General features: G+C 39.1%; 6 protein-coding genes, 2 long non-coding RNA genes, 1 other non-coding gene and 2 pseudogenes across 34 annotated transcripts; 7 read left to right on the top strand and 4 right to left on the bottom strand.

Moving 5' to 3' along the window:
* Positions 1-12,649: 12,649 nt before the first annotated feature.
* On the bottom strand, positions 12,650-21,603 carry LOC146397851 (uncharacterized). Of its 2 annotated transcripts, XR_014822539.1 has the most exons (4): positions 21,429-21,603; positions 20,195-20,303; positions 14,474-14,571; positions 12,650-14,218 (listed from the first exon to the last, which is right to left on the bottom strand). It is a non-coding gene; the product is annotated as an uncharacterized LOC146397851 (long non-coding RNA). The 2 variants fall into 2 exon arrangements; XR_014822538.1 differs by having other exon boundaries at positions 12,650-14,571.
* Positions 21,604-57,123: 35,520 nt separating this feature from the next.
* LOC146397852 (small nucleolar RNA SNORD22) lies at positions 57,124-57,249 on the bottom strand. Its single transcript, XR_014825380.1, has one exon. It is a non-coding gene; the product is annotated as a small nucleolar RNA SNORD22 (small nucleolar RNA).
* A 4,770-nt stretch (positions 57,250-62,019) lies between these two features.
* Positions 62,020-107,940, top strand: MAP3K7CL (MAP3K7 C-terminal like). Of its 4 annotated transcripts, none has more exons than XM_084991907.1 (6): positions 62,020-62,275; positions 62,810-62,863; positions 64,326-64,434; positions 79,544-79,605; positions 92,375-92,490; positions 106,797-107,940. In XM_084991907.1, exons 2-6 carry the CDS (start codon positions 62,828-62,830, stop codon positions 106,975-106,977), a joined length of 504 nt encoding a protein of 167 aa, XP_084848033.1. In that variant the 5' UTR covers positions 62,020-62,275; positions 62,810-62,827; the 3' UTR covers positions 106,978-107,940. The 4 variants fall into 4 exon arrangements, with proteins under 4 accessions (XP_084848033.1, XP_084848036.1, XP_084848035.1 ...); XM_084991908.1 differs by lacking the exon at positions 62,020-62,275 and adding an exon at positions 62,640-62,711; XM_084991910.1 differs by lacking the exon at positions 62,810-62,863 and having other exon boundaries at positions 62,020-62,395.
* Positions 107,941-231,558: 123,618 nt separating this feature from the next.
* Positions 231,559-272,855, top strand: BACH1 (BTB domain and CNC homolog 1). Of its 10 annotated transcripts, none has more exons than XM_021070888.2 (8): positions 231,559-231,642; positions 232,661-232,795; positions 233,192-233,386; positions 233,490-233,577; positions 255,274-255,567; positions 257,404-258,747; positions 260,652-260,858; positions 268,640-272,855. In XM_021070888.2, exons 5-8 carry the CDS (start codon positions 255,334-255,336, stop codon positions 269,081-269,083), a joined length of 2,229 nt encoding a protein of 742 aa, XP_020926547.1. In that variant the 5' UTR covers positions 231,559-231,642; positions 232,661-232,795; positions 233,192-233,386; positions 233,490-233,577; positions 255,274-255,333; the 3' UTR covers positions 269,084-272,855. The 10 variants fall into 10 exon arrangements, with proteins under 10 accessions (XP_020926547.1, XP_084848038.1, XP_084848040.1 ...); XM_084991913.1 differs by lacking the exon at positions 231,559-231,642 and adding an exon at positions 231,677-232,317; XM_084991912.1 differs by lacking the exon at positions 233,192-233,386 and having other exon boundaries at positions 231,559-232,317.
* A 59,897-nt stretch (positions 272,856-332,752) lies between these two features.
* On the top strand, positions 332,753-470,010 carry LOC146397853 (uncharacterized). Its single transcript, XR_014825119.1, has 9 exons — positions 332,753-332,884; positions 390,724-390,879; positions 400,662-400,847; positions 417,786-417,873; positions 421,267-421,421; positions 422,429-423,157; positions 446,562-446,644; positions 456,052-456,225; positions 466,549-470,010. It is a non-coding gene; the product is annotated as an uncharacterized LOC146397853 (long non-coding RNA).
* GRIK1 (glutamate ionotropic receptor kainate type subunit 1) lies at positions 452,030-861,963 on the bottom strand. Of its 10 annotated transcripts, XM_021070896.2 has the most exons (19): positions 861,347-861,963; positions 814,353-814,445; positions 615,716-615,883; positions 611,404-611,661; positions 600,684-600,865; positions 581,711-581,764; positions 579,015-579,188; positions 568,721-568,864; positions 520,213-520,320; positions 517,553-517,597; positions 512,456-512,569; positions 510,447-510,650; positions 509,199-509,422; positions 503,045-503,163; positions 498,423-498,640; positions 484,132-484,357; positions 471,338-471,588; positions 452,907-452,993; positions 452,030-452,501 (listed from the first exon to the last, which is right to left on the bottom strand). In XM_021070896.2, exons 3-19 carry the CDS (start codon positions 615,786-615,788, stop codon positions 452,346-452,348), a joined length of 2,637 nt encoding a protein of 878 aa, XP_020926555.1. In that variant the 5' UTR covers positions 615,789-615,883; positions 814,353-814,445; positions 861,347-861,963; the 3' UTR covers positions 452,030-452,345. The 10 variants fall into 10 exon arrangements, with proteins under 10 accessions (XP_020926555.1, XP_020926552.1, XP_084848044.1 ...); XM_021070893.2 differs by lacking the exon at positions 814,353-814,445; XM_084991918.1 differs by lacking the exon at positions 517,553-517,597.
* LOC102160989 (large ribosomal subunit protein eL6 pseudogene) lies at positions 619,812-652,408 on the top strand (annotated as a pseudogene).
* LOC106508025 (TOX high mobility group box family member 4 pseudogene) lies at positions 829,008-830,671 on the top strand (annotated as a pseudogene).
* LOC146397854 (uncharacterized) lies at positions 854,431-861,977 on the top strand. The gene is made up of 2 exons (XM_084991925.1): positions 854,431-855,816; positions 856,705-861,977. The coding sequence occupies exon 2, from the start codon at positions 860,975-860,977 to the stop codon at positions 861,353-861,355; it is 381 nt and encodes a 126-aa protein (XP_084848051.1). The 5' UTR covers positions 854,431-855,816; positions 856,705-860,974; the 3' UTR covers positions 861,356-861,977.
* LOC146397855 (uncharacterized) lies at positions 861,274-920,609 on the top strand. Of its 4 annotated transcripts, XM_084991924.1 has the most exons (5): positions 861,562-861,820; positions 863,949-863,974; positions 867,334-867,394; positions 910,832-910,939; positions 920,478-920,609. In XM_084991924.1, exons 1-4 carry the CDS (start codon positions 861,562-861,564, stop codon positions 910,897-910,899), a joined length of 414 nt encoding a protein of 137 aa, XP_084848050.1. In that variant the 3' UTR covers positions 910,900-910,939; positions 920,478-920,609. The 4 variants fall into 4 exon arrangements, with proteins under 4 accessions (XP_084848048.1, XP_084848050.1, XP_084848049.1 ...); XM_084991922.1 differs by lacking the exons at positions 910,832-910,939; positions 920,478-920,609 and adding an exon at positions 890,732-892,478 and having other exon boundaries at positions 861,274-861,820; XM_084991923.1 differs by lacking the exons at positions 910,832-910,939; positions 920,478-920,609 and adding an exon at positions 874,676-878,239.
* Positions 920,610-1,083,640: 163,031 nt separating this feature from the next.
* CLDN17 (claudin 17) lies at positions 1,083,641-1,084,505 on the bottom strand. The gene has a single exon (NM_001160083.1). It carries the CDS (start codon positions 1,084,385-1,084,387, stop codon positions 1,083,710-1,083,712), a length of 678 nt encoding a protein of 225 aa, NP_001153555.1. The 5' UTR covers positions 1,084,388-1,084,505; the 3' UTR covers positions 1,083,641-1,083,709.
* Between the last annotated feature and the right edge of the window lie 44,140 nt (positions 1,084,506-1,128,645).

Below are 1,128,645 nucleotides of genomic sequence, written 5' to 3' on the forward strand. Positions count from 1 at the left end.
TAAGTAGTCCAGTCAATCGGCCAAGGCTATGCTGTAGTTAGTAGCTTCCTTAAAGTCTTTCAGAATCAAGGCAAAGTAAAAAGAAATGAAATGCATAGTTCATCGCTCTTCGGTTTTTACCGTTCTGAGACGGGAGATCTTGGACTGTATGAAAATGGTCATTTTCCCCTTACTTTAAACGTTGGCTTCATTGTTCAGTTGCCTATTTATGGCTGGCCATAATTGAGCTGGTTAGGTTATGGGGGTGAGAGAGGTAAAATGGAGGGAGAGAGAACATTTAACTTCTATTAGTGACACCTTAGATCTCTAGAGATTGATGAAGTCTCTATCTTAGTTGACTTGAGAGAGAAGCTTCCCTACAGCTTTCATGAGTGGATTGATGAGAAACTAAAACTGTCTATCTGTCCCTCACTTAGTAAAATTAGAAATTACTGCCCCAGTTCCTCTGATGGACGTGCTAGCTTGTGCAGTCTTGTTTTGCAGAGACCAGAGAGCTTAAACTGTATTTCCCAGGTTCCTTTTCAGTCACGGTTCAGGATGTAAATAAGTCTCCACCACTTAGATAAAACCCATGTGAAGGTTGCAAGGTGGTAGGGAGACAAAGTCTATTTTTCTCCTGCTTTGGTAGTTCTGCCAGCAGGTAGAGTCATGAAAGGATACAGTTTTGGGGTTTTTTTTTTTTTTTTTTTTTTTTTTGGATACTGTTATGGCAATACTGTTCCAGTAGTTACCTTGTGTGGAGGGGCAGCTGTGGAGGTGGTGACATTTTCCTTATCTTGGCTTCTTTCTTAATCCTCTGCATCACAGGTGCCATGTGCTTCGTCTCAGGCTGTCTGGTAGTGATTCCTGATTCCCACACTCCCTTCCTTCCTTCCTTCCTTCCTTCCTTTTGCTTTTTAGGGCCAAATCTTTAGCATATGGAAGTTCCACACACTAGGGGTTGAATTGGAGCTGCAGCTCCTGGCTACAGCCACAGCAACAGCAAGACTAGATCCGAGCCAAGTCTGTGACCTACACCACAGCTCACGGCAACACCAGATCCTTAACCCACTGAGCAAGGCCAGGGATAGAACCCAAATCCTCATGGATACTAGTCCGATTCATTTCTTCTGTACTATAACAGGAACTCCTTTCTTTCTTTCTTTCTTTCTTTCTTTCTTTCTTTCCTTCTTTCTTTCTTTCTTTCTCTTTCTTTCCTTCCTTCCTTCCTTCCTCTTTCTTTCTTTCTTTCTTTCTTTCTTTCTTCTTTCTTTCTTTCTTTTTTTTTTTTTTTTTTTTGGTATGGCTGTACCTGCAGCATATGGAAGTTCCCAGGCTAGAGGTCTAATTGGAGCTGCAGCTGCCAGCCTACACCACATCCACAGCAACACAAGATCAGAGCCACATCTTCTACCTACACCACAGCTCACGTTAGGCAACGCCTGGTCCTTAACCCACTGAGCAGGAATAAAACCCACATCCTCATGGATGCTAGTCAGGTTCGTTATCACTGAGCCACAATGGGAACGCCCAGAAGTCATTCATTCAGGATCTTGCCAAATCTAATTTTTACTTTGATTTTTAAGGAATTTGGGGTTTTAACAATCAATTTTTTTGAGGGGGGGCCCTAGAACTGAGAGTCAGAAAAGATTTCAAGATGAAACCTGATGAGAAAGATTGAAGGCCCAATATCAAGCCACGTGGGAGACCACCCCTTTTCTCAAGTTTATAATTTGTGATGAATTGCTTCTCTCTAGTACATGAAGAAAACATTTCTTTTCATAATCTAATTGATTAAAAAAGTTAAATTAAATATGTTACCTGGTGAAATTTTCTTTTTTTCCTCTTAGGGCCACACTGGTGGCCCATGGAGGTTCCCAGACTAGGGGTCTAATTGGAGTTATAGCTGCCGACCTACACCACAGCCACAGCAATGGGGGACCTGAGCAGCATCTTCGACCTATAGTACAACTTATGGCAACACCGGATCCTTAACTCACTGAGCAAGGCCAGAGGTCGAACCTGTGTCCTCGTGGATAAGAGTCAGATTCATTAACCATCGAGCCGAAATGGGAACTCCTGGTGAAATTTTCTGTTATTAAAATTGTTCATAGTGTGCTGGTAACTGGCCTTTTTAACTTTGTTCTAATGGACCAAAGAACAAAGTTGTTTTTTTTTTTTTTTTTTTAATGGACGTTCCCAGGCTAGGGGTCAAATCAGAGCGTTGCTGCCGGCCTACACCACAGCCACGGTAATGCTGGATCCTTAACCCACTGACTGAGTGAGGCCAGGGGGTAGGTCCTGTGTCGTCATGGATACTAGTTGGGTTTGTTACTGATGAACCATGATGGGAACTCCATCCCTCTCCTCTTTTTTTTATTTTTTTGCATTTTTGGCCACTCGAAAGCAATTCTTCAAATTCTCTTTTGGTGTGCTACTGAGAATTTTTTTTTTTTTTCTTTTCTTGGGCCACAATGAATGCCTGGTTATATCTGTATTGAAAAGATTAAGGCTAGGAGTTCCCTTCGTGGCTCAGTGGTTAATGAATCCGACTAGAAACCATGAGGTTGCGGGTCTGATCCCTGGCCTCGATCAGTGGGTTAAGAATCCGTCATTGCCGTGAGCTGTGGTGTAGGTTGCAGACACGCAGACACGGCTCTGATCCCATGTTGCTGTGGTTCTGCCCTAGGTGGGCGGCTACAGCTCTGATTCGACTCCTAGCCTGGGAACCTCCATATGTCTCGGAAGCGGCCCAAGAAAAGGCAAAAAGACAAAAAAAAAAAAAAAGAAAAGAAAAGATTCAGGCTAAAAATTAGTGTCGTCATTTTTTGTGTTGTAGGGCTTTGATATCTTACTTTTCCATTTAAAACAAGGAGTGCCCGTCGTGTCTCAGTGGAAACGAATCTGACTAGTATCCAAGAGGACGCAGGTTTGATCCCTGGCCTCGATCAGTGGGTTAAGGATCCATCATGGCCGTGAGCTGCGGTGTCATTCACAGATGTGGCTCAGATCTGGCCTTGCTGTGGCTATGGTGTAGGCTGGCAGCTACAGCTCCAATTCTACCCCTAGCCTGGGAACCTCCATATGACTTGGGTGCGGCCCTAAAAATAAATAAAAAATAAATGTAGAATTTTGGGGAAGGCACGATGTTGGTACTTTCTAAAGGTATTTAAGGGTTTGCCTTGGTTAGTTTTTCAATTTTCTCTGCTTTACCACACAGACTATCTGTACCTTGGATTCTAGTTCGAGAATATAACTTTTAATCAAATTCTTATCAAAAGCCTAATTGCAAACATTAATCTTTGAGGGAAATTCCGTAAATGCCCTGTATTCTCATTTGAAGAATAAAATATTGCCCTTGGATCAATCCAGACCATGAACATTCTAGTTCTTTGCAGAAGTGAATTTGACAAAATGCACTTTGGTATCATGCCATTGTCTTAGTAAGGAATAATAAAGGAACAGCCAAATGTAATGGAACAGACACTTATGTGTACCCTGTAGGCCTGTTTTTATGAATGTCTAACATTACATTACAAGGTATCCTTTGTATATGACCTGTGACGAAAACTTATCATTCAACCATTGTCTTTATTTTAGGATCTCTATGAATCTGACAACTTTTTAAATTTTTTTTAATTACTAGAAGCTTTGAGCCAATATGCAGCCCAGCTCTAGCAATTGCGTAGAACTATGGTGCGATAGTTCTATATACTGCTTAGTAGTTGGCTTTACCATTTTCTTCCTTGCTTTTTACTTTGCCCGGGCCATCTCAATTTTTAAAAATCTTTATTAATTTTATTTGTTTTTATAAGCCATGTCACATCCCTTGTGGATAGATTGGTTGCTCACGTGGCATGTGGAAGTTCCTGGGCCAGGGATGGAACCTGAACCACAGCAATGACCCAAGCTGCTGCAGTGACAATGCTAGATCCTTAACCCATGGAGTCACGAGAGAACTAATATATATATATATATATATATATATTTTTAAGTGCTAGTTTATGGATTAACACATGGTATAGGCATGGTTAAAGGGGTTAGAAGCCTTACTTCAGAATGAATATTCCCCTTTCCTTCTTTTCTTATTAATTTAAAAAGAGGAAATTACATTTTTGCTAGAAACACAACCACTTTCTAAGTAGCACAAAACCAAAGTCCAAGACAAGCTTGAGACTTTCTTATATTACTAAACATTATTGATTTCATTAAAAGCAATAAGGGGAACCAATGATCTTTGTAGAATTTTTTTCCTTGAGGTACACACATTAAGTGATTCGTGTAAGATGGTCCCTGATCTCTTTTAGTTATTTAGCCCATGAGCTAGTGCTTATTTTTGTGGTTGGATTAGTAAGGATGCTTGATGATTCAAATGCTTATCAGCCATCGTCATTCTCACTTGTCCTATTCTTAATGTTTTGGTTATTTTTGTTACAATGATTTCTACTAGGATTTTCATTAGTCTCAGGGGGAATAAAATTAAGAAGGATCTATGTGTCTATTTATGCAATGGTTGGCTGGCTCAATTACATTTTCTCATTGCTATTTGACTGAGCTGTTTTCTGTTCCTTAAGAGATATTCACTTTTCTGACTCTATTCCAAACTGCACCGGGGAGGTAAAAGTTAAATCGCATTAAGAATCCTGATGAAGAAGGAGCAGAATGCTACCAAAAAATCCCTTCCAAGAGGTCTTTTTATCTCCCTACATCATCATACAGTGATTTTTGACAACTAAGGAAAAGAGTCTAAAAACAGTTAGAAATTAACTTTCTGAGATGAGTAAGAAAATTTATTCTGGAGTTCCCGTCGTGGCGCAGTGGTTAACGAATCTGACTAGAAACCATGAGGTTGCGGGTTCGGTCCCTGCCCTTGCTCAGTGGGTTAACGATCCGGCGTTGCCGTGAGCTGTGGTGTAGGTTGCAGACGCGGCTCGGATCCCACGTTGCTGTGGCTCTGGCGTAGGCCGGTGGCTACAGCTCCGATTGGACCCCTAGCCTGGGAACCTCCATATGCCGCGGGAGTGGCCCAAGAAATAGCAACAACAACAAAAAAGACAAAAAGACAAAAAAAAAAGAAAAAGAAAATTTATTTTGAGGAGCGCCCGTTGTGGCTCAGTGGTAACGAATCCAACTAGTATCTATGAGGATTTGGGTTCAATCCCTGGCCTTGCTCAGTGGTTTAAGGATCCAGCGTTGCCATGTGGTGTAGGCTGGCAGATGCAACTCTGATTCAACCCCTAGCCTGTGAATTTCCATATGCCAAGAGTGCGGTCCTAAAAAAAAAGCCCCTCTACCAAAAAAAAAAAAAAAGAAAGAAAAAAAAAGGAAACAAAAAGAAAGTTTACTTTGAAAGAAGAGATGCAAGGAAATATGCATTAGAGAATACAAGGCCAAGTTTAGAAAATGTAAAAACACTCAGCCGCTTATCTCCAGATTACTCGCAAGCTTTGCAAAAAAAAAAAAAAAAAATTATAAAGGAAACTGGAAAAAAAAAATAGCAAGGAAAATTCCAGTCTCCGAGGCCATGCACTTTCTCCTCATTTGAGATGTGGAAGGACCATTAGCCCCTAACTGCAGGTCTTTGGGCTGAGAAGTATAAAATAATCAGTTCATTCCCAAAGCTTTATCATCTGATTGTTCAGGTAAAGCCAATGAGAACAGGTGTGGGAAAGCACAAGATAGGAACAATCATAAAGAGTCAGATAACAGGAGTTCCCGTCGTGGCTCAATGGTTAACAAATCCGACTAGGAACCATGAGGTTGCGGGTTCGGTCCCTGCCCTCGCTCAGTGGGTTAACGATCCGGCGTTGCCGTGAGCTGTGGTGTAGGTTGCAGACTCGGCTTGGATCCCGTGTTGCTGTGGCTCTGGCGTAGGCTGGTGGCTACAGCTCCAATTCGACCCCTAGCCTGGGAACCTCCATATGCCGCGGGAGTGGCCCAAGAAATAGCAAAAAGACAAAAAACAAACAAACAAACAAAAAAAAAGAGTCAGATAACAGCCAGACAGACAAAGGTCTGACATACTTAAAGGAGACTTGAAGAACTAGAGAAACGTAATTGGGACTATTTAGTGACACCACTGCCTGTCAGTGTATTGCATTTAAAGTGATCATTGGCTATAAATAAGCAAAATAAAGAATGATTCTTGTACCTTGTTGAGGCAGTTGTTGAATATGTGAAATACATTTAAATTCTACCAAAAATGGAGTTCCCATTGTTCCACAATGGGATCTTGTGGCATCTTGGGATGCTTGGAGAAAGGTTCGATCCTTGGCCTAGCACAGTGGGTTAAGGATCCAGTGTTACACAGCTGGGGCTTACATTGCAACTGTAGATCGGATCAGATCTGATGCTGTGGGTCAGCCAAAAAAAACAAACAAACAAAAAAATTCTACCGAAAAAGATGGCAAATTTTGAAACATCTTTTGGTTCTTGATGAGAAAGCTTCACTTGTCTGGAAAAGTCATTTGCAAAGACAGCTTCATTCCTCTGAGAGTATATATGACTGAAAGACTATTACATTTACCATTAATTGAATGCCAGTGACATGGTTGTGTGTAGTTTGAAGCAACGTGGTGATGGCTTCGATGCAGAATCATAACTCTTTGTCACTCTCTCTGAAAAACAACTCAGGTAAATTGCTTCCATGCAAGGTGACTGGATGGTTCAGAAAACTGCACCTTCAGCAGTATGTGGGGTGTGGTGACAGCTCTTAATGTGTGCCCCCCTCTAACCTCTTCCCCTAAGACTGTCAACTGTGGTCCTGTATTTCATTGAAAATAGGGTAGGAAAAATATAGAAAAGCAGCAGAAACCAGCGAGCCTTGGAAGTCTCTGCGCCACTTCCTGCCGCTGGCATCCTTTGGGCAATATGGGGCAGGTCAGTCGCTTTTTCGTTGAGGTGCTGATTGAAACTCTGGGACACTGGTTCTTTCCCTTAATACAAAACCAATTTTGAGCCAAGCCATTTAAGACCTCTTGAAAGCTGACTCTAAAATAGCATGTGATATCCTGAGGAAAAAATAAACCATGATTTAGTAAACCAAATGATCCACAGAGGAAGGATTGCTTTATATGGTGTTCTCGAAGTAACAGAAGGCACAGATGCTCAAGTGTGGCCAGGAAAAATAATCCTTGATGCTTCCATGTGCGTTCCTACTTGACATGGATTTCTCGATGCTCCCAGCTCGGTGTTGCTGCCCACCTGCTTTGGGAAGTGGGAGGAAGTATTCTCATCAAGCCTGGGAAGTAGAAAGTCCACTTATCCAATGCTAAGGAGATCCAAGGAGAAATTAAAAACTGTTCATGTCATTTCCCAGTGACCATGGCATTGGGATGGCGCCTTCAGATTCATTTAGCCAGAGGCAGATGGCAGAAAGCAAAAATGCTGGAGAGTGCTGGCCTAAGTTACAACTTCAGTTTAATTGAGGCTAATGATGTTAAGAAAGATAATTCTTGGAGTTCCCCTTGTGGCTCAATGGGTTCAGGACCCATGCTGTTTGCATGAAGTTTTGAGTTTGATCCCCGGCCTTGCTCAGTGGGTTAAGGATCTGGTGTTGCCATGAGCTGTGGTGTAGTTCGCACATGCAGCTCGGATCCCACGTTGCCGTGGCTGTGCAGCTGCAGCTCCGATTTGATCCCTAGCTTAGGAACTTCCATATGCTGCAGGTGTGGCCATAAAAAGAAAAAAAGAAAGATAATGCAGTAAAGCAGACCTCACAGTGGTGAGAATTTGGCTTTCCTATCATCTGCTCATACCCTGTTCTTGCTACATTAATCTTGCAATATATTTGACCCAGAACTGTATAAGAATGAACATTCTGCACCTCACAGTATTATACGATGGGTTTAAGGATGATGATGGTGAGTGTTCACTCTGTGCCATGTGTTTCTTTTGCTAAGCTCTCCATGTCTGTTATTTTATTTTCATTTAATCTTGACAACTGGCTTGATGGAAAACCTCTTCTTTTTTTTTTTTTTTTTTTTTTTTTGGCCTTGTCATGCAGAAGTTCCCAGGCCAGGGATTGAACCCATGTCACAGCAGCCACCTGAGCCACAGCAGAGACAACGCTGGGTCCCTAACCTGCCGAGCCCCAAAGGGACTCCTGGAAAGCCTCTGATGACTTCACACTGGACTTAAAATAAAAACCAAGCTCTATCCCAGGGCCTCTAAGGCCCAGTACTATCAACCTCTGGTCCTGTTTCTTTTTCATTCACTCTGCCCTAGCCACAAGGGGCATTCATTTTGTTCTTGAACATGCCAAGCTATTCCTCTCCTTAGTGCTTTTCTTCCAGCCGTGGCCTCTGCCTGGACCACTCTTCTCCCAGATCTTAGCATGATGAGTCCTCTTGTCATTCAGTTCCCGGGTTAAATCTCACCTCCCAGAGAAGTTTGATCACTCCGTCTAAAGCATCAATGCCTCTTTCACATCACTCTGTTTGATTTTCATCATAACACCTACTACTCCTGGAAATTTTGCTTTTGCCTTTGCTTTTCAGGGCCACACCCACAGCATACGGAAGTTCCCAGTTTAGGGGGCAAATGGGCATTGCAGGTGCCGGCCTACACCACAGCCACAGCAACTTAGGATTCAAGCTGCATCTGTTACCTATACCACAGCTCATGACAATGTGGTATCCTTAACCCACTGAGCAAGGCCAGGGATTGAACCCACATCCTCATGGATACTCATTGGGTTCTTAACCTGCTGAGTTACAATAGAAACTCCCCCCCAAAATTTTTATGTTAATTAATTAAAACTGTCTCCACCCATGTAATTTAAGAATTAAATTCTCAGGATTGTAATCTTCCTGAGCATTTAGACCAAACATGTTTTTTGTTATTATGTCTCTAGCTCTTAGGACAGTGCTTGGCATATTCAGTCAATGAATTAACCCCAATTTTTGGATCAGGAAGCTGAAGCACAGAGAGTTTAAGTTATACATTTTAGGTCACACAGCTCCTAAAGACTTATGCAATGTTTTTTTTAAGGCTTAATTCCAAAGCCTATGTTCTTTTTTCTTTCTTTCTTTTTTGGTTGCACCTGAGGCATGTGGAAATTCCCAGGCCAGGGATGGAATCCTAGACATAGCTGCAACCTACTCCACAGCCGTGGCAATGCTAGATCCTTAGTCCACTGCGCTGGACCAGGGATAGAATCTGTGCTGCTGCCAAGGCAGAAATGATGCCAGATCCTTAATGATCTGCACCACAGTGGGAGCTCTCCAAAGCCCATTTCTTAACCACCATCTCTAAGACACTGATTAAGAGATGGCTTTATATCAAACCTGGACTCACACAGAGGTAAGAGCTGAAAACTAAACTTAGATGCCCAGGAGAGGAATTCTGGTTGTGTTTTAATCTACTACCTAAGTTAACTTGTTGAACCACTTTATTGAACCGCTATGCATTAAATAGTGCCCGTATTTCTTAAAAGTGCTGAATTTCAAGACTATGCATTCAGGAGAGAGCAGAGCTGTAACAATATTGCACTTCTGTTCTAATATTTCTTCTCAGGATAGATGCTTTTATTCTTTTTCAGCAGCGCAACTATGAGAAGTGAAGTTTAAATATACATATAATTTAGGCTGTTCTAAACATGCTTTTTTTGTGTGTGTGTGACCATGCCCAAGGCATGCAGAAATTCCTGGACCAGGGATTGAACCCATACCACAGCAGAGACAATGCCAGATGCGTAACCCCACCAGGGAACTCCTAAAATGCTTGATAAGACGTTTAAGCATAAGCAAAAGGAATGGCAAATAATAAACACTAATACTTTTTGTTGTATTCTCTTACAAGTGTTTACATTAAAACATGTCATCGATTTTTGACAAACAGCCCACAAGTTTACAGGCTTGCATTACGTTTTCATCCTGTTTTGAATTATGTGTAAGGAATAAATATAATTTCTGGGTTTTTATAAGCTCCCTTATAAGCTGTCCTTAAGTTATTTCACACCCTGCAAAGTTTAGTTTAAACATGCTAGTTGTATTTGATAGGTTAAAAGGAATTAAATTGCTTTTAAAATAAATTATGTTGCAAATAATAAAAATGCTAATAGGAGATGTATTCCATAACACTAATGCTGTATTTCTTGAGGCTACTGAAGCCCTGTTATTGTCATCATTATAATAGCCTACAATTGATCAAGTCAGGAAATGAGTTTTGGTGACATAGGGGAAAATGTATATGTATGTGTGTGTGTTTTGAAGAAGGCAGGGTCCTGCTTTCTCTGACCTCCAGATGTTGTGAACTTTCCTTCATTTCCTTGTTCTTTAGTTTAGAATCTTGGTGTGTGATTGTCTCAGTGAGTTAACTCCTTTTTTTCTTTGCAATATAGAGAGCGAAGAAGACACCAGTTGCTAAGTGTATCAGAGGTACTTCTCATCCCTAAATCAAGAAGCTGAGGAGTTCCCCTGTGGCTCAGTAGGTTAAGAACCCGACTAGTATCCATGAGGATGCAGGTTTGACCCCTGGCCTCGCTCAGTGGGTTAAGGATCTGGCATTGCTACAGCTGTAGTGTAGATCCTGGATGTGGCTCGGATCTGGTGTTGCTGTGGCTGTGGTGTAGGCTGGTGGCTGAGGCTCTGATTTGATCCCTAGCCTGGGCACTTCCATATGCCACTGGCACACCCTTAAAAAAAAAAAAAAAGGTTGAGGAAAAGCTGCTCAGACTGCTTGGAGAAAGTAGATAGGATGGGCTCCTGAGATCCCAAGTTGGGACTTTCATGGGTCTTTTCCCATAAAAATACTGTAATATATTATTTTTATAGAGTCGAAATAATGGTGTTGTTAGTATTCTGACTTAGACACATTCTAGGTTAGTGTGTATTTGCATATTTGCAAACTGGCCAGGAACAAATGAGAAAAAGCTGTTTAATGCTAAACAACCAGCATATAAACTGCCTCTGGGAAGACAGCAATTTCCTAAGTTGATGGCTGCTCATCATGCTACACTTGACACTATTACATCTGTGGCTTGTGAATGTTTGTGGGCCCATAATTTCTTTTTTCTTTCTTTCTTTCTTTTTGTATTTTTAGGGCTTCACTCTTGGCATATGGAAGTTCCCAGGCTAGGGGTGGAATCTGAGGTGCAGTTGCTGGCCTACAACGTAGCCACAGCAATACCAGATCCGAGCCTCGTCTGTGACCTACACCACAGCTCACAGCAATGCCAGATCCTTAACCCACTGAGCAGGGTTAGGGGTCAAACCCTTGTCGTCATGGATAATAGTCAGGTTCCTTACCACTGAGCCATGACGGGAACTCCGTGGTCTCATAATTTCTTGATCTTATCTTCCAGGTTGGTTTTAGACACATGAAAGAAGTATTAACCTCATAAAGAAATTGTCTAGAAATAAGCAGCATAGATCTTGACGTTGAATTTGACCTAGTGCTTTTTGTCTTTACATATGATTTACAAAAAGGGTGTGTCCGAGCTATTCTAAAGGAGAAAGAAAAAAAGGATGGAAGGAAAGAGGGAGGGAATGGGTGGAAGGAAAGAATTCCAAGCAGGAGAGAAGAAAAGAAGAAAGAGTTGACATGACCTAATATTAACTCTATTTCCTTGCCCTCATTTCCATCACCATTGAATCCCTGTTGAAAGATGTAAGTGCAATAATGTGAAATGTGGGCTCCTCATCTGCAGCTCTGTTTTCCACTCCCCAAACTATAAAACCACTTCCTAATCCCTTCCAAGGGGGCACAGTCTTTAGGGCATTAGCCCGCTGTGGCCCCCTTTGACTGGCAAAGCAATAAAGCTATCTTTTTCTCCTTCAAATAATAATGATAATGATAATAATAATAATAATAATAATAATAATAATAATAATAATGTGATGGAGTCCCCGATGTGGCTCAGTGGTTAACGAATCTGACTAGCATCCATGAGGATGCAGGGTCTATCCCTGGCCTTGTTCTGTGGGTTAAGGATCTGTTGTGGCCGTGAGCTGTGGTGTAGGTCACAAATGCAGCTCGGATCTGGCGTCAGTGAGGCTGTAGGGTTAGGGTTAGGCCGGCAGCTGTAGCTCCAATTAGACCCCAAGTCTGAGAACCTCCATGTGCTGAGAGTGCAGCCCTAGAAAGCAAAAACAACCAAAACAAACTAAGTAGCCTGCAGAGGGTGCTCTTTCCTTAATTTAAGTCTTTCCAACCGCTTAACCAAAAAAGGATGTGTTGTTTTATGAGATCAAAAACTGCTATCCAGTGAAAAGAGGTGAAGGACCTACAACCTCCCTTTTCTTTCCTGTTCCAAATGTTACCAAAAGGAATATGTAAAAGGCAGAGGGGATGCAGTCTCTTTTAGCTTTTTTGTTAATAGAAAAATCAAATCTTGACTGCTTCCTTTATGTGGAGCTAGGATTTTCAAGCCTGTGTTCTCTTGTGAATTGATGTTTTTTTGTTTTTTTTTTTCAATTTGCTACATCTTTGGCGCTTCCTTTTTCTCTCAATCTGTGTGTGTGTGTGTGTGTGTGTGTGTGTGCGTGTGTATTCTTCCCTTCTTCCTATACCAGCATTGTCTAATAGAGATATAATGCAATCTGTACTTGTAATTTAAAAGTTTTAGCAGTTGCCTTAGAAAAGTAAAGAGGAACAGATGAAAATAATTTTTAAATATATTTTATTTACTTCAATGTATCTAATTTTTATCATTTTGATATATGGCCAATATTAGCAAGAAATTTGACGTTTCTTTGTCGGTACTAAGTCTTTGAAATCCAGTTATGTCACATCTTGAACTGGTCACTTTCAACTGTTCAATAGTCACATATGACCAGTGGCTACAACCATTGGAGAGCTCAGTTCCATACCTTCCCTGTTTCATTCATCATTTCCCCGCTGCTGACTAAACTAGCAGAAAACAATGTATTACAAAATGGTGCTATATGTGCAGGGACCCTAATGGCTACTAATTTGCATTACGCAGGAAACATGACAAATGACTTACATTCTTTTTGAGAGACTGTTATCTACCAGTTCTGGGATCTTTTTAATGGAACGTAAGTAATATTTCTTAGCCTGTCAATTTTGAAGGGGCTCTAATTCTCTCTGTTACAATAGGAGGTGTAGATTTTACTCAAAGCCTTCAATTTTATTTTTCTGAGTGTCCATTTTCAAGTACGTGGCAACAACTACAGTCTACGGTGTGCTTGCTGCCTCTACGCCAAGGTCTGTGTGCTGTTTGTTTATTCAAATGATTCCATTTAATTGTCACAATAGCCCTTTGGGGTAGATACTATTATTACCACTTCTATTTTAAAGATAAGGAAACTTGGATGGGAAGGGTTAGGGAGTTGTCTGGTGTGATCCGGCAAGAACACAGCAGAGCTGAGATTTCATGCTGGGTCTGCTGGTCTCCTCATCCCAGCTTCTTTATTAACTGTTTTTTTTTTTTTTCTTTTCGGTTTTTATGGTCACATTTGTGGCATGTGGAAGTTTCCAGGCTAGAGGGTGAATCAGAGAAGCAGCTGCTGAACTATGCCATGGCCACAGAAACATGGTATCCAAGCCGTGACTGCAACCTACACCACAGCTCATGACAACGCCAGATCCTTAACCCACTGAGAGAGGCCAGGGGTCAAACCTGCATCCTCATGGATACTAGTCGGATCATTACTGCTGAGCCACAACGAGAACTCAAACTTTTTTTCTTTAAGTTAAAGTACAGTTGATTTACAATGTTTGGTCTATTTCTGCTATACAGGAAAAGGATGCAGCCGTACATATATACACATTCTTCTCACATAATCTTCCATCATGTTCTATCACAAGTGATTGAATGTAATTCCCTGTGTCATACAGCAGGACCTCATTGCTTATCCATTCCAAATGTAATTGTTTGCATTTACTAACCCCAAACTCGTAGTCCATTCCACTCCCTCCACTTCCCCCAGCTTCTTTAACTTTATGCACCTTATTTCCCAAGTTGTGAGTATATTAACTGGCAAGTTTAGGATGTTGGTAGAGTAGAATTCTACAAGGAGAAGAAATCCTAAAGTTCCTCTTATTAGATCTCTCTGTTTTATAGGATACACACACACACACACACACACACACACACACACACACACACACCCACCCAAACCCAAACCTGAGGGTAAGGGTGGCTCAGTAGCTTCTCCTTTGAATACTCAGGTCTCGAACCCAGGCCTTCTGGCTCCAAGCCCAGTGCTCTTTCCTCTGATTAGTAACGTTTCCAGACTTAGGCTCCAGTTTATAGGCCCATTAATGATCCTCTCTAAAAAGGAGACAAGAGGTTTCAGATTCTGCTCAGGGCAAAACAGAACTGACATCAAAAGGTTTGTTTGAGGTCATTTGTTTCATCGCGACTTTGATTTGGCCTTGATCTTTATTTAGCATTACAATTTTATGCTCTGTGACAAGTTTGGCCATGTCGAAGGACCGTCCAAAGGTCATCCAGTTGGCCGCTGGCAGTGGGATGCTCCCTCCGAAGCCAAAGTCTATTACTGTGCCGTGGAAATCCCCAGCTCACCTCTGCAGGAGTATTGCGTCCCCGCTCTGGAAGTTGTGGGTGTGGCAGGGTTTTTGCACACTGCTCCTCAGGGGGCCGATGCTGGTCAGCACTTCATTCTGTTGGGGGAGGCGAGGGGTGGGGTCGGGTCACTTGGGTCACTGCAGGTCCCTGTGGGTCACTGCAGGTCAATGGGCATCCTCTTTCTTTCTCATTCAATGATTCTGATTCCATTTCACTTTCTCATCAGGGGCTGTGGTTTAGAGGAGAAAGACTATTCCTGAATTTAATGGCGCTCCTTCTTTCTCTTCTCTGATGTGAGTAAAACTCTCCCCGACATCTTGCCTGAGGCTCATGATAATGCTCATAAAGCTTTTGTTTTCAAGTAGTAACTCATGCCAACATCTGTAAATAGGCTTCTCCTAATCTTGGATATACAGCACATTTTTCATATTAAGTAGTATGTTTAAATATTCCTACAACTCCTACTTCTCAGCTAAGATTGAATTTATTCCAAGAGCAATGACATTGTTCAAGGCTAGAAATAGCCCCTCCATGACCTGTTTAAGAAGATAATTCTCTTTATCTATGAAAAAGGATGATCTGGGCTTAAGTTCCAACTCTGCTACTTAGCAGGCAATGACTTTGGGCACATGGAGTAACCTCTGTGAATTTGTTTCCTTACCAGTAATACGAGAATGGTGGTGATTACCGTCCTTATAGGATTTGTACGAAGAACAAGTGACATATGTGAAAGTGCCTTGTAAAGAGTAAACTATTCAAACCTTAGTTTATGTCACTCTGTCACAAATCTGTGAACATGTGAATGCATGTTTGTCAGGGACACGATTGTTCACATATCATGATTTAGGCATGGACCTGTCTAGGTCAGAGTTGTCACTCTAGGGCAGTAGTTCTCAGCTGGGGGCACCTGTGGTATATGGAAGTTCCCAGGCTAGGCATCCAATCAGAGCTACAGCTGCCAGCCTATGCCACAGCCACAGCAACACCAGATCCGAGCTGCCTCTGCAACCTACACCACAGCTCATGGCAACGCCAGATCTAAACAGCATCCTCATGGATCCTCGTCGGGTTCGTTAACCACTGAGCCACAAAGGGAACTCCGATGGGGACAATTTTTTATCCCAGAGGATATCTAGCAATGTCTGGAGATATTTTGGAGTGGTGTCACATTAGGGGAACACTCTAATTTCAGTGCTGAAATTTAGTAGGTAAAGGCCAGATACTCATCCATACATCCTACAATGCACAGGATAACCCCCCAAAGAATTATCTGAGAAACCCTCCATTAGAGCATTGCTTCTTTTAAAAAAAATTGTATTGGAGTATAGTTGACTTACAATGTTGTTTCAGGTGTACATCAAAATGAATCAGTTATACATATATCCATTCTTTTTCAGATGCTTTTCCATGTAGGGTTATTACAGAGTATTGAGCAGATTTCCCTGTGCTCTATGGTTGGTCCTTGTTACTTATCTATTTTATATATAGTAGTGTGTGTATGTTAATCCCAACCTCCTAATTTATCCCTCCCCCTGCCCCCAATGTTTCTGATTTGGTAACCATAAAGTCTGTTTTTGTCTTGTGAATAAGTTACTTTGTATCATTAGGTTCCACATATTAGTGATCTCTTATATTTGTCTTTGACATACTTCATTTAGTATCATAATCTCTAGGTCCGTCCATGTTGCTGCAAATAGCATTATTTCATTCTTTTTTATGGCTGAATAATATTCCATTGCATAGGAGTACTGCGTCATTTTTATCCATTCCTCTGTTGATTGACATTATGGTTGCTTCCATGTCTTGGCTACTGTAGAGTGTTGCAATGAACACTGGGATGGGTGTATCTTTTTTTTTTTTTTTGTCTTTTTGCCATTTCTTGGGCCGCTCCCAAGGCATATGGAGGTTCCCAGGCTAGGGGGTCTAAACAGAGCCATAGCCACTGGCCTACACCAGAGCCACAGCAACTTGGGATCTGAGCCTCATCTCCGACATATGCCACAGCTCACGGCAACGCCGGATCATTAACCCACTGAGCAAGGCCAGGGATCAAACCCGTAACCTCATGGTTCCTAGTCGGATTCGTTAACCACTGAACCACAATGGGAACTCCTGGGTGTATCTTTTTGAATTATGGTTTTCTCCAGATATATGCCCAGCAGTGGGATTACTGGGTCATATAATAGTTCTATATTTAGTTGTTTATTTATTTATTTATAGCTTTATTGAAGTATAGTTGACTACAAGTTTGTGATAATTTCTTCTGTACAACAAAGTGATTCAGTTATACATGTACACACATCCATTCTCTTTCAGATTCTTTTTCCACACAGATTATCACAGAATATTGGGTAGAGTTCCCTGTGCTCTGCAGCAGGCCCTGACGATATTTAGTTTTTTGAGGAACCTCCATATTGTTCTCCATAGTGGTTGCACCAATTTACATTCCCACCACGCAGCATTGCTTCTTAAACTTTAGCATCCATCAGTGCCATCTGGAAGCTTGTCAACACAAGTTGCTGGGCTCCACCTCTACATTTTCTGATTCAGAAGGTCCAGGGTGGGGTCTAGGAATTTGCTTTTTAGTAGGGCTGTACTTGCAGCATGTGGAAGTTCCCAGCTAGGGGTCAAAACAGAGCTACAGCTGTAGGCGTACACCACAGCCACAGCAACGTGGGATCTGACCCTGGCAACTCTGGGTCCTTAACCTACTGAGTAAGGCCAGGCATCAAACTAGCGTCCTCATGGATACTAGTCAGTTTCATTAACCGCTGAGCCAGGATGGAAACTCCTGGAACCTTTCCCCTTTGCCTCTTGCTTGTAGCAAGTGAATAGAGCCCTGATTGTTACTCAGTTTGACTCATTGTCCTAATTGACCACTTTGAAACCTGGTTCAACAACAGTAAGAAATTCTACTAAATTCTATTAAGTATTTAATGCAAACAGTAAGTATTTTCCAGGAGTTCCGTTGTGGCTCAGTGGAAATGAATACGACTAGTATTCATGAGGATGTGGGTTTGATCCCTGGCCTCGCTCACTGTGTTAGGGATCTGGTGTTGCTGAGAGCCGTGGTGTAGGTTGCAGATGTGACTCAGATCCCACATTGCTGTGGCTGTGGCATAGGCCAGCAGCTGTAGCTCCGATTGGACCCCTAGCCTGGGAACCTCCATATGCCGCAGGTGTGGCCCTAAAAAAAAGCAAAAAAAAAAAAAAAAAAATGTTTTCCTTTACCCATAGTCTCCCCTCAGCCTAAGTGCTGTCATATAAATGCCATGGTACAAAAATATCTGGTGTCACTGAGTACCCAGAGAAGCCTTGGCTGTATGTTGCCATTACCTGGGAATCTTATTAAAATGCAGTTTCTAATTCAATAGGCCTGAGGTGGGCCTTGAGAGTCTGCATTTCTGCAAAGCTCTGAGACGATGTCATTTCTGCTGGTTCAGAGACCACACTTTGAGTGGTAAGACTAAGGTTTTAAGGAACTAATGATTTCATTAAGAGAATTAGAATAAAACACAGAGACATACAAAACAATGAGTGATACCACTTGGTGGTATCAGCTGTTTCTAACATTAAAAAATGAGGTGATTATTTTGGAGTTCCCTGGTGGCTCAGGGGGTTAAGGATCTGGCATTGTCACTGCTGTGGTGAGGGTTTAATCCCTGGTCTGGTAACTTTCACATGCTGTGGGTGTGGCCAGAAAAAATTTAGGGTCACACCCACAGCATGTGGAAGTTCCCAGGCTAGTGTTCAAACCGGAGTTGCAGCTGTTGGCCTACACCACAGCCACAGCAATACAGGATCTGAGCTGTGTCTGCAAACTACACCACAGCTCACGGCAACGCCAGATCCTTAACCCACTGAGTGAGGCCAGGGATTGAACCTGTGTCCTCATGGATATTAGTCAGGTTCGTAACCTACTGAACCGCAACAGGAACTCTAAAACGGGGTGATTGAGAAAAGTGGTGCTCAACCCAGGGTGCATCTAAGGAGCCTATGGTTTTAAGTATAGAAACATATTTTTTGGAAGCATTTAGTTGTCAGTTTCAAAGGAGAAAAAGAGAAAACACCATTCACTTATTTGTTCATACCAGACATACATTAGGTAGGTACTCTGGGCCCAAAATTATACTAGGTGCTGGGGAATACATCAGTGAAAAGAGATACAGTCCCTGGCGTCATGGAGCTTGGAGTCTGGTGGTGAAGGCAAGCATCAAAGAGGAAATAATAAGGTGAGTGTTATGATTGGGGAAGCACAGGGTATCATGGGAGCTCATAGCAGGTGACTCACCGTCATCTGAAAGTCAGGGGGGAACCGCCACAAGAAAGTGATATTCAAGGTGGGATTGAAGGCAGGGGCTCCAGGCAGATGGATGCTATTGTTCAAAGACCCAGCAGTGAAAGCTGTTTGTGTATGGCTGGAGCATGCAGAGTGAAGGAGAGGGTGGATCCTTATGAATCTGAACAGCTGCTATCTTCAGGACACATTTGGTTACAGGTGATAGAAGCCCAACCCATAGAGCTGAAGTGTAAAAGGGAAATTGATGGGTGACTGTAATCCCTAAGTGGAGCTGGCCTCAAGGGGATGAAATGAGATCATCAGTCTCTTTCTTCCTTTCTTCCTTCCTTCTGCCAAATCGGTGGCATATAGAAGTCCCCAGCCCAAGGTTAGAATCAGAGCTGTAGCTGCTGGCCTAGGCTGTGGCTTGGGGCAACACCGGATCCTTAATCCATTAAGCGAGGCCAGGGATTGAACCTATATCCTCACAGACACAACATTGGGTCTTTTTAAATCACTGAGCCGCATTGGGAAATCCCATCAGGCCTGTGGGATTTCCTCTACTTTCCTCTGTGTGCTGGTGTTATTCTCATTTCAGAGGCACTTCTTTTAGATGGCTGGGAAATGACAGGGCATGATTAGAGGCAGCTCAAGGTTTACAGGATCCCAAGTTATCTATTATAAAGGAAAGTGAGGTCTCCTTTCTTCCATGATTTGTATAAATCCCAGAGGAGAACTCAAATTGTACCATGTACCCTTCCGGCCAATGACTGTGGTTAGGGGATAGGGGTATTACCATGATTGGCTATCCCACCAACATCACAGGGGGGAAGGATATTTCCTTAGGGAGAAAGGAGGTGCTTTTATCAGAAAGGGGGAGGAGTTCCCACTGTGGTGCAATGGGTTAAGGACCTGACTGTAGTGGCTCCGGTCCCTGTGGAAGTGTGGGCCTGGTGCAGCAGGTTAAAGGATTCAGCATTGCCGCAGCTGTGGCTTGGGTCAAAGCTGTGGTTCAGATTCATATCCCTGGTTTGGGAACTTCCCTATGCTGTGGGCACAGCCAGAAAAATAAAAGGGGTGAAGGGAAGATGAGGCTGAGCAGAAAATATTCACTATGAGTATCTAGTAGCAGTATGGGTGGAAGAGTATGCCACGATAAGACCTTGAACATTTCCCCGAATGCAGCTTAGATGAAAAGTTTGGCTTTGAATACATTATTGAGGTGCATATGGATTACCTGGTAGCTAGCAGCTATTTGGAGCTCACCTAAGGAAACTGAGAAAAGAGAAAGGAAGAAAAGAAAAAGGAAATTTGCAAATAAACTGAGAGTATTACCATTGCATACAAAATGTGAGAAAGAACAAAATTAAAATTTATTTTCAATTTTAATATCACCAGTTAATTTCCCTTAAATTGACCTTGAGTTGCCTGCTAAGGACCTGTGGTTTGATGACAACTTCAGTCCTTAGGCTAGAAGACAGTCAGATTTATTGCTGGTTTTGTTGAGGTCATAGCCTTTCTGAGTCCTCTTGAAATTAATTGTTTCTCCTGTAGGCATTATGGTCAAGCACATGATATGTAGTTACCACAGCAATTGATTCCACATGAATTAGGCAGAGGAGCAATATTCCACTTAATTAAAACATGCAATGATATAATTTATATGATGTTTACAATTGGTCAAAGTAGGTTACCCATTAATATTATGTTGGAATTAATAGAAGCTGAAGAGAATGTCCCTGGTGGCCCAGTGGTTAGGGATCCAGTATTGTCAATGCTGTGGCTCGGGTTCAATTCCTGCTCAAGAATTTCCACATATCATGGTGTGGCCAAGAAAAAGTAGACACAGAAAAGTCTTGATAATTTTTTTTCAGAATTTAGCTCAGTCAACAGAAACTAAGATTAGATAAGATTAGGAGTTCTCCTTTGTGTTGCAACAGGATTGGAGGTGAGTTAAGGATCAAGCATTGCTGCAGCTGGCTAGGTTGCAACTATGGCTGGGATCTGATCCCTGGCCCAGGAACTCCGTACGCCCCAGGGAGGCCAAAAAAGAAGAAAAGATTAGATAAGATTATAAAAATTAGATAAAGATTATAAAGTGAAAGCAAATTGTAGGTTCTATAAATTGGGTCTGTATAATTTGAAGAGATTATGGAGGAAAACATCTAGAGGATATATTACCTAGACTTGCACTGTTCAAAATAGTAACTATATAAATTGAAATTAATTAATATTAGGTAAATTAAAATTCAGTTCCTTAGTACACACTTCGAGTGCTCATTAGGCTTCTGCGGCTACGTTCTGCCATGTTGGATGGCACCAAGGAACATTACTATCACCACTGAAAGTTCCCTTGGACAATGCTAATCTAGAGAGCATTGATGGGTCCAGTGCCCTTTCTTTGGGGCGAAATAAGAGAAATACAAATTTTCAACTGTTTCTTTGTTGTTGCTTTTTGGCCATGCCCATGGCATGTGGAAGTTCCGGGGCCAGGGATCAAACCCATGCGCAGCAGTGACCCGAGCCGCAGCAGTGACCCGAGCCACAGCAGTGACTATGTCAAATCCTTAACCCACTGAGCCATCAGGGTAAAACCGACAGCAATAACAGCCTGAACCTAGCCAGAACCCAGATTGGGATTTGAACCCACAGTTTTAAGTTAGAATCACTCACCTGGTGCCTGGACTTACAGAGGTTCAGGTTCTTCATGCCTCTGCATGGAAGGAATTCAGAGAGCGACAAAATGATACGAGAAATAGACTTATTAAGATAGGATGTTTGTGAGAGATGCAAGCGGGCAGGCAAGAAGCTCTCTGCCCTAGGATTAGGTGGGCTGCGGTTTTATCATCCAAGGGGTGTGGGGTTGAGAAAAGACCGCCTCTTCCTCCTTCTTCAGTAGTAGCTCCTCCTTGGTATCCCGTAAGAGAGTATTTGACCCCACAAGGTCAGACTAGGACAGTCGTGGTGCTTATTCAAATCAGCAGAAGGGAGGTCCTCAAATTCCCCGCCCTTGGTCTGAACTTGAATACAGGCTTTACCCCATCCCCCACCCAATGACGAGGCATATCTCGGTCAAGCAAACTTGCCTTGTTCTGATGGCCCTCTTGAGCAGTTACTAACTTACAGTGATCTCCCAAAGTCCCCTAGGGGTGCTCATAAATACAAATTTTAAAGGGCTGTTTCTCCCTCCTCATGCCCCAGAGTAAGGTGTGTCAACTGGACCTTTATAACACATTTCCAGATCTGCTCTCTTTCCTTTTCTATTGCTATTCTGAGTCCGAACCATGATAATCTCCTACTTGCACAATTTCAATAGCCTCCTGACTCATCTCCTTTCCTTTCATTCTATTTGTATATGGTCTCCAAACAACAGCCAGGGAGATTTTTCAAAAAATGAATCAAATGTGTATTTAAAAAAAAAAAAAAAAGAATGCAAAAGAAGGAAATCAAGGATTTATTGAATTCCCATTAATTTTCACCACTGTGTGCTAAGGGAACTGTCTCTTTAATCTGCCAAATAAGACATGAGGGAGGTATTCCTTCCTTCTTGCAAAGGTAGAAATGAAAGTTCAGAGAAGGCAAATCAATTGTCTGTGTTTACCTAGCTAGTGAGTGACAGAGCTGTTGAAGAAATGAGTGATCAGACAGCAAAGTCCACCACTGTACCTCGAGACTGACTTGCCAAACACTGTTGAACCACAAAGGGGATTTGTTATTGGGCTTCTTTCTTTTGAGGATGAGAGGGACCCTTTTATCTTCATCTACCTTATCCGTTTATTTATCTGGACTCTACGTCCTTAGTTGTGAGACAGTAGCGTCCTGAGGAGCTTAGATTTGAAGGTCTCTATTGCTTTAACTCCTAAAGATGCCAAAGTGACAGAGTTTTGAAATAGCTTATACTGAAAGGGTTCCCTCGTTGACTAAGTTAGGGCTGTGTCCAAGGGTTTAAAGCAGTGACTCCCCACTTTTTTGGGTTTGAAGCATAGCTTAAAATACTAGAGCTCTCTCTCTCTCTCTCTTTTTTTTTTTTTTTTTTTTTTTTTTTTTTTTTTTTTTTTTTTTTTGGTTTGGTTTCTTGGGCCACATGGGCAGCATCTGTAAGTTCCCAGGCTAGGGGTTGAATTGGAGCTACAGCTATCACCCTACACCACAGTCACAGCAATGCAGGATCTGAGCTGCATCTGCAACCTACACTACAGCTCAAGGCAATCCTGGATTTTTAATCCACTGGGTGAGGCCAGGGATTGAACCTGTGTCCTTATGGATACTAGTTGGGTTTGTTTTCTGCTGTGCCACAATGGGAACTCCTACTAGAGTTCTTAAAAGCATACAGAAAGAGATTGAGAGGATAAAAACAGCACACACACAGAAAGCCAGTAAAAATGTTAACAAAGCGTAATAAAGTAAAACAATATCTCAATATATGTAAATTCAATCAAAATTATCACTGTCCGTCATGGAGTCCCTCTTTGATACTGTGCCACCTCTTTCTCTGCATTGGACAGCATGTTCCATCTGCCACATCACTGTGCGAAGAATACGAATGCTGCAGCAAAAGGAAGTCTTACTGTTTTTTTCTTTTTTTTCTTTTTAGGGCTGTACTTGCAGTGCATGGAAGCTCTCAGTCTAGGGGTTGAATTGAAGCTGCAGCTGCTGGCCTACACCAAAGCCATAGCAACATGGGATCCAAGCCACATCTGTGATCTACACTGCAGCTTGTGGCAGCACCAGATCCTTAACCCACTGAGCGAGACCAGGGATTGAACCCCCATCCTCATGGGCACTATGTCAGCTTCTTAACCTTCTGAACCACAATGAGAACTCTGGTCTTATTACTTATATAGCATTTTTTTTTTTTTTTGTCTTTTTGTCTTTTTGTCTGTTGTTGTTGCTATTTCTTTTTGTCTTTTTTTTTTTTTTTGTCTTTTTTTTGGTCTTTTGTTGTTGTTGTTGCTATTTCTTGGGCCGCTCCCACGGCATATGGAGGTTCCCAGGCTAGGGGTTGAATCGGAGCTGTAGCCACCGGCCTACGCCAGAGCCACAGCATCGCGGGATCCGAGCCGCGTCTGCAACCGACACCACAGCTCAGGGCAACGCCGGATCGTTAACCCACTGAGCAAGGGCGGGGATTGAACCTGCAACCTCATGGTTCCTAGTCGGATTCGTTAACCACTGCGCCACGATGGGAACTCCCTTATATAGCATTTGTGAAAGCTGAAGGATCTCTGTGCAGAGACTGAAACAGCAGTTGGTCAGAGTAGAGGCTCTTTGTTTTCTCTTAAGAAACAGACCTCACCCCCTTTTATCCTCTGAGTGGGCAGCACTGGGACCTACTGGAAGCTGCCTGTATAAGCGTCTTAAACAACAGAGAGATTTCCAAGCTTCGGTGGTTTGGGGCTTCATGTCTTAGGTTGGATTTTAACTCAAAACAGCTCCATGGCTTTCTCCTGCATAAGGTATCTCTTGCTTGCTTTCCTGGTAAGTGACCTGAATTCTGGGGTCATAGGACAAAATCAAGGTATAGAGGATACTTCTGTATGTCTCTCTTAGGAACCTTTGCCAAATTTCTCTGTATTTTACATAGGTTCTCATCTTTCCCAAGTTTCCAACCCCCTGGCCATACAGTGCCTTTAATTTATGTTCAGAGTCCCCATTGGCACAAACTCTTTTTTTAAAAAATATTTAATTTTATTGGAGTATAGTTGACTTATAATGCTACATAGTGTCAGGTATACAGCAAAGTGAATCAGTCATACATATAAATCTATCCATTCTTTTTTTCCCATGTAGGTTATTACAAACTATTGAGTAGATTTTCCGGTGCTCTACAGTAGGTTCTCATTAATCATTTATTTTATACAGGAGTGTGTATATGTTATTCCTATCCTCCCAATTCTTTTCTGCCTGTAACAGTTACACTATGGGAACTATAAGATTGGTTTTGAAATCTGTGACTTCATTTCTGTTTTATAAATAAGTTCTTTTGTGTCTTTTTTCTTTCTTTTTTTTTAGGGCTGCACCTATGGCATATGGGGGTCAAATTGGAGCTACTGCTGCCAGCCTACGTCACAGCAACGCCTGTTCTGAGCAGTGTCTGTGACCTATGCTGCCGCTTGCAGCAACACAGGGTGCTTAACCCACTGAGTGAGGCCAGGGGTTGAACCTGCATCCTCGTGGATGCTAGTTGGGTTCTTAATCTGCTGAGCCACAATGGGAATTCCCCGTTTTCTTTCCTTCTTGAGGCACATTTTCCTGTAAACTAATCTCAGGCCTTGTATGCTCTAAGGCCATGATACTCAGAGGGTAAGTGTCAGCATCAGGTCAAATGATCCCTTAAAAACAACAGGTAGGAGTTCCCGTCATGGCGCAGCTGAAACAAATCTGACCAGTAACCATGAGGTTGCGGGCTCCATTCTTGGCCTCGCTCAGTGAGTTAGAGATCTGGCATTGCTGTGAGCTGTGGTGTAGGTTGCAGACAAGGCCTGGCTCCCACGTTGCTGTGGCTGTGGTGTAGGCCAGCAGCTGTAGCTTCGATTCAGTCCCTGGCCTGGGAATCTCCATATGCCATGGATGCAGCCCTAAAAATCAAAAATAAGTAAATAAATAAAAACAACAGATAATTCCACTTCTGGGTATTTATTAGAAGGAAATGAAAACATTAATTCAAAACCATATCTTCACCTGCACATTTATTGCAGCATTATTTAGAATAGTCAAGACATGGAAACAACCTAGGTGCCCATTGATGGGTGAATGGCAAAAGAAAATGTGATATAGGAAGTTCCCTTCATGGCTCAGTAGTTAAGGAATCCGACTAGGATCCATGAGGATGGGGGTTTGGTCCCTGGCCTCTCTCGGTGGGTTAAGGATCCAGCGTTGCCCTGAGCTGTGGCGTAGGTCACAGATGCAGCTTGGATATGACATTGCTGTGGCTGTGGTGTAGGCTGGCGACTGTAGCTCCAATCTGACCCCTAGCCTGGGAACTTCCATATGCCTCAGGCACGGCCCTACAATGGAATCATATTCGGCCATAAAAATGGAAGAAGTCTTGCCATTTGCAACGACGTGGATGGACCTTGAGGGCACTATGCTAAAAGAAATATGTCAGGTACAGAAAGACAAATACTTCATGATCTCATTTTTATATACGATCTAAAAACACCTAAAAAACAAAAGACCTTGAGCTCACAGATACAGAGAACAGATTGGTGGTTGCCAGAGGCAGGAGGAGAAGGGTGGGTGAAATGGATGAAGGTGGTCAAAGGTACAAACTTCCAGTTACAAAAGAAAGAAACCCTGGAGAGGTAATGTACAGCATGGGGACTCTGATTATTGATACTGTGTTTAAACTTGAAAGTTGCAGAGAGAGTAGATCTTAAAAGTTCTCATCACAAGAAAAAAATGTAACTATGTGTGTTGTGAATCCTAACTAGACTTATTGTCATAACTATTTCAGAATATATACAATTTTTTTTCTTTCTCTCTCTCTCTCTCTCTTTTTTTTTTTTTTTTTTGTCATTTTAGAGCCGCACCTTTGGCATATGGAAGTTCTCAAGCTAGGGGTTGAATCAGAACTGTAGCTGCTGGCCTACACCACAGCCACAGCCACAGCCACACAGGATCAGAGCTACACCTGCAACCTACACCAGAGCTCACGGCAACAACGGATCCCCAACCCACTGAGCGAGGCCAGGGATCGAACCTGAGTCCTTATGGATATTAGTTGGATTCGTTAAGCTGAGCTACGTCGGGAACTCCCAACAATTTTTTTTTCCTTAATTTTTTAATTTTATTTTTTAAAATTTATTATAGTTGATTTACAATGTTCTGTCAATTTCTGCTGTATAGAAAAGTGACCCAGTTATACATTTATATACATTCTTTTTTTTTCATATTATCCTCCATCATGTGCCATCAGCAGTGATCAGATTTAATTCCCGGGGCTATACAGCAGAATCTCATTGCAATTTCTTTTTAGGGCTGCACCTGTGTTTTATGGAATTTCCCAGGCTAGGGGTCAAATTGGAGTTGCAATTTCCAGCTTACACCATAGCTTCAGCAACACTGGATCCAAGTCGCATCTGCCACCCATGCTGTGGGATCCTTAACCCACTGGGCGAAGTCAGGGATGGATTCCACAGCCTCATGGACATAACGTTCTATCCACTGATCCACAATGGGAACTCTTAAAAATATATACAAATATGGAATCACGCTGTACGCCTGAAACGAATACAACGTTGTATGTCAGTTTTATCTCAAAAAAAGATTTCCCTCCCTCAACTTCCCTCCTGTTCCACTTTCAGAAATATTCTCCAGGGCTCCTCTCAGAAAGAGCTCTGGTTTACACTTAAACTATTGCTGTCCCGGTAGAAAACCCCCTTTGCACACCTGTAAACATGTTCCCTTTTGCCCACTGCGTGATCAGAAGCATAAGTTGGGAAGTGAGCAGTAGTCATTTCATTTCCAACTGCGCTGCGAACTGAACGCTAAGCAAATCCCCCACGTGGAGGCGAACTGTGCCGTTTTCCACTGGGCGCTGACCAGCCTTACCCACATACCGCTAATTTGAGAACCTCCTTTGCTCAGAGGGAGAGCTTGTCTGGATTAGAAAAGTCCTGCGTAGAAACTTGACACTGTCCTGGGCCGGGAGTATTTGGAATCGCACACAGGAAAGGGCTGCGTATTTGTTGACCTGCCTAAATGACAGTATGTGTGTGTGGCCGTCTCTAATTACAGCACTCCAGGAAGCAGCACCCCCAAAGTACCGCTGCTATGAACCACGGCATGTCCTCCAGCTAATCCTCACGAACGGAGCTGGAGAGTCACTTTCTGCTCGAACGGTCTGCTAAAACGATATCCTTCCTGCAGTCTTTTCCTGCCGGAGTGACTCACTGGGCCCATCTTCTAGGGCCTGGCTTTGCCTGAGATCAGAAAGAGCCAATAGTTATTCAATAGCTTTGTTAATAATCAGCTCTCCTTAGGCAAAGTCTGGGTCCCATTGAAGTGGCCGGGGTAGGGGCCTAGAGAGCCACAGGTAGGGTTTCTGACACTGAGAAGCACGTGTCCTGAGGAGAAAGGAGGAATCCGGGGCTACAGCCATTTGATTTCTAGTTGGGTATCCGACCTGGCTTGGTGGCTGCGGCCCCACTGCTGATTCGCCTCTGAGCCAATCCTGATCGCCTGCTTTCTGTACTGGAAGGGGACCTGGCCCTGAGGGACTTTAGGCTAATGGGGTGGGGGGGCTTTCTCTCCTCTCCTTCTCAATGCTCATTCAGGTGGTTTTCCACCCCTCCCCCACATCATGCTGATCATTAACCTTCAGTTGGTTGGGGGCTGCCCTTCTTTCTGATCCTGGCTCAGTCCGTGGAGCTTCTTGTGCTCTGAGATGAACGCTGAAATGATAAGGATAAGGTCATTGGCCCGGAGGAGGAGTTCCCTGCCTCGTTGTTGAGTCACACCTGTAAACTCATAATTGCAGGGAAATCTGATTAGTGATCTAAAGGACATTCAAGTGCTATTGCATCCTTGAAAAAGGAGCAAGGAACAGTTTACCTGGAGGACAAGTTGGGGGAGTGGGAGGAGGTTCTAGATGTGGGAATAAACATCAATGTAGACATACAGGGGCACAGAAATACAAGATACATGCAAGGAAGTGCTGTAAGAAGTTCACTTTCAAGGACATTCTTTTTGTAGATTTTATTCTGGGAGTTTGGTGCAGAAGGGCCAGTAGGGGATCAGAGTGGTGACATTCAAGACTGCCTTATTTTTTTTTTTAGAGACTTTTATTTTTTCCATTATAGCTGATTTACAACGTTCTGTCAATTTCTGCTGTACTAAATGACAGTATGTGTGTGCGGCCGTCTCTAATTACAGCACTTCAGGAAGCAGCACCGCCAAAGTACCGCTGCTATGAACTTCAACTGAGCAAAGTGACTCAGTCATATATATATATATACACATATATATATATTATTTTTCACACACACACACACACACACACACACATATTCTTTCCCCACATTATCCTTCATCATGTTCCATCACAAGTAAGTAGAAATAGTTTCCTGTGAAGACTGCTTTAAATCATCTACCCAGACTGCCTAGGACTGAGGATGAGCCCTGCTCAGAGTTCCCTTTTGCCTGGAATATACATGGCCCTGCACTCTAGCTTTGTGGGAAGAAGGCTACTCGGAAGGAGATTCTGTTTTACGGAAGCACAGAAAGCACTTTTTTTTTTTCTCTAAAATATTGGGGCAAAAGTAGGTTCTAGGCAGTCCTTGCCTGGTTCCTGGCCTTTTCTCCCCGCAATTGGAATCCCTTGAACCTCCTTGTCTTCCCACCTTTAGGTTCATCCCAGTCTCTAGGCTCTAGGATCAAGCCAGACAGGGCTACCAGTAGCCCATGTGGAATTTCCCCTTAAATTAGAGAGGGGCACCTTCCATTGGATGGTCCAGGGTTTGGCAAGCCTAAGGCTCCTTTGTTAGGTACCAAGGGTGGCCCTCCTGGAGAAGATGCTTCCTTCTTCAGGAAGATGGAGCTCAGCAATGGGGTCATGGCTTGGAGGGCAGTGCTGAGCTGGGTTTTGACCCCTCTATCTACCTCTTTTGGTCTAGGGACTTTGCACTGATCACAATCTGCACAACTACATGAGGCAGCCCTGAAGTATGACCTCTGGCGGAGAGTCCAGAATTGCAAGACTTGGAATCGAATCACCACTGCCGCTAGTTCCCCTCTAGCATGATCCCCCAGCTCTGAGCAGGATTTTGCAGTAGGATTCAGGGTAGGCATGTGACCCATTTCTGGGGACATCTGCTGAGGGCTTCTGGGGAGGATCTCTCTCCCTCACCACCCCCACCTAACTTTGGAAGTTGTCATGTGGGGATGCGGTCTATAGAGCTGCAGCTGCCATCTTGAAACCACCAGGAAATAAAGTTATGAAAACAACAGGAAAGCTATTAAAAATCCCTGACTTTGCTGAGATGCTAAACTAACCAATCCTGCTTCTTTTTTTTTGGCTCTTTATGGCCGCACCAGAGGCATGTGGAAGTTCCCAGGCTAGGGGTCGAATCAGGGCTACAGCTGCTGGGCTACACAGCAACAGCCACAGCAACACCAGATCTAGCCATGTCTGCACCCCACACCACAGCTCATGGCAGTGAGCAGGGGCCAGGGATCGAACTGGCATCCTCATGAATACTAGTCAGGTTTGTTACCGCTGAGCCACCACAGGAACTCCCTAATCCTGTTTCTTGATTTCTTGTTATGTGAGAGAATAAATGTCCATTGGTTAAGCCATTTTTTTTTTTTGAGTGTTCTGTTAATGGCTAATGAAAATGTCTGATACAGAAACTATGAGTTGTCAGGTACTGTGCCAGATCTTTGTAATATTCATAACACCTCTAAGCAGTATGTATCGCTGTTACCTCTTTTTTTGGATATGAAGTTCAGAAATATAATGCGTTTTGCCCAAGAACCCTGAATTTCTCTTGTTTATGGTATTTTGTTTTGGCAGCTTAAGACACCTATTTTAAGGCTTTGATACCTAGTGCCCTCCAGACACTTTTACCAGATGACACCCCCACGATTATCATGTAAAAATACACATTCCTTATACTAATACCCATATTGAATGTAATCTTAGAAGACTTGAATTTGAATTGCAGTTGACATGTTCGCACCTGGTATGCTTCGGCAGGCCACTCTCCCCTCTGAATCCCAGTATTCCCATTTGCCAAATTAGCGTAACAATAATTATCCCACGATCTCACAGGACCATTGAGAATGCCAATGAGAGAAAGGAGGGGAGTTCCTGCTGCGGTGCATCAGAAATGAATCTGACAAGTATCCATGAGGATGTAGATTCTATTCCTAGCCCTGTTCAGTGGGTCAAGGATCCAGGGTTGCCGTGAGCTGTGGTGTAGGACACAGATGAGGCTTGGATCTGGCATTGCTATGGCTGTGGTGTAGGCTGGCAGCTGCACCTTGGATTTGACAGTTAGCCCCTGGGAACTTCCCTATGCTGTGGGTGAGGCCTTAAAAGAAAAAAAAACTGTAAAGTAAAACAACATGGGTGCTAGTGGCTGTGTTAATTAATCTTATCACCACAGTAGAACAAACATTAGAATATTTAGAAGGTTAAAACCATCTGAAGTAATATTGCAGTGTTAAATGGACTTAAACGGTGTGACAATTAGTCCATATGAAATATGCAGAAGTATTTTCGTGGGAGTCCCAAAGTTCAACTTGAATCCGAATTCAAGGTAGACTGGGCCCAAACCACTTTCTGGTTCTAGAAGAATAGCTCAAGGGTCCTTGAGATTCCTTTTCTTCACTGAATAATTATATTCCCAAGATGCTATTCTGCACCTTCCTATGAGGCTGACATTCTGGCTAGGGGTCAAATTGGAGGTACAGCTGCCGGCTTACGCAGGATCTAAATCTCATCTGTGACCTACACCAAGGCTCATGGCAACCCTGGGTCCTTAACCCCCTGAGCGAGGCCAGGGATCAAACCTGCATCCTCATGGACTTTTGTTGGATTCGTTTCCATTGAGCCATGATGGGAACTCTGAGGCTGACATCCTTAATCTCCATGGATTCTTTCCAAGAAGCTTCATCTATCACCCTGTCTCCAAATTACGATAACAAGTGGGTCTTTGAGAAGATACTTAATCCCTCCTCCTTCCTAACCCCTGATGCTCTAGACCTTTCCTAGGAAAAGTTCTGTGGATGTAGAAAGGCATCTAGATGAGTAGTAAGTGCTGTCAGTTCCAAGGAGGAAGAAATCCCATTATGCACAACCAGGCAGTGCTCTTTTGAGTAATGCTCCCTTTACACCCATTTCATTAATACCCATCATTACTATTTTCTCTAGTAATTAACTTAATCTTCATTAGTAATAGAAAGAGAGATCCAATCTTATTTCCACTTGAAATCAGAGAAAGCTTACACATTTAAAAAAATGCTTGCTCAGGAGGTGTGAAGACTTTCACACGTGTGAGACTTGTGACAAAACCCCATCCTACCAATCGATTGCTCTCTCTTTGTCGTAGACACAGATTTAGGAATGGATTTTGATTGATGATTCCATATGAATTTCACTTTACTGCAAGTCGTTTCTTGATTTACACATCACGTATCTAACTTAAATACCACAGTTTTCCAGACACAGAGGTGGTATCATAATGATGCATGTTTATAAGCGATAGTACCCCAAATTTGGGGATAAACTGCAATTTTTTTTTTTTTGAAGAATGTTATTTATTTATTTTGTCTTTTTGTCTTTTTTGTTGTTGTTGTTGTTGCTATTTCTTGGGCCGCTCCCGCGGCATATGGGGGTTCCCAGGCTAGGGGTTGAATCGGAGCTGTAGCCACCGGCCTACGCCAGAGCCACAGCAAGGTGGGATCCGAGCCGCGTCTGCAACCTACACCACAGCCCACGGCAACGCCGGATCGTTAACCCACTGAGCAAGGGCAGGGACCGAACCTGCAACCTCATGGTTCCTAGTCGGATTCGTTAACCACTGCGCCACGACGGGAACTCCAAAACTGCAATTTTGATACAGTCAACCCTTGACCAATGCGGAGTTAGGGGCGCCCGCCCTCTGCATAGCGGAACATCCGCAAAACTTGTAGTTGACTCTCAGTATCTGAGATTTCTCCATATTCAAGGTTCTGCATCTGCAGATTCAACCAACCAAGAATCACGTTGTATTGTAGTATTCATTCCTGAAAAAAAATCTGCGTGTAAGTGGACCTGCGTCATTCAAACTTGTGTTGTTCAAGGGCCAACTATGTAAACAGTTGGGCCTCGAGCTGACCCTAGGCCAAATGGTAAAATCATCCAACGTTTGTTTACGCTTTGTCTTTTCTACTCTTCTCTTATTCATAATTCCTCTTATGCACAATGCCCAGGGAATCCTCCAGGTCCCAGTATTAAAGTAAGTCATCTGAGACACGGCATGTAAACTTACCAAGTCAAGATGTCAAATCATGACAGTCTCTGGGCTTCACAAAGTGACAGTGCCTTAATATTATCCAACCAGTCTCTCCCTTTTTTGAAGATACAACAGTATTTTTTCCTATACGTTAAAAAATTTATAACTCAGGTGTAAATGCATAAATGTGATCAAAACTTGGCTCCAGTTTTAAGTGAATTTTTTTCTTTTTTGCTTGTTTTCCCCTCTCCCTCTTCTCAGTGTCCCACATGACCCACTTTTCCTCACTTTTCCTCCCTATCCTTGTTCACAAAACTGTTTTTCTATATTCTTCTCCAGTCTCATACAAACCTACTCAAACACTGTACATGCAGAGGACCATATATCACTATGTATCTATTTTATGCAAATAAATCATACTATATCTGCATTTCTGCCTCTTGCTTCTTTTCACTCAACAGCTCCAGGCAGTAATCTCTCTAAGTCAGTTTCTATAGCTCAGATTTGTCACGAGACATGTTTCTACAATATTTTCTTAGCCTCTTTGCTTCTATTATCTGTGCTGAAAACTCCGTCTTGTCCTGCCTTACTTTACCCCAGATTCCTTCTTGAAAAACAGTTGCAGTGCTGGTAAATGACTTAAGCTTAAGAACAAAGATCTAAAGGCATAAGTTGTTCACGTGGTCAGCTGAATGAGGACATAACGCGTTGGTCTAGGCATGCCGGACCTGGACCTGTGCAGATAGGCACGTCGTTTGCATACCATGATGTCTCCTCTAAAGAATAAGAGGAAGATAAGCCTCGTGGCCCCAAGGGGATTATGAGGGGTTGTTAGCAGGATATGCATTAGCAAGGAGAACCGAGGTGCAAACCTAGGCATGCTGGGTTGCTGCAGATAGGCACGCTGTCTGCAGAAGCACACTGGTGATTCTCTAGAATGCTATGCATAGATAGCTGAGGACAAGCTTCCTCAATGCTAATGATAGTTAAATGCCTAAGGGTCAGAATAAAAGCTTAATCAGTCACTGGCTCTGTGACTTTTAAAATAATTAAAAAAAAAAACCTATATCCTGCACCTACAACCCCCTCCTCACTTGACGTAATCCTCAAGAGCACAATAAAAGCAGTGTGATTTCTTGAGATGGCACTCTTGGTCCCTGAGACCTTGAGTCCCCCAGTTCCCACATTTTCTTAAGATAAATTACTCTGTGTCTTGTTTTATGTTAACTTTTTCCGTAAGTTTCACAGCATTGTTCTTCAGCCCTCACCTGCTGAGCTGGTCTCGGCACAGATTCAGTCTTTTTTTTTTCCTTTTTCTTTTTCTTTCTTTCTTTTCTTTTTTTTCCCTTTTTCCTTTTTAAGGCTGCGCCAATGGCATATGGAAGTTCCCAGGCTAGGGGTCAAATCAAACCTGCATCTGCTGGCCTATACCACAGCCAGATCCAAGCCAAGTCTGTAACTTATATTGCAGCTTGTACTAATGCCAGATCCTTAACCCACTGAGCAAAGCCCGAGATTGAACCCACCTCCTCATGGATACTAGTCAGGTTCTTAATCCACTGAGCCAAATGGGAACTCCCAGATTCATTCTTTTGAATGGCTATAGTACATCCCCTCATAAGAAAATACTACAGTTGAATCAACTGAGGGACACTCACTTTGTTTTTCTTTTTGCCATTATGTACTGCACTGCACTGTACCACTATCTTGTACATAAATCCTCTGTCCTGTAGCTTTCAGTTTTTATAGTGTAGACTCCCAGGAGTGAGATTTCTGGGTGAAAGGGTATTTAGAATTTAAATTTTAATTGATGTCAGATTTTATCCAAGAAGACATTAATCTAGCAATGCATAACTATGTATTTACCTTGTAACCCTGCCAACAAGATATTATCTGTTTTTAAAATGTTGATAACTGACTGGACTGATACATCACTGTATACAGTGATGTATACAGTGATATGGCATTGTGTATTTAATTCGCATTTCTTTGACTCAGTAAATTCGAGCATATTTTTACTTTTCTTCAAACCTTCTACAACCTGTATCCATTCAAGCTTTCTTCCTTTTCTTTTCTTTTTAGGTCTGTACCCTCTGCACATGGAAGTTCTCAGGCCACAGGGCTAATCAGAGCTACAGCTGCCGGCCTATGCCACAGCCACAGCAATGCCAGATCCAAGCCACCTCTGTGACCTACACCACAGCTCACAGCAATGCTGGATCCTTTAACACCGAGAGAGGCCAGGGATTGAACTTGCCTGCTCTTGGAAACTATTTGGATTTGTTTCTGCCGAGCCATGACAGGAACGCCCATGTTTTTTTGTTTTTTGTTTTTTTCTTTTACCATCTTCCATTACATCCTGGGCCAGACAGTTTACTTTTTTTTTTTAGGTTTTTATTTTTTTCTATTATAGTATATTTACATTGTTCTGTCGATTTCTGCTGTACAGCAAAGTGGCACACACACATGCGCACGCACACATACACACACTCACACACCCATTCTTTTTCTTATATTATCCTCCATCATGTTCCATCACAGTTTACTTTAAACACAAAATTATTCCAAATTTTCCTTCCTAAAAAAACAATATATGAACATATATTCATATTTATCATTATGTTTTGACTTTCCATGTATATAAGATAAATTTATATATATGCATATTAATTACCAATTTTAACTGAAGTCATTAACTTTAAGTTCATTAGTTTTCTCCTTTTTCACTTTCTGAAAGTCTTTATTCAAATGTTGGTGGGACTACGTCTCAGATTTTTCTTATCTCCTCCACCCCTGCTCCATTTTCTATTTTCTTTTTCTGTTCTTTTCTTTTCTTTATAAGCCAGTGGCTGCCATTTTCCATTTTCCATCTCTGTACCTTTCTGCTTTATCTTCCGGTAGGTATTTAATTTTCTATTTTACCCTATCCATTGAGTTTTTTCACTTCTACTTTCATGTTTTTAATTTCAAATAACTTCTTTTTCTTCTCTGAATTTTTTTTATGCTATCCATTTTGTTTCATGGTTGCAATATCTTCTTTTAAGTCTGTATATATATATATAGAATAGTCTAAGTATATATATATAATCTGAATATATATTATGTATGTATTTTAAAGAAGCATTTTTTTCTCTCTCATCATTCTTGCTTCCTTCAAGATGCTTTCTTTGGACTTTATCTCTCACATTAGAAATGTTCCTCCAGTGTCTGGTCATCTTCAGTTGTCTGTCCTTATATAAAAGTGAGGAGCCAGGGAGTTCCCTTGTGGCCTAGTGGTTAAGGATCCAGCATTGTCACTGCTGTGGTGCTGGTTCCACCTCTGTCTTGGGAACTTCTATATGCTATGGGTGAAGCAAAAAAAAAAAAAAAAAAAAAAAAAAGAGAAGCTAAAATTCTGAATGGAAGTTCTGAGTGTATTGGCAGACTAGTGGACTGGAGGGGATCTGGTTGTGGAATTTGTTGGGAACTCCTCCTTTTCCTGGTATGAATATCTTTATTTATTTATTTTTATTTTTATTTATTTTTTGTCTTTTTGCCTTTTCTAGGGCCACACCCGTGGCATATGGAGGTTCCCAGGCTAGGGGTCGAATTGGAGCTGTAGCCACTGGCCTTCACCACAGCCACGGCAACGCCAGATCCTTAACCCACTGAGCAAGGCCAGGGATTGAACCCTCAACCTCATGGTTCCTAGTCGGATTCATTAACCACTGAGCTACGATGGGAACTCCTGGTATGAATATCTTTAGATCTGTCTTCTCAGGCCTGTCAGTTTCGCTGAGAAGAATCTTCCAGTCTCTTGCCTGTCTGGAGAACGAAGGCCGGTCAGCATGTGGAAGTTGAGAAGGTCAGGAGGACTGTGTACTCGCACTTGAGCCCCCCTGTTTCTAGCTGGTTCGTGTGTGCGCGGAGCCTCCCTTCCCCCCTCTTCAGAGAATAAGCCTCCCTCTTCCAGTAGGTGAGGAAAGGCCTGCGGCGCAGGAAAGGGATGTAAGGGCTTCGCTCTGTTTTAAGTGGATTTCAATACATTCTTTTTATTTTAGTCTCTCACTTTGTCCCCACTTTCAGAGGGTCCTGCCACCACCAATTCCTGACCTTTGGAGGATTCTGTGTTGTATCAAGTTGGTTCTTGACCTTCTCTGATGATGGCTTACAACCTTTGGCGTGCCAAGCCCTCTGTTATTTTCACATCTGGATACTTTTGAACCCAAGCTTGGTGTTGCCTCCTCTCCAATATTCTGTTTCCTTCAGATTCAGTGCTCATTCATTACAAAATCTTTGGCTGTAGGTTTGGAAGGATAGAAATTTGATGAAATCATCTATCATTATAGAGGCAAACTTTTCTTGACCACTTTATGTGACTTTCTTGTGGTTAGGATATAGTCAGGATTTCTTTTTTAACCCAATCTGACAATCTCTGCCTTGTAGTCTAATGATTGATGCATTCAATTCATTCCACATCTGTTTTTTGTTTGTTTGTTTGGTTGGTTGGTTTTTTTTTTTTTTTTTTTTGTCTTTTGTCTTTTTAGGGCTGCACCTGCAGCATATGGATGTTCCCAGGCTAGGCTAGGGGTCAAATCAGAGCCATAGCTGCTAGTCTATGCCACAGCCACAGCAATGAAGGATCAGAGCCGTGTCTGTGACCTACACCACAGCTCACAGAAACTCGGGATCCAAGCAGCATCTGCAACCTACACCACAGCTGAGTGAGGCCAGGGATTGAACCTATGGCCTCATGGATACTAGTCAGGTTTGTTACTGCCAAGCCACGATGGGAACTCTGTTCTTTATATTTTTTATTTATTTTAGATTTCTATGTTTTTTCTTTTTTTTCTTTGGTGAGTCTGATCATATTCCAATTCATTGCTTTTCCTTTGGTAATAATTATACTTTTCCCATTGTATTTTCTCTTTTTTAAAAATTGGTTCCTTTAAAATTTTTTTATTATAGTTGATGTACAATGTCGTGCCAATTTCTGCTGTACAGCAAAGTGACCCAGTTTATATGTGTGTATATATATATATATATATATATATAGATATAGATACACATTTTTTCTCATACTATCTTCTATCGTATTCTATCCCAAGATATTGGATATAGTTCCCTGTGCTCTACAGTAGAACCTCGTTGCTTATTCATTCTAAGTGTAATGGTTTGCATCCACTAACCCCAAACTCCCGGTCCATCCCACTCCCACCCTCTTCCCCTTTGGCAACCACAAGTCTGTTTTCCATGTCTGTGAGTCTGTTTCTGTTCTGTAGATAGGTTCATTTGTGCCACATTTTAGATTCCACATATAAGTGATATAACATAGTATTTGTCTTTCTCTTTCTGACTTACTTCATTTAGTATGAGAATCTCTAGTTTCATCCACGTTGCTGCAAATGGCATTATTTTGTTCTTTTTTATGGGTGAGTAGTATTCCATTGTGTATATGTACCACATCTTCTTAATTCATTCATCTGTCAATGGACATTTAGGTTGTTTCCATGTCTTGGCTATTGTGAATAGTGCTGCAACGAACATACAGGTGTATGTATACTTTGAATTGTAGTTTTTTTTCTGGATATGGGCTCAGGTGTGGGATTGCTGGATCATACAGTAGTCTATCTTTAGTTTCCTGAAGAACCTCCATTCTGGTTCCCATAGTGGAAACAGTACATTCCCACCAACAGTGAAGGAATATTCCCTTTTCTCCACACCCTCTCCAGCATTTGTTATTTGTAGACTTATTAATGATGGCCATTCTGACCGATGTGAGGTGGTACCTCATTGTAGTTTTGATATCTTCTCTTTCTGGTTCTTCTAATTATATACATATTTCTCTACCATTGCTGGAAACAAGATACCATTTATTTCCCTTATCAAGATGCTCTTTATACTTTACCACATGCCTCTCCCATCTTGATTATCTGACTCCTCCAGAATGCTTTGACTCTTCCTCTGCCTTCCCTCCTAGCAAATGAGACCTTTGGAACTTTTACTCTAAATCCTTCCTACCTCCCAGTGTCAATTCTCCACTCTAAGACTTTTGGGTGAAATAGTTGAGAACTTTTGATTCTAGACTCCTGCTAGAATTTCTCCTTGGAGTATATTTCTTCTTCAAGAGTCCCATTTTGAAAACAATTCTGGGTTGTTGTGTTTAAATACATAGGTTCAGGACCCAGACTACCTAGGTTTGAATCCTGGTTCTGCTCCTTCCTTGTTTTGTAACTATGGTAACTGTTACAATTTGCATAAAGTCAGTTACTTAATGACTTTGTGCATCAGTTTCCTCCTTGGTGAAATGAGTTTAATACCAGTGCTGTCCTCATAGGGGTTTTATAAACATTTAGTTACTGTATGACAAGAACTTCAAACAGCTCCTTTTTATGGTTAAATAAATGTTAACATATTAATATTTTTATACACATTCTTAGATAGTAAATCATTGTTCATTTACATATATATTGTCAAGGTATATATAAATGTATCTATGTATGCATATGTATATAATGTTTCAGCATTTTCATTGACCTATTTATATGCATGCATGTATATATTCAAGGATTATTACTCATTTATTTTTCCTCTTTTTATCTCCCTCTGTGCCTTGGAGCTTCTGTCATGGTTTTTCCCGGCACATAACTTGGACATAGATTTCTTAGATTGTAGCTGTTTTCTCTAGAAATTCTTTGCCCTTCTTTCATGATTTCCACCTATTTATGTTTTTGCTTTGTACTTTAAGAACTTATTTCATTAGATATTTTACACCACTATTCTGAATTTCAACATGGTATGGCTTTCTTTTCCTCTAACTCATCTTGTGAAATGTCAGCTTTGAAATTAGGACTTTTAGCTCCAGACTGTTTTTGAACCTGAATTGAGACTTTTTTTCACTTTTTCCCCCCTAAGCATTCTCCTCCACCTCTGTTTCTCTTGGCCCGTGCTAAATCAAAACAATCTGATTGATTGCTCCCCCTCTGACCACACTAATGTGTGCACTCCCTGTGACATCATTTTGCTTGTTGGAGGTCTCCAAATGGCAGCAGCCAAGCCTCCAGGGGCGGTATTCTAGATACAGGCAGACCACTGACCCATCGCTGAGACATCTGGAAAGATAGTCCCTTTCTTTCTCCCTCCTGCTTTCCCAGCTTCCAGATCTGTGAGCTTTCAGCTCACCTCTTGAGGACAGGGAGGCCATTTCTCTGGGGTCCATGGGAAGAAAGACCTTCACCATTTTTCTCCTCTGCAACGCCTATAGAGCCCAAAACTTTTCCTTGTATCCAGATGGTTATCACTTGTCATTGTGTGGTCAGGGGAGAGAAATGGGTTGGCACTGATAGCGGAGAGGAAGGGAATATTGATTACTGACTTCCTGGAAAGAGACTTCAAACACCAAAATGTTGATAAAGCAGAGCTGGGTCTAAGAAGCTTCCTGGGGGTGAGAGGGTAAAGGTGGAATATTTAAGGGGTTAGGAGTAAGGTGGGTCTTTCAACATGGCAGGAGTTGATTGGTCTTTTTAGCTTTTTTTTTTTTTTCATTTGTTTACCTCCACTCCCGCAGCATATGGAAGTTCCTGGGCTAGGGGTTGAATTGGAGTGCAGCTGTCAGCCTCTGCCACAGCTACAGAAATGCCAGCTCTACTCCGCATCTGAAAACTGCACCACAGCTTGCCACATTGTCAGATCCTTAACCCACTGATCAAAGTCAGGAATTGAAACTGCATCTTCACCGATGCTATGTCGGGTTTTTAACCTGCTGAGCCACAGCAGGAACTAGCAGGAGTTGACTGGGATTTGGCAAAGTTTGTAATATAGCAATTCGGAATTGTTAGACCTAAAGAGAGTCTTCGAGCCAGTCAGGAAGCATAAACACATCTGATGAGACTGGTTAAGGGAACTGCTGTTCTGAGAAGTGGGTATTTGCTCTAATGAGGAATAGCGAGTGGTTGTGTGCTTGGATAAATACATTTTTCAAGGCAGTTCCTGAAATACTCAAGTTATTCACAACTTCGTCTTCCAAGTTTCCTGGAAGAGTAAAATGATGTTAATGTAGGTAGAGAGGCATATGGTTGCACGTGGTTTCTGTGATCAGGGGTCAAGGTCAGACACCATCCTTCCATGCTTGGCGGCTGCCAGCCATAAGCCTTTACAGGGGCAGCTTCAACTCTGCCCTTTCAGGGTCAGGGTTTCTGACTTTTGGTTGCACACACTGTAGTGATGACACTAGAAGGAATTCTGGGCTAGGCTGGAGGGACGGGTTGTCCCTCAACAGACAATGCAGAATGGGTTTGCAGGTGGGGAAGACTTCAGGGCATCCTGTTCCCTGGTGGTTCTAAACAGGGAGACAGGTTGGGAGACCTCCTAAAGGAGACTGTTGTTGGTTAACTGACTACATAGTAAAAGTCATAGAGGTTCTTATTGACCAATTGGAAAATCATAATAGTCTAAGAACTATGGGATCGCATTGGCTTTGTCTAATCTAATCAGAAAGTAATAGGCCGTTTTAGCAGAGAACACGAAGATTCTTTACAATCCTTCATTTCATATAAGACTACACCATCAGTTGCTGAGTCTGTTCAGTGTTGCTCACATGGTTCGGGTCTGCACTGGGCAAGGGCAATGAGATGTACATTCCGTTTGGAACAGCACCTTCCATCATTCTGCTTGGTGATATTTCTGCCCAGATCTGGGGGGCTTAAAAAAAATTTTTTTTTTGTCTTTTTTTTTTTTTTTTTTTTTTTTTTTGTCTTTTTGCTATTTCTTGGGCCGCTCCCGTGGCATATGGAGGTTCCCAGGCTAGGGGTCTAATCGGAGCTGTGGCCACCAGCCTATGCCAGAGCCACAGCAACGCAGGATCCGAGCCGAGTCTGCAACCTACACCACAGCTCACGGCAACGCCGGATCCTTAACCCACTGAGCAAGGGCAGGGACCGAACCCGCAACCTCATGGTTCCTAGTCGGATTCGTTAACCACTGCACCACGACGGGAACTCCTTTTTTTGTCTTTTTATTTTATTTTTTATTTTAATTTTTTTGTCTTTTTGCCTTTTCTAGAGCCGCTCCTGCGGCATATGGAGGTTCCCAGGCTAGGGGTCCAATCAGAGCTGTAGCCACCAGCCTACGGCAGAGCCACAGCAACTCGGGATCTGAACCGCGTCTGCGACCTACACCACAGCTCACGGCAACGCTGGATCCTTAACCCACTGAGTAAGACCAGAGATCGAACCTGCAATCTCATGGTTTCTAGTCGGATTTGTTAACCACTTCACCACGATGGGAACTCCTTTTTTGTCTTTTTTAAGCTGTGCACGCAGCATATGGAAGTTCCCATGCTAGGGGTCGAATCAGAGCTGCATCTGTGACCCACACCACAGCTCATGGAAATGCCAGGTCCTTAACCCACTGAGTGAGGCCTCATGGACACTAGTCAGATTCGTTTCTGCTGAGCTACTATGGGAACTCCAAAAATTTTTTGAATTCTTTTTTATGGCTGCACCCACAGCATATGGAAGTTCCTGTCCCGGGGTTTGAATCTGAGCTGCAGCTGCCAGCTACAATCCACTACAGTTGGATTCTTAACCCACTACACTGCAGCGGGAACTCCATCTGGGTAGGTTTTTTTTTTTTGCTGACCCATGTTTGGACATTAGTTTTACAATTAATAAAACAAAATGTTTTAATTCTGATTTTAAACAATCAAAAGTAGAATGCAGACAGTAAACTAAACAATAGCGACTAGTAATAATAATGACACTAATGATAAAAATAACTCTCAGTGCTTATATCATATGGATCAGGCCCCGGACTTGAGCAATGTCTGCAGTCCACTCCCTTGAGCTCATAGATTTTAGTCAAAGCAAAGCACCCCCCTGTTCCCTTCCAGAGGAGATGGGAATGGACAAGCGTTGGGCAGGAAACCCTGAAAGCTGAAGGAGGCCAGATGCTTCTCTCAATAGGGATCTTGACCTTTGACTCAGAGCCTTCAGGAAATCTTGACTCTTTTCTGTAGTGTTTGATCCTTAGCTGATGCAAGCCTTTTATTTATGTTTGCCCATTGGACAGCAGGGCAGTTGGGCTGTTTTCACGTCTATAAAAGGCAGCACAGACTGTTTCCTTTGATCTGACCCGCCTCTGCTGTGGCATCACCATTTCCAGCTAACTTGGTCTTCCCCATGTAGGGTGCTGGATCCCAGTCCTAAAAGCTCTAATTTGGGGATCAGAGCTTGAAATAGCCCCAAAGGTTTCCTGTTTAGCTTGTCATTTAAATGGCTAAGCCCCTGCCGCAGCCGTTAAAAACCCTCTCACCTTTCATTTAGCTAAGCAGTTCTTTTTTCAAATTAGGCTTGTTTGTGAGCACACCATCTCTTTTTCTTTATCCAGTGCAATTTGGCATCTATAAAAAGCATTGATTGAAGAAGGAGAGAGCGTGAAATCAACACTCCTTTTAGTAAACGAACGACCTTAGCTGGAACTATAAAACTAGCTGGGATCTGAGCATAATGGCTTCTAATGTCTCCTTGGCAGGTGCAGAGGTGTGTAGGTGTGAATCTTAGCTCCAGTAATGAGTAGCTTTTTGACCTTGGTCAGGTTACTTAAACTCTCTTTGCCTCAGTTTCTACATCTGTAAAATGGGAGTGAGAATAGGGCTAATCTCACAGACGGTAATTTGCAAAGCCCCTTGTTCGAATTCTGATGTTATAAAAATGCTGGGCCCATTGTCCCAATTGCAAGCAGAGCATTAAAACCAAGTTGGGGGGGGGTCCTCCTGAGTAAGGGGCCCGGTGTCACTGCCCAGGAAGCTGACCCCGGTCGTAGGAGTATTGGGAGGATTAAATGATTGATCGTATTTAAAGTTCTTAAAGTGGTGTCTGACACATATCCAAGCTACAGAAATGTTAGTTAAATCTAACATTTTTTTAGAATGTTAGGCAGTTCCAGGCATGGCTCAGTGGTTAACAAACCTGTCTAGGAACCATGAGGTTGCAGGTTCAATCCCTGGCCTTGTTCAGTGGGTTAAGGGTCTAGCGTTGCTGTGAGCTGTGGTGTAGGTCACAGACATGGCTCAGATCCCATGTTGCTGTGGCTGTGGCTGTGGTATAGGCTAGCAGCTGTAGCTTGAGTCGACCCCTAGTCTGGGAACCTCCATGTGCTGCGGGCGTGGCCATGAAAAAGACAACAACAACAAAAAAACACAAACAAAAAAATGACAGTAGGGTAATCTGGGAACTGAGGAGTTCACTCAGAGAAACAGTGAGTTGGTGGTAAAGTGAGGCTTAGATTGGGTTTTTCTATGGCTCCCTGCCTAGTTTATTTAGGTATGCGCCATGCTTTCTTCAGTGAAGTTCGTTCAATCAGCATTTTTTTTTTTTTTTTTTAATGGCTGCACTGAAGGCATACGGAAGTTCCCAGGCTAGGGACTGAATCTGAGCCACAGCTGTGGCAACACTGCACCCTTTAACCCACTGAGCCAGGCTGGGGATTGAACCGAGAGCCACTGCAGCTGGATTTTTAATTCACTGTGCCACAGCAGGAACCCCCTCCATCAGCATTTTTGAATGCTTTTAATGTTCCATGCACAGCAGTAGACAGTTCCAATATGTAGCTCATGAGTTTTTTTTTCTTTTTGGCTGTGCCTGCGACATACAGAAATTCCCAGGCCAGGGATCAAACCTGTGCCACAGCAGGGTTGGGAGCCCCTGCACCACAAGGCAATTCCCCATATACATTTAGAAGAGTCAAGGAAATGACATTTGCATCTTGCTATCAAATAGGAACAAAACCTGTGGGTGCAGATTGTTTTAAAAAGATAAATATAAATATAAATGATGAATGAGTTTTCTCAAGGGGTAAACCAGGGGATATGTTAGGTGATTAAAAAAAATCTGCTACTCTTGGAGTTCCTATTGTGGCTCAGTGGTTAATGAACCCAACTAGTATCCACGAGGCCTCGAGTTTGATCCCTGGTCTTGCTCAGTGGGTTAAGGATTTGGCACTGATTGCCCTAACCTGTGGTGTAGGTAGAAGATGAGGTTTGGATTCCACATTGCTGTGGCTGTGGCTGTGGTATAGGTTGGCAGCTATAGCTCTGATTGGACTCCTAGCCTGGAAACCTCCATATGCTGTGGGTGTGGTCCTAAAAAGAAAAAAAAAAAATCGACTGCTTCTAACATTAGTAATATAATCACATGTGTTGCATTTCTTCTTCTTCTTTTTTTTCTTTTGTCTTTTGAGGGCCACACCCTCGGCATATGGAGGTTCCCAGGCTAGGGGCCTACTCGGAGCTACAGCTGACAGCCTACACACAGCCACAGCAACACCAGATCTGAGCCGTGTCTGCGGCCTACACCACAGATCACAGCAACGCCAGATCCTTAACCCACTGAGTGAAGCCAGGGATCGAACCCTCAACCTCGTGGCTCCTAGCTGGATTTGTTTCCTCTGCTACACGAGGGGAACTCCTTGCAGTTCTTCCTTCTTACTGCCCATGTAGACACAAATGGAAAGGCCTCATCAAAAAGACTCTATTTTTTTAATCTTAATATGCCCTTAAAGAAATTATTAAAAACATCTCAGATCAATGACAGATAAAATGTTCTTAAAATAATCGTTTGAAAAACCTAAACGGAGTACAAAATACTCTTCTGTCTGTATTCTGATTAATCTTCCTTTACTTTTTCTTGATAAAAAGGGAATGTCATTCTTATTCATTGTGAATTTCAGAATCCACATTTGGAAAGAAAATTGTAAAAGCATGCTAATTAGGCTCTGAAGTGAGTTCTTTAAGACTTTGAATATATAAATAACTTCACCATTCAAAGTATGAATTAGCTACAGTTAGTCTAGAGGAATTTTAAAGCCTTACACTTTTGTGTGTGTGTTCAGGAATGTTTTTCTTTTTCTTTTTTGCTAAAATGATTTAATTAAAAAATAATTATTGGAGTTCCCGTCGTGGCTTAGTGGTTAATGACTCCAACTAGAAACCATGAGGTTTCAGAATTCGATCCCTGGCCTTGCTCAGTGGGTTAAGGATGCAGCATCGCTGTGAGCTGTGGTATATGTCAAAGACACGGCTTGAAATCCTGAATTGCTGTGGCTCTGGCGTAGGCCGGTGGCTACAGCTCTGATTCGACCCCTAGCCTGGGAACCTCCATATGCCACGGGAGTGGCCCAAGAAATGGAAAAAAAAATTATTATATAAGTAGACTGTGAATTTTTTTTTATATTACTCAATGAATTTATTACATTTATAGTTATACAATGATCATCACAACCCATATTTATAGCCTTTCCATCCCAAACCCCCGGTGCATCCCCCCTCACCCCAGAAATGTTTTTCTAATAGAGAAATAACTGTCATTTTCACGGAACTCCAGACCATAAAGGGCCCTGTAGGATAGACTTACCTAATTTGAGTTGTTTGGATTAATTTGGCCACCTTGATGGATCACTTTGATTCTTATCTTGGTCATGCTCGCCTTGAGGAAGGCTTTTTGTTGGTTAATATTGGTTAATAAAGTAAGCTCTCATCTCAAACACAAAAGCATTTGTGAGCTCTGTCCTAACTATTGAGAGATTTCTTATATTTAATATATTCTCACATCTCCAAAGGAGATACTCTCCTGTCCTTCGCTGGGATTTTTCTGTTCCAGGAAAATGTCAGTTTCTATTTGTAGACTCTTCTAGGAAATCTTCATTCTCCTTTAGCTGGAGCAATGATGGGAAGCTGCCCCTTCTCCGACAGACTTAACAGTTCTATTTCTGTATCTCATTTGAGAGACTGGGCAGCCATTCATTTGTGGTTAATACTGTAATTCTTAAAATGTATTTTTAAGAAGAGGATGGAAATAACTGAAGCTCCATTTTAGTTTGAATGTTATCATTGCTGAAGCACATACAGAACTGTCAGCAAATTGCTGTTTGGGTTGAGCAACTCCATGAATTGAAAGCAGGGAAGATAAAAAAAGGGAAATTGACAGGTGTCTTATTAGCCCTTAGCTATTAGTCATTTTTGTATCTGCGCAAGTAATTGACACTCCTCTTCTAAACAAGGAGTGTGCATTTGCATGCTTTCAGGAAGAAGTCCTGCTGGGTGATTCTAAGCCACTATTTTAGGACATGATGGCTTAATCTGAAAAATGTTTTGATGAACAAAACATGATCGCTTCCTTGTCACTTTTCTGGATGTCCTCAGGGTTCACAGTATAATCAGGGGCTGAATGGATTTTGCTCAGATATGAAATAACTGATGACTAAGGAGGTTTGGCAGTTAAATTGGGGGTGGTGTTGGTAACTGGCTTCAGCAGGAAAAAGAAGAGGGATTATCTTCATTCTGTTCTTTTCTTGATGATTGCTGTAAAATGTATTTTTGGGTTATTACAAACCAGTTGACTCTACTGAATCAAAACTAGGGAAAGAATTCTGAGGATAATTCTTTTTCCATGTTTGGGCCATTCCACCTCCCCAAATGAAAGAATTTAAATTGTAAAGAACTTTAGAGCATCAATTTTAAATCCCTCCCTTCCAGATGAGAAACTCTTGTCCAGAGACGTGAAGTGGTCATCCCAATGAGAGTAAACGAATTAGAAGCAGAACCAAGAAGAAAAACTTTACTAGAACAGTTTGATGCCATTTATGGAACTAGAGTCCTCTTTCTTCCATCTTTGTGTTAGTGACTTTTCCCACAAAAAGGTGGATGGCTAAACCGCATCCCAATGTCCACCCACTGCACTTCTGTCGTCATTTTACTTTAGACCCTATCTCTGAAAATATGGATTATGTCTAAACTGATAATCAAATGGAAAAGTTTGAGTGGGTGATTTGAGGAAGGAAATGCCACCACCATCAACCATAAAATGGTTCTATACCAGCAGCTTCCCAGTTAGGTGATTGCTACAACTCCTCATGTTATTGGTCTTTGTCACACTATTCAGGAATTGTGTCATACCCCAAAGTGTCATACCCCTTTGAGTAACCTCTGTTGTCTCCCCATGACCAATAACTCACTTCTTCCATCCTCAAGACACACCACTCCAAAAGCATGGGTGAATGATGAGGGTTTTACTCAATGTGTTACCAAACTGAGGTTGAAAACCCAATACTCAAGAGACGAGCGCTGTGGGGAGGGAGTGGGATGGACTGGGAGTTAGTCTGGGGTTAGCAGTGTGACTGAAACTTGGACTCTGTTCACCAGTGCCGAATAGAAAATCAGAGACAGAGTTTTGGGTGGAGAAAAAATAATGTTATTGCTTTGCCAGGCAAGGAGGCCACAGCAAGCTAATGCCTTAAAGACTGTGCCCACCTTGGGAGAGATTAGGAGGTGGTTTTTACAGTTTCACAAATGGAAAATAGGGCCATAGATAAAGATCAGGCTAGAGGCAAGTTTGCATTGTTTCTCAAAGCTAGTGTTTAGTGGTCCAGGACTGGTTCTGGTGGTCCTCCTTCTTTCTGGAATGAAGAACGTTTCATCAAGTCGTTAACATCTTCCATTTGTTGGGAGTTTTAGTTCTGCAGAAAGGCTCAAAGATACTGGTATGTATGTATATTCCTTGAAGAGGAACCAGGACCCTGTCCCAAGGCTGCACTATTGTCTCTTGACTTCTTCCTGGTCTCTGCATCCCATCTCTTCCCTGATTACCAACTGTTTGAACCCATCCTTTGGAACTCAGGGAAGGTCATGGAGCTTGAAACTTGTTGCCTAGAAACAAGAAATGGGGGATGCAGAAAGTCTTGTATGCTCAGGAGTCCCACAGGGCCCTGCTTGGTTACAGTAGATGCAAACTATTACAGTTAGAATGGCTAAGGAATGAGGTCCTACTGCACAGCACAGAGAGCTATATCCAATCTCTTGTGATAGAACATGATGGAAGGTAATATGAGAAAAAATGTATGTATATGTATGACTGGGTCATTTTGCTGTATAGCAGAAACTGACACAACATTGTACGTCAACTATACCTTAATAAGATATTAACAAAAAACAGACACGTGCTGGCAGGAACAGAGAGAGTGCTTTATGCAGGAGACTGGCAACCTGGGAGAATGGTGGATTCATGTCCAAACACCAACTCTGAAGATCTGCTCGCCCGTGAAAGTTTTTAAAGGGAGAATCCTTTGGGGAGAGAGTCAGAGTCTTTGTCTCTGTTATCGGCTACTGTGTTCAGGCTTTCTTCTGATTGGTTGCTGTTGACACAACAGGGTGGTGCTCCGGGAATCCTGGGCTCAGCCAGAGGTTACCATCTTTCACCTGGGGTGGGGGCCTCAGTTCCTACTGAAAAACTTAAAGGTATTTTGTTATGTAAGTTCCTTTAAGAGGAACCAGGACCCTGCCTCGTGGCTGCGCTATTGTTTCTTGGCTAGTCCTTCCTTGTTTCTGCCTTCCCTCCCTTGCCTGATAAGCAGCTGCTTGAATCTGTCCTTTGGAACTCCGGCAATGTCAAGGAGGCTGAAGCTTTTTTCCTGCAAACAAGAAGTGGGGAACACAGAAAGGATTTGTACCTGGGAGGGCCCCATGGGGTCCTGATCTACTTCGAATATTTCCTGGTGAGATAGAGAGAATGGTTTCAACATGTAACACACAGAAAAAAGGCTGTCCCTCTGGACATCCCTTTTGGAATTTTAGGTTACCCTTCTTGGCATCTGATTTTCTTTCTCTGCCACAGCTTTTAAAATCCCTTTTATTTTCTGGAGCCACTCAGCTCTGGCCTGAAGAGAAGAGGCCCCCCACACAAACCAATAGTCTGTGGGGAACGACAAGCAGGTGTGTTCCTCAAAAGTGCCTTTTAGGAGTTCCCGTTATGGCTTAGTGGTAATAAACCCACTAGTATCCATGAGGATGCGGATTCAATTCCTGACCTTGCTCATTAGGTTAAGGATTTGGCCTTGTCTCTGTGGTGTAGGTTACAGACTTGGCTTGGATCCCAAGTTGCTGTGGCTGTGGTGTAGGCCGGCAGCTGCAGCTCTGATTCACCCCCTAGCCTCGGAACTTCCATATGCTGCAGGTGCAGCCCTAAAAAAAAAAAAAAAAAAGACAAAAAAAAAGCAAAAACAAAACTAAACCCCAAAAAACAAAAACATGATGTTTAGGGCAAGGGTGTGAAGTAAGTCAGATAGAGAAAGACAAACATCACATGATATCACTTATAGGTGGACTCTAAAAAGCATGATACAAATGAACTTATTACTTATTTACAAAATGGAAACAGACTCACAGACTTCAAAAACAAACTTACGGTTTCCCAAGGGGAAAGGCTGGGTGAGGGATAAATTAGGAGTTTGAGATTAACATATATACACTACCATATATAAAATAGATAATCAATGAGAATCTACTGTATAGCACAGGGAATGCTACTCTGTGATATTCTGTAATAACCTATGTGGGAAAAGAATCTGAGAAAGAATGGATATTATATATATATCTGAATCACTACACATAAAACAAACATAACATTGTAAATCAACTATACATCAATAAAAAGTAAAAATTAAAAACAAAGGATAAAACAAAACAAACAAGCAAATATCTTAACTTGAATCCAAGTCTGACAATAGGCAAAATTCCAGCAAACTCAGCTGATATCTCTTAAATTTCTCCTGGCATCCTTGGCTTCTATGGGTGTTTTCCCCACTAGATACTGTATCCCAGCTTCAATTTAGTCCAGGAAATATTTATTGAGCTCCTACTATGGACCAGGCAGTGTGCATGTGTCTTTCCTCTCTTAGTCTTGAAACAGGAAGGGAGGGTGCCCAGGCACAACCATTAAAAGAATGACATAGGTGACAATGTCGAGGATACAGTAAAAACTGATTAGAATCTACTAGGCCCAAGTTGGCGGAAGGTTAGACTTCCAATAAATTTTAATCCTCATTATATGCTCACTGTAATACATTAGCTAAATGATACACCCACAGGCTGTGGGCGACAGGCCCTAAAGGCCAAAAAATGGGTGGTGGCCCAATTCCTGGAAATCCCCGCCGTTTCCCCAAAATAGTTGGAATAATGCTCCCACTCATTAGCCTATGAAATTACTCAGCCCATAGAAACAAACCACCCCTTGTTACGGGGCAGCTCTCCCTTTTGAGATGGACCAAGCGTTCTGCCTATAGAATATGTATATCTCTAAATAAACTTGCTTTCACTTTACAAAGGCTTGATCTTTTTTTTTTTTTATTTGCCCAGGGCTGTGTAGGGGGTGGAGGATGCACCTGCAGCATATGGAAGTTCCCAGGATAGCAGTCTTATCAGAGCTTGTAGCTGCTGGCTTATACCATAGCCACAGGAACACCTGTTCTGAGCTGCGGCTGTGACCTACATATGCCTCATCTTTCTGCAACATTGTATCCTTAACCCACTGAGTGAGACCAGGGATTGAACATGGATACTATCTGGGTTTGCTACTGCGGAGCCACAGTGGGAACTCCCTACTAAGGCTTGCTCTTGAGTTCTTTCTTGCACAAAGCCAAGGACACTCGTTTGGCAGCCTGTCCCATGGACTTGCCCGAGAGGATGGGCTGTGACCATCCTCTCATGCCCCATTTTCCTGCAACAGTTTAATGGGGAAAGGGGTCAGCTGGTAAGGAGACGGAAGCAATGCTACATCACTAACCGCTTTGCATGCAAATGAAAAAAGGGCCTTGGGAGCACTGAGGGTGGCATGATGACATAGAGTAGGTGACAGCAGAGATGGCCTCGACCTGCAAAGGCACAATGTCGACACCATGTTATCCTCTAGGCAAGAGTGAGTCAACAGATGGATCTTTTGACATTTTAATTTATATCTAAGTTTTCCTTGTACTTCCTTTGAAGAACCAAATGGTCCTGCAAGATTTGTTATAAAAACCCTCACAAGGCTCAGGCCTCCCTGTTCCAATCTTCCCTGTTTGAGGTAGTCATTCTCTAGAGGATTATGTTGGTCTTTGCCTCCCACATTTTTTTTTTCTTTTTCTTTCTTTCTTTCTTTCTTTTTTTTTTTTTTTAATTTTTTAAGGCCCCACCCACAGCATATGGAGGTTCCCAAGCTAGGGGTCAAATCAGAGCTAGAGCTGCCAGCCACAGCCACTCGGGATCTGAGCCAAGTCCTCGAGCTATACCACAGCTCATGGCAGTGCTGGATACCCGACCCACTGAGTGAGGCAAGGGATTGAACCCACATCCTCATGGACGTTGGTCAGATTTGTTTCCACTGAACTACGACAGGAAGTCCTTTGCCTCCCACTTCTACAAGATGTGTCTGCATTACAGTTTCTAGCTTTTAAAATCCAGGCCATTGTTTGTTGTCTTCCCATCACGAGGATGAGGATTTAGCCCTTTTCTCCCCACATCCCACATCCCAACACCATCTCTCTCTCTCACACATGCACACACACACACGTCTTTCCTAAACCATCTCCTTTCCACAGTGTCTTTTTAATTAGATCAATATTCAGTATTCACATTATTAAGGTCATGTAAATGCTACTCAAAGCTGAGGCGAATAGTCAACCACCATTACTTTGACTTGGCTGCAGACTGCCCTTGGACTCCTTTTGTTTGTTTGCTTTTTCATTTCCTATATTTGTCACTAATTCAACCCTAGAAGTCTTTGCCTTTCTGCAAGTCTTCTAAATCTCTTTTCATAGCCACAGTACCTATCAAGTAATCCTACCATTTCCTGTTCCTAAGGAGCTATTCCTGTGGCTTTTGGACCTGCTTCTGTGGAGGCTAGAGCTGGGCTGCCCTCTACTTCTGCCACACAGGGTCACCCTAATTTTTCACTGTCATCCTAAAGTGTTATTTTAACCTCTCTCGCATTGGATCTTTCTGTCCCATATTCCAGTCTTCCTCTTTCTTGGTTTACCCTAGTAACTTTCTCAGAAAAAGTGCACAGGATGTAAATTTTTTTTTTTAAGACTTTGGAAGACAACTATGCTCACCACCATAACACCAACGCTGCTAATTTTTTTTTTTTTTTTAAGACTTTGATCCTCAGTTATAATTGGTAGTTGGGTCAGGTATGGAATTCTTGGTTGGAAATAATTTTTTCCTTTAGAATATTGTAAACTAATTTTATTTCCTTACAGTCTCTGATGTTACTTTTGAGACCTCCAAAAACCTTTTAAACTAATGATTCTTTTTTTTTTCTCCTTTTATGAAAAGTGAAAGGTGTTTGATTCTCAGCTTTCCCTGCATGAAGTTTGATTCAGCTCTCCCTGGCCTGCTAATCATCTCTTACCACCCTCCTACTCACAGAATTTCCTTCCTATTGTCTTCTTTCCCATTCTCCACATCCTTGTGGATTTATGACTAAAAGTAAAACTAAACCAATAAAGAAACAAAAAATACAGCAGAACTTTACTATCACTTTAGTAGGGTTTTAGAAATAGAAAATGTGGAAGCTGCCATTTTTTTTTTTCTTTCTTTTTAGGGCTGCATATGGACGTTCCCAGGCTAGAGGTCAAATGGGAGCTATTGCTGCTGGCCTATGCCACAGCCGCATCTGCAACCTACACCACAGCTCAGGGCAACAAGGATCCTTAACCCCCTGACTGAGGCCAGGGATCAAACCTGCATCTTCATGGTCAGGTTCATTACCACTGCGCCACCATGGGAATGACTTTTTTTTTTTTTTTTTTTAGTGAGATAAATAAGTGTTTATTTAAAGAGAGAAAAGATAGGTGTGGAGAAAGCATAGGTAGGGTTTGTGAAAAGAGAAGAGAGAGAGAAGATAGGTGTGGAAAAAGCTCAGGCACAGGCAGGCTGGGGGGTGGGGAGGGTGAGGGGGTGGAAAGGGAGAGAGAAGGATAGAGACAGACAGAAAGAGAAAGAAAGGAAGAGAATGAAGCTGCCATATTTATCTGGAAGTTTCTTTAGGTTTTCCCAAATCTGAATGTTATGAATCCTTGCTCTCACAGAGTCCCAGTTTGCTTTCAAATGTATTATTTGCATGATATTCCTGTACTCCTGTATAAAGTAAGTTAAAAGAGAAGATGGCAATGCTGGTTCAGGTGTAAATTTCAGCACAATTCTCCTTCATTTTTGTTCTTCAGTCCAAAGGTTTAACTCTTTCCCTGGGTCTCAGTTTCCTCAAAAAGGAGTTGGATTTAGTCCATTTTGCTTTAAGACGCCATGTTTCTCTGATCACTAATTACACAGATACCATATTAATTCCTTATACAAGGAATAACTCATGGTTTTATTCACTGGATAAGGTGATCAGATTTGTATTTACTGGTATTAAATTATTTTGGTTTTTTTTTTTGTCTTTTGTCGTTTTTTTAGGGCCGCACCCACAGCATATGGAGGTTCCCAGGCAAGGGGGTCTCATTGGAGCTACAGCTGCTGGCCTACCCCACAGCCACAGCAATGCAGGATCCGAGGTATGTCTGCAACGTACACCACAGTTCATGGCAATGCTGGATCCTTAACCCACTGAGCAAGGCCAGGAATTGAACCCGAGTCCTCATGGATACTAGTCAGGTATATTAACTGCTGAGCCATGACAAGAACCCCAAGAAATAGTTTTTTGAAACTCTCAATCTGGTGATAGGAATAGGCATCTCTTACAAAGGTAATTTTAGCCACAGGCCTTAAACCAGATCTTGGTTTATAGATGATTTGGCCAACAAATTGGCTCTATATCTTCATTAGCTCTGGAAATTTGGACAAATTGCTAAAACTTCTTGAGTCTCAGTTTCTTTTTCCATAAAGCAGAAATGACAGTAGCTATCTTAAAGCGTGTTTTCAACATTAAGTGGCATTATAAGTATGGAAAGAGCCTAGCTAAGTGTCTGGGACATTGAAACACTCAACTTATGAATATATTAGCATAAATATTTTAAGTGACTTTTTCTTTTTCTTCCCCCCCCCCCTTTTTCTTTTTTGTATTTTTAGGGCTGTACCTGAGGCATATGGAAGTTCCCAGGCTAGGGGTTGAAATGGAGATGTAGCAGCCAGGCTACACCACAACCACAGCAACACACCAGATCTGAGCTGAGTCTGCAAAACACATCTTAGCTTACTGCAATGCTGGATCCTTAACCCACTGAGCAAGGCCAAGGATCGAACCTCCTCATGGGTACAAGTTGGGTTCATTACTGTTACTGCTGAGCCACAATGGGAACTTCTGGTCTTTTTCTTCCTTTCTTTCTTTCTTTCTTTCTTTCTTTCCTTCCTTCCTTCCTTCCTTCCTTCCTTCCTTCCTTCCTTCCTTCCTTCTTTCTTTCTTTCTTTCTTTCTTTCTTTTCTTTCTCTTTCTCTTTCTTTCTTTCTTTCTTTCTTTCTTTCTTTCTTTCTTTCTTTCGGTGTACTTTATTTTTCATATTCTTATTTATTTATTTATTTTTTAAGGCTGTACCCATGGCATATGGAGGTTCCCAGTCTTGGGCTCTGCGACCTATACCACAGCTCACAGCAAGATCCTTAACCTACTGAGCGAGGCCAGGGATTGAACCTGCATCCTCATGAGTACTTGTGGGTTTGTTAAAACCGAGCCACAATGGGAGCTCCTAAAACTTCTTTTTTTTCTTTCTCCTCATTCACATGGGGATTTGCCTGGCATTTGATCCTCTCTTGCATTAGAAAGCTTTCAAAGTAAAGGTATACACTAAAAGGGGCAGGAGAAATCCACCATACTTAATGGATGATACAGCTCAGTGTTTGGGATGTTTAGAAATAGTTCAATGAGTTTCCTTAATAATATTAGTACAGATATGAACTTAAATATGAAGCTCACTTGAGAAATGTCTGAAAGGCAGTCGAGATACATCTCTTTAAGACTTTCAACTTTGACAGGTGTGTGTTCTTGGTCTAAAACTGTGCAAAAGAAAGAGTTATAGTTAGAAAAAAAAAGAGACCAATGTTTACAGACACCAGGTGCTCAGCTCTTCAAATGCATGCCTGTTGTATGAAGGCCAAGGTTGTCATGGGTACCACTCTGATATGAAAATCAAAGCAGGTCAACATCTCACAAGGAGCCAGGCATCATGCCCATGTCAGGTGGGGAGGAAGAACCCAGTGAATCAGTGCTCGAGAAGGAGTCATGTTGGAGCTGTGTGTGCTTGCTAATTTTCCAGGAAGCATTTTGTTTTGGAGCTTCCATCTTTTCTTTGTCATCTTTCACTCTGTTACCCTGACAGGCAGGTTTGGGGAGGAATGGCAGCATCACTGTGTGTAAGGACTGCAAAGAGCCTTCTCTGGGACCATGGAAAATCTCAGCTGAGGCATGACCGGGGCCAGGCGCAGAGGAAGAGACCACTTAGAAGAGCATCAGCGTGGGACCTGCTCACAGCTTTCCCACCGTTTCACTTGCACGGAGGTGAACCAAGGAGAAGACGTACAGCTTTATTGTGGTTCCTATCACAAGAAGTTTGCCTTCCATCCATTACATCCAGCAAATCTGCTAAACCCTTGTACTTGCTTATTTAAATATATATTCTCTTGGGTTTTTTTTTTTTTTTTTTTTTTTTCGTTTGTGTTTTTTTTTCAAACAGATGTATCAGTGAGTGTTCTATAGCTGTTAAGAAAGAACTCTGGGGCCTTTTGTATCATTGACTGAAGGAAACTCTGACCTGTAATAATTATTTGTATGGATGGAGTTGGAAGGGAGGAATAGAAGAAAGGAAGCTGAGAGTGGCAGAAAAAATAAGTTATTTTTCCCCAAGGAGGAGACTCTGCTCCTGCCATTGTCAGGGAGCTATGTCTTGGTTGACCACTGGACCTTTAGGTTGTGGTAAGGTGAGGTGGCCCGTGGACTGAATTCAGGCTGCTCTCTGTTTTTGTAAATAAAGTTTTATTGGAACCCAGACATGTCCATTTGTTTCCTGTTTTTGTAGATAAAGTTGGAGCCCATCCATTCAAATACATCTTGTCAGTGGCTGCTTTCATGCTACAATGGCAGAGGTGAGTAGTTCTAACAGTGAGCTTACTAGTGAATCTAGCGTAAAACATTTATTATCTGGAATTCCCGTTGTGGCTCAGTAGGTTAAAAACACTTCATAGCGTCTGTGAGGATGTAGGTTTGATTTTTGGCCTTGCTCAGTGGGTTAAAGATCCGGTATTGCCACAAGCTGTGGCGTAGGTCAAAGACGAGGCTCAGATCTGGTGTTGCCATGTCTTTAGTGTAGGCCCTGCAGGTGCAGTTCCAATTATTCTTCTAGGTGGGGAACTTCCATGTGCTATAGGTGCTGATTTGAAAAGAAAAGAAAAGGGGGAAAAAAAAAAAAAAAAGGAACAAACATTTATTATCTGGTCTTTTGCAGGAAAAAAATGCTGACTTGTGGTTATAAGGGAAGACATTATTTCACTACCATGAAATTTTTTTTTTGAAGATTGCAGGCTGCTTGTCTCACAGATCAGTGGAGCACTAAATTTATTTTTTAATCTTAAACTTATTTATTTATGTATTTATTTTTTAAATTTTTTATGAGTAATTTATTCACCCTTTTCCCAAGTTTAGAAATTCTTATGATTCCCTCAGACACTTCCTTCTGGAACAAGCTTTCCTCTTCGCCCCCAGCCATCCCCAGTGGGTTCACCTTTACAGGCTCTGAGACTAGGACAGGAGTTAAGACGTGAGAATGTTTCTTCATAGGGGATATTTTTAATTTATTCTCTTTGATCACTCCTGTAGTATGTGGAAGTTACCAGGTCAAGGATGGAACCTGCCCAGTTGTGCTCTCCTACGCTTCGGCAGCTGCTGGGCCATGAGGGAGATTCCTGGAGAACTAACTTTAAAGTGTTGATGAAAATCTCTTTTAAACCATTTTCTAAATCCTGCACATAAACATTAGCATGTCTTATTGATTGATTGATTGTCTTTTTAGGGCTGCACCAAAGGCATATGGAAGTTCACAGGCTAGGGGTCTAATCTGAGCTGTAACTGCCGACCTATGCCACAGCCAGAGCAACGTGGGATCCAAGCCACATCTGTGACCTACACCACAGTTCATGGCAATGCCAAATCCTTAACCCACTGAGCGAGACCAGGGATCAAACCTGAGTCTCATGGATCCCAGTCTGGTACGTTACCACTGAGCCACAAGGGGGACCCCAGCATTTCTTCTCTAAATTTATAAAATCCCGGACCATCCCAGACTTTCTGAGTCAAAGTCATGGCAGAGCCAGTGAACAGGGATTTTAAAAGGTATGAACCCCTAATGAAGCAAATTTGGGAAATGCTAGGTTGGCACGTACCGAGTCTTTGCCAAATGCTTATTGAATTGTATTGAGACAGAGAACGCATTAATTGTAATATCACTCTGGACCATGAGCTGCTGTGCATATTTATAGACTGCAATTCAGAAACAAGTCAAGGGTTCATTATTTGAAAAGCTTCTTGAATTCTATTAAAAATAACTTTCCATGTAAGTCAAAATTCATTTACTGCTGAAAAGGAGAAAATAAAAATTCTGCATATTACTTCTACCCAGAGATATATAGCTAATCTGTTAATATTTTGATGTACACACACTCTCCTTTCTGGATTGAATTAGTATAATTCTATTGAATTCTTAAAATACCACATAGTTATTTTGGGTTACAGTTATGGGAAGGGATTTCACTTGGGTTTCAGATTTGTTACTCTCTTGGAAGTGTTCAGATAAAGGGCCAAGAAATATATCTTTGCTCCCACGGGAACAGAAAAACTGGTGAATATCAATTATATAAAGCCTTGGATTTATATGATCGGGCTTGGAGAGAGCACCTTTAGACTTTTTAGATATTCGTTGGTTGTTGTTGTTTTTTACTTATTGTTATCAGATAATCCTTTAATGAAATCTTTTCTTTTGTATTTCTTTACCAACTGGGCATCACCACACCACTGTCGATGTTACAAGGCTATAGCCCCTGGTATTGTAGCCCACACAATGGCAGTCCGCAGCATTGCCTTAAAGATGCTGGTGAATTTTCTGGATAAAGATCTATGCTGCATCTGTCAGGTGTTTTTGACAATACCACAAGAGGCAATCTTTCCATTGTGTTTCATATGCTTAATTTTTCTATCTTTGGGTGGTTCACCCAGATGACCAGGGCAGAGGACGAAGGTGCTACATCATTCTGGATCTCTCTATTCTATAGGGTAAACTTCACTGGAATCCAGATGCTTCTAGTCACTAATTCCTTTGGCAATGTCCCTGTTACCACCAGGTTTTCTAAAGGCATAGCCAGGAGCTGATTTGGGAGCCAGTGCAGAACTAGTAGACACTTCGCCATTAGCACACACAAGATCCACAATTTTTTTTAAGAAAAAAATTGTATTTTATTATTTTTGAAATGATTTTTATTTTTTTCCATTATAGCTGGTTTACAGTGTTCTGTCAATTTTTCTACTGTTCAACAAAGTGACCCAGTCACACACACACACACACATATATATATATACATATATATATATATATGTATATATATACACATTCTTTTTCTCACATTATCCTCCATCATGCTCCATCACAAGTGACTAGATATAGTTCCCAGTGTTACACAGCAGGTTAAGATCCACAGCTTTGATTTTCTTGGCATTGAACTGAGGTGTCAGGATACAGATGGCTGGTGTCAGATGAACCTGGATACTAGACCATGAAGAAATGATTTTTTCTTTGTATCTTTCAAGCCATTCATTGGGAGTCAAATATTGTTGTTGTTGTTTTTAAGAGTCAGGTTTTTTTTTTAGGGCCCCACCTTCGGCATATGGAAGTTCCCAGGCTGGGGGTCAAACCAAGGCTGCAGCTGCTGGCCTACACTACAGCCACAGCAACACTGGAACCTTAACCCACTGAGCAAGGGCAGGGATCAAACCTGCATCCTCATGGATACTAGTCGGATTCGTTTCTGCTGCGCCAGAGTGGGAACTTCCCAAGAGTCAGATATTGGGGTTTTTTTTGTTTTATTTTTCCTTTTAGGTCTGCACCCGTGGCATATGGCCAGGGATTAAACCTGCATCCTCATGGATACCAGTCAGATTCGTTTCCGCTGAGCCACGATGGGAACTCCGGAGAGTCAGATGTTGTTAATGAAACAACTCAATTTGACCTTTCACGCAGAGTGCATTCTGGTGTAGTGGAAGTAGCAGGAACTAAAAATTAAAAAATGTGGATCTATCTGGGTCATTATTCCAAAGTGATCTTTTATCCTTGAGCCTGTTATTTAAATTGCCTAAGTCTCAGTTTGCTCATCTGTTAGGGATAAAAATATTGACCACGATCATTTCATAGGATTATCAGGAAGATGAAGATGAGGTCGCAGATGAGACTCTTTTGATAAATGTTAATGCAATATGTAAGATGATATTCTTAACCATAAAATAACATCAAAACTGTAATAATTCCTGGAAAGATTTGCAGTTAGAAATGCAAATAGTTCTGCATGTGAATGCTTTTAATCATATGAATCTATGCTCCTCATTACTATGGATAGCATAACAAATGAGCCTTTTATTCACAAGCTCAAGGATACCTAAGTCCTTTTACTAATTTATTTAACATTTTTAAATAGTTTGAGATTTATAGGGAAAAAATGAGTGAAAATCACAGAGTTCTCATCCTCTCCCCACACTTCTCCTCTCCTAATTTCCCCAGTTATTAATCTTTCATTAGTGTGGTACATTTGCTACAATTGATGAATAAATATAGATACATTATTATTAACTAAAGCCCATAGTTTATAACTCTTGGTATTGTACATTTTATGGGTTTTGACAGATGCATAATGACATGTTTCCACCGTTACAGTGTCATACGTAATAGTTGTCCTTAAAATCCTGACTCCCCACCTTCGTCCTTCTCTCCCTCTGCCAGAAGCCCCGACAACCGCTGATCTTTTTAGTGTCTCCATAATGTGCTTTTCCATAATGTCATGTAGTTGGAATCATACAGTCCATAGCCTTTTCAGATTGGCTTTTTTTTTTTTTCTCTTAATAATACACACGTTTCCTCCATGTCTTTTTGTGGCTTGATAGCTCCTTTCTTTTTATCACTAAATAGTAATTCATCGGATGTATCACAGTTTGTTATCCACTCAGCTGTGGAAGCACATCTTGTTTGCCTCCAAGTTTTGGCAAATATGAATAAAGCTGTTCTAAACATCTGTGTATAAGTTTTTGTGTGGACATAAGTTTTCAGTTCCTTTGGGTAAATAGCAAGCAGTGATTCCTGGATCATGTAGTAAGAATATATTTCGTCTTATAGGAAACTGCCAAACTGTCTTCCAAAGTAGCTGCCCCATTTTCCCTCCTCATCAGTATTTGGTGTTGTCAGTGTTTTGGATTTAGGCCATTCTAATAGGTGTGTAGTGATAAGTCGTTGCTTTAATTTGCAATTTCCTAATGACATATGGTGTCCATATCTTTTCATATGATTATTTGTCATCTGTATATCTTCTTTTATGAGATGTCTGTTGAGATCTTTTGCCCATTTTAAAATTGGGTTGTTTTCCTATTGTTGAGTTTCAAGAGTTTTTTTTTATATTTTGGATACCAGTCCTTTATCTGGTAGGTATTTTGCAAAGACTTTCCCCCCTGTCTGCCCATTCTCTTAATACTTGTTTATCTTGAATTATTTATCCTCAACATCATCATCCAACTATTTTATTTATTTGTTTATTTATTTATTTATTTTTTGGTCTTTTTGCCTTTTCTAGGGCTGCTCCCATGGCATATGGAGGTTCTCAGGCTAGGGGTCTAATCGGAGCTGCAGCCACCGGCCTACGTCAGAGCCACAGCAACACGGGATCTGAGCCGTGTCTGCGACCTACACCACAGCTCAGGGCAACGCCGGATCCTTAACCCACTGAGCAAGGGCAGGGATCGAACCCACAACCTCATGGTTCCTAGTCAGGTTTGTTAACCACTGCACCACGACGGGAACTCCCCATCCAACTATTTTAAGGTACTACTGACCTTCAGGTTGATAGCTATTAAAAAATTTGAGGAGTTCTAAGTCCCTTCCCAGTCACCATTGAGTCGTTCTGCAGTCAGTTGCATTCGTAGATGGAATCAGGTCATCAAGCCCAACAGCAGCTCAACCTCAGCTCTCACGTTCCTAAGCGGCATCACCGCTGCTATCATCTCAGAGTTGGCTGTGGCCGTCCAAGTTGGCTGGGTCCCGGGAGCTGATTGGAGCGGCCGACATTTTTGCTGACTGGAGTCATTCTATCTTTGCCAGTTTGCTGGAATAGACACAGACACCGATTGGGTCACACTGAAGACATTCCTGTCTTGTGAAGCAAGTCTGTTTGTATTTTAGGTTTGCCAGGACTAATGAATTAAAACATTTGGACTCTCCACAACTTGCTGTTTATCAATGCCTCTGACAGGAGGAGGGTTTTCTTTTGCTCTTGCTTTTTCTAGAAGCATGACAACATCCTGGCTGTTGGAGAGGCAAGGAAAGGAGAGAGGGGTAGTGGAGGAAGCGGAACAGGGAGGCCCCGTGGGACGCTGGGGTCTGGGGGACAGCAGGTAGCAGTGAGCCGCCCTCCCAGCTGTCACTGCCCCTCAGATTGTCACTGTCTGCTATGCAGCAGGTGCAGCCTGCTCTGCTACTAGGTCTTTATTCCACAAAGGCAACGACCGGCCAAGGCAGTGGCTGGCCCTGGATTACACAAGTGCAGACACTCAACTAAGTGAGGTAAGGCAACAGGTGTGAAAACCCAACTAAATGCTCAGAGCACCAGCAACTTAACCAAAGCTCTGCTACTGCCGAGAGGAGGAATCAGTGGCCCATTTCCCCAGGCGGTGTGATGAAAAGGCAAGTTGGTTCAGGGGCTCTTGTGGTTGACACCGTGTGGAACTCCAAATCCACCCAACTTTGCCGCCGCCATCCTTGGGGAAGCAGCAGACAGATGTTCTCTGTTGTGTGGAGGGGAGGGACTCTAGCTAGCTGCCTTTCTCAGTTCCATTTCCCCTGGCTGGAAACCCTATCTGAGATCTATTTACAAAATCCTGGAGGCAAATTTCCACCTCTCGGGGTTGATTTCTTGGTGCAGGAAACTGTTGGGAGATTTAGTCAAAAGAGGAGTGAAGCTTTTCATCCTCGGTTGTTATGATGAAATGATTTGGTGATGGTACAGGGCGTAATAATAAGACTTCTTTTGGCTACAACTTTAAGGGGATTTTTATTGTTTGTTTTGTTAAATTTGAGACAGTCTGTTCTATTCCCTAGGAACAGGTGGCTAACGAGATGGTTGATTCTAAGCAGACGAGACTACACAGAAATGTATGTCAGAGCTAACATAAAACAAATTTTAAGTCAAGTAACAGTGATTTTCTATTACCCTTTTCTTGAGTCGAATGTTTCATGTTAATCCTTTCTTTCTAACTTAGAATGACATGACTGGGAGTGCTTTATGGTTTATTGCTACTTGTAATGTTAAATGAATGGGCTGAGTATGATTCTAACTGGGTGATAAACAGTTACCGGTGTTTCTCCAAAGCATACTAGGTGTTTAATATAAACCTATTCTCTTTTCATATACTGGGTAAGATGGTTCCATTTGTATGACTGTCTAAATATAAGTATATATATATTTATATATACACGCATTCGCTTTGGCTCTATAAATAATTGTAATAACAAAATTCGGTATTCTAGACACTATTTATAGATTGAGAAAAGCTATGGGAAAGAATCAAAAACCTTGCTCTGAGAAAATGACCTGCTAAAGCAGTTCCCAGAATCTTGCTAAGAATGGTTAAAGAGATGATTTATATTTTGCCATTTTTAGAGACATTTTCCTTAAAATATCATTCAGCGTTTTTGGTTTACTGTCTCCACAAGAAGGAAAGTAGAGGGTTTAGTGGGAGCTTGACTGAAAATAGAAAAGTTAAATATATGTATTTAAATGACAAAGATACTGTGTATTTGTAATAACATCTTTTCCTAGTCCTACTGAACGAAAATTATCAAGTATCTTGGTTAAAATGTATTTGGGTTGAATTCTCTTATTATAACAAAGAAATATTCATGTATTTTCATTCACCCCAACCCATCTTATCTGTATGATGTTTTCCCGTTCATTCTATCTTAGTTTATTAATTAAATGGCTATTTACCAGGTGGGGTAGAACATCAATAGGATGTTTTAGGATTTGTCTTTTGTTGTAGCATACACTGTGCACAACCTTAGAAATGTTTGATAAATTTACAGGTAGTTAATCAGATATTTAAAGCACCTACTATTCATAATGTAATTGTGGGATATTTTAAAGGAGTCTTTGGTATTCTTGAAATAATTCCGTGATGCTCATTTGTTACCACTCCTAGATCAATAATTCAGTTCCAATTTAGGCTTTCGTGTGTGAAAAGTTGTCTGATGCCTTATTAAGACTTCTTTATCCCCTCAATTAAAAATAAAACACTATATAAGACCTTGAAAGGCCAGGCTTGGACTGGTCAGTGTGGAGGGATACTAAAAAAGCGAGGTGGGTGGAGATTTTGCTCCACCTTGTCTATTTCATTCTAGATGTATTTTCAAAGTGAATTTTTTTTTTTTTTGGTAAGCCAGAAAAAGAATTTTAAATGGAGGCAGGTGTAGGGGAAGAAAGCTAGGGGCTGAGAGTATCATTAAGATAAGAAAGAAATCAGGGTTTACTAACTTTCCCCTCTAATTTCCAAAGGTCTCTGAGTAGTGAAGGGACAATGTTGGGTAAAATGACAATGGCTCTTTCTTGTTTCTACAGCTGGAAGACCCAGGGGAAGGCCAAGGCTCAGGTGCCCACATGATCAGCACAGCCAGGGTACCTGCAGATAAGCCAGTACGCATTGCCTTCAGCCTCGATAATGCCCCAGGTATGCTCCACTCTGTGGGAAACGGCTCCCCTCTCCCCTACCCCCCACCACCTGCTGCCTTCTTACCATCATCTTTTCTTGTTCCACCAAGGGCATTTAGAAATGCATGCCTGGCATGACCCAGTGATGGGGAATGTGATTTTTCATCATGCATTGTTGCAGTGTGGCTTCCAGAAATGCCTCTGATGCTGCTTCCATCTCCAAACCTTTGGTTGTGCGAGCACCTTTCTCCTTCTTTCTTACTTTTTCCATTTTAGCTTTAATTTATTATAAAACTGATGAAGCTATATAACCATTTCTAACAAGAGCAAATTATGTCCTTAGTAAAACTGCATGAGGAGGGAATTCCCACTGAGGATCATTGGAAATGAACCCAACTAGTATCCATGAGGGTGTGGGTTCCATCCCTGGCCCTGCTCAGTGGGTTAAAGGATACAGCCTTGCTGTGAGCTGTCGTATAGGTTGCAGATGTGGCTCAGATCTGGTATTGCTGTGGCTGTGGTGTAGGCTGGCAACTAGAGCTCCTATTCGACCCCTAGCCTGGGAACTGCCCTATGCCGAGGGTATAGCCCTAAAAAGCAGAAAACAAAAACAAGAACAAACACTGCACGAGGAAATGCTTCTTAAGAGCTGGCACTGGGTCAGGTAATATAAAAATATCACTGTTCTGGTTCTAGCAGCATTTCCTGAAGCCCAAGTTCTACAATGTGGTTTCTCACGGGTGCTCCCACACTTCCAGCTAAATTATCAGACTTCAGTGGGAGGGATGAATGGGACAGGTGAGATGGACCCTCTTGAAATAGTGAGATCTGAGGTGAGGCTGCCATACGTAGAGCCCTTTGCCATGGCTTCCCTCAGTGGTCTCTTAACACACTTAAGATGTGCAGAAGGGAAGGCTACTATCTCTTCCACTGATGTCAGCTTTGGCTCTTAGTCTAGTGTCATCTGCTAAAAATCACATAATTATAGGCTCAAACAACATTACCATTTAAACCTTGGCTCTTCTGAGGATCAATTTTCTCCTCCTCTTTCTCCCCCCTTTCCTCCCGCCCTCTCTTCTTTCCTTCCTTCCTTCCTATGTTCCTGCAGGAAAGAATGCTTTAAAAGGTAATGATTGAAAAGGGACAGGTTCCTCCTTAAAATAATACAAAGTAAGGATGTCAGGCTCTGTGAAGTCTGATGCGTCACAGCCCATTCAGACTTGACCACACCAAGTAGTTATTGTGGTAGCACCTCTACCTTGGGGTTTCTGGATTGTACAGCCCCTAGGGGAGGATTGGTTCTAGAGCAGGAAGGAGTGAAGCCTTGATTCTTCACCATCTCTTCTTCCAACACTTCCTGTGGCCACTGTTATACTATATTCCTACTCAGGATTGCCTTGAAAGACAATGGTGAAGGGAAATCCTCCCAACAGGCAAACAAATCCATCCCAAGTTAAAAATGACAACAACCATTAATTGTGTTTGTCTTTGCTTTAGACCTTCATTTATATTCTATCTGATCTTGCAATTAACCATGCAGTGTAGGCATTAGCAGTCCCAATTTGCAGAGACAGAAATCAAAGTCCAGAGACTGCACTGTTAGTAACAGTTATGATTTAAACTCAGGTCCCAGTGTTCCCTGGCTCAGTGATAACGAACCTGACTAGTATCCATGAGGACGCAGATTTGATCCCTGGCCTGGCTCAGTGGGTTAAGGATCCGGCATTGCCATGAGCTGTGGTGTAGTTCACAGATGTGGCTCCAATCTGGCGTTGCTGTGGCTGTGGTGTAGGCTGGCAGCTGCAGCTCCAGTTCAACTCCTAGCCTGGGAATTTCCATATGGTTCTGGTGCAGCCCTAAAAAGACAAAAATAAATACATAAAATAAAAAAAAATAAAAGATCAACTCAGATCCCTAGAATGGACTGGGTGAACTCTCCATTATCCCCTGCTACATCTTTTAGAAAAAACAAACAAACAAAAACAACTGTGTGCATAGGAACAGAAGACTATGTTAGACTTTCCTGTAGTTTATGTTCAATTTATCTGTAAACTTACAACTGCTCTAAAATATAAAGTCAATAATTAAAAAACAAAATGAAACAAAAAACCAAAAATAAAACCTTCTTCTGTTTGTACACACTTCATAAATGTAAGCTTTTGAGGAATAACCAGTGCTTGAGTGGCCAGCTTTCAAGACTGACACCTGTAAACCCCAAACCCAGGGAGGAAGATGTAACATTTTCTTCCTTGTGTCACAATCAACATTGTTACAAAGAGAATTTAGTCTATAAAGCTTGTTTATGCCAAACAATATTATTGTATCATAACTGGGCAAGACAAATAAATGCATTGCTCCCTCATCTTCAACTTAACAGAATTTACCAGAAACAAGTCATGGAGAGGTAGATCTTGTTCTTTGGGCTGCACGAATAGACTCTTCTTTGAAGTACAAGATGTACAACTTGTAGTTATTTTGCTACCATCCTTTGCATGCTCTGGGTCCCCGACTGGGAACTCCTGTGCATTTTTCATCATTCCATTTAGATTGATTTGTTCCAGTCTCTTTCAAATGTCCCAAGGATGCTCACTTCTGAAATTCAAGTTTTTTGATATAAATTTTGGTAGTTTCCAATAAGGGTTATCATTTAGGTCAAGTAATTCCTGTCTTCTAGTTCTACGAAAAGATGCTGAGGACGCCTTAGGAAGAACTTTCCAAAATTAATTTTTTAAAAAATGATCAGTGGTGTCCCCATATCTCTAGAAAGGGCACCTCATCAGAAAATCCAAGCAGGACCTGGGGTTGTGCGTTGCTCAACCTTTCTTAAAATAATCACCTTAGAGCCCTCATGGAAAATAAATGTTCCATGGCCCTACTTCTACTGCAGCAGCTCAGACTGAAGCCAGCAATCTGTATTTTCCCATGCACCTGAGGTTACAAGAGCACGGAAAGATGCTCGGCAGATGTTTAGGGACCCTCCCTCTGAATTCTTGAATAAGGAGTGTGTGGAGTGTCACTCCAAGCAACACTTGCCATCACACACATTGTGCATGCCTTTCGAATTCCAGTGCATGTGGCCTACAGACCACACATAGGGAGAAAAACAGAGGAAAGCATTCTAGACTTCCATAATACATGGGAAAACCCAGGTCAGGTTTTAAGGCATAATTCCATAGTATTGAATTTATTGTTGAGGGATCAGCAGAGTCCATGAGAAAAGGTGATATTTTTGCCGGTTGGTGTTGACTTAGTCATTTCTTATGAGCCTAGTACAGTACTTCTTCCTCCAATTATGTTAGGACCATTTTTGTTTTGTTTCATTTTGGGGTCTACTTTTCTGAGATGGTTTGCTGTAGAGGTTAAGGGCATAGGGCTTTGGAATCAGTGAGTTGTGGTTTCTAGACCCATTTCCCTCAATGTTTTTATGATCTTAGGGAAGACACTCAACTGTGTTGAACTTCAGTTTCCCTTAAGATGTGTGTATAGTAATAATTCAGAGAGCTGTAAGAATTAAATAACACTGTATGGGTAAAGTACTTAGCACTTGACACAAATTAGGGGCCCCACTAGCCCCTGTTTATGAAGATCGATGTTGACATATTAAGGAAAGTATAAACTATGAGGCAGCTTCACACCTACATCTCATACCTTTACCTCATGTCAAGGTAGGGTTTATAGTATAACTAAGCCACAATTATTTAGGGACTAGTTATTTGAAGGCAGGGAGGGTACAGAATGTAGTGTAGGAAAGGTGCCATTCCTGGATACCAGGAGATAAAAAAAGGAAGCTACACATGTTTTTCTCTCTCCCTGTCTTTCTTTCTTTCTTTCTTTCTTTCTTTCTTTCTTTCTTTCTTTCTTTCTTTCTTTCTTTCTTTCTTTCTTTCTTTCTTTCTTTCCTTTCCTTTCCTTTCCTTTTCTTTTCTTTTCTTTTCTTTCTTTCTCTTCTTTCCCTCCCTCCCACCTTTCTTTCTTTCTTTCTCTTCCTTCCTTCTCTCCCTCCCTCCTTTCTTTCTTTCCTTCCTTCCTTTCTCTCTCTCTTCCTTCCTCCCTTCCTCCCTTCCCTCCCTCCTTTCTTTCTTTCTTTCTTTCTTTCTTTCTTTCTTTCTTTCTTTCTTTCTTTCTTTCTTTCTTTCTTTCTTTCTTTCTTTCTTTCCTTCTTTCTTTCGCTTTTTACTTTTTTAGGGCTACACCCACAGCATATGGAAGTTCCCAGGGTAGGGGTCAAATCAGAGCTGCCGCTGCCAGCCACAGCCACAGCAATGCCAGATCCAAGCCACATCTGTGACCTACACCACAGTTCACGGCAACGCTGGATCCCAAACCCACTGATTGAGGCCAGGGATCACACCTGCACCCTCATGGATCCTAGTCGGGTTTGTTGCTTCTGAGCCATGATGGGACCCCCTGGAAGCTACGTATCTTTGAACAATTCTTCCTTTTTCCTTCATTCAGAAAGTATGAGCAAAACCTAAGCATCAGGAAGAGCATGATTTGTTCAGAAATGCTAAAACTCGCTTCATTTGGAACAGAGCCCTGAATTGTGGAAGAGCAACCTGCCATTTTCCGAGCCCTGCTTTGAGTCAGGCTCTGTGCCGGAGTCTTATGCAGGATGTCTGCTTACATAGCAGTGGCCTAGTGTTACCAAGTCAGTCTTAAAATGTCAGTGACAGAGTGGATTTGATCAGAAGCAACAGAGTGTCAAAATTTCCTGATGATGAAAATGGTGGGTGTTCAGCTGGAGTAGTCTGGAATGTGGGGAGAGGAGAGAACGGAAGAGGCTTTTTATCATGATACATAGACAAAGTGATGAAAGCCTGAATTACAGAATGGAATGGGATGACTGGATCCAGAGTACATTTTGAGGAAAGGTTGAAGGGGCTTGGTAACAGACTGCCCTGCATTGGGGAATTGATAACTGTCTTTTTGGGGACTTGAATATCTTACAAGTCTCCCAAAAGACCATGGATCTCCAGGGGTTTAACTAAAGGAAACAAGTTTTTAGGAGGGAAAAAGTCCTTTAAAATACAATCACCATTTCTAGCCTATCGTTAGAGCCCTTCATTAAATAACACTTTGCTAACTGTAACTCCCACAGACTGCAATACTTGTCTTTTTTTTTTTTTTTCTTTTTTAGGGCCACACCCATGGCACATGGAGATTCTCAGACTTGGGGTAGAATCGGGGCTGTAGTTGCCAGCCTATGCAACAGCTACAGCAATGTCAGATCCGAGCCACATCTGCGACCTACACCACAGCTCACGGTAATGCCAGATCCTTAACCCACTGAGAAAGGCCAGGGACGAACCTGCGTCCTCATGGATGCTAGTCAGATTCATTTCCACTGAGCCACAGTGGGAACTCCTGCAATACTGTCTTTAATAAATTAATGCTATGATTGGTATTACTTCTAAACTGGGAATTCCAGAGAGTTTGACTTTCGCAATTGGGACTTTCATGGAATTAGTTTTCCCAATAGCAAATAGGCAGAAGAGAAACAAGAATCCCACCTCTTGGGTTTATTAAAGAATCACTAGCCCTTCTCTAATTAAAGAATCTAGAGTTGGACAGACATGAGGATTTTATGTTAATTACTTGAGAATTTTCCTTATCTTCAGTGGAGCCAAAATCTGGCACACTCTCTTAGAAAGAGTCAAGGATATTGGTAATCAGTCAGAGCTAGTTGCTTTCAACATTTTGTTTTAGAAAATTCTTTCCAGCAGGAATTCCTATTGTGGCTCAGCAGGTTAAGGACTGGTCATTGTTTCTGTGAGGATGCGGGTTTGATCCTGGCCTTCCTCAGTGGATTAAGGGTCTGGCTTTTCGACCAGCTGCAGCATAGGTTGCAGATGTGGCTTGGATCTGGTATGGCTGTGGCTGTGGCTGTGGCTGCAGCTCCAGCTCCAGTTTTACTCCCAGCCCAAGAATATCCGTATGCTGTAGGTGCAGGTGTAAAAAGAAGCAAAAAAAAAAAAAAAAAAAAAAAAAAAAAAAAAAATTCTTTCAAGCTGCTTGAATTTTTCATATCTGGACATGAATTAATTATAAGCCATTTAATTAAAAAAATCCAAGGCCCGCTCTGTTGGTGTCTCTTTTAAGTAATATTATTTTGTCTTCACATATCGGGCATTTTTTGTGGCAGTGAGAATTATGTGGACTAGCTGAAATAGCTATCTTAGAATTTAAATGGGTATTGTGTGCATGTGCAAAGCTGGCTCTCAGCAGAATTGTGAGGCAGGTGAAACGTCTTTTGTCATGGTCCTCGCCATTCAGCTTTTTCAATCTTTGGTACCTTTTGCTGTTATTTCTCTCTTCCTCCCCAGATCCCCAAAGTTTCTATATTCTCGTCTCATCACACTCTCAATCCTTGTTTTCAGGAAAGACTCTGGAAAACCTCATTCAGACTAAGCAATATGGAATATCAAAGGTTTACCTTTCTATCTCTCTTGGGGTAGTTTTTTTTTTTTTTTTTTTTTTTTTTGCATATCCACAGAGGAATCAGTAGGAAGTCTAGGATAAAATTCCCACTTTACTGATTCTGCCAGCCAACCTGATAGGAATGGCATTTGGGAAAATGGGCTGGGTGAGCCTCTTTTTCTTTTTTTTTTCTTTTTCTTTTTTTGTTTTTGGTCTTTTTGCCATTTCTTGGGCTGCTCCTGCAGCACATGGAGGTTCCTAGGCTAGGGGTCGAGTCGGAGCTGCAGCCACCAGCCTACGCCAGACCCACAACAACACAGGATCCGAGCCGTGTCTGCAACCTAACCACAGCTCACGGCAACGCCGGATCCTTAACCCACTGAGCAAGGCCAGGGATCAAACATGTGTCCTCATGGTTCCTAGTTGGATTCGTTAACCACTGAGCCACGACGGGAACTCCTAGGTGCGCCTCTTTGAATGCTCCCAAGTTCTATTCTGTCCCAACTCTGATCCCACCTTTAAAGCTGCCTCAGCGTGCAGTGACATCAATCAGTTGAAAACCTTTCAAGGCTGCAATGGCAGTGGTGGCAGGGTCTCCTATATTTACATCCTCGGCAGAGCACAGAAAAGAACCATCGTTGAAACTTAATTATCAAATACTATAAAATCAAGACTACAATATCTATAACCCCCCTGAATTGGTTATTCTGATATCTGGTGAAGAGTCTTTGAGATACAACTGGATGCATTGGTTGGACTCTGTTGTGTAAGACTCTAAAGAAAGGTGAGAAAGGAAATGAATGCTTATGGAGCTCCTAGGTGCTCTTGCTTGAACCATCTCATCAATTTGGCACAGGTGATAACTCTGCAGGAAGTGTTATTATATCCATTTTACAGATGTGGAAGTGTTGGCTAAGGTTAAGTAACTTGCCTCTGATCAAGCAGTTAATAAGTAATGGGAAGGGATTCAAAGCCAGGCTCTTGGGGTTGTTTTTACTTTATTACTCATCAAGAGGTAGGATCCATGTAAAAAGAGAAAAGCATGAATGTTTCTGTCAGCAAATGGCTCCCTCAATGGTCATGGGAAATGATGGAAGAACGTTAGTTCTGATATGTTTTTATAGAGTAGGAAAGAAGAAAGGGAAATGTAAATTTTATTTAGTGGTGTGCTGAGAAATAAATATATTTCCAATGGGTTCTTCTTGAAGCAGATGTTTCTGGGTGGATGAGTAGGTTTTTTAAGCTAAATGAGTCAAAAGATACTTACAAAAGGATAAATCAATAAGGTTCAGAAAATGATAGCTACAGTAATAGTGAATAGATGAGTGTTTCTAAGGAACATAAAAGCTTCTTTAAACTGAGTCAAGTCTCTTTGTGCAGAGAACTATCATTCAGTCTATTTGATGTATGATCTTGTTTGCCTGATAGTTTTAGGTACTGGTTAAAGTAGCATGGTGATTTTTATTAATTATAAGGAATTGACAATCACTAGGTATCATACCAAAACTCAATCTTTATTCATATTCACTGTTATAGTTTTCATTTTATGGGCCCTGAAAATCCAATGTGTATGAAAGGCATCACATTTCTAATATTTAACAAGCAGGAAGCAAAGTTTAAAAAAGCTTTTGATGTATCTCAAAATGATGTGATGCTCTAACAAGAACCAAGGTATCTAGAAATTTTAAAAATAATTTTTTGATGTATTTGTAATAGGAGTTGGCAGCCTCACGTCACTTACTTTATTTCTAAAAACAAAATGTGAACTTGATTTAAACTTAAAATGAAAATACTCAGAGACCTTTCAGGCATAAATTAAAAAAAATTTTTAACAGTATTTTATATAGAAAGTGTTTGCTTGGATAGGGATGTAAAAAAGTCCTTTTAAAATTCAGGATTTAGGGAGTTCCTATTGTGGCACAGCAGAAATGAATCTGACTAGTATCCATGAGGATGCAGGTTTGGTTCCTGGCCTCGCTCAGTGGGTCTGGGATCCAGCATTGCCATGAGCTGTGGTAGGTAGCAGACATGGCTCGGATGCTGCGTTGCTGTGGCTGTGGTGTAGGACAGCAGCTGTAGCTCTGATTCAACCCCTAGCCTAAGAACTTTCATTTGCTGAAAGTGTGGCCCTAAAAAGCAAAAAAAAAAAAAAAAAAAATTCAGATTTAGATGAAGAGAGGGGAGTTCCTGTTCTGGCTCCGAGGTAACGTATCCAACTAGTATATGTGAGGACTTGGATTTGCTCCCTGGCCTTGCTCAGTGGGTTAAGGATCTGGCATTGCTGTGAGCTGTGGTGTAGGTCACAGATGTGGCTTAGATCCCCAGTGGCTGTGACTGTGGTGTAGGGTGGCAGTTGGGGCTCTGAATTGACCCCTAGCCTGGGAGCTTCCATATGCTGCAGGTGTAGCCCTACAAAGACGAAAGACAGAAAAAACAAAGAAAAAGAAATTCAGGAGTTTCCGTCATGGAGCAGCAGAAACAAATCCCACTAGGAACCATGAGGTTTTGGGTTCGATCCTTGGCCTCTCTCAGTGGGTTAAGGATCTGGCATTGCTGTGAGCTGGGGTGTAGGTCGAAGATGCAGCTTGGATCCTGTGTTGCTGTGGCTATGGTGTATGCCGGCAGCTACAGCTCCCATTCAACCCCTAGCCTGGGAATCTCCATATGCTGTGGGTGCGGCCCTAAAAAGACGAAGACCAAAAAAAAAAAAAAAAAAAAAAGAAAGACCAAAAAAAAGAAGAAATTTATTGGTAAAGGAATGCACCACAGCTCAAGCAACGCTAGATGCTTATCCCACTGAGCAAAGCCAGGGATGGAACCTGTGTCCTCATGGATACTAGTGAGGTTTGTTAATTACTGATCCACGAGGGGAACTCCACTAATAAATTTCTGATGTAGGGAATATTATGCCCATTTTGTAGAGGAGAAAACTGAGTCTCAAAGAGATGATGTTGATCGCCCTTATTCATCTTATTAAAACGTGACTGACCCAAGATTCATATTCAGGTCTGTCCTATGCAATGGCACTGACCTGCTGTTTCCTTAGAGGTTAGGAGGCTTCGCAGACAGTTACCAGGAAAGATGCTGCATGAGCCCCTGAACTGTAGCCACTGCCCAAACTCACTTGCCTCTTAAGTGTCAGTTTGCCCTTGGTGCCCTGAAGGATAGTCACCAGGACACCAGCACTCAGCTGTTGTCCTGTAACTACATAAATTGTGGAGGCACAGTGCAGAAAAAAGGGGGCTCTTAGTTCAAAAATTATTGCCAATTTCAAGATAATGTATCTCGATTATTAAGCCAAGTGCTGGCCTGTCTGGGCCAAGGGCTTTTGCGACTGTGCAAGCATATTCCCGTGAAGTCAGCTCTGACTGCAGGCTGCAGGAAGTGTAGACGCATTGAATGGATTCTGGCTGGGTTAACTGCCTCTCAAGTTCCAGGTAGGGGAGTGGAATGAGCCTTGGGAATATTCTCTGAGTGTGACGTCTCTCTCTCCTGAGGGCTTCTTCTCCATGTGGAAACCTACACTTATTCTACTAAGGATTTAGAGTTTCCAGCCTAGACACAGCTGGGTGGGGGTGGGAGTGATGGTCTCGGAAGTCTAGTCACGATGCTGACTAGAGCAGTTGTTCTCAAATGCTGGTCTGCAGACCTGGCCTGGCCTTGATGAAGTTTGCCTTTCTGATGGAAAACAAAAGAAATAAAGACATAGAAAGTGAGGTTGTGTGTGTGTGTGTGTGTGTGTGTGCGTGTGTGTAAAGCTAAATTTATCCAATATGATGGATATGCTTGTATTCTAAGATGATGCTTGTCTTAATGATTTGGGCATTAAAATAGTCACTGTCATAAAGTGATGCTAATAATTCATGGTAGTTGTTTTGGAATCATCTTCACTAGCTGAATAAACATTTGGACACTCTAAGGGCACAATTCCCAATGTCTGGGGGAAAAATTTATTGGCTTATAATATACAAAATGTGTTGGGGGGGGGCCATGGACCGGAAGGTGAAGACGAGCAGAGCGGTATGGTGAAGAGCCCGGGTCCAGGAGACACCTCTTAGTCTTTCCAGACCACTTCCCCTTCTTTGGGCCCTTGTCTTCAGCTCTGCTCCGAGTCTGGGGCCAGATGACTGGCCAGTTCCTTCCAGCTGCAGCATTCTCTGAGAGCTCTGAGTGCATAGATCTAATTACTAAAGAACTAATAACCCAGTGAGGAGCTGGATTACAGACCCAATTGGTCCCACTTCTCTGATTCATGGAGAGACACTGAGCAGACAATTTAAGGAAATCTGAAACAGAATAACCACCAAAGCAATCCAACAGCTGCTAAATAGATACTGGGACAAGCCCATCACAAAATGTACTATGGTATGTTATAATGGTTGGGATACCAATAAGACAGTTCTATCTTAAGTACCATTGACTTAGTCACATCGTGTTTGCAAAACAGGCAGTGAACATCTGCTTGCTTAAAAAAAAAATTCCTCTTTCATTCTTTCCTTTGTATTTCGTTCTTTAACAAATTCCTGAGGATACGTTTTGCTTAGTCCATCCAGCCCACAGTGCCATTTTGAAAAGGAAACCTATGAATTATTTTATTAATGCATTAAAAATTTTATAAAGTGATTTGCCCATTTAGCATAGAACCTCAGTCCCTTGAATATAATAGGCATTCAACAAATATTTGGTAAATAAACACATTGTAATAATGTGCTTTTATCACATTGTAAACATACCTAGCCATGACTCTCCTTTTTTTTTTTTAAAGCCAAATTTGCCAAGGGGGTGTCTTGCATAGCTACTGTACATTCTACTTCTGGAATTGTCAAAACAAACTTAATTGCTCTTAGAAACTCTGATCCGGTATCACTGTCAAAATGTTTTACAGCGATTCGGCCAAATGTTTGTGGAACAGCTGTGCTACTAGTCTGCCTGAGTCATTTTCCTTCTTTCCTTTTGGCCCAATCCTGTGATTCATCATTCTGCTTTTAGAATATTTGCCTATTTTTAAAACCAGTCAAAGAAGGCAGCCACTGTTTAAAAGTAAACACACCACACATCAACTTGGAGCAGCTTTGTAAGCAGCTTTGCAAGCCCTGAAATTTCTGGCTGGCAAGGATGCCAGCCAAACCAGATGGCATCAGGCAGTGAAGTACAGGACTGGCTTTCAAACTTGGTAGTCTCCTTACATCTGCCTTTGGTTTTCTAGTTTCCGCTGCCATTTCCTGCTTGGATTAATCCACCTTGATCCAGTCTTTAACAAAAACCTTGCTTTTATTGTGTATGTCCCTCTAAATCATTTATTATATGTTTATTTTTATGTCAATCAATTAGACTTTTTTTTTTTTTTCAACTCGAGGAGTCTGATCTTAAACCTTTACTTATCTGTAAAATTATCAGCCTGGTCACATATTTGCTTCTACATGGTGTGACTATTAACAATGACAGATTTTTATAATGGGGTTTATTAATTCTAAGTCATACCAGATATTTGCTATTTACTATAGTAAAATAAATGAATACATTTTTTCCTTTTTTATAATTAAGCAGGAAGGAGTGTGACTTCACAGGGAACAAGGTGGATTAATTCCCAGGAAGCCTTGATTTCCATCTCTGGCTATCTTTTGGAATTCAAGAATGCACGATTTGCTCTTGTACTTCATAGAAATGGTTTCTCCTTCCAACAAATACCTGTTCATCTGTGATTATTAGGGTTGGGGGTGCCAGAGTATAACATGTTCCCATTTACCCATGACAAATTGTTCTGGCCTTGAACTCAATGAGAGAAAATAATCACGATATTTGGGTTATTGCTATTTTATTGAAGTAAATTTAAAGGTACCGTAGACCAAAATCAGTTTAAAAAAAGATTTTTTTTTTTCTTTTTCGGCTGCACCCATGGCATGTAGAAGTTCCCAGGCCAGGGATCAAATCTGAGCCAGAGCTGCAGCCTATGCCATGGCTGCCGCAATGCCAGATCCTTAACTCACTGAGCCACAGCAGGAATTTGCCAAATCGGTTTTATAAACTATAGGTTTTATAATAAAAGCTACCTCCAAAGGGTCAGTAGAAACAAGTGACTGGTTCTGTCTTTAAAAAAAAAAAAAAACCTGTTTTTTGTCCAATTTTTTTGCAAATGGTGGCGTAGATTTAAAAAGTCACCTTATTTGGCAGAAGTTTCACCTCTTGGTAGGAACAGAGTATTCCAAGAGCTGGGGATTGGTTCTCCTTGTTTCTTAGTGCGACAGCTCTGCAGCCTGCAGCGAGGATCTTAGGAAGATTCCCCTGTTTAAACTCACTCTGTGATGCTATGTCAGTGAACTTGAGGGCGTCCAAGTTCAGGTATAGGAACAAATGAATTCACAGCTGGTCCCCAATTGTCATTGACTTAAGCCACTTTTAAGTGGCAGTATTATTATACTACTCTTTTTGTTTTTTTTGTTTGTTTGTTTTTTGTTTTTTAGGGCTGCACCTGCAACGTATGGAAGTTTCCAGGCTAGGGGTCGAACTGGAGCTACAGCTGCCCGCCTACGCTACAGCCACAGCAACACCAGATCCAAGCTGAGTCTGCAACCTACACCCTAGCTCACAGCAATGCCAGATCCTTAACCCACTGAGCAAAGCCAGGAACTGAACCCGAATCCTCATGGATACTAGTCAGGTTCGTTACAGCTGAGGCATAACGGGACGCCCTATCATACTAATCTTCACTAAAATATACCAGAGGCCCTTGAGGTGTTTAGCAGAGGTGAATCCTGTCCTTGTTTGAATTATCTTTCTGACGATTATCTTCGATGCTCTCAAAGAAATGTAATCTCTTAGAAGCTAGGAGCTCCTGGCGTGCTGTGTTTTATTCTGGATAGTACTGTCAGTGAGTAGGGAGAGGATGCTTGCTTCTGCTGCTGTATATGGCCCATACTGCTTCCTTTAATTTTTTTTGTTAATGGCTGCACCTGGGGTATATGAAAGTTCCCAGGCCAAGTTGGAGTGCAGCTGCTGGTCTATGCCACAGCCACAGCAACACCGGATCTGAGCTGCATCTTTGACCTATGCCACAGCTTATAGCAATGCCAGGTCCTTGACCCACTGAGCAAGGTCAGGGATTGAACATGCATCCTCACAGAGATAACATCATGTCCTTAACCCACTGAGCCACAGCAGGAACTCCTGCTTCCTTTAATTCAAATAGAACTTCAATGGCTTTCATAAATAAATTTGGTTACGGCAGTGAGAACATAAAAACCCTGATTTTTTTTCTTCTAGTTTAAAATAACATTTTTTTCTTCTTCTTTCTCTTTCTTTCTAGGGCCACACTCATGGCATATGGAAGTTCTCAGGCCAGCCGTTGAATGGGAGCTGTACCTGCTGGCCTACACCATAGCCATAGTAACACGAGATCTGAGCCACATCTGTGACCTACACCACAGCTCATGGCAATGCTTGATCCCCGACCCACTGAGTGAGGGCAGGGATCAAACCCACATCCTCATAGATACTAGCTGGGTTTGTAACCTCTGAGCCACGACAGGAACTTCTGAAGTAGATTTGATGTTTCTGTTTTTTAGCCTATATTTGTCGTATTCTCCTAGACATACCTGGGATAGCTGTTGTCGATAAGGAGAGGACAGGAAATCAATGGCCAGGGGACCTGCAGATCCAGAGTTCACCAGGAGACACATAGGTTCTGCTGACAAGAGGGCTGTCCTCTAGTACCAGGGCTGGGCCAGACATATGTTCTTTTTTTTTTTTTTTTTAAAATCATTCTCTTTGCGGCTGCTCCTGCACCTCATGGAAGTTTCTGGGCTAGAGGTTGAATCTGAGCTGCACCTGCCCCCTGCACTGTAGCTTGCAGCAACACCGAATCCTTAACCCACTGAGTGAGGTTAGAGATCGAACTTGTGTCCTCATGGACCCTGTGACAGGTTCTTAACCCATTGAGCCACAACGGGAACTCCAGCAGCAGTTTGTTCTTGAAGATGCTTGAGAAAACTTCTCTCAGGTTTCCTCTGATACTTCTGTGAACTGCCTCTCTTGATTCAGCAAAGACCTGCTATTGCCAGTCAGCCCCCTGAAGGCAGCTGAGGACAGAGTGGCGGGTGCTCCCACGGTAGAGCAGTGGGTTGGGTCCCAGGGTGGGGTTGCTGCCTGGTGCGTTGGGAAGAAACACCCCAATCGAGCTGCTGCCTGTTACCCACTCTAACCCTGGTCAGCTGCCCGTTAGTGGTGGTTTGTGGGGAGAGCAGAGGGCAAACCCATCACAGCTTGCCACCCTTGGAGTCTTTCAGAGCAGCACTGACACTTCTCTTTTTTACTAACACATTCTCCTGTCCCACGGAGGTTGTCCCGGTCACCCCATTAGCACCTTGTTAAAGCACTTTCCTGCGTATCATATTTTTTTTTGGTTTTGGCTAACGTAGGCGTATTGAAAGACAAGCAGTATTTCTTAGAGAGCTACCAGGCTGGACATTTGAGGATTCTGCTACTTGTCTGCAAAGTTTTGTTCAGACTAACGAAGCTCTCTGTGCTACTGTGTGTACCAAAGATGAGCAAAATTGTCTTCTGCATTCTTTCTGTCTCTAACTGGATGCATGAAAATAACCGAAGTAGGGTATACTGAAGATTTAACTCTGCAAGTCCAAAAATGGTAACGGCAAGACAGTTCTCCTGAGAGAAAGGGCTCCATAGTGAAGAATCATTTTATTTTCATGTTTTAGATGATACACCTCCTGAAGACTCTGATCCTCTGGCCTTTCCAGAATTAGAACAGCAGCTGCAGGTAAGGATGGTTCTAGAGTCTTTCTTCTTTCCTCCTTAGTTTCACAAAATACAGTGAGTGGAAAAGTGGCCTGATTGGGAAAGACTGACTTGGAGACAGAGTGGGGAAGCTTTCATGTCATCCAGGTTGGCATTTCTAGAGTTTCAAGGTCATGAAGCCTTCAGATAACATTCTCTGTCTGTTTATATCTGGCTATTATATGAGAATATCTAGGACTTAGGGTATAAATGGGCTGCTACTTCTAAGGAGTTCTGGACCCTGGGGATGGGATAGGTCCCTGCTCTTCTTGGCTGTGGATGTTTCTGGGCCATTGTAATTTTGCCCATTTTGGATGAGTGATTTAGTGATACACTGCAGAGACACTTATCACATATGGCAAGACTTCAGAATAATCTTCCTTTCTCTACTTCACCCCCACCTACCCTCTCCCTAGGTCTCTGACAACTTTTAATAGAATGTTGTTATTATTGTTATTATTGTTTTAATTGGCCACACCTGACGCATACGGAAGTTCCTGGGCCAGGGATTGAATCTGCACTGCAGCTGCAGCAAAGCCAGATCCTTTAGCCCACTGTGCTGGGCCCAGGATTGAACCCACACCTCTGAAGCAACCTGAGCCACTGCAGTCATTTTCTTTACTGAGCCATAGAAGGAACCTCCCTAGAATGTAATTATTTTAAGTAAAGCCTTCTGCACACTGGGAGTTCCTGTTGTGGCACAGTAGAAAAGACTCTGACCAGTATCCATGAGGATGCAGGTTTGATTCCTGGCCTCTCTCATTGGGTCAGAGGTCAGGGGTCAGGGGTCCGGCATTGCCATGAAGGTCAAAGACGCAGCTCAGATCTCACATTGCTGTACATTGCTGTGGCTGTGGTGTAGTCTGGCAGCTGTAGCTCTGATTCAACCCTTATTTCGGGAACTTCCAGATGCTGCGTGTGTGGCCCTAAAACAAACAAACATAAACCTTCTGCATACTGTCTGGTTTAACCCATGAAAAATATTTTGTGTGGAAAGTTTATGGATGGTCTATCAAAAATATCCCATTTTAATATACCAGAATTATTGGAAAGGACCTAATTTATGATACTTGAATTTTTTTTTAGATGGTGTATAGTGGTTCCAGAAAGGTGGCTTTAGGAAGATGTTCTGCCTAGAATACCTGGATGCTGCCTTGGGTCAGACATTCACCTGAGCGCTTCCCTTTGCAGTCACATTAGACACATCTAATAGGGGTCTTCAGTCTTGTGCGCAGATGATTGCTTAGTTGAAGCGTTTTTTGTTTTTTGTTTTTTGTTTTTGTCTTTTCTAGGGCCGCTTCTCATGGCATGTGGAGGTTCCCAGGCTAGGGGTCCAATCGGAGCTGTAGCCGTCGGCCTACACCAGAGCCAAAGCAATGGGGGATCCCAGCCTTGGGTAGATGAAAATCTACCCAAAACAACTCAAGTTGTTTCGGACCTTTTGGAAGAACCCTCCTCTCACCTCTGCAGTCTTGAGCATCATCCAGCCTTTCAACAAAAAGCCTGGCACAGAGCAATATCAGTAATGAAGAGATGACTGAAGCCTGTCCAGGAGGTGGGAGGGTTATACTGATGACGATAAAGCTGTCAAAAGACAGCATGGTCTTAAATTTCTTTTGCAGCTGGAGTTCTTCTGTGGTACAATGGGTTAAAGATCTGGCACCGTCACTGCAGTGGCTCAGGTTGCTCCTGTGGTGAGGGTTAGATCCCTGGTCCAGGAACTTCCACATTTCATGAGCAAAAAAAAAAAAAAATGTCTTCTGGGAGTTCCCACCATGACTCAGGGGCAACAAGCCTGACTAGTATCCATGAGGACGCTGGTTTGATCCCTGGCCTCGCTCAGTGGGTTAAGGATCTGGCATTGCCATGAGCTGTTGTCAGAGATACAGCTTGGATCTGGTGTTGCTGTGGCTGTGGTATAGGCTGGTGGCTGCAGCTCTTATTTGACCCCCAGCCTGGGAACTTCCAAATGCCGTGGGTTTGGCCCTAAAAAAAAAAAAAATATTATGGATCATTAATTCTACTTTTTGGTATTGACGTGTTTTTTTTTTTTTTTCCCCTTTGGGAACATGAATGGGCCGCCCTGGTTAGTGGGTCATTCTTCACAGGATTCAGAGCACCCCTGGCCATTATCCAAATAATTTTTCTGTTAAAGTCTTACAAGATCCATTTGACTTTTAGAACTTTATTTCCATGTGACATATGTTAGACATTAAGTCTATCTAATTATTTTTATCCAATGAGACTATGTCTCTTCATTGAGTCAGGCAGCTGAGAGGCTGATTTCTGGCTCACTTTCCACCTTAAAATATAGTTTTTTTGTTTGTTTGTTTGTTTTTTGCCTGTTCACAAACAGAGAGAACATTTCCAGCACCACGACTAAAAGTATTTAAGTAAGTGCTTGTTTGTTGGGTGGAGATATGATTGAGTCTGTTACAAACATTTAGCAGTGGTCAAGCCATTTGGTTAGGGTTGCCTCTGTCTAAGGTTGTTGTTGGTTACCTTTATTCTACACTCCAGGGCATGAGAACCTAAAAAACAAGACAGCAGAGATTGAGAGGGGAAAGATGACACAGAAAGCTACATCTACAACAGATTAGTTCCTGTCATGGCTCAGCAGTAACGATCTCAACTAGTGTCCATGAGGATTCAGGTTCGATCCCTGGCCTTGCTCAGTGGGTTAAAGACCTGGTGTCGCCGAGACTGTGGTGTAGGCCAGCAGCCGCAACTCGATTTGGCCCCTAGCCTGGGGACATCCATATGTCTCAGGTGCGGCCCTATAAAGGAAAAAAATAAAAATAAAAAATAAAAACAGATTCTTGTTTCCATGCTTTGGGTAGGCATATACATTTTAGCTGTTCTGCAGAAGTCTCTGTATTGAAAGCAATGAAAATGCTTTATGTATGAAAGGAACTATCCATTCCATGGAGCAATCTGTTTTGACACTAACAATGTGTGCTTTTATCACTAATAATGGCTCTTGGAATTTTCCTGAAAATCCCTCTACAGAAGAATAAAAGTAAAAGAATAAATAAAAGGTATATGAAGTGCCTGGTGGCTGTCACTATTTGCTTGAGGACAAACTGGCTCTTACTTATCTCTACTAGAGCCTTATAAACTTGTCTTTGAGGGAGTTCCCATTGTAGCTAAGTGGTGATGAACCCAACTAGTATCCACAAGGACTCGAGTTCGATCCCTGGCCTCTCTCAGTGGGTTAAGGATCTGGCGTTGCCGTGAGCTGCAGTGTAAGCTTTGGATGCAGCTTGGATCTGACATTGCTGTGGCTGTGGCGTAGGCCGGTGGCTACAGGTCTGATTCAACTCCTAGCCTGGGAACTTCCATATGTTGAGGGTATGGCCCTAAAGAGACAAAACAAAACAAAAACAAACTTGCCTTTGAAAAATAATTGATGGCAGGTGATTATTGCCATCCCGACTCTGCACATACTGAGGTTCAGATCCTACCCACACACACTGAGTACTGAGTACTAGGCAAGGGGTGCTTCCCTGCCAATGATCTCATTTGATCCTTGCAACAACTGTGGATGCTATTATGTCTCTGCTTTAGGGATAAGAAACATGAGGTCCAATTGTGGTCTACACACAGTCGCTAATTCACACTAGATCTCTGATTCTGAGTCTAGGTTTCCTTCATTCCTTTACAACTTTGGTGGAACCTATGGGCTGCTTAAATTATGTTGCTAGGTGGAGAGTTTTTGGTTTCTCATTTGCAGCGTTGCCATAATATGGTGATAGAACAGCCTTGTAAAATCTGTTCTGTCATATCCATTACACATCTCTCATAGTTTGTAAAATGCAACTATAAAGTACCTATTTGGTAGACACTCTATCACCAATTTGACCCGCAAGATTTTTCTCTCGCTTTGCCAAGAATGTGGACATGTTTGAGCATGTAATTCGTGGTGCTTCTATTTTCAAAGAAGCCAAAAAAAGCCTTGGGCGAGAATAACAGTGACAAACATTTCTCTTGATGTCTCTATTAATGCAAAATGTTAGGCAAGAAACCTTGGGGTCAGGTAGGTGTTAAAATGAACATCTCTTTATAGGCCTCAGCCCAGGGACAGGTGGTAGGTTGGTTCTATTTTGTGTGGCTTCCTTTCTTAGAACTTGGTTTCTAAATTCTCTGTGTCCATTAGGGGCAATATTTTGGTAGAGCTTATTTAGACCATGCAGTCAAAAGAAGGGAGGTCCAGTTTTATGTCCACTTGTAAGAATGAATGAAAAATCATCACTTTTATTTAGGCATCAATTTCCTTCTTTTTTTTAAATTTTTTTTTGTGGCTTAGCCCTCTGCATATGGAAGTCCCTGGGTCTGGATTGAACCAGAGCCACAGCAGTGACAATGCTGAATCCTTAATCACTAGGCCACCAGGGAACTCCAGTTTCTTTCTATTTGAAAAAGAGGCAGTGGAGTTCCCTGGTAGCTCAGCAGGTTAAGGATCTGGCATTGTCACTTCTGTGGCATGGGTTTGATCCCTGGCCTGGGAACTGCCACACGCTATGGTCATAAAAAGGGAAAAGTAAAAGAAAAAGAGGTAATGACTGACCTCCCTCTCTATTCTGAAGGATACAACTTTCCTTTAATTATCCCAGGGTCTAGGACCAACGCTGTATTAAAATTTAACTACATGTTAAATTTGGAGGTTTTTGTTTGACTTATAGATGATTCGAAGCTAAGCTTTGTGGTCTTAGGTAACCCAGATCAGGAGTTCCCGTTGTATTGCAGTGGTTAACAAATCCAACTAGGAACCATGAGGTTGTGGGTTTGATCCCTGGCCTTGCTCAGTGGGTTAAGGATCCAGCGTTGCTGTGAGCTGTGGTGTGGGCTGGCAGCTGTAGCTCTGATTAGACCCCTAGCCTGGGAACCTCCACATGCCACGAGTGCGGCCCTAAAAAGACAAAAGACAAAAAACCAAAACAAACAAACAAACAAAAGTAACCCAGATGGAAGAATATGTTTTTTTAATCAGGTGGAGAACATGCTAACGACTGGACTGTAATAAACTTGCCAAGGGAGTGACAATGACTGGGGCAGGGACAGTGCCATTAGGTTAGATTGATTTTGGATCTCAGCTCTACACTGACTAGTTTTGTGATTTGGGGCACATGTTTTTTTTTGTTTGTTTGTTTTTTGCTTTTTAGGGCTGCAACCGCAGCATATGGAAGTTCCCAGGCTAGGGGTCTAATTGGAGCTACAGCTGCCAGCCTACACCACAGCCTACACCACAGCCACTTGGGATCCGACCCATGAAAACTACCTATACCACAGCTCACAGAAACACCAGATCCTTAACCCACTGAGTGAGGCCAGGGATCGAACCCACATCCTCATGGATCCTAGTTGGGTTCATTAACCACTGTGCCATGAAGGGAACTCCCAGAGCTTGTGGTTTCCTTCTACTAAACCTCACTTTTCTGATCTGCGAATCAGAGATAATATCTCACACATTTGTTGTGTGAATTCATTGTGATAAAGAATAGATCTAGCACAGTGCTTGGCAAAACCATTGCTCAGTTAATGTTTATTTCCTTCTCTAGTGAAATTGTTTATTTTTTGGACACCCTTAGGCATATGGGGTTTCAGGGCCAGAGATCAGATCCATGCTTCAGTTGCCACCTACGCCACAACTGTGGCAATGCCGGATCCTTAACCCACTGTGCCAGGCTGGGGATTGAACCTTCGCCTTAGTGGTCCCAGGACACCACCCATCCTGTTGTGCCACAGCCGGAACCTCGAAATCGTTTATTGAATGAAATATTGAAGTGCTAGTATCTCTGAAATGAGAGCAGCATCTCTTTGGATTTTTGAGTTAGAAGCAGAAGTGTTGATGTCCTCTTCTTCTCTTTGAGCTTAAGGTGCTTGGAAAACCACATGCCTTTTTTTTTTTTTTTTTTTTTGAACCAAATTGAGCAATCGTTTCAATCCCTCCTAAAGTTCTTGCATCTAATCTGAGGACAGTGACAGGTGTCTCCATGGTACACATTGAACTTGCTTTTTTCTCAGACAGAGTTTGGTAAGTCCAGAAACTGATGTCACCTCCACAAATAAACAGTTTGGTAGCTTCAGTTGTGTACTATAGTATCTTGTTATCCCAGCAGTCTCTCCAGAAACTTCTTTTAGGTCTTGCATCAGTGTATCACTTGATATCTGGGAAATAAGAAAGTTAGAAAACGGAGGAGTCTTAGCATTTCAGGATTCTGTGGCACTGGTCTTGAACATCCAGATACACAGTTAGGAAACAGCCCCATAGAAAACACTGAAAAAATGTATGCAGTTTTCTCTCTCACACACACTTGTTAAAAAGAAGTATCTTACAGTTGTTTTTTGGCAGCTATGATCACATGGAAAACATATATTGATAACTTGAAACTTTACAGTGGCACCTCCACTTTTTTTTTCTTGAGAAGCTCAGTTCATTAGAATATGCATTTTTAGAAGTTATTTGAGACATTCTTGAGTTATCTCTCCCTTTAATATTGCTTTCCCCACCCCCCCGGGGCATTTGGAAGTTCCGGGGCCAGGGATCAAACCCGAGCCACAGCAGTGTCAATGCCAGGTCATTAACCCACTGAGTCTCCAGGGAACTCCTAATTATTGCTTACGTCGATAGAAATGATTTAAATATCCTTCATTCCATTATTATATAATGTATAAGATGTGCAGTATAATTATTACTAGTCCTGACTTTGACCATAATGTAGATACTATAGAAATGTCAGTTCTTAAAATATTTTAAAAATATTTACAATTCGGAAATAACAGAGTTTTCAAATGTAGCAGTTAGTCCCGACTGTGTTTTTTTTTTTTTTCCATTTAGTTTTTTTTTTAAAAAAAACATTATGCTTGTTCATTTGGTGACTTTAAAATGCAACATAAATTTAAACCAGACACCCTGATTCCCTCTCCCCCCAAATAAAGATAACACTGAGAATCAAGGAATAAATACAAAGTTTGCTCAGCAACCCGTAGAATATTTAGCTTCTTAAATATATCTTCTGTGTGGGAAGCTGGGAGAGGAAAATTAAATTCTTACATTTTTGAAGTGGATGGGGCCAGTAGTATTTGAAGAAGCCAAGTAGAAAACGGAAACGCTTAAGCTGGCTTTGCCCCTCGTGGATAGATACTTGGCTGGGTCCTTTCCCACGGGGCCCTTTCCAGAGGACAGAGTCCATTCTGGGAGGAGCTTGCTATAAACCGATGGCCTGGGCAGAGAGGAGTGGGGATGGCGTGGCTCAAGCTGGCATTCTTGGAACAGGAGCTTGTGGTTTCTCTCTTACTTCATCTTGTTAAATCCGTCCTGATGATTGGGATGGATACCAGAGATAGTAGTGGCTCACTCGCACTGCCTGGTAATTTAAAGCCCTTGCAAGCGCCATCCCAGGCAGCAGCAGGATGGGGTGGGGGGATGGAGGAAAGGGGGGTGAGGAGGAAGTTCCTCCTCCTGGGCTCTGACCTCATCCAAACCCCAATCTGTGTCTTGGGAAAATGTCTTTCACAGCTGGCTTGAGACACGGTTAAGGGAATGTCTTAGTTTAACCCTCTTAGAACCGGCTGTGTTGTGAATAGACCAGATACCGTGGCATCGAGTATATATGAAAAGCTGTTTCTGTGATCCTACTGAGTTTGTGCTCTAGTGCCTACAGACTTCTTTCACCTTTTCATTTTCAAATAAAATATCTTTGGATTCCTTTTCTTCGGAATTCAGTATTACATTCTTTAAGCAAGAGTGTGTGCTGATGCATCCAAATCGTGGGAGGATGTGGGGTAATTGCAGAGAAAATAACTAGGAAACTTTCTCTTCCTGAAGTGAAAGGAAATTCACTATCAATGTAGAATTTCTTTATTGCTGGCCCATTCCCAGCACAGGATTATAAGTATGAAAATCTCTTGGATGAGAATAGTCAAAATCAAGCAATGAGAATTGAAATAAAAATAAAAGTGTTACAGATAAACAAAAAGGATTTGTTGTATAGCACAGAGAAATATATTCAATACTTTATAATGACCCATCATGGAAAAAAGTCTGAAAAAGAGCACATATATGTATACATATTATCAAATCACTTTGCTGTACACCTGAAACTAACACAATATTGTAAATCAGCTACATTGACATAACAGTATCAATTTTTTATTCTGAGACGTTAATAGATGTTTTTTCAACTGGTTATGGAGGCATTCTTTTAAGTTATTTTTTAGTTTTTAATGTGTGAACACATGTTGCATAGTATCTTAAATCCATGTACTGCTGATTAATTCATGAGTGCCAGTGTTTTAAATGTCACATGATGTAAGCCTACTAGTAGCTCCATTTTTAAAGCGGAAACCTAACTCTTGTGCTGGAATTTTAGGAATCTGTTTCCTCAAACACTTCATTCAGTGAACTGTTGGTTACACAGTGTCTCCATTTTGAGGGTTGATAAGAAGGTAAGAGACAGCCTTGGTGAGGATCTTATGGTACTTCACCCACACACACACACACACACACACACATTATATTATCAAACAAGGAGAGTGCGTTATGTTACACAGGACGCATCCTTCCTTACTCTGTAGTTATACATTGTCTATCAGGTATAAAACTCAAATATTTTAATACTCTTATTCACCAGAAGTGCTGTTGAGATGACAACATTATGTGTTTGAAAAATTCTTTGATGAGTTTCCTGAGCTGGGGTAAACAGCCAATGATGTCAAATGCCTTCTAAGGACAGTGAATCCTGCTGACCAGAGGGCACGTTGATCTGTCCAGCAATGTTTGGGGTTAGTGGCAAATGGCTTCAAATTATAAAAGGGTGAGAAATGTTAAGTTCCTTGGGGAGAAATCTGAGAAGGACAGAAAGGTAGGGTGTGAATGCAGGGAGTCCTGGTAGCAGTGCTTAGAAGATAGGCTGGAGGCAGCAGAAGGATCCAGCGATAATTTTTTTTTTTTTGCATCAATTTAAAGAATTTTTTTTTTTAAATTTATTGGGTAAGTATAGTTGATTTACAATGTTGTGTTAGTTTGGGGTGTACAGAAAAGTGAGTCAGTTATATATATGCATATATCCATTCTTTTTCAGATTCTTTTCCCCTATAGGTTATTACAGAGTATTGAGTGGAGTTCCCTGTGCCATGCAGTGGGTTTTTGTTAGTTACCTATTTTATACACAGTAGTGTGTATATGTTAATCTCAAAGTTCTAATTTATTCCTTCCCTCCACTTTTACCCTTTGGTCACCACAAGTTTGATTTTGAGATCTGTGAATCTGTTACTGTTTTATAAATAAGTTCACTTGCAACATATTTTCTTAGATTCCACATATAAGGGACGTCATATGATACTGGTCTTTCTCTGCCTGACTTACTTCACTTAGTATAATAATCTCTAGGTCCATCCATGTTGCTGCAAATGGCACTATTTCATTCTTTTTTATGGCTGAGTAATATTCAATTGTATATATGTACCATATCTTCTTTATTCAGTCCTCTGTCAATGATGTTTAGTTTGCTTCCTTGTAAATGGGGCTACAACTAACATTGGGGTGCCTGTATCTTTTTGAACTATGGTTTTCTCCACATATAGCATTCACTTTTCTTTATTGTAGTAAAAACACATGGCATAAATGTTCTCATCATAATCAATTTTAAGTGTACCATTAAGCAGTGTTTAGCATATTTATACTGTTGTGCAATCAATCTCCAGAACTTTTTCATCCTGCAGAGATGAACTTCTATCCCCATTAAACAGCAACTCCTCATTTATCCCACACCCCCATAGTCCCTGGCAACTGAGATAACTTTACAGTGTTGTGGAGGATTGTGCAATATAACTTCCCTCCTTGCTCAAGCAAATCTCTGTTGCTCTTTAATGCTTTCATGCAAAGTGGGAGAACTTGTAGTGGTTCTAAGTTACATGTCAGGCTGGGATGAAGACAGGACTGGTAGGAACCGGAGGCTGAAGTGACACCTGACATCCTTTCGCTTCCTGAAACACTTGAACACTAAGTATTTTTGACTTGTTCTTTTTTAGCTGGCACTACTTCTTAATTGTGGGCAATGGTGAAAATATTGTGATGATCATCTGCCGAGAGCATAAGAGGATAGTGAATATAGCCTGAACTACTCCCTACTCTCATGTCTCCTTAGCATGCTCATGTGACCTGCACGTAAGACCATCTTCAAATTTGCCATAATTGGAAACTCCCAATAAAATAAGAAGTCACAAGAACATTTCCTCCTTAATAAAAAGCATTGCAGGGTGGCAAGCCAAGAGGGGAGAAGAGGCTTCTCTCTTCTTAAGAAAATTATCTTGGTAATTTTCAAGATAATTGGTAAAGTATAGGAGCAAAAGGCATTTCTCCCTTTTCATCTATATCCTCTTAGGCAGGCAAACATGGAGACCTAGAATCTTTTGCCAGTCACACAGGTGACTGTGCTGAATTTGTGGTTCAGGTACCTCCATGTGGCAAGTTATGGGTTGACCTGAGTGTAGTTTATGAGTGTTCATAAGAACAGGAAATAGAATGTGTCGAGTCGTAGAGCTTTCCAGTATGCAAATCCTTTAACAGGGCATGGATGATTTAATAGCAGCTTGGCTAGGGTGCCAGAGGAAATTGTTTTCATTCTCCTTACTGTTACACCTGGTAATTTGCCAGTGTAACAGGTGAAAATTGATGAAGGAGTGGTGATTTCTAGGGCTGGAAGAGCCAGGAGTTCTGAATGCCTTTGGCAATGGCTTTATCTCATGCGATGAGTTTATACTGTCATACTCCTGGGCAGGACTTTTCAATTTATTTCACTACAGAAAGGACTAATGTTCTCAAAGTGTTTCCAACAGGCTGAGTTTATGCTGTGAATGTGTTTGTGAGTCAGTAGGGAAAGATGCTACATAATATAAACATTAGTAGATTTTCCATGGGTTAGAACACAACAGATGTTCCACATAAAGGTAAATTTCATCCACATTTATTGCAAATTTTACTTCCTTTAGAATATCTCTGGGCACCAAAAAAAAAAAAAACAACTCAATTGGGAGAACATTAGACTGAAGAAGATCTCTACTCAGAGGCTTTGTGATAAATAGAAAGGGTCATCTTATTTATCAATCAGATTATATAGAATTTCGTAGAACATTCTAGAATTTCGTTTGCATCTTCGGTGGGGCCACTAAACATGACATGCAAAGAAATCTGTGTTCTTGAAGTATATAATTAGAGGTGCAAGTAGTAAGAAATTCATTAGTTTTCATTCACTCATGAAATTGTGATTATGGCCTTGTCAGACACATAGTTTACATGTATAGACTATCATGAAAAAAGGATGAGACTGAAGAGCCTATTTAACAATTAAGTCATATTTCCCAGGGATTATGTAACACTTTTCTATAAATAATTGAAAAGGGTGATAAAAAAGCTCTTTAAAAGACTGTTAACTAGTGTTTCTCAAAGTCATGCTTTTAATAACTTGTTGCTAATTAGAACTTAGAATTACAAACCTGGGGATAAATAGTTCTTTATTTTATTTTTAAATTTTTTGTCTTTTTGCTTTTTCTAGGGCTGCTCCTGATGCAAGGAGGTTCCCAGGCTAGGGGTCCAATCAGAGCTGTAGCCACTGGCCTATGCCAGAACCACAGCAACTCAGGATCCCAGCCGTGTCTGCAACCTACATCACAGCTCACGGCAACGTTGGATCCTTAACCCACTGAGCAAGGCCAGGGATCGAACCCACTACCCCATGGTTCCTAGTCGGATTTATTAACTACTGCACCACGATGGGAACTCCGATAGCTAGTTCTTTAACAACTCCTGGAAACAGGATTTTCAGCATGTTATGGTTAGAAAGGCTTGCATGCTGCCTTTGTTTCCCTTACAGATGGGAGAAAAGCAAAGATAGGAATCCTTGTTTTCTTTGGCCGCACACGTTATAAGCATCATTTTATATGGGTTTCCTATGGTTCATTAATCCTTGCAAGCATTATTTCCAGAACAGGTGGGATGCAGTTTTCAGAAGAGAGCCTTTCTCCTTGTCCTACTTCAGTCCCTAACATGAGGTTATGCCTCTGGGCTACAGGAATAGAAAGCAAGGGATGATTGAAACAGACAACTGAGGAAATTCCCGTCTTGGCTCAGTGGTTAACGAATCCGACTAGAAACCATGAGGTTTCAGGGTTCGATTCCTGGCCTTGCTCAGTAGGTTAAGGATCCGGCGTTGCTGTGAGCTGTGGTGTAGGTTGCAGACGCGACTCGGATCCCGCATTGCTGTGGCTCTGGCATAGGACCGTGGCTACAGCTCTGATTGGATCCCCTAGCCTGGGAACCTCCATACGCCTCGGGAGAGGCCCAAGAAATGGCAAAAAGACCAAAAAAAAAAAAAATGAAAAGAAAGAAAGAAACACACAACTGAAATATATCCCCAGCACTAATTCTCTAAGGCTGAATTTAAGATTTCTGGAGGAAAGTACAGAATTAGGAGGTGACTTATTGTCACTGCAGTGTATGGCAGGTAACTGACCTGTCTCATGGCTCTGACTTGGGCCCCGGCGAGTAACACTGGAAAATGGATATGGGGGGGACCAGACTCCTTCTCTTCCGCTGGCCCAGTAGAGGCAGCAAAACCCTGCCCAGGGTTGACGGACAGGGCTCGTCTCCTGCAAAACATCTTCCTCTAAAGAACATCAGTAGGGCACAGTGGTTAGTCATCTATTACGAGGCAAGGAAATGGACTGATTTCTTCCTTTTGTTGTTTGTGAAGCCTCTGCCGCCTTGTCACGACTCCATGGAATCCATGCAGGTGTTCAAGCAGCACTGCCAAATAGCGGAAGAATACCGTGAGGTTAAAAAGGAAATCGCCCTGCTTGAGGAAAGAAAGTAAGTGCTGTTGCCTTGATCGCTCTGAACACGGGCTGCTGGTCCCGGAAGGGAGGGGACAGAAGGGGAGAGGGGGAGGGGAGGGGGGTTAGGCCCTGGGGGAAGGGGCAGGCTGAGCATGGGGGCAAGAGGGAGAGAGACAGGAGGGGACATGGGCTGACATTCTGTGGTTCAGAGGTTACAGCTAGGTCACGTTCGATTCTAGAAATGATCCAAAAGTAACTGCCGGATAACACGCTTTGCAGAGCCATGAGAGGGACAGCAGGAGTGCTTCCTCCTCGAAAGTTAATTTTTTAATAAGCATTTTTTTTTTTTTTAAGTTCAGGGAATTACAAAGCCCACCAAGAGCCGAGTGATGTTCCCATGAATGTCCCCAAAGACCCCCCCCCAAGCACTTTATCTTGGGGTGAATTTTCATTAATACTTCAAAGGTGGAGTACCCAGATCAAGCAAAGAAGCCCCCGGGTGGCTCTTTGGGATAATGTCAGTGTATTAGCTGAGTAACTGCATTTTATAGCCACCTAAGTCCTGTGAGTTATTTATTTATTTATTTATTTTATTTACTTATTTATTTATTTATGTCTTTTTAGGGCCCCACCCATGGCATATGGAGGTTCCCAGGCTAAGGGTCGAATGGGAGTTACCAGCCTACACGGCAGCCACAGCAACTCGGCATCTGAGCCATGTCTGTGACCTACACCACAGCTCACGGCAGCACTGGATCCTTCACCCACTGAGCAAGGCCAGGGAGCACACCCAAGTGCTCATGGATACCAGTCGGGTTCATTACCACTGAGCCATGTCAGGAACTGCCACTAGTCGGGTTCTTCATCTGCTGAGCCACAACGGGAACTCCCTAAAACAATGTTTAAATGAATAGAATTAAATATATTTTGTTTTGAGAGATTTGTGAAATTCTTGAAACCTTTTGGAGACACCCCAAAATGGTGATTGGACAATATAGCACAGTGGCGAGCAGCATGGGTTTTTGGGTCAGACTTCTGCACTTAGTGTAAGTCCATAGTTAGCATGTTACAAATATTTTCTTACTTCCTTGTTCTGTTGTGCTTCAAACAAAGGTCGTACCTGGGCTTTTAAAGGGAATCGAAAGATGTTTATGAGGCCATCAGAAACACAACTTTTCTTTCATATATCTGAAGAGAAATTCTGTAGACTTTCTTTTTGGTGTAAGAGTTTTCATAAATGGGTTGGAATGCTCAGCTTGCACATTTACGCATAATCTGAGCCCCCCCAAAAAAAAATTTCATAAAGGAACTGAAGAAGCTTACTAATAATGTGACTGGTGATGGAGTTAAAGGTGGACTTGTGTAATTAGTAGCTTTTTTTTTTTGGTCTTTTTAGGGCTGCACCCGAGGCATATGGAGGTTGCCAGGCTAGGGACTGAAACTGAGCTGTAGCTGCCGCCCGTGCACAGCCACAGCAACACAGGATCTGAGCCACATCTGTGACCTGCACCATAGCTCACAGCAATCCCAGATCCTTAACCCACTGAGCAAGGCCAGGGATCAAACCTGTGTCCTCATGGATACCAGTCAGATTCATTTCCGCTGAACCAGGATAGGAACTCCCCAGTAGCCTTTAAATGTTATCTTCCAGTGTGTGTTCGTGTGCGTGAGCTGTGGTATTGTAACAGGAAAAACAGCCCCAGCTAATTATGTACTTATTTGTAAACATTTTAGATTGAAGGTGATAGAGGACTTTGTTATTTAAATTGACCCCATATGTAGCTTTTCTGGGGGGCAATGGCAGATTTACCTACCAAATTATATTTTATGAGTTTATATTTTTGTAGGTTGCATTCAAAAAATACACTAGGATAACAGCAGACTGATTCATTCGGTCTTTTAATGAAATATACTCCTACTGTTTCTGCAAAACTAATCTTACTTCCTCCCCAAACACATTTGAACTTTGGAGGTTTTTTTTTTTTTTTAGGGCTGCACCACGGCATATGGATGCTCCCAGGCTAGGGGTCCAATCAGAGCTACAGCTGCTGGCCTACGCCACAGCCACAGCCACATCAACGCCAGATCCGAGCAGCATCTGCAACCTACACCACAGCTTTCGGCAATGCTGGATTCTTAACCCACTGAGCGAGGCCAGGGATTGAACCCGAAACCTCATGGTTCCTAGTCAGATTCGTTTCTGATGCGCCATGATGGGAACTCCTGGAGTTTTCTTGAAACCATGATGTTGTCTTTTTTTTTTTTTTTTTTTTTTCTTTTTTTTCCTCCCTCAATAATTTGACTAGATGTGAGGCAAAGGCAAATTCTTTGATTATTTTTTCCTTCTTTTTTTTATAAAGTCTCTCAGATTTCTTTTTCTTTATTCCCACTTCTGCCATGTGGGATCAGGACCTGTTACTTCAAATCTTGGTCCATGTAATATTGTAACTGGTTTCGCTGACTGTGCTTTCACATTGCTAGAGAAGAACATCCAGTTTTTGGCCTGGGTTGCAAGAGCTACCTTAGTACCTCTGTAGAATGTTTTAGCTCATCCTTCCTCCTCAGCTACATTGGCCTATTCACTTTTCCTGCCTTGACACCCCTGCTCTCACTAGATTCTTCATTTAGAGTCTCCCATCATCCTCTTGGCTTATCCAGATGCTACCCAGGAGGAATTTAGCCTGGATCGCTGCCCCACCCATCCCATAGGGATCAGTGTTTTTCCTGGGTGAAAGAAAATTCACTGAAATTGCTTCCTGCGATATTTTTTGTAGGCTAATGTTATCGGTAGTTATTCACTGAGGTTTATGTCCTGTCTTTCTGACTGTGTCTACCTGGACAACCTTTAATATCTCTTTGTATCCCAGTCACTGCACAGGGAGCTGCACATGGGATGAAACACCAGGGGGCTGATTATAGGAGATAGTAATATCCTCTTCTTAATTCATTTTTTACTTGTAATTTGTATGGCCTGTATTTAAAACATGGAGTCAATATCAGCCATAAAGAATTGCTAAGATAAATTGTTGAAGTTGAAAGTATGCTTATTTATATTTACAAATAAATGAGGTTGGTCCTCCAAGGGTTATGGGTGATCTGTGTTTTCATTAACACTTTACTGAAGCAGAAATTCATTTTGCAACAGATATTTTCCTGAGCAGTCTTTGTGTTGAAGCAAGAAAAATTGGGCCAAATGGATTTGAACCAAGTCAATTAGATCTCCTTTTTTTTTTTTTTTTTTTTTGATCGTTTGGATGAAAATTTCTTCCCTGTCATTTAATAAAGTGTGACCGATTATGTTACTTTTGGTGATTGGCTAGTGTAAGATAAACACACAGAGACACTAACCCAGGTATTTTATTTTGTTAATGAAGTATAGTTGATTTACAATGTTGTGTTAATTTCTGTTGTACAGCAAAGTGATTCAGTTAGACATATGTATAGGTCCTTTTATTCTTTTCCATTATGGTTTAATCTCAGAATTTTGAGTATAGTTCCCAGTGCTATATAGTAGGACCTTGTTGTTGGGTTAACCCAGGTATTTTAAAAGAGCATTTTAAAATATTGGAGCCCTATGGGCACAGGTTAAGCTGAACTTCTCTCTCATCTCCAGAGGGGGTCTCCCTGGATCCAGTTTGGAGAGAAGAAAGGCGAGTTGGTTATAATTATTATTTTAAATCATGTCTGTTGGTTGGATGGATAAAGAGAGTTAAATATTTTCTAGGATTACAAACTCAGCATGCAGTGAATTTAATTTAAAGAATTGCTTCTGGTTTATTGACCAGCGATGTACAAAAGCTTGTTCTTACTTTCAAGGGAAAATTTTCTCTTCCCCATTAAAAAAGAGAAAGACAATTGTATTGAAAACTTTAAAAAATCACCAAGAATTCTGACATCTTTACAGAATTCATACTATCATTTTTGCCTTTTTTTCTAGGCCTTTTGAATGTGAAGAGATATTTTTATATAATTGCATAGTTATTAACATAAAATGTGTACATGCTTTTTTTCAATCAATATTATACACATTTTTATATAGCATATGTGTTTTTTTTGGTATGTGATGGAAACTCATAGAAGTGAGGTATAGATATTTTATGGCATCTGAAATGTATCACTGAATTGTTTGAAAGTTTTTAAAGTACATGGTTAAACTACAGTTAGTTCAACAATTAGATTTACAGTTAGTAAAGGCTGCTTTGTGTTTATCTTGTTCAGAGGAGAAAGTATTACTCTGCTCTATGTACGAAAAATTTTGCTAGCTGCTGTGGTGTTCAAAAGACTGACTTAGGATGTCAGAAGAAGAGATAAATGCTCAAAAAAATTGTGTTGGAAAAATGTTATATAACTTAAAAGGAATAATTCAGTGGTTTAAAAAATAATTCTGTGGTCTTTGGGAGACTCAAAGTTATGCAACCATGATCATGATTTTAGAACATTTTCATCGCCCAGGAAAGAAACCTCATACCCCTGAGAAATGACTCCCCAGTCCCTCCTCCCCCTCCCGGGCCACTGGCAACCACTAATCTGCTTTCCATCCATGTGTTTTTGCCTATTCTGGGTATTTCAGATAAATGGAACCATGCAGTGTGTGGTCTTTTGTGAGTGGCTTCTTTCACTAGCATAACATTATAGGTTCATCCCTGTCTTAGCACATTTCAGTGCAGGAAGACCTTGAAGATACTGCAGGTTTGGTTCCAAACCATGACAATAAAGCAAATATCACAACAGAGAATCACAATTTTTTTGTTTGTTTCTCAATGTATAGAAAATCTATGTTTACACTATACTGTAATCTAGTAAGTGTGCAATAACATTATGTCTAAAAATGTATATATATATATCCTAATTAAAAAACACTTTATTGGAGTTCCTGTTGTGGCTCAGCAGGTTAAGAATTCGACTGGTATCCATGAGGATGCAGGTTTGATCCCTGGCCATGCTCAGTGGGTTAAGGATCTGGCATTGCTGTGAGCTTGGTGTAGGCTGGCAGCTACAGCCCCAGTTCAACCATGAGCTCAGGGAACTTCCATATGCTGCAGGTGCAACCCTAAAAAAGGAATAGAATAAAACAAAACAAAACACTTTATTGCTGAAAACTGTTAACCATCATTTGAGCCTTCAGTGAATTGTGGTCTTTTTGCAATAATAATATCAAAGATCCCTGCACACAGATCCCCATTACAAATGTATTAACAGTGAAAAGTTTGAAATATTGTAAGAATTACCACAATGTGACACAGAGACACAAAATGCGTAAATGCTGTTGAAAAAATGGTGCAGTAGACTTAATGCAGGTTTGCCAGAAACTTGTAATCTGTAAAAAATACGATATTTGCGAAGCACAATAAAGCAAAGGGCAATAAAATAATTTCTTTTTATTGTCACATGATATTCCATTACATGGATATACCACATGTATGTATCCGTTTGTGAGTTGATGGACATTTGTATTGTTTGTACTTTTGGATATTGTGAATAATGCTGCTACAAACATTCATGTGTAGGTGTTTGTGTGGACACATCTTTTCAATTCACTTGGGTGTGTAGCTAGGAGTAGAATTGCTGGCTCATATAATAATTCAACATGTAACCTTTTGAAGAGCTGCCAGACTGTTTCTGAAGTGGCAGTACCATCAGAGAGAGATGTATGAAGATTCCAATTTCTTACATCTTTTTCAACACTTATTATGTCTTTTTGATTATAGCCATGCTGGTGGGTGTAAAATGGTGTTGCTTTGTGGCATCAATTTACACTTGATAGCTAAAAATGCTGGACACCTTTTCGTGTGCTTTTTGACATTTCTGTGCCTTCTTAGAGAAATGTCCATTCAGACCCTTTGTTCATTTTTATTTATTATTTTCTGATTTATTTTTAAAAAATGTATTGGAGTATAGTTGATTTACAATGTTGGGTTAGTTTTGGGTGCATAGCAAAGTGAATCAGTTACATATGTATGTGTGTGTGCATATATGTGTATGCATTCTTTTTCAGGTTTTTTTCCCCATATGGGTTATTACAAAATATTGAGTAGAGTTCCCTATGGTATACAGTAGGTCCTTATTGTTTATCTATTTTATTTATTTATTGGCTGCCCCACGGCATATGGAGTTCCCAAGCCAGGGATCAGATCCAAGCTGCAGTTGCAGCCCAAACCACAGCTGCAGCAATGCCAGATCCTTGATCCACTGGGGATCAAACCTGTGTCCAGCACTTCCAAGATGCTGCTGATCCCATTGCACCACAGCAGGAACTTCTATTTATCTATTTTATATATAGCAGTATGTATCTGTTGATCCCAAACTCCTAATCTACCCCTCCCCCATGCCCATTTTAAAACTGAGTTGTCTTTTTACTATTGAATTGAAAAAATATTTTTTTTAGTGGCGAATTAATTTTAGTGGCAAAACATTAGAAAGAGTTTTTCATATGTGAATACCACAATCAATAGCAGACTTGTATTTTCATGTCCCTTTAAAACACATAAAATGATGATTGAAGAAGCAATAACATGTTGAGGGGAACATATCAGGATGCAGGAAGAGGGAACATATGTAATTTGTAAAGGCACAGTCTAGAAATAGCCCTATTTTGATTTATTTTTAGTCATGGTATTTAATTTATTCTGGAATTTTCTTTCTTTCTTTCTTTTTTTTTTTTCTTGTCTTTTTGCCATTTCTTGGGCCGCTCCCAAGGCATATGGAGGTTCCCAGGCTAGGGGTCCAATTGGAGCTGTAACCACCGGCCTACACCACAGCCACACCAACGCGGGATCCAACTCGTCTGCAACCTACACTACAGCTCACGGCAACGCTGGATCCTTAACCCACTGAGCAAGGCCAGGGATCAAACCCTCAACCTCACCTCATGGTTCCTAGTCGGATTTGTTAAACCACTGAGCCATGACAGGAACTCCAATTCTGGAATTTTCAACAGGAGGCTTTTTGGTTGTTGTTTTTTGGCCATGCCCATAGCATGTGGAAGTTCCTGGGCAAGAGATGAACCCTGGCCACAGCAGCAACCTAAGCCATGTCAGTGACAACACTGTATCCTTAACATGCTAAGCCACCAGGGAACTCCCAAGACATTTTTATGTTTAACCATAAACATTTTTTCTCTCCCTCCCTTCCGTCTTCCCTCCCCTTTCTTTCTTTCTTTCTTTCTTTCTTTCTTTCTTTCTTTCTTTCTTTCTTTCTTTCTCTCTTTCTCTCTTTCTCTCTCTCTTTCTTTCCCCTTCTTTCTTTCTTTCTTTCCCCTTCTTTCTTTCTTTCTTTCTTTCTCTCTCTCTCTCTCTCTCTCTTTCTTTCTCTTTCTTTCTTTCTTTCTTTCTTTCTTTCTTTCTTTCTTTCTTTCTCTCTCTCTCTCTCTCTTTCTTTCTTTCTTTCCTTCCTTCCTTCCTTCCTTCCTTCCTCTCTCTCTCTCTCTCTCTCTCTCTTTCTTTCTTTCTTTCATGGCTGCACTGCAGCATATAGAGGTTCCTGGGCTGGAAGTCGAATCAGAGCTGCAGCTGTGTCCTGCGCCACAATTGGCAGATCCACAATTGGCAGGATCCTTAACCCACTGAGCAAGGCCAGGGATTGAACCTGCATCCTCACGTAGACTGTGTCAGGTACTTAATCCACTGAGCCACAATGGGAACTCTAAGGCAGAGGTTTTTAATGTGTTCTGGGGAATCTCTCAAGGATTGCGGATGGAGAGGGTGATAGGTGGGAGACTTTACAAGGGCCAACCAGAGGAAGTTCAATTTTATGTGTTTTATTTGCTTCACTTCAGGGTATAATTTTCTTTGGAAAAATATACCACAGTTAGAAAATATTGAAAGCCAAACCTCACTTTGATTCCAAGCATATTTTTCTTAAATATTTATACAGCCCTCAGAAATTAGGTTTCCACTGTCATACAGAAACAGTAAATAGAAATATTTCTCCACACGTGCTTGCAGGGTAAGTAGTAATATGGGGCAAAGTTCTATCCTCTTTCCCAAGATGTCTCATGTGGGTAAGATAGCTTTTGTGGAGTTCCTGTTGTGGCGCAGTGGTTAACGAATCCGACTAGGAACCATGAGGTTGCGGGTTTGATCCCTGCCCTTGCTCAGTGGGTTAGGGATCTGGCGTTGCTGTGAGCTGTGGTGTAGGTCGCAGACGCGGCTCGGATCCTGCGTTGCTGTGGCCCTGGTATAGACTGGTGGCTATGGCTCCGATTAGACCCCTAGCCTGGGAACCTCCATGTGCTGCGGGAGCGGCCCAAGAAATGGCAAAAAGACCAAAAAAAAAAAAAAAAAGATAGCTTTTGTTTAAGTTATAGGATTTGAATTCATTTTCCAACAGTGGAGATATGCTTCTGAAAACTAACCTGGCTATTAAGCTATTTTATTTATTTTTAATTTATTTTTTATTATTTTATTTTAATTTATTTTTGTTTTTTTATTAATTTTTATTAAAGTATAATTGATTTACAATGTTTCTTCAATCTCTGTTGTATAGCAGAGTGACCCAATCACACACTGTTCCATGTGCTGTGTAGTAGGAGCCCATTGCCTATCTATTCCAAATAGAATAGTTTGCATCCCCAAACCCCAAATTGCCCATCCATCCCACTCCCTTCCTCCTCCCCCCCGGGAACCACAAGTCAGCTCTCCTTGGCTATGATCTGTTTCTGCTTTGTAGATAACACCATCTGCACCACATTGAGATTTCACAAATAGGTGATATCATATGGTATTTGTCTTTTTCTTTCTGGCTCACTTCACTTACTATGAAAATCTCTAGTTTCATCCATGTTGCTGCACATGGCATTAGTGTGTCTTTTTTATGGCTGGAGTAGTATTCCATTGTTTATATGTACCATATCTTCTCTTAAAAATTTTACTATTTTATGATTTTTATTTTCTCCATTATAGTTGATTTACAGTGTTCTGTCAATTTCTACTGTACAGCAAATCAACCCAGTCATACATATATATATTCTTTTTCTTACATTACCCTCCATCATGTTCCATCATGAGCAACTAGATGTAGCTCCCTGTGTTATACAGCAGGATCTCTTTGATTATCTACTCCAGATGCAGCAGTTTGCATCTATGAACCCCAAATTTCCAGTCCATCCCACTTCCTCCCTCTCCCTCTTGGCAACCACATGTCTGTTCTCCAAGTCCATGAGTTTCTTTTCCATGGAAAGGTTCATTTGTGCCATATATTAGATCCAGATATAAGTGATATCATATGTTATTTGTCTTTTTCTTTCTGAATTACTTCATTTAGTATGAGAATCTCTAGTTCCATCCATGTTGCTGCAAATGGCATTATTTTGTTCTTTTTTAATGGCTGAGTAGTATTCCATTGTGTATATGTACCACATCTTAATCCATTCATCTGTCAAAAAACATTTAGGTTGTTTCCATGTCTTAAGAATTGAGGACAGGGCTTGGTTTGCAATAGGGTTTCAACAAATATTTGTTGAGTGAATGAGTTAAAAGGACCAAAGAACTATCTTGGATCTTCACTTTGCTCTGAGATGAGGTGTAGCCAAGGGGATTCTTTCATTTTAGAATTTAATTCTATCTGAAATCCCAGTATCCATATTTCATCAGACTGTGAGATTTCACTTTTCTTTTTCTTTTTATGGGCACACCTGCAGCAAATTGAAGTTCTACAGCTAAGGTTCGAACTGGAGCTGCAGCTTCTGACCTACATTATAGCCACAGCAATGTGAGATCTGAGATGCATCTATGACCTGCAGCTTTCAGTAATACTGGAGCCTTAACCCACTGTGCAGGGCCAGGGACCGAACCTGCATCCTTATGGATACTAGTCAAGTTCTTAAGCTGCTGAGCCACAATGGGAACTCCTACAATATCCATTTTTTGCCCCAATCATAATAATTTGGGCCTTTTATACCACCTCATTACAGGCAGCCCAGTCTTTTAACTGAAATCTTATTCCCAGGTATCTTTCCACCTAATCCTTTCTGTCTGGAACCATATTCAAAGGCACCTCCTCCATGGGGGTGCCCTGAATTAAGTCTCCCTTGCTAAAGGAAGAGCTCCTATCTTTAAGGGAGCTAAATGAGAAAACACTTACCTACTCCTATTCCAGGAATTAACTCTTTTTGGGGTGATTGATAGAGCAAACCTCCATTTCCTATAAAGTAGTGGTTTGTTTTTTGTTTTTTGTGTTTTTTTTTTTTTGTGTGTGTTTTTTTTTTTTTTTTTAGGGCTGCACCTGCAGCATATGGAAATTCCCAGGCTAGGGGTCGAATTGGAGCTGTAGCTCCAAGCCTATGCCACAGCCACAGCAATGCAGGATCTGAGCCATGTCTGCAACCTACACCACAGCTCACGGCAATGCTGGATCTTTAACCCACTGAGTGGGGCAAGAGATTGAACCTGCATCCTCATGGATACTAGTCAGTTTTTTTACTGCTGAGCCATGATGGAAACTCGTAAAGTAATGTTTTTTAACTGGGCTGATTCCTCAGCCTCCTACCCACAGGATGCTGGCAATGTCTGGGGACATTTTTGGTCATGATGACCTGGGATGAGGGGAGGTGCTTCTGGTATCTAGGGAATGGAGGCTGAGGATTCTGCTAAACCTTCTATAATGCCAATGAATGGGATAGCCTCCAGCAGCAATGAGTTGGCCCAAAAGATCAATTGTGTCAAGGCTGAGAAACTCTAGAGCAAATCTTACATCTTTCTGCAAAGGTACTGTGTTGCCCTTTGTATCTCCAAAATATAGTAAGTTTATTCCTTGTGCCTCATTCATTTATAAGTCTTCAATATGTTCTGGAAATTCCATTTCAGTACCATTTATTGTTCCTCTACCTGCATAAAATATAGGTGGACTTTCACATCCTTTTTTTTCATCTTAAAGCATCTACTTCTCTCCTGTGTATAAATGCTTGTACTGGACCACACCCCTTTTGAGAACCACTCACAGTGTGGTTTAAATCAATCAGCGCAGTCAGCTTTTATTTGGAACAACTGTCTGTTCCAAATAGTCGACTTTGAGAATTCCAAGAAACATAGTAGTGGTCTTTGCAGAAACAGAGAAATATTTGTCTTAATGATGAACCCATTTCCCAACTTTCTGCAACATAAAGAATCTCCCTAATTTTGGAATTAGTTTCCAGAAAGTTTCAAAGTTTTCTTTACCAATTCATTTGGATTTTCCCTTCTCTTATTTGTTTTAGCAAATCAACAATTTTCCAAGCATGTGGCTTAGGTTTGGGCCAGCAGATGATCTATGGTAGACCCAAGGTTAAGACTTTTTCACTGTTAGGTACCTCATGTGTAAAACTATGTTATAGGTTCTTGACTTCAGAAGTAAGATTCCTGTAATGATTGTCTTCTATACCTTTATCACATTATGTTAAAGGAGTGATAGGAGTGATGAACAGGAAATCAAAAGCAAGACCACATTCTAGGCAATTACACATATTGACTTGTTCCTCAGATCATTTATTTATAAGATTATCTCTGTAGTTTGATGTGCCAGGGTTTAATTAAGAATTGCTAATGGATGAGCACCGATTTATCTACATAAATAGGTCTTGGACAAGAAGCAACAGACATTTTGACAGTATTCATTAAATAAAGATGTAATTGCTTATCAAATACACGAAACTAATTTAGAAACCTATCAATTGAGTCTTCTTGATTCCAGTAAGGAAGAAATTATTATTGACTTTCTCTGATGCAAGAAGATTGGATTAGACAATCATGACTATTCCTTTTAGGTGTAAAATCTGTGATTTTTGTGATTTATTCTCTCTACCAGCCAAAACTGATAACAGATGTCTTCAGGAGTTTTAAATGAGGTCAGATATGGAACCAGGTCAGTAGCCATGATTGTGTGACACAGTTAATTTGAAAGGAAGGAAATAACAGGACAGATGGTCTGATGGTTTAGGGGTTTAGAGACTTGCCTCTTTTCACTTATATGAGTTTTACTAATCAATTCCTTTAATATAGTTACATAAGGAGCTTTACTAATATTTAATTACTGACATTTACTGCTTAAACTATGCTCAGAGGCAAAGAATCTAAACATTTTAATCAGAAGGATAAGTTTGATTTATGGCTTTTTCTTAGGTGTGTGACTTTTTTTTTATCAGATTAAGCACTTTTGAGTCTCTATTTTCTTAAAATATAGGTTATTTGTCTCTGAGGTGCCTTACTTTTCAATGATTTATTCAACAAGTATTTATTAGGAGCCTTTATATTCTAAACACCATGGAAGATTCAAAGATCAATAAGCGCCTAAAGAACTTTGTGTATATGCAGATCAATGTTCTTATGCTTCCTTTTGTCTCTGTCGGACACTTTGTTTCCAATGCCTGGTTTGGTTTAGTAATCACCAGATTATGTGCACAAGGCAGTTTGCTGAATGCAGGAAGAAAATACTAGACCTTCTATTCTGATTTGCTTTTTAACCTTTTCTTGGGGTAAATGCTTAATTGGATAGTTTCAAATTTATAGAAAAGTTGCAAAAATAGTATAAAGAACCCCTTTATTTCCACTCCTAGATTCATTAATTATTAAAAATTTCCCCAGTTTTGCTTTATTATCCCTCTCCCAATACTACACAGTATTGGGGTTCTCTTTCCCTCTTAGAGACATGGGATATCTATCTATCTATCTATCTATCTATCTATCTATCTATCTATCTATTATCTATCTATCATCTGTCTGTCTACCATCTCTCAGGGATGTATACAGATATACATAACATGGTTCATTGCCCTGAATACTTCAGTGAGTATTTTCAAGACCATGCTCTCACTTGACCTTGGTATAATAATTAAAATTAAGAAAGTTAGCATTGGTACAGTACTATTATCTAATTTACGGTCCATATTTAGATTGCATCACTCTCCCAATAATGTCCTTCACAGCTTTTTTTAAAAATCCCCGTCAAGAATTGAACGTTGCATGTAGTTGTCATTTCTCTTTAATTTTTCCAAATATGGAACGGTTTTAACAGTTTTAAATAGTACTGGCTAGCTATTTGGTACCATTTCCCTCAATCTGAGGTTGTCTGGCTTGCGCATTTTTGGCAGGGACACTCCAGAAAGGATGTCATGTCTTTTATGGTGCATGCAACATCTGTTGATCTCTTTGCTAGTGATGTCAAGTTTGATCAGTTGGTTAAAGCCGTCTTCCAGGTTTTTTCCCACTTTTCTCTACAGAGGAGGAAGAAATGTGACGTACTCTTATATTGAGGCAAAGGAGAATTCAATTCAATACATCTAGTTTAGGGTTAACTGACACAAAAAAGGGGAGTGGACCTGTTTTGGGTTGTCGCGTTTATTAAATCTAAACATGAAGTGGGAATCTTTAGCTCCGTATTATCTGTATTTACATAAATGAATTATTTACAAGTATTTACTGAGAACTGAATTTGGTTAAGGTGTTATTACTCCAAGTTCTCTTCAAAACCTTAGCTTGCTTCCTAGAATTCTAGTCAGGTCAGCACCAAAAGTATATATATTGCTTTGTTAATTAGGGTGATGAGATATATATATAAGGACTAGGGGAAAACATGGAAACCTACAGGGAGCATTTGGAATTTCCTAGTTCAAAGAAGCCTCATAAAGACTTGTGAAAACAGAACTAGAAAACAAAAGATTATAAATAACTTAATTTGTAGGACAAAAATTAGGTAAAGGACAAACAATTGTGAAGACCATAGGTAGCCTCGTGATTTATAAACTAATTTTTCTGTTTTTTTTTTTCCCTCTAAAATAGCCATAATTTTTATAGTTTGTTGTACTCTTAAAAAGGTCACCGTTTTTGGAGTTCCCTTGTGGCACAGTGGGTTAAGAATCTGGTGTTGTCATTGCAGTGGCTTGGGACACTGCTGTGGTGCAAGTTTGATCCCTGGCTGGGAAACTTGCACATGCCACAGGCAAGGCCAAAAAAAGAAAAGAAAAACAAAATCACGTTTTTTGACTGTCAGAGGACTTATTGAGTTTTCTTTAGTGTTCGTTTAGTATTTTGGATATCTCTAGTAGAGGTACTAGCATAAAATAAAGGGATCTAACATTTGTGACGCTGGAAAAATGAAAGCAAGTCATTAGAGGCAAGCAGAAATGGGTAACATTTAAAAGAGTAGACTGACGGAGTTCCCGTCGTGGCGCAGTGGTTAACGAATCCGACTAGGAACCATGAGGTTGAGGGTTAAATCCCTGCCCTTGCTCAGTGGGTTAACGATCCGGCGTTACCATCAGCTGTGGTGTAGGTTGCAGATGCGGCTTGGATCCCACGATGCTGTTGCTGTGCCATTTAATTTGTTTGCATTTTGTTTTGTGCTTCTTCCTTGCCTGCCCCCAATCTTCAGAAAGGAGCTCATTGCCAAGCTGGATCAGGCAGAAAAGGAGAAGCTGGATGCTGCTCAGCTGGTTCGGGAATTCGAGGCACTGACAGAGGAGAATCGGACGTTGAAGCTGGCCCAGTCCCAGTGTGTAGAACAACTGGAGAAACTTAGAATACAGTATCAGAAAAGACAGGGCTCGTCCTAACTTGAAACTTTTCAATGTGAGCGTAAGAGGTTGGTGCCAGCTATGCGCTGGCCAAAAGATTTTTATTTTAAAGGGATAATGAGTAAAACCTATGCTTCTCCTTATTACCCACATGCCAAATGTCTGTACTAATGAGTTTAATGCTTGCCAGATCCAGTTAGAGAGAAGGGATATTTTATTTTAAACAAGGTGATTAAAGCAAACCTATTACCAGACGTTTTCAGAGCTCATAATTCATTTCCAAAGATATATATTTTTTTCTTGTTTAGCAAGATATGGCCATACTGTCTATCAGGGTAAAAATGCTAGAAATAGAATATTGCCTGACTCCGCTAAGGATCATGAACACAATTAAGCCATGGAACAAAGTAGTAAGATGCTCACTGCAGTTTCACATCTGCATATTTTTAATTTTCACATCTTTATTATTTCGACTTGCTCCATTCTGAACTGTCAAAAACTTCTCTGCCTATGTTTATGTTCACCAGAGTTAGATTTAATCCCTTACTGATTGAGCTAAGAATAAATGGTTGCATATCATAAAAGCTTTCTCATGAAAATATTAGTGGAAAGCATGTTTGTGCCAGAAGCACATTTGCTAGTGCTAACTTGCTGTTGTAATAAAAAGCTGATAAGGCAGCATTTTCTTCATGCCACGTTACCTCCTGGTAAACATCCCTGCTTTTGCTTGTGTGTGTTCTGGGGGAAACAGAAAAGCATTGTTTGGACATTCTTCGGTGAGTTCCCATGTAACCATCAGCAAAATTCTATTATTCTGTTTTGGATTTAAAGTGATGTTTTGAATCAGTGATAACTAATAAGAATATATGAGTAAATTCAGGATTAAAATGATTTGTTCCTTGTTCTATCCATCACCATATTTTCCCAAATTGATCTCTATGTTTTATGTCCATTTCTATTCCTGTAACTTCTTTTTCATTAAACACAGATCAAAACCTTCAATCTGTATTTTGTCCTTTTCGTAACCACCCTTTATGCTGAAAGTTGGGATTGGCTAACCCTTGTCAGAATTTGTTCTTAGTTGTATTTGGAAGGGCCCAAAAACACCAAAGTCCTTTTCTTAGAAAGACTATGGTTTCTCATATAAGATAACTCAGAGCTATGGAGTTCCCCTCGTGGCTCAGTGGTTAACGAATCCGACTAGGACCCATGAGGTTGCGGGTTCGATCCCTGCCCTTGCTCAGTGGGTTAAGGATCCGGCGTTGCCATGAGCTGTGATGTAGGTTGTAGACAAGGCTCGGATCCTGCACTGCTGTGGCTCTGGCGTAGGCCGGCGCTACAGCTCCAATTAGACCCCTAGCCTGGGAACCTCCATATGCGCAGGAGCGGCCCAACAAATGGCAAAAAGACAAAAAAAACCAAACAAACCAAAAACTCAGAGCTCTAATAGGAATATGATGCATTTGTGTCTTAAATATTTGTCCAGAAAACACAAAGGAGAACAGTTGACTAAAATAATAAGATGCTGTGGGATAGACATTTTGTTATCAATTGGTGGTGATTTTACCCCCAAGGGACATTTGGCAAAGTCTGGGGACATTTTTGCTGTTGTCACGACTAGGATGAGGGGGTGCTACTGGCATTTAGAGGGTAGAGGCCAGGGTTGCTGCTGGACATCCCGCAATGTATAGGACAGCACCACAGCAATAAACTGTTTGGCCCAACGTGCCAGTGGCACCCAGGTTAAGGCACCCTGGGTTAGACTAATTCCTGGGTAGTTGGGCAAATGCCAAGTGGAAATTCGATGCAGGGTCATGGGCTTCTTATCGTGTGGGCTGTTTCCATAAGGTCCTTAGCATCCTGACCCTCTGTCTCCTCATTTGTAAAATGAAGCATTTTGATCTCAAAGTTTGAATGTTAGATGAACCTATTTTCCCTTAAGTTGCTTTAACATTTAACCAAAAATGAAAGTCCCTGTTATCTTGGTAGAGTCTTCTTTGTAAAATAACCTCAGGGCTTATAAATACTAATATGAGGGAGGAATTGTTCACTCAATTTATATAAATCCAGGGTTATGGAATGGGAGGATGAAGGGCAAATTACCAATCTTTGAATAAAAGAATTAGTTTTTGAATATAACTATATATAGTAGATATAATATACATATAGTATATATAATTATGTAAGTTTTTAAATGTAAGAGTTAGTTTTGATCACCAAGAGGATTACACTTATTTACAGAATTCAACCAGTCATGGCACCTTATAAAAAATGAGAAGGGAGGACAAGGCAATGTAATTCTAAAATCTCTTTGCTTCAGCAGAATGAAAAACTAATTTAACAAGGTCAAAATGTTTGAACACACTGTTATTAAGGAGATATTGAGTAAACAGTTTTCATATCTGTGCTAATATCAGCCTGAAATTTTATAATGTTTCCAAAAGATATTTATCCATAACTCAAAAGCAGGCATTTCTCTGGGTGTGTGTCGATTTTATTATTTTGTATTGAAGTACAGTTGATTTATAGTGTCATATTCATTTCAGATATACATCAGTGATTCACCATAAGTGTATGTTTTTTTCTTTTTTCCTTCTTACAGCTGCACCTGAGATATACAGAAGTTCCCAGGCTAAGGATCGAATCAAAGCTGTAGCTGAGGCCTAAGCCACAGCCATAGCAATATCAGATCTGAGCCACATCTGTGACCTACACCACAGCTTGTGGAAATACTGGGTCCTTGGCCCACTGAGCAAGGACAGGGATCAAATATGCATCCTCACCGACACCATGTTGAATCTTAACCTGTTGAGCCACAATGGGAACTCCCACTGTATGTGTTTTAAACAGACTTTTATTCATTAAAAATATGAAAACGTCACCTACTTTTGTAACATTGTCTGAGAAATCTAAAGGCAAAATTTCTTATATTGTCCATTTCATCTTTTCATTCATTTGACAAATTTCCCCCAATCTTATTTACCACTGCCTAGCATCTACGTAGCACAGAATTATTTAAGAATTTTCTACCTTCAAATAATGTTCTTCTATCAGCAATAATGAAAATTTTATAGAGCATTAAAAATGAGCACAGAGGTTCTATTAATATTAAGATGAAGGTGCTTGCTTTATAGCTAGAATTTAAGAAAAATGTAAACCACATTATACTCCATAATTGCTCTGCTAAAGAATTTGCTCTTTGTGGGCCATTTAGATTATGCAGACTTGAAGAGAATGTGGTTACACTTGACTCAACTTAAATCTCTACTTACTAGTGTTGGTATCTCTATGTCATTCTGGTAACTGGGCTTGAATATATCATTAACTCAGTACAAACAAAGAACTAAAAGCCATCTAGAGTTCAAATTCAGTTCAACAAGTTTACTCTTACTTACCAAGGCAGAGTAACAAGAGAAATGCAAATATGATTGATACCATCCCAGCCTTCCACACTTTGGGGGCAGAAAATAGTCTTCTCAGAGGATGTATGCGGGGCGGGGGGAAGTGAGAAACGAAGTTGGGAAGTTCTGCTGGACTCTAGTTTTGGGATAGTTTGGACAAAATAAACATTTTGAAAAGAGGGGTGAATGATTGGGGCTGGAATTGATGATAATCAGTAGGGTTGCGGTGCATGGGATGGATGGAACCAGACTAGAGACTCGAGGTGGCTAATAAGGAAGAGTGTGCAAAGAGGCAGAGTGGCAGCACCTGAGATGCAGTGTCAGACTAGGAGGGTGGAGAGACATAATGAGAAGGAGAATCCACGTGCCTTCTGACGGATGGTGTGTGTGTCACCGACATAAGGAAGATGAAGAGAGGGAATGTTTAATGACCCCCTCCTGTGCCAGACAATCCGGGTTCATCATGAAGGCTGTATTAATTAATTCTCAGAACAACCTGAGAGGTTATGCCCATTTGCCAAAAGCAGAAAGAAAGGTTATGTAATTTGTATAATATTCTCTAGAGCTGGGATTCAAATGCAAATGGACATTATCCTTCCTTCACTTCTTTCTAATTTCTTTTGTTTCTCTCTTTCTCTCTCTTTCTTTCTTTTTGCTTCCTTTTCCTTCCTTCCTTTCTTCCCCCCCTCCCCCTCCCTCCCTTCTTTCCTTCCTTTCTTCCTTCACTTCTTTCTACTTTCCTTCCTTCCTTCCTTTCTCTCTCTCTCTTTCTTCCTTTCTCTCTCTCTCTTTCTTTCTTTCTTTCTTTCTTTCTCTTTCCTTCCTTCCTTCTTTCCTTCCTTCCTTCCTTCCTTCCTTCTTTCCTTCTTTCTTTCTTTCTTTTTTCTTTCTTTCTTTCTTTCTTTCTTTCTTTCTTTCTTTCTTTCTTTCTTTCTTTCTTTCTTTCTTCTTTCTTTCTTTCTTTCTTTCTTTCTTTCTTTCTTTCTTTCTTTCTTTCTTTCTTTCTTTCTTCTTTTCCCTCCTTCTGCCCTTCCTTTCTTCCTCTCTCTCTCTTTCTTTCGTTTTCTTCTATTTATTGAGTGAGTGCTCTCTGTCAGGCATTCTAGAAGATGCCAGGGGCATAACAGTGAACAAAAGAAACATGAGTTCTGCTCTCAAGGAACTCTTAGCCTAGTAAGAGAAGTATACATTTAACTTAAATACCTACCTGGGGTAGTCTTAAAAATATCCAAAAAACCCCTCAAAATGTACAGCTTACCTTTCCACCTCTTTAGTGTAGGGTGGACTTAAAGACTTGCGTGTAAGAAACAGAAGAAAGCAGAAATGGCAAAATGTGACCTCTAAGCCTAGGTCCTAAAGACATAGGGCTTCCTTCACATCTGCTCTCTTAGATCACTTACCCTGGGTGAGCCGGCTGCTGTGTTCTGAAGAGGCTCCAGCAGGCCTCTGAGGAGGCCCATATAGTAAGGAACTGTGGCCACAGGAATGAACTTTGCAGCAGGTCTTCCAGTCCAAGGCTGCAGCCTGGCCAATGTCTTGACTGCAGCCTCCTGACCGACTCTGAGCCAGAACGGCTTATCAAGATGCTCCTGTTCCTGATTCAGAAACTTTGAGATAGTAAAGGTTGTTTTAAGCCAGGAAATGTTGGGGGGATTTGTTATGCAGCAATAGATTAAAACATACAACAAATAAAAAAGGTAAGTACCAAACAAAAAAGAAATATAGTCTAGGAGTTCATATAAGAAAGAATCTGCGATGAGGAGTTAAAAATGTTTTCCTTAAAGTAGTGACTACTGAGCTAAGTTCTGATGGATGACTTAGAGCTAAAGAGACAAAGAAGGCAAGAGGAAGAAAGTGTCTCAACAAAGCGAAGTGTATACAAAGGCCCTGTGACTTGTTCAAAGTCTTGGATGGGGGCCAGGGTGGCTGAGCATGAAGAGATATGGGGAGTGTGGTTGCAGAATGAAGCAGGACTTTGAAGGTCCTACCAAGAATTATGGCCTTGGAAAACTGGACAGATGAATGTAAATTAATGAAACTAGAATGCACAAAAATAAACTCAAAGTGGCTTAGAGAGATAAACATAAGACAAGACACTATAAAACTCCTAGAAGATAACATATGCTCTGGCATCAACCATACAAACGTGTTCTTAAGTCAGTCTCCCAAGGCAATAGAAATAATAACAAAAGTAAACCGATGGGACCTAATCAAACTTAAAAGATTTTGCACAGAAAAGGGAACCATAAAAAAAAAAAAAAAGGCAATGTACGGAATGGAAGAAAATGGTTGCAAATGATGCAACTGATAAGGGCTTAATCTCCAAAATACACAAAAAAACACATACAACTCAATGGCAAAACAAAAAACAAATGAAACAAAACAAAAAACCCAATTGAAAAATGGGCAGAAGACCTAAACAGACATTTCTCTAAAGAAGACATACAGATGGCCAACAGACACATGAAAAAATGCTCAACATCACTAATTATTAAAGATATGCAAATCAAAACTACGAGGTACCACCTCATACCAGTCAGAATGGCCATCAATAATAAGTCTACAAATAGCAAATGCTGGAGAGGGTGTGGAGAAAAGGGAACCTTCCTGCACTGTTGGTGGGAATGTAAACTGGTACAGCTGCTATGGAAAATGGCATGGAGGTACCCCCAAAACTAAATATAGAACTACCATATGACCTAGCAATCCCACTCCTGGGCATACATCCAGACAAAACTTTCATTGCAAAAGATATATGCACCCCTATGTTCACTGCAGCACTATTCACAATGGCCAAGACATGGAAACAACTAAATGTCCATTGACAGATGAATGGATTAGGAAGATGTGGTACGTATACACAATGGAATACTACTTGGTCATAAAAACAACAAAAGAGGAGTTCCCGTCATGGCTCAGTTGTTAATGAATTCTACTAGGAACATGAGGTTTCGGGTTCGAGCCTCGCTCAGTGGGTTAAGGATCCGGCATTGCCGTGAGCTGTGGTGTAGGTTGCAGACGTGGCTCGGATCCCGTGTTGCTGTGGCTCTGGTGTAGGCCGGCCACTACAGCTCAGATTCGACCCCTAGCCTGGGGACCTCCATGTGCCGCTGGAGCGGCCCAAGAAATGGCAAAAAGACACAAAAAATAAAAATAAAAAATAAAGCCATTTGCAGCAACATGGATGGAATTAGAGATTCTCATACTCAGTGAAGTAAGTCAGAAAGAGAACCACAAATACCATATGATTATCACTTACATGTGGAATCTAATATATGGCACAAATGAACCTATCTACAGAAAAGAAACAAACTCATGGACATGAGAACAGACTTGTGGTTACAAAGGGAGAGGGAGAGGGAGTGGGATGGACTGAGAGTTTGGGGTTAGTAGATGCAGACTATTGCATTTGGAGTGGATAAGCAATGAGGTCCTGTTGTATAGCACAGGGAACTATATCTAGATATAGTTATGGAACATGATGGAAGATAATATGAGAAAAATATATATATATATGTGTAACTGGGTCACTTTGCTGTATAGCAGAAATTGGCAGAACACTAAATCAACAATAATAAAAAAATGAAAAAAAAGAATTTTTTGCCTTGGAGTTCCCATTGTGGCTCGGCTGGTTAAAAACCCGACACAGTGTGGAGTTCTCGTCGTGGCTCAGTGGTTAACGAATCCCACTAGGAACCTTGAGGTTGCGGGTTCGATCCTTGGCCTTGCCCAGTGGGTTAAGGATCCGGCGTTGCCGTGAGCTGTGGTGTAGGTCACAGACGAGGCTCGGATCCCGTGTTGCTGTGGCTGTGGTGTAGGCCAGTGGCTATGGCTCTGATTAGACCCCTAGCCTGGGAACCTCCAAATGCCACGGGAGTGGCCCAAGAAATGGAAAAAGACAAAACGAACAAACAAACAAACAAACCCCAAAAAACCCAACACAGTGTCTGTGAGGATGCAGGTTCAATCTTTGGCCTGGCTTGGTGGGTTAAGGGTCCAGCATTGCCACAAGCTATGGCATGGGTTGCAGATGTGGCTCAGGTCTGGTGTTGCCATGGCTGTGGTGTAGGCCTCAGCTGCAGCTCTGATTTGGCTCCTAGCCTGGGAACTTCCATATGCTCCAGGTGTAGCCTTAGAAAGAAAAAGGAGGAAAAAAAAAAAAAAAAAGAAAAGAAAAGAATTTGCTCTTTATCCTAAAAACAATATTGAAGCCATTGAAGACTTTTAAGTACAAGGGTAACATGTTACCCCATTATCTTTTAGGGTAACGTGTTTTAAGAGTTTTCATTTTTAAGTTACCGCATTTTAGGTTGTTTAGAGTGCTATACTGTATAGAGTTATTAATATTATACATATTTAGTTAGCAAGCTAGTTAGATGATATGGGGTTATTACATACATTTTATTTAAAAAGTCATTTTCATGAGTATTTTTCTCCTTAGTCATATCACGTGGCCTGGCAGAATAAAATACAGACCGAGTCTACCTCCATTGTCACCATCAAAACATATTTGAATGACACTAATAATCCTGCTTTTAAATGAAGATTTCTGTCATCCACCACCAGTTTTTAAACGTTTCATGTTTCAAAGTTGCCAAATCCAGAGCGGGTAAGCAATTAGAATTTTTTAAGACCGTATTTTCCACTTGTCTGTGTTATTTTTAAAGAATGATCGTAATCAAAAATGGAAGTGCCAATTACGTCACACATGTGAAACATTCACAAGCAGAGATGACACAACCCACAAAGCTGATAGCCTTAACCTTTAACTTCTTCAAACGTCCCTCCACTTCTGACATTCTGTTTTGATTAACCAGGAATATATTATTTCCTATGGTGAGAAACAAATGCTCCTTGGAAAAAAAAATTGCAGGAAAGAAAAAAAAAAAAAAAAAAAAGAGTTTCCATGGTGGCTCAGCAGTAATGAGCCTGACTAGTATCATGCAGACACAGATTCGCTCCCTGACCTTGCTCAGTGGGTTAAGGATCTGGATCTGGCATTGCCGTGAGCTGTGGTGTATGTAGGTCGCAGATGGCACTTTGGATCTGGAGTTGCTGTGGCTGTGGTGTAGGCCAGCAGCTACAACTCCAATTAGACTCCTAGCCTGGGAACCTCTGTATGTTATGGGTGCAGCCCTAAAAAAAAAAAAAAAAAAAAAAAAAAAGAAAGGAAGAAAGAACAAAAAACATCTCATGTGCAAGAGGGTCTTAAGTTCTAATGTTAAAAACATATCCCCTTCATTTTGCTCCCTGAAACTTTCAAAATTTTCCCAATCCATCCTCATATTTGCACATTTCTCAGACAGCTCTGAGGCAGTAGATAAAAGGAGAGGCTTTTACGTGTGTATATTATCAAAGTTAGGATAATTACCATGAGGTGATGGCCTGAGTCACACAAACAGGAAAACAAAGTTTTTCCCATAGAGTTTGTTTTTGTTTTTAAATTACTTATTTACTTTTTAAGGGGTTAAAAATCACAGTATTTCTGCCAACATAATATATACTTTTTGACTGCACCTTCAGCATGTGCAAGTTCTCAGGCCAGGAGTTTGGACTAAGATGTTAGAGAAGAATTCTGAGCTGAACGACTGAGCCAGTGCGCATAAAGGAGGAACCAAGTCGTTCGCCAGCCAAAGGAAGAGTTTGCCTCTGCCATCTACTGCACTAGCCTATCTGATGTGTCATGAACGTGTCTGGGCAGTGGTTGTTTTCTCAGGTCTGAGTCTCGAAAAGGGAAAGATAAAGAGATAGCAGGACAAGGTAAAATTATGTATGAGACACTTCCCACCAGCACCCCCCCCCTGTACCCACCCCCGCCCCGGCAACTTTTTAATTGCCGATTCACTTCTCAAAAATGGAGTAAACGCTAAAGTGCTGACTTTCCCCCCTCATTCCTGTAAATAAGGATATGACTCACAAACCCTGCAATCTCCAGAATGCCATAGATACTATGGTGATGTGATTATTTAAAAACAACTGGGAAAAACACAAGAAATTGGTCATGGGTAATAAGGTTTCTTTTTTTTTGTAATTTAAAAAATTTAAAAATTTAACTTGTTATTGTGTCTAGCCCTAAATATTCTTAAAACATCCAGAGTGCCAGATTTTAGAGTTTTGTGGAGTTCCCTGGTGGCTCAGGGGGTTAAGGATTCGGCATGGCATGGGTTCAGTCCTTGGCCCGGGAACCTCCACAGGCCACAGGCATGGCCAAATAAATAAATAAAAATAAAGTCTACTGTAAAAAAAATTTGGGGGCGGGGGTTAAGATTTTTGAAAATGAACACAGTGAATACAGTGCTCAGATCTCCGATCCCAGGCAAGAAAAATACTCAAGATTTACCACTGGGTCATTGTGGTCTGCGTGCAAATCTCTATTTGCTTGTCCATTCTCCTTTTCTATAAAGTAGAGAGAGATGAGCGCTGATGACATTTGAATACACTGGCCACCACCCGCAAACTCTCACACAACCGTTGCAATATTATCAATACAGATATTTAGGGTACCAATAAGAATACTCATGGTAGGAATAGCAGTAGCTTCTATTAAGCTTACTGAAGGGCATGCAGTGATTTTTAGTTAGCTGATACAGAAATAAGAAAAAAGGAGGAACTTCCCTATTGTCGGTGGGAAAACCCCCAAAGCGAGACTTAGGTCTGAGTTTGAAATTTAGGATTAAAGTGCAGGAAGGGCATCTCCATTTGTCATAAATCTCAGACTCACCAAGTAATTACTCAAGGTCCAAGTAAGGAACAGTAGCACACCCCAAAGAGGCCAAAAAAAAAGAAAACTTCGGGAGTTCCCATCGTGGCGCAGTGGTTGATGACTCGGACTAGGAACCACGAGGTTGCCGGTTCGACCCCTGGCCTTGCTCAGTGGGTTAAGGATCCGGCGTTGCCATGAGCTGTGGTGTAGGTCGCAGACGAGGCTCGGATCCCGAATTGCTGTGGCTCTGGCGTAGGCCTGTGGCTACAGCTCCGATTCGACCCCTAGCCTGGGAACCTCCATATGCCACGAGAGTGGCTCAAGAAAAGGCAAAAAGGCAAAACAAAAAACAAACAAACAAACAAAACTTCATGAAGGGACTCTTTCCAAAGTTAGGGGCAGGGGCCAGTGGTTTGAATCTATGGTCTCTCCTAGTCATAAAGCCCCATTAAATATCTGGAAATATGAACCAGGAGGACTAGAAGCTCCTCTTCCTCAGAGATGGATCAAGGGCAGCGTCGCCAGACAAAACACAAGATGCCCAATCAAATTGAATGTCAGAAATCAGATAAACAATAAATAATTTTTTAGTGTAGGTATGTCTCAAACATTGCATGGTACATACTTATACAAAAAAAATTTTCTTTTTTGCAGTTCATCTGAAGTTTGATGTCAACTGAGAATCCTGTATTTTTATTGGCTAATACCGGCAGTCCTAATCGGGGCGGGTGTGTGAAGACCGCATGTTTAGCCATGTAATCCTCCTCTCCCAACCCCCTCGCCCGCCCCCACCCCGTCCTTCACTGCCTTGTGTGAGAAACATGTGCCCTCAAAGTAGAAAGTGGCATAGCACTTCCGAAAAAAAAAAAAAAAAAGCTCTTGCAACACCAGTGTTTGAAATGTAAAGTATTTATAAAAAGCAAAACTAGAAAAACACACACACGCACACAAACACACACACACACACACTGATTCATGGTCACTTGAGGCTTGAGAAACACTGGACTAAATTAGAGTTCTTACCCTCTTAGGCTTTCTTCTAGCATTTAATGCTGACATGCATTGTGACACCAATAAGAGCGTTTCCTTGCTTTATTTAAAAACAAGTAAACAATAGGCTCAACATCCTTTGGTTCCACAGTATCATGGGTTTCCACGGAAATGAAGTTTATATTTAATGAAGTCATCTTAGTGTCCATCAGATTAAAACAGAATTTCATTATTATCTTATAATCTTGCTTTGAAGCTCACTTTGCATTTATAAAGAGGTTTTAAAGTGCCTCATAAGTGTTTGGGAAGCGCTAGAATTCTATTTAATAAGATACTGTTGTCCACTTGAGGTTGCATGGTTTTGCTTAGCTTAATATGAAGAATCAATTAAAACCATATTATCATCCAAGTAGGAACAATTCTGGAGAAAAATGAGGATTAAAAACATCAGCTTTTCTCTGCCTCACAAATTTATTTTTGGAAAGAAATGAAGTCATGTTGTGAAAGGCTGCACAAAACCATTGCTACGCTGTTCAATGTTGGATTATTATCCTCGCTGTAGGGTTGGTGAGCTACACGGGTCTTAGGGTTTTCCCTCTTCCTGGTCAGAGGTATTTTAGCTAATTTGTTGGCCAAGCCATTATTCTCTCCTGCGGTGTGAAAGGGGAGGAAAAGAGGGATACATCAGTTAGGATTAGCATCAGCTGTGAAGGTCAGCTCCCCTCTTCTCACACAAACCAGCCACCAAATAAGACCAGGCTAGGAGTTCCTGTCCTGGCGCAGTGGTTAATGAATCCAACTAGGAACCATGAGGTTGAGGGTTCGGTCCCTGCCCTTGCTCAGTGGGTTAACGATCCGGCGTTGCCGTGAGCTGTGGTGTAGGTCGCAGATGTGGCTCGGATCCCACGTTGCTGTGGCTCTGGTGTAGGCCAGAGGCTACAGCTCCGATTGGACCCCTAGCCTGGGAACCTCCATATGCCGCGGGAGTGGCCCAAAGAAATGGCAAAAAGACAAAAAAAAAAAAAAAAAAAAAGACCAGGTTAAACAAGGTACAAGCATCTTTGTTCTCTGAGGGAAAAGACTGGGGATGCAGGGTTCTGGGCTGAGATGGAGGTTCTGCTCCATAGACTCTTCAGGGCCTCACATTTGTCTACCATTATTAGGTACATCCCTCATTGTCATGGTCCAAGGTGGTGGCAGATCACTTTCGTGGTCTAAGATGATAGCAGCTCGTGAAAGAATGGACAAAGAAGGAGAGGGGCTGAGGGAATGGACTGGCTATCCTGGGAGCTGACAGGGACAGTCCCAAGATGGTATGTTTATTTATTTAATTATTTGGTTGCACCTGCACCTGCGGCATATGGAAGTTCCCAGGCTAGGGGTTGCATCAGAGCTGCAGCTGCCGACCTGTGCCACAGCCACAATGCCAGATCCTAGGGGCATATATGACTTACACTGAAGCTTGTGGCAATGCTGGGTCCTTAAGCCACTGAGCAAGGCCAGGGATCAAACCTGCATCCTCACAGTACTATGTCAGGCTCTTAACCTGTTGAGCCACAGTGGAAACTCCCCAAGGGACTTTATTTTATTTCAACCTGCCTGGGCCACAGGGTGCCCAGATAGTTGGTCAAATGTTATTCTGGATGTGTTTGTGAGGGTGCTTTTGCATGACTTACATTTAAATTGGAAGACTGAATAAAGCAGATGGCTCCCCCTAATGTGGGTAGACATCATTTGATCAGTTGAAGGCCTGAATAGAGAAAAAATTTGACTTTTCTGTGAGAACTCCTCCTTCCTGCCTGAATTGAGCTGGGATATCCATTCTATTTGCCATTCAAGGAGATCAGAAACACTGGCCTTAGTTCTGAGTCTCAAGAACTACCCCATTGGCTGTCTTGGGTCTTCAGCTTCAGCTGGCAGACTTGGGATTTAATAGTTTCCAGAATCACATGAATCAATTTCTTACAATAAATCTCTCTATATATATCTCTCATTGATTCTGCTTCTCTGCAAACTCTGACTAATATAATCATATTGCCTGGAACTTAACTCTTTGCCTGGACAAATGAGAGAAGTATATGGTGTGAAACATGTCGCATGCAAGTAGGAGACTCTGTCACAGGGGGGGAAACTCAAACTCTTCAGGGCAGCTGTGAGTCAGCAGTGATGCTGGTGCAATCTTTTATTTTAGAAGCTGATTAAGAGTTATTGCCAAATCAGCAGGCCAAGTTCTCCATTTATCAAATGGGCGTGGTAGAGCCTTCTTCTGTCCTGCTGAAACTGACAACACTTATGACTTGAACCCAGCCAGAACACAGATTGGGACTTGAACCCACAGTTTTTAAATTAGGATCACTCACCCAGTGTCTGGACTTACTGAGGTTCAGGTTCTTTGTGCCTCTGCACAGAAGGAATTCGGTGAGAGACAAAGTGATAGGCAAGAAATAGATTTATTAAATAGGACGCTTGTGAGAGATGCAAGCAGGCAGGCAAGAGGCTCTGCCCCAGGATTAGGTGGGCTATAATTTTATCATCCAAGGGGAGTGGGGGTGGGAAAGACTGCCTCTTCCTCTTTCTTCAAGCAGTAGCTCCTCCTCGGTATCCAGTAAGAGAGTATTTGACCCCATGAAGTCAAACTAGGACTGTCATGGTGCTTGTTTCAAACCAGCAAAAGGGCGGTCCTTAAACTCCTGCCCTAGGTCTGAACCTGAATGCAGGCCTCACCCCATCCCCCACCCAACGACCTGAGGCATATCTTGAGCCTCCACTAATCAAGCAATCCTGCCTTGTTCTGATGGCTCTCTTGAGCAGTTATTAACTTACACTGTCTCCCAAAGTCCCCTAGGTTTCCCTCTCTATCAATGGTCCCTCATTGGGACTTCTACAACTAGCTGTGTAATTATCCGATTCCAGCCCTATCACTACCAGATGTGAATTCTTGGAAGATGCTAACCATATCCAAATTCCTTTCTGGTCTTTTTGTCTTTTTAGGGCTGCACCCATGGCATATGGAGGTTTCCAGGCTAGGGGTCTAATCGGAGTTGTTGCTGTAGTCCTACGCCAGAGCCACAGCAATGCTGGATCCAAGCTGTGTCTGTGACCGAAACCACAGCTCACAGCAACACTGGATCCTTAACCCACTGATCGAGGCCAGGGACTGAACCCGCAACCTCATGGTTCCTAGTCGGATTCGTTTCTGCTGAGCCAAGACAGGAATGCTTGAATTCCTTCATTTTTAACATCCACCCAGAGTATGTTAAATACAGACACTTCTAGAAATGGAAAGTTCTGATGTACACTGGTGCTTATGTGCATATGTGTGTGTATAAAACCTGGAAATAGGACATTTGTTCTGCCTTCTTGCCTGAAATGGAAGTAAGGGTGATTACTTTTGTGTAAGCAAGTAATATACTCCCAGATTGTTGGCATTTTCTTTTTCTTACACCAAATCAAATTTGTCAAGAGTGAAGGGTGGCAAAGGAAGGTTTTGACAAGGGTGCCAAATCTTTAATTCCTAAACTGGGGATTTTGAAGCCGTTTTCCTGGTGAGGGGCAGATATCACCCCATTGTTGAAGGTATAGTTGAATTTTAGGAACAGTTATCCAAGCTCTCGTTAATACTGCTAATGAACTTGCGTCTCTTCTCAAGTTGCACAAGGACCAATTTTACATAGTTTCCAATAGTTGTTGTCCGAGGTCCTCTCTTGCCTCCTGTTCTTTCCATCTGTGGAAAGAGCATGAGGATGTCAGAGTCTCAGTTTGGTTTGGTAGTATTCTTGCATCCTAACCTAAGACCATTAGAATAATCAGTGGGTGGGAAGTTGAACAAATATTTACTTTTAATTTATAATTGGTTACCAAGCTTAAAGATTGGGTACACGACATGTATACACACACACACACACATATACACACACACACACTATACATATATACACATAAGATATATATATACACATGTAAATATACATACATATATATGTATATAAATGTATATACTCAGCAGTTATGAAGACAGACAAGTTCCAAAGTCTTCAGAGTGAGTCTGAAAGCTGGGGACACAGGAGACCTGACAGTGTAGCTTCCAGTCTGAGTCTGAAGGCCTGAGAACCAGGACAGCCACCTGGGTAACTCCTGCCTGAAGCCAGCACATTTAAGAGTTTGATGGAGCTGACAACCCAATTCTCTGACTTTCAGGAAGGAAGAATCCCTTACTTGGGGGAGGGTCAGCCTTTTTGTTCTATTCGGGCCTTCAGGGCGCTGTGAGCCCCGCCCATATCAGGCAGGGCAATCTGCTTTACTCAGCCATCAATTTCAGTGCTACTCTCATCCCCAAACACCCCCACGGAAGCACCCAGAAGGACGCTTGACCAAATATTGGGGCACCCTGTGGCCCAGTCAACTTGACACGTAAAACTAATCGTCGCAAATATCCTGCAACCACAAACTCCACATAGCACTCCAAATTCTTAGCTTCACATTTAGTACAGAAAGCCAGCTACTGTTCATTGCATTTGTTCAATTCTACCACCTGGCCCCAAATGAAGATTTAATTAGGATACTGTAAATTAGAAAATTAGGTAAATTCTTACATTGACAGTTTACTGAGCACTTGCTTTGTGATACCAGCTAGGGCTGTAAAAATGACAACCGATTAATCAAAAATAAATTATTAAAAAGCAGTTTTATTTTATTTTTTCTTTATGACCACACCCATGGCATAATAGAATTTCCTGGACCAGGGATCAGATCCAAGCTACAGTTTTGACCTATGCTGAAGCTGCAGCAATGCCAGATCCTTAACCTTCTGTACCAGGCTGGAGATGGAACTGGTGGTTCTGCAATGACTAGAGCCCCTGCAGTCAGATTTTTAAAAAAAATTTAACCTTATTGAAGTATAGTTGATTTCCAATGTGTTGTATCAGTTTCAGGTGTACAGCTAAGTGAATCAGTCATACATATACCTATATCCATTCTTTTTTCCCATATATGTTATTACAAATTATTGGGTAGATTTTCCTGTGCCATACAATAGGTTCTCGTTAATAACCCACTGTGCCACAGCAGGAACTCCAAGAAGCAGCTTTCTTTAAATGGACTTCACTTGCAAACTTCCTTTCTTCACTTTTTAATCCCTCTGTCCAGGGATGTGATATCCTTTTTTTTTTTTTTTTTTTTTTGTGATTGCACTTTTAGAGTTGGAACCCTACAAATGTTTCACCACTACTTTAGGGAATATGGTTGGGTTATATACGAAAAAGAGAATGAGGGGTGAGTGGAACTGTGCCAAAGAGGATTAGAAGGTAGCTATGATTAGAGGCGTCAGTCTCCATGAAGGAACAAGAGTTGGAAGGAAGGAAGATGAAGGAAAAATAAGAAAGAACCTTGGATGGAGCAGAGAGAGTGAGGCTGAATGGAAGGGAGGGGAGGAAGCCTCCCTTTCAGCTCTACATTCTTGAACTAGATGCTCAGACTAGGAGGAAAAAAGAAACCAGCCTAGAGGTGAAGTGGTAAGAAAGATGAGCAATCATCACTGAATTCCTTAAGAAAACCATGTTAAGAAGAGTCTTGAAGCCTCAAAAGACAGTAACATCCATGGGCCAGAACAAGCCTGAAGTAAAAAGAGTGGATTAATTCATTAGACAATAATGCCATGTTCTCTCTACTGTAAGCTTTTGTTCACGGCGCTCTCTCTCCTGGGACGGGTTTGCTCTCTGCCGTCCCCTAGTTAACTCCTATTAATGATTAGGTCTCTGCCTCAATGATGTTGCCTTTCAGACATCTCCTTGGACTCCTGAAGACTGGATTTGGTGCTTTTACCCCATATCCTCATCTTACGCTATTTTAGAACTGATTACATTGATTGAAATTGCTTCCTGACATGCCTGCTTTCCTGAATGAGCCGGGAGCCTCTTGATGACAGTAGCTGTGTCTTGTTTACAGTTATAACTCCAGACTATACTTCAGTGCTTGGCATCTGGTAGGAATTTTTTTTTTCATTTTTAAAATTTTTATTGAAGTATAGTCGATTTACAATGTTGTGATAATTTCTGCTGTACAGCAAAGAGATATATGTACACTCATCCTTTCTTTTTCAGATTTTTTTCCCATATAGACCACAGAGGATATTGGGTAGAGTTCCCTGTACTATACAGTGGGTCTCTGTTGGCCAATCATTCCATATGTCTCAGTGTGCACATTCCAATCCCAAACCCCCAGTCTGGCCTTGTGGGAATTTAATGGATATGAAAGAAGGAAGGAAAGAATGAATGAGGACTCTGCTCCTGTCCTCTCAGTGGCTGTTCAGACACTGTTTGGTGCTGGAGCATGAGGAGGGGTGAGATAGAAATGGTGATGAAACAAAGGAATTGGACACTGTTCCCCACCTTCAAGAGCCTTCCGCCAGGATAACACCTGTGACTCATGGATAACATGGGTAATGGATAACACCTGTGATACAAGACAAATGACCTAAGAAATTCTGTAGCACGAGACAGGTGAGTAAGTGTGCCCAGTTGAATAAATAACTATACAGAGTGCTTGGTTAAATTTGCATTTAAGATAAACAACAAATAGTACTGATACGTCTCATGGAATATCGGGGACATACTAAAAGCTCTTCATTGTTTATTAAAATTAAGATTTGGCTGGACTTCCTATATTTTATCAACCCTGTGAGAGAGGAAATTGGAATCTTCATACATTTCTGATGGGAATATAAGATGGTACAGCAGTTCCTCAAAAGGTGACACACTGAGTTATTATATGAGCCAGCAATTCTACTCCTAGGTACACACCCAAGTGAATTGAAAAGATGTGTCCATGCGAACACCTACACATGAATGTTTGTAGCAGCATTATTCACAATAGCCAAAAGTGCAAACAATTCAAATGCCCATCAACTCAAATGTGGATAAATAAATGTGGTATATCCATACAAGGGATTATTACTAACTTTTTTTATTGGGGGGGAGTACAAAGGGGAAAATAGAGAAAGCGAGCTAATTCAGGAAAGATCTTCTAGAAAAGATGGGAAGTGAGTTGAGTTGCAAAGGACGCAAGTCAAAATGTGAGGAAATGCACATTCATGTAGACAACATCTCAGGGGAAAAGACAGCGGCAGGTTCAGAGACTGGCTGGAATCTGGTTTGGCCAGTGTGAGGTGTGAGCTGGGGAGGTGAGAAATGCAGCAAGATGGTTGAGCAGGGCTGGGTGACTCCATACATGTCAAGGCCTCACCCCTCTGATCACCCTCCCCCCACTTCGCCTTGGCCAGACCTTGTGAACAGACAGCATAGAGCTTTCTGCCTGGGTGAAAGTTTCATCCTCACCCAGTGGAGGAGGGTTGGGCATTCGACTCTCTCTCTGTAAATAATGAAGAAGAAACACAAGGAACGTTTTGCAAGGGTCATGCATTGCTCAACCATTTGCATTTTTTTTCTAACACCGGTGTCAAAACAGCATTTCTAGTGAAGTTGAGGAAAAAGTGAATACTAATGATGACTTATCAAAACAAGAGGATGACATGGGAAGCGCTGACAATGCTGACAACTTCAAAGGCATTTGTAATGTTAGTTTTCTCCAATATTTTATGACAACTTGTATATAACATTGTGTGTAAATATGGTAATATGCTATATGGCCAATGCATAATGAAATGGACAAAAATAGCTTATTTTTGGTGTAAGAAAGAGGTGGAAATACTTATATAATCTTATTGAGCACTTACTATGCTCCGGGTAACACCATATGTAATTTCCCTTAATCTTGACAATATTAAAAATTATTGTGTATATAAGTATATATAATAATACTGTAACAATAGTTATATACATCTTGCTAAGGTTCATAATGTTTGTTTTCTCATCTATGATCACTCAACTAGCAATTAGTTATTTTGGAATTCAGTCTGATTTGACTCTAATATCTATATTGTTTCCATTATACCACACTTATCAATATAGACTCACATGTAAATAGCAATCATTGAACACTTATGGCATACACACTGTGGGAGCAGAAAGGAGAGAACATTGAATTCTGTCTTGTGAACATCAAGGATTACTTTGCATTGAGTAGTGGTTGACAGAATTATCTCACCTTCTAATAAGATTAGTAACAGGCAATGCTGTGAAAAACACTCCCAAGAAAAAGAAGTATTAATAATTTTAAAAACAGATATTGCAGTTCATTCTAAAAAGCTCTCATTAGGTTTTTGTAATCTTTTATTAAGTGTTCCACATCCGATGACACATAAAGTCTCATACTCCCTCCCTTTTTCTATTAAACACCCACTGATATGATTAGCCGTAGTCATTACACGGTCATTATTTACAATCTTCAGCTACTTATATGATTATAGTTTGGTACCACTTTTGTTAGAAACACTACACATTCACATAGAAATGTATTTTAAATGTCTTTATAATTCTATAACCTAGATGAATAGTTATATAGTTGGGTTGACTAAATTCCTCCCACATAATTATTTCAATTATGTAAACTGTTACTTACATAACTGGAATGATGTTATAGTCGCAAAATATTCAGTTCTGTAATTATGTACCACTAAATTAAGCAAAATGTCTGAAATTTTAGCAAACTATTTCCTAGAGCAATGATGAAGAGTTCTAGTCTTGTTTTTTGAAAAATGTAAGTATAATAAATATAAAAACAATATATTTTTCAAGGTTTTGCTATTTCAGAAGATATTAATTAAATTTTAATTTAAAATATCAAAGAGTGTAGTCTTGAATGTACTTTTGTGATATGGGCTAATATTGCTGTTCTCTTTTAACTTAAACCTGGCTTCCACATCCTCTCTCCAGGAAGTCCTTTGGACAAATCTTAACTCATTTTGGTTAAACTGTATGTTGCCTTAGAAATTTTGCAAGTTTTTTGCATATATAGAAAAAGCTATTCGAACATGCCCAGAGCATCAACGCTCTTAGTAAGCTTAGGCAGCCATCTTGGACTGACCGATTTTCTAACGACTGTTGAGAAACCACAAAGAAAAGAGAATTCTAGCCTCCGCTGGAAAATTTGCAAGGAAGGTAACTTATCTGAATTTCACATATGTTCCTCAGGGAATCATATAAATTTGAGGCTTATGCTTCTTAAAGGATACATTTTCCATGAGGATAAAATTATGACTTTCATACAGTATAAAGGGAACATGTGTCAACTATTTTATTTAACTCAGGAGTTGATGGGAGACCAGTAGATTCTGCAACCAGTTCAGAAGAGAAGCGCATTCATAGACAGAAAAAGAATGTGAAATGAATTTACAAATAGATGCAAAACTGGTCAATAATCCATAAGAATGAGATTTGCATTTTTATGGACAGGAATTATTTACATTACAATCAGTTTTCTCCAAGTTAACTTCTAGATCTAAAAGGTTGTGAAATAGCCTGGTTAGAGGCAAACAAAGGCAAAAATAACGCACATGGTTAAGATGGACAGGACACATAGTAAACTCCAAAATCTTTCACATTTTTTTCTTCTTTTCTTTTTCTTTGTCTTTTGTCTTTTTAGGGCTGTACCCAAGGCATACGGAGCTTCCTGGGCTAGGGGTCCAATCAGAGCTCCAGCTGCTAGCCTACACCACAGCCACACAATGCGGGATCCAAGCCACACCTGTGACCTACACAACAGCCCATGGCAACACTGAGCAAGGGCAACACCGAGCAAGGCCAGGGATCAAACCCTCGTCCTCATGGATATTAGTCGGATTCGTTAACCACTGAGCCATGAAGGGAACTCCCACATTTTTTTCTCATGTATTTTTTCTTTAAAAGATAATTTTGGTCCATCTGAAATCTTTGTATCTATAAATGATTCAAGATTCGGGAATTAACTAGCGAATCGAAATCAATTATTGGGGGTCAAAGATTCACATACAGGGATTTGGCACTGAAATTCATTTTGGAAAATAGCATGAAAGTTAAGTATTCTTTTGAGGGCCCTACAATTCAGGCTATTACAATTACCCTTTGTAATACAAACTGAAATATCATTCTGTTTTCTGTACATGTTCTGTGAAATACAATATAAGCATTCTTTTTGAAATGATTTTTATTTTTTCTAGTATAGTCAGTTTACAGTGTTCTGTCAACTTTCTACTGTACAGCAAATTGACCCAGTCCCACGTATATACATATATACATTCTTTTTTCTCATGTTATCTTCCATCATGCTCCATCACAAGTGACTAGATATAGTTCCCAGTGTTATACAGGACAATCTCATTTCCAGTATAAGCATTCTAAATGATTCACATCAGATATCCAAGCTACCGCACCCTTTTCTATAATAATAATGGGTAAGAACAATAATAGTAACAAGTATGACAGCCAGGTCTTACCAGTCCTTTAACATGTGCCAGACACTGTGTTTCATCTATGATTTTCTAGATGTTTTATTTACGATTTTTAAAATTTAGTTTTTCAAAGTTTCATTGAAGTATAGTTGATTTACAACGTTGTGATAATTTCTGCTGTACAAAGTGACTCAGTTATACATACACACATCCATTTTTTTTCAGATAAAATTTAATTTTTTGTAACATTAACTGCAGTGGCTATAACTATACCTGTTTTATGTCATGACTTCCTTACTTGAAGTCCCTCTTTTTAGTAAAGAAAAAATTTTAAGTGGACGTGTTTCTCTGAATGATCTGAATTATAGTATTTCAGAAGCAGCGTGGTTCAGTAAACCCAACAGCAATCCTTTTTTGGCTCTGCTTTCTTCAGCAACTTGGCTTCTTTCCCCTCAGTTTTAAGCTATGCAGAATGTTATATAATGGCTGATGTTTAATTTCTGTGCAGGGCTTTGAAAAATCTCTCAAAGTATAAAAACCTCAATTATTCCTCTTTTTATGAGTGGTGAGACCAGGAAAGGACTTGAGCACTTTACTTTAACAGACAGATTTAGAGTCTGGAACTGTGGACCTCTAGTCATCCAGAAAGAAAACATCTGAAAGAGAAATACAATGAAATTACAAAAGAAACATTGTTTGGGGAACTGAGATACTATCTATCTAGACCTGCCACGTGGGAAAGCTGATTTGTGTTCATACTTATCCTCTCCTTTACACTCCTCTCGCTTCTTTCTTCTTCTTTGTTCTGTTTATTGACTTTGTGTGATTCAAGAGTCATTTAGTACCTGGCTACACACACAAGCAAAAGGAAGATGCTGAGTGTGACTTTCTTTTTTTACACAGACCGGGGAACGAATTTTAGTGTATTTTGCATTTATTTCACAGATGACTCTCCTTGTGTTAAACTCCCTCTGTTTGGCTCTGCATTTTAATTTCCTGGCTTTGCATCATGGCAAAAGGAAAACAAAATCAGTCGCCAGACCAAGGACGCTCTCTCAATAAAGATGGCTTCCCCCAGGCCTGAGTGGGCTTTCTCCACCCAAATGATGGAAAGGGTTAGAACAAGGAAGAAGCATGAGTCATTGCTATTGCCACACGCTCAGGAAAACCCCTGCTCCATCTTCCTCTTGTGCTCACTCTAGCCAAGGTCCTAGGTCACAGAAGGTACGTTTTCAGGACATATATTTAGGAATTTTCTGTAAGCATCAATGTGCTTACAAAAAACAGAAAGATGGCCATAAGAAAAATTTGACTGAAGGACAGAAGACTGGGTATGATCTAAACATTTGTTTATAAACTGGTGGTCTGGAAGTGGGAATGCAATTTCTGTTTCTTATATAATCTTTAAGATTGATAGCAGGACTCCCAAGTTTGCCCATCCAAGCATGACTGCCAAGTGGCTGAAGTGCATGCAGTGTTGTTTCTGTGGAGAAGCCAACATTCAACTTTCCAGTTGGGTTAATAGGGACATGTTCAACAAAACAAAAAGCAACATATGAAAAAGGAGACAATATTTGCAAACCATATATCTGAAAAGGAGCTAATATCCAAGATGTATAAGGAACTCATACAACTCAATAGCAAAAAAAAAAAAGAAAAAAACTAATTAAAAAATGGGCAGATGGAATCCCTGCCATGGTTCAGTGGGATAAGAATCCAATTGCAGTGGCTCTGCTCATTGTGGAGGTGCAGTTTCGATACCTGGCCTGGCACAGTGGGTTAAAGGATCTGGATTGTCTGTGGCTGCAGCATAGGTCATGGCTGCAACTTGGATTCAATCCCCAGCCCACAAACTTCTATATACCATGGGTGCGGCCATTAAAAAAAAAAAGAAAAGAAAAGAAAAAGAAAAACAAAAAAAAGGGCAGAGGAAACAAAAAGACATTTTTTTTTTCAAAGACATATAAATGGCCAATAGGCTACATGAAAAGATGCTCCATATCACTAATCATCAGGGAAATGCAACTCAAAACCACAATGAGGTGTCACTTCACACATGTTGGGATGGCTGTTAATCAAAAGACATGAGATAACAAGTGTTGGGAGGATGTGGAGAAGAGGAAACCACTGTGCACTGTGAGGTGAGTGTACATTGGTGTAGCTACTATGGAACACAGTATGGAGGTTCCTCAAAAAATTAAAATTAGAACTATCATATGATCCATCTATTCCACTTCTGGGCATATAGCCAAGGGAAATGAAATCAGGATCTTGAAGAGGTATGAGCACTCCCATGTTCATTGCAACATTATTCATAATAGCTGAGCTAAGAAAGCAACACAAGTGTCTACAGATGAATGGATAAATAGAATACATACCTGTGATATTCTTTAGCCAAAGAAGAGAGGCAACCCTGCCATTTGTGACAACATGGGTGGACCATGAAATACTGTATGATCTCACTTGTATGTGGAATCTAAGGAAAAAAATCAAACTTGTATAAATAGAGAGTAGAATGGTGGGGAGACAGGGAGTGGAGGAAGCGGGGAGATGGTCAAAGGGTACACACTTGCTGCTGGAAGATGAATAAGCTCTGGAGAATCTAACATACAGCTGGTGAATACAGTTAACAGTGTCATATTATATGCCTGTAAGTTGCTAAGAGAATACGTCTCAAATGTTCTCATCACAAAAAAGGAGTGTTAATTATATGAAACGATGGCAGTGTTAACTAACCCTGTTATGGCGATTATTTAACAATACATAAGTGTATCAATTCATGACATTGTCCACCTTAAACAATCATATATGCTAATTACATCTCAATTGAGCAAGAAAAAATAAGGTGTACAATTAAGAAATTTTCAGTATAAGCACAGAGTTGTGCAAATATCGCCATGATTTAATTTCAAAAAGTTTTTATTACCCCTCAAGGGAATCCTGTACTCATTAACAGTCACTCCCTCTTTTCCTACCCCTGCAAACCACTAATCTACTTTCTGTTCCCATGGATTTGCTTATTCTGGATATTCCACATAAAGGAAATCATACACTATGTGGCCTTTTTAAAAAAGATTTTTATTTTTCCATGATGGTTGATTTACCGTGTTCTGTCAATTTCTACTGTACAGCAAAGTGATCCAGTCATACATATATATATGTATATATATATATATACTCTCTTTCTTACATTATCCTCCACCATGTTCCATCACGAGTGACTAGATATGGTTCCCTGTGCTATCCAGCTGGACCTCATTGCTTACCCATTCCAAATGCAATAGTTTGCATAGACGAACCCCAAACTTCCAGTCCATCCCCCTCCCTCCCTCTCCTCCACGGCAACCACAAGTCTGTTCTCCAAGTCCCTGAGTTTCTTTTCTGTGGAAATATTCATTTGTGCCATATATCAGACTCCAAATACAAGTGTGAATCTGTTTTTTTCACCTAGAAAACAGTTTCTAAGTTTCATCCATGCTGTAGCATGTATCAGTACTTCGCTCATTTTTATGTCTGAATAATATTCCATTACGTGGATATACCACTTTTATTTATCTCTACAACAGTTGATGTACATTTGATTTGTTTCCACTTTTTAGCTATTATGAAAATTCTGTTATAGATATTAATTTATAAATTTTGGGGGGAGCATATGTCTTTAGTTTTCTAGGGCGGGAGTAGGAATTGGCGTATACCTGGGAATTGCTAGGTCAACTTTATGTAACTTTTTGAGGAATTACTGCTTTCCAATGTGAGTGTGTCATTGTACGTTCCCTTCAACAATGTCTTAGGGTTCCAACTTTTCCACATTCTTCCTAATTATTCTTATTGGTCATTTTTATTATAGCCATCTGGTGGATATAAAGTGGTATTGTATTATGATTTTGATTTGCATTTCCCTAAAGACCAATGGTGAGTAACTTTTCATGAGTATCATTTACAAGGGGGAATTTTTTCTCCTCTTTTAATTGGATTCTTTTTAATTGTTAAGTTGTGTTTTTTTAATATATTCTAGTACAAGCCCTTTATCAGATATATGGTTTACAAATATTTTCTCTAATTCTGTGGACTGTCTTTGCACTTAATTTATTGCTTTGAACCACAGTAATGTTTTACTTTTTATGAAATTGAATCAATCTATTTTTCTTTTGTTGCTTGTGCTTTTAGTGTCGTATCTAAAAATCTTTGCCTAGGGAGTTCTGTTGTGGCTCAGTGGTTAATGAATCTGACTAGTAACCATGAAGTTGTGGGTTTGCTCCCTGGCCTCGCTGGGTGGGTTAATGATCCGGCATTGCTGTGAGCTGTGGCGTAGTTCACAGATGGGTGGCTCTGATCCCGTATTGCTGTGGCTCTGGCATAGGCCAGAGGCTACAGCTCAGATCAGACCCCTAGCCTGGGAACCTCCATATGCCGCAGGTGCGGCCCTAAAAAGACAAAAGACAAAAAATAAAATAAAATAAAATAAATAAAAAAGCTTTGCCTAGCCCAATGTCAAGGTCAACTGTAAGTTAATTTTTATATATGTGTTAGGCAGGGATTCAGTTTTACTCTTTGGCATCCAGAAGTTTCAGCACCATTTGTTGAAAGGATTGTTATTTATCCATTAAATTGTCTTGTTATTCTTGCTAAAAATCAATTAACCAGCAACGTAAAGGCTTATTTCTTAACTCTGTTTCATTCCATTGATCTATATGTCTATTCTTATGCCAGTACCATATTGTCTAAATTACTGTAGCTTTGCAATAAGTTTTGAAACTGGGAAATCTAAATCTTACAACTTCCTTCGTCTTTTTCAGAAGGGCTTTGTATATTTCAGTTTCCAGGTAAATTTTGGGATCTGCTTGTCAATTTCTGCAAAAAAAGGTCTACTGGAATTTTGGTAGAGATTGAGTTGAATTTATAGATCAGTTTGTGGAATATTGCCATCAAAATGATCATGTCTTCTGATCAATGAATTTGGGATATCTTTACGTTTATTTAGATATTAATTTTTCATTGACATTTTATAGATTTTAAGTATGTCTTACACTTAAAAAAACCTTATTTCTAAATATTTTAATTTTTTGTGTTCTTTTAAATGGACTTGCCTTCCTTTTTTTTTTTTTTTTTTTTTTCTTTTTTGGGCCTCACCCATGGCATATGGAGGTTCCCAGGCTAGGGGTCCAATCAGAGCTACAGCTGCTGGCCCACGCCACAGCCACGGCAATTCTGGATCTAAGCCATGTCTGTGACCGACACCACAACTAATGGCAATTCTGGATCCTTAACCCACTAAGTGAGGCCAGGGATGGAACCCTTGTCCTCAGGGATAATGGTTGGGTTTGTTAACCGCTGAGCCATGATGGGAACTCTTGGACTTGTTTTCTTGACTGATAAGCAATGAGATCCTGCTGTATACCACTGGGAACTATATCTAGTCACTTATGATAGAGCATGATAATGTGAAAAAAAAGGAATGTGTGTATGTACGCATGACTGTGTCACCTTGATGTACAGTAGAAAATTGACGGAACGCTGTAAATCAGCTATAATGGGAAAAATAAAAATCATTAAAAAAATAAATTACCATACATTCTTTTAATTCTTTACACCTGGTTCCCTTTAGTTCACTAGATGATTTAAAGTTTTTGGCTAGGATGGAGTTCCTGTTGTGGCTCAGCAGTTAGCGAACCCAACTGGCATCTAAGAGGACGCAGGTTCAATCCCTGGCCTTGCTCAGTGGGTTAAGGATCTGGCATTGGTGGAAGCTGTGATGCAGGTTGCAGACAAGGCTCAGGTGCAGCGTGGCTGTGGCTGTGGCGTAGGCTTGAGGCTACAGCTCTGATAGGACCCCTAGCCTGGGAACCTCCATATGCCATGGGTGTGGCCCTAAAGTGACAAAAAAAGACAAATAAATAAATAAAGTTTTTGGCTAGGAAATCCAAAGTCTGGACCTCATCAGGGAGAATTGACTCTTATTTCCTTTAGCATGGGCTATACATTCATATTCTTTGTGTGTCTCATTTTTTGCTGTTGCTGTTGAAAACTGGACATTTAAAATTATATATTGTGGTGACGTTGATGTTCTTTCCTTCTCAGGATATGTTATTATGATTGCTGTTTGTTTTTTCATTTACTTATGGACAAGTCTGTATTCTTTCCTGTGTGGCCATTTAAGTCTCTGCCTCGTTAGCTTAGTGTCCGTGAATGATTAGACAGAGATTTCTGCAAATGCTTTGAACCAGTAACTTTCCCAGCCTTTGCTGATTGGCTTACATGTGGGTGTTGGGGTATATCTTCAATGATCCTGCAGGCAGTTTACAACTTTGCCTTAGCCTTTACTTTCTGCTGTGCAGAGCGTCAAGGCACACTAGCAATGAGAGTTCAGGACCTTCTTAGGCATTTCCTGTGCAAACACACAGCCCTACACATGGTGTAGCTTCCTAAGAATATGTGTGAGCTTTTCAAAGTCCTTTACGGATCTCTCATTTGCCAGTTGTTCTTTCTAAGTGTTTTTGGTTAGCCTCACCTATTAACATCATCTCAGGCAGCTTCAATATTAGACAATTATCACTGAGGCCCCCCCCCCCCGAAAATTCCCTAGTGATGGGACTGTTGGCAAAGAGCAGGTTCTAAGTCAGGTCAAGTAAAGATAAGCCCTGAGAATGGGGATTTTCAATAAGCTGCTGTACTGGTCAAATCTTTAACAATTATGGGGCTTTGTGGACATTCCAAATCCGTTCTACCTTCTCCCGTGGCAGCTAGATTGCTAGTTTGCACAACTACACAGTTGTGAGGCTTTTTGTTTTCAAGGCTACCATGGAGATGGGGAGAGGAAGATGGGATTAGGTCAAATTAAAATGCCACAAAGCAGCTAGATGTTCTTACCAAAATTCAGCAATTTTTCTGGATAAACACTTCTTGGAATTTTGCAATCCTTTAATTTCCAGGCTTTGGAAAAAGTTGATCTGGACAATTTTTGTCACTGCTTTTATGAAGACACAGATTTTTGGAGACGCCTTATCTGTCATTCAAGAAGTACTCTCCTTTTTTTAGGATGTCAAAAGATAATTTTTTACAAAAATGGAAATGTGATATACAAATCACACAAATATTAAATGAACACATGCTGAGGATTTTATTTAACTCATTACTTCATGTGGGACCTGCTAAGATGTTAGAAATTCAAGAGAAAATGAAGAGAAACACACATACACATAAACACAGGCAACTGAGAAGGCTGAAGTAGTTTTACAAAGAGATGACTATTTGGTTAATACCTATAACCCAATCGTCAGTTTTATTTCACAAGGCCCAATTCCTTTGCATTTCTGCAGGCAAGAATCATCTGCATTGTTACTAATTTTCTATAACTTTTATAGTTATAAAATAGCCGAAAGATAGTAAAAGCAAAGATAGACAAGAAGGGTAAACAGATAGGACACCCAGTCATTTTTTTCCGACGTCAAAGTCTTTCGCAATTTCTTCCTGATGCAGGAATGGAGAGGAGGAGAGTGTAGTGAGGGGCTGCATGACTCTCGTGAGAGATCGAACTTGCTGGAAGCAGTGGAGGAGATCTGGATACACTGCAGGGACAGCCCACATGGCTTGTGCACAGGGGTACTGTTTCTGGCCCAAGATTGGATGCTGAGTTCTCCCAGGTGCCTCAGTCTTTGCACCTGTAAGGCAACGGGGATGGCCCAGGTGGTCACCAAGGCTCTTTCCACTCCAGCCGTGGATCTTGGACCAACAGCAACAGCATTACCTGAGATCTTATTAGAAATGCAAATCCATAGGCTCTATCTATCCCAGTCCTGCTGAATCAGAAATTCCAGGGTGGGCTGCAGTAATCCGGGTTTTAACCAGCAGGTGATTCTGATGCAGTTAAATGTTGAGTCATCACATCCTAATTCCCTATGAAATGAGACTGATTTCGGAGAAATTCATTAGCCATCATAAGAGTATATTTGCTACTTCCTCCTGAATTCGGAAGGCATACAATTCTACATATGGGTAAAAGGTGAAGTCAGTTTGGTGACGGCTCTTTTCAATTTTTATGTTAAAAGGAAGAAGTTCATTACTGGCTTACTCAGAGTTCACTGAAGGAAGCGACCCATCAAAACACTGTCCATTCGTTGCAGGCAAACCCTCAATCTACCATTTATTTCAACATGACCAGCCCAAGGAAAGGTCACAGGAGAATCGCTTGAAGATTTGGGTTCACATATTTTATATAGTTAGAAGCTCCTCACCTAGTCATCAGAGTGGGCAAGGGTGAGGTTAGACTTCCTAAATCTTGTGCTGGAAAACATTCACTCTTACTCTTTTTTTTTTTTTTTTTTTTTTTTTTTTTTTGTAGGGCTGCACCCACGACATATTGAATTTCCCAGGCTAGGGGTTGAAGCAGAGCTACAGCTGCCAACCTGCACCACAGCCCCAGCAACGCAGGATCCGAGCCACTGTTGCAACCTACACCACAGCTCACGGCAACGCTGGATCCCCGACCCACTGAGCTGGGCCAGGGATTGAACCCACAAGCTCATGGTTCCTAGTTGGACCTGTTTCCACTGTTCCACAGCAGGAACCCCACTCTTACTCTTTCCTTGCAAAGCCAATGATCACGAGGCACTGTGCAGCATGACAGAAAAACTTCTAACCATGTCTCTGGATTGAGTGCTTCTTATCATTACTTCTCATAAGCCATTCCATTTCTGTTTGGAATACAGAAGACTGGTCTGTCCTGTTTGCCATTATCATTTCCCAACAGGGTGTAGCTCTGCTGGACCATGTGAAATGTGGTCTAGTTTTGTAACATGTCTTCTGTATATTCTCAGCATGAATATACTGTATATTCACAGCTGTTTCCAGTGTGTTCTACAGAAGACACTCTGCTTCACCTCAGCCGAGTGCCCTGATTGGTTCAAAGGTGATCCTTATTTCTAACCTGATGCCTTGGCCATCTTTGAAAACTCTCTTATTAGCAACTTTCCCCTAAGAAAAGGTCAGCACATGCACTGAGCAAAGTCGCATCTGTGAACTTGAGAACCAATGAGACCTTGGAACCTGCATCCAAAACTTCGCTGTTCACAGCATAGGGAAGCTATGAATGGGTTTACTATGAAAGAAGCATTATGAATGCCCAATTCTCCTTTGGAAGATTCATAATGTACATTTGTGTAAAGGGCCTTGAAAGTCATGTCGTAAAGGAACTTATCCAACTGTGTTTAACTCAGCAGTTTCCCAAGTTCTTTGGATATGGAACATTTTTATTTCTGGCATATCTAATCACACAGACAGTGTGGGAAAAGAATGTAGATGATTTGGGGTGATGTTTAAGACTACATAGTCACAGAATCCTCTTTCACTCATTTAGGATCAAATAAAGCAAAATATATGAAGGCCAGTTTTAGACAACAAAACATCAGTATCAGTGTGAGTTGCTTAGTGATTGTGGTAGTTGAATCTATCCCAGCTTTTTTCCTCGAAATGTGGTCCATGGACTCAAAACTTTGGATTATTTGGGAGTCTGTTAGAAAGGCTGAATCTCAGGCTCTAATCCAGACTTATTTTATCAAAAGATACATTTTGGCAAGATGTGGTTCCTATGTATTTTAAAATCTGAAGAGCGCTTATGACAGCATTTTGTATTCTTACTCTTGGTGACAGAGGTTAACTCATTCCTGTCGCCTCCTTCTTACAGCGCCTACTCTGTCTAGAATTCATTGCCATGCTTTGCTTCCTGGAATTTCAAAACCTTTTTTCCATTCACTTCAATCCAAACTGTTGGTACTTTTTCCTTGTTCTGAATTCTAATAACCTTGGTGGCTTATTTTTTTAGAAATGCTTGCTGGGCCTGGGGAGATTCTAAGAGGACCACGGTAAACTTTAGAAAATTAATATTCTATAAGTTGTTGAACATTGTCAATTAGTTTTCCAAAGTCAGTCTGTCTGAGACTTTCTTTAAGTGTAAGAAAAGGTAGTGTGTTGGGGTGGGGTGTAAGAATAATCCCTTTCCATTTAAAATAGTTTCCTGAGACTTAAAAAAATATGAAAAATAATATTCTCTATCAGAATAATTTATTCTCGGAAGCTGGCGCCAGAACCATGCAGTGGTAGCCACCATAAGCATCACTCAAGCACACACAGAATTCTCTAGCAAGGTTGTTTGTTTCCCTGTGGGCCTCAGTGCTCCAAGATGAGGCTGAGGTGTTGCTCTGTGTTGATGGCCAGATTGTTCAGCCTCCCTATAATCCACTGAAAGTTAAAAACAAAAAAAATTCCTGGAGTTTCCGTCATGGCTCAGCGGTTAACGAACTTGACTCACATCCATGAGGACGCAGGTTCTATCCCTGGCCTCACTCAGTGGGTTGAGGATCTGGTATTGCCGTGAGCTGTGGTGTAGGTCACAGATGCCGCTCAGATACCGCGTTGCTGTGGCTCTGGCATAGGCTGGCAGCTACAGCTCTGATTGGACCCCTAGCCTGGGAACCTCCATATGCCACAGGTGAGGCCCTAAAAAGAGAGAAAGACCAAAAAAAAAAAAAAAATCCTCACAAGAATCTATACGTTAAATATAGATTTTCCATCCTTAGTAGATAAAGTAGCATATTCTGGTTAACCATCTTGTCCCAATCCTGGCTAACCATTAGATAAAATTTCTGAGATTTGAACATCTTCACTAGACAATGACTGTTGTTTTTTATGATCTGATCCTCCAAGTCTTTCTGGAGGAAGGAGTTAAAGAAAAACTTAAATGCTGGAAAAGATTTCTTATACTTGTTCTTTGGTGGAGAAGAAAAATTGTATAATGAACTCTAAAATATTCAAAACATATTTTTTTGGTTCCTAGCCAAAAAAAAAAAAAGTCTCTAGTTTTATCAGCCTCTAATATGACAGAATTCCAAAAATGTTCTTCTTAATATTCGCATGAATATCTATCCACATCAGCAAACATGCAGCCTTAATGTATGAAAATATCTACCATGTAAAAGGGAAGTGAAAATAACAAATATGGCAAAAGAATGTGATAAAAAGAAGTGCATTATATGCTTAGTAAACCATGAAAACTTCTGAGAAAAAGTTAAATGCATGAGGTCACTAACTCAACATTTTAAATCCCCCAGTGCTGAATTTTTATGGTTTGAAAGCAATCTGAAAGGCATTCAGGCTTCTAGGAAAAAGTTTTGCAACTTTGGATTTCTGCCTGTCTTTTGGGCTTTGTATGTCTGTTTAAAAATAGAGCCATAAACCAAAAAAAAAAAAAAAAAAGAGGTATAAGGGAACTCGGCCTGTCTCTAAAATGAGGAGTATTATTCTGTTCTTATAAGTGCTTCTGGTATCACAGAAGCTTCATACTTTACAAAAGCTCAAATTCCCTGAGGATTGAAATATTAACAATCTAATCAGTGTCAAAAATTATTGACTCTGAAACTTTATTTTTATTTTTATTTTTGGTCTTTTTGCCTTTTCTCGGGCCACTCCCATAGCACATGGAGGTTCCCAGGCTAGGGGTCCAATCGGAGCTGTAGCCACCAGCCTACGCCAGAGCCACAGCAATGTGGGATCCAAGCCAAGTCTGTGACCTACACCACAGCCCATGGCAACGCCAGATCCTTAACCCACTGAACAAGGCCAGGGATCGAACCCACAACCTTGTGGTTCCTAATAGGATTCGTTAACCACCGAGCCATGACGGGAACTCAGACTCTGAAATTTTAAAACAGCATTGGCCAATAGAACTTTCTGTAACGATGAAAATGTGCCATATCTACAGTCCAGTGTGTTAGCCACTAGACACGTGGTTAGTGAACACTCGAAACACATCTCGTGTGACTGGGAAACCCATTTAAAAATTTTTTTTAATTGGAATATATATAATGGATATGTAATATTGTATTAGCTTTAGGTCTACGATATCATGATTTAATATATGTGTATATTGTAAAATGATGACCACAATAAACTGAGTTTGCATCCACCACATGGTGCCCATTTTTTTTCTTGTGAAAAGAACTTTAGGATCTACTCTCTTAGTAACTGTCAAATGTATATGATAGCATTGTTAACTATAGTCACCATGCTGTGTCTTATATCTCCAGGACTCATTTATCTTAAAACTAAAATGTATACCTTTGGGGGGTTCCTGTTGTGGTGCAGCAGAAAAAAAACTGACTGGTATCCATGAAGATGCGGGTTCCATCGCTGGCCTCACTCGGTAGGTCAAGGATCTGGCATTGCTGTGAGGTGTGGCATAGGTCGCAGACTCGGCTTGAATCTGGCATTGCTGTGGTTGTGACACAGGCAGGCAGCTGCAGCTCTGATTCCACCCCTAGCCTGGGAACTTCCATACGCTGTGGGCAGGGCCCTAAAAAAAAAAAGCAAAAAAAAAAAAAATTGTAACTTTGACTACCCTCATTCATTTTGCCTACCCCTGCCCCCAACTGCTTCTGGCAACTCTGGTAACCACAAATCTATTCTCTGTTTCTGTGAGGTTTTTTTTTTTTTCTATTTTTTAATTATTTATTTATTATTTGATTTTACTATTTTTTTCTCTTTATGGCTGCACCAGTAGCATATGGAAGTTCCCAGGCTACAGGTTGAATTGGAACAGGAGTTGAGGCCTACGCCACAGCCACAGCAACACCAGATCTGAGCTGCATCTGGGACCTACACCTCAGCTTGTGGCAATGCCAGATTCTTAGCCCACTGAGTAGGGCCAGGGGTTGAACTCACATCCTCACGGAGATAACATCAGTCCTTAACCTGTGAAGCAACAACGGGAAGTCCTTTTTTTTTTTTTTTTTTAAGATTCTTCATGTAAGTGATATCATATAGTATTTGTCTTCCTTTGTCTTATTTCACTTAGCCTAATGCCCTTATGCTCCATCCATGTTTTGACAAATGGCAGGATTTCCTTTTCATAGCTGAATAATATTCCATTGTACACATACGCCACATCTTCTTTCCCTTTTCTTTCCCTTTTCATCTACTGATGTACACAGGTTGTTTCCATGTCTTGACTTAGGAATAACGCTGCAATGACCACAAGATATTTTTTGAGATCGTTATTTGATTTCCTTTGGATAAATATCCAGAAGTGGAGTTGCTGGATCATATGGTAGTTCAATTTTATTTAATTTTTTAAACTTTAGTTAATTTAAATGTCCATAGCTACATGGAGTATGTGGTACAGTGCAATCTTTCGATGATTTTTTTGTTGTTGTTAACTTAAAATTATAGCCGTATTTTCATTTCTTAATGTTATTCTCTAGCTTATGTGTATAGGAAAAAAAGTGCTTCTGTTCTTTGGCTGGGAACAAATTTCATGATATTTGTAACACCATTGCTTAGAGATATTTTCTTGGAAATAATAACGTAAGTGGTCCATTAGATGATGTTATAAAAGTGATAGAGTTGTTTGATGTAAAGTCCAGGACACCCTCACACCTGCAGTCTTTTGGGAGGCTTGACTTGCGCAGAGAAAGAGGATGGAGGCAAATCTGAGCCCTTAGATAATCGCAAGAGCACAAGGATGACAAGCACCGTGGGGTACCATCTTCTTTCTATTTATGTTACTATTGAAGGACTTTACCAAGCCCTTCGGTTTATTATCCTTTTCTGTCTGGCTTTAAAATTTGAAATTAGACCAATCAAGAAGTTCAGTTTTTTTGAGTTCCCATTGTGGCTCAGTGGAAACAAACCCGACTAGTATCCGTGAGGACGTGGGTTTGATCCCTGGCCTCAATCAGTGGGTTAAGGATCTGATGTTGTGTTGCTGTGAGCTGTGGTGTAGGTCACAGATGAGGCTCGGATCCCGAGTTGCTGTGGCTATGATGTAGGCGGGCAGTTGTAGCTCCAATTTGACCCCTAGCCTGGGAACTTCCATATGCTGTGGGTGTGAGCCTAGAAAGACAAAAAAAAAAAAAAAAAAAAAAGAGAGAGAGAGAGAGAGAGAGAGAGAGAGAGAGAGAGAGAGAGAGAGAGAGAGAGAGAGACTCAGTTTGTGAATGTGTACACTGCTTACCTGCCACCTGGCAAGGATCTCAGAAAATGACCTAGTGGGAGCAATTATGTCCTGCAAGAACTTTCTTTTCCTATTTTAAATGGAATGCTAAAACATCATCTTTTTATTTGTGCTTTTCCTGCAGGATTGGTGTGTATGCCACATAAGGAGAGACCAGTCTCATTACTTTAATTATGCTTTGGATCCAGAACCAGTTTTGAATGGGCTGGACTTTTTAGGAGGCAAAGCAGAAAATAATCTTCTTTCAACCTTCTTGTCAGATCTCCTCTCCCTCCTCTGGAAATATCTGTCTGATGGGTCCTACTTCAGGTCATACAAAGTTGAGTCCATAGACTATCAAGCCTTCAGTCACTCATCCAGTTGACGTCTTCCATCCCCCATAGTTCAGGTCTGTGGGGCCTGGAGGTCTGTGGTGGGGACGGAGCTGTGTGGTCAGCTTCTTGGCTCTTCCCACCCGCCCTCCCTCTGCACTACCTTCTCTTTCACCAGCTTCCTGCCTCTTCTTGTGCCTCCAATGTAGGATGCAGGAGAGTGGGGAGCATTTGAGAGGCAAAGCTTAGCTGGCTGGCTGCTGTAGTTTGGTGTTTCAGGCCCTCTGGGGACAGATGCCCAGATGCACAGGCAAAACTTTCTCTCCTGTGGTGGTTTGTGAAAATGACCAAGGGGCCCTCACACTGCCTCATTCTCTGGCTTTTTTTTTTTTGCTTTTTGCTTTTTAGGGCTGAACTGGCAGCATATGGAATTTCCCAGGCTAGGAGTGAATCAGAGCTACAGCTGCCAGCCTACACCACAGCCACAGCAATGCCAGATCCTTAACCCACTGAGCGGGGACAGAGATGGAACATGTATCCTTATGGATACTAGTCAGATTCGTTTCCGCTGAGCCACAACGGGAACTCCCTTATTCTCTGGCTTTGAGTTCAAGACCTTCCTGTTACGAAGTCACCTCAGTAGCTAGATGACAGCTTAGGAGCCATGCTTGGGGACCTCCTCTGAGAAGCACCTCCCACCACCTCCTCTGTAAGGGTTGCTTTGCCCTGTCCAGCAGACGCCTTGCACAGGGTCCACTCAAGACTTCTCAAGATGGTTACCTTCCAGAATGCTCGTTTAACCCACACCCATCACCTGGCTCCAGATGGAGTCTGAAGGTGTGGGCCCTTCCTTCACTTGACCTAGGAGGGAGCTCTGGCCAGCCTCTCATAAGACTTTGCCACGTGAGAGTCAGGCACCTGTCCTGTCTCCCTCCCCATCAATCCGGGCAACTCGGCTTCCTTTTGCACTGGGAACCTCCACTGAGGGCCCATGTCACCGTGGGGCTCAGGAGTTGCTCCAGCTTAGCTGGCACCTGCTATCTAGGGGGGGGACGGTGGGGAGATGTCATACTTTCCCTGGCAAGAAGGCCCAGTCTTCATAAGTGGTCCTTTTGAAGACCTTCATTGGGCGTGTGCTGGGCACCAAATGTGTCCTTCTCAAATTCGTCATGTTGAAGTTCTAATCCTCAATGGGATGGCATTAGGAGGTGGGGCCCCTGAGAGGTAATTAGGTCATGAAGGTGGGGTCCTCATGATGGGATTAGTGACTGAATAAAAGAGGCACAAGAGAATTTGTTTCCTCTCCCTCTGCTCACTGTGTGAAGTTGCAACTAGGTGGTGAGCTCTCAGTAGGAACTGAATTGACTGAGGCTTTAAGCTTGGACCTCCAGAACTGTGAGAAATAAAATACCTGCTGTTTAAGCCACCTAGTCTATGGTATTTTTGTTATAGCAGCTAGAACTGACTCAGATAGTTTAAGGAACAGACAGAAGCACTCTTCCCACTCTTGCATGGGGAGGTAGGACCCGCATGCAAAGACATCCTTATTAGTCTCCTGATTCTGCCTGTAGAGAAGCCGAAGGAAGGTGGGGAAAATGAGTTTTGAGTCACTCCTCAATGAATCATGCACAGATACTTTAATCCTTCTCTTTCAGACTTGAGATATGATGCACTGTGATAACTGTGAGCTGGAGTTTGGCACTTGCCATCAGCCTCTACATGGATTAAATCATGAGCCACTGCAGCCGCCAACCTGCAGCAGCACCTGAGCCTGAGAAAAACTCATGGTGACCATCAGGAATGAAGCACTCTGTGCTCGTGGAGAACTCGAAGAAGAGGTCTTTAGATAGCCAGATATTTTTAGCAGTTTTTATGTGCCTAATTCTTGCATCTCCTCATATCTGGAAAAGCACTCAGCTCCTTCATGGTGATGTCTGCTCCTTGTGACGAGTGGTAACCTCCAGGAGATCAGCAACAAACTTTTGTAAAATGTAGAAAAGGAAGTCATGAACTTAGAGAAGAGACTTGTGGTTGCCAAGGGGGAGAGGGAGGGAGTGAGGTGGATAGGGAGCTTGGGGTTAATAGAGGCAATCTATTGCCTTTGGAATGGTGGAATGGATTAGCAATGAGATCCTGCTGTGTAGCCCTGGGAACTATGTCTAATCACCCATGATGGAGCATGATAATGTGAGAAAATAGAATGTGTACATGTATATGTAACTGGGTCACCATGCTGTACAGTAGAAAAAAATTATATTGGGGAAATAACAATTAAAAAATAAGAGAAACTTTTGTAAAATGTGTGCATGGTTCATGTATCTCCCCCTCACCTTTATCAGATCCTGATATTATCACCCCTTTCCTCTTTGGGCAGTATTTTGCCGCCAGAGCTGTAGTTATGGATAAAACAAAGAATGTCAAGGTCATCTGTGAATGCGGTCACTTCCAAGGGTGAGAGCCATGAGTCCGGCAGGCTGTGCAAACTCAGGATACTGGCCATGATGGGGAGGTGCATATCAAAGGAATGATTTCAGTGAGCCCAGACCTCTTCTGTTCCTGCCACCTGCCCTTTGTTGCAAAAACTCCTAGCTCCTCTCTTGCCTCCTAGGAGCTGTTTCCCAGGGCTACTTGAGATGCTGGCTTCTGGGCCTTAAGGCCTAATTTTGCCAAAATAAAACTTAACTCTCAACCTTTAGATCGTGCAGTTTTTAAAGTTGACATAACCCTCACTGAACAGAGAAAATTAATTGGCATTGGGTGGAAGCAAGCTCAAAATTATGGGCATGTGATTTATAAAGAGCAAGAAATATAAACACACACACAAAAAGCTTTTCCTAATCCTTCAGGGATGATGCTCAAAATGGAAAAGAAGGAGTTCCTGTGGCAGCTCAGCAGGTTAAGAACCCAATGTAGTGTCTGTGTGGATGCAGGTTTGATCTCTTCCCTTGCTCAGTGAGTTAAGGATCCAGGGTTGCTGCAAGTTGCAGCACAGGTCACAGATGTAGCTCTAGGATCCAGTGTTGCCTTCACTGTGGCAGCTGCAGCTCTGATTCAAACCCTAGCCCAGGAAATTCCATATGCTGCAGGTGCTGCCATAAAAAGAAACAAAATTTTTAATAAAATAAGAATGGAGTTCCCACTGTAGTTCAGTGGGTTAGGGACCTGACTAGCATCCATGAGGAGGTGGGTTTGATCCCTAGCCTTGAACAGTGGTTTAAGGATCTGGCATTGCTGTGAGTGTGGTGTAGATCAAAGATGCGGCTGGAATCTGGCATTGCTGTGGCTGTGGCATAGGCTGGCAGCTCCAGCTCTAATTGTGCCCCTAGCCTGGGAACTTCCATATGCTGCAGGTGTGGGCCTAAAAAAAAACCCCAAAAAACAAAAAGCACCCCAAAATAGAGAAATACTGATATTCACCTCTCATTAGCCATGACTCACCTCCAAATAGTTCACTTTGTATGCTAATAGGTGGAAATACCATCACTAGGCTTAGGATATATGTACCTTTCAACTATGCAATTAAGATTATTTAAAAAAAAATGTCTAAGCAGATTTTGGACTGTTGGAAAATTTGCCTCTGATAAACTGCCTTCCCGTTCTTTCCTCTTTTTTGTAATATCCTACGTTCCTTCCCTCTGCAACCCCATAGTGCTGGCAAACACAGACACAAAGTCATAGACTCTCCATGTGGAAAAATAAGTCCCCTGTCTTGATGCTTCCTGCTGGTTCTCTGACCCTCTTTTTATAACATATAAATCATTTACACCTGCCAATAAGCTCCAGATCTTTCTTGCCTCCCAAACTCTAAGGGGATTTGTGTATCCTTTTCTTAGGTTTTCCTTTTCCCTTCCTATTCAGAAAAAACGATTCTTACTAGCCATTTTTTTTTTGTTGTTGTTGTTTTGTTTTTTCTTTTTAGGGCTGCATGTGTGGCATATGGAAGTTCCCAGGCTAAGGGTCAAATCAGAGCTACGGTTGCCAGCCTACACCACACCCACAGCAACATGGGATCTGAGTCATGTCTGCCATCTGCACCATTGCTCATGGCAACACCGGATCCTTATCCCTCTCAGCAAGGCCAGGGATCGAACCTACATCCTCCTGGATACTAGTTACTGCTGAGCCATGATGGGGACTCCCCTACTAGTATTTTTTGTGAAAGAAAAGACATTTGCGTGTGATAACTCTAGGGTACCAAATGCACACATCTGAATGGTAAATGGTAAATGGCCTTTGGAAATTTATGGGGTCAATCCAGAGCAGTGCCTCTAATGACTGGAATTTAAGGCACTATGGTGGCTGATGAAAGAGATAGGAGCTTAGGACCTTCTTTGTCCTTCAATTCACACCGCATAACCAAGTTTACAAAGAATTACTTCTAGAGGGTTATTTGCCACCTATTGAGTTGGTTGGGGTGGGGATTCAGCCAAAAATGAGATGGAAAAAGTTTATTTCTTACTCTGTTACAATAGTGGATATTATCCAGATTTTTGCACACTAAAATTATACTGTTTATACCTTTTGCAAGTAGAATTCTTTATCAATAAATTCTAATGGCTTTTAAAAATAAAACCAGAGTTTTGTGGAGAAAAGAGCTTTTTTTACACAAGTTTAATATTAAAGCTTTCCATTTTTTCTTTTGTCTTGATTAGACTTTTTAAAAAGTTTCTCTATTATTCTATATTCCCAAATTTTCTATGATGTTATAATCAGAAACGGAAATAAGAATTGTTTTAAAAGATCAAGATCCCTAATTTATTTTTATTTATTTATTTATTTATTTGCTTTTTAGGGCTGTGCCCACTGGAAGTTCCCAGGCTGGGGGTCAAAATTTAGCTGCAGCTGCCAGCTTGCACCACAGCCATAGCCATGAGGCATCTGAGCAGCATCTGTGACCTACACCACAGCTCGGGGCAAAGCTGGATCCTTAACCTGCTGAGTGGGGCCACATTTTGAACCCACATCCTCGAGGGTACTAGTGGGGTTCATTACCCCTGAGCCACAACAGGAACTCCAAGATGCCCTTATTTCAAACATATGTTTGTTATGAGATAGAAGTTTGCCCATCTTTCAATGTCCAACCGAGAATAACCAATTGGATTTTTTTTTTCCTTTCTTCAATAGGAGAAGTAGCTATACTTTAAGTAGTGAGTCATTATGAAGTCAACTATGCAAACTATGACATGTACAAGGCACCACCCTTCCCAAACCCCTTCTAGCCTGAGGTGTCCATTGCCTAAGGAAAGATTGTTGCAGTGGAAATGCAGAGACGAACTTTGGCTTTTGATGGTCCTGATAGACTCTTTGCTCTTCCCAGTTTCCTTCCAGCCCTTTCACTGGCTAATTTCTATCCATCCATTGCCATTTGGCTCTTCTGTCTCCAAGATTCCTTCTCCGGTTTCTGGTAAGTTCTCCTCCTATTTTGCCTTCTTAATATCAGCATACGTTTCTATCTCAGTACTTAACATACATTTTAAAATTACCCATCGTTCTCAGATTTAAAAAATGTTCTTGGCTGGAGCTTTCTCTTTCTCATCCTAGTTCCCCTCCCCCTGCAGTGCCTATTTATTTCAGTGCTATCACATTATAGGTGCTCAATATATATACATATATTTTTTTTTTGCTTTTTAGGGCCACACCCACAGCACATGGAAGTTCCCAGGCTAGGGGCCCAATCAGAGCTCCAGCTGCTGGCCTATACCACAGCTACAGCAACGCAGGATCTGAGCCGCGTCTGCGACCTACACTGCAGTTCATGGCAATGCTGGATACTTAACACGCTGAGCAAGGCCAAGGATCCAACCTGCGTCCTCATGGTTACCAGTCAATTTGTTTCTGCTGCACCCCAATGGAACTTCCTGCACAATAAATCTTTATTGGAGACAAGAAAATAGGTAGGTTGGAGAAGTCTTCCTAATCCCTTTTTGCAAGCAGCAAAACTACAACTCACCAGGAACTGACAAATTCTTTGGGTAAAGGGCCAGGTTGTAAATATTTTATGCTTTGCAGGCCCTCTGCTCTTTGTCATAACTACTCAATTCTTGGCATTGTAGTTATGGATGATACATAAATGATGGGATGTGGTTGTGTTCTAATGTAACTTTATTTACAAAAACAAGTGGCACAGAGATTTGGCCCTAGGGAGCAAAATTTGCCAGCTCCTGCACTAAACTGAGAATGCTGTGCCGACTTAATTCCGTACCTAGAGCTTTTTTTTTTGCCCTTTTGTCTTTTTAGGGCCCCACCTGTGGCATATGGCGTTTCCCAGACTAGGGGTTTAATCGGAGCTGTAGCTGCCGGCCTGCGCCAGAGCCACAGCAATGCCAGATCCAAGCCATGTCTGTGACCGAAACCACAGCTCACAGCAACACCAGATCCTTAGCCCACTGAGCGAGGCCAGGGATTGAACCTGCAACCTCAAGGATCCTAGTTGGATTCGTTTCTGCTGCGCCATGACGGAAATGCCTGCGTTTTTTTTTTTTTTTTAATTGATTAAAAAGTTTACTTATCAGTGATTTCAGATGTTACTGAAAACTTATATCAAGATTCTCGACTTTTCTATTCCAAAACATTGTTACCTGTTCACATGCCTATACAGACACATGTTTAAAAAATAGTACATTCTGGAGGATTTTCGGTGTGTCTCAATTTCTGGTAGTTCTATCCTGCCCTCCCCTCCTCCACTCCCCCCCCACCCCATTGCTCACCTAGAGTTTATTTATTTTTTGTTTGTTTTTTGTTTTTATTTTTTGGCTGAGGTGTGTAGTGGCTTGATGTGGGATCTCAGCTCCCAGTCCAGGGATTGAAGCAGGCCCACAGCAGTGAAAGCACCAAGTTCAAACTTCTAGACCCCCAGGAAACACCCCCTAGTATTTATTTGTATATGGCTGTTCTTCTCCAGAACTCAAAATATTTTTACAGACTTAAATGATAGCATAGTCTGGTGCATGGTAACTTTCTCAAAAGTTTGTTAGTGGCCTAACAATTTGATGTTCAATTAAAGGTGTGTAATCTGCAACCCGAGAGGGAGCCCAGCTAAAGCCCTGCTAACCCTAACGTGCTTGTGAATTGGAGGAGCAAGTGAGTATTTGCTCTGCAAGAAAACAGTACATTCTTAGGAACAATCTGTTCCCCTAGGGTCTCCTGAGTCATCAAAAGAACGGACTTTTTAATGGACAAGATTTATGTGCTTAACACAAATTATAACACTGGCCCTGCTTAGCAAAGGAAGTGCTCCTTATTCACAGATTTCTCATTCTCTGAGTCCTCCTGTCCTCCCAACTTTTTCTTACATGAATGACATCTTTGGTTGGGTCGCCTCCTCACAGGGCTCCATGGGGTCCTGGCTGGATCTTTGCTTATATGGCTCCTCCCAGGGCTAAGAGGTGAGGGTGGCAGAACAGACCCCAAGGTCTCTAAGGCCCCATCCAATCCTCAGATTTATCAGCCTCTTTCTCCTTTCCAAATGCTTCTTCTCCATCCCAGCCCAATTCTGGCTTTGGCACACTTCCTAAGTTTAATTAATTAATTAATTTCAGCTGCACCTGCAGCATATGGACGTTCCTAGGCTAGGGGTCGAGTCGGAGCTGCAGCTGCCAGCCTACACCACAGCTGCAGCAATGCCAGATCTGAGCTGCATCTGGGACCTACACCACAGCTTGTGGCAATGCTGGGTCCTTAACCCACTGATTGATAGAAGCCAGGGAATCCAACCTGCATCCTCATGGATACTAGTTGGGTTTTTAACCCGCTGAGCCACAACAGGAACTCCTCACACTTTCCCAAGTTTACGTTAGCTGTTCCTTCTCTGATCTCCAATCGCCTCTTTAGGCTATAGCACGTATAGCAGGGTGATTTTGAATATCGATGGGACATCTATGTATTTCCCTTTCCATCTGTGTCTTACCGTCACCTGAGCTCAGGGGCAACTCAGACTTTCATCAAACACCCACGTTAGTAGTTTCAGATGTTTGCTTGTAGGTCTGGGACTGAGACCAAGAGGAGAACACGGCAAGAAGGCCATTGGTATGTGAGAAGAAGGTGTGGAGGCAACAGAATCATCAGAGGGGAGCCAGGGAGTGGCAGGAAGGACCAGGAGGTGGAGGGCATCAATGCCACACTCTGCTTGGGATCAACTTGCCTTCAGTCACCTATGGTCCAGGGATAACCCACCATCCCAAAGTTCTGGGTTTGTCTCCCAAACAGGTGGGGAACTTGCAAAGGAGGGAATTTTTTTTTTTTTTTCCTGTACTACTTTCCTGGGTTTTCTGGCTGTAGCCCTATACGTTGGACCAACAAAAGACATGAATAAGAGAAAAACAAATAAATTTATTAGCATGTGCATCACCCTTATACACATGGGCACCCTCAGAGGTGAGTACCTCAAAGGGTTGGTTAGAACTTGAGATGATATAGCATCTTGGCAAAGGAACATCAACTACATTTTTAGAAAAGTGACAAAACAAAGGACTAGGATTTGGAGCTTCTTGGGCAGAAAATTGTGGGAAGGCAAATATATGCGAAACTGATGGTAGATAAAAGCTGATTTGTAAAGTTTGTTGTATCCATCTCTCTGGTGCCTTCTCCAGGCTGATGAGAACCTACTGTCTCTGATGGTTAACTTTTGTCTTTCCTGGTAGAGGGGGGCGGGGATAGCTTTATAAATCTATGTCCTTCTTTTAGGCAAATAGAAGGATGACTGAGAGCTTTTCTTATGCCTGTTCCTCTCAATTGCCTTCAGCTCAAAATAATCCTTCTGGAGTTCCTGCTGCAGCGCAATGGAATTGGTGGCATCTCTGGAGCTCTGGGACAGGAGTTTGGTTCTCCTCTGGGCACAGTGGGTGAAGGATCAGGGCAGGAAGAGTGCAGGGAACATGGTGTCCTGGTGTGGATGGAGCCCACCAGACAGCTCTGAATTTTCCTGTGAGATGGAACCACTGTGGACTCACTACCATGATTATACACGCTGGTTTTTAATTACTTTTCTGTTAGTAAATTTCTTCACCTCCACATGGGTAGACTAAGACCAACCTTGCAGAATTCTTGTGGGGATAAGATAAAAGAATGTGTGTAATGTTTGCAAAATTTTGTTTTCCTTTTTGGGCTGCACCTGTGGCATATGGAAGTTCCCAGGTTAGGGGTCGTTGGCCACAGCAACGAGGGATCTGAGCCTCATCTGTGACCTATACCACAGCTCATGACAATGCCGGATCCTTAATCCACTGAGCAAGACCAGGGATCGAAACTGCCTCCTCATGGATACTAGTCGGGTTTGTTACCCCTGAGCCACAATAGGAACCCCTGCAAAATGTTTACGGCTTACTAAAATAAAAAATTATTATTACATTAGAAGCTTCCTGAGGATCAAGCTTTAGTCTTCACTTATATCACATGATGACACATATGACAGAATATCAAGAGATGAAGTTTACTGGAAGTCTTTCCTGAAATTATATCACATTGGTGTCACATTTATGAGTCTTTGTAATTACAAAATTCCTTCCGCATTGCTCTTCTTTTTTTTTTCAAGGTTCAACTCAAATACCCTCTTCTTTGTACTGCCTTTTTCAACACCCCTTTGCCCCAGCCTCCCTAGTATTCTGTCTGTACCTCTTTTATGTACAACACATCGTGTAATGATTATTTAGGTACATACCTCATTCTCTCTCTTTTTATGGCCACACCCACAGCGAGTAGAAGTTTCTGGGCCAGGGATCAAATCTGCACCACAGCAGTGACCTGAGCCACTCCAGTGCCAGATCCTTAAACTGCTGGGCCACAAGGGGACTCCATATCTCATGCTCTCATTAGCTTGTGAGTGCTTGGAGGAGAGAGATTCAGAGCTCACATATTATTTCTCTGTGTATCCCCAATATCTGGAACATCTGACAGCATAAATGCTCCATGTATGTTAAAGCTGGAAGCAGTGCTGCAGCTTCTGGGGCTCTGCTGGGGTTGGCAGGGCAGTCCAAGTTCAGAATTCTGGTTAGTGTATATGAATGTTCCTTGGGCCTGAAAATGCAGCTTAGAACTAAAAATATCTGGTCTACTGTGAAATAAAAATTCCTCTGAGTGGTCTCCAATTTTCCATTCTTACCTCCTTTCAATCATTCTTCAGTTACTGTCAAAGAGAATATTCTAGGGTATGCATTTTTAAAAAATGTTTTGATAAAGTATAGCTGATTTATGATGTTCCTACAATTTCTGCTGTACAGCAAAGTGACCCAGTCATATATATATAATGTACATTCTTTTTTAAATACTATCTTCCATCACGTTTTTAGTAGCATACATGCTTTGCCCTTATTTCCTGAGGATTATATCTTATTTATCTTTGTGACCTCAGGATCCTACACCATAGAGGGTTCATAATAGGTGGGCAATACTCTAAGAATAAATGAATGAATAAATGAACACATAAAGTGAGTGAATAAATAAGAAATAACAGAGTTTAGCAGTTCATCTCTTTTTGCTTTTAGGTCAGGTTTCCACAGTAGGCTACATCCATAAAGCTATTAAGCAAATGAAATTTAAACAAACTATTCTATCCTCGTAAGAAGTGAAAGGTGAGATGTGCGATAAAAATAATAGCAGTCATCACAGGTACTGCTCACTGTGTGCCAGGCACATTAAATTAACACACTTAATTTTTACAACTATCTTCTGAGGTGTATACTTTTACAGACAGGGAAACTGAGTGGCCAGAAGATTAACTTCACCAAGCTCATAAATAACGTGCCCAAGCTCATAAATGGCAGAGCTAGGATTGGAGCTCAGAGAGCCTGGCTCAGAAGCTGTGCTTACAGCCATAATGTTAGACACTCTGTCAGTTCTTTTTTTTTTTTTTTTTTTTTTTTACTCTTTACTCAATGAATTTATTACATTTGTGGTTGTACAATGATCATCACAATCCAATTTTATAGGATTTCCATCCCACAACCCCAGCGCATCCCCCCACCCCCCAAACTGTTTCCTTTGGAGACCATAAATTTTTCAAAGTCTGTGAATCAGTATCTGTTCTGCAAAGAAGTTCATTCTGTCCTTTTTTCAGATTCCACATGTCAGTGAAAGCATTTGATGTTTAGACATCCTGTCAGTTCTAATGAAGGAGACAGATTGAAGTTTCTGGATCCATGATTTTTTTTTTTTTTTTAAGAATGGGATTATTTGTATGTCCAATGTAAATAGCTGTTTTGCAATGACTGCTCAGGATTTTCTTTAAATCCTGCTATGTGGGAAGTTTACAAGCTCACCTAGTAAATCATCTCTATATTGAACTACTTGGCTGCAAAGTCCTTCCAGAATAGAATCTAGATCCAAGACATTGCTATTTAAATACCTGCCTTCCCTTTTATATTCTTTTTTATTCTTTTTGGTCTTTTTGCCATTTCTCGGGCCACTCTCATGGCATATGGAGGTTCCCAGGCTAGGGGTTGAATCAGAGCTGTAGACACTGGCCTACACCAGAGCAACGCGGGATCCTTAACCCACTGATCAAGGCCAGGGATCGAACCCGCAACCTCGTGGTTCCTAGTCGGAATCGTGAACCACTGAGCCACGACGGAAAGTCCTTATTCATAATTTTTTTAAAAAGAACAAATACAACAACTTCCTGTTCTCCTGGAACAAAAGTTTGTTGAGACTTGATGAGAAATTATTTAGTAGTTCATTCTTTCTCTTTGGGTACAGAAATTATGTACTACTATTTTAGATATACCAATACAAACACACCATGGTCCTTACTCATGCCTCTCCTTACCACTGACCACAATGTAAAAATCAAGACATTCTGTGGTAAAGGAATGAGCTCCATTGGCCTAGTGATTTTTTTTTTTTTCCTTCTTACAGTAGCATTTGCGGCATATGGAAGTTGCCTGGGCTAGGGGTCGAATCTGAGCTGCAGCTGAGACCTACACCATAGCCACGGGTGGGTATGAGCTGCATCTGCAACTTGCTGAGACCAGCTCAGCAGGATGGGGCTGAAGAATGGGTGCTGTGAAACTTAAGGAAAAAAGTTGACATAAAACAAGACACAGAGATATTTATCTTCAGTAAAGGTGGGAACCAGGGGACTCAAGGTCTCAGGGACCAAGAGCACCGCCTCAAGAAACCACACTGCTTTTATTGTATTCTTTAGGATGATGTCAAGTGAGAAGGGGATTGTAGGTGCAGGATATAGGTTTTTTTAAGTTATTTTAAAAGTCACATAGCAGGTTGCTGATTAAGCTTTTACTCTGACCTTTAGGCATTTAACGATCATTAGCATTTGAGGAAGCTTGGCGTCAGCTATCTATGCATAACATCTAGAGAATAGTTTGCACCTTGGTTCTACTTGCTAATGCATATCCTGCTAATGACCCCTCATAAACCCCTTGGGGCCATGAGGCTCCTCTTTCTTTTATTCTTAAGAGGACATATCATGTTGTGCAAACCACGTGCCAATCTGCACAGGTCCAGCATGCCTAGACCAATGCATTAAGTCCTCATTCAGCTGACCCTATAAATAACTTATGCCTTTAGGTCTTTTTCTTAAGCTTAAGTCATTCAGCACTGGGACTGTTTTTCAAGCAGGAAGGTGGGGTAAAGTAAAGCAGGATGAAATGGAGTTTTCAGCAAAGAGGCTAAGAAAATATTGTAGAAACATGCCTTGTGACAGCAATCTATGCTGCAGCTTGAGGCAACACCAGATCCTTAACCCAGTGAGTGAGGCCAGGGATTGAACCTACATCCTCACAGACACTGTATTGAGTTCTTAACCCACTGAGCCACAATGGTAACTCCACCCTAGCCATTCAGACTCTCACATTTGCCTTTGGGCAGTTACCACAATGCTACTGGGGTTGATGCAGGCAACCGGTGATTCTGACACTGCTAATGCAATCTCGTAGCTCATCCAAAGTGTTTTCATGGAATTGTGTGAAGTCAAAAACTCCTCTAAGCCAAAGCATGGATTGAAGACTCTCAAACAGTAAGACTCATTGACTCTAAGCCAAGTGAGAATAAATTTTTAGAGTAGCAGAAGTTTCTTACTTAAGACAATTAAGGAATATGCTAAAGAAAGATAAGCAACTTGAGCAGTTACTAAATATACCAGGCGTGCATGGGGCTGAGATCTGTGGGGTTATGTGCAGCTGAACAAACAAAATGACTATTTCTGTAGGGACCCTGGGTGTTTGGCACTTTGGGTCTGATGATGTACTTCACTATTTAAGGAGTGCGGGAGAATTATCCTATCTGAACTCCAGAATATTCTCTTCTCTTTAAAAGAAAATTATTTTTAAGCATTTGAATGATCTCTGAGAAAATATGTCTATTAATATATCTATTTAAATTGTAAATAAAAAGCTACAGTTTAAAACTCACAATTTCCATTGCCACTAAGATGACACAGTCTAAGATCCATGATGAGAGCAGAAGAAAATAGGTATAATTGGTGCAGTACAGGGAATTTTATTTTTCTTTTTCTACCATAAGTTGGTTCTATGACAAAGATAGTGATTTTCGGAAAATGGATGATTATTGACTGAGATTACTTGGGAGGGGTTTTGTGGATTATTCGGGTGAAAAGGTTTTTTTTTTTTTTCTTTTCAGGCTTTAACCATTGTATTTAGATTCATGTTCAAATACATGGTAGAAGTTATTATGTTAACATTAAAAGGGTGCCGTTTAATTAATGATTGGCAACTTTGCTCAAGGTGCTCTAGCCATGCATGGAATTGGAGTAAGATTTCTCAAGGATTAAAAAGGAAATTCTCCTGAAAGATAGTATCTGATACAGGGTTCAGGCAGTTTGAATTCATGTTTGAACAAGCATCAGGCGAAAGATTTATCGTTTTGGAAATTAATCTCCCTTGTAAAAGATACCTGAGTTGTTTATGAGTTACTGGCACTTTCTTATGAAGCTCCAGTTGCTGCTTTTCTCAGAGAACTGGGAAGTCCCTTTTGATTTTAGTTGGGTTCTTTGAATAGCATTCTGTCTTTGGAGAATGGACTTCTTCTTCTTCTTTCTTTTTTTTTTTCTTTTCCTCTTCCTAACTAAAGGACAAAAACTAGAGCAGAAGTGGCAACTGGACTCAGAGGTCTTGATGAAAAATTTTCTCACCCCAGTGGTCTCTATGCCCCAAATTCCATTAGTTATGATTCTTTAATTTAGAAATCAGGTACCTGTCAAAATGACTTGGAAAGAAAAACGCATTCTTTAACTTTGGAGGAAGATATTTTTAGGGTCAGATGATATGAAAAGGGATCACACAGTATCAGGATAGTTGACCCGAGCTGACCAAAGAGGCTAAACTGAAAAAACACAAACAGTGGCTTATCTTAAAGTATCACTAATGCTTTACAGAAAAACAGAGGAGAGCTCAGAGAAAAAGCAGAGAAGGTTCTGATGGGTCAGATCTGGAGCCATTGAGCCCAACATGGTTGATTGTCATTGTAACTCATTTACTTATTTTTTACTCTGACGTTTTTCAGTTTCAAGTGAAATAGATGGGTAAGAATATTTTTCACTGTCCATTTTAAAGAAATGTAATCATACTCATCTTTTGCTATATGGTTATAAAAAAGTTATAGAGCAAAAGTGAAGGAATCATTTAATCCTGTGACATAGAAAAGAAACAGTGATTTTTTTTAGGTAACTTTTTTTTCAATATTATTTGAATTGAACCAGTAGATAAAATAAAACTTAGATGAGACTGAGGAATTAAATGATTTTAGACTGATTTCTTAATCTCCAAAGATACTACTTTCTATGAAAAGTCCTCTTTAAAGGAAAATATATCAAAATTTAAAATGGATTTTATTTGTTATAAAAACAGTATAGTTCGATTTTAAATGGCAGATTTTAAATACCCCCTATGAAGTTATGAAAATAGGGGTTTTATTTTATCACATTTCTTTTCCTTTCTCTCTCTTATAGGGTTAGAAACCTATAACCAAATCTGGCCTGCGGCCTGTTCTTGTAAATAAAGTTTTATTATAACTTGTCCAACTGCTATGTTCATTTGTTTATCATGTTGTTGCCTTGCTTTTGAGTTACATCAGTGAAACTGAGTAGTTTTGATGGGGACAATATGGCCCCATTTTTGTAAATAAAGTTTTGGTATAACGGCTATACCCTTTTGTTAATATGATCCATTTCTGGTTTTGAGCTACAGCAATGAAATGAAATAGTTTATTTATTTATTTATTTATTTGTTTATTTTTATGGCTGCACCTGCAGGCATGTAGAAGTTCCCAGGCCAGGGGTTGAATCAGAGCTGCATCTACAACCTACACTTCAGCTTGTAGCAACGCCAGATCCTCAACCCACTGAGCAAGGCCAGGGATTAAACTAGCATCCTCACAGAGACAACATAGAGTCCTTAACCTGCTGAGCCACACTGGGAACTCCAAATTAATAGTCTTTTTTTTTTTTTTTTTTGTCTTTTTAGTTATTTCTTGGGCCGCTCCCACGGCATATGGAAGTTCCCAGGCTAGGGGTCAAATCGGAGCTGTAGCCACCGGCCTACACCCGAGCCACAGCAACGCGGGATCCGAGCCGCGTCTGCAACCTACACCACAGCTCACAGCAACGCCGGATCCTTAACCCACTGAGCAAGGGCAGGGACCGAACCCGCAACCTCATGGTTCCTAGTCGGATTCGTTAACCACTGCGCCACGACAGGAACTCCTTTTTTTTTTTTTTTTTTTTTTTGTGTGTGTTTAATAGTCTTGACAGAGACCAGATGGCCCAAGAAGCCTAAGATATTTACTATCTAGCTCTTTTCAGGAAGTTTGTTGACCCCTGTTATGTTGTTACTTTTTATATTATCAAGATTTATAATATTTATAATCTACTTTGTTTAATATAACCATAATTCCTGTATTTTAAAGTATTATTACATTTAAATGGGTCCAATCCTCACCACTAGCTGTCTTTACCATGACTTTTCCAATTCTGAGTCCTTTATTTTTATTCTTTTCTGAATTTCATCAGTTTTTCAGTAAAGGTTTATAAGATCTGAATTTCCTTTCTTTATTAAATGTAAACCTGTTATAAGTTACTTTAAAACATCTTGAGTAGCTATTATGTCCTTGCCTAAAGAATCGTGTCCATCAAGATCATCTGTTAAACATATAGTGTGAACCATGTATGTAATTTAAAATTTTCTAGTAGTCTCATTAAAAATAATGTGTAGAATAGGTAAAATTAGTTTTAATAATATATTTTATTTAACCCACTATGTCAAAATATCTTTTTAACATGTAGTCAACATAAAACATTATTAATGAGATTTTTAAATTCTTTTTTTTTTGTAATTAATAAGTCTTCAAAACTGCACTTGTGTTTTCATTTGGAGCACATCTCAGCCTGAACTAGCCACATTGCAAGTGCTCAAAGGCCATCTGTAGTTAGTAGCTATCACACTGGACCACATGCTACAGACAATTCTTCTTTATAGTTGAGCATGAAGTGTTGCCATGCAGAATTCTGGGAACTGATTTTTTTTTTCCCCCCGTGAGGTGATTAGCTTTTTCTGATGCCTCAATAATTATGTCTTCATTCTTGAAGTTCATTAACTTAATAGGAACACATAACAATGTAAAAAATTCTGTAATTTTCTTGTTTGTTCATTTTCGAAGTTTTATTGAAGTATAGTTGATTTATGAGGTTGTAATAATTTCTGCTGTACCTAATTTTCATGTTTATTCATTGTGTAGATTTAGTTCTTTGTTTAAGGGATACTGTCTTGTAATAAGTCTTTGTAATTTTTTTCTTGTTCCATTTGTTATTTTTCTTCTAGAACACCGATTATACATTTGTTGGGGGCCTATTTTAGTTTTCTTTACTAGTAGTTTCTCTGTAGTTCTTTAAGTACCCTATGCTCATTACTGTTATTATCATAATTTTTTCTTAAGGTAAGTTGATTTTGTTTCTTGCTCTCTTGGTTTTGTTTCTTGCTGTTGTTGCTTATTTTTAATGAAATTGTTTTATCCTTATTTTATTTTCAAGAAATGCATTCACCCCCCCCCCCATGTCACACCAATGGCATATGGAAGTTCCCAGGGTAGGGGTTGATTGGGAGCTGCAGCTAAAGCCTATGCCACAGCCACAGCAACAGCAACACCAGATCCAAGCCATATACTGAAGCTTATGGCAATGCTGGATCCTTAATACACCCAGGGATCAAACCCACATCCTCACAGAGAGTACCTCAGATTCTTAATTTGCTGAGCAACAATGGCAACTCTGCATTTTCCCTTTTTACGTATTTTTAAATTTTACAGCCCCATTGTGTCATATGGAAGTTCCCCAGGGCAGGAATTGAATCCAAGCTACAGATGCAACCTACACCACCGCTGTGGCAATGCTGGATCCTTTAAACTAGTACACAGGGCTGGGGATTGAACCTGTGCCTCTGCAGTGACCCAAAATTCTGCAATCAGATTCTTTTTTGTTTGTTTGTTTGTTTGTTTGTTTTTGTCTTTTTGTCTTTTGTTGTTGTTGTTGTTGTTGTTGCTATTTCTTGGGCCGCTCCCGCGGCATATGGAGATTCCCAGGCTAGGGCTTGAATCGGATCTGTAGCCACCGGCCTACGCCAGAGACACAGCAACGCGGGATCCGAGCCGCGTCTGCAACTACACCACAGCTCACGGCAACGCCGGATCGTTAATCCACTGAGCAAGGGCAGGGACCGAACCCGCAACCTCATGGTTCCTAGTCAGATTCGTTAACCACTGCGCCACGACGGGAACTCCTGCAATCAGATTCTTAACCCACTTTGGGAACTTCTATTTTTCCTTTTTATATTTTAGTGTTCTTTAAATTATAAATGTTGTGCTCTTATCATGTCAAATTCAAGTGGTTGTTGCTATTTATTCTATTACTCAAAGCTCTTCTGAAAAATTTCCCTCTGTTTCCGTCTGCTTTATTTCCTATAGTTTATGTTCTTTGTTATTCACATATTATATTTTCTTTCTTCTTCTCCCATTTGTCTACAGTTTCCTTTCAATGTTGTCATATCATTTTTTATTTTTTAAAATAGCATTCTTAGTTCCTATCCTGACTCAGTGGAAACTAATCTGACTGGTATCCATGAGGACACAGGTTTGATCCCTGGCCTCGCTCAGTGGGTTAAGGATCTGGCATTGCTGTGAGCTTTGGTGTAGGTCGCAGATGTGGCTCGGATCTGGTGTTGCTGTGGCTGTGGTGTAGGCCAGTGGCTACAGCTCTGATTTAACCCATAGCTTGGGAACCTCCATATACTGAGGGTGTGGCCCTTAAAAAAAAAAAAAAAAGAAAAAAAAATAGCATTCTTTTGTATTGTTGGCCCTGAGCCTTGACTCCTTTAGCCAGCAGATACTTTGATTTCTCTAAACTACTGATACCATTGGATGGAATTTAGGTGACTCTCTCTGAGGAGCAAAGGGAGGTCTTGGAATTTACTCCCACCCACTTAAAACCTTGAACTTTCTCACACTTGCTGACTTGACAGTGAAACAAGTGAAGAGTCTGAATAGTCATTCTCACCAGTACTCAAACTTGGACCAGACTTTGTGTCTGGTCCTGGCTTCAGTGTATTGCCCCAACCATCACTAATGCAATAGAGTTTTGTGTTTTGTTCACTATCCTGTAGCTTGGGGGCATGCTGTGTAATTGGGATAGCTGGTGGGTTTTGAGTTTCCCTTTAATGTCAGACACCTGGATTCTCTCTACCTGGTTGGGAGGTATCCCATGCCTAGATGCTACCTCAATTCACAAGCATCTTAGGGATGTCATTTCCTCCATAGAATATTAGTCATGTTGTTTACATCTCCTTTAATGCTCATTTTCCCCCATCCCAGTCAGAAGAGGAAGAAGATAAAAATATATACTGTAATTATTTCTTTTCGATGTGCTTGTGAGGGTATGTTTGTGAGAATTCTCAGGATTTTACTTATGGACCAATGTGGCTTCTTGGAAGGTAGGAGTGAAATTAGGAGCTGTTGCCATGCTCTTCTGCTGTGGTACATAATCCTCTGCTTCTTTTGTTTCTATTTATTCAATTTAAGGACACTGGGTTGTGACCTTGCTTTATTTGGAACCTGCTGGTAAATTTTTTTCCTCTACAGTTTCAGAAATAGCTAATATTTCTACACTTAGGAATAGGATTCTGGTAGTCAGCACAGGAAAGCAACTCTTTTCAAAGAATGATACTGAAATCCAGTTCTCATGGGAGCCTGCAACTTATTAAATTTGTAACATTAAAATACATTCAGTTAATCTCTGTTCAATACATTATGCCTGAGGAAGCTTGACTATGCAGTGCAGAAATCACACTGATGAACAGTTTTGCCTGTCATTTCATTGTAGCCTGTAAAGTAAGTTTAAAACTCCTATTTTATTAGGAGGGACACAGGAATGATGTGTCCTTGAGTACCTTAGCATTAAACAGTTTTAAATTAACCTACAGTAAAATTGATTTTATCTCTTCATGTATAGTTCTGTGAGTTCTAACACATGTATAAATTCATGTAACCACTCCTACAATAAAGATACAGAATAGTTCTCATACCCCTTAACATTTCTCAGTGTTATCACTTTGTAATCCTTCTTCCCAACCACTAATCTCTGACAACCACTGATATGTTCTCTATGGTTATAGTTTTATATTGTTGATGAATGGAATCTTACAGTGTTTGCCTTTTTTTTTTTTTTTTTTTTTGCCACACCCATGGCTTATGGAAATTCCTGGGCCAGGCATCTAGTCTGAGCCACAGCTGTGACCTATGCCACAGCTGCAGCAACCTGGATCCTTAAACTCACTGTGCTGGACCTCAGCAGTGACTCAAGCTGCCACAGAGGTAATGTCGGATCCTTAACCTGCTGTGCCACAGTGGGAATTCTAGTATTTAACTTTTTGGGACTGGCCTCTCTCACTGCCTTTGAGATTCATCCAAGTTGTGGGTATCAATAATTTATTCCTTTTCATTACCAAGTAATTTTTCTTTTTATGGATGAACCACCATTTAATTCATCCACTGGAAAATATTTAGGGTCTTTCTAGTTTGAGAAGTATGACTATACCAGCTATAAATATTCATGTAAAGTTTTTTGTGTGAACATAATTTTTCATTTCTCTGGGGGTAAACACCTAGACACGGGATTGCAAGGTCATATGGTAAGTCAATGTTTAATTTTATAATAGTCAAACTGTTTTCCAGAGTGTCTATACCATTTGTGCATTTTCCACCAGCAATATATGAAAATTCTAATTGTTCTGCATCCTAGTTAGTATTTAGTATTGTCAGTATTTTTTTATTTCAGTCATTCTGTTTGTTGGGTAGTATTATCTCACCCTGGTTTTAATTTACATTTCTCTAATAGAAACTAATTTTGAATATCCTTGCATGCGTTTATTTCACATATTATTCTGTATGATGAAGTGTCTGTCTTTTGCCCATTTTAAAATTGAGTTGTTTGATTTTTTAGTCTTGAATTTTGAGAGATCTTCCTGCATTCTGGATACAAGTACTTTGTCAAATATATGATTTTCAAGTATTTTCTCCTTGTCAGTACCTTATCTTTTCAGTCTTTTAACAATATCTTTCATAGAGTAAAAGTTTTTAATTTTGATGAAGTGTAATTTATCATTTTTTCTTTTATGGATTGTGCTTTTGGTGCCATGTCCAAGAACATTTTGCCTCATCTTGACACTGAAGAGGTTCTCTTATTTTTTTTAAATGATTTTTATTTTTTCTATTATAGTCAGTTTACAGTGTTATGCCAGTTTTCTACTGTACAGCAAAGTGACCCAGTTGTGCGCACACACACACACATTTTTTTCTCACATTATCTTCCATCGTATTCCATCATAGGTGACTAGATATAGTTCCCTGTGCTATACAACAGGATCTCATTGCTTATCTACTCCAAATACAATAGTTTGCATTTATTAACTCCAGGCTCCCTGTTCATCCCACTCCCTCCCCCTGTCCCTTGGCAACCACAAGTCTGTTCTCCAAGTCCATGAATTTCTTTTCTGTGGAAAGTTTCATTTGTGCCATACATTAGAGTCCAGATATAAGTCATATCATATGGTATTTGTCTTTTTCTTTGGCATTATTCTGTTCTTTTTTATGGCTGAGAATCTCTTATATTTTCATATCAAAGTTTTATAGTTGTATATATTCAGATCTATGATTTTTTTTTTTTTTTTTTAGGGCTGCACCTGAGGCCTATGGAAGTTCCCAGGCTAGGGATAAAATCAGAGCTGCAGTTGCTGGCCTATGCCACAGCCACAAGCCATAGCAACTCAGGATCTGAGCCACATCTACGACCTACACCACAGATCACAGCAATGCTGGACCCTAAAATCACTGAGCAAGTCCAGGGATCGAACCCATGTCTTCATGGACACTAGTCGGGTTCGTTAACTGCTGAGCCATGATGGGAACTCCAACTTTGATCTTTTTAAAAATAATTTTCAGCATACAGATCCTTTTGTTAGATTTATACCTATTTATATTTTTGGAGCTACTATAAAAGCTATTATTAGGATTTTAATGTTGGTTTTCAATTGTTTATTAGAGTCATAGAGTTGATTTTTACTTCGTGATCCTATATCATGTGACTATAATAAACCTATTTATTACTAGCAGTTTTATTGTTGTTTTTGTTGTTGTAATTGTTGGTTTTGTAGAGACCTTGGGACTTTCTACGCCGACAATCATATCATCTGCAAGTAGGAACAGTCCTATTTATTTGTTTCCAATCTGTATGCCTTTTGTTTATTTCCTTGTTGTACAGGTTAGACTTCTAGTATAATGTTGAATAAAAATGATGAAAGCAGATATCCTTGGCTTGTTTCTCATAGTGGGGGAAAACACTCAGTCTTACCATTATCTGAAATTTTTTTTTGACGGATGCCCTTTATCAGGTTTAGGAAGTTTGATTCTATTCCTCGTTTACAGAGAAGTTTCTGTTTTTGTTGTTATTATTATTATTTTGCTTTTTAGGGCTGCACCTGCAGCATATGGAGGTTCTCAGGCTAGGGGTCTAATCAGAGCTATAGCTACTGGCCTACACCACAGCCACAGCAACACTGGATCCAAGCCACATCTGCAACCTACATCACAGCTCACGGCAATACTGGATCCTTAACCCACTGAGCGAGGACAGGGATTTAACCCGAATCCTCATGGATCCTAGTCGGGTTCGTTAACCACTGAGCCACGAAGGGAACTCCCATTTTTTTTTTTTTTTTTTTCATATCAGGAATAGATGTTGAGGAGTTCCCATCGTGGCTCAGTGGTTAACGAATCCGACTAGGAACCATGAGGTTGCGGGTTCGATTCCTGACCTTGTTCAGTGGGTCAAGGATCCGGCATTGCCGTGAGCTGTGGTATATGTTGAAGACGTGGCTCAGATCCCGCGTTGCTGTGGCTCTGGGGTAGGCCGGCGGCTACATCTCGGGTTGGACCCCTAGCCTGGGAACCTCCATATGCGGCAGGTGCTGCCCTAGAAAAGCCAAAATAAAGGAATAGATGTTGAATTTTGTCAAATGCTTTTCTTTCATTCTTTCTTTTTTTCCTTGAGTGTTTTCTAGGGCCGCTCCTGCCGCATATGGAGGTTCCCAGGCTAGGGGTCCAATCAGAGCTGTAGCCATTGGCCTACACCAGAGCCACAGAAACACCAGATCTGAGCCGCATCTGCAACTTACACCACAGGTCTGGGCAACGCCGGATCCTTGACCCACTGAATGAGGGCAGGGATCAAACAGGCAACCTCACGGTTCCTAGTCGGATTCATTAACCACTGAGCCACGACGGAAACTCCCAACTTTTGTCAAATGCTCTTCTGGTCAGTTGATAAGATCATGTGGTTTTTCTTCTGTAGGTTCTCAACATGATGGGATGCATTATTTGACCCAGCTTTGCATTCCAGGATAGACTCCATTTAGTTATATCATATAAAACTTTTAAAATATATTGCTGGATTTTATTTGATAATTTTGTTATGTATTTGGTTTGCTTGCACATTTTCATTACTTACAGTACCCCTGTACGTTAGGAATTATCTACAACTCACAGAGAAACATATGGTGCTTATGAGGGTTGGCAGTGTGTTCAAAGTCATGCCGCTAGTAAGAGCAGAGCCAGGAGTCTGCTACATGTCTTTCTGAATCTGAGGTTTTTCTCTTTCCACTCTAACACCAAGCCTGGGATACAGAAAGAGAGAGTAAGAAAGACTCAGGCCATGCCTCCAAAATATTTCAATTGCTTCTCCCAGTGCCAAGGTCTTTAGGATGTGTTGTCAGAGACAAGCAGCAATTGGAGAAAGGAAGAAAGCCTGACAATGTTCAGATGTTTTAAAAAATAGATTCTAGACGTATAGAACCTTCTGTTAGATAAAGGTGATGAACTCTTGGGACAGAAGATGGTAATTAACAGGGACTGACATATGTTTACTAAGAACAGGTCAAAGTAAATGCCCATTTATTTTTAATCAGAGATTTTCTAGATTTTATGACAACCATAAAATAGCAGACAAACCGTATACCTATTGGCTCTGGGACCCCCAGTTGTCACGACGGAACCAAAATCCACATGGGAGAAGATAAAATAGGAAACGACCTCAAATTAAAACTAAATTTGATAACCAATAAGGACAACACTGTCTGGAAGAATGATCATGTCTCCATCAACGTCCATGAAGGTTTCATGTTCCATGACCCAGACAGGTCCCTGTCTATAATTTCATCTTTTATACAATGTGCTCCTTTCACACATGCCAAGTTATTTCACAATATTCTGGGGGAGGTGAAGAAGCCTATTTCCTAGAAATTGGACATTTCCTAAGGAGATAAAGATTTCTGCACGCTCATGACCGCTCACACATGGTATGGTGGTGTGCCCCACTATCGGAGTGCTGTGGTTTCTTTATGGACCGTTTCTGCTGTTGCTTATGGTTGGTTCCTCCTTCGGCTTTTTTCTTTTTTTTTTTAATCAGCTATCTGTACAGTTTTTTTCCTTCTTCCCATAGACGTCATTATAAACAGCACAAATAAACCCTTGGCAACCTTTACGATTGCACTGCATCGGAGGAAACCTCTTTAAGTAAGCTTATGAACAAGATGGGAGCATGGGGGATGGCTGATGCTACAAACGGATGACTTTTCAGGTGGCAGGAGAATCGCATGGGAAGATGTAAATCAAGGGAGTCCAGCCTGGCAGGAAATTTCTCCAGGCAGCCACAGTTCCTTGTCTTTGAACTTTTCCTATGAAAATGTGTATCAGTGACTTGGACATAAACATAAAAGCTACACTTATGAAATTTATAAATATCCAATTCACAAAGCTAGGGGTAAAAGAGGAAAAGTTTGAAATGGCTGAACTGTTGGCCATAAAATGACACAAAAGATGTTAGTTCCTATTATCTGCTTCAAAAGGTCAATTTTATGGTGATAAGACACACAAAAACCTTTTTTGACAACAGCTTTTGGGAGAACAAAAATAAAATGTGGACAAATCAATCAACTGTGAATTTTCTGTGAGACCAAAATACCACATGGGCTGCCCCAAAACCTAACCCAGTGTTATTTTGCAGATACCACTTAGATCTTCATTCTAAAACCATGTTTTATGCATCTTTATATTCCCAGCGTCTTGGATCTAATAGATTCTCTATTACTGTTTTTTTGAGTAACAACTGTAGTGGTTGAAACATAGCTGGAGTATTGGGTTAAAGTTTGTCACATTTTAGGGGTCAGTTGCTAAGCTGGGGTGCACACAAATAATAATGGTCCAACAGGGAGGGTCTGAAAGCTTTGGACTAGTAGCTGAAATGGAAGAATTAAGAATGAGCAGGAGTTCCCATTACAGCTCATCAGAAGTGAATATCCATGAGGATGCAGGTTCAATACCTGGCCTCGGTCAGTGGTTTAAAGATACAACAGCATTGCCAGGAGCAGTGGTGTAGGTTGCACATGTGGCCCGGATCTGGAGTTGCTGTGGCTGTGGCTGTGGCCAGAGGCTACAGCTCTGATTCGACCCCTAGCCTGGGAACTTCCATATGCCACAGGTGAGGCCCTAAAAAGACAAAAAAGAAAAAAAGAAAAAAAAGAATGTGCAGAAGAGAAGATTAATGAGAGGCAGCCTAATTATTTTGGTCTAGACTCAAGGGAAGAATTTGATCAAAGCTATAGGGAGGCAGCTTTAAACTCAATATTAAAAAGAACATTCTATAATTAGTGGAGGCAAAGATGTGGACAATTGAATGACCATTTGTTAGGGTTACTGAAGATGGAATTCCTGCTGCTATATATGGTGTGGCTTGAATATAGCTTGAATGACCTTTCAAACTCAAAGATTTTATGTTAAGTAGTAAGATTTAGTCTAATTTTTTTGGAAAAATAATAAATATGTGGAATATATGTATTTTTCTATTAACAACAACCCTACACTAAAAGAGTTTTTCCTTTTCACTGATTTAGCCAAACCACAGGGTTTCTATTTCTTTCTTTTAAGAAACTACAGGGCTTATTTATTTATTTATTTATTTTGGTCTTTTTTGTCCTTTTAGGGCCTCACCTGCATCATTTAGAAGTTCCCAGGCTAGGGGTCAAATCAGAGCTGTAGCTGCCGGCCTACACCACAGCCACAGCAACTCCGGATCTGAGCCGCTTCTGCAACCTACGCTACAGCTCATGGCAATGCCAGATCCTTAACCCACTGAGGAAGGCCAGGGATCAAACTCGCATCCTCACGTGTACTAGCTTGGTTTGTTACTGCTAAGCCAGTCGGGAAATCCATTGTTAGACTACAGTTTTATTTTTCCAATGAGGGATCACTAGATATTTGCATTACTAATATCCATTCTCTTGTCAAAACATAGCTATCTCTCTGTTGATTTTTGGAAGGCTTAAATGTTTTTCTGAATTTAAGAGGTGATTTTTTTTTTTTTTTTTTTTTTGTCTTTTTGCCATTTCTTGAGCCGCTCCCATGGCATATGGAGGCTCCCAGGCTAGGGGCTGAATCGGAGCTGTAGCCACCGGCCTACGCCAGAGCCACAGCAACTCGGGATCCAAGCCATGTCTGCAACCTACACCACAGCTCAAGGCAACACCGGATCGTTAACCCACTGAGCAAGGGCAGGGATCGAACCCGCAGCCTCATGGTTCTTAGTCGGATTCGTTAACCACTGCGCCACGACGGGAACTCCTAAGAAGTGATTTTACACTATCTTTTCCTATTGAGATCATTGTGATTACTTGCAAGGCCAATAAATATATTTCTGCTTCTATGCATTTTACGTTTTGAATACTGATAATTAAGTTTTAAAAATGCTAGTTTTCATCATATAGTGACCCATATACCTCAGTAATAAAAGGTTGAATCCAACCAACTGCCTGTCACCATAATCGTTTAATGGAATGAAATTGCTAACAATGCAAATCATCAGTTTTCTCTTTAGTGTATTTGTCACCATATCCTTAACATTATTTTACTGCTCTGCCTCTTTGGTTTCTTCCCAGCTGCCTCTCCCTCATTTTCAGCTTTTATTTTTATTTTTTCCCCTTTTTGGCTGCCCCATGGCATAGGGATTTCCCAGTTGCAACCTACGCCATGGCTCCTTAACCCACTATGCTGGGCTGAGGGTCCACTCTGCATCCCAGTTGGGCAGAGACACTGCTGATCCCATTGTGCCACAGCAGGAACTCCTTTCTTTCTAATCTTAATTGTGGTCTTAGATGAATTCCTTGTCATTTTCCTGTCTCTTGAGGATTTTTATCTTTAAGGTCTCTCTACTTCCACACATTCTATGGTGAAGCCCCATTATCATTATTATGTTACTGAAGTATAGTTGTTTTACAATTTCTGCTGTACAGCAAAGTGGTTTGGTTATATATTATATAATATACAATAAGTATTATATGTATTTCTGATTCTTTTCCATGATTGGTTATTAAAATATACCAAATATTGGAGTTCCTATTGTGGCTCAGTGGTTTAAGAACCCAACATAGTATCTGTGAGGATTTGGGTTCTATCTCTCAGTGGGTTAATGATCCAACATTGCCTGGGAATTTCTATATGCCACGGGTGTGGCCCTAAAAAGAAAAAAAGAATATACTGAATATTGTTCCCTGTGCTATGCATTAAATCCTTGCTGTTTATCTATTTTATATATAGTGGTGTGTATTTGTTAATCTCAAACTCCTAATTTATCCCTCCCTCACCTTTTCTACTTTGTTTTGTTTTCTATGTCTGTCAGTCTGTTTCTGTTTTGAATATAGATTCATTTGCATTATTTTTTTTTTCTCTTTTTGTCTTTTTTGTTGTTGTTGTTGTTGCTATTTCTTGGGCCGCTCCCGCGGCATATGGAGGTTCCCAGGCTAGGGGTTGAATCGGAGCTGTAGCCACCGGCCTACGCCAGAGCCACAGCAACGCGGGATCCGAGCCGCGTCTGCAACCTACACCACAGCTCATGGCAACGCCGGATCGTTAACCCACTGAGCAAGGGCAGGGACCGAACCCGCAACCTCATGGTTCCTAGTCGGATTCGTCAACTACTGCGCCACGACGGGAACTCCCATTTGCATTATTTTTTAAGTTCCATGTATAAGTGATATCATATGATATTTGTCTTTGTCTGACTGAGTTAGTATGACAATCTCTAGGTCCATCCATGTTGCTGCAAATGGCATTGTTTCATTCTTTTTTATGGCTGAGTAATATTTCATTGTATATATATATGTACCACATTCTTTATCCATTCCTCTGTCAATGGACATTTAGGTTGCTTCCATGTCTTAGCTATTGTGAATAGTGCTGCTGTGAACATGAATTTTTCAAATTAGAGCATATGTCTTTTCCAGATATATGCCCAGGAGTGGGATTGCTGGAACATGCAGTAACTCTAGTTTTAGTTTTTTTTAAGGAACCACCATACTCTTTTCCAATTTACATGTCTACCAACAGTATAGGAGAGTTCTCTTTTCTCCCTACTCAGGAGCCCCATTGTTCCCCTCCCAGCTCTTTGTCTGGGATCCCCATGGGATTAACAGATGTAATATCCAACTCATTAGCTTTTCCCACAAAACAAAAGTTCGGGATCTTCTCTGTTTCTGCCAGTGATACAACTTTTCTCTCAGCCATTAAAGCTCAGAATTTATCAGTCTCTTTACTCCCTGCTTGGGGAGGTAATGTCCCATGATGGTATGGGCACAACTTCTGATGCTGGCTATCTAGGTTCGAATCCTAGCCCTTCCCTTTTCCAGGTGCACAACTTGAACAAGTTGTTCAACATTTAAAGGCTTCATTTCCCACGTCCATAAAATGGAGCTGATAGTAACCTGGTTGGATCAAGTGTTAAGGATTTTTTGCCTAAATTTCTAGACTGACCGTGTCATAATCTGTTACTCAGACATGGTTCCAGTGAATTGAGCACATTGATAAAACATTAAATATAAAAGATATATTATATTTAGTTTTTTTTTTTTTTTTTTTTTTTTTGGCTGCACCCCAAGCACACGGAATTTCCTGACCTGTGCCACAGCAGTAACCAGAGCGGCTGCAGTGACAATGCCAGATCCTTAAGCTACTGTGCCATAAGAGAACTTCAGAGTATATTCAGTTTTGAAGTGAATCTCTAGTGGTGAATTTTTGATTTACTAATGTAAGCATTGGGATATGTACCTGAACTTCGGAAGAGTTAATATACTGTACTAGTTTGCTAGGGCTGCCCTAACAAAGTACAAAGACTATCTAGAGTAAACAACAGAAGTTTGTTTCCTTCCAGGCCTGGAGGCTAGAAGCCTGAGATCAAGGTGTTGGCAGTGTGGGTTTCTCCTAAGGCCTTTCTCCTTGGCTTGTAGATGGCTGTCTTCTCCCTGTGTCTTCCGTGGTCTTTCCTCCGCGTGGGTTTGTATCCTAATCTCTTATTATAAAGGCATCAGGCATATTAGATTAGGACGTACCCTAGCAATCCCATTTTATCTTAATCACCTCTTTATAGACTTTTTCTTCCAAAACAATCACATCTGAGGTCCTAAGGATTAGGGCTCCCACATACGGGTTTTTGAGGAGGATGGAATTTGGCTCACAGCACATGCCCTACCTGAGGTCTTAACTCGGGAGAAAAAACTAATGTAGGATTAGTTTGGAGATTATTTCTTTTTTTTTTTCTTTGTCTTTTTGCCATTTCTTGGGCCACTTCCCACAGCATATGAAGGTTCCCAGGCTAGGGGTCCAATCAGAGCTGTAGACGCCGGCCTACACCAGAGCCACAGCAATGCGGGATCTGAGCCAAGTCTGCAACCTACACCACAGCTCACGGCAATGCCAACCCACTGAGCAAAGCCAGGGATCAAACCTTCAACCCCATGTTTCCTAGTTGGATTCGTTAACCACTGAGACATGACGGGAGCTCCTGGAGATGATTTCTTAATGCACAGGTGATTAAGATTTTTTTCAGTCATCTTTTTATTATTTATTTATAATATTATTAATTAGGATCAGATAATGTAGCCTATAAAAATCTACGCTTTAGTATTTTTTAAAGTGTGTGTGTGTGTGTGTGTGTGTGTGTGTGTGTGTGTGAGAACAAGCACACATCACACACATTTTGCTATTTCCCATGAGGTGATCTAAAATAACCTGGGGAATCTAGGTGGTTTTTAAAGCAGTGACTTTTGTGGTATTTCATCACGGCTTCTTGAGCGGAGGGAAATGAAACTCCAACTGGCCATTTGGTTTCTCTGACACCAGCCTTGCTCACCCTTCTTGGGGAGGTGATTTTGAAACTAGAAAAGGCTTTTGGATTATGTGTGAGCCATGCTGCCTCTGTGACCCCATCGTGTCTTGTGATTCAGAGTTGGCTCTAAATCTTACTATTCTGGTTACTATTCTGATGGAAGATCAAATTTCCCTTCTAATATCAATCCTAACACTAGTATTGCTCTAATACATGTTGCATTGTTGTGTAAAGCCTAAAATCAATCCACTTAATATTTTCCCTTTTGTAGGTGGGTTTTATTTCCTTTAAGGAACAGATTCATGGTCGTGGGTGGGGACCCCGGGGGTGAGAGAAAAGAGAGAACTGAAGGAATCACGAGGAATTTGCTTCTAAAATGAGTATGGGCTCAAGTGCCCTCTTGTGTCTGCTTTTCTTTGCAGGGGAAAAGCCCAAGTTACATGGTATCACATTGCTTGTCTAGTTTCACATTCTTTTTAACATTTTCAAACAGGTTTTGGTCCCTATGGGATAGCCTCATAATAGAATCACTTTCAGAAGGATCTGAATGCTTCAGTGATTCTTTGAAACCCGTTAACTCACACTGTCGTCTGAGCTTGGTCACAGCTCAGTAAGCCCTGCAAGCTGTTCTGAGGTTATGGTTAGGGTGCGTTGATGCAAGGAGAGACTCTGGTCACAGTCGGTCCCACGTAGCAAAAATAGGCACCGTGAGAGGCCATTTAAAGTGACTAAATGAATCCCGCAAGGACCAGACAAGCGTTTCCTCCTGTGGATGTCATCACTTGGTGACGTCTAAACTCAAGCAAGTGATAAAGGAAGCACCTCTTCTGTTGGAGCCTGACGACGGCTGTAGAATGCAGTCCAAGCTGCTTTTCTGAGTTGAAGATGACTGTTCAGGAGCTCACGTATTATGTTTTGCTGAATCAGTATTTAGAACCTGATTTGGGAGGAAATGAAAGTATGGCAACTGGCAAGGTTGAGGGAAATCTACAGAAATCTGCATTTTTCTGTATATTTCTGAGATCCTTATGCCAACCCGGGGTTTTAAAACAACTGTCTTGTCTCCCTACGAGCATTTTAAATGAGGCCTTTGCTCTGTTTCTCACATGAAAACCTCATTTAATGGCACCCACGCCAGCCAAGTTCTTTGTTTTCATTATTGGTCAGTAAGTGTTTTTGCTAAGCACTTCCCTCATCTTCCTTCCTCTTCTGGGCCCTTTCCACTCCGCCCACCTGCCTTTCCTACCCCCACCCCAAATAGCATGTGATGTATTTTACTTACGCTTTATGGAATTCTCATTAGGGAGCCTCCTTGCCCCTGATAATGCGGTTGACTTGCAGAATTCCCAAGTACGACGTTTCGATAGTTTGGGGATGGCATTGATTTCCAACCCCCCCCTCCACACACACATGAAAATAATACCTATAAAAGAGTATCTTATACCCTCATTCTTTTTGGAAATTTAGAGCCGAAAAGTCATTGTCCCTGGCTGATCACTTGTCACTTGTCCATTGCAACATGATTCAAAAGCCTTTCCTCTTGTGGTCTTCTGACCTGGACTGGACGTTAGGGGCTCCTACAAAGCCGTGATATTTATTGTAGAAATATCCTGCATGTGGAGACTAAAAAAGAGCTCTCACCAGAAGATGGGGAAATTTGGCCCTCAACCCTGCCTCTGCCGTGCTCTCACTGGCTATGGTGTTGGGTGGGTTATTTCACCTCTCTGGGCTCAGCTTCCTCATCTGTAAAAGGAGGGGACTGGCCTGATGGGGGAAACTGGCTCTAAGGTCCTTGCCAGCGGTGGCTGCTCTGTGATGGGACATCTGTGGAAAATCCTTGTGTTGCTTCTATTGAGCTTTGCCTTCCACAGGTTCCTTCTGCTCATCCTTTCCCAGACTTTTAAATCACAGAGAGTGAGTCACACCCTCAAGTTGGTGTGGCCAGAGTGAATCCTCTTGGCTACTCATCTTCTGAAGAATAGCTCACTCCAGGGACAGTAGACGTCAGCTCTGATTGCGCCAGGCAGCTCGTTACTGGTGGTTCTCTTGAGGCCCGGGCCCCTCCACCAAACTAAGCTTGCCAAGGATTGGGGCATGGCTCCTGAAGCCCTACTTGTCCTTCCTGGATTAGACAGCAGCATTCTAGGAACAAATCCCCCTAACCCTACTTCTCTGCCATCCAGCTTCTGTTCTAAACCTCCAGTTCTCCTTCTCTCTCCTCTAGTCCTGGAAAGATGGATTTTTTCAGGCCCTGTAAGTTCCTGTGGGCCTGTCCAAGTGGTTAGGACTTTGGTGGATCTTGGCTTCTTCTCTAGATATTTTTAAATAGTTTTAAGTGATTTGCCAAGGATGCTGATGTTGAGGGTTTTTTGGTCTTTTTTGGCCTTTCTGGGCTGCATTTGTGGCATATGGAAGTTCCCAGGCTAGGGGGTCAAATCAGAGCTGTAGCTGCCGGCCTACACCACAGCCACAGCCATGTGGGATCTCAGCCACCTCTGTGACCTACACCACAGCTCATGGCAAAGTCAGATCCTTAAGCCACTGACCGGGGCCAGGGATCGAACCTGCGTCCTCATGGATACTAGTCAGGTTCATTACCCTTGAGCCACAACAAGAACTCCTAACATTGAGTTTTAAACTATTTGGAATTGCACCCCAAGGCTACGGGCTAAGCAGTATAGTTGTCAAACAGCCCATAAACAAACAAACTAAAAAGATAAAGGCAGTTGCAGAACTGGGAGTCCAAAGAAACAGTTTCTGTTTAGTGACTCTGTTCTAGCCCTGACTGTGAGTCTTTATTCTCTGGACTCCAGCAACGGAGGACAAATTAACTTGCCGAGGGTTCCAAGAAATGGGCTGTAGTGGGGCAAATATAAATGTATGCTGTGCCCCACTCCTTCAAGGTTGATCTATTTCATGGCCACTCTCAGAATTGTGGAACAGTTAATTATGACTTGCCGGCATAATTATGGCTTAACTTATAGCAACCCAGTTCTTCTAGGATGGTACTACAATTTTTTTTTTTTTTTAACACCAGGACTTTCTGACCGCAGATGACATTGGGCTTGGACCAATCCATTAAATCTCTATTGGCTCATCTTTAGAATAAAATCCCAGCCCCTTAAGGGATGGGATGACCTTAGAGACAAGATGCTTATCCCCATGGAGTTGTGTTACTACTTTGGGGTGTCAGGTATATTAGTCAGTTTAGCTGCTATAACAGACATTCTCCAAATCTCAGCGGCCCACACAAACACATTCTCATTTTTCACTCGCATTGCAAGGTGGTACTTGTACATCACTTGTTACCATTCTGCTCCCAGTGTCTCCTCTTTCCAGAACAAGCAAAAGAACAGTGCTTAGTTGGGGACATGCTATTTTTTCAGCAGAGAGGAAGACAGAATTAGTTAAAATATGTGACTCCTTGGAGTTCCCGTCGTGGCGCAGTGGTTAACGAATCCGACTAGGAACCATGAGGTTGTGGGTTTGGTCCCTGCCCTTGCTCAGTGGGTTAAGGATCCGGTGTTGCCGTGAGCTGTGGTGTAGGTTGCAGACGCGGCTCGGATCCTGTGTTGCTGTGGCTCTGGCATAGGCTGGCAGCTATAGCTCCGATTAGACCTCTAGCCTGGGAACCTCCATATGCCTCGGGAGCAGCCCAAGAAATAGCAAAAAGACAAAAAAAAAAAAAAAAAAAAAGTGACTCCTTGAGTTCCTGTGGCTCAGCAGTAACAAACCCAACTAGTATCCATGAGGTTTTGGGTTTTATCCTTGGCCTTGCTTAGTGGGTTGAGGATCCAGTGTTGCCCTGAGCTGTAGTGTGGGTTGCAGATGCGGCTCAGAGCCTGGGTTGCTGTGGCTGTGGCTTAGACTGGCAGCTGCAGCTCTGATTGGACACCTAACCTGGGAACTTCCATATGCCACAGGTGTGGCCCTAAAAAAAAAAAAAAAAAAAAAAAAAAAAAAGTGATTCTTCAAAGTGGTTTACTTGGAACTGGCACACTGTTGCCTCTGCTTGCATTTCATTGCCTCAAGTCACATGACCAAACCTGGCACGATGGAGAAGCATACTCCACCTGGAGAGAGGCATGCAGAGTCACCTGGAAATGGGCTGGGATGTGTAATCACCTTACAGGAAGGGAGCCAATGTGGGCAACAATACTGTAATTCATCACATCAGGCTGACGTGCCAGACACGTAAGTTCATGAAAAAGGCGAGGCTCTGTACTGAAGCCTCTTATCCATAACTTTATCTTTCCTATCCTTGAGGGCTTTCATATAAAGGAGATAGAGAAGAAGGGTGCTTTGACTTTCACATTTGGGAAGGCCGATGCCAGCATTTGTTTAAAAAGATGAAGTCAGACTCTGTTCTTGTTCCCTGATTCCTGCCTTAGACCATGTCTCCTCTTACTGCGAGCTGCTTCCAATTATTGACTTCATCTTTTGATTTCATTTGGCGGCTTCGGTGTTTATAAAAGTCCGCTTTGCTCTTCTTTTGGCTGACTCTGTATTAGTGCTCTTGCAGCTGCAAAATCACTGTGGTTTGGAGCCAGGCCAGGAGATGCAGGAATCAGCATAAACAGAGACCTGAGCATCAAGACAAGTTCAAGAAGTCGACGATGACAGAAGAGCCAGATATAAGAAAAAAAAGTATCTATTTCTCTGATTTTATTTAATTACTTGATTGGTTGGTTGATTATGGTGGGAACATATAACAAGTCTATTTCCTTGATTTATTTTAATTAATTTATTTTGGGGGTCTGTGCCCATGGCATGTGGAATTTCCCAGGCTAGGGATCCAACCCACACCACAACAGCAACCTGAACCTGCTGCTGTGATAACACTGGGTCCTTAACCCACTGTGCCGCAAGGGAACTCTTATTTCCTTGATTTTTTAGAGGGATTATGGAAATTAACATTTTTGCTTACTTTCCACAGGTGACTTTTTTTTTCTTTTTAACTTTGGTGCTTTATCAGCATGTCTTTTTCATGGAATATATAGTTTAGGCGGTGAAACTACTTTTCTGACTTTTAGACTTTCTTGGAAGTCTAAAGAAGAATGGTTGGTTCTGACATATGGCAATGACTTGTAATAAAACTTGAAAATAGGAGACAGATCTGATTTCATTGTATAATAATCAGAGAATTTCCCTCTCTTTCAAGAATTAAAATGATTTGTGGTATATGCAAACTATTTTTGCTAATAAAGGAAAATAAACTCTCCTATAATTATTTCTTTTTATTAGCCTGTCTGAAAAGCAATACACAAGTATTATTAATACATAATGTCGGTAGACTATTTTACAATATCTCCATACATATTGGCACCCAAACTAGTGGCCTTTTATCAAAAATAGAATTGCATGGTAATATCTCCTTAAAGCCGTCTCTTTTATCATCCAGCATTAATTACAGTGATCAGTTTCCTTGTCTGTGTCCCTCCTGGATCTTGGGCTTTGAAGGAGTTTGCTTGGGCTCCTAGCCATTATCTGTCCCCTCCCCCACATTTAGTGCAATGCCTGGCATTTGTGTTGAATGGAGTGAGTAACTAAACACACACACGAGCAAAACTCCAAGTCTTGTGCCTGAAAGGAAAAGAACATCTAATGCAGACCTGTGAATAGAGAGGGGACTTCCTGTCCCAGTTTTGCAGCTCTTTTCCTTGGTGTCTTCCTTGCACACTTCGTGGAACTGCAGCCGCTGCGCCAGGACCCCCTGCATCACTTTCCAATCCAAGCAATGACAGTGTCATCTTTCCTTACCTCATGTTGGCACTTTTGAGTAGATCCTAGTATTTTCAAAAAACTTGAGTAATGAGTTCCCGTCGTGGCCCAGCAGCACAGCGGAAATGAATCCGCCCAGGAAACATGAGGTTGTGGGTTCAATCCCTGGCCTTGTTCAGTGGGTTAAGGATCCAGCGTTGCCATGAGCTGTGGTGTAGGTCGCAGATGCAGATTGGATCTTGTGTTGCTGTGGTTTAGGCCAGCAGCTATGGCTCCGATTTGACTCCTAGCCTGGGAACCTTCATATGCCGCAGTGAGGCCCTAAAAAGACAAAAGATTAAAAAAAAAATAATAATAATAAAAAAGAACTTGATTAAAATACCGTGGGTGAGTTCCCACTGTGGCACAGTAGGTTAAAAATCCAACTGCAGTGGCTCGGGTCACCGTGGAGATAGGGGTTCAATCCCTGACCTGGCACAGTGGGTTAAAGGATCCAGCATTGCTGCAGCCATGGCTCAGGTTCAGTCCCTGGCCCAATAACTTCCATATGCTGCTGGTATGGCCATTAAAAACAAACAAACAAACAAACAAAACAAAGAAAAAACAAAGAAAAAAGGTAAGAAGAAATACCGAGGGGATAGCAGGGGAGGGTGAGGGGGAAGGGGTAAATTAGGAGTTTGGGATTAACATACACAAACTACAGGAGTTCCTGTTGTGGTTTGGCAGGTTATGAACAAGACTGGTATCCATGGGGATGCAGGTTCAATCCCTGGCCCTGCTCAGTGGGTTAAGGATCTGGTGTTGCCTCAAGTTGTTGTGTAGGCTGGCAGGTGCAGATCTGATTCGACCCCTAGCCTGGGAACTTCCATATGTCGTAGATGCAGCCCTAAAAAGAAAAAGAAAAACATACACACCACTATATATGAAATAGATAACCAACAAAGACCTACTGCATAGCACAGGGACCTCTACTCAATATCTTGTTAATAATCTCTAATGGAAAAGAATCTGAAAAAGAACATGTAAAAATATATACATGTGAATCATTTTGCTGTACGCTTGAAACTAACACAACAATTGTAAATTACCTATACTTCAAAAAATTAAAAAATACCAAGGGAAAATATAAAAAGAAATGAAAAACAGGGATTTCCCCTCGCATCTCAGTGATAATGAACCTGACTAGTATCCATGAGGTTTTGGGTTTGATCCCTGGCCTTGCTCAGTGGGTTAAGGATCTGGTATTGCTGTGAGCTGTGCTGTAGGTTGAAGACACGGCTCAGATCCGGTGTTGCTGTGGCTGTGGTATAGGCTGCCAGCAGCAGCAGCTTGGATTTGACCCCTAGCCAGGGAATTTCCATATGCTGCAGGCATGGTCCTAGAAAAAAAGCAAAAGAAAAAAGAAATGAAGAGCAATTTCTATACTCCTCCATAAAAAGATGAAAAAGAATACCTGACACTTATTGTGTCTTCCTGGATGCCAGACCCTCTGCAACATCCCCTGCAGACAGAAGAAGGGGGACTGTTCCTCCCCCCCCCCGCCCGCCCATGTGCAAAGATGCAGAACTGAGAGCCTAAGAGACTTATTCCTTGCCCAATGCCCCACAGTTGGCCAGGGGTGAAACTCATGGAAAAAATGGTTGTTTGATTCCACAGTTCATGCTTTGAAAAAAAGATACTGTTAAGAAAAAAAAAAAAATCTGGTTTATGCATCAAAGAGATAGATTTAGCCCAACATTCTCTTTCTTGAGATTCAGTCACTTGGGTGGGCATTTGTACAGTCAAGTTGTCTGGGTTTTCTGCCCACAGGTCTTCAAGCAGTAACTCTTCTACCATCCATACAGTCCTTTGTTTCAAAATGAACTCAGCTCTGCTTCTTCATAATCTTTTTTATTTTTTTTCCCTGGGGCACCCCCTCCTTATCCTAAGCTTTCCCAGAAAGTATGTCAGGCAGGTGGAGACTCTCTGCCCTTAACTGCAAAGCAGTGGTTATCTGTACCATAGAAACCCAAAGCTTGGTTCCTCTGTCTTATTTTGCTTCCCAATATTTTCCACTTTCTCTGTTTTTCTACAAATCATTAGGTCGCTTAGCACTTTTCTTCCACCCTTCCAATGAAAAGAATAGCTTCCCAGAATTAGGTTTGTATCATATAAATATAGGTGGCATAATATACTTACAATGAGGAAGTTTTCTTTCAAAAAGAATTATGCTAACCCACTTCGTATAATTACAATGTTTGTTCTTCACTGTTTATATCCTCTTCTAAAAATATGCACTGTGCATTAGAGAACAGCCAGATCTATCCAAAAGCAAGAAAAACTTATTTTAAGTGCTGCAATTATGTCAATTATATCATGCAACCATGAATTGCGGCTCTCTGTCAGAATGGGCAGTATTTCCTTAGACATGCAGAAAATGATGAATTCTCAGGATAACTCACTGAGGTGTCTTGGTTAAGCTGACATATTTGATTTAATTCCTAGATAACTTCCATAGTCAGAGAGGTTCTCATTATGCAACCTGTCCTTGAGCAAGAGGCACTGGGGACTGTGCTCAACTACTCCCTGTTCAGATGAGCTGCTGATTTTTTTTTGCCATCCAAATCAAATTAATCCTTTTTCTATGTAAGGTAGCCTTCATTTAAAAATACATATTGACTCTGTGTATGACTGGGCCACTTTGGCACAACGTTGTAAATCAACTATACTTTATAGACAAAATGTATAAAAAAATTTGTTTAAGGGTGTACATGCAGCATATGGAAGTTCCCAGGCTAGGGGTCAAATTGGAGCTGTAGCTGCAGCCTATGACACAGCCACAGCAATGTGGGATCCGAGCTGCATCTGGGACCTACACCACAGCTTGCAGCCATCTGGATCCTTAACCCACTGAGCAAGCCCAGGGATCGAACTCCCATCCTCATGGTTATTATCTGGGTTCTTAACCTGCTGAGCCACAATAGGAACTCCAAAAAGGTATAAAAAATTTTAAAAAAGAAAAATGTTTATTGAATGCTTTCTATGTGCTAGGACACATTTCCAAGTGTTGGGAAACACCTGTTGGATAAACTGACATATACATCTCTACCTTTGGGGAGCTTAAACGCTAGCACCAAAACAACACATTCTGAAAAATGTGCTTGATATTTTAAAGGCTTAAGTAGTTAAAAAGCATAAGAGTGTCTTTTTTTTTTTCCTTTTTATGGCTCTACCTGCAGCATATGGAAGTTCCTGGACTAGGCGTCAAACTGAAGCTACAGCTGCAGGCCTGTACCACAACCGAGTCTCATCGGTGACCTATGCTGCAGCTTGCAGTAATGCCTGATCCTTAACCCACTGAGCAAGGCCAGGGATTGAACATGCAATCTCACAGGCACTATGTCAGGTTCTTAACCTCTAAGCCACAGCACAAACTCCAGAGTGTGGTTTTATATAGTAAGCATCTTTCAAAAGTCCTGGGCTCAGGTCTCTGCCAGCTTATATTATTTATGTACTGCATCTCTTAACAAATAATTTCTTGCTGTTTGTCTTTCAGTCCCCAGTGTAGGTACAAAGTCAGGAAATATAGGATACACTTAAAAAAAAAAACATGTTAGTTACATTTTAAAATAATAGGTTAAAGATGTTTTCAAGTTAAGTAGATTGGTTCTCAATTGAAAGCAATGGGCCTAACTGTTAAAACAAACAAACAAACAAAACCTCGGGTAAAAGACTACTGATTGTCCAAAAATTCTGGCAGTCCAGGGAATGTAGTATAATTCTTAAACTTTTGAAGGGATCTGAAAATTGAAGAAATACAGACTAAGATGTGTAACAATATAACTGATACATTGTTGAAAATGAGTTTTTTTTCCCTATGTTTCCTGAACTTGTGGGACACCTGTATTTCACTTTCGTAAGTGCAATAAGGAAGTAGCCACATCCTGACAGTTCAAATATTTCCCTTGTTTTATCTCCCCCGTTTTTCTTTCTGCATTGTGAAACAGAGGACAAGATTGGGTGCTATGAACACAAAGTTGGAATGGCATGAAGATTTTCTTCCATCACATCATTGACTTCCTCCGATTTAGGCGATGGAGGTCCGGTTTAATGGAAAGAAAGAGGAAATCTATTTTCTGGTTCTACATTCGCCACAGGGACTTTTTTTTTGATAGGAGCCAGACTCTTTCCTTTAATGTCTTCCTCTGTGAAATGGGGAGTTGAGGTAGATGTTTTCTAAGTCCCTTCTTGCTCTTAGATCATGTAGTTCCATTTCTAATGTGTACTTTTGAACTTGAGAAGGTGGATGGGGTCCCATTTTTTCCCATGTTTTTGATGCCTCTGCCCATATGCACCATCCCTTTAAGAGTTTGGATTCATCATTAATGGCAGTGATTCTTTCATGCTTTCTTCATTTAAAAAAATGAAAAAGTCAAGCAACGTCTCTCTCGGTCACTTAGTAGTTGTATGAAAGATTGAGAAATCCAAAAATTTTGGAGGAGGATGAAAGTAGTACCTCATTACTCAATATATAGGATTGTGGGGCTTGTAATTATTCTTGACTATTTTAAAGACTCAAAGAAAAAAGTTAAGTATTGTCAAGAACGATGGTTTCCAGAACTCACAACCACAGTGAGTTCTTATATTTTCATGGTTGAAAAATAATAATCAATTCTAAAATTAGTTCGTTAAAAATTAGGATGATGAGGCCTAGGGTATTTCAAGTATTTTATTTTATTTTTGGCTATGCCCATAGCATGCCGAAGGGCCCAGGCCATGGATCGCATCCATGCCACAGCAGTGACAATGCCAGGTCCTTAACCACTAGGCTACCAAGGAACTCCTATTTCAAGTATTTTTAACGTATCAGGAACCTCCATGTAGATGTCTTGTAAATCAAAAGATGCTAAATGAGGAGCTTCCAAAAGAAATCTGTGACTCGTCTGTACACAAACCAGAGCATATGGCAAAGAGTTCTGTGTTGGTGCAAACTCCATTCAGCAGAAGAGCTGAAAATATTATTTTCAGAGTTAAATGATTTAAATAGTAATGGTTTATTTACTGTCCCCAAGTGTGGTTGGGAAATACTCTGTCTGAAAGCTCAGGGAACTGAGTTTCTGTTTCTGATTCTCCAACTTCTAGGCTAAGCCGGCTTTCCATGTGCTCATCTTGGCAAGCATCTCCTCGGGCCGTTTACCAGAGAGACAGGAAACAATGATGACAGAGCTGGGCAAGCCCAGACCCAACATGAGCCTCCTCTGTAATTTTGGATCATTCTGAAAACTGGACCATCCGCCCTAATTACCTATGTCAGGAATCCCATACACACTAGGCCACATTTCTCAATAGCTTGCCCCAGCCATGCTCCTAAAAACAGCTTAGACCTGCTCCACAGGGGCATTAATCCTGACAGTTGAAGAGGGTGAACTCATTTTAGGCATATGTTTCTGTCAACAATCAAAAGATCCACCGTGGGAAGAACAGACCATACCCAGCGCTGACGAAGCTGTGAATGGTCTCATGCTTACAATTCTAGAGATGTTACACCCTTTCACCTTATAGCAGACCTTGGACAGATTACGTTTCGGTGACTTTCTAGCTCTCTGCCTACTCTCTACAAACTCAACCACTCTAACCGCAGCCACCTCCACCACCTCCGTGACAAGAGAACATGCTGCAGAGGTTCAAGAGCAATCCCAAGCTGTTTCTTAGAGCCATGGAGCTGACTGTCCCCCCAAATTGAGCTTCCTGTGCCATTAGTAATCAAAATATGAGTTAAGTGGGAGTTGTATGTAATTTTTCCACTCTCCACTCACCGAACTGTAAAGACCGGTATAGGGAGTTCCCACTGACGCACAGTGGAAAAGAATCCGACTAGTATTCACAAAGATTCAGGTTTGATCCGTGGCCTTGCTCAGTGGATGGGTGATCCAGGGTTGCCATGAGCTGTAGTGTAGGTTGCAGACACTGCTTGGATCCCACATGGCTGTGGCTGTGGTGTAGGCTAGCACTGTAGCTCTTATTTGACCCCTAGCCTTGGAACTTCTATATTCTGTGAGTGAGGCCCTAAAAAGCGAAAAAAAAAAAAAAAAAAGCAAAGCAAAAAAAAAGATAAATCAACCTGAATTTACTTTACTTTAAACAAAAGTGGTAGACATCATGTTTAAGAGTGGAAGAAAAACAAACATTTAAAAATAAAAATAAAAGACCAGTATAAAATGATGGCAATTTTATGGATAAGAAAACCTAGGTTAAAAGCAATTGCCCAAAGTTATAGCTTATACTGACAGATCTGGCCTGTCAGTTCTACACTCTTTCATTCCAGTGTTGGTCAAATGTTAATAACAAGCACACAAATATTTCTTCCTACAAATGTTTTATATTTCTACAGATGTTTTCCTAGGATTTTGAGATTTTTGGTAGATATTTAGTCAAATTTTGTGATGAGTACTACTACTGCTGAAGGTTGTATTATGTTACTACGTCTGAGTGATTGCACCCTGTAAAGGCATAACGATGTTGTCACCTGCAAATGACTTTGAGAAATGTTTCACGAATATGCCTAAAATTTATTATTTCTACCTAATTCAAATTTTGCATTTATGAGAAATGGTTCAAGAAATTAAAACATGGAGTTCCCATTATGGCTCAGTGGTTAATGAATCCGACTAGGAACCATGAGGTTGCAGATTCGGTCCCTGGCCTTGCTCGGTGGGTTAAGGATGCGGCGTTGCCGTGAGCTATGGTTTGGGTTGCAGATGCAGCTGGGATCCCGTGTTGCTGTGGCTCTGGCGTAGGCTGGTGGCTGCAGCTCCAATTCGACCCCTAGCCTGGGAACCTCCATATGCCTCGGAAGCGGCCCTAGAAAAAAGGCAAAAAGACAAAAAAAAAAAAAATTAAAATACACTTTTTTTTTTCTTTTTTCTTTTACAGCCACACGTGTGGCACATGGAAGGTCCCAGTCTGAGGGGTTGAATTGGAGCTGCAGCTGCAGGCCAATGCCACAAACCATGGCAACATTGTATCTGAGACACATCTGCCACCAGCAGCTTGTGGCAATGCAGGATCCTTAACCAGTGAGCAAGACCAGGGATTGAACCCAAATCCTCACAGAGACGTCAGGTCCTTAACCTGCTGAGCCACAATAAGAACTGTAAAATTCACATTTTCATTTGATACTTTTTAATAGTTATGATGCCAAAACAGTTGAGAATGTTCAGACTATACTCTTTAATGAATTTTAGCAAATAAGAACTAACAAGTGTGTAGGCTACTTTGTTAGCTAAAGGGAATCTGCTGATTAGAATGACTGGTTATAAGATATTTAATTAATTATATCATAGGTTGATCATAGGGCATTATCTCGAATAAGCTAATATGTTTAAATAAGTAATTTTGAGGGGAGAGATACTGAAAGAATGCACAGAACTAGGCTGTAGAGCAATCTTCACTTGAACCTGGATTTGTTAGAGGAAGTGTTTTATGGGATGATGTCCAGCAGGAATCATGGCATATGATGGCCCTCTGGGACCTGCTGATTTTAGAAATGAAGCAACTGAGGCCAAGTGAAGTTCTGTTCACAGTTTCTAAGAGGGAGCGGAGTCTGAAGTCTAGATTTCAAGCCATATGCTGGTTCAGCAAGCCCCTGATTCTCCTCTAAAGGAAAACATTTCTTCACCTAAAAACTTTGCGAAATTTATGCAGGATATTAATTTGAGGTTGACCACTCTCAAGGTTGTGCTTCTGCATAAAGGAACGCGACTATGCTTCTGAGGAATATTCCCCCATCCAGAATTAACGCAGGACACCTCACCAGAGAAGATGTGTGGATGGTAGATAAGCATAAGAAAAGATACTCTACATTATATGTCATCAGGAAAATGAGATTAAAACAGTTGTGAGATACGACTACACACCTTTGAAAATGGCCAAAATCCAGAACGCTGACGACGTCAAATGCTGGTGGGGATGTGAAGCAAAAGGCACTTTCATTCATTAATAGTGGGAATGCAAAATGGTGCAGCCACTTTGGAAGACAGCTTGGTGATTTCTTACATAAATAAGCATGTTTGCTTACAAACAAACATACTGTACAATCTAGCAATTGCACTCTTTGGTGTTTACTCAATAGAATTGAAAATTTACATTCACACAAAACCCTGCAGATGTTTAAAGCAGCTTTGTTCGTCATTGCAAGCAACCAAGGTGTCCTTCAGTAGGTGAATGGATGAATAACCTGTGGTTCATCCAGACAATGGACTATTATTCAGTGTTAAAAAAAACTATCATGCCATGAAAACACATGGAGGGAACTTAAATGTAGATTGCTAACTGAAAGAAGCCAGCCTGAGAAGGCTATATACTTTGCAATTCTGTGTGACATTCTGAAAAAGGCAAAACTGTGGGGACAACCAAAAGATCATGAGTTGCCAGGGACTGGGGGGAGAGAGAAACGAATAAATGGAACACAGTAGATTTTTAGGACAAACTACTCTGGATGATAGTAAATGGCGTTACTAAAATGACACTTGTCATTATACATTTGTTCAAACCTATAGGATGTACAACACCAAGAGTAAATCCTAATGTAAACTATGACTTTCGATGATTGTACGTTAACGTAAGTCATCAATGGTGGCAAAGGTGTACTCTTGGTGGGGTGGTGGGATGCTGATGATGGAGAAAACTGGAAGGTCATGCACGAGTGGGGCACGCAGGCGCTACATGGAAAAAACATTTGCACCTTCTCAATTTTGCTGCGAACTTAAAACTGCTCTAAAAATTAAAGCCCATTAAAATTATCATAATTATTTGTCATTTTAGGGCCACAGTCACGGCATATGGAGGTTCCCAGGCTAGGGGTCGAATTGGAGCTGTGGCCTCTGACCCACACCACAGGCACAGCAACACCAGATGCAAGCCACGTCTGCGACCTACACCACAGCTCATGGCAACGCCAGATCCTTAACCCACTGAGCGAGGCCAGGGATCAAACCTGCATCCTCATGGATGCTAGTCAGAGTCATTTCCACTGAGCCATGATGAGAACTTTAAAATTATTTTTTAAAAATCAGAAATTATAATCACAGCCACATTTTAGATTTAAAATTCCTATTTTAATTGTACAGGGGAAAAAAGAATAATATTTTTTATCTTTCCTAAGACTGTCCACGTGAAGATTTCTCATACTACAAAATCCTTATGATAAAGAAGATGAGGAAATACCAGTGCCTAGTGAATTTGTTTTGACCTCTGTTCAGAATGTAGGTTTTACCATCTCCCAATGAAAAAAGCATTGGTTTATGCTGTACATCTCAGTTCCTTATAACTCTAGAGTTCTATAGGGTTATAAAAATTATCGAATGCTATTTCATGCAGCACCCGGTTAGCCATTTCCCCTTTGCTATGTAATGGTTCTTGTTCACATAAAGGAACTAGTCAGCAAAAAGTAGAACACATATTATTGAATTTTTTCTCCAATAGCCTTTTTGTCTTTTGCGCACATGAACTTCTAATTTGGGTAGTCAGTGAACGTTATGTAATTTATCTCTGTTATCTTAACAGACATTAAACTCCCTACTAAACATTTTCTATTTTCAGCTTTATTCACTTCTACACACAGAAATACTGGATCTTTATTCACAAGAGGAAAGACTTATTTCCCCATTTTCATCACAGTGCTTTTTTTGGACGATTTCGTTTCTTCTTCCAAGAAGATTGGCTAAGCTTCCCTTAAAATGTTATCTTACAGCAAGTGTTCTGATGTTTCATTTAGTCATAAATGAGAAAAAGAACTTGAACATGGCTTTTGTTCTTTGTGGAGAATTATGTGGGTGGGAGTCAGCATCACCAAAGAAAAAGACAAATATTTCTTTGTCCTTCTCCTGTTCCAGATTCTAGAAACCTGGGGTCCATCCAAACTCTTGAAATTATATAGTTTATATCCATTTCTCCTCTCCTGAGAAGAAGGCAACGTGTAGAGAGCTTTAGAATAAAACCACCTATTCAGCTGGAATCAGGACTAAATTGTCTATTTATTCTCATGTCTAAAATCAACATTTCCAGCTTTCAAATTTTTCCTATAAACTGTTTCTTTGTCTAATGATGAGAAGAACCAAGAAATCAGAACATGGTTTAGAAAGTACTAATAATGTGTGTGTACTTTTTAAAAAGCAATCAGTGATAACTAATAATAATACCCACTTTTCTGCATCTTTATGCAATGAGATTGAAGGTGTTTTAATATTTTATAATATTTGGTGTTCCCAACTATTTTTAACTTTGAACATTCGAAAGTTAACTGGAAAATATTTTTCCTCCTTCCTTCCTTCCTCCCTCCTTCCCTCCCTCTCTCCTTCTTTCTTTCCCTACCTTCTTTCCTTCCTTCCTTCCTTCCCTCCCTCCCTCCTTTCTTTTCCCTTCCTTCCTTCCTTCCTTCCTTCCTTCCTTCCTTCCTTCCTTCCTTCCTTCCTTCCTTCCTTCCCTCTCTTTTTCCTATATATTGCCATTTTATTTCAATGGCACCAAATGAAGTTAGCATGTAGGAAATTTCAATGAAAGGTAAGGTACAAATAGCAGAGAACAGAAAGTCTATGAAGGAAGGACCCCTAGAGCATGAGGATTCAATGTTCATGAGAGTCTGTTTCATCTTCAGTTTTGATGACACTTGATGCTTGCAAATTTTGAAATAAACGTTGAGATCGTGATGACGATTCTGGAGAGATTTCAACACTAACACTAAGATTTGTCCGTTTGATTGGTTTGCAGTTGACTTGTCAGCCGTTTACCTAGTGGATAGTACAGATTCATCACAGGTAGGATCACAGCGTTGAAGGAAAGAAGGACCTTCTTGTAATTAGAAAAGATCCCTTAAACTGCATTCTGCTGAAGACATCCAATGTACAAGAGCACAAATCATCGGAATTATGATCCCAAGGAACACCTTTTTTTTTTTTTAAGGAAAATAGCTTAAGCTGCTGTTCCCCATTTTTCTGGGACCTATACCAGGGCTCACGGCAGCACCAGATCAGGCCAGGGACCAAACCTGTATTCTCATGGATCCTGGTCAGATTTGTTTCCACTGAGCCATGACCGGAACTCCTATTTCCCATTTTAATTATCACAATCTCTTACAATAACAAAACTGTCATCTAGGTCATTGAATGTATACAGTAATTCAATCCAACTTCTTGGAAAAAACATTTAGCAATCTGGGATAACGTAGAATGACACGGTATAACCGTGACTCAACACTGGTACTTTTTGTCATTTTACACAGACGTCATTTTAATGTTAGACCAAGGCGCAAAACATTTAATGCATAAATCTGTTTGTTTCTTAAAATTAGCATTTGTATTGCAGTCTTTTTTCCTATTTGGGACCACTTGTACCCAGTATTCTATTTTACTGTAGACTGTTTAAGTTAATCAACAAAATAAAAAATCAACAAAAGTGATTTCTGACCAGATTTAGGGGGGACATAAATGTTTATACCATCAAAATGTTTGCGTACCCAAAAGTACACTGATAAATATGAAAACGCCTATTTTTTTCCAGAAGATATTACTTCATAAGCTTTCTTTTTATACTGAGGTGTAGTTTTAAAATATTTAATGTTGTCTTTAGGGTTGGAATTCTGCCTAAGAAGTTATTGGAAAGTGATTTCCACTTCTTTAAAATTTAAAGGCATCACTTTCGGATATTTCCTTTTTCCATTGTAAAAGTATCGTATTCTCATTAAAATTATTTAGGAGATACGAAAGAGTTAACACATGCTGCAAATCCTACTTATACACAAACACTGATAATGTCTGTTTTTTTTTTTTTCCTTTTTTAAAAAAGTTTTCCCCCCCGTATATGTCTTTAAAAATATTTTTATAGCCTTTCTCACTGTGGCACAGTGGGAAGGTCAATCCCCAGCCCTGCGCAGTGGGTTAAAGGATCCAGCATCACTGCATTTCAAATTCAATCCCTGGTCCTGGAACTTCTGAATGTTGTGAGTGTGGCCATATAAAAATTTTTATAATCATATTGTGTATGAAATTTTGCCATGCCTTAATATTATATCATCTGTATTTTCACAGTGTTAGTTCATCTCTGGTAAAGAATATTAAAAATAGTTTTTGCCAAAGTAACCCTTCACGTTTCGTTTTGTTACTTTAAGAGTAATATAAGATGAAAACTCATTCTCTGCTCTTCCCAACAGTCCCTCCTCCCCACCCCCACAGTCAATTCCTAGAGAGAATCAATTTTAAGGGTTTCAGGTATCCTTCCAGAAATTTCCAGGCGTATAAAAGTGAATTCTTATAGAATGTAACATTTCCCACATTGCATGTTGTCACAAGTGCACACGTGCCCTGGGAGACTGATCCATTCTATTCAACATAACAAAATGTCTTGGTTTTTTTTTTTTCAGACCAGTCCACATATATTTTCCTCATTTGTTTATTTTTTTTAAAGCTCAGTAGCTCATTTGCATCTTTTTAAGATTCCACATGTAAGGTATATCATATATCTGTCTTTATCTGACTTTCTTCACGTAGTATGATAATGTCTATGTCCATCCAAGTTACTGCAAGTGGCATTTCATTCTTTTTTCTTAATTTCTATTTTTAAATGCCTGAGTGGTATTCTCTTGTGTATGTAACAGAAATAGACTTATAGACATGGAAAATTTTTACAGTTATTGAAGGGGAAGCAAGGGAGAGGGATTAATTAGGAGTTTGGGATTAATATATACACACTACTTTATGTAAAATAGATAACTAACAAGGACCTACTGAAGAGCATAGGGAACTGTACTCAATATCTTGTAATAACCTATAAGGGAAAAGAATCTGTAAAAGAACATGTAATTGAATCACTTTACTGTATACCTTAAACTAACACAACATTGTAAATCAAGTATATTTCCTGTGGATTTTTTTTTTTTTTCTTTTCACCTATGGCATATGGAAGCGCCCAGGCTAGGGGTCCAATCAGATCTGCAGTTGCCGCCCTACACCACAGCCCCAGCAAAGCCAGATCTGAACAGCATCTGGACCCACACTGTAGCTGGGGCAATGCCAGATCCTGATCGAGGAGTTCTCGTCGTGGCGCAGTGGTTAACGAATCCGACTAGGAACCATGAGGTTGCGGGTTCGATCCCTGCCCTTGCTCAGTGGGTTAATGATCCGGCGTTGCCGTGAGCTGTGGTGTAGGTTGCAGACGCGGCTCGGATCCTGCATTGCTGTGGCTCTGGCATAGGCTGTGGCTCTGGCATAGGCTGGCAGCTACAGTTCCGATTAGACCCCTAGCCTGGGAACCTCCATATGCCACGGGAGCGGCCCAAGAAATGGCAAAAAGACCAAAAAAACAAAAAAAACAGATCCTGATCGAGGCCAGGAATCAAACCCACATCTTCTCGAACACCATATCAGGTTCTTAACCCACAGAGCCACAACAGAAACTCCCAAACAAGGATATTTCAATAAAAATTAAAAAAAATAATAAATTCATAATTTCCTAAAAAATGTGCAATGGCATTCTATTGTATCATGTACATTAACACAGTGAGGAATATTTAAATTACTTCTGTCTTGCAATTATAAAACATGGATACTAAGACAGCTGCCAACTCTGTGATGCCTTTGCATGGGTTAGAAAATGACACTGGGAATTCCTGTCATGGCTCAGTGGAAACAAATCTGAATAGTATCTGTAAGGATGCAGGTTCGATCCCTGGCCTTGCTCAGTGGGTTAAGGATCTGGCGTCGCCGTGAGATGCAGTGTGTCACAGACGAAGCTCGGATATGGCTTTGTGGTGTAGGCCAGCAGCTACAGCTCTGATTCAATTCCTAGCCTAGAAACGTTCATATGCTGTGGGTGTGGCCCTAAAAAGACAAAAAAAAAAAAAAAAAAAAAAAAAAAGAAAGAAAATGACACTGTACTTTGAAGAGCATTTTCCAGATCCACTCTCCGTTACTCTCCACCTGGCCTGCTCCCTGGGAGGCTGATCTGCATATGGATCCCATTAATATGCTCCCTTACTGGTCTAGCTTTTGCTTGGGTTTAGCCAGTGGGAGCAGCTGCAGGATATTGGAAATAAGAAGCAAGAAGAAGTTGGGGTACTTACTCCCCAGGCTCTCTCCAGTTTGCTTGTTAGAGGCTGGCTTCCTCTCTCAAGCTTTCTTTCTCTCTCCCAAGCTCCTACCTTCCTCCTCGGATATCTGGTCCTTTCTTGCCTTTCAAGTCTTAGGACACTGCACTAGCTTATCTAGTTTCTCTTCCCTGTGCTCCCCCTTTGTAAATAGCCTATTTATTAAACTCTACTCAGATTACCCAATTTGAGTGCACCATTAATTTCCTAGTAAAGACTCAAAATGATATTTTTCTCTTGACAGATATAGTTTCACACCAGGATGTTTGTGTTGTTGATTGGAGCACGTGATTGCTTCCCCCACCTCCTCCCTACAACCTTGTCAGGGTGACCAGTGCAGGGCACAAGCTGGACCATAGATGACAGCCATGATTGCAGCCAAAATTATGTTTCTGTGTGTGTGAGATCTTTGCGTCTTTTCATGAATTCCATGGGATAAATTATTAGCAGTGCACTTGTTGGGTCAAAAGTTAGACACAGTTTGTGACTATGACAGAATTTGCCAAATGCCTATCCAAAAACACTGCCTGAATTTACATTCCCTCTGCACTTTGTCAATGGTAGGCTATAAAGCTTTAAAAGTTTGCAACTTTTATAGATAAAAATGGTATCTCAGAGTTCACATCGTGGCTCAGCATTAAAGAATATGACTAGCATCTATGAGAATGTGGGTTTGATCCCTGGCCTTGCTCAGTGGGTTAAGGATCCGGTGTTGCCATGAGCTGTGGTGTAGGTTGCAGATGTGGCTTGGATCTGGTCTTGCTTTGGCTGTGGTGTAGGCCAGCTACAGTTCCGTTTTGACCCCTAGCTTCTGAACTGCATATGGCATGGGTGCGGCCCTGAAGCAAAATGGTACCTCATTTTTCTCTTTGACATTACATTTCTTTAATTATGAGTTCACCTGAGCATCTTTTCATGTACATCTGAGACCTTTACTATTCTTAGCCAATTTTTCCATCGAGCTATTTTTTCCTTATTTATTTAAAAGTACTATTTTTATTTTAAGGAAATAAATTCTTTGTCATATGTATTGCAAATATTCTTTTTTTCTTTTTATTTTCCTGTCTTTTTTTTGGCAGGGGAGCTGCACCTGCAGCGTATGTTGGTTCTCAGGGTAGGGGTCAAATTGGAGCTTCAGCTGCTGGCCTAAGCCACAACCACAGCAACACCAGATCTGAGCCACATCTGCGAACTACACCACAGCCCACAGGCAACACCGGATCCTTAACCCATTGAGCGAGGCTGGTGGTCAAACCTGCGTCCGCATGGATACTAGTTGGGTTCATTAACCACTGAGCCATGACAGGAACTCCTCTTTTTCTTTTTAATTCCAGGTGGATATCATTTATTTAGTCAGTTAGTTGTCTTTTTAGGGCTGTACCCTTGGCATATGGAGGTTTCCATGCTAGGGGTTGAACTGTAGCTGCTGGCCTACACTGCAGCTCACAGCAACGCTGGATCCTTAACCCACTGAGCAAGGCCAGGGTTCAAACCTGCATCCTCATGGATGCTAGTCCGATTGGTTTCAGCTGAGCCATGACAGGAACTCCCCCATGTGGATATTTAAATAAATATTTTTATATAGCCAAATGATATCAACAAATTTTTCATGGCTTTTGGATTTTGTGTCAGGTTAAGAAATGTCTTTCTCTGGGAGTTCCCTGGTGGCCTAGTGATTAGGATTCAGCACGTACACCACTGTGCCCCAAGTTCAATCCCTGGTCTGGGAACTGAGATCCCACATCAAGACATTTTATGTTGTGGCAAAAAAAAAAAAGAAAGAAAGAAAAAGAAAAAAAGAAAAAAAAATTCTCATTCCAAGGTAGTAATTATTAAAAACACTCTATCTACCACAAGTTTTTATTATTCTTTTTACATGTAAAATTTTGATCCATCGAGAACTAATTTTTGTATATAAGAAGCTGGTGTCCAGATTTTGGTTTCCAGATGGCTAGCTACAAATTCAGAGATAATGCTTTGGAGGTGATTTGATTTGGCCATGACATGATAATCAATAGAAATTTTCATCATTGGTAGGAAATGCTGTATTTATTATATACTAAATTCTCAAAGGAATTGGGTTCCATTTTTATACCCTTCATGTTCTTTCCTTGATCTGTCTCTCTGGTCGTGGTGGGAAGATGAGTAAGATGATCCTTGTTGGTATTCATGCCCTTATGTATTCATGCCTTTCCCTTCCCTGTGGGGTCTACCCAGGGATTTGCTTCTAAGGAACAGAATACTTTTTAAAGGAAAGTGAGGGATGTTATATCAGTAATTAGATGACATAACCTAGGACTTTCATTCTCCCAGTTTTCTCCCTCTTTTCTCATTTGCTTGCTTCAGTGACGCCAACTGCCATCTTTGGAGCTTGGCCCATGGAGAGAGCATGTGACAGGAAAGGAGAAAGATGGATAGTTAATAGCTTGTGAGGAACTGAGCCTTTCCAACAACTAAATCACTGAGCTTGGAAGCTGGTCCTCCCCTTGAGATGGCCTCGCCAATACTTAGCCTTGTGAGAACACCCAGGCTTAGAAAATACAGCACCTGTGCCTAGATTCCTAATTCAGAAAAACGATGAGATTAAAAACTTGTGCTGTGCAAGCTGGCATGTTTTGGGGACATTTGTTATGTAATGATAGATCACTAATATACTAGTCCTGCCATAAAATGTTTTAGTTCCTGGAATTTTATATGTTTTCAACTTTGATAAAAATAAGTCCTTTTCTCATTTTATTTTTTTCCAAAATTTTCCCTAGCTATTCTGGTATATTTAATCTTCCAGATGAATTTGATATAGTTTTGTCAAATACTTCCCAAAGTCTTGTTCCTTTTTTGATTGGTTTTTTTTTTTGAAGGTTGAATTAATCATAATACGGAACATTTACTCAAATTTCCTTTTGTGTTTCCTCAGCAAAGTTGTAATATCTTCTTATTTGTTCTACATATTCACTAAGATGATTTCTAATTATTTGTTTTTGTTTTGCTACTTTGAGATATTGTTTAGTTACTTTTTGTCTCATTATCATTTATATGTAGGGAAACTATTCATTTTTATAAATGACATTTTTAACTAGTCACTTTAATCCCCTCATTCAATCATGTGATCTCTAATAATGATAATCATGTATCTTCCTTTCCAATGCATAGACTCCTTATTTATTTTTCTTATTTGAGTACATTGAATTTTACTTCCCAATTTGCAATAGCACCTTTGTTTTATTTGTGAAGTTTGTATGGAAAATTGAAGGTCTTATCATTAAATTTGATGCTGGTTTTTGATGTGATTAAATACAAAAATTGACCTATTTGCTTTACATAAGGAATGGATGTTGCATTTTATGTCCTTTATCTTCTGCATTTATTGAGACGCTCACCTGATATTTCTCTGTGAGCAATTAACACTATGAGTTATACTAACAGGTTCTCTAACATTCAGCCGTGCAATTAATATTCCATCAGGTGAAAGCAGCATAGCTTCTACTTCCATGCAAACTAATTTTTTATTTTTTAAAACTCCTCTCTAACAATCATTCTTACATACATGTGTATATATATATAAACTTTGTCCTTTGTTGACCATAATGGCTAACACTTCTGGATATTTCTATCTCCTAGATACTCTAACATCTTCATATTTATTAACCCATTTCTGATCCATTACAACAACCTTATGAACCAGGTATTATTATTTTGATGCCCATTTTACAGGTGAAGGACCTGAAGCACAGAAGGGTTAAGTAACCTGTTTAAGAAAGTGGCAGAACCAGGAGTTCCCGTCGTGGTGCAGTGGTTAACGAATCCGACTAGGAACCATGAGGTTGCGGGTTCAGTCCCTGCCCTTGCTCAGTGGGTTAAGGATCCAGCATTGCCGTGACCTGTGGTGTGGGTTGCAGACACGGTTTGGATCCTTCGTTGCTGTGGATTTGGTGTAGGCTGGTGGCTAGAGCTCTGATTCAACCCCTAGCCTGGGAACCTCCATATGCCGCGGGAGCGGCCCAAGAAAATGCAAAAAGACAAAAAAAAAAAAAAAAGTGTCAGAACCAAGACGCAAATCACCTAGACTGGTCTGAAGTTACAAATTGGACAGTGGCCACCATCACGGTCAAGAGCAACAACATTTCCATCACAGCAAACAGTGTTTTCCACCCTCTGTGTGATCAATCCTCTATCAACACGGCCCCAGGGAACCGCTGATACTCTCTTACCACCATAGATTTGTTTTTCTGTCCTAAATGTCATATAAATAGAATCACATAGTATGTGGATTTTTTTTTATGTCTAGCTTTTTTTGCTCAACGCAAATACAATGTTTTTCAAATTCAGTCACATTGTCACATATATCACTTAGTTTGTTCCTTTTTAGTGTGAAGTATATCCTATTGTATGGATTTACCACTATTTATCCTTTCATCTCAGGCGATGAATTATGTAGTGATTTATTAATTTTTTTCTTTTTTTGTCTTTTTAGGGCCACTCCCACAGCATATGGAATTTCCCAGACTAGGGGTCCAGTTGGAGCTGTAGCTGCCGTCCTGTACCAAAACGCCAGATCTGAGTCACATCTGCAACCTACATCACAGCTCATGGCAGTGTGGGATCAAACCCACAACCTCATGGATACTAGTTGGATTTGTTACTGCTGAGCCACCGTGGGAACTCCTGATTTATTAATTTCTAAAGTCACCAAGCCACCTTTCTATTAAATTTCTCCTGCAATAGTATATAATGTATCACTGAACATTTTTAAGTAACTCCTTCAGATGCTGTCATCTCAATAATTTCATTTATTGGTTGTCATTTTTATTCATTTGAAGGTCTTTTTGGTTCTTGGTATGGCTAGTAATTTTTGTTGAAAACCTAGATACTTAAAACAATTTTGTCAAACAATAAAAGTTCACAGCTGCCCCATTTGCAGTCATTTCTCACTCCTATTCCTGGCCCCAGGCAGCCACTGCTATCAGTCTCCAAATATGCCTTCAGTAGAAATTTCATATACATTGAATCATAGAACCTTTAGTCCTTTGCATCTAACTTCTTCTACTTAGTATTATATTTTTGAGTTTCCTTCATTGTTTCATCAGTAGTTCATTCCTTTTATTGATGAGTAGTAATCCATTGTATAAATGCACCAGATTTTGTTTACCTCCCTTTACCACTTGGAGGACATTTAGTTTATTTCCATTTGGGGTCTCTTATGAGTAATTCCGCTGTGAACATTCATATAGACGTATTCATTTCTTTGGGGTAAATGCTTAGAGTGGAATTGCTGACCTCTGGTAAGTGTTTGTTTACCTTTTTAAGAAATCACAGGACTGTTTTTCCAAAGTGGCTAAACAGTTTTACATTCCCATCAGCATGTGCCAGGGTTCCATTTAACCCACATCCTTCAGAAGTCTTTTAAGCTATGGATGGTGTGTCCCACAAAAAATGATTCATTTTCTTTCTCTTCTTACCCACCTTTGATTCCATCCCACTGTGTGCACACACACTACATTGGGTATAGGTTCAATTGCCTGCATTGATCCCTCATGGGGTTTTAGTGCTTACAAGGAATTCATTGCATGTGGGTTGAAGTTCTTCACAAATACTTGGCTGAAATTGGTGTGGCCTATTATCTCTTTGAGTGTTTTTCTAATACCCTCTTATTCTATAGCACAGTGTTTTCTGCTACCATCATACCTGAAAATCTTATAATCTCATTTGCAGTGTTTGCCTATTCAAAGAAAGGGTCACCATTTGCTTTGTAGATAATGTACAATTTTGAACCTGGCATGATTTTTGATGCAGGGATTGGCTTCCATTTTCTAATATGTGTAGACTCCTTTGAGTAAAGTCCAAAGACTGTCAGCTTTCTTTAAAAATATGTAGCATGCTGTCATGAGTTGGCTATCATGTTTGCAATTGGCTAGTTCTTGAATTAGCAGTTGTGACTTATTTAAGAGGGTAGCTATTACTCACCTACAACAGACAGCACAGAGGGGTCTTGCTGCCAAAAAGCCCATCTGCTCACAGTGTCTGTGGACCATTTTCAAAGCAGGAGCTGGTATGATTCACAGTTATTATCTCTCTAGGAAAAGGAGCGCAGCAGAGTGGAGCTACCAGCTGTAGGGAAAGGCATGCAATCACCTACTTTCTCTGTCTATTCTAGTTGTAAAGGACTGTTCAAAATGATTTTTATTTTATTTTATTTTTAACTTATTTATTATTTTGAAATTTTTATGTATTTATTTTTGGCTGGACTCATGGCGTATAGAAGTTCCTGGGCTTGGGATCGAACCCAGGCGATAGCAGTAACCAGAGTTACAGCAGTGATAATGCCGGATCCTTAACCTGATGAGGATCCTGGCAGTGATGGCATGTTTAGCAGGTTTTTTGATTCACCAGCTGACTGTAGGGAGCACAGCACCTCCACCAAACATGGCATGCATAGCACGGCTTAATATCCGGAGAGGTAGGAGCTTCCTGATGGTCAGCTTCCTACACAGGAGAGGGCAAACTCAGCAGAAAATGAATGATTGGTGGATAGGATATTGTTTGTAGGAACTCATCTAATACCTTCTTTAGCCCTTCCAACATCTTTGTAAACTCAGGGAACTTCCAAAATAATTTTTAGCAAGATATATTATTATTTTATTTTAGATATATATATTATTTTAGGAAGTATCCATTGCTTTCTAAGTAGCACATGTCTTGGGCTATATGCTAAAATATGAACATTTGTGAAAGTTCATTTTGTGATCTTGAGTCATTTATTTTCCTAAACTTTGAGAAATAGGGTAAATTATGCAAATGAATTACAGTATATTTGGCTGGGTTATATACTAACAAGATTTATAGAGATTTATCACTGAAAAATCTTTTTTTTTTTTTTTTGTCTTTTTAGGACTGCACCCAAGGCATATGGAAGTTCCCAGGCTAGGGGTCAAATCAGAACTTCAGCTGCTGGCCACAGCCACAGCAACGCCAGATCTGAGCTGGGTCTGTGACCTACACCACAGCTCATGGCAACGCTAGATCCTTAACCTACTGAGTAAGGCCAGACCTGCATCCTCATGGATGCTAGTCAGATTCGTTTCCACTGAACCATGATGGGAACTCCTGAAAATTCTTGCTAGATAGAAATCTTTTCTATTTTAACTTTGCAAGATAACCAATTCAGATTATTCTTATTTAGTCAATGTTTCAGAGGAAACTGACTTCTTTTCCCCCATACCTGTGATATATGGAAGTTCCCAGGCCAGAAGCTGAACTGTAGCTGCAGCTGCAGCCTATGCCACAGCCATAGCAACACCAGCTCTGAGCCACATCTGCGACTTACATTGCAGTTTGCAGCAATGCAGAATCCTCAACCCACTCAGTGAGGCCAGGGATCAAACCTGAATCCTCACAGAGACCATTCTATGTCCTCAACTCAGTGAGCCACAGCGGGAACTCCACTTAATAAACTCTTAATGCAAGTTTTAAAAGTACATTTTTATTTAAATTTGTATTTCACAAAATGCAAACTGCTTGTCATTTTTCAGAGGAAATGACCATAAAGTATTTCCTATTTTGCCATTTTTCTTAGGGTCAATTTCTTTACATTTTTTCTTTAATCCCAATTATGTCCTTACAAAATACAAAGGAAGAAAGTATCATTCTTTTTTTTTTTCCAAGGACTTTAGACTAAAGGACTTTAGAATGTGGTGTAGTGTGCAAAAAAAAAAAAAATGTAGACTTTGGAATCAGACTGAGATTCTATACCTGACCTCAAAGACTAAAGAACTGAGTGTTTCGGGGAAATTTTCTAAACAATACCCTTAATTGTAAAATGGAGATAACCCCATCTCCTTCATGAGATATGAGAATTAAAACACTAAGATACCATATGCAGAATATCTATGCATAGGAGATATTCAGTAAAGATTAGTCCTTCCACTTCCTTCTTTTGTAGCCATGCTTATTTCACTAATGCATTCAAGTCAGAATGAGCACGGACCATGCAGGAAAGAGAGTCCTGTTTTGAGCATTTATACTTAAATTGAGGCTGTGCAGTGGTATTCACAAATGTGGGCCACCCCAAATCAGTATAATTTAGTAAGTACAATTCTAGTACAACAATAATTGTAATTTAGTAAAATAAACTTCCGAAAGTTTAGGAGAGAAAAGGCATGAAGAAACACGGATGAGAGAGGATGGGGCAAACCTAGGACTCCTGACTGATGATAGGTATCCTGTTTTTGGCTGGAATGAGCCAAGGGAAGGTGGAAGGAAATTTATGTAATAGGATGAGCTGGAATTTGGGTGCAGCCTCTTGGCACATGTTTACTCTGCACTTCCAATTTCCAGAGGCTGTGCCTACGTGATTTTGCCCGTTGCATATATTTCTAATCCATCATCTCTCTCTTTTAATTGTAGCAAATTGTGAAATCCTTTCTTGTTTTTGTTAGGACTTCCTTTACTTTATCACTGGCAGGAAAAACTGATCCCTTGAGATTTCTGCTGGGACATAATTATTTGCAGTGACTACAATTTAATGAATTCTTGATAATTTCTTCCTAGTTTACCCTCTCTCTTTTTTCATTCTTAAATATAACCCCTTTGTTCTTGGATGTTTTTCTCTGGGATGTTTTTGAGTAATTATTTCAAACAATATCGGGGGGGGGGGCGGTGTGCGTGCATGTGTGTGTGCATATTGTAGGCATTGTTCATCACACATTTAGTGTTTGTGCTTCATTATTTTTGTACTTTGTAGCTTTACGTCACAAGATAATAATCTGCCACTTCTTGCTACCTCCATCACTGTCAGCTCAGTTCAGACCATTAAAGTCTCTTGTTCCAATGACCAAATCAGCCACCTGTCCAGTCTCTTTGGTCCTTCCTTTCCAGTCTTCAATCACACTTAAACCTGAAAAGATTGCTCAGTATCTTTCAAGGGCATCCTCAGACCCAGGTAGCATGATCCGGCCTCTGCTTGTCCCTCCAGCCCCTCTCATTCACTCCTACCTCTACTCTATGTCCTGTTTACACGGCTGACTGAAGACCTCCCCCCACTAACTCCTGCCCTGTGCACCTGTCATCCTCTCTGTCTTGGGAAGCTCATCCTCACCCTATAACTGCTTTTTGCCTACTTGTTTAAGACCAACTTAGATGTCACTTCTTGCTGGGGACCAGGGTACTCCAGACAGGGTTATTGTTTTTTCAATCACTCCTATTGGCTGTGCCTGCCATGACACCCTACTCTTTTCAAATTATTTGACTGGTCCATGAGGATAGAGGCCCTACCTTCTGGAGTAGGGACTAAAAAATAAAAATAAATATTCCCTTTTTTAAAATAGGTTTGTTTTATTGGTTTATTTTTGGCCGCACACAGAACATGTGGAAGTTTCCAGACCAAGGATCAATCCTGTGTCCCAGAAGGGACAACACTGAGTCCTTAACCTCTAGGCCACCAGAGAACTCCTAAGTAAATATTTGTTACATGAATGAGCGAATGGGTGAAGGCACTGCACTGTGTTGAGGCAGTGTAGCCCAGCAGGTAAGGAAGCTGGAGTTAGGTGACCTGAATCTGGCTCCTGGCTCCACTCCTAACTAGGTGTGTGATCCTGGGGAAAGTTACTTTGCCTCAGTTTCTTCATGGGTATGATGGAGATAAGAATAGTAAACATCTGGTCAGATTATTGTAACCATTAAATGGTAACAGATGTAAACAGGATGGTAACTGCCTCTGATAGTTTCCTTTCGTGTTAGCTTTATTGTTCCCTAACTTTCTTCTGGCCACTTAGTAGCCAAAGTAGAAAACACAGCATCTGGCATGGTCTATTGGGAATTGGCTACTTGGCCCTGGAAGGGAATTCACAAGCACTGATTTATAAAATGTTAGATTTCTACAACAGTATTGCAAACGATCTGTGGCTAACATACGATGTAAATGTTCTATATTATAATTTAATACTACAATTATGGAGGAGGGTATATCATATCTTTGCTTAAGTTTAATACCTACTGGTTAAATATGTTTTAAGGAATTAAGATCTACCATAAACTAAACTAAACTGTAGTAACACAGTGTTTTATTTTTTGTTTTCTTAAGGTCTGCACCTTTTCCTGGCTAGGGGTCAAATTGGAGCTGCAGCTGCAAGCCTACGCCACAACCACAGAAACGCTGGATCCTTAACCCATTTATCAAGACTAGGGATCAAACCTGCATTCTCCCAGACACTATGTTGGGTTCTCAACTGGCTGAGCCACAACAGGAACTCCATAACATAATTTTGATGTCAGAAAGAAATACATATTAGAAGTCTTTTTCTAAAAAAAAAGACTAGATTTGAGATACTAATCAAAATTTGACTAGATGGAGGTGCAGAATTTTTCAAACAGAAAATATTGATGACAACTTAGAAGTAAGCTGTCAGGGAGCGTATAAATTGGAGAAAGGTCATGTTTTACTAAAATCAGTGATGGTGTGACAAATATTGCCCATTTTACTGGGTGCAGAAATAAGAGACAAATGAGAGCAGGAGGGAGAGGGAAAGCAAATGAGAGAAACTTGGAAGGAGCATTTTTTTAATCAAAAAATATAGGCTCTAGCTATCAATCACACTTTTTAAGGAGATCTGAGCTTAGCTGAAAGTGTTTGCCAGGCGATTGAAAACAAAGATGCTGAGAAGCCAGGTAAACTCTGGAAACCTCATTCTCCAAATTAAGAGATTCGCCATAAATTTGAATTCCTTAAACCAGAGCAGGGAGGGGGGAAACAGGATTAGATTCAGCAGTGATTCAGAAATATTAGAGGTTAGTAACTGAGAAAACCACAACTAGATAATAATGTAGATGATATTAGATGCTTGAGTGTAATATTCTTTAAAGTTTATAGTTTTTGCTATTTGGGGAAAAACATAACTGCTTTTTACCTTATACCCTTTTTCATATGTATAGATCTTAGATTTTTGTCAAATGTATGCCTTACTTTCCCCTCCTTTCCTCCTTTCCTTGTCTCCTTTCTTTTTTCCCTTCCTCAATCTTTCCTTCCCTTATCATTTTCAGATAATTTTAGACTTACAGTTTTAAAGAATTTCCATATGTCCTTCACCCATGTTTCCCTTTTGTAAATATCTTACATAACCATAGAACATCTTTCAAAACTAAGAAATTAACCTTGGTATAGCACTGTTAACTGAAATATAAATAAATCTTATTTGAATTTTACTGTTTTTGATACTAATGCCTTTATTCTTTCCTGGTATCCAGTCCAGGCCCCCACACTGCATTTTGTTGTCAAGTTTCCTTAGTCTTTGCTTGGATTTCACTGACCACATTCAAACAATGACAAAACTGTGAATGACAATTAACAACTATTTAAGAGGTCAATTTAATACATTTTGATTCATAAGTTAAATACTTATTGATGTAATTCCTAGACATTTTTTTTATTTGTTTTGTTTTCTGCTTTTTAAAGCCCCATCTGTGGCATATGGAATTTCCCAAGCTAGGAGGTGAATTGGAGCTGCAGCTACCACCTATGCCACAGCCACAGCAATGTCAGATCTGAGCCACATCTGAGACCTACAACACAGCTCCTGGAAATGAAGGATTCTTAACCCATTGAGTGGGGCCAGGGACTAAACCTGCATCGTCATGGATACTAGTCATTTTCGTAACCACTGAGCTGCAACAGGAACTTTAATGTTTTTAATGATTTTTATTTTTTCCATTATAGTTGGTTATAGTATTCTGTCAATTTCTACTGTACAGCAAATTCTTTTTCTTGCATTATCCTCCATCATGCTCCATCATAAGTGATTAGATATGTTCCCAGTGCTATACAGCAGGATCTCATTGCTTATCCATTCCAAATGCAATAGTTTGCATCTATTAAACCCAGATTCCCAGTCCATCCCACTTCCTCCCCCTCCCCCTTGGCAACCACAACTCTTCTCCAAGTCCATGATTTTCTTTTCTGTGGGAAGTTTCATTTGTGCCATATATTAGACTCCAGATATGTGATAGCATATGGTATTTGTTTTTCTCTTTCTGACTTATTTCACTTAGTATGACAGTCTCTAGTTCCATCCATGTTGCTGTGAATGGCATTATTTTGTTCTTTTTTATAGCTGAGTACTATTCCATTGTGTATATATACCATATCTGAATTCATTCATCTGTCAAAGGACATTTAGGTTGTTTCCATGTCTTGGCTATTGTGAATAGAGGTGCAATGAACATGCAGGTGCATGTATCTTTTTCAAGGAAAGTTTTGTCCAGATACATGCCCAAGAGTGGGATTGCTGGGTTATATGGTAGCTCTATATTTAGTTTTCTGAGGTATCTCCATACTGTTTTCCGTAGTGGTTGTGCCAATTTACTTTCCCACCAACAGTGTAGGAGGGAGGAACTCTGATTTGAAACAAAGCTTAAAAGTTTAAAAACAGGTTTTTTTCCCTCCACGGTGTTCAGAAGTTCCCTGGCCAGGGATCAAACATGCACCATAGCAACTACCCTATCCATAGCAGTGACAATGCCAGATCCTTAACCTGATGAGTCCCCAAGGGACTCCTAAAATAGTTCTCAAACAAAACTTAAAACCATCCAAATGTTAGAGTTGCCATGGGAACTTTGAGACAAAAAGGGCAACAAAACCCACCACCCCATGCCTAAGACTCTCCTCCAAAGTGTGTGTTTTCACTGTTGGAGAATAGGCATTTTTTTGGAAGCCCCCGCAGGAAGTTCTAATGGGCTGTTAGGACTGAGACTCTGACCTAAAGAAAAAGCAGGATACATGGTTGAACAGGATGATAAATATTTGCTGGAGTGAATTAAGTACACAGGGCTAAGAAACAAAATCAATGAACATGTCTATCCAGCATCCATTAAAGAATCTTCCTTTGATCTTGCATCCTCTTCAGATGCTATCTCCTTCCTCAGAATTACTTTCCTCTAAAGAGTAGAGGCTGCTCTTGCTCCAATTTCCTCACTTCTCAACCCATCTCAAGTCAGCGGCGGTCATCTCCGCCCTCCTGAACTTGATCTTACCGAGCCTCCATCACTAATTATTTTTTATTTTATTTTATTTGCTTTCTTTTAGGGCTGTACCCGCAGTATATGGAGGTTCCCAAGCTAGGGGTCCAATCGGAGCTACAGCTGCCAGCCTATGCCACAAGCACAGCATCATAGGATCTGAGGTATGTCTGCGACCTACACCGCATGGCAACACCAGATCCTGGACCCACAACCTCATGGTTCCAAGTTGGATTCGTTTCTGCTGTGCCGCGAGGAAACCCCATCACTAATTCATTTAATACATATTAATACATAGTCAATGCATCATGTATAACATCATAATAACATAACATAACCAATACTGAGGACCTACCTAAAGGCTGCTGTGGGTCATAAGCAGTGCTATATAATGTTTTACTTTTTGAAAGATTGATAAGATTATAGAGCCAAATAAAGTTTGGACACTCCTTACCCTCTGGTTTTCAAGTTGATCTTTTTTTTTTTTTTTTTTGGTCTTTTTTTTTTTTTTTTTTAAAGACATCCCCTTTATTTGGGAAGCTTATTTGCAATGTGAAAAATGAGTGAGAGGGTGACGCTGTTTCGTTTGAATGATGGTGGTGATAAAGGGGCAGGACCTTGAATGCTGTGCTTGGCCTACCTCCCCAGCCATCCTCTCTCAGAGACACAGCCCCTTGAGATTTACACAGATCCTCTGCCTCTCTGAGAACAGAATTTCAAAATCACCCATGTAGTCTTGACCCCTCTCAGACAAAACACAGGATATATCTGCTGCCTTCATGAAGCATCTAGGTTTTGTAAATAAAGATACCTATCAGTGGTAAAGCATTGTAGCCTAGGTGCTCACATTTGTCGTATGTTTGTTACAATGTACTGGGTACTTTCTAAGTATCTCATGCGTAGCAACTTATTTAGTCCTCATGACCGTACCAAGAGTGTGGTTATTACTGCTTCTCATTTTATGGATGAGGACACAGAAGCAGGAGACATTATGTCACTTGCTGGTGTCACACACCTAGGGAGTGCATGTAGGAGCCATGCTCATAACAACCAGTCCCCTGCCTGATACACACATGGTAACCTACACAGCACATACACCATGTCTTTGTGCAAATACATCATTTAACCAACAGAACTTTAGAAGTAATGGCTTATCATGTTGTAGGCAACTGGAGATAGGGGAGTGAATAAGACAGAAAAGGTCACTGGCTTCATGGACCCTGGTAGAAAGACAGACAATACATTTGCAAATAAATAAGGAAATAAGACGATTGGGGTTGGGAATGGTGTTATGAACAATGTATAGCAGGGTTAAGCCATTAGGAGTGACTGGTGGGAGGGTACCTTCTACCTCACATAGACTTATTAGAAACTCACTGCTGGAAAGAAAGGGTGTCAGCAGCTGGGGGTTTCAGTGTCACTTGAGAACTGGTTGGAAAGGCAGAATCTTGGCAACCACCCAGATGTATCCCAGAATCGAACCTGCACTTCCGCAAACTTCCCATGTGATTCAAGTGGACAGTAAAGCTTGAGAACCCTGAGCAATGGAGAACAAGTTTCTGTCGCTAGTGCCTAGGATTCATTTTTTCTCTCTCCCTCCCATTCATGCAAACATGCACACACACACATGAACACAAGCACGCATACGCTCCATACACATATGTGTGGAAAATATAGACTTTGCATTTTGAAATATAATATAAAAACTTCCTACTTTATTTTCAGCGTGTTCTCAGAAACTTCATCATTTAAAAACAGTATTTTGTCATAGGACTAATGATATAATTAGGGGTTGTATTGATGATTCAACATGAGATAAATTTGACTTTTTAGCTCTAACAACATAATGGAAAAGCTGTAAGTTAAATTTGATATCCCCCTTTAAAATATGCAATTTAACACTTCGACTCCAATTAAAAGAATTAAAAATATACTATAACAGTTACATAAAAACTTCAATTTGCTGCAAAAAAATATACTATATAAAAACATGACTTCAATATAAATTTTCTCTAAATTAATATGGAAATTATAAGCATTATTTAAGCATTTAATTAAATGGCTCTTTTTGCATTTTGACTGGAAGACTCATAATTTTCCAGATCACTTTAAAAAAAAAAACCACCCAATTTTATTTGTGCTTATACAATCTTTTTTTCCCCCCTGAGGAAAATTCCCTATAACAAGTAACATTCACATAATTTTACCTTCAGGTTTTAAGAAATTATTACTCAGAATACAGAGGTATTATTTCAGTAAAGGTTGGTGGCATTGTTTCTTATCAAAATCATTTAGAAAACTGAAAACTACCCAGCATTCCTCTTTTTTGCACTGCCCAGCCCTTGGTTTCCACAGAGCTTTAAAATAGAAAAAGACAAAAGCCACTGGGCAGAAAGAAGTGCCAAAGTACTTATGTTTTTTGAAAGCCAGCTAGATAGTCATTGGTGAGAGGCACTTGCTCATTTCAATTTACTCTGGTTTAGCACTGACCATTCCAAATGCCAGGAACTTCTCAGTCCCTGAAAAACTGGAATGGTTAGTCACTCTAGGTCACTAAGACTAATTAAAAAACAAAACAAAACAAAACAAAAAACCCTAAAAATGAGTTTCACTACAATGGTCACAGAATTATGAGCACAATGTTGTACTTTATTTTGCTACTTTAAGCGAAAACCCCAAAAGGTAGTTAAAATTCAACATCAAAACTATCAAATGTGAATTTAATAGTATCAAATGAATACAACATATATTTGAAAAAAAATAGAGAAATTGCCATACACTTCTCCTTCCCTTTCTCAATATTGTGCTATAGCCTCTTTGGGAGAAGAAAAGAATGCAGAAAAATAGACATTACTTTCATTATTCACCAAGCTGCTGGGCTCTGAAATGAGAATAAGAAAATATTAAAGATTTCATTTTTATTTATTTAACTTTTTTTTCTTTCTTTCTGTTTTGTTTTGGTTTTGTTTTTATTTTTGGCTGTGCTCCTGGCATGTGGAAATTCCTAGGCCAGAGATCAAACCTGTGCCACGGTAGCAACTTGAGCCATTGCAGTGACAGTGCTGGATCCTTAACCCACTGAATCACATGGGAACTCCTAGAAAGTTTTTTGTTTGTTTTTTTAAATTATGGCACACATAAAACAAAGAATACAGATTCGCTGATTTTTCCTTTAAAGTTAAATGGATATGCATATATATATGAATATATATACAAGTGCTATATAGCACAGATTTTTGACAAATAAGCACATTTAATCCATTCCTTCATAGTAAATATGACATTCCAACATTAAGAAATTATCTGTTTTTCAAAAGCAACGTGTGGTCTGAAAAAAGTCTCTTGAAACAGTTTGAAAACATTTCCAATGTGAAATGATTTTGTTCCAAAAATAGATATTGAGATTGTACAAGAAAATCTCAGACATACTCACCACTTACAACTGTGCTTCTTAAATTGAGGTATACATACTTATGAATATGCAAGTAAGAGCAGATTAACATAAGATAAATATGTCACATCATTTTGGGTCATTAGTTGTACTCAAAGATCAGTGATACTTAAATTTTCTTTTTCTTTTTCTGGCTGCACCTGCATATGGAAACTCTCAGGCCAGGAAATGAATCTAAGCTGCAGCTGTGACCTACAATCCACTGTGCCATGGTGGGAACACCCAAAATTCATAATAAAAATATTATTGTATATTGAAACAAAATGGTTGTATTTTGTAGTAATGGTAAAAAAATTAAATATTAAACTTCAAATGAATTTTGAAGTTTGTACCACATCCCCAACCTTGATGAGTAGGGTTGGGAAGGAGGTATAAGCAGGACTAACTGCATGTTCATATTCTCGTAGCATCAGGGATACATTCACAAAAACATTTGAGGTTGACTATTGCCCAATTAAGAGCTATTATGACATTTACATAATATCTTAGAATTGCTATCTAGTTGTTTTAGATATGATTCCCCCCCCCCCCATTTACACTATGTTCTTCTCTGGGATGGGGCTGTATTTCTCATTTATTTATTCATTTTTGTCTTTTGTTTTTTTTAGGGCTGTACCCACGGCATATGGAAGTTCCAAGACTAGGGGGTGAATGGGGGCTGTAGCCGCTGGCCTGCACCACAGCCACAGCAACACAGGATCCAAGCTGCGTCTGCGACCTACACCACAGCTCACAGCAATGCTGGATCCTTAACCCACTGAGCAAAGCCAGGGATCGGATCTTCATCCTCGTGGATACTAGTCGGGTTTGTTAACCACTGAGCCATGATGGGAACTCCCTCATTTACTTTTAAGGATAGTACTAAGATCACAGTATTTTTTATTTAAAAAAAAAAAAGGAAAAGTCTTGGTTAGCTGTGAATGTTCTATGTGTTATGAGTGGACATATAAATAGATGATGTTATCGCCTTGGAAAGTAGACTGGCATTATCTCTTTATATGGAACATTAATATTCCAGGTGACTTGGCAATCCTGCCCTTAGGAGTACATCCAAAATAAACTCTAGCCCAAGTCTGATGGGCAAGGTAAGAATGTCTATGTAAGAATGTTCATAACAGTATCGATCACAATAGCAAAAACCTGGAAAGAACCCAGGTTCTCATCAACAGGAGGAAGGATTAAAGAACTATTGTATAACCACACAATAGAATATTATACAGCATTCTTAATTAATAACATACATACAATAGGATAAATATTACAAATGTAATATCGAATAGAAAATAGCAGGTGCCAAGAGATTATCTACCGCAGGCTACCATTTTTTTTTTATAAAAGCGAAAACAATAAAAGTATATATGTTTTAGAAATACATACAGATAAACTTTAAAAGATAAAAAATGCTCATTGAATTTAATAACGTTTAAAAATTATTGATTTTCTTACACAGCACTTCATAAGCATTAGATTTTTTTTTTTTTTTGGTCTTTTTTTTTAGGGCTGCACCCCCGGCAAATGGAAATTCCCAGGCTAGGGGTCCAATCAGAGCTGAAACTGCCAGCCTATACCACAGCCACAGCAACGTGGGATCCTAGCCACATCCGAGACCTACACCACAGCTTGCGACAACGCCAGATCCTTTACCCGCTGAGAGAGGCCAGGGATCAAACCAGCATCCTCATGGATACGAGTCAGGTTCTCAGCCCCTTGAGCCATAACGGGAACTCCAGCATTAGATTTTAATTAAGGTTCATGATCGCCAGCCTTGAAGATGGTCCCTAATGGTTCTCAACTCTTCATGCTCATGCTCTTTTGTAGCCCCCTCTCACTTTGATTAATATGGAGTTGTGTAACCCACAGGATATTGTGAAATAAGCATGTGTGACTTCTGAGGCTAGGTCAGAAAAGCATTGTGGCTTCTGTCTTGCTCTCTCTTGGATGACTCACCTTTGGGAGAAGCAGCTCCCCATCCCAAGAGCTACGTTGTGAGGATATTCAAGCAGCCCATGGAGAATTGGCATATTTGAAGCCTCTTGCCAACAAATAGCAGTAGTTGAGTGAGTCATCTTGGAAAGGATCCTAGCCCCATCCAAGCTTTTAAAGGTGACTGTGACCCTGGACAACATCTGGACTAGAGCCTCATGAGAGACCCTCTGCCAGAACCACTTGACTAACTGCTCCGTCACCTCCGGCAACTGTGAGATCATAAGTGTTTATTGTTATTTTCAGCTGCTGTGATTTACAGTAATTTGTTACACAACAATAGATACCTAATATGAAGTTAAATTGTTATTGTTCTTTTAAACCCATGTTGCCAGTGGTTATTTCTTTTTCATACCAAATACCTGATGTTCACATATTAATAATAAATTGTTTCAAAACACCTCTTGCCTGTTATGTTTCACTGTTTACATGATATAAACATTGTTTCAATACTTAGTATGACAATGAGTTTTCAACTTCTGTGTATGGGTAATGGAAATGAAAGGGTTTAGATTAAATGTCTAACTATGATACAAGTAGCTTTCCTTTGGGCATATTAAAACTTTTATTAATGAAGTAAGTCAGAAAGAGAAAGACAAATACCATATGATATCACTTATACCTGGAATCTAACATAGGGCACAAATGAAACTTTCCACAGAAAAGAAAATCATGGACTGGGAGAATAGACTTGTGGTTGCCAAAGGGGAGGAGGAGGGAGTGGGGTAGATTGGGAGGGGGAGGGAGTGGGGTAGATTGGGAGCTTGGGGTTAATGGATGCAAACTATTGCCTTTGGAATGGATTAGCAATGAGATCCTGCTGTGTAGCACTGGGAACTATGTCTAGTCACTTATGATAATGTGAGAAAATAGAATGTGTACATGTATGTGTAACTGGGTCACCATGCTGTACAGTAGAAAAAAAAATTGTATTGGAAAAATAATTAAAAAAATAAAATTAAATTAAAAAAACCTTTTATTAAGAAGAAACAAAAGATTTAAACATTGTTGAGTTAGAAGGGCTACAAATTATTGAATTTATGTTTTTAGTGAATATTCCGAAATATTTTTCTAATTTTCATTTTTTTAAATTGATTTTCTAATACCTCTAGATTACCCATGGCTCTGCCTTATCAGAAACCTTGGTTTCTAGAATCATTTATGTAATGAATAATAGCTGCTATTTTTGGAGCACTTACCAGGGGTAAGATTGAGCTAAGTCCTTTACAGTCATTCCTTCATTTAATTAGAAGAATTAGAAGAGATAGACCCACAGAAAGGAAAGCAATCACCAATAAGAGGTGTTTTCCAGAAGCTAGGACCAAATAAAAGAGACTTGTCAAATTACGTTATTTATGTTTTCCTTGTCCTACCCACCCCCCCTTCCCCGCGCGCCATACCTGCAACATATGGAAGTTCCTGGGCTAAGGGTTGAATTGGAGCTGCAGCTGCCAGCCTACCCCACAGCCAATGCAACACCAGATCTGGGTCTGCAACCTATGCCGCAGCTCCTTAACGCACTGAGTGAGGCCAGGGACCAAACCTGCATCCTCCTGAAGACAATGTTGGGTTCTCAGCCCATTTAACCACAATGAAAACTCCAATTAAGTCGCATTGTAAACTTGGCATTTGTCATTGCTTTAAATTCAATAAGGAAAAATTACAGAGGATTATGAAAATTTAACATCACTCAAAAGGAAAGTTACACGAGTGGCCGGTAGCTGGACACTTTTTTAAATTTAAATTTTCACTCCTGATTTTTGTTTAACATCTCAGTCTTTAGAAATTATATAATGATTGTTGCAAATTATAACATTCAACACAGACATATCTTTTTCAAAAACAACAGCATCCAGTTGAAGAAAATATAAATCGTTAGGAGGGATAAAATAGTATTTTAAATTTTAGGAGGTAAATTTATCTTTTTTTGGAGGGGTGGAATTCTTTATATTATAGTTGTTTTACAATGTGCCAATTTCTGCTCTACAAAAAAGTGACTCAGTCATACATATATATACATTCTTTTTAAATATTATTTTCCATCATGGCCTATCCCAGGAGATAGGAAATTGTTCCCTGTGCTATATAATAGGACCTTGTTGCTTATCCATTCTAAATGAAATTGCATCTACTAGCCCCAAACTCCCAGTCCATCCCACTCCCTCCTCCCTTCCCCTTGGCAACCACAAGTTAAAGCTTAACTCACAAAGTAAGCATACACTAAGGTTACCCTACTGACTGCCCTCTAATTTTTAAACTATTTTTCATGTTGGATATGCTCAGAAGTGTGTAGTACAGAGCCATTCATCTTTCACAGGAATGTTGGGAAAAGTTCCAATAAGGAGATGATTTTTGAGCTGGGTCTTGAAAGTAAGTAATGAGCAAAGAAGAGATAAAAGACGGTTTTAGGTGTAAAGCAATTTAGGGAAAGATGATAGCAGGTGCAAAAACACAGAGCTGATTTTTTCTATACTAGCAACAGATAACTGAAAAATAAAATGGAAAATAATGCCATTTATAATACTATCAACCATCATGATAGAGTAAAAATAAATTTAACAAAATGTATATATGACAATTGATTTTTATATATTAACTTTGTATTCTGTGACCTCACTAAGTTTATTTATTAATTCTGGTAAGTTAAATTTTTTAAATAACTTTCTACATAGAAAGCATATCAACTATTAATGTAACATTTTACTTGTATCCGTTTTTCATTCCTTTATTTATTTTTCTTGTCTCACTGAACTTGCTGTTACCTCCAGTATGTTGTAAACTGTAAGAACATTGCAGAGAAAAAATGAAACATAGCATGTTCGTGTATTAGAAGATTCAAGATTAAGATAGCAAAATTAAGGTAGAGTTCCCTGGTGGCTCAGCAGGTTATGGATCTGGCATTGTCATTGCTGTGGCTCAGTTTGTTGCTGTGGCATGGTTTCAAACACTGGCCTAAGACTTCCACATGCCACAGGTGTGACCAAAAAAAAAAAAAAAAAAAAAGCAATTCTTCCCAAATATGATTTACGGATTTAACACTATCCAGAATAAAGTCTCACAATGCTTTAAAAAATTGTTTAGATTCCAAAAATTTTCAGGGACCTCAAAGGGCCAAGAATAGCCAAAAAATTCTGAAAAAGAAGAACATTGGAGAATTTACAGGCCTGCTTTTAAAATATTCTTTAAAGTTACCATAGTTGGAGTTCCTGTTGTGGCCCAGCAGAAAAAAAATCTGACTAGTATCCATGAAGATGCTGGTTCGATTCCTGGTCTCACTCAGTGGGTTAAGGATCTGGTGTTGCCTTGAGCTGTGCTGAAGTTTGCAGACACGGCTTGGATCTGACATTGCTGTGGCTGTGTTGTAGGCCAGCGTCTACAGCTCTGATTTGACCCCTATCCTGGGAAACTCCATATACCTCAGGGGTGGCCCTAAAAAGCAAATAAAATAAAATAAAATAAAATAAAATAAATTAAAAAACAACGTTACCATAGTGGAGCTGGTATAACATTGGGGTAAGGATAAACTAAGAGAGCCAAAGGACAGAATAGCCCAGAAATTGTTCCATAGTTACATGCTAATCAATTTTTGACAAAATGCCAAACCAAATCAATGGGAGAAATAATTTCAATAAATGGTGTGGAACATTCGGATACCTATATGGGGAAAAAATGAAACTTGGCCTCTACCTTGTGTCAGCCACAAAGATCTATTTAAGATGGAAAATAGACTTCAATGTAAAAACTAAAATGGTAAAACTTGCAGAAGAGGCATAAGAGAATATTGTCATGATTTTGCTATTGGCATAGAGTTCTAGGATAGGACCACTAATCATAAAAAGAAAAATTGATAGGTGGGACTTCAGAACAACACACCAAATAAAAAAAATTAAAAGATAAGCCACAGACTAAACTGGGGTCAAGTGTTCTCTCTTGCTTTCACTTTCACTATGTGCATATGCCTCTGGCATCCAGAATACATTAAAAAATACTTATGGATCAATACTAAAAGTATAAATAATCAATAAACTATAGGCAAAGACTTGGAGAGATACTACACAAAAGAAAATGTGGGGATAGCAAATAGAGACTTGAAAAGGTGGCAAGATCATTATTAGTTATTACTGAATTAGAAACACATCTCGATGCTTAAAGGACAGACAGTACCAAGCATGGAAATGGATGTGTGGCAAATAGAATATGCACACATTGCTGGTAGAAGTGTTAAATGTTACAAAACTTTGAAGAACAGATTGGCAACTTCTTATAAATGTATGCATATACTTATCCTATCCCCAGTAATCCCACTTCTAGGGGAACAAAGAAGCTAAAATATATATCTATGAAAATTGTGTACAAGAATATGTACAGTAGCTTTATCTGCAAGAGTCCGCAATTAAATCAACCCAAAAGCTTTCAACAGGTGATTGGACAAAGAAATTGTGTTTCGGCCATACAAATGTATACTCAAAAATAAAGTGAAGGAACTACTCACACATGCAATAATATGGTTGAATCTGCTTTCTGATTCCTTTATATAAGGCTTAAGATCAGGCAAAACTAAGCCCTGATAATGGAAATCAGACTGGTCGTTGCCTGAGGAGGAAGAGGAGGAGGGGAAAAAGGCAAAGGGGGAATGGGGAACTTTCCTGACATACTGGAAATGTTCTAGACTGTGACTGGGGTTATGCATGTGTATACACTGCCAAACATTACACAACTGCACACTTAAAATCTGTGCAGCTAAGGATGTATACATATCACTTCCTTAAAGTTGATTAAACAAAACCAAATCCAACTAAAAGATTGAAAAGCAAGCCACAGGATGAGAAAAAAGCTGACAAAGGACATGTTCCCAGAATATATACTTAAAATAAACTTTCCAGACCTCATTAAGAGAATTATAGACAATCCAACAGAAAATGGCAAAAGTCTAAAACAAGACTTAATAATATAATAGGATTTTTTCTCTCTCTCCTTTTCTTCCTTTTTTTTTTTTTTTTTTTTTTTTTTTGTTGTTGTTGTTGTTGCTATTTCTTGGGCTGCTCCCACGGCATATGGAGGTTCCCAGGCTAGGAGTTGAATCGGAGCTGTAGCCACCGGCCTACGCCAGAGCCACAGCAACGCGGGATACGAGCCACGTCTGCAACCTACACCACAGCTCATGGCAATGCCGGATCGTTAACCCACTGAGCAAGGCCAGGGACCGAACCCACAATCTCATGGTTCCTAGTCGGATTCGTTAACCACTGCGCCACGACGGGAACTCCTCTTCCTTCCTTTCTTTTTCTTCCTTTCTTCCTTTTTTCCTCTCCTTCTGTTCAGTTGTTATTTTAGTTCATTTAGGATAGTTTCTATGCCATATCTTCAAATTAACTAATCCTATTCTCTACAGTGTTTAATGCGCTGTTAATCCCACCAAATTAATGAAATTTTCATTTAAAACCCCCTTTTTTTTTCTGGAAGGTGGATTTGGGTCTTTTGAATATATCCTACAACCCTACTTAAAATGTTTAATCTTTTCTCTACCTTAGAACATATGGAATATATTTACAATACTAGTTTGAATGTCTTTATGTACTAATTCCATTATTTGTATACCTATTACTTTTTGATTTGTTTCTATTGATTGGTTTTTCATTTTATGATGGATAATCACATTTTCCTGATTGTTTGCATACTTGGTAATATTTGATCGAATGCCACTTATTGTGAATTTTGCTATGTTAGGGTCCTGGATATTTTTTTATTCTCATAAATATCCTTGAGTTTTATTGGGATGAAGTCATAAAAACAGTCTGATCCTTCTGAGTCTTGCTTTTAAGCTTTTTTAAGTGAGACAAGAGAAGTTTTTAATTTATAACTACTTTTTGCCCCACTATTGAAGCAATTAACTTCCTCAGTGCTCTACTCAAGGCCACATGAATTATGAGATTTTCTACTTGGGCTTATAGAAACCTGACTTATTCCCAGAGCGACGCATTAACTCCAGTATTTGTTCCTTTTGCTCCTTTTAGGTGGCTTTCCCTTCATCCCCGGCCCCACCTTCTAGCATTTTCCTCATGGGCATGCAGTAACCATTACTAAGCTGAGGACTTGAGAAGACTGTCTGTGGATTGCTGGAGGTATCTCTGTGTGTAGCTCCCTTTCTTTAGCATTCTGCTCAATGAATTCCAGCTTCTTTGGTTTATCCAGCTTACCAACCTCCAGGTCCATCTCCTCTATTCAGGGTGGCCATGAGGCTCCATTTGGGTTCATTCTCTCTAGGTTGCCGTCTGGGGCATTCACAGGGCTCATCCCGTGTGTTTCTCCTCTCTCAGGGGGCACTGTCCTATATTTTCAGAATCCAATGTCTGACAACCATTGTTTCCTATTGTCTTCTGATTTCTGGGTTGTTTCTGGTAGGAGGGTAAATCTTGTCCCTGTTACTCAACTTGGTTAGAAGCCAAAGTCCAGATGCCTTCTTTTGCAAGAACTTTTTTCCTCTCTGTTTTCTTTTAAAAGAATGTGGAGATTAACTTGTCTCATCTTTTCTCCATTGGCAGACTCATAAACCTTACATATTTCTATTTATGAATAAGTAGTAAACAGGCCACACCTGTGTGACTTTCTTCCCTGGGGATCCGAAGGAAGCATACCTTACATTTCTAGTATTTCCTATCATTAAATTCTATCTGTGACTGATACTATTTATTGAAAAATGTTTGGTTCTAGCACTCATTTGTCTCTTTAAATGTTTTTTCAGGTGCTGCCAATACTATCTGATTGAAATACTCAATTTACACTGATGGCTGTTCAGCATCAGTGGCCAAGAGTACAGACGCTGGCATCAGTCAGAAGTAGATCTGGGTCATGGCTCCATCACCCCATAACGGTTACATTCCTTGAGCTCTTACTTCCTGGCCAGGTATTTTGTTGAGGGCTTTAACATGAATTCTACATTCTAAAGTCATGACAATGCTACCAAATACCAAAGTTTGTATTATTATAAATTACAAAATGACGATCAGCATCAGGAGTCAAAATGCCTGTCTTGAATCTTGCCATTACTCTTTACTAATTTCATATTCTTGGGGAAGTTCTTTAACCTTATAGGACTGCTGTGAGGACTATAAGAGAAAAAATATAGAAGGCATTTAGCACAGTAATTGGTACATACATGCTCAATAAAAGGTGACTTTTGTTATTTTTCTGTGAAACACTGACAATTAAAGGGATGTTACTTTATAATATTCAGAGATTGTTGGGGAACTCAATAAAGTGGCCCTGAAAAGTACCACCTAGATCTTGAACTGCAAGGCATAATTGTAATGGACCAAGGGTCTCATCTGCTAAGCTCTGAAAGGCAAAATTACCTTTGTTCAAGGCCATCCCTTCTCCCTGCCAGTGATGGCGTGCAGTGGGGAATACTAAGGCATTCCTATTCATGGAGCCACAGGACTTCCACAGTTGTCAGTTTAGGCACAAGGACATTCTGATGGCTTTGCTGAACCTTCATTAGACTGCACCCTATGTCTAGGACACTTCCATGCAAACTTTTCGTCCTCTTCCCTTGGCTTGGGGTTAGACTTTTGAAGTGCTATGACTCTGCCAGTCTTTTCTAGCTCCCTCCTTACCTTTTTCACATAGGCATTCCTCCCAATCAAATACTTGCATGTTTAATCCCATCTTGAAGTCTGCTTTTTGGAGGACCTGTGCTAACACACTTGAATTCTTGTTTGGTTTACCCTGGCAATTATGCTAATCACAACTGGCAGAGAGGTTTTCTTGGCCCTGATTTCAGGGAAATGATCACCGCTGTTCTCCTTAAAAGTCTCTCTCCATTCCCCCAATGTTTCCCTTGACTTTATTCATTTAATTTCCCCAAATATTTTAACACTGAGAGCTCCTCCCCCCCAAATACATGCTTCCCTGATTTTCCTTCCTGCCAGTAGACCATTCTTCACCTGCTTCCTTTTCTCTCTCTCCTTCTAGAAAGTTTTTTGTTTTTTGTCTTTTTAGGGCTGCACCCGTGGCCTATGTAAGTTCCCAGGCTAGGGGTTGAATGGGAACTATAGCTGCTGACCTACGCCACAGCCACAGCAACAAGGAATCTGATCCATGTCTGGGATCTACACCGCAGTTCGTGGCAACATCGGCTCCTTAACCCACTGAGTGAGGCCAGGGATCCAACTGCGTCCTCATGTATACTAGTGGGGTTCTTTACAGCTGAGCCACGACAGGAACTCCTAAGTTTTTTTTACCTTGATTGCTTCTATTAGCATTACAGTTCTGCTAGAGGGAATTATGCAGCTCTATTAATTAAACACTCACATTACTTATAAATTTTTGCTTCAGAGTCCTCTTCCTTTTAATTCACTAAATTCTGCTGATGTCTGCCCAGTGATCCATATTCTTTCATACTTCAAAGCCTCAGACACCTTTTCCTCATAGCATTGGTCAGTTTGTACTTATGCATTTATCAGGGAGCTCTTTGGAGGAATATTTGCATCTCCGGCCAAATGATAAGTGCCATAAAAGGGTGGATAGTCAGGTGTTGCTCACCAGCATGTTCCTGAAGCCTGGCACTGTACATGGCATGGAGATACTGAGTAAGTTTTGATTGAATGAGTGACACATAATCCAAACATATTGTGTTTCTGTAAGTTTCTGCTTCTCCTCTTCTAACTGGAATGATACCGTGTATCACTCCATATTTATATTTATATAAAACAATTTTTTAACAAGGTGAGTTTTTTTCTTTTAAACGTTTAATTAATTTTCTTTTTTGGGGCTGCACCTGCGGCATATGGAGGAGCTGCATCTGCGACCTACACTGCAGCTTTCGGCAATGCAGGATACTTAACCCACTGACCAAGGTTAGGGACTGAACCCGCAAACTCATGGATACTAGTTTTTGTTTTTTTGTTTTTTTTTTTTTTTTTTAAATCTTTTTAGGGCTGCACCCAAGGCACATGGACGTTTCCAGGCCTGGGGTCGAATCAGAGCTGTAGCTGCTGGCCTACACCACAGCTCGCTGCAGTGCTGGATCCTTAACCCAATGACCGAGGCCAGGAATCGAACCTGCATCCTTATGGATACTAGTCAGATTCATTTCCACTGAGCCATGACGGAAACTCCTCCCATGCAAAGTTTGAATTGCCATCCTTTAGCAGAATGTACAGTGGGGTCTGCTTCCTATACCTTTGCACTTTCTCAGCTTTGAAAAAAAACGTTATTGAAGAATTTTATTTTTCAGCATATTTCTTTACCACTGTTTTGAAGAGTTGAGATTTTTTTATGAAAACACTTGGGAAAACATAGGTACTACTATCTTTTTACTGATATTTTTACATATTTAATACATATGCAGATATGTTAATATAAATTGATTTCCACTTAAAGCTAACCATCTGCTATAAACTGTAGAAAATAGTTGGTTTTCCAAAAAATATACCAGACATATAACTACAAAACAGAAAATTCTCATGGGGGAAAATTTCCTTTTAAAAATTCCAAACACTCTGATTGAATTTCCCAATTACGCCTTTTTGATAGCAGTAAAATACATATACATATTTTTAATTAATAAATGAACTTTTTCTGCAGCATCAAGAAGGCCATCTGTTGAATCCTATAGTTCAGTAAAAGCTATAGAATGTGAGCTCTTTGTTTTTTGTTGATTCATTCATGTATTTATTCATTCAACGCACTGTTGTTGTTTAGCTGCTGTGAATGTAGATATTTCGGTGGTGGGAGGGGAGAGAGTGGATGAGAGACACTTTAGAAGAATATCAGCTTTTTTTTTTTTTTTTTTTTTTGCATTTTAGGGCCGCATATGCAGCTTATGTAAGTTCCTAGGCTAGGAGCTGAATCGTCGCTACAGTTGCTGGCCTGTGTCACAGCCACAATAATGCAGGATCCAAGCTGTGTCTGTGACCTACACTGTAGCTCACAGCAACACTGGATCCTTAACCCCCCTATTGAGGCCAGGGATCGAACCTGCGTCCTTGTGGATACTAATTGTGTTTATTACCACTGAGCCACAACAGGAACTCCCGGATGTCAGCTTTTGATTACAGTCCACTTTTGAGAATTTCCACACAGATATCCTTAATATAACAAAGTTATGCATAATAGGCTTTTATCTTTTTTGTGTGTGTGATTCTTTCTTATAACTCTATATTCTACATAAGCCTTCTTTGAATTTAAATACTCAGTGTAATAATGGACAAACAATTTACTTCTTGGAGCCTCAAATTCCTCATTATGAAACAGGGATACATAATCCCTTTTGGTTGTCATGGTAACATATCAATGCACTCTAACCCCAGCAATTGTTGGTATGTTCCTTTACCTAGATAACTCAAAATCTAAGACAGTTCTTGTGTTAAGAAGAAACAAAACGCATTTCTTCTTTAAGAAGAAACTGAAAACATTCACAGATGAAAGGAAACACATAGAAGTTAGCACAGCTAAATGTTAAGGCAAAGTTTAAATTCAGAGCCTACCATAATTACCAAGCATTTATTACAAAATAAGACAAAAAGCATCTTCACTTAAATCTTAGGTCAGTTTTCCCAGAAGCAGACCTAGAGACAGATTCATGTACAAGTAATTTATGCAATATTTCCTACCAGGGGAACTCAGGAAGGAAGGCAAAGAAGAAAAAATAGGGAAGGGGAGGAAGTCAAACAAGGGTGAGATCTCAGGCCAAATCCCTGAAGAAGGTAGGATCAGCCTGATCCCAGGAGGGAACTCAGAAATTAAGTTGGACCATGGAGTTGTACCTACTCCTGTGCCCATCAGAGAACCATGACCCACGAATGGTAAATTCACAGGTATTTCTGGATCTACATGTGCAGTGGAAGTGGTGAGGGGATAGTTTCAGCAGACTGAGGGGAGTCTTTTAAAGAAGTGCTGCAGGTGCTGCCTGTTGGGAGTGAAAGCACATAGAACCTGGAGAGATGCACAAGGATGGTCAAAGGGGTCCAGAGGGCCTGAGCAGGTCACCGACATTGTCCACTGTATCCCCAACCCTCTCCCCGTGAGGATGTTCCCATGGTTTTGTTTTCACCTTCGAAGATGCTCCTTGCAAATTACACATACACTCCCTATTCTGAAGGTGAGACTAACCAGTTAAGAACTGAGATTTAAATTCAAATTAGGGTAAAAAGGGAGTTCCCTTCATGGCACAGTGGAAACGAACCCAACTAGTGTCCATGAGGATGCTGGTTTGATCCCTGACCTTGCTCAGTGGGTCAGGGATCTGGTGTTGCTGTGAGCTGTGGTGTAGGTTGCAGACGCGGCTCAGATCCTGCATGGCTGTGGCTGTGGTGAAGGCTGGCAGCTGCAGCTCCAATTCAACCCCTAGCCTGGGAACTTCCATATGCCGAGGGTGTGGCCCTAAAAAGCAAAAATAAATAAATAAATAGGGGTAAAAAGCTCTTGGGTAGTTTCACACTAATAAATGATTAGTATGCCCATTATATAACTGCAAAAGTAAAAAATCCTCTATGTCATCATCTTCCAACCTCTTCAGGCTATTTATTCCTTTCTCAGAATCAGCGAATTACCTATACGTCTAACATATTCTTGGCTTCCAGAATAATAAAGCTAACACGTACACAATTTGTGCTATGTACTATTGTAAACGCTCTTTGTACCTTAAGTCATTTCATATTTACAACTATCCTAAGAGCATAACTCCCTTTATGGTTGAAGAAATAGGATAAATGATTAAGGAGTAGAGCCAGAATTCAAACAGTCTGGTTTTAGAGTCCATGCTTGCAACTTCTATGCTGAAATGCCTTCCTATGAGGACAGAATTCCCTACAAAAGCAGCCTACGGTGATTTGTGTTCCATTTCCTTCTTTCTTTTCTTCTTTTCTTCTTCCTTTCTTTCTTTATGGCTGAACCCATGGCATACGGAAGTTCCAAGGCAGGGATTGAATCTGAGCCACAGCTGTCACATACACCACAGCTGTGGCAATGCTGGATCCTTTTTAACCCACTGCATTGGGCCGGGATCAAACCCAGGCCTCGGCAGTGACCCAAGCTGCTACAATGGGATTCTTAACACACTGGCCCACGGCGGGAACTCCCCATTCACTTTCTCATCAATGAGTCCCTGTCAACCTGAGTTGGACAAAGAGGTACTCAAGACTTAGTAAATACTTAGTGCCTGAATTTGGTCTTTAGCAAGAAATAGCAGTTTAGATAGCAGGAAGCCCAACTTAACTTCCTCTCAGCTTCTGTTCTAGACCTTCCTGGCTTGGTCTCTACTCTCTCCTAGCAGGACTCCACAGAGGCCAGGACTTTGCCATTTTTAACCACGACAGGTTAAATCAATTTACCAATCTCCTACAAGTTGTTCTCTAATAGCATTGACATAATTTTTACAGAAATGATCACAAACCATACTTAACAAATAAAGGATATAACTGCGTATTGTACAATATAGAGCTTCTAAACATGCATACAAATCAATGTAAGAGGACAATATTAAAATCCATAGACTCAAATTTATTTACTTGGGCTTTTCTACAGGATCCTCAGGGAGACAATTTCAGGTAGAGGAAAGGGCTTGTGGTCAAGGAGCCCAAAGAAATGCATGGCAACTTTTGCCAGGTTTGGCCTGAAAACCCAGCTTCCTCATTTCTAAAATTGGATAATTTCTGTTTTATCTACCTTAGAGGGTGGTGTATGAAATGAACCAAACTCTATGAAAACGCTTGGTAAATTATCAAGAATTAAATACACATGCTGGTATACTGACTGATGGATACACGTATCTGAATCTTTCCTGCTTTTTGCATATTTATGACATTTGATGTCCTTAGTTTTTCTACTAATCATGATGAATTTATAACTTCTTAGGATATTATTTTCTTTAATTAATGATTTTTATTTTTTCCATTATAACTGGTTTACTGTTCTGTCCATTTTCTACTGTACAGTAAAATGGCCTGGTCACACATACATATACACATTCTTTTTCTCACATTATCCTCCATCATGCTCCATCATAAGTGACTAGATATAGTTCCCAGTGCTATACAACAGGATCTCATTGCTTATCCACTCCAAAGGCAGTAGTTTGCATCTATTAACCCCAGATTCCCAGTCCATCCCACTTAGGATATTATTTTCAAAATCATACTTAAAGATGGATTTTTAATAAAAATTTTACTGAATAGGCTACACTTATTTCCAAAAGCTGTGCCAGCTCTTGGCATTCATTCTGAATTAGCCTGTCAGTATCCTGCTACTTAGCATTCAATCCCCTTCTTCTGCCCTTTCCGACCCCATCATATTTCTCTAAGTGGCATGGCTCCCAGATATAGCTTAACAACTTTCTTCTACTTTCCTATCAAAATGCACAGAACCCCATTCACCCTGAGTGTGTTTACAAGCTTATTCTCTCTAGAGTAATTGTGATTGTCCTTGAAGGTGGCTTAATGTGCTCACCCTTTGAAACAATTTTTATTCTAACGGAGAGCTTCTGAAGATGCAAAACCTTTATCCCCCCAAATTAATCTCCAAGGGATTTCAGGCACCAAGTGGAGAAGCAAGAAAGGCAGAGATTGATCTCCCCGCATCTGATAAGAGAAATATGGATTTTTGTCTATTAAAAATGATAAAAATGTCTATGATTATTTTTGGTTCCTTTCTTTGGCACATCATGTGGTGCTTGTAAATGGTTTTATGCTTGACTTCTCATTGCTAAGGATAAAGAATCAAATCACATTAGAGCTTGTTTTTGGAAACCCAAGGGGCACATGTAGTTAATTAGAGATATGCCCTAGGTTTCCTTTCCTTGTTTATTCGAAGGGATATAAAAAACATTCCCAATAGAGTTTCTTCTGGAAATCTTATTTAGCCAGGAGGCAATTTTATAATGTTCTAATCGATTCAAATTGATGCATTTAGAACTCTAAGCTTAATATTAATTCTAAAGCCTCCTTTTACTTGGGAAAAAAATTCTCAAGTTATTTGTAGAAAAAGATATTTCCTTTTACTAAATGGAACTCAACATCTCCTAATTCCTACAGCTTCATTGCGTGGACATGTATTTCTTTATTTTGGTTGCCGCAAGTGGATATGCCTCTTTCTAGTCTCACAATCTACTAACTGTGATGCAGATTTTGATTATTCAGTTATGAAATGTATAATAAAAGAAGAAGAGTTTAAGTTATCAGAATAATTCCATACAATTTCTTATGCTTTCCCAGTGTTTATGCAGAGCTAAAATCCATGAAATTGTTTTGAAAGATTTTAACTTCCTATTTTTCCCCCCTTTGGCAGCTGTCCCATGTTTCAAAAGAGCCATTTCCTGGAATTTTATCAGCATATTTTTTACTGACTTAACTGCATCTCTGTTTTCTTACTTGTGACCTAGTTGTATCTAAGAGGTGATGGCAATCCTGAAGTCAATAATAATATTCTTCATAATTTCATAATAAGATTGATTTTCATCCTACTATTCTTAACCCCATCATATGCTTCTGGGGTCATATGCATAGGTTGCATATGTTCATAGCAACTCATTTATTCCCACATAACCTAGGATGCATGACTTCAGGGTTCTTAGTGCATGCATTTAAACAGAATGATATGGGAGATCTGGCAAAACCTTGAGATTAGGAAAAGACATCAGTTAAGGCTGCATTTGGCTTCACGTAACAGAAACTCAAATCTAGAAGCCTTAATAGGGTTTTCTTCCTCTGGTATGATAAGAAGAAGGAACCCCATCTCCAGTGCTGGTCAGCTGCTCAAGGAAGCTGTCAAGGACTTGAGCTTTTTTTCTAGGTTCCTGCTCTTCTATCCCTAGGGTGTGGTTCTCATCCTCGAAGATGAAAGAGCCCCACCTCCAGCCATGCAAGGCAAGGGAAGGCAGAAGGCAAAATTGCATACTAGCCGATTTGGTCTTTTGCTATCAGGAAATTAAGAGATTTTCTGGTAGTTCCACTGAGTGCATGCATATATGCTTACATCTGGTTGACCAGAACTAGGTCACATGGCTGAGGGAGTCTGGGGAGCTGTTTCTTTCTTTCTTTCTTTGTTTTTGCTTTTTAGGGCCACACTAGCAGCATGTAGAGGATGGAAGTTCCCAGGCTAGGGGTTGAATTGGAGCTACAGCTGCTGGCCACAGCCACAGCAACACAGGATTGGAGCCACGTCTGCAATCTACACTACAGCTCATGGCAACGCTGGATGCTTAACCCACTGAGCGAGGCCAGGGATCAAACCTGCAACATCATGGTTACCAGTTGGATTCGTTTCCACTATGCCACAGCGGGGACCCCTGGGGAGGTGTTTTTAAGCACACATTCAATCAGAATAGAAAGGAAGAAGGGGGAATAGACATTGGGTAGACAACAGGCAGTCTGCCAAAAAGGGATTTAGGGAAATGGAAGTGAATGTGGAATAAAGTGCCCCTGATCAAAGGTTCCCTAGTGACGACTACAAAGAATGTTCCTGTGAAGTAGGTACCACCTGGACCAGGTCACCTCGGGCTTTGCCTTGTCTCACTCAGCACGATTCTGTACTTGCAGAGCTGAAACCTGAACTGCCAGCAGAACAGTAATGATCTGTCTTTTGGATGCACACTCACTCAAAGGTGCAGAGGCAAGAAGAAAACTGGAAAGATGATTTACTAGTTTCCAATGGGTGTGTTGCCAGGAAATGCACCAAATGTTTATGCTCACCAACCAGACAATCTCTCCCTGTAGCAGCTGTATCTGCAAAGCCAATCACTAGAAAGAAATCGAATGGTGGTATAAATTGGGTGACTCAGATGGCTAATCTAGTACAACCAAGAGACACAGTAGCCCTCAGCTCCCATCCTCCCCACGTTCTGCAGGGAAGAGTAAAATACAAGTTTCCCCACTTTCTGAGAAAAGTAGAGTGTTCCCATGAAACCTTTCATAAGCTGAAATGGCATAAAGTGAAGAAGCAATTTCATCTTGCTAATGAAAGTACAAGACAAACTGAGATAAAACACAGTTGCTCAGACACAGTTCAAAGCTATGGTGGCTTAATGCTGAGATGCTGGGTGTAGTTCTTGGGTAAGGAGTTTGGTGGCACCACTCTTGATGCTCAGGGTGGGTGTTACCTCTGTAAAGGCTCACTGCAAAACAAAAACTGAATGCATTTATAATGGATAAGCAATGAAGTCCAACTGTACAGAACAGGGAGTTATATCCTATCTCTTGGGGTAGAGCATGATGGAAGATAATATGAGAAAAAGAATGTATATGTATGACTGGGTCACTTTGCTGTACAGCAGAAATAGGCACAACATTGTAAATCAAATATACTTTAATTAAAAACAAAGAAAACTGAATGCTATTTTCACTTTTCCCTTTCTTCCCCCATAAAAGTAAAAATCCTCTTCATGTTTTTTTTTTTGTTTAGCAAAGGTAAGTTCTGATGTATGTGTTTAGTAAAATCAAAGTGATATATGATACACTTTTGAAAAGCAAGGGACACCTGTCTTTTGTCCTTGGCTGACACACCCTCACTCCTCCCACTCCAGTGCCAGGGATGCTCTGTTGCCTGTGTTTGCACCTCTGGCTCCCCTCTTCTTGGCTTCAGATTTTGATGAACTCCTCTTTTTGACATTCATTCTTTTCTCGTATGTGTTAGTATTTCACTCTGGTTCTCCCCAGGTCCTGATCTGGGGAATTAGTTGGGGAACTGGTATGAAACGGATAAGACTGCTCACAAGGGTGAGAGCTGCTAACCCACTAAGAGACAGGGCTGCACCCTGTGGCTAACCAAGTTAGGGAGTATGGCCACTTGAGAATGTTGTTGCTTTAGATGTAGCTCAGGGTGAAGGTAGCAGTAGAGCCGCCAATCTACCACTGGGGGAGCTGTGTTCCTAGTGACATGTCCCATTATGCAAGTTGCAACCAGAAGTGAGGGTATAGGGGACCCCTCGCCCCAGATGCCCTGCTTAGAAACCAACACCCTGAGCTCAGAGCAGGGTGAGGAAGATGGGACAGGGAATCTGGAGTGTCCAATGGTGAAAATCCAGAAACGCAAGTGATGGTTTCATCTCTTTATGATAGTATGCCTATCTCTCCTCTGACCCTGTAGGTCTCCCTTATTTACAACTTTTAAATCTCAGAGGTCACCCATTCTACTCTATTTCCCAAGTACATCCTACATATGCACCTTCCCTGCATTCAGGAAATGTGCTGTTGTTTTGGGTGTCACAGCCTGTGCCCATTTTTCCTTCTTCTCCCACAGTTTAGTACTTTTTCCTCCTACAGGGGTCATCCCTGTTCAACCCCTAGTTAGCTCATTATTGACTTACCAAATTTCCCTTCTTACCCAGCTGCTAGGAAGCTACAGAGAATTCTGTAGCTCTTGTCAAGATAGGTGTTTTGTGATAGGTACTTTTAGCTTCTTCCTAGGCTCCACTGTAATTTCTTGCCACTTATTTCCCCCCCCATTTTTTCCTTCCTCTTAATTTATATACACATTTCTCATATTGGCAGGTAAGTACACCTAGGTCAGGGTTTTTCAACCATGGAGTTATTGATAGTTTGGGCCAGAGAATTCTTCATTGTGAATGGTGAATAAGGAGTCTTTATTCACAAAGGATTTTATCCATGGGGGTAGCCCTGTGCATTGCAGGATGTTTAGCAGCATCTCTGACCTCTACCTACTACATAGTAGTAGCATCCCCTTCCCGCACAGCATCCATCCTATATCAATACCAATATCTACTGGAGAGCAAAACCTGCCTCTGTTGACACCCACTGCTCTGGGTAAATGGAGTGACACATGCCATAGGTAAACTACGAATTAAAATATTGGCACCTCTACTAGTTGTGTCAGTTTTACTTTAAAAAAAATATTTTGAGAACACTCATCTTAAAACAAATATATTATGGAGTAGAATTTAACACCTGCAAGAATTTCAAAGATAAAAGATCAAGAGCTGCTGGCTGTAATTCTGGGTGTAAACATCAACAAATGCATGTGATAAACCTATCAGGCTCGATTTTTTCTGCCCTTTGCAGACATGTGACTATGGGGGAAGGTTCTCGGTGTTGTTTCTGACTCAGCACAAACATCCTAGGCTCCACAGGAAGGCACTTGCACCAAATATTTAGTAACTTTATGCGGGCTTGAAGGACTGGTTATATCAAGCTTTGTGCAGTCTTCTGCCACCTTTCTGCCTCCAACTCTACTCTTTTTTCTCTCACCTCCCAAACTGGGCGCAGAGCAATCAGGCTACACTCAGAACCCTGAAGGTTTTATCTTCTACCCAAAAGCACTTATATGTATGTATATGTGTGTGTTTATGTATGATTTCGAAAGTAGCATCTGAGAGAATAAGTTTCTCTACTTCATTATATAAATATATACAGCAGACTGAGGGAAATTGGGGGCATCATTATTTTATTTTTATTTTTATTTTTTTGGCTTTTTTAGGGCCGTCCACGAGGCATATGGAAGTTTCCAGGCCAGGGGTCCAATTGAAGCTACAGCCTCAGGCCTATGCCACAGCCGTAGCAACCTCAGATCCAAGCTGTGTCTGTGACCTACACCAAAACTGACAGCAACAACGCCAGATCCCTGACCCACTGAGCAAGGCCAGGGCTCGAACCCACATCCTCACGGATACTAATTGGATTCATTTCTGCCATGCCACAATGGGAATGCCCTAATTTGTAACTGAGGGAGATCTCCAGTGCTATCTCAGACGAAGGAGATGGACACAAGATAAATAAAAACAGGCTCAAAATTATACAATGTCTTCTACATATTTTGTTTTATTTAGCCCAGATCATTGGGTCACACTCAGACTTACGAAGTCAGAATCTTTAGAGGCAGAGCCTAGAAATCTGTTTTTTTTTTTTTTTTTTTAGGGCCACAAGTGCAGCATATGGAAGTTCCCAGGCTAGGGTTCGTATTGGCGCTGTAGCTGCTGGCCTACATCACAGCCATACCAAAATGGGATTTGAGCCTCGTGTGCAACCTACACCACAGCTCACGGCAATGCAGGATCCTTATCCTACTGAGCGAGGCCAGGGATCAAACCCGCATCCTCATGAATACCAGTGGGGTTTGTTTCTGCTGAGCCACCGTGGGAACAAATACCCCACAGATTCTTATGCACACTAAAGACTGAGTAGTCCTAACAGCCTTAATACTCTCAACGCCTTAATATACCTTTGTATGACTTTTCAAATAATTTAACATACCAGACCATATGCCATTTGTCCAGAGTAAAGGAGGAAGAGTTCCTCCCAAAGAGGAGGGTCTGTTCTTCCTCTAAGAGAAACTGCACAAGTGTGGGAGGAAGGAAAGATAGAATTCCACTGGCTTAGGGTGGAAGGAGAGTGAAGCCTCAAAAACTCTCAGGTGTGTGTAAGAACCCCAGTCATTTCATGTCTATTCTAAACTATTCTTTCCTCCCTTCTCACTAAATATTTGTATTCCACCATGAACTCAGGCAGCCTGGAACTGCCATCTGCCTCTTAACCTCTGGACTATTGCATATGTTCTTCCCTCCTTGGACGGCAGGGCCCCATTCTTCCCAGTTAAGACCCAATGCAAATGCTACCTTCTGCCTGATTCTAGGGCACGATGAATCCCTTCACTCCTTGGACCCTCTCGTCATTTTCTCGTGCATTTTGGATGTAACTCAAATGGCCCTAAGTCTCACAGCCTGTGAATGCAAACACAGTCATATTAGAGACAGTATCTGACTTTATTATATTGGAAGCTTTTTTATTATTTATTTATTTTGCCTTGGGAGGTCCAGGGCTATCTTCCGGTGAGCAAGAATGAGCTCATACATCCTGGTGCTGGTGCTGTCCAGCCACCAGTTTTTTTCGATCTCTCCACCTGAATTCAAAAGCCAATGGTAAAATCCTTTCACACAATCGGAACTTCAATCCGGTTGGCTGGCACAGTGTCAGTGCGCTGGGTCTCCCGCTAGATTGGTAAGCGCAGGCTTTGCCAGGGGAGCAACTTTTCGCAGAGCGGGTGCTTTGGACTCCAGAGATGCTAATTGGCTTGGGAACATAACTTAAAAACCTACAATTGGATAAACTCCAGAATAAACAACACAAGATGAAAATCTGACCAGGGCTTGAGATGGGCGGGCTGACATCGCTGGGCGCTGAACGTGGCTCCAAGTTTCCTGGCAGCCACCGCGTAAAAGGAACACCTGTTAGCGGACGCCGTTGTTTTCATTGTCAGACACAAGCAGGGCTGCCAGATGCTTTCTACAAAATCCTGGATGCACTTGATGCATCCCTATTGGCAGGTTTAGACACCTCGAGAACCTGGGAGACCCGCCGGCCCCAGGGAAAGGGTTTCCAGAAGCTACCCCCTCAGGTTTCCGGGGAGGGACTGGGTCAGGGCTCTCCCACTCTCGTGGTGTCCGCCGGCGCTCGATTCCGGGTGTCCCGGCAACACTTAGAGCGAGTAGGCCATCAGGCTTTTCCTTTCTGCTCTCAGCAGCAAAGGAGGAGGTGGTCCTCGGGTGCCTTTTTCCTTCAGGCAGCGGGTCGCGCTCGCAAAGGGGCACGGTGCGCGAAGGCTGCAGGATCCCATCATCGCCTCCCTGAGGCCTGCTCAGCCCCGGGCCTGCGAGGTCCCTCTCCACCTCCCCTCGCGTGGGCTTCAGGCTGCGCTGACGGAGCCGCACCGATCTTTGGAAAAGAGGACTAAGCCGCTGGTGGGGCGTGGCCTCCGTTGTGGGCGGGGTTTAGGCGCCTGGGAGCGGGTGGGGCGGGGCCTCGCGAGACAGGCCTACGGGGCGGGGCCTCGAGCGGGAGGGGCGGGGCTAGGGCCGGGAGGGGGCGGTGGCCGCGGCCGCAGAGGAAAGGAGGGGAGGAGACGGGGCGGGAGGGGGGGTGGAGAGAAGAGAAGGGGAGGGGGCGGCTGGCCGCGCGGAGGGAGTGAGTCACCTGATCGCTGCCCGCGCAGCCAGCCAGGCTTGCTCGCTGCAGTCAGTCGGGCCGCGCCGCGCCTCGGCTCTGGTGAGTGGTTCTCCTGTCCCGCGCGCCCTTCCTCGGGAGCGTCCGCGCGGCGGCGGCGCGCGGTCGGGGCCGCGGGCCTGTGAGGGGCGGCCCGCGGGCAGGTTCCGGGGAGGCGGCGGACGGGACCCTGGCGGCTGCTTTCTGGGCGGGGGTTACTAAGCGGGGCCCGTGGGGGGCGGCTGCGGTTCCCGTTCCTGGAAGTGGCCGCGTCCGCCGGAAGGGGTGACCGGTCGGTGCCCTGGGGCCGGGTGCTCGGCGCGCTCCGTTGTTTACGGGCCCGCGCTGTTCTTTACCCCGGGGCCGGCGGGCGGGGGGCTGGGCGCTCGCTTCCCCACCCCCGCCTCTTGGTCACCCGGGTCCGAGCCCGCGGCCCGCCCGGGCTGTGACACATCGGCACCGCCCGCGCTGCCGGGCCCGGCTCCGTATTGTCCTCCCGCCCCCTCCCACCACCCTCGGCCGCTGCCGCGTCCAGCGAGCTGTTGGCCTCCCGTCCGCCCAGTCTGGGTGTGTGTCGCGCGTGCAATCGCGTAAGACAGGCCGAGTTCGTGGCTGGAGCAAAAAACACCACCTTAAGGGGCTGGGTTTAGTGAAGAATGGTTTGGGGCCCCGGAGATCCGAGGGCCCCCTTTGTTGGAGTTGTGCCCGCACGTTGTAATTTAAGACTCCCACAGTCAGGTGAGAGAGATTTTGATCATAGAGACACCAGCTTTGTGTACGTCTAATGTAACACGAGTGCCGTGGCTTTCTGGTTTTTTTTTTTTTGCAGGGCAGTTTTATGTCATTGAGTAGCAAAGGCTTTTGTGCCCTGAGCCTGCTGCGTGAAATTTGGGCTGATTCAGGGTGTATAGCGTAGTAGTAATTGTGAAAGAACGTGTGTGGGAAAAACAAGCTACACTGTCAAGCTGGAAGGAACAAAGGCTGTTTTGTAGGAATGTCTGTCTTTTTGGAGAATTATATCAGTATTGGGTCTGTTACCCTGAAGGGTGCCACGACTAGGTCTTTGTTCATCTATGTCCAGGAAGGTTTGCCTTGAAAGCAGTTCCGAAAGATAAAGGCTGGAAAGACCGGACGTGGTAGTGACAGAGCGCTGGGGCGCTTCACATGGTCAAGCAGAGAAATGGGAAGAGGCTGGCTTGCTTCTTCCTGGTCCTGGGTAAGTGGTGCAAGGGCTGGGCTGGGCTTGAAGACGCTTGCCACTTCAGCCTTTGGATTAGAGAAGCCCAGGGCAGAAAAAAAAAGACATTCGGTGAGTCAGCTTGGGGTAGGATGGCCTTGGTTTAAGTGATTGCATGGCACCACGGCTTACTGTTGTTGTTTAACCTCTGGCTGTGTCAAGTGGTTTACTATTGTTCAATAGGTTGGTTGGCTAACAAGGTGGATGACTCCTTAAAAAAAGTTGGGTTGCTGAGTCATTCGCCCCAGCCTGAGAGGTAATTAGGAACAGCTGGTGCAGATAGGCTCATCACATGCCTCCACTATAAAAGGCCAAGGAGCACTCAAGAGGGGTTGCTTCTGAGGGCTGAAGCTGGGGTTGTCTCTGTTGGTACAGGTGATCGGTGGGTGAGGTGCCAGCACTCTTAGGAAGTGGCCAAGGAGTGCTGAGGTGGTGTTTAAACAGAGCAGCCTCGTGACCTGCTGCCTGAGAAGAAGTTTGTGCTGGAGAGAGCTGAAACTCAGAAAGAAATTCACAGCTAAGGGGTGACCTCCTAACAGTATTGTAACAAAAGCATTTATTCCTCTTAATGTATGGAGTGTTTTGTTTCCCTTTTTGTGGTTTTGTTGGTGTGTGGCTTATATCTTTTAGAAAGTGAATTTAGTTTGTTCTTCATATAGATTTTTTTTTTTAGGAGAACTGCAAACGGAGCCTTCCTCTTCGTTTTCATGGCCCCAGGCTTTTCATGCAGACACTGGTAGTTTCTGGTGGCTGAGAAGAGGGTAAGGAGAATGTGGGTGGAATTCATAGGTGTCTTTGGGGCAAGTCTGGAAAGAGCTGTCTAATGAGAGGCAAACCATGTGTATATCTGTTTCAGTATCTTCAGTCATGGCGCTGGGGTCTTTACATCTTGAAAATTACTTCTGGCTTTAAAAATGACCACAGGGCCCAAGCATATAGTCCCTGTTTAGGGATGGGAAATATGGAGTAGGGTTATCTGGCCTTTATCTGTGGTGAAAAGAGTGATTCTTATTCATGGTAGTTCATTTAAAACATTTGTAGTTGAAAAAAGTGCTTTACTTTTGGGACTGGAAGAAATTAGATATCATGAATTATTTAGGGGTTGGGACTTCTAAAGCAGATGGAAAATGAGTCATTTGGAAGAAAATACTAAACACTTGATTTTTAAAAACTTCACTTTTATATAAAATAAGAAAAACAATCTTCATTATATAGATTAACAGTAGTATGTGCATGTTATGTGATGTGGATTTATGCCCTGTGGAAACATAAAGAGTTTGTTAACCACTGCCAATAACACTCTGAACAACTGTTTTTTTGTTTTTTTTTTTTTAAACTTCTGATTTCTTCCCCAAAGCTGTCATCTTTCAAGTGTTCTTAGTGCATTTAATTTTTATTTCCTATGTAGTTCTGTTTTTTTTATGCTCTGTTTCAAAGATTAGCAGCTTGAGTATAGATGCCTTATTACATTGTTGACGTCCAGACTGGAAATAGCAAAAAATATAGAGTTGCTCCTTACGTATGATATCATGTATTTTGAATTTGGAGACAAGCCAGGCAGTTGGTTTGTTTCATGGATGTGCTCTGAGGTATAGTAATATACAGAAGGGTGTAATGGCACCACCGGAAGGTAATCCACATTTGAGCATGATTTGGATGTAACAAATTCCTCGAAGAATTACTCTGTACTGCTACTCCTTGAAGTCTGTATTTTGGGGGCCAAGTTTACAAGGAGCCCCTTGAACAAAGATTAATAACACTGCATATTCAGCAAATCACTTGGGAAGCAGCATTTTCTCCCTTGGGAGAATGTGATTTACTCAGAAAATCAACCTTCTAGGCATACTGGGGGATAATTAGTGTTTACCATTCAGTTAGGTCTCATAGATCATAAGCCTTTGCATTCCTGCACTGAGAGAAATGATGCTGAGAATAATGATTATAAGAACCCTTTAAAATGACCAGTTATCAGAGATTGTCTTCACAATGCTGATCCCTCCAATATTTATGTTTTAGAAGTCATCTCCTCCCAGTTTTCCAATGTTCTGTTAATGGGAGAATTTCCTTAACTCCCATTTCCTGAGGGTTCTACTCAATGGAGGGTGTATTTTATGTGGTGGAATGGATTACTTGTGAAACTATTTTGACTTTTTAAATGTGCCAAATAAGGAAATCTACTGAAGCCCAAAGTATGGGTAATTTGAACACCATTTGCAAGAACCTACACCCTTTGGAGAAAGTAAACATTTCATGACTGAAGACCTAACACCCACCATGAAACCTGGGCTTCTGGCTTATTGCATAGCATTAACAGAACTGAAGTTGTCGGTTTGATCATTGTACACTTGACAGAGAAACAGTAAGCAGAGCTGTTGAAAGTGGGAGATCTGGAGCCAGACTGCTCAAGGTCAAGTTCTTGTTCCATTACTTACCTGCTGTGAAGCCTTGGGCAAGTTTTTTCTTTTCTCTTTTTCTTTTCTTTTTTGTTTTTTTTTTTTAGGGCCACACCCATGGCAAATGGAAGTCCCCAGGCTAGGGGTCCAATGGGAGCTGCAGCTGCCAGCTTACACCACAGGCACAGCACTGTGGGATCCAAACCACATCTGTGACCTACACCACAGCTCACAGCAGCACTGGATCCTTAACCCACTGAGCAAGGCCAGGGATGGAACCTGCATCCTCATGGATACTAGTCGCTGAGTCATGATGGGAACTCCTTGAGCAAGTTTCTTCACCTAGTTGTGCCTCCTTTTCTCATCTGTAAAATGGGATGATGATAATAGAATCTGTATTGTAGGGATTGTTTGCAAATTAAAGTGCACTGATATGTGTTAAGTCTTAGAACAGTGCCAGCTCCATATTTAACATTAATACACATTGGGTCTTATTGTCTATTCTTCAGAATCAGGGAAATGCTCGGTTACAAAGCCACATGTTACAGCCTCCTTGAGCTGCATTTTAACCATTGATGACAGGAGAGACTGAGGAGAAGCATGTAGGTGTGTAGCAGGATTGTTGCTACTGGGAAAACAACTCAAGTGAACATTCTGACAAATCAGTAGCAGCATCTCAAACAAATATCTAACCTTTGAGGGTTAGGGACACAGGACGTAGCTTTTTATGAAAGGAATCTTAACAGTCTCAGCAAAATGTTCCAGAGGCAGTTATTACTGATTAACTGGAATGGGCATTTGAAGAAATAAAAGCACCTGCCATTCTGCATGTAATCTGTTCTTCATGTTATAGTTGAAGACACTGTGGTCCGGTAAGGTTAGTAGCTGTCTGCTCTCTTCTTGCTTATTAAGAACAGGACAGAACTCATTTCTGGATTTTCATTCTTGGCTTGTACATTGTGAACATTTAGAATGTGAATTTACCTGCCAGTTACTTCTTTAAATGACATGCCTGTGCTAAGGCAGAAAAATTATCCATGATAAATAGTGGATATGTTTAGCATATGGCTTCTTGCACCTGATAGTAATTTAGAAGGGTTGAGTCAAATATTTTTTTTTTTTTTTTTTGTCTTTTGTCTTTGTTGTTGTTGTTGTTATTGTTGCTATTTCTTGGGCCGCTCCCGCGGCATATGGAGGTTCCCAGGCTAGGGGTCAAATCGGAGCTGTAGCCACCGGCCTACGCCAGAGCCACAGCAACACGGGATCCGAGCCGCGTCTGCAACCTACACCACAGCTCACGGCAACGCCGGATCGTTAACCCACTGAGCAAGGGCAGGGATCGAACCCGCAACCTCATGGTTCCTGGTCGGATTCGTTAACCACTGTGCCACGACGGGAACTCCTGAGTCAAATATTTTGACCATCCTTTTGACTAGAGTGTAAGTTTCTTAATGATGAAGTTATATGTCTTCTGTTTTATTTCCATGGTACTTTGAATGCCTTGGCTTCAGTGTGTTTATTTAGTAAACTCTCAGTTGCTGCACTAGTGGTATAAACGGATTCAGTTTAGTTATATGGTTTTGAAATTTGGGAATTTTTAATAAGAGAGTGAAAGAGAACAATATAGATTCTACCTCTTCAGTTTTAAATGTGTACTGAGTTGAAACTCCTCGTCATTTAGAATTCTGCTTTCTGTTTCTATCATTGGTGTGAAGATTGAGGAAGCAGCTAGATTTAAATCATTGTTTTAGTTCATCTCCTGAGATAGAAAGAAAATTTGTCTTGTGACTTTTTTGTACTTGTAATTGACTTAGAATTGGATTGAGCAAAATGTGATTTGGGTTGTCTAGATGTTAAACCTCTTATGCATCTCATACTTTCCTTTAATATGATCACTCTTCTAGAACAGATCCTTTGTTTTGTTTAGGATTGGAGACAGTTTAGAGAATATTAATAGGATCATAAAAATTGCCCCCAAGCAAACATAAGGAACAAAGAAGTAGTGATTGCCAGGATTTCAGTTGTTAATGACTGTCATAGGAGCACAGTGGGCAAGCAGTGAAGTTACTGGGCTGCTGGCTCCTTTCTCAGTCCTGGCACAGTTAGAAAATGTACCTCTGTGCAGCTGAAGCTATGTGCAAATCATGGCCTTTTAAACATAAATTTAAGTCGTTTTTTTAACGCCTTAGGAAACATTAATTAAAGGGTATTTTTGTAAGAGAATAATTATTTCTGGCTTCTACCTGATAAAGTCATTTTCACTTTTTTTGTCATTTCTTTTTTTTTTTCATTTTTAAGTTTTATCGAAGTATAGTTGATCTATAGTGTTGTGATAATTCCTGCTCTACAGCAAAGTGAGTCAGTTTTACATTCTTTTTCAAATTCCTTTCCCATGTAGATTATCACAGAATATTGGGTAGAGTTCCCCGTGCTACACTGCAGGTCCCCATTGGCCAGTCATTCTGTATACCTCAGTGTGCATATGCCAAAACCAAACCCCCCAGCCCATCCTTACCCCTCCACCTGTCTCCTTTGGTAACGGTAAGGTTGTTTTCAAAGTCTGTGGTTTGTTTTTGTTCTGCAGATAAGTTCATTTGTATCTTTTTAAACACTTCCACATATAAGTGATATCATATGATACTTGTCTCTCACTGTCTGACTGACTTCACTTAGTATGATAGACTCTAGGTCCATCCGTGTTGCTGCAGAAAGCATGATTTCGTCCTTTTTGTGACTAATATTGCATTGTGTACATGTACTGCATTTCTTTAGCCATTCCTCCACCAGTGGACACTTAGGTTGTTTCCACCTCTTGGCTATTGTAAATAGTGCTGCTATGATCATTGGAGTGTGTGTATCTTTTCAAATTATGGTTTTCTCCAGATAGAGGCCCAGAAGTGGGATTGTTGAATTATGTGGTAGTTCTATTTTTAGTTTTTTGAGGATCCTCCATACTGTTTTCCATAATGGTTGTACCAGTTTACATTCCCACTAACAGAGTAAGAGGATTCCCTTTTCTCTGCACCCTCTCCAGCATTTATTGTTGGTAGACTTTTTGATCATGGCCATTATGGTTGGCGTAAGGTGGTACCTCATAGTAGGTGATTTGTCATTTCTTAAATTGGATCAGAGTCATAGTGGACACTTACACTCCACTTCCCCATCCCCCATTAAAGAGGAATTACACTAAAAAGGGTTTTATATCATGGGGTCATTTTTTCAATTCCTTTATGTCCTGGATATTGGTAATACCCCACCTCTAAGGGTATAGACTCATTTTGGTGGGGTATAGGAAGTGTCTTGCCTACATCTCCTGCCTTTTTCCCGTTAGTCTCTTCTCCTCACTGACTGATCAGCCTCTAGAATTCCCAGGAGAGATATTATGGCCTAAGGAGGTAAGCTCTTTGGGCCTTGTTGAAGAATTGGGAAGACCCATCGCTCAACTTCCTATTCGCTGGTATCTTCATGCCCTTAATGCCACACTGCTCTGAAATGTGCCGGTGTCTTTTGGAAGTCAGCTGAATCAGTAAGGAGAGTTACTTATCCATCAGAGAGTTTGCTGTAAAATATGGGGCTGTAAAAGATTTATTAGCCCTTCAAAAAATTTATTAGACTGTAAATTATTAGGTTGTCATTTTGGAGTAGTAAGTGGTTTCGGTAAGGTCAGTAATTTCATTAGTGTGTGTTTTGCACTGAAACATTTTATAAAATGTCAGGTACTTAGCAAATCTTGGCCCAAGACACTTTTCATTTTCAAAGTACCTAGTGTCTCTTTGTTTTTCTAAGGAATGTTCCCAGCATGGCACAGGGCTCTCCTCTAGATAGAATTTTTTACTAAAATTAGGAGGAGTAAGGAAAAAAAGCCATGGATGGCCCTTTTAATCAGTTTTTCCACATTAGTAAGAGACTTGTGAAGTAGAAAAGCATTTTGTCAGCTGAATAGGGTTCTTTGCTTACATGCCTTCATTCCAGCTGTCATCCAAAGAAATGAAAGGAAATGCTCGTTAGGGATGTCCAACTTTGCCTACGTAATTGTCTCTTTGTGGTGAAGGACTGTTGCAAGTAGTGTTCAAGCTCTAGATATATTTCTTTGTTTTTTTTTTTTTTTTTGTAGTATGTGTTCTGCCTATGAGGGCATGCCTCCCATCACTGGCCTGGTTTGTTGTCAGACCCCAGGTGGCCGGGACACCTTTTCCTCTGGAGCAGGTTGACGGCAGTGCCCACCAGTGGCGGAGATGCTCAGACACTAGCACACCTCCCTGCCTTTGGTTCTCAGATACCCGTGTGGAAATGTCCTCCTCTCTTCTACTGAGTCAGCTTGGATCAGCTGTCTGATCCCTGGAGCGTAAAGAACTATTGTGTTTGTGAGTTTCAAGGCTCTTTGGTCTTTTATCTTTCTGTGCATGCTGTTCCTCTCCCCCAACTTACACACAAAAACATATTCACCTTTCAGTGTGTGCGGATAGTAGGGTTGCTAAGCTCATTTCAGCATTCGTGGTGTGTCTACATGTTAGGTTTTGGGTTTACATTTGATTTGTGAAACAAATATTTGTACCTTTATATGCCAGGAACTTTTCTAGATATCGGCAATACAGGACTTTTCAGAGTTTACAGTCTGATGGGCACACCATTGCTATAGCATGTGTCAGTTGCTAAAATAGCAACATGTAAAATGTGCCATGAAACCATTGGATATAAGAAGCTTAAGTTTTGGGAAATTAGGCAAGCCTTAGGAATGTCAGTGATAAATGCATAGTTTAGTGGAGGACAGCACTTGTTTTGACAACACTTTTGAGAAGCTTAGCAATGAAGAGAGAGATTTTAGTAGGGGGAGTTTGGGTCAGGAAGGCTGTGTATCTGTGTATGTATGTATTTAAAAATAAGGTCAGTGGGAAAAGGTTTAAAATGCAGGATATGTCTTTATTTTGTCCGTGGCTAGTTCTTCTTATGGTTGCGAGGTGACTGCCGCAACTTCAAGTGTCACAAGTAAATATGATTAAGTTGCTTGGAAGAAGACTATTTTTCTTGTGTGTGTGATGTCTCTTTATCACTGATGAAAGCCTTTCCCAAAGGTGCATAATAGATGCCACCTCACTTCTCTGTTGGGTCAGCATTGCCTACATTTATGCCTAAATTGGTCAATGTCAAGGGAAGTGGGACCACTGTGATTGGCTTAAATGGTTTGTGATTCATCTTGGGTTGGGACTAGGATCTGCATCCCCAGAAACACATGGCCTGAGGTAGAGAGATTTGTGGGCACTTTCAGGATTTGGTTAGAAAATGAGGGAGTGAAGGGTACTGGCTGGTTCAGCAGTGTCATCTTTGCCTGTTTCTTACACCAACACTACACACAGACACATACCAGTGAGTAGAAAAAGAAATGTGGAGTTACCGTTGTGGGTCAGTAGAAACATATCTGACTAGCATCCACAAGGACGAGGACGCAGGTTTGATCCCTGGCCTCTCTCAGTAGGTTAAGCATCCAGTGTTACCGTGAGCTGTGGGTAGGTTGCAGACGCGGCTCGGATCTGGCATGGCTGTGGCTGTGCACGCAGCTGCAGCTCCGATTCAACTCCTGGCCTGGGAACTTCCATATGCTGCAGGTGTGGCCCTAAAAACAAACAAACAAAAAAAAAAAAAAAGAAAAGAAAAGAAATGTGGTTGACTTTGGATTTGGAGTTTTATGTCTTTTTCCCTTTTATTTCGTCATATTTCCTACTATAGTCAAGTATTATTTTTACAATCAGATCAAATAAATGTTTTATTTTAAAATGATTTCAAAATTGAATTGTTGCCCAAAAAATTACATGTAGAAGGAATATATTTTCTTCAGGACTCTAAACACCTCTAAAATTCTCTGTGATTCTCCTAATACTTTCAGGCAGAGGAGAATATGTAATTATATCTTGCAGCTTCTGATTGTTTCTATACCAAGAGGGCCATTCTCTCTTCCTCTGAAGGGCGAGCTCTGTGATGTCTGCGGCTCTCACTGAGTGGTGAGGCTTGGATAGAATCGACTTCTTGAATCTCAGATACAAACAGGAACGTCACTCCCTCTCCACATACCCATTCTTCTTCTAGAAAGGCACTCTGTCCTGTGGTTAGCTTATTTGCCTTTTCCTTCAGACTTCAAGAATAGTTCCACTTTAATTTTATACACTGTTCCTGTAGCCTCCTAAAGTTCTTAGAGCACTTTGACATGTTCAGAGGACTTTGTCATTCTTGTTCCTACTTCTCAGTTGCAGGTTTTGGTACTTTGTATGCTATGGGAAAGGCAAGCGGATGATGTAAATACATAAACACTTAGAGCTGTAAATTTGCAAAATAGAAAATAATCATGATTTTATTTTCTATTGGAGGTATGAATAGCTCTGATGGTTAGGGTAGGCTTCTGAAATGGTATTACTTTTGTGGTAGAATTTAGAAAGTCTTAGCAATACTGCCAAAATTATTTTCATCTCAGACAAAAGGCAATAGTATTTACCTACTCAGTTGTTCCTCAGATATTATTTGAACTGAGAAATATTTCAGCTCTTTTTTTTTTTTTTTTTTAGGCCTCAAATTATGACTGATTTGACTAGATCTTGTGGTTATGTATTGGAAAGTAACTTTTGAGGGCTTAGGTGGAAAGTCGACAGCTCATTTAGAGATGGCAATTTTGATTCCCAAGTTAACATAGAAACAAGAAGTAGATGAAAAATTTTTAGTTTTAGCTTTGTATACTGAGATACCTAGCACTATAGTAGCTATCAAGGATTAGTAGATTAGGTTATCTTTAAATATAAGGCATTTTAATTTAGTACCTCTACTGAAATTTAAAAGTTTCAAATCCATGATTCATGAAATTTTCTAATTGCTCTACTATAATTTCTGCCTTATTAACATTGTTACTTAACATTCCCCCACCCCCATTTTTTTGGACTCAAATTTATTCTGAGCTGGGGCGATAAGGTGTTTAAGGAATGGTTAGGAATTTGAAGGGCACCTTTTTCAGTTACTTTGCATGTTATATTTGTCACCTCTTAGACCTACAGTGAGTCATTCTGACCTAGATCTAGTTTTGGGGCTTTCACTTCCTCTAAGCAATCAGAAATAAATAATGTGGATCATGGTTACAGTTTTCACAGTTTGAAAACAAAATGACATGAATATGGGACAAGAAGACTTAATATTCTGCATTGAGAGGAATTTTAAGGGAGCTCCAGCATTATGTCCTTCTTTTAATTTTCCATATGTAGTTCGGAATAACTATAGACTTTAAGTTCAGCATAGGTTAGTTTCAGACTTTTTTAAATGATACATGAGATTGTTTATATAATCTAAGAAGTGTTAATCAGAAATTAATTCTCTAAACATTGAGTCATAAGAGAGATTTTCTGTTGCTTAAATGTCCTTTGAATCTGCTTGTCTAAAGTTGTTCTTGTTATACACAGAGGATCCTTGAGGCATTTTTGTTTATTCTTGTTTTTTCATCCTCCTCACTTTTACCCCCACCTTCAACACAGCTTTGCTACTTAGGTCATGTAATATGAATTGAAATGTAATATTTGGACCTGGGGGCAGAAGACCCTTGTTTTTCCTTTTTAAAAATTTTATGGCTGCACCCTCAGCGTATGGACGTTCCCAGGACAGGGATTGAATCCGAGCCACAGCTATGACTTATGCCACAGGTACAGCAATGCTAGATCTTTTAACTCACTGCACTGGGCTGGGGATTGAACCTGCACCTTGTAGTGACCTGAGCCACTACAGTCTGATTTTTAACCCACTGTGCCACGGCAGAAACCCCAGAGACCTTTTTAAACTCTAAGTTACTGATCTTCTCAGGGCTTCAGATTCCTCATCTGTAACCGAAGTGGGGAAGTGGGTTGTATTGGATGAATGTGCTCTTTTGGTTAGGAATTCTTTAGGTCTGTGAGATTACCAACTATCTTGAGCAGTGTGTATCATTTTAATACTTTCTTTTTTATCTTGTTGAGATCTTTATTAGGCTTACTGACATTCGTAAATGTTCATGCATCTCTATTTTGTATATTAACTCCTAGGTTCCTAGAACCTTGTAGCATACAGTTTTCTTTTGTTCACGTGCATAAAGATGGCAAGTAGGAAGAATAAAATGTTAATTGTCTTGTGCTAGGCACTGTGCTATCAAAGCACCAAATCAGGGGTTCCCGTTGTGGCACAGTGGTTAGTGAATTGGACTAGGAACCATGAGGTTGCAGGTTCAATCCCTGGCCTTGCTCAGTGGGTTAAGGATCCAGCGTTGCTGTGAGCTGTGGTGTGGGTCGCAGACACGGCTCAGATCCCGCGTTGCTGTGGCTCTGGTGTGGGCCGGTGGCTGCAGCTCCAGTTGGACCCGTAGCCTGGGAATCTCCGTATGCCGTGGCAGTGGCCCAAGAAATGGCAAAACGAAAACAAAATAAAACAAAACAAAACAAAAAAAAACACAAAGTGCCAAATCATTCAGTCCTTACAGTAAGTGTTGATGTTGTTTTCTTTCTGGGGAACCAGAAGGGTGAGCTCAGATCTTCCAGAAAATCACACATTTGGTAATATCTGCAAAGCCTTGATGATATCCCAGTACCTCCTTCTTCACAATATCAAGCTGCTGGTAGTGTGAAAATAACCTAAGACTGATTTTCTTTTGCATTTCATAATTCTGCATATTTGTTTAGCGCTTATCCTTTTCAAAGGACTTTGTGACAAGTAGGGCAGGGGCTCCCTCCTTAAGTCTCAAGGATGTCCATTTGCCCGTGTTCACAGAACTAGACCTGATTTGATGGGTCTTTTCTCCTTATTTTCTTGTAAAAGGGTTCTCTTTTTCCTTAGCAAAGCATCTTTTTATTTTAAATTTCTGTAACATTTTATTTATTGTTTTGTTAGTATTATGAAGATATCAGTGGAGGCTACTGTGTTTTCGAGTTGCCCATGAAGTTTCCATATAGTGACAGCCCGATACCCATGATGACTAGAGGAAATATCCATTATAAGGGGGGAGAAAGTAACTGACATTCTTTGGGAGCCTTTAAGAAAACTGAAATTAATGTGAACTGTATTTTTTCCAGAGGCATATTTTTTTTTGTTTGTGGTTTGTCTATTTGAACATTTTTCTGATTATAAATATGTGTTTATATGGTTAAGAATTTGGATGCAGAAACAAAACTTACCTCAGTGTAAAATTGTTAATATTTTGATGTACATTCTAACTAGAGGTGGAGGAAAGAAGGTTTCGGACATGTTAAATGTGAGATGCCTGTTAGATGTACAAGTAGTAATTTGAATGTGCAGTTGGGTATTTGAGGAGGAAATTCAACACAGTGGTGGAGATTATATCAAATACAAATATGAGAGTGTGAGGCAAATCCACGAGATGGTGTGCTTGCCGTGACTCTGGATGAGTTCACGCAGGGAGGAGGAGAGAGTTCTGAGGTTTGGAAGAAGGGGGTGGGTCCACTAAAGGGACAAGTGGCTGTGAGTGAAGTGGAAAGTCAGAAATTATGCTATCTGGGGAGTTCCCCCTGCGGCCCAGCAGAAACGAATCCAACTAGTATCCATGAGGATGCGGGTTCAATCCCTGGCCTCGCTCAGTGGGTTAAGGATCCAGCATTGCCATGAGCTGTGGTGTAGGTTGCAGACTTGGCTCGGATCTGGCGTTGCTGTAGTGTGGGCCGGCAGCTGAAGCTCTGATTTGAGCCCTAGCCTGGGACCTTCCATATGCTGTGGGTGTGGCCCTAAACAAAACAAACAAACAAACAAGAAAAAAAAAGAAAGACATTATGGAATCCAAGAAGCCAAGTGAAGAAAGGATTTCAGGGAGGCAGTGATCAGTCCTCCGTTGAACATTGCTGAGATGCTGTGTAAAAGCCTGAAAACTTGACATTTGGCACGGTGAAGGCCACTGATCGTCACAAGGTGGTTCCCATGGAGTTTGGTGAAAAGGCCTGATTTTAGGCTCAAACGACTTTAGGAGAGAGGAAAGTGGAGATACTCTTCGGGGGAGTTAACTATAAAGATGAGCAGTGAATTTTCCTATAGTTAGGGTATGGGGAAGGTCAAGACATGTTAAGGGGAGAGCCATTACGGTATTTTCATATAATGGAAATGTTGTGTATTCATTTTTTCCCTCTTATTTTCCTTGGTGAGACTTTGTAGAAGTTTGTCAATATTTTTGGTCCTCTTAAAGAATCAGCTCATGGTTTAGTTCATGAGTTCTGTCAAAAGCAGGTACAGAATTTTGTTATGTGAGTGTGTTTTTTTGGACAGAAGTACAATAGATTTTATCAGGTTCTGTAAGTCAGAGAACCCTTGCTCTGTCTGGTTTGACAGTTCAACAGCTTGTTTCCCTGAAAGATACCTTTCAGTTTTTAAAGAATCTGTTTGAATTGGTATCTTTGTCAGTATGAAATATTAAACAGTATATATAACATTGCTCCCAAACAAGAAATTTCACTTTATTTTTTTCTGCATTTTCTCTCTCTCAGTTTTGTCAAAATAATCTAAGATTTTAGTTGAAGATTGATTTTTTTCTTTACCAAATTCCTCTTCTATTTGAAGAATTTTTAAAAAGTTGCTTTAAGATTTGCAGCCAAGTTATAAACAGTTTAGACTTAACTGTTTCCCTATTTCTTGTTTACTATGTATTTAAACATCTTTTAAGTATGTTTTTACAGAGTATTTCATATTGTTGATTTAAAAACAATAGATTTATCATAAAGCAACTTCATCTGTTACACCCCACCTAATCCCTAATTTTGATTCAAAGATGATAATCATCTTTATCCATTTCTTCTACTTAATTTTTTTTTGGTGGTTACCTCTGTGTCTCTAAGATGTTTATATATCATTTTATTTATCAACCTAAGCTGTCATCTGTTTACTTTCTGTTACCATCCATGTAGATTTCGTTTGCTTTTACCATCCCCTTCACCTGTATTTATAATCACTCCATTTTTGTTTTTGGTCACCTCTACAACTCCCAATTTTTTTTTTTAATTTGATCTCATTAATCTACAGCAGTATCTTTTCACTCTGTACATTATAAGTCATATAGAAACGCTGTCTTTCCTTTCAGTTCTCTCTGATTCAGTCTCTCAGTCTGTCCCTTTATTTTGTCAAGGTTAATAATTACATTTCATTTTATAACTGTGATTGTCTTCCATTATTTGTCTGTTCTGAAAACCAGTTACCAGTGTTCATGTTATTATGCCTGTGTCAATATTGGGCACTGGAAACCTAAGTAACGTGTTATTCTTTCTTTCTAGTTTGTGTCACCTTGTGCTACTCAAAAACATTTCCAATGTCAAATTCGAATAATAGCTAACAATTAATTACTGAGCACTCATACGTGTCAGGCACTGTCCTTGGGCATTATTTATATTATTATTTCATTTGATTCTTTCAGCAAAAAGTACTACTCTTGTCCCTTTATTGAAAAAAGGGGGAGGATTGTCAGAGAGATGTGAAGTAATTTACCCAACTGACAGGGTTGTCATCAAGCTATAAAGCTTAGGTGTGCTCTCTGATAATTAATCTCTGTCCTCCTTATCTGATCCCCGCTGATTGTGGGCTCTTACTTATGTTTGGGGTGAATACTTTGCAGGTGGTGTAGGAATGAGTGTGCCCTTGAAAGAGGCTGAGTTTGAGAATTTTACTCTTTAGGGGAATTGTTAGGAATTTTCACACTTTGCTTCCCCCTGCCCCAGGTTTTTTATAGGAATCCTAAATTAACTGGGAGAGTAACTACTGCACCTTCCTTTCTGCCCATCATTGCTTATCTTAGAAAACCTACAGTTAACGTCATATTTCATGGTGAAATATTAAACACTTTCCTTATAGGAGAATGAGGCAAGGATGCTCTTCCTCACCTCTTTATTCATTTGCAATAAGGGGAAAAAAGAAATAAGTATAAAGATGGGAAAGAATTAAAACTGTCTTTATTTGCAGATGACATGATTGCCTCCATAGGAAAGTCTAAGGAGGAGTTCCTGTTGTGGTACAGCGAGTTAATCTGACTAGTACACATGAGGAAGTGGGTTAAATCCCTGGCCTTGCTCAGTGGCTTAAGGATCTGGTGTCGCTGCAAGCTTTGGCGTAGGTCACATTTGCAGTTTGGATCTGGCATTGCTGTTACTGTGGTGTAGGCCAGCAGCTGCAGCTCTGATTCAATCCCTAGCCTGGGAACTTCCGTATGCTGCAGGTGTGGCCATAAAAAACAAAAAACAAAAAAAAACAAGAAAAGCCTAATGAATCTAAGAAGTAACTATCAGAACTAATAAGTAAGGTTACGGAGAATTCAAGATTAATATTAAACAATAAATTTTATGTTTACATAATAGCAGAAAACTAGAAAATGAAGTTTAACAGACAAATGCATTTATAGTAACTACAAATCACCACAAAATACTTAGGAATAAATTTGACAAAAGAGATGTAACACTTCTTTACTAAGAAACAGAATAATTCGGAGAGAAATTAAAGACCTAAATGGATGAAGAAGTATTCCATGTTCCTACATCAGAAGACTCAGTTTGTCAGATGTCAGTACTCTCAAAATTGCTGTATAGATTTACTGCAATCCTAATCAAAATTCTACTGGCTCTTACAACTCAAGAAGGAAGCAGCCCAGTTTAAAATGGGAGAAGGGAGTTGCCACAGTGAGTTAAGAATCTGACTGCAGTGGCTTGGGTTGCTGCAGAGGTTCAGGTTTGGTCCCAGGCCTGATGCAGTGGCTTAAAAGATCCAGCATTCCTGCAGCTGCTGTATAGGTCTCAGCTGTGGTTCAGATTCAATCCCTAGACAGGAATCTTCCATATGCTGCGAGTACAGCCATTAAAAAAAAATTAAAATGGGCAGAACAACTGAACAGGCATTTCACAAAACAGGATGCACACATGGACGATAAGCATATTTAGAGATCTTCAATATCATTACCCATTCAGAAATGCTAACTAAAACCACAATGATGTACCACTGTATATTTATTAGGATACCTAAGATTAAAAAGACTGATAGTATCGAGGCTGATGAGAATATGGAGCAGATGGAGCTGTCATACAATGCTGGTAGCAATGAAAATGATATACTTACTTAATTACTTTGGAAAAGTGTTTTAGCATTTTCGAAGAAATCAAAGAGAAACCTACTATATTTGAAGAAGTCAAACAGAAATCTACATATCACTTAGCTTATCCACTCCTAGGTATTTAGTTATCCAAGAGAATTGAAGTATATGTCCATGCAGATGGTCGTTGACGCTTTATTACAGTAATCCCAAACTGTAAACAGTGCAGCTGTCTGTCTTTATTACAATACATAGTCCATCAGCAGTTAAATTGGTAAACAAATGGTGTTGACATCCTTGTGGAGTAGTAGTCAGCAGTAAAAATCCCAAGCATGTGATGTGTGCAGCCTCATTGTCATTAAGCCGAGTGAACGAAACCCCCAACCCAAATGCATAATGTGTCATTTCATTTATATAAAAATGGAACACTAGAAATGTATGCTCATTGAAAGTGACATAAAGCAAATCGTTGGTTACCTGGAGCCAGGGGAATGGGGAGGTGGAGACCTCACAGAGGCATGTGGAATTTTGAGGAGTGATGGAAATTTATCTTGATTGTGTGGTCCTTTTATTTGCTGTACAAGTGTCAAAACTCATTGAATTAAATAGTGCAGGGAGTTCCTGGCTCAGCAGGTTGTGGCTCAGCAGGTTAAGAACCTGACCAGTACATACGAGGATGCGGGTTTGATCCCTGGCCTCACTCAGTGGGTTAAGGGTCCGGCATTGCTGAGAGCTGTTGTGTAGGTCGCAGGTGCGGTTCAGATCTGGCATTGCTGTGGTTGTGGCGTAAGCAGGCAGCTGCAGTTCCAGTTTGACCCCCTAGCCTGGGAACTTCCATGTGCTGTGGGTGCCGCCCTAAAACGAAAAAGAAAAAAAAAAAAAAAAAAAACGGGGGTGGGGGGAATGATAACAGGAAGAGGCTTATTTTGAAAAAGATTTTTTTCCTATGAGCATCTCCACCTTAAATTTAAAAAAAAAAAGTTTTTAAAGGCCTTTAAAGGAAAGACAAAGGACAAAAGGTGTAAACACATGAAACGGTTGGGTCTTTGCCATGCTCTTAAAAATAGAGGACAAGGCTCACCTAATTTCAGAACAGTTAAAACTCTGGGTATCTTGGGTGTATTGTAAAAGGAACTGGCTTAGAGGATTTTGAAGCTAAGGAGGGAGCCAAGACCAGAGGCATGGTATGAGGAATTTGCCTGTCTCCTGAAGACCCTGCCCTGAAATTGAGTGAGGCAAAAGAAATGGACAGGATGATGGAGGTGGTGGTAGGCAGAAGCAGTAAGGAGAAAAAGGCAGAAATTCCGAATGGCTGTGAGAACGGGGGGTGGTGGGGGGGAGGCAAGATCTAAGAAACTCAACCATGCTGTAGGTGGAGGGCACTGCTTTTATATGAAGGCGGAGATAGTTGCCTGTTGTGCCATTTCTGAGGTCCAAGGTCACTAATCATTCATGCCCAGCCGTACACATATATGCCCCCCTTGGCTAACAGATCTATTTTAAAAACAGTTGCTCTCATTAATTGAATGCTACGGCTAAATGAGAATTGACCAGAAAATAGATTTCGGTTTGGAGTCTTACTGTAGATACCTTTAGGAGTGTCCTCATTTCTGTGTAAATTGGTCACGATGATCGTTGTCACCTCTTTCACCCCCAGGTATCATGTTCATTTTGAACATCTCTAGGTCATGTTCTTCTTGAATGTCGGGATTGTCTTTTGTGTTTGCATGGCATCTAGGCTGTTGTGTGGTACAGGTAGGCACTTGCAGAAAGAATACTCGTCATTGTTCAGTGAAGATAAAGGATGTTTGGATGATAATCTTTCCCTTTTAAATGAATCCTTGGTATTAGATTACAGAGTGTGTGCCCTTCAACATTAAGAATTAAAAAACACTGAAGTCTTGTGAGACTCCAGGTGAATAAAATTCAAGCTCTTTTGTACACCCGGAGCTTTGTCCTCATCTGAGTTTCTGTTAGGAAGCATTGTAGATCTGGCTCCATGATTGAATAGTCACCTCGGGTTTTAAAAGTTTTTTTTTTTTTTTTTAAGTAAATTATCTTTAAAGTTATTAAAATGTGATAAAGCCATAGCATCTTATTTCATTTAAAAAATGATTTTGAGGCGTTCCTGTCATGGCTCAACTAAAATGAATCTGACTATAGGATGCAGGGTCAATCCCTGGCCTTGCTCAGTGGGTTAAGGATCTGGCAATGCTGTGAGCTGGGGTGTGGGTCACAGATGCTCCTTGGATCTGGCGTGGCTGTGGCATAGGCCAGCACCTGCAGCTCTGATTCAACCCCTGGCCTGGGAACCTCCATATGCTGCAAGTTCGGCCCTAAAAAGACCAAAAAAAAAAAAAAAAAAAGAGAGATTTGGAACGCAGGAGCATCTAGTAGTAACTATGTTAAAGCTTACACTGTGTATATTGAGCAGAGTACAGAAGTTATTTCCAAATGAGGTGCAAAAACTTTAAAATGCCTGTTCATCCTTTGTCAGCATTACTGAGTGAATCAGCAATTTGCTCAGGTCAGTGAACCTTTATTTTGGAGTATAACAATAGTTTCTGTTTCCAGGAATATAAAAAAATTCAGGTGTAGCATAGGAATCTAAATTTGGTGTTAATAAATTAACAGAATTTAAGTCTGGAAGACTCTGTGAGGTGCTCTATTTTGCTGTCTAGGTTTGAGAAATGTTTGATGGTGACTGAGAGATATTAGAAGGATATACACCATTCTTACCTGGCTCAGTCATTAATTAGGTAACGTTATTTGGTAAACCTGAATTTATGACTTAGATGATTTTCAGAATTAGGATACTGAATTTCAGGACAGCTTTAGGTAGTGCTCTGTAATGATGAGGCCAAGGTCAAGTAGTTAGTTATATTGGCTGTGTTTATAGTTGCCAACCTTTGCTCTTCTCCTGCCAGTTTCCTGCAGATATGCTTGTAATGCTTCTAGCTCCCAGAGCTGGGGCTCCCTTTTGCACTTCCTGACTCCGGAAAAGTTATCCAAGGACTTTTCTCCAAGTACTTGGCTAAGTGGCATTGTTCCCTTACGTATCGGAATAGCTGACTGTGCTGTGTTTGGAAGAAGATGTAGATGATCTGGGTTTTGGATTTGTACTCAAAATGCCAAGTCATTCATTCAGAAGCAAGTACCTGCATTGGGCCAGGTAATCTGTTATATGTGTGACTTATGGCAGAGAACAAGTCATGTAAGGTTTTGACATTTAAGCTGAGACCTAAGAGGTGAGGAGTTAGCCAGCTGAAAAGCAGAAGTCTAGGGAGTGGGCATAGCATGTGCAAAGATCCTGAGGTTGGAAGGACCTTGGTGCCTGTAGGGCAGGAGGGAAGGATGGTCAGGCTGTGGAATAGCAAGAGTGGGAGACAAAGGCCTGAGATAAAGGTGGATTAATAGACAGACAATCTGACCATGCAGATCTGGCAAACATGCTAAAGATTTGGAATTGATGTTAAGAAATTTGGAAGACGTTGTGGGATTTTGGTCAAGGGAGATGTAACTTTGATGAAGGAGCGTACATTGAAAGGGATCCAGAGGGGCTTGAGGCTTTTGTTATTTTTATTATCATCATCATTAATAGCAGCTAATATTTATTATTTGTTTGCTCTGGGGCAGCCACTGTGTTCAATCCTTTACCCTCATTGTCTTATGTAAGCCTCAGAACAACCCAGTGAGGTGCTGTTACTCTCCTTGTTTTATAGGTGAGGAAACCGAGACACAACCCAGAGAGGTTGAGCAGGTTGTCCAATGTGGTAAATAGTAAGTGGCAGAGCTGACATTTGAACCCAGATGGTGTGTGGTTCTAGATGTTGTTCTCTTAGCTGATGGGCTTGTGTTTTCAAAATATGGTCCATTATTGGCTCTTAAGATTTGAGTGGTTCACAACTGGATTTTTTAAAAAAATAAAACAGAGTAGAAATTAAAGTACGTTGCACTAATAAGGATAAAATGTTGATGTGTGAAACTTTGTGTCACTATTTTTTTACATGACTGTATTTGTACTGTGTGAGTTTGTAAGCCATTGCAAGAGGCTAACAGGATATGTCTAGGTAAGAGCCAGTGATGGCGTGGACTGGAATGGCGGCAGTGCGGACAGAGAGAAGTGGGTCTCAGCTGTAAGAGGCAGAGGGCACCAGGTCATGGATGGGAGGAGATTGGATACAGGGGCAAAATGTGGGAGTGCTAGGGATGGTGGGAGCAAGATCAGTCCACTTTAAGGAAGACTGACCTTTCTTAGAGGGGTCCTCCCAGGTAGCTCTTTGTTTCACTACCTGATTCTCTAGCTTCTCTCTGCTGCAGCTGATGAGATTTACAGTTGGCATTGACCCAAATCTGTAAGCTGGCCATGAACATGTGTGGTGACCTGTAACCCAAAATTGCTTAAACAGAGGGTTAAACCAAGAATAAATTCTCTTTCTTGAATTTGAGGTGAGTAGTGAGCAAACTGGTGGCAATGGGCCACACAAACACATGTGGGCTAATAACTAAGTAGCTTTGGAGTGAAGGTATGAGCTTTGTTTTATGTAAACGTATCTTTCATTTATTTAGGTGTTCTTCAATGTCTTTATATATATATATATATATATATATATTACAAAGTAATTACCACCAAAGGTCTAGTTACCATCCATCACCAACCATACATTTGATTCTTTTCACCTCCGTTGCCCACCCCAGCTCCATTCCCATCTGGTAACCACCATACTCTTCTCTGAATATGTGAATTTTATTTAATTCTGTTTTCTTTTAGACTCCATTATATGAGTGAGCTCATATAGTATTTGTCTTTCTCCATCTGACTTATTTCACTTAACATTGTATCCTTACAATCCATCCGTATTGTCGCAAATGGCAAGATTTTATTTTATTTTCAGCTGAGTAGTAGTCCATTATAAATACATGCCACTTCTTCTTTTATCCATTCATTCATTGATGGACATTTATATTGTTTCCATATCTTGGCTATTGTAAGTAATGCTGCAGTGAACATAGGGATTTGTATATCTTTTCAACCTAGCATTTTCGTATTCTTTGGAGAAATACCCAAAAGTGGAATGGTTGGATTATATGGTAGTTCTATTCTTAATTTTGCGGGGAATTTCCCTGTTGTTTTCCATAGTGGCTTCAGCAATTTACTTTCTCACCAACAGAATACTAGGGTCAGATTAGTATAGATTTAGTGGTTTGCAAGGCAGATGATAGGAAAGAATAAGGAGGGCAGGGACTTGTACAGGGACGTGGCAAGGCACGTGGTCATTTGTTAAATCTGGCTTGGCTGGGGGGGGGGGTGTACAGTCTTAGAGCAGGTGGAAGGCAGTGGTCTGTGTGCCTTTGAATGCTGGTTCCTTCCCGCTACTCCTAACACTTAACTCCTCGTGTTGATAACTGAAATATTAAGACCAGTAGCTAAAGGGAATTTACTATTTTGTATGGGCACAACCCCAAAGTCGAGTTAGTTCTAGTACATGATTTTGTAGTTGCCATGATTTCATGTGGTACACTGAATCAGTAAATGAGAGGTTGTGATCCTTAACCTTGGGTAGAGTTTAACCACATAGGGAGAGAGTTTATATTCATTGACTGTTTCCGAGGAACTTATTATCTCAGCTATAATGAACACCTTAAAAATAAATACATAAGTGAAATAGAATTTATAAATGCATTTCACATGTTTATGACTAAGACAACCCTGACTTTAAGGTAGAATTCACCCTAGTCTGTTTTAACTTTAGTAGTTCTTAGTTTTCCTTTCATTTCTGTTTTAGAATATAGGGAATCTGAAAGCAGTAACATTTATTCAGTTACTGAATATTTGAAGGCTTTCTTGTTTCAGACGGTGAGAGAGGTGTCAGAAGATCAAAAGGGGATGACCCCTATGAGGAGCTGAAATATGTAGACAAAATTGGGACCACCCTTTCTTTTTGCCAGTAGTATGTATGTACGTGATCAAAAAATGTTTGGGCGCTACTATATGTTACTATGTACTTTTAAAAATAAACATTTTTGAGAACTTTCTCTTACGTTTTAGCATTTTGAGAAAACCGAGAGTTTCTATATATGGTAAACCGTAATTTTAATGATGGAGTAGTCATATTTGTTGCCTACATTTTATACTGTCAAGTAAGACTTGTGATGTAAAAAAAGACCATTTACTGGAGTTCCTGCTGTGGTGCAGTGGGTTAAAGACCCAGCCGGCATTGACTCTGTGGCAGCACGGGTTTGATCCCCAGCCCAGTGGGTTAAGGATGCAGCATTGCCGCAGATGTGGCATAGTTCTCAGCTGAAGCTCAGATTCCATCCCTGGCCCAGAAACTTCCATATGCTGTGGGTGTGGCCAAAAGAAGAAGAAGAAGGAAAAAAAAAGGACTCATTACCAAGATCCAGCCTGACATATTGGAGTCTTTAGATCAACGTCATTTTCTTCTTTGTGCTGAAGGAACTGTTTCTTTTGTAGAATGTGCCCCTTGTTGTGAAGCATCAAGCCCTCCTACCTGCTGTCAGATGTTGGGGAATGCGGCATGGAGAATTGTGGAGTGCCACGTGCCTGTTCCTCTGGTCCCATCCTAAAGTGTAACCAACCTCTGGGGACCTACACACACACTGATTAGTGTCTTAAAGCAACAGAATTGGGATGCCACCCAGAAGTTTCTCAGCTCTACCCATTTGCTCATTGGAGCTGTTTTCTCTGTAGGAAATGTCTTATTTTCAGAGAGCTATGAAATCCTGACTTCCAAAAGGACTTCCCTCTGTTACCCCACGAACCTAAAATTAATTAGAAAAACTAAAATTAATTAGAAAAACTGTTATTAAGAACCTATGTTAAATGAGCTCAAGTGACCAAAGGCTTCCAGGCTCTTCCAGAGGCTTTTGTTTTCAGTTGGGTTTTAGTGATGGGTGTTTTAATGGATGTCTGCCACTGTCATTTGTTAAAACCTGCTTTCCCACCGTTTCCTGTGAGTGACCCCCGGCCTGTGTCTTGGCAGGGTTGATGCCGATCAGAAGCATGCTCTCTCGGAACCTCCCGGCACCATCTGTGACGCAGAATGTCGCTGGGTGAGAGCGCGGTGTTCGCCTACGAGTCCTCGGTGCACAGCGCCCACGTGCTGCTCAGCCTGGACGAGCAGCGCCGGAAGGACGTGCTGTGTGATGTCACGGTCCTGGTGGAGGGCCAGCCCTTCCGCGCCCACCGGGCGGTGCTGGCGGCCTGCAGTGCCTACTTCCACGCCAGGCTCTCGGGCCAGGCCGACGCTGAGCTGCGCATCACTCTGCCTGAGGAGGTGGGAGAGGTCACCCTGATTTTAACCGAATGTCATTAATTCTGTTTATAAAGTTAAAATAGGCCAAGGAGCCCTTCCTTGGCTTCTGCAACAGTGCATTTCCTTAGCTTTTTTGTTTTCTTGGAAATGATGACATTTTCCATGTAAAATGATTAACTTTGGGTGCTAGTTAATATTTATTGAGCAGTTGAATAATTTGACCCCTGTTACATTATTTTTGATGAAATGACGCAGCGGGTGGATTACAGACATTTGGTGAGGTCATGTTGGGTGGGAGGGACCACACTGCAGGCCATACTCTTCCTTTTTTCCTGTGATGAGGAGCTGTGATGGGGATTAGGGGTCTCCACAGCCTCCATTCCTCTCAGACATGCCCTCGTGGACATGGGCTGGGAGTGAATTGGTGGCTCCCTGGGATGCTCAGTGTTAATTGTTTTAACTATGAGCCAGAGTTGCCAGATTTTTCAGCTTTTCAAGTAGCTCTTAGCAAAGCATTTTAGAATTTGGAGGGAACCCAAAAGATTATGCATTCCAGCCTCCTCATTTTGTCTACGTGTGGGTGTTAAGGTACTCCAGAACTGTTCTTTTTTCTCTCCCTCTCTTCTTTCTTGAGATTGTGGCTTATGCATTATTAGAAAAAGGGTGCTATTATGTCGTCTTTATAGAGCCTTGTTCTCACACACCTTTTGCCCACCAGCCTGTTGTGGAGCTTACTCATCTGGACATTTAAGTCTTTGTTACCATCCTGCCTCTAGGAGACCTCTCTCTAGGGCTGGAGCTGGGTGCAGGGACTCTTCCAGCAGCTTGCTTGATTGCGTTAGTATCTACAGCTGGAAGAGTGCTGAGCTTTAGGCATTGGGACACACAGAAGCTGTTAAAAGGAATTTGGACAAAGCATGTGTGTAACAGCTCTGTGCAGGCTGCTCTTTGATGACAGTGTATCTTGATCATTCTTAGAAGAATTCAGTGTTTTAAAACTAATTTTGTGTCTTAAGCCCAGAATGAGACTTTCCTTGTGTTGCCATGGGCTTCAGTTGCCCCTCATTTTGCAGAGGCAGTGTAAATGCACAAGTTCCTACTTAAAGATGTTACTACCTAGAGTCCATGAATCTTTTCTGAAACAATACTTGGCATAATTTTTTAGATCTTCTCTTAGCTCACTTTTTAAAACTGAAATTAAAAAATTTTATCAGATTTTTGGCATGAGATAAAAGATAAAGATAATAGTTACCATTTACTGTGAATTCCCCAAAAGATAAAGATAATAGTTACCATTTACTGTGCATTCCCCAAAAGATAAAGATAATAGTTACCATTTACTGTGCATTCCCCATGGGTCAGGACTTCAGATACTTTGTTTTCCATTGTTACAAATTTCACATTTGTAGTTTATAGCAGTTGGGGAGTTGGTGGAATGTAGGGACCACATGGAGATGGGATGGCAGCAGACACCTGGCACTTGACTCTGTGTTGCAACTTGTGTCCATGCTGCTTTCTTCCATAGATAATTTCTTTCAGCTAATGTGGACAGTTGTGGCGGTGTTTATGTCTTACCTCCTATCAGTAAACTGAACTCCATGGGTCATTGAGAGTGAAATCTATAAAGTGGAGGGTGTGATTGTAATGAATAGGATGTGCGAAGTATGCTTTCCCAGACTCCCTTTGCTTTACATTTCCTGGAAGAATGTTTTTTCTTACCAAATTAAAATACCCATTAAAATAAGCCGTTATGGAGAGGTTACCCTTCTTGCCATTCATTCCCTTCCTACTTCTCTTGTACTTATCTACTAGACAGCTTTCATGTGATGCATTTGTGTTTATTTTGTATATTAACAGGTGACAGTTAAAGGATTCGAACCTTTAATTCAGTTTGCCTACACCGCTAAACTGATTTTAAGTAAGGACAATGTGGACGAAGTATGCAAATGTGTGGAATTTTTAGGTGTATCTGATATTGAGGAATCCTGCTTTCAGTTTCTCAAATACAAGTTTTTGGACTCTGCTGCAGACCAGCAAGAATGCCCAAGAAAAAAATGTTTCTCATCATCCTGTCAGAAACCAGATTTTAAATTTTCACTTTTGGACCAGAAGGATTTAGAAATTGATGAAGTGGAGGAATTTTTGGAACACAAAAATGTGCGGACTCCTCACTGTAAACTCCGCCGGTATCAGGGGAGTGCACAAGTGCTGCCTCCTCTGCAAGACAGTGCCAGTCAAACATGTGAATCCATGTGCTTAGAAAAGGATGCTGCTCTGTCTCTGCCGTCTTTATGCCCCAAATACCGGAAGTTCCAGAAAGCGTTTGGAACTGACAGAGTCCGTGCTGTGGAGTCCAGTGTCAAAGACATTCACACTTCTTCTGTTCAGCCAAACGAGCCCTCCGAACGTGAGTGTTCAGGAGGTGTCCAGGACTGTGCAGATTTGCAGGTGATTTTAAAATGTGAAGAAAGAAAATTAGCAATGGAACATGAAGAAGCCAAGAAGAAAGATCCTGCCTCTCAGTGCCCATCAGAAAAAACAGGAGCAACTCCTTTCCCCCCCAGTTCTACAGACCCCCATGGGCTCTATTCTCTGTCTCTTTTACACACGTATGACCAGTATGGTGACTTGAATTTTGCTGGTATGCAGAACACAGCAGTGTTAACAGAGAAGCCGTTGTCGGGTTCAGATGTTCAAGAAGAAAAAACTTTTGGTGAGAGTCAAGATTTACGTTTGAAATCTGACTCTGGCTCCAGGGAAGATAGTAGCCTTGCCTCAAGTGATCTGAGTAGTGTAGAGCGAGAAGTGGCAGAACACCTAGCGAAAGGCTTCTGGACTGACATTTGCAGCACGGACTCTCCATGCCAAATGCAGTTATCACCTGCCATGGCCAAAGATGGCTCAGAACAGATCTACTCCCAGAAACGGTCTGAGTGTCCCTGGCTAGGTATCAGGATTAGCGAGAGCCCGGAACCGGGTCAGAGGACTTTTACAACGCTGAGTTCTGTCAATTGCCCTTTTATAAGTACTCTGAGTACCGAAGGCTCTTCGAGCAATTTGGAAATCGGAAATGATGATTATGTTTCAGAGCCCCAGCAGGAGCCTTGTCCCTATGCGTGTGTGATTAGCTTGGGAGACGACTCTGAAACAGATACTGAAGGAGACAGTGAACCCTGTTCAGCCAGAGAACAAGAATGTGAGGTGAGCAGAAAATAAGTGAGTTGTTAAGTCATTGTTTTACCACCATTCATTGGGATTAATGTGTCAGCACCTGTTGGACCACTAGGGACCTGAGCCGACTCAGGCAGGGAGGGGGGACATCCATGTACAGTAGTTTAAAAAAACAGGATAAATACCAGGAGTGCGGGAAGAAGTATGAAAGACTTCTGTCTTCATATATTTCAAATAGGTGTATTTATTATGTTAACGAGGGAGTAGATTCATACATTGGCTGTTTAACTGTTCAAATTATATGCCATGTCCCAAGAGGGAAAAGAGTAATAACTCTGTAATCATTATGTGATAACTTCTAGTTAAATACAGCACATATTTAGTCGTGTTCATTGCCACAAGGATGTCTAGACGCGGGACTAGTCACTTAGCAATGACTTAGCAGTGACTCATTTTAGGAATGTGGCTTCTGATCCAGAGTTTTCTTTAAATTAGCCTCTCATAGCTATTAATGTTTTTCTTATTTTTCCTTAGCCATTTCAGCTGTTAATTTAGAGAATGTCTTAATAATTTAGCACGCATTTTGTATATCTGGTATGGCATTAATCATATTATGATCTATATGCTTTGTGTACAAATGATTGTATTTGATAGATGCTTTTTTGTAAAACATTACTGTAGTTCCAGTAAAAATAAGGGCTTGTTAGTTCTTTATCATTCTCTTTGTCTTTATATTTGTTGGATGACATAGTTTGGAAGAATGAAAGAGTTACCCCCCACCCCGGCTTTGCAGGGAGGCGATTGTTGATTTAATTTAAGAAGTAATATGTATGCATGAGTTGCATCCATAAATTTTTATATGACATTGGTAATTCCAATGTTTGGAACTATGAAAAGAATGTTAAAAATGAAACATTTATGAAATTTTAGATTATTTCATGTAACTAATTTCTGTCAGCTTGAAAGACTAAGTAATTTGCCAAAGAAACTGACCAGTGTTTCATTTGCATTTTTGATAATTACGGTAATTAACTATCCCTCAGTGTCGTTTCTTTCTAATTATCTTTTTTTTCAAATTTAAGTGTGTTGAAAATGACTTTAAAATATTCATAAGGTTTTTTTCTAACAGTTTCTACACTGGCAAGTAAAATGAATTATGTGAAACTGTCATTTGCCTGACAGAAAAATAAGTTCTCTGAAATCTTTAGAAATTACTAGTGTTTTTATGCCAGTATTAAATCAATGCTACACAGTAATATAAATCAAAAAATAAAATCGATTGGTTTTGGTTTGGATAACAGTACATTAAACACACTTTAGAAAGAGCCTTACAGATATCTGTGGGGTATTAATATGCCCTAGTAAAATTATTAAAATTCTGTTTTTAATCTTAAGTATATTAATATTTGTGTCAGGATGTTCGATTTATTGAAAAAAAGTCTGCTTCTAAATTTATTTATCTTATGAAAATAGAATAGAAATATCCATTAAATTAGGAGTCCCCACTGTGGCTCAGCAGGTTAAGAACACCACTGGTATCCATGAAGACGGAGAGTTTGATCCCTGGCCTCGTTCAGTGGCTTAAAGGATCTGGTGTTGCCATGAGCTGAAGTGTAGGTTGCAGACATGGCTTGGATCTGGTGTTGGTGTGTATGTGGTGTAGGCCGGCTGTTGCAGCTCCTATTTGACCCCTAGCCTGGGAACTTCCATATGCCACAGGTGCAGCCATTAAAAAAAAAAAAAAAAAAAAAAAAAAAAATCCATTAAATTATCAGTCTTTTTTAATAAGAGATCACTTAGAAATTGGGAATGGGGTCTTCTTTAAGTCTAAATGAAGTTTCTTGGAAAACCTAGATATGTATTTTTCCTCTTCCTAGATTTAAGTGTAACTACAAAATATAGCAACAATGACTAATGTTTATTTTTCCTTCTAGGTGAAACTGCCATTTAACGCACAACGGATAATTTCACTCTCTAGAAATGATTTTCAGTCCTTGTTGAAAATGCACAAGCTGACTCCAGAACAACTGGATTGCATCCATGACATTCGGAGAAGAAGTAAAAACAGAATTGCTGCACAGCGCTGTCGCAAAAGAAAGCTTGACTGTATACAGAATCTTGAGTCAGAAATCGAGAAGTTGGTAAGCATACAAGTTTCTTGTTATTCTAATTCCGGCAATTCCTACTTTCTTTTTTTTGTGCAAGAAATAGCTGTTTCAGTTCCTAAGTTAGATATAATGCCTAATTATATATTAATTTTAAAATTTACCAATTAATAATTTTAACAAAAGTATGACATTTTCAGAAAGTTTAGGAAATAAAAAACAATGAGGGTGTGAGTAGACTATTTTACCCTTGTAAGTGTTCTACATATTTAGTGTGATATACTACAGTATGTAAGTTGAGAACTGTGTGTGCTTTAAAAAAGTGATACACAGACTAATGGTAATTTTAGTATCTACCTAATTCTTAATGGTTGAGTAAAAGTTAAGTTATAAAGCACTTTACTCTCTTTGTGCTGTGTGTGGTGTCTATAAAAGCTAATGTACCAGTTGTTAGTTTAGATTAACTAGTAACTTGTTTTACCAAAACAAAGTAGCCAATTTGATTTTCCATCTAAGGGAAAAAATTCACATGCTCATCATGAATAAAACACTTTAAGATCTAATGAGACCCAAGTCAGAAGAATGCTTACTTTATTGAATCTTATTTTCTATTACAGCATCAAAACACAAATTAACTGAGAAATGGATTAAGTTCCACCCATGTTTCTCTGTACCCTAGCGGTTGGTAGAAGGAAGCATTGTATGAAGAAAGATACCTAATAGTGCTGGCTAGCTAAAGCTAAAATATGGTTAGAGATGGCAGGGAAATGGTGCCTACAAGTAATAAAAACAGTAATTGAATGTTCAGTTTGGGGTCTTTGTTGGTAAAAGTTTAGAGTTGTGATTATAGCAAATCTTTATTTTTCCCTTTTTCTTTTTATGGGTGCACCCGTCCCATATGAAAGTTTCTGGGCTAGGGGTCAAATTGGAGCTGCAGAGGCCTACTCCACAGCTATACCAACACCACATCAGAGCCGCCTCTGTGAACTATGCCACGGCTTGCGGCAATGCTGGATCCTTAACCCACTGAGCAAGGCTAGGAATCGAACCTGCATCCTCACAGAGACAGTGTTGGGTTCTTAATCCACTGAGGCACAATGCGAACTCCTTTGTTCATAGCAACTCTTTAAACTTGGAATGTTCTAACTATGAATATCAGTTTAACAGCAACGGTTTAGCAAAAGCAAAAAAAAACCTCATTGCCTTTATATGCCTTTGAAAAAGTAGAACAGGGAGTTCCCATTGTGGCTCAGTGGAAATGAACCCAACTAGTATCCATGAGGATGTGGGTCTGATCCCTGGCCTCGCTCGGCCGGTGAAGGATCTGGTGTTGCTGTGAACTGTGGTGTAGGTCGTAGACGCTGCTCAGATCTGGTGTGGCTGTGGCCGTGGTGTAGGCCGGCAGCTACAGCTCTGATTCGACCCCTAGCCTGGGAACTTACTATGCCACAGATGTGGCCGTAAAAAAAAAAAAGTAGAACAGTAAAAATTTGTTACTCATACAGTATAATGCATATACTTTAGGTAAACAGATGAAGATATATAACTGTAGGAAAAGATGAAGCAAACTGTATAAAAACATGAGAAAGAAACCAGATGTTTTATACATGGAAGTAGAGAGACATTAAAAAAACCTATAGGATATTACCAAATGATTAAAATTGTTAAGACCAAAGGGAAAAAGCTACGAATTCAGTAATATTTACCTACCCAGTGCTTTTAGGGTGTGTATCAGTCCATACTTCTAAGCACTGGTGACGTTTCTTATTATCCATCGTTGAATTAAAGACCTACCTTTAGACACAGTATAGCACTTAGCTTTAGTTACTGTTCTGTGCTCTAATACAGATATGCTTTTTAGACTGTTGGGTTGTGTAGAGCTATTTGAAATCTACATAAACTTGTACTACTGGTTCTTACATCTGCTTTTTTAAGTTCTGTCTTCCCCCTCAGCTAGTGATAATTTATGCTTTCAGTAGAATTGATTAATTTTTTTCCTCCTAAAAAGAAACAGAAATGAAAAAAAAAAAAACACACCCCCAAAACCCTTTAGATTGCTCAAGTTCATTTCATAGGTAACTTTATTTTATGAGTGTACTATGCAGACATGTTGGAGAGTAGCTATTACCCTCGAAACTAGTCTATTTCCTGGTTTATGGGTCTTTTTTTATATTTCTTGGTTGAAGTCAGACATTGGGATTCCTGGACAGTTGATGTTTTTACTAAATTGTAGGTGTCTAGGGTGAAGAGGTCTTGCTACTTTCTTTGGACTTTCTGCTCCCTCTACCTTTGCTTCAGCAGAGAGCAGTGGGAGATATAGTGGCTAAAAGAATGGGATTCTGAATCACACTCCCATCTGTGGCACTTAATAATGCTGGGCACACTGTTTAATATCTCTGTCCCTTAGGTTTCTCCTCTATAAGATGGGATCATGCTAGTATTACTGTTAGTATTTATAGAGTGGGTGTTCATTTATGAAGATTAAATGAGCTACTACATCTGAGAACTTAAAAGAGTGCCTGGCACATAGCAAGCACTTAATAAATATTGCTTTTCCCTTCTTCTTCTTATTGCTATACTATTATTTATCAGTTTTCAGTTTTCTTTCCCTTAATTGCTTCTTTCCTACTGTCTGTGCCAAAACTATAGACTCTGGGTTTGGACCTCATTCTCATATTGCTTCTCTTGTTATACTAAAGTTCCTTTAAATATGGTCAATGGAATGAATCTCTGCTGATTTGCAATTTAAGGGAATATTTGGTTTCCCTACAGTTTTTATGGAAAAAAAAAAAAAAAAAAGCCCTCATCTATTATGGAGTAAAATGACCTCCTCATCTGTCTTCAGTGTTTCAAATTTTGTTGTGAAAGAGGTGTTATTTTATTAAAAATAAACCTTGTCTTGGGAGTTCTCATTGTGACTCAGTGGGTTACGAACCCGACTAGTATCCATGAGGATGAGGGGCCAATCCCTGGCCTCGTTCAGTGGGTTAAGGATCTGGCTTTGCCATGAGCTCCAGTGTAGGTTGCAGACACAGATCTGGCATTGCTGTGGCTCTGGCGTAGGCTGGCAGCTGCAGCTCCTATTTGAACCCTAGCCTGGGAACCTCCATATGCTGTGGGTTCGGCCCTAAAAAGCAAGGGAAAAAAAAGGTAAACCTTGTCTTGTCACATTTTCCTGGCTGTTCTAGCCACATGTGCACTGCCATCCCCAGGCCCTTGATAGGCCTTCTGGAACCTGGTCTCTGCCACTCTGTGAGGCCCCTTGAGCAGCATGTCTTGAAATGTGGTCTCTGTGCCATTGATATCAGAGTTACCCAAGGGTGCCCCCTCAAAATGCAGCATCCATAGGCCCATCCCAGACCTGTGGGAGGGGCCTGGGAGCATGCATTTTATAAAAATTTCCTGTGCACATCTTTATTTTGCACATTAAATTTTGAGAACCTAGCACTAGAACACAGAAGTTAGATGGAGGCTTTGGAGTCAAAGAGCTGGAAATTCTGCCTGGCCACTTGGTAGCTTTGTGGCCTGGAGAAATAATTTCACCTCCAATACTGATTCCCTCCTTGGTTACATGGAGATAAGCATAGTATCTCCCTTGGGTTTGGTGCAAGGGTCAGATGCTCTCAGGTATGGAAAGCTTTTTGTACTGTCCAGTGCATGTTCAGGGCTGAGTAGATACTCAGTTGTGTTTTCTGTAAGCACCTGCTGGTCACTACTTATTAGATGTACTGGGTACCAGGAAATCACAGATCAGTGAGATGTAGTCCTTTATGTTAGCAATTTGATGTGCAATTAATTTGTTTTCTATTTCTGTTTATTACCAGGATTTACCACCACCCTCCCCCGTTTTTTTGCTTTTTAGGGTCGCACCCGAGGCATATGGAAGTCCCCAGGCTAGGGTTGCATCGGAGCTGCAGCTGCCAGCCTATATCACAGCCACGGCAGTGCCAGATCTGAGCCCGAGTCTGGGACCTATACCATAGCTCATGGCCACGCTGGTTCCCGGACCCACTAAGGAAGGCCGGGGATCGAACCTGTATCCTCATGGATACTAGCTGAATTCATTTTCGCGGCACCGCAATGGGAACTCTTTACTCTTCACATTTTTTAAGTTTAATTTTTGAATATGTGAAACATCTGTATGGTTTACAAGTTAAAGCTATATTCAAAAAAATCTACTCCACAGTCTTGATCCCGTCTTCTCCCTATACCCTGTTCATAGCTATTTCCTTTAGTAACTCTTTCCATTGCTCTCTAGACTTTTTCCCTTGTGTTTCTTTTATAAAAGCAGGTTAATATTTTGTGTATATATTTATTACCCTTTTTGCTACAGAGAAGTATTCTATATGTACTGTTTTGTATTTTACTGTTTTAAGTGATTTCCAGGAAATACTTTTCTTAATTCGTAGTGGTTATCATTCTTTTTAAAGCTTCGTAGTATTCAGTTGTGGCTCTAGCACAGGTAATCCAAAGCAGTCTCTTACTGGAGTTCCCATTGTGGCTCTCAGTAGGTTAAGAGCCCTACTAGTATCCATGAGGATGCAGGTTTGATCCCTGACCTCTCTTGCTGCAGCTCCAATTTGACCCCTAACCTGGAAACTTCTATATGCTGCAGGTGCAGCCCTAAAAAAAAAAAAAAAAAGAAAAGTGTCGCCAAAGCAGTCTCTTATTAATGGACATTTGAGATGCAATAGTTTATTTATTTATTTTTTGTCTTTTTGCCATTTCTTGGGCCGCTCCCGCGGCATATGGAGGTTCCCAGGCTAGGGGTCTAATCGGAGCTGTAGCCGCCAGCCTACACCAGAGCCACAGCAACGTGGGATCCGAGCCGAGTCTGCAACCTACACCACAGCTCACGGCTACGCTGGATCCTTGACCCACTGAGCAAGGGCAGGGACCGAACCCGCAACCTCATGGTTCCTAGTCGGATTCGTTAACCACTGCGCCACGACGGGAACTCCGAGATGCAATAGTTTATAACTTGGAACATTATTTTTTTCCCCAGTGTTTGAGAAAATAGGTCTTTAAGATAGAGTCCTAGAAGTGGGACTGTTGGATCAAGAGTAAAACACATACATAATTTTGTTAGATATTATTGAATTACCCTTCAGTAGGAGTTACGGCATTTTGCTTTCCCACAAGCAGTAAGTAATATGTATGTTTGTCCTTCTGCAACCTCAGCCGAAAGTTTGTTAGCTTTTGCTTTTTTTCCAGTCTGACTGTGAGAATTGATATGGTAGCTTTGAAATTGAGCACTTTTATTCATATTTTAAGGCTCATTTTTATATTTCTATGAACTGTCTGTCCAGGGGTTTTACATCATAAGGGACTATTAGTCACCACTTTTTAGCAGTAAGTACTCTTTAACCTAAAGTAAGTACCCTTTAACCAGTAACTGTCATCTGACTCTTTTGGTGCCAAGTTCTTCCACTCCTTGTCTTTATTGGGTGAGTTATATTTAGGATCTTCTTTTTTAAACTTCTTATATTTGAATGAATATTATACACTAGCTGTTGAAAATGTGAATTTGGATGTAAATTTGTTTTCTTGCCATAAAATGGAAAATAGTACCAAGATTCATTTTTTAAAATGTATCGGAGAAGTAGGTAGAAGGACACCAGTAATATGTTTGGGAGGTGTCTTTAATAATGATATCATGAAGTTATTAAGTTGAATTACTTTGATTAGACTGTAAGTAAATTTTGTGATTTTTTTTTTAAAAATTGGAGTGAAATGGAAAAATCAGCTAACGGCCTAAAAACTTACCCATGTAGGAATTAGCTTAAAGTACAGAGGAACAGAAGGGAACATTTAATTTATAGAAATAACCATGGTAGAGTTTTAGGGTTGTACCTTTCTGTTTTAATTGTAAAGAAGCAAGCCATCTTGTATGGGACACCCTTGGAGTGTAGTCTTGACATCTTTTATTTAGTGAGGAAGTAGTCAGAATATTAAGATTGTATTGCTATTTATCAAAAGATATGGAAGCTGTAAAATGTTTGTCATCTTCATAGTAGCTGTGGGTTAGGTAATATTAATTTTGGGGATGATACTCAAATATTCATTACTTTGCTTAACCATATTTAGTTTAAAAGACTAGCCAGCAGTTGAAATTTTGAGTATTTTGTTGTGACCAGGGAAAAATGTGTTTCTAACTATTTTCTGGAAACTTTGCTTCCATCCTCATTTGGATTGACTTCTGAAAGGCCATGACGAAAAGCAGGTGACTGCATTAAATGTGTTCCTTCTCTGGTCAGGTGGCGGGCACTGTTTTTACTGTTTTTCACTGTTTTCACCTTGTGGGCACCATCAGACTCATTTTATCAGAAGGCTGCAACTGACAGGCTTGCTGTAAGAAAAATGTACTTATTGAACATTGGTCTTTATTATATATATATATTTTCTCCCCTTGGCCTATTACCAATATTTAAGCCAGAGCAAATTGGGACAATACCTTGCAGTATAAAAATGCAGGGCTTTATATTCATTGTACCATTTCTCAAAATATTAGATGGCCTTGAAATATTTAAAAACTAAACTACTGGTATTTGGATTCACACACAATTTTGAAAAACTTTTATATAAAACTCCAACAGTACTTTGTGCAAAGCAAATTTCTTTTTACCCTTTTGGCTATTTTTGTCCCAGAAAAGAATCTATTTAAAGGTTGGCCATTGTAGATGATTACTATGAAATAACCTGTCTAAATGTTAACTGACAACATTTTAATAGCTCAGCTCTCCAGAAGCTGCCAATGAGCAGAAGGCCAGAAGAGCTGTCGTAAATTTTACAAGAGAAATCTTTGACCCTCTCTCAACATTTATTAACTCTTACCTTATGAATAGCTTGATTATTGGGTTTCTAGCGCACATGCCATTAGGAGCAATGCAGTGATAGAATAGGAAGGATGAGGTGGGGCAATGGTAGAAAAAGACTTGCTGTCAGCAGTAACCAGTGATAGTGGACTGAAAGGCAGGAACCAGGAAAGCTTGAAAAAAATTCCATGCTAGGTTTTCCGGTAGGGATATACTTTTAAAATGAAAATAATAGCAGCACCAGTAATAATTAACAAACATAAATCCCCCCCTCCCATTCTTCACACTTTAGTAACTCACTCACTAGCTTTCTGACTCTGGGCATGTTAAACTCTGAAAACCCATGAAGTGGATTTGATATTACTGAGATCAACAGAGTCTTGAGGATTATGTAGTTGAGACTGCATATTTTAAAATATTTAGTCCAGTATCTGGGACAGAGTAAATGCGCACCAAATGTCAGTCACTCTTAGAACTTGCAGGAGTTATGGTCACTGTGGTTGTACTTTTTGGGTTGTATTCCATCCAAAAAGTCTGCGTTTGTTTATCTGTAGTCCACAAATCCAAAAAGCTCTGAAAACTTTGCAGGTTTGCACAACAAAACTATTTTGGCCAAAAAAGCTGACACAAACTGACATCAGGATATATAGAGTCTTTATTTATCATACTCACATTTTGTGCATTGATACTTTAATGTGTGTGTTTAGAAATGAAAAGGTGCTTGATAGTGGTGTGCTACTAGCGGAATTATGTGTGTGTCTGTATTTTCTTTTCTAAAATCTGAAAAATTTGAAATCTCAAGATACATGTAGGCCTAAAAGTTTAAGATGGGGGCTTCTGGACCTGAGGTATTTAATGCATCTTTGAGTTGAACTGACAGGAAGAACTCCATGTGGTCTTGTTTAGTGAGAAGACACTGCGAGTCTGAATGTTTGGTCGCCTTAGGGATGTTGATCGAGCTCATAAACACAATTCACTGTATCCTCTTTCTCACCTTCACAGCAAAACGAAAAGGAGAGCTTGTTGAAGGAAAGGGATCACATTTTGTCAACTCTGGGCGAGACAAAGCAGAACCTAACTGGACTTTGCCAGCAAGTCTGTAAAGAAGCAGCTCTAAGTCAAGAACAAATACAGATACTCGCCAAGTACTCGGCCTCTGATTGCCCACTTTCCTTTTTAGTTTCTGAGAAAGGAAAGAGTTCTTCTGATGGTGAGCTTGTTTTACCATCAATCTTGAGTTTGCCTGAAGGGCCTGCAGCTGCGCCACCTTCAGGGGAGCAGAGCCCGCACTATCCCAGCGCCAAGGGCAGCGAGGCCGGCCAGGAGTCCTCGGCAACTGTCAGCGCCCCCTCGGAGCCGGCTGGGCCTGGGGAGCAGTGTCGCCAGAGTGGTGGCATCTCGGATTTCTGTCAGCAGATGACCGACAAATGTACTACTGATGAGTAAACTTGCATCCACTTCCTCCAAACCGTCTCATTTTCTACTGAAGTTTGGACAGCGTCTTGAGAGCCCGATGTAGCCATTTGTCTCTAAAACGATATTGTTTTTCTCCCCTGGTAGTTTGCTGTTAAGAGAGTTCCCTTGACCTTTCCCGTGATTTCGGTAGGAGAGGCAGGAATGACTTGCCTCCTGGATGCCGAAACATCACATGTGAACATGTAGTAAGGCTTTGAAAACTCATGTCCTAAAGAATAATAACTATTAGTAGTGACTCTGCCCAGGATTCAAAATAAATAAGAAATCAAAAACCGTAGCAAATCAAACAAAAGTTAAATAGCTTGAAACATCTGCAGCTAGTTCCTACTACAAAGAAACAGCCTGCAGAAGTTTAATAATCTGACCTTCTTACAATGTAGTGGTTTAAAAGAAAAATTTCCCCCAAGTAACACGGATAGAGTTCATTTCTTCTGAGAAGTAGGGTGTCAGCTCCTCAGGAATATTTGTGTAGAACTGCAGTGTGAAAAAATAAACAAAGCATCTTGCCTGAATCCTGGCACTTTGTTCTTCAGCTCCTAGTAAAGCCAGAGGTTGGTTGGCCTGCACTGTGAGTCCTGAGCTCTGGGGGAGTAGTTAGGAAACGGGGCAGGTAGCTGGCCTAAGGCAGAGGCTTCTGCTCCTCCTCCGTGTCAACTTTAAAAGAGTTCTGACTACGACAACAGTAGATAAGTGTCATTTCCCTCTTTTTTCTCTTCAGTCTCTTCCGCATCTGAGTCCATCATGGTCTTTCTGCTTCCTGCCATTCTTGTCCCTTTGGAAAAAGAAATAAGACTCAGGATGCAGTGGCCTGAGCTAATGCATTGGCAGTATTGTCTTAGCCTCCTTAGAGTCCTGGAGGGCTCACCAAATACAAGGCTGTTTGCCTGCCCTACCTAGGTCACCCATGCAAGAAAACCAGATATTGCAGGGAGACAAAAATTGCCTACATTTGTCAGGAATGGCAGTTCATTTTCCATCCTATTTTTGAAGTCCTATGATTTATTTGCAAAAGGCATTATTATAGATAAAAATGTATCCACAACAACCATGCAGGTTTGTGAAATAGGATGAAACTTGATCTTGTCCCACTGTGGATTTGAACTGGAAGCCAGATTTAATCTTGCTCTCTTCCCCAAATCTAGTGTATAAGGGCACACAAGTAATTTTGGACTTGGAGTTCCCGTCGTGGCTCAGAGGTTCACGAATCCGACTAGGAACCATGAGGTTGTGGGTTCGATGCTTGGCCTTGCTCAGTGGGTTAAGGATCCGGCGTTGCCGTGAACTGTGGTGTAGGTCGCAGACACGGCTCGGATCCAGCTTTGTTGTGAGTCTGGCGGAGGCTGGCGGCTAGAGCTCTGATTCAACCCGTAACCTGGGAACCTCCGTATGCCGCGGGAGCGGCCAAAGAAATGGCAAAAGAAAAAAAAAAAGTAATTTTGGACTTGGGCATTTTAAAAATCAGTCTTTGTGTTTATTCAGGTCTATTTTAAAATAGTTTTTTTAGGTGTTTCCTTGTGGTTAAGGATCCTGTGCTGTCACTGCAGAGGCTGGGGTTGCTGCTGTGGCATGGGTTCAGTCCAGTCCCTGGCCTGGGAGCTTCCACATGCTGCTGGTGTGGCCAAAAAGAAAAAAAAAATTTTTTTTAAATAATCTGAGCACCTGCCCCATAACATTTTGCAGTGGTTCTTAGCCATTCTGCTGTTATAGATTTGTTGGGGGGTCAAGTTATGAGCCTCTCAACAATGAAAAAAAATGTATATTCACATTCACAGAAGCATTTGCAGAACACAGTTTGAAAGGGTACAAAGAGTAATTTGTAGTGTTTGGGTTAGAAAGTATCTCATTTCACCAAAATTAGATGCCTGAGAGAGAGACTTTTGTAGATGAAACCCTGAGTCTAGCGAAGGGCTTGCATAGCCGATGCGGGAGGTCTCCATCCCCCACAGAACAGTGGGTCTGAAGCCAGGCGGCCTTTGCTGTGAGTGTTTGGGGACCAGACTTCATATTTCAGAGCAATTTGTCAAGTGTTACCCCTTTTCTTGTGGGGTGGGGGGGGTGTTGGTGGAGAGGTTGCCTGGTATCTTCAGTGATTTGTGAGTTATCTCTGTTATCAACTTAGTTGTACGAGAAAACTAGTTGGGCTCATTTATTTTCTAGAGGCTTTTAGAGGTATACTCAGTTTGTCAGGGAGAATGTTAACTCTGTGATAGTCCATCCCATATTATAAAAGAATAATATGTGCGTATGTGTGTATAGATCCTTCCATGTAACTATTTCTTTGATACTTGTTCCTTTAATTTTAACTTCAAAATAGAAAATAATATAAAAACGTTTCCGGTTTACAAAATGTAAAATCTTATACAAGCCAATGGACTCCTGGATTTCCTACCTCAGTGTACACGGGACTGTTTGTCATATCAGTTTGTGTATGTGCAAATGTCAAATCATCTTTTGCTTTAATTGCTACTGTAAATAACTGCTTTGAAATACTTATTTTATGATAGTCTTCAGAGTTTAAATATGATTTTTAAGGCACTTGGTTTAAATTTCTCTCTACATATAAATAGTTTAGCATTAAGGGTTTATTTTAAATGATACTCTGATTGTTGGCCAAGTGTAATATTTCATAAAATATAGCATTACTTTTAATAGCCAGCATGTAATACAAGTAAAACTACACTACCTCATACCTACATGATTTTCAAGTTGTAATCCAGAGGGACAGAGAGAAAAAAAAATTATCTTTGTCTTTTGGCCATAAAGTGGGGCAGTTTTTTATATATTGCATAGCATTACACATTTATGCCTATTTTAACATTAACTTCTAAAGAAGTTTTTTTCTAATAAAATTTAAGTTTTTTTTTTTTTTTTTTTTGAGGCTGCCGAAGACAAATGACAGGATTATGTGTATACAGTGTATATCTTTTCCTTCATGCAGAATTTTGGCAAGGTAGTTTTCCGTTTGTGTATTGCATATTTACATAATCATTGTTCCTTATTTTATGAGTTGGCCTTCTCATTGCCTGATGATTTTTAAAAAGCTGTTAGGTCTCTCTCAGTAAAATAACTGTACCTTAAAAATTTTTTTTTGTTATTTGAATCCTGCAGCTATAGCACATAATTTGTTGTTAAATCGTTATGTTAAAAACAACTATGGGTACAAATCTACATTCTCCTCTGTGCATTTTATAGCAATTTACTATAGCTTAATGTGCAACTAATTTAAAATAAGGAATCAAATATATTTGATGCCGTGGACGATACAAGTTGAATGTGGACATGTAGCCACATTAACAACTTGGAAAAAATTTTAAAATGGCAATGCTACAATGAATTCTCAGGTGAACTTTTTTTTTTCAGTTATAAAACATCTATTTTGAATTTGTAAATATTTTAACTGTTTTATTAAGGCATGTGTATAATAAACTATTCTTTGAAATCTGTTGGGCAGAATGCAAACTTAAAGCCATAATGGTAAAAGATGGCATACTGATTGTAAAATAAACAGAAGTAATAACAGCTATTGATTTTTTTGTATCTTTCATAATATAATTTTCTAACAATGCAATAAAACCACTAAATTTATATACCCATATCCTGTTAAGATCATGTTTCATTACAAGTGAACTCTCATAGTATTTAATTTAATTTCCTGATGTGCTTATCCAAATGTAGCAAAACTAGAAATGTTAGATGTTGATTAAATTGACAGTTCAATAAAATTCTCTCAAATTGCCTCTGATTGACTAGAGTTGTACATTCCATTTCCATTTTTTCACCTCATATGAATTTACTGATTTAGTCTTTCAACAGTAAACAGTATGAGTATGGCATTTGTATGAAGGAGCCTTTTGTGAGTTAACATGTCTGAAAAGAAAAGAAGTCTCCAGCAATCAAGCATTTAAGAAAACACAGACATTTAGCCTTGCTTCTGATTTAATTTTAGTCTAGTCTTTGGTCTGAGCAGTAGGTTTTCTAAGGAGTAGTATTTCTTTCAGTCCTTTAAAAATTTATCTGCTGAGTCAGTTCTACTGTGTTACATTCAACTTCTAACCAGGCCCTTGTAGTCAAGCTTTGAGCAACTGCTCAGAGCTGTTGGCAATCCAGATCCCTGTCCTCTGGTTTAGTAACTGTGAGGCTCAACTGGGGGTGATGTTGCATCCTGTGTGGAGGCTTAGTTTTGGCCTTAGGCTCATCGATCGTTGGTCATTTCCGGGAGAAAGATACTGCATAATGCTTTAAAAACATTTTCTTTTATTATAGTTCATTTACAGTGTTCTGCCAATTTCTGCCATACAGCAAAATGACCCAGTTATACATGTATGTGCTTCTTTTTCTCGTATTCTATCATGTTCCATCATAAGTGATTGGATATACTTCCACGTGCTCATTGCTTACACACTCCACATGTGATAGTTTACCTATACTAACCATAAACTCCCAGTCCATCCCATTCCCTCCCCTTCCCTCTTGGCAACCGCAAGTCTGTTCTCCATGTCCATAAATTTGTTTCTGTTGTGTAGATAGGTTCATGTGTGCTGTGTGTTAGATTCCAGATATAAGTGATATCATATGGTATTTGTCTTTCTCCTGACTTACTTCACTTAGTATGAGAGTCTCTAGTTCCATCTATGTTGCTGCAAATGGCATTAGTTTGTTCTTTTTTATGGCTGAGTAGTATTCCATTGTGCATCTGTACCCCATTTTAATCCATTCACCTGTTGATGGTCATTTAGTTTGTTTCCATGTCTTGGCTATTGTCAGTAGTGCTGCTATGAACATAAGGGTGCATGAATCTTTTATTTTTGTCTTTTTTTAGGGCTGCACCTGAGGCATATGGAAGTTCCCAGGCCGGGGTCAAATCAGAACTGTAGCCACCAGCCTTCACCACAGCCACAGCGATGTCAGATCCAAGCCGCATCTGTGACCTATGCTGCAGCTTGTGGCAATGCTGGATCAACCCACTGAGTGAGACCAGGAGCAAACCTGCATCCTCATAGATACTAGTTGGATTCTTAACCCACTGAGCCACAACGGGAACTCTTTTTTTTTTTTTTTTTTTTTTTTTGATGAAAGTTTTGTCTGGGTCTATGCCCAGGAGTGGGGATTGCTGGATCATATGGTAGTTCTATGTTTAGATTTCTGAGATAAGTCCATACTGTTTTCCATAGTGGTTGTACCAGTTTACATTCCCACCAGCAGTGTAGGAGGGTTCCTTTTTTCCATAGCCTCTCCAGCATTTGTTATTTGTAGACTTACTTATTGTAGCCATTCTGACTGGTGTGAGGTGGTATCTCGTAGTTTTGACGTGTTTCTCTAATAATTAGTAATGTTGAGCATTTTTTCATGTGCCTATTGGTCTCAGGTCTTGTGCCCCTTCTTCAGTTGGGTTGCTTTCATTTACATTTCCCCTTCCTACAGGGTGTTTCCGGCACCCAGGCTGGGTTGAGTGAGGGCTCCCTCTAGGGGCTTTGAGGCCACACTCCTGTGAATAGGCATTTTCAGGCCTGAACCTAAGGATGTGTAGTCTGTCCCCTTCCAAAGCAAGGTTTAGGTTTAAGAAACCTGTCTCCCAGGGATATTTTACACAGACTTAAGCAATCTAGAGGCAACTAAGAACAAGCCATATGGGTCCAAGGTTAGTCCCTACCATCCCCCTCTTGGGCCTGCATGAAAAGGGAGTTGGGGACAGTGAGTGTAGCATTGGTGATACCTGCCTGACTCCACCAGTTAAAAGCTAGAACCTGCCCAGCACTCTGTAGTGCATGGAACCCAGCTGCCTTGAAAACAAGCAGGAAAGCAACATATCCTTTTCCCAGTTCTGCTTAAGAGCCCCGTGAAGTGCTTTGCCCTGGAAACTGCAGCGGTAGTGCCTAGAGGCTGCCTGTCTGGACTGAGGGCCGGCTGCTGCTGGGCCTTTGTAAGGTTGCAGCACTGCTGGTGTTGCAGAGGACTCCCACAGACCTGCCACCTGGGAGTTAATCTGTGCCACAGTGCACCCATCTTCTAAGGCTTCTTGCAGTCCACCAAGTTCATGGTTGGGGGGTGTGTGGCACTGATATTTCTGCCAATTGAGTTTAAGTTCACAGACTGTAGATTCTGGCAAGTGGGCATTGACTGGCATCAGGGGACACTGATAGAAGGAATCTCTCCACATCACTGATGTCCACCACAGCCTTTGGGTACACTAGGTACTGTATTCCAGGGATGTAACTTTTCCGGAGATAACTCCTCTAATGATTGGAGATTGGCTCGTTTTCAAACAAGGTGGCACAGATGCTGTGTGATCCTCCTGTGTGTGTCATGATCATTCTGAGTTGCTTTAGACTCTTGGCATGAAGCCATTACAACTTTTGAGTCCCTGAAGAGATGACATTGCTTTTGGGAGAGGTGACCCTCACCTCTGCAGTTGGGACCCCGGAGAAAGTCCCATTCTGCCAGTAAAATACCATAAGCAACAGTGACCCTCCAGATTCAAAAGACTCACAGGCTCGCCTAAAATCTCTTACCCAGGCCACCACCTGTGCTACAGTGCTGTGAAAACTCACTGGGCCTACTTCAAGCCTCCACCAGCCCAAAGTTAAAATTCCTGGCCTCTCTTGTGTGCCATGCATGGCACAGTGAGGTTCCAGATGACATGTATACTTTACTAGCAAACTATTCTTCATTTTTTTTTTTTTTTTGCTTTTTAGGTCCACACCTGCAGCATATGGAAGTTCCCAGGCTAGGGGGTCGAATTGTATCTATAGCTGCCAGCCTACACCACAGCCACAGCAATGCTGGATCCTTAACCTACTGAGCGAGGCCAGGGATTGAACCCTGAGTCCTCACAGACACTAATTGGTTCGTTTCTGTGGCACCACAGTGGGAACTCCCCCAAATTCTATTCTTAGGGTTTTGATTTCTCAGGATCTCTAAACACTCTCCCCCACCCCCTCCAAATGTTGGGCTTCTAGAGGAGCATGTCATATTCCTTTCCTGAGTTACATGAAGGCATGGTGGATGGAAAACTGAAATCAAACCTCAATAAAGAGTAATCAAAGGAGTCACTTAGAAAGAGTGCCTCGTGGGATCTCTGAAATAGGGCAAGTTTGTGTTATCAGTTTGTCTCCTGTTGGAGGGAAGTGACTTATACTTCTGGTTACCACGAAGAGATGGCATGGTGCTTCTTTCAGCAGCACCACACCACCTATATTTGCTGTACCCTCATCAGAGGGGCTGAGCACAACTGGTGCTACAGGGCTATCCCAAGAGGAAGAAGGCCTATGCCGAGTGGAGAAGAGCAGTTATTATTTCTCAAATCCATCCATCAGATAGGTCACTCCATCTCTCCAGGAATGGAGTGAATCAAGAGGTTAAGGGAAGCTCTCCTGGAAGCTGAAACATAGGAGATGAAGGGGAAAATGTGGCGAGGAATGATCTCCATGGCCAGTCTGGGGGCTTTGGAAACTTGACAAGAAACAGCAAGGTATTCAAGAGAAGCCAGCCACGATGAAAGTCACAGATTCGCTCTCCCAGCCTCCACCCCTATTGGGAACCTGGGTTTAGAAACAAAGCATTACCTTGTGCTTGAGCCCAAACACCTCTTCTTCTTCTTCTTCTCCTTCACCTCTGTTATTTAGATTGTCCTGGAAGTTTACACAAAAAAATGATGGAAATGATTTTTAAAATTGATGATCACACATTCCTTTTTCATTTAAAAATAATGGTCTTTTCAGCAGATAGTTTTTCTTTTCCTCTCTTAGTTTACATTTAATCACCGTCCCGAAAGCCAGAAACCCAGCTGTTTTCTTTCTTTTTTTTTTTTTCCTTTTCTTTTTTTTAGGGCCTCACCTGGGGCATATGGAAGTTTCCAGGCTAGGGGTCAATCGGAGCTGCAGCTGCCGGCCAACACCACAGCCACAGCAACTTGGGATCCGAGCCACGTTTGTGACCTATGCTACAGTTCACAGCAACGAAGGATCCATAACCCACTGAGCAAGGATGAACCTGCATCCTCACAAACACTATGTCAGGTTGCTAACCAGATGAGCCACAAGGGAATGGTTAATTTCCTTCTTTCAGGAGATTGGACCTAAATAATTTTTTAGGTATCATTTTTTTTTTTTTTTTCCAAACTCACGGCATATGGAAGTTGTCCGGCCAGGGATCGGATCGGAGTCTCAGCTGCAACCTATGCCACAGCTGTGGCAATGCTGGGTCCTCAGCCCACTCTGCCACAGTGGGAACTCCTAGATACCATCTTGATACACAGGTTTCTGGTGTGATATTAATCTCTTGCCAGGAGGTCTTGTGAATAATACCCAGAGCACTATTAAATATGGAAATATCCACTATGAGTTCTAAAGTAATACCTCTTTGATCCTACTCAGAAACTTAAAGTCTTTTTGCTTTGGCATATTAATTTCAAAGAATTTTCCTTTGTAAAATAAGTAAACTTCTGTTTTGCTGGCTTTGATTTAAATAACCTTAGATGAACAGAACTACTACTAGTACCTTTAAAATAAATTTTTCTAAAGAAAATAATTTTTTTAAACACTGTTTTGGACCTGTCTGAGATTTCTCTCTCTCTCTCTTTTTTAAAGACCTCAACTGGAGTTCCCGTCGTGGCACAGTGGTTAACAAATCCGACTAGGAACCATGAGGTTGCGGGTTCAGTCCCTGCCCTTGCTCAGTGGGTTAACGATCTGGTGTTGCTGTGAGCTGTGGTGTAGGTTGCAGATGCGGCTCGGATCCTGTGTTGCTGTGGCTCTGGCGTAGGCCGGTGGCTACAGCTCCGATTAGACCCCTAGCTTGGGAACCTCCATATGCCGCGGGAGCGGCCCAAGAAATAGCAACAACAACAACAACAAAAGACAAAAGACAAAAAAATAAAATAAAATAAAGACCTCAACTACTACGCTTCACATCTGGTATTTGAGGTGTCTGCTGTGGGACATTGTGGACAATTTAATCTGCCAAGAAGTCTTCCTTACTACTCCTAGAATTTTGGGTATCTACTCAGAGACCCCTGTTTTGGCTAACTAGATAATTGAGTATCCTGGAAGAGGAGCTTGATGTGGAATCAAGGATAGGGTCGGAAACGCCCAAGAATGAGGAGTGGACCACGTATAAATTAAGATAAGGTAGGAGAATTTGGCTAATCCAAGCACTTCATAGACTAGCCTTGGGCTCACTAGGGTCTGGGACAGCCAACAGCTGTAAACATACTTTAAACAGGCTAAAGATGAAATATGCACTTAAGGACCAAAGGAATTACACAAATTTAGGCAATGCCTCGGGCATAAATCCAGGCCTTTGCAGAAAGAGGACTGTGGAAGTGAATAGTAAGAACATGGACCTGGAGTTAAGACCTGGTTTTGAAGCCTGGTTTTGACACTTAGTCACTGAATAGCCATAGGAAATTGCACTTAATTTCTCCCCATAGTTCCCTTGTCTGTACATCTTCTATATCGGGTCCTTTGGCCCTTGAGATCAAAGTCAGATTGACTCAAACTTTCATCACACCTTACGTAAGTCCTAATCAGCTATTAAAACTCATTTTTATTGAATGCCTTCCTTAAATTGGGGAGGAGGGGTGGATTTCTGGAGTGTGAGTGTGGGTATTTGTGGTTGAATTAGCTTAGAGGCTCATGGTTACCCAGTCTTAGGCACCTGCTTCCATCAAAACAATTCAGCTTATCATTGTTTTATGCTGTTTGATACATTGTTGACGGAGCCATTAAACTCAGTAACTTCCTTTAGTTTCACCCAAAGGAATAAGTAAGCAGATAAGTCAAGTAGGCAAATAAACAAGCAAATAAAATACCCCTGGGGTAGGGGATGAAGAGGTACAAACTCTTATGTATAAAATAAAATACAAGGATCTATTGTACAACACAGGGGTTATAGCCAATATTTTCTAATAACGGGAGTATAACCTTTAAAAATTGTGAAGCACTCTATTTTACACCTGTAACATATTGTACATCAACTACAGTTCAATAAAAAATACCTCTGACACTAGACTTTTATGGGGAGAGTAGGCTTTATTGAAAACGTGGGCAATATATTTATTTCGCAGCAATAGAGACAGCTGCAATGTAAACACTGTTAGAAAGCTGTCTTGAGGACATCCCTGTACTAGGGAATTTTCACAGGCTGCCCAGCCTCACGTTGCGTCTTAGCCTCATTCCAGCCCGCTGGCTCTGCTCTCTTTCCTTCCTCCCCTTGCCCTTGGGAGCCTACATTCTTCTCTTGGGAATATGTGGAGCAGTCCAGCCCTCTCCAGTCTCAACCTCTGAGGATGGCTTTGGACTCTATCTACTTACAACCTCACACAAGGGCTCAGCAAGACACAGCATGTTTCCTGGAGCAGAATCTCTCCCCTCTAGGAGGCAGCTCATTCATTCGTTCAACAGAAACCTAGGAAGCCCCAGGAAGAACCACTAAACACTGTGGCTCCAGGGATCCATCAGAGAAAGAGAGAGACAAAAATCTCTGTCCTTAGAGAGTTAATATTCTCGTCAGCATAAATGGACAATAAGCACAGTTATAAAGCATAGAATGTATGAGATGATGGGCATGAGAAAAATAGGCACCAGAGGAAGATCAGGGTGGTGATTTTGTGTAGCTGATCTTGTATCAGATCTTGAAGTTTTCCAAAAAAGCCAGGCTGCTGGATTTTTGTGTGAAACTACCAGATTTTCAAAATACAGTACGTATTTCAAATAGATTCTGCTCTGGGTTTTCAAATACCTGAAAATGCAGCCATTCTTTCTTTTTTAATTTTCAAATGTATTTATTTGTTATTGAAGGATAGTTGATTTTCAATATTGTGTTGGTTTCCGTGTAACAGCAAAGTGATTCAGTTATACATATATATGTATTCTTTTCAATATTCTTTTCCGTTATGGTTTACTGCAGGACATGGAATATAGTTCCCTGTGCTATACAATAGGATCTTGTTGTTTACCCAGTCCATACATAGTAGTTTGCATCTGCTGGTCCCAGCGAAAATTCATCTGAGAAGATGGCATTTGCATAAAACACTGATGGAAGTTAAGTGAGTTTTAGTTGGTTATACATTGAAAATTATTTTTGGCTTAAGTTATAAAGTAAAAATGGAGAAAAACACCAGTTTTGTATGGCTGTAGTAAGGATCAAAGGAATGTATGGACTAATTCCTATCAGAAGACCAGTTAGTACACAGCTAGAATGTAGTAAAGTTTTCGTCTGCTTTTTATATAGAATGCCATCCAATACAGTACCTATTAGCCACAAGAGGCAATTTTAAGTCAATTAAAACAAAACAATATTAAAAATTCAATTTCTCAGTTGCATTAATCTCATATGGAGGTTCCCAGGCTAGGAGTTGAATCAGAGCTGTAGCTGCCAGCCTACACCACAGTTACAGCCACGCGGGATCCAAGCTGCGTCTGCAAACTACACCCCAACTCATGGCAATGCCAGATCCTTAACCCACTGAGCAAGGCCAGGAATAGAACTCGTATCCTCATGAATACTAGTCCAGTTCGTTACCACTGAGCCACAACGGGAACTCCCACATTTCAAAATTTTAATAGCCATGAGTGGCTAGTGACTGCTATTTTGCCCAGGGCGTACCTGGAACGCTTCCGTTATTGTAGAAAGTTCTATTGCATAGTGCTAAATAGACTGACATCGATAGATCAAGGAAAATATAGTTTTGTATATAATAGGAGTGTCATGGGACGTTGTTGTGTTGGCATTTCAGCTCAAGCCTCACAGCTGAGGACAGCGGGAGGCAAGTGCTCCACATATTAAGGAAATTGTCACATAGACACATCCATGCAGGGCTTACTTGCGGTGGCCAAATCCATCTTTTGCCAGACAATCTCTAGTCTCTAGATAAAAGAAGCCTCATGATTCATTGAGCGACTAGATTCTTTCAAGTGAATTCATCAAAGTGGAGAGTGCTGCGGAGAGTGGAGGGGGAGCTTCTGATCCTACAAGTCAAGCAAAGTGGCTGCCAGGAGAACCTGGCATAGAGATAGGGCTGTCTCATGGAAGCGAAGTCTGACAGCCACTTCTGGCTGCATATGTCTGAGCTGCAGAAGCTTAGATGTTCCCCCAGGAAAGGGTTCTTGGGTGAACCTGATGTGTATTCTTAAGAATTTGGGGCGTTCCCAGTAACAAACCCAACTAGTATCCATGAGGACACAGGTTCGATCCCTGGCCTTGATCAGTGTGTTAAGGATCCAGCATTAATGTGAGCTGAGGTATAAGTCACAGATGCTGCTCGGATCCTATGTTGCCATAGCTGTGGCTGTGGTTTAGGCCGGCAACTGCTGCTCCGATTAGATCCCTAGCCTGGGAACTTCCATGTGCCACAGGTGTGGCCCTAAAAACCAAAAAAAAAAGGGGGGGGGAGGGGAATTTAGGAGAGTGGTCTGTGTGAAGAGAGAGGTACCTGCTCCTCATTGGAATATGACACTATGGAACTCATTCTATGGGGCTTCTGAACCTAGATCTCAAAAGGCCAGGCAATTTCCACTTTTTAAAACAATACTTGATTTTGGAACCCTGGGCCACCAAGAACAAGCCCAACTACTCTGAGGTCCTCAGGCTTGGGAGAAGGCCCAGGTCACATGGAAAGGCCATGTGTACGTTCTCCCGTTGACAGTACCAGCTGAGCCCAACCCTCAAGTCATCCCAGGCTCAGTGCCAGATATGTGGGTAAAGAAGCCTCCAGATGATCCTAACCCCCAGCCATTCAAGCCATGCCCAGCTGTTTGAGTCTCCCCAGCTGAGGGCTCAGATATCATAGAACAGAGACAAGCCATCTGTGTCCCTGACTCACAGATTCCATGAGCATAAAGAAAAATTATAGTTATGGCATGGAGTTTTGGGGGGTGGTTACAAAGAAAAAGGATGACTGGAATGTTTGAACATCTGGACTCTAGACTCCAGCTGCCCTCTGACCTCTCCATTTGGATGTCTAATAATCATCTTAAACTTAATATAACCAAGACAGATTTTTTTCTTTTTTTGTCTTTTTGTCTTTTCTAGGTCCGCACCCGGGGCATATGGAGATTCCCAGTTTAGGGGTCCAATCGGAGCTGTAGCTGCTGGCCTACTCCAGAGCCACAGCAATGCCAGATCTGAGCTGCATCTGCAACCTATGCCACAGCTCACGGCAACGCCGGATCGTTAACCCACTGAGCAAGGCCAGGGACTGAACCCGCAACCTCATGGTTCCTAGTTGGATTCGTTAACCACTGAGCCATGACGGGAACTCCCAAGACAGATTTTTTAATTTTTGTTTTTTATTATAGTTGATTTACAATGCTGTGCCAGTTTCTGCTGTACAGCAAAGTGACCCAGTCATACATACATTCCTTTTCTTTTCTTTTTTTTCCGTTTCTTATATTATCTTTCATCATGGTCTATCCCAAGAGATTGGCTATAATTCCCTGTGCTGTTCAGTAGGATCTCATTGCTTATCCATTCTAAATATGATAGTTTGCATCTGTTAACCCCAAACTCACTGTCCACCCCACACTCCCTCCCCATCCCCCCCCGGCAACCACAAGTCTGTTCTCTAAAAACAGATGTTTGAATACTCTTCTGACTGGAATCCTGCTTCCCCCTTTAGTCATTTTCAACTAAGTAACTTATTCCATGGCTTGAGGAAAAATTCTTAGACCCATCCCTCATTTGTCCTTTTATTTCATTCTTCACATCCAGTCAACCAGCCATGTCTGTTGGTTCTATGATAAAATGTAGCTTTAATCTGATTGAGTGGTCTTTTTACCTGAGGTCAACACTCTCATCTGAGCCATTCCCATCTCTCTACCGAGCCACTGAGATGCCTTCTAACTGGTCTCCTCGTTTCCGCCTTGTCCCTTTACCTCCCATTCTACACATAGGAAAGAGGTTGGCTTTTATGACATATGAGCAGGTCATGTCTCTCCTCTGCTAAAAATGCTCCAGTAGTTTTCCTTTATTGAAAAAAAAATATATAAACTCTTTATCATGGTCTTCCATCCTTCCTATCCCGCTGATTACATTTCATATCATGTTCTTCTCTTGTCATTCTCTCTCAGTGAGAAATCTTCTCTCTGTTTCTTCAACTTGCTGACGTGTTCCTCCATCTCTTAAGCAGCATTTGAAAGGAGCTGGCCGAGAACTGGTTTGGGAATCCTAAACTGACCACCACCCTCCATCCTACAGAGATTGTTGAGAATACAGGGATTTGTTGGAGAAGATAGAGAATTTCTTTTAAAAAGACAATTATTTTGCTGGGAATATAGCCATCTTACAGTTAGGGAGAGGGGCTATGAGGGACCTACTACGTAAGCTGTGACATAAGTCACCTAGAATTTGGGGGATGCAAAGGACTGGTTCCTGACTCATGAAAACAAAAAGCAAAAACAACCCACAGATGGTCCATAAATGGATGGACCACCTGTGGCAGCAGAATAGAGGGCTATATTTGGGAAGAAGTGGGATTTGCATTGGTGTGGGTCAGAGCTGTAGGATTCCAGCCACTAGATATGGAATCCAAGGGAAGTCTATTTGGGCTCATTTCCACAGGGATCCAATACAAGAGGGCTTCTGCCAGGTGTTGGGGCAGCTTTAAATGAAAGAATCTGAGGTTTACAAATACAGATGCTGAGGAGGGATTGCAAGGAGCCAACCAAAGGAAGTCTGAAAGATGAGCAAGAAGCTGGGTAAGAAGGGTTGGGAAGGAGTGTTCTGAGCCTAGGTGATTTCATGTGCAAAAGCTGAGGGATAAGAGGGGGCTTGATTTATTTGTGGAACTGAAATGTGTTTAATATGATTGAATTCTGTGTGTGTGTGTGTGGTCAGGGAGATGATGGCTCCAGGTTGGAGGGGTGGTGTGTGATGAGTGGAGAGAGGGGTGAGAAGAGTCTAGCCCCTCTTAGGTATACTGTACTGTAGAAATTAGAATTTACCTTAAAGACAATGCGAAAAATTTTAAAGATGTGATATGATCACTCTTGTGTTTTAGGGAGTTTGCTTTGGCTATATGAGGAGAGCAGATTGTGGAGTGAAAGAATGACATTATTTTCTTCTTTTTCATGGCTGAGTAATATTTTATATATACATATATACATGTAATCTCGATCCATTCCTCTGCTGATAGACACTGAGGTTGCTTCCATGTCTTGGCTATTGTAACTAGTGCTGCAGTGAACATTGGGGTGCATGTATCTTTTCAAACTATAATTTTATTGGGATATATGCCCAGGAGAGGGATTGCTGGATCATATGGTAATTCTATTTTCAGTTTTTTGGGGAACCTCCATACTGCTGTCCATAGCAGTTGTACCAATTTACATTTCTACCGACAGTATAGGAGAGTTCCCTTTTCTTTGCACCCCCTTCAGCATTTATTTGTAGACTTTATGATGATGGCCATTCTTATTGGTGTGAGGAGATACTTCATGGTAGTTTGGATTTGCATTTCTCTAATAATTAGCTTGTTGAGCATCTTTACATGTTTTTTGGCCTTCTGTGGTACACTTACAGATGTCCAAAACCATTACCACTATTCATTTCCAGGACTTTTTCATCATCCAACTGAAACTTTCTACTCATTAAATAGTAACTTCCCAATCTCTCCTCCTCCCAGGATGTTTCCGGATTTCTCCATGTTGCAGCATGTATCAGAACTTCATTCCTTTTTAAGACCGAATAATATTTCATTGTATGTATATACCACGCTTTGTTCATCCATTAATTTTTAATGGATTTTTCTATTTTTTCCTTCCAGTTTTATTGAGATAGAATTGACATACAGCACCATACGAGTTCACAGTAAGTTCAGTGAACATCCATCTTCTTTCATAGACATCAAGCTAAAGATAGAGGAAAAATTTTCCTTGTGATGAGAGATTTTATGATTTACTCTAACTTCCGTAAATAACACAGAGCAGTTTTGATTATATTTATCATGTTGTACATTACATCCCTAGTACTGATGTATCTTTTTTTTTTAGCTACTCCCTTGGAAATATATACATAAATCTTTAGGAAAAGGGAAGTTTACATTTATTATTTTTTTGTGATAAATGATGCTAGAACAAATAGCAATCAGTGAAGCAGTCCTCGCTTCACATTATCAAAAACAATTCCAGGTAGGGAGTTCCCTGGTGGCACAGTGAGTTAAGGATCCAATGTGGTCACTGCTGTGGCTTGAGTCACTGCTGTGGCATGGGTTTGATCCCTGACCCACGTTCTTCTGCCTGCTGTGGATGTGGCCAAAGACAAAACAAAACAAAACAATTCTAGATATAGTTAAACAATAATAAATTGAATAATAGAAATATAAAATACAAGTGACTATCAAAACTTTGTAGATGCTAGTAATTTGTAAACTTAGACGTAAGGGGAGTAAAGCTATATGTAAGATAGCTTTTAGTGGATGAAAGTGAAAAAAAAAGCTTCTGTATATTTGAGAAGGAGAAATCAAAAATGTAAAAAAAAATTGTTACTGGTATAAAAGATGTCATAGTGACATATAAGCAAAAATTTATATTCAGGCTCCCTTTCCATGAGCCTGGTGGTATGTAATTATTTCTTCTTTTTCTCTTTGAAATAGGTATGGATCCAAGGGTTTGTATGTGTGTGTGTATGTGTGTGTGTATGTGTGTGAGACTAATTTGCTCTTAAAACAGTCTAGTCACATGTATTATTACATCCTGTGGAGCAGTTTTGAGGACCACCATGTCTTACCAGATTTCAGAACCTCAGGCTAGAGAGATCAGGACCTGCAGTGACTGTGAACCTCTTTCCAGAGACCAAGCCAGCTTCTTTTTATTAGATCTGTTGGAGTTAGTAAAATCCTTTTCTTTCCCAACCTCTCAGTCCCACAGCTGCCATAGGCCCTTTGAATTTGTCCATGAGGCCTGGCATCCATCCCCTCACCTCTGTTCTTTTCCTAGGCTTTTTTCTTTTCTTTTCTTTTTTTTTTTTTTTTTTGTCTTTTCTAGGGCTGCACCCTCAGCACATGGAGGCTCCCAGGCTAGGGGTCTAATTGGAGCTGTAGCTGCCGGCCTACGCCAGAGCCACAGCAACTCAGGATCCGAGCTGCATCTTCGACCTACACCACAGCTCACAGCAACACCAGATCCTTAACCCACTGAGCAAGGCCAGGGATCGAACCCGCCACCTCATGCTTCCTAGTCGGATTTGTTTAACCACTGAGTCTCGACGGGAACTCCAGGCTTTTCTTTAAACATGATTTTAAAACCAAAACCAGAAAGAGAAAACTCTAAGGGCGTGACAGCCAGAAATATAAAAAAAGCCAGAAGTTATGTTTCACTCAGCTAAAAGCTAAAATCTTGATGGGGTCCCTCAAGGCCTCTTGTGATGGGCTCCCTCTTTTGTCCCTGACCTCCTCCTCTCTTGCGCCCTCAGCTCCTCGGGCCTCTTCTCTCTTAACACACACACACTGTCACTCCAGGGGACCTTGGTCCAAGGGGTTCTTCTTTGAAGACATTTACCCTGTGTCACCTTCTCAACAAGGCTCCCCTACTTAAGATTGTACCCTACCTCCATTCTGCCATCCTACCTCCAGTCTCTTCATCTTGTCCTTCCTTTTCTCTTCCCATAACACCTGTCACCTTCCAACTTACTAGCTATTGGCTTCTTTCTTTTGTTAAGTGTTTCTTATCGGTCTCACTCCACTAGAAAGTAAGCATCCCAAAGGCAGGAGACCTGTGTTGTTCACGCTGCATCTCAAGTATCTAGGATGGATGCCTGGAACACTGGAGGGTCCCTAAAAATATTTGTTGAGTGTTGCTGTTGTGGGATACTACAGTAGAGACAAGGTCTGAAGCGTGAAAAAAAAAAAAAAAAAATCCCAAGGTGAGTTCTGGGCAAGGTTTAGAAAGTGATTATAGTAGAAAGTGATTATAGTAGATTATATACTGTTTGACTTTATCAGTATTGCTGATCTTACTTACAGCACCAGCCCACCAAAATAATTGGGTTAAGGCTTTGCAGTTGTGATGCTATATGGCTTCCTTCATCTAAGTTTTATTTTGCTGGCAAAGTCAATGTCTTACAATGATTGTAGCAGGGGGAAAGGTCCATAGGAGTATGCCTTTAAATCTGTTTTGTTCTAGCCTTTTTCTCTCTCACTCTAACTCTTTTCAATTGTTGTGGCTTTATCAGAACTCTCTTCACATTATCCTTTTTTCTTTCCAGCCGTAGGTGGCAGCACACCACTGCCTACGGTCAGATAAACCTGCTGAGTTTATAAGTCAGAGCCGTTGGTCAGGAGAGGGTGGCTAATGAGTAATCAGTCCACAACGAATGGCAAATTAATGTCTTCATTAAGAGGACTAACCGGGCTTCCTTTATAAACAAGGTCAGAGTATTTATAACCCAGCGCATTTTCTAAAGCAAAATACATCTACATTGATGTGACTTCACTAAGGAACCCATGATTTACCTGCATAGAGCATATGCAAGACTTCATTTGGAAAACTGTCTTTAATAAGACTGGTACCATTCTGATGTGTCATTAATAAAAATCACCCTTGTGACATAGTCTCATTTTTCTCATCCAAGATGGATGAAAACGTGATTACCTTAAACGGGAGCCACTATTACAAGATATTGGGTGGCCTGTTCCAAATTGAGTTCTTAGTAATAAAAATAAAGTGTGGTCTTTATTGATCAAACATATCTGCTGCCACTTAGGTTAGATGAAAAGGTATTTCACATTTAGTGTATAATGGTATAAAGTTTAATATTTACCATCTACATTTTAAGCGGCAATTTTTTTTTTTTTTTTGGTCTTTTTAGGGCTGCACTTGCAGCATGTGGAAATTCCCAGGCTAGGTGGCGAATCCAAGCTACACCTACCAGACTGCACCTCAGCCACAGCAACGTGAGATCTGAGCCACGTCTGTGAACCACACCACAGCTCACAGCTATTTAATAGGTAATTGATAGAAATATTGTTGAGGTATCTTACATTCTTTTTTCCACTCTAAGTGTTTGTCTTTTTTCTTTTGGTCTTTTTAGGGCCGTACCCGTGGCATATGGAGGTTCCCAGGCTAGGGGTCTAATTGGAGCTGTAGCTGCCAGCCTACGCCAGAGCCACAGCAACACGGGATCCAAGATGCATCTGCGACCTACGCCACAGCTCACGGCAACACCAGATCCTTAACCCACTGAGCGAGGCCAGGGATCGAACCCGAAACCTAATGGTTCCTAGTTGGATTCATTTCCACGGTGCCATAATGGGAACTCCTACTCTAAGTGTTTGAACCCTGGCGTCTATTGTACACTCATAGCTCATATTCATTCAGACTAACCACATTTCAAGAGGCTTGACCTTGGACTTCCAGCCTCCAGAACCATTGGACAATCCATTTCTGTTGTGTAAGTCACCCAGTTTGTGGAAATGAATACAGTTCCTGCTGTTGGTAGAGGTCACTTTGTTCCATAATTCTGCAGCTTTCTTTGTCTTGCCTTGAATCTTTTCTCCTCCTCTTGCTGTCCTTACTGTCACTCAGCCTTCCAGCACCCTTTCCTGGAAGCTCCTGGGACCTCCCTCCCGCAGCATATGTGTAGACTGGGAGTTTCCTCTGCAGTGAGCCTGAGAGGGCCATGTCCTGAGATGAGAAAAGAAGCCTGACTTTTTTTCAGGCCTCTAATGGGACAGTATTACCCACTAGGCTGCTCCCCTAGAGATGCTGTTATGCAGGTCAAATGCTGACCAGGAAAGTGCTTTGAAAACCATACATTACTGCGTGGATGAGGAGTGTTTTATAGGTGGGATGAAGTTTTTCTCAGAATATTTTGATTTCTTCCCCCTGTAATTATATGGATTCCTCACTTCACAGAAGGAAATGAATGGAAGGGGAAAGGCCCTGACACTTTCTTGCCAGCTGGTGGTAGTGGGCTTCTATTGGTCATCTCTCCAGCATGTAATGTACCTTTCTCCAGCCAGTGAAGAGCCACCCCCTTCCCCATTCACAAACCACGCTCTTTGAGTGACATGAATACTGTCCCATCTCTAGAAAGGAGCTCCACTGTATATATGTATATAGATACATACTTATTCTATCAGTCTCTTTCTATTTCTCTGGATAACCCTGGCTATTGCATCCATTGCTCTTAATAATTCATGGCAGGGGGTCATAAATGTTTAAAAAGATGAAGGGCAAGGGAGGAGACCTCTAGCATTTAACCCGATTTCCTACTGCAATATGCCCATAGTTACATAATACATGATTTTTAAAGTCTTTAAAGTCTTTAGCAGAAGCAACAGTCCCCACTCCACTCCCCCCGACCCGCCCCCCCCGCCAGGTTTCAGTCTTTGCTTTGCTCTAACCCCATTCTGGCTGTTAATACTAAGTACTCAATTACATCTGTAGGCTGTTTTCAACTCATCATGGGTCCAAGGAGAGATCATAACAGCAGTATATCAATAGAACTGTCCTTGGAAATAATGGAATTTGGAAATAATTTTTGTCTGCTTCGTAACTGGAAGCTATTGATTCTCGGAATGCCCTTCCCAAGTTAGCTGGGCTGCCTACCCAGCCTCTTTCTGCCTGACTCTCGTAGATGCTTGGGTTTCAAATGCTGTTGTGTTCTTTCCCAGATGGGAGCTGGCTGGCATCACCTTCCCTCTTGTGAATGTCATTCCTATGGATCTCGCTCTTGTTCCTGCTTCGATTTTGGATGGGTTTCTTTAGAAGCAGCCGTTTGACGTTCCAGGCTTCTCTGCTCAGTTGTGCACTGCCTTCCTCAGCAAAGATGACCTCTGTGCTTGTTCCTAGACCCTTGGAACTAGAAGGCTTATGAAGCTCCCCTCTCTGGGCTCTGTCTGGCTGTGAGTCTTCATCCTTGCTCTGTTTTCATCCTTGTACGGTTTCTTTCTCCTTTGCCTCATTTTTCTGGCTCATGTCCTTCTTTATCTTCTTCTACTATCTCAGTTCACCTGCTTTTGGCACCAAATAGTTGATTCTCATCCCTTGCTGGGACACAATGCTGGTGCCAGATGTCAACAAGAGGATACTGAGGCAGCCTTTTAACCTGCGACTTGAGAGACAATATACTCTCTTTCCCTGGGAAAACAGTCTTTGTTTTTCTCGGTTCTGGTAAGTGTTAATTTAAAAACTCTAAATAGACTCACAAACACAGAAAACAAACTTAGGATGGATTTCCTGTTGTGGCTCAGTGGTAACGGACCCATCTAGTATCCATGAGGGTGCAGGTTCAATCCCTGGCCCTGCTCAGTGGGTTTAAGGATCTGGCATTTCCATGAGCTGTGGTGTAGGTCGCAAATGTAGCTCGGATCTGGTGTTGCTGTGACTGTGGCATAGGCCGGCTGATGCGGCTCCAATTGTACCCCTAGCCTGGTAATCTCCATATGCCACAGGTGTGGCCCTTAAAATTAAAAAGTGAAAAAACAAAAAACCAAAAAGCAAACTTATGGTTGCTATAGGAGAATGGGGGGAGGGATGAATTAGGAGTTGGGGATTAAAATATACACACTACTACCTATAAAAAAGATAACCAGCAAGGACCTACTGTATATGCATAGCCCATGGAACTCCACTCAATGCCTTGCAATAACCTATAATGGAAAAGAATCGAAAAAAAAAGATGGAGTTCCCATCATGGCTCAGTGGAAACGAATCTGACTAGCATCCATGAGGATGCTGGTTTGATTCCTGGCCTCACGCAGTGGGTTAAGGATCCCATGTTGCTGTGGCTGTGGTGTAGGCCAGTGTACAGCTCTGATTTGATCCTAGCCTGGGAATCTCTATGTGCAGTGGGTGTGGCCCTAAAAAGACAAAAAAACAAAAACTATATATACATGTATTTCGCTCTCTCTATATAACTGAATCATTTTGCTGAATACTTGAAACTAACACAATATTATTAATAAATTATTATTTAAATGAAAGTTTAAAAAAACTCTTCCTTGGATTTTAAAATGTATTTATTTATTTCTTGGATTTTAAAATATATTTATTACCAAATACACATTTTAAGATTTTTTTATGTAAAGAAATGTTGCTGCTTCTCAGAGCTTTGGTTAATATTGCTTTTTGTTTCTTCTTTTCCTTCTTCTTTTTCTCTCATATCTGACCATAATGGAGATTCAGATTATGTAGTCTTATTATTTTTTTCTGTTTAGGGCCACACCTGTGGCATATGGAAGTTCCCAGGCTAGGGGTCCAATTGGAGCTGCAGTTGCTGGCCTACACCACAGCCACAGCAATGCTGGCTATGCACCACATCTACAACCTACATCACAGCTTGTGGGAATGCTGGATCCTTAACTCACTGAGTGAGGCCAGGTATTGAACCTGCATCATCATGGATGCTATGTCAGGTTCTTAACCCACTGAGCCACAGTGGGAACTTTCAAAGTTATTCTTTTTGTCTGACAACCAGCACCAGTACCCTGTTCTTAAAGTACCTAACTTCCTAGTGACAGACATGGGCCTTTGAAACAAGTTGGATGAAATCATTCTTCCTTGGGACTTTTCAAACTAGAGTTGGCACTTCCTATGTTAGTTAGCTATTGCTGCATAACAAAGAACCACAAAATCGAAGTGGCTCGAAGCAGTGAGTATTTATTCATCTCACACATTTGCAGGTCTGCTGGGCAGACTCTGCAGATTTCAGCTGGGCCTACTCATGCGTCTTAAGGTTGGAAGTGGGTGAATTGATTTAGGTTGTAACAGCTAGGGTATCTCCATTCCATACTGCTGGTTTGCATGTCAGTTGCATGCGTCTCTTACTTTCTGGCAGACTAGCTGGGGAGTGATCCATAAGAAAGCAATTGAGAACACGCAAAGTCTCAGAGAGCTAGTCTCAGAAGTGGTACATTGTCATTTCTGCCTATATGTTGTTGGCCAAAGCAAGTCACATGGACCATCCCAAAGCCAGGGCAGAAATATATACCAGCATGATCAGGCCATGGCTAGTGTGTGCATACGTGGAGGGGTGAAGACCTGGGGTCCATCCTCCAATATACCACAGCTCCTTTCCTTTTGTGGAGCTGCTGGGAATGAGCTCCATGCACAGACATCTGTCTATAGCAGGAGGATACAAGCCAGAGTCTGGCCAGAGGAGGTAGGAGAGAGTTTTTATAATATTCCCATTCTTAATAAAGTCTCTAGTGATGCTCAGATGTTGTACTTCTGAGCTTTTAAAATTATTATAGGGGCCTAACATAGCTTTCCAAACTCTTCATTCTTGCCTAAATTTGTATGTTTGATTTTGTACTTGCAACCAAAGCGTTGTCATCCATATATACTATTTGTCCATATCAGAGGGACTTAAAGAAGAGCTTTCTTTATACCACTGAAAAGCTTTTTGAAGTTTATTTTTTGGGGGGAGTTAAAATCTTTTCACATTAAAAATAAACATTCATATCTGTATTTCAAGGGAGTTTATTGATCAAATTAAACTGAACTACACAAGTTTCAAATAAAAATGTTACTTAATATTATTACAGTAAAATTTATTTAAAATCAGTATACATTGAGAAATACATATAAAAACAATTAGTACAAGGTAATGCTATTCATAGCTTTAGCCCAGTAATTTTTTTATAAAGATTTTTATTTTTTCCATTATATCTGATTTACAGTGTTCTGTCAATTTTTACTGTACAGCAAGGTGACCCAGTCACACATTCCAAAGGAATTAGTTTGCATTTATTAACCTCAAATTCCCAGTCCCTCCCCCTCCCTCCCCCTCCCCCCCCTCCTTGGCAACCACAGGTCTATTTTCCATGACCATGATTTTCTCTTATGTGCCTTATATTAGATTCCAGATATAAGTGATACCATATGATATTTGTCTTTCTCTTTCTGACTTACTTCACTTAGTATGAGAGTCTCTAGTTCCATCCATGTTGCTGAAAATGGCATTATTTCATTCTTTTGTATGGCTGAGTAGTATTCCATTGTGTATATATACCACATCTTCTTAATTCAATCATCTGTCAGTGGCCATTTAGGTTGTTTTTACGTCTTGGCTATTGTGAACAGTGCTGCAAGGAACATGCAGGTGCATGTGTCTTTTTCAAGGAAAGTTTTGTCTGGATATATGCCCAAGAGTGGGATTGCTGGGTCATATGGTAGTTCTATGTATAGTTTTCTAAGTTACCTCCATACTGTTTTCCATAGTGGTTGTACCAATTTACACTCCCACCAACAGTGTAGGAGGGTTCCCTTTTTCCCATACCCTCTCCAGCACTTGTTATTTGTAGACATTTATTGTAGCCATTCTGACTGGTACCTCATGGTGGTTTTGATTTGCATTTCTCTAATAGTCAGTGATGTTGAGCATTTTTTCATGTGCTTGTTGGCTATCTGTGTATCTTCTTTGGAGAAATGTCTATTCAGGTCTCTTGCCCATTTTTCCACTGGGTTGTTGGCTTTTTTGCTGTTGAGTTGTATAAGTTGTTTGTGTATTTTAGAGATTAAGCCCTTGTCAGCTGCATCATTTGAAACTATTTTTTTCCATTCTAAAAGTTGTCCTTTTGGTTTTTTTTTATGATTTCCTTTTCTGTGCAAAAGCTTGTTAGTTTGACTAGGTCTCATTGGTTTGTTTTTGCTCTTATTTCTGTTGCTTTGGGAGACTGACCTGAGAAAACATTTGTAAGGTTGATATCAGAGAATGTTTTGCCTATGTTCTCTTCTAGGAGTTTGATGGTGTCTTGTCTTGCATTTAAACCTTTAAGCCATTTTGAGTTTATTTTCATGCATGGTGTGAGGGTGTGTTCCAGTTTCATTGATTTACATGCTAGCCCAGGAATTTTATCCCTGGAACTTTACGTCAATAAAATAATGTAACAGAAGCAAATATCCATATGCACGAAGCAGTTTGTGACAACTTCATTCATAATACTAAATAAAGTCAGCTATTTAAATTAAGAGAATGCTTTAATAAATTATGTCAGTTTATCAAGATGGAATATTATACAGTTTTAGACTATGTTAATTAAGACAATTATATAAAATAGTGAAATATATTTATGACCTAGGTAAAAAGCAGAATGTAAAAGAGTATTTACATGAATATTGACACTATGAATATATGATCACCCAAAAAGCACCCACTTTGCACACTTACACCCACAGCCGCAATAAGCACAACACATACACATTTGTTTTCTGTTGGTGTGCAATGGAGGTAAATTGCATTTTGAATCTACCTGGAATTTTCTCTTGCACAGATAGAAGACACTCATCATCTTTGAGTAAAATTTACTCTCCATTGGGCTCACTGTTTATGTCACATCAAAATTCTATCTTGGAATCAGGAAACTGGAACAACACATACGAAACAACTCTGATAAAATTATTCACAGTGAATTCACTGTGAGCAGAACTGAATCTCTGTGGGGTTAGGATGACAGTGTTGTGAGGGAGGAGGTGGGGGATAATGTTTTCTTTCAATGAAGAAAATGAGGGTCAAGGAATGTACTCTGGGAACTGAGGGCCTGGGGTGGTTGGTGGACCAGGGAAGGCCAGGAAGAAGGAAAGCCAATAGAACAGGTAGAGCTGGTGGATTTCAAGGAGCAGTGATATTTCCTTTCAGGTATTATTGTTTTCTCCATTATAATTTCCTTTTTTTGTTTGTTTGTTTGTTTTTTTTTGGCTGCCCCATGGCATATGAAGTTCCCAGGCCAGGGGTCAGATCTGAGCCACAGTTGCCATCTAAGCCACAGCTGCAGCCATGCCGGATCCTTAAACCACTGTTTCAGGCTGGGGATTGAACCTGCATCCCAGGGTTCCCAAGATGCCGCTTCTCCCACTGTGCCACAGTGGGAACTCTGTAATTTCCTTTCTATTATCAAGCCTTCAACAAATTGTCTTAAATGCTCTTCCAGGTATTTGCTACATTTTTAAGGAATTAAGAGACAGAGTCGCAACTGCCCTTGAATTCAGCAAGAGCCTGCCTTGCCTGGAAAAGTGATAAAGTGCAGTGGAGGAAGTCACTGGGGCATGGTCTAGAGAGGGAGTTAATCTGTAGACCCCCTGCAAATTCCATTGGTATGGTAGGCTGTTTTTCTGTTTGCCAAATATTTTACTTTTCTTTCATCTTTTGCAGGAGGATTTTACATTCCTACTGTGCCAAGCTTGGGAGAGGCCATCTAACTTGCTGTGGCCAATGAAATGTGTGCACAAGGCACATGTATTATTTCTGGGCAGAAACACTAAGAATCGGTACACATTTCTCTCATGTCTCCTTGCCCATGGCCCTGGACCTGTCCACGTTGTGGTTGGCGCTGCTCCATTACCCTGGGTCCTGGACTGAAGGTGAAGGGGTCAAAGCCACAGCCAGTGTTGTATTGGTGTGATCGTTAATTGTGGTTAATTTTGTGTCAACTGGAGTGGACCATAGTGTGCCCACATATTTGACTGAAGGTTATTTCTGGGTGAGAGTGTTTCCAGATGAGATTAGCACTTGAATAACGGGTCTTGGTAAAGTATATTGCTCTTCTCACTGCAGCGGGGTGTCATCCAACACAAAGAGAACAAGAGGAAGAAGGAGGAATTCTCCCACATTCTGTCCCTGAGCTGGGACGTTTCATTTCATCTTCTTCTGTCTTTGGACTGGGATTTACAACATGACTTCTCTTGGCTCTCAGGCCTTCAGACTTGGACTGAACCACAGAACAAGTGTTCCTGGGTTTAGAGCTTGCAGATTTGGGGGTGTCTCAGACTCCATAATCGCACGAGCCAATTTCTTATTATCTATCTATCTACATATGATTTGTTCTGTTTCTCTGGAAAACCATGACTAATACAGTGGGAAAGGAGTAAGCATTTGTAGCTATACGTCACTGAGACTTTACAGTTACATGTTACTGCAGCATAACCTAACATATCCTGACTCACACGATGGGATTTTTCAAGACACAAAGGCAATAGAATATGGAAGACTGAACCTCTCATGCCATCCGGGAGGGGGAGGTGATCTGTATTATTTGGTATCTGCAGCTGAAGCCCTATAAGCCAAAGGGTACATTCATTCAGTCATTCTTTGATTTGTACTTCTACTTGGTCTATCATGTTCAAGCCAAGAAGTTTTTTTTACTCCTTTGAAATGTCTTTTCTTTCATATAAGTGGTGTATTTGTTAACTCTTTCGCTAGCTGTTTTTTTTTGTTTTTTTTTTTGGTTTTTTTTGGTCTTTTTTGCTATTTCTTTGGGCCGTTCCCGTGGCATATGGAGGTTCCCAGGCTAGGGGTCCAATCTGAGCTGCAGCCACCGGCCTACGCCAGAGCCCCAGCAACGCGGGATCCGAGCTGCGTCTGCAACCTACACCACAGCTCACGGCAACACCGGATCATTAACCCACTGAGCAAGGGCAGGAATCGAATCCTGAAACCTCATGGTTCCTAGTCGGATTCGTTAACCACTGCACCACGATGGGAACTCCTTTTGCCAGCTTTAATCTTAATTTTTTAAAAAAAAAATTCTTATTGTCATTTTCATCCACCCTGCAACATATGGAGCTCTTGGTCCAGGGATCAGATTGGAGTCACAGTTGTGATCTAAGTTGCATCTGCAGCCACGCCAGATGCCTAACCCACTCTTCTGGGCCGGGGATAGAACCCAAGCTCCAGTAGCTCCCAAGATGCCACTGATCTCATTACGTCACAGCAGAAACTCCCAATCTTAACTTTTGCCTCTAATTTTTTCCCCTTTATGTACTATTCAGGAGCTTTCAGTGTCTAGATATCTGTCTAGTAGGCACAAGACAAACTAATTCAGAGAGTGTTCAATGAACTTTGGTTTGATATGTACAGAATTGTCAAAAACTATATTGGAGAAAACAGTTGCACCCTTGACAAAATCTGAGAGTTTCTGTCTTAAACTGTTTTCCAAATGTGTATGTATATTAGGAAGTCAAGGCGAGTATCATGTTTTTAAATGAAATAATTTGATTTTAGGCTGATGATTTCAGATACATTAAAAAAACAATTCATGCGATTCCAAAAGAGCAGGGACCCAGATTAATTAGAAAGGCCTCATTAGTTCCAGGGGAGGGAGAGTTGATAGAAATGTCCCACTGATAATGGGGGAGTCACTGCACCGGGCCAGGCGGCCTGAAGCTTCATTCAGCAGGTGGCTCCATAAATAGTTTAATTGCTCACTCTTCTGCCCAGGTGTCTCTTGGTAAAGGCAGGTAGAGGAACCAGAGCAATTACCCAGATAATTAAGGAAAAACAAAGCTGTGTGTGGCAGGTAACTTGGGGAACTTCCCACTCAATTTTCTAGGCAACCATTGAAATTCTTTGCCTCCCCGTTGTCAGCAGAAATGTGATCTGGCTCACAAGAGCTACTTTAACAATTATAATGCTCTCCGTTAGTAAATATTGCTTCCTAGGAACTCCCCTACTCATCAATCTAGAGTTTGAAATAGCTCTGTGAGATCTCAGGGCTATGCTGTTCTCACTGGTTCATGGCAAAAACCCCAATAACGGCTGTGCAAATGTTAGGCTATTTATGAAACTTTGGAAAGCAGCTTCTGAGAACTCTTGTTTTGTGATTCTGGATAAGATGAGGCCTGCACTCTCCCAGGCTGCGCAAATGAGGTTCCAGTTTTGATGGCGGCTGAGGAAGAATTACTGTCCATCTCTGTATGAGGTACTTGCTGAATCTTACCTCCAACACCTTCCTATGAGGCAGGTCCTACTATCCTCACTTTAGGAATGAGAAAATGGAACCTCAATCAGGCACAGAGTTGGTGAGTGAGAAAATTAGAATTTTCACCCAGATCCCTTAAAAAAATTAAAAACAAAAATTTATGGCTGTACCTTTGGCATATGGAAGTTCCCAGGCTAGAGGTCCAGTTGCAGCTGTGCTGGATCCTTAACCCACTGAGAGAGGCCAGGAATCAAACCTGCATCCTCACAGAGACAACAAAAAAACCTCATGGTTGTTTCTACTGTCAGAGGGATTGGAAGCTGTATGTTAAGGCAATGGTTCTCAAGGTTTAGCATGTGTTAGAATCACCTGTAAGACTTGTGAATGCATAAATGTCTGGCGCCACACCGAGAGAGTCTGATTCAGGTCTGGGTTGGGGCCCAAGTATTTTCACTTCAACAAGTTCCCAGTGACACCGCCTTGGATCCAGGGACTGCATTGTGAGAACCAACATGGCATTCAGGAACTCCAAAAATTAGATGTGAAAATCAGCATAACGGGATTGAAATCATACATCTGCAAACTCACCTTAAAGAGAATGGTTGAGAATAGGACTTGACTAGTAATAAAACACACATTCTTAAGAGAAAATATATATATATATCATGGGTGGAGGTCAGAAAAGATACATTAAATAATGGGGCAGAGAATATATCCAACAGTTTCCATCCCAGAGGAAGAAGTGGTGAAAATGTCAGTTTCTACTTTTACTTCTGATTCTCTGGGCACTAAACAACCTTATGGACATTAATTCAATCAATTTATTTGATTATTTTATTTTTCCAAATGTTTGATGTCTGGAGGATGGTTTCAAGCAGGGCTGTTTTTCAGGACCACCATTTTGCCTGATCCCAATGGGTACCATTCCTATTGAATTCTATGTAAATGGTGCCCCCCGGAGGAGTGGGAAAGAATAGCATCCTTTCTAAGTGAAGGATCTAGGTTATCTAAACGTGGTTTGTGCCCCTAGAGTCTACTCTCATTCAACTAGCAAAACTGAGGACCAGTCCCAGGGACCTATGAGAACACTCTCTCTGAGAGGAAGCCTACCCTTGAGAAAGGTTTTCTCAGGCAATATTCCAAGTAACCCAAGCACCTAAAATTCCTGAACTAAGTGAAAATGGTAGGAGAAGGTGGTTAACAAATTCAAATGCTATCAGGATGTGTCTCTGTTATGTGGGGATAAAATTATTTCAAGATAATTATTTCAAGACTTCCAAAGTAGGGATGGTGGCTGAAACTTTTGGACGGATGTTTAGGCACTTCTTAGTGTTCCCTCGTGTCTAGAGACGGGGACGGCCAGGGTTGACAGATGTTCTCCCGTATCCCCTCTGCTCCCATATCTAGAAACAAGAGTTTCCGAAAGGTCTCTCATCCCTCAGGGTCTATGTGAAGCCCTGTAGGTCGATGGGGAAGCTCAGTGAACACACGTGTATCTTCATGAGAGGGTGAGAAATCTCTTGGTTGGAACACTTTGGTATAGAAGGGTTATTCTACCATGAGTAAAACCCTAAAGAGGCTCTGCTCCATGTCTTGGGACCCTCTTCTGCTCCCCCCAAAGGGAGGTTCCACTTATCCTTTGTGTCCCTGCTTTGCTATGACCTGCATGTTTTCCAAGAACACCTGTATCTGAAGCATAGGTCTACCACTTAACAGCAATGTGTCCTCACTTAACCTTCCTGGGCCTCTGTTTCCTCATTTATGGGATGACTTTAAGGATGACAGATAGAGAGGTATAGAGTGATAGCACTGAGGGCAGGGATGGACCCATCCTTGTGTCTATAAATATTACTTATTACAGTTGTTATTCAGACACGCTTGTTAAGATGGTCCTGTTGGAGTCCCTGTCCTGGCTCAGTGAGTTACAAGCCTAACCAGCATCCATGAGGATGTGGGTTTGATCCCTGGCCTCACTTAGTGGCTTAAGGTTCCCACGTTTGTGAGCTGTGGTGTAGGTCAAAGTCTTGGATCTGGCTTTGCTGAGACTGTGGCATAGGCTGGCAGCCTGGGAACTTCCATATGCTGTAGGAGTGTCCCTAAAAAGCAAAAAAAAAAAAAAAAGAGAGAGTCCTATGAATGGTTTGGATATGTTGGCAATTTAAGGGATTGGAAAGTATTCACTTAGTGCAGGTAGTATTGAAGAGTCCAATCATGTCTGGAATGGGTAGTTAGAAAGGCACTGAGCATAGATAGATAAGACAAGTAGAGAGGTCTGAACATCAGAGGAAAAAGCTCATCTGGAAGGTAGGTTATCAGGAGCTTATGATTTTGGTCTGATGATAAAGAAGGGGCTGAGGATGTGGGAGGCAGGTTTGAGAGAGAAGAAATAAATTCTCTCTATGCTTGTGTGACCCAAAAACTCTCCCCTTTCTCTTACGAGTCCTCTGCCTCTAAGGAAAGGTGTTTATACTAACCGTGGTAGACTACAAGTATTCAGAAATCAATTTATATGAGCCATGACCAGCACTAAAGAAAACAAAACAGAATGTAAAAGACCAGGGTCCATGCATTGCACATGGCGAGTAGATATTATTTTATAAAACTTTCATCAGTTATGCATGTAATATGTGTATAGTGTCACGATGTAAATTTTTTTTTTTTCTTTTACTGTGGATCTTGGTACAAGGACTTTGAAAGTCACTGCTCTTGTGTATGTACTGGGGTGGGGAGCTGGATAGGGAATTTTCTCTGCTCTTGCAGGGTCTTCTTTTTTAATTTTTAATTTTTTTATTAAAGTATAGTTGATTTAGAGTGTTGTGCCAATTTCTGCTGTAGAGCAGAGTGACCAAGTCGTATATATGTATATACATGCATTATTTTTCTCATAATATCGTCCATCTTGTTTTATCCCAGGACAGTGGATATAATTCCCTGTTCTATACAGTGGGACCTCATTGCTTATCCATTCTAAATATAATAGTTTGCATCTACCCACCCCAAACTCCCCAACCATCCTACTTCTTCCCTCCACCCCACCCCACAACCACAAGTCTGTTCTATATGTCTCTGAGCCTGTTTCTGTTTTGTAGATAGGGTCATTTGTGCCATATTTTAGATTCCACAACTGAAAAATGGGCAGAAGAACTTGGTAGACACGTCTCCAAAGAAAACATATGGATGGTCAACAGGCACATGAAACAGTGCTTAGCATCACTAATTATTAGAGAAATGCAAATCAGAACTACAGTGAGGTACAACCTCACACCAGCCAGAATGGCCATCATTAACAAGTCAACAAATAACAAAGGCTGGAGCAGATGTGGAGAAAAGGGAGCCCTCCTTCCTGTGGGTGGGAATGTGACATATTTTTAGATTCCACATACAAGTAATATGATATATTTGTCTTTCTCTTTCTGACTTACTTCATTTAGTATGAGGATCTCTAATTGCATCCATGTTGCTGCAAATGCCATTATTTCGTTCTTTTTTATGGCTGAGTGGTATTCCATTGTGTATATGTACCACATCTTCTAAATCCATTCATCTGTCGATGGACACTTAGGTTGTTTCCACATCTCAGCTATTCTCCAGGCTGCTTTTTTTTCTCCCCAGCCTTTTCTGAACCAAAGCATATACCTAGTTACTAGACAACCTTCTAGTGGGAGCCTGGGGCTCAGAACCCTTTCTGATGTGATCTTGTCACCTCTGCAAAATCCCGGAGATGATTGTGAACATGAAGGAAATCTGTTCCCCTCTGCTTTTTGTTGTCAATGGCCCAGTCCCTCACTTATTGCAAACTTTTAATTACAGTGTTGGGGGAACAATGAGAGAAGTAATCTAACCTTTGCTATTTAACTTTCCTTTTCCTGAAGTCCAAGGAGAGAGCATCCTGGAAATTATTATTATTATTATTATTACTATTATTTTATTTTTTTAGGGCTGCACCCACGGCATATGGAAGTTCCCAGGCCAGGGGTTGAATCAGAGCTATAGCTGCCAGCCTACACCACGACCATAGCAACTCAGGGTCTGAGCCATGTCTGCGATCTACACCACAGCTCACAGCAAAGCCGGATCCTTAACCCACTGAGTGATCCAGGGATCAAATCCATGTCTTTGTGTACACTAGTTGGGTTCATTACTACTGAGCCACAATGGGAACTCCACATCCTAGAATTTAAATCCTGTGTTGGGGTCACTTCCGAGATGCTCCTAGTTTATTTTATCTCTGCGATTCCCTGACTTCAGGACTACAACCTTCGCTGAAGGAGGTCTCTTCTTCAATTTAAAACCTGCAAATATTTCTTTGTTTTGGGAGGAAAAATTCTGCCTTGTATTCACAGAGTTCCATACATTTTTTATTTCCTTATGCATATTTAAAAGGGGCAAGTCACGTTTCAAATGTCCATTTCAGAGCCATTGCAACCACCATCAATTTCCTCTCCTCTTCCCAGCACTGGTCATGCTTTTCCAAGAGGTCTTAGGGGAGGGAGAAGGCTTGGTTTGCTTTTTCACTCCCTAACCCACTCTCTTGGGGGCATCTTTCTCTTTGATTGCAGAGGAGAGATAGAAAGGGACAAATCTGTCATTGCTGGTGTGCATGGGCCATCACTTGGCTATTGTTTCTTGGGTTGAGTTTGACCAAATACAGATTCCCACTGAGGGCCGGCCTTCCAGGCTGCATCCTTCTTGGGGTACATGTGTGAGCTCTTCATGGACCCTTCAGGATCAGGACAGGGCTTCCAATCCTTGTTTCCATTGGATTCCCTAACAGGGGAGGTTAGCTCTAGCTCAGCCTCTTTGAATCTCACCATAGCTTTCACTACCAGTAACATACCTAGCCATTTCTCATCACTCAGGACTCTCACCCTGTAGGTGGCCCTTTGGCTTGGGGTACAACAGGATGGCCTAAGCCCAGTGCCTTCTACAGTGTCCACCTGAGTCACAGTAGACTCGGGTTTCCTTGAAACATCAGGTAGCAGGAGGGCTGGTTTCCACCCCTGTCCTCTCTCTGCTCTCTTGGTTGCCCTCTCCCTGCTCAGAGAGGCTCAGAGAGTGGCCAGATTGGCATGTCAGCTCCGTAAGCAGATAACCCCTATGGCTCAAGATGCCTGTCCTCTTCTTTCTGACACTGCCAGGGTCTGGAAGGCTCCCTTTCCTTCTTCTTCCATGGAGACACTGAGGTTCTCCCGCCCCCCCCACTGATGACTCACAGCAAGCTGTCTTCTCTTCCTGGTCTTCTGCCTGTTTGAGGTGGAGGGAATGGTTGGGACCAGCACAGCTGGTGAAGTAAGTCCAGTCTGCCAGAACATCCTGCAGGGTTCCATGCCCCCAGCGTTGGCAGTCCTCTTTAGAACATGAGGTTCTTGATATGTCTTGGCTTTCTGCTCCCAGCCTTGGGCACCAATTTTGAGACAGTGGAATTTTCATTGGAAGTATCATCAACACCTCACGGCGTGTGGCACAAGAGGTTCACATCACCTACCCCATCCCTACTTTACAGAGTCAAGTTGAAAGGCTCTGAAACTCACATTTTGAACTGTCTGTAAACATGCCTGAACATGCTGCCAAGAGGTGATGCCTTTTCTTGAGAGAACAGCTGGTCCCACTGGACAGAGGCCTGTGGATCTCAGGATGGCCCTGCTTCATATGGTGGCCACAATACTGTCCCTCAGTAGATACTTTTTTCAGAATTAAAAGTTCACAAAAGGAGAGGAGGTATCTCCCTTTCCCAGAATGAGCATGTATATCTTGGTTTATAATACATTTCCATTAAATAAAAGTACTTAGAAAAAAATTCATTATCATAATTCCTTTTGGTATAGTTTTCTTCTCAGAAATTATGAAAGTTATGGAATTTCAAATATTGACCAGAAATAAAAGATATTTTAAAATTTCCTCTATATTATTTGGCCATTTTAATAAATGATTTACCAGACTTGTGGTATGTCATAAGTGAATTTTGGATTTTTTTTTCCCAAAATAACATCTGTTTATTTACTACCATAGAAAGAGGCTTGACTATTGTGGAAAATTCAAACGGTGAAAAAGGTACATTAAATGCTATCCCCACACTTGTTTTTCTTTTTAGGGCTGCACCCGCAGCATGTGGATGTTCTTGAGCCAGAGGTTGAATCAGAGGTGCACCTGAGGCCTATATCACAGCCACAGCATCCCTGGATCCGAGCTGCATCTGCAACCCAGGCCACAGCTTGCCTGGCAATGTCAGATCCTTAACCCACGGAGTGAGGCCAGGGATTGAACCCACATCCTCACAGAGACAATGTTCGTTCCTTAACCTGCTGAGCCATACAGCGGGAACTCCCCCTGCACTTCTTTTAACCTGAAGTAGATGTTACCCTGGAAGGGTGCAGGAGCAAATTAACATATAAAGTGGTAAGGACAGTGTTTCTGTTCTGAACACACACCCAGAAACACCCCCGGAATATCTATCGCCATGATCTTTTGGCTCAGTCATGGTGTCGCATTGTCAGTGGGGATAGCCATTCTCTTACTAAACCTACCAGAATTTATGTTCTTCCTTATCCTCCTTATTCTTTGCTCTGTCCTGTTCTGAAGCTCCTGCAGTGACTTAAACTGCAGTGTCAACTGCAGTGTTTTCATAATCCCTTCCATGGCTACAGACCTCAATGATTTGCCCTTCAATATGCCCAGGCGACACAAATGCACGATTTCAAAAGTCATAGCTTCCTTGCGGCCCTCCCTCATCAAGGGAAGAGTAACTTTTCTCACCAGGGGTCCTTTTTCCTGATTCCTTCTTCCAGGTTCTTATGCCTTCCCAGCTCAGATAAAGCTTCATACAAATCATCCAGCACCTAGACTGAAAAGAAATAGCATACCTGCAAAACTACACGCCAGATTGTTTATTCTTAGTAACTACCAGTTGGGGGGTACATCCTGACTTTCACACGGTAAAGTGGGGGTACCATTCAGATTGCATAATTAATGATCAGGTATTTGGGGCACCATGATGGATGGGGATCTGACCAATTGGTATTGTCAGGCCAGTGTATACAGGCTGAATATCAGATTGGAAAGGAGTGCCAAACGGGCAGGCCTCTGGCGATGTTGCCAGTAGATCAGGTTTGTTAGGTGTGCAGAGTGGTTTTGAAATCTGCTTCTGAGCCTTTAGGTTCTGCATACATTCTCCCGTTCCCAGTTTACCATAATGTCTTATGTTGTAGAGCTTGCTGGCTTGGCTAGTTCATCTTACACTGGCTTCGTGGGAAGCATCTGCCTGTGCCAGACTCTTCTCAAAACTTTCCTCGTGGCCCCATGTCTGTCCAGGGTCTTTTAACTCCAATTTGCCTCTTCATGTGTTCTCCCAGATTGTCACCACATGGCATATGGAATTCTTATGCAATGGGATCAAATCTCAGCCATGGTTTCAGCAACTCCTGATCCTTTAACCCACTGTGCCGGGCTGGGGGATGGAACCTGTGTCCTGGTGCAGAGATGCCGCTGATCCTGTCACACCACAGAGGGAACTCCCCTTTTCCATTTTTTGAATCTCCTTCCTGTTTGATGTTATGATTTTTCCTTTTGACACCACAATTTATAATAAAATAGCCGACTTTAAAATTTTGAGCTTTGTTACTTTTAAGCTGAAAACTTTTTTGAAGCTTAAGGCAGTTCGTTATTTCTGCAAAAGATGGCTTTTGGGTTTATTAATTAAAAAGAAGGCAGGGAGTATTTGAAATATTATAATCTGGGTGACTTTATTCTGCATTTATAAATACAGTCTCACCACAATTAAGAGAAATTGAAAAGAGTTTGAAATATGGTGATAGCTTAAAACTGAAAATAATTCTTTTTACCGTGAATAATTATCCCACCAGTTTTATAACCTAATAAAAATCAAAGTAAAAGAAAAACCCTGGGCATTTTAATTATGAGAAATCATATGTATTCTGGGAAATTAGAAACATCCCTTGCATATTCATACTTCAGAATCCTCATTCTAGAAATCCTTTCCCTGGATATTTTCCAAAGAAGTGGATTCCATGAGCTGCTTTCTTTGAAGGACCCTATAAGCGGAGAGCTAAATATGAGGCATACCTCCGGATATGAGTTCAAGTTTAGCGACAATTTACTTCACATTTCAACTGAGATGCAGAGTAGAAGTTCAGTCTTTGAACACTGTTTTCCTTACGGGTATTCCTTTAAAAATGTAGATTTTTCAGAGTTCTCATTGTGGCTCAGCGGGTTAAGAACCCGACACAGTGTCCCTGAGGGTGCAGATTTGATCCCTGGCCTTGTTCAGTGTGTTAAGGATCCAGCGTTACTCCAAGCTGCAGCGTAGGCTGCAGATGTGTCTCGGTCCTGGTGTTGCTGCAGTTGTGGCGGAGGCCTCAGCTGCGGCTCCAGTTTAACCCCTAGCCTGGGAACTTCTCTATGCTGCACGTGCAGTAGTAGAATTAAAAAATAAATAAATAAAATGTAGATTTTTCTTCTGTACTCTGGAAAGAACACGCTTGTAATTTTCTCACTTTCTAGGAGTCCCTGTAAAGTTTATTATAGTATCACTTATAAACCTACACATTACTCAAATTATGACTTAAGTCATAAATCCTTCAGAGAATTCCCCAAATACTCTCTTTCTGGTGTTTCCATTGGTTGGTGTATAGTGAAGGAAAGGACATTAAGGGTGTTCAATTAGCACTTGTTTGCAAATTGATTCAATGCAAACCAGCGTTAAATTAACCTCAATTTGGAAGACACGCTAAAACAATAAGTCATTTAACACTTTGTTAACACTTGTTTGGTATTATCTGGCCTATTTCACCACCCTCCAAGTTTTCTATAATTAATTCACATTGACTATGTATCCTTTGATTTCTTTTCTTTTTCTTTTCTTTTTTTTTTTTTTTTTTTGCTTTTTATGGTCACACCTGCTGCATATAGAGGTTCCCAGGCTAGGGGTCCAATTGGAGCTGTAGCTGCCGGCCTACACCACAGTCACAGCAATGCAGGATCCGAGCAGCATCTGCAGCATACATCCCAGCTCACGGCAATGCCAGATCCTGAACCCACTGACCAAGGCCAGGTATTGAACCTGCAACCTTATGGTTCCTGGTTGGATTTATTTCCCAAGCGCCACGGGAACGCCCTGATTTCTTAATCATTCTCTTTTCTCTCTTGTATAAAATGAGAATGTCTTAAGTTTACTCGACCCTAGGTTTTTAGAGGTTAGAAGGGCCTGCAGTGTTTTTCCCATTTCACCCTTCTTTTGTGGGCATGACTCTTCTCCACTTCTCACAAACTTTAACGTGCATAGCAATCACCTGGAAGACCAGACCCCACCCTGGAGTTCATGATTCTATAGGTCTGGGGTGGGGCCCAAGAATTTGCATATTTAATGACCTCCTAGGTGATGCTGCTGCTGGTGGTTTTAGGACCAAAAGTTGAGATGCTATTGTACCATGTGCAAGAAATAGGAATTCTACGGTGTAAGTGTGTTGGAAGTGGTGGTTGTGGAGCTGTTGCTGAACCAAACTCGGGTCCTGTTGGCCTGTGCAGAGGAAAGCCAATCTACTGACACCAGGTGTTGGTAAAGGAAAGTGTAGTGTTTATTGCAAGGTGCCAAGGGAGGAGTCCAGGTAGCTAGTGCTACTCCTTGAAGGCTCAGGGAAAGGTTTTTAAAGACAGGATGAGGGAGGGGGTTTGTGGGGTGTGTAATAAGCTTATGGATGTTCTTCTGATGGGTTGGTGGTGAGGTTGTTGAAAGTTGACATCATCGGCCTCCTGGTTCCAACAGATCTGGGTCTTTGTGCTTATGGGCAGCATGCAGTTAATGTCTTCTTCCTGGAGGGGGTTTCCGTATCTGCCAAAGAGCTCAGAGGACGTGGCTCAGAATATTATCTATAGTCTTTGAGGGAGGACTCAAAGTCTTTAACTTTGTTTAATGGCTTAACTGTTATTATTTTATCTTGCCTGACTATTTTCTTTCTGCATTTTCTTATTTCTTTGATTAAATATACTCTTTGGAACTTGCAGAAGCCTAAGAGACTAAAATCATTTTTTTGGTTGTTTTTTTGGGGTTTTTTTGGCCTTTTTTTTCCTTGAGCTGCACCTATGGCATATGGAGGTTCCCAGGCTAGGGGTTGAATTGGAGCTGCAGCCACCGGCCTACACCAGAGCAACGTAGGAGCCGAGCCACGTCTGCGGCCTACACCACAGCTCCCGGCAACGCCTTAACCCACTGAGCAAGGCCAGGGACCGAACCTGCAACCTCACGGTTCCTAGTCAGATTCGTTAACCACTGTGCCACGACGGGAACTCCAGAGACTAAAATCTTTCTAAAGACAAGAGGCGGGCAGAGGACACTGGGAAGGGGGGCATGCTTTTCTGGGAAGGCCTCATAGGGTTCTGCTTGGTTACCATAGTGGTGGTGGTGGTAGGGGTAGGATTTGATCAGGGCAGAACATGGGCATAGAAAAGCTTGCCAGTGTAGACTGTTGTGAGAAAGGTGCAGGGGTTCCAGAATGAGCCCAGGTCCCAAAGGAGTAAGTGAAAGGGGGGTCCTGGGAGAAAGAGAAGGCCTGCTGTGTTCCTGACAACTGGATGCTTCTCCCATTTAGATTTCACTGGACTGAAACTCCTAAGTTTTAAGCACCCCAGAGGGCCTGCTAAATTGTCATGTTTCAGACACATATACAATATTGGTATCTGCAGTTTCTGTTCTCAGACTACATATTAAAACTCTGTGCAGTGGTGGAGACGCTAGATAAATATTTGTACATTTGACTGCTCACAGCCACTACTTTTGTTCCTTTATTCTTCTGTTTTATCTCAAGAAATCAGAATCAGCCGGTGTAATTGGCCGTGAATTTTAATCCCATCATCATAGTCATTCTCCTGCCTAAAGATGGGGGTGGGTGGCTGCTTTAGGAGGCTAGCAACCTGTTTCTTTCTCTGCCAAACGATAAAGACAGGAAGTTCTTCACAGATTGCTGGATGGCTCCAGTTATTATGCATTCTTACAAAGACACTGCAAATAGGCAAATGTCAGTTCAACAGAGTAACAATACACATTGATATTTGCATCATTCGTGCATAGTATAAAATTGCAGGCGCTTTTAGGCACTGAAACAGTTTTATGAGCCTCATGTCTCAAGACTCTCTTAGATTTTAATGGCATGTTATCTTTTTCACTTCATCTTTGTTTAAAATCATTTATTACGGAAAATTTCACACAAGCCCAGAATAAGAGAGGAGAGTGTAATAAACCTTGATGGTACTATCACCCGGGCCCAATAATTATCAATATTTTGCCAATTGTGTTTGAGCAGTCCACTCCTGGGGCCACAGTAATTTTACTTGTAAATGCCTCATTTCTAATAGATAAAGGGTTTAAAACAATATAACCACAATAGCATTATCTCATCTAACAAAGTATTGTTTGAAATATTTTCCAATCCATGTTCAGATTTGTTCAATCATCTCAAAATTTGTTACTAGTCCTATTTGTTCCATCAGGACCCAAACAAAGTCCCTGATAGAATTTAGTTGCTTTAACTCTGATGCCAATACTGTTGTTTAACAGTTTCATCTCCAAGCCATTTATTTGTTGAAGAGATGTCATTTTTTTCTGATGAATTTCCTGCATCCTGGACTTATTTGGTTGTATCTCTGTGGTATTGTCTAACTTGTTTCTATGGCTCAATTTTCTTGTTAACTGGTAGATAAGTTTAACACAAGATTAAATTTAGGTTTAATTATATTGAAAGAGGCAAGAATATTTCACAGGCAGTGTGGGTACCCCCTGCATCACATCAGGAAGAATGTAATACCTGTTTGTTTCACCTTTAGTGATGTTAATTTTGGTTCCTGGGATTTAGTTGTCAACTTTTTACCTAAGGGTCTTAGCAGCCATTGATGATTATTACATAGAGCCATTATTTCACCGGGGTTGCAAATAACTTTTCTGTGAGTCAATCATTCTTTCTGAATTAGCTGGACTTCTACCTGGTTAATGTGAAAAACGGTCTATAAAAGAGAGGCAAGATACATGCTTGATTCTGTACCTTTATCTGATTTCAGAACAATGAGCCCAACAATACTTATTCATTTCTTTAGTTGAAGTATAGGTGCAATATTATACGTTACAGGTGTGCAAGGTGGTGATTCACAATTTTAAATGTTATACTCCGTTTATAGTTATTATAAAGTATTGTCTGTAGTCCCTGCGTTGCATAGTACATCACTGTAGCTTATTTTTTACAGAGTAGTAAGTACCTCTGAGTCTCCTAACTTTGTATTGCCCCTCTCTCCCTTCCCTCTCGCCAAGAGGTAACACTAGTTTGTTCTTCATGTCTATGAGTCTGCTTCATTTTTGTTATATTCATTAGTTTGTTTTACTTTTAAGATTCCACTTATAAGTGATATCATACAGTATTTTCTTTCTCTGACTTATTTACTTAATAATACCCTCCAGCTCTTCTTTCTATGGCTGAGTAGTAGTTTATTGCATGCCCGCGCGCGCGTGCACACAGGAACACACACACACACACACCCACCCCTTTTTATCCATTCCTCTGTTGATGGATGGTTAGGTTGCTTCCGTATCTTGGCAATTGTGTCCAATGCTGCTGTGAACATTGGGTTGCCTGTATTATTTCAAATTATGTTTGTTGTTTTTTGTCTTTTGTCTTTTTAGGGCCGCAACTTTGCATATGGAGGTGCCCAGGCTAGGGGTCTAATGTGAGCTGTAGCCGCTGGCCTATGCCGCAGCAACGCAGTATTTTGTCAAATGCCTTTTCTGCATCTATAGAAATGATCACGTGATTTTTTATCCTTCCTTTTGTTCATATAGTGTATCTCATTGATTAATTTGTAGGTATTGAACCATCCGTGTATCCTGAGAATTAATCCCACTTGATCATGAGATTTTTTTATATATTGTTGAATTTGGTTTGTTAATATTTTCTTGGGGATTTTTACATTTGAATTTTTCAGAGATGTTGGCTTATAATTTTCTTTTTTTTGGTATTGTCTTTGTCTGGTTTTGGTATTATGCAAATGGTGAACTTGTAGAATGAATCTGGGAGTATTCCTTCCTGTTCAACTTTTTTTCAAATACTTTGAGAAGGATAGGTATTACCTCTTCTTTATATATTTGTTAAAATTCCCCTGTGAATCTGACCAGTTCTAGACTTTTGTTTGCTGTTAGTTTTTTTTTTTTAACTATAAATTCAACTTCACTACTAGTCATTGGTTTGTTCAGATTTTCTATTTCTTTCTGAATCACTCATGGAAAATTATTTGTAGAAATTTGTCCATTTCTTCTAGGTTGTCCAGTTTGTTGGCATATAACTGTAGTATTCTCTTATAATTTTTTTATATCTCTGTGATGTTTGTTGTTATTTCTCCTCTTTCATTTTCCATTTTGTTTGTGTCATCCTTTTTTTCTTGATGAATCTAATTTATTAATTTTGTTTATTTTTTTCAAAAAACAGTTCTTGATTTCATTGATATTTTCCATTTTTTTCAGTCTCTATTTCCTTTCTGATTTTTAATAATTCCTATTTTCTGCTGACTTTGGGCTTTGCTTGTTCTTCATTGTTCTACTGTTCCTTTAGGTGGTAGGGTATGTTGTTTATTTGACATTTTTCTTGTATCTTGGGGTAGGTGTCTATATCTGTAAACTTCCTTCTTAGAACTGCTTTTGCTGAGTTCCATAGGTTTTGGAAAGTTGTGTTTCTGTTTTCATTTGCCTCAAGGTGTTTTCTGATTTTTTCTTTGATTTCTTCATTGACCGTTCGGATTTTAGTACCAAGTTGCGTAGTCTCTGCATTTTTCCCAATTCTGCTTCCTGTACTTGGTTTCTAGTTATGTTCTGTTATAATAGGAAAAAATGTTTCCTATAATTTCTATCCTCTTAAATTCGTTGATACTTGTTTTGGCACGTAATGTTCTATCCTAAAGATTTGCCCATTGTTGTAAGTGGGTGATAAAGTCCCCTACTAATATTGTAATATTGTCAATTTCTCCCTTTAATTAATATTTGCTTAGTATATTTGTCTGTTAATATTTGCTTTATATATTTATATGCTTCTGTATTAGGTGCATATATGTTAATGAGTGTTATATTCTTTTTATTAATCCCTTTATCATTATATAATGCCTTTCTTTGTCTTTTGTTATAGACTACATCCTAAAGTATATTTTGTCTGATATGAGTATTGCCATCCCTACTTTCATGACATTTTCACTTGCATGAAATATCTTTTTACATATCCTTCAGTTTAGCTCTGAAGTGGGTCTTTATTTTTTTTTTAATCCAATCAACCATCCTATGTCTTTTGATTGGAGCATTTAGTCCACTAACATTTGAAGTAATTATTGATAAGTGTGTACTTACTGCTATTTAGTTACTGGTTTTCTGATTCTCCTCTCAATTTTAACAGGATTGCTCTTAAACTCAGTACATAACTGCTTTCATATTGTTGTGGTTATTTTTTAAATAACTGTACTTAGAACTAAAATATGCTTCTTGTAGAAAATTTAGAGAATAAAGACTCACATAAAGATGAAAATGAAAATCACTGGTATTCTCCACACTCAGAAATATCCCTTTTAAATATTTTGTTAAATTTTCTTCTAGTTTTTACTCTTATGTACATCATTAAATATGTCATGGTCCATCATTATAATCACCCCCTCACAAGTACTCTGAATCCTTCCACTCTCACCTTCAACACAGTTATCTAGTAAAATATCAACCTTCCATCTTCTCTGCACCTGTGTGTGAGCAATGGAATGTTACCAGAGAATAAAAACCGAAATGATATTTCCTTAATTTGACTATCTAAAATCTCAGCTTGCACATACTATGACGCAGAAACCCACTTGTATTTCCCAGAATGATTTTATATGTTCTCCGCAAACCACCCACAGCCCTTCCCTCTTTTACTTTTACTCAGCTGTTGACCTTACCTCATGTTTAAGTGAAATAAAAACCATGATCACTCTAAATCTCCTAAAGCAAACTTAACAAAAACTGCCCCATCTGCAGCTATCTTCATCTCTTCCTTTATGTCATAATGGAGGGTGGCTTCTTTATCTTAGCCTGTTCCAGTTCCTCCCCTTATCTTCTGGATCCAGTGCTCTTTGACCTTTAAAAACACTTCACTTTGGTTATCCCCTCTCCTTATATCAGCTTTTCCAATTTTTTACTGGATCATTTTTGTAACCATATTCTAATTTTACAGCTTTATATTAGAAATAATAACAACAACAACAACAAAAAATCAAAGCTTGGTTCCATAGCTCCCTGAAGATTGGTTTCAACAATTTCTCCATTATCCTGCATAACCAAACTTCTCAAGAATTGTTAACTGTATTGGTTCCACCTTAACTTTTCTTTAATCTATTCCAATATGGATTCTACCCTGCCCTACCACTATACTGAAATTTCTTGTGTCAGAGTCACTGACAATCCCTACACAGCCACATGCAATGTACACTTCTCTGTCCTCTTCTTATCCACAGTCTGAGCATTTGATGGGGCTGGCCATTTACGTCTTAAACACTTTCTTCTCTTGACTATCATTACACTATTGCTCTGTAGTTTTCCAGAGGCAATGGCTTCTTCTATCAGTTTCCTTTTACAGCTGGTTCCTGTTCCTCCTCTGAAATGTTGGCAGTCCTCTTGTTTAAGTCCTGGGTCTTCTTCTCTTTTCCTCTTAGTCCTTCTTCCTGGGTGATCCTGTTAACTCTCTATTTTAAAAGTCTTTTAAAAATCATGATGACTCAAGACTCCAAAGCTTGTGTCTCCAGTTCCTGGTAATTTTTTCTGAGCATGATAAACAACTTTTCTTACATGACAGCTCACCCTCGATGTCTTTCAGACACTTCAAACTATGTACATCCAAGTTAGAGCTTCTCATTTCCCCTCTACAAATGAATCCCTCCTCTATCTGTCCTATTACAATAAATGCAATAAATGACACCACTATCCTTTAGTTCCTCAATCCAGACACCTAAGAGTCAGTCATGATTTTCTTTTCCTGTAACTGCTATATCCAAAGCCTTAGTAACATCATTTGATTCAATTCATCCAACCATCTCGATTCTGTCTTTTCTCTATCTCCTTGGATAATACCTTCGTCATAGCCCATCCTTCATGGACTACGTCAACATCTCTTTAATGGTCTCTCTGATTCCTCTACAGTCCATTTCCACATCATAAGTAAGAGTGATCATCTTCTAGAATATAGGTCATACCTTCCTTAAAAAACCTTCAGTGGCTTCTCATGGTACTTGCAGCAAATCCATACACCTTACAAGGGCTGAATGGTCTTATAAACCCACCAGATCATCTCTGTTGACCTCTCCAACCTCAGGCTGCACTGTTCCATCGCTACACAAAAGTCACTCTTTTTCAAACACACCCAAATCTTTCCTACCTCAAGATGTTCATATATGCTCTTCCCTCTGCTCTTTTCTCTCCACTATTGCCTCGTGTGGCTTCTTATCTATTGGAAATCAGCTTAACTATTGTCTTTCATGTTGATGCCTTTTCTGACCAGGCTAGTTAAAGTAGTTAGCATTCCTATTCCATTTGTGAGTGAAGTGATCTGAATATTTCTCAAATGCCAATGGCCTATTTTTAATCCTTTCTCGGGAAACAATTTCTTCTTCTATTAGTTATATAAATCCCAGTGATATATTCTTGGCAAAGCCAATTTAGATATGAAATACTGACTCCTGATGTGATAATAGTTTCATGACAATAGACTTGGATTCAAATTTGAATTTTGACTTGTTATTTTTAAAATCAGCTCTTTCCTCCTTTGTTTCTTAATTAGCAGATAGATGATAAATTAAAAAGAATGAAATAAAAGGGGAGTTATAGTACAGTTTCTGAATGATAAGTAGCCTCATAGACTTCTTGCATTTAGGGGCAGAAGAACCATGAATGAGAGGGGCAAACTTTCCTTCAGTGCCTAATCTGTGCTTGGCCCTATCTGGATACTTAACCAGCTTTTCTAACTTTAGAGCACTACTGGCCAAAGCCAGGGGCTACTAACTCATAATATTTTAGAATTGGAAGGAATCTCAAAGGTCATTTCGTTCATGATGTGATGAACTTACCCATAGGTGATTCCTCTAGTAATACATGACCTGATGCTTTCCTAGTCTCCCCTTGAATTCTCTACTTACCACTACAGCTCTTTCCATGGTTAATAATTCTAATTATCAGAAATTTTTAGCTTAATAGCATATACATATGTCTTCATGTAACTTCCACTCAGTATACCTGTTTATATCCTCTGCAGCCAAACAAAGTGAGAGGTATCTATTCTCCCTGCAAGAGTCTTCCAGGTATTGGAAGTTGGCTACCAAGTGGCCTTCAGGGCCTCTCCAAACAAATGTTATCAAATGACTTGAGAGTTAGCATTAATGCCACTTGAAGCTGATTGGCTACAGGATTCTGACTTCCTCCCTCATTTTCCCTATGGCTCTAGGCCAAGTGTACATAGTTGAGATCATTTCACAGCCCCTTCTCTCTAAATAAAGACTTCTTTAGGCATAAGGATTCTCCTATTATTACTGTCCATAGAATAGCTACTCTTTAAATTTTGGCATAGTACTTGTGCTACATATATATTAACTTTAATCTACACAATATTCTTGGATGGTAAGTATTCATTTGAACCATAGGACATTGTCATTTTTACAGGTTAACAATGGTTAAATGCCATCAACTTCAAATGGTCCAGCTGTTATTCGTCTGATTGTATAAGTGAGAAAAATAGAAACGGACATGTTACATACTTTGTTCAAGGCCACAAAGCCAAGAGCAGGGTAAGGTCTACCCCTACATCTGTCTAGCTCTGGAGGTGGCTCACCTGTTGCATGTGCTATGTCCTTATGCATCACCTTGCTATTGCAGATGCAGAGATTTGAGGTAAAGATGAAGTAGCCAGGTGCAGCATGGCAGAGTGGCAAGGAAACATGACTTTGAGATAGTTATATATTTGCTTAATGTCATTAATCTACCACTTATTCTTTGGGTGACCTTGAGAAAGTTACTGAACCTCCCAATTAGTGCATCTCTAAAATTGGGTTATTAATATTTAACTTACAGTGCTTGGGCGAGGATTCACTGGACTGACATTCCATCAAGCTCCTGCCCAGTGCCTTTCTGTTGCCTGGCATATTGTGCTGTACAGTCTGAGCCCACTCACTCTCTCATTCTTCTACATCAAGAGACAGCCAACTTTTTCTTAAAAGGCCAATAGTAAATATTGCAGGATGTGTGAGCCAAGAGGAAATAGCCTCAGTTCTTCAAGCATCTGTTCTCACGGAAAGGCTGTACTTATCTTTACATTTTACTTTGGAAAATAGAAAAGCCATTCTTAGCTCACAGACCATACAAAAAGGGGGGGTGGGGTGGTCAGTGGGCTGGAATTTGCCAGCCCCTACACTAGCTGACCAGTAGATAGTTACTTTTCTCTTCTCAAGCCTCCATCACCTTCTCACTCATACTCGCTCTCAATGATAATGTTGCTTCTTCTTTCATTGAGAGAAATAGCAAAGACCTGGCAGCAGCTCCCCTCGCCTCCCCTTACTTCATTGTGCCTCCATTCTCCTCCAAGTCTCTCTAGCTAAGGAACTCTCTGGGCTCCTGACACAAGCCCTCTACTTGCACCCTCAATTCCATTGCCCCCTAATTCCTCACGAATATGACTGTAACAATTTTCCTCTAGCTCTTTTCAAGCACTTACATTTCTTCCTCCATTAGTTATTCCCATCAGTGAGCAAACACACTGTGATTTTTCCCATCTTAAGAAAACTCTCCCTTGACCCTCCTATTTCCTGCACTTACCATCAGCTCCCCACTTCTTGTAGCCAAACTCCATGAATGAATTAACTATATAGGCTAATTCTCATTTCTCTTTTGTCATTCATTCTTCATGATTACCCCATCAAGGTCAAGTTGTTTACATTGAGAAGCAGTCCTCCGTCCTCATATAGTCTGATTCATCAGCAGTGTTTGCACAGGATTATTCCTTTTTCCCGAAACCACCTGTTACTTGCCTTCTTGGCTACCAGGCTCTACTTCTTTTCCTCCTTAATCATTACTGCTCCTCAGATTCTTTGCTATTCCTCCTCATCTGCTCACCTATGGATGTTGGGGAGTCCCAGGGACTGGTCCTTGGATCTTTTCTATTTTCTTTCTACATTCAGTCTTGTAATGATCTGATATAGCCTCATGACTATCTGTGTCTTCTGACTTCTATATGCATATCTGCAGCCTGGCCTATTTCCTGAACTCGAGATTTTTATGTCTGACTATCCACTTAACATCTCTACGTTGATATCTAATAGGTATCTCAAATTAAGCTTGGGTTTGAGTATCTCCTGATATCTCCCAACAAAACTGGCTTCTTTTCTAGCCTGTCTTCCTTCCTTCCTTCCTTCCTTGTTCCTTCTTTTTCCTTTTGATAGCTCACCTGTGACATACGGGAGTTCCTGGGATAGGGGTCAAATCAGAGCTGCATCTGTGGCCTATGCTACAGCCATAGCAACACTGGGTTTGAGTTGCCTCTGTGACCTACACCGCAGCTTCCAGCAATGTTGAATCCTTAATCCACTGAGGCCAGGGATTGAACCCACATGCTCACAGAGACAGTGTCAGGCCCTTAAGCTGCTGAGCCGCAAAGGGAATTCCTCTCCTAATCGTTCTTATTTATGTAGATTGCAGCTCTGTGTTTTCAGTCACTCGGGTTATAAACCTTTACTTTATCCTCATTAAAATTTTTTTTTTGTTTATTTGATTTTTGTTTTTGCTTTTTAGGGCCCAAACTGTGGTATATGGAAGTTTCCAGGCTGGGGTTGAATCAGAGCTGCAGGTGAGGCCTATGCCACAGCCAGAGCCACAGCAACGTGAGATCTGATCTGAGTCTGTGACCTACACCACAGCTCATGGTAATGCCCGATCCTTAACCCACTGAGGGAGGCCAGGGATCAAACCCACATCCTCATGGATACTAGTTTGATTATCAACCCTCTGAGCCACAAGGGACACTCCCTGTTAAAATTTTTTGATATCAACTTTTGAGATATAATTTATGTCTGGTAAACTCTGTCCATTATAAAGTGTAAAATTCAATTAATTTTGACTGTTTGTGTATACCATGAAACCACTGCCACCATCAATATACGGAACATTTCCATCTCCCTCTGTCACCCATTCCTTGCCTTCCCTCTGTCCTCTGGAGACCACAGATCTGCTTTCTGTCACTCTAGGTTTAGTTTACATTCTCTAGACTTCTATATCAATGGAATTATACAGTCCATACTCTTGTGTCTGCATCTTTTATGTTGAATAAACATTTTGAGATCAGTTCATGTTGTGTGTGATGGAGTTCACTTATATTTTGTTGTGATTAATATTCCATTATGTGGATATACCACAATTTATTTATGTCTTCATCAAGTGATGGACATTTGGGTAGTGTCCAGGTTTTGGCTACTCTGAATAAAGCTGCTATGCACATTCAGCAGAAATCTTTGTGCAGACATTTGACTGCAGTTTTCTTGGGTAAATCGCTTAGGAGTGGGATGTCCAGGTAGTATGGTAAGTATATGGGGTAACTTAAAAAGAAGCCATCAAACAGTTTTCCGAGGTAGTCATGCTATTTTATATTCCCACCAGCAGTGGATTACAGTTCCAGTTCCTCCGCATCCTTGCTTGGCTGTCTTCAATTGCTCTTTTTCTCACATCCCAAATCCTACCCATCAGCAAATCCTGTTGTCCGAACCTTCAAAACACCCCTAACCCTATTCCTTCTCATCCTCTTACTGCTACCTTTGGTCCAGGACACTCATCTCTCTTTGGATTTTTTTCAATGGCTTCGTACTTATGCCCTTAAGTGTATTCAAAACACAACAGCTGAAATACATTTGTTAAATATAAGCAGTTTTGATTACTCCACTAGTTATTTATTTATTTATTTAGTCTTTTGTCCTTTTTAGGGCCGCACCTGCGGCGTATGGAGGTTCCCAGGCTAGGGCTCTAATAGGAGCTGTTGTTGCCGGCCTGTGCCAGAGCCACAACAATGCCAGATCCGAGCAGCGTCTGTGACCCACACCACAGCTCACGGCAATGCCAGATCCTCAACCCACTGAGAGAGGCCAGGGATCGAACCTGCAACCTCATGGTTCCTAGTCGGATTCGTTTCTGCTGCGCCATGATGGGAACTCCTGATTATTCCACTCTTTAAAGCCACTAGTGGCTTCCTTTCTCAGAGGAAATGCAAGTGGCGCACATGGAGCTCCCTAGTCTATCCCCATCAGCCTTATCTTTCCATGCTGCTGCTTCTCTTCCTGCCTTTCCTTCTCGCCATGCTATTCCTTGAACATACTGGGTTTGCTTCCATCTCAGGGTCTTTGCTCAGGCTGTTTTCTGTTTCTTTCTTTCTCAGATACATACATGACTCATCCTCATTTCCTTCACATCTTTACTCTAAAGACCATTTCTCTACGAGGCTTTCCTTGATTCTTCCATTTAAAAATTGTACCCCTCCCACTCCTTACTCCTGTTTTTTTTACATTTTTTTTTTTTTTTGCCATCATACTTACCATCCTTTGGGAGTCAGTATAATTTGCTGACCTTCAACTATGTGCTAATGACCATTCAAGGCACTTGAGATGTAGCATTAAATGAGGCAGTCAGAAATCTCTATCTTCCTGGAATTTACATATATACTGATAATTTATCTTGCTCCTCAATAATCACCCATCCACCAGAATAAAATCTCTGTGATAACAGGGATTTTGTTTTTATCAGTGCTGTATCACTAGTGCCCAGAAGAATGTTGGCAAATAATAGGATTTCAACAAATACCAGCTGTTGTCTTTCAACTTATTTTTCCAAATAGAAAAGCAACCTCTGGTATGAGCTTTATTAATGTAGAATAGATTCCTGCAGTGTCCTACTTTGGGCCTTGAGGGAATCTACAGCTTGTGAAAATTGAAGACACAATTGAATTGCTAATTAAAAAATGGAACCAGTTCAATTCTATGATCCTCTAAGAATAGGATTTAAACTCTGAAGTAGTAGTAATCTAACTTTTCTGAGTACTTATCAAGAAAAATTCAGTTCTCTGCAGACACCCTCTTCTAAGACCTTTGGGTTAATGAGCAGCTGCCTGAGCATTGAGCAATGAGGCAGGCAATTCCACAGATTGCCCCTTCATTAGAAATGTGCCTTTTAATACTACTGTCTGGATTAGTGTTTCCAAAGTCTCTTGACCACCTGCATCAGCACTGATCAACTCAAACCACTGAATCAGGATCTCTGGGGGTAGGATTCTGAAGTCTTCATCCTTTACAAACTCCTAATGTGGTTGATTATCTGAAGTTTGCAATTTGTTTTAAAATTTGTCGAGTTAGAACATCTGGGTCTAGGCAGATTGAGTCACTGTCATTGAAAGTAACATGGCAAAAATCCTCAGTAGGTGGATCAAGATGTTCAGGTGATGACTGGAAAATCTGAAGCCAAAGATGAGTATTTGAATGCTATCCCCCACGCAAAATAAAGTCTCATCTCCCCGTACCTCAGAATATTACCTGGTTTAAAATAGAGTTGTTGTGGAGTTCCCGTTGTGGCTCAGTGGTTAGCAATTCCGATAGGAACCATGAGGTTGTTGTTCGATCCCTGGCCTTGCTCAGTGGGTTAAGGATCCGGCATGGCCATGAGCTGTGGTGTAGGTCACAGACGCGACTTGGATCCTGTGTTGCTGTGACTGTGGCGTAGGATGGTGGCTACAGCTCTGATTAGACTCCTCTCCTGGGAGCCTCCATGTGCCGTGGGTGTGGCCCTAGAAAGGATTAAAAAAAAATAGAGTTGTTGCAGATACAATTAGGTAAGATGAAGTCCTACCAGGGTATGTTGGGTCCCTAATCCAATATGATTGATGTCCTTGTAAAAAGAACTCCATATGAAGACAGGGACACGGGGAAAAGGCCATGTGAGATGGAAGATTAGATGATGCATGTACAAGCCAAGGAATACCAACAATCATTAGCAAACCATGAGAAGTAAGGAAAAGGCAAGGAAGGATTCCTCTATATGCTCAGAAGGACCATAACCCTGCTAACACCTTGATCTTGGATTTCTGGCCCCCCAAAATGAGAAACAATAAGTTTTCTTTATTTCAAATTACCCAGATTGTGGTACATTGTTTTGGCAGCCCTAGGGAACCAATAGAGCTCTTCTCCTTCACTTTATCAAATAACTAAAAAAATATTGTTGAGGTGGGATTATGATAAAGGAAGGACAGGCAGGATTGATAACTTCAGGGACTTCTAGAACTCAAGAAATTTTAAACGTGGTCTTGAAACTTTTCAAGAGGATCGACAAATAGACAATGGAGGACTAAGAAGCTAGAAAAAATATTCACACCTACAGGAAAGCTGATGTATGATGGAAATGGCATTGTTATAAAGTGAGAAAGAGGTGGGCTAGTTAACATATAGGAGTAGGAAATTTGGCTATCTACACACAAAAATAAAATTAAATCCTTGCTTCATGTAATAATAATAGTAATCACTTCCAATGCATTTAGTAGGTACTATTCTGAGGTTCCACATGTCCTAGCTGTAACTTCATGTTTATTTATCAATAGGCACTATTATTTTTTTTAAAATATTGGAATATACTTGACTTACAAGGCTGTATTAATTTCAGGCATACAGCAAAGAAAATCAGTTATACATATACATGTATCCATTCCTTTTTGGATTCTTTTCCATGCAGGTTATTACACAGTATTGAGTAAATTTCCCTGTGCTATACAGTAGGTTGTTAGTCATTTATTTTATATACAGTTATGTGTATATATCAATCCCAACCCCTTAATTTATCCCTCCCAACATTTCTTCTTCGGTAAACTTAAGTTTGGTTTCAAAATCTTTGAGTCTCTTTCTGTTTTGTAGGTTCTATTGTATCATTTTTATTAGATTCCACATATTAGAGATCTCATATGACATTTGTCTCTGTCTGGCTGACTTCACTTAATATGATAGTTTCTAGGTCCATCTGCGGTGTTGCAAATGGCATTATTTCATGCATTTTTATGGCTGAGTAATAGTCCATTGTATATATGTACAACATCTTTATTCAAACCTCTGTTGATAGACATTTAGGTTGCTTCCAAGTTTTTGCTACTGTAAGTAATATAGGCCCTATTATTTTTATACACATTTTATAGATTAAGAAACTAGGGCACATGGAAGTTAAGTGGCTCTCTAGAAAGTGATGGAGCTGAGATGTGAACTCAGGCAGTCTGACTCCAGACTCATGTTCTTAATTACTATGCTATACTACTTCAAATTTCATGAAGAAATCAGGTCAAAGTATATTAAAATTTTGATTGTGAAAATAAAATTTTTAAAAAATTAGAAGAAAAAAATTTATTTACGATTTCAGGCATGGAATAAATAAAAATGGAAAAGTACATATAATAAAAAATGTGGTGTATACTATAAAAACTTTGTTCATCAAAAGACATCATAATTAAAATGAAAAAGAGGTATTGGTAGCATGTATAATCCATAGAGGATTAACATGCAGTGTATATAAGAAATTCTGCACATCAATAAGAAAAGCACAATCAAAACAATAAAAAGTGGTCCATAAAACATGCACAGCAACATGGAACCTCACAGATGAGGAAACATGAATGACTAATAATTACCTGAAAAAATGATTATAATTTCACACCAATCATATTGGCAAAAATTTAAAAACCTGACAACACCACATTATGACAAGGATATTAAGCAATAGCAATTCATATACATAGCAGGAGGAATGTACATTGGTGTAGCAACTTTATTTATTTATTTATTTATGTATTTTGATTTTTAAGGCTGCACCCGCAACATTTGGAGGTTCCCAGGCTAGGGGGCCAATTGGAGCTACAACTGCCGGCCTACGCCATAGCCACAGCCACACCAGATCTGAGCCGCATCTTCGACCTACATCACAGCTCATGGCAACACCAGATCCTTAACCCACTGAGCAAGGCCAGGGATCGACCCTGCATCCTCAAAAGTCCTAGTTTGTTAACTGCTGAGCCACGATGGGGACTCCAAGGTGTAGCCACTTTAGAAATGTTTTACAACTTCAGTAAGTTTTACAATTTACAATAAGCTTTAAGCTCTGCAACTTTTAGTAAAGTTGAAGGTTCACCTGACTTATAACTCAGAAATCCACAGGCATATACCACCAGAAAACTTGCCCATATATAGTCAAGGAGATAGAAACAAGTTCAGAGCAAAATGGTTTATAATAGCAAATGCTTCGAAACAACCCAAGTGCTTATCAACACAACAGTGGATTAACTCATGGTGTTACATTTACATAGTGGACTACCATGCAGTACTGAAAATTAATGGACTAGAGCAAAATATATCCGTAAAAGAAAAATATGTCCCTAAAAGAACCTTATAAACATAATGTTGCTTAAGAAAAGAAAAATTCAGAAGAATATTAAAAAATATAAAAACATACAAGCAAGATTACACAAACATCTAAAAATAAAAAATATATATAAAGGTTGAAAATTTAAAAAAGGATATATAAAGTTTAAAAAACATACAACACAATACAAAAATTATTAAGAGCTACATATAGGCAGAATAAAAACACGAAGAAATGATTGGAAAAGGCAAACCCTAAATTCAGGACAATGGTTAATTACCTTTAGATTGAAGGAAAGAATACAGTTTGTAATGAATAAACAGATGGCATTAAATATACTGCATTAGTACTATTTTATTTTATTTTATTTTATTTTATTTTATTTTATTTTATTTTATTATTTTTTTGACTGCATCCATGGCATGTGGAATTTCCCAGCCAGGGATTGAACAATGCTGTGACAACCCTGGATGCTTAACCTGCTGCACCACACTGGAACTCCAGTAGTATTTTATTTCTTAAACTAGGGGTGGGTGCATGGATTCTTATGTTTTTTGTTATTTCCTCTTCTATATCTTAAATGCTGCAAAAACATTTTTTTTTTTTTTTTTAAGAAGAGAGATAGTCTGGCAGCTATTGACAGCTGCAAGAAGCAAGCAAGGCATCTGAATGTCAAATGTTGGAATTACAGGTCAAAAGAGGCAGGGAGTGGTCACAATCTTTGCCTCCTCTGGCTTTCTCTCCTTCCCCTTCTCTTATTTCAGAACGATGATGAGAAAAGAGAAATGCTGTAAGCATCTTTTTCCTCCCTCTTTCTGAGTACCAGGCTCTTCTTCGTTCTGAGATTCCCTTCTTTGGAGTTCCTGTTGAGGTTCATCAAGTTAAGAACCTGACATAGTGTCTGTGAGAAAGCAGTTCAATCCCTGGCCTTGCTCAGTGGGTTAAGCATCCAGTGTTGCAGCAAGCTGCCATGTAGGTTGCCGCTGCAGCTCCAAGTCGACCCTTAGCCTGAGGACTTTCTTATGCTGCAGGTACGGCCATAAAAAGAGAAAGGAATAATAAAAAGATTCCCTTCCTCTTAATTTGGAGAGGGCACTGCTTGGGTAAGGCCAGTTCTTTTCGAACTGAGTACTGCTTTTTGCAGAGCCAGCTGTGGTTTCTAGTCTTCTGTGTCTGACAAACTCTTTTTGATTTAATGTTTTCCAGTATGCCTTTTATTAACATGCTCTAAGTGAGAAAATTCTCTCACAAATAAATTGTGACTGACATACAGTTAATATTTCTTCTCCATACAACCAAAGGGTCTTCTAGACAAACAATAAATAAGAATCAAAGAGCTTGGTGTCTGGTGCCTCTGGAGGAGCTTAGAGCATATTTCTGGAAATCCATTTGGTCTTTACTAAAAAGAAAAATTGAAAAGAGGGAGGTGTTTTTCCCCAAGTTAATAAACAACCTGGGTATTGCTTATGCTTTTCTCTACACCAAGGCCAACAGAAAATATTTTGGTTGTGGATGTTGTCACCTAATGCTTTGCCGCAATGAGTTTTGCCCGAGTATTTTAGTGTAGTGGATAAAATAAATCTGAGTGCAGAATATTACTCCTTCTGTGTTATTTCAATAATGTTGTCCCCCTACTGGCATCCTTGGTATCAGCTTTGTTATTTGTGTAGAAGGACCGAGGAGGAGGAATAAAAAGTAGCCGACCATCTTTTTGCTTATGTGCATTTGGAAGAATCCAACCTAGAAAACTATCAAACACTGAAAAAAAAAATGCTTTCTGTCCTCTGAAAAATCTCTCTTTTATAATTATCATTATTTTGGTCACAGTGGCAGAAGAATGTCTTCCAGAGAATTTAGTATTTGTTATTGTTGCAGGGATTTTTTGGTTGGGTTTTGTCAGTTGCTGGTCATTTAAATTCGTTTCCACTACTGAAATTGAATTTGGAGCTGAAGAATTGAAAAGATTTTAATAACATTCATAAAATACATGATTTTCTAATGTGGTAATAAGAGGGAGGTATTGCCTGGATATGGTAGGATTTGGGTCAAGGGACAGGTGTGATCTGAGAGCCCTCCTGCTCTGCAAGGATATTCCTCTACAAAAGTTATGATTAGGATGAGGCATGGGTCAGGGGGATTGCCCTGGAGTTTTGTCTATTGTGCATATAAAATGTCTCAGACATCATTTCAAGTCTTTTGTTATTAAAATTCTGTGATGCTGGAATGGCGAATTTTATCACCAGGTTATCCGTCTTCTAACAGTATCCAAAAAACGTTTTGTCAGACATAAGACTGGATTTCTCCAGTAAACAAGGTGCATGTTGCCGTCATCTGAACAAGAAAAAATTTCCTATGGTATTATTTAATCTTTAGAAGCATATTTATTTTTCCAGATCACTTACATGCAGATACTTGCCACACGTGGTTACCTACATGTGGCAAAGAATGGGTGAAAACATATTGTGAGGTGCAGCCTGGAAAGTAGACATGTTGGTCTAGTTTGCCCCCTTTCTTAACGGGTAAAACAATGCCTGATCCATAGTAGATACTCATTGTCCATTGGAAGAAAAAAAGAATTAACAAAAGAATAGATGACAGATTGAGCACGGGATGTTAACTCTTTATGTTCTTCATGCTTCTAAAATTTCAGAATAGAATTTTTCCATAACTAGAGCTACTGGGAGACATGAAGAACAGTTGAAAGTACATAGAAAATAGAAAAGAAAGAAGCAGCTTAGAAGCACAGGCAGGTCAAAGGGCTCTAATCATCTTCTGTTTTATACACACAGATTAAAGATTCCCTTTGAGTTTTGATTAAGGATGCCTAGTTACAAGATTAAATATTGGTGAGTCAAATTAGAAAAGGTTTAGCTCCCATCTCAGAATTAATCAAAGCTCCCCCTGCCACCCCCTCCCTTACGTTAAGCTGTCTTTACAACATGGGATTAGAGCAAACCATCTGAGACTTTTCGTCCCCAAGCTCTCTGTTACCTTTTCTGCACAGCTGTCCTCATTCAGATCACAAACAATTCTCTCGTCAAGAATCAAAGCTCATTTCCCCTTGAAGGTTCTGTTTATACCCATGACTGAATTCATTCCAGTGCCTCTACACATACTTATTTTTTTTGTGACCTGCAGGGTCCTGTATTGGGTACAACATGCACTCATCTTATGCATTGTCACGAAACATATTAAAACTTAGTACACTTGTCTATGTCCCCAAGCACCTCCTTAATCATGCCCATAATTATGCAAATGCTCCCATGGGGCTGGTTAAAAACATGTCCTTCCCTTCCTGAGAAGACTTCTGACTCTCCCTCCTGGGAAGCCACACCAAAAAAGTGTGGGCAGAAAACACACTGAATAACTCTGTGGAGGAGAGGTTAATATGGTCATGAAGCATTGGAGAAATAAAACTGTCATGGCTTTATTAAAGGCTATAATTCATGCACAAGCTTGCATGGTAACAATAAAACAATTTTAAAGAAATAAATAAAAGGACTGGAAAGAAAAATGTGGATCTTAACTGTAGACTGGATTCTAGATTTTGCAAATACATTTTCTTGATTGATGAAGAATAAGATCCAGCGCCCTTTAAACATATCATTTGTTGCAAGAAAATGCGGAAGTCCAAGAATTCTATAGACGTTGCTACTTCACGCTCAAAACCTGCCCCATGGTTTCCAAATTGAACTCTTGGTGGTGTGTATTTGATGTGACTCCATCTCTTCAAGGATGAGATATTCATGTTTAATCACGTAGATATTCCTTTCTTCTTTGTGGGAGAGGGGCCATGAGTTTCAGAGGTTCAGGGACATTGAAAAAGGCCTACGTTATCTTCATCTTTTTTTCCCCCTTACTTAATACTAAAGAGGACATGGAGAAATGTAAAGAGTTAGACTTTAGATTCTTACACAGGGTCCAAATATACAAAAGAGAATTCAAGATCAAGTCCTGATGCACAATCTCACAAAATGGGAAGTGTTGGATAGGAAGGTGATGGACTCCCTTTAGTGGTAACATGGACCTTTTAAGGAACTTGGGACACAGAAGAATGATAGACTCTGACATGTGGCAGCCAGTGTTGGCTATTTGCAGCTGAGTGAGGAGGTGGCTTCTTTGGGTTTTCTGACCTATGTCCCTCAGAAAACAATTTTCTTTTTCTTTTTTCTTGGGTTTTTTTTTTTTGTCTTTTTGCCTTTTCTAGGGCCGCTCCTGTGGCATATGGAGGTTCCCAGGCTAGGGGTCTAATTGGAGCTGTAGCTACCGGCCTATGCCAGAGCCACAGCAGTGCAGGATCCTAGCCGCATCTGCAACCTACACCACAGCTCACAGCAACGCCGGATCCTTAACCCAATGAGCAAGGCCAGGGATCGAACCTGCAACCTCATGGTCCTAGTCAGATTCATTAACCATGGCACTACGATGGGAACTCCTGAGATGACAGTTTTCATTTTGAAATATCTGCAGTGCAAGTTTCCAGTGTGGCTCAGCAGTAACAAGCCTGACCAATATCTGTGAGGATACCAGTCCAATCCCTCACTCGCTCAGTGGGTTAAGGATCTGCCGTTGCCGTGAGCTCTGGTGTAGTTTGCAGACACGGCTTGGATCCTGTGTCGCTGTGGCTGTGGCTGTGGTATAGGCTGGCAGTGCAGCTTCTATTCAACCCCTAGCCTGGGAACTTCCATATGCCACATGCAGGTTCGGCCCTAAAAAGAAAAGAAAAAAAATGTCTGCAGTGCATGATGGGAGGATCCCTGAGAAATTAATGATGTAGCTTTTCCCACCTTTGAGACAGGAACATAGTTTTCCCTGAGAAAGAAGCATCAACATACATCTGGGACTAGCGATTAGCGGTGACGCCCTTTATGGTCAAATAGAAAATCCTGAGCTCTATCCTTTAGACCACTTTAGTCAATGGAGAATTTGGGGTAGAGGGATACTGGGATAGAAGTAGTGTCTAAAGAATATGGATTTGGATACAATATAACTTGAAGGTTTTCTGGGAAGGAGGCTAGTTAAGGCTATTTTTTCAATACTTCATGTCTGAGAATATGAAATACTATTGGTTTGTTGAATGTGTTGAACTCAACAAGGAGAGACATAGGGAACAAATTAATTCTTCTTCATCTCTTGTGTTTAAACATGCTCTGTCCAATCACCTTCCTCTGCCCCTGGATGGAATCTGGAAAAAGTTTCATTCACTTTCCTGTCCTTTTGCCTCATTAGACAAGTCCCATTTTACTGTGAGGTATTAAACATTCCAATACAGTCTTAATGTAAACTTCGTGGGTTTTTTTTTTTTTCCTTTTTTCTTTTTCCTTTCTTGGGTCTTTTTTTAGGACCACATGTGTGGATATGGAAGTTCCCAAGCTAGGGGTCGAATCTGAGATGCGTCTGTGACCTACACCACAGCTCACAGCAGTACCGGATCCCCAACCCACTGATCGAGGCCAGGGATGGAACCCATGTCCTCATGGACACTAGTCGAGTTTATTACCACGGAGCCACAGCAGGAACTCCTAAACTTCAATTTTATAGGCAGTTGCAATCTTCCCCCCAGCTCTAGTTTGATCTATCTTCTAGGGAAAGTATATGGTCTTTTCTTTTTCTAGTCCTTTCTCTTTTTCTCTTCTTCCTACCTCCTGTTCCTGCATCCTCCTAGGTGGGGGCAGGGGAAAGAATGGGTTAGAATGAAAGGGAGAAAGATATTTATAGGTTTCTCTTGGCTGTTAATGATTTGTGTGGCATGCTTTCAGGTTCTGGCTCATCTGTGGAGTACTACATGGTGTGTTGTATGTGCCACAAGTACTCTGAATGGTGTGGCAGCAGATTCACTCTAGAGTTAGCTTCTTCCAACCCTTCCTCTGCCATCTTTTGCCCTGCATTATAGTGCATAGCTTCTCGCAACCCATCAAGATGGCACAAGCCTGGCTACTGACCATTGTTCACTGAACCCATAGGAAATGCAGGGACCTTTGTCATTTTAAATTCAGGCATCCTGTGGTCTTCTTCTTTAATTTTTTAAATGAAAGTTTAGCTGATTTACAGTGTTGTGCTAGTTTTCTGCTTACAGCGAAGTGACCCAGTCACACATATATATACATTCTTTTTCTCATATTATCTTCTGTTATGTTCTATCACAAGTGATTGGATATAGTTCCCTGTGCTGTACAGAAGAACCTCATTGTTTATCCATTCCAAACGTAATATTTTGCATCTACTAGCCCAAATTCTCAGTCCACCCCACTCCCTTCCCTCTCTCTCTTGGCAACCACAAGTCTGTTTTTGTGAATCTGTTTCTGATTTTGTTTTTTTGGTTTTTTTATTTGTTTGTTTTGCTTTTTGGGGCTGCATGCAGCATATGCAAGTTCCTAGGCTAGGGGTTGAATTGGAGCTGGAGCTTCTGGCCTACGCCACTGCCACAATACCAGATCTGAGCCATGTCTGTGACCTACACAAGAGCTCATGGCGATGCAGGATCATTAACCCACTGAGCGAGACCAGGCATTAGACCTGCATCCTCATGGATACTAGTCAATTTGTTTCCACTGGGCAACATGGGGAACTCCCTGTTTTGTAGGTAGAATTGTTTGTGCCCTATTTTAGATTTCAGATATAATGATATCATATGGTATTTGTCTTTCTCTTTGACGTACTTCACTTAGGATGAAAATCTCTAGTTGCCTTGATGTTGCTGCAAATGGCACTATTTCATTCCTTTTTTATGGCTGAGTAGTAGTCCCCTCTCCTGTCAACATCTCCATCTTCTACAGTCTTCAGTGGGAGGCAGGCACCAGACTTTATGTTCACAAAACCCCTAAACTCTAATGCATCCATGTCAGATTCTCCAGAAAACAATATCACCATATTCTTCTTCAGGGAGGTAAGAATTCCTGCAGTTAGCAGGCCTCTAGCTGGGGCGTGAGATATTGTTATGGGCTGAATTATGTTCCCCTAAAATGCATATATTGAAGTCTTGGCCCTAGGACTTTGAATGTGACTCTGCTTAGAATTTTTCACAAGGTAATTAAGATAAAACAAAGTCATTGGGGAGGGCTCTAATAAGAAGAGGTGTTTAGGACACACACACAGAGGGAAGACCATGTGAAGATACATGGAGAAGAAGGCCAAGGTCAGTTCTCACCTTGATTGTGAGAACTAAGGACTTCATTCTCACCTTGATTGTGACAACTGAGGACTGTGGGAAAATAAATTTCTGTTGTTTGAGCCACTCAGTCTGTGGTACCTGTTATGGCAGTCCTATCTCACTAACTTAGGTACCCATTTTCACTTTGTTCAGGCACCCTCTTTTCTACAAATTGGAGAGTGTCAGGCAGCTTCTTGTTCGTCTCTTAAAAATGCCACTTATCCTAAACTTCAGATATTTACTTGAACATCGGAGACCACAGGAGGCCTTCTTTCCTCAGCCTGTTTTAGAAAGCCTGGATAAAGACGGTAGAACATACACTGTGATATACTATTCATATGATCTCAGCATCTGATTTTGGCATAATTGCTCCATGTACCACTGCCAGGGTCCTTCACCAAAATTAGGCCTGGCATTTTCTCCAAGCAAAGCTACAGAAGGTTGCTTAAACTTGGCTGGGTGCAGTTCAGGCTTTCAGGATAGTTACCATCCAGGGAGGAAATCTTCATCTTCAAGACCTCCCATGACCTGGTGTGACAGGTTTGAGAAGTGTTGTGCAGGGTTGCGCAGAAGCATCCCCTGAGCATTGCACAGAAAGATGGCGCCACAGCTGCCCACCATGTTACCCAGGTCAGGTGATTAGCACACCATGCATTGACTTTTCTCCTTTTTGGTCTGCTTTTCTTACTCTTTTACTTCTGTTTTGGGGGCTTAGTTCCTGAATAAACTATGTGCACCAAGTCCTTATTTTGGGGTTTGGTTCTTGGGGAGCCCCAACAAGGACAAGTTGTGCCTTAGCTGATATAACACTGAAATTTGGGCTGGGAGTTTGAAGCAGTAACTATTTCTGAGTTTCCTAGTTCTATGAAGATTGTTGTCTCTTGATTTTTCTCTTCATCAAAAAACACAGGCGTGGGAGTTCCTGTCATGGCTCAGCTGTTAAGAAACCCGACTAGCATCCACGAGGACATGGGTTGGATCCCTGGCCTCATGCAGTGGGTTGAGGATCTGGTGTTGGCATGAGCTGTGGTGTAGGTCGCAGATGCAGCTCGGATCCTGCAGCTCTGATTCAACCCCTAGCCCGGGAACCTCCATATGCTCCAGGTGCAGCCCTAAAAAAAAAAGACCAAAAAAAAAAAAAAAAAAAAGGATAAAGAAAAAGCCAAAAGAGAAAAAAAAAGGTGTATTTGACACAAATCTAAGATATCACCCATACATTCAAAGAGTTTACACACTGAGAAGATTTTAGCATCCATAGAAGTTTATTGTCCTACATATAACTGGCAGATGCTTTGAGATTCTTCCATGACTCTTGAAATCTTAGGAAGAAGGAAGGCACAATGGAGTATTTAGAGCAGTGAGACTGTAGATAATTGCCACTTCAGTTCTGACCCTGCAAACATGCAACTCCTTTTAGTTCCATTCCTTATGTCATTTTAACCATTTTCTGAATTTAACCAGCTGGTCTAATGAATTATTCGCTTTCCAGCTAGGATCTCTGAGGCAATGCCCATTTAATAGTTGCTGCATTGGCGAGAATGTGATGAGTCCTTTGCTTTGAAAACAAGAATGATTGATCTGCATGAAAGCCATCCCAGGGAATATATAAAGTTGTTGGCTAATTTGTCGAGGGTGATGGATGATTAAGAATGGAGGGTTTGGGAGTTCCCACTGTGGCTCAGCAGGTTAAGGACACAATGTTTTCTCTGTGAGGATGTGAGTTCAATCCCTGGCCTCAGTCAGTGGTTTAAGGATCCAGTATTGCTGCAAGCTGTGGCATAGGTTGTAGATGTGGCTCACATCTGGTGTTGCTGTGGCTGTGAGGTAGGCTGGCAGCTGCAGCTCTGATTCGACATCTAGCCTGGGAACATCCATATGCCACACGTGCAGCTGTTAAAAGAAAAAAAAAAAAAAAGAGTGGAGCATTCAAATTGTGAGCCTGCCACTCACTAGCTTCGTGGTCATGGGCTTTCAATTTCCTTTTCTGTCAAATAGAACAAAATATTAGCACCTGTTGATTGAATTTACTACATAGATCAAATGAGGCAATGCACTTAAAAGTGCTTAGTTGAGTGTCTGATACATGAATGAAGGTCCAGGAGCTATTAGTAATAATGGAATGATGCTGCAGCAGCAAAAAAGTTTAACTTTTTCTATGTGGTCCCAGAAGGCAGAGTCAGGACTTGTATTTGGCATGAGTAGATCTGCTCCAGGATGGACTATTTCTAATGTGAGCCCCAGCAGAGGCTAGGTGAGGACTCACCTCTCTTAGCCAGGATATGAGAAGGGATTCAAGAAAGGATTGGAAAGAGAAGATCCTTAGGATGACTGCCAGATCCAGGGTTCACCACTTCCTTCCTTCCAGAGATGCAGGGAGGCATCAGATGAAGGCACAGACATCAGCGGAGTTCTGAAAAATGCACAACATTTAACTGGGCTCTGGAGGCAAGAGTGCAGCCCTTGTGTGAACAACACCCAGAACTGGAACCTCTCTGCACTGGACTATGGTGGAGCCGACTGGAGGAGGTCAGCTCTAAACAGAGGCTGTAACCTGAAAGTGAGAGCTTCTGTGGTCTGGCCTTGAGCTTGGTCTTGTTTAGCTATGAGCCTCTTGGCAACAGGGCTCCCTAGTCTGTGCTCATCTGTCCAGCATCTCTACACCATGCTGCCTCTATTCATGCGCATGTTTGTTTTATTCAACGTGGATACTCACATTTATGTCTGTCGCTGTTTCTGACACAACAGCAGGCAGGGTTTTCTTTTGACTGTCAAATGCTTTAAGAGAATTTTTCTTTATTTTACTTATGTGTGTATTTTCCTCTTTTGCATTCCTGTTATTCAAGTTGGAAAAAATGAGATGAAACTAAACAGTTATTTGAATTTCAACTTCAGGCTATATTCCTTTTGCTTGTGAGCCTATCTTGAAATTCCAATTTGGATGGCATTTGTTTCATGACTTAAAATGATTCAGGATTCTTTTAGTTGAAAATGTGAAATCAATGCCTTTTTGATGAATAGAGGTTTTACATCTGAATAATAAATAGACTGTTCTTTGTTTTCATAAATAGCTGGGGAAAATCATAAACCCCAGTTATCTCCTGTCATTAAACTCATCCTGGAGATATGTGGAATATACTTTAGAAATTCTTACAAAAAGAAGTTCATAAATGTAGATTATTCAAAGAGAAAAATTAAGCATTAAATATAGAGACTATGAATAATTTATTTGTTCTATATGGATGCCAAAGCGGCTCACGAGGGAAGCATGAAATAAAGGACAGCATTGCAGTAATTACCAAATATAAGATACTTCAATAAAGACTTATTATTTATGTTTATTTTGGGTTAATTTACCAGTTACCACATGGCCCATGTTCTTCTGTGGCCATAAAGGATGATTTATATTAAGCTGAATGAGTAGCTCGTCTTTTCTGATTGTTACCTTGTTGAGGTAGGGAAATACACTGCAATCAAAGCATCACCATTGCTTATAGTTATCAAATTAGCATATCTGGTTTAAGTGTTATAGTGTTATAGGCATGTTTTACTAATTTTAAGTTTGTATTAGTTTAAAATATGTATTCCACACAAATAGAGTTCACATGAAATTCTGCTTGATTTTATTTAGGGGAAAGATTTGATTCTCTTGGGAAGGACTTTTATTTCTGCAATTTTCCTTCAGAACAACTTCTGGCTCATTCATTTCAGTAGAGTATGTTTAACTTACTGCTTTTTTAGAGTATGTTTAACTTAGTGTTCTTCTAGTGGAGCACAAGGAAATAGAATTTGGGGGGGTCTGATTATATATAACTCATATGATTTCAACGTAGAACTTATGTAAAGAAAAAAACCATGGAATTTAAATTCTGATACCTAAGCACAATCGTTCCTATATCAACAGAAGTGTTTTTCTTTTAAGGCACTTTTTTTGGGTGGTATAAGTAGGTATGGTTTTTTCTGCTTGTTTATTAGGTATCCTGCTTATAATGAACAATTTCTTGTCATTAAATATTCTTTAAAAAATTTCTATTTTGAAATAATTTCTTATTCACTGAGGTAAAATGAAGTCCATGTACCTTTCATCCAGTTTCTGCCAATGGTTATATCTCAAATAACCACAGTGCAATGACAGTATCAGGAAATTGACGTCATTAACCATATATGTATATCATTTTATGCCATGTTACAGATTTGTGTAACCAACATCACAATTAGGATATAAAACTATTGCATTACTGTAAAGGTCTCACAATGCTACCCCTTTATATTTTTACTTGTCATTCTCTCCCCAACCCTCCCTAACCCCTGCTAACCACTGGTTTGTTCTCCACCTCTATTGTATTGTCATTTTGAGAATGTTATATGAGTGCTGTCATCCAGTTTGTGAACTTTTGAGCTCGACTTTTTTTCCTACTCGGCTGAATGCCCTTGAGGTCCATCCGAACTGTTGCGTGTATCAAGTTCAGTCCTTTTTAATGCTATGTAATGTTCCAGAGTGTGATGTATCACTGTCTGTTTAATCATTCACCTGTTGAAGGACATTTGAAGAATTTCTGATGGTTTGCTATTACAAATAAAGCAGCTGTGAACAATCATGTCCAGGTTTTTCCTTCATCCTAAGATTTCATTTCTCTGGGATAAATTCTCAGGAGGGTGATTTTTGGGTCATAGGATAAATATATGTTTAGTTTAGTTTTGTTTTTTGAGAAAGTACCACATTATTTTTAAGAAACTGATGATTTTAAGAAACGGCCAAGTTGTGTGATATAAGGGTAGTTGTACTGTTTTGCATTTTTACAAGCAAGATATTAAGAGATACAGTTTTTCCACACTCATAAATATTTCATATTGTCACTATTTTTTATCTGAGTTCTTTTGAGATGGGGGTAGTGATATCTCATCATTGTCTTACAAACATTCTTTCAAAATTTGATTTTTAGTAGTCAGGATTATCTTCCACCAGCATGTATTTGAGTCCTTCATAGATGGATGTTTTTCTATATGAACATAACCTATAACCATTATTGCCTGTTGAATGATCTTTCCTCAACAATTCTATTCTCACTGTACTCACCTATTGAGCTATTACCTGGCCTGAGAAAATAGCCCACAGATTGTCTCTTTCTTTACATAAAATAAATCATTTATATTTTGCCTTGTGCTACCTACTCTCTCATAGGCTTGCAGGGAGAGAGAGACAGAGACAGAGATAGAGAGACAAAGAGAGGATCCAGATGTATCCTGATTTAAAATGAATACATCTGATGCTGTTGACCAGACCCGGGCTGTGAGTTTATTGTGTTGATTTTTACCTGGTATATAGCATCTGGAGGCATTTTAAGTCCCAGTTATCTGATCAACATAAATGTTCTTCACTGCCTTGCACAATGAATTCTTATAATCATTCATCAGTACATGGCTGAGGAGTTGCCTTTGTCCTTCTTTCACTGCCAACTGGGGAGGGCTGCAGAGGGGAGGAACACGAGGGCAGGGATGCCCAAGGAGGTGGGTTTATGTGGGTGATTAAAGCAGTTTCATCAAAAGAGCTTCTCCCAGGGAACAAAGTGCTATTGCATCCGTGGGAAGACAAGATTGAAGAAGAGCTCTCCTTAATGCATTAGGCAACGGCAGGTCGATGGATATATTTGCCATACTCCCTTCCTTAGGAAGAAACAAGTCCCCCAAGCCTGAAAGCTAATGGTATGACAGTCAATTTAAAATGGACATTAGACCCAAAGCAAATGTGATGCCCATTAACTGTAGAGGTTGCAAAAGAGGGGCACATAATTAGAGCATAAGTCTGCTAGTTGTGACAGCACACGGTCCAGGGAAGACAGATTCACCAGCCTGATGCTGAACTTCCTACTGAGGCTGAGCAGGTTTACCTTCTGCTGCTGTCACCACAGATAATCCTCCTGAGATATGAGGTCTTAATGTATGAGTTCACCAAAGCTAGATTTGAGACTTAATAACTCCATAAATCTCTGTGCAACGTTTTTTCTTTTTCTAATTGACTACTTAGTAACAGCATTTATTGATGATGAACTGAATTTTTAGAGATCAATTGCTAATTAGTGACACAGACAAGAAAATGATATAGACATTCCCAGGTTGCGGAGAAAGCGACAAAAAAAGGGTAAAAGCCACTGGATAAAGAAACAACTAAAAAGCAAACAAGGCTTGAATGAAAAATAAATCGGCTATAGGAAAAACTCTTTAGGCTTGAAAGTAGGAGGCCTAACATCTAGTTCTAATGCCAGCATGAACTGTGATAGCCTGCCCAGCTGTCTTTACTTCCTTCACATTTAATGTCACATGGACAAAACCAAGTGACCTGGAGCGAGTGTTGAATGTGAATTCATGCTCTGTTTTTTCAAGCAGACTTTATTTTTTTGGGCTCGACACAAAATTGAACAAGAAGTATAGGGATTTCTCATATATTTCCAGCCCCCATATATGCACAATCACTCTTTACTATCAAAATCCCATATCAGAGTGGTGCATTTTTCACAATCCCAAACCACATTGATTGTAATCCAAAGCCCATGGTTTACATTAGGGTTTACTCTTATTTTGGTACATTCCACAGGTTTTGACAAAGCCTAAATGAAGATATATACTGACTAGTTTCGCTGCCCTGAAACTCCTCTGTGCTCCATCTCTTCATCCTTCCTTTCCCCCAACACCTAGTAACCAATGATCCTTTTAACATCCCACAGTTTTGCCTTTTCCAAAATGTCATGCAGTTAAATCTAAATGCTCTTAGAAAAATGCACTTAATTTTCCTCCAGGTCTATTCATGACTTGACAGCTCATTTCTTTTTAGTGTTAAATAATATTCCACTGTTTGGATGTACAACAGTTTATCCATTCACCTACTGAAGTATATCTTGGTTGCCTCCAGGTTTTGGCAATTATAAATAAAGCTGCTCTAAAATCTATGTGCAGATTTTTATGTGAACATAAGTTTTCAACTCATTTGGGTAAATGACTGCAATCATGGTATCTGGTAAGAGCCTGCTTCCTAGATGGTCATCTTTTAGCTATAACTTCACATGGCAGAAGTGAAGAGTTTTCCTTAGAGCATTCATAAGGGCTCTTCCCTCATGATCTAATCACCTTTCAAAGGCTCTACCACCAAGCACTATCACACTGGGCATTAGGTTTCAATATATTAATTTTGGGGGCCACAAACATTGAAACCATAGCACATCTTAGTTTGGGGAAATCCTCAGTCATTATTGCTTCAAATATTTCTTCTGTCCCTTGCTCTCTTCTTCTTCTCATTAAGGGATGTTATACATTTTGTAGTTGTCCCATAGTTCTTGGATATTCTGTTTCATTTTTTCCTTTTTCTTCTTTGTTTTTTTTGTTTTCAAAGTTTCCACTGACATATACTCAAGTTTAGAGATTCTTTCTTCAGCTGTGTCCAGGCTGCTAATAAGCCCATCAAAGGCATTCCTGCTTTCTATTGCAATGTTTTTTTGAGCTCTAGGACTTTTTTTTCTATTTAGGGCCACATGTGTGGCATAGAGAAGTTCCCAGGATAGGTGTCGAATCAGAGCTGCTGATGCTAGCCTACACCACAGGTGCAGCAGCACAGGATCTGAGCAGCATCTGCAACCTATACCACAGTTCATGGCAACACTGGATCCCCAAGCCACTGAGGACTGAACCCCTGTCCTCAGGGATGCTAGTCAGATTTATTACAGCTGAGTCACAAGGGGAACTCCTAGCATTTATTTTTAATTCTTTCTTAGAATTTCCATCTCTCTGTTTGCATTGCCCATCTGTTGTGGTATGCTGTCAATTTTATCCATTAGAATCCTTAGCACATTAATCATTGTTGTTTTGCATTTCTGGTTGGATAATCCCAATATCCATGCTATATCTGAGTCTGGTTTTGATGTTTACTTTTTTTCTTCACACTGTGTTTTGCCTTGTAATTTTTTTCTTGATACCCATACATGAAGGTTTGGGTAAACTGAACTGGAATAAGTAGACCCTTGGTAATGTGGCAGTAAGGTTTGTGTGTGGAGGGATGGGAAAGTTCTATTGTGCTGTGATTCTGTCTCAGTCTTATGAGCTTGTGCTTCTGGACTGTAAACTTCATAAGTGTTTCTCTTTCTCCCCCTCAGGTGGGACAAAACGGCTGCAGTTTGGTGTATCCCTCTCCCCCCACATGAAAGTCTAGGGCAGGTCGGAATTGAGTATTTCCCTTCCCTCAGGGTGATTAGGCTCTCAAAAAATCCTAAGTTTGGGCTGTGGTAAGATGGTTTCTCTTAAGGGCAGGTCTTGTTAAGAAGAACAGAATATTCTGGTATATCCCCCTCTGCCCTGCCCCCACTGAAATCAGGAGAGGATTTTTCTCCTATATTCCTATGTTCGCTATTTTTCTCTTATATCCGTATCCACTATGAGAAACTCTTGGTTCTCAAAGAGCTCCTGGATATAAAACACATAAAGTTGTGGAAACCCCCCACCCCCTCGCATGACTGGGTCGTTGGGGACTTTTAACTCTCAGATGTGTACACATTGAGCCTCCAGCAATTCATCAATTTATGTTTTCTGTTCTCCTGCCCTGGCACTGGTTTCTGCAAAGATGTTATGCTTCAATAAGTTGTGATTTTCTGTATTCACCTGCTGTTCTCTCCAATTGTAGGGCAACACTTCGCCCTGTGACCTCACTTCTCCTGAGGATCTGAGATGAGTTGTTGATTTTTCAGTTTGTTCAGCTTTTTACTTGTTTGGAAAGAGAGACAATTTCCAAGTGTCACATGTGCCGGACTGAGCATTGGAATTTGGTTCACCGTTTAAAAAAAATGATAGTCCTTATTTTCTGGAGCAGTTTTAAGTTAAAAAAATTGAGCATGTAGTATGGAGTTCCCATATGCTTTCTCTGACTCGGTTTGCCCTATCACTAATATCTTGTAAGGGTGTGGTACATTTGTTACAATTGATGAACAGATATTGATTCATTATTGTTAACTGAAGACCCATAGTTTACATTAGAGTTCATTCTGTATCATACAGTTTTGTGGCTTCGGTCAAAGAAATAATGCCATGTTATCTATCATACAGTAGCATATAGAATTGATTTCATTGACCTTAAAATTCCCTGTGCTTCTCTTAGTCTTTTTTTCCTCTTTCTTCCCATCCCCTGGCAACCACTGAACTTTTTGCTGTCTTACTAGTTTTGCCTTTTCCAGAATATCCTGTAGCTGATATCATATAATATAAAGACTTTTCAGGCTGATTCTCTTATTTAGCAACACATATAAGATTCCCCTATGTCCTTTTTTGTAGCTTGATAGGTCAATTTTTATGATTAATTAATTTGACTGCTAGTTATTAGATGTATACTTGAGTCTGGTACCAGCTGGGACTAGAGACGCAGACACAAATAAGAAACAGCTGTGCTCATATGAAGTTTGCGTGGGGACTGATGGAGAGACAGGTGACTGGACTGTGGCACAGCCGGGCAGGTAGGAAGAAGTGAGGTAGAAGGTGAAGACAGGGAGTAGCATCTGGTGATGTTTAAAAGAACAGGATGCTCTAGGAATGTAGTGGAGGAGACAAGCTTTGAATATAAGCTAGCACAGCTTCCCATTTTGTAAGCCAAGAAAGAGAAAGAAAGTACAGAAAAAAAAATCAATGAAAAAATTAATGCATTGCTGGAAAGGGTGCGGAGAAAAGGAACCATCCTACACTGTTGGTGGGAATGTAAATTGGTACAACCACTATGGAAATCAGAATGGAGGTTCCTCAGAAAACTAAATATAGAACTACCATATTACCTAGCAATCCCACTCCTGGGCATATATCCTGACGAAAATGCAATTCAAAAAGATACATGTCAGAGTTCCCATAGTGGCGCAGTGGAAACAAATCTGACTAGGAACCATGAAGTTGCAGGTTCAATCCCTGGCCTTGCTCAGTGGGTGAAGGATCCGGTGTTGCCATGACCTGTGGTGTAGGTCGCAGACTGATGTGGCTTGGATCTGGTGTTGCTGTGGCTCTGGTGTAGGCCAGAGGCTACAGCTCCAATTTGACCCCTAGCCTGAGAGCCACAATATGCCGTGGGTGCAGCCCTAAAAAGACAAAAAAGAAAAAAAAAAGAAAAAAAAATGTCCCTGTATGTTCATAGCAGCACTATTCACAATAGCCAAGACATGGAAGCAACTTAAATGTCCACTGACAGATGAATGGATTAAGAAGATGTGGTACATATACACAATGCAATATACATAGCCGTAAAAAGAAGGAAATAATGGCATTTGCAACAACATAGATGGAACTAGAGATTATACTGCTACGTGGAGTAAGTCAGAAAGAGAAAGACAAATAACATGTAATATCACTTACATGTGGAATTTAAAATATGGCACAAATGAACCTATCAACAAAACAGAAATAGAGTCTAAGACATGGAGAACAAACTTGTGGTTGCCAAGGGGGAGGGGAGGGAGTGGAATGGACAGGGAGTTTGGGGTTGGTAGATGCAAACTATTCCTTTTAGGATGGATAAGCAATGAAGTCCTGCTCTATAGCACAGGGAACTATATTCAGTCTTGTGGGGTAGAACATGATGGGAGATAATATAAGAAAGGGAATGTATGTATATGCATACCTGGGTCACTTTGTTGTACAGAAGAATTTGGCACAACATAAACTATACCAATCAACTAAAATAAAAAAAGAAATTAATGTGTTAGAGTAGAGTGAGATATTGAGACAGAAGACAATAGGGAGAATTTATTTTTAGTTGTAGAGGTTCTTGAATGAATACCTGTATGGGCACTTTATGTTATTTCTTTTCATAACATAGCAGAATCTTTCTGGTGCCTGGAACAAAATTTATTCCTTTCCTCTGAATAACTTGAATTTAGATATGGGTCTTTTTTTTTTCCATGGAAAATTGCAGCATTTTAAAACTGGAAGGAACCTTAATGGAAATTTAGCCTAATTCATTCATTTTGCAGATGAGGAGACTAATGGCTAAAGAAGTGATTTTCCCAGTTGTTTAGAGGATGGAAACATGGGGCTGGAAAAGCAGGTCTCCTAATTCTGATTCTAATGGTCCTGCTCCCCCATTTTTTTTTCCCTAAAAGCATGGAAGAAATGTGCACTAAATATGTCCAATAGCAGGTTCTAAAACATTGGTACAAGGAAAAGAGAGGGACAGGTGAAATTCTTTCTTACCCAAATAAGAGATGAGTCCAGGTAGTTCCAATATCCCAGATGTGACTGAAATAAGGAACTATGAATAAAAGGGGAAGATAAGAGTTGAGATGGGGAAGGAAGAAAGAAATGGAAACCAGATAAGAAAGGAGCCATGGGGAGAGATGGAGAGAAAGATCAAATGAACAGTCATGGGTGTTTGATCTTTCACTTTAAAGAGAATGTTACCCACATTTATGGGGTCCAAAAAACGAGTGCTGGGCAACTTGGACATTTCAGACAGCCTGAATGTGTCTGGAAATAACATTGATTAAACTAAATTCCTTTCTTCTGAGAAAATTGTAAGCATGACGATTTTCATTATCATGAAGTCAACCTGCTCTCATGGGTTTTCTCAATTTGGTCGTTGTTTCTTCAATTTTCCGTGTTGTTTTAGGTGTTTGAACATGGTGCTAGGAGAGCTGCTGGAAAGCCTATTTGCTTTTGTTGGGTCTATTACTGTTTTATGGGTGGGCTCTGCCAGGAGGTGGCTGTGGGTGACCCTAAACAAGGGCCAGGGAAGGGGTTAAGATCTATCTTTTTTGTGCTTGTTTTCTGTTTGCCATTTCTTTCCCCCCTCTGTTCCTCTTTCTCTCCCTCTCCTCACTCTTTTCATGTCTTTTAACTGTGGATTAAGATTGTCTGCATCCCTCCAAATTGTTTCCTATGACAAAGGCATTATTTTTCGACTGATGTTTTAAATGGCTTTGTATTTTTTCTCCCTCCCCTCCAGACAGAGAGGTTTTTACCTACTCTGGAGATGGGAGATGGTGGGGTGTGGGTGATGGGAACAGGGAAAGGGAACTTTTAAAATCAAAAACTAAACAATGGTCTCCTAGTTCTCTAGGTGAGTCGCAGTGATACATATATGGAACGTGGTCCCTGGACTCCTCCTGTCCAGCAGTCTGAATGGGAGGGGTGTGATGGGCGGGTATAGGGAGAATATGAGTTAATGCTTCCTGATATATGCCAGCACATATGCAATGGACTTAATATCCAAATAAAAGAGTAACTGTATTCAGAGCTGACCTTCCACACTCTTTTCCCATTTCAACTTTGTTGGGAGTGTGGAAGCCTATACAATTCCTTTGTCTATTGGGTTTACTGATGTACTCAAGACTTTCAGTTTGGATGTATTGAAATAATCTCCTTTTCCTGACCTTCAACCTCATGCTCTAAATGCATTTATCTCTGTTTGAAACTCAGAAGCAGTACCCAGAGGAATGTATGGCAAGAGATTGGAGGCAGAGGAGGAGAATAATGGGAAAAGAGCTGCTGTGAACTCAGGGCCAGTGATATAAGCACTAATTCCAACTCAAAGGGTCATGGAGGGCTTCCTAGAGGTGACCTTTGACGTCCACTGTGGAGGATGACTAGGAGTAATCTGGCATCATGCTGAGGGAGTTAACTGCACCTGGAGTCCATGTAGTATGAGAGTCAAGGTAACTTAAGGATGGCTTCTAGTAGGTGTATCTCAGGACAGCTATCTGCTCACAAGTTTCCTCCTTTCTCTCAGATGAAGGTTAGGATCCAGGGTGAAAGGTTTTCGTGGTCATGTTCCTACTCTGTGATGCTGCCTGGTTGTGGAGTCAAACCCTGACCCAGCTGTGCTTTCCTGGCCCTGAATACCTGCAGTTGCATCGTTTGAACTAAGACTTGTTAACTGCAGAACATGAGAACTGCATTGCTAGTGGCTATGCTTTAGGATGAAGTTTCACAATTGGAGTTCCCATTCCCTTCATCCTGGGGATTGGCTTTTAAGTCTTGGACTTGGTGGCACAGGCATATCTTGGAGATATTCCAGATCGCCGCAGTAAAGTGAATATCACAATAAAGTGAGACACAACCTTTTTGGTTTACCAGTGCATATACAAAGTTATGTTTCAGAGTTCCTGTCATGGCTCAGCAGTAACCAAACCAACTAGTATCCATGAGGATGCTGCTTCAATCCCTGGCCTCGATCAGTCAGTTAAGGATCTGGCATTGCTGTGAGCCGTGATGTAGGTCACTGATGTGGCTCAGATCTGGCATTGCTGTGGCTGTGGGCTGGCAGCTGCAGCTCTAATTCAGCCCCTAGCCTGGGAACCTCCATATGCCCAGGGTGTGGCCCTAAAAAGACAACAAAAAAAATACTTTATTGCTAAAAGTGCTAGCTATTATATGTGCCTCCAGGGAGTAGTAATCTTTTTGCCAGTGGAGAGTCTTGCTTTGATATTAAAGGTTGCTGACTGATTGGGGTGGTGGTTGCTCAAGGTTGGGATGGTGGTGGCAATTTAAAGAAAAATAAGACAAAGTTTGCTGGATCAATCAACTCTTCCTCTCATGAATGATTTCTCTGTAGCATGCAATGCTATTTGATACCATTTTACCCTTAGTATAACTTCTTTCAAAATTGGAGTCAGTCCTCTCAAACCCTGCCTCTGCTTTGTCAATTAACTTTATGTAACAGTCTCAATCCTTTGCTGTCATTTCAATAGTCTCCATAGCTTCTTCACCAAGAGTAAATTCTACTTTAAGAAACCACTTTCTTTGCTCATCTATAAAGAGAAACTACTCCTCTGTCGAAGTTTGTTTATTGTTGTTGTTTGTTTGTTTGTTTTTGGCCATGCCCATGGCATTGCAGAAGTCCCTGGGCCAGAGGTAGAATCTACATCACAGCTCTAACCAAAGCCACAGCAGTGACAACACCAGATCCTTAACTCACTGAGCCCTAAAGGAACTCCTAAAGTTTTATCATGAGATCGCAGCAATTCAATCACATTTTCAGGCTCCACTTCTAGTTCTTTTGTTATTTCCACCACATCTGCAGTTACTTCCTCTTCTGAAGTCTTGAACCCCTGAAAATCATCCATGAGAGTTGGAATCAACTTCTAAACCCTTGCGAATATTGATATTTTGACCTCTTCCCACGAATCATGAACATTTTTAATGGCACCCAGATGGTGAATACTTCCCAGAATGTTTTCTATTGATTTTGCCCAGATTCATCAAAAGAATCACCATCTATGGCAACCGTAGCCTTAGAAAATGTACTTCTTTACTTTTTAAATTTAATTCAGAATGGTTAATGAGCATTGGCTTCCACTTCATGTCACCAGCTGCATTAGATCCTGACAAAAGAGTCAGTCTGTCCTTTGAAGATTTGAAGCCAAGCATTGACTTCTCCTCTGTACCTGTGAAAGTCCTAGATGATATCTTCTTCCAGTGTAAGCCTGTTTTATCTACACTGAAAGTCTGTTATGTCTCAGGGAGTAGGGAGCCCTTGCAAAGGGGAACAGCCAGTTGTGGAGCAACGTTTGATAAATTTACTAATAAACTTGCTTTCTTGTATGGGCGTAGTTCATAATGCCCCCAAGACAATTACAATAGTAGCAGCAAAGATCATTAATCACAGATCGTCATAACAAATATAATAATAATGAAAAGTTTGAAATATTGTGAGAATTACCAAAATGTGACATAGAGACATAAAGAAAGCAAATGCTGCTGGGAAAATGGTGTCAATAGAATTGCTTGACACAGGGTTTTCCATAAACCTTCAATTTGTCAAAATGAAATATCTACAAAGTGCAATAAAATGAGACATGCCTGAGGATTCCTGCTGTGGTGCAGTGGGTTAAGAATCCAACTGCCGTGGCTCAGGTGTGGGTTTAATCCCCCACCCAGTGCAGTGGGTTAATGGATCTGAGGTTTCTACAGTTGTGGCTAGGATTCAATCCCTGGCCTAGAAGTTTCAATATGCTGCAGGTAAGGCCATAACAATTTTTTAAAAATGAGATATGTGTGTATATGTTGGCGCTTTTTTAATAAATTTTGTTTTTGATGGTTGTTTTACAAACAATTTCAAGTTGAACTCTTTTCTACCTTAGCTAATTAACACCCCACAAATTTTCTTTTCAAAACTATCCCATGTGCTACCAGTACTGTGACTTGTGTTTCTTCCTTTTGGATGAAGGAAGTTGTTCTCAAACCTTAGATCACATCAAACCCCCTGCAGGATCTATTAAACACAGATTTCTGGGATTCCCCCCACCCGTGCAAAAGGTCTGATTCATCAGGTCTGCAGTAGGGCTTTAGAATTTACATTTCTATTGCTAACAAATTCCCAAGTAATTCTTACGCTGCTGGTCAGGGAACCACACTTTCAGAACCACCGATTTATGAAGTAATAACTTTGGAAGAATTCTGTAAAAATAAAAATGAATCGTGAGATGCATAACAATTGTTTATACCTGTGTGGCAAAACCATCCAAGGTCCAAACACTTAACACCTTGATGTAAATGGGGTGATATTAATTTCCACTTGGAAGAGAGCTAGTTTGGATGTAGCTGTGGTGGTGATTGTATGCCCTGGTTATCCCAGATATACCAATTTTAAGTGATTTTTATTCCTTTCAATAAATGTGGGCCATTACATGCATAATCCGTGGTGTTATTATTGATACTCATACTTCATTTAAACATGATCACAGAATTTAAAGAAATCTATTGTGAGATGATAGGTGCCATTTTTTGTTGTTGTTGTTGCTGAAAGGACACCATTACTATGCCACGCAAGTAAAATTTGAAGAACAGGAAAAGGGAAAAAGAGGTTCAGAGCGGAGGGCTTCCAGAAAGACACTCCCATCTGGGTCTGAGGATAGCAGGGTATGAGGGCGTATTTGTTAGAATTCAGCCGGAGAACTGGGACCAGTAGGAAGGGATGGTCACAGGCAGGATAGAGCCCTGTAACTCAGGACAAAGCTGTTGTTGGCACAGGTGGAATTTCTTCTTTCTTGAGGGAAGACTCAGTCCTGCTTTGCTTTGCTTTCTTTCTCTCTCTCTTTCTCTCTTTCTTTCTTTCTCTTTCTTTCTTTCTTTCTTTCTTTCTTTCTTTCTTTCTTTCTTTCTTTCTTTCTTTCTTTCTTTCTCTTTCTTTCTTTCTTTCTTTCTTTCTGTCTTTCTCTCTCTCTCTCTCTCTCTTTCTTTCTCTTTCTTTCTCTTTCTCTTTTCTTTTTAGGGCCACACCTGTGGCATATGGACGTTCCCAGGCTAGGGGTCCAATCGGAGCTGCAGCTGTAGGCCTACACCACAGCCATAGCCACACCTGATCTAAGCTGCATCTGCGACCTACACTTCAGCTCGCAGTGAAGCCAGATCCTTAACCCAATGAGCAAGGCCAGGGATCAAACCTGCATCCTTATGGGTACAAGTCGGGTTCTCCACCCACTAAGCCACAGTGGGAACTCCCTGCTTTCTTTTTTAAGTTTTATTTTTTTAAGGTTTTTTTCCTACCATTAAAAAAAATGACATATAGTTAATTGACAATGTTGTCTTTGTTTTAGGTGTACAGAAAAATGTTTCAGGCATACATATTTATAGGTATCTATTCTTTTTCAGATTCTTTTCTGTTATAGGTTATTGCAAGATATTGAGTAGAGGCCTTGTGGTATAAATAGGTCTTGTGGTTTATCTATTTTATGTACAGAAGTGTGTTTAAATTAATCTTAACCTCCTAATTTATCTACCTCCCTTTCCCCTTTGGCAACCATAAGTTTGTTTTCTATGTCTATGAGACTATTTCTGTTTTGTAAATTAGTTCATTTATATCATTTTAAAAATATTCCACATATAAGTGCTATCATATGATATTTGCCTTTTTCTGTCTAACTTCATTTAATATGGTAGTGTGTAGGTCCATCCATGTTGTTGCAAATGGCGTCATTTCATTTTTTTTTTCAGCCCTACCTTTTAAGGCATTCCACCTGATTAAGCCAGGCCCACCAGGTTGTCTGGAGTAATTTCCCTTGAATAAGTCAGTTGAGAAGGACTTAAATGAAATCTGCAAAACCTTTCACAGCAATGCCTAGATTCTTGTTTCGCTGAATAATTGGGAACTATATCTCAGTCAAATTGACACATCAAAAAAGCCACCACAGAGGGCATGGACTGATTCGAGAGGGAGAGTACCATGAAGGGTTAAATGGTGGTTTTGAGGGCCAAGAGTACACCTCGTCTTCACTTCTTAATTTCAGGTGTGCTCTGCATTCAGGAATTGTCTCCTAAGAGACTTGGAAAGAAAGGAAGAAAACTCAGTAATCATTTCTGCAAATGTGTGAAAGCTGAATGTGAAGAGAAAAGGTTATTTTCAGGAACTAGGAACTGGCATACCTTCATGAGGAAAATCAGCAACCTCTAGCCACTTGTCCTGGATGGCAATTTGCGCTGGTTGGCAAAATGTATTACCAACCTATCAGGCAAGATCCTGAAGACAAAGCTATTATCTCTCAGTCATCAATGCAGCCTTGGGCCCTCAGATAAGAGGTGTGAGCCAGGAAGGGACGGTTGCCTGCCCTTTGGTCTTGGGGCATTTGATAAAGGTTTGGGCATTTATTATATAAATGACTAGGATGCCCCTCCCTACGTCTGAGGGAGGTTCTCTGGAATATTAATTAAAGATCCACCTTTAATTAAAAAAAACCCCATGATTGTCAGGGAATCAATCACTTAGCAATGACAGATAAACTCTTAAGAACCTGGAGTACAATTTAATTTCCATCTCAGAGAGTCAGAGATTAATGTGGCATTCATGGCAGCCAGAGTGGATAATGATATGTTCAGTAAGAGTCCACCATGACAGCCGAGGGGTTAGCAGATAAATGCTATTATCCAAGGACAGCAGAAATCGCTGCTGTCATGAAGTACACTTTTCAGAGGAAAACTGCCTGAAAAGGGCGGGGTCCACATGAAAACCCTGAATTAGAGCACATACACAGGAAAATACTCATAAGGGTTAGAGAAATGGAAAAATAGCACTGCTATATCTCCACTGAATGTCCTTCTTGTCCCTTTTGTTACAGCCTCCTAGAGCCATGTTGATGCCCTCTGGGTACCCAAAGAGCTTCCTCGAACCTTCCCGCTCAGATTTTTGGTCTGCCTTTGATTCTCTTCCGCATTCCTTCTCTTAAAGCATGGCTCTCCTGAATCACACTCTCAGAACTATTTTCAATTCTTTGACCTCGAATCACACTCTCAGAACTATTTTCAATTCTTTGACCTCTAGGAGATGTTCTGATAATAACACTGGTGTTGACTGTGGATGTGACTCACTGATGGTAGATCATAGTATATAATAACCAGCTTCCTCCTGGATGGATGTGGACACTTCATTGTTTTAGTTCATCTTCTTTCCTGCAGTGGAAGGATGGAATGAACATAATTTTATCCATTTCCTGGGAGAGAACTCACTTTTTGGCTGCCTGTGCTGGAGATGGATGGGCAATCAAACTCCTTCAGAAAAGAAAGAGAGGGAGGAAAGTATTTCAGCAGAGAAAATGGTACCTGGGACTGTGTGCTTCTCTTCCCCACCCAAGTTCAGAACCAGTTGGGGATAAAGACAAGGAAGTAGGAAGACCAAATATTGTCTTTATTACTAATACAGCTGACCCTGCGGATATGGCATATCCATAGGCAAGTGGAATTCTTATCCTGAACTGAGAAACAGACAGGCTTACCCCCACCCCCTACTCCAGTTCCAGGCAACGTAGGACCAGGGCTGCCTCCCCAGAGGAGGGCTACCTCTAGAAGGACCTCAGCGTGGAATAACAGAAGAGGATCTCAGCTGTCCCTGGGCAGCTCCTTCCAAGAGGGGATAAAGAAGAGACTGGGAAGCGCGGTTTCTTATCTCATATTCTCTCTTTTTTAAATTTTTTTTTTGTCTGTTTGGGGCCATACCTGACCCATATGGAAGCTCCCAGGCTAGGGGTTAAATTGGAGCTGCAGCTACTGGCCCACACCACAGCCACAGCAACACAGGATCCGATCCGCATCTAAGCCCTGTGCTGCAGCTTGTGGCAATGCGGGATCCTTAGCCCAATGAACAGGGCCAAGGATCGAATCTGTATCCTCATGGTTACAAGTTGGGTTTGTTACTGCTGAACCACAACAGGAACTCCCTTATAATCTTTAATAAGGTAATTTTTTTTTCTCTCTCTCAAACCCCAGGGACAGTGTAGGTGAAAGGGAGGAAATAGCCAGAAGTGTTAACCACTGGAATCCCTTTCTATAGGGGAGGAATTAATCTCCCCAGGTGAAAGGAGAGATCCGTGGTTGCTGGAGTAGGGGAGCTCTGTGCCCAGCTCCTGGAAGCATTTCAGAAAGAAATGAGAAAGAAATGGCTGTTTGGGAGTTCCTGTTGTGGCTCAGCGGAAATGAAAGCCCCTAGTATCCATGAGAACTCAGGTTCCATTCCTGGCGTCCCTCAGTGGGTCAAGGATCCAACATTGCCATGAGCTGTGGTATAGGTCACAGATGTGGCTTGGATCCTGCATTGCTGTGGCTGTGGCATAGACTGGCAGCTGTAGCTCCAATTCAACCCCTAGCGTAGGAACTTACATATGCCCTGAGTGCAGCCCTAAAGAGGCAGGACCCCAGGCACCTGACACATAAGTTTTCCCAAGATTAACAGACACCCAAACATGGACTAGAGGTGGTTGAATGTCTGAGGTTGCATTTACCATCGGGCTGTCAAAATATGGGCTCAGCATTAAGATGAACTTGATCTATAGACAGTTGAGGAAGGGGATGTCTCATGAACTCTATGATGCCACTGGCTTTAAGATATTGAATCATGTTATATTGCACCAAGAGAAAAAAAATGCTATTAAATTGTAACATAATGCTATCATACCTCTTGGTGTTTTTATTATATGCTTATGAAAAAGTTTTTCTATATTTCTTCAGGCATTGAATTCTGCCATATACTACCCCATGCATATATAAAAAGGAAAAATACAAGCAAAATCAATTTTAACACATATTCATCATAGTTTTTCCCATTTAGAGTCGTGCTCTTCTGAATCTTCTTTTTTCTTTTTTCTTCTTTTTTTAGTCTTTTTAGGGCTGCACTCACAGCATATGGAGGTTCCCAGGCTAGGGGCTGAATTGGAGCTACAGCTGCCAGCCACAGACACAGCAATGCAGGATCCGAGCCACGTCTGAGACCTATACCACAGCTCATGGCAACGCTGGACCCTTAACCCACTGAACAAGGCCAGGGATTGAACCTGCATCCTCATGCATACTAGTCGAGTTCATTAACCACCGAGCCATGACAGGAACTCCTGAATCTTCTTTTTGATTCAGACTTACTATTCATTTTTTTTTCCAGTTTCTTCCTCTGTGCTGTGAAGGCACTGGACAAGCAGTGCTTATTAAAAGCATGTTCCTTTAAACTAACATAATATTTTAGGTCAATTGTAATTCAATAAAATAATAAATATCTAAGACAGAGGGGAAAAAAAAGGTGTATTCCACCATTGTCTCTGGATGTTCTTCCAAATTCCTACTCCTTTTGGCCAGGAAATGGCAACTGTACTATAACTGCCGTGTAGTGACAGTGGTACTAAGACACCTTGGATTGTAAGAAGCATTCCAGTATCAGAGATGTTAGGATGTAAATTAAAAACATATAGCCTAAGAGTTCCTGTTGTAGTGCAGCAGAAACAAACCCAACTAGAATCCATGAGGATGTGGGTTCGATCCCTGGCGTCACTCAGTGGGTCAAGGATCTGGTGTTGCTGTGAGCTGCGGTGTAGGTCGCAGATGTGGCTTAGATCCTGCATTGCTGTGGCTGTGGCCTAGGTCAGCAGCTGCAGCTCCGACTCAACTCCTCCCCTGAAAACTTTCATATGCAACGGGTATAGCCTAGAAAGATTGAATAGTTTTAATTTTTTTTTTTTTTTTTTTTTTGCAAACCGAGTTTCATTCTTGTTACATTTATAATTGGGAGAGAGCTTAAAGTTCTGTTTTCCAATATTTTTTAAAAAATGATAATAAAACCAAGGCCCATAAGAGTTATGTGTTATTTCCCAGGAGCACATAATCTTGAGGGTTTTAATACCATTTTGAGGTATGACAACGTAATTCTCATAACGAATAGGCCCTTGTGGGCTCTGGACAGGGGCTGGGGGAGGTGGCATAGGATGGGGATTTGTAACAGGTGAGGCCCTTTCTCCTACAGCTCACATCACATAAACATGCAACCACACACTATCAGTGCCTCAGTAGGTCATTTGTTGATCATCACAAAGAGGCATTAGATGAATTCAGGAATGGAAAAACAGGAAGCATTTACTCCAACGTTCAATGCCTCTCAGTTTACCACTTTTGGAATTTAGCAAGTGCTAAATGTTTAACTGATGCAGTGTAAGTCAATGAAATAATTCTATTTAACTATATGACGTCAGGATAAGTCAATTTCTCCGAGTACTGGGGTACTTACCTAGAGAATAGACAGGTTAAGTTAGGTCATCTTCTAACACCACACTTCTGTAATGATCTCCCAGTTCATCATGGTACAAGACATAACATCTCTGGGAAATCAGATCTAAGTTGGATAGTTTATCTTTGCTAGGAAAATGCAAACCCAAAAAGGTTCTGACAGAATGATTAGCAATAAATCAATTCCCTGAAAGATCAATTATGCTCAGCTCTATTTATGCACAAGCAAAGATCACTTAGTCATTCTGGGCAATTTTGGTTATTACCTTTAAATAATACCTACAATTACCACTGCAGCTTTTGGTCTTTTCTAAGGGATTTAGATCATTTTAGTGGGGTTTATAATTCCACATCAAATCATGACTAACAATAAGAGAAAATTCAGAGGCTCCAACATCACCAGAAAAGCAGAGAGAGCAACCTGCAGCAAATCTACAAGCTAACAAGATGCCTGATGCAGGAAAGTGTGTTTTCTAAAAGAAACACCATCCCTGTAAATGAGGTCGACCTTAATCTCAGAGAAAAGATGAGCATCTTACAGCCTGCCTGCTGGCTAATCCACCAGAAGACTAGCTGGCCCATTCCTCGGATATTTGATTCTCCTTCTTAATTTTCCAGCTGCTGTTGTTTACATTCCTCTGTCCAACTTTCTCCCCAGGATACTTCTGGGCGCTATTTCCCTTGACTGTCCCTTGCCTGTTGTAACTGAACACCTCTTTTTCACTCTTATTTGTTTGTATTGCTAAGGACTGTAGAATGGAAAGAAGTCACAAATCTTAGAGAAAAAAAATCTCATAATATACAAAGTCCCTAGACTTGGCTGAAGTGTAAACAAGGCTACATATACATTCTGGCCGCCTCTTTATCAGACTACCAGTTCTGTCTCCATTGGGCTCTAGCCCAGGATGCTCAGAATAAAAGAATGCCATTTGCAGCAACATGGATTCAATTGGACTTTCTTATACTAAGTGAAGTCAGAAAAAGAAAGACAAATACCATACGATATCACTTATACGTGAAATCTAAAATATGGCACAAATGAACCTATCTACAAAGCTGAAATGGACTCATGGACACAGAGAACAGACATGTGGTTGCCAAGGGGGAGGGGGAGGAAGTGGGAGGGGCGGGGAGTTTGAGGGTAGTAGATGCAAACCATTACATTAAAATGGATAAGCAATGAGATCCTATTGTATGGCACAGGGAACTATATCCGATATCTTGGGATGGAACACAATGGAAAAATAGTATGAGAACAAGAATGTATATATATATGTAGGACTAGGTCACTATGCTATAGTGCAGAAATTGACACAACACTGTAAATTAACTATACTCTAATAAAAATAAAATAAACTTTAAAAAAAGAAGACAGCCTAAGGTCTGCAGCTCTGGCACTGTTGGTCCCTCCATTGTGCTATTCCTGCCTTCTTGTATTTCTTTGTGATATTCCCTCATTAACCTTCAGGCTGTTTTTCAAAACTGACGTTTAGTCCCAATGGTGTGTCCAGAGATTATAACATTACCGTGCTTGGGTTTATTTACGGGTTATTATCTCCTCTTTTAGTATTGATTCTTAAGGATGCCATCTTCTTTCTGGCTGGCTCCTAATTCCACCTTTTGGTCCAGGTCAAATTTCTTTACAGCTCATCTGAACTCCAAATGAGAGGTTCTTTCCCATGGTGTGTGAGTAAAAGGTTTAACAGCCAGCTGCTAGAAGCAGAAGAAAAATCTGACGTGTAGCATTTGCAATTTTCATGGTGTAAATACTCCCCCTATGGCTGATTTCAAACTCTCTACCTGGTGCCCTTGAACTCCAGGGAGCTGGGAAGAGATGCATGGAACTGGCTCTCCCTAGCTGGCTCCAGTACTCTATTGGTCCTCCCTCCTAAGTAATTTATTGAGAATGGTGGTTGGCATGGCGCATGGAGAAAGGATATTTATTCTTACTCACCACTGCATCTTAAAATTTTTTTTGTTATTTTTTCCCCCCTCATTCCTGGAAGAAATCTTGCACAACTTCTGGGGGAGACTCTTAATTTTAAAATATCTACTGCAGGTACTGTTCACATCCAAGAGGCTGCTGGTTGGACTAGGGCCCTGGCTTTATTGGTGTGAACTAATAGTTCACAGTCTGGTCGGGTTATAATGGCTGTTGAATTTCTCTCTCTATTTTTTTTCTGATACTTTTAGATCTGACCTAACAAAAAGTTAACGGATCCTGGACGTCCTTAACAGTGTGACTTTGACCTTTCCATGCCTCTGTTTTCTCATCTGGAAAATGGGAAAATTAACAGGGAATCTATTTCGTAGTGTTTTGAAGATTAAAGGATTATTATGTATAAAGAATTTACAGCAGTGATGATAAGGGATAGATACTATCTATGTACTAGCTTTTTTTTTTTTTTTCCTGCCTTTTTTTTTTTTTTTTCTTTTTTAGGGCTGCACCTGTGGCACATGGAGGTTCCCAGGCTGAGGGCTGAATCGGAGCTATAGCTGCCACACTATGGCACAGCCACAGCAATGCCAGATCTGAGCCATGTCTGTGACCTACACCACAGCTCATGGCAATGCCAACCCCCAACACACTGAGGGAGGCCAAGGATTGAACCCGCAACCTCATGGATACTAGTCAGGTTCCTTGCTGCTGAGCCATGATGGGAACTCCTATGTTCACTATTATCATTATCACTATCCCAAAATCATGGTAGATGAAAATATCTGTTCCAAATTCCAGTTTGGACTTTTGCCAGTCTGGAATCCTGCCCTGGATAAGAGCCCTGGGGTCAGTTCCATCACTATTCCTTACTTCTCTTTCACTCCCCACCTGTGCCCACCTGCGGCTCATGGGGTTGAAGACTGTAGCGATGGAGGGTGTTGGGAGGTGGGAGAGCCGGTCTTATTTGATGGGCACAGTTGGTAAGGGTAGGGATGGCAGATGTCCACAGCAGACTCTTTTCTCTCATGGAGCATTTTTATGGCTTCTTTGGAGATTTCCCTTGGTGACTGCCTTTTCCAGCTGGCTACTTCCTCTTCTCCCTCATTCCAGAGTTTGGCTGCCCAGACCTAGCTTCTTGATTCACTTTTGTCCCATTCAGCTCTATACATCAGGCTCCTGCCAGTGAGATCATGCCTTTTGGTTCTGCCTCCTGGCAGGTATTATTGCCAGTGCCTCACTTAGTTCGGCTCTCTATGAGTTTAAGGGACATGTGTCCTCTAGGTGGCTCTTTTATGCCAGGTTCTCGTCACTTGACTTAAGGAGGTACCCCTCACTCCTCTAAGGGCACAGAACATGTGACTTTTCCTCCATCTCTAGTCTCTCCAAGATTAAGATTCATCTTTCCAATAGATCTTCCTTTTGAACTAATTCCATTTGTGGGAATCAACCTTAAGGAACTAGAGCTCAAATAATGAAAAAGATTTCTATATAATGTCTTACATAGATGCCGCTTTAGAATTATGAGGATTCTTGGCAGGGGAATGTTCTCCATTTGGGGTCTCAGGTAAAAATGTTAGACAGGAAGGTTGCATTTTAATATTCGACTGTACAACCTTTCCTGAATTCTACTGAAAACCTCATTATGTCTGTATTCTGCAAATTCTTCTTTCTATCTGGCTAGGCTAATTCTCTCCTGTGAGTTTTTGTATCTGTGCAATTATTTTCTAGTGACAACCTTCTGCAGCACTTCAAATATTTACTAAATATATCTGTTGTCTAGTTACTGAAAAATCCTTTCTTTATTTTTGGTCCATATCCTGGGGTTGCCAGAAAGTTTGCTTCCTCTGATAAATTATACCCAATATCAAGAACATTAAAACCAATTTTGATATAGTATGTTATTGCTCTGTATATTTTATGTGTGTTACATAATAAATTAAAGCAGGTGTATTTTTCATAAGCACGCATCACTGCCAGTTTTCATAATCTAATACATAATAAGGATGCTAACCAGTGAGAATCACTTTAAGTGTTCAAGAAAGGCTTTGGAACTGCAATTTCAATTTTAAGAATTCATTTATGGTTCTGAGAAATCACACTTTACATATTGTATCAGAAATGGGGTTCATTTTAAGCACTCTTTAAATATGGGATTTGTAAGTTACAAAAAAATCTTTTACTTTATACTAAGATGCTTTGCATTTTAATAGAGATTTATCATTGATTTTATTTTATTTGAAATAAGTTGCTTTTTGAGAACATCAAATAATTCAGGTTTTATTGAATTAACTTGTAACATCAGGGCTATAAATTTAGCAATTTGGAATAGCTGGATAATACAGTGAAATATGAAACATACATAAGGGTTATGAATGTACGAAGGGATGAAACAAGTGATAGGATTAGAAACTTTAAATATGTTGGGATTATATTATATGAATGTACTTATATGACATGTTTATTTATAATTACATGTGGATTATATTATAATGTATTCTACTATTGAAAACCCTAAATAAACTCAAATGAAAAACTATAAAATTTTGTGAAAGAGTAAATAATGAGTTGAGGAATAAGATAAAAATAAAAATATTTCATTAGATTTTCTTGGTAACTCTTATAAATAAGATTATGCAATATAACAAAATAGGAAGTTCATGAATATGAAACAATGTAATTCAAAAAGTTATTAGAAATAATCCGAATAATAGATGAAGAGGACCCATATTAAAAAAACCCCAAAAGATTAGCAAGGGATCTAAAATAAGATCTTAACAAATTACAGGGTATACTATTTTATTGACTGGTAGGTTCAAATATTATTAAATTAACTTGTCTCAAATTAATTTATCATTTTAGTGTAATTGTTGAAGATTTGATGGAATTCTTTTTTTTTTTTTTTTTTTTTTTTGGCTTTTTAGGGCTACACTCCTGGCATATGGAAGTTCCCAAGCTAAGGGTCAAATCAGAGCTACAGCCACAGGCCCCAGCAACATGGGATCTGAGCTGCATCTGTGACCTACACTGCAGCTCATGGCAATGCCAGATTCTTAACCCACTGAGTGAGGCCAGGGATCAAATCCACATCCTTGTAGATACTAGTTGGGTTTGTTACTGCTGAGCCACAGCAGGAACTCCTTGATGGGATTCTTTTGGGAAGAACTTTGTAGAAAGAAAAAAACATAATTCAAAGAGATACATGCATCCTAATGTTCATTATAGCATTATTTACAATATCCAAGACATGGAAGCAACCTAAAAGTCCATCAACAGAGGAATGGATAAAGCAGATGTTCATATATACAATGGAATATTATTCAGCTATAAAAAAGGATGAATGAAGTAATGCCATTTGCAGCAACATGGATGGACCTAGAGATTATCATACTTAGTGAAGTAAGTCAGACAAAGAAAGACAAATATGATATCTCTTACATGTGGAATCTAATAAAAGTGATATAAAAATTATTTATAAAATAGAAACGAACTCATGAATTTCGAAAGCGATCTATAGGGGAAACCGGGGTCAAGGGGAGGGAGGAATTGGGAGGATGGGAATAACATATATACACTATTGTATAAAATAGATGATTACCAGGAATCTACTGTATAGCACAGGGAAATCTACTGAATAGTTTGTAATATGTAATAACCTATATGATAAAAAAGAATGAATATATATGTAAAACTTATTCACTTTGATGTACATGTAAAACTAATACAACATTGTAAATCAACTATACTTTAATAAAACTTAAAAAATAATTTACCACATTAACAGAATATAGGAGAAAAAATCATATCTTTTTGGATTCAGGAATTTTATAAAATTCAACACCTGTTAAAATATCTGAGCAAACTAGGACTAGGAGGGAACTTGGTTAGTCTAATAAAAAATATCTATTAAAATAAAACAGTATCAAGAAACAATTCACGGGGAGTTCCCATTGTGGCTCAGAAGTAATGAACCTGACTAGTATCCATGAGGACATGAGTTCAACCCCTGGCCTTGCTCAGTGGGTTAACGATCTGGCATTTCTGTGAGCTGTGGTGGAGGTCACAGACATGGCTTGGATATAATGTGGCTGTGGCTGTGGTGTAGGCCTGCAGCTACGGCTCAGATTCGATCCCTGGCCTGGGAACCTCCATATGTCACAGGTACAGCCCTAAAAAAAAAAAAAAAAAAAGCAACTCACAAAAGGTAATAATATGCAATGATAAAGTAGAGCTATGGAGATCTATTGTACACCTTCCATAAATAGGGCTGAATTCCCACTTCTTTAAGGTGACATACAATTGACAATTTTTTTTCTGAAGAAAGTTTCTACCAATTTAGTTTTCAATGAACATTTTATGAAAATATTCATGTGCCGTCCTTCATTTTATGAAATTTGGTTCAGGGTTTCATCCTATTAGATTTCATTGTAATTTCACTATTACAATAACGTATTACTATGCCATTATTTTATTTAGCTCACTACCAAAAAAGGAATAAAACTTTTAAAAAGAATAATGAAACCTCTTGTTATGGAAGAATATTTATGAGTGATGAGGAACTGTACATTAGACATATTACAAAGCTAGAATACTTTAAGCCCTATAGACCTGATACAGGCCAGTCACCAGAACCAGATAGCTTAAATGAATTCTCTAAGACATAGGTTTCCATGTATGGCCAAGAAGGACCACAAAAAAATGCTCAAAGGAAGGAGAATTTAATAAATAATGCTGGGACAATTGGTTACCTGTTTACAACAAACAATATCTTTGGATTTTGATCTCATAACATACATCAAATATAATTTCTAAGAGGGTGAAAGAAACTAATAATGTAAAGGTCATGTACTTTAAAAAGTTTAGAGGAAAATTATCAAATCTTCAGATGAGGGAAGACGAACTAAATTGAAAAGTGATTGAAAAACCATAAAGGCAAAGATAAATTTTAATACCACAGAAATAAAAACCATGTCTACAAAAAAATCATAATTAAGAAGCAAACACTTGGGGAACTGTTGGAATCAAAGATGAATCAGGTTCACTTTTTTATTATAAAAAAACCCCACAAAAACCAATAATAGAAAGTTTAAAACTAAACAGAAGAAGGTGCAAAACTCTGTCAGAAAATCCTAAAAGATGAGCACCACCTAATAAATGAGCATACGGAAACATTTTCAGTATTATAGTGATCAGAGACTTGCAAATGAAGATGACAAAATGCTGTTCCTTCCCAGCAAGTTCACAAACATAATTTATTTTCCATGAGACTATTTGCTGCTAGTAAGGTAAGGTGCCACAGAATGTGAACCTTCACACATTGAAGGAGGCAGTGCAAATTGTTGCCTATCTTTTGGAAAAAAATTGGTAAACTATACCTTCAACTAATAACTCCATTTCTGAGAATCAGTCCTAAGGAACCAAGCCCAAATAATGAAAAAGCTTTCTGTTTAGAGATGTTATTTTGCTATTTTATATAATAGCTAAAACTAGAAACCATTTTAACATGCCACATAATACCATACATAAATAAGGTCAAGTAGTACCACTCGGTGGGATATTATGTAATCCTTTCAAAGTGCTTTCGTACAAATTGATGAGAGGAGAAATGTGCACGCCAGAGTAAAGAAGGCAAGGCTCTTTCCATAGAAAATATATATTTATATAGACATATAAATGGATATACTTATGCATTTATAAAATGTCATAAAATGCATACAATTACATGAAACTGAAGAGAAAAAAAGAAAACACCCGACATTCCATTTAGATTCACACAAAAAAGAAAATCAATTCACCAAGTGTTAACATTGATATTATTTCGTAGAGTGGGAGTGTGGTTGATTTTTTCTCTCTCCTTTTTTGTCTATTTCCTATAATGAACATGTATTCGTTTTAGAATGGACAAAACAAGAAAGTTCTGAAAAGCAGTACACCCACACATAATGGTTTCCCTGTATTAAATTTACATAAACGTGTGATTTCATTAAGCAGAAATCCATTAGCAACAAAATCCACTTCCTATTACAGTTTGTCACTTCAGGCAGTTATTAAGAATCTTTCCCACCTTAAAGAACATAAACCTATTTCTTTAGTTTTGCAGCCTAAGTTAAAAGGTGGGGTAAGTGCTAACATTTCTTTTTTAAGAAAGAACATCAATTTCACTGCAGACTCACTACCTAGCACTGAAAATGTCATTAGGAAATTGTAGTCCTTAACCTAAAAGCTTAAAATCTAAATTATATGGATGAATCAGTTTAGACTCATGAATAATATGAAAAGGTCTTTCAATCATAGAAAGGCCTGGACAATAAAAATGAGTCGCTTTGAGGTTGGCTATTTCTGTACAAGATGAGATTTTTTTCCCCCCCAGAAATATTTGAAAGAGTGTTGCAGCTGGAAATCATTGCAACACTGTGTGTGTGTGTGTGTGGGGGGGGGGGGGGTGTGGGGGAGTGGGGGTGCGGGGGTGGGGGTGGGGAGGAGGAAGGAACTAGAACTATAAACAGTTAAAGAAACAAGGGAGCAATTAGGAAATGGAGGAACAAACTGAAAGCAATAATAGAGGCTGGAAAAACATCAGCAGTAGATGCAAAACTGGGATCTGTGTTTACTAACGGCCTGGATAAGCAGAGTGAAAAGAGAGCATTCAAAATGTGTGGATCCTAGGGGACTTTCAGACATCTGCTTTCCGGCATGTATTTATTTATTTTTTGTCTTTTTAAGGCCACACCTGTGTCCTGTGGAGGTTCCCAGGCTAGAGCAACCGGAGCTGAAGCCGCCAGCCTATGCCACAGTATCTGTGACTGCATTTACATCGCAGCTCACAGCAACGCTGGATCCTTGACCTACTGAGCAAGGCCAGGGATCCAATCTGTGCCCTCACAGATGCTAGTTGGATTCGCTACCTGCTGAGCCACGGTGGGAACTCCTGGTCTTGCCTGTTATAAAAGAAGGTTTTAAGTTAAGACCTCTAGAAATCATCATCTTTTGCTTCCATTTTAAGAATAATGGCATAAATAGCTCTTAGCAGTAGAATCCATAAGTCTAAGAATAAGAATGTCTGAAATTAGCCTGTCCATTAGTTTTTTTTCAAAGAGTTTCCACAACATCCATGAATTTTTACTCACATTGCAATGGTGCTGTGCAGAGGAAAATAATTATTTTTCTGCAACTGATCTTTTGCTCCTCCTGAGAGCTCATCTTCTGGTTAGTGGGGGAAAAATTACCTAAATGCAAGGCAAGTTAAAGCTGAGGTCAGTTGGAGGAATTAAAATGAGGTCCTTCTGTACAGCACAGGGAACTATATCCAATCTCTTTGGGATAGAACACGATGAAAGGTAGTATAAGAAAAAGAATGTAGATATATGTATGACTGGGTCACTATGCTATAAGGCAGCAATTGACACAACTTTGTAAATCAATTTTAGTTTGGTAAAAGAAAAAAACCACAAACTTTTCCACTAATAAACTTATGGAATGAGGGAGAGTTAAAAAAAGAAGCCCTTCCAAGCAACTTAGGTTTTTAGCATTTTAAGAGAAGCTTCTCTTCCTAAGATGGAACTCAGGTGTACACAGCAAGGTTTAGAAAGTTTAGACACCAACAAGTATTTGTTAACCCTTGGCAATGGGTGAGGGCCAGGTCGGGCTGGTCCTTGATTCTGTCCTGGATGTTGTCTTCTTTTGGGTTCCTTTGGATCTGCCTTCTTCATATTGACAAACTAGTAGCTGGAGAACTCTCAAGCCCTTTTGATGGTTTAGGAATGACAAGCTATTTCCCTTCAGTTTTCATTGGTGCTAGGCTTTAAGTTATTTCCTTAAACTAGATTTTCATGTATGTGTGTATTTGTTTATGTGCAAATGAGTTCAGGTTTATGTTATGTATCTGTTTATCTGTTCATGTGTGTGCTCTTTTGTTGCGGTATAGTTAATCTATATAAGTTATTATATAAGTTTCAGGTGTACAAGATAGTGAATCACTTTTTTCTTAGGGCTGCACCCGTGGCATATGGAAGTTCCCAGGCCAGCAGTCAAATTGGAGCTGCAGCTGCTGGCCTACACCTCAGCCATGATAACGCCAGATCCGAGCTGCATCTGCGACCTATGCCACAGCTTGCGGCCACTCTGGATCTTTAACCCACTGAGCAACGTCAGGGATGGAACCTGCATCCTCCTGGATACTCGTTAGGTTCTTAACCCACTGATCCACAGTGGGAACTCTATGATTCATAATTTTTAAAGACTATACTCTAATTATAGTTATTATAAAATATGGGCTATATTTCCTGTGATGTGCAATATATCCTTGTAGATTATTCATTTTATACATTGTAGTTTATATTTCTTAATCTCCCACCCCTATCTTGCCCCTTCCCTTTCCTCTCCCCACTGGTAACCACTACTTTGCTATATATATCTGAATCTTTCCGTTTTGTTGTGTTCACTGGTTTGTTTTACTTTTTAGATTCCACATATGTGATAACATAAAGTATTATCTCTCTCAGTCTGACTCATTATGGTAAGCATAGTGTTCTCTTGGCCATCTGTGTTGCTGCACATGGCAAAGTTTCATTATTTTTTATGGCTGAGTAGTATTCCAGTGTGTGTGTGTGTGTGTGTGTGTGTGTGTGTGTGTGTGTACAAATATATCTTGTCTTATTTATCCATTCATCTGTTGATGAACACTTATGTTGCTTCCACATCTTGGCAATTATAAATTTTGCTGTTGTGAACATTGGGGTGCATCTATCTTTTCGAACTAGTGTTTTTGTTTTTGTTGGCTCTATACACAGGAGTGGAATTGCTGGATCATATAGTAGTTCTATTTTTAGTCTTTTAAGGAACCTCCACACTGTATTCCACAGTGGCTGTACCATTTTACATTCCCATTATGTGAGTTCATATTTATGTGTATATCTGTTCTTATGTGTATATCTGTATATCTGTGTGTCTTTTGTGAGCTAGCAGGAGAGGGAGAGAAAAATAGGTAGTAAAATCTATTTTGTGTCTATGAAGTGCTAGGCATTTATGGGCATTGTTATCATATTTAATCATGGAAATCTTACTGGTAGTTACTGTTACCTTTTCATCAATGAGGAAAAGTGATGCTTAGATGTGATATCAGAAATGGAACCCCTGTATGCTTACCTCAGAGTTTATGCTCATTCTGCTGTCTCTCGAGTGTGGTAAAAATGAGAAAAGGTTTTATGTCCCTTGATATTCATTTTGTGATATCGCCACCCAAATCAGTTGTACCAGTTTGCAATGTTACAGACTGCGCCGAAAAATTCTAGTGTAATAACATCTTCATTAGACTTGTGCCCTGTTTCTGAAAACGTTTTCCAGTTTGTAACAGCATGCTAATATTCTTTTGTTTTAGTGTGCACATCTTTGATATTTAGTGAGAATGAACCTATTTCCATTTGTTTGAATGTATTTGTGTGTTTTCTTGTACAGATTGCTACCTATTTAAATTTTAGTGTTATTGTTGCTATTTTGTATGTTTCAGTGAGAGATTATATACTGTAGGAAGAAATATTTAGCATAATTGATATCAAATATTGTTCCTGTTTCTTTTTTCCTTTTCAATTGGTTTTCCCTTTTTTTTTGGTAAAAGATTTTTTTAAGCAAAAGTTTAAAATTTTACGTATATAAATTTGTTAATCTTTCCTTTGTAATTCTACTTGGTACTTTAACCTTTAGAAAGTTATCATTTCTCTGCAGATATAATAGATATTTTAATTATTCTAATATTTATGAATTTATTAAAATGATTCATGGAGTTTGAATTTATTTTAGTGGGTGATATTAGGCAAATATCTAATTTAATTTATGTTAAAATCGGTATCTTTTATCAATATAATTTATTAATAATTTTTATTTTAACCAATGGTGTTTTAATATAAAGCTGGTGCTATTTCTGATTTATTTTGTTCTATTCATCCTCTTTTTCTACTTTTACAACAGAAATAACTTGTGTAATTGCTGTTTTATTATGATAAAACTCAGTTCTCCTAAAGTAGGACTTTGCTTTTCCTGTATTTAAAAAACTCATGCTATTTCTTTAATATTCCATTTAATTTGTATGTTTTTTCAGAATCAATTTTAGAGTATTTTGTTATCTTCCCACCACTCCCAATTGGGAATTTGAATGGGATTATAATACCTATATAAGTTAACTTTGGGAAAATATTACTCTTTTTATCAGGGGCTAATTGTAACTTTTCATCTACTGAAGTTTTTCTTCCTGCTTCCTCCTTAACATTTTTTCATTATAAAAGTTCTGTGTAGCTTTCATTAAACCTTTGAGTTAATATTTTATAATTTTATTATTATTGAGAAATGATCTCCTTTATATTTTAGCTACCCATTCTGGAATATAAGACTTCTATGAAATTTTTTGATGTTCTATCTTTCCATTTCACTGTTATTTTATTATTTTTAATTGACAATTTATCTCCAAAAGCAGATTCATTCGGTCCTTTTAGTTATGTAATTATTCTAATTGTGCATAGTGATTTTTCAGTTCCCAATAGAATTTTTATTTCTCATGCAAATCTTAAGAACATTTATTATTATAATTGCATTACAAAAACAACCGTAGAAGAGACATCAATTAGTTTCTGTGGCTTTTCAACCTCTCTTCCTAACTGTTTTGTCTGCAGGTTTAGTTCCACTTGATAGGTGAGCCCTACATGAGTATAGCTCAGTCATGGCTGATTGGATAAAAAATAGGCACATGATTCAGGGAAGGTAGTTCATTGGACAGCCAGTAAGAGCAGAGACTGAGAGGTGGTGCTCTGCTGGAGCCATGAAGTATGAACTTTTGAGGCTGCAGCTGACACTCTGAAAACCACAAATCTCCTGTAAACCCCAAGAGCAGGAATAAGCAGTCATGCAGAAAGTCAGGATCCAGGGAGTTCACACACCTGCACACACGTGCATGCACACACACACACACACACACACACACTTCAGTCCACTAAAACCAACCCAAGAGAACATCCAGCCTCAGAAAGAGAGATTGATTCCACATATAAGTGATATCATATCATGTTTGTCTTTGTCTGACTGACTTCACTTAGTATGATAATCTTTAGGTCCATCCATGTTGCTGCAAATGGCATTATTTCATTCTTTTTTTAATGGCTAATATTCCATTGTATATACGTACCACATATTCTTTATCCATTCCTCTGTCAACAAACGTTTAGGTTGCTTCCATATCTTGGCGATTGTAAATAGTGCTGCAATAAACATTGGGGTGCATGTTATCTTTTTTGAATGATGGTTTTCTCCACAGAGATGCCCAGGAGTGGGATTTCTAGATCATATGGTAGTTTTGTAGTTTTATTTTTAGTTTTTTGAGGAACCTCTATACTGCTTCCAAAGTGGTTGTACCAATTGCATTCCCACCAATAGTGTGAGAATTTTCCCTTTTCTCTGCCCCTCCCCAGCATTTATTATCTGTGGACTTTTTGATGATGGCCATTCTGGCTGGTGTAAGGTGGTACCTCATAGTAGTTTTGATTTGCATTTCTCTAATAATTAGCAATGTCAGGCATCTTTCCATGTGCTTTTTGGCCTTCTGTATGAATGAACTTATTTTCAGAAGAAAAACAGACCCAAATACTTTGAAAACAAATTTATGGTTACCAAAGGGGACAGGTTGGAGAGAGAGACGGACTGGGGGTTTGGAATTGGCATATGCACACCGAGGTACAAGGAATAATTGGCCAATTGGGACTGGCTGCATAGCACAGGGAACTTTACCCAATATTCTGTGATAATCTCTGTGGGAAAAGGATCGGAAATAGAACGGATGTGTACACGTATAATCATTTTGTTGTTCAGCAGAAATTATCACAACATTGTAAATCAACTATACTTCAATAAAACCTTAAAAAATCAAAAGAAAGAAAAAGAAACATAAGCTGCTCAATATCTTTCTTTCTTTCCTTCTTAAAGCTGCTCTTGTAGCATGTGGACGTTCCCAGACCAGGAGATGAATTGGAGCTGCAGCTGCAGGCCTACACCACAGCCATGGCAATACTGGATCCAAGCCACATCTGCAATCTTGCAGCAAGGCTGGATCCTGAGCGAGGCCAGGGATCAAACCTATATCCTCACTGACACTATGTGGAGTTCTTAACCTGCTGAGCCACAAGGGAAAGTCCAATATTTTTCAATTTATAGGGAGCCATTTCCCCTTTTTTAGATTTGACTATAACAAATCCTCATTTTTGTGGTCTATCTCTAGTGAGTTTCTGTTTTTCACAACCAATAATCCTTTAAGACGGTGATAACAGATATCCTTATTATTTCTCCGTTTTTAAAATGAATGCCCCATGTATTTCAACTTTTGATTTCATAGAAACAATTATAATAAATAAGGTGTATTCCTTTTGTTGCTTTAAATTTTTTTTTTTTTTTTGTCTTTTTGCCATTTCTTGGGCCGCTCCCGCAGCATATGGAGGTTCCCTGGCTAGGGGTCTAATCGGAGCTGTAGCTGCCAGCCTCCGCCAGAGCCACAGCAATGCAGGATCCGAGCCGTGTCTGCAACCTACACCACAGGTCACGGCAACGCCAGATCCTTAACCCACTGAGCAAGGCCAGGGACAGAAACTCGCAACCTCATGGCTCTTAGTTGGATTCGTTAACCACTGCGCCATGACGGGAACTCCTAAAAATATTTTTATGTGGTGCTGAATTTTATTAGGCATGTGTGGGCATCTTTTGAAATGATTGCTTCACTATGACTTTGTTAAATTAACATTTGTTAAGTGGAGCACAGGGTTGTTGGATGTCGAACCCCAGTTCAACAAGAGAAATTGAAATAGAGAAAGTCATTACTCACAGGTCCTAGAGAAAGGACCCTGTGTGCCTCAAGTTTCTACACAGGGACCTGTGAGGTCAAGGAAGAGTTCACAGAGATAGGACCTATTATGGTCTGTGGGTGGAGTGCTTTGGGGTTCCCAGGCTAAGGCAAATTGGGCAATTCAAAAGAAAAGAATTTTGCTCCCTAGGGGTCTTATCTAAGGGGCACAGAAAGGGAAGGCCATGTGAGAGACAGGGGAGGCTGTTGAACAAGGGTTGTTGGGGAATCTTTTCAGGAGCTTTTGTTTGTCCGTGAGTCTCTGGACTGCCATCTAGAGCATGTACTTGGAATTGAGGGCCAGTGTCCATTTAAGGCTATGCAGGCCACTTGGCCAGACTAAAATGGATACTGAGGCAGCCAAACCCTGGAGTATCTCAGCTAAACTCTTGACACATGAATTTTTTCTTATTCAATCTATATCATCTATTATAGTTATAGATAATCAAATATAGTGAAACCTAAGTTCGGTTTTCCTGGTATTTGGTTAAATGATCTTTTCATCACACCACATCCTACAAGCTCTACAATATCTCAAACGACAGAGATGGTGTTTTTCTTATTTTTCCTAGGGGAGAAGAGAATCAAAAATTTGTTATGATTATCTAATAATTATTTTTAGTATTACTGAGTAACGTAATGGCCCCTTTGATAATCCCATCCTATGCCAAGACTCTGATTTGGTCACAGGCTCTCAATTCCCCTGTTATCAAAACTTGTCTTTTTGTGATTCAGAAATATATTTCGGATAAATATCTACCTGCATCATGAGGTTGTGGGAAGCTGCCCAGTAGCCCTATCACCAGCCATGATGCTAAGTATTACTGCTAAAGGAGGCTTCTTAGTTTTTCAATGTCACTGACTGTGATTCAGCTCAACCATCTTTGCAAAACATGGTACTAAAAATGTACTTTATTACATGTGATAGCTCAGTCTTTTTTCCTCCCAATTTTTTTTTTTTCTTTTGCTAAGGCCGCACCCGCGGCATATGGAGGTTCCCAGGCCAGGGATCTAATCGGAGCTGTAGCCACCGGCCTACACCAGAGCCACAGCAATGTGGGATCCGAGCCGCATCTGCAACCTACACCACAGCTCACAGCAACGCCGGATCCTCAACCCACTGAGCAAGGCCAGAAATCGAACCTGCAACCCCATGGTTCCTAGTTGGATTCGTTAACCACTGTGCCACGACGGGAACTCCCTCCTCCCAATTTTTAATATGAACAAAATACTTTTTAATATGAACAAAATACTTTTTAATATGAACAAAATACTTTTTAACGTACAGGGAATTTGAAAAAATGGTACAAAAGTTTTCATGCTTAATTAACACCACCTTTTTCCCCATGGCTGCTTCTTTCACAAGATTAAAATTTTGATTCATCTATTTATTTTTTATTTAGTTTATTGAAGTACAGTTGATTTACAATGTTGAGTTAGTTTCTGCTGCACAGCAAAGTGATTTAGTTATATGTAGATATACATTCTTTGTCATATTCTTTTCTGCTATGATTTTTTACAGGATATTGAATATAGTTCCCTGTGCTAAACTCTAAGGCCTTGTTGTTTATCCGTTCTGTATATAACAGTTTATATCTGCGAATCCCAAACTCCCAATCCCTCCCCCACGCCCCCTTCCCTTGGGCAATCTGTTCTTTATAAGACGTCATGGATTTTCTATTTTCTCATTTCTTTTATATTCAAAAATGTCTGCCTGATACTTTTAAATGTGAACAAGCTTTTAGCTGGAGATAAGACTCTGAAGAAAACATTTCATTCCCTTAAAATGATATAGGTATTATTCCGTCATCATCTGGCTGTCACTGTCATAGTGGATAAATTGAAGCTCAGCATGATTTTTAGTTCTTTTTTTTTCTGTTTTATTTACCTAAAAAATTATTTTTATTACAGTTTAGTTGATATACAGTGTTTTCTCAATTTCTGTTGTACAGCATCGTGACCCAGTCATATATATATATATATATATATATATGCATTCTTTTTCTCATACTATCTTCAATCATGTTCTGTCCTAAGAGATTGGATATAGTTCTCTGTTCTGTAAATAGGACCTCATTGCTTATAAATTCTAAGTGAAGTAAGTCAGAAGAGAAAGAAAAATACCATATGATATCACTTATATGTGGAATCTAAAATATGGCACAAATGAACCTATTTACAAAACAGAAACAGATTCCCTGGCGTAGAGAACAGACTTGTTGTTGCCAAGGGGGAGGGGGGAGGGAGTGGGATAGACAAGCAGTTTGAGGTTGGTAGGTGATTTTTAATCCTTGTGGGTAATTGTCATGATTTGCCTGGATGCCTGTGTAATTCTTTATTCTTGATGTTTGATAGTCTTTCAGTGTTGAGTCGTCCATCACAATTAATATGCCCAATCAGAATATGCCCGTTCACTCTCACACATCAGTTTTTTTGTTTTTGTTTTTGTTTTTTTTTTGGCATTTCAGGGCTTATTTTTCTTCTACTATAACTTTTAACATATTTTTGGATCAATGTGTTGGATTCTCTACCTATGGGGCACCAATTCCTCTTAGAATAGATTGCCTTTGACCTCCATAAAATTCCTCTTTAATTGTTTGAATATCTTCGTTTTTTTTTAATCTGCATTTATTGCCATTACTTGCAATTTTCCACATGCCAGTAATTTGTTCTTTAGTAATGTCTATTAAATCCTTTGCTAGTTCTAATATGTTTTTAAATTCAGAAATGGTGTTGATTTTTGCATAAATTTATTGCCTTAGCTATGAAAATTTTGTTTTCATCTCATCCTATCTTTTTTTTTTTTTTTGTCTTTTGTCTTTTTTGTTGTTGTTGTTGTTATTGTTGCTATTTCTTGGGCCGCTCCCACGGCATATGGAGGTTCCCAGGCTAGGGGTCTATTCAGAGCTGTAGCCGCCGGCCTACGCCAGAGCCACAGCAACACGGGATCCGAGCCGCGTCTGCAACCTACACCACAGCTCACGGCAACGCCGGATCATTAACCCACTGAGCAAGGGCAGGGATCGAACCCGCAACCTCATGGTTCCTAGTCGGATTCGTTAACCACTGCGCCACGACGGGAACTCCTCATCCTATCTTTTAATCATCTTACTGTATCCATGAAATAATTGAGCTCTTTCATAGCATAATGCAGTGTATGTATGTATGCATATATACATATATATAAGTGTAATTCAGCACATATATATATATATATATATATATAAAATAGCATAATGCAGTTTTTAGAGGAATTTCCTTCTGTTCCTTGAGTAATTTCTTCTTCTGGTTTTGGTTCTTTGTCTTTTGTGTGTGTGTGTGTGTGTGTGTGTGTGTGTGTTTTAGGGCTGCACCCATACAGAGGTTCCCAGGCTAGGGGTCAAATTGGAGCTGTAGCTGCTAACCTATGCCACAGCCACAGCAACACCAGATCTGAGCTGCGTCTGTGACCTACACCACAGCTCATGGCAACGCTGGATCCTTAACCCACTGAGCAAGGCCAGGGATCGAACCTGTGTCCTTATGGTTACTAGTCAGATTTGTTTCCTCTGAGCCACAAAGGGAACTCCGAGGTTCTTTGCCTTTTCAATGTTCTGCTTCTTTCCCTCCTTCTCCCCTTTTAGCTGTCATGTGTTTGCATGCTGTTTCTTTTCACCATGCTTAAGCGTCAGCAGGATTATGTTGATGCTCTGATTGGTTAGCTCAAGAGCTCTCTTTTAGGATTCCTAGGATCTGCTCTGCTTCCACGATTTTATTAACTATACACGTTCAGTACCCCTAGCTAGGAAGTATTCACATTTCCACAGGACAGGGGATCCTTGAACTTCAACTTGTGCTTCAATTTGATATGTAGCTCTGGAATCTTCATTGTCATCAGAGAGGGTTCCCCACAATGACTGCTTTCTTCGTTTAACCTGCTTCAACCCAGGAGTAGGACCCATTCTATTACTTCTCTGTTAAGAGGAAAAAGATAAAAATATGCATTCGCACTGTTTCTGTTCATGTTGAAGGTATTAGTGAGACACTTCAGGACTTCTGTAAACTCACTGACACTCCTGGGATACAGTGGAGTCTGGTAGGAGAAGTGGTTAGGTTCAAAACTGTGCTGTGCTTCTCTTTGGCTATGGAGTCACTTGTAACTTTCCTTCTATTACTTTAAAAAAATGTATATTCCTAGTTTAATTCTTTTGTTGTTGTTGTTGATGCAATTCTTTTTGCTCAGTTGCTTAGATATCAGTGGAAGATCTGTGTTGTAGTTTAAATTTATCTTAGCAACCCCCAGAAATCCTGTTAAGCATGCTAAATACGATGCTGTGAAGAGGGTATTGACATACCCCGCCTACACAGAGACAAACAATGCCGAGAGTTGTTAATGATGTGCTTATGAACATATGAATTAGTAAGTTGAAGGACCATCCATCAGACCCATTTCTTTCCATTCCAGACCATGGCTTTTTACACTGATGTCCCCTGAGGATCAGGTTAATTTGCTAATTATTTAAACAAATATGTATATATAATTAAAATAGAAATATATGTATTTACATATTGTTTTACTATGCTTGACATGTTTTTACAAGATTTCAGCTCTAAGATGAAGGGTCCTTTGGAAGAGAATCACTATTATCTCTATTTGTTTAATAGACACATTACCACACAGCTGTATGTAAAATTAACTCTTCTAGATGGTGTATTTAAAATGCACACTGGGAGTTTCCATTGCGACACAGAGGAAAGAAACCCTACTAGTATCCATGAGGATGCGGGTTTGATCCCTGGCCCCATTCAGTGGGTTAAGGATCTGGTGTTGCTGTGGCTGTGATGGAGGCTGGCAGCTGCAGCTCCTATTTGACCCCTAGCCTGGGAACTTCCATATGCTGCACCTGCAGTCCCAAAAAAGTAAAAAAAATTAAAATTAAAAAAATTTTAAAAATTAAAACGCACACTGTGTTCATTATTTCCTTATTTATTTCTCTCCCAGCTTTATTGAGATATAATTGACACATAACATTGTATAAATTTAAGCTGTACAACTTGTTGATTTGATACATTGTATATTATGAAATGATTACCATGGTGACCTTAGCTACCATCTCTATCCCATCATATAGTTACCATTTCTTTTTTGTGATAAGAATATTTAGGAGCTACTCTCTTAGCAACATTTAAGTCTATATTCCTATAATCACCATGCTGTACATTAGGTCCCCAGAACTTGCTGATCTCATAACTGAAAATCTGTATCCTGTGATCAATATCTCATTTCCCTCCAACTTCCAACCCTTGTAACCACCACTCTACTCAATTTTTAGATTCTGCATATATGCTGATATATTTGTCTTTCTCTGTATGACTTATTTTTCTTAGCATAATACACTCAATGTTCATACAAGTTGTTGTAAATGGCATGATTTCCTCTTTTTTTCTCATGGCTGAAAAATATTCCATATATATACATATTATGCCATATATATAATATCTACTTTATTCATTTATCAATTACTGGACGTATACATTGGCTATGATGAGTAATGCTGCATAAACATGGGAGTGCAGATGTCTTGATGAAGTCATGATTTTGGTTCCTTTAGATAAATACCCAGATGTGGAATTCCTGGATTATATAGTTGCTCTATTTTTAATTTTTTGAGGAACCTCCTTACTGTTTTCCATAACAATTTTACCAATTTACATCCCTACCGAGAGAGCACTAAGGTTCTCTTACTTATACCCTTACCACATGTTCCCAATTAAAATAACCCCCTGTAGGGAGTTCCTGCTGTGGCACAGTGGGTTAAGAACCTGACTGATACCACGATGGAAGATAGCATGAGAAAAAGAATATGTATATGTATGACCAGGTCACTACACCATACAGCAGAAATTGACACAGCTATAAATCAACTATACTCTAATGGAGAAAAAGTACTGATATTAAAGACATTTAAAAAACAAAAGAATCTGACTGCAGCAGCAGCAGCAGCAGCTGTGGCTTAGGTCACATCAGAGGCTCAGATTCAATCTCTGGCCTGGGAATTTCCATATCCTCGGGTGCAACCGAAAATAAATAAATAACTAAAACCACCCTTTAGACAATGTTTTAAAAGTTGAAGAAAATTTGGGGAAGTTGAGTTTTAAAATATGCAGTTTGTTTTGTTTCACTGGTAGAATGAAGCACATTCATCAGGGGTTATCAAGAGGCTTTGCAAAACCTCCCTTGGGAGGATTTTAACTAGCATTAAATTTCATCCTGCTGTAGTGGTTTATGCAAAGCTGAAAACTAAAACAGTGGACTTAGCAGTACTGATTTGTTCTACATCAGTAATTCCTTTAGAAAGCAACTTTCTCAAGATTTTAGATTTTCACCTCTCAGGGTGACACCCCCTTTTCTCCCCCTTCACATTTATTCACTTATCTTACGTGGATTCTAGTTCAAAAGCTCCTCAAAGAAAAGCAGTCTTCCTAATGCAGAGCACTTGATTGGCTGAAATTGTCCCAGGTGTCCATGAAATACCTTCCGACTCACGCCATGTGTACCACACATGGTGCAATTCTCCTCCACTCTTGACAGTCTATGGTGGTCATTCTGCCTTATGGAGCTAATCCTACTTTCCCAAAGTCATGTCCTATAGGCAGTTATGTGTTTGCTTCTCATTTTTCTGGGCACTGGGGTATATGCTTGTGAGAATATGATAGGAAGCAAGGTATTTTTGTGAAAGCTGGGAAGTTTTGTTTTTGTTTCCCCTCTTGATGTCTACTTAGCTGTTCCTGAATGTAATGTGCAGAGTATTCTGTGTTAGTACCCAAGTTTTCTTTGTATACTCACTGCTTTAATCTTTTGGTTCAGTGGTTCTCATACCCTATTGCACCAAATGTTGCTTAGGGTGCTTGTTAAAATATAGTGTGGATCCACCATCAGAATTTCTGATTCAAAAGCACTAGGATAGGACTTAGGAATTGCTTTCTAACAAGGTCCCCAGATGATTCTAAGGACGGTAGTCCATCACCCACCTTTTTAGAAACACCACTTTAGATTACTTAATCGTTAGAATTTGGTCAAAAGAACCACTTCTCCCAGTCTGGTTATCAGAGAAGTAACAATTCTTCATGTTTCACAATTGCCTTAATGGATAAACTACCTGATTAAAACAATGGGGTTCTAAGATACATAAAAGGAGAATGTGCATTTAAGGTAGTAATGTTAGAGGCAGATATTTGAATCCATGCTTTTACCTAATTAGCTCTTAATTTCACAATGTCATGAGCTTGATCTAGAAAATTCGTGAAGGCAGATATTAAAATACTATCGAAAGCAAGAGTTTTCCTCCCCCCCCCCCCCACCAGAAATGGTGCTGTGACGGTCACTCTCATGTGTCGCACTTGGCTGGGCTGAGGTGCTCAGCTGTTTGGTCAAACACTAGTTCTAGTGATGTTGTTGGGAAGGTATTATTAAGTTGTGATTAACATTTATAATCAGTTGATTTTAAGTAAAGCAGATTACCCTCCATAGTGTGGGTGGACCTCACCCAATCAGTTGAAGACCTTAAGAGCAAAGACAGGTTTCCCAAAGAAGAAATTCTATCTTAAGTCGGCAACACAGAAATTCTGCCTGTTTCCAACTGCCGGGTGGCCTTGCAGATTTTAGACTTGTCAGCTCCCACAACCGTGTGAGTCAATCTCTTAAAATTCCTCTCTCTCCACACACACACACACACACACACACACACACACACACACACACACACATGCATAGACATAGATATAGACATATGTATATAAATCCCATAAATCCCCTGTTGCTTCTGTTTCTTTGGAGAACACTGACTAATACAAATGGTAACAACTTTATTGTTCTGTAAAATCTTCTTGATGTCCAAATGCCTGGGTTTGGAATTAGAAGATGTGGATTCAAATTCAGTTTTGTCCCTTAATGATCGTGTGATCTTATTTCTTGTTTTGGGTTTCCTTGTCTGTTAAGAGGGGATAATAACATCTTTCAAGGTAGTTTAAAAGTTTTTTTGTGAAGCTCAGTTATGACAATTCATAGGGCAAGCTCTCTGAAAAATATAAGTTGGGATACATTAGAAAAGTTTACCCTGCTAAGAATGCAAGAGATATGTGACAGTTTTGCTCTCAGAACTATTTCAATAATTGGCAAATTGGAGTTATGGGTAGCTCTTTTGGTTGCAATCTTTAATTTTTTTACCTGTATCTGGAACCCCTATCCCCACTCTTTTATTACATGCCTGCTTTATCTATGGACAATGTATGCAAAGAATAACTCATATCTCTTTTCCCTTGAGGAATATTATTAGCCATTATTTTCTGGAGCCTACACTTGTTTGTTATTTCCCTGTGTGGACCTTACAAAATGGAAACCAAATATCATTTCTGTGCTTTCAGCTAAAGGTAGTTTGGCAATTTTCTAGAGAAATTCATCATTAAAAATTTATGCTGGGAGTTCCCATAGTGATGCAGCAGAAATGAATCTGACTAGGAACCATGAGGTTGTGGGTTCGATTCCTGGCCTCGCTCAGTGGGTTAAGGATGTGGTGTTGCTGTGAGCTGTGGTGTAGGTCATAGACACAGCGTGGCTCCTGTGTGGCTGTGGCATAGGCTGGCAGCTGTAGCTCTGATTTGATCCCTAGCCTAGGAACCTCTATATGTTGTGGGTGCAGCCCTAAAAAGTAAAAAATAACAATAAAAATAAATAAATAAAAATCATTATACAAAAAAAGAAAATAAAAATAAATAAATAAATAAGTAAATAAATAACTATTTATGCTGGAGAGGCCCATTTTTTGCTGACTCTCCTGGTTGCTTTGACCTCCGTTTTTATTTCCAAAGCTCATGTTACCTGTATATCTAGAAACACTGGGAAACATCTGTTCTACCTGTTTATCAGACTATTCACACATTCCCACACATCAGTGTAATAGCTTTCCTGTTTTGCACTTAACCTGAATGATGTTGATGACTGGTTGTATTGGCCTGGCATCTGATTAAAGAATCATCGTATCAGTACTGCAGAGGGTTGGCCATCTTTTTAATTCTGCTTCTTGACGTAGTCCTAAAGAAAAGCAGATAATGTCCCAACACTTTTTTTTCCCCTAAGCTTGTCACTAAGACTCTTTTGAATCGGGGTTAGATTGTCAGGACATTCGAATCAACTGCATTTATTAATCTCTTCAGATAAATGGGAACCTAGGAAAAGGCCAACATAAGTCAACATAAGGCACAGTTGGGGCCTGAAAAAGTGCATGGGCTTCTATTTATCAGGAGGGTGCTGCTGTTTAATTCACAGGCACAGATGCCCACATTCATCTGTGGCATGGACTCAGTGTTTTAACGAGTGTTGTCTTCTCTGAGGTTCTTTCCTGTTATTCTTTTCTCCTTTTGCTCAAATTTCAGAATCATCATCTGCAGTTCTAGGAAAGGTGATGTTTCACGTGCCTTCATTCAAAAAGGAGGGGCATAAATTTTGGTTTCAAATGTTTGATGCTTTATCAAGTATTTCTGGGAGAAAGCATGATGGTTTTACTTTACTTCACAGCCATCACATACATTCAATACAGTGAATCTTGGTAAATTATTAAGCAATTATTGATTTTGTTGTGGTGAACATCAAGATGTATTGACTTTCACCCAGTCAATAATTTCTAAAGGGATAATAAATCTTGATGTTTACTGAAACACACATGGAGTTCCCTTCATGGCTCAGCAATTAATGAATCTGACTAGCATCCATGAGGACGCAGTTTCAATCCTTGGCCTTGCTCAGTGGGTTAGGGATCTGCCGTTGCCGTGAGTTGTGTTGTAGGTTGCAGATCTGCCTTGGATCCTGCATTGCTGTGGCTGTGGCATAGGCCACAGCTACAGTTCCAATTCGACCCCTAGACTGGGAACCTCCATCTGCTGTGGTTGCTGCCCTAAAAAGCAAAAAATAAAATTAAATTAAAAAAAAGAAAATAAAAAAGGGAAACACGATACTCTCAGTGAATATGTAGGAGTATATATATTAACACTCAGATATTTATATTTTATTTCTCTTAAACATCTTTATAAAAAATTCTTTCTCCCCAAAGATCCTATTATTTTTGGCATATTTATTCATTAGTTCATCCATGACTCTTTAAAATTTTAACCTCAATTATCCTTTACTTGGTTGGTAATAGTAAGAGAAACTAAGGTTTGTGAAGAAATCTATTGACCTTTCGCAAATTAGTTGGGGTTAGTCTTCCTGGTGAGCTTGTAATTAATTGCAAAGTGGGTCTTGCTTTCTGCCTCCACCCATTTCAAAATTCAGTGCAAGAATGAGAAAGTTCACCATTTTCCCTTTCCACATCCATCCAAGAATGCTTTAGTCCAGCATCTACCAGACCAATACTGAATCAGGATACACATCTGAGAGTCCACTTCATTCAATGTCAATATTTTTTTCAATTATATGGTACAAAAAGGCAACCATAAAGTCAAATTTGCAATTGGACAAAATTAAGTGATCAACTACACGGTGCAATTCAATGAGTACAAAACTAAAACAAAATCCTCTTATTGCTTCCCACAACATCCTAAATTCTACCAGTAAGAATTTATCATAAGTCCTCTTAGAAAGTAAAGATTGCTCATAGATAAATAACATAAGTAATTAGCTGATCAGTAACCGTCTATTGACTGTCTGGTTCTGTGCTATCCTCTTGAGTTGACACCTTATTTGGTTTACTCTGTGGTCCTTATCTTTGTTTCATGTTTCTTTAATCTCACTGCTGTTTCTCATGTACTAATTGGCTACTCAGTGCCCGGGGGACAGATGAGATAGTAAATATTTTGTCATCAGAGTTTATCCTACTAGCCTGAAAAGTGCATAACATCTAGGAAGTGGGTGTTTTGATGGCATGAGCAGGAAGCAAGCAGGAAGGGCTCCATTTGGAGTAGTGCAAATTGCCATCCTATCTATGCATGCCCCCTGCTATGGTTTGCATGTTTGTGTTCCCCAAAATTCATATGTTGAAATCCTAATCCCCATAGGTGATGGTCCTAGGAAGTGGAGCCTTTCGGAGGTGCTGAAGTCAGAGAGTGGAGTCCTTATAAAAGGGGCTCCAGAGAGGTCCCTTCTCCCTTCTGCCATGTAAGATTACCTCAGATAGGCTACAGTCTGGAAGACAGCTCTCATCCAACCATACTGACACCTTGATCTCAGACTTTCGTCTCCAGAACTGTGAAAAACAAATTTTGGTTGTTGATAAGCTACCCAATCTGTGCTATTTTGTTACAGCAGCTCAAATGGACTAAGACATCCCCTTATGTGTATGTGTGTCTCTCTCTCTCTTCCCCTCTCTCTTTATATATATAAACAAAGAGAGATATAAATATATATATAATTTTTCATGAAGCAATTTTGTAGGCTGATGCTCCCAGGGGAGTTTCAAGCCTGCTGTAGAGACGTTGAATAATAAATTGACATCCCAGGGGAAATGAGGTCAAGAAGAGAGAAGCTACTGCAAACATGACAAAATCAATCTTTCTCATTAAATCAACTGCCCTAATTGATCAATGTTTTGGAATGTTCCATATAGCAGCAGGGGGAAGAAATGCTAGGCAGGTAAAGTTGGTTCTTATGCGAGAAAGCTTTGATGACAGAGCTCTGGTGACAGAGACAGCATGACAACGGCCAAGTCCACTTTTAAAGAATAGCAATCTTCAAATGCTTTGCACAGCGATTAAGGCCAACGCGGAGGACATAATGGCTTCTCTCCTGCTGATGCATATTTAAAGCACAGAACTTAAAAAATAAGACTTTATGTTCATATTATGTTTTTATCACTCCACTTTGAGCCAGTATGACTCCTGATAAAATGCACCAATGTGGTTTGCAGACACTACATGGGAATGAAAGAGAAGCCATTGTGAACTTAAATATGCGGATTTTCATGAAGCTTTTATAGTTAAGATAGCCTTTATACTTTAGGCTTCTAACATAAAGAGGAATGATGTTTGAAGCACTTCAGGTAGAAGCAAAATATTGTTCCTGTGGAATACAGGCATAGATGGCAAGTCTGTTGATTTCTTTTTTCTTTCGTTTTCATGCTGTGTGAAAATTTGGATTATAACACATATCTATACAAGAACCTGTTTGTTTTTTTTTTTTCCCCTGAATATCCACAGGGATCAGGAGATGTGGCATCAAGTGTTTTGTTGGCTCTCCTGCAGGGTCCCCATGACAGTCATCTTCCTCATGGCAGTAGGCTTTGCCTTGGATCTGTTGTGGTGTTGGTGATTTGTGGAAGGAACAAAGCAGTTCTTGCCACTCGTGTGTCTTTGCTTATTGTTTATGGACCAGCTCGTGATGGAGCTGCACTCTATTCCTAGCTCTTGGTAGAAAGTGGGGAATGTGAGCTTTAATTTCGATACTCACAGCATCCAATGCCTTCTACTTCATCCCATGCCTCAACATTCCCTGCTCCATGGTTAGTGCTCTTATGTTTTTAGTTATTATGTTCATATTGTTATCATGTGTTAGTATATGGCATCTTATAAATAGTAAAAGTATTGTTAAAAGTAAGTAAATTATTAAAAGTTATTAAAAGCAACACTTTGGAAGTTCCCACTGAGGCTCAGAAGGTTAAGAACTAGTATCCAGGAGGATGTGGGTTCGATCCTTGGCCTTGCTCAGTGGGTTAACGATCTGGCATTGTCGCAAGCTGTGGTGTAGGTTGCAGATGCGGCTCGGATCTGGTATTGCCATGGCTGTGGTGTAGGCTGGCAGCTGCAGCTCCAATTCTATCCCTAGCCTGGAAGCTTCCATATGCCACACATGTGGTCCTAAAAAGAAAAAAAAAAAAAAATTAACCCTTTGATATGAGTGATGTTACGTGTAAGCCTATATGTGTTTCTTGGTAACTAAAACTATACTATTTATTGTTTATTTAAATGATGTGGGGGAAAGTTGTTCATCAAAACAATAGGATTTTAGGGGTAGCAGCAGATGGAGAGATACTTGGGTATAGAGACCTTGAGCAATGACACTGGTAAGATATGGGGCTGCTTTGGTGTGTATGATTTTTGCCTAGACATCTCTAGGCTTCCTCCTTTCTGGATTCTTTCTTTCTTGTTCATGATAAGGACTTTATACAGAAGAACACATGGCGCAGAATGCCGTAGCATAGGGAAGCACAGGCAGTGTGGCAGAGTGGAAAGAACACAGGGCTACTTGCCAAGAGACTCAGGTTTTTCTGTGTGCTTAATATTAGTTGTAGGATTTGGAAAAATCACTTTCCCTACCTGGAAATTTTTGTGTTCATCGGTAAAGTGATGATAATGACGATGACAGTGAAGAAGATGATGCTGATAGAAACTAACATCTGCCAAGCACTTACTAGACGCCGGGTAGTAGTCTACGTGCTTAATGACAATGAACTCATTTAATCTTTCTAACATCCTAATGAAGTAGGTACCGCTTTCCTCATTTTACACATGAGGAAACTGAGACATAAAAAAGACAAATATATATATTTTTAAAAATGGTATTAGAGTATAGCTGGATTACCATGTTGTGTTAATTTCTTCTGTACAGCAAAGTGATTTAGTTATACATAGATATAATTTTTCATAGTCTTTCCATTATGGTTTATCATAGGAAATTGAATATAGTTCCCTGTACTATATAGTAGGACTTTATTGTTTATAAATATATTGCTTAAGGTTACATGTCAAAAACAATGTTAGAACCATGTAGACTGGCCCAATGGTTCTTTCTCTTGACAATGGATAAAATCCCTTTAAAGTCAAGGATTCTGTTTTATAGAAAGCTCACATCTGTGAAAATATCAGTGAGACAATATATTCTAATGGGCTTGAAGGCTATTTAAAAACCACAACCTTAAAAAAATAGTTTGTGTTTCAAAAATATATATTTATATCATCTATATATCATCTATCTACTATTCTAAAATTTGACCTAGAATCAATTTGCCCAAGCTGTTCTCAGAGCTCTAGTACCTAAATGATGGCTCTTAATAGAAACGAGTAATTAAAGCCTGTTGCTAACCACCACTGAGAAGTGTTCTATCAAATTATTTTCCCTCTAATGGCTGTTGGTATCACAAAAATAACTTTTATTTAAGAAGAGAAAACAACAACAACAAAAGGAATGGCAGGGCAATCAACTCCATTAAAACACTAAAGATATATAATAACATCATGTAGTTTCGAAACTGTTTTCTTTGAGACGCTCCGAGTGCTGTGTAACTGTGATCTTGTTCATTCTTACGTTGTCTCTATTATTTATAGATTATTTTTAGATTTGGTTGTGTTCTTTCTTATGTTCTATGATAGGCTTACCATTGTGTAATCTGGTGATACGTTGTAGATGAGATTTCCTTACCAGCAGTTTCCAGTGTCCCAACCATCTGTTTCTTTAGCATCTCAGAACTGAAAGTTCCCTTTCACATGGCAAATAAAGGGGAGAGGAGTTGTTCAAATGTTCTCCCTTCTTCAGGAATGAAGAATCCAGGTTCGTTCAGTGAAGCCTGGTTTACTTATTGAAAGCTTCAGCATTCTTCTAGTGATCTAGAGTGTAGATGTGGTAAAAAAAAAAAAAATCATCCATTGAAACGATGATTTCCTGTTAGTTTTCTTCGAGGATTTTCTTAGGAGGATTTCCCTAAAGGAGACTGAGTGTGGACCTCTAAAATGTCTTATGTCACCCTTTTAATGAATTTCCAATTTCACTTCATGTTGGTAGTTGGGAACATGAAAACAATGTAAGGACCTTTTGCAACTTCATACTTCCAATGACGTGTATGTAAATGTGCATGTTTCAATTACATGCTAGAAATTAAATCCAAGAGCTAAAAGACGTCTTTGTTAATTTGTCCAGAAAGAAAGGGTGAGTTTATTTTTTTTAAAAAAACAAAAAACACAAGCTGAGGTTGTGGCTATTAGGGGTTCCCTCAGTTATGATCACGTCTTTGAAAAGATCTAGTCAGCATCTCCAGGTCTTTTCTTGTAACATCCTGAACCAATGTAAGAGAGAAGGAAATCTGAAATATAATTGATGGCCATGAGCTCCACTGGGTTTGCTAGATGCTTTTCTGGGAGTAGGGAGTACACACAAAACTCAGCCAAGACTAAGATTGATACTAAGATAGAACTTGACCATGTCTGCACAGGAAGATGGGCCAGGTCCTGTATCCAATAGTGTTTAGAGCTGTGCTGTCCAATGTGGAAACCACTAGGCACCCTGGCTATTTCGGTGTCAATTAATTAAAATGAAAGATAATTGAAAAGTTAGTTGCTCCTTCATACCAGCCATAGGACAACATACTGGATAGCACAGATACAGAATGCTTCAGAATCATTGCTGAAAGTTCTTTTGGATGGAAGTGGTTTAGAGCCATGGCTTTAACTGTGAGAAAGTGAGCAATTTCTACCTGATTAGAAAGTAAGGGATTTCCTGGAGTAAAGGTTAATGATATTAAGTGTCAATAACTAATATTTAGCTAGGGGCACACAGGAAGGATGACCAGAACATTCTGGATGATTACTCTTTTCTGCTTGGTTGTTGACCTAAAGCCGGAAGAAAATGAACTTTTTTTGAAGTGAGGGGGAGAGGAGAGCTTTGACTTCTTGTCTTTTTTCTTCATTTGGAACCCCCTCTTGACCTTGATGTGAAGTTTTAAATATTTTCTTCCTCTTCTGCATCCTAATTTTTTTTGTCTTTTTAGGGCCACACCTGCAGCATATGGAAATTTCCAGGCTAGGGGTTGACTCTGAGGGGCAGATAAAGGCCACAGCCACAGCAATGCTGGATCTGAGTTGCATCTGCCACCTATGGCACAGTTCAGGGCAATGCCAAATCCTTAACCCACTGAATGAGGCCAAGGATTGAATCTGCATCCTCAGGGACAATGTGTTGGGTTCTTAACCTACTGAGCCACAATGGGAACTCCTGCATCCTATTTTAATATATTCCCACCTACTCTGGAAATTCTCATATCACATATTAAGATTGGATTGTGACCACATAGACATTTTCAGAAACTTCAATGTGATACAACTCAGACTTTCTTGCCTGCAGGTGACCTTTGTAGAACCCTCTGTCTGCCTCTAGCTAATTATCTTCTCTCCCTGAGACCTGCCACTCCAGATTAGGATGCCCAGAATTGTCCCTACAGTAGAAAATGCCACACACTGGTTATGATATAACCATAAGGAAAGACTTAGAAGAGAGGAGGAGGCTGCTACAAATATTCATTCAATTGTCTGAATAAAGAAATTCAAGGCAAGAGGATGGGCATAGAAAGAAGTAGGTGGGGTGGATTTCTAGAAAATTTAAATGGCTTGCGAGATCTTTGCCCTTGGAAGTTTGTAATCTGACAAAGTGAATACTTGCTGAGCATCTTTTACCTGATCAATTACAATCACCTCTAAACAGTCTCCTGTCCTTAGCATTGACCATTGTGGCAACCCCCCCAAAAAAATGTCCACATTGTAATCCCTGGGACCTGTGAATATGAATTTATTTGGGGGAAAAAAAAGGGACTTTGCAGATGTAATTAAGATCTTGAGATGAGACTGTCCTGGATTACCTGGCTGTGCCCTAAATCAAATGCCAAGTGTCCTTAGATGAGATGGAAGAGAACAAACAGACGCACAGGGAGAAAGTGTATGAAGATAAAGGTAAGGACTAGAGTGGTACAGCCACAGTCAAGGATGCTAGCAATTACTAGACCCTGAAAAAGCAAAAGATGGATGTTCCCCTAGAGTTTCCAGTGGAAGTGTGGCCCAATAAACACCTTAATTTCGCACTTCTAGCTAGGATTTCTGGCTTCTAGAATTGTGAGAGAATTAAGTTTTGTTGTTTTAAGCCACTAAGTTGTGATAATTTTATTATGGCAACCACAGGAAACGAATACTGATAATCTCCAAACCACTTTTAGAATTATCTAATTTAAGACATAAACCTTATGCAAAGTACACAGTTCAAGTTTCTGAGAAGAGCTTCCAAGGACCTCTTGATTTGGTCTCTGCCTGCCTTTCTCCCTACATAGCTCTTGGTACTCCTGTTCAATGTAATGAGATCAGACTCCTTTGTTCCCTAGATGTAGGGCCGATTTCATCCCAATATGCCTTTGAACACAGTTCTTGTTATCTGCAATGCCCTTCTGAGGCTTGTAACTCTTGATCATCTTTCAAAATCCCACTGAGTCTCCAGTCTCCATGAAAATATGAGACTGATGTTACTGTTACTTCTTATCCATTGTCTCCTCTGTATCTTGAACATACACACCCATATAGCAGTGCTCTTTCATATCCATCCATTCAATGACTTAAAAAATTAAATTAATTCCTGTAGGTAATACATGTATATGTCTCACAAAAAAATGTTTAAAAAGTATTTATGGAGAAGACTTGCTCCCATTTTTATCCCCATCTATCTTGCTTCTTCCAATTTAAAATAATTTCTCTTTCTTTATTTCTTTCTGATTCCTTCCTCCCTTCCTTCCTTCTTTCCTTTTTATGGCTGCACCAGAGGCATGTGAAAGTTCCTGGGCTAGGGATTGAATCAGACCAATGCCACAGCGGTGGCAATGCAGGATCCTTTCACCCACTGTGCCTGGCCTCAGATCAAACTCTTAGCCCTGCAGCGACCTGAGCTGCCACAGTGGGATTCTCAACCCACTCCACCACTGCAAATTATGCATAAATTTTCCTTATCAAAATGCAGAACACTATACATATTGTTCCGAACCTTACCTTTTTTCCACTTAGTAATATATCTTAGAAGTTTTCTTCCATTTAATCTTATAGAGGTTTTCCTCTCCCTCCACCCTTTTTAAACATTTTACATTAAATTCCACTAAGTAGATGACTCTGGGTATTTAATCAGTCCCTAATGGCTGGACCTTTGGTTTGTTTCCATTATTCACTATTACATATAATGCTTTAAGGAAAACTTTTGTACATGTATCATTTCATAAGTATGCAAGTGTAGGATGTATTTCCAGAAGTGAGATTGCTGGGCCACATGGCAAGTGTGAATGTGAATGTGCTAGACATGGCCAGATTTTCCCGCATAGGCTTTGCACCATTTTCTGTCTCACTGGCTTGAGGGCATAACTTAGCAATACACAGTGTTGCATTCTTTTCTATTTTTACCAACATGATTGATAAATGTAATAGTTTCCTACTGCTGCATAACAAATTAGCACAAATTGTGTGGCTTAACACAATGCACATTTATTACCCCATAGTTTCTGTGTGTCAGAAGCCCAAGCATGGTTTATCTGGGTCCTCTGTTCAGGGACTAGGGCTGCAGTCAAAGTGTTGTCTGGGACGGCAACCTTGTCTGAGGCTTGAAGTCCTTTTCCAAGTTTGTGTGGTTGTAGGAAGAAGCCAGTATCTTATATTTGTTGAACTAAGGCTCTTCGTATCTAGATGTCACCTACAATTCTCATCCGCATGATCCTTTTTATGGTTCAGTCACATCGGCTTGCTTCTTCACAGCCAGCAGGAGGCTCTCTTGCTACGGTCTGTTACTCTGTTACGATGCAGTCTTATTTTGTGTAACATAATCACGGAGCATCATCCCATCCCATTTGCTACATAGCGAAACCTAATCAAAGCAGTGACTGCCCACACTGTTGTCCCATTTAATTGGTTAGAAGAGGAGTTCCCAGCAGTGACAAGGCTGGATCCTTAACCTGCTGCACCACCAGGGAACTCTGACAAGATTCTTATAAAGATGATACTGTGTAATAAATGAGCAGTACTCTCATAATATCTGTTCAGTGGCTACTCTTGTGAATTTCACAACTGTCTTTTGCAGCGTCCCTTGATCTAATTATCTCATGCCAGCTCAGAATGATTCTACAAAGTGGCCAATGCAATCAGTAAAGTTCTTCTGGTATAGCTTCATTCAGCAGTGGATTTAGGAGTACCTAGACAAATACAGAGTATCTGGAAGAATATTCTATAGACAATTCTTTAAAAGTGTTACATCTTCCAACTAAGTGACAGGTAGAAGTAGGAAATGTTGATTGGACGTGGTTTCAAGCTTTGGATTAGAAACTCGATGAGATGCCAGTGCCTAAGTCTGGCAGCCCTTGATCTATAAGCATGTAGTAAATCTTTTCCAATTGAAGGCTATACCAGGTGGGTGAAAAAAGGTGTTTCTGTTAGGTAATGCCATGCTATGTTGTGATAACAAATAAGTCCCTGAACTGCAGTGGCTTTGTACAAAAAAAATCTTATTTACCCTCATATAACGTTCAGTTGTGTCTGATAGCTCTCCCATCTTGTGGTGATGTTGCCTGGCACAAAGAGCCTCCAAGGTCAATACAGCAGGGGAAAAAATCAATCTCAGAAAAGGAACACCTGTTCTTACCTTTCTCCTATGGGAACTGGCATATTGTTTCTGCTCATGTTCTACTGATAAGAATTAGTCACATGACACTCCTCTGATGTGTGGGTTTGGAAACATGGAGAAGCATGGGGATATTTTGTAAGTATGACCCAACCGCACCACACAGGAATAAGTGTTTTCTTATGCTTTTTTTCTGGGAATTTCTCCCCTATCTTTCTTTTTACTTAACTTCCTCAGACCTTGATTCCATGAAACAATATCGTTACGACTCCAGATTCCCCCTCTTCAAGCACTCAGTTCAGACTAGAGGAGGTATGAAGAGATAGAACAGTAGAAAGCGGAGAGAAAAGAGTGGGGACATTCCTTTAGCTATCACTCCTCCTACCTCTGCTGCTGTTTCCCTTTCTATTCCTCACAGCCCAGCATTGGCTGATGGTTGTATGTGGGAGGAGATGAAAGAGAAGAGAGAGAATCCCATTCTACTGCCTCTAAGGGACCTCTGCTATTTCTCCTCCTTCTAACCCCTTTCTTTTTACTTTATTTAAACACGTTTAGCCCATATGGAAGTGCCTCTTGAGGCTCAGTGGATTAAGAACCCGACTAGTATCCATGAGGATGTAGGTTCAATCCCTGGCCTTGCTCAGTGAGTAAAGGATCTGGTGTTGCCACGAGCTGTGGTGTAGGTTGCAGACTTGGCTTGGATCCTGTGTTGCTCTGGCTGTGGTGTAGGCCCGCAACTGCAGCAGCTCCAATTCAACCCCTAGCCTGGGAATTTCCATATGCCAAGTGGCCCTAAAAAGTGGAAAAAATAAAAATAAAAGTACTTATCCCATAAACAAGCATTTTATCACATTCTGTGCGCCAGTCCCGAGTAGGCACTGGGTATCCAGAAATGTACAGTACGGGGCACGTGGGCTCCAGGGACTCTCGGCATGCTGGTGAACACCAAGAGCTGCAAAGCGACAGAGAGCTAGAGTGCAAAGTAGACATAAAAATGGAAAAACCAAGCAAGCAAATAAATGATGGATTTAATGCCTGACTGAATAGGATACTCAGGGCTTCCACTTGAGTGGAAGAGAGGACGCTACGTGAGAGAGGAGGCTTGCCTTGGGGCAGCACTGACTTTGAAGGCAAGCAAGGAAAGGCCAAGGGAGTTGCAGGCATTGTGAGTCTCATTAGTCCCTGCCATCTCCAGTCTCTTTCTTCCCTCTCCCCTCACCCTTAGGCCACTCTTCTCTTGCCATACAACATAAACCCCCATCCTTCTCCTCACAGCCCTGCTCTAGGCTCTGGTCCTCACCCCCTGATGCCTGCACATGGGGTGAAGATAAAGAATGTTCTTGCTGGGTCGTGGTCCTCCAGGAGATGTATCTGTGTGGTCTGCACCCCGAATTGGAACAATGATTTTTTTTTTTTGTCTTTTTAGGGCCACACGCACGGTATATGGAAGTTCTCAGGCTAGGGGTCAAATCGGAGCTGTAGCCACCAGCCTATGCCACAGCTACAGTAATGCCAGATCCAAGCTGTGTCTATGACCTACCCCATAGCTCACGGCAACGCCAGATCCTTAATCCATTGAGCGAGGCCAAGGATCAAACCTGCGTCCTCATGGATGCTAGTCAGATTCATTTCCACTGAGACACAACGGGAACTCCAGGAACAATGATTTGATCCCCTTTTTAAAACAGAAACTTTACACTGCAAAGTGGAATGATAACATATGTGTTTACCGTGTGTTTATTGCATTTGTTAGGGTATTTATGAAACACCAATTTTGTCATGCAATCTGAAGACTTAATTGCCATTTATAACCTTCTTTGTTTAGCAAGGAGGATGTAAGAGGTGATTAAGTCTTGGAACAGTGCTCTACCTAAATGATCTCTGAAGCTCTTTCCAACCCGTGGATGCTATGATTGTGCGGGAATGTATATCTGCTCTAAATTCCAGACGAGAGATTTCAAAATGAGCCTTTAGAACCTGTCAATGATTAAGAGGGAGATAGCCTGCAATGTAGCAAGTTCTGATTCCTCAATTTCTCTTCATCCTTAAGTTTTTATCTATACATTACTCTCTGTTTTTTTTTTCCTCCTACTCTTTCTGCATATTAACACAGCATCCTCCCTTAATCCCCAATTGCTGCTTTGATTATAAGCAGTTTTGAATCATCATTGGCTATTTTATTAAGTGAAATAAATATATCCCCAACAGGGTGGAATATACTTATGTATGACAAGGGAATATGTCATTAATTTGCTTCCAAGTCTTTGCAATCATGTACATTAAACTGTTTGACTGATTCTTTTCCTCTAATAAAATGAGAAGTGGTTGTTAATTTTTTATCACTCCCCTAGATAAACTGTACCCTTCCTAATGAATATATAACCAGAATTAATCTCAAACAGAAATCATTACGGACATGTAAAGAGGATTATGTGGGTTTCTTGCAGCATTTTATCAAGAGATGCATATTTTCCTGAAGATAGTTTACATTTGCACTCAGTCACTTTTGTGCTTTCTACCATATATTTTGATGCTTTAAAAAAAAACAAAAAACAAACAAACAAAAAAACATGTATACAACTTGGGCATAATATTGGATAGAATTAGACTTGCAAAAGTCATTAAAATCATCCCCTGCTTCCTTTTAGGCAAATAAGAATTCATTCTGAAATTTCATTCACTCAGGTCTAGGGAATCTCGCAATATCTTTTGGTAACTGATTTTAATATCTAACAACATCTTACCTCAGAACTTTTTTCCTCACAAACAATAATACTGAAATAACCCTTGTCATTTTTTGCTCTTTCAGACCTTAAGGAAAAAAAGAAAATAGGTGCTTATAATTCTTCATAAAATCATGAATTTATAGTAAAATTATGTTTAAAATTGAGGCTTTTATTAAATTCATCAAGCAAAGGCTGCCTTTTATCATTAAAAAAATCAGTTTATCACTTCAAGTTTTAGAGTCAGGATGATATTTATACATATTTATAAAATACTTTGTTATAAATATTTATAAAATATTTAGGACAGATGCTGTCCAAAGATATGAAGGTTGAATTTTGATAAAAGGCATTTTTACAACAGAGACGTGTTGAGGGGAATTTCTGTGGGACTAGGGGGAGGAAAGGGACTGTTAATGGCTCTGTTCGAAGGAGGAGGAGGGTGAGTCACTGGCCCAGAGAAGAGAAAAGTAAAGAGGTACCTGATTGGAAAGGGCTACCATCAAGCAACGAACATCTCAAGGTCATCATCATTCAGAAGGGGAAGTATATGAAAGGTGAACTTTGTACAAAAACAAAGCCATTTTGACCCTGTGAGAAAAGGGTAGTGCGTGGAGGCAGAAAGCAGAAGTACAAGCAGCCCGTAATTGAATGACTCCATCTCTCGGATGCAGGAGGTGAAAGACCGGCTCAAGTGGACACTCTCAAGATTCTCTACAATGAGCTGAATTAATGGCGGGGTGCAGGGCTGAGGGCATTTATTAGTAAATAACAGGGAGAGTGTGGCAATGTCCTCATATCTGGTCTATAATCAATCAGAGGTGGGTCCCTGTGTGTAATTCTCCCGGGAGATTGTTAGGAGGAAAACACTGCCAAGGCCAGACGTTGACTCATGGGGGACCATTAATTGCCTGCGGGGATCAGATGCCCTATTTCTGTGCATGTGGAAGTTTGGTTTATTAGGGAGACGGGGAGAAATGACTGAGAAACCCTGTGTGTCTCCTTTGCAGTCTGGTTTCTAAAGGACAGCAAATATCTGAGGGGAACTTAGTGTAATTGCAAATATTTGGAAAAGCTAATGAGATGGCATCTTATTCTTTCATTGAAGGTTCTGATGAGCCCAATGTATAATAAAAGCAGTCTCCTATTTTTGGGAATGTATTGACAAAATGTGTATTAGGATCTATGTATGATGACCAATGGATGGGTGATGTGGTTTATTTCCAGCACATAAGAAATATTACAAAATCATTATTTTTTCCCTAGCCTTTTAGCCTCAATATTTGACAATAGGTTTCTAGTATTTTGTACATATTATTCTTTTTTTTGTGGGGGGGATAACGTTAAGGATGTTATTAACTGGTTTGCATCCAATATGAGGTGGATTGAAGCTAAATATATGCTACGTCCTTCCATATGAAGTGAGTCTCATCTTTGTTTCATTGTTTTTTCATTGAGGAGAACTGTGATTTTTGTCTTAGTCTTGAAACTTTTATTTTTTTGTGTTTTTCTGTCAATCCACAATGTAACATGAAATAAAGTAGAATTCAAGATACTCTGACAAACTGGGTAGTTTTGATCGAGATGGCACTGCTGGTAGAACTGATCTGTTGGTGGGCAGGCTCAAACCATGATTTATAGATCAGTAGAAATAGAAGTAGAAGTGTCCCTATGTGTCATATAAAAACTGATTTAATCAGATCAACACACAGTGCATGAAACTGAAGCTTAAGTGAAAGTCCAATGCATAAAAGTCAGGAGCTGCCAATATATGAATCTTCAATCCTAGCAAAAGCAGACTAAAAATAAGCTCCTAAGTGCTTTCTCTACTTTGGGGTTCTTTGCAGCTCATGAGCTAGTAGCAATTTCCTCAGTATTATTATTAGTGTTATTTTTTGGTACTTTGCTACATCTTCCATTTCTTCTGAATATTGAAATACCAGCAGGCATGTTATGAAGTGCAAATAACTTAGCAACTCTTTCTTGCAGGGTAGGAACACCTACATTGACGGTTATTGGAAGTTGAATTTCCACCAGAAGTTAAGATGGGATGACGGATTCCAAGAAGAGTGACCAGATTTACCCCCAAACGATGGGGCCTGCATGTACCTCTCTCTTTAGCTTCACAAAAGATGGCATTTGGAGGTACTTACTAGTGTCCTTCTGTTGTGTGCACATTATCACTTGTCCTTTTCAATATGGGTGTGAACGAATTCCCCTGTGAGCAACTGAAAATCTGATTAATAAGGTTATGTAGTTACCTCCCCAACCAATTAATATACAGGTGTGTCCAGGTGTGGGACAGCAGCTCAGCAATATCTGTAAGGACGGAGACAATTTCTGTTCTTCTAGTTCTCCATCCTCAGTCTATGGGCTTTTTGACTTAGTGCTTATGTGTTGCAAGATGCCTACTGTCCTACTGCAATATTCTAGGAATCAAGATGGGACTCAAGGATAAGAAAGGGCAAAGACTAGAGAGAGAAATCTGCCTGTGGTTTCTGTCTTCCTTCATCAGGGAAGAAATCTTACTCCAAAAAACCTTCCCTTTTCATTGCTATGGCCACCAAGTTGTGACCTGGCCACCCGTTTCTGAAAACTGAACAGAGACTGGAAAGGGAATATATGAACAGGAAATAAGATGTCATGGCCTGGGCTAACCAGTCACATTGAAGTCTGATTAGGCATCACTGCAGATCTGCATGCCTGCTGGGCTGTTTGCTGAAGCAGCTTGCCTTGCTCCCAGCGCTGTGGACTAGGTCCCTGATGCTACTTCCACAGCTGCTTCATTCCAAGGGTCTTGCCACTCACCTAGTGTCTTAGTCAACTAGGCTTCCACAACAAAGTGCCATAGACTGGGTGGTTTAAACTACAGAAATTTATTTTCTGAGGTTTCTGGAGACTGGAAATCTGAGACAGGGTGCCAGCCTGATTCGGTTCTGGCGAAGACCCTTTTTCTGGTTTTCAGATGGCCTCCTCCTTCTTGTTGTGTTCTCCTGTGGCCTCTATTCAGTGCCTGCTCCTGGAAAGAGATAGTGAGCAAGCTCTCTGTGCCTCTTCTTAGAAGGGCTCTAATCCCATCATGAGGGCCCCACCCTCATGGTCTCACCTCCAGCTCCAAATATCATCTAGGGGTTAGAAATGCTAAGCTAGAAAAGAGACAACATATCCTCTCCTACCCCAACATCAGCTTTCTGCTAGATTCTGACCTAAATTGGGATTGACTCACCTTTAATGCTAGCTTGGAATTCTGGCAAAAACATAGGGGCCGACTATTTGAATCAAATAGCAACAATGTTTCTTGTAACTAGAAAAGCCTTGTGCTGCCCCATTTCTTAAAAAATTGAAGTATAGTTGATTTACAATATTGCGTTAGCTTCTGATGTATAGCAAAGTGATTTGGATTTATATACATACATATATATACATATATATATATATATATTCCTTTTCAGATTCTCTTCCATTATAGGTTATTATAGGATACTGAATATAATTCCATGTTATACAATAAGTCTTTGTTGTTTATTTTGTACATAGTACTGTATATCTGTTAATCTCAAACTCCTAATTTACCTTTCTCCCTGTTCCTTTTCGGTAAACATACTTTTTTCTGTTTTTTTTTTTTTTTTTCCTATGTCTATGAGTCTGTTTCTGTCTTTTAAATAAGTTCATTTGTATCATTTTTTAGATTCCACATATGAGTGTTATCATATAATTTTTGTCTTTGACTTACTTTCACTTAATATAATAGGTCAATTCATGTTGCTGCAAATAGTATTAGTTCATTCTTTTTTATGGCTGAGCAATATTCCATTGTATATATGTATACCACATCTTTTTGCATTCCTCTGTTAATAAACATTTAGGTTGTTTCCAAGTCTTGGCTATTGTAAACAGTGCTGCTATGAACACTGAGGTGCATGCATCTTTTCAAATAAGAATTTTTGTCTTTTCTAGATATATGCTTAGGAGTGGGATTGCTGAGTCATATGGTAACTTTATTTTTAGTTTTTTTAAGGAGTCTGCACACCAATCTCCAGAATGGCTGCACCAATTTACATTCCCACTGACAGTGTGGGAGGCTGCCTGAATTTTCATCCTAGAGCAGGAGAAAAAACAAAAAACAAAAACCAAAAAACAGGCTCATTGAATAAGCCCTAAGGGGCAACAAAGAGGACAAAGAGGACAAAAATTTTATTATATTTTATGCAGCATGCTTGATCAATTTAGCTATCAGTTCTGTTTGCTTCCCGATACTTTTTTTAAGGGGAAAATGTAATTTGTCAGAATGATAGTTTGAGAGATAGAGTGGTGAAAAAATGCCAGAATGTGTTCTCTAGGTTTGAGAATTTTCACAGGTAATTTTCTTTGAGAAATCTTTGGATTGAAACATTTCAAATAGCTGTAATACCCAAAGTGGTCGCCTGGTGGCAGCCGTCCACGAAAGCTGCGTCCTGCTTGCTGCCCCTGGAAACCCTGTATTTCTGTGAATAGCATTTTTTTATCTCAGCGCCCCCAGTGCAGTGCGTATTCCTGCTTTTGATGGAAGCTCTGTTTTCTCTGACAATGTTTGTTTTGCAGCCTTCTTTGGCTCAGTGAGACCAACTTCTGCAATGCTTTCTGAATACCATATATTCTGGTACCGTTTATGTTAATGAGATTTGGAGAGAATTTACCAGTTTGAAATCGCTATTAGTTTGGAGGATTTTATTTGGTCTTCTCGTTTAATTCAAATGCTGATTGACACCTTGAAAATGAAAAGCTGCTCTTCCTTTTCCTTGGAAAAGTTTCCTCAAATAATGTAGACCTCCTAAAAATACTTATACACATCAGAGAGAGGACGCTTTTTCTGCTACCCTGGAGGATTCATTATTCATGTTTGCACATGTCATTAGCAGGGTGAGTTTTCTTTAGATTTATACCAGATGGTGTTGTTGTTGGTTTCGTTTTTTTTGGAAGGGGTGTAGACATTTCCTTCATTAAAATCTCCCCCAAAGAGTCTTTTCTAATTGGCTCGTTTCTTTAATAACAAAATTTCATTTACAAGGACCCAGTTGCCAAATGTGTCTTTTGTACCCAGAAAAATTTTGATTTTGCAAACCTGTTAACTTTATACGACTGTTCAGGAATGAAAGTTGGCTGTTGTCTGGATGGAGGTGGTGGTGTCAGGGTATAGGAAAATCATGCCAGTTGGGGTTAAAGCTGGAGCCAATGTTTGTGGCTACACTTCTGTGTGTCCTCAGGTACAACCACAATGAGGTTTTCTGTGAATTTGACATGAAACCTTTCATTCAGGCAGTGAACACTGCACATATGGCAGGAACAGAGTAGAATGACATAATGAGCTTGGCCAGATGTGGTCCTTGAGCTCACGGTGCTTCCAGTTAGTGGATGGAACAAGCATGACTTCAAATGAAACACCCAGAGACATGTGTGTATAATCAAGGACTCAGGTTAGTGTTCAGAAGGCAAAGAATATTGTCTTGATCCATATGCATGGGTCAGAAAAAGATTTTCCAGACATAGCAGGGTGAAATGAATGAAGAGTTTATTGAGATAAGAGATGCTGCTAACACAGTGGGATTATTTCCTAATGATCAGGAAGAGCCCTGACCCCAAGTGCATGGTCATGTCTGTTTTTACAGCCCAGGGAGAGGAGAGGTCTTAGGATACACCTGCTGACCTGCTGACTGGTTGGGAAAAGAGGAGTCTTATGATACACTTGCTGATTGGTTGGGGGCATAAAAGGTCCCTATGGGAGGGATGAGGAATGGGCCATATACCATTCCTCGTAGGGGGCAGGAAGGAATAGGACAGGTTGCTCAAAGTGGGAGAGGGGACATTACAATGAGATGGTGAGGTGATGAGAAGGGTCTGGTAATTCTTGTCTTGTCCAGAGGCTTTGAGTTCTAGCTCCTTGAAGAGGGCTTGAAGTCCCACAAATGTGTTGTAGAAATGGAGCAAACAACTAACAACAGAACCTGATCCGGTCTGGAAGGTCAGGTGAAGCCTCGCTAAGAAGTTAAACTTCAGTAAAATCTGAAAGGTAGTTGGCATTGATGGGGGAAACAGAGGTGGGGTAGAGAGGGGGGCAGTGTGCATGAAAAAGGAACAGGCACATGTAGATACCAGAGGTGGGAATGACCATGACATGTCTGAGCAATGGAAGGAAGGTTCTGGAGGTCAGAGAAGGTAGTGAGAGGGAAAGAGTTGTGAAATGAAGCAGGAGAGGAAAGAACACCCCTGAGACCCGTGGCAGGGGTGGAAGAGCTGTTGGTGATGGTGGTGACCATGGTGTGAGTAGTCATGAAAATAGCCCTCTGGCTGCAGCAGTGGAGCATGGAAGTGCAAGGTGCCGGGACTCGAAAAGAGCAAAAGTGCAGCTGTGCTAATCTTGGCACTAGAAACGGGGGTCTGGACCAGAGGAGAGAGGGCTCTCAGGCAAGGGACCAGACTCAGGAGACAAGGAGGATCTACTTCGGGCTGAACACTGAGGTGAGCTGAAGGGACGGGATATTTAGGAAGTCACAGGTCATTCTGATGCGAATAATGAATGGTAGTCTCTTCAGTGGGTGAAGGAACAGAGGTTGAAGACACACTCCAAATTCCAGGCTGAAATCTCAGATGCCTATAACACAGGAGGAGAGAAAGACTGGGATCTCATCAGAAGGGTGCTTTGGAAAGAGAAAGAGGAGTTTAGGGTACTAGTCAGTCATACTAGTATTAAGCTATTCTGGAAATGATGCCTTGCACACAAGGGTTATTTTCCTTCTCTGACCTGCTTTCTCTTTTGTCTCCTTCCTTCCTTCCTTCCTTCCTTCCTTCCTTCCTTCCTTCCTTCCTTCCTTCCTTCCTCCCTCCCTTCCTCCTTTAAAACATCTCTAAATTACTTATATACCTAATACAATGTAAGTGCTAGGTAAATAGTTGCCACTACATGGCAAATTCAAGTTTTGCTATTTGGAACTTCCTGAATTTTTTTTCAAGTATTTTTGATCCCTGGTTGTTTGAATCTTTGGATGCTGAACCTGAACACAAAGAGGGCTGACTGTGTTATTTGGGTTACAGAATTTACAACTAAAGGTCTCAGTGAGAAAGAGAATACTTGATACTATGTAAATCTAAGAAGGACCTTAACGGGAATCTACAGCCAAGTCAGAACTTGCCTACATGCATTACAAGCCTGTGTTCATGAGATAACAGGTAAATGAATAACCAAAACCATATGGTTATATGTGACACACATACTCTTATACAGAAACCTCCAATGCCACCTTGGCCTCCCCTCAGAGGAATAATTGTAAGAATGAATCTCTTTGCTATTATCAAATAGGTTTTCAATTACTCTCCAAAAGGACAAAGAACCATATATTTATTTCCAGTTTACAAAGCATTTCTCATACATCATCTGTCTTTACTTCCAATGACTTGTCTATGAAGTAGTACCAAAATGTCAGACCTATAAGGTACTTACAGGCTGAACTTCCATACTCAAGGTAAACTGATCATTCAGTAGCAAAGCTGAGTTTGAATCCAGACGTTTTAGCTAAAGAGTCAGACTTACAGGAACAACCTCCATTTGTCTAATTATGCTTCCACTCCTAATATTTTCCCAAATGTCCAAATTTTTACACTTTCCTTAAGAAGAAAGCAACCATGCAGCCTGTTCTTTATTGCTTAGGAAGAGGAGAGTTTAACAAGAGAAAGTACATGTTGTGTGAAACAATCTTTAAGAGCACACCTGGGAGTTCCCTGGTGGCTTAGTGGTTAAGGATCTGGTGTTGTCACTGCTGTGGTGTGGATTGGATCCCTGGTCTGGGAACTTCTACATGCCATGGATGTGGCCCAAAAAACAAAAACAAAAATGAAATAAAAAACAAATAAGAGCACAACTAATCCTGAGCTTTCGTCATTCTACAAATTCAAAGTTGATAATGGTGAAGGTATAGTTGTACAATCAAATCACACTGTTTGGTAGTCGGTCATGGGGGGTGGGAAAGACATCTAAATGAAGGAAGACAGAACAGTCAGATTCCCACCTTCCACATGTTGATCTTTTTTTTTTTTTTAATCTTTCGATATAAACTCATTAAGTACCTCCTATGGTCCAGGCACTGAACTGTGTTATCATATCAGAATCCCTGTCTTCCAGATGCTTGCAGTGGAAGAGGGATATAGAAAAAAAGGTGTTTTAAGTACATGGATAATAGAGTTGTTGGTTTTTTTTTTTTAAATAGGAATATAGAAATGTATTGTGGGAATGAAGAGAATCTATGTGTAGTGAAGCCTGGTTAGGATAAAAATATGAGTCAAGAGTGGTGAGGAACATGAGATAGTTTAGGTAGATTTGGAAGGCAACCAACTGACAAGCAATAAAAATAGAGGAACCAGCTTCTGGCTCAGAAGAATGGAAGAGAAAGTGAAGAGAAAGACAATTTTAAGAGGAAAGGAAGAGAGGAGAGAAGTGAGAGTCCTTCCTACCTTGCATCAGAGTCCCATGATGGCGTTTCCTCTCTCCTGGGACTGCTAAGACATGCAGATGTGGAATCATGGACAAACCCTGTAACCAAACGTACCACATAAAACCAAGACAGAACTGTAGACGAGAAGAGTCAGGGGACAGAGACCAACAGACAGAAGGTTTTATATTTCTCATGACCGATAGTCAGTGTTGACAACCTCTGCCTCCATTTTGATTCTTCAGAGAAAACAATGGCTCCCCCTTTATTTGTCCCTTTCATAAGTTCAAAGCTTGATGGGGAGGTGTTAGCAGGAGGTCCGTAAGGGGGCAGTTGCAGCAGAGGTGGTTAGGAATGTAGCAGCCTGAGATTTCGTCAACAAGAAGGAATGTGTGTACATCATTGGCTCAAAGAAGGGAACAGGAATATTGCCAAAGACCAGTATGTTTTATTTTTCATTGGGTTTCTCTTTATTTACTCTGTTCCTTTGGCTCTATGAGTCTATGTTGGGTTTAGAGTAAAAGTCTTTGTCTTTTGTATTGACATTTCTGAAAATGGGAATGCTGATTATCAGTATTGGGGTTCCTGGCACTAGCCCTGACTTGGTTTCTGAGATGAATCTTCTGAGTCAGTTTGTTGAAGCTGTGTGAAAGACACCTGGTTGATAATGAGACAACTGTCCTAATTAACTAAGCCTTAAGAACTAATTATCTCAGCCCACAGAGTAGGCCACCTCTGCCGTCCTTCAAAAGGACTGGCAGATGGTGGGTTCTGGGAGAGCTGATTTTCTTTGGAGTTTCAAACAGAATAATGATTATTGAAAGGAAAGGGTGAGTTTTAATATGTCTATCCCTGCACTTAACCAGGTAGCTGTCTTCCGGAGTCAGTTGGAGAAGGGGCTGCCCAAGTCAGAAGAACGCTCCATGTTTGAAGGGGTAAGCTCTTTCTTCGATTACCTGGTTTATAGAGACACACTCTACCTGCTGCTGATATTCACAGTTGTTCCCCTTTGGCCTCAGAGGAAATTAACATTTTTCTCAAGTTGGCTGCTGCCTGCTGGCCTTCTCCATGCTCCTGTCACCTCCTAGGGCCCCCTGTCCGTTTCCTCCTCTCTCCAGGGGCCATTGATGCAGTCACTGTTGGCCGCCTTTGCTCTGTGACACACAAAGAAAGATCCTGTGCAGAAAGCAAGGTCTGGTACTCTGGGTAAGAGGGCGTTTCTCCAACCTCATTACCATTCCAGCCACATTTTAAAGAAAAACAACAACAACAACACAAAAGAAAGCAAACACATCTGCTGACAATTGCTCTATTGTGCCCTCTGTCTCTTTAATATCCTATAAATAAGTTGGCAAACAGATAAAATAAGCCAGCCTGCCTCTCAGGCAGGAGAGTGTAGAATCGTAAAATAAATACAATCAAATGGCTTTAATAATCTTCTGGAAGGAACTGATTTTCTCTCCCCTTGGCAAGTGGCTATGTGTATAGCGATAGCAGCCTTCACGTGGAAGAGCCACTTGGTAGGTCATTGGCTGCAAGGGCCGGAGTTATGGTCCCTTCTTTATAGTGACTTGTAGGAAGGAAAATGCAGTGGAAGCTTCAAAGCTAGTATAATGAGGGTGACCTAGTTGGGAGAAGTGCTAAAGCATCTCCCGTGTAAAACCTTTTTCATTTTTGCCAACGAGAGGACGAATCACTTGGAGCCCTGAGTACTTCCAATTAGCAAGCGTGAGACTCTGATTAAAAAATCAGGCCCAGTGCATGGCAGAGGGTGTTTTGGCTTTTTATTTTGATAAGTGGTTTTAAGTATTTATTATAATAATCTACGGTCTACGGACTAAGGGGCTGCAGTATGTCTTTTAACTCTGATAAAGTCTGGAGAAAATGAGGCCTCATTGTAAGCACTTGCAGTTAAATCTTGGCTAGGAAGTAGAATAAGGCCATTTTTTTTTTTCATCATGAAGATCATGTTTTCTGATTAATGAAGTGAAAAATAGATCATTTTACTACATAGAAATTACCCCTCGCGCATAAGACTATGAACAAAAGGCATTAATTGCTATTAATGGCCGTGATGTCTATCCTGAAGCATCCCATTTAATTGCTTTCTTTAGTTGCCTTATTCAATTATTTGGATTTCTCTTTCATTATGGAAGAACAACTCCCCAAATTTTATGGCCAGGTCTTCTAATGTCAGAACTGGAGTTTGATTTCCAAGGCTGCTTCTTAGAGTCAGAATCTTTTTTTTTTTTTTTTAATTGGACTATAGTTGACGTACAAAGTTGTTTTAATTTCAGATGTACAGCAAAATAAATCATTATGCATATACATATATCCATTCCTTTTGAGATTGTTTTCCCATATAGGTTATTACACAATATTAAATAAATTACCCTGTGCTATTGTAGCCAAAAATGAGGCCTCTGTACAGCGGCACCAATTAAGTCTCGGAGACAGAGTTTTGAGGAAGAGAAAGACTAGCTTTATTGCTTTGCCAGACAAAGGAGGACACAGCAGACTAGTGCCTCAAAACTATGGCCTCACTTGATAGGGGATACCAAGGGGTTTTATAGGTTTAGCTCAGAAGACAGGGCTATTGATTAAGGTGTCTGTATTATTCTTCATCCATAGGTCACTTGAGTTGTCAAGGCTGGTGTCGGTGGGTCCGGTGATAGTTTCTTTGGGATTATCATTCCTTGACCGTCTCTCGGGAATGAAGATTGCTTACAGGGAAGTGTATTAAGGAGTGTTTTGATTACAAAAGAAAATGCTAGGTGCAATATAACTCTAACTGGAAAGCAGCTATTAGTAAAAGAAAGCAATTAAACAAGGAAGAGATCATTTGTGAAAAGTCAGACTAGGTGCAGTATAACTCTAACCAGAAAGTAAGCCTTAATAATAAGTTAGTGGCCAAGACCAGACATAGCATCGTGGAGACTGTTTTAACTAGTTTTTAGCTATAACAATATTAAATATTAATATTGTTACATATTATATTATATATATTAATCATTAACTCTGAGTCAGCCTTTTGAGACCGAGGGGAGGCCTGGGAGGCAAAAGGAAAGGCCTTTTGCTTTAAAACACAAAGATTTAGGGTCTGGTACACAATTTCACTATACCCATCTCCTTTATAGATAGTAGTGTGTATATGTCAATCCTAGCCCCCTAACTTCCCCTCCCCCCACATATCCCCTTTGAATATTACTCAGCCATAAAAAAGAAGCAAATCATGCCAGTTGCAGCCACATGGATGGACCTAGACATTATCGTACTAAGTGAAGTAAGTCGGACGGAGAAAGACAAATGTCATATGAGATCATTAATATGCAGAATCTAATATAAATGATACAAAGGAATCTTCAAAACAGAGAAAGACTGAAAGATTTCAAAACCAAACTTATGGTTACCATGGTAGTGTCAGAATCTTATTCACAGCATCCTCTACTTTTGTTCCTTTCTTTGCAGCTCACAACTGGCCAGCTGTTGAGGCTGCCGTGATGACATGCTGGAGTTTTTGAGTTTGCACTGGTGGCTATTGCCTCAGTCAGTTTTATTTAACCTGTTGCCCTGGCATTGACTCAAGACAGCTTGTGGATGAAAGTACTCATGTGACCGGTGGCGGAGAGCTCCTCAGGGGATGATAACAATCTGGTAACGACGTTCTTAATTTGCAGAGCCAAGCTGAATGCACATGAAGGCACATCTCCTGGCCTTGATGTGTTTGCCCAGACTGTGCAAGCGCCTTCGTCACTGATGTGAATATTTCCCCATTCAGGACAATAAGAAAGTTAAAATATCTCTGCTCTCAGAAGTATGCCAATTATTTGAGGCCATTCTGGGTATGGCAAGTTCCTAAGTGATATTCTGCTCCTCTTCTTAGCTGTTAAGATCTTTACCAGAATGTTCTGAGTTCCCATAAATTACCACTGGCTCTCCAAGCCCTGGAGGCCTGCTTTTATGAGTAGACTTCTGTGTAGAGTGTTGCTAGGAATGGTGATGCCCCTTTTAGCCACAACTGGGTCTTTGAATACAGATTGTTGCCTTGGCTTCAGGTCCCCACTGTCCCTCAGGCTCTTCTTGATTTGTGCGCCTTTGGGAACAAGGTCTCTTGCTTAGTCTCTCTGGCCTGCTATGGCCAACGCCCAGGTATTAATAGCCCTTCATCTCTGAACACCTTACTGAAGGTAATGCTGTCCCTGTGATCTTCAGACTCAAGTCCCTTCCAGTGTGCGTCCCGTCTGTCCACACCTTCACTAAGCTGCTGTTAGTGGTGCATCCCAGACATCGATGGCTTTCCCTTGCTTCTTCTGCTGGACCCTCACCTTGTCCTGCCGCCATTCTAGGGCTCTAGAGAAATTTGATGTGAAGGATGCTCTTTGTTCCTAAGATTTCTTTGCCTAGATTCCTCTCGCTCTCCTCCCTAGTAAGCACAACACACCATGTACAGACACAAACCATCTCTCTATCATCCCTTCCCTTAAAGTCCAGGTAGGGGCCAGCCTGGCCTGGTGTCTTTTACATCTGGGCCTCTTTGACCCTCGTGCGCTAAGGACTTTCTAATCTGCAAATCTAACCAACCAACATTCTAAAACCCCAGAAGAGATGACACTTGAAAAACTTCAGAAATGCCATTTATCTTTCTTTAAGACCCATACTCAGGGCATTTTCTTCTGGTTGTTCTTCTGGTTTATCAAAGCTGCAAGTGAGTTATTTGTCACACTCTATGCCTTGGAGAGACATGCTTTCAAATAAAAATGTTAACTTGTCCAGATTTTTTTTTTGTATTTATATATTTATTTTTATGCTTTAATGAAGTAGAGTTGATTTACTATGTTGTGATAATTTCTGCTATACAGCAGAATAATTCATTTATACATATCCAAACAGATTTTTTATGTACCTTTATTAGGGCTCGTGATGGGATTTTCTTTTAATCATAAGGATGGATTGCCTTTTTTTTTTTTTTTTTTGGCTTTTTAGTTTGCAGCATATGAAAATGCCCAGGCTGGGGGTTGAGTCAGAGCTACATCTGCTGGCCTACACCACAGCCACAGTGACTCGGGATCCGAGCTGCATCTATGACCTACAGCACAGCTTACAGCAATGCCAGATCCTTAACCCACTGAGCAAGGCCGGGGATCAAACCTGCATCCTCATGGATCTTAGGTTCACTACCACTGGGCCATAATGGGAACTCCTGTTCTTTTTTATTGATGTTTCTCACCTTCTTCATTTTGGGGCTCACTGACTGCCTTTAGAACTTGGCTAAATAAAGATATAAAAATGTGTTCTGAGAATAATTCATATGTGTGTGTGTGTGTGTGTAGGGTGAGAGGTGTTCCCCACATTGACAGAAAGCAAGTCTCAAAACATCAGCTTGTGTCCTACAATTCAAGTTGACTCTGATGCCGTCTACCTGGAAATTCCAGTAAGTCCCTCTGCCTTCAGATGCATTTGTCACCTGTGGTTCTGACCTCTGGCTGTAGATTAGAGGTTCCTATGAACCTCTCCTCAGGTTCAATTAACTTGCTGGAGTGGCTTACAGAGCTCAGCAATATTTTACCTAGCAGATGATCAGTTCAATATGAGAGGCTATAATTTAGGGACAGCCAGAGGAAAGGTGCATAGGGCAAGGTATGTGGAAGGGCATGAAACGTCCGTGCCCTCTCAGAGCACCACCCTCCCAGCATCTCTGCATGTTCACCAATTGAAGAAGGTCTCCAGTCCTGTCCTTTTGGGTTTTTGTGGAGGCTTCATTACATGAGCACAATTGATTAACTTTTTGACCATTGGTGGTTGAACTCAATCTCCAGCCCCTTCCCTCTTTTCTGGGGTGGTGGTGGTGGGCAAGACTGAAAGGTCTCAAGTCACAGGGTTGGTTCTCCTGGCAGTCAGCCCCTTATCCTTAGGTTACCTAAGGACTTTCCCAAAGTCACTTTACTAAATAACACAAGGCACCTTTATCCCTCTCATCAGTTAGGAAATTCCAAGGGTTTTAGGAGCTCTGTGCCAGAAAACAGATGAAGGCTAAGACATATTTCTTATCAGAAATCACAATATCACAGGGTACAATTCCTGCCATGGAACAGAGCCAAAATCTGGACCTCGAAAGCTTCAGGACAAGGCTCTAATCAGCTAGCCCATCAGCCACAGGATATCCTCTATAAATATCTATATCTATATCTATCTATCTATCTCTCTATCTATCTATCTATCTATCTATCTATCTATCTATCTATCTATCTCTGTCTATCTCTCTCTCTCTCTCTCTCTCTATCTATCTGTCATCTATCTATCATCTATATATCTATCGATGTTTTTAATATGTCTTTATACTGGAGTTTGCAAAAAACTGGAAAAGAAAAGCAAATGCATATGATGATTAATGAAACCAGAATTTTAAGTGGCTGCTCATTATATATTTGCTGGTGATATAAAATTTTCCTTTCCGGAGCAGAGAATTAAACTTCTGGGCAGGAAAGAAGAGTGGATTATTATTTCCTTCCTACTCTACATAAATAAGATATTCTAAAACTGTGCTTTCCTGAGTTTACCATACAAATGGTCACCAGAGATGGAGCTGTTATAGATTCAGAATATTTATTTAATAGCAGCTGCTAAAGGACACATGCTTTCTGAGTTCAAGGGGCCAGAATCTTCTCTCCAATCCCACCCCTCCCCCTCAAGTTTTATTTCTTAAGAGTAGAAGAGTAGCCTATCATCTGCCTCAGAGTTCACAAAAGTATTTATTGTAATTATCAGAAATTTCAAATCTCTTTCCTACTTCTTTTAGGGGCTTCTTAGAAAGTTTAAAATACTCCATCTGGACTGCTGATAATAGGCATAAATTTATGCATTATAGTCTGAATGTCTTTTCATTTTTTTTGATGGTAATAGCAGTGTAGATCTTTTTTTTTTTTTAATAAAAATGTGTCTAGTAGGCTACTGCTTTCATTTTGGTTGAGAGTCTTTTTTCATTACATTTAAAAAAAATTATAGTTCCCTGTGCTACTCAGTAGGCCTCATTGCTTATTCATTCTAAATGCAATAGTTTGCATCTATTAATCCCAAACTCCTTGTCTATCCCATTCCCTCCTTCCTCCCCCTTGGCAACCACGAGTCTGTTCTCTATGTGCCTGAGCCTGTTTCTGTTTTGTAGTTAAGTTCATTTGTGCCACGTTTTAGATTCCACACTAAGTGATACCATATGGTATTTGTCTTTCTTTTTCTGACTTGGTTCACTTAGTATGAGGATCCCTAGTTGCATGGGTAGAGAGTTTTAACTGAGTTAGTATAGGGCCTTATACCCCAAATAAGACACAAAGAAAGAATGTGCTAGTGCTTTTCCTTATCACTAGTCTGTATCCCACCAATAACACCTAGCTAGAGCCTTCCTTATGTTAGTCCTCTGTTACAGGTAAACATGTGGACAAGTTAGAAGAAAATTTACTTTTTGTTTACAAAAATAATCCAGTTGCCCAACACAGGACAGTTTTGTGCTGTGGTGATTAGCAGGCAGGTTGGATAAAGCTAGAACATTATTCATCGCCTAAATGAAGGTCACATTCCCTGTGCTAGTTTTAGTGTGCATGCAAATGATGGCAATTGCCTTGCTTTTTTACTTTCACAGAAAAAGAGCTTTGTTAAATATGATAATCAGTCAGGTGGGAAGGTAAAATTTTCCTGCAAATAATATTGAAACATTTTAAATCAGCATTGTTATGGAAAAAGAGTCCACTATCATTTATTTTAGTAGTAGTTAACTAGAGACTGCATAAAAATGATTGTAACAGCTGATGCAAATGGAAACCAGGTCAAAACTCCTGATATTACTACTAATAATGAAAGACCCAAATGTAATTGTAATGTATACATGTAAGGATAACCTGACCCCCTTGCTGTACAGTGGGAAAATAAAAAAATTATATATATAAAAAAAGAAAGACCCATTTATTGAGTTCCCTGATATACCAAAGAAGAGCTTTGAGGCTTCAATAGCAAACTAAAAAGAATTTGAAAAAGAAATGAGATTTATGGCAATGTATTCATTTCTGTGAAAGAATGTTTTAATAGCAGTGAACCGTGAGGTGGGGGAGAAGTGGTTGGAATTTTAACAATAGTGTGGCTGCTTTATTTAATCACAATAGTGCATCTCTCTTTTTGTCAACATATGGCCAGTCATCCTCAAGTTATCTTAATGATATCAGGCAGTGTGCAGTTGTTCTGTACTTGAAAAGTAAAAACAGTAGAACAATCAAACTGATTTAATCCTGAATGCCAACAGTAACAGCGGCACCACTTTCATGACAGAAAACCAGGTGAATTTTATATCTTGCAAAAAAGGCTGAAATAATGCTTTAGGTTTATATTATTACATATATGAGCTACATCTAAAAGGTTTAACAGACTTGTATTGAAGCTAATCCTCTATGGAAAGTTCTTATTAACTCAGTGTTAAACATGTAGAAACTTCTGGAAGGGAGCTATTTATGCTCTATTTACACACTGGCAAAAGGGAAGTAATTTACTACACAATCTCTCTTACCTTTCTAGACAAATAAACATACAAACACCTGAAGACCACCAACCAAAGGCCAGCGAACCAAAACCAGGTCCCAAATATCTCACAGATAACAGAGCTGTTTTTTAAGGATCCAGGTAGCTGAATTATCAGGAGGTACATTATAAATATAAATACTCATGAGTTTAGCATCAGACTATTGGCAACATGCCCTTTTTCCTCTTCTCATATTTACAGAGACCTGCAGAGCATCTTTCTTAAGATAGACATGTTAAAACAATATGTGAATGACTGCATGACTGCATGAGTGAAGCCACTCTGGGTGGATTCTGGGCTTGAAGACACATCTCAAAAGAAGCCTTGGTATTTTTATGTAGGTGGGATATGATTCAAAAGAACATCAAATGCTCTCTTTAAAATGAAGCTAATAATAGCATCTCCTTCACAGGGTTTTGTGAATAATGCATATAAAGCTCTCAAAACCACACTTGGCACATGGTAGAAGCTCTATAAGTATTTGTTATTATTATTTTATTACATTGAAAGGGAAACATTAACCCAGGTGTAATTTGCAGCCTGAAGGGGTTTAGAAAGGGAGAGCAAGCAGATTTTAGTGTCCAGGAGATGATACCCGCTGCATTGGCTTTCCTGTGTCATGGACACTTTTGCCTTGGAGGCCCTCTTCATCCTTTAAAAAACAAACAAAAAATAATATGTTATGACTATGTTGGTATAAAGAGGAACACAATCCAAGCTGGATTTATTATTATTTATTATTATTATATTCATGTTTTCATCTGATTTAAAGTAAATACAATTAAAGCATTTTTTTTTAATGGGCCCTTTACAGTTTTGTGGACCCCAGACATTGTTTACCTAATGGATAAAAGGGCCCTGAGGATAAAGAGGCCCTGGAAATGAGGTTGTTGAAGAGAGAAATGTAGGCAGTCCTTAAATGTAGGCAGTCCTCAGAACCCAGGCTCTGACTTAAATTCCAGGCTCTGCCATTTCCCAACTGAGTGATTTTTGCATAATTTATTTAATGTCTCTAAACTTTATTTTACTCATTTATAAACTGGAGTATAAAGTCCTATAAAATGCTCATAGGATTGCTTGTTAGGAAAATGCGGTTATTCATATAAAGCACTTAGCATGGTGGAATGATAGACATCACAGCCAAATTGACTTCACATCAAACTGCCCATTGTCTCAGTGGAAAGAAGACAAGTCTCCATCCCAGGTGCATGTGAAAATCCAAAAACCAGAGATACTTTTAAAAAAAAAAAACCTTGATTCAAACAGTTTTACTCTTCTCTTTTGGTGAAATTTTAGCCAGAACTAGTTCCAAGGAGGAAAATAATTGCATTGGAATCATATAGTGACACATGTAATTTTCTTGAGTGAAATTGCCAAAAATTAGTAAGTGAAGAAACAGGCTATCAATGGTGTCAAACTCAATAATCTATTTCAGAGGGAGGCAGAGTTATTTTCGATCCTCTATTTATTTTTTGTTTTCTTTTTCTCTTCTATCTTTCTTTCTTTTTTTTCTTTTTAAATTTTTTAGGGTTGCACCTGTGGCATATGGAAGTTCCCAGGCTAGGGGTCGAATCAGAGTTGCAGCTACTGGCTTGTGTCACAGACATGGCAGCACCGAATCCAAGCCACATCTTCAACCTACACTGCAGCTTGAGGCAACACCAGCTCCTTAACCCACTGAGTGAGGACTGGAATCAAACCCACATCCCTAAGACACTGTGTTGTGTTCTTAACCTGCTGAACCACAATAGGAACTCCTCGATCTTCTATTTTTTTTTAAAAAAAAATAAGGAGTTATATTTGCTTTTGATGTCTTGTAATGAACCCTGCATATTTTGCCAGTGGTTGAAAAATAAAGAGATCAGAATATGGTTTTACTGTAGGATGAAGTTCCCTAACCACCACCAGTGACTGGATATTCTTTCCGTCATGCTGTATTAGGTTCTATATTATCAGAGATTCAGGAATTTAGACGTTTTAAGATGACTTTGAAAGACTGTCATAAATGTGTCCATGTTGCTGTAGCATCCATGACACCATATTGGCCTGATTTTCGCCTCCATTCTCATGGCTCCTCTTCATCCTTTGCTACCATTCATCTCTACATAACCCTCAGCGCTTGGATTGCCTGAGGATTCTTTTCTAAGCAATCTTCTCCTCTCATTCAGTATGCTTTCCTCTGGGGTCTCATGTACCCTCATGTTTGCGGCTATCTAGTCCAGACCTCTCTCTGGAGTTCCAAGCAGAATATCCAATTATCTTATCTCCATTTAGAAGGATTCCAGGCAACCAAAATTTAGCCCAGTTCAAACTTGATTAATTATCTTCCTTCCTTCTCTCCTCCTTCAACACTGCTCTTGCTCCAGTTATTCCTGTCTCAGGGAACCATGAACACCACCCTTCCATTTGTCAGACAATTGGGTGCCACCCTTGACTATTCCCTCTCCCTCATCCCAGATCCAAACACCACTGGGTTGTTGGCTCTGCCTTCCAGACATCTCTGCTATCCATCTGATAGGGATGGAGTAGGCACAAGTAGGTGTAGAAGTTCCAATAAAGGATCATAGATAAAGAGGGAAAACTAGGGGATATTGGGAGATCACTGTAAGTTAATAACTGCTTAAGAGGGCCATCAGAAAAGGCAGGCTTGCTTGACTAGTGGAAACCCAAGATATCCCTCAGGTCATTGGTTGGGGGATGGAGTGAGGCCTGCATTCAGATTCACACCAAGGGCAGGAGTTTGAGGACTGCCCTTCTGGTGATTTGAATATACACCTTACCAGATACAAAGGAGGAGCTACCACTAGAAGAAAGAGAAAGAGGTGGTCGTTTCCAACCCGCACCCCACTGGGATGAAAGACTTCAGCCCACCAGATCCTCAGGGCAGATCCTCCTTGCCGGTCAGCCTGCATTTCTTACAAGTGTCCTATCCTAATAAGTCTATTTCTTGCTTATCACTTTGTCTCACTGAATTCCTTTTGAGAGGGGACATGAAGAACCTGAACCTCAGTAAGTCCATACACCGGGGGAGTGATTCTAATATAAACCTGTGGGTTCAAATCCCAACCTGAGTTTAGGCTGGGTTTGAGTCCCGGCATGGGGGTTTAAATCCCAACCTGGATTTAAGCTGGGTTCAAGTCCTGGCACATGGGTTCAAGTCCCGGCACATGGGTTCAAGTCCCAGTCTGGGTTCTGGCTAGGTTCAGGTTATTGATGCTGTCAGTTTCACATTCACACCTCTTTCTCTGAACTGCCACAATCCTATTCCATGCTACCACTGATATTTCCAGAAATCATTGGAATGGCCCCATAGTTGGATTTCTGGTAACCATGTATATTCCACTTCTTTGTAAAGAACAGTATGCTGAAGCACTGATTTTTTTTTTTTTTCAAAACCCAGTTCTAATCACATCATTTCCTAACTAAAAATCTTTGATGGCTTCTTATTACTCTTAGGAAAAAGAACAAATTCTTGCCATAGCTTATGAGAACTTCTTCCTTAGAGCCTGCAGTGGATACCCTCTGTGACGCTCAGCAGTGGGGCATCCAGGAGTCTTGCTTTGGTAAAATTATCCAACTTCACCAAACGTTCTCCTTTTCTTTGTTCATGTGCTGCAGCCATCAAGTCTTTTTCTGTTTCCTGAAGATAGCATGTTATTCTCTTCAAATATAGATGTTCCCATTTAGACTACTGGCCACCTTTCATATCTTAAAGGTGATTTGCCTGGTGGAAATTCTCTGAACTCCCTTTGTTTACGTCCTATAGTATCCCTTATTTCCCTACGTGTTCGATTTATAATCAGAATTGTAATTGTTTGCTTAATGTCATCTGCATGAGGGGAAGAGACCATTTCTGTTCCTCGAACCTAGATTCTAGTCAGGCATGCAGCAGATTCCCTGTAACTTTGTGAAATGAGTGAAGGATTGAATGAATATGTAACAGAAAAAAATAGAAGCTGAGTTTTGAGAAAGGCAGTTGAACATTCTGATTAAATATAAGCTTATCTATGCTGCCCAAACTTGGCCTCTGTCCACTGGCGCCAAATAGAAATGCAGAGACAGAGCTTTGGGTTAAGGAGAAAAAAAATAACTTTATTACTTTGCCAGGCAAAGGAGGGTCACAGCAGCCTAACCCCTAAAAACTCTAAAGAGAGAATAGGAGGTGGTTTTATAGTTTGGGAGTGAAAAATAGGGCTGCAGATAAGGATCAGGGTAGATGCAAGCTTTCATTGTTTTTCAAAGCTGGCGAGGTGATCCTTCTTTCAGGAATGAAGAATGCCTCATTAACATCTTCCATTTATCAGGGTTTTAGTTCTGTCTAAAGAACTCAAAGGTACTGTTATTCCTTGGGGAGGAACTGGGACCCTGCCCCAAGGCTGCACTATTGTTTCTTGACTGCTCATCCCTGGTCTCTGCATCCCCTCCATTCCCCAATTAGCAATGGTTTGAGCCTGCCTTTAGAAGCTCAGGGAAGGTTGAAGCTGAAACTTATTCCCTAAAAACAAGAAATGGGCTCTGCTCAGTTTCATCTATGTATCTGTATATTTCTTCAGTTAAATGAAGGCCAAAATAACAATATTCATTTAGGGCCAGGAAATTTTGCAAGTTATTCTGGAATTAGTATTTGCCTAGTTATCAGGAGACCTGGGTTGTATTGCCACTAACTAGCTCAGATCTTAGTTAAGTGACAAAACATTTTTGGCCCCTGGAATCCTGCATTTGAAATGGAAATAAAGTATTTCCCACCTTCCTCTCTGAAGTAAAATTACAATTATGACAGTGTTTAAAAATGGAAAGGCACTACGTTAATAAAATCATCATCCCTATTGTAAAGCAAATGGGAGCTGTCAGTCTGGCTCATAGTTCATTGCTTTTTAAAATGTGGCTTGTGGATTTACCTCTTCATCTGCGTGTGTGGGAGATGGATTAGAAGCCCATATTTCTGGAACTCCTGTGAAAATTTTTTGAAACAAAGTCTGGTAGTAGCATCTCAGGGAAACCAACCTTCCTTCCGTCCTTCCTTCTTTCTTTCCTTCCTCTTATCCATTTATCCATATATAATCTATCTATCATCTATCATCATCATCTATCATCTACCTATCACCTCTCTCCTCTGTCTTTCTAACATTCATTATCTATCATCTATCTATTGGCCTATCTATTTATCTATCTGCCTATTATCTACCATCACCATGAAAGCCCGCAATGTCATACTTAGACTCATACTAAAATTTCAGAAACACTGTTTGCCTTTCTTCCTGTAGTTCCCTTCCATTGGGAAGTCTTACATATGTCTCCTCCCTGTAGATTCCACACCTTTCAAGACTCATCTTAAGTCACTCACTTCATCTTGCAGCTTTCTTAGATCACTCCAGGAGTTATCACTGAACTTCTTTTTGATGACATTTTAAGGCACTTAAAATGCAACAAATTTACATTGGTATGTTTTTTTGAACTAATTGTTCCTGTGCTACGTTTGCTTCTTCAAATAGATTTTAAGTTCTCTGAAGTGCAGAAATCTGGCTTATACCATATGCCCTCCAGTCTCTGGCACATGTTGAACTCAGAGTAGGTGCACAAAATGTGGAGGGAGAAACCAGGAAAGACATCTTTCAGTAGATGGAAAATTGCTAAAATCCTCTTGTCCATTCTTCTCTCTGCTTGCTGCTGTTCTTGTTTACACTAGCATTTCATTAGACAGCCACACTGTACTTAAACCTCCCTGCTTAGCTCTTTACAAATCTAACAAAAACAGGACACAAGTTTAGTTCCTGCTGGAGGGTCTACAGATGCAGATTTACAGCTTGTAGGAAAATTTCCAGGAGCTCTAGCATGAGGTGCCACATGTTTGGTATTAGTTTTAGAGGCTGATTGTGAAAGTCATTTTCTGGTTGTGGTTTTGTAATCTTACTTTCAGGAGAACTGTGGTCGTTTCTGTCAGGCTGGTCCGTGTGCTGCAGCCACATCAAGTGTCTTTCTTCATCAATCACAATTTGTTTTTTCCTTTGTGTTGATTTAAAAGAAACATACTGAAAGAAAAGGTAAAACAGGATTTGTGCTGGCTGGAGACACAGACAAAAGGATTCTTACCAAAAATCTATTCAGGAGGGATTATAAGAAGAGGACAAAAAGTCTTCTCTTTTCTTGTTTTAAAGATACAAAAATTTACCAAGGTTTTTTGTTTAAGGCTGCTCTAGTAAAACAGATGAGTACTCTTGTAAAATGTGTGTGTATATATATTTGTATCTGTGTGTGTGTATGCAACTCTGTGTGTGTGTGTGTGTGTGTGTGTGTGTGTGTGTGTGTGTGTGTGTAAATTGAAAATGCTTTGAGGGAGTGGGATGAGGAAGACTGGGAATCAACAGAATCCAACTGTCACAGCCATTTGTTATTTTGCTGTTGCGAAACCTCCTACCAGCAATAAGCCGGTCATTAAAATTTTAATCAGAAATTTTCTGTGTACCTGAGGGCCAGATCACAGAATTTTCAACCCAAGTATGAAGTTCCCATGTAAGTGATTCTGAATTAAAAAATAATGATTATGTTACCTTCAATTTGTAAATCTCTCTTATTTCATTTTTCTGATCTCATTTTGATTTTATTGTTAAGAAGATTTGTATTTTGGCCACACCTGCAACATGCAGACGTTTCCAGGCCAGGGATCAAACCCATGCCACAGCAGAGACCTGAGCCACAGTGGGACGTTCATTTTTGCATACTTGTTTCATGGAAGTGCTATGTGTCCATTCTCGAACTCCATCTTCACATGGTCTCTCCTGCATCTGCCAAGGTCTGCAGAAGTTCTCCATCCAAATTAGATCATGTTCACAGGTGGTAGCAGAGTTTAGGACTTAGACATATCTTTTTTAGGGGGCACAGTTCATTCTAATAGGGACAAAGTTGATAGGGATGGAGTAGGCAAAAGTAGTTGTAGAAGTCCCAATGAAGGATCATAGCTAGAGAGGGAAATCTAGAGGATGTTGGGAGATCACTGTAAGTTAATAATTGCTCAAGAAAGCCATCAGATAAAGGCAGGCTTTCTTGACTAGTGGAAGCAGGAGACTGTGGCTGGGGAATGGGATGAGGCCTGCATTCAGATTCAGCCCAAGGGCAGGAGTTTGAGGACCGCCCTTCTGCTGATTTGAATACACACCTTACCAGATACTAAGGAGGAGCTGCTACTTCCAGAAAGGAAGAGGTGTACTTTTCCAACCTGCACTCCCCTTGGATAATAAAACTATGTAGCCCACCAAATCCTGGATCCTGGAGGCAGAGCTTCCTTGCCTGCCCGCTGGCATCTCTCATAAGTGTCCTATCTTAATAAATCTCTTTCTTGCCTATCACTTTGTCTCTCACTGAATTCCTTCTTCACGGAGGCACAAAGAACCTGAATCTCTGTAAGTCCAGACATGGGCTGAGTGATCCTAACTTAAAACTGTGGGTTCAAGTCCCAATCTGGGTTTAGGCTTTGTTTGAGTCTTGGCACCTGGTTTCAAGTCCCAGTCTGTGTTCTGGCTGGATTCAGGCCATTAGTGCTGTCAGTTTCAAAGGATTTGATAAGGAGAAAAGGTGGAGCATAGGCGTGCGTAACCCAGCAGGATACTGTGGGGCCTTCTGGGGCGGGGCGGGAGGAGGGGGGTAGCTCCTTCCCCCATATCCTCTTCTTTAGCTCTTCTCTAGAGTATTTGAGGCACATTTTCAGAGTTGTTTTGCAAGTGTGAAAATCACCCCCACCACATGGAAGAGGTTAACTACTTGATGCCCATGGGCACACAGCCTCCAGCCCTCCTGGAGCCTAAGGATTGAGAATGTTAACCCCCGTGACACACCCTATGACCTCACTATCACCCAGTCAGAGAATTGTGCACAAGCTGATCACTTACCCTGAGACCGCCTCCCCTTCCCTCTCCTGGTTTTTAAAAATTCTTGACGGTTCTGTTCAGGAGTTTGGGCTTTTTGTGGGAGTATGAGCCACTGCCTCCATGCATGTCTCAGCAATAAACCTTTCTCTGCTCCAAACTCTGAAAAGTTTTGGTTTGTTTGACCTCCCTGTGCCTTGGGCATAGGGACTTGCAATACCATATGTAAGAGAGGGATGGCATATGTGCCCCACCCCTTTCTCAGAGTTTATTCTCAAGTCTAATAAGGGAGGAGTTTAAGCCAGAAGCTTAAGGACTTTTTGTGAATCTGAGCATGAGCAGAGCAACTTCAGGGCTCAGGCAGAAGAGGTGACTGAGACCCTTATCCTAATATCTTAGGCAGACTGGGGCATCAGGGGGGCCACTGGGTGGGCCGTGTGGTCCCCAGAATTGCAGTGGGAATATCCTCAACTTCTGTTCTCTGAGAGTCTGGAAGCCATGGAATGAGACTTCCTCAAGCCCCCTTCAGTACAGACAGTGTATGGCACATGTGTCTGAAAGAGAAGTCCACAAGCAGATTTGTCCCCTGCTGTCATGTGAGGCAGTCTTGGAATTCCTAAAATAACTGAGGAAGCTTTGAGGAATTCGCTTCCATTTGCAAGTGGGAACGGTGAACTGAAGTTTGGCACTTGCCATGGAGCAAAACATGAGCCACGGCAGCTGCCGACCTGCAGCACCCCTTGAGTGGAGCTCAGTGTGGAGACCAGGCGTGAGGCACTCTGTGCTCTGGACAAACTGGAAGAACAGGTCTTCAGAGAGATGTTTTTAGGAGAAGATTTTATGAACCCAGTTCTTGCATCTCCTCATGCAAGGAGATGACAGCACCAATGGCCCGAACCTTGCCAGAGCACAGACAGGGACTTGAACCCACATGCCGGGACTGGAACACACACAAAACCCAGGTTGGGACTTGAACCCACAGTTTTAAACTAGAGTCACTCACCTGGTGTTTGCACTTACCGAGGTTCAGGTTCTTCATGCTTCTGATGCTGCAAAGATGATACTGGAATCTGGGTACACGTTCAGGCAGTCAAAAAATGAACTCTGTGACCACACAGGCAGCAAGCAAGCAAAGTCTTTATTACAGGAAAGCAAATACCTCCCAGGGATCCTGGGAGGGGGAAGAAGAGTGTCCTCCCCCAGTTGTCCTATAGGGGTTTTTATTCCTTAAAGATGGGGGGTTACCAACATGGGGTCCATAAAGAGGTGGTTTTCTTCCATTGGCCTTGCTCAATTACCTATATCGGTCCTTGTTCAATAGGGGTTTTAGGGGTGGAAATTTCCCATAAGTCTCATCTTTTTCTTTTTTTTTTCCCTTTTCTTCCCGTAAACTGAGTCACAGATATTTAAGGAATAATGTCCGTCTGGGTAAAGGGTACACTCCCTATAGTAAACAAGGCTGTGGGGATGTTACTCCCTGGAGCTACAAATCTGTGGCCCTTAAGCCACAAATGTTAAGCAATAGCCATATCAAAGCCCATGCTCCTACACTGACTACCTGAGTTATTATTCTGCCTCACTTCCATGCAGAAGGAATTCAGTGAGAGACAAAGCGACAGGCAAGAAATAGATTTATTAAGATAGGACACTCATGAGGGATGCAAGTGGGCAGGCAAGGAGGCTCTGCCCTGAGGATCCGGTGGGCGACAGTATTTTCATCCAAAGGGAGTAGGGATCAGAAAAGATTGCCTCTTCCTTTCTGGGAGTACTAGCTCCTCCTTGGGATCCAGTAAGGTGTGTATTCAGATGAGCAGAAGGGCAGACCTCAAACTCCTACCCTGGGTCTGAACCTGAATCCAGGCCTCCTCCCATCCCCCACCCAATGACCGGAGGCAATTCTTGCACCTCCACCAGTCAAGCAAGCCTGCCTTGTTCTGTTGGCTTTTTTGGAGCAATTTATTAACTTACGGTGATCTCCCAAAGCCTCCTAAGTTTCCCTCTTTATCTATGGTCCCTTATTAGGACTTCTAAAACTGTGCCTACTCCATCCCTATTAATATCTAGAAAAACACTAAAATCCATCAATGAAGATTGATGTCTGTGACTAATAGTAACCTTCACAAGACTCGCAGCAAACTTCTGTGAAATGTGTGCGTGGCTGCATCCACTTCCGCCTTCACCTTTATGACTTATATCTTGCTATTCCCACTTTCCTCTTTGGGGCAATCCTTCAGATAGCTCTGAAATACTGCCTCCTGGGCTGTAGTTAGTGGGCAAAACAACAGATGTCACCATCATCTGTGAGAACGGCCCCTGGCAAGGCTGGGCCAATGAGACCAGAGGCAACTCAGGAAAGCATATCAAAGGTGTGATTTCAGTAAGCCCAGACTTTCCCATGGGAATGGTTTTCTGTAAACCTTCTGTAAATCTGGTTATCTGTAAATCTTGTGTTCCTACTACCTCCCCATTGTGGCAAAAACTCATATATCCTAGCTTCCCCCCTGGCCTCCCCAGGGTGGTTTCTCAGGGCTACCTGAGATGCTATCTCCCAGGCTTAAGTCCTAATTTCACCCCAAATAAAACTTAACTCTCAACTTTCAGGTTTTTTTTTTTTTTTTTCCAACAGAACTAAGAGCTTTTTGATTTAGATACGAATTTTAATAGAGCCACATTTGCTATTTGCTCTCCCATGCTGTGGAAGACTGTGCAGGTCGGCTTCTAAAGGTACAAGAAAGATTAAAAGCATATATGAAATATGGGTGTGGAAGAATACATGGGATTGATGCTGGGTGTGAGCATGAAGCTTCATTTTGTCTCATTTGGCAAATCAGGAGGAAATAGCCTCTGAAGACTGTGGTGAGAAGTGGTCCAAGCAGAACTGTCAAAATCCCTGGAGGAACTTGGATGAGTTGACTTTAAAAAAAGGCACGACCTGAAAGTTGAGAGTTAAGTTTTATTTGGGGCAAAATTAGGACTTAAGCCTGGGAGAGAGCATCGCAGATAGACCTAAGAAACTGCTCTGTGGAGGCTAGGGAGGAGCTTGGATATATAGGTGTTTTTGCAGCAAAGGGCAGGTAGCAGGAACCAAAGAGTTCTGGGCTTGCTGAAACCATTCCTTTGATATGCACCTCAGTTATGGGGCCAGTATCCTGAGTTTTCACAGCCCTGGGCGCTCTCCAGCTCATCCTTGGAGGAGGCTGCATTCACCACCACGGATGACTGTGACATCCTTTGTATTTTCCACTTAACTACAGCCTGGATGTAGTTAATACTGCCCCAAAGAGGCAGGGGGAAGTAGTATCAGTGTATATGATAAAGGTGAGGGGGAGGTGCATGCAGCCATGCACACATTTTTAAAAAGCTGGTTGCTGGTCTCATGGAGGTTACTACTAGTTACAAGGAGCAGACATCACCATGAAGGAGTTTAGTGTTTTTTCTAGATATGAGGAGATGCAAGAACTGGGCACATAAGATATTCTCCTAAAAATATCTGACTATTTGAAGACCTGTTCTTCCAGTTTTCCCAGAGCACAGAGAGCCTCACTCCTGGTCTCCACCCTGAGCTCCACTCAGGGGGTGCTGTGGGCCTGCAGCTGCAATGGCTTAGGTTTTAACCCATGTAGAGGGAGAGATGATAAGTGGTGGCAAATGCCAAACTCTAGTTCACAGATGGTAGAAGCAGTTGAAGGGTTGATTGGGAGAAGAGAATAACAGAGAATGAAAAGAAAAGTAGAAACTGATCTAGGAAATAGTCATATTATGTGATTTAAAAGAAGCACCCATTCCTGTAAATGAATATGTTAATGAATCGATAGGGAATGTGGGGGCACAGGAGGAAACACTGTGGGATCTGCCTTCCTTGAGCTGGTACCAGCCATGAGAAAGAGAAGATGGAGCCACTGTCTATGGCTGACCAGAGCTGGTTTTGCACAGCGCTGCTCAAGACGGTGATGAAGGGTGATGGTTAAAAACCTTCCTGAACTAATATCCCCCATTCCCTCCCCTGAGGCTGTCCTCCTCCAGGGCCCCAGTGTCTGCAATCCTGGATATATTCCTTATTCTTTCAAGCAGGAAAGTGAAGAAGATGTCATTGGCATTTTCATTCTATATAATGGGAAACAGCACAGCACTTTTTTCTTTTCTTTTTAAGCCTCTGTTGTCACTTTTTTTCAGGAGATGAATAAAAGATCTGTGGGTCCCAAGAGAGAATGCCAGTGGATTCAGAAAAATGTCTTCTGGGAATTCCTCTTGTGGCTCAGAGGTAATGAACCTGGCCAGTATCCATGAGGATGTGGGTTTGATCCCAGGTTCTGCTCAGTGGGTTAAGGATCCAGAATTGCTGTGAGCTGTGGTGTAGGTCAAAGATGGGGCTTGGATCCAGTGTTGCCATGGCTGTGGCATAGGACAGCAGCTGCAGCTCTGATTCAACCCCTAGCCTGGACTTCCCTTGTGAGGCAAATGTGGCCTTAAAAAAAAAGTTCCTATAGAAACAGGTAAAGTATAGTTGGTCTCTTGTTAATCACTCCCTGCTCTTACCTAGTCAATAAGGTCAGCCTGCTCCCACAGTGGGCTCACTGAGCCACTCAGGGCCCCTGTAGATCCTGACTTGGGGTTATATCTGCTTTTCTCCAGCTGCTGGTTGAATTCAGGACTTGCCTTTTATTTTGTGTATTATTTATTTATTTAATTTCTTAAAGTTTTCTTGAAGTATAGTGGGTTTACAATGTTGCGGTCATTTCTGCTGTATGACAAAGTGATTCAGTTATGCTTGTACATCCATCCATCTTATTTCAGTTTCTTTTCCCACATAGATTATCACATAATATTGGGTAGAGTTCCCTGTGCTATATGGAAGGTCCCTGTGGGCCAGTCGTTCTATATACTACAGTGTGCATATGCCAATCCCAAACCCCCAGGAATTGCCTTTTTAATGATAGTGGATGGTACCCTGCTAAGGCCAAGAAAATGTCCCTGGGAATAAATGAGTCTGCTCACCATGAGTCCTGTAGGGAGCAGCAGAGAGCAGGTGTGTCATCTAGGGCTGAATAGGCAGCTCTGGACGATTGCATCCTGAGCCCTGCTTCGGATGAAGGAAGCCTTGGCACCCTTTAAAGAGGACAAGAGAGCAGAGCAGAATAATTTGGATAACCAGAAACCCTGTGATCCCTCTATCTTTGCAGCTGTCTTCTGAAGACTTTGAGATGTCCCATGTCCAAAAGCACTCAACACATTGTTATCACAATAATTTATATATAGGATGTCTCACTGGCACTGCTCAAGGGCAGGGCTTTGTCTCCATCTTTATGTTTCCAGCCTCAGACACAATTCTTGGCACTTAAGAAGGGCTCAATCAATGCTTGTGAAATGAAAAACAGGATGAATGAATTGGTAATGATCATTATTCATGAAGAAATTCTTTCAAATATCCATGGCATATCATGATCAAATTGGATAGAAGGGATAAAACTGACCAAATATAGATATTCTACAAAAGAGATGAGCTAGACCTAAGAATTTCAGTGCTTCCTTATATCTAGGCAACCATACAATGATATCGTATTTTAATATACTATGGAGTAGGGAAGACTTCAGTGTAGTTAATGGAGAGAGGATATAGTAAGAATAACATAAATTTGCTAGCCCATTGGTAATAATTGGTCAAATTCTGCCCACTTAAAATATGAGGCACTGAATATATCTATGTCATGAAGGGTCATCGGCAAAGCTATTAATCCCATTTTTCCTTATAGAGAGGAATGGAAGATGCTGTCACAGTGAATGGAATGATATTGACCCATTACAGATTTTCACATATGAGGAGAGATCATGGGTAAAGATGCAAAAGGATTCTTTTGCAAAGAAGGCTTGAAAATGGATATAGTGAAGGCTTGTTTGAAGAGGAACAATAAGAAACTGTCAACTGGGTGTTCCTGTCATGGCTCAGTGGAAATGAATCTGACTAGCATCCATGAGGACACAGGTTCGATCCCTGGCCCCACGTAGCAGGTTAAGGATCCAGCATTGCCGTGAGCTGTGGTGTAGGCCGCAGATGAAGCTCAGATCCTGATTGCTGTAGCTGTGGTGTAGGCTGGCAGCTACAGCTCCAATTCAATCCCTAGCCTGGGAACTTCCATATGCTGTGGGTGCAACCCTAAAAATAAATAAATAAAATAAATAAATAAATAAATAAATAAATAAAAAGAAACTGTCAAGTGTACCTCAGAGCAAATTTCTTATTCCTTCTGGCATTCACAAGCTTCTACTGGATTTTTTCTCTGTGCCAACTTAAGGGGAACAAACACTGTGCATGTTGGGGAGAGAACGGAAACACGTAACTTGAAATATTCTGCATGTCCAGTATAACTTTGACCTGGCATCCTGTTTTTCCCACACTCTCCGTTTTTACTTTTTATTTCACCACCATTATTTCTCCCATGAACACAAGTTCTTTGGTTCTTCCTTGTGCATAGAAAGGTGTGATGGTTAGTTTTAAACTGTTCCCATTTTCTTATCAGTCTCTTTCTCTGGGAAAATCTGTTGGCACAGAAATGTTTTCTGTCACATTGTCACTTGGAATCATCTTCCTGCATGTCTCTGCCTCATTAACCCCACATTTCTTTTGAGAACTCAGCTTGAGATTATCTTTTGCCTTCTTGCCCAACACTAGTTCATTTTTTCCTTATGATCAGTATTATTATTTACTGAACCTAGAGTCTTTTTTTTTTTTTTTTTTTTTTTGTCTTTATGCCATTTCTTGTGCTGTTCCTGCGGCACATGGAGGTTCCCAGGCGAGGGGTCTATTCAGAGCTGTAGCCACCGGCCTACGCCAGAGCCACAGCAACGCGGGATCCGAGCCGCGTCTGCAACCTACACCACAGCTCACGGCAACGCTGGATCGTTAACCCACTGAGCAAGGGCAGGGATCGAACCCACAACCTCATGGTTCCTAGTCGGATTCATTAACCACTGCGCCACGACGGGAACTCCTAAAGTCATATTTTTAAATGCATTTTGTAGGAAAGACACTATACTGGATAAAAATGTATATTACCATATTTAAAAACTACAGATAAATAACTCCTTAGGTGATGGGGGAAACTGGAAATGCTCTTGACTTTAATGTACTCAAAGTTGAAAAATAATGGGTGTGTTCTATGCAGCCATTTTTATTAAGCAAATAGCAAAAGCAAAATTAGACTTAAGGATCATAGCATTCTTCCAACAATGTTGAAAAGGAGAGACTTGGGCATTTCTCAAACTGTTGATGTATTTTGCCTTTAGGCTTTCTTCATTAGTTATTTATAATGTCTCTCTCTATAATATTTTATTCTTTTTTGTTTTGTAATTCAACAATAGGAACCACCAAAGATTGCTCTTCAGAACACTAGCTGGTCTTCTTTTCTATTCAATGGGCATTATGTTCTGGGAGATAAGGTGTCTAGTCTGGAAAAGCATCCTCTTTCTTTGTAGAAATGTCTAAATTTGAAAATAAATTTCTTCAAGTAGCAATTTGTGATAGCAGGGGCAAAAGTTCGCTATCACTTATCAAGGATTGGGGATAAGTAAAAGTGTTGGGGGGGTTACTTTCTCAAGAGATTGAAAGATGGTAAACCTTCGTGAAGATTTGTCTTCTTTCTCGCTTTCGTTTCCACAGGAAGAAGGCAACTTTGTTTAGTGGAGAAAGGACTGCAATGGCGTCACTCTGGAGGGCTGAGTCTGTCCCACACTGACCTTAGGGGACTTTTTTGCAAACACTTCTGACTTTTTGCTTCTCCATGAAGAAACTGAGAGATCAGGAGACTTTAACTGGTAGGATTGTAGTACCTGTCCTTTTCAATTAAAAAAAAAAAAATCCATGCTGATAATATTCTACATGTGGTTAGAATTATGGGACCAGAGAATAATGTAATTCATACACAGCTCAAAGGCAGAATAACCCTTTAAGCATCTCAGACAGAAGCAATCTCTTTTAAAAAAATCAAAGTATTGTTGATTTATAATGTTGTGCCAATTTCTGCTGTACAGCAAAGTGACCCAGGCATACACACACATGCATTCTTTTTCTCATATTATCTTCCATCATGATCTATTCAGAGAGATTTGATATAGTTCCCTAAGCTGTACAGTAGAACCTCATTGCTTATCCATTCTGAATGTAATAGTTTGCACCTATTAGCCCAAAACTCCCAACCCATCACACTCCTCCCCCAGACCTTGGCAACCATAGGCATTTTCTCTGTGTCTGTGAATCTGTTTCTGTTTTGTAGGTAGGTTCATTTGTGCCATATTTTAGATTCCACATATAAGGCATATCATATGGTATTTGTCTTTCTCTTTCTGACTTTACTTAGTATGAAGATCTGTGGTTGCATCCATGTTGCTGCAAATGGCATTAATACAATTTTACAAAGATTAAGAAAAGTAAATGTCACAGTGGGGTGCCCAAAGAAAAAGGAATGTCTTTTAAAAAGTTTTAGGCAGAGAGCTGCCTTTTTAGGGTAAAGCTTTCTAGTAATTAGTTTCTGGAGATAAAAATCCATAATCTCTTGGAGTTGAACTTTTCTGAGCGAGCATCCTAGGATGGGCCACTTGATTCTGCAAACAGAAGATAACTAGCCAACCTTGAGGTTTCAATCTATCTACATCCAGATTCTGCTGGTTGCTAATGTAATTGAATATTTCTATCTGGTTTATCTTATAAAAAAGACTTTTCATAGTTTTCTTCAAATGAAAAATTTGCTTATGTAATTATTGCCTCCTGCATGGGATTATATATGACAGACCTACCCACACATTTATTTATTTTTGCTTTTTAGGGCTGCACCCATGGCTTCTGTGCTGAGACACAAAGAACCTGAACCTCAGTAAGTGACACCACCATCAGACACCACGTGAGTGATTCTAATTAAAAAACCATGGGTTCAATTCCAAATCTGGCTTTTGTCTGGGTTTTTGTCCCTGTGTGTGGGTTCAAGTCCTGATCTAGGTTCTTGCTATGTTCAAGTCAGAGGTGTTGTTGGTTTCAGTTCTCCAGATTACAGACAGCATGTCATGGCATAGCTCAACCTCCATAATTGCATCAGCCAATTCCCATAATTAATCTCTTCTTGTGTACCGACATATTCCCTCTGGGTTCTATTTCTCTGGAGAACCCTGACTAATAATTCAGACAACAATGAAGTTGTATACAGTTGAAGTTCTAAGAAGAGTGATTCCAGCCTCAGAAAGCGGTCTTTGAACCATGGCTGAGGCCAGTTGTCATGGTGGGCAGAAATGATGAAGTCCAGATGAACGTGGAGAAGGATGTACTGAAGAGTCTCGGAGGCACCGTGTTGGAAGTGACTTGTCTTCTCAAGAGGAAGAGGCCAAGGATTTACGGAAGGGGGAATCACCACTGAGAATGTCGAGAATGCCTTGTTATTTTTCACCGAGGGGGAGCCAAAGTGTCTGCATTTGTGTCAAGGATAGAGATGTTGCTGCTGCAAAGGGGAGAAAACGGAGCCATAAGTTGAGGAAACATGGATCATGCCTCTAACAGGTGAAAGGTGGGTACTTGCTAAGAGGAATGCTTCTGATGGAGCCCAAGTTTCCTAGATTCTTCCAGGGATCAGGTCTGATAAAGGGGGGTGGCAGCTTGCATTAATGAGAAAGAGTTACTGAGTTGAAAGCAAGGTCTTTGCAGCTTAGCATAAAGAATTTGGTAAAAACCTGAGTGTCTTAATGGGGACCTTCAGGAAATGACAAAAGAACCTTTTTTCCTCTGAGCAAAGGGGTTGTGTAGGAAAAAGGCCAAAATGAGCATTCTTATCGATGTGGGGTGATACACCTTGATGGGACAAGGGTGTAGACACAGAAAAAAAATGAGTTGTAGTATTTCACTCTCTAGCTGTGAATTCTTAAAGTCTCCCTTTTATTATCTCTATATAATAGGGATGATAATACTACCAACATCTCAGTATTTTGGATTCATGCATTTTTTTTTTTTTAATGTCTTTTGCCTTTTCTAGGGCTGCTCCTGCAGCATATGGAGCTCCCAGGCTAGGGGTCGAATCGGAGCTGTAGCCCCCAGCCTACACCAGAGCCACAACAACGTGGGATCTGAGCCACGTCTGCAACCTACGCCATGGCTGGATTGTTAATCCACTGAGCAAGGCCAGGGATCGAACCCGCAACCTCATGGTTCCTAATCGGATTCGTTAACCACTGCGCCATGACGGGAACTCCAGTTAAGGATTTTTTACATTAATTGTGATTTTTAAAAATATAATACCCTCAAATATTATTTATCTCAATTACTGAGTTTTGGCATCCCCATAATGCCTGAGGTGAGTGCCTACATTTTTCTCCCCTGTTTCCTACTGCTTCTTTGTATAAGAACTTATTTAACCTCTCTTAAACCCACTGTAGCAAATCCTGTTATTATCCACATTTTTTACATGTGAAAAACGCTGAAGCATAGGGAAGGTGTGTACTAGTTTCCAATGGCTGCGGTAACAAATTATCACAAATTTGGATGCTTAAAGCAACACACGCTTTTCCTCTTACTGTTCTAGAGGTCAGAATCCCAATATCAGTTTCACTGGGCTAACTAAAGTCAAGGTGCTGGCAGGGTCCAGATATCTCGAGAGCCTCTAAGGGAGAAGCCCTTTGCTTGCTTTTCTAGCTTCTAGAGCTGCATTCTTTGCATTTTGTGATTCAGTGCTCCTTCGTTTACCGTCAAAGTCAAAGGCATAGTATCTTGCGTCAGTTGGCATATGGCCTTCTTCTTTTGTAGTCAATCTCCTTCTGACTTCTTATGAAGACTCTTGTCATTACATTTAGGACTCACCCAGAGAATCCAAGATAACCTTCACCATCTCAGGGTCTGTCCCTTTAATCACATAAGCAAAGTCCCATTGCCACATAATGTGATGATGATTAGGCTGTGGATTTCTTTTTTATTCTTTTTAGGGCTGCACCTGTGGCATGTGTAAGTTCCCAGGCTAGGAGTTGAATTGGAGCTGCAGCTGGTGCTTATGCCATAGACACAGCACCACCAGATCTGAGGTGCCTCTTCTATCTATGCTGCAGCTTGCAGCAATTCCAGTTCCTTAACCCACTGAATGAAGCCAGGGATCAAACCCACATCCTCATGGATCCTAGTTAGGTTCTTAACCCACTGAGACATGATGGGAACTCTTAGTATGTGACTGTCTTTGAGGGCCATTAATCAGCTTCCCAGTTCATGAATTGTAAGTGGCAGTGTTCAGATCAGACTGAAGCTGACTGGTGTCTGCGCCCTTTTGCTGGAGGCAGTGGATTTGTCTTTCCTTAGGCTCAGGGGTTTGGCAAGGAGTTCTGCAGGCATGAGCATCAAGTTCAATCTCTCTAAGGGACTTACTTTACACGATAGTCAGGATCAGTGGCAAGTTAGTGGGAGTCCTCTTCCATCTTTTCCTACACACAGCATCCTAGTTGGAAGACAGAATTGTTTGGAACCATATTTATTTGACTTTTCAAGGTTAGAAGACCTTATCTTATGCCCTGACCTGGAAAGGCAAGAAGTTTTAGTAACAAAGAGAAAATGGACACCCGACTTTTTTTCATCCCTATGTTTAACCTTCTTCCTGTCTGTTAAGTAATTCTTCTTTTGATACATCTGAAATCCTTACTGCCTTAAGTCCCATTTTCTTTTGTTGGGAATATGGAAAATAACCACCTTCTACTATCTAAATGATAGCATTTATGATTTCAGTGACTGGTGAAATTTTAGCCAATTTTGTTTTATTGTACATGAAGTAAAAATAGTGAATGTATGGGAAAAACACTGTGATTGATTGGCTATTGGATCTCAACAGGTATAGTGAAAGTTATCTTTATTTTCCGTCAGTGATTCTTTGTAAATATGCATGGACATCTGAAGACTACCATTTGGGGCTGAGTTGGGTAAACTTCTGTAAAAGGTGAGGTGTAAATAGTTTAGGCTTTGCAGGCTATGTGGTCTCTGCCTCAACTATTCAGCTATGCTGGCGTATCATGTAAGCAGCTATAGACAATATGTAAATAAGTTGGTGTGACTGTTTTAATATGTCTTGGTTTATGGACACTGAGCATTGAATTTCATTAGTTTGTTTGTATCCTGAAATACTCTTTTGATGTTTTTCACCACTTATAAACCATTCTTAGTACACGGACCACAGAAAAACAAGTCAGGTTTGCTGACCTTGGACCTAGTTCTCCCAGAATTTTGTAGCTTATTCCTGCCTGATTATCTTGATGAAGATAATTAAGTAGGCTGGTATGACATTATCCTACTTGCAGGTCATGTATGTATAGTGCCTCACCCTCAATCTCGTCTTATCTTCTCTCCTGAACCCCTTTGACTCTAATATAAAATGTTGAGATTTTAAAACAGCCCTTCTTTTTTTAAAAAAATTTTAAATTAAAGTGTGGTCGATTTACAGTGTTGTGCTAATTTCTCCTGTACAGCAAAGTGACCCAGTCATATATATATATATATACACACACACACACACACATATATTCATATACATTCTTTTTCTCATATTATCTTCCATTGTGTTCTATCCCAAGAGACTGGGTATAGTTCCCTGTGCTATTTAGCAGGACCTCACTGCTTATCCATTCTAAATGTAATAGTTTGCATCTACCAATACCAAACTCAAAACAGCCTTTCTTCCATCTAGTTCATTCTTCTGCTTTCAGGTCTTTGTTCAACTCTGATATCCGCCCTGCTCCCAGGCTCCTCTTCCTTCTTCTCTCCTTATTCTCAGGGACCTCTACTCTTCCTGTACATTTTTGCCTCTTCCATCTTTTCCAATAGAATGTAAACTCCTTGAAAAGTGAGAACAAAGGACTTATTAATCTTTGCCCCTGGAGTGCACTTATCGCAATGACAGTTGGAGAGCCATAAATGTAGCTTATATATAAATTCTTCTCCAAAATTACACGTTGAAGTTGAGAGCCATTGAAACAAAATACAAATAGTATGTCCTCTGTTGTGTTACCATATGTCACACCCCTTTGACCTAGTTAATAATAAAAAAACAACAGTGGGAATATCTGCATCTGAAGATACTGCTTTTGGAAAATGAGTCTTCTTTCTCTCAGCCCTAAATCATACATCATGCTGACTCTACACTCTGCTAATCTGAAAAATAAAACAAAACAAAACTGCCAGTCTGGAGACAAACAAATGTATGAAAGAACACACAATCAGATTGTAGAGAAAAGGTGAAACACACTCAGGCTGAGTCATACACTAGTCAATTTATGGTGCCATTCATTCTGATTGCAAAGATCTACTTCCAAAGAAACTACTCTTTTTTTTCTTGTCTTACTATGGTTTTATTTTATTTTATTTTATTTTTTTATTTTCCCATTGTACAGCAAGGGGGTCAGGTTATCCTTACATGTATACATTACGGGGGGGGGGGGGAAGAAACTACTCTTAATGATAAAAATCTCCAGTCCACTGAAAAGAAAAAGAACTCTCTAGATACTTAAAATGATTTTCTTCTTCTTCTTCTTCTTATTTAGGGCTGCACCCATGGTATATGGAGGTTCCCAGACTAGGGGTCAAATTGGAGCTGCAGCCACTGGCTTACACCACAGACACACCAGATCCGAGCTGACTCTGCAACCTACACCACAGCTCATGGCAATGGCAGATTCTTAACCCACTGAATGAGGCCAGGGATCAAACCTGCATCCTAATGGATGCTAGTCAGATTCGTTTCCGCCAAGCCACAATGAGAACTACCTAAATGACTTCCTCATTATTTAGAAAATACTTTTCTTCCATGGCTGAGTCCTAGCATCAGCAAAGAAAGAATTTATTCAGAAGTATAGAAGGATTCAGAATTTCTTCAGCACTCTTTTCATTCTGTTTAAGATGCCAGTCCTGTCTTTGAAAAAATGTTGTCTGTAGATTGTCATGGGGTGATGAACAGAATGTAAGAGCAGTTGCTACCATATTGAGGAACCCAGATGTCATCAAAATTTGGTTTGGATGGATGTAGCAATAGGACACATTCACAAGATATTTTGTTGATGTTAGATCAAAGATATCAATGAACAATTTAAAAATTCAGCTGCTGTGCAAAGGGCAGTCACCCTGCTGTGAGAGCAGTAGTGCATGAGGGCTGGGAAATTAAAAGGCTTAACCACACATCCCAAACTGTCTAAATAACTTTATTGTTTAAGTGAAATGAAATACAAACACAAATAGCCAGAAGGGTAAAATGTAAATTAAACTTCAAAATCGTTTTGTGTTTTAACCATCTAAGGATATCCTTAGCACTGCAAATAAGTCTACTTTCTTTGGAAGTCTAGAAATATAATCCAATACCCCAAACTCCCCTGACTTTCTTCTTCCTTTACATGCTCTGCACATGTCCACTTTGAAATAAAAGTTTGACCAAAATCCAAAGGAATGTGATGTAACTACCTAGGAAGAGTTTAGTTTCTAAGCCATGAGAACCATTGCCAATGACAGCCTTCCCCAAAATGAGATCTGGTTGGTAGCAAGATTTCAGGCCAAGATGACTCTGCCTTCTCTTGTTGGGTGGCTGCATTGAGAATTGCCTTGCAAAGTAGACATCTGCAAAGGAATCATTAGGAATCCTCTTCACTGCTTTCTGGCTTGATGTATTGAATAAACATTTCTGTTGACTATTTTTTCCTTGGCTCGGTTGTACAAAGGATCTCATCAGGAGATGGATGTAAATGGGTAGGTTGTTTCTCTGCAAAGTTGAGCTTTTACCCTTTGCATCAAAAACTACCTGTAGAAATGCTCCTCTATGGAGGGAGGTTGGGACCTACCTTGGAGCCAGGTAAGAGGCTCATTGTTCTGGAAAATTCCATGCCTTCTCTTTTCAGAGGCCAAGAATCCTTCTGTCATCTGAAAGGTTTGGAGTCATTGCCCAAAGGAAAATTCAATTTTTACAAGTCTGAAATTAAGGTAGTGAACTAAATATAAAATGCTGAACGGAATTAGTAAAAAGTCATTTTTTCATGGGGGATATAATTGGGCCATAGATGTCATGGGTTCTGGAGTAGAGGTCTTGAGTCTCTCGTCACCTATAATCCATGAAAAAAATTGTATTTTCTTGCAAAGGCATCTATTGTTTGTTACGTAGATGTTTTTTCTTTAAAAGGACGGATGGCATTTAAGAAAGATATTCACCCAGAATTCTATACACAGGGTTTGAAGGAAAAAAAAAACAGGAAAATGGAAAAAAAGGAAGTCTAGTCAGCAGGTTTTATGAACAGATGCATTTCTTTCAGGTAAATCTGTTGAAAGGGACTAGCGCTATTTCAGACCTCCTGGGGAGTGCTGGGGTCTCCAGCATGCCTTGCCCTCCTCAGACAGCAATGCTGTCACTCAGATACAGCTGCTCCTCGGGCCAACAGAAGTTTCGGTGTTTGAGCCTAGACTTTGCATTTTTGCCTTGAAAAATTCTGTTTATTTCTTTTGACTTGAAAGTGCTTTCTCCTTAGGCTGAGGCAAAAAGCAAAAGAGCTTATTAGTAGTCAAGAGAGACAAGAAGGAGTTTCTCTGTGCCTTTGTGGCTGAATAGTTTTAAAAATCTAGATATAATTGCTTTGATATTTCTTCCATCGACAGGTGGAATCTACAGGTGACTTCCTTGAACGTCAGCAGATCTTCATGAGTGACTTGACGCAGGGAGCACAGTTATGCTGTGTGCCTTGCACGCTTAGGTTAGGTAAAGCCACACGGCTTCCGTGGTTTCTCCTCAGGACAGTTGCTCTGGGCATCTTCAGTCATCATATTTATAGTCTGGGTATTCTGAGACAGCATGGAGCGACATTGTGCAATAAAGGATTAACTCAGCAGGTCCAGTTTTCCAATCTTTGAACACTAGAAGGTAAGGTTGGATATAGTTCCCTGTGCTGTACAGGAGGACCGCATTGCTTATCCATTGTAAAAGGATAGAGCAAAGGATGGAGGATAATAAGAGAAAAAGAACATATGTATATGTATGACTGGGTTGCTGTCTGTACAGCAGCAGTGGGCACAACATTGTACATCAACTATACTTTTGAAAAAAAGGAATTGCAGGGGAATTCCCATCATGGCTCAGTGGTTAGCGAATCCGACTAGGAATCATGGGGTTGTGGGTTTGATGCCTGCCCTTGCTCAGCGGGTTAAGGATCCGGCGTTGCCGTGAGCTGTAGTGTAGGTTGCAGACGCGGCTTGGACCCCGAATTGCTGTGGCTGTGGTGTAGGCCGACAGCTACAGCTCCGATTTGACCCCTAGCCTGGGAACCTCCATGTGCCAAGGGAGTGGCCCAAGAAATGGCAAAAAGACAAAAAAAAAAAAAAAAAAAAAGAAAGGAATTGTAAATATGTAGGTAAATATGAAAAATTTTGTCAGACTTTGAAAAAAATTTACTATGTAAAGAAAAAAAATGGTTGGCTTTTGTGTTCCCCCTGGGAGATAACCTCTATGTCTTCAGGCTATCCTCCCTGTTAAATAAGAATATTTACCTGGGCCAATGCTGGGAACCTTGGGCTGCAGTGTCAGCTTGAACTCTGGAGACCTAAGGTCAGCCATGCCTACATGACTGACCCTTAAAATACTGGACATGAAGTCTTAGGTGAGCTCCTCAGCTTGGCAATTCTTTACATGTATTGCTAAGCCTCATTGCTGGAATTAAGTATTGTCCACGACTCCCCTAGGAGAGGACAACTGGAAGCTTGTCCCTAGTACCTTCTAGATTCGTTCCTATACACCTTTTTCCGCTGCTGATTTTAATCTGATCCTTCTGCTGTAACATACCATAATTATGGGTATAACAACTCTGCTAAGTACGCTGGGTCCTTCGAATGGTTCTTTGAATTCTCTAGAATGTAAAGGTGAACTCTGAAATTATTTGGTTCAAACATCTCCTAGGAAACTGATTTAAGCTTAATAATACATTTGGTGGATGAGGAAACTGAGACTTGAATTTGGTAAGTGACACGTTCACATTCATACCAGTCATTGTCTCCACATAAGACTATGTTTGAACCTCTCCAGAAAGTCCTGTACAAGACTATTCCAATGGAGCATTTATGGGTTTGTCATTTCATTTGACACTGTGTTCAAATGATTTGGCTAATAGTGAAGCCAAATATGTTTTCAGGAGCTCCCTGTCATGGCTAAGTGGTTAATGAACCTGACTAGTATCCAGGAGGACGTGGGTTCGATCCCTGGCCTTGCTCAGTGGGTTAAGTATCCAGCGTTACTGTGAGCTGTGGTGTAGGTCACAGATATGGCTTGGATCCCGCATTGATGTGACTGTGGCTTAGGATGGCAGCTACAGCTCCGATTAGACCCCTAGCCTGGAAACCTCCATATGCCATGGGTGCAGCCCTTAAAAAGACAAAAGACCAAAAAAAAAAAAAAGTTTTCAGATTTTCAGCGTAGCTTGCAGCCAACATGTCTCGTTATTTTGTGGCTTTGTGATGTCAGCAAGTGCAACAGTGATATGCTTTAACTTTTCATCCTGCCTCCAGGGTCAGGTGTGCCTTTCATTTATCTGTACACTATTTATTAACTAGTGTTTGTGACAAAATACACTGCAAAATATACTTTTTTAAAGTACAAAAGACTGTGTGTCCCATTCTGGACACTGTGGCCACCCTTTTCCTGTTTCTCTCTCTGCTGCTGACCCATCAAAGGTTCTGCCCCATAGGGAATGGTTGTGATGTTTCTGACAGTTCTTGAAGGGCAGTTATGGCTCTGCAAAGAACATTTCATTTTTTATTTAAGAGGTTTAGAACTACTTTGGCTAGTAAGTGCCTCTGTTTGTCAGGGAAGAGGAAAGGTTTGTTGTTGGAAGAAAAAATGCACAAGGAGAAATTTCAGAGGCTGAACAATTTTCTTCAACTACCCTTTTCCCTTTATATAAAGTATATAGACTCCCATATAAATTAGGAATCTAATCAGAATGGTATGCTCCACTTTACTGAGATAGTTTAATCCGTTTAATCAGGACATCTCCCAGGAACTGATTTAGGCCCAATGATACATAATGGCTATGATTGCAGCTTAAAGGAGGTAGTGATTTTTCTTAATTGAGACACTTTCAGGTGATTTAGTGCTGCTTCAGACTAGGTATGGGTGAGTGTGTATGTGCCTGTGGTCTCTCTGGTTCAGTTTTTTTTTTTTTTAATCCCATAATAAGGTGTGCAAGATTGACTCAGACAACAGTGTCCATTAGTTTGGCACTGCCCCAAGTACTCACCCTTATTCAAAAGACAAAGGAGATTAGACTTCTTGGCAAAGAAATGCCATGCTCCTTTCAGCAACTAGGAACTGGTACTTTAGCTCATTTCAGGAAGCTATAGTGGGCTAATTAGCATTTCCTTTGTAACTAGCTGGTGGTAGAAGAGATTTCCTTTCCACTCTTTGATTCTGATTCCTCCTTTGCTCCTGAGTGGCCTTCTTGCTGGGATCTTATTTAAAATCCTGTAGGTTGACTGAAATTTTGTGGTGTTGAGAAAAATTTGAGAATGACGTACTGGATGCCATGGACTGAAATATGTCCCTCAGAATTCATATGCTGAAGCCCTAACCCTCAATAAGCTAGTATATGGAGATAGGGAGTTTATGAGTTTATTAGTTTTAGGTAAGGTCATAAGGGTAGAGTCCTCGTGATGGAAGCAGTGCCCTTTATAAGGAGAGACACCAGACTGACATCCACGCCATCACTTGTTTTTGACTTCAAGAAGACATCTTTCATTTTTGTCGGATGAATGAAAATTCAGCATCCATCAGTAGACAAAAGTGCCTCTGTGACAGCTGTGCAATCAGAAGCATATGGCAAGGGATCCAGGAGGATTCTCACCCACCTATTTGGCTGGTAATAGGCATTCAGACCTTGATCCCTACAGAAGATCCCACAGTGGCCCTTGACACAACTCCAGCATCTCTTTGCTGTGGTCTAAGAGACCCTGAAAAACATCCCTTTAGACAATCAGTCATAAATTAGAGAGACTTTGTAGAAATCCAGGTTTCCAGAGAAGACATTTCAGCACACTGTTGGAGCCAAAAATTTACAAGTTTGGACTCATTGGAAAGGGCACTTAGTAAAGACTAGAAGAGGGAACTGCTATTTCAAATGTGAAGATAGCAATGCAAAAATTCAAGGAACATGAAAAAAATCAAGGATACTTGAAACCACAAAATGATTACAATACTCTTTCAGTAATTAATGTCAAAGGCATGGAGATCTCTGATTTACCTGATTAAGAATTCAAAATAAACTGTTTGAAGAAAACTCAACAAGCTACAACATAAAAAGGCAGTTCAACAAAATCAGGAAAACAATACACAAGCAAAAGGAGGAGTTCAACAAAGAAGTATAAATCATGAAAAGAAGCAAACATATTATTGAGCTTAATAAGAATACGATAAGTGAAATGAAAAATGCAAAGGAGAATATTTATAGCAGAATGGATCAATGGATGAAGCAGATAAAAACGTAAATTAGAAAACAGGAAATGTGAAATTTTCTATTAAGAAGAAGAAAAGGAAAAAAAAGAAAAAAGAGTGAAGGGAACCTCCATGATATATAGGATACCACAAGAAGAACCAATTTGCAAATTATTTGAGTTCCAGAAGGAAAAAAAAGGAGAAGGTGGCAGAAAGTTTATTTAAAGAAACAATGGCTGATGGAGATGGAGTGGAGAAAAGGGAATTCTCCTACACTGTTAGTGGGAATGTAAATTGGTACCACTATAGAAAAGAGTATGGAAGTGCCTCACAAAACTAAATGTAGGACTACCATATGATCCAGCCTTTCCATTCCTGGGCATATATCTGGACAAAAATATAATGAAAAAAAGATAGTGTACCCGTATGTTTGTAGCAGCACTATTCACGATAGCCAAGACATGGAAACAACCTAAATGTCCACCAACAGATGAATGCATTAAGAAGATGTGGTACATATACACAATGGAATACTACTCAGCTATAAAAAAGAACAAGAAAATGCCATTTGCAGCAACATGGATGCAGCTAGAGATTCTCATACTAAGTGAAGTAAGTCAGAAAGAAAAAAACAAATAACATATGATGCCACTTATATGTGGAATCTAAAATATGGCACAAATAAACCTGTCTACAAAACACAAACAGACTCACAGGCATAGAGAATAGACTTGTGGTTGTCAAGGGTGAGGGGAGAGGAAGCAGATGGACTGGGAGTTTAGGGTTAATAGAAGCAATCTATTATATTTGGAATGGATAAACAATGAGATCCTACTATATAGCACAGAGAACTATATTCAAAATCATGTGATAGAACATGATGGAACATAATATGAGAAAAAAGAATGTATATATATATGTATATGATCGGGTCACTTTGCTGTACAGCAGAAATTGGCACAGCATTGTAAATAAACTATACCTCAATTAAAAATAAATTAAAAATAATGGCTGAGAAATTCCCAAATATGGAGAGAAATTGGGATACCCAAATTCATGATGCTTATAGGTCACTAAACCAAATCAACTTAAAGAGATTCTAAGGCCATTATAATAAAACTATTAAAATTCAAAGACAAGGATAAAATCTTACAAATGGCAAGAAAAAAGAAGCTTGTAACTTACAAGGGAATCCCCCCACAAGGCTAAATGGCTTTCCTGGCAGAAATGTTAAAGACCAGGAAAGAATGAGATGACATATTTAAAGTACTTAAAGAAAAAAATAAAAAGAGAGAGAGAGAGAACTGCCAATCACCAAGAAAGCTCTCCTGGTAAAATTAGAAAAAGAATATGTGTATGTGTATATCCTGGTCACTTTGCTGTACAGCAGAAATTTGCCCAACATTGTAAATCAACAATGTTTGTTTTACCAGAAAAACAAAAGCTGAGGGAATTCATCACCACTAGACTGTCCTTACAACAAATGCTCAGAGTTCTTCAAGGTGAAATAAAAGGAAGCTAATTAGTACCATGAAAACATATAAAAATATACAACAGCTTTGTTAAAGGTAAGTACTTACCCAGATTCAGAATACTGTAATACTGCGGTATGGTAGTATGTTAACCACTTAATTCTAGTATAAAAGTTCAAGGACAGGAATATTAAAAATAATTATAGCTAACATAATGTGTTATTGAATACACAATATAAAAACAGTAAATTGTGACATCAGAAACCTAAAAAGGGGGGGGGAAAGGTGGACTTCTTTAAATGTGATTGAAGTTATATTGTCATTAGCATACACTAGGCATGCTAGTATACGTTATATCTATAAGACGATTTATGTCAGTGTTGTAGTAACCACAAAGGAAAAATCTATAGTAAATTCACAAAAGATAAAGAGAAAGGAATCAAAGCCTGCCACTAGGGAAAATCATCAGTTCACAAAAGAAGACAATAAGAGAAGGAGAAGAAAGGAACAAGGGGAATACAAAATAGCCAGAAAACAATAGATGAAATTATAAGTCATTACTTATCAATAATTACTTTAAATAATGAAAAGTAATACTCAACTATTTGCTACCTACTAGAGGCTCACTTCGCTCTAAGGATACACAGAGGCCCAAAGATAAGGGATAAAAAAAAGATATTCCCTGCAAGTGAAAACCAAAATAAAGCAGAAGTAGCTATCCTTATATCAGACAAAATTGACTTTAAGCCCAAATTGGTAACAAGAGACAAAGACGGTTTTTATATAATGCTAAAGAGCTTATAACAATCGTGAATACATATGCACCCAATGTTGGAGGCTCTAAATATCCCTGATGAATATGAATGTAAAAATTCTTAACAAAATAGTAGCAAACTGAATTCAATAGCACATTAAAAGGATCACGTCCCATGAAGAAGTGGAATATATCTCTGTGATATAAAGATGGTTCACCATACACAAATGTTGATATACTACATTAATAGAATGAAAGATAAAAAAATCATATTATCATCTCAACAGATGCAAGAAAGTATTTGATGAAATATAATATCTATTCATGATAAAAATTCAACAAATTGGGTCTGAGAACATACTTCAACATAATATAGATCATATGTGACAAGTCAAAAGCTAACATTTTACTCAGTGGTGAAAGGTTCAAAGATTTTCCTCTAAGGCCAGAAACACAGCAAGGATCCTACTTTCATGACTTCTATTCAACCTGGCACTGGAAATCCTAGCCAGAAAAGTCAGGCAAGAAAGAGAAATAAATGACATCCACATTAGAAAGGAAGAAGTGAAATTGTCTTTGTTTGAAGATGATGTAATTTTACATATTTAAAATCTTAAAGCCTGCTCACCCAAACTGTTAAAACTAATCAACAAATTCAGTAAAGTTGCAGGACAGAGAGAAATCAACACAGACAGAAATGTGTTGCATTTCTATATATAATGGAATATATAAAAAGAATTAAAAGAAAACAATTCTATTCATAAGAGCATCAAAAACAATAAAATACTTAGGTATTAATTTAACCAGGGTAGGAAAACATCTTTATACTAAAAATAAGATGTTTATGAAGAAAGTTGAAGGAAATATTAATAAATTGATAGATATCCCACATTCATGGATCTGAAGAATTAACATTTCAAAGTGTTCACACTACCCACAATCACCTGTAACTCAACACAATTCCTATCAAAATTCTAATGGTGTTTTTTGCAAATTTTTATAGAATGGCAAAAGACTCTAATAGCCAAAGCAATCCTTAGAATAAAGAACTAAGCTGGAGCCATCATGTTTCCTGATTTCAAAGTATACTGTAAAACTATAGTAATCAAAGCAGTATTGTATAAGCATAGAATAAGTCACAAAAACTAATGGAACCAAACCTAGAGCCTGGAAATAAAACTTGAATATATGACAAACTAATATTTGATAAAGGAGCCAAGGATACTCAGTGGGAAAAGGATAGTTAGTTTAGTAAATGGTGATGAAAAACTGAATAACCACATGCAGAAGAATGAAATTGGACCTCTATCTTATACACTCACACAAATGAATTAACATAAAACCTGAAATCATAAAACTCCTAGAAGAAAACCGGGGAAAAACACCTTGACATTGGTCTTGAGAACAATTTTTTGGATATGACATGAAAAGCAAAAGCAAAATCAGTAACTGGGGCTATATCTAGTTAAAAATCTTCTACACAGCAAAAGAAACAATAAACCAATGAAAAGGTAATCTATAGAATGGGAGAAAATGAGATTGATATTCAAAATAACATAAAGACACATACAACTCAATAGCAAAATCCTTAAATAATCTGCTTAAAAATGGGCAGAGGTATTTAATAGACATTTTTCCAAAGGAGATATGCAATGGCCAACAAGTATATGAAAATTGCTCAACATCACCAATCATCAGGGAAATGAAAACAAAAAAACAATGAGCTATCACCTCATAACTGTTGGAATGGCTAATATCAAGACAAGTCAACCCCAAAACTAATTGAACTGATCAACAAATTCAGCAAAGTAGCAGGATATAAGATTAACATTCAGAAATCAGTCACATTTCTGTATACTAACAATGGAATATTAGAAAAAGAATACAAAAATACAATACCTTTTAAAACTGCACCCCCAAAAATCAAAAACCTGGGAATAAACCTGACCAAGGAGGTAAAGGACTTATATGATGAGAATTATAAAACATTAATCAAGGAAATTAAAGAAGATCTAAAGAAGGAAAGAAAGGCCATGCTCCTGGGTTGGAAAAATTAATATTGTAAAAATGGCTATACTACCCAAAACAATCTGCAGGTTCAATGCAATCCCTATCAAATTACCCATGACATTTTTCACAGAACTAGAGCAAACAATCCAAAAATTTATATGGAACCACAAAAGACCCAGAATTGCCAAAGCAATTCTGAGGAACAAAAACCAAGCAGGGGGTATCACTCTCCCAGACTTCAAGCAATATTACAAAGCCACAGTCATCAAACAGTGTGGTACTGGTACAAAAACAGACATATAGACCAATGGAACAGAATAGAGAATGCAGAAATAAACCCTGACACCTATGGTCAATTAATCTTTGACAAAGGAGGCAAGAGCATAAAATGGGAAAAAGCATTGCTGGGAAACCTGGACAGATGCATGTAAATCAATGAAACTGGAACACACCCTCACACCATGCATGAAAATAAACTCAAAAATGGCTGAAAGACTTAAATATAAGACAAGACACCATCAAACTCCTGAAAGAGAACATAGGCAAAACATTCTCTGACAACAACCTTATGAATATTTTCTCAGGTCATTCTCCCAAAGCAACAAAAATAAGAGCAAAAATAAACCAATAGGACCTAATCAAACTGAAAAGTTTTTGCATAGCAAAAGAAATCAAAAAGAAACCAAAAAGACAACTTACGGAATGGGAGAAAATAGTGTCAAATGATGCAACTGACAAGGGCTTAATCTCTAGAATATACAAGCAACTTATACAACTCAACAGCAAAAAAAGCCAACAACCCAATTGAAAAATGGGCAAAAGATCTGAATGTTCAACATCACTGATTACTAGAGAAATGCAAGTCAAAACTACCATGAGGTACCACCTCACACCAGTCAGAATGGCCATCATTAATAAGTCCACAAATAACAAGTGCTGGAGGGGGTATGGAGAAAAGGGAACCCTTCTTCACTTTTGGTGGGAATGTAAGCTGGTACAACCACAATGGAGATCAGTATGGAAATAGCTTAGAAATCTATACATAGAATTTCCATATGATCCAGCAATCCCGCTCTTGGGCATATATCCAGACAAAACTTTCCTTAAAACAGACACATGCACCTGTGTGTTCATTGCAGCTCTATTCACAATTGCCAGACATGGAAACAACCCAAATGTCCATCAACAGATGATTGGATTAGGAAGATGTGGGATATATACACAATGGAATACTACTCACCCATAAAAAAGAACAAAATAATGCCATTTGCAGCAACATGGATGGAACTAGAGACTCTCATACTAAGTAAAGTAAATCAGAAAGAGAAAGACAAATATCGTATGGTATCACTTATATCTGGAATCTAATATAAGGCACATAAGAACCTTTCCACATAAAAGAAAATCATGGACTTGGAGAATAGACTTGTGGTTGCCGAGGGGGAGGGGGAGTGAGTGAGGTAGTTGGGGAGCTTGGGGTTAATAGACACAAACTATTGCCTTTGGAATGGAGTAGCAATGAGATCCTGCTGTGTAGCACTGGGAACCGTCTAGTCACTTATGATGGAGCATGATAATGTGTGAAAATAGAATGTGTACATGTATGTATAACTGGGTCACCATGCTGTACAGTAGGAAAAAAAATTGTATTGGGGCAACAACTATTAAAAAATAATAAAAGAAAAAAAAGAAATAAATGTTGGTGAGAATGTGGAGAAAAGGGAAACTTGTGTACTTTTGTGCAAAGGTAAATTGATAGAGCCACTGTGGAAAATGGTATAGAAGTTCCTCAAAAACTTAAAAATAGAACGATCACATGGTCTAGCAATTCCACTTCTGGGTATTTTTCCAAAGGAAATGAAAGCAGGATCTCAAAGAAATATCTGTACTCCCATGTTCATCACAGCATTATTCCCAACAGCCAACATGTGGGGAAAAAAAAAAGTGTCTACCTATGGATAAATAGATAGAGTGTCTATTGGTGGATAAATAGATAAAGAAGAAAGTGTATATATGCAATATACTATTCAACCATGAGAAATAAGGAAGTCCTGCCTTTTGCAACACTAGAGATGGACCTAGAGAGTATTATGTTACACGAACTAAGTCAAACAGAGAAAGTCAAATACTGCATGCGATCATATGTGGAATTTAGAAAGACCAAACTCATAGAAACAGAGAATAGAATGGGAATTATCAGAGTCTGGGGATATATGCGGAGGAAATGGGGAGATGTTAGTAAAAGAGTAGTCGAAGGGTACAAACTATCAGATTTTTAAAATTATAGTTGATTTATAATGTGTCAATTTCTGCTGTATAGCAGAGCAACACAGTCATATACATATATATATATATATATATATATATATAGACATTCTTTTTCTCATATTGTCTTCCATCATGTTCTATCCCAAGAGATTGGATATAATTCCCTATGTTACACAGTAGGATCTCACTGCTTATCTGTTCGAAATGTAATCGTTTGCATCCACTAACCCCAAACTCCCAGTCCGTTCCACTCCCTCCCCTCTGCCCCTAGGCAGCCCCAGGTCCATTCTCTATGTCGGTGAATCTGTTTCTGTTTTATAGATAGGTTTTAGATGAATACATTTTGGGGATCTAATGCACAGCAGGGTGATTATAGTTAACAATACTGTATTACAGGTTTGAAAGTTGCTAAGATCTTAAAAGTTCTCACCCCACACACACACACACGCAAATAGTAATTATGTGAGTGATGGAGGCATAAATCATTTCCCAATGTATAAGTACATCAAATAAATAAGTGGTACACCTTAAACTTATGCAGTATTATATGTCCATTACAGCTAAATAAAGCTTTGAATTAAAAAAAAGAAACAGCAGAAAGATGGTTAGAAAATACAGCTAAAGTTTCTTATTAAGCATAATGTTTGACGTCTTTAGTTTTGGTATTTAATCTTTATTAAACATTGAGTTTTCTTCTATCTTTCTCATACAAGAGGCTTTCAAAAATATCATAATAAAATAGAATCTTATTCAATGTTTTTATATTGCATTACTTGAGGTGACAATATTATCTTTTTTTCATGAGTCTCTTAATGTGCTAAGTTATATCGATTTATTTTATATTTGAAAACTCCTTGCATTCCTTTTGGCATAAACCTGTCTTGTTCATGATATAGTATGAACTTCAAAGAAAAATCAAGTATTATTGCTGCTAAACGCGGGGCTATTGAAAATTAGGCCTGTAAAAGAAAGGCCTCAGTTAATCCCAATGTTTTGTTTTATCCTCCATCTCTCTCTCCATACAAAGTTATATTTTGCTTTCTCAGCATACACAAAAATAGTTTTTGCCATGAAGAAACTTTTTAAAGCACTAGGGCTCAGTTAAATAAAAATTTACTCTTAAGTTCTCGAATATCAGATATTTTGGAAAATATAGCAAAAGTAGGAAGAGGAACAACCACTTAAACCACTGTCATCCAGGGATAAACTCTCCTAACATTGGAACTCAGGTAGCTACAGCATGAGATGCTTTTCCAGAAGAACTACATACAGACATCAGGACCACTGAATAGGGAAACACTGCCAGACCTCAGTGTTCAACGAGCCCTGCGGGGAAGGGGCTGTTTGCTGAGATCCTGCAGAAGCTGTGGGTGTTATTTCCGTGTTGACTATGTCATGTAAGCAGAGAGCAGTCCTTCTAGTTATGGCGCCAAATGGACAGAGAGAGTTCGGGCTCTACTTCCAGTCGTACATCTCCCAAGTACTTTAGTAGGGAATAAAAGAGACATGCACCAGCTGGTGAGGCCTGGAGTGAGCTGAGGTTCTGGAATGGGAATTGAAGATAGGCCCGGCATATTTTGAAAGGTCTGCTAAAGAGGCAGAATATTATGAAGGCTTTTCTGTTGTTTGCCTGTGTGCTTCAGCCACCTCTATTAAAGTATGTTGGGTAGCTTTCGTTTCCTTGTGTTCCCTCAAGAACAGGCAATGATCCTCTACTCTGAACATGGATTCCATCTTTTTTCATGGGTAAGTTTGCATTTGGCCTTGGTTTTAATTTGAATTCACAAAGCTTGTACTGGTTATCCTCCATCATCCCTGTAGATCTATGCTGTATATTTCTTTGCCCTCCTCTGTTTACGGGAAGGAGGCGGACATCTCAGACTGTACCACTCACTCAGGCTCCCTAGCCATGTGGTTTCTACTTGGGTTTGTCCAATGGGAGGCCATGTTGCACCATATTCCATAAAACTCTCAATCCCCCACTCCCAGGGGCTTATGGTGTCAGCCAAAGCTGTGTTCTTTTTTTTTTTTTTTCTATATATTTTCTTCTTTGGTTTTCTTAACTTTGGTACTTCACTATTTATTTTGGCGTCCTACTATACAGCACAGAGAACTATGTCCAATCCCTTGGGGTAGAACATGATAGGAGATGGTATGAGAAAAAAGAATGTATGTATTTGTATGACTGGGTCACTCTGCTGTAGAGTAGAAATTGATACAACAGCAAATCATCTATACTCTAATAAAAAGTTAAAATTTAAAAAGAAATAAATGGAATCATAGAGTAAAATAAATAAATAAATAAAATGTGTTCTTCTCCCTACAGCCACCATTCCTATAAGGTGGTTTCTCAACTATGACTAAGGCCCTTGCTGGGTTCTGGTGACATCATTCATTCCCAATATCCCTTCTGGCTTAAGTATGTTAACGCTATTGACTTTTCTCCTGCTTGCCCTCACCTCGGTAAACAATCCCTTCAGTAACACCTCTTTTATTAATCCCTTAAGTGTGCTATTTATTTTATGTTTGGACCCTGACTGAGACACTTGTTGAAAGGCCTGGCCATGTCCCACATAGTGGTGTATTTCAGAGTTTGGAGGATACCATAAGTTTAGGACAAAACTTTCCTGTTCTTTGGAGTCAGATTATAGCCTATGTGGCTTTGATGTGCCCAAGAAATTAATGTTGCATTTTAAAGAAGACAATGAACATGAGGATTCCCCATGTGAGCTTTCAGACACACAACTTAATGATTTTAGAGGCATTTTGGTCCTTTGGCTGCTAAATACTGTAGTTAACTTTGAGCTTGACATGGAACTTCATGATCGCCCATTGTGTTTTTCCATGATTTTGTTTTGAAACCAGACAGTGGCTCCCTAGTAGTTTCATTCTCACCATCTTAACTGCAGACTTTAGTGATAATAAGAGCAATAATAACAACAATGTAATAATAATATTGTGTGTCAGGCATGATATATGTACTCTTAATAGTTGCACTATTGATTGAGGAAGCTGAGGTTCAGGGAGAAGCAAAGTAATTTACTTAAGTTCACACATATGAACCAGTGACCCAGTTGAGACCCAGGTCACCCTAACTCCATTCCTGAGCCTTGAATGTGGTTGTTTCCTCCCCCTTCTAGAATTCCCTATATTGTTTTAATTCTACTCTTTCTTTCTTTCTTTTTTTTTTCTAACCAGAAGCAACTTATAATTTATATCAGGCATATGCATTTCACTTTAAAATGCCTAAAAATCCTTTAGCTTTGAGTGGTACTTATTACTTATTTATCCACAGAAATACTAATATAGAATAAAAATATTTTGCTGGGTAGTTTTGCTTTGCACCTCCACACCCATTTTCCAGTTTGTTATCTAGTTTAGAAAGTCTCCTTTGGAGTCAGAATCACTGGACTTTCTTGACTAGTGGGTCAAATAAGAGTTCTAACTGGATTGAGTCAATAGGAAGCAGAAAATCAGTCATGAAAAAGTGAAACTGTGCTTCCCCTGGCTCTACTACATCTAGATCCCAGGTTTATAGTGAATGCATTTCTCCCCAGGCCACAGCTCCTATTGGATGAGCTTTTAAGAGAGTCCACAGATTCTCTGGACCAGAGGTAGTTACAGCTCTCCTGTATTGCTACCCTCAGCTCTGCCCACTACTCAGGAAAAGGCCTTTATGAAACTGCCCTCATTGCCCCAGTGGACTGTGCCAGAGAGTTCCTGCCATAACCTTAGGGGAGAAAATTTTACGATTTACCTAAAGGTAAACCATGAGTAAATGAAAGAATAAAACCAAGATTCAAGAATCATTTTGGGCTCTTGAAAGTAAACTGGAGAGACCTAGCCAACCTTAAAGAAAGAATTCTGTTGGGAGGAATAAAGGCAAAAATCCCACTGAGGACAACAGCCCTTCTGTGAGGCAACCAGCTTCTGAAGCATCTCCTATCCTGTTCCTCTAAAGATGCTCAGAGAACCACCAATGTACACACAGCTTGGACCTCTTCTAGATAGTAACCTATAAAGGTGACACCAAATCTTACCTGTAGAAAAACAGAGTTTTAATATTCTGATCGTAAATTGATCCCTCTTCCTTCTTACCACTAAAACCCTCCAATGTCCCTATTATCCTGTCAGTAAAAGGAAATACCTTTTTACTTTGACTTAACAAAATTATCATCTTTTCATAACTCTCAGTGACATAAACAATTTTACACTACAAATGCCATGTGATTTGGAATGTAAAATTTAGGGCCCATCTCACGAGCCAAACCCACTGTTTTAGAGCCATGTTGTAGGCTCTGGAACAAAATATGAAGTAGAAAATGCCACCCGAATTCCGTTGATGCTGTGATTAAAGGTAATGAAATATCCTTTGAAAGATCTGAAGTGAAGAATAATGTTGTCAAAATGATAGTTTGAAAGGAAACACTTACGGTGAGCACCAGCTCTTACTTGGATTCAGTGGTTCATTCTGCACATATCACAAAACTGTTCTGGTGTGTCCCCATACTAAAGAGTCCCAAGGGCAAAGGCTGTCTCCTCTGTAATCTTCAACTTTATCTGCTCAAACAGGCATGGGGACATCTGAGGTAGTCACCTGCAGAAGGGTTTGGTGGAGGAGTAGAATGCCTATCTTTCCTGCTTGAAGGCTCCCCATCTTCTCAGATGGGTTTGCTTGGAGCCCCCTTCTTGTCATTGGTGATGAAGGCAGGGAGCACATCACTCCTTCATAGGGAAAAGGTACCACTTTCTGAGGTGGATCATATGAAACGTCTCTCACACTTTATCATTTGTAGATCTCTGCTTTCATAGGTTGGAGAGTAGAGAGGGCAGTGAGAACATGATTGGAGTGGTCATTAATAAGACCTGATAGGTGCACCTGGCTGTGTGTTTCATGACATTGGTTAGAAAGTAGACTGCTTGTTCTTTGTTCTCCATTTTCAGCCCTCATTGCTAATTCTAGGGTAAAAAGAACAATCACGTTTAATGAAGTTTAAATGGTTTCTAATGCAATATAGAACAATAAAATTGGCTGGGTGTTTGGTTGATCTCATAGCCTGTCTTTCCACCTTAAAGAAGCACAGTATCAACTATCTTAGACAAAGTAGAACTCCTGTCGTTCTTTAATAACTGATCCTAGGATTTGGTCGTTACTATCAGGAATGTCCAACTTAGTTACAACCTACCTCCTCTAGGTTATAGCATATGCCCCTCTTTCCTCTGTGGAGGAATAGAACCATCCATCTCTGCATCCCCTGTCCAGCATTCTGATAAATGTGAAGGTAATTGCTTTTTAGCTGAACCCAAGAACCCTTCCTCCCCTCCCTTCCTCCTTTTCTCCCTTCATTCCTTCCTCCCTCCCTTCTTCCCTCCTTCCTTTCTGTTAGGACTAAAATTTTCTTTTGTCTTTTTTTTTTAGGGCCACACATGTGGCACATGGAAATTCCTAGGCTAGGGGTTGAATCAGAGCTGCAACTGCCAGCCTATGCCACAGCCGCAGCAACATGGAATCTCAGCCATGTCTTCAACCTACACCGCAGCTCATAGCAGAACTGAATCCTTAACCCAATGAGCAGGGCCAGGGATGAACCTGTGTCCTTGTGGATACTAGTCGGGTTTGTTATTGCTGAGCCGCAATGGGACCTCCAGTCCTAAATTTTTGAGTTAATACATTTTGTGGGTCACCTTTGCTAGCAAGTTATATATATTTTTTTAGGGTCTGGGTTACCCTTGTGCCTCTTAAATTACAAACCACTTCTGAAACTGCCACGGCAAATGCAAACATTTCTACTCAGGAAGAATCTCCTCAACATGGACCCTTGCTTGAAAGATCTGATGTGTTTTTATGAGTTTCTGGAAACTTGAATTTTTTTTATATCTTTGGGGAGAAAAATAAGCCCTGGAAAACATAAAGGGGCAGGAAAGGAGGGGAAAATATGAATGTAAGTTATTTCAGGAAAGTTTAAGAATGCAGGAGATGAGTAGAGTTTTATACTTTGGGGATGATTTAATGGCATCAGTCGGATTGATTTACACATTGAATAGTTGTGCATCGTGCATTATGTGAGCCAGTCCTTGGGCATGGTGATGGAGAGGCTGTTAATAGGCATGAAACATAAAATTACACCAGTTACCAACATGTACTAAATACTTTTTAAGTCAAAGAACTTGAGTGAAGATAAAGGCCAGTGGAGAGAGATAGGAAGAAATCAAGGGAAGTTTCATGTACAGAGTCTGTGTCTGTGGGTTTCACATCAGGGTTTTGCATCTGTGGTTGGTTAAATCCGCAGATGTGAAACCCACAGATAAGGAGGGTCAACTGTGTTCATTGCACATTGAAGTTTTATATAAAGCTCTTGATCATTTGCAGAGTTTGGTATCCACTGCAGCTCCTGGAAACCCTCTCCCATAAATACCAAGGGAGACTAAAATCAGAGGCAGTTGATCTGAGTCTTTAAGTTAGTTTAGTTATGGAAAGATGCATGTGCTGAGAGAGAGGAGGAAAGAGAAGGTTTCCACATAAATAGGAAAACATGAACCAGACACAGGTTATACATGTTGCTTGGTTCTAGTTCGAGGAAATTAACCTGGTATGTGGCTTCTAATAGTGTTATTTTCTGGAGGAAATCATCCAGGAAATCTATGATGAGATCATTAAACATTTCAGTGCAAGATACACTTGCAATTAATTTCATTTGCAATATGCATGCTTATGAATCACTGTATTTGTTAGGATGTTGTGAAAAGGTCAAAACTAATTATGTATTTGTTATGATGAGCTTAAAATTCTAGCTGTCATTTGTTATCTTGGTTCCCTTGGGACAATGCAGACTCAATTCCATCCCTGCACTGGAATTCTGAGTGTCATTTTTTTTAAAGCTTTAATGAAAATGTTTCTTTCATCACTATAATTTGGTTTATTATGCTTAATGCCACCAAATTACTTTTAAATCTTGGCATGGCTTTATTAAAATGGTCTCATTTAAATTTGCTGCTCTAGGTACAGAATTCGTCATGAAGATAAGAAAAAGCAGCCTGCCTCTTCAGTAATATTCTGGAAGTAGCTTAATGACAGATCTGCAGGTACTGAAAATGTTATCAACACATTTAAAATTCTCTCCGATGTTGGTGATTTGAAAATCTTTATCTTGTGTGTGTGTGTTTTCTGAGATTGTTATATTTCTTGGTTTCTAACTGAAGAATTTTCCAGCATGTATTCCTTGTGGTTATATGGACATGTAAATCCAAGAAAACTCAATGACATTCACAATTATAGTCTTAAAAAAAAATCAAGCATCCCAACAAAATTTCACCTTTGAAATTTGATCTTTTCAATTCTAATATTCCCAAAGTCAAAGGTTATCTCTTCAAAATTTGTGACAGGTGTCTACATGGCATTTGCCCCAAAAGTTGGCATTCATTTTTTAGGAAATCTTTATTACTGGCTATATGTGAGAGGCTAAATAACTTCTATAGAGTGATAGATATATAAAAGAAATATTCTGATTCATTCTAGAAGTTTACAGTCAACTGGAGTTTACAGTCTAATGGTGTCCTGTGAGGTTGCTGAAAACATGATGAGACTTGAGTTGCTTATGGGAACTACCATGTCATGCCATTCATATGTTTTAATTATGATTTGAATGACTTGTCTTATGAATGAGAAGTGTTCAAAGAGTAATTTCAAATCAGTAAAACAACTACCTCACAGATGTGGCAAAGAGTTCATTTTATTAAATATTAAGAGTTAGAAACAACATTTTACTATTTAAGGGCCTTGTCAAAGCATTGGTGTACTTAAATATTGCTTCTAGGAAACAGCAATAGCAAACATCAATAGACAGAGGAAACTTTTTATCTGTTCTATTAAATGATGATGGGAAATGATTTTGTGGTCCCATGGATAGTTCTTCAAAATTGAGTCAAGGTTTGCATTAAAACATAAAGATAAGATTGTATGGTGCCATGGTTAAGAGCCTCTGGACTCTGAGATATTAAAGTTAAAATCTTAGTTCTTTTTTTTTTTTTTAGCTGCGCTTGCAGCATGTGGAAGTTCCTGGGCTAGGTATTGAACCCATGCCACAACAGTGACAACACCAGATCCTTAACCCACTACTCTACAAGGGAACTCCAGAATCTTAGTTCTTTAAATAAACAGGCAATCTGACAATCTGACTTTGATGGAGTGCAGGGCTCTCTTGCCTTCCCTTCACTCCCTTTGGTGAGGCTCATTTTTAACATTAATAGAGGTTTCAACTTTATTAGTGAAACTGTGTGGCTGCCAAGAAGAGGAAGCTTGAGGCCAATGAGCAAAATGTCCTATGACATATTGTCCAAATTGAGATACTCATGAGATGGCAGAGGGAGCTTAGCCTCTAGGACTTCACAATTTCGGGCTTACTGTAGAACCATTCCGGGCAAACTAGGATGTCTAGAGACTTGTCCAATGTAGAAAAAGGGATAGGAAATGAGGGGTGAAAGGAAGGAAGAAGGATCTGAATGTAAATAAACAAACCAACCAGACAATACATGCCCATGCATCGATTTTGAAGTCTCCGTTAACCTAGGAGTCTGTATAAAAATGGAGTGATTTCTCTAACTGGGTATCTTGTGGGCAAAGCTTAAAAGCAAGTCTCTCTGGTATACCCAAGACACACTATGAAGATACAGACCTGTAAAGCCAGCCTACCTCCTCCTGGATTTCTAAATATCACCACGTCAGGATGGTTTAATGTTGGTCATTTTCCTCCCAAGGCTTATGGGACTTTGAGTTACTACTTGTAAATATAGTATATATATCTCCACTCTGGAGGATTTACTGTTCTTATTTTGTCCTGTTTCTTTCCTCTACATGGTCATTTTTTAAAGAAAGGGGACCTGGAGGAAAAGTTTCTCTTCATTTATGGGACTAGCCCTGAGCAAACCTGAGCACTGAGTGTGCTTTTGAAGTCCCAGCCTTACCCTTTATCACCTCTTCCCCACCCCAAAAGCTACCTTCTCCAAGCACTCCATTACCATAGGTGGGATGGCTTCCTGGTCCTAGCCCTGTGCACTTCTGGCATTCCTTTGGAGGTCCTTCATCAGTGAATGGCTGTCCTCTCTCTGCTCTAAGCTGGAGCATCCAACTCATAAATGACTTGAACAAGGAGATGGTAACACGAGCCAGCTTGTTACCTGATGCTTTGGCCTCTCTGATGTTGGAGAGACTCTGGTGGGCTATATATTTTGGAACGGACAGACTTTATGCTTCTTTAAACAGAGATAGCTCTTAGGGATTTTTCCCAGCATAGACACTCTTAACTTTGGTTCTCCATCAAAACAACAATCATAAGAGCTTCTTCATTAAGAACCCATTGAGTCCTTTCAGCTCAGGCAAAGAGTTAAATTCAAGCAGCAACTGCTGAGACAGAAAAAAATGCTGGTCAAACATATTTTATCTTCGCCTAGGTTTCTTTCACCCTCCAGCATCTTCTTGGCTAAGAATGGAAAACTCTGAGCACCTGCAAGTATCGGTAACCCTATGGGGTTATTGCAAGCAGTCCAAAGGATCTCTTCCCTTTTCTGTACACGAAAGGCAAGAAAGGCCCGGATTTGAAACTTGAAAGGAAAAGAAATCTTCACATTTCAATCAACACTGACCTTCCTCTCTCTTCCCAAATATTTCACCAGAGCCATTTTTTCCTAATTAACATCAAGAAATTGCTGAAGGAAGAAATGTTAGATCCAGTTTTTAATTAACTCTGCCATTGATTTATACATAACTGTGTATGAGTCATTGTTCTTTAGTAAGAAGGATGAACATCTCAGAGATTAATAGCTGATCTCAGGGATTTTTTCCTGGACTAGGTTCCAGATATTCTGCAGGTTTCTTCTTTTTCCCTTCTTTGAACTCATTAGATTACTCTGTTCTTCACCCCAACACACATAGGGGCCCACAGAAATATATGCCCATAGATACACATCAAATGAGTATTCAGAATAAAATACTGGTGGTCTGAGGAGGTGATTATATACTATATTTAGTAGTTGACATAAAAAGCCCTGTTCTGCAATTTTGCCTAGTTCAATGTATTATGTGCCTTGAATAAAATTCAGTAATTTACTATAAATGAAGAGGAAAGTGGTTAGTGGAGCTTAAAATATTTATAAACCAGATTGACACACAATATATTTTAGATATTAGAAGTTGATATACTTCTTTTCACACAAATTATTGTAACTCCATGTGAAAAGATACAGCACTGTAATAGTTCCTGAAATGAGAGAAAAAATACCATACTACTACACTAGAAAATGTAAAATAACCTTCCTTTGGTGTGTTCCCACACCCACAGCATCTGGAAGTTCTCAGGCTAGGGATTGAATCGGAGCTGCAGCTGCTGGCCCACACCACAGCCACAGCAACATGAGATCCGAGCTTCCTCTGAGACTTACACCACAGCTCACAGCAATGCTGGATCCTTAACCCACTGAAGCAGGCAGGGATCGAACTAACATCCTTATGGATACTAGTCAGGTTTGTTTCTGCTGCACCACAAGGGGAACTCTCCTTTGGTATATGTTTTAGTGAACTGAATAAACTGCATATTTCCTCTGTAATGTCTTATCACTCTAGTTCATTTTCGGCTAGTAGGATTCATCATATTTCTATTTGTAATTTTTTAATATAAGCATCATAATGCACTTTTTATGATCAACATTGTCTTTTATTCATGGTTAATAAAATTCTGATTGATCCCAAATCTGAGTGAAGATTACAGCCAGAGAAAAATGTCTGTCCAATCCCTACAACTGCTATTTGAAAGGTCGTTTATTTTTTCCCTTTTCATGTCTGGAATGACTTTTGTACTTAAACTCTAAAGGGACGAGATGAAAAGTTTCTTTTAGTAGTAAAATAATCCTATAGAAACCAATGGGATTGAATTATGTGAAATATTAGTCCAATATATGCTCTTTCCCATTGTTTTTTCCCAACCTCTTAACTCCATAGCTAAGCCTCCCTTTCTTCATACCAACCCTCAACCCCTACTGAATTAGCCCTCGAATTTTGGTGTTTTTCTCAAACCCCGTTTCCACCTGTGTCATGAGGTGCTCTTTCTGGCACTCCTCTAGCCCAATATCCTTCCTCTGGTTTACTGAAAAGGGGGCCCTCTCTCTTCCTCTTCTCTTGTCTTCTTTCCTTCAATTCTTTTATTCTCAACCGGAGTGATTATTACCTGGCACTCCATTGCATCCCCCTGCATTTTAGTCACGGAACTCTGTTTTCCTCCATCACTCTGGCCCCCATTTCTCTTTCTCTCTTTTTTTGTATTTGTCTTTGTTTTATTAGGGCCACACCTGTGGCATATGGAAGTTCCCAGGCTAGGGGTCAAATTGTAGCCACAGCTGCCGCCTTACACCACAGGCACAGCACTCCAGATCTGAGCCACCTCTGCGACCTACACCACAGTGCATGGCAACCCCGGATCCCCAACCCACTGAGCAAGGCCAGGGATTGAACCCGCATCCTCATGGATACTAGTCTGATGTGTTTCCTCTGAGCCACAGTGGGAACTCCCGTTTCTCCCTGTCAGTGCCTGAGGCTGCATCTTTGGCTGGAATGCTTGCCTTCTGCACCAGATGTCCCTCCCTGCCCTGGAATCATCTGGCCCTCCTTCAGATCTCAGCTGTACTACCTTCCTCCGGGAAGACTTCCCTTGTCCCACACCAGGTTAAATATTCCCGCATGTTCCTGCAGCTCCTGACCTCCACAAGGACGTGCCAGTCCTGCTTTGGGTAGTTTTCATTTTACTATCCACTCTCAGGGCAGGGACCATAACCATCCTCTCACCCTGGTGTCTCCAGAATCTGAAATGATGCCCCAAAGGTGGTGGACACTTTTATTTTTTGAATCAGTTTTCCCTTCGTAGTATCCCCCCCCCTTTTTTTTCTTTTTCTTTTTGGGGCTGCACTCACAGCATATGTAAGTTCCCAGGCTTGGGGTCTAATCAGAGCTGCAGCTGCTGGCCTGCACCATAGCCACAGCAATGCCAGATCTGAGCCGAGCTACATCTGTGACCTACACCACAGCTCACGGCCACACCATCTCCTTTAACCTACTCTGCGAGGCCGTGGATCAAATGTGCATCCTCATGGATACAAGTCAGGTTCATTACTGCTGAGCCACAACAGGAACTCCCCTTTTTAGCATCCTTTTATCTTATATTTGCTGACGTTCCAAGTGCCATTTAAACTATTTATAAAATTAGATTTTAAATCACAAAGATAAATGGTTTCACTTTACTATAATAACTAGGTATTTGGCATAAACTACAAGATTTTTTTTTTTTTTAAACACAGCCAGAAATAGCTCTGTGGTATGGAATGGGTGAGAGGTTTCATCAAAATAGCAAACTTAACAGCTCATGGCACTTGGCAATCAAATATTGTGAATGGGAGCAAGTAATGGGGAACAAACGAACACTCAAATTTATTCTGGAAAAAAACCCTGTTGTTTTATTACTATTTAGAAAGCACACACAGCAATTTATTGGGATGAAGGACAAAAAGTAAAATAGTGAGATTACAAATTCATTTCAAAAGAACCTGTGCTGCTTCCCAAGTGATATCAGTCTACGTGAGCTTTTTTAAAACGTCTGTATCTCTTATATCTATATACATAATGGGCGTTATGTATATAGATATGTGGAAACACATCACACGTTGTCAGGAATCCTTTCTCCCAAAACCTGTAGTAAGCAGATTTTTCTTCTTCCTGAAAACTTCCTACAGGTGTTTTCTTGGCTCACGCCACAGTCTCTTTTTTCTGAGTTCGTCTTTGATGACAAGTAAGGATACTTGTGAAGGAAGATTTCCCCTTAGTTCTTGACTTTTTCTTTAACTTTTTCTGATTTTTGAGTGAGATGCCCAGTTCTTCCATGATGGCATTGAAAGAGAGACACTGGAGAACATGAAATAACAGAGCATCAGTGTAAATGACAATCTCCCTCCTCCACTGATCTGACTCTGCCTAGGTTTTTACAAATATGAATACTGGTCTAGGGCACCTGTGCCACAAGGCAAATTCCCGGCCAGTTCCCACACCTCCTCCGCCACCCACTGGCCACCCACCTTTTCTCCTTGGGGAAACTGGTTTGTTAAGTCAGCTGGGCAAACTGTGGGGTTTCGTTCACAAATGAGGTAGTATAAAACTACCCAGGCAGGCTCTCAAAATAGAAAACTTACCTTCGCGGAGACACCAAAATAGAGTTAAATTAAGTCATCTCCCCCATTGTGATGATCCGAACATTGATAACTTTATCAAGGCATACGGACACTTCAGTAATGCTATAGAAAATGAACAAACCTTCTCTACACCAAGGCTTTGTTTTTTTCTCCCATGAAACCTTACTTTGTTCCTAAAATAAAATCTAATTCTTGATGACTTTCCTTTCTGATAAAAAAAAAGAAAAAAAACAATTTTAAATTGTATATTTTCTCCAAAAAAAAAAAAACCAAAAAACAAAACAAAACAAAAAAACAGAGATCTGGCAGCAGCAATGATGCAGCTGTGGTTGAAATGAAAATAATATGGTGTTGAACTGCACAGCAAAGATGATGGCATAATACAAAAAGAAAATGGAATTATGATTATAAAATGTTATGCATATGCAGATGGTATATATATATGCATATATATCTATTACGATTACACTGTATCTATGCGCATGCACAATATACAAATGGGGTAATAAGACATCATTTGCTGTCATTTCTTTGACAGAAAAGATAAAGTCTTTGAGTGACAAATTTGTGCTTTTACAGGGATTTCTACAAAGTAGTGTTGTTTCTGATGAAATTGCTCCTAAAACATTCTCTAAAAACCCAAAGCCTTTGGCAAAACTTATGGACGTGCAAGCATTATTCCTTTACCATTAATTTGCACGATGGACATGGTGGAAAGTCAAATGATAGCATGTCACCAGATGACTTCTCTAGGTTGTGAATGCTTGATGGAAGTGGTGTCCCATACATGCAGGGGACGAAATGTCTCCTATGGTCCTTGTATATCAATGTGCAACATGGTTTTTGAAAATTTACACTCCATTTTGTTCCATAACAGAAGTGATGTAGTTGAAATAAGCAGTATTTTTTTTTTTTTTTTTTTTAAGGGCTGCATCTGTGGCATATGGAGGTTCCCAGGCTAGGGGTCGAATAGGAGCTACAGCTGCTGGCCTATACTACAGCCACAGCAATACGGGATCCAAGCCGCATCTGCAACCTACACCACAACTCACAGCAATGCCAGATCCTTAACCCATTGAGCGAGGCCAGGGATCGAACCCTCAATCTCGTGGTTCCTAGTCAGATTTGTTTCTGCTGCACCACAGTGGGAACTCCAATAAGTAGTATTTTAAATGTTTCTACTTGCTTTGAAAACCAGACATATAAATTTAGTTCCTAGATGTAAATTACTGACCTATCAGACATATACCTTTAAAATAAAACTAGCTGTTTGCATGTGACTTCTTGATTCTTTTACACCTAAGAGTTTTAGGATTTGAACTTTATTTCCTTTATGATACTAAAAAATGAACAGGTCATGCATATTAACTTTTTTTTCAAATGGTAAGTTGTGGGTTCAATGAATTGAAAGGGTGTCATGCCCCACAAAGACAAATTCAGAAATGCTTTCTATGAATTATACTTCAGAAAATGTTAGAGCAAGTGTGTCACAAATGAGATATAAGTTTTGTAACATTATGTGATGTGAAGTTTATGTGTTGCTAGTAAGATAGAATGAATATTTTGTAGTGTTATTGTGGTAGGTAGTGTAGTACTGGGATTTTGCAAACTTTGTTCAGAAATTTATTTGAATGAGGAAGAAAGTTTTTTTTTTGTTTGTTTGTGTGTGTGGTTTTTTTTTTTTTTTTTTGCATAGGACATTTCTGGTTTCAAAAAGCTCATTAAAATGGAAGGAGGGGAGAGAGAGAAGAAAGATGTGCCAAGGATTTTACATATGTGGTTATGCACAAAACTCACAACAGTCTTATAAGGAAGTGGTTATTATGTTCATTATATTGATGGGGGAATTTACTGTTGGAGATATTAGGTAATTTGCCCAAGAAATATGGTTCATAAAATAAAGTGTTTGCATTCGAATTCAGTCCATTTGACTCCTCAAGCTTAACTGTTTTCACTGGAAATCTCCCACATCATGATTGACTCTTTTGTTTTATTAAATAATTATAAGGAGTTTCTGTGGATACTTTCCCCACAAAATATGTTAAGGACTTACATTCTTTTTATTTTATTTGAACTCTCAAATGTTAGATTCAAACATTTCACTGTTTTGCACTAAACTAACCAAAATTAGTCTCTAGATATGGCTCACGTAGGAGACACAGTGAGGAAGGGACTTGAAATCCTTCGTTTCCTATTTTGGATAAAGAGGCAGTCACAGATCTTATTTTGATGATATGAATCATTTAGTTTTTCTTTGAAAACAAGAGTTTTTGTTGCATCTTAGCAGATTAAGGGCACAGCATTGTCTCTGTGAGGATGGACGTTAAATCCCTGGCCTCCCTCAGTGGTTTAAGGATCCAGCATTGCTGCAAGCTACTGTGTAGGTCATAGAGGCTGCTCAGATCCATTGTGGCTGTGTCTGCGGCATAGGCTGCAGCTGCAGTTCCAATTCGACCCCTAGCCTGGGAATTTTCACATGCTGCAGGTGTGACCTTATAAAAGTGTTTTTAAAAAAGTTTCTATTTAAGATCAAAATCCTCCTCTAAATTTTTTATTGCCTTAAAATACAGCAAACTTCTTTTTTTTTTTAAATTAACCCTGGGTATTTATTTCTTGCTGCCAGTGTGAGACTGAATATATAGTTTCATTGGTGGGTCTTTGGTCACAAACTATGATTTCTTTTTGACTCTTACTTTGTCTCCACCTGTCAAAAGAAAATGGCAAGATATCAGCGCTGACCTTTCTGCTTCCAAGTTTTTCCTGTAGTCACAAAGAAAGATGCCTTTAAGGCCCCTACCAGCTATGAACTTGAGTAAACCACATACTCTCATATCCACAGGAAAGAAAGTGTGAAAGTCATCTTTTAGCATGGAGTGGCATGGGAGGAGCTCATATTCATTAACCACTTTGCCTTTTATAATCTCAGAATTAAAGACACACATATAAAGATTGAGCTTCTGCAACATCACTAATTATTACAGTAATGCAAATCAAAACTGCAGTGAGGTACCACCTCACACTGGTCAGAATGGCCATCATTGGTAAATCTGCAAATGAGAAATGGTGGAGAGGATGTGGAGAAAAGCGAACCCTCCTGTACTGTTGGTGGGAATGTTAACTTGATGCAACCACTATGGAAAACAGTATGGAGGTACCTCAGAAAACTAAATATAAAACTACCAGATGATCCAGGAGTCCCACTCCTGGGCATGTATCTGGACAAAACTATAATGCAAAAAATACATGCATCCCTATGTTCATTGCAGTACTATTCACAATGGCCAAGACATGGAAACAACCTAAATGTCCATGGACAGATGAATGGATTAAGAAGATGTGGTACATATATACAATGGAATACTACTCAGCCATAAAAAAGAACAAGATAATGCTTGTTTGCAGCAACATGGATGAAACTAGAGATTCTCATACTAAGTGAAGTAAGTCAGAAAGAGACAGATACCATATGATATCACTTATCACTTATATGTGGAATCTAAAATATGGCACAGATGAACCTCTCTATGAAACAGAAGCAGACTCTTAGACATGGACATTAGACTTGCAGTTGCCAAGGGGGAGGGGGAGGGAATGGATTGGATTGGGAGTTTGAGGTCAATAGATGCAAACTGTTCCATTTAGAATGGATAGACAATGAAGTCCTGCAGTATAGCACAGGGAGCTATGTCCAATTACTTGTGACAGAACATGATGAAAGATAATATGAGAAGGAGAGTGTGTATAGATGTATGACTGGGTCACTTTGCTGTACAGCAGAAACTGACAGAACAATGTAAATCAACTATAATAAAAAATTATTGCACTTCTGAACAAGGATCAAAATTATGGTAGCTTTCCAAAGCTTTTACTTCTAGACTTGGTTTTCATGAACCTCTTCATGTTTGTACAGCCATAGAAAAACTATATTTAAACATGAAGGTTTAAGTTGCTAAACTCTTTCATCAGAAATTTTCAAGCCTAAGGATGTCCACCTAGCCACCTTGCTCTAGAAGGCAGGGAAACTAGGGGTAGAGTACCCAGCAGTATCCTCCAGTGCTCTGCAGACTGGAAATTCCCTTTGCTGTATAATGGAAATTGGCACACCATTGCAAATCTACTATACTTTAATAAAAAAAAGAAAAAATAAATTTCCCTGTTAGCTTGCATCCTAGGTCCTCCCATTTTTCTCTGGTGATGGAATTCATATTTTTAGTGGATCTACCATGTGAGCATGAATTATAGTTGTGAGTTGGTGTCAGAAGGCTGGCGTTTGTTTCAGCTATGCTGCTTCATAGCTGGGTGACACTGGACAAGGTGTTTATTTTCTCTTTGACTCAATTTTCTTATTTTTGCAATGAAAACAATAGTAGAATCCTTTCCATAGATCTATTAAGAGAATCATTAAGCTGACATATGTAAAACAGTATAATGCCTGACCCAGGATAAGGCCTCCCTTTCTTTCTTTTCTTTTTTCTCTCTTTCTTTAAAGTGAAATGTTATATGTCCCTGAAAATATTATAAGTGTATGGCACTTGCTTATCTATCTATCAACCTATCTATCTATCTACCTATCTACCTATCTATCTATCTACCTATCTACCTATCTATCTATCTATCTACCTACCTATCATCTGTATTTTTCTTAAGTGAAGGGGAGAAACAGTGAAAAACGTCTTCAATTTAGCTTTTGCATGCCCTTCTATGCACCAGTGTTTTAGGTCAGGTAGGTTCTGTACGTGCTTAAAGCATAGAATGTTTAATGCCTATTATTACTTCTCTTCCTCAGCCCATAACATGTTTTGATGTTCATGTAGTAATAAGCTTTATGACAGCTTGTATCTTTCCCATGATAAGTGCTCATCTCTAAGCAGGAAATGGAAACTAACTGCAGTTCTTCACCATTTAAAAATATTATCATCTTTGTGCTTATGAACCCATTTACAATGAAGCCCTCCCATGAGCTTTGATAAGAAAATCCACTTAAAAATGAACTTATAGGAGTAAATGATGTTACTTCCATTTTCTGCTGCTCTTCATACCATCCAAAGATAAAATGGTGGTGTGTGTGTGTGTGTGTGTGTGTGTGTTTGTGTGTGTATAACTTCTCTTATAGAGAAAGGAAACCGAGAAACAGAAATTAGTCTATTAGAGATTACAACTAGAACTGTAGCTCTCTTGGCTTTAAAAGGATTTGGAATTTCCTCCATAGCTCAGTGGTAACAAACCCTACTAGTATCCATGAGGATGCAAGTTCGATCCCTGGCCTTGCTCTGTGTTGTGGATCTGGGTGTAAGCTGTGGTGTGGTAGACACAGCTTGGATCAGGAGTTTCTGTGGCTGTGGCTGTGGTGTATGCCATGGGTGTGACACTAAAAAATAAATTAAAAAATAAATAAATAAGGAGGATTTGCTGCTGCTTCTTTTTTTTTGGTGATGTGTCTGCCACACCACAGCTCACAGCAACGCCGGATCCTGAACCCACTGAGTGAACCCACTGTGCGCACCCAGGGACAGAACGTGCATCCTCATGGATACTAGTCAGGTTCCTTACCACTGACCCAGAGTGGGAACTCTGGATTTGCTTCTTTATTCTGCAGAAAGTCATTCCTCTTCTCCACTTCTTTGGTGCCTGTCCCATGTCCCTCGTCCCTTTTTTCCTTCCCTTCTCCTGCCTTCCTTTGTCTCCCTCTTAGACTGGTTTCTCTTTATAACTCATGACTGCATGGCTCTTCCTTTGGATTAACCCCAAACATTTGATTTCTTGGTTCTAGGGTGAACCTGAACATCAATTATTCTCCTCCCTGATACCTTTATCCTTTTATTGCAAATACTGCCCTGAAAGTGTTGGGAGGAGCGAATCAAGTTCTTATTTTGTACCCAAAATAAACAGCCTCCAGAAAAAAAAAGTCTAGGATAGTAAATGAATTTTTTTAATCTGTAGGAAAAGCTGTGTGCTAGAATATGATTTGAGTTTACAATATTAAAAGAACCCAGGATAAGCTGTCTGGGATTGGCTTCCATACTGGTTGCAAACTTGGCATCAGGATGTGACTATCAGATTGATTTCTCATTGTATATTTGACATTTATGTATTCAGTGCTTTTATTCATTGGTATATTTACTTCGAATATATAACTTTAATGGTTTTTCTGACAAATTATTTTTTAGAAAGTCTGGCCTAGCCAAGAATATAATACAGATTTTTACATATGATATAGATTTCTCCCTTTAATGTAGTACATTCCTTTTCAAAGACACTGGAAGTGATCAGTGGCATTGTCTAATAAATTTTCACCTTATGCTTAGAAGAAAAGAATGATATAGATAATATTAATGTTGTTTTATAGATATAAAATCTTTCACTTTACATGTTGGCAAGCTATGATTTGAAGTCTTTTTGTAAAGACCATTCTCAGTAAAATATAGAATATCAATAAATATAGAAGGGAATAGGATGCTGAGAAATATATTACTGTTATTATTATTTTCTTGGTTTGTTCAAATTATTGCTGTAGTTGTACAGAGACATTTTTTTCCCCAATACAGTCAAAGCATTTTTTAAAGTATACCATTTATTTCCTTTTCTTTCTTTCTACCTTCCTTCCTCTCTCCCTCCCTCCCTCTCTCTTTCTTTCTTTTTTTCTTTTTATGGCCAAACCAACAGCATATGGACTTTCCTGGGCTAGGGATGGAATTGGAGCTGCAGCTACCAGCCAACACCACAGCCACAGCAACACCAGATCTGAGCCACATCTGTGATCTATGCCACAGCTTGCAGTGATGCTTGATCCTTAACCCACTGAGTGAGGCCAGGGATTGAACCTGCATTCTCAGGGACACTGTGTCAGGTTATAAACCTACTGAGTCACAACAGGAATGTCTGCATTTTTTTTTTTTTTTTAATAAGAAGGACTAAGTATTCACATCCTTAACACTTTTTTTTTTTTTTTTTAATGGCCTCACTTGTGGCATATGGAAATCCTGGGCCAGGGATTGAATCTGATCCATAGTTGCAGCTATGGCAGCCCAGGATCCTTTAACCCACTGTGCCAAGCCAGGGACCCACACCTCCACAGAGACCTGAGCCACTGTAATTGGATCCTTAATGCACTGCACCACAGCAGGAAATACTCTTAATACTTTTAAACTCTGAGGTCTAATGTGGGTGTAAGCCTAGAATGTTCAGCATGCTCTGGGAAACTTTAAAGAATACTGCAGGAGAATCCTACTCATGCACTTGCTGGCTTAAGGCTTTGGAAACGTGGCCACCTATCTGCACAAGTGCTTTATTTCTTTGCAGGATAACTGACAACCTAAAAACAGAGATCAGGCTTTAATCATCCTGCACTGATTACATGCAGGAACAGGGAGGGAGATTCTCTGAGTAAGTATGGGTACACCATCTGTGTGTGAAGTCCTTACATTCCAGAACTCAGAATTTGGGCATCACTGACTCCAGTTTTGTCAGTTTTCTGGGTTCATTCAGAATCCTTGGACCTCCTTGGGATTAAAAAAAAAATGGATCTGTGAAGTTGGGAGTTAGTCATCACATTAGCTCTCAGAATAGTGGTTATGATGGCTTGTGCCAGGGAGGAAGGTACATTCTCAACCTAATGAGGAAGCTGATTCTCATCTCCTCAGTCTTCGCCAAAAATCTCAGGGGGAGGACATTTTGAAACTGAATAAAACATCAAAGTGTGGTCCCTGCCCTTATCCACACCTGTGACCCAGTGCCCACTACTTGCCCAGGCCATTTCTCTGTATCCTTGATGCTCCAAACTGGCTCTAGATAGATAACCGCTCCCTATAACCCTGCCCTCCCTTCCTTTGACTATAAACCTAGATGCCACTAGGTTTTCCTGGCTCCTTATAATGTCATGTTTTCACCATCTTTATGTTCTTTTACCTCTTTTCTTCCCTATTTCGTCTTTGCTCCCACACTTAAGGCTTGGTGCTGACATTTTAGCTCTCTCAGATCCTAGATTTAAGCTTCTACTTAAAGGCATGCCCTAAAATTCCTTGTTTTCCTATCTGAGGTCTTTAAACCAAAAAAATGTATCTATGGGGAACATAGGATTACTTGATGATGCCAGACACACAAGGACCATCTTTCTTGGGTTCATTTTTGTATGAAGATTTCATTTAGAAAACTTTTTCTTCTGTTAAATCAAATGTAAATATATTGTGGAGTGTCATTCTCCCCCCTCTCTCTCCAAGTAAATATCCAAATGAATATATGTATTTACATACATGCGTGTGCATATGTGTGTAAATTTTTTAAAGAACTCTTATTTTTTTCACTTGGGAGGCTGTCCAAGGCTATACTCCCAAGCCCTTGGTGGTATAAGGAAATTCTTTCTCCTCTAACAGTAGGAATAATTTCATAGAAAACTTTGAAGTGGGGTGTTAACACTGAGGCAGAACATTTTGACATTAATCCGTGTGCGTTTTCTAATTCTTCTGAATCTCAACCCCTCACTTTTAAACCTTACAGCAAGAGCTTTTATATGCATTGCCCTCAGGGTAGTGATGACCCAGGAAAATAAAAGAGTCAAATTTGCCACTTTGAGCCTTAAATAGACGTGTGTGGATCTATAGAAGCCATTGCCATATTTGAAGCTATTAATTACAACAGCTAGGTGTTTGAAAGAAGAAAAAAGAAGGTACTTTGAATAGTAAATGTTTGCCTTAGAGCCTTCAGGATCCAGCATATAGGTTTGGGGATAGTGGTAAAAATAGGGCTGTTGTGTATCCGCTTTCAGGAAGAATCATCCAAGTCCAAGCATGTGGTGGGAGAGCGTAGGCACTGAGGAGCCTCTGAGAAGGGGTCTCTCCTGCTCTTGTCACTTCTAGGTAAACTCCCGAGGACTTGGATAAGACAAACAGCTTATTAAGTGTGGAGACCAGAGGACACAGGGAAATTGTACACACTCTGTCTCAGACTCTTGAAGGAAACAACCACCTGAGAGGAGAAATGTCATCGGGCTACTATGGAGCCAGCTCTACTGTCCTCTGAGTCTCCCATGGGCTCCTAAGGTTCTCAAGAGCAGCTGTACCAGAAAGGGCACAAAAGTGGCAGATTGATGTGGAGAGGAGGCTGCAAAGGGGCCCAGCCAAGCCTGATGGCTGAAGTGCAGAGTTGTTTCCACAGTGAGGCTAAGCTTCAGGTGGGCTCTCATACCCAGAGGTAAGCAGCTGTCTTTGCCTAAAAGTGGCAGAAGTGTGGGTTTGCATGCCAACCCAAAGTGCCTTTATCCTCTCTGAAGTCATTGTCAGAGGCCAATACAACTTCTCTAGCCCTCAAGCTTTTCTTTGGCCACCTTACATCTCTTGAGCCTACATCAGTCCCTCTTTGCAAGCTAGGAGCCTGCAACATTTCTCTGGATATTGGTCTCATGTGAATGTGTCCAGGCTGTGTGCTGACAGCCTGAGATAATACCATGGGGATTGTTAATTCTTCACTTCAAAAAAAAAAAAGAGGGCCTGGTCCTCCTGAAAACTCAGAGCCTGAGTTAGGGCCATAAAAATAAACTTCCAGTAAAATTTTTATATGCTTCTTTTCATGCAGAGAATGGCTCTACCTTTGAGGTAAGTGCCTCTGATGAAGGGTTTCAGATCCCTCAGTACCCATGCCCACAGTGCAGGGAGTCCTTGGAGTACCGGTGTACACCCACATTTGGTGGGTACACATGTTTTTCAAGCTCCAAACTTGAGTGTGCACAAAACTATGTGATGCACACTCACAACAACAACAACAAACTGAGTTTATACTAGAGCAGAGTCCCCATCTGCTAATGGCTCTTTCCAACTCAAGTTAAATCACTTTTGGATTAAAACTATGTTTTTGTTTGGTTAATGGCGCCATATTAATGGTTAATACAGGCCTCTTCCCACCTCCCTTCTCCTTCTTTTCTTTCCTAGGGGTGTTTGCGCTTAGGAGAGGTTGATAGAAGGCCTAGGCATTGGTGATACAGTGAACAGCTGGTCCATGGCCACCCTCTGTCCTTTTGGCTGCCTCTGGGGTGTGACTTCCTAATAGGCCATAGATGTTGCTATCTTTGCTGTGTCCTCGGAGATGCCTGTGGCCCATCATGGTCTCCATGTAAGGTCTACACATTGAATAATTTGCACTTCCACCTTAAGTCTCTGGTCAGTCGGTACTTTCAGCCCTTCCACAAGGCTCTTTGTTGGGAAGGGCCATGGAGTTTTGGATGCTTTTCCTGAAGTGCTCTGGGGTAAAGCAAAACTTTATGAAACTGTTCAAAGACTCACTATCTAGACAGTGGTGTTCTTCCATTCAAGAGACAGCTGGATGTATAATTTCTCTACAAGTCTTGCCATCTCCTGGGTTACATGCTGTGAAGCCAAAATTGGCACTTTCTGTTCAGGATTCCTACATGAACTTTTCTGAGGTTTCCCTGTTCTTCCAAGTTGGGACTTGGCTCAGGGATGGTCATGATGCCTCCTCTCAGGGGTTGGCTTGCATCTAAGCCTAATGAATCCCATCCAATATTTTCCTTCTTTCCCAGTGGATAAAAACTGGTCAGGGATTGGAAAAAAGAGGTAGGAAAACATCATTATATGTATTTCCCTGACCCCAATCATTTGGGTATTAAAGATAAATTTTTGGAATTAAAACAACTAATGTATCAACTAGCTCTTGAGCTTGAAAGCCATGGTTTTTCAATATTTTTGTGCTGCAAAGTTGTAAAGTCCACTTGAAACTGAAGAGCTGAAAGTCTGATTCATCTCTAGCTTGGAAGCAATGCACACAAAAACCTTGATGCTTTATGGTGGAGGAAGATAAGGGTAAAAGCAATGAAAAATAAAAGCATCTCATCCCTTTCCTCTGTTTCTCTTTTTAGCACAATTACTTAAGTTCCACTTACAGCATAGAGACTTTCCTGGACACTCCGGCCCCACTGATGTCCCTCTTTTTGGAATTGTGATTGAGGGTATAATCAATTCCATTGCTTTGAATAGCTCCCTTGGGGTGTTCCTTTTTTTTTTAATATCTAATATGTAGGCTCATCAAAGGCAAAAGTAATTGTACTTTTGCATCTTCTATTCCCTGTGTTTGCAAGGATTTGCCTATGACTGATGGATGGGATCCCTCTCATTCTTTGATTCCATGATGACTTTATGTCCAGAGCTAGTTCATTCTACCCTAAGTACTGTCAGGGCAAGGTTATTCTGTTTATTGCAATAAGGATTTAATGTGTTCAAGATAACCATACAATCTTAATAAATATACACACGTATTTATTAACATGTGTACATATATGTTAATATACACATGTGTTAATATGTGTGTACATATATATGTGCACATATGTATGTAAATTCTTCAAGTTTTTTTTCCACTGCTTCTGCATTTTAATTTTCTTTCCACTTTCTATTAGAATTGAAGAGGACCACAGTTGGAAGATAATTTTAAATGCAAACCCCTCATTCTGCAAATGAGAAAATGGAAGATGAGGGAAGCACAATGACTTGCCTAAAGACACAGACATTCAGTAGCAGCACAGGGACCTGAATTCTTGGCTTATGCTTCCCCAGTCACCTTCCCATTGAGCCACAGACATCTTTCAGAATCTGGCTTACAAGAAGCTGCCAACTTGTACATTGGGAAAGTTATTTCTAAACGGATGTTAATTGCTTCTTGGCTTCTCTGTTAATTAACGACTGTTTGGGTTTCCAGGCAAAGAAATGCCTCTTTGCACAATTACAGAAATAACCTGATTAGAGAGAATTCTCCACATCACTTGCTAAATAAGTTGATCAGACTAAAGAAGAAATAAAGCTGAGGACACTTGGAGGCATCTGATAATGTGCCAAGTGACAGTGAGGAAAGATAAAGATCAAATTAGGGCAGGTTACCTACAGATTGTAGTTTCTTAGTGCTTATGCTTGCTCAAGAACAAGTGATCCGGGGAACATTCTTTTTTGAAGTTGAAAAATCTGAGTATTTGAATATTATAAGTCTGAACACTCCAGCTGAAAAATTAGGGAGAAAGAAAATTCAGGCTAAGCAAAATTAAAAATTTTAATCAATGAGGAGAACTGTAGTAACTTCATTACATCATTCAAGTTTTACTCATTATTTTTGTGTGCATCTGGATGCAATTACATTATAGTGTGGAAACACATCACTGTGCATGCACTGTGGCCAATTAGCTATATCTGGACTGACAACTACAAAACTCAGATTCTGCAGGGTGTTGAAACCACACAACGCAATGTAATGTTGGTTTTCTAACACTAGAATGCCCTTCTCTTTGCAAGTAGAATCTCTTTGAAAATTTAAAGGAGAATCCCATTTTTCATTATACCAGTCTCTGTGGAGAGGATTTTAAAAGCAAAAATGATTTTAATATGCTTGTGCATCTGGACATAAAATTCGGTAACTGTGAGAAGCATAATGAGATGGTTCCTAAAGGCAAGTTAAAACTGCAGCATCGGGCAGAAATTTTTCATTATCTATAAGAGTTAATTAATAATGCCATTTGGCACAGTTAGATGTGCAGAAAATAGTACAAGAAGTTAGAATGCTTTGCTTTCCCTTTGCTTTTCAAGGCTGTTCAGGCTACTTTTAAATTGCTTACTAGGAAATAGACCTTAGAGCATAAGGGTCATGGGTTTGGAAACTAATTGGGATTCATTATTTTGCTGCTTTGACACAGATGGCTCATATAGAACAAAATATAATGCTAGGCAAATGCAGTGAGGTATTTGGAGATAATTTTCCTTGGATAGGTTTATAATCAGATAATCCAGCTGATTATCCTGAGGGCATGATCTCTACCCACCACCTATTCCTTAGATAGTTCCAATTTTGCTGGAGAAACTAAAATAATTCAATTTATAATTTTAGTCTAAAACAAAATAAGCTTTATTTTTTCCCCTTATTGCATTAGGTTATACTGGCTTGTTCAGAAACAAATTAGACAGCATTACATGCTCTCTAATTGTTGATGCACTTTTCAATCTTTTCATAGTTCCCCGATCACCTCCTAGTTTTAAACAATATAATCCACAGATAATCTTCAAGCATTAATAAAAATTCACACCGCCTAACCTGAAGGAAGTCACACTGTTGTATTCAAACTAATTTTCATGAAAACTCGTGCTTACCAACTACTTTTAAGAAAAACAACAGTAGTTAGGATGTTTGGGGAAAATCTCCCTTAAGAAAGACTATTAAAAACATAACTGTTGTATTGAAGATTATTGTAATAAAAAGTCATGCACACGACCTAATTTTAGAAAAAAAAAAACTGCTATATTTAAGCTGATTTTTATGTAAACTAATGTGCACAACTGGTTTCAAGCATTCACTTTCAGGTTTAGTTAAAAAATTCCAATTCCCGGACTATAGTCACTAAGGAGGAATCCCTGGAGGTACAACCTATAATCTGTATTTTAAATAATTTCCCCAGGTTATTCTGATGTACACTTAAGTCTGAGAACTAGTGATATGAAAAATAGGGAATGTGAAAATTTTCTTTTATATTCACGTTCCCTACCCCCCTTTCTTTTGGCCTGAATTCACTTAAAATGCAAGGACTTTTCCTGGGGTCACTGCAGTCTCAGTGGTCATTTACTTGCTGGAAAAATTGGTTGCCTGAGAGCAGGTATAAAAGGAGACAGAGGAGAGTGTAAAGAACCTATGGTCTGAAATGAATGAAGGTTTCTTAAGGGAGGAAAAGGGCAGAGAGAGCAGTAAACTACCTACTTGATTTTCTTTTTTTCTTTCTTTTGCAGTAGGCCTGCCACTTACAGCGAAATGCGAAGATTGTCGACTGAATACAGTGACATTTCTATCTCAAAGATGTGCACAGATTCCCTCGAGAGAGGGTGTGTTAAATATTGAATACTAAATGTATGCTGTATATCTTGCTTGGAATTAGTGGTCTTACATCTAGAATCAATCAATAAAAAGCAACCACTTACTGAGTGCCAATTATACACATAAGAGTATATCTTAGGCTACTACTATGCACTACAATCAACAAGGTACCTTAAAAACTGCTTTTGTCCTCCTTCTATTCCAAACTAATTAAATTCAAATTTCGAGAGGTGAGGTTCAAAACCTTCCAGTCTACATTCTTATAGACTGCCAGTTTGGGTCCTTTTTTTGAGCACAGTGAATTGGCTATTGACTTTTAATGCTTAATAAAAGCATTAAAACTGGTCTTAGAAATATTTTGAAACTCTAAATTGGAAAACCTGTTTTTCAAACTAAAACCTGTTTTAAGATGCCTGCTAAATTGTATTCATTGCCCATGTGACCAGAGAGCAATATTTATTTTCTCTATAAGGAATGTCTAAGCAATTTTTATTAATACAACTCTTATAAACATTTTCATTTTCTATGCCATTGTATTATTTTATTTAATTATCAAAGCAAATATCAGTCAATATGCCATGTTCATTTTACAAATGAGGAAACTGAGGTTCAGAGAAGTTAAAAAATTACCTCCAATAATAAATATTACTGTTTCTTGAATGGCAACTCTATGCCAGGCAGGGTATTAGGTGTTTTGGACATTATCACTGGAGGAGAAACACATTTTCATACATGTGTTCCCTGGAGTCTGTAGAATGTTGGTTTGTCAAGATGCTTTTACAAAAATATTTGGGAAGTGCTGGATACTTTTCCATCTTGTTGAATATTCTCAGTGTATTATAACATATTCAACATACTGAGATACCACACAGTAAAGGGACATTTAGTCTGGAGCTCCATGGGTTACTTGACCATCAAATCTTATTTGAGTAACACTTGCCAGTGAAAGACATTTTGAAAAATACTCCTTCAACATAAGCTTATGACCTAGAAACTATTCCCCATATTACTTGGTAAGAAACCAAGGCTCTCAGAAATTCATTCACAGGCCTACAACCATTCAGCATGTGGATATACTAGAATGTGAACCTAAGTTTGGCTGATTTAGAAAATTTTCTTCTGATTCTAAATCTAGGACGCTGCATTGCTGACTCTTGTATCTATTTCTCAGTAAAGTTGAAATAAAACTGTAGAAAGGATTAAATGTAATGCTGTATGTTAAAACATTTTGAAACCATAAAATAATACATGACTATCAGAATTAGGTAGTATATAGTTTAAAGCAGAACACAAATATCAATTCTATCCAAACCTCAAAATTACACTTTTTGAAGGACACCCCATATAGAAAGTCAAGTTTTGTTACTGTTAACTCTCATCATCTATACCTCATCAATCACCCTTGAACTTTTTGGGTAGCATTTGTGGTTTATTAAATAGTCTTCGAGAGTATAAATTTACGTAATTTATGGTTTCTATGTACAGAATCAATGAATGATGAATTTGTATTTGTAAAAATATTTATTCTGACATCTGATTTTATTGCTTATGAGAATGTAAACTCTGATTTAGAGCAGACAGTATGTTGCCTTTACCTCAACAAGAGTTAAGAAATGTTCGTATAATTGATAAATATTTTCCTAAAAGTATATTTATTTAAGGAAGAAAGAAAGACTGAGAAACAATCAGGGAGAGAGTCATCTTTCATGAACATGCTTTACTGGAGAAATATAGAGTTGATTGGAGAGACTTGCGATTCAAAAACTAGAACTTATTTAAAGCTAAGCAAAGAGAAGGCAAAATGCTATATGATTGCACAGATGGCATATCTCTACTTCTGAGAAATATATTTTGGGGGATCACGTTCTATGTCAAAAAGTAACCCCATTAAGGAGAACAAAGACCAAGCGATCCCATACTGAGGGAAGATGAAAGGATCTTCAATTCCCCTTTCACTGTGAAGAGAAAACAAGCTCAGAGGGACAGCCGCCATCCTCCTTTACAACAAATTAGGTATGTCGTTGGCTTTCTATGTCACCAAGCTCAGTGAGAGTGTAAATTTATTCACAGCATTTTGAAGGCAGGTGGAAAATAAATCGACAGAGATCTGTAACTAATGTGAATGGAAATTATTTCCTCTATTTGTTTTTCTCCTCCTTGTCCTTCTCTCCAGTATGCTTAGAATAAATTGAAAATGGCAAAGGATCCAGAAGCATCAGTGCAAAAGTGGCAAGGCTCAGAAAGACAGCTACTAAAACAGCCACTCTATCCTGGATGAGCAAGAAGGGAATGCAATAACATCTTGTGAAGAGATGTTCATCAATGCAAAGAATGAGTGTGAGCGAGTGGAAAATAGAAGATGTTATGCATTAATTTCTAGCTTAGGATTTTGCTTAGAGCTTGCAAAATATTATCTGCAGCTTGAAAAAAATCATCGTTCCTTAAAGACTCTGAACATGCTATCTATTTGAACCTACAGAAGATTGTTAATCTCTACAAGCAAATATTCCTGGAGACCTTGATGTTAATGAATTTCTACTCAGGGACCATTCTTGACTGTGTTGTGTCTTCCTGAGTGATGTCCAACTTAGCAAATGCTCTTCTTCTGTGACTTTGGGAGTTTCAAGTTTAGCTTTCGTTTTCTGGGTCAGTTTTTTTAATCTTTAAAATCGAAGACATTTTTGCATCTCTGTGTAAATAATGCATTTTAAATAGTAGACTCAGTTTGAATTAAAAATTAACATGGTTAAAGAGTTACGAAAAGATGGGGCTTTGGGTAGTTGGACAGTGTGGATCACAAAATGAATGGTACAGGGGGAAGGAAAGAGGAGGAAAAAAGGTTCACAAAGATGAAAAGAATTCCACAAAATAGCAGTTTGTTTTCATGCTCTGCACTGTTGAAAGTCTGAATTGACTTTTTCATGAGGAAAGAGTTACTTATTTTTAACATATGAAATTACAACTAAGATAACCATTCTTTCGATGGTATAACAGATTCCTATAAACACACATAACTTGGAGTCTGTATACCCCTCATATAACTCTGTTTCAACATAAAATGCACATGTGTTTCCAGTGCATTACATTCAATGTTTAGCGTACATGAGTTTTGCTATCTTAAAAGGTTAAGGATTATGGCTATTTATGCTTCATAGATACAGATATCATCAACAACACCAATTAGCAGAAACAGTTTCTACTGGGCACACTTTTTTTTTTTTTTTAATGATTACACAGTGTGAACTGAGGACTGAGTCTGAATCCCTCTCTCCTCTCGAATTAATTTGCCACATTCTAAATCCGTAGATAAAGTGGTTCCAGAAGTAGAGTTGGTTGGATGGGTTTGCTTACATTGCAGTCCATAAAAGAAACAAAAAGCCTTGCATGCAAAAGAAAAAAATGAGAAAAAAATATTGAAAAGTGAATACATCAGAAACAAAAATGAGTGTTTAAATGAAAATTTATATCAAATGAAGCTGGCAATTATGAGAAGCACATTAAAGCATAACATACACAAGCTTTTATTTTTCAAATTAGTTGCATAAAACAAGACACCTCAAGAGCAAATCGAAAGTTAAAGCAAAGCAGACCTTTCCATACTCCCTTTTAATTAAGGACAGTTTTCTCTAGCAAGATCCAGGAAAGGGGTGCTTAATGTTCTCACAATTGCCTTGTAATTGGGGGAGAATTTTCATGATGAATCCAGGTTATAATCAATAATCCCCCATCTTTGGGAACTTAAGGAGAGTTACCCCTGAAAGAAGTGGGGCTCATTATTCACCAGAACTGACTTCATTATTTGTGGGGCCCAGAGCAAAATGGAAATGTGGAGCCCCTTGTTCTAAAACTATGAGGAATTTTAAGACAGTGATAGCTGAGCATTAAACTAGCCCCATTATCAACAGTGCATAGTTTCAAAAGTCTAATAGGATCTTGAAATTGACCGAGTGACCAAATGTTCTCCATTGGGTCTGAGCTTTGTGTTTTATTTATTATCTTAGACTCATGAAGGAAGTGTCTTTAATTGCCATCATCCTGCTCAAAACTGTGTCAGCTCCTGGTGTGATTTTCATCAAAACTAAAAGTAACAGGCAAAAAATGACTGACTGTTGAAATCAATCATAATCCTAAGATTTGGAAAAATGAAGTCTTTAATATATCTTATTGTCATTCTGTATTGTTCATAATACTCCTGGAAAAATTTTTGTGAATTATTCTTTTATAACACATTTTGGTAGAGGTAAATGCTCTGTTTTAAAATACTACATTTATATCTTTTTATAAATTGCTTTGCATTAGTACATGTGCTCAGAATCTCACTGAAGAAGTGGTAAGATTTCTTTCAAAGATCTTTTTATATCTTTTCCAGTTTTGGATTCGCTTCTTTCTAGCATTTCTATCTTTGGAGCAAATAAATGTTCAAGAAATTAACTGAGTCTGGAATTTTTGCACTGTCATTCCAAATAGGGCTAATTGGATTTAGCGTATAAGGCACTTCCTTCTTCTCATTAATAAATTATGTGGCTACAGTGCCAGCAGCACCTGGCAGGGATTTAATAGCTCTTTGCTCTAACTCAAAAATGGCTCTTCTGGGTATCTAATTTAATAGACTGTTATGAAAAAGGGCAAGCATCCTAAAAACCCCTAAACTTAAGACAAATAATGCAACTAAAAATTACCCAGTCCTGGAAAGAGATTACTCACCTGTTCGATATCGTTGTTCTTCCGTGATTTGTATATAAATTCACCAATGGCTACAAATACAGAAAGGACCAGTCCAGCAGCCAGAACAATGAAGATGCCCCCAATATTTTCCACTCCCAGGGCACTGGCCTCTTTGTTGTCTTCCTCGGGGCAGCCATTTCCCCGCCACCACTTCTCCTTCATCATATGCAGTTTCCCTTCTTCTTGTAATTGAAGAATAGCAATAGTAATTTTATCCCGGTAAGGAGAGCCTGTAAGTAAGGTCATTTGGATATTGGTCACCAAAAAGTTGAGGAAGATGTGAAGAAGTTTTATTGTCTTAGAGGTAACTGTTTCATGATTGTTGGAAAACCCCCATTCACAAGTTAACCAGCAATGGGCATGGAAATGTAATCCTATATTTTGAAGGCTCTGAATAATTGGAAAGGAAAGAGCTGACATGTTGAGATTAACACTTGTCCAGACTGTCCATTCCTTTTCAATAAGAAAAAGCTGAGCTGGGAATTCCATGACTCCCCTCTGCTTCTGATGAGTTTTTCATGAAACTTTTCCCACATTAGGGAATTTTATTGTTTAGATTCCATTTTTTTTTCTAGAATTTTGATTGTCTAATATTGTGACAACCTGGTTAGGTGATGATCAGTGTCATTTCTTCTTCTTCTTGGGCAGTAGGTTGACATTTCCTAGTATCCTTTACAATTCATTTTGGTGATTGGCCAATTTCTAGCCATTGGAAGTTAGAACAATGTATGGCTATTTCTAGTCCTGTCTCAAAAAACCTCCCAACATGATCCTCTCCTCTCTCTCTCTCTCACCATTTCCTCAAAAATGTAGCAAGGGAAAAAAGGACTTAAAGTCACTAGGGATAGTGGAACCATCCTTTAGGAAGTTTTTGGGTTCCAGGATGACTACCTGAAGCAGAATCTCTCTTTTAATTCACAATTGGTCAAAAATTGTGTTAAGCACTAAAAACTTGCAGTTGCTGCTAATAGTAATTGGTCCACTGACAAATACACCTATTAAGAAGCCATTAAGAGTAGCTTTTTTCTGGACAAGATGGTGGAAGAGTAGGGGGACATGCTCGCCCTCTCCCACAAACACAACAACAACAACAAAACACATCTACAGGTGAAACGACTTGCACAGAACAGCAATAATCGCTGGCAGAAGAACCTAAACTCCAATAATGGTAAGACATAACTGGGTAAAACAAGAGAAAAGAGGAGAGTGAAAGAAGGGGAATCGGGGCTGGACGGGTGCTCCCGAAAGGGAACTGTAGAGGAGAAAGGGATCCCACACCCTGGAAAGTCACCTACTCCACAGAAAGATCAACCGAATCAAAGGGATCTCCAGATGCAGGGAAGAGTGCATCAATAAGTCTGAGATCTGAAAAGCAGAGTGAGAACCAAACAGATCATCCAAACTACTGGCACAGTCACCAAAAACAGAGACGCTTGTGTGGGGGCTGGGCACCGAGACCTTGGCTCCCGAGGTTAGTCCCCAGGAACTGGCTGGGGTGGGTGGTGTGGAGGCTGATTGGGGAACTAGAAACCGGTCAGTCAGGTTCACAGGGAAGAGACTGGGGGTCTAGGAAGTGGTCTGTCTGTCGGATTGGCGGGGCAGAGACTGCCTGGGAGTCTAGAAAGCAGAGCGTTGCAGGTGGAGGGAGCAATACATTAAGGGCTGGAAAGCGAAAAGCCACATCAGAGGGAACCTGGCAGGAGAGCTGGATCTTCAGGAGAGACAAGGTGCCAGTGTTGGGGAGGGTAGAGGAGAAGAGGTGGGCCACCACAGAATACTCCCCACACCACAGCGAGCTCACTTGCCCACCAGCTATCAGAAAGCTGTGCTTCCCAGTGCATCCCCCCTCCCCCTACCCCATGCTCTTGCACAGGACCTGAGACTGCCTGCCATCCCGGAGGGCTGGCCTCACCATTTGCAGGAAGCCACCACTGCAGGGGCTTTCCCTGCCCTGGCCTGCCTGCCCCCTGGAGGGGCTACATCTACACAGAGCAGCACCCAGCACCACCAGCCCCCTAGAAAAAGACCGCAGTGCAGAAAAGCTAGAACAAGCTCAGCCCAGCCCTGCGACATCTGCCTCCATCCAGAGGTGGTCCTCCCAATTCAGCTGCCCTGGGGAAGAGCCCCTTGGGTTCTCAGCAGCCCAGCTAGCCGCTCCCACCCTAGGGGGGTTGCTGCACTCCTGTGGAACAGCTGCCCAGCACTGCCAGCCCCCTGCAAGAGCCCCCGCAGCCCAGAAAAGCTAGAACAAGCTCGGCCCTGCAGTGCAACATCTGCCTACATCCCAAGATGGTCCTCCCAATTCAGCTGCCCTGGGGAAGAGCCCCTTGGGTTCTCAGCGGCCCAGCTAGCCACTCCCACCCTCAGGGGGGTGCTACACTCCTGTGGAACAGCTGCCCACCTGGAAGAGCCACACAGCCCAAAAACCTAAGAGCAAGCTGTGCCTGGCTATGTGAAATCTGCTTCCATCTCGGTGCAGACCTCCCAGTCCTGTCTGCCCTCAGGAAGTCCTCCTTTGCTTCAGAGAGACCCTGTCATTCCCACCCACCCTCATAAAAAGCCACGCTGCCTCAAAGAAGACTGACCAACAACACCAGCCCTCCAGAAACATTCTATAGCAGTTCCAAGGCAAACCTTGCCCAGCCATAGGGTATACAACTCCACCAAGAAAAAGAAAACAACAAGCAAGATGAAGAAGCTGAGAAACCACCCCCAGTTAAACCAACAGGAGAACTCACCTAAAGCAGTCAACAATGAAACGGACCTCTGCAGTCTGACAGACTTGGAGTTCGAAAGGGAAATAGTGAAAATACTGAAGGAATTAAGAGAAGATATGAACAGTAATGCAGACACCCTCAGAAAGGAACTAGAAAATATAAAGAGGAGCCAAGAAAAATTAGAAAATTCATTGGCAGAGATATAAACTGAACTAAGGGCAGTAAAAACCAGAATGAATAATGCAGAAGAACGAATTAGTGATGTGGAAGATAGAATAATGGAAATCATCCAATCAGGACAGCAGACAGAAAACCAAATGAAAAAACATGAAAGCAATATAAGAGACCAATGGGATAATATAAAGCAGACCAATCTACGCATAATAGGAATTCCAGAAGGAGTAGAAAAAGATAAGGGGATGGAAAATATATTTGAAGAAATTATTGCTGGAAATTACCCAAATCTAAAGGATACTGAGTTCAAGATACAGGAAGCACAGAGGGCCCCAAACAAGTTGAACCCAAATAGACCCACACCAAGAATATTATAATAAAAATGGCAAAAGTTAATGATAAAGAGAGGATCCTAAAGGCAGCGAGAGAAAAGCAGAATGATACCTATAAGGGAACTCCCATAAAGTTATCAGATGATTTCTCTACAGAAACTCTACAGGCCAGGAGGGAATGGCAAGAGATACCTAAAGTGCTAAAAGGAAAATAATATGCAACCTAGAATACTCTATCCAGCAAAAATATCATTTAAAATAGAAGGGGAAATAAAATTTTTTTCCAAAAAACAAAAGCTAACAGAATACAGTAATACAAAAGCCAGGCTAAAAAAAATATTGAAAGGGCTTCTCTAAACCAAAAAGAAAGGATGATTGAGGAAACCACAATCAGAGAGCAGTCACTCAAATAAGCCAGCATACAGATTTAATCATGGACATGTTTAAAACAAAATAAAATTAGAAAAAAAGAGTCATCAAAATCATAAAATGTGGAAAAGGGAAGTAAGGAAATTAATAGACTCTTTGTTAAAAATTTTTTTTTGTTTTTTGTTTGTTTCTCTTCTAATTTTAGTATAGTAATGAAGGATTTGAATCTATAGGACCATCAGGCTAAAACACACGATTATAGGAAGGGGTTAGCATACTTAAAAAACAGGGCACCCACAAACCAAAACCAAACATTGCATTCACAAAAAATGAAGAAAAAAAAGAAAAACTCAAGCAGAAAATAATCAGACACCATCCAACCAAAAAAAGAAAGGAAGAATGAAGAACCATAGAATCAACTGGAACACAAGTTTTAAAATGGCAATAAATAATCATCTATCAATTATCACCTTAAATGTCAACGGACTCCAATCAAAAGACAAGCGTGGCTGAGTGGATAAAAAGGCAAAAACCTTCAGTATGCTGCCTACAAGAAACTCACCTTAGGACAAAGGACACATATAGATTGAAAGTGAAAGGGTGGGAAAAAATATTTCATGCCAATAGACATGACAGGAAAGCAGGAGTTGCAATACTCATATCAGACAAAATAGACTTTAAAACAAAAGACATAAAGAAAGACAAAGAAGGACACTATTTAATGATTAAGGGATCCATCCAAGGAGAGGACGTTACTATCGTCAACATATATGCCCCAAATACAGGAGCACCCAGATACATACAACAAATATTAACAGACATAAAGGGAGAAATTGATGGGAATACAATCATAGTAGGAGACTTTAATAACCCACTCACACCAATGGACAGATCCTCTACACAGAAAACCAATAGAGCAACAGAGATCCTAAAGAAAACAATAGAAAAGTTAGACTTAATTGACATCTTCAGGACACTACATCCAAAAAAATCAAAATACACATTCTTCTCAAGTGTGCATGGAACATTCTCAATAAATGATCACATACTGGGACACAAAGCTAACCTCAACAAATTTAAAAGTATAGAAATTATTTCAAGTATCTTCTCTGACCACAATGGTATGAAACTAGAAATCAACCACAGGAAAAGAAATGAGAAAAAACCTACTACATGGAGACTAAACAATATGCTACTAAAAAACCAATGGGTCAATGAGGAAATCAAGAAGGAAATTAAAAAATACCTTGAGACAAATGATAATGAAAACACAACCTCTCAAAATCTATGGGAGGACACAAAAGCAGTGCTCAGAGGGAAATTCATAGCAATACAGGACTTCCTCAAAAAAGAAGATCTCAAATTGACAACTTAACCCTCCACCTAAATGAATTAGAAAAAGAAGAACAAAAAAGACCTAAAGTCAGCAGAAGGAAGGAAATTATAAAGATCAAAGAGGAAATCAATAAAATAGAGACTCAAAAAACAATAGAGAAAATTAATAAAACCAGGAGCTGGTTCTATGAAAAGGTGAACAAAATTGACAAAACCCTGGCCAGACTCACTAAAAAGAGGAGAGAAAGAACCCAAATCACCAAAATTATAAATGAAAAAGGAGAAATCACAACGGATACAGCAGAAATACAAAAAACCATAAGAGAATACTATGAACAACTGTATGGCAACAAGTTTGACAATCTGGAAGAAATGGACAATTTTCTAGAATCTTACAGCCTGCCAAAACTGAATCAAGAAGAAACAGACCAATTGAACAGGCCCATCACTAGAAATGAAGTTGAAGATGTCATGAAAACACTCCCTACAAATAAAAGTCCAGGACCAGATGGCTTCACAGGCAAATTCTACCAAACATATAAAGAGGAATTGGTGCCCATTATCCTTAAACTTTTTCAAAAGGTTGAAGAAGAAGGAATACTCCCAAAGATATTCTATGATGCCACCATCACCCTAATTCCAAAACCAGACAGAGATACCACCAAAAAAGAAAACTATCGGCCAATATCTTTGATGAATATAGATGCAAAAATTCTCAACAAAATCTTAGCCAACCAACTCCAACAACATATCAAAAATTTCATACACCATAAACAGGAAGGGTTCATCCCAGGTTTACAAGGATGGTTCAACATATGCAAATCAATTAACATCATATACCACATTAACAAAAGAAAAGTCAAAAACCATATGATCATCTCAATAGATGCAGAAAAAGCATTTGACAAAGTCCAACATCCATTCATGATCAAGACATTTGCCAAAATGGGTAAAGAAGGAACATTCCTGAACATAATCAAAGCCATTTATGACAAACCCACAGCAAATATAATACTCAATGGAGAAAAACTGAAAGCCGTCTCACTCAAATCTGGAACAAGACAGGGATGCCCACTCTCACCACTGCTCTTCAACATAGTTTTGGAAGTCCTGGCCACAGCAATTAGACAAACAAAAGAAATAAAAGGCATCCATATATAGGAAGAGAAGAGATAAAGCTGTCACTGTATGCAGACGACATGATACTATACATAGAAAACCCTAAGGACTCAACCCCAAAACTACTTGAACTGAGTAATAAATTCAGCAAAGTAGCAGGATATAAGATTAACATTCAGAAATCAGTTGCATTTCTGTATACCAGCAATGAAATATTAGAAAAGGAATACAAAAATAAAATACCTTTTAAAACTGCACCTCACAAAATCAAATACCTCAGAATACACCTGACCAAGGAGGTAAAGGACTTATATGCTGAGAACTTTAAAACTTTAATCAAAGAAATCAAAGAAGATGTAAAGAAATGGAAAGATGTTCCATGTTCCTGGATTGGAAAAAATCAATATTGTAAAAATGGCCATGCTACCAAAAGCAATCTACTGATTCAATGCAGTCTCTATCAAATTACCCATGACATTTTTCACAGAACTAGAACAAACAATCCTAAAACTTATATGGAACCACAAAAGACACAGAATTGCCAAAGCAATTCTGAGGAACAAAAACCAAGCAGGGGAGTTCCTGTTGTGGCGCAGTGGTTAACGAATCTGACTAGGAACCATGAGGTTGCAGGTTTGATCCCTGCCCTTGCTCAGTGGGTTAACGATCCAGCGTTGCCGTGAGCTGTGGTGTAGGTTGCAGATGCGGCTCGGATCCAGCGTTGCTGTGGCTCTGGCGTAGGCCGGTGACTACAGCTCCGATTGGACCCCTAGCCTGGGAACCTCCATATGCTGTGGGAGCGGCCCAAGAAATAGCAAAAAGACAAAAAAACAAAAACAAAAACAAAACAAAACAAACAAAAAAAACAAGCAGGGGGCATCACTCTCCCAGACTTCAAGCAATATTACAAAGCCACAGTCATCAAAACAGTGTGGTACTGGTATCAAAACAGACAGACACCTATGGTCAATTAATCTTTGACAAGGGAGACAAGAACATAAAATGGGAAAAAGACAGTCTTTTCAGGAAGCATTGCTGGGAAACCTGGACAGCTGCATGCAGAGCAATGAAATTAGAACACACCCTCACACCATGCACAAAAATAAACTCAAAATGGCTGAAAGACTTAAATATAAGACAAGACACCATCAAACTCCTAGAAGAGAACATAGGCAAAACATTCTCTGGCATCAACATCATGAATATTTCTCAGGTTAAGTCTCCCAAAGCAACAGAAATAAGAGCAAAAATAAACCGGTGGGACCTAATCAAACTGAAAAGCTTTTGCACAGCAAAGGAAACCAAAAAGAAAACAAAAAGACAACTTACAGAATGGGAGAAAATAGTGTCAAACGATGCAATGGACAAGGGCTTAATCTCTAGACTATATAAGCAATTTATACAACTCAACAGCAAAAAAAGCCAATCAATCAATGGAAAAATGGGCAAAAGACCTGAATAGACATTTCTCCAAAGAAGATATACAGATGGCCAGCAAACACATGAAAAAATGCTCAACATCACTGATTATAAGAGAAATGCAAATCAAAACTACCATGAAATACCACCTCACACCAGTCAGAATGGCCATCATTAATAAGTCCACAAATAACAAGTGCTGGAGGGGGTGTGGAGAAAAGGGAACCCTCCTGCACTGCTGGTGGGAATGTAAACTGGTACAGCCACTATGGAGAACAGTTTGGAGATACCTTAGAAACCTATACATAGAACTTCCATATGACCCCACAATCCCACTCTTGGGCATATATCCGGATAAAACTCTCCTTAAAAGAGACACATGCACCTGCATGTTCATTACAGCACTATTCACAATAGCCAAGACATGGAAACAACCCAAATGTCCATCAACAGATGATTGGATTAGGAAGATGTGGTATATATACACAATGGAATACTGCTCAGCCATAAAAAGAATGATATAATGCCATTTGCAGCAACATGGATGGAACTAGAGACTCTCATACTGAGTGAAATAAGTCAGAAAGACAAAGACAAATACCATATGATATCACTTATAACTGGAATCTAATATCCAGCACAAATGAACACCTCCTCAGAAAAGAAAATCATGGACTTGTAGAATAGATTTGTGGCTGCCCGGGGGGTGGGGGAGGGAGGAAGTGGGAGGGATTGGGAGCTTGGGGTTATTGGATACAACTTGGAATGGATTTACAGGGAGATCCTGCTGAGTAGCATTGTGAACTATGTCTTGATACTTATATTGCAGCAGAAGAAAGGGTGGGGGAAAAAATGTATACATGTAAGAGGAACTTGGTCCCCATGCTGTACAGTGGAAAAAAATTAAATAATAAAACAAGAAAAAAAAAGTAGTTTTGAATAACTTAAATGTCTTAAAAAATTCAGCTCGGTGTAGAAAATTTGCAAGCTTTATCAATATTATTTACACTCTATCTTCTAGTAATGCCGTTGAACTTTTAATTATGTTAGAGCTAGAGAACACCAACATCCGCCTGTAGCCATAGCTTGCCCAACACTGGGTTAATCAATGCAAAGAAAGAGATTAAAAACGATGGTAAGATTTCTTTACTCAATTTCTCCTTGGATGCTAAGAATTTTTTGTGTTTCCTCTACTCAGTAGGAAAATAGTACATCCTAGTTCTCTCTGTTTGTAAACATCAAAGTTCTTCTTGGTGGAAATAGAAACATGCAAAAAAAAGTAGAAAATAAAAAAATGTGGTGTCTTACAACCAAAAGACATTTTAGGAACCATACAGTCCAGAGTACTTATTTTAGAAATGAAGAACTTTATTTAGGATGTGAAGATAGAGGTGAAAGCAATAGAGGCAGAGCCAAGAATTTAACTCAATTCTCCTTACTCTCTCTTGGTATAATTTCCATCAAATTTCCTCCCTCCATCTTCTGTGTCGCCCCACCACATACCTGTGTTCTAGGGCATGGTTGAAGTCAGAAAAGCAGATTAACATTGCAACATTTGTCATTTTTTCCACTCTTCCCAAGACTTCCTAAAGTCATTTCTTGTACTCAAAATCAAGTTTAAAAGAACAGCAAAATGTTTTGAAGTTAGATTGTGGCCTACCAATTAAGACTATGGATTTTTGATGAGAAAATAGCTCTTGCAAGCCAAATTAAAAGATATTGGCTGTTTGCTTAAATACCCCAGAATAATGGTTAGTTTCAAAATTAGCACCATTAACATATTCATAGCATGTGAGCAATTAAGTGAACCAGGAGAGCTTTGCTTTAATGTACATGAAAGTGCTTTGAAAAGCGTAAGAATGATCCGTATGGTAGCGATTGCAGCAGTAATCATAGCAGTATACTCCGTGGGCACTCAATAAATGTTGACTGATGCTCTCCTTCTGCCTTCAGGCTACAGGATCCCTGTAACATTTCAGGCAGACAGGGATCAGATCTCTGTTTAAAGTTGTTCTCTAAGGAAGGTAATTTCCAGCCTCATGGTAACCTGTTTAAATCTTAACTGCTCTCATTCTCTCTGTTTTATTTTAAATCCCCGAGAAGACACATTTCCAGAGCTTCTGCCCCGAGAGTCTCTAAGAAGCAAAGTTTTCAATTTTGTGTCATCACCAAGGTGACTTTGCCGATCTTTGACCAGGTGAGGGAACATGGAGGCTTTTAGCTGGTCAAGGCAGAAATAGAAGCATGGGAAGAATTTTTTACATCTAAACGTATTTTAGTTTCAGCCTTTGTTGTTATTGTTGCTTAAATGGACTGAATGACATCAGAAGTGATTTATTACAAGGCACTTGAAAAAAAAATATATGTGTATGCACAAATCTTCCTGAATAGCAACTGATCTTTCTTAAAGAGTCAATTCATCATAGAAGAAACATCTCACAAATTTATCCAACAGCTGTATTCCCAATGGATGTATTCTCTCTGAGGTCTGCCATCTGTTCCAATTATTCCTTCATTGTTTTTGTTTTAAAAGCATGACAGGTTTATAACCACTATGAAAAATTCCTGGACTGTATTTTTTTTTTTTTTTTCATTGAGGGAGGGAGAAAAACTCTTCAACTTTGGAGATTGTATGTCAGAGAATGCATGAGGTTGGTAAAAGGTAGACTGAGCTGGAACATTCAAATCTCTGTCTATTAAATTATATAAAATATACTGATACTCATCACAGGATCAGCCTCATTCACGTGAAAGAAGAGTCATTTTCAAAGTGCTACATTAATTCAGAAGTTTTGCAGAAAGGGGCTCCTGACTTCCTCCCCATTCCCCACCAAAACTTGAACTTTAGAGTTATAGTCCACTCAGCAGAAGAAATGCCCATTAAAAGTCTTATATTAAAGTATAAATATTCTCAGGAAATGATGCACAGTGTTATTTTCTATTATTATGACCAGACAGGAAAGTGGGTGGGCAAAGAGGGGCATTAAAAGGTGGTGGTGGTGGGTTTGTGGGTGGAGGATGGAAAGATAAAATCCCTGTTTTCCCCTTTATTAATTAATGTAAAGATGGTTCTATGAAGAAAGTACACTTGCTTTTCTAAGAAGGTACAGAATATTTTGCAATCAGTCATAAGGTCTTGATTTTGAAAAGATTCAGGCAAAGGTACCCAGTCCTGCTGTTCTTGTCTGATGTAACTAAAATCGGCAGTGATGGGATATACAAAAGGAACATGTTGAGCTTCCTCCAACTTATTATCTAAAATGAGGTGACAGAGCTTGCTTAGGGAGATAGGACATTGTTTTTCAAATCAAAAAGATCCTTTTAGTTAGTGTCTAACAACCCCACCGAGTCCCCTGCAGAGGATATTCACTTAGTTATAGGAAAGCTTACCACTTCAAAAAATACATATATACATCACTTTCAATATAGGTATTTTCATCAGGAGAAGTTATTGGAAATAAAGGGGCAAGGAGATAGTTATGGTTTCCTAGCCTAATCATCCTGCAAATTTATTTAGAGGACTTGAATAACAACAGTAATAATATGGGTAATTTCATCATAGCATGTATTTATAGCCCCAGGTAGATTTCCTGGAGTCAAATTGGTTACATATGCATGGTAAAAGGTGAAGAGAGTTAAACTTTATCTGGTTTATCAAATTAGTATTAATCAAAAGTGGAATGTGGGCTCGTTAATCTTTTTAGAAAATATATACATATGTTGCAAATGAAAACATCAGGAAAGTCCACCTAAAATCTGATTTCTTTTTCATGAAAAATGGAATATCTAAAAATGTTGTGCTCAAATTCTCACGTGGTTACCATGACTGACCTTAAAGGCTGCTGCCCCCTTTACATGAGTTGTGTTGTCTCTAATTCTCCACAGTTGCTACTGTTCCCTTTTGCCTCTTGAAACAAACAAAGCTTCATTCAATTACACCTGCTTGGGCTCTGTAAGCATTTATGGTCCCTGTGTAATGTTGAGGGTTTAACTGGATAATCCCTATCAAAAGATAAAAATAATAATCTACCTTGGTTCCCGAATTACCTGACCTAATTGTAATTACATTTCTTTTTTTTTATTGTTATTTCCCCAATACAATTTTTTTTCCTACTGTACAGCATGGTGACCTCCATGTATACATTCCACCTTTTTTTTTTGTAACTACATTTCTTGTTGGACTAGCCCAGTCATCTAAGACAGCCTCCAATTTCTCCTCTTTGGAATGTTTGTCAGAAAAATTACTAATGAGGAGTACTCGTTGTGACTCTGTGGGTTAAGGACCCGACATTGTCTGTCAGGATGCCATTTTAATCCCTGGCTTTGCTCAGCGTGTTAAGGAGCCAGCATTGCAGCACACTTTGGAGTAGGTTATCGATGCACCTTGGATCTGGTGTTGCTGTGGCTGTGGCATAAGCCTCAGCTGCAGTTGCATTTCAACTCCTAACCTGGGAACTTCCATGTACCTCAGGTGAAGCCATTAAAAAAAAAGAAAAGAAAAGGAAAAAAGAAAATTACCAATGATTCACTTGAAAAGAGCAGATTGCCACTGAGTCAGAAACTTATACACTGCAGTTTCTGTAGTGAGGGAAATAGGGCATTTTTATAGATGGGGATTCAGTAACTGTCCTTTGAATATAGAATAGAATTGTATACCCTAGACATGGAAACATACCTAGCTGTGTGGACCTATATGCCTATAAGAGAATAATATCCCTAGGGAGAGCAGTGGTACGAAATCAAAGAATGGGGATATTTGGAGACTTTAGATAGTTATCAGTGATTGAATCTAGCATATTGCTTCAGCAAATTATAATCTAAGCTTGATTGTTTTTCTTTTGGGTTATAGCTTGGCTTTTCTACCAGTTTACATGGAACATTAGCCCTTCAACTTTGTCATCAATATGCACAGTTAATTTTGTTATATTCTAGTATAATATAAGATAGAAAACACAACATAGGCATGTTTAGGTACTGAAGGAAAAATGTGAAGGGTGCTGATTAGAAAGATATTCTATTAATGATAATCTGTCTGGGGTAAAATAATAAAATCTATGTACTCAAACTTACAGCAGTAGTAGAACTTGAAAGAAACAATGAGTTGAAAATTTATTAGGTTAAATATCTTGGAATCTTCAATTCAGAACATGGCTTGATCTGTATGGGCATTTCCCTTGTTTATCAAGCCACTGAAGGCATTGTGGGCCTTCTCAGAATTGTGGGGTAGGTATTTCTGAGCCCATCCTCTTCTCTACTTTGGGATGGACATTGTGCATCTCAGTCTTGGCGACTACCTTGTCTTTCTTACCGATAGGCGTTCCCACTCCATAACCTTTGGAGTCAATGAGGCCCCCAATCTGCGTGAGGTTGCAGTTTCTCTGGGTCACATACTCAATGCTGGTGGACTCCATCAGCAGGGCATAGTCAGTGGTGAGCACTCGCTGAATCCCTTCGTCACTGTTTTTGACCAGGGCAGTCTGTTGCCTGCTGCTCATGAAAGCCCACATCTTCTCGTAGGTGGATATCTTTGATTTCTGCAGGGAAAGAAAGCACACCCACCGGCAGAGAGTGCTGAGAAAATATGTCCTAAAACTGTTCAAAATTCCAGGGGTTCAAACAGCAGAAGGAAGATTCTTTCTCTTTAGGCGGGAAAACCGATACTGATGTTCCTGGGACTGATTGGTAGCTGAAAAGAACCCAGTTCACTACAATCAATCCCTTAGAGGCACCGAGGCAGCTATGGAGGAAAAGGAGATCTCGCTGGGTGGATGTGAGACATTGCCTCAAGGTCCTTTTGCTGATTTCAGTAGGGAAGAAAGAACACTGGTATCAATGATGGCATCTACCTAACAAACTGTGGCCACTTAAGAACAAGTCCTCAAGGCCCACTGGGCCAGAGGGTGACAGCTCACCCCAGGACTCCACTCATTTGTTCTATTTCCCTTTAACAACAACTTCGGTAGGCATTGTTCTGCTGGTTTCTGATATGTAAGTTTCAATACGTTTCCTGTGCAGGGCACAGCCTTAGCATAAATCGCATACTTTCTCTGCTTTATTTATGAAAGAACTTCCAATCACCTTCATCTTTTCTAGAAAACTTAAGTACAAATGCTCTTTTTGAATTAAAATTCAGATCAGAAAACTCTTCCTACTGTGTGTGTATATATGCCTTTTAAACATAGTTTATTTATTTATTTTACATATATATATCTTTTTCAGATTCTTTTCCCATATAGGCTATAACAGAGTATTGAACAGATTTCCCTGAGTCATAAAGTAGGACCTTTACTGATTGATTTTGTATATAGTAGTGTGTTTACACCAATCTCAGCCTCCCAGTCCATCCCTCCCCCCAGTGTTTTCCCTTTGGTAACTATAAATTTGGTTTAAAACCCTTTGAACTTGCTTCTGTTTTGTGAATAAGTTTCCTTTATATCATTTTTTACTGGATTCCACATATTAGTGATCTCATATTTATCTGTGACTTAACTTCACTTAGTATGATAATCTCTATGCCATCCATGTTTATGCCTTTTGAAGTATGTATTTCATTTTAAATTGCAATTATATTTTAAATAATGAGGACTGAATTTTCATTTGAACGTGTTCTATGACTTTGCCTTTTCCCTTTTTCTTCAGCTTTTTGAAGATGAAGATATCATAGATTTGGTGATAAACTATATATATGATATATAGTATGTATGCATCTATACATTCCGCAGTCTCATGAATCTTACTTGCTTTGTTAAAATATACTGCCTAGGAGTTCCCACCATGGCACAGTGGGTTAAGAATCTGATTGTAGTGGCTGGGGCTGCTGTGGAGGTGCAAGTTCAATCTGGCACAGTGGGAAAAAGGACCCAGCCTTGCTGCAGCTGAGGCGTAGGTCACAGCTGTGGCTCAGATTCAGTTCCTGCTCCAGGAGCCTCAATATGCTATGGGTGTGGCCAAAAATTACACACACACACACACACACACACACACATACATATATAATATAAGAAATTAAAAAATATACTGCCTAAGTTTTCATATTGCTTTGGTATACATTTTTCGTTCTTTTGAATATGAATAGTGATCTATTATAGACACTTTACATTTTATTTTGTAATTTCCATTTGTTTCAATTTTTTTCCTGTATTTGTCTTCATTTGCATCAGCATTCCTCTCCATTTATTTGGAAGTTGAACGCATTATGAGAATTACTGATAATTCCTAGCTAATTCCAGCTCTCACATTGTATGTGGTGCCCACACACACTCATGAGAGCTTCCTTGGCAGGCTCAGGGCTTATCATCTCAGGAGTGCAAAGAAGCTTAAAACATGATTTGGGGCCATAGGCAATAAATGGAATACCTGTGGAATTAGCTCTAGCGTGGTTATTCATGCTCAAGTGTTCCTGGGGGCTCATTCAATTCCTAAGTCTATTTAAGACCTGGGTTAATGCTGTAGGCTTTATGAGTTAAGGGAGAACAGATGGCTTTATTTTGGAGTGTTAGGCATTTGAAGAGCCTCTTGAGAAAGGTCTTGTGAGACAAATAGCAATTCAATAAACAGCACCTTATAGATACTGGTATTTTATGGAAACCATTCTGTCATGATTAGGCCCCTGTGAATTATTCCTCACCCCCAGAGATATCTGCAAGTTGGAGCTCATGTCTCCATGAAAAAGGCATGTTTTTGAGGTTGGCGGGGGTCAATGCCTCATTTGTTGGATAATTTTAGCCTGGAAGTGTCTGATAATGCTAACTTTATAGTAAAGGGCTACTTGTACAAGTGCAGGGAGGCCAGCCTGTCTTTTGGCCGTAAACAGACTGCTGGGAAAATTATTCCTCCATCAGGAAACTAACTTAAGGGAAAATAATTTTCTTAGAATTAGGAAATTTTAAAGTTGTCAGAGACTTTAGAAATTGGCTCATTCAAACTCCCATTTTCACAGGGGAGGCAATTTTGGTACAGAAGTTGTGGAGATGTCACGAAAGCCACAAAACTAGTAAGTATCAGAGCCAATATGGCCCTCAGGACCCTTGGACATCTAATTCAACGCTCTTTCCATTGCACCATAATGACTTTGAGTGTGTGGATGGCTATCCTACCAAGATTCTTTTGAGAATGATTTTAATCTTCTTTGATCTACCTATGACAATGCTTATATCCATGAACTCATAGTATGCCCTGGGGTTGCTTGCTATTTGGTATAACAACTAGGAGTTAGCTTCCATATACAAAAAATCCATGAAACATCCACTTTTTCAGTGTACTTAAATTTTTTTGAAACTGAATGTTGTAAGTAGTTAGAAAACTGGATTATCTGGTCTATGGAAGATGAGGACAAAATTAAACTATCAGTTCATTCATGGGAAACAACAAAGTGGGGGGAGTCCTTTTAGGAATTTAAGAACTGAGGGACATGGAAGAAAATGGTAAGTTTCACTCAAAATCTACACACCTGTGAGCTCTTTTAGGTGTGGTTCTCAAATTATCTGTAGTGAAGGACTGTCTATTTTTCATTCCATGGGTTAGGGTTAGGGTTCTTACTACATGGGACCAGTATGCATCTGCACCAGATGGGTTTTACAATGTTGGCGTTTGACATTCCTCAAAGTGGTCTACATTCAAGGAGAAATATCCACTAATCGTGTTTCGAAGTGCTGGAGCTTACTCTCAATTTCGTTTGTTATCTCATCACACTTGACAACACAACATTCCCTTGAGTCAGCACGCTTGTCAACATCACATTTAGACTAGCATTGCTCTATGGTTCTGGATTTAATTCAACCACATATACGTCTTCCTTTTTGGAGTAGAAAGTTGTTCTTGGCCTGAACCCCTTGAGGGGCTGAAAGGGAAATCTAGCTAACATGGACTTTGAAGCATTGAGAGCAGAACTTTTTCTCAGTAAGAAAACTAACACTTAGTGGAGGACTTGGTCAAGTGGAAGGTGTAGGAAATTTCTTTGGCCCCCCTCCTCCTAGTTTTGCTCCAGTGTAATAATGGCAAACATGATAGACAGAAAAAATACCCTTCTGCTTTCATTTAAAATTCTCTTTCACCATTTAGAAAGTTTGCTGGTGTGGGGCCCCATTGTATTCTTCGTTTGAAATTATAGTCTGTCTTAAAAGCTAGGAGCCTTAGATAAAGAGAAAGACCCAGAATGTGGTTAGGGAATATCTTTTTTAACCATTAAAAATATCTGTCAATAGCTTAAGTACCTTAGGATATAGTGAGTCTTCTACCACTGGAAACTCTACAAGTAGAGTTTCACTGAAGTATCATTCAACCCCCAGGTTCTACTCTCTGGACCAGCCTTCTCAGGTTACTTATGCGGTTCTGACTTCAACGACAGTTAAGTGACACCTAGAGGTCATATTGGTTAGTGAAAGAGCCAACACAGAGTCAGGGGCTTTTTCCTCCTTATTCTTGAGTTCTGTCCACTATCATATCATGTTCTATAATGTTTATTTTTTGCTTGGTCAAAAAGTACTATTTTAAGAGTAGTTAAATTTGATTTATTCCTTTTAATTAGACAAGTTTAAAGACACAAATTTTAATAGTTCTTAAAAATAAGAGCATACTTCATAGAACATTATCATGAATATTAAAAGACCAAGAAAACTGTTTGAATGACAGCCGGGATGTTTTGCACTTCTAAATCGTGTATGGTCGCAGACTGCTTAATTGCCCTAAATAATATATATTTAAAATGAAGAAACAGTGATTGCGTCTTATTTCACTGATTATGTCAAAGGTTAATTAGAATGTTTGTAAAGTACCCTGAGCTTCTTATCAAAAGTCACTAAAACTGAAAAGGCCTCATTTATTAAATCTGAAATCATCCAGGTTTTCTTTTTTTTAATCCTAGAGGGGAGTCAAGTTTAAATACATTTATTTTGTCTAGTTAAACCTAATTATGTGGCAGTTCTGATGCTGATGAAACATTGTTGGCAAAGAATAAACATTTTTTTCATTGCAAATCTGTTATAATGGAGTATTACTGTATCACTCTTTGATGACCATTGTTTATTTCTCTTTTTTCTCCCATAATACATGCAATATAAACACTCAGTGGGGAATGATTTACAATGGGCCTCTGTGCAATCAAAAACCACTTACTGAAAATGGTTATAATAACCAGCACATGCAGTGTATACTGCGTGCCCAGGACTATGCTAAGCACTTTTCATGTATGAATCTATTTAATCTTTACAATGATCATAAGAGAAAGATACTGTTATTATTTCTCCTTCGTAGATGAGTTACAGAACACCATGTAAAGAAATCTCAGCAACCTGGCCTCCAGGGTTTGTGTTCTTAACCAAGAGGGAATCAACGTTTGCTTTAATACACAGACCATCAAACTCATGACTTGGCTACTGTTTTAACAGCACTAACACAATTTTCTAAAGAAATAATTGCAATAAGTAGTTGCGGCATCTTTCTATTATAATCAGAGATACTGCAACTCCTGTAGTCATCAAATGATGTGCGGGCCCTATTCACATGGATTTTGGCAGCTCACATTGTTCAGACAAAAAAAAACTAGACAGTTTTATGAAGTGCAACAGTTGGAACCTAGAAGGAAATGCAGATATTGTTTATATTTCTTTCCTTAAGTATTTTGCGTTACACATAGTTTCTTTCAGTTACAGGGCTTCCAATATGACATATGAAGTATGAGTAAACTCTGGAGTGTAATAATGTCTTAAGACTCATAGAACTTCCATTTTATAGACATATCCCTTGAACATTTCATTTTTACTGAGATAAGCATTATTTATCACAGAATTTTTTCAACCAGATTATAGCACTTCTACAGGGAAGATGTATAATTCTATTATTTAGTAGAATGACAACTATGCAATTCTGCTTTAGACCAATATGTGTAAAGATTTTATATATAGAAAGCTATTTATATAAGCTTATTTTACATATATCCATAACCCCCCACCACACATATACACTGAGGATGATTATTGATATATGATTGTATTAGCTTATCAAAATGGTAAATAGAGGCATATTGAACAAATGAAATACCAAAAAAAATTACATCGTAATATCTCATCTCCAATTTACTTTGACTTTAGATAAATCCTGATTTAAGAAAAAAATGAAATGTTCAAGGGATATGTCTATAAAATGGAAGTTCTAAAAATCAACATGGAAATCAGCCACATAGAAATCCAAATTTGTGAGGCAAATTTTGCAAAGATTAATAGTTGCCTTATAAACAACCATTTCCTCTAACACATGATTAGATGTATTATTTAATGAAATGATAAATTCTCATGGAGCCTTAAAATATAATTTAACTTACAAAAATCACTTTGAAGGAAGACTCTCCGATGAAGGCATTTATACTATAGTGAGATGCCTCTGTCTTTCAAATGTATATAATATGATCACTGCAGTTGATTATGCTTTTATTTTGAATTGATAGAAAGTTATGACATTTGCAGAATCTCCAAGGTTTTAAAAATTCATGTGTTCCCTTTAAAAAATTCCCTCAGCGGGATTTAAACACCTTTGCTAGAACATTTTTCATGGTTTTCTCCTGTCTAGAGTTAAAGATGGGCCCATTACAGGCACTATATCAGGCTTTGAAAAAGGTTAACTTTAATTGACCTCATGGATTTCTCCCTAAACAAATATATTTTTAGACCATAGGGACTTAATTTTGGACACTAATGGTAGAATTAGGTAGATCTTTCAAACATGAGCTAATATGTCTTATGGAAAGAGGGCTTTCCGATGCAGAGAAATTTGTGAAGTACCTTTCATTTTGTGCTTCTTTATATGACTATTTCTGTTGGAAACCTGTCTCCCCATAATGGCTCATTGCTTCAGCTCCACTGGTGCAGCGCTCAGTAACCTTCTTGAAAGGTCCTTGAGGTTAATGACAGCACCTAACCACTCTCTGGAAGGAGATTATAAAGGTTAGAGCAGTCCCTTATTCCCACAGCTGGTCCAGATTATTCCCCAGACCATGAAAGCCAGCAATGACATGTCTGTTATGATTTTTTTTAAATCTATTTTATTCAATTCATTTTAGACTGAATCATGATCAAATCTGTGTAATCCTCTGACTTGGGTCTGAGAGGATTGTGATTTTTTTTTTTTTTAATAAGGCAAGCTTCTACTGAGATGCATTTCTTTTTTTTTTGCTTTTTAGGGCTACATCCGTGGCAAATGGAGGTTCCCAGGCTAGGGGTCAAATTGGAGTTGTAGCTGCCAGCCTATGTCACAGCTACAGCAACTTGGCATCTGAGCCATGTCTGTGACCTACACTCACGACTTACAGCTACACTACGACCTACAGCTTAGGGCAATGCCGGATCCTTAACCCACTGAGCGAGGCCAGGGATTGAACCTGCAACCTCATGGTTCCTAGTCGGATTTGTTTCTGCTGCGCCACAATGGGAACTCCTGAGAACCATTTCTTACATGAATACTTTCTACCATTCTGGCTCACAAGGACTTCTGGGGTTCACACCACTTTCTGTCTGTACAAAGCATGCTACTTAATCACATGTTCCATTGTATTTAACAGGTCTGTGTGCATCTTGTCTCTTTATTGCTATTCAGGTCTTTAAGTCTCAAACAAAATTTTTATACCTCTTCCTATTTCTTACAGTGCCAAACTCAAGTGCTAGTCATATTGGAAATCCTGGGAAAAATATGAATTGAACAGAACTGAGTTGAACTGCCTCATTCTGCTTCTCAGCTGCATTCTAAGGGCAGCCACACCATCTGTTGCTTATCTACCATCTGGAAGTGGTTCTTTTGCAAATGCCTGTATGTGCTCATTAAAGTTTCCAAGGACTGGGGTCTTTGTCTGGCCTGGCCTCAGGCATTCTTTGAAATCTTGGGCACTGGCATGCCTTCTGGACTTTTCTATCCATTAGCAGAAAGCACACCTCCCAGGAGTCACTGACAGTAAGGAAGCTGAGCAAAGACCAAACTAGAGTATTTTAAATTCAGCAAGATTGAAAAGGAGGACTAATAGCTAAGAGTAAGGTTTGGATGATAATGGTGATGATGTTTTGGTGATAATTATAACATTTAACATTTTCCCCTTTTTATTTAACGGTGTTTGGCTGCACCTGTGGCTTGTGGAGTTTGCCCAACTAGGGATCAAACCCGCACCACAGTAGCCACCCAAGCCACAGCAGTGGCAATGCTGGATCCTTAATCTACTGAACCACTTGGGAACTTTTTCTTTTTTAAAAAACACTTTTTTTTTGGTCTTTTTTCTTTTTAGGGGCCCTCCTTCAGCATATGGAAGTTCTCATGCTAGGGAACAGCCACTACAACTTCAGATCTGAGCCATGTCTGTGACCTATGCCACAGCTCAAGCAAAGCCACATTCTTAACCTACTGAATGAGGCCACGGATCAAACCCACATCCTCAGGGATACTAGTCAAATTCGTTTCCACTGAGCCACAATGGGAACTCCCTAAACATTTTTATTGTTTACAATTTGCCAAGTAATTGTAAGCACATTACCTCTATTACGTTACTTATTTCTTTAAATAATATTATAACCTAGATATTATTCTCAATTTACAGATAGGAAAATTGAGGTATAGAAAGTTTAAACGACTTATCAAGGCCTACATAATTAATAAGCAGTAGCATCAGAATTTGAACCCAGGCTATTTGGCTCCAGAATAAAACTTTACTGTAAGGTTTTTTTTTTTTTGCCTTTTTTTCTTTTTCTTTTTTTAGGGCCTCACTCATGACATATGGAAGTTCCCAGGCAATGGGTCAAATCGGAGCTACAGCTGCTGGCCTATGCTACCGCCACAACAACTCAGGATCCAAGCCATGTCTTCGACCTACACCACAGCTCAGAGCAACACTGGATCCCAACCCACTGAGCGAGACCACAGGTCAAACTCGAATCCTCATGGATAATAATCAGATTTGTTTCCGCTGAGCCATAGTGGCAACTCCCTACCGTAAGGTTTAATTTATACCACCGCATTTTATGTTAGTCAGATCTCCTGAGGAGACTGGTTGGTAACCCTCGTCTCTGAACAATGCACCAAAACCATTGCTCTGCTTGGGTGATGGTTTGCAAGAGGCACTGAGAAATCCTTTTTTTTTCAAGCCTCACATGGTTTTTAGACTTTTACATGCCAATCCTTTCTTCATCTGGGGGAAAAAAAAAAGTGAGTTGCAGAACTGTCACTGTGAGTCCAAAGTTTGGACTATCATTTGTCTATAAGGTAATTAATAGAATTACAAGGAGAAGAAACAATTTTTGTACATGGTGTACTTTTGTGAGAGATGGAGAAAATTAGTGCTTAGCACTCCATCGTGAAAGGAGAAGTTGTAATTGGATGTTACTGCTGTCAATGTTCCTGAGTAGAAAAGAGGAAATGGCCTTAGAAAGGCTGTGCCCAAACTGTGTCCACAGAGCTTGGGTGTGAACTGACCTCTCTTTGTTCCTCCTAAGATGCTGGGGGTGGTCTCAGAGAATGGGGAGGGCTGGGAAAGCCTTTATCATTGAGGATTTTGAAATAATCGAATGGACCAAGCAAGTTAGCAGCAGAGAGCGGAGAAACAAATATAGTTAATATTATATTATTAATTCGTATTATCCTGAGTAGAAAATAAAAATGGAGTTTGTTAAAAATTGCATAAAGCATCCTGAAGTTCTGAATTATTAATATACTGATTTATGAAAAGGTTCCATTTAAAAATTGATGGCCTGACAAGGACAAATAAATGGTCCCCTGATATTTGGAGGATTCCCTAAAACATCATCAACAGTCCCTGGACAGTTGATAAAACACTCTGCCTGTCTGTAATTTTGAGCTGGTAATTGGCCTACTGGTGACTGACATCCCTTGACCAAATAGGCGTTATATCATTGACAGCGCTTAAGACTTTAAGACTCTGAGTCCAGATGACCTTGAGAAAGTATAAGCAACATTAACTAAGTGACCTTGGCCATAAAACAAACTTGTTCTTTTCTTTATTGGCATCAGCCAGGATCTTAAGGTTTCCATCTATAAAGCCTTATGAACGTATGTGTAATTGAATTTACAATTTAAGCCCAGTTCTTTTGGGCAAATAAAGTCCCTGGTGATCAGTGTGGTTGTTCCACATACAAATGCCTCAGTGAAGAAAAACTGCTTCAGCCTTCCTTGACGCAGACACGTAGTACCTTGACCCAGCTCTTGCCTAATAAATGTCAATTTATTCCCTCAGTCTTGCCTGAATTCAGATGATGGATAGTGAAACCTCACCTGAGCTATTTTTAAAAAACAAACTTTTTTTTTATGTTGAAAATCAAGTATCCCAAATCTGAAGTCTAAGGTCATGCTGTCTTTATGAACAGCAAAGTCTAGAAAAAAAAAAAAAAGTCAATGGCTGGTGGTGAAAATTTTCGTGAGTAACTTTTGGTTACACTTTTCAGGGAGAACCTTCACAAAAAACATCCCTTGTTGGAGTTCCCGTCGTGGCGCAGTGGTTAACAAATCCGACTAGGAACCATGAGGTTGCAGGTTCGGTCCCTGCCCTTGCTCAGTGGGTTAACGATCTGGCGTTGCTGTGAGCTGTGGTGTAGGTTGCAGACGCGTCTCGGATCCCGCGTTGCTGTGGCTACAGCTCCGATTCAACCCCTAGCCTGGGAACCTCCATATGCCGCGGGAGCGGCCCAAGAAATAGCAACAAAAAACAAAAAAAAAAAATCCCTTGCTTGTGCCCCAGAGACCAAAATGAGAGGGATTAGTGTATATTGTCTCTTTGTGGATTTTGGTAATGCCCACAGTCCTTTCCTCCTGACAACTGCCTATACTCCAGCTGCAAAACAATTTAGAATCAACTTGAAAGCAAAGAGATGGTTTCACCATTTGAGTGTGCCCAAATGGATACTTTTGGGGAGTTTGAGGGGCAAAAGCACTTTAAGTTACACTGTTTGATGAAAAATTGCTTCCTGTTGGATGTTTCCTTGAGACTGAGTGCCGAAGGAACCCAGGTGAGCAAGGCTTATGCCCCAACACTGGATCAGAGTATGCTAGGTTAAGTCAGGCAAAGGTAGTTTTCCTCACTGATTCAACAACCCAAGAGAGGATATTGAAATCCTCTCAAAGGATTAAGAGAGAAAGGGAGGGTGGGAGACCCCAACGATGCCGCAGAGGTGACATGTTAATGGAGAGCCAGGGCAGAACAGAGTCCTTGTGATCATAACTGCTGTCACTGAGTGACAGGGTTCAACTACCCTGAGAGCTAAAAGGCTGGAGTGTTTCTTGCCCTTGCAGCATAATCCAGCTTAAGAACCCTGCATGTGTATCCCTCTGAAGCTTTCTGACAGCTTGCCTCCCTCAAGGGGAAAACTAAATCGGATTTAGCCCTTCTTGTCTTTTTGCAAATAAATTCCTTCTTGATAAATAGGGTTGCTGGGCTACAAGCTAACTTGTAAATTGAGGAATAAGGACTGTGTTTCTTCCTCTGTGGATCTCTATGAACCCTTCCTGCTATGGTCTGAATGTTTCCCTTCCAAATTCCTTTGTTGAAATTCGGACCCTCCAAGATGATGGCCTCAGGGAGGTGTTTAAGTCATGAGGATGGAGTCCCTGTGCGTGGGATTTGTGCCCTTATAAAAGAGGCTCCAGAGAGACCTTCGCCCCTTCCACCTGTGAGGACACAAGGAAAAGTCTTCAACTTGGACGAGAGCCCTCATCCAGCCATCACTGGCACCCTGATCTTGACCTCTAGCCTCCCCGAACTGTGAGACATAAACTTCTGTTGTTTATAAGCTACCCAGTCTGTGGAGTTTTGTTATAGCAGCCTGAACATCTCCTCACCTCCCTCCCTTCCTCTTTCTCTCCTTCCCTCCCCTGATAGAATTCCATCTACCTGAGTGCATTTGTTCATTTTTTGAAAACATATTTCCTGAGTGCCTACTATCCCTACTATGTGCCTACTATCCCTACTATGTACCTACTATGCACCAGATACCGTTTTAGGTTCTGAAGACAGAATGACAAACAAAAGAGACTTATTCTCTACCCTCAAGGAACTCACCTTCTAGAACTCTCCCAAGTTTGACTGTACCCTTGCTCTTTCATTGATAGCTTTATGCATGTGTGGCAAGTTATGTAGCCAAGCTATGCCTCATTTTCTCATCATCTATTGGTGATACTATTATCCCAATTGGCCTTTATAAGGATAAAGTAACATAATAAAGCAGTTAGGAACAGGGAGTGTGGCTGTGACCCAGTGTGCAAAGCATGTGGCTGTTCTCCCTGTCATTGCTGATACTATCTTCATGCTCTTTCTCCTTAAGGTGCTTATGGTCTCGTCATTTGCCTGGTCACCTGAGAGACTGCTTTTCCTTATGCCTCATATTCCGGACCGGGGAGCAAGGAGGAGCCTGCTCTGAAAATGCCCAGGGAGCAGCAGCTGTAGGAAGTGCACTATTCAAGCACACCTTAATGTGGTCACTGCCAGGAAATGTGGGAACCAGCATCTTTTATGTTCAGAGGCATGTGAGCAGAGGCAAATCAAAATGAGGCTAAGGAGAATACAGAGATTGCTTGCACAGTAGCAAAGTCAAGTTTATTGTTTTTTCAAAGGGGAGCCTCTCTCTTACGTGCATCTTTTCTTTTCTTTTCTTCCTTCCTTCCTTCCTTCCTTCCTTCCTTCCTTCCTTCCTTCCTTCCTTCCTTCCTTCCTTCCCTCCTTTCTTTCCTGTCTTTTTTAGGGCCATACATGGGGCCCTTGGAAGTTTCCAGGCTAGGGGTCATATCAGAGCTGTAGCCTCCAGCCTACACCACAGCCACAGCAACACCAGATCTGAGCTGCATATGCGACTTATACTGCAGCTCGTGGCAACACAAGATCCTTAACCCACTGAATGAGGCCAGGGATCAAACCCACATCCTTGTGGATACTAGTCAGGTTTGTTACCACTGCACGACCATGGAACTCCATGTGCATCTTTCTAGAAGGCAGTAGAAACTTCTGTCTCTATTTTCCCACTTTCCCACTTTTTTCCCACTTTTACTTAAAAAGTTTCTGACATTGGTGAAAGAGGTAAATCTTTTCAGATATTTTTGCAGACATACCTAATTCTACTTTGGCAGTGTCCCTATGTCCAATGTGCCTTTCAGGTCACTTTCCTGGTTTCTGACAAGTATTGTGATAAATTGCTAGCTGGCAGGGTAACTCGTGTTTCTTCACACTATTGATTATAGGAAAATTCAAGTTTTCAGAAAGTTGGAGAGCCATATATTTAATATCGTTTGTCCTTAAAACAACACTTGTACAAAGAAGAAACAATCACCACACACCTTCATTAAATCAATGACATATTTCTTAAATAAAAAAATTAAAAATCATATTTTTAATGTAGAGGAAAAGAAAAATTCTAATTTTTTGCATTACTCTACTTTTTGATAAACCTCTGGGTAGAGTTTACTCTTAAAATGTTTTCGTTTATTTATTATTATTGTTCATTGTCAAAACACATTTACTGCATAAGTAAGTCCAATTTTGGTGAACTGCTGCTGTTATACAAAGAAGAGTTTGCTTTTTTTACCCTTAGTTCTTTATCTCTAAATTAATATTCTTCACAAGTCAAAGTCGTCCACCCAATCCTGAGGTGACAAGTTCATTTTCAATAATCTGAATGTGAAACTTTGACAAAGGTATCTCAAGAGTTTATTTTGCTTACAATTGCTGGTTTCTTTCTTTCTTCTTTTTTCTTAAATGTGCAATTACCAGTTATAAGAAGGTTCTAGCCTGTCTCTGTCATAGACCAAGTGTGTGATTTTGAACAGATACTTTGGCTTCCGAGGGTTTTGTTCTCCTCATGAGTAGTGTGAAGGGTTGAGCTTTGTCATTTCTAAATCTCCCTGGATTTACTAAAATCCATTTTCCCCCTGGGGGAAATATAGTATCTGAGACTTGATAATAAAAGTACTACAGCTTATTTCATAACCAAGGCAGAAATCAGTTTTGTTTTTCTGGGCAAATAACTAAAAAGACTTGAATAACAAAATTCACTTGATGCTAAAACTACATGGATTCTAACTTTACTCTCCTCTGGTGCCTCAGAGGCACTCCAGGCTATTGAAGGCTTCAGGCTGCGCTGGGAGCACTGGCCCTATTGGTGCAGATGCAATATTAGACTGGAGTCCCCTGAGATTTTTTGGGTTTTCATTCTTCAAGTAAATTCCAGTGTCAACACATTTACGTATCCTCTGCTTCTGTCTCACCCAGTAGAGAACAGAAAGAACAAAGCAGTGACATTCAAGTATTCTGATCGCCAAACTTTCAGATTTGGTGGGTTTCATACACAATTGACTAACGGGTGTTAAAGGGCAAGAGAAGATATTGAAGACACTGATCTGCGGATCTGAGTGTACTAAATTGGGGATAGAAGGAATGACACCTTGGGAAGAGAAAACATTGCTTTAAGTTGACAAGAGAGCAGCTGATGTCCTTGTCATCAGATTATGTCATTAGACATTTTATTTTACAAGTGCTTAAGGCTTTTTTTTTTTTTTTGGACAGATTCTTATTCCCCACCCTCCTCCTCTGCATATGAAAGAACCACTGAGAATATATTGCCAGTTCCTTACCTTGAAGAAGGTCATTGTTGATCCATCTCTGACTGCCCCATATTCTATCTTGGTTTGCTTTGCCAGATCATCTGCTGAATCAATGGGGGATTCCATTCGCTCTACTGTCAAGAAGGCAGCCAGATTGGCAGTGTAGGATGAAATGATGATTAGGGTGAAAAACCACCATATCCCTCCAACTATTCTGGTTGAGAGAGCTTTGGGCATCAACTCTGATCCTGTGATGGTATCATCAGAGTAAGAGTGTTAAACAGAGTTAAGAGAAGTGGAAGACTCATGATTCAACACTAGTCTAGAGAGAGAATGCATTTTTGTGACACAAAACAATAAATCTATCAAGGACTTACTCTCTTGTGTGTAGGTGAATAGATACATTTTTAAAGAAAATGAAGCAAAATCAAATGATTTTTTTATCATTAATCATTGCCACTATTTAAAATGTAATTTATTGACATTCAATGATATTAAATGGTTTTAACCCTGAGATATTTCTATGTCTAAAATTTATAGATAGTTTAGTTTCTTAGACTTGAATTTGTTGGATTGTTTTTGCTGAAAAGTCAATCCTCAGACTCTGGCCTTTTATTATTATCTAATATGCATCTTATTGTATGAAGTAACATGTTTTAGGTTGTACAACAGTGAAAGCTTTGACATGCTAACTTATCATTATTTAATATTAAAGAAAGTATGAGAGGCTTTTGAAAGATTTACATATGTCATTTATCATATATGCTTTAGTAAAACAGTGGAGTTTTACAAATCAAATAAAATTGGATGCTGCCATACTTGACAGTAGATGAATCATTTTTTACTGTTTTATGTTAGTTTGAAGTCCAAATAATTTTTTTTTCTAATGTAGATTCTTATTTAACTGAAAATAATATATTCACTGAAAAGGCACAATTTTGTCCCCAAAATGCTATTTTAAAATTAACTTCAAAGACTGTGAGTTTCTCAGGTGAAAATGGGCCCTTTATGATAATATCGAAAATATATCAAATATATCAGGAAGGGTGTATATATACATATATAGGTGTATATATATATTTTTAGATATTCTCAGATGATTCCTGATTCTTTGTGTAAAAGATAATAGAGAAGCATTTAATGTGTTTACCAAAAAAACTTTCTCTCTTAAAGAAAGGGTATGTGGGAAGAGTTTATTTACACAAAGGACAAACATCTGTGAAAATTCTCCAGCTCAAAACTTTTGATCAACCTAAGCTATCAGAATCTATAAATCCAGCATCAGAATCAAAAGGGGCAGAAGGGTAGAGCTCACCCCAATTGTATCAATTCATGGATGGATTTTGATTAACATGCTTGCCTGAAATTCACCACCAGTTCTGTCCTTAGCATTTCCTCCATGAACTTGGAGCAATGACAGATTTTATTGAGACCAGTTCAAAAGTGAACGGAAAACACCCTGAGTTAAAAAATCTGAAGTATGAAGTTCAGCAGGTGAGTTATCTAGTTTAAAGGAGTCTTTCACTATCCCGTTTGGGTGTTTGAAGTTTGTACTTAATGGCTTAAGATAGAAAGGGAAATTACCAATCTACAAATAAATGAGCTGATGCCCAAGTTTAATCTATAAACAGTTACAAATATTGCTCTTGAAATCAAAGCCAGCTCAAGGCTCGTCGTGATAAGCAGATAAAAGTTGGTAGAGTTTCTTAGCTTTGAATTAGATCTATTCTCCTAAAGCAATTAGGCATCTTGCGCTTTATTCTCTTTTAATGAGGTTAATGGCTTCATTGTGGTTTTTATTTCCTTCTTCTGTGTGTTTGTTTGAATTTGGGTGTGTACAAATTTACAGGTTTATAATAGTTTTCATTAAATTGCCTCCAAGGATTTAGTAGAATAGTTTGTTGCTGTTGTTTTAATCTTGAGATTTAATGGGATTTATACGCCCATGGGTGTGTGTGTGTGTTTAATGCCCAAGTTTGTTTCATATCTTTGTACTTAATTGATCTAGCAGCCTTGTGGCAACGTGATATTATTTTAGCTCTTTAGTTGGCTATCATTAAAATATCATTTATTTCATAGAATAGCTGTGGGAAATAAATAATATGGTTAGTAGACATATTTTATTAGCTTATAGGTATAGATTTTCTGCTGTAAATTTATCCTTATTTTATTTGGTTGCATTTGTGAAGAGATAAGGTTTTAATTTATGATTTGTAAAATTATGCATTCTAGGGCAGTAAAACTGGACAGACAGATGGACAACCAACTGTTGACATGTAATAATATATTCACATCTGTCGTAATTTAAAACATATATTTATATTTTGGATGAAATTGTCTTGAAAATTAGAAAATAATTAGTAGAGACCTACTCAGATTACGTTTAGGCCCTTGGTAGATGGTATGAATTAGATTTCTCAACATTTCATCTTTTTAAAAAGTTTCATGCAATTTTGTGATTTTCATGACTCTCAATGTTAATTGATATACTGAGAAATGACTTCACTCATGTAGTGACAATTTGCCTAAATTCAGAACTCTAGAGGATGAAGTTACGAAAGTAATAAAAGTAAAGAATCATTAGAAAATATTTGGGATGAGAGACAATACTTGCTGAAGTCTCTTTAGTGCCTTTTACGGCAGACATGACAGCCAATCCTGATCCAGACTTTGCTCACGCTCTGTAGAAAAGAGAAAGCCTGATCATCACGTTAAAGAAAAAGAAATTAAACAAACTGGTTTCCAACTGAGTAGTGACAAGCTTCTGCTAACCAGAGCACAGTAATCAATACAGAAGTCAGCTACCTGGTCAAACGCCACCTGCTAAGGACAGATGCACTAACAGTCACCAGTACCACAAATTTGTACATTGCCATATTTGTTTCACCTGACAAATATTTCTTGAAAAACAAGCAGAGTCTGGTTGGGGCTGACTGTCATGTACCCAAGGTAGTGGTAACGAGCAGACACTGCATCCCACAGTTTGTTGTGGATGATGGTGAACTCCAAACAGGGAGAATATAAAAGAGAATTGGGGGAGGGGTAGATACACTCAAGTGAAAAAAGGCAGTCACTGGCCATTGTCATATATACTCGCAAATTCTTGCTGCATGATCTATGAAAACCCACGTCTATATTTTTCTTTTTTTTCTTTTTTTTAGGGTCGCACTTGTGGCTTATGGAGGTTCCCAGGCTAGAGGTTGAATCAGAGCTGCAGCTGCCCGGCCTATGCCACAGCCACAGAAATGCCAGATCCAAGCTGCGTCTGCAACCTACACCACAGCTCACAGCAATGTTGGATCTTTAACCCACTGAGGGAGGCCAGGGATGGAACTCCTATACTAATAGATACCAGTTGAGTTCGTTACTGCTGAGGCCCAACAGGAACTCCAACATATTTGTCCATTCTAATGGTACAGGAAGGTAAGCTATGGGGAGAAGGGGAGTCTCTTTCACTCTTTGAAAGTAATTGCTCACAAATAAGTGCTTTACAAACTAAACGTGTGGGTAAAGCAGGATATAGGGTCTAATGGGTTTTCCTGCAGGACTGAGAGTTCTGTGCTATGCTCTAAACTCAGGCAAGTGATTTCTAGTAAATCAGGTGCTGTGGCTACACCTATCTGGCAGAGCCTGAATAAACTATACTTACTTGCACGATGAGAGGATTTATTCACTTTCCTCAATTATTTGGTATTTCTACACTAGAGACCCTTGCTCTTTCTCCCTGGAATTTTTAGACACATAAACATTTCGAATAGTGTGATAACAACTCCCTCATGAGTAGACAGGTTCACGTCTAGGTAACAAATATCTCTAATATATATCCCAGTTGAAATTTCCTTTGCCAATTTATTTTTGCAGCTTGTTGTCAAATGAGCTGACAGTCCAAATACAATCGCATCTGCAGCTTATGATTTTCTTAAATTAATGCATTTAATCTTGAGAAGTATTTTCTAGATCATACGCCTGGAATCAAAGCTGAGGAAAATCCACAAAAGAGTTGGGTTTCTTCCAAAGGTTAAAACAACTCACTCCCCCTTCCCTCTCAAAACCCAAATCCTCCCAATCACAGAAAATGTCTAAAATATGTTACATTTCTACAGTTTGAATTTTATTTCCCCAAACTACTCTGGTTTACTGTTGCTATGGTTACCAATTGAGGGAAATTGTAAAAAGTTACTGGGAAGCTAAAATGAATCCCAGTAGGGTTTGCCAGAGAGGTAATTAGGTGACAATTTTAGGTACTGTCAGCTATTGGAAGAAGGTAAATCAACCTGATTTTCAAAGGATTCAAATTTTACTCCTTTCAAATTTTTAACTTGTAAAGTTACAACTAAAAAGGAAAAGACTAATATCTCTATCAATGTAAATTTGTAAACAATTTCTAAAGTACTTTCTCCTTTCTTCCATTTAGGAAAATTTGTATCTGCTACTTGATGGCAGCCTTAGTTTAGATCTGTGGCAAAGGAGTTCCATTTCTGTCATATTTTTGTCTTTTTTATTTTTAGAACTGTCTAGGAAGACAGGTTCTATGTTTTAAATGCCTGAGATAGTGTTCAGCCTACCCTCTAGCTTCTTGGTGGAGTTTACCAGCATGAAAGCCTGTCAGCATATTGTGGGATGCGTGTGACAAAGATGGGCAACCGAGGTACCTTGTTGCATGAGAGCTCCAACTCCAAACCAGAAACTATTTAGTAAAGTAAAATTGTTTTCCACCACGTCTGAGTCAGGGTTGCATGGGTGGGGGTTATACCACTCGTAAGGTGTAAACCTGCAGTAGTTAACAGAAACAGTCTGTAAACATCAGATCAATACATGCGATACCCTCAAAAACCCACTGAACAAAGTGGAACAACTAGCAACTAATGACAAATGCTTCAAACCAGACAGTAGGCTGTATTCATAAACTTACAGCCTTTGTGGGTAAAGTGCAAGGGAGCCTTTAGTCATTACATTTACCAGACTTCTGATTTCTAGGCAGAGCCCATTGGTCGTCTGGAGTTCTACTCCTCAGATCTATGTCTCCTGCATTCTTCTGAGTTTTCATTCATTTCCATTTTACTGAACCACTAGATGGACTGCAAAGAGAGGTTGACTCATCCCAAGTATTTACCCCACAGAGTAGCAATGACAATGACATACACACTGTGACAAATCAACAGCAATGTCAAAGACCTGTGTTCTTAGGTATTGCGGGAGACACGAAAGAGAGGGGTGATTGGCCTTACAAGGGGCGCCTATGGACAGAAGCTTGAAGAAGTCTATGTGGTCTATTGATTTCATAATGCATCAAAGGAGATGCAAATTTGAAGCAATGAACAGGAAGAAGGTCTGGATTGGGTTGTTATTAGATGTTTTCATGATAGTATATGGAGATAAAAATCACGATCCTTAAATGAAGTTTGAATAAAGTTCAAACTTAGAAGGATCCTGGCCCAGTCATAGGAGTTCAGTAGTATTAAATGCATAGCATGTCTTAATGGAGAATTTTAGGTTCACCGTTTTCTATAGATTCATTTTTAATTATTTCTAAAGTTTCTAACCAACTTTAGGTGGTTAGAAAATAAGCCTTAAATAAGTAACTTGAGCTCTCTGGCCTCAGTTTCCTTATTTGTAAAGAAGAGGAATCCAGGTATTTCTGAGGTGTGTTAAGATAAAAATGGGGGGAACCGAATAAATTTTTGGCTCTTTATTTCTGAACATCTGTCTGACCTCCATAGCCCAAAGAGCTCCCTGTCCTGTGATTAGTTTTTAGGGCTATCTTTCCAAGGGGCACTTATTTTTCCAAAAAGACATTAGCAGATGCTCTGCAAAGTGATCTGGAAATGATTTAAAATGCAGTCGTTCTTAGCACTGGGAGCTTTGCCATTTGCCATTGGGTCCTTTTAATGCAAGCAGTCATGTTACAGAAACGTTAAAACACCATAAAGCTGATAAGAACATACGGAATGCTCTCCAGCCATAAGGTTTCGGCAGTAAACAATAGCAGGTTGCTGACACATAGGGGAGAGCTGGTGTTCAGGTGAATACATTATCTATAGCGGAAAGCAGGGCATATTGTGAATCACATACAAGGAAGGGGGCAGACAGTTCCTCTTAATGAAAAACCATTCTCTAAACCCCCAGACATCTTCTGAACAGTATTCAGTGTCTCCTCATCAAGTCTTAGGGAGACTGGGATAATAGCCTCATAGTTTATCCCACAATAATGGTATCTGACTCATTACTGCGCCTTCTCCACAGCTGTAGGGCACACAGTGTAGGCTCCTGTGAAGCTTATGAATATAGCTTTAATTGACAATGCTATGCCGATACATTTTAATTACTGTTTCAAAACTATAATTAAGTTTTTAATTTATACACTCTTATAACCATAGTAGTTTGCCGAGCTGAAGAACCGAATACCAATGTTAATGAACCTACTAATTGAAGCAGTATGCAGAGTAAAGATGCCATTACTTAAACAATATCATTGCTGCTTGTACAATAATTTAAAAATATAAATTGCAATACATTATGAGGATTGCGCATTCAAAAGAAGGAGTTTTCCTAAACAGACCTTAAAACCTGGCAACTACCAACCCCCTGATATTCTGGCATTTCTTCCCTGTATATGCTCTGATGCATGAGCTCACCACTTTGCTTTTTGCAATGCTCCTTCTAACCTGGTCTTGTTTCATTAATTCATATTTTGCAGTTATAAGTGAACAATTAATCTAATTTTCCATGGCAAAAAAGAAAAACTGTCTAAACAGCAATGTGATTCTGCCTGCTCTGCAGAGATATTCTAGGTTCTTTCTCTCCGGGATCCTGAGTGACTAGGGGAGCATGTAGACTAAGGAATATTAAATAGTGATTTGATGCTGTGCTGGAAGACCCTGACTTTTCATAAAGCAACAAATCTACCTGTGGTCTGGATAGAGATATTTCAGCTTGAAATTCCTAACACTTGCTTTAAGATAACCAGTGTGACAGCAACGTCAGCATCCAAAAGTCTAGGGGAAGATTACTAGACCGGCACCAATGATATTCTGAAGCTACTATCCTCAACAGATGCTGATTTTTAGTAAAATGACAGAGAAAGGGATGAATGTGCTTAGAATCTATGTCAAAACTTACATATGGAAGATTAGCATTATGTTGAAATACAGAGGCTTATTTCAGTTTTGTTTATATGTGCCAGACTATTACTTGAATGGAAGATATAAAATAATGGTTACACTGAAGCTCTCTAATTAAGGGACCTTTTTTATGGCTAAGAATGAATGTTGGGCTGTATCAAGAAGAGGGAGATCTCTATTCATTTTTCAATGCAGAAAGTACTATTCGATCTTGTAATATAACAGTTGTGTTTTTATGACAACCTTAGAGTTCCAGTCAAAGGTATTTTTGATTTTTCCTTGACAGACGCCAGCTTAAAAACTGTTCATTTTTAAGAAGAGGAGTATACAGTATAAGATGTAAGCAGATATTATATCTGGATATTTGGCTTAATTTAAATTGTGTATTCATGGTGGGTGTAATTCCTTGGTTTATTTAAATGCACAAAATAATTAGAAAAAATGTCAACCACAAAACAAAGATGCCAGCATGCACATTTGTAACAAGTCATAGTAACTAAAATTTTTGTGTGGTTTTCCTTAGTTTATCTAACGTTATAATTTCAATTCAGTTCAGCAAATGATTTGCAAACCTCTGAGAGCATTAGCCTAGATGCAGTGATGGGCTTTACTTTTCCCCTTTAAAAGGACAAGAAGGGCTATTCTTCAAAATGCAAAATCAAAAGCCTCTCTAGAGCTAAAGATGATTAGGAGGTTAACTATTTTTCATTTTTACTTCACTAACTTTGAGTGCAAACCACTAAGGTGGTAACAGAAAGTCATTTTCACATCTTAGCTTACTGATGCAAGAGACCAAGTTCAAGGTCTCAAGCTAAGAGGCTGGGAAGTAAATGCAAATTGGCACACTTACTCACCCAGAATTTTGTCTTTGGGAATCACCTCCAAGATACATTTAGTGGCTTTTGGAAGTAGAAGCAGGAGTGGGTTCAAAGGTGTGGAGAAGATGAGTGTAGTTGAGAGTAGGAGCTCCATGACAGTGTACCTGCACACTGCAGGAAATTACTTTCTATATTTTTAAATTTTCTATGTTTTACCACTGTAGGAAACTTGTTTGCAAGTTTGCATTTGATGCATGACATCTCCACTTCCGCAAGACCCAGAGTGAAAGGGAAGACAGTGAGAAGGGAGTGACAAGGAGAATAAACTACATAAAGAAGAGCTGGTTTATAAATGGTACTGTTGGTTAAGTAGGCACATTGAGTGGATAGTATTGACTGGGGGGAAGGAAGCTGCTTTCTTAATTGAAGCAGAATGAAGTTAGAAAATGTAGGGCTCTGGGTCACCAGCAGCTTGTGGAGGAACAATCAAAATAAAGAGGAGAAAACAAATGAAGATTACATTGTCCTGACCCATTCTGGAGATAAAATAAGGCAATTTAGAGGCTGAGTTAGGGTCAAGGGTACTTTCAACCTGTGTGCTTGTGAGGACTTCTGGATGCTGCTGAAACAGCCTTTTCTTTCACTGGTTTTGGTCAAGTCAGGGTGATAAGTAATATAGTGACTTGCTCATCAACATTGTTTTGCTTATTCTACTCATCAGCATCACTGCCTAGAGAAAGTAGAAAATTGGGAAATATAGAAACTCACTTCTCTGTTGCCCTCTGCTGCATGGATTGCTGTATTAGCACTAAAATCACCCAGCAGGTGTGGTCCCTGAACAAGGGAATGGAACAGCAAGCCAGTACAAGATTTCTTATTTATTGGTAGAGGGTACACCTTAGGGTAGTCATTCATTAAATGGCCATTCTAGGGCAGTTTTCATTTCACTTAGCAGACAGTAATGAGAAATGACCTCCAAAGGTGAATGCTTCATCTTGGAAAATTTGATACTCAGAGCAATATCATCTTTAATTATTTAGAGCATGGCGTTTCAAACTTGATGCTTTTGATGTTTTGGGGCAATTGTTTGTGGTGGGGTGGGGGAGGGCTGGTCTGCCCACTGTAGGACATTTCGCAGCATCCCTGGAGTCTACCTACTAGACGCCAGTAGCATCCTCCACCCTCATCTGTACCAATCAAAACCTATTTCCAGACATTCCCTAATGTTCCCTGGGGGACAAAATCTCTCCAAGGTGATATCCACTGATTAAATATTAAAGTATCAAAGGATAATATCACTCTACATCCTGCTGATATATATTTTCTGGGCTACATATCGAAAGCTTTGGTTATTATTTAAAAGTAATTTAATATCTGGACAAAAGTAGGCAGACAATCTAGGATCTGGTAATGGTACACTTCATGAGGTATAGAGACCTTTATTACCCCCATCTGATATTGAATGTATGTGTCTCCCACACAAAGAGCATATACTCCTCCACTTTGACTATGTCAGCCTTGCGGATCAGTAAGACCTTTCCAGACTAAGTTATTTTTCTTGGCTTTCTTTGTAAGTATGCCAGGGATAAAGCTACCTGACATTAATCAAAACCATACAATGGACAATGACAAAGAACTAGCATGAAGAAATATTTCTCTTAGAAATTCCTGGAGGGAAAACAAAAATTGATTAGGGAAAAAGTTCACTGAGTTTTGTTGAAAGATGAAAAAGATTGAAAATGAGTAGAGAACATAAAAAAGCAATTTTTTTTTACATGGTTTGTCAAGGGATATCAAATGTTTAAGCCAACAGAAAGATAAAAGAGCTGTGTTTCAAATTCAGTATCAAAAGTATTTAGAAAATATGATCTACCGAATGGTACAAAAATCCTTTGAACAATTGTAAAGAGCAGAATGGTTAAATGTAGTTATCTCAAAAAATAAAACCTAAACTGAATCATCAGGGTAAGATAAAGATATCTTGCCCCCAGACTGCATAGGTAGCTAATCTTTCATAGCTACTTCTAGAATTCTCTTGTTAACTGTCTAATGTATTCACATAAAAATTTTATAAAAGTTTCGAAATATTTGTCCTTATTCCTGAGGATTTCACAGTCTTGCTTAATCTGGTGTTTCTTATTTGCTACAACAATTACTAGCTGACTTTTTTTTGCTATTTTGCTTAATTTTGCAAATATTCCAGGAGTCAAGTATCTGGGTAGTATTTTCTTCTTCCTTTTGAAACATTTTAGATTTATTAGCTGAGCTGTTGCTTTTGTGGCAATGTAACTCAGGGAAAATGGGTAAAAAACCATTTTACATTGCTTTAAATAGTGGTAAAATTAAATCAATATAAAAATTATCTTCCTACTATTTTTAAAAATTAAATTTATGAGGGAGTTCCCATGGTGGCACAGCAGAAATGAATCCGACTAATATCCATGAGGATGTGGGTTTGATCCCTGGCCTCACTCAGGGGGTCAGGGATCCGGCATTGCCCTGAGGTGTGGTGTAGGTCAAAGATGTGGCTCAGATCTGATCTGGTGTTGCTGTGGCTGTGGTTTAGGCCAGCAGCTGTAGCTCTGATTCAACCCCTAGCCTGAGAACTTCCATATGCCACAAGTGTGGACCTAAAAAGCAAAGGAAAAAAAAAAAAAGAGAGAGAGAGAAGAAAAGGTACCTTTCTGAGTAATTAGGAGATATTCATTTATAGAGTGGCTTTTATGAGGGAAAAATTACCAGACTATAACACCAGGCAAAACTAAAAGGATATTTTAAAGTTCTTGATCTCTGCCTACCTCGAGAGCATGCAGGTCAACCTAACACTGACCTAGATCTCTTGCAAGTTCAGTAGCTCTGGAGCTTACCTTGCGATCACAAAGAGGACACAACTGACTCCTAAGCAGGCTAAGAGCACATACATCCATATGTCAGGAGACAAGGGGTTGAGGAAGGAGAAGACGCCTGGATTGGTGCCATTGGGCTTCCGGTAGAGAATGCTGATGCCCAGGGTCATGAAGGGCTTGGAGAAATCGATGACTTTCTCCCTCACGTAGGTGATGGTAAGAGGAGCCACCGCCAGATCAGCCTTCTGCAGAAGCAAGTTTGAAATTGTCACCTCAGCTCTCTAGCTTCCTGGAAAATGTCTAGACTTTTCCTGGTTCTCCTGACTCCTAGCCTCAACTTCAAATGGTTCTCACACAAGAAGCTCCGGTGATGACTGGCTCTAATACAAAAACAGTTGATTTATACCGTCATGTTTATGAAATAGTATTCACCAGCAAACAGAAACCAGAGGATGTGAAACACACACACATAAGATATGTGTGTATATACTCACGCACACATTCTTTAACTAAATGGAGGGGGAAAACCTGCAGAAGAATGTCTTGTAAAAAGGGCATGTGAGGGGAGTTCTCATCGTGGCTCAGAGATAACGGTCCTGGCTAGTATCCATGAGGACTCAGGTTCGATCCTGGCCTCGCTCCGTGGGTTAAGGATCTGGCATTGCTCTGAGCTTCGGTGTGGGCTGTAGATGTGGCTTGGATCTGGTGTTGTTGCTGTGGTTGCATATTAGGCCGGCAGCTACAGCTCTGATTTGATCCCTAGCCTGGGGACTTCTGTATGCCACTGGTGTGGTCCTAAAAAGACAAAGAAAAAAGGCATGTGAGAAAAGTAAGAAATGAGGAACTTGGTCATAAAATTAGTTGACAAGATGAGATTCGTTCTGACCTGCAAACTTCATAATTCTTTACAAGAATCACATGAGTATATTCTTTAGCAGTAAGGATGAGCCCATAAATTTTTATCCTCCATTTTTATTCTTATTTGCCTTTCTAAGTAGGCAAACTACATTTGTAAGTTGTTTTCTCTCACTTTTAAAACCATTTTTTATGACGCAATAAAATAAAGTATGTCTTCTGACTCTGATTCAGCCACCATAGCTCATGGCAATGCTGGATCCTTAACCCACTGACTGAGGCCAGGGATCAAACCCGCAACCTCATGGTTCCTAGTCAAATCCGTTTCCACTGCGCCGTGACAGGAACTCGCTTCTCATAATGCATGTCCTTAGATCTCTAACACTGTTATGTAGGAGATGTAGTTTTGCTTACGTGATCAATAAGTTCTTTGACCATTCCATTCCACTCTCCTTTATCATTCTGAGCTCCATATTTGCCATCAGGAACGAGTTTAACATCATAAATGAAACCCAGGATGTTTGACAATTCCTTCAATAGGTCTAAGCAATAGCCTTCAAATCTGTCATTTCCATACAGGGGCTTATCAGATTTCCTGTACATCACGTAGGGTTCTTCCTATAGGAAACAAAGCTTATATGAAACCCTGTTATAATGAAAGGCAGAATTTAGTTACACAAACTCCATCAACACCCAGAAGATATAAGATCCTTTGAAAACGATTTTTAAGATTTGAGGATACTAAAGAAAGATACTCGCCTTCCTGCCTTTGCCAAATTCATCTTCCCTACATCTCTGTAAAGACAGAACACTTCATGTTTCACTTTCTCTCCCTCCTCTCTCTTTGACTGAGAGTCCCCCCCCCCCCCATGGCTGAGGGCAGAGCTGTGACTGAGTGGTGTGATAGAGACACAGTCACGTCAAGCTTTGGGCCTGGCGGAGAAGCAGTGGATGATCTGATGTCTGGGTGTCTGGCCTCTAGCTGTGCTCACACCCTGTCTGGCCTTTAGCTGTGCTCACACCCAGCCTGACAGTGCTAGACCCACCCTCCCTCTTTTATAGGTGACATTCACCTGCTTACAAAAAGGAAATCTAAATGGGCAAATGTAGCCTCTTGATCTTCAAACTTCCTATCGACTGAAAACTCTGAAAACTCTAATTTTTTCATTTCTCAGCGAAATTTCATCTCCATTTCACTCTTCCTTTATTATTTACATGTTTTCCTTGGTTTCTATCAGGGTGTCTTATTCAAAGACTATTCTAATGTCTCCTTTTATCATCCATTCCATTTTCTTATTTGAACTCGCCTCAGAGCTCACCTCTGATAAATTCTTTGTTTATGTGTTTACATGATCAATCTCTTATCCTATGAATAATGGACCTTTCCTTACAACTATGTCTATAAGCTTACTCATTCTCATTTGACCAAATAAAAATTTATTTTAGAAAATCATAACAGTGACCACATGACTGAGTTGTCCTTTATGTTTAGGCTTATCCTCCAACAAACTGATAGAAGTAGAAAACGCTATATTTCCATGAGAAATTTGCAGAGAAAGGGGTTACCAGGAAAACAAAACCGTTTTCATTTAGGGTGATCAATTCTCAGCAGTTAACCATTTCAGAAACAAATTGGTCTGACACTGTGGAATAAATCAAATAAAACAGGAATGTCTGAAAGTGGAGGTCTTGGGGTGGCCACTGCCTTTATTTCTTGGATTAGGGTGCAGCAAAGAAGGCAAATCAACAACTTGTGGGTATACAGTGGCTGGAGGAGGGTGTGATAGGGCTTCCATCAGGGAGCAGGAAGCATTTTTACCTGGGCTTTTGTCGAACAGTCAATAAAGGAACTACTTACAGAGGAATGAGTGGAGTAAAGGGAGCCAACAAGGGTGGAGGTGGGAGTGGGAGTGAGATGTAGATACCCAGAGACCATCATAATTAGGAAACTAGGGCTGAGGCAGGAATGGGGGGATAGAGGGCTCCAGGAGTCCTGCACAGTTAGAGTAAGTAAGGAAGCAGGACCATTGACAAGATAGAAGCTAAGGTTGTGAAGGATGAGAGTCTGACAATATCACTGGGAAGCAGGGGAAGAAATTTCCTTGCATCTCTTCCTTTACTCCCCTGGCCTCTTGCTATAATGTCTCTTTGGTTGAAACCAACCAACAGCCAGAAAGCAAGGGAGACAAGGTGGGTAAATCTAGAGAGCAGGGCAGAACAGAGCTGAGAATGGACCAGAGGTAGCTCTTCAGAGCAATGTTGGAAGCTTATAATTCAGTCCAATAACAGGTATACACAAATATAGGCTCTTAATGTCCCAACTAAAAATAGACATTTGCAGACAGAGTTGTTGGCATGAAATAGATATGCTAAGGAATCCTTCAAGGTCTAGGGTAGCTCCAAATCCCAGACAGCCCACTTACCAGAATTGTGGTGACGATGAGTGTTCGGTTGGCCAGTGAATCAGTGATATTATTGGACCTGTCTTTGTTGCCATCCGTCATGTTAAGCCCACTGTTGGAGTTCCAAATCCCAATCTATACAGAACACAGTACATCAGAGGCTGCTGGCTGTCAGCGATGGCATTTATGCTAAAGAGAGACCCCTTCTACCTCAGGAATAGGCACAAAAGCTCATCGTCTGGGGAGAGGACACCAGGACAGCACAGTGGAAGCTACTACATGTGAGAAAATGAAATAATGGAAGAATGAGTGTGGAAGGAACAGAAAATTTATACTACGTGGGGTGGACATGGGAAGGTCTTTTTGTTTTGAATTTATAAATATCAATTTTCTTTTTAAAATTTAGAATATGTAAATGAGTCTCAGATTTTCTTCCAATATGTATTTCTTGAACACCTACTCCTATGCCAGAACTTCTTCTAGGCATTGGAGGGCCTAGCAAGGAACAAAAGAGACAAAAATTTCTGCTCTTGTGGAGCTTGCCTTTTATTGATACAAAACTTATGTTGTGAAAGTATTAACTATCAATGCCTTTAAAATGTATAAGAAATGGGATGGAGAGAACATAGATGGGTAATACAGAGACTGGGCATGTCCAAAAGGGAAAAATCAATGGAAGAAAAAAAATGTGGATGAGCAGTAGACTAAGTTTTAGGTCAATGTTCCTTGGGGAGCCAGTCCTGTGTGGGGGTGCCTCTTGTGGACTCTAATCGCACTCTGTACCTCTTCTGTACCTCTGTTCTGAACCTTCTTCTGTTATTATCCTCTGTTAACCTGCCTTACTTGTTCACTTGACCACAAACACCTTCGGGGAAGGTATTCGCATGTATTGCTTATTGATCTTTCTTTCCATCATGGAACCAACCATTGTGATTGGCAGTTGATGAAGACCATTGCTCTTTTAAGAACTAATAACCCAAATTTCCTCCAGTGGCCAAGTTATTTCTGGGTTATTAGACCCTGTAAAAGAGATGTAGGGAATCGAGCTCTTTGTCTGAAGCCTTTTGTAGATATTCACTGCCAGCCTAGTGAGATGGAATGCAAACCTGGTTGCTGTGTGACCTTGGACAAGATGCTAACCTTTCTGAGCTTTGGTTCTCTAACTATAAAGTACATTATGGGGATGTTGAGAAGATCAAATGAGAAGATGCATGTGAAAGTGTTAGTCTGTTAAGGGCTGTGCAAACATCAGCAATAAAGGACACCAAAGTGACTGCTCCAGTAATTTATTTAAATTTGCCCTATTGTGAAATAGCTTGGGATTGTTAGCAAAACTTTTTCAAAATTTATAAGCTGATAAAGTAAAAGAGCTGATAAAAAAGGGGGCAGTTTAGGAACACTAACACTTGACATGACGCTGGGATGGACAGCGTGAACCCATGCTTGATCTCTAAGTATATTCTTCCAGTGGGACATTTGGCTGCCTGCACAGAGTATGAACTTTCCAGGCAGACTCTTGTCCAGATTCTAAATTTGTAATCTACCAGCAGCATGACCTTGGGCAAGTTAATTAACCCTGCTGGGCCTCAATTTCCTCACCAGCAAAATGGAAACAACAATACTTTTCTGATGATTAAACACAATTTTACCTGTGGGAATGTTAGGCTCCTCTCCTTTTCTATATCTTTACTTTGATTTACCGGCTAAGTGTAGCAGCTGAAAATTCATTTAACTTGACAAATATTCTTTTTAGAAATGTTGATTCTTTGAGGAACTTTGAAGGACTGTCACACATTGGTATGAACTATTTAAATTTCTCTGTCTTCTTTCTATACTTAATTAGGGCTAGCTGATTGTCCAAACAAGGAGACAGGTCTAGGTAAATGGAAGGGGCTATGGGTAATTTTTGCATTTGGAAGTATTTTGATCCTGTTTGTAGAGAGGTTACTAGAGATAGGATTAAGTTATAAGATAGCACCTTTAATAATAATTCAGTCTATTCTAGATCAAGCTTGATGCCTGTTACTTAGAATGTGTACAATGTATGTCTGCTGGTTGAAGGGTCTTTTCTTTGTCTGTCCCTAAACTCAGGAAAGGAGAACAATTATTTCTGCCCTCTCTTCTAATCTGTACCTCCTTTCACTTTTTTGGGGATGGCAGGCACCCCGACTTCTGGGAAACATATCACAGGCTAACTACAATTGGGATTCTATTGGTTTTCATCCAAAGCTATTCTTTAGGTTGTGAACAATTGACCTCTAACTCTATGGAGACTGTGCATAAATTGGGCCTTGGCTGTACTTTTAATTAAACCTTGACTTAGGCAGGGGGGAGAATGGAACCTAATATTTAACTAACTATTAAAAGGTGGAGAAAAAGAAGTGTGTTTTTAGCCAATATGTTAAGTAATGAAATGTGTTCTCTGTAACTACTATTTCTATTAATGTCAAGTGTTTCAAGGATTTATAGAAATATTTGAAAAAGGCGGGGTGGAAGAGCCTTGCAACATCACCCCCTTTGAAAATACAAACATGAAATTGTAGTAAATACACCCCATAGCTTAATATATGGTTTTATTACCAGCCTTATTAAAAGTGTAGCAGGTTAGATATCATTGCTGCTTCATTTCTAATCCAATGAGTCCCAAAGCCCCATTCAGTGAAAACTTTCCTACATAAAATAAGAAAAGAGAGAATATTTTTTTTCCTACTATCTATGGAACAGAAGTTCCCTCAAATCTAAAACAGCATCAAAATATAGTAAAGATCAGGCTATTTCTGGGACGTGGACAATATCCATATGGGGATATCGCTGTGGGGTTTGAATGACCTCAGCCTTCTGTTTTCAAATCTTTTAATCAGTAAAGCAGGAGAGAGAGAGAGACAAAGACAGAGATAGAAATGGGGAGGGGTTTCTTTTAAACCTAAATTCTCAATTGGCTTTCCCTGTTAATTGAAGTAAATAAACACTCAACAAATATTCCTTTCTAAAAAAGCTGGGTCTCATGATTCATGTGGATTGGAGGGAGGGATGCAGTTAACCAGATGCCTGGATGTTTAACATTTCAGTCCTGTTCTCTGACCTTGGAGAAGTGCCTCCAGGAAGCAGAACCTCAATTTTCAATCCGTAGAGCAAAAGCAGTCCGCAGTAATTTACCAGTGAGAAGTAGTAGAAGGTGGATCAATTACTTATGGGGAGGAACACTCAAAAGCTAAACTGTCTGGTCCTACCTTCCTTCACTTTGTAAACTGGCATGAGGGGCAGCCATTTATTATCTACGACAACAGAGGGAAGCACTTGAAAATGAGTGTCCAAATGCCTTTCAGCACCTTTAAAAAAAAAAAAGAAAATGTAACAAAGGAATGCGCTAAGAGTGGCTAATGTCTGTCTTCCAAATCTGGAGTGTGATTCACATAAACTCAAAATCCGAAATTGCTAGTGAAATAATCAAGTATCCAGAAAAAAAAAAAAGGAATCCATTTCCTATATCATGAGCTTTATGAACACGTTTTAGTGATGAGCTTTATAAAGATTGTCATATCCCTCTTTTGGAAAGAATTTCAGGCAGACTATTCTATACTGAAAAAGGTCAGAGTGCAGAGAAGAGCTTTTGCAACTTGAATGCCATGGGGAGTTGCATCCTTTTCTTGTCAGGTGGAGTCTTGTTGGGAAAACACAATGTGTTGAGTCTCAAACTATTACTTAGGTTGCTGTAACTTGTTGATGAGCAGCCGTAACATAAAACAGCACACCGCATCGTATACAACTTACAACGTGGGCAATGAAGGGTCAGCAGGAAGGAAGAGGGACAAAGGCATGGAAGAAGGAAGAAAGCCAAGAAGTGCATCCCTGGAAAGTAGGGCAATTATTGCAGTTTAGTGACAAATAAAGGACACTTCCTCCCCTGAGTATAATTTCAGGGCTTGGATTTCATTCTCCAGGATATTTGGTTTGAATTAATTCAACATTGCATGAAGTGCCTGAAGTCTCAAGCTGGATTAGTATAATAAGCTTCTTTCTGGGGGCCAGTTAGGTTGATCTATTTATTAGCAGACAGGAGACGGGGTTGCCTTTCCTGTGCCTTTGGTAGCCTGATTCATTGAAGATTAAAACAAGGTTATTAAACATGTGCTTTTTTGAAGTTAAAGCAGCGCATTTTTGAGCTCCTCTGTGTAGTACCAAAAGGGAGACAAGATATTTGATGACAGGGACTCACTGTTTCCATTTTCTGTACTTAACTAATGATTCAAAAGATGAATGTGAACCTGACAAAACTGTTCAACTTGAACAACCTGGAATAAAGTCTGTCCATCCATCAACAGATATTTTAGCAAGTGGTTTTGCAGAGGGAGGGAGCATGAGAGACAATGTTTGCATAGCACTGGGACATTTTCCTGATCCAGATGTTTGTAATGTCTAACATTTGCTTCTGTAATAAATCTGTGCACATCCACTGACAACATGATACTGTACAATAAACTGTGAAATAGTAGGTGTTATGATTTACAAGGTAATTGCATTTTCCTTTTCAAAATCTCTAATGTTTTTGTCCTCTGTGAACTGTGGTTCTGAAACGCCTTGAAAAACAATCTGCATTGACAAAGTTTGGTTTTACGGCATAAAACAAAAACACTTAAGAAAAGGGAATTTCTGAAAATGGCTCAACCAATGTGGTGGTGACATTGAAACAGGTGTCCCAGCCCCTCTTGAGCCTTAGCCTATTTGACTAGTCTGCTGAATCACATCAATTGTTTTTGTGTCCCTTAGGGAAAATATTTAGTGGTTTGAGAAAGAATATAAATGGACCAGTCTGTTTCTGTGGTCTGCTTTCAGTCTTCACAGGACTGGACTGACCCTGCCTGGGAAAAACAAAAATAATCTAGGGGGAGATATTTAATCCATCATTATTTAATCCATCTCAAGCCTGTCTCAATTCATAGGCAATGTTGTTGAGAGAAAACATATTCAATCACCCCCGATCTCCCTTTACAAGGAATATTGCCTCTAAACTGCAATTGGAGATCTACTGATCTGGCAAAACTGGAAGGATGCAGGCTTTTCCTCTGATATTTCCCACCCCACCCCCAGACTTCCTGCAGGTTTTGTCCGTGTACAAACCTTCTTCCACACTTTATATAAGTGTTTAGATACTTCGCCAGCAGCCTTGGTTTTCAGAGGGAAAAATAAAAGATAGCACTTAATTAAAATGGAGCATGGAAGCCAAAACGTATTGTGGTGTGTGTGAGCGCTCACAGTGTTACATTCCCCACCCATTGCTTGGAATCCTGCATCTTAATTCAACATAAAGCTGAGACTAGGTACAGTGAAGAGATGAACCAATTACTTGGGTCCCAGAGAAGTCACTTCTACTTGTGGGACAAACTGATTTTCACTTTTTCTTTCACACGCAGAAAAAAGTTCGAAGATCTGTTCAAGGCGTTCACAAACCAGATTAGTAAATCAATCAATACACACACACACACACACACACACACACACACACACACACATGCACACATACACACACACGTGCACACATACGCTATTCCTTAGTGAGAAGAAAGTGTGCCTAATGACTTATTCTTTTTTTTTTTTTTGGCTATTTCTTTGGGCCACTCCCGCGGCATATGGAGATTCCCAGGCTAGGGGTCGAATTGGAGCTGCAGCCACCAGCCTACGCCAGAGCCACAGCAATGCAGGATCCGAGCCGCGTCTGCAACCCACACCACAGCTCACGGCAACGCCAGATCCTTAACCCACTGAGCAAGGGCAGGGACCGAACCCGCAACCTCATGGTTCCTAGTCAGATTCATTAACCACTGCGCCATGATGGGAACTCCTGACTTATTCTTTGATTAGGGGCTTCTGGGCATTAGAAACCTGAAAGTGAGAGAATAGACTTTTTCTAACAATTTTCCCCGTGGACCCCAGAAAGGCTGACATGAAAAAATGGGCATTTCCTCCTGCAGCGCGTGAAAGCAATGGCTAGACATCCCCCATTGCCTTAAGGCTCAATTAGCCTTCTTGAGAATTGAGCCCAAGTCACCTGAAGAAAAAAAAGTTATTGCAAACAATGAAGAGATAAGAAACAAATTGAGAACACACTTTCATCTAACTCGATTTTGCCTTTGTTGGAAAAACACCAATAGCATGTGCATAATATTGCAGTGTATAAATAGCTAGGAAAGCATAATAGCTCCTTCTATTTCATCACAGGTCTGAGCCAAAAGATGTTTCCTTAACAACTTGTCTTCCCTCTTCAGTTCTGTACATTAAGAGGAGTGGAGAGGGAGAGAAAGAGACACATATAGAGAAGCAGGCATTTTCTTTAAAGAAACTATTATAGGCTTTTAGTCCACAACACGTATCATTTTCTTTCCTTTTGTTCCCTGCAGCCCAAATCCCACATTCCATTGTGGAGGTTAGTGGATGCCTTGTGCTCTGTCAGAGCAAGTTAAACCAACAGACAAAGAAATTAGAGTGAAGAAGCCCGAGGGGGTGGGGTAGGGGGAGAGGGAGAGAGAAAGTCAGAGACAGTCAGATACAGAGAAAGAGAGACAGAGTCGGAGACAGACAGAGTCAGGTATAGGAGACAGAGAGAGACAGGGAGAGTCAAAGATAAAGAGACAGAGAAAGAGAGGAGATGAAGAGAGAGGACATTTTCCAAATAGAAAACCTGCGTGTGTAATGTGTCCTCTCAAAGCTGTGAGCTAATTATGTTCCTCAAACATTTCAACACTAGTGGTCACCTTCTCTTACATTCAGCCTAATTAATCTTTGTTTTAATTAAGCTATTTGGAGGGTGGGTGCATAGTGAGGACCTAATTTTAAAAATGTGTCTCAGTTAACAAAAGCAGCAAAAAAGAGAAGTGGAAACCTTATTTTAAAAATCAATCCAAATATTTCAATTAAATAACTGATCATTTGCAAAGCCATTCTTTTACATTAAGCATATTTTCTTGTCACTACAGTGAAAAATAATGTTGGATTATCAAGTTTTGGTGTTCAGACAATTGTTTGGAGCTTTAAAAATCATTTTTTCTTTGACGTTATAAAAGGCAAAGTCTTCACACTCTGTGTGAATTAATTCTAATATATAGTTCGGAATCCTAAAATTGGTAGAATAAAGTACACTGAGGAGGCAAATTCTTTTATCATTGTTATTATTGACTAACTAGGTAGCTTACATTTGCATTGCTCTCAACAGTAACGAGACCGGAACTCGAAACGTTGAGAGATTGAGAATGACAATGAAAATATTCCTAAAACCAGGAGTCAACATTAAAATACATTTTTGGCATATTTCCTCCTTAAATTAAAGATGCAAAGTTAGTTTGCTTCAATAAGCCTTTCTCATCTCATTTTACTCTGTCTCTCTATCACCAATCTCTTGCAATTAAATTTCACTTCTGAGTAACCCTTGTTGCCATTCCAAAGATAAATCATTGGCAGCTTCTGATTTTTCAAGTCTAAATTCAATTTCTTAAAACTTTTGAGAAATAGGGCTAATGACACTCACCCATAGGATTATATAAATATAATCATAGAATCATGCATACTATATAAACTGAGCTCTACATTAGCATTGCTATTAATAGCATACTCCATTTAAAAATCTAGCATGTCAGCATTGATCTGCACATGAGGGAGAGAGATCTAGAAAATCCGGCTAAACAAACATGTTGTATCACTTTATCATTCTCCTACTTATTTGCGCAAGTAAAATGCATGATCAGCGCTCTTTTTTTAATTTACAAATTTATTGTCAAGGAGGTTACCTTTTCAGTTCCTTCCTCTTTGAGACTAATAATGTCCAGATCAAAATCCTTCCTCAAGCCATCGGTTTTATTGAAGGTGATACGCCCAGTCAAGCCATCCCATTGAGCCTATGGACAGAAGGAATGTGGCATTACTGTTTAACATTTATTGCCATCCTAACACCATCAAAACTATAATACCTCCAATTCATCACAGTATCCAATATTCGGTATCATCATGGTGTTATAAACCATTACGTTGGTTCAGTAACTTGATAGCAGAACCCTTCACTGTTTTATTGGAGCTCATTCATTTTGTCAGTTCTAACGTTTTACAGTCAAATGTGGGATAGTGGCAATCTAAATGGGCAACATGGAAAGAAAATGACTGGAAAGAAAACGGTCTGCCCATGGAGTAAACAAAGTCTGGGAAATCATAATATTCAGTTTTCTAAGGTCAATCAAATCCCTTTCCTGGTACGGCTCAAGAGAAATACACCCTCTCCTCTGTCTTTTTTCTCTGTGAAAAGGATATAACTCAGTGATGTATTATCAGTTTTTTAAGAGTGTTTGTGATTTAGGCTTTCTGATGGCATTTGAGCATTGTATTGTTGCCTGTGGCTGCTGTAGCAAATTATCACAAGCATCGTGCCTTCAACCAACAGACATTTATTATCTTACAATTAGAAGTCCAGAAGCAGAAGTGCAACATCAGTATCACTGGGTGAAACCACAAGGTTGGCGGGGCCATCCTCCCTCTAGAGGCTCAAGGGACACTCGGTTCTTTGCCATGTTGTACTTCTGATAGCTGTCAGCAGTTCCAGTCTTGTGTCCAATCTCTGCCTCTGTGGTCATATTGCCTTCTTCTTCTGTGTAATCTCCTCTGCTTCTCTCTTATGAGGACACTTGTGATTGTGTTCAGGGCCCATGCAAATAACCCAGGATAATCCCATCTTAAAAATCCTTCATTTGGGAGTTCCTGTTGTGGCTCAGTGGTTAACGAATCTGACTAGGAACCATGAGGTTGCGGGTTCGATCCCTGGCCTTGCTCAGTGGGTTAAGGATCTGGCATTACCGTGAGCTGTGGTGTAGGTTGCAGACACAGCTCCGATCCCATGTTGCTGTGGCTCTGGTGTAAGCTGGTGGCCACAGCTCCGATTCAACCCCTAGCCTGGGAACCTCCATATGCCGCGGGAGCAGCCCAAGAAATGGCAAAAAGACAAAAAAAAAAAAAAAAAAAAAAAATCCTTCATTTGGAGTGACATCACCAAGACAGTGACAAAGCTTGTTCCTGACTTCCCTCCCCTCCCCCTCACAAGAAGAACAACTAACAACTGTTTAAGAACAAGTCACCACTGAGAGAATCCTAGAACATGGGGGTAGGGCTGAAGCACCACTCCTCATACCCCAGAGACCAAGACAAACTACGTTAGAAGGTGGCTACACATTGATGGCATTGCCCTTCCCCCAGCCCAGTGCAGCAACCCATGGAGGTTCCCCTGAGCCTCTGGTTCTCCCAGTGGGAAAAGAGAACTCAGGGAAAACCCAATTCCCTGAGTATTATCGGCGGCTTTGCAGAGACCCATACTCTGATCTTATACCTCAGGGATTGCAGAGGAATCTCCAGGGATAAAACACTGGAAACCTGACTGATGGGGATGCAGGGAGGAGCTTGCAACAACCAGTACAAAGATCTTGGCAGACCAAGTTCCTACCTGCATTGCCCAAGGAGTAATCACAACTAAAGCCTTTACTTATCTGAATAACCAATTTGGGGATATACTCTGACCAGAAAACTAGGTAAGGTAAGATCTATCTGATTCAGATCCTTGAATGATTTCTGTCAGCCCTAGACCCTGGCTTGCCCATATCTAGGCAAGGAGATGAATCACAGTCCCACCTGCTGTGAAGATTGCTTTTGGCTTTATCTGAGCAGAAGAGCTGGAGAGAACTTCTGGAATCTGTGTGATCCAGTGGTATTCAGACCAGGAAGTGGGGAGAGCCAATAGCTTGTAGAGAAAAACCAGTGGCCCTGTTTGGTTAGGGAATTTGGAGTGTGGGTCAGCTTGAGTTAAGACAACAACCAAAGAACTTTACTGGCTCTAGATCTTCTTGGCCCACTGTGCCCAGACAAGGAGTCTAATACATAGTGCCACTCATTGCTGAATCCTGCCTGACCAGAGAAGCTAACCAATGCACACAGGAATAGCCCATCCAACAACCCCAAGTATGGTGATACTTAAAGCTAAAGCACAGCTCATTACTTTTCCAGTCTGCAGAGCAAAACTTGTAGCCTCACCTGACCAAGGAATCAGTGCATACTTTGGACAGATTCAATGAGCTGTCCAGGCCCTGGGTCTCAATGGGCTGTACTCCCAGGGCAAGGAAGCTAATTTGTAGCCCCATCCACTACTTAATATAGTGCTTAGTCTCCACCTTCTAGTAAGCCTGTCCAGAGAATCCAGGTGACCCTGAAGCCAATTCTGCAGCCTTACTTGTTTCAAAACCAAGCCAGAAGTCCTATCTAACTGTTCCCAGATGGTGCCATAATCCTCGTCCTTGTCCTTAGAGCGTGAATAGTTTCTTTGCCCCAAAACTTAATAAATGGTGTGCCCCACCTGCCCAAAGTCACTACCAGAAGACACATCCAAAAATTTAAACAAAACCAACTAGTGTATATACAAACATACACATTACATCTTCTTTATCCTTTCATCTGTTGATGGACAATTTTGTTTTTTTCCATATCTTGACTATTGTATATAATGCTGTTATGTACATTGGGGTGCATGTATCTTGTCAAACTAGTGTTTTTTATTTTTAAAGAAAGAATTTTAAGAACAAGATAGAGAAATTACATGCAAAGGAAATCCCATTAGACTACTGGTGGATTTCTCAAGGGAAATTTTTCAGGCCAAGAGAGAATGAGAGGGCATGTTAAAAATATTGAGAGAAAGTAACTGTCAATGAAGAATTCTATACCCAGTGATGCTGTCCTTCAGAAACAAAGGAGCAAACAGAGGCTGAGGAAGTTCATTACCCCTAGACCTGCCCTACAAGCAATGCTAAAAGGAGTTGTTTTAAGTGGAGGATAAAAGATGCTAAATATCATAATAACATAAAAAATGATGGATTTTAGTGAAATCTATGTGGTAATAGGTTTACCATATATGTAAATCAAACCATCATGCCATTTAGCTTAAAATTATACAGTGATGAATGCCAATTATTTCTAAAAACAAAAAACAAACCAAAAAAAACTGGGTGAAAAAAGATACATAAGAGAGATGATTTCTCTCAGCCAAGTGAGGACACAGCAAGAAGGAAGCATCTGCAAACCAGAAAAAGAGCCCTCACCAAGAATCCAGCCCTGCTGGCACCCTGATCTTAGACTTCCAGACTCCAGAACTGTGAGAAATAAATATTTGTTGTTTAAAGATAAATTTTTCACTTAATCATATATGCAAAATCTTTTTCATTATAAAAGGTAAAAATTGCAGATTCCAGAGATCCAGACTTGAGTATCTTTTGGAGGAGCCACTCTTCAGCCTAGTCTGCCTTGCATAGAGCTCACATTGAAGTTCTTTGGCAATTTCATTAAATAAAAAATACTCCCAGAGGGTTTTGAGCTTCAATCATTCGGTGATTTTTAGCAACTCTGCCTAATTTGAGCTGACTTACAAATGAGGATAAAAGGGGCGTTCCCACTGTGGCTCAGTAGGTTAAGAACCTGACATAGTGTCTGTGACAATTCAGATTCAATCCTTGGCCTCGCTCAATGGATTAAGGATCCAGCTTGCCACAGCTGCAGCATAGGTCACAGATGCGGCTTGGATCTGGTGTTTTTCATGGCTGTGACATAGGCTGTCAGTTGTAGCTCCAATTAGATTCCACCCCTAGTCTGGGAACTTCCATATGCAGCAGGTGCAGCCATAAAAAAGAAACAAAACAAAAACCAAAAAAAAAAAAATGAATGAAGAAAAAGGACTTGTATATACTTACCTGTTTTTCCCTCTTGTGATTCTACGAGATTCGTCAATATATATGATGTATGAAAAATATTCTGGGAGTTATATGATTTCCATAGTATTCATGCCATATGTGTCTGTTGAATGTATTTACCCATTTGGCTAAGAGGCATAACAATGTAGTGGAAAGAGTATGAGTTTATCACAGAGCTGATTTTGAATCTCTGACGTATGACTTTAGGCAAGTTACTTAAACTGAAACTGGGTTACCTCAGGTTTCAGTTTTTATCCATGCAGGAATTTTGAGAAATTTACATGGCACCTAAAATTCTTAAAACATTGAAAGTATTTAAAATTTTAACAGCATGGGAGTTCCCGTCATGGCTCAGCGGAAACAAATCCGACTAGTATCCATGAGGATGCGGCTTCAGTCCCTGGCCTTGCTCAGTGGGTCGGGGATCAGGCATTGTTGTGAGCTGTGGTGGAGGTCACAGATGTGGCTCAGATCCCATGTTGCTGTGGCTGTGGTGTAGGCCTGTGCTATAGCTCCAATTCGACCCCTAGTCTGGGAACTTCCACATGCCATGGGTGCTTGTTCATAAAGGGGTTGTGAATCACACTGATTTTCTTGGACTTTGCTCTACAGATATTTAGGAGAGTGAATCAAGCCTAGGAGTATCACGGGCAGATGTGCGTTACAAGATCTGTTTGGCAGAACTGGGGAGGTTGACTCAGAGAAGGTCAAGATTGTGAGCAGGCAGATGGTTAGCAGGTAGTTCTCATAGAACACAATTTATGGAAACATGTTCACATGTCTACATATGAACATGGGGACAGCATAAGTTCCTCCATCTCCTTGTCCCAACAACTTGTACACCATTAAGTATCAATAGAAGGAATTCCCCAGAAGGATGGACAGAGTTTCCTGAAGAAAATTCAATAGTAAACTACGTGTTACTATTAAAGTTCTTACATAAAGAATAAGTTATAGAATCAACTTTTCAGGAACCAGCACAATTAACACAAAGTATATTTTCTAGCTACCATTCAGGTGGAATGGATAACATGCCAGAAGTATATTTTATCATTGGATAATGTGGAGGCTAAATTAATGTCAGGAAATGATATGTGGACGGGAAAAGCCTATCACTTTCATCTAAGCCATTTATGTGGCCAAACTAGATGTAAGTTAAAATGCTGTGACACATAAAGAGAAGTGCTTTTTTAGATCCTAAAACTTTCCCTTCAGGGAAAACCATAATGTCAAACATTAGCACCAGCTTTAAAAAAGAGACGGCATATTTTTAAGGTCAATAATAACATATTTTGTTACACTTTCTGAGATATAGACAATCACATTCTCTGCATTTGGGGCAAAAAAAAAAGAATACCAATATTAAAGACAATGTACAATATACCTCTTGTGTATATTTAGGTTCACCTCCTGACATTGCAGTTTCCTTTTCCTCCTCATTGTAGCCCAATCCTATTTTTTGTACTCAGGTCCCTCCTCTTTATTTGGCAAGTTCAAAGACTGGATTCACAGATTGATGGGTTAACTGGAAGTTGCAAAATAATCTACTGCATTAGGGTTATAGCATCTGCCTTAAAGTGGAGAACAATTTGTCTATGAGTTTGATGCAGTAGAAATCTCTATTGAGTTAAGGGTTTGGTCTAAGTCGGTTTTCAAATCCCTTCTTCATGCTTCTAAAAATGAGTAGTTCTAACCTTCCTCCTCATAGGTTTGGAAGGAGGTAGTTATCTCCATTAAATTCTGGAGGATTTTCAGAAGCTTTCTCCTAAAGGCAAACTTTTCTTCATGGGGACCATGCTGTGAGTCAATTCGATGCATTGTCCAGAATTTATAGAGTTCTCTGAAAAATGTACAGAAAGTGGTAGCATTTATCTCTTGATGTAGCATATAGCTCATATCAGGGTCATAAAACCCAGTTCAGAAATCCAATTTTATTTCCACTGAGTATGTCTATTGTGTCCCTTTGTTTGGATTCTGTTGTGCTGGCTTTATTCTTGAATTTAGTGTTGCAATCACTGGTGCAGAGTAATTCCCACTTCTCGTTTCCCTTCCCTGCTCATTCAAGTGGCAAAAAAAGTCCCCTGTTCATGTTTTCACAATGCTTCCTTCTCTGCCTTAAATATCTGCAAAGACTCCTTGACTGGTTCTTTACTGACCTGAAATATCTTTTGACCTTCAAAGTCAAGTTTCCCTAACTGCCACAATTATCTATGTCTTTCTGATTCCCATTCCCAGATGAACGTTTATGTCTAATGTATTTTTTTAAAAACTAATTATTGATAGCCATTTATTAGATCACCAATGCATTATTGATTGGGGTGAATAGACAGTGACTAATTCCTGGATTTGAAGAATAAGATCCATGAGGATTAAGATCCATAATGAATCCATTTTCTGGGACAAGGCTGAAGCATATACAATTTAGATAATGATATATAATTATATTAGTCATAATTACAATTTACTTGCCTTATGTAGAAGCATTTGCACAGGGGACAATTATAGTATATTTAACTGAAAACAATACTTAAACTATTGTCCCTATTTTAGGAAATAGCTTTAATTTCTGCTTTGCATTAGACCTCTTGACAATTGCTTAAAAGCAAGTGGATCAAATGATGTGACATTTTTTCTCTTACCAGACACATTTTTGATGGCCAAGAGACAAAAATCAAGAGATTAAAGAAGGAAAACAAAAGTTTTCATTAATGTCTTAGCTGTATGCTCTTTCTCCAGATGATATTTATTGTCCAAATAACATATATATATATATTTTAGTATTGGGGAAGTAAGTGGCTAGCATTTATCTCTAGGTTCTTGTAATAGTTTTTAACTTCATTAAGTTAAAATGATTGCTTTCATTCATTTTTTTTTCTAAAGGGGATTTTTATATGCAAAAGAGCATAAATCCCTTATTCGTGGAGTTATCCCTGACACAACCATTTTCGTTTGGCATAGGAAGTAAATTGTTTCCTACTGAGAGACAGGTTTTGTTTTTTGTTTTTTTTTTTTTTTTTTTTTTGAGAATTGGACAGAATGTTTTCTCTGTTCCTGCTTTTTTTTTTTTTTTTTTCTGTTTCTTTTGTTCTGATTCTGTGTTTTAATTCTGATATTTGCCCAAGTGTGTCAGACTGAAAATATCTTGGCTAACTCGTAGTTTGAGCTAATTCTTTCCCCAAACTGGATGCAGGGACCCGTAGGTCCACACCTGCCCAGACCCCTGGGCCCGCTCCCCAGCACCATCTCCAGTGCATAGTTAGGGGAGTCCTCTGTGTCTCAGAAGATTCTGGTTTGGGCCATGACCAGGTGTAGTGACTAGAGGGTATTTTAAGAACACAGATGAGCACCCTGTGTGTATGTGACTCTGATTTGCACAGGTGGTTTTCTGTTGGTGTCAACAACAACTGGGAATCTGGCATTTGTTGTGATTATATGGTGACCAGCCAGGTAGATGAAGGTCATCTAATTCTCCATCTGTGGGGTGAGAGAGAACTGATGATCTAGTTTGTTCGTCTTTGTCTTTTGTTTGAGCAAGTGTAGGTGTCAGAACTACCCTTTAACTTCTGTCCCCATGAGTCTCTGTGTTCCATGTTTACTTCCAACCCATGGCTACAGCTGTGGAACTGCAGCCACAGTCTGCAGTGACTGTGTCCTGTGTCCAGAGAAGAGCAATGTCACTCGAACTCACTGTGTGTGAGTGTGAAATTATTTCTACCTCCAGAAAACATTAACAATTTAGATGATAAAACCTTACAAAATAAAGGATCACTTTTATTTTTGCTTACATGTTTGATGGCTTATATCATTATTATCAGGAGTCCCATAACAGAGAGACAGTGAAGTTTTCATATATTTGAAAAAAAATCACGGACGTTTCTAGCTCAGAAGGATTTTTATGCAACAACACAAATTCCTATAATCAAATGTATTTTGACCGCATCTAAGCGATTTTTAAAATTGGAATTAAAAAAAAAAGGCTAAAAAGCCATTTCATTTTGTCATGAACAATTATAGCTCAAGTGAATGTTTTTTTTAAACAGGTTGTTTGTTGTTGTTGTTGTTGTTGTTTTCCTGATTAAGAAGCTAGTTAATCTGAGCTTCCTAAGCTTTGTGTTACATGGGTTTACTGATTAGAAAAGCGAGCATTGCTTTGAAATGTTTAAAATGAAGGAGATGTAAAAGTACGTATGTGATTTTATTGAATTAGGATTCTGACAAAATTTTTGTATCAACAGTAATTATCATTGGTAATGCATCATTTTAAACATAATTTTCAATTTCCCTATTAAATAATTTAACACTTTGCCCTAATGTTAAATCAAGTCAATTGATGCATTATTTTTGGATATCTGGATAGTTTCTGAAAAGAGATAATGTTGACATATGGTCACCATATATGAGTGTGTGCCCATACATCCATGTCTATTATCATTATTATTATTATTATTATTTTTTTTTGTCTTTTGTCTTTTATTGTTGTTGCTATTTCTTGGGCCGCTCCCGCGGCATATGGAGGTTCCCAGGCTAGGGGTCCAATCGGAGCTGTAGCCACCGGCCTACGCCAGAGCCACAGCAACGCGGGATCCGAGCTGCGTCTGCAACCTACACCACAGCTCACGGCAACGCCGGATCCTTAACCCACTGAGCGAGGCCAGGGATCGAGCCCGAAACCTCATGGTTCCTAGTCGGATTCGTTAACCACTGCGCCACGACGGGAACTCCTATTATCATTATTTTTATACATTATAAAAAGGCTGCAACTTTGGGTCATGCTAACAAACATTTTTATTTTTACCACTTTGTAAAAGGTGTGCAAAGGATGTACATGGCCCTAGAGGATTGCATTATGCATGCTCATGCATGCAAGGTAATGGACTATACTTTTGTTTACAAGGTAACAAGAAAATACGTACCAAATTATGAAAACATATAGTGAACAGAACAGCATCGGTGTGTATATATAGCAGGTTAGAAGGAACTGACTTTCATTTGACTTTTGTTTGCCTTTTGTTTGCTTTTGTTTGTTGGAGTATAATATCTGCACACATGATGAGTCTGAATAAAAACAGAAGTGTGTCAAAAGTTTGGAAAGTTTGCTCAGTTTTGATGGGTTTATTAATAAGTCATATATTTTGTTTTGTGAATACTTTTATGACAAATGCTTTTTAAATCTTAAACTAGAGTTTTGTTTTCTTTATTTTTTTGTCTTTTTCTAGGGCCGCACCTGCAGCATGTGGAGATTTCCAGGCAAGGGGTCGAATCAGAGCTGTAGCCACTGGCCTATGCCAGGGCCACAGTAATGCGGGATCCAAGCCACGTCTGCAACCTAGACCACAGCTCACGGCAATGCCAGATCCTTAACCCACTGAGCGAGGCCCAGGGGTTGAACCTGCAACCTCATGGTTCCTAGTCAGATTCGTTAACCACTGAGCCATGATGGAAACTCCTGTTTTCTTTATTTTAAAATGACCATTGGTCTTGGCAAAGTTTATAATTCACCTTTTTTTTTTTTTTTCATTTTTACAGCCACACCCATGGCATATGGAAGTTCCCAGGCTAGGGTGGAAGTGGAGCTGCAGCTGTCAGCCTACGCCACAGCCACAGTAATGCTTGATCCAGGCTGCATCTACGATCTACACTGTAGCTTATGGCAACACTGGATCCCTAACCCACTGAGTGAGGCCAGGGTTGGAACTCACATCCTCATGGCGACTATGCCAGGTTCTTAACCTGCTTAGCCACGATGAGAACTACTATAATTTGCCTTCTATGTAATTTACTCAGATAGTCATTTGTTCCCATCATCAACAAGTGGTTTCTGCTTTATCCTCATGTATGTCTGAGACTTTGCTATAAGCTATAGGCCAGAAATTGGGTCTTTTCAAATGATAGTCTCAGAACCTTGCAGAAAAATGGTATCAGATACTCTTCTCTGTTGATATTTTAAGAAATAGAGTCATTGGTACAGACTTTGGAGCTTAAGGTGATATCACTTAGACAATGTGACTTCAGCAGAGCATGGAATCAGGACTTCCAGGACTCCTTTTAGTAGATCTGGAGTGGAAGACCTTATGCTTGCAGAGTGCTAACCCAACATCTGGATATATAAGGCTAAAGTAGCATTAGATGAATAGTAGGGGGAAATCTAACTGAAGTTATTTTATTTTGAGTATTGCTGATATGTTTTAAATGTTCCATTAAGGGAATGAAGGCATCATTTGTCTTTAATCTTCAGTGTAATAGCCTATAAAAGATACATTCTTTTCTTTTTTTTATGGCCACATCTGTGGCATATGCAAGTTCCCAGGCTAGGGGTCAAATTGGAGCTGCGGCTGCAGGCCCACACCACAACCACAGCAATGTGCATCTGCAACCTAAGCTGCTGCAATGTCAGATCCTTAACCCGCTGAGTGAGGCCAGGGATGGAACCTGCATCCTCACCGACACTATATTGGGTTCTTGACTTGCTGAGCCACAATGATAACTCCCAAAAGGCACATTCTTCATGTGGTAGCTTATTTTCCCCTCCTCCTCAGAATTCAGTAACAATTCACGAGCTTCTATGGAAATGTGGTTATTTGCTTAAGATCAACAAATATCTGTCTCCTGTTTTCACCAAAACACAGTTGGACAAATTATTTATTTAAATAAAGTCATACCAAGATTGCCATATCTGAGAACGAATACCATTTAATCAGGTATGGCAGTCCCACCAGTAAGGAGCAAGTGTTGCTCCTCATATACAGAACCAAGATAGAATCCCATGTGAAGAAGCTTATTTACTGGAAGGACAGGAAATCTACCAGAGGTTGGGTCCTTCAAAGAGAGGGACATTCACCCAAATGTGGAGGTGCTACAGGAATACAGTGCAAATGAATTTTTTGGATTTGGTCGCTTACCCTTGTGTGGTAAGGTGAATAATGGTCCCCTAAACCTATGTGTCAATGTCCTAGGACCTAGACAATCCCCAGAACCTAGAAAGTAGCAAAAGGGCCTTTGTCGATGTGATCAAGTTAAAGATCTTAAAATAGGGAGATCTTATTGAATTATCTGGGTGGGCCCAATTTAATTACAGGGGAGTTTATAAGAGAGAGCGACAGAAGCAGAGGGACAGAGAGAAGGAGATCAAAAGATGCCATATTGCCAGCTTTGAAGATGGAGAAAAGGACCCACAATCCAAGGATTACAGGAGGCCTCCAGAAGCTGGAAAAAGGAAGATACTGATTTTCCTGTAGAGCCTCCAGAAGGAATCCGCCTGCCAACACCTTGACATTAGCTCAGAGGGACCTGTGTCAGACTTCTGACCTCAGAACTGTAAGATAATAAATTTATGTAGTTTTAAACCACCAAGTTTACAGTGACTTGTTTAAGCAGCAATAAGAAACTAGTACACCAACAAGAGCCACAAAAACACTTCTGGGACAAGAGGGGTTTATGAAAATGCAATCAGAGATTCCTTTTGAAATTTCCATATAGAAGTTAATTTTCTGACCTCAGTAGCTGCTTAAAACAGAAGCTCTGATTTTGCTGGCCATACTCAAAGAGGCTTATGTGGTTAATCAAATCTCTTACTGCACCCGTGTAAATTAATTAGGTCCAAACACAATGACACCAAACTTTCTGTAACGTGAATAATCTTCAGAGGTTATTTATGATACAAGAGGGGACTGTTGAGAAAATTATCTAAAACTTGGAAGTGAAACAAAAGGATTACTGCATGTGCTCTTAGGGTCATATGGGATCATTATCTAAGAGGCCCATCCAAGGATGATTTAATTCTCTAGGGGATTGTGCTTTTGTTTGCTTTACTATTTTCTATTGTTTACTGTCAAGACTATGAGATTGTATGTTAACTTGTAGACTTTTTGTCCAATGGATATACGAATAATTTATGTCCAGTACAAAAAAATAACCTCAGAGGTTATGGTTTTATTGTTCTGTAGGAAAATAATCACTTTAGTCTCTAAATCAACATTTTTTTGTTTCTCTTTTCTTTTCTTTTCTTTTTAGAGCCGTACTTGTGCTATATGGAAATTCCCAGGTCAGAGGTTGAATCAGAGGTGCAGCCGTGGCCTATACCACTGCCACAGCCACACCAGACCTGAGCCACATCTGCAGCCCACACAGATCCTTAATCTACTGAGCAAGGCCAGGGATCAAATCTGCGTCCTCACAGAGACAACTTTGGGTTCTTAACCACTGAGCCACGACAGATACTCCTAACTCATCATTCTTATCTCAATGAGCCTCTCTTGGGGTGTACTCTCTAATCACTGTTCCTTTAACTGTTCTTTGAACCAGTTTTACTGTCCTGTTGGTTCATCATTAAAGAGTTACAAATATTTTTAGCACATGCTTACTTTATATTTGCATGGGAGTCATACTGATAACTTTACAAAGTTAAATATTGACAACGGCTCAGTGGTATACTTGTATTATCCCATTTGGTCCTTGAAGGATAAATAGGAACCCTTGAAGATAAGTAGGATTTTTCCCCTTTTAATGAGAGGAAAGATCCTACAGTTGGGAAGATGCACCGGAGGGATTTAGGACCTTGTCTGCCTTGTATTCATTCTATTGCACTACTCTGCATTCCCATGGATAAGGTCGTGAGAAAGAAAATGAAGAGTGGGCTAATCTCTTTCATTTTAAATCCTCACATTGGACTTTGTCTGGTCACAAGGAGAATATAGTCCCAAACCAAGAAAATTTAAAAATTCAAAAGGAAATATATACTTAAATTTTAAATCAGTGCAAAAATGCTGGCCTCACACTAACTCAGTGGCTGTGTAGATTTGCCCCCACGAATCCAACTTGAATCTGCTCAGTTTAATTAGAAAGACAGAAGCCCTTGCTCTCACTTCCAGGCTCCTGTTTCACAGGTTCCGTGCTTCATCTATGCAGAGCAGCCTCTCCTGAAAGCCAGTATGGCTGGAAAGTGCTGTCAGCCTGAGTCAAATAAAAAAGAAGGTCATCAGCCTCTTTTGTGCAGTTCCCTCCTTAGGAGTCCTGGGCAACTGAAATTTGCATGCAGGGTTCTGATTGCCGTCAGGGTTCAAAGCAAGGGGAATGTCTAGAAAGGGTCTGAATTTTGAGCTTTATGCTACTTTGGTTGAAATGCCTTTTATGTTCCCTCTGTCACTGCCATTTATGTTCTTCAACCTCATTCTACTTGCCTACCAGTGGGTGAGATGGGTCCCAGAAAGGTCCTACTTCCTAGGATTGCCATTTGGAATTTATTTGTGTGTGGCTGTTTGTTGACTTTTTAGTATCAATGTGGGTGACTTTTTCGGACTTAAAATTTGAAAGACTTAGGAGTTCCCGTTATAGTGCAATGAAAACTGAACCTGACTAGGATCCACGAAGATGCGGGTTTTATCCCTAGCCTTGCTCAGTGGGTCAAGGATCCAGCATTGCCATGAGTTCTGGTGTAGGTCAAAGATGTGGCTTGGATCTGGCATTACTATGGCTGTGGCATAGGCCGGCAGCTGCAGCTCCAGTTGACCCCTAGCTTGGGACCTTTCATATGATACAGGTGTGGCCCTAAAAAATCAGAAAAAAAAAGAAAATAAAGGACTGGAACATGTGTTAAAGTCCTTTATCTGCAGTTTCAGTGAGTCTCTTCTCTTGCCACCTTCTTCCTGGACACCCCTCGGATCCCCGTCTCTTTGATCCCTTGTCTTCCTTATTTTTCATCCAACTAAAAATACCTTTTTTTCTGTTATTCTGAGATACCAATAATGCCTTGACTTTTATAAAGCACATCACATGGCAACATATGACAGAACCATTCTGAGTTCAGAAAGCTGTGAGAAAAATAAAGTTTTCAAGGGAAAATGGAAGATTTAATAAAATCACAAATTGATGTGCTTTTAGCAGCCTAATGAAAAATAGTCACATATTGCATTTAAAATTTTTAAAAATACTGCTAAAAGGCACTTCTTTTGTTTTCACCTATTATTCACAAACAAACTTTAATCGTAAAGCTGGCATTGGTGTGGTGTAGGCTGGCAGCTACAGCTCCTATTCAACCCCTAGCTTAGGAACTTCCATGTGCCTCAGGTGTGGCCATAAAAAGAAAAAAAACAAAACAAAACCTGGCATTGTAAACAGAATGCCTTTCAACATAGCGATAGTTAACTTTAATTGTTTTAATATCTGAACTTTTTTTTTGTCTCTTTTTTTTTTAGGGCTGCACCCATGGCATATGGAGGTTCCCAGGCTAAGGGTCTAATTGGAGCTGTAGCCGCCTACGTATGCCACAGCAACACAGGATCTGAGCTGCATCTGCGACCCACACCACAGCTCAAGGCAATGCCAGATCTTTAACCCACTGATCGAGGCCCAGGGATCAAACCTGCATCCTCATGGATACTAGTCGGATTCGTTTCCACTGAGCCACGATGGGAACTCCCTGAGCATGTTTTAATGTCTGAGCATGGTGTATTAGGAAGGGCTTGACTTTGGGATCAAATCACATGGAATTGGCTGGGTGACTATGGGCAAGTTACTTAAATTCTTCAAGCTCCGTTTGCAAAAACTGATACCGTCTTTGACTAGTTGTTGTAAGGATTAAAATAGAATTTTCAAAGTAGCTAACAGTACCATCAGACGGAAGCACAATAAAAATCCAGTTCCTTTATTATCTTGACCTAGTTAAAAATACCTCAACTCCTCCCAGATACAAATTCACTCATAGACCATTTTACAATGAGCCTTGCTCTAGCTCAGAGCCTTTCTTTATGCTGCTTGCCAGTGAAAAACCAACTTCAATCCTACATAATCAATTATGTGTATATATATATAAATAAATGCAGTGGCTGTCAAACTCTAATGAGAACAAAATCATTGAGATATTTGTTGGATGTAAGAGCCAGAGCTCTGCACATTTTTTTTTTTAATCACCCCTCTTGGTTTTGAAGAAGATGCTCACATTTATCTCTAAGACTCACTGAATTAGGACTCAAATCTTGTCAACTCCATAGACTCTGTATTACCTGTATTTGCTGAATAATCTCACCAAACAATTACTAGTCACCAAACAATTATAGTCTGATTCCAATGAAGGACATAATATTGTGATGATTAAGGTATCTATCCCTATCTCTCTATCATCTAATTTCCTCTCATCTATCTATGTAGAGGGACTATATAGTATATAATTGAAAACTAAATGAGCGGCACTGATAAAAGTTTTACAGAATTGGAAAAAAATGAGCTGTGTCTGGTATGGCCAGTGCAGTTTTTAGAAGATGGAAGTTGAACTAGTCATTGAAGATAAGAAGTAAATGAAAACAAAGCATATTCTTAAGTCTCCAAGTATAGCATTGATTTAGTGAAATACTGTTATCAGGCAGTTTGGCATGTATTGACTAGGATCCTATATCCCTACATTCCGAGAAATATTTAGAAATAATATATCCCTCTGGGAGGAGACTTTTTGGTGTATTGTAGCCAAAGGAGATCCTTTGAGTCTATACTTGACCTGAGAAAATAAATTTGTCCCCAAAGATCCTGACTGTTACAATTGTTCTTGGGGTCACAAGGACCTCACAGGTTCTACTTTGGGATCTAGCATAAATCCCTAGCATGGCACCAAACTAATTTATTTTTTGTCAGTGTTCCTTCAGTGGAGTACTAGCCTGGTGATAGATTAGATTCCTGGCATTGCCACACAGTCCAAAGCTCATACATTAATGTACAGCTGAACTAAACCTGAAAGTTTCAGCAGTACGCCCATGGTCTAGGAACCTCTGTGTGTTGTCATTCCTGGAAGCATTTATTATTTTTTTTCTTTTTAGGGCCACACCTGCAGCATATGGAATTTCCCATGCTAGGGGTGGAATTGGAGCTGCAGCTGGAGCCTACACCAAAGCCACAGCAACACCAGATCCAAGTTGCATCTGCGACCTAGGCCAAAGCTTGCAGCAATGCAGATATTTGACCCACTGAGCGAGGCCAGGGGTTGAACTCACATTTTCCTGGATAGTGGTGGGCTCCAGGCATTTCCCAGTGCTACCACAAAAAAGCAATCATAGAGGTTGTATATACGTACCCTAGTGTTTTAGAATCCTCATTAGATCACTTCCTTGAAACAATATTTCAATTGCCTAGTGAATAAAAGCCCACCTCTCTTATATACTCTTCTACAGTTTCCTTTTCTCTCCCATCTATTGCCATGTTTTCTCATAATGGTTCCACATGATCCTTACATACCAACTCTGAGATGCCTCCGAGACGTTGCGCACAGTCGTAATTCATGAATTTGTCCCTGCTCCTTTTTTTTATTTGGAATTCTCTCCCTTTATTTATTCTTCCATGCACAGCTCGTTGTTAGAGCGTAAACTTCCCAAGGGCGGAGATGGGTGTTGGTTTTGTTCATGGATATAGCCGATCACCAAGGATAATGCCTAATGCCTAGTCAGCACTTAATATATACTTGTTGAAGGAGCAAGAGAATTTATTAAGGTCAGTTTAAATGTAACCTCCTCTCCGAAGCCATTCCCAATTCCTTCAGTCAGAACACAGTTCTTTTTTCCCTCTGGGATTTAATAGCATTATATTTATATCCTATGAGGGCCTGCATCACAACGGTCTTGTATTAAAATCAAACAGGTGCATTTCCCTCCAGAGCGTGGCTTCCTTAGAAGAAGGTTGTCATCATTTCCTTGTACTGTTCACCACATTTCTTGCACCATAGTGCTGTGTGCATAGTATAGACTTAGTACTTGTGAATTAAATTGCATTTCTGAATAATATTATCCATAAAAAACTTATATTAATACTATAACAGTAGAAGATGCAACTATGACTTTTTTGTTGTTGTCTTTTTTAGGGCCACACCCACGGCATATGGAGGTTCCCAGGCTAGGGGTCAAATCAGAGCTGTAGCCGCTGGCCTATGCTGTAGCCACAGCCATGCCAGATCTGCGATTTGTCTGTGACCTACACCACAGCTCACAGTAACTCCGGATCCTTAACCCACTGAGAGAGGCCAGAGACTGAACCTGTGTTCTCGTGGATACTAGTGAGATTTGTTTTCCCTGAGCCACGACGGGAACTTCACAAAGTGACATATTTTAATTTGAAGTTATTTGGAAGCAACTTGAACCCTTTCCTGTTCCACCTTCCAGTGTCAGAGACTTTTGTTCTACTTGGATCACAATGCGATAGCTCTATTTTTCTCAGTCTCAGTTCCTGTACCTTTGGATTCTTTGCAAGTAGTGAGTCCTCTGTTCTGGGAAAATAATTTCAGTTCACAGGGCTTCTGTGTCTTCTATAAACAAAGATGCTGAATGGAACAATCTCTGAGAGTCAACCATTCTGTTCCTTCCTCTATCTGGCTTGGAAATGTGCCCAAATTCTCAGCTCCTGCTTACACAAGCATCTGCTGTCTGAGTGCCACTGTCTTAGGGACCCATTTTGGACCTCTTTAAAAACTACACTGTGCTTTTGAAAGTTACACCCAAAAGATGGCCAATCTAAGGAGAATGATCCAGGTCCTTAACGAAACAATCAGGATACGAGATGCTTAGAAATCCTTTTAAAATGGAACAAAGCCTCTTTTGTCTCTGTATACACCCTACTGCTTTCAGCTCCAGGAGGCTTACTGAACTTTCTCATTTCTGGTCCACTTTCTTATCCATCAAGTAAATACACTTAGGTATTTTTTAAGATTATTTTTAACTTTAGCTCTAGGAATCTCTTTCTTATTCTTTGACAGGATCTTAAGCTATAAATCCAAAGTGTTCCTCTATCTACAACTTCTTTGTTTTTGTCTTTTTTAGGGCAACACCCATGGCATATAGAAGTTCCCAGGCTGGGGGTCGATTAGGAGCTGTAGCTAGCGGCCTACACCACAGCCAGAGCAACAGAGAATCTGGAGCTGAGTCTGTGACATACATCGCAGCTCATGGCAATGACAGATCCTTTTTTTTTGGGGGGGGTCTTTTTGCTATTTCTTTGGGCCGCTCCCGCGGCATATGGAGGTTCCCAGGCTAGGGGTCCAATCAGAGCTGTAGCCACTGGCCTATGCCAGAGCCACAGCAACGCGGGATCTGAGCCACGTTTGCAACCTACACCACAGCTCACGGCAATGCTGGATCCTTAACCCACTGAGCAAGGGCAGGGACCGAACCCGCAACCTCATGGTTCCTAGTCAGATTCGTTAACCACTGCACCACGACGGGAACTCCCAGATCCTTAATTCACTGAGCAAGGCCAGAGATCAAACCCGCATCCTCATGGATACTAGTCAGGTTCATTACCACTGAGCCACAAGGGGAACTCCTATCTACAACTTCTTAACTAACCCTTTTGTGGCGGTGCACTTCAGAGCACTAAGTAAATGGGTCTGGCCTAAAGCAATATCATGGTATTTTGGCGGAACTGCTGAGTAAGTCCTTTAGTTCTGTTTTTCTAACATCACAATAAGCAATACCATTTCAACCCAAATACTTTGCAGAATTTATTTCCTCAGGATGAGGATTCTGGGGTTTAGAGTCACTCAGCATCTCAGAAACTTTCAGTCAAGTGAAGAAATGAGTCAAATAAATCCCATGGCATTTCATGAAACTGCCACAAAAACTAAAAAAGACTTAATTAGGCTATGGTTATTTGACTTAATGATGTTTTAAAACAATATTCACAAAATGTGAGTGAGAAAAAAAATTGCTTGGTGCCATACTTCAAAGACGTCGTTTTCAAAATTGCTTTAAGCAGGAAGCCACATACATTACTCTGCCTGTTGTAGAATAATTAAGTTGGAATGGTAAAAGTCAATTGTTTTGATACCATTACAGTTCAATTGAATCATGTTAATTAGAATGGGTTGGGCATGTTCTCATTTAGATCAGCTTCGTTTCCTTCTCTCCGCTGGTATGGAGCAAAATTTACTATCAGCCATCACTGAATACAACCTTTTAAAATAAGAAAAAGCAATTATAAAAGATGGGCTTTCCAGATCTCTAATTAGCAAACTACTTTGAAAGTGTATTAATGAAAGTACACCTCTGGTTTAATTTTTAATAATGTTATTACCACCGCATTAAATATACATAAAACACCTTCCTGAGGAGGGGAACACGGCAGCACAGGAGCAATGGCAGTGCAGCTGCCATGTGGCACTGACAATGCAGCAAGTGAACCTTGTTCTTTTACTGTATGAAGCCTCATCCTTCAAGAGTACAGTTGCCAAAAATCAGTTTCTTTGTCTTTTCCGACATTTGTGACACCAACATTGGCTCCCTTTAAGTTTTTGCCACATTGTACCCCACCCCCCCAGGCAAATTTGAGCAGCTGATACTAAACCTGACTGATTTTGGAAGAGATGTGAAAAAAGTTATACAATCAAATAGTTCATAAAATGATACTCTTAAAAGATGTGCACCATGTACTGATGGTCTCACCTCTACATGGCTTCCAGCCAACTGCCACCCAATGCACAGATATCCTGGGGCAATGGCCTTAGAAATACTCCTGGACAGGCATGTTGTCAAAAGCTACTTGCAAAGGGGTCACACTCCAGTTACTAAGACAGGCTGCTGTTTTCCATTTAATGTAAATTCACTGAGCAGAGGGAATAAAAGATCATCTCATATCTGCCATTAGTGTTTTCTTAGCATTAAAAAAATTATGTATTGGCAAAAGCTTGAAGTATGGCATCAGAGTCACATCCAGTTGGTCCTTCATCTGCATGGGTTCTGCAACCATAGATTCAACTAACTGTGGATCAATAATATTAGAAAAAATTTCTGGAAATTTCCAAAAAGCAAAACTTGAATTTTTCATATAATGGCAACAATTTACATAGTCTCTATGCTGTATTTACAATTATTTGCATAGCATTTACTTTGTATTAGGTACTTTAAGTAATCTAGAGATGATTTAAAGTATATAGGAGGATGTGCAAAAGTTATATGAATATACTATAGCATTAAGTATTTATGGATTTTGGTATCTATGAGGGTCCTGGGACCTGTGCCTCATGGATTCCCTCCTATATCCTTTGTGTACTCCAAGCCTGACTACATTCAGAGGATCTTTTGAGGCTAGAATTGCATAGTCTAGAGTCTGAGAATTTGCAGTGCTTTGCTTTAGAATATCTTCATTCAATAACTGTTTCTTCTTTATTTCTTCATGATCACTTACATTTTTTTTTTCTTTTTATTGCTTCACCTCCAGATATGGAAATTCCTAGGCTAGGGGTTGAATCAGAGCTGCAACTATAGGCCTATACCACAGCAACACTGCAAGCCACATCTGCCACCTACACCTTGCAAAGCAAATGCCGGAGGCTAGGGACAGAATCTGTGTTGTCATGGACACAGTGTTGGGATCTTAACCCATTAAGTCAGAATGGGAACTCCATCACTTGAATTTTCATTCCTTTTCATTGTATCTCGGCATTGGGCTTAATTTTGCATATATTCATTATCCTCTCAGTTTCAATTTATCATTTACCCTGTCTGAAATGTTTAGGGTAACCTAGTATGCCAGGGTCATCTTGATAATCTCTCATTTCCCTTTAGATTTTACATTTGGGAGTTCCTGTCATGGCTCAGTGACTAATGACCCAGACTAGTATCCATGAGGACATGGGTTTGATCCCTGGTCTCGCTCACTGGGCTAAGGCTCCACCATTGCTGTGAGCTGTGGTATAGGTTGCAGATGTGGCTTGGATCCCAAGTTGCTGAGGCTATGATGTAAGTTGGCAGCTACAGCTCTGATTCAGCGCCTAGCCTGGGCACCTCCATATGCTGCAGGTGTGGTCCTAAAAAGACAAAAAGAATTTTTTTTTTTTTACATTTGATATTCCTTCCTCCAAGAAACCGTAAACCTCAAAGACTGAGTTAGGAATTCTTCCTGTTTCCCCATAGTGTTCTGTAATTGTCTCTATCAAAGTATGCATTGGGTTAATTGCTTATTTGTCTGCCTCTCCCATTTAACTATTGATTCATTGAGGGCAGATTATTAGTGCTTGATAAAATGTAAATGTTTTTACTGGGCCACTTGTTAGTCTGTTAATTAAATATACCGAATGGATATTTCTTTATGGAGGCATTTTTGGTATAACAGAAGCAGCATGGATTTTGGCATCACAGAACCTCACAGTCAAATCTGTTCTTCATTTTACCAGTTGAACAAGTTGATCAAATGAACTGAATTCCATTTTTCTCATTTGTCAAGTGGGAATACAAAAATATACCTTGCAGGACACTTGTGAGGATAAGCGTGAAAATATTCTTCATATTTAAAGCATCAAAGGACAACCTGATATGGTCATGTCTCTTTTTACCCCCTCAAAGATTTCCATTAAGTATAAGGATTGAATTCCTCCTGTGTCCCTAGAGATGTTGTGTTGTCTATAAAGTAAATCTCCTTGGAAAGACATGCATGTATGAACATATACAGAAAGCATGTGATGTTAGGAAATTATTTGCCAACTAATTTACAAAGGGTCCACCTGCAAATATTCTAGCTTGTATGTGGATAGGGGACCCAATAATACTGAGTAGGTCAGCAGATAAAATCAAGCATCAGCTCTGTAGTTTTCAAGTTTGGGATATTAACTGAGATGCAGCAGGTACTTCTGTCCTGAGTGGATTTTTTCTTGCAGTAAATCACTATGTGGTTTCATGCAAGGGTTGCAGCAGTTTTAGTGGGACAAGGGTATCATATGTGAAAGTGTTATAAGGTGAGAATAAAATAGGAATTGGAACCCAATCAAGCAATTTTTTGAAAAAGATGACTTGCTTCTATTATAGCCCTTCTTTAAATTCTCTTGAAATAGAGGACATGCCCTAGCCTTTGAGGACAAGCACTTTATCAGGTTTGTTCCAGAGAGATCATCACCTATTTTCATTCTTTGGGGATAGTGTGGCCTTTTCTGAACTTAAATCTTACTTGGGCTTTACTCAGAGGTCAGAGGGTTGTTAGCAGTTTTCCTTAGATTAGAAAAAGCTATAAAATAGGATTCTCACAGCATGATCCAGGCCCTAGGCTATGGTCTTAAACTGGCAATATTCTTGGGAAAGACAGTGAAGTTGAGATAAAACCAGGTGTTCACCTCTTTCTTTAGTCTAAGCATAAGTTACTTAAATGCTATGAAAGTTAGCAAATCATTTAAAATCCTAATACTCTCTCGTGGCTTCACATGATAACAAGCTTTAGGTATACTGAAAAATCCAATTGTAAATTTATTTAGTCAATAACATATCTTCCTAAGTTATAAAAAGTAGAAAGCCAGCTTGAGAGGACAAAATTTTAGTCTCGTAGTAGTCATGAACAGAAAGAAACCAGAATGAATTAAAATTACTTTTGAATCAAGATAAAGCTTTGCTTACATATCTACTAAGAGAAATCAGGAATGATTTCTGGTAAGAAATTTTACTTTCTACCTAAGAAAAAAACAAGTGTGACACCTGACGGAAACCCTGCAATGTAATTAGAAACTTCATGTAAAAACAACTTTTCAAGGATTAGATAGCAGGTAGGAATGCAGTTGAAACTTCATGTAAAAACATTTCAAGGATGAGGTATGGGGGAGAAAGGCAGTTAGGAGGACCTAAAATCTGCTACTGTTTGTTTCATTCCAAATTTTAAATGTAGAAGGGGCACAGGACTCTGCCCTGTCCACCAGAAGGCCCATAGCTCAGACCAGCACACCAAAACAATAAAAAACAGTAAACACATAACCTATCAATAATTACTTTAAATGTAAATTGATTAAATGCTCCAATCAAAAGACATAGAATGGCTGAATAATACAGAAATACAACCCATACATCTGCTTCTTCCACAAGGTTTACTAAACATCTGAAGACACAGAGACTGAAAGTGAGGGGATTGAAAAAAATATTCTATGGAAATGGAAATCAAAAGAAAGGCATGGTATCAAAACCTATTTCAGACAAATAGACTTTAAAACAAAAACTGTAACATGACATAAAGAAAGATATTATACAGTGATTGAGAAATCAATCCAAGAGGAAAATATAACAATTGTGACTATATATGCACCTGACATAGGAGAACCTAAATACATAGAGCAACTATTAACAGACAAAAAGAGAGGAATTGTCATAATACAATAACAGTAGGGAACTTTAACACCCCACTTACATCAATGACATATTATCCAGACAGAAAATCAATATAGGAACACTGGTCTTAAACACACTTTGGACCAAATGGACTTACTAAATGTATACAGAACATTCCATACAAAATCAGTAATACACATTTTTTTTCAAGGGTGCATGGAACATTCTGCAGGATAGATTACATGCTAGGTCACAAAACATGTTTCAGAAAATTGAAGAAGATTGAAACATATTAAGCATCTTTTCTGACCACAACAATGTAAGGCTAGAAATCAACAGTTAAAAAAAAAAAAAAAAAAAAAAGACAAAATACACAAACACATGGAGACTAAACAATATGCTGCTAAACAACCAATAGTTCACTGAAAAAATCAAATAAATTTAAGAAAGAACCTGGAGATAGATGAAAATTAAACACAATGTTCTAAAATCTATAGACAACTGCAAAGGAAGTTCTAGGAGGGAAGTTTATAGAGATACAAGCCTACTTCAGAAAACAAGAAAAGCTCAAATAAATAACCTACATTTACACCTAAAGGAAAAAGAAAAAAAGAATAAACAAAACCCAAAGTTAATAGAAGGAAACATATCATAAAAACTAGAGCAGAAATAAATAAAATAGATATTAAAAAGACAATAGAAAAGATCAACACAACTAAGAGCTCTTTCTTTGAATAGATTAAAAAAGAAGATAAACCTTTAGCCAGAATAATCAAGAAAAAAAGAGAGAGAGCTAAACCAATAAAATCAGAAATATAAAAGGAGATATTATAATTGACAACAGAGAAATTCAAATGATCATAACAGATTACCACAAGTAATTATATGCTAATAAAATGGGCAACCTAGAAGAAATGGAAAAATTCTTAGGAATTTACATTCTCCCAAGATTGAACGAAGATGAAATACAAAATATGAACAGACTGATTACCAGTAATGAAACTGAATCAGGAAATAAAAACCTCCCCAAAATAAAAGTCTAGGACCTGATTGCTTCACAGGTCTACCAAACATTTAGGAAAGAGTTAACACATGTTCATCTCTAACTATTCCAAAAGTGTGCAGAAAAGGGAACAATTCCAAACTCATTCTGTAAGGCCAATATCACTCTGACACCAAAACCAAAGATATAACAAAAAAAGAAAATTATAGGCCACTATCACTGATGAACATAGATGCAAAAATCATCAACAAAACATTAGCAAACTGAATTCAATAATGCATTAAAAGGATCATGCACCATGATCAAGTAAGATTTATTCCAGGAATGCAAGAATGGTGTAATATCTGCAAATCAATAAACATGTACACCATATTAACAAACTGAAGAATAAAAATCATATGACCATCTCAATAGATGAAGAAAAAGCTTTTGATAAAATTCAACATTAATTTATTACAAAAAATTTCCACAAAGTGAGTATGGAGGGAACACATCTCAACATAATAAAGGCCATATATGATGAACCTACAGGTAACATCATAATAGTAAAAAGCCGAAAGGATTTTCTCTAAAATAAAGAATAAGACAAGGATTCCCACTCTTGTAATTTTCATTCAACAAAGTATTGGAATTTGCTAGCCAGAGCAATCAGAGAATAAAAAGAAATCCAAACTGGAAAGGAAGAAGTAAAACTGTTACTATTTGCACATGACATGATACTCTACATGGAAAATCCTAAAGACATCACCAAAAACTACTACAGCTCATCAATGAATTGGTAAATTTGCAGGGTACAAAATTAATATTCAGAAATCTGATGCATTTCTATACACTAACAACAAACTATCAGAGAGAGAAATTAAGAAAGCAATCCAATTTACAATTATACAATTAGAATAAAATACCTAAGAATAAACCTACCTTTCATAAGCTAGTGAAAGACCTGTGGTTGGAATTTATCAGATACTAATGAAATCGATGACAACACAAACAAATGGAAATACACAATGTTCATGGATTGGAAGAATTAATATTATCAAAATAATATACTAGATAAAGCAATCTACAGATTCAGTGCAATCCCTTTCAAAATATCAATGGGATTTTTCACAGAACTAGGACAAATAACTTTTGCGGGGAGCCGAGAAAATGCAGGGACTCAAAAAAGGACCTTGCCTGATGGCAGAAAAACCTGAAGGCAGGTTCTTAACCAAGAAAGGGAGCCCACCTGAACGGTACAGGCCGAAGGTAGGCTTTTGGTCAGGAAAAAAGCTCACCTGAATGGTACATGACGAAGGTAGGCCTCTGGTCAGGATGAAAGACTGACTGCACAGTACAAGCCAAGGGCAGGCCTCAGGTACACAGCTCTCACTTTGATGTTGATGGGAAGAATTAAGGCTTTCCTGGGAAAGCAATTTCCATGTTTGCACTGAAGAACATGGATTGTTTCTCGGGTGACCTAGTCTTTCCTGCTGTTTTATTTGTTATTCAGTTTTTCTCAGTATTTCCTGATTATTTACTTATTATTCTTATTTCCCATTCTTATTGTCCTGTGGTGATTTGTGACTTAACAAAATTGCAACAATAGTATAATAAGACTTTCATCCTGAAGGACTTTCCCCTATTTAAATCCAACTTAGTTAAAACATGGTGTTGATCTATTACTTAGTTATACAGTAAATTTTAGAGTTAGGATTTTAATGAGGTTCATAGAAGTTAGACATATATTACTCTTGACCAAAAGACACCTAGCTATGAGTTATAGAAGCTTTTAAGTGATATCTAGTTAAGTTGGTTTATATTTTCTTACACTGTCTCCCTGCCATAACGCTTTAAAGATAAGCATCAGTCTAAAAACAAGATTTGTAAATGCCAAATTCTTGTGTCTGTGAACTTTTCAAATTGTAAAGACTGGCTGGCCATGGGATGATCTGTACTGTCTCTTCCTTTCCATGATGTATTGTGCCTAATTGCCCTTAAATTGTACTCACTAAGTTTAGTTAAGATAGAGATCTTTAAACATGATGTATTGCACCTAATTGCCCCTAAATTGTACCCACTAAGTTTAGTTAAAACAAAGATCTTAAAACATGATGTATGGCTGCTATACCATGTAATAGTTGACCAATGTTCTTTTAACACTGTGATGTAATCTATAGCAAAAAGCTGCCTATATAATCAACCACTGTTGCCAATAAAATTTGAGCAGTCCAGCGCCCTGAAAGAAGGGACAAAGAGGCTGTCTCCATAATTGTACATTCACCGACACCGCATCCCTCTCCGATTGGGAAGTGCATGCTCCCTGGCCGCCGGAGCTGGCCTCTGGCAAACTTTAAAATTTGTATGAGAACACAAAGACCCTGGATAGCCAAAACTATTCTGAGAAAGAACAAAGCTGGAGGTATCAAATGTTTTGGTTTTAAACTATACTACAAAAGGTCCATTTATCAAAACAGTATGGTACTAATACAAAAACAGACACTTAGATCAATAAAACAGAATATAGAGCCCACAAAGAGCCTGCACCTTCATGGGCAATTAATTTTGACAAAGGAGACAAAAATATACAATATAGATGAGACGGCCTCTTCAATAAATGGTTTTGGGAAAAACAGCAACCCACATGCAGAGGAATAAAACTGGACTACTCACTCACACCATGCATACAAAAAAAAATCAAGATTGATGAAAAATTTCAATGTAAAATCTGGAACCATAAAACTTACTGAAGAAAACATAAGCAGTAAGCTCTTTGGTATTTGTCTTAGTAATATTTTGTAAACATGTCTTCTTGGGCAAGGAAAACAAAAACAAATAAGTTGAACTCTATTGAACTAAAAAACTTTTGCACAGTGAAGGAAATTATCAACAAAACAAAAAGGCCATGTACTGAAAGGAGAAAATATTTGCAAATGACATGTCCAATAAGAGATTACTATCCAAAATATACAAAGAACTCAATATGACTCAACATCAAAAAAAAATTGATTTAATCAATGGGCAGGGGTTCTGAAGAGACATTTTTCCAAAGAAGATGTACAGATGGCCAATGGGCACATGAAAAGATGCTTAACATCACTAATTGTTAAGGAAATGCAAATCAAAAGCATGATGAGATATTACATCTCACTGTCAGAATGACTATCATCAAAAAAAACTGCAAATCATAAGTATTGACAAGGATGTAGAGTAAAGGGAATCCTTACGCACTGTTGGCGGGAAAGTAAATTAGTGTGGCCACCATGTAAAATACTATGGAGATTCCTCAAAAAGTTAAAAGTAAAACTACTGTATGTTAATTGCAATATTATTTACTATAGCCAAGATATGGAAGCAACCTAGGTGCCTAATATATACATTGAAGAGAATAGAATAGTACTCGGCCCTAAAGAAAGAATGAAATCTTGCCCCTTGCGACAACATAGATGGACTTAGATGGTATAACATATTGTGGAATATGCCAGAGAAAAACAAATACCCTATGATTTCACTTATATGTTGAATCCAAAAAAACCAAAACAAAATAAACAAATATAACAAAACAGAAACAGTTATAGATACATAAAACAAAGAACTGGTTGTGAGAGGGAAGAGGGGTAGAGGGAAGAAAGAAAGAGTTGAGGAAGATTAATAGGTATGAACTTAAGTTGCAAAATAAATTAGTCATAAGTATAAATTATACACTGTGGGCAATATAGTCATAACTATGCAATAACTTTGTGTAGTGACATATTATAACTAGATTTATTGTGGTGACCATTTTGAAATGTATAGGAATGCCAAACCACTATATCGTGTAAAAGCAACAAACATTGTGTTGTAGATCAATTACATTTCAACAACGAATGAAAAAAACTTATGGTTACCAAAAGGGAAAGGGGACAGGAGGGATAAATTAGGCGTTTTGGATTAACAGCTAGGCTCTACTATATATAGAATAGATGAACAACAAGGACATACTGCATAGCACAGGGAAGTATATTCAGTATCTTGCAATAACATATAATGGAAAACAATCTGAAACCGAATCATTTTGCTGTACACTGGAAATGAACACAACATTGTAAATCAGCTATTCTTCAACAAAAACCAAAAAGCAGACAAAGATATCTTATAGAAAAAGAAATCAGATTTGTGGTTAACAGAGGTGAGGGTGTAGGGGGACGGAGAACTGGATGAAGGGAGTCTAAAATTATGAATTTCTGGTTTTAAAATGAGTAAGTACTAGGGATGACATGTACAACGTGATAAATAAAATGAACACTGTGTATGCTACTTGAATGTTAAAGAGCAAATCCTGAGAGTTTTCATCACACATGCAAATTTTTTTTCTATTTCTTTAATTTAGAATCTATATGAAGTGATGAATGTTCGTTAAACTTACTACGATAACCACTTCATGATGTATGTTAGTCAAGTCATTATGTGGTACACAAACGTATACAGTGTTGTATGTCAACTATATGCCAATAAAACTGGTAGGAAAAAAAGATGTATCTCCTGGCAAAAGAGAAAAAAAAATGTAGAGGGCAAATTATGCATCTCTATAATCCCACGCTAAAGAACCAAATACACTATTACCTTCTTCCCTCCCTCCCTTCCTTTCTTTCTTTTTTCCTTTCTTTTTTTTTTTTTTTTTTTTTTTTTTTTTTTTGACTTTGTAGGGCTGCACCCATGGCATATGGAGGTTCTCAGACTAGGGGGCAAATCAGAGCTACAGCTGCCAGCCTACACAGACATAGCAACGCGAGCCATGTCTTCCAACTGCACCACAGCTCACGGCAACACCAGATCCTTAACCCGCTGAATGAGGCCAGGAATCAAACCAGCATCTTCATGAGCATCCTCAAGGATACTAGTCAGATTCGTTTCCACTATGCCACAATAGAAACTCCCCAAATACACTAATTTGTGAATTCACAGTTATAAGAAATCTTCTTGCTATAAATTTCAAGTAGGATGGCCAATCAGTTTCAGTTTGCTCAGGACTATCTGGCTTTTAAACTGAAAGTCTCATGTCCAGGGGACACCTTCAGTTCTAGACAAACCAGGATAGTTGTTCACCTCAATTATAGGACTGTTCCAGTGTTTAATTATTATTTTCTCAGTAAGTGTAGCCTCATGATATTAGTCAAGGCATCCTATTTTTTTTAATTTGCAAAATGTTCTTTATTTATGTAACTAAAAAAATTCTAAGTTATGTGTTTCAATATATTTTATTTGTTAAAGTTTTTGAGGGCTAATATGACAACTGAAAATTATATATATTTAAAGTGTACAACTTGTTGATTTGACAGATATATATATATAAGGTATTCTAATTCCTGGATCAATAATATTTAGTGTCCACAATATAGCTGCAACACTACTCACTTGATGGATTCATAAGAGCATAGTGCTGGAGAGTTCACCAATGATCAAATTTCTAAAATTTATAGGGAAATCACATCTATTCACTGTGTGATGTTCTAAGAATGCGTTCTGTTCAAAGAATCCTATAGTTAACTTTTCTTAAAAGTGAATTGTTCTTGCATTTGGTTTTTTAAGACTGAATTGTCATGTATTAAGTTGTCTATGTTGAAGTGCATAATTTAGAATAAAACCTATGTGATCAAAATCAGTCTTTCGCCTCCTACCTGTGGCCATTGTGATTGGCAGCATACTCAGTTCCCCTGGGGTCTTGCTACAGGGAGGGTGGTTGCCCTCGGCCTAGAGGGTCCCACTATCTTGGAAATATTTGGGAGCTATGCCCTGTATTCCCAGGAGGCTGGTGGCCTATAACCAATGCATGAGTAACATTGGAGTGTGTTAGACTCCCAGGGGCCCATGTATGCTGGGTGAAATTCATGTTCCAAAAGTCTCCTTGTGGGATAAGGCTGAAGCTAGATTTCTCTTGGTTTCTTTCTCTGTCCTGCCCACCTTCCCTCGCTCCATTACTGATCTCTCCTGAGAGCACTGTCTCCATAAATCATACAGGGTCTCCATCTTAGGCTGTGCTTCCAGGGGAACCGACATTTACTATAATTTATGTTAATCTGCAATTTACTAAAATTTTCTTTAAAACTGAAAAGATTGCTACCATTTAGTTGGTCATTCTCATTAATACTGATAAAATCTTTGGAGTTCCGTTGTGGCGCCTCAGAAACAAATCCGACCAGTATCCGTGAGGATGCAGGGTCCATCCCTGGCCTCGCTCAGTGGGTCAGGGATCCAGTGTTGCCGTGAGCTATGGTGTAGGTTGCAAACGGGTCAGGGATCCAGTGTTGCCGTGAGCTATGGTGTAGGTTGCAAACGTGACTTGGTTCTGGTGTTGCTGTGGCTGTGGTGTAGGCCAGCAGCTGTAGCTTTGATTTGACCCCTAGCCTGGGAACTTTCATATGCCATGTATGCGGCTCTAAAAAGCAAAATGAATAAATAAATAAAATAAAAATCACGACAATGTCTCCGAGCTAACATGGAAACCTGTTAAACAAGTTAACAATGGAAAGCATATTGACTACCTCTATGACCTAACAGAAAGTATACTGACTGCGTATTAGTTGCTGTTGTCTCCTTTCATCAAGATCAAGATTCTGCAAGGTAGGTAGTTTTATTTCCTTTGCTATCCACAGGAAACTGAGTCTCAGCTAGGTCAAGATAGAATCGTTAGTTAATGGGGAGTCCAAGCTTAATTTAGGTTGTCTCATTTCCAAGACTGTTCTTCTTCTTTTTTATTCTCTCATCTTCCTTTACTTCTCCTTCCTTTTATGTTCAATTCCTCAATTTATAATGTCAGTCTAAAAATGATTAAAATACATTTATTTCACTAATAACTATTAATCTCATCAGAGAGTAAAAGTTGTTGGAGTTGAGTTTTTCATAAGCTATGATTACTTTAAAAATTCTTATCTTAAATAATAAAAACAGAATGAATAAAAAGCACTTGATAATTTGGTTGGTAAGTCTAACCCTGTGTAATTATGAACATATTATGCACAAAAGTCTGAAGCATGAATTCTATCAAGCTAAACATATGCAGAATAATTGTCTAATGCTCAGGCAATGTTTCACAGAGAGAATTTTATTTATTATCTTTATTTTCAAAATGTTTTGTTGGCAGATCTTGTTGATAAAATGTGGGAGCTGTGAAGGTAATTGCAATTCTTGGCTAGATGCATTGCTTTATGTAAACATACTCGGTTTCTATTTCTAATAACAGCAAGATGAAAAGAAAACGTGTAAATTGTTAAATGGGGTAAACTTAGTCAAGGTTCAGAATTCGATCAATAATTTGTCACATTTACAAATCTTCATTATTTCTTTAAAACAAAATCCCTTGCAATTGTTGGGATTGTCTTTTAAAAGATTTGACAGTGACCACAGTTGTCACCTATACTGATTCAGAAAAAAATGTTTATTTCTCTGTTCCTCGCCTCGGAAGAATTTTCATCACAAATATTGTCACCCTTTGATTAGATTCTTCTATTTTTTTGGTCATAAATCATGACTAGATTATTTGAGTAAGTTTAGATTATTTGGATAATTAGATGTTGCTGCTACCAACATGTCTGACTTTGGTTCAGAATATTTACTTTAAAAGGCTGTAGGATATTTAGAATGTGGTTTTTTTTTTTTTTTTTTTTTTTAGTTTTCCTTAAAAGACGTTGCCATTACTTTTCTTTTCTTTTTCTTGGCTTTTCGGCTTTTCTAGGGCTGCTCCCTCAGCATGTGGAGGTTCCCAGGCTAGGGGTCTAATCAGAGCTGTAGCCACTGGCCTATACCACAGCCACAGCAACACGGGATCCGAGCTGCGTCTGCAACTTACACCACAGCTCATGGCAATGCCGGATCCTTAACTCACTGAGCAAGGCCAGGGATCGAACCAGCAACCTCATGGTTCCTAGTTGGATTTGTTAACCACTGAGCCATGATGGGAACTCCTTTTTTTTTATTTTTTATTTTTTTTGCCTTTACTGTTATTTATCATGTCACATCAACTTTAAAGCTGTCTTCACCATGGAATCAATAAAAGGAAGGAACAAGTGAAAAAAAAAAAAAACAACTTTAACATTTATACCCAAAAGGTCAGTTCCAGTTATTAGCATAGTTATTTATTATCTAAACCTGACTTTCCAAGGCAAACCTTAGGATCACCAATTTACATAAAAGCCAACAATGAACATTTTCATCCTTTTCTCTGCGTGTTCTTTTACAGGCTGCACACAAAGGGAGTCAGTATTCACATATTATTTCCCAGTGATAATTAGCTTGACGTTGAAATCACTGGTTTGTAATTTCAATACTGTCGACAACTAAAGCCCTGGCCGTGGGCTGAACTTACTATTTGGCCTGGGTAGGAAGGGGAAGAAAAGGTGAAAAGATGCTGACTAGGGCCTGCCCTCTTCCTCTGCACAACCCACGCCTTTGCTCACATCCCCACGTCTCCTGCTGTTCCGAAAATTAGGGAAAAAGAAAGGTTGGATGCGGGGCTTTCTTCTTTCCTTCCTCCTACTTCTTTTTCTCAGCATGAGTTCATGGCTGTTCTATGTTGTTCTGTCAGATCTTCACTTAGATCTGACAACTGGAGGGCAAGAGGCCATGCTTATTTTGGCTTTGGTCTACTAAGGTCTCTTTTAGTCTCTTTGCTGTAGTGAACACTGATGACAGTTACTTCTGAATAATGGCACCATGTAAAAAGCATGAATATATCTCACATCATTGGTTAGTGACCAGTTATACAAGACACAGGCTAGAGGTTGGGTGACATAACTCAACTTCATCTTAGAGTTGCATCAAATACAGTCTCTCTCAAGCCGGCATAAGAGTTTTCCTAAGTCTCTGGAGGTCGAATGTGGGAAGTAGTTGTTTATTTATTTATTTTGCAATTTCTTCCAGTAACTCTGGTGTGCACTACATTTTGAGAATCTCGAGCCTATAGAATTGCTTGGCATCATCAGCACAGCATAGAAGGTCCTTTGTGAATTGGCTTCGGCTCTTCATCTACTATTTGACCTCCTACCACAATGCATTCTCAGCTACCAACCAGTCTCCAGGCACAGAATGCCCTTCCCCACCTTGCTGCCTGCCACAGTACAACTCATTCTCTAAAGGTGAGGCCGACCCTCGTTTCCTCTGAGAAGGCTTTTAAAGCAACTCAGTTGGAAGAACACTATTGCCCTGTGACCACCTCTGTACCTTAAAGATGCCTCTAGGCTATAACTCTGGCCAGACTAAGGCATGCACTTGCTTTTATGTCTATCTTTATACTGGAATCTGCTCTTCTTGAAGTCAGGGACAAGGTCTCCTCTGTTTATGGGTACAGTTCTTGTTGCAATTCCCAGCCTTTAGTACATCTTTCTCAGGACTGATTGTAGAATAAATGTTTCAGAGCAATCTTGATAAATGGTATGTGTTAGTATTTGTTCTTTTATTAAATGGTTCTACTTTGGAAGAATTCTGAAATATAGATGATGTGGCTGACATCCACTTTTTTCATTGCTTTAAGGAATTGTAAATGTTCACCCTAACTCTCAGCTGATGGTCTTGCTTTTTATCTTACCGAAAGTGCAAAAGTGATGCATACCCACCATCATGTCCACTGAACTAACTACTGGCATCTATGCCTGTATTCTCTCCTTGCTTCCTGTTACCAGAAATGAACTGTCCATTCTTGTATGCACAACACTCTCTCCCCTCTCACCTACACAATGACATTGCTCCAGCAGTTTCTCTTTTTCTTTCATTATCAACTTGTCCCTGTCTGACTGGGTCATTCCAATCAGCATACAGACATTGCTATAAAATATCTCATCTTTGGAAAATACTCTCTCCATCCCATGTCATATATACTAGACATTTTCACAAATGTTATTTCCTTTCATTCATCCAACTCTGTGCAGTAAGAATGATTAGCCTTGTCTTATGAGATGAGGCTGTGAGGTTCACAGGGCTAATAAACAAAGCACGGCAGCGGAGAGGATGACCAAGTGTGTTAGAATAGTATCCAAAATGAAAATACACCTGGTATACGAAGCACAGCTATGCCACAGAGGATTCTGAGGAATTTTGCTGAATGCTTGGAATACCGCAAGATTGTTAGAGATAGTTTAAAGATGAATAAAAGCATATGCATTAATTAAGTATAGTCAAGTGTTTGGAGGCATGCTAGCTAGATACCACTGGGTAGAGATTAAGGCTCTATCTACCCATCTTAAGTCCTGGGATCTTAGATTTGAGAGGCAGACTGGGACCATTGGCTTGATCATGGCTTAGCTGGATGGATCATGCACTAGCTTGTAATCTTGGACCAATTATCCAATCTTGCTAAGTCTCAGTTTCCTCATATAAAGTGAAAATAACACTTATTGGACTGCCATGAAGATCAAATGAGCAAACCAATATAAAGTATTTAAAACATGTACGCTCGTAATCACTCTTGTTCAATAATTATTTCCCTGTTCAGCCTCTGAATGCTCTCTAACACTTGACTTCAGAGTAACCGAAAAGGGTCTGCATCTTCAGTAGGCACTAAGCTTGGGCATTATTTTCAGTGAGTGCATGAGCTTAGTATAGTCAGCCTTTGGCACCTAGAAGGATCAGCCCTGTCCATTCTTAGGTGGGCAGTTCAGTGAGGAGGATTCTTTACCAGTTGTCACTAAAAAGACCCCTGGCTCATCAGGGTTCATCTACAAGTCACCATGGATGCAAGATTCCTCCTTCCTTCTTCATATTTCCTTTCAATGGCATGCCTGTAATTGTTTTGCTCCTGGCAAATTCAATTTGAGTGAACAAAGAGTTCCCAGTGTGATTGGTTTTCACTTTTCAAAGCTGTCCTCACCTTGCCTCTCTCCTAGGCCCTTGGGGACCATTCGTAGCTATCCTCCCCCACCTCCCTGGCAGGGACCACAGTAATCTTTATATTCCCCACAAGATGAACACATAAAAACACTCAGTTAACAGAGAAGAGAAACTTTATATTCTAGTGCTCCAAACTGTGCACTGAGCTAATAGGTGAATTCTTATAACCAAATGGGTAAACACTCCAGGGTAAATCTGACCACCAAGTTTATGCAGACTTTATTCCACTGGGCTACCCACAGGTTGTGAGTTTCCTTCTCCATACAGAATTCCCGAGTTGCCTGACAGAGGCACAGAGGAAGCTATGCAGGGAGTTGGCGAGACTATTGGAGTGAAAAAGTCATTGATCACTCTCTCTTCCACTTTTACAAGACAAAGGACTTTGAACTCACTGGGCAAAGGGTTAGGGTGATTAGCTCAGTGTCATATAGCACGAAGTTGACATTGGCCTTTTTCTTTGATTCAAAGTCTCAGGTGGAGTGGTGTGTGTGTGTGTGTGTGTGTGTATGTTTGTACATGTACATATACTAGAAACACAGCACATTAACACATTATGAGGAATAGTCAATGGAGAGTTTTTATACATGCATAAAAATGCACACTATTATGCTTTCTTTTTTATTTTATTTATTTTTTTTTTTAATTTTTTTTTTTTTTTTTTTTGTCTTTTTGCTATTTCTTTTGGGCCGCTCCCGCGGCATATGGAGATTCCCAGGCTAGGGGTCCAATCGGAGCTGTAGCCACTGGCCTACACCACAGCCACAGCAACGCGGGATCCGAGCCGCGTCTGCAACCTACACCACAGCTCACGGCAACGCAGGATCGTTAACCCACTGAGCAAGGGCAGGGACCGAACCCGCAACCTCATGGTTCCTAGTCGGATTCGTTAACCACTGCGCCACGACGGGAACTCCTATGCTTTCTTTTTTAAAGTGGATTGTTCTGCTCCAAAGTCATGAAAAGCAATTGACTTGATGAGGCAAACGCATGAATCTGACAAAGGAAACTAGTGCTCCTGACTTCTCATGATCTATGTTAAAAAAATCTGAATTTAAATTTTATTCTTGGAAACTTAGCTTTAAATGCGGTCTGCTTTAGACCGATTACTGAGTTGTAGTTGTCAATACTCAGAAGACCTAAACACAACTAGAAAGTATCACCTCTCTCCTTTTTTTTTATTTTTTGAATTTTTTTTTTGTAAGTCCAATAGGATTTTCATTAGTGGGGCAATGTTTTTGTTAATTGATTCATATACTCTGTTCATAATTTTATTGATTTCTATCAATGTTTAGCAACATTAATTTTTTATGTGTTGGTGAGCACACTATTTCTAGTCTGGGAATTCTGAAAAATAATCAATCAACTGTACTAAATGAATCACCTGGCACATTTTCAATATCAACCTTTGGCAAAAAGGCTCCTTTTTTGCCCTGAGTTCCTGATGAATAGGTTCCATTTGTATTCAAATAGCATTTGTATTTGAAAACCAATGCTGTGTATTGAAATGATAACCCAGTCACATTTCAGAAGTTTTGCAGCCATTGGGGTTGGGTGGGGGTTACTCCAAAATATGCTGCTGCTCAAATTGAAAGGGTGAAAAATTTGGAGTGATAGGGTGCAAATCTTTTAAGAGGGGAAAATATGGTTATGGTCTCTGTATTCTTGTGGTGGGCTACTTCTCTGCAATACTTTCTTAGATGTTGTATTATGTTAACTATTATCTTAACTATTTGTATTTTGCCAACTATGTATTTGTACATGTTAACTATTCATGTTAACCATCTCCTCACCAAGTGATTGTCAACCCCATGATAGCAGGAAACATTTTACTTATCTTTGAATTTCAAACCTGTATTTGGTAGCTATCTAGAAGATCTGTAGAAGGTACAGTTGAATAAAGTAGCATTTCCCAACGTTATACACTTTTAAGTAGTAGGAGAAAGGCAAAGGGAAGGTAGCAAGTCCTGGGAGTTAGGGTCTTCTTATGGGCCATGAGACCTAAAAAGGGCTATAGGACTACAATGAGGAGAAATAAATCTCGGTGCCCCATCTCATTCTCCTGTTCCCTTTCTTCTCCTCCTAAGATCTGGACAAGCAGACTGTATAACCAGGAGGTCAAAGAGGTGAAATCATGTGACTTCCTCAAGTACGTGGTGCCTATGGTGGTGGGATTGGAGAGGCAGTGGGATTTATTTTACTTGCACTCCACAAATCAGCTCTTAAAATCAATCCAATTCTAATGAGATTTTTCTTTGTACTTTGAAGGCTTTCCAAGTTTAGGAATTGACCTGTGAATGTACATGAAGCAAATGACCCCTGTAAGTATTTATCAACGCCTTCATTGTCATTCATTCATTTGGCAAACCTTGATTTTGCTAACATTTTATCATGAAATTACAAAGAGTAAGATGAAAAGGTACAGGTACCTTGGGGGAGATGGTGCAGAGAAAAGAAAACAGAGACAGGATTTTATATACTTCAAAAATTTGTCTTAACCTGGCTGCTCTGTCTCCTGAGTTAAACATGGTTCATTGTGGTATTATTTCATTTGTTTTTAACTAAAGGAGACCCACCCTATATCCATTGTACAAATACAGCCAGTGATGGACTGTACAACTGTACAACTACTACTCAGGTCCTTAGAGTATGAGGCAGTGACAAACATCTGAAATTCATCCTCCATCTAAGCAATGTGATCTCTGTCCAGTCACCCACAATTTTAAGCCAGTTCTCAGAAAAGCTATTTAAAACAATATCTGAAGTATACATAATAACGGTGATGAAAATAAACATTAAGCAAAGGAAGAACTGATAAACATAACCTTTAGACCACATAACTTCTTTAGATGTCAGCTATTTCAGGAAATGAAATGACGCATTTATCATATTCTCATCTGTTCAATATATAATTATTTTAACTATTATGTGTGTTGTTTATAACCCATTATCTTGCAATAACAGCTTGCATGGATCACTGCATAATTTAAAAATATAATGGCTTTTCTTGCCAATATTTGATTCCCAACTTGAAATCTGCTGACTTTAACTATATCTTTGCCATTAACTTTGGGAAAACTGTTTTTTATTTCCTAAGGATCTATTTTAGAATATGCACCTGGATTTTCTTTTTTCATAAACTAAGTTCCTTTGGCACTGGTTCATGTTATGGGCATTTTTTTCCCCAAATGGAATAAGTTAGCTTCTTTAATTGCAAATCAACTAAATGGGTAGGACCACAAGTCTGAGACCCACTGGGTGTGAAGTGGGTGGAAATAGGGTGCTTGTCTAATTATCTAGATAATGTGGTCAATTAAATCTGGAAATCAAATCATTCTGTCTAGAATTGCTTAAATTACTTTGGTCATACTAATTAAATTTTGTCTTAGGTAAGTATATACTTATTATAGCTAATCAACATGCTCTTTGTCTATGAAGACAAAAATGTGGATTCCACATGGGTTAAATTAATCTTTTTCCCTAATGACCCTGTCGGTGGAGACATTTATTTATTTAGTCGTCAAGTTTATTGTGCATTTAAAATATGGCTAGTATAAATTGAGACCGCTAAGTTTAAAATACAAATTATGTTAAAAGACATAAAAAGTTAAATAATTTTTACACTATGACCTGTTGAAGTGATAATATTTTGGATATACTGGATTAAGTAATATGCATATTAAAAATAAGTGCATGTGTTTATTTTGAAGTTTTAATGTGGCTACTAGAAAATCTAACATATGTGTGACACATAATATTTTTATTGAGCAGTGCTGCTCTAGAACACATCTTGCATATGAGTATAAGAGCTTGTTACTTAGATGTTCATCATAGCATCTTTTGGTTGTGCAAAAGAAAAAGAAGCAGACAAAATATCCATTCCTGGGCAAATGGATTAGTACCTTGAAGTATATTTAATGCATGAGCTGTTCATCTGCTTGGCTTCTTTACTTTCTTAATATTTTAATGTTCTGCTCCCTCTTTTCTTTCAGGACTTTACTCAAGTTTCACATTATCTGTGAAGTATCTTTTAACTACCCTGTGTAATACAGCAATGACCATTTCTCTCTTCAAAGACCCCTGCACACTCTACAGTCTTCTGAAATTTTCTTTTCTGATAATCCTTGTCATCATCTAAAGTACAATATTGCTTTTATATATGCTGATTTCCTAGCCAAGTATCAGTTCCATGAGAACAAGGGCTTGTTTTGCTTACTGTTGTATTCTTGGTGTCTAGAATAATGGCTACTACATACTAAGTATTCAGTAGATATTTTTTAGTGAATGAATGACAGAATAGTATATTTCAATGAAAATGAATAAACTGGATAAATAGTAAATACGCATCAACTTAGATATATTCCCAATCTTAAGTAAGATTGATTGGAAAAGCAAAGTGCTGAATGAAATACACAGGCACACAGATATATGTAGGCACACACACAATATATGTACATATATATAGCTCCATACACACAACTACATACCCACACATCCTTATACACACACACGTATACATACACATGTATATATACATGTATTACACACATATACATATATATGTATATTCATCTATGAAATGCTACTCATTCAAGTAAATTAAACACGTATGTGCACGTATACATATACACATGTACACACATACATGATATATTATGGCACAGAAAGCAAATTTCTTAAATCAACATTGCAGAGCTGGGACATTAGTAGCTGAATGGGAGGAGGATGATAATAAGCATGGGTCTTAGAATCTATCTCATAAGTAAAATTGTTATATAGAATCACGTAAACCAAGCAGAACCTCCCATCCTATGCTGATATCCCCTTTAAACACTTCTGGTAGGTGACTTTTCACCCAGCCACTGCTTGAATATTTTATTTATTTATTTTGTCTTTTCAGGGCCGCAAACACAGCATATGGATGGAGGTTCCCAGGATAGGGCATGAATAGGAGGTGTAGCTGCAGGCCTATACCAGAGCTACAACAATGCAGGATCTGAGCCACGTCTGTGACCTATACCATAGCTCATGACAATGCTGGATCCTTAACTCACTGAGCGAGGCCAGGGATCTAACCCATGTCTTCATGGATGCTAGTTGGGTTCATTAACTGCTGAGCCACAACAGGACTCCCACTGGATGGAATATTTTAGGGACATTTATCTCAGCATGTTAGTTATAAATAAGACAATGCATATAATTGGTCAAAACCATAAGCTTTGAACATTTAGTATCTGACTTCATTTCTCTGTCCAGACCTGTACAGGGAACTGAAGCAAAGGACCTGAAGAATTCATGCTTCCTTTAGGTCTAAATATCCTAAATGTGAAAGGATGCTGGGCTGAATGATTTTCATGCACACAGTGCAAGCTAGGAGCCAGAATGCATGTCATTTTCGATAGGTATAAAATGAGAAATATAAGTGAACGTTTTTCTGAAGAGTAGAAATTTGACTGAGTTTGCTGCCAGATCCAATGTCATCTAATTAATCCAAGGGACAGCTTGTCCTGGCAATCAAAATCAAATGGCATTCAGTAATGGGAAGTGTTACTTAGTGGAGCCACAGTAGGATAAAATCATGTCAAAGCTTATGTTTCTCCAGGGACTTTTTTCCACCCTGTAATTTTTTACCTTAATCCCACTGAAAAAAAAAAAAAAGACTCAATACTGACATACTAAGTAAAAGTCCAAAGAAATATCAAAGTAAACATAGGTGCCTCTGTGGAGAATTTTATCTTTCACTCTTTGATTTTTAAAAGCTTGAATTTGAATATCTTATTTATGTATTCAGATTTTTAATCTTCATTCCATCAAAATAAATCAATAAATTATACTTTCATAACAAAACACGGGCACAAAGCTGCCCGTATTTTATATAGCTCTCAGTGATACCCCATATACTTTGGCATTTGGAAATAATGTTTCGCTCCTACATAGTAAATTTTTTTGGACCTGATCTATTAGGAACTATTTATAGAGTTTAAAATTAAGTATCAGTACAGCAAAATTTATTAGAAGTTTGCAAGATTTTAGTTTCCTGGATTCAGTTCAACAAGAGTTTTTTGTTTTGTTTTGTTTTGTTTTTTTAGGGCCACACCTGTGGCATATGGAAGTTTCCAGGCTAGGGTTCGAATCAGAGCTGCAGCTGCTGGCCTACACCACAGCCATAGCAACACCACATCCAAACCGCATCTGCAACTTACACCATAGCTCATGGCAACACTGGATCCTTAACCCACTAGGTGAGGCCAGGGGTTGAACCTCCTTAACTAGTCCTCATGGATACTAGTCAAGTTTGTAACCTGCTGAGCCACAGTGGGAGCTCTGTGATGCGTACTTCTGCACCAATATGTCTAAGATCTCTCAATAATCATTGTGGGTTTATGTTTAAATCAACCTTACACATAGCTAACAATATAAACTCTCTGCAGTATCGTTTTGTCTCTACTTTAAGAACTGTGACTTCTTATCAATTATCGATGAAATCTGAATTTTTCAGCAGGCAATTTCCACCAGCTCTTTTTCCATAATTGTGTAAACTCTTGCTTGTCTCTTCTTCACAAGACCACTCTATCAGAGCCCAAGAGAACTTAATATGTTTCATTTATACTTCTGCTGTTTGCCCTACCAGAATGCCCTTTCAACCCAAGTCTGCCCTCAATATCCAGTTCAGACACTCTTAACGTGAGTTTCAGGGAATGCAGCATGTCTGTAAGGGCCCTGAGATTGCAAACACATTGCCAACAAATGCCTTTTGTGGGAATAATGGGTATGTGGTTCAAATCTGTTTTAATACAGGGTCTGTAGCCCAGAAAATAGTTAAGAACCACTGATTTAACCTGAAATCTGATTCACTTTGTTAATGCCTGGTTAACTTCTCTTCCCAGCACCTGCAATTACAGACTCTCTTCTTCCCAGAGGATCTGATGTACTTGCTTCTTCATCCTTTGTTCACACTGATTTCTCCATGGCCCTATGGAACTTCCTCTGGATCCAGAGTAATTCTGGCCACAGGCAGGAAATATTTCAGCTTCCTCAGTCCCCACATTCAGCTATCACTTCCTAGACTGACCCAAGATGTGGTTGGCCAGGGTTTTCTGTTAGCTCATCCCCACTGATTTTTACCTAATAATGTCTTCAGGTCCCTCCTGAACACTCGTGTATCCTTGGTGATGGAAAGCCCCTGCATTCCCTGGTGTCATTGCACCTGGCCTCTCGTGTGCAGCATGCCTGTCTCCACTGAACTCTTGATTTTCCACTGCCAGGTCCTGTCCTCCCTTTTACAAGCCCTACCACTTCCTCTTGGGCTCTAGTCATAACAATGATGATGCCAAATAACAATAGCAAGAATGCATTACTTACATATGATAGGCAACATGCTTAAGGTTTTACATGTGTTGCCTTATTTCTTCCGGACAACCACCTTAGATGATATGCATTTTGACAAGCACCTTCCATTTAATGCTAGCTACACTTTTTCTGGGCCGCATATATATTAAATGTAATCCTTAAAGCATATGAAGTGTGCATTTTAATCCCCTATGTATGTATTTATTTATTTTGTCTTTTTAGGGCCATGCCTGTGGCATATGGAGGTTCCCAGGCTAGGGGTTGAATCGGAGCTCTAGCTGCTGGTCTACACCACAGCCACAGCAACGCCAGATCTGAGCCATGTCTGTGACTTCATCGCAGCTCATGGCAACACCGGATCTTTAGCCCACTAAGCAAGGCCAGGGATCGAACCTGTGTTCTCATGGATGCTAATCAGATTTGTTTCTGCTGAGCTACGATGGCAACTCCTTAATTCCCAATTTATAGAAGAGGGAACTGAGGAAAAAAAGGCTAAATGACTAGGTCTACTCAGAGTGCAAACTGATAAAATCTCAGGGTCTGCACTGCCAGTTCAAAGTTAAATAAAATGGTCTATTCCTGAGCCTCTTGCTCCACTCACTAGAACCTATGACCTCAGGAGACATGCCTAGCCTGGGTTCTGGTTTCTGCCTTATTGAATTATGGATATGATATTCATGTACTGAGTGTGACCTACATAGGCTGTGTAAGTTCTTCAGTTCCTTGCTGTTCACTTGTTTACATATCCATTCATCTACTTGTGTGGCATCTGTTTATTGGATGCTTATTCTATACTCAGCACTGTGCAAGGACTGGGGAATCACAGATTGCAGATAGATATACTAACAAATACAGTGGTCTAACAACAGCTATAATGGGGGGGTGCTCAATTTGTAGCTCAAGGTTGATAGAGGCTAGTGCTAGAATTAGGTCACAAAGGATGACCCAGAGGAGGCCCTTCAGTCAGAGGCACGAGAATATAGATGGAACCCTATGGCAATTCAGGGAGCCACAATAGTGTTCGGTAATTTCTGAGAAGGAGGAAGAACACGAGAGAGGTGGCATAGGGGGTCAGGGCCCAGATCCTTAACCACCCTGCCTTTCCTGTTGAAGAGCTGGGTTTAAATGAAAGCTTCAGATGCTGCCTGCCATTCCTGATGTCGTGAGACCTGTTTCTACGATATTTTCTTAGCCTCTTTGCTGAAAACTCCATCTTGTCCTGCTTTACTTGACCCCATCTTCCTGCTTGGAAAACAGTCGCAGTGCTGAATGACTTAAGCTTAAGAAAAAGACCTAAAGGCATAAGTTATTCATAGGGTCAGCTGAATGAGGACTTAATGCGTTGGTCTAGGCACGACCTGTGCAGATTGGCATGCCATTTGCACAGCATGATATGTCCTCTTAAGAATAAAAGAACGAGGAGCCTCATGGCCCCAAAGGGTTTATGAGGGGTCGTTAGCAGGATATGCATTAGCAAGGAGAACTGAGGTGCAAACCTAGGCACCCGGGTTGCTGCAGATAGGCATGCCCTCTGCAGAAGCACAATGGTGATTCTCTAGATGCTGTGCATAGACAGCTGACGCCAAGCTTCCTCAAATGCTAATGATTGTTAAATGCCTAAAGGTCAGAGTAAAAGCTTAATCAGCAACCAGCTATGTGACTTTTAAAATAACTTAAAAAAACCTATATCCTGCACCTACAATCCCCTTCTCACTTGACTTCATCCTAAAGAACACAATAAAAGCAGTGTGGTTTCTTAAGGCGGTGCTCTTGGTCCCTGAGGCCTTGAGTCCCCTGGTTCCCACCTTTACTTAAGATAAATGTCTCTGTGTCTTGTTTTATGTTAACTTTTTTCCTTAAGTTTCACAGCACCCGTTCTTCAGCCCCATCCTGCTGAGCTGGTCTCGGCAATTCCTCACTATGTAGAATTCATACTAGTAGACAGCAGCAGGTACATCTTCTAATTTGGGAGTGCTATCTCCTAGAGTGCCAATACAGTGTTACTTATAGAATGGAGTCCTATAAATGCTTGTTAAGTGGGAGTTTATAATCTTCTAATATGTATTTCTTCAGCGAATGCCCAGGGAGCTAACACTAGAACACACCCTATCATGTACAAAATAGTCTTTCATTCTTTCCCTCTTTCATCAGCCTAAAACGCTGAAAGGTAGTTAGCGTAAGAGACCCTAACTGAAGGGCTTACTGATTCTAAATGATGTGTGGAGTTATCAGAGGTTAGTGCACACGCAACTACCTCTCTGCTCAGGAAGTTTCCCTCCTGTGATGAATTTGATTTTCACCCCATAAATTCAGTCTGCTGCCTTGCCTCGTTACATTATTTCTCATCATAGTTTTATAAATCATTTAGAAAGGGATAGTCACTTAAAAAAAGGACTAAAGGATGTTTAAGGACCAAGTGCCTTATTTCACGTTTCCTAATAAAACACGATAGCTGCAAAGTTGTGTTGCATCGGTACTCAGGGGAAGAAATTATATGTGTTTTTCTCTCAGTATTGCTAGTGAGTAAGATAACCAAATGAAAAGGAAAAGAGTGAGCGTGAAGGTGAAGAATGAAAGGAACAAAAGAAGTGTCATGAGAGAAGAATCCCAGTTTGATAATGATTCAGAGTCATGATCTGATTTGAAGTGTAATTCATTGGAAGCATGTCCCACATCTCTAAAACTCTGTTTTGCTGCCCACGTCATTATATTTCTTAGTTGAAATTTGAGGTTTAAAAGGGTCAAATCCCTTTAACTTATGTATCTTTAGAAGGCAGCACAAGAAGGAATTAGTGGGGCTAATCACCCTCCCTCGCCATAAGAAAACTACCGCTTCATAATTTTTACAGATTTTTATTATATTTTCAGTTAACTTTCTAATGCAAATACAAATTTAAACCTAGGCTTAAAATAGTCTTTTTTTTTTCCCCCTTCACCCAAGTGATGTCATAAAATCAATGATCCAAAATAGCCAGTGGGTAAAAATGATCCAAAGCATTTCTAGAGGATGAGTTCGTGTGTAAAAAATTACATTGAGGAGTTCTCGTCATGGCTCAGTGGTTAACAAATCCAACCAGGAACCATGAGGTTGTGGGTTTGATCCCCGGCCTTGTTCAGTGGGTTAAGGATCTGGCATTGCAGTGAGCTGTGGTGTAGGTCGCAGACATGGCTCGGATCCCACGTTGCTGTGGCTGTGGTGCAGGCCAGTGGCCACAGCTCCGATTCGACCCCTAGCCTGGGAACCTCCATATGCTGTGGGAGCGGCCCAAGAAATGGCAAAAAGACAAAAAAAAAATTACATTGATTATAGTGTGCATTCTGGGGCTGTTTCTGTGTGCATTCTGGGGGGTGGTTCTGTTTGACTGTGTGAGTATGACGATGCAAAGTTGAAACAGAGTTGGAAAGTTCATTCACTCTCACTAACTACTGGAATCAGTGTTTAATCTTTTAGTGGAAACTTTCAGTTGCTTAATTCTGTAATTGAGAAGTCTTGTGTTCTACCTAATTTATGTTGTATTACAATATATGTAGAAACAGTAACCTGTGAACTGTGCTTTTCCATAACTTTTAAAATATATATATATCTTGGAGTTCCTATTGTGGTGCAATGGAAACTAATCTGACTAGTATCCATGAGGATGCGGGCTTGATCCCTGGCTTCACTCAGTGGGTTAAGGATCCAGCATTGTGGTGAGTTGTGGTGTAGGTCACAGATGCAGCTTGGATCTGGCATTGCTGTGGCTGTGGTGTAGGCTGGCAGCTGCAGCTCTGATTTGACCCCTAGCCTGGGCACTTCCATGTGCCATGGGTGTGGCCCTAAAAAGCAATATATGTATTAAATGAATTCATAAATATTTTTTTAATGCAATAGTGACCTATTTTCACTTTTTGCTAATGCCTGTATTTACTTGCTTTGGCATAAAGAATGAGCAAATGAACCTCTGCCTCCTGTGGAAAATGTATAAATGTTACCTGATATTGCTCTTAGGTGTAATGTTAATGAATGTAAAACCACAAACAGTATTTTAAATAGAAAAAAAGAAATATCTGCATTTTCTCACTTTGGCATGTTTTAGTTTGTTTCAGAATTCCCTCTGTGCTCGTCCTTCACCAGGCTGGGGCATTGCTCTGGGTTAACTTACTACCCCCCTTCTCTGCAGGTTCCTACACTCTGCCAAAGGCGGTGTAAGGCATCAGTGACTCAGGAGACAAAAGAGAGGATGAGCACAGAGTTTCTAATGCACCCCCTCCTCCACCCGCAGTTGTGGAGCCTGAGAATGGGGAATTTGTTCTTTGGAGTCAACAGACGTAAAAGGCTTCCTTGCTTTCAATGTGGTCCCTCATCTTAGAGCTCATTATTTCTTTAAATAGATCTAAATATGACTTGGTCATTTCACCTTCTTATGCAACTTAAGTAGAAGCAAAAAAGGTGCTTGGGGTGCTCCAGAGTGTTTGATCCCAAGCTTTCATGTGGTCTCATGCCTCTCCTCCCCTTGGTAGGAGATAAAAGGAAACCAGCTGTTTTCTTGTAAAAGATCAAGGTGATCAGGATAGCGATTCAGGACATAACCATGATCACTGCAGGGAGAGGAGAGGCTGTGTGATGTTCTCCTATTAGACACAGTATGTCAGATTTATGTAGTTGTCAGAAAGGGTATTGCATTGCACGCCTATTTGTGATTTCTTTGTTGTTCTTGCTGCAGTTGCCAGTTTGAAATTCCTGGCATCATCCTCCGTAAAACTGAATAAGGGCTGTTCTGAATGGGCCATTCCAATGGCAAGAGACTAGCTAAGGCCTCTGATTCTTACTATGTTTCTGCACTATTCTTCACAAGTATTAACTTTACTCTTTATGCTCCCCAAAATGCAGTGAGATAGAAAGTGTTATTCCCATCTTATAGACGAGAAAACTGAGACAAGAGTTTAAGTAACTTATCTAGGTTACATGGCTCATGAAAGTTAGTGGAGCTGAAATTTAAACCAGCATTAGCATGTCAGGAATAGAATGAGGTAAGAGAGGTGCCCAGAGCACAAAATTTAAGGAAGAACTCCCTTTCAATTCCATGTAGATCAGAGTTCAAATGTGAGAGTGAGTGCCTCCTTAAATCATCTACCTGAGGCACTTTTTTGCTGCTTGCCATACTCCAGTCTCAGCCCTGCAAATAACCTTGGTTTGGAGCCTGGCTAGTGTCAACCTTCATACCCCATGCCTCTCTAGACCTGACCCTTGTGGATCAGAGTCAGCCTTCAATAAGGAAGTAGACTGAAGTGCCTGAAAGATGGACTGTAGGTGCTGAAGAGACCAGCAGAGATAAAGCCCAAAGCAGGTAGCTTTCTTTAGATTTTGCCCTTGCTCTTGGCTGGATATTCTTCTCTTATTCTATGGCCCCTGCTATTTTTCTCTTTTATGGCTTTATCTCACCCCAACCTTCTCCACTCCAGAAAGGAATAAAGATACTCTTCACTTAAGAGGTAAATCTCTGCATCCCATTGAGAAAACATTAGACCAGCTCCACAGTGTATGGTGAATCCTCAGTCAGGTCTGTCTGCCTCCATGTACCTTGTTTCATCTCGTCAAGTCCAAACTCACTAAGAGGTGTATGTTGGGGTCAAAGGCAATTCAAGAAGATATATCTATAAGATCCTAGAACAGAGTCTGGTGAAGGGAAGTCGAAGAGCCTTGGAGAAATGGAAAGGGTGCCCAGGATTTCAGGGCAATAGTGAAAATTCTCTTCCTTACCCCCACGCCACTCAAACCCTGTACTCTTGAAAATCCTTTAGTGCAAATCCATCCCTTTCAAAAGGGACAAGACTTTTCTGGTTAGCTGACAAATGGCGAAATAATTAGCAAGTCATTAAAACAAAGAGGTCTTTCTATTTGGTCCTGTAGAACCCAAGACTTGGAAAACCACTGGAACTATGAGCTGACAATGTGGAACTATCTCTGGTACCCTTCAGGGATGGACCAACCTACCCTTGACTCAACAGGTCATAGAATGAGCACCTATGAGCTATTATGAACATGTGTGGAGGGCTAACAGCAGCTGGGGCCACAGTCGAAATGAAGGAAGTTGGTGTTATGATCTGGTGGCTCCTTAAAATTTTAAGCATCACACCAGAAAGTTCCTGATAGTTCTTCTAGACGAATGTTTACCAGTGAATTCGTAGCAGACTGGTTAATGGTGTCTTCTCCTCTCCTGCAGATATCAAGCCAACAAGGCCTTAAAGGAAGGACCTCACCACATGGACAAGTCCAACAGTGCTAAGTCAGAATGAACTGTGAACAAGCAGCACTTGCCTCTTTGATCAGGTTCATAAATCTGGGTCCAAGGCGCCATGGCTTGTGTCGATGGCACTGTAGGGAGCTGACGGTTAGCTGGGAAGCCCGGTGGGAGGCAATGGCCACCATGTACACAGCATCATACATCAGAGCAGCTTCAGTCTGTGGAGGAAAACATACATCTCATCTTCAATTCCATCTTTGCTTACATTCCTTTACCTGCATAATTGCCCTGTCTGCTTCCTTATCTCCTATTTGTCTAATCTCGACAGCCATTTATTCTCCAGCAGAACATCCTGTATTCCTCAATACCCCTTTTTCTCTAAAATAATACCTTACACCCCAAAGTAAATTGTAGTAATAGCTATGCTTTGTATTTTCTTTTTAAAAAAATTTTATTAAAGTACAGTTGATTAAAAGTGTTGTGCCAATTTCTGCTATACAGCATAGTGACCCAGTCACACATATATATACATTCTTTTTCTCATATTATTTTCCATCATGTTCTGTCCCAAGAGATTGGATATAGTTTCCTGTGCTATACTGTAGGACCCAATGTTCATCCATTCTAAATGTAATAACTTACATCTACCAACCCCAAACTCCCAGTCTATCCCACTTCCTTCTTCCCCTTGGTAACCATAAGTCTGTTCTCTATGTCTGTGTGTCTGTTTCTGTTTTGTGTATAGGTTCATTTGTGCCATATTTTAGATTCCACATACAAGTTATATCATATGGTATTTGTCTTAAGTTCTTTAAAAAAAAAGTTTTGCTGAAGGAGTTAATGCCATTTCATGCTTTTTCAGATCAGCCACAAAAGACTTGATTCAGGGAACAAATATTTTTGGAGCGTCTTATGTTAAGCCCAGTGTTAAGATAAACTATGTGGAAATTCCCATTGTGGCTCAGTGGAAACAAACCTGACTAGTATCCATAAGGATGTGGGTTCAATCCCTGGCCTCACTCATTGAGCGTAGGTCACAGACTTGTCTTGGATTCCATGTTGCTGTGGCTCTGGTGTAGGCTGGAAGCTGCAGATCTGATTCGACTCCTAGCCAGGGAACTTCCATATGCTGCAGGTGTGATCCTAAAAAGAAAAGAAAAAAATCAACTATATTGAGTTAGAATTGACTAAAGCTCAATATTTCAACATCGGATTTTGTTTCTCAGTATTTTCCTATCTCTACTTACTACTATATTTACTTCTTTATATTATATTTGGTAGAAAGAAAGTGCTGTGAGTAAAACTAGCATATGATTTCTAGATAAAGATACTAGTTTTGGTCACTTTCGTTTACTAGAGTCAAGAAGATTATAGTTATAGAATGGACATGTGTAACTTGCTCAGAAAATGTGTGTTTTTGTCAGCACTTGTTTCCTGATAGAGATGATAAGTCATCATTTCTTTTGGGGGCTGGGCATGCCATTCTTTGATTCCTCATGAAATTTCTCTCATTTGCAAAATTTACATGACACTCCCAGCATTTTATAAAATATACTGTCCTATGATTTTCTTTAAGGATAAAATCTTATGATACTTTCACATTTTACTTGAGGGTTTTCATAGTAACTTCAACTATAAGAGCTCATTTGAAATTCTTAACAACCAGGCAAAATAAGCAAGACAGGTGGATAAAAGTATCTATTTATGTAGGAAATTGAACTCCAGACAGTATATTGATTTGTGTAGGGTCATACATATAGCCAATCATTGGTAAAGTTAAATCAAAAAGCCAGGTCATAGAATGAAGATTATCATATGGTTTTCTAAAGTCAGTTGATTTATACAACATTTACTATGCATTTATTGAATATGTATTTCTGATTAAAGTATGGCTGCTTTACAAAGTTGTGCCAATTTCTGCTGTACAGCAAAGGGACCCAGTCACACACACGCATATTGTTTTTCTCATATCAACTTCCCTCATATTCTATCCCAATAGATTCAATATAGTTCCCTGTGTATACAGTAGGACCTTGTCTTGATGGAGCTAGAAAGCAAAAATAAGGGGAACTAGATCTTGCATTCTATCAGTCTTTAAATTCAGGGACTATCTCTACCTTGAATTCTGTTCCTGTGAATCTCTATCATTATCTCTTCCATTTCATACAGTTTATTTATAATCTTTCCTTCACATCTGTTTCTTGATAATAATGTAGGCTTCTCGGCAGAAACTGTTCAACTTCATTTTTCTTACTGATTAGCACAGTTCTTGGCACATGCGTTTTGTTTAATAAATGTTTGCTGAAGAAGTTAATGCCATTTCAGGCTTAAGATAAAATACACTTTTGTGAGAACTGTGTAATCCTAAGGCTTTTTGATGTATTTCTTTTCTTTTTTTCTTTTTAGGGCTGTCCCTGTAGCATATGGAAGTTCCCATGCTAGGGGTCAAATAGGAGCTACACCACTGCCACATTAAGTGTATCCCACTGAGTGAGGCCAGGGATTGACCGCATCCTCATGGATACTAGTCAGGTTCATTACCTCTGAGCCACAGTGGGAACTCCATGATGGGTTTCTAAGGTAAGCTGTTTCACTCATATTTACATGACTGACACACAGAAGTTAGATTGGTGGTAGTGGTGATGATGAAGTTAAAGCCTAAAAATATTCCAATGATAGTTCAAAACTGATGCAATCCATTTGATAGATGAGAAAACTGAGTTCAGGGAAATTAAGTGACTAATATAAGGCCATTCTCAATCTATTGGTAGAATGAGACTTTCAAAATGCAATTAGTAATAATAGCTGACATTTATCAAACACTTATTAAATGTCAGATGCTAGTCTCAAAATTTTTGCAAACATTGTATCATCACCATAACTGCTACTCCTCTACAGGTGAAGAATTGACAAGATTAAAGGGTATCCCCAAAGTAGTGGTAGGAAAGCCAAGCTTCAAACACAGAAGTTGGTGCTAGGGTTTATGCTCTCAGCCACAAAGCTGAGCTGCTTCTAAGCACAGTTGTCTGTCTGATGATTTGATGATTATAAGTAATGGGTCAACAATGGTCGATATTCATTGACAATTAATGACATGCCAGGCATTACAAGCATTTTACACATTATCTCTTTTAATTACTGAAATTAAACCTTTGAAGTGAGTGTTGTCCCCGTTATACAGACAGAAAGATCGAGGCTTCAAGATATAGGACATAACTTTAATAACTTTCCTAAAGTTACGTATCCAGTAAGGCAAGGAGTGAAGATTCTATCTCAGGAGGTAAGCTTTGATTTCAGGGCTCATGCCCTAAACCACAATGCTGTGGAGACTTGGACTTTTTGCAGTGGCATGAAACTTAAAAACACTACAGGGGAATTCCCATTGTGGCTCAGCAGGTTATGAACCCAACTAGTATCCATGAGCACACATGTTAGATCCCTGGCCTCACTCAGTGGGTTAAGGATACCTGCAAGCTGAGGTGTATGTTGCAGATGTGGCTGGGATCTGGCATTGCTGTGGCTGTGGCATAGGCTAGCTACTGTAGCTCTGATTTGACTCCTAGCCTGGGAACTTCATATGCTGCAGGTGCGGCCCTAAAAAAGCAGAAACAAAAAACAAAAGAAACACTATAGGGAAAACATTCACATCAAAAATACCAAGATTTTCACATAAAACAATTCACCTTTTTTAAAAAAAATCTTACCTGATTTAAGAATTAATAAAGATGAAATAATTATAAAAAATTTTACATATGTATTTACTATATATTCACTAACTGGCTAATTGATTGATTTGATAAAGAAGTTAGATCATTGGAGAGGCAGTTCAATGATCTAACTTTTCCCTAAACTTAATTTAGACACTACGATTTTAACTTTATCTGTCAAGGCTGTCTCTGTGCTGGGCTGGGTAATAACGTGGTTCAAAACTATGAGCCTGATCAGTGCTTTTTCAAATTTGAAGATGAAAACCATTTATTCTAACACTATACTTCTCGTCCTAAAATGTTTTCTTAGATTGAGGTGACGTTTACTCTAAGTATTTTATAACACAAATAAACTACCACAGAATTTCCTCCCATTTTCAGTTTTGTGCTAGAGGCCTGCTTATCAAACAGTAAGTCTCAAGTCATTTTAGGTAAAGGCAAAAAAAAAAAAAAATTGGCCTGTGTTTCAAATGTTATTCTTTCAAATGTGTTTGTGTTCCCATTTTATTTCCATCTAAAGCTTGGATGAAACCACGTTTCTCCACGCCTCTAAGACCATCTTTTTACAACAACACGGATCACGAAACAGGCCTATTGAAAGTGGGCTTCTCTCCAATGCACAATATTTTGATTATAACAATGATGTGCCATAAAGGATTAACTCAGAGGGCTAAGGGTATTCAAACCCTGCACATTCAAAAAAATGGACTAGCCCTGACTGCTTCTGGGAGATTACCTCCTCAGAAATCCTGCCTGACCAGAGTGTCTTTGAATCCCTGGGGTCCAGAGTAATACAAATACTTTCTGCCACCACGTGATTTATGGTGAACGCCCATTTTTGTCCACCTGGGGCTCTGGGCTATGCCGTTTCAGTTTGACCCCTGGAATCCCTGGAGACTAAGGTGCTACGAAGATACTCTCTGCCTATGTGACGGATCCCTCATAAAATCCGTGGACACCGAGGCTCAGATGAGCGTCCCTGATTGGCCACACCTCATATATGCTGTCACACATCTTTGCTGAGAGAGTAAAGCACATCAGTGCAACTCTCCTGGGAGAGGACCACCAGGAGCTCAGGTATGGTTTCTCCTGGACTTGGTCCTTGGCTACTTTTTCCTTCACTGATTTTAATCTGTACCCTTTTGCTGTAATAAATTAACTGTGACTATAACACATTTTCCGATTTCTGTGAGTCCTTCTTGCAAATCGTCAGAATGTGGCCTTGGGAGCCTCAGCGCATATCAATGCGGTGATACATCACCTTAGGGACAAAGACTAACAACATGACATGGGCTTGCGAGTCCCCACATTTTGCTGCCTGCCTGGTGTGCACCTGATGTTGGAAAAAGCCAGAGGCTATCAGGATGCAGAAGGGCGGCGACTGGGTCTCCAGAAAGCAAAGGAGCAAAAAGGATAGATTTCCCATCTTCCCTCCAAATTTGGAAACATTCTCCCCAACCGGAGGCGGATGGGTGACAGTCAGTTCTCTAGAAGGGAAATACTTTCAAAGAACACCTCCTTCCCTCATTTCCTGAACTTCCTTTCCTACGTGGTGTTAACAGTTTCCTCTATTATAATACAAACATCTCACCCACAGCCTCGAGCTAAAAGAAATTTGCCTCAGGATGAATTAGCTGTTTCCCCTCTTTGCTGAGACACATCTTTTGAAGTGATGAGGATTCTGATAAGAGTGGGAGGACTCGTGTTTTGCTCTACCTGAGCCCTACAAGGGAGCACTAGCTGGTGGGGGTGGAGGCTTGTGAGGGAGCCACAGTGGTGGGAGAGACGGGAAGCACGCAGGACCTAGGGAGGAGCAACCCCTAAGAGAACTGAGGTTTGTGGGAGGTAGCAAAGAGTTCACCATGTACTCACAATCTAGAACTTCAGTAAGCGGGATAGCAGCTCCAGCAGGTCCAGTGAGGCCTGGCACTGAAGTTGCATATTGCAAGTCTCAGTATTTGCCGGCTTTGGAGAGAGGGATGAGTTGGGAAAAGAGGACTATATATAGAGTTGGAAAAAAGACCTGGGTGATCCCACTGGCCATACAAGTCCACACAGTTCCCAGTGAAGAGGGATGCATCTCTTGCCAACAAATAGATTCTGGCCTTGAATAAGACAGAATAAGGATTCCACCTCTATATTTCAGAATGTCTTTTGTTCTTCATTGATTGACTACAAATTGGCAAAACAGCAGGTAACCATCAAGCAAATTCAATTCTATGTCCTAAAGGCTTTGTCTATGTTACCTAATTTAATCTGCAAAGTAACACCATAAAGTATTATTACACAGGTTTACAAATGAGCAAGCAGGTTTAGTGAGGCTAAAATAACTTAGGTCATTTAGTTATTCAGGGACATAGCATCCCATCATGGCACAGTGGCATAGTTCCCATCATGGCACAGTGGAAATGAATCCGACTAGGAACCATGAGGTTGCCGGCACAATCCCTGGCCTCGCTCAGTGGGTTAAGGATCTGGTGTTACCATGAGCTGTGGTGTAGGTTGCAAATGTGGCTCAGAACCTGTGTTGCTGGGGCTGTGGTGTAGGCCAGCAGCTATACCTCCAATTCTACCCCTAGCCTGGGAACTTCCATATGCCATGGGTGCGGCCCTAAAAAGGAAAAACAAAAACAAACAAAAAAACGTGTTATAAATAACAAGTTTGACTTTTTTTTTTTTTTGGTCATTTTGCCTTTTCTAGGGCCGGTCCCATGGCATATGGAGGTTCCCAGGCTAGGGTCTAATCGCAGCTGTAGCTGCCAGCCTATACTACAGCCACAGCAATGCAGGATGAGAGCCACCTCTGCGACATACACCACAGCTCATGGCAATGCCAGATCCTCAGCCCACTGAGAGAGGCCAGGGATTGAACCCACGTCCTCATGAATACTAGATGGGTTTGTTAATTGCTGAGCCATGGCAGGAACTCCAATAACATTCTTTGGAGATATTTTTAGTGTGTGAAGTCCTAAGAAACTCTTTCTTTATTTATTGCTTTTTAGGGTCACACTCACAGCATATGGAGGTTCCCAGGTTAGGGGTCCAATTGGAGCTACAGCTGCCAGCCTAAGCCACAGCCACAGCAACATCAGATACGAGCCTCATCTGTGAGAGGCTGTGACCTACACCACAGCTCACAGCAAGGCCATCCTTAACCCACTGAGCGAGGCCAGCCCTCATGGTTCCCCGTCAGATTTGTTTCCGCTGCATCACGATGGGAACTCCAAGTCCTGAGAAATTCTTAATAGCTAAAACATGAAAAAGGAAAATAGATAAGTAGGTGGGACATAAAAATACATAGGGTTTTTTAAAAATGATTTTTATTTTTTCCATTGTAGTTGGTTTACAGCGTTCTGTCAGTTTTCTATTGTACAGCAAAGTGACCCAGTCACACTCATATGGGTATCTGGCTATGTATGTGGTACACATTAAAATATGACTTTAAAGGGCTATAGGGAAATTCACTTTGGAGGTTGGTGGGATAGTTGCTCATGATTTCAGAGAAAGCAAGTCTGTTATAATAAGTTTATTACTGGGAGTTCCCATCGTGGAGCAGTGGAAATGAATCCAATTAGGAACCATGAGGTTGCAGGTTTGATCCCCTGACTTGCCCAGCCGGTCAAGGATCTGGCCTTGCCCTGAGCTGTGGCGTAGGTCACAGATGTGGCTCGGATCCTGCGTTGCTGTGGCTCTGGCGTAGGCTGGTGGCTACAGCTCTGATTCGACCCTTAGCCTGGGAACCTCCATATGCCGCGGGTGTGGCCCTAGAAAGATTAAAAAAAAAAAAAAGACAAAAAAAAAAGGGTATTACTTAATAATTAATAGTGGTTAGTCTATGGCTAATTTTTTAAATAATATTATTATTTTGGAGTAATCTCTATCTTTACTAATCATGGCTATTTCTTATTTCCAGGAGCTCTCTTTGGACGTATGCAGAATTATTTCAAGGCTACAAGAATATTTTTCATTTAACATCTTGAGTCAGTTGAAGCTCAAATTGTATTTATTTAGTACATTAATTCCTTTGTTAAATACATCTTTTTGAAGGCCTGCTTTGTGTCAGCCCTTTCCTAGTGCTGGGGTAGAGCAGAGTACAAAACACCAAAATCTCCAGCTATGTGGAATTTATATTCTTATGGTGGAAGGCGCTGAGCAGACAAATCTAAATATGACGTGTTATGTCATAAAGGCTACAAAGAAAAGTAAAGCAGGTTATGGGAGAGGGAATAACAGGCAGGAGATTACTAGAGTAGGTAGTGGGTTCATAGAATGCTTGTCCAGTGAAGTGGCATTTGAGCAAACCTGACTAGGGGAAGGCTCTAGGCATTGCAAGCAGCAGATGCTAGAGATGCAAGAACAAATGAAATGCTGGATCTAGGATATATAGACCCAGTGGAGTTGAAAACAAATGGCTTCTCTCTAAGTTACAGAAAAAAAAGAGTTTGAGGAAAGAGGCAACTGGATTGCAAAGGTGTGTTGGCACTGGGCCTGGGCTTGGGGACTTGCTCCCTTGGCTTGGTGATTAGTCCACTCCATGTCCTTCTACCTGCCCTTTAGATTTTCTATGACTCTTTGTCTACAGCTCCAAATTAGCCACTTCTACTGGAAGACAAAAGGAAACAGTGAATGGAAAAATGGACCCTTCAGATAAATAAAGGTCAACATTATGTTTCACAAGATCAATTTCAAAACTATCTTTATGACAATGGAATCCAACTTCCAGTGGGCACTGAGTGCTCCCCCTTGTTTTGGCTTAATATTGTCATGACCTAACATAGCTCCTCTACCCACTTTTTTAGAGCAACTTGGTGAACTACCCTCTTCCATTCTGATAAAGCCCCATTTTTCCTTTTTATAATTTATAATAATAACAACAATAAAGGGCACCCCTCTGGTTAGAGGAAGATAAGAATAAACCCTAGACAGAATGGGTTCTCTTTCAACCACTGGAGCTTGGCTGTGCCTGGCTTCCTCTCCACAAGACTGCCATTTGCAGCACCTCAAGCCAGGCCTGACTGGGTGTGTGAGGGGCATGGCTCTGTCTTCCTTGTTCAATGGTTTGCCTATTTCAGTCAATATGTGCAAAATGTTCTGTCAACTCAGTAGAATTGAAGAGAACAGACTTTTTTTTTTTTTTTTTGGTAAATTGAGCCATACTTGTGATGAATATTTAATGTTTGGCGTAAATCCACAATCTTTGTTAATATAACTCCAAACTATAACTCTGGTAGTGGTACATACCAAACGTAGGTAGGTAAATATGACTTGGCGATCTCATCCTGTGGTAGACATCTTGTTTGGGAGGTGGGCGTGGGGTGGGGGCAAACAATTTTGAACCAAATTTGGACACTAGAATTACAAATCCAAGAGGAAAAGGGAGAAAAACCCAACATGTTACATATTAACCTCTGTCTCTGTCTCTGTCTCTATCTCTTCCTCCTCCCTTCCTCTTGTTCTTAGCTTTCCTTCTTCCTTTTCAGAAGTCTAGTATTCCCCTGGATATCCTCTACTTATTTTTATGCAAAGCAACGTTTCAAATCATCCCAAGGCTCCTTTGTACCAAAATCCTTTCTGTCATTATCTCTCAGATCACTTTGTATATTTTAAGAGTTATTTCAGATTTAAAAAAGTCAGGGACCTTGAACATGGGATCATCCAGAACCACTTCTTTCCTTCTTTTATTTCTTTTTAGCATTTGTTCATTAGAAAAAAAAAAAACATTAAAAAAGAGAAACCTCAAGTTTTTTTCTCTGTGAGATGATACCTTTCAGTTATCAGTAAATTGCATCTTAAAAGCAAGAGTGTTTCTCCCGATGATGGGAACAGAGAGTGAAATACTATGCCAATTTAAAATGCTATTACCTGCCCGCTTTCCCAATATCTTTTCCCTCGGATGACACTGTTCCGACATAGAAATCTTTTTTTTTTATTTCCTGCAATTTTCTTCCATCACACAGGGAGCTTCATTAGAGAAATACAGCAAGGGTAGGTGCATTTGACAACAAGAGACAAACGATGTTAGTGAGAAGCTCTCTGATGAGGCCGTTTGCAATTTATCTATTTAGCAGAGTACTTCTCTCTCCTCAGGAGGCAGGCTTGGCATCTGCTCTGAGAGCAACATATGGCCGGTGTGAAACACGGTCAGTGTCTGCAAAGGTGTGCCTCCACCAACCCAGGACGGGAAGAATGTGAATGCACCAACTGTATGGAAATCCAGACTTTTTTCCACCTGTGCTTGGGCTTACTGAGATGTGGCCGAAGCGAGGAAGGTAAACTGATTCTGCAGAACTTTTCTTGGCACTTTGCTCTTTTTCCCTCCCTCCTTCTCAAAGTCACATTCCTGGGGTTACCCTCTTTGCACTTTCCCTTGCTTTGGTTTCTGCTTTGCCTCCATTTGGCTGACACTGGTGGCTCCCCTCCTTGACTTTTTTAGCTGAGGCCATTACGGCCAGGAAGCTGAAAATAGTAGGTTTTGATAGTAACCAGGCACAGGCGTTCAAAATACATAAAACGCTTCCTCTTTCTCTCCTCCTGTCATACAAGCCGAGGCACAGGTTATAACGCTTTTTTCCTCGCTCTATACAAGACACATGAGATTCATAACCTAATCTCTAAGGAAGTCAAACATTATCTTGAATGATTTTATTTTAAAACTACTCACTGTCATCATGCCATCCAAAAGGCCGGTCTCGGGCCTGGGCGGGGCCTGCAACCTCTCCATGGACCACTTGTCAATGATGGATGACACGTGAGGGTTGTCAATATTGAGCAGCCGAAACCCGGTCATATTTACACCGCTGTACCTGTAGAGTTCCAGATCTAAAGCAAATAAGTCCTGCGCAGTATTAAAAATGATAAAATAGAAAGAGTTAACATTTTCAGTGTGCTCTAGGCAAAAGAGAACTAAAGACGGCAAGAGCAACAGATAGATTAAAACAAGAATGGCAGCCGTCATCACACTGTTTCTATAAAAGAACATTTCCCGTTGTTTTTCATTTGCATGCTGCCTGACCAACTCTAAGGCAGTAATCACCTTTCATTTTCATCCATTTTTTGGCAACACAGTTACAGTTTGTATAAACCCAAGTACAGGAATTTAGCTGCCAATAATTAGTATGCCCTTGGTCGTAGGATAAGACATTCTGAGAAGCTAGAAAACTCACTTCCTAGGATAGAGTGAATTAGAAGGGATCTTTGTGTCCATTTGGTTCGCTGCATTTATTTTCTAGAGGAGGAAACTGAGGATCGAAGCTGTGATGTGATTAGCCTAAGAAGAAGCCACTTGTCAGTGGTGGTATCCCCTTCATGCTGCCCCAGGCTGCCTTGAGTCTTGCAAAGGAGGTGAAATTGGAAGCTTGCAAGTGCATTTGACAGGAAGATCAACTCTCAGGGAAAAAAAAATTCCCCTGGCTCCCTGAAAATATATCTCATATAATGAAGTCATTAAGACTGCTCACTGTATACAAGCTCATAATAAGAACCAAAGAATTCTCTTCAGAGAATAAACTGGAGCCTTTGGCTGTGTGGGCATGAGCATCTTAAGAGTAGAACTTTCAGACAATGTTGCAGAAAAAAAAAAAAAAAAAACTTTAACCCATCCCAGTATTTTCCACCTTAGAGGAGGCTAAGTCAACTAGAAGTTTGTGCTGGCTCACATTTAAAAGAGACTTAACTGATAACTTCAATTTTTTTCTTATAAAGAAAGGTTAGACTTTAAAATATGTCATTAAAAATATCTCATGCTTAAGAATAAACCAAACTTTCAAAATAGCATTTAAGGAATTCCCACTGTGGCTCAGCAGGTTAAAAACCCTATATAATATCCATGAGGATGAAGGTTCTATCCCTGGCCTTGCTTAGTGGGTTAAGGATCCACCATTACCATGAGCTGTGGTATGGGTTGCAGATGGGGCTTGGATCTGGTGTTGCTGTGGCTGCGGTATAGGCTGGAAGCTGCAGCTCTGATTCGACCCCTAGCCCAGGAATTTCCATATGCTGCAGGTGTGGCTGTAAAAAGAAAAAAAAAAGCATTTAATGAGGAAAAAAATAACTTCCATAAAAATTTCCTAACAATTTAACTGGTTTATACAGTGTAATATGAAATACTACTTCATCAGTGATTACTACAGAGAAGTAGCTTCAGAAACACTCCATGATTTGTATGTGTAGAAGATGCATACAGATTCATTCTTTTGAATAATTCTTCTCTTCATCGCTACTCATTCCCAAGATAATTTTGCACTAGTCTGTAGAACTATACGAATGCCTCTCTAAACCCCTGGCTCATATAAGACAAAGTGTACTGCCTTTTAAAGTGTTATATTTATTTCCCTTGCACTAAGTAATTTTATTTTTTTTCTGTTAAATTTTATTAATACTCATGAGCAAGAATGGTAAGAATATAAAAGCAAAGCATGCCAGGATGCAGATAAAACCAAAGGAAATTGCTTACAGAAGCAAATTTAAAGAATAAGACCCAAGGAAGAATGACTCCGTTAGCACATTCAATGAATAGAAGAAAAGTTACTCAAGCTACAGAGGATCAGGCAGAAACATTCAGAATGCATGTTGAGTATCTTATTAATTCAATAATACAGAACTACAATGTGCTGAAATGAATACATTAAACATGTACAAGATTAGGTTGGCCTGCACACTGAGGTTTCTATGCAGTACAGAATATGGAAAGTTTCAGGTTCAATTTTCAATATCCCCTTGTTAGTGGAAGGTGAGGAATGCAAGAGTGTAAGGTCAACTGGTTTGTCCTTCCATTGAAAACTAGCCTTTTTAGATTTCATTGTTCATATTCTGTTCAAATTTCACCAAAACCAGCTCTTATGGGTGTGTACACCTGGGGATGATAGGTTCTGAGGCAGATGGCCCTGTTGCCTTGAGGAAGAACTACATGTCACAGTGATGGGGGAAGGGTGTGTTTATGAGCAGAGAAGGAAGAGAGAGAGAAAGAAAGAAGAGAAAGGAAGAAAGGAAGAAAGAAAGAAAGAAAGGAAGGAAGAAAGAAAGAAAGAAAGAAAGGAAGGAAGGAAGAAAGGAAGAAAGGAAGGAAGGAAGGAAGAAAGGAAGAAAGAAAGAAAGAAAGAAAGAAAGAAAGAAAGAAAGAAAGAAAGAAAGAAAGAAAGAAAAAGAAAGAAAGAAAAAGAAAGAAAGAAAAGGAAAGAAAAGGAGGGAGAGAGAAAGAAAGCAAGAGAGAGAAAGAACCCTGTTGTTCAGCATTCCTGGATTTAGAGCATGCTTAGCAAAGTACAACAAATGTCCATGATAATATCCTGCCTTTGACACTTCGAAAAAACTGAAGATAATTTTTGTCACATGAAATTCATTTCCAGCAGATATGCTCACCAGGGTTGTGAAAAAGTAATGATAATACTCAGTCATCATGCCCATGAACAGGATCTGCAAAAGAGAAATGAGAAAAGAATCAGAAACAAAATTATAATAACAAATAGATAATTAGTAGGTTGATTGTGATGGATAGCTTGGAGACAGAATAGGAAGGGGCTATTGGAAATCCAGATTCAGTAGATCAGAAACCTGAGACAGAAACCTGATGTGGAGCTAAGATCCAGGCCAATGACTTCCAACCAACGCTCTTTTGTTATACTGTTTGACCTTCATGGAAGTCATTGGTCTGATGCTCAAATTTAAAAATAATTTATGCTCAACAAATTTTATATCTGCAGTTTTCCATAATGGCACAGTTTTACCTTCCCTAATGCCTGGGTTTCTGAGTAAGCTCATGCTTAGGTATATATTCTATTGATCTCCTTAGCTTTGGTATTTATCATCCCATCACATCATGCTTCATAGTAAGACTCATTAAATGTTGAATTGGTGATACCAATATGTAGATGTATTTAAATGAGGATGTATAAATACATATATCTTTGAAATCCTTTTCTCTACACCTTTCCATCTTATCCCACAGAATGAGGAGGGGAAAAAAACAGAACTGTTTATAGATAGAAAGATGAGGGCTATTTTATACATATCACACAGCCTCTTAATTTTGATTCTGTTACCTAATTGGGATCTTGATATTTCCAAATATTCTGTGCGTATTGTTATTAATTTGTAGGGAGGGTCGAAAAGGAGATAGACAAAAAGGACGTGGGTTCTAGCTAGAGGTAGTTTCTTACACTGTGATCTTACTTTTATATTCCTAAAAATGAAGCCCACTGAGAAGAAATAGTTGCAAATGCTTTGGAGATAAGATATTGTCATGAATCATGTAAATTGGGGCTGGTCACCAGAAGACCATTGGGGTGCTACTTTTCTGGTGTTTGTATAGAAATGCACAAGACTTAGAAGTCAAACTTTCAAGACAGTTTCCCTCACAACCCTGAAAAATTCTGGATGCAAGCGAGAACACCTCTGGAAGTTTTCAAATCAGATATTCTCATACTCTATTCCAGAAACATCTTGAATTAGAATTTCTGAGAGTGGAGCCTGGGTTTCTGTATTTCACAGCCATGGCTGAGAATCATTGCTCTGTGGAAAACGTGTCCACTTGTACTAAAGAACAAGGACTTTCATAACTGCAGTTGAAAAGATGGATAGAAAAGGTCTTGGGAAAAGCAACACATGATATCAGAGGTCTTATAAGGTGTCTAAGATATGTAAAATAGAAGGAGTTTACATGAAAGGGGGTAAAGAATGGAGAGGATATTCAGAGACGGCAGGCATGTAACATACAGGAGCACAGATCTGACATGTCTGCCCTCTCTGCTAACATGAAAGCTGGAAGAATATTTACAGAAATTGTAATGTCATGAAAGTAAGACAAATGACAGGAAACTCTATGAATCATAAACCCTCAGTGTGTAAGTTACTCCAATGGTGATAACAAGACCAGGTGCACAAAAGGATTTTTAAAAGATAGAATTGCTTTAGGGCCATCAATAACATTTAAAGTCATGCATGGTGAGGTCTTGTTAGCTGCTGTCTTATATCATTGGAGCATAAAGAGCTAACCTGCTGGGGTCAGTCAGGTATTCAATTTTTCACTTTGGTCATTAGTATAATTGCAGCCAAGATTGCCTCTGGAAAGGGGATTGGGCAAGTTTTATGTCAAGATATGCACCTGGACACGGAAGTTTAAAATATTGTTTCTGAAACAGAAAAATGCAAAAGCACCTGAGTTTTCAGCTTTTCACATAGGCTAATTTTTCTTTTTAAACTATTTATCTTCATAAAAAGTTATTTGATCACCAATTGACAGCATAGGCTTTTTTTTTTTTATTTTAAACTTAAAAATTTTTTTTTTTGCCTTTTTAGGGCCACACTTGCAGCACATGGAGGTTCCCTAGCTAGGGGTCGAATTGGAACTACAGCTGCCAGCCTATGCCACAGCCACAGCAACACCAGATCCGAGCCGCCACATCTGTGAGCCACCACAGCTCACAGCAGTGCCAGATACTTAACCCACTGAGTGAGGCCATGAACTGAACCTGAAACCTCATGGTTCCCAGTCAGATTTGTTTCCTCTGTGCCACAACAGGAACTCCAAAGCTTTTTTTGTTAAAGCAACCATTCGACTAATTATTTTTATTATTCTTTTCTGTAATTCCTGGAAGCAAATATTCATGTGATGTGTCTCTAATGTTAGAAAAGAGTTATGCAGATTCAGCGGATAAACAGGCAATGAACCTGCTTTTGTTGCAGAAAGAAGCATTGAGTCCTCCAGATATACTTTTTATTTGATATACTAGAAAAATCCCCATTCTTGACTTCCCTACCTAGTGCATAGATCAGTACCTCCTAGTTCTTCCCTTGAATTTCCTAAAAATGGAAATTAAGAAACAAGTAATTTTTTATTGAGCTGTCAACTTTGTGGACTCTCTAGGACACAGAAGAATGAGAAAAGTTTAGGCAGAAATAAAGCCAGTAGCACCAACGGTGGTGCTTGTTAAACAACTGTCCTTATAATGGTTTGCAGACCTGTTGGGACTGGCTGCTTGGTTGTCTAATAGCAGTATATTTAATACTTTATAGCCTTCACACAGTGATTTTCTCTCTGCATGTTGGTATTTCAACTAAAAGTCATTAAGGGATTAGGAAAATGTCACATTAAGATAAATGTCAGGATTTTTTTTTAAAGTGTAATCATGATATGGGGATTTTTAAATGATTCTTGGCAAAACTGACTTTTTTCTAACCATCACTATCTTCTTTAAATTTTGTTACTGTACTTGGCTGGATTGACTAGGAGGCGCTGACCCAGGCAGTGTAAACCTTACCAAAACCTGTCGTATTGCTAGGAGCCAGTGGCAGTATTGACAGGAACTAGTTTTGGCTTTATTTAAATCATGTTTAATGGTGCAAAACACAGCACATAACACACGTTAATAAGTAATAAATGTGGCTATCAATGCTAGTTGTATTGACAGCACATTCCCCTTAATTCCTTCCACCAATACTTTAATAATGGCTGTTTCCTAATAGAATTATTCTCATTAAATAACCCCTTAAAACCACATTACTTATGTAGGTTGATAGATGATAAAAATCTAGTCCTTTCAATAACATTTCATATCTATAGTAGGGATGTACTGAATACCTACTAGTCTTCTTGATTTTGGAAGACCCAGAGTCTGGACTTTGTCAGCAACATTTCCATCTTGCCAATGTGAAGGGCACATGATGGAATTGCATTTCTCAGACCCTTGGGTGTTTGGGTGGGGCCATATGCTGGTTTTGGTGAAGGAAGTGGGAAAGATACTGACATATGTCCTCATCAAGAGATCTCGCTCACCTTGGCAGGTGATTAGCGTGATTATCAGGGCCAGACAAGCCGTCTTTTTTTATATACAATTTTCTGTTTCATGGGTACTGCAAAGTATGTAGTGACTTTATTTTGATAACTAGGGACTTTAGGGTCAAAATCGTAGTGTGGGTCCTCCATTAGTAACTAGTCAGGAACATGAGGTGTGTGTGTTCCTGTGCTAATGGTTGTACACTAGTTTTATGTTTTTTTTACCTAATTTTTCTCTTGGTACCAACTCCTCTCCTTTCTTAAAAAAATATTTATGAGTTTGTTTCAAAAATGTTTTTCTAGGCAGCTTCAATTCTTTTCATAAATAATCATGGTTCGGAGAAGTGGAATACTATTTTTTCTCACAAAGAGAGGTGAACTATTGAGATCAGATGTAGCTGGATTGGGTTAGAGTAACCAACAACAAAATACCATTCATAGGTAATCATACTCTATGTCCCTGCAGAATCAGCTCTAAGGACTTAAAATTTCTTGTAAGTGGCCATAGTTAATTTTTTGTGTCAACTTGACTGGGCCAAGGGGTTGCTCAGATTAAACATTATTTCTCCGTGTGTCTGTGAGGATGTTTCCAGATGAGATTAGCTTTTGAGAAAGCAGATGCCCTTCTACAATATGCTAGCATCATCCAGTTCACTGAGGGCTTGATTAGAACAAAAAGGCAGAGGAAGAAGGAATTCACTGCTTTTGTTTTCTGCCTGATTGTCTGAGCTGGAACATTGGCTTCCTACTGTCATCGCACTGAGGCTTTTCACCATTGACTCTTCTGGTTTTCAGACCTACAGTTTCAGACTGTAATTACACCCCAGCTTTCCTGGGTCTCCGGCTTGCAGATAGCAGATGGTGGACCTTCTGAGTCTCCATAATTACATGAACTAATTCCTCATAATAAATCTCTTCATATATATTTCCTATTGTTTCTATTTCTCTGAAGAACCCTGATTAATACAGAGAACAATACCAAAACACTAGAAGTCCTGCATACTTCAGCAGTATGCAAATGACAATACTTATGACAATAACAATGTCCTAAGTATATTATTCAACTTATTGATTTATTCTATACTTATTGATCTATTCTATCTAGATCACCCCATCCTTAAATCAGTGAGGGGAAGGATGGCTGATACCTTCAAGAAGGCGTTCTCTGTGTTTATGCTGTTATAGAAATGCTATAAGAATATTATTTCAGTGGCTAGAAAATAATTACTGTTTTCTGTCTTTTGCAGTTAAAATGAATCGTTGGAAGGCAGAATAAACTCATCGGAACTTGATTCTTGGAAGGACAATTCTAATGACCCCACTTTATCAAGATACTCTGAAATATAGTTGTTGCTCATTAACCGTGATGGCCCCATGCTGACCCAGTTGCTCGCTTGAGTTTTCACAATTGAACTCTCATGGCCTTGTTCACAATAGCCTTGACTCTTCTTGATCTAGCCCTATTGTTCTTGGCAAAGCCTATTTCTCGGATTTAGATGAATAAAAGTATCACAAACAGTCTGAGCAGAACAAAGGACAGAGTTTAGTTGGTCCTGAGCACCCTCATTCAAGTCTAAGTGAAGGTAGTTTTTGGGGTCTAATTCCTGTGGTTGGTGACAGAGTTGGTCTATAAGAAACCTGAAAAGTCTCTGGGTAAAAGTCTTCCAATAATCCCTTCTGGTATCTTAGGACACCTATGACATATTTCAACCTGATCATTTTCCAGAAGGCAATCCAGTGCTATGGAGACGGCAACAGAAACATTCTCCACAAACTCTCAGCATCTAAAGCTAAGGGTAATTCATATGTCACAAATAATTGGCATAACGCTGCTATCGTAGCAGCAGAAACTTAAAATGGAACCCAGAGTGCTCCTAAGCAATTTCAAGGGATTCTTGTAATATTTATAAGGGTTTTTATTACTGCATCTTTCCATTGAAAAAAATAGATGCCTTAGAAGTTTATATTGACTAACCTGAAGTATATTGCTCCTTTTATAGCCTTCTCAATATCAGGATAAATTCTAAACCATCAGAAATGGTTTCTAGTCAATAATTTCAAGTGAACAGCTTCCAAAGGTGTGATATACAATGTGGCTGAAATAATGATTTTTACCTCAAGATAGAAATAACTTATTTCAGCATAAAGATAATCTTCAGGAAACCAGTGGCATAATATCAGGTCTCAGAGAAAGAATTTGAAGAAGGTTTGAGCTCTAACATGTAGCTTTTTCTCACCTGCCAACTGTGCACTTTAGGCCGCAATTACACTATCTTCCACACAGAATGAGCCTTTAGCAACACAGTTTTTAATGCTGATCATCAGTAGAACAAGGGATGTAGGTATAAGCAGGCATTTATGTATTTATTTATTTTGTCTGTGCCTTTGGCATTCTCAGGCCAGGGATTAAACCTGCACCATAGCAGTGACAACACCAGATTCTTAACCCACTGAGCTACCAGGGAACTCCTAAGTAGGCCTTTAGATAAGTTTTTATTGATGCAACACTGAATGGGTATAACGTATAGCTACAAAAGTAATCATGGAATGTATAGAAAATAGAATTTGATCATCCCAGAAAACTCTGACATACAGAAAACTATCCATAGCTTTGTGGACTACGGTTAAAAATGTCCACATCGTAATTTCCAGAGTCTGTTAATATGTTACTTTATGTGGCAAAAGGGACTTTGTAGCCATAATTAATTTAAGGATCTTAATTTATGGGAGAGGACTTAGTATTTTCCAGGTGGACCCAAAGTAATCACAAGGCAGCAGAATGGTTAGAAGGCAAAGAAGGGATGTGAAGATGGAAAAAAAGGGAATAAAAGGCAATATGGGAGTTCTCTTGTGGTACAGTGGGCTAAGGATCCAGTGCTGTCATTGGAGCGGCTTGGCTTAGTGCTGTGGTGCAGGTTTGATCCCTGGGAAATTCCACATACCGCAGGCGTGGCCAAAACAACAACAACAACAACAGCGACAGCAACAGCAACATAAAAACTGTGCATCACAGGGACTACATCCAATCTTTCGGGATAGAACATAATGGGAGGTAGAATGAGAAAAAGAATATATATATATTCTTATATATATATGATTCATATATATATATATATATATATGAATCATATATATATATATTCATATATATATATGATTTGGTCACTGTGCTATATAGAAATTAACCCAACACTGTGAACAACTATACTCTAATAAAAATAAAATAAAATAAAATAAAATAAAATAAAATAAAATAAAAGCAAAGTAAAATAAAACGGGCAGTGTTACATGGGCCCACAAGCCAAGGAATGAGAACAGTCTCTAAAAGCTGGAAAAGGCAAGAAGTTAGGTTTTTCCCTGAAACCTCTAGAAAGAATATAGCCCTGTCAACACTGGATTTTAGACTTCTGACCTCCAGAACTGTAAGAGGATAAAATTCTATTTTTTAAGTAACTTCATTTGCGGTAATTTGTTACAGCAGTAGTAGGAAACAAACATCTCTATTCATGATTACGACCTATGAGATTGCACAGTTTGGGTGTATTGATATCCAGTACGTGGATCAAGAGGAAAAATGACTGTCTGCAGTTGAAAGCTTTCTAAATTTCTCTGTGCCCCTCTCTTCACATGTGTATATACTAACCACATGCAGATACACAGATACGAGCAACCTACAATGAGAATTGAGGGCTTTCCTTTTCGTTGGAAGATGGTGCTATGCCATTTACAAACAGAGGCCACTTTCCTCCTGTCTCCAGGTGACATCAAAGAAAAGCAAAATATGTTCCACAAAGTGTTGGTGAATGGCATAGCTAGACTATTTGGGACTGTTTCCAATCTTAATTCCTTTGTAAGCTTCTTTCTCCAGAGGTGTGACCAGAAGAAGAGAAGCTGATGCTGATCGATATAAACAAATGGAGAGACACCAATGGGGTTTAACTTTGGTTCAGAAGATAATCCTACTAGAAGAGCCGCATGACATCACCCAGGTGCACAACAGAAGAGCTCCTGCTATTTAAGGAGTACAGACTGCTGACAACAGAGCAGGAAAAAAAAAGATTTCCCTTGGCAGAATGAAAGAGGCAGCCTGGCAAAGAGGAGAGAGTGGAGCTTACGTAGGATTACATGAACTCAAAGAATAAACTCTCTGCAACATCCAGGGGAAATCGGTGGAAAGATGAGGCATAAGAAAGAGTACAATGGAAGAAAAGTTTTAACAGCAAAGAACTGAACAAATCTAGAAGCGGGAAAGTTAATGGAGAATATATTGCATACATTGCCATCGTTTTGCAATAAGCTTCTTTTACAATTTGCCTGAAGGTAATCTGTGGAAGGAGACAAGAGTCATGCAGTCATTAAATCATGACTGCCGGTCTCATGATATCTCTGTGGCATATTAAATTTATCATTATCTGAGGCCTGTTTCTCAGCTTTTTTGGCTTTTTGGATGACTTTATTTCGTCCATTTATCTAAGAACTATCAGGCTTAGAAAATAATTATTTATATCAGTGTTTCTCAGCTCATTAGAATCTACAAAGAACTTTTTAGAAACACCAATGCTAAACCTTGACCCCCCCCAAAATTCTGATTTATTTGATCTGGGTTATGTTCTAGGCATTAGGATCTGTGATACCAGTACTCTCCAGGGGCTACTTACAAACAGTTAGCGCTGAGAACCACTAACTTATACAAACCAAACTCATATTTTTAAGCCAACAGTAATGATCATAATTACTCTTTGCTGCATGTCCCTTGCTGTGAGAGGTTCTTCACCTTGGGGAGGAAATGTTATCCTCAATTTATAGATTTGCATTTATAGTTACAGTATGTGAACCCAAGTTTGATTTCAGTCCTAGGCTCTTTTTGCTGTATTTATTTATTGTTGTAATAGGAGGCATATGTTGGGAGAAAAGTCTATAGTTTGTACAAAGTCCTTCTGGACTTTGAGAATCCAAATAAAAACCTGTGGTTGTTTGGTGAGAGGAAAGTTAGGACGACAGGAGTTAGATTTTTATCTTAAGGAATGAACCCATCAAGCCCAGAGAGCCAGATAAATTGCCCATTTATTCCTGTTCAGAGAGCTGGACCCCACTGTTATTGGCTGTGCCATGCATAATGTTGCTCGTACTACTAGGGGCCTCATTCATTTTTCCTTTCTTCCAGGAACTCAGACCTAGACAGCTCTTCTATTACAACATCTCTTCAGATATTAGAATTAATTAGATACTAATTTCAAATCCCTTTAGTGATGCTTGTGAAGAATTTTAATCTCTTTAAGGGAGTCAGCTTTCATCAAAAAAAAAAAGATGGTTTGTAAAAAGAATTGTAACACAAATTGTTAAAAGTGTGTAAGACACATAATAGATTCTTGAAGTTATAATTGCACAAAGTGTGGACAGTTTTGCATGGCATGCTAAACAATGTGGTCTTTATGCTTCAGGCAATGAGGGGCTGGGGAGAGGGAACTCAAGAATTTCAAGTGTGAGAGGGATAAGATCAGATATTTTATTTAAAATGAACCCCCCCACACACACATACACATATATATGTATGTATTCACACACACACATACATATGGCTGGGTCACTTTGCTGTATAGTAGAAATTGGCACAGAATTATAAATCAACTATAAAAATTTTTTTAAAAGACGTGGTTATATACAATGGAATACTACTCATCCATAAAAAAGAATGAAATAATGACATTTGCAGCAACATGAATGCAACTAGAGATTCTCATATTAAGTGAAGTAAGTCAGAAAGAGAAAGACAAATACCACATGATACCACATATCTGAAATCTAAAATGTGGCACCGATTAACTTATCTTCCAAAGAGAAACAGACTCACAGACATGGACAACAGACTTGTGGATGCAAAGAGGGAGGGGGAGGGAGTGGGGTAGACAGGGAGTTTGTGGTTAATAGATGCAAACTATTACATTTAGAATGGATAAGCAATGAGGTCCTGCTGTACAGCACAGGGAACTATATCCAATCCCTATGGATAGAACATGATGGAAGACGGTATGAGAAAAAGAATGCATATATATGTATGACTGGGTCACTTTGCCGTACAGCAGAAATTGACACAACACTGTAAATCAACTATACTTTAATTAAAAAATAAACAAAAAAATAAATGAACCACATTTGAGGTTACATGGAGGGTAGATGGAGAAAGGGAGAGGGAGAGGACTTGTGGCAGAGAGAACAGTTGTTCTAGTACAGGAGGAAGGTGATGAAAATGATGGAGAAAAGGAAGGTCAAATCAGAAACATGGTTAGTAGGCAAAATCTACAACGTTCTGCAACTAATATATACGAAAGGTGAGGGAGAGTCAAGGGCACTTCTAGGTTTCTGGCTTGAATAACTGAATGGTATTTCTAGTTACCAAGACATAGACAGGAAGAGAAAGAAACTGGTTGGTTGGAGGAAGGTTAGGGAAGAGGATGTAAATGTTAAGTTAGGCATGGAGATTTAATGGTATGAGGTGAGATCTTCATAAGACAGGGAGACTTGGTAACCCAGGCTGAAAGGAGGTTTGGGAACCACTATAGTGATGTGGTGGAGGAGGAGATGCAGGGATAGAATTAGGACTGGGGAGCACTGTGTCACTCTTGTAGTTCTGCCTAGATACCATATCCCTCGTAACACTGTCAATGATAGTCTCTGATGTGGAATATTTCATGTGTTAGTGGTGGCTTCATGCCTTATAGGCCTTGTCACATTCAACTTTTCTCAAAACAGCATGAGCTCTGTGCTTTGATATTCCCATTTTACAGACATTTCAGGAAACAAATCACTAAGTCCTCTATTCAAGTCAACTATTCAACGATATCTTTTGATACATTGGAGTTGTCCATGGCATTTTTTTCCTCCGTTTATCATGGCACAGTTTTCAGCACATAGAAGACATTCAAGACATGTTAGCTGAGTAAATGATGAACTGTATATCTTACAGGAGCACCCTCGTGACAGAAAGGATGTGGCTAACAGTCATGAGGTAAGTAGGGTGGAGGGACCTTTTTGGTCAAGTCTTGCATTTATGAAGGGTTGAATAAGTGGGTAAGGCTAAGATAAGGAAGCGATTTCTAACCTGCTTCAGTCTTTAGCCTTCTTTAGGGAATCCAATAGGAGCTATGGATCCTTTACTCTGAGAAAGGCACACTGAGGGGCAGAAATATCCTCAACACATTGAATAGAGCTGAGGTTCACTGATCCTGCTTAAGACAGGTTTTGACAGACACATCTTCAAATTCTTTGCATGATTCCTTCTAAATGACCCACACATCTATTGTAAAGGTCATTTCTCTTATTGCCTATTACAACCACATTTTGATGTAGCTGGAATTAAGCACTAGAGCATTTCTGAGGCATATATGTGATTTTTACTACCTCTCCATTCAGATTGAAGGAAATCTAAAAGTCCTTTTCCAAATCTATTCTTTGGAGGTTTTAGAGATTCCTTAAAAGGGCATCCTGCACACTAGGAATATAAGCAAATTGCAAACCCCTTCAGCAAATTGTTGATCATTCATAGAGGTCAATTAATCCTTGCATATATTTAATAACATACTCATAGCTATGAACTGCTCCTTACAACCCAAACTAACTATGTGCTCAGGAAAAGTAAATACATTTTAAGATCAGCCTGAGAGAAACATAATTAGGATAGGAATGTGCTGCCAAAATAATTATATAACATACTACAAATTATCATCTAGTTAGTATAAATTGAGATTCATCATTATTACATTGTCAGGATTTATCCCAAGTGATGAACTTATCATCAATTAAGTGTCTCAAAGACCATCAAAGGACTCAAAAAATGTTAAAAAAAGAATAAACTGCTTAATTATTTTCCCACTTCTTTGAGAGCCTACAAAGTATGAAGCAATGTGAGCGTTCTTTGTGTCTAGACACTCGAAAGAAGATTCTTGATTACTTGCATGCATGGAAGCTCAGAGCTGAAGGGAAGCTTAGCAAGATTAGACTCTAACAATCCTATTTTACAGATGAAGTGACTGGATTGAAGAGGAATAATCAGACTTGCTTAAAGTAGCATATCTAGAGGGTCTAAGAAATTCAGATCATAGGCACATTAAACCCTGGTTTGAAATTCCAGCCTTGCCCTTGAGTATATGCCCTGAAACCTCATTTTTCTCATCTGTAACATGGGATATTTTCAGCCAGTAAAAATACATAATTGCAATCAAATGCATAGCATATCCTAGCACATAATGACTACCCCAAAATTCATATTTATTCTATTAGGAGAAGAGCAGAATTTGCAACTGTATCTCCCACCTTTCAGGCTAATATTCTAGTCTAAGTCCCTTACGCTTTTAGAAATTAGTTTCATGGCCCTCACCCGTTTACTGGCATTGGATAGCTAATTTATTGTGACATTCATTTCCAATGTCTCCTTTTGCCTTAAAGTGGCAGAGATTCGGGGTTTTGTTGTTGTTTTCGCTGTTGTATCTATATCACCTTCAATCAGTGCTCAACAAATATATGTTGAATGAAAATGTATTTCTCTGCTGTGTCCCTACCACATTCACTAATTGGCTTCAACTCAAACAACATTTCTTGAGGATTTATGTAAACTGGAAATGATTGGATATTTGGGAATAAAAATAAGTACAGAGGACATGCAAAGCTTAACTAAAATGTGTTCCAGGTTGCATTACTTAGAAAAATCAGTCGATATCTAGGTATATGTAACAGTAGCAGAACAGGACTTCCTTTTAAATTGTGAGATGTTTCAGCTCCCAGCTTAGCCACTTGCTGGCTCTGTGACCTTGAGTGAATTACGAAATCTCTCTGAGCTGTCAGTTTCTTGTATACCGAATTTTGTCATAAAAATTAAATGAGTGATATATTTCACCTGCTTAGCACAGTGCCTGGCACACAGTAAGTGCTGAGTAAAAGGAAACTCCTAAGGTCTTTGGCTTATTCTATATATTTATAATTAGAAATAATGGACTTGAGGATCTGGCTTAGTGGGTGCAGTTTCCAAGAACAGGTTTGCGACCTCTTAGCATATCACCGCTGTACTGCTTGACTTAATGTTTTCTATCCCAAGAAATGAAGACTAATGGTGCCTCTGTCCTGTGGAAACATGGCATGAAACCCATCTAACCACCTTTGCTTGCCTTGTTCACAGCTGTTAGGTATAACTTATAAGGAAAAAAATCAATGCACACAAATATTTGATTAATCAGCATTGCCATTGCATTTCCTAGCAGAGGGAAGCTGGGCATTGAAAAAATACATTTTCTGCCTGGCCTTGTTTTTATGTTAATTGAAACAAAAGAAAAAAAAAAAGAAAATAAGAGCACACAAATGTTGACAAGAGAAAAGGCAATATAATTCTACAAAATATTTTGGTACTAAAATGTTTTATGGAATCTAATGGCTCAATTATAGCTTAATACTCATTGCCACGAGTGTTGTTAAGGGGAAGAAATATCTCCCGTCTGATGTACTAGTTCATGTAAACAAGAGAGCTGGTTTCCTGAGTCACAAACACACTCACCCACTGGCTGCTCTCCAGCTCAGGGAATTGGCCCAGCCCTGAAGCAGCTTTCCACTCTCCCCATCAGAGAACCATTACATTCAGGCTACTATGCTCAAAATTGTGACTTACTTCCTCACTCCCATTGCAGATTTGAAAATGACTATGCTGTTCTCCTAAGAGGCACATTTGTTTTCAGGAAACAAATGCATTACATTCTTAATTGATATAGGGTTTCAGGGTTGAATGAAACCTTCTCTTGGAGGAAACTGAGGCGGTAGGAATGACGTGTTCAAATGTGCTCAGCAGAGTTGAGATTTCAGCCTACTGAGTGAAGTGGAAGAAAGGTGATTTTGGACATCGCTTATTAAGAGCTTCTAGCACCATCTTGGATCATTCACTTTATATCCAATGAAATGTATTGAGCACTCATTGAATGTCAAATAACATTACAGCCATCGGAGATTTGGGAGATCAATGTGAAGAAGGCGTCTATATTCTCAGAGATTAAAGTATAGTAGTGGCTACAGATAACAAACGAATCAATGTCCTTAGCTAATTACAGATTTTTATTTGGGTTACAAAACAACTAAGTAGAGTGCAAGGTCATGAGGAATGAGAAGAGCTCCTTCCTCTTTATTTCCCAAGAGTTACTCATGACGGCTTAGGTGAGGCTGACTTTGGACAAAAATGGTGAAGGTGTTGGCAACTGCAAGCTCCAAGGCTTTAAAGTAGGGAAAGGAGGGTACGTCATGTGACCAGGCAGAGTGCCCCTGAAACAGCGTATTGGAGGCTGGAGACTAAAGGCTAGCAGGGAGGCTGGAAGGGGAGGGTGCGTCATGTCATACAGGTCACAGGTTTTTGCATTAAGAGCATGCTCAGTAGATAAAATTAATACTGTCTCTGAGCTTCAGTTTTCATTTGCCAAAAAAAAAAAAAAAAAGAGGCTAGTATCAGTTATATCAATGGTTATTAAATCAAGTAAAGGGGATGGAGGCGAATGCTTATCACCCAGCACGGCACTAGGCACATGTTAGGAGTCTTTTCCTAGAGTCTTCCTACCTGGCACTTCATCTGCAAATTCATCTGCTATCAACTACTTGGAGGAATCATACTCAATAGGAGAGAGCGAGGGTGCAGGTGTGGTGGAGGGTGCAGTGAGGCATCAGTGGAAGGATGGTGGGACTTGGGGAAAGTCGAAGTGAGGAGGAACGGGGGACCCGGGATTTCTACATTACAAACAGATTCAGGAGAGGTCAGCATCCTCTAATAGCAGCAGGATGTCTAGTGGGAGTTGGTGTGTGGATGGGAGAGAAGACATCAAGTGATCTGATGGGTCCCATGTGTATTTCATGCTAGTGGTTGTCGAGGCCATTCTCAGACTGCAGACATTCACAAAGACAGTTTGTTCCCATTGAGAGCCCTGCTCCTCTCTCGCCTAATCAAGCCTTGACATTTGAATTTCTAACTAATTTTTGGGAAATAACTTTTCAGATTCTCATCATATAGTACTTGTTCAATATGAATAGAAATAATTACTTTGCTGAAGTGATTAGCATGCCCAAGAATAACTATAGACTTTCTCCCAAGTTTCACTTTTAGATAAATGTCAAATATCTTTTTTAAAGTGCATTTGATTTCTTTTTTTAAGAGAATCATTAAAAAATGGTAAAATATGATGAAGGTACAGGGAAGTACGGGGAAATAATGAGAAGTGAGCATAAGAAGAAAGCCAAGTTGACCTGGCAGAGAAAACTTTCTCAGCAGTAATTTTAGTCACCAAAGTGTAAGAGCTGTTAATACTAATTTCGTCTAAAGGAGACCAGCAGCAAGTGGTTGTGTTCCCCCCAGACATTTCTAGAAGCCTACTTCAGAATGGAAGCATTATCCATTCTGAAACGGGGACCCCTTATGGCAAAGCGGGCACACAGGCTCTGAGATCAGGGAGTCCGGAGACCATAGCGTAGCCTGGCTATTCAGAGAGTGACCTTGCATAATGCGCTTATCTGAGCTTCCATTTTCGCCACTCTGAAGTGAGAATACCAAATTTGCTCAGGATAAACTGAGACGACAGAAAACACCAGACACCATTTTGGCACCTCAGTAGGAGACACAAGTCTCTTCTTTTCCTTCCCACAGAAGAAAGAGATTGGTTGAGCGGTGGCTGGCATCAGGATCCTGAACCTCCAGCCCTCAGACTTCCTAGAAACCTTCTGCAGACAGATCCAGGGAAGGGCTCTGTCTTTGTTTCTACATGTTGCTGCCCAGGGCTAACCAAGCAAGTTAAATTTAATCCCAGGAGTATCCCTGCTCCATGTAGAATAGAATAGAAAGTCCTAAAGTCTTCACTAACTTTTCAAACCACAACAGCCTCCAGGAGGTCGAAATGAAGCCCATTATGCCAACCTGAGTCCTTCTCTATGATTTCAAAAAGAGCAATAGTTCTTTCACAAGCAGTAAGGTAGGGCTTTCAGGCTGGAATCTTTTATTTATTTATTATTTATTTATTTATTTATTTTTTGTCTTTTTGCCATTTCTTGGGCCGCTCCCGTGGCATATGGAGGTTCCGAGGCTAGGGGTCGAATCGGAGCTGTAGCCGCCGGCCTATGCCAGAGCCACAGCAATGAAGGATCCGAGCCGCATCTGCAAACTACACTACAGCTCACGGCAACGCCGGATCGTTAACCCACTGAGCAAGTGGCAGGGATCGAACCCGCAACCTCATGGGTCCTAGTCAGATTCGTTAACCACTGTGCCACGACGGGAACTCCTGGAATCTTTTAAAAAGGTTCTCCTCCCCTCCCAATCTTTGCAGGTCATTGGTCTAGAACAAAGAGGGGATGAACAGTCTCTTTAGTCACTTTCCCCAAGCTTCACAGGCAATCTTACCATTCATATGACTAGGAAAAGGAAACAAGATAAAAGATGATAGAACAAGGTGAGAAAAATGTGCCAATGGCCTGGACAAAGCCGAACTAATCCTATTCCCCTTTGCCCCTGCCAGACATTTCTTGGGAGGGCTTTTCTTATATGGTTTTGTGTTTTGATTTTTTTTTTAATTTTCCTTTAAATGATGTCATCTCTATGCTACAAAAAAAGAGTCACTTACATGAAAATAACTTTATATCCATATTCATCAAAAATAGAAGAGAAATTCTAGCAGTCCCTGGCCTTGGCCACCATGTACTTCTCTTGGCTGTTCCAAGCTTCCCCTTTGGGAGAGATATGACCAGTTTTGTGAGCCAAATGGATTTCTAACCAAGAGAGTCCTCATCAGCAAATCATTCTCCTAAATGTAACAGAAGTACCTAGCTTCTGCTCTAAAAGATTCTTGGGAAGGGATGCTTTCTGCATTTTGAGGATTACACATAAAATCTGGGTGTTTTTCTCAGTTCTGGTCCACACTCCATTACACAATTTAATGACTGTATTAAAATTCTCAAATGAAGCCTTAAGATAAAGGGCAGCTGATTATATTTATTCACCTTTAAAGTTCTTTCATTACTGACATCACTGTAACATGTTGGCTTTCTTTCCTGAGAGATATTTATACTATCCAAAGTTTTTTTTATTTTAATTAAAAAAATGTATAATAGTTGATTTACAATGCTCTGTCAATTTCTGCTGCACAGCAAAGTGACCCAGTCATACATCCATATACATTATTTTTTTCACATTATCCTCCATCAAGTTTCATCACCAGTGATCAGATAGAGTTCCCTGTGCTATGCAGGGTTTCATTGCTTATCCATTCCAAATGCAATAGTTTGCATCTACTAACTGGAAACTCCCAGTCCCTCCCAGTCCCTCCTCCTCCCTCTGAAAGATTTTTTTAACACAGCTATAGTCTAGAATTAAGTAACAGATACTCTGCCTAATTGGAGAAGCAACAGTGTTGCAGTAGAGAAAATACCAGATGGGCTAAAGGTGTCAGAGTGCCAGTTCCTGGTGGTGTCACTCTGGGAAAGTTATTTTACCTCCTCTAAAGTGAGAGGATTAGCCCATATGATGATGTCTATGATCATTTTCAAGTGCAATTTTAAACACATTCTATAACTCAAAGAGTTCCCGTTATGGCTCAGTGGAAACAAATATGACTAGTATCCATGAGGATGCAGGTTGATCCCTGGCCTTGCTCAGTTGGCTAAGGATCCAGTGTTGCCCTGACATGGCTCAGATCCCCTGTTGCTATGGCTGCAGTGTAGACCAGCAGACACAGCTCCAATTCTACCTTTAGTCTGGGAACTTCCATATGCCATGGGGTGCGGCCCTAAAAAAATAATGTTCCGTAACTCAGTGGCTTCCGAGTGATACCCTTCAAGTATGAGACATAGCACTGCAGAGTCAGGCTGGACCACTGCGCCAAGAGAGTTCTTCCAAGTGATTCAGAAACCCACAGTTGTACACTTGTGTGGAAGAGATTAGTCTATTTGTGAGATTAGTGCCCATGACCAGTCAACCACACAGCACACCCCAGACCTTTTAAACTAGAGAATGCAATAACAGCTTGTGCCATTTTAGATAAGAACATTGCCTTACGCCACTGTAACCGCTTAAATACAGAGAGACACCCATTAGGCCATGGTAATAACCTGGCTATATTTTTTTTCCTCTCCTCCAAACTCTATCCCCTCATCTCTCTCAATGCTTCAACTTTAAAGATCTGGCTTGCCTTCCCATTGTCTCTGCTAGAATTTCTCAACCTCAGAACTATTGGCATTTAAGGCTACATAGCTCTTCACTGGGGAGGGGGGCAAGATTTCTGTGCCTTACCAGATGTTGAGCAGTATCCCTGGCCTGTAATTACTAGTTGTCATTAGAGTGTCACTGTCCCCAGTGTGACAACCAAAAAATGTCTCCAGAGATTGACAGAAGTCCCTGAGGGAGTCAAATTACACTGAGGTGAGAACCACTGGTCTGGGTTTAATCATTTTTTTGTTTGTTTCTTTTTAAATTCTGAGTTTTCTTTCTTAGGCATAAGATCAATGCTATATCTCAAAGTATTCAGAAAGTATTTACTCTCTTGTTACCATTCTTTTTTTTTTTTTTTTTTTTTGTCTTTTGGCCATTTCTTGGGCCACTCCCGCGGCATATGGAGGTTTCCAGGCTAGGGGTCGAGTCGGAGCTGTAGCCGCCGGCCTACACCACAGCCACAGCAACGCGGGATCCGAGCCACGTCTGCAAACTACACCACAGCTCACGGCAATGCTGGATCCTTAACCCACTGAGCAAGGCCAGGAATCAAACACGCAACACCATGGTTCCTAGTTGGATTCGTTAACCACTGAGCCACAACGGGAACTCCACATTTTTTAAGAGTATGGTTGATTTATAGTGTTGTGCCAGTTTCTGCTGTACAGCATAGTGACCCAGTCATACATATACACACATTCTTTTTCTCATCCTGTCTTCCATAATGTTCTACCCCAAGAGGTTGGACTTAGTTCTCCATGCTGTATTCATTCTAAATTGATAACATTACTAACACCTTTCATTTATATAAGGTTTCACAACACACCAAATATTTCCACCCAAGCTGTCTGTGGAGGTTAACATATGGCAGCCCATTCTCTGTAACAAATCAGAAAAGAAAAGCATCTTTTCTGTGACTGACCCTGTGCCCCTTTCCACTGTGCTCAGAATCTTGCATGTTTGACAAAAGATGTCTTTGCCATGAGGAAGATATTCAGGATGAGTCAGGAACTGTAAATGAAATCTGTTTGTTTTTTTTTTTTCCAAGAAATGTAAAAGAAGAAATGCTTAATGACCTTGAAATGATACTGTTCTCAATCTCTGCTGACAGGATCTACCCATCTCCTAATATGTACACAGGACCACACATCTATAACTTCATACCAACAGGTGGTCTCAATGAAGTCTGAGTCTATGGCTCTTTAAAAGTGTTCTGAAAACTGTAATCTTCAGCCTCAATTGGACTGCTGGAGTTTTATCATGCTGCCCTAAGTGAAACCAGATGGCATTTTCGAGAAAGAGAAATGAACTCATCCCCCACATTTTCATCTCCGTTCTTCCCCTCTTACCTGCTTAAGGATTTCAGCGGCTGTTTCATGTGAACAATCAAATATCACATAGAACTCCTTGCCTTTCTTCATCTCCTTGAGTAAAGGCTTGGCATCTTTATTCCCAGAGGGCAGCTGGCGGATTTTGATTTTAATGTTATATCTGGAGGGAGCTTTGATGAGCTCTTGCAGACGAATTAGACCTAGAAAATGACATTCAATCATGCAACCGACTGCTCTGTCCAGAGTATTTGTTTATTGCTAGTTATAGTTAAACTCACATCATTCCCCAAATGTAGCAAGAGGCCACCTACCTAAAGGTTACATTATTGGCTTCTCATTTGTCATTTCTCTTTCCATGATAGATTATATTGTATTTTCCTTTTGTGGGTATGTGTCGCTGAAAGCACAATTTTCCCAAGAGCATTTTGAATTTTTTAGAATGCAGTTGTCCTCTCCAGCTTTCAGCCAACACCACAAATCTTTAGCAAATCAAGTCTGCAACTATTTAAAACTTAAACTTTTGTTAAAAAAAAAAGGTGAAGTTTCCAAAGATGCTTTAAGAAATGTATAACACCTACTCACTTAAAAAAATAGAATACTAGAATTTCGTGGGTCAATGAACCTCTGTAAACTTTTCATCAAGTATTTATATACAACATGTCATTTATCAGCTAATTAGTTCAGTTGTTCTCTACAATCTTTCAGTTCCTGCCTTATAAGCTATTGGTAAATGGCTTATTATATTTTCTTTTGAATATGATTGAACATTGAATTGGAAAATCTTTTATTAATTTAAAAGAAAAGATGATAGCACTTTTTTTTTTTTTTTGAATGCACCCATGGTATATGGAAGTTCCTGGGCCAGGGGTCAAACCTTCACCACACCAGCAACCCAAGCCACAGCAAGATAACATTGGGTCCTTAACCTGCTGCACCACAAGAGAAGAGCCAAGACCGTAGAATTTTTTTTTTTTTTTTAAATATGATAATAAAGGCAGACACAAAATTCTTTAAAAATCCACCATTGGTAATGTAGGAAATTGTATAAAGCCAACTAGCTTGATGAAAAATATTTAATTCACCACAGGTTTGAATCTACTGAGCTGCACCATTTTTAAAAATAGAAGTGCTTTAGTAGGGCAAGACCCACAGCTAAATAAAATTTCCGTTTTATTTCCACCAATATTAACAGGTGCTTGCTACACTGCATGATGTTGATTCTCATTCAAACACTCCCAATGGAAATTGAAATTTTTTTTTTTTGTCTTTTTGCCATTTCTTGGGCCGCTCCCACGACATATGGAGGTTCCCAGGCTAGGGGTCAAATCAGAGCTGTAGCTGCTGGCCTACACCAGAGCCACAGCAACGCGGGATCCGAGCTGTGTCTGCGACCTACACCACAGCTCACTGCAATGCCGGATCCTTAACCCACTGAACAAGGGCAGGGATCGAACCCGCAACCTCATGGTTAGTGGATTCATTAACCACTGCGCCACGATAGGAACTCCTGAATTTTTTTTTATTGCATAGTCTGTGCCTTCAGGATATGTCAGCTTCACATAATCAATAGGAAACATTAAGCTTTATCACTATTCAGAGAGAAATTGCTGTATGCACTGTGCAAGATACAGCATGGATGCCAGCTTCCTCTGTACCTGATGCATTTTTTATTTTCTCATTCTTTTTAGTTAGCTATTTGTTTCTCCTAGAAGCCATATTTTTCCCTCCAAGATGTTATGAGTCCTCTAATACCTTGAGTGAGTGTGGTTCTGAAGTAAATTTTGAGTAAGCCACTCTTCAGAGTCAAAGGGACCAGAACAAGGAAGGCAGGAGTCGTAGAATTATATCAAGATTTAGCACTCACTATCCTTTTAAATTTTTCTAAAATAAAAATTGAAAATTGTTAAAATGGTAGATTTCCTGGGCTTTTTTTTTTTTTTTTTTTTTCAAATCAACCAGTGTGGTTGAAGGCTCCCAAGTACCATGTCACTTGTCCTCTTACTTACAGAATCACTTGTACTAATGGAAGAAAACTGAACACATAGAGTTTCGTATTTGTTAATTCTCACAATAACCATATGAAGCAAGTGTTATTAGCTCCATTATTTCAAATAAGAAAACCAGGGCTCAGAGCAATTAAGTATCTTATTCAGAGTTACAAAGATAGGAGGAGCCATGCATTTAAATTGTCTATGAGTCCAGTGTGCGCACCCTTCTTCCTTGCAGATATAGGTTGTTGGTGTGGAGGGAACAGATAACAGCTTTGGATTATTTGATGAGATGGGGATAAAGTACAAACGAGGACCCATTCTCCTTTCTTCTTTACTCCAGGCTGCATGCAAGTCTCTCCTGTTTTTCCCCTATTGCCCTCTGGCTTTGCAATCACTTTTTATTTTTATTTTTTCTCACTTAAGCATGACCGCAAAGAAGATCAACGTGACCTTTACATAAAATAGGAAAAAACATTTAAGAAGAACATTTCATATGCTTCAATGAACGGCTCCCTTCTTTGCTCAATGCATGTCAGTCTTGAAGTGCGTCTTCCTACCATGATGACCTAGACACATGTTACTGGCACTTGAAATTGAATATGATCTTTCCCTTCATTCATTCATTTATGGGAAAACATTTCCTGGATGTTCACTGTATGCTGAGTCCCACGCTAAGTGCTTAAAGCATGAATACTTCTTGCTCTAGGGTCCTTACTGCCCATAGAAGGATTTCTCCTATCAAATCTTGTGATGTGCATGGGGTATCATTTACCACTTAGTTTTATAAACTGTGGGCTGAGGCTGATGGAGGCTGGAGCAACTTGCTCAAGGTTGTGCTAAGTGGCAGATGCAGGGCTTCAAGCCAGGTACACCTCTGACTCCTCAATGTAGAGGTCTTTTTACTAAATAATGGCCCTCCAGATTTTAGATTTAAGGTCAACTAACTGACTGCATGACTAACTACATGCATAACTAACTGCATAAATAAAAGAGAAGGAAAAAAAAAAAACCTTTGGGCCATCATAAAACATTCAGCCTTTATTTGGCAAATGGGATTATTAATAAACAGGCTCCCTCAACCTCTAAAAAATTAACAGTGAACTTTCACAACTGTTTCATAAAAGAAAGTGATTTTAATGCCAACAGAGGACAAAGGAGAGCTCAGTACAAAAGACTAGTTTTTAGTTGGATTAAATTTAGCTTTCAGAAAAACTTACTACTAAGCCCTAATTTTCACATTTTCTCTGTATACAGGTGAATTGGCCTCAGGAAAGGAGAGGATCAGCAGATTTAAGGATTATGTACCCAAGTATAGAAAGACCCATGAGCAAGGGACAGGGAGGTTTACATTTCTCTTCCAAAGCAATTGTTTGTTTAAAAGAAAGCCTTTCTGCCTTCATTAGCAAATATCACAGAATTCAAATTTCAAAAAGCTTTGTAGTTCACAGGAGATAAAATTTAGAGAAAGCTTTCTCTTTTATTTGCATTTTATAGCAATTCATCAATCATTTACACTTCATTGTAAACCTTGGTTAAAACTTGGTTTGCTAAACAAATCATTACTTCCGAGAAAGAAAAGTGATTGAGGCCCAACTTCTAACTTTGCTAATGGCTCTCCTGTGTGTGACTGCCAGCCCTGCCAAAGTGACCCAGTGCATCCAGTTGGGACTCCTGTTTCAGAGAATGGTAAAGGTGCATGCAAACCAGCAAACCTGGTGATGGTGATGGTTTTTGTGTCTTACCAGGTTTAAGAGACTTTAAAAATGAAATGCAGGGAAGGTAGCAACCAAACAAACCCAAGTGAGGGCTGTTCTGCTGTTCAAAACTGACCTGAACTCTTCAAAATGTTAAGGTCATGAAAGACCTGGCAAGGTCAAACTGCTTTAGACATGGCAACTAAATGCAATGAGTGATCCTGGATTCAAAAAATGTAATTGGTACAGTTAGGGAAACTGGAATATCCTACGTCTACATCAATATTTGTACTGATATAGACGTATAAAAGTATTGTCTCAATGTCGTTTCCTTATTTGATAATCACAGTATGGTTACAAAAATGAAAGTCCTTATTCTTAGGAAATATTCTCTGATGTATTTAGAGGTAAAATGGTCATGCTGTCTGCTGCTACCTTCAAATGGCTCAGCACTACTACTACTTATTATTATTGTTGTTATTACTGTAGTTGTTTTTATATTGACAGAACGATAGAGCATTAAAGTCAATAAGGCCAAATGATAACAACGGCTGAATTTAGATGCAGGATGTACAGGAGTTCATTGCACATTTCTTGCAAATTTTCTCTAAGTTCAAACCTTTCTCAGTAAATGACAGAACATGAGCCTCCTTCCTCCTCTCCCACCTGCAGCAGCTCAGTTGGAAACTGCACCATTGGTTTCAAAAGTGCTTAAGACCCTGTTTATTTCCCATGACTTGAACTGGGCTCTGCAGGTAGAGATAAATTTCAAAAATGTCCAAATGGCCGATTTTAAATATTCTCTTTGGCCATTTATCTACTCTGTGTTCTCCAATATGACACAAAGAAATGCTGATTTACATGCACACCAATTCTGGGAACAGGTGGAACATATGGAGGAGCAAAACAGAACCTGCTATTTCCAGTAGGTCTTTAAAATTTCTCCTGCCTTCTCCTTAAATAATAATAAACTTTGCTATTTGCATGGCCACTTTTTATGAAGTATCCTGCATGTCTTATAAATAGCTCAGTAAACCTCAGTGTACCTCTGAGGTGGATAGGTGTCAGTGCTATTTTACAGTAAGGGAAGTGAGGCACAGTGAGGTTAATTGTTTAGATTGGCCCTGAAAATGAGTCACAGATGCCAGGAATTGGAAGAGACCTTAAAGGTCAAACCCCTACTTGATGCATGAATCCCCTCCACACAGCTGCTTCTGAACACCTCTTGGTTTGAGAAATTCTCTAGCTCACTTTTTGCAGCTCAATTCAGTTCTGGACAGCTTTAGTTATATTTAATGAACAGCAGTTCAAAAAAAAAGTGCCTGGGTTTTCTTGAGTCTTAATCCAATCCCTGTTCATTACACCACATCAGTGGATTTAATGTCATGAAAATGAAGGTAATAAACCATTGGGACCCAAAGATAAGATCACACATTTAAAATGTTAATTTCATCTTCATTTGAACTTGGAAACATGCAAAATGGCATTTCACAAACTTGTTGGTATATTAATATATCCAAATCTAATAAGATTCTTAAGGGGATCTATATGCCCTCCAGAGAGGAGGAAAAAGTCAGAACTGAGAAATGGAAATGGGTAAGTGTGTGAATTACCTGGGGAAATACAGTACTTTCAAATGCATATCTTCATACGTACGATTTTTTTAAAGAGCTTCAAAAAAGACTTCCCAAAAGAGAAATTGTGTCCCTTAAATGCAAAGAAGCTGATAGAAGAATCTAGTCAAAATACTTGAGATGAACTATGTTGCAGTTAGCTCCACCAGTATATTTTGGCCCTGAATTCCAGCTATTATCAATGGTAGCTAAAAATAATACACCACCATGAAATATCTGGTTTCCTGCATGGATCTCTGAAAATCTGAACAGGGTTCTGGTCAGGGGACGGAAGTGGGTAAATAGGAAGGGTAGGACAGAGCGAGGGCAGAAGAAAGGGAAGATAATCTATTGTTTTTTGGTGCTGCATGCCAAGGACTTTCCATTCCCCAGCTATTTCATGTGAGAGGGCATGCAGCAGGGAGTCTTCGTTATCACAAATAGTCATAACACAGTAATGTGAATTGTGATTGCTGAAGGTGAAATGATTCACTTAGTCTTTTGCTTGGCACTGACTGTGTACAGAATGTCTTTCACTTTGGCTTGACCCCCTATGTCAAAGTGTTTAATTTCCTTCAAGTCCAATTTTTAGATCTCAGTCAAGATTCGTGGTTCTGTATAATATTCTTTCTATGTTCTATGGGAAAATGAAGGAAAATATAATAGGTATAACAAATCAAGTCACTGTGTAAATATAGCCAAAAGAGGGGTCCTTGCCCTTATTTACAGGGTAGTTGAGTATGTTAAGTGAGCTATTTATATAAAATAATTATACCAGTGTATGGCAATTAGTTAGTGCTCCAAGAATTTAGTTATTGTGATTTTTGTAGTTGTCATTTTTCTTGTGCTTTCCTTCTGGATTTATTTTTTTTTTTATTTTTATTTTTTTTGTCTTTTTATCTTTTTGCTATTTCTTGGGCCGCTCCCGCGGCATATGGAGGTTCCCAGGCTAGGGGTTGAATCGGAGCTGTAGCCACCAGCCTACGCCAGAGCCACAGCAACGCGGGATCCAAGCCGCGTCTGCAACCTACACCACAGCTCATGGCAACGCCGGATCGTTAACCCACTGAGCAAGGGCAGGGACTGAACCCGCAACCTCATGGTTCCTAGTCGGATTCGTTAACCACTGCGCCACGACAGGAACTCCTCCTTCTGGATTTAATGTTTCTTTCAATCACTAACATTATTGTAAAGCTTTGAGACTATGTTTTAAGTAAGTGACAGTTAATAGTTCTTCATGGTATGCTGAGTTTTGTAAATCTCCTGGCTCTGTGTGTTAAAAACAACAACTTAAGACAACCATGGTTGAAAAATAAGCCTCTTAAGCACTATATGTTATAAACACATCTGACTGGAACTCATTTCCCTAATGGCCTCATCTAGTCCTATCTACATGCTGAGGACTCTCAATTTTGTATCCCCAGCCCACGCTACATTCCTGAACTCCAGACTCACATATTGACTGCCTATTTATCACCTTCATTTGGAGGTCTAGAAGACATTGCAATATCAAACTTAACATATTCATGACTGAACTCTTTATATCCTTATTTCCCCAAACTATGTCTGTTTATACCTTTCCCCATCTCAGTCAATGGAAACTCCATTCTTTGGCTCAGACTGAAAAGCTTAGAGTCGTCTTTGATTCTCTCTTTCTCTCACCCAGGCTCCACCCACTTAGAGCATTATACCAGCTCAACATCAAAATATTTCCAGAATCTGGCCATTTCTTATTCCTCTATTGCTATCAGTTTATCTCTTGCTTGATTTCCCTATGAGCTGCCTATTTCGTGTTTGCCTCTCTGTGCTGTTTTATTAATACAAGGGCCAGCGTAATCTTTTTATGATGTAAATATGATTATGACACTCCTCTTCTGAAAACCTTTCAGTGGTTTCATATTTCATGAGGAGCCAAAGCTCTTTCAATATTCTAAGGCCCTTCTCTCTGACCCGACCACCATTCCCCCTCTCGCCCTGATCCAACCGCACCTGCCTCCTCATTTGTTGTAAATAGAAGTTTATTGGAGCACGCCATACCTGTTCAATTACATAGTGCCTGTGCATATTTTCTTGCTCCCTCAGCAGAGTAGAATAGTTGTGACCAAGACACTATGCCCATAAAGCTTAAGCTATGTAGTACCTAGCTCTTTTGAGAAAAAAGTTTCCTGGCCCCTGTTCTTCAGAATCAGCTAGGGCTACATTTTATTAAGATTGGCCTTGAGAAAACAGAAAACTGCTGAATTTCTCCACACTGCCTTTGGAGCTCAGCTTCTCAGCTCTTTTTGATGTGTATGAAGGGATGGAAGCCAGGCTTCCACCAGGGGTCTAATGAAGCAGAGGGGATCACCAATGAGTAGCAATTTCCCATTGCCTAGGGTCACCTCTGAATGTGGGAGTCAGAGAGAAGTAGGTGACTGATGGGAAGAACATCCAGGCAACAGAGAAATAAAGAGAGAGAGAGATGAAGCAAGGTGAAACTTCAACTCCCCCCAACAGTTCTCTAGGGTCTTTCTACATTTGCTCTTCCAGAGGACAGAATTCTGCCTGCTAGTATTTAGTGATTTGAATTTTGTCCTTAGAGACATGCACAGTGCTCCCATCGACTCCAATGGGAGTCATGGACCATTTGGTCCCATAGACATCTGTGCTGGCTTCAGGCTATTTAACAAACTCCTAAACAAATCCCAATAAAGTGCTCTTTAATGGTACTTAATTCTGGTGTAAGGGTGGGTGCTGAGCATACCTAAGTCTTCTCTTTTCCTTCAGGTTTTGTAAGTTTCCTCCTTTTTATGACTAGATAATTACTGCAACTGAAATCCTGAGTCAAGCAGTGTTAAACCCACTCAAAGTCAAAAGATGTCTGCTTTTATTGATCTCAGTTGACCTGTTTACTCTCTGGGTTCCAATTTAATGGCTCAATTGATTATTCATTTACATTTTTAATGTCTTTGTGAGCAAAATCATTTAAACATGAATCATCTCTAACTTAATGGGCAAAATACAAACTCATTTTGGATTTTCGATTTCAGCAAGTATTTATTGAGCAACTGAGCTCAGGTGAAGTTAACAAGGATGAAAAGGAGATTTCTGCCTCTTAGGAAAGGTACTAGAAAGAAAGTTCAAATTTCTTCCTATGCAAAACGGTTGTCAATTGTGAGTGCTCCCTTGAAATCAAAAGGGAGGTTAGGACATCAGCTTTTATATTATCCTTTTCCAAATTATATTTTGTATAAATGCAATTTGAAAGCTACAAGAATTATGCTCACATCTTTATGTGAACTTTCTTAAATTAAATCCAGATGTTTCAATATTATTCACTGATTTGTTTTCCTTTTAGATGGTCCTGCTTTGCTGGTAATGGTAGAAATAGAGAAAATTATGCTATTGAGTGTACTATCTAATGAGAAATAGTAGTATTTTATTAACTCACGGAGTTCTCTATTTACAAAGGTAGACAACATGGAAGGCCTGACTATCGTTATGTTTATAACACAATATATATCTTAAGGCTCTTTAAATGTGCTTATAGAGTTCATTTGATAATATGTTTTCTTCCTTCACAGCAAGCAGGTGAAGTTCTAAAAATATGACTGCCTGTAGCTTTTCCTTCCCAGTAGAAGTGTTTTGAATATAATATTTATAAATTATATATCCAATCACCTACCTTCTCTTCTTTCTAAAATGAGATGAGGTATAAGGAAATATGTAAATGCATATTTCCAACCAGAATAGTTACTTTTATCTGACAGTTTAAAATGGAAACAGAGTTTAGGGCCAAATAAAGGAGGCTTACTATTCATCCTCTGAGGAATAGTAAGTGCTGGTGCCTGGTGAAAAATATAGTGAAAAAAATGAAATACAATTTAAAAATTCAAAAGTAACTTGCTTTGTTAATTTTCACTGGTAATTGTATTCATCTTATTAGTACATGTGTGGATTAAGGAGCTAATTTCTATCCTCGAAGAAAAAATATTTGGAAAGTAAATAGAGTTATTCCTTCCATATGTAATTATTAAATACTTTCATATATGCCAGGACTGTGTTAGGTAGCAGGTTAATAAAATAAGTAAGATGAAATTCCAACTTTTTTGAATTCCTAGTCTTATAAACAAGTAAACAAATAATTGAGGCATGTGATAAAATGCTTATATTTACAGATTGCTATTATCTCCTCAAATGGTCTTTAGAGAGCTTTAAGAAAGAAGAGGTTTTTTTTTTTTTTTTTTTTTTTTTTTTTTGGCTTTTTAGAGCCGCACCTGCAGCATATGTAAGCTCTCAGGCTAGGTGTTGAATCAGAGCTGTAGCTGCCAGACTATACCACAGTCATAGCAACACAGGATCCAAGCCACATCTATGACCTACACCACAGCTCACAGCAAGGCCAGACCCCCAACCTACTGAGCAAGGCCAGGGATCGAACCTGTATCCTCATGGATACTAGTTGGATTCATTTCCACTGAGCCACAACAGGAACTCCCAAGAAGTGATATTTGGCTGTGATCATGGACGAGCTTCCACTGTGGTATTGGGTGGAAGATCAAAGTGAGGGGCCAGCCTCAGAAAGAGAGAGTTGGGCGGACTTGGGGATATTGAAGGTATGATGCACTCTTCATCACAGCTGATGGGAGAGTAGGGGATGTGAGCAGCTAGCGTCTAGATTAGTGAAGATGTAAATGCTTGGATGGTGATGAGTTTTAAATTAGGAGGCTTGGATTTTCTTCTGTGGACAATGGAGAGTCACTGCAATATTTAAACTGAATAAAAGGGGTCTTGAACTCCAAAACAAACCTCAAGATATAAACTGAAGGCAAAGGGGGATGGGGCCAGTAAAGAAACTTCAAATAGGGGAGGGTCAGAGAAATGTCCAGCACCACATATCTGTCCCTCACCCTAAAAACAGGCAGGTGGAACAAAGCAAGCTTCAATAAGGGCTCGTTATTCAGGGTTCCTAATCTTCTTCCCAGGAAATGGTCAGCTTTATTGATACTACCTTTAACAGGATTCCTCTGTTTACTTGCCTTAGAAATGTTTCCTGACATCACATAGTTATTTACTGAGTTAGAATCATATTTCATTGGTCATTTTCAAAATTCCTCTGCATTACTTAAGGAATGGGGTCATAATCACAGTTTTAATAGAGTTGGATGCAGAAATTATATCTTTAATATTCAGATTGGATTACAACATGTATTGATACAGTGATATTTCTTTTTAAAAAGTGCCCCTAAGTTTGATGATGAAAGGTTATCAGAAAGAGTCAACTCACCACAAGGAACTGGAATTAGCTGCGCTTGGCATTCTTAAATTAGAATATGCAAATAGCTTCATATAAAAGAGCATTTTCATGCACACTACTGAGGAGTCGATGCCTATAGAATGCTCTGGTTCCCTTTAATTCACACCGGGCGTGGCCAGGTGAAGGCTTGTGTGAGTCCCATACCTGTGCTGTCTTCATACACCACAGTCACTGTTTTCCAGTTGTAGTAGAGGACCAGATCCAGGACCGCTCTGCTGATGGCCGCGTAATCCGGGTAGAGGTTGATGTAAAACAAGTCTTTGTTGTCCACCGAGGGGTGTTTCCAGCGAGTTTGTATATGTGGAACTTCAAGAGCATTGCAAATAGACTGCACAGCACTGACAGAGGAGCTGTGGGAAGGGCCAAAGAGAGCAGCCACACCAAGAGCCAGCTGGTCACATGCTGATATCCACAGGCAAGAGAGAGGAAACCAGGGAAGGTGGGGGAGAGAAAGAGAAAGTTCTGTGAATTTAATCTTCCCTTTCATGGCTCCTCTTTATTTTACTTTTGGAAACTTTCTTCTATTCTCCAACTATATGTGGAGGAAATATGCTTCATCCAACTTCCAATATCTCCGGGATACTAAATACTAGAGACACAAATGTGGAAATGATTAGCAACACATCGCAGGGCCAATGCCTTGAAAACAAAAATGAGTTGCTGGTTGCACTTCATTACTTTTAATCAGTTGGAGTCTAAATTTCTTGCAGAGTGTGGTGTCACCCAGAAGCACTCAGAACTACTCTACAAAGTCATTTGCCAAGTGAACCTCTTGTGAATCACTGTCATAGGGCAGTGTGGCAATGAAGATATTATTGTGGTCGGAGAACGCCGAAGACTCTGGGTGGCTGCAGAATACTTTAATTCCAGTCTTCCCCAAAACTCAGAAAGGAAGGTCTAGGCTATTGAAAAACGGCTGAGCTGTGTTAAGTGATATGGGTTACCCAATTCATTACAGAATAATAGAATAGCATAGCTTTAAAAGCATCTTAGAAGACATTTGGTCCAACCCACTGATTTCATATGTGATGGAGTGAGTCAGGACCACTGGATGATGGCAGAACTGTGCCAGAGCCCAGGGACCCAGCTCAATATTAGCCAACAAAATCAAAAAATTGTACATAAAAATTATTTTTTAACATTTCTTTATTTTTTGCATTATAAGGCTATATATACTCATTGAGATAATTTAGAATACTGAAAAGTGTAAGGGAGAAATAAAGGTCATGAAAACCCAGCATTCTGGAATAATATCCATTCATATTTTAGTGTTCCAATTTATTAAAAAATGAACACAATATAGGTGCAGTTTGATACATTGTTTTCTTCATTTAACACTGAATTTAATGCTAAAAGTATGCTCTTTCCCCCAAGTCATTACAAATTCTTCAAAAGTATATTCTTGGTTCTGTAGAATAGCCTATTTTATGGGTATATCATTGCTTATTTAACTATTCCTATAATATTGAACAATCAAGATGCTCCTAATTTTCGGTTATTATAAGTCATATTAAAGCAGTTCATACATTTTTCTCTAAATTTTACATTACTATCTTAGAGTAAATTTTCTATCTATAATTAGAAAGTATTGATACTTTTAAGAACCTGATACTTATAAACCAAATTCCCTTCCAAAAATGTTGGGAGATATTATCTTCTATAACCATGTAAAATAGTGCCTACTCATTTTATGCTGGCATAAATTTATGCTGGCATTAAATATAAATTAAATTTATACTTTAATGCTAGTTAAGGAATTTGAAACCGCTGAGCAATAAGTTGAATATATGAACTAAATAAGAGCAAAATTTATAAATGAAATTGGGTTAATTTTTATGTGTCATTCCAAAAATAAAAATAAGTAGAAAAATTATATGGCTTTGTCAAAATTATCTGACTTGACATAGAGAGAAAAACTAATAAGTAAAATTTTGAGATCCGTATTTGAAATATCTGTGGGACAGTGAATGTTATTGATCACTCACAAGGAAATTTCTGACACTGTACTCTTTGGTACTGAATTATCACATGAGATGTGAAGACAGGATTTTCTGCATTAAATGCTCTAAGTGAAACATGTCCTGAGAAGCTCATTTTCTGGATTTGTTTTCATTGGTTAGCAAGAAAACAATGAGCACAAGAGTGTATGAACTGTTGTTTTGTGTAACATGGGCAATGGATTGAGGTTCCTCCTAATGCTTAGCTCTGGGATGCCAATATTACTTGATAGAAAATCAATCCTTTTGAATTCTGTTTGCCAGCAAATTACCAGTTGTAAGAAGCTTTAGGGGTGTTTAATTTACAAGTATGGAAAGTATTTCAGATTACAGAAATGCTTTGGATTTTATGTGGGTTGTTAAATGTGGTTGGATTTCTGGGGTATTAACAATGTTTTGTGCATGTGTGTGTGTGGGAGAGAGAGAAAGAGAGACAGAGAGAGAGAAAGAAATACACAGAGAGAGGGAGAGATTTGAGATCTCACTTGTAGATGTCATTTATATGAAGATGTCTTGCAAACTTCAAAGTCCTGTATAAACATCAAATTTTATTATTTGCTCATAGATAATTCTGACCTATATAGTATCTGCAACTCCATCTATCTTTAAAAGGTAATATTTTTATACTGAGATAATGCCATAGATTTTTTTTTTTTTTTGTCTTTTGAGGTGTGCACCCTTGGCATATTGAGGTTCCCAGGCTAGAGGTTGAATTGTAGCCACAGCCACAGAAACATCAGCTCCGAGCCACCTCTGTGACCTACACCACAGCTCATGGCAACACCAGATTCCTAACCCACTGAGCAAGGCCAGGGATTGGACCTGTGTCCTCATGGATGCTAGTAAGATTCATTTTCACTGAGCCTACAACAGGAACTCCTAATACCATAGATTTCAAAAGACCCCACTATACTATTCAATTTTCATATGTGCTCTCAAGAAAGCAAGTTTTGTACTTTATTTAGGAAGAACACTAAGAATCTTGCAGAGGAGTGTATTAAATGTATACTCCTGCAATCTTAACTGGGTTAACTCTATATGGAAATGAGTATTTAAGTACTTGGAAATAAGCATGAACACGATGCTCATTGTATTCCATTTACGTGCCTGTGTGTGTGGGGCAGTGAATGTTATTGATCATTCACAAGGAAATTTCTGCTTATTAAAGTATAGCTGATTTACTGTGGTGTGTCAATTTCTGCTGTAGAGCATGGTGACGCAGTCATACATATACATACATTCTTTATCTCACAGTATCTTCCATCATATTCTGTCCCAACAGGTTGGATATACTTCCCTGTGCTGTACAGCAGGACCCCATTGCTTATCCATTCTAAATGTAATAGTTTGAATCTACCAACCCCAAACTCCTATCCATCCCACTCCCTCCCCCCACTTCCGTGGCAACCACACATCTTTTCTCTATGTCTGTAAGTCTCTGTTTCTGTTTTGTAGATAGGTTCGTTTGTGCCGTGTTTTAGATTCCTGATGTGTTTTTTGATGGTCAAAATGTTTCTCTAAGAGAGGAAGAGCCCTTCCCATTCTGGGGCAATGTTCCCACAGATAATACCTATATGGAGTCTCGACAACTCCTTAATTAGAAACCAAGCTTCAATATGTCAAATGTAGCTTCAAAGAGTCATCTTGGAAATGTCTGGGGAATACATAAACAAGCCCCACAATTCTAATGACTATTTCCATGAGATAAAACTTGCAGCCTACATACAAATCAGATTAATTTTTAGGAACTTGTCTTCAAGTTGAGAAGCAAAAGGGAATCAAATCCCAAGTTTGTTTCCCAGATTCAATCTTCTTCGACCCCAAGTCCCCTGCTTTCTTGATGGATTGCTTGATTGTTGGAGTCATCCAATTTTTTATTATTTTTTTCTTTTTTAATATTGAGGTGTAATTGACATATAACATGATGTGAATTTCAGGTATATCACATAATCATTTGATATTTATAATCTTCACCTTTCTCTGATCTTGTGGAACGAGGTTAAAAAATTTTGAGATGATGCTAGATAAATCCAGTAACTCACGACCTGTTAAAATTCAGGTTGTGAATTCTGTGTGTTGTGGGCATTTCCACATGCTCGGTGGGTATGACCTTCCACAAAGTTTTATTTGACTGCACTGTACAATTTCATGGTGGTATCTCAGCCTCAGGAAGGGAAAACAGATCAAGCTTGACATTTTCCATTCACGGCTGAACCAGTTAATCATAGAGTGGAGGGCACTGAAGGGTAAGCTAATCAGAAAGGCCCAGAAATCAGAGCGAGGCCACATCCATTAGGATGGCTCAGATTGCACTGGACAGTGACATCCAGGACCGAGATTTCCTACAACCCATTTGTACCAAGATGTCCACTTTGGAAAAGGGCAGGTGGCAAAAAGAAAGTGATTTGCAGAGCAGACATATCACCCAAAGAAGCTTTTAAAAGTGTGGAAATAGTTACCTCTCCGTGAGGCTTCAAAACTATCAAAAAGGTTAATTCTCTGGATGTCATAGGTTAATGTGGTGTTAGGCATCAGAGTTCGATTTCTGTTAATGCTGGTGACAGCAAACTTGAACGCTAATTCTTCAACATTAACGGGTTCATTTTCCACAGTTTCAAAAATCCCTCCTGTGGAAGCAAAAGAGAAGCATGAGAAGCATTAGTTACATTATGCACGTGCATTAAAATAAATAATATACATGATATAAACAAAAGTTCTGAAAGACTAACAGTAGGAATGGTCAGAACAGATCCGGAACCAAGTGTTAAAAAGTTGTTTATCAGCAGGTGTCAGATGCAGATCAAACGTCATATGTGTGCCTAAGATTTCAAATGTAATATTGGACTATGTAATACCTATCAGATAGCAAATGCATTCTAAATATTTAGTACCATATAAAGTATAATTGATAATATGGTGAAGGGTGATTTTCCACAGTCAAGCCATGAATCGTGCTGTGGTTGACCTAAGTACGTTTGAGCTGTATCCTGGTAGGACTATCCTTCCTTACCATGAGGATCTTTCCATTCAGAAGCAGGCATTCTAGGAGTTCCCGTCGTGGCGCAGTGGTTAATGAATCCGACTAGGAACCATGAGGTTGTGGGTTTGGTCCCTGCCCTTGCTCAGTGGGTTAACCATCCGGCGTTGCCGTGAGCTGTGGTGTAGGTTGCAGACGCGGCTCGGATCCCGCGTTGCTGTGGCTCTGGCGTAGGCTGGTGGCTGCAGCTCCGATTCGACCCCTAGCCTGGGAACCTCCATATGCCGCGGGAGCGGCCCATGAAATAGCAAAAAAAAAAAGAAGCAGGCATTCTAGACTCCAGAGGGATCGTGCAGAGGGGAGTGGGTCAAAATAAGCCATATAGGCACCACATAGGCACCATAATTTTTCAGACTGAGAACATGTCTTCTGTTCTTTGTGGCTTAGAATTCAGGGTTCATGTTCTAATGCTTTCCAAAGTGTGTGGGCAGATTAAAAAATTGTGGGTTTTGTTTGTTTTATTTTGTTTTGAGAAATGGGTTTTGCCCCAAAGCAAACCTGCATCCTATTTCTGGAGGAATAAATTCCTCCATTCCACAAGCGCATACAAAAAACGCTGCTATCTTAAACATAAGGTTCTCATCACAACAACATAAAATATCATGGCTTAAAGCCTCATCAGAGAATTCAGCTCTGACTTTGTTGTCGACAGAGGCAATTTAAGTCTTATTAACTGTGCTTTCTTAATGTTCTTTAAGAGCTGTCCCAGGATTATCGGTAGATACAGAACATACAATAACATACATGTCACTATGTTATATAACAGAAATTGGCACAACATTGTAAATCAACTACACTTAAATAATAGTTTTTTAAAAATTCAACAGAACAGGGTTTGGGGAGTTCCCTGGTGCCTCAGAGGGTTAAGGACACAGCGCTGTCACTTCTGTAGCTCAGGTTCTGTCCGTGGCTCCGGAACTTGCACAAGCCACAGGTGTGGCCCCCAAACCGAAACCAAACAAACAAAATTTTTTTTTTTTAAAGAAGAACAGGGAGGGTTTGGAGAGCTTCCGGTGAACACGTGGAGATTTGGGGACAGTAGGGTGACTGGGGAGGGCATGGAAGCTCCACACTCTTCTCCTGTACCTTGCCCTCTGCATCTCTCCCATCTGGCTGTTCCTGAGATATGTACTTTCTAATAAACCAGTAATCTAGTAACTAAAATGTTTCTCTGAGCTGCTCTAGCAAATTGATCAAACCAAAAGCAGGGGGCATGGGAATGCCAATCTATAGCTGGTCAGTTAGAAGCACACTTTGACAACTTAGATATGTCTGAAGGGAAGGGTGGTTTTGTAGCACTGAGCCTGTAACCTATGGAATCTGACACCACCTCCAGATAGCTGAATTGTAAGACACCCAGCTGGCATCAGGGAACTGCTTGATGGTGTTAGGAAATTCCCCTTCCCCCCACATACATGTTGGAATTGGAGTCAGAACCCTCTTAAGTTTAGGTTAGGGACCAGACTCTGTCTTATCACCAATAGGAAGCTTGAACAAGTGTCAAAGTTCATCATTAATATATATTCCCCCAGCCTCTTCCCCATCTCATTCACCATTTGCAGCTTGAGGTCATGGCAAATGATAATTTGGAACACACTGTCCAACCAAAAGGAAAGTGTCAGTAAGTGGAAGAGGTTTGTCTGTTTGTTTTGAGACAGGCTCTAACTTCTTACATGAATATTTGGGGCACTTACACTGATAAAAAATAGCATTATGGATCCTATACAAAATGAAATAGATCTGAGTTCTGGAAAATGAACACTTTTTATTAATACAGGTGTGTATTCAGGCTTTGTTTATGAGGGCCTGTGGGACCTTGTCTTGGTTTTTGTCACTATACTCTGCTGTGAAGACTAAATGTTGGTACATATAAAGCTATTGTGAAAGGCTCTGTCCCTTCTGCTCTGTATCCCTCACCTGAGAAAAGATGCTGCACATATTCACTTAGCAACTGGAATGGATGGGGAGTTGGGGTTGGTAGATGCAAACTATTACATGTAGAATGGGTAAGCAGTTAGGTCCTACTATACAGCACAGGGAACCATATTCAATCTCTTGGGGTAGAACATAAGGAAGATCATATAAAAAAAAGAATATATATATATGTATACACACACACACACACACATATATATATATATGACTGGGTCACTATGCTATACAGCAGAAATTGACACAATAATGTAAATCAATTATACACTAATTTAAAAAAATAAGGTGTGTGCCTACATTCTGAAATAGTTTTAAATTCAAAAATAACCCTCTTTAATGTATTGGGTGACCTGAAGATTTGGGAGCAGGGCTGCCTAGGGAAATTATGGGGATGTGACCTCCTTGGACAAAACTGTGAAGTGGGCTCAGACATCACAGTGAGCCACTCCAGTGCTTCAGTGAGCTGTGGGGTAATTGTCCCACCCCAGTGGATCCAAATGGCAGAGCACTGAGCCAAAGAAGATTACTCTCAAACTTTTAGATCTCTTGGAGTTTGCCTTGCTAGGTTTTGGACTTACTTGGGACCCATTCCCTCTTCTTTCTGATTTCCCCCTGTTGGAATAGGAGTATCTATCTTATGCCTGTCCTGACATTGCATTTTGCACATAAGTTGTTTGGTTTCACAGTTCACAGCTGGGGGAGAATTTTGCCTCAGGATGAATAATACCTGGAGCTCCCCCATATCTGATTAGATGAAATTTAGATGAGAATTTGGCTTCAGGCTTAGAGTTAATTTGTAACAAGTTAAGATGTTTGGGGCTTTGGGATGTAATGCATGTATTTTTTTTTTCCTTATGTGAGAATGACATAAATTTTGGAAGTACCACAAAATTTATGTCATTCTCAGCCAGAATTGCTATGGACCAAATGTTTGTGCTCATCCTCTCAAATTCATATGTTAAAGCCATTATGTGATGATATTTGAAGGTGGGGACCTTGGGAAGTAATTAGATCACAAGAGAGGAGCCCTCATGATGGGATCAGTGTCTTCACAAGAAGAGAAATATCTCCCTCCCTCTCTCTCTCCCATGTGAAGATAGGAGAGAATGTAGCTGTCTACAAGCCAGGAAGCGTGTCCTCACCAGACACCACATCTGCCATCATCTTGACTTAAATTCCCCAGCCTTCAGAACTGTGAGAAACAAATGTTTGCTGTGCAAGCTGCCCAATCTATGGTATTTCATAGCTGCCTTGGCTGACTAAGATATACGTCATCTTCATTTTTTAAACCAAGAGCTTTGAATTGAAAATGGACAATTTTAACTGAAATCACATCTATGCATGTAATGTTCTCTTCCAGCGGGATTCTGAATTTATGGCACAGAGAAGAACTCCCTTGAAATCCTGGTACAAATTTAGGTTGCAGAGTTCCATCACTGTGGAAATACTTCTCTCTCTATTGGGTGGACTCCTGCACCAATGCATTCAAGCTAAAACATAGACAGTAGTATTTTGTGACCACAGGGAAAAAGCTGGAAACCTGCAGGAATAGTAGGTTGCCTTCTATGGGGGATACTGGTGGGGAGATGGGGACCAAGAGAGAACTTATGGTTTGCATCATGAATCCCATCTATACGTCCCAGAAAATTACTTATAATCACAAACCCTACTACTGTTGGGTCAGTAGCATAATCATTGCAGGCAAAGTCAGCATTTAGAGAAGGTTAAGCCCAAATGTTGTACTTTGACAAGGTAATCCCTATAAGGTACTTAAGGAAATCCAAGCAATGGTTTCCCAACATTTTTTGGGAACCTGTTCTATACAGAATTCAATAGAATTAGAATGTCAAGGGACAGGGTTTGGAAATCTGTATATTAAAAGGACCCAGTCTTGCTCTTAGGTCTCATTTGGTATTTTTTTGTTTTTTGTTTTTTGTTTTTTTTTTTTGTTTGTTTTTTTTTTTTTTAGGTTCCAAGGGTACTTAATAACCTGCTTCTTACCTGCTTTCAAATCACTGCCTTTGCCTAAACACATTTTTCTCTAACTTCATGACTTAGAACAGTTTAATTCAGTTCAATACGCATTTATTAAATACATATGTGCTTTTCCTGAAGGAAGCTGTGTTGAGCGCTGACAAAAGAAAACCAGGCAGTTCCTAGCTTTCTGTGGAGTAGGGAGGTATCTCGGTCATGTCAGGGCAAGTATAAAGTGGTGGAAATTAAGACCCTTGTCACAGAACATATCTTATTAAAAAGCAGTTATGCTGCCTATTGTTTCCGCCCCAGCTCCCTCTAGGTGGAGTCTGTGCTGGGTGATGAGTGGGAAGTACAAACTATACACCTTTCTTCCTAAAAAGAACTTAAGAAAAACAGTACTCCATTGTGCCAGGGAATCCATCTTATTTGATGAGGAGGAAAAAAACACACACACAAAAATAATACTCAGTCTTGTTCCTGTAAAAAAATACGTATATTTTTCTGATTCAACTTACCTTGTAATGGTGAATATTTTCCAATAACAATCATTTCAGAAATGCAGTAAAATTACACTCCACATATATTTATTTGTTTTTTTTTTTACTTCAACTGATCACAGCTTATGTCATTTCTATGACTTTATTGAAGAATTAACTCTATTGATTCATTCATTCATTCATTTATTTATAAAATGCCCACTCCACTGTAAGCTAGACACTGTACTAGGCACAGGAGATAGAGCAGTGAGCAATATAAACAAATACCTGACTTTCTGATCTTACATTCTAGAAGGGAACTGATTGTGAAAACATGTCAGAGTGAGAAGTCAGGAAAAATCTCACTGAGAGAGTAATTTCTGAGTAAAAAATCTGAAGGAATTAAGGAAACTGCATTGAAGATAATAGGAGAACATGCAAGCCGGTTGCAATAGAATGTTCTATAGTAAGGGTTGACTAGTGTTAATTTTGAGAAGTGGTGAGGAAGAAGGTGGGTGAGCCAGGTTTGGATTGTTAGATGAGCTGAGGATAACCACAGTGATGGACCAGAGCTGATCATGAAGGGCCTTACTGGCCGTAGTGGACTCTGGGTTTTATATTGGGTGAAAAGGGAAGTCACTGGAGAGTTTTGAACAGAATAGCAAAATGATAGGACATATTTCAAGAGTATCACCCTGTGTAATGTGATTTATAATAAAAGAAATATATGTTCTTTGGTCTTCATCACCTATTCTGGCACAGGGATCCTAAATCCCTTGGAATTTCCTAAGTGATGAGAGCAATAAATGCATCTTTTGTTATGCTAAGGAGGTGACTTTTTGAGTGTATCTCAGGATGGGGGCTGATTGCCAGGAAAACCAACCAAGTGATTAAAGGGTTTGAATGTTTGGTCCCATCCGCTGACCTCCATGAGGGAAGAGTGGCTAGAGTTGAAATCAATCATCAATGGCCAGTGTGTTCATCAACCATGCCTATGTAATGAAGCCTAAAGGATGGGGTTCAGAGAACTTCCAGGTTGGTGAACACATTTGTGTAACAGGAGGGTGACATACCCCAACTCCATAGGTACAGAAACTCCTGTGCTAGGGGTCCTCTCAGACCTCACCCAATGTGTCTCGTCATCTTGTTGTTGATCTGTATCCCTTACCATGTCCTTTAATAAACTGGTAAACGTAAGTATTTTCCTGAGTTCTGTGAGCCACTCTAACAAATAATCAAATCCAAAAGGAAAGAAGTCATGGGAATATCTAGTTTGTAGCCAAGTCGGGCAGAAGTTGTGAGTAGCCTGGGACCTACCATTTGCGATTGGTGACTGAAGTGGCAGGCCAGTTTCATGGGATTGAGCCTTTATTCCAGGACATCTGACACCATCTCCAGGGAGATAGTTTCAGAATTGAGTTAAATTATGGGACACATATCTGGTGTCAAAGAGAATCGCTTGGCATGGGAAAAACTCCCATACACTTGGTGACCAGCAATGTTGTGAGTGTGGCAGTAGTGGGAGATTAAAAGAGAAACACAGGGGATTGGGTTTGTCTTGCTCACATTGATTTCTATAGTAAGAGTGGACTGAAGGAAGGAGAGGGATGAGAACAAAAGCAGAGAGATGTGCTCCTGGAGCAGGTGCAGTCATAGGCTTATTATATAAGAGAAACTGCAATAATCCAGGAGAAAGATGATGATGGTTTGATACAGACATGGCCAAAAGTGGTTGAGTTCTAAATAAAAATTGAAGGTAGAGCTGGCAGGGTTTGCTAATAAATTCTAGGTGAGAAGAAGAGAGTCAAGAATAACATGGGGTTTGGGGCCTGAAATTGCCATTCACCAAGAGGAAGAAAAGCATAGGTGCTTGATTTGGAGCATGATGATTTTATGTTCCCTATTACAAGCAGGGCTGTCAACCAAGAAATCATGGATATCCATCTGAATTTTGTGGGATAGATCTGGACCAGAGATAGAAACTGGGTAGCATTTAAAGCCACAAGACTGGTTAGCATTGCCAGGAGCAAGTGTAGACAGAGAGAGAGGTAGATATTTGAGGAATATAGTTATAAGTTAAGGAATGCCTGGAGTCATCAGAACCTGAAGGAGGATTTCTGAAGAAAACAGAATCTTTCATAGAGCCTTTGGAGGAAGTAGGACCTTGCTCACAACTTGATTTTGGACTTTTGTCCTCCAGAACTGTGAGAGAATAAATTTCTTTTTCTTTTTTTTTTTTTTTTTTCTTTTTAGGGCTGTATGTGTGGCATATGGGACTTCCCAGGGTAGAGATCAAATTGGAGCTGTTGCTGCCAGCCTGATCCACAGCCACAGCAATGCCAGATCTGAGCCATGTCTGAGAACTATAGCATAGCTCGTGGCAATGTGGATCCTTAACCCACTGAGCAAGGCCAGGAATTGAACCCACACTCTCATGGATACTAGACAGTTTGTTTCACTGAGCCACAACAAGGACTCCCAAGAGAATAAATTTCTGTTGTTTTAAGCAGACCAGGTTTTGGTATTTGTTACAGCAGCCACAGGAAACTAAAACGGTATCCCAATTATCTTCAGAAAGTTTCAATTACTGTATTTTAATTACTGCTTTTCATTACTGTATTTTTTCCTTTTTGTAAATTGCTACTTTATTCAGTACTTCTAATAACAATCTCTAGATCTCTAACTTGCTATTGCAAATAAAGCTAAGGAGCTCTGCCACACAACACATTGGCTTTCTTTGTTTATTATATTTTTCTTGAACATGCCATAAACATGGAAAGTAGGTTTCATGAATCCTATTACTGCCTTAACTAGCTGCTGTGTGCCTGTTGTGACAAATTGTGAGGTCACCCAGGAAGGAAGGGTAAAGCTATTAGCCAATGATCAAGAAATGGAAAGCTTCAGTAGTGCTGACTCCTGTTTTGCATTCCTGTGGAATAATAGCCATTCCAGAAGCTATCAACAGAAAACAAGATGGCAATTTGATCTATTCCTTTGTTGATAGCTGCTCCTTAAATATACAATATTATATTGCCTCTCTTTATTGCCACATCTATAATTCTACTTTATCACATCATAAGCAATTTACTATAGGCCTACATTTATTGCACCTTTAATTTCAAGGCTACACATTTAAATTCTAAGATTCCCTTAGGTAAATACTCTCTACCCGCTCAGCTTACCTCTTCTTGTTTACTTTTGGAGACCAAAACAGTCTTGATGAAGACTTCATGGTAGATGAATTTGGAGGGAGAAGTGGGAGTTTCTTGGTCAAAATGGAGAGTGAAAGGACAAGGGGTACCTGGATTTTTACCTTTTAAGAAATCCTGGGGGAGGATAGAGCTGTAAGAAAGGACAAGGACAGACTCAATGGTCTGGCTGTTGCCCAAACCAGCTACAGTGTCTTCTGGTATCAGTGTCTTTATAAACGGAGAATGGGCTTTGATGCCCCCCTCCCAAGACAATAACCACGTACAAGCTCTCTCCACAGTGTCTCAAAGAGAATTGCATGAATTCAGTAGGAATGCCTTTTAGGAAGAAGAAAAAAAATATGTCTATGAGGTAAGGAATTTTTTTAAAAGGTAGCCAGTTATGGGAAAGGCCAGTTAAGGGAAAGGATATGGGTGATGGGCAATTTAGCGGATGCTGCCAGTAATTTTATTTTTTCTTAATCAATTGCAGCTACCCAGAAAAGAAAAAAATATCAGAAGCCAAAGGTACTCTTATTCCAATGATATTCAATATTCAATTCAACTCATCACAATTTATTGGCCACCTATTCCTGCCTAAGACCATGCTAAGTCCAGTGGGGGATACAAAGATGAAAACACTTGGTTCTTGCCCTTGGCGGAGCTTACGGTCTACTGGGATAGGGTGGTAGATTACAGAAAAATAACAACAGCAACAACGACAACAAAACATAGGTACAGCGGTAAATTATTCTATCAACAGAACAAGAAGCCCATTCTTTGTCTTCTCCAATGTGGAGTCTTCTTTGATTCTTCTAGCCAGAGGTGAATGCTTCCATCTCTTTTATTAACATGAAATCTATTCATTTTGGGGTAAAATTGTAAGCTGGGAGTCTGTTTCTTAGGGACAGGGACTGCATTTATTGCTACTTGCCCTCTCTGCCAGGACTAAATGCAATGATTTGGGCACAGTGCATTGTCCCCAACACACCACCATTCAGCTGAATTGAGTCTCTGTACTTTAATGTCTTGCCTGATAAGGCAGTGAGTTCTTTCAAGATGAAGGAGGTTTATGAGAGAAGCAGTTAAGGAGGATGGCGGGCGAGGCACCTAGACACTGCCTGACTTTGCCCATTACTGCCATTTTAGCAGTGATTGCTCACTCTCTCAACCATTATGGCCCACTGTCCCCAAGCAATTTCAGAGCTCTGATCCTCTCTAAATGCTCACTCTCATCAGGTTGCCAGCACCTTCACATCATGGAGGAATGGCTCATCTCCCATTCAACTACAGATTTCAGGCAAGAACCAGGAGTATTGCCAAAGGGATTCATGCCAAACTTTTATTCTTATGAAAGTCTGTGATGGCTCTAATGTCACTTGAGGGCAGTTACATTTTTAGCTTTTAACATCTCATTTAAATGACAAAAGGGTTCAAATTTCATTTGTCCACTTATTAATTAAATGAGTGGACTATGCCAAGTTCACAGCCTGTGGTCTTAGGGAAGCTGTGTTATACTTGTCATCAGATTTTTCTAGTTTACTTCCCCCTCTCTTTCTGTTGTTTCTCAGGCTGAACGTTCTTGCTGAGAAGGAAATATTGCTGTTATAGGTGAGAACTGATGTCTGTAGCCAGAACAAATGGAAGCTCACAGCTCCGACAGGGCAGTATTCACCAATGCGTATGCACAGAAGTCTCTGTTGAGATGCTGCACACAAAGGGAGTTCAGTGGTCAAATGTGTTTGCAAAGCACTGCTGAGTACCATACCTTTTTGGAAATTCACACTGCATGATAACATATAAAAGTGACTTGGAATTCCTGTAGTAAAGAAAGCAATTTAATTCTGTTTAACACAGTGTTCCTCAAATTTTTCTGATTATAGGGCAGTTTTCCTTGTAACTGGGACATGCAGCAGAATTGCTATCTTGAGAAACACATTTTGAAAAATTTGAACCAGTGACCTGCTTTCCTTGGGACTAAAATAACTTGCAGTCTTAAATATTGTTTTTGTGCTCATTTTAATAAGTTAAACATTAAATTCTTTTTTTTTTTTTGGTCTTTTTGCCATTTCTTGGGCTGCTCCCACAGCATATGGAGGTTCCCAGTCCAGGGGTCGAATTGGAGCTGCAGGCGCCAGCCTACGCCAGAGCTACAGCAACGTGGGATCCGAGCCATGTCTGTGACCAACACCACAGCTCACAGCAACGCCGGATCCTTAACCCACTGAGCAAGGCCAGGGATCGAACCTGCAACCTCATGGTTCCTAGTCAGATTCATTAACCACTGAGCCACGACGGGAACTTCCAGTTAAACATTAAATTCTTGATCAGAAATATTAGGCCCCTAATTAGGACACAGTTTTTGGAAAAATTAATATCAGATTTACATCATCAATTTTTATCTCCTTTTTCCATTTACAAAAATAATCGGAGCATGGAAGTGGTCCGAATTTCCATGGGGGGAAAAATAATCTTTTAATCAATCATCTCAAAGATATATTGTAGTCAGGATGCATGTTCTTGACATTTCATTCAAATATTTAAAAATGCAAAGTCCTTTGCTACATTTCCTTTTTATTTTTCTTTCTAATTCTTTTTTTTATGAGGTTGTAACATCTCAGCATATTTATTTGAAGCACTTAAAAAATCCATTAATGAAACTTTTCATATATTGGTTTAAAAATTGCACAAAATGGGAGTTCCCATCGTAGCGCAGTGGTTAACGATTCCGACTAGGAACCATGAGGTTGCAAGTTCGATCCCTGCCCTTGTTCAGTGGGTTAAGGATCCACCGTTGCCGTGAGCTGTGGTGTAGGTTGCAGATGCGGCTTGGATCCCGCGTTGCTGTGGTTCCGACATAGGCTGGCAGCTACAGCGCAGATTAGACCCCTAGCCCGGGAATCTCCATACGCTGCGGGAGCGGCCCAAGAAATGGCAAAAAGACAAAAAAAAAAAAAAAAAAAGCACAAAATGGTATAGTAGGCAACAGTGGTCATGTAGAACATCTGAAAAGGTTACAGAATCTCAAGTTTAAACACTCACGTATTTTGCTACAACCCCTTGCACTAAAGTCTCAAATCGAAATTCTGTATTTGTTATCATTCAAGTCTCCCAGAGTCCAGAAGCTATTTCAGTTGAGCATACCCTCTGAGATGGGCTCAGTCACATTCTGAGGTCCAACACTATAAAATGAGCAGTTTGCACTGACATGAATAATGAATAAGCTCTATGAAAGCTATTTCTCTGAGAAAAATCTCCTTGTGAAACATTTAGGTCCCAGATGAAGAGAGATGAACTCGACTAAGAGGCATATCCAGGAAAGCTACAAGTGGATCAAAAATAAAGCAGAGTTAAATGTCATGTCACAGAGGGAACTGTGTTTGGAATGCTGCTTACAGAAACTTTTGGAGCAACATGCACCATTATTTTAAAAGTACTAAAATCTGGAAATTTTCTTTGCTGCTCATTTACATATATTTTAAGACATGCTGCATTCTGTGAACTCCCTCAATGGACACCACTGGCTGGTGTGTGTGCACAAATGTCATTATTTTTTCTAAATAAGTTTACTTTAAATACACAGATTTATAAATTGGGTCAAATATTGAAAGTGAAAAACAACAAAATATAATCACACCATTCTGAAACAATTATTATTAATATTTTGGTGAATTTCCTCCTATTTTCTCCTCTAAATATCGGAATTTTCTTTGAAATAATTAAAATGATACTATCCTATTTTCTGCTGTCATTTTCACATAATACTATACCATAAGCATCTTTCTCCCAAAACAACCTTCATTTTGAATGGTTGTCCAACATTTTATTATTTGGATATAACATTGTTTACTTAACCTCATGTTTTTTGCAAGTTATTGCTAAATCTTCATTGTTCTAAATCCTATGATGTTTGACATTTGATGCTTTCCATGATATTGCCGGGAGAAAGAAAAATGCCTTAAAATATAGTTACTAAGTTGTAAATTATAAACTGTTGAAGCTTCTGTTACATAATGCTACATTGCCATGCAAAAGTGAAGGCTACTCAATTTAAATTTGCATCTACTGTGTAGAAGAAATACCCAACTGAATGACAAATTTACTGAAAATCTGTATGGTTTTAAAGCTTATGACAGAAAGTATTTATTATTGCTTTAATTTGCATCCCTTTGAACAGAATGAAGTTAAAGTTTTAAAACCTATTTACTACCGATGTGTATATCTGTAATTTTAAATTACTTTTTCATGTCCTTTGTCTTTTTATATCTTAAGATATCACTGTTTTTGTTATTGAGATAAGTTCCTCTGTTATTCATAAGGATTCAAAATATTTGACATTTTTATTGCAAATGTTCCCTAGTTGATTATTCAATGCTTAATGCTGATTAGATTTCAGGAGGCAGATTATAATGTCAAATATATAAATTTTTTCTTCAAACATGAAATATTTGTAATAGTCACTAATACTTCTGGTTCTTTCCTTCCTTCCTTCCTGGCTAGGGGTCAAATCTGACTATGCCATAGCCACAGCAACTCCATATCCCAGACGCATTTGCAAACTGTGCCAGAGCTCATGGCAACACAGAATCCTTAACCCACTGAGAGAGGCCATGGATTGAACCTGCATCCTCATGGGTACTAGCTGGGTTCTTAACCTGCTGAGCCACAATGGGAACTCCTGGTTCTTTCCTTTCTAAATGTATGAATGGATTGCACATAACTGGGATTGGATGGGGCTGCATCAAATGACCTGTGAGCAGAGGTTACATGTGTCACTTCCTAGACAGAGGACTTAACTGCCAGTGAGGGAAAAGTCTAGAGCTCTCCTTTGTTTCTCTCTGTCCTGGTGTTTGGGACAATACAGTTGCTCCATCTGCCTTGGGTTCAGAGGGAGGATGTATGGAACACAACCTGCAACATTTTCGCTTTGGCATTTCAGCAGGAAAATATCTTTGGTTACTTTAAACCCCTCTTATGGTGGAAAGTGATTTGTTACAGTAACTGAATCTAGCCTTGTGAGACTGTTAGAATTTAAAATGTCTCCACTATCTACTAGGTTGATAAATTTACATAAAATAATTATTACTAGGATATTTTAAAAATTTCTTTAATCCATGTAACATTGTGCCTGACATTAGGGGAAAGCTTATATATATATATATATAACACACACACAATTTATATATATATATTATATATATGTATGACACCACCTTCACATTCATCATATATTGACTTATTACATAATTAAATGCCATGGAGTTCCCACTGTGGCTCAGTGGAAACAAATCTGACTAGTATCCATGAAGACGCAGGTTCGATACCTGGCCTTGCTCCATGGGTTAAGGATCCGGCATTGCCGTGAGCTGTGGTATGGATCGAAGACACGGCTGAGATCCTGTGTTGCTGTGGCTGTAGCGTAGGCTGGCAGCTATAGCTCCTATTCGATTCCTAGCCTGAGAACCTCCATATGCCCCAGGTGAAACCCTAAAAAGACAAAAAAAGAAAAAGAAAAAAATTAAAAACTTAATTAAATTCCAGACTCTTAAACTTTGTTGACCTTTCTCCCTACCAAGCCATGTCTTTGACATACACCACAGCTCACAGCAATGCTGGATCCTTAGCCCACTGAGCGAGGCCAGTGATCGAATCTGCAACTTCATGGTTACTAGACTAATTCTTTTCTGTTGCGCCACAACAGGAACTCCTCAAATGTTCTTAAAACATGAGGTTGCATATCAAATATATTAATTTTAGTATTGTTTTGTCAGGCAAAAATATGATGAATATCTAATGTAAGGAAATAGTAAATCTTCCCCTCACAATAAATGGCAAGCAATCACTATGTTTGCCTTTTTGAGTAATTAAAAAATAGCATCAGTGTGACTTTTGTGTAGCTCCCCTATGCCCAAACTCTTAGTGTCACTTAGCTGTTAAAAAATTTATGATAGTCTACACTTTTTTTTATTAAAACATTTTGAGTTTGCATATTTACTTCTTTACATAGCTTTGACAGTATTCCATACATTTTAACATGTTTCTTGAATTTTTGTATTTTATAGATATTTTAATAATATTTACATTATATTCTCATTGACTCAAAAGTCAGAGTTACTTTTAAATTTCAAGGTTTGAAATTTCTTTAAATATTTATTTTTCCTAATTAAAAAAAATGTAGCTCAACTACTTTATTCAAGTTTGGAACATACAGGAAAAATAATAATTTCAAATTCTACCACTCAGAGAGTTAACAATATCAAGATTTAGATCCGGCGTTGCCGTGAGCTGTGGTGTAGGTTGCAAACGCGGCTCGGATCCCGCGTTGCTGTGGCTCTGGCGTAGGCCAGTAGCTACAGCTCCGATTAGACCCCTAGCCTGGGAACCTCCATATGCCGCGGGAGCGGCCCAAGAAATAGCAAAAAGACAAAAAAATAAAATAAAATAAAAAGAACAATATCAAGATTTAGGTGTATTTTTTTCCAATCTTTTTTTCAATGTATGGATCTATGCTAGAATCATGTTGCATATAAGATGTTGGGTTTTGTGTTTTTCTCTTAATGACATTTTCAATGTTATTCAATATTTGATAAAATATAATTTTATTTTTTATTTATTTTTATTTGTGGCATATGGATATTCCCAGGCTAGGGGTTGAATCAGAGCTACAGCTGGCAGCCTACGCCACAGTCACAGCAATGCCAGATCCTTAACCTACTGAGCAAGGCCAGGGATTGAACCCGCATCCTCATGGGTAGTATTCAGATTCATTACCACTGAGCCACGCCGGGAACTCCAAAATATAATTTTAATGATGTATAATATTCCATCTCAAAAAACAAGTTTATTTAAATAAATATGTTGTTAGACATAACTTTATTTCCAATTCTTTGCTCTCAAAAACAATGCTTCAGGAAATACACCCGGAGTTCCTGTCGTGGCTCAGTGGTTAAGGAATCCGACTAGGAACCATGAGGTTGCAGGTTTGACCCCTGACCTCACTCAGTGGGTTAAGGATCAGGCATTGCCGTGAGCTGTGGTATAGGTCACAGACATGGCTTGGATCCCACATTGCTGTGGCTTTGGCATAGGCTGGCAGCTATATCTCCTATTAGACCCCTAGCCTGGGAACCTCCATATGCCATGGATACAGCCCTAGAAAAGGCAGAAAGACCAATTAAAAAAAAAAAAAAAAAGAAAAGAAAAGAAAGAAATACATCCTTGGGAAAACAAATATTTTCCTATCTATATTCTCATTTCTTTCATATGAAATTTGGGGATTAATAATATGTTCATGTTTTTAAGGATCTTCTTTTTTTTCTTGGTCTTTTTAGGGTCACACCCGTGGTTTATGGAAATTTCCAGGCTAGAGGTCTAATCTGAGTTAAAGCTGCCAGCCTACACTGCAGCCACAGCAACGTGGGATCTGAGCTGCATCTGTGACCTACACCACAGCTCATGGCAACACCGGATCCCTGACCCACTGAGCAAGGCCAGGTATCAAACCCTCATCCTCAGGGATTCTAGTCATATTCCTTTCTGCAACAGGAGCTCCCCATCATTAAAGATCTTGATGCATATAACCTAATCATCTTCAAGAAAAATAGCATCAATTCACATGCCTACCATGTTTGAAAGTACACATTTCTCTGAATTTCTAAGCATTATAAAAATAAGCCAATTCCCTAAGCAAAAACTTTTCAGTCGATGGTTATTGATTCACGTTTAATTGACTATTAATGAAGCTGAACATTTTCTCACAATGTCCTGTTGCATATCATTGTAATTGTTCTTTCTCCCATTCTTAATTCCTGGCTCTTTCCCATTTTGAGTGAAATGTTCACATTTATCTTACGCATTTATATATTAAGGAAAGAAATTATCTTCCCATGATTGATTCAGATACCTTTTCTAGTTTGCTATGTCTTTTAATTTTATTTAACTTTTTTTCTAATTGTGAAGGTTTTATGTTTTTGTGTAAATTTGATCTATCGTTTCACAGTGAAAATATTTACTCCTCTTCTTTTTGGAAATTATTTCCCATTCATATTTCCATACTATTCTTGTGGTAAGGCAGGAGTGGCTGTGTTATACTATGGTGATAGCTGAGTGTTTCAACACATGCCAGTCTCTTTTGCTGTACATTTATTAGAGGACCAAGAGAAAGCAAGTCCATTTCTCCTCAGGTACCTGACCCATAAAACTGGCAGTTCAGCACTGTCGGCACACTGACTGCCTTTAACTGTATTGATAGAGAAATGGAGGGAGCCATGGGCAGTGATTAGAATGAAGGAGAGGTACAGAGGAGACCAAGGTTAAAAATACCTTAAAGGGGTTCAGGTCTCTGCTTCTAGTAATTTCTGGGGTCCAGCCACATCCTTGCCTTTGCATTTCAATATACATATAATAAATTCCTCTTTTCATCTTAATACTAATTTTATATGGATTTTTGTTAAATGTAACCAGAGTTCTAACTGATATTTTATCTTTATGGTCCTTGTTTTATTGATGTAATTATTTAAAATATCTCTCTATTGTAGCATCAGAGAAATATCACCTTTTTTTTTTCTGTTGATTTTTAAACTTTTAGTACTCTAAAGTATTTAGAATTTATTTTGTGTATGGTGTAAGGTAACCATATTTTTTTTCTTATAACCAGTCATGACTATATTAATGACTATGCTGTACTGAAATAAATTCTAATTGCGGAATTTTAGACACATGAATAGTAAATCTTGATTGGGGGTTATATATGTTTCCTATACCTTTTAGTTTGTCTATGAAGGATGAATAGCATTTTGAAATGTGGAGAAACATGGGCAGAACATTAGAATAAACTTTAAAATTTGGAAAAAATTGGCCAGTTTGGGACAAATGTCCTCGAAAATAAACTTTCCCCTGCCTTTTGTCTCCAACTGTACAGACCTCGGCTATGACACCTTTTATTCTATAATGCACCAATTTATTTCTAGTAAAGCCTCTTTTTGAGGTATAAGCCTAAACTCTCTTATTTGCCTTTATAGTCTCAACAACTTTACAGTGCATTGCACAGAAAAAAGGTGTCAAATGAATGTGCAATGGATGGATGATGGGGTATGAATTTTAACTGGCAAGAGAAGCATTGGGAAGATAGCCCAGAGATTTGCCTAGGAAGATAACATGACCTAATATGTTGTTTAGGCAGGTTGTTATATAGTTATAATTTCATAATATATATTTAAAGCATCTTTAACTTTTTGCTCCATTCTTTTTTTGTGGTTGTTTTCAGACAAGACAGGTGCAATTTGCTACTTATGCACTTCTTGCCATGATTGTCTGTGGTATTTCAAAAGCCAATCTCTGATCATAAATCTGAAGTATTAGGTAAGAATGATGATTGATTCATTTATGAATATCAAATGCTGAAGTTAAACAAATGTATTTGGTGTGAATTATTCAAATTGTGAAATAACCAGGAAGAATAATGAGAAAAGAAAAATCAATGGGCATTTGCAGTATGGAGGACATTTGGGGTTAGCAATGAGGGTGACTAGCCCTCCTGGTTTGTCTGGCTTGCAGGATTTTCAGTGCTATGACCAGGACAGTAGGTCACCCTATAACCTCATTAATATGAGCATCTTTGATGTTATCAAAATTAGATGAATATCTATGGGCAGGACTGGAGAGCATAACTCATGCCATGTGAAAGCACTGTGATACATTTTATTCTTCCTACCTTGGAAATCAGAGAGCACCTCAGGCGATGTAACTGCAAGGGCTGGAAAAGGACTAAAAAACCCTCAGATGTAGCAGTTAACTTTAATTGTAAATGCCTTTTATAGCTTTGATTCTAATTTCCACTGGGATTCTTTCTAAATAAATCTCTCTGTCCCTCAACTTTTTAACTTATCAGACAGGGCTGATAACACGAAATGACAACAATCAGGGTTATGATAATGCTGGATGTTTAAAAATATTCTGGGGAGTTCCCATCGTGGCGCAGTGGTTAACGAATCCGACTAGGAACCATGAGGTTGCGGGTTCGGTCCCTGCCCTTGCTCAGTGGGTTAACGATCCGGCGTTGCCGTGAGCTGTGGTGTAGGTCGCAGACGCGGCTCGGATCCCACGTTGCTGTGGCTCTGGCGTAGGCCGGTGGCTACAGCTCCGATTAGACCCCTAGCCTGGGAACCTCCATATGCCGCGGGAGCGGCCCAAGAAATAGCAACAACAGCAACAACAACAACAAAAGACAAAAAAAAATAAATAAATAAATACAAAAATAAAAAATAAATAAAAATATTCTGGAAGCAATGTGCCCATTTTTTTCCAATGCCTAATCTTCTCTGAGGATGGAACTCAGGGAGATATTTTATTATTTTTGTTAGAATTCTGGGTGCAGCTTTTTATAAGACAAGGGGCAGCAAATTATATCTTGAGATTGGATGTTCTTAAATGTTCTTGGGGATTGAAGATCATTTGTGACTTATCTTTCACAAATGTCCTATCAAGTTGGGTAGGAGGCCCTTCTTACTGCTGTGTAACTAGATAGAATTCAAAAATGCATGCGTAGGTAGATACACTGGTCCCTACTGAGCACCATAAAGTAAGCTAAAATTGCCCTCAACTTCATACCACAGGATGGTTCACTAATGACTCCTTGATGGTGGGTCTCACAAAACAGCAATGATCCCAGGGGCTATCACAATCCACTGAAGAAAGCCAGCTTGAGGGGGAAAGGAGCTCACACCATTCTAAATGTGCTAAGGTGAGGAGAGAGTGGAACGATAAGACTCAGCATCCAGGGTTGGGACTAGGGTGAGGCAAGTGAGGCATTCATTTCGGATATACAATTTAAGGGGACAACAAAAAATGTTAGGAATCCAGATAAATAATATTTTAATTCAATATTATTAAAATCTAAGGTTTATGCAAATAAATCTATGATGAACAAAATATCTGAACTGCATATAATGTCAGAATCCCATGCTGTAGCAAAGTCTTAGCTCACTGGCCTCCTCCTAACCCTGCCCCTGCCCAGCTCTATACTGAGGGAGCTGTGGGCCACAGTCACTTCACGGAGTAGCTCTCTCACTAACGTGCTGATGATGGCTATAGATTGAACCATCTGGATGCAGTGTGTCTACTTCAATGGTGTAATAGAAAAGTTAGAACTTCTTCCCAATGTACTTTTTTTTCTATTGAAGAGTAGCTTAGGTACTAAAATTACTATTTTTTTTTATGTAATTTGAGCACTCTTTAAATGCCAACCATGGTGACCAAGTGCCATGTGTATCTAAAATATGAATGTCTGAATAAGAAAAGAAACACACATTCCTCTGTTGATGTGTGTTTCTTTTCTTTTTTTTAATTTTTTTTATTTTCCCACTGTACAGCAAGGGGATCAAGTTATCTTTACATGTATACATTACAATTACATTTTTTCCCCCACCCTTTGTTCTTTTGCAACATGAGTATCTAAACAAAGTTCTCAATGCTACTCAGCAGGATCTCCTTGTAAATCTAGTCTAAATTGTGTCTGATAAGCCCAAGCTCCCGATCCCTCCCACTCCCTCCCCCTCCCATCAGGCAGCCACAAGTCTCTTCTCCAAGTCCATGATTTTCTTTTCTGAGGGGGTGTTCATTTGTGCTGGATATTAGATTCCAGTTATAAGTGATATCATATGGTATTTGTCTTTGTCTTTCTAGCTCATTTCACTCAGTATGAGATTCTCTAGTTCCATCCATGTTGCTGCAAATGGCATTATGTCATTCTTTTTATGGCTGAGTAGTATTCCATTGTGTATATATACCAATCTTCCGAATCCAATCATCTGTTGATGGACATTTGGGTTGTTTCCATGTCCTGGCTATTGTGAATAGTGCTGCAATGAACGTGCGGGTGCATGTGTCTCTTTTAAGTAGAGCATTGTCCGGATAGATGCCCAAGAGTGGGATTGCAGGGTCACATGGAAGTTCTATGTATAGGTTTCTAAGGTATCTCCAAACTGTTCTCCATAGTGGCTGTACCAGTTTACATTCCCACCAACAGTGCAGGAGGGTTCCCTTTTCTCCACAGCCCCTCCAAGCACTTGTTATTTGTGGACTTATTAATGATGGCCATTCTGACTGGTGTGAGGTGGTATCTCATGGTAGTTTTGATTTGCATTTCGCTTATAATCAGCGATGTTGAGCATTTTTTCCTGTGTTTGTTGGCCATCTGTATATCTTCTTTGGAGAAATGTCTATTCAGGACTTTTGCCCATTTTTCCATTGATTGATTGGCTTTTTTTGCTGTTGAGTTGTATAAGTTGCTTATATATTCTGGAGATTAAGCCCTTGTCGGTTGCATCATTTGAAACTATATTCTCCCATTCCAGAAGTTGTCTTTTTGTTTTCTTTTGGGTTTCCTTTGCTGTGCAAAAGCTTTTCAGTTTGATTACGTCCCATGGGTTTATTTTTGCTCTAATTTCTTTTGCTTTGGGAGACTGACCTTAGAAAATATTCATGATGTTGATGTCAGAGAGTGTTTTGCCTACGTTCCCTTTTAGGAGTTTGATGGTGTACCCGGTCGTATATTTAAGTCTTTCAGCCATTTTGAGTTTATTTTTGTGCATGGTGTGAGGGTGTGTTCTAATTTCATTGCTTTGCATGCAGCTGTCCAGGTTTCCCAGCAATGCTTGCTGAACAGACTTTCTTTTTCCCATTTTATGTTCTTGCCTCCCTTGTCAAAGATTAATTGACCATAGGTGTCAGTGTTTATTTCTGGGTTCTCTATTCTTTTCCATTGGTCTGTCTGTCTGTTTTGATACCAGTACCACACTGTTTTGATGACTGTGGCTTTGTAGTATTTCTTGAAGTCTGGGAGAGTTATGCCTCCTGCTTGGTTTTTGTTTCTCAGGATTGCTTTGGCGATTCTGGGTCTTTTGTGGTTCCATATAAATGTTTGGATTGTTTGTTCTAGTTCTGTGAAAAATGTCATGGGTAATTTGATAGGGATTGCATTGAATCTGTAGATTGCTTTTGGTAGCATGGCCATTTTTACAATATTGATTTTTCCAAATCAGGAACATGGAACATCTTTCCATTTCTTTACATCTTCTTTGATTTCTTTGATTAAAGTTTTATAGTTCTCAGCATATAAGTCCTTCATCTCCTTGGTCAGGTGTATTCTGAGGTATTTGATTTTGTGAGGTGCAGTTTTAAAAGGTATTGTATTTTTGTATTCCTTTTCTAATATTTCATTGCTGGTATACAGAAATGCAACTGACTTCTGAATGTTAATCTTATAGCCTGCTACTATGCTGAATTTATTCATCATTTCAAGTAGTTTTTGGGTTGAGTCCTTAGGGTTTTCTATGTATAGTATCATGTCATCTGCATAGAGTGACAGCTTTATCTCTTCTCTTCCTATATGGATGCCTTTTATTTCTTTTGTTTGTCTAATTGCTGTGGCTAGGACTTCCAAAACTATGTTGAAGAGCAGTGGTGAGAGTGGGCATCCCTGTCTTGTTCCAGATTTGAGTGAGAAGGCTTTCCGTTTTTCTCCATTGAGTATTATATTTGCTGTGGGCTTGTCATAAATGGCTTTGATTATGTTCAGGAATGTTCCCTCTATACCCACTTTGGTGAGTGTCTTGATCAGGAATGGATGTTGGACTTTGTCAAATGCTTTTTCTGCGTCTATTGAGAGGATCATATGGTTTTTGACTTTTTTTTGTTAATGTGGTGTATGATGTTGATTGATTTGCATATGTTGAACCATCCTTGTGAACCTGGCATGAACCCCACCTGGTCATGATGTATGATCTTTTTGATATGTTGTTGGATTCGGTTGGCTAAGATTTTGTTGAGAATTTTTGCATCTATATTCATCAAAGATATTGGCTGATAGTTTTCTTTTTTGGTGGTATCTCTGTCTGGTTTTGGAATGAGGGTGATGGTGGCATCATAGAATGTCTTTGGGAGTATTCCTTCTTCTTCAACCTTTTGAAAGAGTTTAAGGAGGATGAGCAGCAATTCCTCTTATATGTTTGATAGAATTCGCCTGTGAAGCCATCTGGTCGTGGACTTTTATTTGTAGGGAGTGTTTTCATGACATCTTCAACTTCATTTCTAGTGATGGGTCTGTTCAGTTGGTCTGTTTCTTCTTGATTCAGTTTTGGCAGGCTGTAAGATTCTAGAAAATTGTCCTTTTCTCTCAGATTGTCAAACTTGTTGGCATAGTTGTTCATAGTATTCTCTTATGGTTTTTTGTATTTCTGCTGTATCTGTTGTGATTTCTCCTTTTTCATTTCTAATTTTGGTTATTTGGGTTCTTTTTCTCCTCTTTTTAGTGAGTCTGGCCAGGGGTTTGTCAATTTTGTTTACCTTTTCAAAGAACCAGCTCTTGGTTCTATTAATTTTCTCTGTTGTTTTTTGAATCTCTATTTTATTGATTTCCTCTTTGATCTGTATAATTTCCTTCCTTCTGCTGACTTTAGGTCTTTTTTGTTCTTCTTTTTCTAATTCATTTAGGTGGAGGGTAAGTTGTCAATTTGGGATCTTTCTTCTTCTTTGAGAAAGACCTGTATTGCAATAAATTTTCCTCTGATGATGTGTGTTTCTTTTCATATGGAATGGAATATTATTCAGCCATTTAAAAGAATGAAATAATGCCATTTGCAACAACATGGATGGACTGAGAGATTATCATACTGAGTGAAGTATGTGAGACAGAGAAAGGCAAGTATCATAGGATATCACTTATAGGTGGAATCTAATAAAATACATAAATTAACTTATTTGTAAAACAGAAATAAACTCACAGATTTCAAAAGCAATCTTATGGTTACCACAGGGGAAACCATGGCCAGGGGGAGGAATTGGGATGATGAGAATAAAATAGCAGGCTAGTATATAAAATAAATAATTAACAAGAACATACTTGTATAGCTCAGGGAAATCTACTTGATAGTTTATAATAAACTATAAGAGAAAAAAGAATGGATGTGTGTGTGTGTGTATGTGTGGATATGAGTGTGCGTGTGTATGTGTAATTGATTCACTTTGCTGTACATATGAAACTAATACAATGTTCTAAGTCAACTATACTCCAATAAAATTTTAAAAAAAGAACCCTCATAAATGCATGTTTCCCAGGAAAATGTATCCTGAGAATTTATTGAAAGGCAAGAACCAGAATTACTGTTAGTAACAGTTATTATTAAGAAAGTGAGAGCAAGAAGCAGGATTGCTAATAATGTGATGTTAAGAGACTGGATAGCTTGGGGTCTCAGCTTTGTTGCCAGGTTTTTTGACTCAGAGTGTCTCAAAGGAATGTCATGGACCTTGTATTTTGCAAAAAATTTACTTAAACAATGCTTTTATCCTGCATTGGACATAGCTTCGAAAGTGGCAGATGACAATAGCACTTGACAATGGCAAAGCCTGATCACACGTGCTGATTATTGAAGGCATAGACCTAAAGTGGGTGAGTTGTCTGTTTTGAGAATAAGTATACAGTCCAAGTACATAATAAGAAATGTCTCTGTTACTGGCTATTCTGGTGCCCTGAGTCTATATAGTATTCCTTATCTCAGTTCTTATCACTCTAAGACACTGTTTAAATTTCTGCAGGGAGCAGTTGGGAAAGAAAAATTGTGAAACTTGTTTCTATAAAAAATCATAATGTAAAAAACTCACAGTGACTTCTTGACTTTGTACTTTGCTCCAACTTCTGTTCAAGTCAAAACAATTTTTACTTTGGAAATATAAAAGTGGATACAAAATGCATGCCTTTGGGCCATTATTTATAGTAGGAAGTTATATAAAAGTGATTACTTTATCCAGATGAATTTTTTTTTCCTAATGATAATATATTGTAGTCTTTCAGCTTCATTCACTTCAGACTTGAAGAATTGTTCCTTGAGTTTATTTTAAGTCAAATGACAAAGCAAGATGCTAAGACTTCCGGAATTTTTTAATCAACAAAGTCACAGATTTCCACTTTAGAGAGCAGAGCTTTTACCTTCATCTCCATCAGTTTTTACATTTCTTTGTCAGAGTGTAGTTTTTATAAAATTAGGGTTGCATTCTTTCGGAAAAACTTAAAATATATAAATTAAAAATATTTAACTAACTCTCAAAGAAGAAAGATTAAAAACCCAAGTTTAAGAATTTTTTTTTTTTCCTTAAGCCAGAATGGTCTTCATGCCTTGTCACAATCTTAAATTTCTTTAAAAGCAATGCAGCATGTCCCTACACTCTTTAAAAACAGCTTCTGTACTATATAAAAATCCCATTATGCTTATTAAGCAATGATATTCACTGTTTCCCAAGGGAATCAGTTTGAACTAAGAGAAATATTTCCCAAAGGACCAATTGGCAAAATTCACATTTCAAGACTTCTAAGCAATCTGTTCCTCTTTCCTTTTTTAAAGAAAAAGAGCTATTTATCTTGATTTACTTACATAATGTATTACATAGATGATAGCCAATTTCAGAAATACAGGTTAAAAGCTAATTATATCATAAATTCATCCCTGAGTATTTTTCTCTTTCATTTAAAAATACTTTTAAGTAGAAAAGAAACCTGAGCTACTCAAGAATTCATTGAAATATGGAAACTGATTTTGAATTAGATTTCTTCTGATCATGTTTCTATATCTTAGAAGTAGAAAAGAAAATTATTTACCCAGATAATAGTGCCCTTACTATGGCTTCCCCATCCCCAAGCTACACGATTATCACTGTCATATCATTAAATGCAAATATGGTTTGTTATTTTCGAAACAATGTGTACTTATTTCTCAGATAATTCTTTTACTTTATTGCTTTATTTTCTGTATAAAATGCCATTTCTCTTACTTTGAGCCATTTGGATACTTCAGATGTATTTTCTTGTTTACAAACTGGTGTCATTTGTGGCATATCAGCCTATTTCTGATTCAGTAAAATTCTCCTCTCTCAGTGCCTCTGCCAATTTGCAGGTTTCTGGGGGTATGCTTCCTTCCCATCAGAAATTAAATTTGGCTTGTTGATTTAAGATGGAGAGAACAACTGTGGACATGTAGGCAGCAATGGTGTGTGGAATTCATTCCTCTAGAATAGACTGAACCTTCCAAGCAGTTCCTGGAATAGCTGGTGGGCTCATGGAACTTCCACATCTGAAGGGTAAGAATTTAGTATCCACTTTCAAGATGAATACACAGACCTCCCTAACCCCCTGCTGGAACATCTTATTTGGCTCAGAACCACCTCCATGAGAAATCACTTCTTCCCAAAATAAGTAAGAGCATCCCAGAATTGTCGTTAGAATTCACATTGCAAAGATGTTACAAGAATTTCATCACCCTTATTATTGCACATCTTTACTTTGTAGACATTTATGTAAATTTATAGGCATTTTCCAGATAGAACACTTGATAAAACTTAAGTCTTTGGGGAACATTGTTGATGAAAAGGGCAGAGAAAGCTGCCATCTTCTCTTATAATGCTGACAGCAGGTTGCACATAAAGTGTCCAGAGCTGTGTGTGTGGGGGGGAACCTCTAAGTCTTTCTTCCACTCAAGGGAATTGAGAAAGCTGAGTTGACAGTGGGCAAGAGAGGCAAGTGACTAAAAATAAACTCATTCATGATAGTAAGAGAATCAAAGAGAGTGCCAGAAAATACAAATGAAAAAAATGAAAGATGAAGAACTAGAAAAAAGTCACTTATTAAGTGACTTGGGTGAAAAAAACATACAAATAAGTACATAAGCAAACAAAAACTGCTTTAGAATCAGGGTCTCCCAGTCTGAATAACTTGCAGGACTTCTGGCTGGACTAAGAAAGAAACACTACTTACTCAGGAGTTGAGAAATTGCCAAATGTTTAATTGGCTAATTGGCAAGTCTTCCATCTACCCTTGAATTATCCCTTCAAATGTCAATGCATTGTGCTTGACTCCCCTGCTCTTTTGCAAGGAATACAGCAGACAAACTCAGGGCTGCATGATGTGAGGGAGAAGCATGGACGAGCAGCCACAGGATCCAGCAATCCCACTTCTGAGTATATATCAGAAGAAATTGAAATCATCATCTCAAAGAGATATTTGCACATTTGTCTTCATTGTAGCATAATTCGTGATAGCCAAAATATAGAACCAACCTGAACACCCTTTGATAGATGAGTAGGCAAAGAAATTGTGGTATACATTTATGCAATGAAATATTATTTAGCCTTAAAATAAAAAGTAATTCTACCATTTGTGACAACATGGGTCAATCTGGAAGTCATTATGCTAATGAAATAAGCCCAGATTGAGAAAGACAAATACTGTATAGTATCACTCATATGCAGAATCCAAAAAATCGACAAACAAAAAGCTGATTTCATAGAAATATAGAAAGTGATTGTTGTTTATCAGGTGCTGGGGGGAGGGAAAAATAGGGTGATATAGTGCAAAGGGTATGAATTTTCTATCGTAAGAAGAATGGATTCTGAAGATCTAATATGTAGCATAGCGACTCATATAATAATATAATATTGCATGCTTGAAAGCTGCTGAGAGTAGATCTTCAGCATTCTCACCACACACACACACACACACACACACACACACACACACACGAAGCTAACTGTGTGAGATGATAGATGTGTTAATTATCTTGATCTTGGTAATCATTCTCAATATACATGTACATCCAGTCATCAAGCTGCACACTTTAAATGCATACAATAAAATATTTTTAAAAGGAATCTATACATAGAACTTCCATATGACCCCACAATCCCACTCTTTGGCATATATCCGGACAAAACTCTCCTTAAAAGAGACACATGCACCTGCACGTTCATTGCAGCACTATTCACAATAGCCAGGACATGGAAACAACCCAAATGTCCATCGACAGATGATTGGATTCGGAAGATGTGGTATATATACACAATGGAATACTACTCAGCCATAAAAAGAATGACATAATGCCATTTGCAGCAACATGGATGGAACTAGAGAATCTCATACTGAGTGAAATGAGCCAGAAAGACAAAGACAAATACCATATGATATCACTTATAACTGGAATCTAATATCCAGCACAAATGAACACCTCCTCAGAAAAGAAAATCATGGACTTGGAGAAGAGACTTGTGGCTGCCTGATGGGAGGGGGAGGGAGTGGGAGGGATCGGGAGCTTGGGCTTATCAGACACAACTTAGACTAGATTTACAAGGAGATCCTGCTGAGTAGCATTGAGAACTTTGTTTAGATACTCATGTTGCAACAGAACAAAGGGTGGGGGAAAAAATGTAATTGTAATGTATACATGTAAGGATAACTTGATCCCCTTGCTGTACAGTGGGAAAATTAAAAAATAATAATAATAAAATAAATAAATAAAAGGAGGCTTTCTGTGATACAAGTAGTAAAGATAATTCTCTTTCTTCATAGAAAAGGTGAAAAATACTTATTTTCTAAGCAATTTGGACTTCTCAAAGCCCATCAATAATTAGGTTTAATTAAAATAAATCTCTGCCCTCGGAAGGGCTAAGGTGTGCTTATCCCTTACACGGTGACGTGTGCTGGGTTGTGTGACTCTCTCCATGGTCCTCATTGATAATGAAAGCTCTCAGTAGAAGTCAAGACATTGAGTAAGCATGACCAGTGGTGCTTCATCCCCAAGAATAGCCTGGTTGGAGGGTGTTATCAGAAAGCTAAACCAAAACAGCAAGCCTGACCCCCATATTTTCCTCTTTAACCATTATAAAGATAAGCTAAGGTTACCTGGCAGCTGCGACAAAGATTTAAACAATGGAAAATTTATGTTCTTACATGCATCGCATGAAGGTTATTTGGAGGAACACTGGGCAACAAAAATACTATTAATTCTCTATTTCCCACCAACTTATTCTATAGGTGCCAACATGCCCTTTTCTACCCTCCACCCACATGAGAGGGGAAAACAAAGGCTGAATTGAGCTTTATTGAGAAGCCACCTAATTATATTAAGATTCTATGATAAAAAAATCTAGAAATGAAGTTAAAGAAGTATTAAGAGTAGTTAATTTTGGGAAATGGATTAGAGATAATTTTTAACTTGTTCTTTATATCTCCATCTTAACTTTTATTCAAGTAACATAAATTAATTGGTAATAAGATATTTTGAAATATTTCCTTACTTATTGCATAATTTAGATATTTTCTCTTCTAATGGAAAATATTTTATTTATTCCTTTAGTTTTGAAAGTTGAAAATGCTAAGGTACTCTTCAACAACGAAGTTGAAATAATAGCTAATGAAACTTTATCCTCATTATAGTGATGTCTTACATAGAATTTTAACCTTTAAATTTATTGTACTATTTATTTTTTGAGAAAAAAAATTACCATTTGATTTTTCACTTTGTTTTACACATTAGGCAAATTATTGGCCTTCATTTTTCTTATCAGCAGGTTTAGAATATTTTTTCTCAAATTTCTCAGATGAAAAGAATCATGGGACATAAGGAAAAAAGAGCTTATTAAAACCGAAAACAGATTCTCAGAATCTCCAGGTAAGCAGCCCAGAAATTTGCTTTTTATTTAGTTGTTTTGATAAGCTGTCTAGTTGATTCTTATCAAAGGATTTGGGAAACACTATTTTAGAGTGCAAGTTTTCTAATAGATAATTCTGTGAGCAATATTTACAATGAATGCATATGGAACAATGGACCAGCCTTTATAAATATTTCTGGGGCTAGAGAGTGAAATGTTTGTACTACTGATATTTTTTACTTTTTTCTTTTGTTCTAACTACAAAATTGTCTTTACTCTGCTTCTACTTTCTAATGTTTATACAAGCAACCCCTAGCTAAGAATTGCCCTTTCTTAGCATTAGCCCTGCAGTTTCACTGATGTAAAAATCATATGTTAGAATAACTGTTTGATACATAGGTCTTATCCTTCACTTTTCACACATAAACCAATGTAATCAAGAACAACTGCCCAGAAATATTATGCCTAATTGGTGTGAAGTGCAATGTCCTTTTAAAGAGATGCACAGAAGTAATTTCCTTAAGATTCACTTGAGCTATATATGCAGGAGAAGATAGCTTTAGTGTGAGAATAACCTCAACCACCAAATCAATACTTATAGCCAAGCAATTAACCACATAATTCCTCTAGCACAAAATGAGTCAAAATATTTGTTTTAATGTCCCCAAATTTGCAACTGATGCATTTTTATGATGTGGATAATTATAATGCAATAATATCTTATAAAACAAAACCCTACATGACTGGTACTTTCTGTGTTGTAGGAGAGAGTTAGGTCAGGTGTCTGCAATTTGAGTCTTGCTGGGCAATTATCAATCTGGCAGGATTCTTTTCTTCATCCACTGAGGGCTGTTTATATATTTGGAATTCCTCATTCTTATCTACATTAGTGAATTCAACAGCTTCCAGTGAAAACAGACTGCACCCCCCCCCCCCATTTACAGCTTTTATGGAAGTGTTAAAATATGCAAGAACTGGGAGTACTTTCCACGGAAGCCAAACGGATCCTACAACCAAATATGGGTGAGATGTTTTTATGATACTGTTGACTTCTTTTCAAAGAATACATTATGTATTTTTTTAGAAGGCTGCATTTTCTCAGTAATGATTTAAAAATACTGAGTTCACATTGATGAAATAAATACTTTCCCAGCAGTGTGGAACAATCTGATAGAAGACCATATGGGCTCTAATTCCTATGCATAATAAGGCCTGAATTAAGGGGCTACAGGAGCCCTAAGTAAGTGTTTCTTCTCACATTCTTGCTTTGTGGGAGCACATAATGTCTTCTTAGTGAATTTTTTTCTCAATTGGATTTTCTTCCTTTTTTTCCTGAAGGTCATTTAAAGTGGAAACTTGGCATTCAGTATTTAATTCTCTTTTCATATTGCTACATGATTCTTCATCGGTTTCAGTAGCATTCTGTTACAAGGCTACTGAAACCTTGGCCATTTTGTCATCTATAATAAAACTTTACCACGACGGGGATGTTTAATAGATAAACACTACTATATATTTTTTGTTTTGTTTTTTGTTTTTTGGGGTTTTTTTTTTGGCTATGCCTGTAGCATGTGAAAGTTCCAGAGCCAGGGATTCAACCCGTGCCATAGCAGCAACCCAGGCCACAACAGTGACAATGCCAGATACTTAACCTGCTGAGCCACCAGGGAATTCCAGCACTACTATATAATAGTATATACCACAAGAACCTACTGTATAGCACAGGGAATTGTATTCAACATCTTATAATAATTTATAATGGAAAATAATCTGGAAAAGAATATATGTACACATATATATGTATAACTGAACCACTTTGCTGTACACCTAAAACTAACAACATTGTAAATCAACTCTACTTTAGTAAAAAAATATTAATTATACCTTATTCAAGAGCAATTGGAAAGTATGTTCTCATTAAATGCTTCCGCTGCAGAAGATTGTGAATAAGGTGACTATCTGCAACAGCCTTCAAATAAGATATCAAAAGCGTAATAAATATCTTAAATACTGTGAAAAATGGCCCTGGAACATGCTAACAGATCATTTCTTTTTTTTTTGTCTTTTTTTTGTCTTTTGTCTTTTTTTGTTGTTGTTGTTGTTATTTCTTGGGCCGCTCCCGCGGCATATGGAGGTTCCCAGGCTAGGGGTCGAATCGGAGCTGTAGCCACCAGCCTACGCCAGAGCCACAGCAACGCGGGATCCGAGCCGCATCTGCAACCTACACCACAGCTCACGGCAAGGCCGGATCGTTAACCCACTGAGCAAGAGCAGGGACCGAACCCGCAACCTCATCGTTCCTAGTCGGATTCGTTAACCACTGCGCCACGACGGGAACTCCTAACAGATCATTTCTAATATGTAAACGTCGGGAGAGCAAGCAACTACACATCAACGCTGCTTTTCCACATCAGGGGAAATGATGAGTGACTCACTGTGGTTTACATTTTCAAACTTTCAGGTATCTTCCTTGGCAAAAAGAACTTGAAATCACCAGAGTGATTTTTCTCTTTGAGGGTTTTGTGGATCAGTGAGGCGAAAAGCATATAAGTTATTTAAATACAAATGGACTGATAAATCTACGTGTCGCGCCCTAGCACAGGGTGAGGCAGGCAAGCAGCTGAGGTTTTTAAATCCCACCCTCCTCCCCTCAATCGTTTATAATAGAAAAACTGAGAGACTGCATACCACCAGGTATAGCCATAATGTACTATTAGAGCTTTAGCTTCATTGTCAGAAACGTCATTTAAATGTCCATAAAACCATCCTGATACAAAGAATGAACTGTAATAGCTTATAATTATGATAGTGCATAAAGTATGCCTCACAACCCATTACAAAGCCATAATTTTAGCATAAAAACCATAAACCAGGAGAACAAAACTTGAGAACTTCAAAATAAAATTACAGCTTTTGGAACAGCCCAATAGAGCATACCTTTTTTTCCTCCACAATAAATGATTGTCTGGTCTGATTCCCCGATGCAAAACAAGGGTGGATTTCTCATTTTTCAGACTTTACACTATATCACACTTTCCCTAAGGTCTCTTTGAACTGGAGCATTTATACACTTTCAAAAAAGATTTTAATACACTTTAGAATGAGATCTGGTTCCAGGTGGAAGGATGGTTATTATTCACTCATGTCAGAATGGGAAAATTAGGAGGAAAACTTTTTTGTGCTTGGTCTGTTTAAAAAGCCCCCTCCTGTCATGGTGAAGGTAAAATTCCTGTTTTGATCATCAAACCTATGCAGTATGGCTAAATGAGATTTATTAGTCTTTATGCGAACAGAGGAAACTGAATGTTTAGGAAAATTGTATTTTATGAAAATAAGCAGGGTCCCAATGCCAGAATATTTAGCTTTTTGTCAGTTTTCTTGATCTAATTTTAGGGTTTCTTTAAAGCACTCTTATTTTTCTCATAGTTATATAAATGATATACAATTTACCTGACATTAACAAGCCAAAGTACTCTTTTTACCTAATCATATATATTATAGTTAGATACATATATCTTCTAAAATTGAAAGTCAAAATATGTATGCTTCAAAATATACCATTCATTATTCTTATTATTGAAATAATGTTAAACATAAAGAATAAAATTATAATTCCCTATAACCCCATCCCCAAGAGATAAACCTGTTTAATAACTTGGAGTATATCTTTTGGGCATATATTTTTTCAAAGCATTGTTAAATTCTATATATAGCTTTATGTAATTTATTTTTCAAAAAAATCTTAAGTTATGACCATTTTATGTCATTAGAAATCTAATGTAATAGTGTATGAAAACTTTATTACATAAATTTGTTTGCTTCTGTGAAAATTTATTATATAAATTTTTTATCATTTCTCTAATCCTTCTTATGGACAAATATTTAGGTTGGTTATAGTTTTTTGATATTATTATATACATGTACATATTACCCAATTCTATTTCTCTATTATTTTAAAATCAATTTTTAGAAGTGAAGTGAAAGATAAGAATATATTTTTAAACCTTAATATAATTTGCTAAATTATAATGACAAATTTGGAAGTTATTATTTATGGCATTGGTTTTTTGAAAATGAAGTTTCAGGCATAGAAAATATTAGACTTTTCTCTAATTGTAAAACACGATGCAGTGGTACTATAGGTTGGCAATGACTTTAGAATCCTCTCTAATCTATGCTGTCTGGAGTAGAAAATACTTTCTTTGCTTTGGTCTTGTGGGACCCAACCCCAATATTGTCCGTTTGGCCAGTATCTGAGGACCAGGCCACCCAATGGGAGAATGCAAAGAAGGACTAAGAACAGCAGGTGTGGGATGAGATAAATTGGTAATCAAAGGTAGGTAAAAGTTAAGGGAATTATACCTGATAGTTTCTACTTACTCTTCAAAATATGAGAATAGCTCATTCCTCAGTGAAAAGTGAAGGGTGTCAGGGAAAACTGGGGGGCTGGACATGTCAGTGTCTATAAAGGTCCATGTGGAGGTGTGGAGGACGGCAGAGAATATGCCAGGGACAAAGCCAGCCAGGCCGCCTTAATGTCCCGGCTGAGGTTCAAAGCTATAACATAGTAATAGCCTCCACCCAGTCATATTTTCCCTACTCAGGGATGCAGGAGAGATTCAGTGATGTAGGTTTGGGAAACTGCAGGACACATGTGATAGATGGTCAAGATTAGCAGAGCTTAGTGAACCAGAGAGTAGAAATTCAACATGAAGGAGAGTGGGAGTTAAATAAGGAAGTAAGAGTATAATGCATTATTAGCTGGGAGATGAGGAAAGGGCCAAACAATATAGACTGTGGACAAGATTTACTAGTAAGTGCTATGAGAGTGAAAAAGTGATGGTTAGACCTGTCAATCATATTTCAATGCTGTAAATCATGACATCACAATGTGAATGAAGAGGTGTATCGTAATAGCTCATAAATGGAGAATGCGGCGTGCCAGTTAGATCATTCACTCCTTCAATCAATAAATGATTACTGAACATTCCTCAGGTATCAGGCACAATTCTAGGTCCTGGGGTAACAAAACAAAGTCTTTAGCTCCATGGACCTAATATTCTAATGGAATAGGAGAGATAAACAATAAACATAATAAATGTATAAAATATGCATCTAACATAAAATATCTCAGTTGGTGTTAAGGAAGCAGGAGAGGAGAATAAAGGTATTGAGATAAGAGTGGTTTGCAATTTTAAGTAGCACAGACAAGGAAGAAGTAATTAGAATGATGTGAAAAGGAGAGATAAGGCCCTATAAACCAACTTATAAATAGGTTGAATATGTCACTTTCCAAATTGTCATCTATATTTTAATTGGTTTGCACTCAGATTTCCTTTTTCCAAGGAGATAAAAAGATTGATTGTGATTGGGGAATCAGGTGATCTTGGCTGCACTTCCCCAAAAATTTTTTTTGACTCATCATGTATTGTAAATACCACCCTTTGTGCCCTGAGCTTTAAATCCTTTGAAGATTCTTTACCTCCTCCCTCCCACGTCAAGATGGTTTTTTGAGTGCTGAGGAAAGAAGGGCATCTGGTGAGTGATGGAGGCTGGCAATTTCTCATTTCATTGCATTTGGGGGAAACAGGGAATTGAGAAGGAAGGCGGGAGGTGACTCCAGTGCATGGAGCCCGGGTTGAGTTGCTGTGTGGGTGTGAATAAAGGCTAGAGGGAAGTTCACAGGCCCTGAAAACAACTTTCTGAAGACATATTGCAAAGAGCTGCTGGGCACAGGGAGGGCACTGGAGAGGACCTTGGCATCAGTGGCTCCCTTTGGAAGAGCAGTGTTTAGAGAATGGGATGCCTGCCTTTTTAATTCCCCTAAAAGCCCACTCCTCCCGACTTTCATGTAGAAGGAACAAAAACCAGACCACCAATCATGCTGTAGTATTTACTTGTTCTATCCAGTATCATTTACGTAACAATAATCACTGGATATATACAGGCACTTCTTGGGATAATCAGTGAGCAACACATAAGATTAAGCTTACATTCTAGGGCAATAGATACATAGGGCAATAGAAATATAAATATTAAATAGGACAATGGAAAATCAATGCAGGAATTCCCGTTGTGGCACAGTGGAAATGAATCTGGCTAGTATCTATGAGGATGTGGGTTTGACCCCTGGCCTCATTCAGTGGATTAAGGATCTGGCGTTGCCCTGAGCTATGGTGTAGATCACAGATGGAGCATCGATCCTGCGTTTCTGTGGCTGTGGTGTAGGCTGGCAACTGTAGCTCTGATTCAACCCATTAGCCTGGGAACTTCCATATGCTGTGGGTGCAGCCCTAAAAAAAAAAAAAAAAGAAAAAGGAAAGAAAAAAAAAAAAAAGAAAATCAATGTAATGAATAGGTAAGTTGTGTAGGCTCTGTGAGACCTGTGGGTTAAGTAATGATAAGAGGGAGGGGGTCTAAGAATCACATCTATGTAGTACCTGGGCTGCTTCAGTTTTGGCCACTTGGAGGTACTTTTCATATCTATAACTGCAGTCAAGAGAGATGAGGTTTCTGGAAGTGTTATCTATGTATAGGATTGAGTTTTCACTACCAGCTTAAAAATGACTGAGTGTCTAAACATTCTGAAGAGCAGTTTTGGTTGTTTTTAAGTGCTTGTGGCTATCTATGGAAAAAAAATTATGACGTTTTAACAACTCATTTTTACTCTGTAATCATCCATTGAAATGAGAGAAAAAGGCAAATACCATGATTCATGGCTTTGAAGTTATACCAAAAATGAATGGTAATTATTGTGTTTCCCCAATGGCTTTATGACATTACTTTGAGTATGATCTTCTTTTCCCAAAAAGCAGATTTTGTGAGTTATGTTAGTACACCCAGTAATTTGCAAATATTGCCCATATCCCTAGTTAGCCAGTCTATATAAGAAGGAGATGTTCAGTCTTACAAAGAACATAATAGGTGTTTAAATTTATTTTTCTACTTTCTACAACCCGAATGAGCCACTTATGATATTTATTGTATTTTTCCACCACCCTTCTGAGGAAACTTTTATCATGTAATGTAGAATTCCTTACAGAGAAGTAGGTGATATAAAATTAACACATAGAACAAGGCAAGCAAAGGGAACATAATCTCACTACCAAAAATATCTCAGGAAGGATATATGGATTTTTGAACAAAAATATTGTAATTAATATTCTAAAGAATATTTTTCAATGTAAATGAGCCTTTCAAAATAAACATTTCTCTTTCCCATCTTGCAAGGTGGTGGATGAAAAAGCTGAGAAGCCAGGTACTAAAAAGAAAAACCCTGAAGCCACGAAGGCTGATGCTGGTGGCAAGGTTAAAAAGGCTAAGCAGGTTAAGAAGGGGAAGCCCCATTGCAGCCGAACCCTGTCCTGGTCAGAGGAATTGGCAGATATTCCCATGTGGCTGTCTATTCCAGAAAGGCTTTGTACAAGAGGAAGTATTCAGCAGCTAAATCCAAGGTCGAAAAGAAAAAGAAGGTGAGAGTTCTTGCTACCGTCACAAAATCCATTGGTGGTGACAAGAATGCTGGTACCCGAGTGGTTAAACTTCAAAAAATGCCTAGATATTATCCTACTGAAGATGTGCCTTGAAAGCTGTTGAGTCACAGCAAAAAACCCTTCCGTAAGCACGTGAGAAAACTGTGGGCTAGCATCATTCCTGGGACCATTCTGATCATCCTCATTGGGCACCAGAGAGGAAAGAGGGTGATTTTCCTGAAGCAGCTGAGCAGTGGCTTGCTACTTGTGACTGGACCGTAGAACACACCAGAAATTTGTTATTGTCACCTCCACCAAAATTGATATCAATGGAGTAAAAATTCCAGAACCTCTCACTGATGCTTACTTCAAGAAGAAAAAGCTGTGTAAGCCCAGGCACCAGGAAGGAGAGATCTTAGACACAGAGAAAGAGAAATACGAAATTACAGAGCAGCGCAAAGTTGATCAGAAAGTTGTGGACTCACAAGTTCTGCGAAGAATCAAAGCTGTTCCCCAGCTCCAGGGCTACCTCACAAATGGGATTTATCCTCAGAAGTTGGTGTTCTAAACCTCTTACAAAGAACCCAATAAAATAACTGATCCAAAAAAATAAAAATAAGCATTTCTTAGAAACTGTATCTAAGTTTCAAATAGCTTATTATACCCACCAAAGAGGAATTTCATCTGCTCACAGATACAGCTTTGAGTTGCCACTTGTAAGAGAATTTAGGTGAAATCTTTGAGTTGCCATTTGTAAGAGAACTTAGGTAAAAACTTACCTATTACCTGGCTCTCTTTTGATTTAACTTCTTCTGGTATATTTTATTAGCTTCTCTTCCTCAGCCTGCTCCATGACATTGGTTTTCTTGTGTGGTGTGTGTTTTGTTTGTTTTGGCATTCTCTCTTTCCTGGTCACAAATCTTGGATGATCTCATTTACTGCCATGACTTGACAGCCACTAACTCCATCCTAGTTTTCCCCCTTCTCCTATGTAATCTGTACTTTCACTTCATTTTGGATCTCCACCTAGAGTAAGGTAACCAATCATCACAGTGTACCAGGGACTGGCCTAGTTCGAAGACTGAAAATTGGGCATCCTGGGAAAGTCCCTCCATGAGATGTGAAGAGTGGAAGTTGTGAGAGACAAAAGAAGATTGGAGGAAAGGTATGAAACCCATACAGTACTTGCAAAATTAGGGGCTGAAAGCAACACTCTTTTCAATGTCAAACAGACAGATACAGCACAGATTATCTGCATTCTTTTACTGTCACTACTTTTTCTTCAACCGCTGAAGCGGGCAACCATGATTTGCAATTCACAGTGATGGATCATTAATTGCTGCTTCTCTTCAAGTGATGTGTCTTAAGATGGCAACTTAAGTGGATTTCAGTTAAGAGTATCAATAATCCATATTTGACTTTGCCAGTGGATTAACTATTGTGTTTTGTATTAAGCCACAGACGTTTTATTTATTAAAAGTCAAATATCTAAAACATCATAACTAGAGGTATATACCATTGACTTTATCCTGTGAATATTAAAAATATATTTAAATAAGAAAGCATTCTCAGCGAATTGGGAGAGAATGGCTTCTATCCAATGGAAAGTTCTTTGAGGATATGCTTGTGTAGAATAGGGCAAGTGGAAAGGTGAGCTAGTACACTTGCTTCACTCAGTATTGGATAAAAACAAAATATGGTCTGATTTACCATGGGGTTTATATATTCCTTTAAACTTGTTCTCGTTCTATGTGACTGCAGGTCACAGAAGCTCAAAATAATAATATAATAGGCGATGTCTGTGGCTGATTTTCTGGGTAAACATGGCAAGTGTAAAAATGATATGGGTGATGGCACTACATGAATATGTTCTATGGTTTAGACTGAGAAGTGTTTCTATTTAAGAAGCACATGGCATTGAACCTAACTTATATGGAAGAGATGAGTGTAAATATTTGCCCACATTCTGAGAGTTTCCTGAATTTTGATCTATCATGTACAGTGCATGTGTCTAATTTTCAAACTTTTTTTTTAGCTTTTTAGGGCCACACCTGCAGCATATGGAATTTCCTAGGCTAGTGGCTGAATCTGAGCTGAAACTGCTGGCCTACACCACAGCCACAGCAATGCCAGATCTGAACCACATCTGTAACTTACACCATAGCTCATGGCAACGCCAGACCCTTAACTCACTGAACAAGGCTAGGGATCAAACCCATACCCTTATGGATACTAGTTGGGTTCTTATTCCACTGAGCCAGAACAGGAACTCCTGATTTTCAAACTCTAAATGCCGGTGTAGGGGAGCCTTATCTAGAGGCCTATTTGTACAACCAGTTCTCAAAAAATATATGTATGTATATGTACACAAATTTATTATAAATTTTACTGTTATGAAACTGAGCAAAATTTACAACTAAAAATGAAATGCACAATCCTATTTATTGTAAATTCCAGATGGTCAGTTGATTCTTGTAGAACATTTTTGATGATTTTTGTTAAACTCTTATATTTGTAGGCAACCAAGAATTAGAAATTTAACCATGATTTTAAGAGACTTGCATCCTAATTCATTATTTTCTCCCCCTAAAATATCGTAATTAAATATGTGATTTTTTTTCTTAAACTGTTTCTTACACTTGCACAAATTAAATGCATTAAGTGGAAATTTCTTTCAGGTTCATTGTTTAACATGGTACATTTTAAGTCTACCTTAGTAACGTTTCTCTGTCACTTTAAGTCTAGAAAATCAATAAAATAATACATCAACTTCTGATATTAATTGTTTATAGATATAGTGTTACATACGGTAAATACTTCCTTGGGGAAAATACTTCCTTATTAAAGTACTTAATAAAATACTTTAAAAAGCACTTTAAGATATGATTGCTATTAAAAAGCTGTGCATATTTAACATATACAATTTGATGAGTTTGGAGATAACTACACAGCCATGAAATGGTCACCACAATCTATGCCATAAACACACCAGTCACATTCAAAAATTTTCTTTAATCCTCTTTATTTATTATTGTTGTGGTTACTATTATTTTGCATAATAAGAACACTTAAGATCTACCCTTTTTGCAAATTTTTTTGGTTAACAGTAACAGTTATTGTTAACAGTAACAGCATTATTAACAGTAACAGTGTTGTTAACTGTAGCTCTATATTGTGCAGATCTCTAGGAGTCATTCATCTTGAGTAACTGAAGCTACACCTTTTGACCCATACCTCCCTGTTTCTTCCTCCCCTCTGAGCCCTGCTTCTATCACTTTGAGTATTTTATGCTCTTCATATAAGTGGTATCATGTAGTATTTGTCCTGTGACTGGCTCATTTCACCTATTTCACTTTCAGTTTCACTCATATTGTCACAAATGGCAGGACTTCCTTCTTTTTTAAGGCTAAATAATACACTGTTGTATGTAAATACTACATTTTGTAATGACTATGGCTAATTTTAAGCTACCAACATGACATCACTCAACACAGAGTTGGGAAGAGATATGTACCTTTCTATGGTCTTTTTAACCACATGAATAAAATAGATGGAAAAAAACCCTAAAGACACAGGTAATAGTAAAGACAATACAATAATTAGAATGCAGTGTGTTTTAACATTTATTACCTTTTTAAAATACAGGGTAAATAATTATAATGTATATGATTTAATTTTTTCTTAGTAGCTCTGGTTAGCGATAGGCTCATAACATTCTTGAAAATATAACGCTTGGCTCTTGTGAGCTGGTTCAAACCAAGCTCTAGGATATCACTGGCTAATCTGAAGATACTTCATCGATACTTCACCACCAATCACTATACAACAGCCACTCCCTCCAAGCTACTGATATTCCTGGACCACAGTATGGTCTTCAGTTTGTCCTTCCTGCTGCCTTCCCCCCCACAGTCCATTTCTCACTGTAGCCAGAGGGATCCTTTCAATGGCTATGGTAAATCATAATGTTCCTTCTTTCAAAGTTCTCCAATGGCTTCCCTTCTCGCTCAGAATTTAACCCAACATGCTAGCTAGCCACTACTGCTTCTTTGACTTAGTTGCATTGAGGACTTTTCTGTGCTTTCTAGTGACTCTGCCATTTGGCTGCCACCTTATCAGCCCCCTTGCAGTTCTTTCTCTATCCACAGAGCTCCTATCTTAGGGACCTCACAGCTTGCTTCCTTGGCTTGACATGTAGAGACCCCACCCTGCACACTCCCTAAATTGTCTTGTCTCTACCCCAATGTTACAACCATCTGACAATCAAAAGCATTTCCCCAGTCCCCAGACTCTCTATTTCCTCCTCCATTACTCTACCTCTCATTGTTCTTCAACCCCAATTCGTTTCATAATAGCAACATGGCCATGATGCCAAGGGACAGTTTTATCCAAAGGTTAAGCTCTAAATTGCTGACTGAAGATATTTCCTGTAAGATCTTGGTTTCTTTGTCTGTGAAGTGGGCATAGTAAATTTATCTCTTGAGAAAAAGTTATAATAATCAGATATGTGTGAAAACTGGTATTATTAGGCTTCAGGATATGTTCCATAAATTAGTTTAAATGTTTATTAAATGGGCATTTTTTATGAAAGGAAATATTTTCTTAAGGCTTTAAGGATGCTTGCATTATTCACAAAATATTTATCTTCCACTTAAGCAAACATGAGTTCTTTCAAAGAATACGGGTGTTCAGATCTTCAGATGTACTCTTCATTTATGACTTATCCAGCACCCAATAGTAAAAGTCATCCTTGCTTGCCACTTTTAAAAGGCAGTTCATCTTTCCAAGAAGTCCCCTTTTAAGTGTGGCCTACCAGATCTTGCTCAGGTGGCTTATCTGACCATCTTGGCAAGACTATGGCCTGGGTGATAATTCTGGCTCTGGCTTTTCTGCCTGAAACACAAAGAAACTGAAGGCTCATTTCCCAGAGGATGGGGGAAGTTGTAGCGCTAACTGTTTAAAATTGGATTTTATTGGGAAATGCTTCAAAGCACTCACTTTGCATTTCTGCTAACAAAGCTGAACATTCAGCCAAAATATTGGAAAGGAAATACTCAGGCAGAATGAAACGACAGAGGAGGCTTGGGAAGTGGGGAGCCAAGCCAAGAATGACAAAATAAAAGGGGCACATTCCAGAAGGAGAAGTGAAAGATAAAACTGTTTTTAGCTCACTGGCTAGAGTTGCCTTGTCCCACAGCTATACTCAAATCTTGGAAATAACAAAATCTTTAGTCTTTTTTTTTTTTTTTTTTAAGCTTTCCTCTTGTATACTCACTTAAAATTCAGGCTATTCCATTAAAGAAGACAGAGCCCTTCTGGGTAATCCAAGCTTTTAATACAAATTGGTGTTTACGATTTAATGGCAGGTGGTCTCAGATGGATGTTGCAGGAAACTTTCTTACTGCAACACTGGAAATAGAATGACTTTAGTATTCATGTAATGAATAAAATAAGTGCTCTGAACAAGTATTTCTGTCAGAAGTAATCATCTGAAACACAGGTCTGGAAAGTATTTTAAGCTCTGTAACATGACTCTGAAGGGGAGCACACGTATTGTTTATCTCTTTCTAGGATAAATTCATTCATACCATATTGATTTTGCTGTAAACTCTTCTGCTCCTTGAAAAACATGGTTTATTGGATCATGGGAAGCCAAACCCACACAAAGTACTTGAGTGGCTTATTTAGAAATGGCTAGAGTTCCTGTTGTTGTGCAGTAGAATGAATCTGACTAGTATCCATAAGGATGTGGATTTGATCCCCAGCCTCTCTCAGTGGGTTGGGGATCTGGCATTGCAGTGAGCTGTGGTGCGGATTGTGGACCTGGCTTGAATCTGGCGTTGTTGTGCTGTGGCATAGGCCAGCAGCTGCAACTCTGATTTGACACCTAGCCTGGAAACTTCCATTATGCTGTGAGTACAGCCCTAAAAAGCAAAAAAAAAAGAAAGAAAGAAAGAAAGAAACGGCTGAGAGCAGTCATAGAGACAACCCAGAAAGCCAGTCTTAAAGCACAAATCAGAAAAGTGGATAGAACTAGGCAGATGTAGGTTGTGTTAGGCTGAAACAGAGGCCTTTCTGGTTCATGTATGCACCCATTTAAAACATTTATTGGGTGTCTATGATGTGTCAGCACTCATTGGAGGCAATGATGTACAAGGGTCAAAGTAAATATGACCAATGTGCTGCTTTCTTAGAAATTATAGCCTAGGAGAAGAAAAAAAAAAGACATAAAAATATTTACTACAACTACAGACAGTGTAAAGTGCTATGCTTTAAAATAAAGTAGGATGAGGGATCAAGAATGACAGAGATACAGCGGTGTTATTTTTGATAGGATGGTCCAGGTAGACCCTTCTGGCAAGGTGGCATTTTAAACAGGGACCTGAATAGTATGATAATGAGAAGGAAGGCATTCCAGGGAGAGGGGTCCTGATGCCACAGGTACTATAGTAAGAGAAGAGGGCATGTTGAAGGTAGCTCCCATGGCTGTGTGGACAGAACATGAAGAAGTTGCCCAAGAGGAGGCTGGAAAGGGATCAGGGCAGACTTTGAAAGGATTGTAAACTGTGCTGAAGAGTTTACAATCTTAAAGTAGAAGGGGATCGAAGAAGTTTTAGGAGAGGTAAGAAGAAGACAGAGCTGTGTTTTCAGCAGTTACTCTAGCAGTGGCATGGAGATTAGAAAGGGTGGAGGAAGACCATGCATTCATCTGAAATGGTATTAACCAGAGGCCTTCAAAATATATCTGTTCACTCCATGATAGCTTCTTTTGTTTCATTTTGGCTTTGGCCACACCCAGAGCATGGAGAAATTCTGGGGCCAGGAATCTAACCTGCACCATGAGTAACAACACCAGTTCCTTAACCTACTGAGCCATCAGCGAACTCCTTCGTGATGGTTAGTTTTGAGTCAGTATGACTGGGCCATGGGTGCCCAGATTAAACATTATTTCTCAGGGTGTCTGTGAGGATGTTTCCAGATGAGATTAGCATTTGAATCTGTGGACTCAGAAGATTTCCATCCTAAATGTGGGTGGGTATCATCCTCTCCATTGAGGGCCTGAGTAGAGCAAAAGGGGTAAGATGGAGAAATTCACCTTTTAAAATTCTTGCCTGGTTGCTTAAGCATTGGTCTGCTTCTGTCCTGGGTGCTCGTGGTTCTTAGGCTTTCAGGCCTGAACTAGAACATATTCCATGGGCTCATGCAGTTCTCAGGGCTTTGCACTTGGACTGAGCTACCCCACAGGGATTCCTGGGTCTCCGGTTGGTAAGTGAGAGATTATAAGACTGCCCAGCCTCTGTAATTATGTGAGTCCATCCCTTACAATAAATCTTATCCTATGTATGTATTCTATTAGTCTTATTTCTCTGGAGAACTGTGACTAATACAAACTCCCCTGCCCCCAAAAGAAAATAATTTTGAAGAACATTTTAAAATATTCATAATGTGCCTGTTGCCCATCTGCATTTCCACTTTGGAAAAATGTCTTTTCAGTTCTTCTGTCCTTTTTTTAATTGGGTTATTTTTTTGATGTTGAGTTGCATGAGCTATTTATATATGTTGAATATTAACCCCTATCAGCCACATCATTGCAAATATCTTTCCTCAACTTAGTAGGTTGTCTTTTCATTATGTTGATTGTTTCCTTTGCTATACAAAATATTTTTAATTTAGTTATTTCTCATTTGTTTATTTTTTGCTTTTGTTTCCTTTGCTTTAGGAGACAGATCCAAAAAAATATTACTGTGATGTATGTTGAAGAGTGTTCTGCCTAGGTTTTCCTCTAAGTTTTATGGTATGCATCTTACTTTAGGTATTTAATCCATTTTGAGTTTATTTTTGTTTATGGTATTAGAGAATGTCCTTATTTCATTCTTTTACATGTAGCTGTCTGGTTTTCCCAGTGCCACTTATTACAGAGACGGTCTTTTCTCCATTGTATATTCTTGACTCCTTTGTCATAGATTAGTTGATCATAAGTGTATGGATTTTTTTCTGGATTCTCTATTCTATTCCTTTGATCTGTGTGTTCGTTTTGTGCCAGTACCATACTGTTTGACTACTGTAGCTCAACATCACTAATCATCAGGGAAATGCAAATCAAAACTATGAGATATTACTTCACACCTGTCAGTTATTATCAAAAAGAATGCAAAACAGTGTTGGAGAAGATACAGAGAAAAGGGAAGCCTTCTGCACTGTTGGTAGAGATATAAATAGGTGTAGTCACTGTGGAAAACAGTACGGAGATTTCTCAAAAACCTGAAAACAGTGCTACCATATGACCCAACAATTTTACCCCTGTGTACTCATCTGACAAAAAACAAAAACACTCATTCAAAAAGATACATGCATCCTAATGTTCATAGCAGTATCACTTACAATTGCTAAGGTATGGATGCAACCTAAGTGTCCATCAACAAATGAAAGAATAAAGAAGATGTGGTATGAATATACAATGAAATACTATTCAGTCATAAAAAAGAATGAAATTTTGCCATTTGCAAAAACATGAATGGAGTTGGAGGGCATTATGCTAAATGAAATAAGTCAGACAAAGACAGACAAATACTATATGATATCACTTGTTTGTGGAGTCCAAAAAATTCACAAACTTGTGAATAAAACAAAAAGGAAACAGTCTCACAGATATAGAGAACACACTATAGTAGTTACCAGTGGGGAGAAGGAAGTGGGGGAGGGGAAAAATAAGGACAGGGGATTTTTTAAAAAATGTTCACAATGCATTTAAACACTTGCAAAAGTATAACTGCCAGCATACTCAATATATTGGCATTTACAAATAATTATTTCAGAGTTCCCGTCATGGCTCAGTGGTTAACAAACCTAACTACTATCCATGAATCCACAAGGATGCGGATTCAATCCCTGGCCTCACTCAGTGGGTTAAGGATTGGGCACTGCCATGAGCTGTGGTGCAGGTCACAGACATGGCTTGGATTCCTAGTTGCTATGGCTGTGGCGTAGGCTGGTGGCTGCAGCTCCGATTTGACCCCTAGCTTGGGAACCTCCATATGCCACGGGTGTAGCCCTAAAAAGACAAATAATAGTAATTATTATTATTTCACTCCATTTAAAGTATCCAATTGAATATAAGCACAGAGGTGATTTGCTTCCCCCCATCATTCATGTAAAATCATAATAAGTTGGTTTTAACAGTTTTGCATTAGCACATGTAAATTTCCCCTCAACTTCTTTTACAGAATTTTTCTCTAAAATTATATATTTCTATGATTTTTTTGTGGATAAACTCTTTGTCTTTTTTCAATAAACATGTATACACTATACACACATGTATATAGCATAATATTTATAAAATGTATTAATTTTAGTAAATATAAGGCATATATAACTAATATATTTTTATACTTTATGAATCATTATTTATAATTATAAAATGTATAATTAATCATAAGTAATATATTTAGTTAATATAACAGAAAAAATAGTAATCCCTCATGCAGTGGTTACTAATACCTGCCACTGTTCATGGTGTCTTCATATTTTATCTTGATTAATTTAATCTTTACAACCACCCAATGTGGTAGCTCCGACATCTTCCTCAGAGAAACAGGGGGTGGAAAGGGACTTTAGTTAACCGCAACATTATTCAGTCCTTTGAACACCTTCAATGTTACGGGCCAAGATCAATCGTCAGCCATTTTTAAAGGGCGCTATCTATTAACTAATTCACTTAGGTGCTCTAATTTTTTGACAGCAGAATGTTTGAAAGCACCCGACCTGTAAAGGGATTTGTTACCCACTTGCAGGACCAGTGTGACAGGGATGGCAGTCATTTCACCCTAAATCACTGCAGAGAGGTTAGATAGTGGGTGGGCCAGAGGTTGGCCTTTCTTTCATAAAGCCAGAGAAGATCAATTTATGAAAGGGACAGCTTGACTGTGCTACATTCTAGGGCAGACCGGTTTTAGGATGAATTCCTATGGAAGTTGATGCTCAAGAAAAACTAATTTCTGGTCCATCCTGAACTCTCCCCTTACCACGTTGGCAAGGCCCTTTTGGAGGCGTAGTCAATGCTCATCTAAATTGTTCTTTTATTGCATTTCTCGTCCTTCACAAATGTCTTCTCCTTTTCAAAATGTGCCTTTCACAATTTAGGAAAACTAGTCCCCAAGGTATTAAATGCATATCTCTGGCCATGATTTGAGACTAGAGGCTAGATTTTTATTATGTGGATCAGATCCCTTAATGATGTTCAGTTATTGACAGGTTAATATATGTTTTATTGGAGCATGGATTCATTTTTTTAACCTGTTAAACAGCAAAGTAACTTTTTTAAATGCTGCAAACTGTGAGTAAAAGTGGGTGATGATGGGTAGAAGTACCAAAAACTTGTGGATGTATCTGCTGTTAAGTATCATCTCGCCCAAGAAAGAAATTTTCAAAAAATCGCTATTAAGGAAAAAGCCTTTCTTATTTCTATCTTTGGAACCATTTTAAAGTCATAGTAGTGAAAAAAAAATAGATCGTTTAAATTTAAGCAGGCTGCAGTCCTGCTAAAAGACACATATTTCTTGAAAGATACAGGAGCCATTTTGATATATTAATTTTATGCCAGAAGTTTGAAAGCTTGCTGGTTGAATGATCTGTTGGAACATGACCATTTTTATTAAACTGTCATATTTTAACTTATCCAACAGTAGCTTTTTTAGTACAAAATCTCATTAGGGATTGTGCATGTTTCCACAGGTAGACTGGTGGAAAATTGATTGCTGTTGTTTCATTTGACATATTTTTGGATCCTCATATATATTCTTGCTTTTGCCCGTCACCAGACATGGACTGTTATCACTTTCCAGGCCTTTGCTGTGGGAAGGAAACAGAGTCCTTTTGAAGGCTCTGGGTGATGTTTGTGAATATTTAATCATGGAGGTGGTACAATGGCCTCATTTACAGTGATATGTCAAAATTAATTTCATGGTATTCTGTCAAGGAAGGAATCTTACCATATGCCCTCAAATAAAATAAATGAGTTAGGAAAACTCTGACATGGAGTTTACCTAATTCTGCAAAATCGTTGGATACAAGATTCCCTGAAAATGAAAATAGAATCATTCATGCAGACATGATTGAGTTTAATCTATTTCTGTTGTTAAAAAGGAACCTCTCTCTTCTTATGCTTCCAAATTTATGCAGAATACTTTCAGAGTCTTCTGTTTTTTTTGTTAGAAATGCATCAAATACAAAATTAAGTAAGAAGAGAGGGGAAAAGCAAGAACCTGACACACATACTTAGAAGGTTGTCAAACACTTGGGTTGGAGATACAGTGACCAGATTTTCTAAATATAACATCCACTCCCTGGGACCAGGACCATGTTACATGTCAGTGAGGCACTCAACAGATGTATAATGGCAATTTCAGGGGGAAAAAAAAAATCCTACCTCTGCTCCAAAACACAGAAATTTAGTCACCACTGAGTAATAAACCCTACTGCCTGGGTCAATAAACTTATGGAACACAAGTGGGTTTGTGGATGAGTTTCTTAAACAAAACTTTACTCTTTGCTATCTGATGTCTTAGAATTTTTGATGTGGGCTAATTTATCTGATTTTGAAATTAGGCCTGGATGTTTTCACACTTAGGTTATAAAGAAGTTCACTTATTATTTGTGAGCATTTTACATTTGCCCTTTTTCCACACTGAGATCTAAGGTACCTGGTGTCTCCTTACGTAGGGAGTGAATCCAAGTTTACCCTTTTCAAATAGCTATTTAGTTTGTCCCACACCATTAAAAAGTAGTACATCTTTTCCTCACCATTTTGACACGTCACCTTCCTTGAGTCTAAATTTTCTGGGTACTTGAGTCTTTTTCTAGGTATTCTCTTCTGTTTCATCGGCATGTCTGTACTCATATTCTAGTACGACACTGCATTACTTATAGAGGGTATATTATATGGTTTAATCCTGAGTAAAAGGCTATACGTCTTCCACTCTCCTCCTTGCTCTTCTTTTTCAAGGTGTTTCTAGCTGTTTTTGTGTGTTTATTTAAGAAGACTCAGAGGTCAGGTATTTCAATTTCTGTAGCTAACTCTCAAGTTAACATATGCATAAGTACACATAGAGGGAAAAAGAGATAGAGCAAATGTGGCAAAATGTTATTGGGTGGTAAATGCTGATGAAGGGTATTGCAGGTTTTCTTGTGGTCTGATAACTTTAAAAATAAATTGTTGGGCGAAAACCAAAGAAATAAGTTAGAGGAAAATTAAAGTGTTTTCCCATTAACATTTGGCATTTGGCGAGGAGAGTGGACAGACATAGGGGTGGGAACAAGGCTCCTCAGTGTGTAGTTTGAAATAATATTTTGTCATATTTTGAAAAATCTAAATATATTAGTGAGTCAAAATAGACATCAATAAAATGTAAGTGAAAACAATCCCCTCTAAATATGGGAACTGTGAAATTGATTCGCACTTCATGAATGTTTGGCATTGGGAAATTCAAAGAGTATTCTAGAGTTCCCGAGAATTGACCAGCCAAGGAAGCTCAACCTGATGGTTAAATCATCCTGGTCCAGGAGACCACTGCTTGAGAGGGGCAGGAAAGGGATGGTATCCTACTTCCAGTGGAGGCATTGCCGGAAACTCAAGTCCTTTTGACAACTTCTTAAAATTATTATTTTTATTTATTTTTTTCTTTTTAGGGCCACCCTACGGCACATGGACGCTCCCAGGCTAGGGGTGGAATAGGAGCTGCTGTCACCAGCCTCCACCACAGCCATAGCCACACCATATCTGAGCCGCCTCTGCAACCCACACCACAGCTCCTGGCAATGCCAGATCCTTAACCAACTGAGCAGGGCCAGGGATTGAACCTGTATCCTCATGGATACTAGTTGGGTTTGTTACCACTAAGCCACAGCAGGAACTCCCTAGATATGATAACTCTAACTTCTCTTTCTACTCTCTTACTTCTCTCTCTAGAGGCTTCTGCACTTATTGAAGTCCATGTGGCAACTCCCGCTGTGGTACAGCAAGTTAAGGATCAGGCTTGCCTCTGCTGTGGCTTGGGTTGCTGCTGAGGGGCGGGTTCAATCTTTGCCCTGGCACAGTGTTAAGGGTCTGGCATTGCCACACCTGTGGTGTATGTTGCAGCTGCATCTTGGATTTCATCCCTGGCCTGAGAACTTCCATATGCCACAGGTGCAGCCATTTAAAAAAAAAAAAAAAAAAAAAAAAAGTTGTGTGCATAAAATGTCACTGTTTTAGAGCTTAATGGTGTTATGTGAACATGCGTTTTCATGCCTTTGACCTCAATTTTTCCTTCTATCTGTGTCCCATCTTTCAGGCAGGAATACCAAAGAGGAGAGGGACAAGCAGCCCTGCACAATTCTGCCTGCCTGGCACCATTGTCATCTCTGGCCTCTAGGGTTTTCTCTCTCCCTGGAATACCATTCTCTTGCTTCTTATTCTTCACATGGCTACTGCTATCTTGTAGCCAAGCCCTAGTAGAGACTTCACTTGTGACAATTTGTCCATACTTTTCAAGATGGTGTTAAGTGTTCCTCCCACCTGCTCCCACAGTTCTTTGAATAACCTGAACACAGAGCCTTTCATGGGGTGTTGTAATGACCTAGTGAGAACTAACATTTACTGAGAACTTACTATCAGTTCAGGGCTTAAATGTACTCATTTTTTTTTGGGGGGGGGGGCAACAATCTCATGAGGCAGAAGACATTTTGGCCTTTATTGTACTGAAGGGAAGCTGGCTTAGAGAAGTTTAGTTACATGTTGTAACAAGCAGACTTTACAATGGTGCCCAATGTTCCCACCTCCTGGTGTCCACAGTCTTGTGCAAAACCCTTGCCTTGAATATGGCTGAACCTAGGAAGTTCACTCGGAAAAACAGAATATAGGAAAAGTGCTAAGAGGTCACTTCTGTGATTCAGTTATAAAAGACGGCAATGTCTATCTTGCTCGTAGATTCTCTTTTTTGCCTTCTTGGCTTGTATACTTTGATGAGGCAAGATAGCATATTGGAAGGGCCTACGTGGCAAAGGGCTGAGGGCAGCCTCCAGCTAACCCCTCAAGCACCCTTCTCGAATTGAATCCTGTCAACACTGCATGAGTAAACTTGGGAGCTGTCCTTCCACCGTTGAAACTGCAGATGAGACCACAGCCATGGGTGTGACTGCAACCTCGTGAAAGACTATATAACACAGAAGGCACAGCTAAACTATGCCCAGAGGCCTGGGACTCACAGAAACTGAGGTAACTGTGTTCCATTAAGCTGCTAAGGTTTGGGGTAAAGATAGATAACTTTAGATTGTTATCAATAGATAATTAAATTCTTGACTGAAGTCCCACAGGTAGAAGTATAGAGTACATGGTTAAAATCTGGTGATATTGACTCTGTAATAAATCCTTATGTCACAGTACTTGGTTACTTTTTCTTTTTTTTAGGGCCACACCCATGGCATATGGAAGTTCCCAGGCTAGGGGCCGAATCGGAGCTGTAGCTGTCAGCCTACACCACAGCCACAGCCACGTGGGATCTGAGCCACCTCTGCAACCTGTACCACAGCTCACAGAAACACCAGATCCTTAACCCACTGAGCGAGGCTGGGGATTAAACCTGCGTCCTCATGGAGGCTGGTCAGACTCGTTTCTGCTGAGCCACGACAGCAACTCCTACTTGGTTACTTAACTGTATCTTCTTCATTTAAAAATATTCTGATTTTCATTTTTAACATTTAGTCTGGTATTTTGTGTGTCTTCAATAATGAGTAGGTCTACAGAAAACAAAACCTTGTATGGCGAATTAGCCAGTCAAAAAAAATAAATAAAATAAACTTTGTGTTTCTGAAAACTGGGTAAAAAGAGGAGATAAGCATAACACGCTGCCTGGGAACTTCACGTACTTCCGCACGCTCACTGAAACATCAGAAAAATCAATTTTAACATCTTTCTACCCCAGACTATGGATCAGGGCTCATACATGGGCCCTAATTCGAAGTTAATTCCTTTACCAAACATTTTTTAAACACCTTCTGAATTTCTGCCTCTGTGCAAGACTTTGGAATACACAATTAGATTGAACAATGTAAGGGGCAAGACCAAATGCAAATAGTGGCATTATTGTGTGACCTGATAAGTGATTTAATTGACGTTTGAATAAAGAACTGCGAGGAATAAAGGATAAACCAAATAACTGAGTAGGGTGATCTTCCATTGTCTCTCTCTCACCCTTCCTTTCCCTGTTTACACACACACACATCCATCCTTGTAAACACACATGGTAATTCAGAAAATCATAAATGTTCATTCAGGAGAGTTAGAATTTTACTCAGTGATTTTAATTGTAAGATGACTATGAGAAAAACTTCAGGCGAAACAACTTGGCTGATCTGAAATAGGGTATTATTGATTTTAGAGAATCACTGAGCAACAGAGGCTGGAGGCTTAACATTAGAGGAGATGACAGCCAAATAAAAACCCAGGTATTGTCAACTGGGAAAGAGCAATTGGAGAAGCAATTTAAAGTGTGTTTTTCAGAGTTCCCGTTGTGGCGCAGTGGTTAACGAATCTGACTAGGAATCATGAGGTTGCAGGTTCGGTCCCTGCCCTTGCTCAGTGGGTTAAGGATCCAGCGTTGCCATGAACTGTGGTGTAGGCTGCAGATGTGGCTCGGATCCCGTGTTGTTGTTGCTCTGGCGTAGGCTGGTGGCTACAGCTCCGATTCGACCCCTAGGCTGGGAACCTCCATATGCCACGGGAAGCAGCCCTAGAAAAGGCAAAAAGACAAAAAATAAAATAAAATAAAATAAAAATAAAGTATGTTTTTCTTCTGTTGTTCAAAGTCACTTCTGCAAATCCCCAGCCCCCCATATGAAGACACTTCCACACAAAACAATCAAAAGGAAAACATATATATTTTGTAGTTAGCCATTTTCTACACTCCATTCTGGTCAAGAATTCAGTACTCATAGGTTTACTTATAGTGAATTTGCTTGCTGCATCTCAATAAACTATTTTATAGTGTTCCTTCTTATCAGCCTATACCTTAAGGTGTCTCCCAAGAACCTAGAAACAATGGAAATAAAACTGTCCTTTGAGAGTTAGACTATGACTCAAACAAATAATGAATAAAAGCAGAGACTCACTGTGACCTTAGACAAGAGTTCTCAGGACAGCAAGACTGTATTATAACATGCCTGAATGTATTAATGAATATTCTCAACAGGTGGCTGTGCAGCCATGGAAGGATAAAGGAACAGAAAGTCTCAGAAACAATGTGTACTATTTTATTTAAGCATTGTCCTAGCCAATGAGCAAGACTACCCTTTTGAGCTGGATATATCCTTTTTCGGCTTTTATGCATTGGATTAATCACCCAAATTCTTTTTTTTTTTTTTTTAAAGTCCCCCTCTCTGAGTCTTCTTTATTTATTTTTATTTATTTATTTATTTATTTATTTTGTCTTTTTGTCTTTTGTTGTTGTTGTTGCTGCTATCTCTTGGGCCACTTCCGCAGCATATGGAGGTTCCCAGGCTAGGGGTTGAATCAGAGCTGTAGCCACCGGCCTACACCAGAGCCACAGCAATGCAGGATCCGAGCCGCATCTGCAACCTACACCACAGCTCACGGCAACGCCGGATCGTTAACCCACTGAGCAAGGGCAGGGACCGAACCCGCAACCTCATGGTTCCTAGTCGGATTCGTTAACCACTGCGCCACGACAGGAACTCCTAATCACCCAAATTCTTATTGTGTTCTCCTTTCATGTTCAGTAAGGAAATTTCCAGTTGCTCCCTGACTTCCTACATGGGTCAAGGTTAGGGAGGCAGACCTTGATAAGAAGGGAAGAGAGAAATACCTTGGCAATTAATTGGGGAAAGAGATGAGAGTATGAACAGTGATGGCAGATAATTTTTGTAGCGCTCAGAGGAAATGTTTTTTGACTTATTGCCAGTGTTTTTAACTCTGTACTTTGGATGCACACTTCACCATTAGAATTTAATGTATTTTTTTTTTTTCTTTTCTGGGTGGCACCTGCTGCATATGCAAGTTCCTGAGCTAGGGGTTGAATCAGAGCTGCAGCAGCCAGCCTACACCACAGCCACAGCAACAGGTATCTGAGCCATATCTGTGCCCTATGCTGCAGCTTGTAGCAATGCCGGATCTTTAACTCACTAATTGAGGCCAGGGATTGAACCCACATCCTCATGGATAAGAGTTGGGTTCTTAACCTGCCGAGAACTCCCTCCTTTCTCATTTTAAACAATGAAATGAAATAAACATACAACATCCATTTCTCCAAAACACTCTCCCTGTCCTGTCCCAGATAATGCTGTGAAAATAAGCTATATGTTTATGAACTCTACTCATTTCACTTGGGTGTGTTTACCTATTGCATCTCTCTGGCACTGAGAAAAATGTTACTCGAATTTCCCAATGGCATTTCAGTTGTGCTATGCAGATTTAAGTGAAGTGTTTTGTTCAAGCTTGTCCAAGTCAGTGGAAGAAGGACCAGCCTCCAAAGAGTTTACCAAGAAGGAGGCCAACATCATGAGTGAACCCTCAGAGGAGAAAGAATCACAGGATGGGATTGACGCAAGAGTGTTCTGTCACCCATTATCATCATGAAAGTCTCTTTCTCAGCCACCTTTGTCAGTCCACACAAATCTTTTTAGGTTTCAAAGTTTGGAACCTTCCTGAGCAGCTTAAGAAAATATAAGATCCAAAGTTTCCAAAGTGTAGAAATAATCCAAAATTTTGACTCCTATTTGGCCAGATACATGACAATTTGGGCAACTCTGTGCAATATTTTATATTTAATGACTTTTATGACCTCAATTCTGCTAGGTGAAGTGGTATAAGCACTCATAATCAATGCAAAAAGAATCCATCTGATATAAAACCCACGTTTAAAAAATTGGGTAAGATGGCACGTTTGCAGCCTATCAAGATACATGTGTGCATACAAGTGCAAAATGCTGAATAACTTGTGTGAACTATTGCTCTTTTCCTTGCTGTGAACATGAAAGGGAGAAGCAGCAGAGAATCATCAACAAATGAACACCCTTTTCATATTTCTCATGACAGCTACCTGGAATGGTCAGGGAAGGGAATGCAGATAAGAAAATTAAAACCACAAGCTCCTGGAGGCCAATGACAACAACCTTCTGATCCTAAATTGATCTGGAGTTAGCCATGCAGGGAAGTTGTGTAGAGTTTCTTCTGCATGCCAGAGAGCTCCGATTTTTCTGGCAACAGTATTTCCCTGGAAGCTACACAAAGTCCCCTTTGATTGCCTGTGATCAAAGCCACAAAGGCACTCCTGCAACATCTTAGCTTCAGAAAGCCAGGAAAATCAGAACGCTGAGAGTATAAAAACTAAGCAGGAGGCATAACTCTCCCAGACCTCAGGCAGTATCACAAAGCCACAGTCATCAAGATAGTGTGGTACTGGTACCAAAACAGACATATAGACCAATGGAACAGAATAGAGAACCCAGAAATAAACCCAGACACCTATGGTAAATTCTTTTGCTTTGGGAGACTGACCTGAGAAAATATTCATAAGGTTGATGTCAGAGAATGTTTTGCCTATGTTCTCTTCCAGGAGTTTGATGGTGTCTTGTCTTATATTTAAGTCTTTAAGCCATTTTGAGTTTATTTTTGAGCATGGTGTGAGGGTGTGTTCTAGTTTCATTGATTTACATGCAGCTGTCCAGGTTTCCCAGCAACGTTTGCTGAATAGACTGTCTTTCCCCCATTTTATGTTCTTGCCTCCTTTGTCAAAGATTAATTGACCATGGGTGTCTGGGTTTATTTCTGGGTTCTCTATTCTGTTCCGTTGGTCTGTACGTCTGTTTTGGTACCAGTACCACACTGTTCTACTCCAAATTTATGAAGCTGACCATGTAAAGCCAGATAGGACTCAGTGATGGAAGGCTATCTAGATTGGAAATCAGGGCACTCAGCTTTGTCGTTGATTGGATATAGCATAGTGGACACGCCAAATAGCCTTGGCCTCAGTATCCCCCATTTGTAAAAGGGGGTGAGAAGCTAGAGCTTCGTGGTCTCTGTAGCTCCTTTCAGGCATCCTTGTTTATGAGGCTCCTATTTGAGTGACCTTTTTATAGCCGCGTCTGATCATTGGCAAGATTGCCAAGTCCTGAACTTTCTCCTTGATTTTCTTTCCTCTTCTTTTTGTGCCTTTTCCACCATGTTTGGTTTCTCTTTCAGCTGAAAAAGTGCAGACATTTCGATATAAATTGGATATTTTTGTATTTTTGAAAAAGCAGCAAGAAGAAAGAAAGAAGAGGAGAAGGAAGAAGAGCCTAATGTATGTGGAGAGGGAAGGATATTTTAAATCAGAAAACCTACTTTTTATTCAACTATGCTATTTATTATTTGTATGAATTTCACTAAATACTTTAACTTCTCTAAATCTCAAATCTTTACCTATATAATAAAATACGGTCTATAAGTTTGAAATAAAATTTAAAAGGTGAAATGTTTATGTAAAGTGTAAATTTATATTTATTAGCTAAAGTATATGATCTAAATTATGGAGTATTTATTATCTTTACTATTTATTTATAGATTTTGTGAATTTTGGTAGTAGCGGTTGTAGAGGAGTATTAGTAGGAATGGTTGTAGTGATGAGAGCTACCAAATTATTTTTTAATGATGACATTTCATACAGAGTGAGGAACCAGGGTAAAATAATTAATTGGGGAGTAGATAGGGCTTTATGGTGCAATTAAAATATGTATGTCTGTTTCTATTAATGTATAAACTAGGCACCTGGAGTATTTTTAAAAATGTTTTTCCATCCTTTTCCACCTTCCTTCCTCCCTCCCTTCTTTCTTTCTTCCTCTCTTTCTTATGCACTCACTCTGCATTAACAAACTCCAACTCTTGGTGCACTATAAGAGAAAGGCAAGCCAACTATAGTAAAAACACCTCCCTGGATCTGACCTCTGTGTCACGAGGGACTATAGGAGGCATCTGGTGGGAATGAAGGAAGTAGTTATTTAATCTGGAATTTTGAAGTCATGAGGCTCAGAACCATAGTTGACATTTGGGAACCCAGCAGGGGTGTGTAGACAAAAATGTGCCACAAGCATGTCCTGAGCAAGCATTTGCAGAGACAAATTTTCTTTTAAACATGGGACCCTTGGCAATATGATCGAAACTCTTCTTGTTCTTCTAACCAGAGTCAGTAAGTAGTGAAAACATGGAGATAGAGTGGAATAAGAGAAGCAAAAATTGGAGAATGGTGGAAAGTCAAACTCTCTGACAAATTCTCAGAAGTAAAAAGAAAAAAAAAAAATGACACAAATGGTCCTGTCTGCAAAACAGAAACAGATCATGGACATGACATGAAGAGCAGACTTGTGGTTGCCAAGGAGGAGGGGGAAGGAAGTGGGATGGACAGGCAGTTTGGGGTTAGTAGATACAAACTATTACATTTAGAATGGATAAGCAATAAAATCCTACTGTATAGCACAGGGAACTATGTCCCAGCCTCTTGAGGTAGAACATGATAGAAGATATTATGAGAAAAAAAAAGTATATTTATGTATGACTGGGTTACTATGCTGAATAGCAGAAATTGACACAACATGGTAAATCAACTATACTCTAATAATAATAAAAAAAAGAAATGAAAGAAAGAAAACCTTGTGATAGTGACAGAGATTTCTAATAAGACCAGTGGGCAAGAAAGCTTCCTTTCACCATGGCAACCTAATGTCAGCCATTTGCACGATACTAGTACTCAAGCCTTTTCCCTTTCATCTGGTGATCAGAGCCAAGATGCTGAAACTGGACCTTTCTTTCCTCCAGCTCTTCTCCCTCAAGCTGCCTCGAGGAGCCACCTTTCCTCTTCAAAGTGCCCCCTTTCTCTTTGAGGCTATAGGTTTATCATGACTTCATCTCTGTCCCATGGAATAGGGACTGAACGTATGTGATTGTATAGCTATTTCTTAGTGATGATACAGGGCCCAGGGAAACTCAACTGTGTGCTCCAGAAGCCCTTCTTAGTTCTTTCCAGCCACACAGCCCCTCTGCTAATGCCTGCCAGCCTAACACACCCTTGCATCAATCTGTTAGATGCAAGTGGGTTTTTACTCTAGTGGGAAGGAATCTTTGCAAATAACCTAGTGTGTACTGATGCACTTTGATTTTTGTGTAGGTTGCATGTAATTGGGCCAGTTTATTTAATGACCTTTTAAGGAACTCTTCCCTGGTGACTGCTCTCATTACTTCCCATTCCAATTCCACCTATGGGGTTTTCACTAGAGGAGCTAGCTGCCTTCTTTATCTTCAGGTAACACTTATACAAAGTTAATGAGCACATATGCACATGGCAATGGATATCACCATGATATTTACCTCCAAATATAACTGGCGTAGTTTATCTCAGTTATAGCAAATCTGAATTAAAATGGGAAACTTTTACAGTACTGGCAAGAGATAATAGCCACCACATCTAGGGCTCTTCTGAGAAACCCATAACATCTCTAAAGTTCTCTTGAGAGTTCAAGAAGATGCCAATTTTTCTCAATTGCAGCACATTGTTCCATGGCTCTCATTTGCCCCAACTCAAAGTTAATTCTATCAGTATGATATTTCTTCTATTCAAATACTGATCATTGCTGCTTTTTAAAAACTCTTTTCCCGGCTTTACCTCCAGAAAGAATTTTAAAACTTTTTGTTCTTATGGATTTATGCCACAATCAGATTTCAATTACCAAAGATCCTAGCCCTCAAATGCTCAGTTCTTCCCTAATAAATTGGATAACCTCACTGTACCAGAACTTCCTTTCAGGGAAATTTGGCTTTATTATCCTCTTGATCTCCTTGGGCTTTTAATTTTTCAGTAAATAGTGATCTGGTGACTTCCATGAGATGGGGTCAGAGCTACAGTGAACACTTACTTTGTTTTCATTAGCATGTGTCTAAACACTTAACCTTGGAATCATATCCTTTTCAATAGCTTTCTCGTTCAGTCATTTCCCCTGTAGTTTAACCCTTTAGAAGAACAAACAACTTTAGGCGTTCCTGTTGTGACTCAGCAGTAATGAACCCAACTAGTATCCATGAAGATGCAGGTTCGATACCTGACCTTGCTTAATGGGTTAAGGATCCAGTATTGCCATGAGTTGTGGTGCAGGTTGCAGACAAAGCTTGGATCCCTCATTGCTGTGGCTGTGGCGTATGCTGGCAGCTGAAGCTTCGATTGGACCCATAGCCTGGGAATTTCTATATGTCGCTGGTGTGCCCACCCCCCCCCCAAAAAAAGGAAAAAAAGTACTTAATTGTCTTGAGGTGGGTAATTAGGAAATTATACTTATTATTTGGTTGTAGGCTGTGAGCATGAATGGCACTAGAGCATTTATAAAAGAAAAAATCTGTTCCTGGAGGAGATCAAATACCAAGAAAAAGATGGAAGCTTAACAATATTCTACAAAGCAAAATAAAGAGAAGGTGCATGCATTTAATGCATCTGTTGCTGACCAGGACAAGGAATATTGTTACATAAATGATTGGAGGAGGCAGGAGCAAAGGACTCTGCATAGGACGGTCAGAGAAGTTCATATTTGACATGACAAGCTGCTCTGGTTTGTACTTGAACCTGTAAATAAAGAACATAACACGCTATGTTCTTACTGGAGGATAACGTGCCGGAGACAAAAGCTCTTTCTCTGGTGAATGTGTGTATGCCTGTGTGAGTGTGTGTGTTTTGTGAGTTTGCACAAAACTTCTTTCATTTCCTTTCATCCATTCTTAGTGGAAAAGGATATTGGCCCGGTAATGAGCCAACAGCAATTTCACGCTATAAATTATCCAGTGCCATGTAAGAAGTAGATGCCCTTTTCCTCCTTAATGATAAAATATATTTTGATGACAACAAACAAAAATACCCCCAATTCTTCATCTGCTTGACACAAATAGATAAGAGGTAATTAATGGGAAGATTTTTTTTTTAATCCCTTTGAGAAAAATCAATCGTATACTTGGTTTTCTCAGCTTCCTGTGAAGAAACCTTCCAAATTCTCCATGCCCTGAAATGCCTTGGAGGCAAACAGTACATGCATCACATGATGACTATGCTGGATTCAACACTGGACCCCCCACGGACAGTGGGCCAGCTTAGTGAAGTCCTCTAGTGTAGATAGGCTTCTTATGACTGTCAGTTATCACAAAATTGTCCCTACATAACCAGTGTATTTTACCAAGCCCTTATAGCTTCAGGGAAAAAACAAAGAAGCAAGAATAAAAAATAGAAAACAAATCACTCACTCTGTTCTGGAGTATAAAAACATGCTCACAGGCTATTTTTTAAACAACTAGTTTTAAAAATAACTCTTTTGTTTTACTAAACAGAGGAGTTTTTGTGTGTGAGTGTACAGGTGTATGGAGTTTTTTAGGTGGACATTAGGAAGATCTGGGAGAATATTCTGTGTACCTCAGAAGGGGTTATGGTGTGCGTGATTGGATAGTTGGACAATCTGTGCACTTGCACATAGGTGCATATGGAATCATATATACATTGTGTAAAATACACCTGGTCTGGATATTTAAAAATCTAGGAGTTCTCATTGTGGCTCAGTAGGTTAAGAACCCAACAGGGTTTCTATGAGGATGCAGATTTAATCCCTGGCCTTGCTCAGTGGATCAAGGGCCTGGAATTGCTGGATGTTGTGGCATAGGTTACAGATGCAGCTTGGATATAGCATTGCTGTGGCCATGGCATAGGCCTGCAGCTGCAGTTCTGATCTGACCCCTAGCCTGGGAGCTTTCATATGCTGCAGGTGGATCCTTAAAAAGAAAAAAAAATCTAGATGAACCAGAGATAGGTATTGGGATTCTTCTTCTCAAAGGGGACAATCTTTTAGTCAAGTACTTCTTGCTGGGTAAGCTGACTCATTACCACAATTGTATTTTGCAGTTAAGTCTTAGGGGCTTCAGAGACTGACCTTGATATGCAGACATCTCAATGTACAAATTTGGCTGCATAGTAAAATGTTCTCAGTTAATCATCTCTCTTGCATAGTAAAATAGCAACCAGAAACGCAGACAGATTACAGTTTGAATGAATGGATATTGTTCACATTAATTACTCCACTGTAATGAATTTAAACAGAGAAATGAATAGTACAAAATGATGCAGAAGTCCAAAATAATGGATGTGTGGCCTTGTAATGTACCTGGAGAGAGATGATCAGACATATGCATCATGCTTATTGAAAGAGCTCAAGGTCCAAGGTAACAGATCGAGAATGCGGAAGGAAGCTGAATTTCTTACAGGAAATATATGCAAAATAGCTTTTAGCGTCAAGAAGGCAAGAGTTTTAGCTCCTGGTTCTTACCATGCAGTCTGGTGACGGAATATCTCAGATCACAGAACATAGTTTTCTCACCTGTGAAATGGGAATAATCCCTTCCCTATGAGATTTCTGTGACTCAGGGTAGTGATAATCAGTTTTGTCAACTTGGCTAGGTTATTCAATCAAGTACGAGCCAATGTTGCTGTGCAAGTATTCTCTAGAGTAGGGGGGCAGAGTTTTCCAGCTCAAAATATGTCTCTTCGGCATATGAATTATTTTAAGCTGGTTAGTTTTTTAAAATAAATGTGGGAGACCAGTTAGGCGTTACACTTTTATAAGACACATTTACATTTATAAGAAAACATTTCGTTTGTAAAAGTATCTCTCTGACTGTACCAAAAAGAGGAGGGTGATCCAATCTCTAGAAACTCCTATCCACCTGTCAATGGAGAAGGCGAGGAGTTAAATCTGCATAGCAACCTTACCCTTATTTACTGTGCTTTTTGCTTTTCTCTTCCTTTGGCAATCTTCCATAACTAACTCCAGCATCCTCTTCTGTCTTCACCTGAGGGTGGTATTTAAGGTGAGGGCTTCAGCCATTTTTGTGAGTTATTCCGTTTTCTAAGGTCTCTCCTATGTTTACACGTTACTAAAACTTCATTTGATTTCTTTTGTCTCATGTCAATTTAATTCTTAGACTAGCCCAAAGAACCTAGAAAGGTAGAGGCAAATTTCTTCCTCCTTGAAAGTAGACATGATTAACATCTATAATCAATTGCCTTTAAGTAAAGGGGGTTTACTTATGTAATCTGAGTGGTTCTGATCCAACTAGTAGAGAAGATTTAAGAGCAGAACTGAGGTTTTCCTGAGAAAGGAGATATTCTGTGTATGGACTGCTGTGGTAGCTCTTGCTTGAGAGTTGCTCTTCTAAATCTATCTGTCTGTCTGTCTGTCTGTCTGTCTATCTATCCATCCATCCATCCATCTGTTTATCTACCTACCAGCCTATCTATCTCTATTGGTTATATTTCTCTGTGTCTGTCATTTTCGCCATAAACTTCTCTGCATAAAAATGTTTGCCACAAACATTTTTGTCACATAACTAGTTGACCTTAAGAAATATTTGCCATTGGGAGTTCCTGTCGCGGCACAGTGGAAACGAATCCAACTAGGAACCATGAGGTTGTGGGTTCGATCCCTGGCCTTGCTCAGGGGTTAAGGATCTGGCGTTGCCATGAGCTGTGGTGTAGGTCACAGACACAGATCAGGTCTGGCGTTGCTGTGGCTCTGGTGTAGGCCAGCAGCTGTAGCTCTGATTACACCCCTAGCCTGGGAACCTCCATATGCCTCGGATGCAGCCCTAAAAGGACAAAAGACAAAAAAAAAAAAAAAAAAGAAAGAAAGAAAGAAATATTTGCCATAAAAGATAAAGTGATTGGTTGATAGTTAGATTTCAATTGGTTAAAATGTGTTAGTGACATTACTGATGACTTCTTCTAGCTGACAGAGGACAGTGATATGCTGCAAGTGTGTGTGTCTTATTTTGAACCACACCACTTTGGAGGAGAAAGAGGCCATGAACCTGAAAGGCACAGAGTTGAACCCACATTTCCCATAGAACACTGAAGCATCTATCATCAGACATGTGACAATATGCCAAGAACACAAAACAGTGCAGAGGCTTTCCCAACGCAACGTAGAGCTCAGTTACAAATGTGCACCCTAGTGTTTAGAAATCAACACCCCTCTCAATGAAGGAAGAAATTTCAGTGACAGAGAAAAAGTTTGATGCTGAACAAAGAAACAAATCAGTAAACAAAAACAAAAGAAAAAAAGTGTAAAATGCTAAGAACAGAATACTTGGAAGACAAGGGCTTTGGCACAAACCCACAAAATAAAATTAGTTATTTGTGCAGAATTGCCATGAATCAACATACATTTTAAATGTATTCAAATATTTTGTAGTTGCAATAAAGTTTTTTTTTTTAATTTTGTTATTCACTTTTCATGGTTTATTATGTCCTATTTAATGTTCCTCTTCTATTTTTCAGTGCTTTTTCTTTTACAGCAAAACTGCCTTACAGCCCATTAAATATGGTGAAAATGTTTGTGGCAAAGATGTTTATGGAAAAGGTGCTTATGGGCTAGGGTACCTAGAACAGTTTCTCTCAGGGAACCCTGATGGTTACAAGTAGGAAGCCCGAAATGTTACTTTCCTTATAGTCCAAATATAAGGGTATATATTTGAAAACAGAAATTCCATATCTCTATTACCCTGTAGTGTTAAATAAAAGTAAATGCTACAATGGAAAAAAAATAAAAATCTTTAAAAAAAAGTAAATACTTGTTTTCTGCTCACTTCACTAGTATAAACTAGAGGAAAAAGGAACTGGGCCCTGAAGATTTTCTCCAAGTCATTTCCTGTTAGTTTATTACTGCAGATTTATTAATCTAAAGGGTAGTAATGTATACACTTATACACACACACACACATACACACATACACACATACATATATATATACACAGGCTCTTTTTCTTATATTATCTTCCATCATTGTCTATCCCAGGAGACTGGATATGGTTCACTGTTCTATACAGTAGGATCTCATTGCTTATCCATTCTAAATGTAATAGTTTGCCTCTACCAACCCCAAACTCCCTGTCCATCACACTTTCTCCCAACTCCCCTTTGGTCACTATGCTGTACAGCAGAAATTGACACAACACTGCAAATCAACTACACTCTAATTTAAAAAATAAAAAATATAATAAAATAAACAAAGGGTAGTATCATACAGTCAGATAGACAGACCTTCAGGGGATCAGGTATAAGGAAGGTTGATTTCCCTGGCTAAGAGAGGGAAGGGAGGATTTGAGGTATAAGAACAACAATACCAATGTCAACATGGAAGACCTTTTGCCAAGTGTCAGACACTACTCTCCACAGTTAACTAACAGACATTCACTTGTTTAATCTCCATAAGAGCTGAGCACCACCCTCATTCCCATATTTTAAATGAGAGATTGGAGGCACAGAGTTTCAATTACTTGTCCTGGAATACTGCAAAGCCACAAGGACTGCAGCAAGAATATGATTCTACAGAACAATGTGGCTGCAGAGTACAATTCTTGCTTTGGCTTTCTTTTCTTATCTGAAAAGATGGGAGACAGGTAGGTTAATTTGGCACAAGTGTACAAGCTCCTAGAAGCATGGAGTGCCCACAGCAGACCTCTTTTGTGGAAGGATAACTAGGGGGTGAGGGGGAAGCAAAGAATAAGGAGACCAAGGTAAAGAAATACTGAAAACAAGAGAGCAAGACCACATTTCACTGTAGGGACCATGTCTTGGTCATTTCTCAGTTTCTAGAGCTTAGCTCAATGCCCGAAAGGTAGTATATACTCAAAATGCCTGTCATGAATTGAATAGGAATGTCAAAACAACATTTTATCAAGAACCACCTTAGATATTATGACTGGAAGAGAAATGCAAAGCCTATCCTCACTGCCTGTGTGATTGAGGCCACGGTTATCTAAGGTTGTCTGATTTATAAAAAAAAAAAAAATCTTAAAGATCTTAAAGAACATGTTTGAATTCCTTAAGTAGATGTCTCAAAAAACATTTAAGGAGAATCTTATTATGGAGATAAAATATTTGAAATACGTGAAAAGATTTGATATTTTTACTCTTCAGTTTGCCACTTGAAATCCAATCCAGCAACTCAACTATTTACCATTTAGGTAGAATTCTCAGATGACATTTTAAAAAAGTTGGTGGTCTATAATGCTCATCACAGAAATTGCTTTAATTGTAAATCTCTCCAGAGAGAACAGGGACTCAAAAGTCCCCCTGGAAGCTGCCTCTTAATTTCTCAGGTTAACTATTGTAGAAAACAGCATTTACTCTTCCAACACAGGGCTAATATTATGATGGTTAGTCTCAGTGTTTAAGTGTTATCAATTAACCAAACTGCCTTACTTCTGTGAAAAGAAGAAGTTTGTCTTTCTAAATCTGTCAGTTAACTAGGACAATTTGTTAATTACAGGAAATGTAAAACATAAACAGTGACTACCTCTCTGACATGGATTTTTTCTCCCCTCGGTACACTCTTCTTTAAAAGATTGTTAACATTAGCATAGCATGATTATTTTTTCTTAAGTTCTTGCTCAAAGAGTCAGCCAACCAAAGAAAACATATTGAAGATCTACCAAACAATCATTTTTTTTCTTTTGAAGGATTTAACTTTAACCAAGATTTCTCAATCTTGGCTGTAATGACAGTTTTGGACTGGATAATTCTTTGTTGTGGGGGTGTTCCTGTGATTTTGGGGTGCGTAGCAGCATTCCTGACCTCTACCCATCAACATCAGTATCACCCCCATCCCCAGCTGTGACCACCAAACAGGTTTCCAGACAGTGCCATATAACTCCAAAAGGGGGGGAATCACTCCCAGCAGAAAAAGACTGCTTTAAATCCATGAAATAGACTATATTTGACTTGAGGTAGATTGCAGGCTATCTGTGACACATACCCCCAGATCTTAGTTGCTTGAAACAACACAAAAATTATTTTTTGCTCAAATTAGAGCACAGTGAGGGTCATTATGGTGGGAAGAGGGAGCGCGTTCCACATTAGGGAGCCTTCCGCCTTGCAGTCGCTGGGGCCACTCGCCAGAATTTGATTCTGTGGACCCACGAAATGTTGCAAAGCCTAGGGAATATAGCCTAGTTGCACGACAAGGCTGACAAGGAAAAAGGTTAGTGAATAATAGGAAATCTCTGCCATCCAGATTATAATCAAATGAGGCCAACAGATTAAAATGAAACAGATTAATGTGATGGCTTTGGAAGGGATTCTCACAAAACATCACTAGACTGGTTTACTTCTGATCAAGGAAGCCAGTGTTTGCTTAAATGGCTCTCCACCACTGAGTAAAAATTTGAGTGGATGCTCTCAAAGCCAGGGCCTCTTCTCAGATCATTGGTGGGAGTTAGTGGGATACTGGCATCTTTTCTAGCTTAATATTTTCTTTGGATCTTTCAAGCCCATCTCAGATCAGGGAGGGTTATACCCACATTGGTACCTCTGATCTGCTTTCTCTGGAATCACATGAAACTCAGAAAAAGAACCAGGAAACAGAACAAAATAATAAACGTGTGGTTCTAATTTCAGGGGTGGCCATTAGGATGGTTGTTCCACACCAGCACTGGGAAGGTGATAGATGAGCCTGGATTCAGATTCTGCCTTTAGAAACAACCCTCTATGAGGCCTTGAAGAATCTTCTTAACTTCAAAAGAGCTTCAGTTTTCTAATTTGTAAAAAGGGAAAATGCTATGCATTCAAGACCATTGTTGAGATTAGTTGAAATAGTATATGTAAAACACCAAGAGAATATAGTGCCTGGCACACTGGTATTTTTTTTTTTTTTTTCTTTTTAGGGCCACACCTGCCGAATATGAAAGTTCTCAGGCTAGGGGTCACGTTGGAGCTGCAGGCCTACACCACAGCTCATGGCAACACTGGATCCTTAACCAAGGCCGGGGATTGTCAAGTCCACATCCTCAGTAGGTTCACTACTGCTGAGCCACACTGAGCCACAATGGGAATGCTTTTTTTTTTTTTTTTTTTTAATTTACTTGCTTCTCAGCAATCATAGATGATATATTACTAGCAGCTAATAGACAGGACATGCAGATAAAATCAGAAGAAGAATAGAAAGAAGAGGAAGCAGAGAGAGGCCAGAAGTCAGAAACCAGAACAAAAAACATAGAAAAAGCACACTGAGAAGTTAACTCAACTTCAGTAGCGAGTTTACTAGAGATGGAATACTGAGCTTAATTGTTAGGTAGGATGCACTCTTTTTTTTTTTTGGTCTTTTCGTCTTTTCTAGGGCTGCACCCAAGGCATATGGAGGTTCCCAGGCTGGGGGTCCAATCGGAGCTGTAGCCACCAGCCTACGCCAGAGCAACAGCAATGCTGGATCCAAGCCGCGTCTGCAACCTACACCACAGCTCACGGCAATGCCGGATCCTTAACCCACTGAGCGAGACCAGGTGTCGAACCCACAACCTCATGGTTCATAGTCGGATTCGTTAACCACTGCGCCACTATGGGAACTCCAGAATGCATTCTTAAAGCCTGAGCAAAAATAATGTCGCTAGCTTTATAGGGTTTGTTCACTATGTGATGCCAGCTTGTACTTCTTCTTTGATTTACCAGTGTTCCCCGTTGGAAGACAGGCAGTGACAGATGCTAAGACTGGTTTGTCCTGGACGATCTTAATAAACACACTTTTTTTTCCACAGAATTCTAAAATTCTGAAGAGCCTCAAACCAAAACTTTAAGCAATTATTCAATCCTTTTCATATTGTAATAGAGATACTTCTCATTTCTTGGGTGAATAGAATAATCATCATTATTATTATGTCTATGATAATTTTATTATGTGTCTGTTCCGGTTTTTGCAGTTCCCTTCAAGAGAGAGACTCTTGGTCTTCCTGTTTCAGGTGTGGAATTGGGGGCCTTAAGTGATTTGCCTTTGAGTCTGGATTTTCCGATTTAAATCTTGCCTTGTTCTCTCTAAAATGGTTCCTATCTGACCAGGACATATGCAGCGTTGCTAAGGTCTGGTGTTGTTCTAGAGCATTTTCTTTGCACCTCCAGAACACTCATGTTCATGACCTCGTTGTCAGATTACATGCCCTGAAAAACCCTTACTGATGGAGACAGGGGGGCAGGTGGATAAAGGTGGCAATTCCCTAGATGGCTTAGTTGTGACTCAGGCATATCCTAGAGAGTATGAGCCAGGAACGTGCCAAGCCTTTAAATAAGAGACACTGGGTATTTTTCTGCAGCTTAAATCAAGGGAGCTTAGGGGATAGAAAGCGAAGTTATTTTGAATCTGACAGTCTTTAGAAACATTCCCATTTCACCATTAACCGTGGCACATAATCAAATTAGCCTTTAAGAGCAATCAGTGCTCCATGGGTGGCACCATGGTGTCCTGAGGTGTTTCAGAGATTTTAATTCTCTCTAACAGCTCCCTACAATAAAGCAGTTACTGAATCTGAAAGTCACTGGGAGTAATTCCAGTAGGTCTTGTTTATACACCATCCTGCGGAAGCGTCTCAAAAAACCAGCGGCTATGGATTGAATCATCCTCTGCATTTAAAGTTGTGGATACAAGCACAGACAGAAAACTACATCTGTCAGTAGTTCATACTTCATACAGCCTCAAGATTCAAATTTCTCCTGAAAGGGATTCTCGTCATTCAGATGGAGAAACTTGGAGATTTCAAGTGACCGTGTTCGGAAATTGAGGAGGAGGAATCTTCACAATTTCATGGACTGACTTAATATAGCAACAGGAAGCCTTCCTATATGATGTCGGTATGATGCTTGATGAGCTCTAAAGCAATGTCATGTTTTGGGAAATCTACTGCACAACGAGTTAGGCAATAGTCACGTCCACAGTGAGCCCTCCAATTCATCTGAGCTGTCAGAAACTCTCCATTTGCTGGTAAGAATTTTAGCATGTACCCCCTGGAGCCACACCCCTGCTTCAATTACCCACTCGTCCTTTTCCACCAGCATCTTCCTCATTGAATTTGCATTTAATTCATGCTCTTATGTGGTCCAATCTATGTTCTGGCTCTGTCCAAACCAGAACCCACGTTCTTAGACTTATAAAAGCTTCCAGCATCCCTTGCCATCAGAACAAGCTTCCTAGAAAAACTATAATCCCAGGGTGGCAGATTTCTAGAACAATGAAAGGGGATACAGTGAAATAGCCTTTATCTTTTGGGGGCACTAAGACCAGATCTGCTATTTAGCCTTATTAAAGATTTGATTAATATGGTGAGAAAACATATCAAACATTATCGTATATTGTAACTTTATAAAAGAAAGTCAACCCTGAAATGAAAAACAAAATAAAGCATATGCATTTATATGTCTACCCTGTACATTAGGGTAAATATTAATTTCCCCCAAACTCCTTATTTTTTAAGAGAGTTCACTGCATGATACCTTCAATTAAGTCCTTTAAGCTGGATTCCCCTTATGCCTTTACAGCTACAGTTAGACTTTTTGAAAAAGTTTCTATTACATGGAATAAAGTAAAACTATGCAGTTCAAACTTTTTTCACAAGGAGATTTTTGAAATGTGGAGTTTTTTGTTTTGTTTTGTTTTGTTTTGTTTTGTTTTAATCTGTTCACAGCTTTCTGCATGCAATGTTCTATCCAAGTTAAGGGGACATAGTTTCTCTGCAGTTAACAGATCATTTGTCTTTGAAAATTACTAATCTAAATGCCAATCTTTATATCTTTCCAACAGCCCATCATCATTGCAGGGTACCACTATTGTGAGCGCTCCTCAAAGGCTCATTTAAAAGAACAATCTGACCTGTACTAAAGTTAATGTTTAAAATCACAGCCTTTCTTTTTCAGTTATTAATTTATCATAAAAGAAACAAAGCATCGACTGTCTCATTTGGCAAATTGCCAGGGATTTCTTTTGAAGGTAAGTAGGTCATTTACAAGATATCCATCCCAGTCTTCAATCACTACAGCTATTTAAGTAATACTTGCTATTCTAATTCCACTAAAACTCCAACTACGATTGGGAAAGAGATGAATAACTTTTCACAGGCACACCCTTACATTTCTTTGATTATGTAAGAGTCAAGAAGACAATAGGTGAATCTGCCTGTACTTACTTTCGACAACTTCTGTCTGTGCAGTCAGAATTTGACTGTTGTGGGATCAAGGAGAATGAGACCACCCTGCCATTCAAATTGAGGGCTTCCACGAAGTCATGGTGATGCTTTTCTCACAGAGCCAGCCAGTCCCAATTTTCTTTCTGTGTCATTTGACTTCATAGCACGATGAATAAATGCCTGTCATCATGTTCAGGGTAGAACTTTGTGTTTAAGTATGTGATGGGTCACAGGGATAGCTGAGGTTCTCTTCTGAAGTTCAAAGACTTTGATTTGCAAGGAAAAGATGGAAGGCCAGATTCTTCTTTCACTTATCCCAGGCTCCCAGTTTGAACTTTCACTTCTCAAGATAGACCAATTTACCTCCTCCAACTTAGTGTGAGGTTTCCCTCTACAAAAGTGTGCAACGTAAAGTCTCCACGGTATTGGAGGTCCGTCCAGTGATGGTCAAATTGTTTGTGGAGCATGGGGGATGGGCTTGGGGTTAGTATGGAGGTTCACTCATGACCCTGTCTTTGTACTTTTGTCCTGTCTTTACTCCTATCTTAGAAGTGTCAGAGCCAGGAGGGTAAATTGAGGCTGATGGTGGAATAAGAACCAAAAGTATTCCTGCTACTCCAGTAAAGGCTGACCTTAATGTGATTGGAATTCCAAGCCCCTAAGCCAACATCAGAACAAAGCTGGGCTGGGCTGGGCTTAAGCCTCCCGTGACATTTAAATCTTCGCCTTTGAATGACAGTTGCTAACGCAATTGAGTGAATAGAATTTGTATTGGTAGACTTAAGATCTGCACAATGTGATTTAAATTTAACTTCTGGCTGTTTTTAGGTTTCCTTTTGGAATAGTCCTGTGGAGCTGCCAATGTAAAATGAGAAGTTCCAGAATTTATGTATTTCCTGAACATATTGTAGGTGCCAAAGAAAATGTTGGTTAAATGAATAAATAACTTAGTTAATTTTCCAAGACACTAATTGCTTTTAGAGTCTTCTGCATCTCTTAAGGAGATGTGTACACTTTCAGGAGCATAACTGGTAGAGAGAAAGAATGGGGTTCCACTAGGGACTAAAGATGATGCAGGGACTTGGCTGAAAGGACCATGTTGGGTGTCTGGGAACCAGGAGAACAAGGTACCCAGGCTTCCTATTTTGTATAGGTTGGCAGAATGAAGAAAGAAACACTCATGGCGAAAACACTGATTAGGTTCAAGTATCACTTTCTAGTTTAATAGCCCAGAGAAAGCACAGAAAGCAGTGAAGTTCAGAAATTTTTATTTTTAATTTTTTATTTTAGGGCTGCACCTGTGGCATAGGGAAGTTCCCCAGCTAGGGGTTGACTTGGAGCTGCAGCTGCCAGCCTATGCCATAGCCGCAGCAACACAGGATCCAAGCCGCATCTACAACCTACATTGCAGATTGCAGTAATGCTTGATCTTTAACCCACTGAGTGAGGCCAGGGATTGAACTGGCATCCTCATGGATACTAGTTGGGTTCTTAAACTGCTGAGCCACAGTGGGAACTCCCAGAAACCTTTATTTATTTCTTACCTTCCCTGACCATTATAACAGGAGAGCAGGGATTTTGTAGGATAGCACTGTTCTCATTTCATACAGCTACTGGGGCTGTCTCTAGGCAAAGTTAATTGATATTACTAACTACATTGGTGTCCCCACCTCCATTAAAGAAAAGTAATTTCTCTGTTGCCAAGTCATCTAAGATTTTGTGTCAGCTCAGACTCTCCTATTTCTCTCTGAATGTCATTCAAAGGGAACACCACCAAAAAGAGCTAATTAACTTTCAGAGAAATGATCCAAAATTGGATGCCCAAATTCCCTAAACAAGATTAATATTGAAGCCCCTCTAACAAAGCTGTTAGCCTATATCTTCATGAGCAGGTGATTTTATGGTAAAGGCCCTAAAGTTATTGATTTCTAGATTTCCACAGTATCTAGTTAATTTCAGGAAAATATCTGCCTTCCAGGAAAGTGTCAGAATTAAAAACATGGTGCCTCACTTTGTGATGGTTTGGACACAGAAATTAAATTTATCATAAACTTGAATAAACTTCATTTTATCAAGCTTTGCTGGATTAAATAGTGGAATCTAGAGATATTAAAATTGTGGATTCCCAAAAAATCTAAGGATTTTCACCTGCGGTTCCCAGGGTATTTGCAAAATGCATTCCAAGCCCTCTTAGAAAATTTAAACTTTAATATTAAGTTTAAAATAAAAAGCTAATAGGTTGCAATGAGAGATTATTTTCACGTAGGGAAAGGAGTACAGAAATATATTCCTTTTAGAAGACTATGACCTTTTTGCACTTCTGTCTTCCTTCTAATGACCCCTGCCTCTGGCAAAGCCACAGCTCTTAGAAGAACTGAACAACATGCCAATGTTAGCCAAGAAGTCAAAGACCTCTATTTATTTTTAAGTTATCTGCGCACCTTTCATGTATCGTACTAGAGTCTATGGCATTTTCCCCCTTTCCTTTTATTTTATAATAAAATCTAATATGTATCCTTTTTGGCTCGCTTCAGGGAGTAGAGATTACACTTTCAGGTAATGAGGAAATCTCACTCCTCACTATGCAATTTCCTTCCAATCTTTTCTTATTTCCCCACCTCAAGAGGTCTCCTTGCTATTTCATACTCTAATAGATTACACAGTGCTCTATACACATGGCCAGAGATTTATTTAAGCTATCACATTCCTTCTCTCATCTATCATTCAACTTCATAGTCTGTAAAATGTATGCTTGCTTTCGCCAGTAGTCACTGAGAGGCCCTTCAGAGAAAAAGATGCTCCCTGGACCACCATCTGCCCAGGGACAGTCAATTGTGTCTTGAATGGAAACTAAGAGCAAAGGACAGCAGGGTAGGAATTCTGCTGGCAAATACAGCAAGCTGGGATTATTCTTATTATACTGTAATGTAAGAAAGAATTACATTTTTGGTCTTCTCCATAGTTCCTAGCACAGAGCTCCTAAAACCACTGTTATTTCTGGAGCGATAGTGGTGATAGGATTACTTTTGCTATAGTATTTGTTCTCAGTCCAATTCCTAACACAAGCATTTCTAAGTGAATCTCTAGAGTGATAAGAATATCTTTTGGAGTGGTAATGATATAATTCGTGCCTGAGGGCCCCTAGACAGCTTACAACCAATAGCCAGAAAGAGCAACAATGTGGTTAAAGGGCTGAAACTTAACGGCTTCACTCTGGGACCTGAGAGGGGAGAGAGGTTGAAGATTGAGGTACTCACCAATGGCTAATGATTTAATCAATCACACTGATGTCATGGAACCCACTGCAGTGCTGGGGAGCACATGAAGGCTCCATACCCCTTCCCAATGCTTGCCCTGTGCATCTCTCCCATTCTGCCATTCCTGAGTTCTATTCTTCATAATAAACTGGTAAGTAAAACTCTTTCCTTAATTTTGTGAGCCAGTCTAGCAAATTACTCAACCTGAGGCATAGGTAGAAGGACTTCCCAGTTGGTAGTCAGTTGGTTAGAAGGATGGGAGGCCCAAACTTGTGCTGGGCGTCTAAAGGGGAATTGGGCCCATGATCTGTGAAATCTGCATCCACTCCAGGCAGTCAGTGTCAGAAGAGAATTGTAGGACACACAGATGGAGTCCAGACAGTTGGGTAGTCGTTGGTGTGGGAAAAAAATACCCCACACATTGGTGTCAGAAGTGTCACGAGGAAGTTCTCCTTGTGGTGCAGTAGAAACAAGCCTGACCAGTCTCCATGAGGATGCGGGTTCTATCCCTGGTCTCGCTCAGTGGTTCAGGGATCCAGTGTTGCTGTGAGCTGTGATGTAGGTCACAGATGCATCTCGGATCCTGAGTTGCTATGGCTGTGACATAGGAGGGCAGCTACAGCTCTGATTCAACCAGTAGTCTGGGAAATTCCATATGCCACAGGTGTGGCCATAAAAAGCAAACCATGACAAACAAAAAACGTGCCATGAGTGAAAATATATTAGGTTTAGATATGTGCATGGGTCAAGAGCAGTGCTTCTCCACCTCCCATCAATATTCCTTTACTACTGGTCTCATCAGCTCTAAATTTTGTCTAAGAAAATTGTTCTTTAGGAGTTCCTGTTGTGGCTAAGTGGTACCTGATGTAGTCTCCATGAGGATGCAGGTTCAATCCCTGGCCTGGCTCAGTGAGTTAAGGATCCAGCATTGCCACAAGCTGAGTTGTAGGTTGCAGATGAGGCTGGGATCCACTGTTGCTGTGGCTGTGGCGTAGGCCTGCAGCTGCAGCTCTGATTCAACCCCTAGCCTGGGAACTTCTATATGCTGCAGGTGCAGCCGTAGAAAGAAAAAAAAGAAAATCCTTCTTTAGAGAACTTTGTTTTCCCATGCCATAGCTTATGTCCAGACCATACCTTAAAATCCCTCCAAGATGGACGTTATTAACATAAAGTAGGGGTTCTTAATCAGGGGTGATTTTGTCCCCCCGGGGGATACTTGGCAATGTCTGGAAATGTTTTTGTCGCAATTGGGTGGGTGTTACTGGTATCCAGTAGGTAAGGACTAGGGGTGCTGCTCAAGTCCTGCAATTAATAGAATAGTCCCCACTACCACCAGGGCTAATCTGGTCCTACGTGTCAATAGTGCTGAGGTTGAGAAACTGTGGCAGAGAGGTCTGACTCTCCTCTCTTGAAGCCAGAAATCAAATCAGACCTTGTTGAGAGGTATGCAAAGCTTTTGAAAACACCAGGTTTTAGATTTTATTTTACAGGCCAAACAAAACTAGCAGTTCATCAAGGACTCAAGAGCGCATACTAGCATTGGTACAGTAAATAGCTACCTTTTTCTAAATATACACCAAGACAGCTGTCTGTGAGCATGGTAGGATATGCCTCATCATAGAGGCGCCTCTGCAAACTTGTCTGTATAAGAGAAAAGAATAAAATAAAGTTTATTTTATCCCCAGGGGAAGCATGCGCTTTGAAAATAGGCTCTTTGAAAATAGCTTTCTCTCCCTTCTAAATCTTGAGGCTAAAGAACAGAGTATTTTCTTCGAAGTTGCTTCCATCTGTCTCTCTGTATGAAACAAGCTCCCCAAGTGCGTGAAAGGCTGTATTATGGGGCAGCTTCCCAAAGACTAAGTATTCTGAGGTCTTAACTGTTTGAACAGCAACTTAGGAGTATACTCTGCAGGGTCACCCTTGTTATAGCACTTTCTTGGGTCTGAGTAATTACACAAATCTCCGAAGTAGCTGGACAGCACCTTTCTTCATAGGGGTGTGTTATTCTCATATGCTTTATCCATAGGAAGGACAATTCAGCCCATGAGAAAGAGAGGAAGAGCATTAGAGAATTATAAAGTGTATTTGAGTTACAAAACCATTGAGTATTAATGAATCATAGCACTGGGGGAAGTGGTCAGATAAAAGGATAGGATACTGTTTTTTAAAATATTCTATAATTTTAGATCTTGTTCTAGATATTTCCAAGATGGCTATGGATAGCAACTGTGGTAAAACAGGATTATTATCTATACATTACAGCATCTTAATGGGATACACAATCATAATGGAATTCTTTTGAACATCTATTATAATTAATCTAGATGGCAATTCACTCCTATGTACAGCTTTTAGTTCATTAAGATAATGCAACTTCCTTGCATTATGGAACTTGGGGTGACCTTCATTGGAAAAGAATTTGTTCAGGAGAAAGGTACAAAAACAAAAGATTTTCAAAACAAAAAATATTCTATATGATTGTCTTCTTATAAAATACAGGGCTCTGGATTTTGTGGGAGGAAGCACCTCATTAATATACTGATTTCTCTAAAGTAGAAATGTCTTCAGCAATAATCAGGGAACAATTTTAGAGATCTCCAAAGGCTCCGTGCTTCAACTTTTAATTGGATGGTGGCAGAGGCAATCAAGGAGTCCTGCCTTTGACTCAGATTCTCTGCCCTTCTTCTCTTTCTTTTTAGTTCTAGTTAATTTCTGCTCAGTTGAAATTCTTATTTTTTTAGCATAATGGGAAGATCCTAAGAGACAGGACATTTGCATTTTACTTCCGTAACTTGCTGTTTTAGTTTCACTTCAGATAAGATTATTCTTAAGCTCCTCTTAGAGAAAATTGTTCTGTCTGGGGCCTAACAGCTAGGCTCAGTCAGCTCCCACTCCTTTGCACCAGGGGTCAGGGTGTAGAATGCATTGGAGCTACTTTCTGGCAGGCAAAGGAGGTTAAGGTGGATATACCTGAAAAGTAGTAAAGGAGAGTTTTTTAGTTTGGATGAATGAACTTTTATATTTTTTTTGCATTTTTAGGGTTGCACCTGTGGCATATGGAAGTTCCCAGGCTGGGGATTGAATCGGAGCTGCAGCTGCCAGCCTACATTATAGCCACAGCAATGCAGGATCTGAGCTGCATCTGTGACCTACACCACAGCTCATGGCAACCCACTAAGCGAGGCTGGGTATTGAATCACACCCTCATGGATACTAGTCGGGTTCATAACCTGCTGAGCCACAACAGGAACTTCTGGATAACCTCTTTTATAGGGAAGATCTTCAGGAAGTCAAGGGAATTGGATGCTAACTCTGGGTTTGCCTAAAGGTGCATGGCTTTGGAAAAGAGATTTATAAATCAGGTGTTTCCATCTCTGGAACAGGGAAAATAAAATCTGATGCCAAATGTCTTAGACTGAGTTCCCTCAAAGTAGCGTCTGAGGTCAAGGCTTGAAGGCAAGTAGTTACTTGGGATTGCAATTTTTGGGATGCAGTAAATAGTGCGTGAAAGAGGGAAGGAGAGAAAGACAGCAGGATACATTATCAAGTTGCCCACCACTATGGTTAGCTGGCTCCTGACTCCTCTGGAACCTTCTGAGAGTCTGATGAATGGTGTCTCAGATCTGTCCACACAGGGGGTGAAATAGGGAAGCATAATTTATTGGCTTCTACCTCCATCAGTAAAACTGTCAGTGCATATTTACATCCCTCCACTCCTGGGGTGTATGGGCAATGAGTGTGGGACAGGTGCCTCCCAAATTCCATGCTACACATCAGAGAAAGCCAAGCAGGAAGTGAGAGTCATATGGTACAAGCCAAGCTGCAGAACTGTCTGGTTGACCATTTCTGTTCCCTGAAACCATGTTAGATCAGTCTCTGTTCCCTAGCAATTTTCCTCCTCCTTGGACTGAATGATTCCTAATCAATTACTCAAGCTCAAGTCAAATATAACTTCTCCTTGAAGCTGTTCCTAAATGTGGTGAAAACAATCAAACCAAAAAAAAAAAACAAAAAACAAAAAAACCCCCCAAAAAACCCAAAAAACATACTTACCTCAGATTAGTGTTGTAGCATTAAATGAGAAAACACTTTAAAGCATTTGGAACAGTCTCCGGCATAGAGGTAGCAATCAATTATTGTTGTTCTGTTAAAATTTTTTTATCTCAATGATCATTGTGTCTGCTAGATTATTAAATACAACGAGGGCAACAACTGATTACAGATGGCTAACTATTTTAACCATCTGTAAATGCCTCATGTAGTACCTGGTAGCTAGTATCTGTTTGTTATGAGTTGAATTGTGTCTCCAACAAAAAGATCGTTGAAATCTTAATCCCTGAGTACCTGGAAATGTGACCTTATTGGGAATGAGGGGTCTTTACAGAGGTTATCAGGTTAAAACGAGGTCCTCTCGATGGGTCCTAATCCAATATGGCAGATGTCCTCATGGAAAGAGGACACTGGGACACAGAGAAAGACACAAGTAGAAGAAAGACGATATGAAGACACAGGGAGAGTGCCAAGAACAAAGCGAAGAATAACTGAGAAGCTAGGAGATAGGCATGGAACAGGTCCCTTCTCAAAATTCTCAGAAGGAACCAGCCCTATCAACATCCTGATTTGGATGTTTAGCCTCCAGGACAGTGAGATAATGCATTTCTATTATGCTAAGCCACCCCGGTTTGTGATAGTTTTTTCCAGCAGCCCTAGGAAACTAATAAAGTGCTCCATGAATATCTGAATTAATTTGAGTGGATAGGTGAATGGCTAATACCTGAATAAATTTTGGTTTTGTAGTGGCTCATCCTACGTATCTTTTTTTTTTTTTTTCTGTCTTTTTGCCTTTTCTAGGGCCGCTCCTACAGCATATGGAGGTTCCCAGGCTAGGGGTCCAATAGGAGCTATAGCTGCTGGCCTATGCCAGAGCCACAGCAATTTGGGATCTGAGCCGCATCTGGGACCTACACCACAGCTCACAGCAATGCTGGATCCCCAACCCACTGAGCGAGGCCAGGGATCGAACCTGCAACCTCATGGTTCCTAGTCGGATTCCTTAACCACTGAGCCATGACGGGAACTCCCTACATATCTTTTACAGTCTAGATATCTTCTCACAAGTTCTATAGTCTTTTCAAGACTGTTTAGAGGTAGGGAGAAATTTTCTATCAGTAAATACATAGTTTTCCTTATGCTGCTTGATATTACTATTGCTCTGTCACTTTTTTTTTTTTTCCTTTTTTAGGGCTACACCTGCAGCATATGGAAGTTCCCAGGCTGGAGGTCAAATTTGAGCTGCAGCTGTCGGCCTATGCCACGGCCATGGTAATGCCAGACCAGAGTGGAGTCTGTGACCTACACTGCAGCTTGTGGCCAAGCCGGATCTTTAACCCACTGAGTGAGGCCAGGGTTTGAACCCACATCCTCACAGACACTATGTCAGGTTCTTAACCTGCTGGGTCACAATGGAGACTTTCTTGAATGGCTATAACTCATATTTTAAAATGTATGCTCCAGGAGTTCCCTGGTGCCTATTGGTCAAGGATTTGGCTTTGTCAGTGCTGTGACTTAGGTTACTGCTGTGGCTTGAGTTGGATTCCTCGGCTGGGAACTTCTACATGCTGTAGGCATGGCCCCAAAAAAATTATGCTCAAAGTATATAGGCAAGACTTTGTGCTGCGTTGGAAACATGCTGTGTCACACACAGCTTTATCGAGGGTACTGACTACATGCCCTGTATGTTAATCAGTGCCCAAATCTGCCTCTCAACTAGTGGCCATGTCTGGGCATGAGTCTCTCTGACCATTTCCAGAAGGAGCAGAATGAAGTGAGAGGGCTCCAGGCTGCCAGTGGCTCCAACAATGACCCTCATCAGCACTTGTGTTATTGTTTACCAATGTCTGGGTATATTTATATAAAGTATGCACAGAGAGCCATCACTGAGTCCAGGCAGGCAGCTTACCATATGGTCAGCTGGCCAGTAGAGAAACATGCTCATTTCTTAGACACACACACACACACACCCATAACTTATACAATAGACTGTTTTGTTGCACATGGAAGTTCCCAGGCTAGGGGTCGAGTGGGAGCTACAGTTGCTGGCCTACACCACAGCCACTGCAACTTGGGATCAAAGCCACATCTGCAGCCTACACCACAACTCAAGGCAATACCAGATCCCCAACCCACCAAGTAAGGCCAGGGATTGAACCCACATCTCATGGATCCTAGTCGGGCTCCTCAACCACCGAGTCACGAAGGGAAATCCCACAATAGACGTTTTTAAACATATGACTCAAATATATCTATCTAGTTCTTTGCACTTGAACTAACAGATTAGTATTTTCATTACCACCTTTGTTCTAACCTGTCTCTTTAAGCACAACTAGTAGAAATATTTTATTTCAGTATGTATTCATGGTTTATGGAAACACAATCTTTGGAACAATCATCTCAAAATACTTTCATGAGAAATTCATAAATCCAAAATGCTTACATGCCTAAGTCCTAGGTAGTGGTGGATACAAAACTGAACAATGAGACCCATTATTCCAGCATGAAATGGAAAACAGTTTTTTTTTTTCTTTTTTTAAATAAGCCTTCTAAATTAGGAAGTGGGATGGATCAGGAGGGAATTACGGACACGAAGTCATTAAAAATGACTTAATGAATATGGATGTATTAGACAAATTTAATTAAATGTGGTTTCGTATTATAATTTGTTCTGATATTTTGTTAATGTGTTTCCATGTTATATCATCAAAATAGACACGCAATCATGCCAATGGTTTTTAATGATTCGAGGTTTATGCTGGTAAAATGTTTAAATTTTTTAAATTCCAATATTTTCTTTTATTTAAAGTAGCATAGCTTCCTTAAAGTACTTAAAATGCCCAAAGCTCATACTGTGTTATTTCTCAGAAAGCCTGGTTCAGCTTTCTCCCCGAGAATTTCAGGAAAATATTTAATAGAATAGGGGTTCCTACTTATTATTCATAAATACAAGGACTTCGATGTCTAGCAGGGTGTAAGATGTGAAATACAAGCTTTATAGGGAAAAATGAATCTGTCAAGGGACTCATTCTATTTACTCCTATTTTCATTTGGCTAAAGCAGAGGTCATGCTGATTAGAAAAGTGACATTCTCTAGCTTTGATTTTTTTTTTCCCCTCTAATAAATGAACTCTAGTAATGGGATTCATGGAAAAGGGATTCGTAAACTGAGGTCACACGGATGCAGAAATGCTGATCTGGTACCCAAGTCTGTGGGGACTCGACCTCATTGAGAAATAAATGACCTGCCCTTGGTGAGAATCACACCCAGTGACATCAACAAGTGTGGACCTTTTGATTCTACCGATAGTTAAAATATGGAAATACTTCTATACTAAGTTGGTAAATAGCTGCTGCCTTAAGCTTCCGGAAGCTCCTTCTCCTCATCCTCCATCACTAATCCCCCCAAATACCTCCTGTGAGCCCCCTTACATTCCTTGCATTCTAGCAAGTTAGACACTCAAGGTAGATAGCTGCCATCTTCAGCTCTGTGACTAACAGATCCATTCTTATTAGCCTCCCAGGTATCAAATATTTTGAATATAACTCCTGGGGTCTTAATATAAGCCTGCTAGTTTGTTAGTAGAGATGCATCTATTCACAAAGGGCCAAGGTAACTAACGTGTGTGTGTGTGTGTTTAATCATTTTGGGGATTTCCTGCTGTGGCACATGGGTTAAGGATCCCAGCATTGTCACTTCAGGGGCTTGGGTGGCTGCTGTCGTGTGAGTTCAGTTCTTGATCCTGGAAACTTTTACATGCCCTGGGCATGGCCAAAAATATTATTTTGGAAGATTTGATTCTTTCCACAAGAATATTTGTTTTTCTTTTTTTTTTGTCTTTTTAGGGCCACACCCTCAACATATGAAGGTTCCCAGGCTAGGGGTCCAACTGGAGCTACAGCTGCCAGCCTACGCCACAGCTACAGCAACACCATATCCAAGCCGTGTCTTCGACCTACACCACAGCTCACAACAACGCTGGATCCTTAACCCGCTGAGCAAGGCCAGAGATAGAACCCTCAACCTCGTGGTTCCTAGTCAGATTCATTTCCGCTGTGCCACAATGGGAACTCCATCTTTTCATAAGAATATTTCTTTTACTCCATTGAATCTAAATGGTAATGTTTAAACACTCTGAATATTTTTTAATTGAAATGTATGTTTTGATCCACGAGGTAAGAAAATCAATCTAACACAATTGTGTTCATTACTGAAAAAGGCTTCAAGTCATAGTTTAAAAGTGTTTGCTGCCCTTTTGTATTTAAATTATATTATACATTTTTGATTACAATGAGTTGTTGAAAGTGTATGTTTAGTCCGGAAGCGCGTTAGCACTTTTAGGAATGGGACTCTCTTGCTGCCATCTTATATTTTTCCAATAAGCTGCTGTATATAACATTTTACACACTCTTTCAACAAAGTCAAAAATCAATGGTGAACAGAAATTATCACAATACTGTAAATCAACTGTACTTCAATAAAACTTTTAAAAATAAAACAAGCTAAAAAAATGGTGAAATATTTCAAGCTACAAGGACATAGCCTTCCATGTAACCAAGGGCAAAGCTTTATCTTCCCTATCTATCTTTTTGAAGAGGGATACAATTAACTACTTGTCATTCTCCTTCTTTCTTTTCTTTTTTGAGTCAAAACTAATGGCAGGCATAAAAACTTCCCTATTAAAAAAGGGAAGGTTAAAACCAGGTTGTAAATTCACATATTTGAAACCCAAGGATGAGATCCTTAAAAGGTTCAAGTACTAAAAATGTTCAAAGAGCCACAAACAAATTAAGCAGAAGAAGCTCACACAGTAGGAGGGCCCATTTGCTTCGCCACTGAGGAGTTATGCTATTAATTATACATATTATAAATATTATGTTCCAGAATTTTTTTTTTTAGTTTATATGAATCTTGCCACTATATATTTCATATATTCTTCTGTGTCAGTTTGTGTCCTAGATTTAAATTTCCTAGAAGCCAATGATTGTATTCCTTGCTCTTCTGTTTAAACCTGCTTGTCTTCACTTAGGAGTGGAGGAGAAATTAACACATGTTAATGCTGACGATGGTAATGGTGCTGAGGAAGAGGAAGCTGATAAACATAAATGCAGTGCATATAAAGCATAGATGGAGCATTTCTTTGAATTCCTCCCGGGAAGTCTAGGGAACCAATGCTTTACGATCTGTTACAAAAATATCTTTTTGCATTAGTTACATTTAGACAAAGCAGTAAGGAACAGGGCTCTTTTTCCCACTCTGCATCAGCATAAGTTCTGCTTTTGAACATTCTGCATGCAAGAGAACTGGCAAAAGATAAATGCACAGGCCACAGAGGGTTTTGATTCTTCTAGGTTTCTACTCATTTTGGCTTAGGGCAGTGTATTCTGGAAATATTTCAAAATGAGTACTGGCAGGGCTGCCCTTTCTTCACCTGTGTTAGGTAATTAGCTTCACCTTTGGTATTCCCAAGGTTTCTTCTTTATGTGCTGGAGCTGTGCACACACTTCTTTTTGATGTAGGGTCACCTGTCTTTTGCTGAGGTAGAGTCATGAAATGTTTCCCTCCACCTCTTCATTATACCTTATGAAGAGCCTTCACCACCTTCATCAAACATAGGCAGTAACTAGATAATCCCACATGGGTACCTATATATCTCTACACTTCATAGCTAATGCTTTCCAACCTCTTACACACCACAACTCATCTAGAAAATGTTTAAAATGTGTACAGCACACACCAGGATGAGAAGCGGAGGACAAATTGGGGTCAGTATCCTAGCACATTTGTAACACATTCAGAAGGCATGCCTGTCCCTGGTGGGGAATCTATCATAAACCAAGGCACTTTGTTGCCTTCCTTCAGCTTGAAATCATAGCAAAGCCCCGTACCTTCTGTAGCCTTGTCCATACTTTTTATTCCTTCTGAAAAATCATTCATTTATTCAATCGAACTTGTAAAGCCACACATAGCCAGGCTCTACGCCTCTATGCTAGATGATATGTACAAAAATAAGGAAGTCACCTTTTCTGCTACTTAGTGAAGTTACATATTTCTGAGTATAAACTTTACCAGTGGGATCTTCATATCCCCTCCCCCACCCCCCTACCCCCAATGCCTTCCCTTCTAGTTCTCTCTTTCTTCTGTAGTGAATTATAGTACCCTTACACCCAGTGGTTTCTGGGATTATCAACATAAAGCATTTTTGTCCTCTTGGGTTACTAAATTATCCTGCTACTTTTTTTCTAAAATATATTAATATATTTTATATTGTATACAAATATATTTATTATCTAACATCCTAAACAACTCAAACTCTGTTAGGAAAACAAAACTTTGTAGCTTTTAGATGCATATTTGTGCTACTAAGATATCACAAGTGAAGCAGAAGGAAACCAAATATCTATTGATATCAACCTTTAGAACAATGTGCTGCTTCTTGACTTTCTTGTTTTTCAAAATCAGAACCCTTGATCAGGGCTGCCTTCATGAGTGTGGGATTATGCAGTCACTCAGGGTCCCATGCTTAGAAGGACCCTGGGCTTGGTTTCATGCTCTGCTCTTGCCGCTTTGAATATCGTAATCATTTCTAGACTATAGTCCCACGTTTTCACTTTGCACTGGGCCTGTGAATTATACAGCAGGTCCTGCCGCTGAAATTTTGTTCCAAGGTTGCTGTATTCTTTGCCTTTGCTTCTAAACAGTCCATTAAACCTGTAGTTGCTTTGACAATGGGTAATCTTTTATGATGGAGGAACTGAGAAGTTTGGAATCCTGGAGTTGCAGTTCTGAGGACTTACAACCCTGCTAAGAGGCACCTCTTCCCACTCCTCTTTCCAGTCAACAGCTAGTTCAGTCAGTCGGCTGAGGTGTTAACAGAAGCCACTTTGCTTATCGGGGGCTGCCTTCTGTTGCTCCTGGCACAGTCCAAGGAGACACCCACCTTTTGGTAATATTTCTCTGTCAGGCCTCATCCCTTGAACTTTCCTCCTTCGAAATCAGAACAGAGGCTAAATAAATGAATAAATAAAAAGGAGAAGAAAGAAGGCCAGGTCTCCTTTCTCTCGGCTCTGCACTGAGCCCTGCCCAGCTGTGTGGTATTTTACACTCAGATAGGTCCCAAGTTTACTCCTGATACTATGGTAATGAGTTGCTCCCTACAAAGTCATGTTTTTATCCTTTCCCTTTCTTCAACAGGAAATTTGCATTTTATAAGTTTTCCTTGAAGCCTCTTCCTCTTAGCATCCCAGATTTACTTTTTTCCACTGGATGAACAGACTTCATTTTTAGGTTTAAAGAAAGGAAGCTCTCGTAATAGTTGTACATGTATTTTATACATGATTTAACTTTGTTTCCTTTACTCCATCACATAACTTTATAAGCTGTGGTACCTGAAATCTCAAGATAATACGGCCAAAAATTTGGATTGTGTAAGATGAGCATTAATTTAGTTTCTATCAACACTGCTCATGTACTTGCACTTGGCATGCAATTTGGCTTGCCATGAAGTTAAGAAAGACAATGAAGAGATTACTAGGGAAAAGGGGTTTCAGAGAGGATAGTTCTCAAGATTTGATTATGAGGTTGAACTTTAGACCTACTAAATAAGAGAAAACAACTGGAGAGATAGGAAGCATATTTAGTGTGGAACAGGTAGATGCTATTTACAAATAGTGACAAAGAGGGAGGCCATGTTTAATCTTTTGACTTCCTGTTGATAAATATAAATTAACCTAAAGTTTAAAAGAGGTGGTTATAAGTGGCATAAACAAGAAAATTTGGCTTTTTCAATGAAATTGACTTTTTAATAGGGGTGATTGAGGTTCACTTTAGCAAGTCATCGCTGGCCAAAGATCTTAGGTGCATATCCATTTAAGATTCACTGTTTCAATACATTTTAACTGAGTAGTTACTAAGTCTAAGTCATCGTGCTGGGATTCTGCTCGAACAGATCAGATCCAGTCCCCACCCTCATAATCGTCATCTACCTAGGAAGTCAGACAATAAAAAGACAAACTAGAGGAGTCCAGTGCCAAAATAGGGAATATGAGACTGAACTGAAATCAGCCTAAATCAGCTTAAGGAAGTAGATCTCATCTCTGACTGTACACTAGAATCATGTTGGAGAGAAAAAAAAAAAAAAAAAAAAAAAAAAAGGCCAAGGAAAGGATCCAATTCTCAGGCTCCATCCTAGACAAAGTAAACTTTTTTTGTTTTTTTTTTGTCTTTTTGCCGTTTCTTGAGCCGCTCCCTCGGCATATGGAGGTTCCCAGGCTAGGGGTCGAATCGGAGCTGTAGCCACCAGCCTACGCCAGAGCCGCAGCAACAAGGGATCCTAGCCTCGTCTGCGACCTACACCACAGCTCAAGGCAACGCCAGATCGTTAACCCACTGAGCAAGGGCAGGGATTGAACCCGCAACTTCATGGTTCCTAGTCGGATTCCTTAACCGCTGCGCCAAGACGGGAACTCCAAAGTAAACTCTTTGAAGGTCATCTTGAGGTATCAGTACTTCCACAAACTCCTCAGGGGATTCTCACAAGTCTGGGTTCCCCAAACTTTAGCCATAATCAGAATCACCTGGAGCATTTATTAAACCACACATTGTTGAGCCTCAGCCCTAGAAATTCTGACTCAGTAGGTCTTGGGTGTGGCCCTAGAATTCACATCCTTGTCAAGTTTCCAAGTGTTGCTGAAACTAACAGTCAAGGGACCACAATTTCAAGAACCAGTGTTATATAAGTACCAGGGAGGTTTCTCAAGGCAGAGGGATGTGTGAACAAATAGAGTGCAGGTAATTGGGAGGATTTGAAGCCATGAAGAATGGCTTGTGAAGAGGTCCAGGTCAAGAAAGAGCACTTGAGGAAGTGAAAAAGGTCTCTTAAACTTGGAGCACAGAGAGTAGTGTGAAGAGATTCAGAGCTATAGTTTAAGTGGCAACCAAGGAACAGATCACGAGCAATGTCATAAACCACATTAAAGAATTTGGACCTCTTCCTACAGCCAATGGTAATCCTACAAAAGACTTTAAGTAGGAAGACAACACAATCTGATCCCTGATCTTCAGTTTGAAAGGTTGACGCAGGTAAGAGAGTCAGACGGGATGCTGTTGCAATAATGCTGATGGCAGAGCAGGTGGAAAGAAGTAAATGGATTCAAGAAGGAATCCATAGAACGTTTAGACTAATTGAGGGGTGGTGGGTGAAAGTAGGGAGACGTCAAGGGTGACTCTCACTCTTTGGGCTGAGAGAGCTTGTAGAGCCACTTGCTATGATGTGGAACAAAGAAATTGGGTCAGTGGTAGACACTGTGAATTAGAAGTTGGCAGATCTAATTGTCTTTCTTCAGGTTCTTTTTATGTAAAAGAGAAATAGGCGTCTTAATCATAGGGTCAATGTTAGGATTAAATGAGGCCATGGATAAAATACTTGATATAGAACCTTGTATGTAAGTTCTCCTACTTTCTACTTTCTCACCTTAATATCCACTCTCTGTGTCAGCTGAGGAGAGCACAACTCTCAAAATACATAACTTTGTGTTTATTTATTTATTTATTTATTTATTTTAGGGCAGCATCTGTGGCATATGGATGATAATGGTCTACAGTAGTGTTATGCTTCCTTCTCTCCCTCAAAATGTGTATATTCTTAATGCTAGTGCGATGACATAAAACCAAGATGGTACTATGCTGGAATCAATACACAGTGTGAGGCCAATTCTTTATTTTCTCGTTTTGCCAATTATTGCAAAATAAAGTTAAAAATGCAAAACTGAGTTTCAGGCAATATCTGAAGCAATACTCAAGTCCAGTTCTGTGAAGTGACTTGTTTCATAATAGCACTTTATTGTTTTGTGCATATACTAGGACCGCTTTATGAAAGATATTTGATGGACAATACTAAAGTCCGCTTCATATGCTGACTCTTATCAGGACATAGCTGTGTGTACTTAAGCTTCAGAGGAAATTATTTGACCTAGGATAGAACAAATCCATCCAATAATCAACAATGTTTGAGTAGGGTTTTACTCTACACATGCTCTATCAAGAATACAATCTGTTGACCATGGCTCTCTTTTGTTTTGTTCTTTACACCAAAAGTATGACAAAAATCAAACTACACATTTTTAGGTTAGTTGTTGGTGGGTGAATGAGTTGTTTTGAATCAAGTACAGTCTTATAGGTAGAAATCCTTAGAGTCTCAACGTCAATGAAATGCTTACTGGCTTGACTACTTCCGAGGGTGCTTCATGACCTGTTCCTCTAATACTTTCATTTCTTACACAATTAAGCCAGAGGGCTTCTCAGAGAAAAGCAAATTATAATAATTTAGGATGATTTGGAAAAAAATATGTAAAAGTATTCTCCCTTGAGCTATTTCATTTTGAGTTGTGAGATAATACCCCCAAGAAAATATATCTTCCTGTTTCATCTGAGGATACGGTGATCTCAAGATTCACTGTCTGACTGACCACAGGGCAAGCTCAACTTAGGATGGATTCCCAAAAAGAAGCAGAAATGTTCCATTTTCCTAATTCATTGAGAATTAATTTTACAAAGGTGACATATTTGCTTTCAATCCCCAGAGCAACCATTTTTATACTTTATTTATCCTCAGAAAAATATGTCAAATTTCCTTGACTCCAGATGAAATGCATGTGATAAATCAGACAGAAAAACCATTTTCTCCTTTGCCATGAATAAAATATTGTTGGAGAGGGAGAGAGAAAAGGAGAGAGAGGCAGAGAGAGACAGAGACAGAGAAAGAGTCAGTGTATGCATGCACTGTATTAGGGAGCTTATGATTTTCAGTTATATGAAGTTTATTTCTATTACAATTAGACAATAGTTCTAAATTTTGCCCTTCCACACGGGTGTGTGTGTCTGTGTGTGTGTGTCTGTGTGTGTGTGTGTGTGTATAAGATCCCAACAAAGTGAGTGTTTTGATTTGGATGCAATCGTCTTTACAAGACACAAAAGGTGAACTTTAGATTGATTCAAAAGATATGCAAAAATCTCTCCAAGGGAAGACTTGATGGCCATAAATAAAACATGTAACATGAGCCCAAGTGAGTGTTCTCTACTCAGTATCTTTTCTCTTACACAACTTTGGGGCTCAGTGGCTGAGCCAAATTAAGTGAACTCTGAAAATCCTACCAATGTGCCATACACTGGCTATCTTTTCAAAGATGTGACCTCATAAAAGCTACTTCTGTATAGGAATAACTTTTGCTGGAGGTATCTAGCTGACAAAGTATAGATACTCCAATTGATGAAGTCTTATTATGTCTATGGCTGTGACCTACAGAAGACAGATACAAAGAGAAAGAAAAGCCCATGCCTGGATTTTCTCCTTGGGGCACTAAATGCCAAGACATAATTGAACTTGAAATTCTCTTTGAAAGTCTTTAGCTTTATGGTCTCGGTTCAGTTACCCAAGGCCTATGACATCAGATTTACTCATCTGTAAAACTGAGCTAATTATACCTATCACATAAGTAGATACTACCTTTAATCAGGAAAAGGAAATGAGATAGAATATGTAAATTTTATTAGGTGCTAGCTAGCTTCTATTTACTTTGAAATTAATAAACTTTTTTGGCGTGTCCTAAAACTTACCTGTGGGGAAGACCCTTTTTCAGCAACATGAAAAGAGTGAGATGAGGAGGACCTCCAAGATTATATATTTGGGGTTTAAGCTAACAGTACCCGTCTTACACGTGCTTGTCCATTATTTCATAATAACATTATTGGCATGTTTACTGTTGACATAGATACATTCAGGGCATTAGACATTTCAAGAAAAGAAAGAAAATCCACTTCAATTGTTTGGTTGCCTCAGAGGTTGCCTAAAGCTTCATTTCACTTTGCCAGGGGTACACCTACCTGAAATAGCGGGACTTTTCTAGGATACTCTGCCTGCCAGAGTAGAAACAGAAGCATCTCAATCAAAGCAGACAGGAGAACAAGCAGCTTCAGGGGAATTCAGGGAAGCATCCCTTGTGGGCTTAGCATCATTCTGTTGCTTGGTTTCAAGCCAGAAAACTTGTTTCTGATATTGTTTTTAATTATGGAAGAAGCATCTTATGGATTTCCTATCCATCTTAATAGTGTATTTCAATATTTTGTAACTAGATCACTATTGCTTCTGTCACAGCTGCCTTACACTTGACGCATTGGAGGGTGAGGGAAAAATGATTAGAAACAATGTTTGTATGAAAGAAATGTCAGGGGATCTGCTCTGCCTGGATGCATTATTTCTTCCCACACCTGAACCTATGCTACTTCCTCACCTCGAATTATAGATACAGCACATCCTCATCTGGAATAGCTGTACTGAATACATATATTAAAAGCAATTCAAAAGAAGTAGTAAAGAAAAAAGGAAAAAAGAGAAAACATCTAAAATCTCACTCCCAGGGGTGACAGTAATAAACATTTTTGGTGACCATTGTTTCAGACATCTCTTTAAATGCTATGCACACACACATCTATACCCACATACATGCACAGAGGTGTATATGCAAATTTATGTATAAATGGGATGATACTGTATACGCTTTGCAACATGCTCCTTTTTTTCCCTTCCTTCCTCCTTTCCTGCTCTCCTACCTCCCACCCTCTGTGGATTCCTTCCTCTCTTTCTTCCTCCCTTTCCATCTTTGACCTTCCTGTTCAGGGTCAGAAAGTTGAATTAATTACATGTCCATCCATGGCATATTATTATCATTTGTAATTATCACTATAGTCCATGCTATATCCCTCTTCATAAGCTGGCCACAAAGTGTGTGGTTTGCAAATATTTTTATTAGAATATTTGTATTATTATTTGAAAGAAATCCATGAGGCCAAAAGCTGTACTAATATCATTGACCTTAATTTCTCATTTTTTTTTTAGTTGTTAGTAGCTGCTTGATAAATGAATAAACATCAATATTTTGTCATATGATTTTTGGTTTTTATTTTTACTTTTTGTAAGTGTATTTGATGCTAATTTTGTTATTGTAATTTTGTGGTTTTATTTATTTTTTTATTTTTTATTTTTTTTTTGTCTTTTTGTCTTTTGTCTTTTGTTGTTGTTGCTATTTCTTGGGCTGCTCCCACGGCATATGGAGGTTCCCAGGCCAGGGGTTGAATTGGAGCTGTAGCCACTGGCCTACGCCAGAGCCACAGCAACGCGGGATCCGAGCCGCGTCTGCAACCTACACCACAGCTCACGGCAACGCCGGATCGTTAACCCACTGAGCAAGGGCAGGGACCGAACCCGCCACCTCATGGTTCCTAGTCGGATTCGTTAACCACTGTGCCACGACGGGAACTCCTATTTTTTTAACATTATATTTTTCCAATTCATGGGGAATGAACTTGGTAAAATTAGTGAAATACGGGTCTGATTTACATTTTTTCCAACCATTTTTATTGACTAGTCCATCTTTTAAATATAAGGTCACGTTTATCTTATACTAAATTCTTGTGCACACTGGATCCATTTAAGGAATTCTCTAATCACTTCCACTAGTCTGCTACATAGGCTATCTTTCTTATAATTTTAACTTATTTAGTTTGAATACACAACACAGTCATATGCTTGGAAATTCAGAAAACATTAAAGGGTATATAGGAAAATGTTTGCCTACTCCATTACTCTTTTTCCCACCAAATCAAGTCCTATAAGCAAAAAACTGGCCCCTGACTACTCTTTTTGAAAAACGGTGTATCATAAGAATTGTTACGCATCTTACCCTTTCTAAAGCTAAACAATAAACTCTACTATGTCAGTACAAAAGGGGCTTCTTCAATTTTTTCATTGCATGAATGGAACATAATATATTCAATCTTCTGTTGATGGATGTTAGGTTTTTTCCAAAACTTCTGCTGCTACAAAAAATACCAGAATCAATAACCGTACAAACTTCTTTTTGCATGTGTGAGTGCATGTGAAGCATATTTCTAGAAATGTGATTACTAGATCAAAGGATAAATGCATTTGTATTTATAAAAGACATTGACAAATTGCCATCCATAAAGGTTGCTCATCTATGCAGCCATTGTTATATTTTACAGTAATTGTTTGGTGGTAGTTTTGTTCGGTAGTTGCTTAGTCTACCAGTGATGGATAAAAATGTCTGTCTCCATTCTCCCATACACATACAGTATGTGATATTTGGTAGTATTGAACTTTACCCAGGTTTTGTTTAAATAACATTAAATAATTAAATAGCAGGGTTTTTAAAAAAATTTTTTTGACAATTCAGAGATTTATGGGTTGTGAGACATTTCTATTTAATGACACATTCCCCACATAGGAAATCTTTTGGATTTTTCATTTTAATTTAAGTTTGCACTCATTGTAATTTCTGCCGTTGTTTATTTTGTGTACTTTTAACATAGGATTTATAGATAGAAAGATTAAATTAAGTACATTGTTTTATTGCTAATACATTATTTCTTACACATCTAAAATCTTATATCTGATAATGCCTTAAATGTTTGAAATTGTGTGAGTTTAAACTCTAAAATTTAGATATGTTTTAGTAAATTAGAATGTAATGCAAACAGAAAAAAGAAAAAAAGTTTCTAAATCAAGTTATCTGATCTTATCTCAAGGGGTAATTTTATCTCATGAACAGAATATGAGAAGTTTCATATACGACAAAGCAAGAAAGTTTTCAAATAAATCTTGGGACAAATCATAGTTTGACTTATGGCTTCAATAATTATTATCAAAATTGCAACAAAACAGGAGTTCCCATCGTGGGGCATGGCAGAAACAAATCTGACTAGGAACCAGGAGGTTGCAGGTTCCATCCCTGGCCTTGCTCAGTGAGTTAAGGATTCGGCGTTTCCATGGCTGTGGTGTAGGTCACAGATGCAGTTTGGACCCTGCATTGCTGTGGCTGTGGAGTAGGCCTGCGGCTACAGCTCCAATTAGACCCCTAGCCTGGGAACCTCCATATGCCACGGGAGCGGCCCTAGAATGCAAAAAAAAAAAACCAAAAAACCAAAAAATTACAACAAAACATAGGATGTATAGTCAAATCACACACTATTCAGGCATAATTCCCTCTGACATTTTTTTCCAGTGTATAATGTGTATATGTGTAATGTGTATAATGTGTTATGTAGTTTTTCTAGTGTATAAGGGGTAATTCTATTTTTAAAAATTTTCCCCAAGGAAACATCAGTAGTATAACCATTTTTTTTTTTTTTTGCGATTTTTTTGGGCCGTTCCTGCGGCATATGGAGGTTCCCAGGTTAGGGGTTGAATCGGAGCTATAGCCACTGGCCTACACCAGAGCCACAGCAACACAGGGTTCGAGCCGCGTCTGTGACCTACACCACAGCTCACAGCAACGCCGGATCCTCAACCCACTAAGCAAGGCCAGGGATCAAACCCGCAACCTCATGGTTCCTAGTTGGATACGTTAACCACTGAGCCACGATGGGAACTCCAGTATAACCATTTTATAGACAAACTTGCCTGAATACTTATCTCAGCAGATACTTAAGCTACTCAATAGCTTAGAATTAATCTTGAGGATTTATTTTCACTTCCCCTCACGCCCCACTTTTTTTTTTCTTTTTAGGGTGACACCCATGGCATGTGGAAATTGAGACTAGGAGTTGAATCGGAGCTGCAGCTGCCAGCTGCAGCCACAACGATGCCAGATCCCAGCCACATCTGGGACTACACCACGGCTCATGGCAATGAAGGATCCTTAACCCACTGAGCCAGGTCAGGGATCGAATATGCATCTTCATGGATACTAGTTGGGTTCTTAACCCATTGTACCACAAGGGAACTCTCTACTTTCCTTTTTTAAAAATGACTTCTTTTTATTTTATTACACTTTGGTTTCAAGGAATAGCATGCTCCTGCAAAGAGCACTCTGCTCGTGTTGGCTCTTTGTGTCCTGCATAGCCACCTCCCCATCAAGACTAGAACACTTCCTGTATTCCTTAGCATCCTCTTGTGCCTCCTTCTGATTTATATCACCCTATCTCAGAATTAACCCCTTGTATTCATTTCCTGTGGCGACTGTAACAAGTGACCCCAAGTGTGATGAATTAAAAACCAGAAATTCATTTTTATAGCTTTGGAGACCGCAAGTCCAAAATTAAGGCATTGCAAGGGCTGTCCTCCCTCTGAAGGCTCTAGGGGAAGAAACCGGCCAGCCCCTTCTAGGCTCCAGTGGTCCCAGGCATTCCGAGGCTTGGGGCTTCATTACTTCAGTCTCCTCTTCCATCATCACAGGGCCTCTTCCTTCTCTGTGTCTCTCCTGTATATGTCTCTTATGTGAACACGTCATTGGATTTAGAGCCCATTTGGAAAATCCAAGATAAATCTCATTTTAAGATCTTTAATTATATCTGTAAAGACCCTTTTTCCAAAAAAAAGAAAGAAAGAAAGAAAGAAAGAAAAAGAAAAAGGAAGAAAGAAAGAAAAAGTCACATTGTCACATCCAAAGAGTCTAGGGCTTAGAGTGTGGACATATTTTTGGGGGAAGCCACCTTCAATCTTACTACACTCCTGTTTTGAATTCTATCACCATAGTTAAGTGTTGCCTTTTCTTAAACTTCATAAAAATGGAATTGTACTTATGCCATCTCTGTGTCTGGCTTAGTTCACTGTTTTCCTTTTTAAAAAGAAATCTGCAGAGGAAAGGCTTCTTGAACAACTCTTCAGTTAATCGGGTTTTCTGTGAGACCAGAAGGACCTGAGTAGACAGTGATGATAAAATCTGGCAGCTTCTGCAAAGCGCTTACCAGTCTAGCCTCCCCATCGAGCTCATCTACATTTGATCTAGGTGTGTTAACATGAGATTCCTCAGTTCTAGAAGAATCCGTATATAGCAGTTGAACCCACTCCCACTGAACTTTCATGTAAGAGTGCCTTGGAAAGAATCAATTGAGGTATAGCCTTGCTATGAATAATAATAACTGCAAAGTTACAAATAAAAAAAGATTCTTTCATAGCTCTTGATTCAGCCCTTTTCATTTACCTGAGATTCATTGTAATGCATTTGTTTCCTCCTCTTTAATGAATGGATATTTCTTCCCTAAAATTTAAATTCCGTTTCAAATACATATTTATGATATCATTGTCTGTGCTCAAGCAGGCGATTTCAAGATGATCTATAAGTATAACCATGCAAATTCACTGCTCAAATGAATTCTGCCAAGATATTTCTCGTTAATCTTGGGAACATTGCAGGTGCATTTATTAATACAGAGGACTTTGTGGTAGAATGCGTGATCCTTTCTGACATATTAAGCTATTTTTAATTTGCTCTTATCATTGAAAGCTTCTCTTTTTCAAAGATATTAGATAACTCTAGGGTGTTAAGCAACATAGAGTTATTTGGGGGCACAAGGGAGAGCAGGAGCAGTTATTAATCTTATGCAAAAATGCCTATCTAATTTTCAAAGGATCCAGGCACCACCACAAATGAGAAGATCCATGGAGTATCTGGGAGGAAGATAATATCCTGCTTATTTAATTGATCCTCTGTTACTTTTCTCTTGGCAGGTATAGTTCACTAATGGAATTTGCGCAGTGCCATCATTATTAAAAATGTCAGTGTGACATTTGATTCATCCAGTCTATTTAGATTTGGAACACAAATCATGTATTTATTCTAACAACATAATTGATTAATGCTCCCCACTTCTGTCTTCACTATATTTAGAGATTTTTCTTAACATTTCCATCTTTACCCTATAGGTGTGTTATACCCCTCTTTAGGTTGGGGCCATGCCATGGGTTCAGCCTATGTAATACTACAGTGATTGGTAGCACGCTAGGAACTTGTATCAATGTTGTCATCAGTTTTATTTAAAGTTTAACAATTGATGGATTTCTAATGCGCTGGGCATTGAGTGCAGGGTTTTATGGCTCTCTTCACTTTAGGGTTCCTTGGTTCGGCTCTCTTTTTCCCTAGGCTCACGTAAGTCCCCTTTTGCCATATTCAAAAATGACATTATCAGTGGGAGGGCCCAGGGAATGAAGGAAGTTAAGATGTACAACACTATGAGTGTCCAGGTGAGAAGATTCATTTTATTCATCAATTTATTTACTTAACAAAGGTTTACTAGATGCCTCTTACAGATTCCAGGTTCTAGGAAACCGCAGTGAAAGGAGACCCATCCTTTTGAGAGATTTGCATTCTCTTTGGGGGCTATAAATTCTAAATAACTAGTGCAGATTGTAGTAGGAAGGAAGGAAACAGAGTTATAGAAATATGTCTTAGGAGGATGGGGGCCAGGTGTAAATTTGGTGTTCTGGGGAGTTCCCATTGTGGCGCAGTAGAAATGAATCTGACTAGTATCCATGAGGATGCTGGTTCAATCCCTGACCTCACCCAGTGGGTTAAGGATCTGGCTTTGCCATGAATTATGGTGTAGTTTGCAGACACAGCTCAGATCCCATATTGTTGTGGCTGTGGCTGTTGCTGGCAGCTGTAGTTCCGATTCGACCCCTAGCCTGGAAACTTTCACATGCCATGGGTGCAGCCCTAAAAAGCCAAAAAGAAAAAAAAAAATGATGTTCTGGGAAGTCCTTAGTGAGTAGTTAAAATTGGAGCTAAGAAGCAGGTCAAAGAGTTAGGGCAAAAGTCTTGAGGGGCCAAGAATTGGGTACAGTCAAGGAATACGATATAGGTGATTGGAAAGTGTGATATGAGCTCTGGGAGGAGTTGGGTCCAGAACCTGTGGCACCCTGTGGCAAAATAGGGGCCGGGCTGGTGCACAGCTGTTACTGTGGGACCTTTAGCTAGGGGGCTGTTAGTGAGCACACTCAGCCAATGGTCCTTGTGTTTGGTAACAGCAGGACATGGTGAAGAGGTGAAATTTTATTCTAAGTGTAATGAAAAGCCAGAAAAAAAAAATCTGTAAGACACTGAAGCTGGAGACTCTTTTTTCCTTTTTTTTTTTTTTTTTTGGTCTTTTGTCTTTTGTCCTTTTTAGGCCAGCACCTGTGGCATATAGAGGTTCCCAGGCTAGGGGTCTAATTGGAGCTGTAGCCGCCAGCCTATGCCACAGCCACAACAACACCAGATCCAAGCTGCATCTGTGACCTGTGCTACAGCTCATGGGGACACCAGGGCCTTAACCCACTGAGGGAGGCCAGGGATGGAACCCGCAACCTCGTGGCTCCTAATAGGATTCGTTTCTGCTGCACCACGATGGGAACTCCCTGGAGACTCCTTTTCCTACTCAAATTTTCCCTGCCTCTGTGTGCTCCCAAGAGTAGAGAGAAAGAAAAAAAAAAAGGGATGGAGGAGTCTGCTGGTTACCAACACTGGGAAAAGAACACTGCTTTACACAAGTGGCGTCGTTATTTCAGTGAGTGTTTTAACTCCTGTTGAATTCCAGCATAGACCCATCTGATTTATATACACACATAAGGAAGGGATGGGAAGGGAAGAGTAAAGGTGGGGGGAGAGAAAGTAAGAAAAGGGAGAGAGAACAATTTAAATAGCATAGTTCAGGTAATTCAATGAGCTTGAAAGCGTCAACAGTGATGTTGACCTTGACCCTTTGAAGAGCAATCATCAAGGATTTAATGAATTCTCCGCCTTGGCAAAGGAGGGACATTCATTCTTCAGATGGGCAGGTAAGTGATTAGCGATGGTTTTGTACTAGTCTAATAAAAGCGTTTGAAAGTCCTGGAGAAATATTAACTAAAGAGGAGTTAGAGGCCTGATAAAACACCATACAGGAGAGGATGAAGATAAGTATAAATAGAAAGAACTGACGAGTTGAAATGTTGATATATTCGTTGAAATGTTTTAATCAGAAAACGCTTAAAATTAATTTCTGAGTATGAACTTTCTCCATAGAACTGTATATTCATGGTACTATAAATAGAAAATTTTGTGCACACACACATGTGAGCATGTGTATATGTTTATGTCCCTTCCCACAGCATATGGAATTTCCTGGACCAGGGGTTGAATCCCAGCTGCAACTGCAGCAATGCCAGATCCTTTAACCCACCGTGCCAGGCCAGGGATCGAACCCATGCCTCCACAATGATCTAAGCCACTGCAATTGAATTCTTAACCCTTTGAGCCACAGCAGAAATGCTAACATTTACACATATGTTAATGGACTGGATTATGTATTGTGAAATAGCATATTTGGGACTTCTTGTGGCATTTATGGGGTTTATTCAACTGACTATATACAGCTTTTGCCTTTCATTCAGATTTAAGCCTATAATACTCCTAAGTTAGAACAGCTAATTTATAACATTGTTTATAGGAAACAATAAATTTTGTTTCAATAAAATAATTTATATATAAATTTTAGAATTTGATTCATTTTTAAATTGGAAACCAAGTTAATATGTTATATATGTAATTATATGTATTTACTATAAATTCTAAAATTTATACATACGCCTTTGGCTTGGGTCGACACAACCTTTGAGTTTATTGGCATAAGGGGCATTTTCCCTTTGTTCCATCTGTAACAGGAGAGGATCCCTATGGTTGCCATGATTATATGAAACAAGGTGGAATTATGAAGTCAGTGTTGGGTAAGTGCTCATGACCACCATTATTTGAAATTTCTTACAGGGCAAGGTGAGAAAATTACTTCCTGAAAATGCATTTACTCTTTAAGGGCACTGGGTTATCATTCCCCCACATTATGAAGTAATTTCCTAAAAGGTACAGCCCTCTCAATATGTGGAATCCTAGAGCACTGCTAAAAGCAAGTTTTGTCCTAAGTATGCAGTAGGCACTTCATAAATGTATGCTGAATGGATACAATTTGAGCAGCTAGTAGTGAAGATTATGATTGAACTGTAACCAAAATGTCCATTACGGTTAATTAAATATGCCTGCTCCGAAATGTTCCCTTCACTTGGCTCAATGCAACATGATGAACAGACTTCCTAAGGCATCGTGCAGACTCACAGTTAAGGTTGTGGTGCATATTGCAAAGCATATTTATTGGTATTCATGATGTGTCTTGATATGACAGCAACAATATAAATACAAACAACCTCATTAGCAGCAGTTCCTAAACTTACATTTATAGCATAAAGAATAATTGTCTTACTTGGGAGAAAATACCACTTGCTTTTTTACTTTTAATAAGTTTCCTTAGGATATAGTTGGAATAATTTCTACTGTGACTCAGTAGAACTTAGTGTAATCAAACCTATTTAATGTCACTATTTATTATTCTATATAATTAATGCACCTCTATTGCTTCTTAGCATATCCAGTTCTCCTCCTTTTACTCAAGTTGTGAGTGCAAGCTGGTCTATGTCAATGCCCCAGAAAAGTAACACCCAGAAGCATGTTAGAGAGCAATTCTCCTTTGTGCATATACATATCACCTCACTGTACTTGGACTTAGCATGCAATGCAACAGAGGAGGAGATCCATGAAATTGAGCCAGATGATATGAGCACAAAGCTATGTGTGTGTGATGTGAATTATAATCATACTACTGTTTAGGGACATAGCCTTGGTCAACCCCAGGGAGCAACCACTCACAGTATAGTCCACATGAATGGTTGTCTTGGCAGTTCCACAGTGCACACATAGAGCCATACAGGAAAATCCTGCTGAAGATAATCTTCTCGTGTATCTTCACTGACTAGCACTCTTCTCTCTCTCTCTCTCTCTCCCTCTCCTTTCTAATTCTTATTATGTTTCCCCTGGTTCTCTTCCTCATCCTTCCTCTTTTTTTGTTTGTACTCCTTTCACTATTAGATACAGCAGATGGTAGAGGAAGACAAATTGAGAAAGGAAAGAGTGGCCACCTCCTGGAAGGGAGATATCCTAATAATTGAGTCATCTGATGGATAGATAGATAATTCTCCTCAGAAAAGAAAATCGTGGACTTGGAGAAAAGACTTGTGGCTGCCTGATGGGAGTGGGAGGGATTGGGAGTTTGGGCTTATCAGACACAACTTAGAATAGATTTACAAGGAGATCCTGCTGAGTAGCATTGAGAACTATGTCTAGATACTCATGTTGCAACAGAACAAAGGGTGGGGAAAAAAAATGTAATTGTAATGTATACATGTAAGGATAACTTGATCCCCTTACTGTACAGTGGGGAAAATAAATAAATAAATAAATAAAAGAACTTAATGAATGGTAAAAAAAATAAAATAAAATTAACTTCTTAATTGCTAAAAAAAAAAGATAATTCAGATTAATTAGGAAGGGTTAAGGGAACACCAGTGAATTAGCTGAATTAAAAAATGTTTTAAAACCATTGCTTTTAATGATGTACAACAAATAGAGGGTTAGGAATTTATTTTATTTTATTTTTTGAATTTTAATTTTGTTTTTAAGGACGCATCTGCAGCATATGAAAGTTCCCAGGTCAAATAGGAGCCACGTCTGCCGGCCTATGCCACAGCAGTACCAAATCTGAGCCGTGTCTGTGACCTACACTGCAGTTCATGGAAACGCCGGATCCTTAAATCACTTAATGAGGCCAGGGATTAAACCCAGCAGCCTCACGGATTCTAGTCAGGTTCTTAACCCACTGAACCATGGTGGGAAATCCTGCCTTAGGATATTTTGCCTGTAGCTGTCCTCATCTGACTTGCTTCCATAATGTGTATATAACTCACACGTAATTGTTTGTCTATTGAAATGAGTACATGCATAGGAAATTGAACCATTCCACAGATTTTGTTAATATTGTTCACACATTTTCTCCTCATGAATTACATAAAAGTCAGTTTTAGCATAGGTTTGTCCACATTATGACAATTATTGGATCCAAGTTCTTGTATACCACATTAAAAAAAGATCCAACGAGAATAGAAGGGCAATGGTTTTTTTTTTGTTTTTTGGGTTTTTTTTTTTTGTCTTTTTGCCATTTCTTGGGCTGCTCCTGCAACATATGGAGAGTCCCAGGCTAGGGGTTGAATCGGAGCTGTAGCCGCCGGCCTACACCAGAGCCACAGCAATGCAGGATCCGACCCTCATCTACAACCTACACCACAGCTCATGGCAACGCCAGATCCTTAACCCGCTGAGCAAGGCCAGGGATTGAACCCACAACCTCATGGTTCCTAGTTGGATTCGTTAACCACTGCACCACGAGACGGGAACTCCAGGGCATTGTTTTATAATGAGAAAACAACAACAAAATTTGTTTTTGCTTCCAAAGTGACCTGGATTAACCATTTAATGTCTGTAAGTGTTAGGGTTTTGTTTGGTAAAACAGATTATAATTGTATGTCCTATGTTTTTAATATTCCAGAGATTTCATAAGACTCAAATGAGCTGATATATATGAAAATGATTTCTTTAAAAATAGCCTGTAGATCCCTTTTGGAATTTGGTACAGAGAAATCATAATTATTATTGAATTAATAGAACCACATGTATTTTAAAACATCAATTAAAAAAACCTAGCTCAATAGCACATCACATTAAAATTCAGATCTGCTTATATTACTAAGTTAGAGAGTCATTATCCAATCCTTTAGAGCCAAAAAATGTCTTTACCAACTTGAAATACTGTCTGTGGAAGTCATGCTGGGTTCAGTCACAACTATAACCATTTCCTAATTGTCAAGCTCTGAAACATAATCACGATCACTGTTGAAAGTGGAACCAAAATGTACCTAGTTTTTTGTGGATCCATGAGTTAACCAATATGAGGAACTTGTTTTCTGGGCAGTTGGATAAAATTGATTATGTATCAGGAAATGGTGTTTTTTAATGTCATGATTATTCTAGAAACAGGAAAGTGTGGTGGATTTACTGGGCTTTTGGGTTATTCTTAGTGCTTTTCATGGAAAGTAAAGAGCTTGAGCAAAAAGAATTCTGTGTCTAATGTAACTAATTGACTTGGTTATTGCTAATAATTTCATTCAAGTATCCTGTCCCGAGAAAAGTGCTCATAGAATGCTTCTTCTGCATTCATTTTCCTGAAAGGGCGACCATATGATTAATTTATTATCCAATCCAGAGCATTTTTAAGTGCTAATAAAACATATAAAAGGGGGCATAACTATGTGCATTTTGTAATTGTGGTCATATTTATTAAGAAATATACATACCCACGCATCTAGAAAATTTCAGAAATTTGGCAATAAGCATTGGATTCTCAGTAGGCTAAAGAGTCTAGAAGAATTTTACTTTGAGAGTGGGTATAACTTCCTAGTCTTCACTCCAAGATCTAGTGTGGTTAGATATTTGCAGGCCTAATTAATATCTATTTAATTGTCCAGGAACCACGTGAAATTTGAAAGAAGACTCAGCTTCCCTAATCAACTTTGTGATAATGAATATAGACCAATTTTATCCTCATATTTTCAATCGCTAATTTTCACTCTTGAGAGAATTAATGTATTGTATACTATTAATATGTGTTCTAATAGATATAGTGTAAGATATCATAAGCTACTTCATAACTTTAGGTATAGAGCAATTGATCTGATTTCTATTGCAATTAATGCGGTTTACCTATTTGTTTTGTTTTTTTAATTACTTAGTTAACAAAACTGGCATTTGAATTAATATCACAATAGAATGTAGCTACCTTCCAATGTACTAGTGTAAAAAGTAAACATTCCGAATAGCCAGGGTAGAAAGGGAAATTTTCCTAATATCAGGAAGTCAAGTAGCTGACCATCAAACAACCTGCAAGACAGTGAGTGTTGTGACCTATGAAGAAAAAAAAAAAAATGGAATAGAGCAAGAAATGTACTGACCCTTTCTGCTGTGTGGGGAAAGGCAGAAATCATTTTCTTAAGTTGGTATGACAAATGTTTCCAGTAGACTTTATCGCTTTGTCCAAGGAAGAAGGGCTTGAGGAAGCAACACAGAAGGCGTCAGTGGCCAGAGAGCAATTGCTGCCAATCAAGTTTTTCCCACCTGGAGTTCGGAGATGGAGGACTTGTCACTTATAAATGAATTTCTGATTTGACAGTCTGCCACCAGCAGTGATACTTGGCTTCTGCCTTCCACTGATTATATTACAGACCTATTTCTGGAGTGAGAAGTGGAGGGGCTCTGAAGCCCTGTACACAGGAAGCCGTGCATTATAGATGCACATCTTCATTTTTCACTCAATGATACATTTCTGCCTGGGCAAAGTAATTCCTTTTTGTAGTCTCCGAACTGCTTTTTTTTTTTTTTTTTTTAAGTTAATCTATGACATTGGTACAGTTAGTTACATGTGTCACTATTCTAATAAAGTAGATGGTTGAATTTGCATGGCCAAATTAATCACTGATGTTTGATCAGTTTGAAAAGGACAGTTCCATTAAAAGCTCTGGAAATCTAAATGAAAGGCAACACTCTGATTGAAGTTCTCTTTTTCTTTAGGAATACCTTGCCTAGATCTCTTTAAGCAAAAAAAAGTACAAGATTTTCTTTCATTGGATGGTTTCATCTTTCAATGTTCACCCATCCCTTAAATATTGTCTTCTCTGAATAAATACAGCCTCCTATAATCTTCATGAAATTCTGGTCTTTCTTTAGTGTGATTGAAATAATATCTGTTTTTCAGTGTGTTTCTTTTCAGTCCCAGTGACTAAAATGTTGTCTTCTTTTGCTTTTGTGCTTGTGAGTTTCCAAAGGATTTTTTAAACAAATTATAGAGGGTAGATGGCATCTATGCACCATAGTGAGTCTTGAACACAGACTGTAAGAAATTGACTGCACTTATTAAATATCCTTTCTACCTACTGTCCTTTATAATATACTTGGCTCTTTGTCTTGTATTGATCTAACCTCATAATAAGCTGTATTAGGTCTCCCTTTAGAACATCCAAGGGTACTATTGCTAAAAGTTTTTAGAAAAACAGGAAGAAATGACTTAACTAGATTCTCAATTTATGTTTTCTGACAACTTCACAGAAAAATCTAATAATAGCATTGATAAAATATAACCCTATTGAAGTACCAAGATCAGCTCTCATTCCTTCAGTGATACTATATGGTGTAACTTTAATTATGCTAGCTATTTTTTTTCTTACAACTGTATAGATGAGAGTCATAAGACGACTTAGATACTAGTTTTTTTCTTCTCAAAAATTCTGTAACTTGTGTGAATATGAGAACTTCAGCAGGCCTGGTCATACTTTTGTAGGACATTAAATTGAAGAAGGATGCAAACTGTTACATTTGAATGGAGGAAATGGGGTCCTACTGTACAGCATAAGAAATTGTGTTTGATTGGGTCACTTTGAAGAAACATTGTAAATCAACTATATTTAATAAAAAAGATAAATGGAAGAAGGAAAATCATGTCAATAACCACAATAAATTAAAAAAAATTCTTCACCCATTATTTGGATTTCTGGAAGAACTTTAGAGTGACTTCAATGAAAAATCCACAAAAACACTTTCTAAAGTCCTCTTTCCTCCCAGTTCTAATTCCCTAATATAACTCTGCATTTCCATTGGGGTTTGGAATGATAGCAATCTTTTTTTTTTCATTTTTTTTAAATTATTTTTTTGTTATAGTTGATTTATAATATTCTGTCAATTTCTGAATGACAGCAATCTTCTCACAAGTTCTAGGGACTATGTATTCATCTGTTTTTAAGTATCCATTGGCTAAAAATGCCATCATCTGTCTGAAACCATCATATGACTGGTTTTGTTTATTTGATGGTTGGTTTAGTTAGATGCTGTGGACTGAGGGCTGGAGAGGAGTCGAGAAGGACCTGTCAATTCCATTTGTCTCTTTCTGACCCTTAGCAAATGATTACCTCCAGAAAATGCTATCTCAGAGAATACCCAAGTGTTTTGAACATTGCCTAAAATTGTCACATTCTAAGAATGCCAGAAACCCTGGGATATACTTCATCATCTATGATAAAAGGTATCAACCCTTTCTCTACATCAGTTATATTACAATGAAATAGTCATATTTTCCTCATCCTGTCTTTGATAGGGATGTGCTATCAAACTATTAGATTTAAGAATCTTTTCTTTATTATCAGAAAAATCTGCAATAGTTTTAAGATATTGAATCTAAGATGGGCACTGACCACAGGTAAGGTACTTTTTGTGTTGTAAGTGCAGTATCTCATTTAGGGTACAGACTAGTGAACAAATATTTAAAGACATTAGGTGACAAGAGATTTGAATTCAGATGTATGTGATTCCAGAGCTCAAGATAGAGGTGTTTATTTTTTTTTTGAAACATAGTTAATATTTATACTTGGATAGAAGCTCTTTTCATGAGATTAATACACTAATCATTTTTTTTTTGTAACATCCATGGCACATGGAAGTTCCCAGGCCAGGTATTGTGCCCAAGCTGCAGCTGTGACTTACACAACAGCTGCCACAATGCCAGATTCATAACCCACTGTACCACAGTAGGATCTCCAACCTGGCCATTTTTAAGTTAAGCAATTAGATGCCCTATAATAAAGTGTGTAAGAATTTTGTTAAGTGGAAAATGATACCTTCAATCACAAGAGGGCTTAGAGAACTTCTGCAGGTGAGGGTTGTACCAGATGCTCTCATAGGTCCCTGTTGACTAAAACAGTGAGTCACTCTCTTAATGTCAGGGCATGAGAATTTAGACCATTCCTTTGTATGTGGGTACATGAAAGCAAATCCCTTATAACTTATCTGGGGCACATTTGACATTCGCCAAAATGGGTAAAGAGGGAACATTCCTGAACATAATCAAAGCCATTTATGACAAACCCACAGCAAATATAATACTCAATGGGGAAAAACTGAAAGCCTTCTCACTCAAATCTGGAACAAGACAGGGATGCCCACTCTCACCACTGCTCTTCAACATAGTTTTGGAAGTCCTAGCCACAGCAATTAGACAAACAAAAGAAATCAAAGGCATCCATATAGGAAGAGAAGAGATAAAGCTGTCACTCTATGCAGACGACATGATACCATACATAGAAAACCCTAAGGACTCAACCCAAAAACTACTTGAAATGATGAATAAATTCAGCAAAGTAGCAGGATATAAGATTAACATTCAGAAGTCACTTACATTTCTGTATACCAGCAATGAAATATTAGAAAAGGAATACAAAAATACAATACCTTTTAAAACTGCACCTCACAAAATCAAATACCTCAGAATACACCTGACCAAGGAGGTGAAGGACTTATATGCTGAGAACTTTAAAACTTTAATCAAAGAAATCAAAGAAGATGTAAAGAAATGGAAAGATATTCCATGTTCCTGGATTGGAAAAATCAACATTGTAAAAATGGCCATATTACCCAAAGCAATCTACAGATTCAATGCAATCCCTATCAAATTACTCACAACATTTTTCACAGAACTAGAATAATCCTAAAATTTATATGGAGCAACAAAAGACCCAGAATTGCCAAAGCAATCCTGAGAAACAAAAACCAAGCAGGAGGCATAACTTTCCCAGACTTCAAGAAATACTACAAAGCCACAGTCATCAAATCAGTGTGGTACTGGTATCAAAACAGACAGACAGACCAATGGAACAGAATAGAGAACCTGGAATTAAACCCTGACACCTATGGTCAATTAATCTTTGACAAGGGAGGCAAGAATATAAAATAGGAAAAGGAAAGTCTATTCAGCAAGCATTGCTGGGAAACCTGGACAGCTGCATGCAAAGCAATGAAACTAGAACACACCCTCACACCATGCACAAAAATAAACTCAAAATGGCTGAAAGACTTAAATATCAAGACACCAACAAACTCCTAGAAGAGAACATAGGCAAAACATTCTCTGGCATCAACATCATGAATATTTCTCAGGTCAGTCTCCCAAAGCAATAGAAGTAAGAGAAAAAATAAACCCATGGGACGTAATCAAACTGAAAAGCTTTTGCACAGCAAAGGAAACCAAAAAGAAAACAAAAAGACAACTTACAAAATGAGAGAAAATAGTGTCAAACGGTGCAATGGACAGGGCTTAATCTCCAGAATATATAAGAAACTTACACAACCCAACAGCAAAAAAGGCCAATCAATCAATGGAAAAATGGGCAAAAGACCTGAATAGACATTTCTCCAAAGAAGATATACAGATGGCCAACAAACACATGAAAAAAATGCTCAACATTGCTGAGTATAAGAGAAATGCAAATCAAAACTACCATGAGATACCACCTCAGACCAGTCAGAATGGCCATCGTTAATAAGTCCACAAATAACAAGTGCTTGGAGGGGCTGTGGAGAAAAGGGAACCCTCCTGCACTGTTGGTGGGAATGTTCGCCACTATGGAGAACAGTTTGGAGATAAGTTAGAAATCTATACATAGAACTTCCATGTGACCCCGCAATCCCACTCTTGGCCATATATCCAGACAAAACTCTCCTTAAAAGAGACACATGCACCTGCATGTTCATTGCAGCACTATTCACAATAGCCAGGAAATGGAAACAACCCAAATGTCCATCGACAGATGATTGGATTCGGAAGATTGGTATATATACACAATGGAATACTACTCGGCCATAAAAAGAATGACATAATGCCATTTGCAGCAACATGGATGGAACTAGAGATTCTCATACTGAGTGAAATGAGCTAGAAAGACAAAGACAAATACCATATGATATCACTTATAACTGGAATCTAATATATAGCACAAATGAACCCTTCCACAGAAAAGAAAATCATGGACTTGGAGAAGAGACTTGTGGCTGCCTGATGGGAGGGGGAGGGAGTGGGAGGGATCGGGAGCTTGGGGTTATAGACACAACTTAGAATAGATTTACAAGGAGATCCTGCTGAATAGCATTGAGAACTATGTCTAGATACTTAATATTGCAACAGAACAAAGGGTGGGGGAAAAAAAATGTATGCATGTAAGGATAACTTGTTCCCCTTGCTGTATGGCGGGAAAAAAACAAAAACAAGTCAGTGCCATTGTATTCTCATATACATGCCAGAATGGGCTGTCTTAAAACTATGTACTCAGGTGTTGCAACTTAAAGAAAGGGACCATGTTTCATTAACTGCCCATATAGTATATTTGATGGATTCTCTTTGGAATTTCTGGTAGCCCATCAGACCAAAAGTTCTTTGAGTGACAATGAAGTATCTGTTAATTAAGCAAACCAATCTGCCCACCTAGCTTTTGCTGAACTCCTGCTGTATGCCTAACACTCTATCAGATAATGCAGAGAACTCGGCAAATGTAAGGCGGGATCTACACTATGAAGATCATATAGTTTATTGGGAGACAAAGGTTATCCAAAACGTAGTCAGCAAAAAATATTTAAGCCCCTATATGCAGACAAAGGAAGGCAGAGATGCTGGTGGAATTTGGAGAAGGAGCCGTAATCATGGCTGGAGCTTTGGGCAAAGTGGGTTCTGTGCTGGGAGGAGGGCAGGAGAAATGGTGGGCCACACAGAGAGGGTGTTAGAGAGTCAAGTTGCAGATATGACAGGGCAGAAGGCAGAGATTGCTTTGGTTTCTTCACACCACAACCCTCAGGCCACCAACTGGTTTGCAAAAGGAATCCCGTGGTCTCAGTAAAAATGAGTATTAGGAGGGATTAATTTTGGTGATCATGACCTTGAATTCTCCCATTTTCCAAGTAAGGAACCTGTTTGAGTATCTTCCCTGACCACAATGGCATGAAACTAGAAATAAACCGCAAGAAAAGAAATGAGAAAAATATGACTACATCGAGACTAAACAACATGCTACTAAAAAGCCAATGGGTCAATGAGGAAATCAAAAAGGAAATTAAAAAATACCTCAAGACAAGTAATAATGATGACACAACCATTCAAAATCTTATGGGATGCCACAAAAGCAGTGCTTAGAGGGAACTTCATAGCGATACAGGCCTTCCTCAAAAAAGAAAAATCTCAAATCGATAACTTAACCCCCCATCTAAATGAATTAGAAAAAGAATAATAAATAAAACCTAAAGTCCTTCCTAGAAGGAAGGAAATCATAAAGATCAGAGAGGAAATCAATAAAATAGAGATTCAAAAAACAATAGAAAAAAATCAATAAAACCAAGAGTTGGTTATTTGAAAAGGTAAATAACATTTACAAACCTCTGGCCAGACTCACCAAGAAGAGGAGAGAAAAAACCCAAATAAACAAAATAAGAAATGAAAAAGGAGAAATCTCAATAAATACTAGTAAGGAAACTGAGGCAGTTCGGCATTAAGTGCTCTATTCGATCACATAGCTGATTAGTAACAGAAATGGACTTAGAAACACAGTGAGAGTGACTCTTTTTGCTTTTAAGTGTACAATTTCCTTCACACTGGACCTCAATTCAAACACTTATTCTTTACCTTACTCTTCTAAGTGGTACTTATCTTTTTATAAATTTAGCGGACATGGTATAAAGGTGGAAAAGTCACAGTCAATTCTTTTTCAGTCAGTCTATTGATCGGGGGCTTGAATCGAGTACCCAAATTAAATTCAGACTTCACTAATTTTCTGAAGCCTGAAATGGAGCAAAGTCGAATTTAGTGGTACCCGAATGTGGTGGTCATTTTGCTTGACACTGATGTGTACTAATTGGCTGTGTTTTCAATCCAGTTGAGATGAATCACTTTTTATAAGATTGCGTGAAGAAATAGTAATATGAAGTTCTACAGCTATGGATGTGTTTTCAATTGATTTTCTTATAAACATTACATAGATATTTACAACTATACGTCTATAGATCTGAGGCACAAATCCTTTTTCAGAAACAATTCTGAGCTATGAAATGATTGGCTCAAGGGAATAAATGTTGGTCTTCACTAATTATAACCCAGCAATAATTGCAACCTGGGAGTCTATCGGACATAATTTCATGAAGAATTTCTATCACTTTTTCTCTAGAGGTGGCATTCCTTTTAAGTTTCTCTTTATCAGTCTTTGTGAGAGAATATAAACCATGTTAGAAGCTGGATGTGGAAATTCAAAAATGCGAGCGATTCTTTATGAATATTTTGCCATTCATTTCTCTCTGATGGAAGAACGGATGGAACCATTTCAAAGTTGAAAAAAATTTTTTTCTAGTCACACTAATCATGAGCAGAAACCACTCCCCTCAACTACGGGACATTTGGGAGGAACTGGAGATGCCCTAGCATGAGAAGCAAAATCTGAATTTTTAACTGTCTCCCAATCCAAAAACTGTGGAGTCTGACTTCCCTCCCTCTTTTTATCTCACACTGTCATAAAACCTTGCTGTTTCCTTTTTAGAAAATATTTTAATGACCTTCCCTCCTCAGTAGGTCTCTGTCATCACCTTAACTTAAGGCTTTATTGTTGCACACCTTCAATAAGCACCAGGCTGGTTACTTTTGTCTCCTGACAATTAACTTGATTCCCCCATCCCATAACTCTGTTTCTCTCGATCTCACTCACTGAAATGACTTATTCTTCAAAAAAAAAATATTGCTTTCATTACTTCCCTGCTCAGCAAACTATTGTACCAAGTGAAAATCATTTTCTCCAGCTTTCATCATCCTTCACTCACTCTCCAACTTGATTTACTGTGCATCATGCTGTCTCTGCTCTATACAGGCCTCTAAGAATGCCTTTGTGGTTTGGTTCCAGCTATTCTTACTGCCTGAAATACAATTTCAACCATCCATGTCTATACCAACCACAGAAATAGAGACCTAAATCCTCCCTGTTTGCCTATCCATCATCTGAGACCCATTTCAAGCTTCTGGTCTTCCCAATGGATCTTGACCAACCTAGCCAACATAAAATACACACTGACTTATTTTTTTTTTTCAAGTACAACTTAGAATTCAGTCCCTTATCTCTCTTTGCTATTTATATATGACTCATAGTAAGTTGCGTGTTCCTTAAAGGGGAGGGGCATATCATTCAGCGTGTTTAGTGTACATAGTCTTATCAATCCAGAGTTTGCTTATTGACTAACTACAAAGACCTCAAGCAATCAGTAAAATTTTTATTACCTATTGCTGTAGTTTTTTTTCAGACCTTAAGACTAGATGAGATATGAATGTTTGGGAACCAGGCCAATGGATGAATGGAAATCACCCCTCAATAGACAATATTGCAGTCAGATGCAAAAGAAGGCTAGTGCAGGGACTGAGGGCCCCTTGTAAAGTAGCCACCACTCCACCCTCCAGCTCTTCCATGGACTTCTAGGTGAGACTGGTCCATAACTTCACCTTTACTTATTTTTTTATTTTCAAAAAAGATTTTATGAATTACATAAAAGGTATTTTGACAAGTCAGAAAATGCCATAGTTAGAGTTCCTACAGGGCTAATGTATTCATCTTTCACAAGCTAAATGTTAAGGCATACATCTAAGTGCCAAATTAATTAGCAATTATATGCACCTTAAAAGCAAATGATCATCTCACAATTACAGTCTTTCCAATTCCTGGCTCCCGTCCTCAGGGCAGGGTTCAGAAATGTATTAACAAACCACAGGGCAATACTCTGTGCTGCTTGAGAGATTTTTTTGAGACGGTGCTGCTCTGTGAGCCCTGACGGTGATGCTGGAGGTAGGTTGGTGAAGGACAGGCTTTGGGGCAGTATGTATCTGGCCTCACTGGGGTATGTGAAAACTCTGCAGAGCAGTGGAGGGTGGGTTAGTTACCTTCCTACCTCTATAAAGCTGCTGTTCAGCTCTGTTCTGATCCAGAACAGGCTCACTGTCCCAAGGCATTGGTAAGGGAGGAGAAGATTTATCTTCCTACTGACAGGCTTCCAGCTATGATGGCCATAATTTCCCTAAACTTAGCATGCTTCCCCACCCCTTTATCCAAGTAATAGTGCCCACCTCCAGCCATGACAATGTGCCCATGATTAAGACTGGCCCTATAGACTCTTTCTCAAGGAATTTTTCCTTTTTGGAGTTAGTAAGAAGGGTAGACTTTCTGCTTCCATCACAGAATATGACGGGAGGGAAAAGGACTGGTTGCAGTTATGTGTCCAGCATCATGTGAATAAAGTTTGTCTGGGAAAACAAAGCTGATACACAAGGGCAAAGAACTGGGAAATGGAGAGAAGGATATGATGTGATGGCATTAAACCCCCGATGCCCAAGACTTTTAGTTTTTCCAAAGTCTGACCACTCAACTCTTCTTTTGAATGTAGGATCTATTCTTTATCTTGAAAATAACTCCCTCAAACATCCGTTTTATGCCTATAATACATCCCACTTATGAGTTTTAAGGAAAACTATCTAAAACTTCAGCCAAGGCCATTGCGGGTTTTTTTGTTTTGTTTTGTTTTGTTTTTTGTTGTTTTTGTTTTTCTTTGGCTTCTTAGGGCTGCACCTGCAGCAAATGGAAGTTCCCAGGCTAGGGGTCAAATCAGAGTTGCAGCTGCTGGCCTACGCCACAGCCACAGCAATGCAGGACCTGGGCCACGTCTGCAACCTACACTGCAGCTCACAGCAACGCCGGATCCTTAACTCACTGAATTAACAAGGCCAGGATTCAAACCTGCATCCTCATGGATACTAGTTGGGTTTTTAACCAGTTGAGTTGCAATGGGAACTCCCCAGTGAGACAATTTTTAAGCTAAATTTTCATCAGAGAAAATAATATTCCAAAGGCTGGAATACTTAGCCTTTTTTATCAGCATATTGAGTTTTCATAGCTACCTAGAAAATGCTTGTACCAAAGTGCTTCATGAGGAAAAAAATTTGTATTTCAATGAGACAGTTTTAATCAGACATCAGAATATGGCCCATTTTCAACTCTAATTAAAAGAAATAATAAAAACAGAACACAAAGCTTTCCTCAGTAAGTGTAATATTATTTAAATAGAAAGAATACAGAATCTGAATCTATTTACAAAGTCACCAAAAGATAATATCAGGATATTGGGGTTAATGTGTTTAGTATTGTATGAGAGGAAGGCAAATTACTTTCAGTTTAATTGTTAGTCTTTCCCTACACAAGAAATGACACATTCTACATTTTCAATTGCTACTAATAAGTTGTAAGGATATGAACTGCTGCTAGTTTGGGAACTTTCCTATATTATCATTCTAGCATGCAAATCCTATTTTGTATGTGTAAAAATAAAGGCCCCTGAGAAAAGTTAATTACTATAATAATAGCTAAGATTTGTATAGTATTTACTATATGCCAGGTAATATGTTAAGTTTTCCACGTATATCATTTCATTTTATTCTCCTAACAACCTTATAAGCTATAACGATCCCCATTTTATAGGATAGAAAACTGAATAACTGAGGCAGAGGGAGGGAGTTTAATTTGACCTGAATTACACTTCTGGTGAGAGGAAGAGGCAGTGTTCCGATGCAGGGAGTTTAGCTCCAGAGCCTGTGCTCCTGACTGAGTTTTCCTCTCAAAGGTAGGCTCTTAGGTCGTAGAGGAGACAGACAACTTTGGTTGCTTCCCCAGGACTCTATCCACCACTTTGTTTTTCTCACTTGTTCCTGGATTTTTGTGAGGGGATGCAGTCCACGGACTTTATGGAAAGCTCGGCCTACTCCATGTTACAGGAGTGAAGCCTGCACGGTGAAATCCCTCTAGCACGCACCACCCTCCCAGCCACAGCCATTAGTTCCAGGGTGGTCCTGGGACCTCAGAGAGCCACAAGGAGCAAATTCCAGCCTTGTTGTCAGAATGCTGGAGCAGACCCTCACTCTCCAGATTACAAGTGGTGTGCCATGTGGCTATGAAGCCTGGAGCTTCTACAGCCATTGTGCCACCATAAGAGAACTAATCTAGCATGAAACGGACAATGTGGAAGACAGGGAAAAGTGACAGCTCCTTCGTGACATCATCGGCCACTGATGAACCTGACCCTGAAGTCTGCCCTCCATGATCTTCTTGTATTGTGAGTGTGAGCCAATAACTCCTCTTTAGAAGTTAAAGCTGGTTTGAGTAGACCAAATGTAATCTATTCTACCTGCTGTTGATATTGTGAGGACTAAGAAGAAGTTAGTAGTTCTGGTAGATAAACATCTCCGCTAGAATAAGGCGAATAAGAATGAGATACTTTATATAGCCACATTAATTCGGGCCAGTAGCATGGTCAGTACCATACATTGTTTGGCTTTTTTAAATGTTAATGCAAATTCGAGATAGCAAATATGCAGGATGTCCATCCTTCCCATTCTGACACCGACAGCAGACATTGCTGATCAGCCACGACAGCCCTTCTGCGGAGACGGAATTCCTTCTCAGCGTAGTGCTTGAGGTAGTCACCATCAGGAGATCAGAGTGTGTGAGGGAAATTGGTCGCTGACCTAGGTAATCACTGATTTTTTACTACAATATAAACTTGGCAATTTTTGAGACAACACTTCATTGTAAAGCAGCCTTGCTCCAGAGGAACACTATCATAATAGGGAGTTGCATTATCATCTAAGGAAGCAAACATGCTATAAATCACAGAATAATGGGAAATCTGACATGAAAACACAACTCAACTGCAAACCTTTATGATAATTTAAAATAAATAATAAAATTGTTCTCTGAAGCCCATAAAAAGGGCCTAAATTTACCATATACGTTAGTTTTATGAGGCATCCCAATATACTAAGAATGATACTTTCAGCTTATAAAATTATTATTCTGTTGCATCATACATCTTACACAAAATTAACCCAGAAGATGATACAAACATTAATTGAATTTTTAATTGACATTGGTATTTTCATTTAGATGGGCCTTTTTGGTGTGACAGGGTGACCCAGGTTATTCAAAACCCAGCTGATCAGTCAGCCAATAACAAACCAATTATCCAATTAAATTTCAGAGCTTCCAATAGAAAGACCCTATAGAAAGTAGATAAACCAAGAATCCTTCCTCTGATATTACTGCAATACTCAGATTAGTAGGTTTATGCTAAAGGTTGTGACTTTTTTTTTCTCACTGAAAATAATCTTAAAACATAATTTCTTTTGACCCATAATTCTCTTGTCCCATCAACTATAGGAGAAGTTCTTTCATATCACTCAAATATCAGTTCTAAGGTGTATCATACATATTGACACATCACTATTGAAATGTCTTTTACATGATTTATCCAATGAATTATTAAGTTGACATATAGCCCACTAGCATTAAGTTGTATGTGAATATCTACCTTGGATACCTGGATGCTATTTTAGGCACCAGGGACGTTTAACAGTAAACAAATACATATACTACCTTCCTATATGGAACTTACTCTCTTCCCATATGGGATTTATTCTGATATTTGGAATAAAAGTTCATAGCAAAAAAGATGAATAATTAATATCTATCTTTACTCCATTTGGAGTTTTTTTTTTTAAGATTTTACAAAAAATATTGTTACTGTTGGACAGGACCAATGAAAACATGTATTTTAATATCCCAAACCCTAGCGGAGGTAGTTCTTGCCTCTTCTCCTTAACCGGCTTCCGCGTTGCTTTGATTAAGATACACAGCTCAGGCCTCACAGGCTTCCTGCTCTTGAGGACAAGCCAGTAGGGTTTGACCACAGAACAATGCATGTCCACAGTCTCAACAGGCTTTCAAGAGATGAACTGCAGCTTATTTTAAAAGTCCTTGCTCGGGACCTGACAATGAGCCATCTTTATGGAGATCTGGTGATGTATGAAGTGTTCTGATAGCTTGCCTGCAGCGTGTCCCTTCCCTGTGGCAGCTGTGGGATGTGGGATGTACACTGTCCAGAGGCAACAGAACTTTAATCTAATTCTCATAGCCTTCTAAGCAGTGGTACCTTTGGTTGTGGTGGAACTGGGGAGTCGACAGTGGAAGTTATCCCAGAGGGAGCCCTGAAGCTTAGATGCTAAGTTCTTCCTCTTGCACATGTTTCTGTGGGGTCATGTTGCTTGTACCTCAGTCTTGCTCAGGTAGTAATAGTTCCTTCACATAGCTACCCAAGTAGCTGTATAGTTGATCTTGGTGATATTCTTATTCTAACATCACCAAGAGGAGAGAGGGTCTGTTCTATGGGGACATTTTCTTAGCCTCAGCTTTTTTTCTTTTTCTTTCTTTCTTTCTTTCTTCCTTCCTTCCTTCCTTCCTTCCTTCCTTCCTTCCTTCCTTCCTTCCTTCCTTTCTTTCTTTCTTTCTTTCTTTTTCTTTCTCTTTTTCTTTCCTTCCTTCCTTCCTTCCTCCCTCCCTCCCTCTCTTCTTTCTTTCTTTCTTTCTTTCTTTCTTTCTTTCCTTCTTTCTTTCTTTCTTTCTTTCTTTCTTTCTTTCTTTCTTTCTTTCTTTCTCTTTCTTTCTTTTTCCTTCCTTCCTTCCTTCCTTTCTTTCATTCATTTTCCTTTCTTTCTTTTTTTTTGACTTGAGCTCGAAATTCAAGTATTCCATAAGACAAGTAGCCAGGAACTAATTAATTCATGAATCCTTCTCTTGCTCAATCTCTTCAGCTGAGTTCATGAATTAGCTATTTTCACCTTCCTGCTCATGAAATGTAGTTTCACACAGACCATTTTTGTACTCAAACAGTTGAAAGAGATCATACTTTTGTTTAAGGAACTGAGGAAAATGCTTAATACCTGTAAAAGTGGAATTATTATTAATAGCTTACGTGTCAGCCTCTGGCTAGATGTTCCCCAACTCATTTCCTTTACTATTTCACCAGTCCCAGGGCATTTAGACCATGTTTCCTGCTTCCTTTCTAGTGAGGTGTGACCATTTGATTGACGTCTAGAAAAATGTAGTGTGTTCAGAAGTGATGCACACCTGCTCCATCCCCAGCTTATTAAATGTCTTTCCACTCATGATCCACCAGAGGGATGCAGACAAGCATGGTCATGGTGGGAGACACATGGAAAGGACCAGAATCTGAACATCACATTTGAAGAAGAGGTAGATGTTGATCAGGATTACCTGCTTTGAACCTCTGGGAGCTGTGTTTGGTCTTTAAACATTTCAAGATGCATTTGTTGCCACAGCTAGTGTAATCTTAGATTTCATACCTGTAATTATGATCAGAATCTAAAATATAAAAGCAGAAGCAATCTACTGACTTTCAAATAGAAAGGTTTTTGTTTTATAGTATCTTTTTAAAACTAGGTTTCAATATCTGTAATTAGGAGTTCCCATTGTGGCGCAGTGGTTAACAAATCTGACTGGGAACCATGAGGTTGTGGATTCGATCCCTGGCCTTGCTCAGTGGGTTAAGGATCCAGCGTTGCTGTGAGCTGTGGTGTAGGTCACAGACACAGCTCGGATCCCTCGTCACTGTGGCTCTGGCGTAGGCCGGTGGCTACAGCTCCAATTCGACCCCTAGCCTGGGAACCTCCATATGCCGTGGGAGCGGCCCTAGAAAAGGCAAATAGACAAAAAAAAAAAAAAAAAAAAAAAAAAAAAAAAAAAAAATCTGTAATTAAAACGAAATATAGCAATAAAGCAGAGAACTCAAGAACCGATGTGTCGATACATACTTATGTACTATAAAACAAGTCATTTGTTTTTAAATAAGATCTTCAGGTCCTTCCTAGGATCAGATCCATCCACTATCTTTCTCTCATGGATTTGGAATAGATAAGAGAGCTAACAGTCCTTTTATTACTTTCTCAAGCCAAGCCTGGAGGATTGGCACAGCAGTGAGTGTCCAGGTTGAGTTATAGATCCTGGTGGCCTTGTCTGGGGTGATGGGCTTAGGCGGTTTCCATGGTGATAAGCACTAGGTACACCTGAGATCTCCTCGCTCGAGGATTTGGTGAGGGGCAGGGTGACTTTACAAAGGGGATATGTTAAAGCCTTGGATGAAGAAAAGGTCACTGGGCACTCAGAATAGGTCTCTTCCCCACTGGATATGATGCTCCCCTCCTGGGAATGACAGATGAAAAAGGGAAGGCAGTAGAGCATAGATCTCTGTTGTCCCAGAAATTTCCAAAATAAATGAGGGGAGTTTTGTTTTCAAGTCAGAGCTGAATTGACTGACAAGAAATTTAAGCCCTGGAGGAGGAAGCCGGAGATGAACCGATTCTGTTCTCCAAGTCTTGTGGTTTTGGCTCTTAGATGTGTGAGCAGAACTTATTGGTGAGTTCCAGTGATCTCCTCCCACGCTGAATAGCTGGGAATGAATTAATAGCTGGCAAGAGCTAAAAAGTGAGTGGGCATGATTCTGGCTCACACGCATAATACTCATTTTCTGAATACATACTGACTGGCAGCCTTGAGAATGGAACATGTCACTTCGGGCCAGCCTTTGAGGGAGATTTTTCTCCCACCAATCTGATATGCTCCATGGATTAGGGTAATTACCAGGACATGCAAAGAAAGAACCTGTTAACAGGAGATGGGTTGTTTTTATATTAGCAGATGAATAGGAGTTGCATAAAGCAAGGCCAATTTCTTTTTGAAGCTCTAGTAGCATTCGATGCCAGTGTTCCTCATTCATGCTTTAGCTCCTTCCAGGAGCGCTAAAGGGAAGTGTGGGCTTGTAATACATGATGCTTATCCATAATTCCTTTTGAAAATGTGTCTTCCTGATTTTCAGCTTTCAGAGTTAGCCAGAACTCCAATGGTCTCTGCCATTCAAGGTGCAGTTTGTAATTTTCCTCATCACCACCCCCCCATACTACTTCCTCCGCAATGTGTTGGATGAGTTAAAACCAAAATGGGGGAAAGCAATGTATGTACTTCAAACACACAAAGAAAATCAAGGATCCTTCAAGTTCAAGGAGGCTGATGCACCCTTTGGATCTCACAGGATTGGCTAAATACTGCTTTCTCCATTGTATTCCCATTTTTTCTTCCTCTCACACCATCATTTTCTCTCAACCCATATTTTTCTTAATTATTCTAATTTATCAAATGTACATTTTTCTCATTAAATACTTCCCTTTTAAGGAACTTTACAGAAGCATACTGCAAGGTGGAAATACGCAAGATGCCAAACATTATAATTTTGTCTAATATTTAAAAGCAAAGATTGTTAAAGATAAGGGTGTAATCAGACCTAATTAGCTAATATAGTTCCCATTTTCCTTCTTTAAAATTAGTTGACCTTGTTTTGATAGGCATGTCCATCTTTGGGTAGACAAATACCTTACTCCTTAATTCATGCTTTTCTCTTCCATTTATTGAATCCAAGATTGAGAAACACCAGAAGTTAGAAATCTCAGGAACTTAACACAGTATCAGCGTCATAGCGGGATAGCTCAGAGAGCAAGTGACAAAAGATAGAGAAGTGGCCAAAATTCTACCGTGATGCTTGGTTTCAGCCCCACCAGCTTGAAGTGCTCAGTAAGCATCCATTACCCCTCCTGCACATGAGGACACCCCCCACTGCTCGGGTTACAGGCTTTGACAACAGCAAAGGTGCTATGGCAGCTGGCTTACTCTGGGAGTGGGATCACAACATGCCCCAAAGTAATAACATTTCTTATTAAAAGAGAAGATATCTTTAACCGACTCTTCCTGTCCCCCCCGAGACAGACAGGCAATTTCGAATGTTTATTTTTACTTAGCGCCGATGAATGACTCTATTTCATTCAGCTTCACGATAATTGGGTGGTGCACACTGCTGCTGGCACCGAGTGGAAGTGGAAGTGAAGGGCGTCATTAGAGGCATTCCAGAGCCATCTTGGTGAAATTAGATTCTTTGGAAACTAAATCAAGCCTTAGATTCAAGGAGGGGGAGCTGGACAAGAGAAGAGTAATGCAAAATTGGATGAATTATCCTTAGCTTTCAAGGCATTAAACCAGGTCAGAAAACCAAAGTTTAAATGATATTTTCACCCGTGTGTGCACTCTGTCCATAATAACTAGTTAATAAGCATATTGATATTTATACGGTGTCTGTTTACTCCTAGAAAGCATATTTAAATTGTGTAATTGCGGGTGCACAAATACAGTGTTAGTTGGCCAACTGCTTTATTCTCTTTACTTGAACTATAAGTAGATTTTAAGTACAGCCTTGCAAATATTAACTGGGGACAAAGAAACACTGCTTTCTGTATATCTGATCTTCCTTTCTATTTTGATTACCTTCAATGAAGTTTTACCAACTTTTCTACCTGGTGGGAGGTGTAAACCCCTCCTACTTGGAAACCTCCTTTCCCATAGCCTCAGGTGGGTTTCTTTCTTCCTGCATCAGGTCTCAATTTTGAAATGTCACTTCCCCAAAGATGCCTTCTCAAACTGTCCCATTTAAAATGATTTGTCAGCCTCAAGTCATTCTTTATGCCTCACTTGATTTACAGTCTGTCAGTTATTTCCCTGTGAAACATATATAATTTCAATTACTTTTTAATATCAAAGTATAGTTGATTTATAATATTTCATATGTATAGCAAAGTGATTCAGTTATACACATATCTGTCTATCCTTTTTAGATTCTTTTCCATTACAGGCTGTTATTGCAAGATATTGAGTATAGTTCCATGTGCTCTATAGTAGGTCTTTGTTGGTTGCCTATTTTATATAGTAGTGTGTACGTGTGTGTGTATATGTGTATATATATATATATTTATATATACATGTATATGAAAAATGTCTTCTTTATCTATTCATCACTCAGTGGCCATTTAGCTTGCTTCTATGTCTTGGCTCTTCCAAAGTATACAAACAGCTTATACAGTTCAATATCACAAAAACAAACAACTCAGTCAAAAAATGGGCAGAAGATCTAAATAGACCAACAGGCATGTGAAAAGAAGCTCAACATCACTAATTATTAGGGAAATGCAAATCAAAACTACAATGAGGTATCACCTCACCTCAGTCAGAATGGCTATCATCAAAAAGTCTACAAATAATAAATGCTGGAGAGGGTGTGGAGAAATGGGAACCCTCCTACTCTGTTGGTGGGAATGTGAACTGGTGCAGCCACTATGGAGAACAGTATGGAGTATCCTGGAAAAAAAAAAAACTAATTATAGAACTACCATATGATCCAGCAATCTGACTCCTGGGCATATATCTGAAGCAAACCATAATTTCAAAAGATACATGCATCCCAATGTTCAACCCTTTAAATTTTCTACTATCTCCAAATAGATGATAAGTACTATGAAACTTTACCTGTATTATTAATTGCTATAACCCCATCTTCTGGGATAGCACCTAACACATAGTAGGATTCTTCATTATTCAGGACGTCAAGGCATGAATGAGGGAAAGAGAGGCATAGCATTGCAGATGGAAAGTTAAAGTGATGCTTCTCAAATTCCCAACCAAATAACACTCTTTCATCCTGTCACTCAAGAAAGCAGAGCAGAACAGAGATGACTAAGTGATAGCAATGGAAGAATATCCTTGAATCCTTTGCAATTTATTTTTTAAAAAAACTTTTATTTCAAACTTTATTTTTTTCTAAGTTTTGCTGGTAATGATTTGCTTCTAATAGTGATCACAGCATGTTCTAACATCTGCCTTAAAAGCCCCATGGTGTGAATGCAATTGTGTCTTGATCAGGGTGACAAACTTGTATTCTCTTCTTCAAACACTTTAATTACCTTTGGATTCTCACAAGTAAAAGAGCCAACATGTAGCATCCACCCACCAGCTCATTTGTGAAGCCACTAGGAAAGATGGATGAGTGAATATGCTGATTCTGTAACATGCTTGGCCAGGCTAGGTCAGTACTGTCGGTCAGTTCCCTTGTGTCTCACTGAAGGGCCTGCCCAGATCAGTGTGCTAACATTTCCAAAGGCAAGAAATCGGCAGCATGCTTTGGCTGATGCATTTGACATCACCTTAAAGCATTTCATTCTTAGTGACTGAGGACATGGACATAATGGATAGGGTTTTAAAAGTCTCAGAGAAATAAATATATACCAAGGAATGGAAGGCATTCTGGGAGGAAGAGATAGCCTCGTCTTTTCTGTGCATTTTTGTCAGTAAAGTGAACACTGCTCTGATCATCTGTGACAGCCTGGTCTGCAGTTTCTCTAGTCAGCTCTTTCAGAAGCATGCGGTAATTTCTCTTTTCATGTACCTGGCACATCTATGTAAAAACTGGCATTATTGAAAGAGGTATTGTCAAAGTTTGGTGACGGTAAGCATCGTGGAACTGCTGATAACACATACGTGAAGCATGACAAGAAAGAAGCTAAGAATAATTTGGAAGGTTGTGCTACTAAACAATTTGAAATACAGACTCCAGGAACTAATTCTTGCCCTAGGAAGGGCATTTTGCCCTTGATCAAAGTATGTGGTGGTTCCGTCATATCTTTTTATCATCAGAAGGTAAGTTAAATTACTGCCTGAATGAGTGGGTCCCCTTAACCAAGGAGCACCAGCGACCACAGAGGCTGAGGATCTCTGAGAAGATCCAGTTATTATCACAGAGGGTGACAGTACACTTGAGGGTTCTGCTGAGGAATCAGGTTCCACGCACATCTTTGCCTCAATGTAGAACATGACATTTCTAAGTCCAGTAAAGCTGAATATGATGGACCCTGGGATAAACAAGAGTGTGTGCGGCATTAAACAAATATAGGATGTTCCTTAAACAGGTAAACAACTTAAAGGATGCGACACTCAATGTAGCCTGCAGAGTAATATACCCCATATACGGCAGAACAACAATTTCTTCCCAGAGAACAAGGTTCATGACTTAATATCGGTTTTCCTTATTGGGTTTGATCTCACACAACACTATAATTCAAACCAGATTCACAATCAATCCTGATTCTAGAGGAATCATAGAAGACCCAGAGAAGTGAGGTGGCTGCCTATCCATCCAATAGTGAGCACTGAAGCCACAGGTTAGACCTAAGACCAGACATATAAGTGGGTGACATCTCAGGAAATGATGCTGGCATGTTCCCACCTGGTGCGTATGTTGTGCTTCTTTGACAAACAAGCCTACTAACAAGAAAAGGAAGTGGTTAACCACACTTTTCTCCCTTTGTCATGGAGAAAATTCATAAATTAATACAAAAGGAGGAGCCCAACATAAATGGGGGAAAAGCCACTTCTGGCCCTTCAATTCCCAAGGCCAGATTACCTTTGCTAAGTGTAATTTTTTTCTTCTTTGTTTTCCACTCTGGGCAGCACACTGATTTCTGGTTTCCTCCTTTCCTTAAATAAGGAAATGGGTCATTTCTCCATTTGTTACAGCAGATCACAGTCCCTTTGTGGGAAAGGAGAGATAGGCAGGTGCCATCCTTGTTTATTCCTTATTTACTCTATGAAGTTTTTTTTATAGAACTCAGATGCCCTTCCCATTCTGATGCTGGGCTGCTGGGTGAGGGAGAGCACACACTATGGATGTGAGATGTCTTACTGGGCTCCCACAAGCCATAAGTGCGCAGAGGCGGCCGTACCTTTTACAACCTAATTGGCAGTGTCATAGATCACAGGATGCCCAAAGTTCACCAGGAAGAGATAAAGATGTCAGAGAGGACCCCTGAAGAGATACATCAAAAGCTTCTCCCTTCTGCCTCTCTCGATAACGATTCCAACTGTGTACTGTGGGTTGTGGGTTGTTATGGTGACAGGGAGGGGATAAAACTTGGGAGGCAAAGAGAGAAAATAATTTAGCCAGGAACTCATCTTTAAAATCTTTGCATAGGAGATAGATTTAAAATATTGGATAGACCATAAGATATATAGTTGGGCTGTAGATTGCAGGATGCGTGTAGGCATTTCCAGGTTAATAAATATTTCCAATTTTTAAAAAAATAAAGGCGATTGTGCATGGAGCCTAAGAATGCAAATTCTGACTATAGAACACCTTGTTTCAAAACTAGTCTTCACTTCAAAACCACCTGTGCAATCTTGGTTTTAGTTACTTTACCTCTCTAGATCTGTGAAGTGGGGATAATATGACATCTATGTTATACACATGTTTTGAGGATTAAACAAATTAAGCAGGGGAACAAATGCTTTTGATGTAACTCATAAGAATTACAGATATTAAAATTTACTGAAGTGACTTGGCTGCCCCGCAGCATATGGGGTTCCTGGACCAGGGATCAGCTCTGAGTACCAGATTCTTAACCCACGTGCCAGCCAGGTCATGGTGCTGTAGAAATGCTGCTGATCCTGTTTCATCACAGCTGCTGATCTGTTTCATCACTCCTCTCCTAACTTTTTTTTCATACTACCTTCCATCATGTTCTAAACCAAGAGATGAGATATAGGTCCCTGTGCTGTACAGTAGGACCTCACTGCTTATCCATTCTAATCGTAATAGTTTGCATCTACTAACTCCAAACTGCCCCTTCATCCCTGTGGCAACCACACTTCCTCCCCTCTCCCTGTGGCAACCACAAGTCTGCTCTCCACATCTGTGATCTGTTTTTGTTGTGTAGGTAGCCTCCTAACGTTTAAGAGTAACCAAGACTGAAAAGAAATTGTAGTTTTATGACTTCATGTTTACCACCTAATAATAGTAAATTATTGTACATATATTGTGTTGTTCCCCATGTTCACTGGCTCCCAAGAGGCAAAGCACACTTTCCTATCTTGATGATTTGGGATTTGGCCATAGGTCTTTTTTGATCAACAGAAAGGAGATGAAAGTGATTATATACCGTTTCTCAACAGATACATTAAGTGGCACCTCAGATTCTTGCCCCTCTCTTGAGTGTCTGCCCTCTACCATGCCCGCAGCAGGCCATAGAGAATGGTTGCTCATTCAAAGAGCAATTAAGACCAGAAGGACCTAGCAAAATCACAGCAGGTCACAGCCATTGAGAAATATGAAAAATCAATTAAATGTTTGTTTTTGTAATTCACTGGAGGTTGAGAGGTACCTGTTACTGCAGCAAAAGCTGAATAATAATTATAGAGCCAATTGGAGTTCCCATGTGGTTCTGTGGATTAAGGACCTGAGGTAGTCTCCATGAGGATATGGGTTTGATCCCAGGCCTTGCTCCACGGCTTAAGCATCCGGCATTGCTGTGGCTATGGCATAGGCCTCAGATGCAGCTCTGAGTTGATTCCTAGCCTGAAAATTTTCATATGCTGCAGGTGCAGCCATAAAAACAAATATATATACTTAGAGAGAGAGAGAGCCATTTCAAAAGGACTTGCTATGTGCCCAGTGCTTGGGTAAGCATTAAACATATTCTCTTATTTTGTCCTTTTCCTATTCCTAGGAGCTAGGCATTATTATTCCTATTTAGCTGACAAAAAACAGAGTCAAAAATGTTGAATAATTTGCTGCATAACTTATTAGGGATGAAGCTGAGATTCCACTCAGGACAGCCTGGCTGCAGAGGCTAGAACTGTAGGCAGCATAGTGTGCTGTATTCTAAGGATGGACACTATTAGGGGAAAACCCTATAAAGCAGTTGAAACAAAACATGTTCAAATCTCAGCCTTTCCATACAGTTCAACCTAAGAATCCTTAATGTATTTTTTACAAAATGAGAGAAAAAAACAAAAACAAAAACAAAAAACAAAAACATGGTATTTTCTGACTAGATCCAAAAGTAAATAAAATTTCTAGAAATCAAACTTTTATGACACTAGATTTACTTGTGTGACTTGAACACAACCCAGACCACACTGGATTGTACTCAAATGATTTAAATTCTCATGGAGCAAAGAAGACAGATTTTTATTCTAATTCTTCTAGATTCTCAGTTCCCACGGCCCTTTCTGTATAAACCCTGGCCTTAGGAAAGGCCCCTGGGCATCCTTGACTTTCTCTCCCTAGTTGAGCTTTGAGGATTTCACTCTGTTTGAGAAATGAATAATTCAGAAAGGGAAACTACAACATGAGCCCCACCACGCTTTAGCCTCCCAACTTGGTCATATCCTCATTATGGGAAAAGCCATTCCAAAAGGCAAACAGCTTTTCATAATTGTTATTTAATGGATATTGCTTGCTCATGGGATTTCTTTCTCAGTATCTATTTGTAATTCAAAGGTCAGCATAATACCACTGGCATACACAAGGATTCCGGGAGATTTGTTCCTCCTGTTTGAAATTCAGATACAGTGGCATAGTAGATTAGTCCAGGAGCCTCTTAGGTGGTGTGGGTCACACTTGCAATGAATCTGACCTCATCTTCATTTTAGGTCTTCACCAGTCCTCAGAAAACTGACCTCTGAATATAGACAATGACTGGGAACTTGGGCTCATTGGCCTGGTCTAAGAGGAACGTCCCCGTGTGGAAAGGCTTCATACTCTCCCACGGTCATTATCCCTCCCTAACTTAACTGGCCCTTAAATGGGTTTCTCCTCAAGGTAATTTCAGCAGGAAAAGGCAGCCCCAGAGAATAATTTAAGCCTTATATACGTATATATCTGTAGGATTTTTATGGCGAGCTACACCTAAATTAGGACTGGCAGTCTCATTTCAAGATATTATATATTGGATTATTATTCCATGAGAAAGTTGTTTTCCAAGTATGCATGGATGATGATTATTTATTAGTTTAAAATGCAGGCCTTCTTCCCAATTCACCAAACACCACTTCCATTTCGAATGAGCTTGGAGCTCTCACACAGAGCAGTTTATGCATAAAGACTGGCTGCTTAGAGGCACTTGTGGCTTGAGCTACAGGAGAGAAAAATACTCTCATAAAGTTCACAGTATTTATGGTAGATACTTGTTTACTTCAAAACAGAGCAGAATTAAAATACAGAAAGGACAAATTCTAGGGTGGCCAGCATAGTTTATGTGTTTGCCTGTGTGTACGTGTGTGTTGAGAGAGAGAGAGAGAAGGAAAGAGTAAGTTTTCCTTCTTTCTGCTTTTATTTTAGCATGCTATTTGGAGTTCACTGTTGAGGTTGTTTCCAATCAAATTGCATTCATCCCTGGAACAATGGATAGATTGTCAGCAATGGATGATAGTAGGTGATGGACCACAATTCTCCAGTTTTAAATGGAGGATATAAAAATAACATCTGTAAGGTCAATGTTATTCCTCTTCCCCCACAGAAAATCTGATAGAGGCTTGAAGGAAGCAGCCAATAATATTGAAAAGAAAAGCTAAGCGAATAATTAAAATTTCCAAACAGAGCAAGTAAGGTCAAGGGATCAAGTTTCCTTATGCGACTCTGACACCAACAACAAGGATCACCCTTCAATGGCACCCTCCTGCCCCCACTGCACTTTTACCACCGCATCAAGTAGTCAACTGCTGATCTTTGCTCACATAGTAACATATGCACTGAGGCTCAGACGAATCTGAAACAGAATCCGACCCTTTTTTTTTTTTTTTTTTTACATTAGATAAGCAAGCTTTAAAACCTGATGTAATCAAAGAAAGATTTGTTTGTTTTTTTCTGGAGTTTTCTTTAAAGTTAAAAACAACTTTAAGTTGCTATGCGGAGTGCTCACCCCATGATAGATGCTGTATGTGGGGCTCTAAACACATCATCCCTGATACAGAGAAGAGCATTGACTATATAGGAACCAATGACACACCTGTGGAGGGCACTGTGGGACTCAACGTTTCTTAGTTAATTCTTGAGAAAGTTGTCTAGACTCACTGTTCCCAACTTTTTTTCTCCTGTTCTCATTTCCAATTCACTAAAATCTTTACCTCATCATTTCACTCTAATTGCTTTTATCAAGGTCATCAGTGGCATCTCATAGTAAGTCCAATGGTTATTTCTCAGTATGTGTCTTTATTCGCCTACCAGTAGTATTTGATATTCTATTTTTCATAATGATGGAATGAAAGCCAGAGAAGAGATGTTTCCTGAGAAAGTCTAATTAGAATCATCTACCTGAAGGAAATGGAAAAGATATGCTGTCAAAAACACTCGGTGCAATGGAGAGAAAAGATGTGAGTGACATAGAAACCATGGGCATGAGATATCATGTGGCTGAGTGAAGGTTGCAGGCAAATCCTGCAGGACAGCAACAGACATCCATCTATTCGTGTATCCATTCACTTGTTGGAAATTTATAGACTTTGGGCTTTAGTTCTCCCTCTAATGGTGATTAAATTAAAGCTGTAAATATTTTTGAGTAGGGAAGAAAATAAAAATAAGTAATATTATTGATTTTTTAATGTGCCAAACACTAATTTAAGGTAATTGCATGCACTGATAAATTTATTCCCAAGCAATCAGAATTCTTATCCCAACTTTACAAATGACAAGCCAAGGCACAGAAAACCCCAAAACCTTACCTCAGATCACTCACCTAGTGAGTGTCTATGCTGGGATTTGGACATTCAGGGAATGATAATCACGGTTCCTAAGCATGTAATGTTTGGACCCCCCAACTCAGCCATTTACATGAGTGTGGTAAACATCTTGTGAAGTCAAGACCCATGAAAATGCTGCAAAGTATGGTTCCTCTACTGTACCAGGCAGCTATGTTGGAAAAATACTAGACACTTTTCTAAGAACTTCATGTGCTACTCTAATCCTCAGGTGAACCGTTTAGTTTATATACTATTATATTCCCCATTTGACAAATGAGAATAAGTAATTTGCTCTAATTCTTATAGATAGTTAATGTAGAGCTGGAGGAAAACTTAGGTACATCCTATTATATTGCTGCTGTGCATATACATAATTTACAAACAGACAAAAAAACACATGTGTTGGGGCTCTCATTATAGTAACAGAGTTGGGTAACTTAAAAAATGAGTTTATTTTAAAAACTTGAGCCTACCGATCTTGAGTAGGGATCAGGAAGCTTTTTCTAGAGATGGTCACAAGGTAAATGTGATAAGGCTCATGGGCTACATAGGCTCTATTCTGAATATAGCTCTGCTAAGGCAGCCATAGACAATATGCAAACAATTAGGCATGATTGTGCTTCAATAAAACTTTATTTACAAAATCTGGTCATGAACTAAATTTGGCCTATGCAGAGTCCTCATCTCTGAATATTGTTTAATGAAAATAATCCAAAGTTCTTTCATGACCACGGCAGAGGTTGCTACCTGATTCCCATTTTTCTTTTTTTTCAAAATAGAATCTACCCAGAATAGAAGTTACCCCCATCTCCCACCAGCTGCAGCAAGCTATGACCATGTGACAAGTTCTGGCCAATGGGAAGTTAGCAAATAAGGTTTGTACATCTTTCAAGAAATATTGGTAAAAGGAGAGACTGTCCTTTTACTTGTGAGCTGGTATTTGGTTGGAATATCTGGAATTCCCACAGCTACTTTGGACAAGGACGTCACCTTTGGAATGAAATTGTACATGATGGAACAGAAAGATGGAAGAGACTTAAGTTCTTTAAACTGTGAGGCACCAAGGCATCCTATATCCAGACTTGTTTTATATGAAAGAACAATAAGCCTCTGTCTTGATTAATTTTGTGTTTAGGGTTTTGGATGCATTCAGCCTAATCTAATCCTGTCTTGTGTGGTGATCATGTATCTTTCTTATCTAGATCAAGAAAATGCTCTATTTCCACAATACCAGGGAAATGACTGTATGAGAAGATGTGACATGAGAAAAGAGAACTGAACTTGAAGTCATAAAATCTAGCTTTGCCAGTTACTGTATGATTCTGGGCAAGATGCTTTAGTGCCACTGCCAATTTTCTCATTAGTAAAATAGATTTAGCTAAACCTAATTCACATGGGTGTTATATGGCTTAAAAAATGTGTGAAAGTGACAGGGTAATATTTATCCAATATTTGTAGAATATGTAAATGTGTATGAACATAATTTGTATCACCATGGAAATAATATACTAGGAAGAACGGGGGCAAAATTTACTTCAGCAGTGAGATTAAAGACAGTGTGAGGGGAAATTTTTAACTTGATCTTTACAATCTATGTATTTATTACAATAAGCATATTTATTTAGAAATTAAAATAATAAATTGAAGCTAAAAGAATATATATATAATGTATACACATAGTGTATACATTGAGCATGATGTATAAACATAGCCTTATAACACCAGACAATAAGGGGATCATGTTTGTTGAAACTGAATATGACAAGATGCAAAATCCATCAGTCGTGCAGATTTAATATTATTATTATTTCCAAAGTGGAAGAAAGGAAGTAGAAGGAGAGAGGTACTGGGGAACATAGTCACGAAGCATTCTTTTAAACACGGCTGACTTGAATCTATGCCAGTCATGCTGTATGACTCCCCATTTCCTGAATGTACTGGACATATTTCACCTCTCTGTACCCTGACCTATGCTCTTCCTTCTAACATATATGCTATTCCCTGATTAATAAACTTTAGCTCATCTTTAAACTCAAATTTTTCCCTTTCTAAAGTCTCTTCCAGCTCTCTCAACCAGAATATATTTCTTTTTTTGTAATTCTTCCATACTCCATAAACATGTTTGCCACAGCATTCCATAATTATTTATTTATATGCTTTTATTCCAAAGTAGAATGAAACATCTAAGACCTCTTCTATTTATCATTTGTTCACGGAAAACATTTTTCAGTATTTCCCATATATCAGGTACTGTTTACATTCAAGAGTTTCCAGACTGTAGAATTAGACAAACATCCTTTCCTCATGAAATTTACATTTCACTGGGGGAGCCCAAAAAAAAAAAAAAAAACACCCATAGTTAAACATATAAAATGTCAGATAGTGATAAGGATAAAAAAAAAAAAAAAAAAAACCATGGTTTAGTGGGTTTGAAGTGAGCAAAGAGGTGCTTTTCAGGTGGAATGTTCAGGAAAGGCATTTTTGACCAGGTGTCACTTGTCACATGCATGAGGAACCCAGTAAAGAAAGGGGTGAGCTTTGGGGTGAGCACAAATGATGAGACAGGAGCATGCCAGTCATGCTAACAGACTGCAAGTAAACCCCTGGGGATGGGGCAGAGTGAATGTGGAGAGAAGAAGTTCAACATCAATTCAGGAGGAAAGGGGGAAGATCGTGAAGCTTCTCATGGGGTAAGGGTGGTAAGGATCTGACCTTTATTTTTAGTTTAATGGGAAACCAGTTTAGGGCTGTGAAAAAGTAAGTGACATTCAGTCTACTTAACAGGATCCCACTGCCTTCTCTGTGGAGAACAAATCAAAGGGGTTCAAGGGCAGAAGGAGAGCACCAAGGAGTAGCTCAGGCGAGGAGTGATGCTGGCTTGGGTAAGGATGGTGGAGATAGTGAGAAGTGGATATATGGATATTCACTGGTTATATTCTGTACTGGATATATTCTATAGCCAACTGGAAATCAGTATCTCAAATTATGGAACAAATATTTAACATGAATGTGTGGGAATGATGAATTGTTGAAATAAGTGATTCAAAGTTAGAGCCAGAAAGTCATATCATTTAAATGGTTATAAACAGATAAAACTCAGTTTCAGTTCCTAAATGGGAAGTATTCAAAGAAACAAAAATGATGTTTTGTGTTTCTTTGGTTCCTTGTTAAAAAGTTATAAATCTTCTGTACAACTCCTAATTTGCAGTTGCAAAAGTGAAGTCTTTCAAAACCAAGGAAGTAAGGAGTTCTATTGTGGCTCAGCTGGTTAAGAACCTGACATAGTGTCCATGAGGATGTGGGTTTGATCCCTAGCCTCGTTCAGTGGGCTAAGGATCTAGCATTGCTGCAAGCTGTGACATAGGTCACAGATGTAACTTGGATTCAGTGTTGCTGTGGCTGTGGTGTAAGCCGGCTGCAGTTGCAGCTCCCTAGCCTGGGAACTTCCCTATGTCACAGGTGCAGACATGAAAAAAAACAAAAACAAAAAACAAAAAAAAACCAACCTTCCCCCCCAAAATAACAAAAAAGCCCCAAAGAAGTAAGACTTTATGCTATATTTCTAAATATACTAACAATATATTGGTTTAAAACGATAGTGAATTATGATATTGAGACTGTCACTAGGATGGTTAAGAAAGTCAGTGATGTTAAGAAAGCAAAAGCATTTTTACTTCATACAACCTAAAACATAGCTTAGGTTACCAAGAAATAATAAAAATGTTTAGGAAATATCTGATAGATGTGGTTTTGGAGAGAAAAATACTCTGGGATTTGTGTAATTTTTAGATGACATAGTATATCTTTGGATAGCATATGTATATGTTAGCAGTAAGCAAAATAATGACAAATGAGGTTTTCCTGGCTTTCTGGTTAAAAAGGATAATGCAGCTAAGTTTAATTGTGATGGGACATTTTGCTAGCAGGACCTTAAACTTCCATGAATCATTGTGAGAGATCGTATAAAAGAAAAATATGAAAGCTGTAAGAATGATCAAACTTTCACATTATTCTTAGAGAAAAAGAAAATGTTGGCCTAAAGGAAAAAAAAAAAAACTTTAAGAAATGTGTTTGGGTTTTCTAAATTACTGCCAATAGCATCCTTTACATCATTTTTAAGTTTGGAATGAACATATAGTCTTATCCTGGATCACAATTGTTTAAATTTGAAACCAGAATTGTTCTGAAACATTTTATTTGAATGCTATTTTAGGGAACAATTCTCTTCTTCCCCACTCAAACCTTCATGATCCGTCATAATAGGAAATTCAACTCCTTCAGAATAATTTCAACAACTTGCAGCCTCCTTCGCTGCCCTCACAATCATTCTTCTCCAAGGGAGGGCAGTGGCATCAAAGAATAAGACTGAAAAAATGTGATGCACATGGCTTGAACCTTCTTTTCACACACTGTCCACTGTCTCCTCTCTTCCTTGTACAATAATATCCTAATAAAAGTCTGTACATTGGTCACCAATAAGGGAATGTTTTGGGAGTAGGAAGCCCACTTGGCCATTTGCCCAAGTCATGACCTCCATTCAAACAACACTATGGTTCATTGCCATTGATTTGATACCTGGGACTATCTTCCAATTGGCTCAGATCTCAAGGTGAGGGTAGTAGTTAATTTCATATGTCAGATTGGCTTGGCCATGTACCCACATATGTGATCAAACATTCTACTGATGTTTCTGTGGGAGGGGTGTTTTTAGATGAAATTAACATTTAAAATGGTGAACTTTGAGTAAAGCAGAATGCCCTCTTTAATGTGGGTAGGCTACATCCAATCAGTTGAAGGTCTGACTAGGACAAAATACTGACCTCTCCTGAGCAAGAGGGAATTCTACAGCAATCTTTCACACCTGCACTAAAACACTGGTTCTTCCTTGGGTCTGTAACCTGATGACCTTTGGACTTGAACTATAGCATCGACCTGCTGGTCCACAATTCAGATTTTGGATTTGTTAGCCTCCTTAATTGCTGATCCAATTCCTTAAAATTATGTGTGTGTGTGTGTGTGTGTGTGCACGTGTGTGTGTGTGTGTGTGTGGATAGATAGATAGATAGATAGATAGATAGATAGATAGATAGATAGATACAAGGAAAGAAAGAAAGAAGGGAAGGAAGGAAGGAAGGAAGGAGGAAAGAAGGAAAGAAAGAGATATAGCTCCCACTGGTTTTGTTTCTCTAGAGAAGCCTGACTAATAACAATATGATAGAAGGATTTAAATAATTATAATTCCTTATATCTCAACAGATATTATCTTCAAAGTATCCATAAAACAATTCATTGCTTATACTATAACTTAAATAACCGTTTCTGGAATCTTCTACATGAAGTTTTCAACAATTTGTAGTTATTCTTATGGGACCTCATGCCTTCATTTCAAGGGCAAATTAAGTAGCCTTTGTCCCAAAACATGTTGTCTTGCTAAAGTGATTCAGCTAGATCATGGAGCGAAAGAATTACCCCTTTTGCTAAACTTTTGCTTTGTTCACACTTATCTTCATTTAAAAATTTGGCAATGCATTAGGATTACTTAACTGGTTACTTATAATCAGAAAAGCCTAACTTAAAGAAATATAGTGAGAATCAAGTTGAAGAGATGTACTAAAATTCAACATTTGAAATTCTTACATTTAGAACTTGAAGTTGCTATTTTAATTCTGAAAACACCCCACACTTTAAAGCGAATTGTATTTTGGATTTAAGCTCTAGGTGAAATTTATTTTTTTTTTTCCAGCTTTAAAGACTATCAGGGCCCAACAGAAATAGAGATTAATGGGCAGTGGTGGTTTTATGAATACAAATATATATAATATTTTACAATGCCCAAATTGTGATGAGTCAACAATGAGTTATAGCAAGTTGCAAAAGAATGAAACACTTCAGGTGATTGAATATTCATGAAACTGCACTTACAGAAAACTCTCATAAACCCATATTCACTACAAAGTTCAGCCACTGCAGTCAAATGGGTTGAATTCTCAGGTTTTCCTGAATCCTATTATCTTTTAATTAGCATGTGTCATAAATGCTGTAAATGACTCAAGAAGTAGGTTTTTTGTTTGTTTATTTGTTTTGTCTTTTTGCTATTTCTTTGGGCCGCTCCCGCGGCATATGGAGGTTCCCAGGCTAGGGGTCTAATAGCAGCTGTAGCCACTGGCCTACGCCAGAGTCACAGCAACCCGGGATCTGAGCCACGTCTGCAACCGACACCACAGCGCACGGCAACGCCAGATCATTAACCCACTGAGAAAGGGCAGGGACCGAACCCGCAACCTCATGGTTCCTAGTCGGGTTCGTTAACCACTGTGCCACGATGGGAGCGCCCGGTTTTTTGTTTGTTTACTTGTCTGTTTATTTAAGGGCAACACCTGTGGCATATGGAGGTTCCCAGGCTAGGGGTCGAATCCGAGCTGTAGCTACAGCCTAAGCCATAGCCTTAGCAACACAGGATCTGAGCCACATCTGTTACTTACACAACAGCTCATGGTAAAGCCGGATCCTTAACCCACTGATCTAGGCCAGGGATTGAACCTCCGTCCTCATGGACACTAGTCGGTTTTGTTACCACAGAGCCAAAATGGGAACTCCTTTTTCATTTGTTTTTTGAACCTCCATGTGGAACCAAACAGGAACTCAATCAACATCTGTTGAATGTATGTTTGCTGGTGACAATACCCACATATTTTTCTATCTGTGTTAGCAAGCGGTGCACTGAATGTCATTTCACTCATTCTAAATGATCGATTCTGCCACCCAAGCAGAAACACAATGAGCTAATGCAGATGAATTTAAGAAGCCTTTGAGGACCTCTCTGCCATGGAATGTTGCCTGATAGAACTCAATACTGCATACTGTCAGATATGAATTATTCACTGACTCTTCACTCCTATATCATTACACCTTTCATTCTGCTGTGTCTGCACAGATAGGATTGATTCACACATCATACCCTGTACCATTTATAATCGGGAAGACTGGAAACAGTTTTGCAGAGAAGAAAAACATGTAAGAATACACTTAGGATAACCACGCTGGTAATTGGTTCTCCAATTCTCAACTAAGGAAGAGAAGCACTGGAAGAAAGAAAAAAAAAATGTTCTGCTTTTTGTCAAAATATTCACTATTTATGAAATAATTCCAATATAGAAACACCTATTTTCAAAAAACTTAAGACTAAGAATCAATTTGTGAAATCTTACACCACATGTTCCAAAATAGGATATTTTGCTGGCAATGATTGTAAAGCACTGGCTTGGAAAATCTACACGTAGAATCATTCCAACCATGGAAATGTATGAATTAAGAACACTGTTCTGAATTAATTAGTCTGTGTGTATGTGTGTGTGCATGTGTGTGTGTGTTGTTTAGTGTTTCCCATGGGAAATAAATTATGACTACAGAATTAGATATACATACATCCATGATTACACAAAGCAAAGTAAAACATATCAAATCAGAAGTGAGAAAATGTAGGAGTCTCATTGTGGCACCTCGGAAACGAACCCATATAGTATCCATGAGGATATGGGGTTTATCCCTGGCTTTGCTCAATGGGTCAAGGATCTGGCATTGCTGTGAGCAGTTGAGTAGGTCGCAGATGTGGCTCGGATCTGGTGTTGCTTCGACTGTAGCGTAGGCTGGCAGCTGCAGCTCCAATTCGACCCCTAGTCTGTGAACTTCCGTATGCTGTGGGTGTGGCCCTAAAAAGCACAAAAAAAGGAAAAAAGAAAAAGAAGTGAGAAAATGTAGATCCCTGCTACCTCTTCTTTAATTTCCTGTTTATACAAACAAATAACTATTTATTGAAGAATTACTATGTGCCATGCATATTGCGAAGAACTGGGAATAGAATGGTGAATAAGATAGATACGGTGCTTGCTTTCTGAAGCTTGGGGTCTCCCTGATTATAGCATATACTTAACCTAGTATATCTTCTTATAATTTATTTTTACAAAGTTGTAGAAAGTGCTACAATCTTTCACATAGTGATTGTAGAGCAAATACATATTGAGTGAATACAAGGAATTCCCAAAAACTTAAGGCTGTAGGAATAACTTTAGTTTTTAAAATTTCAATGTTAATATGTTTGTAAATGCTAATGAGAATATGATTATTTATGCTATTATGTGGTGTGTGCAACACTCATAGAAATTTCAATAAGGATTCCAATTTAAGGTGAATAAGTGATGCACCAGAGGTGCAAAGATATTTATGATATTAATTTGAAGCTAAATCATAAACAAAATCATATATATCTGGCTGGGAGGGGACATAACCCAAGCAGAAAGGGGAACTCCCACAGGTCTATCTCTACGAGCATTTAAAAGAAATGAATATGTTCTTAGGGTGAAAATCTGCTCCTGGAAGATGTGCACTGTAATATTTTATTACCACAGTTTATCACAAAAGATAAATAGACTGGATACTGAAGTGGTTATAGATTTCACTGAAACACACAGTACCTGCCTGAGGCAAATATTTTGTGCTTAACCTGTGGGAAAGAGGAGTGAGATAACAGCAGAAATGCTAACTGACCACCTGGCAGGTGCTCCTGCTCCAACTCTTCTGCTCCTTCAGCTTCACCACCTGCAGCCCCATTGGTATTTTTTCTGTCACCTAAATGTTCTATGTTCCTGCTTACCAAAGGGCCCTTGCAAATGCTGCGGCCCCTTGCAAAAATGTTCTTTCCATCCTCCCCCTTTTCTTCAACCAGGTAACTCTTAACCATCCTTCAGATCTCTTATTTCCCCTGGTACCCAGTCCTTAACTGCATTGATTATGGAGAATTTGATAATGTCTACAACCCTGGATTAACCCTATATTAATTTGTACCAAAGTGTAATCAGATATTTAGAAGGAAATTTATGCTTTTTGGAAATTACTTAACAATTGACAATATTCTAAAAAAAACCCCCAAAATTGTAGCAAAACCCATGACCAGCACTGATGATCAATAAAAATAGCAATTGGAGGAATTATGGTGGACTGACTTTCTTCAGCTCCCCCATTTTGTTCTTTACTCCTTGATTAATTCTGTGTTTACCTGGCCCTTCACCTTCTACCCGACCTCACAAGAGTGGTTAAGATTGTGAGCTTGAGAGGGTGACAGACCTGAGTTTCAGGAATGGTTCTCTCAATGTATTCTACCCCATAACTTCCCTACCTCCCAGCCTCCTAAAATACAAAGTAGAAATAAATATTCCACTTCATGGTTCTTGTGAATCTTTAATGAGGTAATGTATGTAAATTGCCTAGCATGTTTTTGGCACTAGTTAAGATTCAACAAATAGTAGTGAGGGCTTTTTTTTTTTTTGTATTATTATTATTACACTTGTCTTAATTTCTGTTCCTCTTGTCTTGATTACAGATTTGGCTTTTCTAATTTCCAGTCTTCCTGGAGGCATAGTGTTTCTAAACTCTTTTTGATCACAGGTGCTCCAGGTAACAGGCTATGCATGCTGCCATGCTCAGCTTAGGTTTCCTTGGGCCCTCGATTTATACAATCTTCCTTCTTTCTTTGCCTTGCTTTTACCTCATTCGACTGTAGCTATACAGTGTGTATTTTTGTAAGCTGCTTTCCAGCCTTTCTGAAATAGAGTGGGTACTTGCCCAAACTCCTAACCTCACTTAGCACACCTGCTGATGTCTGGGGTCCCCTCTCCAGGACAAGGGAGAGATGAGGGAAATGCCAGGTTTCCTTTAGGAGGCACTGGCTGTGGGTAAAATCATGCCATGCCAGGCCTTCTTCCTTTGCCTTTGGTCTTTTCTCTTGGTTCCTATGTGCTTTCCTACTGCTCTGAGACAGTCTGTCAAATCTGAACATCAAATTCATCAAAATCTTGTTGAGAACACAATTATGTTTCAAGAGTTCTCTAATAGAGTTTCTGAATCCCATAAACAGAAAACTAGATGAGGATAATGTGCATCTTGAAACAATTGATCATTTGATGAGGATATTTTGGTGTATGAAAACAACCCAGGCAGAGAAGAATGTGAGGAGTCAGGGCCTCCTAGGAATTTTGAAACCGCATTTAATATTTCATAAATACATTTGGTCCTGGACCCTTCAGCACAAGCAATATTTCCTAGCCCTCAGAATAAGTCATCAGCCCTTAATAAGTCATATTTCAGAATAGCTTGAAGTGGAAGAATGATTATTTGCTTTCTTTTTACTTCTTACCTTGCTGTCTTGTCCTCATTTCTTAAAACCTCAACCCAGAGCTAGTGATTATCTGATGGTTTGGATCCTGTTTGTTTCTATAATTCTGGCTCAATAACCTGTTCTTCAACAGCAGATGTGTTTTCCTCAAACCATGTGAATGTTTGTTCTGGCCCCACTTTAGGGCAGCAGGCGCACTTGGTCACAGGGAGCTGGAGGAGAGGCTGCTCCCCTTGAAAGCAATAGCATGTTTCACCCTTTACAACCCTGGCGGGTTGCTGCCCACTGTTCTCTTATCATGCACATTCATTCCGGGCTGTCAACACATTGCCCTTTGCAGAGTAGAGACTATAATTTCTTAGAAATAAAAGCAGGAAGCAGAAATCAACCAGCAGGAAATTGAACTGAAGCACTGGAAAATGTGAGAGAAAATTGCATTATTTCTTCATTTTTAATACAATGAAAGAGCCAATCATGGGAAATAACATTCTTTTAGGGCCAACTAGGAAAAGGATGGCTATATAAAAGTATGAAGTCAGACTGTCAATCTCTAGAAATGATGATGACATATGGAGACAGACATGTGTCCCTTGGTTTATTCGCAGTTGTTAATTTTAGGCTGTTTCTGTGTAGTACAGCTTCTTTTTTTTCCTGACCCATTGAATCTGCTTTGTGAAAAATTCCTAGATACCGTGGAATAGTTATGAAAATTATAGTAAGACACATATTAAACAATAAAGTCTCTGCTAGATTCAGGTTAAAACTAAGATCTGCTCTGATTTGTCATTGCTTCAAGTGAATCATACATTTATAAACATGACAATTTGATAAGTATATGTAAATAGCTAAATAATACATACATACCTATGTCTACAACTATATAGAGATCTTTTATTTATTTACTCGTTTACTTTGCTTTTCAGGGCCACACTCACAGCATATGGATGTTCCCAGACTAGGGATCGAGTAGGAGCTACAGCTGCTGGCCCACACAACAGCCACAGAAATGCAGAATCCAAGCTGTGTCTGTGACCTACACCACAGCTCATGGCAATGCCAGATCCTTAACCCACTGATCCTCGCCAGGGATCGAACCTGCAACCTCATGGTTCCTAGTTGGATTCATTTCCACTGTGTTACAACGGGAACTTGGAGATCTTTTTACAGATACTAGCATGCACTTATAGATCTCATAATATGAGTAATCAGACAAATGTTAGGCTAAACTCCTAGTCATGTTTTCATACATTTTTCCTATGCTAAAAAAGAAACTTTTTATTGGCAATTCGGAAGATATTAAGCTTAATTATCTACTTTTGAGATACACCTGGGGGTGTGTGAGAGGTGAGGGGATGGAATAGAAGATCTCCATACATTTTTGTTTAAATGAACTCAAAAAATTTTACTTTCAAAACGGGTCCTCATTTTACAAAGTCCAAACTCTTAGCTTAGACATAAGGTCCTTATGATCCAGCTCCTGTTTTCTGCCCAGGCATTCTGGCAAAAGGGGAACCATTTGCTCTAAGCACAACCTGAAATCTTCAAAACCTGAAATGCTATTTCATACTCTTCCCACATATTTTTATGCATAAGATGCTTCTTTTCCAAAATTTTTTTTTGCATAGCTCACTTGGAATTGTAATTCAAAATTAATCTTTTGATTTTAATATTCCTCACATGTACATCTCTTATATTTTCTAGTATCTTCCTCCCTTGCTAGAAGAAGAGTTCCTGGAGTTCCAGGAGTGTGGTCTAAATGACCTTATGTTGCTATGCCTGGTCCAGGCCTGGCCCATAGAAAAGGCTCAATGAGTATTTGCAGAGTGAAAGAACAAATGAGAGCTTGACTTTGAGCATCCCATCTTCCCTCCCACTGGCCAGTAGTGCTTTTAACAACCTCTGATGCTTGTTAACATAGACAAAGTAAATTCTGGATATATACATATATATATATATATATATATATACTTCGTTATGAATAAAGGAATAAATATGTGATTGCATTTAGTCAAGAGTCACAGGAGGAAGGACTATGACATGACTGAGAAACTGAAAGACAGGGCAGCCAGTCTACCACTGAGGCGAAGGAAGTGTCAGCATGGGGAGGGCTGGAAAGAAAGAGAAAACCCTCTTAGGTATTGCTGCTTTCTTCTTAGTCAGCCTTACTCCTGGACATGTATTTCACGTTTAAACATGCGTATTTGGAGTTCCCATAAAGGCATAGCAAAAAGGAATCCGACTAGGAACCATGAGATTGTGGGTTTGATCTCTGGCCTCACTCAGTCGGTTAAAAATCTGGCAGTGCCGTGGCTGTGGTGTAGGCCAGCAGCTGTAGCTCCGATTTGACCCCTAGCCCGGGAACATCCATATGTTGCGAGTGTGGCCCTAAAAAGCAATATGTATATATGAATCTATGAAGAATAAGCAAAAAGAAGATCAAATTTTTAATAATTAAGTCAAATTTAAAAACAAACTCACTCTGGTAACAATATGTAGAATATCAAAAGCTATGGTTTAGTGAGAAATTCAACTGTTTCACAATGATGGTAACTGGAAGATAAATACAATAGCCCTATACAACATGGCTCTCGATGCCCTGTATATGAAAAAGTCCCAATGTTTTATACTTTACCCCAAGGAACCTTATATTTCTGACCAAACTTAAATCTAACTTCCAGTATTCTGAGAAGGCCAAATGAAATTTCAGAAAGGGAAGAGGATTGATCACATAATATTAGATTCTGGAAAGGAAGATGGCTTGAACATTAAAAAGTGAAATTTTTAATGTTCCTAAATTATCTCAATACGGAAGAAAAAGGGAAACTTACATCAGGTCACAAGCATGATTGCAAAAGACCCACTCAAAGAACTCAGACCCACTCAAAGGAGCTCATCCTTCGAATAACTGGAAAAGAGGAAGCATGTGATTCAAGGGTGAATATAGATTCATAGTGGCCCTTGAGAGGAGTGTTGGGAAGTCAAAGAGACTTTCTAGGAGGCTGGAGGCTGTGGAAACTGAGTCAGATAGCCAAGAGCATAGTCTGGTGTTTCAGAATGTGAGGAGTGTTAAAGCTCTCTGAAGAATCCAATGATGGTGCAAAAAAGGTGGGCTCTTCACATTCATTTATCTTCTCTTCTGCTTGTGTTAAAAAATAAAATGAAAGGCAAAACAGTTATTCTCAAGTGGGGACTGAAATCCAAGATGAATTCATATGTTCTAAGTAGACCCTCCTCCCAGATACCCCCAGACACCCCTCCACTGTTTGCAGGGAATTCCAGCTCCTAGCCTAACTAGGTTAAATTAGAAACCTCAGAAATGCTAGAATCTTCGAGAAATTGCAGCAAATAATAGAGATAACAGAAATGCTAGAATCTTCGAGAAATTGCAGCAAATAATAGAGATAACAGACGGCTGGTGAAAAGCAAACTGCTATCTGGTTTTCCACCAAACCCTGAGTTTGATGCTGCTTACGGTGAGTATTTTAAAATAGATTATTAAAGGATGTCCTATGACCGCTTAAGATGAAATAATTATTACAAAGTTCTGGAGTTCCTTTTGTGGCTCGGTGGATACAAACCCGACTAGTATCCCTGGGGATGCCGGTTTGATCCCTGGGCTCACTCAGGATGCTGCATTGCTGACAGCTGCACCTCTGAATGAAACCCTAGCCTGGGAACTTCCATATGTTGCAGGTGCATCCCTATAAAGCAAAATAACAAAACAACAACAACAACAAAGATTTAGCATGGCTTGCCTGAGGAAAAAAATCATGAAAATAAGGCCTGCCTCCTTTTTGTCAGCAGTATGAGGCCCGCAGAGCATAGAAATTTATTCAACAATACTTAGATTGTATAAAGGAATCTGACCTAATTTTTCATTATTATGTGCACAAGCTAGAGAAAAATGTGTTTAGGTAAATTGTTAGATAAGTGAAACCACTGTAATTGAAGAGTTCAAATTAATGGATCCATATCATACTCTAGGGAATTTTCTGGTTGTGATTTGATTCAAGACTGTGAAGTTACTGAAAATATTTGTAAAACTTGCAGCAAACAAGGGATAAAAGGATCCGATTCCCCCAATTTCGGTAGACTATACTGATAGTCTATATCTGAATGTATTTCAGTCATAATTGTGAGATCCTACTTTTAGATTAAAAAACAAAAACAAAAGCCAAGAAGACCACTACAGAAGGGACAAGATGAGATTTCTTAGCAGCATCATAAGCCTTAGGGATTTGAGTGGACAGTAAATTTACTATGAATCACCAGAGAGATGTTACGGAGACACACGTGAAGATCTAGGTCCAGTACCTGGGAAGGGACCATCACACTCAGCTTTACTTTCTCAGACCATAGCAGGAATAAGGTAATACTCCTAGGGTTACATTTTATGAAGACTTTCAATTTGTAGGATGGGCAACCAGGATGGAAATCAACACCATATCTTATAAGGAATGGTTAATGAAATTGGGAATATCTGGCATGAAGGAAACTAATCTTTCTGGTGGCAGAGCAGGTTATATTTGGCCTCACTTACATGAAAGGTTTTCATGTGAAAGAGATGTTAGACTATCCTTTAGGGTCCCCAAACCTCAAATTAAGACACTTCGGTGGAAACTTAAAGAAGTTTCTTGGAGTTCCCATCATGGCTCAGTGGTAACAAACTGGCATAGTATCCATGAGGACATAGGTTCAATCCCTGGCCTCATTCAGTGGGTTAACAATCCAGCGTTGCTGTGACCTGTGGTGTAGGCGGTAGACATGGCTCAGATCCCATGTTGCCATGGCTGTGGCTGTGGCCAGCAACTGTAGCTCTGATTTGACCCTTAGCCTGGGAACTTCCATATGCCTCAGGTGCAGCCCTCAAAAGCAAAAGAAAAAAAAAAAGAAAGAAAAGTTTCTTGACCATTATCAAGGGGTTCTAAAATGATTTGCTTGCTTTCCTTAGAAGTATAAGATGAACTTCCAAATGAGGTGAGGTAGGAATTGAAGACAGAAAAGTTGAACTTCATGAGTCAACGTACTTTTTTTCTACTTTGAGAGTAGATGATTCTATGATTTGAGGAAATGTATTTTTATCCCTGTCCTATCTCATACTCTAAGTCACAGTTTAAAAGAAGAAAAAAAGAAAAGAAAAAAAAAAAGAAGATTAGAAGACATACCAGCCATGCAAACATGACTTTTAGGAAAGGGGATTTGAAGTCTCAAAATGTTCAGAAATATTAATACTTTTGTCAGCCACATCCTTCTAAAAGAAATCACCCCTTGAAACTTCACTTTCTGGAAAGACATCAGAAGAGATAGTTTGAGTTTCATGTCTCTAAATAGCTATTTCTTTTATGTATGAGTTTTTTCATATTACATCATCTTTGAGAATCTTTGCAAGAGAGCAATGATAAGGCACAGCTATAGTTATTTAACTGAAATTCCCAAAATTCACCTTATAAGAGAGCTCCACAGTTGACTTGAGAAATCACTACCTAACCAGCGGGAACTATGATTTCAAAAGAGTCACTCAGAGGATGGAGCAGGCTAAGAGCGGTGAGACAATGATTTCATGTAAATTAACTTCCGTGATCGTTTTGGCTCAAAATAATTTGTTTTACATTGTGTCTTAATGGCATTTTCTGGTATTCTCTTGCTGAAATATCAAGACAGTCCTGCATGTAGAACAAGAAAGCTTAAGGATGGATCCAAAAGTAATGCATAATGGAAAACAGCTCCCAAATACAACCACCTTGATAGCCACAATTTTATAAAATACACACACCAGCTGGAAAAAACATAGATGAGAGATTTGGCTTGGTGAATAAAAATAGGAAGAGGATATGGCTTAGCAAGTGGCTGATTATATTGGTTGGCTGAATTTAACTTTATATCTGGATGGTTTGGCATTGTTCAGCTAGCTAACAAAGGCATATACAATATTTGGCTTCTCTTATTTTTAAAAATCTTATCTTTTAAATAAGATTTTTTTCCCAATTTTTATGAAATGTATAATACACATAACTACCATGAATTGGACAGTAACTTATATTTAACTTGACAATGATAGCAGTCATAACTTTCTGCTGTCAATTGAAAAATCAATGCTTTTATTGAATTCAGCAAAAAAACCTCAAACAAAAATGTTAACCAATAAAATACTTCCAGATTTGTAAAGTGTGCATCAAAATTATATAAGCTTGTCTATTGCTCTTTCTGTTTGTGACAAACATCGCAAATTTAGATTCTATGGCAGACAGAGATTTTTTTCATTTCGCAATTATTTTAATCTCTGTCTGAGGCTGGTGTGTTGTTTCTGATTTGAGGACAATATTTCTGATACTTTCTAATGAGTGAAGCAGTTATTCATCCAATAGTGATAATCAATATGGGCTTCCTTAAACTCTCTTTTGCTTCATCTCCTTTGAAATAGAGCAATGATTTCAACTATGGCCGAAAGAGAATTAACCACCTATGGTGGTGACCCACAAAGGAGTAGAAATTATTCACAAATACAACCAAAATAAGGAGTTCCTGTCATGACTCAGCAGATTAAGAACCCAACATAGTGTCCCTGAGGATTTGGGTTAGATCTTCGCCTCACTCAGTGGGTTAAGGATCCAGCATTGCTGCAAGCTGTGACATACGTTACAGATGTGGCTTGAATCCCACATTTCTGTGGCTGTGGTGTAGGCTGGCAGCTGCAGCTCCTATTCGACCCCTAGCTTGGGAACATCCATGTGCTACAGATGCAGCCATAAAATAAATAAATAAATAAAGCCAAAATAAGCTATTATTTTATATATTTTACCTCTGACCAGACAGCTCTCTTTCCACACCACTCTCTGCACTAGGATCAGGTCTTCATTATGGCAAAAAGATGAACAAGGTCTGCACTGATTTTTATTTATAGTTTCAAGAAATTCCCTATGTCTTCAACAATTACCTTCTTTTATGGGCTTTGTCTCCTGGAATCTTTTCCTGGAAATAGATGCTGATTACTCGTCCCAAATGTTCACCTTTACTCCGGCTGCAGACGGGCAACACTCAACCCTTTATAAATACATTTGACTGATCCTCAGGCTCTACATTTTATTATTTCTGGGAGAAGTATTATAGCATGTTCTAAACCTCTAATCAATCTTTTTTTTTTTCCTATGTTCATTGCTTTAGCAAACCTAACAGTCTGATCTGTCAAAAGCATGTAATGCATTACAAAGCCAATTACAAATATCCTTGATAAATCTGTTGTTTTGAAGCACCCAGACCATTGTTCACTTTCCAAAGTGAATATTCAAGAGATTATATATTTTGTTGTTTCAGTTGATGGTCCAGAGAGGACATAACCAGAAATGTAATGTCACTTACTTCCCTACTTCTGTGTATTGTCGAGATGATTTGAAAGTATGCTGAGGATAAAAAAATAGAATATTTACTGCAAAGAGTATTTATGTTCCTTTTTCTTAGGAATATACAGTGAAGTTAGAACTAGTGAAATAAAGTGAAGAAAAGAAAGGATTGTCCTGCTAGATAAGGGTCAGTATACTTCAAATTCTGATAGCTTACTAGAAATTTTCAAAAATTCTTGTCCACATTTTGGTGGAGGAGGTCAATTTAAGATTGTCAGCTTCAGAAGAAAGATCTTGGGTTCGTATGTAGCCGAGAAGTACTTGATTTTATACATATTTGATCATGATGGAAGAATCAATTCCAAAGTAAAGTTCCTTTCTTCCCATCATTATAACCAAGAAAAAAAGGGTAAAGATTAGGCAGTGATATCTCAAAACTGTCTCGTGAACAAGTAAATATTAACTTTTTATATCATTATTATATTAAAGACTTTATCTTTGCTGTGTCCTTTACTAGCTTGCAGGCTTCTTAATATTTTGGCATTGAATAGAGCAGGGGTGCAAATAATTTTTTCCTCTCTATGAAGACCTTTCTTCCAATTTTACTCACAATTTAAGATCTACTTAGACGGCTTGGGTGACTCTTTCACCAATCTACTTCTGCTCTCATGGTAACCTGACCTTTGGAGAACTTATTTTTCTTTTGTTTTTAAATTCATTTTCTCAAAAACATAGATCTCCTAGTATCTTATCTATAGTGAAGAGCAAATGGATATTTTGAAACACATGAAATGTCACACAGATGTGATACCTATGTTTGCTGCTCTCAGATTTATTTGCGCCAATGTTTTGAAATTTGTTGAAAGTATGATTTTTTTACATGAGAAGCGTTAGGCATTTTTCTTATGTGCAAGAGATGTGGACCTGACATTTTAAAGGATTTCTTATTTTAGAATTCTGGTTCCTGCTGGCAGCTTTAGAGGGCAGCTGGACCAGAGAAACCTCCATTTCTATAGGAAGAGAAAAATCCCAGGAGAAGATAGATGGATTTTAATTTAGCAGGAATAGACCTACAATTAATTCATTTGTTGAGGTGAGGAAGGGTGACTAACTGGGGAAGAGAATTTGGAACCATTTTTCCTTTCGGTAACAGCTCTGCTTTGCCGATGATTTAAATTTATAGGCTCACTCTAGAGTGATGGTTCTTCCTTTTGACTGATTCTGTCCCCACAGACTCCTGGTTGTAGTGCAGGAAGCTGGTTTTGTCACGTCCAAGTTTTCACTCTGTGATAGTCAGTGCACTGGGAGTAGAGGGGATACAGGCAACTGTCATCTTTTGACAGGAGAGTGACAATGGGAGTCGGACTTGCTCTCATTATGCCATTTTGAAAGGCACAGCGTCTCAGGAGTAAACACTCAGTGGTTCATCAGTCTTAATTTGATGTTTGCTCTAATAGGTATCTCTGTCATTCCAGTTTTTTTCTTTGGCTTAATTTCATTTTATTTCCTATAAATATGGATTTTTTTTAAGCTTGAAAGATCTAGAGCCTTAATTTATTTTACAATTGAACGTAATATATTCTTGCAGTTCTCAGGACATTTAGCCAATGCTGGCAAATATCTGATATCTCTGAATACCTAGTAGCACTAAAGCCTGAAGGTCAAAATGAAACCCTCACCTGGGGTCTACATGGCGTGGTAAGGACCCACCCCAGGCTTCAACTTTTTCACTCCTGATTTGGCACAGTCTATGAAATTTACATTTAGATGCATTTAAGGAAAAAGATGCTAAAGGGAAACTAAAAGAGTGGCTGGACTTCAGGTACATGCTTTTTCAAAGCAAGTTAACCACTGAAAATCCCTCTAGATTTAGATGAAATGAGAAGCGTAAAGGTTGGGCTCATTATGGATTTTTAACAACGGAGTTCAACTTTACAGAGTACCTCTTGCTGTCCTAAAGTATGATTAACAACAGCATCTCTCACTACTATCGAGAAGAAGTATCAAGGGTATTGACACATATTCCCCCCTCCTGTATGCTGGCACCTGCCCGTTTTGGTGAATTACATCATGTTTGCCTTGTTGAGGTTAATCACATTTACATCTGTTCTGCCAAACCACTTTTCCCCGGTTGATAGATCTCCGTACTATTCTTAAAAGATTCAATGCTGCTAATTCATCTTTTCACTACAAATTTCCCATTCCCTAGGTCTTTATTTTAATATACCTAGTCTTTGGCTGGACAGTCTTATCAAATTTTCTGGAAAGTGTTAAGTTCTTACATGCTCCAGAATAGCTGTTGATACTTGTTGGACAAAGAAGTGAATAAGTCTTTTCTTTATTTTTGAAATTTCAAAGCTTGTCCGCTGTCTTCAGACAGAATGTTAGTATAGAAAAAAAAAAAATCAAAGGACACTCATGTTATCCCTTTTTTTATGTTCATGTAAGCATTTTCTTTATCTTTAAAATTAAGTTACTTCACTAGAATGTTTTAAAATTGATTGTACATTTCTGAATTTTTCAGGGAACTGGGGTGCCTGCCTAGAAAGATTGAAATATTCATGTTACTCTTTCATTCCTTTGTTAGTTCTATTGGCTGCTTTTCCTTCTAGTTTCTTATCTCTGATTTGCATGCTTTTATCTCCTCTTTATATCTTCTCTGCCTCTTCCCTCAGGAGATCATCCTGCCTACAATTTATTCGAGAAAATAAAGAGTTCTCTAAAATCTTTTTGGGTTTCTCTTGAAATACTTGTACTTATTTGCCTTTTGCTGATTTTTATTTTTCCCTTTTTCTCTCTCTGTGTTATGTATACCTCCGTTCCACATTCAGATTTTTTTTTTTTTCTTTTTCCAAAGGATGGGTAGTTTGTTGAAGAATTGTGTGTGGAAGTTCCCGCCGTGGCGCAGTGGTTAACGAATCCAACTAGGAACCATGAGGTTGCGGGTTCGGTCCCTGCCCTTGCTCAGTGGGTTGAGGATCCGGCGTTGCTGTGAGCTGTGGTGTAGGTCGCAGACGCGTCTCGGATCCCGCGTTGCTGTGGCTCTGGCGTAGGCCGGTGGCTACAGCTCCGATTCGACCCCTAGCCTGGGAACCTCCATATGCTGCGGGAGCGGCCCAAAGAAATAGCAAAAAGACAAAAAAAAAAAAAAAAAAAAAAAAAAAAGAATTGTGTGTGAAGGGGCATCAGGATAGGAAGTGACTGCAGTCTTAATACAGGTTGTCACCTGAAAACCCTCTCTCTGCCCTTGTTATATGTTTTGTCTTAGGGGGACATCTCTGTTTTTGACTTTCAAGAAGGTATTGGTGCGAATAAAGTCTCCAGATTCACAGGCCCTTTGGATGTAATTTTGATGGTCACTGCTTTCCTCTCTCTCCATTAGTCTCTTTATCCGTGGGTGTCTTCCTCCCTTTTGGCTGAAATGCCCTGTGGAAGACATACACCTTCTGCACACATTTGTCCTCTGTCTTTCTGCAGAGCTGTAGGCAGATTCACTGAAGGTCTTCCCTGTTTGGTCTTTCTGTGACTTAGGTTGTATATACTTTTGCTTCCCTCAAGGTATCAGAACATGATTTCCCAGGACAGTGGCGTATTTTTAAAGGGAAATCTTTGTACTGCTTAAAGGTCAAGGAGAGATGCTTTTCTTCTCGTTATCCTTCCTCTCATACCATTCAGATGTGGTGGTATTTGGCAAATATTCTCTATAGTTTCTGGCTTGGGATTATAACCATTCCCCTTTATTTTCCTTCATAATGAATTGTTTTCTCCATCCAGCTTCCATTTATATGTATGCATGTATCCATGAATGGACTTATGCATGTCCATGTGTGTTTACTATTTGTGAAATTTTTTTAATAAAAATGTGACATAAAAGTGTGTTTTTGTGTAATCAAATTTCTACTCTCTTCTCAGGACTCCTCCTTTTTGATTTTTACTGACTCTTTTTCAATCTGCCTTTCTGACCCTTTCTCTCTCCCTTTTCCCTCTCCTTTAGTGAACCAGTTTCCTCTTCTGATTTTAGGGATTTTCAAAAGTTTAATTCTCAGTCCTCTGCACCCTTCTTCACTATTATTGTCCTTTTCATTGTTCTTTCCCTCATTTCTCTCTTCTGGGCTCTTCCTCCCTCCCATAATCTACTGCTACTCTACACTCTCGGGCAGCACTTCAGCTATTGCTTCTATGCAGAATACGCCCAAATTTGTATTTCTGGGCTTGATCTCAGAAGCTCTATGTCTGCACTAAAAGGCTGCTTGTCTTTCCATGACCTCAAATCAAACATCTTCAAAAACAACTCAATCATATTTTCTATACTCGCTCTTTAGCTGGACTTCCACTTTCCACCACTTTTATCTAGATATTGGATAATGGATTCAAAACCATATATGACGATCCCTAACAGTATCGCCATGCTTTTCCGCAATGACTTGTTTATTCAATTCTCAATACTCTCTCTCTCCCTCTCTCTCTCTCCTTCACATAGATGCAGAACTCACCATTACCCTCCTTAGCCACAATTAACGAGTAGTAGCATTAACATTCTCACAGTTACTCAGGGTTAAATTTGAGTTTTCTTGGACTTTTCTTTCTATCTTGATCCTTACTGCCAATTAGATTCATATACATAGACTTTGCCTTGGCATTCTCATTGTTTCTCCTTCCACTGCCACCACCCTGAGACTCTAGTGCTCTGTTTACTGGCTATCATTGTAGCTTTCTTGAAACGCACTCTAAATTCTCTTTCCTTCTCTTCCAATGCATAACACATGCTGCTGCCAAGTTAGACTTCCTGAATTGGAACTACAACAATATCACACCTCAGCAGTAATACTGTCTGTGACTTGCCCTTGTTCCCAGAATGAATCATTCATTTCTCCACATTCTCCATATAGTGTTCCAACCTGTGCTTCCAGCCTCCATGGGAACCACTCAACTGCTAGAGTACTAGCCTCTATTTGTTAGGGTCCAAACTAGACACAAGCTGTCACTTCTGTGTCTAACTTCATAGGGTTGTTTTATCTAGAAGTCCTCCTTTCCACTGTCATGCCTGACAAACTCCCAGTCATCTTTCTCAAGGGTGAACATTTTTCATGAAGCCTTTTGCTTGCCTGTGGATAGACATACCCTTTCTTTCAGCCCCATCCATCATCTGCCAGGCTCTATATGACCTGGTCCTCTGTGTGCCGAACTCCAGCCTGATGGCCTTCCTTGGATTCCTTTACGATGCCAAGTTCCTTCCTCTTTTAGGATCTGTTCCATATGCCTAGAATGCTCTTTCCCTTCTCCTTATAATGTGTTGCTTCTTCTTAAGTGTCAGCTCCTATAAAAGTCCTTCTTTTCCCACCCTATTGAAATATATTTTTCAGAACTTCTTCGCAAGCTGAAGGATTACTTATCATACCATCTTGTTGTGTTTTCCCCAATTGACTGACAGCTCCATAAAGACAGGCGAACCCAAATCTGTTTCGTTAACCAATGTACATACAATATATATAAATGCTACATTATTTAGCACTTTCTTCATGAATATTCTTCTCATGTTCTACTCTGTATTACACTTTCTAATATAAGTTCATTATTTTTATAAGGTTTATTATATTTATAAGGTTTTAGGTCCTCTAAAGTAAAAATTTTTCTATCATTCATCTTGGTATCTCTTAGCCCCATGCATGGTGCCAAACATTCATGAGATTAATAAATGTTTGCTGAATTAAATCGATCTGAATTAAACCTTCAGAAAAAATATTGTTATTGCCAGGATATCACAGATGGTAAATGGCAATCTCCTTTGATAACAGCTTCCAAGGTTGATGATGAGATAAAATCAGTCAAGCATCCATCAATATGGGAAAAGCTCCTAAATACAAAATACTCTTTTTAAAATCTGTTTTGCTATTTCTTCATTTGTCATATTAAAATTCTCTTCATACACCCATCCTACATTAGAGCATTAAGCCCAGTTCTTGTGTGTCACTGTGAAGAAGACAGGTATTAGATGTTGGAAGGAAGGAGAAAATGTCATTAAAAATAGGCAGTTGGCTTTTGGCAGTGTTCTTGCCCAGAGACATTGTGTCTATGTGGTTTTTGCTCCTTTCTCCTTGCTTACATCCTGGCTTCAGTTTCTCAAGATACCTTTAAGTAGAGAATGCACATTAAATTTAAGGTGAGTACCAATGTGAGTTTTTAAAAGCTTGGGCATTTAAGTGCAGGTTGAGAAGTCTACCCCAGTTTTCTGCGAGTGTTAATTATGGTAGAAGCTATCCTAAAGGTAGAGAGTGTGTAGGGGCATAGGCCTCTGGTCTCTATGCCTTTTAGTGCCCTCTAGTGCCCGGAAGGGAGAACTACTTAACCAAAGAGCAGGTCGTCCCAACTGTTGGCTGTTGGAGATGCTATTACACTTGGGTAGAATGAGAGAACAGAGGCCCCCATGGAAACACTTTTTAGTGTGCAAAAAGAGTGTATTTTTTCGTGAAGTTTAAGCCTGCTTTTTTTGGTTCTCTTTCAGTCACTGACCTTCAGAAAGATCACAATATATGTCTCGCTTCATTGATTTAAGCCAAAAGGAAATGCTTAAAACTGTCTCAAATATTTAAAAAGTCTTTATTTTATAATCAAAACAATCTGTGCATCATAAAGATAAATATTCATGCAGGTTTTAAGTAAGGTTTCTTAATTCCTACAGGTAGAAACATAATTCACCAGATGTAACACGTTTCTTTGAGGTCACAAGCAGTTTGTAGATTTTTAAATCTCTGTTTTTTAGATATGTGGCTATGTGTATTACTCATTTTAATGTGTTTAATGTGTTTAATGTGTTTAAGATTAAACACATGTTGCTACAGGTTAGATGCTCTAATAACACACACACACACACACACACACACACACACACACACCCTGGATCCAATTTCAGGCATCCTCTTTCATGACCACTCCTGTTCAAAGCAATAATAACAGACACAACAATGACAGCCACAACACATAAGCAAATTAAACCCAGGAATGGATAAATGTGGTCAAAGTCACTAAGAGGTTATTGATGAAAGTAATTTTTTTGAGTCCCTATTTTGTTCTTATAACATCTTGCGTTTTTGTTCTACATCTGGACTCTGACAGTTCTTCGATCTTACCGTGTACCAGGCACATAAATTCTCCTCATTAAGGACTGGAACTGATGTTCTCATTTTGTGTAAACTCATCGGTCATATCTTCGGTTCATTCCAAGCTGGGAATTACCAGCATAAGAGAAGTGATACATATTACACAGTAACTAACAAGTAACAGTGTCTGTATTAAAGCCAGAGAATATCCCCAAATGAAATTTATTATTTTTAATAGAACATGCCTGAAGGCAAACTTCTACTTACAACATCAACACAAGCTAATTTAGAAGATGCCAATAACACAACTGTACTTTTTTATAGCTGTCAGTGGTGTACAAATCTTTAGCTTATTTTAGGATCCATGAAAAGATGAATCCACCATAAGGACTCAGCTATAAATGAGTTTTGGAAGCACAAGAGAAGCATTCATTGTGTCAAGAAGCCTGGTTATAAATACAGTAAGATACAAAATGTATACAAATTAATAGATATGAATGGCATCCTCTTTACATAACTGGCATCCCCTAAGATCCCATCTTCAGCCCATTCTTTGCCATTTCTCTCTCCTTTTACCAGATTACACAAAGTCGGACTGACCTTAGCTTAAGTCCTAGCTCTGCCTCTTACCAGCTGTGCGATCATGCATTTGTGACCAGGCACATTAATCAGTGCCCCTGGGGAGTATTTTATCTTCTGCAAAATAGGGATCTAATAGCTAACTTACTGAATTATGAACATAACTAAAGAAACCATATGTTCAGCACAGAGGCCAAGTTAGGCTTACTAACCCATCCTGTGGCTTCAGAAAATTTAGCAACTAGAATATTTAGCAACTAGAATATTTCCCAAAACAACATCTTCAGTGCTGGCTGGCCACTCTCCTGAACTGCAATCTCTCATGCAGCATCACTCTTGATATATTCATTCGGATAAAATGTTCTGTCTTCAAATTCAACATGTTAAAAATCAAACGTATTTTCTGTTTCCCTAAATCTGCACTGATTCTTGATATCCTGGTTTCTCTTAAACTCAGCACCATCTCCCTCACTTAGATGTCAGAGCCCCCTTTGACCCCTCTCTCTGACTCCCTACCTGCATAGACAAGTTGTCAAATCCTATTGTTTCTCCTTCTACAAAGTTTCTTAGATCTATTCCCATCTCTCCATTCTCATTGTCAGCATCCCAGTTCAGATTGGCTACTTCTTTTCTGAGCTCTTTTGGTAGATGATAAACTGTGCTCACTGACTTCAGCCTCTGCTCACATCATCTCATCTATACATTGCCTTTTGAAGGATTTTCCTTAACCTCTTTCACAATGACAGTGATTTTCTTGCTTCTATCTTGACCTGTATGCAACACCTGGACATTGAAAATCTTCAGGAATCTGACTCTACCAAACCTGAATAACCAATTATCTCCCAAAGAACACTTTTAAAATGTCTGTTGCACTGGAAACAAATACGAATAGTCAGTCTCTGAACCATTCCCAGACCTCGGGCCCCTCCATCCACTGACACTTTGATCACTCTGCTCCTCCTACCAGAAGGTTCTCTACCTATGGAAACTCTGCTCATTCCCCAAAGCTCAGATTAAAAGCCACCTGCTCTATGCAGACTTCCCTCATCTTGCCTCCCCTTGATAAACCCCTTTTGCCCTTTATCACATCTGCTCTGTGTGTACATCTTATCTCTCTTACTAGATTGTAGGATACCTGACAGCACAGCTCATATCTTCATCATAGTCGGCACAGAGAAAGCTCTAAAAAAACATGGTCCAGAAGTTGAAATGAATGGAGGAACCACATAAATATGCAAGTCATTTAGGGAACTTTATATACGTCAAAATGTTTCTTGGCTGATGAATGCTTTTTACAAACAAAAGTGCTATGTCACCTTATTATGATATAGATGAATATTTTCTTCTGTCATCTTGAGAACTATTTTTTTCCTAATCTTAGCACTTGTGTCAAATTACTGTATTTCAACTGTAAATTTGAGATTGCAGCAGGAATGTATTTTTATTTTAGTGCTTCTTAATTTATATAGCCTCTCTGATAAATATGCCATATTTATCAATAAATTATTTCAAGTGTCTAGATAAAAACCTTTTGGCGACACAATTCATGTGGACCATATATCTTAAAACCTTAAGATTTGCATAAAATCAACATAGCTTCTTACTTTTAAAGTACTATTTTGTGCCTTTGTAAAAGTAGTAAAACATTTTTTTTAATATAAAAGGAATTCCAGCCTAATTGAATAGTTTAAGTAAATCACTTTTTCTCATCCCTCCACTGGTCAAATATTTTACAGTATCTTTAAAAACTCTCACAATTCAAGGGAAATGACTCTGAAATTTGTATCTTTCTATTAAGTAAGTAAAAGCCCAATACTTAACACAAGAAATGGCTTAACATTTACACAGCAATATAGAGTTTCTCAACCTCAGCACAATTGACATTTTACTGGGGGCTATTCCGTGCACTGTAGGATGTCTGGCAGCATCTATGCACTAGATGCTAGTAAGACCTTCTACTATGAGTACCACAAATGTCTCAAGACATCATCAAATATCCCTTGGGAGAAAACTGCTTCTGAGTACCACTGCAGTAGTAGAAGGATTTAGCACTACTACTTGTCATGTCTTTATTAGTTCATCTGTCCATTCCAGCTTTTTGGAGAAAAGAAAATAATCCCACTATGCTTTTTTTTTTTTCGGTCAACTCTATAGAATTCATACAAATGTCTGATTCTCCTAATCTGTTAGAATTTCAGTAAGTATTCATTGAGTGAACCTCTACTATATGCAATGCATTCTTCTAGACACTGGAGACACAGATGTAATAAAATCAGGCAAAAATCTCTGAAACATACATTGTAGTGGAAGAAGCAAGACAATAAACAAATAAATAAAATATATGGCACACCAGGGAGAGATGACAGTAAGGCAAAAAATTAAAGAGCAATAAAAGGAACCAAGGATTAGGCAGCACTCTGGTAGCAGTGGTTACATGGGGGTGAGGGTGGGGTTATAATTTTAAACAGGGTCTTCAGAGTCAGCCCTACTGGTATAAGCAAGCAGGGCCCTGTGGGGCTCCTGGGCACAAAAGTCTTTCTGTGCCCCTATTTTTTTTTTTTTAGGAAATGGGCCTCATTCAGCCTTCATGGGCTTTCATGAGTTCCAGGGGCAGGTTCAGACATGTGCTGATCAGGGAAGGAAGAGAATGTAAAAACAAGGAAGAAACATACACCATTGGGGCAAGATCTTGATTCCCTCTCGAGGGATACACATGATGACATAGGCATCCTATGTACCTAAGAGAAAAGTTATATTCCTTATGCTTCTTTTAAAAGTGACTAGTTCAAAATTAAATAGCTTAGAGTCCTTCCTCGTGTTTCTCCCGGCAGTCATTGCACCTTGATCACAGTCTTCCTTAAGCTACAGATTAGGTTTTCTGAGCACAGGTGCCAGTTGGTCAAAGAGTATAAGTATGTGATATTTTTTTGAGGACTTTCCTAGATTGTCTTAATCTCTGAACAATGCCCTTTCTTCAATCATTTTTATTTTTAGAAAAAATTGAGATGTGATAATCCAGAAGATCACAGGATCATGCTGAGAACTCATGACAGCAACCTCAATGACCGGAGATTCCCCCAGAGAAAGAAGAATGCTTATTTTCCCTTAATTCTGAGTCTTCGCTGGAATTCTGTTTTCTTCTTTTTACTATAAAACTCTCCTCAGTTCTTCTCAATGGAAAACACAATCTTTAAGGCATTAGCCTGCTGTGGCCTCATTTGCCTGGCAAAGCAAAAAAACTATCTTTTCTCCATTACCCAAAACTCTGTCTCCATGTTTCTATTTGGCACTAGTGGACAGAGGCTGAGTTTTGGCAACACTAGGAAGATAACTTTTGAGCAAAGACCTGGAGCAGGTGAACATTTGGCAGAATGGTTTTCCAAGCAGAGGGACCAAGGGCAGAGACCCAGAAGAAAGAACATGCCAAAAATAATTATGGAAATTTGAGGTTCTTGGAGTGGTCTGAGAGAGGAGAAGAGAGTGTGAAGTATTCCCAGAGAATGGAGGCATACGTGGAGATTACATAAGACCTTGTAGGTCACTGTGGAGGATGAATAAGTGATTGTCAGGAAAGATCATATATGAAATGGAGAGGGAGAGGAAAAAAAAACGTTTTCTCTTCAAATGCACTCAGAGTCCTGTTCACAATGGTTCAGATACCCCAGGAAAGATGTCAGTCTAATCAACCTTCCCTAGCAAGGTCTAAACTCCTGATCATTCTCTTCCCTCTTCTTTGATCAAATGGAATACTATTCAGCCATAAAAAGAACAAGATGATGTCATTTGCAGCAACATGGATGAAACTAGAGATTCTCATACTAAGTAAAGGAAGTCAGAAAGAGAAAGGCCGATACCATATACCATATATGTGGAATCTAAAATATGGCACAGATAAACCTATCTATAGAACAGAAACAGACTCACAGATATAGACAGCAGACTTGTGGTTGCCAAGGGGGAAAGGGAGGAGGAGGGAGCACGAAGGACTGGGAGTTCAGGGTAAATAGATCAAAAGGTTATATTTAGAATGGGCAGACAATTAGGTCCTCCTGTTTAGCACAGGGAACTATGTCCAATCGCTTGTGATGGAACATGATGAAAGATAATATGAAAAAGAGAGTGTGGGAGTTCCCGTCGTGGCGCAGTGGTTAATAAATCCGACTAGGAACCATGAGGTTGCGGGTTCGGTCCCTGCCCTTGCTCAGTGGGTTAAGGATCTGGCGTAGCTGTGAGCTGTGGTGTAGGTTGCAGACGCGGCTCGGATCCCGCGTTGCTGTGGCTCTGGCGTAGGCCGGAGGCTACAGTTCCGATTCGACCCCTAGCCTGGGAACCTCCATATGCCGCGGAAGCGGCCCTAGAAATGGCAAAAAGACAAAAAAAAAAAAAAAAGAGAGAGAGAGAGTGTGTATAGATATATGACTGAATCAACTTACTATACACCAGAAATTGATGGAATAATGTAAATCAACCATAATAAGTTATTTTTTAAATATGAAAAAAAATTAAACAGTCTAGGAGGGCCGATCCTTTAGGATTTTGCTAAGGAACTTGTTTATTTAACTGATACAAAACTGCATATGAAGGTGTTAAAGCTTTAATAATGTTTCACCTAAGGGTGTTTGCATCTTAAAGTAAGGCCTCCTGGAGAATTGACTTTTTAAATTGATTTTTGAATTTAAGAAGTAAATGATTAGCTTGAGAACTGAAGTCATTTTAATAGGCCTGGGAATGAAATATTTAAGGTACCTGGGGCTTTTCAAGATTTGAACTTGTGTCCCGGGTCTAAGGTCACAGAGAGTCATCTTGTATTATCAGCTAAATGAATGTCAATTGAAATCCTATAATGTACCACTTATTGTCTTTAGGGCTGGTGAGGCAATGGTGAGAAAAATAAGTCCAGGTTTTCACCAAGCTATTTCCTTATAGAATAAAGGAGACACAAAATAAAGCGGTAAATTAACTCACTAATATGAGTTAGTGGTAAGGACTATTGAGACAATTAAAATACAGACAGTCTGCCTACAATTTTGGATGGGCAGTTAAGCAAAGCTTTTATCAGGAAGTGATATTTAAGTTGAGATCTGAATAAAAAGGAGGAACAGGAAAAAAGCTTTCCAGCCAAGGAAATAGCTGCACCAAAGGTAACAATAAGCTTGTCAGGAGAAAAAAAAAGCCAGTGCCTCAGGCTAAGTAAATTATGTAGTCAGAAAAGTAAGTTCAGGCCAGGAGGTCCTGATGGTTTATGATAAGGTGTTTTGTTTGTTTGTTTGTTTCTTCCTCTCTGTAATGGGTATTCAAAGGAGGGTTTTCTAATTTGTCTTCTTAAAAGATGATCAGACAATGCCAAGTAGTTAAGCTGTGAGCCATAGGGGAAGTCCAAATTATTACATTTAGAATGGGTGGGCAATGAGATCCTACTGTACAGCACAGGAAACTATATCCAATGTTTTGAGATGGAACATGATGGAAGATAGCATGAGAAAAATAATCTGTGTATCTATATATGTGTATATATTTATATGATTAGGTCACTATGCTGCACAGCAGAAATTGACACAACACCGTAAATCAACTGTACTTCAATAAAAATACAATTTAAAACAAGATCATGGTAAGATGATCAAGGTAAGAATAGCTCACCTAGGCATCAGGCATAGGAAAGATACCAAGGTCAGTAGGAGGCAATGGCAGTAGCCAAGTTAAGGAGAAGTGCATTGACGGGGCATAATTTCTGGAGATGGTCTAGGCTTTTCTGATGGATTGGATGTGAGGGATGGAGAATAGAAAAGAGCAGCTCCTAAAGTTTTAACTTGAGCAACTGTTTGATTTGGGATACATTTAGTGAAGTCTGGGAAGCCTATTTGGGGAGAAAAGCAAAAGTTCAGTCTTGGAAATGGTAAGTTTCTGATTCGTGTGTGGACATTGAATAGAGACGTCCAGTTGGCCGTGGGATACACAAGTCTGGATTTCTTGGGAGAGGTTGTCTCTGAGTTACAGATGAAAAGTGAGCAGCAGTGATTGGTGTTTATATCAAGGGACTGGGAAAATTACGCAGAGAGACTACAGAGCTGGAGTTAAGAAGTCTTCATTCTCATACCTAGTTTTCATCCAGAGATTTCACAGAGGAAGATGAGCCAGTAAAAGAGCCTGAGACGTGCAGGTAGTATTTAAGAGGAAAATGATTAGCATATAGTGTCAGAGAATTCAAGAGAACAGAGTAGCCAATTATATAGAAAGCTATGAGGAGTCAAGGGAAGTAAGAACAGAAAAGTGGCATTTGATATTACTACATGACAGTTACATAGATCTCAAAGATATGCAGTGCCCCTTGTGTGCTGTAGAGGCACAATGAATGCTCATGAAATAAGAAAATTAAGGGCTGACCATAATAGTTCATCTTTGCTAGGTTAAAAGTTATTCATTCTGAAAATCATCCTATTCTGAAATCCTGGAATGTCTCATCCCTAGTGCCAGACACTCAGCACTGGTGTAGAAATACAGACACAATACTTGACGCTCTGGAGCTTAAATTCTAGTGAGGAGAGTTAAACAAGTTAAGTGACTAATAACTTATTTCCATATAATCATAAATGATATGATGAAAATAGAATAATGGAATGCAGAGTTCCTGGAGGGAGTGGAATAGTTTTGGAAATCTTATAACAGAGGTCCTAAGGATGAGGCAGAGGCTCATAGAACATCGAAAGGCATCTTTTAGGCAGAGTGAAGACAAAGTTTCAGGACTGAGCCTGGAGTGAATCTGCTGTGTTTGAGGAACGGCCAGGTGCTGAAAGTTGATGGATGGAGAGGTAAGGAGAGGGAGTATTATGAGATGAAGTGAGAGAGCTCAGTGGATGACAGACGGTATAGACTCATGGGAAGAACTTTGAATTTTATTATTCAAAGTATAACCGGAAGTCATTGGAGGGGTTTAAGCCTGGGGATTACATGTATATAATTTTGTTTCTATTTCAAAAATATAGTTTGCTATGTTTAAATGCTAGTTCAGGTAACGGACTATATGGGGTGAGCAGCAATGCAGAAACAGAGATGGATGAGAAAGTAAAAAAAAAAAAAAAAAAAAAAAAGTGGTGTCTTGAAATAGGGTAATAGAAATGACCAAAGTGGTAAATGGCAGACTGGGGACTCCCACAATGGGCCTGACTTAAAACTGTGTCCTTTCCCATTATTTCACACTGCATTTCAAGCCTAGTGATCCATCACAATTTGGCAATAATTCAGGAGTCAGTTCTGTAGATGCATGCCAAGTCACCAAGAAATTTCTCTTACAACAATACATAAATGTGACAAGCTTGGCACTTGTATAGGGAGTTTACATCGGATCTATCTGGGAAACAACAGTAGAAATGGCTACCGAAAACACAAATAACAAAGACTTAGGCGGGCATTTATTACTATTATTTTTTCTGTTAGATTTCTAGAAGAAACCTAACTAAGTCTTCCATTTCTAGAAGACGTCTATTCAACAATAAAGATTTTGGGGGTATAAATTGAACATTTAAAGAACTAATGTCCATAGTGAAATGATAAATAAGCTATTTCAATTTTAATTTAACCATAACAACCCTACAATTATACAGTGCAATATATTTCTTTTCTTTTGATCTAATTTGTCCACTTATGGATCTAAGATTTAAGTTATCATGTCAAAACTCTAACCACAACTCCAAATTGTTAAATGTACATCATCACTTGTTTCCTGTGAAGGTAATATTTTTTAATTCTTAGAGAAAATAAAGGCAACAGAATAATCATCCCTCAGCTCTCCCTAAGAGGCAGACAATGGAGAAGGACTACCTTCCAACCTGGAAAGGTAACATCTTCAGCCATTCGAAGTGACAGCCATGACATTCTGCTCCATGTTCCTCCTCTGTCACATCTCTTTTGCAGCAACATCTCCCATGTCACAGGTTCCCAGTACCTCCTGGAGCCTCTTGACAGTAGCATTTAGCAGGTGTCCTTGTCAGCTCTGGTTCATGTAGGAAGTGAATTCCCAGGGGTTGCTCCTATGGGATATCAGGTATTTCTTACTTCCTCTCCTTACTAGAAAAATATCTGGTCTCCCAGTGATAGCCAGGTTGTTCAGTTCTAAACTAGCAGGGCAGTTCACAGCACCACCCTACAGAACAGAGTATTTTTAAAGACCTCATGTAAGGAGCAGGGAAGCTGCAGGAGAGAAGCAGCCATCTTCAGGAGACACCACATCATGCCAAGTCATACCTGTAGTTCTGCTCTGAGGCAGAGTCTGGTCCTTGGTTGGTACAAAACTTCATTCTTCCTAAGGGAGATTTACTGCTCCAGAAAAGTCTTTTATTTCATCCTGGAAGTACCAGAACTCATGCAATCGAGGCACCAAACCCACAACATCTTTGTATATCTCCCATGGGATCAAGAGGTGCTAGCCATGTCTTCAGCAAGCCAAAACTTGCTCAAGAGAGTGATACAAACTAAATCATTAAAAGGATCCAAGAATCATATTTTTTGGAGGGATGTATTTCAAATCACTGGCAGTCCCATTGCCCTTCTCTATGCCTCAAGGAATAATAGCAAAAACACACAAATAATGGAATATTACTCAGCCATAAAAAGAATGAAATATTGCCAATTACAGCAACCTAGATGGACCTAGAGAATATTATTCTTAGCAAAATAAGTCAAAGACAAATAACATATGATAACACTTACATGAGGAATCTAAAAATAATACAAATGAATCTGTATACTAAACAAACAGACTCACAGACATACATCGAAAAGCTGTGGTTACCAAATGGGACAGGAAGTTGGGGAGGGACAAATTAAGAGTATGGGATTAACAGATACAAATTACTATACATAAAATAGATAAGTAATAAGGATTTACTGTATAGCACAGGTAACTATACCCAATATCTTATAATCACCTATAATGAAATATAATTTGGAAAAAAAAAGAACCACCACTCTATAAATCTGAAACTAACAATATTGTAAAGCAAAGATACTTCAATAAAAAAGAAAGTAGGAGAGTCCCTTGAAAGTATATGAATGTAGAAGGGACTTCTGTCCCCTCACACTGAAGGTGGAATGGAAGGTTCCCTTCAGGTTCAATAGCAATGCGCTTGGCTAGCTGATATCAAAGGGAGGGCCTGAGACTGAAAATGATGTTAGTTTTTTAATTGAAATATAGTTGATTTGCAATTGTGTTACAATTGTGTGTTTCAGGTGTGCAATGAAAGTGATTTAATTTATACATATATGCGTGTGTATATATATGTTGTGAGAAGTAAATGAGATACCTCTTAGAAGCACCCGTTGTTTATCAGGGCACACCAAGAATATTAAACAGAAAACAGTGATTATTATATGCTGGGAGCCACAAAGTGGCTAAGAAGAAGAATCCTGTGTGAGGCCTAACTGTAAGCAAAGCTACAGCAGAGGCTGAAGAAACTGAAGCTGCAAAGCAGTTTCGAAGAATCCCCCAGCTGATCCTGTTTAGTAAAAATTTCTGAAATATGATTTCCTCTTCTATTCTTGTGCTTCTTTTCTGTCTGATGCTTATGTGTGTTGTGAGTCATTCTTGGCTCATAATATGGGAACTTTCTCAAATTCCTAAGCTTCCACCCAAGTATGGGCCATTATTTACTTATAAACCTAAGCCCTTGTTAAATAGGTTGAAAACAATTGAACCATGCATAAAGAACTTTCCTAAGAATGGGAAGTTTCCCTTCAGAGGAGTAATAGTAAATATCATGCAGAACTGCCATGTAGGCCTGGAGATCTTTGTTGGACTCTGGTCCGTCCCCATGGAGACAGATTAGGGGGTGGTTTGGGTGTTGCCCATGGCCCAACAATTGTGGATATTATAAGACAAGACATATTTTTTTCTATAATAAACGCTACCTGTTGGGACCCAGAAGGTGGAAATTATTATTATAACTGGCAAGATTTTTTTGATATATAGATTTTATAATTAATAAAGCTTTTTGTAATAGATAAGGTTTATTTAAGACAATTTATGTTCGCACAACCTGCTAATGGTCTGAGGTCAGCCTGACCTTGAAAGCAAGCCACGTGTGAATACCCCACTCCCTATCAATGGCTATTCATGCCTGCTAGAGGAGCACAATAGGTAGCTTAGGCAAGAATATCTATCACCTTATGCCAAGTCATTGTTAAAGTAAAAATTAGATACCTATCATTCTGCTTGCTATTTACTTATTTTCTAAGAATAAAAGTACAGTTTGTACGTAATCTTCATTTAAAATCTAAAACTAAAAGAATAGTTTGGAATAATAAATTAACATATATTGTTGTTTGTATAATCATGCATAAGAGTAAAATGTATAAAAGCTGATGCTCTCCTTTCAATAAACGGGTCATCTGCAGCACTTACTGAGGGAGTTGGCTCCAATTCTTTCCACGCCTGTTTGTAGCCCCTCCTCCTGTTCATTGTCTCCTGGCTGCTGGGGCTGGACCTCGGCAATTATATATTTCTCTTCATTCACAAAGGGAGAAATTGTGGTACGTAAAGGAAAGAAAGTCACTGGATACCTCATGAAGGTATGTCGTGAATCAGAGAGTTCCCATCATGTCTCAGCAGTAACAAACCTGACTAGTATCCATGGGGATGCAGGTTTGATCCCTGGCCTTGCTCAGTGGGTTAAGGATTGGACAATACCATGAGCTGTGATAGGTTACAGATGTGACTTGGAACTGCTGTTGCTGTGGCTGTGGTGTAGGCCAGCAGCTATAGTTCTGATTTGACCCCTAGCCTGGAAACTTCCATATGCCATGGGTGTGGCTCTAAAAAGACAAAAAAAAAAAAAAAAAAAAAAGACTGGAAATCAAGGGCTTCTAATATTTGCTCTAGGCCTTGTTAATAGCATACAAGTGAGATGTGCTGGTGTCTAAATTATCCTTCCAGTCAGCACAGGGACCCTGTAGAAGATAAGAGGCTATTTACTCAAGTTCTTTGACTGCTGGAAACCTCCCAGCTGCAGCTTAAGAGCCTTGGGCACAGTTACAGGCTGCTGCCATCACTGCCAACCTGGAGAAGTAATGGCACAATTGGATCTTTCTCTTGCTGTCTTTTGGCTCAAGACAAGAGAGATGTAAAACACCCACCTGCAGGGGAGACAGAGAGTCACGGAGACAAAGAGCCTGGCTCAGAGGAAACCTGTATGCCCCTCTCACCCACCCTGTTCCTGTCCTTCACCTGTGCTCCCCTCCTGAATGACCGAAACCACAAGGAACAAGTCATGTACACAAATGTGTCAAAGATACAGTGTCAAACACCCAGTAGGACCTGTGGCCTTAGGTAGTGAAATTAATCCTTGACAAATCCTTTGATTGCTTTTCGTGTAGAGCTTATAGCTGAAATGTGGATGTGATCTGGAGGAGAGGAGGTAGGTAATGACTGCACCTAGACTTTTAAATATGTAGATATTTTAGACTTCAAAAAATTTAGAGTGAGAGAGGGAGTCTCAGAAATCATCTAGACTTGACTGTCCAGTATAGTAGCCACTAACTTCAGCTGGCTCTTAACTATTTGAAATGCAACTAGTCCAGATTGAGTGTGGTCTAAGTAGAAACTACGAATTTTAAAGGCAGTACAAAAATAGAAAATATTAGTTGTTAACAAAATTACATGTTAAAGATGATAATATTTAGGATACAATGGGTTAATAAAACATATAAAGCTTATTTCATCTTTTTTAATCCTTTCAAGGTATCTACTAGAAAATATAAAATTACATATGTATGTGCTTTGTGGTCTTTACCATATAGTACAATACGTTCTAGATCCCATATCTTACAGGCAAGGAAACTGAGGGCCTGGAGAGATGATATATCTGGAATCTTATGTTGCTTTACAGATGTTCTGCCAGGCTGGATGACCACTCCATGTATGTTTTAAACTGGCTAAGTTATTGCATAATTATTTTTAGTTTGTGTGTAGGTAAGTGTCCTGTTGTGCTTAAAATGGTTGAGAAGCATGTGAAATGGCATCCATTCCCATCTGATAACAAGTTACAAGTTCAGACACTTGTTTGAAAATTTATATTTTTGTTGTGTCTTTTATTCATAATTTTGAACTCATTATTGATTTTTAATTGAATATTTTATTAAGATCATTGTAGTTTTGCTTCAGTTGTTGAAATAATGCAGAGTTGTCTTGGATGTTTTGTGCAGTTCTCAACCATGATAACCGTTTGCAAAATTATAGTCTACTATCAATCACAACCAGGATCTTGACATTGATATATTCTACCAATCTTGTTCAGGTTTCCTCAGTTTTGCTCACATTTAATTTCATGTGTTTATGTATATGCATGTGTTAATTTTTTAAACTATCACCTGTATAGGTTGTGTATCTGCTGTGACAGTCAAGGTACTAAACAGTCCCAACACAGCAAGGATCCCTCGTGTTGCTCTTTTATAACCACACCGACTTGATTGACTTTGACCCCTATCCCTACTTTCCCTAACACTAGAGTAATTCTTCTCTATTTTTCCTTGTAAAATAGTTTTAGCTACTCTAGGGCTTATTTCTTCCCACATAAAGTTTAGGAATAAATTTGTCTATGTCTGAAAATAAAAACCTTGCTGAAATTTTTACAAGGATCGCATTAAACCTATAAGTCAATTTAGGAAGAATTGGCTGATTTACTTATTTTGAGTCTTCCAGTTCATGAACCCATTATCTTCCTCCATTTGTTCAGTTTTCTTTCTTTTTTTTAATCTTCATTTTGTAATTGTTAGCATTCAGATCCTGTACATGTTTTGCTAAGGTGTATATCCAAGTATTCATTTATTTGGAGCAACTGCTTTTGTTTGTCTTTCTTTTTATAGCTGCATCTGCGGCATAAGGATATTCCCAGACTAGGGGTCCAATGGGAGCTACAGCTGCCAGCCTATACCACGGCCACAACAGTACCAGATCCGAGCTGCATCTTCTCCCTATACTGTGGCTTGTGGCAATGTCAGATCCTTAACCCACTGAGTGAGGTCAGGAATTGAATCCATATCCTCACGGACACTATGGTGGGTTTTTAACTTTCTGAGCCACAACAGGAACTACTATTTGGAGCAACCGTAAATGATGTGTTTTTAATTTTAGTTCCATATGTCTATTCTTAGTGTATTGAAACAAGATAGTTGTCTATTGCTGCTTTCACCTGTGACCTTCATGAACTCACTCATTAGTTCTAGGGGGGCTTTTTTGGAGGGGTAGGTATATTTCTTTTGGGGGTTTTATGCAGTAACAAGAGTTTTATTTCTTCTTTTCCAACCTCTATGCCTCTTACTTTCTTTGACTTATTGCAGTGGTAAGTTCTTCCAGCCATATGTTGAATAATATGTTCCCAGTTTTAGAGGGAAGGCATTCTGTCTTTCACTAATGAAGACATCAGCTGTAGGTTTTATGTACTTGTTCTTTATGAAGTTGAGTTTATGCCTCTCTTCCTAGCTTGCTGAGGGGATTTTATTTTATTTTATTTTTTTATCATGAATGAATTCGACTCTGTTAAATGCTTTTTCTTCCTCAATTGATTTGATTATATGCTTTTTATTGATATGGTGGATTACACTGATTTATTTGTGAAGATTGAACCAGCCTTGCATACCTAGAATAAATTCTACTTGGTCATGTTGCATGATTCTTTTTACATGTTATTGGATTTGGTTTGTCAATACTGTGTTGAGAATTTTTGCATCAAATATTTGAGAGCTATTTTCCTGTAGTTTTTGTTAGAGTTTTTTATTTTATATTTTATGCTGTCTTTGGTTTTGCTCCCTGGGTAATACTGGCCTCATAATTATTATTATTTATTTTTATAAAACATTTTCTTTGGCTTTCTTCCTCTCCAAAACCTTGGTTTTAGGCTATTTTGTATCCCTACATTTTATAATAAAATCATTTCTTTTTAATTACAGGGTTTTTTTTAACAGCACTTATATTCTTAAAAGCATTCTAGCAGTGTTTACTTGATTATCTAATTTATTGTTCCCTATGACCTAAACAAGTTTGAAGGTCAAAATCCAGAGTATCTAGGGATGGCACCACCTTTTCAAAGATATCAGTCATGGAAAGGGTAGCATGGCTTATCCTTCTACAATTGTTCTCATTTACTGTGATACCAGCTGGACTCCAAATCACCTGTTTTATACAGGTGCTTATCTTCTTTTATTTACTGTAAGAAAAGAACCAAGTGATGGAGAGGCAGTAATAAGCAGACATTCAAGAAAAGTCTTATACTTTAAATAAACCCCTTGTTTGTAAAGCTAGATCAGTCAAATGCCCCCTAGGCAGAATGTTCATTTTGTGATACAACTATCCTGGGTCTGGAATTGAAGATTTATGTGCTATATTAAGCACAGAATAAAACTTGAGTACTCAGCAGGTGAATTTTTTATGACAGCATAGAACTTAACATTTGGTCTGCTGGCAGTATTCCAATGATGATGGACAATTATATAAAGATATATATTTCAGTGGTCATGGATATTCTCTTTCCCTCTCTCGTTCTCTCTCTATATATGAATACATATATTGAAATGTTACACACATATTGGACCATAAAATTATTCTTATATGTATAAACCATATATTGAGACTTTAATACACAAACATCATATATGATTCCTATACATTAATTTACATAAGAATCTTTTGGGAAACTATCAAAATGCTGGTTCTTGAACTAAGTTGTTAAAAATTCTGATTCTCTAATCCAAGATGAAGGTCCCAAATCACACATCATGTTTCACTGCACCCTAAAGATTTTGTGTGTATGCTTGCCCAGAATTTCCCAGAACTTTGTAAAATCAATATATGTTTTATGAGTTAAACAAATACTGTAAGCTTACTGTACAAAAGAGAAGTTTCCTATCCATTCTCCAGATTCCCAGATTCTGAGCCCCAGATCATTTGCTTTTAACTCTTAACTATTTCCTTTGGGAGTTACACTACTATGTCTTAGATTTTTTTATTTGACATTATTTCTTATGAAAAAAGCATATAACTCACTTAGAAACTATTGGCATATTTTTCTTATACCCTGTTATTCTTCTGATGCTGTCTTATCACAATTAAAATCAGGAGTCAGGGTTTTCACTATTGTAGATGTTTAACTATTGCTCACAGTTGAAGCAGGTAACAAACTATTTCATTTCTTACACAGCTCTTTGTTTTTCTGCAGGTCATCATTTTTTTCATTTGTTTAGTATTGTACATTCTTCCTTATTTCCCTCAAAGGATTATACAATCTTTTTCAATAAGGTCAAGCACATGAAATAATCTATTAGTTCTGTTTTTTCCCTTGGATATACCATGTCTATATCCTTTCGTTCTCTTATTCCAGTATGCATGAGCTGATCTCTTGGTCTGCTATGTCATAAAGATTCCCTTCAACATTATTTTGAAGATTCCTCTTTGCCAATCTGTTTTATTTGGATCTTATCTCACCCTCGTGAAGTTTATTCAACAGAAGTTTTCTAAGACAGGGTGTATTTAATGTACATTTTTGAGACTATGTATTTGTGACAATGTCATTATTTTGCCTTAACACTTGACTGATAGCTAGACTTATTATAAATATCTGGATAAATATCATTTTCAGTTAAAATTTTAAGAATAAGTTTCCATTATTTTTATTTTTCTTTCCCGCAAGAAGTCTGATGTTATTCTGATTCCCAAGCATTTCATGCAGGACACTTCATATATATATTAATTTCCTCCACTCTATTTTCTCTGAATTTTGACTTTCTAAATTGATCCCCAAATCTTACTCTTTTTTACTCCACTTTCTATTTATTTGTCCTTCGGTTTGACTTTCTGAAAGTATTCTCAACTACACCTTTCAGTTCTTCTGTTAAGTTTTATTTAATGGATCATAATTTTAATAACCCACAGTTATTTCTTACTCCTGCATTTTTAAATAAAATCCTGTATTTATATCATAGAAGCTATGTATATAACTTAATCTCTTTGAAGATATTAATAATGGTATAGTTGGAACTTTTTTCTTGTTCCTTATACTACTTTTGTTTTCTTTGTTTCCCCTTCTCTTTGCTCATTTTGCTCCTTAAAGAAGAGTTTTCCATCAGTGTCTATTGATCCTTGTGTCCATTATTCTTTAGCTCCGTGAGCCTAGGGCTTGGAGAACTTTACTGTAGGAGAGTGCTTCCCTGCTCAAAGGGATTTTCCTCGCAGAGGTAGCCTGGCAATACCTGAAGACTTTTTGCTGTTGTTTTTTGTTTTTTGTCTTTTTAGGGCCGCAGCCATGGCATATGGAAGTTCACAGGCTAGGGGTCAAATCGGAGCTGCAGCTGCCAGCCTACGCCACAGCCACAGCAATGCAGGATCTGAGCCACATCTGGGCCACAGCTCATGGCAATGTTGGATCCTTAACCCACTGAGCAAGGCCAGGAATCGAACCTGCATCCTTATGGGTGCTAGTCAGATTTATTTCTGCTGAGCCACAATGGGAACTCCCTCAATACAGTTTTAATTGATACGGCTGGGTGAGGGGGTGCTACAGGCATCTAGTGGACAGAGGCCAGGATGGTGCTAAACATCCTATAGTGCACAGAGAATTATCCAGCTCCAAATGTCAATACTGTCACTGTTGATAAGCCCTAATGTAGAATGATGAGAAGACAAGATCCCAGGCATCATGCAGAGTTCTTCTACATAACAGTGTGCATGGAACTTTATTTTCTTTGCATCAGTTTTTATGAAGAATTCTCCAGATTCCTGCCTACCTTAGGTGAGTCGAATGATACTTTAGAAATGCTATTACAGTAGTACAAGATTCATAAAGCATGTTAATATTCCATTTAAATATATATGTACAATAATCAAATATAATTGATTGCTTACTGTTGATTTCCCCTCCCCACTCTTCTTTATGTTCCCACCCCAAAATAAAAACAACTATACGCTGGACCTCTCTTCATCTTCTATTCTACTTTTTCTAAAAATATTCATAAATTCATTAAATTTGACCTTTTCCATGAAAATGTTTTCATGCTCTTTTCCGAAATAAATATGTAAAATTCTAATTTCTACTTGAGAGGTAATAATCAGGCCTGTTAATTCCATCACAGCAAACACAATGAAATGTGTCAGCACAACAAAGAGAAGTTGATTTTAGCAAGAACACTTATTTTGCAAACAATAAGAACCTCAGAAATCACATAAATGGGGATATTGTTGTGTATGAAAAAATTGTATTCAGCTACTAACAATGGGATTTTTAATTAATGTGGTAGGAAATACGTGTTATAACATTAAGTAATAAATGCAATGTAATTTTGAGACATATTTTGGCAATGGTTTTCAAAATAAAATGTGCACATATCCTTTGATCCACCTATTCTACTCTTACAAATGGGTAGTATAGGCATCCTCCCCTCCTCTGCAATATGCAAATATATGTGTATAAAGATTCACCATTGTTTGTGATGGATGGAAAAAGCTGGAAAGAGCCAAAATGTTCATTAGTCGGTGACTGGCTACATAACACACACAGACTGTGGTGCCTGCATACAATGCCAAACACTGCGGTCATTTAGAAGAACGGAGAAATCAACATGTGCTAACAGAGGACCATATTCCATGCTGGTCATAAGTGCCAGGGAAGGGGGGGGGGCTGACTTTTTAATTGCATAGAATTATGTTTGAAAGGAGGCTCATGGTATTGTACCTGCTTTTATCCCTAAGGTGAGAATGGGCTTTAGGAGAAAAAACTTCTGTATTTCAATTTAGTCCCATAGGTCTTATTTGCAGTTTTCACAATAAGCATTCTTTTTTATTATTAACAACCACAACTAAAAAATCACAGCCTGGAAACATAGTCATAGTGGTTGTGGTGGTGGGGGAAAAAGAAAGGACTTAGGAATCTAAAATTTAAGAGTGGAAACAAAATCACTGGGGAAGATGACCTTTTAAGGACAGAATATGTACAAAGGAGTGAAGATACGAAAGATTATGCATGTTATTCGGAAGACTCTTCAAGTTGAGTATGGTACACATAATTGAAATGATGTTCAAATTATTATTTTTGAAAAGAAAAACGAGTCTGAGTTCAGTATTTGAAATCAGTCTTGATATAGCTTATCACAGGAAGTCAAGGGGTATCTAGAGTGGAAAAAAATAAATTTATACAAACAAACTACATTTGAAAATCTATGTATTCTTTCCAATCCTGTGCTCACACTGGTCTTTCAACTGTCCAATTCATTCCAAACGTGAGCTTCCTGTGGCTGCGTGATCCCAGTAAACAGTCAATAGATTTGCATTTTGCTTTGACATCATTAATAAATGACAAAAAACATTTGAGAGCAAGAAGTATAATGGTATTGTTAACATTTGTTCAATAACCTTTTCTAAAACATTCCATCTCTTGTTTCTGGTTGCAAGGAGTGACTTTTAAATCTGTTAGAATTTAGAAGCATTGAGGACCCATGCTTGCTTCTTTATGTGGAGCTGCCTTACTGAGTTAGAATAAAAGATCCTTGGGGACAAAAGCTATAAAGCTGTGTCTCACAATGAAAGAAAAAGAGGCAGTGCACTAAAGATGAAGAAGTGAAACATAAACTAAGCTTAGGAAAATAGGACAAAGTAAGGAAAAATAAAGGAGAGGGAAGATGAAAAGGGATGGACAGGGCACTGCAGAGAAGAGGAAGGGACAGAAACTCTTGGCATGTGTATAATTTGCCTCTTTAAAGGTGTTCTTGTAGTATCATCAATTATCAGGACGTCAAAAAGAAAAGAAAAGAAAAGAAAAGAAAAGAAAAAAAAGTAGATAAATAATGCAGGAGAGAGAAAGAAGCTTAAAGAAAAGCAGGTGTGGGGAAAATGAATGCCTGAGAGACCCCTTCACAAAATATCTGCTTTTCAATAGGCTTCTCAAAGACTTCTACCCAAAATCAGACCTGAAAAGACAGTGGTTTGTTTATCTGCTGTTGGTTTGTGTAACACTTTAAGAAACTGAAAATACAGTGGCATGAAAAGTAAAGCTATTTTACGCAAGACAGTCTAGTATACAGCTGTCATCCTCTGAGTGGGCAGTAAGATCCTACCGAAATCAGCTTTAGAGAGAAAACATTGCAGTCCACTTGGGAAAGAAATCTGGAAGCTGTTAAGGTGTTTGGGAATCTTTTATTCCAGTTTTATTTTCAGAGATCTTTCCAGACTCCGGATTCCACTAAAGTTTCTCTACAAACGTATCTTTTTATTGATCTTTATTTTTCTTTATTTCCATTTTTATGGAGCATGTATTTCTACTCTGTTGTTTGTCAAAGCAGTCTTGGGAAGCCATTTAGTTATGCAATGGGGACCTACATATATACTAGGCTAAGCCTAATGAGAAACGCCAGGCAATGTTCCTGTTCTTATTTCTCTCTTTTATTCAGTTACTCTATTTTTCGGCAAATACATATTGAAGCTGTGCTAAGTGGTTTGGAGGAAAACAAGCAGTTTGCTGTGGAATAATGGGAAGGTGATGGATGATGGTGGTGGAGGAGAATCAAGATAGGCTGGATGGTGAATTTACTAGTGGGGTGACACTTAAGCCAAGAACTGAATCATAGACCTGTTTTTATTCCATAGGGATTACTTGAGAAAGCTTTGTGTCTGGTAGTAATTTGGGAATCAGTGGGAATCATAACTGACATCATTCATAAACATGGATGACTGCCAATGTTAAAAGTGGGTTCAAATTATACACAGATATATATAAAAACACATATACATGTTTTCTGCTTTTAAAAATAATTCATTGTAGGAGTTCCCATAATGGCTCAATGGTTAATGAATCTGACTAGGAACCATGAGGTTGCGGGTTTGATCCCTGGCCTCGCTCAGTGGGTTAAGGATCTGGTGTTGCCATGAGCTGTGGTGTAGGTTGCAGACATGGCTTGGATCCCACATTGCTATGGCTGTGGCATAGGCTGGCAGCTAGAGCTCTGATTAAGCCCCTAGCCCGGGAATCTCCATATGCCGTAGGTGCAGCCCTAGAAAAGACAAAAAGACCAAAACAAACAAACAAAAAACTCATTGTAGAAAAATATAAAGAAAAGGACACACTAAAAATTGGAGGAAAAAGTTTTAATCCTACCCCACCACAGCAAATGACCACTGATTTAATTTTTAAGTATTTCCTTATAGTCTCCTTTCAAGTCATACCTTTCCATCGCTCTCAATAACTGAGTGCACTTAATGTATATTTTTAATCTTACATTTCTTTTCCTTTTTTTTTGGCCACAGCCTGCCATCTGGAAGTTCCTGTGCCAGGGATAGACTCTGAGCCACAGTTGCAACCCACACCACAGCTGTGACCTACACCATAGCTGCAGCAGTGTTGGTCAGATGGGATCATTAACCCACTGTGCTGGGCAGAGGACCAAACCCGTGCCTCAGCAGTGACTAGAGCTGTTGCAAAGACAATGCCAGATCCTTTACCCACTGCACCACAGCAGAAACACCCTAATCTTACATTTCTAAATGGTGTAAACTTCACTTAAAACTAGGGTTGCCAGACTTAGCAAATAGAGATACAAAAATACTGAGATCCATTTAAATTTCAGGTAAAGAATAAATAGCATTGTAACTTAAATATGTCCCATGCAATATTTGGGACATATTAATACTAAACAAATTATTAATTTTTCATCTAAAATTTAAAAGAAACTGAATGTCTTATGTTTTTTTATTTGGCAACTTTATTTAAAATGCATTGATTATAATAATAAAAGTCATGACAAGATTATATAACCTTGATACATCATAATTGAGGACTTTATCATTCCCTCTCTGTTGGAAATTTTCAATTTTTTATTTTGATAAGAGTTGCTGAATTTTATAACATTTCTCAAGAGAGATGCCTAGAAATGTAATTATTAGGCCCAAGGGCAAAAACAAGGTTTTCAATCCATGATAGCAATTATCAAATTATACATGCTTTCATCTTTCCTTTACCAACATCATAATTACTTTTTATAACCCTGCCAGTTTAGAAGGTAAACAATAACACACTTATTTTATACTAATAAAATATATTCAATGCAATAACTTCATGTTAAAATGAATTGTTTCATTACTTACATTTTTAAAAACTCAGTAAATTTCTTTTTGACCACTCTTAGCTGTGCTTCTTTTCCAAAATGTAACTTTGCATTTGACAGATTGCTATATCCCTATTCAGAGCCTCTGCATATTTCCCTTTTCTCTTCCCTAAGTCTAGTCTTACCTTCTTCCACTCTCTATCACATAACCAGAACTATATTTATAATATAAATCTGATTATATTTCTCTATGTTTTAAATGAGTCCTTGACTTACTCCCTCTCACCCCATCAGCAATGGGATTATGTTTAAGTGCCTTGAGACATGTAAGATTTTCAACATCTTCTCATCTGGTTTTCCAGCTCACTTGCCCTGCATCACCTATCAGGTTTTAGTTACCTGGACCAACCGGCAGTTCCCCAAGAGACCCAAGCCATGTTACATATCCGGGAGCTCTGCAATTGCTTCTCTCTGTCTGCAGTGTCCCTGATCTCTAGTCTGCCCTTCAGAGCTTAGCCAGATGGCTGCCAACTCTCTGATCTTTCTCCTGCCCTCCTTGGATACAGCTGCCCTCATTGATCGACGTTCCTTATACTCTGTATCTTCTGCGACACGTGCTTCCTGAGGCCAGGGATTGCACCATCTTCAAATGGTTTTATAATCTAGTAAAATGCCTGGAACATGGCAGCTAACCAGTTTACAAGTGCAACAGCAATAATAAATCCAACATTTTTAGTGCACTTCAAACTTGTGGGACACTATCCAAAGCCCCCTTTATCTGCTTCAGTTCATTCCATTTCCCACAAATCCAGTAAATTAGGTAATGTCATTTCCATTCACCACAGGTGATGAAACTGAGTTCTAGAGACTAAACAAGTTGTTTTAAAATGGGGTTTATGATTGGAAGATCCAGAATGCAGCTGAGTTTTGAGCTAAAGTTTTCACTGTGTAAGTTGATCAAGGACAGAAAAAAAAGTCTGGTCTCTGTCATTGAAGGAGCTTTCGGTGTAAACCAGGAAGAAGAGATACATATGGTGGTATTGCTGGTCCAAGGCAATGTATGTTGTTGGAGCGGGGAGACCACAAACTTAGAATTTTGAATTGTGGCTCTTGGATTTATTCAAGATCTGCACACAGGAAGAAATGAGGGCATGTGACTGCTGGCAAAAGCCAGCTCTTGACAAAACATTTGTAGAAAATCTCCTTTGTATATGAATATAACTCAAGATCCCCTTGGCTCACTGCTCCAGGAAAAAAAGAACTGAGGAAGATTAAATTTGATATATTTGTGGGCAGTCAGGACAAGACTTCAGAGGAGAGATGGAACTTTAAGGTACCAAAGATTCAGATAAGAGTTAAGCAGAGGGAGTTCTAAGAACAGGGGGTGAGGGTGGACCTAAAGCCTATAACTTGTAATTGAATTGCTTAAATGAACAGAAACGCACTGAATAGAAATTGGAAAGCAACTCCTGAAAAAAAAAATGAGGGAAAAAAGGTTGGAAATCATATCTTTCACTATTTTCTAGAAAGAGTTATCTGGAAACCCAGTTTTATGGAGATGTTAAGACGCAGTTCATGAAAACAGTTCCTATAGTAAAGCAGGTTTGACTGGTTAAAACAAAACGCTACAGAATTTTGTATGTCAGGACTTTCAGAGATTTCAATATGCCACCCCACCCCACCCCCGCCGAGATGCCACAGGAAAGAGATACAGCAACCCTATGATTAAGAGTGTGGGTTCCAGAATCTGACATACCAGGATTTGAGTTCAAATCCTAGCTCTGATTTTTATCAGATAAGTAACCTTGGATACATCCCTTACCTTATTCTAGGCTTTGGTTATCTTCTCACCCATTAATCAGCTATGCAGAATTCTGAGGATTAAATAATGCTCTCAGTGTCTGGCATAGAGGAAATCCCTAAGGGCTATGAGCTATTTGATGATCATATTGTTCAGCATATTCTTCCTAGCTGATTAGGAAGCTGGTTTTTGTGTCTTTATTTTACGGTGACACATCTAACAGGACAAAGATTTTAGGATATCTTTGGGAAATGTTGCTGTAGTTGAATATTGACCATGAGAAATTATGGGACCAGATTTGAAGAGCCTTGAATGTCGGGTCGAGGAGTTTAGCCTTCATCTTATAAAAGATAGAAACTTTCCAACTGCCTAGGGGAATGCGTATTGAAGCAGAGTTTTAGGAAGTTGTAGATTTGGTATTTTTCCTACCTCAGGTTTTATATAATATTACAGGTTTTTAAAAGAAAAGTGTAATCTGACTAGCACCCATGAGGATGCGGGTTCGATTCCTGGCCTTGCTCAGTGGGTTAAGGGTCTGGCATTGCTGTGAGGTGTGGTATAGATCACAGACGCAGCTTGGATCCTGTGTTGCTGTGGCTGTGGTGTAGGCCGGCAGCAAAAGCTCTGATTAGACCCCTAGCCTGGGAACCTCCATATGCCGTGGGTGCAGCCCTAGAAAAGGCAAAAAGACAAAAATAAAATAAAATAAAATAAAAATAAAAAAAGAAATAAAAGAAACATGTAACCCGAGTAGGAACCATGAGGTTGCAGGTTTGATCCCTGGCCTTGCTCAGTGGGTTAGGATCCGGCATTGCCATGAGCTGTGGTGTAGTTTGCAGATGTGGCTTGGATCCTGAGTTGCTGGGGCTCTGGGGTAGGCTGGTGGCTACAGCTCCTATTAGACCACTAGTCTGAGAATCTCCATATGCCATGGGTGAGGCCCTAGAAAATACAAAAAAGAGAAAGAAAGAAAGAAAGAGAGAGCGAGGCGGGGTGGGGGGGGAAGGGAGGGAGGAAGGAAGGAAGGAAGGAAGGAAGGAAAAGAAAAGTGTGTCTGTGTGTGTCTGTGTGTTTTTTTGCACGTGTATATATACACATAGTTTATTTTGTCAATTCATTCTTCCTGTTTCCTTCATATTAATTAAACTTGTAAAGAGTAGATTTATTTTTACTTTAGGCACCACTTTATCAATACTCCTTTCTAATTATAGCCCGTGTTCCCTGGACATCTGAGGGCCAGATTACTCTTTAGTGCTTCTGTTATCGGCTCAAGAAAATATTTTGAGTTTCTGAGCCATCATTTCAACTAGGTTTCTTGGTAGAAATTATTACTATCTATCCCCATTCAGTGATGCATTGAAATCGACAATCACTACACATTTCCCAGATGTCAAGAGAGTCTCATTCTAGGATGGAAGTGAGAGCTGAATTAGACTCTAACATAGCCCTGATTTGAACCACTTTCTGTGGCTCTCAATGGTACCATTTTCTCTTAGTTGTCACTCATGTTGGTAGATTTATTTGTGCTCAACTGCAGTGGCATCTCCTATGGGTTACACAACTGCCATCACGTCTCATTAGATACTTCCACATAGGGTAGCTTCTGGAAACAGCAACTCCCAGTAGCTCCTTTTCTCTTAATTCTCCCTTCCTCCTCCATCCCCTGTTCCTTCTTTTTCTCTTTCCCCTTTCCTTCTCACCACTCGTCTTCTCCGTCCTCCTTTTCCTTGTCTTTCCTTTTTTCTTTCTCTTCTTCATTATTTTAAGCCACATTATACTTACAGTCCATCATGACCCAGATATCATACTGAGGCTTTTTATGTATTCATTTTAGTTTAATTTGATCACAACCCTTTAAGGCAGGAGTTGCTTTTCCTATTTTGGAGATGAGAAAACAAAATCTCGGAAATATGCACTTGGATTTTGGAGCCTGGGTGACTTTAAAGCTCCTATCTGACTCCTGAAAACAGTGGTGGCAAACTCCTCATATCGGAGGTTCCTTGTTGTGGCCCATAATGGCCTTTCTCATGAGGTATTTCAACAATCCTTGCTAGAAAAGCTGGGACACTCTCTTGTCTCTCAGTCATTTAAAGAACATGCAGTTGATTCATATGGGACCATAAAAGCCTCAGAATTGCCAAAGCAATCCTGAGGGGAAAAACAAAAACAGAACAGGAAGCATAACTCTCTCAGATTTCAGACAATATTGCAAAGTTACAGTAATCAAAACAGCATGGTACTGTTACAAAAGCAGACATACAGATCAACATAAAAACATGGAGAGCCCAGAAATAAACCCAGACACCTACAATTAATTAATCTTTGACAAAGAAGGGAAGAATATAAAATGGGAAAAAGACAGTCTCTTTAGTAAAGGGTGCTGGCAGAACTGGACGGCTGTATGTAAATCAGTGAAACTAGAATACACTCTTACACCATGCACAAAATAAACTCAAAATGGCTTAAATACTTACATGTAAGATGGGACAACATCAAACTCCTAGAAGTGAACACAGGCAGAATATTCATGGACATAAATCATACAAATGCTTTATTGGGTCAATGTCCCAAGGCAATAGAAATAAAAACAAAAATAAACAAATGGGACCTAATCAAACTTACAAGCTTTTGCACAGCAAAGGAAACTATAAACAAAACAAAGAGACAACCTACAGAATGGGAGAAAATAGCTGTAAACAATGCAACCGACAAGGACTTAATATCTGAAATACAAAAAAATTCATATGACAACAACAAAAATACAACCCAATTGAAAAATGGGCATAAATAGACATTTATAAAAGAAATAAATAGACATTTTTCCAGAGAGGACATATGGATGGCCAAGAGGCATGTGAAAATATGCTCAACATCACTAATTAATAAGAAATTCACATCAAAACTATACTGAGGTACCACCTCTCAGAGTTCAGAATGGCCATCATTAATATGTCGATGAATAAATGCTGGAGAGTGTGTGGAGAAAACCTACAGTGTTGATGGGAATGTAAATTGATAAAAACACTATGGAAAATAGTATGGAGTTTCCTCAGAAAGTTAAAAATAGTATTACCATATGATCCAACAATCCTACTCCTAGGTATATATTTGGACAAAACTATAATTCAAAAATATACATGTACCCCTAGGTTCATAGCAGGACTATTCACAATAGCCAAAACATGAAAACAACCTAAATGTCCACTGACAGATGAATGGATTAAGAAGATGTGATACATATACACAATGGAATCATACACATACAATGGAATACTACTCAGTCATAAAAAAAGAATGAGATAATAACATTTGCAGCAACATTGATGCAACTAGAGATCCTCATACTAAGTGAAGTTAAATCAGAGAGAGAAAGAAAAATGCCATACAATATTACTTATATGTAGAACCTAAAATATGGCACAATGATCCTGTATGCAAAACAGAAACAGACTCACAGACAGAAGGAGTAGACTTCTGGTAGCCAAGGGAGAGGAGGGAGAGAGTGGGGTGGACTGGAAGTTTGGGGTTAGTAGGTGCAAACCACCACATTTAGAATGGATAAGCAATGAGGTCCTGCTGTACATCACAGGAAACTATATCCAATCACCTGGGGTGGACCCTGCTATAAAATAACATAAAAAAAAGAGTGTAATTAAGAGCATGCAGTTGTCCTGGACAGCCACTCAGTGAAGACTTCCTCCTGAGTCACCACTGCATCATGAAATGGTGAGTGGTTCCTTCAAGGGCACCTCTGTCAAACAGGCACAGGGTCATCCTCAAGGGTTTTTAATCTTTTCCTTTTTTTTTTTTTTTTTCTATTACAAAGTCCCAAACAGATGGATGGAAAGATAGAGGTATATGTATGTATGTGTGTGTGTGTATACATGTATACATACATATATATAGATGGCATTAGTCAGGGTTCTCCAGAAAAGCAGAACTATATATATAAACAAATATATATATATATATATATATATATATTTGAGGAGATTTATTATAGGAATTGACTTACATGATTATGGAGGCTGAAAAGTCCACAATCTGAACTCTGAAAACTGGAGGACCAAGAAAGCTAGAGGGGTAATTCAATCTGAGGCCTGGGGTCTAAGAACCAGAGAGTCACTGGTATAAGTCCTTGGGTGCAAAGGTCTGAGACCAGGAGCTCTGATGTCCAAAAAAGTCGAAAAAGACCAACATCCCAGCTCAAGAAGAGAGACCAAATGCACCCTTCTTTTGCCTTTTTGCTTTAATCAGGTCCCAATGGATAGAAGGATGCCACAATGGGGAGGGTGGATCTTCTTCACTCTACTAAATCAAACTCCAGTCTCTCCCAGAAACGCACTCATAGACACTCCCAGAAATGATGTTTTACCAGCTATCTGGGTATCCTTCATTCCAGTCAAGTTGACACATAAACTTAATCATCAAATATACATGAGCATGAGCTACATGTGAGAAAATCAAATATATATATATATATATATATACACACACACACACACACACAGTCTATAAATATATATATATGTATGATTTTATATGTATCATTTCACTCTTATGGTTTTATTACCTCTACTTATCTATTTATCTATTTCCTGGTAGCTATTACTACCAAGTACATGGATGCTTTGTTCAGACATTTGAACTTAGTTTTTTAATATGTAAAAACATAGCTAATAATACCTACTTTATAGGGCCATTGAGCCATTTCATAAAATAGCTTATTGAAATTGCTCAGTGATACCTGACATGCACTGAGTAATCAGTAGCTGGTAATAATCTCTCCTTCCCTTCTTTTTTCTTTACATCAAATACATTATTCCCCCCCCCAAAAAAAAAACTTTAGAAATTTATTTGTGTCTCATTGTCCCAAGTTTTGAATGCTGTAATTATCTTGATTCCACAGATGCTTTGACGATATCAGAATCTACCCCCTACCAGTGTGCATTTTTCATCAATTTATTCTTTCTTTGCAAATTATATTCAACATGCATGGGTTTTATGCTGCCTTTTCTCTATTTGCTGGAATTCACATCTTATGATGCTCGCATTGCCCTGGGAAGGGTTATCTGTTGGAATCACACCAGTGTTATCCCAATGCTATTAAATCATACAGTTTTACTTCCCCACAGTTTTATCTAATATCTTCTTTGAAGTTCATTTTGGAATCAGAATTAGAAACTCATAAGTATGCTTTTTTCTTTTTTTTTCTTTTTTTTTTTTTTTTTTTTTGTCTTTTTGCCTTTTCTAGGGCCTCTCCTGTGCCATATGGAGGTTCCCAGGCTAGGGGTCTAATCGGAGCTGTAGCCGCTGGCCTATGCCACAGCCACAGCAACGTGGGATCCGAGCCGCATCTGCAACCTACACCACAGCTCACAGCAATGCCGGATCCTTAAACTACTGAGCAAGGCCAGGGATCAAACCTGCAACCTCATGGTTCCTAGTCGGATTCATTAACCACTGCACCATGACGGGAACTCCAGTATGCTTTATTTTTTAAAGAATCTAGAACATTTTAGAAAATTCTTCACTTTTACCACATACATAAACTGAATAACTAAAGTTTAATCATTTCTTTAGCTTTTTGAAAATAATTATGGTTCATCAACTATGCTTCCTAGAGGAATTATGGAACCAAGAATACATGATAAATTATAATCTATTTAATAACCTGCAAATTAAGGAGAGCTAGCTCAAAGGAATGTAAATAAATAGGCTCTGAACATAAAGCTTTCTTTAACACAAAATAAGACCTTCTCAAAAGATACTCAAAAGGTATACTTTCAACTATAGTAAATAAAACCTTGCTAAAAAAGTCCTAAACTGTATCTTTTAGAAATCTATATCTCCCTTATGTCATGACAGACATCAATATTTATTTATGAATTTACAATAAAAGCAATGTTGTCTTTCGCCTCTGAAGCCTACAGAAATAAAATGCTTTATAGCTCCTTTATATTTTATAACTTTAAAATTTCATCGAAGTTAGCTGAAGAATAGTAAAAATACATAGTCTTCTTTGTGAAGGAATTTTAATTCTTAATTAATCAGTTTTACAAATTTATTGCAGAGGGGTCTTTTGAGGATTAATGAGAAAATATTTCAAAGCATTTCCTCATTAATTCTCAAAATCTTGGATAAGAGGCTTTAGATAAAATGAGGAGGATTACATTACTATTATTCACAATAGGAAAGCTAGAGTATCAAGTAATTCCTTAACTAAATTTTTATAGGATGCAATATATAAATCATTAAGAGTTGGATTATTAAGTCTAAGTCCCATCCAGTCCACAAAATGATATCTCATGCTATATTGCAGATTGTGAATTAGATCTTTTCACAGCTTCACAATGAATCATATTGGAAATATTTGGTGGCAGATCTGTCACCGATTATTATTTTATGTGGTCAGTGTTGTTTTGTACATCAAGATTTTCTCCTTACCATGACTAATGGAATACAGAATCCAATCCAACCTAAAGCTCATTATTTTATGTTTGTGTCTAAGTTAGCTGAGAATCATTAAATCGAACTTAAGAGCATTTTATCTGAACACAAAGCACTTTGTACCTAGTAAATATATGGGAGACAGAGATAAGAAAGCCATATTTCGTATCTTCCACAATCAACTAAGAAAATCAAGCCTGAAAAGATATCTTAAACAAAAGAACAATTAAAAGTATAATAAAAGCAGTAGAAAAATGTTTTTGAATAGAGGGGGGATGTGATGAGATTAATTCTGTCTGATATATGTCCTGAGAAAGCTCTTTGGAGAAAATATTTCAAAGATATTAAGCATGGAAGGCACTGCCATAAGAAGATGTAGAAGAAAGGTATTTCTCCTTGGAATAGGTGAAAGCAAACAAGTAGGAAAATACAACTTAGAGAGTAGAATTAGTAAGAAAATGGGGAAAGTGGTTCAGCCAGTGATTAAATAATGTCCATGTTAACTTTGATTCTGGGCAGGAGACAACAGGCAAGAGGGGAGTCTAACAAGAGCCCAAAAGTATCTGGAAGAAGTGGCTGGGAAAGTGTGCTCCACAAGCATTTTTGGGGCATGGCATGAAGGCTGGCAGATGGAGACAAGAAAGCAAAGGAGATCACACTGCAGTGTGAATGGGGCTATGATGGATAGAAGCACAGAGAACCACAGAAACATTGAGGAAGAGCAACTCACCTGGAAAGGTGATAGAAGGAGCAGTCAAAGGGAAAGAGAGGATGTCAGACACAGGAACTGAATTAAAAGACTTCAGAGGAGAAACAACAGAATTCAGCCAGTGAATTGTTGAAGGAGGATCAGAAAAGCGAAATGTGGGTTACAGATAAATCTGAAGGTCCTGATTTGAGATAGGAGGGTCTAAAACATTAAGGCCAAGAAGAAAGTCAGGAAATGTAGAAGGAATGACTTTGAGTAAAAGACAGAGGGTTTGGCTTTTGGATTTGAAACAATTGCACAAAACATATCTAGAGGTTTTCAAAATGCAGGGGGAATTGGTTGCTGGTTGCCTGGGGTTCACAGAGGAAGTCAGGTGTGGAGACATCTACATGGACGTCATCAACAAAAAGAAAGGGCTGAAACTATGGTACCCAGGAGAAGCTTAAGGGTAAAGCAAGTTGCCAAAGAGGAAGAAGAGCTAGTGAAAGCAATTAAGAAGGTGCCACGTTACACTGGCTGTGTGTAGTTATACACATCACATTGTGGAAATGTACCAGATGGCCTGGTGTTTGTTTGGATGTGCCTAAGCATATCTGACAACTGTAAAAGAAAGTATTTTCTTCTTTATTTTTCTTTTAATTAGGTGTGTTTCGGGTTGGCTCCAGAGCTTTATTCATCTTAAAAACTGATGACTGTAATGTTGATTCATGGTTCCTCAGCTAGTGCTGGTTTTTTTCCTTAAAGTTAAAACTGGCAGAAGAATTAGCTGCCCCGATCTTCCATCTAGAGACATTTTAGGAAAAACAGTAGCTCATTAAAGAGTTATTTTATTCAGAAGAAACAAGATAATAAGGCCAGGCAATTTTGCAACTGTCTTCAGTTCATTTCCTTTAGATGCAAGGTAATAACAACCTCTTCACAAGACTCTAGCTCTTTGAAGTTTTTTCTTTTTAAGTAAATGCTTGAAATCAAACAGGAGATGAAGGAAACCTCAAGCAAGCAATCTCCAAGACCTATGAGCACTTAACCTCTTAATATTTTGTGGTGAAAAGAGTTTACATATGTAATTTTTACATAATGATTCCCCAAAGCCCCCATGGGCCTCCTTATTACAGTGGGGCCAGATTTTCAAAATACAATTTTTATAATAACCCAAATCAGGAAACAAAATTACTCATACTTTACTGTATTTTCAACATCACCCTACTTCACCTCTAAAGTAATCAAATATTGAGCCATTAAAAACCATTATAAGCTTTACTTCTATATTATTGAATGTATCACTTGTCTCCCTTAAGCATGGACAAGAAAAAAAAATATTTACCTTTTATTGGTCAGCAAATGTTTTTTAAAAAGCCATTATTAGGAAAATCTTTACCAAGTCATTTCATGTTACTTTGAATCAGAATGATTTTATTCCCTCTGCCAAGGAAATGTAGCCAACTTCAGCTGTGCATTAAGAATAATGGTCTAGCAAGATAGCGAAGTCCAATTTCCTCTGATCAGAGAATCTTATTACCTTTATCCTCTCTCATCCTTCCTGTTCACATAGGAAGTTAAAAGATGTTTTTCAGTTTAAATTTGCTTAGCTCTACATTCTACTAAGTGGAAGGTGATGTTCTGGGGATTGGCCAAGCACTAACTACATCTAAGAAATGTAATTCCAAAGCCCAAGTTTATTTCTGGTTGCTGTTGAATTTTCCCATTTGTTGTTACATGTGCAGATTGCAAAGTAGCATATTGTTCATGACAACTTTGCACAATGGTGGAGATCTGCAGATGGTGTGTCTTTTCAAATATGATAAGTGCCTAATTTAATGCTGATTTGTGGCAATCAGGACAATGCTGCAGCTCCTCGGGCTCAGGGATGTCTTGATGGTAGATCCAAGGGCAGCAGATGGGCTCAGGCCCCTGCATGAGTTTATAACACTGCATCGTAAATGTCACTTGCTGTAAAACTTAAAGCACTCATGCTGGTAGAGCCCACCATTCTTATAAATGAGCAGATGAAGGTCCAGGAAGGTTAGGTGATAGATCAAGGCTTTGGGGGCTGGTTGCACCCCAGCCACTGTGTAATACCAAGGTGGTTTGTTTTGAGAAGCATCCAGGTGGACAGGGATCCAAGACCGAATTTCTATAGACAAATTTAAGCCTGACTTGTCTTTGTGACCCAGCACAGATTCTAACACACTGTAAATATCTATAAGTATTTATAGAATGGAAGCAAATTAAAATGATTTCAAGTTCTCTGAACCATCTGTACCTTTTGCTGGTATTCTCCCCTTTATGTTGCCTTTGCCTTATTTCTCCTCTAATTAATGCCTAATCTCTTTGCCCTGTCTTGAGTGCTAGATACCTTCCCTCTGATCCTAAAATGCTATGAAATGTATATTTGTATATACAAGTATACAATGTATACTTGTGCTTATTATGGAGATTAAGTTAATTGGATGAAAATGGCATTTTCTTTTTCCAGGAATTCAACCACAAGGCAGAGTTGATTAAAGGAAGTGAGATCTAGAGTCTGAAGATTCTCAGTTTTCAAAGGAAGAATTAAGGATCAGACAGGGTGAGCATTTTGCTCTGGACCACACAGTAGATGACTGTCTCCTTCCATATGAGAGTTGGCTTCATCTAACGCATGTGTCTAGTATTTACTTACGCAATCATGCTTAACACTTACAAGGTTCCTCCTTTTATAGACTAGGAAGCCAGTGTCCAGAGAGGTTAAGGCACAAGTAGGAGGTTCCTTCATTAACTGAAGGTAAAATTGGAATATAAATCAGGATCACCCAAATTCCTGTGCCTTTCTCTTTCTTTTTTTTTTTTTTTTTGTCTTTTTGCCATTTCTTGGGCCGCTCCTGCGGCATATGGAGGTTCCCAGGCTAGGGGTCCAATCAGAGCTGCAGCCGCCAGCCTACACCAGAGCCACAGCAACACAGGATCCGAGCCGCATCTGCAACCTACACCACAGCTCACGGCAACGCCGGATCGTCAACCCACCGAGCAAGGGCAGGGATCAAACCTGCAACCTGATGGTTCCTAGTCGGATTCGTTAACCACTGCGCCACGACGGGAACTCCCCCTTTCTATTTCTCTTTGGCTAGAATGGGAACTGATCCCCTTACATGAGTTAGATTCATTCCTCAATATAAAGGACTATAGTTATTTATTAGCTTTGGTAATCAGGTGTTTCCCAACATGGTATCTAAATATTATGTAATTTTCCATTCAGAAAAATAGTATTCTTCTCTTAGTGGTGGTACATTTTCCATGTTCTTTGCATTCATTTACTTTCATTTCTTTGCATTCATTTACTTTCATGTTCTTTGCATTCATGATAAGCCACACATACCATATGAGAGGGTGTGAATTAAGAAAGAATAAAACTTAGTTCTTGGCATCATAAGATTCATAGAATAAAAAGGAGAAAAGATGGTTAGGGTAAAGGCGTTTGGAAGAAAGCCTTTAGAGATTTTTTAAAAAAGATAAACAATTGTAACAAAATATAGTGAAATAATAAAAAGGCTCTAACAACTACTTTTTAGGTCATTTAGGAAAAGATGGGACATTTAAATGATTTTACTATTTGGAAAGGGATGAAATTATCTTTTACATGACAAAGCTTTGGAAGATATAAAATATATTTAAGAGGGTAGACTGAAGAATTCCCTTACGGCTTGGCAGGTTAAGGATTCAACATTGTCACTGCTGTGGCTCAGGTCCCTGCTGTGGCATGGTTCTAATCCATAAACTGGGAACTTCTGAATGTTGCAAGTGCAGCCCAAAAAAAGGGGAGGGAGTTGACATGTAGGTGGGTAGGTTGACTGCCATACAAACTCAGACAAACTTGGTATGAATTTCACTTTCTTGGTTTAATGCCTGTCCTCTACACTCATTTACTTCCAGGATTTCTTGATGACTACCATATTATTCCTCAGTACTTTTTTAGCTTTTGAAGAAACCACCCTTACTGTTTTCCTCGGCACTCACTAACATCAAAGACCTCATTGGCAATTTCCTCCTTTGTTCATTGCACTTCCCTTCTGTCATTGAGGAAGTGCTTTAGGGCTGCAAGTATTTCTTAATTGAGAAGGATGTTGAAACAGAAAGGAGCTACCCATAAGAATTGCTGTGGTGTCTCCCTTCCAGCTCTGTGCTCTCACGGTGATGCTCTAATTTATGGTTTGGCTTCTGAGCGGACAAGCCCATGATGAAGAAGCTTCTAAGGGAATGACAGGTTTCTATCATCCCATCATCCCACCTATAAGTTCTCTACCTAAATTGATGCCTAGGTAACTTGTGTGTTCACCACAGCACTGAATTTACTGTGGGCTTCCCCATCCCTTACTCAAGTTGTTGGCACATCTCAGGTGTCCTTGTGACCATCAAAGCATTGCTCATACCTAGAAGGGCCCAGGTCAAGTGTCACTTCCTCTAAAAGAGCTTGCTCTTATTTTCTAATCTGAATCAACTGACCTTTCACTTCTATCCACAGATAGCAAAGATCTATAATTAATATTTATAATTCCATTTGGAAAATTGAAATGGACCTTAAAGTTTTATTCAAGAATATAAGGATCAGCCTTGTTCATATCTGTCTCTCTCAACATATTCATCAAATATGTACCTAATGTGTGCCAAGTGTTATTCTTAGCTTTAAAGAGAGAGTGGTCAATGATATAGGCAAGATTTCTACTATGTGTGACTTAAGAAAATTTAAAAAAACAAACAGAAACATGATCATTACACAGCATAATGTGTCATGAGTAGTGGATAAAATAAGCAGGGTGACATGATAGAGAATAGGCATTTGGTGATGGTGATGAGAGGATGATTATATAGAGTAGGGTGGTAAGAGTTTTCAAAATAGACAGCATTTGTATGCTGAAGGGGCTGGCTATGTAACAAGCCATCTAAAAAGCACTTTGGGCAGTTTGATGGATTAAAGATGGCCACAAATTATGTGCCTCTTCTCCCTTTTAGCCTGTCTTGTGATTTGCTTTAACTAGTAGAATCTGGTAGAAGACCTCGTGTAACTTCTAAAGTTGGCCCACAGAAATTGGCAGCTTCCTCTTCCATGCAGTTGGAACAGTCCCTCTCAGACCCAAGCCTTATTCTTCGAGAAGTCCCAGACACACAAAGGAATCACAGTGAGGAGGATGTGGCATCCTGGTTGATGCCTCAGCTCAACTCCCAGCTGACAGGCAGCACCAACTGCCAGCCATGTGAATACCCCATCTTGGAAGTTCTAGCCCATTTAAGCTGTCAGATGCCTGAAGTCCCAACAGTACCAGCTGAGCTCAGGAAATATACAGAATCAGGACGAGAATGCACAATTTTTTGTGTGTGAGCTACTGAGTGGGGGTGTGGTTTTCTACGCATTGTTAACTGAAACAGGTAGTTAAGGAAGCATGTGGAAATATAGTGTGAAAGGAAAGTGCCTGTCAATTCAGAGAACAAACATGAGGCTCCTTGAGGACAGGGAATTATCTTATATGGATATTCCCTGGCTAGTTGTGGGTATTATATAAATATGAATGAGAAATTGATTAAATCTGAAAAGTTTCTTTCACTCCTCTACCCATAAAATTCTTATTTATCTTTTATATCTTAACTGAGAGTTAGCCTCTCCATGAACCTATTTTCTATCTACCACGATTTATATAGAGTTCTCCTTTTCTTTTTCTTTTTTTTTGTCTCTTTGCCATTTCTTGGGCTGCTCCTGCGGCATATGGAGGTTCCCAGGCTAGGGGTCGAATTGGAGCTGTAGCTGCCGGCCTACACCAGAGCCACAGCAACGCAGGATCCGAGCCGCGTCTGCAACCTACACCACAGCTCACGGCAACACCGGATCCTCAACCCACTGAGCAAGGGCAGGGATCGAACCCGCAACCTCCTGGTTCCTGGTTGGATTTGTTAACCACTGAGCCACGGCGGGAACTCCCTAGTTCTCCTTTTCTTATCCATTTTTATACTAATCATCAATGACATAAGTTGCTATACTTTCGTGATGTCTAATTACTTTGTTTGTGTTATTTTTTTTCTTCCCAACAAGCTCCCAAGGTCCTTCGAGGCAGAAGTCTGTTCTTATCCTAATTTTCTCCCTTCGTCTCTAACATGGTACTGGGCTCATTAAATCACTGCTTGTCTGCTGTTAGTACCTAAGAGACTTAATACTGATTCAACAGTGTTATGCCCACATGGAAGCAACATTTAATATATATGAGAGGTAGCTTGTGATTCATTTAATGGTTTTCAAATATGGAAGAAGGTAGGAAAACATGTTTATATGTTCTGAATGTGGTTCCTGTTACCTCACTTTCAGCAACCATTTAAATTTACCTCATAAACTCCTGAGGTTCCATAAAACAGAATAACACTTAAGAAGCGAAACAGAAGCCTGGTGAGTCAAATAAAAATAATAGCTTCACATTTGACCTTTAGCAAGTAAAGAATTCTCAAGTAGATAAATTTGCAATGGTTCGCCTTCATTAGGTTACGCAGCAATGCATCGACTAATGGTTGTTTCAGGAAAGAAAGTCATAACTAAAAAAACCAGGGTCCTTAACAGCAGCCTCCAAGGTCCCAGCTTTGCCACAAAGGCAAGCAGTGCACATCTTCCTCCACACGGAAAAAATAAAAATAAAACGTGAAAAACTCCTTTGAGCATGCAAGTCTGGATCTTGTTTAGACACACGCAGAACACCCAGGAAGGTATTAGCATAAGTAGGTTTAGACTTATAAAGAAATCAGTATATAATCCTGTGAGATACTGAATGGAACTAGAAAGGTTGGTTCACAATCATTTAAACACTTTTTAATATGTATGTATTTCTTCCTCATACAGTTTCCCCCTCAGTGCAAGGAAGTTTTAACAGACATATTTCTAAGGCTCTCGGACTGGAGGGTAGCTGTGTTCTGCAGTGAATACCAAGGAAACCACAGAATAATTACAAAGGAAATACTTAAACCAAAGCTAATCAAAACAACCCCTACAGGCTTCAACAGGCTTCCTCCAGGCCTGACTCTTCCTAAAAGGAGGAATGCATTATGCAGTCTATTGATAAGAAATGAGATAGACAAAAATCCTATTGACTCCCACATGCTGCTCCATTTTAGACAGAGAAGCCCATTGTCTAGTATTAAATAGGAAATTTTCTTTGTAATATGGTTCTATTATCTGTCCATATCACTGCTCTATAAGCTGCTATGAATAAAATATGTTCTTATAATAAAAGTTGAACAGACAGATGGGGTAAATTTTCAAACACTCAGGCTTTCAAACAAAGCTATATTCCAACACATGATGTCATCTTCCAAACACATGAGTTTGTCTACCACAAGCCCTTTCTTTCCAGGACCCCTTTTAAAAACAAATCTTATGCTTCTTTCCTATTGTAGAATGATTTTGGATGAGCAGTTTCTACTTAAACCATTCAGCATTTCTCTTAGTATGACAGAGAGGTAGAACAGTTTGGGCATATATATTTTTTTTTCCATTTGAGAGGCTAATTTTGACACCTGCCCCCACCAAATTCTTGTTTTTGTAGTCAGAGAAGCAAGAGGGAAATTGATGATGGAACCAGGAAGACAATTATCTGATGGTCTTCTGATCTCATGGTCTGTCATTGATTGACATGATAGGTGAGAAAACATGAGAGAATGGGTCGATTTTCCTAACCGACCAGATGAAGTTTGTATATGTCTAAGCCAATCATGAGGGAGTCCCGAGCCATGTGGTCTTAGTTGTAATAACTGTAAACACAGTGTGTTAGATGTCAGATAGTATGCAAGTTATGGGGTGAAAGATAGCAAAGCCTGCTTCAAAGATAAGAATGTGTTCTCAGGGTAGGTCTAGCTGGAACAGCTAGTCAAGGGAAGGAACATAAGTAATTATCCCTCTCTTAAAGATGAAACAACCAAGATGGTTTAAGATTAAGGAACCTGGTTGGTTAAAACTGACACTAAACCACTTGCTTTTAAACACTACCCACTGCTATATCCATAAAGTTATAATTCCTGATTGCTGGGAGGAGAACTTAACCAAACACCTAGGTTTCATTCACAGAGCTATCCAGAAAAAGCCCCTAATCTCAGGAAGACCCTGGTTCCCTTGGCATCAATATTCCTCAAAACTGTTCCATAAAAGACAGTAATCTTGACTGAAGAATTTCATTATCATTTACATTATTGGAAAAAAAAATCTCTCTATTGGGGATTACACTGGGCGAGTGAGAATAAGCTGCATTTTGACCATAGATTTGCTTTTGCGGATCCCTGCATGTACACCAGAAGTCCATGTCAGAGAAATGGGCATTGTGTAACTTAAACAGAAACTTGAAATTTTGTTCTGAGCTTTTGCTACATGGATTCCCACCAAAGAAGCACATTACATGTTCTTTCCGTGCATCACAATATTGATCAAGGTACAATGCTAGGTGGGAGTCAGGTGGATGGAGGCATTTATTTATTTATTTTCTTAGCTAAAAAAATAAACCCCTTCCTAGACAGCTGAAAAATTTTGTGATATAGAATTGGGGGTGGCGAGAGACAGAATTTAGTCTGCGGTCATGATAGAATACCGTATCTATTTTCCATTTAGAATGCCAGTGAATACTTTGTCTTTTGAAACTGGCTTCAAAGAAGATATTAATGGAAAGGTAAGGTGAAGGACACATTGCCAAAATTTCGACCTGACATCAGTGGGTACATGAACTGATGTACTGATGATAGCCTGCTGTAAATGTCCTCAGGTCAGGAAACTCTTTGACAGGGAGGACCACTGTGTTTGCTCACATCAAACACTCAACTTTAGGAGGCGGATAAACGGTCATAATCCATCAAGACCATTCAAAGCTGTTGTCAGTCTGAACACCACCAATTATCTAAATTTATAAGGGATATAAACCAGAAAACTTGAATTAAACCTTTAAATTGCTGCCTCTCCACTATTTGGTCTTCTTTTATCTTTCCCATTAGAACCGTTGTTAGTCTAGCCGTCTTAACTAATTCAGAGGAAACGCCAGTAGAAGATCAATGTGTGAATCCCTTATGACCTATTTGATGTTAAAATGTTCCTTTTATGAAACATTCTGTCTATAGATTTAGAATGTTATTGCCACAGTTTCAGGCTGACCTGCAAAATGCTCCGTAAACAATGCAGTTTCTTCCCTAACGACAGCAGTCATATTCATGCCGGTCACCAATTTTTTTTTAACTTTAATTACAATTTGAGATTAGCTGAACAGAACTTGAATTTAAATAGGATGTGTTTGCAAGTTCCAAAAGGTCATGATTAACGTACATGTATTTAGCTTTTATACAGAGATAAAAATATAAGGTCCATTCTCTTTTCACCTCATCCCATTCACCTCTTTTTCATGTTGACGTGTTCTGTGTGTTTGCACATATTTGCCATGGAAACGAATACAAAACTAACACCGGAACTGTTTTGAGGGATATAGAATCAGCCTAATACCCCAGGATGTTCTCTGCATAGGCTGACAGTGGGGGTCCAATAAGGAAAAGAAACTTTCCAAAGTATGGATTGTAAAGATGGAGAAGTGGGGCAGGCAATTGTTTTCAACTGAATGCAAGACACTGGAGAGGACCACAACTTACTCCTAAAAATATCTCCTTTTTTGTGTACTACAACTTCAAGGGTAAGTTCAGAAGACCAAAAACCTCTCCTCTTTTAGCTTCCCTTTCTCCTGACTTATCACACCCTCCCTTATCTCCAGGTTAAGAGAAGTCTAGGCAAGGTTGACAGTCAAATATAGGAGTGTATTCATAAACATAAATCTTTGTATGTGCACGTATACTCAGAAATAAGAGAAAGAACTGTGAGTTATGAAATAAATGATAAAGTCTATTTCGAAGATAACTGTGTATATCGGAACACAAGTATAGCTGGGGCAGTTAGAGGAAGGAAAAACATCAAATGAAAGCTAAAGAGAAATGCTTTATTAGATTTATTTTAGGCTATGATTAAGGCAAAGCTCATTAAGATTCCTTGAGTCTTCCTTTTCATTTACTTTTTTTCACCATAGGCATGTGAGCTTATGCTAATTGTATGGTGGTTTTATAAATATTGAACAAGACTTTCTGGCCAAATAGTCAAAAGTACTTTGAATCTAAAGTGGACAACTTTGAAGGTTAAGTTAACTCTTCCATGATACTGAAAAAGACAGAGAATTGTGAGTTTTTAAGCCACAGAGATATTGGACATTGTTTTCACTCTGTTCAAACCAAAAAGAAGAAGAAGAAGAAGATGAAGAAGAAGAAAGTCAGATATTTTTAAGTTTACTTCTCAACAAACAAATTTCACTAATTTACTTCTTGGGAAGAGTTTGGGCATGTGGAAGGTTTTTTTAATAAATTTTATTGAAGTATAGGTGACTTACAATATTGTGCTGGTTTCAGGTGTAGAGCAAAGTGAATCAGCCATACATACACATATATATCCATTCTTTTTTGATTATTTTCCCATAGAGGCTATCACAGAGTATTGAATAGATTTCCCCAAGCTTTATGGTAGGTCCTTGCTACCAGTTGATTTTGTTTATAGTAATGTATATATGCCAATTCCAAACTCCCAGCCCATCCCTTCTCCCAATGGTTCCCCTTTGGTAACCGTAAGTTTGGTTTCAAACTCTTTGAGTCTATTTCTGTTTTGTGAATAGGTTCTTTCATAACATTTTTATTAGATTCCACATATTAGTGATCTCATATTTGTCTTTCTCTCATCACACTTAGTGTGATAAGCTCTAGGTCCATCCATGTTGCTGCAAATGGCATTAATTCATTCTTTTTTATGGCTGAGTATTATTCCATTGCATTTATGTACCAGTCATTCACATACCTGTAACTCCCATATCTCATTCTTTTTTAGTTATCCAGAATAGACATTGAACTTTCCTGAGGGACCTCATCCAAGTCTTCACTTTCATTAAGTAGTCACCTGAGACCTTCAGATATTAATAGGTCAAGACATAACACAATCAGATTAGCATAGCTCTTTCTCCTCTATCAGAAGTGTCATTTAGGGCTGTGTAAGGCTGCCAAGGACAAAATACATAACCAACAGTTGCTTAAAAACATATTTGGAGTAGTTTTCCTCGTATAACAAGAAGTCAGGGGTACAGAGGTGTTTGCATGGGCTCAGCTGCTCACTAATGCTGGGCTGGACCCAAGGTCTTCCCATCATTTCCTCTTACTCCTTCAGCATCTTCACATTTTCCCTTACGCTCCAGATATCACATCCATGTTTGTGGAGGGGGAGGAAGAAGTGCATGAACTTCTCAGAGCATGTCTGCTTAGCTCTCATTGTTCAGAACTATACAAAATGGCCAATCCAAATAATACTGGGAACATGACTAGCTCTCCAGGGCCAGGTAGAGTGCTTTCCTGGTCAAAACTGGTGTTTCCTGTCTGCAGGGAAGAAGAAGAATAGAATAGGCTGGGTTGGAAGTCAGGAATGTCAAATGAGCTCTGGTGAAAACCAACCCCTCAAGGGCTAGAAGTGAGGTGCCTCAAATAATTAGGGGCATATCTATGGGGAATCTTCCTTCTTTTTCTCCACTTCATAGCTTTTCCCTTCTTAAGGTCTTATGATAGACTGGGCCTATATTTCTCAGAAACTATAGCCCAACAGCTAAGAAATGCCAAAAGTATGTCTAAATCCATTAACAGAACATTGACTAATTAACAACTGATGTGTAACATAAAGAGCTTGCAGCTCTTTTACGTACACTTGCAAGCACAATGAAGCTGGTCTCCAAGGCTGTAAATTTGTGCTCACCAAAGACATCCACCATCACTACTCTGGTGGTGTTTTAGATGAAAAGAGTTGATTTTCCAATATCCTTTGAAGAAAAGCTGGATGTCTGACCTTCCATCACAGAGAGGTTTCCTTTTTTACAAATGGCAACACAAATGACCCCATCCTACTTTTTGTAACTCTCTCCTGAAGTCTTCTCAAAAGTGTCTGAAATCTGTTAAAGTTCCTGCTTCTCAAAATAGCTCTGAGGAAATTGACTACTTATGGACAGAAATCTTTGCCTGGCTCTCTTAGAATGAAGAAACTAGACTTCTAAAATCCTTGTTTGAACTGAAAGTAGACCAACTCTTTAAAAATATATTAGAAATTTTTGACCTTGAACACAACATAAACTTTAGATTATGATTGAACTGAATAAACATGTATGGGTAAGGTCAAAAAATAGAAATATTCTGTTACAATGAGAGTGGTTTTTTTTTTCTTTGAAATATTTTTAAGGATGTGCCTATATGAATTTTCAACTTAAAAAGGGTGGAAGTGATATTTACTCTTTTAACACACTTAAAAAGGTATAGAGAAAACCTTTATATCTAGATCAAGTGTGAGTATTTACTACTATAAGCAAAGTCTGCATTCTTCTATAGATATTTCCTGAGTCCTCAAACTTTTGCTTTACATTTTTTTCCTGTTTCTTCTCCTCCTCCTCTTCCTTTTTCTCCTATTATAATGATTTCACAGTGGGCTATCAGATGACATTACACTCTACAAAACTTTTATTCATTCAACAAAATTATGTAATGGGTATGACCTAAATTACCGCAAAATAAGGAAAATCATCCCCAATTTTAGAAAACTTCTCTAATTACCCATGGCTTGTGCCTTCTTCCTTTCCAATTGAAATTAGTTTGTCTCGTCAAAGAACAAATAGCAGCGACTTAAAGACTGGTTTGCTTTATATTTTGATGTCCTGTTTTTAGGTAATTTCTAAATGCATTTATCTAGAATTATCACCAAAGAAAGAATAAAGTTCAATGTAAGCACACAATATTTTGAGCAACTATATCCCTTTCTCTGTTGGTTGGTTGTTTTTCAAACACCACCCCAAGTCCTATCTCACCTGTGAAAATTCCTGGACCTCTTGGGCCAGAGTAATTATGTCCAAGTCTAAATTCAATTTTTGCCTTTCTTTTCACAATTAATCACTTGACACTTCTTGTCTAAATTATAGATTATTTCTAATCATAAATATTTTTGTGTATTTCTTATCTTTCTAAGTAGACTGCAGGATTCACAAAATATTTTAATTTTCCTCAGTGTCCTCCACACAGTAGGTTCTCAAGTGATTAGAAACTGTTTTTCCCAAAATTAAAAGGTAGACTTCTCCTTTAAAAATGATAATCTTGTTTCGTGCATTTGGAAATTACCTAATACAGGATATCAATATGTTAAGTAAATCAATCTTTGACACACTTACTCAAAGATTTTCACCATAAACTTCCTTTCATGCTCCGGAGTTTTACTTTCTGCTGAGATTTCAAGTTTTTAAATTTTCTGTCCAGAGCTCATTGTGTATTCTCTTCATCAATACTCAGTCTCAAGGAATCAAGGAGCCAGCCAATAATTACTACCCTAAACCAGTGGAAATCAGGCCCACATTTCTTGATGTCTGCATAAGTTTAAGTACAGCTGTAGATCAGCATTTCATCCAGAAAATATGATAAAACATAATGTGTGAGACTAGTATAATTGGAGTACAAAGTGAAATATTTCTGAATGCTTCAGAGTTAAGATGGCAGTATTCCAACAAGAATTAGCCCGAGTTTTGCCAAGCTGGTATTAGTTACCAACTTCTCCAGAAATCTACAACCAAGGCTGTAATTGGCAGGCCCACCATATAAATATCACACACCCACACTCACTCATAAACACATACAATTATAATTTTATGCCCTTGCTATGCACACTGGCAGGGAAAGTTTGGAGGTAAAGAGAGCTCATTTATATAATCATGTGTCAGAAAAAGACTAAGAGACCAGTTCTTTTCCTCTACTCTATAATTCACATACTACCATCATCTGTAAAGCGAATACTTGTATCAAAGCTCTTCATTAATATCTGGTGACTTGCATATCTTACACTGATCCACATAAAGTTTCTGATATAAGATTTCTCTTGACATTTAATTCTAAAATTAACTAGAACTCATGCCTCAGTGGACTGCGTGATACAGTAATAAGTTCTGTTAGAATGAAACTAATCATTTACAGATCATTTTGATAAGAACGGTCCTTCCATCGTTCTCTTTGATCATCACTTTTGTGGGAAAAAAAAAAAAAGACTCAAAGAAAATACCAAGCACTTAAATCACTCATGAAAGAATGAAATATCTCTAGTACAAATTCAATCACTCAGTATCACTGAATCTCACACATATATCATACGTAAAATATTTTCATTTTATGAGTCAAATGTGGAGACAGAAATGAGCCTATACTCTGTGTAGGAAGGCAGCCAAGCACTTTATCAACACCCTTTAAAATTTGGATTTCATTCTGTCATAATCACGGTGCTAGCCTGTGTGGTGTTCACAATGCATTCTACAGATAGAAAATGTTATGTTTAAAAATTCCATCCCCTCCCTTTTCTGTGATAAAGATTTGTTTTCAACATCATCAATAGCTGAAGCGATGCTCATCTGTGACCATCTGTTCTTATTATAAAACAGTAGATGTTGGCAGAATTTGCAAGCATTGAGCTTGTCCAAACATTAGAACACCTGTTTGATCTTTACCCTTCAGATGGTTGAGCGTGGGTGGGAGGTTGGGCATAGGGAGAGAAAGGTTTCACAACTGCTTTTGAATTAGGAGATATAAAATAAGTGAATTCATTTTTTTTTCAGTTGATGATTATTCATCCTCTACTGTTTGGAAAAGTGACTCTACTAAGGATAGAAAACTGCGATTCATACAGAAACATCTACAGTTAAGTGTAGAAATGGGGGAAATACGCAAATATATTTGTGATCACCTACACATGAAGAGACTGTTAGTATAATTTACTATATAAATACCTTATTCCTGGAGCAGCGTCAGCATATGGTGGGCACTCACTATACCTGCACTTCGTAAATAAAGGTGTGTTTAATCCTCATAAGGCAGCGGGGTTTATATTCAGATTTCATTTTACAGATAGATAAGACTGAGGCTAAAATAATATGCAGAGTTGCAACTCAGAGTGATTCCTTCCAACTCCTATTCACATAATTTTCCGTTAGACAATATGGGAAGCTTGGTTTCAAATGTGTTTCCTCTGTTAATAACTTCTCAAGAGATACTACAAAAAGTTGAAGTATCAAAGCCAGGGGATATTGGTTGGGAAAAGCTGGTGACTTTTAATGAGTTTGGAAAGCAGAAGCTATATGCTTGAGAAGCTAGGAAGGAAGGAGCATAAATCCTTGGAACAAGTATGTTTATGAGTGCAGTGCCACAAGCAGGCAGTAAGATGTTTCTATTTATATGGAGGGAAGACTAATTGGTAGAGAGATTTGAGACCTATGATTAAGAGCTTGGATTTGGGACAAAGTGGAATTGGAAAAATGATTGATGTGATTAAAACAACAATGGTGGATGAGTAGGGCTGCTGGGTGAAGAATGGATTGGCGGCCCTCGGGTGCCTGTCTGCCTGCATGCCTGGCACAGCAGGACCCAGCCCAGATCAGTTGCCATTGGCAGTGGATTGAGCCAAGACTGAGATGCTATTGAGACAGAATTCATAAGTTTGAGCCATGTCTCCAGGCTCCGCCATGTCCTTCAGAGAGCTCTGATGACTGATGAAACTCCTCATTTTGTATTTTACCTTAAAACATAATCTTTTTAGTGTTATCTTAGTATATCAGATTGACACATAAATGAAAACAAAATAATTTTTTGTTATTAATATATCTCCAAAGCAAAGTAAAAGAGTCTGGGGTGATTTAAAAACAAAACAAAAATACTTGTTAGATTTGGATACAAATGTAAAGATTATCTAGTCTGACTATTTCTTTAAAAAAAGAAAACAAGGAAATTGGGACTTGGAGAAATGATTTCATTCATTGATTCATTTAGTGCAAGCTCTGGAGTCAGATTCATCTTAAATTTGAATTCTAGCTTTAGGTTTATTACCTGGGTAACTTTAGAAAAGTCATTTGACTTTCTCTGTTTCTTCATCTACATGATAAAGATAAATATAGCACAATATTCATGATAATCAGAATAAAACATTATATTTCAAGGCACTATAGCATGGTGGTTAATGACACATGCTCTGGAACCAGAGCCCAACTCAACCACTCACATGTGAGAACTTGGACCAGCTGCCTACTCTCCCCTCCTCAGTTCCTTCTTCTGTGAAATGGAACATGTCTCTCAATATTTAAATTAAAAAAATATATATATCAACCAGACCTCACCTCAGGCCAATAGCACTGGGTAAATGTTAGCTACAGCTATGATTATTATAGAGGTGACATTCAGTAACTACAACTCAATCCAGGGTAATAAGTGCTACCAAGGAGGTTTTCCCTCTATCTTTCCTAGAGCTCAGAATGGTCTGGGTGAAGTGTGAACCAGTGGGTGTAGATGAGTCGTTTGAGTTGAGAATTGACAAATATATAGTTGTCAGCAGGTTTTAGAGTGACTAAAGGAAGAGCTTGTATGTATTGACAGCCTGGGGAGCAAAGAGAAGATCAGCTAGACAGAAAGCTTGTGCTTAAGGTTAGAGAAAAATCTAAGGGTCATTGCTCATTTTGTAGACTTGGTGGTAGGTTGAATATGAGGAGCAGTGAGGCTAAAAGGTCACACAGTGGCTTGATGGGGATGGACCTTGTTAAGTGCACTGCTAAGATATGTGCACTTTATCTTGAAGCCATTGAAGTACCATGCGAAGATTATAATCCGAGCATTCTCCTTGTCAATTTTTTTTTATTATTATCTTATTAGGGATGCATCTGTGGCATTTGAAAATTCCCCAGCTAGGGGTCGCATCAGAGCTGCAGCTGCAGGCCTATGCCACAGCCACAGCAACACAAGATCTGAGCCATGTCAGCAACCTACAGCATGGCTCATGGCCATACTGAATCCTTAGCCCCCCGAGCGAAGCCAGGTATGAATCCACATCCTAGGGGATATTAATCAGGTTCGTTACTGCTGAGACACGAGGGAGACTCCTCCTAGTCAAATATTAATGGATGTCCCCTGGGCCCACTTGTGTCTGAATATATGGATATTACAACACTGTTACCTGTTGACGTGGCTGCTTTCCCTTCTCCTACCAGATGGTAAGTTCCTTGAGGGAGGTCAGCTGTGCTTCAATTCCCAGCATCTCTCATGATGCCTGGAAGAAGAAGTACTTAATAAAAATAGGTGAATGAATAAGTAAATGAAGAAGACGAAGCAGAAAATCAGCTGGTCCTTTTTCTCCTTAACTCTTGTGACTTGATAAGGATTTGATGGTGTCAGTGGCAGGAGACACAGGAAGGGTTCAAGAGATATTTAATTAAGAACATTCACGAGTACTAGATTTGGAGCCTTAATTGGAAGCAAGAAAAAGAACTTATCTAGAATGACCTTTAGAAATAAGAGTTTTGTCAACTCAGGGGATGACAGTAACATTCCATGAGAGTGAATATCCCGGAGTAGGTTTCAGGTGAAGAAGTGAGTTTACTTCCGGGCGGGTCTAATTTAAGGAAACTGTGGATCAAATGAAGGAATCTCTAGGAGGCGGGTGGATGGAGAGATCTTTGTATGAAGGCATCTCTGGGAGGCGGGTGGATGGAGAGATCTTTGTGTCCTTAATTCAGAGCCCACCGTACCTTCCCCTGTGTAACACTTTTCTTTTTTAAGCAGTTAAAGTGTTAACTGCTAGCTATTAGAATGTTAAGACGATTTATACATAATGACTTTTAATGGTTATAAAGTCCAAGAGGATATTTTTCTTTACCATTCGTCTGGAATGTCCTTAAACCCATCTTTGTTTCTGGCAATAATACTCATTCATGAGTGCCCAGCAACTCCTTCAAGAAGACTTGTCACACCCTTCCAGATGCAATGAACACTCACGTAGCATTCATTTAATCTTGATTTTTCACTTGTACCAGTGTATTCAAGCATTTGCTTGCTGTAATTCGTGCAAGATACTGTCATGATTAATAGCATGGGTTTTGGAATTAGATTAAGTTTTGAGAATCTCAACTCTGACACTTAGCTGAGTGACCTAGGGGAAGCAGCTTCCCTTCACTTAGCCCCAGACTTTCTCATACGTAAAATTTCCAGGCCAACTCCTACCATGAAGGTTTAAACCCTCCAACAGCTTTTTCAACACAGTCAGTGTGGTACTCTCTCATCTCACCTTATTCCCTTTGCTCCAGCCACACCGACCTCCTCACTGCCCTTGGAATAACCCAGGCATGTCCTTTTCCAACTCCTTTCTCCCTCATTTTATCAAACCTTTTCACAAAAGTCATCTGCCGTCACATGGCTATAATAGAGAGGAAAATGTTTACTATGCAACACATTCATGGGTACTGATAAAGGCTGCAAGGAAATTCACTCCAAGGATATTGTACCGGGGAGGAGAATTTTGGGCAAAATGTTCCCTTTATATATTATTGCTTTTGAAGTAATTTTGACATTTGAAATGCAATTAAAAGCTCAATTCCTTCTGTGAGATCTTCCGTGGGTCCCTTATGTAAAATTTCACTTTCACACTGCAAGGCTTCACATCTCCCTTCTCTGCTTTATTTTTTTCCTCCTTAGCATTTGTTACAGTGTAATAGTCTATATATTTTACTTATGTTTTACACCAAGCAGTAGAGTAAGCTTCTTGAGGATGGAAATTTTGGTCTGTCTTGTTCACTGCTGTTATCTTCAGCACCTGGAATAGTGCCTGACACATATTAAGCCCTCAAAAAATAAATCTGGAATAAATGAATCCTATATGTAATTGCTTTATAGTACCTGGCATGTACCAAGAACTCACGAACTCACGAAATGGTAGCTGATATTGTTGTAAATGTTGCTCATATTTTATAAGATCTTCGGAAGTCACAAAATACACTGCATTCATTATCTTATTCTACTACGGTACATCCTTTATGGATGAATGATGGAAAGAACTGACCAATCAAATGTAAAGGCTAGTTACTTGGGTCTCAATTGGTGATGTGTTGTTGCTTCCAAAGCAACACTGTAGGCCTGGAGGAAGGCTGGGAGGTATGTTGATGGAGAGTAGGCTCAGCTGAATGGCCCTGTAACCCCACCTTACTCCACCCTGAAGTCCCCTCATTTCTAATGAGTAGATTATTATCAAGGGCTATTTGCAGCTCTCACAGCTTCTTAGTCTGTGGGTCCCAAAATTTAAGACAAAAGGTAAAATATTTTGCTTCTTTAACTTTCTCTTAAAATTGAAATGCCTTCACTATAACTGAGAAATGGATCTAAAACAATCAGAGTGTAAAACACTTCTTTCTTTCACATAGATGCATGCACACACACACCACACACACACACAAACCCACACACATGATTTTTACCTGACAATTTTTATTTTTTTTATTCATGCCTTTGTCTCAGTGATATTTCCAAAGTGTTATTAATAATATAAAAAGTGGGAAATGTGTCTTCCAAAACAAAGCTTAGCTAGTCTGGTGGCAGGTAGTACCAAGAGGCATAGCGAACGGCAAGTTTAAATTACAAAGAACTATTGATCCTGACAGTAAAGCATGCCTGAAAATGAAATTGACATGGAGTGAACCTGACATTGAAATATTATCTTAAAATCTCAAAAAGCATGATAGAGAATTCAATTACATAACAAAAGGGGAATTGGAGAAAACGCATAAATTGATAGTGATCTTTCCTTCAAACAAGTATTTTTCTGTATAGGTCAAGCTCACTTTGCACATAATTAGTTACCCTGGTTTCTCACATCTTCACGTAATCAGTTTCAATAATGATTTAGTGTAATAATTACAAAGTTTTGAATTCATATTAAAGTCAAACCAAATCAAAAAGCTGCAGAAGTAGTTTGAGTCCAATTTGCAAGGAAAGAACTTTAGTCCAGGACTTGAGGTGAATTAATGTGACATCTTAACAGCTCTGGGTAAGAACTGAGGCGCAGCAACAGAAAGCCATGAACCACCGGAAAATTATTTTATCTCTACATTTTAAGTTCTTTAGCTGTAAAGCATGTGCATGGTGATTCTTACTCCATTATAGTTGTTCTGAAGCATAAAAAAAATGTGTGATGAGGCAGATAATATTGATAAACATATATTTGAATAAAACTGTCATAGATTTTATCTTATAGGATCAAACAATTGTGTAAAGCCAGGAAGAGAAATGTTTACAATTAGATTTTATAGATGAGGAAATATACCCAGAAGGGTTAAAAAACTTGCCCGAGAGACACCAAATAGAGATTAAAACTCACATATTCTAATTCTTGGCTTGCTGTTTCTTTTCATTCAACTACTCCTCTGTATTCCAATAGGCTATTTTTGGATGAAGATCATAAGTATCCCATTAGGATTTTTTTTTTTTTTGCACTTTTCTTTCCCAAAGGCCTAACTACATGTTTAATAGCCTACTTACTTATCAGCTATTTTAGGAGCAGCTCCTATGTGCTAGGCAGTATTCTGTAAGCAGTAAAGAGTAGAACAAAAATCTTTACCCCATGAAGGTTATATTGTTGTAGAACTGAGTTATTCAGTCAACAAATATAAGTGCTTGTTGCATCCCAGATACAGTCTAGGGACTAAAGACATAACAAGCCCTTGTCCTGATGTTGTGGGTGAGGACATATACCAGGAAAGGCTGAATAAACACATAGGAAATTAAGAATTCTGCTGTCCACTGATGGAGGAATGGATAAAGAAGATGTGGTACATATATACAATGGAATATTACTCAGCCATAAAAAAGAATAAAATAATGCCATTTGCAGCAATATGGATAGACTTAGAGATTCTCATACGGGGTGAAATAAGTCAAAGACAAATATGGCATGATATCACTAATATGTGGAATCTAATAAAAATGATGCAAAAGAACTTATTTATAAAACAGAAACAATCTTATGGATTTTTAAATCAATCTTACAGGTACCACAGGTGAAACCTTTAGGGGGAGAGAAGAATTGGGAGGTGGGAATAAAATATGAACACTAATGTACAAAATAGATGGTTAATGATAACCTACTGTATAGCACAGAAAAATCTACTCAAAACTTTGTAATAACCTATATGGGAAAAAAGAATGGATATATTTATATGTAAGGCTGATTCACTTTGCTGTACCTTTGAAACTAATACAACACTGTAAATCAGCTATACTCCAAAATCATTAAATAAAAAAAAAAAAAGAAAGGAGAAGAATTCTGCAGGTTCAGGCATGTTGAAGGGTTAGGGGGTTAGTTCAGACCTGATTTGTCCAGTCTTTCCAAGGATGCAGAACAATGAGCTTGGTCCTGGAGAATTAAAAAAAAATCCCATTACCTAAAAACAATGGAGAAGGTTCCACCTGGAGAAGGGCCTCCCACATGCTTTGGAAAGTCATGTGTTCAGTTTATACCTAGGAAATGGCCTGCCTGCTGGGTTATTAAACCATGTGAGTTCCCTGAAATAATTGAGCCTCTTAATGAAAAGGAAATTCATTGTACTTTTACATACTGTGCTTTTTAGTGTATTTAGAAAGCATATTGGTAGGTTTATGCATAACTGTTATGGGCTGAATATTTGTGTCTCCCCAAAATTCATCTATGGAAGACTTAACCCCCAATGGAATGGCATTTGGAGGTGGGGTCTTTGGGAGGTAATTAGCTTTAGAATGAGGTGGGGTCCTCACGATGGGGTTAGTGCCTTTATGGGAAGAGGAAGCAGAGAAGTCTCTCTCCCCAAAAGCATATACCAAGTATGGGTCATGTGAACACAGAGCAGGAAGGCAGCTGTCGACAAGGCAGGAATTCAATCTGCTGGCACCTTTGTTGTGGATTTCTAAGCCTCCAAAACTATCAACAAGCAGGCAAACAAGCAAACAAAAAACCTCTGTTGTTTAAGCCTCGCAGTCTATAGCACTTCATTATAGCAGCCTGAGCAAACTAAGACAATGATGTACTTTTCTCATTGGATTCTGCAAGGGAAAAAAGAAAAAAAAATGAAGGTGAAGTTACACAGTAGCAAGCAAAGGTGACAGGGACACAAGCAGGAATTCAAAAGTAGACTTTATATGTTTAAACTAACATCACAGTTGGCGATGAGAAAAAATTATTTTCGTAAGTTGTGAAAGCTATTTATTCATAAAATCCAGTGGTTTCTGAATATTCTTACCATAACATAACACACTTGGACCTCCTCAAAGGCAATTTTTAGCTAGTCCTCTTTAAAATGATTTACCCAATTGAAATAAGAATTAAATTCTGAAATCAGCTGAATACAAGCAATATTGCTCAAAATGTCCTAAAATTACTCCAGAGGACTAAGCATTAACAATACACAAATGAATGATTAAGTCTGGGGTAAATCACGGCTTTATGTTAATTTCAATTTTTTTTTTAAGACCTAAATAAAGTTCAGCTTCAGTTAAGTATGTACTCCTGGAGTCCCTGGAATCTTCTAATACATTTTTATTTTGTAATCCTTTCTGAGCCTGGCTATCACAGTAGTTTTCTGTGCTTATGCAGGTTTGTCTGAGTGCCTAATTTATATTTTTAATCTAGTCCTCAAAGTTTTCCATGCATTTTGTCTTTCTTCCCCTTCCATCCTTACACACAGTAATGCATAGCTGTCTTTTGAGGAAATACAGTATCTATCAGATACATTGGTTTAATGTATTTGTTTTCTTGTTGGATGGGTACATTTTACTTTTATTTATAGTTAATGTATTTATACACTATCCCCTGAACAGGTAAGCCTAGTGTAGTTTTTAATCTCTTAGGATAAAATCTGAGGAATGACCACAGGAGGCTGATTACATATTCAGGAATAATCCAGGGGCATATCTGGGGACATCTGGGTGGCAGAGAGCACATGCTCCTTGGGCAGAGCTGCCCTGTCTGCACAGAAGGAAGGGACACAGCTAGGCTTGCTCACTTGGGCTGAGGCTGGAGAGGAACTGCAGGGCATTCTGAGGAATAACCGCCTTCCCTCATGTCCAAGTCACCTGTATAATGAAATGCTTATCATGAGCTCGGTACAAGACCATAGGATTCGTTTACTTAGCAAGTATCCCTTAACTACCTACTATGTAATAGGCATTCTGCTGGGTGCTGGGGACACAAAGATTAATAGGAAGCATTCCCTATCTAAGAAAGCTCACAGTTCTTCACAGAACAGACACTGACTCACAGACCTTGAAAAACTTATGGTTTCCAAAGGAGGCAGGTTGCGGGGTGGGGAGATGGGCTGGGGGTTTGAGATGGAAATGCTATAAAATTGGGTTGTGATGATCACTGTACAACTCTAAATGTAATAAAATTCATTGAGTAATTAAGAAATAAAGAAAGCTCACAGCATTGTGAACCTTCCTTTGCTAAAAAACAAAACAACAACAACAACAAACAAAAACAAAGAAAACAGAGAGTGGCCCGGAGAGATACTCAAGTAAAAAGCTAAGTGGTGTTTTGTCTGTTTTCTTAATTGAAATTGGAACTACTTTGAGCATATAAGAAGGTGAGTGAATACTGTTGGCAAAAGCAGATATTGAGAACCTATTGCTTGCTTTCCTGGTCCTAGTTTAATGCAACCCAGTGCAGGGTAATGAGCAGCCCAGTGTTCATGGACTGAATTGATTTGTTGATTGATCTACGTGCCACCTGACCATTTAGTCCTCATCGATCCACACTTCTCAGAACTAGGGCAGTCCATGGAGTGGGCATGATTTCACATGTGCTATTCTTTCATCAAAGAGATTTATGGATTGGATCATACACCTTTCATGAAAGAGCTGGAAGGTCCCTTCTGAACTCCTGGGAGCACAATGCATGAGACACAGCTACAAGAGACCTGGACCAGGAAACTTTGGCTTGAGCCAGGACGCTGACATCCAGAGCTCTGTTCTAAGAGACTAACTCTTCTCACTTCAGGCTCCATTGGGACTCCTACTCAAGGCACTTCTCTAGGAAACTGTCTAAAGATCCCTCTGCCTCCCATAGCATTCATTTGGCTACACTCTGAGTTAACTGACAGGTGATGATTCCAGAGTTCCAGAGACTCACACTGGAGTAACTGCTGCTGCAATTATCATTATCATTATCCGGCTGACAAGGTCTTCTCCCCACATCCCATTAGCCTCACCAACCCAGTGGCATGAGACATACTTGAAATTTAGAATCAGGGGTAGAGTGCCACTGTTTAAACCATGGATTAAGTGGCCCAAACAATTTAGAACACAATCATTTGCTGACTGAAAGGGACTAAAAAATTTTTTTTAAACTGATCGGGATAAATTTGGAAATTCAAACTTGAAATCATCTGTTATCACACTCTAGAATTTCCATTCATGGATTGAAAAGCAAATTAAATTACACTGTCCTCTCTCAGATTCATTAAGGATGAGAAGGACTCGGTCCTCACAGGGCTATAAAATGAAGAGATGCCAGGATGGCTTATGCAAAGGGCTTTTTAAAACTATTTTTTTTAAAGAAATATATTTTTGTGTGTGTGGTAGTGTGTGCGTGTACGTATTAGTTTTTTGGATTTTTAAAAATTAGATTATGTAAGAAACGAAGCAATTTAGAGGATATCAATTGAAAAAAACCTAGATAGCAAATAAAGCAAATTACTTCTCATTAACGTCATTGGAAAGATGTCAGAAAGGGAAAATAATTTTAGCTGATTTTATATATTTCAATTCTTTGCCTGCTGCAATGTATTGCTGAGTGCTATGACATCAGACCTTGTTCTAATGAAATGCAATCCTCAGATGGCTCTGAGAAACAGCTGAGAAGGCTACATATTTTCCAAGTAGCACATGTACAAATCCAATTAAATGCTAAAAAACAACTTCACAAATTATCATACGGTACAATATATGTAACGTAATGGTTCAGAAAAATAATATAACCTCAGCAATAAAATGCTTTATTTCAAAAATTTTTTGTGAGTTGTTTTGTTTTCCATTATGGGCAGTATTTAATAAGTTTCTGCTTATTTGTTTAAGCAGATTTATTTCATTTTGGCTTTAAATTTTACACCTATTCACATAGGCTCCAGGCTGTGGGCTTCCAAGGTTTAAAAGTGGTTATAGGTAACAGACAAAGATGATTTAAAAGGGAAACCTAAAAGACAATGTGGTTAAAATGGTTCAGACAAAAGGGTTACAATAATATTTAGAGGAATTATCTTTATCTACCTCTGGGTACCATGTTTAATAGGCATATGTTCTTGAATTATATGGAGGACATTCCATTTGTTTTCTCCCAGGTACTCCATTGGAGTAGCTGTTATTTCTGATGAAAACATTCTTTAGCATTGGCTAATTACATGAAGTGCCTGCAACTTATTCAGTGATATATGGTGCTTGTTGCAGTTAAAATTGAGCAGAGACCAAAATTTGGTGCATTCCTGAAAAATAACTTATTATAGATCTGAGAATGTTTTTAATTATCCTTTAAAGAAGATTTGAGAATAAACATGGAGTTCCCATCATGGCTCAAAGGAAACGAATCTGACTAGGATCCGTGAGGATGCAGGTTTGATATCTGGCCTTGTTCAGTAGGTTAAGGATCCGGCGTTGCTATGAGCTATAGTGAAGGCTGCAGACACACTCGGATCTGGTATCATTGTGGCTGTGGTGTAGGCCAGTGGCTACAGCTCTGATTCAACCCCTAGCCTGGGAACTTCCATATGCCACATGTGTGACCCTAAAAAAAAAAAAAAAGATATATAGAGAGAATAAACAACTACCCGCCCCCCCAAAAAAAGGCAAAACCGGTATTATCTTAGATTTCCATAAAGCACACAGCATGCATATCTCTGCAATAAGTTTGCATCAATGAAATATGACCATTTCTGGGATTCTTTGACCTTTTTTTTTGTATTGAACTTTTTATTTTTTGCCTTTTTTTGGTTTTTGGGCCACATCCGTGGCATATGGAGGTTCCCAGGCTAAGGGTCTAATTGGAACTGTGGCTGCTGGCCTACATCAGAGCCACAGCAATGCCAGATCCGAGCTGCATCTGCAACCTACACCACAGCTCACAGCAACTCTGGATCCTTAACCTACTGAGCTAGGCTGGGGATGGAACTCACAACCTCATGGTTCCTAGTTGGATTCGTCTCCATTGCACAATGATGGGAATATCTCTTTGACTACTTTTATGTAAAAAAGCATTCAATATAACTCATCTCATTGGAGAAATAACAGTCATGTAAATTTCATTGCTCTTCACTGTTATTTGGTATATTTTATGATTAATTACATTAAACTTGAAAACTCCAGTGTGTTTCACCTCAAAAAAATACTAAGTAAAATTTCTAGATTTTATAACAGATTCCATGTTCTAGATTTATGAGTATTCAACTTATTACATGATAATTGGATACTTTTCATATTAAAAGGTGTAACAGGTACATGCCAGATAAATGATAATTCAAGGCAGACTCTTTCAATGTATTTTAAAATCATCACTTTCAGTAACTTCAAATATATATATATAAAACATTTCAAAGAAACAATTGAGAATTTTAATTCAACTAATGCATTTCAAATCAAAACAATTTTCATGATTTTTTTTTAACTTTTAAAATGTATAACATAGAAAGAAATTATCTGCATTCTATATAAATGGAAATGAGAATTAAACCTGACAAAGATAGGAAGATGAGAAGATTCATCACATGGACACTACAGATGCAAAAGGCCTTCCCTCTGCCCATATCCTGCTATTGAACTCCAGAACACAGATTCAAAAGAGAAAGGCAATTTGATGTATCAGCGTGGTAATTTTCTTAAATTACTTTTTTTCTTTCTTTTTTTGGTTACTCCATGGCATATGGAGTTCCCCTGGCCAGAGATCAGATCCAAACAGCAGTTGTGACCTATGTTGCAACTGTGGGCAATGCTGTATACTTAACCCAGTGTGATGGGTCAGGGATCAAACCTGCATCCCAGTGTCCCAGATATGCCACCTATCCCGTTGTTCCATAGCAGGAACTCCAAAATTCTTGTTTTATTGTTAGAAACTGTGCCCAATTATTCTGTGTTAAAAAACAACAAAATAATGTTATACCTAACATGGATATACAATTATATTTAGAATTTATTATTGTTTTGGTGAAAACTGACTTATATTCATTTTAAAAAATACCTTTCAGCAATGCAGAATATTACCTTATATTTTTATTTATTTATTTATTTGTCTTTTGAGGGCCGCACCTATGGCATAAGGAGGTTCCCAGGCTAGGGGTCTAATTAGAGCTATTGCTGCCGGTCTATGCCAGAGCCACAGCAACGCCAGATCTGAGCCACATCTGTGACCTACACCGCTGCTCAGGGCAACACTGGATCCTTAACCCACTGAGCGAGGCCAGGCATTGAATCCACAACCTCATGGTTCCTAGTCAAATTTGTTGCTGCTGTGCCACCACGGGAACTCCAGAATATTATCTTATAAATTAAACAGTTCAAGCAAATGGTCCCTTTGATCTCACTTAATATAATAATAGTTAACATTTATTGGGCTCTTACAATACCCCAGACACTATCCTAAGGGCTTAACATATATTAAAAGAGAATTAATATTTGTTAACCAAGTTTAGACCAAAAGAGAAAGAAAAACACACTGCTTCTGTTTCTTGTGTTTTATGCAGATTTTATTTATTTGTAGTTAATTAGTCATAATCAAATAACCACTTATATTATTTCCTTAATTTTCAAATAGCTCCATTTCCTGGACACAAACCTGCCTTTCTATCATCTTCCATTTTCTATTGTGATGAATTCCTTTTCCCATTTCTCTTCTTCCATCACCAGTATCTATCTCATCCTGTGTTACGTTGGCTGAATCTATTTTGGTCCAATTTCCTGCTGGTGTTCACAGGGCTGGTCAAATTGCAACACTGCAGAAAGGGAACTGAACGGCAGAGGGTAGCTTCAGGAATTTTCCTACCTACTCTTCTCCCATAAGGCAAACTAGAAACCAAAGTATATTCTTTAAAATAAGCCTCCAGGAGTTCCCGTCGTGGCACAGTGGAAACGAATCTGACTAGAATCCATGAGGATCAGGTTCCATCCCTGGCCTTGCTCAGTGGCTGGGGATCCGGCATTGCTGTGAGCTGTGGTGTAGTTGAAGACATAGATTGGATCCCAAGTTGTTGTGGCTGGGCTATAGGCCGGCAGCTGTAGCTCCGATTTGACCCGTAGCCTGGGAACTTCTATATGTCACTGGTGTAGCCCTAAAAATTAATTAATTAATTAATTAATTAAAAGAGCCTCCAAATTATGTTTTTTAAATCATGTTACTTCATTAGCTGAGCAGAGTTGCCTATTAGGCACCTGTATTTTACGATGTCCATTCAATGGGGCTCCTAATAAAGTAAAATTGAATTATATCTTTCTAAGATTACAAGTAAACAAGTAACTACTATGATTTGCTCATTTATTTGGTGGGGATAAACAATTACAATTTGATGTTTCCATTGTTCAAGTTAATGCAGAGCCTTCAGCAATAAAGAAAATTTCTTTGTTAACATTGACACATTATTTCATTTGACTAATGCAGACGTGGCCTTTGCTCATAAATTAGTCAATGAAGTGCTAAGAGCCTCTCAAGTTTTTTCTTCATAAAATGACTTTGGTGGAGGGGTTTTTTCCCTAGATACACAAATTACAAAAAAAAAAAAAAAAAAAAATCAATTCTGAATTTACAAGAACATTTTACAATGTTTAATTTTTAAAAATAAAATAAAATTTAATTAAAAAAACCCTCGACTAAATTTGTTTCATTTTGCATACCCATTTTCAGAGAAATGCCTCTTTAACAATCCAGCTTAAAAAGGAATTGTTTCTATGCTATTTAATAAACAGTCACCAATTTTTTAAATCAAAATTTCTTAAAATGGCAAATATCATATTTGGTAGTGATCCTTAAGGGTCTCAAAGATGTGTAAAGACTTTAAGAGGAAAAAAAAATAAATTGATTGCTTCATCTCATTTTTCCTTATTAGTCCATAAAATAGTTAAACAAATTACTAACTTTGTTTGTAAAATTTTCTAATGGCTCTTTGCACCAGAAACATAAGTGAATTTTCTGAAGTATCTTTATAGTCATTAATGTATGATTATGTTACTAAAAACATGACTGCAAATAAGGTAAAACTATGCTTGTGAGATTGACATATTTTTATGTAGTTACCAAAGTCAGTGCATTCTAACACATTGCAGCTAAATTAACTTTCATTTAGTTTGCTGAAATCTAAGCAATAATGATCAGGGAAAAAAAAAAAAACCTTGTTACATTAGAGGTGGTCCAGGTATTTAAGCCTAAAAATCCTGAGCATTTGGCAAGGTACTCAAGAAACTGCTTTCTGAGAAATCGCATGGGCATTCATTATTCTACTGAGGAATCTGTAGAGAACTAGGAAGATGCTAGATGATTGAGAAACAGCAATAGAAAGCCATCTTTAACTACCTTTATTGAAATAATTGGGGATTACAGCTCCTCTAGCATAACTATTAGCCCTCAAAATAGTCAAGGATGAATCATTTAGGGAAAAAAAAAAAAAAGGACATTTACTTTGCAGGCACTTGGAGGAACAACGTAGGAGGCTGACCACTGGCCTAAAAAAGACCTCAGAGAAATACGGTGTGGCCTTCAACAGAACTGTTGAATAAAGCACAACTTCGCAAACCTGCTGCTTAAAAAAAAATTAAGGATTCATGAGAATTAAAATAAGCTTTGGTGATATGTAACAATCTTGGATATTTCCTTTAGTTGTGCCTAATCATGTGGGCATTCTTGCTATATAGTCTTCTTCTCACTTATGTTTAGAAACGTCAATCTCCCTAGAGGAAACAAATAATCTTAAATTGACCTCTGTCACTTTGGGCGGTCTGGAGCACAGAAATTAACAGAATGCAAATTTCCCTAAACTAAGAGAAAGTGATGGTTGATATTCTCCCTTGATCAAAGTCATGGTAGAATTTTCCTTGACCTTGTAATATTTTATAATATAGAAAATTGAAGTGGGATTATAAGAAGTTGGTGTCTAAAAAGCTAGAGGTAACAAATATTTAATACTGTGAAATACTCAGTTAAATGGGAATTAACTTTTTTTTTCTGGATGTGTAAAAGCCTGGCATATAGTAGGCCCTTTGCAATTAATTATTGCAAGCTATACTGTATTATAACCATTTTCACAAGACGCTATTCATCTGGGTATAGTAATTTTATGTAGCTGTATTTATCCTGACAGCGTGTGGCTATAATCTGATATAGAGAACCATTTTTCTCTTGCCTACTGAAAAAGCACAGATAAAGAAGCCAGCCAACTTTCTTTGTATAAGGATAATTTTATTGGCTGGAAGTGGACTTTATCAGAAATCTGTGTTGGCAGAACACTAGAAACCTCATACTCCAAATATGGAAGGCTTTTACATTATTTCAATTATCATTTGGTAACTCTACATGGAGTGAGTACTAAGTAATAATAACAATAATAAAACATAAATTGGGCTTTCTGTGTCAAGTATTGCTCTAAGTGCTTGGAATACCCTAACTCTATTGAATCCTTTCAATAACCTTTTTTTTTTTTTTTTTTTTTTTGGAAGTTAGTAAGATGATCACTGCTGTATTTTAGGTATGAGGAAAACTAAAGCATTGACAAACTGAATAATTTGCACAGGTTCCTGGAACTAGGAAGTGGCAAAGGCAGGCTATAAACCCGGCAATTAGACTTTAGAATCTGTATCATTAACTACTATTTATTTGTAAATATAGAGTCAAAGTGTTTATTATATGTAAAGAGAAAAATATTCTACAAAGTAGTTGACAGATGATATTCAAAACTATTACTGTGATGAAGGATAAAGAAGGCTGAGGAACGATTTCATATTTGAGCCTAAAGGACTCGGTGACCCTCCACAATGAGGAGCCCTCACAGAGATCCTGGACCAGGAAAAAAATCCCTGTAAAGATTATTGGGAAAATTAGAGAAATGAATAGTGTCTATAAATATGATAATATCATATGTCAGTATTAAAATATATGGTATTTTTATCATTGTTATGATTACTTAGATGAATATTCTTTATTTTCAATAACACTAATGTGTTTAGAATTTAAGAGGCATTGTGTCTTCGCCTATGATACACAGAGAAAGAGAGAATCAATGATAAAATGACTAGGGCAAAATGCTGACTCTTGGAATGTTTCAATAAAAGGTATACGGCCATTTGCAGCAACTTTTTATTCCTATAAATTAAATTATATATATTGTATCCATTTTATTAAAGTATCAAGTATATTATATCTAATACATTAAAGTATCAAGAACTAACAATTTATTTGCATAGAATTACATGCATATGTGTTTAAGAAAATATTTTTATTTCAGAAAACCATCATACATGCAGATTACTTTATGAAAGTGATTTTCCTGTTCTTTCCACTTTGAATTCTGGTCCAAAGCACCTCTGTGGTACTGGCAGTTTGGCAAAAAGCCTCAAAATGAGAGAAGGACTGAGGTCAAACCCTACTGCTGCCACCAACTTACTATGTGACTATGAAAACTGACTTCACCACTTGAGTTTCCACGACCTCACCTAGGAATTGGAATAATGAAAATCTACCTTGCCATGCTATTGTGAAAATTGAAATGGGTAACTGTAAAGCATTTGACGTGTATTAAAAGTATATCTTTCAATTTTAAAAATTGTATGCAGTGGCAGCCCTTGTGTGAAGATGGAGTTTCCTGGAGGAAATGACAATTACCTGACGATCACTGGGCCCTCGCACCCCTTCCTGTCAGGGGCCGAGGACTTGGATCATTCTATAGGAGCTCAGCATAGCGCTAACCCACCTGTTGCAATCGATGTACCAGTGACAGACATGACCTCTGGCTTGATGGGGCATAGCCAGTTGACCACCATTGACCAGTCAGAACTGAGTTCTCAACTTGGTTTGAGCTTGGGGGGGGGGGCCCATCCTGCCACCTGCCCAGTCACCTGAGGATCATCTTTCAACCACCCCCTTCACTTACTAGTTCACTTCATGAGGATAGTGCTGAGGAATTCCAGAGGCAACTTCCCAGCCAGAAGACAGTTTTGGTGGAAGCAGGGAAAAAACAGAAGGCTCCAAAGAGAAAAAAGAAAGATCCTAATGAACCTCAAAAACCAGTCGCAGCATATGTTTTGTTCTTTCATGACACACAAGCTGCCATCAAGGGACAGAATCCCAATGCCACTTTTGGGGAGGTTTCAAAAATTGTGGCCTCCATGTGAGACAGTCTTGGAGAGGAACAAAAGCAGGTGTACAAGAGAAAAACTGAAGCTGCCAAGAAAGAGTATGTGAAGGTTCTGGCTGCTTATAAAGGTAATCAGGAGTGCCAGGCCACAGTGGAAACAGTGGAATTGGATCCAGCACCACCATCACAGACTCCTTCTTCACCTCCCGTGGCCACTACTGCTGACCCAGCATCTCCAGCACCAGCCATGACAGAGCCCCCTGCCCTATCTCCTTCCATTGTTGTTAATTCCACTCTTTCATCCTATGTGACAAACCAAGCATCTTTTGGAGCTGGGGGTCAGCCCAGTATTACCAAGTTGATTATTACCAAACAGATGTTGCCCCCTTCTGTTACTATGTATCAAGGAGGGATGGTTACCGTTATCCCAGCAACAGTGGTGACCTCCTGGGAGCTCCAACTAGGTCAAACCAGTACAGCTACTACCAAGCCTAGTCAACAAGCCCAGATCATCACTCGGTCTGTGCTGCAGGCAGCAGCAGCAGCTTCTATGCAACTGCTTCCACCGCAACTACAACCCCCTCCGTTGCCACAGATGCCTCAGCCCCCTGCTCAGCAACAAGTGACCATTCTGCAGCAGCCTCCCCCACTCCAGGCCATGCAACAGCCTCCACCACAGAAATTTCGAATCAATTTACAGCAACAGCCACCTCCACGTCAGGTCAAGATTGTGCCTCCACCCACTCTGAAAATGCAGACTACCTTAGTTCCACCACCCATAGAAAACAGTCCTGAGCAGCCTATGAACAGCAGCCCTGAGGCCCACACTGCGGAGGAAACTTCTCCTGAGACACTCTGTGAGATGATCACAGATGGAGTTCCTGAGGTTGCGTCTCCTCCCCAAATGGATGTTGAGTAAGTGGATGAGTCTCCCGTGAGGCTCTCACCCCAGCCTCAATGTGTGAAGTCTGGCTGTGAGAATCCTCCCGTTGTGAGGAAAGACTGGGGCACTGAGTAATGCAGCACTGAGTATGTGGTGAAGCACAGCAGGGATGTCTTCTTGGCCTGGGTAGCCTCTAGAAATTCAAACACAGTGGTGGTTGTGAAAGAGTCCTTCCTGTTCCTCAAGCCAGTGAAGACCTGCCGGGCACATGTCCACTGAGCTTGCTTTTTAAAAGACAAACTAGGTTTCTGGTAGTGCCTGATCTCAACTCATGATGCCTTCATGCCCTTGATGCTTCTCCTCTTTCATCTCTCTCTTCATCAGGGGCCAGGCTATGGAGCAGGGCCATTTAGTGTGCTCTAACCTGGAATTGCTTTTTACTTTCAAGAACAAGCAGAGATAACCAGTAATAACAGAGGAGAGGCTGAGAGGAATATGGACATGCAGAATATAGGGGTGTTGGTGGAGGGTGGTGGGGATTATGTGAGGAAACGTTATAATTATCATAGGACTTGTCTAAAACATTATTAAAATGATAAGTGAGTGCTCAGTTTTGAGCCTAGGAGAAAACACCACTGGGTGTGCCCATTCTAAAAGGGCTAAAAGGTTGCATTAAAGGTCACCTCTTAAACAGGGAACTATTACTATCACGTTTATACATTACTTTCAGGACAATGGTTTTCAACATAGTAAGCAACTGGCCTGTAGAGAAAAATAACATCACCTAGGAGATATAAGATACTTCTGTAGGCAACATCCTTCCTTATCTCAATTAGCTCAGTTTATGAGTGTAAAAGGCAGAACTCTGCATCCTTACTGTAAGAGGTTTCACCACAAAAAAAAAAAAAAAAAAAAAGTATATATGGAGTTCCTGTCATGGTGCATCAGAAATGAATCCAACTAGGAACCATGAGGTTTCGGGTTAGATCCCTGGCCTTGCTCAGTGGGTTAACGATCTGGTGTTGCCATGAGCTGTGGTGTAGGACATAGATGCAGCTTGGATCCTGCATTGCTGTGGCTGTGGTGTAGGCCGGCAGCAATGGCTCTGATTAGACCCCTAGTCTGGGAACCTCCACATGCTGTGGGTGCCCCCCTAAAAGACAAAAAAATAAAAAATAAAAAATTGTGTATATAGTTTAGTGGCAATTAGAAGAAAGAAGAGCTTTGACAGAGAGAGTATGGGTGGACAAAATCTGTCCTATTTCATAATTTTGTAAGAGCTAGGCCCTGTATTTCATAACTTAGTAATATTTACATTAAAGTTTGGTCATTGTGCTTAACCATGATACAAGACCATGTTTTGAAAGAATGAAATAAGATATGACTGTCCTGTGACAACCTAGAAAATATGAAGTAGGTAGAATGTAAATGGTCATAAAAAAAGAGCAGATTTCAATGAATGAAACACTAAAATCCTTCTCTTTGTGGTGATTTGTAGGCATAATTGCCCTGGCTCCCAGCTAAAGAATCACAGAAAGCAGTTAAATCTTTCAGTGAGTTGAATACGATTTTTCTCCTCAGCTTATTCTTTACTTCTCTATTTTCTTTTTCAAGCTACACATACACACAAAACTTATATGTGACAGCTGTCATTCAAACAAAAATATATCTTTAGTACTCCTAAGTTTTGACAAACACTATTGATCGTACCCCTCACTGCCATTTCTACTTACTCTTTTGCTAAAAGAACTCAAATTAAGTTTTGGCATAGCCTGTCCAGGCTTAAGAAATAAACACTGCACAATTTAAGGCAGACTTTCTAAATCTTGGATATTGACATTTTGGATGAGATAATTCCTTATTGTAGAGGGTGGTCCCATGTGTTATAGAGGACATTTAGTGACACCCCTGGCCTCTACTCACTAGATGCCAGTAACACTCATCCCCCAGTTGTGGCAACAGAAAAGACCTCAACGCATTGCCTAATGGCTCCTGGGAAGCGTGAGGGTGGAGTGCAAAATCAGCTCCAGTGCAAGGTGCAAGCCAGTCATGGCAGCTCCATTCCCACGGGAGAGGTTTATTCTAGGGGGCGCTAAGTGGCCATTGCTGACAAATGAAAGGCAAAGAGATATCTGCTGGGATCTCTGGGAACGTTTCAAAGCAAGATGCACAAAGAGAAATTCCTTCTTCTTCCTTCTCTGTTTCTTTCCTGCTTGGGGCATAGTCATGTAAAGACTTAAGGTTGGGGTAATGGGTCGTCATCTTGACATTTTGAAGGAAAGGTCAAGCTAAGCTCAGAAATGTCAATCTGGACTTTACTGACCTGTTGTTCTATTTTTGGACTACTAGTCATGGTATTTGTGGATCTCTTTTACCAATACTCCAGGTTTCTTCCCTCTGGAAACAAGATAATGTTGTAGTTTCCTATCCCCAGCTCCCTGGGAATTACATGTGCTCATGTGACTTGCTTTGTCCAATGCAGTGCATGTCACTTTGGAGCAGAAGCATTTGAGAGCTTTTCCCTGCCTTGTTGAGACAGGGACTACATCTGCTTGGGTCCTTCAGATCCATCATCCTGCTCTTTGCTTGTAATAAGGATCTCTATCAATCTTTATGGAGAATGTTGTATGCGCAAAAATAAACCTCTGTGGTTTTAAGCCCTGATATCTGAGGGCTGGGGCTGGGGGTTAGTGGCATTACTAAACCTAATTTGACTGATACCTTAAAATTACTTACCAAAAACTGTCTGTATTTTATGCTTTTATTTATTATTTTTTTAGAATTCTAAGAGAATGTTAAATAATGCTGGATGTTGAATCTTTTTCTTTTCTTTTTCTTTCTTTCTTTTTTTTTTCTTTTTTTTTTTTTTTGTCTTTTGTCTTTTTAGGGCTGCACTTGTGGCCTATGGAGGTTCCCAGGCTAGGGGTCGAATTGGAGCTGTAGCTGCTGGCCTACACCACAGCCACAGCAACGTGGGATCTGAGCCTCGCCTGTGACCTACACCACAGCTCATGGAACGCCAGATCCTTAATCCACTGAGTGGGGCCAGGGATGGAACCTGTGTCCTCCTGGAAACTAGTTGGGTTTGTTAACCACTGAGCCACGATGGAAACTCCTTGAATCTTTTTCTTAATATTCTAAAAAATATATAGGCGGTATGCCCAAGAGGGTGTAAACAGTTGACTGCCAATTAAATAGTGAAGATTTTAGAGTAATACAAAATTCTATATGCATAGATGCTCCTTTTTAATCTGTCTGTTCTGTACATCCTTCTCCATCCTATATGCATGCATTTAGAAACACATGCACACCCCTTCTTCTTTGTTGGAAAGGTAGGATAACCATGTGCATCTATTAAGGAAAAGTGTGTTTCTCTCCAGTGCACAGGTGACAGAATACACTATGACTGGATTGTTTATATCCAACCAGAGCTCTCATATGTCTACTTTGATATTCAAACATAAGTCACTTGTTTGTAAATAAGGTTCACAGTTATTGTAAATGTATATGCACCAACTATTTAGTGGTTATATTTAAACTTGATAAAAACGATATTATTTCTTCATTCATCCAATCATCCAGCAGTCATTGAGTGCTAACTATGTCACAGGCATGTCTATTTTCATGTATGCTATCCAACTAGCCCAAGTTTAAACATTAACTCCTCTTCCTACAGAAACTGAACACATTCTCTGGAGTGTAAGATGGCCAGTTCCGTTTCTAGTCTTGCACTCATGTTTGCTGCCAGAACACCTGCACTGAGTGGTGTACCTTTCCACCATATGGTGTGCAGTTGACAACAACAGAAGTAAAAACAAATGCCGCCACAGGAGGCTTTGGAGCTAAACCTGCATAATTTTAAATCATGGTATGGTCTCTTATAAGCAGGTTACTTATCCTTTATGAACTGCAATAGCATCACCTCTAGAGGATCTGTGACAATTACGAGATGCAATGTATCTAAACCTAGCAGATAATGAAGACTTAATCAAGACTCCCTCCTTTTCTGTGGATCCTGAAAATCATCTTTCAGCTTTCTAGGTCTTCTTACTCTTCTCTCATAGGAAGAGAACATTCATTAAAAGTCCACAATAGAGTTAAATTTAAGGTTAAGGATCAGGCATTGCCACTGCAGTGGCTTGGCTTGGGTTGCTGCTATGCCGTGGGTTTGACAGATCCCTGGTCCAGGACTTCCACATGTTGTGTGGACAAAAAAAAAAAAAGACAAAGAAGAAAAAGAAAAACTCACTACATACTCCAAACTTACACTCAGTTCTATAAAACCAAAATATAATTCTGAGAAAGTTAGAAAATACTGTCATATCTGTAAAAGGCCCTGATGAACTACAAGTTGAGTTAATGTAGGTTTTCTTGTCTTTCATATGTTTATCATTCCAATTTTCTCACAGTTATCTAGTTTCCTCTCTCTGAAACATGAATGTGAGTGCAATACATAGGAAATTATACAGAAGCAGACAAGCTTGAAACTGACATTTTCACAAAAAATGTAGTATTCTGGATAGGAAAAAATATGTTTCAGGGTATTACTATCCATATTATAGTGTTGTTGTAAGAATTAAATGAGATTAGAATGTAATAATTTATTACAGTCCTGGGCACAGAATAGATTCGAAGAAAATGGTACCTTATTATATTTATTATTAAGAACTCAAAGTGAGAGCCATTAAAAAGTATGGTTCTGGAGTTCCCATCATGGCGCAGTGGAAATGAATCTGACTAGGAACCATGAGGGTGTGGGTTTGATCCCTGGCCTCGCTCAGTGGGTTAAGGATCCATTCAGCATTGCCGTGAGCTGTGGTGTAGGTCGAACATGCAGCTTGGATCTGGCATTGCTGTGGCTCTGGTGTAGGCTGGCAGCTGTAGCTCTGATTAGACTCCTAGCCTGGGAACCTCCATATGTCTCCAGTGAAGCCCTAAAAAGCAAAACAAAAAAAAACACCAAACACATAGGTTCTGTAAAAAAAAAAATATATACATATATATATATGTATATATATATGTAGATATAGAGAGACAGATAAATAGGAAAATTTAGTAGTCTAAATTAGTGCATCAAGTAACACATGTAAGTTTATTGATACCATCATATTTGTTTTAAAAATACAGGCTAAGACCTTCTAAACTTTCATTACTAAACATTGAGAGAGAGATGGGGGGAGAGATTCTACAAGAAAAGAGGCCATTTAATAAGAGCAATGGAATAGAAGCAGCAAGAGTATAGAGACAAAAGAACCAACAGTGATCTTGACAGTAATTCATCTTATTGTGTTTAAATCACTTGTAAGAGCCCTGTTTGCACTTCACAATAAGAAAGCCAAAGTCCATTAAGATTTCAAACCTTAAATATCACTGAGTTTAATATAATGTAAGCCCAATGTTCCTGGTTTGCAACTTTGTGAAATAAAGAAACATAATTGCAGGCAGTTAGGTAATAAAAGGAGGGTAACATATTCACAGATATCGGTTTAGGGCTAATACAAAACGTGTGTGTGTGTATATATATATATAAATTCTACAAAATAAGCTGGCATTACACATCATTATCTCAATTCTTTCCAGAAAAAGTAATGCTGTTTGTGTGTTTTCCTCCAAACCAATGCATCTGATATGTTCTCATTATATTCAGGCTCATTAAGGCTTTAGGCTTTTTGTTTTTGTTATATCATTTGATGTTTTTGTTTGCACACCTAAATATTTCAAAAATGAAGACCGAATTTTATCTGAAGATAGGAAATAATGTTCTTGCATTGATTTTCTACATCCCAAACATTTGCAAAGCAAGCCAACATTGAAACATATTTTCATCCCAATTTGGTGAAGTCCTAGGTCCTTTGACAGAAATTGAGACAAATGAATAATCAAACACCCCCATCTTATGGGCCAAGTGTGCACAGTAGTAGTTACTCTTTTTGCTGCCATTTCGTTACAGTGATCATGAGAATGAGACGTCAATCTCTTCCACTGACATTTTTAAAATAACGGTGATTTATTCTATACTTTTATTTACTCAGGTGTTAGAAGGGCGAGGGCAGGAGATTACATAATCCAACACCACAATGATTTTCTGTAATCCTACTATGTGCAAAGCATTTCCACATGAACATTCTCCTCTTCCACCTAAAATTCTTCAATTGGTTCTGGTTACACTAAGAATAAAATCCATGTCCAGGTCTTTACGTAAGACAATGATCTTCCAGCACTTCTCCTGACTTAGCTCTAAACTAATTTAGAAAAACTAGGACCTACCCCCACATATTTTAAGTCGGTATTTAAGATGTTCAATGTCGGAGTTCCTGTCATGGCTCAGTGGTTAGCGAATCCGACTAGGAACCTTGAGGTTGTGGGTTCGATCCCTGGCCTTGCTCAGTGGATTAAGGATCTGGCGTTGCCATGGGCTGTGGTGTAGATCACAGAGGCGGCTTGGATCCCACATTGCTGTGGCTCTGGCGTAGGCCGGGGGCTGCAGCTCCAATTGGACCCCTAGCCTGGGAACCTCCATGTGCTGCGGGTATGGCCCTAAAAAGACAAAAATAAATAAATAAATAAAATGTTCAATGTCAGTTAAAATGATTTCAAAACATGGAATTTCTGCTGTCTCGTGTATATTGTGTTTCGTAGCTTTTCATCAGATCATTGGGACTGAAGAAATGTTTTTCACTTTGGGGACCGTATCTGTGATTATTACTGCTAGTTCTCCTTGTCAAACCAATCAACCAAAACAGAATTAATTTATATTAAAAGGTATCATTTATTTAACAGCACATACACATACCTTAATATGTCTCCCAAACTAAGAGATTGCTCTGAATTCTAACTCTAACATAGAGAAAGATGGATTGATGAATAGATAGATGGCTAGATATAAGATTAGTAGGTGATTGACATATATATGGCATCATACGTCAAAATATCAATTCTTTCCAACTCCATAAGATTACACACATAATCAGTCTTTAACTGCTATAAAAGGTTTCTTATGCATGAATATTCAGGTTTCATCTATTCAAAATACTAAGAATGGTATAGTATTGAGATGGTAAGTATTTGATTACCATATAGATAAATGAGTGGGGGGGGGAGAACATTTAGGTTGTTAGGAATATGGATAAAAGGAAGCAAAACCTTCTTTGGTTTTTTTGCTTTGCCCTTCCAGGATCCATGCTCAGGATTACTGTATTGTTTTAGGTCCTGGGTTTCTGCACCAAGGCATGGTTCCAGATGGCGGCAGGTGTGCTTTCTTTCTCTAGATAGGGAAAGGACAAGCAGCAGAGCACAAACGTAATCTCAGTGGCATCACTTTTAGAGAAGAGTAAATGCAGACATGGAGAATCTGGAAACAGATTCCCTTCCACTAGTGTAGCCTGAGAAGTGTACGTGGACCTGAAGAGGCACGCAGGCTTCAGAGAACCACTGACAGAGAGAGAGATCTGGCAAAAGTGGTCCTTCCTAACTTCAGCCTCTCCCACGCACACTGGCCTTCCTTTAGGTGTCCAAACACGCCAAGAGCTTTTTTCTGCAGTGGGGCCTGTGCACATGCTGTCCCCTTATTCAGAATGTTTTCCTTTGCCCATCACATCTGGCACATTGTCTCCCTTAGGATGTTAGCTTAAGTTGCACCGCCTTGTTTGTGTAATATCTGCATCAATACCTCTCCCCCCATAAATCCCTTGTCCAGTCTCTAGGAGTTGTGTTTGTTTCTTTAATAACATTTAACTCTTCATATTTATGCTTTGTGTTTATGTCTGCGTGATCTGCTGGCATCTTTGGAGACAGGATTTGTGTTTACCATTCTACCAGGCGGCTCCAGGGCCCAGCTCAGTGTCTGGACACTGTAAACCAAGTAGATCAATAAAAAGCCTTCAAAACATAAGGAAATGTAAAAACCAGAGGAATCAACTCTTCATTGTTTGAGAATATAAAACTCTTCTGGTATTGCCATACTTACATTGCATTAGACAATTTTTTTTTTTTTTTTTTTCTAGGGCCGTGCCCTCGGTATATGGAGGTTTCCAAGCTAGGGGTCGAATCCGAGCTGTAGCCGCCAGCCTACGCCAGAGCCACAGCAACGCGGGATCCATCCAAGCCATATCTGCAACCTACACCACAGCTCACGGCTACGATGGATCCTTAACTCACTGAGCGAGGCCAGGGATCGAACCCAAAACCAGACAATAAAACATAGAAGTAAAAGCAGAAAGGGCTGAGAGGATGAGATAAGAGAAAACAACAACAAATGATAAAACCTTGGCAGGAAGCAACTGAAGATCTGTAGAAGGTGTTTAAAATCTATCTATAGATATATTAAAAATATTCCTGTCTTTTCACGTTGTAACCAGAAATCTGAGCTAATGCACAACCTAACTAAAATAATTATCAGAAATGGGATATTAGGGGGAAAAAAAGAGGCAGACTTAAGAATAATAAGTTGGCAGACATGATTTTAAAGACACTCCTGCCAATATGATGGAAGAAATTACAGAAGTACTTTCTGTCATAAAAGTTGTCGAAATTAGAAATGAATTTATAATGGAAAAAACTCTGTATAAATTTAATTAATATATCAGTGGTTGCAACCTTATGGTGTAGAGATTTTTATTTCTTATGAATATGCAAAGTGAGTTAAAAGTATTTAATGATTTGAACTCAGTTCTTTCTATTTCAGATTTCTCATATGATTGCAAATGAATTTTTTTTCAGTTTATAAAAATATACTGGCTAATTCTGTTTATTTAGTTCTATGGATTTGATTAGTGTGTTTCTGGACTTTCTTGGCCTAAGTCAACAGCCCTCTCTGAGAATCTATTGCAGTCTGTTCCTGCCACAGAACAGAAATACAACATGTGTTTCCTGAACATAGGAGTGATACAGGGAGTAAAACAAGAAACTAATTCACAACTCAAAAGCTTCTTGACTGATTATATAAGCGGCATCTATCCCGTGGAAGATAGTCATTATCCTAATGCACCATGCCAGGAGAACTTCCAAACAGCTAGGATTAAACCTTCTTATTCAAAGTTACTTTATTTCCAAGTGGCTTCACAACTTTCTCCACTAAATTAGGTTTTGTGAAAATGAAACACCTTCTAAAATGGAATTCACATTCCCAAGCTGTGGAGAACCTCTTTCTTTAGGTTATAGAAAACCAAAAGAATGAACTTACAGTAAATAACTTAACACATGGAATCACTCTGACATGGATTTAATATCCATTTCAAATGAACCATATGTTTCCTGATGTACATTCACCTTTTTAGGCATAATTTTATTGGGTAAAGTAAAGATTTTCTATAAACTTGTTGCCATAAGGTTGATTTAATGGCTCCAAATCAATGTGTGTGTGTATTTTTCTGAGCATCAGAAATTCAGACTTTAACCCTTTCAATGAATAACTTTATGAAAATTCACATCTAGAGTGTGTATTTTATGACTTTTTTGAGGAGCATAGTCTATTACGGGATAAAAACCGTCAAAAATGGCAATCTTGCTTTATCAGTAACTACGTGACTATAAAAAAAATCTATGTGACTATCAGTCATTCTGTCTCATCTTAAAGTTTTCTTATCTCAAAATTGGGCATAATGGTTGACAGTAGCTACCACCTAGAGTCACTAAGTGCAGTGGACTGAATGCTTGTGCCTGTAAGTCGAAGCCCTTATCCCAGATGTGAGAGTGTTTGGAGGTGGGGCCTCCAGGAGATTATCAGATTTAGATGAGATCATGAGGGTGGGGCTGCCATGATGCTATTAATGGCTTTATAAGAAAAGGAAGAAAATAGAGCTTTCTATCTACCTCATATGAGGAGGTTACAACAAGAAGGCAGCCATCTGCAAATCAGAAAGTGGGTGCTCACCAAACATGACTCTGCTGAAACCTGATCTTGGAACTCTTAGCCTCCAAACTGTGAGTAAAAAACTCTTGTTATTTAAGCCACTCAGTCTATGGTATTTTGTTTTGTCAGCCTGAACTATGACACTAAGAAGAAAATAGTATAAATTTCTTCAGGAACCACAAATAACTATCTGCAAATGATGTGTCAATAATAACAAGAGTTAACTTTTTTCTTTTTTTTTTTTTTAATGGCCACACCCACAGCATGTGGAAGTTCCAGAGCCAAGGATAAAATCTGAGCTGCAGCTGCGGCTATGTTGGATCCTTTAACCCACTGCTCGGGGCCTGGTATTGAATCTGCACCTCCAACAGGCTGTTGCAGTTGGATTCTTAGCTTACTGTGCCACAGTGGGAACTCCAACAGTTAACTTTAAAAAAAATTTTTTTTGTATGAAAATGAACTCAATCTCTTTCCACATATGAACTCAACTATCTCAAAAACCCAGTGAAATAGATGTAATCGATCCCCATCTTATAGAAAAAAAAAATCTGAAGCAAAGAGAAACCATAAAATTTGCCCAGCTTGCCACATATAGTTGAGATTTAGATGTATAAAATAATTGTCAGCTTCAACACTTCATATTCACCAATATGTGTTACAGCTCTCCTATTTAAGTTGAAGGCCTTTGAAGGTAAAAGCTAAGTCACATTTTCCTGGCATCTGTCATAGCACATAATCACACAGGGAAGGGGTGTCAATATTTATTTTCAAATATATTCATTTAAAAAGCACCTGTCCAGGTAAATGACTGAAAATAGCCAAATAAATGTCACGAAACAATGTGACATTATTAAAATGACAGTTTAAGGAAAACCTTGCTGGAATGATAGCATATAAATAGAAAATGTCTGATATAAATATTAAGTGGCACATTTGTTTTCTTCTTATGGTTTTACGGTCCTATCAAGAAGTGTTTCAGCCAAATTGCATTATACTGTCTAGGTCAGTGTCCTGGCACAAAGTGGGTGGCACTCTTGTTGTCAAAACTTGGCCTCTGTGCACTGATGCCAAATAGAAACTTGGAGACAGAGTTTTGGGTGAAGGAAGAAAAAAAAAAAATAGCTTATTGCTTTGCCAGGGAAAGGAAGCCACTGCTGCCCTACAGACTGTGACCTCTTTTGGGAGAGAATAGGAGCGGTACTTATGATTTTGGAGTAGAAAATAGGGTCACAGATAAGGATTCGAGTAGAAGTAAGCTTTTATTCTTTAAAGCTGGTGTCCAGATGGGTTCTGACCATCCTCCTTTCTGGAATGAAGAATGCTTCATCCAGTAGTTAACATCTTTCATTTGCTGGGGGCTTGGGGTTTCAGTTCTGCAGCAGAGCTCAAAGATATTGTTATGTATGTTCCTTGAGAGGAAACCAAGTCCCTGCCCCAAGGCTGCACTATTGTTTTTTGACTCTTCCTCCCTTTTCTCTACATCTCCCCCCTTCCCTGATTAGCAACCTTTTGAACCTGTCCTGTTGGAACTCAGGGAAGGTCATGGAGGCTGAATGAGGTCTATTCCCTACATACAAGAAATGGAAAAAATAAAAAATAAAATAAAATGAAAGTTCAGAGTCCCCAATGTGGTTCAGCGGTGAATGAACCCGACTAGTATCCATGAGGACACACGTTTGATCCCTGGCCTTGCTCGGCGGGTTAAAGACCCCGCGTTGCTGTGGCTGTGGTGTAAGCCGGCAGCAATTATCTGACCCCTGGCCTGGGGAACTCCATATGCCTCGGATGTGGCCCTAGAAAGACAAAAAATAAAAAGTAAAATAAGAAATGGGGGACACAGAAAGGCTTTTGTTCCCAGGAGCCCCACAGAGCCCTGATCAATTTCACACTCACAAGAAGTGGCCAAAGTGTTTAATGAAGGTGCTTTTTATAAACATGTGTCAGGGTTAGAGACAAGTAAGGGATAGTAAAGTACCTCCTAGACTTATGCTGTAGGTCACAACAAACCCACCAACCCTAAGGGGATGGAACACTGAGATGCTTAGAACTACAGAAGAAGGATATCCCAAATGAGCTAAGACCTGTGGAGGGGGACCCCGCGCACTGACAATTCACAGAGAATCAGCAGGGTGTCAAGGAGACAAAAATTAAGCCATGGATGATCCCCGCCTTTCCATCTGATGGTATTTTCCATTGGCCAAAAGCAACACTAAGCCAGAAAGCAAGAGGACCTTTTGATATAATTCTTAGAAAGTCAAAAGAAATTAGAGAGGCTAGAGAGTAGACCTGGAGGGACAGACAGAGAATATCTGTCATAGCAATTGGAGAAGACCATCTCCTGTCGAGGTGACGTGGCCCCACTGATTGCGGACAATGAATATATTCATTGTGGACACAGTCTTCCAGCCTGTCTTCAAGAAATAGTTCAACTGTCTGTTAAGTAGCAGTATGTCTCAGAGTATTCCATAAGTACACACCTAGACAGCACATTCAGGATGAGCTATGGCTTCTTGAGCTTGGGAATATGGGATATATATTCTAAGCCCTCTTTGTCTTAATTCTTCACTGAGCAAAGGCAGCACTCTCTGGACAATTGACAGGAGAATCAAGAGTTTGCCAGAACACAGTGCTTGCTGTGTACCTAATTTCACTGAGTAGATAAACAAATCCCACTGGACTCATTCTTAAACCATGTTCTTTCTTTGTTTTGTTTTGTTTTTTAGGGTAGCACCTGTGGCATATGGAAGTTCCCAGGCTAGGGGTTGAATCCGATCTACAGCTGCTGGCCTATGCCACAGCCACAGCAACACAGGATCCGAGCTGTGTCTGTGACCTACACCACAGCTCATGGCAATGCTGGATCCTTAACCCACTGATCAAGGCCAGGGATTGAACCCACATCCTCATGGATCCTAGTTGGGTTTGTTAACCACTGAGCCACGAAGGGAACACCCATTAAACCATATTCTTAAATGGCTTCTGTTCTCTTACAAGTAAAACCTAAAGTTGTATAAACCTACCTAGAGTTTTGCAAAGGTTCTGTGCACTAAAAACATTCACCCTTTAGCGCACCACTGTGCTTCAGGGCAGTACTTATTTTTACAAATAGATACAAAACCATGAGGATTGCTCTGTGTCTCAGTTTGCTTCATTTGTAAAATTAAAAAAAAAAAGAGTGAGTCTTTCTTGGATCTGACATTCTTTAATTCCTGTATTCTTTGACCAATGTCAACCTAAAAAATGTACAACCCAAAAGCCTAGAGTTAAGTTCCCTCTGGGGCAAAATAGGATTATAGCCTGGAAAGCAGCATTTCACAGAGCTCTGAAATACTGCTCTGAAGAAGCAGGGGGAAATATCAGTATATACATGATAAAGATGCAGGGGGAGATGCATGCAGCTATGCACACATTTTACAGAAGTTTGCTGCTGGTCTCTTGAAGGTTACGATTAGTTATAAGGAGCAGATGTCACCAGGAAGGACTTTAGTGCTTTTCTAGATGTGAGGAGATGCAAGAATTGGGCTCATAATTTTTTCTCCTAAAAATATCTGCTTGAAGACCTGTTCTGTCAGTTTTCCCAGAGCACAGAGTGCCTCACTCCTGATCTCCACCCAGGGCTCCTTGCAGGGGGTGTTGAGGGTTGGCAGCTCAATGGCTCATGATTTAATCCACGTAGTGCCAAACTCCAGTTACATCAAGGATGAAAGTGGGGAATGGGAGAAAAATATTGCAAAGTTGAGAAGACTATGCAGAGGCAGAATTAGATGAGAGTTAACAAAGATGTAGGCAAAGAGAAGCTTTTTTCTTTCATTTTTTTGAAGGGGCAGAAATTCTCTACTTGGTGCCTTTGTTCATATTCCCTCTGGGGATGATCAGAACATTCTATTCCATTTCTCCATGTCATCAAAGAGAAAATGTAAATGTTCTCTTTGGGGGGAGACAGCGATTGGTTACATAACTGGTTAGGCACGGCAATTTTAACCTAGGAAAGAGCTTTATTTTTCCCATTACCTAGTATTATTGCACACACTCAGCCAAACAAAAAGTCTTGGTAAAAGAGCTAAACTGTCAATAAAGACACAGGGCTTTCCAACTTTGGACTTCCACATACTCGGTCCTGTACTTGGAATCCTCTCTCTTTTTTGCTAGCCAATTAGCACTTCTCTTACAGACTTAAACTTAATATATATATATTTTTAATTCTGGGGAACGTTTCCCAGACTTTCTTAAACCTCATCAGTTTCTCCGATTAAATGAACTCATAATATCTTGATCCCCTCATTCATAATTTTTTTCAGTTTAAAATTAAATATTTATTCATGTGATCATTTAGTTCATGGCCACGTGTCTTTCCTACACTGTAATCTCCATGAAGACTGAGCTGCTGTGGTCGCTAATATCCACACCCCAGTGGTCTCCCTTGGAGGGTCACTGAATCAGGCGCATTCTTAGGCACAATTAGATAACTTACTGCCGTGTCTGCTTGTGTTTCAGATGGACATGTTCTCAGAAGTGGTACCCTAGATGCTAGGCCAAGGAAACTTGAGCAAAAGCTGTCTCCTTGATTCATGGCAAAGCATTACATTGGATGTTGCCTCTATCCATCCCCGCTGAGATTTTTTAGTTTATTTTCCTGGAATCAGATTTCCAAAGCATTATAGCAAACCTATGCTAGATATTCATAATCTCCATTTTATTTTATTTTACTTTATTTATTTATTTATTTTTTGCTTTTTAGAGTTGTACCCATGGCATATGGAAATTCCCAGGCTAGGGGCTGAATCGGAGCTACAGCTGCCAGCCTACACCACAGCCACAGCAACACAGGACCCATGCCACGTCTGCGACTTACACAACACCTCATGGCAATGCCAGATCATTAACTCACTGAGCGAGGCCAGAGATGGAACCCGCATCCTCATGGATACTAGTTGGATCCATGAACTGCTGAGCCACAAAGGGAACTCCCATAATCTCCGTCTGAGAGCTGTTCAACGTCAAGGCTTGATATTCTAGGCTGGTTAGAATATCAGCAACAATGTGGGGAGATATCCTGTGAATTATAGGTGTATCAATGGTCCTGACCTCTCCTCCCTAAGTGCCAGTAGCTCCTCCTCTGCCACCAAGGTGAGACAAACAAAAAAGTCTCCAGACATGGCCAAGTGTCCCCTGTGGGACAAAAATTGTACGCAGTTGAGTATCAATGTTGTAGACGAAAAATCTGTCAGATTCAAACAAATGTCTCCATGTGATAGAAAAATGCTATAGAAATGCTAGCACAGTTTCCCCAGTGTACTTCCCAATCAAAAGGGATGTTGGCATGTTAGTCCTCACTGCATGGCCCACTAAGAGCATTATTTATTCAAATTGTCGCCATTCTTAATGGTTTTATTTTACAGTTTCAAAAATGTCTTAACCTATAATCACTCCGTAGGGGTTTTCAAGTAAAAGTTGAGTCTTTATAAATCAAACCGATCAAGAAATAATAGGCCAGCATAGGTCAGCCTTCTCATATCTAAAGTTTCACTCAGGTTCCCTATGCTTTTATTTTAGATTTTTGAATTTGGTTTGTTTTCTCAGCACATAAGCTCACTTTAATATGGCTATGCAAATCAATGTACACAGAATGCCTGCAAAATAGAATTAGGCAAGTTTCTAAAAGAAATCCAGTTGTAGTGAGCAGAGAATTTTAAATTAAAAACTACTACTTGCAACATGGTTCTTGTATTTCTTCAGGTACCCGATAATTATTACCTTAAAGTAGGACTGATTTTGAAAATAAGTGGATTTGCCTTTCCTTCTGCAGAACATTGAAATAGTCCTGCTGGGTGATACTGTTATTCTGTACCTAAAAGCAGATGAAGGAAGGGCTGGCAATTACACGAATACAGACTATGCCAGCAACACATGGGACAATGTATTCACTAAAGTTATTTTCCTTTGCTGAGTTGAATACAAAATTGTTTCTCCATTGACCAGATTTTGTGCATGAAATTTGGCCTCAATTTCCAAATCAGTGAAATGGTTATATGAGAACTAACTACCTTCTACTTTGCAGTAACAGTAAAGATATTGCACATAAATATATATATCACATGATCTGTGTCTAACAAACAATATTTAAATTTTAGGATGAAGTGAGGATACCACTAAATGTTTTAATTTTGAAATAAACATATTTATTTCTTCAACACATGCCAAACATGGTGGAAAAAATAATTTCTATGATTGAAGAGCACTGATCACAATTATCTTACAAATGCATATGTTTTATATTGGTCTTCTTTTCCTTGAATAATTGATAATATACACTTAGGTTTTCATTATACAGAAGTGGTTATAATAATGTTGCATGGATCCTACAAATCTCAGGGAAAGCAATCCTAGAGAAAATATCCATATTGTGTATCAGAAGCAACTCAAATACACATCCCCATTTTCTTTCCTTTTAAGCCAATTTTCCTCATGGCTACATAATAAAAACTACTCAAATTAATATTAATATTATTTTTTTTAGGGCTGTACCCACGACATATGGAGGTTCCCAGGCTAGGGGTCAAATCAGAGCTGTAGCTGCAGGCCTAAAGCACCACCACAGCAACACAGGATCTGAGCTGCATCTGCGACCTACACCACAGCCCATGACAATGCCAGATCCTTAACCCACTAAGCCAGGCCAGGGATCGAACCTGTGTTCTCATGGATGCCAGTCAGATTCATTTATGCTAAGCCACGAAGGGAACTCCCCAAATTATTCTTTTTTTAAAAAAAGTAAGCAGCTCTTTGTTTAAAAACAAACAAACAAATAAGAACAACTAAGGTCCAAACCCATCACCTTTGCTGCTGCGTTTCTCCTCCTTTTTTACATAATTGTGATTACTGAGTGTTATGTTGGAAAGCCCCTAAACAAATCACTTTCTTGAGCAGCTTTTGGGGATAATATCTATAGAGGATTTCAGATTTTTTTTTTAAACAAAAAGAATTTTAAATTTAGGGTTTGCTACATAAGACCAGACTGCAGGACATAAATGGTTTTCCTAAATATACATTAGCCAGAAAGGGATTGCTTTTTGATGGTGTAAGTGTACTTCCGTGTTCCTGATTAACATGCTTCTGTGCCATTTGGCTGTAGGCGTGTGTGTGTGTGTGTGTGTGTGTGTGTGTGTGAATGGGTCATTCCCAAGTAATTTTACAATTCCTCTGACTATGACTTGGGCTGTCTACAGATTTATGAAATATAATGCTCATTTGGATGGTCATGAATTGATTTACGATGTGACGTTTTTCCTCTTTCAAAGGCCCTGAAGTTTTTTTTTTTTTGGTTTTTTTTTTCTCCCTCCCTCCACCCTGCATATTACTTTCCAGTGGAAAGGCTAGTTTCCATCTTTTCTCAGACAGCTATGATGGGAAATTCTGCTTCTGTATAATTTTGTATGTTCCACATTCACATTAATGTTTGATGGAGAGGACACTAGATAATGACTACGAAAAATAAAACTTTGCAATGATAAACATGAGGCAGGAGGAAGTTATCATTATTTCAATTTGTCACTCACCTTGTCATTTCACATATATGACAGGAATCTTTAGTTTTTTGTGTTTTTTTTCTTATGGAGGGTCCCAGGCTGGGGTCAAATCAGAGATGCAGCCGCCGGCCCATGACACAGCCACAGCAACACAGCCACAGCAACTCAGGATCCGAACCGAGTTTGCAACCGACACCACAGCTCACCCCAACACTGGATCCTTAACCCACTGAGCGAGGCCAGAGACCAAACCCACGTCCTCATGGATACCAGTCGGGTTTGTCAACTACCAAGCCACAAAGGGAACTCCAGGAATCTTTAGTTTTATCAAATTATTTTTAAGCTCAATGTGTAGCAGTATGGGTTTGGAAATAAAATATATCATGATGTTTTAATGAGTGTTTCCTTTCTCCCAGAAAAAAATAAGTGATAAGTTCTACAAAATTTAAAGTTGTTCTTCAGGATCCACAGAAAAAGATCAAAACCTGAAAATGAAAATACACAGTGTTTCAGGTTTTGTTTGCTTGTTTTTAAATATGAAAAAAAAAAAAAAAACTTTTAGTGCTTCGGAATATGGAATCTAAAGAAATTTGAACAAATTTGACTTTCAGAACACAGATCGGAAAATAAAATCTGAAGTTTCTCCTTCCTACCCTTATACAAGCGATGGCCCTGTTCCATGAAACAGGGTTTTCTAGGAAAAGATGTTTGGGATTACAAAAGAGTATCTGAAAAGTTCAGAGAGGAAAGGAAAGAGGTAAGGTTTATTCATCAGGATATGCCAAGCAGACTCTAATTAAAAACAGAAACAACAAATAGCACAGATAAGCCAATATACATCACAAAAATCTAAGAAAACAAGATAGTACAAAAATAACAAATTATTTTCTGAATGGCAGGCATATATATAGTTATGAAACACTGACCTCATGAGACAAGTTTTACATTTGCTGTGAGAAAAAAGGGGCTAAGATCAATTGCTCTGAAACCCAAACTGTACCAACTACGTTACTGGATTTTAGGTGCTCTTACAGGCGGTCGGCGTGCATACAGTTCCCAGTTTATCCATATTAAAATTTATCTGAAAACACATTATTTAAATGTGATGTTTCAAAGAGACGTATTATTTCCTCTCTTTTCATTTATCTGCTTTTCTTTTCATGGCGCCGGTCAATATTTGATATTTGCGACCTTGTTTTCCAGTGCAGACAAATGCGTATCAGCCATTTGTGTATTTACTGTGGTCAGCTCAGAAGGATTTTCTGAAAACAAACAAACAAAAATCCAACTTTGGCCCGACTTCCGGGTGTCTCTGATCTACCAGAAGTGAGGTGATCTTCAATATCAAGGCGGTATCTGATTTAGGTTTCCGAATTTCATAGAAGGGCTTCATCCCTACCTTGTGATGCTTATCAGAAATGCATACGTCATCAAGAAGACCTTGACCCCTTTAACTTTCTGGTGCTCACATCCAATAAAGCTCATATTCAAGGATCAATAGTGAAGAATAACTGTGAAGGTATATGCAGTCTATCCATTCCCCAAAACGTTGTAAATTTTATCTTGTAGAGTAATATTGAGCACTTTATAAGAAACAAATGAGCGGCACACACTTTGTGTATCTACAGTCACATTATTTCCCTTTATAGAAATCGAAGGGTATATTTCTTTATTTTTAATGTAAAACTCTGTAATTTGTCTAATACTCTCTGAACTCTGTGATTTGTCCTATGTCCCTTCTTACTTCCACTAATAGAAATCTCAGATAAAATGCTCTGGTCCCCTTCTGGAATCTTCCCAAGGACATTGCCTCTGCTTTATCTTATTTCACTTTAAGCTCCACCATGGCTTTTGTATTTTCATCAGGTTATAATAGATGTATTTCTGTAAGCCTTTGAAATCATTTTATAAGACAAGCTACAAATATAAGAATGAATAAATGAATAAGCCAATGATGGAGAGTATGAAAAAATATGAATTAAAACTTCATCCTCTGAAGGGAAAAGAAAGTGCCAAATATTACCCTTGGAAGCCAGAAGTCAACTTGAATGATGACTTTATATAAAACAAAAGGCAGTCTCAGCTTCAGGAATAGTATGGCAAGCTTATTTTAGTGTTCTCTCCAGGACTTGTTTAATGATTCTGTTTTTTATAAGCATCACAGTAATTACTCATTCCATCTCACTTTCCTATATCTGATAGAGAGGTAATGCATATTGTAATATATGTAATGATATGTGTATGTGTTCATGTTATATATATATAATACACTAATTTTATGACATAAGATGTACCATATAGTCATTAGAGAGAGAATGATATCTTAAAAACCTAGACTTTCTGTTGCAAAATCCAGAAAACTGGATGGAAAGTTCATTCTTATTGTTGCTTCTGTTGTTGTCTTAATTTTAAAAACTTTGCTTTAAATACCAGCTCAGTGTTGAAAGCATCAAATACCACCACAGTGTTGAAAGCCTGAACACCAGAGTTCAGACACTCAGATACAGATGTATCTTAACTTTAAGAATTCAGCTCTGTTTCCTTGCAGGAGGCCAGTAGACCCCCGGGGATTTAGGGAGGGCTGTACCCCAGGACTCTGAGAGTACTCTCTGTACATTTTGCTGCTCAAGGTGCATGAAGGACAAGGGAGATGCAGGCACCATATGCTTGAGCAGAAAGGGCCTGAGGTGATAATCAGGGCTTGAAGGCAACTTGATGCTGATTGCTGCTGTGTGAATCATGGATTCCTCCTTGATGAGGGGCTGGGTAAAGAGCCTACTTGAGAAACCAGTCAGAGAAAGTGCTGGGTCTCAAAGAGTGAGAGTGAACCAAGGTGGGCTCTCCAGTCAGGGATGTGGGCAGCAAGTGCCACAAAGAGGTCAATACCCAGGACCAGACAGAACCAGCTGCACTACAGTGGATGTCTTGGAGGAATGACAGCATATGCCCCTCCCTGAATGAAAGAGGTCTTTGGTCTCTGTGGGGAGAAGGAAGAAAAAGAGATCTCTAAATATTTACGTTTTGAACTGAAAACGAGAAACTTAATGCAGTCCTGGTGGAACAAAGGGCTTGCACACCTACTCAAATTTGATTTCAGGAAAATGAACAAAGTTGCATGTCCACACATGTGATGCTGTGGCTATAAATATAATGGTGTTGCACATGTTCACCCAGTTTCTCAGTTGAAAGAAATGACAATAAAGAAGACCCAACACTGTAGAAGGAGTTTCAGATCAGGAAGGGATTAGCGGTTGCACACATGCACCTGTTCACCACCCGCTCCCTCAGATGGACAAGGAAACGGATTTACTAAAAGGTTATGTGACATGGCCAAGCTAAGTATTACCAGAGCTGAAAATATTCTTATTTCAGTGCACTTCTCACTCTGCCAAACTTCATACAAATGACTGTTAGAATAATCTAGAGCGGAGTTCCCGTCATGACGCAGTGGTTAACGAATCCGACTAGGAACCATAAGGTCGAGGGTTCGGTCCCTGCCCTTGCTCAGTGGGTTAACGATCCGGCGTTGCCGTGAGCTGTGGTGTAGGTTGCAGACGCGGCTCGGATCCCGCGTTGCTGTGGCTCTGGCGTAGGCCGGTGGCTACAGCTCCGATTCAACCCCTAGCCTGGGAACCTCCATATGCCACGGGAGCGGCCCAAGAAATAGCAACAACAACAAAAAGACAAAAGACAAAAAAAAAATTAATAATAATCTAGAGCATACAGAATGGCAACTTGTACCAATCATTTTTAAATTGAGCAATGAACAGTAAGAGGAATCAAAATGAAAAAAAAATTCATGTGCAATTCCACCATCTTAACAAAACAAATGGGCTTCCCCTTTCTGCCTTCATTATTTCAGTTCTTATCCATAAGCAAGAATAAATTGTATAATTCCCAATTCAAGGTATGTAAAAGCATATCTTCCTAAACATTTTCCATTTTAATGCATACATTTCATCATAAGGTTTATATTTAATAAGTCATTCTTTAAGTTTAAACTATTAATTTCTCAACCACGCCCTCCTGATGCTCATTTAGATGATTTACAATCATTTATAAAGACTCCTGCCAATTCAGTGGGCATGTAGAGAAATAGACTTAGAGTTCAAATATATCCTGAGAACAAAAGAAACTACATTGCCCAGAATTCAAAAGGCAAGTAAATATTGCCTTTAGACTTGAAAGATGGCTCTATCTGACTAATCCATTTTTAGGGGATGAAGTACAATATCTTACAAAATATAAACATAGGCAGGTCATCAGAATGCAACCTCTATTTATGGATTGCCAAAATACGCAATCGAACATTTTTGAAGTTTAAATTTTAAAGAAAAAGAAAAACCTTAAATGTAGTAATTGAGTCCTCACAATGAAAAAAGAAAAACACTTGATTTTTGCCTTCCTTTCCCCATTTTGAATTATAAAGTACTCTATTGGCTCTGGGAATTAAGTATTGATTTTTTTTAAAGGCATATTTAGACAATTTTGCTAAGAAAAGGATTCGTGCAAATAGTTTGCTGTGAGTATTCATTCAAAGACATCAGTACTTAATGCTTCTAGCAGAGTATGTTACAATGCTTGAATCAATATTCAAAGTTAAATTATGTTTAATTAAGTACAGAAAGCATATAATAGTTGCAAACCTAGATGCTAATGGATAGAAACAGCTGATATCTGATTTTCTACAAACTCATGGCAGATTTCTAAATAAGACATACAGCCATCACATTTTATCAATAGCAATTTTTATATAAAGTTTATTTTTAATGATTTTTTCTGACATTATACAATGTTGTCTTTATTTTAATGATATTCTAGAAAATTATTTATGTAACATATTATATGGAATTGACAATGGTTTTTCTCTATTCCTTGATGGAGTTAGTTGTAGGTTTTTATATACCTACAAAGTAGGTAGGAACAGTAACAGCATAAGACCTCTTGATATAGGTTGAAAATTTGCTTCTTAAATAGATTTTACTTATTTCTTAGAATAGTTTTAGATTTACATTCAAGTAGAGAAGGTAGTAGAGTGAGAACTCATATATTCCACATCCAATTTCCGCAGTTATTTACACCTTTATATAAGTATGGTGCATTTGCTGAAATTAATGAAACCAGGGAGTTTCCTTGTGGTGCAGCAGGTTAAGGATCTGGTGTCACTGCAGCAGCTGGGGTTGCTGTGTGGCACGGACTCAAGAACTTCCGCATGCTATGGCCATGGCCATAAAAATTAATTAAGCAGTATTGATATGCTATTTTAAGTAGTATTCATCTTTATTAAAATATCCTTAATTTTTATGTAATGTCCCTTTTCTCTTCCAGTATCTCACTCAGAACATCTCATTGCATTTATTTGCCATGTCTCTCCACAACATCACATTAAATTTATGCGTCATATCTCTTTAGGCTCCTCTTGGCTGTGACAGTTTCTTAGAGTTTGTTTTTTATGACTTTGAGAGTACTGGCAAGTATTAGCCACATGTTTTATAGAATACTTTTCTATTGCTGTTAGTCTGATGTTTTGCTCATGATTAGAGGGACGACATGGATTTTAGGGAGGAAATTCAGGTAAACTGTGATTTGCATCCGACAGGATCAAAGGTAAATGCCATCAATATATTATTCCTGGGGATGTTGATCTTGATCAGCTGGCTCTTCCTTTTGAATCTATTATTTATATCAATATGGACCCATGGGTATTTATTTTACACTTTGGTTTATAATCCAGTGCTATTTAAAAATACTGTTTTGCTCAAATAATTCTAGTCTTGGCTATGGGGAGCCCAGTACTTGGTGCCTATTTGCCTTTAAGATATTCCCATCAATGGGGATTTCTGGACCATTTATTTTTCTGGCATTTCAACATGTTCCAGGATCATCTTGTGTATTTCTTCTTCAGTCCACGAACTGTCCGTTTCTGGGTGCCATTACATGTCGACAGTAACAGTTAATCATTGGATTTCTACTAAATAAAAACAAACATATACATTTATAGTATAAAAATATGCATCGATGAGCTCCTTTTGAAACATTCATCGTTCAGGCAAATTTTTGGTATTCGTAGATCTTTGTATGCTATTTTATTTTGTGTGTTGCTTTTCCCAAACTAGTAATTCATCAAAGGATGTCTAGTCTTTCAAATGTATTTAGTCAACTAATGCACCAAATAACATATCAAAAGAATTTAGAGAGTTAAAAGAAAGTGTTTTTACTATTGCATGGTATTTCTGTGAGATTCGTTTGTAGTTAATAGGAATTTATTCTTAATTTAGTCAATGTCATTGTTTCTTTTTCTTTCTTTCCCAGGTTACGGTTTGAACTGGAGCTGCAGCTGTTGGCCTACACCACAGCCACAGTAACATGGGATCCCGAGCTGCCTCTACAACCTACACCACAGCTCACAGCAATGCCAGATCCTCAACCCACTGAGTGAGGCCAGGGATCGAATCCGCATCCTCAAGGACACTAACCGGGTTCGTAACCCACAGAGCCCAGGTCATTGTTTCTTAAGTCCATGTTGTAACTAATCTTACCTTGTACTTAATAAATATGTTAACATAGCATTATATAAAATTGCATGTTTTACAAACTCTTTCATTTTGAATAAGAACAAAAAAGAGTAAAATATTGTCCAAGTCATATGGGAAAGATTTTAATTTTTTTTACTAGTTACAAAATAGAATATTTTTCCCCCTCTAGGATAAACCATTTTCCCAGCTGACTTATAATTACCAATATTGGAGTGTTGATGTATAAGAGTTTCAGTTTTTTTTTATATAACTTGATCTCAGTAGAAACTCAAGATGATAAATTTGTAAAAGTTCATGAAGCTGATATATGTTCCTTTTAATTTAAATGTTTCCATTTCTCTAAAACATTTATCATTGTAAAAATCGGATAGACATTTTTAAAAGTAAGTAGTTTGAATGTTAAATATAAATAGACTTTTAATTTAGTAAAAATTATGTTCTTTGAAAATATATTATAAATCGAATGTATGATTTTTTTCCATTTAAAACAATGTTAAGAAGTCAGTCTAAAAATAAAAACAAGAAAATGGCCAACATTTTAAGCTATATGTTCAGAATAGGTAATGTAGTTTTAAAAATCTTTTCTCTATAATAGAGAACAGTAGGTACCCAAACATTTTAAGTCTACTATTAAAGCTTTGTGAAAAGTTCTGAAGTAGGCTGTGGGTAGAATTTGGATGAGATTGAAGAAAAAGTAGGATGTGTGGCCATACGAGTTTTGATGTATATATTGACATTTCAATGGTTTTATTGTCTAGTGTTCCCTCAAATATGTTCTAGGCAGCTTGAGTTTGATAGGAAGTTAGTCGCATGATTCAAGTAAGAGTCCTCTGACAATTAAACTGTGGGAGATCCTGAATTAAACCACAACAAAACAGATTTCTTTCTGCAGACGTACGAAGAGCCCTTGATATACAAACTTGCCTCATGAATCACTAAGGGAGAGAGTTTTTCTACACTCCTTGACCAGACAAATAAATTACTCTACAGCACAAAACTCCTACCCTGTTCATTAACAGAAAGAGCAGGAGATACCTTCATTAACCCTAATGTAGATCATGCATTTTACATATGCTAGCACATTTTCTCTTTACAATAAAGCCATGAGTTTGCTATTATTATTTCTCCATCTATAAGTAATGACAACAACAATACACACACACACAATTAGTAATTTTTTCCAGGTCAGTCAATTAGAAAAAGGCAGTTGGAGATGTGAATCCCCTTCCACCTGGAGTTCTCTATCATGCTCTCTTTGAGCTGGCATAACTTCTGGAAAATTTTAGAATACAGATAAATTTGTATATATTATATGAATAATTATCTGGAAAAAAGCCAAAGAGGATTAAGAGGTTACAAGAATTCGCCACCACTACGATCCCATCAAGGGTCCCTCAAAACCATTCAAATTAAGTGTATGATCTAATTAAAAACAGTATATTGGGAGTTCCCATTGTGGCCCAGCGGAAATGAATCCAACTGGGAACCATGAGGTTGCAGGTTTAATCCCTGGTCTCACTCAGTGGGTTAAAGATCCCGCGTTGCTCTGAGCTCTGGTGTAGGTCGCAGATGTGACTCAGATCTGGCATTGCTGTGGCTGTGGTATAGGCCTGCAGCTGTAGCTCTGATTCGACCCCCTAGCCTGGGAATCTCCATATGCTGTGGGTGCGGCCCTAAAAAGCAACAAAAATAATTAAAATAAGAACAGTGTATTGGCTATATATTGGGTAACAAGGCTTCCTCTCCAGCTAGATTATCTTTTTTAACCCCTTGTTAAAGAGAAATTTTGGAGTTTCTTCTTTGCTAATTGTCTAAAATATACTTGAATGTAAATGACTCTTAGTTTATGTAGTTAATAACTAAGAACTACTAAGAGCCACAGTTCATTTCTCTAATATTTGGCTTCAGCTTAGTTTAAACAGGTATGTAACTGCACACCCAAGTTCATATGCAAACAGTATAATTTTTTTTTTTTTTTTGCTTTTTAGGGCTGCACCCCCAGCATATGGAGGTTCCCAGGCTAGGGGTTGAATTGGAGCTACAGCTGCTGGGCTATGCCACATCAACACGAGTCACATCTGGAAACTAGATCACAGCTCATGGCAATGCCAGATCCTTAACCCACTGAGTGAGACCAGGGATCAAACCCACATCCTCATGTATCATAGTCAGGTTCATTAAAGGCTAAGCCACAAAGGGAACTCCTACAGTATAATTTGATGAAAGGAGCTTGAAACTTGAGATCAGAATAGCTAGCTAGCTCCATGTTCCAGCATTTCCAACAACTAGCACCTGAACTTTGGCAAAGCTTCTAAGTCATGTCTTCTCAATGAAAACTGGAGATTAGAAACCATATAAGAAAAGTAGCTACAGGTGAGGTCTATGTGGTATAAATATTAGGTCTGTAAAATGAATATTAAAGAAAAAGGTGAATTGTGCAGATAAAATAAGGCAAAAGATCTGCTCATTTGCATTAGTATGTTCACATGAGCCAGAGACTCCCTTTTCATCATCTCTCAGATAGCTTCTCCTCCAGATTTTTTCTCCCAGGGTCAGTGGAGGTTTTAAGTTGTTGTTGAAACATGCTGTCTCAAGGTGAAATCTACCTCGAGCCAAATAGATCGTCCTAAACAGAGGCAGGGATTTCTTGTCTAGATTTGTCAGCATGAATCCATTCTGTTGGTCCTCTGTGCATTTTAAGGCTTAAACCTATTCCATGTTGACTTTTTCTTTGATATAATAAACCGATGACAGAAGATGAATAGAAACTCTCCAAGAATAATATTTGAAATTAAAACAGAAGAAGGGTCTCCACTGAAAGCCGGGTGAAAAATTTCAATGGTAATACAGATTGTAAACTACTAGAATTTGAGCATCAGGGTGGCAGGTGCGTTGGCCCATTTTGTTCACTGCTACATGTCCTGTATGTAGAAGTGTCTGGCTCATGGTAGGGGAATAAGCACAATAAGACAAATATTTGTCTGTTGATTGAAGAATGAATATTAAAATATTGAAATAATTCAGTGATTAAAGAATAAAATTATGAGGTCTTGTACACTTAAGCAAAAATATGAATAAATACGTGGTAAAAATTATTTGGAACTTTGGGGTTACTTAGGATTAAATATTTTAAAAAAAATGATGTTACAGCCAACTTGAAGATTGAAATAAAATCCATTTGGAGCTTCTTTAGGAGATCAAAATATTTGAACAATTATATTGCCATTTGTGCTTCCATGCTATTCATATAAATTTCCTCAGTATATCTCTTTGTATGCTATATTTAATTACATAATATTTATTTAGCAGTTTGTTTGCAAATAACAAAATTTAGTTTATTTGAAATAGGAAAGGCAGATATTTTCACTGCTAATTCACAGATGAGCGGATCTGGGCTGAGAAATATTAAATGCAATGAAAATATGCCTCATTAACTCTTAAGTCCTTGTTCAGGAAGAAAATATCAATGATAATTATTTTTAAAAGTAAAAATAAAACAAGAAAACAATTACAATGTGACTAATAAATCCATAGACTGTTTAAACACTTTTCATAGTCATATTTCCTGTCCTCTTACCAATGATGTTATGAAGTTGCAGTTATTTTAATTTTACTTTTCAGATGCAATATAAAGCCCTGATGAAACTGAATGTCTCACTGAGACACACATCTAGTAAGTGTCGGAGGTGGGACCCAAGCCTGCGCTTTCTGACAGCAAATCATGCATCAGAAAGTCTGGCTACCCACTACTTAACTATGCTTCAATCACCAACTCCATCACTGTGTATGTTGAGATGATGCATGAAAAATATACTCCGTAAATATATCCTTCTGTTATTATTATTATTAGAAATATGACACATCGGTCCCAGAAATTGCAGATGCACATGGAATTGTTTCTCTTCTTTTTTTTTTCTCCACTAAAGATGCTACACTGCCATTTACTTAGGTCACCTAGACCCAGCTCTAACTAATGGTTATAGGTGTCTGACCATGTGAGAGAGAGTCTGCAGTGAATTGTGCATGTGTGCGTGTGTGTGCACACGTGTGTACGTGTGTGTGTGTGTGTGTGTGTGTGTGTGTGTGTGTGTATGAGATTGACTGGTTGTTGACATATGCTGGGGAACAAGACAGAAGCACAAGAATGACCCAAGCATCCCTTAGAGAATTCCCAGCAGCCAGCCATATTTCACTTCCATGAAGGCTGCTGGGAACCTTTGGAATGTAGTTGGTCATAATGCTTATGACCTTTATCCTATAGACTCCCTTCATGACTATAAGCTGTGGTGTAAGGTTGTTAAACTTTCCAAAAGACATCCACAATGTATGCAAGACCCATGTAAATGTGCATACTCAATGGCCTCTCTAATACTTAGTATGCATGAATTTCATCTCAAATTTTATACCATTCATTCTCTCATTTTTTTCCCCCTCAAGGGCTAAAGTTTGAGCAGAAGCTCTTGTAAGTGTAATTAGACCACTAATTAATTCATTCAAGATTCAAGTGCCTTCTCTTTGTAAGCAAAGTGCCAGACATTTGTTGCACTTTACTTTGGGATATTTTAAGTTACTAGAAAGCTTGTCCTCTTAATGCAAGTTAATAATCAAAAGCCCCTTTTTGTTGGTTGGTTGGATGGTTGGTGGTTTGTTGGAACAAGAAAGGTGAGATGAAAAATAATGCATTTCAATTCTTCTCTTTCCTTCCCCCAACACACACACACACTCACACACACACACACACACACACACTTGTTCAGTCTCCAACTTCTTTGATATTTTGTATTCAATGTTGGACTTGACTGACATTTGACTCAGTGCAGAGAGGCAGGTTTCCTCTGAGCTAAAGCTGGTTTCCATGGTGCTGAAAGGTCCGTTTAAAAGTAAACATGGTCCTTAGGTACATACAGGGTGGTATTCATGCCAAGCGCAGTTCACTTAGAGCCAGAAGGAGTAAGATGTTTGTAGTGCACATCAACAATAACAGGCCATGCATCTTGGTTCCCATTAGAAAAAGGAAATCTCATTATATTTTAAGGTCAATGAATCATGTTGGGTTGTTTTCACTTTAAAAACTACTTTTAAATGGTTGAGTGTGATTGCTTGGAGCCTGGACAAATGCTCAGATCTGTGAATAGACATGTCTTAAAACATCTTTTCCCACCCACCCCCCTTTGGAATTCCTTTCCTTTTGAGTTTTGTAGGGAAAGAAAATGCTATCTTAAGTTTGTTGTGAAGAAAGGAGGGCTGTTGGCTGGCATACCTTTTCCTAGTATGTCTAGATTTGTCTTTTTAAAAAATATATAAAATATAAGCAAAATGCCAATTAAGTTTCTGAGCATTGGAAATTGTAACACACTCATCATTTACTTGGTGTTGTTCAAGAGAATTTTGTTAACCAAAGTGTATAGGGTTGATTGCATCAAAAAGGGATATTAAGGTTAGAACATATCTAAGGTGAAGGATATTTTAGATGAGTGGGTTTTTTTTTGGAAAAGGAATATTTTGGGACTTTTTAAATGAAGTATCTAATTATCCAATAAAATGCACATTATCATTGTCCTTAGTTTAGAAAAATGATGTCTGCAAGTAAAAGTTAGTATCTGAGATATTTGCTTTCCTTGAGTATCAGATCCCAAGTGTCTAGAGAAAATGCAATTCAAAGTAGTAAACTTCTATTTTTTTTTCTTTTAAATGGGCATATTCAGTAACAGGAACTAGGTTCTGAATCTTTGGAAAGAGGTTCTCTAATTACAGGTCAGAACTAATAAAGTTATTGAGGAATTTCAGCCACGTAGGGGTGTCATTACAGAGTACCCTGGGTTGTTCCTTCCATCTTTCCTCAGTTCCTGGAAAAGGGATGAGTTAGAAGCCCTCAGGACTCAGGACTTCACTCTTGGAAACTAAAGTGAGAAATCTGAGAAGCTGGGAGTCCTGTGTGGTGTCAGGACTTCACCTGTGGCTGTCCTCTTTCACAGGGTCCTTAAGGAGCACAGTGGGTTGGGGAAAAAGAGGACACACTGAGACTAAAGAAATAGAAATTGGGTTTAGTTTGCAAGCGAAAACGTGGAAGTAGTCAAAGAGCTTTTCCAACCCAAAAAGCGGCTCAGAAATCATGCACTGCCTCCAAAGACCAAACCTTGGTAGAAGGTGCTGTGCTTTTAAATACCTCAGTGCACACATTGGCAAAGCCTCCCCCACCCCGCCTTTTCTTGTAATTGCATTTCACCCCCTTTAGACTGCCCCGGGATCCCTACACCCAGTCTTCCAGTCTATTTCTCACTGAGACTGAAGTCCAGAGTCTTCTAAGGAGTTGCCTCGACGGGGTCTGGTTCACTCTCAGTGGCAGGCAGACGAGGCAGATTGGGGAGCAGGTGGGAAATTTAGGTGCGGGCAAACTGCGCTGACATGACCTTCCTCCCTACTCCTTGAACCTTCAGCTAAAAGGCAGATCTAGACTCTTCCCCACTCCAGTGGAACCCTCCAGACTTGGGAGACTCCTTGTGGAAGAACCCAACCTAAGGATGAAAACTTGGAGGATCGGGGCTAGCAGTCTCCGGGAAGTCCCCGCGTACTTAGTGGTCCCCAAATTCTACTCCTGAGACCTGGGCATGCCAGCGAGTACTCAGAGACCGCGTGACCAGGGACCAGGGCTGCAGATCTGGACTGCTTGATGCCCACCCAAGGCGCAGGAGAAAGCGCATCTCCGAGCCCAAACCAGCTGGCTGCAACCACGCGCGACCCCACACCCAAAGTAGGGCGAACCTGGACCCCTTGCTCTCTTGCCCGCGCTCCTGGAGCCCAGATTAAAAAACCCGCCAACCTTTCCTCGCGGGGAAGCCAGGCACTCTCCAGGAGGGAAGCAGTGACGCGGCTTCTCCTTTCCCAGAGCCTTTCGTGCGCGATGACCTCCACTACCCCCCAGCTACTGCCCCCGCGCCGGCGCGCGCTGCCTCGCCGTGGACCCGCTGCGCCCGCGCTGGCCGCGGGGAGCGACCACATCCCCGGAACCGGCAGCCTGGAGCGCTCCCCGAGGTTCACTCACCGATCCTGAGTACTTGCGGTGCGGTCTGGGGAAGGACGTAGCAGAGGAAATAGAGAAGTGTCCAGCTGATGTCCCTGGTCCAGAGCCTGGGCTGGGCGAGGAGTGTGCGGCGCTCCATCTTTCCAGCTTCTTAATTCATGCCGAGACCCAGCGGCTGCCGCACGCCCTGAAGATGCAGCCCACTCGGGCCAGGTCCCCTACTCATCCTCTCTGGGATGCTCCACGTCGGCACACTGCGCGCTACCTCCGGAAAGAGATCGAGGGAATCGACGTGGGAAAGCGGAGCTGGGTGGCGACGCCGGGCTCGCTCGGGGCTCCTCGCTTCTGCTGCTAGCCCATCACTGCTCCTCCTCCTGCTCCTCCATGGGCCGCAGACCTTGGAGAAGCAGCGCGAAACTGCTCCCGGAGCCGAGAAACCAGCTAAGGAAAGTTGCTGCCCCAATTTGCTGGAACGTCTCTCTCATTCGTCCTCTGGTCAGATGAGAAAGTGGGAGGGGGAGGGTGCAATGAGATAAGGAGGGGAAAGGGGGAGAGGAGGCTAAGGAGGAAGGAAAGAGGGTGCTGGGTGAGTTGGTGCAGGGGCTCTGAGCAAGCAGGATGAGCTCGGCAGGTTAACTGGGATCAGAGCCACGCTTTGGCCTCCCAGTTCTTGCTTTCCTCCTCCCCTCGCTGGCCCCACCCTTTATTTACTGCCCGCCCCAGCACACTGATCCAGACACTCATACACGCACACTGGCACGCACATTCTCCCTCTCCCTCAACTTTGCGTAGTGATGCCGTAAAGTCTACCGAGGATCGCATCCTCAAGACAGAAAATTTAACCTGCTGGTTAGAACAGAGGCAACCTCTGCTGTAGGCTGTGAGTGGCAGAGGAGCTTCCTTGGTAATGTTCCCGTGACCTATTAGAGGGTCTTAGAGATGGCCAACTGTGACTCTTTTCATCACTTACTTGATGGAGAATCGCCATCTCGGATGCCAGTATTTCAAAGAATAGAAGAACTCCTGTTTTAACTCTGGCAAAGATGAAGAGAAGGAGGAGGAGGGGGAGGAGGAAGAAAAGAAAGAGAAATGAGAAACCTTCAATATTCTAAGATTAAAGTGGCTTCCTTCCTATTCAGACCCGAGCTAATCTCTTGTAAATTGCTTCCATTTACATGTGCAGAACTGGGAAAGAGGGAGCTTCCAGTGCTGATCCTTTTCTTGATTTCCTTTGACTGTCACGTTTGAACGCTGGGAGATAGGCTATTTTAGCACTGTTAGGTTTGGAGACTATTTCTCTATAGAAGGACAAGGACACTTCCCTGGAGAAATCATCAGCATTTAATTATTTTGGCTTAATTTCCTTTGAGCTTTGGTAGAGAATGTTCTATATAAATGTTTGCTAGCTCTACATTCACATTCAGAGTTTTTTTTTTGTTTGTTTGTTTTGTTTTTTTCTCTAAGTCTGGATTTTGGAGAAATCACCTGAATTGAGTCAATCTCTCTGAAAAAACATGTCCAGAGGTATATACCCAGGCTCTGGACAGTAGGAAAGACTTACAAAATAAATATGATATAACTTCAGATGCATTCATTCATTCAGCAAATCCTACTGAGTGTTTATCTGTGGTGTCAGACACTATATTTTTGTACTGAAGACCCTATACTGGAAATAATGCACCATCCATCTTCTATGAAAGGTTACAGCCCATTGATGGAAGCTAGTTAGTTCACACCTCAAATAGTGTGCCTGGTCTTGGATACTTCTGTATGAGAGCTGACAAGACAAAACATATCCCCAGATAAGAAGAAGGGTTGATCTGGATTTAAGAATGCATCTTAGGCATAGATTGATGAAACCAAGAAAAATTAGGGGCATATGCTGCTTACCTTTAAAAATTTGAAGAGCTCTTGTGTTAAAGGAAGTAGTCATAGTATTAGGCAAGTGAGAAGAAATAAGAATATTGGGTGGAAGTTGTAAAAGAGTAAATTTCACTTATTTGGGTGAGGATTATTTCAAAGTCTAGAAAGTGTCAAACGATATTATCCTCTTCAGAAAAGAGACAAACTCTCTTTTCATTCATTCATTCATTCATGTGTATTTGAGTGCCCACTTTACAAGGGGCATTGTGCCAAAGCCCCAAAGACAGTGAAAATATAATTGCTGCCAAAATGAAACTCATAGGTATTAAAGAAATCTGATGAGTTTCATGCAGTGGTACTTTGGGCATGATGGACAGGAGAAATTTAAACTTTTTAGGAATTTGGGAAGAACTTACGAGGAAATTATGCTTCACAATTCAAAGAATGGGTAGTTTATAAATCTGTAGCAAGTACCCCTTCAAGTGAGAATAAATATAAAGCTTGTTAGGGGATATATTTTTAAACCTGAAGATTTGCATTAAGCATATTCAATTGTCTATCTCTTTCTTATTACTAGATAATAAATGTTGCATAGCTGGAGCTTAAGAATCCAAACTCTAGAATGAGATCAGCTTTTGAACAAACTGTGTTCGAATTCTAATTTTATCCAATTCTAGATTTGTATCCTTGGTTAATTTACTTCATCTCCCTGTAATAGAGATTGCTGATGCTTAACTATATCCATTTCTCTTCTCCCCAGGCATATTAAAGCCTGTACCTTTTCAGGTAGGTGAAATAATCTATTTTTAACCAATGAAATGTGAGTAGAAGGATTATGTGTCATTTCTGGGTGAGAAGGAAAGCAGTGAAAAGATCTCATATATCCCCTAGGACTCTCTTCTCCTTCCAGAGTAATTTTGAAAGTTGCAAGTTTTAGAGATCAAGAGATGGAAATACCCTGGATCCATTCCATGAGTCACCTTTTGTGAAGGAGTTGCTTGAATATTGTAAGGCCAGCAACAAACTGATGACAAGTCAGTGAAAACCAATTTTGCGTTGTAATACATTAGGACTTTGAGATCTGTTTGTTACTGCAGCATAACTTACTCTATACTGACTGGCACACACTCTCCAGGAGTCAATATCTTCATCTATAAAATGAGAATAATAATAACACGATAAAGCCATTGATTATACAAACTACTCTGTACCAAGTATTTTCCAAGGCTCTCATTACCTAGTACATATTAGTTCATTTGTTGTTATCTACTTTTTTGTTTAAATTAATCTACATATGCATTTCTAGTTTAAATATACTTCAGATGGCAGGATCTAAAATATTTTGTCTGGTAGGAAATGAATCAATTAATAATATGGTAATAGTAATTTGTTCCATAGTATTTAAAGAAATTTTATTACTTTTACCTGTGTTACCTTTGGTCTATAAGTTCTTTTTGTTTGGCAGAGATATTAGAAATATTGTATTTCCTAGCTTCTTAAAGACTATGTGCACACAAGTTACTTTTCTGTATCATCTGTAAAATTTGTAAAGCTTAAAACTGAAATTGATTTCCTTGTTAAAATGCTTTTCTCCATTGCTCATGTACACAGGCCCATGGTGTTAAGTTACTCGCGAGTGATCAAGAGCTGATCTTAGTTTGTTTTGTGCTTTTTCAGAAGGACTATATTTTGTATATTTTTGCATTTAGTAAATGTTTGCCCCCGATTACTATGTTAATCACTTTTGAGCCACATGTTCGTAGAGTCCTTTTATGAATAAAAATGTCCAGTTGAGGGAGTTCCCGTTGTGGCTCAGGGGTAACTAATCCAGCTAGGATCCATGAGGACTTGGGTTTGATCCCTGGCCTTGCTCAGAGGGTTAAGGATCCCGTGTTGCTATAAACTGTGGTGTAGGTTGCAAATGTGGCTCTGCTTCGAGTTGCTGTTGCTGCAGCATAGGCTGGCAGCTGTAGCTCCGATTCAACCCCTAGCCTGAGAACTTCCATGTGCCATGGTTCAGCCCTAAAAAAAAAATTCAAATTGAATAATTGAATGCATTCTATCTTTTCCCCATTTCCCAAATCTTAAGCTTAAATTGATACACCGTGGCATTGCACTTCTTGTGAGAGCTGGTGACATTACTTAGATTGCAATCCAATTACTTAGTAATCTATTTTAAATTGCTTAATTTTAATAATATAACTAGACATAAGGAAAAATAAATTAGGCTAAACTAAGGAACCCGATGTTATAAATGTGTTTTCAAGGAAGTGAGTATACTTGTGTTTACTTTTAATGTTACCCAGGGCACTGAAAGCAAAAGATCAAGTGGCTTTTAGAGCTTTCTAAGAATGTGTAGCTGATCAAAATCCTCATTTCTTGGCTACTTTTTATCTAGACTTTTTCCCCGCTAGATGATGTCATATGTTTCTAAGATATTTAATATCTTTAAGCAAGGATTCCCCAATTTTTTCTCTTGCTCAGATTTTGCCTCTAAACTGCAGATTCACATAGCCAATGCTAATTACAATTTCCTAACGACTAAACCTATCAGTCTGTTGATTCTGTGCCATATTATTGCTCCCTTCCAGGTCCTTTTCCAGATTTTCTCATTTCAGTGTTCACCTTCCATCCAGTTATTAAAACTAAAATCTCCGGGTGTCATTCTTCCTTTCCATCCCACATCCAGTTTATTTTCATGCACTATTGATTTTACGCCCCCAAACATTTCTTTAATGTGTTTCTATGCAGCTCCACTGCTATCATACTAGCCTGACATTTCTCAGCTCAAAACTTTTGACATTTGGGGGAGAGGGGCAGAAAAGTATTTGTTGCAGAAGCTATCCTGTGCCCTGTAGGATGTTTAGCAATTTTGCTGGACTCTATCCACTAGATGTCAGTAGTATCTTCCTCCCAAGCTGTAACGCCAAAAAAATGTCTGCAGACTTTGCCAAATGTCCTCTGAAGTACAAATCACCCCTAGTTGAGAACCACTACACTCTCCCAAATCACTATGATCTTCCATCTGGTCTATTACAATAGGCTCTTAATTGTTCCTCTACCCCATTGCCTTCTTCTATCCATTCTGCCTGATCTAAATTTGTTCCTTCCATTAATTTCCCTCACAATGCCCTGCTTAGTTCCCTCATGGTCATTATCAACTCTCTAAATGTCTATTTATTTTATTAGAAAGTCAATGACAGCAGACTACTCCGTTTACCCAAAAAACCTCAGCATTTAGCACTTGGCCTGATGTTTCGGGGAAACTTGATAAATGCTCATTAAATGAATGAATGAATAAATGAATGGATGGATGAAGTCATAAGCTATACAACCTACAATTTACATATCTATATTTGTAAGATTGAACTGAATAATTTTCAGTTAACCTGAGAAAAACAGGTTTCTCTTTTGATTTCACTCAAACTCCATATAGATCAGTTTATATTTAGTGTCATGCTCAGGACAAATGTGGTACACTGTGTCTAGCAAAGCCGGAGTATAATCTTGCATGTCAAATGTCAGCAAATCTCGCATGCTAAATATCAGCAGAATGCTATGTGTGGTAGAGATTTCTCTTAACATTTCATTTTTCAGCACCATGGTTCCCATTACACACATCTTAACAATTTTACTGTAATTTTCATATGAACAGTGGTCCATTTGCTAAAGTATGGTGGAAAGCAACTTTAGGAAAATTGTTGAAAGAAAAAATGTCTTATTTATTCATATCTTTATATCCTGTTATAACAACCTGAGTGTGTAAAAAAAAATATTCCATCATGTGGAATCAAGTTGGTATTGAGCTACCTCCATATATAAGTAAGGAGAATAAAGAAGAAAACATCCAGACTGGGCGGTCAGGATGTCAGGAGACCTGGGTCCCATCCCTGGCCAGATCACTGACCATGGTTCACTGCCCACAGTTAAGCCCCATAATCTTCTGAGGCCTCAGTCATAATATGAAGTGGGATGGACTCATGTCTAAAAGCCAATGGGAGCTGAGGCTCTCCATTTCTCCTTCCAGCTCCAAAAGCCACTTTTATACAGGTAGGGCTCACAACTCTTCTATGTTTTATTTTGGTTGTAAATAAGCTAAGATTTTCCCTAAAATAATGTATTTTTCATTTTATTATATATTACAGGTACCCTTCTTAGTGCAGTCACATGTTTTAATGGACTCAATTTCAAGAGCCACCTTGGGAGGTAAGCACTACTCTCATGCAAATCTTATTGATGAGAAAGCTGAGGCACAGAGAGGTGAAGCAACATGTCAGGAATAACACAGCTAAGTGACAGAGCCAGAATTTAAACTTAGTCTGGTCCTAGAGCACTCTGTTTTTTTTTTTTTTTTTTTTTTTTCAATTGAGCTGAAATTTAGAAAACACAAAATTAGCCATTTTAAAAGGAATCATTCATTTACATTTAGTACATTTACGATACTGTGAAACCACCAGCTCTGTCTCATTCCAGTGTGGCTGGATGGTCATGAGTGAGACAGAAACAGCAAGGGTGATTCAGAAAGACTGTGGTACTTAGATCAGCTAAGGACTTATGGGTTTCCGGAAGGACTTTGATGTTTCATCTGGATGAAATGGGAAATCACCAAAGGTTTTGACTATAAGAGCGACCTGATCAGGCTATGTTTTGTTTTGCTATGCCCAGTTTCAGGGACTATGCTCAATATTAAAGAATGGAGTGGGAGTTCCCATCGTGGCTCAGCGGAAATGAATCTGACTAGCATCAGTGAGAATGCAGGTCAATCCCTGGCCTCACTCAGTGGGTTAAGGATCCCGCATTGCTGTGAGCTGTGGTGTAGGTCACAGACAGGGCTTGGATCCCACATTGCTGTGGCAGTGTACTAAATGCCATGGCATATGCCAGGGGCTACAGCTCTGATTCAGCCCCCCTATCCTGGGAAACTCCATGTGCTGCAGGTGCAGCCATAAAAAGACAAAAAAAAAAAAAAAAAAAAAAGAATGGAGTAAATAGATTTCATTCTTGCTCTCAGAGTCTAGAATCAAGTAAGTAGTTCTGCAAATAAATATAGAATTACAAATTATGTTCATAATAATGATAGCTGATTTTTATTTTTATTTTTTACTTTTTTGTCTTTTTTAGGGCTGCACCTGTAACATATGGAAGTTTCCAGGCTAGAGGTCAAATCATAGCTGTAGGTGCAGACCTATACCACCAGCTCATGGCAACACCAGATCTTTAAACCACTGAGTGGAGGCCAGGGGTCAAACCCACATCCTGATGGATACTAGTCGGGTTTGTTACCACTGCACCATGACAGGAACTTCCAGGATGTGATAAATTTGAAAAGTGGAACTTGCTTTGTAGTGGGAGCCTATGCTGAGGTAGTCTTCATACCTTGCCTTAAAGGGTAGTTGGGAGCTACTGAAGGGGAAAGGAGACAAGCATTCTAGGCACAGGAAGGTTCTCTTGTGGGAAGCTCCCAACCGTGTCAATATTGGCAGTCAGGCCCGAGATGCTGCTGCAAGCTGGAGAGAGGGTGGCACCAGATAAGCCTCATCTGCATCTCAGACTAAGGGTCCTTATCAGCCTTCCTGAAGATCTTACAATTGATTCTTTTTTGTTTGTTTTTGTTTTCATTTCTTAAAGTTTTTGTGGAAATATAATTGATGTATAATGTGATCATTTCTGCTGAGCAACCAAGTGACTCAGTTTTATGTGTAAAGAATCTCCTTCATATTCTTTTCCCACACAGATTATCACAGAATACTGGGTAGAGTTGCCTATGCTATACAGCCAGTCCCTGTTGGTCAGTCACTCCATATGTCGCAGTGTGCATATGCCAATCCCAACCCCCCAGTTCCTCCCTCTCCACCCACCACCTGTTCCCTCTGGAACAGTTTGTTTTCAAAGTCTGTGAGTCTGTTTCTGTTCTACAAATAGGTTCATTTGTATCCTTTTTATATGTGGAATCTAAAATTTAAAAAACAAAGATACAGCTGACAATGGATAAAGGTGATTTGAAACCTTTGACCTTGGCTCCATCTTCCCAACCTACATTCTTTTGCCCACTCAGCTAGATGTTTCATAAGGCAGAGTCCTCACCACCTAGGTCACAAAGCCATCAACATTTTCTCCTGTTGGCTTCTTGTGTTCCTCCTCATCTGAGCCACATGGCAGGGAACTCTCCTTTTCCCTTGGATCTTGTCAAACTGGTCCTCTTCTGGTCCTCAATCTTGCCCAACTCTGTGTGTCTGATGTTTCCCCATGCTGCCCTCAGCACTTTGAATATTCTTTTCCTCATCCTTTTCCTAATGAAGCATTATTTCTGCCTCATATCTCATTACTCAGAGAGGCTTTCTTTGGATTCACAATGAAAAATATGTCCACCCATTTCATTCTTCTGTAATACCCTGTACTTTTCTTTCTCGGCATATATCACCAATTTTTTAAACTGTTCATTTGTTTAGCATTTTTTCCTCCTTGTAGATTGTAAGCACTAGGAAGGCAGGGTCTTTTCATATGCCTTCAAGGCTCTGGATACATTTAAACCTTTTGCAATGGCAACTCCTGATACACAGTCAGAATTCAATTTATATTTGTAGACTGATTGGATTTGAATGTTTGAAACATCAGGAAATTTATAAGACAGAACCAAGCAATCTCAGTTCAGAAAGAGGGGTGTAAAGTGGCATATCAGGTACACATACGTAATGTATTCAAAGTTTGCTTAAAGTTTGCTTTTGCACATATTTGAATGATCATTATTTTCAGCAATCTTAGAAGCTCAAATTACTTCAGGTTTGGAATGATTAAATAAGTGAGCAGAAGCCTTAGAGAACCTGTGTTAGAGAGCTAGTAATTGCCTTTAAAAAGCCAAAACTAAAGCTCACAGCCATTACAATATTCTAATTTTTATTCAGCCCACTCTTCTTCATAGATTTCCAATTTAAGTCTCCTGACAACAAAACATACTGAGCTTTGTCATATTTAAATCTTCTAAATTAATCCAAGTTTCTAATTATTACATCTTGGTTTAATTTCTTTCCTCATAATCTCTTCCCGGAAGAGTCCTGTATTCTTTAAAACTAATTTTTATTTATCAAAGAAATTCACACATAATTTTAGAGGTTAGCACTAAATGAAAGCATAGCATAACATCATTTCTCTCTGTTCCCCTAGTGGTTTTTTCTCCAGCTCTTATAGCTACTGTGTCCAGCATCTACACATCCCATGTTTCTACGTAATATACATAAATAGTTTTTGTTGGCTTCGTGAGCTGGCCGTATTATCCATCATCCTGTCATGGTATATGAGATTTTCAGTCCTTAACACCTTCATTTCTCTGGCTTCCCTCTCTCCTCTTCTTAATCTACTAAGGTATCAAGTTCAATTACTGTTCAGGGTTTGTATTTGACTTGGATGCACAGTTGAGCACTCTGCTGAACTGTGATTGCATTTTTCTCTACCTGTTTTTCTGGAAGTTTGTTAGGTTTTTGGTTTGGTTTGGTTTGGTTTGGTTTCATCTTGTTTTTTCATTGGCTTGATTTTTTTTTTTAATCTCTCACTTTCCATAAATTCCAGTAGCCTCTTTACCCAATTTTCCACAACTTTGTTTGCATCACTTTATTTTCCCTTGGAGGTACTGTCCATGGTCACCTTCACTTTCCTGCTCCCAGGACAGGGCGCTCTTGGACCTCAATGTTGTGGTTATTTTGGTACTTTCCTTCCTTGTCTATCGAGGCTCTTCCTCTCTTTCTCCTGTGAGGCATTCTCTGTTTTCTGGATCTCATGTACCCAGAGTTAGCCAAATGGTCAGGTTTGAGGGCACAGTCCCAACACTTCCTTTACTTCTGACACCAACTGTAAGTTTGGGGAATTACCCAAATCGTCCTCAAGCCTGATTGTTATTACTGAAAACTGTTATACTTGTGGCCATGGTTTATTATGAGGAAAGGATGTAGATTAAAGTCAGCCAAAGAAGAGATACACACAGGGCATTCTGGGAGGGATCCAAGTGCAGAATTTCTGTTATTCTTTCCCCATGGAGTTAGGGTATGTTACCCTCCTGGCATCAACAGATGACAATATGAATGGGATATGGCCAGCCAAGGAAGATCAAATGTCCAGAGATGTTACTGAGGCTTCATTCCATAGGCATGATTGATGGATGGATGGCTTTCCACATGGTTTATCTCACTTCTCAGGCCAAGTGATACCTGTGACCCAAATCCCATCCCTTTCCCAATCTTATAGTTAGTCTTTCTGTCTTGGCTGGATTCTACCTCAAGATTATCAGGTATGGTTAGTCCCTGTCCTAAACAAAGACATTTCTATCAGGTATGATACAGACTACCTCCCCCAAATCTAGGGTAAATGCCAGATCTCACTTTAGGCAAGGCAAAATTCTTCACTACATACCTGTGGTCCTTGGTTTACCCTCTTGTTTGGGTAGAACAAGTACTCAAGAAGCTCTTTCATGTTAGAAAAAAAAACAGTAGAGCACTGGAAGCAATATAGTGATAGGCTTTTACATGTTCATCTCTTGACTTAATGCTACTTTAATCATGACAGGTGACTGTCTACATCAAGGTCACACTTTCCCTCCTGGAATGCTACCTTCATTGTCACCTTGGGGATTCTCTTCCTTTTCCCTCTATGTAAGGTCTGGTGCTTTTTAGGTTTGTTTCATCTTTGAATTATATTTCTTCCTCTCTCCCTTTTCTTCTTCTCCCTCCTCACTTCTTTCTCTAGTCTCTCTCTGTCTCTCTCTACCTCATTCTTTTTGTCAACACATACTCAAGTCATTTTCTGAGCAAAAGTATTTAGAAAATAATCTTTCTCTAATTCAGTTTATTCAGATATTGTGTCTATTTCTTGAGTGTCTCTCTGTCTATTTGTATAACCTTTTGGGACATTTAATCAACTTTATTTTTCAATTCTTTTATGATTTTTCATTTCTACAATTATATTTATTTATTTTATTTCATTTTAGTTTGTCTTTTTTTTGTCTTTTTAGGGCCTCACCCATGGCATGTGGAGTTGCCCAGGCTAGGAGTCCAGTTGGAGCTGTAGCTGCCAGCCTACACCAGAGCCACAGCAATGCAGGATCCGAGCCGCATCTGAGACATACACCACAGCTCACAGCAATGCCAGATCCTTAACCCACTGAGGTCAGGGATAGAACCCACATCCTCATGGATACTAGTGGGGTTCGTTAATTGCTGAGCCATGATGAGAACTCCTTTTTTTTTTAATTTTATGAGTTATTCCTTCCCTCTCAATGTTAAATATCTTGTTTTTGTTTCAAAGAGGAAATATCTATTTTTTAACCCTCAGAGAATATTATTGGGGGATTTTACTCCCCCATATAATTTCTGTTGTTTTCAAGGTGCTTTTTTCTGTGGTTTTTGGTCTCCACCTTTCATGGTGGGAACTTTCTCAATTATCCTACAACGTTTTGTTGTCTATTCATGTTTAAAGAAGGAGGACTAGAATGGTGAACTCAAAGCATGGAGTAAAATTAGGCAGGGCTTATGGGTTCTAAGTTTTGCTAAATAATGATGTAGAGTGACATCAAGGAACCTCTGATGTCAGTATCTTTACGAGTATATTTAAGAGTTTTCTACAACTGGTGAATATAACAAAAAGGGAGCAGATTCACAGATAGAGAGAACAGACTAATGATTACCAGTGTTTGAGACAATAGTGGAGGAGTAAGAGGTACAAAGCACTAGGTCTAAAGTAAGCTACTAAGATATATTGTACAGCATGGGGAATATTGCCAATACTTTGCAATGGCTATAAATGGAGTATAACCTTTAAAAATTGTGAATCACTGTATTGTACACCTGTAACTTATATAATATTGTACCGCAACCATACTCCAATAAAAAACCAACAAAACATAAATAAAAAGCAAACCAAAATAAAACCAAAAAACAAACAAACAAAAAGAATAGTATACAGGTAATATAAAATCATGGCAAAGAGCTGTCAATACTGGTTTTATTTTGGGCAGGCAGAATGAGAATTCAACTATATATGTAATGTTTATTTATCTGTGATAAACAAATTTAAAGCAAATAAAAAAAAAAGGTTTTCTTTTTGGCTGATTACATTCCCAAGGAAAGGCTCTTCTGGTGCCCTTAAGAGTCAAGGTCTAACTGTCTGTGAACTGAGAGGCTCGTGAATGAAGAGAGCTACTAGCTTCAACTTCTGTCTGCTTCTGTGTTTACTTAATCCTGAAATTCAGACTGTCTGGCATCCTCCCCTCCAGAGCACCTCGGGTTTACCCCCTCTAGAGAAATGCCCCCAGTTTCATGTGAAGGTCATGGGGAGGGGAAGTTATCCAGCAGTGTGGATGTAATGTCCTCCTAGGGAGCTTTTTAGCAATGCTTTTTACCTTGACCCTGCATTTTCCTGAGGTCCCAGAGGTGCTCCAGGCTACTGTCACCCAGCCACAAGGCTTTCTACCATGAAGAGCATGTTGGCTCCTGGCTTTTAGCAGTGATAATTTAAGATGTAGCATTCTTGAGTTGGCCAGGTAGGTTTCCACTTCTCAGTGATTGCATTTTCTCCCAGTCCCTGTACTGTAGTTGTAGTTGAGCTTTTTGGAGGAAATGTGCTCAATTCTTTGCTCTTATCCAGAAGCACTTATTTTATAAGCTTTAGTATATATTGCAGTTAGCAGATGCTTTCAATGCCCCACCCATAGGCTCTCAGTAGTTACCACTACATATAAACCCCGCTTCCTGAAAATAGCTGGGATTCTTCCTGAAAATAGCTGGGATTCTTCCTGAGGGCTTTCTTTTGTTTTTTCCTTTTCTTTCTTCTTTTACTTTCTTTTTCTTTTTTCTCTTTCTTTCTTTCTTCTTTTTTTTTTCTTTTCTCTCTTTCTCTTTCTTTCTTTCTTGACTCTATTAGTTTGAAAGTTAGATCTGTGTTCAGTATCTTGAAATCAGCCCCTCAGTTGGGAGAACTCTGAAATGAGTTCTACATTTTCTCCCAAAGTTCGCTAAAGAGATTCTGCGGTGATAACTTGCTGGGCAATGCATCTTTTATCAACTTCTCTCTCCCTCTCTCAGACCTTCACTCTTCTACCAATCGTCCCTGGGATTACCTTCCAAATTAACTTATAGTAATTGAATTCTTGTCTCTGCCTGCTTCTTAAGGGCCCTAGAAGTATTTTTCCCTAGCTAATTCTCAGTGTTTTTAATATATTTAACCTACCCTGTTATTTTTTTAGCTGGCTCATAATTAGTAGATATTAGTAGAGAGTTGGGTTGATTAATCTTATCCTTACTCTGTGGTCACAGTAACGTAGACCACAGTCACAAGAATCACATTGGATAGTTTGTTTATTTATGGCAAGCAATTTGCTGCTTTAGGAAGATCATATACCTCTTTACTTAGGAAGCAGGCGTGTTGTAAGACATTACTTGATTAAAGAATCCTGAGGTTGTCCATGGCCAGTCAATCTTTTTATTATCATTTTTTTCTTTTTAGGACCTTGCCCATGGCATATGAAAGTTCCCAGGCTAGGGATCGAATTGGAACTGCAGCCTGTACCACAGCCACAGCACCAGAGGATCTGAGCCTCCTCCGCGACGTACACCACAGCTCATGGCAATGTTGGATCATTAACCCACTGAGTGAGGCCAGGGATTGAACCCGCATCCTCATGGGTACTATTTGGATTCTTAATCCCCTGAGCCACAATGGAAACTCCAGGGCCAGTCAATTTTAAAAGCATCTCCAAGTCTGTGTACTAATTGCTTTTGAATCATCTGTAGCATAGTAGTGAGGGGAGATCAGGATGACGTCAGTTGTGGCAAGCCACTGGATCCTAAAAGAGTGAAAACAGAAATTCATTACTCTGTGCAGATTAGATATTTGGGGCATGTGACATGATCTCTAAAAGCTCAGGACTTTAATGAGGAAAGAACAGATAAAAGCCCAGTGAGATGGGTATTTATCCTAGGACAAGGTAAATAAATTTCTTTCCACCACAGTACAAATTGTTGGGGTGAAAATTCACACAGGAAACCATACCAATTTCTCAACTGATTTTGTTTATCTTTTAAAATTCTCAAAGAGAAATTCCTTTGTAAAGAACTATTACAAAGTACCTGTATTCTATAAAATTACTTAGGCAACCGACATTTTCCAAGTAACATTGATTTGTATCATTGAATAATTCTATAATAATCAACGAGAACATTTCTCTCTCTCTCAGCAGTAGATGTTATCAATGTTTTAACTCTCTCTATACTTTTTTCCTTCTCACAACCATAATAGGCAACTTGAAGTATTAAAAGTCTCTTCTCATCAGTAGACAATTTGTTGCATTCCACAGTCCTCCTTTTTTTTTTATATTTTCAACATTAAACAACTATTTCTGTTGTGTCCTCTATATGCACCTGCCACAGACATTTGGAACCATATGTTCCTGTCTGGTGCACCCCATGATCAAGTGGAGAATGTCCAAATACGGCTTACAGAAAATCTTCTGTGACGTGTTGCCCCACCCCAGACAACAGTAGAGATGAAAATCTACCCAGGACGTTGGGGAAAGAGCATGCTGTGGCTTCATTTTTCTCTCTTGCAGTCACCTTGGTAATGCTGCTTCCACCTCTGCTCTTGTGTTTGGAATAAGAGCATTTCCTCTTTATAGCCTTCCATAGTCACTTCAGTGGTAAAAACCAAATGACTGATGTGCAATGTAGAACCAGACATCTGTGGCTTTACCCTTCTGCCCAGCCCTACACAAGTGATATGAAATCTGTGCTATATCACAACTCCTAACCATCACTTAAAACAATTTTTCAAATAGAGTATGTTCTTGCTAGTTGGTAAACGTGGAAACTGAGCCACTAAGCAGCCTCAATATTTTTGTTCTAAATCGCAAAGCAGATTTACTCTTCCCCTCCTGACGTCACCAACTATGTTGTGCCACTTCTAAATGTACAGTTTTATTCACCAATCCATTCCTTTACCAATATTTGTTCTATTCATAACAAGATAGGATGACCCTTCTGGGGAAGGGAGAAGAAGTATATGATTCAAAAATGAAAACAACTTTTTCATTTTATTTTATTTGTCTTTTTGCCTTTTCTAGGCCTACTCCCACTGCATATGGAGGTTCCCAGGCTAGGGGTCTAATTGGAGCTGTAGCCGCCGGCCTACACCAGAGCCACAGCAACTCGGGATCCGAGCTGCATCTGTGACCTACACCACAGCTCATGGCCAGGTCCTTAACCCACTGAGTGCGGGGCCAGGGATCGAACCTACAACCTTGTGGTTCCTAGTCGGATTCGTTAACCACTGAGCCACGACAGGAACTCCAGAAACCAACATTTTAAGGTCATAATCTGCTTAGTTAAATCAGCCCCATACATTATTTCAAAGTGGATAAAAATAGCAATTATTATTCATATTTGTTCATGGCAATTCAATCTTAGTTCCCCTTTTCTCCTTCTGTCTCACTCCTGAAACCACATATAGTCCTGTAAATTCAGATATTCCTTCCTGTCTCATTCATGATTAATTTCCAAGCCATATGTATATTCTACTTACATTAATGGTCATGGTTGACTTCAGGAAGCAATAGCATGAAAACCTCTAACAATAAATTGCTGTCATTCTGTTTCATTTATTCTCCACATTCCTCAACAAAAGAAAAGAGAGGGAGAAAGAGTCAAACATTCAGTAAAAGACAAACATTATATATAACAATGTGTGAATTTAGGCCATAAAAATATACAGTGGAGGTTTCTTATTTAGTAGCAGCAATTTGTGGGCCCTGGAGTGTGGTAATGGCAAAACTGTCCAAATCACAAATACAGTATCCAGTTAGTCATGGGTGGTGTCATTGGGCTCAAAATAGACTTTTCTTTTGCCTTCCTTTCCCTTAACCACATTCAGAATTAGAGAGGAGTGATGAGAGCCAGCAGGAAGATAGAGAAAACAGCTTAACAGAATCATGGAAGTGTTCAAACAGCCAGCTAAATTCGTTGTACATCTCAACCACAGAAATATTTCAGGTGACTCTGTTTTTGACAAAACGTGGGAACCACAGGATCTACAACACGTACAAGCAAAACTCAACAACTCTAATAATAGTTACAGAAGTGAAAGCCAATTTGGATAAAATAAGACATTGACTCAAGTCCTCTGAGAGAAGATTTTTTTGAAAGCAAAGTTTACAAAAATCTCATGTTGCCTTTTGGGAATTGCATTCCTTTCCACACCTTGAGTCTTGTTATGGATTTCGTTATTACTGGGAGAATTCGCTTACACCATTTCTTCTCCATCTGATGTCATGGAAATGTGATATATGTTGATGTGTGTATATATAATTGTCTGTCATACAGTGACTAAAAGGCTATTTCATGCTCTGGCTGTGGACTGAGCATGGACTTAACAGCCTACCTTTCCTGAGAAGGATGTAGGTAACATTAGCATGGGGCACAAGTGAATTGTGTGTTTCAGGGGGTTCACTGTTGCAGGGCGTATAATTTTTCTAATTATATACCCCAGAGGTAGCTGATAAAAATACAACCTTAGCCTCTATCAGCTCTATCAGCCCATTCCCTAAGAAAGGGAAAGCTTGTATGGAATTAATGTAACTATTCTTCATTGCTGCTGCTGATTTTTTTTCTTTTTCTTTTTCTTTTTTTTTTTTTTTTTTTTTTTTGACTGCACCTGTTGCATATAGAAGTTCCCAGGCCAGGGATCAAATCTGAGCCACAGCAGCTACCCAAGCTACTGCAGAGATCAATGCTGGATCCTTAACCCACTGTGCCATAGCAAAAACTCCTGTTATAGTACTGTTTCTTAAGTTATATTGGTTGAAGTCCATCAACCAGTTCATGGCATATGTAATCAGAAACTTAGTGTTGATATTATTTTCAGAATATATACGATAGTTCTCCTCCATGGCTGCCACCTACCCATTCACCCAATATTTGAATCCTGTTTATGCCTCTCATTTTTCTCAAGCCATCGTTTGTGTGTTTTGTTAATGTGGAAATAATAATAAACATTTTTTTTTCAAGAGTCAAGTAAAAAGAGGGCCTGCACAGTTCTAGATACCAAGACATGTGGCGTATGGGGATGAAAGCTGTATACAGAATGGGAATGCCTTGTTCTGTGACAGTCTGTTTGTCAGGCAGATTGCTTTTCTTGACCACTGGATCTCAGACTCCTCCCATTAAATGAAGGGGCTGGGATCAAGTGTCTTTATGATCCTTCTGTTTCCAATTTTCTATCCAGAGGATCCAGGTTCTTCTAGCTTGCCAGTTTGCTTATTCTCCTTCCTTATCAGCTACTCCAAATATGACACAATCAAGTTTGCATTTTTGCAGTAAGGTCACTATCGTTGCTGTGTGGGAAAAAGCTTGGAGGGCAGTATAAGGTTGGGGGTGATTCAGGTCAGCGGCGAATGTAGTAATACTTGAGTAAGTGAGGCATGTATGATTTCATGGTGTGGGGTGGATGGAGGTGAATGGAGTTAGGGGATGTATTTGGGGTTAGGTTGACCGGAAGCAATGTTACTGATTTGGATTCTATAAGTAAAGATGTCAAGATAATAGTCAGGTTTCTGGTTTAGGTTATTGGTTTGGCATCCACATCCTTCAATGAGGTCGGGAATGCAGCAAAAGCAACAGCTTTGATGAACAGAGATAAAATTTTGAATTTTGGACACTGTAATTTGAAATCTCTTTGGGACATTGTCACCTGACTGTTACTGTACACTTGAAGGTTCTGACCTTTACCCCAATGCATAGCTGAGTCCTATCTGACCATGTGTCATGACATCTAGAAAGAAACACACTACTATGTATAAAAATATGGAGTTCCCATCGTGGCTCAGTGGTTAACAAATCCGACTAGGAACCATGAGGTTGCAGGTTCGATCCCTGGTCTTGCTCAGTGGGTTAAGGATCCGGCATTGTTGTGAGCGGTGGTGTAGGTTGCAGGCACGGCTCAGATCCTGCGTTGCTGTGGCTCTGTCGTAGGCCGGCAGCTCTGGCTCCGATTCAACCCCTAGCCTGGGAACCTCCATATGCTGAGGGAGCGGCCCAAGAAATGGCAAAAAGACAAAACAAACAAACAATATATATATATGTATATACATATATATACATATATATATACACGTATATACATATATATATATACACATATATACACATACATACATATACATATATATACATATATATATGTATATGTAACTAGGACTTACTATGTAACACAGGGAAATATGTAACAAATATAGAAAAGGAATCTGAAAAAAAATGGGTATATGTCTAACTGATTCACTTTGCTGTACACCTGAAACTAACATACTGTAAGCCAACTATGCTCCAATAAAAAATTTTATATGGTTTAAAGAAAGAAAGAAATTCAAATCTAACAATGATTTTGAAAAGAAATTTAGATTTTATGGACTTTTCATTGGAAAGACAGGGGAATGGATTTCCAGTGCATTTCACATATTAAAATGTCTTAAATGTCATCCTTACATATTGCTTTTCCTCTGAATCTAAGCTCCCCATAACAATTTCTAATCATGTTCTTTCCCTCTTTTTAAAAAAACAAACAAAAACAAACAAACAAAAACCTCTCTCCTTTTCCTCTGACCACCATCCTCCAAAATGGAAAAATTTTGCATTCTTCATTCACTTAGACCTGAAGGTAGGGAGCCAGTCATAGCCTTGGAGAGTTTCAAGGCATCCTGTCACACTTCTCAATTTTATTACTAAGCACATCATATTCTTATTAATTATATACCAATCTCCCCTATTTCTCTATTGGATGTCGAGTCCCTGAGGAATATGGCTGATATATATATATATTTTTTTTTTTTTCATGTAATGCCTGAACTCAGACTTAGGTTAGACTTATATTAGGTAAATATATTTAAGTAGTGAAAAAATTATATTTAAAGATTAGCTAATTATTTTCAAACCGTACTTTTTTCATGAAACATCCCTAGACTCCCCAGGTTGAAATAATCTCTTGCATATAGGCTTCCAAAACAAATTAATTTTATCTCTGGTTTTTGAGTTCCACTTACCATGTGCTGCATCATATTAAGGTAATTTCATATGCATTGTATCTGTATTAGGCTAATCAAAATTTATTAGTCTTTTTTCCTAAATTAAAAATTTTTACTTTGGTAAAATATATTTAACAAAATTTAACATTTCAATAAATTCTCTATACAGTTACATGGCACTAATTAATTCTTATTGTTGTACAACCATCACCACCATCCACCTGCATCTTCCCAAATGGAAAACTCTGTACCCACTGAACAATAAGCCCCTGTTTTCCTTCCCCCCAACCCAGACCCTGACAATCACCATTCTATTTTTTTGTCACTATTGATTTGACTATTTTAGGAATCTCTTGTAAGTGGAATCATATAGTATTTACACTTTTGTGACCAGATGATTTTACTTAGCATAATGTTTCAAGGTTCATTCATGTAGCATGTGTTGGATTTCTTTCCTTTTTAAGCCTGAATAGTATTCCATTGTATGTTTAGACCCCATTTTGTTTATCTATTCATTTGTTAAAGGACATGGGTTGTTTCCATCTTTTGGCTGTTGTGAATAACGCTGTTTTAGACATGGGTGTATAAACATCTCTTTGGCCCCTGATTTCAATTCTTTTGGGTCTATAACAAGAAGTAGAATTTCTGAATCATCTGGTAATTTTTTGTCTTTGTATTACCAACATACACACTATGATTTAACTATGTCATATGTTCAAAAAGTGTTTTTTAAGTACACTTGAGTAGGATAAATGAAAGATTGTATAATCTGGGGTTTAGTTTTATATCTATCTACTGTCAATGAGCTCTGTATTTTCTCTACACATATAAAACACATCTGATTCTGATCATTCATCTTATACAATGTTCACCTATTTTTATTTTGCTTGAAAACAGGGACTATTTCTTTTCCTAATTGTATCCTTTTGTTCTATTTCCTACCATGCTGATGCTAACTGCTTAAAACACATCTATTGAATAAAAGCATGCAATCACAGACTTATGGAATATCCAGTCTTCCATCACAGAAGGTCATCACAATTTTGAGAAATAAGCATCCGTAACGAGTTGGACAAAGTTTGTAATATCTTAATGAAGAAGAAAGGGCAAAAGCTTTTAGGAAGGCCACTGATAGTGTGTCCTCCGTAACATGTTGCATATTCTCAAGAACATGTTTAAGATTTTGTATCTTCACAAGAAAAAAAAATTAAATATCAATACATGGTTGCACTAGTCTTCATGTTCATTTTTTAAAAATATGTACAAGTGAGGGTTTTTCCCCATTGAATTAAGTACGATAGCACGTATATATATGTAAGTCTTATCTTACATACCACCTGCAAGGAAATTTAAGCATTTTATTAATCTTTAAGTTAAAAAAAAAAATCACCAGCTTTAAAGTGCAAAAAACCTCTGGAAGATTATATACAAATATTTTAACTGTACCAAGACAGGCCTTCCGCACATAAAATGAGAAATTTTCCTTTAATTAGAATGACAGCAGGCATTTAGGAAGGCAGAATTTAATGTAATTAAAATTTGAAAATTGTTATTTAGCAAGAGTCCTGCTACATTTCTTGAAGAAAACGGTGAGGATCTTTTAATTTCCAATGAGTCAATAATTTTTTGTATCTCTTCTGAGCTCGTTTTAATTAAAAGAGTATGGAAGATAAATTTGAGGAAGCATCCTACACTGCCCTAGTTTCAATTGGAGTTTTCTGTATGGGAACTATGTTCACAATATTAAGGTAAATTTCACAAAATGATGCTTTAAAAAACATATGAATGTGGGAAATCAAGAATACTGAATAAGCAATAGAAATTCCAGGGATAAGGAATTCCTACATTAAAGAATGAAAGATACCATTGCATCAACTCATTTTATATTGATTGCCTCTTGTCCACTTTTTGACATATTTTTTATCAAACAAAAAGTTTATCATGAAAGTATCCTGAACTTACATGATATATTCAGATTTTCAGTTGGATCTTAGAATTGTATGTCAGGTTTTACAGTTTTGATTCTCCTAATCAAGCATAATCTTAAGATTAAAGGGCTCATGTTATTATGCAAACACACATAAACCAGTGTCAGAAAGGGAAAAAAAATGCAGTAAAATAAACTGTACTTTATCACACATTAAGTTAAAAAAAAAAAACACACTTGAGGAAAACAAATTTGTTAGTGTAACTAATGGAAAGAACAGTTTTAATGCATTGTAGTTATTACACCTTATATATGGATTTAAGTGTTAGTTTCCACCACTACTGATGGTGTATGATGCAGGACGGGGAGAGTTTTGAACCTGGAATTGCTGCTACCTTGACAATAATAATAATGGAAATTAATGTTTATTGACTTTAATATGCACTGGCTACTTTATATCTCTTTGGATCCTCTGAGCTAGTGCCTATCATATCATCAACATTCTCTTTTTTCAAAAGAGGATTTAGAAACAAGGAAAGTTTAAGCAAACTATTCAAAATCACTTAACCTCTAAGATGTGGAACCAGGATTCAAGTGAAGTAGTTTAACTCATGAAGCTGTGCTCTTCCGAATGTAAAGTTCTAGTGTCTAGATTTGTACTTGTATACTTATTGATCATCTTATTTTCTCTCTCTGTATAAAACACTTCTCTTCCTGTGAATGTTCATCTGCTAATCCAATTTTATTACTTGAGATCAGATACTTTTTTTTTTTTTTTTGTCTTTTTAGGACTGCACCCGTGGCACATGGAGATTCCATGGGGATCAAATGGGAGCTGTAGCTACCAGACTACGCCACAGCCACAGCAACGCAGCATCTGAGCTGCATCTGTGACCTACACGACAGATCCGGGCAACACCAGATCTGTAATCCACTGAGCCAGGTCAGGGATAAAACCCGAGTCCTCATGGATACTAGTTGGGTTCGTTAACCTCTGATCCACACAGGAACTCAGGTACATTTCTTATTTTGCATGTTTTAATTAGAGCTCCTACTTCCACTTTTGTCCAATGCTAATAGATATGCTAATAACTGCTAACTAGTAGGTGGAGCCAAGGTTCAAACCAAGTAATCTTTTGAACTTGCTTGACCCTCTATTCTTCACTAGACTCTACCATCCCAAAGAAACAGTCTCTCTCTCTCTGCTTCAGTTCCCTAATCTATACAATGCAGTGAGGAGGGAGTGAGATGGTCTAAGGACCCTGTCATCTCAATAGTTTAGTCATCACATGTGGTAGTCACGCTAGGCTAACACAGTGCTAAGGAGTTAAGACATTTCTGTATGGAAAGGAATAATAAACATTGATTTACCAGAAAGCTCAGTGGTTAGGGCTGGTCTTGGTTTCCTTTCCCACAGAATTCCCAGGGCATGGATTAGAATGTAAGAAGTTTGGAAGGTGATCCCAGGATGTACCAGCAGGAAAGTGGATGGGTAAGCAGGAAAGTGGACTGGTAATATGATGTATGAGAAAGCAAGTTGCTTAATCTTTCAGGAGAACTCTGGAATTTCTCTTACTAAGAAGGTTGATGATGGAACACTTCTCAGTGCACCTTGGTACTTCCAGGTGCAGGCTTGGCTGTGCCTGTAGGTAGAATGGACTCAGGAGACCAGAGGAAATACTCCCGTGAGAAGTGCAGGGTCTGCCCATTGAAAGTCAAACTTGACCCCACTGAAGGAGAAAGGGCAAGAGAATATACCTGGCATAGTTTCCACAAGAATATAATAAAAAAATTTAACTTTTAGATTAAGAGTTACCCTGAAAAATTTGTTTGTTTGTTTTTCTTTGGTTTTCCTGGCACTGTTAATTTCATTTTCTGGTACAGTAAAATATTCTTCCTTGTTTTAGTAAATAGAGTGGAAAGGACATGATCAAATCGCTTTGATAATTTTCTTGTTATCATTCATTGCGATTATTATTACAAAAGTTGGAGTGTTTTCATCCTACCAGAAAAAATGGTTTCATGCAATGCGAAGTCTCAGAGAAATACTTCATGATGAGATCTTTGCAAATACAATGGAAGAACTTAGAAGCCCAAATGATAGCTATTTTTTTTTTTTTTTTTTTTTTGCCTGGGCTTGGAGAAATGCACTGATCACAACTGTAATTCTAATACTTTGAGAGCAATGATTTCCAACTTTACTTTTGTGCTATCCCAGAGCACCCCTAGGAACAACACAGATTACTCAGGGGAAAAACAACACATAAAAACAACAGCTAACAAAATCTTGAATCAATACAAATTTAATTTGCTTTTCAAAATGTAGATATAGCATGAAACACTTTTTAGGAAGTAGTTCATCTAATGAAATAAAACCAAAATAATAGGTGCTATAATTTGCAAAGCTTGCTAGCAACTGCTTTATTGAGCCAAGAGAGAATGAAAAACATGGGCACTGGAAGCTTCATGAAGGGAATGTATGTTTTAATCAAAAGTGGTACTTTCTAGAACTGAAAAAAGGAATTCACTGAGCAAAGGGAGGGCGTATACACAAGAATTAGACTTTTCTGTGACTCCGAGTTTATTTCTCTGGCAAACAAGATTCGTTGTTTCTCTCCCTCCCTTTTTAAATCTTTTTAGGGCTGCTCTAGAGGCATATGGAAGTTCCCAGTCTAGGGGTCCAATCTGAGCTGTAGCCGCTGGCCTACACCACAGCCACAGCAACCTGAGATCCGAGCCGGGTCTTCTACCTACACCACAGCTTATGGCAATGCTGGATCCTTAACCCTTTGAGCAAGGCCAGGGATCGAACCTGCATCCTCATGGATGCTAGTCAGATTCGTTTCTGCTGAGCCATGACAGAAACTCCCGTTGTTTCTCTTGTACCTCTTCACTTTTTAAATTTTTTTTTAATTTTTATTTATTTATTTATATATTTTTTGGTCTTTTTTGCCATTTCTTGGGCCGCTCCCGCGGCATATGGACATTCCCAGGCTAGGGGTCGAATCGGAGCTGCAGCCACCGGCCTACGCCAGAGCCACAGCAACACAGAGTCCAAGCGACCTATGTCAAAGCTCATGGCAACGCCGGATCCTTAACCCACTGAGCAAGGCCAGGGATGGAACCCACAACCTCATGGTTCCTAGTCAGATTTGTTAACCACTGAACCATGATGGGAACTCCTAAAAAATTTTTTTAAATTTATTATGAACTTTTTCTTTTTACGACTGCATCGGTGTCATATGGAAGTTCCCGGGCTAGGGGTTCAATTGAAGCTGCAGCTGCAGAACTATGCCACAGCCACAGCAATGCCAGATGTGAGCCATATCAGTGACTTATGCTGCAGCTTGCAGCAATGCGGGATCCTTAACCCACTGAATGAGGCCAGGCATCGAACCTTCGTCTTCATGGATACTAGTTGGGCTCTTAACCTGCTGAGCCACAATGGGAACTCCAGTACCTCTTCACTTCTTAATAAATTTATTTTGTTATGTGAGGTTTTCTCTCTCTCTCTCTACCTCTTCCGTTTTTCTCATTCTCTCTTAACCAGTATGGGACAAGAAGAAAACTTATCATTACAGACATTTCTCTCCCCAGCAATCCTAAATATTTTCTATTGATTTCAGAAGAGACAATCTGAGAAAAATCCATAGGCTTTGCTTTGTATTTCTTGCTTGGGTCCTTTCAACAAATTATTATTTTTCAGGACTCCTTCAAATGGGAGCTAATTTAATCATTGTGATATATAAAATATTGTTTTGAAAATGCTTAAAACATACTGTATACATTTATAAGGGATGTCATGACATCTTCAGTTCCAGTATTCTTATAACTGGTAATTGTTTAAATGTCTTTTTAGGCTCTCCATATACTAAGTCATTTAAGTCCCTGCTGGTAAACAAATATTTCCGTTTATATTATTGGTACTTCTTTGGAAGAGACTGCTACTGTTCCCTGAAATCTTTTCTTACCTTCTTTTGTATGAAATTTGTAACTAGAAGTACACCTACCCAGGAAAAAATCTCTATTCCTTATCCCTTCTTGAAGCTAATTTAGTCCTATGGGCCATCTAATTAAGTTCTTGCCATTGGAATGTGAGCAGAAGTGATAAGTTCTAGCTCTAGTTCTGAATATTAAAAAAATCAGACATATGTTCCTCCATGTCCCTTCCTCTAACCTTTGTAAGAAACATAACTCTGAACATTCAGATGAGGACAATGGACTAGGAGGTAGAATATCAAAAATATGAGACTACCCTGGACCCTAAATGACTGCGTGGACCCGAGCCTACTGCCAGTATACACTGTTTACTGCTGAGGTTATATGATTGAAAAATAAACTTATGTTTCTTTTTAATCCTGTACGTGAGGGCTTCTTTGTTAGAACAACTTAGTCTCTTCATATTATCTAATGCATTCCTCCACAGACAGAAATGTTCAACCCCTGGAACCACACCAGCTATCTCAGTAAGAACTTATTCTCCTTGTCAGACAAAGAAGGTTGGTGAGCATAGAGTTGGTTAGAGTAGTTCTTTATATTAAACTTTTGGTGGCAGACCCTTAAGAAAACAGTATAAAATTTTTTTTTTCCTAGCAAAAGGAAAACATCATTGATTTGAAAGTAATTTCAGATGAACTTTAAATCTCAAGAGTGAAATGATCATATTTCTATAATTTGCATGCTTATGGATTCACCTACAAATACTCTGGTGGCAGAAGTGGGAAAGTATGTTCTTACAATCTGCTATGACCACATGATTGAATCTCTTGAATGTCTTGATGACCACATGATTTTGGAGTTATCAGCCTAAGTTAGGATTGACAGAGATAAGACTTGTGATCTTGAAGGTGATCATGATAATGGCCGAGAAGGAAGGAAAGTCTTAAGACTTAAGTCTATCTCTTAAGAGAGATAAATGAAGCAAAAAGAGGTAAAATGTGTATGATTACCTGTAAAGCAAAAGGAAACAGAGTAGAGAGAAACAAAGTGCTTATTTGATAAATGAGGATGCTAGGGACAAAATTGGGCTGGTATGTCAGATCTTCAAGGAAAATCTTCTTGAATGGTAGTATTAATAAATTGGACATTTGTCAGACTCATCGTATGAGTTCCTAGGTCACTGTGACACATGATCTCAAACTAGGTGGCTAAAACTGCTGAAATGTATTGTCTCACAGCTTTAGAGGCCAAAAATTTCAAATCAAGGTTCCACCAGGCATGTTCACACAAAAGCTGCTAAGGGAGGATCCTTTCTTGCCTCTTCCAGCTGCTGATAGTCCCAAAGAGTCATAAGTCCTTGGTTTATGACAGCAGAATGGCATTTTTATTTTGCTTTCTATTATAGATTTATTTGATATTTGAACCAAGTCTGTAAGTTCAGACCCATGTGTAACAGATTGCTTCCTGGTTGTCAGAGGCTAGTGTGCATTATTTCTGAGGATTACACGTGATGACACGATGACACGACACAGAAAACACAAATGGACAGGTGGATGTAATCATTAAAACGGAAGATGCTAAAACATGCCTTGGTGTCCAAGTGATTGATTTAGGGCAGAGACCCTTCTAAGGTGGGGACCTCGGTGACTCCATAACTCCAGTCTCCATAAGCCCGTCTCCTCTTGCGGTCTGCCTGTGTCTCTTCATACATGTTTTTCTCTTCTTCTAAGGCTGTCTTCTCTCTGTGTCTTTCCTCATAAGGACACCAGCCATATTGGATTAACTCATTTTAAATTAACCATCTACAACTTTAATTAACTAGTTATATCTTCAATGGCCCTATTTCCAAGTAAGGTCCCAGTCTGAGGTACTAGGAGTTAGGACATCCCCCTATCTTTTTATTGAAGACACAATTCAACACCTGGCACTCATAATAGGGAATTAAGTTTCAAAAATGAAATCTACAACTTAAATTAACTAGTTACATCTTCAATGGCCCTACTTCCAAATAAGGTCCCAGTCTGAGGTACTAGGAGTTAGGACATCCCCCTATCTTTTTATTGAAGACACAATTCAACACCTGGCACTCATTATAGGGAATTAAGTTTCAAAATGAAAAACAATCCTCCATTTAAGTTGCTCTATTTTTAGTTCTTCTTTTTGATATATGAAAGAACTAAAAATCTGACTTTGTAGTGCATCGAAAATAATTATGAAAATGTTACCGAGAGTTGAACTAGTCATATTTTCTTTAAGATAAAAGCAAAAATGTGTCAAAAGTTCTAAAAGATTGTTTTCATTGTCAATTCAGTGAACTCTGTATCTACAAGATTTCTTCCTTTTCTAGCAATGACTTTGAAGACTGTATGGGACCAAAGAAAAATGACTTGGACATTCTGCAATCTAATTGTACTTGGCAAATAAAAGAGTTTCAGTATACTTTGTAAAAACATTGCGTGTATGGAATCATACTGGTAACTTATAGTTGTTAATGCTGCCAAAGCCACACACACACACACACAAAAATCCAACTGTAATAGGTTAAATTTTATATTTTTTAATGACTTCATGAATTGACTTCTTTTCTTTTCTTTTCTTTTTCTTTTTCTTTTTCTTTTTCTTTTTGGCTTTTTAAGGCTGCACTGGCAGCATATGGAGGTTCCCAGGCTAGGAGTCTAATAAGAGCTACAGCTGCCAGTCTACGCCACAGCCAGAGCAACGCAGGATCTGAGCTGCATCTGCAACCTACACCACAGCTCATGGCAACGCCAGATCCTTAACCCACTGAGTGAGGCCAGGGATCAAAACCTCAATCTCATGGTTCCTAGTCAGATTCATTTCTGCTGCACCATGACGGGAACTTCCTTAAACTGATTTCTAATAGAGCAATTCAAAATATCTAATAAAAATCTTCCAGCATTTACAAATTTCTTTTTTGGTGTTTTATTTCTTTACAGGTACTTTGAAATAAAAAGATATTCCAGGAGTTCCCTTTGTGGCTCAGTGATTGGCGAATCCGACTGGGAACCATGAGGTTGCGTGTTCGATCCCTGGCCTTGCTTAGTGGGTTGACGATCCAGTGTTGCCATGAGCTGTGGTGTAGGTTGCAGATGCGGCTGGGATCCCGCGTTGCTGTGGCTCTGGCGTAGGCCAGTGGCTACAGCTCCGATTGGACCCCTAGCCTGGGAACTCCATATACCGCGACAGCGGCCCAATAAATGGCAAAAAAGACAAAAAAAAAAAAAAAAAAAAAAAGATATTCCATTTATTCTCTGTTTCCCCAAACAGCTTTATTTGTGTGGGAACCAGTGAGGATTTGGACAAACCTTCCTTTTCCATGAAACTGGTGAGAGTTTTGACAGTCTGGCTGCTAGCCTGAATTTTGTGGCACATCTGTAGTTATAAGTATAGAATTTCAATTATGTAAATCACCTTGGCAATGTCTTTTTAAAAGTTAAAAAAGAACACTAGTTTATCTCCCATACAGTTTGTAATGTTCTTATGATCTAGGTCTGAGCTACCAAGATAAAATTAAAAGCTACATTACATGCCGTGTTTGTTTGCTTTTAAGAGAGGTCTTTTTAAAAGCTTTAAGCTTCTTTAAATGAAAAAGCCTACCTCCTTGTGTTAAAGATTTGGAAAACAAAGGAAAAAAATCCTTATCTCTATCTTGCTCCTTTCTCTAATATTATAATCTACGACCAGAACAATAATATAAGCAGTAAGATCAACAGTTTCCCTATAGTATCACAGTTTCACTATAAGTTGGCTTATTTCTTTTTTCTCTTTACAACTTATGTCAGAAGTTACCAATGCATCATCTACTTGAGAATGGTAATAGGACTTCATTTCCTACCTTTGATATTACCTATGGTGAGAGGTATCTTTCAGATCTGAATACCTAGCGTAGATTCTGGCATTATTAGATGTCCATAAATATTTGCTGTGTAAATTAGAAGCCATGGAGAATAAAAGGGAAAAAAAGAGTCAGTGAAGGAGTTTTTATTGTGGTGAAGCAAAGGGACACAAGCATCTCCACAGGTCCAATTTCCCAGTGTTGCCCTACTGATCCCTGCTTTGTGTTGCATTGTATTGACAAGAGGCATCTGTTTCAGACAGAGGTCCTTAACGGCATCACAGATTTTTTGCAACCATTGAAGGCCATCCCAAAGGACATTCTTTGCATTTTCAAAACCCATTTAGAAATCAACAGGTTTTCTCTAAGGAAGCAAATTAAGATACAGCGCCCTCCTCTGGCAAAAGACCTTTATAGGTCTGTCCTTTGGATGGTTCTGTCAATGTTAGTAATAATGCCTTCTTTTGTAATACGGGCTTGTGCACCGTGGCCACAGGACCCTAGTCCTTTCAGTTTTCCGTGGCTGTTATGGTTGTTGCTTTTTCCCCCCGTATATTCCTTGACTTGAGCCTAATTCACATTCTGTCCACTCTGTTCTGTTGCTGCATGAACGCCTTGCCTTCCACTCACTGGCTGATGACTTTTCTGTTATTTGACCCTACAGAAACACTTTACTGCCTTTTTGCTACCAAGCAGGACAGGATAATATATCTCAGTCAAAATATCTCATTTCTCTCTGTGAATGTATCTGAAAATTCATGTTTCCATCAACAGTTGCTGAAACACCCACTTGGAGAAATGCTGGAAATGTCCTCACTGAGAAAAAAAACACGCTAGCGGCTCCACCAGTGCCCTCCCTTTCACATGTGTGGTTCACTGTGCTGTGCTTCAAGGCCAGTGAAGTCATCTTTGAAACTCCTTGGATTGCCCCTGAATTGTGACAATAATTAAATCAATCATTTGATACTGAGCAATTTCCATAAGTACAGTTTAGAAATATAATATAATTCAGTGTTTTTAATGATAACAAAGTGCTTTTAAATCCAAAAAGTTAGATAATCTGTATAGGTATAAGTCATCTTTTGCATACACAGTATATAGTTTTTTTCCCAAACCCTGATACCAAGAATCCTTAATTCATGCTATAAAACCTAATTGAAACAAAAAGGGAAAATGCTATTTTTATCAGTTTTAATGAATGCATCATTTCCTTTAATTGTGCTCTATGAGTTTTTGTTTTTGTTTTTTTTTAAGTGGTAAATGTGTTTTTGATCTTATGTCATCAGGAAATGGGTTTACTTTGACCTTTTAAAAAAGTAGTCAGGGGATTTTGCTAATTATTGTTCTTTTTCTTCTTTTAATTATAAAGTTGTTTAAAATCAATTAATTTTTCCTCCTTACTTGAAGTGAAAAATTGTGATAATTAAAACATTCTTATTTGAAATGATTTCTTTGATCACAGTAAAAAATTGTGTTTTATAAATTCCCAGAGGGAGGGAAATTACTTTTGATCAAAATTCAACTATATCTGTTTTAATTATTTATTTTTAATGTATTCTTCTTAATGTTTTGTTATTTATTTGAGCCATTGTGAATAATGCTGTCATTTTTCATTTTCTAAAGTTTTGTTGAAGTGTAGTTGGTTTACAATGTTGTGACAACTTCTCTTGTACAACAAAGTGATTCAGTTACACATATACACACAGCCATTCTTTTTCAGATTCTTTTTAAATCATGCCTGGTTTTAGTTTAAAGGTATTTTTTTTGTGAAAAAGAGTAGTAGTTTTTAATCACTTTAGTGGTAGGTGTTGAAAAAGAAATAATGTTATGAAACATTTCGAAAGAGGGTAATTATTGATATTCCCCATCCAAAAATAATGAAATCTTGGATATTAAACCAAAATAGCTCAATATCTACTATATTATGACTCTTAGTAGATAATATATTTCTTGGGTCTGCCAATGCCTAAAATCTTGGATTCACATGAACCTATGGAGATACAGTTCTATGTCAAATTATTTTAATGGATAGTGTTTACATTTTGATCTTAGCTATATCCATTCTGCTACTTCCACAGAGATTAATAATTGAAAAATGAAATAAGTCTAATGTGTGAGTTTACACCTTAATTGGACCATCTCCGTGAAGTGTGAAGGTCTTAGCCAAATCATTCTTCTAGGGCCTTTAAATGAGCATGCAGCCCAGAGACTCAGTTCTATGCAGCTTGAACTCCCCTCCACTGTCCAAAATAACACAGGGAAGTCCCCATTGTGGCTCATTGGTAATGAGCCTGGCTAATATCCATGAGGATGTGGGTTCAACCCCTGACCTTGTTCAGTGGGTTAAGGATCTGGCATTAAAGTGAGCTGTGGTGTAGGCTGCAAATGTGGCTCAGATCTGGTGTTGCTGTGGCTGTGGCTGTGGCCAGCAGCTGTAGCTCTAATTTGACCCCTAACCTGGGAACTTCCATATGCTGCAGGTGTGGCCCTAAAAAAAAAAAAAAAAAAAAAAAAAAAAAAAATGACGCAAATGCTCTGCCTTGGGTCTGCTTTAGCCGTTGAGGCTACTTTGTTCTGAAAGAAGATTAATAATCATTAAAGTGATAATTCATATAGTAATTACTAAGCTCTAGACTGAGTTCTTGGTACCAAGCCAATAGTTGATTCCAGAATCTGTCCTTAAAATATCTTATGTGAGTCCTAGTTCCCTTTTGGGGGAATCAGCTGCTGTGGGATTCCATCTGAATAGGAAATACTTAGTTATGTCATTGGGAAATACTCAGTTGCCTGGGCCCTGAGAAATGTCGGTCCTGTCTTGCTCCTTCATCTTTCTCCAACACCTTGCTGTGCATTGTCCTATCTTGACCACCTGCATAGAACCAAATGGCCGACAGTGAGTTGCCCTTGCTCTGCCTGCCTCTCAGGACTTGCTGATGTCACTCACTCAGTGTCCATGTGTTCCATGTGGTTGTTAATTTGAATCAGAACAGCATAAGAGCACATGCTTTGTGGTACTGTAATTTATTTTCTGAATCCCCATCACCCAGATACTATTCCCTGATTCCCCACATGGACTTACTTCTAAGACTCATGACTCAGTCTTCCCTACTCCAGCCATCCTAATTGCCCAGTCTATAAAGCTAAATATTATCATGACTTATAAGAACAACTCTAATTGACTGTTATGATTAATTTTCACATGCAATCATAAGTTAAGTGCTGAAAAAAGTAATAAAAATATAGTAGTGACTATAGAAGAGGAAAATCACAGTTACTGCCATTGTTCAAGTCCTCTTTATATATTGCCGATGAGGTGGAACCCACATCCACTATTATTTCCCTAATAACCATCTTTTGTCAATTGGCAATTTCACAAATAGTTATTGAGTCCTTTCTTCTTGTCAGGGACTATTCTAGATGCCAATGCTATATATGTGAACAACAAAACAAAACAAGATGCAGAATTCAAGTATTTAATATTTCACTTGAATATGGTATAGGGACTGAGGACTGGAGATTATATAAGTTAACAGGTAAATAAGTAAACAAACACAAATATTGGATAATAAGTTCCATGTAAAAGGTTAAAATGAAGAAATGTTACAAAGAATGACTGTCTTGGTTTGGTAGTTTGAAAAAGCTCTTTCTGGAGAAGTCAGATTCAAGCTGATTTCTGAATGACCAAAAAAGCCAGTTATACAAACATCACAGGCATCCCAATGCCATATGTTCAAGTGGATTTTTATCAAGAATATTAGTGAGTCATCAAAGAGATCTGAGTAGGCACCTTAAGCTTTGTGTACAATATCTGCAAAAATAAAATTTCTTGTGAGAAATCCACAGATGACATCAACAAACCTACTTCCTTCCCAACCGTGACAATCCAGTTGTTCTGCAAGGCATGGTGACGTTAAACTAGAGATTATCTGTGTAGGACTTAAACTATCACTTAAGACTGTATTTGTAGAAATGACCCTTATGCATTTTGTTGTTGTTGTTGTTGTTATTGTGGGGTTTTTTTTGTTTGTTTATGGCTTTGGCATATGGTATTTCTCAGCCCAGGGATTGAATCAGAGCTGCAGCTACAACCTATGCCACAGCTGCAGCAATGCCTTTAACCTCCTGTGCCAGCCTAGGGATTGAACCTGAGCCCCCACATCAACCTGAGTTGCTGCAGCCTTAACCTACTGTGCCACGGCAGGAACTCTGTCCTTATGTTTTTCTCGATAATACCTACTTCCAGATTAGGTTCTTCTCTTCTTAGTCTGCTACATTTATGTCAGACCATCCCAGTATTCAGACACAGACAATAAAATTGTTTTTCAAAATACATTCTAACTATCTTAGACATATAATTAAAATATTATTAGTAACTTTTTTTAAAAAGGTGCTTTTTCTTTTTAAGATTGGTGATGATATTTTATCATTACTATGGCAATAAAATTACAAAGGAAGTTTGCAACCTGATGAATAATTTGCAATTTAAAAATTACAACACTGGAAAACAGCCTCTGTTGTTAGGCAAGTGAGTATCTAAAAGATTTGGTATTTACTTTACTTGTTAAGAATTCCAAGGGATGCTGACTTCAAAGTTTGGATTGAAGAGACCTTTAACAAAATCTTTTCATCTGAAAGATAAATAGTCTTTTTTGTAAAACTTAAATCTCCTTTTATGTCCATCTGTTGGGGTCTTCAGAGAATTAAAACACAGGTTGTTGTCAAATAATTTATGAATGTCCAGAAATAATTAAAATGCCTATTAGCTCTTACTTCTCTGGGTCAAAAAAAACATGTTTTTCTATTTTCTCAGAGTATTTTTATGGATGTATATAGAATTATACACTTGTATTCCAAAATGATATGACATAAGTTACCTTACTAGACATAGTATAACTAAGAAATTAAAGTAATATTTAACAGACCACTGATTTTCTCCTTCTGCTATGACAGTGTGACTGGTAATTGATTGGCCCTCCTGCTGAAAAATGACTAGAAAACTGGACAAAATATATGTAACAACTACTTTCAGATACGCACCAAGAGGTAACACTGGATTGTGGACCCCAAGAAAAGAACAATTAAGTGAGCCCTACAAACACCCCAGTGTTCTGCCTGAAAGCATGTTTTAGTTCACAGAGCAAGGAGGGGGATTCAAACAAAACATGGAATCAAGACAAGAAGACAGAGATTAGTGTGAAGGGAGCTGAAACAGCTGGGATTTGTCAAGTGGAGTGCAGAGGGATTTCAACAGAATTAGCACTCCCCAAATCTGCTCTCTGATTCTGCTGTTGAATACCAATCCACCTATGTATAGAGGGAAACACCATGAGACCAGGCAAAGAATTATTAGGAATGGCAAATGGAATGAATTCTAGTTTACATAGGACCAAATGTGCGTGATTGGAATAGCTAGAATGGAGCGAAATTGTTAAATGACAACATTATTTAGTAAAACCCCTGGAAATACTGTGGTAGTAACACCTAGCCCCAGGGTAGAGAATGTTTTAGTTCCAGAGCTTCAAAACATGTTTAAAAATGATCAAGATGAACTTCAGGTAATTTAACTGAGCCAAAATAAAATTCAACATTTTTCGAAGGAAGAAAAAAAAAATCCAGACACTCAGCAATTTGATATACACAATATTGAGAACCGAATTAAAATTGCCAGGTATATAAAAAAAAAACAAAAACAAAAAAAACAAAGACAAGAATGTAGCTGATATCCAGGAGAAAAATTAGTCATTTGAAATATTCTTAGAAATGACAAAAAATTAATAAAAAAGACTGCATTTCCCTGGTGGCTCAGTGGGTTCAGGATCCAGCATTTTCACTGCTGTGGCTCTAGTTATGGCTGTGATGCATTTCAATCCTTGGCCCAGGAACTCCCCATGCCTTGGGTGCATCAAAAAAGAAATGAGAGAGATGATGTGACCACAAGATAAAAACAGGCAACTACCAAGAACTTAAAAGAAAACATTAACACAATAAAGAACAAAGTATAATTGTTTTTTAAAAAGTGAGAAGGATCAAATGAAATTTCTAAAGGAGAAAATTACAATACCTGAAATGAAAATTTGTTCTTGATGGGATTAGCAGCAGATTGGAGAGTGCAGAAGAAAAGATCAGTGAACTTTCAACCATAGCAATAAAAAGTAGATAAATTGAAGCACAGAGAAAAAAAAAAGAGAGAGACTTAAAAAAAGTTTAATAGCACTTTAGTAATTTGACCTGTGAGATAATGTATAGAAAACAACAGTCCCATAGAATAAAAATTTAAAAATGTTTAAAGAAATAATTACTGTGGTTGTATACACGTGTCAAAAAATTATTAAAATGTACCCTAAAAAATGGGTACATGTTATCGCATATAAATTAATCCTTAACAAACTGACTTAAAAAACAAAACCAGAATAGAAGTCCTTTTAAAAGGAACAAGGATAGATGCAAACGTGTGCTTAGCATGAGCAAATTACTACAATTGATCACTAAATTTGTTCATATTTCTTTGGGAAGCCAGAGTAAAAGAGAACGTATATATTTACATTGTTTTCTTTGCCTGAAAACAGATATCATTAAAATTCCTTACTGAGATATAGTTTGTTTGTTGTTTTCCCAAGAAACCAACCAAGGGAAAGAAAGTGGTGGTTATCTAAAAGAAACTTTTGATAACACAATGACTAATGTTTTCAATTCTGGCTTTAGCAAAAACACAAATGCTGTTCAAATAAATAATGCATGAACCAACCATTTTTATACAAAGTTCAAAGCATTTTGCAACATTTGAGACAATATAGCTCAGGAACATTTTGACGTCCATATATCTACTGTAATTCATTAACGAAGCTTATGGGGTCCAAGAGAATGCATAGTTAATATGGCCATTAGATGAACTCTGAGTATCTGATTTCTTAAATGACTCTTTGAGAAAATCTAGGTCATAGTTAATTAATAACTGGATGTTTTGAGAAGAGTTTCTAAAACAAATATTCTGAATTGTTGGCTGAAGAAAAAGCCATATACTTTAAATATCATATATATGGGCCACAGAGTTGCATCTTGTATGAACTTCAAAAATTGAATTTAGGAGTTCCTGTCCTGGTGCAGTAGAAACAAATCTGACTAGGAACCATGAGGTTGTGTGTTTGATCCCTGGCCTTGCTCAGTGGGTTAAGGATCTGGCGTGGCAGTGGCTGTGGCTGTGGTTCAGGTCCACAGCTGTAGCTCCAATTCTACCCCTAGCTTGGGAACCTCCACATGTCGAGGGTGCAGACCCCAAAAAGCAAAAACAAACAAACAACAGCAACAAAACCGAACTTAGATTTTCACACAACTGGAAGGCCATCATCCTTTAACCAAATGGAGGTGGTAAAAGTAATTAGTACTGACTCATTTTTGTTTTTCTCCGAAAAAGAAAATGAAGTTTTGGTTTGTCTCAACATTTTAAACCATAATTGGTTAATATCCCAGTGTTCTGTACCATGTGATTGGAATAGAAATTAACTATTTTAAACTCCTGTCATCTCTGTGTACTCCCAGAGGCTTCTGTAATTTATTGTCTCTTTCAAAAGGGGTTGAGGCTTTAGGTGCCAGCCAAGATGGAGTGATTCTGCAAGAGCCCATCTCTCCCACAGATTACAGTAAAACTCAGGACAAAGGACATGAAAGTGGATTATCTAACCAGAAACAGATACCTTCATAAAGGATTTTTTGCATAATTTTTACAGAAAGATTCTAGACTAGCGAAGTTTGTTAACTTTATTTTCTGTCATTCACTTTTCCCTCTGAACCAGCAGGAGCTGAGTCCATTGCATCTCTGATGACACTCAAGCTTTCAGACTTCATCCTATGTGTAATTAGCATCATATACTATACTAAAACAAAACAAAACATAACTAAATAGATTTTAAATTAGCAATTTAAAGATTCAAATCAACTTGAAAGGCACTTTGCTGAACAATTACCTAATGTATTTCACACACAAATATTTATTTTTTATATTTTAGAATGTTAGCATTGTCTAAATCTGTCAGTCTCTCGTAGAACATGAGGCTAAAATCTGTCTTTTATTCATTTATGATTTTCTTTTTTAAAAAGGACATTACTCCTTTGTCTCTTGAGAGGCTTATCAAAATGAAAGCATTGAATTGACTCAGGACATTTCTTTAATCACTAGAGAAACATGTCCAGAACTCATTTTGGCACTTCCCACATGATGCCTTGATATTTATTTCTAAGGCTAATACTATTTTTGACATGACCCTATGATTAATCAAGTGTTTAACAGAAATAAGTCACATTTCTTTGAGCTTTATTAGCCTCATGTTGATGTGTCCTACTACAGGCAGACCTCAGAAACAGTGTGGGTTCATTTACAGAATACTACAATAAAGTGAGTATCACAATAAAATGAGTCACATAAATTTTTGGTTTCCCAGTGCATATAAAAGTTATATTTACACTATGCTGTAGTCTATTCGATGTGCAGTAGCATTATGTCTGAAAAAATTAATGTATGTACCTCAATTTAAAAGCTAATTTATTGTTAAAATATGCCATCCATCAGCTGAGCTTTCTGCAAGTCAAAATATTTTTGCTGGTGGAGTGTCTTACCTTGATGTTAATGGCTGATGGATCCGGCTGGTGATTGCTGAAGGTTGAGTTGGCTGTGGAATTTCTTAAAATAAGACAACAATGAGGGATGCATCAATGACTTTTCATTTCAGGAATTATTTCTCTGTTGCAATGCTATTTAATAGAATTTTACCTATTGTAGGGCTTCTTTCAAAATCAGAGTCAAGGAGTTCCCGTCATGGCGCAGTGGAAATGAATCCGACTAGGAACCATGAGGTTGCAGGATTGATCCCTGGCCTCACTCAATGGGTTAAGGATCTGGCCTTCCTGTGAGCTGTGGTTTAGGTCCCAAAAGTGACTTGGATCTGGCAGTGCTGTGGCTCTGGCGTAGGCCAGAGGCTACAGCTCCAATTAGACCTCCAGCCTGGGACCCTCCATATGCCACAGGTATGGCCCAAAAAACAAAAAGAAAGACAAATAAATAAATAATAAAAAATTAAAAAATAAAAATTACTGATCACAGATCACCATAATAAATATACTAACAGTGAAAAAGTTTAAGATGTTATAAGAATTACTCAAATGTAATGCAGAGGCACAAAGTGAGCAAATGCTATTCGAAACATGGTCATAAAAGATTTGTTGTTCCAGGCAGGGTTGCCACAAACCTTCAATTTGTAAACAATGCAATATCTGTGAAGTGCAACAAAGCTAAGTGCAATAGAATGAGGTATATCTGCATGGAATAGCAAAAAGCATGTGGTTGACCTCTTTGTAGGAATCATCAGATTTTAACATAACTGCCTGGGCTGTTTTGTCAGATTATAGCAAGGAAGGTTGAGGGAAGATCTGCCATCTTTCCCTTTCCTTTTAATTGTTTCCTTTCTGCTCCAAAGGCCAGGGAGTGTTTCACACTGGCATCTCAAGAAGCTCATCAAAGGAACTGGTGACATTGTAATAAATAGGCTTCAAACACCAGCAACAAAAAGTGGTTCATAAAAAGCCAAATGTTAGCTAGGCTTTGCATATGGCTCTAACAGTCTTTGCTTCTAATACAAGTAATGCATGTTCGCGTGACTGTCTTTATAGGGACATGAAGGCGCTTCTCTCACTTGTTCCAAGGCAAGCAGCTAATTAGTTTTTGCACAGCTACCAAAGGAGCCAAAGAGATTGAACAGTAACTTCAGTTTCTTCCTCTGGAAGGGATAACTTGCTTACTTGATGAGAATTGGAGATGAGTAGAGACTTTTACTTTGTCAGCTGAAATTAATTCATACTGCAAAGGGAAAGTGTTTGGATGGTATTTGGAATGGCCTTAAACAAATACAGGAATGCTGAAGTGCTTATGAGGAACTTTTGTCAGAGAGCAGTTGGCAATTTTATACTGATTCCTCTTTCTAATTTTTTTTTTTTTTTAAACCCTCTGGAAATTTCTTGTATTTCTTTTGCTTGGCAAGATTGTGTGGCTAAAGAAATATGTATTTTCTTCATGTATGCCTTGCTAGGGAGGTGAAGAAGGAGAAGGGAGGTGACAGGAGACATGAAATATGTAGGGTTATGATACTGCAATCCTACACAATAAAAGGAGCTTCATCAAATGAATAAAACTCTCTTTCTTTAAATATACAGGGACATAACTATTTAATAAGGCTCTTCAAATGCAGAGGCTGAGGTAATTTAAGCGAAGTAGCACTGGTTGCATAATTAATGTGACTATTCTGGCCTCGAAAACAGTATTTTTATTATAAAAGCTCCTTTTCTTTCCCCGGTTTTTGGGATTTTTCCCACATTCAGTACAGTGTTCCACAGTGAAATTGGGGTGAATGGATTCATCAGGATTGGAATGATTTTATCTGTAGGAGAGTTTATATTTTTAGGCAACACTTAGGACTAGCTAACCAGTGGTGTAATGGACATTAGGGTAAAGTATATGAATCCCAGTTTGGTCCCTTATTTTTATTGGGGTCTGTAACCATATAAGCCATCAACTGAAGAATGAACACTTTTGTAGCAAGCGGATTGCTGTATGTATCGGATACAACAGAATTTTTAACCACAGTCCTAAGCTTTGTCCTTTAGCCAAGTAAGAATAAACATGATTTGTTCCCTCACTGTGAATTTCTTTAATTCTTTTGACTTCAGTAAATAACAAAATTACTTTTCCTTAAAAGACGAAGGAGCTCTGTATTGAACCTGACTCTTCCACTGCTCTTATTGGGCTGGAGGAGTCTAGGATGTGGGGGAAATAAGGATCAAGCTGCCTCAAGCCCTCATTGACAAAGGTAGGAAGGTGAAAGGTGAGGATAGAGCATAGCTGGGGAATTTACACACACCCTCTCCTTTTTTCTCCAACAAAGGCATGAAAGTAATGCTATGTACCACCAGGCTGTCCAGAGATGAAGTGATGTGTACCAAGCAGGAGGCTGGAAAGAGCTTGGCCAAGAAGCCAGTGTGTACAGAGCACACTAACAACCACTCAACTACTTTGAATCCCTTCCATTAGATAATTGTGTTGCTATCGGATCAGTGGGGGTTCTAGAATTCCTATGTAGGGGAGCTTCAGCATGACAATCTGATTTGAGAAGTGACTAATAAAATCCTTACTTTCAAGTTGCATACAATTTTTACTTGGAGTTTATGCTAATTTGGGGTTGCCTTCGGTGGCTGGAGTAGGGCATGTTTTAGAGGTTGTACCTGAGAGGCAAATTTACAGACCAAGAACAATTGTACATTTAGAAAGAGGGAGTTAGCTGTGCAGGTGTGTGTTGGAGTGTTACTGCCATGTTGCCATCCAGGCTAGCCCCTGTTGATGTCACTGAGATGAGTGTACCTTTTCTCTGTATCTCACAGTCAGGAGTTTATGCTGAGTTAGTGCTCACATGATTTTAATTTCCATCTTTGCTCTCATATCACTAAATAGTAGGCTGTATGCCCATCTGTGCTGTTAAATCCCTTTACAATGTTTTAGGGCTTTTTGAAATACCTCTGGGAGGTAGTCAGCTGCTATCACTTTTATTTAACCAATAAGGAAACTGAGGCACAGCGAAACTAAGTATTTTGTCCAAAGAACTAATATTCACAGGCTGGCAGCTGAGTCTACTAAATCAAATTAATTCATACTTGAGATGAAACTACATATTTCTTCCAAAGGGATTTTTTAAAGAAGTAAGTGTTTCTCATTTATTTATAGGCATGAAAAACTTGAAATTATTTTATAGAAATGATGCATCTCAATTACTCTTCTTAATAGGAATTTGAGCTCTTATTCATGTAAATGGCTATGAAGGGAGTTTTACAAAGCCCAAAATATTTAAATATTATTCAACAATGTAATAAAATCTAAAATGTGCAAGGAAAATTTATTTTTATTAGGAAGACATATATGTTTGTAACAGATCTTATTGTTAGGAAATTCTCATTAGGTTTTCTTCAACTTAGGGTTTGTTTGTTGATACTTTAATTTCTTAAAGGCTGGAGGCTTTATATTATATTTAAGGGAAAGGTCTATGAGATGATGGTTATCACTGAACCATAGCATCAGGATATTTCTGTCTGCTTTGTGTACTTCAGTTACTTTAATTTAAAGTTAGGAGGTGATAGCTTAGCGCCAGCATTACTGAGATGTTGGTAGAAAGCTACCCAATCAGCACCATACATTAAAAGCAAACGTCAGTGAACTCACATCCTTTAAAACATGTTATATCTGTCATATTTTCTTCCTTTTACTACAGTAATAACATTCTTTACATAATAAAATAGGAGTAGTAGCCTGTGGAGCACTTTTGGACTTTGATTGCAACAAAAATGGCACTTTAAATTGCATCGAAGAAGAATTTATTTCCCTTAGATTCTGACCGGGAATGTTATCACCTATCTGGTTCATGAAATCATATCTCACACTTGAGGTTTACAACCATAAATTTCAACAATGAGTAATGTATTACAGGGATCAGATAGCGATTTTTCAGTGTTTTGTGGGGGGTGGGTATTCAATTTTATTGGAATATAGTTGACTTACAAGTTGTGTTAATTTCCAGGTGTACAGCAAAATGAATCAATTACACATATACATATATCCACAAATTTATCAGTGGTATGTGATCATTCCATACAGTTTTAAAGCAGAGTTTCTCAACCATAAGTTTATAAGCACTATGGAAATTCTGGCACACTTAACTCTGTACGTTGGGCAGTGGGAGCTGTCCCGTGCATCACACACTAGAAACTAGGAACATTTTCTAGTTTTGACAACAAAAATATCTGCAGCTATTGCCAAATACTCGCTGGGGCTCAAAATCAAATCTGGAAAGAAGAGTGCTATAAAATAATGGGTTCCTGAGAAGATACATTTACTATGATCCACCTCCCGAAAGGTAGAATCTTGTAAGTATTGTTGGGACGCTCAGATGAGGTTGAGATTCCAAGGACAGAAAACACCTTGCTTTGCTTCTGGGATGGAACCTGGGAAGGCAGCAAATTTTATAGAGAACCCTGACCCAGTGTGGTCCTGGAGCCAGAGACCAGAGTTGCCTGGGTATTACCTGATTCAAGAGGTTCAAACCAGCCTCAGGATCCCTGAGCACTTTAGCAGGGCATTGGGAAGGATATGACACTCTTCTGAGGTCTCAGGGTATGTAAACAGATGCTGAGAATGGGCAGCCTGGTGGTCAAGGGGATTTGGGCTTAACAAAGATATATGGGAACATACAGTGTCCCTTTAGAGACCAATGACAATAGATAATGGTGATGTGGGACTAGTTTTCATTCATTCTGCCACTATAGCACTGATAACAATGCATATGACCCTTAAACATAGATTAAATCCAGTATCCTAAAGTAAATGATTATTAATTATCCTGAATTAGTGAGATTATATTTTAATCTCACCAACCAACCCAGTGGAATGGGGATTCCAGATACAATTAAATTGAGTTATGCCAAAAAGTCATAACTTTAGGTTTTAAGGGTCATATCTGCTATTTGATGATATGATATGGAGAGGTGTTGAGACACATCCCAGGGCCAGTATAAATGCGACTCTCTTTCCCTGAAACTCTCTTTTCCAGATACTCAAATCAGGAGACTTTCTTGTTTGTTTCTATGGTCTTCAAAAAGAATCGTTTAATCCTTGATCCAATCAGGGTTACGGAAGCCGAGATTTTCTTTCTTTCTTTTTTTTTTTTTTTTTGCTTTTTGCTTTTTAGGGCTACACTTGCAGCATTTGGAAGTTCCTGGGCTAGGGGTTGAATCAGAGCTACAGCTGCCTGCCATACACAACAACAGCAATGCCAGATCTGAGCTGCCCTGTGACCTACATCACAGCTCATGGCAATGCTGGATCCTTAATCCACTGAGTGAGGCCTGGGATTGAACCTGCATCCTCATGGATACTAGTCAGGTTCATTACCACTGAACCATAAGGGGAGCCCCAGAAGCCAAGGTTTTGACTACTAGATCTCCTGTATCTTCTTTACAATCTGAGGCAATATATTCCAAGTGGAGGAAAAGGCAATATACTAGAAAGAAGACAGGAACAGGGAACAAAAAGCATCTAGGACTATAATATAGGTGAAATATTATACTACTCACTCTATGCCCTTATAAGCCTTTTAGTGGGACAATACTTGGAAAGATGAGATCCAAAGTATAAAACTTCCTCAAAACACTAAGCATTATGCATTGGACTTGGTGGAATTTTAGCATTAAGGTGGGGTGACAGATTTAGCAAATAAAAAATTGGATGCCCAGGAAAACTTGAATTTCGGATTAAAAAAATATAATTTTTTATGGTGACTAAGTCCCAAGAAATAATAAGAGACACACTTAGAATTAGAAAAAAAAATTATTCTTTACCTAAAATTTACATTTATTTGAGTATTCAAGTGTTTTATCTGGCAACCTTGTTTTCAGAGAGATTGAGGTGGGCTCAAAGGCATTAGGAAATTCAGCCTTTTGCTCAAATAAATCAGAGAACCTTTTCACTGTACTTACTGTCTTCTCTCTCTCTCTTTCTCTCCCTCTCTTCTTCCCTTCCTTTAACTTCAATATCAGACCCAGTGACCTATCAATTCCTTACTTGCTTGGATTATTATGGTATAGATGGTCTCATAGATTTTTCTACATTCCGAACCTTGAAGCAAGGGTAATAGGTCACTTGAGGATGGGTAAGTGTTTTAACTACAACAGATACTACTATTACAAAAAGATAAATAGGCAAAAATAAGATTCTCTCCCTCTCTCCTCTCTCTTTCTCTCCCCGCCCCTATCTTCACAGAGGCTTTAGAAAAGACTGAGACAGTGCAAGCTATAATGACTGATACGGTCTGAATATGTTTTATCTAAATTTAAGTAGAAAAGGTAGATCCTAGGTGTCTTCTTTGTACTTTCAATGATTCTAAAATAACACCAGTAGGCTGAGGGAAAGTAGATGGGATACAGAAATCCAATCAGGATAGGCGATACTGCGGCTGTGCCTTTAGGAAGAGGAACCGATAAGCGGGGGAAAAGGGCAGTGAGGACGATGGAAGAGGTCCCGCCCTCGGCCCTGCCTCATCTTCTCTCCACCAATCAGAGCAAAGGGGAGGGGCTGGGTAAGCAGATGATGCAGAAAGTTCCTATGTAGAGAGGCTAACAGTAGGTAGAGAGGGCAAAGCAAGTTATTTTTTGTCTTTTTTTTTTTTTTTTTTTTTTTTTAAGATCCACACCCGCAGCATATGGAAGGTCCCAGGCAAGGGGTCCAATCAGAATTGGAGCTGCCAGCCTACACCACAGCCACAGTGAGGCCAGATCCCAGCTGTATCTGACCTAGACCACAGCTTAAGGCAATGCCAGATCTTTAACCCACTGAGCGAGGCCAGGGATCGAACCCAAGTCCTCATGGATACTAGTGGGGTTCATCACTGCTGAGCTACGACCCTGAGCAAGGCAAATTTTAAACAGGGAGAGAAGTGATATCTTTGTCTTCACAGTCTCTGTTCCTCAGTAGCATTCCTAGGAAGGCGTACTAGTCACCAAAGAATATGTTAGTTTGAAACTCTCAAAACGAGCTTAAATGCTGTTTCTTGTCACAATTGGGAAATAACATATGAATTAAAAAGAGAATATTAAAAGATCAATATCCACTTACAAGGGGTGAGTGAGTACTACATTTCGGCACTCAAGGTACCTCAATGTATAGACAGGAAAAAGACACTATGGTATTTTATTCCCACTTTTACATTCTACACTATTTCCTTTGGTATTGGGACTTACCCTCTCCTCTTGCCATTTGTATCTGTTTTTATTCAATAGATACAAATCACATCTTTAAACTGTTTTACTTTTCATAGTGTTCAAACATATGGAAAATATCTCGAGAAAAAAATATTTTAGGAGTTCCCATCGTGGCTCAGTGGTTAACGAATCCGACTAGGAACCATGAAGTTGCGGGTTCGATCCCTGGCCTTGCTCAGTGGGTTAAGGATCCGGCATTTCGGTGAGCTGTGGTGTAGGTTGCAGACGCGGCTCAGATCCCGCGTTGCTGTGGCTCTGGCGTAGGCCAGTGGCTACAGCTCCGATTCGACCCCTAGCCTGGAAACCTCCATATGCCATGGGAGCAGCCCTAGAAAAGGCAAAAAGACAAAAAAAAAAAAAAAAAAAAAAATCAGTTTAATTTAAAAAAAAAACAATTGGAGTTCCTGCTGTGGTGTAGTGGGTTAAGGATCCTGTGTTGTCCCTGCTATGGGGCTGATTAGAGCCCCACCAACTCAGTGGGTTAAAGATCTCACATTGCCGCAGCTCTGGCATAGGTCACAGCTGAAGCTAGGATGCTATCCCTGAATTTTCATATGCCCTGGGTGTGGCCCAAAATAAATAAATAAAAATAACTAAAATCCAATTTCTATGGCTATGTAAGATAAGATATTATCCTAGGCAATAGGGCTTGAGGGGACTTGGAAAGATTTTTCTAAAAAGTAGTAAAAGTGCAAAGAAAAAAATATAGCCCAAAAAGACTGGTACTTTTCCTCCCTGCTTACCTTCAGTTAGCTAGCTAAATCACAGAATCCTCTAGACCACGTGCATAATGATTTCACCATTACCATAAATACTAATGTTCAATTCCCCTTTACAAACTTTAAATGAACAAAACCTCACAGGAGCAAAAGACAATGGAACAAATTGAGTTGGGAGGGGGGAAAGGAAGCCATTTTCTTAAGTGACAAAAAAGCCAGCAGATTTGTAGAAAGCCCTTGGTGTTTCAGCTCTGCAGTTTCTTGTCTGAGCCAATGCCAAAATTAAGACAGTCTTGGAGGGCTTTAGGTTATGTCAACTCTATATGAAATCTGGCAAATTGCTTGCTTTGCACTTATGTCAGGAATGAAGATAAAATAAAAAATATATATTAAGGGAGGCAGTTGAATTCTGGGGTGGAATACAAAATTTCAAGTTTAATTGTAAGATCAGAGAGAAGGAAAGAAACAGATAAGCTCAACATATACATTTACTGAGCTACACTGACTATCCTACAGATATCGTCAATTCATCCTAGGCTTTCATTAAGGTAACGTAAAACACACTGATTAAATTAATGACAAAGACCGAGCAGTTAAACCAAACATCCATGAAAGACCAAAGCATAAAAGCTATAGAAAACTGAAATTCTTGTAGCACAGCTGTAAATTGTTTTCAGTGCCCACAAAGGAGTCAATGTAACAAGATGTCAGAAGAAACCAGTTCAAGTAAATAGAAATTCAATTAAGGGAAAAAAGAATCAAAGATTCTCAGAGAAGAAGGAAAGCAGGAATGCACAGAGCACAGTTCAGTGAGGCCTCTCTTCTCATCAAAGCAATTGGTTTACTGTTTCCTTAGTACTGTATGCACATGCCCTCCACAGAATACCTTGTTCACACCATGAACCACTGAGCATCAGATCTTGTCCATTACTGCTTTAGATCTGTGAGCGCTTTCATTTAAAAATCACGGGTAGGGAGTTCCTGTCATGGCTCAGTGGTTAATGAATCCAACTAGGAACCATGAGGTTGTGGGTTCGATCCCTGGCCTGCAGCATGCTGAGCAACCCAAGCCACAGGCATTTCATCCTTAACCCACTGAGCCACCAGGGAATTCCGCTATTTAAAAAAAAAAAAAAAAAAATCACGGGTAGTGATTGGCATAGTCTATCCCAGCTTATTCTTAAGATAGCCGTAAAGCGATCTTCTCACTTGCTGAACTACACTGCAAACTAATTCTGTAAGTTAACTCATTACCAGAATTTGGGAAAGATTTCATTTCACATAACGGTAATAAATTCATTCAAGGTAATGGGAGAAAATGTAAAACAGAGCGGAGCACACTCATTCTAGTCTCCCCCCAATCTCTCCTTTGGGCTAGAAAAATGGGCAGGAAACCATGGTTTTGTAGCTGATGGATTCTGAGCGAACTGGAGTATTTCTTCTGTCCCCTCACCACTGCACTTTTCTTCATATGTAAAGACTGAATATTCTAGTAATGGGCTGAGCCAGAAATAAGGATTAGATCTTGGGAGGCAAAGGGTACTGCAACAGAATAGAAGCTCTTACACTGAAAAGTCAAGGCTTGTTGGTGGGAGTGGGATAGAAAAAGTGATTTCAACAGTACAGATTGAAGAATGTAGTTTTACAAATACTTGTATTAGAGCCCATTTCAGTCAATAGTAAATGAAAGCCTAGTAGACAGTGGCAAGTATGACTATGGATTCATATCCAAAGAGAGAGTAGTGGTGATACAAACCACACCTCGGCTTATTGGCGATCATTAGCATAGACAAATCCCCCCCCCCTTTTTGATAATTAGCAAAGATGTAGCCAAAAAAATTGAGGCAAAAATCTTTGTAATTCTGAGTCGAAGCCTACGAAACAATATAATAGAACAAGTGAAAACATTAGAGGAGTTCCCATCTTGGCTCAGTGGAAATGAATCCAACAAGGAACCATACGGTTGCGGGTTTGAGCCCTGGCCTTGCTCAGTGGGTTAAGGATCTGGCATTGCCATGAGCTGTGGTGCAGGTCACAGATGTGGCTAGGATCTGGCGTTGCTGTGGTTCTGTTGTAGGCTGGCAGCTGTAGCTCCAATCAGACCCTTAGCCTGGGAACCTCCATATGCCATGGGTGTGGCCCTAAAAAGACAAAAGACAAAAAAACAAAACAAAACATTAGATATTTAAAGACAGGACATATTTGACCTCTTCAATAAGATGCACAGACATAGGAGGTGGGATGAATCTTATAGGCTTGCTGTCAAGCTGTAAATTCAGAAACAGATGGTGGTGGAGAACAAGGTTCCTCCTGTTAATGCTCCTTACAAGAATTCCATGCAAGACAGGGGCCAGCATGGCATGCAAGAGAGTGACAAGTTAGGCTCTAGAAAGTGCTCTGCTACCCCTGTGAGGACACTGAAAGAAAATGAGGCATCTGTTGTCTGGACATGTAGTTGATACTTTGGGCTTAGGGAAGTGGGGGGACAAAGGAAGAGTCTCTCAACAATGAATTGAATTGATTTTCCACATTTTCAATGTCACCATGTGGTTGGAGGACAAATAGGAAGTCAAGCAGAGCCCAAAGAGAAGGAACACAAATGCTAAAGTCTCTAGCTCAAAATAATCTCAAAGGCAAAGAAAATCTATCGCTAAGAATGGCAGCCAGCAAAATGAAGACTCAAAATATGAATCCACTCAAGATGAAATTGCTTTTCTAGGAATGGATTGACATAGTCTTTCAGGTAAGTGCATTTAGGATACTCCAGGAAGGAAAAATTATGTTATAATGAACAAGAAAACATGGAGGAAAATGGATTAGGTATGAATGAAACAAGTATATAACAACATAAAAAAGAATTGGATTAAAATAGTCAATAAAATAAATAAGATTTATTGAACAACTGAAAAAATAAACCACGGTGAATAAATCTAGAGTTTTTAAGGTGTACCAAGAGAAATTCCAAAAGAAGTGGGAAAGGCCAGGAGAATAGGCTTGAAAATGAAAAAGCAGTTTGTTTCTTATTTTCGAAATGAAGAAACTCTAGAATCCTCAAATGCAGTTGTCACCATGAGTGCTGAGCAGTAAAGAAAAATATATTTCTATGTTCCTGGGCAAGAAACCTTACAATAGTAAAAGTAGCAAGTCCAAAGCAGGAAACATATCTTTAGATTGAATGCAATTCCAAGCAAAATCCAAACCAGGTTTCTCATTGGAACTTGATAAAATGATTCTAAAATTTCTATGAGTCCTGAACCTTACTGTTATTAACCTGTTCACATTGGGAACAATATTTTCTATAGTTCCCGTTGTGGCTCAGTGGATTAAGAACCCAACATAGTGTCCATAAAAATGCAGATTTGATCCCTGACCTTGCTCAGTGGGTTAAGGATCCAGCATTGCTGCAAGTTGCAGTGTAGGTCACAGAAATGGCTCAGATCCAGTGTTGTTGTGGCTGTGTTATAGACTCCAGCTGCAGTTCCGATTCGGTCCCTAGCCTGGGAACTTCCAGATGCCACAGGTGAGGACATAAAACAATAAAATAAAATAAAATATATATTTAAAAAAAATAGTATTTCCCAGTAATCTCTTCCCTATGTTATTCTGTGTTAGATTTGGCCAGAGATAATCCCATAGCCATTACTTTCCAAAAGTCACCATGGTTAGATGTGGTGATAGACAGACATAAAAGTATTTGCCCTTATTCTCCTAGGATTTGTACCCAGCTCTTTATTTATTTTATTTTATTTGACTGGTAGCCTGGTGACCAGATAAGATGCCAGGCCCATCACCAGATATTTAACATGGACCCTAAGAGCTGACGGATCCTCATAGAACTTTCTATAAGCCTCCCTTTTACATTCTAATTTTGGAAGCTAGATTTGCTTGGCTCCTAGACAGATGGACTGGAAATTTCTCTTATTCTTCAGTCGCCCCTATCTTAGTTACTTATTGCTGCTTAACTAGTTATTCCAAAAGAATAATTTTGTTCTTCTTACATTGTGTGGGTAAGGAATTTAGGAAAAGCTTAACTTCACAGCTTTACTGTCATTTTCGTGGTGTCTTCTGGAGTTTGCGGGTCTGGAGGGCCCACTTTTGAGTTGGTGTCACCATTTGACGTCTCATCTTCCAAGGACTCTCCATGTAGCTTGGCTTCTCCTATCATGGCTGTTTCATGACACTTTTCACACAGCATCTAAATTCTAAAAAAGCTGGAAATAGAAGCTACCAAGTTTTTTTAGTTCCTTCCTCTACATTTTCTTTCACAAGCATTTCCTCTGATACTGCCTTGCATATTTCATTCTGTCTCCAGGTCTGCTTCGAGAAAATTTAGGACTAATACAGGTTCTGCCAATACATTCAACAACTTGGATAAAATGAGTATATTCCTTGAACTACACCAGCAAAGCAGGTGCAACAGGTAAATTGAATGATCTTAAAAGAATTTAAAAAGTTAAATTTGTGGTTGAAAACTGTCAAAGGAAAGTACACAAATGAATGCAACATTTAAGTTATAAGTAAAACTGATTCACATAAGAGGAGGGAGCAATTTGCCACTCACTCGATACAGCCAGCATTACCCTATTACCAAAACCAAGCAAAACCTGACCAATTCCCAGTGAACTTATACTTAAAAGTTCTTAATGAAATTTTAGCAAACAAAATCTAGAACTATATAAAAAAAATGATACTTGTGATAGTTAATTTATGTGTCAACCTGACTGGGCCATGAAGTGTCCAGATATTTGGAAAAATATTATGGGTTCTTCTGTAAGGGTGTTTTTGAAATAGATCAATCTTTTTTTTTTTTTTTTTTTTTTTTTTCTTTTTTTGTCTTTTTAGAGCTGCACCCGCATATGGAGGTTCCCAGGCTAAGGGTCTAATCGGAGCTGTTGCCGCCAGTCTATGCCACAGCCACTGCAATGTCAGATCCAAGCTGCATCTGCAACCTACACCAGAGCTCACAACAACACCGGATCCTTAACCCACTGAGCGAAGCCAGGGATGGAACCCGAAACCTCATGGTTCCTAGTTGGATTCATTTACACTGCGCCAAATTAATCTTTAAATTGGTCAACTCTTTGTTGGCCATTAAATTCATTTGTTCTTTTTTGTTCCTTTTAATTAATGACAGTAGACTTTCAATAATAAGGAAAACATTTGAGATACTAAGCTTCAAACATTTATATATTTTTTTAATTTTAATTTTTTTTTTTTTTTTTTTTTTTGCTTTTTAGGGCTGCACCACAGCATATAGAAGTTCCCAGGCTAGGGGTTGAATTGGAGCTAAAGCTGTTGGCTTACACCACAGCCACAGCAACTCGGGGTATGAGCCACATTTACACCCCACACCACAGCTCACAGCAATGCTGGATCCCCGACCAACTGAGCAAGGCCAGGGATCAAACCCTCATCCTAATGGATACTAGTGAGATTTGTTTCCGCTGCGCCACAACAGGACCTCCTAATTTTTTAGTAGAGCTAAGTAATGCAAAAAACGAGACATCCTCTCCCATAATTTTAACATGGTTGAAATCAGTGCTCATTTTCTCACTTAGGCATTCAAGCTGATAAAAATAATGAATCACCTTTTTGAGATATTGTTTCTTTGACTCTTTTCCAGAATGTGGTGCTCTGAACACTGGTAAATGTAATTGCATGGTTCTACAATCCATTCAAATTAGTTGCTGAGTTTGAACAACTTGCTTTAAAAAAATGTTTAGAGTGTTATCTCAATTTATAATTGTAATGTGTCTCCTAATTTGACTCCTTAAAGAGGACACAGCTTTTGAGAGGCATAAGGTTTTATAGAGCTCATCAATACATCAAAAGCAGCATTAGGAAATAAATTAATGTTAATTTTGCAATTGACATCACTGAAAATGTTTGCATGATAGGGAGTATTTTCAAATTAATATATAGGAGTTCCCATTGTGGCAAAGCAGAAATGAATCCAACTAGTATACCTGAGGATGTAGGTTTGATCTCTGGCCTCACTCAATAGGTTGGGGATCTGGCATTGTCCTGAGCTGTGGTCTAGGTCACAGACATGGCTCGGATCCGGTGTTGCTGTGGCTGTGGTGTAGGTTGAGGCTGTAGCACTGATTGGACTCCTAGCCTGGGAACTTCCATAGGCCGCCAGTGTGGCCCTGTAAAGCAAAAAAAAAAAAAAAAAAAAAAAAATAATAATACATAAAATCATTGCATTGAATTGTTCTCTATTTCATTAGGTTCCCTCCTGTGGCTAACCCAACTTATTTTTCATTGGTTCTAAGGATCATCAGACCTAATATGTTTTAGTAGCTCAAATAATTGCCAGGACTTTCCCCTCTCCTGAAATCATCATAGTTGTGACACAGAATGGCAGTGACCATTGATCATCCTTGCATGGACGGAGGATGCCCAGTTTGTATTATTTCTTCATATACTTTTGATTATTTTATGTACTTCTAAGTCACAGAGCTGATGTTGGATATTAACAATACACAGTGGGTTTTTTCTTTTTTTTTGTAGTTTCATATAACTATAATTGTCCTTTGACATCTATTTTTCATCACTGGACATAAAAACTATTTTTTTAATTTCTCCCATTTGGTGTAAAAGCTTATGATGTGAATGATAATGTTATATTGATAAAAGATTTCATGTTTTACTAACATAATTTGAAACCACTATTATACATATGTCATACAGTGCTTCAATTTTTTCATTTTTTACCTGCACAAGAAATCTTAGGTATCTAAAACTAAAACAGCAACCTGCTCAGCTGTTTAGATGAAGGATTTATTCATTTTTCTCTTATGATTTTGATTTACCAAAAGATGCCTGACATGTATATCAATATCTGTGTTACTATCATTTCCTGTTCGTGTTTGAACACAGATGACTTAAACTGCTCAAATTTCAGTAACATATTCTTCTGTAAAATAGTGCCTCTAATCTATTTTTATATCTTAAGAAAACATAGACTCATTGCAGTCTTTGGTTATTCTGAAGTTTTCCTCTGCTATGTGTGAAATTGAGTCTAAGTATTGTGAAATATTCAATTTAATATTGAATATTTATGTAATGCACAAAATCCATATTTATGATGAGCATATTTATTCAGATCAAAGAGAAGCTTTACAAGAATTGATAACGAGGTGCAATGATCACATTTGTCAGGGCCTGAAAATCCGGGGGTAAGGTAGCTATTTGTGTTTGAAGTTTAGCTCCCAATCTAATACCACAGAAAACTGAAATTTCCTTTGGAAACTATTACACATTTTAACCTGATTTACCCCTATAATGTACTTAGCCTCAAGTCTATATCATGGTGGGGCAAACAGACTTCTCCCTAAAGAAGACTAAGCCACTGCTTTCTAGGAGCAGGATCCGATTTTTGAAATAAAGGCTAAAAAGGTATTAAGACTCTAAATAAGCTCTGTGCTGGGCTGATTCTTTTGTCTTGCAAGAACAACTATGTACATCTCTCAAGTCCATGTTCAGTGTCACCATATTGGTAGCTTGAAATAAGTCATGGTGGAACCATGGAACTCAGAAACATTACAAATCAGGGCTGATCCAAACTTCTTGGGCGAGTTTTCAAAGTTGGACCATTCATGAACAATATAGAGGATTTGTAAGTAATTGATTATACAAAGTATGTACCATTAGATTATAAAGAGAGATGAAATATGATCACAGAGAATTAGCTCTTTGCTTCTAGAGACTGTATTACACACCCGTCTGTGTGGGGATATGAGGAGCTGATTTAAATAGAGATGTGTATCAGAATAGTTAAATGCCCTGTGCAGCACGGTAGAGTGCAGTGACTTTCCAGTAGAATAGACTATATAGTAATGTCCATAGCTAAAATTTAAAAAACTAAAGAAAATAATATTAGCCAAAGACATGCCTTACTCATGCTCAGGAAATTATGAAGTGGGTGGTTTTAATTAGAATTTACTGATTAAAAGAAAAATTCAGTTCCATGAGCATGTTTTTCTCTAATGGGAGTTTTTGCATATAGCCTGGTTCACAAGGAAATATTTGCTTTCTACTATCTGTACTACTAAAATCTACTACCATTTTCTGTTGCCTTTTAAAAAAACAAAACTTGAGTCAGTATAATGTTTACTGAAATATAAAAACATCATTGGAAAAATAGACATGGTGTCATTAGCTGTCCACTTGTAAACTGCAATAATTTTATGAAAACCACTGCAATAATGTTATTTCTTGCCCATTTTTAACACCATCTGCCATCTGCTAGTCCAAGGATTGATGTTTTCTAAAGTCAGATAGTAAATGTATTAAGCTATGCAAGTCCCATTATGTCTTTGTCATATGCATATTTTCTTGATCTGCTTTACTTTCTTTGTATTTTTTGTTGTTTGTTTTGTTGTCTGTTTTTTTTTCCCCCTTAAACACTTACAGTCTTATCTTGCTGGCAGGATTTCCCGAGGATTTGGCTGCTCCTGTCTAATAAACTCCCTTGTGTATTTTCCCAGCAATATTCTTTCAAACCTCCCATGAATTCTATTCATTAATCCTGCTCTCATTTTCATTGATACCCATATTTTCATCTTTATAAACACTGCATTCTCATACTTTTTTTTTTCAAAATCATGTATTAATTTTCTCTTTTGATCTTAGTATTTCTTTCACTGCTCTTTCTTTCTTTTTCTTTCTTTCTTTCTTTCTTTCTTTCTTTCTTTCTTTCTTTCTTTCTTTCTTCCTTCCTTCCTTCCTTCCTTCCTTCCTTCCTTCCTTTCTTTCTCTCTCTCTTTCCCTTCCTTCCTCCCTCCCTCCCTCTCTCTCTCTCTTTCTTTCTTTCTTTCTTTCTTCTTTTTTTATGGCACCTGTGGCATATGGAAGTTCCTGGGCCAGGGGCTGGATCAGAGTTGCAGCTGCAGCCTATGCCACAGCCACAGCAACACCAAACCTGATCTGCGTCTGTGCTCTATGCCACAGCTTTCGACAATGCTGGATCCTTAACCCACTGAGTGAGGCCAGGGATTGAACTCACATCCTCACTGAGATAACATCATGTCCTCAACCCACTGAGCCACAATGGGAACTCCTCCTTGCAGCTTTTTGTTTTCTTAATTCTCTGCCACTTTCTTTTACATATATATTTTAGATATTATAAAGTATCCTAATTTCTATTAGTCACTCATTCTCATTGTGTAGAATGTATTATTTATGTCTCTCTCTCTCCTGATCATTAATCTTTCTTGACTTCCTTTTTATTACTTTTCTCACTTATAACAATCTGCTTTCTCTACCTTCATCCTGTTGCTTATTTTTGTTTACCCTTCCACACTCCATACCATGTATTTACTGACAGCTACATAACAGTTACTTTAAAAGCAAGATAAAAGATAAGTTCCCAGTTAAAACTTCATAAACTATCAATATTTAACTTCTGATAACTTTTATCATTTACACCTTCCCTTTTGTGCAAAGAAAATACATGAACAACTCTATCTAAATGCTTCCTCCTTAGCCACACCTGGCATTTTTTTCCCATGAACACCCATGAGGAATTTGATAAATGTTTAGCAAATTGTGTGAAGAAAAGCTAGTGATAGAAATCTGCTGTTTAATCCTCAGATTTTTCTTTTGGAAATATTTTCCTGGAAGTTACTCGACACTTATTTTAAGAGGAGATTATGATGGAAAGAAATAGGGTCCATTTAGCCAAAAATAGAAAATAGAAACAATTATTTTTCCAACATTAATTTAAAAGAACAAAAAGAGACTACTGTAATTTTGAAAACCTGAATAGTCAGTGTACTTCTAAAATTATCCAGATTTTTCTGGATGTATTGATACAGATTAAAACAATGTTTTATAATATTCTCATAATGGTTTGAAAAGTTTATAAAAAGGTCAGCAACATTTTATTGATTTATATATTTATTTTTCCATTTCCTACTTACTATTTTCCATATACGCCTTTAAGATCATTCCTTTAGGAAGTGTTTTCCTCCAATGTGAGTGGGTTTTTACTGAATAAATGAAATTGGCTTTGCTTCATAGACATTACCTTAAGCTAATTCCGCCAGATTCAAGACCCCTTTTTATGAAATGCTTTCAAATCAGAATCCGTTATGTTATCATGCTGCCCTTTGAACTTGTTTCAGAGTTTGTGAGAAGTAACCGTGTTACTATTCCTTTCCTTTCCACGTCATTGAGAAAGCATTTAATCTGATATGGTTTAAGAAATAATCAGAACATAAAAAATTTTGAAGAATTGCCTGCTTTTCCACAAAGAATTTTATTGGTCTAGATAAGAATTGGATTTTAAACTTAGGTGATTAACACATAACTCTTTTATTAGACTTCTACTATTGCCAGAGTAGTTGATGTGAAATCTTTGTGAAATTCCTTTACATGATAAACTCCAAGTTGCATCTATCTTCTAAAATAAATTTTAGTAGTGGAAGCCCAAATTCTCTTTCTACATAAAAGTGTTTATTTTAAATTTTCTCAGCTGCCTTTATGTAAGGGGATACTGGATATTATTAAGGCCATATGTTATAAAAGTAGATTAACTGATTATATAATGCATAGGTCTAAATCACATTGATTTTAATTATTTAACTTGATGAAATTTCCTGTTTTAATATTTCAATGTTTCCTATTGAAATTAGATATTGATTTAGATTCACTCGTTTGCTCTTATAGTTCAAATGCTTTAAAAATAAGCACTATGAAATAATTTTCTTAAATGACTTAATTTGTTTCAATCTCTTCTTTTAAGCAACTTTATCCAAAGTGATTTCCTGAGTCTCTTCTGAATAAAGATATCTACTTAGGCTTATTTTGGATTTATAGAAAATTGCAGATGGAAGCAAATTAAAATAAGAAGATTAAAAGATTAAACTGAGGAAGGTCTGGAAAGAGGGGAGGATGAAGATATGATAATGGTAGTAATACTGTATAATATTAACATCGGGATTCAGTGATATGAGTTTTGACGCTTATAGATTCTACTTGAGCACAAGAGACTGTGTTCAGGATGCAGGGAAAAGACACAGACCTTTGCTGTGCAAAAGCTTTTGAATTTGATTTTGTCCCACTTGTTTATTTTTGCTTTTGAAGTCAGATTCAAAAAATCATCACCAAGACCAATGCCAAAGAGTTTATTGCCTATGTTTCCTTCCAGAAGTTTTATGATTTCAGGTCTTAAATTCAATTCTTTAGTCTATTTTGAATTAATTTTGAGTATGATGTAATACAGTAATTCATCTAGTTTCATTCTTTTTCATGTATTGGTCCAATTTCCCAACACCTTTTATCAAAGAGGCTGTCCTTTCCCTGTTGTATATTCTTAAGTCCTTTGTTGAAAATTAATTGACCTATATACATGGGTTTATTGTTGGGCTCTCTATTCTGTTCCATTGATCTATGTGTATGTTTTTACACCAATACCATACTGATTTGATTGCTATAGCTTGGTGATATAGTTTGAAATTTGGAAGCATGTTGCCTCTAGCTTAGTGCTTCTTTCTTAAGTTGACTTTGGCTACTCAGGGTCTTTTGGGGTTCCATACAAAGTTCTTATCTCATGAAAAAGAAAATCAAACTAATTTTTGTATCAGTGCATGGTGACCAGACTTATTGTAGTGATGATTTCACAGTGTATATGAATATTGAGTCATTATGTTGCACACCTGAATCTAATTTTATTAGTAATACCTCAATAATTAAAATAAAGGTACAAATCATTGACCATTATAAGGTAACACTGAATGAAATTTACTTTTAGTAAGTTTGCCATAGAGATATGAGTATGATACCAAAACATTTCTCAGTATTTTTCCCCACAAGTTTTACTAAGACACAACTTTATCATTACTTAAGATTGAAATTTTTCCTGAAAGAAGAGTGGACCTGTTTATTAGCAATATCTTCAAGGGAAACTGTATTTAATGCTATCTGACTGTTTACTTTTTTTGGTTCAACATAGTCAAAATGTGAGCAAAGGAACGTAATATTAAATCATTCATACCTAGTACTTAAAGGAGAGTGTCATAAAAATTATCTCTTTTTTTTTCATGTAGAAAATCAAGTAGGTAGAAAGGATAAATGCCACAATCATTTTATCCTGAATGAGCATTAAAGAACTCACATTAATTTTATTTTAGTCTTTGCCTGTACTCTTCAAAGTGCAGAACACATCTGTAAATTAGTGCCAACACATGAGATTTTAGTAACACTAAATTAAATAATACATGTGATTACATGCATTTAGGGAAAAAATCCTTTAGTTTATTTTTACCTTTTTTAGGTTGTTATTTAAATTGAAAACTTATAGTCCTGTTCTCAGAATACATTAAGACTTCTAGACTATTTTCTCTACACATAAGAAGAATGCATTAATGTCTACCATGTTAATTATTAATTAATGAAAGAAGACAATTATGGCTTAATGGGGTTAACATAATTTTTGAATATCCAGCATATTCATCTTCTTTTCTCTGCCAAACCTCCACAAGTGTAATTTGGACCCATATCTGAATTTTTCAACCTTCAACTTATTTTTAAAATATTTCTTTTCTTAGTGTCTTCTCCTACTCCTCAATGTTAAGAGCTCATCCAGTACTTGAGGTGTTAGATTCCCATTTTCTAAAATGAAACAATTACAGACTTTCTCAATCTGACAATATTGAGAAGGCAAGTGTTCTTTTTCTTCTGTGATCTTTCTAAGTGAAGGACTATGCACCCCCAATCTAATGTTTATTGAATAGTCTTTGTCCAAAGTCTGTGCAATTATTTCTGCTCTTTCTCATGTCTGGAAATGCTTGTCCAGGTAATTCTGTTCTAACTCTACTCAATGAAAAGGTCCAGCTTGAATCACACTTAACTCTATCCACCTTTCTCTGTCTATTCTTTTGCCTCTAATGAAGTCTAGTCTATATTATCAACTTAGTTAGCATGTGCTGCTTTGTGGAGTCAGTTAACTATTGTGTTATCAGGGGGCTGGTTATCTTTTAATGTGTTTATTTTGTATGAGGGATTACAAATCCAAATGTCTCTGGTGATCAAGGCTATCAGTGAGTGAATCAGCCCATTGTGAATGCAGGATGTGGACACTGTAATGGTGGAAGCAGCTGTGACATACAGAATGTGCCACCTGACTCAAGGAGGTAGCCCTTTCTCGGCTCCACCCAACAGTACTCTACAGGGATACAGGGCTCATATCCCCAGATCTTTCTATTGAAAATAAATAAGTGTAACAAATAAATCAGAACATTAAATTTTTATGTAATTTTTTTAATGTTTAGAAGTTGGCTCAAAAATTCTAAAAATATAGTATGAACCTTATTCAGTAATAGGTCACTGTGTATACAGACGTTTACTTATATTCCTATAAATCTATTTGTCTTCACATTTTAAAGACATTTCTGGGAGTGTCTGTTATGGCTCAGCTGTAACGAACCCAACTAGTATCCACGAGGACGCAGGTTTGATCCCTGGCTCCACTCAGTGGGTTAAGGCTCTGGTGTTGCCATCAGCTGTGGTGTAGGTCACAGACACAGCTCAGATCCTGCATTGCTGTGGGTGTGGTGTAGGCTGGTAGTTGCAGTTCTGATTCGACCCCAGGCTGGGAACTTCTTTATGCTGCAGGCGTGGCCCTGAAAAATAATTAATTAATTAATTAATTAATTTCCTTGTATCAAGCTACTCACTAGAAATCATGGTGCATGTGGTAATGGTGAATAAGGTAAAACCCTTACTCTCAGAGGGTTATAATCAAATGAATACATGTTCTAATGTTTTCCAAGCAGACATATCCTGATACATGCTTAGGATTTGAATTTGAATGAACAATAGGTCCTATGACTAATAGTAAATATTTGCCATGCTACAATAAAAACAGAACAAAATAGCAAAAGAAAAATTTCATATAAACCAACAAAGATTAAAAACAATAACTGCTGTTCTCTTCACACATTTATTTGTAGGTGCACATATGTGGACATGGATGAAATAGATCAGACAATGCTGTATTCTGACACCACTGAATCTTCTGTCATAATCAACTGCAACTGAAGAATAAATATGTATATATATAAACACATATATAAATACACACACAGAGAGATATGTGAATGAATCTGGGCTCTAAAGAAATATTCTGTAAGCATATCACTGCACTTTCTCAATTTAGTTCTGATTTCAACAGATCTTTATGACATCCATGAATAGTCTGTGATCTCTTTCAAACTCTCAGATAAGGTAACAGCATTGAAACAGTGAGTAGCTTCATTAAAGAGATAAAAAGTGTGCAGTAAAAAATAATCATTAATTCTAAGTTTGGTTATTTAATTATTTTTAAAGCAGAACCAGGAGTTCTCCCGTGGTTCAGCAGGTTAAGAATCCTGCATTGTTACTGCAGTAGTTTAGGTCACTGCTGTGGAATGGGTTCGATCCCTAACCCAGAAACTTCTTTGGGCCAAATAAAAGAAAAAAAGTAAAAATGAAAAAAAAACAGAACATAAAAGATACAGAAGTAACCAGAGATTTTTAAGTCTAACGTTCTTGACTGGTATTTTATGAAAATAAAGGACATACTTAATGAGACATTTAAAAATGGTGTGCTTCCATAAGCTATGGAATCTATTTTAAAATTGCTTTTAGGAGTTCCCGTCATGGCTCAGTAGTTAACGAATCCGACTAGGAACCATGAGGTTGTGGGTTCGATCCCTGGTCTTGCTCAGTGGGTTAAGGATCCGGCGTTGCTGTGAGCTGTGGTGTAGGTTGCAGATGTGGCTCAGATCCCGAGTTGCTGTGGCTGTGGCATAGGCTGGGGGCTGCAGCTCTGATTGGACCCCTAGCCTGGGAACCCCCATATGCTGTGGGAACGGCCCTAGAAATGGCAAAAAGACTAAAAAAAGTAAAAAAAAAAATTGCTTTTACCTGTTTATTTATTTATTCTCAGTTAAAATTGCCCCACATGTGTATCCCTTGAAGTAGCCAAAAGAAATGGACAATAAAGAGAATGGCAAAGTATGAGAGTGGGAAAGAAAAATATTGAGTGTACAGTGTATACTGGAGAGAGTTCTCCTTTTTGAAAATTTTCTTCTCCTCCTTCTCTTCCCCCTCCTCTTCTTATGTCCCAAATATGCCTTAATCAACAAAATAAGTGTTGTATGAAGAAATACGATTTATCTCTCACCTTTAAGTACTAGAAGCAAAATGGTTTGTGAGTTTGATTGATACAGAATATTTAAACAAGTAAGCAATAGCAAAGTATATTTTTTCATAGGTATTTATAAAGTCGAACATAAAATGCAACAGATTATAAGAACTATATTTATTACACAACGAATCCTGAGAAGGGAAAAATGCTTTCCTCTCCTTTAGAGCAGCTCCATGCAATTAGATTACAGCTGGAAGGTCAACCTGTCCTCCCAGTGGACACAAATCAGTTCTGATATGAAGAGCTGGAAACATACAAGATTAAACTCTGATTACTTCTTTGAGGATGAGATGTTTTTAAATCAGAGTTGGCAAATCCTGCCACAAGTGCATCTGTCAGGGATCAAGCTCCATTGACATTAGTGGTTCATTCTGAAATCCAAAATGCACTTCATTAAGTATTTTTCTTTAAAGCAATCATGTAGACAGTGAACGCGTAAGGTTTTGAAGGGCTTTAATGATCAACTTTTTAAAGTTCTTTGGTGTTTAGGAATTTCTTGAAATAAAATCATTTAAAATTTATTGAAAGTGAAAATTACTAAAGGCAAATGTTCACACAAATCATTTAGTTCCGCCTTGATCCAAAAAGCCAAATTCACAATTTCTAAATGGAATTTAAACTTTAAAAATGAGGTCTCCTTTCCTTCTGTAGAGTGAATAATTTGGAACAGAAATGCAAAAATTGGATGATCTAATTATAATTAAAATTCCAAATAGTAACATTCATGGGGTGTTCCTGTTTGCTGGGTTCTTCTGGCTTGTGACTTTTGTAAATGCTTGTCAAAGGTGAGATGAAGATGCAGCAGCCAAGTTTTCAAAACCTTGAAATAAAAATGGTCACCTTGAGAAGTACAGGCGGAGGGAATTCCTGTTGTGGCTCAGTGGGTTAAGAACCCAACTAGTCTCTGTGAGGATGCAGATTCGATCCCTGGCCTCGCTCAGTGGGTGAAGGATCTGGTGTGGCCAAACCTGTGGTATAGTTTGCAGATAAAGCTAGGATCCGGCATTGCTATAGCTGTACTGTAGGCCAGCACCTGCAGCTCTGATTTGACCCCTAGCCTGGGATCTTTCATATTCCCAGGTGAGGCCCTAAAAAGAAAAAAAAACAAGTGCAGGCTGAAAACATAGCCTAAGAGGAGGATGTGAGGGAGGGCTGGGCAAGGAGCATTTCTGGAGACCTGCGGTTGCTCTGCAGTTGGAATTGTTAGAGACTGTAGAACAATTTAGTGATTCAGCTTATTTGCTCTGGAGAGAAGAGACTGGAAAAATGGATAAGAAACATGGGGAAAATCATCATGAAGAGTGACAGAAATACTAGACACCATTCAATGTATGTAGTTTCATATAATAACAGGGATGGTTTTTAAACACTTGCTATGTGCCAGGCCATCTTCACTTACACAGACTGATGTATTCACGGAAAGCAATGCTATGAAAGAGGGACTAAGGGTCAAGGAAAGTGAAGTACTTGTCCAAGGCACTCTCTGCAAACAGTCTGGCTCAGGATTAAACTCAGACCCATCAACCACGTTTGTATTTTGTGGACCTAATCCTCTACAAAAGGGTTTCTCTAACCCAGAAATAAGATTAAAAAAAACAAAACAAAACAGGGCATCTATGAATTACTCCAATCAACATCACGAGGCCACCTTGTGCTTGGGAATTTTGGGTTTATTTTTGTTTGTTTTTGTTTTCGTTTGTTTGTTTGTTTTGCTTTTTAGGGCCACACCAGAAGCATATGGAAGTTCCCAGGCTAGTGGGTTGAATCAGAGCTGTAGCTGGTGGCCTATGCCACAGTCACAGCAACTCGAGATCCGAGCAGCATCTGAGGACTACACCACAGCTCACGGCAATGCCAGATCCTTAGCCCACTGAGTGAGGCCAGGTATCAAACCTGCATCCTCATGGATACTGGTTGGATACCTTTCTGCTGTGCCACAACGGGAACTCCTGGGACTTTTTGTGACTTGGTCTCCAACACATGTGCTGTAACATTACACACAGACAGTAGAGGGTGTGTTTTAGACCTTCTAGGTTTCTTCTTCAACAGGAATCGTCTCTTCTCTTGCCCCTCTTTTGCCACGTTCCAACTCTGCTACCGTCCTGCATTTTCTACAGATTGGCAGATTTTTCACCAGAAGATCCCTTTCACCAGAGAGCTCCTGGAGCAGAAATAGGAGTCCTACACTCTAGAATGTTCTGACCAGAGTAATGGGGGCCTCTGGAAATGAGCTTTCTTTCTTATGACACTTATCAAAATAAGAACCCAGATGTTCAGGGCCACCTATAAAGAGCTAACCCCTAGCCATATGTTGTAGAGAAAATCCCTCCCTGTCTGTTGTTCAAAGTCCTCCTTTGCAAACCTTTGCCCATGGCTCAACAGTGCAGCTGTTGATAAATATCAGGAGTTACCAGGATTCTCTATGGCTTGCAGTAAACTTATGCTTAATTATAATTATAGTTCTTAACCCTCAAAAGAAAAGTTTAGAGAAAGGTGGGGGTAAAAATTTAGCCGACCCCAGATGTTGAGATATGAGCACTGAGAACTTCTTTCTTTCTAGAATGAACTGTCAAATAAGATGAGTTCCCATCTTGGCTCAGCAGTAACAAACCCAGCTGGCATCCATAAGGATGTGGGTTCGATCCCTAGCCTTGCTTAGTGGACTAAGGATCCAGCATTGCCATGAACTGTGGTGTAGGTCACAGATGTGGCTTGGATCCTGCATTGCTATGGCTGTTGCGTGGGCCTGCAGCTACAGCTCTGATGTGACCCCTGTCCTGGGAACTTCCACGTTCTGAATGTGCTGCAGGTATGGCCCTACAAAGACACAAACACAAACAAAAAACACTTCCCCTTCATTGTAAGAGTGAACACAAAACAGAAGACAGTATTAACTCTCTACCTATGCCAATGTCCTTATTGTGAACTCAGTTTACTTTGGAAGAAAATAATTTCCTCAAAAATGGCATTACAATTAAGTAGTGAGAAATATTTAATACAAACCATTATGAGCATTTAGTTCACAAAAAAAGATAAACCTAACTGAAAACTCATCTGTGCAATTAAAAGATAAAACCTAAAAAATGAGCATTCGAAGTATTATTTTTCTGGTTTAAACTAACATTTGAAAATATACACTACTTTTCCAAATGTATCTATGTTAGAAAATACAGGCCCAGAATTTTAAAATGACTTAGCCATTTACTAAGAATTGACTTTGGAGAGAAGTACAACTTGAAAGCAGACAGCTTCAGATGCTTCAATTCCCTAACACATCAAAGTTATAGTCTTCCTTTTATACAGGAATATAACCTAAGATCTTTTCCAAGAATTTGTGGTCAGCAGGGGTGGGAGATTTGTAACACTATAGGTTTGTGCGACTTTATGACACTGAGATATGGGAAACCTGGAAGCATTATCAAGGGGATAGCAGGAAAGAAAAATATTAGTCTTCTAAAATTCTAACTGTTTTTTAACTGCCAATGTATATGATGCATAGCTGTGTTTATTATGAGAACTATATTCTTCTCTGCATCACCTAGTCTCCTTCCTAGGCACTGGTCATTTCACAATGAAAAGATACCTGATACTTTCTAGGGGTAAGAAAACAAGCAGTGTTAGGACCCTGTCTTCCACAGACATCTTCACAATCTCTCCTGCATCCCCTTTGAACAGATGGAGACAAAATCCTCTGGAAAATACCTAATGTGTACCAATGGACAGAATGTTACTTATGCTAATCAAGCAAAGAAATGTGTGTCAAGGGCCATTGGATTCAAATGTGCATTCTCCACATCCATTTCACTAAGATTTTGGTTTACATCACTTATTCGGTGGTTTTATTTTTCCTTCCAAATATGAGAGATGTAATTGCTGTGGGCCTGGCTCAGTGTATGTACTGTTTGCCTTGCTCCAAATGCATGGAGACTCTCTTCTATTGCTATCAAATCCATCTGTTAAGCCTGAAATGCAGAAGGCTCATGGCTGGTAAAGATGCTTTGCTTCTCAACATCCTAAGTGAAGGACCATAAATTAACACTCTGCTGTTCTGTTGTAAATTGTCTGTATTAAGGGCTGCAGTGTCCCACTATTTCATGTAATGTTCCCTATAATATAATAAGGTAAAGAAAGAATACATGTCAATGTAAACAAGTACAGCTATTTATCAACTCAATCATCAGTTGTGGGATTCTTATAATTTGTTTTTAAGAAAAATCATGCCAATGATTATTATTTTGTGAGAATTTGCTTTTGTAGCGCTAAGATCTGACCTAGAGGGCATGGGGGTGGAGGGTGAGGTGGGATGATATATTTGGATAATTTTAAGTATTGAGGTAAGGTTGGATTTTTGGTAGCCTAGGAGAAGTTGATCATTAACTTCTATAAAGAACCACATAAAAGACAAGGAGGCACCTTGAAGCTGCTTCAGAAAAGTATGGTTTTAACCAAAAGTTGTGAAGGTGGCACATAATCCTTCTCTCCCCTCATCTGAACAGTGGTGAGAAACATTTTATCAGGGAAGATGAGATCATTCAACTTTCTCCAGGCACACAATCCTTTGTCCTTAGAGAAAAGTTCTAGTGTCTTGGACACTAGGCATCTTGCAGTTATCTACACAGAACCATGGAAGGATAAAGCTTTCCTTCCATGTATTAATTAAAAATACCCAAAATTACATACATTTCATGTAGGTATAGAGGAAGATGTAAAGAATATAAAGAAAAGAATAGTTATCACTAATTTCTTTAATTGATCATAAAATATTGTCCGTGACATTTTTTCCCATCAAAAAATAATTCTCCTTTCTGATCTTGGGGTGAAATTAAATCTGGAAGCTTGACATCTAAGCAGAGAATTCACAATATTCATCCAATTCTTACTAAAAACATCTCTACAGTTAATCAAAGACTTTGTTCCAGATATCTGACTAAACACAAAAGTTCTGTTTTCCGTGGAAGAAAGAAAATTTGGATTTACCAAAAACACAAGCATTAGAATATCTTTGTAATGCATTTTATTATTTGCAGGGTTTAGATACATCAAATAGTAATACTACTATTAAGTCAATAAATTATTTTTATTAACATGTAGTACTTAATATATTCCAGACACTACGTCAGATGCTTTGTATATACTACATTAACTTAGTTAATCTTCAGAATAAATCTGTGAGGTAGATATTATAATCTCCACTTTACAGATAAGGAAACTGAAATATAAGCAGGTAAAGTAAAATACCCAAGCTAATACGGTTATTAAATAATCAAGCCTGAATTTGAACCCAGACAGTATAACTCCTGAGTCTAGGTTCTTTTAAAAATCTTATTCAGATATAATTGACATTATATTATGTTTATTTCATATGTATCACATAGCTATTCAATGTTTTCATACATTATAAAATAATCATTATGACAGGTCTAATTACCATCTGTCACCATACAAAGTTATTACAACATTTCTGACTATATTCCCTATGCTGTATATTACATCCCACGACTTATGTATTTTATAACTATTTTTATCCACCTTTCAATTTTACTAGTGTAGTATCAAATGAAGTTTTTAAAAATGTCTTCCAATTTCCATTAAATGTATGAATATACCACCTTTATCTTTTCCAGCATTATATGCTTCTGTTTTCTTTTTTATTTAGTACACAAGTCAGTGGATTCATCTGTTTTGCTGTTAGACTTCACAAAACCCTAACTCACTGAGTTTTGGTTTAATCCATGAGAATTTATTTCATACATTTATTTATATTGATTTACTTATAATTCCAACTTTTTGAATTAAATATTAATTACATATGCCAGTTTTGTTTAAGAATGATGTCTTTTAGGGCTATGAATATTCCTCTGAGTACAATATTGTTCACATTAAGTAAGTTTGAATGTGCGGTTACCTTCATTGCTGTCTAATATTTAGGATTTTGACATTCTTTTTGACCCGAGGTTTTTATTTAGAGTTCTGCTTATGCGAGTTCCCCTAGTGGCTCATGAGGACTCCTAACTCCTGAGTCTAGGTTCTTAATCATGACATTGCTACTGCATCTTTTTGTATTTTTGTTACTTATCAACATATAAGCTGATAAACTCCAGCCTGGACATCATTATTCTAAAGGATTTTAGTCAAAATAGTTTTTTTGTTTTTGTTTTTGTTTTGCTTTTTAGGGCTGAGCCCACAGCATATGGAGGTTCCCAAGCTAGGGGTTGAATCAGAGCTACAGTTGCCAGCCTATACCACAGCCAAGGCAATGCCATATCTGAGCCGCATCTGGAACATACATCACAGTTCAGGGTAATGCCAGATCGCCAACCCACTGAGCAAGGCCAGGGATCGAACCTGCAACCTCACGGTTGCTAGTCAGATTTGATTCTGCTGCACCACAAAGGGAACTCCTACAGTCAAAATATTTTTGTATCATAATCCATCGTATAAAAATTGAGTATTGTTGGATCCACTGTTAGTAACACATTATGTTACTGCTTGACATTATCTTACTATTTTAATTTTCAATTATGACAGATCTTTAAAAAGCTATCTCTAATATTATATCCTTACTTCCATGTTCTTAGTCCTTTTCTTGATTATTTCAAACAAAATTATGAGTATAATTAATAGTTAATCTTGTTCTGAATCATGAAAAATACGTATATTTCTATGGTCAGAAGTTTCAGGTTGGACTTAATCTTCTAAAGGACTGGGTCAGCATATCCACTTTTGGGTAAAATTTAAAACACTTGTCTCCTCTGCATATCTTAAGTTTTTTTTCCTTAAAACTTAATGACTCATCAAAGTTTCAACAAATGTTAGTTTTTTATTTGCTTTTTTTTTTCTCAGTTAACTGAATTCTGGAGGAGTATTTATTATCAAAATAGTATGTAACTGGACCACTGCATTACATTATACTCACACATTAACTCAAAATGTAAAAGGCTTGAATGTATGATGTGAAACTATAAACATCTAGAAGAAAACTTAAGGAATAAGCTTACTGACATAGGTTTTGGTGATGTTTTTTTGAGTCATATACCAGAAGCAAAAGCATCAAAAGCCTAAAAAAGCTTCTGCATTGCAAAGAAAACCATCAACAAAATGAAAAGACAACTTACTGAATGGGGAGAAAATACTTTAGATCTATATCTGATAAGTGGATACTATCCAAGCTATATAAAGAACTCACACTACTCAAAAGCAGGCAAGCACACAAAAACCAATCTCATCAAAAAGTGAGAAAAAGGTCTGAGTAGATATTTTTCCAAAGAAGATATAGAGATGCCCAACAGGTACGTGAAAAGATGATTTACATCATTAATCATGAGGGAAATACAAATAAAAAACACAAAGACATATCACCTTATACCTGTCATAATAACCATTATAAAAAAGACTAGAAATAATAAGTGTTGGTGAGGATGTGGAGAAAAGGGCATTCTTGTACACTGTTGGTAGGGGTGTAAATTAGTGCAGCCACTGTGGAAAAGAGTAGGAAACCTCCTCAAAAAGTAAAAATAGAGCTACCGTATGATCAGCAATTCGACTTCTAAGTATACATCCAAAGAAAACAAAAACACTAACTTGAAGAGATATATGCACCCACATGTTCATTGCAGCATCATTTGCAATAGCCAAGTTATGAAAGAGATCTTGCCATTTACAACAGCATAGATATGTATTGAGGGCATTGTGCCGAGTGAATAAGTCAAACAGAGAAAGGCATATGTGGAAATTTATATATACTATCATCTCCCTATATCCGTGGGAGATTCGTTCTAGGAGCAGGCAGGTATACTAGAATCCATGGATATTCAAATCTTATAGAAGGCACTCTGAATCCATGAGTTCTGCATCCATGAATTCAACCAGACTTGGATGAAAATTTCAATCCATACTTGGTTGAATCAGAAGATGCAAAACATGTAAATATGGAAGGCTGACTATATATTTACTGAAAAAAAAATATCTCTGTGTAAGTGGGCCAGTGCAGCAGTTAAATCTTGTGTTGTTTGTGGGCCTGCTGTATGTAAACAAACGAGCAAACAAAACCAAGCTCATGGATGGAGACCTGATTGGTGATTGCCAGAACTGGATGCTGGAGGATGAGAGAAAGCAGTAAATTGTTTTTGCTTTTTAGTTTAAATAAAGTTATAGTAAAAAAGAAATATTCCTTTCCTTTTAGCAGGTGTACTTCATTGATTGAAGTAATCATTAAGCAACTTAGATTCAGGGGATGGGACATAGAGTCTCTCTTGACCAGATAAGTATAAATGATTAATCATGATGTGAATCATGACACTCAGGTTGTTTCTTTTTCTTTTTCTTTTATTTTCTTTTCCAGTCACACCCACGGCATATGGAAATTCCTGGGCCAGGGATTGAATCCAAGCCACAGCTGTGACCTATACTGTGGCAATGCAGATGCCTAATCCACTGCAACACTGGGCCAGGGATAGAACCCATCCTGTGGCAGAGTTCTGGGTCCTTAACCTGCTGCACCACAGTGGGAACCCCTCAGGTTGTTTCTTGAATGCAGAGGGAGGATGGGAATTAACTATAAATATGCGTAGGATTTTTGTCTATATGAAGACTTTCCTGAAGGAAATATGCATGGCTTTCATTTATCAAAGCAGGACGTGATTTCAAAAAGAGGAGGTGGGGTAGACAGCAGCCCTACCCCTTTTGGTGAATGTCCAGGATTGTGTGTGGCAGTCAAGGAGGAGGGCATGGTGGATCCCTCACTGTCCCCTCACTTTGCCTGGTGACAAGACCCTAACCTCTCTGCATGTACCCTTTGCTTCCCTAGTCCCAATCACATATAGTACCCAACCCATAGAGGTCCTAACACATTGTGGCTGTTTCCTTTATTGCTGACCTGCAGTGCACCATCTGTAGCTAAACTTTGAAAAAAAAGATGAAGCTCTTTGTGTGTGTTGCATAATAAATTTTCTGTTTTCAGTGTTATAACTGTACCTCATAAGTAGCATCTCTTGGAGTTCCCTTCATGGCTCAGCAGTTAACAAACCCAGCTAGGATCCATGAGGATGTGGGTTTGATCCCTGGCCTCACTCAGTGGGTTAAGGATCTGGCATTGCCATGAGTTGTGGTGTAGGTCACAGATGTTGCTTGGATCCCGCATTTCTGTGGCTGTGACATAGAATGAGAGCTGCAGCTCCGATTCAGTCCCTAGCCTAGGAACTTCCATATACCATAGGTGTGGCACTAAAAAAGCAAAGTAAATAAATAAATAGCATCTGTCTTAATACGTCAAAACTCTTTGTCATTCCTCTCATCAAAGGGGTCTATGTTCCCTTCTCTGGAATGTGGACTAACTTATGACTGTTTAACCCAAAAGAGTATGGGGAAGATGATACTGTCATCTTTTGAGACTGTCATAAAAGAGAATGCAAATTCTGCCTTGTGTATTGGAACAATCTGGGCATGGAGCCTAAGTTGTACTGTAGGCACCCGACTACCCTATGCTATCCGTGAAGAAGCATACTCCTTGGTGAGGCTACTTGAAGGTGCTGCAATCATGGGACCTAGTCTTGGAATCATCACATCACAGGCACCAGACATGTGAGCGAATAAGCTTTAGATGGGTCCAGCCTCCAGTTATAAAGTTATTCCAGCTTTTAATTCTTGACCGATGGCTTCAGACATCATACATCCTGACATTAATTTCTTTTTTTAAATTTAATTTTTTAAAATTATTTCCCCAATTCAATTTTTTCTACTGTACAGCATGGTGACCCAGTTACACATACATGTACACATTCTATTTTCACATTATCATGCTCCATCATAAGTTACTAGACATAGTTCCCAGCGCTACACAGCAGGATCTCATTGCTAATCCATTCCAAAGGCAATAGTTTGCATCCATTAACCCCAAGCTCCCAATCCATCCTACTCTCTCCCCCCTCCTTGGCAACTACAAGTTTAATCTCCAAGTCCATGATTTTCTTTTCTGTGGAAAGATTCATTTGTGCCTTATATTAGATTCCAGTTATGTGACATCATATGGTATTTGTCTTTCTCTTTTCTGACTTACTTCATTCAGTATGAGAGTCTCTAGTTCCATCCAGTTGCTGCAAATGGCATTATCTTGTTCTTTGTTCAGGCTGAGTAGTATTGTGTATATATACCACATCTTCCTAATCCGATTCTCTATCAATGGACATTTGGGTTGTTCCCATGTCTTGGCTATTGTGAATAGTGCTGCAATGAACATGCGGGTGCATGTGTCTTTTTTAAGGAATGTTTTGTCTGGATATATGCCCAGGAGTGGGATTGCTGGGTCATATGGTAGTTCTATGTATAGATTTCTAAGGTACATCCATACTGTTCTCCATGGTGGTTGTACTGCCTTACATTCCCACCAACAGTGCAGGAGGCATTTGACATTAATTTCTGAATTCCTGACCCAAGTAATCTGTAAAGATAATAAAATTATTATTTTTAAAAATTATAATATCGTGTGAACAAAATAACAAAAAAATAGGAGGATGAAATTACACAGTTCTAAGGTTTTAAAGGTATAGTATTAATTTAAGGTAGACTAGGATAAAGTGAAGATGTGTAGTGAAATCTCTAGAGTAATCACTTTCTTAAAAATGTGTATGAACAAAAGCCCAAGTAAATGAAGAAACAAAGGATAAATAGAAAAATAGCAGTTTGGTAGCTTCCAACCAACCATATCAGTAATTACATTAAATGCAAGTGGACTAACCACCCAACTAAAGGGCAGAGATCATTGAATTGAATAAAAAAAAGCAAGACTCAAGTTTGGATTCTAGTTTGTGCTCTAGAATAAGTAGCTTAGTGTAATTTTTTGACTCTCAGTTTCTTTATCTATAATAAGTAAGACAGCAAACTATCCCAGAGCCAATGGGAAATTGAAATATAATAGGTAAACAATAAATTTGTGGAATGAATGAAAGTAACTGTAAACATGCAAGCATATTTACTATACATACAAAAATTAAAGTCAAAACTTTGGTTAACCATTTTTTTTTCCTCCCTTGCAAACAGACAGCTTTTAACACCAAGAGAGGTAGCCAGGGAGATTTTAATGGTGACAGATGGAAAATAACCAAAAGAGAAAAAGGTTTTTCTGTAATGGCTGCAAGTGTTGAGGCTGGACTTGGTGGAGAAGAGATCATTTTCTCAGCAAGAGCCAAAGAGGACAATAAAAATCTCCTGCCGTGGCATTCATAGGCACAGGCATCTGTGGAGTCGGACTCTATTCAGGAAAAGCAGCACTTCCAGCAGTGCACATATTTGTGATGCAGGAGGAAATCACAGTGTCCCCAGAAGAAAAGTTGATGCAATGGACTTGACCTACAATCTTCAGTATTTATTATTGGAGATAACTGTGCTTATTTAACTCACCACTTGCTACTTGGATAGCTAATTCCTATAGCCGGAAGACAAAGAACTAATCTGAAATTCTCAAAAATTTTGAATAGACTCTTTGCATAGTTACAGGGTTTTTTAGAAAGCGCATCATACCTATAATTATTAGCTTAGGAGCATGTTAAAAAATAGTCTTCATTTTTCAATTACTGAATTGTTGGCAATTGATAGCAATAATTTTAGCAAGCTTTTTGTTTAAATATTTGGTTTCCTATAAACTCTAAACTATAAGGGAATTTATTTTTAAACTATTCTTATAGAAACCAGTAAAACCCAGAAACTGGATCAATGAGAACAAAATGTGTTTTGATACCTCAATTATTTTTCTTCTACTTTATTTTTTTAAAACTTCTTTGTATATTTAGTGACATGTATATTAAAAATGATTTATCACAAATGAAGCTTAGTTATTATTTTAGTGGTTTTTTTCTTCTTGTAAAATTTTTAGATGGCAAGGTTGATATTCTGCTTCTAATATAGCTTTATAGGGTATATGAAGAATTTCCTATAGGCCTTTTATGATCCAAATAATATAACATAAATTTAATAAATTTAAAACAAAAAAATTTTAAGTTTATTTTGCTTAACATTAGGAATAGTAGTGTGATAAGCAAGTTTATATGGCTAGAATGTACATTTATATCTAATTTCTATTATTCTGTCTTGTATTTTATTTGTTTTACATACATTTGTTAAAAATATATTATTCTTAAAATAATTTAGCTAATGTATTATTCTTAAGATTATTTAGCTAATATATTTTTTATTTTTGTAATTATTATTTTATTTCCGTGTGCAAATATTTGAATGTTCTTCATTCAGGAACATTCATTTAAACAGCTGTATTCACAAAAATTATTAATTTCCCTCTTGTAGTAATAAATAATACTTATACTTTTTGACTGAGAGTTTTTTAATATTTTTTTGCCTCCATAAAAAGCAATTAATGAGATATTCAGCCAGGCTATCTAGAATGCTTAATAAACTTTGTATGAGAATCATCAAATATTACTAGCAAATCTAAATAAAATGCTTTGTTTATAATACTGTGAAATAAAATTCATATTTTATGGAAAGATAAGAAAAATTTAAATATAAAAAATTCTTCTCTGCCCTTTGGCCTCCTGTCTCCCCCACTGTGCATGAATTGACCAAATCTCCACCATCAGTAGAAACACCTACTCAACCATAAAGAGCAACATTCTCCTAGCATCAACAAGAGAATTCCTTAGAAAATAAGATTCCTTCTTGATCTTGCAAGGGGTCCTGTGACCCACCAGGATGACACTTAGATCTGGATTATGTCTACCGTCAATAACACATCCTTTGATGTACAGCCCTTTGTCTCAAAATACTTACATGACTGTGCCTTGATGTCTAACTAGGCGATCAGTTCTCAGAGCTTTCTGAGATGCTCTTCCCAGGCCATAATCCTCAAGTTTGGCTTAAATAAAACTTTCCATTTCTTTTTTAGACAGACGGATCCATTTTTTTCGACATTATTTATGCTTTTTCTGATAAAGATTTACCAAGGACATATGTTATAACAGATCCTTACTCATGCAAAGGTCAGTTCAGATGGGCCAGAAATGGCATTGAAACAGATATCCAGATCTTCAAACTCCTGAAAACTGAGACAAAAAATTGACGATGAAGAACAAATTTTGGCCAAATCTATGTTTAAAGTCCAGCTCTGTTCATCTCTAATACGAAATATAATGATAAAACAAAACACCAGTGAAGGATGCACTTTATGTTCAGGAGCTTTCAATTCAACCTAGTAACTTAAACATATGCTCTGATACCAGAACTTATGCAAAATTGGTAAGTCCTGGGTCAAAACCAATCTGAAACTAGTATACCTCTGGACATACTAGGCCTATGTACCACTGCCACGGATGTATGTACCCAGCAGAGTTTTTTTTTGTCTTATTGATGTTATTTTGAGATAGATTTTCTGCTACTTGTATAACCAGAAGAATCATAATAGAAGATTTTACAAATGTAAAGCATTATAGTAATAAAAATAATATAGGAAACAGTGTTTCTAATTCAAGCCAAATAGGAATCTGTCCTTGAATTAAAGATTTTTTTTTATTTATAAAGTTATAGGAACATACAACAGAAAGTAAAGTTAACTAGACATACTGGCCTGGGGGAAGTGTAGCACGTTTTCCTTATGAGGCAGGGGATGCTGAAGGTAAAACCTAGACTATTGACTGACTAATTGGTACCCAAAATGTTTTTTAAAAGTAATTTAACTTAGGTAATGACTTTATAATTGTGAGCAGGATTAAAGGAAATAATCAAAGAATGGTAAAATATCCCATGTCTATCAAGAGTGAGAAACCACTATTACCTCCAGATCTGAAAGTAGAGGTAGTTAATAGAACCTAGTGATAGCTATAGGCTAAAAGAGCCTGACAGAAGTGGAGTTTTATCTAAATGGATGCAGCTACTGTCAAGCTAAAGAGGGATCTAGGCAAATAGGTATGTGAAGCTAAGTAAAGGGCACTTTCTCCTAGTCAGGTCCAATCAGCATAGCCAATGCGATGGACTAAAATGATGTCCAGTAGAAGAGCAAGACAATCAAGTTGCCTGCACACTAGAGTATAACAGAAGGCAGGACAGTTGTTACAACCTTGAGAAAGGATTGTGAAGAATCATTCCTAACTCTGCTAGAAGAGAGCAAACTTGTCCAATGATATTTTACTAGCAAAAGCATCTTTCACCAGCTCAATAGGTTCTTAGTTTGTGCTGAGGGAGTGTTCATTTTATCCATCACTAAAAGCACATCTGGGGTAGCAATTCCCTTGAAATCACCACCAGGTAAAGTTTGCACTAATTCATTTTGTTTTGTAAGATCCATGTGTCTTGTGCCTAGGCCGAATAGAAAATTTAAATAAATACATGGTAGGAATCCTCCAAGTTCTCGAGGGTGTGCTAATCTTGGTAATCCCTCCCTCAGTGCAGTATTGTTTTTAGCTAGGTATCTTTCTAATTAGAGGCAGTTCTAGTGGTGTCCACTTGGCCTTTCTCATCTTAACAGACTTCATATCACAGATCAGGAAATTGAGGTGGGTATTCTGCCAGTTGCTATGTCTATTTCAAACGGCCGTTCCAGAACTGGGAAATAACCATGGGTTAAGTTTGGGGACACATTTGCCCTACTGACAGGTATAATTCAAACCAAACTTCATCATCAGATCATATCTTTGTATTTATATTCTGATCCATATACCACAAAGACATATTAGACCTCTAGGAAATAGTTGAGTCAAAGCCATTGCCCAGAAGTCACAAAAACCTAGTTATTTTCCTCATCCCCTGTGCATTTACCCGGCTAAATGTCTGCAGTTCTCTTTAGAGAATGCTAGGGGGAGGATTTATGGAATAATATTTTGGTAATATAGCATGGTATTTCCTTAGATAACTCAATTTCTCCTTTATTCAAGGGACTCTGGAACTATGAATTGACTCATGAAGGGGAATTGTTTGAAGGCCTGCCACTCTATATTGTGGTGATTTAAATCAGTCTTCTGTTTAGCAGAACTAGAATTTTTCCACTTTACACAAATCAAGCAAGACTTTAAATAAGCTGACCAACTATTTCCTTTTGAACTCAATGACCACGATGTAGCTCAGAGCATTTTGGTTACTGATTTTGCTCTGCTGCTCAAAACAGTAACCACGCCTACATTGACTCTGGCAATTGAGGGTCAACAGGTGACCCCTACTCCAAGATACATTATCCCCACTGAATTGAGAAAACTCACTTTATGGCAACAATTTATACTCTTACTCTGGCTAGTAGAGAAGACTCTACAGAGCTCTTCAAGGAGGCTGATGCACCCTCACTGAGTATTTCTCAAAGCTACTAAATTGTGTCTCAAGTAGAGTGTCCTCTGGAATCTCCTGAAGAAGATGGTTGGAGGGTAAATGGGCAGATCTCATAATAAGCCAACTTCATCGTTTTAATTTTCCTAAGCTTGTAATACCACATGATCCAGAAATTCTGTTCCTAGGTGTAAACCCAAGAGAAATGGAAACATATGTCCACACAAACACTTTTACACAAATGTTTAAAATACCATTATTCATAACAACCAATAAATCGAAATAATTGTATGTCTATTAATTGATGAATGGATAAATATATTGTGCTATATTTATTCAATTGAATATTATTCAACAATATAAAGAAATGAAGTACTGATATGTGTTATAATATGAAGGAGTTATGAAAAAAATTATACTAAGAGAAAGAAGTCAACCAAAAAGAATCACATATCCTATGGTTCTGTTTATATGCAATCTCTGGAATAGGTAGCTCTATAAAGATAGACAGTAGATGGGTCACTGCCTAGTGACAGGGGAGAGGAGAGAAGAGAGCAGGAATTGGAAGTGTGACAGCTGAGGGTGAGGGTTGCTTTTTGTAGTCATGAAAATATCCTACATTTGATTGTAGTGAGGGCCGCACAACTCTTTGTATATAGTAAAAGTTACTGAAGTATAGCTGAAGTGAATGAGGTATGTGAACTATATTTCAATTGAGCTATTAAGCAAAACAGATGGTGAAGGTGGATCTTAAGGAAGGATTTTTCCTGTAATGAAACTACCTCATGGAAGGAAAGAAAAGACTGCTTCCATCAACAAAAGAGGATCAACCAACCCAGTTGGGTGTTAAGATGCTAAACCTCATCAGAAACTACCTACATGTCTCTATTCTATTTTTAAGAATCCCACTTCCTTCCAATCAATGCCTTATTGTATTTCTTTTCTTTTTTTTTTTTTTTTTTTTTTTGTCTTTTTAGGGCCGCACTTGTGGCACATGGAAAGTCCCAGGCTAGGGATTGAATCAGAGCTGCAGCTGCTGGCCTAAGTCACAGCCACAGCAACTCAGGATCTGAGCAATGTCTGTGACCTACATCATAGCTCATGGCAATGCTGGAGCCCTAATTCACTGAGCAAGACCAGGGATTGAACCCGAGTCCTCATGGATACTAGTCAGGTTCGTTACCACTGAACCACGATGGGAGCTCCAATGCCATAAATTTAATATGAGATGCTATGAGGATACAATTTTTTTTATGGCCACACCGTGGCATATTGGAAATTCCTGGGTTGGGGTTGAATCATAGCTGCAGATGGAGTCTATGCCACAGCTACAGCAACACCAGATCCTAAACCCACTGAGCCAGACCAGGGGGTGAATTTGCAGGCTCACAGAGACAATTTCCTGTCCTTAACCCTGTGAGCCATGATGGGAACGCCTAAAAATCTTTTTTTAAAAGAAAAAAAATTAAAAATCTGGCTCTACAGCCTCAGAAAATAAGGATTTCTTTTAAAGCAGTCATAGAAGCTTTATGGCTTTTAAGTTGACCTTGATCTGGGCAATTGAAGCCCTGTGCTCATTTTATTTTCTTTAGTTCTCAAGCATATTTTAAAGGAACCAACTAACCCACACTCTTTATGTGTTCTAATTCTCTTAAAATATCCTATGTCAGCAGCTACCTGGTCATACAGAGTCTTGCCTGCCAAAGGCACTTAATCCTGAGTGACTACAGGTGATAACTTAAATATTGTTTGCCAGTTTACCATTTTGTGCGGAAATAAAGTAATCCATGTCTTTGTATCTAAGCAGATGAGAAACCCCAAACCAGATTCTCATCTTTAAGTTGTATTCTCCTGGAAACACTTGTGGGATAATCACTGTATCTGCTAGAATTCAATGAGGAATTCTGAGCCTGTATTGAGTGTCATGGGATAGGGATTTATTATGAGTGAGATCTCCCACAATTGTAAACACAGCAGATGTAAGGAAAGTTCAGAATGGGAATTTGTAGAATTGGATAATAGCCAGTAGCTAGTTCTCCTGACGCTCTGGCTATGGGACAAGTTGAAGGGGATGATAAAACACCAAGAATGTACAGTGACCAAAGTGGAAGAGCGGCGGCTGAACTCCTGTAGAGGACTATGGAGAGCTGTGGCATCTATGTGATTATTGTGTTGGGGTTCATGGCCGAAATTTTCATGATCATCCTGGGGCTACTGTTATTAATCTTGGAGAGCCGTTGGAATAAATATCTAAAAATATTACATAGCAGAGGGAAAAAAGCAGAAATTCAAAAATGTATCTCCAAGATTATTCAAGTTGACTTTCATAAAATTCAGCACATTATCATACTGAGTCATTGGCCATAGTGGTTTCTAGAGGAGTGAGGTAGGCAGGTAAATGAGAAGAGAGAAAAAGAAAAGAGCAGATTTGGAGTTCCCCTTGTGGCTCGGTAATGAAACCAGCAAGTATCCATGAGGACCTGGGTTCAATCCCTGGCCGTGCTCAGTGGGTTAAGGATCCGGCATTGCCACGAGCTACAGTGAAGGTTGTAGATGCGGCTCAGATCTCACAATGCCATGGCTGTGGCTGTGGCTGTGGCTGGCAGCTTAGCTCTGATTCAATGCCTAGCTTGGGAACTTTTCCATATGCTGCAGGTGCACCCCTAAAGAGCCAAAAAAAAAAAAAAAGAAGAAAGCAAGAAAAGAAAAGAGCAGACTTCTTGGCTTTACTTTCACCAGTCACAGTAGGCCAGATGTTCAAAATCCAGGATCTCTGCTGTCATTGATTCCTACTACCAAGGCTTGAAAACTTGATGCTATTTTTGATTTTCTCACATCGACACTGGAGGAGACCTAAAACTTGTATATGTTGGTTGTTTGAATAAATAAGGATTCGGGTGTTTTTTTTGTTTGTTTGTTTTTTGTCTTTTTGCCTTTTCTAGGGCCGCTCCCATGGCACATGGAGGTTCCCAGGCTAGGGGTCTAATCGGAGCTGTAGCCGCTGGCCTACACCACAGCTCATGGCAACGCCGGATCCTTAACCCATTGAGCAAGGCCAGGGATTGAACCCGAAACCTCATGGTTCCTAGTCAGATTCATTAACCACTGAGCCACGATGGGAACTCCAACAAGGATTTGGTTTTCAAAGTCTTCTTGCTGCTTTTGAACTTTATGCTCATGTTATTTTTGCATCGCATACTGATAATAGCCACTTGCCCCACAGGTAAGGAGCTCAGGGGCTGTGTGGCTGATGCACAGGGAAAGAAGAAAGGCATAGAGTCAAGCGTTTCATGATTGAGGTGGAGATTCAGCAGACCATACAGACTAAAGACAGTATTTTCAGCCAAGTGGAAAAATCACAACCTTCTTTATTAAAGGAAAACATGTTCTCTCCTGACCGATTGTGGAGAAATGACCACCAGGATGCATGAGTGTGCCTATGGAGGAGAAAATTTAGGTGGATGATCTGCAAATTAACTGCATTGTTTTTTTCTTTGTACAGCACCTTTGAAGAAAACCTTATGCCTGATAATCATTTCCCTATAGACGGAGGCTAAAATGGATAAGTCTGAAATGCCCAAATATGGGCTAAGTTTACCAAAACTCTCAGGAGCAGGACAGGATCCAAGTTTTTATAATACTTAGCCGTTACTGTGAGGAGCTCTCTTTAAGAAAATAAGTATAATATTATGCATAAAATTAAATACTTACTGAGAAGAATACAATCTCCAAATTACAAATTTAAAAAGCTGGTAACTACTGAAAATATAATACCTCTCCCCAAGAAAACACAGTACCTTTTATTCATTAACTTCCCAATTTACCTATTTAATACTTTTTCCTACAAAATTTGCCTTTTTTACTTTTTAGTTTCTTTTTCATAGGACAATGATATTGGCATATCATTTTCTATGGAGCAAATAGAAAAATAATTCTGTCTTTTGTATAATTGAAATTTGTTTTTATTACTGATAATGTGGACCATTTAATTTCATTTTTACCAGCTGCTATTGGTAGTGGCATTTAGATGTTTTGAATTTTTGTCATGTTTGTAAAAAGCTCTGTCAAATTTTCTTTGTATATGAGCTGTATGATTTCAAGACATTCCACATGTTCTTGGGCATTGGCTGGTATTTTGAATTGATGACGTGCATGAAACAGTTTTCATCAATGTCCTTCTTCATTGCAGCGTCACCGACGTTGTCAATATTTCATGTCAAGTCAGCAGTCTTCATTAATTGGCTTATCAAACATTTAAGAGCTACTCATTAATTCTGTTTAAAACTTTTCATTATCTTAATTACTTCTTTGATATGATCGGAACAATTTTGGCTCAGTTTTTTCATTTTATCAACATAATTCATTTTAATTATATCACTCATCTTAGCTCTTTCACTTTATATTTAATTAATTTTATTTCAAATTTCCCCAAAGCCTTAATAAACATTTAAATAAGACAAAAAATGTACTCTTCATATGCATCCAAAGCATCCAAATAATTTCTCACTTATTCTATCAAAAGATTCCAAAATAACTTTCCAAGTACAAATAACGTATTTAAGCTTTATCAACTTTTTTCTTTTTTGTCTTTTCTAGGGCTGCACCCAGCATATGGAGGTTCCCAGGCTAGGGGCCCAGTCGGAGCTGTAGCTGCCAGCCTACGCCAGAGCCACAGCAAGGCAGAATCTGAGCCGTGTCTTCTTCAACCTACATCACAGCTATGGCCACACCGGATCCTTAACCCACTGAGCAAGGCCAGGGATCGAACCCACAACCTCATGGTTCCTAGTTGGATTTGTTAACCACTGAGCCACGATGGGAACTCCGCAAATTTTCATAGTAATTTCTGCAGGAAAAATCCATTTCACTTAAAAATATAATAACTGCAGTTACTCAATAAAAAGTCATACTGTTCTTTCTTGTGTTTAAGACATTGTTCAGGTATATTTTTATTTATTTACATGAAAGCCAAGTAAACAGCCTGCTTAATGTTTGTGGAGTTCTCCCTGGTGCTTTTAACACGTTCATTCAGAGAATCTGAGTTATTAAGTAGCATTGATCTTGGTTAGAGCCATTTCCACAAAAATAATACATGCAACCTCCACTCTTGGATTCAGGTACAGGATCATACACAGGTTTTTCCACTTTGAACGTTTGAACGACTTTGAATTTTCTCAATTCCATTTTTTTTTTGGAAAAGCATTTCTTTTGACCATTATAAATTGTTTGATTCATTGGAAATGTTATCGATACCTAGATTTTGAAAAACAACTCATGTCCTTTAAACAGTGTTGAATGAAATTATTTCTCATTGTAATGGACCGTAATAAAAGATAATGGTATTTATTGAAGTCAGTGGCTCCATTAAAACGAAGAGGTTAGTGTCTCTCGAATATTCTAATGTCTGATGTTCGTACCACCTAACTTATAGCAATTTTATCTTCCTTCCAGTTTGTTTCCTTTTGATAGTGTCTATTTTGATTCTCCTAATCTTCATTTCTTCTTGTCATTTCCATTATCTGTATTTTCCTAGACTACTGTAATTCTACCTCTTATCCTCATGACTTTTACTAGCTTCTACTTTTAGTATTTATGCACTAAGGGTCCTCAATACGTAGACGTTTCAGTCTCTTTTCTTTCAAGTTATATTTTCAGTTTCCACAAGGATGTTTTTCTTTCTGACATATTTGAATTTGGATTCAAAAAATCAATAATACTGAAAAAACATAAAATTAATCTGAAATTTAAACAAACACAAAAGCAATTTAAATGATTAAAACTTGTCACTGTATCATATGGGAATATATAGTTAGGTACTCACATTACTCATATAATTGACATTTATTTACAGAAGTAGAAGTTTTGTCACTCTAATACATGTTTCTTTAGCCAGTTTGTGTGTGTGTGTCTGTGTAGGTGTGTGTCAGTAGCAAATATGAATGCTCTTCCAACAGGAACCACCAGAATTTGTCAGCACAAGATGCATCAGAGATCGTAAAACACAATTCATAACTCTTAGGATGAATAAAACACGTTCATTTCTATTCAAATAAGAAAAACAAAGTATAGTGCATTTGTAATTGTACATGCTACTGTATTTATTGAGAACAATTCTGATAGGAGAGAACTATTTTGATGAACAATTTGTTGAGAATAATTCTGATAGGAGGGAATAATTGATGAGCTATAGAGCAAATCCTACACTCCCCTAGTCAGAGGAGTTTCTGAGGTTTAAAAGCAAATTGGGATTTCTTTCATGATACCATCCTCTGCCACCATCTCTATGTCTCTATTTTCTAAGCGTTTGGGTCCTGGTTCCCTCTTGCCCCTAGGAAGAGCGTGGTTTAAGTGAACAGAATTTATACCTTTTCACATTCAGTGCTTAGAAGTTGGGAGATGGAAAAGATGAAAGAAAAAAAACCCCAGAATTCTGGGAGGTAAAAAAGGACAGATGCTCCTATTTTTTATTTTAAAAATTAACCAATTTTACCTGTTTACTTACTCTGTTTATATATATTTCTCTTTGCCCATTTCTCTTGAATGCCTGACTCTCTGGACTAAGGCAAGATTCCAAATACCAGGTCACAGAGGCAAGGTAATTATTGCACAGACCAGCTAGTGAATCAAAGCCACCACTTGCTGCAATTGTAGAAGTGACACAGGTTCACTGACCTAGGTGGAAATTTCTACCAGTAATGTTATTCCTTGGCACTAAGATTTAGCTCTTCTAGAACATTCTCACTGAAGCATTTCTAGAAGGAGAGGAGAAGGACTGCAGGAAAAACAAACAAACAAACAAAAAATACCTCAGTAGACACTCTGTGCCCAGCAGCAGTAAGAACTAGTATTTTCGTATAAAGGAGACCCTCTCCAAATAAGATTCTTTCTGTAGATCTAAATGTTACAAATAGAGACATAGAGATGGTGGCAGAGGATGGTATCATGAAAGAAATCCCAATTTAGTAATTTTTTGTATTAAGAGTATTTCCTTTCATATCTGTGTTTAGTTTTATCAGTATTATTTCCCTACCTCCAATTAGACATGGGAAAGGATATTGACCAATGTTTTTGAGAAACATCCCACGTACCAAAGCCAGTGTCGGTGTCAAAACAGGCATTTTGTAAAGGAAATACAATATTCAAGTAAGGTTCATGCACCAGAGAGATGTATTATGTTTACTCTGTGGATTGGCAGACTTATGGTTCTAACCCTCTGTATCTGTGCAAGCATAGGGCAGCTAAGTCATGTCTCCAGAAGGTATCAATTAAAATATTTTTTTCTGTTACTAGTGAGATAAGATTTTAATACAGATTAACCTAAGCTAGCTGTCAACTAGCAGGACCTTGAAGGCATATGACACAGAGAAGCTATTAATCTGGAAGTCAGGAAAGAGAGCAAGGAATATTTGCATTACTGGGACCCCAAGTGGGGATTGGGGTACTCAAATAAATTACAGTGACCTCCCTATTTGTTTGTTTATTTAAACTTTTCAAGGCAATGGTTTGCTTGGTATGATTAGAGCATTTTCCTCAATTCATAATTTTAGTTTAGAAGCTTGGGAGCTTATCTTCTCAAGTCCATCCATATCTTTGAAGCTGAAATTTGAAATTCTGCCTGTGATCTGAGCAAAGTTTCACAGTTGATTTGCCTTTTTTTTTTTTTTTTCTGAAGCAAAACCATTTGAGAAATCCCACCCAGTAGACCTTGTCTTTTCTCTATGGAGTGTTAACTGTTTTGACTCCATCTACAAAAGTATATTCTATAATTTGTCCCTAGTATCTTAACTATCTGAGTCCACTAAAATCTTAGGTATCTCCTTCACAGTAAAGCCGACTCACCCAATTTTGAAAATTTTAAATTTTGGTTAACCATGACCCTCTAATTCTGATTATAGTTAGTTTTTAGATTCAGAGATTCTGTACACAAAGGACTTTGTCCCTTAACAGAAGGCCAAATGCCTCTCAACATATGTAAGAATTTCTGCTCTTGTCCAAATGGTAAGCAGGGCAGACACCTGGAATAGCCTGTATTATTAGTTTAATTTTATCCACATATAAGCATTGCATTTCAAGTCTCCTGTGTCTCTGATAGATGTCTATTATGTTTCTTTATGTTCCTACTTGATTATCAGTTTGCTGATTTTAAGATTAAACATACCATTAATTATAGAGAGGGCTAATTGGTCCACTTTGGAGAAATGCTGATAATCAAATTAGTGTACCTTCTTGTATTACAAATGACATTTTGAAACAGTTTTCAGCTTTTAATTATGGTGAGCTTGCATTTCAAAAAACTAATTAAGGTTCCTTATTGTTTCATTTGCAACTGAAAATTTACCCCCAGGCTACCTAGGCAGAAAAGACAAAGGCAGAGATCAGCAGTTTTTTGGTTTTTTTTTTTTTTTAAGGTTTTGTTTCCTTTTTCTTTCTCTGTTTAGCAAAAGGATATATGTGTAGGGATAGAGAGAGAAGGGCTGAGAGTAGCACAAGACCACTTCTTGGATTCTTGACACTTTAACATGATGGAGTGGTGGTTTGATTATCACGGATGTATTTCTTCCATAAACGAATGAACAATAAGAGTGAATATTCATTCATTCATTCATTCATTCATTCAAGAAATGTTTGTTGAATGCCAACCAGAGGCCAGGCAATGTTCTATGTACTAGGGAATATTAGCAATGCCCAAATAAAGCCTTTGCCCTTTTGGGACAAAAAGAAAAAAAAAAAAATAGTGAAGGAGATAGGAAATACACATGCAGTTAAATGACTAGAAAGCAGACTGATGTAGAAAGTACACATGTGGATAAGTGTGTAGAGAATATACACAAGAGGCTTATTCGTTATCACATAATTTCAAAATTGTGAGACGAAAGTAATGTATAACTTGCTCAGAGAGGTATGCCCTCCATGGAGGAGGCCTGAAATCAGAAGAGATATGTAGCACTATACTGTAGAAATAGAATGGGACCCTGAACGTGACACACATATGGAAAATTAAATTTCACAGATGTCATGTTAAAAAAAGCAAGAAGAAGCAGGTGGAATTAATTTTAAGATCACATTTTATTTAAACCAATGTAGTCAACATATTTTAACAAGTCAAGTTAATAAAGTGTCCTAGATCTCTTTCATCCTATTCTAGTACTAAGTCTTCAAAATCAGGTATATATTTTCCACCTATAGCACATCTTAATTCAGATTACATTTCAAACACTCAGCTACCACCTGTACCTACGGTCTGTTGTTCTTCACAGTGCAAGTATCTAGATTGTCAATTCTGGCTGTCAAAACCTGTCTATATATTTTCTGTGTACTAAGAGCTGTTGTCCTGATAGCTGCTTCCTATTTATTATGCATTTATTCTGCATTAAATAAGTATTTATTGAGCAACTACTAGTTGGTAGGTGTGATTCTATATGCTGAGGATTTTGTAGTGAATAAAAACAACAAAAATCCTTGCCCTAATGGTATTTACTTTCTAATGGGTATTGTTCCCTGGGAGAATCTCAGATCCCAACTTTTATATAAGAGAATTAGCCCTTCTCTGCCAGTTTATTACAGTACTCACAAGGTGAACATATGATGCATTTTCTTACAAAAAGCAGGAACTTCCTTTGTATTTAATAATTTCCATACATAGAAACTCAATTCATATGATTTCCATTCTCTATCACTCTGAATCAGAACTGAAGTTGTTACAAACGGTGTTGAGTGAAGAGTGGAAAGAAGGTTGGAAAAAGTGATGCCTTGATGCCCTGAATGCTCAGTGCTATTCCTCAAGTGAATGGTATTCCCAATGTATCATAATTTGTCTTTTTTTTTTGAGAAATAAATTGAGGAATTCATGCATAGAGTTCTTGCTCTAGGAAACCCATTTTAATTTTCTTCCTCACTCACTATTACCTTTGCTGTCGTAAACAAACAGTCAAACAAACAAGGGAAAACAAAGCAAAAAACGGTTCTCCAAAACTTCTCAACTAGCAGCAACTCATTAATGTGGGGAACAAAATGCATTCAACTTTTTTTTTTTAATTTGTGTTTTGTGTTTATTTGAAAGTAGTCCTTATTTAAAGAAAAATGTGCTCATATAAGGTGGGTATAACTTATTAGATGGGGCTTTTTCTGTTTCTCTGCAGGGATTTTCATCCCTGGCTAAACCTGAGGATCACTTTATTGTATTTGAAACATTCTGACACTATTTTAAAATATATGTATGCCAACAAAATTGACAACCTGGAAGAAATGAATAACTTTATAGAGACTTACAGCCTGCCAAAACTGAATCAAGAAGAAACAGTCCAACCGAACAAACCGATCATTATAAATGAAATTGAATAATTAATAAAAAAAAAACTCCCTGCAAATAAAAGTCCAGGACCAGATGGCTTCACAGGTGAATTCTACCAAACATACAAAGAGGAACTTATACCCATCCTCCTCAAACTTTTCCAAAAGGTTGAAGAAGGAACACTCCCAAAGACATTCTATGATGCCACCATCACACCTAACACCAAAAAGATGCAAGCAAAAAAGAGAACTATAGGCCGATAGCCTTGATGAATATAGACACAAAAATTCTCAACAAAATTTTAGCCAACCGAATCCAACAACATGTAAAAAAGATCATACACCACGACCAAGTGGGATTCATCCCAGGTTCATAAGGATGGCCCGACATATGCAAATCAATCAATGTCATACACCACATTAACAAAAGTCAAAAACCACATGATTATCTCAACGATGCAGAAAAAGCATTTAACAAAGTCCAACATCCACTCATGATAAAACCTCTTACCAAAGTGGATATAGAGGGAACATACCTTAACATAATCAAAGACACTTATGACAAACCCACAGCAAATATAATACTCAATGGAGAAAAGCTGAAAGCCTTCCTGCTAAAATCTGGAACAAGACAAGGATGCCCACTCTCACCACTTCCATTCAACATGGTATTGGAAGTCCTAGCCACAGAAGTCAGACAAAAGAAATAACCAGTATCCAAATTGGAAAAGAAGGGGTAAAATTGTCACTGTATGCAGATGACATGGTACTATATACAGAAAACCCTAAGGACTTAACCCAAAAACTACTCAAACTGATCAACACATTCAGCAAAGTAGCGGGATATAAGACTAACATCCAGAAGTCAGTCACATTTCTGCATACTAAAAATGAAACATTAGAAAAAGAATACAAAAATACAATACATTTTAAAATTGCACCCAAAAAATTGGAGTTCCCATCACGGCACAGTGGAAGCAAATCCAACTAGGAACCATGAGGTTGCAGGTTTGATCTCAGGCCTCACTCAGTGGGTTAAGGCTCTGGTGTTGCCGTGAGCTGTGGTGTAGGTCGCAGACTCAGCTTGGATCTGGAATTGCTTTGGCTGCAGCATAGCCTGGCAGCCATAGCTCCAATTAGACCCCGAGCCTGCGGATCTCCATATGCCCCGGGTGCGGCTCTAAAAAAAAAAAAAAGAGTAAAATTGCACCCCCAAAAACTCAAATACCTGGGAATAAACCTGACCATGGAGGTGAAAGACTTATATGCTGAAAACTATATAAAATTAATCAAGGAGATTAAAGAGGATTCAAAGAAATGGAAAGCTGTTCCATGCTCCTGTGTGGGAAAAATTAATATTGTAAAAATGGCCATGCTACCCAAAGTAATCTATAGATTCAATGCAATCTCTATCAAATTAACCATGACATTTTTCACAGAACTAGAACAAACAATCCAAAAATTTATATGGAACAACAAAAGACCCAGAATTGCCAAAGCAATCCTGAGAAACAAAAACCAAGCAGGAGGCATAACTTTCCCAGACTTCAGGCAATATTACAAAGCCACAGTCATCAAGACAGTGTGATACTGGTACCAAAACAGACATACAGACAAATGGAACACAATAGAGAACCCAAAAATAAAACCAGAAACCTATGGTCAATTAATCTTTGACAAAAGAGGCAAGAATACAAAATGGAAAAAAGACAATCCTTTCATCAAGTGGTGGACTGCTGGGAAAACTGGACAGCCACATGTAAATCAATGAAACTGGAATGCCCACTCACAACATGCATAAAAATAAACCCAAGATGGCTTATAGACTTAAACGTAAGACAAGACACCATCAAACTCCTAGAAGAGAAGATAGGCAAAACATTCTCTGATATCAACCTTACAAATGTTTTCTCAGGTCAGTCTCCCAAAAAAATAAAAGGAAAAATAAACCAATGGGCCCTAACAAACTGACAAGCTTTTGCACAGCCAAGGAAACCAAAAAGAAAACAAAAAGACAATTTACATAATGGGAGAAAATAGTTTCAAATGATGCAGTTGACAAGGACTTAATCTTTAAAATATACGAACAACTTACACAACTCAATAGCAAAAAAGCCAATACTCAATTGAAAAGTAGGCAAAAGGCCTGAATAGACATTTCTCCAAAGAGGATATACAGATGGCCAACAAGTATTTAAAAAAATATTCAATATCACTGATTATTAGAGAAATGCAAATCAAAACTACTATGAGGTACCACCTCACACCAGTTAGAATGGCCATTATTAATAAGTCCACAAATAACAAATACTGGAGAGAGTGTGGAGAAAAGAGAACCCTCCTGCACTGTTGGTGGGAATGTAAATTGGTACAATCACTATGGAAAACAGTATGGAGGTACCTTAGAAAACTAAATATAGAACTTTCATATGACCCAGAAATCCCACTCTTGGGCATATATCCAGACAAAACTTTCCTTGGAAAAGGACGCATGCACCCCTATGTTCATTGCAGCACTATTCATAATAGCCAAGAAATGGAAACAACCTAAATGTCCAGTGACAGATGAATGGATTAAGAAGAAATAGTATATATACACAGTGGAATACTAGTCAGCCATAAAAAAAACAAAATAATGCCATTTGCAGCAACTGGATGGAACTAGAGACTCTCATACTGAATGAAGTAAGTCAGAAAGAGAAAGACAAATGCCATATGATTTCACTTAAATCTGGAATCTAACATGTGACACAAAGAAACCTTTCCACAGGAAAGAAATTCATTGACTGGAGAATAGACCTGTGGTTGCCAAGGGGGAAGGGAAGGGAGAGGGATGGATTGGGAATTTGGGGTTAATAAATACAAACCATTGCCTTTGGAATGGATAAGCAATGAGATCCTGCTCTATAGCACTGGGAACTATGTCTAGTCACTTATGATGGAGCATGATAATGTGAGAAGATAGAATGTATACTTGTATGTGTGAATGGGTCAACTTGCTGTACAGTAGAAAATTGACAGAACACTGTAAACCAGCTATAATGGAAAAAATAAAAAAATCATTGTAAAAACAACACAATTTATATTTTTTCATTATTCACATATGGTAAGTTTAACAGATCAGGATATAGCAGATAATAAAGACAGTTTGTTATAATCACAGATCCTAAGAGGAAAGGGGAATCACATGTCAAAGCGCGGGGGTTGGCAAGAGGAAGAGAGAAGGAGGAATGTGGGCAAGGATCTTTATTGTGGTTTCCACGTAAAGGAATGAGTGAGGCAAAGTAAGCAGGCTTATGATTGGCTAGTTTGAACAACTTCAGCATGTGCTTGGACATAGGGGTTGTTCCTAGTGGGTCCTGGGTGATTTCCAGAACAATTAAATCAGTATACCTGGAGTGGGGTCCAGGCATCAGCATTTTATGTATTTTAATATCCAGAAAAGGTTGGATATGACTGCTTCCGGCATTTGTCATTGTATTTGGTATTAATTGTGGTAGTTTTTATGATTTTTTCCTGGGAAGTGAATCTAAGAAATTACCTCTTTGGGTACTAACATCAATGTCGGTTAACTTTCTTTTCTTTAACATGATTTTTATTTTGTCCCTTATAGCTGGTTTACAGTGTTCTGCCAATTTTCTAGATCCTTACAGCCCACCAAAACTGAATCAAGAAGAAACAGATCAACTGAACAGACTGATCACTGTAAATGAAATTGAATAGGTAATTAAAAACACTCACTACAAACAAAAGTCCAGGACCAGATGGCTTCACAGGTGAATTATGCCAAACATAACTTTCTTTCTTTTTTTTTTTTTTTTTTTTTGTCTTTTTGTCTTTTTTGTTGTTGTTGTTGTTGTTATCGTTGCTATTTCTTGGGCCGCTCCCGCGGCACATGGAGGTTCCCAGGCTAGGGTCCAATCGGAGCTGGAGCCACCTGCCTACGCCAGAGCCACAGCAACGCGGGATCCGAGCCGCGTCTGCAACCTACACCACAGCTCACGGCAACGCTGGATCGTTAACCCACTGAGCAAGGGCAGGGATCGAACCCGCAACCTCATGGTTCCTAGTCGGATTCGTTAACCACTGCGCCACGACGGGAACTCCCCAAACATAACTTTCTTAATTCACTTGAGGGGTCATCTCTCTGATTCCTGAAAACTCCTTCAGTCACCATCAGATGTCACCTCAAAATAAACTCGAATATTAATCACATGACATTGGATGTCATTGATCAGTTCATTTTGAAGTGGCATTTGATTACGATGCCCACTTCTTTGGGGAATTTGGAGAGATGGCCCTAAAAACTAGCTACAAAATCCATTGGCTTTCCAAAATCATTTAGAGCCTGGATACTCAAAGCATGGCCAGGAGACTGGCAACGTGGGCCTTCCTCGCACATTCATTACAAATGAAGATTCTCGGGGCCCATCCCAGATCCACTGAATCAGATTCTGCATTTCAACAAGATCCTGGGTGATTCAGGTGTACAGGAGAGTTAGAGCAATGCAGGGTTTAGTGTCAACTGCAGGAAGACTGTCAAAACTTAATTGGACTTATTCAGTGTCCACACTAATTCCAAGAGGCCCCTCAATTTCCATGTATTTCTGCTCAGGTGCGCCAAAGCCTGTGGCAGAAAACCGAAGCCAGAACTACAACAGTCTTTCTGCTGGAGAATCTCTGTTCTGAAGCAACCAACAAAAGAGATTTTTTTTCCTTAAAGAGCCACAGAGGTCATAATATCTCAGCGTGAGCTTACCGGTGAGTAAGGTTCTTTATATTAGTCTCCAGGTCTGTTCTAATTCATTCCTGCAGGCTCCTTTGATAAGGTTTTTTCCATCACTTCCGTTTCCCCTTTCATCCAGATTTCGCAACCAAATATACTTCTCACTGAGAGGTTAGCAAATTATAGTCCTCTTTTCTTCAACATGGGCTGAACGTTAGCAAGGCTCAGCTTGACCTTGCTTCCAGGCAGAGTTTCTTCCATTCACCAGGCCTTCCGTTTTAGAGCTAAGATGTCCTTTTTATTTTCCTCGGCATCATTTACCTGAATCTGTGAACTACAGAAAAGCATTGGAAATTGAGTTGCAATTACATATCCCAAATGATGAACTATAAGGTCATTTCTAAGACCCTTTTCTCTTCCTTATTCTGCTTCATTTCCTAGAAAGATTACTTTGCTTGTTTTTGTCTTCTCTTAGTCCTTCTTTTCTGCCTCTAAAACTATCCAGTGAAGAAGTATGATCAATCAGCCTTAAAATATCTTAGCTGGGGGCAGGAGGGCAGAAACAAAAATCTAAAATTCTCTCTCTTTTTATACAACATACCAACCCTCTCGCCTTGCCCACATCCTACAGGGTGATATAGTGGTCCTTGTTGCAGTAATATTGATTTTTTTTTTTTTTCTGGCCATCATGCTACCTTGTTCTAAGTTCTTGGGTTCCAGACTTTGAACACTCATTTCAGGTATGGGGAGGAGGTGGCCCAGGTTTCATCATGCCTCACATTGCACATTCCTTCATCCTGGCAATAGTGTTTGGGCCCATGATGGTCAGGTGATGTAAACAGAGCCAATCAGCAGTCTTCCCTGGAACTGCCATTCTTTCCCCATTGAGGTCTCCAAGATGGGGCTTCCAGCAGTGATACTTCTTATCTTGTGGAGAGGGCCCATTGGTAACATAAGAGAAGAAACGCATAATCAGAAGTAGAGTGAAGCAGAGATGAAAAAAGACTGGAAAATCCCTGAAACATAAATTCCTATAGCTCCCTTTCTCTCTGGAATTTTTGGAATGATAATTCAGGCTTTTTTTTTTTTTTTTTTTTTTTTTGATCTTTTTAGAGCTGTACCCACAGTAGATGGCAGATGGCAGGTGGAAGTTCTCAGGTTAGGGGTTGAATTGAGCTCAGGATCAGAGCCTCGTCTGTGACCTACACTGCAGCTCACTGCAACGTGGGATCCTTAACCCACTGAGCGAGGCCAGGGATCGAACCAGTGTCCTCATGGATCCTAGTTGGGTTCATTACCCCTGAGCCATGATGGGAACTCCTGATAATTTAGTCTTGTGCTGAAGCTGATTTGAGTAGGGCTTTATAACTTGCCTTTGAAAAATACCCAGCCAGTGTCAATGTATTTCTACATTAATATTTATACATTTTCTATTCTGTTGGTTTCCACTTGGTCAAAAGCTTAGCCTGTGTAGAGCAGGTTAGACTTCAATTCACAGGCAAGTGCTCAAGGCATGCCCACTTTAGGCAGACAGTGAAAACCGCTATTGGTTCAGGTCAGTAAATGAGCTGTTTTGTGCTGGAAATTCAGATTTAATTCTAGACTCTCAACAAGCTGCTTGCAGTCTAACTGAGCAGTGGAATTGCCATAACGAAATCCTGCCAAGGGTCTAATGGCCCTATTAAAACTAAACTAACTCTGCTGCCAGTCTGCCTGGGTTCAGATCCTGTTCTTACTAGCAGCTAGTGGCATCTGAATGACTTCTACCTAGTCCTCTATGTCTGTTTCTTTATCAGTTCAATGGGGTGATCAGGTTCTTATGAGAATTCAACAAATTAATATTTTGTAGTGCATTAAGGGAGATGCTCTGTCCAAAGTAAGTATCATACAATATTTGCAAAAACAAATAGGTAGGCCATTTTCCCCCAGCCTGAATGTCACACACTCTTGAAGAAGATGTAACGCCCACTCATGGAAGCCCATCATCCCAGCCTCAGTGTTTCCTGAGAGCCATCTGGTGGGAATCACTTGGCACAGCCATCTGGGGGGAGATCAAAGGACATCAGAGTGTCTGGGTATTTCCAGTGAATTCTTAATTGATGCAATGCCATTGACATTTTCAGTCTTACTTTGAACACAGACAATCCTTTAGAATTCCTTTGTGGGAAAAGGAAGATAATGTAAACATAAAGGGGAAAATGCAGTTTTCAAAAGGAAAAGAAAAGTGATTTCAGTTTTCTTTTCTGAAATATTCTTTTTAAATCTACCTAGCAAATGTAAGCAACCCTAAACATATATATTTCAGGGACACAGCTGGCATATGGACAATACAAGAACCTAGCAGTGACTTGCCTATTTTGTTTAAATGATTGACTTCACTAGAGCTCAACTCCATGATCCACAGTAGATAGAACTTTTTTGACCTCCTCCCACAAATTCATTCCAAATTCTAACTCAGATTAAACAAGGGAGGAAATTTTCTATTAAGGAGAAAACAGTTCTATTTTCTTTGTGCATTGCTCATTGCTTATTCATTGCTATTCAAAGCTGTGCCCAGGGGCAGCAACATCACCTGGGAGCCCCATGCAAATCCTTGTGCCCCAGCCCTAAGGTGACAGTTGTATTGGTTTGCCCAGGGCTATCCCACTTTTCAAGCTATAAGTCTGGAAACTCCTATAGTCCTTGGCAAACCAAGTTTCTGTTTATCTTACCCCAGACCTAGTGAATCAGAGGCTCTGGAGGTGGACCCAAGGAATCTAGGTTTGTTGTTGTTTTGTTTTTTCAGGGTTTTTTTGTTTGTTTGCTTTTGTTTTGGGAGTCTTGTTTTCTTTTTAGGACCACCCCTGCAGAATATGGAAGTTCCCAGGCTAGGGGTTGAATCAGAGCTGTAACTGCTGGCTTACACCACAGCCACAGCAATGTCAGATCTGAGTGGCATCTGTGACCTACGCTGCAGCTTGTGGCAATACTGGATCCTCAACCCACTGAGCAAGGCCAGGGATCAAATCCGCATTCTTATGGATCCTAGTTGGTTTCTTATCCAACTGAGCCATAACAGGAACTTCCCAGGAATCTAGGTTTTCCCAAGTTCCCTGGATTATTTTTTATGTGCCCTGAAGTTCGAGAAATGTTACTTTAGCTTATCTGCTCAATGCACAGAAGAATGAGGCTCCGTGAACAGAGTAGTCACCTAATTTCTCTCAGTGCTCTCTTCACTTTCTAATTTTAGGTAGCTTGTCTATCTGACAAGACTAAATAAATTCCACTCACCAGCATCTGCTGTGCAGTCTCAAAACACTGCCTTTCTCTGCAGAGCCTGTAACACGGTTCAGTCACCAGCTCCAACACTGCATTTTAGCTCCATTGTCTGCATTGTTTAAGAAAATGAATATATCCCTTGCATGCTGGTAGTGATAAATGCCAGGCCACCTTTCTATTCTTTCATGGGATTGTTTTCATGGTTCTTCTAGAATCACTCTGAGGATTAGCTCCACTGACAGAAACAGATATCTTTCCTTTGGCTTTCTTGAGCTCTCTTTGCATTTTTTTTTTTTTCTCTTCCTTTTTACAGCCATATTTGCAGCACATGGAAGTTCATGGGCTAGGGGTAGAATTGGAGCTGTGGCTGAGCCATGGCAACACCAGATCCAAGTCACATCTGTGACCTACATTGCTGCTTGCGGCAACACCAGATCCTTAACCCACTGAGCAAAGCCAGAGATCCAACCCCCATCCTCATGGAGACTACGTCAAATCCTTCACCCGCTGAGCCACAATGAGAACTCCTCTCTGCATTTTTATTAATCAGCTTTGCATGCGTACCGTGGTTCAATAACTTCCTACATATTTTCTCCATTATCCTCTTTAGCTTGAATGTGACTTCAGGTCTATTGCTTGTCGCTTGCAGAAGGTTCTCCCCCAGTGCTGTCTCAGGCCAAGCCCTAGCGGTCTCTAGCAAATGTGGTGGTATTCAGTCATATTGCCAATGTCGTCCTCAAATAAAATTGTTCTTTGGGCCATGAATGACTTTGTCACCTATTAGTTTACCTTCTTTCTTTCCTGGGAGTTTTCTCCCCACCTCCACCCCCATCTTCATCTCAATCATTTTTCCTGTGTTGTCTCTTTTAATTGACTGTAAGGAATCCACGCTAAAGCTCTAACTCATAGATAAGCTCTTCCTCAGAATAAAAAGTGTGACGCTTCTTCTTCCAATGCAAATGGAAAACAGGGAGAGCCCAAGAAAAGGGCCAGTCATCGAGGAATTAGTGAGTCAGCGTATTGCTGGTAGAGGTCACCTACTCTGCACTCCTCTCAGGATGGCACTGAGCCAGCTGGCTCTGACTGCAGAGGCGGGCGCCCAGGAGCTTGTACTCAGAGAGGGAACTCCAGGCAAATGTTCTCCTGTGGTAACCAGGATATCGGCCCACAAACACGTCTATGTCTAAGTCCCTAGAAGCTGTGAATACTACCTTATACGGCAAAAGAGACTTTGCATATGCAATGAAATTAAGGATCTTGAGACAGGGAGATTGTTCTGAATTATCCAGATGGCACTTCAATGCAACCCAAAGTGTCTGCAGAAGAGGGAGATGGGGAGATATGGTAGCAGAGTAAGAAGGCAGCGGGATACTGAAGCAAGAGTCTACACGGTTGCCTTTGAAGGTGGAGGAAGGGACCGATGAAAGGAATGCAGCTCCAGGGGCTGGAAAAATCAAGGAAATTGACATTCCACTAGGTCCTCCAGAGAAAACGACACCATGATTCTGGCCCAGTGAAACCGATGTATATAAGCAAAATATAGTTACATATACTGACAACTGTAAAATGATTCATTTCTATTGTTTTAAGCTACTGCGCTTATGATAATCTGCTGTGTTAGCAATCAGAAACTAATACACGGACGAAAGACATGCCTTCAAGGGATTGCATGAAGCCCGTTCAAATGGGGGAGAGCAATCTGCTGTACTCAGTCTGTCAATTCAAATATTAATCTCATCCAGAACAGAGAGATTAGTGTTTGTCTGCACCCTCACAGATACAGCCAGAATAAGGTTTGACCAAACATCTAGGCACCCTATGTCCCTGTCAAGTAGACACAGAAACTTAACCATCACACATGCAAAATATCAGGTACTTTCTGGGGTCTCAATAAGTGCTAGTTCCCTTCATTAGCAGCCTAACCTGAATTCAGTCAGTAAGAGGAAAAAAAAAAGGGGGGGGGGGGAGGAAGGAAGAAAGGAAGGAAGGATAGTAAGAAGGAAAGAAGGGGAAGAGAAGAGAAAAAAGAAAAAAAAGAGTTAAAATTCAGCTGAACTGCTTTAAAAGTCTAGGCATTGTGTACCAGGTAAAATAAGGGAAAACAAAAACAGTTCCTTGGTGGATACATGTCATTACACATTTGTCAAAGCCAATAGAACGTACAACACCTAGAGTGAACCCTAATGTAAACTCTGGACTCTGGGTGATAATGATGTGTCAGTGTAGGTTCACCAATTGTAGCAAATGTCCCGCTGGGCGAGGCTGTGGATGTACGGGGTGGGGGAGAAGGGAGTATACAGTAAATCTGTACTTTCTGCTCAGTTTTGCTGTGAACCTATACTCTAAAAAAATCAACTCTGTTAAACACACTCACACACACAAATCTCCTAAACTGTAGAAATGGATTTCAATATACTGAGTGTCTCTTATGGGTAAACAGCAGTTGCAGGGAAAGCTGAAGGCTTCTTTGCCTCCTGGTGTCTTCTCTTTTTCTATTGAAATGCTTGTTTTTTTACAGCTTCTTAAAGCATATTATTTTTCATTGTTTGCTGAAAACCACCACAGCACAAAACTAATCAGAGTTCACTGAAGGGCTCTTGACCAGGATAACTTTTCAGCTGGGTCTACATTGCTTTACCCCCTCACCTGGAGTATTTGCTCTTCTCTAAGAACCATGCAAAATTTTTTAGTATGTTAAAAATCACAGTACGGGGATTTCCTGTGGTGGCATAGCAGTTATGAATCTGACGAGTGTCTATGAGGATGCAGGTTCCATCCCTGGCCTTGCTCAGTGGGTCAGGGATCGGGCATTGCTGTGAACTGTGGTGTAGGTTGCAGATGCGGCATTGCTGTGGCTGTGGCATTGGCCAGCAGCTGTACCTCTGATTTGACCCCAAGCCTGGGACCCTCCATATGCCTTGGGTACAGCCTTAAAAAAAAAAAAAAAAAATCACAGTATGGTAAATGTTCTCTTAAGAAAATACACACAGCCTTCTTTCTTATTAATGTTTAACCACAAGGAGGAGATGATGTTTTATATATATATAAACATATATATATATGTGGAGGGAACTTTATTTCCTGTCGCTGTTAAGGAAAAGAAGACATCTGAAGGAAAATTTTAATAGCATTGAGCTCATCTCAATAACCTCCACTTAAAGCAGAGACTGTAATTGTAAAGGACCAGATTATAAATATTTTAGTTTTAATGGGACCTATGATCTCTGTGACAACTACTGGACTCCAGCATGAATGTAAATAAATGGTCGTGCTGGTCCCATGTGTGGCAGTAAACCACCTAAGATTGTGTCACTTCGCATCTTTTTTATTTTTTGCCTTTTAGGGCCTCCGTGTGGCATATGGAAATTCCCAGGCTAGGGGGTCAAATGCAAGCTGAAGCTGCTGGCCTACACCACAGCCACAGAAACACAGGATCTGAGCTGCATCTGCAACCTAAACCATAGCTCACAGCAACACAGGATCCTTAACCCCCTGAGAGAGGCCAGGGATCAAACCCACACCTCATGGATATTAGGCGGGTTCGTTTCCACTGAGCTGCAATAGGATTTCCTTTTTTTTTTTTAAGACTCTTTGCATCTTGATCAAAGTAAACAAACAAATACGTAAGAAACCACCCCATAACCGAAACATCTCAGTTACTTTGCAGGCCCTAGACATCCCCAAGTACTTAAGAGCTCTGTAGCTTCTTGGCATCACAGTAGATCTTCAGATCAAGGGAATTCAAAAAACTGCTCATTAAATTCTGGCTATATGCAGAACTGTGCAAAATGTCTTTTTATTCCCTCTTTTGGACTTGTTGTTGCTATTGCTGTCACTAACAGTCATCTGCAATCTCAATTTCCCTTTTTTTTTTTTTTTTTTTGCCAGGCCCATGGCATGCAGAAATACCCAGGCTCCAGGTATCAAACCCATACCACATCAGTGACAACACCAAATCCTTAACCCACTGCACCACCTCAATCTTTTAAACTGTAAAAGGTTTTCAGAATGCTTTTGGTTCTCTGTAGAGGAATGCAACTTTCTTTTTTGTTATATATATACACACATACATATATATATATTATTTTTTTGGCCATACTCATTGCATATGGAAGTTCCTAGGCCAAGAATCAAATCTAAGCTGTAGTTGTGACCTAAGCCACAGCTATAGCAACCCTGGATCCTTAAGCCACTGTGCCAGACCAGGGATCAAACTGGCTCCTCCACAGAGACAAGCCAGATCCTTAACCCACTGTGCCACAATGGCAACTCCCTATACATGGTGTTTTATAAATAACAGAATAAAAAAAGTCCAAAAAATACAGAAATATGTGATGATGATAGGACACCTTACTTGCAATTCCACCATTATAAAGCTTTTAGAATCTGGAACTCTGCTGGTTGAAACTAGCAGTAAGAATATTGACACTGCATCTTGGCTACTAGAAGAATCACATTGATGAATATGGGAGAAGTTGAAATATAGAAGTGCCTCCTCTAATTTTTTTATCCTCAAAGTAGAACACAGAAGCAAGTAGTTGGTATGTGGTTAAGTGTTGCCCACATCTGCTCTGAAGCAAAATGTGGCGAGTCATCTCCCTTTCCCCCTTCTTCTTAGCAGTCACTCAGATCTTTTCATAAAACTTTAACCCACCTGTTCCTAAGACATCCCACTGGCATATATCCTGTCTTTTCAAATTCATTTTTAAGACCAAGGCCACATGATGAATTTGTCAGACTAGTTAAACCAGAAAATATGAGAGGTGTCAGAACAATTTATTTCACTTGGAAAAACAACGCTTTAAAACGAACAAAATTCAACATCTATTATGTCCAGAAAAGCTTTTGGTGACTTTCCAAGATCTGGTGAATATGGAATAATTGACAAACAGAGACTGTTTTCCCATGGAGTGCAGCAGAATGGCTGATTTAATAAATCTCAGGCTGAAATATATTTTCATAAACAACTTCCTAATTCAATTCAGCATTTTAATGTCTTGTTGCTTACTTTGATTCGAGCTATGAAACATCTAAATCTTTTTCAAGTGTCTCACAAAAATAACCTCCCCGTATGTAAGTCAACCTATGCTTCGTTAATTAACTCTCCTGTGGTCAAAAGGCAAATAGAATTGACTGCTGGCAACTCTCTCACATGGACCAGAAGGTACCAATTATCTCATGTTAGCCAATCAAAAGATCAAAGACACAAGATCACGGGGGTGAAGGATACAAAGTGAGGGAAACTGGAATTAAAAAAAAAAAAAACTTAGTGGACTGATTGCTGAAATCAATGGATTCTTCTTCCTTTTCTTCTGATAGTAGAAAGACATAATTCAGAATCCTCTACCTGCATCTATTCACCCACTTCCAAATACGATTTGGAAACAAGTGTTTGGCTGATTTCCCTCTGCTTGTCATGTGTGTACAGCACCTGCACGTCTGACCTCTGATCCTTGGAAGACTGAGAAAGCCCACTGGAGATGGAGAAAGGGATTCTACTGTGAAACAAAATTAAATTTCAAAAAAGCAACCTAGGCTATCCTCAACAGAATTTACAGAACAAATCTGGCAGAGGGAAAATTCACTTTTTCACAGTAGTTAATATTTTCTTTTTTTGGCAGGGATAATGTTATTTGCAAGTAGTTTGATTTTCAATTTTGCAAAGCTGCAGATAGTCTTAATTTTTATCATCAGTGTGTTTCCCCTCAACATGCTGAGACATGCTTTCTTGATTTATATAAAAAAATAGTCCTGGAGATCCTGCTGTGGTGAAGTGGGTTAAAGATCTAACTGCAGCGGCTTGAGTCACTGCAGAGGCATGGATTAGAGCCTTGGCCCAGTGCTGTGGCTTAAAGGATCTGACATCGCTGCAGCTGTGACATAAATTGCAGCTATGGCTCTGACTCAGTCCCTGACCCTGTAACTTCCATATGCTTTGGGTGCAGCCATTAAAAAAAAAAAAAAAAAAAAAAAAAGTTAGTCCTCATTTTTTGGATGATAATAAGAGCTCAGTTTAAAAGAGTCATACCCTCCCACAGGCAGAGATAGAGTTCTTTCTTGCTAGAAAGAAAAGGAGAAGAGGAAGGCAGCTAGGATCATGTTATAAATGTTGATTTAAAATGATCCCTTCTCAGAACCCTCCTACACTGTTGGTGGGAATGTAAATTGGTGCAGCCATAATGGAGAACAGTGTGGAGGTTCCTCAAAAAACTAAAAAGAGAGTTGCCATATGATCCTGCAATCCTACTCCTGGGCATATATCCAGACAAAACTATAATTCGAAAAGATACATGCACCCCAACGTTCATGGCAGCGGTATTTTTTTTTTTCCTTTTTAGGGCTGCACCTGTGGCATATGAAAGTTCCCAGGCCAGGGATTGAATCAAAGCTGCAGTTACCAGCCTACATTACAGCCATAGCAACACCAGATCTCAGCTGTGACCTACGCCACAGCTTGCAGTGATACTAGATCCTTAACTTAATGAGTGAGGCCAGAGATAGAACTAGCATTCTCATGGATACTAGTCAGGTTTTTAACCCACTGAGCCACAACAGGAACTCCCATAGTAGCACTATGTATAATAGGCAAGACATGGAAACAACCTAAATGCCCATCAACAGATGAATGGATAAAGAATATGTGGTATACCATAGAATATTATTCAGCCACTAAAAAGAATGAAACAATGCTGCTTGTGGCAACATGGATAAGCTTAGAAATGATCATACAAAACAAAGTAACTCAGAAAGGAAAAGACAGGAGTTCCCATCGTGGTGCAGTGGAAATGAATCTTGAGTAGGAACCATGAGGTTGCAGGTTTGATCCCTAGACTTGCTCAGTGGGTTAGGGATCCTGTGTTGCTGTGAGCTGTGGTGTCAGTCCAAGACTCGACTCAGATCTGGCATTGCTGTGGCTCTGGCGTAGGCTGGCAGCAATAGCTCCAGTTAGACCCCTAGCCTGGGAACTTCCATACGCTGCGGGAGTGGCCCTGAAAAGACAAAAGACAAAAAAAAAAAAAAAAAAAAGAAAGGAAAAGACAAATACCATATGATATCACATATATGTAGAATCTAAAATATAACGCAAATGAACTTATCTGCAAAACAGAAACAGACTCACAGACATGGAGAACAGACCTGTAACCAAGGTGGAGGGGGCAGGAAAGGGTTGGATTGGAGGTATGGGACTAGCAGGTGCAAATAATTATATATAGAGTGGATAAATGACTAGGTCCTACTGCATAGTTCAGGAAAGCATATTCAATATCCTGCAATAAACCATAATGGAAAATAATATATATACATATACACTGAATCACTTTGCTGAACACCAGAAATACATTGTAAATCAACTATACTTCAATAAGAATAAATGAATAAAATAAAATACATGAACTTTTCTTCCCCTTTCTTTTTTCTCCTCTCTCCGTTTTTTCCTTCCTTCACTTCTCTCTTCTTTCATTTATTCCTTAATATTTCAGTGCCAAAGCCATTGCTTAGAAATGTGCACAAGAGGCATCTGTCTACACAGGTGGGAGTTGCAGCAGTGTGCTGGAGGTGTTAGAAATGAGTAGGACAAGGAAAGCATCTTTGCAACAAAGGGGTGTAAGGGATGGGTAACGACAGTGACCAAAGTGTGGGGAAGGAACACCTGTGTAAGGAGGAGAGCATCTATGGAAAGGGGGGGACAGGACTAGCTTTGGCTCAGAGCGGGATGCACAGGCCAAAGAAAGGGCTCACAATCCCTTGGCTAGGGCTGATTCCATCCAACTGTGACAAGGAGGACATCTGAGCAGAGTGTATCATCGAAGAGTTTGGTAAGATTGGTGCAAGAAGAGTAGGGGGAGGGGGAGGGAAGTCTGTGCTCGGATAAGGTAACCAGAGGTGGAATCTTGGCCCAGGGCATCAATGCTCAACAGGATGAAGAAGTTACTCTTAGATTAGGGTGAAAGTCCTTAGGTTAGGGAGCTGGTGCTAGTTCAAACCAGGTGTCAGAGTCTGAGCAAGGATTACAGGACATCTGTTGTGGAGTGAATCATGATAGATTCATGATAAAATAGTTATATACAAAGGTGGTTCATGCAATAAATTGGTATTTTAAGGTTAAAGGGAGCTAGTTTCTCAAAATTGAGAGAAGTTAACTTAAACATATGAAAAGAAGGAAAATTAGAATGTACCTTTTGTAGATAATTCAGAAGTGGAGGTACCAGTGCTAACTCATGATTTTCAATATTTATCTAGAAATAAATACTGTTATAAATATATTTATTTTAAAAGTTGATTTGTCTTTTTATTGTTTAGTTCTAAGAGTTCTTTATATATCCTAGATGGAAGTCTCTTATTCAGGGATATCACTTGCAGATAGTTTTTCCCAATTGTCTTCTTTTCCTTGGTTATGTCCTTTGAAGCACTACAGTTTTAATTTTGATGAATTCTTTTTCTTTTTAATTGAGGTACTGTTGATTTATAATATTGTATTAGTTTCAGGTGTGCAATATAAAATTTTTATAGATCATATTCCATTTAAAATTATAAAATATTGGCTATATTCCTTGTTCTGTACCATGTATCCTTGCAGCTTATTTATTTTGCACATCCCTGTACCTCTTAATCCCCCACTCCTGATTTTGACCGATTCTAACCCAATCTAATATCACTTGTGGTTTTGTAGTATCTAAAGAAACCACTGCCTAATCCAAGATCGTAAAAATGTACTTTGTTTTCTTCTGAGAGTTTTGTAGTCCTAACTCTTATACATAGTTCTGTGATAATATTTTAGCTAATTTTTGAAACGGTGTGAGGTAGGGAACCAATTTCATTCTTGTGTCAAAAAATTCTACACTTTCACTAGCAAATTATGGCAGGATTGGTTACAATAGGGGTGAAGGTGGGAGGGGAGACTCAGACCCCACCCCCATCATCAATGTCACACACTAAGAAATGGAAACATAGCTGTGGGTGGGCATGTTGGAGAGATAGTGGAACAAACACTGACAACGCAAGAAGGGGCACAACCCCTCCACTTCTGAAACGGTCCATGGTTGGATCACTTTTTTTTAGTACATTGTGCTAACCTCTGCCTTATGTATGGAATATTTAGACATCCATAGTTAATACTGATAAAAAAGGATTTACATCTGTCATATTGCTCTTTGATTTCTACATGTCTAATGTAGTTTTATATTCTCTATTCTCCATTGCTTTTTTTCTTTGTGTTAAGGAGATATATTCTGAGTTCTTTTCAATTTTTTAAAATTTTGCTATATTTTTGAGTTATGTTTTTAATGAGTCCTCTGGGGATTACAGACATATATTTGTACTGTCCTTTGTATTTACATATCTATAGTTACATTTACCCATGCTATTTATTTTTTCATGTGGACCAAAGTTACTATCTAGTAGGCTTTCATTTCAGCCTGAAAGACTTCTTTCAATATTTCTTATGGGAAAGGTCTTCCAGCAACCAATTATCAGTTTTGTTTTTGTGGAAAAGTCTTAATTTCTCCTTTGTTTTTGAAGGATAGCTTTGCTGGATATGGTTGACAGGTTTTTCTTTCAACATTTTCAGCACTGTTATTCCATTGCCTTCTGGGTCCATAGTTTCTGATGAGGTGAGCTATTCATTTTATTAAGGATCCTTTGTATGTGATGAGTCACTTTTGTCTTGGTTCTTTCAAGATTCCATCTCTCATCAGTTTGGCTATGACATGTCAAGGTGTAGATACGAGGTTATCCTAACTGGAGTTTTTTTGCACTTCTTGAAAGTGTAAATTAATGTTTTTCATCAAACATGGCAAGATGTTTACCATTATATCTTTAATTATCCTTTTGCCACATTTCTCTCTTCTTTTTCTAAGACTTCGATGATGCATATTTTGGTACAATTGATGGTATCCTACAGGTCTCTAAGGATTTTTAAAAATTTTTTTCTTCAATTTTTTTTTCTTCCATTGGACACTTTAAATGGACCTATCTTCTGCTTCTTTCTTCTACCTGTTCAAATGGGCTGTTGAGTCCCTTTAATAAATTTTTCATTTCAGTTATCTTACTTTGCAACTCAAGGATTTCTGCTTGGTTCTTTTTCATATTTCTCTCTTTATTGTTATTCTCTTTATAGTGAACATACAATGTGGTCATCTGTACTTTCTTGCACTTTACTATAATTGTTTCTTTGTGCTTTGAACATATTAAAAATATCTGATTAAAAGACTGTATAATGTCATAATCTTGAAATCTTCAGGACAGTTTCTATTGACTGCCTTTGTTACTTATGTATGGATCACACTTTCTTCTTTCTATGTGAGTCTTGTAGTATTTTTTGTTGAAAGCTGGATGTTTTTAATATCAAGTGGTTATCTTAGAAACCAGATTATCCTCTTTACTCAAGGTTTACTGTTGTTGCTATTAATTAGTTTAGTCATTTTCCTGGACTAATTCTAGAAAGTCTCTGTGCCTTGTCATATGCAGCCACTGTAAACTGCTCAGCATTGTGGTCAGATTAATGATTGGATAGAAACTCCTTAAGTTCCTTGAACCAATACCCTCTCCACCCTTTACTGAAGCACCCATGTGCTGAAAGCGTGTTTGAATACACTATTAAATCTTTTGGCCGTTTTCACCTCTGCCTTAATCCTCACTTTCCATTTGTGCGGTACCTCCAAGTCTGCTTGAGATGAAAGATGAGGTCCTGCTCAGGACATCCTTGGCATATGTGAGACTCTGCATATGTGCATGGCCTTGTTGATTTCCAGGAACATGCAGAAACTTTTTGAAATCCCCTATAGGTACCTCATCCTCCCAGTTTTCCTTTGAAGTCTTTTGCTCAGCCTCTGGCTTGACTAACTTGTGTCACTGCATTAGGTAGATGCAATGTTAAATATCTGCTATTGGATTTTCTTTTTATTTTGGACAAATGTCATCCAACAGGATTTTTCTCACTGAACAAACTCTGAGGCAGGTGAAATAAAGACAATCTCTGTGAACAAGATCTTTGCAGGAAGATTTTGTCAATTCTGGGGGTAGATTATTTGGGGGGAGTTTTAAGCTCATTTTATTCCCCCTCTGGTCACTTCTAAACTGTTATTTTTCACAGCTACACTGGTTGCAAGCCTTCAGATTTTCAAGAAAAAGGGAACAAGAGTAGAACAAGTAAAAACTCCACAAAGCTCACTGTTATTTATGACAGGTAGCCATTTTTTCTGAATAAACCTCCTGATATCATTGCAAACATTCGGATAATTTCAGTTTGGTTTTTTTTTTTTTTTTTTTTTTTTGTCTTTTAAGGGCCTTACCAGTGGCATATGGAGGTTCCCAGGCTAGGGGTCCAATCGGAGCTGTAGCCACTGTCCTTCACCACAGCCACAGCAAAGCAAGATCTGAGCCAGGTCTGTGACCTACACCACAGCTCACAGCAGCGCCAGATCCTTAACTCACTGAGCAAGGTCAGGGATCAAACCTGAGTCCTCATGGATGCTAGTTGGGTTTGTTAACCACTGACCCACAACGGGAAGATCTCAAATTTTTTTAAAAAAATTGATTTTGATCATTTGGTGCAGTGTTCTTATTGTTTTTATACAGTGGGTTTTCAGGAATTCTTACTCTGCCACTCTAGGTGTTTTCTCTGTACCCCTTAGGCAACTTCTGTTAGTTTGTTTCAAAACAAAGAAAAAATATTAATTTAGTTGTTAACCCTTTATGTCGCCTTTAGTTCTTTGCACTTGCCTCCTTTTAGAAGAAGCACTCAGCTCCCTTAGTTGCATAAGCATTGTTATTTCATTAGCCAACATTCAGCAGTACTTGGAGCCTATAATACCTCCAGCAGCATCCGTGAAAACTTTCATTTCCTCATTTTTTCCATTATCCATTGAACTCATACCAGCCAGTCTTACCGTTCCTGTAATATCCATCACTGGCATGATAATATTGGGACTAAGACACTCTGTTATCTTTTAAATTCCTATTTTTGTCTTCATTAGCAGTTCTATTTTTTCAATGTGAACTACATTTCAGATATAGACGCTACAATTCACACTGCAGAGAGAGCTTCATTATTTTTTCATTTCAATAGAAATGGCCATCACCACTAATCCCCAGCCGTATTTGTTATTGACACAAGTTAATCAAGGGTAAACTGGTAATTTTTGAACAAATAGCCAAAGGCTTATGTGACATAAGAATCTTGAAATGAAATGCAAATTAAGTGGATTATATTTTTTTTCCTATAAACCTGGTTACTTTTTGGCACCGTATTCTTTAAATTGTCCATTATAGATGTTGCAAATATTTTTGTTAATTTTTAGCAGCTGCCAGTTGCCTAAAGGAAGTTCTCCCCATCTTCCTTGTCCTTCCTCTTTCTTCTGGCTCAGGCTTCTTTATCTCTTTTCTTGTATGATGCTTATTTCTAAGTACTAAAGTCACTGTCCAATTTAAATCACTGCAGTGCTGCTTTATTCCACAAGAGGGCACTCAAATGGCTTGCTTTTTTCTGGTTTTCTGTTTTCTCACTTGTTTACCACATTGGACCCTAAGATTTATCCCAAGGTCTTCTACCGAAACAAACAAGGTGTGTGTGTGTGTGTGTGTGTGTGTGTGTGTGTGTGTGTGTATACATATAACTATAATTAAGTTCTTATGAAAGATGAAAATTTATATATTCTAGAAATAAGAAAATAGGAAGAGACTAAGATACCCCAACATGACATCTGATAATCACATTTGCTTTCCCAGGAAAGGCTTTGGACATCTAGTAAACATAACTTTTGAAAAGGAAGTGAGGCACATGGAAAATCATATTTTATGCATTGAGGAAATACCACTGATATTTGATAATTTCCGCTAAACAGAATAGATAAAGTCTATTTCTTTCTTTCCCTTTATTTTTCTTTCCTTCTCTTTCTTTCTTTCTTTCTTTCTTTCTTTCTTTCTTTCTTTCTTTCTTTCTTTCTTCCTTCCTTCCTTCCTTCCTTCCTTCCTTCCTTCCTTCTTCCTTCCTTCCTTCCTTCCTTCCTTCCTTCCTTCCTTCCTTCTTTCTTTCTTTCTTTCTTTCTTTCTTTCTTTCTTTCTTTCTTTCTTTCTTTCTTTCTTTCTTTCTTCCTTTCTTTCTTTCTTCCTTTCTTTCCTTTTCTTCCTCCCTCCCTCCCTTCCTTTTCTTTCTTTCTTAAACTGAAACTGACAAAATGAATTCACATGGGTAAATGTCTGAGATGATTATGGATAAAGCGATTATGAAAAACTATACCCAAGTTTTGTCAGAATAACAGGTGAGAAGAGGCTAAGGAACTGTTTACATTGCTAATGTTGGGATGCCAGAAACACAAAAGAGATGATGCATTGTTATTAATATATATTTAAGTCATACCATATTGTTACCACTGGAGAATAATTTGAGCAAACTTGATCCATCCAAAGATGATCAAAGTTGTCTTTTTTCTAAAGGTTAGGCAGGTGTGAGGAACAGAAGTGGGGTGGGGAGATAAGTGGTGACTGGGTGAGGCACACGCTATTCAGCCAACTTGGAAACTGCGTTATTATTCTGACTTTATGGGAATGTCCCTGGTCTGCCTGGTAAAAGATCACACAACTCTGAGATGTCTTTAGAAAGGACTTTGCCTAAGTTGAAGACAAACAAGACTATTAGAAGAAAGACGCCTCTTTAGAGGAAATATCGCTGAAGAGAAGGGGATTATGGCTGTCAAAGCACAGAATTACCATCATAGCGTTTATATTCTACCTAAAGAGCCATATGGTCTATTGTCAGTCACTTTTGCTGAATTTTGAATCAATTCTGGTAGCCCTAGAATCAACAACGGTTTCATAATTCTATAACTACCAGGGGCGAAGGGCAGTGTCCTAATCTCAGCATGATAATCATCAAAGCAAATGAAATTTTTAGGTTTTGTTTATTAGATATTGTTGGTTGTTTTATTTTATTCCCTTTTATGCCTTTATCTTTTTTTTAATTTAATTTTATTTTATTTAATTTTTTGGTTTTTTTGCCATTTCTTGGGCTGCTCCTGCGGCATATGGAGGTTCCCAGGCTAGAGGTCCAATCGGAGCTGCAGCCGCCGCCGGCCTACGCCAGAGCCACAGCAACACAGGATCCAAGCCACGTCTGCAACCTACACCACAGCTCACGGCAACACTGGATCTTTAACCCACTGAGCAAGGCCAGGGATCGAACCCGCAACCTCATGGTTCCTAGTCGGATTCGTTAACCTCTGAGCCACGACGGGAACTCCTATGCCTTTATCTTTGATAGCCATTAGATAGTGGGTTTCTAAAACAATTGTTTTAATGCCTACCATTGGTAGTTCTTAAATAATCAGCTATTATTTTTAATAAGGATGATTATTTGTCCAAATAGAGGCAATTAGTGAAAGACTAAAATTGTGCATGCCTGAGTGAGTTAGAGATCACTACAGCATGATAGATTGCTTTGGAAAGTTAATCTCTGTTAATTAAAAGAAATACTCAATATCCCCTTTGGGGCAATGAAATTGACATTTTTATTAACTTAAATGTCCTTATATCAATTTTTAAACAGAAAAAAAGGAATACAGGAAAATCTTATGCATAATTTTTACATACCGTCTTTAAAATGTAGGGGAAGGGATGAAAGCCCATATATTTTCTTTACCACATATTTTATTACTTAGCATCCTTTCACATCCCTTATTTGTTAGTTATCTGGGCTTCCCATTTGAGTTTTCCTATGAGTCTCTGGGAGAGCAGAGAAAACCAAAGTGGTCTCCTTGGTAGCTGATTATCCTGCTAGTGCTGGTTGGCAAATTCTGTGCATTAAGCCAAAACTCAAAAGCCGATTATGAAATCTGCAGAGAGTGTACCTCCAGCGGTTTGAAACACAAATGGCATCCATCCCCTGAATCACCTTATAGTGTCCTGCTTGCCTTATTGGATCTGGAGAGATGGCAATCAGAAGCCTATTTTAAAACTTCTGTACATTTGGAGGGCTTTTAAAACCATTAGCCACCTCTGAAATTAATCAATAAGAGGGCAAAACAACCCCAAGGACGTTTGTGTCTTGTATGTGCCACACATGTGAGAAATAATTAGAATTTGGTAAAAACACCTTTACTCCATGATTATGTTTTTTTTTTTTCTTTCTTTTTAATGTCATGTATCTCTCCCTCAAAGAAATGAACGGACACATCTCAAGGGTAAGTGGGAGCTTAATATTATCTCCATGCCTGCCATCTCCATGCCTGCCAGGTCCAGTGCACCTTAAAGGAGAAGAAATTAATCTTTGAGGTTAAGTTTACTTAGCATTTGATGCCAGTGTTGCTCTATGAGCACAATTAACGTGGGGGGCGGTTGTGCAAAGGTTGTGGGGATAACCTACTGGGGAACAAGGTTAATTTGAGTGTCAAAGGTTATCAGTTTCAGATAACTCATCTCAACCTGAAATAAGTCTTTATGGAGAGGGCTCTGCTCTTCTTTTCAGGGAGTCACCCATCACATTCCAACTCCTTCTCATTCAAATTCAAAACATGACACCTGTCAAACAGAAGCTGAATTTTTTTTCTTTTCAAATAGAAGGAGTCCCATTAAGATGCTTGCTAATCTTAGAGATCTAAAGTATCTTCCATCGTTTTGAATGAAAACACATGCATATTCTATTTCCAGATGAATAAAATGTAATTTAGCCATGCATAATCAACTGAACCCTGTCCCTCTATTTAATTTCTCAGTTGTTTATGTTTACAGGAAGCCATTCTCTTCAAGGACAAATTTAATAAGGACAGTTTAGGAGGTTATAGGAAAGTGGCGTGTGAAATGGAAAATGTGAGGCGATTTCAATTTAGATATGTACTTAGCTGGATCTGTGATTACAAAAGGTGCCAGAAGGCAGCCCTTTTACAAATCAAACATAGATATTTGTTTTCTAGTCCTCTAGGTGTGACTTTTTACTCAGAAAAATTCGTAGCATGGATTTGCTTATTGTATAGTTAAGCAGCCACTCTTTTCCTGATCAACCCCAAATTCACCACTGGGGGACAATACATTGCTATGTGCTTGAAAGAATGAATACCTCTAGATTAGTTACCTGCACTAGGTTGGAGGGTACAGTGTAGTCAAGATTGAGGCTCGTCAGAGCTTGAAGAATTTTGTTTTCTAGTATTATAGTTGGTTTACATCTCTCATGTACACTTACATGAAAACTCCAGAAAGTCTTGAGAAGCAACAGAAATTACACCAACAATACAAGCAAATCCTTCACTCACTGAGGACTCAAATACCATCAATATCAGTGTACTAGCAATAATTATAAAGTGTAAGGTAACAATCTTTCCATAACATTTCATTCTCTGCTTCCTGCAAATCAAATTATAGACGTAGCAGATTCACTACTGAATTACTTTTGTAAAATGCTTTCTTCGTCGACATGCCATTTAGAGTTTCTTAGGGTGACAGCTTAACTGTTTTGAAATATTATTTTCATTGCTGCTTCCTTCAGCTCTCTAAGCTATCAAAATATGTCCTTCTCATCCACCTCTGCTCTGTTATGCTAGAATATTAGCTCCCAAAGGAACATCCATAAATTCTTCCTTCAGAATAGCAGGTGTTTAAAAGTTGAACCATGAAGGAATGAAAACCCACATAGGCAAATCCACAAGTGAGATTCTATACTTGAAGAGAAGCCCCATACCATTGCTACCTGCCTACATCAATAGATAGATCAATAGATAGATAGATAGATAGATAGATAATAGATAGACAGATAGATAGAAGGTAGAACTATAGAACCAAGACTTTTTCAGGATTTGGCCACTTTGCTGAGGTGCCTAGCCAAGTACTTCTTAAAAGTAATGACTCAAAAGGACTCCGTAGGCTGACAGTGGTGGAGGAGGGAAGAGTGGGAGAACAAACTCAAATTTCTTGCTCTCAGACTTTCATGTGTGCAAATCCATAGAAATCATGTTAAAATGCAGGTTCTGACTGAGTTGGTTTGGGTTGGGGAGTTCTGGGATTCTGCATTTATAACAAGCTCCCAGCTGCTGCTGGTGCTGGGGGTCCGTGGACAACACTGAGATGTAAGGTAAATTATATTATCTTCATTTTACAGTAAAGGAACTAAGGAGAAGGATGATACAGTCAACTGCAGAAGAAAAGGAGCAGGAGAATTGGGATATGAACACAGGCTTCTCTAACAGTAATCTTTCTTTAATTTTTTTTTTTTATTCTTTTTAAGGCCACACTTGCAGCATACGGAAGTTCCAGGGCTAGGCGTTGAATTGGAGCTGCAGGGGAGGCCTATTCCACAGGATGGCAACATCAGAGCCGAGCCACATTGGCGACCTACGCTACAGCTTGTGGCAACACCAGATCCTTAACCCACTGAATGAGGCCAAGGATTGAACCTGAATCCTCAGGGACACTATGTTGGGTGCTTAACTGCTAAGCTACAAGAGGAACACCCTTTAGCAGTAATCTTATGTTTGGAGCCTGCAGGCCATGCCAGCTTTAAGATATTTGTGAGGCAGGATGGTACAAATGCTAATGCAATATTTTTGAAACTTTGCAATTCGTCCACATGCATTACTTTGGGCACCCTCTACTAGTAATGGTAAAATCTTTAGAAATTGTTCACGAGCCTACATTTGGACATAAAGTGATTAGCGAGAAAGACCCTCTGAGCTGCCTCAACTCCTTTGAGGTGGTGGAGATGTGGTTCCTAGAATTTATGTGGTTGTTGACTGTCTTCACCCCTCTCCTCCCTGCTATGCAAGTCATGCATCTCTACATCACCGCAGCATGAGAGAGAGAAATCAGTGTGGCAGAGAGCAATCATGATGATAAAGCAGGACATTTAAATGTATGCCCTTCTGACATCAGCATGTGAGTCTGCAGACTCTTAGAGGAGTGCGCAGGAGAGCAAACCTCTAAGTAAATAAGCAAAGAAAGGCTTGGTACACAGTAATCTTTGGATGCTAATATGCATGTTGATGAATAATTTTTTGCAATATAAATGAAGGCTGCCTTGGAACACAGAAATGGATCCCATTGTCTAGATGCTCATGAGGTCATCTAGTGGCTAGTCCTCATGGTTCACTGATGTGAGATAAGAAGAGAAAAAGCAACTTCATTCTTATTCAGTGAGAGCTGTGTATAACAACAGTCAAGTAAAAACTCAAATCATACTCTTCTTTTACTATCCCAGCTTATGCTTCGCATCACAAACCTCATTCAATGCTGCAGGTGAGTGGTAAGGAGTGCAGATTTTGGAGCCAGAATGCCTGGCTTTGAATCTCAGCTCTACCCCTCTTTAGCTGTGTGTCCCAGAACAACTGAGTTAGTCTCAGCTTCCTCATTGGTAAAATGCAATTAAGAGCAGTAGGTTGAATTAAACTGTTGAGAGAATCAAATGTATTAATATCTATAAAGCAATTCAAATAGTACCTGCCCATGATAAGTGGTATTTAAATGCTAGACATCATGAGAACAAATTATGTAGAGACTAGGTATCCTGGTGTATATAAAGGTTGTCCTTGTCCTGAGAGGTATTTATAACTTTGCAAAATAACTTCTATTCCTTCCATAGCACCCATATTATGGTTTGACCATGTGAATAAATGTTCTTTGCCTTTTGAGTATTTAGAATAAATAAGTAGCTGTATATGAATTTTATAGCAGAGTGTTAAATATACTGTTATTTGGTAAGAGGGTTTCTTCAGTGGCAGAAATGGGGTGTTGGTGGGGGGTGGGGGACACACTCAATTCTGTTTCACTAAAGCTTTGAGTTCTCTCCAATCACCAGTTGAATAATTTAACACAGAAGTGAATGCTTCAACATCAATATTATTGGTCCTTGTCTGAGCTAATGCAGTTTTCCTGCCCACTGACTAAGAAGAGGCTTTTTTTCTTTTTTCTTTTTCTGTAATACTGGTCTACTATGTAGGCAAGCAATATAGTTGTATCCCCAAGAACACCCAGAATAAAATTCAAGTTCTTGTGATGTTGACCCTTTTCTACTGGTCTTTGGAAAGTCTCAATGTCTCCCTAGAGAAGAGGAATGCAGATAACTGCCGTTTCAAAGACTTGTTGCAGAGATCAATTACCGACTCCTTTTGCAATGTCTTTGAAGATTAACTGCTTTCCCAAATTAAGGAGTGTTGTTAGGCATCCTAGAAATATTTCCCCAAGACACACAGACACACAATGACCAATTATAAAACACATGAGCTTAAATGCATACAGACCTTACCCTTCTTTCCCATCTCTGGACACAGTTATCTCCAAGGCACAATTTTTGATTAATGAGTATGACCTGCAAAAACAGGAAAAAAAAATGGCCACTTAAAAATCTTATTTAAATTTAACCAACATTGTAGTCATTCAGTATAAAGCACTGGGTTCTGATGTTGGCATGAAATGAAGAATACTAATCTAATCTGGTATTGGAGAAGTTTAAAACCTACTTTGCGAGGCTCTGTATCAGAAGTGGACATGTCCAGAGTAGAAATGTTAAATCAGAGGCATTCAAGCATTTTCCTTCCTCAGATTATTCCTTAAATGAATCCAAAACGGAAGTGGATATATAAAAGAGATGCACTGGTGGTGGATCTGATTGAGGCTGTAGTGTCTGAAACTGACTCCCACCTGTCAATGGCCTCCATCTGAAGAATCTCCAAATAGCACAGTTTGAAAACCACTGATTTCATTAACCATTCAAGATGCTACAGACGAAATGCCATGGTCCTGTAGAAGATTACAGCAAACACTGTTTATTGCCTTCTCAATATTCCCTTCTCCTGACTTCCTTCTTTATAACAGGGCCTAAGTTTCAGTTCTGTCCTCTCCCAGGTAATCATGGCCCCAGAAGTTGCTCTACCTCTAGTGCCAAAGGGAGATTCCTGATTGACCCATGGATTCTCAAACTGTTTGTCTCCAGACCCTTTATACTTACAAAGATTGAGGGCCCCAAAGAGCTTTTAATTATATATCAAAATGTAACATATCAGAACTTAACAATGAGAAATGTCAAAACTATTCATCAAACATATATACTAAATATATATTAAGATAGCAAAACAAAGTTATTAATATTGCATTAACATAATAACATACTTCATGAAAAATTGCTACATTTTCCAAACCAAAAAAAATAGTTACAATGTGGCATCTTTTTATATTTTTATGAGCCTCTTTAATATCTGCCTTAATCGAGGATAACTAGATTCTCCCATTGGCCTTGCATTCAATTTGTTGTATTATGTTATTTTGTTGGAAGAATATGAAAAAAATAGCCTATACAGCTAGATTATTGGAAAGGGAAGAGTGTTTTAATAGCCATTTCATATAATTGTAGACATTCTTCTATGATAAAACCAGAATGGAACAAGTAGTCACTTCTTAACAGGGGTATTATGAAATTTGAAAACATATTGGTGAACTTTTTGGTGCTGGTTAACTTAAAATTCTCTGTGTTATATGCACTAATAAAGAATCATCCCCTCATGCGTAGTTTTATCACAATAGCCACTGGTCATTTAGAAAATGTTGGTTCAGTTCATTATGCAGACCTTCCCACATTTTGATACATTTCATTTTACAATGTAAAAAAAATCTCATTTATTAACAACTTCATCAACCTTGTCAGAAAAGTCTTTAAGTATGAGGAGGCTGTACAGTTCATGCTAACAAAATGGTTTTCTTAATCTCCAATATTTGCTTAGAAGCTCATATTTTATCATTGGCCAGCAAATAGTATCGGTGGTGTTCCCTGAAGCACTTTGTTCTTTTGCAAAACAATATTTGCAAATATCCAAGTGTGAATAATCACAATGTGTCCATCAGATTTCATTCAAGGAAAACTGGTGGTTTATGAAAAGCGTGGCTGATTCAGCTCCGAACTCCAACAATCGCATGAGAACTTTTCCTAAATATAACAATCATATTTTGGTCCACCACAGAAGTACTTTAAATATACTTTCCATCTTGTCACACAAAATAAGAAGACATATACACAGGTCAAATTTGTTTTTAATTTAAATATAATTGATATGTGGAAATTTAATACACGTAGTATTAAATAGTTTTTATTGCTTCTCCAACATTCTTAATTTACAAGTTTGTAAGCTATTTACTTAATCTTTTTTTTTTTTTTAAGTATGGTCATGAAAAATACAGTGACTGCTACTAAATTTGATGTCACTGTTTGATTGGTGCTGAGGCACCAACTGTTTTACCCATCATTGCTTTTGCACTACCAGTGCAAATTTCAACAACACAAAAAAGGCAAATAACAGGGCAATTTTTTTGTGGCCACACCCACAGCAATATGGAAGTTCCCAGGCAAGGGACTGAATTCAAGCTGCAGCTGCAGCTTACCCTGTAGCTGTAGCAATGTTGGATCCTTTAACCCACTGCACCAGGCCAAGTACTGAACAGAACCAGCACCTCCATAGCAATCCAAGGCACTGCAGTCAGGTTCTTAACCCACCGTGCCACAGAGGGAACTCCAATACTGCAACATTTTTAATGACACTAGTTTTGATTTTGCCGATACCCTGAAAGAATTTTGAGGACAGCCAAGAGTCCATAGACTACACATTACGTACTTTGGGTCTAAGATAATTGTTAGTATTAGTTGTGGGGCAGTGATTGGTATAGGATTCAACTCTGGCAGATGAGAGATGCTTGGAGCTTCCTCTAAAAGGTCTCCTTGCTCATAGAAAGATGTATTGACAGGAGTTCCTGTTGTGGTTCAGTGGTAATGAACCCAACTAGTACCCATGAGGACGCAGGTTCGATCCCTGGCCTCAGTCAGTGGGTTAAAGATTGGCATTGCTGTGAGCTATGGCGTAGGTCACAGACAAGCTTGGATCTGGCATTGCTGCAGCTGTGGTGTAGGCTGGCAGCTACAGCTCTCATTCCTCGACCCCTAGCTGGGAACTTCCATATGCTATAAGTGTAGCCCTAAAAAGACCAGAAAAAAAAAAAAAAGAAAAGAAAAGAAAAAGAAAAGAAAAGAAATCTGTATTGACATAGGCAGCCCACTTCTTCATTTGGATTTTGTCACATCTGTCTATGGCATCTTAAACTGTGGCAGCCGTCTAACTATGGGGTAAACTGGGCTTTGAAGAGGCTATCACAGACACAATGGAAGAGCTTACAAGGCAGAAAGAACCTTGATTCTTGATGGTGTATGAAGTCAATGAAGTAACTGACTCCAGAGTCATTCATCTCTGAACTTCATGCTTTGGAATTGAATAAATTTCCTTTTTTGATTTTCTTATTATTTGTCATCAAAACCATCCTAATAGGTGCCAATATACTTCAAATTTTTTTTTTTCTTCTTCTTAGGGCCACACTCATGGCACATGGAAGTTCTGGGCTGGGGTTGAATTGGAGCTGCAGCTGCAGACCTACACCACAGCCACAGCAATATGGGATCCATGATATACACTGCAGCTTGCAGCAGCATCAGCTCCTTAGTCTACTGAGTGAGGCCAAGGATCAAACCCACATCCTCATGGACACTAGGCAGGTTCATAACCCACTGAGCCACAACGGGAACTCCTTTTTTTTTTTTTTTTTTCATTTTCTTATTTTCAGTTTGGCTGGGGCCACATTATGAATGATAGAGATTTAGTCCACTAACTAGCAAGGAAAAAAAATCTCAGGATTTATATGATTTTCCCTTAATATTATGAAAAGAATATTATGAAAAGAATTGAATGAAGTGATGGTTACAACAATTTTTTTTCTTTTTGTCTTTTTGCCTTTTCTAGGGCCACTTCCGGCAGCATATGGAGATTCCCAGGCTAGGGGTCCAATCGGAGCTGTAGATGCTGGCCTACGCCAGAGCCACAGCAACATGAGATCCAAGCCGCGTCTGCAACCTACACCACAGTTCATGGCAACACCGGATTGTTAACCCACTGAGCAAGGGCAGGATTGAACCCACAACCTCATGGTTCCTAGTCGGATTCGTTAACCACTGTGCCACAACAGAACTCCTGGTTACAACATTTTGAAGTTAAAAAATGGGTCTTATTTGAGCAGATGGTCCTCACAAAACCCAGCTGGCTAGAGTTTTTTAGAGGGCACCATGTTCCCCTTCTGAACAAATTAAATAAGAGAATAGGGCAAAAATAACGAATATAAACCTATAAAATTAGGTTTCACTGACCTAAGTCAGAATTCGTTAGATTCTCCCTTCCTGAACATTCTACTCTTCTTCTAGGAAGGAGTTAACTAATAAAGTATGTGCAATCCCTTCCTGTGGTACTTTTTTTGGTCACATATTAAAGTTGGAAGGAGCTCAATCAAAGTGTGAAAAAAAAAAGTATGTGAATGCTAAAATGTGTTTTAGGTGAAAACATCATTTGAACAAAAATATTGTAGATTGCAACGTCCAAACTGTCTGTCATTTTTCAGTAATTTATTTCAAATATTTATCTAAAATATCTGAGAAGTAAAACCTTATCCCAAATTATAAAGCAGGCAAATGATGACATTTAGAGTCATCATTTGAGTATCGATTCCATCCTTCAAGAAGAGAAGAGCAATCAGCAAACCATGCCACTGAATTGATGAGCCTCCTTCCCGTATTTTTTTTAGAAACCAGAATTACGAGGTGGAAATGAGTCAGAAAATGCTTTTAAAGTAACTTTCAACTTTGTTATTAAAACATAACTCACTAAATGTCATTACTAATTACCTAAAGATTTAATATCTAAATCACCCTTGAACTTGTAGCTACAGGATTATAAATTATTTTTCTTTTTCCTTTATTGCCTATATATATATATATATATATATATATATATATATAAAGAGAGAGAGAATATATAATATTTACTTTCTATGAGAATAATCACCAAATTATTTTGTATTTCACTAGTAAGCTAGTTGAAAGCTAATTCTCATTTTAAGATTCAGTTTCTCCTACAAAAATCTAACAAGCTAGTGTGCAGTGATACAATTTTGTAGTTAAAGCATGAGAATGTTATCTACATCTGACATCTAGTGAAGAAAGCTTCAGATAATTTTTTGTATTAGTCTTAATTCTTTCTAGTGTTAATCTAGGTACTTAGCAATGTGTTAAGCTCCAAGCTCACCTCTTCTGAAAAGAGAAAAGAGGAAACCAATATTTATCTTCTACCTAGACTACTTAATTTATTCCCCAAACAATCCTATAAGGCGACCAAAATTTCTGATAGGAAGATTGCTCAATGTAGACCATGGTGAAAAATATTGAAAAAGAAAAGTCTGTTATTGGGAGTTCCTGTTTTGGCCCAGTGGAAACAAATCCAACTGGTATCCATGAGGATGCAGTTTTGATCCCTGGCCTTGCTCAGTGAGTTAGGGATCTGGCATTGCAGTGAACCGCAGTGTAGATCTCAGATGGGGCTTGGATCTGTGTTGCTGTGGCTGTGTCATAGGCCAGCAGCTACAGCTCCAATTCAATTCAATTAGACCCCTAACCTGGGAACTTCCATATGCTGAGACTGTGGCCCTAAACATCAAAAAAAAAGTAAAGAGAAATCTGTTACTTCAAATATAAAAGAGTAAAATAACTTTGAAAAAGGCCAGCAGGACAGGGAGCTCAAGGCTTAAGAAGGCTAGGAAAGAATATTATGATTTTTAGATCATTAAATTACCCTGTTTTTTCTACTTTATACTATACATTTGTGAGTTTTAGAAGACAAAAATAGTATTTCTCTAATGCAAAAAAAAAAAAAAAATTCTAAAGCAAAACAAAACTCCCTCTTCTCCTCTCTAAAGAAAAACTTTCACATTTATGTCTAGCACAGCTGGATGTAAAAATAACACTAATATCAGGAATATGTTATTGTTTCTTGATGCTAGAAAATGTTTGAAGACTTTTTGATTCTCTTTCTACTGAACAAGACAAAATCTCGATGGAAATCTCACATGGTTTTTTGGATTTGCATATAGTAAGAAAACAAACTTAAGTATTTAATCAAAGAAATAATTTGCCTCAATTGCTTTTGTCCTTAACTACCTATTCAGTCTGTAAAGTAAGGAGTTAGGAAAGAAAGCCCGCTGGTGTTCTGCCCTGACTTCTGAAGGTTTTAAATACATGCCTCTAAGTCTTGTCCCTCATTTCTGGGAAAGAGTAGCTGCAATGTTCTACTCAGGGCCAAGAAGCTCTAAAATAAGCTGGCGGCATTATTATCATTTGAAAAACAAATTTCTTCTTACATCTAACTCCTGATATTTTCTTATGTCTATTTTTTTAATGTGGTCCATTTTCCAGAAAAATGCACAAAAGTAACTCCTATCAGATTATATAAATTCTTTCCTCATCCGGACCTTTTTGACTGCTCCCGTGGCATGTGGACATTCGAAGGCCAGAGATCAAACCTGAGCCACAGCTATAATCCAAGCCACAGTTATAACCCAAGTCGCAGCAGTGACAATGGCAATATCCTTAACCACCAAGCCAAAGGGAACTGCACTTTTTTTTTTTTTCCCCCTAACCTTGCCATCTTCCTTCCTCTGCAACCAGTGTGGTTCCCTACATAATCCTTCCAATTCTCAACTTGGTCTTTATGGCTAGTCTTCACCATATTTGGCACAATTAACTTTCAATCAAGTCCATGACCATACGCATATCTCTACCAGAAGACATTTGGAGTTCTCAGTCTTATCATCAAACCAACCAACCAACATGTACTTCCTCCTTTATTCCAGTTTCTTCTGTTATTATCGTCCCTCTACCTCCACCTTTCATCGCAGGCTTATTCTTCACCCTTTATTTGTGGAATAATCCCTATGTTCTCTCACTTTTTTTTTTTTTTAATCTTTCTTTTTAGAGCTGCACCCAAGGCATATGGAAATTCCCAGGCTAGGGGTTGAATTGAAGCTGAAGCTGAAAGTGCTGGCCTATACCACAGCCACAGCAACACCTGATCCGAGCTGCATCTGCAACCTACGCTGTAGCTTGCAGCAACGCCAGATCCTTAACCCACTCAGTGAGGCCAGGGATTGAGCCCTCATCCTCATGGATGTGAGTTGGGTTTATAAACGGCTAATCCACAGTGGGAACTCCTTTTCTCTCACTTCTTAGTGCTTCATCTAGAAGGCTATTTTGGCATGCCCACCTGGCCTTGGGAGCCAATTTGGATTCCACCTCTGCCACAAAGCATCATCCCAGCTGTCCTGAAGGGGCATAGATCTCTCTTCCCCATGGTGATATGGTACTTTGTCTCTCTGATTTAGTACCTACCACAGTCTTCTTTGAGACTGAATTGTTAATGAGTGTCTTCTCCCACGATGAAGTACAAGAGATCAGAAACTATGCATAATTTACTTGGACAAACCCCAAATTTTCAGCCTAATCCTTTGCATGTGGTATCTGTGAACAAGTGCTTGTTGAAATGAACTGAACTGAATTTGGAGTATTTTTAAATTTGAGGTAGTCTTACATTCTACTAAGAACAAGGAAAATAATTTGAAGAGCTTTTGATTTCTTTTGTACTGCTGTTGGAGAATGCACTCTCAAAAGCACATGTCAAAAGAGAGGGTGAAAGTGAATTTGGGGCCCTAACTCTTTTTCATCTCTACCTAGTTTCCATTCACACTCCAGTAAAAGTAGGCAGAATTTTATTTTCCACAATTTTCTTTGGGCTACTCATTCTTTAATAATATCTCAATATTTTTGTGACTTATGAACCAGGGGTGGTGACATCACCTGGGAGCTTGTTAGTAAGGCAGAAGACCTACTACATCAGGATCTGTAATTTTTTTTTTTTTTTTTGGCCTCACCTGTGGCATAAGGAAATTCCCAGGCCAGGGATCCAACCTGTGTTACAGAAGTAGCCAGAGTGACAGCAGATCGCTAACACTCTAAGCCACCAGGGAACTCAGCAGAATCTGTATTTTTGAAAACTCCCCAGTGATTTTTGTGCACAGTAAGTTTGAGAAGCACTACCATCATATCTTCTCTAAGAAACATTCCTTCTTCCCTCCTCCCATCCGTTGCCCCCACATACACAAGTCCTTGCTGCTTTTTGAGGCAACTTCTGGTTTCTAGAACCTTAATAGAGTTAGTAAACAATTTTGTTTTCAGTTTTCATTAGATGAGCTTCACTTGGATATGGGATAGAGGATTCTTTCTTGTTATTAAAACTTGTCCTGGCATTCCTACTCTGGTGCAACAGGATCTTTGGTGTCTCAGCAGGGCCAGGATGCAGGTTTTATCCTAAAGGATCCTGCATTGCCACCCCTGCAGTGTAGGTCACAACTGTGGCTCTGATCTGATACCTGGGCCAGGGACTCCATATGCCTCTGAGATGCCAAACAAACAAACTTTTCCTTTATCTTCAGTGTTATGACGACTTAATTAAATTCCAAGTCTCAGTGTAAGGTTAAGTAAACATCCTGTCTGTAAAACAAGAATCATCTAGATGTTTAAAATTATGTAATACATTTAGGATAGTCATCTTTCAAGAATTATTTCTATTTTTATAGGGCTTCATGCCTATGATTTTTATTGCTTCAATCAGGTAAGTGTTGATGCTTTCTTGCACGTCAATTGTAATAACAAGCTAAACTTCTCACATTTTATCTTAGAGGAAATAAAGCACTTACTAAATACCAACTGTGTATCAGCTTAAAATTCTTCTCATAATCAAGTAGATTTCATTATTTCCACTTTACAGCTGGAGAAAACTATATGGGATGTTTGAGTTGGATGATTTCCTCAAGATCATTTTTGAAATCATATATTTGACTTCAGCATTTATGGTCTATCTAGCACATTCATACATCCAATGAATATCAATTTATCGAGCATGTAATATTTTGAGCTGATGTTCTAGGATTACAGATTAACAGTAAGCAAAACGGATATGGACTTTGCCCTCAAAAGCCTACAGTATACTAGGGGAGCTGGAAACAAAATTAAAAGCATTTAGTGAATTAGTTAATAATGTTTATGAAAAATGTTTTGAAGGTGAGTTTCAGGATTAATGCAAGTGTGCTACATGGGAACCAACATTAGTCTGAAGAGCAGAGAAGACTTTCCTGAACTGTCTTCTGAGTTGAAATCTGAAAAACAAATAGTAATTAACCAGGCAATATGGCCAAGTATGTTGGGAACGGGTGCTGTCTTAGATGAATGTGGGAGTTCTCATTGTGGCTCAGCGGTAACAAACTCCACTAGTATTCACGAGAATGCAGGTTCCATCCCTGGCCTTGTTCAGGGGGTTAAGGATGTGGCATTGCCACAAGCTTTGGTGTAGACCACTGGCATCTACAGCTCTGATTCGATCCTTAGCCTGGGAACTTCCAAATGCCATGGGTGTGGCCCTAAAGACAGAAAGACAGTAAGAAAGTGAGAAAGAAAGAAAGAGAGAGAGAGAGAGAGAGGAAAGAAAGAAAGAGAGAAAGAGAAAGAAAAAGAAAGAAAGAAAGAAAGAAAGAAAGAAAGAAAGAAAGAAAGAAAGAAAGAAAGAAAGAAAGGAAGAAAGATGAACATGTGTAAGTCTTTGGGACAGAAAGAGACATTGGTCTCCCACAGCAATGGAAAGGTAGAATTAAATTCTGGGATTTGACTCAAAGTTTATGGAATAAGATTCCAGCTTTGCCAATTAGTTTCTTTGAAGTTTCTCTGATCAGTAGATTTATTGCAAAGCAGATAAAAATTATAATAATAACAATAATAACAATCATAATAACAAAACAGCAATTAATAATATCTGCTACAAAGTACATGGCACATAATATATACTCTAGAGAATTCACTGAATAAATAAATTATTACTATGATGACTGAATAAGGTAGTAAATAAAGAAAAGCCGTAATCATTCATTTATTCCTTCATTTATTTATTCTTAATTCAACAAGTATTTATTGAGTTATTTTATGGGACTAGCAACAAAATATTGAAGAAAAGTATCTTTTTTTTTTTAATATTTTTTCCTTTTAGGGCTGCACCCGCAGCATATGGAGGTTCCCAGGCCAGGGGTCCAATTGGAGCTGTAGCCGCCAGCCTACACCACAGCCACAGCAATGTGAGATTCGAGCCTCATCTGTGACCCACACCACAGCTCACGGCAATGCTGGATTCTTAACCTACTGAGCAAGGCCAGGGATCGAACCCGCAACCCCATGGTTCCTAGTCGAATTCGTTAACCACTGAGCCACGGTGGGAAGTCCCCTGAAGAAAAGTATCTTTATTATGTAAATGGTAGTTATTTTTGCTAATATATGTTATAAAATTAAAAATGCCTCCCTAAATATTAATGAATTACTATTTCCAAAGCTCACATGCTTTTTTAAAGGAAGATTACTATTCAGATAAAAATTTTAGTAACTGCATATTTTGACGTGTATGACCTCAGTATTTCCTTCCAATTTAGGATTTGGTGGTTATTAATCTTGGTCTTAGATAACCTAGACCTTCCCAACTGAATGGAAACTTCCTATGCAGAAAAATCATTTGGCTTTGTTGTGGGAGGTTGCCATTCAGATAAATAAGAGGCCGGTTGGCTGCTATTCTTAGTTTCAGAGCAGCCAATTGGCTTCTTATGTCAGGATATGATATTCTCTACTACCTGGCTTCACCACTAAGGCATTAGTCAATTGGAGCAGCAATGGATAATTGACTCAGCATCACCCGTTGATCTGTGAAGTGGACTAGAGTGAAAACTTTACAGGTCATTCTAGGTTGGATGGCAACTGTTAAAACCAAGCGAAGCCTCTTCCCTTTTGGGGTATGAATGCAGGGGTTACAGAGAAGGAGTCGTTGTTCAACGTGAATGAAAAGAATGGAAATGCAGAGAGAAACAGACATAATAGATATAATGAGAAAGAGGCAAGAAGAATATCAGCGTTTTAGGACAAATTACTGTAGTGCAAATGAAGCTATAGAGAGGATGTCAAATGACTAGAGTCACAGATAATTCTAGAAATTAGTTCTCAAATTATATTCCAATCTTAAGAACCTTGGTTATTTAGCAGTTTTATTTTCCCACATAAGGACCATGTGGCAAGATGGGATTTTTCAGTTCTCCACATAGCTTTAAACAAATATCAATTCATCAAGCCAAAATCGTTTGAGAAACCTTAAATAGTAACTTAGGCAAGACTCAAGTCTTTGAGTCAGGAGCTCATGTTGCTACTCAGACTTTTTCATAAAATGCCAGCAGATGCCTCAGAACAATTTGTTTCAGTAGAAATTTTTATTTTTTTTAAATTCAGCTATCATCAGTTTATCATCAAAATTTATGACTGTTACAAATTATCAGAGAGAAATTATTGTTCTAATTCATGAACATGTGGCACTAATTGGCATTCTGTTCTATGCCTTGTACACATGAAACATGTATGGTGTTGTGTTTCATTAGCAGCATTTCCACCCAACGGCTAAATTTACTGACTTTAACTCTGTTTTTCTTTGAACAATGGTTAATCACCATTGTGAATCACCAGCAATCATGACAGGTCTTCAGCAAAATCTTAAACCTGTTTCCATTTATTTCAAAGGGAAGATATCCTAAAATTAAAGAACAAAACAAACAAACTTACTGCTAGACTATTAGGTTTTTAAACGGTAATCTATGACGGTGTCTTCCCATTAGGTAAATATTTTAATGTAAAATGTGAAATGAGAAAGGGAGTAAGCTCTTGATATGATAGTTCCCATGATTAAGTATATTCCTTTTGCTAAAATAACTTAATAACTCATAACATAATTTTCTAGATTTGTATATTTTATTTAGGTAAATCAAAATAAATTAATTTACTTAGGTTAATATTTCCTATACCATTCAGTGCTTGAAACATAAGAATAAACACAGGTGAGTTTATCTGATATTTATTCATTTAGCTGTAAAATGTGAATATACCCAAGACCTTTTACTACAAGGTCAATAATAAAGGTCTTATATTAACACATTTTTGTCATATTTGCAGTAGTGAAATATAATAGTAATAAGGAAAAACATTGCTTATAATATGAATGAATTAATGTCCAGCTTTGTGTATCTATCATTGATTCCATTTGAGCCATGCAAAATTCATGTAAAAATATAAATACAGACCACAGATAATTATTCTCCTACAATTCCACATCCATTCTTCATATCTTATTGTCATGCCTTAAACCATAACCCACTGCCCATAAATGGATCTGGAGTAGCGCAAGATTAAAGTTTCACATTCAGATTTAAAAAGTTCTAATGATCTTGGGGCATTAAAAAACTATGATATGAACAATAGAAGGCATTGTTTTGACAGTTTTGAAAAATTCTTGACAAAGATAGTTGGGCTTGATTCTATTTGGTCCCTGGATCTAACTACCAATTTTTAGGCAATGTCGAGAACAAATAAACTTATTGAAATACATCATGGGGATGCAAATAGCAAAGTTTAGAGTCTTTGAATCCAGCTCATAACAAATAAACTTTGAGAGAGAGAAGAGATTAAAAGAAACTTCAACAACAACAGGACAGACATCAGTAACAGTAAGAAAACCAATAAATAAAAGAAAAAAGCCAAACAAAACTACTGTATCTGACATAAATACTATTACTTAGGTACAAAGTGATAAGGAAGTAATACCCATAAAATTAGGAGTAGTAGTTAATTTTGGGGATTACCCAAAGGGAATTATAGTTGACTCAGGGGATGTGGAGGTTTTTGAGACTGATATCTCATATCAGTATGATATCATATGACATACAATAGGTGATAATTAAAAGTGCCATCACCATATAACAATTCATTAAGCTGCACATTTGTTTAACCTGTTTTCTTTATTTACACACTATTTAACAGCATAAACTTGCCTTTTAAATGTTTTTTGCTCAAAATAACATTTTTCTTAAAAATGGTGATTTTTAATAATATTTCTCAAATAGGAAGTTAAAAACAATTTAACTTCTTCTAAATAAGAAGTCCAGAAGTAAGCAATTTCAGCATGAGATACTGCTGTAATTTAGTGATGCAGGAAAGAGGGTCAGCATCTCTGCCATTGCTTTGGATGTCCCTTATTGGTTGCATAGTGGTGGACTCAACACCAAAAAGCACAAAAAGCATAAATCTGTTCAAAGACTGAGATAAGAGGCGTTTGAGGAAAAAATATTCTTTAGGTACTTTTCTTTCCCTTTCTGAAATAGTATAATATTATGGTTATTTCTTCATTTAATATTTGAGAGAACTTAGTGGAACATCTGGCCCTGGAGGGTTGTTTGTTTGTTATTTTCTGGTGGAAAGATTTTGATTTAAAACATTTAAATTATTTAGGGCTATTCTTTTTGTCATTATTCTTGTTTTACCTTTTGTTTGTTTGTTTCCATCATTTTTATTTTTCAGGGAGCTTATTCACTTATTGTGGGAACTACATTTGTTGATATAATGTTCACAATACTCTCTTCTAATCATTTTAATGTTGGTAGGATCTGTAATTACTCTTCTTTCCCCAAGGATACTGGTCATTTCCACCACTTTTTTTTTTTAATTAAAAAATAGGTCTAAGTAATCAATTTTCTCATTCTTTACAAAGAATCAAATTTTGACTTTGTTAACTTCTCTAACCTTTACTTCCATTTCATTGATTTCTATTTATAATTTATCTATTTTCAATTTACTTTGAATTTTTTATTTTTATATTCTTAAAATGAAATCTTAGTTCATATTTTAGATTTTCTTTCTTTCAATACAAAAAATTACTATTTGTCTTAAGACATTAACCATTTCACATCTAAAGATTTTACTTGGTTCTTTTTTATACTTTTTGTTCCTCCGCTAAGATCTACTATTGTTTTTTATTGTAAACATGTTTTCTTTTATCTCATCGATCTGTTTATACTAGCTACTTTAACATCTTTTATGCTAATTCAACAAACTTTCCTTCGATTATTCTCTATTAATTGTCTTTTCTTTGGAGGAAGCACACACTTTACTGTTTTTTGGTATGCTGTATATTTTGGGATCATATCATGAATTTGTGATTTACATTGTAGAGGCTCTATCTTGTTATATTATTCTGGAAAATGTTTGCTATTGTCATTGTTGCTGTTGTTACTGTTGTTCCTTTGGCAGTCAATTTCCTTGGCTGAACTCCAACTATAAACTCTGTCTTTTGGGCAACCGCTCAAATTTCAGTTTAGTCATTTTATTCTTAGCTTGGCTTCTCTGAATATGAGCTGCACATGCATGGTTTAAGAATGATCTGGGCAGGACACCATCAAACTCCTAGAAGAAAACATAGGCAAAACACTCTCTGACATCAACATTATGAATATTTTCTCAGGTCAGTCTCCCAAAGCAATAGAAACTAGAGCAAAAATAAACCCATGGGACCTCATCAAACTGAAAAGCTTTGGCACAGCAAAGGAAACCCAAAAGAAAACAAAAAGACAACTTACAGAATGGGAGAAAACAGTTTCAAATGATGCAACTGACAAGGGCTTAATCTCTAGAATATATAAACAACTTGTACAACCCAACAGCAAAAAAACCAATCAATCAATGGAAAAATGGGCAAAAGACCTGAATAAACATTTCTCCAAAGAAGATATACAGATGGCCAACAAACACATGAAAAAATTCTCAACATCGCTGATTATAAGAGAAATGCAAATCAAAACTATCATGAGATACCACCTCACACCAGTCAGAATGGCCATCATTAATAAATCCACAAATAACAAGTGCTGGAGGGGCTGTGGAGAAAAGGGAACCCTCCTGCACTGCTGGTGGGAATGTAAACTGGTACAGCCACTATGGAGAACAGTTTGGAGATACCTTAGAAATCTATACATAGAACTTCCATATGACTCCGCAATCCCACTCTTGGGCATCTATCCGGACAAAGCTCTACTTAAAAGAGACACATGCACCCGCATGTTCATTGCAGCACTATTCACAATAGCCAGGACATGGAAACAACCCAAATGTCCATCGACAGATGATTGGATTCGGAAGAGGCGGTATATATACACAATGGAATACTACTCAGCCATAAAAAGAAGACATAATGCCATTTGCAGCAACATGGATGGAACTAGAGAATCTCATACTGAGTGAAATGAGCCAGAAAGACAAAGACAAATACCATATGATATCACTTATAACTGGAATCTAATATCCAGCACAAATGAACATCTCCTCAGAAAAGAAAATCATGGACTTGGAGAAGAGACTTGTGGCTGCCTGATGGGAGGGGGAGGGAGTGGGAGGGATCGGGAGCTTGGGCTTATCAGACACAACCTAGAATAGATTTACAAGGAGATCCTGCTGAATAGCATTGAGAACTATGTCTAGATATTCATGTTGCAACAGAAGAAAGGGTGGGGGAAAAAACTGTAACTGCAATGTATACATCTAAGGATGACCTGACTCCCTTGCTGTACAGTGGGAAAATAATAAAAAAAAAAAATTACAAAAAAAAAAAAAAAAAAAGAATGATCTGGGAATTTGAGCAGAGTTTCAACTCTGGATTTGGTTCAACCCATCTCTTTTCCTCTTCTTTCTTAGATTTCCCTCTCATATTCTGGCAGTCGCGGCTGCCCAGAAGTCTGTGCTCTGGTTCTTTAGTCAAGAAAGACTGTGAATTTTCTATCAGAGTTTTAGCCACCCTGGGAAGGGCTAACTGTGGCTTGCCTTCAGGCTGAAATTGGAAACTCACACAAAGTCGATTCTGTCTTCTCCATGTCCATTTCGCTCCAGATTCTGCCTGTTCTATTTACTCTACGTAATTTGAGGTTGTTGCTTTTGGGTTTTGCCTAGTTAATAGTTGCTATCTAGTTATAGTTGTCTGGCATTGCTCATTAGGACCAGGGGAGAAGGAGCAAATGAGCTATGCCAGAAATGGAATTCATGCCTATTTTCAATCAAGTAGAAAGCTCTAGTGGACTAATTTTACTCATAGTTGGCCAGAATTTGGTCACACATCCTCCTCTTAACCAACTAAGGGTCCATCCTTGGGTTTAGAACATGATCCTGACATCCATAAAAACACTCTTTAATGTAAAATATTGGAGTTGGGTTAACAAACATTAAGGGAGAAATTGCTGTTGGAGAAACAATGCCCTTTGAAAGTCAATTTCTCATACATTCCAGGATTTATTTTTCTGACTGTCCTTTGAATTAGAAGAAAAAAAAAAGTTTGAATCAGATCTTGGATGACTCGGAGAAATAAAAAAATAGATAAATAAGTACTAAATTGAACTCTTGAATCAGGTTCTAGTAGGATGGACCCAGTGGCATCCTGTGATTTGCAGAAAATCATACAGTTGATTTTGGATTATTAATTTAATATTTTGCGATGATTAATAAATATGAGATATTATATCTTTACCACACAGATGAACTTCTCACTTTCACTTTATTAAAGATGTGATAAAAAATAGGACTTTTTAGGAGTTTCCTGGTAGCCCAGTGGGTTAAGGGTCTGATGTCATTGCTGTGGCTCAGGTTGCTCTTGTGGCCCAGGTTCGATTCTTGGCCTGGGAACTTTGTCATGCTGTGGGTGTTCCCACCCATCCCCCCAAAAAAACCTCAAAAGAAAGTAGGACTTTTTTTATTGATAGTCAATTAAAAAGCAAAAAAGAAAGAACAATATCCTTTGTAACCCAGGATTCTTTGAAAATAACAAAATTATGTAAGATAAAAAATTGTGTCCTAAAAGTGCTTATAATCCTTCAGGAAAGAAATAAATAATCTAAACAAACAAAATATCAAAAAAAAGTTTGACTAATATTGATGTGGAAAGGTACATGAATTGGAAATATATTTGCACTAAAGAATAATTAATTAATTCTGACAGAAAGCCTTGAAGAATATAGTAATCTATAGACTTTGATCATAATTAAAGCATGATTGTGATAAGAGAAGTAGGAATGGATTTTTACAGTCTGAGGAACAATCTTGAACTAATGATGGAGGCATTGAAGTTCTGGGTGTTAAAACAGCAACTAGTGGAGTTCCCATCGTGGCTCAGTGGTTAATGAATCTGACTAGGAACCATGAGGTTGCGGGTTCGATCCCTGGCCTTGCTCAGTGGGTTAAGGATCCGGTGTTGCTGTGAGCTGTGGGGTAGGTTGCAGACATGGCTGTATCCCGTGTTCCCGCGTTGCATAGGCCGGTGGCTACAGCTCCGATTCGACTCCTAGCCTGGGAATCTCCATATGCTGTGGGCGCAGCCCAAGAAATGGCAAAAAAAAAAAAAGACCAAAAAAAAAAAAAAAACCAAACAAACCAGCCGCTAGTTCACTGGGTAATATTACCATGAAAATCTTAATAGACTAGTGAAAGATGAAGTCGCACAATTATTTGGGGATCAAATTATGGAAAACATTGAACACAGAATTAAGGATTTGTAGGTAACAGAGTAATCTTGAAAAAAAAAATAAAACAAAACCCTTGCAATCTGATTGAAGAGATACAGAAACAAACACGGATAATCAATATGAGACAATGTATGAAAAGTACACCAGTTGTAATTCATAGTAGTAGAGTCATAGTTTACATAACAAAGATAACATTTTTGGCTGAGATAAAAAAATGAGCTTTTAACAAGAGTGGCAGTTGACATTTATATTGAGCAGAATGTTGAGAATGCAGGATGAACTTGGAAGGAGTACTGTGGGAAAATCACAGAGGAAGAGGATTGTCCAGGTGAATGGTAGTTAAAAAAACCACACATGGAGTTCCCATTATGGTTCAGTGGCTAACGAACCCGACTAGGAACCATGAGGTTTCAGGTTCCATCCCTGGCCTTGCTCAGTGGGTTAAGGATCTGGTGTTGCCATGAGCTGTGGTGTAGGTGGCAGACGTGGCTCAGATCCCGCATTGCTGTGGCTCTGGCGTAGGCTTGGCAGCTGCAGCCACATCTCCAATTAGACCCCTAGCCTGGGAACCTCCATATGCTGCAGGTGCAGCCCTAGAAAAGGCAAAAAGACAAAAAAAAAAAAAAAAAAAAGACCACACATATTGAATTTACAGAGACCCCAGTTACACCAGGCATCATTTATAATAGATTTACTGCATTTAATCCAAATTTATACTCTATTAATAATTTGGACAATTATTTTATATTTTATATTTCAGTAAGGGGGAGCTCTCAGTTATAATATTTAATGTAATTATAAAATATCTTGCAATTTCAGAGATGGTGAAATCTGAAAAATACTTAAACAAGAAATGATAAACTATCTCAACCAAAAAATCCTCTTCTTCACGTTACCATCAAAAAACTCAGCCTTTTTTTTTTTTTTTGTTATAAGTAAGCAATTTATTACAAAGATGCCAACTTACATAATGTTTAATGGCTATCCAGGTAGTTATTCACATAATTTCTGTCAAAAACTTAGCTGGAATTAGATACAACATAACTTCATCACCCAGCAGGCAAGAACACAGTGTTAACATTGGTGTGTGCTTGGATAATGATGAGAGACTCAGAACCATCAGTTTAGCTCCCTTGTGCAATGCTCATGTCACAGCAGAAGAGGTCTTGTACCTTTGCTTATTTCAACAATTCCGTGCACTGGGCAGTGTCACAGTGAATGGTCAGAAATGTGACAGAAAGCCAGTCGCAGTTTTTCTTTTCTCAATTACTCTTTCTCTGCAACCACTCAGAAAGTAACAGCCTTGAGAGACTCAACTTTTAGACTGTAAATGCAAATTTCCAATTAAAAGTCTCTCTCCCTAGGACTCTGACATGGTTTTTCTCTATAGTCGCCATAAATTAGCGAACTTGTGGGCTTAACTTTTACATAATAGCTCCGAGGGTCTTACCACCTCTCATTTTGTCTGACAGTTTGGAAGGGGAAAAAAGCAGTTTGATTATTTTTCTGTCAAAATAAAAAGGCAACACCATCATTATATTTCTGGAAATAAAGAGATGGCTCGAGTTGTAATGCAGCCTCAGAGAGTTACATTGCCTTTAGGTAGTGATTATGTGCCTTGTTTTCCATCATCCACATATTTATTTTAAAGTGATGTAGAAGACGAGGCTTTTCTTTTTCTTCTTTGGAAAATAACACACATGCTCTTTCCAAATAGATACAAATGAAAACATGCAGCTAATGGAAAATTGACCAATGACAGGTTATAAACAGATTCATTTAGTAATTAGTTTCCATCCAGAATATGCATACAACCATGTGAATAAATATGCATATCAAAACTAAGAAGCTATAAGTAGTGTCATCTAGTATATAAAACTCTGAAATTAGGAAATGAAAGTGAACCCCAATTCATCGATGATGTGGGTATTTGACACTGAACAAGTTATAAAGGGATGTTGAATATCTATCAGATATTTGATTTGCATAACATCAACTGAACAATATGCTCTCTTGTTCACTGAAATATTTAAAGTTTGAAAAAACCCTGTGCCACAGATACAAATCTCTAATTTGAGGTTAAACTTTTAAGACAGTTCCTCATCAAAATAAAACATGAAATTATTTACGTACTTTAAAATTCTGTCTTCATTTTCTTTACAGATTATGAAACTTTATATATGCCTCAAGATTTTAAATCACATATGTGTATCTGATTTAGTCAACTTGTAAGGAAAATGCCAAATGCCACAATCTATATACCATTCCATCTGAAAATATTTTCATTAATTTTTAAAATAACAAAATAATGTAATGAAAAAGGTTGTCTATTTCAAGTCCATATATAATTCCTAAAAGTCTTTTTGTCACTAGTGTCACCGTTCTAGTCTATCAACTCTTTGAATAAAAAGTTAAATACATTAACTTGATTTTCATGGATTTTCATTGCCCTAGAGTGTCACCATAGAAAAATCTCAATGAAGCATGAAGTTGCCAAATAACAAGTTCAAGGATATACTAGTTTGGATGTGTTTGGATGCATGCAATAAAAAACTAAACTGAAACTATCTCATATAATCAAGAAAATATATCGCTGCCCATGAAAGTTCAGTTAAAAGAGGGCAGCTCTCAGGTGGGTGAATTTAGTGGCTCCATAATGTCATCAAGGATCCAAGTTTTTCTCTCCTTATATGCTGCCATATTTCATGGATTGGCTTTATTTTTAAAGCAGCCCTCCTTCTGATTTCAACTACAGTTGCATGTGAACAGTTGACACATTCTGAAAGAAGAAGAGGGATATTTTTATTCAGTGTTCCATTCATAGGGGCGGGTGGGGATGTCAGGACAGCTTTCCCAGGAGCCTTGGCTTTTCTTCTCTATGTCTTTATTGACCTGACCTGCCCCAGTGCTCGTGCTTAAACCGAGTACTGACAAGCAGGAGGAGATTATCTCATTTTCCAATGACGTCCATGGCCCTGTGGAAGATGTTGGATGGCTGAACAAAGAGGATGGTCTGTAAAGAAGAAACAGGGAGCTGAGCATCTCTTGAGCAGGCACAACATTTGATAAGAGGCAGGGAAAGACAACAGAGGATACGTTTCAAAGAGTATCCCTTGACAACTTGACTTTTTAAAGGTGTATGTAGTCATCCAATATGCCCTGTGGACCAGAAACAGGTGGCATCCTTACTGACTCAGCCACTATTCCAAACTTCTATCAGCCTGACACTACCTCATTCTATACTGCCCTATTTTTATTCTATATCACTTTAACTTATTATTTCAATTTCTTTACTATGTGTCTTACCTCCAAGTAGATCTTGAGCCTCCTGAGCTCAGGACATTAGCTCCCTTGTCCCTTCCCTTTTCTTTCCTGAATCTTACCCACCCCTCCCTGTTTATATTTCTTACTAGCCATTTGTTTATTTTGATTCCTTCAAATTCTGATGTATATTAAAGCCCTGTATACCCTTGTCAAAGGACAAGAGTAAATCCTTTCATATCCACCTTCTCTGAGTTTAGCACAATGCCAACCTCATTATAGGTTCTCAGAGAAATGCTTGTTGAAGAGTGCATAAATGAAAGAGGCCAGTTAGGGGTGCTGTGGTGCCCATGCTTATTCCCTTCCCCAGAAAGCCCAAATGTTATTGTTTTACGGTTTAAAAATTATCGTGAAAATACATCTTTAAACTGAAACACACTCTTTACTGCAAAATATATACTGTTGGGTTTAAGTTATCCTATTTTACAATACTCTTCATAGAATGCTTTTTCTAGTCACCCCTTGTCTTTCAGTCAAAAAACTTATATTAAATATTGAAATAGGAGTTCCCGTCATGGTGCAGTGGTTAACGAATCCGACTAGGAACCATGAGGTTGTGGGTTCGATCCCCGGCCTTGCTCAGTGGGTTAAGGATCTGGTGTTGCCGTGAGCTGTGGTGTAGGTTGCAGACTCAGCTCCAATCCCGTGTTGCTGTGGCTCTGGCATAGGCTGGTGACTATGGCTCCAATTGGACCCCTAGCCTGGGAACCTCCATATGCCGCAGGAGCGGCCCAAGAAAGACCAAAAAAAAAAAAAAAAAAAAAATTAAAATAGGATACATAAATCATCTGCATGATATAGATGATATGGATTAAACCCCCTGGTCCCTTAATCTGAGAAGCTAAAGTATTTGTTCTTGATTTTTCAGAAGGTAGGGAGCTTCATTCATCCTGACAGTCTTAATCAGCAAACAAACAGAATAAAGAATATTGCTGTCAGGTTACTTGTGAGGTATACAAAACTGAGCTTTTCCTGTAAGAAAAAGAATATACTTGGCTGGAGAAACAAGCATTTCTCATAAAGTTACCTAGGAGCAGATTCCTCGCCAGCCACAGATCATGACTCAGGCTTGTTGTCAAATTGTGTAACTTGAAGCTCTTGGGCTGCTTCATCCTTCTTGGCAGATATTGTCCTCTTGGTGTTTGAACACCAAGGACAATGACACTTCTTGGAGACAGTTCTATTCCTCTGCCCCTTCTCCCAGAACCTGCTCATCCTCAGGTCTTTCACAGCAATATGTGTATCAGTGATCCTTTCAAATAATATCAAGATGTAGAGATTGAGGGCAGGATGGCTTGAGTTAACATTTCCATATAAATGGAATTAATAAATGAATGGTACTGGTCAACTGTACTTTTAGCTTGGCTGACTAAGTCTTCCTGGCAGGACTCGTGAACATAGAAACAAGTATTGCTACTTAAGCATTATGTTTTTCTAACATAATTCTCTCATCTCACTCCCTCATTCTGACCCAGCGACAGCATAGAAAAAACACTCAGAAAATTGTGATACCTTATCTTGGACCTACAAGAAATCAAGGTCAGAAAGTCTTAAGAATTGATATTTAAGATCTATAATAATTTTCCCTTGAACAAGAGGTATTGGTTACTGAATAAATGTTTTTTACAGAATATCTTTTCTTTGTGTGGTTTACTGATATAAAATCTTTGTTCTCAAAAGGGGGCAATAGATTGATTATAGGTTAATTATAGAATTGACATTTTCAAAAGGCTAAAATTCCAGAAAATATACCAATTTATGGATGGGAAACTTAAAATATTGCTCATATTTATGCCCTCTTGAATAAATCTTATTACAAAGCACAGATACTCAGTCATTTGAGGTTAATATTTAAGATTATTTTTACTATCACTTAATAAATCACAGGAAAACCCAGTTCAAAACAATAGTAGGGAAAAAAAGTTCTTACGTTAATAACTTCTCAGAAATTTGAAATCTTAAAAGACTTTATTAAGACTTTAAAAATTATCTTAAAATAAACATAGTTGAATATTTCTTTTTTTTTTTTTTTTTTGCTAGGGGTGGATTATTCCTTTTTTTTTTTTTTTTTTTTTTTTTTTTTTTGGTTAAATCAGAGCCGCAGCCACTCGCCTACACTACAGCCACAGCAATGTGGGATTAGAGCTTCATCTGCAACCTGCACCACAGATCACAGCAACACCATATCCCCGACCCACTGAGGTCAGGGATCAAACCCACATCCTCATGGATACTAGTCAGATTTGTTTCTGCTGCTCCACAATGGGAACTCCTGAATGATTATATTTTAATTGAAAAACTTATACAAGTATAAAAGTATTTTTATAAGAACTTTAGTTTTGTAAAATAAATTATGATAAAATTTATTTAGTTTTCTATAGAAGGGAAAATAATCCAAAGTTAAACAAGCTTTATAAGGATGCATTGAATAATGTATGAGAAGCATTTAACTGTTGCCTAATTCACAATTCATATTTGAAAATTTGTTAAAAACTAATTTTCTGGTTACTCTCTGGGGTAGGTAGAATAATGGCCCCTATTGAGGTCTACAACCTGATTCCTGGAACCTGTGAATGTCACCTTACATAGCACCTTACACACTTTACAGATGTGATTAAATTTAGGATCTTGTGATACAGAGATTATCCTGTGTTATCTGGGTGGGACCAATGTTATCTCAAAGGTCCTTTTAAGAGGGAGCAGGATCAGAGTCAGAAAGAAATCAGTGTGATGACAAAGCAGAGGAAAATAGAACTAGAGAGGAGAGACACTTTGCCACTGGTTTTTAAGATGGAGTAGAGGAGTTCTCATTGTGTCTCAGCAGATTAAGGACCTGATGTCTCTGTGAAGATGTGGGTTTGATCCCTGACCTTGCTCAGTAGGTTAAGGATGTGGTGCTGCCACAAGCTATGGCGTAGGTTGCAGATGCAGCTCAGATCTGGCATTGCTGTGGCTGTGGCTTAGGCTGCAGCTGTAGGTCTAATTTGACTCATGGACCAGGAACTTCCATATGCTGACGGTGTGGCTGTGAAAAGGGAAAAAGAAAAAAAAAGATGGAGTAGAGAGGCCATGAGCCAAAAGATGCAAGCAACCTCTAGAAACTGGAAAAGGCAAGAAAACAGCTTCTCTTTGGAATCTCCTTGCTGGCACCTTTATTTTAGTCCAGTAAGACCAGTACTTGATTTATGACCTCCAGAACTATAAGATATAAAACTGTGTTGATTTAAGTCATTATATTGTTATAATTTATTACAGCAGAATTAGGAAACAGATATGATTCATCCTGTCAATATTCTAAAATTTCTATGAGAGTTTCTTAATTCTTCAGTGTAAGGTAACTTCTCTTCCTGTGAGTCCATATTCACAGCTTTGTTGGAAAAGGGAAAAAGCTTATTCCATTGCTTTGTCAATGCAAAAAAAAAAAAAGAATGAAATTGAGGTAGGGAAGGATAGGAGAGAGGAAGGAAAGAGAGAAGGAACGAAGAAAGAAGAAAAGTAGCAAGGAAGTATAAGAGGGAAGGACAGAGTGAGAGATATAATGAAAAGTTAACATAAGCTGATGAGATGTTTCAGAGCAGAAAAAGCAACTTTATTGCTACTAGTAAGAAAGATGAATTTCTGTACAAATAGCTACTTCAATGTCAAGTATAATCAAGTCTTAAGTTGTATAAATATCCAGCATTGCTTTAAGAAAAGAATGAGAGAAATGAAACTGCTGTGTTCTTTTTCTTCTGAGAAGAAGGACGATGACAAGAATGGTTCAGTCATTTCCAAAAAGTAACAGGCACCTCCAGAAAGGAGGTGGAGCCCCTCGTTCTGTTTTCCAGAGGAATCTACCAGCGTCAAATGTCATGGATTCCTAAACTTTTGTTCTGGGAGGAATAATCCATCTCAGTCTCAAGGTGGGAACTGAGGAGGGTTTAGGAAATACTACCAGAAATAAAGTACTTCAAAAGATCAAAGAGCAACCATCGACTCACTGTTTTGTTGCTTCACCAGCCTCAGGCCAGGACAACTAGTTCCACATTTTCTCCTTCAGGAGGCAACCTTCAGAAACGTCTCTGTCATACAGAAATCAGACTGCTTAGAACCTAAGTGAGTTGGAGCCTGCATGCTTCCTTGACTCAAGAAAAACAAAAAAAACAAAAAAAACAAAAACAAAAACAAAAACAAAAACGTGTGATGGAGTTCCCATTGTGGCTCAGTGGGTTAAGAACCCAACATAGTCTCTGTGAGGATGGTGGTTTGATCCCTGGCCTCACTCAGTGGGTTAAGGAGCTGGGCCACAGCTGCAGCTCCAAATCAACCCCTTAGCTCAGGATCTTCTGTACGCCACAGGTGTGGCTGTAAAAAGGAAGAAGGAAGAATAAAAAAAAAGATAAAATCATGTGTCTGCCACCTCCTTGATGATTGATTTCATTTAGCATTTGATTTTGCTTTTCATTGGATCTCCTTATTAGATGCATCTTTGTAGTGGCATTGATTTGTCTTCTCTAGACAGCGATGACTTTGTACTAGCTTTTTATATAATTTTCATACTTTGGAAAACTTCCAGTGTGTTTGGCTTTATAAATTTCAAGAAAATGAAAGAAATCTCATTCCATTGTTTTTGTGTCTATTTCTATCACTTCTCTCCTATATTAGTTAGCTATTCCTATGTTGAACTCAATTTCAGTGAGTTAAAACCAAAAGCATTTATCATTCCTACAGGTCAGCTGTACACATCTATGGTCAGTTGTCAGTAGGGAATATGTGGTTCTGCTGACCTTGGGTGGACTCATGTGTTGCAGAATTAGCTGGCTGCAGACAGATTTAGGATGGCCTTAGCTAGGACAATTGGTGTTTCACCCATATAATCTTTCAGTCCATCAGGGTAGCCTGGGTTTTTCACATGGCAGGGACAGAGTTCTGAGAGAAAGAGAGAGTGGACACATTGAAGTCTAGCTGTCCCCAGCCTGTCATCATTTTTACTGCATTGTATTGGCCAAAACAAGTCATTTGTTCTGCCCAAAGCAGGGGAAATAAACTCTACCTTTGAAAAAGGGGCTGCAAAAAGTCTCTGAGGGGTAAAGCACTGGGGATACTCTAAAAATTAAATTAAAAATTTAATTTAAATTAAATTAAATAAAAATTAAAATTAAATTAAATTAAACAAAAATTTAATTTAATTAAAAAGCTAGCCCATACCTTGTTGTTGCTTTAACAAGGAAAAATTTCCTAAAATTGGACTCTTGCTTTAAACACTGAATATGGGTTCAATATCTTTCATAGTCCAGATGTAAATCTTTGAAAACATAGTCATCATTTAATTCTTGCTATTCAGATTTTCTCCCAAATACAGTGAATCAGCTGCCTCCAAATACACAAAATAAAAAATAAAAGAAATCTGACTTATGATTCTAATTCTACAAATTCATCGGACTATACCTTTTCTTCCGCAGTGCTTTTTATTTTACAGTAGATTTAAAAACAAAAACTAACATACAACACCTTTAGTTCTTCTGTGCATTGGCAAAGGAAGTGCACTCTTTCCTCGGTTTCAATAATAAGTACCCATACTGTTATTACTATTATGGTTGCAGGAAGGGGGACTGCTTCCAGGGCCCAAGCATGAGTCTAACATTCTGGAATGAATTGTCCAAGGAGACACGCGTGCTGACAAAGCAAGAGATTTTATTGGGAAGGGGCACCCAGGGGGAGACAGCAGGATGAGGGAACCTAGGAGAACTGCTCTGATCTTTGCCTCAAAGCCTCAGGTTTTATGGGAATGCGTTAATGTCTGGGTTGTCTCCATCCAATCATCTTGCTTGGCCCTTTCTGGTCTGGCTCAGGGTCCTTCTTGGTGGCACCAACACATCCCAGCCAAGATGGTTACCAGCACCAAGGATGCTGGGAGGTTGGTGGTCTCCTCCCTCCTACTGGCCCCTCTCCCCTAGCATCCTGCTTAGTCTTCAGGGCAGCGCCATGTTTCTTACCAGGGCCTCCTGCTATGAGACAACTCATGCAAGTGGCTATCATAGGGCCTGGCCAAGGTAGTCACGTTCAGACAATGGTCCCCAAACTTTATTATTATTAATTCTTTTGCCTGTGGTCACTTCTGGATGGGAAACTTTCATTACGTCATGTCTACAACAAGTAACACAGCTGCTTCAATTTATAAAGCAAGGGAGTTTTGCAAGAAGAAACATGAATGATATTTTTGTTTGTTTTTTTTTCCCACCTGGGGGCCTAGAGAGGTTATTTAGCAGCTGGAATATCTACTTCGTGGAACTCAGCAATTTTTCTATTTCAGAAAGAATTTGCCATTGTGTGTGGTTTTTTTTTGGGGGGGGGGTTTGTTTGTTTGTTTCTTGAATTAGTATAAAGTTCCCCCCCCGCCCCCCCCCCCCCGAGGTCTCAGGCATGAATTTTTTGTTTGATATCCTACTAAGGACTTTAGCCTGTGTCAGTGGGCCACCAGTTTTACTCCTGGACTCCAAAGGCTTTTTGCAACTCTCAGTGTAATTTTTCACATGAACAATTTCTAAAAGAGCAAACAACTCCTTTTTTAAATTTTTTGGTTTTTTTTTTGTCGTTTTTTAGGGCTGCACCCACAGCACATGGAGGTTCCCAGGCTAGGGGTTGAATCAGAGCTACAGCTGCTGGCCTACACCACAGCCACAGCAATAAGGATTCCAAGCCGTGCCTGCAACCTACACCACAACTTACAGCAATGCTGGATCCTCAACCCACTGAGTGAGGCCAAGGATAGAACCTGTGTCTCCTGAATACTAGTCAGGTTCATTAACCACACAGCCACGACGGGAACTCCTTTTTATTTTTATTTATTTATTTTGGTCAGGAGCAAACAATTCTATTTAACTTTTGTACATTCATGTTTCCAGAAATTTGTCAGTTGTCTCTCAGGAGAAAAATCTGCCCCTCTCATTGCGGCCCCATAGAGGCTGCAGAACAAGGAATTATTACATAAAAATGAGATAAAAAATCTCACCTAAGGGACACAAAAATACCTCATAGCCTCTTTCTTTGTTTTCTCCCCTTTCTATAGTTTAAGTACTTTTAGTTACTGAAGTCTTATTTTCAAATATTAATACAAAAAAAAAAAAAAGAACTGCTGGAAAAGAGTTTAATTACAATGCATTCTTGTTAATAGCTTGTTAAAGGGCACTGGTCCCTCTGGGCTTTTCTTTGGTGTTGATTCATTATGGATACACTAGAAAGAAGGATTTAGTTAACCAATGGGGATATTTTTGATAAAGACTCTTAATTTTACCAACCCTCACTTCTGAATTTCCCTTAAGTGGTAAGGGGCTTTCACTCCTTTATGAGGCAATAATTCTCTACCCTGGTAGCTGAACAGTAAAAAAAACAGCTGCAATGCATGTTAGAGTTCCTTGCCTTCCCCCCTACCCCCAATACACTCCCCAAACTTTAATTTCTCAAGAGATAAAGCACTGAAGTTATTCTAGCCGGAGGCACACACATCTATCTTGAATCCTTTCTTTCTTTTCTGTCCTAGAGAGAAGCAATTCCGCTTTCTTAGGCTACCAACTAGAGCATTGCCTCCAGTGGGTCAGACCTTCGCCTCCAGTATTAAGAAGTCTCTTTCTCATCATAATTATAGCTAACCTTTTTTGAGTTCTTACTGTGTGCCAGGGAGAAACACTGAATTGGCTCTTTGAGTGTGTGAGTACTCAAAGCTTTTGCTTTAGGGTGAAATGTTGAGAAATCAGTGCCAAGTAGAGGGCAGCCACTCCCTTATAGCTGCCTTCTTCCTGCCAAACAGGTCTTTTGATTTCTTTCTGAAAAAGCTATGTATTGTTGTAGTTATTTTTGTCACATTGCTAGGAGATGTAAAAGCTTTGCTGTCTGCAGGTCTGCAAATGGTGCTGGGAGGTGTAGAGCGTCAGTTCTTCAAGACTTTTTCTTAATTCCTTCCATTCTCCTTAGTCCAGATCTTTCCAGGATGTTGCCAATCAGCCTGGCTCTCTCCTTCACGGCAGCTCCTTCGCAGGCATTCCTGGCTGCAACCATCAACAGTGTGCTCTGCCAACAGCATCTCAGCCACCTTCTTTCAAACGGTTTTGTTTTGATTTTGGAGAGGCAGCAGTGGGTGATGGCTTGAAATGGAATTTTAATTCTCTGCTCAGGAATTGAACCTGGGCAGCCTGAATGAAAACCAGGAATCCTAGCCACTAGACCCGCTAGAGGCTAGAATTAGAATTGTCCTGATTCTTGCCCCCATTGAAACCAAGAATGTTTCAAGGAGGCAAAGACTGTGAAAACAGGTATAAAGTTTATTGTTGGAAACACAGGTTAACATGTGGGAGAGCACAGAAATACAGAGTATCAGTCTATTTCTCTGAGGCAGAATAAAGCAGTAATATACACCCAGAGGAGAAGTGACAGGTCTTCTGGGTTTTGTCTTCCTTTGGCCCATTCTTTTGTTGTATTTTTCACACCTGACCAGATCTAGGCCCTCTCCTGATCTGTGTGTGCATTTTTTGGCCAGGATGGGTTCCAAAGCAGAGCATGGTGGGAAGGTTATCCGGACTTATTATGGCCTGGCACCCCCTCCCTTAGTGACCCCCAGGGGTCTCTCTGCACATGTGTAGTTGACATTTCCCTGATCCTGAGGATAGGGAGTACGTGACCTCTTTGTTCTGTCCAAGAAGGGCTCAGCTCCTCTTCTGATCCTGTCATCACCATTGTTTAACAAGTTCACAGAAGACAAGTACCAGTTATTAGCCTTCTGCCTGTTGCTATGTCTGTCTCAAAGAATAGAGAGGTGGCTGGTTGTAAATGTCTGTTCTAGAATCCTCTTATCTTCTGCCTCAGGAAGTGTAAATATAAGGCTAGTTGCAGTTGTCCATCCTGGAGGGCATTTATCTCCTGCCTCAGTTTCACTTTCTTCTTCTCCTGACGCCTCTGTCAACCTCTCAGCCAACACACATTCTCTTTGCAATTGTGCATTTACACCTTTTTATTCTATTTTTTTTGAAAATTGAAAAGGGCCCCAAGAGTGGGGGGATAGGGTTGATCGGTTTGACAAATAAAGATGCAGGACACAGTTTACATTTTAACTTCAGATAAATAACATTTTTTTTAAAATATATCCCAGGCAGTATTGGGGATATACTTATATTGTGAAAAAACTGTTTATCCAAAATTCAGTTGTAACTGGATATTTCGAGGCTTATCTGGAAACCTTAAGAGGGAGGTCTCACAACCTGTACCTTCAGGCTGCTCTTTTTAAGCTGAACCTTCTCCTAGGTTTAGGGTGCTTCCTTTCTCACCTCTAGCAGTCCCCACCAGCAAGAATATCTGAGAGTGGACTCAAGGTAATTTTCAACTTCCTCGTATTATTTTCATTTCTGTGGTTGCTTTTCAGTTATATTCTTTTATCACTTTGTTTGAATAAAATATAACATGTGGTTAGTTTAAGTGACATTTCCTCAGCCTTTTTTTGGAGATGGCAATAACCTCAAGGCTAAAATTCACACGCTTATAGAATCATATTTATTAATGTTTATACAGAATCCCTTTGAAGTCCAGGCTTAGTAGAAATTATTTCATAGTTCAGGCAATTATACTAGAAGGTAAAACAGAGACATTGTTTCTTTTTCACTTATCTTAATTAATCTGGATTGTCTTAATTAATCTGGATTGCTTTCATTTAGCTCATGTGAGCTCCTTCACTGGAGCAAGTAGAAATAGAGCATAGTTACATGGTTACATATGCAGATAGTATGGCTTTATTGTCATGAAATAGAATGGACTTAAGTGACTACTAGCCATGCTATTTAATTACTGCCAGAAAAATATAAAAGACCATTGAGGATTCCAGAAACAATTTCATTATTTTGGGTAGATACTCCACATCATTTATCCAATTTATATACCTAACTGCTTTCAACAACTAATGAATGCTTTTATTTATCTTTGAATTAATTGTGCAAACCTTTTAATTTTGAGGAGCACCTTAAATTTACACTGCTTACTCTTTTACGGGCTCTGGTTGTTAATAAGTTGTGTGCGTGTGCATGGTTTTTTAATGATCTAATTGTTTGGTTACCTTGACTTCCCAGTTTTTCTGGAGTCAAGTTACTGCCTCAGGCGCTGTGGTGCTGAAAGTTGAAGGTCTTGATTGGTCCTTGATTTGTGTTGTTAAAAGTGAAACCAAAATTAGTTCTGAGCGACAATTTAGATCCTGTTTGCAAGTCCTTCCTGGGATCCATTTGTGTGGAAACAGAGCGGCTTCTGTTTACACGTCTGTCGGCAGTTGTTCCTCGCTGCTCAGATTTCTGCTGTGGCACAGCAGGTTAAGGATCCAGTGTTGTCATTGCAATCAGTGGCTGTGGTGTGGGTTCAGTCCCTGGCCCAGGAACTTCCACATGCCATGGTTACAGCCAAAAAAAAAAAAAGAAAGAAAAAATTCCTTATGGGCTTGCCACATTTCGTGTTCTCATAGGATTAAAGACCTAAAACTTGTCATTACTTAACACCTTTCCAAAGCTCAGGCAAGAGCAATAATGTAAATGGACAAATACCAAGCAGATGGGCCAGCCCGCTCTTCCCCTAGGCGCCACACTCAATCTGCATGGGGAGCCAGAATGGTAAGGCACCTGGAATTTATCTGGGTCATTTTATATTTTCCACCTCAAATTATCATCCTCACCTCACTATACTTTTTTTTTTTTCCTCATGCAAATTACTCCCAAAGAAATAGAGTTATGCAAATCATGGTTGTATTTTCTGCCAAAATATTGTTAGGTGCTGTACTTTTCACTGCCCAGCGTCTCTTTTTAAGAAAGACCCAGAGATTTCTCTTGGATCCTAATACCAAGATTAACTGTGTTTCTCTTTGAAAATCCTTTTTTTTTTTTTTTCTTCAATCTTCTGAATACTGTGAATCTGATGCCATGTTTACATCTCTTTAATGGTTGCTGGAAAGCTCAGAGCAAAACTTGCAGATGTTGAGCAAAATTTAGCTTGGAGCTAAAATCATTTTTAGCCTTAGGTATAGCAGCCAAGGCGTAAATGTTTATTTTTATTTTTTGACACTGATCTCATTCTGGGTTTTATTTTATTTTACTTTATATTCTTTTTATTCCAATTTTCACCTATTTTTCTTTAATAATTTTATTTGTTGAGAGTAGTTTTAGGTTCACAGCAAAACTAAGAGGAAGGTACAGAGATTTTGCACATTCCTGCTGCCCCTCACATGCGTGGTCTCTTCTTCCATTCTCAACATTCATCAGCAGAGGGGCATATTTGTCATAACTGATGAGGTCTCATTCTGGACCGCACTAAGGAGTACACATTATGTCAGTTTAGACAAATTTTTAATGACATATATCCATCACTGTAGTATCAGAGCATTTTCACTGCCCTAAAATCCTTTTCACCCTACCTGTTCATCCCTCCACAACCACTGGTCTTTCTACTTCTCCATAGTTTTGCCTTTTCCAGAAAGTCATGTAGGTAGCATCATACCTTAGGCAGACTTCTTAGATTGGCTTTTTCTACTTAGTACTATGACTTTAAGATTCTTTCAGGAGTTCCCATTGTGACTCAGCAGAAACGAATCTGACTAGTATCCATGAGGTCTGATTCTCTGCCTCGCTCAGTGGGTAAAGGACCCGGCATTGCTGTGAGCTGTGGTGCAGCCATAGGCCATGGGTGCAGCCCTAAAAAGAAAAAAAAAAAAAAAAAAAGATTCTTTCATGTTTTTCCATGGCTTGATATACTTCATTTCTTTTGTATCACCAAATAACATCCCGTTGTCTAAATGTATCTATTTACCCACTGAAAGACAACTTGATTGCTTCCAAGTTTTGCCAATTATGAATAAAGCTGCTATAAACATTTAAAAAAAATTTTTTTTTGTCTTTTTAGGGCCGCACCCGAGGCATACGGAGGTTCCCAGGCTAGGGGTCTAATTGGAGCTGTTGCCACTGGCCTAGGCCACACCAGATCAAAGCTGCATCTGCAACCTACACCACAGCTCATGACAATGCTGGATCCTTAACCCACTGAGAGAGGCCAGGGATCCAATCCGCAACCTCATGGTTCCTATTTGGATTCGTTTTCGCTGCACCATGCTCCAAAGCTTCTATAAACACTTATAAACACCTGTGCGCCGGTTTTTGTGTAGACATGTTTTCAGCTTCTTTGGGTAAATAGCAAGGGCATGATTGCTGGATTGTATGGTAAGAGTATATACGATTTTGTGAGAAATTGCTAAACAGTCTTGCAGAGTGTTTGTACCATTTTTTATTCCCAATGATAATAAATGAAATTTCCCATTGCTCCATATCCTCATCAGCAGGTGTTATCATTCTCACCTATTTTCAATACCTGCCTGTTTTCAACAGCAAGGTTGAAGACACTAAATTTAAGACATTTTAAAAATATAGGCAATTAAAAGAAATTAAATCAATCGAAATGATTTTTAAATTAAAGCTAAAAATATCACTAGCAGAAAAACCTTCATAATTTTTATTGTGTACTTCTCCCTACATATGCATGTGTACTCACATATATATGTAAATTAAATCATACATATTTTGTACATATTCATCTTACACATATTTTTCTAAAATGCTTTTTTAATTTAAATATCAATTACATTTCCCAAATATGCCTAAATGGCACGGCATTTTATAAATATGTTTTAGTTTATTTAAACATCCTTTTATACTGTTGGACATTCAAGTAATTTCCAGATTTTTGTCATTAAAAGTAAGTGTGTTAAACTCAACTTACAACAAGTCTTTTTGCACTTTACTCTGCATATGCACTTAGGTCAATAGTCTTAAACGTGACTCTGCTTTAAAATTATTCTGCTTAATAATTTCTTCTCATCTTTTGAGACCAAATTTCACCTTTCCTAGAGAGAATTTCTAGGGAAGCCTAATGTACGTAACCTCAGTTCACTGCAAAGAGACTACGAAATCTGTGGAGAACTGAAGGCAGCAATAGCAACGATGGGTCCCAAAGTGTGCAATTTCTTAATAGGTCGATGCCAACTTCCCTTCTCATAAACACACACACACACACACACACACACACACACACACACACACACACACAAAACAGCCTATTGGAAAGAAAAGGCATACTTTTCTCTAAGAATAAATACTATTTGTCTCTGTCTCTACTGGTAGTGCGATATATTTGGCATATAATAAAAGATTACAATACAAAAAAGCAAAATAAAAAAATCAGACTCAGAGATACTGGAACTATTGAACAGAGGCTTTATTTATGACCATATGTAAATGGAGCTAGTAGAAAAGGTAGACAAAAATGAGTAAATGCTTAGAAAATATACCATAGATGAGAGTCATATGACAATGCTAGAAGCAAGGTAAAGAAATTCTTTGTTGGATTTTCTACCCCAGTGGATACTGCTAAGGAAAGAATGTGTGAATTTAAAGAAAGGTCAATTGAAATTAACCAACCTGAAATACGATGAGAAAACTTAAAGACTAAAACAACAACAGCCAAACAGAACAGAGCATTCAAAAACTGGAACAATGCGAAATGGTTCAACTAATGCACACTTGGAGTTCCAGAATGAGAAGACAAAGAGGACCAAAAGAATGTTTGAAAATGTGATGGTCCAGAGTTTTCCAAATTAAAGAAAGATCACAAGGAATTCCCTCTTGGCCCAATGGTTAAGGGCTTGGCACTGTCACTGCTATGGCTAGGGTTTGATTTCTGCTGTGGGTATGGTCAAAAAAAAAAAAAAAAAGAAGAAGAAGAAGGACTAAAAACCAGAGATCTGTGAATTTTTAAGAAACCTTTAAATACTAAGCAAATCAAATTTAGATGCATTATACCTAGACTACTGAATAAAACAGAGATAAAGAGAAAATCTTGAAGGCATCCAAGAAAAAAAGAAATATTGCATTGAGAGATATAGAGATACAAATTAATTCATACTTCTTTTTGGAAACCGCCATTAGTTTTCTAGGGATCCCTTAACAAATTACCACAACTGGGTAGCTTAAAACAAATGAAATTGCTTCTTATACAGTTCTGGAGGCTATAAGTCTAAAATCAAGGTGTCAGTGGCACCATGCTCCTTCCTTTGCAAGGTCCTAGGGAAGAAAGCTCATCTTCAACTTGCAGATTCTGGTGCTTGCTGTCATCTTTGGCATTCCTTGACTTGTAGCTGCATCACTTCAATTTCTATAGCCTCCCTCCTCCTCTTGTTTGCTTCTGTGCCTCCAAATCTCCCTCTCATTATAAAGACACCATTCACTGGATTAGGGGGTTACACTAATCCTGTATAGTCTCATTTTAAGTTGACCATACTTGCTAAAACCTTATTTCCTAATAAAATTTCATTTTATTTTACCTGCGTTTAGGATTTCCACATATCTTCTGGGGACACGATTTAATCCTCAACAGATATCCAAGATTTCATTAAATGAATATGCAATTGATGTTTAGATATCGGGAGAACTTATTTGTTAAATCCCCAAATTTTGATTAATTGGTTATGTAAATATTATGTGAATAACAAAATGTAACTTTAGTGTTTAAATACTAAGCTCTTTTTTACATTTATAAGATAAATCATTTTTCATTAACCCAAACAAATCTAAACTAAAAGTGCACTCCAAACCTCTTGAACCTGAATCTTCATATATGAGGTTTATAATATGTCAGTGTCCTCAGAGGATCTTGATGTATAGAGAGAGTTTAGAACTACTATACAGGCTGTGGGTCTATAAGGAAGCAAGGACCTAATTTGGAATTCCTGAATCCTAACATTGAATTTAGTAGTTATTTGTGAATGAATTAGTGAAGGAAGGAAAGATTTGGAGTTTGGAGTTTTTTTTTTTTTTTTTAAAGAAGTCACCCATTCTTGTCCGTTTGAGTAACTAGTTGAAATCAGTTATTAAAAAGGAGGCAACAGGCCCAAATGGATTTGCTTATGCTAAACCCCATGTCAACAAACTAAGACTTAATGCCTAACCTAACCTAATCACAATGTTCCCTTCCCCCAGCAATATGACATTTAACTAGTTAACCTGGAATTAGCCGGTTAGCACTAGTCAAGTTCCATTTGCCAGACTTCTTTTCTCCTTAGAAGCCAGAACTTGCCTGAAATAATGCATTCTTTGCTAATCATTTTCTTTTTGTCCCCTCTCTCTACCATTAAAACAATTCCCTTTTCTATAGCTCTGCAAATCACCTTTCTATTTGCTAGATGGGATGCTTCCCAATTCATAAATGTTTTAATAAAGCCAATTTAATCTTTAAATTTACTGCTGAAGTTTTGTGGTTTAATACAATCTATTCCAACCCTTAGAATACTTGTTTCTTTATTGAATCATATTTTGATCTCTAACTTTTTAGTTCTGAGGACTATACTGTCTTTTTTGATGTGCTATTGAAAAGCAGTGTGTGTGTGCATGTGTGTGTGTGTGTGCACGCATGTGTGTGCAGTAATTAGCTGTATATACATTCATGATGAGCTATAAACATATAAGAACGTATCAGTGAATTGATCATTGTTTTTAGGCTTACAAGCAGCTACTGAGATTTTTGAAAAATGACCTTAAGAAAGAGTCTTTCTTTTCAGGCCCTGTGGTTGTGTGTGATACTGTGGCCCAAGGTAGGGCTGTCTTCACTTTCATGTCATCTTTTGTCCCAGAGGCAATTTTTGCTTTGGTTACCCCAGCTGACATTGGAATAGACTCAGTGATGTTTTATTCATGAAAGTAGATCTTGTGAATATAGCTCTCAATACCCCTGAGAGGCAAAAATATTGCTAAGATTGCACCTAAACTAATCTGCGGCTGTGTAACAAATTGACACATAAATTAAATGTTCACTGCAAATGCCTGCTTAACTCCAAAATCATACTACAGTTTGGAATTCTGATAACATAATTAGTTGAGCTCAGATTTGCTCATCAAAGATGACTGAAAATTGGAAGCTATCAATACTTCTAGTCTTAATATCTGCCACCCCCAGGGAAGCTTTTAAGGTTAAATCAACAACTATATACTTTTTTTTTTTTACATTTTAATAGATTTAATGAATTCCTAGATACTTTTGTATCCTGAGAATTGATTTATCCCACCGTGGGCATGTCTCCTCCTCTCTCTTCTGCTTTTCCTTCATTCTCTATAAGTCCTCTTTGGGCTGAAAATCTTTGTTTTCCATAAGATTGTTCTTTAGGTGGTTCGGGCTTCCTCATTGAAGCAGTGGCTAGAAAAATCACACCCTTTCATCTTTGGTTTCATCTTCTGAAAGCAAGAAGAATTGAGCTATTTTACCAGCTGTTGTGAACTGTTCAAATTTCCTCTAGGGGGAAAAAAAAAAACAAAACAAAAAAACACCAGTTGCTTTCAAAGCTCTGAGGAGTATAAAAAATGCTCCTGGGCTCAAGAAAATAAATAAAAGGCATGTGGCCTCTCAAACACTGCTCTGGGGGGCTTGAGATAAAGTTTTCATCCCTGTGAAAATCACTGAAATGAAAACTTGTGGAAAATACAGACACAATCCGGAAGAATATCTGTTAAGTTAGCTGAAGTGTAGCCATACCATTCCTGCTCCTGATGAAGTAAAAGACGGAAGGAAAGTATGGATGATTTCTTTCCAGAATCTGTGAGCTTGGGGGTTAAACGTAGGAGTTTCTGATTCTTGAATTAGATTTATTAATATGGACCATATCTTAGATTTGCTCTTTCATCCCCGTAAGTTCCTCTTTTTACAATAGGCTCCTACCTTATCTACTGAATTCTAAACTTGCCAATTCAAATCTATCCTGAATGTTCACATAAATTATTTGAAAATGATAAGTAATGGAAAGTAGTAGTCTCATGATATTCTATGGTACACAGGTCCCCAAACAACTTCCAGTCCCCCCCTACTTCTGGGCATCACACCCCTGTGCAGTCTTTTCTCACTTTTCTCACAGTGCTTATTCAGTATGTTCAATACTATATAGCAGAAATAATAGTACGTCTCTCATGATATTAGATTGGAGGGGGAGAAGTTCTTTTTATTTTTTTCCTTTCTTTTATTGAGGAATATTTTTTTTTCATCTTTTTGTCTTTTTTCTTTTCTTTTCTTTTTTTTTTTTTTTTTTTTTTTAGGGCTGCCCCAGTGGCATATGGAGGTTCCCAGGCTGGGGGTCGAATCGGAGCTGTAGCCTCCAGGCTACACCAGAGCCACAGCAATGTGGGATCCAAGCCGTGTCTGCAAACTATACCACAGGTCACGGCAACGCCGGATCCTTAACCCACTGAGTGAGGCCAGGGATCGAACCCACAACCTCATGGTTCCTAGTCAGATTTGTTTCTGCTGAGCCACGATGGGAACTCCAGGAATTGTTGATGTACAATATTACGTAAGTTCCAGGTGGACAACAGTGATTATAATTGTAAAGGTTGCAGTCTATTTATAGTTATAAGATGTTGGCTATCTCTAAGATTATATTTTAAAAAATATTATTTCCCTCTTGTGTTTAATCTCTTCATAGTTCTCTCACTCTCATCTGTCATGTCTCTGCGTGTGTCTGTGTGTGTGTGTGTGTGTGTATCTTTTTCTCTCTCTTTACTCTTGGAGAAGCCAACTACCATGAAGCCTATGTGTAGGCCCATGTGTCAATTTACTGAGGCCTCCTAAAAATCACACGAGTGAGCTTGGAAACAAACCCTTCAACTCCAGTCAGGCTTCATTGGCGATAAGGCTACAACCCAGCTGACCACTTGCTTACAAACTGAGAATTCCTGAGATAGAACCATCTAGCTAAGCTACTTTCACAGTCCTCCCCTACAAAAACTCTGAAATAACAAACATTTACTGTCTTCAGCTGCTAAGTTTGGAATAATTTGTTTTATGACTAATACAGATTTCTTAAAAAAAAGCAAAACCACTTTTGGAAAGAGCAATTCTTTTATGTCTTTTTTGAAAAAGCAACTCTGTTTTTATTGAAATTAGGGTACATAAAGAGTGCATTAACTCCCTAAGAAATACCTTGAACTTAATTTTACTTAAAAGTTGTAATACTCTTTATCATAAACTGCTTTTACTAGAGTTTATAAGCCTGCATATTAGATAATGAGAACCTTCAATTTAGGAATTTCCTAAATTGTATTCCCAGAGTCTAACACAGTGCCTGACATAGGAAGTTAACAGCTTTACTGAGGTGAAGTAATTTGATCTCTACTGTCATTTCTCTTCCAGCTTACTCATTAGTGTAGCTGATAATAGTCTGTGACATGAATAGAAGGAAAGGAAGCAAATTAGGCATGTGCTCAATCTACAAATTGAATAATCAACAGCCAAAGAGCGGAGAGTAAAATATACTCTCTCAATACTCCTACAATTCAAAGGGTAATTGATTGATTTTATGTATTCCCTGGAATTAGGTGAGACAGTCACAGACTTACCATGTAACAAATAAGGAATATGGAGTATTAAGCTGTGCAGTATTATTCACTAAGCATCCAAACAGAGAGCTCAGAGAATTGAAATAAACCTCTCTCTTCCATATGTGCCACTTCATTGTCATGCTCTTGCTTCTACTAGAAATATGATTGGTGACAACCTCTTAACTGCTTTTAAAAGCCTTACGATGATGCTCAAAGCTTTTCAAGTACGGATGCTTACCTAACATTCTGCTTTTATCTCCCAGTGAAAATGGAGTGCTTTAGATTTGATTATATGCCTCACAGATAGGATTGCCAGATTCAACCTACAAAAATACAAGCAACCTAGTTAAATTTGAATTTCCTACAAACAATAAATAGTATTTCTTCAGTATAACTCATACAATACATGGCATATACTTATCTTAAATCTTATTTGCTGTTTGTCTGAAATATGAATTTAACTGCACATTCTGTGTTTTATCTGGAAACCTTACCAATGTTCTTCTTCCCTTTATCTCTCACATTTCCCTCTAATTCTATGTTGAGATATTACTTATCTCACAAGACCAAGCTCAAATCCCACCTTCATTCTGAATAATTTAATGGTTGTCCAGGAACAAATAAAAGCTTTCCCATATCTCAACTTTCATGGAATTTCTGTATTTTGCAGAACTTAGAAATAGCAGAATATAAATCAACACACATTAGGGAAATCTGGTTGGCTGTGAAATATCACCTGAGTTATTAAATACAAGTCCTGATAAAGAGTTTCCTGTAGTATTGTTATAATGTAATCTGTATTACCCTGGTGAAATACTTGATTAGCTGGCAAAGTACTAACTAGTTCACTGTGGTGTAGTAATTTTCACCCTTAGCTATTGCTATCAAGAGTTAGTGCCTTTTTTTCCCTCCATACTCTTTGTAGTAATTGCATAAATTAATCAGACAATACAATTTGAGAGTGAGTGGTTATGTATATGAAAACTAAAATATGTCCTTCAAAAATCTCATAATGGCAAGTTGCTAAAAATATTATTGAATTGGATGTGGAATTAAAAACAAAAACTGTAAAAGACAGAGAAAACAGCAACAACAACATTCAGACTGCATTAACTATATGTAAATTTTTAATTCAATTTAAAGTAGTCAACACTGGGAATTCTAAATGACACATTATTAATATAATATAATATATATTTCATATAAACTTATGTGAAGAAAAGATAAAGAGCTCCAAATGGTACAAACAAACCCACACACATGCACAAAGTCCTGGCCATATGGCAAAGAGTGGGTGAAGAAATGCATTTTTTCAAGTCTGAGTTCAAAAATAAAATAATTATAGCAAATAGCTATTCAAATATGCTATCATTTTAATTCAATCTTTTTTATTTTTTAAATTGAAGTATAACGGACATACAGCATTATATTAGTTTCAGGTATAACATAATGGTTCAACATTTGTATATATTGCAAAGTGATCCACAGTTACAGTTACTATCTGTATAATTTTTTGTTCTTGTGATGAGACCTTTGTAGACAGGTTCTTAGCAACTTTCATACTGGTAGTATGAAATTATTGACTAGAGTCTCCATGCTATACATTACCTCTCCATGACTTCTTTATTTTAAAGCTGGGAGTTTGTACTTCTTAATTCCCTTCACCCATTTTTCCCCACCATCCTTCCCTCTTGCAACCACCAATCTATTCTCTATGAGCTTGGTTTTGTATTATTTGTTTTGTATTATTTTAGTATTTGTTTGTTTTTTAGTTTAAAATTTCACATATAGGTAATATCATACAATACTTGTTTTTCAGTGTCTCATTTATTTCACTAAGCATAATACCCTCCAAGTCCACCCATGTTATTGCTAATGACAAACTTTCATTCTTTTTTTAGAGCTGAGTAGTATTCCATCATATTAAATACCATATCTTCTCTATCCATTCATCAATCAGTGGGCACTTAACTTTGCTTCCATATCTTGGCTATTGTAAACAGTGCTATGGTGAACACATGGGTACATATATTTTTTCAAATTAATATTTTTATTTTCTTTGGATTGAATACCCCAGAAGTGGAATTGCTGTTTCATATGGTAGTTCTATTTTTCAGTTTTTGAGGAACCTCCATACTCTTTTCCATAGTGGAAACACCAATTTACATTCCCATGAACAGTGCACAGTGTTCCCTTTCTCCACATCCTGGCCAACATTTGTTATTTATTTTCCTTTTAATAATAGCTGTTTCGACAGGTGTGAGGTGATATCTCATTGTGGTTTCAATTTGCATTTCCCCTATGCTTAGTGATATTGAACACCTTTTCTATATTTGTTCTTTGGAAAAACTTCAACTTTGATCTTATGCTCATTTTTAAAAGATTGTTTTTGTTGTTGCTGTTGTTAATGAGTTCTATGATTTTCTTATTTTCTTGGAATATTAAGCCATATTAGATACGTGATTTCAAATATCTTTTCCCATACAGTATGTTGCCTTTTTTATTCCATTGATGGTTTCCTTCATTCTGCAGATGCATTTTAGTTTGATGGACTCCCTTTTGTTTATTTTTGCTTTAGTTGCCCTTGCCTTTGGAATGAGATTCCCCCCAAAATATTACCAACAGTGATGTCAAGAATATTACCACCTAGATTTTATTCTGGAAGTTTTATGTTTTCCGGTCTTGTATTCAAATCTACAATCCATTTTGGGTTTTTTTTTAATGTATGTATGATGTGAGATAGTAGTCAGCTTAATTCTTTTGCATGTGGCTAATTTTCCTAACATCATTTATTGAAGAGACAGTCTTCCCTCATTGTATATTCTTGGCTCCTGTGCCATAAATTAATTGACCATATATGAGCAGGTTTATTTCTGAGGTCTCTATTCTATTCCAATGATCTATATGTCCGATTTTATGCCAATACCATATAATTTTTATTAATATAGCTTTGTAATATATTTTGGGGTCAGGGAATGGGATGCCTCCAGCTATGTTCTTCTTCTTAAGATTGGTTTGTCCATTCAGGGTCTTCTGTGGCTCCATATAAATTTTAGTATTGTTGTTCTGTTTCTGTGAAAGGTGTCATCAAAATTTTGATAAGGATTGCATTGAATCTATACTTTGCTTTGACTAATGTGGACATAATTAATTCCTCCCATTCATGAGCATGGAATATCTTAGGATTTATTTGTGTCTCTTTCAAGTTCTTTCCTCAATGCCTTCTACTTTTTAGTTTATAGATCATTCAGTTCTTTGGTTAAGTTTATTCCTAGGTATTTTATTATTTTTGATTCAATTGTAAATGGGGTTGTTTTATTAATTTCTCTTTCTGATAGTGTGTTGTTAATGTATAAAAGCACAACATATTTTTTCTATTTATTTTATACCCTGAAACTTTATTGAATTTATTAGTTCTAATAGATATTTGGTGGGCTCTTTAGGATTTTCTATATGTAAAATCATGTTGTCCACAAATAGTGACAGTTTTACTTTCTTTCTAATTCAGATGCCTTTTATTTCCTATCTAATTGCCCTGGATAGAACTTCCAATATCATGTTGAATAAGAGTGGCAAGAGTGGGCATCCTTGTCTTGTTCCTGATCTTATGAGAAAGGCTTTTCACTTTTCACCATTGAGTATGATGGTAGCTGTGGGCTTGTCATATATGACCTTTAAAATGTTGAGGTACATTCCTTCTATACTCACTTTTTTGAGACTTTTTATTATAAATGGTTGAATTTTGTCAAAAGCTTTTTCTGCATCTACTGAGATGGCCATGTAACATTTATTCTTCATTTGTTAATGTGGTGTTTCTTTTCTTTCTTTCTTTCTTTTTTTTTTATTTGTCTCTTTGCCATTTCTTGGGCCACTCCCACGCATATGGAGGTTCCCAGGCTAGGGGTCTAATCAGAGCTGTAGCCACCAGCCTACGCCAGAGCCAGAGCAATGCGGGATCCAACCTGCGTCTGAGACCTACACCACAGCTTACAGCAATGCCGAGTCCTTAACCCATTGAGCAAGGGCAGGGACTGAACCCGTAACCTCATGGTTCCTAGTCGGATTCATTAACCACTGAGCCACGACGGGAACTCCAATTTTTTTTTTTTTTTTTTTTTTTAATGAGGTGTTTCAAGTTAATTGATCTGCAGATGTTTGAATCATTCTTGCATGCCTGGAATAAATACCACTTTACCAGGGAGCATGATCCTTTTAATGTATTCTTGAATGCTATTGGCTAATATTTTGTGAGGCATTTTTGCATCTATGTTCATCAGGGATATTGGTTTTTAACCATACATTTTGGGGGCTCACCTCTGGGTGCAGGTCCCGAGGGTTGGGGTACTCAATAGGGCATGCAAATCCCTCACTCTTCAGGGATAAGCTCTATTTGTGAGATCCCTCCTGATTGTGGGTCACTGCACTGGGAGTGCACTGGGGGTGGGCAGTACCACTTCTCTGCTTCTCCTAACTGTCTCATAGTCCTTTTGTCTTTTGAATGGATGAGCTGTTCTAGCTTTCAGGTCTTTTTCACAGGAAATCTAGCTATAGATTTGTTGAGTCCATGGGTACAGGTAGATTCAGGGCCTTTGTAAATCACTATATTGAATTCCCTCTCTTAATTCAATATCATACTCAAATACGGTGTACAAAAGTTAAAATATTTATTGGCACATTAAATCTGTTTAACAACTGTAATATATCTAAAGAAAGATACAAGTAGAAGATTCTCATTCACAAAGGTACTTTGAAATAAAGAGTAAAGAATATTGATCTGAGTAAGGGTATATTTGTCTCTGCTCCTAACAGAAGAAATCTTAGACACTTGGAGTATTTGCATTTCAAGTTCGTCTCTTTATTGAAGACTCTATAGCCCTTGAACTCTCACACGATCTTAGACGAGGACCTTTTGTCAACTCATTTAAGTTCCTTGTGGTTCCTTGATTATGTTTTTAAAAAACAACCTTCTGTTTTGATTTTTATTTGACTTACTTCCTGACCTATTTATTGACGTGGATTCTGGTTAATAAGATGATTGGAAATTTGAGTTCGCTGTTTTCTGAAAGTTATCTTACACTCAAACTGACTTTCTAAGTCTATCAGGGTTTTATATTTATGTATATTAGTACATGAGTATTGGTTTCATTGGTTCTTATAACTCTTTGAGAGAAATTAGTCCCTTGTTTGTCCAAAAAGAAAACAAATTTTGCAACTTGACAGCCTATCTTAAATAGTTTCCTGACAAATTCAGCAAAATCAGCACTGTTTTCTTCCCTAATAGAAACACAATCCTTAGAAAACTTCTGTAGTATGGCTGTCGTTTATAGTAATGCTCATAGTATCTTCTGATGTATAATTATCTATGCACACTGTTTATCTCCCCTACTGTTTTGCAAAGTGCTTGAGGGCAGAGATTTATGTCTTCTACATCGTTTTGTGAAGTGCCTGGTGCATAGTGAGCTGCATATTGAATGTATTTGAGTGTAACTAAGCTGATAAACTTCTCTGTATCCCAAATCTAGTACTTAAAACAGATGTCCTATAAACACAGCTTGGCTCCTGAAGGAAAATTTTAGGGGAAAAAAAATTTCTCATTGGCATGCTGTAAAGAGCATTCTTCCCATTTCCTAGACATGCTGTCCTGTTAAAATGAAGCATTTTTCCCTTTGGACCCATGGACAAGAAAAGCAGTATGCTTAATTGTAAGATGGTTATGACTGCCCTTGAACCATCTTGGCCCTAAAAGTTTCTCTTTTCTCTGCAGAAAAACACATGTGATTCTAAGATTGAAATGAAAGCAAATGCAAGAGATGGAATTTTAGGGTCTGTCTTTTTATCTGTCAATCAGTTATTTTTGTCCCTATTGGGGAAATGACTTTTTGGCCACTGTTTGTTTATTTAAACCTGGTATAAATTACATAAGCAGGAACATATGTTAATACGATAATATGGATATATTCAAAGCATTTTTTTGTAGTGTATCTGTCAATTCAGATCCAAAGCCTATTCTTTACTCTTCTGTCCTGCCTTTTGATGGTTTGAGGCATGCCACAATGAGAAAATTACCCTAACTGTTACACCATTTTCCTCTGGGAATAGTTTTTCAGACGACACCCCTAAAGTTCAAGAGCTTAAATCTACTTTATATCCTCTCTTATATTTAATGTAATGTCTTCTTCATTCTTCACTCTCTTTTTTTCCACTCTTTCATTTTATATATTTTCTACTTCTGTTATCAATTGTAAAGACTATCTTTTTGTAGAAATAGATTCTGCTTCTTTAAAGTTTAAATTTGATTTAATTTACTTTAAATATAAACTTACTGTTTCATTTTTCTCTATAGACAAACAGGGAATTATTATTATTATTATTATTTTGGTGGTGCCTTTGTCATGCAGAAGTACTTGGTCCAGGGACTGAACCATCTCACAACAGTGACCTAAGTCACAGCAGTGACCTAAGCCACACCAGATCTTTAACCAGCTTGGCCAACAGGGAACTCCCACCCTGGGCACCTCGCACTTATTTGTTTCTTTTAAACATTTTTTATGTCTTTTCCCCCCAGTTATTACCTTCTGTTTCAATTACAGGTGAAATTTGAATGACTTTTTTATCCTATGCTATGTTAGCAAAAGTTACTCTTGATTGTACTCAATATTTATTGAGTTACAGTTCCAGATAAACCCAAGATTTTACACACACATACTCCTGTACATGTATTGAGTCAACTTTTGCATTGTTATGTCTGGGGGGGACATAGATAAAACTTTAAGAGTCTTTCATTGCGGAATTATGACAGTATTTCTATAACTATAGCAACCTCTAATTCATTTGGAAGAATTGTGGGATTCTGATTTGGTAGGTAGGTCTGGAAGCAGATGTTCTTTATTCAATATCCCTGGTCACTTTGATGAATACAGACATTAGCAATCCCTAATTATACAGTGCCCATGGGAAAAATTCTCTACTGAAAATCTGGTACTTTCGATGAATATAAATCAAAGTATTCTACAGCACTTTTCTGTCTTATATAAACTTTTTATAGAGCTTTTGAAATCTTGGCCAAGATTATTCATATAGTCAAGCATACAATCATATAAACTTTTATTGTCTTTAATGCAATAGTCCTTATAAATACAGCAATCAAACAAAGGAAGCAATATCCCTGCCCTCTATTGAAGTGATAGACTATAAACAAAATAAATTATTGAACTATACCTTAGCTAGTGATAAATCCATAGATAGACTATAAAAAAAAGAAATTACTGAACTGTACATTAGCTAGTGATAAAGCCAAAGGAAAATAAATCTGGGAAGAATTAGGGAGTAGAGGTCAAAATTCTAGATCGGAAGGTTAGGGAAGGTGCCCTGGGAAGTAATCAGTGTTAACCTTGTAAAAAGTGTGTTATCTTTTACAATCTGGGGTGATGTTTAAAATACTTGGTAAAAAAAAAATGTAGCTGGGTTTGTCCAGGTCTCCCCAAGTGACCGAGACTAGCCCCAACCTCATTCCCAACTCACCATCATCCTTTCTCTGGCCTTTTCATATCTGCTTCAGACCTGAGTTTCTTCATCTGGGTTTCTTAGGTTATAAAGAAAAGATTCTGATAAAGCTACCATCAGATAACTTACACAATGTGAGCCAGATCTATTGACCAAAACCCGGAAACACAGCAAGAAGCATCAGAGATCACTTGACTCTCTCATCAGAGCCCATCCTCTCGTAGAAGTGCACTTAGAAATTATTCCCCAGTTTGTCTGACACTCATCTCTACATCCAAAGTCTAAAAAGAGCCATCTAGCTATGCTTGAGTCACACGCACATTCTTTGGCTTTATTGGTATAAAACAAGGAAGCAGTTGGCAAAAGGACTGGCTTAAGCTCTTGTACAGGCAGAACCTCTAGATTTAGAGACCCATCCAGAATGCACACACTGCAGGAGAGGTGATACCCACTATGGTTATGATTCCTTCCAGATCTGCAGTTTTCACATCAATATATATGAATACCTGGTTTATTCTCATTAGACACAATCTTTCTATTAGTGTGTTATATAAATGTTTCTGTGCTAACAGACTGGTGAATATAATCTGCTATACATCAAATGACAATACTTACAATGAATCCCACTGAGAAACAACTTACAGTGTGGAATACATTTCTCCTTCAGGACTTCTTACCTGTTTAGCTGGGCTAGAATGCTGCAGTTGGGCAAATGCCAAGGTATATGATTGACATCTACAGAACAGAAGCCATTGAGGGAGAAGGGGCAAGAAAACGGGCAGCAGTTGCCTACTTTAAAAAAAAATAGAAAAAATAAATTAATAAGCATTTCCAAAGGGTGTGCCTTATCTTCTTTTGTTTGAATTGACTAGAAAATTCCATTCTCTTTTATTTTGTGCACTTTGTATTTCATAACAGTTTTCTGATCTCAGTGACCTCTCCTTTCTCTGCAGTCGACACTGTGCAAAGCCTGTTCCGGTTCCCACAGGAGCTTTTGCAGTAGTGGCATTTGCAGTAGGTGGAGACGGCATTTCTAAAAATTTCTGTCTGGGCTGGAAAATAAGACATATGCATTGACATTTCCAATTTGAGCACAATAGCTCTTCTTTAATTCTGTATTGTAAATGCCACTTCTGTATTTAATTTTCTTTGATTTTTCTTGGTTCATTCATTTCAGTAATTCTCTTCTCTGCAAAACCATCTTATCCTTATTTTTGATATGCGTAGGCTGGTATTTTTTCACAGACCCATTTTTGTGATTATAGGCTATTTAATTTACATGCCGAGGAGTTGTGTTATTATACAGTGGATTCACTTTAGTGTCATAGGCATATATTTTAAAATCCAAACTTTCTAGGGACATGCAAATATATTTAGATTTCCTAATGTTCAAAATCAAAGGAGGACTATCTTCATTCAAATAAATGATTAGATATAAATATTGAAGTAAAAAGATATATGTTAGAGATTATCTAATCTTGCTTCCCTGTCTGAACATTAATAAGTCATTCTGTTTGAAATCGATGCCCATAATCTCTGAGTGTGGATAGCAGGTGTTAGGGATTATTGGAGTACTAACTTTTGACTTTTAAGATTTTGGAGGAAATTATTTTGTTTCTAAATATTTCTGTCTTTGTTCTCTCTGGGAACGAAGAGCTGTGAGATTCTTTTTCTCCTCTGAAGCAAAACGGACCACAGAATCCCCTTCTGGTGATTTGTTAGAAGTCAGATACCTGAGCCCTACTCAGACGATAATGAATAAAATATCTGGGTCTTAATTTATACATTAAAAAAAATCTCAGATGAATCTTATGATCTCTAGAGTTTAGAACAACTTACAAACAGTCCTCCTTTCCCCATAGTTGATGCCATTTGTTTTCCAAATTCAGATATTTTCCTTTTCTTATCACTAGGACACATTCTGAAAGTAACCTTAAAAACAGTCAACACGCAATGGGGGAAGGATAGTTTCTTCAATAAACGGTGCTGAGAAAACTAAATACATACACGCAAAGGAATGAGAGTCCACCCCATCTTACATCACTCACTACAGTTAACCTGACATAGATTAAACACTTAGCTTTAAGACCTGAAATCCTAAAACACTTAGAAGAAAACATAGGGGAAAAGTCCTTTTGATACTGGTCTTAAAACTAAGCTTTGGGATACGATTCCAAAAGCATAGGCAACAAAAGCAAAAACAAACAAGAGAAACAACATCAAGCCAAAAATCTTATGCACAGCAAAGGAAACCATCAACAAAACGAACGTGGAATAGGGGGAAATATTTGCAAATCTGAAGGAGTTAAGATGTAAAATGTATAAAGAACTCATACAACTCAACAGGAAATAAATCCAATAAAAATGGTTAGAGGATGTGAACAGACATTTGTCCATCCATATAGATGGTCAACAGATAGATGGAGATTCCCAACATCACTAATCATCAGGAAAATGAAAATCACAACCACAAGAAGATAACATTTCACACTTATGAGAATAGCTATTATCAAAAAGACAAAAAGGAAGTAAGAAGTTTTGATGAGGATGTGGAGAAAAGGAACTTAAAAATGATGGGAGGTGATGGATGTGTTAATTTACTTGATGGTGGGAATCATTTTATGTATATATATGTATATCAATGTGCATGTATACCAAATTTTCACTTTAAACATATACAATTTTATTTGCCAATTATTCCTCAATAAACTGGAAAGAAAAGATATAGAAGAGGAGAAAAACAGTCAACACATTGACAATTTAGGATTCAGTATCTAATCACTCAGGTTTTCCTTTCTTGTCTTTTTTTTCTCTCCAGAAAGTGTCAAGCATGTTTAATAATCTTGTTTAATAATACCTTGCCCCTAGAGGATTAGAAGTCTGAAACATTCAAATCCCAGGACGCTTTCTTTTTGAGACCTAGCTCATACATCTGGCTCATAGACTTAGCTTCATTCTCTATTCATGTTCAGATTGACTTTATTGGTTTGAGATCCTTAAAGCCATCGATCGCTAAGGTACCACATACCACAGGAGTCATGCTTTGATCTCTCAGGCCGAGTACTACCTCTGGGTTTCCACCCCTTCATACTACTGAATCAGCTTTGTCCAGTTACATTGCACTGCCAACTGGTTTCAAGGGTGGGCTCCCTTCTAGACAATAAGGAAATCTAGGGCAGACATCATATTGTATGAATTCTTGCATTTCCATTGCCCATGAACTACGTCACATTGAATAAGCCCATCATACAAACTTGTTGCACTAAAAGGAATAGAAACAACCATGGTCTCTGTGTCAAAGACTGATTATGATGCAAAATCTGATTTTTGCTGTGCATTTTGTCATTTAATCTTTGTTGTTGTTGTTGTTGTAGTTTTGTCCTTTTAGGGCCCTACCTGTGGCATAGGGAGGTTCCCAGGCTAGCGGTCGAATTGGATCTGTAGCTGCTGGCTTACACCACAGCCACAGCAACGTGGGGTCAGAGCCATGTCTGCGACCTACACCACAGCTCATGGCAACACCAGATCCTTAACCCACTGAGCGTGGCCAAGGATCGAACTTGCATCCTCGTGGTTGCTAGTCAGATTCATTTCTGCTGAGCCACAATGGGAACTCCTCATTTTTATTTTTGGTCTTTGATCATAACTTAACACAGAAAGGAAACAAAGAGAGCCAGAAACATTTTGTTTTCTGACTAGATAATGTTTATTTTAATATTTCAGAAATTTGAGAGCTCCTATTTTCTTTAGACTTAATGAAAGTCCATGATTTAAAATAAACCAATTAATGTTGAAGTCAATTTTTCAATGTGAGTGGAAGAAAATATGACTTTTAAACATCTTGACTAAGCTCTTGGCAAAACGAATGATAATTATTCTATTTTCACTGGTTAATCAGAGAGCTCTGACGTCTTTTGCCAATGACTAAGCCTGAGCCGAGCATAAGTTTTGATAGGAGTAATGTGCTAATGGCTTTGAAAACAAATATTTCATTTGCTTTTTCTTGAATTTTTGTTAGCTCAGGTGAGTTCATCATTCTCAAAATTCTGGATTTGGCTTTAGCTTAAAAATGTTATATGTAAATCACAACTTGAAAATCATTGCTGCATATTTTTCTTCTTTGAAATATATATGCTTACCCATGTGTCATCAAAATGAGATCTTGCAAGATGATACAAACTTAAGTGATAGAAGAAATTCAATTGCACATTAACACTAATTTCTCCTGCCCTTAAAACTACTTTACCAAATTATCTATGACCTATTGAATTGTCCTCTCAGCAGTACCCTTAGGCTTGGCTTCTTCTTCCCCTACCTCTGGGAGACAGCAGTCTGGGAGACAACAGTAGTGAACAAACTACTACTCACAGATCTTTCCTTAGAAGGATAACGTTATTCAAACATTATTCCTTAGAAGGATGTGTGTCCTCAAAAGGAGCCAGTAAGGAGATGGGCTGGAGGGAGCTTCTTCCCCTTGACCTTGCACAATGCTATGCAGATATACTTATTTCTTTATTTCCCTAATAATTAACTGGTGTTGAATGTCTTCTAGTGTCCTCTGCCCCAGCATATAGTTATTAGAGTTAGCTTTCATTTCCCTTGATCGCCAACTAAACCTTTTCTCACCAAAATATCCTTTATCTCAAGGCTGCCTCTATCAATCTCCAGCACCAGCCTCCACAAATTGTTTTCCATTGGGCCAGACAAGTAATCAAAACTGTTGGCCCTGAAATCTGTATTTTGAAAATTTTATTTAGATACACCTTTTTTTTTTTTTTTTTTTTTTTGTCTTTTTGCTTTTTCTAGGGCTGTTCCCGCAGCATATGGAGGTTCCCAGGCTAGGCATCTAATTGGAGCTGTAGTTGCCAGCCTATGCCAGAGCCACAGCAACGCGGGATCCGAGCCGCGTCTTCAACCAACACCACAGCTCACAGCAACACTGGATCCTTAACCCACTGAGCAAGGCCAGGGATCGAGCCTGCAACCTCAGGGTTCCCAGTCGGATACGTTAACCACTGAGCCACAATGGGAACTCCTAGATATGCCATTTATTAAGAAGCTGTTATTTCACAATAAAACAAATTTAAATAAAAATCCAAATTTCTGACCCCTCTAGAGAATCCAGAATCCTTGACAATAATTCAGTAAACTTGAGTGGAGCAGCTGTTTTACTTGTTTAATTACCTGGTTTTTATAGACATCTGAATTTCAGACATTTACCTAAGACTTCTCTCTCTCTTCCTCTACATTAAAGTTGGAGCCAGCCAATTTATACTGTTTCCCTGGGCTTCAGTTTTCATTCCCTCCTGGTTAGAGTGAATCTCATTTTACAGTAGAAATACAATCAAACATTGAAGGGACAAAAAGAGAGCCAGTTTTCCCCTAGTGAGTGGTAGCCTATTAGAAAACACACACACACACTTTCTAAGGGACAAAAATTAATTTTTTATGAAAAACAGAGCCTAGATAACAAAAGAAGGCAGCAAGCCCCATTTTTTGTTTTCTTTTTTCACTTTGGCACCTCCTGAAACAATAAAGGAATGGTATGTCCATTCCATCTGAGGCTTCTTTAAATTCCCAAGGTCTGTTCAGTCTCTCACCGAGACTAGGCCTGGCACCATAAAGGAATAATTCTTCAGTTATGTCTCTTCTTTTCCCATATATGTAAAGCCATATTTTTATACGACACAAGATAAAGAATAAAGTAACAGGTTCAGCCATAAAGTTCCATTTCTTCTCATTATTGAATTAATAAGAGAAATTTACATTTAGCTTTCCCATTTTTGGCTTTTTTATAGCGCCTTACCATGCTCTTTCCCAAGGCTGGTCTATGCCGGGATGTTGGTTTTTTATGCAAAGTCTCACTAAATAATATTTGCTTTGTGTTCTCAGGCTGTGTTTATGTCATTGTTCACACTTCCCTTTTTCACCAAGACTTTTATACTGTTGTTAAGGAAGTTTATTTTCTCCAACAGCCTTGACAAAATGATAGCTTCCTGCATTCATTATTCGCTTGGGAGAGCTGCAGTTCCGTGTCTTACAAATCTGAGAGTTATATGTGTCTACTGTGCTATGTGTCTAATGCTCTTATTTCTTTCTCTGTTCTTTGACTCTTGGAAGCATGTTTTACATTTACTAGTGAGGAATAGAGTCTTGGTTGAGACAATGCAGAGAGAAGCACATGAAGATTGTAGCTTCATTGAAGGCTCTTGAGTTAAATTCATGATTACTAATCTCATGTTCACTATCAGCTGGGTTACAAAAGGAATCAGTCTTCTTAAATGTATGCTTTCAGACTCATATTTTTTTTTTTTATTTTTGTCTTTTTAGGGCTGCACCCACAGCATATGGATGTTCCAGGCTAGGGGTCAAATCGGAGCCACAGCGGGCGGCCTACAGCACAGCCACAGCAATGTGGGATCTGAGCCACATCTGCAACCTATACTGCAGCTCACGGCAATGCCAGAGATATTTAATCCATTGAGCAAGCTGGGGATTAAACCCGCATCCTTATGGATACTAGTCAGGTTATTTACTGCTGAACTTCAATGGAAACTCCAGACATTATTTTTAACGTCTTCCATGATGGTGTGAGAATTCATCTTATTTTAACCTAAAATATTTTCTGAACTTAACCAAGGTAGACTATGTTTGTGTACTTGATGCTTTGACCTTCTGGTTCCCATTACAAATTCAAGAGAAAATTTTCAGAAAAAAATAGAAAATAGAGAACTAGTGATTAGTGCTCTATCGACATGAAGGCCAAAGAGTTAGAGGAAGGAACTTCACAGGGTCTCATGGAGAGGACACTCTAGTAGCATTAAGAGCTGAAATATCCTTAAGACATTGAGAGGGGAATTCCTATCATGGCTCAGTGGAAACGAATCTGACTAGTATCCATGAGGATGCAGGTTCGATCCCTGGCCTTGCTCAGTGGATTAAGGATCCGGCATTACCATGAGCTGTGGTGTAGGTTGCAGATGCACTCACATCTGGAGTTGCTGTGGTTGTGGCTTAGGCTGGTGACTAGAGCTCTTATTTGACCCCTAGCCTGGTAACCTCTAAATGCCATGGGAGTGCTCTCCCCCCGCCAAAAGACATCGAGAGCACAGGTGCACTAGAATTTTAAACAAGTGATGATAGGTGACAAAAATGGATTAACTGTGGGTAGCATGGGGAGGAAGAATACACAAAAGAAGAGAGAAATGGCTCCGTGACTTTGTCTTGATTGTGTTTTCAAGCTGAGGTGGGTTATTAAAACATGTGGTTTTACCTGAGCTACGAAAATGAAAGAGAGCTTACTCTCAATATAACCCAAGATACCCCCAAGCTGTATGTTTTGTGGAAACAAAACAGTTACATTAATATTAATATCTAAATTTCATAAATGTGGAGTGCCCTCTCCAGCTGTTTCAAGATTTAACTTCTCTTCTCAGAGTTTCCTTCATTCATATTTGACCTGGGCTTCTAGCCCAGGTCAATAAGAAACTACCCAGAAATAAATGACCACAGCCACAATGCTGGCTCCTCCATGAATAAACTGCCCAGCCAGGTGGCATGTGCCAAGCTGATCATTGGGCCCTGGTTCCAAATGCCAACGGAGGACTCTAACTGCGTGGAGGTGAGAACATCCTCACAATTCCAGCCACCAGAATTAGAAGTCTGGACACTTCTTTCTGTGGCATCTTGGTATCCAAATTGCCAAGAAAAACATGCCCATCAAGCACTAGATGAACAATGTTTTTACTTACAGGGAGGAGAGGCAGCAAGACCAGCTCCAACAGTGTACCTTGGTCCCTCAGGGCCCACAGGTTCCCCCAGCAGCTGATTCAGGGCAGTTGGCTGATAAATATCCTTCTGGTGGCATAGTAGAAAAACACCAATCTGGAGTTCCCTCATGGCTCAGTGGGCTAAGAATCCAGCATTGTCACTGCTGTGTCTCTGGTCACTGCTGTGGCTCAGGTTCAACCACTGGCCAGGGAACTTCCACATGAGGTGGGTGTGTTAAAAAAACAAAACAAAAACAAAAACAAAAAAAAACAAAGGGAAAATGTCCTCCCCCTCCCCACTGCCAGAGTCTGAATACTGATATTTGGGGCTGGCTGAAGCCCACTGAAGCACACATGCTTATGCAAAAAATTCTCAGCCCGAAACAGGGAAAGATATTCCCACACAAAGTGACAAGCCCTGCATAGGCTATGTGGACTCTGTCATCTCTTGGTAAGGAAGTTTCAGGCCCAAAGCCCATTCTTATGGGGCCAAGTACGGTCAAAAGACTGTGCACAGAAGACTATCTTTCCCAACAGAATTCCATTTCTATGATTCCCATTGGGCAAAAGATTTCTCTGGAGAGAGTGACCCAGGGCATTCAGACTGGTGAAATTCTATGATAAACCATGGCCCACTGCTCAACTCTGTCCTAAATATTCTCACCTAGACTCTAGAAGGAAGCTGGCCTGGGTATGTGTGTTACATTTCCTGTGTCAAAACAAATCCTCTAGTTTTATCCAGTATCTTTCTTCCTATAAGAGTAGACCAAGAGTTTTGAGTTAGATTGAAAACAGAAAATCATCACATTCTTCCTTTCAGGCACTTTTCCAGGGTACCTAAGAACAAAATTTGTTATCCTTTCCAGACAAGAAGAACAACATCATCACCAAACAAACACACACACAAAACCCCATCGTGGCGCCGTGGTTAACGAATCCGACTAGGTACCATGAGGTTGCAAGTTCGATCCCTGGCCTTGCTCAGTGGGTTAAGGACTGAGCTATGGTGTGGGTTGCAGACGTGGCTCGGATCCCACATTGCTATGTCTCTGGCGTAGGCTGGTGGATACAGCTCCTATTGGACCCCTAGCCTGGGAACCTCCATATGCCATGGGAGTGGCCCTAAAAAAGGCAAAAAGACCAAAAAAAAAAAAAAAAAAAAAAAAAAGAACCTCTCAACTATTCTCCACTATACATGCATTAATTAAAGAAAACAAAACCACAACAAAATAAAAATGAAACAGAGCCTTTCTTCATTACAACTTAGAAAATGCTTTGGGCAGGTGGGGTCATTAATTCTCTCAACTCCAAACTGGCCTTTGCTTAGGCAAATAGTTCACCCTGACTGGTTTCTCTCGCTGTGCTTAAAACTGAATTTATAAACTGAATTCTCTCTGTCTGATTTCCTTAATGTTGATTCTCTTTCTGTTTCTCTTATCCTACAACATTCTCCTCCTGTTGGAAATTCCTTTTTCATCAGTTTCTGTGTATTATTCTCTCTAGCACAGGTACTTGAGAACAGCTTTAATGTGTGAAGTCACGTGTGTGCCGAAAGTCAGAAAGGATTCTAGGTTATAAGTAAGGGAAACGATTCAAGATTTCTTTGGGTGAAAAGGGAGAGGTTGGGGAAAAGGGGCAAAATATGAAGAGCTCTGGTTGTTGGGCAACAGGACCCATTATGAAGGTCATGGTAAAGGAAAAGACTGGATTACCAGGCACTTTTCCTAAGATAAATATGGTCTCTAGCCATCCCCACATGGTTACATAATTTATTCAAGATTTAAAGTCTGAAGAGACTGAGACTGGTCCTCATTCACGTCTGACAACTGACACAATGGCATCAGGGTGTGGGGAAATGGTCACTGCTTCCAAAGTCTATCCATATAAAAGTTTCCTCCAAAGAAAAGATTAGGTAATGATGTAAAAGAAGTCTGGTGTTCAGTGGCCAAAAATTGACAGATGCTAACCAAGAAAGGCAAGTGCTTTGGTCTCACAGTTTTAACTGGACTTTTTCCTGGAAAACACTATACACCTGTCAAAAATATTATTTAAAAAAAATATTGACCCAATTTTTTCTCTTTAACATCTGAGAATTTATGCTACATCTACCTATGAAAATTGAGTAAGATTTGAAGGACTATTATCAGACTAAGGAAAATTTTAGTATATGTACTTCTACTCTTTAGCATTTCTCATTTTTTAAAGTGTTCATATCAACTGCTTTGATGGTTCCATAATTTCATTGAATAGATAAGTCATAATTTGCTTAGGATTCTCTGCTTCAGCCCAGTTCACCCTACTTGGCATTTAGGTTATTTTGGTTTTGTTCATATAGGTTCTAATATAATATACACACTTAAATATATAAATGTTTTCTCAGTTTCAGATTATTTGAAGATAAATCCCCAAGAGAAAAACTGCAGTGTTAAATGTTATAAACATGTTAACATATCTTGATCAGTATGAGCACATTACTTTCTAAATAGAGTCAGTATTTCTAAGGTTGTTTTCACTGAGGCAATGCAAGGACAAGATGGCTAGAACTTCTACTAAGGGACTAGAGGTAACATAACAGCCATTTGAAGAGAGAAGCTGATTGCCCCAGGCTCTGCAGAGGGATCAAAAACTCCCTCACACACACATGTTATGCTATAAAGGAAAACTATCCGAATCTGATAGATGGAATAACTGTGTGATAATCTTGACAGAAACCTGGCCTTGGAGCTCATAAGTAGTAACATGTTGGCACTTCATTATGTATTATTGACTTTCACTCATATTTGCTAAAAAACTCATTCTGGAACCATCTGCAAGTGAATAAAGTACTCAGTCTGCATATTGGGAAAACACTAGAAAATGACTCTGTGAAATTAAGGCAACATTTGAGCTTCTGAAGTTGCCTATCACGTTTAAAGTTGGCAGTATGGGTCTTTCGAAGCAGCAGAGTGCCTATGCTTAAACATGGCAGATAGTAAGAGATCTTAAATGCCAAAGATCATTTTGCCATAGATGGGAGTAAGGGAGGGAGTGATGAAACAAAAGACTTCACACCTAGGGTCTTATTTCTTCAAAGCCATTTCCTTTTTTAAAAGTCAGAAACATTACTTTAAATAATTAATTGACAGAATGGTCTGTAAACTATTCATTTGTGCTAAAACGATTTTGAATGTCCCTCTGCACTCAAAATTGTGGGATAGGTCTACCTAGGGTAGGGAGGAGAGAATTCTAAATAAGTTTGCCAGGACTTAATTTTCCTTGTAAACACCGGAGTTTACCTTGCTGATGTATGATAGGGGAATGAGACTGTGGGATCCTAGAAAACAGGATCTATGTCATATTCATATTTTTAAAATATTTATTTATTTATTTATTGCTTTTTAGGGCCGCACCTGTGGCATATGGATGTTCCCAGGCTAGGGGTCGAATCAGAGCTACAGCTGCTGGCCTACACCACAGCCACAGCAACGCAAGATCCAAGCTGTGTCGGTGACCTACACCACAGCTCACAGCAATGCCTGGATCCTTAACCCACTGAGGGAGGCCAGGGATCAAACCTGCAACCTCATGGTTCCTAGTCAGATTCGTTTCTGCTGTGCCATGACAGAAACTCCCCATGTTAAATTAAAAAAAAAAAAAATTAACCAGTTCTATTTATTTAAAGATCATCTTTTAACCAGTGTTCTGCAGGATGACATTTGTAAATCAAGCATTCATGTGCATCCGTTTCTACAAACTCTGTTCTTTTTGATTGCTCTGTGTCCATCCTTGCACCTCTATCGCACTGTCTTTATTAGGGAGACTCTATAAATCTTGATATCTGATTGAGCCAGTTCTCCAAACTTGATTTCCTTTCTTGAAAATTTTTAACAGCTTTATTGAGATTGAATACTATATGCTTCTCCCATTTAAATTATATAATTCAATGATTTTTAGTGTAGTCACACATGTCCCACCATCACCATCCTTATCTGAGAACATTTTTATCACCTCACCAAGACACCCCATACCCTTTAGCTCTTACCCCCTTAATTTCACACTTTCCTCCCAGTCCTAAGTGGCCACTAGCTAACCTAATTTCTGCCTCTCCAGACTGATCTATTCTGGACTTTCATTTGAATGTAATTATAGAATATGTGGCCTTTTGTGACTGGCTTCTTCTTCTTTTTTTTTTTTTTTTTTGTCTTTTTAGGGTCACACCCATGGCCTATGGAGGTTCCCAGGCTAGGGGTCTAATCAGAGCTACAACTGCCAGCCTACGCCAGAGCCACAGCAACGCAGGATCCGAGCTGCCTCTATAACCTACCCCGCAGCTCATGGCAACGCCCGGATCCTTAACCCACTGAGCGAGGGCAGAGATTGAACCCGCAACCTCATGGATCCTAGTCGGATTTGTTTCCACTATGCCATGACGGGAACTCCCATGACTGGCTTCTCTGCTTATCACATTTTCAAGGTTTATGCATACTGTAGCATGTATCAATATTTTATTCCCCTTTATGGCCCAAACAATATTCCTTCGTATGGACATATCATATTTGCTTAATCATTGATCAGTTGACCTGTATTTGGTTTCTGTCTTTTGGCTATTGTAAACAACACTATTATAATCATTCGTGTACAAGGGTTTGTATTGTAAATGTGGTCTTATTTATTTTGCATCTATACCTAGGAGTGGAATATCTGGGTCATATAATAGCACTATGATGAATTGTTTGAGGAATTACCAGACTGTTTTCCATTCCTACTTTCTACTAGCAGCTATGAAGTTTCCAATTTCTCTACATCCTTACTAAAGTTGGTTGTTATATGGTTTTGTATTTTGTTTTGTTTTGAATTCTAGACATTCAAGTTTGTATAAAGTGGTACCTTGTGGTTTTGATTTGTATTTCCCTAATAACCAATGATGTTAAGCCTCCATTCATGTGTTTATTGGCCATTTGTATATCTTCTTTTAATAAGTCTTTATTCAGATCTTTTGCCCATTTTTAAATTGGGTTGTTAATCCTTATTATTGAGTTGTAAAAATTATGTATATATTCTAGATACAAGCCTCTTATCATACATAGGATTTGAATCTATTTTCTCCTATTCTGTGGGTTGCTTTTTCATATTCTTAAGGGTGTCCTTTGAAGAACAAAATGTTCTTAATTTCTGTGGAGTCCAGTTTACCTCTTTCTTTTTTTGTTGATCATGCTTCTGGTGTTATAGCTAAGGCTCTTTTACCAAATAAAAGTCATGATGATTTACTCCCATGGTTTTTGTCTTATTCATTCTTGTTCTTTAAATACAGTTTTGTACATAACTAAAATTTGCTTAATGCCTGTTTACTTCCTGAATTATCACTAGGCCATTGCAAGAAATGAACGTAAAAAGTATAATTTTCCTTTTAACATTGATAAATGTCCCTTGTAGATTATATATGCCATTTGCTGTGATAATCATTATTGTGGAGAAAATTTTACTGTCCAGTTGTATTGCTAATTTGTTTTAATATTCTTTCCCACAAATACAATTTAACATTTTTTAAAAACAACAAACTCATTCATTTTTCTTAAAAAAATTGTTTTAATTTTTACAAAAATATTGGTTTTAATAAATTCATAACCTCTGTAATTTAAAAAATCTCTATCAGTGCATTATTCCTGCAATGCTCTGAAGAAAAAAAAAAGCAGTTTTTTAAGATATCAACAATTATTATTTTTGAACTTTATTTCATGCCTCAAGATATATATTCATAAGGTGGGAGAGAGAGACCATGAAATATAAACAAACAAAAAATTAGGAAAGATAGGTAAAGAGGTGAACATCTGATACCATGAAACAAGGAATAATCAGTAAATTATGCAGGTACATATTTAAGTCATTAAATTTTTCAGGCCATTCCTTTCCTCTAATTCCATTTACATTTAGATAAATCTAACTAGGAATGACAGTTTGTATATTTTCAACACTATAATCCAGCAATGAGACCTGGATTATAAAAGATAAAAATCTCAAGTATGTAAATGCCTCCTATCAGAATTAGGTTTAATGTTGGATGCTGTATTAAAAAAATGACAAATTAGATTAGCTATTTATAAAGAGGATCCTGCAGAATGTAAAAGTCCCTGGGAAGTATTTTGCAGACGGAGAGCTGAAGGCTTTGAAGGATATTAACCTAAAAAAGAGATAAATTTAAATTCAGGTAGCAGGACAGTTATTTTATATTTTTGAAATGTTGCCCAATAGAAGACAACTATTTTTATAACCAAAGACAGATGTAGGGTTAATGGATAGAAAATATAAGCAATGAGTTTGCCAACATAAAGAAATGATTTTCACAGTCTTTTCAGAAGTTGTACAGCTGTCTGGTGGAGTACGAAGGAGACTGAATGCTCCTTCCTGAATGTCGTTCAGAGATTCCGATACAGTGTGAAACCTCTGACCAGGTGACCTGTACTGCTTTGTCCAACTCGTGTTACCTACACTTCCATAATATGTGTTGGTTCATCTTTTAGAACTTCTGAAGATATTATGGAGATGATTTGCTGCAGTTGTTCCTCTTCTTAAACTGGAACCGAATTACTAAAATATTTCTATTATTTTTGGCTGGTGTCAGGCACAATCTCATGACCACTAGCCTCTAGAGTGCAGCTGGAACAGCCTTCATTGTTTGGAGAGTTTGATGATGTTTCTGATGCAATTGTAGAGGTGAACAAAATGTTCTATATTCTCCGTGTCACGGGAACTTAACATAGTTGACATTTTATAAAGCACTTAGCTGCCTGACGAGAAACCATAAAGAGTCTCCCTTAGGCACTAGCATTAGATAGTCAGAGACTTTGAGCACGAAGCTATGTATGACTCAAATTGGATAGATCATTTTAGTGTAGCAGGTGCATTCCAATTTGAACTTGCATTTCCTTAGAGAAATTGCCCATTTCTCAACAATATTCTTTATTATATTTAGCAATATAGATTTGTTTTGCTTGATTTAAGATCAAATGATTATACATAAAACTTTTTCTTCTCTTTTTCTCCACTCTTTCCTACCTTCTTTTGGTTAGTTGGTGATTGCTTTTTCTTTATTCTGATAAAGATTGAGCTTTGGGTCAATAATTATTTTTAATATTTAGATGATTATGGGCACATTAATGAAAAAACAGGGATGCAAAGCCTGGACTATTTTATGAGGGTGCACAATTTATGAATTTTCTTAAGCTTTTAAGGCAGAAGATTTTAAAACACGGAGTGAAATTCACACTTTTTTTTTTTTTTTTTTTTTTGTCTTTTTGCTATTTCTTGGGCTGCTCCTGCGGCATATGGAGGTTCCCAGGCTAGGGGTCGAATCGGAGCTGTAGCCACCAGCCTACGCCAGAGCCACAGCAATGCAGGATCCGAGCCGCGTCTGCAACCTACACCACAGCTCACGGCAACGCCGGATCATTAACCCACTGAGCAAACGCAGGGACTGAACCCGCAACCTCATGGTTCCTGGTCGGATTCGTTAACCACTGCGCCACGACGGGAACTCCACATTTTTTTTTAAAGCTAAAGAGGAATATAAAACCTAGCTTTAGTGATTGACATATAATGTTAGGCATTTAAGTAAAAGTTTGATAGGATGGATTTAATTATCTGGTCTTTTCTGGCCCAGGAGCTTCTGCATGCCATGCGTGTGGCCAAAAGGAAAAAAAAAAAAAAATCTGGTCTTTTAATCAGATGTTCTACAGTTTTCTTAAAATTCAGATAGTTTGGGAAATGTGTTATTGAGGACACGAACATATTGGCAGCTTTCACCATTGTACCTACAGTCTGGAAGGAGGTAGCATGTCTTTAGTTCACAGTGCCTTACAAAATTGGAAGATAATTCAGTTGGAAGAATAGAGTCTATTAAACCCCTCAGATATTTCACAGCGTACTGTGTTGCTACAACTTTGTGAATCCCTCCCATTATTCCTATAAAGAGGAATTGCCGGAAATTTGACTCTTCCAAATTGCTATGGGTGCTGTTACCTTTTCATTATATGTAGCCACGCTACAGAATGAGTGCCCTTTTTAAGACTAAAATAGAATTATTTTATTTTATTTTATTTTATTTTTAGAATGATTGTATTTTACAAGTCACATTGAAAAAAATTGTATGTGATTTGGATAACACTATGCACTGATTTTTCCTAGAATAAATCTTTTCCATAAACAAATTGCCTAGCTATTTTGTAAGCCATTTAATTGCGTAAGTACCAGAGGAATAGTGTGCCTTAAATTCTGTACATTGCTCTAACTTTTGTATGTGTTTGTGTGTGTGTACGTATGTGTTTATTACGAAAATAATAATTTTTGTATTCTATTTCTAGACGTTCTCTGACGTGGGAAGAAAATATTACACTTTATTTCTGGCCAAGTTCCAATGGTCAATTTTATTCTGTAAGAGAACATTCCAAGGGGCTGTGGCACCAAAAATGGTCTTAACAACCTAGCTTCTGATATTATTCAAGAACTCATATATGTGTCTCTATAGTTCTAGGATTATGAGTGTTTGTCAGCTCCTGCGACATTATCCCAGTAAATCCTTTATTTCATACAACTCTTTCAACAAGTATTTAATAAATCACTGTGTTATTTTCCAAAATATCCTAGCTACCGACAGAAACGTGTAAAATAATTACTGTTTTTCTATTACTCTTTAAGTAATATGATATTCTAAATTAAAACTAATTGTGTAATATATATATATATATAAAATGTGCCTAATGAAGGACCATATTTAATGTAAATTGAAGTGTCCAAATCAATGGGTCAATAATGAGAAAGTTCACTTCGACTAGGGTTTTCTAAAACTCTTCACAGGCGATGTGGGAACTGAGATAAGTAAAGAATTATAAATAAAGAGGAAGAAACTATTGAAAGCTTAGCAACAAAGATGCATATGAGTCATATGTCTTGTGGCAACAAGCTAGACTGTTGTGAAGCCAGAAATTGAAGAATTATAGAGAATGGCCTAGAGAAGTAAAACTGAACTAAAATCAACCATGAAGCTTGGTGTAGGGTATAGGAGTACAGTCCTTGATCTGATAGGTAATGAGGTTCTTTTTATTCTTTAATTTTTAATTTTGTTATTAAAGTGTAGTTGATTTACAATCCGGTTTCTGCCATACAGTAAAGTGACTCAGTCATACACACATATACATTCCCTTGCTTATATCATCTTCCATCATGGTCTATCCCAAGAGACTGGATATAGTTCTCTGCGCTATATAGCTGGACCTTATTGCTTATTTATTTTAAATGTAACAGTTTGTGCCTACTAACCCCAAAATCCTCATTCATCCCAACCCCTCTCTCCTCCCCCTTGGCAATCACTAGTCTATTCTCTACGACTGTGAGTGTATTTCTGTTTTGTTAGTAGGTTCATTTATGCCATATTTTTTATTCCACAAAGAAGTGGCACCATATGGTATTTGTCTTTCTCTCTCTCTCTCTCTCTCTCTCTTTTTTTTTTTTTTTTTTTTTTGTCTTTTTGCCTTTTCTAGGGCAGCTCCTGCGGCATATGAAGGTTCCCAGGCTAGGGGTCTAATCAGAGCTGTAGCCGCCGGCCTATACCACAGCTACAGCCACACGGGATCCGAGCCGCGTCTGCGACCTACACCACAGCTCACGGCAACACCAGATCCTTAACCCACTGAGCAAGGCCAGGGATCAAACCCGCAACCTCATGGTTCCTAGTTGGATTCGTTAACCACTGCACCACGGCAGGAACTCCTGTCTTTCTCCTTCTGACATCACTTAGTATGAGAATCTCTAGTTACATCCATGCCACTGCAAATGGCTGAGTAGTATCCATTGTATATGTGTATCACATCTTCTCAATCCACTGATATGTCAATGGATAGTAATGGAATTCTTGATAAAGAAAACTTCATAGTGAAAACAGGGCTTTCCGAAAATCCAATATGGCAATGATATGCAAGATAACTTGAACTTGGGGACACTGAAGTTAAGAGATCTTGTAGAGTTCCCACTGTGGCCTAGTGGAAATGAAACTGACTAGCATTCATGAGGATGCAGGTTCAACCCCTGGCCTCACTCAGTGGGTTAAGGATCCAGCATTGCCGAGAGCTGTGGTGTACGTCACAGGTGTCTTGGATCCCATGTTGTTATGGCTGTGGCGTAGCCTGGGAGCTGCAGCTCCAATTCGACCCCTAGCCTTGGAACTTCCATGTGCAGTAATTAGCCTCCCCTTCCCCCCAAAAAAAGATCTTGTAACTTTCTTTATGGGAGTTCATTAGACCTTGGACTAGGGTGAAAGCAGGGAAAATGTTTAGAGTCAAACAGCAGAAATGCTATTAATGAATAGGATTTGGTGTTGGCCTAGATAATAGAAATGAAAGACGGTCAAGTCTAGTACGGCTTCCATGTTTTGTGCCTACAGTATTGTGTTTTCCAGAACAGAAATGGGTTAGGAAGGGAAAGGGATGGCAAAGAGAAAATGGCAGTGAAGTCAGTGCCTGGCCTAATGAGATATAATCAGGGGACAAATGAGAGGAACACTGTGAAGGTGACTTTTTAATTACAAATTAGGATGAAGTCAGGAGGGTGAAATTGATTTGGGAGGAAGTATTAAGGAGAATACGTAAATGTCTAAATGAATAAGCTCACACACACACACCCAAAGGTAGAGTGAAAAAAGTAGAGGGCAATCAAAGAATAATGTCCACCACCAGAAATAAGTCGTGGATCACACGTTAAAGGGGGGACTGTCAGAAAAGTAGGGGATGTTCCAAAATCCTGCAAAGGAATTCGAGGTAGGAGTGAGCCGTAATAAAGAGCGTTTGGTTAAAAGTATTGGCATTTTTGGGGTTCCCGTCATTGCACAGTGATTAATGAATCCGACTAGGAACCATGAGGTTGAGGGTTCGATTCCTCCATATGCCACGGGACGTGGCCCTAGAAAAGGCAAAAAGACAAAAAAAAAAAAAGTATTGGCATTTTTATTTTATTTTATTTATTCTTATTTTTATTTTTATATTTTTTGCTTTTTAGGGTCACACCTGTGGCATATGGAAATTCCCTGGCTAGGGTTCGAATCGGGGCTGCAGTCCCCAGCCCATGCCACAGCCACAGCAACATGGGATCCGAGCTGCCTCTGCGGCCGATACCACAGATCATGGCAATGCCAGATCTTTAACCCACTGAGCGAGGTCAGGGATCAAAACCACACCCTCACGGATACTAGTAGGGCTCCTTACTGCTGAGCTGCAGCAGGCACGTCCTGACCTCTTTCATTTGAAGTCAGGATTTCCTGCTGTGGCACAGTGGGTTAAGGATCCCACTGCAGCATCTCAGGTCGCTGTGGAAGAGGGGGTTCAGTCCCTGGCCCAGAAACTTCCATATGCCATGGGCGTGGACCAAAAAAAATAATAATATGAAGTCAAATAAGAAACAGGAGGAAGGGAGTTCCGACCAAAAAAAAAATAATAATAATAATATGAAGTCTAATAAGAAACAGGAGGAAGGGAATTCCTGTTGTGGAGTGGTGGAAACGAATCCGACTAGGAACCATGAGGGTTAAGGATCCGACGTGGCCGTGATCTGTGATGTAGGTCGCAGATGTGGCTCGGATCTGGTGTTGCTGTGGCTCTGGCATGGGCTGGCAGCTACAGTTTGCAGTTCCAATTAGACCCGTAACCTGGGAACATCCATGTGCCCCCGAGTGCGGCCCTAAAAAGACAAAAGGCAAAAAAAAAAAAAGAAGAAACAGGAGGAAGCAAAGTCTGTTGAGATGAGGAGTTAAGGCTATTGACTTTTCCTAGAGATATTTAGTTTAATCCCAGTAACAAAATCCTAACGGCAGTGTGAAAGGGAATAAACAAGATGAGGAAATGGAAGGAGAGGTAACATATTTGAAGCTGTGCACAAAAGACGTGGTATCAATAACTAAAAGAGGCAGAGGACAGTGTGGAATTTTCAGATGAGGGGATTTTTCTACTTACTTGTGGGTAAAGTATCCAAAGAGAAGGATCTCTGAGAAATGCGAAGGAGTTAAAGCAGAGACGAAGGGATAAGCTGAATCAACTGCTTTATCTGGATCCTTCCTGTGCTTTTTCTTTCTCTTCCAAAACTTTCCCCTTGAGGGTTGCATTCCCAAGCAGCCCCTCGCCCTGGCTCCTTACCTGCCTCCGTAAACATTCTCTGGTCTCTCCACCCACAAGGTATTTTCTCTTTTGTGTGCTATGCCTCTCAGCCACAGAAGCTATCAGCTTCCTCTTCAAAACCAAATTTTAAAGGAGAATTTCCCCCTCCTTGCTCTTATCACATCTCCTTTCTTATTCGTAGCACCACACCCTCTCTGCCCCTTGATTCCATTGACATCACTCTGGTCAAGATTATTAATGCCCTTTTGTTAGTAAATCAAATTGCTGACATTCTTTTCCCCATTTAAAACATTCTTTCCCTTTGGCTTTCAGGACACTGCACTCCTGGCATCCTTCTTATCTCTTGGGTTCCTTTGCTAGCTCTTTCTCCTCTTTTCTCTTCTCATTGGGTCTATACCCCTGTATGTTGCTCCCTTGGTTCTAGCTGTTCCGCTTATGCGGGTAAATCTCAATTCTAAGTATTGGCCCAGATCTCTCCCTTGACTTGCAGACTAGATGTGCGCTTTCACAGCAGAAGACTTGAACTCAATGTACCTGTGCCCAAAGCCATTTGTCCCCCATATCTCCAGTCCTGCTCTTCTCCAGCACGGCTGTGTCTTAATAATAGCCACTCTTCAGCCAATGAAGCAAACTGGAAATGCCACCATTGTTCTTGTTCCTTCCATTATTTTGTCCTCTCATATCCCATCTATTAGCAACTCCTCTTGGTTTTGTTTTCTAAGTATTTGCTAAATCCAACTATGTATTCTCACCTCTACTGACACCACACTTATCCAGGCTACTGTAATTTTGGCAGAGATAGTTGCGGAAAGTTCCGTAACCAATGCCTCTGATAATTTTCGTCTTTTTTCCATCTCTCTCTCCTAATCCATAAGGCAGCTCTAAGTTCTGAAGTCATGTCGTTCCTCTGGATAAAATACTTTCATTGCTTCCTACTGGGTTCTCCATAATATATAAGATCCTTCATATGTCCAACATTCGCTTTTTAGAAGTATTAAATATTTAGCTGTGTACCAGATAGTATCTCACTTGACCTTTAGGCTAACTTTATGAATGATGAAGCCAGATCTGAGTTAATCCAGGGTTTCTTCACAGTTTAACTGATTCCCATGTCCTTCATGGTGGATCACTGCTGACTTCTCCAGAGACATCTCTTATCACTCCATCTTTCGGCAGATTGAATCTCTTGCTAGTCTCTGCATATACTCTCTCTTGCAGCAAGCTCTTTCTTAGTCATGGAACTCATTCCCCACCCGTCTCACCTCATTTTCCTGGGTAAGTCTTACTGACATCTCTGATCGTCACTTGATTGTCCCCTCCCCCAAAACGTTAACACTCATCATACAACTGATGCCAACTTAGGTGACAGTCCTTTGTGCTTCCATACCAGACAGGTGGCCTTTATAACACCTTATGGTAATCTGTCTATTCCCATAGAAGGTAAGTTCTCTGAGTGCATTGACTGTTTTGTTCACCATTCTACCTGTCAACACAGAAGCCAGTACTTGGTGACTACTCACTGAATGCATGACGGAATGAATGGTTTAGATGCAGACTTATGTCAATATAAAGATCAATGAAACAAGTCATGGGAGAGTGCTCTTTGTGGAAATACGAGATAAGAACTTCTGATCAGAATGAGAGTTTGGCCATAGGAAAATATAAACAAATGGTAGAGAAAATAAAGATGTGAGGCAGCCTTAAAAAATCATCAAGAAGGAATGAGATTGCTGAGAAGGATAAGGAAGCCAGATTAAAATTGGATCACAAAGACCAAACAATGGTTTCTTCATCTTTTTCTAGAAGTTATATGTGCTGAAAAAAAAAAAAAAGAAAGAACTTAGAAGTTGAATGATAAAAGCCCAAATTTGAGAATTGATTCAATGTTCAGGTTGATGTGTGTGTATATTTTTATGCGTGTATTTGTGTGTGTGTGTTGGGCATGTTGGTACTTGTGTGATAGAGTCTAGGATGAAGATGAAAGTGGTTGTGATGTCAGCACTTATATAATCCAGAATTTGTGCTAAAAGAGACCCACTATGCTGGGACGAAATAGATGGTGTATGTAAATAGGAGGTTGAAATGGCTAGAGGTTTTGGTGAAGGCACAATAAATGAAAGAATCTGAAAGATAAGCAAAGCATCAGTAAAAGAAATTATTAACTTCAATATTTATGAGTTGATGTTATGGCCTTTAATGATAGGAATTTACTTTTCATGAATATATAAATTTTATCACAATCAGCAATAAAATTTTTTTAAATGATTGTAGTTTCTTTAAAGAAAAAGCTGTAAAGGTGGAGGAGCTTCTTTGTACATTTCCTTTCTTGATTTCAACCAGTGTAGAAAACTAACACTGGGAGGCTTGTTTCCCCATGGCAACTAATTATCCATCTAATGCACTTATTTGTGGATGGATCAATCTTTCTCCAAGTATTTATCGATCCCCTATTGTGTGCCCAACATGATGCTAAGTGCTGGGGGTAAACAAGAAAAATAGAAAGCGTGATCTCTCCCTCTCAGCCTGCAATGTGCCTCTTCATTACTTTATCCTGATTTCAACATCATTTCTCTTTGTTTTAGAATAGGTTTTGGTCACAGAATAACTTTTATTGATAATTCCTTGCTATTTACCTGTTCTTTTATAATTCTTCATGCTCTTTAAGACTATCCGAGATCTTTCATTTTCCTATTTGTTTACATTTTCCTGTGGCCAAACTGATTCTGAGCAGATGTTCTTATCTCCATAAGCATTATAACTATTGGTGTTTTTAGGTAACCAACTATTTAAGCATTTAAAAAAAATATATGATGTAATTTGGTATATTTTGTAGATGATGGAAAGCTTGTGAATTCTGTTAACCTTATGCTATTGCATAACACATGCTGATTCTTACAAAAGTTTTTTAAAGAAAGTCTTATCTGGAGTGTTTTCTGAATTTGCATTTTGGTCTATTCTAGATTTGTTTAATATTTCAACTACTAACATTTCTTTAGTCTTCTTAACCCTTTTTCCTTCTGAAAATTCTACAATTAAATTATTATTACTTATGAATTTGTGCAATCAATCCTTAAATCATAATTCACTTTCTTTTCCTCCTTAAATATAGCTATCATGTTTAGGATTTAGAAATATGGTCCCCCAAATCTTCATTGAGTTTTCCTATTTTTAATATAGCACAACTTAATCAATTTAACGGCTTTTAATGGAATTTATGATTTGAAAAATTATAGTTACATGGCCATGGCTTTGCCTTTATTTATGAACAGAGATTTTTGTCTTAATCTAGGCTAAGTGCAACATCCATAACCACTACTGAAGTTTATGTAGAAATATTTTATTTGCAGAGTTCCCGTCGTGGCGCAGTGGTTAACAAATCCGACTAGGAACCATGAGGCTGCAGGTTCGATTCCTGGCCTTGCTCAGTGGGTTAAGGATCTGGCGTTGCCATGAGCTGTGGTGTGGGTCACAGATGCGGCTCGGATCCCGTGATGCTCTGGCTGTGATGTAGGCCGGCGGCTATAGCTCTGATTAGACCCCTAGCCTGGGAACCTCCATATGCCATGGGAGTGGCCCTTGAAAAGGCAAAAAGACAAAAAAAAAGAAATATTTTATTTGTATCACAAGCAGACCAATGCCACAAACCACAGAAAGTAAATGACAGATAAATTTGTTGCAATACACCATTAGTGAATCATTTAACCAGTGGTGTGGTTAATCCATGCAAGTATGAAAATAAAACAGATTAAGCACACCTATTATTCCTGCATTGGTAATATCTTACACTTATTGTCTAATAGACAGTATACTACCTATGTTTTCTCATAGTCAATGTATTATCTGTGTGAATGCATTTTTTTGGATGACAGTAGATGGTTCTAGGAATGTTTAAACACTAAAATGAATTGCCTAAAAAGCCAAAATCTCTGCCTGAGAGGTATTTGCAAACTAGACTCTTACTTCTCTGTGTATTCAGCATTATGTGAACTTTGATCAGTGTTAGTGGTTTCCGGAAAATTGTCTGGGAATAAGCTTCTATTTGTCTAGCATTTATTTCACATTTGGAAAAATCTTGACAAGGATTCCTAGATTCTAAGCTTATGTCTTCTCTTTCCTTGGATATTCTCTTTCTTTGCTTAGATAAAAGGGATAAATCCTTATAGTTACTGGTGAACTGAAGGGTAGAAAAACCATTGTCGATCCCACTCAAAATTTTGCAACATGCAAATGGATCACCACAGGAGCATCCAAAATGGCAATATTCACTGGCTTACTCTCGGCAGGAAGTGCCTGAAATGGGGCCTCCTTTTGCAATTTGAAGCTGAGGGATCCTCTACTTTGAAGCATTTCTACCAGTTCCCTATGAGGCAGGGAATTTAGGCTGAATATTTAATAGGAATATCACACGAAACTCCAGTTGAGAATATAAACATGATGGTAAACAATGGCACACTTATAAAGTCTGGGTGATGCATATATCTTTATTTCTTTCAGTAGCACACACTGTACTTCCCCTTTGCTGGGAGTGAGGCAGTTTGCATTCAGCGTTGCACAACTACATAAGTACAAATGCTGAGCAAGCAGTGTAGATTTAGATGCTTTGCCCCACAGAACAGCATGACAAACTAGAGATTACAAATCAGTTTAGTTACCCCAAGCTGGAGACTTTTAAAAATGCATTTATTTATTTAATAGATTTTTCTCTGAACATTTGAATTCTTTGCCTTTGATTTATGTTTTTCTGTTGTTGTTTTCCTGGAAATGTAAGGCAGTATTAACAGAAAGTAAATGTTTATTTGGGATCCATTCGTTATATTTTTTTCCTCTTAGGGCCCTGGAAATTCAGTATGTTTATTTTTAATGAATAAACATTCATTATCAATCTGTCAATCAAATAATCTTTCAATGGAAGAAAATGCTAATTTAACCATCATCTTTGACATATGAAAATTTTGTACATCTTTACTATTCCAATAACACAAACACTAGAAACTAAGACTCTATATCAAAAATATGGATTTAGAAGTCTTAATTTAATTATCTATGGTACAAACATATGGAAGAACTTATGACTGTTAATGGATGCAGAATTTTTTTTTACATTTTAAATTTTTTCTGCTAAGTACTATATCAAAATTTTCATACCTAACGTAATCTTTGAGGTGCCAGATATAGTCTTTTAAATGTATTTGCTAGCCTGGTTAAATCTGAGCAAAGGAGATTACTTCTCATTTTCAGAAACAAATCCTGAGCACCAACCCCATGGATGAATTTTCTAATTCAAATTTGTGGTTTGTGGGTGTGGAGCAAACACCCACAATAGCCACTTCCATGTCATAATAGTCACTTCCAGGCTTATGCAATAAACCTAGATAATTGTCTTTCATATTTAGGTTTCATAATTTTGCCGTGGATGTTAAACTCTTTCGGAGTTGAGTTTTTCAAATTTTTAATGTTTACAAAATCAGTTTATTGGGACATAATCAATATAAAATTAAGATGAAGACTAGAATATTATAGAATAAACTACAGCACACATTGCAAGGAGGGATAAGAGTAAATGCGTTTTTTGAAATTTTTATTTTAGTTACAATGTGAGTTCTGATTGCAATGAAATATATATATGTATATATATATAATACATTATTATGTTATACATCTACTATATAATATATATATATATAAAACAATGTCAAATGCAACATATACATGTATATTTATTTTTAACTGTGTAAAAGTAAAAGTTAGTTTGAGGAGTTCCCGTTGTGGGGCAGTGGAAATGAATCTGACTAGAATCCATGAGGATGCAGGTTTTATCCCTGGCCTTGCTCAGTGGGCTAAGGATGTGGTCTTGCTGTGAGCTGTGGTGTAGGTCACAGACACCGCTCGGCTCCCCAGTTTCTGTAGCTGTGGTGTAGGCTGGCAGCTGTAGCTCTGATTTGACCCCAGCCTAGCCTGGGAACTTCCATAAGCTGTGGGTGAAGCCCTAAAAAGAAAAAAATTAGTTTGAAAGCAATTGTTCTAAAATTATGTATTTTTAGTATCAATATCTGACTGAATCAGTAGCACATAATCATTATGCTAAAGTAAGTGCCTTTTTTTTCCTTGGATCTTTTTATTTTTTTAGGGCCACACCTGCAGTATATGGAGGTTCCCAAGCTAGGGATCCAACTGGAGCTGTAGTTGCTGGCCTACACCACAGTCACAACAATGCCAGATTGAGCTGCATAGGTGACCTACACCACAGCTCATGGCAATGCCAGATTCTTAACTCATTGATCGAGGTCAGGGATGGAACCCAAGTCCTCAAGGATGCTAGTCAGATTCGCTAATAGCTGAGCCACGATGGGAACTCTTTTTTTTTTTTTTTTTTAAATGAGTGTCAACTATGAACTAAGTAATGTGTGGATCATAAATATATATATTTTGGCCACAACCACAGTATGTAGACTTTCTGGCCAGAGATTGCACCTACACCACAACAATGACCTGAGCAGCTGCAGTGACAACACTGTAGCCTTAATCTGTAAGGAAACTCCTACATTTTTTTATGTTACCAATCCTGATCACTCTTTGAGGTGATGGTTAATAGTTGAGTCCCTGCAACAAACTAAGAAAATAAAATATAGAAACACAAAAGCCTAGAACACTTGGGATGTTGAAGAAAAAAAAAAAAATACACTGATGTCAGCATTTTCTAAACTTGAGTTTCCAGGTTTTTTAAAAGATGTCATTTCAAATAACTGACTTCCATGCCGATGGGTTTTGGAAAATTTGGATTAAACATATTAAGTTTGCCTTAGTTCAGCAATTCTTTGGAATTTTAATATGTTACTGGCTACCTCAAATCACCAAGAGTTGAGACATGAATAGTGAATTTCCCAAACTTATTTAACCACAAACTTATTTTAAATATTATTTCTTTGGAATACTGTTTATTGGGATATCCTTTGGGAAATGCTTAATTTAATCATCAATTGAAGTTAAAAGAAACAAGGCCTTACAAAGTAAGTTTCAGTGATGTTCTGATATGCAATAGTGTTTCCTAGAAATCAGATTAAACTCTTTTTTTTCTTTTACCAAGAATTTAAAAATGGTAGCACTGGGCATTATAGAAGTTCAAGATTCAACTCAAATGTACATATCCTGGTCTACCTTCTTAGAGGATGCATCTTAGTGAATTTAGAGGTAGTAAATATTTCGTGTTTATTTGCTTTTCTTACAATTAACAATGTTAATTAATCATTACTATTTATATTTTTAAAATAATGTACCATGGACAATTTCCAGACATTGTCTTACTTATGTTTGTTCAAGTCACTGTGTGTTGAAGTTATACCAGCAGCACAAACACATAAGCTATTATTACTTATTTTGTGCAGTCCTGGCTAACAGATTTTGGGAAATAGACATTTGTGCAAATTCCTTTGAGCTTGTGTATGGATTCACTACATGTGCTGAATGCAGTCGTCCTTGTAGCCACTACTTTACTTCAAACATGACATCCTTCTTTCAGCTTACTATTGGTTAAAAATAAACAGAGAAGGCCCCATCAGAAAGTTGTACTTTAATGAGTCTGCTGCTTAAATCCCCAAATCTGATTTTTAAAAATGTCATGGGTGCATCATAGATTATCACTGAAGAGTCTTTACCTTCTATAGACTAAAATGAGGTTTGGCTCACTGACCAGCCCACTAGGATCCATAATCTCCACTCCTTCCATCTTTCTTACATGTTGTATATAGTTCCATTTTTCCTGTGGTCAATGTTCTAATATGCTTCAGATGAGACTACCATGTGTGCTAGCTTGATCTTCAGTTCTGTTTGTGTACGGAGTTTGCAAAATTGTCTATATTCCTAGAGATTTTTAGTGAGTCAACCATCTATTTTCCAGTGTTATTGTTTTTCTAGTCAATTGGCATGAATTCAGGAGGACTGGTGGAGGAACGATGGTCACGTACAATGGATTGATTGTACTCTTTCCTACAGAAGAGCCCTTTCCTTTGAACCAAGTTCACGAGGATCTCCTACACTTTCTCTGGAATAAATTCCCTTCTTTGAGGACCACTCTGCTGCTCATCACCTGACAGAGCTGCACTGTCTAGGCATTCCTGAATATGCTTACTTCCTAGAAAAAATAGAGTTCACTGCTAATGCAACTATGCTTCTACTCTTTCTAGAGTCTATAGCAAGGTTGACACATGCTTTACATAATTATCACATTGAAGGTTAGCAACATACCTTGAAGATAGGTTTGTTCATTCTGCTTTATTTTTTTCAAATGAGCCAAATAAGTCACAGAGGCATTAGGTTATCTCCCGAGAATTACTCTACCAAAATTTGAACCCAGAGTTATGTCATTCTTGGGCATGGTTAGCTTTGGTGTGGATGTAGCTCATTTAGTTACTCAGAGTTGACAGTCAACATCTCATTTTGACAATATCCCAACCATGTGAGCTAGCCTTATCTGGTCTCTCAAGAACTGAGTTTTATAATCAACTTTATAAATTATATTGAGTAAGGTCACAAGATTGCTTCTTATAGATCTATTTTATAAACCAGAAAGCAAAACAGAAGCAGAAAACAAAGCTTTAATAAGCGCAGTCGGCTGTAGGTCTGCCAAGGGAATAGGTTGGTCTGATGGTACAGGGGAGAAAGGTGGGGTTGGATGCCCCAAGTCTAATTGAGTAATAATTCACATTGGGAGTATCAACAAAGGTGGAGGAAATGAAATACAGATCTGAAGGAGAAGGAATTAGGGAGGGTTTGGCATTTGGGGAGGGATTTAGTTATTAAATGAGTCACCGAGTAAAACCCAGGAAGGGAGAGGCTAATTAAAGAGAAGGGAAATGAATCAGTTCCATATTGCAGAGACTAGGATTAGAGGAGAGAAGAGGAAAATCATAAGAGGAAACTGTAGATGAAATTCAGGTAAACTTGATAAGGCTTTGAATTTATTTTTTCTGAAATTCTGCAGTTCACCTACATTTACAAAAATTCCAGATTAATCAAACAAATTATTCTTCTATTGTTAGTGCCTTGCATGCAATGCATTTAATTGGCATGTATTTTGAGGGCACTTATTGAAATAGGTGCTGGGCCAAACAACCAGAAAAAAATAAAGATTTTACTTTAGACTGCTTAAAGTTAAGAGAAAAAAAAAGAACCATATATAAATAGATACTCTCATCACAAAACTCTGCAGCATGTATTCATCATTGATCATAGAACTTTTATACAGAAAAAAATAAACTACTCAAAACATATTCTGACAGTTGCTAGCTTAAGAGTAACAAACATTTTTTTTTTTTTTTTCCAAAGAAAGCATAAGTAACAACTCAGTCTGGCTGGACTAATTAATCCAGGAAGAACTGTAGGCATGGGTAGAATTTGTTCTTGATGTTCAAACAAAAATTATGTTTGCAGACAATGAATAATAGTGTTTAAATATAGACACACACTGACTAGAAGTGACAGAATGGAAAGATATATCATGAAAATACTAATCATAAGAAATTTAAATGGCTGTATTAATATCTAGCAAAAAGATCTGAAAGACAAAGTATTACCGGAAACAAAGAGTCATTTCATACAATAAAATGGTCAACTCATCAAGAAGATATAACAACCCCTAATATATAGGCGCCAGAGTTCTCTCATGGCACATGCATGGGTTAAGAATCCTGTGTTTTCACTTCAGCACTCAGGTCGCTGCTGTGGTGAGGGTTTGATTCCTAGCTGGGAACTTCTACATGCCGTGTGTATGTATATATATATATATATATATATATATATTAGCAGAGTTTCAGAATAAATGAAGTGAGAACTGACTGAAATAAATTACAAATAAATCCACAAATTTAATAATTTTAATAAAGTTAAATTTATTAAATTAACTTTATTAAACTTTTAGTAAAGTTAAAGATTTTAGCACTCCCCGATCAGTATCTGATAGCGCAAATATATTTAAAAAAAACGGTGTGGAGGAGTTCCCGTCGTGGCACAGTGGAAACGAATTCGACTAGGAACCATGAGGTTGCGGGTTTGCTCCCTGGCCTTGCTCAGTGGGTTAAAGATCTGGCGTTGCTGCGAGCAGTGGTGTAGGTCACAGACACGGCTCGGATCACCAGTTGCTGGGTCTTTGGAGTAGGCCAGCAGCAACAGCCCCAATTAGACTCCTAGTCTGGGAACCTCCACATGCCGTGGGCAAGGCCCTAAAAAGACAAAAGACAAACAAAACAACAACAACAAAGAAAAACGGTGTGGATAAAAGCAGGTTTGGGTAATATCAGTTCACTTTATCTGATTACACATTGAAATGTTTGTTTACGTAACAGTATACCCAACAAATGAAAAGTGTAAGATCTTCTTAAGAGCATAAGATAACATTCACCAGACTTCTGCTTATGCTGGGTCATAAAGAAGCATGATAAAAAGCCCTCACCCACTGTCTTCCTTGCTCAGAAACCTTGTGTCTGGAACAGCAAGATGTTTTTATATTTCCTCTACAGCCGCTTGGATCCTTATGGATCAATAGGCTGGGGAATCGTCAAGATTCTCAGCTCTGTGTCCACACTCTCAATTTTAGCTCTTTTCCATCTAATGCTGAATTGCATGTACTTTCTTTGCAAGGTGGTATTTTTTCTACCATGGTCCCTTTCTTCTAATATGTTCCTATATATCTACCTTCTCCTTTAAGATCCAATTTAAACTTTACTCAGTTTGTTACCTAAAATTTCTCCAATCTACTCTTCTTTCTACCTGCTCTGAGCTTTGTAAGCACAGACTGTATATTATCATTTAACGCGTTCGTGCATTTGTATTTTTTCTCCTCCATTGTATTCAAATCCCTGTGAGAGCAAGTGTCACACGTTATACTTCTTTGGAAATATTGCCTAATGAATTACTTGCTAACTGGGTATGATGAGTGAAGATCATATGCTGCTTTTGTTTTATAGCTTGAACTTTCTTGTGCAGATATATTTTAAAGGTGTTTCACCTGCGGCCGTCATATTTTACAAAAACATGTTCTATGAAAAGATGAATTGCCATTTTAGATGAACTTTGTTCTGATGTAAACTTTTTTTTTTTTTTGTCTTTTGGGGCCCCACCCGTGGCATATGGAGGTTCCCAGGCTAGGGGTCCAATCAGAGCCGTAGTGGCCAGCCTGCACCACAGCCACAGCAGTGTGGGATCCGAGCCATGCCTGAGACCTACACCACTGCTCACAGCAGCTCCAGATCCTTAACCTACTGAGCAAGACCAGGCAGGGATTGTACCCGCATTTTCATGGATACTAGTCAGGTTCGTTAACCACTGAGTGACAATGGGAACTCCAAATTCTTGAGTGAGAATTTGGAACAAGGGCGACAAGATTTTTTTAAATACTCATAAGGGAAACAAGATTTTGAAAGGATGTTTCAAATTTACTTTCAAAATAAAAGTGTCATAATATTTTAAACTAAAAGTTCCGCAATATGCTTCCAATCACACACACTTTAGGACTATGATCCCAGGTGTCTTCTAATCATTGCTAAAGAGAAAGAACCCTTGACTATGAGTTAGGCGTTTTGAGTTTAAATATTGTCAGTTAATAAGGTATTGTGAGAATTATGTCATTGTATTCTTCTGAGATTTCAGTTCACCTTGAAAATGAGTTACATTACACCGAATGTCATGTAAAGTGGCTTCTAGGTTTAACATTTTTCTATCTCATATTGTTGACATGAGAGCCTCATACTCAAAGTGTTGTCATGAACCAACAGCAGTGTTGTCACCTGGGAGCTTGTTGGAAATACAAGATCTCACCTCAGACCCTAACCGTGATCATATATTCATGTTAAAGCTAAAAAAAAAAGCACTGTTTGGCGTCCCTGTGTGGCTCAGCAGGTTAAGGATCCTGCATTGTCACTGCACTGGCTCAGGTCATTATTGTGGCCCTACTGTGGGAGGGTTCCTCTGCATTCCACAGGTATGGCAAACAAAATAAAACAAAACAAGAAAACCCAATGTTCTAGAGTGTATATGTCATATTGTACCCTAAATACAAAGCATATTTTTCTTTAAAGTTTAGAGAGATAGTCATGAGCACAAATAGCCAGTTATTTTCCCTCCCCAGAAAGCAATATGACAGAGCAAGTGCTGTATTTATTGTTCATATAATCATCAACTTGAATGGCCCTTGTATATATAAAGGAGCATGATATTTCACTCTACCAAGCTCCCATCTTCACTTGCCTGTTTCCAATCTAGGAATTTGGGGAGGAGGGTGGTTTGCTCTTGAAAGGACAAAAGCAATACATGCTTTTGAGAATGTTTTATGTCCTCTTCTCAGCTAAGACTGTAGCCTCTCTTTCCTCTGCACATCTTACATGAAAAATAGACTAAATTATACTGGCATGTTTTTTTGAAATGAGTGAAATATTTGGTTTAATTACTTTTTCCTGTTGCATTGCTGGACATTAGCTATAATTAATGTTTCAAACTAGACGATATCATTCAGAGTTTCTTAATAAACAATAGCTTTGGAATACATCATTTTTCTCTTTTTTTTTTTTTTTTCTAGGACAGAAGGCTTTGCTAGTTACTTGATGTTGTTGGTGATTTTCATCATTTTATGTTAATTCTCTCCCTGTGTGACATTTTTCTGTCCAATCAATTTCTTATAAGATGTACTGTATGACATTTAAATAATAAAGCATTCAGTCAAATATTTATTGACTTCACTGTTAAAATGGATTCCTTCATTGAGCTATTTATTTCATTGATCGACTGAAACAACAACATTAATGATAGAATGTTTTGACATTATACTGACACAGGATTTATACTTAATTCCTCCTTTACTATTTTTACAAACTAAACTGAGAAAAGTATATTTCAATCTGTCTATATTTCTGTATTAAAAAATCTTCATGTTTGTCAAGTGGTTGACATTTTTGTTATTCTTCAATTTACACCGCTTTGTTCCTGTACTTTCAAGTGAGTTTATTTTTACACTACTAGTAAGAGTTTCTTTTTCAACAAGTCCCTCTTACATCAGATCAAGTGCAAATGAATTAGTTAAAAGACGTAGTGTGCTGAGATAGAAAGCTATAACCATCTGAATTTATTTTATTTTATTTTTATTTATTATTTTTTATGGCTGTATCCATGGCACATAGAAGTTCCCAGGCTAGGAGTCGAATCAGAGCTGCAGCTGCTAGCCTACACCACAGCCACAGCAACATGGGATCCTTAACCCACTGAGCAAGGACAGGGATCAAACCTGCGTCCTCATGGGTGCTAGTCTGGTTTGTTACCACTGAGCCACACTGGGAACTCCAAATAATCATCTGAATTTAGAAATCAGGACAATTAGATTCAGAAAGTTCCTGGAGAGTGTGCTTTCTTGTGAGAATCTGAGGACAAAGATCAAGAGACCACTATTCTCAAATAACCCATGTACATTGCACATCTCTGGCTTTGGAATGCTTCTCTCTCTCTCTCTTTTTCCTCCCTAATACCTGGAAAATTGTAGTTTTTCCATCCCATCAGGTGTAGCAGGCCAAAGACTCATTTTTATTATCCAGTTCACCACTGCATATGTTAAATTGCCATCACTCAGTCGCAATGGGTTACTTCTGCTTTGACTTTAGAGATAAAATTTCACAGATGGGAAATAAGAAGAATCCAAGTACAGTCTCTAACTGAGTCATTATCCATTTCTGCATTCACAGGAAATGACTGCAGTGAATGAATCTTGCCCCTGTTTTATGAACCAGACTGCAAATAAACATAGATGTAAACCTATTCCAATTTATGAACAAGGATAAAAATTTTAGTGTCCAAACTAAGTTAATACAGATTCAGGGATGGAAATCTCATAATTTGGGTTAATAGCATCATCTTTCTCTTTTGTTACAAGTTAAGAAGCATAATAGTTTAATAACAGAGACCAGTTGTTTCAAGTCCTAAAACAAAATGCTGGTAAGAAAAGTTGAACAGCATTTGGGAATTGATGAATGAGATAATTCTATTAACAGTCATTTTCCATTGGATCCATTGGTAGGGATCCCATTTTTATCCTAATTAAGATTTGTGTTGTAGCCTGCTTTAGATTATCTTTTTGAGGAGTCATCATATGTTCCAGTGTGGTTCCACTCAAATAAAAAACAATCATTATTTGTATCAAATTATGGCCTATATAACTTCTAGAAATATTAATCATATGCTTTAAATTCTGTATTTGAGGAATATAGACATGTCTTAAGATAGTATTGGGGGAATATTGGTTTTCTGACATTTTAAAAAGTGTATGTAATTTTTTAGAGCTTGAAACAAAATAGATTATTTTTTTATTAAAGTATAGTTGATTTACAATGTTGTGCCAATTTCTTCTCTACAGCAAAGTGACCCAGTCATACATATATACACATTCTTTATATATATATATATGTATACACATGTATAAATAGTATATTTAAATACTATTTTGCATCATAGTCTATCCCAGGAGATTGGGTAGAGTTGACTGTGATATACCTTAGGATCTCATTGCTTATCCATTCTAAATGTAATAGTTTGCATTTAAATTGCCATCACAATTACTAACCCCAAACTCTACCAACCCCAAACTCCCTATCCCTCCCACTTCCTCCCCCTTCCCCTTGGCAACCACAAGTCTGTTCTCTATGTCTGTGAGTCTGTTTCTGGTTTGCAGATAGGATCATTTGTGCCATATTTTAGATTCCACATATAACTGATTATATATGCAAATTAAAAAAAAATCCTGATGAAGTACTGAGCTATTTTTTAAGGGAAAGAAAGGGCTTAGAGAAGGACTGAAAAGTATAGAAAAAATATTTATTTACTACATTTTTTACCACGTGGGCACTTTAATGAAATAACTGCATGATCAAAACATTTATTTTATTTTATTTTATTTTATTATTTTTTAATATATATATATTTTTATTTTCCCACTGTACAGCAAGGGGGTCAGGTTATCCTTACATGTATACATTACAATTACATTTTTTTCCCCAAAAAACATTTATTTTAAAATATAAGTGTATGTTCTCATTTTTCTTGGAAGTCACATTAAAAGATTTGGTGTTGAGTGGAGAATATATTACACAGTGCGACATGTAAACTTCTTCTCATGTTTTTTCCTATCAAAGTGGGTTATCTTGATGTTCTTCTTAATGACGCTCCCTATATACACCTCCTCAAACTCCACACAACTCCTCTGTTTTAGTGAAGTTCACTCAGTTCTTTTTTCTTTTTGCTCTTTGTGTAGTCATTCTCAGGTATCACCATCACTTGAATTGCTTTCATTGTACAAAATTCTTTTATAACAATCATAGCGTCCTTTTAATCCATGCCCTTTCTTCTATTGAACTAGATCTTCATTTTCATTATGGTTTTCAATCTTCTATAGATATATTTTCTACCCACCTTTTAAGTCCTGCCTGGCTTTACTTCTTCATAGCCTGGATTTCACAATCATTTCAACAGTGCTTTTACTAAGGACTTAACATTCTTCGTCTCCTTAGCTGTCCACCATATCTTATAAATTTATGCACAGTATTGAGTAGGTGCTTCTTTTACTGATCTTGGTTATCAAACTTTGCTACAAGGAAAAAAAAGTAAATAAATAAGTCATGATAAGCAACTAAACAATATCAATTATCTTAATTTAAAAAAAAAAAACAGCAGGGATTAAGACTTAAATATACATATATCCAGAAAAGACATACAGATGTCCAGGAGGCACATAAAAGATGCTCAACATCACCAATTATTAGTGAAATGCAAGTCAAAACTACAACGAGGTTCCACTTCACACCAGTCAAATGGCTATCATTAATCAGTCTATAAATAACAAATGCTGGAGGAGATGTTGAGAAAAGGGAACCCTCTTACACTACTGATAGGAATGTAAGTTAGTATAACCACTATGGAAAACTACATGGATGTTCCTCAGAAAAATAACTATTCGCAAGAGCCAAGACATAGAAACAATCTAATGTTCATTGACATGACTGGATTAAGAAGACATGGTACATATGTACAATGGAATATTACTCAGCCATAAAAAGAACAAAATAATGTCATTTGCAGCAACATGGATGCAACTAGAAATTATCATACTAAGTAAAGGAAGTCAGAAAAAGAAATACAAATATCATATAATATCACTTATATGTATATGTGGGATCTAAAACATGCCACAAATAACCTACTACAGAACCAAAACAGCCTCAGAGATATAGTGATCGACTTGTGGTTGCCAAGGAGGAGGAGGGCAAGAGTAGGATGCACTGGGAGTTTGGGGTTACTAGATGCAAACTATTATATTCAGAAAGGATAAACAACAAAGTCCTACTATATAGTACAGGAACTCTATCCAATCTTCTGGGATAGACCGTGAAGGAAAGGAATATACATATATATATCTGTAGTCATTTTGATGTACAGCTGAAATTGGCACAGCATTGTAAAACAATCTTACTTTAAAAAAATAATATAATATGGAGTTCCTGTCATGCCTCAGCTGTAACAAAGCCAACTAGTACCCATGAAAACACAGGTTCATGCTGGCCAGGCCTCTCTCAGTGGCTTAAGAATCCGGCATTGCTGTGACATGCAGTGTAGTGTGCAGATGCAGCTTGGATTCCAAGTTGCTGTGGCTATAGTGTAGACCAGCAGCTAGAGCTGCGATTTGCCCCCAGCCTGGGAACTTCCATATGCCACAGGTGAGGCCCTAAGAAGACAAAATAAAATAAAATAAAATAATTTTTAAAATTCAGCAGGATTTTCTATTTTCACAGCAATCCTATGGGATCTCTGTAACAACTAACTGAGTTATTGTTTTAAAAAAAGAGAGAATAGGGGAGTTCCCATAGTGGCTCAGTGGTTAACAAACCCGACTAGTGACCATGAGGTTGCAGATTCAATCCCTGGCCTCTCTCAGTGGGTTAAGGATCCAGTGTTGCCTTGAGCTGTGGTGTAGGTCACAGACATGGCTTGGATCGCATGTTGCTGTGGCGGTGGCATAGGCCAGCAGCTGTAGCTCTGACTGGACCCCTAACCTGTGAACCTCCATATGCCCTGGGTGCAGCTCTAAAAAAAGACAAAAAACGAGATTTGTTTTGCTTCAGTAACAATCTCAACATATTATTGGTTTAAAATAACTCAAGCAATAGACGACATTCTAGTTTATGTGGGTGGTGGTGGGGAGGTGGCTTTGCTGACCAGACAGAGTCTTTGACCTTTAATGATGCTTTCATCATAAGAGTTTGGAGTTATGTACATACATCAGAAAGGGTGGGATTAGATGTATGAGTCAGAAGAAGAATTGAAAAAGTTAGCAATCATTAGGAATATCTCCCACCATATTCTGACTCTTCTCACTCTCCCCACACCATAGGACTCTACTCATTTTCATTTTTCTCACTCTGAGCAGAGAATGTTGTTCCCACTTTATCTGGCAAACAGATGCTAAACAACACATGTCATCCAGTTTCTTTCCATTTCACATGCCTCTGCATATTCATGCATCCTTTCTTCTCTTCTGCCAGCATTAGCATTACTTCAATTCTGAGGAAGTTTAGAATCAGGGACTTTCACGGTTGATGGAAAACAGGGAATATATACTAGAACAATTGGACTAACCCATGAATCCAAAACGATGAAAACTAATACAGTATAATATCAATATTATTAATAAGCCACAACTAAAACCATTTCCGTAAGATGTTAGAGTTGTATTTCAAGTAGGAGTAAATTCAGGGGCTGGGACATTTCATTAGAATAATTGGAGGCAAGGACACGAGAAGAGTAGGGTCTATAATGTTGTATTTGCAACAAGAGGCAATGACCAAGAAACCGTGTTAAATTTTGTTATGGAGTCTTGGATTGGTTTTGCTAATACCCATTCCAATCCTTTACAGGGCATAGAAGATATGACAAAATTAACAATCCCTTCCTCTATGTGTAGATAGAGTTTGGAATCTGATATTTGATTATATCTTTCATAGGCATCCCCATGAAACCTAGATTAGAAACAGAATCACTGAGAGAGACATAGTGTGATGTACCCATTTTGTTGACTCAGATCATGGCTGTGATGGCATGTTTAGCAGGTTTTTTGATTCACCAGCTGACTGTAGGGGGCACAGCACCTCCACCAAACATGGCATGCATAGCACGGCTTAATATCCGGAGAGGTAGGAGCTTCCTGACGGTCAGCTTCCTACAAAGGAGAGGGCAAACTCAGCAGAAAATGAATGATTGGTGGATAGGATATTGTTTCTAGGAACTCATCTAATACGTTCTTTAGCCCTTCCAACATCTCTGTAAATTCCTCAATCTCTATATCCAGTGGGTGTCTGTTTAAATTAGCTAAAGTGGATTCTATTGTTAAAACCTCAACATTGATCATTGTGGTCACTGATAGCAGACTTGGTTAAATGTGATAAGACCTTCAGACTGGCTTAAGGTCTTAATGCCTTTGGTCTCGAGGCGTGTGTGGCAAAAAAGTTAACTTCAGAATATGAACATGTTTATTACTCAATTGTGACATGGATTTAACTTAGTATATTAGATGATTTATTAGGGAAGAGGGAGACCTTGAGAATTGAAAGAGTGATTTGGGGATATTTTATTTTTATTTTTATTTTTATGGCTACACCTGAGGCACATGGAAGTTCCTGGGCTGGAGGTTGAATCAGAGCTATAGCTGTAGCCTAGACCAGCCTTGGCAACACCAGGTCCCAAACAATATACAATGCATACCACTAGATCCTTAACCTACTGAGCTCAGCCAGGGATCAGAGTTGCATCCTCACAGAAACAATGTAGGGTCTTTAAAAGCCACAACAGAATTCTAGTGATTTGAGAATGTTTAGATGACTGGTTAATACCCAGGCGACCCAAACCCAAGCAGGCCTGCAGGCAGAAGTGGACCTTCTGGCCCTTTGGAAAAATGATGATCCTGCATTACTTGAAGGCTTGGTTGCAAATTTATTTGGAGTAGTATCTTGCAAGGGCATGCACTATATTTCTTATTTCTCTCTATGCTTCGTCTTTACCAGTTATCATTGCTCCTTCATCTCGAACACAGTCAACATTCTCTGAGAGAAATAAAAATTTAGCTCTAGGAGTTCCCATTGTAGCTCATTGGTAACCAAGCCAACTAGTAACCATGAGGATTCGGGTTTGATCCCTGGCCTCAAGCTCAGAGAGTCAGGGATTTGGCATTGCCATGGGCTCTGGTGTACAGTGGCAGCTGCAGCTCCGATTGGACCCCTAACCTGGGAACTTCCATATGCTGCGGGTGCCGGCCTAAAAAGCAAAAAAGGAAAAAACAAAAAAGAAAAAACTTAGAAAAAGAAAGTTCTTGGCACCAACGTCTTTTTAAAAAATACTTTACAAAAGCATAGTTGATTTACAATGTTCCTTCAATTACTGTTGTACAAAAAAAATGACCCAGTCTTACATATATCTACATTCTTTTTTTTTTCATACTGTCTTCCATCATGTTCTAACCCAAGAGATTGAACATAGTTCCTTGTGTTGTACTGCAGGACCTCATGGCTTGTCCATTCCAAATGTAATACTTTGCATCTACCAATCCCAAATTCCCCCTCCATCCCTTCCCCCTCCCCCTAGCAACCAGAAGTCTGCTCTCCATGTCCATAATCTTTTCCTGTTTTACAGATAGAATAATTTGTGCCATATTTTATTTTATTTATTTATTTTTGTCTTTTTTTTAGGGCTTCACCCACGGCACATCGAAGTTCTCTGGTTAGGGGTCAAATCCAAACTGTCACTGCTGACCTATGCCTCAGCTGACAGCAATGCCAGATCCTTAACACACTGAGCAAGGCCAGGGATTAAACCCAGATCCTCATGGATACTAGTTCTGTTCATCACCACTGAGCCACATTGGGAACTTCTGTGCCATATTTTTGATTTTTGATTCCACATATAAGTAACATCATATGGTATATGTCTTTCTCTTTCAGACTTACTTCACTTAGTATGAGAATCTCTAGTTGCATCCATGTCGCTGCAAATGGCATTATTATGCCCATTTTATGGCTGAGTAGTATTCCTTTCCTCGCATCTTCTTAATCCATTCATCTGTCAGTGGACATTTATTTTGCAAGTTTATTGTTTTTTAGTTTATTTTGGGAAAAAATTGATACATGTAAGAATGGACTCAAGTGTTGGACTTGATAATAAGAATGATTTTTATATTGTCTGAATTGATTAAAATGGTTGCACTTACCCAAGGTTGCAGATGCAATGTACTGCCTCTGGGTTTCATTTTGAGATAGGTTTCATTTTGTTGCCAGAAATGTGGATTTTGTGCTCTCTTGGAGGAATGTTACAGTAAATTTGTTGTAAATGACTCTCTTAACCATATCCTCTGAAAAAGTTCAGAGGTTACACACTTCACCACTAAATTACAAGTTACAATGAAGAAGGGAAGCTAGGGCATCCTTGAAAAGATGTGTAGCAGTAGTGCTTTTTTAAGATACAGATTAAAGAGAAATGTCGGCCAGTGAGGTACCAGGCTGTCATGGGTCAAGTTGTATCATTTAATTGTATATTTCAGTCTTAAAAGACAGCAAGGCTGGAGTGATAACCAGAGTGGTTTGACCTGAAAGGCTCTTTGAAGGTCAATAATTGATCATAGGACCCCTGGTACTGATAGAGAGGCCAGTCCACTAAGAGTGTAATCGAAAAGAAATCTAGCATTGCATAGAGGAGAGTGATTCAACATGACGGCCTCTTATTTAATTTCACTCAAGTTAATTCCAAAACCTAAATCACCTTGAATTATAAAACACTAAATGCCGTGTGGCAGGACTCTGTGATAATATAATAAGTGTGTATTAAAAATTTTCCCCCAGGAGTCCCTGTTGTGGCTCAGCAGGTTAAGAATCTGACATAGAGTCAGTGAGGATGCAGGTTTGATCCTTGGCCTTGCTCAGTAGCTTAGAGATCTGGTATTGCTGCCAGCTGTGGTGTAGGTCACAGATGTGGCTCGGATCCCATGTGTCTGTGTCTGCTGGTGCAGGTCCAACTTGACCCCTAGCCCAGAAACTTCCCTATGTAAAAAAAAAAAAAAAAAAAAAAAGAAAAATGAAACAAAGAAAATCTTCCCCCACCTTCTCAAAAGAAATCTATGGCCATTTACCAAGGTAAAATGTGTACTGAGAAAAAAAATGCAGACCACTTGAAAATGATTAGACAGTGTCTATGAGGTAACACTGAACTATGGGGACAATGCTGGGTAAGAGTTTTAGTTTGATGTAGACCCATTTGTTTATTTTTACTTTTGTTTCCCTTGCCTAAGGAGGCAGATCCAAAAAAAAAAAAAAATATATATATATATATATATATTGCTACTAGCAGTATCAAAGAGTATACTCCCTTTTTATGAGTTTTATAGTGTCGGGTCTTCTGTTTAAGCATTAAATCTATTCTGAGTTTATTTTGGATACGTAGTATGAAAAAGTAAGCTAGGTTGATTCTTTAGCATATCACTGTTCACTTTTCCAACAACATTTATTAAGCAAGCTGTCTTTTCTGTCTTGTATACTCTTGCCTCCTCTGCAATAGATTAATTGACCATAGAAGTGTGGGGTCATTTCTGGGCTCTCTATTCATGCTGAGAGCTGGGTCTGGCCTCCAGCCTGATTGTGTGCAAGGCCCCGCCTTGTGTGGTGCTGAGAGCTTGCTACAGGGCAGGGTAGTATTCTAGTCTTTTTCTTCTTCTTCTTTCTTTCTTTCTTTTTTTTTTCTTTTGCTTTTTAGGGCCACATTTGTGGCGTATAGAAGTTCCCAGGCCAGGGGTCAAATCATCAAAGCTGAAGCAGCTGGCCTACACCACAGCTCACAGCAACGCTGGCCCCTTAACCCACTGAGAAAGGCCAGGGATCGAACCCTCCTCCTCATGGACACTAGTCAAGTTCTGCAGTCTCCTTGATGGCTGGCTGTGTGGCCCAAGTGGGCTCAGGGCTGCTTCTGGCCTGCTGGTGGGTGGATAAAGAGCTAATAGCCTGATAGGCACTAATAGGCTAGAAGGAAGATTTCAGAATGGCAGTTGCTAGTACCAGTACCATTGTGGTAGAATGAGCTTCCCTAAGTGGCTGCCACTAGCATCTCCTTCACCAGGAAAAGTCCCTGTTGCTTCCTGCCTCTCAGCCTGGCTCTTTAAGATCAACCAGTGGGTCTGATCCAGGTTCCTTTCAAACTACTGCCTCTGCTCTAGGACTTATAGCACATGAGGTTTGATGAAAGGAGAAAAAAAAAAGACATTTTAGAGGAGACTTAGTTACTATTTGTAAAGGTCAAATGCAGCCTTGCAGTGGTGCTAAGTAAACACTGAAGGAGGGTCTTGAATTTGCTCACTTTACTGTCATTTGTTTCACTGGCTTTGTGGAGTGGGGGATGGAGTTCAGTTTGCGGTTAAGTAGAAGGAAGGGTGAATGGGAAGGTAAGACGAATAAAAGACAATGATACATGTAGAATAATTTTGGCTGTGAAGAGAAGAGAAACGTGATGAGAAAAGTCAAGAAAAATGTGAATGATGAAATACAGTACGTATATGCTCAAAAAGAAAGGAGATGGGGAAACAGAAGATTTATAATGAAAGGGAACTAATTGGTGGGTCAGGCCTGGACAAAGCTGAAAGGGGATAACATCTGTAACATAGGTAGAGAGATGAGCCATGAACAAGGAAAGGGATTGTCTTTGTGGTAAGAAGTGAGGAGTAAGTGTATCTATAGAAAACATTCTAGATACAGGGACAAAATTGATCATTCTGAAAAAGGCATAGGTATAGGAGAGACATTGGAGATTTGGCAGGGTAGGTATAGAAGGGCAGTAAAACCAGTCTAATAGTCTGGGAGTTAAGGGAAAAGTACATAAATGGATGTGGGAAGAACCAAATTAAGTATAGTCAGCAGGCAACAGCTGTAACAATGTATTTTTCATTCACGTATCATAAGTTTTTTTTCACCTACATTCTGACATCTTTTTGGTGACTTCAGTGTAATTGATTAACCCATCAGCACCTATCCTCTTAGGACTTTGACCTCTTTTTCCCCAATAACCTTGATATCCTCTCAGTCTGATCTAATGTGTATTTCATTTGTCTTTGTAACCCCAGAGGCCCTCACTCATTGCATGGCATGTGGAATCCTCAATATAAATGAAAAAATGAAGACAATCAATGAAAAAATGGAGTTAAAAAGCTATTATTATGAAATATAACCATGTTAAATTTCTGAATGGGAGTTCCCACTGTGAATCGGTAGTAACAAACACAACTAGTATCCATGAGAATGCAGGTTCGTTCCCTGGCATCACTCAGTGAGTTAAAGGATCCAGCAATGCCATGAGCTCTGGCATAGGTCACTGCCTGGATCCCATGTTGCTGTGGCTGTGGTGCAGGCCAGCATCTACAGCTCAGGTTCAACCCCTAGCTTGGGAACTTCCATATGCTATGGGTTCAGCCCTAAAGAGACAAACAAACAAACAAAATTATGAATGAAATCTCTGACTATTGTTAGAGAATAAATAGGTCACAGAATTGTAAAATAATTTTCTATTTAGTTTTATGCTTGCACCAACTACTTGCTAATAACCTTTTAAAAACTGAATTGTATTTTTGGTTAACTTCACCAAGTAGTCAGATGTAGAAGATATGTCAATAGCATTTTTGCCCTAAATGAGTTTTTTACTTTTTCAGTAAACAAACATAAATTGAGTGCATATTGTTATAGTTTTCATTGATTGAAATTATCCAAAATTTTGTCAATGAATGAAGAAATAATTACTCTGTTTATTAATAATATTTACATAATTTTCAACTGTGCAAATTCAAATAATATTAAATTATATTTTAATTATTCTAATTTACCTAATAATCTAAAATACTTAGGTAAATTATTGAGAAGCTGTTAAACATCTATGAAAAGCAGTTAAGTGTAAGGCTTTCATTATATTTAAAACAGTCATTGCCAGTGTTTTAAGCAGAAGTTGAATTTTTGGTCTGTATTAAGAATGTATAAATTTATTTATATAACAGATATTTAGATATTTCAAAACAGTCTGATTTATTCTTAATACATTAAGACAAATGAGATATTCTCCTTAAAATATGAATGGCTGTGTATATAAATAAAAAACTGTGACAAATACCAGTTCATGTCACACAAAGATGTTCTGAATAGTAAAAAAAAAAAGAGAGAGAGAGGTGATACAATGAGTAAATTCTCCCAGAATATTTCAAAACAACAGCTTGGGAAAACTCTAGTTCTCTGGCATTGTGCTTTTTACACAAAGTCAATTATCTTTTTAAATTATCTGCATTCATGTTCCAGGTTAACCAGGAAACCAGGATGCCCGAGGGAGGGCTTGCATCATATACAACAGGAAGTTTGAAGTGTAGCCAGACCTATTAATTAAGATATTCCAGTCTAGGTACTTACTCTAGGTTGAGGCAAGTTCCAGTGTCCTACGTATTAAGTGGGGGGAATACACCAAATACATCATTTTAACTCATGGAGTTAATATTGCCATAATACCTTTTTAATATTTTATAGTTTTCATCAAGTTTTATAGAGTTTTCATCACAAATAGTTTATGTTTTAGCCCATAAATTCTTTTTTTTTTTTGTCTTTTTGCCATTTTTTGGGCTGCTCTCGTGGCATATGGAAGTTTCCAGGCTAGGGATCTAATCGGAGCTGTACCCACCTGCCTACGCCAGGCCACAGCAACGCGGGATCCCAGCCATGTCTGCAACCTACACCATAGCTCACAGCAATGCTAGATCCTTAACCCACTGAGCAAGGCCAGGGATCGAACCCGAAACCTCATGGTTCCTAGTTGGATTCATTAACCACTGCGCCATGACAGGAACTCCAGCTCATAAATTCTTAATGTTGTGATTTTAGAAGACAGGGATGAAGATAAAGTTGTTGTTTGTGTTTTATAGCTACTATTTTCATGAAATTTGAATACTAAAGTAAATAACTGTATCTATGGGTTTACTACACTTGTTTCATATTTATCTAGGTCTAAACCCCATCAAATTTAAGATGTAAATAAAGATATATGTACATTCTATAGTTCAATTACAGTAATGCCTTACTAGGAAAATCTCCCTTTTGAAAAAGAATATGACAAAAGAGTAAAATTATGATACAGTTAAAAAATAATTCAGAAGGCACGGTAGCAGTACAGATTATCTCTAATGTAACACCTCATCTGCCTGAGTTAAGATACCCTTCACAGAAGACGGACCCGCTGAGGAGGCTTCTGGGGAACTTCCCACGGAAGATTTCTTAGACCCTCCCTGAATTTCTACAACAGAGAATGTGATTGGCATTCTCAGCCATGGAAGACGCTGTTAAGATTTGGGGCAGTGCTTCTTAATTACCAAATCTTTCAGTCAGACTGATTTTGGCCATACTTGTTAAAAACTACTCAGATAACTGAAAGAGAGTAAATCTAGGTTATGGTAAAAAGAATTACATCTCCTAAAGTAAGTAAAATTTGAAAATGTATTATATAGCAGAAACATCTCAATAATTGATGAAGAGAAAATAAAAATGCAGTATTAATTTTTTCAATCACAGGTAAATCCAATACATTTTCTGTAACTTTTATGACTATACAAAATTAGATAATAATCAAAAAAGCCATGAAAGGATAAAAAATAAAAGATTACTGTGGTCTGAAGTAAGGATTGCTTTTGACTGCCCTATGTGATTCATAACTCCTGATATTCTGTCCTTGTGCTTCAATTATAGGAAAGATATGCAAATCAAGGCCTATCATCAGAATTTTTTCCTCATGTTCCAGTGCATAGTTACTGGTGCAGGGATGGCCATTTGAACCAAGCCAGACAAATCCATTCAGATGGACAATCCAGACCTTCAGGGTATGTGGGTCTTCCCTTTGGAACTACAAGGCTAGTTAGATGAGAAGCTGGACCATGTTGATAAGACTTGTCTGTAACTGGGAAGATAGAGACAAGCACAGACAGGCTCTAGACTTCCAACCCGGCCTGTCCTTGAGTTCCTCGTTAATTGTGGTCTTTCTTCAGTTCTAATAGCCCTCCTAGAAAATCTCTTGTCTGCAAAACCAATGAAGCAAACCTAGGGCTTGGAAAGCAGGTTTGGGAAAGTATTTGGACATCTTCATTTATTTGAATAATACCATTCATGAATTAATGCAAGAATATCATCTAAGGAGTTCCCATTGTGGTGCAGTGGAAACGAATCTGACTAGTAACCATGAGGTTGTAGGTTCGATCCCTGATCTTTCTCAGTGAGTCAAGGATCTGGTGTGGCTGTGAGCTGTGGTGTAGGTCTCAGATGCAACTTGGATCCTGTGTTGCTGTGACTATGACATAGGATGGCAGCTGTAGCTCTGATTCAACCCCTAGCCTGGGAACCTACATATGCCTTGAGTGCAGCCCTCAAAAAAAGAATATTGCCTAAAACAAAGATACTTCTGATGTGTGCATCATTAGTCCATTTAATCAATTATATTAAAATATTGATTATTGATTCAATACAATGACAGAATCTAGGGCGGATGTGACATCTCTTTGATCATTGATGTAATATTTCAGGTCCTCATGGACGATATACAGTCAGGAGTGAATGTCTGCCATGAGGACCTGAAATATTACATCAATGTCTATTCCTTCACCGTTAGAGGTGTGGAACTCACAATCTCACAACGCAGGATATTTTTTCACTCTTTTTAGTTACATCAAAAATGTCTTACTTCTGTTGAGCAGAAACTGTTGCTTTTTGACTTGATGTTAACTTTATTCCTGGTGTCAGCAGAGACCCCTTTGAGTTCTATTCAAGAGTCTATTTCTTCTGGTATACAAATATTTTGAAATTTTTGGAAACAGATCTCACATTTTTTCAAATTATCTCTTCTCCAAGAGAAACATTCTCAGTTATTCTAAACATTTCTCAAATACACAGGCCCTAGAACCAGATTCAGGTATCATATTTGGGTAAAATCTGCCAAAGACAATTGAGTTATTCATTTCCAATTCCTAACTCCGAGCTGCTCAATAACGTGGATCTTTGAAGATGCTAAAACTTGATTAAATTAAACAAAAATAATAATTATATTTTCTGATTAAAAAATTAACACAGACTCACTGGAAAAAGCTTTACAATTTGAGAAAAGCATCTAGAAAAGACTTACCATTGAATGTTAATTCCATAAATATGATTTAACTGCCTTAAAGCTATAAAAGGGAAAAATAAGAGATTATAGTGGAGATTTCTGCTCTGTAGAAAAGTTATAGTTCAGTCCAATCTTCCACCATCTACAAATTCTATTACAGCTACAGACAGATGACCAAACTTTCTACTCAGGCCATCTGTTTTTCTTCCTTCTTTTTCTTGTCATCATCCAACTTCTTCATGTCTGACTTTTTGGCTTTTATAAATATCCTACCATGTATAAAATTCTAGATTTTTTAAAAGAAAAAAAATATACAATGTACCAAATATATCAGATTCAATACTTGTATTACTTTAACAAATCATCCCAAAGGTGGCAGCTGAAGGCAATAAAACATTTATTATCTCACAGTTTCTGTAGGTCAGGAATCTGAGCGCAGTTCCTCTGAGTGGTTCTGGCTCAACCATCTCTAATGAGGTTGCAAGCTGTGATAAGGCTGTGGTCTTATCCCCAGATTCTACTATGGCTAAAGAAACTGTTTTCAAACTCACACATGGTTATTGGCAGATCTCTGTTCCCTGATGGCTATTTGCCAGAGAACTTTTCACTTTTTTACTTGGGCTTCTATACAGTGTGTACAAAATAGCAGCTTGTCTCTCCCAAAGTAGCCAGAATGGAAGACACAAACTTCCACAGCCTAATCTTTGGAGGGACACACGCATCATCTCTGTCATCACTGGTCACATAGACCAACTCTGGGACCACGGTGTGAATTATAGGAGGTAGGGATCACTTTGGAGCTGCCTTGAAAGCTGGTGAGCCCAAATTGCTTAAAACAATATTATTTTTAACAACATCAGGAGACCAGAAATTCATTTTAACTTATTGTCTTGCTATAAAAATTAGCTATTCAAAAGCATGTATTTTTTCTGTGATTTGCACAATTAAAGCCTATCACTTCCTACAAAATGTATACCCATAATTTGAAAACTGACAAGTAACTAGTTGTTAAACAAATAAAATATATGAAAATAACTCTTTTCACCAGAAAGGCAAACAGATCTACCTATTAACTACTTTAGTGGTGATTTTATAATGATTATGGCCTGAGGGGAAGAATCATTTTCTTTCTGGAATTTGAAAATATTTAAAAGTTGGTAATGAGGAAGCTGACTCTTTGAGAGTAAATTATTTTCTGAACTTGGATTCTATCACTCTTAGTCTATATCTGAATTTATTTTGTTGATCATCTTAAGTACAGGGGCCTAACATTTACTGGGCCCCTGATTCATTCTTGGAAAAGAGTTGTGGTTAAAATGAGTGTAGTAAAATGCAAAGGATCAAGACTACAGGAAAAAGGAGAGAGAGAGAATCATCAGCAGGCTACTTTATTCATCCAGTTAAAAAGAAGATGAAGATTTGGCTTCAAAGCATAGCATGGGAGATGGGATCCAGCGTTATTCAGGAGGAAAGGTTGACAGGAACATGAACCCATTGATTCATTTCCTTCTCTACGTATCATTTTATTTATCTATGTTGTGGTAAAAGTTATTATTTAAACCCGAACTTACAGAGACTAGAGATAGAGGATAGAAGAAATTTTCGTAACTGCAAAAAGAAGATTCGAACTGAGAAATGGAGTGTAAGGTTTTCTGTATAGAATAGTTTGCAAGAAATGAGAAGAGAGCCTGGGAATAGAAAACCTCTACAGATCTTTTGAGGAGTGGGGTGGAGACAAGTGCAGAAAATTGGAGGCGGGAAAGAAAAGTGGCGGGTAAGAAATTTCTGCTTATTCAAGTAATTGAAGAGCTTCTGAAATCAGAGATAGTTAATATCAATTATTTTTTTTAGCCACTCCTGTGCATAGGAAGTTCCTGTGTCAGGGATGGAGCCTGCACCACAGCAATGACAACACTGGATCCTTAACCCTCTATGTCACAATGGAACTCCTTCAATTAATTTTTCAAGATTGGTTTTCTTTTGCATTTTTGTTACCCAAGCCCTTCCTGTTAAAGCTCTGGCAAAATCTACATACAAATTTCTTCATGAGAGATTTGAATGGAGGTGAAAGATTAAGGGAAATGAATCCCTTAATTCCCATCTAAGTTCACAGGAAAGAGAGAGAAGAAAATCAGCCACAATAGTAAGGTGTAAGATCCAGAGTTAAATGCATCAAATAACAAGAAAATCTCCAAATTTGTAAATATCTTGTGGTGTGTGATAAGTTTTCCCTCCCTCAAAAATTATGCTAGGAGATTTTTTTCAATTATATTTGCATATCACCAGACAGATTAATTTCAGCTGGAATTTAAGTTACATATCTTAGTTGTTCTTTGAAGTAAGTAAATATACCTTGCAGTAATTTATGATAGAGTGTGTGTTTGTGTATATGTAATGAGTGTCACTGTTGAGCTTAAGAGGTTGATGCGATAAAGGAAGGAAATTTCTTTATCCAGGAGATTCCAGTGGTTCTTACTCAATAAAAACACAGACTTATACTGGCTGCCAAAATGCAGGCACAATCACAGCTCTCCGGTAGGCAAGACTCCACCAAATAAGCCAAGATTCAAGGATCAGCCCTGTTCAGGCATAATCCAGGGGTAATTGCCGTGATTCCTTTCCCAAAGTCCTGCACATTCAAACCACTCCTCTAAATCAAACTCCTGTTATAGCTATAACTTCAGCAGAAGTGATGCAAAAGCAGTCTTTATAGGCAGACATCTGAAAATATCCATTTAAAGTTGCTCTACTAGCTGTCATAAGTGGTTTTTGAAGATATCTGGAGTGCAGTTTTTGCATATCAGCTGGCATGGAAGATTCAAAAGCAAATCTACCAATAGCAAGAGGAAGCAATAACAAGTCTCCTCCGAAAGAAAGAACTCCTGAAATTTGAGCACATCCCCAACTAGACTAACAGCTTTGATAACACCTACAATACCTACTCCATTTGCTTACAGGTGAGGGAGGCCAGGGATCGAACCCACATTCTCATGGATACTTGTCAGATTCATTACACTGCACCACAATGGGAACTCTCCTATTGCTTTCTTTCTTTTTCTTCTTCTTCTTCTTTTTTTTTTTTTTTTTTTTTTTTGTCTTTTGAGGGCCGTACCTCCAGCATATGGAGATTCTCAGGCTAGGAGTTGAACTGGAGCTGTTGTTGCCAGCCTATGCCAGAGACACAGCAATGCCAGATCCGAGCCACATCTGCGACCCAGACCACAGCTCATGGCAATGCTGGATCCTTAACCACTGAGCGAGACCAGGGATCAAACCCACAACCTCATGGTTTCTAGTCCGATTTGTTTCCACTGCGCCATAATGGGAACTCCTCCTATTGCTTTCTTAAACTCTAAGCTATGTGGAAAAGATGATTCTGGGGTGTATATAAGAAAGAAGATCCTGAGCTACATCACAAATAATCTGATTAAGTATATCTGGGATGGGTTACAGGAATGTGCATTTTCATTAGGTTTTTCAAGTGTTTAGATACAGTCATTTTTGGAAATCTTTGACAGACAATGAGGTTTCAGAAACTTAGAGGGTAGATTTATTTCACCTTTTTCTTCTCCTTTTTTAATTTCTTTTTTATGACCCTACTTGCGGCATAGGGAGTTCCTGGGCCAGGGTTTAAATCAGAGGTACAGCTGCAGGCCTACGCCACAGACACAGCAACATCAGATCTGAGCTGCATCTGCAACCTACACTGCATCTTGCAGCAATGCAAGCTCCTTAACCCCCTGAGTGAGGCCAGGGATCAAACCCACATCCTCATGGACATTATGTCTGGTTCTTAACCCTCTGAGCCACAACAGGAACTCCTATTCCATCTTTTTTAAAAGCACTTCCTCATTCACCCACTGATGCTTGAAATTCCTTTAAGGACAGGCAGATCAATTAATCCACAGAGATGGAGAGCTGTCTGGTAGTTTCCAGATTGAATGTGATCTAAATGGCTCTCAGTATCCTGTCCAAAGCCCAGGTTATATGGGTGGTGGAAAATATTCTTTAAAAGTAAGAAGACTGCCTGCATTTGCTAGGGTTCTGTAGACAACTGGAACCACTAGAATCTCTCTCTTTCTCATGTATTTATTATTAAAAATTTAACTCATGCAATTATGGAAGGTAAGTTCCACAATGTGCTGTCTGCAAACAAGAGACTTGGGAGACTTGGTAGGTGTAATTCTGTCCAAATCCTTTGAAGGCCTGAGAACCAGGAAGGCAGGTGGTATAAATCGCAGACTAAAAGCAGAAGACCTAGGCCCCAGCTCAATAGTCAAACAAAAAGAAGAAAGAGAGAGAGGGAGAGAGAGAGACAGAGGCAAATTCTTCTTTCTTGTAGTTGGGACCACAATGGATTGAATGACACCCACTCACACTGGGGAGATCAAGATCTACTTTACTAAACCCACCGATTCAAATGCTCATCTCACCTGAAAACACTTTCATAGATACACAGAAATAATGTTCAGCCAAATATCTGGGCACCTCCATCACCCAGTCAAGTTGACACAAAAGATTAATCATCATGCAGCCTTTGTTAACGACTGGCACTAAGTCTTCAAACCATAATGCTTAGAATACAAGAACGTGAAGATGCGAGAACACTCATTTTAGTAAAATATATGGGACAATTATGGCCTGATTGTTATATTTTAGTCAAGTGGAGTTTCCTAGTAAGTGTTCCTTAGTGCCTCATACTTTGATCAGGCCAACAAAAATATATGCAAACCTTTCTTTTTTTTTTGTCTTTTTAGGGCCACACCCATGGCTTATGGAGGTTCCCAAGCTAGGGGTCTAATCAGAGCTACAGCTGCAGGCTTACACCACAGCCACAGCAACGCCAGATCTGAGCCGCATCTGTGACCTATGCCACAGCTCACAGCAATGCCGGATCCTTAACCTACTGAGTGAGGCCAAGGATCGAACCTGCCTCCTCATGGATACCAGTCAGATTTTTTTCCTCTGAGCCACAATGGGAACTCCAACAAACGATTATTTCATCTAAAAAAGAGTTCTTAATTGAAATCATCGCTTTTATTATTGACAGTTTTTTGTTTGTTTTTTATTGTAGGTGTGTTGTTTTTTTTCTTGGGAAGAAACTCAGACAATTTTTTTTTTTGGATGTAGGCAAGAATATACTAGCGATTTAAATATAGACTCTGCTCTCATGAAGCTTAAAATATAATAAAAATGACTCTAATGCACATAAAATTTTAGTTAGAATATAATTCAATTCTTAGTGTTTCATACTTGTGAATTCCTAATATTTACCCAATGTTTATTATGTGTTGGGCCCTGCTTCAAGTATTTTTATTTTTTTAAATGCTTTTTATTTTTTCCATTATAGCTGGTTTACAGTGTCCTGTAAATTTTCTACCGTACAGCAAAGTGACCTGGTCACACGTACATGTATACATTCTTTTTCTCACATTATCCTCCATCATGGTCCATCATAAGTGACTAGATACAGTTCCCTGTGCTACAGGCAGGATCTCGTTGCTTATCCACTCCAAAGGTAATAGTTTGTGTCTATTAACTCCAGATTCCCAGTCGGTCCCCCTCCCTCACCGTCTCCCTTGGCATGTTTTAGAAACCTAACAGGGTGGTGCACTTCTTGAGAAGAGATGTTGATGGCAAAGCTTTGTTTTTAAATGCCTCATGACATCTAACCCAGTTCCTTGAATGGTGAGTGCTCACGGAGTACTTGTTAATATCCTGATGACTTTGACCAGCTTACTAATTCATGAGTCAGACAGGTCTCAAATCCATTAAAGTGAGATACAGAAAGCTTTCTAAGAACGATTGTGACAATATGACTCTGTTGCGCAAATTCCTTTGACAGATTACGAAGAAAGAAACCTCCATGCTAGTTCGTAAGGTCTTCCATATGCTAAATAATACTCTTCCAGATATATATCTCAGTCACTCCCTGTCATGTATTCCGTGTTCTGATTCACGTTTCCCTGGACACACCTAGGGTGTTTCCTTAATTATAGAGGTCCACTTTGACATCTTTTCAAACATTCTTTCACTTATTTTTGCCCCTGGGAATCCCATTTTTCCACAAGGTATATCTCAATTTCTGTCTTTTCCAGAAGCATTCTCTGCTCACACACACGCTGAATCCACATTATCTCTTTCCTCTTCATTTCCAGAGCATTTAGTTTTTCAAATGGCAGTTATTGCAGATTGCATTGCATTTCTTTGTTTTTTTGATTTATTTTGTTTCTATATTTTGTTGGAGTGACTTCTCCATGGTATAGGTGACCTTAGAGTCTTTATTGGCTCTCATGAAAAATATTTATTGCATACATTATTGAAATAACAAAATGAATAATTTAAATTTTGATATAACTATTTATGGGTTGGCAAATTTTATTCACATTGATTGAGGTCCTTCTTGACGAGTGTGCTTGTCCAGAAAACAAAAATGACAACACCTACCTTGTGAGGTTGGTGCAAAAATTATTTAAGAGCATTTATGCAAAGCATTTATTTATTCTTAAGGTTTTTGAAGCTCTCTGCAAAGAAAAAAAGTAGAAAACAAAACATATCAATGTATAGATAGTAATATTGAAGGAATGAATGAAGAGAAGTGATCACTTACTTATTTCTGCCTGTAAATCTATGGGCAGAAATTTGGTCTGGGTTCAACCAAGATGGGTCTTCTCTGCTCTAAGTGGTTTACTGGGGCTCCCTCTTATTTCTGGGATCTCAGTTGGGAATGCTGGAATTACTGGGATTGCTTGAAGGCTGGACCTCTTTCTATGTGGCCGCTCATCCTCCATCAGGGAGGTATGGACTAATAACATGGTAGGAACATTCCAAGAGAGCAAGACTTCTGAAAGTTAAAAGACTCACAGGTCTAGACTCAGAACTTGTTTAATGTCACTTCCTTTGCACTCTTTTGGTGAAAACAAGTCATGAGAGCAGTCCTAGTTTCAGGACTGGAGAAATGGACTCCATCTCTTAATAGAGGGAACTGCAAGTGATTGATGGCCATTGTCAATCCATGAAAACAGATATGGAGCATAGGGGTTTGGAGAAGGCATGGATTACAGAAGCCACACAGCGTGTGCTCTAGGTTTGGAGCAAACATATGTTTGATTAACAACATATGGGACAGGTTGAACCCAGCTATGTGTACTCTAAGTAGTAATTCATAGTTAGTTATAAGGAAAGAAAGCTGAGAAAAGAAAATTTTGAAAGTTAAGGGGTACTTGCAAGTAGTCAGTCAATAAATGGCTATGAGCTGTAATGAAGGAGGAGACAGGATAATAGGCATAGCTGCAAGTGAGAATCTGTGTTTCTATAAGGAGAAAATATGGAAGGGAGGGATTCGTGGGACGAACAGAGGAGCAAAGCCTATCTCAGTAAACTGAGCAAGGAGCAGTCGTATTAACATCAATGAGTGTAAATGGAGAAGGATCAGGGTTTTAGAACACAATGAGCAAGAACACAGAGGATGGGGACAACAGCATGAGGCCCTGAGAAATCTTAGGTGACCACATATTTTATCATCCAAATTGGGAGTTTTGAGAGAGAAAGAGGAGGCTCTTAATTATTACTCCAGGACAACAGGAGTTAAACCAGAATGTAGCCATCATCCATGTTTTAAGGAACAAAGTAAATGGTGACACTTCTAAAGCTAAAAGAAAATTGGCGAAACATGAAGCTCAGGAAAACATAACAAATATTATTTTTGCCTAAGTTTAAGACAAACAGGATGGACAAGTGAATTACTCTATGGGCAGAGAAATCAAGTGAACTATAAAGAGCTTAAAGCTTGGACTGCCGGGAGGTAATAACAATAATTATGTATTACATTTATATAATGCTTCATGATTAAAATGCTTTCACAGGTACTATCTGATTTTCTCCTCTCAGGAGCCCTTACAGGCAGAGAGGGTAGTTATTGTCCTCCCTGTATGTGGAGATGGGTAGGAAAGGGCACCATATGGAAGAAAGTGTATTCTTTAAAGATGCATTGATGTTGGGGGGGGAGTGACCTCACTGTGTCCTTGGAAAGGTTATGTCACTTCTTTGAGCATTGCAATTTTTTTAACATGTAAAAGGAAAATAAAAAGGATTGAATATGTGTATGTATGTCTGCTTATAAGCATATAGTACATGTAAAAAATTGTTTATTCTTGGAGTTCCCTGTGGCCTAGCAGTTAAGGATATGGCATTGCTGTTGCTGTGGCTTGGGTTCAATCCTTGGCCTGGGAATTTCTGCATACCACAAGTGTGGCCCCTGAAAAAGTGTTTATTCTCTGTCCACATTCTGTAGATGAGAAATTTGAGGCTCAGTTTGAATGGAAGAGCTAGGTTATAAACACAGATTTTCTCCTAAGCCATTTGCCATTTATTGACAGTTGAAAAAAACAGGGATGAATGAGTTCTCAAAGGAAAAAAAATGTATGTATGTGTATGTGTATATATATATATATATGAAGTAAAATTTTCATTTTACTTCATTCCTTCAATATGACTAAGGAAGGAACACAAAAGCAGTGTATCTTTAAAAGCCCTAAAGAAAAGAGTTCTCAACAATAGTTTAGGAAAAATTAAATCGGAAAAAAAATTCAAAAAAGCGACACAGTTATTGAAATAAAGCTTTGTCAATCCTCAGGAGTCCAACGTTCTTAGAATCGTCAACACAGAAGACATTCCAAGGAGTGCCAAGTGCCGTTGGAATGGGAACTCAATGCTCAGACAGGTCTGAGGTCAGGTTGAGGGTGGTGGCATAGGACTAAGGTGGTGCCAGAGAAGGTGAGTGGAAAGTCGAGAGGCAGGTCTTTCCTGAGGGAGGCAGGTTGAGGTCTGGAGAATGACGGCTGGAAGGTAGTGTGGCCCTGAGTCACACCAGATTGAGGTGAAGAGGAGTTAACTAGAGAGGCTTAACTTCTTGGCATTAACTCTTTCCATGATTCTTTTCAGCCTTACAGTTCTGTGATTCTAACCAGGGCATTATTAGTTTCGGGAAAGGATGGAAAATGGTTTTGTAAATAGCAGCAGTATCGCCATTGCTTCTAGGATCTGCATCACAGATTAAATGCCAGCTCTAAGAATTACTTTCCATGATGAAACTGAATGTTCCTTTGTTCCCTCTTCTGTGGCAGTTGAAATGCTGCTTTTCCTTCTAACCACTGTAACCTTTCCTCCCCCAAGATTTAATTTTGTTTACACTCTTTTCTAATTGTGCCGTCTTAGTTGTCAGCTGTCTTTTATACTTTCGGATCCCTTTATTATATCCTATTTTTTTTCCTCAGAATCAATTTGACAAGTTCGTTTCTGCCAAATCCACATTCAGAATCAACCTTGTTATTCCGATTTTTTGGATTATTTGTTCACTTGATGAAAACCTTATTTGTCCCACAGGGAGACCAGTCATGATAACTTGTCTGATACATTTTATTTTTTTGCCACACCCATGGCATATGGAATATGGAAGTTCCCAGGCTAGGAGTCAAATGGGACCCACAGCCACAGCAACAGGGGATCGGAGGCACATCTGTGACTTATACCACAGCTCATGGCAACCCTGGATCACTGACCCACTGAGCAAGGCCAGGGATCAAACCCGCATCCTCATGGATACTAGTCGGATTCTTTGCACTGTGCCACAGTGGGAACTCCCTGATACATCTTTATTGTAGTAAAAGTTTCAGTCATTTTGCTATAGCCATGTCCATGATTTGCTTCTTACTGCATATTTTGTTATTCACTTCTATCAGTAAATTCTGAGCTTTACTAAATTGCAGTCTAAATTCAGACTTTTACCAGTTTTGAAGGTATTTTCTTGGTGTCTTCTTTTGTCTTCAATAATTCCTTAATAGGCAGTCCATTAAATAAATATTTTCTTGAAAATCATCCTGCTAAGGGCATCAAAATTTCAAAAGTCCTCTAGATCCATTAGAAATTGAACTTTTTGATTGCCCCTCGCTAAAGTCCTTTATATTTTGGTTTGCTTATTTTCTTCCTTCATTAATTCATCATTTACTCATTCTCTCAATAAACTTTTGCCTTCTCCTAAGTGCCAAGCCTTTGGGTATACAAATATTTTTAGAAACTGAATTTTTGTTTCAAACTCCCATGGAATGCAAACTTAATGGTATTCAGTGGTGGTCCCTCATTTTCTCAGGGCTTACCTAAGTTCTCTGAAGCCAAGCTCATGAGAAACCAAGTCATTGATCTGACACTTAAGACCGTCATTTGTTCACTTTGGATTCTGCTGACAGGCCCCATTTCAGGATGATTTTCAGTTGTTGGGGCTCTAAGATCCAACCAAGGAAATCAAAATCATTCTAAATATTTGAATTGGTGGAACCAAACACAGTGACTTTGTTAGGCAGGTTATGCATGGTGAGAGTGGAAAAACCAAGGGGAGGACTATGGAGCCTCCCAGATGCTAAAAATAGTAGAAAACTCCTACTTTGCTGAAGATGGAGGAATTAAAAGAAAAATAATAATTGTTGGGCCCAAGAGATGAAGTGTACTTGGCAGAAGCTGAACTTGAGTTTCCCCCTTTCTGGCAAAGATGGAAAGAGGACACAGTCACCACTGGAGACATCTGCCACCCAAAGAGAAAAGGACAGAGCTCTACTGCCCTCCAGCCTCCCACCTGCAACTCCTGATGGCCAAGTCTAGCAGGCTGCTCAGTGATCTATCTGGGTGTCTCACTTCCGGATACAAATCATTTTTTTCTACACTTCTCTGTAAGAAAAAATGTTTTCAGTTAAAGCTTCCAGTTAACACATTTTTATTATTTATCCTTTAATAAACACTGTATTCTTTATAGACATTACTCTGAGGAAACTCTAGGAAGTTCATCATAGGTTAGACTCATTGGAGATAGCTAGTGTGTGTAGTTTATGCCTCCAGTTCCTGTAGCATAGGCACTGTCAAGCATAAAAATGTAATGATTTACTTTAATTCTGTCATTTTACAGCAGCTGGGAGTTTTTGTTTGCATTAAGAAATTTTAAAACAAGAAAAACAAGTAACCAGAGCGCTGATTTGAACAACAAACCCTGATGATTTAGGGAGAAACTCTCTAGAAACAGATATCTGTAGCCATGCATCAAGGCTCACTGTAGCGTCTATCTATCTACCTACCTATCCATCCATCCATCCATCCATCCATCCATCCATCCATCCATCCACCTAACCATCCATCATCTATCTATATCAACCTGGTTTCTAGTGATGCTCTAACAGAATACCGAGGACCTGGTGATTAAAACAACACAAACTTACTGTCTCATATTTCTTAAGTCTAGATGTCCATGATAGAGATGTTGGTGGAGGTGATTCTTTCTGAAGGCCGTGGAGGAAGGCTGCGATCCAAGTCTTCTCTGTAGCTGTCATCTCCCTGTGTCTCATGTCGTCTTCCCTCTACTGCTGTCTGTGTCCAAACACTCACTTCTTTTAAGAACACCAGCCATATTGAATTAAGGTTCCACCTTAATGTCTTTAAACACCCTATATCCAAATATGGTCACGTTTCTTGAGATACTGGAGATAGGATCTTGATATATGGATATTGGCAAGGAGCACAATTCATCCCTTAGCTCTGTCTATCTACCTATCTATCATTTCTCTACCATCTACATCTATAGTAATTACAGTGATTTTTAGGGCTTAGATCAACATAATTTTTTTTCTTTGTTGAGTAGACGTATTTTATCACAGACATTGTTTAGAAAGGTCATCTTATAAAGAACAGATCTGATATTTAGGTGGTTTTATTCCTACTTTTAAATTCTCTGCAGACAGAGTTACCTCTTATTGCATTTACCTGGTGAAGAACACTGCTCCTACCCACCCTTAGCCCATCACACCACAACCCAAAGGGATCAACCTCCTTGGAGATTTAATCTGATCTGTAGATTAGAGCAGAGGAAGGGCAAAGGATGGGTTTGAAGACAAACAGGCCATGGACAGCGCCACCTGCCCATCCATCTGCGTACTGCTCTGTTCTCACTTAGCCCCAACGACCAGGGCTTTTTGAATGCTCTGTTCCACTCTCAGGAGAGTAGGGAATATTATTCTGTTCCCATAGTGTTCTAGCTGTGGCAAACTTGACAAGGTTATCTCTGACAAGCACATCACTGAGTTGTTTCTTATCTCCCAGCACTGTGTGGGCATGAAGAAAACTGTCAGCGTCCTTGGCTCCCCTGGGTCAGGATGCCCTTGAATTCTCAAACCCATCTGGAAAGTTCATCATTTTCTGTGTCCCATTCCTCGAGAACTGCGCTAGGGAGGAACCAAAAAATTCTTCCCAGGGACAGGCTGAAATCTAGACCATCTTAACTCTGTTTCTTTTTATTTTACCTCCATCTAAGAAATCACTATATAATCTTAAGATTCAGAAAAACCTGATTCTGACTGAGCCATTTTATTCTTTGTCTACAATTTTCTCAGAATGTAGGTTTTGCAGACTAAAAAAAAATTGTTTTTACATGTCTGAGTTCTATTGTTTGATCTCTTCCCTGTGGGAGGAGGAACTCCATATAGTAGCTAAAATATCAAACTTTTATACTGATGGACATAGTTTCTTGATCCTCAAATATTAAATCTCTGCTTAGTACTGTGACTGACCTCTTGATTTCTCAGCATTAGCATATGATTTTGGCCAAGTCATATAACCTTGTTGGTGTCAGTTCCCTTATTTAAAATATGTGGACAACATTCTCCACACTGTCTACATTATGTGGTAGTTATGGAGAGCAAATAAGCCCCCAAAAAACATTTTTAAATGATCAAGATCTTTCTGCAAAAGGAAAGAATGATAAGTGTGCATTTAATTGAAATCATAACCTACAAAGTGTAAGTCTCTTAAAACATTTTAACCATGTGTGGCTGGATAATATTAAATATTATATGTCCCCCCTCTCCCTGGTCCCTATTCCAGAAGGCAGTTAGCTATGCAGTTCCCTGGCTCAGTGGTGTAGATGGCAGAACTGAAAGCAAAATAGCATAGAAAACTTTCAGTCTGTATTTATGCCTTTTTTCTTCTGAAAGCCTAAGTGTCTGCGGAATTGTATAATCTTTGACAATGGAAAAAGAGATTTGTGGAGGTAATATTTAAAAAAAAAAATAGATCTGATCGGAGTGGGCACAATTTGCTTCACCACTGCTTGTAGACAGCTGGTAACCAGGTCAGGAGGTCAGATTCCTACCAGGACTCTGGGAAATGGTGGTTTAGATTATCTGGACACTGGTCGCCTTGCTAGTTTTCAAAACTTCCCTGGAAATTTTAATATGCAGCCAGGGTTGAAAGCCACTGATCCAAACATACAAGAACAAGAAAGTTGCAAGAGAAGATTGACAGTGAATTGACCAAGCACCGGATCCTAAAGGGACCACATGCACAGTTACAACAGACATCTTCTCAGTAACGGTATAGAACAATGACCATGCCCTGATACCCTGAACCCACCACCCTCTCACAGCTTGTCCCTGCCAAATACCCCAAGAACTGTGTAATGTGTAGGAAAGTAGCCATGAAGTTGAATTTAATTTGGATTTTAGAAAATAAAGATGTATTTTTTCCACATCTGGGTTTGGATATGAGATTTACACCCATAATGCCCCTTAAAATTCATTAAAATTTTTAAATTTTTTGGTGTGGTAGGAAAAATATTGCAGCAGAGAGAGTGAGGTAGAATGATTATTTTTTTAAAGTACATTTTGATTAATAAAAGTATCAGGAAAATAATTCTTAGCCCTAAAACTTTGCCCCATATGCAGTAGCTTATGTTATCTCTAGTAACTCTATGATTGCACTTAGAGTTACATCATTTTACTCTTTGATTCTCAGACTAGCAGGATAACATACCTCATTTAGATTCTGGAAGCTATCCTGCAAGGCTAATTACTTCTTCTAGTGAGCCAAAGGGTAAAACAAATGATTCCATGACAACCTTAAGCATATATCTTGCTTGTCTTGATGTCTTATTTATTTGCCTGTGTAAGATCAATGACTCCTTTTCAACACACCCAATATTTTGGCCTTTCAGAATTAAGTCTGAAAAACAAAACAGTCTTAGGAAAAAAATCTATCTACATCATTGTTTTTCTTATTTTTATCACTATTAGTTGAAGGTATTTATATTTATGTGGCCTATATTGTTAATGTATTACTAATTTTTAAAACATAGTTTTATATTAACAAGAGTTTGACTTATTGAAGCTCTGCTGGTAGTTTGTAGAATGGAATGAGGTTTTGAAACAAACATCGAGCCCTGAGTTATCTCTGATTTAATGTTTCAGAGTTATTATACGACCTTTTGAGGGCAGAAATTCATTCTCAAATTGACCCCACAGCGAATTATACCAAGATCATCAAAAATATGTAACTATTTTATTATTTCATTTCAATACATGTAGACGTAAATAAATACTTGGTAAACAAATTTAACTTTTTCATTGCAATTATATGTTATAAATGAAATGTATTTGTATTATAAAATACAGAAAATATTTGAAGAGTTAAAATTGAATATTTAAACATTGATTGGTTCACAAGTATTAGAGATATTCAGAAGCATCATAGGAGTGGTCTTGTCCCCAGAACACTTGTTTACCCTTCTCCCTGACACATTCTTTTAACCTGATATTGGCATGTTAAATATAGCACATGAGATACATGGGAAGTAAAGCACTGAGAATATAATGCATTTACTTCAAGCAAAACAAAATGTCTTCACTATACCTGTCTTTTGATTAGAGAATGAAAAAGGAGGACTTATTTTGATCTGACTAATTCCTTGAATCATAACCTGGAGTCTTCATTTTACATGACATGTGTAGACCTGTGAATGACTAAAGAATAAAACAAGGAACAGAAACCATCCCCTTCAACACCCAGACCTTAATTCCCTAATCAGGACTGCGTTTCCTCTTCATGAGGATTGAGGGCTCATAGTCTTCTACTGATGTGTCTTACCAAGATGGATAACGCTGTTTGCTTATAGATGGTACAGCATAGGCTAGGAAAGAATATTATTTTTCAATTATAAAGTATTTTCCATTGAATGTATAATTCAAAGCAAGTTTAACTGTAGATGCTTTAAAACCATCTTCTTAAATGTCCTAACAAAACCCAGAGCTCCTTTCTCCCTAAATGTATTTAATTTCTAGTATATTTGAATGTCCTAAAGGAGTAACAAATGGTTTTATTGAGCAAGCATTTCCAGGAGTTCCCACTATGGCAGTGGGTTAAGAATCTGGCCCAGGAATTCCGTGGGTGCAGCCATTAAAATAAAATAAAAACAGGCATTTCCACATTTTGATAAATTCAACTAAACATTGTTATTTGATGTCTATTATTTTGCAGCTTAACTGTTTAAAAAAAGAAAAAAGTCACCATTTTAGTTGTTACTATGTTAGTATAGGAAATAATTTGGAACAAATAACTTATGTTTTAGAATATGTTTTATTGCTATGGGTTATCAATTGCAAAAGAATTTGGATTTCTTAACAGATAATATATAATTGGGAAAAAAGAGCAGTCTATCATTACACTGAGGATCAGAGATATACTTGATTTTAGACCACACAAATTAGAATGGGGATTGTTTGAATCCAGTCATAGTAAACGCATTTAACACACATGAGGTCAGAATATCCAAAGTAAGTCATTTCTATTCCTAGCATAGGTGACTACCACTCATACGGCCTCTGAACTCTTCATCTCAATTTAAAACAGTCATAAAGCAAGTTCTGCTGCCTGATGTCCTTGTACTTACAGTTTCTGACACGACTCTTTAAGACACATTGTTCACTATCTACAGTTTGAGCCAAAAGTAGATATCAGACGTAACTGGTGGGGGTCTCACTCTGCCTTGTCATGTTCCGACGTCTCTCATCTGTGCGTGGCATGCTAGGCCTCGGGGCTGGATATCCGTCCCTTTGCTTCTTTCTGTTGCAACAGCAGAACCCACAGAGCAGACCTCCTGCGATGAAGAGGACAGCAACACTTGCCCAGCCAAGGAATAGCGCTGCTCCCAGCTCTCGTTTCTGACCTACATGGACGGCTGGGTTGTAGAAGTCCCTGATGATGATATTGGCTGTCCAGCACACTGGAATCAGAACGAAGATGCCCGTCAGGATGAAGAGGACTCCAGAAGTCCCCAGAAGGTAGGCTTTGGCCCTCTCATTAGAACCTGTGCACTGAATCTTCTTCATGCCACAGATGCCAATAATCAGAGCAATCAAAGACAGAGCAACAGCCACACACATGAGGGCCCGGGCTGCTTCCAGGGCAGGGGACAGAGCCAGCATAGAACTGTAGAACTTGCACTGCAACCTGGCCTTGGCTTGTCGGACACAGTTCATCCAGAGCCCTTCCCAGATCCTTTCAAAGACAATAATGTTGCTGCCAATAAAAGCTGATACTCTCCACTGAGGCAGAAGAGTGGTAGCCAGAGTCCCGACCATGCCCAGGAAGCCAAGAACCAGGCCGGCGATTTGCAGTGGATAAAACGCCATTACTTTTGCTTTGAAGAGGGATCCAATCTGCAGTGGAAGCTGCTCACCAGGCAGAACGTGGAGGCCCCCGTGAGTCTAGAGCGATCTCTGATGTGTTTCTCCACTGTTACTGTCCATAACGTTTTAGTCCAGATCAGCAGCAGTGACTGAACTTGGCCTAACTAGAAGTACCTGTTGTAAATGCATGCTGTGTATACATTCAATTCTGTATGGATGATTATGTAGTCACGTAATTGTTTCCCAGCCAATAAGAAGGTAGCCAGAGGTGTGTCAAGAAATACTGCATTCAGTGTTAATGCTTCTCATATTATTTTCGTCTTAGCAATGCTGTAATTAAGAGTCAAAGCTTGCATTGTGGATTGCTAATTACAGAGCTGAAAACTTCCTGTCTAAAAATCACTCTGATATAAAAGTATAAATACATGTATTAGGCCACCACCGAAGATAGCACCAACACCATATCAGTTTTTTGGAGAGAGATTAAAAAACACTTTGGACTTTAGATGATCTATTATTTTCTTTGGATATACGCCACCTTTCATTTATATGGTTACTGAATTCTGGTTTCCATAAAGACTTCTGAATACAGAAAAATGTTTAGGTATTATTTTCAAGACTTCTACTAAAATCACGGATACATTATAAAAGGAAGAGTCTTAAGCACAATATTCAGATTTCACATTTATTCCAAAAATACAGAAAGCAAGAACAAGGAGAAACACTCCTTATAATTGAATGTGCTAGTAATTATCATATTATCTGTTGAGTAACACTTTTCTCGCTGGTGAAATAATGTTCAGCATATGGCTTTCATTAGAAGTTTCTTCAATGGCATTTTGGACTAGATGACATTTATCAAAGCCAAAAATATATATTCCATATTAGGTAACAATATGAAAGTGGATTAGATGTGCAGCTACTGAAGTCCAGATAATAGAAAATGTATTAGCAGTGGGAGGCAGCTTCAAAGTCATCAGGTGGAAATTAAGTCCCTCATTTGTTGATGTGGAATGTGAGGTCTTCAGAGCACTTGGCTAGACTTACTATGTAGTAATTGATCAAGGAATAGACATGGCCTCTAACTTAACTCCTCTTTCTAGTCTAACTCAAAAACAGGTGGGAGAGATGATTTTTAAAAATTTTTGTGTGAGTGGGACTAAACTCGAAGTTTAATGCAACCCTCTTTAGTGGTTTTTCGAATTTCCATAGCAAGCGAAATTCAGTTGAGACTGTTTCAGAAACCAAGGGTCAAGTTGTTTCAAAATCCGAGTCAAGTTTTTAAATCTTAATGGTATCCTTTCTACCATTACCCAGACTTGGGGTGCAGAATAGGCTTAATTTAGGAAATGTGGACTTTTCCACTTTTTCTTTCACATTCTACTGCAAGGAATCCATGTCAAAGATGAATACTACTCAAAAGCAAGCATGCCAAGCATACTCCAGGTAGGAGGCATTATTGCTTTCAAATGTTCTTCATTTTGGTCAACGACAGACCAGGAGATAATGGATGATACAATACCATCCAGATTTAAAGAACCCATTAATTCAATTAGAAAATGTGAAAGCTAGGAAGTTTTCAAGAAGGGTAGTCTGTCTGTCTATCTGTCTGTCTGTCTGTCTGTCTGTCTGTCTATCTATCTATCTATCTATCTATCTATCTATCTATCTATCTATCTATCTATCATCTATCTATCCTTGTTGCTTTGTTGATTTCTTAGTATCATCCTAAACCAAAGGAGAACTCCCTCTCAAAGGAATGTGAATCATTGAGGAAACAGATGACTTCTGTGTAGTTCACAGTTTCCTAACACCAGCTCAGGGTGAAGGGTTTCCTCAGCTCTTTGTTCAAGATTACTGAGACGCAAGTTTAACCATTCCCACCCTGAAGGGATTTGCCGACACTGCTCTGACTTATTCCTTGTATTTCCTCTTCCTCATTCTACCTAATTTTTACTCCTGTCTTTATTTTTTTCCTGGAAGTCTCCAACTTCCAACTCTCTGATTTTTCACCAGATAGAACATCTAGTCTGTATTACAGATAAACACAAGTAAGGACCTATATTTCCTTAGAATATGGAGGCACATCCTGAATAGAAGAATAATCCGATAAACAAATAATGCAAGAGATTTTTGTCTTTGCTCCTCACAGTCAAAGCCAATTGTCAACACCACTTTTTACTTTCTCTCTTTGACAGTTAAGGGGAGATAATGTTTTCCTCTCCAACTTTTCTGCGACTCTCCCCTCCTACGTCCCAGGAGGGCCCTTGGTCTGTGGATTATTCCCTCCCTTGATTGTACCCACACCCTCTTCTTCTCTTTGAATTTCCCTTTAGAATACAAACACACTCAATTCTCTTCCGTAGTAAAATTCCTTCTTGCCAGGTCTGTGTTCCCTGATGTGTATTCATATATACCTTTTGGTCCACATTCACATTTTCCACTCACTGAAACTGTGACAGAATTCCAAGACATCCTAACAACCCTCTCCAAAGAACATTTCCAAATCCTCGCTTAATAGTCCTTTCTGTAAAGGTCAGAGTAAACCTCCATCTTCTCATGGAGGCAGGAAACAGTACATACTTTTGAAGAGAGGCTTGTTTCAGTCTTGGCTGGATGCCTTAGCCATCAAATTTGGGCATGTTTTGAACCTCTTAAAAATCACCTATTCTACAAAAGTTGGATAATAATGATACCAATCTCATGCAGCTTCTTCAAAGATTAAATTTATGGAATAGGTGCAGAGTACCTGGCTTTGAGCAAGCACCCAGGAAAGGCTGGCTTGTTTGTCTCTTTCACTATTACTGCATTATCCAGCTTATTACTTCTCAACCTGCTCCTTCTCAGTCCTTTTTTTCTTTAAGAGTCTTGATCCAGGTTTGCTTTGTCTGATTGTTCCAGGCTTCCATACATATCTTAATACCTATTTCTTCTTGCTCATGCTTTCTAGGGAGACTTACCCATGACCGTAAGTTTTTTTTTTTTTCAGGCTACAAGTTCCTAGTCTTTTATCTTAAGCTCAGGCCTCTCTCTGTTTATTGCCCTGGTTTCTTCATTTTTCCCAGTCTCTCCATCAATAGGAACCTGTGGGGTTCCTATTCATTCAAATGCCCCTTCCCATCTCACTTGTCATCCACCTGCAGGTATTGCCTGAAAATAGACGTTTCACACAAATCATTCCCCAGTCATAGGTAGAGCCTATATCCAGTGAATGACTGATCAATATAAGAGTGTAAACGTGGAGCCTGCTAGCCCCAACTAGGCATTAACTCTAAGGCACCATCCCAACCCTAGAGCTCACTGCGGGGTTAGCTTAGACGCCCACTGAGTCTGGGCTACAACTTGACTTCCTATTTCCAATTACTTTCCTTCCCTTCTTTTCTTCAGATGTTGATCCCAAGAGCACTCATAATAAACACAATGAATGCCAATCTCCCCTCAGAGTCTGCTTCCCAGGGAGCCCAACAATTGATTGATTGACACTTCACTATAATTTATTAAATATGCTTCCTGTGCTAACATCACCATGCCTTAGTCTGCCCTTCAACATTCCAACTTGAATCATTTCAGTAATATCTTACCTAATCCCCTAGCCTCTGATATTACTCTTATGTCATTCAAACTCCACTGGGGACCATAAAGACTTGGCTGAATCAGCTTCTGAACAAGACACCGCCTCGCTTAAACTTTGTCAGTAGTTCTCCATTTCCTCCAAGATAAAATCCAAATCCCTTAGCCCAGTGTGAAAGACCAATCCTTGGCTCAGAACCTGCCCAATTTTAAAACTTATCTTCTGAATTTGACTCTGTCCCATGTCTTCACAGAGCTTACATTCTAGTGAGAGTGGTAAATATTAAACAAGCAATTGCACACACAAAAATATGTACTTATACATTGAGATATAGCTACAGATAAAAACATAGGTAGATAAAACATAGGTTATGAAAAGACTATAAACAGATGAGACCTTAATTTTAATTACAAGATGAAGAAAAGCCTCCCTAAGTAAACTTTAAGCCATAGCCTGAAGCTTAACTAGGAATTAACCTGATGATCAGGTAAAGAGCAGGATAAGGAGCATTCTGGGCATGGGAATCTGTCTGGGTGAAGACACTTAGATGAGAGAGGGCTTGTGCCTAATGCAAATGACAGGCCTTGAGCAAGAGGGAAGTGAGAAATGTTGAAGGGCAGATGAGGCTGCAAGTATAGGCAAAGTTCAGATATGTAGCAATGTGAACTATTTAAAAATCTTCCCCAAAGATGAATGCAAAAGTCAGTTAAAGGTTTTAAGCATGGAACCAACATGATCAAAACTACATTAAAAAACAGCTTGCTATTTGGTGGGAATAGATTCGATTAGAGAGGCATACAAATGAGCATGAAGAAATCAATTAGAAAGTCATTGCAATAGTCCAAATGAGAGATGATGGAAGTTAGGTTAGAGTAGTTGCAATGTAATTTCCACTGAGTCTGTGCTCAGTGGACTGTGCTATGTTTAGGAGTTATAACTGACAAGGCTGAGTGGTGGACTAGAGTTGGGTAAACCTGCCAGAGATGACTGTCATGTCATTGGTATGAGCACCATTGTACCAGGGATACATGTATTGAGGTGTGAGACACTGAAGGATGGGCAACCTTATAGAAACAGGTCAACAGTTGCTTTAGATTGAAGTCTGAGTTGCCTGTGAGCCATCCCAGTAAAGAATATAGAAAGAGTTCCTGCTGTGGCACATTGGGTTAAGGATCCAGCATTGTCTCTGTGGTTGCACAGGTTTGATCCCTAGTCCAGGTGCAGTGGGTTAAGGATCTGGCATTGCTGCAGCTGTGGTGTAGGTTCACCTGAATTCAATCCCTGGCCTGGGAGCTTCCATATGCCATGGGTGTGGTCAAGAAACAAACAAACAAAAAGGAATGCAGGAAATCAGATTTTTGTGGAGCTCATAGGAACCATCCAGCCTGCACAGGTATGTAAGAATCCACAACCTCATCCTGTCCACAAGTTATCCATAGTTAGATCAAAATCAGTGAGAGGAATATGACAGTAGAGACTCTTGACTCACTCTACCATCATGCTCTCCTTGGATTGTTCTGGAGGCTTAGAGAATCTAATTTAGAGTGAGGGACTTTTACAAAAATGCGTCTACGCTTTACCTGCAGCATCATCTTCAAGTGACTAGGCATGGAGGTGGAACATCAAGATGAAGGATTAGGAATCACAAAACATCCTTATCTTGCCTTATTTTTCTCCTCTTTCAGGAGTCCCACACCTGAAAATGTTCAGATATTCTCCTAACTTATTGTATGCCTATTTTGAAAGATGCTGTTTTGTCTTTCTGCAAATTAGTAGAAAAAAATTTTAATGGAATGCCTCTTGGATTGATTGGAACTCTATATAAGTAAATGTATGAGTACACATATATAGAGAGAGGAATTTTGACTCTATTATTGACTTTCATATATGCTATCCCCTCTACGTAAAGAACTTTCCCAACTCCCCTCACCCATGCTAACACATACACATTGCTCACTTGAGAATTTTTCATCCTCCTTTAGACATTGATCCAAATTTTCTCACAAGAGAACCTTCTGAATTACCATAATATATTAAATTCCAATTCCATCCCTACATCTGACATTGCTTTAGTCTTTCATTATACTATGCATTTCTCCCCATAACATTTTTTCATTAGTTGGAAATAAATATGTTTAATTTATGTTCATTTAAGTCTGATTCCCATCTGGAGTGTGATATGAAAACAGAGACTATTTCATTCATCACTAGGTTGGCACTTCATAGCAGAGAGCCTGATACAGAGTAGGTCAGTAGTAAGCTGCCCAAGAAATCTTGTTTGAATGAATAATGAATTAATTAATCAATACAATGCTTCATGTATTTAGTTAGGCCATCCTCTAATTTAAGGATCAGTATTTAATTATATATTCCTAAATTATAAATCCACAGATTGAAGACTTTTCTACAGAGTTAAAAACAGGATTTATGCAATGAAATATACTACATAACAATTTAAACATCTAATTTGTTAAAAAAATAAATAAAAAATTTTCTATTCCAGGAATGCATTTGGGGGTAATCTAAAATTTCAGCTAAATTAGGTTTAGCAACACCAGCTAGTCAGTCAAGTTTATCCTAATCAAATACACTACATAACAATTTAAACATCTAATTTGTTAAAAAAAAAGAAGTTTTCTATTCCAGGAATGCATTTGGGGGTAATCTAAAATTTCAACTAAATTAGGTTTAGTCATACCAGCTAGAGAGTCAAGTTTATCCTATTATTTTACATTATTACACAAATTTTACTCAAATTTCAACTTTTTCAAAGCTGCTTACCTGCTAGTATTTAAAATGGACTATTCTGGAGTTCCTGTCGTGGTGCACTGGTAACAAATCTGACTAGGAACTATGAGATTTCAGGTTCGACCCCTGGCCTCCTCAGTGGGTTAAGATCTGGCATTGCTGTGAGCTGTGGTGTAGGTCGCAGATGCATCTTGGGTCTGGTGTTGCTGCGGCCGTTGTGTAGGCCATTGTGTAGCTCCAATTAGACCCCTGGAAACTTCCATATGCCGCAGGTGCGGCCCTAAAAAGCAAAAATAAATAAATAAGTAAAATGGACTATTCTGTGAAACCAGTCAGGAAAATCTGAGTCCATTCCAATGCAAACCTATGCTGAATGTATGTGTTTCTGCTTCTGCACACAAAGTTGAGTATACGTGACTAAAAAACCCTTGAATTTATCTTCCTCCCTCCCTTTTCCTCCTCTCCTTTATTTTTGCAGTCTCATGGGGCTGCAGAAATAATTAAAGATTTATAAAAAAAAAAAGAAAACAAAACAAGAAGGCTAGTGATGAATGAAAAACAAATGAAATTTGAGGACGGGGTAAAACAAAATAGGATAGGAGATAAAAATGACATGAAGTTTTTCCTCAAAGTATGTGCCATATTTGTTAAACCTTGGCCTTGAATTTGCATCAAATGGTGGTGCAGAGTGGCCAGGCAATAAAAACAAACACATTTCTTCAGGAGTTGCATAACTCTCCTTGCTTCTGACACCAGAAAAAACTTCTTTCACTGAGGTATACAGTGAAGAGCATCCTTGTAGTAAATATAGCAGACAAATTTGCCCAGGTGTTCTGTTACAGGTGTCTAAACACCGTGGCCCAAGTACTCCTGTCGTAACTCAATGTTTCTCAGCCCTGACTTTACATTAGAATCTCTTGTGGGAGCTTTGAAACAATACAAGCAAATTGGGCCCCACCCAAGACCCATAAAACCAGAACACTGGGGGTGAGGCCCAGCATCAGTATTATTGTTTTTGCGATATTTTGTTTTAGTTGGATGGAGTCACTATTTTCAAAGCACTCCCTGTGTTGCTAATGTGCTGATGGGGATCAGAAGCACTGCTTTAGAGTTTGTATTCCAGGAGTTCTCAGTTTTGGTTCACTGCAATCATTTAAGGGAACTTATTAACCACATCGGGTCCCACATCAAACCAATTAATCAAGGTGGGATTCAGGCATTGGTATGTTTTCAGTGTCTGAGGTGATTTTAGGAAGCAGCTAAGACAGAGCCACTGATGTATAGGAATGGATGGATTGTATATTCTTTTTTGGTTGTTTTTTCTTTTTTCACTTGCAGCTGTGACATATGGAGGTTCTCAGGCTAGGGGTAGAATTGGAGCTGCAGATGCAGGCCTATGCTGCAGCCACAGCAATGTTGGAATTTGCATTTGTGACCTATGCAGCAGCTTGAGGCAATGCCAAGCTGAGCGAGGCCAGAGATTGAACCGGCACACTCACTGACACTATGTCAGGTTCTTAACCCATTGAGCCACAGTGGGAACTCCAGGATTCTATACTCTTAAGGTAATTTCCCATTAATATTATTTTTTGCTGTAGAACTTTCAAGACTTGAAAATGAGTTTGAGGTTGTACTCATTGACAAGGACTTACAGTGTAAACATTTTACATTGCTGGTTAGACTCCGTCTTATGTAAGTTGGTGGCAAACAACTTTGAAATAAAAATGATGAATGTATTGCTCTCATCTCTCTGCAATTAGGCAGTGTTATTTCTTAAAAAGCAAGGTAAGGGCATGATATTTACCAATTATAATTGAAAACCCCTCAACTGGAGTATTAGTTCAGTGCCTCTGTAAATTATGTTCCAATACCTTTGAAAAACAAGTTAAAATTTTTATATTATAATATTGTATTACTTCAATTATGTTCAAAAATAAAACATGGTATAAACTTTTATACTTATGGTTCTTACAAAAGCCATAAAACCAAAATAATTAACAAATTAAATACAAACGAAGCTGCATGATTGATTAAATTATCCTTACTTTGATATGGTAGAAAATGTTACATTTTGAAAGTAAATTCTGGGTGTTAGATTCACTAGCAGAAAGATACATTTTCGCAATTTGTCTTCCACTGTCATTTTTTAATTATTGGATTTTGAATGTGATGCACAATTATTTAGAGTGTTCATTTATCACTGCCACCTTTTTTTTTTCATTTTTAACGAAAAGTTCTTCTTAATCTGATGCAATATTCTGATGAACCAAAATATTTTAATGCATGCCCCTAAGTAAAATACTGGAAAATTAAAATGTACTGTTCTTTATTGCATATTTACATCTGTACTTACTAATGAGCTATACAAAGATCAGATCTGCTTGTTAAATTTGACTCAAATATGAGAAGAGTTCAGCAAGTTCTTTCTTTCATTCAATTTTGCCTGAGTGTCTCTGCATATTGTAAGGTTCAGTATCCCACTAATTGGCTTTTTGACTATGAACTCTGCATGTGCACAGTGTGCCATGACCTCATTTGACCTTTGTTTGGAAAATTAAGATGTCCTTCTCATGAAGGCAAATCTATGTCTCCATTATGTGATTTAAAAAAAAGCTTAATGTTGAATTTCTTTAAACAGAAAATTAACATGCAAAAAACCATATCTGCACAAATAAAAATAATTCAACCAGTAACTATATTATGTAGACCAAATATTCTTGCACTAAAATGTGGACTAGTCAACCTGAAAGAAGTCAGATGCACATTAAGCACATTCCATGTTCAACATTTTCACTTAGGTAATCACTTGGTTCAATTATGTGCAGCAGTCATAATCACTGTTGTCATCTAGATAATCCAACAGAATTAAAAACTCTCATTGTGCAGATGTGTCTCCATATATTTGGGAGACTCTCAGGTTCCCAAGGATATCACTTTAAACAACACCAAAGTACCAGTCTAACCCTTGGTTTCCTCTTTGGCATAAATGGGTTAAATGAAATATTAACATAAATTGATTAACGTGACATGTAGTAGATGTTTTCCACATACTAATTTTATAATCAAAAATTGATCAAAATGTATCAATTTAATAATTTTATGATGAAATAAATTAAGCAGTCCTTTTTGTGGCATTTTATATATACTTTATTTTTTAATTTTGATTGAGTGATTGATTGATTTTTTGCTTTTTAGGGCCGCATCTGTGGCATGTGGAAGTTCCCAGGCTAAGGGTCAAGTCAGAGCGGTAGCTGCTGGCCTACACCAACGGCATTGACAGATCCTTAACCCACTAAGCAAGGCACAGGGATCGAACCCAAATTCTCAGATACTAGTCGGATTCTTAGCCTGCTGAGCCACAGTGGGAACTCCCTAAACTTTACTTTTTAGAGTAGTTTTTTTTTTTTTAATTAGAATATGGCTGATTACAATGTTGTATCAATTTCTTCTATACAGCAGAGTGACCTAGTGACACATGTATATACATTCTTTTTCTCATATTATCTTCCATCATCGTCTTTCCCAAGAGACGGGGTGTAGTTCCCTGTGCTATTCAGTAAGCCCTCCTTGCTTATCTATTCTAAATGCAATGGTTTGCATCTACGAACCCCAAGCTCCCAGTCCATCCCTCTTCCTCCTCTCTACCACCTTGGAAGCAACCAGTCGTTTCTCCGTGTCCATGAGTCTATTTCTACTTTGTAGATAGACTCCTTTTTTGCCATATTTTAGGTTTCACACCTAAGTGACGTCATTCACTAGACTTTCTCTTTCTAAATTACTTCACATGGCATGAGAATCTCTAGTTGCATCCCTGTTGCTGCAAATGCCATTATTTTGCTCTTTTTTTTTATGCTCAGTAGTATACCATTGTGTACGTGTACCATATCTTCTTAATTCATTCATCTGTGGATGGACATTTAGGCTGTTTCCATGTCTTGGCTATTGTGAATAGTGCTGCAATGAATATAGCGGTGCCTATATCTTTTTGAATTGTAGTTTTGTCTGGATATACACCCAGGGGTGGGATTGCTGGGTCAATATTTAATTTTCTGAAGAACTTCCATACTGTTTTCTATAGTGGTTGTACCCATTTACATTCCCACCAACAGTGAGGGAGAGTTTTAAATTTTGAAAAAAATTAAGAAGCTAGTTCAGGGAGTTTCTTATTTCACATCTGGTTCTATCCATTAGCAACATCATTCATTGGTAGGAGATGCTGATCACCATTAATAAACCAATTCTGGTACATTATTATTAACTGAAGTTCATAGTTAATTCAGATTTTCTTACTCTTCAGCTAGTATTCTTTCTCTGTTCTGAGATCCCATCCAGGATAGTATATTACCTTTTGTTGTCATGTTTCCTTAGACTCCTCTTGGCTGTGAGGGTTTCTCAGACTTTCCTTGTGTTTGATGAGCTTAAAGATTGAGGTGTACTCTTCAGCTACTTTGTAGGATGCCCTTCTATTGGAGTTTTTCCAGTATTTTTCTTATGATTAGACTTGGGTGTGGATTTGAGGGAAAAAGCTCACAAAGTGCCATTTTCATCACATCATACCAAAAGTATATACTGTCAACACTATTATGATTTTAAACATTGGCCTTAGTCATCTGGCTGGTATAGGGTTTTTCAGATTCCCTCTAATGTAAAGTTTTCCCCACCTGCTCTCCATCCTGTGCTCTTTGGAAGGAAGTCACTCTGCAGCGCTCATAGTTTAGGAGTAGAGTATTTATATAAATTATTTGGAATTCTTTTCCATAGGAGATTTTTCTTTACTCTTCCGCCTATTCATTTTTTCAGTGATTTATTTATTATCAGTATGGATTTGTGAATAGTGCTGCAATGAATATAGCAGTGCATATATCTTTTTGAATTGTAGTTTTGTCTGGATATTTATTTTATACTTTGAGTTGTACTCCAAAATTACTTTTATTTTGTTTTGGCTATTGGAAATTCTTTCAGTTATCTCTCATGCCCCTTTAACATAGCACCCTTACTTTCTGGCATTTTGAGATGCTCCAGGCTGAACTTGCCTGTTTCCTGCCCCAGTCCTAGAATCAGCCATTTCTCTAAGGAACTCTGGTTTCTTGTATTGGAAAGTGAAGAAACCAAGATATGGGTTTTAAGGGTCCTTGTTGCTACTGTGGTGTCCTATCTTTTAGACCCTCTCAGCTAACACAACAAAGAAATACATGTATGTATACTAACTCAGGCAAACACACACACACACACACACACACACACACACACTCAGCTCTCGATCCCTTGTAATTATTTATTTGTTGACTATGTTAGCCCAGCAAGAATAGGCATCTTTGCTCTTATTATTTTGCATTTGTTCTAGCAAAAGCAAACACCTGGCATGTAAGTTAGTACAAGATAATTATGTATTAAATTTGAAAAATGAATGAATGACTTATTGTTCAATTTATTATTTTTGAAAATATATTTCAATTAATTATATGCTACAAATATATTTCCATTTTATTAAATATTTTTCTATGAGATCATTTTTAGAGTTGAATATTAGTCCATTATATAACTCTAAATTACTTTAAGGATTAAGGTAAAATATATAATGCATCAGATAACAATGCTTAATATATAGTGGGAACTCAAGAAAAAAAATTAATAAAATAATTAAAATACATTAAATTTTTATTTTACCAACTTCCAGCTTGTTTTTAATATTTTTAATTCTTTAAATTTCCTTTTGAGCCCTTCCGACTATTTTCTTGGAGTTTTAATTATCAGGGCAAATAATACAAATGCGGTACAGATTTTTATTTTTTTAAGTTACTTTCCACCAGCAGTGTTCGAAAGTACCTATCACCCTGTTTCTTCACCAGGACTGGGTTTTCATAACAACAACAACAAAATTCCACTTAGCAAGTGAAGTACAGTATCTCATGAAGATTAGAATTTATGTTTGTTTGATTACTGGTGAGGTTAAACTACTATTCTGTTAACACTTGAACCATACAGGTTTGAACTGCATGAGTTCACTTATATTTAGATTTTTTTTCAGCAAGAGCTATTACAGTACTACACAATTTGCAGTTGGAACCAAGGATGTGGAGGCCCAACTATAAATTATATGTGGATTTTCAACTATGTGGAGGATAGATACGTCCCACCCCCACATAGTTCAAGAGTCAACGGCATTTCATGCCTGTTCGGCATAATCTTACCAAATACTCACTTTCTTTTATCATTTTTGCTTTTGCTGTATATGCTTTAAAAATGTACTTATAGTAACTTTATATATTGGAAATAACAATATTAAATCCACATCCTTGTTATACATGGTTGTGTTTGTTGCCTGCCTTTTAATTTTACTTACTGCTTTGCTTTAGCATACATACTTCATACAATACTGATGTACAAAAATCAAATCAGTTAATATTTTCCATTACGCTTTTATCAAATTCCTAGTACATGCTCCCTAAACTATCCTAATTCTTAAGAAGATTGTTATTTTCATAATATAATGTTGCTTTGATTACTAAATTAATGTATGATATGAGAAATTCGCCCTAATTTTCTTTTCACATTTTTAGCCAGTTATATCTATACTTTTGTTAAATAAGCTCTCATTCTTTCTCTCTCACCCTCTCTCTCTCCACCTCCCTTTTTTTAACATGCTGCTTTTATCACAGGCTATAATGAGCAGAATAGTGGTCTCCCAAAGACGTCTGTATCCTAATACTTGGAAGCGTACTCTTTGGGCACCTGGAAAAGAAGAATTAAGCTTGTAGATGAACTTAGATGATTGAAGATAACCTTAAACCAGGGGGATGATCCCGCATCACATGAATAGGTCCAAGGTAATCAAGAAGGTCCTCAAATGTGGGAGGCAGAAAAAAACCAGAGAAGGAGCATGTGAAGAACAGCCAGACATTGCTTTTCAGGATAGAGAGTGGAGATCATAAGCTCAGAAATGTAGCCAGCCTCTAGAAGCTGGAAAAAGCAAAGAGACAGATTGTCCCTAAAGCCTCTAGAAGGAACCCAGCCCTGCCAACATCTTGATTTTAGTCCACTGGGACCCATTTTGGACCTCTTATGGCTCCAGAACCATAAGATACTATCTTATGGCTCTTATGGCTTGAGAACCATAAGATAATAGATTTGCGATGTTTAAACCTCTATGTTTGTGGGAATTTGTTACAACAGAAATAGGAAATGAATATGTGTGTACATCATTGCCTTTTGCTTGAAGCATCCAGCACCTTGGATCTCTCTTTATACTTTTTTAGCTATACACACACTCTTGGTGACCTCATCCGGAGGCTGGCTTTAAAGTCATCTCTGGGAATTCCCATTCTGGTTCAGTGGAAACAAATCAGACTAGCATCCATGAGGATGCAGGTTTGATCCCTAGCCTCGTTCAGTGGGTTAAGGATCTGGCGTTGCCATGACGTGATGTGGAGTAGGTCACAGATGTAGCTCAGATCTGGTGTTGCTGTTGTTGTGGTATAGACCAGTGGCTACAGCTCCAATTTGACCCCTAGCCTGGGAACCTCAGTATGCTCCAGGTGTGGCCCTAAAAAATAAATAAAAGACAAAATAAAATAAAATAAAATAAAGTAATAGCTGAATTTGTGCTTTCAGTTGCTGCCACTTCCTTGAAGGCTGGACTCATCTATCTAACAGACTGTTAAACATTTCTCCATATCGGGGTCAAATAGACACCTCAAACATAACTTATTCATAACCAAACTCTTGATTACTTGAACTTTTTTTTGCTTTTATTTTAGGGCCACACCCACTGCATATGGAGGTTCCCAGGCTAGAGGTCTAATCAGAGCTGTAGCTGCTGGCCTACACCACAGCTCACGACAAAGCCAGATCCTTCACTCCTTGAGTGAGGCCAGGGATCAAACCCGCAACCTCATGGTTCCTAGTTGGATTTATTTCCACTGCGTCATGACAGGAACTCCTCAAATTTTTCTAAATCATTCCTTCTGTCTCGGTGAACACAACCTATGAAGCCCAGTTTTGGAGCCAAAAAAGTTGAAGCCATCCTTAAATCATCGCTTTGTCTCATATCCAACATACAATTCATTGGCAGTTCTCAATGCTCTACTCTTTTTTTTTTTCGGCTTTTTTTTTTTTTTTTTTTTTTTTTTGCCTTTTCTTGGGCCACTCTTGCAGCATATGAAGAGGTCTGATAGGAGCTGTAGCCGCCGGCCTACACCAGAGCCACAGCAACGCGGGAACTGAGCCGTGTCTGCAACCTACACCACAGCTCACGGCAACGCCGGATCCTTAACCCACTGAGCAAGGCCAGGGATCGAACCTGCAACCTCATTGTTCCTAGTCGGATTCGTTAACCACTGTGCCACGATGGGAACTCCTCAATGCTCTACTTTCAAAGTCCAAGTCTATTTCTCACCTTCTCCACCACCATCAACCAAACCATTTAAATTATTTTCTAATTAGTCTCACTGCAGTTATTCTGTCTATTATTGTTTATTTTTCACAGATGATGTTTCCTCCTTCTTCCTGTGGCTTTCTATCATACCTAGAATAAAATTCAGCATCCTCATAATATTTAGTGCCTAGTTAGTTCTTTGACTTAATCTCCCACTTCTCTGGCCCCAAAGCCCTCCATGTTCTACCTTCAGATATGTGTGGGGCTCCCTGTCTGATTTTTTAAAATATCTACTTAAATTTTGTGTATTAAAAACAACAACAACAAACTTTTCTGGCTGGAGGCTGCCCTATCTAAACTGGAAATCTTCTTTGACTATCACTTTAAACTTACTTATTTTTTAAATCACGTACCACTAGAAGACATGATGAATCTATGAGTTATTTTTCTAAATGTTTTTCTGCCTATTATAAATAAAATGTAAAAGAACAAGGATATATTCCATCTTATCCCCGATATTTAGACCAGTGCCAGGGATGCAGCATGGGTTCAGCAGTTTTGTTTTTAAATGTATTGAAAGCCTACTTGAATTGTTTCCGGATTTTCTATTCTACCTTATGAATCTATACTGTTTAATTTGCTACAGGTTTATTTATATTCTTTGTCTTTTTTTTTTGTAATTGGGCTGGTTTTCTTTTTAGTTTATATTTATATTAGCAATGTAACATTTTAGTTATTGCAATTTTATTTAAAATGTTTTTAAAAATTTCCTGCTCTATACTTTTTCAATACTTTTGGCTTTTTTCCAGATAAATTTAACATAGTTTTGTTAAATTAACCAAAGAAATGACCATATTAGATTATGAAAGAATTTATATAATGGTATTATTACATAGGAAATGACCAACAGCTTTGCAATATTGAAAGTTCAGATCAATTTCCTAGTTTATACACCTTAATAATTATTGTATATAGCTTAAATCTGGAGTGGTTTTATTTTGTTAATTTTATTTCTAGGTGCTTTATATTTGTTGCTATTATGATTTGGGTCTTTTATCCATTATAATTTTAAACAGTAAAATAAGAGAATTATTAATTTTTATGTCCTTATTTTGCCACCAGCTAAGTTCTTGAGTTATCTGCTTAGTTCTAACAGTTATCTATATTTTACGGATGAGGAAATAAAGCAACTAGAGACAGTGGAGAATGTTCAGAATCTGAATTCAAGTTCTGATGTGTCTCAGTCCAGATTCTATGCCTCCAAAAACCTCTCCCTCCATCAGACTGTATGCTTTTGTACTTCAGGGACTATGTCATTTCATAATTGCTCCACCCTCTCTTCACCAAATCTATTGCAACATAAAGCAGTGGTTCTCAGCCAGGTGCACCCCTCTCCAAACACACACATGCACCCACACACACGCACACACACACGACTTTTGACAATATCTGAAGACATTTTTAATCAAACTCGGAAGATTCTGCCAACAACCAGTGAGCAGAGGCTAGAAACAGCCTGCATTGCACAGAACAGGCTTCCAACACAGAGAATTATGGCTAATACCTAATTAAGCTCTCAAACATGTCACACAGATTTATACTATTATTGTATATGTAGTCCATGCATTACTTATCATCATCAGAATTCAAAATAACCCTATGGGGTTGATATTGTCTTCATTTCTGTCTTTCAGAAGAGAATACTAGCATGAAAAACTAAGGTGTAGTGTTGTCCAGTTAATAGGTAAAGCTAAGATTCAGCCTCAGGCAGTGTAGCCTCAGAGACAGATCTGAGAACTGTATGCCAGCTTAAGTTTGTTGCATTCAGTTAAATAAAAATCAAGGGCTTCTTTTGCCTTAAAAACATGTAAATGTATCTTATAAAACAAATTAAAAATCAATAACAATTGGCACTTTATTAATTTACTGCATAGAGATGGAAAATTGTCAGCTTCCTCCATAGTTAATTTGAAAATTAATGTTTCAGTGTGAAAGATGAGAGTATAAAACCAAGGCTCTCTACTTTCTGAGTTCATTGCTTGCTCCTGAACTTTTTTATGGGGTTCATAAAAGTTGATCGTGTGGGGACACTTGAATCTTTATGTAATACTGTCCAACTATATAATAAGGTAATGCATATTTTGTATTGTTCAGTGGTTAAGAATAAAGGGCAGATACACCTTCCTCTACTTAGGAGAGAAAATCCACAGGATGACATGATTTATCAGGACCCTTTATGGTGTCACAAGACAGAGAAATTTTAATAAGAGGACAGATAATTGTACCGTGATCTGGGAACAAAGGCTTTACACACATTATCTAATCTTACAACATTCCCAAAAGAGAAGGAACTAGCAGGTGCTACATCAGCACCTGGTTGTGGGAAAGTAAGAAGACAGAGTAGTTCTGTGCTTTGGCCAAAGGCATTCTGTAAATCAGTACCCTCCCCCCAATATTTCTAGCTTCCTCTGCTTTCTGAGCACTCTTCTTTAAAGTAATAATTCCTTTGTGGGAAAATCTGTAGCATGCTTTGTAATTTTAACATATATTTTCAAGCATTTTGTTATGCAAATATCGTGCTTCTGCAATGGTGCAAACTAAATATATGTAATTGATAAGTAAATATATATCAGTTATCAACAGCTTATCCGTCATTGTTCACATTGTTCAAACGCCCTGCCTTCAAGGTGCTTAGTATCTACTTAAAGAAACAAGATTAGATTCTGCTAGGGATTATCATACTAAATCAGAAAGAGACAATCAAATACCATATGATATCACTTATATGTGGAAACTAAAATGGCACAGATGAACCTATTTACAAAATAGAAACAGACAAAAAGACAAGGAGAACAGACTTGTGGTTGCCGAGGGGGAGAAGGATGGACCTGGAGTTTGGGGTTGGTAGATGCAAACTATTAAATTTAGAGTGGGCAAACAAGAAGGTGCTACTGTGTAGCACTGGAAACTATATCCAATCTCCTCCAATAAACATAATGGGAAAGGAATGTAAAGAAAGAATATATAAATGTGTGTATATTTAAGTCACTTTGCTGTACACCAGAAATTAGCACGCTATTGTAATCAACTATACTTTAACTGAAGAAAAAAAAAGAAACGAGAATAGCAATGCATATTTAAAGGACCAACTGTTTGGTACTATTTTTTTAAAAAAATAGGTAATACGTGCTAAGACGCCTTTTCAACCTTGTAATTGATGTGAATTTATCCATCACAACAACACAGTGAGGTAGCTACCCATTTCATTCACTTTTTACAAATGAGAAAAGTGAAACCCAGAGAGGTAAGCGAGCTGCCCAAGGACACAGAAGGAGTCCGAGATGGAAACCAAAACAAAGCGATTACAGAGCACATGCTCTTGGTTACTGCACTCTATGTACGGACTTTAAAAGTTGTCAAGTGCTTAACAACCACTGGGAAATACTTATAAATGTATATTATTTAAGGGTAGGGGTAGGGGAGTTTACAGTGTGGCTCAGTGGTTAACGAACCAGAATAGGATCCATGTGGATGCAGGCAGGTTCCATCCCTGGCCTTGCTCAGTGTGTTGAGGATGTAGCGTTGCTGTGAGCTGTGGTGTAGGTCACAGACTGGTTTGGATCCGTGTTGCTGTGGCTGTGGTGTAGGTTGGCAGCTGTAGCTCCAAGTAGACCTCTAGTCTGGGAACTTCCATATGCTGAGAGTGTCGCCCTAAAAAGCAAAATAAATAAATAAAATAATAAATAATAATAAATAAATTAAAATGGGTAAATACGCTTTAATTGATAATCCTATAGTGGAGTAATAACAACTTAGGAAACTTTTTTTTTAGAACATTTTGATAATAATTGTTGGGGGAAATAGAATTTCGTTGCTACAATGACTGGGGACTTCACTGGCATTTAAAAGGTGGAACTCTGCTAATTATCTTGTACAAACAAGACTATCATGATAGTAGGGGTACAGGTTCTCTCTCCAGCCTGGAAAATTCCCTATGTCACGAGGGCAGCTATTAAAAATAAATAAATAAATAAATAAATAAAAGACAGGCAGTCCTTCACAAAGATGCATTAGCCTGCACCTCACGCAACTTTCTAATAATTTTTTTTCTCTAGTGATCTTTTGGATAATAACTGAAAACTTTATGATTAAGAATATAAAACTTGACTTATCTTTAAACCAAAAGTAATTATTTTAATGCACAGTGAAAATTCAGCAATGCAATAACCAGTAAATAGAGAGAATTCTGACTTTTGTTTTGAATTTAAAGTACAAGTTACTCATTATTTTAAAAAAATCACAGCATTCATGGCAATTAGTCATGGAATTTGAGTCACAAATCTACCATTTGTTTTAGTCTGTCTCTAGCTCCCATATTGTCTGTGAATCTATGTGTAAAAGCAAGAATCTGACTAATTTCTTTTTCATTTAGAGTAGATGTTCCTATTTGACTAAATAACAGAATGTGTTATTTTAAAGAAATCATTTTCAGTTAAATTTTCCCTGATGTTATAATAGGACATGATTTTTCCAAATAGCTATTTTATATCATCTATGACTTTCACTTCATAAGATTCCATAGGGCATTGCCAAATATTTTACATTAAAGGGAGGTTCAGGTGTGATAGAGTAGGGACACTTCATTTAGATAAACAGATGAAAAAGGCATAGAGAGTAGGACAGTTTCATTGACTCATTATTTCAGCATATTGTCTGAGCACCTGCTGTGTGTCAGACCACTCTACTATCCACCAGTCATGGGAGAGTGGACAAGAATGGGAAAGCCCCTGCTCTCATAGATTTTACATTTGTAATGGAAAAAAAAAACAAAAACAAAAAAAACACCACTCCTTAGAAATTAGGCAAAATAAGGACTGCACCTATGTTTTACTTTACTTTTACTTTTGGTTAGTGTTTGTGATGTTACATCAAAACTTACAGACATTTTCCCTGCAGCAAGGCAAATAATTTCTCGACAGTGAAAGATAATGGTTGTCCATATGTTTTCTTGCTCTTAGGACACGAAAGAGGTTTTGTTTTGACTATCTGTTCTGCAAAGAAGTTCACTGTGTTCCTCTTTTTAGATTCTGCATAAGTGATAGCATTTGATGTTGGTGTCTCATTGTCTGGCTGACTTCACTTAGCATGATAATTTCTAGGTCCATCCATGTTGCTGCAAATGCCGGTATTTCTTTCCTTTTAATGGCTGAGTAATATTCCATTGTGTATATGTACCACATCTTCTTGATCCATTCCTCTGTTGATGGACATTTAGGTTGTTTCCACGTCTTGGCTATTGCATAGAGTGCTGCAATGATAGATGGATAGATGCCCAGGAGTGGGATTGCTGGATCAAATGGTAATTCTATTTTTAGTTCTCTGAGGAATCTCATACTGTTTTCCACAGTGGTTGCCACCAGTTTACACTCTCACCAACAGTATAATAGGGTTCTTTTTTCTCCACACCCTCTCCCGCACTTATTGTTTGTAGACATTTTGATGATGGCTGTTCTGGCTTGTGTAAGGTGGTACCTCATAGAGATTTTGATTTGCATTTCTCTAATAATGAATGATGTTGAACATCTTTTCACGTGTTTTTTGGCCATCTGTATGTCTTCTTTGGAGAACTGTCTATTTAGATCTTCTGCCCATTTTTTGATGGGATTGTTTGTTATTTTGGTATTGAGCTATAGGAGGTGTTTATAAATTTTGGAGATTAATCCTTTGTCAGTTGATTCCATTTGCAAATATTTTTTTTCCATGCTGTGGGTTGTCTTTTCATTTTGTTTAGGGTTTCCTTTGCTGTGCAGAAACTTTTAAGTTTAATTAAGTCCCATTTGTTTATTTTTGTTTTCATTGTCATTACTCTAAGAGGTGGATCTGAGAAGATGTTGCTGTTGTTTATGTCAGAGAGTGTTTGGCCTATGTTTTCCTCTAAGAGTTTTATAGTATCTGGTCTCATATCCAGGTCTTTAATCCATTTTGAGTTTATTTTTGTATATCACATTTCTTTATCAATTCATTTACTGAGGCGCTCTCAGAACTCTTCCTTGCATACACCTGTTCCATATCTTCTCTTTCCTCTGGAGGGAGAATTCCTAAGTTTGTGTAACTTCTTGGGTCCTGCAGAGCCAAGTAAAGTGTTGAGAGCCTATGATTTATTTTCTCTAGGGCAGGGCCTGGGAATGCTCAAGTTTGTATGCCTTTACCAATTCTACAGTGTTGAGCCAGATTTTGTATGTGCTCACAAGCCTTCTGCAAGGGCTCATGCTGATGTGGAGACTTGTGCAAGGAACCAGCAACAAGGGGGTTGATGAGGCATGTGGAGTGTTGGGGGTGCCATGGGCCATTTGCAGGGGTCTATAATTGGTGCCTCCCAAGTAGCCCATGGGCCAGCTTCCTAACAGAGTCTGTGAAGCTATTAGTGGAATCTTTGATAAGTTCTGAGCCCCGGTTACCATGCTTCAGCCTCTTTCAGCCACTCAGCCATGCCTATAAATCCATATACCTGGGAGGGGGAGATAGAAATGCGCCTCCTGGATGGCATCCCACAGGGCTGGGGAAGCCAGGAGCTCACGACCATGCTTCCACTGTCCCCTGTAAATGAAATCACAGGTCAAGAGCTCCTCTCTTGCTATTAAGCTGGCCTCTTTGGGGGAAGGGTCACATGGGCAAATGGAAACTGTTCTTCTTACCCTCTTCAGTGTGTATATCCTCATACATTTTTTGTTGAATTGTGTACTGGAGCTTCCTACCTAGACTCGGGACTCTTACAAAGATGCTCATCCATGGGTGGGTGTTAAAATCAATATTTTGTTGTGGAGAGTGAGGGAGATGATAACAGAAAACCCCTTTAGTTCCTGTTGTGGCTCAGTGGGTGAAGAATCTGACTAGTATCCATGAGAATGCTGGTTGGATCCCTGGCCTCGCTCAGTGGGTTAAGGATCCAGTGTGGATGCAAGCTACTGTGTAGGTCACAGATGTGGCTCAGATCTGGCTTGCTGTGGCGGTGGTGTAGGCCTCAGCTGCTGCTCCAATTTGACTCCTAGCCCAGGAAACTTCCATATGCCGCAGGTATGGCCATAAAAAGAAAAAACAAAAAAAAGAAAGAAATAGAAAATGCCTCTTCTGCCATCTTGGTGGCCTGATAGCTATCTTTTCAATAGCAACAATAAAACCAGAACACCAGTGCAATCATATCTTTCAAAATTGGGAGAGATTTTGCATCTAAGGGCAAAAGTTACTAACTAACTTAAGTTTAAAACACAACATGCTCAATGAGAATATATTGAATTAATTTTACTCTGAAACTAACACCAATATAAAGTGTGATGAATGATTTAACAGAAATCTAGTGTGTCATTTGTTCATTCCTCTGGTGTTGTATCTAAGATATCTCTAAATATTGCTTCCAAAAGATTATGCCTAAATTTACCAGCATACAAAATTATATCTGTAGTCCAAGGTAAGTTTTGTCACCTGTGAAAGAAAGTAGAATCTATTCTTAAGGTATTTCAAGTTTGGTCCATTTAAAAAAACAGGTGGGCTTTATTCCTATAGGCAAGGCTGAGTTATGCCTAAAAAATAGCAGCAACATAAATCAGCTGTACTTTTCCTTATAATACTTTTAAAATAATAATTTGATAAATGTAATATTTAGAGAAATGTATAATACTGCATAGAAACATATATATACACTTAAAGCCTAAGAGAATTACTGATTACAAAAGGTTTTACCTTTCTTAATATTTTATGCTTTTTTTTTTTTAGGGCTGCACCCGTGGCATACGGAGGTTCCCAGGCTAGAGGTCGAATCAGAGCTACAGTTGCCAGTCTACACCACAGCCACAGCAATGCGAGATCCCAGCTGTGTCTGTCACCTATGTGACGCCGGATCCTCAACCCGATGAGCGAGGCCAGGGATCGAACCTGCATCCTCATGGATACTAGTCAGATTCCTCTCCACTGATCCATGATGGGAATTCCCTCTTAATATTTTGTTTTATTTTATTTTATTTTGTTTTTACTTTTTATTTTTATTTTTTTTCATTATTCAATGAATTTATTACATTTGTAATTGTACAGTGATCACCACAGTCCCTCTTAATATTTTAGATGTGACTCTTCTGACAAGTGAAAATGGCTCTCCTTTTCTTTTTCTTTTGCTTAGCATGTGTGATCCACACGTCTAAGGGAATAAAAGATCAAACCTTCATTCACTTGGGTGGAAAACCTTCACAATTTAATCAAGTGGTGACCTCTACAATATAGCATTTCCTAAAGAATATCCCAAAGCCACTAGCCATAATTTTTTTTAATGCACCTCTTAAATGACTGTAAATTTACTAACCGATGATTGAGGGAGGAAATGTGTAAACACTGTGCATATTTTTATATGAACCATAACTCTTGCCCAAATGATGTGAAGGGTTATAAAATAAGCTATTTATTTATATCCCCAAACACTTATGAGTTGAGTGGGTATAAGAGGTTTCACTGAACCATGTTCTGTTTTACACTGGGTGCCCTGCTGGTATTAAACTTGCATTTGTAAATAGAAGCACTGTTTGCTTATGCAATTGCGTAGATGCATAACCCATGGATTCAGGGTAGGTTTACACTTTCTTTTTTCTTATAATTAAATATATAGCAGTTAAAGAGCATTAAAAAAACAACAACATGGAAATATAGTGATCACTGGTAACATAGCAAATGGGAACTCAGAAGCCAGATAATGAAATGATTTTTGACGGCAAATAAATGAGTCCAACATGAAAAATAATTGGAGACTCAAGGTCTTCTTAGTTCTAAAAAGTGACCAAACAGCCCCTAAGCATTACGTAATAAATTTAAATACTGTGTGCACAATAATATTTGATTCATAATTGATCTCCTTAGCATTGAAGATGAAAGGTGTTTTGCTGTACACTTTTTGTTTGTTTTTTAAAATAACAAGTTATACCCTGGCAAAACATTAGCCAATAAACTTAAGGGAAGAAATTTTAAAAAATGGTATTATAATCTTGAAAAATTTTAAAGTTGGTTTCTTGAGACTTCAAAGATAAATATATGTTGTTTTCCTGCATTACGATGCAACCACTCACTCCAAACTTCGCAGACCAGTTGTCTTGGTGCCCCGTGGATTAGTTCTCCAGACACACTTCCTTGGCTTTCTCCTTATTTATAACCTTGATTCTTCACAATAGACCTGAACAGAGGAGTTTCCTGGTGGCTCAATGGGTTAAGGATCCAGTGCTGTAGTGGATCCCTGGGAGGGAACTTCCACTTGCCACAGGCAGGGCCTGAAAAGAAAAGAAAATGGATAAGAGGTAGATGAAAATAAATTTGGACAAAACCTAGAATGCATGCATTTTTGTTAGCTGCTTTTTTTCCTTCACCTAATGCTCATAATCATAAATGTTTTTATGTCATTACACATCTGTCCACCTCATCACATCTATAACGGTGCTGGATTCCACTGCATAAATGAACATACAATTAATTTAAACATAATTTATGCATCTCTTGATTAAACGTCTCTCTCTCTCTTTTTTTTTTTTTACTTATAACAAAGGATAAAGACAGGCATTTTGTAAACTCTCTCTTTCAAGAACATTATATTCACTTGCTATTACACTTGGCTCTCTGTAACACACAGCCTACTCCTGTGGCTTATACAAGTAAGATGTTTATTTTCCTCTTGTAAAAGAAAGGGTAGAGTTTGGCAGCTCAGGGCTGGCACAGCTGCTCTGATAAGTCCTCAAGGATGGAGGTTCTGTCTAGTTTCTTGCTCACAGCAACCCAGCATGTGGCACTTGCTCTCAAAGTCTCAGAACAGCTGAGTCACCTCCGGGCAAAGGCACGGGGGATGTGCAAAAGAGCCCAGCCCTGAGCTCCTCAGTCTGTCTCTATTAGAAGAAAACCAGACTTTTCCCGAAGCCCAATCTTGGAGGCTCCCACTAAGACTCCCTGGCCAGATGTAGGTCCCATGGCAAAACTAGGTCAAGACGGCATTGGGAGGGGTGTATTTTTAACAAGACAGATTTCTACTCTAAACAAAATTGAGACTCTCTTAGCAAAGACAGAAAAATCGATTCTGGGCATGGCACTCTCAGTGTCTGTCCCAGAAATAAAGGCATGAGAGTTACGTCTTATTCACTGGTTAATTAATTGCCCAGTGATGTCTTCGGTTTGATCTTGGGGTACAGCTGTATATCCTTAAATAAAATTACTACTACATGAAACTTGTAGTATGTATCCATCTATTTGTCAAATATTTTAAACTAGCATTCTAAAAAACATTTCCCACATGTAAGGGGGTAGGAGAGTGGAGGGAAACTCGTTTATTTCTTATTCCTTTCACAACAGCCAGGCAGCATTCTGCCTAAGATTCCTCAGAAAAATAATTCATTACATCGTTTTTGTGTTTTTGTGCTAAAAAACCTAATGTCTAATTTATGATAATGATGAAAGTTTCCATAACTATATCATACAACAGCGGAGTTTTCCTTATTGCTTTTCTTTGAAAGAGATCAAATTCAGATGACATGTTCTTCATCTTCACAATATGCATATTATCTCCTCGGCTCCACTGGTCCTGACTTTCACTTCAATTCATTTTCATGGTACCCAAAGCTTACCTGCCTATTAGCATCATATGGAAAAATGTAAGGAACTCTTAATGTCCCCCAGAGATGCTGATTTAATTCAGCTTTGATTTACACTCCCCAGGCGATGTTAATGTACAGCCTCTGAAAAGAACAGGCTAGATTTTTTTTTTCTGTCTTTTTGTCTTTTTGCCATTTCTTGGGGCACTTCCGCGGCATATAGAGGTTCCCAGGCTAGGGGTCGAATCGGAGCTGTAGCCACTGGCCTACACCTGAGCCACAGCAATGCAGGATCCGAGCCGCATCTGCGACCTACACCACAGCTCACGGCAACGCTGGATCCTTAACCCACTGATCAAGGCCAGGGATCGAACCTGCAACCTCATGGTTTCTAGCTGGAGCCGTTAACCACTGAGCCACGATGGGAACTCCCAGGCTAGATATTTTTATTCTCATTAACTTCACCCTCTCTATAGCTTATACTTTCAAGATTCTCACTTTCTGAGTGAAACCTTCACCATTGCCCTATACTATTTGCAATAATACTTTCGACTCCTCTGAAATATACAATGCATTGATGCGCCATATTTTCAATGCCTCTAACGTTCAGCATATCCCCACTTCCTCCCTCAAGCACCTTACAATTCCTTGCACACACCCTCACTTCCTAATCCCAATTTTCTGTTCTCACTCCTCTGGCAAAACCTCAGATTTGACTTCATCCAACTCTCCATGAACAATCCAATAAATCCAGGAGGCTAACCATGACCGGAGAAAAAATTAAAATAGACAATTCACAGCCACAAACCTCCAGTGAGTTCTCATTTCTGCCGCACAGTCATATTTCTCTTCTCTAGTCTCTTATTGCCCACATTCTTAAATGACTAGTGTCTGGTTTTCCTCAACCTCTCTCCCCACTTCTCTAATTTTAGCTGATGGCATTGATTTTAGCCTCAGTGAAAACAACTGAGGAAAATCTTCTGCCACTGAATGTATCAACTAATTGCAACTGAATTTTCTATGATGCCTGTTACTATTAATGAAATCCTATGTATGTCCATCACTCATGCATTAGATCCCATGTGATATCTCAAAGATAGAGATTGAAAGACATTATACTAAATGTGGGCCATCTCTTGCCTGCATTATCACCTTCTCCTCCTGACTGTATAATTCCCAACAGCACTGCATTAATCCTTATTTCAGCAGTTACATATTACAACCAATTTAATGGCTTAAAAGAATGCTAATTTATGGGAGTTTTCTTATGGTGCAGTGGGTTGTCATGGCCGCAGTTTGATCCCTGGCCCAGGAACTTCTACATCTTGTGGGTGTGGCCAAAAAATAAAAACACCAATTAATTATCTTATAATTCTGGGGGCCAGAAATCCAAAATGAATTTGAAGGGAGTTCCTGTTGTGATTCAGCAGTAACGAACCCGACTCGTAACTGTGAGAATGCAGATTCGATACCTGGCCTTGCCCAGTAGGTTCAGGATCCATCATTGCCGTGGGCTATGATGCAGGTTGCAGATGAAGCTTAGATTTTGTGTTGCGGTAGCTGTGGCGAAGTCTGGCAGCTGTGGCTCTGACTTGATCCCTAGTCTTGGAACTTCTATATGCTACAGGTGTGAACCTAAAAAAAAATAATGGATTTGTAGGATTGTAAACCATCTAGAGGCTCTTGGGAAGAATCCATTTCTTTGTCTTTTTTTCACCTTCTAGAGGCTACCTGTATCTTTGGATCATAACTCCTTTTTCTGTCTTCAAACACACAGTGTAGCATCCTTGAATCTCAATCTCTGTCTCTGTCTCTGTCTTCCGCTTCCATCATTTCTCTGACCATCCTGCCTCCCTCTTTCCCTTATGTGGGCTCCTGTAATCGCATTGGCTTTGCTTGTATAATAATTACATTAGCTCCGCCTGTATAATCCAAGATCATCCCGCTCATTACAAGATCCTTCATCAGAGCTGTGAAATCCTATTTTGCCATGTAAAGTGACATATATCAAAAGCCTTAGAGATTAGGACATAGACATTTTAGACAAATAAATATTTATCTAATATGTATTCAAAACTTTTGGAATACAACCAAACTTAAAACAAACAAAAAACCCCAACTTGCTCCTGACCCCAGAATCCTTTCCTACTGCTGTTTCTCTACCTCTTTTTTAAACTAAACCTTGACAGGAGAGTTTCCTCTCCTTGCTGTCTTTAATGTATCCCCTCCCTTTCTCTTTTCAAATCTTTTCTGATTTCATTCTTCCTGACTCCCACAAAATATATTCTAAAAGTCATTGGTGATGCCCACATTGTAAAATGCCATCCTCAATTCTTAGTTCACATCCTACTTAACTGATCAGATTTGTCCAGTTGACAAGTCCCATATTCTCGCAGTGTAGTTTTCACTCACTCTCAGAGGTGCCACTCCATCCACGGGTCCTTTTCGTATCTCTCTGGTCTCTTTTACTCCTTGTCTTTTGTGAGATTTTTCCCATTCCCCCAATCTCTAAATACCACAGTGTTCCAGAGTGACCATATGGATGGCTTTAATTCTTCCTGTATGCTGACAGATCCCATTTCTTTTCTTTTTTCTTTTTTCTTTTTTTTTTCTTTTTAGGGCTATACCTGCGGCATATGGAAGTTTCCAGGCTAGGGGTTGCATTGGAGCTGCAGTTGCTGGCCTACACCACAGCCACAGCAACGTGGGATCTGAGCCATGTCTCTAACCTACACCACAGCTCACAAAAAACCAGGTCCTTAACCCACCGAACAAGGGCAGGGATCAAACCTTTGTCTTCATGGTTACCAGTCGGAATTGTTTCCGCTGTGCCGAAATGGGAACTCCTGAGCTCCCGTATTTTTTATCCTCAGTCTGGAGCTCTCCATAATTTCCTTTGAAAATCTTACAGGCATCTCAAATTCAGCACAGCCAGAACCATGCTACCAGTTGCTACAAACAATCCCCTAAAACTGCTAATCCCCTTCTCAGTGGCCACAATCTCCCTCTGAGTTTGTACATCCAAGACACTTGATTTTTAGCCTCATGTTCTCCTTTTATTTCACTGTTCAGATTCTATTTATCAACACATCTGTCAGACTTGCCTTCTCCAGAAACAAATGATGTGATACCACCTTCACCACTCTTCCCTCCATCCCAACCACTGCCATCTTTTTTCTCCATGATGGCCATCTGGTCTCCCAGCTTTTGTCCTTGCTCCCTGCAGCAGATCGTCAGCACAACCGCCAGGGTGACCCTTTGAAAACAAAGTCAGATTCTGTCCTTCCTCTCTTTAAGGCTCCAAAGCATCACTTACTCTGAGTGAGAGAGCCCTATGGTGCACCCCTCTCTGAACTCCTATCTGGCCAATTTCTCCCTTGCCTCCATGGCCAAGTGAAGCTGAACTTGGGAATTATTCAAAGCACATAAGCAGCCTTCTCCTTCAAGGTCGCTCTCACTCTCCTCTCTGATGGGGATGTCTCTCCTTGGAAATACACATGGCTCAGGCCTATATTTCTTTAGGTCTTTGCTCAAAAAGCTACTCCTATTCTTTGATTCTGATACTACTCCTATTCTTTGATTCTGATATATTGTTATCAATCATTCTTCTCCAGGGAGTTCCCACTGTGGCTCAGTGGTAATGAACCCAACTAGTGCCCATGAGGACATGGGTTTGATGGCTGGGCCTAACTCAGTGGGTTAAGGATCTGGCATTGCAAGGAGCTGTGATATACGTTGAAGGCGTGGCTCAGATCCCAAGTCGCTGTGGTTGTGATGTAGGCTAGTGGCTACAGCTCCAATTCAACCCCTAGCCTGAGAACTTTCATATGCCACAGGTGCAGCCCTGAAAAAAAGCAAAGAAAAAAAAAAGGTCTTCTCCCAACCTGTCATACCTGTGGAAATATATGAAGACTAACCAAAGGAGAACAAAAAAGTCTAATTATGCAGAATTTGCTGTAGCAAGGAAGTCAGCCACTGCCATTTGTGTTTGGGCAGAGACTCAAAGGCAGGCAGATGAGAGGGAAAACTTTATAGTGGAAAAAGGGAAGACTTTAGTTGTGCCCCGATTGGAGGCTGTTGGCAAGGGGAAGCAGGAGGCAGGCTCACTGGGAGTGGGACATCCTATGGGATTGGTTAGAGGAGCATATTTGATTTTCTCTGGTTGGTCTTAAGTTGGAAGCAGGGACAAAAATTAGAGAATCTGTCATTTATTAACCAAGTCCCGATCATTTGGGGCCAATGGTTAAAAAAGTTATTGTTTAGCTTCCTGGATTACTACTAGAGATAGTGGTTTGACTTCCTACAAGTCTGACTTAAAGTAGTTTCCTCAACTTTTTATTGTAGATAAAGAGGTTGGTTTCCTAGGTAGCTTCCTGCAGCTTTAAGGTCAGAGTTATATTTTACATATGGTTTGGCCATTGTCCATTTATATATTCAGTTTCTCATTTATTTACCTCTAGAGATGTCTATTGTCTGTTTCTCTCTACAAAAATGTAAGCTTCGGGCAGAGACAAGTTAGATGATTTACTATGTGAAGAACCAGGATTGATGTTTATGAATTTCCTAATTCCAAGTATCTTGTACATAGTACATGCTCAAAGAAATATTTGCTGAATGGATAAATAAAAATAGGGCAGATGAGATCTTACCTATTTTCATTAAAGGTTAAATGAAGGATAAGCCACATCAGGCAGAAAATGGAGACTGAATTATTTAAAGTGATTTCAGGAGCCAAGATTCAGCAAATATTCTCTCTTCTCTGTTTTGTTTGTGTACATACATTATCTCTCACCTGCAAATGACTTGTGAAAGACCTTTAAAACTACTGAGTATCTTAAAGGAATAAAAAAAAAATCCATGTGGTGCAAGTTGTATTATACAACTCTTGGCCTTCATAATTAGAAATAGCATTATAAGGAAATATAGTCAATACTTTGTAATAATTCCATTCTGTATAATGGAAAAGAATATGAAAAAGATATATATATATACATATATATATATGAATCACTTTGTTGTACACCTGAAACTAAAACAACATTGAAAATTAACTATCCTCCAATTTTAAAAATAGTTATAGTAATAATAAATAAAAGTAAATTAAAAATTCAATTCAATTCAATTTTTAAAAATCTAAAAAGCATTATATTGTTTTTTCTCTACTACGGCTCACTTTTGAAACACAAAGAAATTACAAAAAAAAAAAAAAGAATTGTGTCATATTCTAAACGTAAAACACAATAGTGAATTGTTCCAAACGTCTATCTCTTTGGAAGGGGTTTTCACATCAACCTTTCATCTTCCCTATTTACAGGGAATGCTGACAACTTATTTCTTTTTCCCACACCATAAACTTGAGTGCCCCCTGGTGTTTGGGTGGCATTACTACTCTCCCTTCAGTTTACTGAGTTTCTAACTTTCCCATAAGTGTCTCTATAAATAGAGTCTCTGCAGTGTGAACAAGTGAGAGGTTTTGATGTCATAATCTTTGTCACTTAATACTGAATGCTGGGCCTAATAAGCTATTTTATTACTATTATGAATTTAGGGCATGGTTGATCTACTGATTCCTGGCTGAGTTCAGAATTCCAATTTTTTTTCCCCAAATATTACCCTGTCTTCACCTCCAACCCCCTAACATCTATGCATAATCTTTAAGTAGTATACAGATATCTGCTTACTTTTCAAGAGGGCTATGTATAACTCAATATTGTTGGAAACACCTGCACTCTTCTGGGTCTTAGTTAAGTGCTCTAAAGGCATCAATATATTAAATTTTCCCAACCAATTTAAGAGTTTCTGTTATCACTACAATTTTGCAAATGATAGAACTGTCTCTCTAAGAGGCTTAATAACTTGCTCAGGTTTTCACAATTGGTGTGTCGTGAAGGTGGAATTTGCATCTGGGTCTGTATAACTCAATGGCCTTGATATCTTAACTAATCTGCAATATGGTCTCATTCTTAACATGTTTTTATTTTGATTTGTCCACATTCTTGTCTTTTGCATGAATAAAGCAGTCATCCCTACAGCGACATATACATGGATTCCTCACTTTCTGAGGATGATCATATAGGTTCCCTTAATTGGAACTAGGTTCCAACACTAAAGGCCATATCTTATCCTAAGGAAAATTAAGAGATATATCAATCATTTAAGTCCCAAGAATCCTGTAATTCCAGTCTACACTCCCTTCATTATCCATCACCTTGTTTAGTTTGGTTTTTTTTTTTTTTCCTCATATGCTTCATAACTGATGTCTCTCTCTCTCTCTCTCTCTCTCTCTCTCTATACATATATTTTTATGGCTGCACCTCTGGCAAATGAGTTTCCCAGGCTAGGGGTGGAATCAGAGCTGTAGCTTTGGGCCTAAACAACAGCCACAGCAATGCTGGATTTTTTGAGCCACATCTGTGACCTGCACCACAGCTCACACAGCAATGCCAGGTCCTTAACCCACTGAGTGAAGGCATGGATCAAACCCATGTCTTGTTATACTAGTTGGGTTCATTACTGCTAAGCCACACAGGAACTCCAAAATAAATATTTTAATTTTAAATAGCCCTTTATGATAACCCAGAGCTCCTGAAAAGCTGAAATCTAGACTTGATATAGATATATAGCAGGAGCTCATTAATTATTTATTGAATGATTAATGGATTAATAATTAATAGATTGCATGCATGAATGCAGTGCACTTAGGGCAGTCTATAAAATTGAGTAATTTCTAGAAAAAGGAAATTTCAGAATATTGAGGTTAAAGATTGGGGTAAATAAGGAAAAGACACGCATCGAAACCAGGACATAGAGGAGTTCCCTTTGTGGCTCAATGGAAACTAATCTAACTAGAAACCATGAGGTTGAAGGTTTGATCCCTGGCCTTACTTATTGGGTTAAGGATCCTGCGTTGCTGTGAGCTGTAGTGTAGGTCACAGATGCAGCTTGGATCCGGTGTTACTATGGCTGTGGCATAGGCCGGCAGCTATAGCTCCAATTAGACCTCCTAGCCTGGGAACTCCATATGCTACCAGTACGGCCCTAAAAAGAAAAAAAAAAAAAAGATATAGAAAACTACAGAGTATGAATGACAAGGACCTCTCCTCTTTAGCCAGATTTTAGATGCTTAGAGAGAAAACCTCACCACTGTTTAGAATTCCCTAAGTTATGTTTCTCACAATTCTATACTCTCATGCTATGCTTTTAAACAATGATAGTAGTATTTCTCTTCCAAGATGAATACATAATGTCTTTAGAGATTACCTCTCTCATCTCAATAACCAGAACAAGCTAGGTAAGTTAGAAAACCGCTATTTATTCCTTTTTAACCCAATGATTATATAATATGTTGGGCCTGATTCTGCAAAAGCAGACATTTAGAAATTTGCAAAACACTTTTTGCCCACAAAACCCCATCTCTGCTCCACATTTTCTCAGGAGCACATGAGGGCCAATTCTGCTGAAATTCGGAAGCACATTAAAGCATCAAGTGATCCTGTTTACTGGGAACAAGTAGTAATGTTTACATTCACAGCCAAAGCCCTTTAATTTGCCTCCTACGAAGGAATGTAGTTTGGGAAACAACACGAGAATGACAAGGAGAAAGAAAACAACAGGAGGTAGGAAGTATTTTGCTAAAGTTTTAAAGATTGTTGACTTGGCGTTAGTTCCTGGAAGTCAATCAGTACGTGAATTTGTTTCCACATGTGCATTAAGTTAACCCCAAATCATTTTTCCACTGTATAGCTATTGAATGGATATTTAGAGGATATTAGTTTGAGGTGTCAAAATTATCAATGTCCAGAATACAAACCACAAATATCATTAGTGAGAAGCCCTCAAGGGGTGGACTTTGGATTTGGGGGTATTTATAACTGTGTACTGTTCCCCCCTTCTCTGTGATTCGGAACATACTATTTAACCCTTCTGAACATCCTTCTCCTCAGGTGAAAGAGCTTCCCTTCAATGTTTATGTGATGATTGTGGGTAATTTTGCACACTCCAAGCACAGTGTGTGTACCTCATTAAAAAATTAAATGCTATAATTTTTAATATGTTCATATTTCCCTTTCTGAATACTGGCTTTATTTGAAAAGAATGATAATTTAAAATTAAGAAGAAGTGACTATTTCTTATCCCTCTGGGGTAGAGTTGTAGTTGATTTCCATTTTTTAATACATTATTTGTTTAATTTTTAAATGAAAAGTACATATACAATTTTATATCATATACACACATATATGTAATATATATATGTTTTCATATATTATACATACACACAATATATATGCATATACATACATATATGTATACACATATGTGTGTGTATATATATATAGACAGAAACACAGCCAATTAAATTTATTTTGATTATGAAATAATCAAAATAAAGTTAGATGGGCTTCAGGTTATAGATTCAAGGGAACTCAATATGGAATTTTTGTCTGGGCTAATCCAAGATTTATTTTTAAATAATACATGGTAGCCCCTACTATCTCTTATTACTAAGAGAGTTGTAAAAAAAAAAAAAGAAAAGAAAAGAAAAGGTGCATCCATGATGTGAAATCCATTTGTCATGGGAGTTCCTGTCATGGCTCAGTTGTTAGGAGATGTGTTACACTTGAGGCTTAAGGTCGGTCATATGAACTGAGATGGCAGACCAGTTCCTACTCTATGCAAAGTGATTTAGAGAAACTTCATAGTAATCCCAGTTTTGGGGGTATCCTATAGATATAGCAGCTACAATTTGATGCTTCAAGGTAGTTTCTCAGTTCATCCGGTTTTCAAAAGATTTACTATAAAAGACTATTGGTTGTATTATATGTTTTCAACAAACACTTGTTGCTTTCTGGGTTTACCACTTACATGCTTTAAACTTTAAGAACAAACACTAGCAATTTTCTTTATTATATATGGACTTGGATCTTATGTCAATATTCTCCAGAGATCTGAAAATACTCTCCAGGTCCCCGAGGAAAGGAAATAGAAGGCATTACTGGGAATTCCCATTGTGGCTCAGTGGTAATGAAACTGACTAGTCCATGAGGATGTGGCTTTGATCCCTGGCCTCATTCAGTGGGTTAGGGATCTAGCATTGCCATGAGCTGTAGTGTATGTTGCAGATGTGGCTGCGATCCTGCATTGCTGTGGGTGTGGTGTAGGCCTAGAGTTACAGCTCCTATTCAATCCCTTAGCCTGGGAACTTCCATATGACACTGGTGTGGCCCTAAAATTAAAAAAAAAAAGAAGAAGGCATTATTATTTGTTGTCAGAAACACATGCGACCTAAAGCACATAGCATGATCACGGCTCTAGATACCTAATACCTACCCATGCGTAAACTTTGGAGAATCAAGTGTGCTTTGTTCTTGGGTGAAATCTCCAGATTATCATTGTGAAAAGGCAGGCATGAGAGTAACTCATGGCTCCAAAATAACATCAATGATCTTCCGTTAAGGGGAGTTGGCAAAAAATACAGTGAGATCCTTCAATCTGAATCTGATTACCACCACCCTCCTCCCAAATTCAGACTTTTAGAGATTGTTTGGATTCTAATATATCATCTAGTCCATCTTCATACATTTTTTACTTCAGCAGTGAGAAAACAGATTCAGGAATTTGTTACATATATTGGCTCAAAGCTATGCAATTAGGCTGGGGATGCTGAAATCTGGCTTTCTTGATGAAGAATTGGTTTTCTACATTGGGCTGGATAGATTTTTGGTGGAAGAATTTTTGATTTAATCTTGATTTATAAAAGCTTTCTTCAACTGAATAATGCCATCTGTGCCTAAGTCAAAACTGCTTTTATGTCATAGTTCATTTGAAATTTACAAGAATAGATAGGACTAAGGTAGTAACTGAGTATGCCTGCCACAACTTCTAAATTGAAAAAAAGAAAGAGAGAAAGAAAGGAAGGAAGGAAGGAACTTTGATCTGAGTCTCATTATTCATATGAAATTTTCTTCTCTGCACTTATGGTACAGTGAATTGGGACAAGAACTCTGTGAAAATATTTCCATTAAGATGTCAGTAGAATATGAAACAGTATATTGAAGACAAGTATCCACAGACTTGATGAAACCACCACTGTTTACATCAATTAGCGATAATCTACTTTTAAAAGATCCAGGATCAATGAAGCAGAATAAATAGCCCAGAAACAGACAGTGAGTTATGTATGCATTTACTACTTGATAAATAATGCATCAGCCAACTACAGAGAAAGGATTAACAAATGGAACTGAAAAATGAGCTACTTGGGAAATTAAAAATTTATATTTACCTGTTGCCATGTGAAAAAAAAAGTGAATTCTTTCTATGGAATAAGATAACTTAAAAGGGTAAATAAAAAAAATCGGTGTCAAAGAGCAAAGTGAAATAAACACACACACACACACACACACACACATTGTACTGTTATTTAAGGGCAGGAGTCAAACTTACAATTTATATTTGTTTAATTGTTTTGACGCATTCTTTTTTTTTTTTTTTTTCCATTTAGATATTTCCAAAATCCTTTAAGCTTAAAAGAGGAAACTTTTTTCAAGCTAGCTCATCCTCTTCACTTAAGATCATTCATTTGGGGAGTTCCCATTGTGGCTCAGTGGTAACGAATCTGACTAGTATCCATGAGGACGAGGTTCCATCTCTGGCCCCCGCTCAGTGGGTTAAGGACCCCGTGTTGCTGTGAGCTGTGGTGTAGGTTGCAGATGTGGCTCAGATCCCCATTTGCTGTGGCTGTGGTGTAGACCTGCAGCCGCAGCTCTGATTCAACCCCTAGCCTGGGAACTTCCATATGCTGCAGGTACGGCCCTAAAGCAAAACAAAAAAAGATTAATTTTGTTTGAAACATGGTAACGCAACTAACTGTCTTTTAATCACAAGTCTTTATTTCCACAAATCTGGAAAATGTTTTTTGATTCTTCTTTTTGTTTTATTATCTGCTGCTTTTTAGTCCTCTTTTGTTATTTATCATCACCTTTTCCCGTACTTTTATTTCCCTATAATTTAATGGTATTTTCTCACCCCTTTCTTTCATAGTCCTCTTCTGATTTTTTTCTGCCAAGTTAAGTCAACATCTCCTGTTTTTTATATACTTCTGTCCTTAAAATATACTAATTTATAAGTGGATTGATTTTTTCACTCTGAAAATATGTGCCCATTAAAAATTGAAAGCACAGAAAAAAATGTTTAAAGAAAACAATAATTACACCTAAATTTACATTCGAGCCAATTTATTTTTTGCAAGCCATTCCTTTTGGGTGGATATGTGTTCATATGCTTATGCTGTTTGTGTGTGTGTGTGTATAAGAAAGAGAGAGAAAGCATTAATGACTATTACGATGGGTACAGAATTTTTTAACTGCTCTTTTTTTGTCTTTTCAGGGCCCCACCCACGGCATATGGAGGTCGCCAGGGTAGGGTTCTAATTGGAGCTACAGCTGCTGGCCTACACCACAGCCACAGCATCATTGGATCCAAGCCACATCTGTGACCTACACCACAGCTCAAGGCAACACCGGATCTTTAACCCACTGAGCAAGGCCAGGGATTGAACCTGCAACCTCCTGGTTCCTAGTTGGATTCGTTTCCACTGCACCACGACGGGAACTCCTTAACTGTTCTTGTTATATTTTCATAACTTTATATCAGGAATGATATTTAGGTTATTAAGCATTCCTCAATATCAAGAAAACATGCAGCTGAGTGGACGGATAGCACTATCATTTATTTAAACTTTCTCTGTGGGACACAGATTGTTTCTAACTTTTCATCATTATAAGTAGTTCTCAGAGGAACACAAATTTGCAAAACATTTGGGAACATCTCTGATTATTAGCAAGCGTACATTTTTAGGTAATGGAACTTTTTGTCCTCGATGCTTTTTCTTATCTTGGACAGTGTCTGGAAAATGGAATCAAAAACAAAATTTTCTACCACAGAAAACCTGTCCACAAAGGTAGCCGAGAAAGAAGACAGTTTCATTATCCAATAAGTATTAAAACAGGCCATGTCAGGCATCATAGGACATCTGCTAAGATTGCAAAGACAGAAAAAAAATCTTACCTTTCTGTAGAGCCACAGAGATGCCACCCAATGCATACATGTTTTCAAGATAAATATTTAAGGATTCTTCAAGTAAAGGCCTTCACAGTGCCTTTGAACACACATAGTTCATCCTAAATTTACCTGGTAATTAAGGTGATCATCTAGGTTAGCTAATTTGCTTTATCATATCTTTATGACGGGAGGTTGTTTTGCAACTTGGAGCAAGATATCCACTGAAATTGGACTCAACTCACACAGCAACTGGAAGATAGTGCTGTTTACATTTCAAAGAGAGGGCACCCATGTCCTTTAGAAAGACATTCCTGGTTCAAAGAGCTGACCAAAAAAGCTATCCAGTTTTTTTTTAGGAATTTATATACATTCCAAAAGAGGAGAAACACAAGTTTCCCAAAGTAAAGGATCAAAGCTAAAGGGGAGGAAGGAAATCTCTTCCTTACTTTCAACAGCGAAAATTTAAGCTCTTATATTTAATTTGTATTTTCCTTGAACCTTCTTTTAATAGAAAACTCATACTCTTTTTATTTTATCTAAAATACAAAACACTTTTTAAACCATGCCTTTGTTTCATGAAGAAAGTCCATGTCAAAGAAACACTTCTTATGAAGCATTTAAACCCCAATTTGTGTCTAGAATGGACTAAAGATATCTCTAAATTATTTGATACTCCTCCCAAGGGAAGTAGAGTTTTTTCTTTCTTTGATCCTGGAATGTCTTTGACCAATTGCAGATGGTGGAAGGGACATCAGACCTCTAAAAGGATTGGTGTTTTTTCCCTTGGTTCCTTAGAGCCCCCTCAGATGCCAGGCTAGACCTCTGACTACCTTCTTGGAAAAGCCCTAAAACCACAGGTACAGGTAAAGAACCCATCTCTGAATTCAGACATCCAGGCATCATTGCCGAGTACTAGGAAGGAAGGGAAATTGTTAATCTAGACCCCAGCTACCAGTTGAAATCAGGTAGCTGATTGAAACCTAAGCCTTACCTGATCCCTTAATCCACAAAGTCAGGATATATAAAATGGTTGTTGTTTTAAGTCACCAATTTGGGGATAGTTTGTTTCACAGCAAGAAATATCCAGATTTCTGGGCTCAATGAAGAATCTTTTTTTTTTTCCCATCTTCATTCTTCTTTGATAAAAATAAAAGCATCATATCAAGATGGTTGGACCTCCGTGGGGCTGTAAGAATGAGCTTCCTCCTTTCCCTCAGAGGGGTTCTCAGCTTTGAAGCTGGAGGGCAGTTTTATTTTTCAAGCATTGCTACAATTTATCATCTAATGAATAACAGTTCCTTCTTCCAAAAAGATCTCCATATAGCTATGAAGAAATGCCTATCTGTATCTCTATTTAAAAAAAAGAAAAAAAAGGGCAGATCTCCCTTGAGGCTGAGATCTGGCATCTGGTGTAGTCACTGCAGTGGTTCTGGTGGCTGCTCTGAAGTGAGTTAGATCCCAATCCAGGAACTTCTGCAGGCTGACAGGTGCGGGGATGGAGCCGGGGTGGGGCCGGGGTGGGGGAGAGGGGTGTAGATGGGGAAGGCAGGTGAAAGCTGGCCTATTTCATAAAAAAAAGAAAAAAAAAAAGTGGGAGAAAGAGAAAGATCACCCATTTATGGTGCTTGCACAAGTACCTTCTTACTAGGTGCAATCAAAACAACATAGGAAAAACATCTTCAACCATGGGTTTCATTCCTTCCTACTACCCCTCCCACATACCAATTGCAAAATGCAGAAGTAACCAATGAAAGAAGCAAATATGAGCAACAATGTTAATAATTTTAGAGGCTAATGTTTAGGAAGGAGGGTAAGGTACAGAGAGAAAAAACTAAAGAAAGCTGTGTACATGGATCAATTATGGAGTTTTTTAGGTTTTAATTTGTTTTGCTGCCAGTATTAATACAGTTTATATTTTAAAAATTTTAAAGTAAACAAGAAAAGCCTACTTTTAAAAATTTGTTGGTAAGAAAGATTGTGTAAATGGTTTATTGAATCAGGGCTGCTCAATTCCGTTTGTTTTTGCAAAAGATTCTTTCTGTTTCCAACATTTTCATATAAATTTATTGACATTTGAGGAGTCAAGAAAAGGGGCAGAGTGAGTTTACTAATATGGGACACAGAAAGAACTTACAATGAGGGTGATTTGAGGAACAAGAAAAAAACCCACAAACATCTTTGTCTATAAGAGACGAAGTGTCCTTCCCAGAAGGAGAGGCAAGGCTATTTGGTATACATGTGTCTCCCAGCTGGACTAGGCTGACACTGAGCTCCGACTGACAAAGGGGAGGTGAATAGGTGCAGCCAGGGATGGTGGCCAGGAGAAGCAGCACCAACAAGGGCTTGACCACACCTGACAATAAAGGATGACCAGGGTACTGCAGACGAATGAAGTCTGGAAGAAAGGGTTCCTGGATGGCAAGCTCATGACATAGAGCTGGCGGAGGCTAGAATATGGACACCGCAGAGCCTGTGGCTGAAGATGAGAAGAAATAAGAAGTCAGAAGCTAGATTTTTCAATGTTTTTTTTTTGTTTGTTTGTTTCGTTTCCCATGCTGAAGATGTCGTGCTTACCTGTAGAACTAGGAAGACAGCAGTTCCAAACTTGAGGATCAGCTTTGACTTAGTGTTTCCTGAACACTGATTTTGAGAAGAGTTCCAGAAGATGGCAGTCTGAACCCTTCAAACTTCCTCCCAACTCTTGTCCAGCACATCCCTTCTGTTTATTGAAGGAGTCATGGCCAACCGAGTTTCCTCTACTTGCCCTCTTCCTCTCCTGCCAGTCTCTTTGGTAATTCATTACTTCAGAATTTCCTCTATATCAGCTATATGAATGACCCTGCTGGTGGGTCCTGGACCCACTAAGAGGGGAATGCAGTTTTTGTTTGAAATATATTTACTAGGTTATGGGCTTTGCTCTCTCATTATCTTTACTCATTAATCCACCACCTTCTAGCTTCTAGGTTTGTGGCTGAAATATTTGATGGAAATTTTTGTTTTTATTTTTTTTGGTTTTTTTGCTCTTAATTAATTTGTGATGTTTCGTGAAAGGTTGCATACTTTCTTTGTGTACTTGGAATTTAAGAATTTAGCCACCAACTTTTTTTTTTAATACAATGAGTAATTTTTTTTTTTTTTTTTTTGCTATTTCTTGGGCCACTCCCGCGGCATATGGAGGTTCCCAGGCTAGGGGTCCAATCGGAGCTGTAGCCACCGGCCTACGCCAGAGCCACAGCAACGCGGGATCCGAGCCGCGTCTTCAACCTACACCACAGCTCACAGCAACGCCGGATCGTTAACCCACTGAGCAAGGGCAGGGATCGAACCCGCAACCTCATGGTTCCTAGTCGGATTCGTTAACCACTGCGCCACGACGGGAACTCCCAATGAGTAATTTTTATCTGCCAATTTGAGTCTTTTTTTTTTTTGGCTTTTCAGAGCCAAACTTGTGGCATATGGAGGTTTTCAGGCTAGGGGTTGAATTGGAGCTACAGCTACCAGCCACAGCAACACAGGACACGGGCTGTGTATGCAACCTACACCACAGCTCAAGGCAACGCCGAATCCTTAATCCACTGAGAGAGGACAGGAATTGAATCTGAACAGGAATTAGGTATACTAGTCGGGTTCATTACCAATGAGCCACAATGGGGACTCCAAGAATTTTTTGCTTTTTAAATACCAACCTTTTGCTTTTTTAAGTGATTGCCCCTGCTTGTATCTCTTTTTTTCCCTCTCTCTGAACTTGCCTCTTAGGTCCTTGAACTCCAAGTTCTTTGTCCTCACCTTTTTTCTTCATTAATTACATTTTTTCCTATGTTTCCTCTGTTTTGTACTTGAACTTCCAACCCTCCAGTTTCTCCCACAGCAGTGACCTCCCTCAATTCCCTGCAGATTTATTTACATTTTTTTTTGCCATGCCTGGGGCATGTGGATCTTGGGCCAGGGGTCAAACTCACGCCACAACAGTAGCCTGAGCCACTGCAGTAACAACGCTGGATCTCACTGAGCCACAGGAAATTCCCCCGCAGACTTTTTAAATGTGAAAGTTATTTTAGGAAAAAGAAGTTCTTAAATCTCATGATTCGATCTGCCCTGGGCATTTACAAATATTCGTTTGTTTGTGTAAAGCATCCTCTCTCTTTTCCAGGAAATCCTTTCCTCAAAGTTCTCCTGCCAGTTGTGGAGACTCAGCCTGCACGGAGTCCCATTTGGTGTTCTTTTAAGTGACTCCAGGATCTCATTCCTTGTGGAAGATCATTTGTTGTAATTAGCAATAGCCCACCCTAGGGTGGTGGAAATTCTCATTGTTGGCTGGTAATCTAATAAGTTGAAAGTTATTGTCTCCTTTCTGGGGCCCTGGGACGCACCCTCTGCATGGACCCAACTCTCTCCTTGGTGACAGTGCTCTCGGAGGCCCCAGGACAAGCAGGAACCCACCCTCTACATGAGTCTCCCGTAGCTCTGTTGGCCCTGATCATCTCTCTTAAGACTACACAGGTGAACAAATGCTGCCTTCCTTCCTTGTTTATGCCCCAGGTAAGGCCTACATTTCTCTCCCTGCCCTTCTCACCCCCAGCACAGGGCTTCAGGCCTAGCCTCGGGCCTCTGCACCAGGAATCCCTTGCTTCTTATTAATCTCAGAATTGAACACAGCACTGCTCTTTCCTCCTGGAATGTGGCAGAACCTGAAGCTTTGCAGAAAGCAAGTCTCTGCTCTGCCTGTTGGCTGGGTACCAGCTGCTGCTCTACTTGGCAGGGTGGGTGGTGGGGTCAGAACAGAGAGGAGGGGGTTGCCGAAATATTGTTCCTGCAGCTCTGGGAGGCCTTCTCAGGACAAGGAAGGAGGCCTGATGAATTTGAAATATGATATTTGAAATGTGATAGGAGTCTAAAACATAGAATATATTCCAAGGGGCGAGATAACAGATGTCAGGAACTGATAAGCAGTCAATTATGTAGGGAGGAGTGAGGGGGGCTTAAGGGTAGCTAAGACTGATGATGAGGTCAACCTTGGGGCTCAGAAGGAAAGAGTGCTGTGACCAGTGAGTCCCAGGATGGACTGGAGATGGGGTAGTAAGATGGTATTTATTGTGTAGATAGTTAACTCTGGGAGGGATGTTTCTGAACAACAGTATAGCAGGAAAACTACAGGTTCTTGAGTTCGGAGATAGCTAGCTAGATAGATAGAAAGACACATCTTTGAAGCTGTATTCTCATGATCTCATATGTAATTCATAAACTCTTAGAGGATTGATGACATAATGAAAGAAAAGACCAAGCACTTGGCAGTCTTGCCCTATAAAGGCTACATTTCTCACCCTTGTTTCTTCTTGTTAGACTGAAAATTCTTTGAGAACAAAAACTGTGTCTTGGCCATCCCCTTATTCTTAGCACTTAAGAAAATGTAGCTTAATACCTGTTTTGGCAGGGCAGGAGGGGGGTCATTGTTTGGATACAGAATCAGCGTTAAGTGATTCATGGTGGGGGCAGCTGTATAAAAGAGAGAAAATTTCCAGCTGTAAGATGAAAGCATAAATCTTTACCCTGCTTCTCTGTGTTTTCCATCACATCACATTGCTTCTCCATAAGACTACATTGGAAAACATCCTTTGGCCATCAGCCGAAACATTTCCTAGTACCAGTACATCTCCTTTGAGATATTAAAGAAGACGTTTGGTAGGAGAATTGTTCTAGTCCCGGGCATCAGTTTTATCATTTTTATAATGTTGGTTATACACTGATGTTACTGTGTGATAAAGTTTGTTCTGAAGAGTATAAAATGGATTTTCCTCCTTGTCTCTTATCACCTGCTGAGGCATTTGGATTGACCTTGCAGGCAATGGAGCATTCCTACAAGGATTATGGACAGGGCCAGATGGGGTCTGACTTGCTTGTAAGAAAGAACTGAGATAGGAACACCGTGGAGACCTGGAGGAAGGAGACCGGCAGGCAGTAACGCAAGTATAGAAACCTCTTCCCACTCTGCGGTAAGGGGATGAGGTGTCAGGAAGGGTGCAAAGTTGGAGAAAGATTTCAGAGATACTCAAGAGGAAATGAGTGCCATAAGGAAAACGAGCATTGTTATAATCCTGTTTTAGGGAAAAGAAGAGGAAAATAATCTATTGAGTTTGGGACATTCAGGAGAGCTTTCTGATTAAAAAGGATGTTTAATTTAAAGCTGGTATTTAGGAGTTCTGGTTGTGGCTCAGTGGGTTAAGAACCTGACTAGTATCCATAAGGATGCGGGTTCTACCTCTGGCCTCGCTCAGTGGGTTGAGGATCCAGTGTTGCTGCAAGCTATGGTGTAGGTCACAGATATGGCTTGGATCCTGCATTGCTGTGGCTGTGGCTATGGCTGTGGCACAAGCTGGCAGCTGCAGCTCTGACTGCACCCCACCCCTAGCACGGGATCTTCCATATGCCTATGCTGTGGGTGAAGCCCTAAATGAAAAATAAATAAAATAATAAAATAGCTGGTATTTAGAAGAATGGGTCTGTTTTATTTTTGGAGGGGGAAGGTTGGTTGTTGTTTTTTCTTCCAAGATGCTCCGTTAGGCTTTTTTGTTTTGTTCGTTTTCTGTGTATGCATATGTGTATGTGTGTGTTCTCCCATGAATGTCTTGACTTGGGGGACAGAATTGCCTAGGATATGTTAGCACTTAGCTCTGGGAAAATTACCAGTCCCAGAAAAAAACACTAACAAGTTTTCCCAACTAGCAGTAGTTAGGCGTGTCATTTTTACATATAAATATCAGATTGTAAACTAGATATTGCTGAAGAAAATCTTTTTGCCCTGAAGAAAAAGAGCACGGACTGTGACCTTGAACATCCTTATTTTCTCCCCTGACTGTATTAGATAATCATGAACTCCTTCGAGGGGCCCTCACTTATGAATTGA

This window comes from Sus scrofa, chromosome 13 (genome assembly GCF_054392235.1).
Source record: "Sus scrofa isolate SSC_HxYL_T2T_F1_AM1 chromosome 13, Sscrofa_HxYL_maternal_Yorkshire_Landrace_v2.0, whole genome shotgun sequence".
Lineage (NCBI taxonomy): Eukaryota > Metazoa > Chordata > Mammalia > Artiodactyla > Suidae > Sus > Sus scrofa.

Coding starts and splice junctions, on each gene's coding strand:
- MAP3K7CL (XM_084991908.1), top strand. Junction 62,864..64,325: donor AGACGAGACTACACAGAAAT/GTATGTCAGAGC, acceptor TTGTTTCTACAG/CTGGAAGACCCAGGGGAAGG. Junction 79,606..92,374: donor AATTAGAACAGCAGCTGCAG/GTAAGGATGGTT, acceptor TTGTTTGTGAAG/CCTCTGCCGCCTTGTCACGA.
- BACH1 (XM_084991912.1), top strand. CDS start 255,334: ATGTCGCTGGGTGAGAGCGCGGTGTTCGCCTACGAGTCCTCGGTGCAC. Junction 255,568..257,403: donor GCATCACTCTGCCTGAGGAG/GTGGGAGAGGTC, acceptor GTATATTAACAG/GTGACAGTTAAAGGATTCGA. Junction 260,859..268,639: donor AGTCAGAAATCGAGAAGTTG/GTAAGCATACAA, acceptor TCACCTTCACAG/CAAAACGAAAAGGAGAGCTT.
- LOC146397854 (XM_084991925.1), top strand. CDS start 860,975: ATGCCCACCCAAGGCGCAGGAGAAAGCGCATCTCCGAGCCCAAACCAG.
- GRIK1 (XM_021070893.2), bottom strand. CDS start 861,464: ATGGAGCGCCGCACACTCCTCGCCCAGCCCAGGCTCTGGACCAGGGAC. Junction 503,164..509,198: donor GTCCTCTTTGTGATCGCAAG/GTAAGCTCCAGA, acceptor TAACTACTGCAG/GTTTACACCTTACGAGTGGT. Junction 484,358..498,422: donor CAACAATGACCTTCTTCAAG/GTAAGGAACTGG, acceptor CTTTCCCTGCAG/AAATCAAAGATATCCACCTA.
- LOC146397855 (XM_084991921.1), top strand. CDS start 861,562: ATGCTCCACGTCGGCACACTGCGCGCTACCTCCGGAAAGAGATCGAGG. Junction 863,975..867,333: donor TAAAGCCTGTACCTTTTCAG/GTAGGTGAAATA, acceptor TATATATTACAG/GTACCCTTCTTAGTGCAGTC. Junction 867,395..877,093: donor TTCAAGAGCCACCTTGGGAG/GTAAGCACTACT, acceptor AACCACATTCAG/AATTAGAGAGGAGTGATGAG.
- CLDN17 (NM_001160083.1), bottom strand. CDS start 1,084,387: ATGGCGTTTTATCCACTGCAAATCGCCGGCCTGGTTCTTGGCTTCCTG.